Source organism: Triturus cristatus, chromosome 10 (assembly GCF_964204655.1).
Source record: "Triturus cristatus chromosome 10, aTriCri1.1, whole genome shotgun sequence".
Taxonomy (NCBI): Eukaryota; Metazoa; Chordata; class Amphibia; order Caudata; family Salamandridae; genus Triturus; species Triturus cristatus.
The window spans coordinates 968,206,505-969,306,199 of record NC_140593.1 but is presented as its reverse complement, the minus strand read 5'-3'; the positions used below and the strand labels follow the sequence as shown (position 1 = coordinate 969,306,199).

The 1,099,695-nt window shown below is 44.6% G+C and overlaps 2 protein-coding genes across 2 annotated transcripts in view; one reads left to right on the top strand and one right to left on the bottom strand.

Annotated features, from left to right (window-relative positions):
• The first annotated feature begins 452,232 nt into the window (after window positions 1-452,232).
• Window positions 452,233-1,028,814, top strand: DLEC1 (DLEC1 cilia and flagella associated protein). Its single transcript, XM_085628869.1, has 39 exons — window positions 452,233-452,330; window positions 478,222-478,461; window positions 500,905-501,045; window positions 503,623-503,779; window positions 513,236-513,346; window positions 516,818-517,023; window positions 518,578-518,798; window positions 574,466-574,550; window positions 575,014-575,101; window positions 628,013-628,186; window positions 634,616-634,752; window positions 655,171-655,263; window positions 659,374-659,464; window positions 660,327-660,489; window positions 662,074-662,266; window positions 665,565-665,623; window positions 675,227-675,392; window positions 680,885-680,978; window positions 731,062-731,192; window positions 743,418-743,576; window positions 783,863-784,002; window positions 785,104-785,257; window positions 856,130-856,240; window positions 856,823-856,947; window positions 867,527-867,712; window positions 890,709-890,776; window positions 904,335-904,486; window positions 912,899-913,014; window positions 915,962-916,032; window positions 921,398-921,627; window positions 929,836-930,000; window positions 948,197-948,319; window positions 956,212-956,306; window positions 956,747-956,837; window positions 965,456-965,647; window positions 970,136-970,297; window positions 972,260-972,413; window positions 1,013,268-1,013,391; window positions 1,028,434-1,028,814. The coding sequence occupies exons 2-39, from the start codon at window positions 478,270-478,272 to the stop codon at window positions 1,028,555-1,028,557; spliced, it is 5,244 nt and encodes a 1,747-aa protein (XP_085484995.1). The 5' UTR covers window positions 452,233-452,330; window positions 478,222-478,269; the 3' UTR covers window positions 1,028,558-1,028,814.
• A 14,832-nt stretch (window positions 1,028,815-1,043,646) lies between these two features.
• Window positions 1,043,647-1,099,695, bottom strand: part of LOC146796345 (3-ketoacyl-CoA thiolase B, peroxisomal-like) — a 153,497-nt gene continuing 97,448 nt past the window's right edge. The window contains exons 6-12 of the mRNA XM_085630202.1: window positions 1,099,689-1,099,695; window positions 1,093,734-1,093,814; window positions 1,064,756-1,064,946; window positions 1,064,173-1,064,352; window positions 1,051,830-1,051,885; window positions 1,050,562-1,050,707; window positions 1,043,647-1,044,641 (exon numbers count right to left, since the gene is read on the bottom strand). The exon at window positions 1,099,689-1,099,695 is cut by the window's right edge and continues 92 nt beyond it. Of these exons, the coding sequence (XP_085486328.1) occupies window positions 1,044,566-1,044,641; window positions 1,050,562-1,050,707; window positions 1,051,830-1,051,885; window positions 1,064,173-1,064,352; window positions 1,064,756-1,064,946; window positions 1,093,734-1,093,814; window positions 1,099,689-1,099,695 (737 nt within the window). The 3' untranslated portion in view covers window positions 1,043,647-1,044,565. The remainder of the gene's footprint in view (window positions 1,044,642-1,050,561; window positions 1,050,708-1,051,829; window positions 1,051,886-1,064,172; window positions 1,064,353-1,064,755; window positions 1,064,947-1,093,733; window positions 1,093,815-1,099,688) is intronic.

Below are 1,099,695 nucleotides of genomic sequence, written 5' to 3'. Positions count from 1 at the left end.
AGCTAAGCAGAGGCTACCAAAATGCAACATTGCCGACTTATGCTGAGTGAAAAAGTATTCTGGGCCAAGCTGCCAAACCTCACGAACTTTAGCTGGAGGCGTTAGATTTTAAAGGGCTCACCCTGCGTCAGGTGCAACAGTGATGTGCGGTGGAAATGAATTGAAAGGCTACAGGTCTAATTTAACATGCTCACAGGCACGCTTGTAGCTTCTGGTCACGTTTGACTCCTTAAACAATATTCCTCAGCGCTTCATATGGCATTATCTCCTCGTCCATCTTCCCCGACCCAGTCCTTACCTGCGAGACGACATCTCCTTCTCGTAGGCATTGTTCCCTAGCCAACTCAAAACACTTCCTCAAAATGGCGGCCATTACCCTGTTGCCACTACAAAGGATAGCAGTCATATAACACTTCCTGTTGTGACCAAGCAAACAAGCCCCAAAAATATGAAGCACTGTAAATCCCTTTGTGGGCAGGAGGGTGGGAAACCCAGGACTGTATCGGGGAAGATTTGGACTTGGAGTAATGAAGATTACCAGTACGTAACGGATGCGTTATCGTGCAGTGAGAATACTTTTCCTAAACGGTGTCCTGGAATGGACCTAGGGCAGATTGTAGATTGAGCCATGCAGGATTACAGGTTCAATGCACTCTACAAGGTAGGTAGCGCCAGGGCAGTCAGTCACTTTTTCAGACAGGCCAGTGTCTGTGTGTAGGCCCAAGGCACATTCATTGGTAGTTGGACTGGATGGAGTACACGAACACTCCTAGCAGCTGTCAAACGGTTGTTTTAATGAACAGGCAGGGTAAACCTGCAGGAACGCATTCCAGGCCCCTCTCCCCTGAAAACTAAGGGGCAGATTTACAACTTCTGGCGCATCTCTGCAAATCAGCAGGAATGCGCCAGAACAGATGCGTCACGCAATCCCCCCCTTGCGCCACCACCGATGTGTCGCATTTACAATGCGGCGCACCATGGTGCAAGGAGGGTATGATGCGTGACGCATCTTGTGGCGTATGGGTGGCGCATTACTGGGGTCGCGTCGCAAGCGCAATGCAACACCTGCAATGCACAGGGGCCGCCCATACTTACCGTGGTGCGTCATTCCTTACGCCTGCTTCAAGCAGGCGTAAGGATTTGACACAGCAGCGTCGTAAAACTGACTCAGTGAAATCTTGTAGCTTTCACTGCATCAGTTTTACGGGGCTTTCCTGCGAGGGAACGCCCACCCTGCGACAGAACGCCCACATGAAACCTGACGCAGGTTTCATGTGGCGCAGGGCTTTACAACGTGACGCATCTGCCTAGATGCGTCACGTTGTAAATAAGTCGCAACGTGGCGCATGGTTTACGCTGCCGCAGCGTCACAAGAGTGACGCAACAGCGGCGTAAAAGTGTCGCAAGGGGCTTGTAAATCTGCCCCTAAATATTCTAAATGCCATCCTAATGCATTGAGCAACAGTTCCCGCCCAGAGGGTCCAATGGCGGTGATGGTGGGGGGAGGCAGGGGGTGTAGTGTGTGTATGATCAAAGACTGCACTAATAATATGAGTAGTATTTGTTCTTTGCAGGAGAGAAGCATACGCGACTTCTGTTTCTGGGTTGTCCCTGTTAAGTGTGTAATGGTAATTATGCTACCAATCCCACACCTGTTATCTGCGCCTGTTCTGCAAGGGATCCTTGCAGTAGACCAGCTGTGCTGAGCCGTGAATCTTGCACTGCTTCTGCAATGCTGGGCCTGTTGTGGTTGTGCCACTGAAGCTGACACTTCTGCTACAGCATCGTATCTCCTCTGTGAGTGGCAAGGAAACATGCATTGCTGCCGCACATTGCACATGTATTGTTTGTGTGTGTGTATGTGTAGGAAGCCTACCATGCACCCTTCCAGTGCTTCTACCTACACAATACTCATTCCTTACCTGTAGGAAGATTGCACCGCTGCGGCTTATACTGTACTTATTGCTTGCACTACTACTAATCATGGGGGCGGCGTGTGTGTGTTTGTGTGGCACGTGTGCGGCCACAGCCTATGATGTACTTGCCCTGTATTGGTGAACTGTGCGCTGCTGCTATTCATGGCGTATCGGTTGTGTCTTAAATAGAATCACATTTCTCTACTGCTGCCTGTGATATACTTATTCTGTGCATGAGGCAGTGCTTAGTTTGGGCCGGTGGTTTCCGGTGCTCGGCACCAGCACTCAATTCTTAGCCCCGGCGCCTGTGACAGGCTGCCACATAGTGGCCCTGTCGGCCAAATTTGGGCATGAGCACAACAACATCTGTTTACTAATTTAATATACATTAACAATCACTAATGCATGCCACCCAAGCCATTCTTATGGCTTTGGGGGCCTGGAATAGTCTGAATTGTCACACTTACAGGAGTGTGATGGTTAGTAGTTATGTTGTTACTATCATTGGCAGCGCTCACAGGGGGTAATGGATGATGCACACTGCCATGTCCTCTTGACGAGAGCCCTGGCACTTATTGTTTTACAAATTAACCACTGGCATGAGGAATTCCTATTGTGCAGCTCTCTACCATTTCTGTCCATGGATGAACCTTGCTCAAGCTAACTGTGCTAAGCATGGTGTGTGATGGAGGCTTACACGCTAATTTCAGATCTGTGCCTGGTATGTGTGTTTGAGAAACCTTCCCTTCAGCTCCATGTGGTGCACCCAGTTAGTAGGGCCAGACCTGTCCTTCTACTCCTCTGGCATTTCCCGGTAGGCTTCAGGCTTGAGGCTGATGCAAAAATACCCTTATTGCTTTACTATATTTGTGGCCCCTTGCAGTGTGGGGCTTGCTCGAATATTGTTGCCAGGACTGATTTTGGCTACTAGCCTGTCCTTGCTAGTCAGTGTGTGAGATAAGCTTGCAAAGTGGTTGCCTTTGTTGTTTTGTGTGTGAGGGAATCTTGCACTGCTGCTCTTGGTCTACACTTTTTGTCTTATTTGCATGAGCATCTGCTAGCGCATGCGCACTCGCTTGCGAGATACTTATGTTCAATAATTGGGTTGGAACCCACCATTGCTCACCATTCGTTGGCATCATTATCACTCTTCTTTGCTGACTTCTAATTGGGTAGCGCTTGCCATGCATCACTTCCTTTTCTTTCCATGGTGCACGGACCAAGCACATACTAATTCTGTTGTCCGAGTGTCCCTCCGCGGCCATCCACTACTCGTGCTGTGATTCAGGTATTATTTCTACTGAAAAAAGCGATATGACACGGTCAACCCCCTCTCTGTTTCTTCTTCCTTCCCACCGACCCTCCCGTCCCTGTTGTTTCTCCTCCCCCTTCCACCGCGCTCTAGTCCCTGTTTCTTTTCCCCCTCTCACCTCCCCATTTCAGTTTTTTTCCCCCTCACGCACCGTTGCTCCTGTCCTTGTTTCTTCGCCCTTACACCCCCACTCCCGTCCCTGTTTCTTCTCTCCCTCCAACCCACCTACATCTCTGTTTATTCTCACTGCTCCTGGCAGCTAAAATATAATAATAAAAGATAAAACATGGACTTTTTCCGGGTAGTGAAGATAGAAAGCAACAGGATTTTCTTGAGAGAAATGCCATTAAATATTTTTGAACAGCACCAAATAACATTAATACCAAGAAACCCATGAATAAGTCTTCCAAACTCTAAAAAATAAGAAACATTTGATGAGTAAATAAAAAGGACAACAATCAGGCAAGAAGATCTACAGATAATTTTTAAAAAAGTTTAAATGTCAAAAAGCATCAATAAACACAAATACAGCAATTAAAGATTATGGGTATGGATGAACGGTTCCTAGATGGTTTTTCAGACTGAACACGATGGAGTGTGGGTCAGTAATCTTAACGAATCACCAAGGTTAACACTTTACCGGTGCGTTTATTATTTAAAAAGAAGTGAAAATCTTCCGGCAGGTCAAGGCGGGACATTGTAGCAAACGAGGGCTCCTTGAGGTCAAATGCATTGCACTAATGTATTCACTTTTGGTGCCAAATGCTCAGAGCCGGTTCACCTGGAAATTGTAGCAGTCAAAGTCGCTTTGCAACTGCGATCGCCTTACTGCTTTTTCCCTCTGGCTATTTATGTATTGGGGCTTTAGGGACTCATTTACTGTTTGGCAGGTGGCACACTTTTATGGTGAGTAGCAGAGGCCCTCATCTAGATCCCTGAGTAAGTGCTGCCAACCATATCTAGAGATCCTTTCCAACATGAACAGGGTGGGGCTACCTCCAGTGTGACCTAGTGGCCATACAGTGGACTACCCAACAGGTCATGGTTTTCTGATGGTGGAGCCAGAGGAGACTCCATCATCGGAAACCCAGTAATTCCGGCCTTTAAATTCGGTGGGGGAGCCATTAAGTTTGGCAAGTCATACGTACCCCCAATTTATGGCAGTGCTCTCCCCCTACCAAATAATATATTAGACCGTTAGTCTTTTTCCTGCAGCGCAAAATCCTTCAGAAAGGCAAGGAAGAATGTTGTAGCCAACGAGGCCTCCACAGGAACGGATATGTCTTATTTAGGGTCCTGCTAAAACCTTCATATTTGGTGCCTAAAGCTCAGAGCAAGAAAAGCTGGAAATTGTAGACACCAAAGTTATCTCACCTCCAGGATTACTTGGCTACCTTCAACTGCTATTCCTCTGTTTGCTGGGACTTTGTAATTTTGTGGAGTTTGAAAATATCCGGCATGATGACAATGAGCGCTTCAAACCCTGATGCAGAAAGCTCTAAATGGGATAAACCTGAAACCTTACCCTTCTAAGTTGTGTATTGGTCAGATGACCTCAGCACCATGTCTTCTTCCTCCTGAAGTCAAGCATTTTCCAAGTTCCACTTTTGTCAGTTGTTGCATACCTTCGTCTTGGTCCCCCCATAGCACACAAATTGCTAGACACTGCTTTTGGGTGCCAAGCCAAAGGCATCAAGAGGATGCAAGGTTAGCCACTCGCTCCAGCCCGGGCTCCAGCACATGCTCCTTTCACTAGTCTGCATTTTCTTCTAAAAAAATACTATTCTTGCTCCTTTTGTCCCTGGGACCAATGAGGCCAGCCTGCTTGACTTTTGAGGAACACTTCCAAACTTGGTACTAGGGAAAGGCAAATCCAAGACCACAGTACTTTCCTCAGGTAGTCACAGATAGCAGGTTGTTCCAATTTGTCTCCTCTCCATGCCCAGTTTTGTTCTAATGTCTCTAGGGTGGAAGTCTTTCTTATAGGTGTCACTGGCAAGGGTTTCATGATATTAGGCCTCACTCAATCCTAAGAAGGTCCCTAAAATGAGATCATCCTTTTTTGCATCATGTCCTCTAACTTATTGCAAAACAATCTCAGAAAGCACGATTCCAGGATATTTGCAAGATGGGAGGACCCCAGCACCATTACCAGGAGCTGCTCTGTTAGAATAAGAACCTACCCTTCTCCATTTGCATGAAATACAGACTGGTTCTAGGCACAGAAAGGTGATGGCACATTAGATAGGCGATCTGGGAGGAAAAAAGTTATAGAAGACTCTGTAAAGATAAGAGGGATTGATCTGTGTCTGTGTCGCAACCAGTAAGTGCCTCTCGTTGTGCATGTGACCCGCCAAATGTCGTCACAGCACACATCTCGGAGCATTGATAAGACTCCTGATACCTGCATCCACAGTCTCATAGAGCAAGAATACGCATGCCGTGTCGACCCCTAAGATATTCACCTTTTTGGTCCATGCATGTTGTGAGGGGTTAACATACATGACCCAGCTACTAGTTGAACCTCCACAATTCTTGTTACAGCGCGTAGACACCGCCAGTCTCTCCATTCACGGCTATGCCCTCGATTTATATGGTTATATATATATATATATATCCTTTACATGCTAGCTTAATCCCCACTGTACAATCAACTGGAGAACACTTCACGGTTTTTAAACTAACTGTACGTGGCACTTTTTGCTCTGCATTTTCTAGAACGACAGGTACCTGCACCTGGTATTTAAATCTTTTGGGTGCACCATAGAAATCTGCAGCACCCTAAATGCGATTACAATTTGCAAATATTGTTTTAATAGGCACTTCTGCTCTTCCAATGTCCTGAAGAGGCACACAGTTAAAAAGGTTGAAACGCGTCAACACTAACCTTTGGAGGAGCCTTCCAATCTAGAATACTCTAAAGCAATACCTTTGACACGCCAAATAAACAGAGGACAAGCCTGTCCTCCATGTGTGACCTCTCTAAAGGACTACCTCCTCTATAGACGGTGCAATTAATATAGGATACAGCCACACATGTTTGAACTCACTGGAAGACTGAAGAAAGATTCTAGTTATTACATTTATTGTTATTACTTTTCTTGTCCCTTGCATTTTTTTGTATGTACTAATAAGGCGATTGCTTCTCCTTCGATTTTGGTTAAATTTTTTTGTTATGTGTGTGTTTAGTTATATGTCATCTTATATGTACATCCCAGGTACAAGTACCAAGATTAAAGATTATTATGTTTGTTTATAAGTAATGAATAAATCACGGGCTGTGATAAATAGACAAACACATCAGTGATTAATTTGAGTATTCGCTGTGTAAATTACTTGCTGTAAAATCTGTTTCCGCAGTATACCACATTTCTGTTTATATTATAATAATACAGTCATGAAAGGACTAATGCTTATGTGGGAATTTTCCTTCCTTTTAAAGTTAATAATGGATGTTTTTTTTGCCACTTTAGTTGGAAAATTAGGTAGACACAGTTGTTTATGGCAACAATATCCACATGGTAAGGGCAAGATACCCCCGACTCTGGCCCAACATACAATCAGACACATGCATCAAAATGAGAATTTGCGAGTCCTTATTTGCGATTTTTAAGGAATCGCAAATAAAGACTCGCAAAACACGATGCACCAAAAAAAATGCGAGAAAATTGCGATTCGCTAAAAATCGCTAATTAAATTGCGATTTCGGCATTTGCGAACTCGCTATTAGCGATTTCGCAATTAGCGAAATCGCAAATACCGAAGTCGCTTTTTGATGCATCCTGATGACATCACAACCAGGAAGTGAGCAGCACCAGCCTCATTTCCAGTGCACAGTCTCAGGGAGAGGAGGGAGCTGGCTCTGGGAGCTGAACAGGAGTGTGACAGAGACAGTAGAACAACTTTTCCTAACAAATGGAAGCCTCACAAACAGCAGAGGAGAGCCAAACAGGCAGGAAATGCAAAATTAAATTTGCTGAAAAAGAAATTGACACCCTCATTGAGGGAGTAGTCCACAGCCATGATAAGCTGTTTGGAAAGGCATCATTAAAAGTGGCAGAGCAGGAGAAAAGGAAAATCTGGCTCCGGATCCAAAACAGGGTCAATGCCATTGGGGTGACACACCGCACCATTGAAGAACTCAAAAAACGATGGTACGACTTGCGCAGTCGGGCTAAGGTGCGCATTGCTGACCGGCTCAAGGAGGCAAAGAAGACAGGAGGGGGAACACCAACAGACACTGGGAACACTCCCATGGAGGACTTGGTTGAATCCACCATCCAGCCAGAAGCTGTTGTTGGTGTGACCCAGCTGGACATGTCCGGAGCAGCAAACACATCTGAAGGTAAGATGAATGTATGTTACCTTATTTTTTAAAATGTAAAGGTAGAACATGACCACAGTACAGCCCAAGTGCAGACTTTGAACATCCACTACACAATGTATTCAGTAGGTGAGGGGCATTATGGGAGATGTAGTCAGGTCAAGCAGTTACAATGTCAAATCTCAGAGTAACAACCCAAAAAAGCTAAATAGAGTATAAAATCATTAACAAAGGCAAAAATGTATTACTGTGAAATTTCTATAACAGACATGAAATAATGCAGTGTTGCACTGTTTCACCTCACAGATGCTCAACGTGTAGAAGATGTGGATAGCGATTCCCCAGACATGCAGGACACCAGCGCAGGTGAACAGATGGACACACCCGTGGTGCAAATAAATCCCTCACGTCCAACAAAGTCACGCAGGGCTACTGTTCCATCCCTAGTCACCATGGAGTGTGATGATGAGGCTGATGCAACACCAGGTGGCAGCCATGGCCAGACAACTTCCATCCCACAACCACAACCACAGGTCCCCAGAACCAATCACAGAGTCCGGCGTAGGAGAGGAAGAGCACTCAGGACACAGCAGGAGGAGCAACCAAGTGATGTCTGGGGTGGTCTTGAGGGACAGATGCTCCGTATGCAGCGCCAGCAGACAAAAACACACGTTTAGTGCAATTGCAAATTGGCAAGATGGCTAGCAACATAGCAGTACTGTCTGAAAGTGTGCAGCAACTGAGCAAGGTGATGCATGAGGGAAATGTATCCCAGAAGAGACAGCATCGTCAACTAATGCTGCACCTGAAAATGTTTGCAAAATCAAACAATAGGTTGGCCACGACAACTGCACTGCTGGCACGTAGGTCTGTGACCATGCAAACTGAAATGTGCCATTGGAGCGGGGATGTGGCTAAAACACTGGACCAGGTCACCAATGCAGTTGATTTGCTTAATGCTTCCACAATTGCGGCCAACAATTCCACGCCCGAAGAGGGTAGTGAGGGTGGCTCAAGCCTAAGTAGTTTGGCAATTCCAGTCCGCACTGCAGGAAGACGCAACACACGCAGCAGTACCCCCGCCGCTTCCAACATTACGGATGACAATGCTGGGTCTGACAGGCGTCTGGGTGTTCGTGGGAAAAAGCGCTAGACTGGCATGTACAAGTACATTCCACTATGGTGACGTAACCATTTATTTGGATTTGACTTTTCACAGACTGACAAGTAAATTTACATTTGCAAACCACTTATGTCCATTGCACTGGTCAGATTACAAGTGTGCTTGAACACTCATGACATTTTTATTTAATTAAAGAATACTTTGATAGCAATATTCAGTTTCTGTGTCATCATTACTCACCTCAGAAATAATTTTGTGTGATGTCAAATCTTCTTCTACGCCCTTCTGCTGCGCTTGCCCCTTGTGCTGCATGGTGGTGTGGCACTTGCTGGTTCCCATCCTCCGATTCGCTGTCAGACACCTCGATTTCCATTCCTCCCCTTGTCGCTATATTGTGCAGCATGGCACATGCTGCTACTATCTTGCAGCATTGTTCAGGGTTGTACTTCAGTGCTCCACCGGTCTTATGTAGACATCTAAATCGGCTCTTCAGCAGCCCAAATGTGTGCTCTATGATGTTCCTTGTCGAAATATGTGCTGCATTGTACCTCTGTTGATTGGCAGTTGTGGGATTGAGGTAAGGCGTCATGAGGTAATTACGCAAGGCGTATGCGCTGTCACCTACACGTAATGGAGCAAAGAGTCAGTGGCAGCTTCACATTGACATACGTACAATGACAGTGATAAACTATTACACATATTTACCAAGCAGATGTCCCTCTCCAAATTCTCCCCTGACAAGACGGGTGTGTATGCCACTTTGCCTGAAGATATAAGAGTCATGTGCACTCCCTGGAAATTGCGCAACAATGTCAGTGATAATGTTTTTTGCATTGCAAACAACCTGAATATTGAGGGAATGGTAACATTTCCTATTTCTATATAAATATTCCTGTGTTGCAGGGGGACATATTGCCACGTGGGTGCAATCAATACAACCCAAAACATGTGGGAAACGAGCTATCTGGTAGAACTCCTGTTTGGTTTTTGCAAGGTCAAGCGCGGTGGTAGGGAACTTGATGTGAGACCCGATCACTGCCATCATGGCATCAAGGAATGCTTTCAATATTCGTGAAAGTGCGCTTTGTGACACACCTCCTGCTACAGCAATGACCCCCTGAAAACTGCCTGACGCCAGGAGGTGTAGGCAACATAGGACCTGCACATGCGTTGGGATGGCATTGGTCCTACGTGTCTGTCGTTGCATTATGGGGTCCAATTCATTGATTAGGTCATGGATCATTGCTGCATTGAGCCTATACTTGTCGTATATCTCATCCTCTTGCTGGCCTAGCAAAGTTATGCGGACTCTGAAGATGCGCTCATTTATTCGCCTCCTCGCCATCAGGTAAATCCCTGCCATTGTGAAGAGTGCTGGCTCATTCTGGCTGTGTTTAAATGGGTTTCAGTTGGTTTTCACCTGTCTGTGATTTGCACTCATGATTACCACCTGGTTGTGATCCTTCTTATTTAGCGATCGCAAAATTGCGATTTTCATGGGAATCGCTATTTGCGATTTTTCATGCATCCATTTAGCGATTCTTTGTTTGCGATTCCCTATTTGGGAGACGCTAATACCGATTCGCTATTTGATTCGCAGAATGTTTTGCGATTCCTTATATTTGCGAAAAATTGGTTTTTCGCAAATATACAGTTGATGCATTTCTACACTGACTTTTGCGATCGCAAACGGCCAATTTTTGCGATTCGCACCGTTTGCGATCGCAAAAAGGTTTGATGCATGTGCCTGAATGACTCTTAAATGAAGAGCTCCTAAAACACTCTCATAGCACAAGAAAGGATGTCTCTGTGAAACACGAGAACATTTAGTCGAACTGCTGCAACAGCTACCAGGGAGGAGAGTGGCAGGCCCAATAAGGACTCCTTTTCAGGTAATGAGTGGGAATGAGGAGTTTGGGGAGGCTGGGGTGCGGTGAGATCAGATAGCAGTAGTCCTTTGAAGGGAATTCATTTTAGGAGCGTAGTGTATTACTTTCGTAGGATTAAGCTATCAAATAATCTGTACTTGAGTATGATTTTAAGATATCTCAGGGCTAAGTAGGTATGGGTGACAGTTAAAAATCTTCAAGTCTACTTCTGACTTCTAGATCCAATGGAGTGGCGGCTAATCAGCATTAGATTGGTTGCTAAAAGGTAGCACAGTTGCCTGGGGTCTACCCACAGGAATGGTTTTATGATAGCTCAAAACCCTACTCTCCATATGCAAAACTCTGTGTACCAACTCCTCGTTGGCCAACGTTCCTTGGAGATTGCTAACATGGTTAAAGAAGCGCAAAGGATGGGTGACTTACATCTATGTCTATATCTTCCATAAGAACAGATGTAAGAGTGATCCATAAACCCTTTAGTTAGATCATCTGTTACATGATCTTACATAAAGGGCTAAATATAATGTACAGGAGCAAGTGAAAAGTAGTTCAATAAAGCCTTTCCAACCACTGTCCAAATCACAACTCCTGCTTAATAACCACTTTTCTACTGTGTGTTACAAGTTTTGGGCTGAGTGTCCCACATCTTAATTCTGTTATGTTTTAAAACTTGGAGTAAATAAACTACTCTGAATTATATATAGTAGGACTAGTTTGATTCCATAGCATTCTGAAGCCTAAATCGATCTCTGTTGTTTTACATCGAGTTTGCATGTATGCAAGTTACAAACAGAAAATTACCCTGAATTTGTGCAAGTGATAATTTTTAATTTATTATGTGAATTATTGTCAATGACTGCTCTTTAGCCTGATGATGTTCTTATAACACCTAGTTGCTGATAAAATGAATATCACCAATGATACTGGTGCACGTGGCCGTAGGGTCCTCTGTGCGGTTCGTGGTCATGTATGGACAATTTGGTCCTCAATGCAAGCATCAGGATCCCATTATCTTGGACCCATAGTGAGGAGTTTCCTGTGTTTCACAATTGATTTTTCAGTCTATAGGACATAGGGGTAGAGGTTATTTAAGGTTAGTCAACCTCAGGAGGGAGTTTGGTTCTGTAAATATGTGGTCCAACAACTATCTGTATGACTAAATACAAAAGATTAGCACAGTTGCGCTCGATCTGAGAGGGGATTTAAGGAAGGGGCTCTGGGTGTTTAACAACTCAAGTATGTTGGGAGACTCATGGGAGCTGGCTCAGACCTTCGAAACTTTGTTGATGTATAGTTTAATGGACAGAAATATTGCAGCCATGGCCCGTGAAGGTAAAAGCGGAGGGGCAGTGGGGGGGGGGGATTTTGAGGGGGATTTTGACGGACGATGACAAGGGAAAATTAATTATTTATTACCTGCATGGGTCGCGGCTGTAATATTGATATATCATTGCTGTAATATTTTAGAGAGTAATATTGTTTAGCAATAGGTTCTTCTCACACAGAAAAATACTCTGCTAAAAGTAGTGCACTTACATTCGTCAGAGGTATCACAAAGCTGAAGCCCATTGACGTGCCACTAATTTAGTAAAAAAAACACAATGTCCTGTTTATTCTTGAAAAAGATTCTCCTTAGGGCCATTTCTGTTAAGTTCATGATAAACGAGAAAGGAGTGCCATCCTACCATAGGGGACCGCTAAGGAGGTCCTGAACCACTATCAGCGTCTCTAATTGTGGTATATTTGTTTAAAGTGAATCAATACCAAATCCTACAAGTATTTGCGTATTTGGATCAAACATTATTCAGTTGAAGAGGCTCAGTACATCCTTGGTGTCCTTCGTGTACGTGGGCATGAATAACATAAAACCATAAAATTGATTTGAGCAGACAGCGAATTTCAGAAATGATTTAGAAGGGGGCGTGCTCATATTTTAGGTAGATGACAAAACTAGTTAACCTTTGTAAGCAGGGGGAGTAATGCTCTCTCTTGTTGTAGGAAGCTGGCTTTTTATGTAGTATACCAAAATGAGGTATACTATGTAGAAAGTCCAGACAACCCTTATTTTGTTACAGGGCTTAAATTAATAATCCCAAATGCTCTCTTTTTTGATAGTGTGGGTGAGCAGTTTAGGCTTATCAGAGGGTAGTGTTAAGCATTTGTTGAATACACAGAGTCAAAAAATGAGACATGCTCAAGAAGAAACTTACAAACTTGAGATCAATTTTAGAAAATAACAGGCATTTTTATACCAAGTACTTCACAATTGGGTAAGTACTTTTCAATTTTGGAGGTAATTAAACATGTCACTCAAATGAGTTTTTATGCGGTAACCCTTTCCTGAATGTATGACGTTACAACGCATACATTTACAATGCATGCCTTTACAACGCAGTTTTTACATCGCATTAACTTTTACAATGCATTGTTTTACATCACATGTCATCACATCACATTTTCAGAAACTACCTTTACAACACATTCCATTACATCGCATTATACCTTTACAACGCATACCATTACACTGCATACCATTACATCGCATTTAAGGTAAGTGTTGGATAGTATAGGGGTAATAATTACTATTCTAACTCCAGTGAGTGCAACAGTAGGGTAAGTGTTGGATAGTGTAGGGGTAAAAATTACTATTCTAACTCCAGTGAGTGCAACAGTAGGGTAAGTGTTGGATAGTGTAGGGGTAAAAATTACTATTCTAACTCCAGTGAGTGCAACAGTAGGGTAAGTGTTGGATAGTGTAAGGGTACTATGCGTTGTAATGGCTGCATTGTAATGACATGCGATGTAAAGCATGTTGCGATGTAATGACTGCTATGTAAAGGTAGTGCGATGTAATGACTGCGTTGTAAAGGTGGTTTCCCCCCTTTCCTATGGTTAAAGAAGTATATACAGCTAACAGGTATTTGTAAACAAATCTCGGGAGTCCCCTTTTGAACATAAGGTGCTAGGGGGCCAAGGTCCAAAGTACCATTGGCAGTTCTCGTTTACCTGCCCTTGAGCGTCCGAGTGTAGAAGTGTTGGCTGTGTTGGCAGCCTTGCGCGCTACACCGTAGGAAAAGAGGGGGGAGGGCACCTAGAAACAGGGTGCAGAGGGGGGCTTGGGGACAAGTTCATGAGCTACCAACAGGGAGCACGGTTTGTGGGGGTCCTGGGAAAAGGGGAGCCCAGTCGGTTGTCTTGGACTCAGGCCAAGGAGCTCGGGTGCAGAGGGTTTTGATCAGTTGGTACCCGTGTATCAAAGGCACCCACGGTTCTCGGATAGACCTGCAAAGGGTAACAAAACATGACAGCTGAGCCACTTTTGGTGCTGGCTTCTGCCATTCTGATGCCCCTCATCGGATGGTCAGTCTTTGTGGTGTAGGTGTCCGGATTGAACTCAAACAAGCTTTGTTTGCTACAAGGGGTACTGTGCCCCAGGTATTGGTGCAGGGTGGCTCTGGTTAGTCCTGGCATCTTCTCACTTGGTGGGGAAATGGATCTGACCTCTTGGAGCATGGTGACCTCCTCCTGGGTGGCTGCTGCACCGGCGGACCTGGTGAACAGCAGAACGGTGAACCGGACGTTGTGGTGGGTGCCTGTAGGTTGCAGGGAAGTAGCTTCTCCACCTCAAGGGAGATGCTGACAGCTTGGCTAAGTGCTGGAGGCCTCCAAGGGTTTTGGAGTATGCACAGCTGCAGGACAAGTCAGATTGTCGCAATTGTCGGGACAGGGGCAGGCAGGCAGGTTTTGGTGCCAAAGTCCACCAGTAGTCCGCTATTCTCACTTTTTCAGCTCTCATTGGTCCTTCTTTTCTTGTCTTGTGAATCTGAGTTCCTGGTGTCATGGGGCCACCTAAATAATCAATTTAGGAGTGTTCAGAGGAGTGAAGGTAGTAGCCAATGGCCTACTTACCCTTGGGGTCACTACGCCCCCTATATGAGCACTTCCTGTGGGGAGTAGGCATAACACTGTCTCAGAGTTCCTAATTCCATCAAAACCAAGATGGTGAAATCCAAATTTTCATGTTCACTTCAGGCAGACCACCTTAGAGGTGTGACTATTCTGGAGGTGCAACATGCCTCCTTGCATAACTAATTTGCCACCTTTCCTAGTGCCAGATGGGTCTCAAAGCAGGAGGTTAGCAATCCCCAGGTCTGGGGGAAGCCGGGGTCACATATCAAATGTGGCAGAGGCTTTGAAACCTCTGGCCTTGGTATGCAGATTCATTAGCCATCCTGCTGGAGAAGGTGATAACACCACCTGTCAGAGCAGGCATTGTTCCTGACCTCCTGAGAGCGTGGGTTTTCACCTGCAGAGGGTCAGAAATGCGTCTGTGGTGGCAGGCTTGAAGGATTCAGTCAACCAGCACACTAGAAGACTCGTAAGGTTTCAGAGGTACCTCTAAGATGCCCTCTGAGTGCATGCCATAATAAATCTAGTACTGGCATCAGTACAGATTTATTAAGATAAGGTGTTTGATACCAAACACCAGTATTTTCAGTGAAGTCATCATGTATCTGGGGAACTCGTAATGACCAGTGCCCAATAAATATACTAAGGTGGCTTCCCTGTTCACTTGTACCATCTAGTAATTGAACTAGAGAGTACAGGGGCATATCGACACATGCAGACATGCCCTCACATGTAATATGCTGCACCCTGCCTTAGGGCTACAGGGTCCGCTGTAAGGGTTACTTACATATATTACATGCAGTGACATTGGCATGGCATACAGTGAGTGTGCCATGTTGTGTTTTCATTCATTGTTTGCACCATGAAATGCAGTCTGTAATGCCATCCTGCATGCAATTTGTGTGTGGGTCCCTTAGGGTGGCATAAGACATGCTGCAGCCTTAGGGACCCTCTTTAGTACCCATGCACTAGGTATCAGGGGGACTATTTACTAGGGACTTACAGGGGTGCTAAAGTCCATGCCAATTGTGTTACAATTAGACTTTACTTGTTTTAGGGGAAAGATTACTGGTACTGAGGTCTGGTTAGCAGGCCTCAGTGCACTGTAAGAGTCGAAGACCAGCATTTAATAGTTCTAAATGGGCAAAAAGTAGGAGGACAACAGCAACAACATTCCAGTTTCCTACACTTTTTTACCTAGAAGCAAAGCTGATTCAATTTCCATCACTAAACCGAAATTCTTATTTTTTTATCTCTTGTTGGATTCCCTCTCTGTTTTCACAACTTCCAATATCTGCCACGAGAGACTTAAGAGATATAATTACTCTTATGTTTTCATTTAGTGCAGGTAAACATGCCTTCATCCCATGAGTATCAGTTAGCTGCCAAGGCTGTAACAGACTACAAATCAAAAGAAAAGAGTACCATGTTGGCAGTCTTTTGTATGTTATAGGATACCTTAAAAATGGTACCACACTGTGATGAGAAACACTGCATCCGTGTCAAACACTGCACATGTGCTCCTAAAATTAGTTTTATATTCTGACAGGTGAGTGTGATCTGTGAGGTAACTAAAGCTTAATAAAATTGGAGAATCTGAGACTCTATACACCTGAAATTTAGTTTAGGCTTATAATTATAAATTCTATTTTTTTACTCTCTAAATGAGTGTGTTGGGTGTTCAAAAACTAAGGAGCAGATTATGAGTTTGGCGGAAGGACCGCCAGCCTGTCGTGGCGGCGGTCAGGAACACGTCGCCAAGCCGACGGCATCCCGAGCGCTGCATTACGACATTACTGCACATTAGTGGTGTTTTGATTGCAAATGTATCTTTTTCCAGAGACTACCACTACTGCAACATTGTAATATATTTGTTTAAACCAGTTTGAATTTAGGCACACAGGATGTTTCTACTGACACTGTCACAATTGATCTCTTAATCTGCGTACGATATGTGACCTTGAGATTGAATACTTGAAAATCTATTCAGGCATGGCATTTCTGAAATGCTTCCCTAAGCGACGCGTGTTCCCATTCTGACACTGTGCGTTCTGTTCACTTCAGTGCACCTGATAGCCTTAAGCTCTTAACTGCAAGTTAGAGGGAGTAGAATAGAATACATTCTTGTAAATAGTCTATAGGTTAGGCCAATGAGCTACAATGGCTACCACTAAGTTATTGATATACTGTGTCAATAAGTCATAAAATGAATGAATGAATTTGGCATTTATAACGCGCTGCTGTCACTCCCAAGGGGGCATCCTGGCGCTAGGCGGTATAGAGCAGTCAGAGGTTGTACTAGTGAGTGAAAAAGAATTTGAGACTCTGTCAGTGATTGATAATTGAGTATTACTTTGTTATTTAAGAGGTTAATTACATTCAGACTTCGGAAGTAAATATGTTAGTTTCTCGTTTTAATGACCATTTTATTTATCCAGTAATTAATACTGGGATCATTATGGACCCTATTAATAAAGGCAGATTTACACGTGCAGATTTACTCTTGAGTAAACTTACTATTACACCTAGTAGTAACTTCCACACTTTGTGATATTCACCATTTCCAAGTGTAAATTTAGTACTAGTGTAGAATTATATGTTTCTGCCCCTCAGAACAAGGGCTGAAGCCTCCTCGAACAGGACTTACGAGTGTAAAGTTACTACAAGTAACTTTTCATACATGGGCAGAGGTTTCTGTTCCCAGAGTGAGATTGCTGTATGGAAAAGCATAAAGAAAATAATTGTTAAAAGAAATATTAAAAATAGTTTAATGGAAAATAAAAAGTTCAAATTAAATTTAATTATTAATTGTTAACCTAGAACTAAAATAAATGAATGCTGAAATACAACTCATCACATTAAGGTGCCGATTCCGATCCATTAAAAAAATTTACCGTCCGACTCGTATCCGTATTTTTTTACGTACGAATCGTACAAGTACCGTACAAACTGCGAAGTACGATTCATACGTGAAAAATACATATGAATTGCGTCGGGAAAATGGTCCGAGAGGGAGCCGTAAATTTTTATGTCCGAATAGCGTCGGGAAAAGTGTCCGACAGGGAGCCGGACATTTTTACGTGCAAATCGTAAAACAGAAGTCCGAGCGCGCAAGTACGATCCGTACCGCCTATCCGAATACACAACCGCATGTAAAATGCCCCGTACGGAGCGAACGCTGTAGCCTACATGTACACGGGTAAACTTGTGCCCGGATACGAGTCGTACAGCCCCCCTCACCCCACACATGTCAGCAACGTACCCCCATATGTCAGCACCGTACCCCCCCTCTTCACCGTACCCCAACACTGCAGCACAGCCGGCACTTGTACGCGCCGCACCCCAGGCCCGTCTCCCAGCCCCGCACCTGTACGCCCCGTACCCCAGGACCGTACCCCAGCCACCCACCTGTACGCGTCGCACCCCCGGCCCGTCTTCCAGCCCCGTACCCCAACACCGTAGCCCAGCCCAGTAGCTGTATGCACCGTACCCCAACACCGTAGCCCAGCCCTGCACCTGTATGCACCGTACCACAACACCCTAGCACATCCCCGCACCTGTACGCACTGTACCCCAACACCGTAGCACAGCCCTGCACCAGTATGCACCGTACCCCAACACCGTAGCACATCCCCGCACCTGTACGCACCGTACCCCAACACCGTAGCCCAGCCCCGTACCTGTACGCACCGTACCCCAACACCGTAGCACAGCCCCGCACCAGTACGCACCGTACCCCAACACCATAGCACATACCCGCACCTGCACGCACCGTACCCCAACACCATAGCCCAGCCCCGTACCTGTATGCACCGTACCCCAACACCGTAGCACAGCCCCGCACTTGTACGCACCGTACCCCAACACCGTAGCCCAGCCCTGTACCTGTATGCACCGTACCCCAACACCGTAGCACAGCCCCGCACCTGTACGCACCGTACCCCAACACCGTAGCCCAGCCCCGTACCTGTTCGCACCGTACCCCAACACCATAGCCCAGCCCCGTACCTGTACGCACCATACCCCAACACCGTAGCACAGCCCCGCACCTGTACGCACCGTACCCCAACACAGTAGCACAGCCCGCACCTGTACACACTGTACCCCAACACCTTAGCACAGCCCCCCACCTGTACGCGACGCACCCCAGGTTCGTACCCCACCCCGTACCTGTTCGCACCGTACCCCAACACCGTACCCCAGCACCCTCACCGAGCATCGCGTATGTACGGACCTTACCTACGCGAAAAAGACTCGTGCAGAACCAGGACACTGTAAAACAGCACAAGGAGGGTCAATTTGACTCGCACAACACCACAAAACACGTCAACATGACAAAATACATCTCTATGACTGACCTGGCACATCCAAACAGGAAAACAGAGGCCCTAAATCACAACCACTTCTTATAACACACCCACCACAAATTCAAACCCAGCCACACCCACAAATGAACCAATAAAAAGGGCCCACACACACAACCCATGAGCCTTTGCAACAGACTCACTGCTGCCAGACCCCACAGACAAACAACTGCACCTTACTTACACCTTAACTACACCTTCACTTACACACCTTCACAAACCTCATTCACAAACACCCCCTCTTCACATTCACACACACACCTACACCTTCACACCCACACACCCACAACCATCCACACCCACACCCCACACCATGCCCACAGACAAGAATCCAAAGTTCACAAGGGCAGAGCTAGACCTCCTCATCAACGAAGTCATCAGAGTCGAGCCACAGCTGTTTGGAACATTGGTCAGACAGACCAGCATAGCCCAAAAAACAAGCCTGTGGCAGAGGATCGTTGACAAGGTGAATACTGTTGCGCCCATCTGAAGGACCAGGCATGAATACCAAGCCAGGTGGTACGATCTGCGCAGGGCAGTCAAGAGGAAGATGAACGAGGAATACGCCCAGAGTAACATCACTGGAGGCGGGCTGCCCCGCAGAGCCATACATTACCATCCCTGGGAGGAGAAGGTGATGGCCATGCTTCCGCCAGTGGGAGTACACGGAGTCGAAGGAGTCGCAGAGCCTGGTGAGTACACAAACAACTCACGTAACATGGGGGGAATGCCATCCACACCACAAATACACCAAATGCACGCAACTTCCCCCAAGCCCTCACCGCACACAACCACACTCAAAAACCACGCTCATGCCACTAACGTCTCCATGCCCCATTCACAAATAAAGGCAATGCCATGTCCCAGGCCACACCAACCACACACCCAAGACTGGATGTCCGAGATGCTGGGAGGGTGGGGCTCAAGCAACACATTGTGCAACTCCGAAGCAGACACCAATGCCCTCAGCCCATATGGCCTAGGTACATACCCATGCACCATGCCCAATGCACAGGTACTGGCAAAGTACTGACAAGGTAGCTGACACTTGGCCTTGCTGTATGCAGCACAAGGCCCTTCTGTGACCACTGTACACTCAAACACCAACTACACAAGCTCAGATAACTAGCACAGGCACTCAAACTCACTGTCATGCCAGCATGCACCATGAGGGGACAGACACATCACCTGGGAGACCCAATGAATAATCCCACTACACCCAACAGCAGGCCCGGTCCCACACCCCCCTCACACAAGCACACACCCCGGGGGCAGGCAACGGATTTACCCACTCTCATAATGGACATGTGACACAACAAGACCAATCCATCACCAAATAAGTATCCGAGCCAAAATTCTACTGGTCAAACACTCAGGAGAACATACCAAACTGTCCCCCGCAACATACCCATCCCCAAATGGACATTGAGAGGAATGCTAGGCACATCCAACTACCTGTAGGATCTGTGACAACTTGAATATGTATGAAAAATGGATGTGGCATGAAACAGCATTAACATTGTCTCTCTCTCACACACAGGGCAACGTCATCGACCTCCCCCCAACAATGGGGGGGGAACAATCACAGTCCCAGGCTCAGCATGAAGGTGATCCCACCGGCAGCGACGACTCTCACCACTCCGTGGATGACCCCGACCAACCTGGCCCCTCTGGTGCCCAAGCCCCTGCAGCACCTGCGTCAGGTACATCTGTGCCAACCACCACCCCCATTCCTGCCACATCCCAGGAGACACCCAGGAGCCCTGCTCGCACTGAACAATACAGCTAGTCTGACCAGGAGGGACAAGGTTCTCCGGGCACCCAGGAGGAGGCAGACAACCCCGATAATGCCATCCCTCAGGGGTCCCGTAGACCCGATGTGCCCACAACGGCAGGCCAGGCTCGTGTGGGCAGGGGTGGTGGGAGTGGAGGCAGGCGGAGACGCGAACCTGACCAGCCAGCTGAGGGAACCGGTATGTCGCACATACGCCACATCCTGGACACATACTGGCGTGACACCAGGGGCATCAGCCAGGTAGTGTCGAGCCTCACAGAGATGAAGGGGACCCTCGACGAGATGAAGAACCTGCAGGCCGAGCAACATGCCAGTGTTGGACCCGGCCTCGTGGCGTGGTCCTTAACCCCCTGGATTGTGCCCGTTCCCCGCCCCGGCCGTCACGGGCCACCCGTCTGAACTGCACCAAGGCCCTTCACCCGGAGCTGCACGTGGACGCATACTCCTCGTGGCTCCGCCATCTTGTTGGCATCCACGTCACACCGTGCACCAGCCGGCGCGACCCCGCTCAACCCGGCCTCGACCCCAGCGAAGCCCCGACATCGAGGCACCACGAACTAGCCAGGGGGTGCCGCAGGAACCATTCATCGCCCCCGGCGGAGGACAGTATCGATGGGACCCCCAACTGTCCTCCCCTCTCGAGGTGTGATCGCCCTGCAACTCCCATGGGCCTGGCGCCTCTCCTGCTGGGCGTCTGGCCGCCTCCACCCGGCCACTCCGCCCCCTCGGGCGCATAGGTCCGGACATCAAAGGGCTCCAGACCTATATCTGGGGCGACCCCACCACAGCTCGGCAGTTGTATCCCGGAGTCGAGAGCCCTGCTGATTGAATCGCGGCTGACCCTACGGAGAAGAACTCTTGTCGGAACCATCACGAGCCCTGCTGACTGCGTCGCGGCTCCTTCCTGTGAACCCTTTCTGAACCACCTGGAACATCGGAGCCCTGCTGACGCCGTTGCGGCCCAACCTCGCTGAAACCTCCCTCGGAGCCCTGCTGACGACGTCGCGGCTCGAGCTGAGCAGAAACCATCTTGAGAGCCCTGCTGATTGGATCGCGGCTCTCCACGAACTGTACGCCAGAGCCCTGCTGACGCCGTCGCGGCTCAACCCCTCCGAGATCCGGAGGTCCTCCAGCTTGAGGATAAGAACTGGGCCCCAGGTACCCTCGTACCGCATTCCTGCCAAAGACTGTCCCGCTACCCCGACCCTTCCAAAGAGACACTGAGACTTTTGGTGGATCCCTCGATCCCTTCGTGTAAATATTGCCCTCGTAACCTTTTTATTGCTGATAAAGAATTGCTTGTCACAAGACAACCTCCTTGAGTCCTGTGTGGTGGTGTTACTGTGCTAGTACGTGATAGGAGAAGGATCTCTCAGGAGACTTCTCGGCAGCGCTCGGCTACTTCGTGCAGTGTGAGGGCCCCCCCTTGGTGGTCGCACCGACTCCTCGGGGTCCGCCTTCCAACATTTGGTAGCCAGCGACGGGATCCGAGCCGAACGCAGTACGTACCAGCCAGTACCCACTAGCTACCCATCCAAACGAACAGCATCATGAGCAGCCAGGAAAACAACGCGACAATGGAGTTCCAGCCCGAACGGCTGGAAGAATATACGCACAAAGAATTGAAACAGTTCTGCAAAGACAAAGGCATTGCAACCACCAGCCTAGGTACCAAAGAGGAGATGCAGAAAGCTCTGAGGGCATGGTTGGAGGCCGGGGCAGGCCCCTCCCAGGAAGAAGGGCCCTTGCCCCTGACTGAGACCGCAGCAACCGCACGGACTCCGGCAACCGGAGGAAGAAAGAGCCTAGAAACCGGCCTCTCCGAAGAAGAAATACGAGAGCGGGAAAAGGTCCGGAGCCACGAGCTAGAGCTCGCCCGACTGCGGCTGGACGGTGAACTCCAGCTGGCAGAAAAGAAACTGGCCCTAGAGCAGCTGCGCCTTCAAGAAGAGATAGAGGAGAAGAGACGACACCGGGAGTTGGAGGAAAAGAAACTAACTCTTGAGCACGAGCGCAGTCTCAAGGAGCTCGAGATCAAGGCCAAGAACGGAGGGACTGACACCCCCAGTACTAGAGACACTCTACCGCCTTCCGAGGCCAAGGTACATATCCCGAAAGAAGTCGTCAAGGAGTATTACAAGAATGACGACATCCAACAATGGTTCAAGGCCTACGAGGTGGCCATGACCTCTCATCGGGTGCCCCGAAAGGACTGGGGCGCGGGCCTGTGGGGGCGGTTCCTGAGTGAGGGGCGGGACACGCTGCTCCAGCTACCGGAGGAGGTGATGACCTCCTACGATCACATGAAGGAGGCCCTGCTCACCCGCTACGGGCTAACAGCGGAAATGTACCGCCAGCGGTTCAGAGACTGCAAGAAAATCCCGGGTACCACATGGGTGGAATATGTGGACTTTTTCAGTCGGGCCCTAGAAGGGTGGATCAAAGGGAGCAAAGTAACCACCTACGGGCAGCTGGTCGACCTCATCGTATGGGAACACCTTTCCAACAATTGCTTCGTGGAACTGAGACAGCACCTCCTCGACAGCAAAATGACCGACCCGCGAAAACTTGCCGTCGAGGCCGATCGATGGGTCAACTCCCGGGTCCCCCGGAACTCAATGGGGGAGTACCAGAGGAACCCCAACGGACCCCCCCGCCAGCGCGGTGGGGGGGGAGGGCCGAACAGGAACCGAGACCCTCCCGCCGGGGCCCCCAGGAGCCCCCCTCGAGGGCCACCGCAACCACATCTCTCCCCGAGCCTAGCCCGAAAGGTGGGCCCGGCCCGACCCGGACCACGGCCGCCAGTGACCTGCTACGGCTGCCAACAAACAGGACACTTTGCCAGCGATCCGGCCTGCCCTCTGAACCGAAGAAACGGGGCCGGCGGGCACCTGCCCCGGCAGCTGACAGCCGCCGCCTTGGGGGGAGAAGAAGAGGAAGAGGAGGCCCTCGACCGAGAGAACACTGAGTGGGAGCCGGCAGCCATGTCCCTGGTCTGCCTGGGTAGCCGAGAGATGGTACCCTGCACCCCCATCCCAACCAACACCCAGAAGTACCGGCAGCAGGTCACGGTCAATGGACAACGGGCCGAAGCCCTTCGTGACACAGGCGCCAGTATCACCGCTGTCCGCTGCCACCTGGTGACCCCTGGGCAGATTCTACCGAATGTGCTGTGCCCCGTACGGACGGCCGACAACAGTGAAAGCCTATGCCAGATGGCCCTGGTCCCCTTCGAGTGGGGAGGGGTGACGGGCCTGCTGAAGGTGACAGTGCGCGACGACGCCCCGGTCGACTGCCTCCTGGGGAACGACTTGGAAAGTTCCCCCTGGGCTCAAGTAGAGCGACGAGAGCACCTCCGAATGTTGGGACTGGCTGATTGGGCCTGCGCCATCACCCGGTCCATGACCGCCCAGGCCCCCCGCTCATCCTCGACCTCCGGGACCGCCCAGCCCGAGGGGCTCACACCCCCTCCCACCAGCATGGAGGAGGAGGCGGACACCGACCCTGGACCCAGCGAATCCTCCCCCGAAGAGATGGCTTCTCCGAGCGCCCTCCCAGAGCTGACACAATGGCGACACGAAGGGGGCCCCACCCGAGAGCAGTTCCAGCAAGAACAACAGTCCTGTCCCTCTCTCGAAGGGGTCCGACAACAGGCGACCGCGCAAGCCAACGGTGACCAGACCGGCACCCACTGGATCTACTGGACCGAGGGCCTGTTGTACAGTGAACAGAAAGTAGCAGAACTCGGGGCCAGCCGCGTGTTGGTGGTCCCCCTCCGCTTCCGGGAGTTCCTTCTCCACCTGGCCCATGATGTGCCCCTCGCCGGACACTTGGGCCAAGACAAAACGTACAGTCGTCTGGTGACCCACTTCTACTGGCCCCGGATGCGGAGAGATGTGGACAACCACTGCCGGTCCTGCCAGACCTGCCAAGCCAGCGGAAAGACGGGGGGTCGGGTCAAGGCCCCCCTCCAGCCCTTTCCAGCCGTCAGCACCCCGTTCGAACGGGTCGGAATCGATATTGTGGGACCCCTGGACCCCCAAACCGCCCTGGGCCACCGCTTCATCCTGGTCCTCGTGGACCACGCCACCAGGTACCCGGAGGCGGTCCCGCTAAGAACTATAACGGCCCCTGTGGTAGGCCGGGCCTTGATGGGGATCTTCTCCCGAGTGGGATTCCCCAGCGAAGTGGTGAGCGACCGCGGCACGAACTTTATCTCCCGGTACATGCGGTCTCTGTGGCAACAGTGCGGGGTCACATACAAGTTCACGACCCCCTATCACCCTCAGGGGAACGGACTGGTTGAGCGGTTCAACCGAACATTAAAAGGGATGATCCAGGGCCTGGAAGAACCCCTCAGGCGGAAATGGGATGTCCTGCTGCCCTGCCTCCTGTTTGCCTATCGGGAGGTCCCGCAGAAGTCCCTGGGGTTCAGCCCGTTTGAACTATTGTATGGACACCCGGTCCGCGGACCGCTCAGCCTGGTCAAGGAGGGCTGGGAGATGAAGCCCCGAGGAGCCCCTCCTGACGTCTACCGATACCTCCTGACCCTCCGAAACCAGACCCGCAGGTTCCGAGCCATGGCCGAAGCCAACCTCGAGGCCAGCCAGGAGGACATGAAGCGGTGGTACGATCGCAACACCTCTACTATAGAATTCGAGCCAGGACAGAAAGTATGGGTCATGGCCCCGGTCGAACCCGGCGCCCTCCAGGACAAGTGGACCGGGCCCTTCAAGGTGGTGGAGAAGAAAAGTCCCGTCACCTACCTGGTCGATCTGGAGTCCCCCCGGAACCCCCTCCGGGTCCTACATGCTAACAGGCTAAAACCCCACTTCGCCCGGACCGAACTGAGCCTGCTGCTGGCGACTGACGAAGGGGGCGAGGACGACTCCGAGCCCTTGCCCGACCTCTTGCAATCCGACATTCACGATGGATCGATCGAAGGGGTCCAACTCGCCTCGTCCCTGACCCCGGAACAGCGCAACGACTGCCAGCAATTACTGCGGGACTACGCAGCCCTCTTCTCTCTCACCCCGGGGGTGACCCACTGGTGCGTCCACGATGTCGACACCGGGGAGAGCCCCCCCATACGACACAGAGCCTACCGGGTGCCTGACCGAGTGCGGGCCTGCATCCAGGCCGAAGTAGCGAAGATGCTGGCCCTGGGGGTCATCGAGCCTTCCGACAGCCCGTGGGCCAGCCCTGTCGTCCTGGTGCCCAAGGCCGCAGCTCCCGGTCACCCCCCGGAGTTGCGATTCTGCGTGGACTACCGAGCCCTGAATGCAGTAACCAAGACAGACGCACACCCGATACCCCGGGCCGACGAACTCATCGACCGCCTAGGGGCCGCTCGCTACTTGAGCACGCTGGACCTCACCGCCGGGTACTGGCAGATCCAGCTCACCCCCGGCGCCCAAGAAAGATCCGCCTTTTCGACCCCGGATGGGCATTACCACTTTCGGGTAATGCCCTTCGGAATGAAGAACGCCCCGGCCACCTTCCAAAGACTGGTGAACAAGGTTTTGGCCGGGCTTGAGGCCTTCAGCGCGGCCTACTTAGATGACATTGCCGTGTACAGCAACCACTGGGCCGAGCACCTTCTCCACCTGAAGGCCGTCCTGGCCGCCCTTCAGCGGGCCGGGCTCACAATCAAGGCCAGCAAATGCCAAATCGGCCACGGATCCGTGACCTACCTGGGCCATCAAGTGGGGAGCGGGCAGGTGGCCCCCCTCCAAGCAAAGATAGATGCCATCCAGACCTGGGAACCCCCCACTACCCAGACCGCTGTCCGGGCCTTCCTGGGCCTCACCGGATACTACCGGCGGTTTATCCGGGACTATGGGAGCATTGTTGGCCCCCTCACAGAGTTAACGTCCAAAAAGCAGCCCAAGAAGGTACACTGGACACCCCGCTGCCAAACAGCCTTCGACACCCTAAAGACAGCCATGTGTACTGCTCCGGTGCTGCAGGCCCCGGACTACCAGAAGGAGTTCGTGGTACAGACGGACGCCTCCGAGTATGGGATCGGGGCCGTCCTATCCCAAGCCGACGAAAAGGGGCTCGACCGACCAGTGGCCTTCATCAGCCGACGACTACTGCCCCGAGAGCAACGCTGGAGCACTATTGAGCGTGAGGCCTTCGCTGTGGTGTGGGCCCTCAAGAAGCTCCGGCCCTACCTCTTTGGCACCCACTTCCGGGTCCAGACCGACCACCGGCCCTTGCAATGGCTAATGCAAATGCGGGGCGAGAACCCCAAGCTGCTGCGGTGGTCCATCTCGCTACAAGGGATGGACTTTGACGTCGAACACCGGCCCGGCAATGACAACGCCAACGCCGACGGCCTGTCCCGCTTCTTCCGCCTTGACGAGGAGAATCCCCAAGGAGATGGGTGACTCTCCATGCCTTCGGCTGGGGGGGACGCCTGTTGGACCCGGCCTCGTGGCGTGGTCCTTAACCCCCTGGATTGTGCCCGTTCCCCGCCCCGGCCGTCACGGGCCACCCGTCTGAACTGCACCAAGGCCCTTCACCCGGAGCTGCACGTGGACGCATACTCCTCGTGGCTCCGCCATCTTGTTGGCATCCACGTCACACCGTGCACCAGCCGGCGCGACCCCGCTCAACCCGGCCTCGACCCCAGCGAAGCCCCGACATCGAGGCACCACGAACTAGCCAGGGGGTGCCGCAGGAACCATTCATCGCCCCCGGCGGAGGACAGTATCGATGGGACCCCCAACTGTCCTCCCCTCTCGAGGTGTGATCGCCCTGCAACTCCCATGGGCCTGGCGCCTCTCCTGCTGGGCGTCTGGCCGCCTCCACCCGGCCACTCCGCCCCCTCGGGCGCATAGGTCCGGACATCAAAGGGCTCCAGACCTATATCTGGGGCGACCCCACCACAGCTCGGCAGTTGTATCCCGGAGTCGAGAGCCCTGCTGATTGAATCGCGGCTGACCCTACGGAGAAGAACTCTTGTCGGAACCATCACGAGCCCTGCTGACTGCGTCGCGGCTCCTTCCTGTGAACCCTTTCTGAACCACCTGGAACATCGGAGCCCTGCTGACGCCGTCGCGGCCCAACCTCGCTGAAACCTCCCTCGGAGCCCTGCTGACGACGTCGCGGCTCGAGCTGAGCAGAAACCATCTTGAGAGCCCTGCTGATTGGATCGCGGCTCTCCACGAACTGTACGCCAGAGCCCTGCTGACGCCGTCGCGACTCAACCCCTCCGAGATCCGGAGGTCCTCCAGCTTGAGGATAAGAACTGGGCCCCAGGTACCCTCGTACCGCATTCCTGCCAAAGACTGTCCCGCTACCCCGACCCTTCCAAAGAGACACTGAGACTTTTGGTGGATCCCTCGATCCCTTCGTGTAAATATTGCCCTCGTAACCTTTTTATTGCTGATAAAGAATTGCTTGTCACAAGACAACCTCCTTGAGTCCTGTGTGGTGGTGTTACTGTGCTAGTACGTGATAGGAGAAGGATCTCTCAGGAGACTTCTCGGCAGCGCTCGGCTACTTCGTGCAGTGTGAGGGCCCCCCCTTGGTGGTCGCACCGACTCCTCGGGGTCCGCCTTCCAACAGCCAGTCAACAACAACACCAAGGACGGATGGAGGCAAGACTGGCTGAGCTACTGGCGGTGAAAACGGACAGGAGCCGTTCACTCCGTCGGATTGCCGACAACATGGGCAACCCTCCCTGTGACACCAGGCGAAGACCAGCACCAGCCACAGGGAGGGAGGAGGACGAGGAGGATTCGTCCGACGGAGCATCACAGACATCGTCAAGGCCTGCATCTGAGGGTCCCCGGAGGAAGGTGGGTCATCCACGGAAAAGACCGTGAGAGTCAGCTGACCATCCACCTCCCAGGTCACCTGGCCTGGCACCTGGCCCTCTGGCGCAACAACACCACCCCACCCAATGACATTATCTGCCACATGGACTTGCTGGTCACAGTCTGACCAATGATGACCAACACTGTGGTCTGGACTCTGATGACTCCAACTGACAAGGATGCCATCTCCCCCTGTGAACTTTGGATTCTATGCACCCGGTAGAGCACCTTACTTCATCCACCAAAAGACTTACCCCACCAAAAATAAATACTTTATTTTGTCATGAGTTGTTGTTGTCATTTTACATTATTCCCCAGCATATGTGTGTGTAAATGTCAAACTATGCCTGAGTGAACTAACTCCACACATCCATACCCTGGGATAGGAGTCTGGTACAGGACACACATGGGTCACAATGTATCATTCAATGCAGACATGGAACACAATACTCACCTGTGATGGCCTCAAGCTGCTGAGGGGGTGCATGCAATACTGTGCCGACAGACCGATTTGGAAGAGTGCCATCAAGGCGTAGAGGTCATGCCTCATTCGGAGGTTCCCGGGGAGGGAGTCCCAGGTATGTGTTCCCAGGTGGGAGAACTATGTCCTGCATGCAGGAGTACGGTGGATCAGAAGAATGGTGGCCAGGTCAAGGTTGGATGCACGGAGATGGCACTACGGGGTCTCGGATGACAGTGGTACAAGGTTGGTGTTGGGTCGGGGTTGTGGCCTGCCTCCTGAGTGTGGGTGGGGAGTCTGAAGGTCATCCTGCAGCACACAGCGATCCATTGCAGCTATCTCTGCTGGACAGCGATGTGGCTGGGGTGCAGAATGTTGCAGCTGAGGTGTGCAGATGCAGCCTGGATGTGGACAAGTGTCCTGGGACTTTGGATGTGGCTGCCCCGTAGAGGGCAGGGCAGTATTTGACACGGATGTTGTCGTGGACCTGGGGGATGGTCCGTCTTTCCTTGGAGTGGATCTATCTGGAGATCATGTGCATAATGAAGAGGGTGTTGCAGTCTGCGGCACAGATGCTGGTGATTACCATGACAAATGTGAGCAAGCAATCCATGATGCACACCATCTTGTGTGCATGGACACTGGGTGCTTGTGCGGGGCTTCTGCGGGTGGGACACAAGCAGTTGACCCAGCTGTAAGGGGACAATCCTCAGATGTTGACCTCAGTCCTGTACAAGTCCAGCCTCATGTGGCTGCTTGTTGGACTTGGCCCTTCTGGCAGGTTCACCCCCGAGACTTTTTGCTTAATATTGTGACTTGGTGTAATGGATTTTGGTTTCTGCGCACTTTACCGCTGTGTCTCAGGGTAAAGTGCGTGCGTGTTGTGAGGTTGGCCTGCCCTCCCATAGGAATGCATGGGGGAATGTATGTGTCCCGGTAGTTCCTGATGCGTGGGGTGTGCAGGCCCGTGTTTGGTATGTGCGGACTCGTGGGAGTGAATGCTGCGCGTTGATGTGTGCGGCGTGCATGTACCTGGTGTGGAAGTGCCACTTCTAGAAGTGGGCACTTCAGTGTGCAGTCTGAAATGTGTGGCTTGTCTGGCGATTGGCTGGTGAGGTCAGGTGACGGACTAGGGAATTCCCCAGAGTCAGGAGGAGTCACCCAGTGGTGAATGGGGAGTTAGCATGTTAATGGCTGGGGAGGAGTGTACCTGGGTCCTGAATAGGACAGGGCTTCCCCCACACAATGCTGGCGCCGGCCCCTGTGGTGCGTCTAATGACCCTAGCCCTGCCAGTGAATAGGGAGAGGGGCTGAGCAAAACAAAGTGCTCAGGAACCTGTTGGAACTGGTTCGCCCCTTCCCTGCACCTTAGACAAAGCCTTGTACTGTATAAAAAGGGGCTGTGTCCCCTTACATTGGTGTTCTCTTCCAGGATCCACTTGAGGGGGGGCCTGCTGCTGCTGGGCGCCAGGAGAGACCGCCACTGGGGACTGCCTCCCTGCTGGAGGGCCCTGTGAGCTGGCTCTGGGCCCAGCCTTTGCCCCCTGCTCTCTGAAGGACCTTTTTGGGTGCTGGACCTTGCTTATAGCGCCTGGGAGCGCTTCCTGGACTTTGGAGCGCTGTGCACGCTGTTTCCCTGGGCTTGCTATCTTTCTAGCGCTGGGAGCGCTTTTATGAGCCCTGCAGCGCTGCGAGCGCTGGCTCACCTTATAGCGCTGTGTGCGCTGTGATTCAGCTTGCGGGTGCCCACCCCGCTTATTTGCTTATTGTTGCGGCGGGTGCATACCCCGCCGAAGATCGCATTCACGGAGGGAGCCCACCCCTCTAATCACGTAAATCACCGCTGCAACCCGGGCCGGGACATCCCGGAAGTCAGGCGGGCCGGGGGCGGGCCGCCGGGACAACCAGGACAGGAAGTTGGAGGGCGGGAGCCTACCCCGCCTCCTTCCCGAGACTCGCGCTGGATCTGAAAAGCCCGGAGCAGGCAGGAGCCTACCCTGCGCCCCGGGGCCCCGAGAAGAGCAGCGCCGCAGTGGTCGAGGCAGCGAGGAGACGAGGTCTTCACACGTCCCGGTGAGTGGGGGCAGCATTGTGGGTCTCAGAGCGCCGGACGCCCCCTCCGAGGGCGGGCGCAGTGCCCCTCGAGCCGGTAAGGCTCCCACCTGGGAGACAGTATTTCACGAGCCTGTGAGGCTCTCGAAGGCAGTCGGTGCGGTGTCTCCGAGCCCCGTGAGGCTCCACCGGAGGGGCAAAGTATCGCTTCACGAGCCCAGTGAGGCTCCAACGTTGTGGGACATTGGGTACAGAGCCACGAGGGCTCTAGGGGGCCTGAGTACCCAGAGCGCTGACGCTCCAACGACGGGGCATTGTAGTTCCAAGCCACGAGGGCTCTAGGGGACATATGTGAATGGTCAGAGCCCAGAGAGGGCTCCAGAGGCACGCAGAGTGCCTGAAGTTCGTTTTCCAGCTGCCCAGCACTTAGTGGGCAGCTGCCACGTTTAAGTGGGGGACCATTCTTGTTTTAGTCTGCGCAGCTGGCGCAGCTTGACTGAACGCAGGGCGTCCTAGCCCCTTCCAGGCCAGTTGGCCCAGGGACTGCCACAGGTGGTGGCATAGGAGTTTTGCGCAATTGTGTTCCTACTTGCACCTCTGAATGTGTTTTGATGCGTCATGTGCCATTGCTCTACACCTCTGAATGTTTTAGGCATCATGTGTCACGTTCTATTACCCCTACAGGTATTGTGATACGTAGGTGGTTGTTGCTTTCTCCTAGTACAGGTGGTGCTAGTGAGGTTCTAGTTCCCTGCGTGACAGTCTCCTAAAGTAGTTAGGGTTACGTAGGTGGTACTTCCCCGATACCAGTAAGTACTGGTTGTGTGCTATACAGATTATTTTTGTGCTACAGTGATTTTATATATTTTGTGTGCTAAATATCTAAAAAGTGCTAATTCCTGACAGTGGTCCAGGTGGCCCTGTCGTGTACATAATCCCTTGTAAATTCTGCCCGTGCCTGTTGGCACATTGTAAAGTGTGTGTTTTTATCTAATGTGTTGTGTATAATACAAAGGTTATTTTTATAGAATACCTTGTGTGGAGTTTCCTTTGTGGTGGGCCTTGGGTGTTGTTGCTGGGTGCGCGCGCAAACGCTTTACACATCGCCTCAGGGATAAGCCTGACTGCTCGTGCCAAGCTACCAAGGGGGTGAGCAGGGGTTATCTTTGGCGTGTAACTCCCCAGCCCTGACTAGAGTGGTGGTTTCTGTCTGGCTTTGGCGCAAGCCTCAGCCAACCAGAAATCCCATTTCTAACATTGGTGATCAGCGGTGGGATTTGGACTTGCGTTTGCGCTGTACCGCACCAGCGACTGGCTACACTGCAAAACTCTGCATTAGATAAATCACATTTTAGGGATTATTGTTTTTGAAGTTCCTTTATTTCTTCTCCTGAAGGTATCATTGTGTAATTGTGTCCAGTACATTTGTCCCCCGCCCTGCGCCCAGAGTTTGGTACCTGTGTCACGTGGTGGTCAGGTTGAGGGATCAGGGGTGGTAGAAACTGCCTTACCAGTCCGAGGGGAGGGTTGTGTGTGGATGGTGTGTGTGGCATTAGACAGTGAGTATGAGTTCTCCAGGATAGAGAGCTCACTGAAACCTTTTGTGAATTGTGTACTCCTGTGTAGCTCCAACCCCCAGGTTCCTTGTGTTGAACTCTTCTCAGGAACGTCCGCCAAAATGGAGCCTGCTTTTAACTTCTGTAGTCTGTTTAGGTACAGTAGGTTGGAGCTGGTAGGGTTCTGTGAGGAGAGGGACATAGAGGTGGGTGAGTCAGATACCCAGTCCAAACTGAGGGACAACCTGATCCTTTGGCAAAAGGAGGAGTGGGAGCGAGAGCGCAGCGAGGAAGATAGGGCCCGGGCCGCACGCCGAGAGGGTGGTGGTTCTGAGGGGAGCCCTGAGGAATCTGAGGAGGAGGAAGGTTACCTGACAGGGACGCCAGTAGAGAGTGAAGACCCCATAGATAGGGAGTCCCTTGCTGGGTCCAGTGTCAGGAGCAGCACCCCATCCCTTTCCCTGTCCCCAGAGGAGTGGGTAGATAGGAGGGAAGAGAGGGAGCATCAGCTGGCCATGGAGAAGCTCAGGTTAGAGCATGCCTGGGGGATGGCGCAGCTGACTATAGAGGAGAAAAAGCTGGAGACCGAGAGGGTCTTAGCGCAGGAGAGGATGGCGGAGACTGAGAGGGCCTTCGCCAGGGAGAAATCAGCGCTGGAGAGTAGATTATCCCCTGCGCGCAGTCTTAGTTTTCTGGGCTCCCCAGGGAGGGTTGAGTCCAGTGGTGGCAGCGAGATAGATTTCAGTATAGGAAGTCCCAGTTCCCCCAGTCTGGTACCTAGTTCCCGAGAGGAAGAATGTAGGTTGAAATTCAGAAACAGTAGGAAGCTGTCTCACCAGACTTGGGACGAGTTTTTGGGTGAATGTGAGGAGGCACTGGACGATTGGGCGAGTCTTAACCCGAAACGCAGTTATTCCACCATGTATGGTCTGGTTGTCAAAGAGCAGATGCTCAGGAGTTGTTGTCCCGAGCTGCGCCAACACCTGTTGGAGTATGGGTTTGCTAGTCCAGGGGACCTTGCAGAGGAAGCAGACCGTTGGGAAAGGGCCCAAGGTTCGCTAGAGTCATTAGGGTGTGACTCCAAAAGTAGTGGTTCAGGGATCTTCCAGCCCAGCGTGGTGGAAGAGGCTCCGTGTAGCCCAGCTAGGTCCCAGTATAGCGATGAGGGTGTAGGGGCTTACGGCCTGGCTCAGTGGAGCGGGAGTAAGTGGGTGACTGAGGGTCCCCAGACGTACGAAACCCTGCCTCAGGACTTGGGTGGTTTCATGAGGGAACACCAAGTTGGGGACCTAGGCTGTCCTGTTAGCCCATTTGAGGAGGATCACCTAGTGAGTAGAGGACCGGGAGCGCCTGTAAACAGGGCTCCTGTGGTTCTAGTGTCTGGCAGTACCGCTCCAGTAGGGAGGGTACAGAAGTCCAGCGAGAGGAGTGGCATGGGGCTGTGTTCCCCGGTGGAGGAGCCAGTGGGTCAGAGACCAGCCGGGAGGGCTGAGTCTCCTAGAAGTGACCATGGCGACTACACGTCTGACCTGGGGGATCTTCGCGCACTGTCAGGTGGACAGGGGACGGGAGATCTGCGCCAGGCAGACGGTCATGCAACATATGAGGCATATGTTACTCTCGGGGGGATGGTGTGTAAATCCCCAGAAGTCCTGGAGTGCCAGGCAATTATTCCACCGAAGGTTTTAGACCGGAGGTTGGAAGGCCAGGTTCAGGAGCAGCCTGACCTGAAGGGTCTGACTACTGTAACCAGTGTCCTGACCGGTTCTTCTTCCAGAGGGACCGCCCCAGTTGGTAGGGAGCAGGACTCTGGAAGGGGGTGCAGAGGGTGGGAGAGCCCACCTCTGACCCCGGTGCAACCTGAGGGGTTAAACCCTAGGTTGGTAGACCAGCTCTCAGGGAGGGGTCCTGAGCTGGTTGGTGAGGTATGTTACGAGGGTGCCTCTCAAAGGAGGAGAGGGCGGAACCCTAGGAGAAGAGGTAGGGGGAGGAGAGCCTCACCCGCGACTTCTGGTCAGCCTGAGGGTACGGGCCCTAGGCTGGAGGATCAGTGGCAGTTTAGAACTGCCCTGATGAGGGGTAGAGTGGAGAATGGTCACTATGTGCCAGGGGTTACTACCCCCCACTCTGTGGTTAGGCAAGGACCAGTGGCGCCTAGGTGGTCTAGGGCCTGGTCCGGGCCACGGACAGCTGAGGAGTACCAGGGGGGTAGCCCAGTTGGTCCGCCGAGTTTTTTCAGAGGAAACCCTGTGAGTTCAGAGTGGCGTAAAACCGGAGAGTGTCCCTGCCGTTGCGGGCCTGCGTCCGTGTTTTATCGCCCCAAGCAGGGAAGACCATCACGGTGGTGATTGGTCTACCCTGCGTTTTGGCTGGAAGGGGGTCGTGTTGGACTTGGCCCTTCTGGCAGGTTCACCCCCAAGACTTTTTGCTTAATATTGTGACTTGGTGTAATGGATTTTGGTTTCTGCGCACTTTACCGCTGTGTCTCAGGGTAAAGTGCGTGCGTGTTGTGAGGTTGGCCTGCCCTCCCATAGGAATGCATGGGGGAATGTATGTGTCCCGGTAGTTCCTGATGCGTGGGGTGTGCAGGCCCGTGTTTGGTATGTGCGGACTCGTGGGAGTGAATGCTGCGCGTTGATGTGTGCGGCGTGCATGTACCTGGTGTGGAAGTGCCACTTCTAGAAGTGGGCACTTCAGTGTGCAGTCTGAAATGTGTGGCTTGTCTGGCGATTGGCTGGTGAGGTCAGGTGACGGACTAGGGAATTCCCCAGAGTCAGGAGGAGTCACCCAGTGGTGAATGGGGAGTTAGCATGTTAATGGCTGGGGAGGAGTGTACCTGGGTCCTGAATAGGACAGGGCTTCCCCCACACAATGCTGGCGCCGGCCCCTGTGGTGCGTCTAATGACCCTAGCCCTGCCAGTGAATAGGGAGAGGGGCTGAGCAAAACAAAGTGCTCAGGAACCTGTTGGAACTGGTTCGCCCCTTCCCTGCACCTTAGACAAAGCCTTGTACTGTATAAAAAGGGGCTGTGTCCCCTTACATTGGTGTTCTCTTCCAGGATCCACTTGAGGGGGGGCCTGCTGCTGCTGGGCGCCAGGAGAGACCGCCACTGGGGACTGCCTCCCTGCTGGAGGGCCCTGTGAGCTGGCTCTGGGCCCAGCCTTTGCCCCCTGCTCTCTGAAGGACCTTTTTGGGTGCTGGACCTTGCTTATAGCGCCTGGGAGCGCTTCCTGGACTTTGGAGCGCTGTGCACGCTGTTTCCCTGGGCTTGCTATCTTTCTAGCGCTGGGAGCGCTTTTATGAGCCCTGCAGCGCTGCGAGCGCTGGCTCACCTTATAGCGCTGTGTGCGCTGTGATTCAGCTTGCGGGTGCCCACCCCGCTTATTTGCTTATTGTTGCGGCGGGTGCCTACCCCGCCGAAGATCGCATTCACGGAGGGAGCCCACCCCTCTAATCACGTAAATCACCGCTGCAACCCGGGCCGGGACATCCCGGAAGTCAGGCGGGCCGGGGGCGGGCCGCCGGGACAACCAGGACAGGAAGTTGGAGGGCGGGAGCCTACCCCGCCTCCTTCCCGAGACTCGCGCTGGATCTGAAAAGCCCGGAGCAGGCAGGAGCCTACCCTGCGCCCCGGGGCCCCGAGAAGAGCAGCGCCGCAGTGGTCGAGGCAGCGAGGAGACGAGGTCTTCACACGTCCCGGTGAGTGGGGGCAGCATTGTGGGTCTCAGAGCGCCGGACGCCCCCTCCGAGGGCGGGCGCAGTGCCCCTCGAGCCGGTAAGGCTCCCACCTGGGAGACAGTATTTCACGAGCCTGTGAGGCTCTCGAAGGCAGTCGGTGCGGTGTCTCCGAGCCCCGTGAGGCTCCACCGGAGGGGCAAAGTATCGCTTCACGAGCCCAGTGAGGCTCCAACGTTGTGGGACATTGGGTACAGAGCCACGAGGGCTCTAGGGGGCCTGAGTACCCAGAGCGCTGACGCTCCAACGACGGGGCATTGTAGTTCCAAGCCACGAGGGCTCTAGGGGACATATGTGAATGGTCAGAGCCCAGAGAGGGCTCCAGAGGCACGCAGAGTGCCTGAAGTTCGTTTTCCAGCTGCCCAGCACTTAGTGGGCAGCTGCCACGTTTAGGTGGGGGACCATTCTTGTTGCCACCGCATAGGAGTTTTGCGCAATTGTGTTCCTACTTGCACCTCTGAATGTGTTTTGATGCGTCATGTGCCATTGCTCTACACCTCTGAATGTTTTAGGCATCATGTGTCACGTTCTATTACCCCTACAGGTATTGTGATACGTAGGTGGTTGTTGCTTTCTCCTAGTACAGGTGATGCTAGTGAGGTTCTAGTTCCCTGCGTGACAGTCTCCTAAAGTAGTTAGGGTTACGTAGGTGGTACTTCCCCGATACCAGTAAGTACTGGTTGTGTGCTATACAGATTATTTTTGTGCTACAGTGATTTTATATATTTTGTGTGCTAAATATCTAAAAAGTGCTAATTCCTGACAGTGGTCCAGGTGGCCCTGTCGTGTACATAATCCCTTGTAAATTCTGCCCGTGCCTGTTGGCACATTGTAAAGTGTGTGTTTTTATCTAATGTGTTGTGTATAATACAAAGGTTATTTTTATAGAATACCTTGTGTGGAGTTTCCTTTGTGGTGGGCCTTGGGTGTTGTTGCTGGGTGCGCGCGCAAACGCTTTACACATCGCCTCAGGGATAAGCCTGACTGCTCGTGCCAAGCTACCAAGGGGGTGAGCAGGGGTTATCTTTGGCGTGTAACTCCCCAGCCCTGACTAGAGTGGTGGTTTCTGTCTGGCTTTGGCGCAAGCCTCAGCCAACCAGAAATCCCATTTCTAACACTGCTGTTCTGTCATTCATCAATGGATCTCATACAATCTATATTGGAACTGGCAATGTCTGCGCCCTTGGTGAGGGGGAGGAGCACCTGGCTGTCAATGGCATACGAGTTGATGATGAGGTTGTGTGCGCATGTGATGGTGGAGAGGGGGGTCCTGGACACATTGTATTTTGACATGCTGACAGATGATACCTGTGCCATGTGCCTCACAACGACAGCATACTACATGCAGAAGCCTTGAGTCCCACTCCCATGTCCTTGCCAGGGTACAGAGCCGGTGGGGAGTAGGAGGGACATGACCTGGTGGGTGTGACAGGGCCTGGAAGGCGTGGCAGCACTGTGTAGGCAGTCAGATTTGCACACTCATCATACAAAGGTGTTGTGTGTGCGCTTAGTGTATGCCTGAGAGCTGGCGGCAGATGTGTGGATGGACATTGATTGGAGGGTGGCTGCAACATCAGACTGTAGTGTGATGTGGGTCATGCAAGGACATGAGGCTCGTGCAATGTGCACGTTGCATGTGCAGACGGTCCAGCCTGTGGGACGGCGTGGCCGCAACTGTGGCACAGACAAGCTAATGACAGCCAAATGAATGGGTTGATGGAGGAAGGGAGGAGCATCTTTGATGTGTGTGTGTGTTGCCAAATCAGGAAACTTCATGTGCCCTTGCTGCAGTGGCTGCAACAGCAGGCGGCATGTCCTGGGAACTATGCCACAATTTCCACACAAAGACTAGGATGTCAGAAAGGACTACTGCAACAGGTGTATGTCAAGGAAGGAGTGACTGGTTTTCAATTGCACACCTAGAGACAAAGGATGCACAATCCCCAAAGATGACTGACACCGGATCATGAAACTGAAGGCCAAGCTGCGCACAGGAAACACACCCCAGAAGGTGTTGACGGCCCGTTGTGGGGACCAACATACCAAAACACATACACAGACATGGACGTCATGCCCAATAGAGAATCAAATACATGTAGAACAGTATGCAGGTTGCTAATCTACACATAGACTCATATGCACAATCCTTGACAACCATGCCAGAGATGGCGCATGCACAGTGGCAATAGACCTGCATTGACAGAGATGAGGCACCTTGGAGGCTGAGGAACACCTTTATTACTCAGGCTCACACCTATGGAAATGCATCAATATTAACAGACTCACATGGTCTTTTGGATTAACATGTGGGACCTACACTGGACACCCCCTTCGCACCACAGATGCTGTCAATCCATGGGAGTGGCACACAAGTGAAGGGGGTGAGCCAAACATCCCCTGCTGCACACGGAGAGGCTGCAATTCCCCATTGAGCCTCTCATGGGGATGTCCCGCAATATGTCCACCCGTAGCCTCCCGTCTGTTTCCGAGGTAAGTTGTACACACATAGATGCCTTCATCAAAATCAACAATCCCATAACAGATGACTGTCATGAAGTGTGACTATCAATTCATGTGAGTCATGCTACATGTTATGTGCCCCATGGTGAGTCGACATGTATGCATAGTAACAATACCTGCACAGGAGCAGTGCCCACACATTACAAACAACCACCACACCCAAAAAGCCTTGCTGCAATCCTTACCCAAAGGAGACTTCTCACCATGTCCGTGCATGTAACACTGATTCAGCACACGTTGCATTACTCATGAGGAATAGCAGGAGCACAACGATGCCACGAGCAGACAGCATGTGCAAATACCTGGGGATGAGAGACACACAAGAAGTCAGGAAACACATAGTCATCCGCATGCATGGTCATGTACTCTACATGAATAAGGTTGACACCATGCTAGTTGTCAATTGTGTGTGTCAGCTAAAATGTGTGGAATTACATCAGAACTCGAGTGACACATCAGCACACACCTCAAAGTCACCTCACATACAGTCAGCTGGACACACACATTGCAACACATGCCACACAAGACTCCAAGCGTGCACACTCAGACCCAGGGACTCACCATTATGAGAAGAAGTTGCGTATGAGTTGACTCCGGATGTCCTCCTCCTCCTCCTCCTCCTCCTCACTTGCCTCATGACCAAGGCCGTCATCCTCCACGGGTGGATGTTCCTGCTCATCGGGATCCAGGATGAGTGGCACAGCTTTCTCCACTGCCATGTTGTGCAGCATGCAGCACACGAGGAAGATTTTGCAGACCTTCACCGGTGCATATGGGAGGGACCCACCGGTCTTGTGGAGGCAACGGAATCGGCTCTTCAGGAGGCCAAATGTCCTCTCAATCACTCGCCTGGTCTGCCCATGGGCGTTGTTGTAACGGTGATCTGCATCTGTTCTCGGGTTGCGGAGAGGCGTCACCAGCCATGGCATGTTGGGATAGCCAGAGTCCCCTACATGGAAACATCATGTACAGAAGTGGGTCAGGAGATGCCGTCACATTCTAAGATACCGCTGAATACTGGACAAACAGAGTCTACCCACCAACAAGACATGCTCGTTCATTGTGCAGCTGCAGCATCATTTCTGGCACCCTGCTACGCCTCATGATGTAGGCATCGTGTGCTGACCCTGGAAAACGTGCACAGACATGGGAAATCACCATGTTAGCAAGACACACCACAAGGGCATTAATGGAGTGGTAATGTTTACGGTTACGAAAGGCTACCTCCTGTGCCTGTGGTGGTACCAAAGCCACATGTGTCCCATCAATGGACCCAATTACATGGGGCATCCCTCCCAGGGCATAGAACTCATCCTTGATACCTGTCAACTGCTCAGGAGTTGGAAAATGGATGAATTCATCTAGGTGCTCCAACATGGCTTCTAAAACATCATGCAGGACACGGCTGAACATGGTCTGGGACATGCCACCCACATCAGTTATGGTCAATTGAAACGTACCGGTGGCAAAGAAATGTAGGGCTGACATCACCTTCATCTTGGGGGTCAGCGCAGTTGGATAACTGTGTCGCGGTTGGAGGTGTGGGGCCAGCCTGTTTGTCAGGTCCACAAGTAACCGTTGAGGGAATCTGTAGCGGCGTATGCAGTCGCGTTCCCTCATGTCTGGCATTGGTCGGGGGAGAGGCGGTGCCCTGCAGAAATTTGGAAGGAATAACGATGATTGAGTACATTACTACACCAATGTCAAAGAACTGAGCACATGTTCAACAGCTAATACACATATGCTACATACAGAGTGTGGTCTGTGCAATACATCCTGCACACGTATGCCAGCCAGGTGATACTCCTAACAAGAGGCAGCTACAAACGTGGATTGTCAAGGTCTACATGACATGCCATGAAAGTAGCTGTGGGCCAGTGTGAGTGAACAGCCAGACACATTACAGGAGTGACATAAATCCACATATGTGCATTTGAAGGATGTTATCTCATACAGACAGCTGCCGGCAAGCTAGACGCACAGGTCACATGTCATGGAAAAAGGACAGACCACACACCTTGCCATGAAGGGGTACATGTCAAAAATGATCACACAGACATTGAGACTACGCTGATATGTCCTAAGCTCGCAATTTCCTGTTCGATGCATACAGACATATGTTATGTTTTATTCCACATGTGTCTGGTGTGCGTAATAGTGTGACATGGGCATCTACACACAGACACATGTTGGATGCAGCTACAGCAGATGCCGTTGACGGAACACCAACAGCAAGATCATGGAAACACATGACACACACATGACATAGTCACATCGGGGCACGCTGGTAGTGAGATGTCAGGTGTCATCACCCGTGTAACTGGCATCAGGGGACAGTTGCGGGTGTTGGTGACTGTGCCATGCCAGTGATGCAGTGCTTGACAAGTTTGAACTACATGCACACATGTAAAAGGTGTGAAGGGGAAGTGCGCCACATAGTGCCCCATCACACATGACATGTGTACACAGGTCATCACACAACTATTGGGTTAAAACATAAGGAGACATGTGCCAGCTCACTGCCTGACACACCTAGGCCCTACACATGAAGCACTGCACTGACAATTACTTGATGTCCATCCTTGTGCGAGTCTGACACCTCCATTCCTTCCCTGTGCGCCTCCTATCACCAGTGTGAGCTGTGAAACGCACCGGACACACGCTCTGAGGGCGTGTGTACGGTCGTATCACTATATGGGGTTTGGGTAGGAGTACGCGTGGGTGTACGGACCGTACACACGTACGTGTACACACTGGTCCAATCCCTATGGGAGTGCCGCCGTAGGCGTACGCCATAGAGATATGGCTCGTACACGCGTGTGTAGGGCCCGTAGCACAATGGCGTACGCCTACGGCAACACCACCATAGTGCTACGGCTTGTACCCGCGTGTGTAGGGCCCGTAGCACTATGGCAGTGTTGCCGTAGGCGTACGCCACAGTGCTACGGGCCGTACCCATGTGTGTAGGGCCCGTAGCACGATGGCGTACGCCTACGGCAACACCATCATAGTGCTACGGCTCGTACCCGCGTGTGTAGGGCCCGTAGCACTATGGCAGTGTTGCCGTAGGCGTACGCCACAGTGCTACGGGCCATACCCGCGTGTGTAGGGCCCGTAGCACGATGGCGTACGCCTACAGCAACACCACCATAGTGCTACGGCTCGTTCCCGCATTTGTAGGGCCCGTAGCACTATGGCAGTGTTGCCGTAGGCGTACGCCACAGTGCTACGGGCCGTACCCGCTTGTGTAGGGCCCGTAGCACGATGGCGTTTGCCTACGGCAACACCACCATAGTGCTACGGCTCGTACCCGCGTGTGTAGGGCCCGTAGCACTATGGCAGTGTTGCCGTAGGCGTACGCCACAGTGCTACGGGCCGTACCCGCGTGTCTACGGCCCGTAGCACAATGGCGTATGCCTATGGCAACACCACCATAGTGCTACGGCTCATACCCGCGTGTGTAGGGCCCGTTGCACTATGGCAGTGTTGCCGTAGGCGTACGCCACAGTGCTACGGGCCGTACCCGCATGTTTACGGGCCGTAGCATGATGGCGTACGCCTACGGCAATACCACCATAGTGATACGGACCCTACGCACACCGTGTACGGACCGTATCACTATGGCGTACGCCTACGGCAACACTACCATAGTGATACGGACCCTACACACGCGTGTACGGACCGTATCACTGGAGTAGTGGTGCCCTAGGGGTACGTGTAGAACGCACCGTACCTGTGTGTGGATAGTGAAATAACATAGGGGACACATGAGGGACAAGTATAAGGGCCTAAATGCATGCTGGTTGTCATGGAGACCGAGTTTTCAGTTCAAAATGTTTCATCAGGTGTCCAGCAAAAGTCGGTTGGAGACAATATACTATGTTGCAAAGTGGTTGTTGACTTGACATCATGCTCAAATTTTGAACCATGCAAAGGCCTTCACTGGGGTAGATTTAAAGGGATTGGAGGAAATGTAGGATGCAAATGAGATTGACCAATCACTCTGTACTCCTGTAAATGAAACAGCCCAGCAAGGCAGATATAAGGCAGCCAGGACCCATGAGAGAGCACTTGCCTGCACAACCTTTCATTCCACACCACTGCTGCTGCTTGTGATTCCTCTGGCACCATGGCCAGGTCTGTGGAGAGGGCCCAGCCTTTCACCCAAGAGGAGAATGAGGCGTTGCTGGACGTCATCCTCCCACAGTACCCCTGCCTGTATGGGAGACCAGGGGAGCAGGTGAGTGCTGACTCCACTAGCTTTGACTGTGCCCCTTTTTTGTGTCTGTCACTTCTGGCATTGTGTCCAGGTGTGACAGACATGCAATGTTGTTCATGGTGGGTCCCAGGGGGGGGAATGCCTTATGTCTCCCATGCAGAGCATGATGTGGTTCATATCTGCACTCCTCACTTGCATTGTGCTTACTGTGACTATCACTGCATGGTGCATGCCACATTCAGCCTGGCTAATCCTCTTGGAAATGTTGTTTCTATAGTCCTGATGTGATTCTGTGGTCCCCCCAGTGTGACAGGTGACTGTACCCACAGATGTGTGTGAGTTGAGTGTACCTGTGGTGAGAGTGTCCAAATGATGTGTACGGGCCCTGGACATTGGTGTGTGTGTAAGTCCCCTGCCATGTGGGTGAGTGTCTATGTGGAGTGTTGCACCCCAGCTGCATGGAGGATGCATATGCCCTACCCATCTGATGTGAGCAGGGAGCCGTGCCGTGTGTCTGACATGCGACCTAGCCCCACACCTGTGACACCCCCCAGTCAAGTGGCACATGTGCAGAGTGAGGTTTTTACCCGCAGTTGCCAATGGCAGATGATTGGCCTGTGCCTGTGTGTGTCTGTGTACTCCGCTGAGGTTGCGTGAGTGGCCTGGGGCATGTGACTGCTTTGAGGTGCTGTCCATAATCCTGGTGTTGCTTGTGATGCACAGTGTGAGCCATGATCAGTGATTGTGTTGCACCCCTCATGCCACCTGTGTACTTTCAATGCCACGTAGTGCTTTTGGCCTTCCCCAGTGGATAATGTCCCTATGACAAAGGTGCAATGAGTTGGCTGCATACTATGCCCTGTTCAAACAAGCCAAATTGTTCTAATGTGTGTCTCTGTGACATGGAGCAGGTGTATTGATGTTGTCTCACTTTGTCATCCTCACAGGTAGCCGCCTACGCCAAGGGGGAGATATGGAAGCGGGCCGTCAGGGCCGTGGGGTCGGTGGAGGGTCGCAGTCGGCACCTGGCCCAGGTGAGGAAACGCTGGCAGGACATCCGGTGCTGGACCAGGAGGATCGCCCGGGTCCTGCTGGGGGACTCACCACCATGCAAACACGGCGGGCGCCGGCGCCTGACCCACCAAATGAAGCGTGTCCTGGTGGTGGTCTTCCCTGACATGGATAGGCGGCTACAGGAGAAGCAGCAGCAGCAAGGGGGTAGGTACATGTGTGTTTGTTGTGTGTCACCAGCTTTTGGAAGTGCTCAGTCGCCTGGATACACTGCCATGGTTTATATGCGCAGTGCATATCCTGTTCCCCCAAGTCACCCGGTGCTGTTCTTCCTCCCTTCCCCTCCTTGACATGTGTTCCCTGGTCTGTGTGTAGTCACTTTTGAACAAGGTAATCTTGGCTGCCAGTTAATCTAAGTGCCCAAAGCTTGCAGCATCATGTGTGGGGGTGGTCTGTGACATGTGTTGGGACCTTGCCTCTACCCTGTCCAGTTTAGTCATATTGGGGTCCATGATTGTTGGCACTGATGCTGAGTCTCAACATAGGAGTGTGAGGCTTGAAATGAACAGACTTGCAGCATGCATGACCGATGTTGTGGCCTCAGACATGATGTGCATGAGGGGGAGATATGCATAGTGTGGGGACGGTTGCTCCTGTTGCAGTCAGATCTATCCAGGACCATGGAGCAGTGTGGCCACTACAGTCCCCTGAGACACCTTTTCCTAGGAATCATGTGTGTCATCCAACACTGTCGACATTCTCTGTGTCTTCAGCATAGGTTGGGCTCTGTGGCATTTTACCCTGGCCTCATTTGTATTTACGTAAAGTGTGCTACATGTGTCCACTGTACAGGGTGACCCAATGTGGCTTGTGCATACTCACTGTGGCCAGTGTCCGTGTGTCTCGGTACAACTATCTGATGATGGTTGTTTGTCAATAATATTTGTGGTCAGCCCCACGAGGGGTAGTTAGAGTGCACTTTGGATTACATGAAGCCCATTTTTGTGATCCCAGATGAAGAGGTGTAAGTCCTTCCTCTGTCTCAATCACATAGTCTCAGGTAGGGGGGGTTTGTGCGGCCAAGGCCTACATGTCCAAACCGTATGTCTCCTTTCCAGGTCTGGCCTGTGTGTGATGACAGTCTGAACAGACACTCAACAAGTATTGACCCAGTCATGTTGTGCAGGCTTTAATGTTTGTGCTTTGCAGCATGTGTCTAAAGTTTAAAGACATGGTTCCTGCTCATCCTTTTTTGGCAACGGTGTGTGGTCCAGATGCTGTGCTCGACTGTCCACAGACACTTGCTTCTCTGTATAATTCGATATCAAGTTATTTGCTGTTGTGTCATGCTCTCCATTGTTTCCAAGTGGCATGGTGGGTCAGCCAACTGTGTAGTGCAGGGCCTACATATGTGCGTAGTATTGTAGATGTAACTCATGATGCTTTTCATGCTATGCACTGTGACCTATGTAGTTTGGACTCTTGTGTCATATGTATACAGGTGTCTGATTATTTCCTGTCTCTTCACCTTGCCCACAGCATCGTCGGGGGACACCGAGGGAGACACCGGCACGGACGTGGAGGCGGGATCCAGCACCGGTGCCACCAGTGCTGGGGAGTCTGGCGCAGCAAGTGGCACGGAGGGCGAGGGGAGTCAGGCGGAGGACCTGTCCAGTCCCAACACCGACTATGACGCTGACGGGTCCGAGGCTGAGCTCCCAGAGGGGGCGGAGGCTGCTCCCACAGCTGAAAGCAGCACTCCATCTCTCGCCGCCCCCTCCATTCCCATCACCGCCCTCCCACTTGCTCGGGTCCCTTCTGTCCGTGCTAGGCGACAACATGTCTCCTTCGTGCCAGGCACCACACCCCCTGCCCCTGTCTCCCCTGCTGCCGTCAATGCCGAGTCTGTGGACATCCTGTGGCAGTTGCAGGTTGGTCAGACATCGCTGCTTAATGTCCTCCATGGCCACACCAGACTGCTGACACAGATGGTGTCGTACATGGAGGGCATGTCAGCAGCGATGTCTGACCAACGGATGTTGCTGAGGTCCATGGACTCATCACTGACGGCATCAGTGGGTCTCCTGCAGTGCTCCGTCCCCCCTACCCCTGCACCATCCACACTTTCCACTCCCATGCCTGTCCCAAGCACACCCAGACATCCCCATGCACGCACCCCACCAGACACAGGCAGCACACCAACAGGGAAGGCCAAGCGCACACCTCCTGTCACGCACACACAGGGGGAAGTAGGCACACCCACTGGGTCGGGGGGGAAACGGCAGCCACGCAGCCACAGTGGGAGTCCGCAGTCCTCACGACCCACTTCCTCCAAAACCACTCCCCTTAGCTCCCCTGCCCAACAGTCAGACAAAGAGTCCTTCATGGCCAGTCTGTCCCTCAGCCCCAGTGTGACACCACCCCGCAAGCGGTCGAGGAAGTCCCCGGGCAGGGGAGTTGAGTCCCCCCCTGTCCACACCCTCCCCCAGTAGTGCTGCAACCCATCCCTCCGACCCCCCCCTCCTTGGGGCCTGTGGTTCCTTCGGGTGCAGAGGAGACGCTGGAAGACCTTGCGACCATGTGCAGCGCCATCCTAACCACCACCTTTGCCGCTGCCCCACCCCCTGTGGTGGAGTTGTCCGTCCCTGCACCCAAAACACCTACCCTTGCCCCTCCTGTCCCTGCGGTGCCTGGTCCTTCCCCCCCACATGATGCCCCCCCCTGTGGATGAAAAGGAACTCTTAACTGTGCAGGCAAGCTAGGGGAGACGCGTCCCAATGTGTCCCCCCACGAGTTCGCATATGGACTGGCCTCTGGGCCTTGTATATAGTGTACATTTCAATTCAAATATTATTTTTATGCTGAATAAAGCATTTTGTTTTTCATTTGCACACTAATGCGTTTCTGGTGTTGCTGTTGGTGCTGCTGCTCCATGAGTTGGGGTGGTGATAATGTGTTAGGTGTCTGGGAAATGTTGTAGTGTGCTGGTCATGGGGTGGACCCTGGTATCTGCGTGCCATCATAAGGTCTCTGCAAATAATCTTTGGTCATGTAAGCTCTTACTGTATGGTGACATTGTCCCAAGGAGTGTTCCTTCCTCTGTGGCACCTGACATCTTCCCTGCAGGGTGTTTCCCAATTGTTGTGCTGACCTGTGTCTACATTTCCTTGGTGTGTGACGGATCCCTTCAACTTTGGCCATGCCTGCTGAGCAATGTCTCCGCCTGCATCGTCTGTGCCATCCTTGGTAGTCACTGTACTTGTGTATGGAGTATGTTGCCATGGCTTCATGTGGACATGGTCCCTTTTCCGCACTATGCATGTGTGTACTCCCAGCCTAGCACACATGTGTTACTTGTTCTGCAGGGTATTTGGGCACCTGACTGACAATTGTGGGCATTGTATCTGTGGGTACTCCACCCTTTTCCTTCCATGGGAGGCAACAACTTGTTGGCTGCCCCAGCACCTGTACATTCCTATCAGTCCTGCAATGTGCGTGACAGTGTGTGTTCCCTTAGGCTCTCTTAGTTTAGTAGGGTTTAACCTCTTCAGTGCCCATGACGAGATAGTCTCGTCATGGAGCACGGTTGCGCTGTGCCCATGACGAGACTATCTCGTCATGAACCCCGCCCGCTAATGTAACGCCCGGCACAGGGCGGGGAAAGGGCGTGCACTGAAGGGGTTAACATGAGTATACAGTCTTGTTGCATGATCTCAGTGTGTGTATTGTGCTGCCACCGCCAGGGGTGGGTATGCATGTGTAATGTCAGTGATGTGTTGTCATGGCACTCTCAACATAGTCGCACATTGTGGATGCCTTCATACACCCATGGAGTTTTGGTCATCGGAGTAGGATGTACACACCCCCATGTCTCTGTCCACTGCTGGGAGTCCTCTGCACCCACCCCTCATGTGTCTGGGCACTGCTGGGAGTGATAGGCACCCACCCCTCATATGTCTGGGCACTGCTGGGAGTGATAGGCACCCACCCCTCATATGTCTGGGCACTGCTGGGAGTGCTAGGCACCCACCCCTCACATGTCTCTGTCCACTGCTGGGAGTCCTGGGCACCCACCCCTCATATGTCTGGGCACTGCTGGGAGTGATAGGCACCCACCCCTCATATGTCTGGGCACTGCTGGGAGTGATAGGCACCCACCCCTCATATGTCTGGGCACTGCTGGGAGTGATAGGCACCCACCCCTCATATGTCTGGGCACTGCTGGGAGTGATAGGCACCCACCCCTCACATGTCTCTGTCCACTGCTGGGAGTCCTGGGCACCCACCCCTCATATGTCTGGGCACTGCTGGGAGTGATAGGCACCCACCCCTCATATGTCTGCCCACTGCTGGGAGTCCTCTGCACCCACCCCTCATGTGTCTGGGCACTGCTGGGAGTGATAGGCACCCACCCCTCATATGTCTGAGCACTGCTGGGAGTGATAGGCACCCACCCCTCACATGTCTCTGTCCACTGCCGGGAGTCCTGGGCACCCACCCCTCATATGTCTGGGCACTGCTGGGAGTGATAGGCACACACCCCTCATATGTCTGGGCACTGCTTGGAGTGATAGGCACCCACCCCTCATATGTCTGGGCACTGCTGGGAGTGATAGGCACCCACCCCTCACATGTCTCTGTCCACTGCTGGGAGTCCTGGGCACCCACCCCTCATATGTCTGGGCACTACTGGGAGTGATAGGCACCCACCCCTCACATGTCTCTGTCCACTGCTGGGAGTCCTGGGCACCCACCTCTCATATGTCTGGGCACTGCTGGGAGTGATAGGCACCCACCCCTCATATGTCTGGGCACTGCTGGGAGTGATAGGCACCCACCCCTCATATGTCTGGGCACTGCTGGGAGTGATAGGCACCCACCCCTCACATGTCTCTGTCCACTGCTGGGAGTCCTGGGCACCCACCCCTCATATGTCTGGGCACTGCTGGGAGTGATAGGCACCCACCCCTCATATATCTGGGCACTGCTGGGAGTGATAGGCACCCACCCCTCATATGACTGGGCACTGCTGGGAGTGATAGGCACCCACCCCTCACATGTCTCTGTCCACTGCTGCGAGTCCTGGGCACCCACCCCTCATATGTCTGGGCACTGCTGGGAGTGATAGGCACCCACCCCTCATATGTCTGGGCACTGCTGGGAGTGATAGGCACCCACCCCTCACATGTCTCTGTCCACTGCCGGGAGTCCTGGGCACCCACCCCTCATATGTCTGGGCCCTGCTGGGAGTGATAGGCACACACCCCTCATATGTCTGGGCACTGCTTGGAGTGATAGGCACCCACCCCTCATATGTCTGGGCACTGCTGGGAGTGATAGGCACCCACCCCTCACATGTCTCTGTCCACTGCTGGGAGTCCTGGGCACCCACCCCTCATATGTCTGGGCACTACTGGGAGTGATAGGCACCCACCCCTCATATGTCTGGGCACTGCTGGGAGTGATAGGCACCCACCCCTCATATGTCTGGGCACTGCTGGGAGTGATAGGCACCCACCCCTCACATGTCTCTGTCCACTGCTGGGAGTCCTGGGCACCCACCCCTCATATGTCTGGGCACTGCTGGGAGTGATAGGCACCCACCCCTCATATGTCTGGGCACTGCTGGGAGTGCTAGGCACCCACCCCTCACATGTCTCTGTCCACTGCTGGGAGTCCTGGGCACCCACCCCTCATATGTCTGGGCACTGCTGGGAGTGATAGGCACCCACCCCTCATATGTCTGGGCACTGCTGGGAGTGATAGGCACCCACCCCTCATATGTCTGGGCACTGCTGGGAGTGATAGGCACCCACCCCTCATATGTCTGGGCACTGCTGGGAGTGATAGGCACCCACCCCTCACATGTCTCTGTCCACTGCTGGGAGTCCTGGGCACCCACCCCTCATATGTCTGGGCACTGCTGGGAGTGATAGGCACCCACCCCTCATATGTCTGGGCACTGCTGGGAGTGATAGGCACCCACCCCTCATATGTCTGGGCACTGCTGGGAGTGATAGGCACCCACCCCTCACATGTCTCTGTCCACTGCCGGGAGTCCTGGGCACCCACCCCTCATATGTCTGGGCACTGCTGGGAGTGATAGGCACACACCCCTCATATGTCTGGGCACTGCTTGGAGTGATAGGCACCCACCCCTCATATGTCTGGGCACTGCTGGGAGTGATAGGCACCCACCCCTCACATGTCTCTGTCCACTGCTGGGAGTCCTGGGCACCCACCCCTCATATGTCTGGGCACTACTGGGAGTGATAGGCACCCACCCCTCATATGTCTGGGCACTGCTGGGAGTGATAGGCACCCACCCCTCATATGTCTGGGCACTGCTGGGAGTGATAGGCACCCACCCCTCACATGTCTCTGTCCACTGCTGGGAGTCCTGGGCACCCACCCCTCATATGTCTGGGCACTGCTGGGAGTGATAGGCACCCACCCCTCATATGTCTGGGCACTGCTGGGAGTGATAGGCACCCACCCCTCATATGTCTGGGCACTGCTGGGAGTGCTAGGCACCCACCCCTCACATGTCTCTGTCCACTGCTGGGAGTCCTGGGCACCCACCCCTCATATGTCTGGGCACTGCTGGGAGTGATAGGCACCCACCCCTCATATGTCTGGGCACTGCTGGGAGTGATAGGCACCCACCCCTCATATGTCTGGGCACTGCTGGGAGTGATAGGCACCCACCCCTCATATGTCTGGGCACTGCTGGGAGTGATAGGCACCCACCCCTCACATGTCTCTGTCCACTGCTGGGAGTCCTGGGCACCCACCCCTCATATGTCTGGGCACTGCTGGGAGTGATAGGCACCCACCCCTCATATGTCTGGGCACTGCTGGGAGTGATAGGCACCCACCCCTCATATGTCTGGGCACTGCTGGGAGTGATAGGCACCTGCCCCTATGTCTCTGTCCACTGATGTGGATCGTAGCACGACACCCACCCACCCGCCTGCACCCTTGGTGCAGTACACTGCTCACCTGGCCATACACCCCCCCAATATACTGGTCAGATGCTGAACCAGGCCCTATCCCATCATTCGTGGCGTGTGTACGCCTTGTATGAATGATGTGCTGGTGCCCTAGGGGTACGTGTGATGCGCTCCGTACCCACGCTCTGAGAACGTGTGTACGGGTCGTACCACGCGTACCCCTACGTCACCCCAAGAATGGTGGGACGGCCCGTACCCAGTCCTTTAGAACGTGGGTACGGGCCATACCGCCATTCTTGGGGTGACGTTGGGGTACGCGTGGTGCGACCCGTACCCACGCTCTGAAGGCCTGGGTATGGGCCGTACCCCTACGGCACCCCAAAATTGGGGGTACGGCCCGTACCCAGGCCTTCAGAGCGTGGGTACGGGCCGTACCGCCATTGTTGGGGTGACGTAGCGGTACGCATGGTACGGCCCGTACCCACGTTCTAAAGGCCTGGGTACAGGCCGTACCACCATTCTTGGGGTGACGTAGGGGTACGTGTGGTGAGACCCGTACCCACGCTCTGAAGGCCTGGGTATGGGCCGTACCCAGGCCTTCAGAGCATGGGTACGGGTCGCACCACGCATACCCCTACGTCACCCCAAGAATGGTGGTAAGGCCCGTACCCAGGCCTTTAGAGCGTGGGTACGGGTTGCACCACGCGTACCTCTATGTCACCCCAAGAATGGTGGTACGGCCCGTACCCAGGCCTTTAGAACGTGGGTACGGGCCGTACCATGCGTACCGCTACGTCACCCCAAGAATGGCGGTACGGCCCGTACCCACGTTCTAAAGGACTGGGTACGGGCCGTCCCACCATTCTTGGGGTGACGTAGGGGTACGCGTGGTACGACCTGTACCCATGCTCTTAAGGCGTGGGTACGGCGCGTTCCACATTTGTTGTGGTGATGGGACACATCCACGTCCACTTCCGTTGTGGCGGGACGCAGGCCTTGGTGGACACGACCCCACCCCCCGAATGACCAGACCCTGGAGGTAAGGTATGTACAGGGCATGTTTACTTGTTAACTTGGGTGGGGGTTATGTTTCCTGCCCCTGCCCCCCACCTTTGCCCCTGGGTGTTGTTCTGACCTTCTGCGGCATCTGTGTCAGTTCCTGTGCACCAGGTCGTAGGCTATGAGGGCCGGGATGACACGTAGGATGGGGTCCATGGCTGTCCGTCGCTTACAGGTGCTCCTTCTTCGCGTCGTCCTCAATTTCCCGGCAGTTTTTGGCTCCCGTAAAAAATGCTACGTGCGGAGTGACGTAGGCATGAATCGTACTTGCTGGTTCGTAAAACGCTGCCTGACTCCGTCCGGACGTCACGTATGCGATGTCCCGGATAGGAATTGTGGGTATTTTTTGGCCGGTCGGTGTTTTGTACGACTCGTACGGAAATGACATTTCTGTACGAATCGTACTTGCGGGTTTGTAAGGTGGTTTTCCCAGGTACGAGACGGACGGAGAATACGCGTCGTACGACCATTCGTACCCGGGTTTTACAGGATCGAAATCGGCACCTAAATGCTTAATAAATAATTAAATAATAAACATATATTTATACCATGTATAATTAATAATTATTGAAATAATTTATTTTCAAAATCAGAATCTCTCTATATAGTTTATAGTTAATAATCATTTAGTAAATTTCATGAAAACGTATTTAATTACATTTTTTTAAATTAACAATGTACAAGTATAATGCAGTACTTTTTAATCAAAAATGCTAACGTAATAATCCTTGATTGAATATATATATATATATATATATATTACCTACTGGCGGTCGCCAGTAGGTAGTTATAGTTAGGACCGTGTTTCCATAGGAAATCCGCAACATTCTATTTTGAATAACTTTGGCGCAGATTGACGAATCCTGGTGAAATTTTCAAAATAGGTGGGGCGCTCCGCTCCGCTCCTACCCTGAAAGTCTCGGGGGATTCGTCAAGCGGGGGCTGAGAAAAAGGGGGGGTCCCAAAACGTGTTTTACCCATGCATTTTTCCATAGGACCTTTAGTCCAAGCTACAGCCCGAACGGCTGAACAGAATTACTTGAAATTTGGCAGAGAGGTAGTCCCCAGGTCAGGGATGTGCCTTTTGTAGGTCTGGTGTAAATGTGTTCAGTATTTGCTGAGAAAATAGCATTTAAATCAATATATATATCTATAGGCACGCTCCGAACGAGTACCGTAAGCTTACCGTACGCGCACGCTGCCATGCGCGAGGTTAATTCTGATTGGTGGTTACATGACTGTAAACATTCGAATCGGTCGAAATCAGGAAGTGTCGGCCTCCATTTTGTGTGTCTCACACTGATAAACAAAGGAGGAGAACGTGGAAAGGGGGCAACGAAGAGAGTTGCAGACCCCCTAGCGTTTGTCAGGGGGTCCAAGAAGGCCATAAAAGTATGAAAAATACATTGAATTTTTTTTTTTTTAAATCGCGGGGTGCGCGTACGGTAAGCTTAAAAAAAAAAAGAAGAAAAAAACAAATTTAAGTGTTAAGATATTAGGGGGCTCTAAAAAGAGCCGTTGTGTTCATTGAGTGTTTTTTGGTACCTACAAGTAAGTACCGATGTAGAGTCTAAAGTTCAAGAGGAAGACTCTGTTCCCTTCATCATTGAAATGTACACCGTCTCCTCTATAAATGTCTTGCATGTTGTAACGCAAGTTGTTGTGGTATATAGAACCCATACCATAGTCTCTGAGGAAAGCAGAAACAGATTTGTTGACGTGCTTTCTTGCTTTGTCAAACTGCGGACAAAATTGGTTGGACCAGTTCCACTTTTGCCTTTGGCATATGTTAGAATATACAAAGGCAGATTGAGGAAAAAGCGACATCAATTGCACAAAGGTGTCCTTAATAAGCATTTCCAGACCTACACCAGTTAAAGTGCCTAGGTCATTTCCACCACAGTGCACAATAATAAGGTTAGGCTGTGGGAGATGTTGAAAGGTTTTCACCAAAGGCAATAATTGGTGCCACTTTAACCCTCTCTGACCAATCCATTTAATGTCTACATTTGGCAAAGCAAGGTCTCTCACCATACCTCTGTTTTCTGCATACTTTTCACTCCAGAAGACATAGCTGTGACCTACAATCCACACTGTGAACATCTTTCAAGGAGATCTGGATGCACTCAGAAGGCGTCTTTCAGTAGAATGGCAATATGAAAATGAAATACAGTTTGAAAATGGAGGCATACATATTTTTTTTAAATAAAAAGAACTCATTGGGTGATTCAAATCTTTTTACAGTAAAAAGTAGGCTGTATGTGTACATTTTTAGAAGCATGTTTTGTATTGGTTCAGAAAATTGTGTTCCCACAGAAGAATAGTTTGGATTTGCTGTTAGGTTGGACAGGTGAAGCACTCTTGGTCTTTCGATTTGAAACATTGTGTGGTGAACTTCTGACCTCTCTCCTCACAGCAGTGTTCCATGAGCTGTTGCTATGGTAGCAGGCAGAAGTCAAGTTGGGGGAAGGGTACATTTGGAAAAGGGTTGAAGTTTTCAACCAATAGAAATGTATGATTTCATTTGAAAAAAACGTGGGAAGCACTGAGATTTGTAATTAACATGTATATGTGTGAAAAAAGAGAGGGAAACATTGCCATTAATTGGTTCTGCTCAGAGGAGAGAGGTGTACAGCTCTGATATTCTGACTCTGATAGTCTGCTGTTTGAGTGCCACATTTCTTTCTCAACTAACTAATTTTAAAGGTGACTTATGAGTTTGAGAGGGGATGTATGTGGTGATTTTTGCATGAGTCTGTGAGCACAGAGGAATTGCTGTCAGAGATGTATTTTGTGTCTCTCTGGTTCTTTTTGAAAGTAGCCATGTATATGTCTCTTGCAACTGAGAATACACAGTCTGCATAAGCAGACTGTTAGCACACACCCAGCAGTTTATCCTGTACAATCATGCTGAGTATTCACAAGTGACTGGTGTTTCTGGTAGCAGCGAGTAACGATAATACATTCAACATCACTAAGGCTGATTTCTTTTGCTGGAGTGTAGTCAGTCACCAAGGTCACACATGTTCATGGTCTCAAAAAGCTGTTTGCACATGTGCTCTTTTCTGTTTCTGAAAACTTTAATGAAAATGTATGCGACTGTTAGAGTACTTAACACTTGCAGGAAAAAACAGTAGTAAGTGTGCTTTGAAATTGGCAAGCAAATTTCATTTTCTGCCTAAATCACAGAAAACAGTAGTAAGTGTGCTTTGAAATTGGCAAGCAAATTTCATTTTCTGCGTAAAATCACAGCATGAGTCTGTGAGCACAGAGGAATTGCTGTCAGAGATGTATTTCGTGTCTCTGTGGTTCTTTTTGGAAGTATCCATGCATATGTCTCTTGCAACTGAAAATACACAGTCTGCATAAGCTGATTTCTTTGCTGGAGTGTAGTCAGTCACCAAGGTCACACATGTTCATGGTCTCAAAAAGCTGTTTGCACATGTGCTCTTTTCTGTTTCTGAAAACTGTAATGAAAATGTATGTGACTGTTAGAGTACTTAACACTTGCAGGAAAAAACAGTAGTAAGTGTGCATTGAAATTGGCAAGCAAATTTCATTTTCTGCGTAAAATCACAGCATGAGTCTGTGAGCACAGAGGAATTGCTGTCAGAGATGTATTTCGTGTCTCTCTGGTTCTTATTGGAAGTAACCATGCATATGTGTCTTGCAACTCAAAATACACAGTCTGCATAAGCAGACTGTTAGCACACACCCAGCAGTTTATCCTGTAGAATCATGCTTAGTATTCACAAGTGAGTGGTGTTTCAGGTAGCAGTGAGTAACGCTAATACATTCAACATCACTAAGGCTGATTTCTTTTGCTGGAGTGTAGTCAGTCACCAAGGTCACACATGTTCATGGTCTTAAAAAGCTGTTTGCACATGTGCTCTTTTCTGTATCTGAAAACTGTAATGAAAATGTATGCGACTGTTAGAGTACTTAACACTTGGAGGAAAAAACAGTAGTAAGTGTGCTTTGAAATTGGCATGCAAATTTCATTTTCTGCCTAAAATCACAGAAAACAGTAGTAAGTGTGCTTTGAAATTGGCAAGCAAATTTCATTTTCTGCGTAAAATCACAGCATGAGTCTGTGAGCACAGAGGAATTGCTGTCAGAGATGTATTTCGTGTCTCTCTGGTTCTTTTTGGAAGTAACCATGCATATGTGTCTTGCAACTGAAAATACACAGTCTGCATAAGCAGACTGTTAGCACACACCCAGCAGTTTATCCTGTAGAATCATGCTTAGTATTCACAAGTGAGTGGTGTTTCAGGTAGTAGTGAGTAACACTAATACATTCAACATCACTAAGGCTAATTTCTTTTGCTGGAGTGTAGTCAGTCACCAAGGTCACACATGTTCATGGTCTCAAAAAGCTGTTTGCACATGTGCTCTTTTCTGTATATGAAAACTGTAATGAAAATGTATGCGACTGTTAGAGTACTTAACACTTGGAGGAAAAAACAGTAGTAAGTGTACTTTGAAATTGGCAAGCAAATTTAATTTTCTGCCTAAAATCACAGAAAACAGTAGTAAGTGTGCTTTGAAATTGGCAAGCAAATTTCATTTTCTGCGTAAAATCACAGCATGAGTCTGTGAGCACAGAGGAATTGCTGTCAGAGATGTATTTCGTGTCTCTCTGGTTCTTTTTGGAAGTAACCATGCATATGTCTCTTGCAACTGAAAATACACAGTCTGCATAAGCAGACTGTTAGCACACACCCAGCAGTTTATCCTGTAGAATCATGCTTAGTATTCACAAGTGAGTGGTGTTTCAGGTAGCAGTGAGTAACGCTAATACATTCAACATCACTAAGGCTGATTTATTTTGCTGGAGTGTAGTCAGTCACCAAGGTCACACATGTTCATGGTCTCAAAAAGCTGTTTGCACATGTGCTGTTATCTGTATCTGAAAACTGTAATGAAAATGTATGAGACTGTTAGAGTACTTAACACTTGCAGAAAAAAACAGTAGTAAGTGTGCTTTGAAATTGGCAAGCAAATTTCATTTTCTGCCTAAAATCACAGCATGAGTCTGTGAGCACAGAGGAATTGCTGTCAGAGATGTATTTCGTGTCTCTCTGGTTCTTTTTGGAAGTAACCATGCATATGTCTCTTGCAACTGAAAATACACAGTCTGCATAAGCAGACTGTTAGCACACACACAGCAGTTTATCCTGTAGATCATGCTTAGTATTCACAAGTGAGTGGTGTTTCGGGTAGCAGTGAGTAACGATAATACATTCAACATCACTAAGGCTGATTTATTTTGCTGGAGTGTAGTCAGTCACCAAGGTCACACATGTTCATGGTCTCAAAAAGCTGTTTGCACATGTGCTCTTTTCTGTTTCTGAAAACTGTAATGAAAATGTATGCGACTGTTAGAGTACTTAACACTTGCAGGAAAAAACAGTAGTAAGTGTGCTTTGAAATTGGCAAGCAAATTTCATTTTCTGCGTAAAATCACAGCATGAGTCTGTGAGCACAGAGGAATTGCTGTCAGAGATGTATTTCGTGTGAAAGGGGAAGCTTGTTTTCTGGAAATGTGGTGGTTAGCATTCAGCCCAAAACAGTATCTCAAATAAGAGGCAAATGCTAACATGTTTGAAATCAACATGGTAGATTTTTCTTCCACTCTTGCAATGGGTCATGTAGTTGCTAAATGCTAAAAACTCATATTAACCCTTACCACACATGTAGTCTTACATACATGTTTACAGTGTTTATGCAGTTATGTAAGGGTCCATTCAAGTCTCTCTTGCACCTGACAGTAGACAGTCTTCAGAACCACACTCTTAGCAGAGAGGTAGCTGTTTTTCCTGTACACTCATGCTTACTAATCAGCACTGTGTGGTGTTTTAGGTAGGAGTGAGGAACGCAAATGCATTGAACATCACCAAGGATCATTATCTTTGCTGGAGTGTAGTCAGTCAGCCAGGTTACACATGTACATGCTGTAAAAAAGCTGATTGGACATGTGCTCTTTTCTGCCTCTCTAAACTATGAAGAAAATGTGTCAGACTGTTAGAGTAATTAACAGTTGCAAAAAAAAAAAAATAAGTGTGCTTTTGATTTGCAAATGAAATATCGTGTTCTGCCTAGAATCACACCAAGAGTCTGTGTGCACACAGGAATTGTTCTTAGAGATTAAATTCGTGTTGGTTTTCTTGTGTTTTTCACTTGTAGGAATGGGGTAGATAGTGTTATAAGAAAATAAAAGATCATAACAAATATAGTAATAGATTAAAATTACAAAAAGGTATTTTTTTTTTAGTTTCTTTCAGGTATTGCTGTAGAGCAGTGAAGGAAATATAAGATGCCTATAAAATCAAGACAGCGAAAAAAACAGAAAAAAATGTATATTTGAAGACAACTGGAGGACCCAAGTTAGTTGAAGATGCTCATGTTGGGAAAAAGAAAAAGTCTTCTGGTAAGCAGACAAAGGAATTCTTTAAAAATATATTCAAAAAAAGTAAAAATTTAAAAAATGCCCCCATTGGAAAAACTGTTTCAAGTAGAAAACAACAGGAGAATAGTGAGAATTTACTAAATGCTAATGTAGAAGCAGAAGCTATAAAAATTTACTTGAAAAGAAAATCAGCATTTAAAGAGATCCGTAGGAAAATGTTTCAGAGAAGAGTGATGTCCAATTTGCTAAAGGATGTGAAAAAATATAAGAAAAGAGCTAAATTTTACAAGAAAAAAGATATTGAAGCCATTGTAGCTAAGGCTTTAGATTTAAAAAGAAAACTATTCATTTTAATTTTGAACAGGATGCGTACATTAGAAAAAATAGTTAATGTAATGAAGTCACAAAGCAAAACGAAAAGAGTAGTAAAAAGAAATAACTTTTGTAAAGTGTTTTTAGGAGAATGGATGCATAGTTCAAGTACTGAACCATTTTTTAATGAAGAGAGTTATCTTCAAAGTAATAGTTTGCTGCATGCAGTTGACACCAGTGGACGAGCATATGAAGTAAAAGATGGTTGTATAATGGAAAAGGAGAAAATGGTTCCAAGAAATGAGGAAGAAGTGATTGCGGATGAGGTTATGGGGAGACGTCCTAAAGCCCCAGTGTATACTTGGATTTGTAGTAGTATTTGTACTTTGCGACAGGAATCTATTGATAAATTACGTGAGTTTTTAAGAGAATATAGTAAAAAGAGTGTTAAACAGAAGATTAAGGTGCTTCAAGGACTAGATCCATGCAGAGTGAGAGAGAATACTGTTTTGCAAGGACATTCTCTGGCTTGTTTATCTAGGAAAGTGTGTCAAAGTGTTTTTCACCATTTTAGGATGCTGGCAGTTCATCATACTGAAATTAGAAAATTTGTGAGAAGATTGTATTTTGCTAAAAGTCCAGCGCTAAAGTTAAATGAGTTGAATAAGGCTCTGTTCCGTGGATCTGTATCAGATGTTGAGAAGGTTACTGATGAAATTCAGTTAAGTTACTTTGGTCCGGAACAAGAAAGTGCAGGGAATGACACAGTTATTGAGGAAAATGTGGAAGAGAATGTAGAACCCTCCGTAAATAAGAAATTTGAAGATCAAATAACAAAATTTGCTATCATCTCTAATGAAAGACCAAATATTACTTGTATTTGTTGCCGGAGAAGCCATTATAAAATCCAAACAAGGAATGTTGATCTCTACAAAAAAAGTGAAGAAGAAGATAATTATAAGTGGAAGGATTTTGCAACATATATATTTCTTGAAAATTGATTTGGGTGAAGATCATCGTATTTGTAAATACTGTTACAACAAGTTAGAAGAAAATAAAATGCCAGCTAGAGCTGTACATAATAATTTAGAATTGGTTGAAGTTCCTGCAGAACTTTCTGATTTAAATACGTATGAGTCTATACTCATTCAATGTGTTCATCCGTTCCAGACCATAGTACGTATGGAGCCAAAAACAGGCAAATTACCTCCTTCAGATTTACAGAGAGGTTTAAAAGGAAGAGTTGTCTATTTGCCGTTGGATTTGAAAAAAAATATGGAAACTATTGATACAGATACTTTGGAAACTGAACCATTAGTTATTCTGGTTAATGGTGTACCTACAAAGAGTAAGAAAATTTGGCAGGAGCTGGTAGATGTACGAAAAGTACAAAGAGCAAATTTGTATTTGAAAAAAATAATAAATGGTATGAATCAATTTATATAGATGAAGATGAAGAAGATGTACTAGGAGACACAGAAACACCAACTGGGCAAATTGAAAAATTTGACAAGTCAAAAGAAGAAGAAATTTATGAACATTTCAGCATACATCCTCTTCATTCAAAAGAAGTAATGGCAAACACCATTGATATGTTTCAAATGAAAAAATCACAAGGAACTCCTGTGAGTGTATGGGAGGAGAGCTTGGAGGCTCGTTGTTTTCCCCAGCTGTTTCCTACAGGAGAAGGTGGACGATACGATGAACGTCCAGTCCAGATTCCTGCTTCTGAGTATCGGACTACAAGATTATATGTAGAAGATCCCAGATTTCGTCAAAGTATTCCTTATTTGTTCCATCTGTTATTTGAAAGTGACTTGTCTGCACTATCTTATGCAGTAAACCACATTTTAAAAAGTGGAACACATCTACATAATGTGTCTGCTAAGGATTTTATGAACAAAGTGCAGCAGCGAGATGATCATTTGGAATCACAATTGATCAATCTAATGGCTTGTCAGCGTGGGACGAATGAAAATTGGTACCGACGCCATGGAGAATTGAAATGTATGTTACGGAATTTAGGAACTCCAACATGGTTCCTAACCCTAAGCTGTGCCGAGTACGCTTGGGATGATTTACTGGATTTTCTACGAGAGGCAAATTCAAACATTAAAAACATCGAATACAAGACAGCAGGAGAACTGTGCTCATTGGATCCGGTTAATGTTTGCAGATATTTCAATCATAGATTTGAGGCTATGATGTCCTTCATCTGCAATAAAAAAAATCCACCACTTGGAGAAGTTGTGGATTTCTTTTGGAGAAAAGAGTACCAAGCAAGAGGTGCTCCTCACATTCATATGCTGTTGTGGATCAAGGATGCACCAAAATTTGGAACAGATCCTGATGAAGCAGTGTTATCTTTCATTGAAGAATATGCAACATGTGCTATACCTAAAAGCACAGAAGAGAAAAAGTTAAAAGAGCAAGTTTTACGTTTCCAAAGTCATCGGTGTGGAAAATACTGTCGACGGAAGTACAAGACCAAAGATAAATTCTACACAAAATGTCGATTTGGATTTCCTAGACCTGTTCTTTCAAAAGGAAGAGTCAACAGTTTTATGTCAGCTGTGCGACATACTATTACAAGAAAATCTCCCAAAAATACGTACAACCTAAGAAGAAAAGAAGAGTCAAAATATATAAATGACCACAACCCAGTCATTTTATCCATGTGGAATGCTAACATGGATATTCAGTATGTGGCAGACAATTCTATTGCTGTTGCTCGGTATGTCACATCTTACATCACTAAATCTGAGAAAACAGAATTGAAGGAAATGTGGGAAGAGATTTCTCACGAGAAGACTGTCAGTAAGAAGCTGTACAGTTTCAGTTTAAAGATGTTATCACATCGAGAAATTGGATCCTACGAATGTTCAGATAGGTTATCATCTGCAAGTCTGTACTCGAAATCAAGAAGAATAATTTGGGTCAGTTTAGGCCTTGCAGGAATGCGAGATCGGGTACTGAAATCTGTTGGAGAAATTGAATATTTGGCCGAGAACGACCCAGAAAGTACAGATATTTTGAAAACAAACATGTTGGACACATATTACCCAAAAAGAAGTCATCATCTTGAGAACATGTGTCTCTATGAAGTGCTGCAGAACTACATTTTTTCACGGAAAGCCACAGAAGACATCAACAATGGAAAATATAAAGTCATTGGTGAGGAAGGATGTTTAGTGAAGCAAACAAAAGGAAGTTTGATTAATCACAGGAAGCTGAGTTGTGACACTACTGACAAAAAGGAATTTTACTACTTGGCACTTTTACAGCTGTTTAAACCATGGCGTTCAGAGGACGAACTACTTGGAGAATTTCAAAGCTATGAGGATTCATTTAATGCATGTAAAGATACCATTGAATGCAGTATTTTCAGGAATTATGTCCAAATGTTAAACGAAGAAATTGAACAGGAAGCTACAATTGCAGCTGAAGTAGCTAGAGACAGTTCTCAAGACAGCCAAAGTTCTGGAACGCTCAGTCAAGATCCACTAGGACAGCCAATCTTAGAAAATGAAGCTGCAATAGCCATGACTGAAGTGGAAACGGCTATGAATCAATCTCAGGAAGATTTAATAGACTTACCAGATTTGGAACAACAACTGAATGAAGAACAACGACAAATTTATGAAAAAGTCAGAAAAAAAATTGATCACGGATTACTACATGAAAATAAAGAGTGCACATGCACATCATTTGAACCAATTAGGTTGCATGTGAGTGGACAAGCTGGAACTGGGAAACGTTTCTTAATTAAAGTAATCAGAAGCTACCTACAGCAAAAAACTGATTCAACTTTATCTTGTGTTGTTACTGCTCCAACTGGGTTAGCAGCATATAATATTAAAGGAATTACTCTCCATCGCTTGCTAATGTTACCAGTGGAGCATGAGAACAAAATAGAATATCACAAGCTAACTGGCGAAGCATGTTTCGAAGTTTCAAGAGTGTTGAAGAAGATACAAGTTCTCATTATTGATGAGGTAAGCATGGTATCAAACTTAATGCTTGCCTTTGTGCATTTAAGAATGCAGCAAATTCTAAAAAGAGACTATGACGTGTTATTTGGTGGAAAACATGTTATAGTTTTTGGGGATCTACTGCAGCTCACTCCAGTTAAAGGACAACCAGTGTTTAATACTGTGACACATGAGGACACAAAGAAGTCATTAGGAAGCATTGGTAATGCGAATATTTGGTCATTCTTTGAGTACAAAGAACTCACTACCAATATGAGGCAAGCAAATGATGAAGAATATGGAAGTATTCTGAAAGATATCAGAATTGGACTACTCACAGAAGTTGGCAGAAAAGCATTACAGAGTCGGTTGCTACATAATTTATTTCCAAGAGAAGAAATAGTTGCAGAGAAAATATACAAGAACATTGCAGAAAAAAATACTGTAATCTGCTTAATGCCAACACTACGTGAATGCTCAATATTTAATGAGGAACTTTTGAAATTGGAAAAGGAAGAGATTAAGAAAATGGAAGCAGTGGACAAAATCCAACATGAAAGAATTGCTATTACATTAACAGGCGAACTGAAAAATAAATTGGATTCCCTAGAGAAGAACATTTCGAAAACAGCTGGATTAGAAAAAAATCTATATCTTTGCATGAACTGTCGAGTATTTTTAAGGAGAAATTTGGATGTTGAAAAAGGTTTAGTAAATGGAGCTATGGGTAAAGTTGTGGGTTTTGTTAACTACCAGAAAAAAGAAGGAATTGAGTTTATAAAAATAAAATTTGATCAGATTGAAGAGGTAAAAGACATTAGTCGTTGTTCAGTCCGTTTTTTGCTTGTGAAAGACTTATATGTACGTGGGAAGCAGTTTCCATTTTCTCTAGCATATGCTGTAACTATTCACAAGTGTCAAGGATTAACTGTTGATAGTGCATTTGTAAACATTGGATCTACTGTGTTCAAAGAAGGTATGGCATATGTTGCTTTGTCACGAGTGAAAACATTATCTGGTTTATTCATGATAGACTTTGATGACTCAAAAGTTAGTGCTGATGCAAATTGTGTTAAGGAGTATAATAGATTAAGAAGAACCTATGCTCCTCATTTAGGTCAGTATCCTGTGTTGGAGAAACGTGTTGTTTGTCGGAAAAGGAGAATTGAGAATATCTGTAATGAGGATGCACAGAAGAGAAAACAAAAAGAGAGTCATGTGATTGAAAGCAAAAAGAAAAAGGACAATGTTGAAGAGGTTGTTGGTTGCCATTTTGAAAATAGCTCTGGTGTCAACTGCTACGCAAATGTAGTGCTGAATGTTGTATTTTATCTTGAAAGTTTGCAAGAGCAGATAATAGAAAATCATGAAAAAAGATTCTGTTCTGTGCTAAGTCTTCTTTATGAGAAGCTGAGTGTTGATAAAGCTAAAATAGAAAGTGCGACTGAAATTAGAAATCTATTAGATGTTTGTTCAGGACGAACACAGTTTTCTCAAAATGTCCAGCATGATGCACAGGAATTCTTGATGGATATCCTTTTGGTACTTGAAGATGAAGTGATAGAAATTGAAAATTTGTTTGGTCTCTGTTATAAATGGGAACATAGTTGTGAAAACTGTTTCTACACATGCAGCTCTAATGTTGATTCAGAAAGGTTTATCTATTTAACATTGCCAGAGACTAAATCAGTGACTTTTAGTAAATTAGTTAAAGATGCCAATCACAACATGGAATGTTCTAAATGTAAATCAGACATGTTTTCAATGTTATTTTTAAAGAAATATGGACAGTATGTAATTTTAATGATGCAACGTTGTAGAGCTGATGGAACAAAATTGGACACTTTAATAAAGAAATTTACAGGACAGCAATTATCAATTTCTGGAAAAACTTTTGTCACAGTTGCAATAATTTTCCATGATGGACCTATTGTAACTTCTGGTCATTACACAGTTTTTCTTAAATGTGAAAAAGGCTGGACACTGTGTAATGATTCTCAATTGGTTTTCAAGCAACGTTTGCCTTTTGATTTAGCAAATTCCTATTTAATTTTTCTGAAACCAAATTTTAAACAGAAATTGCAACATCTGTACAAAATATTATTACAATTTAATTGGATTACCATTGGAAATGTCATCAAAAAATATTTTACAAATTACCATTTGGCCTAAAGGAAAGGTAATAATTTGCATTGTGGACTTCTCTGACACAAATTATTTTGGTGATTATGCTTATGCAACACAATTTTCAGACGATATTTACTGGAATTAGTTATTGTTCTTAGGTGAGATTTTTATTGCAAATGTTACATTTCTATTACGGTATGTTTTAGTGAGAAGAGATTCTGGGCTTTTTTTAAACAATCTTTCAGATTGTTTTTTTTTTTTGCCCGCTGTTAAGTGATGAATGCAATTGCTTTTACGATTTACAGTGAAATGCAATATATTCTGAAAACAGCAAAAAAAGGGCAAAAAAATGTTTGTTGAAATATGAAAATATGTGCACTGTATTCTAAAATGTATTGTTAAATATTAATACCTTTTTCTTTTTTTACAGATTGAGAAAGGAAAAATATGAAAAATAAACTTCTTTATATAAAGTTAAATAAATCACTTATTTTTAATTAAGTTATTTTCATTGTCAGGTAAGTGTGAAATTTCTGGAATTATCACACATTTACTTTAATGCTCACTTTTTTTCACTACTCTTCTCTATGCTTTTCTCATTTCTGTAGTAGTACCTCAAGGACCTTGTAGGGTGTTTACATTTTTTTTGTTTAAAAAAAAAAATGCGCGTACCGTACGCGTACGGTAAAAAAAAAAAAAAAAAAAGTCATTTAAAACATTTAAAAAAAAGTTAAGAGGTAAGGTTGGCTCTTAAAAGAACCGTTGTGTTCATAAAGGGAAAGAGGAAAGAAAGAATGGGAATACTAACAAGGACCACAGATGTGCTGGTCTATCCTATTGTTTATGAGGGAAACACTAGTCTCCGCATGAACAATAAGGCCATGACATCTTGTGCACCTCATTGTAACCCTCCCAAAACAAGGGTTTATATCCAGAGGAGCAGAAAAGGGTGATGCTCCCACCGCAGAGGAAGGGCTATGCTGAGCTGCCGAAGATGTACTCGGCTGAGCTTCTGCAGGTGTGCTCAGGTGACTTACTGGACATGTTTCTCCAGTATGTCGAGCATAAGTCCTGGGATGTTTATCCTTAATGTGTCTAACCATAGAGTGATTTCCAAAGGAATACTTCTTCCTTGGATTCCCTCTAGATAAGACACGCTCACAAAGTGAGCAGGTGACTAAAGGAGCATTTACCTTTTTCTGCCCCTCTGGATAGGTAAAATATTCCCATACAAAAGAAGTCTTTTGTTTCCTCCTTCTCTCTCTGATGATGCTGCTACCAGGCTCACTCTCAGAAGAGGACTGCTGTTCTGCCATCGCATCACAAAGACAACTCAGCTCCTTCTCCTAAGGGGTCACAAGCAGTAATGAGGGGAATGGGTGTGGTGTAGGAAGGTTCTAGAACTGAAAGTAGTTTAAACCAATCAAAAGTGTTGTTTCTTGATCACATGACCAACCGTGCGCATACGTTACGCTTACGGAGCGCTTACGGTAAAAGTACGCATGCGCATACAAAAGACACGCGCACGCACGCATGCGCATAACAGGCACGCTCGAACACTTCCGCGTAACGTGCGTGCGCGCTCACGCGTGTAAAGTATGCGCTTACGCGTCGCGTACGCAGTACGGACGTCTACGCAAATTGCGTAACCATACGCAAACAGAGTAGAAATATTACGTACATAAAGCAAAACGTGCGCTTACGGTAAGCTTACCGTACGCGCACGGTAAAAAAATAGAAAAATAAAAAAAAAAAATGTAAAAAAGATTCACTATGTTATACTACTATATCTTACCTGTTTTTTTTTAAAAAAGGTGTAAATTAATATATTGCAGAATGCATTAAATTTTACCATAGTGTTTAAAGGGAAAAAAAAGTAAAAAAAAAGATGTAAAAAACCTTGCAAAGATAAAAAAAAAGAAATGTTTCACACACTTTAAATATAAGAATTAGCATTTAAAAAACCATACAAATTCACTGAAAAAACCATGGGTTTCACACACGTTATAGTTAGGAATTAGCATTTAAAAAACCTTGCAAATTCAGTGAAAAAACCATAGGTTTCACAGACGTTATAGTTAGCTGGACATTTCACTCGTAAAAAACCAATGAAATTCCCCCGTTATAGTTGGTTAAGCTAACTATAACTCGCGCACCCGCAATCCACTGCTGATGACGTCACATATAACATCACTCATGACATGGTCACTGACATCACTCATGACATCACTGATGACATCTCAAATGACATCACTGATGACATCACTGATGACATCATCCTTGTGATAGAGTGGCAGTCCTCCTCTCACCCTAATATAACAATTGATAAACACATTAAAAAATAGAGACTAAAAATTAACAAAATATTGGAAATACCAATACCAGTTACAACAACCTCTTCAGTAATTCTAAGATCCACATACACATCCACTCATTCACCAACAGTCCTATACAGTCACTCATACATGTACTCACTCATATGTACTTATACACCTATGCATCCTGTTACACAATGCCACTCATCCATAGAGTTACTCACAAACATAGTCACTCATGCTAATAAAGAATCAAACATACATTTACTTGCATATACACTTATACACACACCACCACACTTACTTCTACGGAAACTTACACATACTTAGTCTTTTAAACAATCACTTATAGAAACATATACTTATTTATACAGGAACAATTTCAAACTCTCACTCTCACATATACTCACTTATATACACCAATAGTCACATATACTAGTTTAAAACATAAGTAGTTACTCATAAAGACACTATTGAGAAAGTAATTCACTCACTAACACACCTTTACACATACTCATCCACCCATACAGTCCTGCACACATGCTGTCTTCAACACATACAGTGAGTCAATCATTCATGCACCTATCCCATGTAGGTAAGTTATGCAGCTTTCCTTGCTCCCTACGCGTTTCGAGTTTCCTCTTCGTCAGGGGATATGTGGAAAGTTCGTGCTGTCGTGGGCGAGCTCCCAAAATATATACAAAGTCCCGCTTTCAATTCGTGGGATACTTGTCCGTACCTGATGAAATAAAGGCTGGTAACCTTACGCCAGAGTCCGAGTGCGTCTCTATCTTGAGCTACCATGTGTTGATCCATTGTCAGGCGGAGGCTCATCCGCCAGAGACTGCACCACCCCAGGATTACGAGGGGGCCACGAGGAAGAGATTCACTGTCCTTAAGGGGGGCGATGACGCAGGATTGAGGGCAGGCGATCATGTGGGGGTCCACCCAGGGCTTCACATGCAGTTATTAGTGCGCTGGATTTTAACTGAATGTTGCGGCACTACAACTCCCACAAGTCTCTACGAATTGAAGGCGGGACTTTGTATATATTTTGGGAGCTCGCCCACGACAGCACGAACTTTCCACATATCCCCTGACGAAGAGGAAACTCGAAACGCGTAGGGAGCAAGGAAAGCTGCATAACTTACCTACATGGGATACTTGTCCGTACCTGATGAAATAAAGGCTGGTAACCTTACGCCAGAGTCCGAGTGCGTCTCTATCTTGAGCTACCATGTGTTGATCCATATATATATATATATATATATATATTCACTGAAAAAACCATAGGTTTCAGGGGCGTTATAGTGTTATAGTTAGGAATTGGCATTTAAAAAACCTTAGAAATTCACTGAAAAAAACAAAGGTTTCAGGGGCGTTATAGTTAGCTGGACATTTCCCTCATACAAAACCCTAGAAATTCCCCTGTTATAGTTAGTTCAGCTAACTATAACTCGGGCCCCCGCAATGCACTGCTGATGACATCACATATTACATCACTCATGACATGGTCAGTGACATCACTCATGACATCACTGATGACATCTCAAATGACATCACTGATGACATCACTGATGAAATCATCCAGTAGGTATGTGTTTCTGTACAGTTTTAATATGTTTAATATATATAGGGAAAGGTCTGTTGAAGAATGAGTGGGTGTACAAGTGTGTGAATGGTTCATTTTGTAGGTGCGTAACTGACTCTTTAAGTGAGTCATTAAATGTATCTTACAGCAGACTAGTGACTAAACTGTGTGAATGTCTGTATGTGTCTGTGTGTAGGTGTATAAGTGGCTGCATGGTTTTGTGAATAGCTATATGAGTGTCTATATGGGTTATTGATTGGTTGTCTGAGTATCTGTATGGGTGCCTGAGTGTTTGTGTGGGTAGGGTGTGTGTGACTCTATGCATAGATGTGTGAGTGGGTGATTCTATGGGTGCATGGTTTTAAGAGTGCATCTGTGATGGACTGTATGTTTGGGTGAGTGTATGTATGGGTGTGTTAGGGATTGAATGTATATCTCAGTGGTACATGTGTGACTAACTACATATGTGAAAGGCAGTATATATGTGTGTAAGAGTATATAAGTGGGTATATGTGATAGTGTGTGATTGTGAGAATGGCTGTATGGATGAGTGTGTGCTTGTATCAATGATTCTATTAGAGCGTAAGAATGTGGTGCTATTTTTAGTGAACTTGAGTGTGTTTAACTGTATAGGTGAGTAAATTGGACTGTGTTTAATTACTTGCACGACTGACTAGGTGTGTCAGTACCTCAATGGATGATTGGCGGTGTGTGAGTGTCTATATAGGTGTATAAATGCATATGATAGTCTTGTACGGAGTGACTGTAAGTATGAGTGACTGTACAGGTGAGTGAGTGGAGGTGTATGTAGACCTAAGAGTTAATGGGTGGGTATGTAGTTATTGGTATTGGAGTATCTATGATTTTCTAAATGGCCGTCTGAAATTTTGAGTCGGTGTATCAAAGGTTATATTAGGGTGTGAGAAGATGCACTAATTTATCACATGGATGATGTCATGAGTGATGTCATGAGTGATGTAATTTGAGATGTCATCAGTGATGTCATGAGTGATGTCACTGACCATGTCATGAGTGATGTAATATGTGATGTCATCAGCAGTGCATTGCGGGGGCGCGAGTTATAGTTAGCTGAACTAACTATAACAGGGGAATTTCTAGGGTTTTGTAGGAGGGAAATGTCCAGCTAACTATAATGCCCCTGAAACCTTTGGTTTTTTCAGTGAATTTCTAAGGTTTTTTAAATGCCAATTCCTAACTATAACGCCCATGAAACCTATGGTTTTTTCAGTGAATATATATATATTCACTGAAAAAACCATAGGTTTCAGACATGTTATAGTTAGCGGAAATTTTACTGATAAAAAACCAATGAAATTCCCCCGTTATAGTTAGTGCAGGCAACTATAACTCACGCGACCGCAATCCTCTGCTGATGCTAATACTGTATTTAGACACTTATTTGCCCATGTCTTCTTCCATAAATTTTTAGCTATACATATATTAGAAATATTTTTTTTTCATAAAGACACATATGTCATCAGCAGAAGATTGCGGTCGCGTGAGTTATAGTTGCCTGCACTAACTATAACGGGGGAATTTCATTGGTTTTTTATCAGTAAAATTTCCGCTAACTATAACATGTCTGAAACCTATGGTTTTTTCAGTGAATTTGCAAGGTTTTTTAAATGCTAATTCCTAACTATAACGTGTGTGAAACCTATGGTTTTTTCAGTGAATTTGTACGGTTTTTTAAATGCTAAGTTACTTTACGCCATTCGTGGCGTGCACGCCCACTTAACGCAGTTCGTTCCGTGCGCGCACGGTGAGCACGCGGTGCGCTTCGCGCACCGCGCGCCCACTTTACGCAGTTAGTGCCGTACACGCAAGGTGGGCACGCAGTGCGCTACGTGCACCGCGTGCCCACGTTACGCACCGTGCGCACATGGAGGACATATTATGCGCTTCCTTGTGATAGGTAATCTGTTAAATTTAATTTGTAAGTGATGACAATAATATGCCATGCACAGAGAGTGTTTTTTTTTTTTTTATTAAATTTTTTAGCATAAGCGCACCGTACGCGTACGGTAAGCATAATGGGCGAAATTTTCAAAAAATTAAAATTTACCGTTTTTGGCCTTTGAGGACTCAACTAACATGGCTATGTGCATGGGCGCTGTCTAAACAGCCCCTTTATATGTTTTTTGCCTTTATTTACAGCCCCCCCCTCAGAGTGCGAGAGAGAAAATGGCGGCCGCCGCTTCCTGGTTTCGACCGATTCGAATGTTTACTTAGATGTAACAGCCAATCAGAATCGCGCTCGCGCACGCCACCGTACGCGTACGGTAAGCTTACGGTAAGCGTACCGTAAGCTGGCTCAGATATATATATTGATTTAAAGGCTATTTTCTCAGAATCTACTGAACAGATTTACACCAAACCTACAAAAGGCACTTCCTTGACCTGAGGACTACCTCTCTGCCAAATTTCTAGTAATTCTGTTCAGCCGTTCGGGCTGTAGCCCTGTCTAAAGGTCCTATGGAAAAATGCATGGGAAAAACGCGTTTTGGGACCCCCCTTTTATCTCAGCCCCCGCTTGACGAATCCCCCCGAGACTTTCAGGGTAGGAGCGGAGCGTAGCGCCCCACCTATTTTGAGAAATTCGCGAGGATTCGTCGACCGGCGCCAAAGTTATTCAAAATAGAATGTTGCGGATTTCCTATGGAAAAGGGGTCCTAACTATAACTACCTACTGGCGACCGCCAGTAGGTAATATATATATATTTATATATATATATATATATATATATATATATATATATATATATATATATATATATATTAGCACACTCCGCTTGCAGTTTTACTGCCGCTGATCTGAGTGACGGAGCACGGACCACGTTATCAGTACAAAAAGGTGTTTATTCAGACTCCTCAAACACCAGCCATCATGACGCGTTTCGAGCCCTCCGGCCCTTGATCACATGATGTATATATATACACACATATATACAATCACTCTCTTTACAACAGGAAAATGCTGTATGTCAGACTTCAAAGGACTAGAAGACTAGTAAGCTATTCAATCTTATCTATGGCAGGACACGCAGTCACAGTTCTCTGACATGTTTCGGCTCCTTCCTTGTGTTTTAACTGATCGCATTGTGGTTAATGGAAGACACTTTGATATCGAGCCCAGCTAACCATGAATATCAACTGGTTTATAACACATCACGCTGTGGTTGTAAAAGCTATGGATAATTTGAAAGAAAAAAGACTCAATGAAAACAAGTATTTTTTCAGTGCAAGGTTACTTTCAAAAGAAAGGGTGCAGATCAAACTCCCTTTCCTTGATTAAGGCTCGGAATGGAGTCGAAATGTGTCGGAGAACTATTGACTGTGGCGTCCTGTCGTACATAAGATTGAATAAATTACTGGTGTTCTAATCCTTTGAAGTCTGGCATACAAAGTTTTCCTGTTGCAAGGAGAGTGATTGGATGTTTAAGCAGGTGTCCATTTCCCGCACGGTGGGGCCAGCCTGTCAGGGTTATAGGCTTCCTGTGAAACGGAAAAGGTGAAGGATATATATATGTAAAGTTTTACTTATTTCCATATCATTTCCAATGGGATGTTATATTAGATCTCTTGCTCCATTATTTTCAATGGGAGTGTGTTGCAGTACCCTTGAGTAACCATGTGTGGTGTTGGACTTACCCATTTAGTAGTAAGTATTCCCATTTTTTGCCACTTCTCCAGGTTTCTCACACATTCGCTTATAAAATGTAAACCTGGGTGTGCGAAGACCTCCATAACTGGGGTGGGCAACTTTGCATAGACAAGACAGCAGAGGCAGAGGCCCCTGCACATAGGTTTGTGAATTACATTTTGCAGTAAGTAGTATTACTGCAGTACTGCTAAACCTACTACACAGTGCAGTTTGTGAATAGAACCTAATATGCAGAATAAAACAAATAGATTTCCACCATTACACCAAAATAGTTAAAACAAAATAGATCTGCATACAGCTCTTGCCGCTTATTTATTATTCATTGCCCCTTAGTTTTTTATTTTCCAAATATTATAGTGGGTATCCAGGGCCCACCTGGGACACCCACAACTCTTTATTTTCATTGGGGGCCATGGGGGGGGGGGGCTCCTGGGCCCTCACAGACCCACTGGCTTCCCTGGCAGCAGCCATCCTGGGTGCCAGTGGGAGCTGGCAATTCGTCTTTTTAAAAATATTTTGGGAGGGAGGCATACAGCCCCCTCTCAAGTCAATAATGGCCCTGAATCTCCAACCCCTGAGGCAAAATTCCTTTAAAGGGGAAGGGGGCATTTGCTCCCCCTACCAGAGCATACTGGCTCCAGGGACTCTATCCCCAGGGCTAAAATTCACTGAAAAGTGCAGCCCTTTTTCCCAACCCCACGCTCGCCACAGGGACTCATCCCCAAGTCCCAAAATTAATTTAAGCCCCTGTCTCCAAGACACCACTGGCCCTTCGGACCCCATCCCCTGGGGCCAAATTTAATTTAAAGGTGAGGGGTTTGTGCACCCCTTCCCCGAAGCACAATTGGCCTGGGGACCCCATCCCCTGGGGCGTATGGTGGGTGCCTCTGTGCTCACCTTGAGCAGCCACAAGACACGACGTTGGGACCCGAGGGAGTGAGACACATAGCTCCTGCAGCCCCACTAGCTCCCCACATTCACCCATCCTGGGTGCAGCAGGAGCTGGCTTTGGTCCCACCAGGTGGGAGCAAGTATTTTTCTCTGCTCCCACTGGGTGGGAGCAATCTGAGGTTCCCTGCCCGCAAGAGCCCAGGTAGAGAAAAAAAATATGTCCTTCCATCCATGTGCCCCCCTACCTTTTAATTTACCATCAGCCCCAGGGGATGGGACTCCTGGTGCCTCTGAGAGGGCCAGGGAAGGGGGCAGCAGCCCCCCTATCATATTCATTGTGCCTTCCCTTGGGATTTAACAGAGCCTTGGGGGGGGGGGAGGGTTAAAAGCTTAGGTGAATTTGTGGTGACTAGGCTTAGGGGGCATGGCATTCTTACCCTGCAACTTGTATCTTTTTTCCAACATTTATTCCAGGATAAGGGATTGAGTCCCGATACCCCAGTTGGCAATCAAATCTTATCTTATCTCAAGATCTTCCAGCTTGCAAATCCTCAATGGCTTGAAATTGTGAGCCATAATATCTCAAACTATTGAACGGATTTGCATCAAATCACAAAAAGCAACATTTCTGGACCAATATCTAGCCTTTGTATGAATTTGGTGTAGTTCCATTCAGCAGTTTGGCTGAATAGGTCATGCATAGGATACTGTAATACCACCATACAGTCAAATGATTACCGCAATACAAGTCAAATAACTGAAGAGCCAAAAAATAAAAAGTATGGCAACAATACTGATGTAGCTGGATGCATCACATGGAATAGAACATGAAACTAGAAGAGAAACATGAAGAGTATACATGGTATAGAGATGGGTTGTCGTCACCAGACTGTAATAGAGAGAGATATCCCCTAAATGGCTTCCAGCTCTCCCAGAGCAGAGTGTGTCGAATATCGTTATCTATAATCAGGCACTCAAAGAGGCCTGTATTAATAAATTCATGGCACCAAATCTCTTTTTGCTTGGCCCCTGCTGATGGATCACCTGGAAACTTTACAGGAAGTAGCTGAGGAGGATGATACTTTAGTTTGGACAGTTCTGTGAAGATTTTTCAAATGGCACCAAGCAAAATAATTCTTTGCCTATGGAAATATATATATATATACAAACTTCAATTTCCAGTTGTCATGACACCAGAAACCAACCAACACCGCAGGTTAGTAAAAAATCGCATTTTTTATTTAGCTGTTGGCACGTTTAGAACGTGTCTTGGCAGTATTACTGCCTTGCTCACACACTGAGTGGCATTTGTGCTTGTGTATATATATATTACCTACTGGTGGTTGCCAGTGGGTAGTTATAGTTAGGACCTAGTTTCCATAGGAAAAGCGTTTTTTGTTTTCCCAATAATTTTAGTGCCGGTTGATGAACCTTCGCGAAATTTTCAAAACTAGTGGGGCGCTCCGGTCAGCACCTGTCTTGAAAGTTTCGGGGAGATTCGGCAAGCGGGGGCAGAGAAAAGAAATATATATGTATGTATGTGTATATATATATGTGTGGCCCCAAGATGCCTGAAGCTCCTCCTCTGAAGAAGGCCAAAGGTTGGCTGAAATGCATCAGGAACAGCGGAGCTTTTACGTTTGTAAATACATTTTGAATGTTACCGCGATGTGTGCGTCTCACTCTTCCCCCAAAGGAGAGGCTTTTTGTAATATTATGCGGCTTGGTCCTGCCGCGGAGCAACGCACCACCTTTAAAAGCGCGCCAAAACTGCCCGCAAATGGACTTTTTTGACTCTGGCGAAAGCTATATGCGCAGTGGCAGCCACCAGGGACTGACCCCTGGTTTGGACCTCAGCACGCTCGAAAATGGTGTGCAAGGGGATTGCGGCATACTTCTATTAACGAACCACAACAGGCATCACCCACTGAAGGGAAAGAATTGTGAGGCTGACAAACTCACTACGAGGACCAGAATGCTCTATACTGCAGTCCATTGTGGCACCCACTAGAGGGAAATCACCGGGAGATAAAATGAGCAATTACCTGGTTCCAGTGCGTCTGTGCGGCCCCAAGATGCCTGAAGCTCCTCCTCTGAAGAAGGCCAAAGGTTGGCTGAAATGCATCAGGAACAGCGGAGCTTTTACATTTGTAAATACATTTTTAATGTTACCGCGATGTGTGCGACTCACCCTTCCCCCAAAGGAGAGGCTTTTTGTAATATATATATATACACTGAAAGAAAACAAAGGTTACCGGGATGTTAATGTTAGGCTCAAATTTCACTCGTACAGAACTAGTTAGATTCAGCAGTTATCGTTACCTAAGCTAACTATAACTTGTGCCCCCAATGCACTGCTTAGGTTCTCATATATTACATTACTCATGACATGGTCAGTGACATCACTCATGACATCACTCATGACATCTCAAATAACATCACTCATGACATCACTCACTGAGTGTAAGTATTTTGTAAACGTTTCTGAGACTTAAAGATATATATACTAAGCTACAACATAAATTGCATTACTATTCTTTCTGTTTTACTAATGAGTGATACTGTCTGTCCGTGGGTATGTTAGTGGCTGTACAGGTCTGTGAATGGGTTTGTGAGTGCTTTTCTGGGTGTGCGAGTGGTTGCATGGTTGTGTGAGTGGATGTGTGAGTAGTTATATGGTTGTGTGAGTGGTGGTCTGGGTGTGTGAGTGGGTGAATAAGTAGCTGTGTGGGTGTGTGAGTGGTTGTATGGGTGTGTGAGTGGTTGTATGGGTGTGTGAGTTGTGTGGGTGTGTGAGTGGTTATTTGGGTGTGTGAGTGCTTGATTGGGTCTGTGAGTGGTTTTCTGGTTGTGTAAGCGGATGTCTGAGTGGTTAAGCGGGTGTGTGAATATTTGTACGGGTGTGTGAGTGGTTGTGTGGGTCTGTGAGTTGGTGTGTGAGTGGTTCTGTGGTTGAGTGGTTGAATTCTACAGTGATGGCATCAGTAATGTCATTTGAGATGTCATCGGTGATGTCACTAGCCATGTAATGAGTGATGTAATATGTGAGATCATAAGCAGTGCATTGTGGGGGGCATAAGTTATAGTTAGCTCAGGTAAATAGAACTGTTGAATTTCACTGGTTTTGTACGAATGAACTCTAAGCTTAACTATAACGTCCATGGAACCTTTGTTTTTTCAGCGAATTTCAAAGTTTAAAAAAAATTATATTTCCTAACTATAACGTCCCTGTAACCCTTGTTTTCTTCAGTGAATTTCTGCAGTTTTTTATTGTTATTTCCCCACTATAATGTCCCAGTAAACTATGTTTTTTTTTGTTAATCTCTAAAGTTCTTTGCATTTTATTTCCTAACTGTAACCTGTAGCATTTGAGAGTGGGCATGTGAGTGGCAGTGAGTGGGTATATGAGTGGCATTGTGTGTCACGTCCTTCCCCCGGCTGTTGTGTTTGGCGTGCTGAATGGACTGCCCATGCGCGAGCCTAAACCACCGAGGACCCATCAAGGAGGGTCAGCGGTCTAGTGGTTCGACGTGACCCGCCTTGAACCAATGAGCGAGTACTTCCGGGAGCACGGCTATTTTACCCGCGAAGCCACAGAACTCTGGGCTTCGTATTAACGTCCCGAGGCTACGCAGGAGCGTGGCTCGATCTGCAACCGGACTCTCGTCCGGACCGCGCAAGGGCGCCATCAACCGCTGGATTTGCCGAAGCTCCAAGTAAGACTTCCCGCTACACGCACTTTCCTTCGTTTCCTTCTCCATTGCGCCGGAGCGCAGTTCGAGACTTCCGTGACCCGTGTGACTCACGGGGTCGCTTTCTCCCTCAGCTCAAGCGCGAGACAGGCCTGTCTCAGGGCATCTCGGCGCCGGAGCGCTACCTCTAGTTCGTGGGGTTCCAGAACAAACCCACCTCCTCCACCTCCTCACGTCTTTGCATCACACGCCCTCCACTCGGATGCTGACAGGACTTTTGTCAGTCCTGGAAAAGAGCAGTGTTGCCTGGACCTTCTTACAGTCTCCTCGTTGCCAGAGACTTACAAAAGCACTTTACCACAGGTGTTTATCCATCTCCCGCTATTTGTTCTGTCTGTCTGGATTGTCTATGTGTGAGGCGTGTCTGATATCCCTGTGCTTCCTCTTCCAGGTCACGTCCATCACCATATTCCGGTGTGAGTCCACGAGCTCTTCCCCAGCCGTCCTCAAGGCCTCTGGCTCCTCTGGCTACCTCCCCCGGTTCCCTGGTGGTCCTAGGTAGTACTCACCCTATCTGGGGGGGCTAGGGGTACTGGAGGGGGTTGTCCACGTCGTCCCTGCGGAATCATCCCACGCCGCTAACAGTAACTAACGGTAAGCAGTGTGGGGTTCTGACAGAATACGAAGCCTACGTTGCACATTCCGCCTGGGCGACATGGATAACCCTGCGGTTACGCTACAGGACATAGCCGCCATGCTGACTGCCATACAAGCAGAAAATCGCAGCTTGAGACAGGATCTCACTACTCTACAGGGTCAAGTGGGTACCGGGCCATGGGGGAGAGTCCCGACGGACAGGCCCAGACAAGAAGGGATACTGAGAACCCCTGTATTCACCTATGGGAGCCCTGGGGCTTCTTCCTCTGTGACAGGTTCCCCCATACAGGTCATGGCCCGCATCTTGCACAATTAGCCCCACCAGAACGCTATTATGGCGACAGCTCGAAGTATAGCATCTTCCTTAACCACTGTCACCTCCACTTCATGGCCCGTGCCGCTGCTTTCCCAGACGACGCCTCGAAGGTAGCCTTTGTCCTTTCCTATCTGGGAGGCGATGCCGCTCAGTGGTCGATACCTTTAGTGGAAAATGATGAACCTCTTCTCTACAATTTCCCTGTGTTTAAGGAAACAATGCGACGTATGTTTGCTCGGCATACGTTTGTTCAGGCAGCAGATAATGAGCTGCTCAATTTGAAACAGGGTAACGCTGACCTACTCCATTACATAACTACTTTCAATCGCCTAGTGGTGGAAGCTCGATGGCCAGAAAATAAACAGGTGTCAGTTTTTTACCGGGGCTTGCGGGACGAGCTGAAAGACCTTATCTCGCAAATAAGCGAACCACCGGAGGAAATAGGCCCATTCATTGACATGGTCATCAAACAAAATTACAGACTCCAAGAACGACGGACAGAAAGGAATAAGAGGGGGGAAAGCCGATTCCCTGTCGATAAGGAAACACCAAAAAACCAAGACACCACGGAACCCATGCAGATCGGCGGCATTCGGGGTCCCTTAACCAAAGAAGAAAAGGAGAAAAGGAGAAACCAAAACCAATGCCTTTATTGCGGCAAGAGCGGGCATTTCGTCAAAGAATGCCCGGTTAAACCCCGTAAACCTAAGGAAAAGATGCCGTTTGTTCTTCCCATAGCCCGCGGAGAAGGGTTGGGAAACGGGGCAACCCAGTAGTTAACAGGGTCTGTCTACTGGGGTTGTCTGAAGAGAAAAAAAAAAGGCCCCTATCGTCCACCATATACCCCGACACCTGGGGCTACCAGTACTCCTCCGGTCCTCCTCGGGGCTATCCTGGCACGTCACGGCTCTAATCGACTCAGGAGCAACAGGCAATTTCATAGACACCCAGGTCTTGTGCGGCCTGGGTATATCCCGTAAAGAGAAGAAAAAAACAGAAACCGTGAAGGCGGTGGATGGCACAGACCTCACTTCGGGGCTAATCCGGTATCAAACCGAAGATCTAGAAATGAAACTGGAGAACACCCACACAGAGCTCATTGCCTTCGACGTGATTGACGCCCCACAGTTCAAATTGATTCTGGGTATCCCCTGGTTGACACAACATAATCCCCACATAGATTGGGTGACCAAGGTGCTCACATTATCATCCACCCGTTGTAAACCGTGTTACCCCTCAACAGAACACCAGATCCAAAGAACGGTGCAGGCCTGCACCCTACCACTCCATGAAATCGGGACCATAGCACCTGGGGGCATCCCCGTCGAATATTTGGACCTGGCCCAAGTATTTGATAAGAAAGGCGCAAACACGTTACCCCCACATCGCACCTTTGACTGTAGAATAGACATCATTCCTGGTTCCACACTTCCCTGCAGCCGGGTTTATTCCCTCACAGAGAAGGAGAACGATCACCTCCGCAACTACCTCAACGAATATCTACAGAACGGCTTCATCTGCCATTCGCGGTCTCCCGTCTCTTCCCCTCTTTTTTTTGTGGCAAAGAAAGAAGGGGATCTGCGCACGTGCATTGACTTTAGAGTGATCAATGCCATCACCATAAAGAACCGGTACCCGCTACCCCTGATCCCGGACTTGTTGGACCAAGTAAAGGACGCAGCAGTGTACACGAAATTGGATTTGCGCGGGGCTTACCACCTGGTCAGAGTCCGCGAGGGCGACGAGTGGAAGACCGCCTTCAGAACACGGTACGGTCTCTTCGAATATCGCGTAATGCCCTTCGGACTCTGCAACGCCCCTGCTGCTTTCCAATTCTTCATTGATGAAGTGTTACGGGAGTTCATCGACCGCTTTTGTATAGTCTACATTGACGACATACTGATCTATTCGGCTACTATGTCAGACCATGTACCACACGAACGAGCCGTTCTCCAGAAGCTACAACAACACGGCCTGTACGTCAAGCTGGAAAAAAGTGTGTTTCATACCACCACAGTAGAATTTTTAGGACACATCCTAACCCCAACCGGCGTCGAGATGGACTCCAGAAAAGTGAACACTATCTTACAATGGCCGTCCCCAGACTCCGTAAAACAAGTCCAGAGGTTCCTGGGTTTTGCGAACTATTATCGTCGCTTTATCGCTGGTTTCTCCAAAATAGTGAGCCCCATCACTTGCCTGTTACGCAAAGGAACACGGTTTTGCTGGAACCAAGAAGCCGAAAAAGCATTTAGAGTCTTGAAGGCGTGTTTTACCTCAGCACCGGTACTAAAACATCCGGATCCCAATCAGCCATTCATAGTGGAGGCCGACGCCTCACAAAACGCATTAGGAGGAGTCTTGTCACAACGGGACCACGACACCGGCCTACTCCATCCAGTAGCCTACTATTCCAGAAAGCTACAACCAGCTGAATGCAACTATCCGATCTCAGACAAAGAGCTGTTGGCCATTAAAGCAGCCTTCGGGGAACGGCGCCATTACCTGAAAGACGCCAAACACACGGTGACCATATTCACAGACCACAGAAACCTACAGTTCCTCCGTTCAGCAAGGGCTCTAACCGCTAGACAGTTACGGTGGACTCTCTTCTTCAACGAATACGACTTCAGGATCACCTACCGGCCAGGAAGAGAGAACGCCAAGGCCGACGCCTTGTCTAGGTTAGAGGAAACCAACAACAACCAACTCCCTTCGGAACCAGTACCCATCATCCCAGAAACCTGCTTCCAAGGAGCAATGATCACCTCCTCCTTTCTCTCACAATTACGAGGAGACCTGGAACAGAAAACACCAGAAGACTGGACACACAACATCCAGGGCATTACAGAACATGACGGGTTACTGTACAAAGGAAAAAACTATTACCTTCCGTTAATAAGCCATCAACAACAGGCTTTGTTCCTGTGCCACGATCATCCCTTGTCTGGACATCCCGGATACCACAAAACCAAAGAACTGATACAAAGACATTTCTGGTGGCCGACTCTAGCCTCTGACACGCAGGCCCACATCGCCCGCTGTCCCATGTGTGCACAAGGAAAAAGTTCCTCCCAACCTACAGTGGGATTGTTACATCCCATACCAGTTCCCCCCTACCCATGGCACATTGTTTCGATGGATTTCATCGTGGAACTACCAGAAACCAAGTCGGGTGACACCACCATCCTCACCATTGTGGATCACCTCACCAAAATGGCACACTTCGTGCCTCTCAAAAAACTCCCCTCCGCTGCGGAACTAGCAGTGATTTTCGTGCACAACGTGATCCGGCTTCACGGCATTCCGTCGGTTCTGATTACAGACCGAGGGCCTCAGTTTGTATCCCGTTTCTGGAAGGAAATATGCAACCTTCTAGACCTGTAAATACGCCTGTCCTCCGCCTACCATCCTCAAACCGATGGACAGGCGGAGAGGACCAACCAATCCATGGAACAATACCTCCATTGCCTGCTACTCATCATTGACAAAGAATGGTCCGAGGTGCTATGGTTGGCGGAATATGCTTACAACAATAACAAACACACAGCAACGGGACTCTCACCGTTCTTTTGTCTCCAAGGCCATCACCCTAGAACAACACCATGGGAAGACAACCGCACCAGCGATGTACCCACCGTTGAAGCCTATCACACCTTGCTCCGTTCTATATGGCAACAAGCCCGCTTCGAGCTAGCCAAAACAAAAGAGACCTACAAACACAATACGGACAAGCACCGGTTACTCGAACCTGAGTACAAGGTGGGAGACAGGGTATGGGTGTCCATCAAAAATCTCAACACCCATGGACTCAAAAAGCTATTACCCCGTTATGTAGGTCCCTTCCCCATAGCACAGGTAATCAACCAAGTGGCCATGAAACTAACACTACCTGTATCAATGAGAATCCATCCTGTCTTTCATGTATCCCTCCTGCGACCCACTCACCCCGAGTGTTCCAGTACCACACCACCACCCCCGGTTCTTAGAGACAATCACGAAGAGTATGAGGTCCAAGCTATCCTTGATTCCCGTAGAACCCGAGGCAGACTATTCTACCTAGTCGATTGGAAAGGTTATGGCCCCGAAGAGCGATCCTGGGAACCCTTGTCCAATGTCCGTAACGCGCAGCGCCTAGTCCGCGCTTTTCACCTGCAGCATCCCCAGAAGCCGCGTCCTGCAACCCCAGTCTAGCCAGGAGGGGGGGGGGGTCTGTTTTAGGGGTGGGTACTGTCACGTCCTTCCCCCGGCTGTTGTGTTTGGCGTGCTGAATGGACTGCCCATGCGCGAGCCTAAACCACCGAGGACCCATCAAGGAGGGTCAGCGGTCTAGTGGTTCGACGTGTCCCGCCTTGAACCAATGAGCGAGTACTTCCGGGAGCACGGCTATTTTACCCGCGAAGCCACAGAACTCTGGGCTTCGTATTAACGTCCCGAGCCTACGCAGGAGCGTGGCTCGATCTGCAACCGGACTCTCGTCCGGACCGCGCAAGGGCGCCATCAACCGCTGGATTTGCCGAAGCTCCAAGTAAGACTTCCCGCTACACGCACTTTCCTTCGTTTCCTTCTCCATTGCGCCGGAGCGCAGTTCGAGACTTCCGCGACCCGTGTGACTCACGGGGTCGCTTTCTCCCTCAGCTCAAGCGCGAGACAGGCCTGTCTCAGGGCATCTCGGCGCCGGAGCGCTACCTCTAGTTCGTGGGGTTCCAGAACAAACCCACCTCCTCCACCTCCTCACGTCTTTGCACCACACGCCCTCCACTCGGATGCTGACAGGACTTTTGTCAGTCCGGGAAAAGAGCAGTGTTGCCTGGACCTTCTTACAGTCTCCTCGTTGCCAGAGACTTACAAAAGCACTTTACCACAGGTGTTTATCCATCTCCCGCTATTTGTTCTGTCTGTCTGGATTGTCTATGTGTGAGGCGTGTCTGATATCCCTGTGCTTCCTATTCCAGGTCACGTCCATCACCATATTCCGGTGTGAGTCCACGAGCTCTTCCCCAGCCGTCCTCAAGGCCTCTGGCTCCTCTGGCTACCTCCCCCGGTTCCCTGGTGGTCCTAGGTAGTACTCACCCTATCTGGGGGGGCTAGGGGTACTGGAGGGGGTTGTCCACGTCGTCCCTGCGGAATCATCCCACTCCGCTAACAGTAACTAACGGTAAGCAGTGTGGGGTTCTGACATTGTGGGCCTGTGAGTGGATGTATGAGTGGTTCTCTGGGTCTCTGAATGGATCTATCAGTGACTGTATGGGTGTGTGAGTGAGTGTGTGAGTAGCCATATGGGTCTGTGAGTGACTTTATGGGTGTGTGAGTGGCTGTGTGGGTCTGTGAGTGTATTTGAGAGGGGCTGAATGGGTGTGTGAGTGGGTATGTCAGTAGCTGTATGAGTGACTGGGCCTGAACAGAACCTCACCTGCCCCTTTATCTAACAAGAGCCCACAGTTTTGCATAAAATGTCTACCCAACTGGAGTAGTTTCTATTAGTTAATTAGTAAGTGCAACCTCGTTGGGCAATAACTTATGCATATTCTACACTCTAGCTGATTAATGGACCACAAAGAAATGTCTCCACTGACCGTGCATGCATGTAATTTCAGCAATGTGATTGTTCCTCAAGTGTCTTGATCCACAAATCTGTGAAACCATGTATCCTCATCTAGAGAACAGGATGAGGCTACAAAGAGGGGAATCTCCACCAAACAAGGGTACTTCCTCCTAACTATATGAAGTAAGTGCTTGTTTGTTTGATCGACATGCCCTCCAAATTCCTCTGCATCAAGAACGCTTCACCAAAATCAGTGGGAAATATGCTCAGAGGCCTTATGGTAAGCTGTCAAACAACGTGGGAAAAGGCAGGAAGACTTTCGCATATCACTATGGAAAACAGGGTGGGGCCATACGGGAGGCCTTTGAAGATGATTTTGTGCATTTGCATACTCAGGGTAATTAGAAGGGGATACCATGGACCCTGCTCTCAAGACAAGAAAGAAACCACTCATCACAGTCTCTACAGATCAGATTCCATTCTGATAGGTCAACGATGCATTCACCTCCATTAAGGGTTTCAGATTGTTTTTCAACATGGAATATGAAAGGAAACACACTTGCTTTTCATTCTCCAAGCCCAAAAGTTAGGATAATTTGGGCTTTACAGAAGTGGAGCTTCAACTGGGGCGCCTGCTGTGTTAATATCTGTAAGTGCTTCTGGCCCATCCAAAATTAATGGAGAAGGGTGGCCATGTGGCTCCCCTGCCTCGGCTGATTTCAGCCCTAGGGACTCCATCGCCCGGGGCTCGGCCACTTCATTCTGGGTACCCTGGAGCACACCCAGGGCACCCAGTGTGCAATGTTGGCGATCGCTGGGTCAGTCTCAATGCCCCCGCGGTCTTTTCTAGCTCCTCGCCTTCAGTGGGAGCCGACATTGCTGCCACACATATGGCGCAGTAAAAAATGCTTCTCCCTGCATGTGCAAGCAATTCTTTTATCTGCCAAGCGTGCAGGAAAACAGATGAAAGTTCTGCTCCAAGCAAGCGGGAGCAGTTTTCTGCTCGCGCTGTCTGGGAGCAGACTTACAGTTTGCTCTCACTTGGCAGGAGCTGTCAAAGCTCCCGCCAAGTGAGAGAAAACTGTGCTCTCCGGAGGGTGGGCACTTCAAAAGAGAGCGAGGCGGCCCTGAGGGGGTGGCCCCAGGGTCACTAATAGCTCTTTTTGATTGCACAAGGCCAGGAGGTGGTCCCTGGTGATGAAAATGGCCCAGGAAAGGGACCACGTATTCCCCTCCCTCTTTAATATAAACCATGCCACAGGGAGGTCGAGGCCCCTGTCCCCCTAGTTCATGTCATGTGCCCCGGGGAGGAGGTGGTCCCCTGGGCATTTTTAAATGTTAGAGGGAGTCTATCCAGCTCCCTGCTCTTATATCTACATGCCCTGGAAAGGTGGTGGTCCCTGGGCCTTTGAAGGCCAAATGAGGGGGGACACGCAGCTCCCCACCCAAAATGTTTTTAAATCAACCCCAGGGAGGTGGTGGTCCCTGGGGCTTAAAATACACTTTGAGAGGGGGTTGCATCTGCCCTCTCCCCTTTTTTTAATTTACACTTGCTCCCAGACCTGGGCCACCCAGAGGCTAATCTTGAAACAAGTGCAGGAGACTGCACTTGTTTTTTTTTTTCATTTTCGTGAGCATTCACAAATCTTCAGAATTTTCCTTAAGATATGTTTGTTAAAAATGCTTTTTGGCATTGGTGGGTCCCTGGGGGACCACACCACCAGGCCTAGGGGGTCAGGGTATTCCTACCCTGCCTCCTTCTCTTTGTTTTATTTTACATTTTTCTTTGGGACTTGACTGAGTCAGAGTCCCATGATGGCTGCCAACAGTTCCTGGTTGAAGTGTTGTCAGCTAATCAGATCTCTGCATGAGATCGTTAGGATTCAATGCATTTAAATCAAATAACAAAAAGCATGCTTTCTGGACCAAATCTACCTTTCTGCTAAATTGGGTGTAATTCTGTCCAACGGTTCGGGCTGCAAAATCCCTATGGTAAAATTACATAGGGAAAACATATTTGGAGACCCCCCCTTTTCTCAGCCCCACTTGACAAATCACCCTAAAACTTTCAACACAGCAGCTGAAGCAAGTAGCGTACTAATTTTGAACATTTTGGGAAGATTTGTCAAATGACACCAAAGTTATTGGTAAAACAAAAAACGCTTTTCCTATGGAAACTCAGTCCCAACCATAAATACCTACTGGCCGCCAGTAGGTTAAAAAAACAAAACAAAACAAAAAAAAAATATATATATATATATATATATATATTCACTGAAAAAAACATAGGTTTCAGGGACGTTATAGTTACAAATTAGCATTTAAAAAACCTTTGAAATTCACTGAAAAAAACCATAGGTTTCATGGACGTTATAGTTAGTTGCACATTTCAATCGTACAAAACCATAGAAATTCGGATGTTATAGTTAGTAGAGCTAACTATAACTCGCGCACCTGCAATGCATTGCTGATGACGTCACATATTACATCACTCATGATATGGTCAGTGACATCACTGATGACATCACTGATGACATCTCAAATGACAGCTAAAGTCAATGCCACGTGGCTGTGGGCCTTTGCTGACCGCTGCCTCTGGCCTACACTGCGGTCAGCAATTCAAATTCAGTCTTGATTAATTAATTTCAGAGTCCAGTAGGCAAGTAACTATAACGTCCCCGAAACCTACACATTTCGACAATGTATTCCATACATATTTCATCTTTTGTTACCTACACTGCGGTCAGCAGAGCTCACAATTTACATTGAGACATGACTTATTAATTGCAGGCAGAATTGTAATCTATGTCCTCGGATTTTGTCAAGAGGAAGTGACAAAAAGCATTCCTCAATGTCTGTGCTGACTACTGCCTTCCATCTACATTGCGGACTGCAGGGCTCTCAATTCTGTTTGAGTTGCGATTGCAGATGACGCAGTCCAGTAGGCAACAGACATTGCTCCCAGTGCGGACCGCCCAGACCAGGCATCATTTCAGGCTGCGTATATGCTGAGCGCCAGAGGTACCACTAACTCAGTGCACCACAAGTCAACGCCACGTAGCCTTATTAAGGCAGAATTAATTAGACAAAAGACATTGCTACCAGTGCAGCCCGCCCGGACCAAGCATCATCACAGGGTACGCACACGCTGAGTGCTTCAGGTGCCACTAACTCACTGCGCCACAAGTCATCGCCACATGGACTTATTAAGGCAGAATTCAGTATGCAAAAGACACTTGTCCCAGTGCAGCCCGCTTGGATGACGCATCATCGCAGGGTTCGCACACGCTATTTGCTTCAGGTGCCACTAACTCAGTGCACCACTTATCATCGCTGGCTGCACACACGCTGAATTGCCAATAACTGTGCAGCTCTACTGAACGCCACGTGGCTGTGGGCCCTTGCTGACCGATGCCTCTGGCCTACACTGCGGTCAGCACTGCTCACAATTAAAATTGAGTGTTTATTCATTAATTACAGAGTCCAGTAGGCAACTAACTACAACGTCCTCGAAACCTAAATAATATCCTTTTACTAACCTTGCTTCAAGAACTTTTTTGATATCAATTATAGCTTTACTACAATAATGAAATTCATCTTGCAAGTCCAAAGGAACACTGAATGGCAGTCTACACTGCGGCCAGCAGAGCTCACAGTTCGAATTCAGTCTTGATTCATGAATTTCAGAGTCCAGTAGGCAACTAACTATAACGTCCCCGAAACCTACACATTTTGACAATGTATTCCATACATATTTCATCTTTTGTTACCTACACCGCGGTCAGCAGAGCTCACAATTTACATTGAGACATGATTTATTAATTGAAGACATAATTGTACTCTATGTCCTCGGATTTTATCAAGAGGAAGGGACAAAAAGCATTCCTCGATGTCTGTGCTGACTACTGCCTTCCATCTACATTGCGGATAGCAGTGTTCACAATTCACATTGAGTTGCAATTGCAGATGACGCAGTCCAGTTGGCAAGAGACATTGCTCCCAGTGCGGCCCGCCCGGACCACACATCATTGCTGGTTGCACACACGCTGAATGCTTCTAATGCCCCTATCTCTGTGCAGCACAACTCATGGACCCTGTAAGATAGAATCTTTGGTGTATTATTTCACATCTGGTGCCCCTACCGCAGTGTACCACAAGTCATGGACCCTTTACAATAGAATCTTTTGTGTATTATTTCACACCTGGTGCCCCTACCTTAGTGCAGCACAAATCATTGACCCTTTATGATTGAATCTCTGTGTCTGATCCGATGATTGCTTTTCTACTTGTTACTAGCACCAGCCACTCCCAGAGGGTTGGCTTACAATCATCACCCCACACGCATCAAGCACAGACGTCACTGGACATGTGACCCTGGTAATAAAAAGGAGTCGAGCACACGTGCCCGTACCCAGTTCCCCTATCTATCTGTGTTCGTGTGTTCATTATGTATGCAACATGCTGCCCCTGGACCCTACTACATTACATTGTGCTCTGGACAGCGTATGCAACCAACTTACCTTTGACAGTGGGAGATAACTTTGGTTATGTAACTTTGTCTCGGTCATTGTACAAGTACGTACGTAGAGACTGGATGATTAGAGTACTGCACGGAGAGTGTATTGTGAATTTATAAGTGCGTGTGGACTGGCGGAGTGATTGTATAAGTACATATGTTGGTGCAGCCTAACTCCGAAAACAAGCTTGTCTCTAATTGGCTGCCCTCCATGTCCCAAAAACTGAATTTCGGACTTTGCATGGCACAGTATTGCTACAGCTGCAATACTCCACTGAATGTGCAATAAACATTCACATCCACACAGATGTGTCATGTCCACCATCTTTCTTGTGTGGAACTATGGATGAATGTAGGGTCGGTGATTCCCCGTACCTTCCATGTTAGCCATGTTGTGGGACTTGGCTCACAGAGTGACACATTGACCCCTGCGACCCGGGTGACGGCAACACTACAACAAGAACACCCGCATGACATCAGTTGATTCCTCATACAGCTCATGATAGAGCCATGCCCATAGCTCTGGAATCATTCTTCACAGCCTGACGCAGGACTAGCATACGCCAGGCCAGCCCACTCCGCTTATACTTACAGGGAAGGACAACAACGCTACATGTCCCAGATTTTCATTGTAGTGATCTGCTGGTCACAGATCTAGTTGTCAGTATGCCACAGCCACTCCCTCACGGCTGGTAAACACCCACACCACACCCATCCAGCACAGGCATCACAGGACACATGACCCCACCAATAAAAGACCGGGCACACATGCTCTGCGCCATTTTAGAGTTGCTCCCACCGCATGCACTATGATGGCCCATCCCGGTGGTCCGGACACCTCATGTAGGCCTGAGCCACCGAACAGGGAGGGCTACCGCCACATGCATGGCCTCACTGGTCACTGAGTTAGTGGCACCGGAAGGACTGAGCGGGTGTGCAACCTGCGCTGATGATAGGTGCCCTAGTATGTCCTCTGCCATGGCAAAATCAAGACACAGCACCAAATGTGAGACCTGTTGGACTGCATGATGTGGAGGGTCCCCTCTCCGCGAAAAGATAAGCAGTGAGGCCTGGGTTCGCAGCAGTGGGCAAATACGTCTGGGCGGCGGGAGTGGATGGGGTGCAGCAGCCTGGGTGCGCAGCGGCACGCAGTCACCTCCGGGCAGTGGGAGTGCATGGGGTGCAGCAGCCTGGGTGCGCAGCAGCTGTCATACACCTCTGGGCAGTGGGAGTGGATGGGGTGCAGCAGCCTGGGTGTTCAGCAGCGAGTAGACACCTCTGGGCAGTGGAAGTGGATGGGGTACACTAGCCTGGATACACAAAGGCGGGACAGCGATTTAGGCATGCACAGTTGTATGTACTCATCCATTACTGATTCCATACTGTGTTTCAGATGACTAAGCTTGAGGGCTGCCCTATATCCCGGCACATGGTTGGAGACACACCGGTGGCAGAAAGGTGAGCTGGGAGGATTTTCTCCACAGTGTCAACACTCACTCTCCCTCTCCATCTCTTCCTTTCTGTCTCTCACTCTCTATCTCTCTTTCTCTGTCTTTCTCTCTCTCACTCTTTCTCTCTCTCTCTTCCTCTCTCTTACACTGCTTCTCTCTCTCTTTTCCTTGTATCTTACTCTTTCTCTCTTTTTCTCTCTCACTCTTTCTCTTTCTCTGTCTTCCTCTCTCTCGCTCTTTCTCTCTCTCTCTCTTCCTCTCTCTCACACTGTTTCTCTCTCTCTCTTTTCCTTGCATCTTACTCTTTCTCTCCTTCTCTCTCTCTCTCACTCTTTCTCTTTCTCTGTCTTCCTCTCTCTCACTCTTTCTGTCTCTCTTCCTCTCTTTCACTCTTTCTCTCTCTCTTCCTCCTCTCTCTCACTCTTTCTCTCTCTCTCTTCCTCTATCTCACACTCTTTCTCTCTTCCTTGTATCTCACTCTTTCTCTCTCTCACGTTCTCTCTTTCTTTGTCTTCCTCTCTCTCTCACTCTTTCTTTGTTTCTCTCTTTCTTCCTCACTCTTTCTCTCTTTCTCCTTTTCTGGACGCATGACGCACCATCTTATCTTTCTTTTTGTCTTGCAGGCTGTGATTCACAAATGGTCCAGCGATGACACGACATGGCTGTACATAGTTTTATTTGTTGTTGTTTTTTTAAATACTTTTTTTTATATGTAAATCCATACATGACTAAGATTCTTATTTGTCCAACCTCACAAGTATCTTCATATTAACATTTTTAGAACATTACCCAATTTGTGGGGGGTGAGGGAGGATGGCGGACAAGGGGCAGCTGGCGGGGTGTGTCAGAGCAATGTTGGGTGTCCGACCTGCATGATTGTTGGCTCCATTGCATCTGTTGTCAGAGACTTGCGAGCCGGCGGGCTGGCTCGTAGATGAAGAGCTGCGAACTGACTGGTTGGCTCGTAGAGGGAGAGCTGCGGACCGTCGGTTCGCAGAGGGAGAGCTGCGGGCCGGCTCGCAGAGGGACAGCTGCGGGCCGACTGGTATAGGGAAAGGTGCGGGCCATCGGCTTGCAAAGGGATAGCTGTGGAACACTGATGTGGGGACAGGGAGCGTGAAGAGCGTATCTCGCAGAGAGGGACCTGCAGAATATTTCCAGTCTTGGCTTCACAGATACAACTGCGGGCCCGAGAACTAGCACCCGAAGAGCTGTGATCCGACAAGTGGTTCGCAGAGGGAGACTTGCGGGTCCAAGAATGTTGTTGGAGGTATGCTGTTGATGGTGGAAAAGGGTGCGTTATCTGCTGATGTAGGGAGACGCAGTGTGAAAGCGGTATCTCGCACAGACAGAGCTCCAGTATATTAAATTGCCCCCGGGACCTTTCTTTTACATTTTCACTCGATGCGAGGCACAAGATGGCTGCTAACACTTCCTGGTTTGAAGTGTTAGCAGCCAATCAGAGGCAAGCTCGTGCTCGGGAGTTAGGCACCATCCATATATATATATATATATATATATATATATATATATATTTAAGCTCCCAGTTCCATTAGGTAATCGTACCCATCACGAACGACAGCACTCACGGGGGAGGGTTCAAAAAGGATTTATTGTTTGAACCCTGGGCAAAGACGCGTTTCGGCACTCAGCCTTCGTCAATTTCTGCAATGAAACGCGGCAGCCATTACACATTTAAAGCACTTTCAAAGTTTCCGGTGTAGAGACAGAAAACAGACTAAGCATAAATTGTCAACAAATCATAGCGCCATCTTTGAATGTCTCAAAGAAAAGGAAATAATGCAATAAATATGGCAGAATTCCATGCAAAGATATGTAAATACATTCTTATCACAATATATAATTGATTTGATTTAGCCCACAGATGGGCGTTCATATACTGTCTCAAAAATTACACCAGAACTGGGTAGGACACAACAGCATAGGGGGATCATACATACATCCTGCCCACAGATGGGCTCATATTATTCCTCCTATGATAATACTCGTAAATTCGCACCTTATATACATACTCAATTAGTATAGTTAATGTCCAATACAAGAAATGCAGATTATATACAAGAAGTAGAGAAATCAGAGGGAAAATTCATCATAATATGCCAATGTGAATCAGTTCATCCTAAATGCACAGCAAGTTCTTCACTACTATTAAGGCCCTGCGGATTCTTACTTTGTAGGTCGATAATATAGCTTGATTCTAAACGCCTAAGCTTCTGTATCCTATCACCGCCCCTAGGGCTTTGTGGTACATGATCTAAGCAGAAGAAAGAAAGAAGATCCTTATTGTTGCGATGCATCTTGTTATAATGTCTCGCTACTGGGTAGGATTCATCTACGTTGTTAATCGCCCTCATATGTTCAAGAATCCGGATCTTAGCCGGATGAATAGTGCTCCCGATATAACAGAGCCCACAAGGGCACACTAAACAATATATAGCATAGGGAGTAGTACATGTGAGAAACTTGGTGATCTTTTTAGGTGTGATAAGTCCAGGTACATCATACGTTAAAGTGCGTTTGCTCTTCTTACAGGCTTTGCACTTACCACACCGCGTTTCATTGCAGAAATTGACGAAGGCTGAGTGCCGAAACGCGTCTTTGCCCAGGGTTCAAACAATAAATCCTTTTTGAACTCTCCCCCGTGAGTGCTGTCGTTCGTGATGGGTACGATTACCTAATGGAACTGGGAGCTTAAATATTTGAAGCGGGAACACCCCCGCTTGGCATGCACCCGTTCGAGAGTGCAACTGGCTGGTGTTGTGGAGCGTATATATATATATATATATATATATATATATATATATATATATATATGTGCAGTATTTTAGTATTTTGTTTATGTTTATTCACGATGTGTGGTCACATGGGTTCAGCATCACAATTTAAAAATGGCAATTTTACCTCTCCTCGTTGATGTGAACAAGGGCGAGTGACGCCCGAAACGCGTCTTCAAAGGACTTAACAGCTCAAATAAATATATTGCTGCTTTAAATCTGTGGTTCGTGGTTCCTTGGTGGAAGAGTCGGCGAAAAGGAAGCTGCTAACAAACTAAGGATCAGGTGTGCTTATATATATATATATATATATATATATATATATATATATATATATATATATATATAAAATATATATATATATATATATATATATATATATATATATATATGGGGAGAGAGGAGGCAGTATTTATCTGCCTGATAAGGGGGACCTAAGAGGACTTTGTTACCTGCCTTCCGCACTGCAGCGGCTGTGGAACGCCGACCAACCGGAGTTGGAAGCATCACTTGGTGTTCAGTGGGTCCCTTCACTGCATGGGTCCCTGCGGCGAACTACGATGACCAGCATGCAGTGGGGGAGCAGGCACAGCACAAGGAGCTTCGCACCTGTGAGGCAGAGGAGGGGCGTGATCACGTGACTGGGAGTGGTCACAGCTGATAAAACACCACAGTAATGGACCCTTGACAAGGATACAACTGAAACAGGCACTGAGGAATCCATTTGAAGGAAGAAACGCGTCTGCCAAGTGTTTCAGGGACCCCTTTTTATGCTTGTGCATTGACAACAAATAAAGCCGCTTTTAAGTCCCCCGGAGCATGGTCACACTTTTTTCCTGTTGGAGGGAGAAAGACTGGTAACTATATATATATATATATATATATATATTATATAATCTACTGGCGGTTATAGTTAGGACCGAGTTCCCATAGGAAATCTGAAAATTCTATTTTGAATAACTTTGGCGCCGGTTGACGAATCCTCGAGAAATTTTCAAAACTAATGGGGCGCTGCGCTCAGCTCCTACCCTGAAAGTCTCGGGGTGATTCGTCAAGCGGGGGCTGAGAAAAAAGGGGGTCCCAAAACGTGTTTCCCCATGTATTTTCCCATAGGACCTTTAGTCGAAGGTACAGCCCGGACGGCTGAACAGAATTACTTGAAATTTGGCAAAGAGGTAGTCCTCAGGTCAGGGATGTGCCTTTTGCATATATGGTGTCAATCTGTTCAGTAGTTTCAGAGAAAATTGCAGTTAAAAGTACATAAATATCTATATGCGCGCACCGTGCACGCACAGTGCGCGCACCGTGCGCGAACCGTGATGTGCGCGAGCGTAATTCTGATTGGTGGTTAGATGTCAGTCAACATTCGAATCGGTCGAAATCAGGAAGTGTCGGACGCCATTTTGTGTGTGGCATTGAAAAACAAAGGTGGAGAACGTGAAAAGGGGGCAGGGTAGAGAGTTCCTGACCCCCTAGCCTTTGTCAGGGGGTCCCTGAAGGACCCCGAAGGGTGAAAAAAACATTTTTTCTTTTTTTTTTAAAATCGCGGGGTGCGCACTGTGAAAAATCCTTAAAAAAAAAAATGTTAAACGAGCCATTCCATATTACAGGATACAGTCAATCTATAACTATATACATAGGTAGTTTATTGTAAAATAAATATATAAAAAATATAATAATACATACATAAATTAGCATTTAAAAAACCTTACAAATTCACAAAAAAAAACATAGGTTTCACACACGTTATAGTTAGAAATTAGCATTTAAAAAACCTTGCAAATTCATTTAAAAAACCATAGGTTTCACACACATTATAGTTAGGAATTAGCATTTTAAAAACCTTGCAAATTCACTGAAAAAACCATAGGTTTCACACATGTTATAGTTAGTTGGACATTTCACTCGTAAAAAACCATTGAAATTCCCCCGTTATAGTTAGTTCAGCTAAATATAACTCGCGCGACCGCAATCCACTGCTGATGATGTCACATATTACATCACTGTATTAACTAAGATACTGTTAATAAGTCAGTTATACAATTAATTTTACAAAAAAAACCATCCATTTAGACACTTATTTACCCATTAAATACTTCCATTAACCTTTAGATATACATATATAAAAAATATTTATTTTTCAGAAAGAGACATATTCACTGGATGATGTCATGAGTGATGTCATTTGAGATGTCATCAGTGATGTCATGAGTGATGTTACTGACCATGTCATGAGTGATGTAATATGTGACGTCATCAGCAGTGGATTGCGGTCGCGCGAGTTATATTTAGCTGAACTAACTATAACGGGGGAATTTCAATGGTTTTTTACGAGTGAAATGTCCAGCTAACTATAACATGTGCGAAACCTATGGTTTTTTCAGTGAATATATATATATATATATATATATATATATATATATATATATATATATATTCACAAGAAGCAAAAGCGTTTCCCCGTTTCCGGAGCCCCAAGCCCTTCAGGGCGGCCTCACTACATGGGCACGGAGAGCCCACAACTTCAAAAACACACTGTGAGGCCCAATACCTTGGAATTGGCTTTATTTCAGAAGTCTTTACACAGCGCCTGTTCCCTTTGGTCCAACGTTTCGGCTGGATGCCTTGCTCACGGACAGGAATGCAAGCGCCCAGGTGCGCTCGGTCGTAATTTAAACAGTAGATCACGTGACTGCATTCACCAATACTACCGGACCCATAGTGCACTGTACATGTTAGTTAAATATATGTTGGCAATCCATGAATGTTAATGGCCACACTGGCGATTGTAGTTCTGCACAGGCACTGATGTTTTAAGGACTCGTTTTCTGCAGTCAGATGAATTATTTCAACCTTGCAAGTGTTCATAAATTATGACTTGAGAAAGGCTGCTTCTTCCAAGCACGATCAAAAGGGGAGATTATCCCCTCTGAATCCCTTCCATGCGCTGTTCCTTTTTGCTGAATTATATATATTTACCTTTAATATCTCAAAAACTACTGAACGGATTTACACCGTTTCAACAAAAGCACACTTTCTGGACCAAGACCTTTCTCCCCGCCAAATTTGGTGTAATTCCGGTCAGCAGTTTGACCTGTAGCCTTGTCTAAAGTTTCCTATGGAAAATGCATTGAGAAAACACTTTTTCGGACCCCTAAACTTTCAAGATACGAGCTGATCAAAAAAGAGAAACTTTCTGGAAAATTTAGTAAAGATTCGTCAAACAACGCCAAAGTTATAAGCACATGGATGGCTCCAGGAGGGTGTTCGTGCAACCCCCCTCCCAACATGAGTGAAGCCCCGGGGCTGGGGTGACCCCAGCGGGCCCCCCATCCCCACCGAGCCCACGCTATTATTGTTTAAGAAATGCCCCCAGGATCTAGCCCACCCCGGGGTCTGATTAAAATAAAACGCGGGAACCCACCACCCCAGCGCGAAGTGCGCCGATATTTAAAAAAAAATAATAATCTTTGACCCTGAGGGTCCTTCTGGGACCCCCTGAGCAGGCTAGGGGGTCAGGGTGTTTCTACCCTGGCCCCTTCTCTTGTTTTATAACTTTGTTTCTCTGTTTTCTGGTGACTCGCTTCTACCGAGTCACAAGATGGCTGCCAACACTTCCTGGTTTGGAGTGTTGACAGCCAATCACAGTGAAGCTCTTGCATGGGACTTAGGCTCCGCCCAGATATCGGAACTTTTATTTTTCTAATCTCTCAGCAACTACTGAGCGTATTTACACCATTTAAAAAAAAGGTTGCTTTCTGATCCAAGCACTACCTTTTTGCCAAATTTGGGGTAATTCTGTTTAGTAGTTTCAGCTCTAGCCTTGCACAAAGTTTCCTATGGGAAATTGATTTGTTGACTCTTATTCTTTGAATTTCTAAAAAACTACTTAACGGATTTACACCATTTTAAAAAAAGGTCGCTTTCTGAACCAAGCTCTACCTTTCTGAAAAATTTGGGGTAATTCTGTTCAGCAGTTCGGGCTGTAGCTCATCACAACATGGGGAAAATGCGTTTTGGGACCCCCCCTTTTTTCTTAGCCCCCGCTTGACGAATCAACCCCAAACTTTCAGGATAGGAGTTGACCTGGGTAGACTTTTCTTTGGGAGAATTTCACGAACATTCATCAAACGACGCCAAAGTTATTAAAAAATCAAAAAATGCTTTTCCTATGGAAACTAGGTTGCAACTATAACTACCTACTGGCAACCGCCAGTGGGCAATATATATATATTTATATTTATTTACTAAAACAACAAAGATTATGGGGATTTTATAGTAAGGTTCACATTTTACACGCACAAAACCATAGGAATTCAGCAGTTATAGTTAGAGTTATCTCAAGTAACTATAACTCATGCCCTAAGGTAACTATAACCCGCGCTCTTGCCATGCACAGTTTTCTCATCAATAAATTCACAGCAAATGTTGCACTGATATTATCAGTAATGTCATAGAAGATGTCCTATTTGGACAAAATATCATGTAAAAAATATCGAGATGCAGAAATATCAAGTTTTTAATATTTGGATTCACAAATACGGTGATGCAGGAATATAGTTTTTCTAAGGTAAGTATTATCGATGTCAAAAATATCAATGTTGTTAATATCATTTACAAAAATAGCTATTGGCCTGATTATGAGTCTGGCCAACTTCTGACAGCCAGATTCGCGGTGGCACAGCAGTGGCGGTTCACTGTCTGCCGTATTACGACTTCTAAGGTCGTTGAGGCAGTAGACCGTCGGCTGCGCCAGGGAGCAGTCGTTCCCGGGTGGTGATGCAGGAGCCCCACAATGCAATACGCTGAGCAGGGACTGGTGCGGTCCCACTCAGCATATTACGAGTTCCTGGACCGCCAACCTTTTCATGGCGAAGTCCCGCCATGAAAAGGCTGGCGGTGCAGGATAAAAGGGGGCCCTACAGGGACCCCATGTCCCTCCACCATGGAGATACATTCAGGGGAGTACAACATATTCCCCCTGTCTTTAGCCCCACAAAGATCCAGCACTGCATGGACGTCCACGTCCATGCCGCGCTGGAAATATTTTGCTGTTCCCATTGCAGTGCTTGTTTTCCAGGCACTGCCATGGGAATAGCAAAGGACCACCCGCCATATTACGAGTTACACATTTTCAACTTGTAATGCGGTCAGCGGTGCTTGCACAGCTTTGGAGCAGCGGAGGTGGCATTGCGGTGTTGCCGCTGCGCCAAAGACACAATCAGGCCCTTTGTTGTTAATATCGATGCTAAAAACATCTATGTTGTTAATATTGTTTACAATAATGTCCTTGTTAATAATATAATTTTAAAATTATTTTTATGCATTTTAGAATGTTTTAATTGCATATGTTGTAAATTGTATAGTTATTGTTAATGTTTTTTAATATAGTTTGCACATTTGTTATTGTTTTTTGATTGAATTTAATTGTTTATTGTACATTTTTAGTGTCATAGTGGGTTTGGGTTTTGTAGGGTATATGGAGAGAAGTAATTTACTTATAATTAATTAATAGTTCATTTTTAATTATAATTATTTAATTGATAATTAATTATGTAAATTGTGTAATTAATTACTTTTTTATGTTAAGTTTTAGGTGCAGGTTGTGGAGTTTGTATGCGTATCGGGAGGGAAATAAATTAATTATAAATTAATTCATATTTAAGTGTTTAATTATTAATTATTCATTTGATAATTAATTATGTTAATTGTGTTATTAATTTATTTTTTAAGTTTTAGGTGCGGGTTTGTGGAGTTTGTAGGGTTACAGGGTGGAAGAACATTTATTATTGATTGATTTTGAATTCTTAATTATTTAATAATAATGAATTATGTAAATTATGTTATACATTTATTTTGTAAGTTATCTTTTAGGTGTTGATTGTGGGGTTTATAGGGATACAGAGGGGGAAGTAAATTAATTATAATTAATTTAAATTTTTATTAATTATTTGATAATTAATTATGTAAATTCTGTAATTAAGACATTTTTAAAACTATATGTGAGATGCAGGTTGTGGGGTTTGTAGGGGTACCGGGTGGGAAGTAAATTAATTATAATTAATTATAAGTATTATTAATTATTTAATCGATAATTATTTAAATTGTGTAATTCAGATATTTTAAGTTTTATGTCAGGTGTGGGTTGTTATATTTTTAGGGTTGCAGGGTGGGAAGTTAATTAAGAAATAATCTACTTATAATTAAATATTACTTTAATATCAATTATTTAATTGATAATTATGTTAATTATAAACTTAACATATTTAAGTTATATTTTAGGAGTGTATTGTTTAGTTTGTAGAGGAATGGGGGACGATATTTATGTAGTCATCAATAAAAAAAATCATTTATTTAATTTATTTTATTATTTAATATGTTGATTTTGTTATACTTTATTTCTGTTACATTTTAATTGTTGGCTGATATGTTTGTGGGAATATGTTGTGGTATTGTAATTACATTAATAATATTTGTGTTAATTGATAGTAATTATAAACAATTGTCATAGTTATGTAATTTTTAAAATTTCTGTTAAACTTAAGACATTTAGGCACTCATTACGATTGTGTGCAGACCGCCACCGACATGGTGTCTGGCACGTGGTGCATTGATGTTTAAAAACATCCCATTTTCTATTGCAGCTTGTACTGAGGCCCTTTTCTGGGCCCGAGCAGGAGCCGCAATTGAAAAAGGTTGCATCCTAATCTGGTGGGTGGGGCCGCCGACTACTTGTTGGCTGGTCCCTATCCTGCAACAATGGCGGTCAGACGCTCATCTAATCCCCATTGTAATGACACCCTTTATTTTTTTAATTAACATTTTTGATTTTGGGGAATTTAATAAAGTTGGTAAAATGTGAAGTACACTCTCTGAACTATACCAGTGAATGGAGTCAGAATGTTAATTTTGACCCCTTCTGAGTCTAACGCGGTCCCTACTGTTGCAACGACTCGGTCAGGAATAGCAAATTATACCCTTCCTGAGTCCAACGCTTTCCCTGCTGTTGCGCCGACTGCTGTGGTAATAGAAAATGCAACCTCTCCTGAGTCCAACGCTTTCCCTACTGTTGCACCTACTCAAAATGGAATAGTAAATTAAACCCCTCCTAAGTCTAACGCTTTTCCTACCGTTGCACTGACTGCTGTGGTAGTAGTAAATGTAACCTCTCCTGAGTGCAACGCTTTCCCCACTGTTGCACCCACTCGAGAGGGAATCGTAAATTTAATCCCTCCTGAATCCAATGCTTTCCCTACTGTTGCACACACTAGAATGGGAATAGTAACTTTTTACCCTCCTGAGTCCAACACTTACCCTACTTTCGCATTGACTGGTGTGGGAATAGTAGATGTAACCTCCACTGAGTCCAACACTTTCCCTATTGTTGCACCTACTGGAGTGGGAATGGGGAATGCAACCCATCCTGAGTCCAACGCTTTTCCTACTGTTGCACCAACTGGTGTGGGATCAGTTATTGAACCTTTCCTGATTTCAACGCTTTCCCTACTGTTGCACCTACTTTAGTGGGAAAGGTTAATGTAACCCCTTCTGAGTACAACACTTTCCCTACTGTAGCACATACTGGAGAAGGAACAGTAAATGTTACCCTTCCTGAGTCCAACACTTTCCCTACTGTTGCACAGACTGGAGTAGGAATAGTAAATTTAGCCCCTCATGACTCTAAAGCTTTCCCCACATTTGCACACACTGGAGTGAAAATAGTTAATTGAACCTTTCCTGAGTCCAACGCTTTCCCTACTTTTGCACCTACTGCCATTATATTTTAGACGTTCCAAATAAGATAAAAGACATGGAGATACTGTACTGTGAGAACTTGCGTTGTTGGTTGAGTAGGGTATTAACCTGCTCAAGCAACAGCCAAAATCCCTGTCAGGGTGAATAACACAAGTCACCAAATTAACCTGTGCCTAAACCGCTGGTAGCTTAGCACAAAAGCAGTCAGGCTTAAGCAATGTGCAAAGTATTTAAACAGCACACAAACAGTACACAATAACAAATTTCAAATCAGTATAACCAAGGTTATGATTTTTGCAGTTTTTAGTAAAATCTAGGGCCTCAAAGATCAAAGCCCTAACGCAAGGTACCAGTTGGGCGAGACCGGGTGAAAGTTGAAAAATATGGCCGAACGCGATGGAGCGTAGGTCGGATACAAAAAGTAGATTGGTACAGGTGAGCGCTTACCTACGGACTTAGATGAAAAATAGAAACCAAATGTTCTGAGAATGTAAAGTCAGCGGGGCAAGGCTGCAGGCGATGTCCAAGGAGGGATCATCATTGTCGGGAAGTTGCTGGACGAAGTCACTGTGAAGATTTCTACATTCGAACATAATCTCTTTTTTGGAAGTCGAAATTCTCCAGCGGGACAAGACAGGAGGCTATATCTGACGAGAGTTCCACAAGGCTGAAGGCCACTTTGGCGAATGACCACTGAACAGGATTTGGTGCTGCGGAGAAGAATGTAGTGGAAGCTGCCGTGAAGGCAGGTCGACCAGTGATGCACCTTGGGCAGACAGACGAGCAGGTTGGTCCCGGTCTTCCCTCAGTCCTCAGAACAGTTTTTAGCCAAAAGATTTTTAGGTCCCAAGTTTTAGGGTTTAGATATCTGGGCACCTTTAGCACCACCACCAAGGTTCCAGGACTGGAGGGGCATCAACTGGGAGGTTAGGACTTACTTATGCTGGGTCCATGTGCGGGTTCAAGATTGAGAGAGCCTTTTCTGTCCCTGATGCTCTTATAAAGGAGGTCAGCAGACTAGCCCTTGAAGTCACTCTGGTAGTCCAGGGTTCAGATGAGGAAGCAGGGCTCCATGCAGCAAAGCAGCCCATTCAGGTGCAGCAAAGCAGTCTTGAGGAGTACTCTGCAGGCCACAGTTGCAGGCAGTACTCTGAAAGTACGTCCACAGGTCCAGAAAGTGAACTAAAGTGTGGGTCTGAGGGTCCTATTTTTATACCTGGTGCCTTCTTTGAAGTGGAAGTTTGTAGAGTATTTCCTTTGAAGTCCTTGAAGTTTTCCTAACTCCCCTGCCCTGGCTCCAAGCTGGCCACATGAATAATACAGTGGGTACATATCCTTTGAGTGAAGGCAGAGCATAGCCTATTCAGTTGCAAGAGGGGCTGTGCTCAGCTCCACCCCCTACCATACTGCCAGTTGTTGGCCCATTGAGGCATACCTAATCCCTCTATTGTATGACTGTCTGGGAGGAATAAAAAAAAGTCCAACATCACCCAGTCATGTGACCTAGGAAAGGCTGCAGACACCAAACAGCAAGGGCAGGAAAATGCCAACTTTCTAAAAGTGAACAATGAGAATTCCAGATGAGTGTCTAGAAATACCAAGTGCACTACGAAATGTCACTGTGAGCGTACTCAATGTTATCAAAAATTATTATCAAATATATCCAATGTTCGTGAATCAATAACAGTCCTCAATCCTTAGTTCACTGGATCACACTTTGAAAAACACATCTTCAAACCATGAAGTAAATGATGAGTTGCTTTTATTCTTGATTGTCGCAGAAAGTTTCACATTTGAATGAAAACCAAAAAATATCGCTTATGTTCAGCTTATAGAATTTCAAAAATACTACTTAGAGAAAGGGTCTGAGGGAAGAATATTTAAAGACCTGCCCACATTCTAATCCCCATAACTAGACTACACACACAAGAGAATTGGGGGTCTGATAACAGACAGCACAAAAGATAAAGAGGAAGGAAGTAGGTGTATAAAGCCAATCAGACCCGGACGTCCTTAGATCAGAGCGTGGATTACCATCAACCTTCCTCATTCACTGGGGTAGATAGTGAGAGCAGAGATACTCTCTTGATCGTATCTATCATCTGGTATCCAACTTCGGCAGAGGTATGTCTCTTGATCATAGAGACTGCCTCGCTAGTTAGAAGCTCTATTGCTCACTCGGGCTGATAAGTATAAAACAAACAAGACACGTGAAAAACTGTGGCATCCAAACAAAGTAAACGTGCAGTGCAAGAAGGACAGTGAAGTCTAAAAGAGGTTGTGTAGAGAGTACGATGTAATTCAATTAACTCCACACACCTAGATTTAAAAAAGTCTATCAAAGTTATAAGCAGTACCAACTAGTTGCTGCTAAATATGGGTCGACATGTTTCAGCCAACATGGAATATTGCCCATGGCTTTCTTCAGGACCTTAGTTCTTCGAAATTATGCTACTGCATTAGGTTAGTACACTTCCAGTACCGAGCAGGGTGGGAGGCCTCCCACCCTGCTCGGTACTTCCTGGGGCAACGACGGACAGAGCGGGCCTCCTTTACCTGAGCCAGGTTCCAGGGTAGGTGAGGTGCAATCCCAGGTCACGTGGGGTGATGCTTGCACCCTGTGACTCAGAGGATTAGGACACCTTGAGGTCGTATTCATTACAACCTTGTTTATTTGTTTATTCTCACACCTTTCTTATATTAGATATGTGTGGGCACGTTTCACTATTGGAAGTGTACTAACCTAATGCAGTAGCATAATTTCGAAGAACTAAGGTCCTGAAGAAAGCCGTGGGCAATATTCCCTGTTGGCTGAAACATGTCGACCCATATTTAGCAGCAACTAGTTGGTACTTGTTAGAAATGGGATTTCTGGTTGGCTGAGGCTTGCGCCAAAGCCAGGCAGAAACCACCACTCTAGTCAGGGCTGGGGAGTTACACGCCAAAGATAACCCCTGCTCACCCCCTTGGTAGCTTGGCACGAGCAGACAGGCTTATCCCTGAGGCGATGTGTAAAGCGTTTGCGCGCGCACCCAGCAACAACACCCAAGGCCCACCACAAAGGAAACTCCACACAAGGTATTCTATAAAAATAGCCTTTGTATTATACACAACACATTAGATAAAAACACACACTCTACAATGTGCCAACAGGCACGGGCAGAATTTACAAGGGATTATATATACAGGGGACAGGGCCACATGGACCACTGCCAGGAATTAGCACTTAGAACATAGCACAAATCACCAATAGTAAACGTAGAACACAACACAAAGTAACTGTAGAGCACAACCAGTCTCTACTGGCGCAATAATGACCTCAGCGTCATCACACTAGCATCAGGTATAAAACCTATCCTGCATCTATCACAGGGGCATAAATCACATTATGCAATTCTCATTGGTCTAACTCATTAGACCTAACCACCTAGGTATAACTATACTAGGGGCGCACATCGCACATCGCACAGGGAAGAACATTCTCCCTACCATCAACCTAAGCAGGTAAAACAACCTTCTAGGCAGAAATAACCACATTTAGAGGTATAAGACACAGGGTGCGCCAAACATACTATACACAGCACATTTCCTAGCACCAAAAGCATGAACACAGGGTGCGCAAAACATACTACACCGTACATTTCCTAGCACCAAAATCACATCAGAGTCCAGGTTGCGCCAGAACCTAAACGTAGCAGCTGCCCACTACTTGCTGGGCAGCTGGGGACAAGCCCAGGGCCTAAACTCTGCAGCTGGCACTAAGTGCTGCGCAGCTGGGGAAGGCAAATAGCGGCAGGGGGCTCTCATTAGCCCTTCAAAACAAACTGCGCCAATCCTTGGAGCCCTCTAGGCTCTAGAACAAACTGTGCCAAACGTGGGAGCCATCTGGCTCTGGGAATCATGTCCCCTGGAGCACACTGGCTCCTGAAAACAATAGGCCCCCATAGCGTTGGAGCGCAGGGGCGCCCTAAAACAAATATGTCCCCAACGTTGGAGTCCTCCTCGGGGACTCGAGAAACAAAATACCCCCGTTCGTTGGAGCCTTCACGGCTCTAAATACTCATGCTCCCTTTTCACCTGGGAGCCTCACGGGGCTCGGGAAACAACTTGCACCGGGGTGGGTCTTGGAAATACTTATGCCCCCATTGGGAGCGGCCCGCTATCAGATGGGGCCACCCCAGAACTCTACAACCCGTGCCTTCACCGGCACTCCCAACACCGGCGGAGTCCCGCCCCAGCCCTGCTTCACTTACCGGGCTTCAGGCAGGACTCCTCTTCGGGAGGCGGCGGCAGCACTTCTCATGCGGCGCGGGGCTTCCCTCGCAGATGGGAGCCCCGCGCTGTGCTCACAGTAAACCCGGGTCTCGGGCTTCCTCTCTTCGCCCGGTCCCTCTTCCGGGACCGGGACTTCTCTGGTGGAGCCTGCGAGGCTCCGGGGACAATGGCGGCGCTTCCGCTTCCGTCCCGCGGCCCCGCCCACAACCAGGCGGGCCGCGGACGGCAGCGGCGATTTTCAAAGGCGGCTCGGGCCGCGGCGGTGACTCCATCACGGCTCAGATGCGGGGTGGGCACCCGCAGATAAAGATGAAGCGAGGTGGGCTCTCGCTAGGAGCACAATCGCGGGGTGGGCACCCGCAATTTAGAAACAGGATGAAGCGGGGTGGGCTCCCGCTCGACCAGGCAAATGCGGGGGAATCCCTACACTGGGGATTCCCTCCCTCTACGGTGAGGTGCAGCCCGGTGCTGCGACGATCCAGCGCTTCCTCAAAGAAATAAAGCACCACAGCGCTCCCAGGGCGCTAAAAACGGCTGCCTGAAGTCTCTGTAAAGTCCTGGAGGCACAGAGAGATGGAGCAAAAAGCTCCCAGCAAAGAGGCCTTTAGAAAGTATGGGGCAATGGCAAAGAATGGTCCCAGAAGTCCTCCAGCGTCCAGGGCATCAGGGGCTGGGCAGGGCCCAGGGAGGCAAGCCTTCCCCTGAGCCCCAGCAGCAGCACGCCCCTGGCAGATTCAAGTACAGAACGAGAACATTTTGTAAGGGGACACAGCCCCTTTTTATACACCAAATCCCTTTGTTCTGGGTTCAGGGTGAGGGGGAAAACCAGTCGCAGCTGGTTGGGGAGCACCCTTGATGTGCTCAGCCCCTCACTCTATTGACTGGCAGGGCTAGGGTCGTCAGTCGCACCACAGGGGGCGGGGCCAGCATTGTGTGGGGAAAAGCCCTGCCCTATTCAGGTCCAAGGTGCACTCCTCCCCAGCCATCAGCATGCTAATCTCACACTCACCACTGGGGCAGACCCAACCAGACTCCTGGAGCCAGGCTCACCAGCCAGCTCCAGCCAATCACACGCCAGACACACTGCACACAGAAGTGCCCACTTCTAGAAGTGGCACTTCCACACTAGGTACATGCACGCCACACACATCATCGCGCAGCATTCAATCCCACGAGTCCGTACATACCAAACTCGGGCCTGCACACCCCACGCATCAGGAACTACTAGGGACACATACATTCCCCATGCATTCCTATGGGAGGGCAGGCCTATCTCACCACATGCACTCAGAGCGCGCACGCACTTTACCCTGGGACACAGGGAAAGTGCGCAGAAACCAAAAATCACCACACCAAGTCACCAATAAAAAGCAAAAAGTTCAGGGGTGAACCTGCCAGAAGGGCCAAGTCCAACACAACCCCCTTCCAGCCAAAACGCAGGGCAGACCAATCACCACCGTGATGGTCTTCCCTGCTTGGGGCGATAGAACACGGACGCAGGCCCGCACTGCAGGGACACTCTCAGGTTCTACGCCATTCTCAATCAACATGGTTCTATCTGAAAAAAAACAACCGAAAAGAACTCAGGCCCAACTAGGCTACCCCACTGGTACTACCTAGTTGTCCACGGCCAGGACCAGGCCCTAGACCACCCAGATACCACTGGTCCTTGCCAAACCCAGAGTGGGGGGTAGTAACCCCTGGCATACAAGCCATTCTCCACTCTCCCTCTCAGTGTAGTTCCCAACTACCACTGATCCTTCAACCTAGGGTCCGCACCCTCAGGCTGACCAAAGGTCACGGGCAAGAATGCCCCACCCTACCTCTACTTCTGGGGTTCCGCACCCTCCCAGGGAAGCACCCACCAGAACACAACTCTCCCACCAGTTCAGGACCTCTCTCCACCAACTGGTCTACCACCTGGGATCCAAGGGGTCAGAGGCGAGGACTCCCTCCCTCTGCACCCCCTTCCACTGTAGAGCAGGGTCTCTTCACCTAAGATGAGCCCCACCTGCCCTCAGGACTACAGCTGCCCTTACGTCCAGATCCGGAAACACCGACTACTGGCTCCCCAACCGAGGGACGTACCCTTTGGTCAGATGCCTGGCGAACCAGGACTTAACGAGGGTGACACATACCTAATGGGTCGTGTGACAGTCTGCCTGGCGCTGATCTCACCTGTCCATCTGACAGTGCGTGCAGACCCCCCAGGACAGAAGTGGCGACACCACGGTCACTCAGTGGCGACACAGCCCTCCCGGCTGGTCCCTGACCTACTGGTTCCCACTGGGGAATCCCTCCCCCTCTCACCCCTCCCTCTGGACTTCTGCACCCTCCCAACTGGAGCGGTACCGCCAGACACCAGGACTACTGGAGGTCTGATTACAGGCGCTCCACGTCCTCTAGACACTGGGAGATCCTCCTCAAATGACCTATTGGTACAGCCTAGGCCCCCGACCTGATGTTCCCTAAAGAAACCATCCAGGCCCTGACACTGGGTTTCGGGCACCTGGAGACACACAGTCCCACCCACTCCTTCTCCGCAGAGACAGGCCGTGAGCCCCTACACCGAGACCTAGCTGGGCTACTCTGAACCTCTTCCACCACGCTGGGCTGGAAGACACCTCAGCCACTACTTTTGGAATCACTCCCCAATGCAAGTTCCCTATCCCAGAGAACTCACACCCAATCAACCAGCAAGCTCCTTATTTCAGAGAACTCACACCCTTCATCCACATACACACACCCCCCAGACTAGTAAGACAGTTTCTACCGCCCCTGATTTCTCAACCTGACCACCAAGTGACACAGGTACTATTACTCTGGGAACTGGGAATGGGACATTCACATTCATCCAGCGCATTACACATTCATCCCCAAACCCCTCCCAAGACTGGTAAGACAGTTTCTACCGCCCCTGATTTCTCAACCTGACCACCACGTGACACAGGTACCACTACCCCGGGAACTGGGAATGGGAATACATGCACTGGACACACATCTGCTGCCACCACTGGATCCCACCCTCTGGTGAATCCAGAAAACACAATGCACTTAGGGGGATGATCTACCCTCCCGAGCTAGGGACACCTAACTCACAGTGCACAAGGACCACATTTCCAAAGAAATGACATTTAAAAGCAAACTTTAAAACAATAATCCCTATACCATGTGATTTATCTAAATGCAGAGTTTTGTAGTGCGGCCAGTTGCTGCTGCGGTACAGCGCAAACGCAAGTCCAAATCCCACCGCTGATCACCAATGTTAGAAATGGGATTTCTGGTTGGCTGAGGCTTGCGCCAAAGCCAGGCAGAAACCACCACTCTAGTCAGGGCTGGGGAGTTACACGCCAAAGATAACCCCTGCTCACCCCCTTGGTAGCTTGGCACGAGCAGACAGGCTTATCCCTGAGGCGATGTGTAAAGCGTTTGCGCGCGCACCCAGCAACAACACCCAAGGCCCACCACAAAGGAAACTCCACACAAGGTATTCTATAAAAATAGCCTTTGTATTATACACAACACATTAGATAAAAACACACACTCTACAATGTGCCAACAGGCACGGGCAGAATTTACAAGGGATTATATATACAGGGGACAGGGCCACATGGACCACTGCCAGGAATTAGCACTTAGAACATAGCACAAATCACCAATAGTAAACGTAGAACACAACACAAAGTAACTGTAGAGCACAACCAGTCTCTACTGGCGCAATAATGACCTCAGCGTCATCACACTAGCATCAGGTATAAAACCTATCCTGCATCTATCACAGGGGCATAAATCACATTATGCAATTCTCATTGGTCTGACTCATTAGACCTAACCACCTAGGTATAACTATACTAGGGGCGCACATCGCACAGGGAAGTACATTCTCCCTACCATCAACCTAAGCAGGTAAAACAACCTTCTAGGCAGAAATAACCACATTTAGAGGTATAAGACACAGGGTGCGCCAAACATACTATACACAGCACATTTCCTAGCACCAAAAGCATGAACACAGGGTGCGCAAAACATACTACACCGTACATTTCCTAGCACCAAAATCACATCAGAGTCCAGGTTGCGCCAGAACCTAAACGTAGCAGCTGCCCACTACTTGCTGGGCAGCTGGGGACAAGCACAGGGCCTAAACGCTGCAGCTGGCACTAAGTGCTGCGCAGCTGGGGAAGGCAAATAGCGGCAGGGGGCTCTCATTAGCCCTTCAAAACAAACTGCGCCAATCCTTGGAGCCCTCTAGGCTCTAGAACAAACTGTGCCAAACGTGGGAGCCATCTGGCTCTGGGAATCATGTCCCCTGGAGCACACTGGCTCCTGAAAACAATAGGCCCCCATAGCGTTGGAGCGCAGGGGCGCCCTAAAACAAATATGTCCCCAACGTTGGAGTCCTCCTCGGGGACTCGAGAAACAAAATACCCCCGTTCGTTGGAGCCTTCACGGCTCTAAATACTCATGCTCCCTTTTCACCTGGGAGCCTCATGGGGCTCGGGAAACAACTTGCACCGGGGTGGGTCTTGGAAATACTTATGCCCCCATTGGGAGCGGCCCGCTATCAGATGGGGCCGCCCCAGAACTCTACAACCCGTGCCTTCACCGGCACTCCCAACACCGGCGGAGTCCCGCCCCAGCCCTGCTTCACTTACCGGGCTTCAGGCAGGACTCCTCTTCGGGAGGCGGCGGCAGCACTTCTCATGCGGCGCGGGGCTTCCCTCGCAGATGGGAGCCCCACGCTGTGCTCACAGTAAACCCGGGTCTCGGGCTTCCTCTCTTCGCCCGGTCCCTCTTCCGGGACCGGGACTTCTCTGGTGGAGCCTGCGAGGCTCCGGGGACAATGGCGGCGCTTCCGCTTCCGTCCCGCGGCCCCGCCCACAACCAGGCGGGCCGCGGACGGCAGCGGCGATTTTCAAAGGCGGCTCGGGCCGCGGCGGTGACTCCATCACGGCTCAGATGCGGGGTGGGCACCCGCAGATAAAGATGAAGCGAGGTGGGCTCTCGCTAGGAGCACAATCGCGGGGTGGGCACCCGCAATTTAGAAACAGGATGAAGCGGGGTGGGCTCCCGCTCGACCAGGCAAATGCGGGGGAATCCCTACACTGGGGATTCCCTCCCTCTACGGTGAGGTGCAGCCCGGTGCTGCGACGATCCAGCGCTTCCTCAAAGAAATAAAGCACCACAGCGCTCCCAGGGCGCTAAAAACGGCTGCCTGAAGTCTCTGTAAAGTCCTGGAGGCACAGAGAGATGGAGCAAAAAGCTCCCAGCAAAGAGGCCTTTAGAAAGTATGGGGCCATGGCAAAGAATGGTCCCAGAAGTCCTCCAGCGTCCAGGGCATCAGGGGCTGGGCAGGGCCCAGGGAGGCAAGCCTTCCCCTGAGCCCCAGCAGCAGCACGCCCCTGGCAGATTCAAGTACAGAACGAGAACATTTTGTAAGGGGACACAGCCCCTTTTTATACACCAAATCCCTTTGTTCTGGGTTCAGGGTGAGGGGGAAAACCAGTCGCAGCTGGTTGGGGAGCACCCTTGATGTGCTCAGCCCCTCACTCTATTCCCTGGCAGGGCTAGGGTCGTCAGTCGCACCACAGGGGGCGGGGCCAGCATTGTGTGGGGAAAAGCCCTGCCCTATTCAGGTCCAAGGTGCACTCCTCCCCAGCCATCAGCATGCTAATCTCACACTCACCACTGGGGCAGACCCAACCAGACTCCTGGAGCCAGGCTCACCAGCCAGCTCCAGCCAATCACACGCCAGACACACTGCACACAGAAGTGCCCACTTCTAGAAGTGGCACTTCCACACTAGGTACATGCACGCCGCACACATCATCGCGCAGCATTCAATCCCACGAGTCCGTACATACCAAACTCGGGCCTGCACACCCCACGCATCAGGAACTACTAGGGACACATACATTCCCCATGCATTCCTATGGGAGGGCAGGCCTATCTTACCACATGCACTCAGAGCGCGCACGCACTTTACCCTGGGACACAGGGAAAGTGCGCAGAAACCAAAAATCACCACACCAAGTCACCAATAAAAAGCAAAAAGTTCAGGGGTGAACCTGCCAGAAGGGCCAAGTCCAACAGTACTGCTTATAACTTTGATACACTTTTTTAAATCTAGGTGTGTGGAGTGAATTGAATTACATCGTACTCTCTACACAACCTCTTTTAGACTTCACTGTCCTTCTTGCACTGCACGTTTACTTTGTTTGGATGCCACAGTTTTTCACGTGTCTTGTTTGTTTTATACTTATCAGCCCGAGTGAGCAATAGAGCTTCTAACTAGCGAGGCAGTCTCTATGATCAAGAGACATACCTCTGCCGAAGTTGGATACCAGATGATAGATACGATCAAGAGAGTATCTCTGCTCTCACTATCTACCCCAGTGAATGAGGAAGGTTGATGGTAATCCACGCTCTGCTCTAAGGACGTCCGGGTCTGATTGGCTTTATACACCTACTTCCTTCCTCTTTATCTTTTGTGCTGTCTGTTATCAGACCCCCAATTCTCTTGTGTGTGTGCAGCTTATAGAATTCACAGTCTTCGAAAATCCCAATGCATTTCGGGCTTTAAACATGAGCCCTTTGTCAGGGGAATCTGCAAGTATATGAATAAACTGAGTATATTCACCATTATACAACAACGTAAAGTTAAGCATCAAATGGATTCACAAGAGAACGGATAGAACTGGTCACCCAATCCGATGTGTATACCTTCATGAAAGATGCGTGAATTTAAAAAAATGCCTGAATTTAAAAAAAGGGCGTGAATTTAAAAAAATGCGGGAATTGAAAAAGAAAACAAAGAGGTGGAGAAAAAGTACCCAAAAGTGTGACCCAATCGTGACAAGAACCAACAGAAATAGTGAAACTAATGCCTCCACGTGCCAAAATAAACGATCAAATGATAACATGAGTGGGTTAAAGCAATGAAGCTAATCATACCTCCAGGCGCTAGAGTAAAAACACTCGAAGCCCGTATAATAACCAGCGAGTGTTTGTAAAGATGTAAATGATATTGCGTAGAAGTTAAAAATCAACGGTATGCCCGCCACTGTAAAAAAAGGGGAGGCCAATGTGTCAATGTTTAAAGATATAAGCATTACAACAATTTTAAATTCACGCATTTTTTTAAATTCACGCCCTTTTTTTAAATTCACACATTTTTTTAAATTCACGCATCTTTCATGAAGGTATACACATCGGATTGGGTGACCAGTTCTATCCGTTCTCTTGTGAATCGATTTGACGCTTAACTATACGTTGTTGTATAATGGTGATTATACTCAGTTTATTCATATACCTGCAGATTCCCCTGACGAAGGGCTCATGTTTAAAGCCCGAAATGCATTGGGATTTTTGAAGACTGTGAATTCTATAAGCTGAACATAAGCGATATTTTTTGGTTTTCATTCAAATGTGAAACTTTCTGCGACCATCAAGAATACAAGCAGATCATCATTTACTTCATGGTTTGAAGATGTGTTTTTCAAAGTGTGATCCAGTGAACAAAGGATTGAGGACTGTTATTGATTCACGGACATTAGATATATTTGATAATAATTTTTGATAACATTGAGTACGCTCCATTAGAACAGTGATACGGACCGTACACACGCAATGAATGCGGGGTACGGTGCGTACCACACGTACCCCTACGGTACAGTAGAACAGTGATACGGACCGTACACACGCAATGAATGCGTGTGTACGGTGCGTGTCACATGTACCCCTATGGCACAGTAGAACTGTGACATGGACCGTACACACGCAATGAATGCGTGGGTACGGTGCATTTCACACGTACCCCTACGGCACCATTAGAACAGTGATACAGACCATACACACGCAAAGAATGCGTGGGTACGGTGCGTACCACATGTACCCCTACGGCACAGTAGAAGAGTGATGCAGACCATACACACGCAATGAATGCGTGGGTACGGTGCGTTTCACATGTACCCCTACGGCACCATTAGAACAGTGATACGGACCGTACACACGCAATGAATGCGTGGGTATGGTGCGTACCACACGTACCCCTACGGCACAGTAGAACAGTGATACGGACCATACACACGTAATGAATGCGTGGGTACGGTGCGTGTCACACATACCCCTACGGCACCATTAGAACAGTGATACGGACCGTACACATGCAATGAATGCGTGGGTACGGTGCGTACCACATGTACCCCTACGGCACAGTAGAACTGTGATACGGACCATACACACGCAATGAATGCGTGGGTACGGTGCGTTTCACACGTACCCCTACGGCACCATTAGAACAGTGATACGGACCGTACCCACGCAATGAATGCCACACGTACCCCTATGGCACAGTAGAACAGTGATACGGACCATATACACACAATGAATGTGTGGGTACGGTACGTACCACACGTACCCCTACAGCACAGTAGAACAGTGATACGGACCATACACATGCAATGAATGCGTGGGTACGGTGCGTACCACACGTACCCCTATGGCACAGTAGAACTGTGATACGGACCGTACACACACAATGAATACATGGGTACGGTGCATGTCACACGTACCCCTACGGCACCATTAGAACAGTGATACGGACCGTACACACGCAATGAATGCGTGGGTACGGTGCGTACCACACATACCCCTACGGCACAGTAGAACTGTGATACGGACCGTACACACGCAATGAATGCGTGGGTACGGTGCGTGTCACACATACCCCATTACGGCACCAGTACATTTGGGATACGAGGCGTACACACGCCAGGAATGTGAGCTTAGAGGACTGGCCCAGAATGTTACCTTCATATTGGTGTGTGTGTACGTCCAGGCCAGCAGTGTACTGCTCCAAGGAGGTGCGTGGGTGGGTGCAGAGGACTCCCAGCAGTGGCCTGCAATATGAGGGGTGGGTGCATATGACTCCCAGCAGTGGCCTGCAATATGAGGGGTGGGTGCATATGACTCCTAGCAGTGTCCAGACATATGAGGGTGAGTGCATATGACTCCTAGCAGTGTCCAGACATATGTGGGGTGGGTGCATATGACTCCTAGTAGTGGACAGAGATATGAGGGGTGGGTGCATATAACTACCAGCAGTGGCCTGCAATATGAGGGGTGGGTGCATATGACTCCTAGCAGTGTCCAGACATATGAGGGGTGGGTGCATATGACTCCTAGCAGTGGACAGAGATATGAGGGGTGGGTGCATATGACTACCAGCAGTGGTCTGCAATATGAGGGGTGGGTGCATATGACTCCTAGCAGTGTCCAGACATATGAGGGGTGGGTGCATATGACTCCTAGCAGTGGCCTGCAATATGAGGGGTGGGTGCATATGACTCCTAGCAGTGGCCTGCAATATGAGGGGTGGGTGCATATGACTCCTAGCAGTGGACAGAGATATGAGGGGTGGATGCATATGACTCCTAGCAGTGGGCAGAGATATGAGGGGTGGGTGCATATGACTCCCAGCAGTGGACAGAGATATGAGGGGTGGGTGCATATGACTACCAGCAGTGTCCAGAAATATGAAGGGTGGGTGCATATGACTACCAGCAGTGTCCAGAAATATGAGGGGTGGGTGCATATGACTACCAGCAGTGGCCTGCAATATGAGGGGTGGGTGCATATTACTCCCAGCAGTGGCCTGCAATATGAGGGGTGGGTGCAAATGACTCCTAGCAGTGTCCAGACATATATTGGGTGGGTGGATGTGCCTCCTAGCAGTGTCCAGACATATGAGGGGTGGGTGCATATGACTCCTAGCAGTGGACAGAGATATGAGGGGTGGGTGCATATGACTACCAGCAGTGGCCTGCAATATGAGGGGTGGGTGCATATGACTCCTAGCAGTGTCCAGACATATGAGGGGTGGGTGCATATGACTCCTAGCAGTGGCCTGCAATATGAGGGGTGGGTGCATATGACTCCCAGCAGTGGCCTGCAATATGAGGGGTGAGTGCATATGACTCCTAGCAGTGTCCAGACATATGAGGGGTGGGTGCATATGACTCCTAGCAGTGTCCAGACATATGAGGGGTGGGTGCATATGACTCCTAGCAGTGGACAGAGATATGAGGGGTGGGTGCATATGACTCCCAGCAGTGGCCTGCAATATGAGGGGTGGGTGCATATGACTACCAGCAGTGTCCAGAAATATGAGTGGTGGGTGCATATGACTACCAGCAGTTGCCTGCAATTTGAGGGGTGGGTGCATATGACTCCCAGCGGTGGCCTGCAATATGAGGGGTGGGTGCATATGACTCCTAGCAGTGGACAGAGATATGAGGGGTGGGTGCATATGACTATCAGCAGTGTCCAGAAATATGAGGGGTGGGTGCATATAACTACCAGCAGTGGCCTGCAATATGAGGGGTGGGTGCATATTACTCCCAGCAGTGGCCTGCAATATGAGGGGTGGGTGCATATGACTCCTAGCTGTGGACAGAGATATGAGGGGTGGGTGTATATGACTCCCAGCAGTGTCCAGACATATGAGGGGTGGGTGCAGAGGACTCCCAGCAGTGGACAGAGATATGGGGGGTGTACATTATCATCAGATGACCACACCTACATGGTGGTATGGACGCATCCCTAACTTTGGACTATGATTTTAGTGCTATTACAACACATCACTGACAGCAGGGTCCCACTCCCAGGACGATGGATGTCTGTCACACACTGCATGACACACCACATGTGGGTGTGAGGACATATAACACATGCATACCCACCCATGGCTGATGCAGCACAATACACACCCTGATTTCATGTCAACAGACTGTATTGTCATGTAACTGCATACAAAACTAAGATAGCCAAAGTGAACACACACTGTCACGCAAATCCCAGGAGTGTTAGGAATGTACAGGTGCTGGTCCAGCCACCAAGATGTTGTCTCTCCTGGAAGGAATAGGGTTCAATTCCACCAGATACAATGCCCACAATTGTGAGTCAGGTGCCCAAATACCCTGCATAACAAGTACCATTTGTGTGGTAGGCCGTGATTACACACATGCATAGTGCTGAAAAGGGCCAATTTGTCCCTGAAGGCATTCCTACATACCCAAAACACAAGTACAGTGACTAGCAAGGATGGGACAGACGATTCAGCAGGAGACATCGGTGAGCAGGCATGGCCATTGTTGAAGGGATCCGTCACCAACAAAGCAAAGGTGGACACAGGTCAGCACAACAATTGTGCAACTGTTTGCAGGGAAGATGTCAGGTGCCACAGAGGAAGGAACACTCCTTGGGACAATGTCTCCAAACTAAATGAACACACACTACCAATGATTCTTTGCAGAGACATTGTGATGGCACACAGATACCATGGTCCACCTCATGACCATCATACAAAAACATTTCTCAGAACCCTAACACATTACCAGAACACCAACTCCCGGAGCCTCATCACCAACATCAAGTACCTGAAATGCAATAGTGTTGAAAGTAAAATAAAAGGCTTTATTCAGCACCAACAATAAATACATTTAAAAGATATTATGTACAAAGGCCAATGGCAAGTCCATTTCTCAAGTCCAAGGGTGGACGTAGGGGACTGCGTCCACCCCTACCTTGCCTTCACTAAGGAACCTCAAGGTTCGTCGATCGGGGGGGCATCATCTGTGGCAGGACCAGGCACTGCAGGGACATGAGGGGGAGGGGTAGGTGTGGTGGGTGCAGGGGTGGACGCCTTACTTGGGGGTGTGTGCCCGTGACTGTCTGGGTGTGCATTGGGCAGGCATGGGAGAGGGCAGTGTGGATGGGTCTGGGGTAGGGGGGGACGGTGCACTGCAGGAGAGAAACTGCTGCCGTCAGGTAAGAGTCCATGGACCGCAGAAACCTGCGTTGGTCAGACATCGTTGCTGACATGCCCTCCATGAACGACACCATGTGTGTGAGCAGTTTAGTGTGTCCATGGAGGACAGTCAGCACCGATGCCTGCCCAACCTGCAACTGCCGCAGTATATCCACAGACTCTTCACTGAGGGCAGCAGGGGTGACAGGGGCAGGGGGTGCGGTGCCTGGGCCGAAGGAGACATGTTGGGACTCTGCACGGACAGAAGGGGCGGGAGCAACTGGGAGGGCGGAGATGGTAATGGAGGAGGCGGGGACAGATGTGGGGATGCTGCCAGTTGGTTTTGCAGCCTCCGCCTCCTCAGGGAGGTCAGCCTCAGACCCGTCGGCATCGTAGCTGCTCTCGCCTCCAGACAGGTCCTCCGACTGACTCCCCTCGCCCTCCGTGCCACTGGCTCCTTCTAACTCCACACCACTGGTGGCACTGTTGATGGGTCCCTCCTCCAGGTCCATGCAGGTGTCTCCCTCGGTTGCGGATGATGATGCTGTGGGCAAGGAGAAGAAATCGAAATGCATCAGTCACCTGTATACATCTGACACATGAGCACAAGAACAATTGGTCACAGTGCATATCAGGCAATGCATCATGAGTGACAGCTAGATAACTCCGCACATATGTAAGCCCTGTACTGCCCAGTTGGTAGACCCACTATGCCACTTGGACACCAGGAAAAAAAGAACACAAAAGGCCACAACTTGAACGAGAAATACACTGAGAAGCTAGTGTCTGTGAACCGGTGAGCACAACAATACAATAAAGTCATGCCACCTCTTGCTTAACCTGTAAGAAACAGTAGTGGTGCACCCAATGTAAACTGACACACCTCAATACTCAAGGTGTCACCACACTCAGAGACCTGTAAGTACTTTGGAACACAAAACGAAGAAATGTTGCTACCTTGGGACTCACAATACTTTACACAATCTACATGTTTTGAATGTGCCAATTCACCATTTCGTGAAAAGAACACTCATGTGCCTGCATGAAATATGTCGCACAAGGCAGTGCACACAAAAGTACATTTACACTGTCATTGAAGAAGCTGCCACCTTTTCTAAGAAGCCACTGTTAGAAATTAATGGTGTTGCAGAAAGTACATATAGATGGGCCCACGGAGGTCTTGATGTCTTGAGACTCGTCAGTTTGTATCACCAACAACAAAGGAGTCTCACAAAATCAAGAGCACTGTGGGAACATGTATATGGAGAATCTGCAACACCATTTAATTCTAACAGTGGGTTCTTAGAAAATGTGCCAGTGTGTTCCATGAAAGTGGAATGTCGTTTGGTGTGCACTTCCTTGGGTGACTTTTTTCATGCAGGCACATCAGTGTTCTTAACACAAATCATCAAATTTCCACTTTTAAAACATGAAGAACTGTTGACAAGTGCTGTGAGTGCCAAGGTACAAACTTTTAAGAGTAACAACTTGAATTATGTCAGTTGTCACATGGCCGTCCGTCACCTGATTACACAGTTGGCCCCACATATGACCTACTGCCTGTCATCTTGAGTGGCACACATGTCCACACCCAGGACAATGCATAAGCTAATGGGCCTGCAATTGGGTAGAAAAAAAGCCTAGCTGTACTGTGGGGATACCCTCATGGCAAGCCAGAATGTATACACAGATGTCAGCACACAAAGTCCAAACAGCGTTGCTAAAAATTTATGAGCAAGAATCATGTTTTTAAAAAACTGACACAGGCAAATTAAGCACTGGCCAGCATCACAGGGGCACTGCACAGTGATTCTTTGTACAGCCGTCTCACACACAAGTCAGACCTGGCAATGAAAAATCAGGGTTGCACATGTATGCCTCTCTCGCACACCCCACCCCATGCCTGACACCTCTTATTCAGGGTTACAATAACTGTGCTGGAAAAATAGCTTCATTTACACAACATCACCTCATGGGGCTGGCAACACATATTTGTGACAAACAACCATCAACAGATTGTTGTGAATAGCCACACAGGCACTGCCCAGTGTGTGTATGCACAAGCAAAATGGTGCATCCCTGTCCAGTGGACACATGTAGCACACATTTGCAAAATACTAACTAGGCCAGGGAACAATGCCACAGAGGTAGACCTATGCTGAACACACAGAGAATGTGCACAGCGTTGGATGACACACATGATTAGGAGGCCAGGGTGTCTCAGGGGACTGTAGTGGGCATACTGCTCCGTGGTCCTGGAATGAGCTGACTGTACCATGTTCAACCGTCATGGCAATATGCATATCTCCCACTCATGCACATCATGTCTGAGGCCACAACATTGGTCATGCATGCTGCAAGGGTGTTCAGTTGAAAGCTCACACTCCTATGTTGAGAATCATCATCAGTGCCAACAAATATGAACCCCCAACATAGTGAACAGGTCATGGCACAGGCAAGGTACCAATACAAGTCACAGACCACCCTCCCACATGATGCCGAAAGCAATGAGCACTTAGATTTACTGGCACCCTAGATGACCATGTGCAAATGTGATTACACACAGACCAGGGGACACATGCCAAGGAGGGGAAGGGATGAAAAAGAGCACCAGGTGACATTGGGGAACAGAAAATGCACGGCGCATATTAACTCTGGGAGTGTATCCAGGCTACAGAGCACTTCCAAAAGCTGGCGACACATAACACGACAAACAGCCATGTACCTACCCCCTCCTTGCTGCAGTCTCTCCTGTAACTGCCTATCGAGCTCAGGGAATACCACCGCCAGGACACGTTTCATGTGGGGGGTCAGGAGTCGGCGGCCACCGAGGGGGCGAGGACTGTCGAGCCCCAGCTGGACCCGGGCGATCCGCCGGGTCCAGCACCGGATGTCCTGCCACCTCTTGCGGACCTGTGGCAGTTGCCGACTACGCTCCTCCTCAGATCTCACGGCCCTGACGATGTCTTTCCAGATCACGCCCTTCTCGTAGGCAGTTACCTGTCAGGATGACAAAGTGACACAACATCAATACACCTGCTCCATTGTCCAGAGAAACACATTTGAACATCATTGAAATGTTGAACAGGGCATAGGATGCAGACTGGAATTACATCATACACAATAAGAAATTGGCCTGTGTGCAAGCCCCAATGCACTACATGGCATTGAAAGTCAACAGTTTGGCATGAGGGGTGCAATACACTCACTGATCATGCCACACACTGTGCAGCACATGTAACAGCAGGCTGAAGGCCAGCACGTGCCAAGCAGTCACATGTCCCACTCCACTGACGCACCATCAGCATACTAGACAGACACACCCAAGCACAGATCACTCGCCTGTCATTGACAACAGCGGATACAACCCTTACTCTGCACATGTGCCACTTGCCAGTGGGGTGTCACAGGTGTCATGCTAGCTCTGCAAGTCAGACACACAGCACGGCTTACTTGTCACATCAGATGGGTTGATCTGTTGCCTCCTCCATGCAGCTGTGGTGCAACACTTCACATAGACACTCACCCACATGACAAGGAACATTCACACACATCACTGTCCATGAGGTCGTACACATCATTTGGACACTCTCACCACAGGGCCACTCAACTCATACACATCTGTGGATACAGTCACCTGTCACACCGGGGGGACCACTGAATCACCTCAGGACAATAGGGAAAAAAAACACCAAGGATTTGCCAGGCTGAAAGTGTCATGCACTATGCAGTGAAAGTCATAGTAAGCACAATGCAAGTGAGGAGTGCCCACAGGAACTACATCATGCTCTGCATGAGAGACATCAGCATGTCTCCCCCCTGGGCCCCACTCTAAACAACATTGCATGTCTGTCCCACCTGGACAGAATATTGACAGTCACACAACAGGTGCATAGGCAAAGTTAGTGGACTCAGCACTCACCTGCTCCCCTGGTCTCCCATACAGCTTGGTGTACTGTGGGAGGAGGACGTCCAGCAAGGCTTCATTCTCCTCCTGGGTGAATGGCTGGGCCATCTCCACAGTATGTGACATGGTCCAGAGGAAGCAGAGACAGCAGCAGTGTGGTCGACTGGAAAGTTGTGCAGGTAAGTGCCCTCTGATGGGTTCTGGCTGCCTTATATCTGTCTTGCTGAGGGGCATTCATTTAGAGGAGTACATAGTGATTGGTCAGACTCATTCGCATCCTACGTTTACTCCAATCCCTTTAAACATACACCAATGACTTTAAACATACACCAGTGACAGCATTCCCATTGTTCAAATTTTGAGCATCATGTCAAGTCAACAACCACTTTGCAACATTGTATTTTGGGGCCAACTGACTGTTCCAGGACACATGATCGACACTTTTCAACTGAAAACTCTGTCTCCATGACAACCAGCATGCATTTAGGGCCTAATACTTGTCCCTTATGTGTCCCCTATGTAATTTTGAAATCCACACACAGGTACAGTGCGTTTCACACGTACCCCTACGGCACAAGTACAATGGTGAAACGAAGCGTACACACGCGATGATAGCGGGTGTACGGTGCGTTTCACACGTACCCCTACGGCACAAGTACAATGGTGAAACGAAGCGTACACACGCGATGATAGCGGGTGTACGGTACATTTTACACGTACCCCTACGGCACAAGTACAATGGTGAAATGAAGCGTACACACGCGATGATAGCGGGTCGATGGTGCGTTTCACACGTATGGGTACGCACTAGTAGTACAGTGCATTTGACACCTACGGGTACGCACTAGTTCACACGTACGGGTACGCACTAGTAGTACAGTGCGTTAGACACCTACGGGTACTCACTAGTAGTACAGTGCGTTAGACACCTACGGATACGCACTAGTTCACACGTACGGGTACGCACTAGTAGTACAGTGCGTTAGACACCTACAGGTACGCACTAGTTGTACAGTGCGTTAGACACCTACGGGTTCGCACTAGTTCACACATACGGGTACGCACTAGTAGTACAGTGCGTTTGACACGTACGGGTACGCACTAGTTCACATGTACGGGTACGCACTAGTAGTACAGTGCGTTAGACACCTACGGGTACGTACTAGTAGTACAGTGCGTTAGACACCTATGAGTACGCACTAGTTCACACGTACGGGTACGCACTAGTAGTACAGTGCATTAGACACCTACGGGTACGCACTAGTTCACACGTACGGGTACGCACTAGTAGTACAGTGCATTAGACACCTAGGGGTACGCATTTCACACGCTTACAATGGTAATACAGGCACACACATGCCAGGAATGGAGGGCTACGAGTCGCACAAGAATGTTCATCAAGTACTTGTCATTGCATACTGTTATTTGCAGGCCCTAGGTGTGGCACCCAGTGATATTGCACAGGTCATCTCATCTAGTTGCACAATTGATGTGTGATGACCTGTGGACACATGTCATGTGTGATGGGGCACACATCACCTTGACACTTACCACATCTGTGTCTGTAGTCCAACTGTGTCATGCACAGCAGCAGTGGGATGGCACGGTCATCACCACCCGCACCTGTCTCCTGATGCCAGGGACAGGGACACTCAATCAACTGACATGTCACGATCTGCGTGCCCCTTTGTGACTATGTCAGGTGTGTGTCATGTGTTCCCATGAGCTTGATGTCAGTGTTCCGTCAACTGCATCTGCTGTTGGTGCATCCAACATGGGTCTGTGTGGAGATGGGCATGGGACACATCTACGCACACCATGCCACATGTGGATTCCCACCACTGTAGGGTCTATGTGCATCGGACATCATATTTTCCCAGTCATACATGTCTGCGTTGTCTCAATGGCTGTGTCTTTCTCTTGTCACGTGTACCCCTTCATCGCAATGTGTTTGATATGTACATTTGCCATTCCTTGTGACCTGTGTGTGTGCCTTGCAGTCAGCTGTGTGGATGAGATGACATCCTTCCTATGCAGCTATGTGGTTGTGTGTCACTCCAGTGATATCTGTGGCTCTTCACTCAGACTGGCCACCAACTCATTTCAGGGCATGTCATGTAGACTTGACAATCAACAGGTGTATCTGGCTTTTTGTAGGAGTGCCAGCAAGCTGGCATATGTGTCCTGTATGTATTGCACACACCCAACTCCATAGTTACCTGATGTGTATTAGCAGTGTAGCATGTGCTATGTTCATTGACATTGATATTGGCAGACTCTCAATCTTCATTCTTACAAACAATGTCTTGCAGGGCACCGCCTGTCCCAAGACCAATGCCAGACTTGGGTGCCATGAGGGAACGTGCCTGCATCCGACGTTACAGATTCACTCAACAGTTGATTGAGGACTTGACCGACAGGCTAGCACCACACCTCCAACCGCGACACAGGTATCCTACTGCACTGACCCCAAAGATGAAGGTGATGGCAGCCCTACATTTTTTTGCCACAGGTACGTTTCAATTCACCATAGCTGATGTTGGTGGCATGTCACAGACAATGTTCAGCCGTGTCCTTCGTGATGTTTTAGCAGCCATGTTGGAGCACCTTGATGAATTCATCACATTTCCTACTCCTGAGGAGTTGACAAATGTCAAGGGTGATTTCTATGCCCTGGGAGGGATGCCCCATGTCATTGGGTCCATTGATGGTACACATGTGGCTTTGGTACCACCACAGGCACAGGAACAAGCCTATCGCAATAGAAAACATTACCACTCGATAAATGCCCTTGTGGTGTGTCTTGCTAACATGCTGATTTCCTATGTCTGTGCACGTTTTCCAGGATCAGCACACGTTGCCTACATCATGAGGCGTAGCAGGGTGCCACAAATGATGCTGCGCCTGCACAACGAACGAGCATGTCTTGTTGGTGGGTATACTCTGTTTGTCCTGTGTGTTGCGGTATTTTTGGTTCTTACGGCATCTCTTGACCCACCTTTTTACTTAGTGTTTCCATGTAGGGGACTCTGGATATCCCAACATGCTATGGCTAATGACGACTCTCCGCAACCCAAGAACAGCTGCAGATCACAGGTACAACAATGCACACGGGCAGACCAGGCGAGTGATTGAGAGGACGTTTGGCCTCCTGAAGAGCCGTTTCCGGTGCCTGGACAAGACAGGCGGGTCCCTCCCTTATGCCCCGGAGAAGGTCTGCCGAATCTTCCTCGTGTGCTGCATGCTGCACAACATGGCAGTTGAGAAGGCAGTGCCACTCATCCTGGATCCGGATGAGCAGGAACATCCACCCGTGGAGTATCAAGGGCTTGCTCACGAGGCTAGTGATGAGGAGGAGGAGGAGGATAATATCCGGAGTCAGCTCATACGCAACTTCTTCTCATAATGGTGAGTCACTGGGTATGAGTGTGCAAGCTTGTAGCATTGAGTGGCATGTGTTGCAATGTGTGTGTCCAGCTGACTGAATGCTAAGTGACTTTGATGTGTGTTCTGATGTGTCACTCGAGTGATGATGTCATGCCACACAGTTTTGCGGAGAGACTTTCTTCGAAATTTACATGTGTCCAACATTGTTTCATGTTTTGTAAATGTCCCTGTGTGCGGCGAGAATTCTTTTAGGTGACTTCTTGTGTGCCTGTAATTCCCAGGTTTTTTCACCTGTTGTCTGCTTGTGTCATCTTTGTCCTCCTGCTATTCCTCATGAGGATTGCAACATGTGCTGAATCAGTGTTCCATGCACGGACATGTGGAAATGTCAGTTTGGGTAAGGATAGCAGCAAGGCTTTTTGGTGGTGGTACGGGTTGGGAATGGGTGGGCCTGCTTCTGTGCATGTTGTGGTACCATGCATACATGTCTTCTCACCATGGAGCATATAACATGTAGCATCACTCCCATGACATGATAGTCACTCTTCTTGACTGTCATCTGTAGTGGAGTGTGGCGTCTGATGAAGACATCAATGTGTGTAAACCTTGCCTCTGAAACATTGCAGATGCTACGGGTGGACATGGTGTGGGACATCACATCAACAGGCTCTGGGGAATTGCAGCCTCTCCGTGTGCAGCAGGATTTGTTTGGCTCATCCCCTTGACTTGTGTTCATTGGGATTGACATCATCCGTGTCGTGAAGGGGGGTTCCAGCTTATGTCCCACATGTTCTGTCAACTGACCTGTGAGTCTGTTCACATGGATGCATTTCCCTTTGTGTGTGTATGTGGAATAAAGGTGTTCAGCACAATCCAAAGTGCCTCATCTATGTCACTGCAGCTCTCTTGCCATTTTGCATGCGTCATCTATGGCATACTTGTCAAATATTGAGCATATGTGTATGTCTACTTCGGCAACATGCATGCAGTTCTTCATGGGTAATAATATCTATTGTGCATGAAGTCCCTGGTTGTGTATGTATTTGTGCAAGTTGCTCCACACAACGGGACGTGAACACATGCTGATGGTGTGTCTCCTGTGCGCAGCTCCGCATTTTGCTGCCTGACCCTGTGAGCGTCATTTTTGGTGATTGGTCATACATTTTCTCGTAGTGACCCATGAGTTACCTGACACTCCTTCCTTTACATACACCTGTTGCACTGTGCCTTTCTGACCTCCTTGTCTTTGTGTGCTACTTTTTGCCTAGTTTCTCACCCCTTCCGCCTGCTGCTGCCTCACCTGCGGCCCGCCCCGCCGAGTGCCATGATTCTGCAACACACACGCCTCCAAAATGCTCCACCCTTCCCCCTCCACCCATTCTTAATGCAGCCAGCAGCTTGTCTGTGCCACTGTTGCGCCAACGCCGTGCCAAAGGCAGGACCGTGTGCGCCTGCAACGTGCACAGTGCACGAGCCTCTGGTCTTTGCATGACCCACGTCACACAACAGGCTCATGCTGCAGCCAACCTCTAAGCAATGTCCTCCACACAATCATCCGCCTGCTATCAGGCAACCCCTAAGCGCACACACAACACCTTCGCATGCTGAGTGTGCAACTCCAACTGCCTACACAGCGCTGCCCAGCCTACCAGAATCTGTCAGAGCAACCAGGTCATGTACCTCCTACTCCACACCCGCTCCGTCCACCAGCATGCCATTGGACTCTGTTACCTCCTCAACACAACAGGGCCACACATCACCTTCATGACAGTAACCTGGACATAAGCATCCTCAGCACACAACTTCTTCATTGCCATTTCAGACGGATACAAGATCACCCGCAGGGATGGCACCAACAATCCCGGAGGATGAATTGCAATTGATTCACAAGTACACCCTCAGAGTCACAAATCCGGGTTTGCAGCAACTCCCTGGCAACCCTCAGAGTAACACTCATCGACAGATATCCAGGCCTACATCCACAATTGCGCTAAGCCATCAACACGTACATCTGCACGCACGCCCTCACCTCCACAGGCTACATGTGGCTGGGGGCCAGTAACTTCTGGCTGGAGGAGAACCACACCACCATCCATCATTGGTCCATCAACATTTTAATCGACGTCTCCGACAAGCAACACACTGCCCCACACCCTGCTAACGATCCCCCAAAGATGCTTGATGTAAGTCACCACAGACAAGCTGTGTGGGACACTCAAAACAACACCAACGCAACACCCTGAAACCTCACGCACTGGATCAGCAACTGATCCAACAGTCTTTCCACATTGATGGACTTTCCTGTGAAGCACAACAATAGTTAAGGCACCTGGGACAAGGCAGACCTACTGGACTCCTACAGACGTAGCCGGACTCTTGTGCACACCTTGCAACACAAAGAGCCATCATTTACCTTACAGGCCTGGAAAAGACCACACACAGCCATCACCATATCATCAGCAAGGACAAGTGGAGATCCTTCAGATAGTGCTGAGACACCAAAACACACGACATCAAGGAGCTCATCAGCATTGTGAGTGAACTGACAGCAGATCTCCATCCATGATACCCCACCCTTACAAGGCAGATCACATCCCTTCCAACTTTGTACCACTGCTAGCTCATGGCCATACACAACAGCCTTGGCACACAGAGGCAGACAGCACTATTATCAGCAGGACAAACCCCCCTCAGGTTCTGGACTCCCGTCAGCAGCAAGTACACCACCTGGCTCATGTGCACCATCCACTCTGGCTCCCAATCAGGCCCCTTCCCACACAACATCTCAACCACATCATTCCCCATCCTTGAAGCCCACGTCCAGCGCGTCCTGAATGTCTCCTTTGAGTTGGCCACATTCCATGGGTGCTGGAGGCATGCAGAGACCCAGGCCCTTCTTAAATAATGGACGGCAGTACCGCAGGATCTCCTGGTACATCACCCTGCTTCACTACCCAGCAAATGTTATCCGGAAGACACTCAACAAGCAACTGACATATTTCCTCCACGCAACCAGCTCCAGGCAACCGGCACCAGAACATATTCCACAGTAATCACACCACTGCAACCATCATCATTGCCACCACTAACGACAACTTTGCCCTGCTCAACAATGGTGAGCCCACCCCCCTTGACCTCTCAAGGCATTGTAAACCATGTGCTACCACACTGTCAGCTCACACATATCCAACACTGGTATCCAGACGAGGGCCCAGGATTCAATCAGAAAGTAGCTCATCAGCAAGGCCCAGGGAGTCTGCCTCCACCCTGCAGCATGTAGTACACTGGGGTCATGTGGCACATGCCCCAGGGCTCTTCTCTCAGCGTGACGATCTTCAATGTCTCCATGACCCCCCTCTCCACCATCACATGCGCACACGACCTCATCATCATTTTGTATGCCATTGACACCCAGCTGCTCCTCAACCTCACTAAAGAGCCAGCCATTGCCAGATCCAAACTTCAAGAAGGCATGAGATCCGTTGACGAATGGCTGAACATCAGCCACCTGAGGCTGGACTTGGACAGGACTGAGGTCCTCATCTGAGGATTGTCCCCTTACGGCTGTGTCAACTCCTTGTGTCCCACTGGTCTGGGCACCGCACCAGCACCCAGTGGCCAGGCACGCAAGCTGGTGTTCATCATGAACCCATCGCTGACAATTACCATGCAACTCACCACCATCTGTACCTCATGCTGCAACACCCTCCGCATGCAGCAAATGATCCACAGATAGATCCACTACAAGGCAAGACAGACCTTCCCCCAGGTCCACGACACCAGCCGGCTCAACTACAGCACCGGCCTCTACGTAGAACAACAGCAAAACTGCAGAAGAAGTTGTCCACATCCAGGGTTTATCCACACACCTCATCTTCAACATCCCCAGCCCCAGCCACATCACCGTCCACCTGAAATAGCTAGAATGGCTCCCTGTCTGCTGCAGGATCACCTTCAGACTCCTCAACCACACTCAGGAGGCAGTCCACAACCCCAGACCCAAAACAAACCTTGGACGTTTGTCATCCAACACCCCGTTGGCCCAACTCCGTGCAGCCCACCTTGCCCTGGCCACCATTCATCACATTCACATAAACACATAAACACTGCATTCAGGAGATAGTTCTACCACCTCGCCAAACAGACCTGGGACTCCCTCCCCGGGGCACATCAATATGACCCATGACCTCTACACCTTCATGATACTCTTCCAAATTGGTCTGTCTGAGCAGTATTGCAAGCCCCCCCTCAGCAGCTTGAGGCCATCACGGGTGAGTATTGGGCTCCATGTCTGTATTTGGTGATACATTGAGACACATGTGTGTCCTCGGCCGGACTCAGATCCAAGTATATGGATGGCTGGAGTACTTTGACATACCCCCACACGTATGTTGTGGACTCATGCTAAATGACTGCAACATCAAATTTCACATATTAATGATTTAATTATAGGTCTGGGGCGGGATTTGTGCACTGAAAAAGGTGCAATGCAGGGACCATAGAATCCAAAGTTCACAGGGGGAGATGGGATCCTTGCCATTTGAAGTCATCAGAGTCCAGACCACAGTGTTTGACATCATTAGTCAGACTGTGACCAGCAGGTCCATGTGGCAGATGATGTCAGTCAATGAGGTGATGCTGTCGCACATGAAGGCCAGGTGCCAGGCCAGGTGACCTGGGAGATGTGGATGGTCCGCTGCCTCTCACGGTCATTTCCGTGGACGACCCACCTTCCTCCGAGGACCCTCAGATGCAGGCCTTGACAATGCTTGGGACGCTCCGTCGGACGAATCCTCCTCCTCCTCCTCCCTCCCTGTGGCTGGTGGTGGTCTTCGCCTGGTGGCACAGGGAGTGTTGTCCATGTTGTCGGCGATCCGACGGAGTGAATGGCTTATGTCCCTTTGCACCGCCAAGAGCTCAGCCAGTCTTGCCTCCATCCGTCCTTGGTGTTCTTGTTGACTGGCGTGTTGCTCGGCCTGCTGGTTCTTGATCTCTGTGAGGGTCAGCACTACCTGGCTGAACTCCCTGGTGTCACCCCAGTATGCCTCCATGATGTTGTGTATGTGTGACATACCGGTCCCTTCAGCTGGTTGGTCAGGTTCTCGCCTCTGCCTGCCTCCACTCCCACCACCCCTGCCCACACGAGCCTGGCCTGCCGTTGTGGGCACATCGGGTCTACGGGACCCCTGAGGGATGGCAGTGGCAGTGTTGTCTGCCTCCTCCTGGGTGCCCGGCGCTCCTTGTCCCTCCTGGTCAGACTGGCTCAGTTGTTCACTGCGGGAAGGGCTCCTCGGTGTCTCCTGGGATGTGGCAGGAATGGGGGTGGTGGTTGGCACAGATGGTCCTGAACCAGGTTCTGCAGGGGCTTGGACACCAGAGGGTCCAGGTCGGTCGGGGTCATCCGCGGGATGTTGAGAGGCATCGCTGCCAGTGGGATCAGGTTCCTCCCGGGCCAGGGACTGTGAATCTTCACCCCCATTGTTGGGGGTAGATTCATCACGTTGCCCTGTGTGTGAGAGACAGACAATGTTAATGCTGTTTCATGCAACATGCATGTATCATACACATTCAAGTTGGCACTGTTCCTCCAGGTAGTTGTATGTGCCTAGCATTCTCCTCAATGTTCACTTGTGGATGGGTATGTTGCGGGGGATAGATCGATATGTTCTCCTGAGACTTTGACATGTAGACTTTTGGCTTGGATGCTTCTTTGGCTATGTATTGGTGTTGTTGTGTTACATGTCCATTGTGACAGTGTGTAAATCCATTGCCTGTCCCGGGGGTGTCTGCTTGTGTAAGGGCCTGCTGGTGGGTGTAGTGTGATTTGGCACTGGGGCTCCCAGGTGATGTAGCTGTCCCCCCATGGAGCATGCTGCCAAGACAGTGAGTGTGAGTTCCTGTCCTAGATATCAGACCTTGTTGTCTTGGTGTTTGTGTTTGCACTGGTCACAGGAGGGCCTTGTGCTGCCTACACCCGGCCGAGTGTGAGCTATCTTGTCAGTACTTTCCCAATCCCTGTGCATTGTGCAAGGTACATGGGTATGTACCTGGGCCATATGGGATGAGGGCAATTGTGTCTGATTTGGAGTTCAACAATGTGTTTTGTGCCACCCACCCTCCCAGCATACGGGACATCCATTCTTGGGTTGCTGCTTCATGTAGCATGGGACATAGCATGGCCTTGCTTTCTCAATGGAGCATACACATGTTAGTGGCATTAGCGTTATTTTTGACTGTGGTTCTGGCCGCTGAGGGCTTGGGGGTAGTTGCGTGCATTTTGTGTAGTTGGGTTGTGGATGCCATTACCCCCATGTTACGTAAGTTGTTTGTGTACTCACCAGGCTCTGGAATTCCTTGCAGTCCATGTACTCCCACCGGCGGAAGCAGGGCCATCACCTTCTCCTCCCAGGGATGGTAATGTACTCGTCTGCGGGGCCTCCACCTCCAGTGATGTTGCTCTGGGCGTAGTCATCATTCATTTTGCGCTTGACCGCCCTCCGCAGATCGTACCACCTGGCTTGGCATTCATTCCTGGTCCTTCTGATGGGTGCAACAGCATTCACCCTATCGACGATCCTCTGCCACAGGCGTGATTTTTCAGCTATGCTGGTCTGTCTGACCAAAACAGCTGTGGCTCGACTCTGATGACTTCATTGACAAGGATCTCCAGCTCCTCCCTTGTGAATTTTGGATTCTTCTCTGTGGGCATGGTGTGGGGTGAGGGTGTGAATGGTTGTGGGTGTGTGGGTCTGAATGTGACGGTGTGGGTGTGAATGTGTAGAGGGGGTATGTGTGAAGGAGGTTGTGTGACGGTGTATATGTTAAGGTGGATGGGTGCAGTTGTTGGTGTGTGCTCTCTAGCTGCAGTGAGTCTGTTGCAACGGCTCATGGTTTGTGTGTGTGGGCCCTTTTTATTGGTCCATTTGTGGGTGGGCCTCAGTTTGAATTTTTGGAGGGTGTGTTATAAGGGGTGGTTGTGAGTTTTCCCCTCTGTTTGCCTGTTTGGATGTGTCCAGGTCAGTCATTTCCATTTTTAGTGCACTGTAGACTTGTTTTGTGGTGTTGTGCGAGTCGAATAGACCCTCCTTGTGCTGTTTTACAGTGTCCGTGCTTCAGTACGGTACAGGGGTACGAGTCGTACAGGCACACACCCCCATGCGTTGTGTATGTACGGTGCGTACACGGCCATTGCTATGTACGGTACGTACACCGCCATTGCATATGTACGGTGCGTACACCACCATTGCCATATATAGTGCGTACACCGCCATTGCTTATGTACGGTGCGTACACCGCCATTGCTATGTACGGTGCGTACACCGCCATTGCTATGTACAGTGTGTACACCGCTTATGTACGGTGCGTACACCGCCATTGCTATGTACGGTGCGTACACCGCCATTTCTAGGTACGGTGCGTACACCGACATTGCGTATGTATGGTGCGTACACCGCCATTGCTATGTACGGTGCGTACACCGACATTGCGTATGTATGGTGCGTACACCGACATTGCATTTGTACAAGTCATTCCCCGTGTACGGTACGTTTTGCGTACGAATTGTAAATCGGAAAGCAGGACCGGATCTTACTTGTACGCTCGGCCCGTCTTTTTACGATTCATACGGAAAAGTGTCCGGGTCCGTCTCGTACAACTTTTACCGCTACGATTCGTACGGATCGGGCCGATCCGTATGTACTTTTCCCCGTACGAATCGTACTTCACGGGTCGGACGTGACTTGTACGATTCGTACGGAAAAAAATACGGATACGAGTTGTACTGGAAAAAAAATTACAAGATCGGAATCGGCCCCTATGTGTAGCAAACTGCACGACTTAAACATTAGTGAAAATTAAGTGAATCCACACTAACATGGTACTCCATTTTTTTCACTTTCTCCAAGAATAGGACAGTGACTACATTTTGATAGTTAGGAAATAAGATGAATACAAAATCCCACTAAGGGCTTGAAGTTCCCGAAGCTCTTTTGGAAGGAAAAAAGGAGAGGCAACTGTCAGACAATTAATGAAAAAGAAGACATAGCCCTTATTTGAAATGACATAGTTTACAAAAATGTTTTTGATTAATTCCCTTTATAGTGATATACCAGCATCGGTCCAGAAACCAGTCTACGTCTTGATGAGGAGGTTTTGAAACATGTTGACCTTGATGCGTGAGGGAGTTAGTGATAATTTGCAACCACGCCTAGGCAGTCCTATAAGGAACATTGGATACCTTGCTGTATCAAAATAAAATGCTGTTACAACCCCTCTAAACGCACACAAATAGGAGTTCCCACTTTGGAAATAGTTTTGAATAGGAAAAATCCATCTATTTCTTGAATTGATGACTGGTATAATGAAATTGACATTTATGATTCATGTACTTTGTTATTTGAAGAATGTGGGCTTAAAACATTGATAAACATACGGTGTTGTTATCCAAAGAATATAGAAAGTGTTCAGGTTTATGGGTTAAAATAACTAAAGTTTTATAGAAATAAATATACGGTCAAGAAAATTAAAAACCTGATCATGTTCCACAAATTGTGAGGACAGAAAAATTATCAGCAACAAGCTTGTTCTATGATTTATAAGTGGCCCATTCTACCTGAGTAAATAGAACCCCCTCCCAAATCAGAAACTTTCTATAAGTGGCATTTTCAAAATTATAATTTAAATTCTGACTTTACCATTAAAGAAGATTTTTTATTACAATTTCATAGATACTAAACATGAAATGCTGACCTGTTCCCCAACAAAAGTTAGCACTTATTAAATGTAATAAGGCATCCCAATGTTATCCATTGGGACAGATAAACCTCACAGTGGTGATAAACGAATTTAGGAGTTTTTCACTACCAGGGTATTAAAAACTTAAAAGTACATGTCCAACCTTTTCATTCCAATGCACCCTGCCCTATGGGCTACCTAGGGCCTACCTTAGAGGTGACCTATATGCAATAAAAGGGGAGTTTAAAGCTTGGCAAGAGAGTATATAGTGCGTAGTTGAATTTGAAGTTTAAAACTGCATTCAGGCTGCAATGGCAGACAAGGGACACATTTTAAGGGTCTACTTAAATGGGTGCCACAATGAGTGCTACAGGTCCACTAGTGGCATTTAGTTTACAGGCTGTGGGTATATAGTTTACCCATGTACAACAAACTTATAAGTAAATGAAATATGCCAATCAGGTGTAAGCCAATTTGATAACATTTAGGAGAGTGAGCAAAAGCACTTTAGCACTGATTAGCAGTCCTACGGTCAACAAAAACTAATTAAAACAAAAATAGGAGGGGTGAAAAGGTTTGAGGATGACCTTGGAGAGAGGACCAAGTTCAACATGCACCGTCTGAAAGACATGTGGAGATTAAGCCATTTTGCTAGAGTCAGAGGCAGACACTCTTCTGAGATTTATCCCCGCTGACATATGTTGGTGAACAAATCAGTCAGCAATAATTCTGGAGACCCTGACAGGTGCTCTGGTCTGCTGATTGAACTTTTCATCCTAAAGAGAAAAAAGACTGAGCGCATATTGTTCAGCTGCAAAACTTTATGAGTTCACAGCATTGTTTCAGCCAAATACGAGGAACTCAGGAGCTGGTACTTGTTACGAACAAGCCATACTAAACCCACAGATAAGTACATTGGTTTAAAAAAGCAGTTGTTTCAGGGCTAGCCTTATTTGGTAGTAAGACAAAATATCAAGTTGTAAATATCAGGAGACAGAAATATCAGAAAAAAAATATTGTGATGCAAAATTATTGTGATGCAGAAATATCGCTGTCAAGAATATCATTTTCTCAGGTAAGTAATATCGTTCTTAACAATATCATCGTTGTAAATATTGTTTTCAATAATATAGTTGTAAAGAATAATGTTTTTTAATTAGCTCAATGGGTTTTAGTTTATATATTAATTTTATGTGTTAGCATTGTTTGTATAATTGTTATTAATTTTGTTTAATATAATTTGTAATTTTATGTGATTTAGAATTTTTTATTTAATTGTTAGTAGTATTTTATAGTGTCAGTGGGTTGTTGGATTTGTAGGGGCATTGGGTGGTAATTAAATTAAGTGATAATTATTAATAATGAATCATTTTTAATTAAGTATGTGATTGCTTTCATGGGGTGTATTATGCATTATTGATTTATTATACTTACATTTTAGGTGCAGGTTGCTATGTTTGTAGAGGTATAGGGTGAAAGGTGAATTAGGTATTAATTAATTAATTATTAAATAGATTGTTAATTATATAAATTGTTTAATAATATATAGTTAAGGTATGTTATCGGTGCAAGCTGCTGGGTTTGGAGGGGTATAAGTTAAGCAATAATTATTTACCAATTAATTAAGTATGTATTATTAATGAATTAAATTATTATTAAATATGTCAATTGTGTAATAATTTCATATTTTAGTCATATTGTAGGAGCATAGGGAAGGAAGTTAATTAATTAATTAATAATTTACAATCAACTAATGATTATTTATTATTGAATCGATTACTCATTATGTAACTTGTGTAATAATTATATATTTTAGCTATATTTTAGGTGCCGGCTGCTGTGTTAGTAGGGTTACAGGGTGGGAAGTTAATTAAGTAATATTTAATGATTAATGTATTATTAATTACTGAATTGATTATCAATTATGTACATTATGTAATATCAGTTTATTTTAGTCATATTTTAGATGCGGCTTGCTGGGTTTCTAGGAGAGTACAGTGGAAAGTTAATTAAATAATGATTAAAATAAAAATAATTCTTAATGTATAATTAAATATTTAATTGATTAATAATTATCTAAGTTGTGTAATACTTGTATATTTTAGTTATATTTTAGGTGTAGTCTGCTGGGTTTGTAGCGGTGTAGGATGGGAAGTTAATTAAGTAATTGGTAATTAAATATGTAATTGTTTATACTTATTTATTTTAATTATATTGTAGGTGTGGGTTGCTAGTTTTGTAGGGGTATATGGAAAGTTAACTGAGCAATAATTAAATAAGCATTTTTTAACATTGAAAATTAATCATTACATTGTTTATGAATTTTGTAAATTGGCTAATTGTTTTTATTCTTATACATATTTTTGCTATGTATTAATGTTTATATTTAGGGTTATTGAAGTATATCATGTGTTTAAAGTGAAGTAGTTTACCTACTATTACTTAGACTGGGCTGACTAGTAAATATTACCCTTCTGAAGTCCAATGCATTCCCTGCTGTTGCACAGACTGGTGTGGGAATAGTAAATGTAACCCCTCTAAAGACCAACGCTTTCCCTACTGTTGCACAGACTGGAGTGGGCATAGTAAATCTTACCCTTCCGAAGTTCATCGCTTTTCCTGCTGCTGCTTAGACTGAAATGGGAATAATAAATTTAACCCCAGAAGTCCAACACTTTCCCTACTGTTGCCCAGACTGGAGTGGGAATGGAATAGTAATAATATATTTTACCCTTCAGAGGTCCTACAATTTATCTACTGTTGCATAAACTGGAGTACGGGAATAGCATATCTATTATTTACAGACTCCAATACATTACCTAATATTGGTTAAATATTTTTTTTAATTTGTTTATAATTTTAATTTTACAGCATTTGTTAATATCCTTATTTGTTTTAAAATGTGGATAATGTTTTTTTGTAAATGTGTTTTTATAGTATTTAATTTAAAGAATTGAACAAAATAAATTATATTATGTAAAATATATATTTTTAATAATTGTGTAACATTATTTATATATGTGTATGTGTGAGTATATATAAACATACACATACCTATATATATGCATGTGTGTTTATATAAGTATATTTTTATAATTTCAAAAATGTTCCCCAGTTACCGGAGCTTTTGGCCCTTCGGGGCGGCCTCACACATGGGCATGGGGCAGCCCATTTCTCTCTCAACAAGAAGACACAACACGTGAGGCCCAATACATTTGAAGACGTTTTTACTTCGTAATTTGCAAGCGCCTGATTCCATTTGCCCAACGTTTCGGCGGAATGCCTTGTTCACGGACTGGAGATGCAAGCGCCCAGGTGCGCTGAGCATGCTTTTCAAGTGGTGCAGCACGTGACTGTGATTCTTGAACTACTTATCCCATAGTACTTTGTGCATATTCGTAATATACGGTGAAGTCACAATAGTTCTGATCCTGGTGGAAAGATTGTTACACGTTGCACAAGCACAATGTTCGAGTGGAAATACTTTCACAGACAGTCAGGTAAGTTTGATTTCACCGCTGCTCACAGATGAATATACAAAATTAAAACGTCTTAAAATTGCACGATCTTGACAGCCTGTTATGCTGCCCGAATCCCTTCCACGCACCAACCTTCTTTCCTTAGTGGCAATCCTGGTAGGCTGGGAGGTGCGAGTGAGCCTAGCTCCTCCATTCATAATTTCAAAAATGTTCCCCAGTTACCGGAGCTTTTGGCCCTTCGGGGCGGCCTCACACATGGGCATGGGGCAGCCCATTTCTCTCTCAACAAGAAGACACAAAACGTGAGGCCCAATACATTTGAAGACGTTTTTACTTCGTAATTTGCAAGCGCCTGATTCCATTTGCCCAACGTTTCGGCGGAATGCCTTGTTCACGGACTGGAGATGCAAGCGCCCAGGTGCACTGAGCATGCTTTTCAAGTGGTGCATATATATTTTTATATATAGTATAAAATATAAGTGAGATTTGTTATAGTAATGGTTTATACTAAGATATTTAGGATGTACTGCTTTAAACTATATATGCATATTTATCACAGACTTTGGATCTGCTAGCCATCCCCTCGACTCGCCAGTGCCCCTGACCTACAAAGGTAGAGGCTATGCAACCTTTATTGATTTCATGTTTGTGTCCCTCACACTGAGAAGGTATAAATCTTCCTTTAACATACAACACAGTACATTAATGACCATAATCCCGTGATTCTGGCACTTGTAGCCCCCTGGAACCAACCCGTAATGCGAAGAATAATGGGGGGGGGTTACAATTTCCGTTACTGATCAAGGGAGGCGTTTAAGATGGTCTCAGGTGGATATTAGCACTTTTAATAAATCTATTTAACATGTAAGTAAGCAGGAGATCTTGAAATGTTAAGATTTTCAAATCCAGGGAGTAGAAATAATCCAAGCATTTATTGCTATAGCTCAAGTAGTGGATGGATTGTTAACAGCTCCAGCACCCTCCTCCACCACGGTTGACCCAAGATGGTTTGACGAGGAGTGTTCTCATGCCCTTAGAGTTCTTAAGAGAGCCCTAAAACAGACTCCAAGAGACAGATGCTGGGTGGCTGCCTGCCGAAGTCATTACAAGCAAGCCATCAAGAGGCGGAGGCGTTCATTGCAAAAAAAAGCTTGGGAGGACCTAACGGAGGCATGTGAGCAGAAGGACTGCACCCGCTTTTTGAGAGTCATTAATAACCCATTAAGGGTAATTCAGGACTGCCTCTCTCTTGAGCATGCGGCAACAATTCCTTGTCTAAAATATGTTAAGGATACTCTGACTGTATTAGGAAGCGCAGATTTGTTTAACAGTTATGATAAGGTTAGAACCCAAGACAAGTCGATTATCAAAGAACTATTTTTTAAATACTCTTTGGCTCATCGAGAGGATAAGGAGCTCAAGAAACCCATGGTTAGAGAACACATTTTAGAAAAATCAACACAGGGCATGGGACCCTACTTATCCCTTTTAGCAAGTGCACATCTTAGATTTCTTATTAACCGTTTTAGAGTGAATTTATTCCACCATTTACTGGCTTCACCTCTGGGTTTTGCTGTGCATGCAGAACATGGAGGTCCTTGTGGCTGCGACAATAGGTCTCCACAGGACACCCTTCATTTTGTCCTCCTCTGCCCATATTATTCACACCCTAGATAAGTGTTTCTCAAAGGCCTTTTAAAAAAGCTCAGATTTAGGCAGGCCCGTGTTGCCTTATTGTTTTTACAGCTCTCATCTGATGATCACACACTCTTCCGTGTTTCTAAATTCTTAAGTTCAGCTTTAAGGTTGAGAACCTTGCGAGGCGACTGATAGTTACAAGAGTATTTGTGAACTTTGCACATTATTAGGCTGTTATGAATGCACTGAACCGACTATAACTTCGTTTTTAGAAATACTTGTGTAGCCCTCTTTTGTTAAATGAGCGCTACCCAGGATTTTATTGAATGTGTCTTTTATTTTTTCAACTTAAGAAATGGCTGGTGGGAGTGTTATGAATTTAGGAAACTATCTGGGACAAATAGACATAATGGATTTTGCGTTCTCTATATTTGGATATCCGGCCCCTTTACAGTTGATGCACATACTTGTTGTATGATTTCTTTTGAACTGTCTCTTATAACTTTTTTTGCAGAATAAAGATATTTATATTATATTATATAGTTATATCCAGTTTTAAGCAAAACATACTAAATATTTTAATAGAAACCATTACTATACAATAAATTAAATAAATCTCACTAATATTTAATACCATATATATATATATATATATATATATATATATATATATATATATAAAGAAACAATATTCTAGTATATGTTTTAATGATATTAGTGTGAAATATTTTTTTCCGATTTTTTTTTAACTTACCATCATAAGGACATGATATTTCTGTTACACAATATTGTTGATTCCGATATTATGTCAGTGATCACATTATTCTCTTAAATGAGTGCATAGCAGTTTAAAATACAAAGAGGAAAGTAATCATGATTTGTTCAAATTTTCCTAACCCAATGATTGGTTCATCAAATGAAAGCATTTATGTGCCCCTGCAATTAGCATCATATTTTTTATCTAAGGAACTAACTATAAGGTTGGTGAGTCTTGGAGTGGGCCGCCATGCCAGCGCCCTGCCCCAAGACCGCCAAACCCATAATGAGACTGCCTTCTGGATTCTGACTGGAATCCAGATCGGGCGGTCCTGCGGCGGCTGGCCCATGGTTGTGCTGTGCAATGCAAGGCATGGCAATGTGAACGCCATTACACGTTCCTCTAGGGCATGGAACTGGGGGTGCATTCATACAGGGGGACACACCCGGATCTGTTGTTGCTAATAATTACTGTGTGAAATGTAGAAGATCATTAACGGGTGTACAATTCTCAAAGAAAACAAAAGCCTGGGGAACAGTTTGATCGAACTGACACCAATCTCCCCACGGGTGGATATCTTCCTCCTTCTCCTACATCTCTTCAATAAGAGCCAAGGATAATTTGCTGCATAGCAGTCACATTGGGGTGTGACTTCTTATCTCACATGAGGATGTCTAATTCTCATATTTGGAATGTGGTGTAAGAGATAATGTTGAGAAAGAGGCACTGGAACATTGCTGAAGAGAATGTGTTCTTCTTCTTGATGATAGGTGTCTCCCTCTTCTTCTTCTTTACTAGCATATTCCATATACTTTTGGGCAGGGGCCAAGAACCTAGAGACAAAAACAAACATAGGTAGGGTGTTTGTGCACCACTCTGGAACTCATGAACTGATCTAGGTTTCCCAGGCACAGATCCTTCGGACAGTAAATGAGGAATTGAAAGTTCACATTTTGAGTACAGATTTCGATCTGGGTAATATCTCTCGTGTCAATTGTAGGTGCTTTGTTTGTGAGCTCGGACCCAAACATAAGATTCCATTATGCTTCTTCGCTGGATAAGCGGGGAGGTGATCTGAGCTTAGATTGACAGAAAATGTGTCATGTTAAATCATTTTAAGGCCTTTTGTGATATGAGGGGTCTGGTCATCAATACTACTAAAACTAAGTTGATGATGCTGAATCCCCACAAATCTTTTAAAGGTAATTTGGTTTTAGACAATGTTCCGCTTGAGAGGGTTGGTTCTTTTGAGTATTTGGGAATCAAGTTATCCGAGGGAATGACTTGGAAGAATCACTTAGAGAAGGCGTCCCTGAAATGTTCCCAGTTAACTGGGGCCTTGTGGCGGGATCACTGCCTTTCTTACACCAAGCCTGTAGCCCCCGCTCTTAAACTGTACAGTTGTAAGGTAGTGAGTAGTGTGCTTTATGGGGCAGAACTGTGGGGTTCAGTAAACATAGACACTCTTTCAATAGTGGAAAACAAGTTCCTTAGGAGCTTGGTATCTCTCCCCCAAAGTACTCCTCTTCTCCCCTTGAAACTTGACCTGGGTGTCAAGTCTATTAATGACCAGGTGAGCTTTCGCCCACTGCACTTTTGGCATAGATTGGTCACTACCCCTGACCTGGCTCCCTAGGCCGCTGCTTTCACCGAAGTTTCTGCTTTGGACAAAAAAACATACAATTGGGTGGATTAAACACATAGACACCATCTGGGCAGGCATAGGTTTGCCTAAGGAGCTTGCTGTTCTCCCGCCCACATACTCTAGGGACCAAATAAAATGTCAGTATTGGGTATGGGTAGAACAGAAGAATTACTTGGAAATTTGTCATGGCCGCTTAACTGATGTTTTTATTGATATGAAATTCATCAGCCGGCTAGAATGCTATTTTGATTTTATTAAGGAGCCGGCAGATAGGAAACTGTACACTAATTTCAGACATGGCAGTCTACCCATTAATGCCTTCACTAATTCTTGGATGACAAATAAATCCCAGCCTGAGGGCTGTCCCTCCTGTTCATGCCCTTATGAAACAATAGGCCATGTCTTTTTTGCTTGTGTTGCTTATGCTAGACCCAGAAGGAATTGGCTATCTCCGGTATGTAGACAACTCGGGACTCACAGCCATAAAGACGCCTTACGTACTTTAAAGTCTGATGCGAGACCACTCTTTTAGGCAAGTTTTGGGCTATTAGAAGGAGGGCTTTAATCATCTCTCCGACTGGCATGGACAAAATAAACTGAAATTATAATGATTAGTCCAGATGGGTGTGTCTTTAAATTCGTCTACCTGTTTTGTAAATGATTGGTTTTTTAATGTTAATATTTTAAGCTTTTTATTCTTTTTATAGGCCATTTGGGGCAGGGGTTTTAAAATGGCTGATGCTGCTTAATCGGGCCGTACACACTTGCAATCGAGATATAAATAATATTTATTAATGCATTTGCGCTTTAGCTTGTGTCCCGATAGGTAGAAGTACCTAATAATGAGATCTGCCTAGCTCTGATCCTCTTTGCACTTGTATATTTGTATTATGACTTTTTTAATCGTTTTTTCTCAGTAGTCTGCATATGGAGTATCTTGTAGTACCCTTTACCCGGAATGCTATTAATTTTGATTTATGTGTTTGTCTGTTTTTTGGTACTCTAAAACCGAAATTAAGACTTTGATGATGATGGTGTCATGTTAGCACCTTCAGTCCTGAAAGCTTCAATTGTATCATCACATCAACAGGTGAAAGACAAAGACCACCTGGAAAGGAACAACAGCTTGGTAAGGGCATGCAATGTGTATTATGTCCTTTAAAGAACACCATTCACTTTGGACACAGCCTCCGCTCCATACGCCACAAGTGTTACATATTCTTTCACACAGACGCACTCCGCAGAGCATGGGGGGAGTAGGGAGTCCATTTGTAGTAGGTTGAACAACTTTTATAGAATAGAGACTTGTAGGCTCTCTCCTCTCTGATATACTCTTAAAGTCAACGGGGTGACCCCGTGTCCCTCGAAACCTGGGTATTGACGTTATAGTCTACAGAGTAGTTCCATACAGTAGAGAATAATTCCTTTAGATAAACAGTGATTTACAGCTAGAAAACAATTCATTAACTCAAGCACACAAACAGCTTTTTAGATAAACATATGTATTTCTCCTCTCTGGTAGCACAAGCAAAAAAGGCCACTGCCCTTGAACTAAGATCAGCTGCCGCTAACCACCAGTCACCCCATAACCAGGAATCAGAGGGCAGCAGCCACTCCAGCTACTGCTAGCGGTACTCTTTGGTGGATACTCAGCCCAGCAGTCTCTAGCACATGGTGTAAAACGTGTCGCATTCAGTGACCTCACCGATTGTCGAATCCACTAGGGACAAACACAGGCAAGTTAGAAAGTCAAACAAGGGTAGGATTACACAGCTTTTTGTCTCTATGCAGTGCAACTGCCACTCCCTCAGCTATAATCTCTATTTGGTGACATCCCTCTCTGTGCTTGCTGATTTTCAAATGTGTGTTTTTGTTTTGCTTGAGTGGTTGCTGTATGTGTGGGATGGGACAGCTTAGCAACTAATAGTCAACAGAGAGTTCTGGGAAATCCAGTCATTTATGAGGAGAACATTGAAGGTCCATGTCAATCAGTTCTTGGTTGAGAGTTCTTCAATACATTCATGAGTGATGCTGCACAGTAACTGTATGGTGGCCGTGACTAGCTGGAGGTGGGTGAAAGATCCATCATAGAATTGATACTCCAGAGATGATGAGAAGTAAACGGCAAACAGATATTACATTTAAAAAAGCTGTAGCAGTAGCATAGGAAGCAGCACTGTTAGTTAAGTTCAATCAAGTGCTCAGTCGCACGTGGTAGCACCGTCATCCGCAGGTGCAGTGTAGGATGGGACGTGAGGTCTTAAAGTGCATCAGACAGGAAAAGGCTCATTGGTTTTGTGCCAGATTAATTGCAAGGGGTTAAATGGTATGACCATTCTCTGAGGAGAGCATGGGGGATGGTGGGATGTATAGAGAGTGGTATAACAAGTAGAAAATAAGAGATTATACTACCCCATGTACAGAGCAAGTGCTGGCGCACCGACTTTGACACCCTATGGTACAATATACAATATCTACATGGTCAAGGTAATCGTTGATTTTTGTACCATGATACTTCCTTTGGCCACTGAGGAGGCTGCACTTATGAAAATACATAAAGTAAGATATAGCTTGAAAGCTAACAAATCTTGCAAATCCTCACAAACATTGACACAGATGATGATGATGCAAACTCAAGGAGATGATGGACAGAGTGCTGAAACTTTTCAGACACTTACCCCTTGTCACAGATCTGGGTTCAATCCATCATTGTTCTTCAGCTCACTTCGCCATCTCAGTTCAGACCCAGCTATATGCAAATCAGTCTTGACCCTGTGCCTCATGGGAGCAGTCCAGCCCGAACTGCCAAGCCAGGTCTTCCACGAACCGGAAACAAGCATCCTGGGACCGGTTTCAGGGTAACACCCCTCATCAGCCAGGCTACCTTGAATCAAGTGACAAAGTATGCAAGGGGCCTATGTCTTGGCATACCCTGCTAACGTAGGTTGATGATGACAACAGGTGATGATGATTATTATTATATCTGTAAATAACAAATATAATCTTAGTGGATCTCTTGACGTCATTGAAAGTAAACTGCAGTCTAACCCATACCTATGCCCAACAGAATTTATGTTTTCAGTTTCCTGTGAAACTTCAATCAATAGATCAATCAGGGGTTTATAGAGCGCACTACTAACCCGTTAGGATCTCAAGGCGCTAGGGGGGAGTGCGCAGCTCAGATGGGGTAATTCGAGGAGCCAGTTTTTGAGGTCTTTCCTGAATTGGTTCAGTGTTGGGCTTCGTTATAGGTGAAGGGGGAGATCGTTCCAGGTCTTGGCTGCGAGGTAGGAGAAGGACCTTCCACCTGCTCTGTTCCTGATTTATCTCCCATTTGAGCACAGTGGAAAGTGAGTTCCAAAGACCGTGTGCCCTGAGCCCGGAGGGACATTCCTCCCCGTTAGTTTTATTCTGACTTGGGTTCAGGCAATCATGTGGATTACATTTTCTTATCGGGAATTTGGGCCCCTGATTGTGATAGATCTCATGAATGATGCACTCTGCCTTGAAGTTAATCTTTTTCTGAAAAGTCAGTCATTGAAATTGCTGACGTTACCCACACACTGATACGAGTCAAATAGACATCATAAGAAATGCTTAAATGGATTTAGGGACCCTTTGCTCTTACATTTCTACCTCACCTGCTCCTCCTGTTCTGTGTATTTCCATCCATCATGAAACATCATAGGTAGGCCAAAGCCTTGCACTGAGGGAGAGGCATTAGCGAGTCTGCAAATCTAACCAAAAATAGAAATATGGGGAAAAACGTGTAGTTTTCAAAAATGACATATAATTGTCATGGGGTACAATGAGGGTCACGTGGGAGAGTTATCTTTATAGATTTAAGGCGGACCCTCTTGTGTAGACAACACTCCCTAAATTGTGTTAATTTGTAAAAGGCTGTTCTATACTTCTTAGATTTTTGCAGTTTTGGTGTGCCACCAGTCGCATGATACTTGCTTCAACCATGCACTTATCCTTCACAGACGTCTCTTCATACAAAGTTAGAGCTTTTAAGGTCTGGCACCATTGCATGGATCTACGCGGACCCTCAACTTATTCAAATCAATTCGATAATGATCAATATAGTATCTTCATTCAATGGTTTAAGAATAAGTATGAGATAAGTATGAGAACTCTTTGGACTCATTATTGAACAGCTTATTGAAAAGAGACACTGCAGCTTAAAAGTATTTTGAAAACGATGGGCATGAACCATAACAGTGGGGCACATATATTTGAACTTGAAAAGGGTATGCACTGATGTGATGTGCCTGCAGGCCAATTTACCTTACTAAAGTTTGATACACGTGTGTCAGTAATATTATTGTAACTTATTATTAAGCTATTGCACATAGTTTGGTGTTGTATCCTTAAGTGAGTTAAATGCTCTTAAATATATTATGTTTTGTAGATTTGGGGTTTGCAATCCATCTTATCAAGAGTAAATTAATCTAAATGCATTGGTGACAATGCAATTTTTAACATGGGTATAAATAATAAATACATTTCTGCTTTGACAAAAATTAGAAGATTGGAAATATGAATGACAGATTTTAGACACAACAGTTAATGATGATGTTTTATTGATCATTAACAAATGATATGAATAAATGGAGGGTCTCTGTGGATCTATGTAGCGGTGTCAGGCCTTAAAACCTCCAACTCCGTATGGGGAGTCTTGTGTGAAAGACATTAGGACAGCACTTTAGGCTGCATTGTGCCACACACACACACACACTTGTACCATAGTGCAAGGGTGTGTGCTCTCTATCATAGATTTTGTACAGCTAGGTGTGTATGAATTTTTCATATTTTTGCATTCGCATACTTACACAACCTTTCAGCATAAGTACATAAAATTATGCATAATTATATTATCCAAATCCATCATTTCGTGCTATTTTTTAGCATGAAATGCATCCTCCAATTTTTGACAGAAGGCCGCATTTTGTGTTAAAAAATGTTTTGCATAAAAGGAATAGTGCTGTGAACACCAGCTGCTCTCATTCTTTCGTTCTTGTGCACTTGGGATACATTTTTTACCACGAATGGCTAGTTCGTGACAAATTTTGACTTTGAATAGCATCTAACTACGCAAAGTGGTGTAATGTGGATTGTGGAGAAATCTTTTCTCAAACCTTACGCCTGCCTCGAGGAGGTGTAAAGTTCTGGTTCAAAGCCGGGTCTACCGTTTTTAGTAGGTAGGGCTCCGAGTCAAAAACACATGGGCGGTTGCATGGGAGTGCCCATGTACCCCCCATGGGACACCCCCTTAAAGCAAAGGTAGCACAAAGATTTACTTTGGGGCTTCTTTCGAGAAAGTAAATCCCAATTCAAGACGTTGCCCCGGTTTTGTATCACTTTTTTGGACATTGCACAGACATTTCATTGATAAATCGGTCCCTTGTGTTGTGATCGTGTCCTTAGGTCTTCTTCAATGTAGAATACATCTGCCAAAGAGTGGAAACACTTGTTATAAAGAATGTATAGATGCTCAATGCCTCTGGGAGTATGTACTGTTTCACAAGGGTCACTTTATGTTGTTTTACATAGTGTGTAGTGTGAACTCGACCCCAGGATATCAGGTTCACATGAGCACCAGTTTCGTTACAGACGAACACATTTTTTCGTGAGACACGGAGAGATCGATGGGCATATTATCAAGCCAGGCGATAAAATGATCGCCGCTTTAGCGGCAGAAAACTGCCGCTAAAACGGCGATAATGGGCTTGATAATATGCTCTATGGAATTCCAATTGAAGCCCATGTTAGATGTGAAGGACGTCTAACCTGAGCTTCAATTGGAATTCCATAGAGCATATTATCAAGCCCATTATCGCCGTTTTAGCGGCAGTTTTCTGCCGCTAAAGCGGCGATCATTTTATCACCTGGCTTGATAATATGCCCCTAAGGGGCATATTATCAAGGACAATGTTAAAAATGATCGCCGGTTTAGCGGCGATAATGGGCTTGATAATATGCCGCAGAGAATTCCAATAGAAGCCCATGTTCTGGTGTGAACATGGGCTTCTATTGGAATTCTCCTGGGCATATTATCAAGGCCATTTTCGCCGCTTTAGCTGCCGCTAAAGCGGCGATAATGTTAACACCGTCCTTGATAATATGCCCCTAAGGGAGGCTGAGCGTCGTTGCCGAGACACGAGCCCGGTTCCCTAGCTTGGAGGTCGACCGCTCTTGCCGTTAGGCCACATCCGCTCCCCGATTAACCGTTGGCACAGTGAACAAACGCATTCCCTACAAAAATCATGGTTTGCCCCCCCTGTTGTCACAGGTTCTGATCACAGCAGAGTCATTCAGACATTCATCCTCCTTAGATAGATCAATAGAATGAGTGGTGTTACACGGGCCACACCCAGTCGTTGTCAAATACCTTACTTTGTTGTAGGACCAGCTGTCTGAAATGACACGCATCTGCATGTACGTCCTCGCGCGCTCACAGAATTTGAATATTCGAATCATTCATGAATCTTTGGCAATAAGATGCTCTAAATGAGTCATCAGATATCTCTTAATCCCTCGTGTTGACACCAGACCTGACTGCTGCAACATCCCGAAACCGCGTGCTTCAGGTAACTCATCTCGCGACCGCGTGAGGTGAGGCGAGTCCTCCGTGGCCGGGCTGGCGGGCGGTTCAGGATTGGCGCTCAAGGCACGACCTCATATTTGCATGCTCGATGGACATTTTTGAGGTTTTTGTTGTTTGGAGGCAGCGACTGCCTGCCAAATTTAGCGCAGGCTTGATGTCGCTGTCAACGCTATGCAGGGAAAACACGCGAAATATGTGGATACAATTAAAGGCGAAGTTTCGTAACCTGCTGGTCTGGAGAAACCGGTCTCACCGAGATGAAACTATGTCGCACTTTTTGGGATCGCGCATACACTGAAATAAAGCTAGCAGAATTAAGGCGATTTGTCATATTCATGGAGAACTCAAATGAGTTTCAAGAGCAGCTATGGAAAAGAGGCCAAAAAAAAACACGGGGAACTGCTATCATTATTATTACCATCACATATTTAGATTTATTTGGTTTATATAAAACGTAAAGCTGCCTTTAATCATTGGGAAGAAGTAAATGAAATACAGAAAACAACTTGAATATTACACGGACGCATTAAATTAAGATAATACAAGTTTTAAATTCTATGCTATGTTAATATGTCACTCCATTTTCCCATATTCCAGGTCCTTTGCTCTGACAGACTCCATCTGCTCTGAGGAAGTAGAATTTGTGACCAAAAAAGCAAGTGGCAAAAATTGAATGTGTTAATGCCACGTGCTAATACCACACTCAATAACCCTTGTAATTGTGTGGTATGGTATTACCACTGAAAACCATGTAGTAATGCCACTCCACATTAGTTTGTCTTCATAGAGCACTGAAGCAGCAAACTGTCCAGTTTTCAAAACCAAGGTTCGACAAAGATGCCGGTTTCGTATGCGGACGCCATCAAGAACTGTGACTACGGTGGGGTGAAGACAGCTCCACTTCTAGCCTAGAGGCCTCCATTGGCAGAATTTGCCTGGGGAGCCTTTCTCCATAACCAACCTTCCATACAATCTAATAATAAGGAGTGGGCTGACCAGATCATGGTATGGCCGCACCCTAAGTGACTAGTGGAAATATTTTCAGCAATATACATCTTAACCAGCAGTGTAAGTTAACAATGGGCGTAATTCTTCCTGAATCTAGGCAATGCTCTATATGCATTTTAACATTCAACTCTTTAATCATAGTCATTGAGAAGGCAACCCTTTAGAAGCATCAAATTAGAGTACTTATTTAGGAGTTTTTGTGGTACGCTATGTGTAACCTTTCAGTTACGTCAGAGCACAGGTTGGGATAAGAACACTATTTGATCTCATGATAAACGATGTGGTAGAGAACTCAGGATTGGTGGACTAGTGCTTAATTTGAACCGGTGGTTTCCGGTGCTCGACACCGGAAACTTAACTGTCAACACCAGCACTTACGACGGTCTGCCACATGGTGGAGCAGATTGTCTATTCTAGAGACAAGCCCAACAACAGTTGTTTATTAATTCAATGTGCATTAAAAAGGATCAATACTTGCTGCCAAACCATTCTTATCTCTTTGGGGGCCTGGAAGAGTCAGAATTATCACAACCGTAGGAGTGTGATAGTCAGTAGTTGTGTTGTTACTGGAGTTGACAGCGCTGACAGTGACAACGGGCAGTGCCGGCAGAAGTGGCCTCCTGACAAGGGCCCTGGCACTTTTTTTTTTATACATTAAGTACTGTGGAGCCAACAGCAATGACAGCCAAAGCAAGCCTGAATGGTTCACTTTTCAGGAGATTCCCGGATGTGAATGTGGTTGTGTTCGGATCTCATGGAGGGGATGAGGGCAAACTACCATCTTGGACCCTGAACTTCAACAGTTCTGTCTCTGCTTCATCCACTTGCAGGATCACTGCTGTTTCAAGACTACAGCTGAGGAGCAGAGGTTTCTAGCTAGGCTCTAGCGTGTGACTAGTTTTTACAACGATCTTAGAGCATGTTTCCCTAACAGCTTTCCTTATCTAACTTCCTGAATCATTTGTGGACTGAAACAATGGGTCTTAAGTCTATCCAATATGAACCACCCATGAACACCTCGGAGCTCAGAAAGAAGGCATCTGTATGCGGTAGTTGATATTTAGGCGTGACCTCATATTACACAGCTTAGAAATTAATTTTAATGAGCAGTCTTGTCACATAGGAACTATTTAATACTCAAGCAACTGCGTTATGTCACCTAAAATCAATCCTGTCCTTTTACTGCATTACTAACATAATTTTGCATCTTCATTAAAGATAGCTAAGAACATTGCATTACAAGTCATCCTCCCAAGGCCACTGGAATTTAGCTATTCTGCGTCCACAGCATTTTCGGCATAATTAAAGATTTGCCACACTGGCCACATAATCAAACATCTGCTGTAGATTTTCCAAACTTTAAAAAAGTTTGTTTCTAGTCCAACTGGATCATACGTTACTAAAAAGCGTCACACATGGCATGTAGAGGGGCAGAATCTTTGCAAAAGTTAACTGGTCCCCTTTTAGTTGGTGATTGATGCGTTCAACTCTGCTATTCATGAGATGAAACCAAAGAGTATTAATACATATTAATTTGTAAAAATGACAAAATAATACTGCCAGAGAATGTGCCATATTAAGATGTATAATTTGCCTTTTTTCCCACATTATTGTCATCCTCCCTGCATAATTTGGTCCTCTGTTGCTGCCTAATTCCTAGGACTGGACAGGCATGTTTTCTCATCAGGCATTTCTCTGGTGTGCTGCAGTCCTTGGAAGCTCTGTCCCTGTCCCTTTATAGCAGGAGACATAGTGGGAGGAGAGGAGGGAAAGAGAGAAGAAGGGGAGAGATTACAGAGGGAGGAGTAAGACTGGAGAGAAGGGCAGACAGGAAATGGATGGTTAGATTGAAAGAGATATTGGGGAAGAAATGTGTTGGAAATTCCAATCTTTTGCTTGGTATTCCCCCAGACTTTTGCCTTCACTACCATAATTTTTTCTGAAACCCTTTATGTTGGCATTAGGACTTCTGCTAACCAGTGGTAAAACGCTTGTGCCCCTTAACTATGGTAAAATTGCTATACCCCTAATTGGCATACTTATTTTATTAATAACTCCCTACTAAATGGTACTACATGCACACAGGGCCTGTAAATTAAATGCTAGAGGGGGGGCTCCAGCGCTCATTGTGCCACCCACTAAAGTAGCACTATAAACCATGTTTCATGCCTGCCACTGCAGTCTGTAGTGCAGTTTTAAACTACCATTTGGACCTGTCAAAATAAACCTTTTACCAGGCCTAAGCATCATTTTGTAATGTCTATAAGTTCCCCAAAGGTAGGATCTAAGGACTCATAGGGCATTGTACATAGTGTTTCAAATGTAGGGCATGTGTACTTAAGTAGTCCTGTCAGTGAAAACGCCCCAAAGTTGTTTTTCTCTGTTGGAAGGCTAGCTCTCCCATTGACTAACACTGGGTTACCTTATAGCTCTTAATAAGTGATAACTTCAGTTTGGGAACGGCTAGAGAAATACTTCTTCCACTCATTTAAATTGTAATTTAAAATCCTCTTTAGTGGTAAAGTCGGATTTTAAATTACTATTCTGAAAATATGGGGAGGGTGATCCTTTCCTGAGCAGGATGGCCTGTGGGTTGAACCCAGCCTTTCCTGAACTAGAAAGGGTAGCCCGAGGGCTCTACCCAGCCCTTTCCTGACTTCAGAAGATGCCTGCCATGTCACTGGCAAACAAAGCCCACACCCGAACCTGTCTGTCCCTTGTTCCCCTGGTCCGATTGGAGCCAAACCCAGGGAAAAGGGAAGAAAGGACCAGAACCAGTTTGGCCCTAGGTATACAAGTGGCACTCTCAGAACCTCTCAGAACCTCTCACCTGGAATTGTGGAGACTCAGAAGAAGCTGTTGTAACTCAGAAGGTCTGCCCTGCAGTCTGAAGCCTGATTTGATCTAAAAGAACAGTGTCTATGGATGTTGCATGAAAAATAAACACAACATTTCTGTGCAAAATGGCTGTAATAGACTCTCACACATCACTCATATTAAAAAGGACTTGAAGGCAAGACTCTCTGCAGAACAGAGCTGGCTTTATCAGGGGCCCCCTGAAAGGCTGGGGCCCTGGGCCAGAGCCCACTTTGTCCATGCCTTAAACCGCCTCTGTAGAGTGTACTCCTCTGAGTCAAAAACAGCAAGAACTGGTCTCCAGGTGGAAAACCAAAGGTTCTGGGCTCTTTGCAGTGAAAAGATCCGTCCCAGTCTCCTCACAAATGCAAGCAGAATTCACTGAGGCCAACGCAGAACCTACTTCTGACTGCCATCACATACTTCCTGTACACAGACTCCAGAATTCTCCGCCCAGAGCACTTTGCATTGACAACTACCGCCCCACATTTCCCGCCAATTTGAAGTTCCAGTCATCAAGCAGCTCTTCGTGTTGATGATGACCGCACCACCAATGACAAGTTCCGACAGAGACCTGGGACTCCAGCAAACCACCGCCGATGAGTCCATCTCCAGATCCAGCCTGCAGTCTGACTGCCGATGACCTCATCGACGAATGCTTGTCGCTTGATACTGGACTAAGTTAGAAGGTAATCTTTCCACGGGGATGAACCTGGTCCTTGTATCCGACCCGTGCTCCATTGCAGTCAACCTTATCTTTTGACTATGATCTGGTCCTCCACAACCAGATAACCCTGATTGGCGCTTTGTGTTTTTTGGTGGTATTTCGACTGAAAACTTTAAAAATTCATATCTCCGGTTGTACTTATTGGATTTTTATCGTTTTGTTGTCATTTTATTTATTAAAATAGTCTATATTCTTCTAAATTTGTTAAGGATTTTTCTTGATTTTTTCTCTCCACTTTATTACTGTTTGAGTACTGCATAAAAACGTACTTTACACAATGTCAGTAAGTTAAGCCTGATTGCTTTTATGCCAAGGTACCAGAGGTTTAAGCTCAGGTTTAGGTAGTGACATCTGTGGTTCATCCAGACAAAGATTGTGTTTATTACCTGAGTGGGGCTCTTATCTCTCTCAACTAATATCCCAGTTTCTTTCACAAAATATTAAAATATAGCAGATGGATATAATCGTAGATCTATAAGTGACGGATGACAGAATGCTCACTGTCTACTTGCAAAGTCTGACCGCGTGTGTTCACAGAGACCGAGCAGCCACTGGTTTTCATTTGCTCTTTATTACTTCAATTTTTCGGTGTGGTTCAATTGAAATGTTGTTCTGACAGCCTATATCTTCACATGCATAACTGTTTTCAAGGCAATCTCACAGTCTCTGATACTTACTTGCTTGTTGGGTATTAAGGTGCAGGTCTCCTAAATTTCTCATCAAAGTAAGAGACACTGGGCATGCACGGACAAAGAATAGTGGAATTAGGCCCAAAGTTGTACTCCCTAACAGGTTCACTTAAAAATGTAGAACCGCTCTCAAGAATAAGTAGGAGATTGAAACTTCACCCCATTACAGTTTCTTAAACATCTAACCTGCTGAAAAACAACTTGTCCCTTTTCCCCCTCTACAGGATTGATGATATAATCCATATTCCTGTGCCCTCTACCCCCTCTTGGCAATGCACTCTGCTACAAGTAGCAGGCAAAAGTTAACAACAACTCTACATATGTTCATATGTACATACATTAGGAAGAAATCATGCTAGGGTTAGTTTCTAGTTCAACATACAAGCTAACCACAGAATTTTTCTTTTCACTAACTTGCGGCCATTCAGGGATGTGTGTCATAACATGGCCTCGATGAGCTTAATACAGGCATGGATTCTTCATTCCTTGAGCAAACAAGTCAAACTTGTAATAATAACTTGGCTTCTAGAGTTTCCTCTCAGTTTATCTCTCGTTGATTGCCTGCAAAAGAATAATTGATGAGGTTTGTCCTGTATGTGGATTTAAGCCCTATCTTAAATCTATTACAAAAACATCTCTCCTAAAAGGCTTCTAGTCATTCTCAAGGCTCTTGTATTTTTACTCAATGATCTTTGTAAGTCCTTATCAAGGTAGATCTACATATTGCATGCATGTTGTTTGGGGTAAGGAATAAGAAAGAACAACACAGATGTGTTTGATTGCTATACATTTTCAACTCATGTGCATGAAACTGTCAGTGCACAAAGAGAGTAAGTGCTCCAATATCTTACTATTCTAGAGGAGGAGTGGGTGAAGGAAACCTTTTAATTATTGAAAAATATTTTTGATGAGTAATAAGAAAAACATAACAAGACCATATTTTAGTAAATCTCAAATTTCCCAACGTTGTACATGTAGGTGTAAGTGCAGAAACGGTAAAAAAGTGCACCAGTATGCTCCAGTTTCGAATGAGAATTGTGGGAATTAAAGACTTTTCCTGAAAAAGTATCTTCTAAGAAAAGAGAAAGGAACAACAAATATGTTTTCAAATATTTCTAATTTCCCACCTCAATATGAGTGTATGTAAGTGCAGTATAGATAAGAAACAACACAAATATTCCCAATGTTTGTAGGTGGTGTAGAAGAAAGCAAAGGATGTCCTGGAAAAGCAAATTCCTCAAAGATAAAACAAGCATTTACAATGCAATGGTCTCGGCATTGTTAAAGTTAGAGCTATTGGCATTGCTCATGACATTATTTTTGTTTATGTTCTTGTTTTTAAAACATTTAAAGAAACGGCATTGTTATTTACAATGTCAATAGCTTAATCACTCTCAAATGCGAGACCTATTGCATTTGCACCCACACACAGAGCCACACACACAAATAGAGCCACCCACACCCACACACACAGAGCCACCCACAGAGAGCCACTCACATAGAGCAACCCACAGACAAATAAAGCCACCCACAGAGCCACCTACACACACACACACACACACACACACAGAGTTATTAAAAGGTGTTTATGATGGTGTGACAATCGTCTGCTCTAAATACACAAACACAACCGGTATAGCCATTCGCCGCAAAGCACGGATACACATTAGGGTTTTTATTATCTTTAATAAAGCTTTATTTTCTTACAGCCTCACAAGCACGCACAAGAAACGCACTCAAACTTCAACAAACACACATTTCTGCATATGAGTGCACCTTCGTTGGCATAAGGAACCGCGCTCAACGCTTAAACACATTTCTATATCCAAAATAATCCTAACACAATAGTTAACACAACCACAATGCATGCGTGCATTCCGCAGCACACATAACGGCATAACACTGACACCACACACACACACCGGTAAACGTGAACCCGTTGGTTGCAGGTGGCACTCACCGGCACTCATTTTTTATTTTTTGTTCAGCTTTTTACTCTTGTATAGTGCATGCTTTGAAACAAGTCGCCTCCAGGTGTTTATAACAGCAACAATTAAGAGATCCAGAGTTGAGGCTGAAAGCAAAGAGAGTTTCTCGCAGTGGCTGTCAGTGGGCCAAAAAGGTGATCTGTGGCCGCGGGGAAATTTCACTCTACGCTGACGTGCAGCAGGGGAGGGCTAAATACGACAGGCTTACTACACCTACAAAGTCTGAATGCCATGCGTGGCAGGAGCACGTCGAAGTGGGTATCTGTAGGCACAAAATGACACTGTTGAAAGGAACATTATGAGTAAACAAGGCTTGGGGAGTAAGTGTCGTATTTTTCATTGTCGGCAAGTTCCATACATGTTTATTTCAGTGTAGCCCTAACAAATACACAATATTACACATATACACACACAGGCGTTGAAAAGACACATTTATTCACGCGATGCCTTAAAAACACACTTGTATATAAAGACTAGTGCAGACACAAACAAAAATGCATTTTGGCTGTGCAAACGCAGGCACGCATATAGGTAACTACACACATATAGAAAATAAACACACACACACATCCTTTCAAACACACTAATCTGCATTGATGATTGCGGCGCACATAGAAATAAACACAACGCATTCACTCAGGCAAACACACACAAATGAATAGGCACACACACCACAGACATACACACCCGCGTGTGAATAGGCACATACAACACGCACACAAATAGGCACAGACACATATACACACATCCTTACGAACACACTAATATGCATAGATGAGTGCCCACACAAACACAATGCCCACACTCTGGAAACTCATACGAATGAAGAGGCACACACAAACACGCACCCGCGAGTGAATAGGCACACACACGCACACAGACATGAATAGGCATGAACACATACACACACATCCGTACAAACGCACTAATTTGTATAGATGAGTGCCCACACAGACACAATGCAAACACACACGAAGACAAATGAGAGTACTACATAATACAAGGAACAGCTCTATGGTACAACAATGTTGGATGGAGGATTCAAAAAAGCTTAAAGTTTAAAACTGTGCATAGCACAGATATTTTGCACACACACAAGCCCACGTAAAGTGACCCTCGACAGCACGCAAAATTCACTCAAAAGTAGGGAAGAGCAGTTCTCTCCCATCCATTGAGCAAGAGGGGCCAGGAGCTCTATGGGGCAGTACGGGGGGGGCGTGACAGGGAAGATGTGCAACGCACGGGATATGTGCAGCCGCGAGAGCCCTCAGATGGTGCCGCTCAACAGGGGAAGATGCGGAAGCTGCTACTGCACCCCTCCTCCAGAGAAGGGGGGTTGGGGGGACATGACATTACAGGAGGACGAAAATAAGGTATTAGCAGAAGTCCGCCTCCACCCCACATACAAAACAGCTGTCTTAAGTCCGCACCGCGCACACCAAAAGGTAGTTATCTGTTATCCCCCCGAACTGGGCGACTGATCCCCTCCCACTTCACACACACCCCTCGCACCCGCCCTCAGGGGCAGGAAGGAATTACCTCACCCACATGACCGACTACACGCACAGAATTAGGCACAGCCGAAAGAGTGGGGGTTGAATAAAAGAACCCCGGTCTCTGCACAGACTATACAGGGGGGGGGGAGCGCCCTTATTCTAAACTGTATTGTGCGCCAAAGATTGGCACCCCCACAGGAAAAAAATGCAGATTAACGCTTCTTTTCTGGGTGTTTTTCGAGGGGCGGGGTGCCTGCGAGACACGTTTTTGCTACTTTCAAAATGCCATCCGTGCCTTAAAGTGCTGGGATGCCCGTGTGCTCTGCTGGGAGGCACTTTCGGTTTGTGTTGAGAGAGGAGGTACGAAAAAGGAGAGGGGGCAGAGAAACAAGCAGGAGTGTGTGAGACAGTGAGACGGCGCGAGACACAGGCATGCGGTGACTGTGTAAGAGAGGGCGAGGGAGGGAAGAGGGTGAAGGAGAGACAGAAAGAGAGGGCGGTTGGAAGATCTAGGGACGAGGAGGACGCAGAGGGGAAGGCAGCGAGAGGTAACGGTGAGGTGGGCAGAGATATTTACAAACAGAGAAGCAGAGGAAATAGAGATAGACAGGAGACAGATCGTGAGAAAGACAAATAGGGGTGGGAGGGCTATGTCAGAAGCATTACAAAAACGAGCATTGAGTGCAGCGCGCAGCTGCAGCCATGTGGAGCTCTGATTTTTTTTCAAACTATTTTGGACGCCCTCACGCTCCGCAGCTCACCTTCCATTCACTCGTCACATAGTCGATGTTCCATGTTCCTTCGATCGTGGCTAATCTCTGAAGTTTGGACGGGATGATTTGACGTCACCAGACGTTCGCCTGTAGCGCAACGCCCTACGCTCACTCATCACAGTGTTTTTGAAGAAACGTGAGCTGATTCTTTAAAAAACAAGGCAGAGCAAAATGCACACCACTGCCTTTCTCCGAGGTCAAGAAGAAATGCCTCGGAGAAAGGCAGCGTCCTTTTCGGATTCGGGGGCGTGTTTTGCTGTTGTCTCCTCCCTGAGACTTCTCGACAAAAACACGCCCCCCGATCCGAAAAGGACGGGGCCTAATAGGAATGACTGACCTCTTCTCCAATGGCTGGCCAGCATTCAAGAGGCCAGCCAATGGAGAACAGGGGAGAAGAGGGGCGGGTTCAAGCCCCTCTTCTCCAAGTCATTAAATCTCGGAGCGAGACTGCGCAAGCGCAGCCTTCGTAGCCGAGACCTAAAAACGAGCAAGGAAACTGTTTTCAAATGTCTGTATCTCTTAATACTACAACTCAAAAACTGATATTGATTGTTTTAATAGTATCGGTCTGATGTGTCAAAGGGTTTTCACCATTCTGTGTCTATGGGAAAACTTGTTAGCACATATGGGCCTATGTACCTTTTTAGGTCTCGCCTGACTCAGCCCATGCGCTGGTCTGGCGAGACTTTTAGTGAGGGCTTAAAAAAATGCTGCCATGGCCGGCCTAGAGCTTGAGTGCATGAGCGCGGGCGCGCGCTTACGAGCAGAGGCGCCATATGGCTTTCCTCGTCGTGCTCATTAAGCGCATCGCCCGCCGAGCTTGATGGCGATCGCAATCACTTTCACTTTCGCGGCCGCTGTTCTCAGTGAGCCAGTATTTTCACATATGTTCTTTCTAGCAGCCTGGGTTGTTTGTGCATCAGTAATGTGTGTTCTTTATGGCTCTTCACTGTGCGCGTCGGTGATGCACATTATGTGGGATGTCGTGTGCTCTGCATTGTCAATGCGTGTCCCGCCTGCCTGCATTGCTGTGCCTTGGAGATGTGTATTTTCCTCAGCCGCTTGAGGGTGGGTAGTGTAGAAATGTGTTATTTCTGGTAGCGTGACCTTTGACGTGTGCGATCATTGGACGCTGGTTACATCGCAGACAGTGTATTGGAGACCTAAGATCTCCAGCAGCGCGGACTTGCACCGGAGATGGGTGCGCTGTAACAACAGATGGTGTGCACTGTGTTATTTGTATTCTCTCTAGCATGTCATGTGCGCAGATGACGCGTGTGCTCTCTACCAGCATCATGCACGCTTCTTCTGTCACAGCAGCCGTGTAATGAATTCTCTGTCCATAAGGTCCCAACTCCTTGCGAGATCTGGGTGTTGGTCGGGGGATGACGTCACTCTTGACTTGGGTCCTGCCAGAATATTGTTGTGTACTACAAGCAGCGGCACATCGATTTGACCGTGCCGCCCCTGGTGCAGAATGCAGCTCTGTGGCCGTGGACGCCTTTGTCTCGCTGTGCCCGGGGACCACGAGCAAGGTTAACAGTTCCCTGTCACCGCTCAGGACGCCTCCCTGTCTTACTGCGTGCCCATGTTACGCCACCCCACCTCAATCCCGGAGCCGATACAGGGGGTGGGAAGCTGTTTCGGCTGTGTCGCACAAAGCTCTTTGTCTTGCTGAGCTAGGGATCATCTAAAATGAGGTGTGCATGTAAAGGTGCGCAGCTCAGATATGAGAGGAGATGCAGTGTGGTAGTAGTGTGCATTTTTTCCTGCAGCACATGGCTTGGATCCAATTTGGCAGCGCACTGTATGCACACGCATTATTTGTAACACTAGACCTGCCTTCACTGCTTCCTGCAAAGAAGTGTCTGTCCACATGTAGCTAATTTTCTGTTCTTCTGAATACTTGATGGCTTTGGTGCAGAACACATTTACTGTTCGCAAAGTCTGTGATTTTGTAAATTGCACGGTTTGTTACCTATAAATGTGTTTTTGGCATATAGTAAACCTATGTAGTAACTTGGTAACATGTTGCCAAACCGCTCAATGGTTTTAGGAAACCATACCCATACCGAATCGGGGTTTGGAAGGGAAGGCACGTGTTTAGAGCAATACTTGAAATGGAAAAACGGCTACCCTCACACACACCTGAAAATGTGCGATCCATTTCTATTTCACATGAATTGTGTCCTCAGACAGCCTGCAGCTCTGCTCACTTCAGCTGTGAGTGGTCTCTGGACGCCTGGAGCGTGCGTGGGTGGTGCGTGTGTTATGCTTTGAAGAGTGTGATGTGCAGTCTGGCAGCTTTAACTAGGCAGCAGCGGACAGTGGCACCCCTTTTGCTGCATAGCGGTAAAGTTCTGCAATGTGCTTTATTTATTTATATCTACACAGCGCGTGCGTCACCAGAAGGTGTTGGAGCACTATACTCTTACTTTTAAACAGGTTTCATTACACAGAATATAGTTTTACAAACATTTGCTAGTTATGTATTAAACGGGTTCACATTCTGTCTTCAGTGACCCAGCTACTTAACAGCAAGCATTCTACTGTGCATTAAGAGCGCATGGCGTCATCTGCCTTCCGCGGTGTCCTTAGTAGTGCACGGGGGACTCTTACTTTGAAAATCTGGGTTGATTTAATCCGGGAATGGAAATCACAACGCGAAGCTCCACACAGAGTGACCTGGTTTCAAGAAGCGGGATTAAGTTTTGATGAGATCATCATCAGAGACGTTGTATTATTGTTGCTTTTTTGTTACATAAACGCTGTATATCTGTTGGAGGAGGGATGCTGTCCTTAGAAAGGAAAGGCCTTCATGCGCTGCACGGTAATTAATGTGTCGACTTCTGGCAGGCAGTGGGCCATTGGTGATCTATTTCCAGTGACCCGACCTCTGATGTGTTCAGCTATTCCGAATGACTGTTTGCATTTGCAACAACCCTATTCCTGAGCGTTACATTGCACAATTAATTTTTAAGTCACTTAAACACTTACTGTTTCATATCCTCCCAGTTTTAATATAAAGATAAGCATTTGCATTAGCCGCAGTGGTTCCTAACAAAAGCACATTCAACATTTTCCATGTGAAAAAAAACCAATATCTTTTTATCGAGGCGATGTTTTTAGACAGTGGCGCAGTTCCAGGAATAATATCAAATTAACAGAACACACTTTAATAGAAGTGGACTACATCAGATCCCTTTGGAAAGCAGAGTTTAAAAATTAAAAAAGAAAAAAGCTACGCTGCAGGGAAAGTACTTTAATCTTGCTCGAAATAGTGCTTTATTTTAAGTAAATGGGGCAAGAAAATAAGTTTTCTGTGCATGTAAGAAGTGCCTTGGCACACAAAGCGGTACAAAAGGGGGTGGTGATGGACGGAGCATCAGAACCAATCAAACACTCACACCCAGTCATCAGATCTGGGTTTGATCCATCACCGTTCTTTAGCCCACTCTGCCACCCCAGTTCAGACACGGCCATATGCAAATCAGTCTGACCCTGTGCGTCATGGGAACATTCCAGCCCAAACTGCCAAGCCATGCCTTCCCTGGACCGGAAACAAGTTTCCTAGGACCGGTTTCTGGCATTTCAGCTGTCTTCAGCCAGGCTTGCTTGAATCCAGTGGCAAAGTGAGCAAGGGACTCACGTCTGAGCATACCCTGCCAACTTATGGCGAACAAAGCGGTACAAAAGGGGATGGTGATGGACGGAGCATCAGAACCAATCAAACACTCACACCCAGTCAACAGATCTAGGTTTGATCCATCACAGGGTCAGACTGATTTGCATATGGCCATGTCTGAACTGGGGTGGCAGAGTGGGCTAAAGAACGGTGATGGATTAGACCCAGATCTCTTGACTGTCTGTGAGTGTTCGATTGGTTCTGATGCTCCGTCCATCGCCACCCCCTTTTGTACCGCTTTGTTCACCATAAGTTGGCAGGGTATGCTCAGATGTTGAGTCCCTTGCTCACTTTGCCACTGGATTCAAGCAAACCTGGCTGAAGACGGCTGAAATGCCAGAAACCGGTCCTAGGAAGCTTGTTTCCGGTCCAGGGAAGGCATGGCTTGGCAGTTCGGGCTGGACTGTTCCCATGAGGCACTGGGTCAGACTGATTTGCATATGGCCATGTCTGAACTGGGGTGGCAGAGTGGGCTAAAGAACAGTGATGGATTAGACCCAGATCTCTTGACTGGGTGTGAGTGTTCGATTGGTTCTGATGCTCCGTCCATCGCCACCCCCTTTTGTACCGCTTGGCACACAAAGGCCTCAAGATGTGTAACAGCGTGCCCACATATGTTCCTGCTGGGATACCTTTAAAAGTAATAAGCATGTTTCTGATCTCCACAAACCAGAAACTTGACATGCTTGCTTGCAACTGCAAAAACTACTTTTTAGGTTTTGCTGAGCCCAGCGCATGCGCTGGTTCGGAGAGACATTTTGGAGGTGAGTTTTCAAAGTGCTGCTGGCTGGCCTAGCGCTTGCGTTCACGCGAGTGTGCACGCGCCAGCAGCACTTTGAAAACTCGACCTTTAGCGCGTCCTCGTGATCACTTTCGCTTTCAGAGCGATCGCGATGACTTTCGCTTTTACGGCCGCGCTGCGTTACTTTTACTGCCGCGCGGCCAATGCTTGTTTTCAATTATGTTTAAGGAGTGCACACATTAACTTATTTTTAAAAGTTTTTTTTTTTACTTATTTAGTGCTACTTCCACTATTTAAAAGGTTCTCTTGGCCCTGTTCCAAAATCGGAGAAACAATTGCCTGAACCAGTTGCTGTTCTAAAAGAGACCTAGAAAGTGGGGAATAGCCAAGTCTTCAGCATGTTTGGAATTTAAAAATTAGAGCCTCACTTCTCAGATGCAAATTGAGATCCTGCCTATGGGTGGCTGCAACTACCGAGAAAGCTCTACTAGCCATCGTTTTGCGTAAAAATGTTGGCACTGTTAGTATTTTCTGATTCGTTGATCTCAGTTGGCAGAGGGGGAAATACCACTTAAATTTGAACTCCAGGGGAGAGCGATGTTGACTATACACCGTTTTGTGTACCAGTTACATCACTTTGAAAAGAATGTGTTGTTTCTCCGACAATCAGTGTAAAGATGATAGCGCTGTCGATATATCTTCTCTTGGGTGGCGGTCCCGTTCAATCCTGGCTGCATTTTTCTGAATTCATTGGACTCTGTGGAACTGATAAAATCGGAGACTCAAGGAGATCAAATTACAATAATTCTGCCTTGGTAAAAATTAATGTATTCAATATCTGTACACTTTGGAGTACAGAAAATAAGGATATGATGCATTTTAAGAAATTAAGCTGGAAGCGCAGGATTTCACCATAGGGAAATTTGTTCTGATAGAGTTAGTTCACTGCTACTCCTATGCCCAGGTTTTTCACTATGGGAGCAGGTGAGGGTGTAGGACCCTAACACAGCCGGCCAAAAATACAACTCACAAAAAGGTGAAGGTATAATGAGACTCAGGATCGCCGTCTTAACCACATTTAAGTTAAGATGGTACCCAGCATCCAGTGAATACTTTAGTTAAGCAGCCCTCTGACTGGTTTTCACTAGTTTGTTAATCCCCAATAATTTGTACGATAATCTGGGTGTCATCTGCCTATAAGAAGATGCTAAAACTACAAGATTCAATCAGGGAAGCAAGATGAATCATATAAAGATTAAACAGCAGGGGTAAAAGAATGGATGCCTGCGCCACCCCCAGCCACCACCACCACGAATTATGTGGTGAAAGGGGGATTTTATAGCTGTTGTGATAGAAAGTCCGAACCAATCAAGAGCTTGATCTTTAATTCCCGGTTCCTCCAGTCTACCAATCAGAAACAAGTGTTCTGCACTATCATATTGCCACTAACTAATCACACAAAATCAAAGCACTCGAAATATTCAAGTGAGAGCAGTGACGCAGATCGTCCAGTGCCGACAATATGGTAACTTAATTACCATACCAAACAAAATGTATTTCTTCCTAAATATCTGGAAACATGATTAATAACATAATTACGATATGATGATTGCATACTTACATTCTTCCTTCTTATTTTGAAATAACTGATGGTATTCCGTGAAAGCTGAAGAGTAAAAGAAACATCACAACAGCATAAAGGTATGAAAAAACACGTCACGGTTTTAACATCATAACATCTTAAAATAATTGTAATTTGATTTTCCATCCAACCACGTGCATAGCGGCCAAGTCTCCTATGTGACAAGTTACTCATTTGGCCAGATGTGACTTTTTAGCAGTTTGCATTCTGGTACTTCTAGTTTTATATTTATAAATATGATTATTATAAACATCAGCATGCAAAATGTTGGAGGTCAAATACCTAGGACTTGGTGAACGATTCACATATGACATTGGGCATATCTACGTATTTGCTCTATTTTACATCACCATGTACCCCAATTGTACATCCACCAGGGCCTCCTTTGCACATTACACTTTGACCCCATAATGCACATAGGCGTGTGCCTCAGGACCATCATCCAGTGCTTACCTGTTGCACTGCAGTTGTCAAGGCTCACCTGCTGCACAGCATCCAATGTTTCCCAGCAACACATCATTCAGGGCTCCATTGTGGTGCATCAGTATTGCTGCCCTGATGACCATGTCCCTGTCTCTCAGTGTCTCAAGATGCCCATCACCATGTGACCTCACTGTTGTCCGTCACCAGGAGTCTCTATACTTGTTTTTTGTGTGCATGGGTGCCTGCATTTCTGATGGACTTTGTGAAAATAAGTGTCGCCAATTGAACATGCTATATTTGATTATGTTCTAAGTGTGCTGTGTGTTTGCAAGTCTATTGTCTAAGTCACTACTTGTTTCTACTACCTGTAATTTAATTTTTTAAATTAGAATGTAGGGCACTATGGATCAAAAAGGTAAATATAACACCAGGCTTAGAGCAATATGTTCCGATGTGCACTTGGGCAAATGTTTGCAGTTTACAACCACACACCCACAACCACACACCCACAACCCCACCCCCACAACTCCACCCACACAACCACACCCACACAACCGCACACACACAACCGCACACACACAACCACACACAACCACACCCACACAACCACACCCACACAACCACACACCCACACAACCACACACCCACACAACCACACACACACACAACCACACACACACACACAACCACACACACACACAACCACACACACACAACCGCCTACACACAACCACACACACACACAACCACCCACACACACAACCACCCACACACAACCACACACACACAACCACACACACACACACACACACACACAGACACACACACAACCACACACACAACCACATCAAGCATTGGCATAGCCAATAGGTCTCGCCTTTGGAACCAGTGTTTAGCCATGCAACAGTTGATGTGGTTGCACCAAGGATATTGTGCTGCATAACTAAATACTTAGAAGGTCCCAAAAGCGAGACCTATTGGCTATGCCAATGCTTGTTTCACTTCCGCTGGATTCACAAGTTTCGCCTCTCATTACTTTGCACCGTGGTGCTTCAATTACTCATTAACATTCTGGCACTCAGTTGGTTTTTGACTCCTGTGTTGGAGACCTACAGTCTGCACAATAGCTCTTTGTCGGAAAGTGATTTCACAAAATTCAAATGCTTAATTGAAGAGTGGGTATAGTGCCACAGTTCAGTCAACACTCCCATGATTCATCACGCTATCATCATATGGCTCACTGCTTAAGGGGCTGAACAGCCTATAATTAAAGCTTCTTTTATCAGAGTTAATATTTACCTAAGGCAGATAATAGAACCGCCACACACAATTAAAGAAAAATTAGAAAAGTTGCACAGCTACAATAGGAAGGCTAAAAAATTTTACCCATATATCCTCTGGAGGAGTGCACGACTTTTCACCCTCAGAGATCCATCAAGACCAGAACAAAGCAAACTACATAATTTTAACTGACGTTGGTAATAGGAGAAAGGGCAGCAACGGTTGATGTTGTTGCACCAAGGATATTGTGCTGCATAACTAAATACTTATAAGGTCCCAAAAGCCAGACCTATTGGCTATGCCAGTGCTTGTTAGTAATATGCATCTTTATTTTGTGAGGTGGATTAATAAAATATATACAGAGATTTTTTATTTTGTAAAGGAAATGCATTTGTATACAAAAATGTTGTAAAATGAAAATAAGTCTTACAGAAAAAAACAGAAATCTATGACAGTTGTTTCAGTCATTATTTTTAAAATGTCATATAAACATCTGCTTTTCTCCTATATGTCTTATTTTTAATATATATTAGGGCTCAATATTGTCATGCCTTTTACTAACTTAACATTTCTTAAACAGACATGCGTTTTACTTAGATATGCCTTTTACCAAGAAAACATTTCTATGTGGCTAGCCAGAGATTTTGCTTTGTAAAGGAAACCTATCTTTTAACAGATAACATAACACCAATATCATACCAATGGTGTTTCTATTTATAACTATTTGAGTTGGGACTGCAAACAGGTCTATTCAAACTCGAAACTGTGGATTTACCTGTTTACAATCATATATTACCACTATAATAGATAAGACACCCTGTTTTCCTCTGTATGACATGTTTGAAGTAGGTGGATTTCAGATGTTCATTCTTTTATTGCTTAAATGCTGCTGTTCCCACACACTTTCATGGAATAGTTTATTGACAGACAACTGCTGCTATGACCGATTGGCTTAATGGTTTAAACCAATTTGTGTCATGCTTTGAACTGAACAAGCTGGAGAGGACAGGAAATGTTTGTTTTGGTAACCTGTTAAGTGGTCTCTTCCTTCAGTAATGTTCTAATTGACCAGAGGTTAGGTGATTGTCCTAGAACCTTTGAAACAACTTGCTCTTTGACTTTACTGAGAAGTAATATTTGAAACCAGACATGCCTTAAAGGCATCACAATTATAATCACAGGATTAAGCATGTACAGCCAGACACCCTAGCAGGAATGTCCAGCAACATAACCCCAATTCATTTATCATTTCACATTACACATGTGATTTCCAGTCCCCAAAAGGAACACCATTCGTAAATGCACCACCTGTGCAATTACACCTTCCCACCTCTAGGGGATCTCACCTCAGTAACAATCCATGTTTGACCCTGAACACTTCAGTGCAACCCTAAGCTTCAGCTCCTGGCTGTAGAACAAAAGTGCAGCATGAGATAGGTTTGAAAACACAGATGAGCCCTTGAGGGGTAGTCTCCTTTGAGTCCCCCAGAGACTGAGGGTGGGGACTTCCCATTTTCGTGCTAGGGGAGTCTGGCTGTAAATGCTTAATCCTGTGATTGTAATTGTGATGCCTTTTCGGGCCTTTAATTGCAATGCATTATAACCGTTATCAGATATGATAAGTACCTGCCATTCTAAAGGGATTCTAGACATGTATTCTTGCTACTGCATTCAGTGATGCACAACCCACATTGTTAGCCACTGTGATTCAGGGGTCTATATTGTACAGTCAGTATGAGATGCTCAGTCAGGGTTATGTGTCACTATGGCAGGTGTTCCCGTCATAAATGCTTGTTGAGATAATGGGGTGGGTCGCCACTGGGATGGTGCCAGTGGGCAGGGCCCTCACTCCAGGTTATGGTCAACCTACTGCATTAGGGGGCAAGATGATGTGCATACATGGGAGTGGTGGTACTAGACTCCCCCCCCCCCACTGCGGGAGGGGTGGGATTGTTATGCAATGTCACAAAGTAATTCCAACAGCTTATGTAGATTTGTAAATTCATGCATGGTATTGAGTAGTGTGTGTGTGTTTAATAAATGTACTCTTACTTTTATAAAGCAAAGTACAGACTGAACAATCAATTATTGAGTGTAATTTCTGCATGCCTACAAATGACGATTACTAGCCCACACCACCTCCCTCGAGTAAGCCATGAACTGCTCTGCAACGCTACCCTCTGAGAGTCAAGCACTACAATGGGGTGTTTGATTCCCAGTGAAGGACAAATGTAGACATATTATTTGTGCAGGCCTCACAAATAATGCCTCGTGTCTGGCTGTACATGTTTAATCCTGTGATTGTAATTGTGATGCCTTTTCGGGCCTTTAATTGCAATGCATTATAACTGTTATCAGATATGATAAGTACCTGCCATTCTAAAGGGATGCTAGACATGTATTCTTGCTACCGCATTAAGTGATGAACAACACAGATTGTTAGTCACTGTGATTCAGGGGTGTATACTGTATGGTCAGTATGAGATGCTCAGTCAGGGTTATGTGTCCCTATGGCAGGTGTTCCTGTTAAAAATGCTTGTTGAGATAATGGGGTGGGTCGCCACTGGGATGGTGTCAGTGGGCAGGTCAGTCACTCCAGGTTATAGTCAACCTACTGCATTAGAGAGCAAGATGATGTGCATACATTGGAGTGGTGGTACTAGACCCTAGCCCCCCTGCGGGAGGGGTGGGAATGTTATGCAATGTCACAAAGTAATTCCAACACCTTATGTATTTTTGTACATTGATGCATGGTATTGAGGAGTGTGTGTGTTTAATAAATGTACTCTTCCTTTCATAAAGCAAAGTACAGACTGGACACTCAATTATTGAGTGTTATTTCTGCCTACCTGCAAATGGCGATTACTAGCCCACACCACCTCCCTTGAGTAAGCCTTTGACTGCTTTGCAACGCTACCCTTTGAGAGTCAAGCGCTACAATGGGGTGTTTGGCTCCCAGTGAAGAACAAATGTAGACCTATTGTCTGTGCAGGCCTCACAAATAATGGCTTGTTTTTTTTTAACATTGGTGTCTAGCGGCGGGAAACATAGTGTGCAGGGTCAAACAGCCACCAACCCTATGTTAGCCTCCAGTCGTAGTGAGTTGCAAGTTGTGACCTACCTCATTAATATTTTTGATGTAGGTCAGATTGTGACCCACTACGATTCAAAATGTTACTACCCAACCTGTTAGCACGCCGGTCAGATCAGATTGTAAGATACTTTACTGCTCGTAGAAATATTGGTCGTAATTTGCGACCAATATTTTCCAACCAATTATTCGTACATCTGGTCTCATGCTTGGTGTGAAAACTGCAATATGGTACAACAAATTTAAAAAACAGTCTTAGAATAGATATGTAAGCGGTCTTCCTCTGCCATGTCACAAATTCTTACCCCTGCATAAAAGCTATACTTAATATGTGTGGCACCTTCAGCCATTTTTTCTAAAATACACCAAGTTGCTTTTTGGGACTTACAGTTTTGTCGACCTCTTAGAAGTCTGGTCTGATAATTGCCAACATACAAAGAATTGTTGGTTGCAAAGTTAGTACTGGCTCCAGTTTCACACATGCATGAATACCATTTCCAGTCCTGGTTTTATTCTTTGCATTCTGGTACCTGCAGTTAGATTTTTCTGTTACAGATGCATGACTATAAATCCCAGAATGAATAAATAAAACAGGAAAGCTGATAAGAGAAAACTTGAGATTCCTCTAATTTCTAGTACAGCACTGCAAGTAAATTGTGCAACTTAAATACAATGCCCAGCAACCTACTTATCATGGTGCCTAGCATCCTGCCAAAAGAAAACTGTTGCATTGATCACTAGATAAAAAACATACAGAGTTTTGGTTAACATTTTCTGATGAGGAAGTCACGTATACATTTTTGGAAATTATTCCAATATTTTGGAAGTATAAATGCTTCCATGCAGTGGTGGCTTGTGACTTTTCAAAGTGAAGGAGTGTAAAAGTCGCTTTCAACCTTGAAAGAGTGATTGAATGAAGCAAGCAAGTCTGTGTTACCCAAGTAGGGTTGGTGATGGGGAATTGCGCCAAGAAATTTGAAAATGGCCGTTTTTCTGCACAGTTTAATAAAGAATTTGCATAAAAATCAAGGAATTTACACAAAATCTTATTTACGTACCAGCTCCTTGGTCCTCAACCATCTAAAAACCTGGCCTTTATTAATGATTATGGATGGGACAAAACCTAAACATTTCGATTTTGCACTGTTTTAGCTGCTAACTTAAAAAAATGGAGCAAACTGATTTTATTTAAAACTTGGGGGCTCATTACAATGCCGGTCAGACCAGCTTCCGCGGTCCTGTCTGAGGGGTGACGGAAGCGGTTGCTCCGACCGCCCGATTACGATGCATTTTAATGCACAGAAATCCGACCGCTGCAGTCTGTCCAACTCTGACTGAAATTTCAGACCGCAGTGAAGCAGACCAATGGAGGCTGTCAGAGAGCAGACCAGCCTACGGTCCGCCCGTTATATCCAACTACCCCATCAGAGCAGGCGGAAAGGGAGGGATATAAGCCCAACACCCACCTCTACACAGCTTCCCACTTACTACGCCGACATGGAGCCTATACTACATGGCATGCCAATACTGTACCTGCCCACTCATGGCCAAAATCTGAACCGTCATGGACGCCACAGTTGGTAAGTGACACATCAACCTTTCACATAGGGTCCCCATCCAAATGGAGTACACTGGAGCGTGACGAAGATGTTGCAGTCAAGTGTTGCTCCTCCGTGACACTCCCACCACCCTCTGGGCCACTGGGTCCCTCAATGTCACTGGGTTGAATGGAAGCCACTGTTGCCAGCTGCATTCCCATCTGTCTCGGCCCTGTCTCCTTGGCTGTCCTGGGTAAATGCTGAAACAAGAAGAGAAAAATGTAAGTTGCAATAGTCTGAATACACTACACAAGCATGTCATAATACAACAAATGCTCGAAGAACACACATGTGAAGGCTTACATGTGCCTCAAAAGTAACAAATACCTATCACAGTACTGCACTCACCATATGTGTTGTAACAAATACCTACTTAGCTCTTGGGGAACACAGATCCACCACAAAGCTCACCTTGTACAGCTATCCTGAAGATGTGGACATTGGGCAAGGCATGATATTCTACTTACTATGGCAGACGACACACAAAAGAAAATATGCTATAATTGGGATATATCGCAATTGTGAAACCATAGAACATTGACCCTCGTCCTCGGTCACTCCATCACTTGTTCCAAGGTGTGACTAGACTTACCACTGCAAATTGATCAGCGATCATTGGGAATCAAACCCAACTGTTATCACACATCCCAAACATTTCAAGAACCACAAATAGTATCAGATCAGTAGCAAACGCAGGACAAAGGTCAACATGAACTAATCAGTCTTTAGTCAGACAAATCTCTCATATTGATAATAACAAAGGCCAATGGCCAGTTCAAATATGTCTATGTGGACCAGCACACTGCAGTGTCATGCACTTGCCAACAAGATCACTGCCAGGGAAACCTCCTCAGGAAAAGGGCATCCAATGGTCAGTCCAGGCACCTCTGATAAGTCATTGGGGTGGGCTGAGGTTGGGCCTGGGGAGGATTGGGTAGGTCGGTGGGAGTGATGGGGTCAGGGTTGGGAGATTTGTATTCTGGTATGGGAGCTCGAGTCAGGATTTGGAGGACTAAGATGGATCATATTTGGGATGTTGTATCCTTTGAGGTTAGTGAGTGGAATCGGGAGGGTGGGAATAGGTTGATGTTTCTTTAAGAAGCTTTGGGGTGGGTGGGCAAGAGGACCTATTGGTTATGGGAGGGGGTGGGTCTGATTCAGGACGAGAGGGTTTTTTACCCCCTGTGGTGGTAGGGGGTTGTTTTTTACTGGAGGGGCCAGGTGTTTGGGGTGTTGACGCGTAAGTGTAGGGTAGGGGTAGGAAACCAGATCTTTTGGGTTTAGGGGGGGCAGCTGTGGCAGGGAAAAGGTCAGGGGCACACAGGGTAAGGGTTTGGCAAGACTGGGGAGGAAGAATAGCAAGAGATTGGGTGTTGGAGGTAGAGGGATGTGAGGTTTGAGGTGTGGGATGCTACTTGTGTCTGAAAGTGTGTGATATCTCTGTGGCTGGTGTGGGTGTGGTGTTTGTGGGTGTGATTGTAGAAGTGTCTGTGACTGATGTGGGTGTTGTGTCTGTGTGTGTGATGGTGGAAGTGTATGTGGCTGATGTGGGTGTGGTGTCTATGTGTGTGGTGGTGGAAGTGTCTGTGGCTGGTGTTGTGGGTGTGTTGTCTGTGTGTGTGCTGGGGAAATGTTTTTTGCTGGTGTTGCGGGTGTGGGGTCTGTCTGCGTGATAGTGGATGTGGTGGTGAGTGTGGTGACTGCACGTTGAATGGATGTGATTGTATTTTTATCTAATGTTTGTGTTTGTGTATGCTGGTTGTGACTGTTGATGTGTATGTGTGACATTTGAGTGTGCTTTGGATAGATAGGGGATAGGGATAGTGGTTGGGGAAGGGGCAGGAGGTGGGGTGTAAAGGTTTTTTTTTTGGAAGGCTGCTGTGAGTGTGGAAGCCAGAGCCTGAAAAGTTCTCTGTAAGCCAGACGTGTATAATGTAGACATTGTAGATCCATTTCGTTTCAGTTAGCAGGAAAATGTCCATTGTACATGAGTCTGCGAAGGAACATTCCATGTCTAGATTGTCTACTGTGAGCCTACGTCCTTTACAAATAAGGTAAACGTCTCAATGACATCAGAAGATTTGCAGTACATAATGTATTGGAAATTATTAGTCCACAGAGAGGTATAACATGTGTCTAATAGAGAAGTGGATTCACTATACATGTCATGTTTTGCTAACAAAAATACTGATGTAGCAGTGAAAGGTGAGACACACATATGACCCCAACATGTCAGCATACCACACCCTGACATACATCACCAGCCATAAAATGAGCATACACAGATGCACATGTGCATACCTCCTGACTGCATACACACTTCGCAATGTCATGCAATGGAACGCTGTCCGAAAGTCTTTGAAGTTTTTACAAGCTTGTGTGTCATTACCTCCACATTTGACCTGGGTAATGATGTCAGCCAGTGGTTATGTGTGATACACTACAGTATGTGGTTACACATACTCTGTATACCCATAATTTACTCACAGTGTCATTTACACATTGAACAACATATAATGTGGGGTATAGTCAGAACAACGTGTAGACCCTCTTCATCATGTATGTATCAGTTGTACATGTGTCAGTACAGCACATACATTTACACATGCCAGCATATAGGTAACAAAATATAGACCAGTGATGTTTGCCAACTCATGTTACTCAACATTGCCCTCTTACCAAGGAAATTTGTGCTCGGTGTCTGCATAAACTGTGTATTGTGCCACAGGCCTTGATTGAGTGGTCCACCAACAAAAGAGACACAGTAGTGCGGGAGCATCACTCCAGACGGTTGTATGATGATGCCTCGCAAACCAGAACAACGCATGCTATCTCCCCGCTGTTTTTACATCGCAAAAGGCATTACCTCACACGCATTTACTGCGCATGCTGTTGCCATGCGATTGTAGTGTCTCGGCAGTGTTTTGCCATTGCAACGCAGTTGATTAAATCGTCTCCTGTTACAACGTTTTTTTTAAGTCAATTAACTCTTTGGGACGGGATGTTTGTAAACCTGGGGTTTTAGGGTGCATTCTTTCTGCACTTTTACGAATAGCATTTGTTATGTATTTGATAGCATATGGCAATCAATAGTGAATTGCGAGTAGTATTTTTTTTTATTTACTGTGTCAATCAGTAGCATATATTTGCAAAAATGTTATCTTTTCTGCACTTTTACAAATAGCATTATTTATGTATTCTGTAGCCTATGAAAATCAATAGTGGCAATCAATAGTGAATTTCGAGCAGTATTTATGTATGAGATAGCATATATTTGTAAAAATTTTGCTGCGATTCGTAAATGATGAAAAACAAGCATTTGCAATGCAAATCGGTCTCGCATTTGTGAGAATTAGAGGTATTGGCATTGCTCAATGTCTTTTACCTACCAAAGGAGTGAAAGAGGAAAGAAAATGGAAACAGAAGGGGTGCTAGAGAAAGGAGGAAAATGAAATGGAGATGGAACGAATCTGAGGAAAGGGGGTGAAAAAAATAGAGGGGAAAATGGAAACGGCACAATAAAGAAAGAATAATTTTAAAAAAAATTTAAAATGCAAAAATGGCCAAAAATTAACAAATGAAATAAAGCAGGAAATAGAGAAAAACAAATATAAACAGGAGAAGAAAATAATTTATGAAAGCAGAGCGAAACTGAAAAAAGCAAGATGAATGAAATGGAACAGAAAGGCGTGGAATGCCAATCCATGTTTCTAACTTCTATGAAATCCCACCTAACAGATCAACAAAACATTTAATTTCTTAAGCTTTTGCAAGCTGTAGGGAAAGCAGCCAATGCACAAAATCAGCATAATAGAAAATCGATTGAAACTTAAAGGCTCATTATGTATCCAGTTCCCCCTCCCTTTGGTCATTTACTGCAGGACGCTGCACTGTGTGTGTAACGATTCAGTGTACACTGAAAGAGACGGAATACATACAGTAGAAAAGAGCTCCGTGGTTGCTAAGTCACTGCACTGTGGAAGAGAAAAATCCCATGCTTCAGTACAACAGCACTGCCAGTGGTGAGCTATTACATAGCACCAAAGACGGACTATATGATGCGATTAAAAATTCTGTGTGTGTGTGTCTAACTAGATGGTGCAAGCAACAGACTACAAGTGGCAGTGCACAGCTAGGTGTAGGGATTCATTGTACAGTGCCAGAGACAGTGGTGCGCCTGTGTATGGTGAGAGAGGCAGACCATGTGCTTCAGTACATAGCATTGTATGAGTCTATTCTATGCCCCCATTCGGGAGATAACCCACATGCAGCACTGCAAAACATTGTGTGGTGATGAATGTACTCTGCCAGATCCAGTCCGCACACTATAGAACACACCAGTGTGAACGGTCAGTAGTTTACACTGCACTTGGTCCAGTATACTTATTTCACCTGTGTCAGGCAGTTAATTATATGTAAAACTTTAAAATATTAACCTTATGAATGTTAAGTATTGCTGCAGAGGAATTGCCATTTAGTATCTCTGAATAATCTACATTGACCTGGGTTTAGGTAGGACGGGTTAGATACAAAAACTGGGAACTATTGGGGTAAATTTCTGCAAAGCAGTTAAAAATGTTATGGAGGCCTATACTGAGATGTCAGGGAAATTGAGCAATGGAACTCTGTAACTTTGGCAAGGGAAGGGGAGCAACAGACGGGGTGGCAGGGTGTAGTTTTCTTGATGGGTGTGACCACCCTAAAGTTGTATTGTTCTTTTGCTTGTTCGTAAACCTTAATTAAAAAAACAGAAACCTAAACACAAAAAGTTCCAGCCTCACTTTGGGGCAAAGTGTGAATTCTGAGAAAGTCCATTTAGAACTTCGTGGCCACGTCCTTGTACACCCAGGAACAGCTTTAGAGTGTCCTGATAAACAATTATTCACGAACTAGGGAGGAATAATAAAACAAAACAGCGTTATATAAAAGATAAAATGCTGGTTTAATAGTCTGCTGTGGAGTAGTGTGCTTATCTGCACCCATATGATTCAATACTTTATGGCGGTGCTGCTGGTAATGGAGCTGCGTGCTTCCAGTCAACAGCATTATTGCACCTTAATTGCTCAGTTAGTGAAGAATGTTTTTGTCTGTGGGTGCTCAGAGCATGCCCATGCCTGGATTTTGTGTGGCTCTTTTATGCCACCGATCAGCAATGTGCCTTAGCACCCGGCCTTGCAGGTCTTCCCCATTTCGCTCCTGTAACGTTTAATTTATAAACAAAGCACATCAAAACCTAAGGGGTTTAGAAGAGAAATGATTATGATTTTTGAAAAGCATTTGAGTCTTGAGTTTATTGATAACAGTCAAGCAGACGCCTCACTTGCTTGCTGAGGGAGATACCCAATATTGTACAGTTGATATTTGCAGCGATCACGTACAGCAGAATCACGGCCTGTGGTTGGTTTTTCAACATTTTACCTTTTTAAGTATTAACATGAAGGAACATGAAGGAAACAATATTAAAAAACGTTCTAAATGATACCTTTAAACAAGCTCTGAAGTAGACAGCCGTCCGATTCAGGCCCAAAGGGAATTGGCACTGAATCGGAATTCCAAGTAATGAGGATATTAACGGCACATTTGGGAAAGGGGAGTGCACATAGACGAACACCATTGCTGAAAGGTTTACAATGTCATGTGACACGGGGTCGCCCAATGGAAGAGCAAGTATGTTATGTGACGAGAGGTGAGGTGACTCCCACAGAAGTAATGAAGGGAGGACCATCAACATTTTACCTTTTTGCGGATTTTTAAAAAAAAAAAAGATTTACGGGGCTGTTGGATCAGCAGCGACATACGGGAGGTGGTGGGGGATGGAACGGGAAGATAAGGTGATTTACGCCAAACATGAAGCGCGGCAGCTGGAGCCTCGGTAAAGAAAGCAAGAAGGGCTGGGCGAGAAGGGAGGGGGGAATGCCAGCAACAGAGGAGCCCGCGAAAGTGAAAGTGATCGTGATTTCGATCGCTACGGAGTTCAGACGCATGGCGCTGCGCGCGTGCACGTTCACGTGCACTGTAGCTTTAGGCCACGGCAGCACTTTGAAAAGCCCAGATATAAAATGTCTCTTCGAGCCTTTGGCTCACAAGACCTAAAAAGGGAGGAAGTAAAACGCGCTGCCCACAAAATTAATGAACGCCATCGCCGAATGCAGAAAACATGTGAAACAAACGAATTATACCAGCACTCCATCCAGCTCCACAGTACCACAGAGAATTTTTGAAAAGTGATAGCTCAAAATGTCCAGCACTGTTAAACAATTTAGTTGAGGGCAGGCTACACCAAAACGAATTTACAGCAATATATACCGGACAGTATCAGGAAGCTGTTTTACCTTTGGAGCGAAAAAGCTTAAATGACCAAGGTACTTTGATACACTGCGCGTATGCGTAGAACGCCAAGAACCTGGTCACAGACGAAACGCCAGTGCCTCCTCCCGTACCACCCACATATGAATGGGACACGTCTAATTTTTGCTTCCAGGATGAAAATTTAACCTCTTGGGACGATGCCAGGATATGAACGCATTGCAGTATGCCATCGATAAACTGCGCCAGTGGAAAACATTACTGAATTCCCTGACAACCCACAGGTATAGCAAACATTAGCACCTCCTGTCCATGCCTTCCGTTCATGCCACCAACATATTATAAATGAAATGTTACCCTAACGTGACCCAACTATAAATAATAACCAACTATAAATAATAACGTTACCTTCCGTCCATGCCACCTTCTGTAATAACGTTATTGTCCATGCAACGTTTGACTATAAATAATGTTACCTTCCGTCCATCATGGCACCTTCTGCCCATGCCTTCGGTCCATGCCAGCATCCGTTCTGCGTTCTTTCCGTCCATGCCACCTTCACAGTGCCGCCTTCCGTAATAACGTTATTGTACCTTAACGTGACCCAACTATAAATAATAACCAACTATAAATAATAACGTTACCTTCCGTCCATGCCACCTTCTGTAATAACGTTATTGTCCATGCAACGTTTGACTATAAATAATGTTACCTTCCGTCCATCATGGCACCTTCTGCCCATGCCTTCGGTCCATGCCAGCATCCGTTCTGCGTTCTTTCCGTCCATGCCACCTTCACAGTGCCGCCTTCTGTAATAACGTTATTGTATCTTAACGTGACCCATCTATAAATAATAACCAACTATAAATAATAACGTTACCTTCCGTCCATGCCACCTTCTGTAATAACGTTATTGTACCTTAACGTGACCCAACTATAAATAATAACCAACTATAAATAATAACGTTACCTTCCGTCCATGCCACCTTCCGTAATAACGTTATTGTACCTTAACGTGACCCAACTATAAATAATAACCAACTATAAATAATAACGTTACCTTCCGTCCATGCCACCTTCTGTAATAACGTTATTGTACCTTAACGTGACCCAACTATAAATAATAACCAACTATAAATAATAACGTTACCTTCCGTCCATGCCACCTTCTGTAATAACGTTATTGTACCTTAACGTGACCCAACTATAAATAATAACCAACTATAAATAATAACGTTACCTTCCGTCCATGCCACCTTCTGTAATAACGTTATTGTACCTTAACGTGACCCAACTATAAATAATAACCAACTATAAATAATAACGTTACCCTCCGTCCATGCCACCTTCTGTAAGAACGTTATTGTACCCTAACGTGACCCAACTATAAATAATAACCAACTATAAATAATAACGTTACCTTCCGTCCATGCCACCTTCCTTAATAACGGTACTGTCCATGCAACCTTTGACTATAAATACATTTACAGCGTGAGCATGTGTTGTAATTGCATGCGATGGAAATGTCAGTGCGCAGTTATAGCATGCGTTGTGAAGGAATGCAAACTAAAGTACCCTGCGATGTAAAAGTTGCGTTGCAATGGCACTGCGTCCAATTGCCATTGGTGCTATTGGTTTGTGTCCCCGGGGAACAACCTTTACATGCAACTTTTACAACGCACTACCTTTACAACGCATTTTTTACAACGCACAATCCATTACAACGCATGACATTACAACGCAGGACACTACAACGCATTTCTAAATACTACCTTTACAACGCATTCCATTACAACGCATACTACCATTACAACGCATACCATTACAACGCATAATATAGTAATATACTATCCAACACTTACCCTACTGTTGCACCCCCTGGAGTTAGAATAGTAATTTTTACCCCTATACTATCCAACACTTACCCTACTGTTGCACCCCCTGGAGTTAGAATAGTAATTTTTACCCCTATACTATCCAACACTTACCCTACTGTTGCACCCCCTGGAGTTAGAATAGTAATTTTTACCCCTATACTATCCAACACTTTCCCTACTGTTGCACCCCCTGGAGTTAGAATAGTAATTTTTACCCCTATACTATCCAACACTTACCCTACTGTTGCACCCCCTGGAGTTAGAATAGTAATTTTTACCCCTATACTATCCAACACTTACCCTACTGTTGCACCCCCTGGAGTTAGAATAGTAATTTTTACCCCTATACTATCCAACACTTACCCTACTGTTGCACCCCCTGGAGTTAGAATAGTAATTTTTACCCCTATACTATCCAACACTTTCCCTACTGTTGCACCCCCTGGAGTTAGAATAGTAATTTTTACCCCTATACTATCCAACACTTACCCTACTGTTGCACCCCCTGGAGTTAGAATAGTAATTTTTACCCCTATACTATCCAACACTTACCGTACTGTTGCACCCCCTGGAGTTAGAATAGTAATGTTTACCCCTATACTATCCAACACTTTCCCTACTGTTGCACCCCCTGGAGTTAGAATTGTAATTTTTACCCCTATACTATCCAACACTTACCCTACTGTTGCACCCCCTGGAGTTAGAATAGTAATTTTTACCCCTATACTATCCAACACTTACCCTACTGTTGCACCCCCTGGAGTTAGAATAGTAATTTTTACCCCTATACTATCCAACACTTACCCTACTGTTGCACCCCCTGGAGTTAGAATAGTAATTTTTAACCCTATACTATCTAATACTTACCTTAAATGCAATTTAATATTATGCGTTGTAATGGTATGCGTTGTAAAGGTAGTATGCGTTGTAATGGATATGCGTTGTAAAGGTAGTTTTTAAAAATGCGTTGTAGTGTACTGCGTTGTAATGTCATGCGTTGTAATGGATTGTGCGTTGTAAAAAATGCGTTGTAAAGGTATGCGTTGTAATAGTATGCGTTGTAACGTCATACATCCGTTTCCCCTCCAGACACAAGGGTGACAAGCGGCCTGTTTTGTATCACCATCAGACATTGCTATCAAAGATGAGGTCATTAGTCTCAGCAAATAGGCAGACACGACGCTGTTCCACATTGGACAAACATGTGTGACTTCAGCATGCTTAGGCCATGGTTACATGTACATTGTCTCAAAAGAACATCATACTCCTGATGGAGCAAGGACTCGTAGAAAAGAGACTTGCTTGAAAGCAATCCGCTCCTTTAACTCACTAACAAGTTATTAAAAGTGTTTTGGGTAAAACGAATGCGCACCACATGAACACGCAAGTTAGTGAAGCTTGCTTATGTGTTTACTAACGTGGATAACATGAACGAAGGACTAAAACCACTTTAAACAGGAAATCTTTACTGCGCATGTGTCAACTACATCTACGTAGTATGACGAGCTATGGCTTGGAGGGAAATTCTTGCGCATGAACAGAAGGCACTAAAATTGAGTCTTGAAGACTCGCGTGCATGGCATCTGCTTAGCTGAAAAGAAAACAAGCTATTCTACTAATGCTAATGATGGAAAAGTATTAATAAGTAAAGGGGAATAGAGTAGAGCTGGGTGGTATACAGTGCGACCACTTTATTTGTGAAATTAATATTTGTCTTTCTGACTTTATCACTAGTGCGCATTTGGGCCTCTCATGTGTAACTGAATGAAGCTGAGTAAGGGAAAGACTGCGCATGTCCACTGAAAGGGAGCCTGGGACGATGACTGAAACTTTGACTGCGAGCCAGAAGTAAAAGTGTTACTCCCTGGGAACGGACGGTGAAAAGTTCAACGATGTGGACTTACATTCAGAATGTTAATAAAATGTTACAAGAGAAACATGAATGCGTATGGGAACTAAAATTATGAATAAAAATTAAGGGGATGGGTTTGCGAACAATGGTAGAATAGAATTTCATGACATGTAAGCATGGTGTGATGGAGCTTCCCCCCTTGCCTGAGCAATCATAGTTCATATTTTTACGATATTGAAACTTTAGTGGGTGGAACATGGAAAACGAAAAGTATAATTAAGATAGCCTTAGTTAGTTAGTTAGTTAGTTGAGAATACCAGATGCAGCAGAGCTCGGGATGCTGTCTGTGTAGCAGGAGATGCTGATGCTGGGAGAGATGCTGTGAGATGCTGATGAAGAGCCAAATGCAGAACCTGAAGCAGAACTTTCTATCCTAATTTAATTGGGTTAGATCAGAAGATCGTGCAAGAATCTTGAGGAGGAAGAGAGTGTCAGAGAGGGGTGCGGCGCAATCGTCGGTATTCTGGAGAGGTCAACTATCCTGTCCTGAATCCTGTCCTAAAGTCTTTGTCGCCTGATCTATCCCAGGGGACCCTTACCAGCTCCTTGGCCAGGGGATTAGTCTTTCACACCATTTTTGGAAATTATATTTTCACGTTATTTGCAGATGTTTTTTTCCCTCTGTCCTCTCCCTTTCTGAGCATTGATCATTGTATGAGTCCGAAGTATGTGTTTGATGATTAATCAATTGAAGTTTCTCCCCTATGAATGATGGTGACTGTACTATATTTTTGAAGTGGTTCACATACATTTAATTTAGATAAAGATTTAAAACTTTCCTGAGTCTGTGGTTTATTTTATCATATTTTAAAATATAAAGTCAGTTAGTTTTATGATATTATCACCGTCAACTAGTTCAACTAATGGTTCATCGACCAGAGGAAAGAACCTTTTGATCCGTGATGGTTAGTTATAGGTGAATAGAGGTATTTTAGACTAATCCTAAACATTGTGAAAAAACTTACAAACCAGTCCAGCGGTTTACTCAAATTGTGTGTTTATGGGCCCAGGTGAGTATATGGTAGTAGAGTATCTGTTGTTGGTACGCCGCTGGATCAGTTTTCCGGTAGCAGAGTTATGGTTATTATTGACTAGTTTGGTGATAATATTGATTATTGATTAATTTTTAACAAAAGAGTTAGCGTCTTGTTTTATGTTGTCCAGAATCCCAAGAAAATGAATAGCGGGTGGTGACAGAAGCCACACTGCAGTGAGGTTACTCGTCTGTTGGAATAACACTGAGAAGCTACGCAGGCCTGGCAGTGTTAAATTAGGGACTATTTTCAAATAAAAGTAGAGTGTGAGTGATTGCAGAGGATTCGCTGGTGAAACTTTGGTCTTATTTCCCAGTAGGGGTAACACTGAAGGAGTAACAGGTTCTCCCGAGCTTGAATGAAGGGTAAACAGGGTTTTTACTAGCATCAGAAGAGGAGTAATTCTGAAACTCCAGAAAAAATTTAAATCTATTCTTTGTTTAGTGGAACAGGCAGAGTAGCGAATGTTTTTATGTTGTTATTAACGAAGAATTTAATGAAAAGTATTAAGAAATAAGGTATCGTATTACCTTGTGAAGAGAGGGTCAGTTGCTGGAGTTGAACTGACGTCACAGAGAGCCGCGCTGGGATTGGTTGAATCAGTGGGTGTGAGACAGAAGCAGATTGTAAAGGAGGGGTCAGTAGTGAGGAGCAATACTGATGTCACAAAAGGCCTCGCTGGCATTGGTCAGACCACGAGCGTGAGCCTGAGTCTGATTGGCTAATAGATAGAAGCCGCGCTAGGATTGGTCGAAAGAGAAATTGTATGTTGAATTCTGAATAGACTGCTGGTGTGAGTCGCACAGATAGCAGAGTTCAAGGATTTGCGGAATACTCTTTCATATATTGTTCATCTAGAATGTATGGAGAACAGAGAAAAATGCAGATAATAAAGAAAATTACGATTTTCTTTAAGAAAGATAAAGCCTGTGTTGACTAGAGAAGGAATTCCTATTCCGCCACCAAAAACACCTGCTTCCTTTATGATGATGGAAAGAGGATATCATACTTGTGTATGGTTGGAGAATTGGATGGAATATACAAAAGGTGATGGAGTTCTAGCTTTTCCAGAACATGGTACGTTTATTGGGAGAATGAGAATGAGAATGAATGATTTAGAACCAAGACCTAGGTTAACTCAGTGAGAGGCTTTGGAAGAATGGGAGACTGAGTCATTTGAATGAGAGAAATGCAGAGGCGGTGAGAGATATAGAGTATTTTTCCCCAGATATTTGCATGAGTCACGCAATGGTCAGATGAAGCAATGGAGAAGAGCTATGGTATCAGAAGGTTTATATCCAGTGTTAATGGCTGAAAAACAGTCAGGAAGCAAGTGTAAGGAGAAAACAAAACACATGAATGTTACAGGATATGGTGAATCAGATGATGAATTATTGGAGAAAATTCTAACTAAAAATCCTCCACCGTACCAAGAAGGACCCAGTAGAGTCACCCCAAGTGCATGTCATGCCCCACGGTTAGGAGCGGCAGGCGGTCCAGTATATAAGGACTCTGAGATTTCACGAACGCGCTTAGCGTTCTAGCCTGGAATCTAATTCCGTCCTAGTTAGTGTAGCCTGTCTTCCGGTTATTGATTTCCTGTTTCCGGGAGTCCTTCTTTACTGTTCGTTGTTTCTCGCGGCTCGTTCCGCGTCCTTGGCGTTCTGGAAGCGCCACTCTCTGTTGTTTCGTCGGATGCATCAAGTTGGTGGTTAGTGCTCTATTCTTGCATCACAGTAGTCTCTGGGACTCCGCAAGATTTGTGAGTGCGCTGGTTCCCCCGTTTGTGTTTACTATTTCAATCACTCCCTGTTGGTGGCGTCTAGTGTGTGCTCTGGCTCTGTGTTTTCGTTCCAATCCTAAGTTACATTTATATTCCCTTGTTAAGTGCTTTGTTCCTTGCACCTTTGTCAGTCGGTCCCCACATACCCGCACCCTCTAAACAGCTGAAATATCCCGGGTTTGGTATACCCTGGAGTGAGAGGTGCCGCTCATCCCCGCGCACCTCCCAGTAATTAAGTCTCGAGTGTAAAGCTCGTGGTTCCTCAGCGTTTTGCTCGCCAGCTGGTCCTCTTCCCTTCCGAACCCCCTTTCTATTCCCATTCTGTGAGGACCCTCCATGGCTAAGAACTGAAGGAAGGAGGTGGAGCACTTGCGTGGACCACGGTATGGTTTGACCAGTATACATCAGAAACACGGTAATAGCGCTGTGCGCTACCTTTCTTTATATACACGGTTTACCCTAGAGCGGGCGTGAGGTAACGATTGTTGTTCTATTCCCCTGTAGTCTTCAGCCCTTTATCAACATCAACTTGGTTAACCTGTTGCAGAATTGGGGCTTTTGGGTGTTCACAAAGGGTGAGTGATACTTAAGGCAGATCTGAGGCTATTGGGCGTGGGACAGGCTCTCAATCAGTGTTTTATGTCACATAGGATACTAGACTGTACTTTCCACGGTTCATACCTCCTGACTGGGAACAAGATCCTCCATAGGAAAGGGCATATCGAGAGGTAGGACTGTACAATTGGCAAGGTGTTAATTGTAGGTACTTATATGTGGATGGTCTATAATCTACCTTTCATTACAGCACAGAAGAGTCTCACCCTGGGATCCGCCTCTGCCACTATCTTGACGTCTTACCCTCCTTCCCTTGTTTTGTTTCCCTGTTTTCCCCTGGTGTGTCCTCCGGTTCTCTAGTGTTTGATAGAGACGGGGAACCGCAGGGGAAGACTGAGAATTGTCTTCACGGACCTGACGCTCCTGCGGATCAACCCACGTATCCTTACAGAACGCTAAGCCCAATAGAGAGTGTTCTGCCCGAGCGTCATGGACGTAGTGCCGGTCACGTTGGCGGATGTAGCCAACATGATAGGAAATCTACAAGCTGAGACTCAGGCCTTGGCAGCCCGAGTGGACGCCCTGCAAGGTCAACATAGAGATACATCCTCGGGAGAAAGAAGTGTAGTTCAACAACCCGTTATACAAGTTACTACACCCCAGTCTATCCCCTTGGCTCCTCCGGAGCGTTTTTCGGGGGATGCGACTAGATGTGCTGCGTTTCTCAGTCAGTGCCAGTTGCACTTTGTATGTAAAGCGCACTGTTTCCCCTCTGACCAATCTCGGGTGGCGTTTACCATATCCTATCTCGGTGGGACCGCAGCCGACTGGGCCATTCCCTTGGTGGATAGGGACGACCCTTTATTATACAATTATGCAGCCTTTAACAGGGAATTCCGTAAACTCTTTGACCGACATACGTATACTCATGCTGCGGACACTGAATTATTGGCCCTGAAGCAAGGCAGTCATGAGCTGGTGCAGTATATAACCTCCTTTCGGCGATTAGTAGTAGAAGCGAATTGGCCAGAGGAAAAACGTTGCACTCTCTTTTACAGGGGGCTACGGGACGAATTGAAAGACGCATTGTCACAAATTGTAGACCTACCTCGTAACTGTTCAGATTTCATTGACTTGGTGGTACAGATCGACCATAGGTTACGTGAGCGGAAACACGAAAGGGGGAAAGGAGAACCCCGCTATGTGCTTTCCAAAGAAAGAAAAGGTGACTTACCTAGGTCAATGGATGAACCGGAACCCATGCAGATAGGGGTGGTCCGGGGCCCTTTGACGCCCGAAGAACGTCAACGTAGACGAACCGAAAATCTTTGTATGTATTGCGGTAAGACCGGTCATTACCTGAGAGCATGTCCGGTAAAGCCAAAGTCAGGGAACCGACAGGGAAACTAGAGTGTCCGGGGTCTTCCGAGACCAGGCTCCCGGGCAGTCCTGAATATACGGTCTCCTCTGTAGAGCACGAATCATCGCCCGCGTCCCATTTGTATGTCACCGCTTATCTTTCATTAGCGCGCTACGGTCTTCATGTGCGGATTATGATAGACTCCGGGGCATCGGGGAATTACATGGATGTGGAGTGGGCTAAAGCTAACCTAATTCCCTGTCAAGAGAAGACGTACTCCAATAAGGTCACTACTATTGATGGCAGTCCTCTTGTCTCGGGGCCCGTAACCCATCAAACAGTGAGGCTTCACTTGAGTATAGAGCCCCAACATCAAGAGGACCTGTCTTTTGATTTGATTAGGTCTCCACATATTCCGGTGTTGTTGGGTATTCCGTGGTTGAAGCTCCACAACCCCATAATTGACTGGGAAAAGTCCACGCTGGAGTTTCGAGCCACTAAAAGACAGGAGATCGTGATAGCTAGTTCTCAGGGAACCAATGTTTCGGAAACCAGTGGAAAGGAACCTGATCTGCCCACCTGCTACAACGATTTGAAGGCAGTATTCGATCCCCAAGAAGCTGATACCTTACCACCACATAGAGTATATGACTGCCGTATCGATTTGGAGGCGGGAGCCAGAATACCTTGCAGTCGGGTTTACTCCCTTACAGAGAAAGAAAATACGTACCTAAGGGAATATTTGGATGATATGTTGGAAAAGGGGTTCATCCGACCCTCTCGCTCTCCTGCCTCCTCTTCCCTGTTTTTCATACCCAAGCGGGAAGGGGGATTAAGATGCTGCATAGACTACAGAAGGCTGAATCTAGTGACCATAAAAAACCGGTATCCATTACCCCTCATCTCCTCCCTCCTTGACAAGGTTCGGGGCGCACAATACTTCACGAAATTAGATCTACGTGGAGCTTACCACCTGGTGCGAGTCAAGGAAGGAGATGAGTGGAAAACAGCCTTCTGTACCAAATACGGGCTATATGAATATCTTGTGATGCCCTTTGGGCTTTGCAATGCCCCGGCGGCATTTCAGTTTTTTATTAATGAAGTGCTGAGGGACATGCTCGAAGACTATGTGATAGCCTACATCGATGACCTACTGATTTACTCTGGTTCCCTGTCTGATCACTTGTGTCATGTACGGAGGGTATTAGAACGCCTCCAGGAGAACAAATTGTACTGCAAGTTGGAGAAGTGTACATTTCACACCCAAGAGGTGCCCTTTTTGGGTTTCGTGGTGTCACCGTGGGGGTTGGCGATGGACCCCGGTAAAGTTAAGGCTGTCCTGTCTTGGCCGGCGCCCACCACCGTCAAGGAATTGCAGAGTTTCCTGGGCTTTGCCAACTTCTACCGGCGGTTCATCAAAAACTTTTCCAACTTGACGACTCCCCTCACGGCCCTCCTCAAGAAGGGTGTCCTATATTCATGGTCCAAAGAAGCGGAGAACGCATTTCAACAGCTGCGTCTCGCTTTCACTCGTGCCCCTGTTTTACACCACCCAGACCCCTCCTTGCCTTATGTTGTAGAGGTAGATGCATCTCACGTAGCTGTGGGGGGGGTTCTCAGTCAAACAGATCCTGTCAGTGGCCTTATTCATCCAGTGGCTTATTTTTCCCGCAAGTTTTCCCCGGCAGAATACAATTACGCAGTTGGGGAGAAAGAACTCCTTGCAATTAAAAAGGCTTTCGAGGAGTGGCGGCAGTATCTATTAGGCGCCCGACACCGGACAACTGTCATTACCGATCATCGTAACCTCCAGTATTTAACGTCAGCCAAGGCATTGTCCATGCGCCAGATCCGCTGGTCACAATTTTTTTGTGAGTACGATTTTCATATCCACTTCAGACCGGGTAGAAGGAATGGGAAGGCCGATACCTTGTCCCGCTTGGGTTTTGCTCTTCCTGAGAGACCTGTGGAATCCCCGACTATTGTCCCCAGGGGAGCCTTTATAGGTGGGGTGGTCACGGAAGAACAATTCCTCGCCCAGGTCAGACAGAGCCAGGTGTCATCCGTAATGGGGGGAGTAGTGGGTTCCCGTGCCACTACCGTCCAAGATGGGTATGTGTGTGTATTGGGGGGAGTGGTATTGCCCACCAAAGAACTGCAGACTCAAGTATTGCACTGGTACCATTCCCATGCCCTGGCGGGCCATCCCGGGATAAAAAAGACAACCAGAGTGATCAGAGAACGGTTCTGGTGGCCAGGCATGACTAAGGATATTGAAGCTTATGTTAAGACCTGTCACGTCTGTGCTCAGACAAAGGTGTCCCGCCAAAATCCAGTAGGGTTGCTCTTACCTCTCCCTGCTCCACCTGGTCCATGGCATACGGTGTCCCTTGATTTTATTGTTGACCTACCTGTAACCTCCCACAAGCACAACACCTTGCTGGTGGTGGTGGATCTGTTTTCTAAAGTCGCCCACTTTGTCCCATTGGGCGGCTTGCCCACGGCAGTTGAGCTGGCGTCAGTGTTTGTGCGGGAGATAGTCCGTTTGCATGGCTTTCCATCAGTTTTGGTGTCGGATAGGGGGGCCCAATTTGTCTCCCGGTTTTGGAAGGGGGTGTGTTCCTTGCTGGGGATAGAGGTCAGGTTATCCTCGAGTCATCATCCACAGACAGACGGGCAGACAGAGAGGGTCAACCAATGTTTCGAGCAATACATTAGAACTCAGGTCTTGCTGAAGCCCACGGAGTGGGATGAGTGGGTGTGGGTAGCAGAGATTGCTTATAACAACAGCCCACACTCCTCCACTAACCACTCGCCTTTCTATTGTTCTAGTGGGTTTCATCCCAAGTTGTTGCCTACAGGGGTTTCCCCGGGAGGTCCTACACCAGCAGCCAACGACTTCATAAGGTTATTGCAAGATATCCATAGGACCACCCTAGTACATTTGGAAGCCGCCAAAACAAGATACAAGGAGGGAGCAGACCTACACCGTAGATTGGAACCCATTTATGAACCAGGGGATAGGGTGTGGCTTTCCACCAAACATCTGGCTCTTCGAGGTCCACGCAAGTTCAACCCTACCTACATTGGCCCCTATAAGGTGCTAAAGGTGATAAACCCAGTAGCCCTGAAACTGGATTTGCCTGTATCTTTCAAAATACACCCTGTATTTCACACCTCTTTGATCAAGCCTGTCGTACCTGGTACCCACATCCCTAGAAGACCAACTCCAATCCCTCTTCGGGAGGCCGAAGAATATGAAGTTGAAGCGATTGTGGACTCCCGCATAGTGCGTAACGCTCTTCAGTACCTGTTGCACTGGAAGGGGTATGGAGTGGAAGAGCGTACTTGGGAGCCTGCTGATAATGTGCATGCTCCTCGTCTCCTTCGTCTGTTCCACCTCAAATATCCAGATAAGCCCAAAGGGGTGGGGGACCGTTGTGGGGGGAGTGTGCTGTCATGCCCCACGGTTAGGAGCGGCAGGCGGTCCAGTATATAAGGACTCTGAGATTTCACGAACGCGCTTAGCGTTCTAGCCTGGAATCTAATTCCGTCCTAGTTAGTGTAGCCTGTCTTCCGGTTATTGATTTCCTGTTTCCGGGAGTCCTTCTTTACTGTTCGTTGTTTCTCGCGGCTCGTTCCGCGTCCTTGGCGTTCTGGAAGCGCCACTCTCTGTTGTTTCGTCGGATGCATCAAGTTGGTGGTTAGTGCTCTATTCTTGCATCACAGTAGTCTCTGGGACTCCGCAAGATTTGTGAGTGCGCTGGTTCCCCCGTTTGTGTTTACTATTTCAATCACTCCCTGTTGGTGGCGTCTAGTGTGTGCTCTGGCTCTGTGTTTTCGTTCCAATCCTAAGTTACATTTATATTCCCTTGTTAAGTGCTTTGTTCCTTGCACCTTTGTCAGTCGGTCCCCACATACCCGCACCCTCTAAACAGCTGAAATATCCCGGGTTTGGTATACCCTGGAGTGAGAGGTGCCGCTCATCCCCGCGCACCTCCCAGTAATTAAGTCTCGAGTGTAAAGCTCGTGGTTCCTCAGCGTTTTGCTCGCCAGCTGGTCCTCTTCCCTTCCGAACCCCCTTTCTATTCCCATTCTGTGAGGACCCTCCATGGCTAAGAACTGAAGGAAGGAGGTGGAGCACTTGCGTGGACCACGGTATGGTTTGACCAGTATACATCAGAAACACGGTAATAGCGCTGTGCGCTACCTTTCTTTATATACACGGTTTACCCTAGAGCGGGCGTGAGGTAACGATTGTTGTTCTATTCCCCTGTAGTCTTCAGCCCTTTATCAACATCAACTTGGTTAACCTGTTGCAGAATTGGGGCTTTTGGGTGTTCACAAAGGGTGAGTGATACTTAAGGCAGATCTGAGGCTATTGGGCGTGGGACAGGCTCTCAATCAGTGTTTTATGTCACATAGGATACTAGACTGTACTTTCCACGGTTCATACCTCCTGACTGGGAACAAGATCCTCCATAGGAAAGGGCATATCGAGAGGTAGGACTGTACAATTGGCAAGGTGTTAATTGTAGGTACTTATATGTGGATGGTCTATAATCTACCTTTCATTACAGCACAGAAGAGTCTCACCCTGGGATCCGCCTCTGCCACTATCTTGACGTCTTACCCTCCTTCCCTTGTTTTGTTTCCCTGTTTTCCCCTGGTGTGTCCTCCGGTTCTCTAGTGTTTGATAGAGACGGGGAACCGCAGGGGAAGACTGAGAATTGTCTTCACGGACCTGACGCTCCTGCGGATCAACCCACGTATCCTTACAGTGCACCGGTAATGGGAACACCCTTAATTCCTCAAATTTTACATGATACATCAGTTAATAGGGTGCTTCAAGATAATGAGAGAGAAGCCTTGAATAAAACTAGGGAGTAAGTCAATTGAATTTAAATACAGAAGCTTTGACAGTACCAGTGACTATAGGTCCTGTTATCCCATTATATGGAGATAAAACGAGTTGCCCAAAACCTCATGTAACAATTCCTTTGAATAATCCAAGAAAAGAGGTAGTAATATCCGATGATCAGGCTACTGAGTGTGATTCAGTTATTTCATTAATGGACCTTCCAATAAGGGAACCTTTAACTGAAACTCCGAAAAGGGTCACACCCGGAAATTCGAAAGAAAGAGGGTCTGTGGTACCTTTAGGAACTAGAAGCTCAACAGCGGTCACTCCAGAAGATTTGGAAAGATGGGCACAGGGAATAGAAAAACGAAGTTCAACACCAAAGATCTTAGATATTTACATATTGAAAGTGGAGTTGGAAGAGATGATAGCTGGAAATGTGGGAATAGAAAGGTTGAATCTTTACAATGAGGAGGAGTTGTTGTTTATATGTAGGAGTACAACCAGAAATGCAAAATTGTTTCATGAGAGATTGACAGAGGTTGCTTCAGAGATTGAAGTGGATATAGGGAGATCAAAATTATTACAGAAACCATATAGAGTGGAGTTTACTGATAAGGATTTGAAGAATATGAATGTGTCTGGTAAAAGACTACAGATAAAAGAGTTAATTAAGATTTTGCAGAAGTGGGGAGACATTGATAAGTGGAGGACGAGGTGGACAAAAAAAAAGGAGGAAGCACAAGCAAAGGAAGCATCATCTGCATTCTTACTAAAAGAATCAGAAAAAGCGGAGAGATTTTGTCCCATGAGAGAGGTTCCTGGTGGTGGATATGTTCATGTTACATGGAGCAGACAGGACATTTTGTCATTTACAAACGATTTCCCTAGGTTAAGAGAGAAACCTGTTGAATGGTACAAACAGGTTGAAAGATTTGTGAAGGTTTCGGAGGTTCTGTTGAAGGATCTGGATGTTGTGTTTGATATTGTGGTACCTGCTGACTTATGGACAGAGTGTAAGATCACAGTTGATTGGCCAAGTGAGGAGTATGCTAGAGACTCGAAAACAGGAGCATCTTCAGAGGAGGTGATGAAGAAATATCACCAAGTAATTACTTTTCTGAAAGGGAAAATCCATCCTAGAGAAACAGATTGGATGAAGATAGATAGAAAAACTCAAGAGCCAAATGAATCTGTACATGCATATTATGAGCGGTTACTGCAAGAGTTTAAGCAGTATAGTGGCTTTGAGAACATTGGTGATAAGGATATGGGACATTTTGTGTTTTGGTTTGTGTATGGTTTGAAACCAGAGATTAGTCAGATGATTCAGCAGCACATGTTGTGCTGGCAGAGCAAGACGATTGACGAGATTTTAAAGTATGCCAAGTATTGTGGAGATGACATTGAGGCAAGGCGTAGAAAGTTAAAAGAGAAAATTATGTGGGCACGAGTGAAATTGGCAGAAGAGCAGGAAAATAAATTAAATACCCAGACTGATAGTCAGGTGAAAGAGCAGAATCAGAATGATCAAGCGGCGAATGGTGGTAAAGTAAGAGGATGAATGAATAAAGAGGAAGCGAAGAAGAAGTTTCCTTGTCATATGTGTGGGAAGCTTGGAAATTGGAAGAACGAGTGCAAGAATATTCAGAATAATATTGGGCCAACCCAAAATTTAAATCCATAGACGCAGAATGAAGTGATTATAAATCAGCCGCAGCAGGTAGTTACTCCACAGTATCAGGTGCCACCAGCTCCAATGCCAAACTTTGTGAACACAGTGCGGACGCCGGATTTCACGGAGGAAGTGGTAAGAAAAATTCTGTGGTTACACAATATCTTTTTCAGAATAATAATGATGATGCGGACTATGTGCAATGACGGTACCTGAGGGGGGAGGAAGAGGCGTACGTGCTTGGCGCATCCTTGCCGGTAGATCAGTCATGTCCATTTATTGATGGGAAAGTGGAAGGTAGTGATATTACTTTTCTATTGGATACTGGTGCTACCCGGTCTACTATGAGAACAGCAGACATCCCAAACCTACCCCTTTCGGGAGAATCTATCCAAGTTGTAGGAGTGTCGAATCAACAGATTAGAACCCCAATCACAAAACCAATGAAAGTACATATTGGAAATTTTAAAGACATGCATCGGTTTGTAGTTTGAGATTCCAGTCCAGTAAACCTGTTGGGAAGAGATCTATTGTGGAAAATGAATTGCGCATTCTACTGTACACCAAATGGTGTTGCTTTTCAAACCCCTGATAAAGACGTTGTATACAAAATGACGTTAGCTAAGCAAGGTACTGCGGTAGATGAGATGTTTTCATTGATAACCGGAAGTGAATTGCCAGAAGAGTTGAGAACCACAGTAAACCCAGAAGTGTGGGATTTTACAGGAAAAGGTATTGGGCTGATGTCAAATGTAGATCCAGTGAAAGTGATGGTGAAAGAAGGTGCAGTTTATCCAAACACACAACAGTACAAGTCCAGAAGTGAAAGCAGGAGTTGCTCCAGAAATTGAGTAAATGATTAAACAAGGCATTTTAAAAGAAATAATGAGTAGTCCTTGTAATTCGCCAATAATGGGACTTAAAAAGTCTAGTGGAAAATACAGGATAGTACAGGATTTGAGAAAGATTAACAAAATTGTAGTACCTTGTTGCCCAGTAGTGCCAAATCCAGCAGTGATCCATTATCAGATACCCTGGAATGCAGGCTGGTTTACAGTAATTGATTTATGCCAAGCCTTCTTCTCTATTCCTTTGCACCCAGATAGCCAATATTTATTCGCCTTTAAGTTCGAAGACCGTGATTTGGCATGGTGCTGAGTTCCTCAAGGGCATACAGAGAGTCCCTCAATTTTTAATCAAATCCTGAAAAAGTGTCTAGAAACACTGGTCATGCCCAGGAATACAGTTTTGGTTCAGTACATTGGTGCCATCAAAAACACGAGAAGATTGTGTCACTGACACAATTGCAATACTGAACCATTTGGCCAAAGGAGGACACAAGGGGGTCAATTAGGATGTATGGTGGATTGCCACCGCCCGCATGGCGGTGGCAATCTGCCCTACATCCTTCCCCGCCCGCCACCCATTTCCCCCCGCCATATTAGTACGGCGGGGGGAACCCGGCGGACAGAAAGACCGTCCACCGAATTTTCCGCTGGTTGACCAGTCGACCAGGCAGAAAAGGGGCTATATATGGTGGCGGTGTCTGCTAGACACCGCCATCCATATTAGCATGGGCGGCGGCGCATGGCTGTCCATGGCTGAGTCCCCGCCATGGAAAGCCATGTGGAGTCTACTTTTGGGGGCCCGTTGCAGGCCCCCAGGGTATTGGGGGGTAGGGGGTGCACATGGGGGTACCATGCATTGTCATAGACATGGTGGCAGGCACCTCGCGGTGCCTGTCACCTTGTGCAAGACGATGCATACGGTGCATTCCCAGCATTGTGACGGGCGGTGCTGTGAGCACCGCCCACAACAATGCTGGGAAAGGAGGATGCCACCGCCACGGTGGCGGTGGCATCCTAATTGCAGGTGAGGGACCACCGCACCACTGGTGGCCGGTCCCAGCACCGCTAGGGTGGCGGGCGGACATCCTAATCGGCCCCCAAGGTGTCTCCAGAGAAATTACAGTTTTGACAGCAAGAAGTTAAATATTTAGGCCACAAAACAGAAAGAGGAGTTAGAAAAGTGACCCTAGAGAGGATAAAGATAATTTAACAAATGCAGTTACCTCAGACACGGAAGGAGATGAGAATGTTTTTCGGAGTAGTTGGATACTGTAGGCAGTGGATTATAGGGTTTTCCCTGCTGGCAAAACCATTGATTCAGTTGACTCGGAAAAGAGCAAAAGATCCGATTGTTTGGAATGACGAGTGCGTGGAAGCATTTGTAAAATTGCGAAATTGTCTGTGTGAGGTCCCTGCCTTAGGCATGCCTGATTATACGAAGGAATTTGCACTATTCTGTTGTGAGAGAAAAAGTTGTGCACTTTTAGCTTTTACACAAAGACATGGATTAAGCCGACGTCCAATAGCATATTTCTGTGCTACTTTGGATCCTGTGGCTTCAGCTTTACCCGGCTGCTTAAAAGCAGTAGCTGCTACTTGTATGAGCCTGGAGGAAAGTGAGTCGATTGTGACGGGACATCCAGTTAATTATGGCCCACATTTAGTTGAGATTCTTTTGACAAGAACTCGAACACAGCACCTTACCCCTGGTCGGATGACTAAGTATGAAAGAGTGATTCTAGAAGCGGAAAATGTGACATTGGTAAGATGTACCATAATGAATCCTGCCACATTATTACCAGATCCATGTTGTGAAGAAGGGAAAGATGAAGTGGATCATGATTGTCTTGATGTGACTGAAATGTGTACTAAGCCCCGACCTGATATAAAAGAAACAGCCTTGAAAGAGCCAGATCATGAACTATTTGTAGATGGGTCATGCATGAGGACAGAGGGAGGAGGGTTTAGTGCAGCCTATGTTGTATGTAAAATATCAGACGTTGTTGAAGCATCCTGTTTACCGGGAGTTCAGTCTGCACAAGTAGCCGAATTGGTGGCCTTAACTAAGGCATGCAAAATTGGGGAAAATTGGAGGATAACCATATTCACGAATAGTTAATATGGTTTCAGGGTTGTGAACAACTTTGGCCAGCTCTGGATGCAGAGGGGATTTCTGACTTCTTCAGGATCTCCTATAAGAAATGGCAAACATGTAAAAGAGTTGATGGAAGCAATACAATTGCCAAACGAAATAGCAGTGGTCAAGTATGCTGCTCACCAGTCAGGAAATTACTATGTGGCGGCAGGTAACAGATATTCAGACCAAATTGCTCAATATTGTGCAAGAAATAACATGGCACTTAACAGAAAGATTGAAACAAGTGAAATCAGCTGCCAACTTATGTTTTACTCAGCTCTAGAAACATGGGATGATGTTAGATAATTGCAGGATGAAGTTGAGGCGAAAGAAAAGGAAATCTGGATAAAGTTAGGTTGTGAAAGAAGGATAGAAGATGATGTATGGGTGTACACTGATGGCCGGCCAGTCATGCCAGACTGCCTACTCTCTCAAATGACAAGGGTATACCATGGGACAACACATATTGGCAGGGATTCAATGATCAGACTATTCAGACAGAGTTGATACAATCCAAAGTTTAGGGTAGTCGCAGAAAGCCTTTGCCAAAGATGCTTAATTTGTCAGCAGTTAAATCCAGGCAGAAAGACAGTGGTCAGTTGGGGAAAAATTGGAAAGGCAGAAGGACCATTCACAAGATTGCAGTTAGATTTCATTGAGTTGCCTCCGTGCAATGGATTGAAATATGTACTTGTCATACTGTGTCTGTTCTCGAGATGGGTAGAGGCTTACCCCACAAGAAGAAATGACAGTCTCACAGTTGCTAAATTACTGTTGAGGGAGTTGATACCTCGTTTCAGTTTCCCAGTCACTTTGTAATCAGATAGAATACCTCATTATAATGATGAAATAATTTGATTAATCTGTGAAGCATTCAAAATTGAACAAAAACTGCACTGTGCATATCGTCCAGAGGCTTCTGGAGTGGTTGAGCAACTAAATGGCACAATTAAGTCAAGGTTAGGAAAAGTGTGTGTATTCACACCACTGAAATGGCCAGATGTATTGCCTCTTGTGTTGATGGGACTCCAAAGAATTCCTAATAGGAAAACAGGATTGAGTCCACATGAAATACTCATGGGAAGGGCAGTGAGGCAAGCATTTATTCTTGGACATAAATTGATTAATATAACTGATGATCTGGTATTGGACTATTGCAAAGGATTGGCTGACCTAGTGCGTTCTGTCTCTCACCAGGTTGGAGAAGACGCAGTTGCCAGGTAGCCAACGCAGGCGCATGATTTGAATCCTGGAGACTGGGTGGTAGTGAAGAAACACACCAGAAAGTCGTGCCTAGCACCCAGGTGGGATAAACCACGTCAAGTCATACTGGTCACTACTACAGCAGTGAAGTGTGTAGGTTTACCCAATTGGATACATGCCAGTCATACCAAAAGAGTTCCAGGCCCCACTGAAGAAGAACAGCAACTGATCAAACCAGTTGAGACAGCTGAAGGTTGTGAAGTCGAAGACTCTAGAGTGATCGATTCTTAAGTAATAGACGAGGAACAACTGAGCACCAGTCAGGGGGAATGGATACCAGTGATTGGCATACCTGAAGTTGTTATTCAAACAAGAAGAAGAACCAGATTAGAGAGACAGTAAAGTAGTGAGGATCAGATAGATGTAGAAGAGCATGCTCAGGTAGAAGTGAACAAAGCTACCCGAAACCATGAGCAGGGCCAGACAGGGAAAGAAGAATATACTCAGGCAGAGGTGAACAGAACTATTAAAAGACCTGAGCAGGGACAGACAGGAAAAGAAGAACACGTTCAGGCAGCAGAAGAACAAATTGTAGTAAGACCTGAACAGGACCAGTTAGGAGAAGAAGAACAAGTTTGGGCAGAAGAAGAAGATCAATTTGAAATAAGACCCGAACAGGACCAGATAGAGGAAGAAGAACAGGTTCAAGCGGATGAAATAAGACCTAAGCAGGAACAGGTACAGAGTGATTCAAAATAAAAACAGATTGTGCCTAGACATACTGAAAATAAAAGAACATTAGAGAAAGACGGAGAGGGTGAAAGTGCAGTTCATGTTAAAAGGGTCAGAAAAGGTGACAACTGGCCAGGTGGAGTGAAAAGATTGAGATACTATCTGAGAAAAACAAGAGAAAGACCAGAGCAAGTGAATGAGGTTACTAGTCAAACTCAGTCTAAACAGTCAATTGTGAGAAACACTCCAAGAAGACCCAGACTGAGAATATTGAACAACAAATACAAGGCCCCTGAGTGGACCTATGTAATATTAGAAGAATTTGAGAATTTAGACTTGAGTAAGGAATCAGAAGAAGTAGATGCTGCACAGATTGATGAAAAAATGGAGGCCACCTTAAAACAAGAGTTTGAATTTCCAAGTGAAGAAAGAAAAGAAGAAATATCTTCTTAGATTAAAATGGCAAAAAATGAAGTCACTGAGCAACCGAAACGAAGTTTAAAACAAAGACGCTGTAGAGGCTGTAGAGCTTGCATATGTATTATCTTATTAGTGATCTTAGTATGGCTATTTCTAGCAGTGGCAATGCCTTATTTCATGATAACAAATAAGAAAAATGATACAGTTACTATGGGAAAGCAGCTACAATAAAAGGAGATAGAGTAGAATTAGAAGCAGCAGATGAGACAGATTTACATCACACAGTATTAGATAATATGTCTTTAAATGATTTTACAAAATTGTTATTTCAATATGTAGATACAATGGAAGTTAGTGATTGTTATGTCTGTATGAAATTACCAGCGTCAGTGTCAGAAGGAGTTACCTACCACCCTTTACCTTTAACATGTGGTATATCATGTAGTGTTCTAGCAAGTCTGTTTTATAAAACCGGAAAATTTCAGTATTATTATTCAAACTTAGATGTAGTATTTCCAGAACTTCCTATTCAAAAGAATATGAATCCAGTACTTAGTAGCCAAGATGCACAGTTCATGGGTGTATTCTTTTTAACAACGAAATCAATAGATATAATAAAGGCACACAAGAATAATTTAACATGTATATTACGTGAAGAAGAGAAAGTGTTTTTGAATTTAGTTGAAGAAAGGAGACAGGATTTTAGAAAGAAAGCTGCTGAACATCAAACCCATGTACCACCATCGGCTGGGAAAGAGGGAATGTATACAACTGGAAAGGCTCATGCTGCAATGTACCTAGACTTTGTGAAGAAAGGGAAAACCTGTCTCCATAGGTTAAAGACAGATTGTAATAACATATTTATTGGTTCCAGTGAATGTGAACATAACTTCCTAATTTTGGGAGGTTGGGGACTAAAAGGGGGAATTGATCCAGTATTTACTGGGGTTTACTACGTGTTTGGGAATAATGCTTATTATAAGTTACCTCCACAGTGGTACGGCAGCTGCTACTTTGGGATAGTATTTCCGAAAATGTATCATGTAAAAAGAATCACTGGAAACAATGAAAACACTAATGGACTAACACGGAGAAAGAGAGCTAGTTTTTCAGAAATAGTAGGTGATATATTTGGTGCATTAATACCTTCAATAGGAGTCATTCTGAATTCACATAGAATTTGTAAATTGTCGATAGTAGTTGATCATCTCACGACTGATACTGCTGGGGGTTTCTTGATAATAAATACGGAAATGGTTGCAATTAGGTCTATGGTTGTACAAAATCAACTTGCGCTTGATATTTTATTAGCAAAAGAGGGTGGAGTCTGTAGAATGCTGAAAGTTCAACATTGTTGCACTTACATACCTGATAAAAGTAAGGAAATCAGAGGGTATATTAAGAATATTACAAAACTTCATGAAGATTCGAAACCACTGGAGGTTGACAATGTATGGTAAAGACTAACAAAAAGTATTTCTTCAATAGGGACTTGGTTTTCTAATTTAGGGAAAAGTATTTTAGGTCAAATAATTCTTCCAGTAGCTGGTATAACGCTGATAGTTTTAACAATAATGATTTGGTATAAGTGTTGCAGAAACAAAAGAAAGGGAAGAAAGTATGAAGTTAATGGGAAAGGAAAGAAAAGAAAGAGGGAATACGAGGAGATACAAATGGAGGAAATGAAAGAGAGGATATACAAAAAGATGAAAGATTCAGAAAACAAAGATGAAAATGAGAAAGAAAAAGAGGAGAATGAAAATGAGAAATGATGAAAGTTGGCATCTGAGAAGGGATGGGTAATTTTGTGATGGCTCAAAATGCCATCAGAGAGGGGATTGATGGAGCAAGGACTCGTAGACAAGAGACTTGCTCGAAAGCAATCCACTCCTTTAACTCACTAACAAGTTATTAAAAGTGTTTTGGGTAAAACTAATGCGCACCACATGAACACGCGGGTTAGTGAAGCTTGCTTATGTGTTTACTAACATGGATGATATGAACGAAGGCCTAAAACCGCTTTAAACGGGAAATCTTTACTGCGCATGCGCCAACTACATCTATGTAGTAGGATGAGCTATCGCTGGGAGGGAAATTCTTGTGCATGAGCAGAAGGCACTAAAATGGAGTCTTGAATTCTCGCGTACATGGCATCTGCTTAGCTAAAAGGAAAACAAGCTATTCTACTAACGCTAATGCTGGAAAAGTATTAATAAGTAAAGGGGAATAGAGTAGAGGTGGGTGGTATACAGTGCGACCACTTTTATTTGTTAAATTAATATTTGTCTTTCTGACTATATCACTAGTGCGCATTTGGGCCTCTCATGTGTAACTGAATGAAGCTGAGTACGGGAAAGACTGCGCATGTCCACTGAAAGGGAGCCTGGGACGATAACTGAAACTTTGAATGCGAGCCAGAAGTGAAAGTGTTACTCCCTGGGAACGGACGATGAAAAGTTCAACAATGTGGACTTACATTCAGAATGTTAATAAAATGTTACAAGAGAAACATGAATGCATATGGGAACTAAAATTATGAATAAAAATTAAGGGGATGGGTTTGCGAACAATGGTAGAATTGAACAATATTCCAACTGCAGCAACCACGGGCCCTTCTTGCCGCACCTCACATCAGTTCTCAAGATAAATGTAATAGTTGTCGTGCAATCAACCCCATACGCCAGACGCTGAGTGGCGCTACTGTGCTCCAGATCAATACAACATAAACAAATGAAAGTGGGGGTGCACGAATGAAATAGTCCAATGAGCCAAAGCGTTGTAACTAAATGTCCTCTTTAATTCAAATTAAATTTCGGTTGATAAAGGAATGGTCAGCCAACGCGTTTCATTCCCTCAATGATGAATACAGGCCCCAGCTAGGCCCGCAGGACACAAGGGTTCGCTCTCCTGTAATGGAATCTATAAGGAAGTTGGCACGGAAACTGCAAAGTATAAAGACAGCATTTATTAACCCTTAAGGGTGGTCCTACAATCCACACAACACTCTTCAGTATTGCATAGAGTAGCACAAAGAACTTGCGTACATGGTCCCCTTTTATACACAATAGAGGGGCTCATAAGTGGGTGGATACAACATGAGATCGAAGAACATTACCATTTATGGTCATTTTCGATACTGAATCAATACATGGGCGGAGCTAACACACTCCTTGAGCCCGCGAAAACATGGTCAAGCAAGGCTAACTGATAACAGATGTGGTCAAGTCTGGGCATGCGCCAGATGGACAAAAGAGCTATTTATAGACTGTTACCAGGCAGATTTCAAGAGCAACTGATACAGAGGTTGGACTCTTCTCATGGAGAACACGTGGAGGCATGACGATACAAAATGGAGTCTAAACTTCAGTCAACATAACGGAGAAAACATGATCTAAAGGGAAGGGAATAATGTCTTTAGTAAATGCTTAATCACATCGCTGTTTCAATTTACAACAGACGACCCTTTCAGCATTTACTGAAGACATCCGGTTTAACGGGATAATCATCATATATGTCAATCGTCATCATTCCTTCGACTTCTTTAGCTAAACGCTTCTGGTGAGCAACATCGGCAATAGCTTTCTTATCTGGGATGCAGAATGAGACGCATACGGAACAGAGCAATGGACCACATTGAACACAGATACAGAAAAAGAACAGAATTGCTATAATGATACAGAGACCAGTTAGGACCTTCCATCCCCAGGCAGTAACCAATGCCCAAAACCATCCAGAAAAGGACCAAGTGCCGTTTTCTGTATGGATTTCAGCTGCAATTTTGTGCAGCTTATTAATGGCGTTATAAACTGATGGCGTATGATCAGGGATAAACACACAGCAGCTACTTCCAATAATTTTACAAGCTCCGCCCCGATCGGCTAACATGACATCTAATACCATTCGATTCTGCAATGCAACAATTCTGGTGATTTGCAATTCTTCCGTAAGATTCCCAAGAGCGGCAGCAGTTTGGTTTGTCACAGCTTCTACCACTCTTGTTAATCTTCGGATCTTCCTACTGTTCAAGGCGGCTCCGACAAAGAAAAACAGTCCTAAGTTAAAATCAATATACTGTTGCAAGCTAGTATCGGTCTGATCCACATCATCAATTGATAGAGTTCGTTTATATCTATTTACGGTCACATTATTCAACAATTTCAAATCCTTATGATAAGATGCTGGTGCTAGGAATACAGGAGGTAATAGAAACGATACATAGCATACCCCAGACCACCCAGCTGGCAGACGGTAATAACCTTTATTTCCACACACAAAGTAAGTATTATGGGACGCTAGGAAGGTACTATTATTCAGTCCATCAATGTTCAAGACAGTGATGCAATCACTGACACCAACAGGAATAAACCCCACACTCTGGACACACAGGTCCGCTTGAGCTTGTGCCACTTGGATCACAAATTTGTCCTTCCCCGCAGTGTCTCTGGTGTTCGTGAAGATATAGGGAATGGATTCATTGTCTGGTCGGTACTCTTCCCACTCCCAAATTGTCCCATTTGCTTGCGGATACCCATTTTTATCCTGGTGACATTCTTTATTAAGTCTGAATAGTAATCGTCCCACTGTCGGCTTCCGAGTTGCAAAAAGCAAAGTGTACCATGCTCTACAAGAGCCATTATGAGAGAAAGGAAGTGGTATAAATGGCGTTCCTCCTTTCTTCTGATGGGCCGGCATCATCCCACATATCCAACAGTTCGTAGCGTTCGTAGCAACGTGGGTATGATGCAGCATCTGGATGAACGTGTTATTCAAATAAGACTGTCGATGCTTCAACTCTTGATACGGTAATGTATAAAAGTAGTGCTCCGCAGGCACCGGAGTCGTCAACACAAGTGTTTTCCGAGCAGGAGTTACCTCCTCCACGAACCATGTGGTTATCCCAACAATAGTTACTGTCAGCATGAACCCTGATGCACAAAAGATTTTCTTCTTCTCCATGTCAATAAAAATAAACACTCTAATATCTTCCTGAAACTAAAAGTCTGTCCGAACTCTTCCCCTTGGGCAGCGGTCGATTTCTTCACCAGCGGGCCAAGACGGGTGTCGCTACACTAATGCAGGGCTGATCCCCCCCCCCCCTTGCCTCATCGGCTCTCCGTTTCACTAACCCAAGGGCCGTTCTGACAGTATGTCCCGGTACTGGAAAACTCACTTCCTTGGACGAAGATGATATCGCCTTCCTCCAGGAGTCGCGTGGTCCGGAAAGAGCTCCTCTGTGGCGTTTGGCTCCGTAGCATGGCCTGTCTCTGCAGCCAGGATCTCTCGTTGATCGGTCAGCACGGCAGGCTCCACCAATCCGGGTGGTACCTTCCGACAGTGCAGAGAATGGATCCAATTCTTTCTGTTGGAGACTCGCACAGCCGTTCTCGTTGCGAGGAGGACTTGCTCAGGGCCCACCCATCTCGGCTCCAAACTGTTCGTTCTGTCGAATACTTTCACCATGACATGGTCACCAGGCCGGAGACCATGTCCTTCACCGGTAGACCGATCAGGGAGCGCCTCTCGGACCTGTTGATGAATAGAAACCAAGTTATCCGTTAACTGTGCCAGATAATCGTTCATCATTACACAAGGTACATCATACACAGCCTTAGGTTTTGGTGGACCCCAAATATTCATTGGGCGTCCAAAGACGACCTCATACGGTGTAAGGCCAGTCCGAGAGTGTGGTACCGATCTTATTGACAATAACGCCAGCGGTAGAGCATCTGGCCAAGTCAAAGACGTCGAAGCTTGAATTTTAGCGATCTTAAGCTTCAGTGTACCATTATACTTCTCGACTAGTCCTGCGGACTGAGGGTGAAACACGGCGTGGAACTTCTGAGTGATGCCTAGGCCCTTCAAGACATACTTTATAACATCCGCTACAAAGTGAGGCCCATTATCACTCCACAGAAGTCTACAGACGCCATATCGAGGAAAGAACTCTTTCAGTAGCAGCTTCGCTGTAGTCATTGCAGTATTGTCCTTCGTAGGGTACGCCTCAACCCATTTACTGAAGGCGCAAACCACTACTAGAACATACTTTAAATTGTTACAGCGCTCAAGCTGGATGTAATCCATCTGCAAAACCTCAAAGGGTGCAGTGGGCGTCACAAATCCTCCTGCTGGAGTTCGAGTACCCTTTCCTGGGTTATACCTCAGGCAGATCATACAGGTCTGCACCACCCTCTTTGCCGTGCTAGCAATTTCTGGATGCTCCCAGACTTGGGAAAGCAATTTTACAATTGCGGAAGCTCCAACATGTGCTAGCCCATGTGCCATCTGAACCATAGGTTGTACAAAAGCCGTAGGTAATTTCCATCTATCCATCTGCTTATTTCTCCAGCAGCCTTCATCATCCAATCCTCCCTCGCTAGCCCATTGCTCCCGCTCTTTATCAGAAGCGGTCCTTTGCATTTCTCGCACTTCCTCCCTCGCATCGTGCCATCTTTCCACTTGTGACTTTACTACATACATAGCCGTAGCCCCAGGCTGCATCGCAGTCTCCTGTGCTACTCGGTCTGCTAACGCATTCCCTTCCCCAACTTTATCAACTACTTTCCTATGGGCGCTACACTTAACGATGGCAATTTTCTTTGGGTATGTCAATGCAGTTAAAAGGTTGTGAACTAACTCTCCATGCATTATCTGTACTCCATGTGACGTTAAAAACCCTCTCTCCTTCCAGAGTAGGCCGAAGTCATGCGCTACTCCGAAGGCATAGCGGCTATCTGTATAGACATTCACACACAATCCTGTACTGAGCTCACATGCTCGTGTTAATGCTATCAGTTCCGCTGCTTGAGCTGATTTATGTGGTATGCGTGCTGTCTCCACTATCGTTTGTAACGTGGTAATTGCATACGCTGCTGAAGTCGTACCATCTGGTAGCTTCAGGCATGATCCGTCCACCCATAGTTCTCCATCTACATCTGGAAAGGGCGTATCCTGGAGATCAATACGACCCTTTGTCTGTTCCTCAGTCACAAGAATGCAATCATGCGCTTTCCGCGCCTCGGGCTGGGTCTCGGGGTATGGCAGCAATGTGGCCGGGTTTAACGTTACGCACCTTTTCAACGTAATATGAGGAGCCAAGAGCGTCAACTCATATCCCATTAAACGGGCACTGGTCAAATGCTGCGTCTTTGTTTGATTAAGCAGGGCATCAACAGCATGGGGAACTAACACCAACAGCTTATGAGATAATACAATTCCCTCGCTTTGGCGTATTGACACAGCTGTCGCCGCAACCGAGCGAAAACACCCTGGTAATGCTCGGGCGACAGGGTCAAGTACAGCCGAAAAGTATGCACAAGGGCGCTGCTTATCACCGTGCATCTGTACTAAAACTGACAATGCACATCCATCTTTCTCATGCACATACAACGAAAAGGGTTTAGCATAATCAGGGGTCCCTAACACTGGTGCTGAACAAAGGGCCTGTCGTAGTTGCTGAAAAGCAGCGTCACACTCATCTGACCAGGGGATCGGGATGGGCGTGTCTTTTGTCAAGAGAGCTAACAATGGCTTAGCTATGTGTGAAAACCCCAATATCCACTGTCTACAAAAAGAAACAAGACCCAAAAATGCACGCACATCCTTCTGCGTGGACGGTCTCGGTGTGTCCAAAATTACTTGGATACGATCTGGTGTGAGTGCACGCCCCTCCTTAGACAAAAGGTGACCCAAATAAGTCACCTTTGGTCTACAGAATTGCAATTTCTTCCTAGATACCTTATGATTGTGGGATGCTAAAAAGGAAAGCAAGGATAACGTACTTTTTTCACACAACTCCAGGGTGTCAGCCGCCAGCAAGATGTCATCGACATATTGAATGAGGGCGACCCCCTCGAGCAGAACAAAGGAGTCCAATTGTCTCTTCAAAGCCTGACTGTAAATGCTAGGGCTTTCTGTGTAGCCCTGGGGGATCCTACAAAAACGATAAGATCTATTATTCAATGTAAACCCAAAAAGATATCGGCTATCGGGGTGAATGGGAATGGAAAAGAAGGCATTTTTCAAATCAATCACTGAGAACATGGTCGCCGTAGGCGGGACCAAGGTAAGCAATGTCGTGATATCGGAAACCACTGGGTACTGAGGTATCACGATCTTGTTCACTTCTCGTAAATCAATTATGAACCGCTAAACCTTAGCATCCGTGTCTTTTTTCAGAATGGGGAGAATCGGACTGTTACAGGTATTATAGGGAACTTCCTCCACTACCCCCACTGCAATCAAATCTTGCACAATCTGTATGAGAGCCTCCTCGCCCTCCTGGGAAATACGATACTGTGGGAGGCGTGGTAACACCGCCCCCTCCTGGACACTAATGTGGACCGGTGGAATCACCATCTGTCCCACATCTGTGTCCGAAGTTGCCCACAATGCACGAGGAAGGGTAGCTAACAGCGCATCCTCCGACATCGCACACATCCGCTCAGACCGAGGGTAGTTGTCATTCAATATTACCCGCACACCAGCAGGGGAGCAGCGGATCGTAGCCCGAAAATGCTTTAACATATCAAGGCCCATAATGTTGTCCGGTGTGTACGGGGCAAGCAGAAACGGACAGGGTGCAGAAAAAGAATCAACCTTAAATGTGAGGGGCTGTGAAAGAGGGCTTCGGGAGAGTGTACCGTCAAACCCTACCGATGTGACCATTAAGCCGGACGGGGGAGCCCCTGGAACCAATTGCTTAGACAGTGCACTATGGGTCGCCCCTGTATCCACCAGGAACTGGTCAGTAGAGCCCAAAACCTCAGCCGATACATAAGGACCCGTCTGATCGACCGGCACCTCAACTGATTCTAACCCCCATCCAACGCTGTCCTATGCATGCTGAGAATCATGGTACCCCGATCGGTCAATCTCCGACACGTGATACTGATGCTGGCGATCGAAAACATTTGGTCGATCTCGCTGCTGTCCAGCAGAGTCAAAACGAGTCTGTTCATTAGAGTTCCCCCTAAAGTTCGAGAAACCCCCTCTACCTCTCGGGCCCCCTGAAATATGTCCCTGACGCGAAGCACGCAACACCGGGCAATCCCTGGCCCAATGGCCCGATTGCTTACAATACGCACACTGGTTCCTATTCAGATCAGATCGGCCCGAGGGGGTACCATAAGATCCTCCCCTTCCTCTATTATTGCCCCGTCGGGGCGGGCCATATACTTGCGCCAACATCACCTTGGTTTTTAGATCTTTCGATTTCTTCTCATCCTGGCCCCTTGCTTCGTGCTCCTGACGCTCATAATACTGAGCGATGGTCAGGAGGGCCGTCGGGGTCGCGGAGGACCAAGAGCTCTCACTCGCTTTTAGACGGGCCGCAACTGCCGGCAGCAAATTGGCCACGTATTTATCCGCGAAAAGGTGGCGGCCCGTTTTGTCAGTAAGTGACTGGCCACTAAAGTCATGAAACGTTTCCTCAAAGCGCGTAAAGAAGTCCGCAACGGACTCGTCAACTTTCTGTTTACATGCAGCTAACATATTCCAGTCAATCTTTTTAGGGGGGATAATTGTCTTCAATTTAGCCACAATGGCAGCAGGGAGATCTAAAATACTCTGGGGTGGTTTCTGTGCGGGCTTCCGGTCCCTATCCTCATCCTCAAGGTCAGACCATCGAGCCTTAAAGGCAACTGCATCATCTACCTTTCGGACAGACCGCCACGTGTCCGGTGGTAGAATAAGGCCAAAGAACAGATCTATATCCGCTAAGGTCATAATGCAAGAATTCAAGGCCCCCTCGACTTCTTCATAGAAGGCCGCTGGATTCTTGCGGGGGTCAGGCAACGCATTCTTTAATGCCATAACATCAGCTCTATGCCACGGAGTATAAACCCAATTATACACAAAGTATCCCTTAGCATCGGCGGAGATAGTGTCCGAGCTAGTCCCCGCTCCTTTAGGAGGAACATACAAAGGCGCCGCCTCTCGCATTGGTTTAACATGCACTACGACATCCTTATCTGACTGGGAGGTGGATGGGTGGCCTTCTGTGGTACACGGATCCGACTGCTTCTCCTCCCCTGCTCGGTGGCGCGCATTTTCTTTAAGGGCCAGCACCTCGTCCCGCAAGGCGAACAGCCGCCGAGCCGTATCAGGAGCCTTAAGGGGAGAAAAAACACCATCATGCAATGCTTTAGCATCCGATGTCACATCGTTAGGCTCAAAGACACTAGAATATTTTCGAAAAGCAGCAATCACTTCCTCAGCGAAATGATTCAGAAAATACACCCTCTCTCTATCCTGCCACGATCCCCAAGTATGGAGCAAGTCCTCCACGGACATCTTGCCCTTAAGTGCACGGAAGGAAAGATTCCGAAGTTCAGCCATGTGCTCGGCCGACAGCATGGACCGCGTATCCACCTTACCCGGACCCAGAACAGAATCTTGCGGCCTCGGAGCAGATGCGCCGACATAAGGGGGCGGGGAGCGATCTAGTAAATAGAAATCATCATCAAGATTATTAAGGACAGGATAAAGTGGCTGCCGAACAGCGTATTGACCCGAAACTTGCAGCCTACGCTCTTTCTCTTGCCTGTCCGTCTGCTCTTTGTCCTCCCGACGCTTCGCTTCCTGTGCTCGCACATGATCATTCTTCCGCTGTTCTTTATCAAACAGCGCTTTCTCACGCTTCTCTCGCTCACGCACTTCCTTCACCCATAACCGCACACACTCAAACATATCCTGACGAGCACGTCGCTTGCACATACACTGTTCCACATACTCAATCTTACGTATATCAAACGATCCATACAAAGGCCATCGCAACTCAGGATCTTTCTTTGTATATTTCCTCCATACTGTGCTGTACATTATGGAAGAAAGACCATGCTTCACATACATATCCCTATTAGGAGTCCCCTCTGGGGGAGCAGGAGCAGATTCCTCGAGGTTCAACCGGTTTCCAAAGCAGCAACACCACTTACGGAGTGCGCTAAAAGCAGGCATGCTCAGGAATAATGCAAAATATGCAATATTATCGAGAAAATGGCACTTAATCGTTGCGCCGTTCAAAGTTACACAGCTCCGGAGAAATCTCTCCACATTACCTGCCTATATGTGTTGCAACGCATATATTTTCACAAAGACAAATACAAAATATGACTAGTCATCACAAATCAAACTCAAATAGCCAGACTAGGCTTCAAAACTCGGAGCAAGTACCGTACAACGGTTCTTATCAATCAAGAGTCCAGATTCCAACTGCCAAGCTCCAAAATCGCCCAAACGGCTCTCACGGCAGGACCGACAGAAGAGGTCTCAGTCGATGACCGGCGCCACCCAGACGGTCAGCTCGGAAGGGAAGGAAGAAAAACCTCGGGATGCCAGGGCTAAGACGCCGCTGGCAGTGATCACGTCCCCGGCCAAACTCCTCACCTTCGTCGCGACCAGTCCTTCGAGCATCCGAGTCGCCGATGAGCCCCACGTGACGGACGCCAATTGATGAATACAGGCCCCAGCTAGGCCCGCAGGACACAAGGGTTCGCTCTCCTGTAATGGAATCTATAAGGAAGTTGGCACGGAAACTGCAAAGTATAAAGACAGCATTTATTAACCCTTAAGGGTGGTCCTACAATCCACACAACACTCTTCAGTATTGCATAGAGTAGCACAAAGAACTTGCGTACATGGTCCCCTTTTATACACAATAGAGGGGCTCATAAGTGGGTGGATACAACATGAGATCGAAGAACATTACCATTTATGGTCATTTTCGATACTGAATCAATACATGGGCGGAGCTAACACACTCCTTGAGCCCGCGAAAACATGGTCAAGCAAGGCTAACTGATAACAGATGTGGTCAAGTCTGGGCATGCGCCAGATGGACAAAAGAGCTATTTATAGACTGTTACCAGGCAGATTTCAAGAGCAACTGATACAGAGGTTGGACTCTTCTCGTGGAGAACACGTGGAGGCATGACGATACAAAAGGGAGTCTAAACTTCAGTCAACATAACGGAGAAAACATGATCTAAAGGGAAGGGAATAATGTCTTTAGTAAATGCTTAATCACATCGCTGTTTCAATTTACAACATCAAGGGGAACTTCATCAGGGCTGTAACATGATAAAACAACATAGATATTACAAACAAATCATAAAGCACAGGACTAACAACAAGTTTTTTTGACAACATTAAAAAGTACCCATAAAATCACATGGATTGACATGTAAAACATTTTTATCTCAATATGTACATATATACAAACAGATGTTTAACTGACGGCAGTTTAATTTTGGAAAACTGTCCACCTGGTAGATATTTGTAAACAGATGTTAAACTAACCGTGACCAACCTAAAGTTAGTGTACACCTTGATCTATTAATCTACTGTCATCCAATGGAGGCAACACATTTTTTGAAAACCCAAGCAACATCAGAAACTATATGTAGAAATAGTGTAATTGAAAGAGTTAATAAGTGTGAACAGAAAAAAATGGAAAAGTGAGGGAATATATACAAGAGGGAGTGAATGTATAGCGGAAAACAATCCAAATCAAAATAGACATGCATACCTTGAATCAATGTATATGTTCTTGAAAATAGAACAAGTCTTGAGAGTTTGATGAAGTATAGTGTGTTTCACATGTACTTCAGATTTCTGTAAGAAAACACAATATCCAAAATCATAATAAATGGCATTCTGGGCCAAACTTATACTACTGTAACCATAAATACTCTAGAATGGATCTTTCTGATATCGTGCACTATTTGATAGATATACAGCATGATTGTCACATACCAAATATTAGCTCACTAATAGGGAAAGTGAGACCAAGCTGAGTACATAATATGATAAATGAAACCAAAGTCCCCTTTGTAATCCAAAAAAGTGGGAAGCCAAAAATATAATACACATGTAAGACAGTGTAAAATAATAATGTAAAACTTATCACACACTATAGGATACAAAATCATGAGAACTGTATCCGTCAGCAAAAATGTACTTATGCCGGGGTTGTCATAGTAAAATGGTAGTATAAAGCGTAAATAAGCCTGAACCGGTAGAAACTAGGACAAATGAAGTGCACACGGCCCAGCCCGGCGCGCACAGGGGACAAGCAGTATGCCCCCAGTCTAAAACAACATCGAGGCTTAATCTGAGCATGCCATATCACAAACAGAAAAACACAGAACAACAAAAATTAAGGACATATCTCAAAAGAAAATACAAGTTAGCATCACACAGGTAGTTGTCCCGCAATGGGAAATCCCACGACAATATATAGGAGAACCCACAACCACGGGCATTAAATACAAATCACCCCCACGGACATGCGCGTTGTACCTCACGTGTGATCTTACCGGCAGTCGCCTGAGCAGGGTTCCTAGTATAACGGCGTGTTCCTCGATAAAAGGCAAGAGACCCGCCATGAAATATAAGTATACGGGACTCCGCCCCCTCATAAGAGAATAGCCAATCGATGTGAGTGTGGACCAAGAATCATGGTCTACATTGCCTATGAGTAAGTCAGTCGCCATTTTTAAACAGGCAAATTAGCCAAGAATTGATTGTATTAAATGTGTTTTATTTAAAATATAATCCGCGAAACATGCAGATTTAAAATCCAAGTCATGATCTCAAATTTATAAGAACCTATGAGCTGAAATGGAAACGTACAGCGTTTATGGTTCGCAACACCACCTAATTGAATTTAAGCTGAAATGACAGAAGGTGGTGTCATATATAACGTGTGTAACCAGAGCAAAATACCTGAATACTCTAATATCCAATATACAATGAAAACCAAAAGTAATGGTCATCAACACGAAAAAATGGATCGCCATTTTTAAACGGGCAATGTAGCATTGAAAAAGTAAATAAATATGTATCTATTACGATAGAGCATTGAGCAAATGGAATGTTATAGTGAAAAAAACCTCTAAATATATTTATTTTTCGATCTGGACAAAGAAATATATATAACATCAAATATACAAATTGAGACTGATATTCACCCCATGCAAGCTGTTAGCCAATGGGTTGAGATGTGAAACAGCATTACCAGTTAAAATTAATAAATTGTCATGGTTGAACAGGCAATTGGAAATCGATATAAGATAAATATCAATCTGTTTATTATGAGCAAAAATAAAGTTGGGACTCGAATGTATAAGCGCACGAATAATACGTCATATCTCATCAACCAGATATGATGAGAGTGAGATATCCCACCTACTTTTGAGCTGCTTTGTCAGAGAAAGCTGAGAGACACCATGATAAGAGCAAAAAGTCCAGAATTATATCACATCCAATAAACAGAATAAGGTGAAAAAAGCAAAGGGGTTTGGTAAGGAACAAGTGGTGGAATATATATCCCAGCCCAAATATCATAATCCTTCGCCAAGTGTTTAAAGAAGAACAGTAATAGAAAGTATAAAGGAAAAGGATCATTGGAGGTGATTATAGCCACCAATTTTTTATACATCAATGTACAGTTTTGCCAAAGTGTAATGCACATATATGGTGTGTCCCACCATTACTGAAAGTTGCAAAAGCTCATGACTATTAGAACATGGATTTACATACATTAATCATTTTCAAGAAAGTAATGCATTTCATTATCACTGTTAAATCCTTGAATGGCACTACGTAATCTGCAAATCCATTTCGCCTCACACTGCCTAAGCTGAAGTTCACGATCACCTCCTCTCTCTGCATTTTCCACATGCTCAATAGCGTGAAACCAGAAATTAGCATGACCCTCATGTTCATTGATGAAATGTTCCGTCATGGTCAGGTTTCGGCAAGCGCTCATTCCGCTACGGGATGACAGTCCCAGCTTGACCTCAACAATCTTTTTGGTCCATCTTCTTAGGTCCACCCACCTTCTCTTGCAGTGAGCACTGCGCCGACGAGTGACGCCCAGGGTCTGCACCCCCTGGGCGATGGCTTGCCACATTGACACCTTATGAAGGGCCTTGACCTGTTTGGATGCAATAGATGAAGAGACTGAGTGGACACACAAGATATATGTTATCAGCTAGTGTGACAGGACTACTGCACAACTAGCATAGACATCTCACAGCATTGCATACATGACATGTTTGAAGTGCACATGCTGGCCTACAGATATGATATTACTGCTCACTTTAGAACATCTCTGTGTAATACCCTCCATCCTGATCATATCCATACCCACTACACAACACTCCTGCCATCACATACTCATGGCCCTCGCCAGATGTGCTGTGAAAGGTGTTACAATGTAGCACAGTACACTAATGTGTGCTCCAGAAGCCTACACTTGTATTGCTGCCATGGAGAGACACCTGTACAGTCAGGAGAAATTACTTCAATCTCGCTGGCTAAAACATCACTACAAACCAATAAATAAAGGGGGACCCCTAGTAAACTGATATAGGTAGACAATCAGGGGAAAGAACAAAATAGAAAACAGAAAAGTACTCTACCCATGCATTTCGATGAGTACAATGTATCATATATTAAACTAGTGACACTCTGACCAGACCGAAGAAAAACAAAATATCTAAGCCAATAATATTCGTCTTTTATTACATTTTTTTAAATAAAGATTATTTATATTTTTGTTGGACAAGAGAAACTATTCCAGTAGAACATGTATGAACAATTAATAAATACTAATACATAAAAATGGCTAGCAAATCGCTGCATACACAATCAAATACAGAGAAACAAGATCCCAGTAACCCATCACTTGATCACAACATTCACTCAGACTCAAACCAAATTCATACCGCACGACAGATACACACGTCACACTTACACCAAGGAAAAATCTAAATATGCATTAGGGCCCCACCGGCCTTAGATTCAAAAGAGCAGTTTTGTAGGTACTCAAATTAATACATAATAATAATGTTATGAACTTAGAGGCAAAGTATTAGTTGAGATACATTAAAAAATGCGGGGGGCCCCGTTCAAAGCGCCAACTGGGCTGGAATAGTTTCTCTTGTCCAACAAAAATATGAATAATATTTATTTACATTTTTTTAATAAAAGACGAATATTATTGGCTTAGATATTTTGTTTTTCTTCGGTCTGGTCAGAGTGTCACTAGTTTAATATATGATACATTGTACTCATCGAAATGCATGGGTAGAGTACTTTTCTGTTTTCTATTTTGTAAAACATCACTACAACCATTGCACTTGGGTTGCTCAAAAAAAACACAGGAGACATGCCATGCATGTAAATGATAATGGACATGTAGATTTCTGATGTGACCCTCAGACTACATCTGTATGTGTCTATGTGTTATTTCTTGAGATCACAGAACACACCATATACCTAATGTGACAGAGTTTGTATGGTACACTTCAATTTATCTCAGTCTGCCTCACTTCTGCCCAATCTACCCCACTCCAATCTACCCCAGTCTATCCCACTCCACTCCAATCTACTCCACTCTACTCAATCTACCCCACTCCACTACCATCTACTCCACTTCACTCTACCCAATTTACCCCTCTCAAATCTACCATAATCTACCCAACTCATGTCTACCACAATCTACCCCACTCCCCTACCCAGTCTACCCCACTTCTCCACCCCAATCTACCCCACTCCACTCCAATCTACCACACTCCACTCCAACCTACCCCAGTTTACCCATCAGATCTACCCCACTCCAATCCACCCAATCTACCCCACTGCACTCCAGTCTGCCCCAATGTACCCCACTCTTCTCCAATTTACTCTACTCCAATCTACCCCACTCCACTAAGGTCTACCCCACTCCATTCCAATCGAATCCACTCCACTTCAAACTACCCCAATCCACCCCAACCCAACCCACTCCAATCTACCCCAATGTATCACATCCCACTCTACTCCAATCTACCATACTCCACTGCAATCTACTCCACTCCACTCTACCCCAATCTTCCCCATTCCACTCCAATCTACCCCATTCCAATCCAGTCTATCCCACTCCACTCCAATATACCATACTACTCCCCAATCTACAAAAATATACCCCACTCTAACCCACCCTTCTCCAATCTGCCCCACACTATCCCACATCAATCTACCTTACCCACTCCAATCTACCCCACTCTGCTCAAATCTATCATACTCCACTCTCCTCCAATGTACCCTACTCCACCCAATTCTACCCCAATGTATCACATTCTAACCCCAATCTACCCCAATTCAACCCACTCCACACCTCTCCAATCTACCTCACCCCACTCTACCCCACTTCAATCTATCCCACCACACTCCAATCTACCCTACACTACCTCCACTCCACTCTACCTCAATCTATCCTACGCCATTCCACTCAACCCCAATCTACCCCAGTCCACTCCATTACAATCTGCCCCAATCCATCCCACTTCACTTCAATCTACCCCACTCCACCCCAGTGTACCCCACTCCACCAAGTCTATCCCAATCTACCCCACTCAACTCCACTCCAATCTACTCTACTCCAATCTACCCCACTCCAATCAATCTACCCGCACTCTGCTCTACTCTACCCCACTCTACCCACTTCATTCCAATCTACCCCACTCCACTTCAATCTACCCAACTCCAACCCAATCCACCCCAATCTCTCACTCCACTCCAATCTTCCCCACCTCACGCTACCCAACTGCAATCTACACAGCCCCACTCCAATCTATCCCACTCTAAGCTACTCTATTCTACCCAAACCCACTGCAATTGACCACACTCCAATTTGTCCCACTCTTACCTACTCCAATCTACCCACTCCACTCCAACATACCCCACTCTACTCCAATCTACCCAATCTAGCCTGCTCCATTCCAATCTAACCCACTCCAGTTCACTCAGTATAACCCATTTTATTCCAATCGACCCCAGTGCACTCCACTCCAAATGTCCCCACTGCACTCCACCTCACCCCACTCCACCACAATCCAACCCACTCTACTCAATCTACCCAATTCACCCCACTCCACTCCAATCTGCCACAGTCTACCCAACTCAAATCCACCCCAATCTGCCCAACTCCAATCTACCCTACTCCTCCCTACTCCAGACTAACGTACACCACTCCACTCTACCCCACTCTATTCCAATCCACCCCACTGCACTCCACTTCAATCTCCCTGGCACCCTAATATACCCCACTTCACTCTACCCCAGTCTACCCCTCTCCAATCCAATCCTCCCCACTCCAGTCTACCCCATGCCACTCCCCTCCACAATTTACCTAATTTCACCCCACTCCACTCCAATCTACCTCATGCACCTTCAATCTACCCCACTCTATTAGACTCAAATCTACCCAGCTCTCCCTATTCAATCTACCTCACTCTACTCCGCCTCAATCTATCCAAACCTACACCATATCAATCTACCCCACTACAATCTACCCCACTCTATGCCACTCCACCCTGATCTACTCCACTCCACTCTACCCCAATCTATCTGTCTCAAATTTACCCCACTCCAATCTACTCCACAATAATCTACCCCAATTTACCCCACTCCAATCTACCCACTCCACCCCACTGCAGTTCACACCACCCTACTCTTTGCCACTTGTAGCCATGCTAAACAGCAGCCACCTGGATATACAGATTGCCAATAGCTTCCGCATTGGCGCTATCTATTGGCTTTGCCAGTGCTTGTTTTTCATACACGCAGCAACATTACAAAAAAATGCATCCACAGAAGATTTGAAAGCACTCAACAGTGCACAAACTCTGCTAATGGCCCTGGGGATGTCTGCTGTGCTGCTCCTTGTGGTATCTCTGCCGTTTATTCTGAGAAACTGATGACAGTACAAGTACAACGATTACTATCGTTTCAAATACACCTGTGGCGTGTCATAGCATGACGTCTCCACAAACCCCTGACAGAGCATATCGAAATTGTACTTTAACCACTGCAGTGCACATGCTTAAATATTATTAACGGACAATTAAGGAATGACGTAAAGGCGTAGAACAGACGTATGAAAGAAATGAGTATACCGCGCTTCCTTTCGCACTAATGTAATTTCTCATCTTACAATGATTGATCCAGCAATGAAAATGGAGTTCACTCTCACGTGAATACCAGTGGGACCTGGACGCTAGAAACTCTTTTTAGCTCTGTGCACTGGCAGCAAATTTTATGGCAAGACCGGAGGCTCCTATCATGCTTTCTATTCTTGCATTTATTAGCACAGCAGCAAGATAAGCGCTAGAACTACAGTTCCCAGAGGGCCAAGCAGGACGCAGGCCAATGGGAACTAAAGAAACATCAACCTTACAACCAATGGGCACTGCACCCAGGCGATAACGTCACATCTGACCGCGAGCAGTGCTCTTTTCTTGCTGCTCGCAGTCAGATAAGTGCTTTATCTTACTCGCTCTGTTCATTGAATGAATTAATTATTGCCCAAAGTTCCCGCTCGCTTTTGCCTGTGTGCCGGTCTGCTTCTCTGCATCTCCGTCTTTTCCCCCGCTGCGCGCACACGTTTAGTGTTCGTTTTTAGCGCGTCGCGCGGCAGCGCTTGTTTCCTCAGGAGTCTCCGGTGTGCGCTCCTCGCGCTATCGCGTCTTCTGCCTGCCGGTTGAGAATTTCTTGGGTTTTGTCTTCCCGCCCCTAGGGGAGTGGCTTTGTCAGACCCTTCCTCTCCTCTCCTTTATTTCACTGCAGCCTTAACCCTGCTTGTTTGTTCCCAGTGTTATTATTATGGAATTAGACAGCTCACCTGTCTCTGAGGACCACCTTGACGATAGTGAAGTATTTAAATCTGATTTAAACACGTTTATTAATGATTCTGTGGAGTCAGCTGTGGCGGCGTCTATGAAATGCCTGTCCAAAGGCATGGAGAATTCCATGGTTAGTCTGCTGTCAAGAGCTTTGGCCCATTCTGCGTGGGATAGCAGAAAACGGAAGGTGGCGTCCTCTGCCTCTTTACCTATGCCTAAATCTGCTTCACGTTTGGTTAGCGAGGTTTCCTCGCACTTGACTGAGGACCCTGTTCCTCCCAGGCCTCCTACAAAGGAGGGGTTACTTTCCTCTGAAGGCAAGCGTAAAGGCAAGACAAAACACGTAGAAGTTCCTATGAAACTTCTCATTTCCACCATTTATGACACAGACAATGACATGGGTGATGCTAATGACCTTTCAGATATTTTTGATGTCCCTGACCCTTCTTCTCCTCCTGCTAAGAAACTCAAATCAGACTCTTTTGATTCTTCCCCTGTGCTGGACTCTGAGGAGGTTCCTATGTTAGACCCTACTTCCATTCGCCATCCCACCTCTACTGAATGGTTTCCTGCCCAGCATGTAGGGGAATATATTTCTGCCAGACTGCGTTTGCCCCTTGACAAGTGTGCCAGAGCCAAGTTGAAGTCTGAGTGTCCCAAGCCCTCCTTGGCAGCTAACATTACGGTGGTTCCTATGATTGATCAGCCCTTTTTAACTTTTTTCTCCAAGTTTGGTAAGGATCCCCGTAAGGGGGTTGATAAAGCCTGGTCTACTTGCCAAGACAAATTGCTGGACGTTGTGGGTCCTTTGGCTCGCATATTTGACCTGGCGGAGGCAGCCCGCCTTGAGTGTTCTGACTTAAATGTAGAAGATATATCCCTGTGGGTTCAACGTGCTTTTTGTTTGTTGGGTAATGCCAACGCCGCTATCATTCATGAGCGCCGTAAAGGTCTCTTGATTAAACTCGACCCCAAACTAGCTAATTTGGCGTCTCAGGATCCGGGTCTTAAAGCTGAGGGTCATATTTTTGGTGATTCGTTAGTCAAAGATCTGAGTAGATTTGTCACCACGTTCGCCTTTTTGGACAAGGTGCAACAGTCTATCAAGAAAGTGTTTCCCTCTCGGGTTTTTGGACGGGCCTGCAGAGGCAGGGGTCGCTCTTCCGGCTCCGCATATGCGAATCAAGGCTCCAGAGGTTCCTTCACCTCCAACTCTCAAGACTACAAACCACAGTTCTACCAACAGAGAGGTCGTGGGTTCCGTGGCAGAGGTCAAAAGAATTTCCGCAACTACAACAACCAACAAGGTCGGTCTTCCATTTCCACCCCCAGTTGGGGGTCGTTTAAAGTTCTTCCTGCAAAATTGGTTCACACTCAGCGCAGACCCTTGGGTCCTAGATACTTTGCAAGGTTATCTTATAGAGCTTTACGCTCCGCCTTTCCAACATGGGTTCCCTCCTCCTCTGTTTTTTTCAACAGAAGTTTCTCATCTCGTTACTCTGGAAATCCAATCCCTTCTCCAAAAACGGGCCATCCAAGTAGCTCCCTTGGATCCAACAGGGTTTCTCAGTTCTCTTTTCCTTGTCCAAAAGAAGAACAAAAAGATGCTTCCAGTTATAAATCTGAAGTGGTTCAATCAGTTTGTGGTATATCGCCACTTCAAAATGGAAACGATCATCCACTTACGGGATACCCTCCGTCCGAACGACTGGATGGTGCTGTTGGATTTACAAGACGCATATCTCACCATTCCAATTCATCCGCTCGCACTCAAAATTCCTTCAGTTTCAATGGTTAGGAGTCACTTATCGTTTCACTTCCCTTCCTTTCGGCCTCTCCTCAGCACCTTGGTGCTTTACAAAACTCATGAAACCCGTAGTATCTTACCTTTGCTCTTTGGGAATCCGGCTGATTATTTACCTGGATGACATTCTGCTCATGAATTCAGTCAAACAGAACCTTCTGACGGATCTGAGCACCACTCAATTCCTTCTCTTGGATCTAGGTTTCCTGATCAACTCCGAAAAGTAAATGCTTCTTCCCTCTCAAAGCATCGAGTTCTTGGGCTTTCTCGTGGACTCTTCCACAGCGTCTCTTCTTCTTCCCCAATCAAAAGTAGCGACCATCAAGTCGGAGATTTCCCAGGTTCTTCGCACCTCACTTATATCTCTCCGCTCCCTGACAAGGATCGTTGCTCTGCCTTCCGCTTCCATTCATGCCATCTTTCCAGGTCCTCTGCATTATCGTGCTTTGCAACGTTTAAAAGTTCTGGCTTATTCCGATCTCATTGCTCTAGATCAAGAGTCCCGCATCGAACTTCAGTGGTGGATCGACGATTTAGATGCTTGGAACGGGCGGACCATCTTCGCTTCAGCCTCAGATCTTGTGTTAGAATCCGATGCAAGCCTGTAGGGTTGGGGCGCCCGTTGTGGTCCAATATCGACTAGCGGTTCATGGCCTCGCGAGAAGTCGAAATTGCACATCAATTGTTTAGAGATGCTTGCAGGCTCCTTTGCGATCAAAAGCCTCACAAAAGACAGATTTCAATGCTCGATACTCCTTCGCATGGACAATGTTTCTGCGGTTCGTTACGTGAACCATCTAGGTGGCACCAAATCCAAACCTCCAGCAGAGTTAGCAAAAAGTCTTTGGGAGTACTGCCTCTCCAACAAGCTATCGCTCACAGCAGTGTATCTCCCGGGAGATCGCAACTCGGCAGCAGATTGGCATTCCCGCTATCTACGAGATTCCAGCGATTGGAAGCTGCTTCCATCCATCTTCCAATCCCTCTCTCAAAGATGGGGCCCTTTTCATACCGATCTCTTTGCTTCTCGCCTCAACACTCAATTACCTCGTTTCTGCAGTTGGTGTCTGGATCCTTCCGCCCTAGCTACGGATGCGTTCCTGTAGGATTGGTCCCTCCATCTCAATTATGCCTTTCCTCCGTTTCCCATGATCCTGGTCCTAGTGGTCCCCTTTTGGTAATCCCAGGTGTGGTTCCCGTCCCTTCTGGAAATGGCGGTGGATTTTCCGGTTCTCCTCCCTGCGCGCAAGGACTTACTCCAGAATCCCTTAGGCCAGCGCACAGTTTCATTCTGGACAACACTCTGGTTCTGTCTGCTTGGAAGGTTTTCAGCCTCTCCCTCCTGACCTCCTCATTTCGCAGGAGGCTTCTCTCTTCATCAGTAAGGCCTGGGCCCCAGGTACCTCCAAAGCTTACAAATCCTCTTGGTCTTTATGAGCAAGCTGGTGTCTGGAGAGACATCTCGATCCCTTTTCAGCCCCTGTGAATTTTGTGATTAATTGTTTGGCCTCAGAGACCAGTGCAGGTAAGTCCTATAGGACCGTTAATTTGTATCGATCAGCCATTTCTCTGAACCATACCCCGATTGATGGCAAGCCCATTGGCGCGCACTCCTTGGTTTGCAGACTGCTGCGAGGAGTTCATTTTTCCAAACCTCCGTTGGCTAAGTATTTTACTTTCTGGGATGTTAATGTGGTGCTTAACTTGTTTTCTGATTGGCCTGATAATTCTGTTCTCTCTCTCAAAATGTTGTCTGCCAAGCTTACCATGCTTTTGTGTTTAGTTTCCATTAAACGTGTTTCAGATGTCAAAGCCTTGGATATCTCTTCTCGTCAGTTTTCCCCTACGGGGGTTTTGTTTCACATAAGTAGACGAACAAAGACACATTTGAATTCAGTGTTTTACCCTTATTTTCCTTCCCATCCTAAACTATGTGTAGGTCAATGCCTTAAGGTCTATGAACAAAGAACACGGGATCTCAGGACGTCATCTAATTCTCAACTCCTCATTTCCTTCCGCAAACCTCATCTTCCGGTTTCCTCTGCTACCTTAGCCCGTTGGGTCCGTTGGGTTATGTCCCTGGCTGGCATCGATACCTCTGTTTTCGGAGCCCATTCCTCCAGGGGAGCCATGGCCTCCAAGGCCTTTTGGGCTGGCTCTCGTTTAGAGGACATTCTGAGATCCGCAGACTGGTCTAATGACAATGTGTTTCGCATGTTTTATTGTAAACCTGTTGTTACTGCTTCTTCTTTAGTTATTGATATGCTTTAAACAAGCATAATTGGAACCTCCGGTCTTGCCATAAAATGTAGATTTTCCTAGTATATTATGACGAAAAGTCTTAATTTTATTAAAGACACGGAGGCGAATATTATCCCGCCGCTATACTTCTAGCATGTGTGCTTTCCCTCCCTGCAGCGGCTTCAGCGTTGCCTCCGCGTGTCTTCGTGATGACAGCAGTTCTCTGGTTCTCACTCCGATTCCTGGCAATTTGAACTCTTCCTCTTCTACTTCCACTGGATCCCCTGTGGTTCGAGAGACTTGGCTAAATTTTGGTCGATATGTTTTTTCTTGGACTTTAGCTGTTTCTATTGTTTTCTCAATTGTTCCTTTGTTCAGATGTGACGTTATCGCCGGGGTGCAGTGCCCATTGGTTGTAAGGTTGATGTTTCTTTAGTTCCCATTGGCCTGCGTCCTGCTTGGCCCTCTGGGAACTGTAGTTCTAGCGCTTATCTTGCTGCTGCTGTGCTAATAAATGCAAGAATAGAAAGCATAATACTCGCCTCCGTGTCTTTAATAAAATTAAGACTTTCCGTCATAATATACTAGGAAAATCTACATTAACGCGAATGAAAAAAAACTAAAACAAAAACTAAAATGGTAATGTCTCGCTCACTTCTCCAGAGACAGAAAGATGTGTTGAAAGGGAATCTAAGGGTGAGCCTGCAACGTCCGCTCCACCTGGTAAACTGTTCTGACTCTTCCTTGCCTCTGAGGTGTGTCCCGTTACTCCCCGGCTCTGTGCGCGAGGTGGCTGGCAGGAAAGGTAAAGTTGCGCGCGCGCTGTCTGCACTCCCCAGGACTGACGCTGAAGGACGCATTCACACTCTTTAACACAGTGCTGGTGGCTGAGAGCTGCAGCCTGCGCGATGCACAGTGTGCATGACATGGTCACACGCCTGCTGATGTGCTACGAAGTCTCCAGTGCCAGTTCCTGTCTTCAGCCTAAACCCCACAACTTGTCACAGGGCGGGCTGGGGTCAGTGAGACATGCTGATCCCACTACACGGTGATGAGCTGTGAACGTGAAAGGGTTGGTCATATGTGATTAAGGCACCATTCCCCTGATTGTGTTTGAGTCCTGGGCACTGCAGGGTTTAAGCCAGAAGCTCATGAGTCTTAATGTGCCTGCACGTCATCACAGGGAAGTCATCAGCGCTGGTGGCAAAGCATTTGCCAGACAGATGACCCCACAGACCTCAGGTCAGTGAGTCGGTCATGGCTAAGCATTTGCCAGACAGATGACCCCCCACAGACCTCAGGGCAGTGAGACGGTCATGGCTAAGCATTTGCCAGACAGATGACTCCCCACAGACCTCAGGTCAGTGAGACGTCAGCTCAGCAAAGCACCAGACAGATGGTGCGTGTGCTCTGGTGAAGACTAGTGATGGGGGTAAGGGACTCGAATGGTGGATTGAAAGTCCCATGGCTTCTAGATGCAACAAACCCAACAGTCTCGCAAACCAATAATCTGGCTATTGTCCAGGATCTTTATTGAAATTTTTCTATCAAGCTACAACAACACGAAAAAGCATAAAATAAGGAGCACGGACACCCGGCTCTCTGTTCGGTGAGCCACCATTGCTTTCATTGTTAGAATTCGAGGAGTAAATGATTTTCACAACAAAATTAGGGAGGCGGAATCCTCAACAATTATGTTCTTTAATTCAGATAGCAAAATAAAGGGCAGAGCAGGCAATGGATTCTAAGAGATGGAGTCTGGGCACAGGCGGAGGAGTGGAACCCAGGCAGATATGGAAGGGCAAAAAATGAGCATCTGCTTTTTTTTAGGAAAAACTGGATCAGGAATCCATACAAGCCTGAATTCATTGCGCATGTTTTTGGGATTAAAAAAAAAACAAAAACTTTTTATAGTCTTACAAAGAAACAAACAAGCATTTACAATGCACTGGTCTCAGCATTGTAAGTTAGAGCTATTGGCATTGCTCATGACATTATTTTGTTTACCATCCACAAGAGGAGAAAGACATCTGGAACATGTCAGACACTCCCCTTAGATTTCAGACAGATCAGAGAGCATCTGGAAGCTGGAACACATTCCCCCTTAGTACCCCGGCCCATCTGAAAGCACCTAGAAACTGGAAGAACCTGCACTTTACTATAGAGCTGGAATAAATGTTAGCTCTCTTGTGCAGTTGTTATAAGTTATACTTATGATTCCAACTTCTAACCTCAAACCCGGATTTATCAGCAGTTGTAAGTAAAGTCCTGGTGATGCTAGGCAGGTACCTGCTGACACCCCACCTCCCACAGGGCACCTTTTCGTTCATGTCACTGCTTGAGAACAGTCCAGATGTGATTGTTTATTCAGATTCGGGTAACTGTAATCATGTGAATAAGGCATCTGAAGTTCAGCTGATGAAAGGGTGGAAGTATTGATCCCTCTTTAAAAAGTAACTTATTCAAAGATTAGAACAATATTGTTTTTGAAACAATATGCTGCACAAAAAGCCCTCATTCAATAAAAGGGCTTAAGATAGCACTGTGTGTCCATCAGCGGCCCTCGGCCATGGTACATCAATCACACGACATACATTATGATGCACAGGCTACAGAACAGGAAATGTGTTTCAAGGTCTAGAGCATAACTTCAGGCTCACCACAAAGGTCAAAGAATTGCAGTACCTCAACTGCACTTCCTAGAGGTTAAAAGCCAAGTACTCACAACACACCACATAAAACAACAATTAGAGACAACAAAACCTTCTTAGCACATCAACAACTAGAGATCAGAAATCACCACAATCAGATGACCGCAGTACTGAAACTGACAATCATAGGGGCTTCAACTATGTCAACAAGATTACCCACAGATCCCCAGAGTTACCAGGTATAAGCCATGAAGACTTTGGATGCAAGAACACCTTAAAAAACGAAATTGTACATAAATGGACAAGCCATGTTTTTTTTTTGCGCTTTAGACATCTGTGTACGTGCCCATGCTCTAAATCATGACTTGTGCACAAAAGTATCAGCAACTGCACAGGATTAAAGCCTTAAGATGCCAAAACTCAGAAGTCGCCATGATCTGGTAATAGAACCTCAGGTACTGCAGGCACATCTCAACACTAAACATAGACACATACGCATACCACAAAACACACACAAAATCACCATTACCCAAAACCAGCATCACACTGTACTTACTACATAAATCTCAGACTATTCACTTCATAAGTAACTCAATCACAAGGCTGGTCGTGTAACTCTGAATAGTTTGGGGTCCGGTGCGTGGATCTCCGGAGAGGGGGCTAGGGGAGTACAGCGCTTGGAATTTAGAGGGTGCCAAGAGCCCTAAAATACCCTTGTTCCACCAGAGATTAGAAGTGAGGGCACGAAATGAGTAGAACACGCGGAAGAAAAACGTTCGGTACTGCGCTCCGTTCCCGCCTAGTCGACAGCCTCGTTGAGGGTACTGCCCATGCCCTCAGCCCTCACCGGACTCCGCCGAGCCCCTCAGAGACGCCGCCCACCCCGAGGCTCACCTGCAGCCGCTGTCTCCCGCGCCGCCAGCCTGGTAACTCCGGGAGACGTGGACACTGGATCCTGCAGGAGTCCGTCGCGGAACACAGGTGTCGCTGTGCGAGGCGCCTCTCCCGGAATCCCTTCCTGGAGCAGCTGGGGCAGCAGTGATGTTACCATCGCAGCAGCGCTCTCAGCCAAGGGGCCATAAAGCAGCGCTGCCTGCCCCTACTGCGCCACAGTTAATCCATTAGACTATTTTAAGATGGCTTCCGTTATGGTCGACTGGAGCTTACACATTTTAGCGACGGCTGGTGGAAAGGCAGCTTCCATTCTAGATCCTCGGGTTGCGTGCAGCTCAGGGTCAAGGGAAGTACGTCACTGGAAAGTTGATGGGAGTGTAGGTCACCAAGTTGGTGCTGCCGCGGCGAGCGAGCCCAGCTGCCAGTCATTGAGGGAATCGCCATGAACACCACCATGTTTCTCCGAGGTCAAGCAGAAATGCCTCGGAGAAATGCAGCGGCATTTTTGGATTCGGGGGCGTGTTTTTCTTTCTCTCCTCTTCCCATTGGCTGGAATGTTTACATTCCTGAGGAGAGAAAGAAACTAAAAAACACGCCCCTGAATCTGAAAAAGACGGGGCTTAAATGGACAGACGCCCCTCTCCTCCAATGGCTGGCCTCCGTTTAGGAAGCCAGCCAATGGAGAAGAGGGGCGGGTTCAAGCCCCATACTAGAAAACATTAAATCTCGCCAAGCGAGACTGCGCAAGCGCAGCCTTCGCTAGCCGAGACCTAAAAAGGGCCTATCTAAAGCTATGGTTACAGACCCTGTCAATAAAAATAACACAAACAGTTCCTTTTCAAAAAGCCGTGGCCCATAGCGGCAGATAAAATGGGAGTTGTACCACTACACCATGTCTTAATAAATCAGTCTCCCAAAATATTGAATCCACTACATCTACCACTAAAATGTCATCAAGATAAGTAGATTTGTAGTTAATAATAATCTGTACTTCTCGAGACATACTTATCTTGGCAATATGTTGGTAAGAAATATTACGGATTGAAAATGTTATCTATTTAATATAAAACGCACAACATTGATACTTACATTCCCCCAAAATGTGTACCACACCTAGTCAGTCACAGACAAATCGTTACTTCCATTTCAGTGTACACTGTCCACTCACTCACTTAAAATGACTCATATTCAGAACAGCCTTCGATGTCGATTAGCAGACTAACCCTCAACCATGAACAAACAGGATTAACGCAGTACCAGACCATCAGAGAAAATGAAATTAGGCTCATCTCTGTAAGCAATAGGAAATGGAAATCTTGACCCGAGAATCTCGAATAATTTTGGGTGTTGAACAAACATTTGATCACGTGGGTTGGACTTGGGAAGAATCAGTGAGGTGCGGGGTGAACGATTTAAGGATTATGGAATATAGAGATTTCTGAATCAGTTTTCAGTTCTATTTTCAGTTCAGTTTTCAGTTTGATTTTCGTTCGGTTGTCACTCACCTCTGTCCACTTACCCCACACCTTATCACTTTTTTGGGGCCTGTTCACCTCTGGTTTCTCGGAGACCCTAGCTCAGGCCACCATCAGTGGTGCTCCTTGGCAAGTGTCCTAGTGCGTAATGAGCAGGTCCTTGGTTACCTGCTGTATACACAGAGGACACGTCACAGTGAAAACGTTACAACATTTCATGATTATTACATCATTATTAGATCGCACTCTTTGGGCGATACCATGTGTTTCCAGGCTAATGGGTGAACAATCCAAGGCAAAGACACAATCCAGTTTCACGAGGCACATCAATAAAGCCACTAAATGAGACGATGAAAAGATGAGCCCTCCTCGACGTACTGACTCAAAAGCTGTACGTTGTGGCGGCTTCCCCTGTGTATCCAGGCAACCAGGGCGTCGTGACGTCGCACTGTGGGGCCTGTGAGGTAATCAGAGTTCTATTCTCAGGGTTCTGCGTCTGGTGCTGTTGTGAAGAGATGGAGGCTTTCAAACCAATGCTGGAATGTACGTTGTGTTACGTTTAGTAGAATTTTATGCGAAATTCATAAAGAACTTCTCACAGAAAACGTATCCCTTAAGACAATTGTTGAAATTAAAGAACCAATTCACATGGGATAAAGAATGTCAGGATACCTTTGTATCCTTAAAGCAGGAAATGTGCTCTACGGTACCTTTACAAGGTTTTGACCCCACTCTTTGCAACATCATTACTACAGACGCAAGTTGTAAAGGTATAGGTGCAGTGCTGACCCAAAGGGATATCAAAGAAAAAGGGTTTACTATAGCCTTTGCCTCACGCTCTTTGACTCCCAGTGAAGAAAAATTCTCTGTTATTGAGTGTGAAGCACTAGCCTGTGTTTGGGGGCTTGAACATTTCAGGCAATTTGTCTGGGGCAACAAGGTTACCCTACGTTGTGACCACAAGCCTTTGACTAAAGTCTTTACCACAAAGGGTTTGTATGCAGTGTCACCTAGGCTTGCACGGTTATTGATGCGACTGTTTGAGTACAATTATGTTGTAGAGTATGTACCGGGGGTAAAGAACGTTGCAGCAGGCTTTTTGAGCCGCATGCCCTTGCCTGATCGCGAGGAAAGAAATGAAAGTGATGAACCTTGTATTGCTAGCGTGAAGGAGGACCTGGATGGAATATCACAAGAGGAATGGGTTTCTGAGCTAAAGAAAGATAAAACCTTGTGTGAAGTAATCGAGAGAGTAGAAAATGGATGGGGTAAAAAATCATCCTTACCAGAAAGTCTAAGACATTTTTGGGAAGTGAAGAACGAACTTTCAAAAGAAAACGATTTACTTTTAAGGGCGGGGGAAGTCGTTCCTCCCAACACGTTAAGAAGGAAAATGATAGAAATCTGCCATGAGGGTCACCTTGGAATAGCCAAGACAAAGAATAGAGTGAAGAATAGTTACTGGTGGCCAGGTGTGAGTATTGCTGTTGAAAGAGCGGTCAGGGACTGTACCTTATGTATAAATTCAGATAAGTCTCAGGTAACTTTTAGACCTCCGTTACAGCCTATTTCCTGCCCTTCCATGCCATGGGAAAGGGTTGGGGTGGACATTACTGGACCCATATTGGACAATGGTGAACAAGTATATGTAATTATCCTCATCGACCACTTTTCTAAATGGCCTGAGGTTAAGTTCATCACTCAACCAGATTCCTTGAGTGTATTAAAATGTATGGATGAGGTCTTCACACGTGAGGTGTTACCTAAAACCATTATCAGCGATAATGGACTTCAGTTCACGTCTGAAACTTTTAAGAAATACATCCAGAGAAATGTAATTTGTCATAAGACCACCTCTGTGTATCACCCTGCCGGAAATGGGGCGGTTGAAAGGTTTAACAGAGTTATCGAAGGGATTGTACAACTGGCCAACAGCAGTACGCTAGAATGGAAAAAATAAATTCTTAAAACCATTTGGGCTTACCGCATCACACCATGCGTCACTACAGGGCACAGTCCTTTTGAACTGATGCATGGTAGGACACCATTGTCAAAGGACAATGTAGGATGGGCCAAAGCTGCAAAGAGAGTTGACTGGTCCAGTGTACAAGTTATGGGAAAAATTAAAGTAGCACAAGATTCTTGTAAGGAAAGGTATGACATTAAACATGGGTGCAAACCTGTCAGGCCAGAAGTTGGGGACACAGTCAAAGTTAGAAGAAGTGGACATATCAGCAAAGGCGATGATAAATTCACACAGCCCCTATCTGTACGCAAAGTGTATTGTAATTCAGCTTTACTCAGTGATGGTAAGGTTTGGCACTTCTCCGCTCTTTCACGTTGTGCAAACGCAAGTGTTGAGCATAACGGGGAAAGGGAGACACACAACCGCGCTCATGATAGCACGTTCGCTGATTCCTCAGATGAGGAAGTAGTTTGCGAACCTCACGCCCACCACTCTCTTGAGCAGACTGAACCCGGACAGATTACCTCTTCCCCCATCCAAGGTGGTCTGCGCGCTCCAAGCACTGGAAGAGCTAGCAGAAAGTTACCCTCCGTACCCACTTCTGAATCACGCCACACTCAGGTCACTAGTAGGGTAGGTAGGAGGGTATTACCACCTGTTAAGCTGTCTGACTATGTACGTGAATGATTTATTGCTATCTTCTTTTGCAGAGCAATTATTCTCTGGTTACCACTTGCATTACCTTACAATGAGTTGTTTTTGCATGACTACACATATTGCATTGTTTTATTATTATCTCTCTCTCTCTCTCTCTCTATATATATATATATCTCTTCTACACTCCCCTTCATCTTTATTTACATCCCTCCTTAAGAGGGAAGATGTGTTACGTATGACTTATGTCCACTTGGCGCTCCGTACTGTTCCATCTGCGTCATCAGCTGTCAGATTGGAATGTTGACAGTTGACGACCAGGTGAACGGTAGCATTTGTGGCGCTCCGTCGTTACGGAGCCTGTGTTGGTGTATATGAATAAAGAAGCTTGGATTCTCACTCCGCTCTTCGAGTAATTGTTGTTCCAACCATTACTTAAAATAAGTTATTTAATAAGTTAAATGTTCATGCTGACAATGTGTCTCCAGGGAGCTCCAGCAATTTATATTCAAAAGGACTCCCACTGGGCGAAATACATTTCTTCTGTCTCTCCAGCCCCTTCCCTCTACCAGCAACTTCTAGTAAACTCCCAAACTCCTTGTAGGAAGTGCTAATATAAATGGTGTCTAGGTCATAATCAGTGCCATAGAGGGGAGTTTAAAGGTAGTCATGGAGTGCTTCATACCTATGTAGGAAGAGAATAACAAACTCCTGAAGCAGAGAAGTCGAGAAGTTCCCAAGTCAAGGCAGGAATGACAATGAAAGGGTCAGTCTCGTTCATGGTACAAGGGAGAATCCCATTCTTAGATGGCGCCCATGCATAGGCAAATATTTCTCCTGGCATCCCAAACAAATCTGACATCCAAAATATTTAATGGATCAACAGGTTCCCCCTGATGAAAGGAGCTTAACACCTTCAACCGAAGGTGGACTATCATAAAAACAGTTCCCTGAGTGCCGTATCATTGACACTGCTGTGGGCAAAATGGATGCCAGGAATGAGCCATGTGGTTCTCAAAGCGTTAATCAATCCACCCGGTATGACTAGTGACATTTATAGACTGGAGGACACCAACAAACTTCATTGTTGAATCTTTTATGGGAGGCTAAAAAGATGTAGCATTCTTCGAGGCATTCCTTAGATTCTTATTAAAGTTCACAAAGGACCATGTGCACAGGTCAGGGAAATATTTGATAGTTGAATGACTCATCATTTTTTCAGTTAATAATGACCTAAGGAATGCAGGTGAGCATCATGCCTGCCTTGTTATTGTTACCCATTCTTGTTCAACTCCCCAATAAAACAAGACCCTCTGCTTCCTTTTTTTTCAAAGGTTGGATGGGGAGAAGGCCAATGACTACTAAACACAAGCAAAGTAATTCTGGTCAACTATACACCAACTGGACACCAAAAAGGGCTAAACAGGTGTTTGCATAATACCAAATAAAGCATCAGAATCCCCACTAAAATATGGAAAGCAACGTGCCAAGACTTCCTGGATTTGCAAGAACTTTATTGAATGAGCTAAGGTCTTGTGGTATCTTGAAGTTACATTTAGAAACCCTCTGACTGGGAACCTGCACATTGACATTACAAGTTACTGATGCCTTCAATGGTATCAAAATATTTTTCTTCCTATTGTATTTGTTCCTTACAGATTCCGCCAATGTCATTTTATAGGGCTCAGTTGTTGGCTGACAGAGCTAAATGCAAGAAAACATAAATAAAATGAATGGTTTCGAACGTCGAAAAACATCTGGGGCCTCATTTTGGCTTGGTCGGAAAATCCAAGCCCCTGTTTGCTCATGGTTCAGATTTACCAGTTGTGCAAACTTTGTTTCTTCGGGAAGTTGCCCTCCTCCAAAACAAACCTGCTAGAATTTAATAGGGGTGTGGGGAAGGCCAGGTCGTTAGTAGGAAATGCAGAGTTTGAAGAGATAATCACCCAAAAATCCTCATGTTATTCTACATCAAAGGGAGAATCAGAAAACTCTGAATAGGTGGAATTTAGTGCACCTGAAAAATTCCGAACCCAAGGGTATCAGATTTGATAAATTCTGTAATAGCACACCAATAGACCTAAAGCAATCTGAGCTCGGCAATCACTGTTCATACTCTTATGCCAGATATATAAATCTAAACTAAAGGTTGAAATGATATAGCAAAGATGGAGTCCTCTACGATCTAGAAGTGCTAACAGGAATACTTTGACTACAGTTCCTGATATTACTGTGAATCCTTCTAATAACTCATGTTCTGAAGTGTGCTGCGAGTAGTTGAGCTTCATGCAAATTTACTTAAACAGCATGTCAAAAGGCAAGATATAAATAAGGAGCATTATCAAGCTGTAGTTTTCTCCTGTAATATTTGTCTAAGGGCTTTGGACTGAATTTTTTTTTATGTTTGAAAGCTTTATTAGAGAAAAATAAGTATTACAATAAGGTGACATCAGCAAATATGAGAAAAAAAAAAGGTATAAGATGGGACAAAGAAAATAGAAGCAGCCAATATCACAATGAAAAATAAAGCATTTTTTAGTTATGGGGAGGGAAGGAGGGGGGGGAAGGGAGGAGAGAAGAAAACAAAAACATGGTATTTATCGTAGAAGATGGGTAAGCAATAATAGGAAATACAGTAAATGGCAATCAAAAAGTACAGTAAAAAACCATCATATGAGTAATTGCATGAATGAAACAGAAGTATGAAGAAGGTCACTATAAAGCTAAATAATTACAATATTGAGACTGAAAAATATCATCAAAAACTGCAGGCAAGAGTACATGTGTTCAGGGGGGCTTGAAATTATCCGAAGATAGTGGAGAGTAACTCTTTTTGGCGGATTGATCAAGGTATAGAGTAAGAGGTAGCCAGTAAAATTCAACATTTCGGGAGGGTTTACAGGAGGAAGCAAAGGCAACATCAAGTCTGTGTGAGTGACATACAAGATTCCACCAACAATTGAGAGACAATTTGTTCAGAGATTTCCAATTAGAGACAATATGCTGTAATGCCAGAGCCAACATAAGGTCAAAAAGACCGCGAGAATGTGGGGGGAGATCTAAATCCTCTGAAAGGCTACCAAGAAATACTAAAGAAGGAGAAAATTGAATAGAGAGGTTGAAAATGCGAGAAAGGCGAGAGAATAGCTGAGACCAGAAAATACGAGTTGAAGGACAGAAGAAGAAGAGGTGGAAAAGATCCGCAGAAGGGGCATTACAGGTCCAACAATTAGATACAGCATCAGGTTGAAAGCGAGAGATAGAAAGAGGAGAAAGGTAAAGTCTGTGGTAAAAGAAAAATAGGGATTGAGTGAGAGAGGCAGTACGGGAAATCTTCAAGGATCGAGCCCATATTTTGTCCCAGAGAGAAGTCGGCCATGAAGAATGTAAGTCTGTCTCCCAGGACAATTCTAATTTTGATTTGAGACGATCTGGATTGGGGGCTGAAAAGTACCGGTAAATGATGGAAGCTTTAGGAGTTGTAGAAAGGACAGTGAGTAGAGAGGAAGATGAGGTAGGTAGATCTTCAGAGGGGAGAGAGTAATAACGATCTAGAATGGTTTCCATAAGGATAGGGAATTTCTTTGCAAAAGAAGGAGGGCAGTGGAATTGAGACCGAAATGCAGGAAATGAGCAAGGGGATGACCCATCAAAAAGATGACGTATCCAAATGACGTACCTTTCGCTCTCCATGAGAGCCATGCAATAGGTTGGTTGTTAATTAATAGAAGTGAATTGTACCATATAGGCAATAGTAGGAAAGATTCCTGCGTTACTGAGGAAGGTGAAACTAAAGGGCGCAGAAGAGAAGAAGTATGCTTGAATAAAAGGGGATTAAGGCATGGGGCTTTAGAGGTAAAACGAATTACTTCTTGGAAAGAGTACGGAAGCAGTAGTTCCTGTTCAACAGAAAGCCAGAGGGGAGAAAAAGGGGAGGGTTCCTGAGATAACCAGCGGGAAGCCTGTCGAAGGGAAAAGGACTTATGGTAGAGGCGAAAGTCTGGAAAGTTGGTACCACCATTAAGTTTAGATTTACGTAAGTTGAAAAGCGATATGCGGGCTTTTTTCTGCTTCCAAAGAAATTTGGACAACGCAGAATCAATGCGACGGAAATAGGAGTTTGGAATACGAAGTGGGAGCATGGATAATAAGTAAATCAAAATAGGGGCAATCATCATTCTGATGGAGTCAAGACGGCCCCACCAGGAAAGAAATAGTGGATTCCAAGAGGTAAGTAATGAGTCTATTCTAGATATGACTGCATTCATGTTGAGTTGAATGGAGGAGGATATAGAGCTAGAAAAAAGAACACCGAGATATTTAATTTTTGTAGAATTCCAAGCAAAGCCAGTAGCCGTGAAAAAGTGGGGGAGACAAAGTTTGGTTAAAGGAAGAATCTCTGTTTTGTCCGAGTTTATTTTGTAACCGGAGACCAAGGAGAATTTCTGAAATTCGTCTAGTAATGCGGGAACTGAGGTAGGCGGGTCAGAAATAAATAAAAGAATATCGTCAGCATATGCAGACAGTTTAAGATGACGTTTACCGTACGGGAAGCCAGAGATGGATGGATTATTGCGTATGGAGGTAAGGAAAGGTTCAAGCGCTAAAATAAATAAAAGAGGTGATAAGGGACAGCCCTGACGAACACCACGTTGGAGTGTGAATGGGGAAGTGAGTTGACCATTAACGAGAACAGATGCTTTGGGCATAGAATATATCAAAGAAATATAAGATATGAATTTGGGGTTAAAGCCGTGCCATTTTAAGGAAGCCAGAAGAAAAGACCAGTCGACTCGGTCAAAGGCTTTCTCAGCATCTACTGAAATGGCTGCAAGGGGAATCGATAGTGAAGGGGCTTTACTTAAAACATTAAGGAAGAGTCTAGAATTATCCGAGGTCAAGCGGCCTTTAACAAAGCCGCATTGTTCTTTCCCTATAAGATGTGGCAGGAGCGGGTCAAGGCGAAGAGCTAATAGTTTCGCAAAAATTTTATAGTCAACATTAACTAGAGATATAGGTCGATAATTTTTACAGAACTTAGGGTCTCTACCATCTTTAGGGATAAGGCATATGGTAGCGTCCTGAAAAGAACCTTGGGCTGATCCAGTAGAACAAAAAGACTGAAATAGAGATAGAAGGTGGGGTAAAAGAAGGTCTGAGAAATGTAGGTAAAATTCAACTGGGAAGCCGTCAGGTCCTGGGGTTTTCCCCTTAGTGAGGGAGGATAGAGCAGAGGACAGTTCCGAAATCGTAAGATCAGAATCAACGGCCGAAATATTAAGGTGGGAAGTATCCGGTTGAGGTATGTTGTCAAAGTAGGATTGAATAAGCTCTGGGGTGGGAGGGTTTTCCGGAGTATATAAAGTCTCATAAAAAGAGTGGAATTGTTCCAAAATTTCTGCATTGGTATGAAGAAGTACATTAGAGGGGGAATAAATAGAATCAATATTAGTACGTTCTTTACGAGATTTTAAATAATTGGCTAACAGTTTACCTGATTTATTTCGACCTCCATAAAATCGCGCGCTGCTCCGGAGAAGAGGAGGCAGAGTCTGTGGTAAGGTTGTTAAAGGCAATCTTAGCCTTAAGCAATTCAGGAGACATAATCTTATCGGAGGAGGTATAGAATTGATGTTCCAGAGATTTAATATGTGCAAGGGTGACTTTACGTTTTTGAAGGAATTTTTTCTTTTTTTTAGAGACAAAATCAATAATAAAACCTCGGGCTGTGGCCTTGAAGGAATCCCAAAGAATATGAGGTGGGGTATCAGGCGTAGAGTTAAGATGAAAAAATTCAGAAGCAAAGGCACGAAAAGAGGAGGAAAAAAGAGGATCAGTAAGAAGAGAAGGGTTGAAGCGCCAGCGAGAAGATTTAGGAGTAGGAGGAAGAAGGTCAAAAACAGTAATGATAGGAGCATGGTCAGAGATAAGAATCGGTTCAATAGAAGAAGAAATAAGATGTTGAGAAAGAGATGAAGAGAGAAAGATATAGTCTAAGCGGGAGAAGGAAGCATGAGGAGGAGAGAAGAAGGAGAAATCCATAACGTCTGGGTGAGTGAGTCTCCATGAGTCTACAAGATGAGTTTGGGTAATAGTGTCAAGGAATTGTTTATGTGGTTTATGAGGGGAAAAACGAACAGAGGATCTTCGGTCTAAAAATGGGTCAATGATCTGGTTACAATCTCCACCCAATAGAAAAGCATCATCTTTATGCTGAATACATTTTGCTGTAATGGAGGGCCAAAAAGAGGAGTCAAAACATGTGGGACCGTAAACATTGAATATCGTAAGTGGGATATTGTTAATTAGTAGTTTAGCTAAGACCCAGCGTCCCTCGTCATCCTTTTCTTCTAGAACTACTTTACACTGGAGTCGCTTATGAATCAAAATGGCTACTCCATTCTTTTTTTGAGAAGCAGGAGAAAATAAAACAGTTCCAACCCATAGTCGCTTTAGCTTTAAAGATTCGATGTCAGATAGGTGAGTTTCTTGGATAAGGGCGATATCTGGATTGTAAGAGGAAAGGTGGGAGAGTACTCTTTGCCTTTTGATAGGGTGATTAAATCCTTTCACATTCCATGAAACAACTTTGAAGATGAAAGCTTACTAAATTGATCTAAATCAAGAATTGCAAAAGCATACTGTACATGTAATAATAATTCAAACTGTATAGAAGTATTAACCATAAAACTCTTCAAAAAGGAAGAAGGAAGAACAGGTAGAAAAGGAAGAAGAAAAAGGAAAAGAGAGGAGGAGAGGGATGGGAGAAGGGAAGGGAGATCAGTGGGGAAGGAAGAAGGAAGAGAAGAGAGAATGCATAGAAGACAGTACAAATCCAGAAGGATGACTGTATTAAACATACCTGAAAGAGAAAAAATACACATAGGGAAGGTGGGGAGGTGGTGATGCTTTACAAGACGTACGGACCAGGATCAGGAGAAAAACCACATCGAGACCGCACAAAAGGAACATGGAATGGGACAAGGTGTTGAGAGGAGTATCCGATACATATCCGTCTGGGGAGGAAAAAAGGGAAAAAATGTTAACCTACATAACATGTAGACGTAAAAACAGAAGTCCAGAAAGTAGAAAAAGAAAATAGAGGGATATATAGGAGATGCCAGAAACAGATGAAGGAGAGAAGAGATACGAAAAGAGAGTGTAAGAACTGAGATGAGAAGTAAGGAGAATACATGAAGTCAAAGACAAGCCATTAGGAAGACAAACAAGTTAAACAATAAAAATCCAATTTCAGCCACTGATCGAAGCAGAAGAGGAGGCGTCCATCCCTTCTTCAAGGTGTAGAAGAAGAAAGTTCCTTAATTCTCCAGGTTCCTGAAATGACCAAGTCTTTTCTCGATAGGTGACTCTGAGAGTACAAGGATGAAACAAGCCATATCTTGCTCCTAAGGCGCGCAGAGAGGGACGCATAGCCAGAAATTCTTTACGTCTGGCGGCAGTGACGTTAGAGACATCCTGAGATAGATATACTCGTTGACCTTGCCAAGACACTTGTTTTTTACTCCTCGCAGCTGAGAGAATCAATAAAAGATCTGTGTATTTCAGAAATAAAATGATGACTCCACGAGGTTTTGAGGAGGAGCCCGTTCTGGCACCTAGTCTATGGGCTCTTTGTATACTAATGGAGGTGGAAGGTGGTAGGTCCAGAAGTTTCGACAAGAAAGTGGTGAAGAAAGTTACTGGATTATCTCCCTCAAGATTTTCCGGTAGATTGTAAATACGGAGGTTATTCCTCCTATTTCGATTTTCCAAATCCTCTGTATGCTTTTGGAGTGAGAGGACCGTTTTTTCTAAAGAGTCTATACGTTGTGTGTTGGACTGAACTTCAGGAAGGTGCTGTTCAACAGTAGAAAGACGGGCATCCATATTTTCCCATTTATCCTTTAAAAGCTGCATATCTGAACTCGTTTTTTCAATAAATGGGCGCAGCGCACGCAATTCCTCTAGAATTTGGTCAGTAGAAGAATGTGAAGGATTGTCTTCTGGCGTAGGAGAATTTTGCTTGAGGCGCTTGCCCGCCGGAGCGGGTGGGGAAGACTTACTGGTGTTAGTATGAGCCAATGATGATTTTGGAGTCGTCATTTTCGCAGATGCAGTGGCTCTATTTGTACCAGATGAAGATGCTCCTGAAGTATTCCCCAATGGTGTGAAGACAAATTTAGGTTTGCGTAAGTTGACCATAGAAAGAAATGAACGTGCGACAATATAGTCTCAATTCCCTGTGAGACGACTAAAGGTGCATGTGAAATGTTCAGAAATATCTCCAAAGAGAGGGTGAAGCACCCAGACGTAACTCAGTGGAAAAGGCGACAGGGAATTAGATTGTGCTAAATAACGAGTACAAAAAGGGGAGGATGACTAAAATGGAAGCACAGGAAGGAGCATCCTGAAGTAGCTGAGGCACAGGAGAAATGGGCAGAAAGTCTCAGAGAACGTTGTTGTCATAGCGTCATGAGGAAGAAATTTAGGATAAAAAGTATTTCAGAGCAGTGAGCATGTTAGGGCGGGAAACATCCAGTTGTCAGGGGTGAAGCGCCGTAAAACTGCGTATTTGGACGTTTCCTCTAGTGTGGAGGAGGAGAGAAAAAATGCAGCAAAGGCGTCTTGCGCAATATATATAAATCTCACCCCTGAAATGAAGTCGGTGTCTGAAAGTTCATTGGTGTCCAGTGGCACGTCGTGTAGTGACAGCTCCTGTCAGCAGAGGCTCCGATGTTCGGAAGAGCTTCAAAATGGCGGCTCCGTGAGGGGCAGGGAATTCATCGCGGAGAGGGGCGAAAACGGCTCCACCAGCGGTGAAAAGCTGCTCCGCTGATTCCGTAAATGTTCCGCCAGCCAAATCCGGCGACGGTGCTCAAAAGCGTTCCCGTTTACATCGGGAAAAATACGCCGTAAGGTGATCGATGCGGCGGAGCTCCGTACCTAGCCGGCCATCTTGCGCGGCATCCAAGCCACGCCCCCCTTTGGACTGAATTTTAATGGTGTGTGTTTATTATTTGGGAGTGTCTAGATTTAATGAAAATAAAATTAAGCAGGGGACTATGGCAATTTAAAAAATAATTGGCGAGAAGATGAACGTTGAAATTATATAAAAAATTTAAAAAGGTTAGGTTTAAAAAGGTGTAAAAAAAGGTTGATTGCAAAGAACACAGTATTTCATTTAGGAACTGATGATGGCTGGACTGTGCAAACTGTTAACATATTTTATAAAGACTCGTAGCAAATGATTATGTCTTAAATATTTAGTATTAGTGAGCGGGTAAAAATCCTATGCATTTATTGGTTGCATGGAATTATCCTGGCCGAGTTAGACAAATTCAATTAATATTTTTATTCTTCTTTTGTTTTTGAGACTGTTTATGCCTCTGCCTTGTGCAGAATGTATATCTGCCCGGGTACCTCATAAACTTTAAAGGTTTCCGATATAAGCCAGTGGATATATTGACAAAATATGGTTTAAAAAAAATAATATGGACCACAAATATTGTGTCAAAAATATTGCAATGTCAAAAATATCATGACTCATGAGACAGAATATAGAAGGTAAGAATATTGCCTTTTTAGTGGCGACCGATGTGAATTTAATATTGCTGAACCCGGCCGAGGGTGACTGCAGTGGACCTCGTTGAAATTGTCCGTCACACTCACGAGATGACGTTCTCGTTGTGCGTCTGTTTCTACAGTCAGTGGAGCGTCGCGGTCAAGATCAGAAGCAAGGAAGAGCTGCGGTCAGCTCAGAAAACCAGTATGTCATCGCTGTAATTGAATGGATGCATGACAGGCTGCATGATACGTCGAAGGACATTTTGAAACAATTCAGCCACAGATGACACCGACATGCGCACGTTTTTCTGAGTGCAAACGCCGTGAGGGGAACGGCTCACCTGTGCTCGATTGCTTCCACCAGACGCCGTGAGGGGAACGGCCAACATTTTAACATTGGACTACTGATCCCAGCAGCCCTGCAGCGGTGACGCGGCAGCGAAGCTCCATTTAAACCGCGCACACTTCCAGCAGCGCGGGACGCGCGCGGGCGTGTCCGGGCCAAGGGCGGGCCCGTCAGCGCCCGTCTAAGACCGGATAAGACTGGGCTTAGCCATTCCCCTTGACATTTAAGTAAGACCTATTGTTAATATAGTGGTAAGATTATCTATACATACATGCGGGACATGATCTAATGTGCATTTTATTAGTCTTGCGCTATAATTGATTAAGTGACTGTTGTTGTGGTTTTATTTTAGCATCTTTTTAAAGAAAATTGTATATTGATTTAGCATCGGGATATACATGCTGTATCTAGGCGCAAATACTTGAATCCAGGCCAAAAAACTTGCCCGTTGTGCTAACTGTGGGTCCCACCTTGTTTATACTATTAGGAACGGCACCTTACTGGCTTCTGCCCTGTGGCATTTGGCCATAGTTAAGGAGCTATAATAGTTATATTTGCAAATTGCGCATAATATCCCTAGGGTAACAATGGGAAAGAGGAAAGCAGCAGAACCAATGACAGGGAAAAAGAAGATAGCAAAGACGCAAAAATTGGCTAAATCTGCTGCAAATAATTGTACTTTGGCTGCCATCGATGATTTGATTGAAGAAGTTGAAAACATGTTGACATGTAGCAAAGAGACTAATACTAAGGGGAAAAATAAAATTTCATCTTACTATGGTAGAAGAGAAAAGGTGGTACCAGCAAAGCCTACTAGTCCAACTGTCATAGTCCATCAAATTCACACAAAAGTACAGCCACAATTGCTAACTACATCACCCCCGAAGCTGAGTTTGAGCACTGATACGACATGTCTCTCCAGGCCAGATAATACTGAAAAGCTAGATAGGATTCCAGGAAGAACCACCAGTAGAGGGGTGATTAACGTAGATTGCTCGAATAGATACTCACTCTTGGATGTTAACCCAGAGGTTGTCCATATGGATAACATGAGCAGGGAGGATGAAATTGGTCCATCAAACTCTGGTATGATTGAGGATGACAACCAGGTACGGTCGTATGATACCCATACCCTTGTGGTAGATCTTCATAACAAACTCAATGTAGTTCAAGAGGAGGTAAGGACAATTAGAAGAATGCTAGAGGCTTTAACTTCCCACTTGCCAAGATACCTGGGAGGCCTAATTCCTGCATTGGAGGAGAATACCCATATAGAGAAGAAATCCCATTGCAGTAATATGGAGAGTCATCTAATCAAACCCTTACCTGAAGTGATCCCAAATCATCCCACGAATCAGAATCCAATTTTGAGTAGAAATATAGCTCCAAAGTCATATTCTCCATTCATTCCTGGAAGAAATCTGGTTAATAGATATGAACATCCTAACAAACCTATTTTGCAACACCGTGTACAACGTACTCATGTTAACCCAGGAACCTCCCGTACAAATGGATTATTACAAACTGCCCAGGATTCCTGGAGGGGGTCCGGGGGATTAGAGCGGAAACATGGTTTAGATCGGGCTCCTTATCACTCAATTAGGGAGGATTCGGATTTCTGTAGGGTGTTCCTTACAAATGTCCCAAGATTAAAGTTGGGTAATAGGGAGGATAAGGACTCCCTTGTAAATAAAGTTACACATTGGATTAGAAAGGAACGCCAGTGCCTCTCCATAAATAGATCAGATATAAAAAATGTGGAACGGATTCAGCAAAATGAGGGAGATCTGGATATAAGGGTAACATTCTATTCCAAAATCATTGCTGATAATTTAATAACTATGAACTTAAGATCTCATTCTCTTTTCAATTCTAGTATCGGCATTAGGCAAAAAAGAACTTGTATATATAGCACGGATACTGAGCCACACATTTGTGGCGGGCAAAGGAATCTCGAAGCTATAGATTGACTGAGTCAAGTGTGGAATCAGTATCGCCCTGGGGGTGGGATGTTCTCTATAGCGTAATTGTTGTACCATCTGAGGTGGATATACCTCATGAGATATTATGCCCTGAGGAAAGACAAAATATTAATATTGTGGAGTCTGAAGGTCCCGAATGTATTAATGGCGATAGTCACCATATTATTCAACCAACACACATAATAGTAGGCTGCAATGGTCCCACTACCAAACCCACCTGTCCAACCCCAAATTGTGTGAAGATGGTGTCTTGGAACATAGCTGGTCTTATAAAAAAGTTCCAGGAACCAGATTGGCAGGAGTACATTGATGCATTTGACCTTTGCCTCTTTCAAGAAACGTGGGCTAGGGAACCTCTGCATAGAATGGGTTATAGAACATTTAGTGTAGAGGCCCAACAACCAACTAGAGGAAGACCATCAGGAGGACTCCTAATCTGGGTAAGGAATAATATAAATGCCTCCATAGGAATTATACCTATTGAGACAGAGGATATCCTGGGCTTAAGTTTTAAATTTACAAATAAATCATGGTTATATCTATTTAATGTATATATAAGGCCAAGAGTAAGCTCAAAATAATCAATAATACTACAGCTTTTGGAAGAAGCCTTAGATTCTATATCACTTAATGGGCCTACTATAATTGGTTGTGATATTAATTGTTGTTACGAACCGTTGTCAGGTATAAATGAAATCTTTGAGGATGAAGATATAGCTTTGGGTATTCCATCTTTAAGGACGGAAAAAGCCCCCAGATGCTCTGCCTCTGCATTACAACTACTCAACTTCACTGTAGCGAAAGGACTAAGGTCATGCAATGGTAGAACCCCGTCTGATCTCGGTTGCTCTAACACCTTTTCGAGAGGTCTCTCTTCATCTCGTATTGATTACATCATGATAAGTGCTGCCTACTGGGTCTATGTGAAAGATTTCAAAGTAGATGACAGAAGAGAAAGTGACAACTTCCCCTTATGTTTAGATCTCTCAGTGGAATATTTTCAAATCCACCCATTGATTCATTTTGGAACAGGGATGGAAGTTATACAGCCTACAGTGAGCAATAATAGGAGGGCAGTAAAATGGCCTTCCATAATGGGAAAGATAGAACCACTTACTTGCATTTATAAAATTTTTAGTGACCTAGTATCGTCTTACTTAATTGAATGCCCTGGGATCATACCTATAACACAGATCCATCTAAAACTGGTAGAAAAAATAAGACCATATCTAGCTAAATCGGGGACTGCAAAGCCCAAACACACTATTAAGATAAGACCAACTAACCCTTGGTTTAATAAAGAATGTGCTGCAATTAAACAATGCATTTATTACAACAGGGGGTACCTAAAAATATTTTTGTGCAGTTGGTCAGGTTACACGAGAATAATTTTGCAAGAGTGCGTTGGGGCCAAGGGGAGAACTCACTGAAGAGATACCAGTTAATAGAGGTGTGCGCCAGGGCTGTGTCCTGGCGCCAACCCTCTTCCTTTTATATGTCAATGACATGGTTGAGTTCTTGCAAACATCCAATCATGATTTCCCAAAATTGGGTGGAAATCATGTTTGTGCATTAACCTTTGCGATGACACAATATTGTTGTCACAAACACCGAATGGTCTGCAATGCCTTCTAAACTCACTCCATGAATATTGCAAATTAAAAGGCCTGAAAATTAATCCTGCAAAAACTAAATATATGTCGATAAGGCCCCACAAGTGTTTTAAGAATGATATAAAACTGAATGGAGCGAGTTTAGAGCGTGTCTCTAATTTTATTTATCTTGGAGTGAATATTGATTCCAAACTCTCCTGGAACCCACAGATAACGAAATCAAGATCAGTTTTAATACAAAACTCTGCACCAGTTTTAAAGAAACTTTTTGCAACCACGTCAAAGGCCATCACTCCAGCCCTAGAAGTTTATAAGTCTAGGGCCCAATCCGCTGCCCTATATGGCTCAGAGCTGGGGGGGGGGGCTCTCTTTTGAATTTAATCGCGGGGGAAAACAAGATATTGAGAAAATTAGTTGCTCTCCCCCAAAACACACCTGTGACCCCCCTAATGCTTGACATGGGCATAAAACGAATTGGCCAAAGGGCTGTTTGGATGACCTTGTCATACTGGATAAGAATATGGACGACTGAGGAACTTTATACCTATAGACAAGCATTGAGTGAACTATTGGCCCTTGACACACATGTTACTTTCCCGTGGTTGATCCACATTCGTAAATGGTTATTGGACCTGGGTTTGAGCAGGTTTTGGGAGAACCCGAACTTGCTGATCCCTGATTCAAAACAGGAAATCAAGACCATTTACTGGAATTTTATCAGGCACAATGTCACTTTAATTTGTGGAGTCGGCACACTTACTATACAATTTCTGATGTTTAAAATAATCCCCTACTTTGAAGAATTCTTAGATGAGATTGAACCCCTACTTGCTAAGGTACTGTATCTAAAATTTAGGTACGGTACTCTCCAGATCAAGTCTTTTACTTCCAAGTGGGGGACTGCTCAGAAAGGGGAAAATGATTGTAGGTGTACCCAGTGTCATTCAGAAAGTAAAGAGGATGTTGCGCATGTTTTATTTTTCTGCCCTGCATATAGACATCACAGAAACAAATGGATAAAACCCTTGGGCAGGAAATTATGTGTCAGGAAATTCAGTGAAATGTTGCGCATTTTAAAACTTGACACCTCAAAGCTCATTGTATTTGGTATTAGTAGATTCTTATTGGCTGTCAATTATACTAGGATGAAGAAAGGGCTCAAATTCTAACTTTATGAATCTTATGATATACTGCAGTCATATGAGATTTACACGGAAAATCAAAATGCTGAACTGTTGACAGTTGATGATTGTATACACTTTTAACTTGGAAGAGTTATGAATATACGATGCCACGCAAAATGTATAACATTCTTATTTTTGCACTTTGCACTTTGCACTTTATGGAAATAATTAGCCTCCGGCTACTTGTAAAATCTGGCCCATGGAGTAACCCATATGTTAAAGTACCACTAATGAAAAAGTATCTGCGCACTATCCACTTTGAATTTTAGGGAAATGACTATGTTGCTGCTAATGATAGAATAAGGTGTTATCCCCTGTATTGTAAATTATTAATGGATGGACTAAGGTTTTGCACATGTAAATAGATTTTCCATTTTTATGTTTTTGTATTTATGCTTTTATGATTCTGTGAATCGAATAAAGATGCTAATGATGATGATAGTTATTTGATATTGTTTTGTAAATATAGTTTTATATTATATAGTTTTATTTAATATAGTTGTATAAATATCGTTTGTAATTAGTTTGATAAATATTAGTTATTTTAGGAATATAGGTTATTGGTTATAAAATAATAATTGTTTTTAATTTGTTTCAGTATAGTTGAAGAGTTTGTTGGTTTTATATGAAATGCATTTTTCTTAAATTTAATTAGAGATTGTTAATTAGTAGGGGGTTTCTGCATTTCTGGAGATTAGGGTGTGACTTTTTTACAGTGTAAATTATTGCTTTTAATGTATAATGAATTTTATGCAGTGTAATAATTACTTATGTAAAATAATCATTTGATTATTTATTATTTATTTTTGGTTGATTTTTAAGTAATTGTTAATTGGATGATCAACGTATTTACTAATTAAACTCTGCTAATACATTTTATATTTATTGGTTTAATTGTTTTACTTAATAATTAATTTGGATATAATAATTTCTCGTTTTTATAATACTATTTATTTTGTTATTAATTTTCATTGTCAGTGTTTGCATTTTCGGGTGGAATGGCAGTGTTTTAAATTAAAATATATTTTTGTAGTTATAGCTTTTTATTAGCAATATATAATTTGTATATTGAAATGTAATTATATTTATTTTATACGTAATGCATACATGTCTTTAGTATGTTTTACCTTTTTGGTCATTATGTAAATGTTTTATTTAAAAAGTTTAGGAGTCCGAATAGTAAACCTGATCTCTTCAAAGATCAAAATTCTATCGAAGGTTGCATAGACTGGAGTGACAATAGTGAATCTGAAACCTCCAAATTCCATCACTTTCCCTAATTGTGCTTATCTTAGAATGGTAATAGTAAATTTGACCCCTCCAAAGTCACTATCTTCTCTGTTGCTCACATTGGAGTGCGAACAGTAAATCTGACCTCTCCAAAGTTCAACACTTTCCCTACTTTTGCTTATGTTGGGGTTGTAATAGTAAATCTAACCCCTCCAAAATCCAACACTCTCCCTACTACTGCTTAGATTGAAGCTGGAATAGCAAATCCAACCCCCTCCACAGTACACCATTTTCCTTACTTTTGCTAATATTGGAATGAGAACACTGAATTTGACCCCTCCAAAGTCCAACACTTTCCTTACTTTTTCTAAAGTTGGAGTTGGAATATTAAGTCTGACCACTTCAAAGTCCAACACTTTCCCTGCTGTTGCTTACATTGGAGTGGAAATAATACATTTGCCCTCTCCAAAGTCCAACACTTTCCCTACATTTGCTTTTTTGGAATCAGACTACTACATTTGACCCTTTACCTACTGTTGCTCAGATTGGAGTGGGAATAGTAAATCTAACCCCTCCCAAGTCCAACATTTTCCCTACTTTTGCTTAGGTTGGAGAGGGAATAGTAAATTTGACCCCTCCAAAATCCAATATTTCCCTACTGTTGCTTAGGCTGTGGCTGAAATAGCAAATCTAACCCCTCCAAAGCCCAACACTTTCCTTGCTTTTGCTAAAGTTGGAGTGAGAAAGTACATTTGACTCCTCCAAAGTTCAACACTTTCCAACTACTCAGGTTTGAATGGGAATAGTACATCTGACCCCTCCAAAGTCCAGCATTTTTCCTACTGCTGCAAACAGTGCAGCGAGAAAAGAAAACCTAACTCCTACAAAATCCAACACTCTCCCTGCTATTGCTTAGATTGCAGCTAGAATGGCAAATCTAACCTCTCAAAAGTCTAACACTTTTCCTACTGTTGCTAATATTGGAGAGAGAATACTGAATTTGATTCCTCCAAAGTCCAATACTTTACCTACTTTTGCTTACATTGGAGTGGGAATAGTAAATCTGACCCTTCCATAGCCCAACGATTTTCTTACTGTTGCTTAGAATGGAGAGGGAATAGTAAATGTAGCCCTTCCAAAGCCCAACACTTTCCCTACTTTTTTCTAAAGGTGGAGTTGGAATAGTAAATCTGACCACTCCAAAGTCCAGCATTTTTCCTTACTTTTGCGTACACTGGAGTGGAAATAGTAAAGCTAACCCTTCCAAAGTCTAACACTTCCCTACTTTTCCTTATGTTGGAATGGGAATTGTAAATCTGTCCTCTCCAAAGTGTAACACTTTCCCAACTGTTGCTCAGGTTGGAGTGGGAACAGTAAATCTGACCCCTCCAAAGTCCTACATTTTCTCTACTGTTACTTCGATTGGAGTGAGAATGTCAAATCTCATGCCTCCAAAGTCCAGCATTTTCCCTACTGTTGCTTACGGTGGCGTGGGAAAAGAAAATCTGACCCCTACAAAGTCCATCACTTTCAATATATTTTTGCTTTCATTGGAATGGGAATGGTACATTTGACTCTTCCAAAGTCCAACACTTTCTCTAGTATTGCTCAGATTAGAGTGGGAAGACTAAATCTGATCCTGCCAAAGTCCAGCATTGTCCCTACTTTTACTTATGTTGCACTGGAGATAGCAAATCGGATCCCTCCAAAGTCTAACGCTTTCCCTCCTGTAGCTTAGATTGGATTGGTATAGTAAATCAAACCCTTCCATGTCCACCACGTTCTATAATTTTGCTTTGTTTGGAATAAGGATAGTAAATCTGACCCCTTCCATAGTCCACAGTTTCCCTACTGTTGCTTGGATTGGAGTGGGGATAGCAAATTTAACGCTTCAAAAATCCAACATGTTCCCTATTTTTGCTTACATTGAAATTGGAATAGTTAAGCTATAGCCTCCAAAGTCAAACACTTTAACTACATTTGCTTAGGATTGGAATGGAAATAGAAAATGTAACTTTTCCAAATTTGTTTGTATTGAAATGGGAATAGTAAATCTGACTACTCTAAAGTCCAACACTTTCCCTACTTTTGCTTATGTTGGAGTCAGAATAGTAAATTTGACCCCTCCAAAGTGAAATAGTTTCCTTATTTTTGCTTGGACTGGAGTAGGAATAGCAAATCTGACCCCTCTGAAGTCCAGCACTTTCCCTACTTTTGCTTTCTTTGGAATCAGACCCCTCCAAAGTCCATCACGCTTCCTACTGTTGTTCAGCTTGAAGTGAGAATAGTAAATCTGACCCCTCCCAAGTCCAACACTTTCCCTACTTTTACTTAGGTTGGAATGGCAGTAGTGAATCTTAACTCTCCAGCTCTCATTTTTGTGTGTGTAATTTGTATAAGTTCTTTTAACATATTCTTATTTGCTTTCATTTTAAAAGTTAGTTTAATGAGAATTCTTTTTTTATTATTTATTGATTTTTCAATACATTTTTTCTTACTATATTTTTACTGTGTTAATTCATACTTCTTAAATTGTTTAATAGCTAATGCTTGATATTACTCTTTTTATTTATATTATTCACGTTTATTTTTTTATCTTGTGTCTATTGTTTTTTTTTTCAATTATTTTAAGGTATGTTTTTCTATTTCCCATATGTATAAGTTATAATTGTTTTGATGTATTGTTAATTTAAGTATATGTTTAAGTATGTAATATTAGTTTAACAGTTAATATGTGTTTTAAAGTTCATATAGTGTACAATAGTTGAAATGTAATTTACATACTCATTTTTTGATGATATTGTGGTCTTATACATTTCTGCTGTTGATATTTTTTCCCTTTACATACCAAGCCTATAAAGTTGATATTTCTGCTCTCGATATTTGTTTAGGTGATATTTTTGTCACCAATATTTTTGTCAACAATATTTTGTCAGACAAATGGTCTGATGAGGTTCATGAGGACTTTTTTTATGGGACTTCTCTTGTGATCAGAAACTTGGTGACTTTGTGGATTTTAACCCCCATCCCTCCAAAGAGAGAATCATTAGAAATTGTTCCCTGTGTTAAAACCTTACTTTCTGTTGCAACGTTTAGCAGCACAGCACATGCCAGGAGAGCATGTTGAATGTGTATACTTCAAGGAATTTGTGGCATCCCATGATGTACCGCAAACCTCTGCCTCGGGGGAGATTGCTATAGTTTGAAACAAAAGCGTAAAGGGAAAAATATAGAACATTGTTTTGAATGGCTCACCTTTATTTGTGTAAGGTGGAACCTTTCAAAAAGTCATAGTTATTTTAATGGTGATGCTCCTAATGGAGCAAGAGACTAAGCCAGAACCAAACAATGTTTGGGCCTTAAGGGTGCATAGCAGACCGTGCTTAATTAAAATATAATTCTAAGAATAAACAAATAAGCACTTTAGTTGAACAAGAGTACATACAATTGTGCAAAGATTAAACCTACAAAACCCTCCTTGATGACTGACACATCGCCAAGAAGAGTTGAACAAGGGGTGTCTTAGTTTGCCTGTTGATGCTAATTTACTGGATAAAACTAGGTGGGGCTTTGAGGGAAGACTGGCTCTACAGGTTATAAGGTGGTTATGTAGAAACCTTGTGTCATACTTTGTTTCCCTATTATTAGGCAAAAATGCAAAAAGTACATAGAACAAGGCATGATGCAGCCCAATCACAAAAATAATTGGCGAGAAGATGAACGTTGAAATTATATAAAAAATGTAAAAAGGTTAGGTTTAAAAAGGTGTAAAAAAAGGTTGATTGCAAAGAACACAGTATTTCATTTAGGAACTGATGATGGCTGGACTGTGCAAACTGTTAACATATTTTATAAAGACTCGTAGCAAATAATCATGTCTTAAATATTTAGTATTAGTGAGCGGGTAAAAATCCTATGCATTTATTGGTTGCATGGAATTATCCTGGCCTAGTTAGGCAAATTCAATTAATATTTTTATTCTTCTTTTGTTTCTGAGACTGTTTTTGCCTCTGCCTTGTGCAGAATGTATATCTGCCCAGGTACCTCATAAACTTTAAAGGTTTATGATATAAGCCAGTGGATATATTGACAAAATATGGTTTAAAAAATACTATGGACCACAAATATTGTGTCAAAAATATTGCGATGTCAAAAATATCATGACTCATGAGACAGAATATAGAAGTTAAGAATATTGCCTTTTTAGTGGCGACCGATGTAAATTTAATATTGCTGAACCCGGCCGAGGGTGACTGCAGTGGACCTCGTTGGAGTCGTCCGTCACACTCACGAGATGACGTTCTCGTTGTGTGTCTGTTTCTACAGTCAGTGGAGCGTCGCGGTCAAGATCAGAAGCAAGGAAGAGCTGCGGTCAGCTCAGAAAACCAGTATGTCATCGCTGTAATTGAATGAATGCATGACAGGCTGCATGATACGTCGAAGGACATTTTTAAACAATTCAGCCACGGATGACACCGACATGCGCATGTTTTTTTGAGTGCAAACGCCGAGAGGGGAACGGCTCACCTGTGCTCGATTGCTTCCGCCAGACGCCGTGAGGGGAACGGCCAAGCTATTGCTCCACACCGTGAGGGGAACGGCCAACATTTTAACATTGGACTACTGATCTCAGCAGCCCTGCAGCGGTGACGCGGCAGCGAAACGCCATTTAAACCGCGCACGCATCCCGCAGCGCGGGACGCGCGCGGGCGTGCCCGGGCCAAGGGCGGGCCCGTCAGCGCCCGTCAAAAACCGGATAAGACTGGGCTGGGCCATTCCCCTTGACATTTAAGTAAGACCTATTGTTAATATAGTGGTGATATTATCTATACATACATGCGGGACATGATCTAATGTGCATTTTATTAGTCTTGCGCTATAATTGATTGAGTGACTGTTGTTGTGGTTATATTTTAGCATCTTTTTAAAGAAAATTGTACATTGATTTAGCATTGGGATATACATGCTGTATCTAGGCGCAAACACTTGAATCCAGGCCAAAAAACTTGGCCGTTGTGCTAACTGTGGGTCCCACCTTGTTTATACTATTAGGAACAGCACTAGTTAAGGAGCTATAATAGTTATATTTGTAAATTGCGCATAATATCCCTAGGGTAACAAGGGTGAAGAGGAAAGCAGCAGAACCAATGACAGTGAAAAAAAAGATAGCAAAGACGCAAAAATTGGCTAAATCTGCTGCAAATAATTGTACTTTGGCTGCCATCGATGATTTGATTGAAGAAGTTGAAAACATGTTGACATGTGGCAAAGAGACTAATACTAAGGGGAAAAATAAGATTTCATCTTACTATGGTAGAAGAGAAAAGGTGGTACCAGCAAAGCCTACTAGTCCAACTCTCATAGTCCATCAAATTCACACAAAAGTCCAGCCACAATTGCTAACTACATCACCCCCGAAGCTGAGTTTGAGCACTGATACGACATGTCTCTCCAGGCCAGATAATACTGAAAAGCTAGATAGGATTCCAGGAAGAACCATCAGTAGAGAGGTGATTAACGTAGATTGCTTGAATAGATACTCACTCTTGGATGTTAACCCAGAGGTTGTCCATATGGATAGGGAGGATGAAATTGGTCCATCAAACTCTGGTATGATTGAGGATGACAACCAGGTACGGTCATATGATACCCATACTCTTGTGGTAGATCTTCATAACAAACTCAATGTAGTTCAAGAGGAGGTAAGGACAATTAGAAGAATGCTAGAGGCTTTAACTTCCCACTTGCCAAGATACCTGGGAGGCCTAATTCCTGCATTGGAGGAGAATACCCAAATAGAGAAGAAATCCCATTGCAGTAATATGGAGAGTCATCTAATCAAACCATTACCTGAAGTGATCCCAAATCATCCAACAAATCAGAATCCAATTTTGAGTAGAAATATAGCTCCAAAGTCATATTCTCCATCCATTCCTGGAAGAAATCTGGTTAATAGATATGAACATCCTAACAAACCTATTTTGCAACACCGTGTACAACGTACTCATGTTAACCCAGGAACCTCACGTACAAATGGATTATTACAAACTGCCCAGGATTCCTGGAGGGGGTCCGGTGGATTAGAGCGGAAACATGGTTTTGATCAGGCTCCTTATCCCTCAATTAGGGAGGGTTCGGATTTCTGTAGTGTGTTCCTTACAAATGTCCCAAGATTAAAGTTGGGTAATAGGGAGGATAAGGACTCCCTTGTAAATAAAGTTACACATTGGATTAGAAAGGAACGCCAGTGCCTCTCCATAATTAGATCAGATATAAAAAATGTGGAACGGATTAAGCAAAATGAGGGAGATCTGGATATAAGGGTAACATTCTATTCCAAAATCATTGCTGATAATTTAATAACTATGAACTTAAGATCTCATTCTCTTTTCAATTCTTGTATCGGCATTAGGCAAAAAAGTACTTGTATATATAGCACGGATACGGAGCCACACATTTGTGGAGGGCAATCTCGAAGCTATAGATTGACTGAGTCAAGTGTGGAACCAGTATCGCCCTGGGGGTGGGATGTTCTCTATAGCCCCTGAGGCCCGAAGTGTAATTGTTGTACCATCTGAGGTGGATATACCTCATGAGATATTATGCCCTGAGGAAAGACAAAGTATTAATATTGTGGGGTCTGAAGGTCCCGAATGAATTAATGGCGATAGTCACCATATTATTCAACCAACACACATAATAGTAGGCTGCAATGGTCCCACTACCAAACCCACCTGTCCAACCCCAAATTGTGTGAAGATGGTGTCTTGGAACATAGCTGGTCTTATAAAAAAGTTCCAGGAACCAGATTGGCAGGAGTACATTGATGCATTTGACCTTTGCCTCTTTCAAGAAACGTGGGCTAGGGAACCTCTGCATAGAGTGGGTTATAGAACATTTAGTGTAGAGGCCCAACAACCAACTAGAGGAAGACCATCAGGAGGACTCCTAATCTGGGTAAGGAATAATATAAATGCCTCCATAGGAATTATACCTACTGAGACAGAGGATATCCTGGGCTTAAATTTTAAATTTACAAATAAATCATGGTTATATCTATTTAATGTATATATAAGGCCAAGAGTAAGCTCAAAAGAATCAATAATACTACAGCTTTTGGAAGAAGTCTTAGATTCTATATCACTTAATGGGCTTATTATAATTGGTGGTGATTTTAATTGTTGTTACAAACCGTTGTCAGGTATAAATGAAATCTTTGAGGATGAAGATATAGCTTCGGGTATTCCATCTTTAAGGACGGAAAAAGCCCCCAGATGCTCTGCCTCTGCATTACAACTACTCAACTTCACTGTAGCGAAAGGACTAAGGTCATGCAATGGTAGAACCCCGTCTGATCTCGGTTGCTCTAACACCTTTTCGAGAGGTCTCTCTTCATCTCGTATTGATTACATCATGATAAGTGCTGCCTACTGGGTCTATGTGAAAGATTTCAAAGTAGATGACAGAAGAGAAAGTGACCACTTCCCCTTATGTTTAGATCTCTCAGTGGAATATTTTCAAATCCACCCATTGATTCATTTTGGAACAGGGATGGAAGTTATACAGCCTACAGTGAGCAATAATAGAAGGGCAGTAAAATGGCCTTCCATAATGGGAAAGATAGAACCACTTACTTGCATTTATAATATTTGTAGTGACCTAGTATCGTCTTACTTAAATGAATGCCCTGGGATCATACCTATAACACAGATCCATCTAAAACTGGTAGAAAAAATAAGACCATATCTAACTAAATCGGGGACTGCAAAGCCCAAACACACTATTAAGATAAGACCAACTAACCCTTGGTTTAATAAAGAATGTGCTGCAATGAAACAATGCCTAATGAAGGCTTTGCATGCTAAGGACCTAATTGTTATTAGGGAAGCAAGGAAGACATATAATAAAGTGTTGAATGCAGCGCGTAGAAACTGGGAAGATGCAAGCTGGGAAGAATTGATAATAGCATCAAAATCGGGTGATAAATTTTCATTCTGGCGGATTATTGCAAATGGTAACAAATCAAGTAATCTAGCTCAAGATTACAACTTGGATCCTGGTACATGGCATAGGCACTTTGCTCATCTATATGCTCCTTTGGCTCCTACGATGAGTGACCATTATTACAGTATTGAAAACCTCATGTCATCAGATGAGATTGTCCCGCTGTTCTTTAGTAGAGAAGATACCAGATTGGCCTTGGCTGATATTAAGCCATCAAAAGCACCTGGTCCTGACAAGATACCGGGTGATCTTTTTAAACATGCTCCGGAGGTGTGGGCACCATACATTAATTTGCTATGTAATGCAATTGCAGGAGGGCAGCCCATACCTGAATCTTGGAAGGGAGCGGAGATTGTCCCCATGTATAAAAAGGGTAGTAGGGACGACCCCGCTAATTATAGACCCATTAGCTTGTTAGATATATTGCAAAAGGTCTATGCTAAACAGATTTTGGATAGGCTGAATGACTGGATGACTGCAAATGATGTACTCTCTCCATGCCAAGCAGGTTTTAGAAGACGGACAAGCACCATAGACCAGGTGTTCAGATTGGTAACGATAGCCTGGAAATACACAAGGCTAAGATCTGGCCATTTATACGTGGCCTTTATTGATTTAAAGGCCGCATTCGATTCAATTCCTAGAGACCTTTTATGGCTGCATTTATTACAACAGGGGGTACCTAAAAATATTTTTGTGCAGTTGGTCAGGTTGCACGAGAATAATTTTGCAAGAGTGCGTTGGGGCCAAGGGGGAGAACTCACTGAAGAGATACCAGTCAATAGAGGTGTGCGCCAGGGCTGTGTCCTGGCGCCAACCCTCTTCCTTTTATATGTCAATGACATGGTTGAGTTCTTGCAAAAATCCAATCATGATTCCCCAAAATTAGGTGGGAATCATGTTTGTGCATTAACCTTTGCGATGACACAATATTGTTGTCACAAACACCGAATGGTCTGCAATGCCTTCTAAACTCACTCCATGAATATTGCAAATTAAAAGGCCTGAAAATTAATCCTGCAAAAACTAAATATATGTCGATAAGGCCCCACAAGTGTTTTAAGAATGATATAAAACTGAATGGAGCGAATTTAGAGCGTGTCTCTAATTTTATTTATCTTGGAGTGAATATTGATTCCAAACTCTCCTGGAACCCACAGATAACGAAATCAAGATCAGTTTTAATACAAAACTTTGCACCAGTTTTAAAGAAACTTTTTGCAACCACGTCAAAGGCCATCACTCCAGCCCTAGAAGTTTATAAGTCTAGGGCCCAATCCGCTGCCCTATATGGCTCAGAGCTGTGGGGGGGGGGGCTCTCTTTTGAATTTATTCGCGGGGGAAAACAAGATATTGAGAAAATTAGTTGCTCTCCCCCAAAACACACCTGTGACCCCCCTAATGCTTGACATGGGCATAAAACGAATTGGCCAAAGGGCTGTTTGGATGACCTTGTCATACTGGATAAGAATATGGACGACTGAGGAACTTTATACCTATAGACAAGCATTGAGTGAACTATTGGCCCTTGACACACATGTTACTTTCCCGTGGTTGATCCACATTCGTAAATGGTTATTGGACCTGGGTTTGAGCAGGTTTTGGGAGAACCCGAACTTGCTGATCCCCGATTCAAAACAGGAAATCAAGACCATTTACTGGAATTTTATCAGGCACAATGTCACTTTAATTTGTGGAGTGGGCACACTTACTATACAATTTCTGATGTTTAAAATAATCCCCTACTTTGAAGAATTCTTAGATGAGATTGAACCCCTACTTGCTAAGGTACTGTATCTAAAATTTAGGTACGGTACTCTCCAGATCAAGTCTTTTACTTCCAAGTGGGGGACTGCTCAGAAAGGGGAAAATGATTGGAGGTGTACCCAGTGTCATTCAGAAAGTAAAGAGGATGTTGCACATGTTTTATTTTTCTGCCCTGCATATAGACATCACAGAAACAAATGGATAAAACCCTTGGGCAGGAAATTATGTGTCAGGAAATTCAGTGAAATGTTGCGCATTTTAAAATCTGACGCCTCAAAGCTCATTCTATTTGGTATTAGTAGATTCTTATTGGCTGTCAATTATACTAGGATGAAGAAAGGGCTCAAATTCTAACTCTATGAATCTTATGATATACTGCAGTCATATGAGATTTACACGGAAAATCAAAATGCTGAACTGTTGACAGTTGATGATTGTATACACTTTTAACTTGGAAGAGTTATGAATATACGATGCCACGCAAAATGTATAACATTCTTATTTTTGCACTTTGCACTTTATGGAAATAATTAGCCTCCGGCTAATTGTAAAATCTGGCCCATGGAGTAACCCATATGTTAAAGTACCACTAATGAAAAAGTATCTGCGCACTATCCACTTTGAATTTTAGGGAAATGACTATGTTGCTGCTAATGATAGAATAAGGTGTTATCCCCTGTATTGTAAATTATTAATGGATGGACTAAGGTTTTGCACATGTAAATAGATTTTCCATTTTTATGTTTTTGTATTTATGCTTTTATGATTCTGTGAATCAAATAAAGATGCTAATGATGATGATAGTTATTTGATATTGTTTTGTAAATATAGTTTTATATTATATAGTTTTATTTAATATAGTTGTATAAATATCGTTTGTAATTAGTTTGATAAATATTAGTTATTTTAGGAATATAGGTTATTGGTTATAAAATAATAATTGTTTTTAATTTGTTTCAGTATAGTTGAAGAGTTTGTTGGTTTTATATGAAATGCATTTTTCTTAAATTTAATTAGAGATTTTTAATTAGTAGGGGGTTTCTGCATTTCTGGAGATTAGGGTGTGACTTTTTTACAGTGTAAATTATTGCTTTTAATGTATAATGAATTTTATGCAGTGTAATAATTACTTATGTAAAATAATCATTTGATTATTTATTATTTATTTTTGGTTGATTTTTAAGTAATTGTTAATTGGATGATCAACGTATTTACTAATTAAACTCTGCTAATACATTTTATATTTATTGGTTTAATTGTTTTACTTAATAATTAATTTAGATATAAGAATTTCTCGTTTTTATAATACTATTTATTTTGTTATTAATTTTCATTGTCAGTGTTTGCATTTTCGGGTGGAATGGCAGTGTTTTAAATTAATATATATTTTTGTACTTATAGCTTTTTATTAGCAATATATAATTTGTATATTGAAATGTAATTATATTTATTTTATACGTAATGCATACTTGTCTTTAGTATGTTTTACCTTTTTGGTCATTATGTAAATGTTTTATTTAAAAAGTTTAGGAGTCCGAATAGTAAACCTGATCTCTCCAAAGATCAAAATTCTATCAAAGGTTGCATAGACTGGAGTGACAATAGTGAATCTGACCCCTCCAAATTCCAACATTTTCCCTAATTGTGCTTATCTTAGAATGGTAATAGTAAATTTGACCCCTCCAAAGTCACTATCTTCTCTGTTGCTCACATTGGAGTGCGAACAGTAAATCTGACCTCTCCAAAGTTCAACACTTTCCCTACTTTTGCTTATGTTGGGGTTGTAATAGTAAATCTAACCCCTCCAAAATCCAACACTCTCCCTACTACTGCTTCGATTGCAGCTGGAATAGCAAATCCAACCCCCTCCACAGTACACCATTTTCCTTACTTTTGCTAATATTGGAATGACAACACTGAATTTGACCCCTCCAAAGTCCAACACTTTCCTTACTTTTTCTAAAGTTGGAGTTGGAATATTAAGTCTGACCACTTCAAAGTCCAACACTTTCCCTGATGTTGCTTACATTGGAGTGGAAATAATACATTTGCCCTCTCCAAAGTCCAACACTTTCCCTACATTTGCTTTTTTGGAATCAGACTACTACATTTGACCCTTTACCTACTGTTGCTCAGATTGGAGTGGGAATAGTAAATCTAACCCCTCCCAAGTCCAACATTTTCCCTACTTTTGCTTAGGTTGGAGAGGGAATAGTAAATTTGACCCCTCCAAAATCCAATATTTCCCTACTGTTGCTTAGGCTGTGGCTGAAATAGCAAATCTAACCCCTCCAAAGCCCAACACTTTCCTTGCTTTTGCTAAAGTTGGAGTGAGAAAGTACATTTGACTCCTCCAAAGTTCAACACTTTCCAACTACTCAGGTTTGAATGGGAATAGTACATCTGACCCCTCCAAAGACCAGCATTTTTCCTACTGCTGCAAACAGTGCAGCGAGAAAGAAAACCTAACTCCTACAAAATCCAACACTCTCCCTGCTATTGCTTAGATTGCAGCTAGAATGGCAAATCTAACCTCTCAAAAGTCTAACACTTTTCCTACTGTTGCTAATATTGGAGAGAGAATACTGAATTTGATTCCTCCAAAGTCCAATACTTTACCTACTTTTGCTTACATTGGAGTGGGAATAGTAAATCTGACCCTTCCATAGCCCAACGATTTTCTTACTGTTGCTTAGAATGGAGAAGGAATAGTAAATGTAGCCCTTTCAAAGCCCAACACTTTCCCTACTTTTTTCTAAAGGTGGAGTTGGAATAGTAAATCTGACCACTCCAAAGTCCAGCATTTTTCCTTACTTTTGCGTACACTGGAGTGGAAATAGTAAAGCTAACCCTTCCAAAGTTTAACACTTCCCTACTTTTCCTTATGTTGGAATGGGAATTGTAAATCTGTCCTCTCCAAAGTGTAACACTTTCCCAACTGTTGCTCAGGTTGGAGTGGGAACAGTAAATCTGACCCCTCCAAAGTCCTACATTTTCTCTACTGTTACTTCGATTGGAGTGAGAATGTCAAATCTCATGCCTCCAAAGTCCAGCATTTTCCCTACTGTTGCTTACGGTGGCTTGGGAAAAGAAAATCTGACCCCTACAAAGTCCATCACTTTCAATATATTTTTGCTTTCATTGGAATGGGAATGGTACATTTGACTCTTCCAAAGTCCAACACTTTCTCTAGTATTGCTCAGATTAGAGTGGGAAGACTAAATCTGATCCTGCCAAAGTCCAGCATTGTCCCTACTTTTACTTATGTTGCACTGGAGATGGCAAATCGGATCCCTCCAAAGTCTAACGCTTTCCCTCCTGTAGCTTAGATTGGATTGGTATAGTAAATCAAACCCTTCCATGTCCACCACGTTCTATAATTTTGCTTTGTTTGGAATAAGGATAGTAAATCTGACCCCTTCCATAGTCCACAGTTTCCCTACTGTTGCTTAGATTGGAGTGGGGATAGCAAATTTAACGCTTCAAAAATCCAACATGTTCCCTATTTTTGCTTACATTGAAATTGGAATCGTTAAGCTATAGCCTCCAAAGTCAAACACTTTAACTACATTTGCTTAGGATTGGAATGGGAATAGAAAATGTAACTTTTCCAAATTTGTTTGTATTGAAATGGGAATAGTAAATCTGACTACTCTGAAGTCCAACACTTTCCCTACTTTTGCTTATGTTGGAGTCAGAATAGTAAATTTGACCCCTCCAAAGTGAAATAGTTTCCCTAGTTTTTGCTTGGACTGGAGTAGGAATAGTAAATCTGACCCCTCTGAAGTCCAGCACTTTCCCTACTTTTGCTTTCTTTGGAATCAGACCCCTCCAAAGTCCATCACGCTTCCTACTGTTGTTCAGCTTGAAGTGAGAATAGTAAATCTGACCCCTCCCAAGTCCAACACTTTCCCTACTTTTACTTAGGTTGGAATGGCAGTAGTGAATCTTAACTCTCCAGCTCTCATTTTTGTGTGTGTAATTTTTATAAGTTCTTTTAACATATTCTTATTTGCTTTCATTTTAAAAGTTAGTTTAATGAGAATTCTTTTTTTATTATTTATTGATTTTTCAATAAATTTTTTCTTACTATATTTTTACTGTGTTATTTCATACTTCTTAAATTGTTTAATAGCTAATGCTTGATATTACTCTTTTTATTTATATTATTCACGTTTATTTTTTTATCTTGTGTCTATTGTTTTTTTTTTTCAATTATTTTAAGGTATGTTTTTCTATTTCCCATATGTATAAGTTATAATTGTTTTGATGTATTGTTAATTTAAGTATATGTTTAAGTAAGTAATATTAGTTTAACAGTTAATATGTGTTTTAAAGTTCATATAGTGTACAATAGTTGAAATGTAATTTACATACTCATTTTTTGATGATATTGTGGTCTTATATATTTCTGCTGTTGATATTTTTTCGCTTTACATACCAAGCCTATAAAGTTGATATTTCTGCTCTCGATATTTGTTTAGGTGATATTTTTGTCACCAATATTTTTGTCAACATTATTTTGTCAGACAATTGGTCTGATGAGGTTCATGAGGACTTTTTTATGGGACTTCTCTTGTGATCAGAAACTTGGTGACTTTGTGGATTTTAACCCCCATCCCTCCAAAGAGAGAATCATTAGAAATTGTTCCCTGTATTAAAACCTTACTTTCTGTTGCAACGTTTAGCAGCACAGCACATGCCAGGAGAGCATGTTGAATGTGTATACTTCAAGGAATTTGTGGCATCCCATGATGTACCGCAAACCTCTGCCTCGGGGGAGATTGCTATAGTTTGAAACAAAAGCGTAAAGGGAAAAATATAGAACATTGTTTTGAATGGCTCACCTTTATTTGTTTAAGGTGGAACCTTTCAAAAAGTCATAGTTATTTTAATGGTGATGCTCCTAATGGCGCAAGAGACTAAGCCAGAACCAAACAATGTTTGGGCCTTAAGGGTGCATAGCAGACCGTGCTTAATTAAAATATAATTCTAAGATTAAACAAATAAGCACTTTAGTTGAACAAGAGTACATACAATTGTGCAAAGATTAAACCTACAAAACCCTCCTTGATGACTGACACATCGCCAAGAAGAGTTGAACAAGGGGTGTCTTAGTTTTCCTGTTGATGCTAATTTACTGGATAAAACTAGGTGGGGCTTTGAGGGAAGACTGGCTCTACAGGTTATAAGGTGGTTTTGTAGAAACCTTGTGTCATACTTTGTTTCCCTATTATTAGGCAAAAATGCAAAAAGTACATAGAACAAGGCATGATGCAGCCCAATCACAAAGATACTCAGCAGTGTGCATACACATAAGACGAGAGCTCGCGAGTTTCCCAGTTCCTTGCATGAGATGGTCATTCACTCCATGCCTTTCAATTTGAGTTCTGGTATGTTTAGTCCTTTTGGTTGTGGTCTGAACTACAATTCCCAGAAAAAAACTTGGACTGGGTCAGCAACTCACTCTTGGAATAGGGAAACATGAGAGCTCTCTGATACCCAGGAAGTTGCCTGCCATTTACACACATTTTTAACAACGTAACATTTCAAAGTCAAATACGTGCAGCCACATCGCAGGATGAAAGGAAGAAGAGGATGGACGGGGAGAGACATTAGAAAGAATCACCAAAATGAAAAAATTAGTTAACAACAACCTGGAAAAAGGAGCATGAAACAACAGTGACAGTAATAATAACAAGCATTGGCAAAGCCAATAGGTCTCAACTAGGCAAGAGCTATTGGCTTTGCCAATGTGTTTTAGCCATGTTGTACACCAGCGTGGCTGCTGTTCAGCATGGCTAAAAGTTTGGGCCATAGAGGAGAGTGGCATGGAGTAGCATAGAGTGGCATAAGGTGGCATAGAATGTCGTGGAGTGTTGTAGAGCGGAGTGTCATAAAATGGAGTGTTGTAGATTGGAGCGGTTAGATTAAAGTGGTGAGCAGATTAGAGTAACCTAGATTGCAGTGGCATAGAGTGTAGTGGAAAAGAGTAGAGACACATAGTGTAGTGCTGTAGCGTAGAGTGCAGTGGCGCAGAGTATAGTGAAGTGGCGTAGAGTGGTGCAGAGTAGAGTGGCATAGAGTAGAGTGTCATAGAGTGGAGTGGTGCAGAGTAGAGTCCAGTGGCATAGAGTGGAGTTCTGCAGAGTGATTGGCATAAAATTATACTAAGTAGAGAGGTGCAGAGTAGAGTGTAGTGGCATAAAGTGCATTGGCATAGAGTAGAGTGGCGCAGAGCATAGTGACGTAGAGTTCAGTGGCGCAGAGTGAAGTGTTGCAAAGTAGCGTGGCAGAGAGTGCAGTGGGATAGTGTAGAGTGGTGTACAGTAGAGTGACATAAAGTAAAGTGGTGCAGAGTGGAACAGAGTGGCGTAGAGTAAAGTGTTGCTGAGTAGACTATAGTGGCATAGAGTGCAGTGTTGCAGAGTAGATTGGCTTAGAGTGAAGTGGCATAGAGGGCATGGTTTTGAGTAGAGTGGTGTAAAAAGCATTGGCGTAGAGTGCAGTGGTTTAAAGTAGTTTAGCGTAGAGTGCAGTGGCATAAAGTAGAGTGATCCGGAGTAGAGTAGAGTGGCAAAGAGTGCCGTGAGTAGAGTGGAGTAGCGTAGCATTTAGTGGGGTGGAATAGAGTGGCACAGAGTGCAGTGGCGTAGAGTGGATTGTTGTGTCATAAAGTGCAGTGGTGCAGGTTAGGGTGGAGTGGTGCAGGGTAGTGTGCAGTGGCATAGAGTGCCATAGAGTAGGGTGCTGTGCATATTAAAGTGGTGTAGAGTGTAGTGGCATTTAGCGTAGTGGCATAGAGTGTAGTGGGACAGAGTAGACTGTATTGGCATAGAGTACTATGGCGTAGAGTGCAGTGTTGCAGAGTAGTGTGGTGTTGAGTGGTGTAGAGTAGAGTGGTGCAGAGTAGAGTGGAGTAGCGTAGAGTTGAGTGGTACAGAGTAGAGTGGCGCGGCCTAGACTGGAGTGGTGTAAAGTGGAGTTGCGAAGAGTGCAGTGGTGCAGAGTGGCATAAAGTGCATTGGCAAAAAGTAGAGTGGTGCACAGTAGAGTAGAGAGGTATAAAGTGCAGTGGCATAGGGTGGAGTTCTGCAGAGTAGAGTGGAGTATGCATGGTGTGGTAGCACACTGCCCTTACAGAACAATTTCAATGACCATTATATTTGCACAGACATACAGTTTTACTGATAAATGTATACAGCATACAAACAATAATGTGTGGAAATATCATCACCTAGTATATTGATTATATTAAAATATTTGTTTCCACCGCACTTCAGAATTACTTGTGCTTTATTTGTGTTATGAAATGTCTGCATAGTTCATTACAGACATTTGAGCTTTGTTGTGTGCTAGAAAAAATGCTTTCACAGCAAGACCGTCACATCTCAGTTTGAAGTCAGAAAAAGAAAAGTAAACACCAAACTCCCTCAGAAGACAGAGCCTGACAACTGACCTCTCCCTTTGAATTCACAGCAAATCTGACAAGAAAACAAGATTTACAGGCCTGTTTACAAAAAAGGGAGTACTCGGAAGGAAACAGTAAGGGATGCTCTTCGTGAGGGATGAACTCAACTGGACAGCCAAGAAACAGAAAGTATGCAAATGTGAGTTACAGATCACAATGCCAATGGTAAGAAATGGACGGAATACATTCACATGGAAGCTTTCCGAATGTCCCAAGATGTCTTTAGCAAACCAGACAGCTGTGCTGTCTGGTAGCCTCCAACTTAAAAATACATAATGAATAGTTTCTTGGAAAAGTGGTCATGGTAATGGTTTTCTTGACTAAGGGTTTCTTTATTTTCACATAGATCCCATCAAAATGCGTTTGTATAATAGGAAACAAATGCATGAAGAAACTTGAACGACGGTGGAAAGGTGCTTAAAGTGCAAATGAAACAATGGAATGTGCCATTCATTTTGGAGGAAAGAAACAAACTTTACTGATCATAAAAAGGCCATTTTAAAGCTCCTGTAAGAGTAACACCTTGAAATTATTAGAATTTATTAGAAAATGACGACTCCACGCACCACCTGCACTGTTTCATCACAAGCTCTTTGAAACGCGCTGAAGGACACCTTAAGGAGAAGATTGACACCTTCTAGAGAGATATAGCTCCCAGTTACTGTTTACAATGCCTACCCACAGAGAGACACGTCAACTCTAGTGGACATCTTCTTGTACAGATGTAATTTATAGTATAAAATACCCTCAACAATAAGTTATGTATAAAATGTTAGATGAATAACTGTAAGTAACAGAGGGGTTCTGAGTGATCAAACGAAAGCGAAGCTTGAGTTACTCATCTTTAATTTTATGATCGAGATAGCACCTTCTATTTAATCTCCCACAGCTGTCATCAGCTGTGCGGGAGTAGAGGAGTCATGGGGAGCCTGACATAAAATGGCCTCACCTCTGCCTACCCCTACCCAGCTTTAAATCTAGTGTCCTGCCACCCATCCCTATCACCCTCTAGCAATCCCACCCCTTTGCTACCTTAATTTTTAAATATGGTACCTGGAGTCCTGCCACTATGGTTGCCACTTTGCCTTGAAAAAAATATTGGCCATTTTTATATGTTTTTACAATTGGATGGCCTAGAGATCATAATGGTTTATGTAAAATACTCTGTTTTCGGCTTATCTTTGCTTTAAAAATAATTTAGGAATAGATTGTACAACTTCAGAATGCTCTAGTTGTCTTTTGATGTTGTATTCGTTGCTTTAAATTTCTATTTTACAGGGGGAAAATACCAGATTTGAATGATTTTCCAGATTTTTTAAAAATGTTCTGGCATTAAAATACTGGGGAGGCTGCAACCATACCTACCACTTTTCCACACCATCCTCAGTATTACCTTTACTCCTCTCAAATATAAAAGAAACACACGCTGGGTGCCCTGTTAGCCCTGCCCTAAAACTCACCGCTCACTACATTTACCCTTCTCTCACCCATCTAAATGGTATACTGATACCCACCGCTCCCCATCTCCCGCTCAAATATAAAATAAAAATAATGGTACTACCTGTCTAATGTTGCTCACTCAACCACCCTCTGCATTTGCTTACTCAGTTCTCCTAACTTAATGAAAGCATGATATATTTCCACCCACGCACACCACTCTTTCTCCAATCTAACTACTCCCCCACAAGAAAATATAAATATCTCCTACCACCACCCCAACATCCTCTGTGTCTCCCCTCCCTCTTCCAGAATGAAGCTGTGCTCCCTGGTCTCCAGAGCAGTGAGCCAGCACCCCACTAACAGCCTGTGTCAGTGTGTACTGGATTTCCTTTATGTCGTAGTAACTGTGGGAAACAAGTTTTGCTTTAAACTGTTGAGACATCATAGCAGTGATCAACCATATTTAGAACCTGGTATTCAAACTAATGACTCTCTGCCAGAGCCATAAATGACATATAGAATTAGAAATGGGTAACAGTGAATTAAGGGGATGTCTTTCACTGAGGAGTTCTGAGTGACATCAAGTAGACAATAATAGTGCCCCCTAAACCATCTGCCTCTGGTTTCAACACAGCATGGTCAGGCTGGGATAGAAAATAAGCCTGGGCACAAATATAACAAGCATTTGCAATGCAATAGGTCTCGCATTTACGCGAGTTTGAGCTATTGACATTCCAAATGACAATGCCTTTTATTTTTGTTTTTAAAGCATAAATAAAAGGCATTTACAATGTGTTGGAAACAGCCCACTCCCACTCCGCAGGGTGGTGGTGGACTCCCCGAACACACTGGGGTAGCTTGGCTCAAGTGGTCAGGAAACAGGCACAGTGCTAAGCATACAATATACCCATACAATAACCATGCGTGCATCCGTTCCAAAAACGACTCTACACCGTAAAAATTATGAAAATATTCTTCTTTATCTTTTTCTCTTAGTTGCTGATTGGAAAAATAAATAAGACAATCACAATATACAAATTTAAATAGTGCAGGTCAAATAAATACTGGCTGTTTGATGAAATAAATAGGGGTGATCATAAATAACAGGGCATAAATACAAGTGCAATATATACAGACAATTAAATACTTTGAGGCAATAAATACTGTACCAATAAATATTGTACACCATCAAGTCCTGTGGACCTATAAATATAGTGCAGCAATAAATAGGTAAAAACTCAATAAATACAGTATCCCCAATAAATAATTAAAAGTATACCGCAACCCTCATATAATCAGATGACACTTCAATTCTTAAGGGCTGATAGGGCCCAGGCACAGCTTGTAGGGTTGTGGAAGGCTTGAGGGGGGCTACTCCCTGGCTGGGACAAGGCTGAGGCCTAATCTGAGGTAGATCAAAGGGGGTAATACCAGTGCCCTGGCTTTCTCTCTCCACACAACCTCTCTAGGTTAGTCCCAGTTCACCCCTTGCACAGTCAGGTTGGTTTCAGCACCTCCCTAGCCCCTTAGAGCAGTCTCTCAGGTCTCCACAGGGCCTTAGGCGCCCTCTACTCCACTTACTGCCCTTTTTCTGATGTTCCGACGCCGCTGGAGTCGTGTCGACGCTGTGAGGCGGTTCCGGTTCGGTCTCGGCGGCCTCGGCACAATGTCAGTTCTTTGACGACGCCGGCAGGCGGTTCCGGTCCGATGTCGGTGGCCTCGGTTCGATCTCGACCTCCGATTCGACGGCGTCGGGCAGTCTCTTCACGATGTCGACTTCGGGCGGCTCCGGTCCGATGGCGCTCTCGGCTCCGATGACGTCGGCCGGCCTGGCCTCGATGTCGACTTCCGGCGACTCCGGGGTGCGATCCTCACCCCCGACCTCCGGTGCTCCTCCTCAGAGGCTCCGGGCGACTCCGGAGTGCGATCCTCACTCCCGACCTCCGGTGCTCCTCTACCTCGGTCTCCGACGACTCCGGAGGGCGGACTTCACTCCTCCGATGACGCCGCTCGCTCGACCTCGGTTCACTTCCTCCTCGACCTCTGGTATTCCTCACGACCTCCGTCGGCGCCCTCTCACGACCTCTGGCGGCTCCGGGTACGACGTCTGCTACTTCAGTCAGCGCCGCTTCTCCACCTCGGGCTCCAGGTCGTCAGGCTACTCGACGCCGGACTCCAGGGAAACCAGTTCTCAGGTCAGAATCTTGCTGTTTTCTTGGTTCTAAGGCCTGTTCCTGCTGTCCAGGTCCTTAGGATAAGTTTCTTCTGTCTTCTTCCCACACAGGGCTATAGGCTGGGATCCATCAGTAGGGACAAGTATCAAGGGTGGGTTTATGGACCCCACTCCAGGCACAAGTTTCCACCCCTGCTGCTTCACTCCTTCCTCCTTCACTGTTGTGCTCCTCTCTCTTCACCAGTCAGGTGCCAACTGCCTCTCTTATCCTCCCAACATTCTAAACGGTCTCCAACTGTCACAGGTGGCCACCATTTTGTGCTCCAGGCCCTCAGACAGAAGTTTCAGGGGTAGCTAAAATGGCTCCCTGAATCTGCAGCAACACTAAAAAGTCTGGTGGTTCCCAAAAAGGAAAAATTCAAACTGGGTTTGAGGCAAAAGTGGGACAAAATAAATAATGATGAGGAGGGACCACCCAAAGGGCTGACAGGTCTAACACGCGTCCCCCCCAGCTGAAAGTGGGGAGAGCTACCCAACCCCTTGGGAGTTCTCATCACTAAGGCGGAAATACCTTGAGAGACCGTCTGCATTGGCGTGGTCCACTCCAGGCCGATGTTCCACCTGAAAGTCCATCCCCTGTAGGGAAATAGACCACCTCAACAACTTGGGATTCTCCCCCTTCATTTGCATCAGCCAACGAAGGGGTCTGTGGTCGGTCTGAACTAGGAAGTGCGAGCCAAACAGGTATGGCCGCAACTTCTTCAGAGCCCATACCACTGCAAAGGCTTCACGCTCTATTGCACTCCACTTCTGTTCCCTGGGAAGTAGTCTCCGGGATAGGAAGACCACGGGTTGATCCAGACCCTCTTCGTTGAGTTGCGATAACACTGCCCCAATGCCATGTTCTGATGCATCTGTCTGGACAATGAACTTCTTGGAAAAGTCTGGGGCCCTTAAGACCGGGGCCTCGCACATGGCTTTCTTCAATTTCTCAAAGGCTTGCTGACAAGCCTCCGTCCAGACTACCCGTCGAGGTTGTTTCTTGGACGTGAGCTCCGTGAGAGGGGCTACGATGGTACCGTACCCCTTCACGAAGCGGCGATAGTATCCCGTGAGGCCCAAAAATGCTCGGACCTCAGTCTGTGTCTTGGGGGGTTCCCAGGCCATGATGGCCTCGATCTTCGCCTGGAGGGGTTGCACCGTTCCCCTACCCACCAAGTGTCCAAGGTACACTACCGACCCCTGCCCGATCTGGCACTTGCTGGCCTTGATCGTCAATCCAGCTTGTCTCAGGGCCTGGAGAACAGCTTGCAGGTGACGCAAGTGATCCTCCCAGCTGCTACTGAAGACGGCTATGTCATCCAGATAAGCAGCAGAGAAACTCTCCATCCCGGTGAGGATCTGGTTTACCAGGCGCTGAAACGTGGCAGGTGCGTTCTTGAGCCCAAAGGGCATCACACAGAACTGGTAGTGGCCATTGGGCGTGGAGAAGGCTGACCTTTCCCTTGCTCCATCAGTCAAAGAGATCTGCCAGTACCCAGAGGTAAGGTCAAAGGTACTTAGATATTGGGCAGCTCCCAGCCGGTCAATCAATTCATCCGCCCTAGGGATCGGATGAGCATCAGTTTTTGTCACTGAATTCAGTCCCCGGTAGTCCACACAGAACCTCAGTTCTGGTTGGGCACCCGGTGGTGCAGCTTTTGGTACTAACACCACCGGACTGGACCAGGGGCTGCTAGAAGGTTCAATCACTCCTAGCTCCAGCATCTTAGTGACTTCACTGTGAATGCTGGCCTTCACCTTGTCTGACATCCGGTAGAGCTTGGACTTCACAGGTGGGCTGTCTCCTGTGTCCACGTCATGGACGCACAGGTGAGTCCTACCCGGAACAAGGGAGAACAACGAAGAGTACTGCCCCAGGACCTGGCGACAGTCCTCCTGCTGTTCAGGAGTTAGAGATGGGGAGAGAATCACTCCCTCCACCGACCCATCCTTCTCTTGAGACGCAAACAGGTCAGGGAGAGGCTCGCTTTCCACGTCCTCTCCTCCGTCAGTCACCATCATCAAGATGACTTCGGGCCTCTCGTGGTGGGGTTTGAGGCGGTTGGCATGCAGCACCCGCAGGGGCTGACGAGGGGTCTTCAGGTCCACCAAGTAGGTAGCCTTACCCTTCTTCTCCAACACCTCAAAGGGTCCTGACCAGCGATCCTGGAGGGCACTAAGCTCTCCTGGTTCGATCACCCACACCTTCTGGCCAGGCTCCAACTCCACCGGGTGAGCGTTGTGGTCATACCACGCCTTCATCACTGCTTGGCTGGCTTCCAAGTTGTCAGAGGCTTGCTTCCACAACTTAGCCATTTGGCTCCGGAAGGCCAGCATGTAGCTCACCACATCCTGGGGGAGCTTTCTGGGAGTTCTTTCCCATCCGTCTCTCACCAGGTTAAGAGGTCCACGTACAGGGTGCCCATACAGAAGCTCGAAGGGGCTGAAGCCCACTCCCTTCTGTGGCACTTCCCTGTAGGAAAAAAGTAAACAGGGTAGGAGGACGTCCCATTTCCTCCGCAGGCTTTCAGGCAGACTTCTGATCATGCCTTTTAAGGTTTTGTTAAACCTTTCCACTAGACCATTGGTCTGGGGGTGGTAAGGAGTTGTGAACCGGTAGGTCACTCCACACTCCTTCCACATTGCCCGCATATATGCTGACATGAAGTTGGTCCCCCTGTCGGACACAACTTCCTTGGGAAAACCCACTCGGGTAAAGATTCCCATCAGGGCCCTAGCCACAACAGGTGCTGTTATGGTCCTCAGAGGTATTGCCTCTGGGTACCGTGTGGCATGATCCACCAGAACCAGGATAAACCTGTGACCAGCTGTAGTTGGTGGATCTAATGGACCCACAATGTCGATGCCCACCCTTTCAAAGGGGGTGCTAACGACAGGGAGTGGTTCCAGGGGAGCTTTCAGCTTCACCCCTGTTTTCCCACTGGCTTGGCAAGACACACATGTCCGGCAGTAGGTATCGGACGTCACTTTCATCTGAGGCCAATAAAAGTGTGGGACAAGACGGGCGAAGGTCTTGTCTTGCCCCAGGTGTCCTGCCAATGGTATCTCGTGAGCCAACTCCAAAAGGAAGGCTCGATAACGTTGAGGAACTACCAAGGCTCGTGACGATCCATGTAGGGGTGCCTTGGGTTCACTGTAGAGGAGGCCATCCTCCCAGTAAACACTGTAGTTCCCGTCAACGTTCCCTGCTGCCTGGGCTTCGGCCTGTCGCCTCAGCCCCTCAAGGGTAGGGCACTCCCTCTGGCCCTGGCAGAATTCCTCCCTGGACGGGCCTCCCTCCACGTGCCACTCGGCCGGGATGGGTAGGTCCTCCAGGTTGGTAACGTCCCCCTCCGCAGACTCCTGGTCCACCACCTCCGGTGGCCTATCCGTCCTACGGGGTGGAGACGCCGAGGCAGGCTCCTCCTGTCCTCGGTTCTTCCCTTGACTGGCAGCTGGCTGGGCCTTTGTTCCAGGCTCCAGCCGGAATGAACTCCCTCTTCGGGTAGTCTCGGACCTTGTGCTAACACAGGCCCAGTCAGGTGTACCCAGCATCTCGGTGTGAGTCCGGTATTCCACCTCCTTCCAAGCGTTGTGCTCCATGTCATTTCCCAGCAGACAATCGACTGGCACGGCAGGGCTTACGGCAACTCGAAGTGAACCTGCAACCCCCCCCCATTCAAAGGGAACCTCGGCCACGGGATAGTGGCCTGTTCTGCCGTCAGCCATCGCGGCTGGGTGGAGTACATCGGGAATTACCTGCTCTGGAGACACCAGCTGGCTACGCACCATAGTCATACTGGCTCCTGTGTCTCTCAGAGCCTCCCCTCTTTGGCCGTTGATGGTGATCCACTGCCCATACTTTGCGGTATTTGCGGGCACCTGGATCTTGGGAACCATCTCCCGTTCTCCCAGGGACACTAAAGTGACACCCGCCCACTCCCTTCCCTTAGTTAAGGGCATCTCCTCCCCGAGCACTACACTAGCTACTCCGGGGGTCTTTCCTCCAGTGGGAGGGGGTGATCGTTTCTGACACTTCGGGTCTCCTTTATAGTGTCCAACGCCACCGCACTCGTAGCAATGGACAACCCTTGGCTGCTGACTCTGGCCAGGATTAGGGTTTCTGGGTGGGTTAGCCTTAGAGGTGAATCCTGTTCCCTTCCCTTGGAAGTTATTTTGGGGGCCTTTGGAGAACTCCTTTTTCTTTTCCCCTCCCTCTTTCTTCTGGGGGGCGCCCTGTCCGGCCTTTTGAGTATCCCCTCCAGTCCCCCTTGTGGACACCCGGGTACTGGCCCAAATGTCCGCCTCCTCAGCAAGCTTCCGGGGGCTGGTCAGCTTGCTATCCACCAGGTGTTGCCGCAGTTCAGGGAAACATTTCTCGAGTAGGTGTTCCTTCAGTACCAGGTCAAACAGCTCCTCGTAGTTCCTTACTTCACTGCCCTGAATCCAACCTTCCAGTGCCTTCTTTGCATAGTCCAGGAAGTCCACCCAATTCTGTGTGCCCAGTTTGTGACTACCCCTGAACTTCTGTCTGTACTTTTCAGGTGTTAGTCCAAACTTTCTGATGAGCGCCAGTTTCATGGTGGGGTAGTGGGTCTGCTCATCCTCTTCGAGGCCCAATAAAGCATCCCTACCAGCTGGAGGCATGTACCTATACAATCCTCCTCCCCAATACTTCACTGGAACCCCATGGGCCCTCAACGAGACCTCATAGGCTGCTAGCCACTTGGCGATGTCGTCACCCGCCCCATAGCTAGCTACTATGTCCTTTGGCAGGTAAGGTTTGGATTCCCTGGTGATTTCTTGGTCTTTGCTGCCACCATTAGGAACAGTTGGTGCCCCAATTCTTAAGATCTGAAGCTCTATCTCTTTCAGTCTTATCTCATGAGCCATCCTCTCTTTCTCCGTCTCATGAGCCAACCTCTGTTCCTCCTTCTCCTTCTCCAGCTTTGCTAAATCCCATGTGAGCTGTCTTTTCTCTCTCCGATCTGCTAACTCCACGCTGGATAAGCCCCCGCTAGAGACAGTGCTGCCCTTCCTAGAAAGTGTCCTGGGCCCTGCTGACAGGTTCCCCACCTCAGGTTGGTACATCTCAGCCCCCTCGGGGTCAGGCTCTCCATCCCTGTCTTCCTCCTCAGCCTTGCTTTCTCGGCGTGCCTCCCCCCAAGCCCTTAAGCTGGTTTGGAGTGCACCCTTCTTTGCTCCTGGGGGACAGTACACCCCCTCCTGCTGGCAAAACTCCCTGAGTTGGGCCACAGTGTACGTTTCTAAATCTTCTAGTACAAACTCCATCTTGCCCACTCAGGTTAGAGGACAGGTTTTTGTGCAGTAACTATGCAGGGGGGTACCTTTAATAATACCTCCTCCCACCACCAGAGTAAATTTGGAAAAAACAAAAACCCACAATTAGGAAGGCCGCTCTTGAGAAAACTCCCGGTGTAGGCCTATGGACTACCCACAGTTATTGTTGAGTATGCGTAGGCACAGCTCTATCCCACCACTGAACACCAATTTATGTTGGAAACAGCCCACTCCCACTCCGCAGGGTGGTGGTGGACTCCCCGAACACACTGGGGTAGCTTGGCTCGAGTGGTCAGGAAACAGGCACAGTGCTAAGCATACAATATACCCATACAATAACCATGCGTGCATCCGTTCCAAAAACGACTCTACACCGTAAAAATTATGAAAATATTCTTCTTTATCTTTTTCTCTTAGTTGCTGATTGGAAAAATAAATAAGACAATCACAATATACAAATTTAAATAGTGCAGGTCAAATAAATACTGGCTGTTTGATGAAATAAATAGGGGTGATCATAAATAACAGGGCATAAATACAAGTGCAATATATACAGACAATTAAATACTTTGAGGCAATAAATACTGTACCAATAAATATTGTACACCATCAAGTCCTGTGGACCTATAAATATAGTGCAGCAATAAATAGGTAAAAACTCAATAAATACAGTATCCCCAATAAATAATTAAAAGTATACCGCAACCCTCATATAATCAGATGACACTTCAATTCTTAAGGGCTGATAGGGCCCAGGCACAGCTTGTAGGGTTGTGGAAGGCTTGAGGGGGGCTACTCCCTGGCTGGGACAAGGCTGAGGCCTAATCTGAGGTAGATCAAAGGGGGGAATACCAGTGCCCTGGCTTTCTCTCTCCACACAACCTCTCTAGGTTAGTCCCAGTTCACCCCTTGCACAGTCAGGTTGGTTTCAGCACCTCCCTAGCCCCTTAGAGCAGTCTCTCAGGTCTCCACAGGGCCTTAGGCGCCCTCTACTCCACTTACTGCCCTTTTTCTGATGTTCCGACGCCGCTGGAGTCGTGTCGACGCCGTGAGGCGGTTCCGGTTCGGTCTCGGCGGCCTCGGCACAATGTCAGTTCTTTGACGACGCCGGCAGGCGGTTCCGGTCCGATGTCGGTGGCCTCGGTTCGATCTCGACCTCCGATTCGACGGCGTCGGGCAGTCTCTTCACGATGTCGACTTCGGGCGGCTCCGGTCCGATGGCGCTCTCGGCTCCGATGACGTCGGCCGGCCTGGCCTCGATGTCGACTTCCGGCGACTCCGGGGTGCGATCCTCACCCCCGACCTCCGGTGCTCCTCCTCACAGGCTCCGGGCGACTCCGGAGTGCGATCCTCACTCCCGACCTCCGGTGCTCCTCTACCTCGGTCTCCGACGACTCCGGAGGGCGGACTTCACTCCTCCGATGACGCCGCTCGCTCGACCTCGGTTCACTTCCTCCTCGACCTCTGGTATTCCTCACGACCTCCGTCGGCGCCCTCTCACGACCTCTGGCGGCTCCGGGTACGACGTCTGCTACTTCAGTCAGCGCCGCTTCTCCACCTCGGGCTCCAGGTCGTCAGGCTACTCGACGCCGGACTCCAGGGAAACCAGTTCTCAGGTCAGAATCTTGCTGTTTTCTTGGTTCTAAGGCCTGTTCCTGCTGTCCAGGTCCTTAGGATAAGTTTCTTCTGTCTTCTTCCCACACAGGGCTATAGGCTGGGATCCATCAGTAGGGACAAGTATCAAGGGTGGGTTTATGGACCCCACTCCAGGCACAAGTTTCCACCCCTGCTGCTTCACTCCTTCCTCCTTCACTGTTGTGCTCCTCTCTCTTCACCAGTCAGGTGCCAACTGCCTCTCTTATCCTCCCAACATTCTAAACGGTCTCCAACTGTCACAGGTGGCCACCATTTTGTGCTCCAGGCCCTCAGACAGAAGTTTCAGGGGTAGCTAAAATGGCTCCCTGAATCTGCAGCAACACTAAAAAGTCTGGTGGTTCCCAAAAAGGAAAAATTCAAACTGGGTTTGAGGCAAAAGTGGGACAAAATAAATAATGATGAGGAGGGACCACCCAAAGGGCTGACAGGTCTAACACAATGCCAATAACTTAAACTTGTGTAAATGCGAGACCTCTTGCATTGCAAATGCTTGTTGTCGTTTGTGGTCGCTATCAATATCACGTTGAATGTCACATAGTCAGGAATCATTAAATAAGAGCACAGACCAAAACACAGCAATTTGCTGTTCTGCCTTTAACTTACTTACTCTTATTTATTCCATGTTACGGTTAAAAAGACGAGCGTTTGCGTCACAAGGTGTCCACAACCAATCAAGTAAGCTAAAACATATTTTATTTGAGATGGAAAAAGCGCGATTGTCCTGGATTGGCTGGCGGACCTCGTGTCAGTGGATTGGCTAGCGAAGTTCCTGACAACTATTAATTTGCTGTAGGGTCTTGGAGTCAGTACAGTGGTTTGCAATTGGTCGGAAAATTGTTTATTGTAATAAAGGACAAAAATGTACATCTGAGAAAAACAAAAAGGTTGGTAATTAATACAATTTATGTGCTCACAATCCTGGGGGTTTAAATTGAATCCACTTACGAATGGAAAGTGAGTTGATTATGAGTAGCATTGGTAGCGAAAGGGGCAAGCACTAAGAAAATTAAGAGAGTGCAATTTGCCTTTTGGTATTAAAGGCGATCTCTTCCTTATTTCCCAACACAGTGGGCTTCCACCCAAGTTGTAATCATCAACAGTGCATTTTAGGAGACTGATGCCAACTGCCAACCACAAACTCCCTAACGTCCTACATGCTTACAAGTACTCATACATTGCTGTATGGTATGTAGTGCTAAACCAATCCCTTACTTGTATCCAGACATCAGTGTGCGATGGGCATCACCGGCAGAGAAGAGTTCAGAAACTGAGTTCCAAACTATATAAACAAAGGAGTATACACATCCCTCTTGACTCTAAAACACTAGTAACCGGTGCCGGAGGGCAAAGGTGAAAATTAACTTCACTGCATTCTCCTCCAGCTAAACAAGTCAAATCGGAATACAGTAGGACCAATTTACAAAAGGAAGTGGAAAATCTGTGCTCGTAAAAACACTCCTATGAACGGGCGCAGATTTTCTACTTTTCGCTGTTCACAAAGATTGCTTCTACTACACCGACGAGGCCATGCCAATCACAGTCTACCAGACAATCGACTGGCAAGGTCATGTGACATTTTAGGAGTCACTACTTCCACATGCAAATTTTGAGCATGGGTACAATTACACACTAAAACGGCGGCAAAAATACGCAGTTGTATTTTTGGCATGGAGAAAACCCCTCCTTCACACCCCCATGAAGATTGGGGAGGGTCCCCTCACCTTCACACCCCGGAAACGGTTTAATTTCAGCCATTTGCTGGAGCAAATCTAATTGGTTCTAGGGTGGGAAAGGGCTGGAAAAGAGACTTTATTGGCTGAAAGTTAATGAATTTGGGTTTTACTAACTTCCATGTCAAACTGCCTTCCTGCTCCTCCTATTTCTGTGTTCTTGTGGTCATTTATACCGTTAATTTCAGAGTGCATTTCCCCCTGTTAAGTATCATTTTATGACCATAAAACTGTTTGCAAACGAAAAGGGCTTAATGAATCGGGCCCATAACGTTTTCTAGAGCACTTGCTGAGCACCGTTCTGCTAGTTACATTGAGTGCTTAAAGTGCTGCTGGCTGACACTCTTGGTATGAGTAAGTGGCACTTGTAGATTCGGTCACACCTCCGAGAGGAAGAAAACAGACCCAGCAACTCCAACCCATTTCTTCTTCGAGAACCTCAGACCGAGAAATAGCAAGCACCAGCGTCAATTAATTACAGTCTGCTCTCAAGGCAAGATGTCACTGCCTTCGCAGTAAGAAGTTAAGGGGAAGAGCAGAACCTCCCTGGCACAAAAGACCTACTACACCCAGGGAGATCCCATGGCTTGCGAGGTCTGCACCAGGGGAGAGCACTGCACACCCACCCAGAAATTAAACCCAAGATGCACTTCTCACGTGCTAGACCAGACCTCTACCCTAAAAATAGGTTTGCAACCATGGAACCTTGGCAGGAGTAAGATTTGTATGTGTAAATGAATCCTGGCTATTTGCTTTAATTCGAAATGCAAGCAAAGCATGCTAATATTGCACACACCGATTTCAGTTTAATGTGAAAATGTTGGAAACACAACTTTCAAGCATAACATGAAGCTGGGTGAAAGCCAACAGATTATGTGCTTCCACTGCAAGGTTAACGCCGGTTCAAAAAACGTTAACTATTTACTTTTACTAGAAGGGGCATGTAGCACAATAAGGGAAGGATTATAGCTAAAGGCCAGCTTTACGAAGCCAAAGAAATAATATTGAAACGCAGAGGCTTCACTATGAGCAAGCTGCATTTTCAGATAAGGCATTAGAAGGAGAGTATTGTATTCCCTACTAATGAGCAACCTCAAACTTATGGTGATTAAAAGAAAGTGGGGGAACCATGATTTCTCTGCTGAGTACACTGGTTTTCAAACCTCTCGATCATTTGAGTCTCTTAGATGGCGAGTGGTTTTGCTGCTGGTCCGTTTCTTTATTAAACATCGCTTTCACACATTTTTAAGTTCACTTTTTTCATTTACCCCTGCAAGTGCCTTTCGCAATCTTGGAACTGTAAATTTTAAAAAACGAAATGGCAGCTGCATCATGCTACGTTGGTGATGGGATGCACATACATGCGTTATAACCCTGGGTCACCATAGCGTCCTGAGGCGTCCTTGTGTGCCTGGAGCAGGCTCTGGGGCAAGTCTCAAGGCGTTACAATCAGGAGCGTTTAAGAGGGAGGGGTCCAGTTCTATTTCCGTGTTTCAACAAGGAGCTCAGTGACCCACTGCGCGTGGGCATATTTGTGATCGCAGCCTTCAGCTGCCATTAATCGCACTTCAGTCACCGAGTTTAATGAGAGAGAATCATAAAATCTGCTTCCGACGTGCTCGCCCGAAAGGAGAAGGTGAGAAGCTCTGAATTAAAGTAAAAATTAAATAAACAAACAGAGCGTTTTCCCTGAAGCGGGCACCACGCTCCAAATTAAAGTAAAACAAGCGGAAGTGATCGCGTTTGCGATCAAACATCAAAGCGGCAAAAGTGAAAGTAATCGAGCAGAGCATCAAAGGGCTGGGTGAGAAGGGAGGGGGGAATGCAATGAGCAGAGGAGCAGCTGTGCACGTGCATGTGATCGTGCACTCAAGGTTTAGGCCAGCCAAAAGACTGTGGGTAGCACTTTGAAAATCCCACATATAAAATGTCTCTTCGAGCCTTTGGCTCGCGGGACCTAAAAATGGCCCCTATTAGTGAATCAGATAGCTAAAAAAAAGGCCGCATTTGCAAAATAGGGTAGTTTTGAAGTTGCAAAGTTAAGCTGTATAAATGTTTTGCAAGCTGTAGAAAACTGCATTTGTGTTGCAGGCAATGTTTGTGGTAATATCATGGGAATCAACAGTACAAATCGACCCAGCACATTATAAAACTGTCCCACAAATAGGCAGAAAACCAGCCCACATACTGACTTGTGAGACCAGCACTTTGGGCATTGCCAGATTGCCCTATAAGTCAGTTGGACCCTGCTACGCATGGGCAAAGAAGCCTTTCCTCCCTATATCAAATATAAAAATACCTGACCTTCTGCCATATACTTTTAAAGTTTTAAAAAACAGAGAGAGGGACCCCAAACCAAGAGAGAGGGGTGCCAAGCAGGACCGTAGTCAAAAAAGAAAGATCTCCCTTGGATCTATGGATAACAAACGTCATTCAAACATGCAGATTTCACATAAACTGGATGAGATACGGCATCAACGAAGCAAACCAATTACTTAGTTACAAATTTATTTCAAATTAATCAAAGGTTGTCACATCAAACCAAATGTTGTACATACACATAAAAGGTAAACAATCGACCAAATGTTAAAACTAAAGTTAAAAACTTTCTTAAAAATCGTACACAGGAGATAAATGAAATAAATCGCAATCAACATATATGTAAAACAGAAAATTGGGAAAAGAGAACAGGATAAATAATCCTACTCAGACACAGGAAATCGTTAGCTCACAAATAAATCAGTTCTAACCACAATACATTTCAACTAAAGTATGTTTAGCACAGAATCATTATCAATACAGATTTCAAAACGATTTCCTTATATTAGAGCATCGACGCGTTTCGGCAGGCCACAGTATACAGCCAACACCTTCCTCAGGATTAGTTGTAGATCCCAATTTTAATAAATTTAAAATCTGAAAAAGATGTACAACGAAAAAGTATAAGTGACTCCCCCGGTACATTCCCACAAACAGTATTTGATATACTTCGATGACCCTAACTCATCACTTTTTATGGACACATAGAACACACACATTCTCTCACACCGTCACCTGTAAATGCTAATGCTATTTATCAGAGTAAGATTTAAAAAAATTCTCACAAAGTACTAAGAGGCGCTCAGATAGAGCAGTTCATTTATACTCTTTTGAGATAAGGATACTCTAACAAGCTATCCTCACTACACTAGTCATTTAAACCAGTCCAAGTTTGTTTTGATTATTAAACTCACAGTTATAGAGAAAAATCAGAGAATTCCGATCCCTCTTGTCCAAACTGAGTCCACTACTCAGCGCTACGATTTCATCATGGATCTGTTTAAATAAAAAGTTTTTTTCTGAAGGCTAGTATCTTCAAGCATTCGTAACATTGCATTCTTATTTTATGGGCAAATGTAAGAATTTTACCTTATATCTTCTTTAAATATGTTTGTCGTAGTTGTTTGTGTATATTTTCTTAGATGTCCAAATAGGCTTGAAAATTATACACGGACCCTACCCAATATAAATTACAAAAATATGTTATTCATACTTTCTTGCGTGAAGCTAAAATTTCTAACAAATTGGTCAGAGTGCAGAAAACTTAATATTTACCAAATTCTTCAATTTAGTACATGCGGGTCCTCAATCTTTTTTCCTTTTATTTCCTGCTGTGTGTGTCTCAGTTCTGAGAGCTACCCTTTATTCTCGGATGACCTCTACAATAAAGCAAATGCTTATTTAGGCAATATAAACCCAAGCTGCTCAGATCTCCTATATTCCGCTTCTGTTACTGTTGATATTTAGGCACCTAACGTACATTTTTTGAAAACATTGCCCTGCACCCACTATCTAGTCCGTATCCATAACTTATCCACATTGCGTTTAAACAGGCTGTTTAGGTATGAGAATACACTTATATTCCCCAGAAAAACAGTGTACTCAAATGGACGCGCAGCTTGCATAATATCTAAAAGACTCTGTCCAATCTTATAGTAGTGCACACAAGCGTAGATGGTGCTAATATAAGCATTCTTATATCCGTCATAGTGCACAGTACATAGGTTACTAGTCTCCTCAAAGAACTAGGTAAATCACTCTTTACCTTAGACAAGTTTCTTTTATGTGGCTTGAGGTCGGTAGGGGTAAAATCGTCCCAAACCTGGGATCTAGTAACTCCCTGCAAACAAGAGATCGCAAACATGAATATGATGGCGCATCTCGTTAGAATCGGCCTAAGAGTTCCTAAGTAGGTTCCCTGTTAACTCACCTTACTCGGGTCCGGTCAGCTCCGCACAGTGGATTCCTTCAAATCTCATGAACACGGAACCCACGAATCCCCTCAATTTAAATACCGGCCCGTGTCTAAGAAACCGGAAGTGAAAAAGTACTTCCGGGTTACAAAAATAGCCCTAGGTACGACTACATAGATTCAACTGGCGAATGATCCGCCATCTTAGAGAGGTTTTTCTTTAAAGAAAAGAATTATGGAGGGCACACCAAGCCTCTTGATTATCTATATTATGTTAATGTCAAACCACGGCATCCTTTCCCATATAGCCGATACCGTTCCTGTTTGAGATGTGCCATAATAGCATAACAAGTCGTACAGTGTATTATTCCTACCAGATCTCAGAATAGGCAAAGAACCCCTATTCCACGACACAGAATATAGGAAGCTCATCATCAGAACGAAATTTCACTATCGATTAACCGAGATACGCTGTACTGCTAGAACATCTAATCCTCAGCAATTCTTTCTATATTTTCACAATGAATATTTAGGTTTTAGATGTCAGGGTATATTGACATTGACCAATGACCTAGACTGTCATTATAGCAATAGCGTCAAACCCTATTGAAGACAGTACTTTGATAAGATAATGGGTCCATAAAGTCCCTTCTAGTTCCTGTTTCAGCTTTCTTCATAGCACAGCATTGTTTAACCTATAATAGTGACATACATTGGACCTAGTGCTGGGGTCACCGTATTTCACTGAGCATGGATCTTATTAAGAGTGGGTGACACCGGAATAATCACAGAAATAGATACCAGCTATCCCCCATGGTCATTCCGTCTTTCAAAACAAACAGAAGGAACATATTTTTATAAGATATATAGTCAGACAGCAAGAAAGCGTTCCCATTCTTCTCTTGAGTTGAGGCCTTTCCTTATTGAGTTCAAACGAGAAATGTACCATTGCTCACGTGCCTTACGCTTGCTAGTAATATTGCCGCCTCTCTTATCAAGTTTGACTTTTTCCAAAATGAACCAGGCGAAATCATTTTCGCCATGCCCAAATTCAAGATAGTGGGGTACCAACGGTGATGTCAATTTTTTTGTTTTGATGGCCGATCTGTGTTCTTGAAGTCTGACTCGAATCTCTCTCCCTGTTTCTCCTACGTATCCCAGGTTACACGGGCAACGTAGAAAATATACTTTTTCGTTGTACATCTTTTGCAGATTTTAAATGTATTAAAATTGGGATCTACAACTAATCCTGAGGAAGGTGTTGGCTGTATACTGTGGCCTGCCGAAACGCGTCGATGCTCTAATATAAGGAAATCGTTTTGAAATCTGAATTGATAATGATTCTGTGCTAAACATACTTTAGTTGAAATGTATTGTGGTTAGAACTGATTTATTTGTGAGCTAACGATTTCCTGTGTCTGAGTAGGATTATTTATCCTGTTCTCTTTTCCCAATTTTCTGTTTTACATATATGTTGATTGCGATTTATTTCATTTATCTCCTGTGTACGATTTTTAAGAAAGTTTTTAACTTTAGTTTTAACATTTGGTAAATTGTTTACCTTTTATGTGTATGTACAACATTTGGTTTGATGTGACAACCTTTAATTAATTTGAAATAAATTTGTAACTAAGTAATTGGTTTGCTTCGTTGATGCCGTATCTCATCCAGTTTATGTGAAATCTGCATGTTTGAATGACGTTTGTTATCCATAGATCCAAGGGAGATCTTTCTTTTTTGACTATGGTCCTGCTTGGCACCCCTCTCTCTTGGTTTGGGGTCCCTCTCTCTGTTTTTTAAAACTTTGAGCACAGCCCTTTTGGCTGGAGAGTCCTTTCTCTATATACATTTAGTCCGAACTAGAGCTTTCTGCCTGTTCATGGACCAATTTAGAACGTTTGGTTTTAGTGAAGACCAACTAAATAGAATTATCAACACTAAAAATGGCAATAAGATCACTGTTTTATCTAGTAAAGGCGAAAATTGGGGTAAATTATTAAATCTCAAAAAGAAGCTTATACGAACAGAAGCTCATGCCGAATTCTTGATCGAATATGTAAAATCGGGCACAATCCCAATTGGGTTACAAGTTCGCAATGAACCAGGCCTTTTCATAGAAAATAAAAAATTCCTTGAAACATGGGCCATGATATCCAATAGATGCAGCCGTGATTGGATGCTCCTCATTATTGAGACTGCCCAAGAGTTGATTATCATAGAAAAAGAGGCAATAGACAAATTAGAGATTGAACTAAAAAACTGTCCCGCTCTTGAGGAAGCAAAGAAAAAACTAGATGATATAAATAGGGATGTAGATGGATATAGAGACTATCTGCTTAACAAAAAGACTAATAAACTAAGAAAAGATATGGATCGCTTCGCCCAGGAAAAGATTTATCCCTTTCTGAGAGAGAACTATTTTCAACTCAGAAATGAGAGCAACTGGGAAAGACCCCCACAGAGACAAGTTTACAGTAGAGGTGGGAGAAAACAAGTCACCTTCTCAGAGACCTCAGGGTCTAGTAGTGAGGATGACAATGGAATGAGAGAGGAGCCCACAAATAGGGTTAATACAAGAGACTATATACCTTTTTTAGACTCGCGCCCGAGGAGAGCACAGCGCTTCAATGGGAACTCGGGGAGGGGTCAAATGAACAGGGGCCCTCCACAGCAACAGGAATACATGCGCACGAGGAGCCAACGGTACTGGCGACAGACCGAGCACCAGTAATCAACCTGTCAGACAAATCCCTAAGTGATATGGAGATTAGTATCCTTAGTAAAGGTTTTAGCTTTGTTCCGTCCACCACTATAGACAGATTCCAATTAGAGAAAGATTTACGCTCATTCTTCAGAAAAATAAGACTAAGACGATTCTTTGAAAATCGGGAAAGTCTGGAACGGGTCAATGTGTCGGGTCTTAAACCTAAGTCATCATTTACTCCAACTTTGGCTATGGTAGGGAGAAACATTGAAGTTTTTGAAAAAGCAGTTGAGAGTGATATTGCCAACATTCTTAGTAGACAGAACAGGACGGATCTTGGACAGAATATCAATAGAAATGAGAGACAGGCTCTAAATTCCCTTAAAACAGACAGGAGTATAACGATAAAGCCTGCAGATAAGGGAGGTGGTGTTGTTGTTTTTAACACCAAAGACTATGAGCGTAGAATGTATGAATTGCTCAATGTCAGGGAACACTATAAGCGAACAAATGTGCACAGCTTAGCAGCTGTGGCCAGAGAGTGTCTCGATCTTTTGAGAGAAGCAAAAGAGAATTCCTGGATCTGTGACGACGAGTTCAAATTTCTTAATAACTTGGAGCCTAGAACTCCTGCTATATACGGTCTACCAAAAATCCACAAACATGCTACTGATCCACCTATGAGACCAGTAGTGAGTAGCATTAATTCTCTCTTGGAACCGGTTAGTAAATACGTGGACCATTTCTTACGTCCTATTGTCTCCAATTTACGATCATATGTGAGGGATTCAGCCCATATTATCTCTCTGGTGGAAGGCAGACCCTTCTGTGGAGAGACTCAATGTCTAGTAACACTGGACATTGAGTCTCTCTACACTAATATCCCTCAAAATGATACGGTGGAGGTGATTCGAGAGCTACTAAGGGATCAGGACCTTGGTGGAGCCAATGCTGACTTCATTGTCAGCTGTGTTAGCCTCATCCTGAAGAACAATGTATTTCTGTTTAAGGATGAATACTTTAAACAGCTGAAAGGTACGAGCATGGGGGCTACCTGTGCTCCTAGTCTGGCCTGCCTGTATGTAGGCCAGTTTGAAAATAAGCACATTTACAATGAGGTGGCCCCTTTCTTCGAAAATGTAGCGGGCTGGTACCGCTACATTGATGACATCTTCCTCATATGGGAGGGTGACACTGACAAACTCAAAGAGTTCCTGGCCTGGCTTAATCTGGGTGACCCAAATTTGAGGTTCACGTTCCACTATAGCAGAACCAGGGTAGACTTTCTAGATATTTCCATCAAAAACTCTAATAGATGTTTGGAGGTTGAGTTGTTTACGAAACCCATGGCGAAAAACACTCTCTTCCATTTCACCAGCTTTCATCCTAAATCCCAACGGGAGAGTATTCCCTTCAGCCAATTCCTTCGTCTTCGAAGGAATTGCTCTGATTTACAGGATTTTTACAGACATGCTGAGGACTTGAAACGCAAATTTAGGGATAGAGGCTACCCCAAAAAACTTCTGACACACTCTCTAAAACGTGCTAGGTTTTATGACCGCAATGCACTAGTTAATAAACCTAAATATAACAAGATTAGGGAGTGTAGAGGTAGGGCCTACGTAGGCGCTAAGGTGGATACGTCCTCCACTTTAGTATCAGTTATAAACAAAAGGATCCACCTTGAAAAGGAGGTACTGGGGAGACTGAAAAAAAGGGGATGATGGTGAGTGAGTGTCCCTAAACGTGTTAGGGCACACTCAGTGTTGTTTAAATACCCCTCACACACCAAGAATGGCCCATGGTGTCATGCTTCATCATAGGGGTCTTCCCGTCCCGCTGCGGGACGGGGCGTGCTGCGACCTACGACTACGTGGGAGCACTTTTGATGAAGTACTATGTGTGGTGTAAAGGGAGGGTCTATTGTAGTTGTGAATATGTGTGTGTTAAAAAGCAACTGGCCCAAGGAGACTGAAAAAAACTTTAATTAGTCCCAAGAGGGCTGGAGCTATTAAAAACAAAAGTGCGGAGTTTGCCTACGTAATGTGTGGTTACTCCTTGTGGGTCAACATGTTTCGATGCGGAGCATCTTCATCAGGACAGGAAAAAAGATCCCTCCCTCCCAAATAGGAGCATGTGCTTAGTTATATACAAAAGTGAGACAGATGCAATAAATGGTGCACGTATATACAATACCTAATCGTATGTATGTGAATTTATATGTAAATGAGGATAATGCCTCATGAACCTAGAACGGGTGGGATCGTAATGGAGCCTCAATTGTGCCCTGGCTGAAAATCTCAGCTACGAGTCTGTCCCTCCCGCGGTTCCGCTAGTTAATAAACCTACAGCTAAGAAAGAATTCCCTAATAAAGTAGTTTTTGTCAGCAAATTTTCCAACTTAAGCAACCAGATAAAAAACATTGTGAACAAGAATTGGCACATTATCAACTATGAAGAAGGAGTGAAACTAGAAAGACCACTGTATGCATTCAAAAAGAACAGCAATCTTAGGGACATGTTGGTGCATACGTACTATGAGAATAACAATCTGACACAAAGGACGATCACCGACAGCCCAGCACTAGGCAATGTTAGATGTGGCACATGCAATGTGTGTCCGCAATGCATACAAACCAAAGAAATCACCTACAATGGTTGCACTATTCATTCTAGAACACTGAATAACTGTAGAAGTAAAAATGTTATCTATTTTCGAGAATCGAGTCAGACTTCAAGGACACAGATCGGCCATCAAAACAAAAAAATTGACATCACCGTTGGTACCCCACTATCTTGAATTTGGGCATGGCGAAAATGATTTCGCCTGGTTCATTTTGGAAAAAGTCAAACTTGATAAGAGAGGCGGCAATATTACTAGCAAGCGTAAGGCACGTGAGCAATGGTACATTTCTCGTTTGAACTCAATAAGGAAAGGCCTCAACTCAAGAGAAGAATGGGAACGCTTTCTTGCTGTCTGACTATATATCTTATAAAAATATGTTCCTTCTGTTTGTTTTGAAAGATGGAATGACCATGGAGGATAGCTGGTATCTATTTCTGTGATTATTCCGGTGTCACCCACTCTTAATAAGATCCATGCTCAGTGAAATACGGTTACCCCAGCACTAGGTCCAATGTATGTCACTATTATAGGTTAAACAATGCTGTGCTATGAAGAAAGCTGAAACAGGAACTAGAAGGGACTTTATGGACCCATTATCTTATCAAAGTACTGTCTTCAATAGGGTTTGACGCTATTGCTATAATGACAGTCTAGGTCATTGGTCAATGTCAATATACCCTGACATCTAAAACCTAAATATTCATTGTGAAAATATAGAAAGAATTGCTGAGGATTAGATGTTCTAGCAGTACAGCGTATCTCGGTTAATCGATAGTGAAATTTCGTTCTGATGATGAGCTTCCTATATTCTGTGTCGTGGAATAGGGGTTCTTTGCCTATTCTGAGATCTGGTAGGAATAATACACTGTACGACTTGTTATGCTATTATGGCACATCTCAAACAGGAACGGTATCGGCTATATGGGAAAGGATGCCGTGGTTTGACATTAACATAATATAGATAATCAAGAGGCTTGGTGTGCCCTCCATAATTCTTTTCTTTAAAGAAAAACCTCTCTAAGATGGCGGATCATTCGCCAGTTGAATCTATGTAGTCGTACCTAGGGCTATTTTTGTAACCCGGAAGTACTTTTTCACTTCCGGTTTCTTAGACACGGGCCAGTATTTAAATTGAGGGGATTCGTGGGTTCCGTGTTCATGAGATTTGAAGGAATCCACTGTGCGGAGCTGACCGGACCCGAGTAAGGTGAGTTAACAGGGAACCTACTTAGGAACTCTTAGGCCGATTCTAACGAGATGCGCCATCATATTCATGTTTGCGATCTCTTGTTTGCAGGGAGTTACTAGATCCCAGGTTTGGGACGATTTTACCCCTACCGACCTCAAGCCACATAAAAGAAACTTGTCTAAGGTAAAGAGTGATTTACCTAGTTCTTTGAGGAGACTAGTAACCTATGTACTGTGCACTATGACGGATATAAGAATGCTTATATTAGCACCATCTACGCTTGTGTGCACTACTATAAGATTGGACAGAGTCTTTTAGATATTATGCAAGCTGCGCGTCCATTTGAGTACACTGTTTTTCTGGGGAATATAAGTGTATTCTCATACCTAAACAGCCTGTTTAAACGCAATGTGGATAAGTTATGGATACGGACTAGATAGTGGGTGCAGGGCAATGTTTTCAAAAAATGTACGTTAGGTGCCTAAATATCAACAGTAACAGAAGCGGAATATAGGAGATCTGAGCAGCTTGGGTTTATATTGCCTAAATAAGCATTTGCTTTATTGTAGAGGTCATCCGAGAATAAAGGGTAGCTCTCAGAACTGAGACACACACAGCAGGAAATAAAAGGAAAAAAGATTGAGGACCCGCATGTACTAAATTGAAGAATTTGGTAAATATTAAGTTTTCTGCACTCTGACCAATTTGTTAGAAATTTTAGCTTCACGCAAGAAAGTATGAATAACATATTTTTGTAATTTATATTGGGTAGGGTCCGTGTATAATTTTCAAGCCTATTTGGACATCTAAGAAAATATACACAAACAACTACGACAAACATATTTAAAGAAGATATAAGGTAAAATTCTTACATTTGCCCATAAAATAAGAATGCAATGTTACGAATGCTTGAAGATACTAGCCTTCAGAAAAAAACTTTTTATTTAAACAGATCCATGATGAAATCGTAGCGCTGAGTAGTGGACTCAGTTTGAACAAGAGGGATCGGAATTCTCTGATTTTTCTCTATAACTGTGAGTTTAATAATCAAAACAAACTTGGACTGGTTTAAATGACTAGTGTAGTGAGGATAGCTTGTTAGAGTATCCTTATCTCAAAAGAGTATAAATGAACTGCTCTATCTGAGCGCCTCTTAGTACTTTGTGAGAATTTTTTTAAATCTTACTCTGATAAATAGCATTAGCATTTACAGGTGACGGTGTGAGAGAATGTGTGTGTTCTATGTGTCCATAAAAAGTGATGAGTTAGGGTCATCGAAGTATATCAAATACTGTTTGTGGGAATGTACCGGGGGAGTCACTTATACTTTTTCGTTGTACATCTTTTTCAGATTTTAAATTTATTAAAATTGGGATCTACAACTAATCCTGAGGAAGGTGTTGGCTGTATACTGTGGCCTGCCGAAACGCATCGATGCTCTAATATAAGGAAATCGTTTTGAAATCTGTATTGATAATGATTCTGTGCTAAACATACTTTAGTTGAAATGTATTGTGGTTAGAACTGATTTATTTGTGAGCTAACGATTTCCTGTGTCTGAGTAGGATTATTTATCCTGTTCTCTTTTCCCAATTTTCTGTTTTACATATATGTTGATTGCGATTTATTTCATTTATCTCCTGTGTACGATTTTTAAGAAAGTTTTTAACTTTAGTTTTAACATTTGGTAAATTGTTTACCTTTTATGTGTATGTACAACATTTGGTTTGATGTGACAACCTTTGATTAATTTGAAATAAATTTGTAACTAAGTAATTGGTTTGCTTCGTTGATGCCGTATCTCATCCAGTTTATGTGAAATCTGCATGTTTGAATGACGTTTGTTATCCATAGATCCAAGGGAGATCTTTCTTTTTTGACTACGCTTCTGCCATATACCTCACCACTCTCTGTGACTTCCCTTCCCTTCCCTCTCCTTAAGAGAATGTGCTCCCAGTTCTCCAGCGCTGCTCTGACAGGCTCTTGGAGTGGCCAGAGAGAGCAGCCTGGAGTTCCTTTATGATGTAGCAACAGTGAGTTACAAATTCTATTACCCACTGCTGTTATGTCATTGCAGTGAATTACTGGATTTAGAATCCTTTTATTCACGCTACTAGCTATGAGAGCCATGCATAATATATAGCAATATAGATGGGTAACAGTGAATTATGGGGTTGTTTTTCTCTGAGGGGTTCTGAGTGATATCAAATAGATAACAATAGCGAAACTCGAGTTGCCTTTGATTAGGGCTCCCAGTTTTATGGTATTTATTTTTTTAACATTTCCGTCTGTATTTATCCATATTTATTTTTTGGCCATTGTATCTGTATTGATCCATATTTATTTTGTGTTTTGCATATAAATGAAGTTGAAAAACTGTACATTTCCATATTTATTTAACTGATGGAAGCGCACTCATACTTTGATGTCTGTCGTGTTTTAGCTATTTAAGCTGTCAAATATTACATATCATTACATCCACTAGAAAATACTAGCATTATACCATAAATATATGTTGACATGTGCCATTATTTAAATACATTTCATCCTGTTTTTTTAATTTCCCATGTTGTCCATATGCTCAGCTGCTGCCTATAATTTATCAAAGACAGCATGGAGAGTCACTTAAAAGGAGCACAGTTTTCTGTATTTATCCACTTTTAAAAATAAATGCAGACAGAAAACACATTGTTTTCTGCCTGTATTTATCTGTAAAATTCCGTAAAAACGGAAAACAGGGAGCCTTACCTATGATTTCACTCACAACTCCAAGGTTAAAAAAATCCCCGTAATTCACTTTTTACCCGTCTATAATTTTATGGTATGTATGTCCATGAAAATCTTCTGTTTTCAGCTGCTACACAGTGGCAGAGGAGTAAGGGGGGGGGGAACCAATGCATAACATGACTTCTGTTATGTACCCCAATCCCAAAGGTTAAAAACAAAACTCTACCTGACATCCTTGACCCACCCCACCACCTTCCGGGCCTTCCCTCTGCCCCCCTCATTCAGTCAAAGCAGGGGAGCTAAGCTGAGAAGCTCTTAGGTGGTCTGTCAACCTGGCCTGTAAGGTCTTTATGACAACACAGGAGTGGGGACCCGTTTTGTTATCAACTGTTAGCATGTCATAGCAGTGGGTAATGAGATTCAGACACTGGAATAAACTAATGCGAGAGCCATACATAACAATGACATTGAAGTACTCAAAGGGCTTAGTGTGGTATTTCCCAAGTGGTTTCTTCCTTGCTTCTTCCTCTCCTTCATGTACAATGGAATGTTCCATTTCCAGGATTCCATCAGCGGTTAACCACGATTTAGATCTGTGTTCTCTCATCTATGGCTTGGGTGTCTGGCAATAAACGTATGTCTTCACTACATTGTGTTCCTTGTGAAGATTTCATGTTGCCTTCCCACACTGGCGATGAGGATGGGATTGCTGATGGCCGACACCCCAGCACGCTGATGGAGTTGAAGTGCTAAATCTGATTGAAGGCGCTATTTTCAGCTCTTACATGTTGAGCTGGGTTGTGGAACTTTGGTCAGATGACTTCAGGAGTTAAAGCCGAACTACCCTGGTGAGACTGTATGTGTTGGCCTTCCCAGACAGTCAGATAAGTTTAAAGGAAAGTAACACTCTTGAGTAGTCTGGCTATTAGTATGTTGTGACTCTGCCTATTAGGGAATCTGTGCAGGAATAATCAACCGGCTCCTGTCTACGCTACCATAGACTGCGTATGGGATTGCGCAACCTTTTGAATGAATGCCTTTTAGTGCATAATAAAGCCATTCAGTATTGTGAGAATTGTATAGTGGCAGAGAGTATTTTTAGCCAAGATCCCCTTCCCCTCTTCGAAAGAACAGCGTGCTCATCTCTTCACAAGATTCAACATTTCAAAGGAATTATGTGCTTATCTCTTCACGAGTTTCGACCCCACTTCAGAAGAACAGCGCACTCACCTCTTCAGGAGATTCAGCACGTTCCATCTGGTTCTCTCACTCCCTTCAATGGTGCGATTGCTCGCGCTCACCATTGTCGGAAGCACAGTTAGGAGGAGCGATATTAGCATATGATTGCAGTTGGAACACAATTTATTGAAAAGATAGAATTCACTGCCTCTGTTTCGAGTGGATTTGCCATTGTAATGCCCTGCATTTCCCATCTGCCCATGTGAACGTTTCCTCTTCCTGTCTCCTTAGAGAAAATTCAGCTTCAGCATATAACTATTGAGCCTGCTTTGCACTGTTCCTGTGCTTACGTACAGATAGAATTTTGCGCCATCAGTGATCCACACACTGACAGTGGATCACCTAGTAAAAACAGTGATCCGCACACTACACTACCCCAGTTATTAAGTAAGGTCTATCAGTGATCCACACACTTACAGTGGATCACCAATCAGTGATCCACACACTTACAGTGGATCACCAAGCTGAACCAGTGACCCACACACATATATGCTGGAGGGATATAGATCACTGGACACCTTGTGTTATTCAATTCATGTTACTGATCTGAGTGGAATTTTGATTAGTAATGTGTTGTGAACAATTATTGGGTGGATTTAGCACATAGTACCAACAGAGAACTCGCACACCTTGCAAAGCATTACACTATTACTCTTCTTTATGAGTACTTCTGGGGAACCACAAATAATTTGGAGTAAATTGAAGAACGTTCTCAATGACCATCTCATGGTTCGTGGTCCTAATGTGAGTATCAAAAGGAAAGCGGCATTATGGTTACATTGATTGGGTGCTAATGGGCAAGAAACCTTAGAACATTTACCTGAGCTAGCTGAGGATGATGCAAGAGATTTAAATGGTTTTGAAAAATGCTTGAAGAAAGTAGATTACCACTTTTTACCCAGATAAAGCACCATCCTGAAGAGATATCATTATGGGGGAAGGAAACAGAAGAAAGGTGAAAGTATAGAGGAGTTTTTATCTGACCTCAGAAAACTGGCGGAAACATGCAAGTTTGGCGCAGTACTTGATGAACGTATTCATGACCAGTTCTTTTTAACATGCAACATTGATAGAGTAAGAGAAGAATTATGGCTCAAAGATGTCCCCCTTAAGTGAAGATAAATGTAACACACATGAAGAAAGGGGGGAGGTAAATGCTGTGAAATAGAAAAGGAGAGAGTTATTTAAAGCAAATGACCAGACATTTAAAGTGAAATGTTACAGATGTAGAATGAAAGGTTATATGGCTGGTAGTAGAGAATGCTCTGCATGGAGGGCTATATGCAATTATTGTGGCAAGAATGGACACTATATTGCATGTTTTAAAAGTAAGATGTATGAAAAAAGAAACAAAAGCTCCAAGGTATCAGAAATATGTGCTGAAATAGTATTGCAGATGGGTGACGCAGATGAGGTCAGTTCTAAAGATATTGTGAAAATAGAAGTAAACGTAGAGACAATGTTTAATTCATATTCTAGGCTTACTATAATTTCTGAAAAGGTCTTTCAGAAAAAGTTCAAAAACAGAACCGCTCTAAATAGAAGAGACATTCAGCGTAGTGGGTATGGCGGGGGCCAACCTATCAACATGAACGGTTACTTAATAGGGAGAATTTAATACTAGGGAAGAGAAGTCCAAACAAAAGTATATGAATCTGAGAAGGGTGACAATATTTTAGGCTGACCTGTCCAGAAGAGATTAGTTATATATCTAGACCCCAATGCTTGTTCTCAAATTCAAATACAAACAATCCAAGAAAACGACTTGGTGAATAAATTCCCGGACGTTTTCAGTGAGGAGTTAGCATGCCTTAAAACATACATTCACAAAATAAAATTGAAAAATGCCGCTACTCCTGTAGCATCCAAGGTCCATAGGCTTCAGGTGAATGTCCAATATGCTGTGAAAAGAAAGTTAGAAAACTTGTGCGAACGACATGTTATTGAACTAGTAAAAGCCACGGAGTGGCAATTACCTATTGTGGTAGCATATAAGGTTGATAATAAAGTGAGGCTATGTGCAGTTCTCAGGGCCCTAAATAAAGAGGTAGTGGTTGATAGATTTACCTTACTCAAAATTTCTGAAATGTTCACAGCTTTAAAGGGGGACCCAAATTTACTCAACTCACGACTTAGCATCAGCCTATTACCAAGTACATCTGCATCCCGAATCACAGGACCTCACCGCCCTTATTACACCCCTTGGCACTTATAAATTCAAACGCATGCCCTTTGTGATAGTGTCTGCTGCCTCAGTGTTTCAAAGAGCCATGTCATCCATGCTACAAAACTTTCCTGGGGTCTTTCACTATCAAGATGATGTATTGGTATGCAGGGCCTTGAAAGCAGAGCACTATAGGAGAGTAGCAAAGGTACTGGAAAGATTGAAAGAATTCGGATTGACAGTAAAAGCTGACAAGTGCAAGTTTTCGCGCCAAGAAAGAACTTAAGTCATTCCTTGGGATGATACAATTCTGCTGCAAATTCCTGAAGGATTTTGCTAGTAGAGCATTTCAAATGAGAACACTTTAAACTAGAGCAGACTTCAATTGGTATGACAAGTATGGAAAGGAGTATCAAGATGTAATATGTTGTCTAAAACATGTTCCCAAATTGAGTTCTTTTGTACCAGGCAGAAAAGTAATAATAGCAGTCGTTGCCGGCATGGCTCACAGGTGGGGGGCTGGCGCGAGGTCGCGTGGGGTGGGGGGACAGGTGAGGGGTCGCGAGTGAAAGGGGGAGTTTGCGCGGGGGATAGGTTCACAAATCATTTAAAAAATTCAAACCTACCTTTCTGCCGCCCGGGACCCACGTCTTCACTGCTCGGTTTGCCCCTGATTTCTTGCCTACGGCAGGAACAGGGAGCAAGCAGCCTCCCTCCCCTACCCTAAGCCAATCACAACGCTCCAGTGGAGCGTTGTGATTGGTCGGAACGCCGCCCAGCCAGGGGCTGTAGGGGATTGCATGCTCTCTGTGTAGGTTGCAATGCAGTCTGCATGGAGAAGTGCAGAGTACACATGACTGGTTTGGGTGGACCAAGATGGCCAACCAAACCAGTCATGCGTACTCAGGAGTGGGCAAACCTCTCCTACCCTGCCCGGTCAGCTCCGCCCACCCGCCCTCCCACAATACAGAAAGAAAAATAAAATGGTAATAACCAAAGATTATTACCATTTTATGTTTAGGCTTTCACGCACTGCGAGAAAGCAGTGGGGCGACACTCCTCCACCCTAGTGGAGGAGCCGCCTCTGAATAATAGCCACGGGTGCAAACACAAAGGGCCCAGGAGTGGTCCTATCCCAAACAAGAGATGAGGGTAAAGAAACCATCACCTTTGCTTCAAAGTCACTATGGAGCGTGGAAACAAACTACTCCGTTATAGAGAAAGAAGCCCTAGCGGTATTCTGTGCTGTACACAAATTCAAGAATTTTTTCTGGGAAAGTGAATTCAAGGTCAGGTCCGACCATAAACTGTTTAAAGAGATCTTTGGGTAAAGGGACTTGGACTCTGTCTCCAGCCGTATCAGAAGATGCATCATCAATCTAGGGGAGTTTACGTTTGCCGTGGAAAATATCCCAGGAATAGAAAACAAAGCAGTTGATTGTCTTTATAGGCTTATTGGCAACACTGAGAGTGTGAAAGGCAACAGGATACTGAAAGATGAAGAGTATTTAGCAATACTAAAAGTTTGCATAATATCTGATGGAGTAATTGCGGAGGTAAAACAGAAAGAAAGATTAGAAGATGACATGATTCTTAGGCAGGTGAGACAGTATTTCAATGAAGGTTGGCCCTAAAAGAACACGGTCAAGTGTGAATTCAGAGCATATTGATGTGTAAAGATGAACTTTCAGAAATGGATAGCTATCTGTTTAGGGGAACCAAGCTAATTCTTCCAGAGGGTGTAACCAAGCTCATAAACATGGCACATGAAGGCCACTTTGGAGTCTCCAAGACAAAAAAAAAGCTATGGATGGACTTCTGGTGGTTGGGTCTGGACATGCACATAGAATGGTCCATAATTGAGTGCCTATTGTGTAACGCAAGTGACAAAGGTTTAGTTGCAAGAAAACCTCCCATGCATATGCGCAAGATCCCGAATAAACCATACAACGATGGGCATGGACATAATCGATCCTTTATCTGGAGAAATCTCAACACCGTATATCATTGTTTTAGTGGATCTCTACTCCAGACACCAGCACAAAAAGACGTCATAAACTTTCTAACTGATATTTCAGCAAGAGAAGGGCTACCATCTACAATCATGACAGACAATGGAGTACAATTCTTCTCAAAGGTAAGGCAGAAAGTTGTGGAAGAAAACAGCATAACCCACCTACGTTCGGCATTATACCACTCTGAAACAAATGAAACTGTGAAACTTTTTAATAAAACCATAAAAGAAGGAATACAATTAGCAAAAGCAAAGAAATTGTGTTGGAAAATGGAATTATTCAACAAACTCGAAGCTTACACCACACCAAACCATGCTAAAAAAAAACATTCAAACTGTTAAAAGGCAGGAAGCCACACTCACAACTGGTTCCGGCTTGGAGTGGAATAAGGCTTGGGTAAGCATCCATACCAGACAGCCCTGGAGACAACGCGAGAAGAAACTCCAGGACGTAAGAAAGGAAAGAAGGGACCAAGACCACCACACCAGAGAGTCTAATGTTCATGTGGAAGATTGGGTGAAAATAAAATGTCCAGGGGTGTGCGTCATAGGGTCAATATTATCAAAGGTCATGAGAGTAATAAAATTGTTTCACATAACCATTAAAATGGAGGATGGTAGAATATGGAATCTGGGCAGGGTAGCGAAGCTAAATTACTCTGCGGTCAAGGACAATTCAAGTTAGTCTCCAGTTGGGGAAAGTAATACCAATAACAGTATACTAGATACTGAGACCCACATGATGAGTAGAGGCACAATAAAACATCCCACAGGTGAAATCCCGTATAGAGTGCGGGCACAAACTATTAAACCCCCTGGGTACTTGAAAGACTATGCTAGGGTGCGAAACCCCTTCTTACCCTTAGGCCTGCCTAAGGTCACTGTTACGTGGGAGATTTTGTGTTAAAGGAAATGTCAATGAACTGTTTTCTATCCATAATTACCTGCTTCAATTTTGTCCTAATTGAACTCATGTAAGTTAAATGCAATATATATCCAGTAAGGTCTTGTACTGTTCTGAACGTTTACATGTTCACCCCTTTATGTCAAGAGTGCACCCTTTTCCTTCCCATTATCTTGTGACATCTCTCCCTGCCCTCTTCACATGTTTTATGAAGAAAGGGGAATGTTTGGTATCTCCCAAGTGTTTTCTACCCTGCTTCTCCACCCCAACGCCCCCCTTCATGTACAATGGAATGTTCGTTCCTGGGATTCCGTCAGCGGTTAACCACGATTCAGGTCTGTGTTCTCTCAGCTGTGGCGTCTGTCAATAAACGTATGTCTTCTCTCCGTTGGACTCCTTGTGGTGATTTCATATCGCCTTCCCACACAAAGGGCCTGATTATGATATTGGTGGATGGGATACTCCGTCATGTTTGTGACAAAGTAACCCTGTCTGCCAAGATCGTAATGAGGCCCTCAGTCTCCAGCCATGGTCACCCAAACTGGACAGGTCGTCCAGGTTGAATGATAGGCACAATATTGCAAGTCACAGATGAGTTCCATGTCCAAGTTAAAGACTGAGGCCGAACACTGATTACCTTCATAATTTTAAGGACCTTGGGGCCCTGTGTACAAAAATAAGGAATATCGATTTTCAAATTGCGATTCATACCAAATCGCGATTTGGAAATCGCAATTCCTAATATACTAAAGAATATATTTTAAAATAGCGATTCCTAGTGAGATTACAAATAGACCTGCCTCTTGAACATTAACAAGGTAGGTTGCTGTTAGACCTCTCAGCCCTTGGCGTGGTTTCCCCTATCTTTTTGCTTCTGACCTCCTGTTTTTGGATCCTGCGCTGACTTTCGTTTTTGCTGGTTTTAGGACTCTGGGCACTTTGTCATTATTGATCAGTGCTAAAATGCAAGTGCTTTCTGTTTAAAAAATGATGGTAATTGATTGGCATATCTGATTTACCAGTAAGTCCTTAGTACAGTGCACCAGGGGTACCCAGTGCCTGTACATCAAATGCTACTAGTGGGCTTACACAGCACTGGTTGCGCCTCCCACACGAGTAGCCCTGCAAACATGTCTCAGACCTGCCACTTCAATGTCTCTGAGTGCAGTTTTAAACTGCCATTTCGACCTGATAAGTGCCCCCACTTGCCAGGCCCATACCCTCCCTTTTAGTATTTGTAAGGCACCGCTAAGGTGGGCCCAAGGCAGCCCCATGGGCAGGGTGCAGTGTTTTTCACTATTGCAAGGCCGATCTCTCCCATAGGGTAACATAAGGATTGCCTTGAAATATCGTTCAAGTGTAATTTTCTATTGGGAGCAGATCGAGAGTTAGAGTTTGGGGTCACTGAACTCCTAATTAAAGAATATATCTTTTTGTGAAGTTGGTTTTCAAATTGCGTGTTTGAAAATGCAATTTTTTAGAAAGTGGGCATTTTCTTGCTTAATCATTCTGTGCTTCTGCCTGTCTGTAGAATATATGTCTGGGTTGCTTGCCAGTTGGGCTCTTCTGCATTCACTTTAGAAAGTCACACAAAGGGAGTTGAGGTGCACCTTCCCTATCCTCATGGGCCATCACCAGGCCTTCCTGAGCTAGAGTTGTGGGAGGAGTTGTCACTGAAGCCTGAATAGGGCTGTGCCTCTCCTCACACAAAGCTGTCTCCACACCCCCCAGTAGTGTGTCTGGAGCCAGGTCAGGGAAAGGCAGGGTCTTATGTACTACAAAAACTTTCTTTGAAGTTTGTCTACTTCAAAGGCAGAAAGGACTGGACTTTGCTTTCTGTATTCTGCTCCCAGGGTTCTCCAAGTGCTTGAGTTGAGCTTGCCTCCTGTTAAGAAGTCTCAGGGCCTTCAAAGATTTATCCCTGACAGTGCCTGGGCTCTCCTGAGGAGAGTCTGGATTTGCCAAGTTGTGCCAAATCCAGTTCCTGCATATTCTCACAAGGACAGCCCCTTCTATGCCTACGAGGACCGGAGGCAATACTAATTTTATGCAAACAGAGTCCACCGTGGGACTCTTTTCAGAATAATAGGCACCCCTCCTACATCCGTTCAGGGAAGCAACCATTCAATGTATTACTCTGAAGCACCAAATGGTACATACACACTTTGATAGTATTTCATACAGAATGAAATAGAATTATTAATCACAACTTGCTGACAATGGTTTCTGTGGTTATCTTTGTATTATTTTTCTATAAAATATGCAGATAACAATACAACTACTAACATCGATGACGCAGTAATCCGGTGTGCAAACAAATACCAATTATACACAAAAGACACAAAAATGCAAACATTCACTGGTTGTAAATATTTACAAACATAAACACATGTATATATGACATTGCAGCATGTGGAACAATTATTGATCAACAACCAAGTGAATGAATGTCGACGTTTTGACCCGTAAAGGATAACGTGGTCTCCTCAGGACAATAGTCGTCCGACTTACTTCCTGCAAGATAAGGAAAAACAGAAACCAAGACCAATCGCCAGTCTATATACTCTAACTGCACAAAGTTTATGTGTTATATTTATGGTGGCAGGCTGCCATAACTCACCATATAGGGTATCTGCTGTCCACTGACCAGTCTGCAATACAGTCAAGGAATGTGGTGAGCACCTGCCATATTTCCTTCGTGGTAAAATCCCACTAGAAGGCAGCAATAGCAATATCACCACCAATTCCACATGGCATGTGTCAATCTGCCTGTGTGAGGTTTTGTAAAAATTATACAATTTGTATAGCAGTGCGTGCACTATATGGTACACATCCCACAAGTAACATACAGTACATGTGCAGCGTTTAGTGACTGTCATGTAACCCTGTGGCCATCTGTAGAGGGAGCGTATCCTACACCAGCAGTTCAAACGTTGCTTGCCATGGCTGGTGTCAATCCATGAAAAACCTCCTTGTCAAGTTAATGGGAAGGTCACCTCTAATAGAGCCAATTTCCACATCAATCATGATCTAAATATCAAGAGTATATGCAACAATATCCCACAGTTAATGATGTGGTACATGAACTATGTCATCTACTCAATCCGACTTAGTTTTGCCCAACAGTGCCATACTCAGCATGCTAAAATCGCAAGACTCCAATCGTGTTCATGGATCAAGTCGCTAGATACTAGGTGTCACAAATTGAGCAACCCTTTACTGTACATTCCTGAGTGTCCAGTAATTCTACACGAGGTGTCCGTCAGAAATAAAGTTGACAGCATGTATCGAGTGCATGCAAACTCATTTGCGTTGATAAATTAATCAGTGATTTAGTGGTATGCAGACGTGAATTACATGCAAATTCTCTATATCCCCTTGGTATAAGTGATTTACCTATGCCCCCAGATCCAGGGAAGAGAGGCCGTGTGTACGGAAACCAATGCATCACCAGTCCTTTCACTCCCAGGACAGAAGCAGCAGGCCATCAAAATAAAGCAGGAAAAGACAGGTAAGAGCAGTTCCTCTAAACTCTTACCTGTCTTTTCCTACGTTGACCCCTGGGAGCATTAGAACAGGACCTCTTTAAATAACCAGCTCTCGTGTCCCCCCTTCCTGATTACATGCATCAAAATAAAGCAACAGGCAGTGTGGCAGTCCCTCCTACAGCATCAGCTCTTCTTCCTGGCAGACTGTCCTCAGTTCAAAAGTGTTCTGTTTTTGGGGTGTCAGAGGTCCAATACTTTTACCCCATTCTGTCTTTGAAGTAGGCAAACTTCAATGTATTCATATAGTTGCGTGATTGCCATTTTGAGAATACTTTTTGCCTAAATTGTTTCCATAAGGATTTCTTGGGTAGTGTCTGGTTGATTTGGCAGTGATTTGTAAGACAGCTTTATTGAACCCAGTTGAATATTTTCAAGGGTTTTATTTGCTCCTGAAAGACATTTAGACACAATGTATAGTCTTTTTTCTATGCTAAAGCGGTATATTAGCTGAATTCAAGACTGTCGGGCAATTTACAAAAAATGCGATTAAACCACAGTGGACAGACTTAGATGTATTGCTATTTTCTAGATAAACAACAGAGGTCAGGTACATTTATGATTTATGTTGAAGGCATGTAACTGTTTAACCTAACCATGGGACAGATTTAGAGTTCTGCGGAAGAGTTACTCCGTCACAAACGGATATCCCGTCTGCCATATTACAAGTGTCATTTGATATAATGCACTTGTAATATGATGGATGGTATATTCTTCACATTTGTGCTGGAGTAACCCGTCCGCCAAACTCTAAATCAGGCTCCATATGATGGTGGAACATCAACACGACAAACAATCTGCAGGCATAGTATTAAGGCATATATAACATTTCACTTTTTTTTACATGGAAAAGAACTTTTCAAGGATGAATTGTTCAAGCACTCCTTTCACCTCAGTCACTGTGCATAACTTTAGAAAAGCATGGAACTGTGCATAAGGCAGTGCTTAACTTGTGCCGGTGGTTGCAGTTAGTGGACATTAGCTCTCATGTCTGGGTACTTGTTGACATGTGTTTCGCCCCAGGTGGTGGGTTACTTAGGGCTTTTTCAAGCTTTTGAAAGTAATTGGAGGTAAACTGCATTGAGTCTGGGAGGATGGCGGTCGAGCAAGAACCAAGTGGACACTAGGCTGTGCCTGCAAAAAAAAAGGTCAGTATGTATCCTTTCAATTGCAAGGACCAAGAAAGAGATCTGATGTGGACCTGGAAAATATTGTCGGGCACTCTTAACTCCTTCGAAGTGGTAGAGTCAGGTCCACTTGCCTAAGGAACGATGATCCAGATTCTTCAATAACATTCCTTACCACAACAAATCCTAATAGTTTCAAATCTGGTGCATTGTTTTACCATTTCATAAATGTATCCGAATGTGTACTATGAAGAACAATCTTATTGAATACAAGAAAGAAGCAAAACATCACTTTTGAAACCATTGAATTGCATACAAGTCCTTATTTATATTTGTAATTGATATGTTACTTGTAGTATATTGTAGTAGTATTTATTTAGCACTTCATACTCATGACACAGCGCCAAAACGCTTCTAAAGATGCGTAGCGCACTACTCTGGGGGTGTGACTGGACTAAAGAGTGTGCGTTTCAGGTGTGGCCTAACAGAGAAGGGTTTCTGTGTTCTGCATGATTGGCCACAGCTGTTCCCTTGGTGTGTTTGTGTTGCTGAAATAGGGGGCAGGGGTCTCTAGAACGAGGGCATCCAAAGAAGCATAGCAACACATCCATTACAAGAGGCGTGGCCTATATATTTATGTGAGTGGCCTAAAACATGCTAACTTAAATACTGTGCTTGACACAGTGTGCCACTAATTGGGTGCCTCTATTTGTGTTTTGTTAGTATATCTCAATACATCACACAGCAACGAACACATACATTTAAAATAAGTCAGGCTTACTGTCTTTAGCATTGCTTGCTAGCACTGATTTTTATTCAGAATCAGAGAAGGAAGCATCAAAACACATTCTTTCCTTCATATCACTTTCCCCTGCATTCTCCCGAGCTGCTTTAGTCACTTATGCCATTTCTCTTTACACATTTCATTCTGAAGTCTTTGATATTTCTCCCATTTCATCTTCTCTCCTTCCATTACTGTCTTCTCAATCTTTCCTTTCTGTATATACTTCTTTTCGACCACTCCATCCTCTCTCTCTTTCTCGCTTTCTCTCACACACACACACGCACATGCGCACACGCGCACACGCACACACGCACACACATACACACACACATACACATGTTACCATCCTTGTGGGGACTATATGTGGATACCTGCCTTGTGGGGACTAACCTTTCCCAATGTTTTTAAAATATACTAGTAACTGAAAAATGTTAAGAAAAAATTCCTCATACAGGATCCTGCTTCAAATTTGCAAATATAGTGTTATTTAATCGCGCGCACACAACCATCCTTGTGGGGATTTGAACACGTGCTACCATCCTTGTGAGGACCTAGTCCATAATACTATTTACAATTGAATACAGTGAAAGGCACATGGCTAAATGTTAATTTTATCAACAATAAACACAGACAACATTATAATCTATTCATATATGAATTGCTGCATATATACTGGGGCATACACAAAAGACGGGTTATGTTAAATTGTCCGAAAATATATCATGATTACAGAAAGGTACTTAAAACTGAACATAACCTATTAATTAGCGTTTAAATTCTTAGGAGATAAGGGAACTAACACATAAAGAAATGAACATATGGAACTAAGGAATATGGGTCCAGATGTACGACCCACGAATTAGCGAGTCGCAAATTGCATCGCATTTGTAACTCACAATGTGTGACTTGCAAATTGGAATGCACAACAGTGTCTGAGACCCTGTTTGCTGTACCCAATGGGGTTGCAAATTGCATGCCTCATGCATATTAATGAGGCTGTCACAATTTGCGACCCAATTGGAAATGGCTGGCACTCCCAGGGATGGTGGCCTGCTGAGGTCAGCAGACCACCATGTCTGGGACTGCTTCTAAATAAAGCAGTTTTTTTTTTAATGCAGCCCGGTTTCATTAAAGGAAAACAGGATGCAATTAAAAAGTTAAAATGAAACTTTTCAGTTTCATTTTTTAAGGGCAGACAGTGGTCCGTGGGACCACTGCCTGACCTTAAAAACATTTTTAGAGCCACTCACAAAAGGGAAGGGGTTCCCTGGAGACCCCTTCCCGTTTGCGAGTGGTTTACCACCCTTTTGTGAAGGGTGGTAAACTGAGACTGTTTTGCGACCACAAATGCGGTCGCAAAACAGTCATAGATAGCTTCAGGAGTCACTATTAGGAAGGGATACCCTTGGAACGCCCCTTCCTAATAGCAAGTTACTAATCCTATTTTGCAAAACACAAATTGATTTGCGACACGCAAAATAGGATTAGTACATGGGCCACATGTTTTTTGCGGTCGCAAATGGGTCTAAAACCCATTTGCGCCCACAAGAAACTTTAGTACATTTGGCCCATGGTCAAGTAGAATCCAGAGCTTCTGTAGCTGCTTACATGTTTGCCAAAATAGCTATTAGGTAACGAATGAAGGTGGATGTGATCACAGTAGCACCAGGGTCTGTATAGAGATGGTCTCTTCAGCTGTGATGAAAGTTCCCACAAAGGTAGAATCTGAAGAAAATTGTATTCATGTCACTATAAAAATAGCATATAATTATAGTAGTGCTCACAGAGATAGTGTGTGAATGTAATCATGTCCCAGGTCCCCACAGAGATAGTGTGAGATTATTGGGATGTTCAAGGTCCCAGAGTTAGTACATGAAGAGGATTGTGTTCAGGTCCTACTGAAATAGTGTGTAAAGATATAGCTTAAATCCCCATACAGAGAAAGCCAATGATGTTCAAGTCCAAACAGAGCTTGTGTGTAGTTATAGGAGTGCTCAAATCCCAACGGAGATAGTGTATTATTATAGTGATGTTCATGTCCCCACAAAGATAGTGTGTTATTATAGAAATGTTTAAGTCCCCACAGAGACAGTGTGCTGTTATAGTGATGTTTAAGTCCCCACAAAGATGGTGTGTTATTATAGTGTTTTTCAAGTCCCCACAAAGATAGTGTGTTATTATAGTGATGTTTAAGTCTCCACAGAGATAGTGTGTGAAGATGAATGTGTTTAAGACCCCATTGAAATAGTGTGTGGATTCAAAGCTTAAATCCCATTATAAAGAATGTGATGCTAATGATGGTCAAGTCCACACAGAGGTTGTGTGTAATTTTAGGAATGCTCAAGTCCCCACTGAGATGGTATAGTATTAGAGTGATGTTTAAGTCCCCCCTAAGATAGTGTGTTATTATAGCGATGTTCAAGTCCCCACAAAGATGGTGTGTTATTATAGTGTTATTATAGTGTTATTCAAATGTTATTATAGTGATTTTAAGTCTCCACAGAGATATTGTGTGAAGAGGATCGTGTTCAAGACCCTATTGAAATAGTGTGTAGATTCAAAGCTTAAATACTATCATAAAGAGTGTGATGCTAATGATGGTCAAGTGCACACAGAGGTTGTGTGTAATTTTAGGAATGCTTAAGTCCCCACAAATATAGTGTGTTATTATAATGATGTTCAAGTCCCCACTAAGATAGTATGTTAGTATAGTGATGCTCAAGTTCCCACAGGGACAGTGTGGGAAGATGATTGTCTTCAAGTCTCCACTGAAATAGTGTGTAAAGACAAAGCTTAAATCCCAATGCAGAAAGTGTGAAGCTAATGATGGTTAAGTCTAAACAGAGGTTGTGTTTATTTACACAGTTTTTAGAGTGATGCTGTTAGAATAGTGTCATTCACATTTCCCTTTAGAGTTGCTGTGCTACGTGCATTCTGTAATCAGTCTGATTTATAATCTTCCTGTATTACTAGCTCCATATAGGCAGCAGTCTTATATTGACAACCAGTCATTATATAGTAGTTGACATATCAAATGCAATTGTGCCTATATTAAATATTGCCTAGTCAAGGCAAGACCCTCATTATATAACTATTCATGTTTTGTCATTCTATTATTATCCATCTCCTATCTGTCCTGTGCAGTAGTGGGCCACATACAACTATTTTCTATTGAGCAGACACACACATTTTTGCTGTGGTGATGTCATCTCTGTTTCCAGACCTCCAAAAGCTGCATAAACATGGAGAAGTACTGTCATTGGACATTGGAAGCCAGCACACCACTCGCTGTTGGTAATCCCTTGCCTTCCAGAAGAGCTGCTCATTTTTTACCAAAACCTGGGATGGTTACTAGAGGTCCCCACATAGAGACTGACTAATTGTTTCAGTATATGCTGCATTGCAGTTTATACATTTCGATGCGACATGGAACCTTCTTCTATTATGCCCTCTAACTGTTCTAAATAGGTTAAGTGTCTTTTTAATTCCCCAAAAACCTTGTTACCACAAATATCTCTTTACTAATTGTTCACCATTAAGCTAAACATGCATACATTCTTTACCATTTCATCATACTGTGTACCACCTTGCATGTGTGTGCTATGTTTTCTACAACATATTTGGTTATAGCCAGTAAACAGGACTTCACAACCACTAAATTAATGAATAGACAAGCCCTACATGTATAAAATAGAGATATCAGGAATATGTGATTCCTACCAACTGATTCTGCACATGTAGTTTCTTCAACCTTCTTTTACAGTTAGGTATTATCCTGAACTCGGAGACAAGAAACTGGCCCGGTAGAAGAAATTTAAATTTTGTTCATATTGAGTTCACCATAACTACCACACATTAGGTTTAGTTTACATAAAAAGACATCAGTAGTGGGGTGTTGGTTCTGATGAAAGCCATAGACCCTGGCTATCTTGTTTATCTAGTTTGATGACTGAAACATGTTTACCCTGGGTGAAGAGGGATAAATAAACAAACCAAGTTTGGCTGTTGTTTGGTACTTTTAGCAGTTTTCGAATCCCACTGGCAGCCCTTTGACTGCTATAGTTACGAATATGGAATTAGTACTAAAACTTTTTGAAGCGAATCTGTTAACAAAAACCCCAGCACAGGAGCCCAACCAATAATTGTAAAAGGTTTAGATTGGTGAGGAGCAGACCAGAGGATGAAGCATGCCACTTTGGTCATTCCTAAGTAAGGTCTTTATTCTTCTCGTATTCTGGTCTGTCATATGTATTGTGTATATATAGATTTATAAAGTGGCTGTAGGAGTGGCAGCATTATCTAGCTTGGGTGAGTAAAAACATATTTAGAAAAAAAATCTTTGTTCAGGATCCTGCAGAAAATTTACAAATATTTATTTTATGAATTGTGTACACAGAAGTATGCCTATGGAGTCCTCAAAGTGTGTTACCAATGTTATGAAAACGTACTCAATTAACAAAACAGTGAAACTAGAATACATTTGAGTGCAAACGGTTACAGCGTTATTTTATGGTGAGTCACACAAATTATCACGGAGTTCACAGTGAATAGACACAATATATTATACCCTATTGCCAAGCAATAGTTTAAATAAATCACACTTTTGAAGTGCTCACAAATGTTTAAACATTCCTGGATAAGGTTTTAAGAGTGTTATGCCAATATCCAGTCATGACCCAGTGCACTTCTCAATTGTGGCACACTTTCTGGCCACACTACCCAACCTATTGAATTGGTCTAATTATCTTCAACATGGGCCTTCAACAGTGTTCTAGGTACTCAGTCATGATCTTTACTACAAGAGTAAGAAACCAGGCTCAACAACTAAAGCAGGTGCCCTAGCCATAACCCTATGGATCCAGGTGTGTGCAAACCTGTTACTGCACTCGCAGCTTCTTGTGCAGCAGTTGCTTAGCACAGAGAAGGGGGCAGCTTGCTACACTGACTGCTTGAAAGCTAGCAGTGTCACTTTACTAAGTGTCACTCCCATGTCTAGGCCATTGGGAAATGGCCTGCAACTGTCAGTGGGGAGAGAATTGTGAGCACTGTTTCTTTTGTACAATCTCCATGGCTATAGAAACATAGGGGCACACGGTGCCTCCGCGCTGCAATTGCTTAACATGGTTAGGAAGCTAATCTGCCTCATTTCACCTCGTAGGTTTACAGCCTTAAGTGCAATCCAAGTTCCTATGACTGGACCAGCTCACATCTCTTACAGAGAGCTGGTCATCCTCCAGGACTCTCCACTGTAGCACTTCTTCTTTATAGACCCAAATTAATAAAGTCACCTCGTCTTGCTTTGGAAAGCTCCGCATGATAAAAAAAATCATCCCCTACCTTCCACTAGACTCTCGTAAAACAGTAGTCCATGCCCTTATTACCGCTCATATGGACTACGCAAATAGTCTGTATGCAGGTGCCCCGGCATACCTCATAAACCAACTGCAGAGAGTCCAGAACGCAGCGGCCAGGCTGATTTGCAACATCCCCTATTGCCACTCCATTTCACCCCATCTGATCAAACTTCATTGGCTCCCAGTGAGACTGTGCATTCAATTTAAAGCCTTAACCCTGGCTTTTAGAGCTCTTAATGATCGAGGCCCTACCTACCTGCGTCGCAGAATGAAGTTCTCACAAGCACCACGAAATCTCAGATCCAACCATCTCCGCCTTATGATTTGCCCCCGTTTTCGCCTGGCACGCACGGGAGGAAGGGCCTTTGCAGTGGTCACATCCAAACTGTGGAACCAGCTTCCTATAGAGCTAAGATTTCTGACGTCAGAGCCTCTATTCCGGAAAAAACTCAAGACCTGGCTTTTTTCCTTTATCTAATCCACCCACTCCCTTTCACAGCCCTCTGACCCTTTCGAGATATTGTCTTCAGCGCCGGGACACCTCCGTTGGAGGTAGCTGAGCGCTCTATAAACTACTAAATAAAAAAATAAATGGCCACCTCAAATAGGCAATTGATGCAACCATCTGCACGGCCATCATGGCTGCTAATCTAATCTCCACCTCATTGTATTGAATGAGGCAACCGGTAAGCAGTCAGTACACCCTCAAATGCAACTAGCCTGGGATAGTGTGGAGCCCCATAAGAAAGAACTCTATTGCGCCAAGATCCTTTGTTTCGTCAGTCAATTAACGGAAGGACCCCATCTGGTCCGGGGGGGGCCCATGACTGGCAAAGTTTGTTTGCTGCATTTCAAAGGGGTCAAGCATTCCCAGCTGTGTACAAACACAGCTCCCAACAAACCCCTATAGTCTGCCCAAGGAGAATAGGGAAGGCTCAGCTGAATGTAAAGTTTTTATGGCCAATGTTCCTAGAACTCTAACAAACCATTGATGGGAGGACAAGAACTTGTTGAAGCATAAGTCCATCCACTAGATTCACCATGTTACGGGTTGTTGGTCAGTCATAAGGGAAGACATTATCAAGGCTAGAAGATGCACAATCCCCCATAGGGCCACTGATTGTATTGAAGTGCTGCTAACAAACAGGAGCCATTGTTGATAATTTGGTGGCCCTGGGCTTAAGAACTACACCAACTTTCGGGGTCCTATATTCGATTCAAATATAGGCCTGTATTTAGTGGGCCTGAACTTAATAACCAGCCCCTAGCTTTAAATGCTGGGGATGTGCCGGTGTTAAGTTTTGTTTATTGACTACAGCAGCAAGGAGCCCAGGTGGCTAGGGGGAGGCGCTCCAACGAGTTGTAGTTGTTGAGGACTCCCAGATAGGGCACCCTCGTGTTCACTCTATTTCCAACAGCCAACTCACTAGTCACATATCTCCAGGCCAGATATTGGGGCTATGTAGCTCGACCTCGAACTTGACACTACATCAGGCCATTTCTGGTACTCAAGTCCACTCCTTCTCTATTGACCGTCTCTAGTTTCACAGTCACCTAAAGCAAAGGCATCCCCAAAGCTCTTTCTGCTTTCGTGGAATCTAGCTGGAGTTAATTCAAAATTGTCTTTACTCCACTGGATTTCGTTTGTGGAACCTGTGGACATCTGTATTTTCCAGGAAACCCAGAGAGTTAGACCCCACTCACAGGACAGGGTACTTGAACTTCTACATACCTGCGTTACCGAATAAATGTGGGCTCCCTACCGGGGGTCTGTTGATTTGGGTAAAGATCGCAATTAGATGCAGTGTTACCCAACTCCATACTGGCAGCCCTGATTTCCTGGGAATATTCAAGGGGAGCTCCAACATAACCCTTGATATCTATGATATCTATGCACGAGGTTCACAGGGGGGTAGACAATCTGATACCCTGCAGAAATTGGAGGAGGTACTGAACAGGAGAGATCCCTCTCATTTTCTGATTCTAACAGGTGACTTCAATGTCACCTTTAAGCCCCTGGCCCCTCTTTGTGTTGCCTCTCATGATTGTTTCTGTGCAGGAAGGTGCCCTTTCCTGCACAAAAACAATCCTGTTTACAACACAGCCACCCTTGCACAATGGGGCAAGGGTGCCTGCGTCGGAACTAGGCAGTCCATTGAGCGCCAGTACTGGGAAATGACAGGAATGCACCGTATAATTTTAAGTATGCCGTATTCCTGCCCTTCCCTAACAAGCAGTGCAGTGCAGTAAGGTGGCCTGCAGCGCTGTGTTGCATGATTTGTTGACCAATGTGCCCCTTAATGGGAGTATGTAATACCTCTTGTAACTCATACCACTTCAGTATGGAATGTGTGTACTTTGCAGTGTATGACTGCACTGCAGGCTGAGTTAAGTGAATACATTGTGAAGGGCATCATCAGAGACTCTTAATTAAAAAAACAAATTATGCACATAGGAAAACAAAATGTGTAAACTATGCATCTAAAGTGAAATTATGCATCACATTCTAAGGCTTTATTTCTGGTATTTGACCATTTAACAAACATTGATACAAATTCCGATGCTGTAGAAGATGCAGTGGCTTAAGAAACTTCACTACGAGTTCAGTAAGTGATAATCAAATTATTTACCAACAAAATAGTGAGTATTTAGTGCTTGGATGACCCAGAGCACCATTTAATTAATGCTGTTCATTGAAGCCCTTACATTTTTTTGGGTACTTTTATATAGCGCAAAATCAACCCAAAGGTATTGGAGCGCTTTACATGACCACTTACATTACACAAGGGCATATTTTTTTCCAAGCACGGGGAGATCAAGTGATTTGCCGAGAATCACTGGATCTGATCCTGAGACTCAAATCTGGATCTCCAGTGCCACAGTTAGCAGCTCTGGCTGTAAGCCACATCCTCTACATTAAAGTAGTGAGTAAGTGAATTAAAGAGAAAATAAAAATACACAAGCACAAGTTAACTAATAGGGATGCCTTGTTTTCTGCTTTCAGTATTGGGTTACCAGGCATTCACATTATTGGGCCTCTGAAAGCACCTCTTTCCATTGGAAAAAAAGCCCTGATCACCCGTACAAATATTTATTTATTCTAAATGTGTCTTAATGGAGCACTTCGGCGCTGAATACATCTTAGAGATGCGCCATGTTCTAAAATCTCGGACTTGTTGAAAAAGTACTGCATTTACAACAGTGGCAGTGAAATACCCCTTATTTCAGGACAATGCAGGTAAAGCACACATGAATTTCCATGGATTTAAAACGAAATAAATTAATGAAAAAGAGGAACGCGCTTTTCGCGCCTTTTTGTGCATTAAAGTATCCCATGTTTTTAGGTCTCGGCTCGAAGGCTGCGCTTGCGCAGTCTCGATCCGAGATTTAATGACTTGGAGAAGAGGGGCTTGAACCCGCCCCTATTCTCCCCTGTTCTCCATTGGCTGGCCTCCTCAATGCTGGCCAGCCATTGGAGAAGAGGTCCGTCACTCCAAACAGGCCCCGTCCTTTTCGGATTCGGGGGCGTGTTTTTTTCAAGAAGTCTAATTATCTCCTCCAGCCAATGGCTGGAGGAGAGAAAAGAAAAACGCCCCCGAATCCGAAATCGCAGCTGCCTTTCTCCGAGGCATTTCTGGCTGACCTCGGAGAAAGGCGGTGGTGTCTTCCGGTGCCCTCGGCTTGTTTATTTATTTTTTTGAGGCAAAGATTAAGGAAAAGGTTCAGAATCAGATGTTGATATGAAGTCGAGACTCGGACCTGCTTCCCCAACTACACAACTCTGACTTTAACGATACATCATCTTACGATGCTATGATTGTAAAGTATAAGCTATTTAATCTCCCCAAATAGACCATCATATCACACTGCTCGTCCACCTGGCCAATAACGTCACTCACGCAATCGCTTTTTGTCATTGTACACGTAACTAGTTAAACAATCAAGTTCCCCCCTTTAGTTTTGTTCACACAACTCCCCGTTATCGCACAGACGACAGACGCTCAAGTGGGCGGGGCTGCGTGCGACAGACAGCAGCGGTGGCGCTCCTCGAGAAGAGCGTGGAGAGGCGTGGCTCGCGGCGGAGGGCTGCGCTGGGGGGAGGGCAGGGGTGGGGCCAGGGAAGGCTGTAAGTTGTTTGCGTGCCGGGTACCCTGGCCGCACTACCCTGTGAATGCATTCCCCGGGCTCGAGAGGCAAGCAGGAGCGCGGCACGGTGCCTGGCGGCAGCCCCGGCAGAGTTGCGGCCCGTACTGTCACCCCTAAACAGTTGTAGTCACCAGTGCCCCGGGAAGCACCGCTGCACAAGCGCGGCCTGCGGCACCTCTCGTACCCTCTGCTGGCTGTCTTCGCGTTACTGCGATTCCTCGCTCTGCAAGTGGGATTGTTGTGCGCCTGGTGCTGGCAAAGAATCGCCCCGGGCATGGCGGCTTGCAGCACTCAAGGGCCCGAGCAGGAGCGACAGGCGGAGCGCGTACGGGCGGCTCACCGACAGGCCTTCGAATGCATCTCGCAGGGTCTGCGCATCGACGAGGAGCGCAAAGGTGAGAGGGCGGGTGGGTTGCGTTGTCATCATAACTTATGCTGATTGATTCTACGACCGATTTGTTTATACTGCGCTGCCTCATTACCTGCTTCGCCAGCTGAGAACATATTCACGTGGATGTTTTTGCTTGACAGGTGACGCGAACATTTGACACCGCCCTAGGGGTGTGTGTGTTTATGCGAGACCCGAGATGCGTAGTGTACTTCATTCGGATGTGGGATGTGATTTTATTTATTTAATTATTTAATGTAGCGTGGACATTTACCCGAAGGTGTCAGAGCTCTATACAATAGAACCAGTACATTACAGGAAAGAAATGTTACAAAATAGAACGTTACAAAAATAAACAGGAAATTAGAAGAGGTAGGGTAAGAGCATAGAAGGCAAGAACACAATATCAAACACAGCAAGCTAGGGTGAGGAATGTACAAGAAAATATTACAAATTTACAATGATGAACTAACTTCCTAGAGGGGTCAGAGAATTAAGGTATTAGTTCTGAAAGTGTCTTTGGAAGAGAAGTGTTAGTATCGCCGAGTTCAATGGTGCTTAGTTTACTGACCTCGAAAGGATTGATGGCTGAGTAGGCCTTGCTGGTATTTGTAACGTGCAGATCAATTCATTTTCGTTAACTAGTATGTAACTTACTGAGTCCTCCTGAAGCTGCAAAAATCCACCTACAAGGTAAGTAGCTTACATTAAGGAAGTAGCAGTGTGAGCGAATTAGATGTTCTCAGACTTTGATTGCGTAGCCATGGAGCAATGCTTATACTTGAAGAGGTTTATTTATAAGACACAATGCTTGAAATTGAATGTGCTCTTCGCTATGGAACCGATACAGCGATTGCAGGTGCAGGAGAAACATGGTCAGGTTTTTTGTTTCAGGATCAACATCAGTCTGGGATTTTTTGTTTGGTTACTTGTGGAGACTTTCTTTCGAGTTTTCGATACTCAGAAGACTTGGGCCCTTCCTCGAAGCTGGGAATGTTCGGTTTCCCGTGGAAGTCCGGAGTTGGGGTGCGGTGCCGCCTCCTCTGTCAGCCGCAGACCGGGCTGCATGCACGTGCGTGACCCGTCCTCAGCTCTGTAGTCATCATTACTTTCATTCAGGGGAAAAGTAAAACTACTTCAGAAGGTGCGGTTCTTCTGAAAGACTTTACTAGCTTGTAAAGGTTTACTCCTACAATATATTGAGTGTGAAAAAACCACAAACGTTGAAGAGTATTCTGCCTCACACTTTTTTTTCAGGCATTGAATAAATCATAACAGTGATTCTAACTGATAGGAAAGAATTAAAGACATATACGCTGATAAAAACCATAGAGGACAAGCATTTACAATGCAACGGTCTCGGCATTGTTAAAGTTAGAGCTATTGGCATTGCTCATGACAATGCCGTTTCTTTAAATGTTTTAAAAACAAAAACATAAACAAAAATAATGTCATGAGCAAGGCCAATAGCTCTAACTTTACCAATGCCAAGACCATTGCATTGTAAATGCTTGTTATTTCATCCTGTCGGATAAAGGAAAGGGCTTACTCCAGACATCAGGTGAGTTTAATACTCTCTGCCTTGAAAGGAAACTCAAGGCAGGAGTTCAGAACGGCAGACCAGAGTTGCAAATGTACATCTGTGCACAGTGCATAACAAAAGGGTCAATAGCATCGCAAGAGACCCCTGCGGCTGAAAACTCCTGAAGTCTCCTACCTTCTCAGACTGGGGGATGGGGTTGCTCCTAACAACTCACCTTCCTACAAAGAAGCGGCATGGGGAAGCTCTGATATGCAGCAGGGATGGGGCTGAGGCTTGCAGAGAAAGGCTGCCTGTGAACAGAAACTCCATTTACAAATAATTACACAACTGCAACAATCACGCAGCATTTTTACTTTTAAACGGCAGAAGTAACTTTAAAGTGCACTTTCTTTTATTTGTAATCAAATAATTGTAATAATAATTGTGGGTAAATAGCTGCAGCGCTAGCATGGCTTTGTTCACTAGGAAAGGGTCTCGTATCTCGAGCCCTTCACTCTTGAGCTGTTTTCTCAAGATGTTCATTTAATAGGAATAGAGAGATGTGAGGAAGGAGAAAGCGGCAGAGCTAGGAACTAAAATATATAAGGGGAAGCCCACGGAGAGACATGACATAGGAGCACAGAGAGTATTTAGAGGTTGCTATGAAGAGGGATAAAATGTGAAAAATGTGTGGAACTATATATGTGTTAATACGTGTAAGGCTTTAGTGGAATTGGAGAGAAGGAAGAGAATTACAGGAATGACGTGAGGAATGTGAAGGGAACTTCAGATGGATAGATTTGGGGTGAGATGATATGGGTAAGAGCAGAGGCGCAACTAGAGCCAAATTTCGGGGGGGGGGGGCTAAGATTTTTTTTTCAGGGGGGGGGGGCTGAATCTTTTAAGCCATAGGCAGAGTGGAGCTGCCTGCGCTCTTAGAAGGGGTGAAACAACAGTGAGGCCTCATTAACATGCAAGTGGTCTTTAAAAGACCTGTGAAGTGCTCGGGTGCGGCTCTGTGTGCGCCGGGAATCTGTCTCATCCCGGGCTGCCACACACGACGGGAGGGGGGGGTGGGGGTGGGCTGAAGCCCTGTGAGTCCAATGGGTGTTGCGCGCCTGGGTAAGAGGCACTTTACATCCAACATTTAAAAAAATCCCTGCAGGCCACCACCCCTGTTATTGTAATGGGTTGTAATTTGCGACCTAGCTCATGCAAACTAATAATGTAAACCAAATTGCATCCCACTACTACTCTGTATGATGTGAACTGACCGATTAGTACATTGGTTGGTTCGCAAAATACAAATCCATTCAGTGAAAGTGAATGTGCGCATTGCAACCCCTTTTGCCAAATGCATTTTTTGTACACGAGGCCAAGGCACAGATTTACTAAAATATCACACAGTGCAGTGCAGCAGCCCCAAATGCTGCATGAGAAGGAGAGACCAGGCGAGCACCATATTTACAGAAATATGTCGCTCTACTCCCCTCTCCCTAGCGACAGTGCAGAAATATGCTGCCGTGCGCCATGCACACACCTTTGCACCGTAGTGCAAGGGTGTCTGCATGAGTCTACCATATGATTTGTACTGGAAGGATAACCTTCCAATACAAAATAGTATGCTTAGACTAACTTTACAACTTTTCCCACCTTCTATGAGTACTGTACAGTGCAACACACATACAATGTGGGAAAAGAAAGGAGAAATTAAAGCATTTCTTTGTGGCAGCGCCTTGTTGAAGTGGCCTTTATTTTTTTGACTCAAAGACATGTCTACTTTTTTAAGTAAATAGGGTTTTCCATCAGAAACCATGTGGTTGCATAGGAATGTCCATGCACCACCCATTGAACGCCCTCTTGACGCTAAGTAAGCTGCTTTGCACTACTGTCAAGTTATTTTCTAGCGCAAAACAAGTTTTGAACTGGAAAGTCAATTAGTAAAAAAAGATTTTGCGCCAATTTGCGCTACTGTTGTGATGCAAACATGGGGCAAATTTTTGTAAATATGCCCATATACCCCCAAGTGTTCTTAAATAGCGGATCATAAGAAATCACTATTTATGACTCTGGACCCATAGTTCATAACCTTTTGCTATTTCTAAATAGGAACGGGAAAATGTACTTTTTTTAGCAGAAGCATTTCTCAGGGTGGGGGGCGGTGGGAGGGTAGAGGTGGTGGAATGATGCATAGTTTCCAGTAATGAGGATTATTTGAGTTAATCAAGGCTCAGTTTCTGACTTAATATAAATAATAACCCAGTACTTGTAAAGCGTGAACTAATCACCCCTAAGGGTCTCGAGGTGCTGGGGGCCATCTGGGAGATTAAGCGAGCTATTGCCCAGAGTCACATGGTGCTGGGCTGAGATTCTGCCGGCGTCAGGGATCAAACTGGTTGCCCTGTGCTTTGGATCCAGCCATATGCAAATCAGTCTTGACCCTGCTCCAGTAGGAACAGTCCGGCCAAAACTGCTAGGCCAGACCCGCCCTAACCCAGAACACAAGCAACCAAGCACCCGTTGTGCTCTAGTAATAGCTCATCAGACAGGTATAGATTGGTTCCAGTGACAGTGTTTATGGCACCCACAACTTTGTATAATGTAACGGATGCTCATGTAAAGTGCTCCAATACCTTCAGAGCAGAGAGCACTGAAAAGCCTAGGAACCTCTGATATACCAAAAGGCTTTGACAGACCATTTAGAGTGATTTCAAAAGACATTGTTACAGAAAAATGCCTGAAGGGCTGTCACCAGTGGTGTAGCAAGGGGTTTGTGGGTGGGGCGGTCTGCCCTCGGCGGCATGAGTTTTGGGGGCGGCAGCCTTCTCCCCCTTCTCTTACCTGCGGCCTCACGAGGCATCCAATGCAGGATTCATTTGCCAGCAGCCCCCCCTCTGGCTCTTACGTCCATAGCGGCAGCAAAGGCTGAGACCACCACGGGCGGCAAAAGGCCTAGCTACACCACTGTCTGTCACATATGCTTCATTTGAAAGAGCACACAAGGGCACCTTCTCTCAATTTACCTCAGGATAAATATAGCGGCAAAGCACCTGAATCAAATTAAGTCCTATCACTGGATATGGAGGGAGTTAATAACTTAGACTCAATATGAAACAGTAAATAGCACTCAATAGCATCAATGTCCAGTCTTTACTTTATGCTGTTAAAAGAAACAGGCTTAATTTCACTGGTATATAAATAGAACAGAAATACATAAGATAAGCAAAGAAATATAGAAGTAGACAGTACCTTATCAGGCCGGGCGGCAACACCAAATACTTTCATAAATGGGTTAAAGTAGCTGCTGCTGTACAGTGAAAGGATATTGCAAATCACTAAGGAGTTCCATGAATCTGTATAGCGGGGTATGGCTAAAATACAAATTCCTTTCAGGTCATTCAGATTCTGAGGTCATTTGCAATATTCTTTTAACATACAGCAGAGAGGACTTTATGCCTTATAATACATGATCTCACACTCACTCGTCTCACAAACTACTTAAATCCCCATTATCCTGCTCTTTCAAATTAAAGATAATCTGCTTGAAAACATAAAGTATTACAGCTAAATCTGTAGTGTGGAATTTAGTACACCATAAAGCAGTTATTAACTTGCAGCAAAAAGGAATGAGATCCAGTTTATTGTATTGTAACTGCTTACTACCACTGATGAGGCATAGAAGTGTTTTATGCAGGTAGCACACTATTTCAGAACTCAAGGTCTGGTGTTAGTCTGGTGGTCATTAGGTATTACTAGTTATTTGTGTTAATTGGGGTTAGGGTTGTGCCCTCAAGAAACTGTTCCATGCATTTCTTCAAGGTTTCTTGTGCTAGAATAAGTCATTAGAAAGAAGGTGTGATTAATAATGCTAGTTCATGTTAATGGAAAGTGGGATGAGTATTTCTATTCTTTATACTTCCCTTTGCAACCATCGTTCTTTATGTATTTTTGAGATAATACCTAGGTGCTATATTTGAAGGGTGATCTGGTTCTCTCCTGATATTAGCAAATGGAGTGTGTATAAAGGTATTGTTCTTATTTAGTTCTCCCTTGATCTTAAAGGGTCTTTCAGTGACGTCTGTTTATAGGCAGAAAGGTCAGAATGTGTGAAGGTACTCGTTATGAAAGATCACAAGTTAATCTGATTGAAACCTAAGTGATTCAAAGAAGCTCTAATCATTTCAGGAAGGGGATTCCATAATTTGGTGGCTTGAACATAGAAGGTAGTGCCACCACACGTTTCTTCTTGCTGGGCATTAGTAAACACAATGCCATCTTTTAATATAAGCTCCCTTGTTAGAAATATTTGGTGCCTTTTGATCAGAGAAATTGTATTTCTTTGCTATTTATTGCTCTGTGAGTGAAGCAATACAGCTTGAAAGAGTATCTTTTAGCAGTGGGGAGCCAGTTTTGTAGGGCCTTGGTCACCAACATCTCATTGAGATTCTCTGCCCACAAATCGTTCAGTTCTGGGGGTAGAATGTGCCTAGTTGGAACTTGACCAACTAATGGGGTTTGGGGTGTCTGGAGAGAGTGGACTCTCTGTAAAGACTTTTGTATAACGCGAAGGATGTCCATTGTACGGGTTTGGCAAACCACTTCTGATGGCAAACCACTTCTCATGGATTACGCACAAAAAGGCTGTATGTAGTAGGGACATGGCCAGCTAATGAAGTTTGGGTGTCTGGAGGGAGTGGGATGTCTGTGAAGACTTCTGTACAAAGCGAAGGCTGTGTGTTGTAGGGTGGTTGGCCACCTATGTCTCATTGATTGTGAACAAGAGATTGTCTACGTACAAAGGGTTTGGTACAGGGCAAAGACTGTGCATAGTAGGGTTTTGGCCACCTAATGGGAATAGGATGAATGGAGAGGGTGGGTGCTCCATGAAGGCTGTGCATTTTAGGGGCTTGGTCACACATATCTCATTCATTGAGCATGAAAGATCGCCTACACACACAGAGGTTCAGTACAACCCCCACTACCTCCCCATCCAAATAAATGACAAGCTCCTGAGTATGTAGGCCCTGGGGCAGAAAAGACCTCGGGAGGGGAGCCACATGCTCCTAACTAAATTGAAAAATCTTCCCAGGCCCATCCCAGATTGACATTCAGCTCCTTGTGTACAAAAAGAAAAGCATGCACCGTTTTGAGCAAGCTAGAGCAAAATGTTCTTGCTTGCTCAAAGCGGAACACTGTTTGCTATGGCATGGCAGGAGTGATGTTCCCTCCACGCCATTGCAAACTGCAATGTCCCGGGGGTTTGCACCCCGGGACATTGCTGGAGCCGGCACTGGGGGTACGGCTACAGGAGGTGGGCCGCACAGCCCCACTCTTTCCTTGACTAGGGGCCTGTCCCGGGAAGGTGCCGCCCCTCCCATTTCTTCATAGTACTCTTAGGCCCTGGGGAAGTGGTGGTGCCTGGAGCCGGGATGGAGTGGTCTTCGAGGCCCCCCATTACATTAGCCCCAGCGAGGTGGCAATCCCCGGGGCTACAGGAGGGTCATAGGGCCTCCCCTCACTTCTTTAATAATTAGCCCCGGGTAGGTGGAGGTCCTTGGGGCTGCGGACGGCTGTGCCAGCCCCTCTGCATTGCGTTCATTATGTTTGCCGTAGGGAGGTGGCGGTCTCCGGGGAGTTGGGGTGCTGCATGGGCACCCCCGTATTACTATATAAACTGCCCCCGGAACATGCCCCACCCGGGGGCCCTTATTTAACAAAACACAAGAGACTCTACTTTGTATTTTTTTAAATCTCCCGCCAAATATTTAAAATATGCTTTTTTGGTCTGGGGGTCCTGGTGGGACCCACCCAAGAGGCCTAGGGGGTCAGGATGTTTCTACCGTGCCCCTATTCTTTTTTTTTAAACATTTATTTCTTGTGCCTTAGTTCAACCGAATCACAAGATGGCTGTCAACACTTCCTGGTTTGAAGTGTTGGCAGCCAATCAGATCTTAGGCATGAAATCCTTCGCATCACTATATATGCAACTGGGAATTTCTTTAACTTTCTCCGCAACAACTGAACGGATTGACACCATTTAACAAAAAAGTCACTTTCTGGACCAAGAGCTACCTTTCTTCAAAATTTGATGTTATTCCATTCAGCAGTTCAGGCTGTAGCCGTGTCTAAAGTTTCCAATCGAAATTAACATGGAGAAAAAGCATTTTAGGACCCCCCCTTTTTCTCGGTCCTCGCTTCACTGATCAACCCGAGATTTTCAAGACAGCAGCTGAAGTGAGTGTCAAACTAGTTTTGAAAATTTGCCGAAAATGTGTATGTGTGTGTGTATATATATATATATATATATATATATATATATATATATATACAAGGCAGCGTGAGTCTGCTGAAACGCGTAGATGCTAAACTTCGTCTGACAATAAAGGAGACCGAGTGTCAAAATTTACCTTGGAGTACCGGATGTTCATTCCTAACAAAGAGTGTACCTTTATTTGGATATATATATATACATATTACCTACTGGCGGTCGCCAGTAGGTAGTTATAGTTAGGACCGTGTTTCCATAGGAAATCCGCAACATTCTATTTTGAATAACTTTGGCGCCGATTGACGAATACTGGCGAAATTTTCAAAATAGGTGGGGCACTCCGCTCCGCTCCTACCCTGAAAGTCTCGGGGGGATTCGTCAAGTGGGGGCTGAGAAAAAAGGGGGGTCCCAAAACGCGTTTTCCCCATGCATTTTTCCATAGGACCTTTAGTCTAAGCTACAGCCCGAACGGCTGAACAGAATTACTTGAAATTTGGCAGAGAGGTAGTCCTCAGGTCAGGGATGTGCCTTTTGTAGGTCTGGTGTAAATGTGTTCAGTAGTTGCTGAGAAAATAGCATTTGAATCAATATATATCTATAGGCATGCTCCAAGCGCGTACGGTAAGCTTACCGTACGCGTACGGTGCCGTGCGCGAGCTTAATTCTGATTGGTGGTTACATGACTGTAAACATTCTAATCGGTCGAAATCAGGAAGTGTCGGCCTCCATTTTGTGTGTCTCACACTGATAAGCAAAGGAGGAGAACGTGGAAAGGGGGCAACGAAGAGAGTTGCAGACCCCCTAGCGTTTGTCAGGGGGTCCAAGAAGGTCATAAAAGTATGAAAAATAAATTTAATTTTTTTTAAAAAAAATCGCGTGGTGCACGTACGGTAAGCTTACCGTACGCGTACGGTAGAAAAAAAAAATAGAAGTAAAAAACAAATTTAAGTGTTAAGATATTAGGGGGCTCTAAAAAGAGCCGTTGTGTTTATGAAGTCTTTTTTGGTACCTATAGGTAAGTACCGATGCAGAGTCTAAAGTTCAAGAGGAAGACTCTGTTGCCTTCATCATTGAAATGTACACCGTCTCCTCTATAAATGTCTTGCATGTTGTAACGCAAGTTGTTGTGGTATATAGAACCCATACCATAGTCTCTGAGGAAAGCAGAAACAGACTTATTGACGTGCTTTCTTGCTTTGTCAATTTGCGGACAAAATTGGTTGGACCAGTTCCACTTTTGCCTTTGGCATATGTTAGAATATACGAAGGCAGATTGAGGAAAAAGCGACATCAATTGCACAAAGGTGTCCTTAATAAGCATTTCCAGACCTACACCAGTTAAAGTGCCTAGGTCATTTCCACCACAGTGCACGATAATAAGGTTAGGCTGTGGGAGATGTTGAAAGGTTTTCACCAAAGGCAATAATTGGTGCCACTTTAACCCTCTCTGACCAATCCATTTAATGTCTACATTTGGCAAAGCAAGGTCTCTCACCATACCTCTGTTTTCTGCATACTTTTCACTCCAGAAGACATAGCTGTGACATACAATCCACACTGTGAACATCTTTCAAGGAGATCTGGATGCACTCAGAAGGTGTCTTTCAGTAGAATGGCAATATAAAATGAAATACAGTTGTAAAATGGAGGCATACATATTTTTTTAAAATAAAAAGAACTCATTGGCTGATTCAAATCTTTTTACAGTAAAAAGTAGGCTGTATGTGTACATTTTTAGAAGCATGTGTTGTATTGGTTCAGAAAATTGTGTTCCCACAGAAGATTAGTTTGGATTTGCTGTTAGGTTGGACAGGTGAAGCACTCTTGCTCTTTGGATTTGAAACATTGTGTGCTGAACTACTGACCTCTCTCCTCACAGCAGTGTTTCATGAGCTGTTGCTATGGTAGCAGGCAGAAGTCAAGTTGGGGGAAGGGTACATTTGGAAAAGGGTTGAAGTTTTAAACCAATATAAATGTGTGATTTCATTTGAAAAAAGTGGGAAGCACTGAGATTTGTAATTAACATGTATATGTGTGAAAAAAGAGAGGGAAACATTGCCATTTACTGGTTCTGGAGAGAGGAGAGAGGTGTAGAGCTCTGATATTCTGACTCTGATAGTCTGCTGTTTGAGTGCCACATTTCTTTCTCAACTAACTAATTTTAAAGGTGAGTTATGAGTTTGAGAGGGGATGTATGTGGTGATTTTTGATATACATATTAGAATTGTGATTCTTCTTTAAAAGTTATGTTTTACATTTTGTGGTTTGGGAGATATTTAACTGTCTTTAACTATTTAAATATTATGGAGTGTGTTTTTACCATAAGTTAAAGTGTACTGGTATCACTGAGGAATACTGTTTTGTGCCTAGAATCAACCCATGAGTCTGTGTGCACACAGGAATTGTTGTCAGAGATTTTAATAGTGATGGTCCGGTTCTGTAAGAATGGCATTTGTAGGAAAGGGGCAGCTTTCTTTTTGTAAATATGATGGTTTCCATTCAGCATAAATCAGTAAGACACAAATGGGAGGAAAATGCTAACACATTTGAAATTGATATCGCAGATTTTGCTTCTCATCATGCAATTGCTGAGCTTGGTCATACATATACAAAACTGCAATTAAACCTTGCCACACATGTACTTTTACATACATTACTACAATGTTTATGCTGTTATGGATGCATGCATGCATATGTCTCTTGCAACTGAAAATACACAGTCTGCATAAGCAGACTCTTAGCACACACCCAGCAGTTTATCCTGTAGAATCATGCTGAGTATTCACAAGTGAGTGGTGTTTCAGGTAGCAGTGAGTAACGCTAATACATTCAACATCACTAAGGCTGATTACTTTTGCTGGGGTGTAGTCAGTCACCAAGGTCACACATGTTCATGGTCTCAAAAAGCTGTTTGCACATGTGCTGTTTTCTGTATCTGAAAACTGTAATGAAAATGTATCAGACTGTTAGAGTACTTAACACTTGCAGAAAAAGACAGTAGTAAGTGTGCTTTGAAATTGGCAAGCAAATTTCATGTTCTGCCTAGAATCACAGAATGAGTCTGTGAGCACACAGGAATTGTTGTCAGAGATGTATTTCGTGTCACTCTGGGTCTTTTTGGATGTATCCATGCATATGTCTCTTGTAACTGAAAATACACAGTCTGCATAAGCAGACTCTTAGCACACACCCAGCAGTTTATCCTGTAGAACAGTGGTTCCCAAACTGGGGTCCGCGGACCCCCAGGGGTCCGTGACATATTCCCAGGGGGTCCGCAGGCAGAAGTTGTAAAAGCACTGCAAAGTTCATTGTATAATCCGTAGTTTTATGGCAACAATAAAGTGTCAAGATAACTCCGGTGATTAATGTACCTTCTAGAGAGAGATGGGGGTTTTGTCCAGTGGCAGCTTTGAGTCGTCTAAGGTAGCGCAGAGGGTGAATATGCCTGCTGCAAAGAACGTGTACCATGCATTTCAAAAACATTATTTTATGTGCATAACTCAGTGGTTAACTGCTTTTGTCATTGAGATTCTGTTGGCACTGTGAAGTTAATAAGTTACAATCGTAATCTAGCATAGTGTGCTATGAACTGGCATAAAAGAGCTGCATGCAAACAGTATGGTACAAGTTAGTAAGTTATGTTTTTTCCCAGTATTTCATTATCCTGATGCTGCTAAAAAAAGGTTTGTTTGATTATAAATACATTCTTATTCTTAAAGTCAATAGCAAACACTGTGTTATGTTCTGAATTCAGAGTTTGTGCTTCTCCAGACCAAGCACTCTTAAGGAAATCCTACCAGTATGTATAACATGTGAATCCTACACCTTAAAGTCAACTTTATCTTATGTAAGATTCTCTATACACTGATTACACATGTATGATTTATTGTTTCTTTATTTATTTTTTTGCGAATGACTGTGTAAATGTTTGAAATTTAAATAGTGCAAATTGTTTTGGGTCCCCGGCTTACAGTAGTGACTCAATGGGGGTCCTCAGGAGTTAAAAGTTTGGGAACCACTGCTGTAGAATCATGCTTAGTATTCACAAGTGAGTCGTGTTTCAGGTAGCAGTGAGTAACGCTAATACATTCAACATCACTAAGGCTGATTACTTTTGCTGGAGTGTAGTCAGTCACCAAGGTCACACATGTTCATGGTCTCAAAAAGCTGTTTACACTTGTGCTCTTTCCTGTTTCTGGAAACTGTAATGAAAATGTATCAGACTGTTAGAGTAGTTAACAGTTGCAGAAAAAGACAGTAGTAAGTGTGCTTTGAAATTGGCAAGCAAATTTCATTTTCTGCCTAGAATCACAGCATGAGTCTGTGAGCACACAGGAATTGTTGTCAGAGATGTATTTCGTGTCACTCTAGGTCTTTTTGGATGTATCCATGCATATATCTCTTGTAACTGAAAATACACAGTCTGCATAAGCAGACTCTTAGCACACACCCAGCAGTTTATCCTGTAGAATCATGCTTAGTATTCACAAGTGAGTGGTGTTTCAGGTAGCAGTGAGTAACGCTAATACATTCAACATCACTAAGGCTGATTACTTTTGCTGGAGTGTAGTCAGTCACCAAGGTCATACATGTTCATGGTCTCAAAAAGCTGTTTGGACATGTGCTCTTTTCTGTTTCTGAAAACTATAATGAAAATGTATCAGACTGTTAGAGTAATTATCACTTGTTCTACCACAGTAGTAAGTGTGCTTTCAAATTGCATTCGTATGAAAGGGGAAGCTTGATTTCTGGAAATGTGATGGTTAGCATTCAGCCCAAAACAGTTTCTCAAATAAGAGGCAAATGCTAACATATTTGAAATCAACATGGTAGATTTTTCTTCCACTCTTGCAATGGGTCATGTAGTTGCTACATACAAAAAACTCATATTAACCCTTACCACACATGTAGTCTTACATACATGTTTACAGTGTTTAAGCAGTTATGTAAGGGTCCATTCAAGTCTCTCTTGGACCTGACAGTAGACAGTCTCCAGAACCACACTCTTAGCAGCGAGCTAGCTGTTTTTCCTGTACACTCATGCTTACTAATCAGCACTGTGTGGTGTTTTAGGTAGGAGTGAGGAACGCTAATACATTGGACATCACCAAGGCTCATTATCTTTGCTGGAGTGTAGTCAGTCAGCCAGGTTACACATGTACATGCTCTGAAAAAGCTGTTTGGACATGTGCTCTTTTCTGCTTCTCTAAACTATAAAGAAAATGTGTCAGACTATTAGAGTAATTAACAGTTGCAAAAAAAAAAAAAAAAGTGCTTTTGAAATTGCAAATCAAATATCGTGTTCTGCCTAGAATCACACCAAGAGTCTGTGTGCACACAGGAATTGTTCTTAGAGATTAAATTCGTTTTGGTTTTGTTGTGTTTTTCACTTGTAGGAAAGGGGTAGATAGTGTTATAAGATTAGAAAAGATCATAACAAATATAGTAATATATTTAAATTACAAAAAGGTATTTTTTTTTACTTTCTTTCAGGTATTGCTGCAGAGCAGTGAAGGAAATATAAGATGCCTATAACAGTGGTTCCCAAACTGGGGTCCGCGGACCCCCAGGGGTCCGTGACACATTCCCAGGGGGTCCGCAGGCAGAAGTTGTAAAAGCACTGCAAAGTTCATTGTATAATCCGTAGTTTTATGGCAACAATAAAGTGTCAAGAAAACTCCGGTGATTAATGTACTTTCTAGAGAGAGATGGGGGTTTTGTCCAGTGGCAGCTTTGAGTCGTCTAAGGTAGCGCAGAGGGTGAATATGCCTGCTGCAAAGAACGTGTAACATGCATTTCAAAAACATTATTTTATGTGCATAACTCAGTGGTTAACTGCTTTTGTCATTGAGATTCTGTTGGCACTGTGAAGTTAATAAGTTACAACCGTAATCTAGCATAGTGTGCTACTAACTGGCATAAAAGAGCTGCATGCAAACAGTATGGTACAAGTTAGTAAGTTATGTTTTTTCCCAGTATTTCATTATCCTGATGCTGCTAAAAAAAGGTTTGTTTGATTATAAATACATTCTTATTCTTAAAGTCAATAGCAAACACTGTGTTATGTTCTGAATTCAGAGTTTGTGCTTCTCCAGACCAAGCACTCTTAAGGAAATCCTACCAGTATGTATGACATGTGAATCCTACACCTTAAAGTCAACTTTATCGTATGTAAGATTCTCTATACACTGATTACACATGTATGATTTATTGTTTCTTTATTTATTTTTTTGCGAATGACTGTGTAAATGTTTGAAATTTAAATAGTGCAAATTGTTTTTGGTCCCCGGCTTACAGTAGTGACTCAATGGGGGTCCTCAGGAGTTAAAAGTTTGGGAACCACTGGCCTATAAAATCAAGAAAGCGAAAACAACAGAAAAGACAATTGGAGGACCCAAGTTAGTTGAAGATGCTCATGTTGGGAAAAAGAAAAAGTCTTCTGGTAAGCAGACAAAGGAATTCTTTAAAAATATATTCAAAAAAAGGAAAAATTAAAAAAATGTCCCCATTGGAAAAACTGTTTCAAGTAGAAAACAACAGGACAATAGTGAGAATTTACTAAATGCTAATGTAGAAGCACAAGCAATAAAAATTGACTTGAAAAGAAAATCAGCATTTAAAGAGATCCGTAGGAAAATGTTTCAGAGAAGAGTGATGTCCAATTTGCTAAAGGATGTGAAAAAATATAAGAAAAGAGCTAAATTTTACAAGAGAAAAAAAGATATTGAAGCCATTGTAGCTAAGGCTTTAGAATTAAAAAGAAAACTATTCATTTTAATTTTGAACAGAATGCGTACATTAGATAAAATGGTCAATGTAATGAAGTCACAAAGCAAAACGAAAAGAGTAGTGAAAAGAAATAACTTTTGTAAAGGGTTTTTAAGAGAATGGATACATAGTTCAAGTACTGAACCATTTTTTAATGAAGAGAGTTATCTTCAAAGTAATAGTTTGCTGCATGCAGTTGACACCACTGGACGAGCATATGAAGTAAAAGATGGTTGTATAATGGAAAAGGAGAAAATGGTTCCAAGAAATGAGGAAGAAGTGATCGCGGCTGAGGTTATGGGGAGACGTCCTAAAGCCCCAGTGTATACTTGGAATTGTAGTAGTATTTGTACTTTGCGACAGGAATCTATTGATAAATTACGTGAGTTTTTAAGAGAATATAGTAAAAAGAGTGTTAAACAGAAGATTAAGGTGCTTCAAGGACTAGATCCATGCAGAGTGAGAGAGAATACTGGTTTGCAAGGACACTCTCTGGCTTGTCTATCTAGGAAAGTTTGTAAAAGTGTTTTTCACCATTTTAGGATGCTGGCAGTTCATCATACTGAAATGAGAAAGTTTGTGAGAAGATTGTATTTTGCTAAAAGTCCAACACTAACGTTAAAGGAGTTGAATAGGGCTCTGTTCCGTGGATCTGTATCAGATGTAGAGAAGGTTACTGATGAAATTCAGTTTTGTTACTTTGGTCCGGAACAAGAAAGTGCAGAAAATGACACAGTTATTGAGGAAAATGTGGAAGAGAATGTAGAACCCTCTGTAAGTAAGAAATTTGAAGATCAGATGACAAAATTTGCTATCACCTCTAATGAAAGACCAAACATTACTTGTATATATTGCCGGAGAAGCCATTACAAAAATCAAACAAGGAATGTTGATCTGTGTGAAAAAAGTGAAGAAGAAGATAATTATAAGTGGAAGGATTTTGCAACATATATATTTCTTGAAAAATGTTTTGATTTGGGTGAAGATCAGCGTATTTGCAAATATTGTTATAACAAGTTACAAGAAAATAAAATGCCTGCTAGAGCTGTACATAATAATTTAGAACTGGTTGATATTCCAGTTGGACTTTCTGATTTAAATACGTATGAGTCTATACTCATTCAATGTGTTCATCCGTTCCAGACCATAGTACGTATGGAGCCAAAAACCGGTAAATTACCTCCTTCAGATTTACAGAGAGGTTTAAAAGGAAGAGTGGTCTATTTGCCGTTGGATTTGAAAAAAAATATGGAAACTATTGATGCAGATACTTTGGAAACTGAACCATTAGTTATTCTGGTTAATGATGTACCTACGAAGAATAAGAAAATTTGGCAGGATCTGGTAGATGTACGGAAAGTACAAAGAGCAAATTTATATTTGAAAAGGAATAATAAATGGTATGAATCAATTTATATAGATGAAGATGAAGAAGATGTACTAGGAGAAACAGAAACACCAACTGGGCAAATTGAAAAAGTTGACAAGTCAAAAGAAGAAGAAATTTATGAACATTTCAGCATACATCCTCTTCATTCAAAAGAAGTAATGGCAAACACCATTGATCTGTTTCAAATGAAAAAAGCCAAAGGAACTCCCGTGAGTGTATGGGAGGAGAGCTTGGAAGCTCGTTGTTTTCCCCAGCTGTTTCCTACAGGAGAAGGTGGACGATACGATGAACGCCCAGTACAGATTCCTGCTTCTGAGTATCGGACTACAAGATTATATGCAGAAGATCCAAGATTTCGTCAAAGTATTCCATATTTGTTCCATCTGTTATTTGAAAGTGACTTGTCTGCACTATCTTATGCAGTAAACCACATTTTAAAAAGTGGAACACATCTACATAATGTGTCTACTAAGGATTTTATGAACAAAGTGCAGCAGCGAGATGATCATTTGGAATCACAATTGATCAATCTGATGGCTTGTCAGCGTGGGACAAATGAATATTGGTACCGACGCCATGGAGAATTGAAGTGTATGTTACGGAATTTAGGAACTCCTATATGGTTCCTAACCCTAAGCTGTGCCGAGTACACTTGGGATGATTTACTGGATTTTCTACGAGAGGCAAATTCAAACATTAAAAACATCGAATACAAGACAGCTGGAGAACTGTGCTCATTGGATCCGGTTAATGTTTGCAGATATTTCATGCATAGATTTGAGGCTATGATGTCCTTCATCTGCAATAAAAAAAATCCACCTCTTGGAGAAGTTGTGGATTTCTTTTGGAGAAAAGAGTACCAAGCAAGAGGTGCTCCTCATATTCATATGCTGTTGTGGATCAAGGATGCTCCAAAATTTGGAACAGATGCTGATGAAGCAGTGTTATCTTTCATTGAAGAATATGCAACATGTGCTATACCTAAAAGCACAGAAGAGAAAAAGTTAAAAGAGCAAGTTTTACGTTTCCAAAACCATCGGTGTGGAAAATACTGTCGACGGAAGTACAAGACCAAAGATAAATTCTACACAAAATGTCGATTTGGATTTCCTAGACCTGTTCTTTCAAAAGGAAGAGTCAACAGTTTTATGTCAGCTGTGCGACATACTATTACAAGAATATCTCCCAAAAATACGTACAACCTAAGAAGAAAAGAAGAGTCAAAATATATAAATGACTACAACCCAGTCATTTTATCCATGTGGAATGCTAACATGGATATTCAGTATGTGGCAGACAATTCTATTGCTGTTGCTCGGTATGTCACATCTTACATCACTAAATCTGAGAAAACGGAATTGAAGGAAATGTGGGAAGAGATTTCTCACGAGAAGACTGTCAGTAAGAAGCTGTACAGTTTCAGTTTAAAGATGTTATCACATCGAGAAATTGGATCCTACGAATGTTCAGATAGGTTATCTTCTGCAAGTCTGTACTCGAAATCAAGAAGAATAATTTGGGTCAGTTTAGGCCTTGCAGGAATGCGAAATCGGGTACTGAAATCTGTTGGAGAAATTGAATATTTGGACGAGAACGACCCAGAAAGTACAGATATTTTGAAAACAAACATGTTGGACACATATTACCCAAAAAGAAGTCATCATCTTGAGAACTTGTGTCTCTATGAAGTGCTGCAGAACTACATTTTTTCACGGAAAGCCACAGAAGACATCAACAATGGAAAATATAAAGTCATTGGTGAGGAAGGATGTTTGGTGATGCAAACAAAAGGAAGTTTGATTAATCACAGGAAGCTGAGTTGTGACACTACTGACAAAAAGGAATTTTACTACTTGGCACATTTACAGCTGTTTAAACCATGGCGTTCAGAGGACGAACTACTTGGAGAATTTCAAAGCTATGAGGATTCATTTAATGCATGTAAAGATACCATTGAATGCAGTATTTTCAGGAATCATGTCCAAATGTTAAACGAAGAAATTGAACAGGAAGCTACAATTGCAGCTGAAGTAGCTAGAGACAGTTCTCAAGACAGCCAAAGTTCTGGAACACTCAGTCAAGATCCACTAGGACAGCCAATCTTAGAAAATGAAGCTGCAATAGCCATGACTGAAGTGGAAACGGCTATGAATCAAGCTCAGGAAGATTTAATAGACTTACTAAATTTGGAACAACAACTGAATGAAGAACAACAACAAATTTATGAAGAAGTCAGAAAAAAAATTGATCACGGATTACAACATGAAAATAAAGAGTGCACATGCACATCATTTGAACCAATTAGGTTGTATGTGAGTGGACAAGCTGGAACTGGGAAAAGTTTCTTAATTAAAGTCATCAGAAGCTACCTACAGCAAAAAACTGATTCAACTTTGTCTTGTGTTGTTACTGCTCCAACTGGGTTAGCAGCATATAACATTAAAGGAATTACTCTCCATCGCTTGCTAATGTTACCAGTGGAGCATGAGAACAAAATAGAATATCACAAGCTAACTGGCGAAGCATGCTTCGAAGTTTCAAGAGTGTTGAAGAAGATGCAAGTTCTCATTATTGATGAGGTAAGCATGGTATCAAACTTAATGCTTGCCTTTGTGCATTTAAGAATGCAGCAAATTCTAAAGAGAGACGATGACGTTTTATTTGGTGGAAAACATGTTATAGTTTTTGGGGATCTTCTACAGCTTACTCCAGTTAAAGGACAACCAGTGTTTAATACTGTGACACATGAGGACACAAAGAAGTCATTAGGAAGCATTGGTAATGCGAATATGTGGTCATTCTTTGAGTACAAAGAACTCACTACCAATATGAGGCAAGCAAACGATGAAGAATATGGAAGTATTCTGAAAGATATCAGAATTGGACTACTCACAGAAGTTGGCAGAAAAGCATTACAGAGTCGGTTGCTACATAATTTATTTCCAAGTGAAGAAATAGTTGCAGAGAAAATATACAAGAACATTGCAGAAAAAAATACTGTAATCTGCTTAATGCCAACACTACGTGAATGCTCAATATTCAATGAGGAACTTTTGAAATTGGAAAAGGAAGAGATTAAGAAAATGGAAGCAGTGGACAAAATCCAACATGAAAGAATTACTATTACATTAACAGGCGAATTGAAAAATAAATTGGATTCTCTTGAGAAGAACATTTCGAAAACAGCTGGATTAGAAAACAATCTATATCTTTGCATGAACTGTCGAGTATTTTTAAGGAGAAATTTGGATGTTGAAAAAGGTTTAGTAAATGGAGCTATGGGTAAAGTTGTGGGTTTTGTTAACTACCAGAAAAAAGAAGGAATTGAGTTTTTAAAAATAAAATTTGATCAAATTGAAGAGGTAAAAGACATTAGTCGTTGTTCAGTTCGTTTTTTGCTTGTGAAAGACTTATATGTACGTAGGAAGCAGTTTCCATTTTCTCTAGCATATGCTGTAACTATTCACAAGTGTCAAGGATTAACTGTTGATAGGGCATTTGTAAACATTGGATCTACTGTGTTCAAAGAAGGTATGGCATATGTTGCTTTGTCACGAGTGAAAACATTATCTGGTTTATTCATGATAGACTTTGATGACTCAAAAGTTAGTGCAGATGCAAATTGTGTAAAGGAGTATAATAGATTAAGAAGAACCTATGCTCCTCATTTAGGTCAGTATCCTGTGTTGGAGAAACGTGTGGTTTCTCGGAAAAGGAGATTTGAGAATATCTGTAATGAGGATGTAGAGAAGAGGAAACAAAAAGAGAGTCATGTAATTGCAAGCAAAAAGAAAAAGGACAATGTTGAAGAGGTTGTTGGTTGCCATTTTGAAAATAGTCTCGTGTCAACTGCTACGCAAATGTAGTGCTGAATGTTGTATTTTTTCTTGAAAGTTTGCAAGAGCAGATAATAGAAAATCATGAAAAAAGATTCTGTTCTGTGCTAAGTCTTCTTTATGAGAAGCTGAGTGTTGATAAAGTTAAAATAGAAAGTGTGACTGAAATTAGAAATCTATTAGATGTATGTTCAGGACGAACACAGTTTTCTCAAAATGTCCAGCAAGATGCACAGGAATTCTTGATGTACATCCTTTTGGTACTTGAAGATGAAGGGATAGAAATTGAAAATTTGTTTTGTCTCTGTTATAAATGGGAACATAGTTGTGAAAACTGTTTCTACACATGCAGCTCTAATGTTGATTCAGAAAGGTTTATCTATTTAACATTGCCAGAGACTAAATCAGTGAATTTTAGTAAATTAGTTAAAGATGCCAATCATAGCATGGAATGTTGTGAATGTAAATCTGACATGTTTTCAACCTTACTTTTCAAGAAATATGGACAGTATGTAATTTTAATGATGCAACATTGTAGAGCTGATGGAACAAAATTGGACACTTTAATAAAGAAATTTACAGGACAGCAATTATCAATTTCTGGAAAAACTTTTGTCACAGTTGCAATAATTTTCCATGATGGGCCTATTGTAACTTCTGGTCATTACACAGTTTTTCTTAAATGTGAAAAAGGCTGGACACTGTGTAATGATTCTCAATTGGTTTTCAAGCAACGTTTGCCTTTTGATTTAGCAAATTCCTATTTAATTTTTCTGAAACCAAAACGTTAGACAGAAATTGCAACATGTGTACAAAACATTATTGCAATTTAATTGGATTACCATTGGAAATGTCATCAAAAAATATTTTAAAAATTACCATTTGGCCTAAAGGAAAGGTAATAATGAGCATTGTGGACTTCTTTGACACAAATTATTTTGGTGATTATGCTTATGCAACAAAATTTCCAGACGATATTTATTTGAATTAGTTATTGTTCTTAGGTGAGATTTTTATTGCAAATGTTACATTTCTATTACGGTATGTTTTAGTGAGAAGAGATTCTGGGCTTTTTTTAAACAATCTTTCAGATTGTTTTTTTTTTTGCCTGCTGTTAAGTGATGAATGCAATTGCTTTTACGATTTACAGTGAAATGCAATATATTGTGTAAACAGCAAAAAAGGGCAAAAAAATGTTTGTTGAAATATGGAAATATGTGCACTGTTTTCTAAAATGTATTGTTAAATATTAATACTTTTTTCTTTTTTTACAGATTGAGAAAGGAAAAATATGAAAAATAAACTTCTTTATAGAAAGTTAAATAAATCACTTATTTTTAATTAAGTTATTTTGATTGGCAGGTAAGTGTGAAATTTCTGGAATTATCACACATTTACTTTAATGCTCACTTTTTTTCACTACTCTTCTCTATGTTTTTCTCATTTCTGTAGTAGTCCCTCAAGGACCTTGTAGGGTGATTACAAATTTTTTGTTTAAAAAAAAAAAAAAAAAAAATGCGCGTACGGTAAAAAAAAAAAGTGATTAAAAAATTTAAACAAAGTTAAGAGGTAAGGTTGGCTCTTAAAAGAACCGTTGTGTTCATAAAGGGAAAGAGGAAAGAAAGAATGGGAATATTAACAAGGACCACAGATGTGCTGGTCTATCCTATTGTTTATTAGGGAAACACTGGTCTTCGCATGAACAATTAGGCCATGACATCTTGTGCACCTCATTGAAACCCTCCCAAAACGAGGGTTTATTTCCAGAGGAGCAGAAGAGGGTGATGCTCCCACCACAGAGGAAGGGCTCAGCTGAGCTGCCGAAGAAGTACTCGGCTGAGCTTCTGCAGGTGTGCTCGGGTGACTTACTGGAGATGTTTCTCCAGTATGTCGAGCATAAGTCCTGGGATGTTTATCCTTAATGTGTCTAACCATAGAGTGATTTCCAAAGGAATACTTCTTCCTTGGATTCCTTCTAGATAAGACACGCTGACAAAGGAGCATTTACCTTTTTCTGCCCCTCTGGATAGGTAAAATATTCACATACAAAAGAAGTCTTTTGCTTCCTCCTTCTCTCTCTGATGATGCTGCTACCAGGCTCACTCTCAGAAGAGGACTGCTGTTCTGCCATCGTATCTCAAAGACAATTCAGCTCCTTCTCCCAAGGGGTCACAAGCAGTAATGAGGGGAATGGGTGTGGTGTAGGAAGGTTCTAGAACTGAAAGTAGTTTAAACCAATCAAAAGTGTTGTTTCTTGATCACATGACCAACCGTACGCGTACGTTACGCTTATGGAGCGCTTACGGAGCGCTTACAGAGCGCTTACGGTAAAACTACGCATGCGCGTACAGAAGACACGCGTGCATGCGCATTACAGGCATGCTCGTACACTTCCGCGTAACGTGCGCGCGCGTGCGCGTGCAAAGCATGCGCTTACGCGTCGCGTAGGAAGTACGGACGCCTACGCAAATTGCGTAACCATACGCAAACAGAGTAGAAATATTCCGTACATAAAGCGAAACGTGCGCTTACGGTAAGCTTGCCGTACGCGCACGGTAAATTTTTTTATTTGCTTTTAAATTGTTTAAAAGATTCACTATGTTATACAACTAGTGAAACTTTATATATTGCAGAATGCATTACATTTTACCATAGTGTTTAAAGGGAAAAAAAAGTAAATAAAAAAGATGTAAAAAACCTTGCAAAGTAAAAAAAAAAAAAGAAATGTTTCACACACGTTAAATTTAAGAATTAGCATTTAAAAAACCATACAAATTCAATGAAAAAACCATGGGTCTCACACACGTTATAGTTAGGAATTAGCATTTAAAAAACCTTGCAAATTCACTGAAAAAACCATAGGTTTCACACACGTTATAGTTAGCTGGACATTTCACTCGTAAAAAACCAATGAAATTCCCACGTTATAGTTAGTTCAGCTAACTATAACTCGCGCACCCACAATCCACTGCTGATGACGTCACATATTACATCACTCATGACATGGTCAGTGACATCACTCATGACATCACTGATGACATCACTGATGACATCACTGATGACATCATCCTTGTGATAGAGTGGCAGACCTCCTCTCACCCTAATATAACAATTGATACACACATTCAAAAATAGAGACTAAAATTTACAAAATATTGGACATACCAATACCAGTTACAACAATCTCTTCAGTAATTCTAAGATCCACATACACATCCACTCATTCACCAACAGTCCTATACAGTCACTCATACATGTACTCACTCATCATATGTACTCATACACCTATACATCCTGTTACACAACGCCACTCATCCATAGAGTTACTCACACACATTGTCACTCATGCTAATAAAGAATCAAACATACATTTACTTGCATATACAGTTATACACACCACCACACTTACTTCTACAGAAACGTACACATACTTAGTCTTTTAAACAATCACTTATAGAAACACATACTTATTCATACAGGAACTCTTTCAATCTCTCACATATACTCACTTATATACACCAATAGTCACATATACTAGTTTAAAACATATGTAGTTACTCATAGAGACACGATTGAGACAGTCATTCACTCACTAACACACCCATGCACACACTCATCCACCCCTACAGTCCTGCACACATGCTGTCTTCAACACATACAAACAGTGAGTCACTCATTCATGCACCTATGCACTACGTAATACCCCCCACCGAACCATGCAGACACTCAGACTGATACTCAAAAAACCAACTAATAACCTATATAGACACCCATGTAGCTACTCACCAACCCATGCAGCCACTTATACACAAAGTGAGAGACTGATACAGATATTTACATATTTAAACATTACTCACTAAGCCATGTATTCACTATGATACACTTAATCAGTCAGTTACACAATACATTTTTCAAAAAAAAATCATCCATTTAGACACTTATATACCCATTTATTCTTCCATCGACCTTGAGATATACATATATAAAATATATTTAATTTTCAGAAAAACACACATTCACTGGATGATGTCATCAGTGATGTCATCAGTGATGTCATTTGAGATGTCATCAGTGATGTCATGAGTGATGTCACTCACCATGTCACGAGTGATGTAATATGTGACGTCATCAGCAGTGGATTGCGGGTGCGCGAGTTATAGTTAGCTGAACTAACTGTAACGTGGGAATTTCATTGGTTTTTTACGAGTGAAATGTACAGCTAACTATAACGTGTGTGAAACCTATGGTTTTTTCAGTGAATATATATATATATATATAGCATTTGAAGTATACCTTTCGGTGAGTTCTATAGGGCAAGAAGAACAAGCAGTACTCTGCAAGGGTATAAGGTGGTGGAAAAAGAAATGACTAATAGATTTATCCAAAGAGGGTACTCCTCCATAACCCAACAAAAAGCTTCAGATAAGGCTAAGAAATTGAGCATAGAGAAAGTGTTTTTGAGCCTTCGAAAATTGCGAAAAAGTAGAAAGAGACAAAAACGCAAAGGTTTATAACAACCGACAATACTAGGCATGGAGAAGTGAGATACATTTTGAGAAAGCATTGGCACCTTATTAGAGGAGACCTCACTATAGGCCCTCAAGTGAAAAAATACCCTGAAATAACAGAAAATCTAAATCCTTGAGAGACCACATAGTCAAGAGTGAATATCAAGAAAATATTGGCATTCAAACTTGGTTATAATGTTTAAAATGTAAAGCATGCCAACATGGGGCGAACCTCACTGACTTGAAAACAGTTTTTAATAAACCTATAAAGATAAGAGGTTGTCTAAACTGCAAGTCGAGCTTTGTTGTATATATTTTAAAATGCCCTTGTGAGAAAATATATATAGGAGCACAACATTACCGGCCCATAAAAGAATTTTGCAGCGTTGGAGGGCAATAATTAACAAAAACAGAAGTTATCCTGTAGCCAGGCACTTTGAGAAAACCACCAGAGTAACCCGAACTTGATGCGCTATAGCTGCATAGCAGAGATTCCAAGAAAAAGGAGGGGCGATATTAGAGATAAACAGCGAAAACTAGAAACTTATTTTATCCTTGAGTTTGAAAGCAAAGAGCCTAATTGATTGAATATTGATGAAGATCTATTTAACAACTGCTGTAGAGTTTGCACATTCAGGAGAGCCATTGTTTATGTGAAGTTTAGGAGAAGGACAATGGACACTAGCACTTTATTACTAAGCACCTAAAAAAATATTTTATATAATATTTTATATAAGCTCTAGAATCAGTACTGGCACTTTAGAATTCTTTTTCAAAAACTAAAAACAAAAAGCTTGAAGCACTTTAAATAAGTAAGGCGGACATGAGAAGATACATATAGGAGGTATATATGTAAAAAGGCAGCTAAGGAGCAGTAGGCACTGATGCACTTTGGATTTAAAGAGGAACTTTCCTTTTTGTGTCTAAATATATCTGTCATTTTTATATTCATCGAATAATTTGAATTGTTGATTTCCATTGTATTTTATTGATGAAATTATGCACTAGCATTAGTAAATAATAGAGCAACATGTAAAACAAAACCTGTTACAAAATGGCGTCCGTATTTACCTAAATGTACTGCCTTGGGTTGCAATGGTATTTGTCCTGTGACTATGTCAATTTATGCTATTGTACATTGTGTGTATTTAAAGTTAAGGAAAATGATGATCCGTGTCGTGAAGAAGGCTGCATGTATCAGCCGAAATGCATGGATACAGTCACAAGAAAATAATAACAACATGAGTGAAATTCCTTTGGAGTGCTGGTTCGTTTCAGGAAGGAGAAAGGAGTTGGGAATATCTATCTATCTATCTATCTATCTATCTATCTATCTATCTATCTATCTATCTATCTATCTATCTATCTATCTATCTATCTATCTATCTATCTATCTATCTATCTATATATATATATATATATATATATATATATATATATATATATATATTATCTACTGGCGGTTGCCAGTAGATAGTTATAGTTACAACCTAGTTTCCATAGGAAATCTCAAAATTCTATTTTGAATAACTTTGGCGCCGGTTGACGAATCCTCGCGAAATTTTCAAAACTAATGGGGCGCTCCGTTCAGCTCCTACCCTGAAAGTCTCGGGGTGATTCGTCAAGCGGGGGCCAAGAAATAAGGGGGGTCCCAAAACGCGTTTTCCCCATGCATTTTTCCATAGGACCTTTAGTCGCAGCTACAGCCCGAACGGCTGAACAGAATTACGTGAAATTTGGCAGATAGGTAGTCCTCAGGCCAGGGAAGTGCCTTTTGCATATATGGAGTCAATCTGTTCAGTAGTTCCTGAGAAAATTGCAGTTAAAGCACATAAATATCTATAGCCGCGCACCGTGCGCGCACGGTGCGTGCACCCTAACGTGCGCAAGCGTAATTCTGATTGGTGGTTACATGTCAGTCAACGTTCGAATCGGTCGAAATCAGGAAGTGGCGGCCGCCATTTTGTTTGTTGTGGGTGTGAGAGTGAAAAAGAGAGGTGGCGAACGTGAAAAGGGGGCAGGGTAGAGAGTTCCTGACCCCGTAGCCTTTGTCAGGGAGTCCCTAAAGGACCCCGAAGGGTGAAAAAACATTTTTTTTCTTTTTTTTTAAATCGCGGGGTGCGCGCACGGTGAAAAACCATAAACAAAAATAAAAAAAAATAAAAAAATTAGCATTTAAAAAACCGTACAAATTCACTTAAAAAACCATAGGTTTCACACACGTTATAGTTAGGAATTAGCATTTAAAAAACCTTGCAAATTCACTTAAAAAACCATAGGTTTCACACATGTTATAGTTAGGTGGACATTTCACTCGTAAAAAACCAATGAAATTCCACCGTTATAGTTAGTTCAGATAACTATAACTCGCGCGCCCGCCACTCTATCACAAGGATGATGTCATCAGTGATGTCATGAGTGATGCCACTGACCATGTCATGAGTGATGAAATATGTGACGTCATGAGCACTGGATTGCGGGCGCGCGAGTTATAGTTATCTGAACTAACTATAACGGTGGAATTTCATTGGTTTTTTACGAGTGAAATGTCCACCTAACTATAACATGTGTGAAACCTATGGTTTTTTAAGTGAATATATATATATGTACACATTTTTAACCTTAATTTCTCAAAAACTATAGGATGGATCTACACCAAAATCACAAAAAGCATGCTTTTTGCCAGAGTTTGTGAAATTCACTTCAACATGATTTGGGACCCCCCCCCTTTTTTTAATTACATGACACCAAAGTAATAAGTAACCCAAATAACCAATTTCCTATTGAAACATGGTTTTAACTATACCTACTGAGTGGTGACCACCACTCATAGTTAGGTGAATTTCTCAGTGACAAAATTAGTGTTTTGAACACAAAAAACACACAGAAATTTAGCAGTTATAGTTTGCAGCACTAACTATAACTTATGATCTCTCATATGACATCACTCATAACATGCTCTAATGACATCATTTATGACATCCCTGATGACATCTCAAATGAAACAATTAATGACATCACTGATGACATCATACAAAGAGGGTGCTAGTTTGTTTTACAGTTTACATAGGGGCAAGTAACTACTATATTAATTTTGTGTAATTTTTTACAGCTTGGGTGATTCAAAAGGGTATAAGGGTTTAAAAAACGCGTGCACTCCTAATGTACCATAGCTGTGCAGAGGGATTGAACATGCTATAAATATTTGCATTCATAAGTAACTCTGTGTGTGAGTGACAGTTGACTTGTATTCAGTATGCTTCACAAAACACTTTGGTTCTGCAGAAAAAGTTTCTAACAGGAGAAAGATTCTACATAGTAGATAGTTACTTTTGTAGGCAACTTTGAGTTAGTAGAGCAGCATGATATGTAATACTTAACATAGAAGAATGTGTGCACCAGTACTAGCCTATGTACGCCTTCTTGTTTTGCTTCACAAGAAAAGCAATCTATAAAGTTTTCACAACAGTATAAAGGCTGCAAGTAGTATAATCTTTAGCACTTTCAGATCTCGGTTATTTTTAACAAATAGTGTTTTTTGTGACAACAGTTGCATAGCATGTACACTGTTCTTAATAAATTCTTTTTAATATTCTGTGGTTTATTTTTCTCATGAGAGTTTCACTGTTTGCAAACAGTGTGGTATAGAGAGAATGCTCTACATAGAGTAAACACTGTTAACAGTACACTCAGTTCTTTATTAATATCAACTTCATTTCTAAATGTAGTTTTGGTATATGTCGAAAGTTTTAAACAGATAATAGCTGAACATAGCATGACATTTGTTCGGTAACTAGTATTCACTGTTTTGGCTCACTTTGAACAGTTGTATACAGATTGAACAATATACTGAATGGGGGTTTTCCATATAATTGTGGTTGATTGTGAATGGCAACTATACTACATGTAATTTACACAACAATATGTGGGAAAACGAAACTTGGATGATATTAGTGATGTCATCAATTATGTCATCAGTGATGTCATGGATTATGGCATGAGTGACGTCATATGTGAGGTCATAAAGAGTGCATGGCTACAGCCAAGTTATGATTAGTGCTGCTAACTAAAACAGCTGTATTTCGGTGTTTTTTTTCATTCAAAACATTAACGTTGTCACTGTGAAATCCACCTAACTATAACATTGCTTTAACTTTTGGAATTTTCAGTGAATTTCTAAGGTTAATTTTAGTTGAAAACTCATATTTTTTATTAAACCTAACTATAATGTTATTTTAATCTTTGATTATTTTCTAGGGTTTTTAATAATAAACATATATTTAAAAATAGATAGACGCTATGTATTTCAAGAATGTTTTCGCAGAGAATATTCAACTTATTAGAAATATTCCCAGCACAGCTTTCATAGACTTTGTATGCATCTATATATAAACTTCATATTTATATTTCAAAAAGACCTTGATCATTTTCTCCGTAAAGAAATTGACCCCAGTTAGTATATCGGGACTAGTTCCGAGCAACCAGGGGGTGCATCCACTCAATGTGCCCTATCAAGCACTGGTGGGAGGCATCCTCATCTCTTCTGATCTCTAGAAGTAGCTCCGCTACAAATGTCATTATATCCAAACCCTCTTCCCCTTCGGGTACGCCTCTAAGGCGGAGGTTGTTGTGCCTACTTCTGTTCTCCAAATCCTCCACCTTTATTTGAAGTTCAATGTTTTATTCCTCGAGGAGAGCTAGTCATTGCCAAAGGTGTTCCTGGTCTTCCGTGCGAATGTCCATTGTTTTTTCAAGATCATCCACCCTCTCTCCAATTTCTGTTATGTCTTTTTGAGTTCCTAAATGCATGATTTAAATTCATTATTAAGAGAACTAATTTCTGATTTGATCTTGTGCAAAAGGTTGGTCATAAATGCTTGGGTAAGAGGGTCTGTCGATCCTTCTGACGAGGACGCCATGGGCACGGTAGCCGAAGGACCAATTTAGTTCCACAGGGATACTACAGTATTATTTTTCAGATTTGCTGCGGCGTCTTTCCCTGTCTTGTAGCGTGGCATGTCCTTTAGTTAGTAGTGCTCCAACTATGTACCAGAGCCAGGAAGACAGAACAGGAGGTCCAGGCTGAGCCACGGCCCAATGTGGGATCGTTTACAGTGGAGCAGGAGGATCAGTTAGGACAGTAGTCGAGTGTCCTTGTGTAAAAAGTGCCTCTGTGAGGTAATTTAGATCGGTGACACTATTGCCCGGTGTCGGTGGCCCCGTCGGCCTCTTAACTGTGGACCTTGAGAAGACAGGGGATTTCACCTCCGCCCTAGGCCTCGTCTGTTGTAGTATTTCCTCATTTCTTTACTGACCCCTGTTAGTGAAGTTGAAGCAAAGTGATGACAAGGAGCACACGGTGTAGCATGAGGTAGTTAACGACACTCCAAAGAACCATGTAATATGCTGGAATGTCAGGCTCATGTGCTAGCAAGGTACCCCCAAGTGCTCACATAGTCGAGTGTGCCAAACAATGGTGTGCTCCATCCTCCCTCTCCATAAATGGCCGGGCCGTGGGACCGTCCAAATCAGCCATTATATCACCTTGGTCCCCAGGTGGCATGTGGCCTAGTGGTGGACAAGGCCTCTGTGATCTCCCTCCTCAGGCTCGCTGCTCCGTCGATCGACCCCTCTCTGCTGATTGGGTCTATGCTTGCCGTGGAACGTCTCCTCCACTGCCAGTGCCACCATCAGCCTAGCTTCTGCCTGGGGGGGTGGGCCAGGGCACAGTCCAGCTCCTCACTATACCTTGCCAGGGACTGCCACGCAGCGCCCCGATAGGTGTATTGCCTCAAATATGGCAGGGTACGTGGCTTCTTCAGCCCAGCAGTCCCCCAAATGGCGGTCACGAGCTTTCCCCCAGGTAGGCACTGCGCTTTCACACTTTTAGGGGACGATCCCCGACCCCAGCTCCTCAGCCTTCAGGATTGCACAGGCCAGCGGTAGACTCATTCGAGGTCCAACAGATCCCGGTGAATCGGGCAATTGGGAGTGGTGGCTGTGCGTGTAGGCCCCAGGTCCCATTGCAACACCAATGGCCCCCTCGTTCGCCGATCCTACAAATTCCTCTGGTTCATTCTCCTGCCCCTCCGGTAGCTTCAGCAGCAACAGTGCCATGTTAAGAGCTCCAGTGTGCAGTATCTCCAGCTCTGCCAGTCCCCAAGATGGTGGTTTCAGGCTTCCACCCGCAGTGCTCCGTACCTTCGCGCCTCCCGAGCCTCCTCTCCTCCGCCTCGGAAGTCACCCCGAGCACCACCCAGGACAGTGCATGGCTCACTCAAGGCCGCAGATCTACCGACGGATGTTGGTACACACTCAGCCTGCAGCCCTTGGGGATTCAGGCAATCGAAGATGGCGGCCCCGTACCCGAGCCGTGGCCTCTCGATCGTGGTCACAGCTCTCAGGTCCGCCGACTCAAAGAACATGGGCAGGCTGCTCTCAGACCCTTCCAGGGTCCTGCATGTCGTTGGGGGGAGTCCTTCAGTGCCCCCGTGCCGTGATATTAGCTTTGAATGTCAGCAGCGGCCCGGAGCTCTCCAGATGCACGTCTCACTCCATGCGCTGCGAGACCCCATCCCCCGTACATCTATTTTTAAGCTCTGTGATCACGTTCACTGGAGGTTTGTAAGATTGCAGTGTTATACATTTTGTTATAATCTGTTGTACAGAGTTCTTTTTCACCTGATCAGTTATTATTGAATGCTAATGTTTTATAATAAAGTCAGCACAGTAATATATTGTATTTATTTATTTTGTTTACAAAATTACAGCTCTCGTGAGTTGATAACGTGAGCCAAAGACAATCCTCTGCGTGCACTACCAGGGGGCTGTACTTTCAGTCTGGCTCTCTGGATATGCTTGTAAGATCCTACATTTGGAATTACGTTCATAACAGCATATTTTTGTAATTTTGAAGAATATAAGACATGAGAAGTGTTGCTTAAAGTACAAAAACTGTTGGTGTCTTGCTGCATTTGAGATAGTAGGAAAGTTCTCTGTATTTTATAATCTCGAAGCCCTCTCATGAGACACCCACGAGACGCCCGGAAGAGGAAGGACGTTCCAAGGAATGATTGTGATTTGTTCATATGAATGTCTTTATTTAACAAACAAAGATTCCTTCCTTGTTGCAGCATTTGCCTATTGTGTTGCTTTCTGATTACAGCTTTTTGGCTACCTCTCTTACTTTGCTCATTTTCTGTCATCAGAATGTCATCATCTGATTCAGATGAGAGTCCTACTGTTCCTGCAAGTCTGCCACCTCAGCCAGCCAGGGAAACCTTGTTCTGGCAATTTTTCAGATGAGGCCTGGTGGAAAGAAAGTGTTTGCCAAAGTGTGATTTGTAACAAATGCAAAAAAGAGTTCTGAAAGGGCAGCTGGAACAAGCAATAGTTCATGAGTACCGCCGGGATGTTGTGACATTTGAGAGCTATGGACTTCAAACGCCATGCTCTGATTGAGGTTAGCCATTGTTGCAGAGCTTTCCAACCTGGTGACAGTGTGCCCATTCAGATACTCACTGTGCAAGAAGATAACACCCGGCATATCTCAACAAAGTCCTTTTTTGCTGTTTATGCAAAGAGATTACTTATTGTTCTGAGACAAGCAGTGGTGCACAGGGCAGGCTTGTCAAGGATCATAAATGCTCACCTAGGCAGTATTCTTTTTTATAACATTTCTTTTTACATTTTTCTCCTCTTTGTTTTGAAGAAGATGTTGTTTTTTCACTCCCAGTTTGTTGTTTTTGTTCTATTCGTATAAACAAAATGGTAACATTTTTAAAAAATACAAAAAATACAGTTGTTGAAAATGTTACTTGAAAAAGCTTTTTTCAGAGCTACCCTATACTTTCATTATGTAAGTTGTTTGTTCTGTGTCCCCCATTTCTTACTTCTTCATGACTCTTATGAAACACTTGCAAGAGCCTAGGCTCCCATGCATAGCATGGCTGACTTGCAGGCTTCTCACTAAAGCCAGGCGCACAGTCCTCCATATCCATTCCGATGGGGCAGTGTTAGCTGCTTTGCGCATGCAAGCCTCTCACACGAGCATACTTTTATAATGGAATTTGCATTTTCAGTGAACATATCCTGTTCTTATAGGTATAATTTATGTGCACAAGATTTTCACTACCTCTTTTTTATACGATCCAGCGAGACTCTCACGAGATTGTAAGAATACCTTAGAGGAAGAAGTTACATTTTTCTTCATTACTATGCTTACCTATTACAATCCCCACTACTAGACTAAGGGGAGACATGGCCCTTTCCACTGAGACCTTGCATGAAGATTACTGGTCTGTAGAGTAGGGTGTAGAGACACTGCCTCTCCATTCACACCTTTCCTAGGCTCAGTACTACGCATAGTAGGGTGGGAAATGTACTCACTTTTCATTCAAGACCTCATTATACCATACTAAGAACAACAAGTACTAGCCTCCCCACTGATACCTCTCCACAGGAAAATAACTATATTTATTAGTGTGTGGGCATGGATTTTACTGTCCACTCACAGATCTCCCCAGTCTGACTGATATATACAGTAGAATGTAGGGAAACGTTGTCTTCTGCACTAACACCTATCTCGAAAACAACTTGGATATACAGTAGTATGTAGTGAACCAGTGGCATCTGTCCTCATAACTCTCCTTAGAACAACAGCGATATCTAGTGCTGTCTGGGAAGGAAGTCATCTCTCATCTAACACATCTTACCAGAGTAAGAGGTGTATCTAGTAGGGTTTGAGTGAGAAGAATCTCTCCAATCATACCTCAACTCATGGTGACAGGTGTCCATACTAGGCTGTGAGGAGAAATGGCCCTGTTTCCTGAGGCAAGTCTTGCATGATAGCTCTGTGTAGTATAGTGTATAGAGAGACTAGCCTCTCTCCTGTGATGTCTCTCTTGGATAATGCTTGTGCAAATTAGGGTGTGAAAAGTGGCTTACCTTTGTCATCACATGTCTCCCCATGATGAAAGAAGTACAAGTAAAAGCTGAAATCACCTTTATACGCATATGTATATCTTGCATAACAACTATAGAGAATATATGATATAACAACACACTGCCCTCTCAGCTGAGACATCTTCCCACCCCCATAGTTACACATGTGCAAAACATGATGTGGGTAGAGGCTGCTGTCTCTGCTCATACTTCTCTTCATGATCATGAATGTCATCAGTAGAGTGTAAAATGGAGGATCCTCTCTATTGACAACTGTGTCTTGCACAACCAGTGTGCACATTTGAATGTAAGAAGACACTCACCTCTCACTCAGACAACTGCTTATGGGGACAGGTATGTATAGAATGGTGACAACAAAGACAGAGCAATGTGCTGAAAATTCTCTCCAGGTGACAAGCATATATACTAAGATGTGCAAAAGAACTGCTGTTTCTACTAGCAGACAGTAGTGCGTAGTATACTATGAGAATGCATTCACCTCTGTACCAAAACCTGCCTCTTGTATGAAAATCCTTATTCTACTGTGGAAAGAAGGCCTAATCTCTCTATAGTACCTTAAACATACATATACATTCAGGAAAATAGGTACAGTTCTTGAAGAATGAACTGCCACTTTAAGTCAACATTAGAAGACTGCATTAATTTTCAAATCTTTAAAAGAAATTAAGGAAAGAAATCAGTAATAATTTCAAACATTTCATTTAAAAAAACAATTTAACAACATAACAAACAATAACATTAAAGAACTACAACAACAATAGAAAAACAACAAACTTTATAAATTAGTATTTATCTTTGCTGAGTTATAAAATATACAAAAAGGAGTTCAGCAGGGGCATCAACAACAGGGAATACACCATGAGTTCCACTGGCACACTGCAACATATGAGGGCTAGGCACCCTCAACACCTTGCTCGAGGTGAGTTAACCCATTCTGCAGAGCTTGATGTCTCCTCAGGTAGCGTGTAAAGGTAAGAATGTTTACATTTGAACAGGTATGATAGGCATCTTCCACTCTGCACATACATAGTGTGTGGTTATAGGGATATTCAAGTCTTAAAAAGATTGTGTGTGAAGTAAATAATGTTCAGGTCACCATAGGGCTAGTGTGTGATTATAGGAATGCTTAAGACATGACAGAGTGTGTGTGAAGGTAATAATGTTTAGGATGTACCTGCTTTTATGACATGCTGTCGAATAAAGCTTTGAAACTTGAACTTGTAATAATGTTCAGGTCACCACAACAAGAGTGTGTGAAGAGAATGTTTAACTCTCCTCACAAAAAACTGTGGTTACTCAAATGTTCAAGTCCCCACAAAGATAGTGTGTGGTTAAAGGGATGTTCAAGTCCTGCAGTGATAGTGTGTGGTTACTAGGATGTTCAAGCAGCCATAAAAATAGTGTGTGTTTATTTGGATGGTCAAGTCCCTACAAAGATAGTGTACAAAGATAAAAGGGTTCAAGTACCTAGAACGATAGTGTTTAAATATAATCTTTAAGTCCCCTCACAGAGAGTATGTGAAAGTAATAATGTTCATGTTCAAACAAGGATAGTATATGATTATAGGCATGTCCAAAACTACATATACATATTGTATGATTATAGGGATGGTCAAGTCTTCCAAAGATTGAGTGTAATGATAGTGATGTTGAAGTCCCCACAGAGATAGTGTATGATTATAGGTATGATCAATACCTTACAGAGATGGTATGCAAAGGTAATGATGATCAAGTTATCACAAAGATAGTGCATGAAAATGATATCCACGTCTCCACATAGGTAGTGTGTGTAGAATGATGTTCAAGTCCCCGTAGATATAGAACTATTACAGGAAAGTTTAAGACCTTACTCTGATTGTGTGTGAAGGTAATCATGTTCAAGTCACCATAAAGACAGTGGTTGATAACAATGTTCAAGTCTCCACAAATATAGTGTGACTGTAATGTGGTTCTAGTGTTACGAGGTAATGTGGTCCTGATTCACAAAGGTAAACTTATACTTTTTTGTATGTTTATGATTTCTTGCAATCCCCATAGAATTTTACAAGTAGCATATTTATGACTACAGAGTCTCTACACATGGGGCATATACTCCACACATAAAAAGATAGGAAGTCTTAAAGATACTGCTCCTAAAATTGCTTTGTGAATTGCAAAACTTTACCTTTGTAAATCAGGCCCTGTGTGATTATGGAAATGTTCAAGACCTCACACAGATTGTGTGTGAAGTTAATCATATTCAAGTCCCCACAAAGATAGTGTGAATATAATGGTCAACTCTCCCCACAGATAGTGTTTGGTTAGTGATATGTTCAAGTCCCCAGGGAGACAGCATGTGGTTATTGGGATGTTCAAGCTGCCACAAAGATAGTGTGCATTTATTATGATGTTCAAGTACCCAAAGAGATAGTGTGCAACTATAGGAGTAATCAAGTACCTACAGGTATAGTGTTTAAAGATAATATTAATGTCATACACCGATAGCATTCGAAGGTAAGATTGTTCACTTTCATCGATGTTCAACCCCGCACATAGTTAGAGCCTGATTACGATGTCATTCTGAAACTCTTCTGACGAATCTGTTCCGGAAATGTTTTGGACGGAATCGGGTTCTGTGAGTCCGACTGACCGATTATGATGCTGCCCAACATCGTTCGGTCTGACTCGCATTGACTTTAATGGGAGCCTGTGTTCCGAACCACAACACAGGCTCCTATTGAGTAAAGGGGTGGTTGAGGAAATCCTTGCAACCTGTGGCACCTGCCACATTGTGAATGGTTGGAAGAGGGGGCCCTTGAGTGCCTCCACGGGCCTCCACCGGACACCTCAGGGTGAAGGGGGGCCTGCAACGGTCCCCTAGAATACAGATTCTGACAGCTGTTTTGTGTTGGGCTGACCAAATCAGAACGGCTGTCTGAATCAGTCATCATAACCGCTCGCTCAGAACCGTGTCCATAGAGCTGTACGATTTGGCTCTGTAGGACTCTGGCTGTCCGAATGCCTTTCGGAACCGAATTGGACAGGCCAAATGGTTTCTGGGCATTATAATCGGTCGTTGGAAATGTGTACGATTCAGACAGAAACGTAGGTTCCGAATTGAATTCTGAGATAGTGAATCCCATTTGGAGCCTTTCCGAACGAGAGTGTAATCGACCCCATAGAGTGTGGTTGCAGGGATATTCAAGCCTTAAAAAGATTGTGTGTGAAAATAATGATGTTAAAGTGCCCACACAAATAGTGTGTGATTATAGGACTGTTCAAGAACTCACACAGATTGTGGGTGAAATTAATCTTGTTCTAGTCCCCACAAAGATAGTGTGTGAATATAATGTTTAAATCTCCCCATAAATAATATGTGATTACTAAAATGTTCAGTATGATTGCGGAGCCTCAAAACTCGTGGCAGAGACTTTGCACATAAAAAGATAGGGAGTTGTAAAGATATTACTTGTAAATTGCTATGCGAATTGTAAAATGTCATAAACTTACAGAAAAGTGTACGTTTACCTTTTTGAATCAGGCCCTGTTTGAGTATGGGAATATTGAAAACCTCCAACAAATTGTGTGTGAAGTTAATCATATTCAAGTCCCCACAAAGATCGTATGTGAATCTAATGGTCAAATCTCCCCACAGATAGTATGTTGTTAGTGATATATTTATTTCCCCACAGAGCTAGTGCGTGCTTATTTGGATGTTAATGCTGCCTCAAAGATAATGTGTGAATATTATGATGTTCAAGTCCCCACAGAGATAGTGTGCAACTATAGTAGTATTTAAGTCCCTACAGTAATTGTATTTAAAGATAATCTTCATGTCCTTAAACAGATAGCATGTGAAGGTAAGATTGTTCACATTCAAACAGGGATCATAGACATGTTCAACTCTGCACATACATCATGTGTGATTATAGGGATGCTAAAGTCTTAAAAAGATTGTGTGTGAAGTAAATGATGTTCAGGTCCCCACAGAGATGGTGTGTGATTATAGCAATGTTTAAGATCTCACAGCATTTGTCTGTGAAGGTAATCATGTTCAAGTCACCACAACAATTATGTGTGAAAATTATGATGTTAAAGTGCCCACACAAATCATGCGTGATTACAGGACTGTTCAAGATATCTCACAGATTGTGTGTGAAATAATCTTATTCAAGTCCCCACAAAGATAGTGTGTGAATATAATGTTTAAATCTCAACATAAATAATGTGTGGTTACTAACATGCTCAAGTCCCCACAGAGATAGTGTGTTATAGAGACGTGTGGTTATAGGGATGTTCAAGTCACTGCAGTGATACTGTGTGGGTACTGGGATGTTCAAGCTGCCCCAAAGATACTGTGTGTTTATTAGGATGTTCAAGTCTCCACAAAGTTAGTGTGCAAAGATAATAGTGTTCAAGTCCCAACAGCAGTGGTCTTCAAACACTTTAATGCCCCCCATTGGCAAAAATATCATTGGGGCCCCCTCAGAATTTTCCGCAGGTAGTCTATTAAATTAGCATATGTCTAGTATATTTTTTAAACCTTGAAGATAAGTTCTGTTACTGTTTTAAAGATGCAATCAAAATGCATGATTGCCAAACATACTGTTCTGGTCAGGTATGCCTTACTAACGTGTACAAGTATCCACAGTGTCATTATTAGAAATGGTGGCTGGGGGGGGGATTTGAAGAATATTAGGAGTCCTTTCACTTTAGACACATACTTCCAGCTAGGATATAAATAACAAAGTATGTTAGGGATGGTGGTGTTAAGCATCCCGTAGGTGCTCGACATCTAGGTCGGGATGAGGTACAGACAGCATTTAATGATGCCTAGATCAAATGAGACTTTCAAATATAGTTGTATCTCTGGAATATTTTTTTAATTTTGTAGCTGGTGTTGTTTAATAGAGTCTCATTATTGAGAATGCTGAAATATAATAAAACTATTCTAGAAATGAATATGTAAAACTGAAAGCACTGTGAATAAAAAGAAATTATGGGTGGAATGCTTGAAATAATCTCAGCCACTGATAATTATTCTGGACCTCTTTCTCAGTGAGAACTCTAAAGTGGGAAGCGCAAACTTGGATCTTGAAATCACTTTGCTACAAAAGTCAGCTACACCTTACTAAAAAGGCCCAGCAAAGGTGAAACTAAATTAAGGTTTGCTTGTTTTCCCATGCAGAGGGAACTCAGCTTGGCAACTTGGTTTAGAGCATTCCTTCCAGAGTAGGCCAAGACTGATATGGATGTGGTTGGTTCTTTCTTATAACTAGAGCGATTTTTCTTTTCCCCACCACCTCCGTTGTTAGTGTTGACCCCTCACATGCCCCAACCTCCTGCCAGCAATAAAAATGTAGCCATTACAAAAATTGGGTAACCCAGTAGTAAAGGACCTGGGTGTAATCTTGGTACAAAAAACAGTGGTCGTGAACAAATTATTGATACAACAGAGCAAAAGGCTCTCACTTAGTTATATTATTTACTTATTCACGAGCTAAATAGAAAATGATTTTTTGAGTAGCTCACAATATTAAATATAACATTCCAACATCAAAAAGGGGGGGGGGGGGGCAACTTACAAAGTCTAAATCACCATACATTTATTTTCATTTAGGCAATTTAAATTTTAAATTTCAATAATATACAACACAAGGTTGCTCCAAAGGGAACGTGCATAAAGCAAGAGTGCTAAAGGGTGAATGAGTGAAACAGAGAATGATAGAGCATAGTGAAAAAGGAATTCTTTGATTCACAAGAGGATCGGTCGTAATTCACCGTCCAAAACAAAACCTGGCCACATTTATAAGTTACAAAGATGCATTTATGTAATTAGAGAATTGAAACCATTCAATGGTCTAGCATGAAAGGAAGTTGCGTGTCCCAGGCGGTTGAGGAGGGGGGGAGGCGTTGACGTTTCGACCCGACTAGGTGGCCTTAGGGGAAGTTTGAACCTTGGCCGTGCGGGTCTTCATCAGGACCAGAAGGGCAACCTGAGTGACTCCTAGACTTAATTGTATGCCTAAAAAATTTAAAACAAGGAGGGGGTGATATGGATGTTGTCCTAAGATTCATTAATAGAAAGAAAGAAAAGGCCTGATAGGCGGCTTACCTGATATACTTCAGGAGCCAATTTTATTTGGTGGAAGCGCATAGAGAATGTATGCTAATTCCAGACGTCCTTCACGATGTAAGGATTATTGTCTGAAAAATTACATCATTCAATTAAAATAAAGCCTCCCATGCCAAATTATAAGGCTAAGCGTAGGAATGACCATGTTTACCTGGGGTCGTCGGGAACCGTATTTGGTGTCTCTTATGGTGATGGATTAAAGCCGAGCTGTCAATAAATGAAAGAGGGCATTAAAAGGAGGAATTAGTTTCGAAACTCTGGAGCATTCTAGACTCAGGCCTCAAATTATCCGGGAATTTACCTTGAACCGAACTAATCGGTCGCAGAAGCGTCTCACCGAGCTGGCGGCCGTGTATGTGCCCCCTCCCCCCCCCCTTTTTTTGATGTTGGAATGTTGTATTTAATATTGTGAGCTACTCAAAAAATCCTTTTCTATTTAGCTCATGAATAAGTAAATAATATAACTAAGTGAGAGCCTTTTGCTCTGTTGTATCAATAATTTGTTCAGGACCACTGTTTTTTGTACCAAGCAATAAAAATGTATCTTGATGTGGTCAACTTTGGCTGCGTCATAGTGCTTTTTTAACATTTTAATTTCAATTTCATCCATGCAGCAGAGCCAGCACGCTGCTGTACAACTTGGCAAAAAATCTTTTACAAAGCCAGTAGCTCTCTCGTTGGTGACACCTGTTGGCTTTGCTAATGCTTGTTATATGACTGTTCTTCATCCACCTTTGGAAATTAAGCTGTTTTAATTTGTAAAGCTTTGGTAACAGTTTTGAAACAAGCAATTCAAATTACCTAAATGTAATTAAATAATATGGCAATATTTTAATATATCTTCCAAGAACATCACTAATGTTCTAAGAACATGTTTTTTTCTGTTAAAATTAAACTTTCCCATGATGTGGGCATAAAATTACTGCAGTTAGGCCTCTGCAAGAACGCAGCTGTAAGCACAATGCAACTCAGGTCAAACACTCATATAGTCATCATCTTAAGAACGTATTCCAAAGTGCATAATAATATGTAATCTCACTTGCAAAAATCGATCAGATCAGTTTATATTGTACCATGGTTTAATGCACCATCATTCTTTAATTGCAGGTAAGGATCAAACTGCAATAGTGAGGTAATATGGGATTCGGAACGGACCGAAATTGCTTTTTAGCAATGTTTATAAAGCCACTAACAGTTGTCAAACATAAATAGTCTAAATTCAAAAGTTTCATGTAATTTTTTTTTTTACTTTATTAAATAGGGAAAAGGTTACTTTGCATGTACAATATTTTTTATTACAGGGTTACGTACCTTTTCCTTTAAAATATCTGTGCTTTCTGCTGCTAGTATGTTTTCCTGGTTATCAAAGTGTGTTTAAATGCAAAGTGTGTTTAAGACTGCAGTACCACCTCCTGTCTACAGTTGCAGAGCTGAGCAAAAATATAAACACACTTTATGAAACACAGGTCCCCACAAGGCAATTTTTTTTAAAGTTGTAAAAATTGACACAGATGTATGAGAGGCCATTTTTTATCATTTAAAGAACATTGCATTGTGGGGACCTGAGCTCAGGTCCCCACAGTGCAATCAAGTCCCCACAGCGTGAGTGTGTTATCACACCCAAGTCCCCACAAGGATAGTAACACAAACCCACTTCTTCTCATATATTGTGGGTAAATTTTTCAATAGCTGTGTACATCTTGTACACACTTTCCCATAGATTCATAATTACAGTGGGCACATATATGACCATTGCTCTGTGCGCCTTGTAGACCGTCCAATGAGCATGTATTCAGAACACCCTTAGACACATTGAAAGACCTGGTGAGAAACACGTGGCGCCTTCGGCCTCATCTCCAGAGCTCTCAATCGGGCCCTCATGAACACTCCCCCACACCCTGAAGTCACCTAGAGGGGAGTGAGTTTACAGTGCGCGCCACGTATGACTCATATGTTGTTGTTGCATGATCATCGAAACTCCTTATACACAACACCTAAGAAAAGGAATATACCATGTAATATTAAATTAATATGTGTGAAATTAGCAGGGTCTGCGTGAGTGACATGATTGCCTTATAGGTTCTTGCACAAACTGTTGAAAAAGAAATCAGTGTTTTTTCTTAGAAAATTAATGACATCAATTTAGGGCTAGTTCAAGACCTAGTTCCCAGTTTGCTTTTAATTAAAGCTGATGTTGAGCATAGGCGGGAACCACCTCACTTAAAGCCCTGTGTTGTTAAGAAACAGGACTGAGATAGGATGTTTATGCTTACAAGTCATCAGTGTACGGATGGTGTGTGAAAACATTTTATTTGATTTTTATTTCTAAAGTTTTATATATCGCGAACATGACCCTTGCGGGAATCAGAGCGAGTTACAGTGTTTATTATGGCTTATGTTGTGTTTTAGGCCCGAATTATGAGCTCCGGGATTAGTTGATGCCCAGGGTTGGGATTTAACAGGTGTTGAGTTGGGATTTAATAAGTGTTAACTGAGATTTGAACAGGAATTGGTAAAAAATAGGGCACATAAATTGCCCCTCAGTGTTGTGTGTATATAGAAGGGGATGCAGAAATCGTGTTGTTGCAAACCTGTGCCTGTGTGTGGAGAGAGTTCATGAGCAACGTGTATTGTCTGAATGAAGAGCAGCTGTTACGTCGGTGCTGCAGGAGTCTTTAAATTGTATAGTTTCTTTACATGCCATGCATTGCTTTCCGTCAGAGGAAAGGAATGCTGCTCTCCAGGGCCCTGGGGGTTTCCTCGGGTTGTTTCAATCAACCCTCTATGTTATTCTAATACCAGGAAAAAAAGAAAATGTAAACACTAAAGGCCCTCACCTGCTAAAGTAGGAGAGTCATGGACAAAACTATGAAAAACGTTTCAATCATGTGAATTGGAATGTAAGAGACAGCAATGAGTTGTAAAAATCAGAAAATACTTTGGAGCTAGCTAGAAAGGCGATCGGGGGGTACGAGCTAGATGACATGTTTGAAGCCTCAATGTATGTGCCATCTCGTGTAGGTACGTAATAATGTAACCAGTAACCAGTATTGCAGGGTTAGATATTTCTTGGGTTGTATGTAATAAAGTTGACTTTTAAAATGTGGACTACATAAAAGTCGAGTTGAAATTGTCAAGGTAATAATGTTGTGTCCTTCATTATTACCATTGACAATTCCAAAATGTTGATTTTTAAAAGCCATTTTTATTACATACATTCTTTAATGTATCTAACTCTACTATAATAACCCTTTAGTACCCCAACGTGTCCCATCTTGAGCATTTAAAACCCAAACTACCTCTTTACACTTCCCTCCTTTGAATCCTAAACCCCCCTTACTTGGCTTTAAGCATTTACTAAACCTTAAGGATACTCTTCCCTGAACCCCAAAAAACCTCTCTGTTTACACTTCCCAACCCAGAACCCTAAAAACCCAAACTACTCTTTAATGCTACCCTGTCCTAACCGCAGAAGTTCTTACTATCCATTAACGCTACCCCTGAACCCTAAAAAACGTACTACCCCTTTTGGCTACCCTCTCTAAACCCTACAAAATTCTTACTAACCCTGACCTTTTACACTACCCTTCCTGAAATCTAAATCCCCCTTACTATCCTTTTACGCTACACATCAGTAAACCATTAAAACCTGAATCACCCCTTAATGCTACCCTTCCATGAACCCTAAAAACTCTCACTACCTCTTAATGTTGCCAATCACCAAATCCTACTAACCCCTTACTACCCTTTAAGACTACTGTTCCTTGAATCCTAAAAACCCCTACTGGTCCCTGCCCCCTTCCCCACCACACTCTAAATGCCTCTCTCTACTTTAGCAGGAAGATGCTTTTTTGCCCCTGCTTCCAGTACACTTATCTTTGCGCTTTAAGGAACAACATGTTTCAGTTTTGTTTGTAGCCACAACCTTTTTTCATTCTACCTTTTCAGTAGACAACACTTTTGACAACTTTTTTTCGTCTACTTTTTCCCACTATATTTTTTAGTTTCAAAAAGTAAGTTTATTGAAGAAACAAATAATGCAGTACAATATAATATGAGGAGAGCAAGGAAACAAAAAGAAAGAAAAAGTGAAAGAAGGGAGAAAATAAAAATTAAAAATATTAAATAATCATAACTAGGATGGAATGAAAAATCAGAAAAATATCATTATAACTATACAACAATGCATTGCAGTTAACAGCCATATAGAAACATAGTATTAGGCGGAGTATAACAACGTACTATATAATTTTAATATCCACGATGTGGAAAGTCATGGAGGTCGGGCAACTTCTTGTTGAGCAGGAGATAAAGAAAAAGAGCATTTAAGCACAGGAATCAATAAATGATGTAACAGGTGACCAAACACTAAGGCGTTTCATGGCTAGATGGATGGGATGAATACATGCTGTATCTAATCGATGATAATAACAAACCGCATACCACCAAGCTTAGAAGGACAGATTCGTAAAATCTTTCCAATTTTTAGCGATCTGATGAAAGGCAATCGCCAACAATACGTCTACAATTTTTGTATTAGAAGTATGAACTTCCCAGATAGGAGATAAACTACCTAAAAATATGTGTGTGATAGAAAAAGGAAAGTTAGATTGAAGATAGAGTTAATTTGAGTCCAAACAGATGCCCAAAAGTTGTGTATGTGTGGACAAGTGAAAAGCAAGTGTTTTAAGTCAGCTAGTGGAGATGAGCAGGACCAACAGGTGTCTGGTATTGTGACATCCTCTATGCATATGTATCTTGAGGGTTTGTTTAACCTCACATTCAATTTTTTTTCCATAACACCATCCTCAGGACACAGCGTTGCTTAGTTTCCAACACTTCTCTTTTTATCCAACAATCTCTTTGAGCACGCCAATATCTACAATGACCAATTCGTAGAGTGCGAATTACGAATTAATCGTCTCAGGAATGAATCCAAGCTGCAGCGGCTCCTGCGTTTACAATCAGTTTGCTTGCGGTCCAGGATATGTTGATGTGGGCGTCAACGTTTGGACCCGGCTTGGGGCTCAGAGGGTGATTTGGGGCCTCGGCCTGCGTTTCTTCCTCAGGACAGGGGTGGGCAACCTGGGCAAGTGTCGGAATTTCACACCCGCAAGGTATTGCGGACCGCGGGAGTGAGTCCTCCTACTGATCCAAGATGTTGCTGGAGGCTAACGTCCTCATCCATCCGTAAAGGGTAGTGTAAGTCGATCAATTTAATGCTGGGCAATCAATGCTGCGGCTTCAATTTCAATCTCCTGGCGTTCGTGATCCACACATGGGTTGCAGGATCGCTTGGAGCTTCTGCGCTCCTGCAACCCATGTGCGGATACCTTGCGGGTGTGGAATTCGGACACCACACAATTGCCCAGGTTGCCCGCCCCTGTCCTGAGGAAGACCCGCAGGCCGAGGCCTCAAATCACCCTCTAAGCCCCATGCCGGGACGCCCACATACACATAGCCTGGACCGCAAGCCCCCAACTCTAACGTGCCAAATGATACATCTCTGTATTCCAAAAGTATATGTAAATAGACTCTTTGTGAACCATTGATCAAGTACGGCCAGTCTATATAAAAAAAGATTGATAACTGACTATCAGTCCATCCTATGAATTGTCTTAATTTTTCCTTTTCCAAACACTATTTGGAATTCTTGTCCTACCCCTCTTTTCACCAGAACACTCTCTCTTTTCGCACGTTGCCCTGGAGCAACCCGTTTTTCCTGTATCCCTCTTTTAATGCAGTAAGATATCTACTGCCAGTTGAATAATGAATGAATAAAACTTTTGTTAAACTTTGAAAAATTTCGGTTGTTGCACATCATAATATTGTTTGTCAATCAATCAATAAGCTTTATTCGACAGTTTAGTCATAAAAGCACATTACAATCATAACACAGAAACATATAAATTACCTAAAATTTATAAAACTAGGATTAAATTCATAATTCAACCGTCGCTAAAGCTAAAATCCACATAAATTTTCTCAATTTAGGGTATCACATATGTCCAAATTACTATTAAAATTCCCTACCTTGGGGCTAACATTTGGTAAAACTTTTATAATTTGCGCTTGATCACTATACATTACCATCACAACTCATGGCTTTAGCCCGTATACCCCAGGCCCACCCTAGGAACTTGGCCATTGCTATGCAGATAAGGGGAGCAGTATCGGTACTCAGAATACGGAAAGCTATACGATAGTTCCTGGTACCCAATAACTTGCAAACGGGTTTTATCCAGACCTTCCGGGGTATCATATACATTGGGCAAAAAAATAGCAGGTGTTCTACGGATTCACAAACCTGTTTGTCTTAATTACTGTGAGCTGACATCGTACATGCGCTAAACTGCTCGAAAGATTACTGTAGGTTTGATTTATATCGTTCTAAGTGAGCTTTAGGACCATTGTTTTTCATATCAAGTATTTAATATGGCGTGGGTTCTAAGCAAAGTTGGAGGAACTAAAATCTTCCTTGAATGTATATTTGGTTAGAGGCAAGATTTCACAATTATTCCGATTGAGCTTATAACCCGAGACAGAGGCAAATAATTTTACTTCTGTAAGAAGGCAGGAAGAGAAGATTGAGGTTCGGAAAGAAATAATAAAATGTCGTCAGCATAAGCTGCTAACTTAAATTGGGTGTCTTTGGTTACAAATCCTTTTATATTAGCATTTTGATGAATCCTGGACAAAAAGGGTTCCAGGGCTAGATTAAAGAGGAATGGTGATACTGGACAACCCTGATATACCCCCCTTTTTAGTTCAAAATAGGGCGATGAAGTACCATTCACAAAAACTGATGCTCGTGGATTGGAATATAAGAAAGAAATCAGAGAAATGATTTTGGGGCCAAAGACGAACCATTTCAATGTGTGAAAGCGGTACAACCAATTTACTCGATCGAACACCTTCTCGGCATCCAGTGCTATTGCAGCTAATGGCTTAGGAAAATGTGAAGCTTTTGATAAAATATCGAAGAACAATTGAGTATTGTCGGAAAGGAGACGGCCTTTAACAAAACCAGATTGTTCCGCTCCCAACAATTGGGGGAGGAAGGATTCAAGACGAAAAGCTAGGGCTTTAGAGAAAATGTTATAATCAATATTTACAAGATAGATGGGTCTGTAGTTCTTATAATATTTCAAATCTCTCCCATCTTTAGGTATTAAACATATAAAAGCTTCTAAAAAAGAACCTGAAGATTCTCCTGACTGTGTGAAAAGATTAAGTAGTTTAGGAAGAAGAATAGGAGCAAAGTGGTTAAAAAACTTCAACTGTAAACCCGTCAGGTCCCGGAGCTTTATCCTTCTTAAGTGATTGTAAGGCAACAAGAAGCTCTTGTAACGATAAATCAGCCTCTAAGGGGGTAAAGTCGATTTGAGGAGTATAAGATTCATGGACACCTGAGAGAAATTGTGTAATATCGGATTCTAAGTGTGTAATCTCAGGAGAGCATAATGATTTGTAAAATAGAAGGAATTCATTGAGTATTTCTGGATCTTCAGTGCGCAATGTGTTATGTTCATTGTAAATGGCATCAATATCAAACTTATTATGTTTAGTTTTTAAGTAATTTGCTAAAAGTTTGCCAGCCATGTTTTGACCACCATAGAACTTTGCGCTCGATTTCAGCAGGTATAATGAGGCATTATCTGTAGATTCATTGTTAAATTGAAATTTTGCCTTAATAAGTTGAGAAAGACAATTTTTGGATTTGGAGGAGAAATAGGAATGTTCCAGCTTTTTTATCTCAGTCAAAAGATCACTGGTAACCTTACGGGCATTTTTACGTTTTTTGGAGACAAAACCAATGATGAAGTCTCTGGCAGCTGCTTTTAATGCGCCCCAGATTACAGAAAATGAAGAGTATCAGTTTGGTTTATAGAAAAATATTCATTAAAAAAGGAAACAAAAGAGGAGTAGAAATTTGGATCTAAAAGAAGTGAATTATTAAATCGCCATCTTCTTGGTAAATTAGACGTTGAAACTATGTACAATTGAATGGAAATGGGAGCATGATCTGAGAACAGAATAGAGCCAATTTCAGCATTTCTTAGGGTTCGGGATACATTGTGAGATATAAAAAAAGAATCCAACCTGTATTGAGTTTGGTGGGCTGGGGAAAAAAACGTAAATTCTTTAGTAGTGGGATTACAAATTCTCCATGCATCTATGAGTTTATATTGTTGAATGGTCTGAATGAATAGATTATAAGCTTTATGAGGTCTAAAAGATACCAGTGAGCTTCGATCTAGGAAGGGATGCAATCACCAACGAGGATAAAATTATCTTCAATACATGAGCAAATTTGCTGAGACAAAGAAGACCAAAACAAAGGGTCTCTGATAGTGGAAGCATAAACATTGAACAAAGATAACGGAACACCCCCAACTTGCAATTTAGTATTTAAACCATCTGCCATCCTCATCAGACTGTTGAGAAAGCAAATGAATGTTTACCGATTTATGACAGAGAGTAATAACTCCATTATGTTTACCATCACCTGGAGAGAAAAAGACATTTCCGACCCAATTTTTCTTTAACTTCAAAGATTCTATAGCATTCAAATGAGATTCCTGCAAACATACAATGTCCGCTTCCAATTTAGATCAATGCGTTACAACACGTTGTCTTTTGATGGGGGAATTCAGACCTCTGACATTCCATGATATAAGTTTCAAAGACATAAAAACAACAATAACTGATCAAAGATAAGAAGGCCCACAATGACCTTCGAATCATAAAAAGTAAGATGAGTAACATTCCAACCATAAAAGCATAAAATATAGTGATAAAGAAAAATTGAGAACAGTAGATATTAAAAGTGAGCTTAAGATAAGAAACCAAGAAGAGTAAGAGGGATGATATGCTTAGATAGAAAAGTGAAAGACAATGAGAAGAAAAAGGGAAAAAGAAGTACGAGAAAAAAGGAGGACGTTCAAGAAAGTAAGGCGCTCAACGAAACGAGGATGAGAACAAACCACAGCAACTCAAATAAGGTAAGGGGGTATAATGAGAGCATACATCAAAGGACCTTTAGGGAAGAAGGGAAAAAAAGACAACAATAGTCATTGTTACAAAGGAAAAAAAAACATATTATAGAAATACTATTATAACAAGAGCAAACGAAACAAATGATTTAACAGATAATATAAATGGAAGTATTAGATGCTAAAGTCTAAAAACACAAAGCCTAGAAGAGATTTCACTATAATAAAAAAGAGGACCAATTAAACAACCTGAAAAAAAGAAACTCCAAAGGAGTCCATGTAGTTAGTTCTATTAAGAACAATGAAACTTTGCAAGTAAACAAAAACCATCATAGGTCGTCAACATGATGTTGCAAGTGACCCTGAAAAAGCAGGAATGAAAGAGATCAAATCCAACATCTATAGCCTGTAGAGACGTCTCAAAAGCAAACCACAGTAAATCAATAAGATGAGGTTAGATGATAAATCAAACAGCTAGAGAAGATGAAGCTCCAGAAAAGTCCATAGAGTCAAATATGGAGAAATTGATGAAACTCTTCAATTTGACGCTATCATCATAGATCTTTGTTTTGTTATTATATGTAACCTTGAAGAGGCAGGGGTGAAAAAGGCCATATCTAGCACCCATCTCGCGTAAGGCAGGTCTCATGTTCAAAAATTTCTTGCGCCTATTTGCTGTGGGCTTGGCATAATCCTGAGCCAAAAAATAATGTAGAACCAGACCATGAAATATGTTGAATAGACCTGGCTGCTGAAAGCACCTTGAGAAAATCTGTATATTCTAGAAAATACATGATGACCCCTCTTGGTCTCCGTGAAGAGTAGGTATCAGCACGATGGTGACCAAGTCTATGATCACGCTGAATGTTGAGCAAAGTCCCTTCAGGTAGGTGCAATATTTTAGGAAGAAAGGTTTTGAAAAAAGAAATGGGATCCGGCCTCTCTGAACCCTCCGGCAGACCATAAATGCGAAAACTATTTAGCCTATTTCGGTTTTCTAAATCCTCGACCTGTTGCTGCAATGATGAACCACAACACAAAATGGAGCTCTAGGGGCAGAGAACAGGTCGTCCCCCACTCTTAAGTTTCTATACAACAATTGACCTGTTCCCAAGGTGAATATACAATTCATGCATCTATACCCGTTGTCATATATTTTTAGACAATCTATACAGCATGTGGTTGCACCATCTATGCTACTCATGGGTATGGCGCACCAATTTAGGAGGAAGAAGAAAATCATACGAGGTAAAATAGAAAGAGTGTCTCTGTAATCCCCAGGTATATGTCTCTAAACACCCAATTGTAGTGAAAAAAGTGTAGGAAAGGAGCGAGGATGCCTCACGGTAGCAACACCAGGGAGGTTTAAGCAGGAAGGTACTCGCCTGCTACCTCAAGGTCTCATCATCAGCTAACCTCGCTCCAGAAATTAGGTTGTTTAAGGGAAGAAGAATGGGTAACAACCCAAAAGATAAAGTGCTAGGGTATGTGAAAAAGAAAAACTAGTGCCAAAATATGTGCACCAAGGGAGACCCCACAACTATATACAGTTCTGAGCTAGACCACACTGGCTTACGATTTTTATTATATGCTGTGTGTCTGCTCCTATTAAAATGCCGACATGTTTCATTGCCTTTGGGTACACTGACGGCAATTTCTTCAGGGCGTGGGGTTTTGTCGCTTAACCCTGCACCTCCGCTTATCTTTTTAAAAAACACTTCTGTAAGAGACAAGAGATAAAGAGACACACAACAACACATAACAAAATTAATTGGCATCTGGCAAAGGGAATCTGATATGTACTGCGTCCCTTAATGCGTATCCACCATGTCATTTACCGGGATATTGCCCAACGTGGGTATACCTTTACCCGCGAGCTCTTGTGTGTGAAACTGCACTCCTTCAAGGCTCTTCCAATTAACTCCTACTGTGAGTCTGTAACACATAACCAAGAATCACAAAACTGCTTGGTAGACACTGAAACTCGCTTATTCAATGTGTGTCTATCCTTCTGCTATGTGCCTGCTGGGTATATCTCACACTGATGGTCTGAAGATCTCTGTGATATCCCTCAACCTCACAACTATCCCGTTTGCCATTGTGTAACCTGGAGTCTAGCTGTGGCTACAATGATACGCTTAAAAATATCGGAGAAATCTTTTCGTGACCCCCGTTGTTTTAAAATGCACCGTAGTACCCTCACAGCCATCCCGTATCTCGCTCTATAACCTACGGTCTTACTACAGTTGCTTTGAATCACCCAAAAGAAGCCCATCTTGCCTTTTAAGGGGAGACCCTTTCTAACCACCCTCTCACATGGCAGGACCCACCGTAACTGTTTGCGCGTCCGGCATTAACTCAGCACCGCATCAACCGGCTGTGGCGTTTCATGGAAATAAATGCGCTCACGCTCACCCCGTGATTGGACCTGAAAGGTCCCGCCTTCATCAGGGAGTGTCTTGTGTGGTACTCTAGCTGGTGGCTGCGTCACCGCCATATTGGAGTGGTAGTCTCCACGGATTGACTACCCGTTGTTTTTGATATCCCCCACTTACAGTACAGGGCAAGTGGAATTTAACGATTGCGGTATAGGTCACAGTGCATAGCTTTTCTTGTTTGTGTCACCGGTGTGAACATACTCCACTCGCCTTATTTACAATTAAATATTGTCCCATATACGAATGCAGGTTGTTAAATATATGGACGCTAACAGCACCAATTGTGTAGTATAGTGGTGCCTCCCTAGTGCGATAATGTGTGGTACCTCAACTATCTGCTCACTCCATGTCTGCCCCTATGTGACACAGACATCCACAATTCAGACTACGGTCGAAAATTCAAAACCCCATAACTTTATTGTCACCGAACATCCCCATCAAGGATAGCTTACATCAACAGCAATTCACGACAATCAATGTGTTTTCGTTATTCCTGTGACTGTCGGTTCAACATAATGCCCTGATGTACTGACAGGTGCGTGTATCATAGATGAATTTCTCGGTGTGGATTGAATTAGCAGTTATTGAAAATTTGTTAATTACTAATAGCACTTCAGGGCATTGGTGGCCCCCCAGTATCTAATTCTAGCATGCAACGCATCGAGTGCTTATTGTAAAAGGTATGGATGAATAGTGAGCTATGTATTTACCCTGTTCCACTCAATAAGATCATTTAATCCAGTCTGATCCACACCTTCCTGGTAGATCCAACGTGCTTCCCTAGTACTTAGTCTGGTCTCCAACGCACATCTTTAGGCGTGTGTTTTTGGGACTGAAAATGTTGCACCAATCTTGTGCTCAGTTTCCCTGCACGTAGTGTACTAAGATGTTCTTGTATCCTGATTTTAACCTTCCTACTGGTAAGACCGATGTAATGAAGGTCACAGGGGCATGTCAGTCTATAAATAACATTGGATGTGTTACAGTTACTGAATTTATTTAAAAAACAGATTTTGTTGTTTGCAAGGGTAACACTTTTAGTGGCAGATGTAAACGCACACACAGAGCAGCTCCCACATGGGTAGTGTCCCTGCGGGATATTGGTCTCTCGAAGATCTTGTTTTGGTCTAGTGTGGACCAATCGGTCTCGGATGTTGGCTGATCGTTTGAATGCAAAACGAGGTGGCGGCATTCGCATGTTCATAGTGCTTAACAAATGCCAGTGCCTACGAATGATCTGTCTGATTTTGGTGGAAAGTGGGCCAAAGGTGGTCACTACTGGGATACAATCACTATTCTTCTTAGGAGTTTTTTCCAACAAGGCAGCGCGAGGCGTATTGTATGCTCGCTTTCTTGCCTGTTTGATGACCTTGATTGGATATGCTCGGTCCTTTAACTTGTTGGCTAGCACATGGGACTGTTCAGAATATTGTTGTAAGGTGGAACAATTGCGGCGGTATCTCAAGAACTGTCCTACGGGTAGATTATCCCGGAGCGCTCTAGGATGAAATGATCTATAGTGCAGTAAGGAATTTTTATCCGTGGGTTTTTGATGGATCGTAGTGACCAGCCTATCGTGCTCGGCCTGGATATCGAGGTCCAAATATACTGCAGATGTTCTTCCTCCTAAATTGGTGAGCCATACCCATGAGTAGCATAGATGGTGCAACCACATGCTGTATAGATTGTCTAAAAATATATGACAACGGGTATAGATGCATGGGCTGCAATGATGAAACCTGGGACTGAAGCACAGTAACCTTCTCATGGGTGTGGTTAAGGGAAGAGATATCTTGTTCTGCCGAGCCCTCGAGAAAGTCTGGAAAAGGGATCCGACACCGGACAACAGGACCTCCTACAAACTTGCCACCCGGAAACACCACCAGCTGATCCGCGCCGCCAAGAGAACAGCATTCAAGGACCGGTTGGACAACAACGCACACAACAGCAAGGAACTCTTCAACATCGTGAAAGAGCTTTCCAACCCCAACGCGGGAAACAACGACATCACCCCTTCGCAAGACCTCTGCAACTCCCTGGCTTCATACTTCCACAACAAGATCGCGGACATACACAGCAGTTTCAACAACCAACCAACGCACACCACGACCGACCAGCCAGCCCCCCCCCACCACCACCCTCCACGCCTGGACCCCGATCAGCACAGAAGACACCATCCGCACGATGAACTCCATCCACTCCGGATCACCAACCGACCCCTGCCCCCACCACATCTTCAACAAGGCCGACGCTGTCATCGCACCCCACCTACGAGACATCATCAACACATCCTTCGACACCGCCATCTTCCCCGAGAGCTGGAAACACGCCGAACTCAGCGCTCTACTCAAGAAACCAACAGCGGACCCCACCGACCTCAAGAACTACCGCCCCATCTCGCTTCTCCCGTTTCCAGCCAAAGTCATCGAGAAGACCGTCAACAAGCAGATGGCCGCCTTCCTCGAGACGAACGGATCCCTCGACCCCTCACAGTCCGGCTTCCGAGCCAAACACAGCACCGAGACCGCCCTCATCGCCGCCACCGATGACATCCGAGCCCTGATGGACAATGGAGAAACAGCGGCCCTCATCCTCCTAGACCTCTCCGCGGCATTCGACACGGTCTGCCACCGCACCCTAATACGGCGCCTCAGCAACATCGGAATCCAGGACAAGGCGCTGGAATGGATCATCTCCTTCCTCGACGGAAGAACACAGCGAGTCCGCCTACCACCTTACAAGTCAGAGGCCTCCGAAGTCATCTGCGGCGTCCCCCAAGGATCATCCCTGAGCCCCACCCTCTTCAACGTCTACATGAGCCCCCTCGCGGCCATCGTACGCAAACACCACCTCAGCATCATCTCCTACGCCGACGACACCCAGCTGATCCTCTCCCTGACCAACAACCCCGCCGCCGCCAGAGCCAACCTACACGAAGGGATGAAAGAGGTAGCCGAATGGATGACGACCAGCCGCCTGAAACTGAACTCGGACAAGACGGAGGTCCTCATCCTGGGCTCCTCTCCCTCCGCCTGGGACGACTCCTGGTGGCCTCCCGCCCTGGGCACCGCACCCAAACCGACAGACCATGCACGTAACCTGGGCTTCATCCTGGACTCCTCCCTCTCCATGACCAGGCAAGTCAACAGCGTCTCCTCGGCGTGCTTCAACATCCTACGCATGCTACGGAAGATCTTCTGGTGGATCCCCACAGAGACCAGGAAGACCGTCACCCAGGCCCTCGTCACCAGCCGACTGGACTACGGCAACGCCCTCTACGCCGGGACCACCGCCAAGCTCCAGAAGAGACTCCAGCGGATCCAAAACGCCTCAGCCAGACTCATCCTCGACATCCCACGATCCAGCCACATCTCCGGACATCTGAGAGACCTTCACTGGCTCCCCATCAACAAGAGAATCACCTTCCGCCTCCTCACCCACGCACACAAAGCCCTACACGACCAAGGCCCGAGCTACCTCAACAACCGAGTCAACTTCTACGCTCCCAAACGCCACCTCCGATCAGCCAACCACGCCCTCGCCGCCGTCCCCCGCATCCGCAGAGCAACTACAGGAGGAAGGTCCTTCTCCTACCTGGCCGCCAAGACCTGGAACTCCCTCCCGTCCGACCTGCGCCTGACCCAAGACCACCTCTCCTTCAGGAAGAAGCTGAAGACCTGGCTGTTCGAGCAGTAGCGGCACCCCCCCCCCCCCCAGCGCCTTGAGACCCTACGGGTATGTAGCGCGCTTTACAAGTGTCACTGATTGATTGATTGATTGATTACTGTAGTAAGACGTTCATTCATCTGAGACCAGTTTTACATCAGGATTTGTAGTTTAGTAGAAGTATCTTCCATAAAGGGGCGAAGCGCCCGTATCTCATCCAATAATATATCCGAAGATACAGGAGAAGAGGCTTTCGGTGGAGAAGGCGGGTCTTTTTTCAGCCTTTTAGAAGTAGCTTTGCCAGCCATAGAAGTGCCTGCAATCGAAGGAGATACTATCTTGGAAACAGGCGCCAGTGACTCCTCCACCTTAGAGAATTCAGAAAAGATTCTAGAATTTTTGATAAACGTGTGTGTAATGTGTGGCGTAGAGGATCAAAACTTTTTAAGTCTTCCCATATGAGAGATAGAGAGATGATGCAAAGAAGCTTAGTAGTACCGTGATCCAATGAGGTCAAAACTACCTCCTGTGAGGAGGTATAGCTGATTGAGCTGTAGATGAAATGCATTTTGTGCAACGTAGTCACCCGAAAAAGTGTTGGCAATGAGGAAGGTCATGCACACAGACTCTCACGTCAGCTCTCATATATAAAAAGTTGAAGCACGTACAGCTCCTCTGAAAGTTATCAGCAGTCAAGGATAGTCCTCAATTACATCACTCTCCCTGTTGATGAAGTGTGGACGACAGCTTGGATTATATAGTAGAAGCTTTGTTACCTATGATCTTAAGCTTTCAAGGAACCGAAGACAGAGCAAACAACCGCATTTCAATATATCAGTTTGCAAGACTAAGGCGCTGCAAGACTCAATAGCAATATTGGGATGGCCCCGCTTAACAAACATGCATATTAATAGACCTCATCTCCAATTTTAAAGAAATTGTAGCGTCAGTGAAGATATCAGGGCACCACAGCAAACGAGCTTCCAAGAAAAATCATGGGCAAAGCAAAAAGACAAACAGAGTACCTCATATAAATGAAAATCCAGCGGGAGGCTCCATAAGTGGTGAGACCTCAGAATTCAAAGTATTGAAACATTCAACTGAAGAAAGGAATCTCTGTGTTCCTGGGCGCGCAACATCTCCTCACCGAGATTTTCCCTCAGGGAGAGCGCCGCAAATACAAGATGGCGGCCGCAGTCCGCGGTAATGCAGTGCCAGGAGTTGAACAAGAAATTCCTCATGCCACAGGACTCAAAAGGTTTTGGGAAATGGAGCGTGCATGTCAGCACATCCTCCGACGTCAGAAACCACTCACCAATTCAGCAAAGGACACCACAGAATGTGGTTGTCATGGCCGGTCTCGCAGAGCGTTACAGAGGCGCCGCCATTCGAGTTGGGCGCCAAGCCACTCCCCCCTCTTCCCACTATATTTTTGATTCAGACCATTTGGTGGGTGTGATACCTTTGTAATTATGAGCTGTGCAGGTCGGAATAGGGGATAATGTGCTAATAGCACACATTTTCCCCTGCCATGCTGCAAAACGTCAAAATCTTTGCGTTTTTCACTTTACAAATTTTGAAAGGTATCACCTAGAGAAATGTGGGTGGGGAAAAATGGCAAGTTCAAAATTTGAACACATCTTGTAAACCAGAATCAGTTGCAAACTCCCAATTGCGACCCAATTGTGATTTCCAGCCGGATCGGAATTAGGTCTCAGATGATCTGCCAAATAGATGGACGCCGTTGAACTCTGGGACATACTCGACTCAACCTTCCCAGACGTCGCCTTCCTGATGGAGACCTGGCTAAAACCCCTCCTCGGCACCCTACATCGCCATACCCATAGCCATAGCCATCCCGGACGGCTACAAGATCTCCCGCACCAACGGAGTAGGAGGGGGAATCGCCCTCGTCTCAAAGTCTCGACCAAAACCGACGACACTCTCAGCACCGCCGAACACCTACACTTCCAGATCCACACCGATCCCAACACCACCCTCAGAAGAACCCTCGTCTACAGACCCCCGGACCCCGAGCACAGTTCAGTGACTCCATCGCCGACTTCGTCAGCACACACGCCCTTGCCTTCACAGACTACATCCTCCTCGGGGACCTTAATTTCCACCTCGAGAACAACAACGACACCAACTCCACCACCCTGATCAACAACCTCGCCAACCTCGGACTCAGACAACTCGTCAAAACATCCACCCACTCCGCCGGCCACGCGCTTGACCCCATCTTCTCCACAAGCTCCCACGTCTCCTTCAACCACACCACTGAACTCCACTGGACCGACCATCGCTGCATCCACTTCACCTTCCGGAAACCCACCACACACCACTGCACCCAACAGATCCCCCGCCGCTGCTGGAGCAAAGTCACTAAAGACCAGCTAACCACCACCCTTGCCCGGAGCCCACCCGCCAACCCCACCGACCCCGACACCGCCGCCGCAACCTCAGACAGTGGATCGATGACTGCGCCAACACCGTCGCCCTGATCAAGAAACCCTCCAACAGTCAACCAGCAAGAAAGCCAGCTGGTTCACTGAAGACCTCCAGGCCTCCAAGCAAACCTGCCGAAAGCTAGAAATGGCACCGTGAGCTACGCAGCCCACAGGAACGCCACCCACAGACACCGCCACCTCATCAGATCTGCCAAAAGGGCCTCCTTCAAAGACCGCCTAGACAACAATGCACACAACAGCAAAGAGCTCTTCAACATCATATGGCCATGTCTGAACTGGGGTGGCAGAGTGGGCTAAAGAATGGTGATGGATCAAACCCAGATCTGTTAACTGGGTGTGAGTGTTTGATTGGTTCTGATGCTCCGTCCATCACCACCCCCTTTTGTACTGCTTTGTTCGCCATAAGTTGGCAGGGTATGCTCAGACGTGAGTCCCTTGCTCACTTTGCCACTGGATTCAAGCAAGCCTGGCTGAAGACGGCTGAAATGCCAGAAACCGGTCCTAGGAAGCTTGTTTCCGGTCAAGGGAAGGCATGGCTTGGCAGTTCGGGCTGGACTGACCCATGAGGCACAGGGTCAGACTGATTTGCATATGGCCATGTCTGAACTGGGGTGGCAGAGTGGGCTAAAGAATGGTGATGGATCAAACCCAGATCTGTTGACTGGGTGTGAGTGTTTGATTGGTTCTGATGCTCCGTCCATCACCACCCCCTTTTGTACTGCTTTGTTCGCCATAAGTTGGCAGGGTATGCTCAGACGTGAGTCCCTTGCTCACTTTGCCACTGGATTCAAGCAAGCCTGTCTGAAGACGGCTGAAATGCCAGAAACCGGTCCTAGGAAGCTTGTTTCCGGTCCAGGGAAGGCATGGCTTGGCAGTTCGGGCTGGACTGACCCATGAGGCACAGGGTCAGACTGATTTGCATATGGCCATGTCTGAACTGGGGTGGCAGAGTGGGCTAAAGAATGGTGATGGATCAAACCCAGATCTGTTGACTGGGTGTGAGTGTTTGATTGGTTCTGATGCTCCGTCCATCACCATCCCCTTTTGTACTGCTTTGTTCGCCATAAGTTGGCAGGGTATGCTCAGACGTGAGTCCCTTGCTCACTTTGCCACTGGATTCAAGCAAGCCTGGCTGAAGACGGATGAAATGCCAGAAACTGGTCCTAGGAAGCTTGTTTCCGGTCCAGGGAAGGCATGGCTTGGCAGTTCGGGCTGGACTGACCCATGAGGCACAGGGTCAGACTGATTTGCATATGGCCATGTCTGAACTGGGGTGGCAGAGTGGGCTAAAGAATGGTGATGGATCAAACCCAGATCTGTTGACTGGGTGTGAGTGTTTGATTGGTTCTGATGCTCCGTCCATCTCCACCCCCTTTTGTACTGCTATGTTCATTGTAAATGGCATCAATATCAAACTTATTATGTTTAGTTTTTAAGTAATTTGCCAAAAGTTTGCCAGCCATGTTTTGACCACCATAGAACTTTGCGCTCGATTTCAGCAGGTATAATGAGGCATTATCTGTAGATTCATTGTTAAATTGAAATTTTGCCTTAATAAGTTGAGAAAGACAATTTTGGGATTTGGAGGAGAAATAGGAATGTTCCAGCTTTTTTATCTCAGTCAAAAGATCACTGGTAACCTTACGGGCATTTTTACGTTTTTTGGAGACAAAACCAATGATGAAGTCTCTGGCAGCTGCTTTGACTGCGCCCCAGATTACGGAAAATGAAGAGTATCAATTTGGTTTATAGAAAAATATTCATTAAAAAAGGAAACAAAAGAGGAGTGGAAATTTGGATCTAAAAGAAGTGAATTATTAAATCGCCATCTTCTTGGTAAATTAGACTTTGAAACTAAGTACAATTGAATGGAAATGGGAGCATGATCTGAGAACAGAATAGAGCCAATTTCAGCATTTCTTAGGGTTTGGGATAAAATGTGAGATATAAAAAAAGAATCCAAACTGTATTGAGTTTGGTGGGCTGGGGAAAAAACTTAAATTCTTTAGTAGTGGGATTACAAATTCTTCATGCATCTATTAGTTTATATTGTTGAATGGTCTGAATGAATAGTTTATAAGCTTTATGAGGTCTAAAAGATACCAGTGAGCTTCGATCTAGGAAGGGATGCAATCACCAACGAGGATAAAATTATCTTCAATACATCAGCAAATTTGCTGAGACAAAGAAGACCAAAACAAAGGGTCTCTGTTAGTGGGAGCATAAACATTGAACAAAGATAACGGAACACCCCCAACTTGCAATTTAGTATATAACCATCTGCCATCCTCATCAGACTGTTCAGAAAGCAAATGAATGTTTACCGATTTATGACTGAGAGTAATAACTCCATTATGTTTACCATCACCTGGAGAGAAAAAGACATTTCCGACCCAACTTTTCTTCAACTTCAAAGATTCTATAGCATTCAAATGAGATTCCTGCAAACATACAATGTCCGCTCCCAATTTATATTAATGCGTTAAAACACGTTGTCTTTTGATGGGGGAATTCAGACCTCTGACATTCCATGATATAAGTTTCAAAGACATAAAAACAACAATAACACATCAAAGAGAAGAAGGCCCACAATGACCTTCGAATCATAAAAAGAAAGATGAGTAACATTCCAACCATAAAAGCATAAAATATAGTGATAAAGAAAAATTGAGAACAGTAGATATTAAAAGTGAGCTTAAGATAAGAAACCAAGAAGAGTAAGAGGGATGATATGCTTAGATAGAAAAGTGAAAGACAATGAGAAGAAAAAGGGAAAAAGAAGTACGAGAAAAAAGGAGGACGTTCAAGAAAGTAAGAAAGAGAATATAAAAGGAGGACTAGGGAAAGTAGATATGCATGGAAGAACATAATGATAAACCCAGAGAAAGAAAGAAAAAAGAAGTGGAAAAAGAGGAAGTAATGCAAGGATAGAAAACAAGAAAAAAAGAAGAAGGAGGGGAGAAAAAGACTGACAATGAAAAAGATATAACATACCTAATTCAAGAGACATCACAAAGGAGTGGGGGGAGGTGAAGCCATGAGGAACAAATGGCGCGTCTACACTCAACGAAACGAGGATGAGAACAAACCACAGCAACTCAAATAAGGTAAGGGGGTATAATGAGTGCATACATCAAAGGACCTTTAGGGAAGAAGGGAAAAAAAGACAACAATAGTCATTGTTACAAAGGAAAAAAAACATATTATAGAAATACTATCATAACAAGAGCAAACGAAACAAATGATTTAACAGATAATATAAATGGAAGTATTAGATGCTAAAGTCTAAAAACACAAAGCCTAGAAGAGATTTCACTATAATAAAAAAGAGGACCAATTAAACAACTTGAAAAAAAGAAACTCCAAAGGAGTCCATGTAGTTAGTTCTATTAAGAACAATGAAACTTTGCAAGTAAACAAAAACCATCATAGGTCATCAACATGATGTTGCAAGTGACCCTAAAAAAGCAGGAATGAAAGAGATCAAATCCAACATCTATAGCCCGTAGAGACGGTCTCAAAAGCAATCCACAGCAAATCAATAAGATGAGGGTAGATGATAAATCAAACAGCTAGAGAAAATGAAGCTCCGGAAAAGTCCATAGAGTCAAATATGGAGAAATTGATGAAACTCTTCAATTTGACGCTATCATCATAGGTCTTTGTTTTGTTATTATATGTAACCTTGAAGAGGCAGGGGTGAAAAAGGCCATATCTAGCACCCATCTCGCGTAAGGCAGGTCTCATGTTCAAAAATTTCTTGCGCTTATTTGCTGTGGGCTTGGCATAATCCTGAGCCAAAAAATAATGTAGAACCAGACCATGAAATATGTTGAATAGACCTGGCTGCTGAAAGCACCTTGAGAAAATCTGTATATTCTAGAAAATACATGATGACCCCTCTTGGTCTCCGTGAAGAGTAGGTATCAGCACGATGGTGACCAAGTCTATGATCACACTGAATGTTGAGCAAAGTCCCTTCAGGTAGGTGCAATATTTTAGGAAGAAAGGTTTTGAAAAAAGAAATGGGATCCGGCCTCTCTGAACCCTCCGGCAGACCATAAATGCGAAAACTATTTAGCCTATTTCGGTTTTCTAAATCCTCGACCTGTTGCTGCAATGATGAAACCTGGGACTGAAGCACAGTAACCTTCTCATGGGTGTGGTTAAGGGAAGAGATATCTTGTTCTACTGTAGTAAGACGTCAATTCATGTGAGACCAGTTTTACATCAGGAATTGTAGTTTAGTAGAAGTATCTTCCATAAAGGGGCGAAGCGCCCGTATCTCATCCAATAATATATCCGAAGATACAGGAGAAGAGGCTTTCGGTGGAGAAGGCGGGTATTTTTTCAGCCTTTTAGAAGTAGCTTTGCCAGCCATAGAAGTGCCTGCAATCGAAGGAGATACTATCTTGGAAACAGGCGCCAGTGACTCCTCCACCTTAGAGAATTCAGAAAAGATTCTAGAATTTTTGATAAACGTGTGTGTAATGTGTGGCGGAGAGGATCACAACTTTTTAAGTCTTCCCATATGAGAGATAGAGAGATGATGCAAAGAAGCTTAGTAGTACCGTGATCCAATGAGGTCAAAACTACCTCCTGTGAGGAGGTATAGCTGATTGAGCTGCAGATGAAATACATTTTGTGCAACGTAGTCACCCGAAAAAGTGTTGGCAATGAGGAAGGTCATGCACACAGACTCTCACGTCAGCTCTCATATATAAAAAGTTGAAGCACGTACAGCTCCTCTGAGTTATCTGAAAGTTATCAGCAGTCAAGGATAGTCCTCAATTACATCACTCTCCCTGTTGATGAAGTGTGGACGACAGCTTGGATTATATAGTAGAAGCTTTGTTACCTATGATCTTAAGCTTTCAAGGAACCGAAGACAGAGCAAACGAAGCGCATTTCAATATATCAGCTGGCAAGACTAAGGCGCTGCCAGACTCAATAGCAATATTGGGATGGCAATGCTTAACAAACATGCATATTAATAGACCTCATCTCCAATTTTAAAGAAATTGTAGCGTCAGTGAAGATATCAGGGCACCACAGCAAACGAGCTTCCAAGAAAAATCATGGGCAAAGCAAAAAGACAAACAGAGTACCTCATATAAATGAAAATCCAGCGGGAGGCTCCATAAGTGGTGAGACCTCAGAATTCAAAGTATTGAAACATTCAACTGAAGAAAGGAATCTCTGTGTTCCTGGGCGCGCAACATCTCCTCACCGAGATTTTCCCTCAGGGAGAGCGCCGCAAATACAAGATGGCGGCCGCAGTCCGCGGTAATGCAGTGCCAGGAGTTGAACAAGAAATTCCTCAAGCCACAGGACTCAAAAGGTTTTGGGAAACGGAGCGTGCATGTCAGCACATCCTCCGACGTCAGAAACCGCTCACCAATTCAGCAAAGGACACCACAGAATGTGGTTGTCATGGCCGGTCTCGCAGAGCGTTACAGAGACGCCGCCATTCGAGTTGGGCGCCAAGCCACTCCCCCCTCTTCCCACTATATTTTTGATTCAGACCATTTGGTGGGTGTGATACCTTTGTAATTATGAGCTGTGCAGGTCGGAATAGGGGATAATGTGCTAATAGCACACATTTTCCCCTGCCATGCTGCAAAACTTCAAAATCTTCGCGTTTTTCACTTTACAAGTTTTGAAAGGTATCACCTAGAGAAATGTGGGTGGGGAAAAAATGGCAAGTTCAAAATTTGAACACATCTTGTAAACCAGAATCAGTTGCAAACTCCCAATTGCGACCCAATTGTGATTTCCAGCCGGATCGGAATTAGGTCTCAGATGATCTGCCAAATAGATGGACGCCATTGAACTCTGGGACATACTCGACTCAACCTTCCCAGACGTCGCCTTCCTGACGGAGACCTGGCTAAAACCCCTCCTCGGCACCCTACATCGCCATAGCCATCCCGGACGGCTACAAGATCTCCCGCACCAACGGAGTAGGAGGGGGAATCGCCCTCGTTCACAGGAACACTCTCAAAGTCTCGACCAACACCGCCGAACACCTGCACTTCCAGATCCACACCGATCCCAACACCACCCTCAGAAGAACCCTCGTCTACAGACCCCCCGGACCCCGAGCACAGTTCAGAGACTCCATCGCCGACTTCGTCAGGGACCTTAATTTCCACCTCGAGAACAACAATGACACCACCTCCACCACCCTGATCAACAACCTCGCCAACCTCGGACTCAGACAACTCGTCAAAACACCCACCCACTCCGCCGGCCACACGCTTGACCCCATCTTCTCCGCAAGCTCCCACGTCTCCTTCAACCACACCACTGAACTCCACTGGACCGACCATCGCTGCATCCACTTCACCTTCTGGAAACCCACCACGCACCACTGCACCCAACAGATCCCCGCCGCTGCTGGAGCAAAGTCACTAAAGACCAGCTAACCCCCACCCTTGCCCGGAGCCCACCCGCCGACCCCACCGACCCCGACAACGCCACCCGCAACCTCAGACAGTGGATCGATGACTGCGCCAACACCGTCGCCCTGATCAAGAAACCCTCCAACAGTCACACCAGCAAGAAAGCCAGCTGGTTCACTGAAGACCTCCAGGCCTCCAAGCAAACCTGCCGAAAGCTAGAAATGGCACCGTGAACTAACACCGGACAGCTACGCAGCCCACAGGAACGCCACCCACAGACACCGCCACCTCATCAGATCTGCCAAAAGGGCCTCCTTCAAAGACCGCCTAGACAACAATGCACACAACAGCAAAGAGCTCTTCAACATCTTGAAGGAACTCTCCAACCCCAGCTCCAACACCAACGACATCCCACCTTCGCAAGACCTGTGCGACTCCCTTGCCACCTTCTTCCATCGCAAGATCGCAGACATCCACAACAGCTTCAACGCCACGACCGCCCCATCAACCACTGAGACCTCCGCCGCCACAACCACCATCCGCACCGACCACCTGCTCTCCTGGACCAACATAAACAACAACGACACAATTAAAATCATGAACACCATCCACTCCGGATCTCCGTCAGACCCATGCCCACACCACATCTTCAACAAAGCCAGCACCACCATCGCACCCCATCTCCGGAAAGCCATCAATATCTTCTTAGAGACAGCAACCTTCCCGGAGAGCTGGAAGCACGCCGAGATCAACGCCTTACTCAAAAAACCCAAGGCAGACCCCAAGGACTTCAAGAACTTCCGGCCCATCTCCCTACTCCTGTTCCCAGCGAAGGTGATCAAGAAGACAGTCAACAAACAACTGACCCGCTACCTTGAGGAGAACAGCATCCTGGACCTGTCCCAGTCCGGGTTCCACAGCAACCACAGCACCGAAATTGCCCTCATCGCCGCCACTGATGACATCAGGGCCCTGATAGACAACTGAGAAACTGTGGCCCTCATCCTCCTGGACCTCTCAGCCGCCTTCGACACGGTCTGCCACCGCACACTACGCACACGCCTCCATGGCGCTGGGATCCAAGAGAAGGCCCTGGACTGGACCACATCCTTCCTCTCCGGCAGAACCCAGAGCGTCCGCCTCCCGCCTTTCTGCTCCGAAGCCACCAAGATCATCTGCGGCATACCCCAGGGCTCATCCCTCAGCCCAACAATGTTTAACATCTACATGGCACCGCTCGCCCACGTCGCCCGACTGCATGACCTCAACATCATCTCCTATGCCGACGACACCCAGCTGATCCTCTCCCTCACCAAGGACCCCCCACGCAGCCAAAACCAACCTCCAAGAAGAAATGAAAGCCGTAGCAGAGTGGATGAAGAACAGCCAACTGAAGCTAAACTCGGACAAGACGGAAGTCCTCATCCTCGGATCCACCCCCTCGACCACACTGGGAACAGCTCCAACACCCACCGATCACGCACGCAACCTAGGGTTCTTCCTCGACTCCACCCTCTCCATGACAAAGCAGGTCAACGCCGTCTCATCCTCCTGCTTCAACACCCTCCGCATGCTCCGCAACATCTACAAGTGGATCCCCACCGAAACGAGAAGAACGGTCACCCAGGCCCTCGTCAGCAGCAGGTTGGACTACGGAAACGCCCTCTACGCAGGAGCCTCGACCAAACTAATGAACGTGCTATTGAACGTGCTATGATTACACCTGCCATTATTAGTTGCACCAATCAGGAATGATCAGGGCACTAGCCCGCAGTTATTTTACTGAGGAGGTACGACATGAGATGTGCCTTTACGTTGTTTGCATTTATAAACACTACGATTTGCATGATCAAGTGTGTATTAACGAGCCAAGAGTTTTCTTTCCTGTTGGACTACGAGTCTGTCTTCCAATGCACTAGTGTTGTAGTCATGTCATGTGACTTGTCACGAGTACAAGAAATTATGTAAATAAGGAGTTTGAGTTTAAATGAATTGTTGGTGATCAAGCCTGCTGGGCAGGCGAAATGCGTACAAATCGGCTGATTAAATAATAAACTTTTCAAGCCTGGACACGGCGTCGTCATCCTTTGGATGTTTGCAGAGGACTGGGTGATGTATATGCTCCTACCCTGAAATGCACAATGTGTCATTTCAGATGTCATCATTGATGTCATGAGTGATGTCACTGACCATGTCATAAGTGATGTAATATGTGACGTCATCAGCAGTGCATTGCGGTCGCGCAAGTTATAGTTACCTGATCTAACTATAACGTGGAATTTCATTGGTTTTTTACGAGTGAAATGTACAGCTAACTATAACTTGTGTGAAACCTATGGTTTTTTAAGTGAATTTGCAAGGTTTTTTAAATGCTAATTCCTAACTATAACGTGTGTGAAACCTATGGTTTTTTCAGTGAATATATATATATATATATATATTATCTCTACTGGCGGTCGCCAGTAGATAGTTATAGTTAGGACCGTGTTTCCATAGGAAATCCGCAACATTCTATTTGGAATAACTTTGGCGCCGATTGACGAATCCTCGCGAAATTCTCAAAATAGGTGGGGCGCTCCGCTCCGCTCCTTCCCTGAAAGTCTCGGGGGGATTCGTCAAGCGGGGGCTGAAAAAAAGGGGGGGTGCCAAAACACGTTTTTCCCATGCATTTTTCCACAGGACCTTTAGTCGGAGCCACAGCCCGAACGGCTGAACAGAATTACTTGAAATTTGGCAGAGAGGTAGCCCTCAGGTCAGGGATGTGCCTTTTGAAGCTCTCGTGTAAATCTGTTCAGTATTTCCTGAGAAAATAGCATTTAAATCAATATATATATCTATAGGCGCGCTCCGAGCGCGTACTGTAAGCTTACCGTACGCGCACGCCGCCGTGCGCGACCACAATTCTGATTGGTTGTTAGATGTCAGTAAACATTCGAATCGGTCGAAACCAGGAAGTGTCGGCCGCCATTTTGTCTCTCGCAGTCTGAGGGGGTGAAAAACAAAGGTGGAGAACGTGAAAAGGGGGCAGGGTGGACAGTTCCTGACCCCCTAGCCTTTGTCAGGGGGTCCCAGAAGGACCCCCAAGGGCAAAAATTAATTTTAATCTTTTTTAGAAAAATCGCGGAATGCACGTAGCGTACGCGCACGGCGTAAACGGAAAAATTGTGCGAGAAAAATTCCACGAACTTCACGTAACTATTCCGCGATTACGCGTACCGTATGCGCACGGCAAAAAAAAAAATTCAAAAAGGAAAGCTTAAAAAAAAATAAAAAAAATTGTGAGGTAAGGTTGACTCTTAAAAGAGCCGTTGGGTTAATACAGGGATAGAAGAAAGAAAGAGTGGGAATATTATGAACGTCTACAAATGCGCTGGTCTATCTTATTGTTAATAAGGGAAACACTGGTCTCCCCAAAAACAATAAGACCACAACACGTTGTACACCTCATTGAAACCCTCCGAAATCAAGGGTTAATGTCCAGAGGAGCTGAAGAAGGTGATGCTCCCACCTCAGAGGAAGGGCTCAGCTGAGCTGCCGAAGATGTACTCGGCTGAGCTTCTGAGGTTGGGCTCCGGTGACTTACTGAAGAGTTTTCTTCAGTATGTCGAGCAAAGGTCCTGGGATGTTTATCCCTAAGGTGTCTCATCATAGAGTGATTTCCAAAGGAATACTTCTTCCTTGGATCTCCTCTTGATAAAACACGCTCACAAAGTCTGCAAGTGACCAATGGAGCATTGACCTTTTTCTGCCCCTCTGGAAAAGTAAAATACTCCCACACAAAAGAATCCTTTTGTTTCCTCCTTCTCTGTCTGATGATAGTGCTGCTAGGCTCACTCTCAGAAGAGGTCTGCTGCTCTGCCATTGTATCTCAATGTCAATTCAGCTCCTTCTCCTAGGGGATCTCAAGCAGTAATGAGGGGAATGGGTGTGGTGTGGGAAGTTTCTGGAACTGAAAGTAGTTTCAACCAATGAAAAGTGTTCTTTGTGGATCACATGACCTACCATGCGCGCTCCGTAAGCTTACGGTACGCGCTCGTAAACAAGTACGCATGCGCAAAGGTGACGCTTACGGAGTGCTTACGGAGCGCGTACGTAAGACGCACTCACGCATGCGCATTACACTCCCCTGCGTAACCGCGACGTTGCTTCCGCGCAATGCGCATGCGTGTACGCGTACGTCACGTACGTATCACGTAAGCGCACTGTACTTATGATGTACGGAGCGCGTAGCGTCAGCTTACCGTACGCGCATCGTATCACGTAAGCGCACCGTACTTATGACGTACGGAGCGCGTAGCGTCAGCTTACCGTACGCGCACGACAAAAAATGCATAAAAAAAAAAATACAAGTTTCAAGAGTTGTAGAAGATAATAACTGTGATGTACAACTGTATATAAACATTAATTTTAAAAAAATTAACCATTCCATAATGCAGGATATAGTACATATATTATTTTATACATAGGTTGGATATTATTTTTTACCAAAAATCTCAACAAAATAAATTGCATTTAAAAAACCGTACAAATTCACTGAAAAAAACATAGGTTTCACACACGTTATAGTTAGGAATTAGCATTTAAAAAACCTTGCAAATTCACTGAAAAAAACATAGGTTTCACACATGTTATAGTTAGCAGGACATTTCACTCGTGAAAAACCAATGAAATTCCCCCGTTATAGTTAGTGCAGGCAACTATAACTCACGCGACCGCAATCCTCTGCTGATGATGTCAAATATTACATCACTGATGACATATGTGTCTTTCTGAAAAAAAAATATTTGTAATATATGTATAGCTAAAAATTAATGGAAGAAGACATGGGTAAATGAGTGTCTAAATACAGTGATGTAATATTTGACATCATCAGCAGAGGATTGCGGTCGCGTAAGTTATAGTTGCCTGCACTAACTATAACGGGGGAATTTCATTGGTTTTTCACGAGTGAAATGTCCTGCTAACTATAACATGTGTGAAACCTATTGTTTTTTCAGTGAATTTGCAAGGTTTTTTAAATACTAATTCCTAACTATAACGTGTGTGAAACCTATGGTTTTTTCAGCGAATATATATATATATATATATATATATATATATATATATATATATATATATATATAGATATATATAGATATATATAGATAGATATATATACCTTTATTCAGTTTTCACAGAGAAAATAGTATAACATACCCCCCCCAACTGTCGAGGACATGTGAGCGAAACATACAGCAATTATTATATAGGTCTTCCCGAGGCCTGGGACAGAGCATAACACCAGTGCAGCAATCAGAGTCTTTTTCCTTTCATGGTTCGCATCAGCATCAAAACCCAACAGCTTAACCTGTGGCTCAAGCCCGCTACACCGTCCATCACCTATGTATCTCTGGTTTTTATCACTCTCCCTCTTCCCTCACTTCTCTCCAGGGACTCCAGACCTCCTTGAATTTGCGCGGCCTACCTCTCGCCTGGTACACCAGTTTTTCTGCCTACATACACCAATACATGCCTCCTCCCACTCCCGTATGGTAGGCACAGGTCACGCCCCCATGTAATTCAGTATATCTCTACTAGCCACCATCAGAGCCTGGTTGCAAGATGATAGGACATAGCGGTCCAGGGTTTCTTCGGCCCAAATGCCCAGTGAGACTAGTTGGGGTGTGAGCCTTACTTCATAGCTCAAAACCTCTGATGTTCTATCACCCACAAAATATATTATTTAAATACATGAAAGTTCAAATTTAAACACTTTATAAATTCAATAAAAAAGTCTATATTTTTCTTCTCATATGTTTTGTCTCTGTCCTTGTGACAACTACACAATTACAAGACTGAAGTCACAAAAGCAACGAATTAGTAAGCAGCAATTCGATCTCGCTTTGGGAAATGCTAATTTCTGAAATATAGTGTCTTTTTAGGTCTCGCCTGGCAAAAGCAGCACATGCGCTGCCCTCGCCATAGAGGACCTTTTGGAATCAATTCTCCCCATGGGCTCATGCACGTGCCTGCATGGACATAGATGGCTGCTCTCGCCATCTGTCCAAAGCAGACAGCATGCGCGTGTCCCTACGGACTGTGGACAGTCCGACGCCAACTTGCGATGCTTTTGTTGTCATAGCAACGAAAAAGCGATCGCTTTCACTGCCGCTTGTTAAATGTAAGCGGCGCTCTCACCCAGTGCACTAGAACCCGCCTCACCTCATAGATCGCGTTAGGCAGCATTGTAGATGAATTCAACTTGGCTTTTCTCTGTTGCCTAGATTAGTTTTGCTTTTTCTTGCTCTGCTGATTTCCAGACCACATCGCATTCTCTCTCGCAAGAGTGCGTTCACACTTACTTTGCAGACAGGAGAACATCAGCATTCTAACTCTTGCTCACTCGCATAGTCACTGGTGCCATGTACTATCCTTTTGTTATTTGAAGTAAGGTGCTTTTTTTTTTTACTACCTACGTATGTACTTACATTCAACCGGCCACCAGCTTTGGAAAACTGCTGCAACATATTCCTTAGTGGTCTTGAAATTGTAATGTGAAGAGGGGGGTGAGCTGACTGGAAAAAGTGGATGATCCGAGTATTAAGACTGTCAGAGAAAGCGAAATGTCGTTTTCAGTGTTTTTAGAGCAGGCATGTCCAACAACTTCCGAGATAACAATTGGGTATGCAAATGATGTTCATTGGCATTCATGGTTTGTAAATGTATGTTGTGGCTAGCTTGAAAGGGGGGCATCTTTGCAGCTCTCTTGGACCTTTGTTGTGCACCCCAGATTTAGCGGCTTGCCAGAAAAGACGAGTTATGTTACAAATGCTAATAATAACCGCCAGCTGTCGAAGTAGCTACTGTGAAATCCATATTTGTAAAGCGCAAACTACTCACCCTTACGTGTCTCAAGGCGCTGGGGGCCGTCGTGGAAATGAAGTGATCTATTGCCCAGAGTCACATGGTGCTGAGCTGAGCTGCCACCAGAGCCAGGGATCGAACCGTGAACCCTGTGGTCGAAGTCAGCTGCCCTGGCCGCTGCACCACACCTCTCTACTGTGGTGTATTCTATTGTATTTGCATTGATATAGTGCTTACTACCCCTGACGAGGCGGTGAGGCACTTTTTTCGGCGAGTGGCACACTACTCCGGAACTCATAAGGGATTGTTGTTGGGTTGGTACGGTGAACTATTAAAGTGATTTGAGTCGTGATTATGTTGGTCGGTTGTTTGGATCGAGAGGGATGGTGGAGGGATAGAAGAGGGAAAGGGTTTGCGTTTGTGTGGCACTTGCTACCCCTGCTAATGTGTTGAAGCTCTTTTTCAGTGAGTGGCGCTCTACTCCAGCACCCATAAGTGATTGATGGTGAGTTGGTATGGTGAAATATGGAGGTGGTTTGGCTGGTCGATATGTTGGTCAGTTGTTTTGATTGGGATGGAGAGTGGAGGGAAAAGGTTTGCAATTATATAGTGCTTGCTACCACTGGTGAGGTGTTGTCAATATTTCCATACAGTGGAAGCGTACAATTGGCCCTTACCGGTAACTGATAATGGGTGGGGCGAGCCTTTCATCCTTCCAAAGCCGATGCAGTGTGTGTTTGGTAAGCCTTGCATCCTTCCGAGGTTGATAAAATGTGCAACTTTAGTGGCTAATACACTAGTAATTTGAAGTGTTTTAATGCCATTATTACCACGCCGGTTATTTGATGGGATGCTGTGAAGTCTTACTGAACAGAAGCATGCCCCTGTTATGATGGCGGCGGTGCAGCACCAGCGCAACAAATTAAAATCAACTCCTGTCTCTCGAAGCCAACAAAAGTCACACTTGGGGTCCCACAAGGCTCGATCCACTTGCCATCCCTCTTCAATCTCTTCATGGAGCCCCTCACAATCATCTTGAAAAAAGCTGGAGTGAATTATCACCTTTAAGTGGATGACACCCAAATCTATTTCAAAATCAAGCCTCCCAGCGACATCCAACACCTCAATGCCACTCTAACCGAGATCCAAACTTGGTTCAACGTTAACCACTTAAAGCTCAACCCAGATAAAATAGAACTAATCCTATTCTCTCCAAAAAGCAACTATCGTCCAATCTAAGAGTGGCTCAAGAATCTGGTTGCCCTAAACTGCCCCCTCGTCCTATCCGACTCAGTTAAGTCTCTAGGCATCACCCTTGACAAGAACTTATCAATGGAGGCCCACATCAAAAAGTGCTCTTTTCTCTCTAAAACACCTCAAGAAATTGAAACCTTTTCTTCCCCATGATGACCTCAAGACAGTAGTCCAATCCCTAGTTCTCTCTTAAATCGACTACGGGAACGCCATCCTAACAGGGACTCCAAAAACTCAGCTAGCCTCTCTAAGGGCAGTGCTGAACATGGCCGCTCGACTCGTATCTGGAGTAAAAAGATTTGAACACATCACTCCAGCTCTCAACTCCCTCAATTGTCTTACCATGGAAGGGAGGTGTATTTACAAGCTGGCCTGCATCACACACAAAACCCTTCACTCTCCGGCCCACAACTACCTGAACAACAAACTGGTAAGAACAGGTCAATCCAGAACACTGAGAAGCTCCAACTCACTGCTTCTTATTCCTCCGAAACTGAAAAAGAAAACCACACAATACCGATCGTTCTCTGGCAACGCTCCCAGGATGTGGAACGCTCTCCCTGGAGTCCTCAGATACAACCCCTCCTCCTCCTTCTCCTGTTTCAAAAGGGACCTGAAACTCCATCTCCTTAACAAATACTTTCCTGACCAACGTCAACTAACCTAGACTTCAATATCAGAGTTGACTCCTCCCTCTCTTGACATTCAAGGATAGTTGGTGACCGCACTATGTTAATCACCTTTTTCTTTTTATTGTTCTCTCCCCCTTCGATGCACTGTTTATTTATTTTTCATGCTGTATTTTTTTATCTCTGGTTTGCTTCCTTACTGCCGGCCTAGTATGTAATGTAATTTCCTTCTGTTTTTTTTACAGTGGGTATGTAAAGCGCTCTGATACCTAGGGGTCAAGCTTGCGCTATATGAAACTTTAAAAATAAATAAAATAAAAAGTGCAGCGCGTTTAGTCCCTTCTAGAACAGACCAGTCCCGAAGACGCTCTCTGCGGCTTGTAGGACTGCTTTTTGGCGTGTTGCATTGAGGGAAATGCCCGAGGCCTCCTGTTCAGGTTTACTTGGAGTCAGACACGCCCTAAGCTTGAGCAAAGCAGAGGTCGCCCAATGATAAGGAATGGGAGATTTTTCGCATTTAGCTCGCCCTCGGAATACTAAAAACATTGACACGAGGGAGTTTTTAAATAAACATCTGATAGCCACTGCTTGTAACCTGTTGTACTAATACAGCTCGCTGTAGAGCGGCCACACAGAGCCCTCTCACCTTTATGCGCACAGCACGGACACAAAGTTTGCCAAGTGCGACCAGATAAGGGGCACTATCACAAATCAGCATACACTATGGTTACAACCGGATGAAAGTAGCACAAACTTAACACAAAACACACTGTCATGCGAACCCAGTGCATCATAAGGCGCCAAACCTCTCTACTACTCACTCTCTACTACTCATTCTCTAATACTCTCTACTACTCTCTACTCACTCTCTACTACTCTCTACTACTCACTTTCTACTACTCTCTACTACTCTCTACTCCCTACTCACTCTCTACTACTCACTCTCTACTACTCAATCCTACTCACTACTACTCTCTACTACTCACTCTCTACTACTCAATCTCTACTACTCTCTACTACTCACTCTCTACTACTCACTACTACTCACTCTCTACTACTCACTCTCTACTACCTACTCTCTACTACTCACTCTCTACTACTCACTACTACTCACTCTCTACTAGTCACTCTCTACCACCTACTCTCTACTACTCACTCTCTATTACTCTCTACTACTCACTCTCTACTACTCACTCTCTACTATGCTCTACTACTCACTCTCTACTACTCATTCTCTACTACTCTCTACTACTCTACTACTCTCTACTCACTCTCTACTACTCTCTACTCTGTACTACTCACTCTCTACTACTCACTCTCTACTACTCTCTACTACTCACTCTCTACTACTCACTCTACTTCTCTCTACTACTCAGACTCTACTACTCACTACTACTCACTCTCTACTGCTCACTATATACTACTCACACTCTACTCTCTACTTCTCTCTCTACCTCTCTCTACTACTCTCTACCTCTCATAAATACAAATGTATGCATGCATACATATACATATATGCATACATATAGATGTTATGTACATGAAAGCTTGAAAAACACTAATAAAAGCGAAGCTAAAAAGTAGCCACCTAATTACAAACAGAATTGCTTTAACTTAAACGAGGGCGAGACCTATTGCATTTTCAATGCTTGTTTTTAGAGTAAGCAATTCACAAACATGATTTTTACCTTTTCGACTTCCAATGTGAATATAAAAGTGTTTGGTGCAGTCACAGTGAATATTGTTTGAAAATTAACCACACAACCCTGCAGGCAGTTCAGTTTTAAAAGAAAGAGTAAATATCAAGCAATTGGGTCACTGAGATTTCTTTGAGAGTGTTTGGTAGTATTTGTACACTACTTCTTTGAGTCTTAGTTGTAAGTACCCAGACTGGCACAGTTTTTTTGGGACAGACTGACAGTGAAGAGTCATTTATAGACTTGAAGGGGGTTTAGGGGTGTTATGCAACGGTGTGTGCGAGTTGGAGTCCAGATGAGCACACATGCCTGGTAGGTTTGCTGAACTTTATATGGTTGTTGAGGAACATGGATCCACTGTTGTATAACACTTTCATACTGAGGGTGAGTCTGGCCACTGAGTTTTATATGGATCTTCTGGTCAGTTGACTATTGATTCCAGTCATAGAGTGTGTTGCCATAATCCAGCTTGCTGGTAATGTAGGCTTGGGTGATGGTTATGCAAGTGTTGGTGGTGAGCCATTTGAAGATCTACTTGCTTGAGCACCTTGAGTATGTGAAAGTAGGAAACAGAGGCTGCATTTACTTAGCTGGTCCTGGTGAGTTGGTCGGTCAATTACTGTTCCAAGTTTCTTTGCATGGGTTGCTAGGAGAAGTATTGGTCCTTGTTTGGCAGGCCACTAAATGGCATCCCGGAGCAAGGTGTCTTTGCTGAAGATTATCCATTTGCAAACTTCGGGCTGGGCTTGAATTCTGGATTGAGTGGTGTTGAGGAGGTGGTTGTCAGTGAGGTGGGAGGTTAGGCATTTGTTTATCATATTTTCCATGACTTTTGGTGAGTAGGGTAGCAAGGAGATAGTTGAGAGTTGGCTAACGTCGTTGGGTCTGCTCAGTGTTCCATGAGGAGGGGGAGAACTGTGGGGTGTTTTCAGGCATCTGGGTAGTTGCTGTGAGTCCTGCAGCATGGGAGCTCAGATGCCTGATCTCCGGTGAAGGTCTGCCAAAATGAGTCCCTGCCTCTCTCACCCCAGCCTGGTCTCCTGCCTTGAGGACGGCCCTGATTCCTGCAACCGGGAGCGAGGCCATCCTTCCCCGTCACCTGCTGCCCGCCGCCGGCTGCTGCGGTGAGTCCTGCGGCCCTGGAACAAGGCCGTCTCTCACCTCAGCCTGCTCGACTCCTTTGGGGTGGCCATCACTCCTACAGCCAGAGCTAGGCCATCTTTCACCCCAGCCTGGTCGCCTGCCTTGGGGGCGGGCCCTGAATCTTTCAGCCCCGGAAAGCGGCCATAGTGAGGCCGTCTTTCTGAGTCATCTGCTGCCCCCCCCCCACTGGCTGCTGCGGTGATCCCTGTAGTCCCGGAGCGAGGCCGTCTCTCCCGGTCGCAGCTCAGCTTCGGGACGTCTTCAGCCCCTGCTGCCTGGGAACTGGGCTCGCTGTCTTGGTGAGTTTCTGCCTTTCACTGCTATCTGATCACCTCTCTTGAGGGCGGCCCTGATTACTGCAGCTCCGGATCGAGGCTGGAGCAAGGCATCTTTCCCCGCCGCCTGCTGCCCTCCACTGGATGCTGCCGTGAATCCGGCGGCCCGGAGCAAGTTTGTCTTTCCCACCGCCTGCTGCCTGTCGCTGGCTGCTAAGCCTCCTTCTCGTTTTTCGCCTGTAACCACTGTCCTCTGTCCCAGGGGTGGACCTCAGCCCTCACCTTCAGCCCTGGAGTGAGGCCGGGTCCCATCCTCCCAAAGCCCTGGATTGAGGCCTGCTCCCCACCGCCTGCTACAGCGCTGCCAGCTGTGACGGCAAGTGCCTGCCTTCCCCCTACCTAGTTGGCCGGGGATCTCTCTGAACTAACGCTTGAACCATTCCTGCAGTCTTCTAAAGTTTGTGATCCAGGCTTTACCTAGATTTCCTTCTCACCAATATGACAGGCTCTTGCCTGAATGCAACAGGAGGTAACTCTTACACCATCTTATACCCTTCTAACCTCTCCAGAACCGCCGCCAAAACCTTTAAGCACACCCTCCTGAGAAGACACCCTGAGACTCTGATCTTCGCCCTGTACTTCAACGCTAATAAAGGCACCATTATCAATTAACTTATTTTCTACTCAAGAAAAACAGCATTATGGCGGGCAGCCATAACAAACCTACTTAACATACATGAATCCAGAAACATTTCATACGGCGCCAAACTCACAATCGCGCCCTCTCAAAATCTAAGAGTTGACCTTACCATTATCTTATATAAAAATGGCACAGTTCTGATCCAAGCGCCAAATAAGGATCTCAATAAATTCAATGACTTCTTCACCATCCTCAAAGAGCAAGTACATGACTCCTATCCCTCTACACACCCCAGTGCCTGCTGTCTCTATCTGACTCTTGTTGTAGCTCCGGTCAATACAGCTCAAAGGCCAAGGGTAAGGGCTTCCCGTTTATGTCTACCAAAGCTGTAGCTACTTCCCTATACTCCACTACACTCTCTCCTAAAGGTCAGGCTGGCACGAATCTCCCAATGTGTCCTCCACTCCACACGACACTCAGGGCAGCATCTCCCCTAGATCTGTTAGAGAACTTCCCTCCACTCCCCCCAACCTCCATCATCTCACAATAAGGCAACGCCCCCACCCCCCTCTTCCAATCCTCGCTCGTCTCCTACACTCATAGTGACTAACACACAAGTCACTCACAGCTCACCAGATACCCATCCCAATAGTCCTGTGACCACCCTGATGAGCACGCACTAGCCCTTCGCACACCCCTCCGCTCAGAAATCTAGCCTCAGGGTGGTCAAACTCCTATACCAGGCTACGCGATCATGCCATCAGAACAAGTCCTGACCCACAGGTCCCCTCTCCGCAAGTGCAACCTTCCCTAAGGGACCTTGAAACTCTGAACCTTAACGCTGCCAGCATAACTCAGAGCATCCATAAATCTATTCTCAAATTGAAGAGCATCCTTCACCTCACTGAACACTCTCTCTCGAAAATTAAGCTCTTCCATAATGTAGTTCTTCCCCCACTAACCAAGCCCTTCCTTCAACCCATGCCGCTGGCCAATAGACACCTTCGTCCTCGCAAGAATCCCAACTACCTCTCAGATGACACAACTCTAGCTCTCCTCTTATCCTATGAGACAATGCCTGATGCTCCCATTCCTCCTGACAAGAAAGATGAACCCTTAATTCAGACGGTCTCAATCAACTCTAATAGATCATCAACTCTCCATAACAGAGGAGTAAACAGCGACAACTTAGAGCGACTACCCTTATCCTCCCTAACTCACAACACAAGCCCCGACCCTCCACTCTCTGGCCTCCTACTTAAGTGCTGATCAGCATCAAAGCATGCCTCCGACATCGCCGCACTCATCCTGAGGCAAAAAACTGACGTAGCAATCCGAACTGAATAATGGCTCAACAAATCATTGTCACCTTACCTAGACTTATTAGTCCCTCCAAATTACAACATCATGAGGCTTGACAGGCAAATAAAAAAAGGGGTAGGTATTGCTTGCATCTAGCGCTCAGACCTCTTTGTTACAGAACTTCACGACGACCCCACTGACTCCTGGGAATATCTCGCACTCTCCATATGTATCGATGCTACCCAGCTGTGCACACTGCAAATCTTCTACCACCCCCCGGTAAGAACGACACATTCATCGACCACCTCATGGAAATCATTACAGCAAAGGTTTCCCCCTACTCCAATGACATTTTCCTCTGATACTTTAACCGGCACAAGAACGACCTCAATGACCCTCAGGTCAACGCCCTCAAAGACTACCTTGCTGACCAATCACTTACTCAAGCCTGCACATTACCAACTTACATGAAAGGCTCCATGCTGGATTGGATTATTTCTAAGGCATCGGTGGTCAGGCTTAACTCAATAGATCAATGCGACTGATCAGACCACCACGCTATTACCTTCCTTATGCCTAGCGTCCACAAGATAAGGCCAGCTCAACCTGTGAAACCGAAACTCTGGCTCAGAGACACAAAGAGCCTAGACTTCGAGAAGCTGGCTGCATGTTGTGAGAATGACCTCAACCCCTCTCCCTCCCCCCAAAGCAAGCTATCAAAGGTTAATGATCTTACAGAGCACTACAACTCAACTATGTCTGAAGCTAAAAAGATCCCAAATCAAAGAAAAAACTGCCTTGTTCAACTGGTCCCTCAACAATGGAAGGAGAACTCTCCAGCTTACAGAAACTGGAGACAGCACCCCTCAGTCTCCCAACTAAAACTTCTCTGAAAAAACAGAAATACATACAACAGGAACATCCTCAAATCTAAAAAAAGAGTTCTTTAGATCGGAACTCGAAAACGATAAGAACAGATCTCGTAAACTCTTTGAAATGGTCAAACACCAATCAAACAAACTGGCTAAAACCCCCAAAGAAACAACAAAATCACTAATAACCTGTGAGGAGTTCTCCTCCTTCTTTACAGCCAAAATTAACTCCTTAGGAAACGAGCCTAATTCCGCTGGCAACATCCGCCCTCCTCCTGCCGGGACTCATCTCTCTACTCATCCCCCCCAGGCAACACCCAAATACCAAGAGCACTGGTCCACCGCAAGTTATATGATAACCATTCCATCTCGCAAATTCTATCCTTCTTAAAACCGAATAACCACTTTAATGACCCACTCCCCTCCACCTGCTTGGCGTCGACCTACCAATATATCATTCCCATTTGGAATACAATACTCAACGCTTCTCTACTACAAGGGTCCATACCTGACACTCTAAAAGCCGGTCAAGTAATCCCCATCTTTAAAAAAACCACTTTGAATCCTGCTATTCTAGACAGTTTCAGACCAATATCCAATATTCCACTTCTAGCGAAAGTTCTGGAGAAATGAGTGCAACTTCATCTGAGCCATCACGTTACTAATTTCAACATGCTAGACTAATACCAATCTGGGTTCAGGCCTGGTCACAGCATGGCAACTACTATTCTCCATTTGGTAGATGACGCTCTTCAAGCCCTCGACCTAGGCAAAACATGTCTCTTAATTATGTTGGACCTATCTTAGACATTCGACACAGTCAACCACGAGAAACTACTTCAACGCCTCGAATACAGGTTGGGATTAGGGGGAACCGTTCTCGAATGATTTAGATCCTTCCTCCGAAACCGCTCCCAGAGATTCTTAGTCAACAGTAATCTATCTGCTCATTCCCCGATAATGATCGGAGTACCCCAAAGCTCAACTCTTTCCCCAACCCTCTTCAACCTCCACCTTGAACTGTTAGCTGAAATACTACGTATCACCAACATCTCCTATCACATGTATGCTGATGATACTCAGAACTACATCAAAATCTCATCCCTAGAGGAGATCAACTCTTTGAATGAGGCCCTAAAGCTGACTGTACAATGGCTCACCAGCAACCAGCTCGAACTAAATGCACTAAATGCACAAAAAACTGAGTTCCTTCTAATCCCCCCCCCCCCCTAAAAGTACCACTGACATTCTGGAATGGACCAAGTCAATCTCAAAACTAAACTGCACACTGACCATAATGGAATCAGGCAAATCTCTCGGAATAACCCTGGACAGCGACCTGAATATGCAAGACCACATCAACTCGATGGCCAAAACGGCCAGATTTCACCTGAGCTACCTGAGGAACCTAAAACCATTCCTTGATGCTTAGGACCTAAAAATGGCAGTTCAGCAATTAGTTATCTCCAGAACTGAATACGGATGCTCAACCCTATCTGACCTACCCAAGATCTCTGAGGCTCCCTTAAAAGCTTGCCTCAATGCCACCGCTAACCTCTTAACAGGCTCAAAACAATTCAACCACTTCTCACCACACCTGAAGGCACTGAACTCGCTTACTCTGGAAACCAGAATCCAACTCAAAGTGGCATGTATCACGCACAAAGCGCTACACTCGAATTCCCCTGCATATCTTACCCAGAAAATCATGGTTTCTGGAGGAGCCAGAAACTCCAGGTCCGTCAGAGACTTTGTGATCCAACCACCCAGCTTCCGAAAGGAAAAAACATACAATTGAGCCTTCTCTGGGGCCGCACCAAGAATCTGGAACTCGCTGCCATCTTACATCAGAATAATACCTTATCTGTCATTATTGAAAAAGGAAGCTAAAACCTTCCTAATGGGCAAATTTCTCCCATAAACCTCATTCATTGCACACACCGCACAGCGGCTTTGCTTTATGTTTTCTGCTATATTCTTTTTTTTTTTTTTAAATATATTTATTAGTTTCACCATTACACAGTTAGCACAATATATCACATAATCTCCAATAGTAGATTAGATTCTCATACAAAAAAGATTTTTCATACAATAAGATAACATCAATACAGAATTCCAATGCCACATACAAACAGAATTATCCTGACTTTTCCGGCTTAACCCTTTTAACCAATACCCTCCTTCCATTTTATTATAGGGTCCCATATCCTTAGCCCCAATTTCCTTCCTGTTTTACCTTTCCGTGCATATATATTTTTCTCCATATTATAAGTGGACAATAAATTAGAAAGCCAAACTTGCATTGTAGGAGGGTTTTTATCCAGCCAGGCCCTGGCTATGCAGAGTCTAAACACTGCCATTGCAACAAAAATAAAATCCCTCTGGATAATGTTAGTATCCGTTGCAATTCCTAGCAGTATTTCCGGGGGGTTTAAGATAACTTGAATATCCAGGGAGGCATCAAGAAATTTTTCTATATCTTTTAACACTGTTTGTAATTGTGGACAAACCGCAAAAATATGGATTTGATCTGCCTCAGGGGAACTACACCTTGGGCATGTAGTGCCGGCGGTGCCCCCCCACTTTGCTATTTTTGCCGGAGTAAAATATAACGAATAAAGAGTTTTATAATGCTGCGATTGCAGCGGCGCTGAACAGAGGAGAGTACGCCCTCGATCCAGTGAATCGTTAAACCAACTGGGCTCCCCTGTCAGCTTATCTGCCCACTTCATCATCTGCTTATCCAAGTCGTCTGGTTTACCTGCTAGGAGATTCGCATAAAAGCTCCTAATGGAGCAATCCCCCCCTAACCTTATTTCCTCCAGTATATCTACCTTTTCAAACCCATTCTTTCCACCCTGTTTATCACCCAAAAAACTTCTTAACTGCAGAAATTTGAAAAAATCCCTTCTGTCTAACCCAAAAGTATTTGCTAAATCCTTAAATTGAATCATCACCTCCGAGTTCCTCAGGTCTCCAAGCTGGACCACCCCCTTCTCCGTCCAAACCGCCATTGTACTGTCCCAAAATATCTGCTTTGGGAGGGAGACATTTTTATACAGTCTGGTATATCTATTATATCTGCCCAAGCCAAATTTTTTCCGCACTGCATTCCAAATCTTAATTGCTGCTTGTACCGTCTTGAACCTGGTTCTTTTATAGTATGCAAAATCAATACATTTAAGAAAGGAATTCTCCACCTCAGGTCCCAACACTATAGCGTATATTCTAGATGAATCATTACGTGTTCTGTCATCGAGGTCGCCCCCGCCTACTAACCCACGCATATATTGTAATGCAGCTGCCCAATAATACAATCTGAAATCAGGGGCTCCCCAGCCTCCTCTCTCTCTAGGCAGAGACATGAAGCGGTATGCCCTGCGAGTCTTTCCCTGGGCCCAGATAAATCTGTTTAACATATTTTCAAGCTCATTAAACCATTTCAATTCAAGCCATAGCGGAATTGTCCTAAAAAAATATAAAAATTTTGGCAGTATTAACATTTTTATGACATTGATACAGCCCATTAAAGTCAGATGCAAATTATTCATTCGACCCAAATCCGCCTTAACTTTTAACATTAGGGGTGCCAAGTTCTTCTGTACTAGTGACCCCAAATCTGCTGTAATTGCAACCCCCAGATATACCGCTGAGTCAGTGACTCTTTGATCGTTGAAGACGATATACTGGTTACATATTATTTGTGTTTTAGAGCTATTTAGGCTATACCCCGATACCTGCCCAAACCTTTGTGCTTCAGCCTCAATTTCTCCTATGGCCATGCTAGGGTTGGGGGTCAAGATGGCCACATCATCAGCATAGGCAAGGGTCTTCATTATACTTCCATTCAATCTTATTGGAGGGATCCTTACGTTATTATCTAAATTCCTTATCAAAGGGTCCAGATAAAGTGCAAATAATAATGGGGAAGATGGACACCCCTGTCTGGTCCCTCTTCCAATACTAACTGCTGTTGATTTACCCCTGTTGACTCTTATCCTTCCTGACGGGTTTTTGTACAAGGTCTGCATTGCGGTCGTAAAGCTATTCCCGAAACCATTCCACTTAAGTATTTGCCATAGATATTCCCAGGAGACCCTATCGAACGCCTTCTCAGCATCTAAGAAGAGCGCCGCCATAGGGTCCCCGAGGCCAGCCGCCGCATCAAAAGCTGTAATTACCTGTCTAATATGTTGTGTGGTCCCTTTACCGGGAATAAACCCGTGCTGAGTATGGCTTACTAAACCCTCTATTACTTCTGCCAATCTTATTGCTAATATCTTAGAATAGACTTTCGTGTCAGCGTTCATCAATGTGATAGGCCTATATGATCCTGGGAGCAGCAAGTTCTTTCCTTTTTTTAAAATAACGATAATGTCTGCTTCCCCCCATGATTCGGGGATCATATCCCCTGTCTGTGCTTCCAACATAACCTGAAACATGTCTATTCCAAGAATTTCGTAAAATACTTTATAAAACTCGACCGGGAGCTGGTCAGGACCGGCTGCTTTGCCTGATGGCAATGTATTTAGTGCCGTATAGAATTCCTCCCAGCTAAAGGGAGAATCCAGTCTGTCCTTTTCTTCCATAGATAAGACCGGAGGAATAATCTTACTAAGATAATTTTGAATCTCCCTTATAGACGCTCCCCTGCCTCTCGTGTATAGCTCTTCGTAGAATTCTCTAAACACTTCCCTCACCCCGATTGATGCAGTGACGCTAGTTCCATTCCTATCCCTAATCTCCTGAATATCTGATGCTGCTAATTTCTGTCTCGTGCGTACTGCTAATAGATGGCCTACCTTATCACTTAACTCGTAAGCAGCTTCCCTTTTAGTTAGATAGTTCTCTACTGCTTTTTTTGAAGTACATTCTGTCGCCTCTGCTCTGAGAACGGCTAGTTTTAATAAGTGTGCTTCTATTGATACCTTATCTCTTATATCCCTAACCAATTCCTCCTCTACTCTTAGTATCTTTTGGTAAACCTCCCTAATTTCCAGCCGTGTCTTTTTTTGTGATGAAAACACATAGCTCATCGTCTCGCCCCTTACTCCGGCCTTAAAGGCATCCCATACTATTCGTGATGGAGCCGTGCCTTTATTGATTTCCCAATACTCCTTAATCCAATTAGACATGTAAACCCTATATCCCTCATCCCTCAGCAGGGCTCTGTCAAATGTCCATTGCGTATCCTTTCGCATTGCCTGGCCTACTCTAATCGTCAGTATCAATGGATTATGATCCGAGATAATACGTGGCTGCTTTTCTATCTGTGCCTCTGACATCAGGGAAGATGAAATCAAGAAATAATCTAATCTGACCAGAACCTTGTGAGGGGCTGAGTAATAAGTACTACCATCACTACCTAAGTTTAGCTTAATCCATGGATCCCTTAATGAGTTGTTTGACACCATATCCATGAGTGCCTTATGAGTTCTCTTTTTTCTCCCTGCGTATGTCCCTCCTGGATATAAAAATGAACTACTGGGATCATGGATATTAAAATCACCACAGCATATAATTGGTTCGGGCCATAAAGCCAACTCAATGTCCAGAAATTGAAAGAGTTCGGGATCATCCTCTGTTGAGCCATACACAGAGACTATAGTGCATTTTTCCCCTTTAAATTTTATTTCAACGATTACCCACCTCCCCCATTGATCTTCCTTTTTCTTTATCACCTCCACATCAGTGGATCTTCCTAGTATCGCCACCCCCCTATGCTTAGTCCCTTGTTTTGTGTTTGCTAATACCGCAAAACCTAGGTGATCCAATAGATAACTCTTGGATGCTTCGACATGAGTTTCTTGAAGACAAACCAAGTCCAGCTTAAGTGTCCTAAGTAATGCCGCCGCCCTAATCCTCTTCCCTGAATCATTGAGACCACAGATATTAATGGTAGCAATCCTACAACTCATTAGGACCCATCATAGGTTCGACCCAGCATTGCATACCTTATTCTATCTAATGTTCTGTTGTGACTTGTAAAGCATATCTTATGATTTTGCTGATTTTGATTATCATTTAAACTCCACCTTATAACTAATCTATGTTGTGCTCTATGAGTTCCGTGCGTGAAACATTGTGCTCTCCTGTGTTGCTTCTTAACCACTACCTCCCCTTTTTTTTCATTTTTTCCCCTCTTTTTACCTCCGTCCTCCACCCTCCCCCCCCTCCCCACCCTCTGTCCTCTGTCCACCACCCCCCTCCCCCCCTCCCTACACTTACTGGCAAATAGGTCCAGAGACCTATGTGCAGCCGCTCTAGCTTGCGGCGACCGCTCCTCACTCGCCCCCCGACACCTAACCCCTATTTTATCCTATTTCATCCTAAACCCCACCTATGTGTTTTTTTAATAACTTTCGGGGCTTTAGTACTTAACATTTGACATTTTTATCTTACAATTCTCAGCCCCCTTTCTGCGATTTAATTTCCTCTAAAAACTGTTGGGCCTTAATCTCAGAGAAAAAAACACTCGTTCTGCCCCTAAAGACCACCTTTAGTCTTGCCGGAAATAAGAGGAATGCCTCGGACCCTAGAGCCTGGAACGGTTTGATGAGCTGTCTGAGTTTCCATCTTCTTTCTACCGTTACATGGCAAAAATCCGGTCTAGTAAAGAATGTGGTTCCCTCAAATGTTCTTCTCTTGTCAGGTCTAGCCTTATTTATAATTTCCTCCCTGAGCAAGAAGTTCCCCACATATACCAAAATGGCTCTTGGAAGTGGGGGTAGACCTGCCTGGCTCTTGGTCCCTTGGTTTTTCCTAACCGTGAAGGGGAATCTGTGGGCACGTTGGATCTCTCTTTCCCATTCCCACTGTGATTCAGGGAAAGCTCCCCTAAACAAATTAACCACGAACTGCATAATGTTGTCTCCCTCTTTCCCTTCTGCCACCCCCAAAATGCGAATGTTATTCCGCCTCTGACGGTTTTCGAAGTCTTCCAGTTTCCATTGCAAATCGCTAGACAGTTTTTCTTGTTCCTGTTTGAAATCCTGCAGACTCCCAAGGTCATCCTCTATTTTTCCAGTCCGCTCCTCTACCTCAGTCACTCGCTGGGCAAGCCCTTCATAGAGTTTATTGACCTTCTTAAGGGTATTGTGGATTTTCTTTGTGGCTTGCCTGGCCCTCCGACTTTCCGATCTTGCCTCCCCTTGCATCTGTTTAAGTGTAGCACAAATCGTGTCAAAAGGGGCAAGGAACTGTGCAGGAATGGGAGTACTATCTAGGGTCTTGCCCTCCTCCGCATAAGACTGTGACGTTGCGGAATAATCCCAGTCCAACTTCTTCCCCTCTACTGTAGGTGATTCCAATTTGCCGCCGTACCTCTTACCCCTTGCCTTTCTCTTTTTCTGTGTAGCCTCTTTCATAGAGAAGTTTGAATCAGAACTTATTTCTTCGTCCGATTCCCCCTCTTCTGATGTGTCATCGGTTGACTGGGAGATGTCTGTGTCCTCATTCAGCGAAAAGAAACATTCGCCATCGGCTGAGGCTCCCTCTTTTTTCTCTGGGCCCATATTTTTAACATCAATAACCAACATAGGGTCTTTTCCTGTTGGGATACAGTCATTATTTGCTTCCTTGCCCCTTCCTTCCTTGCCCCTTTTCCCGCTCATTTCAGCTTCCAATTGTGTAAGTGCCTCTAACATGTCCATACTTCCAGATAACCCAGGTACAGATACAGATAAACGCTTACTAGAATCCGGCATCAAGTTGTTTTTAAGCCCCCTTGTTGCTTCCTCCTGACAGTCATTGGGGGATATAGATTGTATTACCTTAGGTTCTGTAGTGCCTGCATTGCCTTCTCCGCCGTCTCCGTAGCTGCCGGCGAGTGCTGCCGTCGAAGTGTGTGGTTGCTTAGCAACGGACGCCTCCGGTGCGTCCTCGAGGACGCTCGTAGTCACGGTTCGCTCGCTTTGCTCGGTGTCTGACTCAGGCTGCAGAAGAGGGCTTTTCCTGGCTGTGAAGGCTTCCGTCAAGGTAGACTGCCTCAATGTTGCGTCTTTCCCCTTGTTCTCACCCTGGGCTTCACTTGCAGACGTATCTTTGAAATCCTCCGGGACTCGTCTGGAGCGGGTTTGATCGAGGCTATTTGACCCCGTTGAATCCGTTTTCCGCTGCTCCTCGGCACACTCCGTTTTCTCCGTTGCCCGAGGTTTGTACACCTTTTCATTTTTCTTCATCCTTTGGGGTAATATCGTTTTCCGTATTGCACCTGACCCTCGCTGCTGTACTCCCGAGGGTGGATCGCCACTGCATTTCTCATCTTCTCGCTGAATCTTCGCTGAATCGAAGTTTGAAGGATTTGTTTTCTCTTTATCTTTAAGGGCTTTTACCAATCGCGCTGGCATTCTCGTCAATAGGGCCCGCACCGAAGTTTCCCAGTCACTTAGTCTTAGAGCAAACTGCACGAGCTGAGTTTTAGACTTGGGATATTTTGACCTAAGGCTGGTTAGTCCTGCTTGTATCCAAACAACGAAATCCATAGGTTAGGTATAGGTTAGATTATACAATCTTCATCCACTGGCCATTAGGTGTATCGGGGGGGAGAGAGCTGGAGCGTCTTCTCACCACAACCTCACGGCGGCCATCTTGCCGGGTCTGGGCCTGCCGTTTTCTGCTATATTCTTGATTGTTTTTGTTGCTCTTTGTTTTTATATTGACCTGTTACTCCCACAAATGTAAAAGCTGGATATCTCTGCATAGTGCTCACATGTTCGCTGCTCTGAATATTGTATATATCCATTTATTCCCCAAGTGTATTCACTTCCATTTATCCCTACCTATGTTACTGTCTATTTCAAACTTGTATACAACGTTTTATCCCTGTAAAGCGCTCTGATACCCTTACGGGTTCACGTTCGCGCTCTCTAAAACTCTAAATAAATAAAATAAATAAGATGATTACGTCTTTCAGGATCGAGATGAAGGCTGTGCTGATGGTGGGCCAGCCCTTTTATGAAGATGTGGTTAGAGCAGGGGTCCGAGGGTGCTCCAGAAGATATGGACTGCATGGTTGTTGCAGTCTCTTGAGTGGTGACGGTGGTCCAGCTTGTCAGGGTGGTCTTCTGTGTGTTGGTAGAGATGGGCAGGAGGGCTGCAAGGGTCTAGTTGGGGCTCAAGGTTTTCATAGATGCTGATGATCTTTTTGATGAAGAGTAAGGACAGCTGGGTGAGGGGTCCTGAGAAGGGGTAACCCTGCTGGAGCTTGTTGCTAGAGAGGTGAAGATTTTTACCATGGCAAAGATTTCCTTGTCACTGTTGGTGCTGTATTTGATGTGGTCTGTGGGTGCAGACAGTTTGGTGGCTCTGATATGTTAATAGTAGCATCTGAGGGTGGATTTGTAGGAACCCTTGTCTGTGTGGTTCTGGCTTTGTCTCCATCTGTATTCAAGTAGCTTGCACTGGCGATTGGTGGGCCTGAACTCTTCTGTGTACCACTTTGCTTGTGGTCTGGTTCTTATGGTTTTGTTAGCCTTGATAGGAGCGAAGCTATCTGTGCATGCGGTGATCTAGGCGTTGAAGTTGGAGAACAATTTGGGGAGGTTGCTGTTGTGTCGAGGTCGGTGGTGTAGCAGGACATACAACCAAGATGCTCCTGAGGTCTTTTTCCAGTCCTGTTGTGAAGATTTTGTGATGGTGTTTCTGCAGTGGGGTGGGATGAGTATCCTGAAGTTGAGAGGGTATGACTGGACCAGGTGATTGTTGTGGGCTTGGATCAGGACTAAAGAGCTTCTTCCTCCAACTGTGGAGAAGTTTCTTTTCTGTAGTAATGAATAATTATCTATTGGGCCTTTGATGTTTGCTTGTATTATTCATGTTAGGATTGCATATTTAGGTAGGTTGGTGGCGGGTGTAAATAATTACGCACGTAAAGATCGGTTAAGTGGTTTGCTGTTGGCTGGTTCCTGGTTCCGCAGAACTTCTGAGTTGGGAATCTGAGCTTGGATGCGTCCACGGTCATTACTCCAGTTCAGAAAAAACCCAGAGATTATAGGCCTCTGGTAGCCAACTTCTGTTTTGTTTCTGTTACTTCAAATATCAGGATCAGGACTTTATTGGCATGCAGTGCTTAATTTGCACCGGTGATTGCCGGTGATGGGTACCAAGATTCTTTTTGGGGGATCATGACTTATTTTTCAACATCCCACTTTGACTCAGAGCAAGATTCTGTAAGAGTGTGGGCGGTAAAGCAAAGAGTCGGAATCAAAACTAGATAGCATTTATATTCGGTAACAATGTGATTCTGAGGCGCAGGTGGCAGGCTTCTAAGAAAAACATTTGACTCCAGCACTTATTTTTTAAAATATTCTTTTGCAAAGCAGGCATAATTAAAATGCATCCTTTCTACCAAATGTCGATAATATTTATAATGGCGAAGCGCCATCTTGTGAACAAGTATAGAACTGTGTTTGCATACCTGACCTACTAGCTTGCATTTTCCGAAAAACGTATCATTCATTAAAAGGCCCCCTAGGTAGCTTCGCCTTCTTTCCTCCGACAATATATGTTTGCGAATTCGCAATCTAATCCAAAAGGCACTTTTTGTGTCCCTAAATTTCACACTCATTCTCACTGGTCTCCACCTCCTAATGATTTTCTACATTTCTACCTCGTATCGTATCGTGGCCTTTGTGTCATGGGCCCCTAGCTCAAGGAAGGAAATGCGCCTCGTGGCTGCTATTTGAAATATAAAATACAGCAATAATCATGGTTCAGCGTGCCCCTCTGGCCCCTGTGATCCGGCGCCACTGCACCTGCTGCACCAATGGAAGTTATGCCCCTGTTTCTACCAGTTGATTCATCCTTCTTTGCATCCACCCGCTCCATTTTTTTCTGTACTGAGGTCTAAATAAAACGTTCAATCTATTTTGGCAGACATAGCAATATCATTATAGCTCTTTCAGTGGCGTAGCTGGGGGGGGGGATGGGGGGGCTGTGTACTGCCCCAGGCAGCACGAGTTTTTGGGGCTGTGGCCGCCCCCTCCCCCCTCTCCCCTCTTACCTGCGGCCGTCACGACTGCAAGAATCGTCAGCAGCCCCCATTCCCCTTACCTGCGGCCGTCGCGACCACAAGAATCGGCAGCCCCCACCCACCTTACCTGCAGCTGTCGCGGGTGCATGATTCCCCCCCTCCTTCTTAGATTAGGCCTTCACGGGCGGAAAACGCAGGGGCCGCCCAGGCCTAGCTACGCCACTGAGCTTTTTCCTTGACTAGTCAACCTTGCAGCTGCCTAACTTGTACCAAAGTCTCTTGGAGTTTTCTCCTAATGGAATAGCGTGATGCATGCCCAGAACATACAGCTGCGCAGGCGCGCAACGCCCATAGGGCTCAAAGGGCTTCAGCCCCCATCCTCCCCCTCGTGTGTGTGAGCCAGGACTGAGACAGCTTCCTGGACACACACACAGACAGTTTTTGATCTGCTGTATGCTGGCTGGTCTGGCGTCCATCTTAGTGCAGCCGCACCGGAGTACTTCACAGGCCTTTAAATGACCATTTACTTGCTAACGAGGCTTTGTTGTTTTTTCACCCCTTCATAGAGCCCCTGTATCACACTCTGCCTATTGCTGGAAGAATTACCCCCGACCCCCCCCACAAAAATTTTTAATTAACCCCTGCCTCCCCCCGTAATTTGGCTCCAGTTGCGCCTCTACAGCTATGTGTCCATGTAGTACACATGCATGCAAAGAAGCAGACAGTAAGTAGGCCATAGGCGAGGTGCATCTTGCCTGCCTATCTTTCTGTTTTCAAATTCATGTTTTTAGATCTCGCTGAGCCCAGCGCATGCGCTGGCTCGGAGAGACATTTTGTATATGAGATTTTCAAAGTGCTACCCACAGTGTTTTGCTGGCCTAAAGCTTGAGTGCACGATCGCGTGCACGTGCACAGCTGGCATCTAATGGCTCCTCAGCTCGCACTTCCCCCTCCCTTCTCATTAGCTTTATAGATTGAGGCTCCTTTGTTTGTATTACCCCCTCCCTTCTCTCCCCGTTCTGTTTGCACTACGCCCTCCCTTCTAGTCAGCTTTCTTGAGGCTCCTCTGACTGCACTTCCCCCTCCCTTCTCTCCCCGCGTCATCTCGGATTGCACTACCCCCTCCCTTTGGATAAAGACTCCCAACTTCAGAGTATTGCATTTATTTCCAACATTGCTTACAATGATGCACACTCCGCCTTGAAATCTCAACTATTTTGTACACCCCCCTCCACAAAACCACGGCGAGGCAGACCAACAACATTAAATGTTACCACTCAAAAGCACGCCTCCCACATTCCACGCGGACTTCTGCCTTTACATGCGTTTTAGTATTTCGAAGCGGTGATAACACTCAGACACTACGCACACACAAATGCATCAAAATCGCTTCGGTGACCATCCGACTGAGTCCTCCTACTTATAAATCCCAGAGCAAAGCACCAGCAAGTAACTAACTTTTACCCCTCCAGCTTCCCGGCGCAAGACAATGTACCAGGGACGCACGCCCTGCGGGAACCTGCCAGCCAGGCTGGTCTGCCTACAGTAGAGCTCGCCCCCCTCTGCCCAAAAACGAGCAGCAGTCCTTGTTGTACAGCTTCAGGAGGCACTGGTCCTGAATGCTCCTGGAAGCAGAAACGCCAATTCGCGCAATAAACAGACCACACCGTGTCTTAAGCGTAAAAGGCCATTTATTAGGACCAGGCTGCACAACATTAAACAATAACCAAACATTACCTGAATAACAACTTCCCACAACACTCTACAACCCTTCACTCCTTTCACCCACTCCACACTCCCCTTTTGTACCACTCCATGCCCCTTCCGTTCCTCATCATTCCCTGTTAGACGGACCGGGAGGGTCGGCCGAGGACAAGGGGAGAGGTCTCCGGGGAGAGCCGTCTCCAGCGATCGTACAGATGAGCAACTTCCCCCCCACAGATATACACCACACAAGGATAGGATTTAACGTTCTTTATAAGCGATTTCTTAAGGTACGATGGAATGGTACAAGGAGGTCTGGACTCAGGGGTCCCCTCGATTCTAGTCTCTTGGTTTGGGAAAGGGGGTAGCGGGACAGTCTGGTTACCAATCTGGTAGCTGAGATGGTCTGATGGATAGCTCACAATCCTCGAGCTCGATGTTCTAGCTTGGACGGGCCGCGGCAGCGCCAGCAGGTCCCGGTAAAGGTGGTCGTTACACGGTCCGCGGCAGCGCCAGCAGGTCCCGATGGAGGTGGTCGTTACACGGTCCGCGGCAGCGCCAGCAGGTCCCGATGAAGGTGGTCGTTACACGGTCCGCGGCAGCGCCAGCAGGTCCCGATGAAGGTGGTCGTTACAACGGTGCGCGGCAGCGCCAGCAGGTCCCGACGAGGATGGAGGATGCAGAAGGCCGCGGCAGCGCCAGCAGGCAGGGCGATAGTTCACAAGGCAGGGCTACGGCAGCGCCGGTAGTCCGTCAAGGTTGAGTTCTTCTCGGTGTCTCTCGACTCCAGGATACAACTGCCTTCCTGCTCTGGAGCTGCCCTAGTTATAGGTCTGGCGCCCTTTGATGTCCGGACCCTCGCACTTGGAGGTCGGGGGGTCCGGGATGAGGGAGTCCAGACACCCAGCAGGGGGTGGAGCCAGCGCCCGGGGGAGCTGGAGGGCGATCGGCACCTGGCGGGGGAGAGCCATCGACACTTCTTTCTCCCATTGACCTGCCAAGTGGTCCGTTCACCTCCTGGGTGGATGGTGGTGCCGGGATGTCGGGGCCGGGCCAGGCCCAGGGTTAGGGTCGAGCTGAGGCCACGCGGCCTCGTGGTGCAGTGTCCAAGATGGCGGCTGATCCGGCCGGGGGAGCCGGTAGTGGTTCGGCCCCATGATACATGGATGTCCGGGGGCAGGAGTTCCGTCGGGAGACGGGGTGCGGGTTGCTCTTGTGGGTAACACCTGGGAGTCCGGGGCTTGGGCCCTGTCATGCGGGGAGGGAGCGAGCCCTTCATGTGGCCTGTCCAACATGCGTCCCCCCCAGCTGAAGGCGGGGAGAGTCACCCATCCTCTTGGGGACTCTCCTCGTCGAGGCGGAAAAAGCGTGACAGGCCATCTGCGTTGGCGTGGTCTTGGCCCGGTCGATGTTCCACAGTGAAGTCCATCCCCTGCAGGGAGATGGACCAGCGCAATAGTTTTGGGTTTTCCCCCCGCATCTGCATTAGCCACTGCAGGGGTCGATGATCGGTTTGCACCCGGAAGTGGGTACCGAAGAGATAGGGCCGGAGCTTTTTGAGGGCCCACACCACTGCGAAGGCCTTCCTCTCGATCGTGCTCCAGCGCTGTTCTCGGGCCAGGAGGCGTCTGCTGATGAAGACCACCGGCTGGTCAAGACCCTCGGGGTTCAGCTGGGAGAGAACCGCCCCGATGCCGTGGTCGGAGGCGTCCGTTTGCACAATGAATTCCCGACTGTAATCGGGGGCCTGGAGCACAGGGGCGGTGCACAGGGCGGCTTTCAGCTTCTCGAAGGCCGCTTGACAGTCGGGGGTCCAGTTAATCTTCTTCGGGTGGTTTTTGGATGTGAGACCCGTGAGGGGCCCCACAATGCTGCCATAGTCCCTCACGAATCGCCGGTAGTAGCCGGTGAGTCCCAAGAAGGCTCGGACCTCGGTCTGCGTGACTGGGGGTTGCCAGGACTGGATGGCAGCGATTTTGAGTTGCAGAGGGGCCACCAGACCGCTTCCCACCTGGTGTCCGAGGTAGGTCACGGACCCCTGACCAATTTGGCACTTGCCGGCCTTGATTGTGAGGCCGGCCCGCTGGAGGGCTTGCAGGACCTCTCGGAGGTGGTGGAGGTGGTCGGACCAGTGGTGGCTGTACACAGCGATATCGTCCAGGTAGGCGGCGCTGAACTCTTCGAGCCCCGCCAAGACCTGGTTCACTAGTCGCTGAAAAGTAGCTGGGGCATTCTTCATGCCGAAGGGCATGACCTTGAAGTGGTAGTGGCCATTGAGGGTAGAAAAGGCAGACCGTTCTTGGGCTCGGGGTGTGAGACCGATCTGCCAGTAGCCCGCTGTCAGGTCGAAGATGCTGAGGTAGCGGGCAGCCCCCATGCGGTCGATCAATTCATCCGCTCGGGGGATGGGATGAGCGTCGGTCCTGGTGACAGCATTCAAGCCCCGATAGTCGACGCAGAATCGGAGTTCAGGAGTGGTGCCGGGGGCAGCGGCTTTGGGGACCAGCACGACCGGGCTGGCCCAGGGGCTGTCCGAGGGCTCGATGACCCCGAGCGTGAGCATCTTGGACACTTCCTCTTGGATGCAGGCCCGCACCCGATCTGGTACGCGGTATGCCCGGTGTCTGATAGGGGGGCTGTCCCCAGTGTCCACGTCGTGCAAGCACCAGGGGGTGACCCCTGGGGTGAGGGAAAACAGAGTAGCAAACTGAAGCAGGAGGTCCCGGCAGCCTTGGCGCTGCTCTGGGGTGAGGGCCTCGGAGAGCCGGACCCCGTCCACGGAACCATCTTTCTCCTGAGTCTTCAGGAGATCAGGGAGAGGCTCGGAGTCTTCTTCCGCCCCACTGTCTGTAGCCATCAGGAGGCTGAGTTCCGAGCGCACAAAGTGGGGTTTGAGTCTGTTGGTGTGGAGGACCCGGAGGGGGTTCCGGGGAGACTCCATATCGATGAGATAGGTGACGGGGCTCTTGCGTTCGACCACTTTGAAGGGCCCCGTCCACTTGTCCTGCAAGGCACATGGTTCGGTGGGGGACATCACCCACACTTGTTGACCAGGTTCGAATTCGATGGAGGAGGCATTCTGATCGTACCATTTTTTCATGTCCTCCTGACTGGCCTCAAGATTCGCTTTTGCCACCTCCCTGAATCGCCGGGTCTGATTGCGTAGTGCCAGGAGGTACTTGAAGACGTCTGGAAGGGTCTTTAGGGGGGCCATCTCCCAACCTTCTTTGACTAGGCTGAGGGGCCCTCGCACAGGGTGCCCGTACAAGAGTTCGAAAGGGCTAAAACCGAGGGACTTCTGGGGAACTTCTCGATAGGCGAAGAGGAGGCACGGAAGTAGTACATCCCACTGGCGACGGAGGGGCTCTTCCAATCCCCCAATCATTCCCTTGAGCGTGCGGTTGAATCGCTCAACTAGTCCGTTTCCTTGAGGATGATAGGGGGTCGTGAATCGGTAGGTGACCCCGCACTGTTGCCAGAGGGACTTCATATATTTCGAGATAAAGTTTGTGCCTCGGTCGCTGACGACTTCTCGGGGGAAGCCCACCCAGGAGAAGATCCCCATTAAGGCCCGGCCGACCACCGGAGCTGTTACAGTTCGCAGGGGCACAGCCTCGGGGTAGCGGGTGGCGTGGTCCACCAGTACCAGGATGAACCGATGTCCTTGTGCTGTGCGGGGGTCCAGGGGCCCCACAATGTCTATTCCCACCCTCTCGAACGGGGTGGTGACAACTGGGAAGGGTTGCAGAGGTGCTTTGAGCTTGCGGCCGCTCTTCCCGCTGGCCTGGCACGTGGGGCAGGACCGGCAGTGGTTGAGGACGTCGTTTCGCATCCTCGGCCAGAAAAAGTGGGTCACCAGGCGACTGTAGGTTTTGTCCTGGCCCAGGTGTCCAGCCAGAGGGACATCGTGGGCCAAATTTAGCAGGAAGTCTCTGAAACGGAGGGGCACCACCAGCACTCAACTGGCCCCTAACTCCGCGATCCTCTGTTCACTGTATCACAGGTCGTTATCCCAATAGACCCAATGGGCTCCGGTGGAGTCCCCTGCGCTCTGGGCGATGGCTTGCTGGCGGAGTCCCTCGAGGGAGGGACAGGTCTTCTGCTCCTGGCGGAACTGTTCCTGGGTGGGCCCCCCTTCTTGACGCCACTGAGCCAAGCCGGGAAGGTCCTGGGGCTGGGCGACCCCTTCGGGGGTTTGCTCTGGGGGGTCGGTATAGTCGGTGTCCTCTACTGGAGCGATCGGGGGAGGAGGTGCAGGCCATTCTGGTTCTTCTGGTCGGGGGATGGCACGGGCGGCCATGGACCGGGTGGTTACGCACGCCCAGTCCGGGAGGCCCAGCATCCCCAGGTGCTCTCTTCTTTCGACGGCGGCCCACGGGGAACTCTCAAGATCATTCCCCAGGAGACAGTCCACGGGGGCATCATCCCGGACCGTCACCTTCAACATGCCGGAGACCCCTCCCCATTCGAAGGGGACGCAGGCCATCCGACATAGACTCTCGGAATTGTCGGCTGAGCGGACGGGGCAGAGAATGTTCGGCAGGATCTGTTCTGGTTTTACCAGGTGACAGCGGACGGCCGTCACACTGGCCCCTGTGTCACGTAGGGCTTCGGCCCGGCGCCCATTAATGTTCACCCACTGGCCATATTTTCTGGTGTTGGCGGGTAGGGCGGCCCGCGGGACCATGTCTTTTCCCCCTAGGCACGCTAGAACCATGGCGGCCGGTTCCCACTCTTGTTGTGCCTGCTCGTATTCTTCTTGTTCTTCGGAGATTTGTTCTCCCCCCAGGGCGGCGGCAGCTACCTGGCGGGGTTTTGGAGTTTGGTTCTGTGGACAGTTCGGGTCATTGGCGTAGTGGCCGACTCGCTGGCATCGGTGACACGTGACGTTGGCTCGGAGCCCCGGGCGCATCGGGGGTTCCCCCGGCTGGCCGGGGGCGGGGTGCTGGCAGCGGGAGCGGCCGGGACGGTGTCTCTCCCTCGCCCCTGGTCTCCTCCTCCTCCTCGGGGACGGTGCTGACCTTGGTTGTTCCGGTTCTGCTCGTGTGGCCCTCTCCGGCCCACTCGGGTGCTTTCCCACCGGTCAGCTTCGGCGGCGAGTTGCCGTGGGTCAGTCAATTTACTGTCGAGGAGGTGCTGCCTGAGCTCGATGAAACAGTTGTTAGACAGGTGCTCCCACACCATGAGGTTAAAAGGTTGCTCGTAGGTCGTTACGTGGCTTCCCTTGATCCAACCCTCGAAGGCTCGGCTGAAATAGTTGACATATTCCACCCACGTTGTACCCGGGATCCGGGTGCAGTCCCGAAACCTCTGGCGGTACATTTCGGGTGTGAGCCCATATCGGGTGAGGAGGGCAGCCTTCATGTGGTCATAGGATGACATCTGATGGTCTGGGAGCTGCAGTAGGGCATCGCGGCCTTCGTTGACGAACCTCCCCCATAGGCCGGCTCCCCAGTCACTTCGATCAATCCGGTGGGAGGTCATGGCGATCTCGTAGGCCTTGAACCACTGTTGTATGTCGTCCTCTCGGACATACTCTCGGACAACATCCTTGGGGATGTGGACTTTCTTTTCTGTCGCTCCCGGGGTGCGCGGTCGCTCGGGCACCTCCGGTTCCTTGTTCTGCTTCCGTAGTTCTATTTCTGCCAGTTTGCGCTCGTGTTCGTATGTTAGTCTTTTTTCTTCGAGCTCCCTCTGCCTCTGTTTTTCTTCCCGTTCTTCTCGGAGCCGCAGATGTTCTAGGTTCAGTTTTTGCTCTGCTAATTTTAGTTCACCGTCCATTTTGAGTCGTGCCATTTCTAACTCATGTAATCTGTTTTTTTCTCTTTCTTGGATCTCTTCCTGCGAGAGGCCCGTTCCTCGCTCCTCGGGAGCCATGGTGTTCCTCTCCGATGCTGTACCATTTTGGTCTGGGGATCCGGTGACCCCGGTTTCTGCCCACGACTCAATGGCGTGCTTCAAATCGTCTTTGGTACTCAGGCCGGTGGTAGCAATGCCTAGTTCCATGCAGAATTGTTTCAGTTCACGATGGCTATACTCTTCCAATTTATCCATCTGGAATTTCTCGGTGGATCCGCTCTCTTTGGTTGACATCGTGGTTTTGTCGTGGGGTGAGCTACTCTCTGTACGATTACGCGTTGATTCGGATCGCGCCGCTGGCCACCAATGTTAGATGGACCGGGAGGGTCGGCCGAGGACAAGGGGAGAGGTCTCCGGGGAGAGCCGTCTCCAGCGATCGTACAGATGAGCAACTTCCCCCCCACAGATATACACCACACAAGGATAGGATTTAACGTTCTTTATAAGCGATTTCTTAAGGTACGATGGAATGGTACAAGGAGGTCTTGTCTCAGGGGTCCCCTCGATTCTAGTCTCTTGGTTTGGGAAAGGGGGTAGCGGGACAGTCTGGTTACCAATCTGGTAGCTGAGATGGTCTGATGGATAGCTCACAATGCTCGAGCTCGATGTTCTAGCTTGGACGGGCCGCGGCAGCGCCAGCAGGTCCCGGTGAAGGTGGTCGTTACACGGTCCGCGGCAGCGCCAGCAGGTCCCGATGGAGGTGGTCGTTACACGGTCCGCGGCAGCGCCAGCAGGTCCCGATGAAGGTGGTCGTTACACGGTCCGCGGCAGCGCCAGCAGGTCCCGATGAAGGTGGTCGTTACAACGGTCCGCGTCAGCGCCAGCAGGTCCCGACGAGGATGGAGGATACAGAAGGCCGCGGCAGCGCCAGCAGGCAGGGCGATAGTTCACAAGGCAGGGCTACGGCAGCGCCGGTAGTCCGTCAAGGCTGAGTTCTTCTCGGTGTCTCTCGACTCCAGGATACAACTGCCTTCCTGCTCTGGAGCTGCCCTAGTTATAGGTATGGCGCCCTTTGATGTCCGGACCCTCGCACTTGGAGGTCGGGGGGTCCGGGATGAGGGAGTCCAGACACCCAGCAGAGGGTGGAGCCAGCGCCCGGGGGAGCTGGAGGGCGATCGGCACCTGGCGGGGGAGAGCCATCGACACTTCTTTCTCCCATTGACCTGCCAAGTGGTCCGTTCACCTCCTGGGTGGATGGTGGTGCCGGGATGTCGGGGCCGGGCCAGGCCCAGGGTTAGGGTCGAGCTGAGGCCACGCGGCCTCGTGGTGCAGTGTCCAAGATGGCGGCTGATCCGGCCGGGGGAGCCGGTAGTGGTTCGGCCCTGTGATACATGGATGTCCGGGGGCAGGAGTTCCGTCGGGAGACGGGGTGCGGGTTGCTCTTGTGGGTAACACCTGGGAGTCCGGTGCTTGGGCCCTGTCATGCGGGGAGGGAGCGAGCCCTTCATGTGGCCTGTCCAACATTCCCCAAACCTCCTTGCATCCTCCCCGCTCTCATCGGCCATTTCACTCGTGCCTCCATTACCCCCACCTCGTTCACTCTTCCCCCCGAGGGATGGGTGTGCCCGCTAATGACTCCCCCCACCCCTCCAAAGTACCGCCAACCAGGTAGCCCCCTTTAGGGCGGATACCTGCCCCACCCCCAGGACTGGACAAAGCACACACATCCCTGCCCGCTCAAACATCTCTGCGACACCAAATTGCCTCGTTCCAGAGCTTGCTGACCACATCTCTCATTTCCATCATGTAGTACGCATTCCCCATTCTGGCAAGATGCACTCCGTCATCCCTAAACAGTAGTGGTTCCTCCAGTCGCAGTCCTGGGTGACTGATCACCTTAATGTCTTTTTCCCCGCAAAAAACGCGCATTGCTCTGTTAAGTTTCCGTCTCGCCTTCTCAATTGCCCAATGTTCAACAGAGCCCCTCCAAATTTTCCTCGGGACAAACTCAGTCCAGGCGATGCTCGCCCCTGCCAGACTGTGTTTCAGTACCTCCAAGTCTCTTTGCATCAGCTGTAAGAGCGCCAAACCCGACAGCCGAACCAAATCATTTCCCCCCAAATGGATGAACAACAGATCCGGGCATCCCTTCTGTGGGACCATCTTCGCGAGCCAGGGCAATAGTGCCCCCCATCGCATTCCCCCTTTTCCCCACCCGTGCACCTCGTGATGTTGTCCTTTGAGTCCCAGGTTACGGCCGTACACCTGTTGCTCCGCATACTTTGACGCCCAGTGCACAAAGGAATGCCCCACAATCCACGTGACCGTCTTGGTCCCAGGTCCTCCCACGCAACCTAAAGGAGAAACAAATGTTAGACACACATAGGAAATGGCCACCTCAACCCCTCCAAACCTCCAGCTCCGCACAACCAAACCCTTCACTTCCTCACATACCGCTCACAGCACTGTGACCGCCATCTCCCAATCTGCCGAATCCTATCCCAGGACCACCCCAGCCGGGCTGCCGCCGTCGCCGCCCCAATCCGAAACGAGTGAGTCCCAAAACCAGCTGGCTCCAAACCAATACGCACCAATGCCATGCGCAGCACTGCCAACAACTGACCCACCGTCACTCGTGCACCTGTGAAAAAAAATCTCCCCTTGCACTGCCTGTGTATGATGCACAAACGACCTCCATTCAGCCACCGGGCATACACTCCCCCAACCATTCTCGCTCAACCACACCCACTTGCCCCGTCCCAACTGATCCGTCTTGGACCGACCCAACCAAATGCCCAATCGCCCTGCATCCAACCTAATCTCCTCCAAAACATCCAAATCATGCACAAACGAAAAAGTCGAACCTCAAACTCATCATAACAACAGCGCAGCAACGCCGCAACCAACCGTACCAAAACCTCAAACGTTATGGCCTCCCTCAGAACCCTCCCCCCCGCTCTCTCCCTGCTCCAACCCCGGAGCGCCCTACTGACAATCACACTTTTCGTAGGGTCAAAATCAAAAAACAAACTACAATAAAATGACACTCCTGCCTATTTCCCCGAAATGGTCGCAGCCGACAACCCCTTGTCCATGCAGTGCAATACAAACTGTAACACTCCTTGTTCCACTGTGGTCCGTCCCCCAAAGGCAGAGTCCCCGCTCCAGCCCATAAAGGCTCCAAACTCCGCCCACGCCAGTCTGTAGGTCCGCCTGGTGGTAGCAGCAATAGAATTCTCAACTAGGCCTATCACCCTCACTTCCCCAAGGCCCAAATGCTGTCCGGCAGCCCGGTCTTGCACAGATCCGCTCCAGGTGCCAATCGCCGGAGCCGTTGCCACTGCAAACGAGACAAAGCATCTGCGATGTCATTATTCGCTCCCGGAACATGTTTGGCTCAAAAAACCACATTCAGATGCAAGCATGTCAGCATGAAACTCCTCAACAATCGCAACACCCTCAGGTCCCTGGCCCTCTGTCAGTTGACCAACTCGACCACCGTCATGTTGTCCACGTGGAACAACACCGCCCTGTTCTGAAACTCAGGACCCCACACTTCAAGAGCCACCAACAAGGGAAAGAATTCCAAAAACGCAATGCTCCTTCCCTTCTTCATCCAGTGATCCGGCCAGGTCTCTGCACACCACCTCCCATCCCAGAAAATGCCAAAACCAGCCACCCCAGCCGCATCCGAGTAAATTTGGATTTGCCAAACCGACCTTTCCTCCACAAAGTCCAACGATACCCCATTGAAATCTGCCAAGAACGTCCACCATGTCCTCAAATCCGCCCTCACTCCCATGGAGATCCTGACCCTGTGGTGTGGAAGCACAGCCCCCGACATGGCCATGCCGAGCCACCTGCAGAACGTCCGTCCCGCCCTGACCACCCTGCACGCAAAGTTCAAAAACCCCAACAGTTGCTGTACTTCCCTCAACGCGATCCTCTTCTCACCAATCACCCGTTGAAGGCACTCCTGAATTTCAGCTACCTTCGCGGCCGGGAGCCTTGCTGTCCACTCAGTGGAATCCAGCTCAATGCCCAAGAATGTCAAAACACAATTCGGCCCACTAGTCTTTTCCGGCGCCAATGGGACCCCAAACTGCCACGACATCTCCTGGAACCACGTCAGAGCCCTGCCACAGTCCCCAGATCTCGCCCTCCCAAGAAAAAGGAAGTCGTCCAGATAGTGCGTGACCTCCCGATGCCCACTCAGCTGTGTAAACGCCCACTGCAGAAAGGTGCTAAACAGTTCAAACAATGCGCACGAAATCGCACTCCCCATGGGCAGGACTTAGTCCACAAAAATGGCCCCACCGAACTGCATCCCCAGGAGCGCGAAATCCGCAGGGTGTATAGGCAGCAGGCGGAAAGCTGACTTCACATCGCATTTCGCCAATTTCGCCCCCGGCTCACACACCCGCACCAAGCGAATCGCATCATCAACCGACGCGTAGAGCACCCGCGAGTCTTCCTCCGCGATAAAGTCATTCACCGACTGTCCCTCCGGCCATGACAGGTGATGTATCATCCGAAACTCCCCCTTTTCCTTCTTTGGCACCACCCCCAACGGGGAAATAATCAAGTCATCCATCGGCCATTCATAAAAGGGGCCGGCAATCCTCCCTTCCTCCACCTCCTGCCAGAGTTTGGACGCGACTACCCCCGGCAATTCTTTAGCTGACTTAAGGTTGTCGGCCCATCTCCTTGATCTGGGACCTTGATAACCGACCCGAAAACCTTCCGTAAAGCCCCACCGAATCTTCAAGGCTGCCTCCCTGTCCGGGTAGAGGGAGAGCCACGGGGCCATAGCCCCCACCCTAACCGGTGTAGGAGCCCTTCTGTCCAGCCGGACCCTTACCTTTGGAATTCCTCCACTGTTCGGAAGGGGTGGTGAGCGTAAAGCAGTGCGTAAGTGCATGCTTCCCTCCACACTTAGAGCACTCATGCTTGAACTTGCACGGATACCTGGAACAGTATCCTCTGTTGTAACTCCAACAGGCCCCGATATTGTAGCTGCCGGGCTTGTTGGCCTGTCCTGCGCCCCCTGTACTGGCTGCGTTCCCTCCCGCCCCGCTTTGGGCGGGACGCGACTGAAAAGACCGGTACGTGACCGGCAACCCGCTAGCCGTGTATGTCGATGCCGAGGAATGCGTTGACGCCATCCACTGCATCCATAATTCCTGATCCACTTCACCCCAATGCTTCTCCGGGTTCGCACTAACCCGCGCCCTGAACTCCTCATCATAACTCAGCCAAGCGAAACCCCCAAACTGCATTTGGGCCTTCCTAATTATGTCCATATACTTTAACAACGCAATGGCCCTGTCCAGGTGCTTCTCGCAGTATATGCTCGCATAAATGAGAAATGCCGACGTCCAGTTCTCCATGTTCACCGGTACCCTCGGCCACGTAGTCAACTCCCACTCCTCCTCCTTTGAGCCCTCCTTGGCCTGCACTTCCCGGTGCAATAATTTAAAGACGTCCACATAATCGTGCTTCCAGATCTTACTCTTAATCTTTTCAGACAAGTGCGACCCCAAGGGTATAGCCAAACCCATGTAGGGCAGCTTCTTCGGGTGCTTATCCCCTGACTTGTCCCCTTTGTCCCCAGTCCCGTCCTCCTTCTCCGTCTGTACCCCCACTGAAATCACCGCCTTACCCCCGACCGGTTTGTCCCCGTGCGCGGGTTTGCCCTTCGGAGCCTCCCCAACCTCCCTCACTGAACCCTCTCCCACCCCAATTGATCTACACGCCTTCTTGCTTCCTCCCTTTGGGCCACCATCCCACACCGACCACCAAGCCTTCTCACCTGCCAATGCCGGGTGGCGCTCACTGGGCCGGCCTCCGGAGGTGGACGCCCTTCGTGTCTCTGCCTTCTCCTTGGCCGCCGGTCTCTGGGACACCTGTAACACACCAATGTCTCCGTTGTCCCCCGACAGGTCACAGTCATCCCTCACCTCCCCGTCTTCAAGCTCCTCACTCTCCTCCTCATAATCCAACTCCACCTCAGCCTCCAAACCGTCAGGCGCCCACAACACTTCTCTCACCGCTCTCTTCACACCCTTGCCACTCACAGTGCCAGACACCCGCGACCCTTTCACACCCGACGCCGTTGCCCGCTCCCGCGCCAGAGGGATGGCCGCCGCGGACTGCCCTACTGCTTCTTGACGGCGACATGGGGCCGTCTTGCGCGCCCCGCCGTACTCCCCCGAACTCTGCAGACAGCCGCCGACTTGGATCCCCCCCTACCCCTCAGGCCGCTCGAACCTGAGTGGGCCCCGGCACCATCAGGCCTCAAAGCCGTCCCGGCCGTCCCTGTCTGCCCCCGCGACCCCCTGTCACTCACCTCCACCCGCGATCTCTTCCTCTCCGATCTCAGCGACTCTTCTCGCTCCGCCCACCTCTCCTCCTCGGACGTGGGCGTCGGGGGCCCCTCAACCTCCTCCTCCCACACCGCCCCCTCCCTCCGCACGCTCTGGTCCGCCCGCCTAGCCTCGGCCACCTGCGCCAAAATGCGCTGCTCCTGGAGCCTGTCTTCCCACGTCCAAGCGCCCCAACCCGGGAGTGGAGGGGGGGCAGTAGCCAAGAAACCCCCCTCCAGGCGGCCACAACCCAGACTGTGGGGGCACCACCTGAGACAAAACCTCCCCGGCCGGCCCCTTGTCAGCCCCCCCCTGCCCTCCCACACCAGTCACCACCAAACACAGTGTAGAGGCCCTGGACCCCCGAGACAGGTCAATGGGCGCATCCTCCGCCACCCCCGAAACCCCCGCTGCCCCCCCGCGCCAACCACCTCACTCTCTACCCCCCGAGAGCCACCAAGCTCCCCCCTCCCACAACCACCACTGCTGCATCGTGCCTGCCCTCCCCAGCTGCCAACACCGGACTACTAGGCCCCACTGCCCCTGGTCCCCCCTCCCTCCCCTCGTCTCCAGGCCGACCGCCTCGCACGAAGCCACCGTTAGCTGCTCCCCCGTGGACGGAGCAGAAGACACACCCCCCCTGCCCCCTGGGCCTGAAATTCCAGTGGGGGAAAATGAAGGCGCGGAGGCAGACTCCTACGTCGGCCTCCGCGTTCCGGCCACGAGCGCCGAGAGCCCCGCCCCCTCCTGCGCATCCCTGACAGAGACGGCGGTGGTGGCAGCGGCGGCTCCTCCTGACACGCCATTACCGCCGCCGCCACCCCCGCCCGCGGGGCGCTCTCAAAGCCTACCCACGCCTCCCCCAGCACACCGGGCCGGAGGAGATCCTCCCGCCCGGCACGCCCCAGAACCAGCAAGGCCCGCCTCACCTCCTCCGAGGACGCCATCCCGCCTCCGCCGCCGTGCGCCGCTCCTCCTTCAACCGCTGCTCCGCGCACACCCGACGCTCCTCCAAACCGCCGGACACGCCAACCGCCGTGCCTGCCAACCAACGGCCCAGGCCCCCGCCCTACACTACACACCCACCTAAAACTACCCCCTTTGCTAAACCCTCCCGATGGTTCCGAGCGCAGGAAGAGGAAGTCGCCTTCCTCCCCTGCGCTCTTATACCCACCCCCTAACTCCACCCCTTGACCCTGCCTGGTCCTACCCCTGCGCGAAAGACCCTGGGGGAAGACTAGTCTGCGACTCTGCTTCCCCCGGGGCCCGGCAGAGTACAGCAGGATGAAAAGAGCCTTATTTTAGACATCCCCTCCGCCAGCCCTCAAGGAGTCAGGCAACAGCGAGCAACATGGCTGCCGCCGAGGGAATGGAATGCGGCTGCAAGCAGAACACTACGCAGGCATGAAGCACAGGCACGCAAACTCTTTACGCATACCTTCAACTTTTGAGCTCAAAATGCCTCTTACTGACTGTAATGGCTGAAAACATGTAGGGACATTGGTTCGTTTGGTTAGCTCATAAAATATTCATGAAGGACGAGGTGACCCTTCACACAAGCGTTCAGCGGGTAATTAGTGAGCCAGCAGCTGCTTCCTGTGAGGCATCACGGCAGAGGGTAAAGGTCACTGCAATCACGTGTTTGTAAAGTGAACTAGAAAGCGCCAGAGGTGCTCTCAATCTCGGTCACATTTTAACACTTTTGACAGAAGATTAGAGTTCCACGGTTACTTCTTGTGCCTAGTCATTTCATAATGTTCCACTAGAAAGGTGCGGTGTTCAGTGATGTGACATTTACGTAGCTGATCACGTGACACTTTGGGCATCATTATGATTGTGTTCTCTTTGGGTTATGTCATTTTCTGTATAAAATACGAGATACACGCCCGTGAACTGTGCACCAAGTAAGTGGCTCCCATGCCTTTTCATGTTGGTGGACTGAAATTCTTAAATATGTTGATTTCGTGTTTTGTAATCTTACCTGACATTTTTTTGTTTTGCAGTCATAATGTTGGCACCAGTTGTTTCTGTATTGTCTGTGTCTAGTGCTTAATTGTAGTCTTGAAATTGGCACTGCATGAAAAGCCAGCTGTCTCCTGGTCCCTGTCAGCCGCTTTAGCCTTCCAAGGACTTAATACCCTAAATGGCTAGTGAAGCATGACGCTCGGTGCCAATCGGGTTTACGATTGAAGGGACTGAGAAACCATAATCTTACAATTTATAACCTTTTTACTTCAGCCCAGGCACTTTTTTGTAATTTTGCTTTCATAGTTGCTTTTAAATATAGAACAACTTAAAGATAAATGTTCAGTTCTTTAATGTTTGCAGTTGAGTCATTGACCAAAAATGTCACTGGTGGGCATTAAGATCTCCTGTATTCTGCTTCTGAGGCACTGGGTAACGCCACGGCCAAGCGGTAATAGTGTATACAGTTGTACTGAGGCGCGATCTGTCATTTGTATACTTGATCTCACACTGGTGGCATCATGCCTGTCATGGTACCTCTGCTCATTCACTGTAGCCCTCACAGCATTGTGGAATTGTGCATGCGCACATGCTTAGGACGGTATACAGGCATGGGCTCAGCTTCTCGTTGGCTGTAGAAGTTAACTGTAAAAGCTTTAGTGCAGAGACCTGGTGTTGACATTTCTCCTGCAAACACAGGAGTATGCAAATGACTTGTAGAGGAGAAGCTGGCTTTAATCCTAAGAGAGCAAGTACCAACTTCTTTTCTTATGTGGTGCAAATAATAAAGTGGTGCATCACTGCACTTTGCCAGAGGCTTCGGATTTTTTAAAAAGTTAAGCAAAGTATATAACCCTTACTCAACAGTGCTTCGACATTTGCATACACATCCTGTCCTATTTGACCCTTCCCAGAGTCATTTTCAAATGTATGCTGGCGGTCTACAAATCGTCCTGTGGCTGCAATACGAGGTGGGAGAGCAAGTAAATATCTCCTGGTGCATGGGTCACGTCTGCCATTGGCCTAGGTGGGCAGAAACCGAGTCCTAATGCTAGGCAACCCTCGCGGTAATTCAGCAACCCCTTCTGTGTGGCCTATGTCCCTGAAAACCTTCCCAGCTGCAACGCAAACTCCTTGAAATTAGTTTGAATTTGAGCTCTCATTTGCAGTCCAAGTCAACAGAGTGTTCAAAAAGAGCTTTACTTTTTCCAGCTGCCCATATTTTGAAGAAATTATATGCTAACTAAAAGTCTAACTCTCTGCATCTCGAGTGATGATTGGATTGGGATGCTGCAGTATGTTATGCACAGGCCTTTCACAAAACCGAAACAGATGCATAGAGTCAAAAACAGGCAACCAGATAAATTTGTAATCTGAAAACGTACGACTGCCTCAATCCCAAACTGAAAAACCTCTGTTAGCTCCCTGTAGCATCCTGCAAGAGCGTCCCAGAAAACTTAGAGGTTGACTCCTTAACAGGTGCCAAACCTTTTGTTGTACCAAGTTGTAGAACTTTTGACAACAGAAGTTGAACCTTTGGGTGGTCAAGTTTCAAAACGTTGCCATGCCCTTAACTCTGTCTTATAAAGCCTTATAAGGTATCTCTCTTTCAGAAAGATTTTAAAGAACAAATCTTTCAAGAAAGTGGACTGATCAATGGCACTGCCAGATGGCGATTGTGGAAAGGTAACCTGGCCAAATTAAAACCATAGACAATGAAGAAGGACAAGGTGCCGCACCCTGGAATCCCTCACTGCTAATCACCGGTGCTTACCCACCGACCTTCCCCCCTTTTCAAGCAATACCAATAGACATGAAGTTTCTCCCCCATGCAGTCCTCGCTAACCCACCCCCTTGCATTCACCTCCAGTACATATACATAGCCACCTGTATGAATACTCTGAAGTGCCACTAAGTAAAATATTTGGTGCTGTAGAGAAGTCCAGAAATGAAACAAGAGTGGCTTTCACACATTCTTGCACCCCATCGTGAAAAATGGGTTTTGTTACGAAAATTAAGATGTGGATCTCACTTCTGTAGGGAGAATTGATAGCCAGGCAGTGCATTAAATGGGGAAAAAATATGTGCAGGTACTCGTTAACATGGGCTAGAGGTGTAGTGAGGGGGCGGGGCTGAGGGTAAGACATGATGATACTTAACGACTTCCATATTAGTTGGAGCACATACCAAAAAACATGAGAAGTGTGTTTATATAAACAAAGCGGGTCTCTTTACACAAAATAAAAGAGAAACGCGATATGTTAACATTTCCTTTTTCCTGCAATAGTTGCATCTTCTTAATGCCATACTGTTAATTGCTGTTGTTTGGCACAATACTATATATTTTGGAGCATGTGAACAGCAAGAAACTGGAAATACCCCCACTTCGAACCAAAGCTCTTATGGCACCAAGCAAATGAAACAAATAATCATGACCCTCCCCAGAAGATATCTCTTGTCTCTTCCATCGATCTTTCAATTCATCCTTTCATCCTACCATTTACCTGCTGATGTCCACCATTTAACCTTTACATTCTGTTGTCTTTTCAGTCTTTCATCCATCCTACAGTTTTCCACCATTCGGTCTGTCCACCCTTCATATCCAAACCTATCCATCTCCAAACCTATCCATTCATCCTTTCACTCATCCATCTCTTTATTCACCCTTTCGCTCATCCTCCAATCCTTTAGCTCATCTATCCATGAACCCTTTCACTCCTTTATTCCATCCACCCTTTCATTCCATCCACCCTTTCACTGAATTCCTCCTTACACTCATCCATCATCCACCCTTTCATCCATCCTGTCTCTCGCGAGGTTGTTAGGCTGTCTCCATTTCCTTGTAAACTTAACTTTTTACCAATGCCCCCATTCAGCCTGCTAGAAAAACAAACCGAGAATGCACCATTTTCTGTTCTGATGGCAGGCCATTAAACATATGTTTTGTGATGAGATCAGCAGCAGACAGGACACATGTTGTGCTCTGTGTTATGGTCAAACTGCAGATTGAAGCACTGTCAGAGTAACTTCTACTACCAGTAAAATGTATTGTCCTCAATGGGCAAGGGGAATGTTTAATTTTAATGGAGTCCATGCTGTTGCTGGAGTTTTTATTTACATACAATTAGGGTATTTAGCTTTCCCTGTGGGATAATGCACACAACGTTAACAAGCATTGGCATAGCCAATAGGTCTCGCCTTTGGGACCTTCTAAGTGCTTAGCCATGCAACAGTTGATGTTGTTGCACAGAGGATATTGTGCTGCATAACTAAATACTTATAAGGTCCCAAAAGCGAGACCTATTGGCTATGCCAATACTTGTTTTCTCTGGGTCTCGTCTAGCGTCAAGAAACAATCTAAGGTCTTTTTTTAGTAATAATAAGTATTCTTGAGCTTCGACTAAGAAGTATACTACCTTCCTCAGGAGTTGAGCTGTCAATAGACTTGCTTTGCACGTGTTTAGTGCTAGTTTGCCTCAGAAGTCTGAAAACCTATTCCATCTGTATTTGGGCTTTGAAGTGAACACATAAACTCCTATCCCTCAAGCTCTCGCTGTCACTTCTACCTCAGTAACCAATTAGCAGGGTCATACTAACTGGCCTATAGGGCAATCAGGCACTGCCCGACAGGCCGTTTTGACAGTTCAGTGTGTGGGTCGGTTTTCAAGATGTTCCAGGCCTATTTTGTGGTGAGCTGGGCAATTTCTTACGGTTGATTTTGCTAATATTAAAACAGTCACTGCCAGCAGCAAGCTCAAATCCATAGTCTTCTATGCCTTGCAAAACCCTTACACGCGTGTCTTTACAAGTTTAAAACTGTCCCAAGGTGCAAACATAAGTCACTGTTTTAGCTATCTAATTCACGAATGGAGGCCATTTTAGGTCTTGCCTAGGCAGCGCTTGCGCTGTCTCTTCGAGACATGCTATATTCAGGATATTTATTACAATAATAATAATAATAATACTGATATTTGTAGAGCGCGAACAGCTACCTCACGAGGAGGTGTCCCAGACAAGGGGTAGGGCCTATACAAACATCCAAACTAGGCCACAATATAACTAGAGAAGTAGAGGGTGTTCTGGACGTGCACTGGATAATAATGCCTTAAAAAATAACCACCTATCATCTTTGAGTGATTATGGTGCTTTTATTCCACCTTTTCTTATTTCATGCAAAGTACAAACATGTTAGACATTTAATTCATGTCATAGAGAAAGATACTATACAATATTAATGAAAACAATTTAAACTGGACATAAGGCACATTTCAAACAAAAACACATCAAAAAAGCACATCAGTGAACAAACAAATGTGTACAAAAAACACAATACACCGGACAACAGACCAGTCCTTATTCAAAAGGCACTGCATGAAATAAGAAAAGGTGGAATAAAAGCACCATAACCACTCAAAGATGATAGGTGGGTATATTCAGGATATTGGCATTCAACATGCCCAGTGCTTCTGGTTGGTTATTTGGCTTGCTTTTTAAAGTTCCTGAAAAGGCGCCCCCCGCGCCTAGGGGACGGGCACTTAGTTGCACCACGAGACTGAGCCTCCCTCCTATGGGGCGGCTAAGAAAGGAGTGGATTCGATGAGGAGGGCCGGTGAGGTCATCAGCTTGAGCAGGAATTCCTGGGATAGATATTTAAGGCTGCGCCCTGGGGAATTCTGCCTCTTTGTCCCTCTGGTTCCCACCTAGCAGACATTACCAATTGATTCCTTTGGTTGGCAATCTCTGGCCTTTTGCCATCTCGCTCACAGCCCCTCCCTCCCGACATTGCTGAATGCTGCCATCACTTAATCTCCCAGTGCCGTCCCCACACTCCCACCTCTCATCTCCCATCGTCGCTGTTAAAAATAGGGGACTTCTGTTCACATATTATATATACCCTTGATGCTTAGACACCCCTTTTATTTTTCTCTTTTTGTGAAAAACTCACATTTTTTAGCTTAGCTTTTGACTTTCTCCGACCATTTCATGCGACAGTTTATGAAACGACAATGTTCATCTAGCCAGTCTCTATCATTATGTGGGCTGAGATAGCTCTGGACTTCATTTGGAAATTATCTTACTTCCCATTTCCCCTTAGTTTTGAAGGGTATGGCATGGGTGAGTTTTTAGTCAGTGTGTAAGTTGCTTATTTTTCGCTTCACACCGAGCTACAAACATCCTAGGTGTGTGAGAAACCTACAGCCAGGGATGCAAAAAGAGACTTTTTAGGACGGTAGAAAAACGCTACACAAACATGGAAAGACTAGCTAAGCCGCCTTGGGAATTCTTTTATTGGAACAAGCAGCCTTTGGCAAAGGCTTTAATGTTATGTAAATTAATTTAGTTGCCATTAACAATACAGTTAATCTTAAAACTCAAACCTAGTACATCAATTCCAAAGTCAGATTCTTTACCTGTTACGTTACTCCACTGCAAACAATAAAATAAAGTAAAAAACATTATTATTTACAATGCCAATAGGTCTAACTTTCACAAATGCGAGACTGATTGCATTGCAAATGCTTGTTTTTGTGGTGCCCAGGCCTATTTATATTGTTGTCCGACCCTGCCAATAGGCCTCCCATATTTCCATTCTCCCTACTTAATCTCGCCTGCTCTTGTCTCATTTCTTTCTTCTACAGAATCTGTATATTTTTCTCCTTCCAACTTTACAGCAGCCTGTACTGGTCCCTTTTCACATTGCGTTTGACAAAGTTTGTCAAGATGTGCTTTGATATGTGTTGTTGTAATAGAAGTCTTGTGACCTCATTTAGAGTTTAGCAGAGCAGGAGCCCCCCCTAAATCACATGGGTCCTGACCTGAAAAACCCACAGTTTGCTTACCTTATTTATAGATGGGCAAAGCACAAGGCTGCTGATGGCAAAGCCTTCCATTGCTCCATTGCTGGAAACCACTCACCTGATGGCATGTCCCACAGGGCTGTCAGGTCACAGTGACAGTTGCTCCATGCATTTTAGAGGGGGCATCCATTCCTAGGCATGCCATGCAGGCATGGCAGTTGTGGACAGAGAAATCAATGGCCCATATGTAGAGGCAAAGTGATTTTTTTTTTTTTTTATCGAGCAGGCTCCTACTTTGTAATTATTCCTGTAAAACTAAAACTTTTCAATGAGTGGTCACCATAAACATGGTGCCCACTCACAGGGCCGGACTGGGAACCCAAAGCAGCCCTGGCAAATTTTGTCAGACCAACCCCCCTTCGGTGCATAGCGAGTTCAGCGAGTGAGCCTGACCACTACAAAGTGGGGTTCGGGGAGTTTGCCTGCCAAGGAAATTTGGGAAGGAATGTTGCATTCTACAACATGTTTGTCATTATATATTAAATTGTATTAGCTTTTAAAGCATAGTAAATGATGACCTTTCTGCGCACCAGGATATGACAATCTTTGTTGGGGCTATTCAATGATTACCTTACAATCACCCTCCAACAGTGCCCTTCGTATCTCCATTGCCCTCTTTCACATGTATTACATTGGTTTTATAGCATCTCTCATAACAGTGTAAGGTGTCTGAGCACTTTACATCACACACAAATACAGAGACAATGAATCCTACATATGTAATCAGTGTAAAAAAATGTTACATAAGGCAAAATGGAATACAAGATGTAGGATTCACGTTATACTGGTGGGCATTTTTGAAGAGTGCTTGGTCTGGAGAAGCACAAATTCAGGATTCAGAACTTAACAAAGTAGTTAAGTTTGACTCTAATAAAAATGTATTTCTACCCAAACAAACCTTTTTTTTAGCAATGTCAGGATAATGAAAGAATGGGAAGAAAAATAACATTGTAACCTGTCCCATACAGTTTGCATGCAGCTCTTTTGTGGTAGTTCATAGCTCACTGTGCTAGATTACAATTGTAACTTATGAACTACACAGTAACAAATTAAGTCCTGTGACAAAAGCAGTAACCCACTGATCTATGCACATAAAATACTGTTCTTTGATATGCAAGGTGCATGTTTTTTGCAGCTGACATATTAACCCTCTGTGCTACCTTAGATGAGTCAAAACTGCCATAAGACAAAACTCCCATCTCTCTTCAGCGGGAACATTATTCACCAGAGTTATCTAGACACTTTTATTGTTGCTCAAAAACTGCTGAATATGCAAGTAAATTTGTAGTGCTTTTAAAACAGCTGCATTGTAACAAAACAGGCCCCCACTAACAAAACCAGCCCCCCACCCTTCCAGCCTACCGGGGAAACGCCTGATGCCCTGTACGGTCAGTACGGCCTTGCCCACTCAACAAACTCTTCATCTTTCAGGGCAACCGCTACATCTATGGTTGCTCTGAAGAATTAGAGATCACTGACAGGCAGGTGGGGCTCTCTGAACAGATCTCTGCATCCTCTAAACTGTCAGGCCATAGGCTAGGGTGTTAATATTGGGCACCATGTTGGTCTCAAAGTTTGGTTTGAATGTACAACTTATTAACACACATCTAGCAAAGAAACACTTCAACGAAATATAATTTAATTAATTAAATGAATAAAAGAGACAGCCTATTAAGGAGCAACGTACAGCTGTAGAATAGTAGACTGCGTCCATCCAGGCATTGCTTTCCAGACCCCATATTATTGCAGACATAATTGATCCAGCGGTAATTTCACGGTAACTTCTTAATGCAAAACTTCATTTACCTCTAGATTACTGCTGTAAAGGTGAATGGACCTTTGCTACCATGTATTACCTTCAGGAGACTTTACATAAACATGAAAAATCAAAAATGCAATTAATATTTAAGCCAATAAAGAGAGTTGTGAGTATTTTTAAAGTTTTTTATTTTCTAGTTAAAAGTTAAGGTTCTCTGACCCTTTATTCATTAGTCAAATATCAATCAGGTTACAGAATTGAAAAGAGGAAAAATAGAATTAATACAAAACATATTATAGGTTGCATACAAAGCACTCCATAAAGGAGGAAAAACCCCTAATTCTATGTCAGTCAGAGCTCTTTAAAGAGTTTCAGGAAAAATATAATTCAAGAGTGAGTTTGCAAGGCTAATCAATAATTAATAATTGGCAAAAATATCCCATAAAGAGAAATAAATGCATAAGACAAATAAATCTTTTTCAAAACTAGTTAATTAGTCAAAGCATAAACTTAGAGTTTTAGCATCTAAATCTAAACCTGTTCCATCAGCTGCCTTCTTTGCCCTGGTCTGTTCAATCTGCCTCTCTGTGTTTCACAGAGAGAGGCTGCCCTCCCTTCACAAGACCTCAGAGGAATGTGATCTGCCTTGCCAAAAATATAAAGAGTGCAAGGACTCTCTGAAAAAAAATATGAGCAAGACCCCCACCTCCCTCTGTCTCTCCTCGGATGCAATCTCCTCCCAGGCTGCACCCGCGACATTCACGTACCTAACCCATATGATGTCTGTGTCAGATCTGCTTCTTCTCCTCTCCTCCCTCTAAGACTTCTAAGGTTCTAAGGCTGACACGCCCCCCTATGGGGTCATTTTTTATACTCTAATTCTTGGTTGACTATACTAATAATGTTGCAGTTTCAGTAGAAACTCGCACTGTGATTGGTTAGCATAGATGACATGAGGGTCTCCCCATCCTGTTCTCATTGCAAATCCAACCCATTCAAGTTCTGACAATAGGGGCTTAATGCTAAGAACAATATACATAACATGTATCAGTAAGAACATTTCTTGCAACAAAATGTATCACTCAATTTCCTGTCTCTCTTTCACATAGCACACAGGGATGAAACTTTCCAACAAATACTGATACATTGGCACGATGACAGGAGTGTACAGTTCATTGTGGCCTTGACCCACTTGTCTTCACTTGAGGCACTTGGCAGTTTCATGCAGCTGGTTCTGTTCATGCGTCTCCCATTCAGCACAATTCTCAGCCATGCTGGATTCCCAGGCATCCATTTTATTTTGGGCCCAAAAACAAAACAAACAAAAAAGGATATACATTTATGAAATGAAATCAATTATATTTACCTCCCATCATACTAGTACCCTGTATTAGTTATTACTTAGCAAAAACTATTAGTTTAAAACAGCTTTTCTATTATTTGTGCACATCATGCAAAAATGTGCAATGTACAACATAGCATAAACATGCACCAGTGCAAATTTTCAAAGCACGAACAGTTAATACATACTCATAGCAACATGCTCAAATGTTTTAGATAGTTTTTTATGCAAATGCGTTTGCCCCACGTGTAGTGTTGGTTCATGTTTGATTAATTAATACACATTATAAAAAGATGTGTTATGAACTGAATAGGCATTGTCTCAATATGCAACAAAGCCAGAGTCTCTTGAGACGGGAACAGGTAGTGTAGATCATAAGGGAAAGGAGCTGGGGGGAGAGAACACACATTCCATTTTATCTTCAAACCTAAAGAGGAAACTGCAATCACGAGTTTCTCTACACTACAAAAACACATGTTAATTCAGCACAATTGTGTGCTGCTTTAAAAGTTAAAAAAAAAACATTCTCTAAATTAAAGGTACATTCTATAGTGAGGTTAAATCTGAACTCAACACATTAACATCCATGATTAATTAATTAAGCATAGTATTAAATGATTGCACTTCAGACTGAAAGCATTTTGACCAGGCCTCATTCTATGTCTTTCACTTTGCATGCACCAAAAGTGCCACTTTTACTAGGCCTCATTTCTTGTTTCATGTGCCATGTGTTTTCACTTGCTCCAAAATCTGCGTGCCAATTTTAAATGCAGACTGTCTGAAACACAAATCAGAGCGATGCTTAATCTTGAGAAATCTAGCTCTATCATAATGCTGTAGGAAAATGTGTTTTTCTTTCAGCTAAATTTGAGGTTTGCAGGTCATTCTGCGTAGGAAAACGTTGGGGGATCCACGCACGACATACCCCGCTGGACTCCCCCTGGTGTCTAGTTTTCATAAATGTGTGGGTCTGGTAGTTTCCCAAGATGGCCGCCGCGCCTGGGACCAAAAGCCCAGGTGACTCCCCTTGCAAAACCAGGTTGTTTTGTGATATGTAATTTTGATGTCTCCTCAATACATTTTGGGCCCTTGCCTGTTGCGGGTACTTGACCCACCCACACGAGTGAGGTATCATTTTTATCGGTAGACCTGGGGGAACACTAGGAAGTAGGAAATATGTGGATCCACGTAGATTCCAGAACTTTCCCACACAGAAATTTGAGAAAAAAGTGATTTTTATCAGCTAAATTTGAGGTTTGCAGGGCATTCTGGGTAGAAAAACGTTGGGGGATCCACGCAAGCTATTCCTCGCTGGACTCCCCCAGGTGTCTAGTTTTCAGAAATGTGTGGGTTTGGTAGTTTCCCAAGATGGCGGCCGAGCCCAGGGCCAAAAACCCAGTAGACCCCCCTTGCAAAACCAGGCTGTTTTGTGATAGGTCTTTTTGATGTCTCCTCAATACGTTTTGTTTCGGGGGAACATCCCTAGGCAGGAGAACCAATATCCACAGGAGCAAAGAGTGAGCCTTTCCTCTCCCCTAGAGTATAGTCACCTCAGGTCAAACAAAGCACACCAAAGGATAGACTAATACCCCTAAGGAGAGAAGAGACACCGAAGGACCACCATCAGAAACTTCGGGTAAGACCAGTAGGGAGGCGGGGGAATCTGGAGGTAACATAACCCTGCAGAAAAATATAACACAAGACAAGAAAGAGAAAGGTTAAAGGAGACTCATCCCCATAAGCAAGAATATAGAACAGGACCACAGGTTAAGGCACACAGGTTGTATACTTTTACATACTCACTTTTGCAATAGCTTGCATTCCAAATCAAGGGGGTCTCTTCAGTGACTGTAGGGTGGGATGAAAAGGATTCACAGCACAGATTACAAATTACTTCAAATAAATGGTTCAAGGCATACTTCTGCCCATAGTCATTCCATAAAAAATAAGATTGGGAATATTGAGGCAGACTTTCCAAAGATAGCACGTGTCTTCTTATTTGAGGCCACAAGATGGTAGTGTGGGGACGCGTTCTGTTTCAATATAGAGTGTCCAGGAATGGCGAAAGGAATCGGGCGGACACAACGTATCCGTTACGTTCTGTCAATTCGCGTCAGGAAATACCAAAAAGAAAAAAGAAAAGAAAAGGGGAAAGCAAAATCGCGCTGCTCGTCAGCAGCAAGAAAAACGGAGGTAAAAAAATAGTAGCGCAATCTCGCGCTATACCCAAACTAAATCAGTCCTAGTGTGGGATTTCCTCAGCAGGGGAAGGGGAAAAGAGAATGCTGTGCGTCCTCGCTCTTCCAGGGAAAAATTAGACTACTGCGCGTCTTCGCGCTTCCGGGCCGAAGGAGGGTAGGGAATGTAGCGCGTCCTCGTGCTAACAGGCTGCGTGAAGCAGAGAAAAGTAGCGCTTCCTCGCACTACTAATGAGACACAAAATCAACAAAAATTGATCAGTAGTGAGATTAAAGTAAATCCTGAGTCCTCTGTAACTCCCAAACAAAAGGCAGACTACAGGAGAACACCATAGCACGAAGTATCCCAAGAGACAGTACGCCAGGAGGATCCAAACAATCAGGAAGGGCGTGGCCCTTACAGGGAAGAAAGCCAAGCACCCGGGAAAGGGAGCTGATAGCTTATATGCTATCGAGGTCACCTGACTTTAGACCAGTGCAGCCTGGGAAAGCACACAACCTGGCACCCGTCCCGTAGCATTATGGGAATGGTAGTTTTTGGCTACCATGTAACAAAGACAGGGTACAGGAAGCCTGACGGTTAACATTTTGGGCCCTTGCCTGTCCCGGGTACTTGACCCACCCACACGAGTGAGGTATCATTTTTATCGGGAGACCTGAGGGGACGCTGGCTGGTAGGAAATTTGTGCGTCCACGTAGATTCTAGTACTTTCCTACACAGAAATTTGAGAAAAAAGTGATTTTTTCATCAAAATTTGAGGTTTGCAGGGGATTCTAGGTAGGAAAACGTTGGGGGACCCACACAAGCATAACTCCCTAGACTCCCCTGGGTCTCTAGTTTTTAAAAATGTGTGGGTTTTGTAGGTTTCTCTAGATGGCTGCCGACCCCGGGACCAAAAACTCAGATGCCCCCTATGTATCCAAAAATGACCTGGTTTTGCAAGGGGAGTCACATGAGTTTTGGTCCCGGGCTTAGCAGCCATCTAGGGAAACCTACCAAACTCACACATTTCTGAAATTCAGAGACTCAGGGGAGTCTAGGAAGGTATGGCTTGCGTGGATCCCCTAACGTTTCTCTACCAAGAATCCCCTGCAAACCTAAAATTTTGATGAAAAAAATCACTTTTTTCTCAACTTTCTGTTTAGGAAAGGTCTGGAATCTACGTGGATCCAAAAATTTCCTACCACCCAGAATTCCCTCAGGTCTCCCGATAAAAATGGTACCTCATCCGCATGGGTGAGTCAAGGACCCGCGACAGGCCAGGGCCCAAAACCTATTGAGGCGACATCAAAATTACCTATCACAAAACAACCTGTTTTTGCAAGGGGGTCCAATGAGATTTTGGCCCCGGGCCCGACGGCCATCTTGGGAAACTGCCAAAACAACACATTTATGAAAACTAGACACCCGGGAAGTCCAGCGACGTATGGCTTGCGTGGATCCCCCAACGTTTTCCTATCCAGAATGCCCTGCAAACCTCAAATTTAGCTGTTTTTTGGACAAATGTTTAGGTTTGCAAGGGATTCTGGGTAACAGAACCTGGTGAGAGCCAGACAAGTCACCCCATCCTGGATTCCCCTGGGTGTCTAGTTCTCAAAAATGTATAGGTTTGCTAGGTTTCCCTAGGTGCCGGTAGAGCTAGGGTTCAAAATCTACAGCTAGGCACATTGCAAAATAGTGTCAGTTTTCGCTGTAAAATGTGGTGTGTCCACGTTGCGTTTTGGGCCGTTTCCTGTCACAGGCACTAGGCCTACCCACGCAAGTGAGGTACCATTTTTCTCAGAAGACTTTGGGAAATGCGGGGTGAGTGGAATTTTGTGGATCCATGCAGATTCCAGAACTTTCCACCACAGAAATGTGAGGAAAAAGTGTTTTTTGATAGATTTTGAGGTTTGCAAGGGATTCTGGGCAACAGAACCTGGTGAGCGCCAGTCAGGTCACCCAATCCTGGATTCCCCTGGTTGTCTAGTTTTCAAAAATGTGTGGGTTTGGTAGGTTTCTCTAGATGGCAGAGAGCACGGGCCAAAAAAACAGGTGCCCTCCCCAAAACCAGGTAGTTTTGTTATAGGTAATTTTGAAGTCTCCACAGTACGATTCAGGCCATTTCCTGTTGCAGCCACTATGCCTGCCCACACAAGTGAGGTACCATTTTTATTGGGAGGACTGGGGGAATGCTGGTTGGTAGGAAATTTGTGTCAGCCCGGAGATCCTACAAATTCCCCACACAGGAATGTGAGAAAAAAAAAATTTCAACAAAATGTGAGGTTTGCAAGGGTTTCTGGGTAGGGAAATGTTGGGGGACCGATGCAAGCCATACCTTACTGGTCTCCCCTGGGTGTCTAGTTTTCAGAAATGTGTGGGTTTGGTAGGTTTCCCTAGATGGCCGCCGAGCCCGGGGCCAAAAACCCAGGTGACCCCCCTTGCAAAACCAGGTTGTTTTGTGATAGCTCATTTTGATGTCTCCTCAATAACTTTTGGGCCCTTGCCTGTCGTGGGTACTTGACCCACCCACACAAATGAGGTAACATTTTTATCAGGAGACCTGGGGGAATGCTGTGTAGAAGGAAATTTGTGAATCCACGAAGATTCCAGAACTTTCCCACACAGAAATTTGAGATAAAAGTGAATGTTTCAGCTAAATTTGAGGATTGCAGGGGATTTTGGGTAGGGAAATGTTGGGAGACCCATGCAAGCCATACCTTGCTGGACTCCCCCAGGTATCTAGTTTGCAGAAATGCGTGGGTTTGTTAGGTTTCCCTAGATGGCCGCCGAGCCCGGGGCCAAAAACTCATGGAACCCCCCTTGCAAAACCAGGTTGTTTTGTGATAGGTAATTTTGATGTTGCCTCAATAGGTTTTGGGCCCTTGCCTGACGCGGGTACTTGACCAACCCGCACAAGTGAGGTACCATTTTTCTCGAAGACTTTGGGGAATGCGGGGTGAGTGGAATTTTGTGGATCCACACACATTCCAGAACTTTCCACCACAGAAATGTGAGGAAAATGTGTTTTTTGTTCAAATGTTTTGGTTTGCAAGGGATTCTGGGTAACAGAACCTGGTGAGAGCAAGTCAAGTCACCCCATCCTGGATTCACCTGGGTGTCTAGTTTTTAAAAATGTATAGGTTTGCTAGGTTTCCCTAGATGTCGGCAGAGCTAGGGTTCAAAATCTACAGCTAGGCACTTTGCAAAATAGTGTCAGTTTTCACTGTGAAATGTGGTGTGTCCACGTTGCGTTTTGGGCCGTTTGCTGTCGTGGGCACTAGGCCTACCCACACAAGTGAGGTACCATTTTTCTCAGAAGACTTTGGGGAATGCGGGGTGAGTGAAATTTTGTGGATCCACGCGGATTCCAGAACTTTCCACCACAGAAATGTGAGGAAAATGTGGTTTTTTTTACATATTCTGAGGTTTGCAAGGGATTCTGGGTAACAGAACCTGGTGAGAGCCAGACAAGTCACCCCATCCTGGATTCCCCTGGGTGTCTAGTTTTTAAAAATGTATAGGTTTGCTAGGTTTCCCTAGATGTCGGCAGAGCTAGGGTTCAAAATCTACAGCTAGGCACTTTGCAAAATAGTGTCAGTTTTCACTGTGAAATGTGGTGTGTCCACGTTGCGTTTTGGGCCGTTTGCTGTCGTGGGCACTAGGCCTACCCACACAAGTGAGGTACCATTTTTCTCAGAAGACTTTGGGGAATGCGGGGTGAGTGAAATTTTGTGGATCCACGCGGATTCCAGAACTTTCCACCACAGAAATGTGAGGAAAATGTGTTTTTTTGACATATTCTGAGGTTTGCAAGGGATTCTGGGTAACAGAACCTGGTGAGAGCCAGACAAGTCACCCCATCCTGGATTCCCCTGGGTGTCTAGTTTTTAAAAATGTATAGGTTTGCTAGGTTTTCCTAGATGTCGGCAGAGCTAGGGTTCAAAATCTACAGCTAGGCACTTTGCAAAATAGTGTCAGTTTTCACTGTGAAATGTGGTGTGTCCACGTTGCGTTTTGGGCCGTTTGCTGTCGTGGGCACTAGGCCTACCCACACAAGTGAGGTACCATTTTTCTCAGAAGACTTTGGGGAATGCGGTGTGAGGGGAATTTTGTGGATCCACACACATTCCAGAACTTTCCACCACAGAAATGTGAGGAAAATGTGTTTTTTGTTCAAATGTTTTGGTTTGCAAGGGATTCTGGGTAACAGAACCTGGTGAGAGCAAGTCAAGTCACCCCATCCTGGATTCACCTGGGTGTCTAGTTTTTAAAAATGTATAGGTTTGCTAGGTTTCCCTAGATGTCGGCAGAGCTAGGGTTCAAAATCTACAGCTAGGCACTTTGCAAAATAGTGTCAGTTTTCACTGTGAAATGTGGTGTGTCCACGTTGCGTTTTTGGCCGTTTGCTGTCGTGGGCACTAGGCCTACCCACACAAGTGAGGTACCATTTTTCTCAGAAGACTTTGGGGAATGCGGGGTGAGTGAAATTTTGTGGATCCACGCGGATTCCAGAACTTTCCACCACAGAAATGTGAGGAAAATGTGTTTTTTTTTACATATTCTGAGGTTTGCAAGGGATTCTGGGTAACAGAACCTGGTGAGAGCCAGACAAGTCACCCCATCCTGGATTCCCCTGGGTGTCTAGTTTTTAAAAATGTATAGGTTTGCTAGGTTTCCCTAGATGTCGGCAGAGCTAGGGTTCAAAATCTACAGCTAGGCACTTTGCAAAATAGTGTCAGTTTTCACTGTGAAATGTGGTGTGTCCACGTTGCGTTTTGGGCCGTTTGCTGTCGTGGGCACTAGGCCTACCCACACAAGTGAGGTACCATTTTTCTCAGAAGACTTTGGGGAATGCGGGGTGAGTGAAATTTTGTGGATCCACGCGGATTCCAGAACTTTCCACCACAGAAATGTGAGGAAAATGTGTTTTTTTTTACATATTCTGAGGTTTGCAAGGGATTCTGGGTAACAGAACCTGGTGAGAGCCAGACAAGTCACCCCATCCTGGATTCCCCTGGGTGTCTAGTTTTTAAAAATGTATAGGTTTGCTAGGTTTCCCTAGATGTCGGCAGAGCTAGGGTTCAAAATCTACAGCTAGGCACTTTGCAAAATAGTGTCAGTTTTCACTGTGAAATGTGGTGTGTCCACGTTGCGTTTTGGGCCGTTTGCTGTCGTGGGCACTAGGCCTACCCACACAAGTGAGGTACCATTTTTCTCAGAAGACTTTGGGGAATGCGGGGTGAGTGAAATTTTGTGGATCCACGCGGATTCCAGAACTTTCCACCACAGAAATGTGAGGAAAATGTGTTTTTTTGACATATTCTGAGGTTTGCAAGGGATTCTGGGTAACAGAACCTGGTGAGAGCCAGACAAGTCACCCCATCCTGGATTCCCCTGGGTGTCTAGTTTTTAAAAATGTATAGGTTTGCTAGGTTTCCCTAGATGTCGGCAGAGCTAGGGTTCAAAATCTACAGCTAGGCACTTTGCAAAATAGTGTCAGTTTTCACTGTGAAATGTGGTGTGTCCACGTTGCGTTTTGGGCCGTTTGCTGTCGTGGGCACTAGGCCTACCCACACAAGTGAGGTACCATTTTTCTCAGAAGACTTTGGGGAATGCGGTGTGAGTGAAATTGTGTGGATCCACGTGGATTCCAGAACTTTCCACCACAGAAATGTGAGGAAAATGTGGTTTTTTTTTTACAAATTTTGAGGTTTGCAAGGGATTCTGGGCAACAGAACCTGGCGAGAACCAGTCAAGTCACCCCAACCTGGATTCCCCTGGGTGTCTAGTTATCAAAAATGTATAGGTTTGCTAGGATTCCCTTGGTGCCGGCAGATCTAGGGTTCAAAATCTACAGCTAGACACTTTGCCAAAAAAGGGTCCGTTTTCACTGTGAAAATGTGGCGTGTCCACGTTGCGTTTTGGGTCGTTTCCTGTCGCGGGCACTAGACCTACCCACACAAGTGAGGTACCATTTTTCTTGGAAGACTTTGGGGAATGCGGGGTGGGTGGAATTTTGTGGATCCACGCAGATTCCAGAACTTTCCACCACAGAAATGTGAGGAAAATGTGTTTTTTTGTTCAAATGTTTTGGTTTGCAAGGGATTCTGGGTAACAGAACCTGGTGAGAGCCAGTCAAGTCATCCCATCCTGGATTCCCCTGGGTGACTAGTTTTCAAAAATGTATAGGTTTGCTAGGTTTCCCTAGGTGCTGGCAGAGTTAGGGTTCAAAATCTACAGCTAGGCACTTTGGAAAAAAAGGGTCAGTTTTCACTGTGAAAATGTGGTGTGTCCACGTTGTGTTTTGGGCCGTTTCTTGTCACGGGCACTAGGCCTACCCACACAAGTGAGGTACCATTTTTCTTGGAAGACTTTGGGGAACGCAATTTGGGTGGAATTTTATGGATCCACGGAGATTCCAGAACTTTCCACCACAGAAAAGTGAGGAAAATCTGTAATTTTGGACAAATGTTTAGGTTTGCAAGGGATTCTGGGTAACAGAACCTGGTGAGAGCCAGTCAAGTCACCCCATCCTAAATTCCCCTTGGTGTCTAGCTTTCAAAAATGTATAGGTTTTCTAGGTTTCCCTAGGTGCCGGCAGAGCTAGGGTTCAAAATCTACAGCTAGGCACTTTGCAAAAAAAGGGTCCTTTTTCACTGTGAAAATGTGGTTTGTCCATGTTGTTTTTTAGGCCGTTTCCTGTCATGGGCACTAGGCCTACCCACACAAGTGGGGTACCATTTTTCTCAGAAGACTTTGGGGAATGCGGGTTGGGTGGAATTTTGTGGATCCACGCAGATTCCAGAACTTTCCATCACAGAAATGTGAGGAAAATGTGGTTTTTTTGGACAAAGTCTGAGGTTTGCAAGGAATTCTGGGTAACAGAACCTGGTGAGAGCAAGACAAGTTACCCCATCCTGGATTCCCCTGGGTGTCTAGTTTTAAAAAATGTATAGGTTTGCTACGTTTCCCTAGGTGCCGGCAGAGCTAGGGTTCAAAATCTACAGCTAGGCACTTTGCAAAAAAAAGGGTCAATTTTCACTGTAAAAATAAAGTGTGTCCGTGTTGCTTTTTGAGCCGTTTCCTGTCGCGGGCACTAGGCCTATCCACACAAGTGAGGTACCATTTTTATCGGGAGACTTAGGGTAACACAGAATTATAGAGCAACTGTTATTACCTATTTGCTTTTGATGCATTTCTGCCTTCCAAATGAAAGACAATGTGTATAAAAGAAGTCCTTTTGAAAAATGACCTACAATTCTCATGCTAGTATGGGTACTCCCAATTTCGGAAATGTGCAAATATCTACTGTTTCTAAACTCTATATTTTGTTCCAATTTCAGAAATACATAGGTGTCTCTCATACCGATTTTTCCATGTATATATTTTCCCAAATTAATTGCTATATACCTGGTACATAATAAAAAACCATTGCAAGACGCTGCTCAGTTATTGGCTCTGGGTTCGTTGGGTTCTTGGTGAACCTACAAGTCCTATATATCCCCACAACCTGAAAGGTCCAGCGGATGTAACGGTATATTGCTTTCAAACAGCTGTCATAATTAGAAGAAGTCACAGGTGAAAACGTTGACACAACTGGCTGTTTTTTTCAACTAATTTTCAACTTTGCCTATATTCAACGGTTATTTTCTTTAAAGAAACCTTGAAGGATCCACACAAATGACCCCTTGCTGAATTCAGAATTGTGTCTACTTTTCTAAAATGTATAGCTTTCCAGGATTCATTATTGATTTCATACCCATTTCTACCATTAACTGGAAGGAGGTTGAAAGCGCAAAAAATAGCAAAAATCGGCTATGTCCCAGAAAAATGCCAAAACTGTGAAAAAGATTTTGGTTTTCTGACAAAAGTCTGCTTGTCCCTGAAAGCTGGGAAGATGGTGATTTCAGCACTACAACCCCTTTTTTGATACCATTTGCAGGGAAAAAACCAGACGCTTCCATCTGTAGGCCTTTTGTCCCATTTTTCCAAAAACATTTTTTGCTGTATTTTGGCTAATTTCTGGGTGCCCTCCAGGGGAATATACAAACCCTGGGTACCTTTAGAATTCCCATGATGGTGGAAGAAAAGGACGCAAATTTGGCGTGGATACCTTATGTGGTCAAAAAGTTACAGGAGCCTAAGCGCAAACTACCTCAAATAGCCCAAAAAAGGTTTAGCACAGGGGGGGAAAAGGCCTAGCAGCGAAGGGGTTAACGCACGCCGCAAAATGCGACCAAATGGGACGATAAGGTCCTTAAGGGCTCCTCCTTGTTTGATCACAGATCATCACGAGTGATTGCAGTGAAAGCACATGGCAGCACCCAGTAATTTGGCATTACATGGGTGAAATGTATAAATGTAAAAACTATGGTTTCTTCTCACTTTTTCTTACAGGCGGATACAAAACATAAGAAAACCGGATGGGAGATAAGTATACCTTCCATACCATTCACGAGAATGCAGCTTTCTGCATCCTCAATTTGAAAAGTTAGAGAATACTTTTGTGAATATCCAGGGGGGGAACTTATATTTGCCCTGAAGAAAGCCTAGGACCCAAGTGGCCTTTGCGAAGGGCTGAAACATGTTGGCAAGACACTAGGGTCATAGGACCATCATCTCCTGATGACCCCTTGTATATACATTTTTAACATCCCCTATGCCTCCACTATTAAAGGGATACCTGGAGATGGAGGAGGATTTTTATCTTTAGACCCCCTGGCCTATCTCCCCTAAGTGCTCCCTGAAATATGGTAGCACCCACCCTGGCCTTTAGGAGTCAGGGTGAACCCGATGATGAATCATGACACCACCAGGGTGTGTGAGGGTCACTAAACAAAAATGAATTGCTTCCTTTCCCGCGCCTAGCGGTTGACGCCACAAGAGTTTTGCGCTGAGCCTTAATTATACGAGGTGGGATACCATGAGTAGCTACCAATCTTGCTGACATCCTATTCAATTCGCCATAATCTTAAGGAACAAGAGAAATCAGATCATTCAAAAAAGCATGGCTGAATGTCAATCAATGAAGACAGACAAAAGGCAAGCTAGATAAAGTTGTGCAAGTCACTCAGGAAGACAGGTACCTAAACGGTCCCAACAGGGGTAGGAATATAACAGGGATTAGGAGTTTTTGAGTTTTTTGGGAACAACATGCAGGAATCTGCTTTGCTGTGCCAATTCCTCCATATATTCCTCAGGTTTCCTACAAGGATATTTGGACTGCTTTCAGCAGCCAAAGTCTCTTTGTGAAAAACAAAACCATGTAATTCTATAGTGCTTGGTAATTTCCATTACCAGACCCATCCGAATTTATGGGCCACTGGTAATTGAGGCCTAAATCACAAATATGTAATATGGTCTAGTTCCCAGGATTAGATGTTGTAGTGAAAGGAGAAATATCAGTGTTCCTCATGTGTCAAGATGTGGTCAAGGAGAAAATCCATTCCCCATCATCTGTCAAGAACTCTGAAACTGCCGTGGTGGAAGATGAGCATAGGTTTTTTGGTGTCTCCCCAGCTTAGTCTACTACTGGTGGTTGTTTATTAACACTTGTAGTATCTAGAATGTATCACTTCTAGAATCACTTACTGAGGTAGACAATTTCTGCCACTCGTGTTAAATAAGTTTGTAGCTTTAGGACGTGTGTTCTATGCCTTTCTTCAACAACAATTGTATTCAAATTTTGTAAGGAGATGTTATGATCAGCATGCTGCACAAACACTTGAAGTCAGGTTTTATGCCTGCACTCTGACAAATGTGGCAAAACAGGCTATAAAGGCTTCATGTTGTGAAGCGGGTAGACCCAGCTGGGCACTTTGTGTGTTCATGCATTTACCTTAGCTTGAGAAGGCTCACTGCAGTGCACCCCTCTTGTTACTGTCTGACACATAAAGGCCTGGGCAAGTAAAATGTTCTGCAGAATGCACAGTTTTCAAGTACATGTTACAAATACATGTAATAGCATACATGACATGATGTGTCTAATGCCATGTATGACATATCATGTATTTGCAAGTGCACATACACCCCGTACGGCAACAAAAATATCAACATGCAAAAATATTGTGGCCAAAATAGTGACCTCAGAATATTGTACAGGCAAGTTAATAATATTAAGTAGAGATTGACTATTCCTGGACTTTCAGTTTTATTTTTACTGTTATAAAATGGGTTTAATCCCAGCAAGCACAGTGTTTTGGGGTAAAGGACAAGGCCAGATTATAGATACAATCCCGTAAAATTGGGCCATGAGGTAGCTCTGACACTGGCAACTGTACTCATTCTAATAAAGAATTAACGGTCTGCTTTTCTTTTCGGTAGAAAACAGCCCATTTAAAGACTTTAGAAGCGATACAGGCCAGGACGAAGGACCAGCATGACAACCTCTGCAAAGCCAATGCTATACTGCAAGAATGCTATACCCTACAGAACACAACTCAACATTGTATTTTGTCTTTTGAAGCCCTGAAGAAGTAATTTAGGACGAAACACTTTGGTTACACTTGGTTTACAGAGGATGGTTTAAAAAAAAAAAGATGAAGAGTCCTGACTGGGAGCTTTCTGGAGCCTAACACATAGACACCAATGCAATTTGGGGGACCAAAGGCACACAGCTTATCACTTCACTATTATATAAGAGAAACTACCATTTCATTGTAGATTTTTGCCTTTGTTTAACCCCTCTATGTAAGTGATGTGCTTGCAAGCCAAATGCATCTATGTGTATGAGTAGAAAAATAATATATATGGTATTTACTAGTTTATTTTATTTAATTCTTTTATAGTGCTACTCATTGCAATGTAGTGTTTCAGAGTGATTTACTTTACAAGCACACATTATACATTGACAATAAATTATACAAGAGTTTAAATGAAAGTCCAGCATATTACATAAGCCAATGAGGGTTTCAAGGTGTACGAGTCAGACATTGTCTTAACTGGTAGGGATTATATGGCAAGAGTGCATGGCCGGAACAAAACACAAAGTCATGATTTAAAACGTAACACCATGCTTAGTGTTGTATATACTAATAAGACTCTATTAACCACCACAGTTATCTTACTACAATTGGTGCCTTAACCCCATAAGATATTTTAAAATGTAGCCCTTGCAACCAATTAAACCAGAACAGATTTCACGTTCCTCCTTGATGCCGATTTGTTTGTGGCAGAGTGTTGCAAGGCTGAGTAATATGTGGTATGGCTGGAAGGCCTTACCATGTAATATTCTCCCAATACACAGATATAAGATGATCCTTTGATTCAACAACAATAATCCTTAGCTCAGTTCTGGTAGTGTGGCAAAGAGCAGTCAAGCATTACTGGAAGAACATGTGTTAAGCATTTTACGGTACCATTATAGTGGATAAGCAATTAAGACGACTCAAAAGAAATCCAACACCAATTTATAAAAATAGAGCTTATTTTTATATTGATATAGACACCAAACCTAACTTTGTATTATACATACAATCGGAGTAGTGGATTTTTAAAGTGTTCAAAAATAAATGCAGTAAATCTGTCAAACAGGCCCCATTAAAGTCAATGGGGGAAAACACAGGTGACACTCGGTCATTTGCAGGATGAGTTCACATGAACCCTCTTGTGGATAATTAATGTATTTCTTTTATTTTTATTTATTTAAAAGGTTTTATATAGCTCTGGCTGGCCCCGATGGTATCAGAGCGCTTTACATGGGTATTAATTGAAATATAACAACATTTACAATGAGGTAGTATTCAAAACCAATACAAACAGTAGAAAGCAACTCAAATTTTACACAATTTAATTACATAAATTGCAATGGGCTACAGCAATTCCTGAGAGATTAGGCTAGTGTGGGAGGGAAAGGATGGAGAAGAGGGAGGTAGGGTATAGGAATGAGGAGAGGCTGGGGAGGGGGGGTTTAAGGCAATATCATACCGCTATACATGGATAATTAATTGTAAAGTACCAGAATTACAATGAGGTAGTACTCAAAACCCATACAGACAGTAAAAACAACTCCAGTTTTACAAGATCACATTACATGTATTGCAATGGGCTACAGCAAGTCCTGAGAGATTAGCCTAGTGTGGGAGGGAAAGGATGGAGAAGAGGGGGGAAGCAGGTCCTATGGGAAAGGCTAGTGGGAGAAGTTAGGGGGCAAAGGATGATGTGAGAGGGGGAGGAGAGAGGGAGTGGGGTGGTATGAGTGCCCAGGGAGGGATTAAGGACCTCAGTATTTATTGAGCAGGTGAAGTTAGAGGTCTTTTTTGAAGCTGACGTAAGAGGGGTTACAACGAAGTTCTTTAGGGAGGGAGTTCCAGATGTTAGGCACGTTCCCGGAAAAGGAGTGTGATTGAGTGGTTTTCTTGTTTAACAGAGGAGGGACAAGAGCGAGAGTGTTGGAGCTCCTCAATGATCTAGAGCAGCCAGCTTTGTGAAGTTTATCTGAGAGGTACTGCGGGGAGCGTTGATGCAGGGCTTTGTGCGTAATGCAAGCTGTCTTGTAGGAAGTTCTTCCTTCAACGGGAAGCCAATTGAGGGCTTTAAGGGCAGGGGAGATGTGATCGAACCGTTTGAGGTCGTAATGAGCTTAGCAGCCAGGTTCAGAACAGATTTGATTGGGGCTAGGTGGACTTTAGGGGTTCCAGAGAGGATGGCGTTACCATTGTTGATTTTCGACAAGACCAGCGATTGGACGACTAATTTAAAGTCGTCTGCAGGAATCAAGGGTTTTATTTTCTCGAGGTGATGGAGAGTGAAGAGAGCGCTTTTGGCCGAATTTTTTATGTGGGGGATAAGAGTAAGGTTCTGGTCAATGTTAAAACTGAGAGATTGAACTGAGTTTGATATAGTGAGAGAGCAGTTGAGTGCGGTTAGGTCAGAGATCCAGGATAGAATGGGGAGGGAATTGTTCTTAAGGGAGAAAAGAATGATTTTGGTCTTTTTTGGATTGAGTTTGAGGTGGTTGTAGTGGAACTAGGATTGAATCTTACTCAAGGCATCATTGAGGTGAAGAACGTCCGAGCGGGATTGAATCTTATAGTAAAGTTGGGTGTCATCAGCGTATAGGTGGTAATTGATTCCCGCTTGTTTAAGGATAAGGGTAAGGGGTTCTATAAAGAGGTTAAATAGAGAGGGGGGGATAGAGCCCTGGGGGACCCCTAGGGAGACGGGCAAAGGTTTGGAAAAGCAGTCGTGAATTTTAATTTGCTGGGTTCTGTGTTGGAAAAAGGAGGTGAACCATTTGAGGACTGAACCGTTGAGGCCAAAACGATCTTTAAGTGTGTTAAGTAGAGTAGAGTGGTTAACAGCGTCGAAAGCAGCTAGAGATCAAGGAGAGTGAGAAGGGAGGACTCGCCTTTGTCGAGGGCATGATGGATGTCATCAATTATATTTAGCATTGCCGTTTCTGTACTACAGCCCTTTCTGAAGCCTGATTGGAAAGAGTCTAAAAGATTGAATTAATCAATGTGTCTATCTAGTTGGAGCAGGGCGCATTTTTCAAGGGCTTTTGAGAGAAGAGGAAGGTTAGAGATAGGACGAAGGTTATTTAGGTCATTAGGGTCACCAGCAGGATTTTTGAGGATGGGAGTGAGTTGTCCCAGTTGGAAGGAAGCAGGGACACAACCCAAGGTAAAGGAGGAGTTGATGATAGAGGTCCAATAGGGGGCAATGATATGTTTTAGAACTTGGACAAGGTTGGAAGGGAGAGGGTCTTTGGTGTGAGATGACGGTTTAAGTCTAGTAATGACGTTAAGGATATCAAGTTCAGTGACTGGTTGGAAGTCGTGCCAAGAAGCATTATTCTTTTGCTTAAGTATGGTGGGGATGGGTTCAAGAATAGGGTCGATAGGAGGAAACGATGAGGAGTCATGAAGAAGCGTAGAGAGTGAAGGAGAATTGGAGGAAATGTCCAGGGAGGGAAGTAGGCTAAGAGGGAGGGGAGTTAGGGCGAAGAATTGATCAATTTTGGAGATTTTTTCTGAGAAGTAGTTAGCAATTTCTTTGCATCTCTCAGCGGTGGCAACGACCTTGGGGGGTGCAGAGGATGTTTGGTTTTTAACAATGCTGAAGAGTTCCCTAGGTCTGTTTTTGGCCCGGTCGAGTTGGGAGCAGAAGAAGGAAGTCTAAGAATTGAGGATGTGTTTTTTATAGTTGGACCTAGCGGATCTGAGGAGAGAGAGATTAAAGGGGGAAGGGTTTTGCCTCTATATGCGTTCAGTCGATCTAAGTGCGTGCCTCTCATTGTTGAGATCTGGATTGAACCAGGATTTGGAGGTGGAGTTTTTCTGTAGTTTTAGTCTAGCTGGGGCAATTTGGTCAAGGACCTCAATGATGGATTTATTAAAGTGCTCAGTGAGGTCATTGGCATTTAGGGAGGGAGGAGAAAGTCGAAGTTGAGCTTTGACTTTGGTCTCAAGTTCGCCTGGGGGAATAAGATGAAGATTCCTAGTCAATTTCATCTGTTTGGTGGTTTTGGGAGGATAAGGTCATGCGAATCCCTAGACCAAGTTCCAATAGTCGATACTTTGACACCTTGCCCAGGGAGTCAGGGTGCAGAGGTGACTTGGTTGTCCTTGGTACTAAACGGGATCCGCGAGAGCTGTCAAACTTGAGGCACTTGACAAAACCACAATTGGAGATGGAGTTCCACTCTACCCATGGAGAGTAGAGGCCTTTGGGTTCCTATGACCTGGGTTCAACAGCTGGATTTCTTCTACCTTGCTTGGCGGCTTCCGGTGCAGAGGTAGCTCACAGGTGTCAATCACCGGGGCAGGTTCTGACAAAGATGCTTTGCCACATACTCAACAACTCTAACTTCAGGATGCAGGAACACAGCAACAGGGCCGTTGCCGATGTCAATCGCTATCAATGTGATTTGCTTTCAGGCTGGAGATTTCACCCAAGGGGTCGATCACCCGACTGGCAATCACCAAGCCTTGGATGTGGCAAATGTAGTCCATGGTTACTTCGGCAGCTGGGGGTTGACAGAAGCGGAGTAGCGGCTTGAAACTTCGTGAAAGCTTAGCTACTACTCTGGGCTTGCAGGACACCACTTCTCTTTGGGCTCACTCTCGACAGACCCAGCGGGTGCAATTCTTGTCACGCAGCACGACGGTTTTCCTGCAGCTTGCAGGGGACTGGTCCCACCAATTCAAGGGAGTCTTCCTCGGTTTCTGGAGTCCACTGAAGTCCCTCTTACTGGGACCAATGAGCTTTTGCCACAGACACATGTTGAACACTTGGTTCCAGTATGTCAGACTTATCAGCGCACTCCGGCCAATACTCGCGCAACACTAGGAATGCGCGAAGAACTACACTTCCCGATGGGCAGTGCGGGAGGTGCGCTGCGTAACGCGCGCCACGCCCCACCACAAGACGTCAAAAGGCGAAAGGTCGCCGCACACGGAGCCGATAATTCTTCGACCCGGGAGACGAGACGAGGAGACGCCGAGAGACGAAGGTTCGGACGAGCTCATCACCCAGGTAGCGGCCCGTGAAATCCGGAGGTTCGTCGTGACCGAGGTAGGAGTACTGTGGCAGTATTTCCATCGGGGCTCGACCCATCCTAGTCGGAGACAAGCTCTTCGAGCCATAGAGAAATCCCAGACCCGCCCCTCTGTTGGCGAGACCGGCTGGTCTCATGCAGGGGAGCGACCAAGTATATTGAGAGAGACTAGACTTAAGGGGGCAAGCCTCGCTGTACCAGACAGGCAGTGTGCGAGCCCGAACATTACTCTGAGACAACGAGACCTAGTGTGTTGATACATGCAATCGTCCGACAAATCGGAGGCATAGGAAAGCATAGGCGAATCGTGCTCCAGCCTCACAGACCTCAGTTCCCAGGCAGACACTAGCAGTGAGCATCCGCACCCAGCGGTGGCCTGGTTTACACTTTTGATTTCTTCTGCTTATATTCCTAGACATATGTGTGAGTCAGGAGAGAGGGGTGGTTACAAAGCCGAAGGCATGGAATGAGCTGGGCAGTCACAAGTGGGTATTGCACCACAAAGTTGTATACGGTGTCTGTGTGTCTGTATGTTAATCCCTGTCATTCTCCCCACGTGTGCCTTTCCTTGTCGTTTATATTAGTGCCTGCAAACGAAAAGACCACGACCTGTAGCTCTCCCCCATATGTCCGGGCATACCTTATTTTCCTTTTCAGGTGAGAGGGCAAGCTCGCGTTAACAATCCTGCCCCCATAGAGCATCAACACAGCCCCGGGGACATCGGAACGAGGAACCTGACAGAATTATCGGCCCAAGAATTCTCTTATCCCCCTGGTTGTGTTGAAAGCTGGTCATGACTACTTTAGACGACGTGATGGCACTGTTAGCACAGATGCAGGTAGACTTAGCCGCCTCACGCCAGGAAACAGCGTCGATGCAGGTAGACTTAGCCGCCTCACGACAGGAAACTGCATCATTGCACTCACGTGTCGATTACATGCAAAGGAACCCGTTTAGCATGGGTAGCCCGTCTTCCCCTACGTCCTTAGTGGTAGAAGTGCCGGCGGCCATTCCCCTGGCCCCCCCAGAGAGGTTCCATGGTGACCGGAAAAAGGTACAGGTGTTTATGACACAGATATTGCTCCACTTTACTTGCAAACCGAAGATGTTTGTCACCAATCAAGCCAGGGTCGCGTTTCTCATATCATATCTGGGGGCCGAAGCTGCCCAATGGGCGGTCCCTATCGTAAGGAACGACGACCATCTGCTGTACGATTGGGACGCCTTTCGCATGGCCTTCGAGAAAACATTTGATCGACGAGCCGAGACGTTCTCGGCGGATAAGGATCTAATGGAGCTGAAGCAAGGCTCTCTTGATTTGGTGAGCTACCTGAACAACTTTCGAAGACTGGTGGCCGAGACCGATTGGCCGGAAGCCAAACAGTTGGTTGTCTTTTACCATGGCCTCACCGAGGAGTTGAAGGACGTCCTGGCCCAAATCGAGCCGCAACCCAGCACTTGTGCGGCCCTTATCGAGTTGACGTTGCGGTTGGACCATCGCTTGAGAGAGCGGAAAGGCGAGCATACCCGCAAAGAAAGGGGTACCACATGGAGTGATCGTACCGGACCGCCGGAGAAACCCCCTTCTAAATCCGAACCTATGGAGATCGGAGCAGTGAGGGCCTCGTTAACCGTGAGCGAAAGAGATCATAGGCGCAAACAGGGATTGTGCCTCTATTGTGGCAAGAAAGGCCACTTCATCAGAGAATGCCCCGTGAAACCGGCATTTGGACGGCCACGGATCGGCCAGGCGGCAGTCGCAACCACGGATAAAGGGGAGGAAAACTGTCGTACCTGAAATCGGAAGGAGGGAAGGTTTCAGGGAAACATACCATCCCTTCAGTGGATTTTTTTTCCTTCCGGGAAAAAGAACATTTTTTTATAAACATGCAGATAGACATCAATAACGTGCTCCTCCCGGTCAGAGCCATGGTTGATTCCGGAGCCACAGGCTGTTTTATGGATATGCAGGAGGCCAACCGACTAGGCGTACAGCTCCTCCTAAAAGCCTCCCCTGAACTGGTCTACGCCGTGGACGGAAAAGAGCTGGATTCCGGACCCATACGACATCACACAGCGGAGTACGAACTCCGGTATGAGGGGGATCATCGCGAATGGATTTCGTTCAACGTCATCCACGCCCCGCAGTACGGGATCATCCTCGGACTCCCGTGGCTACAGAAACATGAACCCAGGATTCACTGGGCCTCGAAGACCCTCCAGCTGAGGTCGGCATTTTGTCAAGCCCATTGTAACCGCGAACCAGTGCAGCCGGCGGCGGTGCTCGCCGTTGTCCACGGGATAGCCACGGCGGCAGAAAAAGAGACCAAGTTACCCGACTGCTACCTTGCCTTCCAAGAAGTCTTCAGCGACAGTAAGGCAGAAGAACTCCCTCCACATAGGGAATTTGACTGTCGGATCGATCTGGTACCCGGGGCGGTGATACCCTGTGGGCGAATATATGCTCTAACCATCCCAGAAAACCTGCACCTACGAGCATACCTCGATAAGTACCTAGAACTCGGCTTTATTCGTCCGTCCAGATCACCTGCGGCATCACCACTCTTCTTCATACCCAAGGCCAATGGGGAGTTGAGATGTTGTATCGACTTTCGAGCGATCAACGCTATCACGGTGAAGAACCGATACCCCCTCCCGTTGATCCCGGTTCTTTTGGAGCAGGTGAGAGCTGCAACGATATACACCAAGTTGGATCTGAAAAGAGCTTATCACCTCGTGCGTATGCGCGACGGTGATGAATGGAAGACGGCATTCAAAACGCGGTATGGGCTGTTTCAGTACCTCGTAATGCCCTTTGGGCTCTGTAACGCCCCGGCCGCCTTTCAATTCTTTCTCAACGAGGTGTTGCGTGATTTTCTGGACGTCTTCGTGGTCGTATACATCGACGACATCCTCGTGTATTCCCTCACAGAAGACGAACACATAACCCACGTGCAAAGAGTGCTACACGCCTTGTTCACAAACCACCTATACTGCAAACTCACAAAGTGTGAGTTTCATGTGACCACCGTGGAATTCCTCGGGGTGATGCTGACCCCTTCAGGACAAGTGATGGCCGAGAGGAAGGTGAAGGCAGTGACGGACTGGCCCCGTCCACAGAACGTGAAAGACATCCAAAGCCTACTCGGGTTCGCAAACTTTTACCGGCGATTCATACAACATTTTTCCAACACGGTCGCCCCTCTGACCAAATTGACCCGAGTGAAGGTTCCCTTTGTTTGGACCGCGGAAACCCAAGGGGCATTCGATCAACTGAAACATGCCTTTAGCTCCGCTCCTATTCTAGTACATGCTAAACCGGAGACGCCGTTTTTTGTTGAAGCAGACGCTTCGGACATCGCGGTAGGAGCAGTATTGTCGCAGAGACAGGAGAACACCGGATATCTACACCCCATTGCCTTTATGTCCAGAAAACTAAACCCCGCAGAGCTGAATTATACAATAGCTGAAAAAGAGCTCCTAGCAATCAAGGATGCCTTCCAGGAATGGAGGCATTGGCTGATGGGGGCTGTACATCAGATAACCGTGTATACTGACCACCGCAATCTGCAGTTTTTGCGAGCAGCTCGACACCTTACACCGCGTCAGTTACGCTGAACGCTGTTTTTCGCAGAGTATAACTTCATCGTCACATTCCGCCCGGGAGTCAACAATCGGAAGGCCGACGCCCTCACACGGCAGGAAAACACTTCACAGAAAGAACCCGTGAAGGAGGCATCGATCATAGAACCTAGTCGAGTGGTAGGTCTCGTGGCCACCGACGACTTCCTGAACGGCGTGCGGAGAGGGATCCGCCACACCACTTGGAGAACCTGGTTAAGGTTCCACCCCGAATGGAGACTCCATCAAGGCCTCCCAGTAAAAGGGAAGCAGCTGCTTATACCCACAGGGGCATTGAGGAAGATGGTCTTCGAATGGTGTCACAACTCTCCCTGTGCCGGACATACCGGGCGCACCAAGACACTAGAAAAAGTGCTTCGACAGTTCTGGTGGCCTTCGGTTCGTCCCGACCTTCAGCAATGCGTGCAAAACTGTTCCGTCTGCGCCCAAATGAAAGCGGACCGCCAACCCGTACAGGGCTTGTTACATCCTCTGCCCACACCAGAGCGACCGTGGGAACGGATTTCAGTTGATTTCATCGTGGGACTTCCTAACGATCACGGTATGACCGCCATCATGGTGGTGGTCGACTATTACACCAAGATGGGGCACTTTGTAGCCTGCAAACAGGCTCCCACAGCGGGGCAAACGGCCATTCTCCTGCTAACGCACTTCGTTAGGCTTCATGGACTTCCACAGGTCATAGTATCGGACAGAGGGGCCCAATTCACCTCGGGATTTTGGAAAACGTGGTGTTCCAAACTCCAGGTCACCTCTTCTTTGTCAACAAGCTTCCACCCACAGACAGATGGCCAAACCGAGAGACTCGATCAGACACTCAAGCAATACCTCCGTTGTTACGTGAGCTCAGCTACAGAGGAATGGGTGGAATGGTTATGGGCAGCGGAGGTAGCGTATAACAGTGCCACGCACGCATCCACGAAGTTCACTCCGTTCTTTAGCACTTATGGGTTCCATCCCAGGTTTACTCCCCTACTTCTGCCCAACACTGACACCCGACGCCCAGAACTGCACAACAGGCTGAAGCTTATGCGTAGGGTGCTTGCGGTAGCCAGAGGAAATCTGTTGAAGGCAAAGGAACAGTACAAGAAGCAGGCGGATAAACGTCGGAGACCAGGGCCAGTGTATAGTCGGGGAGATTGGGTGTGGGTTTCAACACGTAACATCCGTTTTAAAAAGTATAGCGTGTTCAACCCCAAATACATAGGCCCATATAGAGTGCTGGGGCATGTAAACCCGGTAGCTGTGAAGGTTCGCTTACCATCGCACTTTCGGATCCACCCCGTGTTCCATGTTTCCCTTCTGAAACGTGCCCAACAGCCCCCGTCTAGCCGTCCATCCTCGGTCCAGGTAATGCAGGAACAGGAGTACGAAGTCAGGGCCATCCGGGACGCAAAGACAGTGCGAGGCAGGTTGTGGTACTTGATCGCTTGGAAAGGGTACGGTCCAGAAGATGACTCATGGGAACCCGCCACAGCGGTCATTGCACCCAGACTGGTCGCTCGGTTCCATAGGCTGCACCCAGACAAGCCTAGCGGCCGGCGGTGATCCTCGGAAGAGGGATGTGCTGTCAGACTTATCAGCGCACGCCGGCCAATACTCGCGCAACACTAGGAATGCGCGAAGAACTACACTTCCCGATGGGCAGTGCGGGAGGTGCGCTGCGTAACGCGCGCCACGCCCCACCACAAGACGTCAAAAGGCGAAAGGTCGCCGCACACGGAGCCGATAATTCTTCGACCCGGGAGACGAGACGAGGAGACGCCGAGAGACGAAGGTTCGGACGAGCTCATCACCCAGGTAGCGGCCCGTGAAATCCGGAGGTTCGTCGTGACCGAGGTAGGAGTACTGTGGCAGTATTTCCATCGGGGCTCGACCCATCCTAGTCGGAGACAAGCTCTTCGAGCCATAGAGAAATCCCAGACCCGCCCCTCTGTTGGCGAGACCGGCTGGTCTCATGCAGGGGAGCGACCAAGTATATTGAGAGTGACTAGACTTAAGGGGGCAAGCCTCGCTGTACCAGACAGGCAGTGTGCGAGCCCGAACATTACTCTGAGACAACGAGACCTAGTGTGTTGATACATGCAATCGTCCGACAAATCGGAGGCATAGGAAAGCATAGGCGAATCGTGCTCCAGCCTCACAGACCTCAGTTCCCAGGCAGACACTAGCAGTGAGCCTCCGCACCCAGCGGTGGCCTGGTTTACACTTTTGATTTCTTCTGCTTATATTCCTAGACATATGTGCGAGTCAGGAGAGAGGGGTGGTTACAAAGCCGAAGGCATGGAATGAGCTGGGCAGTCACAAGTGGGTATTGCACCACAAAGTTGTATACGGTGTCTGTGTGTCTGTATGTTAATCCCTGTCATTCTCCCCACGTGTGCCTTTCCTTGTCGTTTATATTAGTGCCTGCAAACGAAAAGACCACGACCTGTAGCTCTCCCCCATATGTCCGGGCATACCTTATTTTCCTTTTCAGGTGAGAGGGCAAGCTCGCGTTAACAATCCTGCTAAAATAACGCGTATGTTTCCCATTGAGAAACTGGAAACAAAACGTCTTATGCTGTGTTCTGTTGTCTCTTTTGCCTTCACAGATCTCCCTCCCTGCAGTCCCCACCCTTTCCTTCCCCCGCTCGATCACCCCAAAAGTCCGTGGTTTCAATAGCCGGACTTGGGGTCATCCAGAGGTGGGCCCCCATAGAGCATCAACACAGCCCCGGGGACATCGGAACGAGGAACCTGACACAGTATATGGTCTCTTCAGGGCACTTGAAGGACACGTGGCAGAGTCAAAGGTCCTGTTGTCGGTGATGGCGTCTTCTTCGTGCATCTTCTCAGATTCAAAGTCAGAACTGAGGTACTGGTGTCAGGGAAGGCCCTTAAATCCTAGTTTAAGGGGCGTTAAGGGTGTGAGGGACAGTGGCCAATGGGCTACTGGTCCCTGCGGCTAACCCGCCTCTTTAGTGACAACATCCTGTGGGTGTACATCACCTTTCTACCCAGAGTCCTCTAATTTAGGGTCTTCCAACATGTCAGAACACTTCCTTAGCTGTACAGACCTCCTATCCCACCCTAAAGGTGTCGCTATCCTTTTGGAGGTGTACGCCTCTTGAATAACTAATTTTCCTCCCTGTCAGGCTAGAAAGGGTGGGAAGTGCTTTGTTCTCGAGTGGGGGACAAGGAATTATACATCAAGAGCGGTAAAAGTATTTGAGGCTTGCCACCTTGATGACTGTAAACACTAGCCATCCTGGGTGGGTGGAGGTGTGACCTCCTTCTCTCCCAGGTCTTTGTTCCTGTCCTGGGGAAGTGCTAGCACATCCCACCAGGGGGGCAGACTCTTGTCTTGGCAACAAATGGCTCTGGGAAGCCCACCGAGGCACTAGGTCACTGTATACTAGGAGGGCACCCACTGAGGGTGGCACCCCTGTGCATGCCAGCTTTCCCTTGACACAAGACTGGAGTTGGGGGTGAAAAGCACAGTGTTTGACACCAAACACAACATAATTCGGTTGTTCCATAATGGAGCTGGCTAACTCGAGTTTTCTCAGTAGCCAGCCCATGTTACTTTATGGACCTCAGATCACTTACAGTAAAAGCTTGCTTTACATAACATAACATCTGTATTTGTAAAGTGCACGTTCACCCAGAAGGGTATCTTGGAGCTGAATACAGAAATGTATTATTTACATGGTTGCTATAGAGATATATATGTATAAACATATATTTCCACACCTTTAATATAATGCACTCAATCTCCTGGGCTTAGGAGGACAACCTTTTGAGTGTCTTACTTATATTAAGACAGTGATTTGGCTCTGCAGCACATGGTGTGTACAGAGTCACGCTCGAGTAGACAGGCTGCTCCTGCAGGGCTGCAATGGGAGACCTGCAGGAACACTTTTACTTGGATTACATAGGGTGGTACAATACAGTGATGCAGCCCTGGTGACCCATTCACTATCCTTGCCCTGGGTACCACTGGTACCATATACTAGGGTCTTATAATGGGGCAAAGTACCTTGCCAATTGGGTGTACCAATGTACATCTCTTTTAGGGGAAAGAGCATTGGCACTGCAGCCTGGTTAACAGGTCCCAGTGCACTATCAGAGTCAAAAACCAGCATCTAGAAGTCTAAAATGGGGCACAAAGTGTGGGAGAGGGCATCTGCAAAGAAGCCCATTTTCCAACACAGTTTAATAACAAATGTATGCATTGTGTGTTGGACAGCTCTTCATGGTTCCACTTCTCATGGTTGCCACACCTTGACCCCCAAATTATGGATTGTTTGAGTAAAGTTTTGCAAATTCCAGCACTGCAACTCAACAGTTTAAAGGATCTTGAACAATGGTAAAAACTACACAACTATCAAAATTGCGTCTTTTTAGGTCTCGCTGAGCCAGCGCATGCGCTGCTCTGCGAGACATTTAGTGTACGGGTTTGCATAGTTCTGCCACAGGCTTTTGGTGGCCTAAAGCTTGCATCCACGCGAGCGTGCACACGCGCAGCCGCAACTCCTGCTTCTCTTGATCGCGATCACTTTCTCTGGCCGCGCGTCCGTGTCACTTTCACGGACGCGCGGCCAATGCTTGTCTCCGTTCTTTGCTGCTTCCCAAAACCCTTTCTCCCCTTTTCCTTCTATCCTCCACTTTCTGACCCCTAAGTGCCCATTGCTTCTGCCCTCTTCCTCTTGTCTCTCCCTTTTCTCCCTCTCTACTAACACTGCTCCCTACGATCTCCCGTCCATTCACCGCACGTCTCCTTGACTTATCTCTTCTCCTGCTCAGTCTTTTCCTCTCTCTTTCTAGCTCTCCTCCTTCCCCCACACCTCCCAAGTCTTTCCTCTCCTCTCTCTCTCCAGAAGTTTGCTCAAGTGCTGGCTGTTCCAAGCCCTGGCCTTGGAGCCCTGCAGTGGAAGAACTTTCTGTTGTGCGGGCCCTCCTCTCAGCTTTTCCGTGCCTCTTGCCGACCCCTCCCCTCCCCTCCCACAGCCTTTCATTCCTTCACCCTGAGACGATGAATGACTCACAGTGGGAGGGGCGACTACTCGCATTCGAGTTTTCAGTCACAGACCAGCTTCTGTGTGTGTTAAGTGTATTATGTTTTGTGGGTTTCATATTTTATGTGTGTTGTTCTGTATTCTCTGTCGTCATGAATGATTGATTGTAGGCGCTACCTTTGTATAGGTTTATATTCAGTGTTAGTGTGTTTAATTTTTATGAGCCTGCCTGCCTGTAGATTTACCTTATGACACTATCTATTTATTTGTGGTTTTATGTAGCATGGAACCTGTTATATAAGATATAATAGCGCTTTACATACAGAAAGAGCAGATGAAGTTAAGGATGTTACAAGACAGTGTGTCCAGGCATCCAATCAATAATTATAAGGGGGATGATAAATTGAATATAGGTGATTCGTATTTCCAGCTGATAGGATTTCAGCTGGGGAATATATTTATTATAAACGAGGCATTGAAGGTCTTATGACCCACATAAGCTTAATTTACAAACTCCCAACAGCTGGGCTGAGCAGTTTGCATTTCTGAGAATTTCTTCTTCTGTCTGAACTTGACCCACTTAAGTATACTGGGTGTGTGACCTTGTCATGGCCCTGGGTAACCTACGTTTCAAATGGTAGTATCCTGTGGGAGGACTTTCTGTTTCAGAGAAGGTCACGTGGAAACATGTGTGTGTTCCCCTACCCTCCCACTTACTGTTTGCCTAATTATTATGTTTTTGCTTATATCTTTTCTTTGCTTCCTTACATCATGCTATGTAATGCAACCTTTATCTCCTGTGTATTTGTAAAGCGCTCTGATACCCACGGGTCAAGCTAGCGCTAGATAAAACTTTTAAAATAAATAAATACCCTCTTCTAGATTTCAGTGACTGGCCTATTGAGGTGTTACTCATGACAACCAGTCTTTTCTTGAGAGATGCTTGTTTTGGGTCATGGTAACAAAATGTTTATTGATTAGCAGCCGTTTCATACCTGTTATAAGACTTTAATTGATGGAGCTAACCTGAGCTCTGGGTCGAAGGAGAGATGGACGACACAACATTTCTAGTGCTACACATGAACAGAACATTGTTTTTAGGATTGATAGCTCCATGGGTTCAGTTGAACAACACTGAGACTACAATTCCCAGAAAGCCCAACATTGCAAACGAGGTGTCCTCATAATATGATGTGTACGGTAACCCTACTGTAATACTGTGTATGACTCTTATTAGGGTTGATGACGTGTCTAGGTTTGAATTCTGGTATGTGCAGTAACCCGAGTCAGCTTATATATCATAATTCTGAGTCATGTGGACTTCCCCCCTTTGAGGAGTTAATCAAATGTACGAAAAAGCATACCCCTGTAATTTTTTCCAGGTATATTTGGACAGGTCAAATGTGCCAGAATTTAGTGGGGGGGGGGGGGGGGGGGGGAAATGCATGTCAATTACAAGTAAGCACTAAAATCTACATCTCTTTCCTTATTTTTTAGGGTGGAGGCACTTGTTGGCATTATTTACTCACTTGGTAACTTCCAAAGCCCTTGTTTGACAGAATTTACTACGACATGGGCCTACGTTTGCTGGTATGTGTAGCTCTATTGTGTGCTAGTGTTTGTGGCTTTACATGCATGATTCATGGTGGGTGGGTGGTTCTTGTGTGTGACTCTTGTGTTGCTGTGTGTATCTATTGTTTGTGTTGGTATTTGTGGATTTTGGATATGTGTTTTTTTTTGTGTTAATGTGTCAGGCTCTTGAGTTTACTTTTGAGTATGACTTCTTTTGGTGTCTTTTTCTGTTAAGTGTGTATATGTGTGCTCTTGAATATGTATTAGTCTTGTGAATGAGCAGATGTTCAAGTGCTTGTGTGTCTTTCAAGTTTGCCTGTCTCATGTATGACTGTAGATGTGTGCCATGTTCATGCTTTGCTCTGGGGATTTTGTGTATGTGTGTGCCAGGCTCCTTTCGATGCTGATGTGGATGTGTGGCTCGTGGATTTGTGTGCAAAAGTTTTTGTGAAGCTTCTCTGTGTTGAGATGTGGCTCTTTGTGTGTGTCCGCCTCATGTATGTATGTTGTATTTGAATACATTGATGCATGAATGCGTCAACATTTGTCTAGCTACAATTGAGCAATTACAAATTAACCCTTCTCCAGCCGCGAACACTCAAGAAGATAAAATGGGACATCTATTACGCTCGACTTGACTAGTTCACCTCAAACAAAAACAGTGTGGGCCAAACCTGGTCAGGTATCATCACTAGTTTCACCCTTTCTGTGCGCACCGGAGGGGGCCAATATGCACGAGTTTGTCCCTAGATTTTTCTATTAGAACAAAGTTCCTAAACCTTTCTTCACATTCTTTTTCACTTTAAGGCCAGTTGAACACCACCTAATAACTTCTGCTTGGTGGTTTAGTGATTCTGTTTTCACATGTTGGGATAGGCTAGCTAGACAAGCCTAAAAAAAAAGCATTTGCAACACAATGGGTCTCGCATTATTAAAGTTTGAGCTATTGGTGTTGCATTATTCAAGTCCCCATAAAAAAAGAGATCCATGCAAAAAAAACAGACACGAAAAGAATGCAAGAATCCCATGTAAAGGGGCCATGTAGAGGGGCCAATAGCCAGAGGTGTGCCCAAGAAGGAAAAGGAGGGATGTAACACACACATAACAAATAGCAAGAAGCCGATGTAAAAAAAATAACTGAAGAACGAATCGGAAAACGGAGGCGGAGCCTACCTCACTATACTGTATACAGCATCTCTCGACAAGACAGCACATGCGCTGCCTAGGCGAGACCTAAAAACAGACTGCATGGTGCCAGTCACGCAAGTGACAGCTTTCTGAAGACTGATCGGCACACACAAGGTGCACTGCCACTGAGGGCGCACGTGGACAAAGGATGCTGGCTCCACACTCTCTGTGCCTGCAGCCAGCACCACAACAAGAAAAATAATGTTTCATTTGCCCACCACTCAGTTCATGTAGTTCGTATTTCCGTTCCTCTGCTGTGGAGTGTGTTATTAACAAATTCTCTCAAGTGCGGAGGTATTCAGCACAAACCTTAACATGATCTGCCGCTAAAAAGCACACGTTAAGAAAATGAAGCACTGTAAACTGAAAGGAAAAGCTGGCAGACTGGAAGACACCTCACTGGACGTGCTGGCGTAACCTGCTTTCCAGAAGAAGCAAAACTGTCTATCAACATTTCCCACCAGAGCCACGAATCCTGAAAAAAAATAGCTAAAACAAGCCAAAGCCACAAAATGACGATGACATTGTTAAAATGTCAGTAAACAAACAATAACTCAGCACACAGGGTTCGCCCTGCTTGCCTAACGGAGCGCGGCTCCTCCTAGCGTCTAAGCTTGTGCCAGGCAGCGCCAGTGGGGTGTCAGCAGGCACTATAAATGCATGACTTATGCATTTTAGTGCGGTGATGCGGACCAATGCACTAATTTGCGTTAGTCTAATGCCTGATGCGGGAACTTGGCTGGGCTTGTACTATAGGGAGGTTCTTGATTTCTAGAAACATTTTACTTCAAACCTTTTAAAATCTGTTAACTATAATTGTGCTCCCAAGTCGCTCCAGCTGTTTTGAGTTGAACTGTGGCTCTGTGTTACCCCTGAACCTTTTTAGCCACCAATGAATGTCAGATCACGTGGTTCTGAAGGGGTATCCCACTGAAATTAATATTGAGAGCATCTGTTGTTTGGGAGTGAGTAAGGTTACCAGCGCTGGTGATCGCACTGAATCTATGGGGAGCTTTCTGCTTGCTTTGAAGGTGAGTCCACTAAATGGGAGGGCTGGCTCTATTGCATTGAGAACGGTGCAGCTGCACCTGGTGCTCACCTGGGGGAGGGTGGGGCTCTGGTTTAGAAATAATGTTTGAGTTTAAACCCACCTGCTGCAGAGTTCCTTGTGTGTCAGACAGTTTGCAAGTATCATTAAAAAAATATCAAGGTAACTGGTGGTAATTAATGTTCCTGCTGGAGAGAGATCGAGTTTTGTCTAGAGACAGTTATGACTCATCATAAAGTAATGCAGAGGGTGAATGTGCCTGTTGCAAAGAACATGTACCATGCAGACCACTGAATGCTATTTTATGTGGATAGCTCAGTGGGTTACTTATTTTGTCACAGAGATCCTTCTGTTATTTACAGTTCATAAGTTACAATCTTCGGTCCACTCTTCAGTACAGACATGATCTAAGGTCTGGGTGTCAGGGGTGCCACGTTAATGCACAGTTGGTGCTCTCTGGGATGTGACGACTACTAGCCATTGGGCTTCCAGGTACCCTCTCGCCTAGTGACAACTTCCTGTGAAGAGTGGCATCTAGCTATCCCAGAAAGCACTACTCTGTCCACTTCAATTATGGCAGAACCCCGTCTCTTGATATGTGAAGCTCCTTAGCTCACTCCAGAGATGTGGCTATCTGGGGGCTACATATCCATGGAAAACAAGCATTGGCATTGCCAATAGGTCTCGCCTTTGGGACCTTATAAGTGTTTCGTTATCCAGCACAATATCCTTGGTGCAACAACATCAAGTGTTGCATGGCTAAACACTTATAAGGTCCCAAATGCGAGACCTATTGGCTATGCCAATGCTTGTTTAGGATTGCCACCTGTCCGGTATTTTTTAACGGCATATACCTCTATTTTTATATACAAATACAGTACAAGTTACGAAAAGGCGTGAAATCCAGTATTTTTCCCATTTTAAGTTTAAAGCTAAAACAGCAAACAGATGACAAAATCACGTATTAAAGAGCTGTCTTAATTATTTGTAGCAGATTATTAAAGCACACGCCGGGTAAATGCATGTTGATAAGAGAACACTGAACTTTTCACACAAATTATTTCCCAGTGCCAGCTCTGGAATTTCAAGAACAGCAAAACGTAAACAAACTAGAGGTATGTTTTTCCGGAAAAAAGAGGCAACCATACGCCTGTGCAATAAAAACAGCACCGTTTTTTTGGTGTGGGGGGGGGGGGGGGCAACGTCAATACTCTCCGTAGTAAGGAAGGCGGGTAATAGAGTCGGACATCCATCGCTTTATTGCCAAATTGAATTCCGTCGCTGTGGTCGTTCCATAGGTATGCATTGCCAATGTGAGTGTTGACCCGGATATGAACTTGTAGTGAATATTGCCATGGCGACGGCTTGTATACAAAGATGGCGGCGCTCTCTTCGTTGAACTACTGAGCGATTTCCCTAAAGTTGTGCTTTACCGGCAGAGGTAGGTAATGAATAGAAGGGTATGGAGCAGTGGCACTACACCCCTCCCCCCAAATCCCCCTCCACCCCGGCAAACCGGTCACTGTCCGGTGCAGGAGCCTCGACGCATTCATTCTTTAATTGTATTGCGATCAGTTTCGCCATCTGCTCATTCATTTAAATGTTCTGTATTTACTAGATAGGCTTCCACGTTGTTTTACAACAAGCGTGACACCTGGCCGCACGTGCTGGGTAAAACAACACACTTTGCCATATGGGAGCTGTTGTACCGCTTTCATAAGTGTGGGCATAACCGTCACAGCTCTTAAAGCGCTAAAAAGCCAGGTTTGGTTGATGATGTCCCACATAATATTAAAGTATCTTTATTTGATAATGTATATTTGATTCAGTTACCTTCTCAACATGTAGCAAGCAGATCACATGTTGCTATGCATCCTTTTTAAGCAAACATTTTGTTTTACACTTTTTAATAACTGTACTGCTCCAATGTAAAGGAATATGTAATAGCAATTTTCTTTCTGTGGCAAAGTATCTGTGAGCGCTTCGCTCCTAAATGTTTTCATGTATTCTATGGCTGCATAACACATAGTGCCTATTTCAATCTTTGTGCATTTCTTGTGTCATGCTTGTGACATCAAGTATTACCACTATGTATCAAAATAAGCTGCGGTCCAAATGCCTATATCTTTTGGTATTTTGAACTCCCCTCTTTTCTTAGCTTGAGGTAGTCACCAACAGCCTTTCACCTTCAGTTTTTTAAAAAAAAAACTACAAAATGTTTTACTTATGGCAATCCCCACTTATAATTCTCTCAGTAAAGATACAAAAAGAGAATATCAAGTCCCAAATCAAATACACCAAGTGTTTGAATATTTGAAACAAAATGTTTGAAAAAAAATGTTTGAAAAAAATGTGAAAAGACAAGATGACACCTCACGTGCGCAACACCAATTGAGGCTGCTGATTGGTACTCACCAGCTGTGCCCACTTTTATCATCATTGGTTGTCATCTTGCTTACAAAATATATATAAAGTGTCCACACAGTTAAACCCAAATTGTGATAATGAGTGGTGAAACAATCACATACCAAGATGCGACTGAAATGTGAAAGTAAAATTGAAAAAGATGCACTTTTTACAGAACCAATTTATTTTTTCCTTATATGTGCACCTAATTCAAATTTTTAAAAGGTTGCTTAATATGCATACCATTGTATTATGCCGACATGTTTCATCGCCATGAAAAATTTGTGGCGATTTCTTCAGGGCAAACACAGTCGCTTGGCACCAGTCGGGGACACTTCTTAACATTTAATCCGGGGACTGCCAAAAGTAAAAGACACAACACACACAATTCTTACTAAATAACCAATTTTAGACAAATGATCATTTTCTCTGAATCTCTCACATAAACATATTGTTTACCCTTATTGAGCCACACTTCCTCGTACCAGCCCGTTTCTACAGGTCACAACACGGGCTTCATATGTGAGTCCTCGCAATGGATTCGCATTCAGCTGTAATGCAAATCTAGAAATAACGGAGTATCTCATTAGACCCTGCACCCCTATTCAATCTTATATCTAACATGCACCGAACAGAGTTCTGACTGAGCTAACTGGGAACTTCACACATAGCCTTGATTATTTATCGCAGTTCACCCATTGCTCTCTGCCATTTATTTCACATGCTTATAGTTGTTCCCTTTCTTTTTTACATGAACTTCTCCAAAGCATTCTCGATAACCCGTGTGTTTTTCTCCACCTATTCCCATCCAATAAAAACAAATAGTACTCCATGCATCACTCCCCGCACTAGATATCGGAGTCACGATATCCAGGAGCTAGAACACACTTCTTTCCGCTCACCGCACTCCGCATCAGGGTCATAGTGACCGGGTAATGGAACGAGCTCACTTCCCATTCACCCATAACGGACAATTCTCGTATAGTACCCATACTCAAAAAACGGGCTTTTAGGCAATACCAATGATGTTAGCACGCAAAAACCTCCTTTGCAGTCATTCATTCTTACCACCCCGGGCCTCACGGAGCTTCTTGTCTCCACCGGTTGAACTTGTCCGGCATCCGCCTCTGTTTTTAAGCTCTCGCGGGAAAATGGCAGCGTCACCATGTTGTAACTATGGGCGCCATCTTAGAATGGGATTATTTCTAACGTATTACTAATATGAACAGCTCATTTTCTGATACCAGTACTTAAATCAACCCGTTTTAAAGGGGCCAGTGTTTTTCTCCTTTTGATCTTCCTTCATAATCTCAATTTAATTTTTCAAATTAATTTTTCTAGCTCGTTTAGCCGGTGACTGCTTATATTTACATATTTTCACCCATTTTCATGGATATATCGCCTTGCTGTTCCATTCAATTTGGTCGTTTAACCCAAATTGGTCACATTTCTCCTGAAAAATCCATCGCGCTTCTTTTGAGGCAAGAAGGTCCTCAACATTTTGAGGGTTCCCTACTATTCTCTCAAGTACAACCCATGTGAAAGTGTGTTTAGTCTCATAGCAATGTTGTACCAATCTGGTGGTTAACTTTCCCACTCTAATTGTACTAAGGTGTTCCTGCATTCTAATTTTCACCTTCCTGGTCGTAAGACCTATATATTGAAGGTCACATTGGCAAGTCAGTCTGTATACCACATTCGCGGTATTACAATTACTGAAACGCCTCAAGTGCCAGGTCTTTCCTGAATTCAGAACAATACTCAATGTCTTCTTGGTAAGTCCACATACAGAGCATGATCCACATGGATAATGCCCTGAGGGGACTGTTGACTCTGTCGGGTTCTGCAAAGACAGGATCCGCGTTGCTAAAGGATCGAACGTCATAACCACGGGTAAACATTCGTCTTTTGTCCTTTCATTTTTTTTGAGCAACACACTCCGCGGAGTGTTAATCGCTCTTTTTCTCGCTTGTCTGACAATTTTGCGAGGAAAAAGAGCGATTAACACTCCGCGGATCCGCCAGTCTATACGTAAGCACTGGTCACTATTGTCAACTAAGGATTTTACTATGCCTCCCCCCAGGTTTGCCTTTAAAAGATCTAGCAACTTAAAAGATAAACTTGTGCACACACGGGTGGAAGCTTTTCAGAAGCCGACAGAGTCAACAGTCCCCTCAGGGCATTATGAACTGCGATAAATAATCAAGGCTATGTGTGAAGTTCCCAGTTAGCTCAGTCAGAACTCTGTTCGGTGAGTGTTAGATATAAGATTGAATAGGGGTGCAGGGTCTAATGAGATACTCCGTTATTTCTAGATTTGCATTACAGCTGAATGCGAATCCATTGCGAGGACTCACATATGGAGCCTGTGTTGTGACCTGTAGAAACGGGCTGGTACGAGGAAGTGTGGCTCAATAAGGGTAAACAATATGTTTATGTGAGAGATTCAGAGAAAATGATCATTTGTCTAAAATTGGTTATTTAGTAAGAATTGTGTGTGTTGTGTCTTTTACTTTTGGCAGTCCCCGGATTAAATGTTAAGAAGTGTCCCCGACTGGTGCCAAGCGACTGTGTTTGCCCTGAAGAAATCGCCACAAATTTTTCATGGCGATGAAACATGTCGGCATAATACAATGGTATACATATTAAGCAACCTTTTAAAAATTTGAATTAGGTGCACATTTAAGGAAGAATAAAATTGGTTCTGTAAAAAGTGCATCTTTTTCAATTTTACTTTCACATTTCAGTTGCATCTCGGTATGTGATTGTTTCACCACTAATTATCACAATTTGGGTTTAATTGTGTGGACACTTTATATATATTTTGTAAGCAAGATGAGAACCAATGATGATAAAAGTGGGCACAGCTGGTGAGTACCAATCAGCAGGCTCAATTGGTGTTGCGCACATGAGGTGTCATCTTGTCTTTTCACATTTTTTTCAAACATTTTTTTTCAAACATTTTGTTTCAAAAATTCAAAACACTTGGTGTATTTGATTTGGGACTTGATATTCTCTTTTTGTATCTTTACTGAGAGAATTATAAGTGGGGATTGCCATAAGTAAAACATTTTGTAGGTTTTTAAAAAAAACTGAATGTGAAAGGCTGTTGGTGACTACCTCAAGCTAAGAAAAGAGGGGAGTTCAAAATACCGAAAGATATAGGCATTTGGACCGCAGCTTATTTTGATACATGGTGGTGATACCTTCGTAGACCCAGTCTATTGTGTATGATTATTGATTGAGAGGAGGGCGACTTGTGGTCTGTTTCCCTCTGCAGCTCCTTGTTGTTTGCGACATCTAGTATTAGACATAAGGAGTATCTGAATGTAAGACTGAAGCACACCTAAATTAGATAAGCACTAAAATCTGCTTTTTCAGTCCGCTCTGTGGTGTTCTGGCCCCTAGGCTGCTGAGTAATAAGGACATGTAAGGATTGGACAAGTACAAATGGGAAGTCTTCTCTTGAAGTTTATTGAACACGAAGTAAAACAGTCCTGAGGGCCCAGGATATCCTCAGCAACTGTCAAACATGACGAATACAAACAGAGATGGAACTTACTATGACATAGGTCATAGAACTAAATAAATGCTAGATTTTAACCTTAAACATGTAATAGAGGGAACAATAAGAAATATAAATGCAGTGAAGAATAAATAAGAAATAGAATGCACAACACCACAAATCTCCTCTTCTTAAAAAAGCATTACCCTGTAGAATTCCAAAATGAAAGAGACAATCTCATCCTCGTCGCCAATTGTAAGGATTGGACAAGTACAAATGGGAAGTCTTCTCTTGAAGTTTATTAACTCAAAGTAAAACAGTCCTGAGGGCCCAGGATATCCTCAGCAACTGGACACAGACACAACATGGTAGGGTAATAAAAAATGACCACAAGCACGTGTGCCTTTTTATTAGCAGGGGCCACGTCACCAGTGACGCCTATGTGGATGGGTAGTGTGGAGACCAGCCCTCGGGAGTGGCTGGGTAAAGCTACATCTCCAGCAGGACACTATGGGCCAGATGTATCAATATTGGATTTTGTGATTCCATAATAGCAAATTTTACCGATTTGCTATTATGGAATCGCAAAATGCAATGTATGTAGGTTTCGCAATAATAATTGCAATTTCTACATATTCCTTATTTGCGACTCGCAAATTGCGAGCTGCAAATAAGGAATGGCTTTCCTAGAGGCCCATAGGAATTAATGGTAATTGCATGCGCAATTTGCGAGTACCCAATAGGTACTCGCAAATTGCGCATACAATTTCAAAGGTGCAAGGGTGCCAAATGAACACCCTGTTGCACTCCTGGAATATGTATGTGTGCACATGTGGTGCACATAAATGCCCTAAGGGCATGTATGTTCGCCACATGGCACCTTGAAAAATGCAAAAAAGTGCATTTTTCATGGAATTTGCATATTACCACCAACTTGAAGTTGGTGGTAATTTGTGATTCCTTAAAGACAGGTCGCAGATTTTTTTGGCTTCCTGCATTTCATTTCAGCAATCGCAAATTGCGATTCCTTATTTGCATTCGCAAAATAGGGAATCACAATTTTAGCAATTCCCTATTTTGCAAATGCCTTTTGGGATTATACATCTCAAAAGGCTTTTTCCCATTCGCAAACGGGCCGATTCGGTGAACGGGAAAAACGATTGATACATCTGGCCCTATATCCCTCCCAAACTTTAACGGAAAACAAAAATGAGTCCAATCTGTGGGCATATATTAAACAAACTAAACACCACTGGGTCTCTCAGTCTCTAGAGGCTGTCCGCAAGACAGTAGTGGACAAGTGGACAGGTGTATCCGGATATCACTGTTCGCATCCATGATTTAACCAGATGACTCTGGGCATGAACAGGGGTGTGGATGAGTCCGGACCCTTCGAACAGTTTTGCCAACAGAATAACAGCAACAGGATAGCATCTAGTCATCAATGGAGCTATCCTCTGTTTAGTGTGTTGCTGCATTTCCATATGCACAGCTGGTTCGTAGGAGGTTTAGTGAGACCGAGGTACGTACCAACTACCCTAAATACTGCAAGGTCACTGTTCATTTATGTAGCTCTTAATGTGGCTACTAGTGCACGCGTTTCCACCAGTGGCATAACTAATGGAGGTGGTCTAAATGCTGGTATATTATGACTTCTTAGGAGAAGTGAAATCCCACTGGGCCCGGTGGTACTTCTTATTTTACTTAATCTTAGTTGCACATCATAACAACCATCAATGGTTTACTTGAAGAGGGTACATTTTCCAGGATTGATCAGTGTTTGGCCAGCACGTGTATATGTGGATGCCTTTCCTGTCGGAATGTTCTAACACAAGCCAAATCGAAGCCATCCTGTAATGGCATCATGGAATGTGCTAAGCTGGTCTTGACTAGAAGAAGAGTGCATGTCAGTTGGAAGACAAAAGTTAGATGTGAGTTAGCAATATGCCACCGGAGAGAGGCTGAGGCCAGATGCCATGTTTCTTCAGTTCTTGTGAAGATGTTATCGTGCCAATAGACACCATGGTGCTTCACAAAATTAAAGAGATATCCAGACTTTTCAGACTTATCCTGACAGTGGTCCCTTGCTTGCAGAAATGAAGTATGTGTTGGATGAGTTGATTCCCCATCTCAGAGCAAGGCCGCAGAATCAGTGGTGCACCCCGTCGTAAATCGTGCTCTGGTGAACCACCTATGTCACTGAGGTGGTTCCATAGGTGCAGGCTATGGCAGTGTGGAATGTATTTAAGCATTCACTAAAGTCTTATGGGAGTGTACAGTAGGTTGATACAAAACCTCCTGGCCTAAATTGGAAATCTATTCTTTACATTATCTATTTAACCCATGCGTACATGGATAATGTACTAGTGCCTGCTCACATCACCACTTAGGTTGTTGGACAGTTATATAATTATGCCCATACTCTGCGACTAAGTTTTTTGAGGACCAATGGTGAATAAACCATAAATATTACTGCTGCAGGTTTGACTAAAGCTTTGCATTTAAGAGGAAATGTATTTATAATGCAAGGTGGTTTGGGAAATATCACAACCAGAATCTTTAAAATGTCTAACATATACTGAATTCTTGTGAAGCTCAGAATTGTGATGCACCTGTGTATATGTGGTTCAAACAGATCCAATCACATATTCACTTAGGTCTTTTAGATGCAAAGCTCAGTTGCAGGCTTAATTCAACTTAATGAGATACAACCAAACTGGAGAGGATAGTAGTTTTTTACAGATTGCCAAGTATATGTGTGGCAGCCTGCATTTTGCCCTGCCTCCTTTTCCTGTCTGGACCCAACCAAATGAGTTGAAATTGTCGGTCTCAAAATTGACTCTGCGCCAGGGCTGGCATTAGGGTAGTGTGACCGGTGCAGTCGCAGCTGGCGCTGAGCTGAGGGGGGTGGGGGCTGTGTTTAATGTTTAGAAATAAGATATGGGTTTAAAAGTACATGCTGGGGGCGTGGCCAAGATGGCGGCGGGGTAGGACGCGTCTCTCTGTCCCTCCCGCTGACCGCCCAAGGAAGCACCGGTCCCAGACCGCCTACTGACAAGAGCACTATTTGCTGCCTGAACGAAGCGTCTCTCTGGAGCAACCCGGGATTTCCCCCTTGGACGGCGGCAAAGGCCGGTACGAAGTGTACATCGCGGCATGGCTGGACCTGGCGGCCATACACAGAGCCGCAGCCTGCCGTGTCTAGCCTCGACGGCCCTGCAAGGACCCACTACGATACACATATGGGATCGGGGTGAGTGCAGTTGGCCCCCGTGAGTGGCGCAGCGGTCTCTTTCGCAGTGCCGAGGCGGGTGGAGGAGTGGAGCCTCGGCACGCAGCATCTTGCACTGCGGCCTTCCGCAGCACAGTCTGGTGCTGGGGGAGGTCGCGAGTCACCGCCCGCATCTTGCCCGACAGCTACGCAGCCGGATCAGGACCTGGTAGAAGAGGGCCGCACCAGTGGGGAGCCGCATCAAGAACGGGGGCTGTGTGTGGATACGCACTCCTGGAGGGCGGTGAGTGACGGTGCCCGACCCAGCCAGTGACAGGCATGGGGCAGGCTGGGCCTCCGCGTCAGCGGGGCTCACACCGCGAGCCCGCAGCATCCCCCCAAAGAAGGGCATGTGGGGGAACACATTTATAGACAGCACCCTCGAGGCGCAGCATACCTGGGGTACTCCTGCTGGTGGCATACCTGCCGGTCTCCCCATCTGTGGTGAAGGGGCGAGCCGTCTCAACAGAACTCGACGCTGGGGTTGGGGGTTTCTGAGAGCGGTCTCCGTTAGAGGCGGTTGCCGAGGGTGGGGCCTTGCGCTCCATGGAAGCGGCCCGGCCAGGTCCGGGTGCGGAGTGTGGCGCGTCTAGGGGCCCTCTGCTCGACCCCGGCTCTGGCTGGACACCGGGAGGTGTGCACTCTAGAGGATGAGGGGCAGAGACTGATTGTCACACAACGTGCCCGGTGGGCCTACTGTGTACTGGTGTGGGGAGACAGCATTTGCACTCCCCCAGCGACTGTGTAACCTCGCAATAGCGGACCAGTGGAGCTGGCCGCCTTTGGACCGCACTTGTTCTAGAAGGATTTCACGGAGCCCGGTCACGCTTGCTCCTCATCTGGCGAGGCGCTGAAAGGAGACGCATAGCCTCAATTTTACACCGCGCATCTTTCCTGGCGAGGTGGGACCATGACCTCCACCCAGGGCAAGAAGGAGAAATCACTCAAGGAACTCTTCACACGCGCCCATGGTGGAGCGGCTGCTAAGGAGGAGCCAGGTTCCGGCCTTCCTGGAATCTCTGTTCTCGGCTTTGCATGATGACCTATACACAGTGAAATGAGACGTGACCGCAGAACTCAAGGACGTCCGCAAAGACGTGGACTGCATAGAGGAGCAAGTGGCAGCATTGGAGGACAAGAGTGATACACGGGATACTGAAGTGTCGGCCTTACAGCAACAAGTCATAAGCATACATGATCAACAAGTAGATGTACAAACACATCTGGAAGACCTTGCGAATTGCTTCTGCTGCAATAACATCAGAATCCGAGGAGTGAGAACCAACGAAGAGGCGGGCAACATCTTCACCTATGTGAGAGAACTCTTTAATCATGTATTGGGCAACCCACTGGACACTGATCTTAAAATGGACAGACCACACAGGGTGGGCCCTCTCCGTTCTGACACCACTCCACCGGCAGACCTACTAGTTTGCGTTCAAGACTTCTGCACCAAAGAAGAAATTCTTCGTAAGGCCAGAACGCTACACCCTATCACATTCAGAGATCAGACACCGGTCCTCTATTAAGGTCTAGCTGCCGTCACGCTCCAGAAGCATAAGAACTTCCGGCCTATCACAGCGGCCCTACGCCAACGCAACATTTTATACTCCTGGAGGCACCCTTTCCGTCTCATCTTTCGACATGACGGCAAGCTCTACCAACTCTGCTCCTTGTCAGAAGCAAGTAGACTACTAGAGATTGACATCCCGGAAGATGATGAGGGTCGCGACACCCTGGAACGCGGTTCGGGCAACCTCGATGGAGGCAGCAGAGGAGGAGGCACCACACTAATCGACTGGATCCTGCAGACATCAGGAAGGAAGGAACAGCAAGCAACTCTAGATGTCTTGCCGGAGGCCCTTGCCAAGACAGTCATCTCATGAATGGGCCTGGACCATGTATCATTTCACTTACTCTGGCGGTCAGGGGGCGTCTGGGAGGTGCACTTGACCGCGCTGTTCCCCAGTAGACTCTTTTTCTGATCATCCGTGGATGATGGACTAATACCTGAACTTCAGACTTTCATAGGCACCCGTCGTGTTCCTTCCTTTTTTTTTTATAAGTGGGTTCCTTGCTTTCCCTTCTTTCTCTTTCCTCTTCTTTTTGGGGCCCTCTGTCCACAGTGTCCAGCTTCTTACATCTGTGCAATGGCTGCACTGGGCGCTCCTCGCCGCTGCCCTGGATCACCGTACACGGCGCCTAGTTGAGCATGTCTCATAGCGCACCCGGTCCCTTGGCCTTGATGTCGCCTACCCTCCTTAAAGTCCTCACACTTAATGTGAGAGGGCTCAAGCTCAGGGCGATTCTCTCCTATCTAACTAGTACTGGCGCTGACATTTGCCTCCTACAGGAGACGCACCTGTCCCGAGAGACTGTCACAGGCTTAGATCCCGTGCTTTTCCGACACAGCTTTTTTTCTCTGGTCCCTCCAAAGCTGCAGGGGTGGCTATATTGGTCTCTAGGACTCTTAAAGGGAAGGTGATACAGAAGGAGGACAAAATAAAGGGCAGTTTGCTTACTTACCAATTCCTGATAGGGGGTCACACAATAATCATAGGGTCTATTTACACACCTAACGATGGCCAGGAACGCTTTCTACATGAAGCCCTTAGCGACACCCCAGAGCATAAGATACTGCTGAGGGGTGATCTCAACATAGTTTTCGACAACGAACTAGATAGATCGGCGCAGTGCACAGGCCAGGTAGGTGCTCTTTTGTGTGCAGGGCTCTCCAGACTGGACGACCTAGGCCTAGTGGACCTATGGAGACACCAACATCCCCAGCTCCGGGACTTCTCTTACTATTCCAATGTCCATAAAACCTATGCCCATTTGGATTATTTCCTGGGTTCTACGACACTCCGGGACATCACAACGTCCACAGACATTCTGGTCGCAGCATTGTCTGACCACGCACCAGTAGTAGCTACTCTGGAACTTCCACCGACCCATAGGCCGCCATGGTAGTGGCGCCTGCGTAACACCCTCCTCCACCATGCGGACACAGTCACTCAGATACAGCGTACGCTGGATGACTACTTACTACACAATGACAACCCGGATACACCCATGTCCACTAGGTGGGAAGCCCTAAAGGTGGTCGTTAGAGGGGAAATAATTGCTATATCCTCCGCAGACAATGCTGAGCGAAAGCGAGAGGACCTCACACAGGAAGTGCATGAATTAGAACAAATGCATCGTCATACTGCGGCCCCACGTATCTGGCGTCAACTGACTGCGGCTCGGTTGCAGCTGGCTGCCATCGACCGCGACTAGGCGGAATATGCTGCGCTTGCTCCACTCCTTTTATGTGGGGGGGAAATTGCAGGTGACTGCTAGCACACAAACTCAGGGAGGCGCAGCTGCATGAGGGAGTCCAGGAAATTAAAGATCAGACAGGGACTGTGCTCGTGGATGATGCGGCTATTGCCGAGACATTTCACACTTTTTACGCTCATCTATACGACGAGCAACCCCTGGAGACGGAGGACATAGACGCATATCTGACTCAGGCTCACCTTCCCACATTGACCCCAGAGCAGGAGGAATACATAGAGAGGGAGATACGTCCAGAAGAAGTCATAGCAGCCATTGCCCGCTTGAAACCAGCCAAATCCCTCGGCCCAGACGGCTACACAGCAGCTTTTTACAAACAATTCTGCTCCACGCTTGCTCCCCTTCTCACTTTAACTCTTTTGCGTCTCCGGGGACGATTCCCCTATCTATGTTAGCGGCTGCAATTGCAGTTATTCCTAAACCCGGGAAAGACAAGACGAGCTGTGGGGATTATAGGCCTATCTCTCTTTTGAACGTAGACCTGAAGCTGTACACCAGAATCCTGGTGGCACGGCTAGCACCTTACATGCCGAGGATCATAGACCCCGATGAAGCTGGTTTTATTCCTCAAAGGCAGACTAGCAATAACACGAGGAGAGTTATGCACCTCTTAGAGAAGGCATCCCGTACCCAAGGGGATTATATGCTTCTCACAATAGACGCCGAAAAGGCTTTCTATCGTGTCCACTGGCCCTACCTAGAACAAGCAATGATACATATTGGCCTGGGGGAAAAGATGAGGACACACATCCTCAATTGTTATCGCTCCCCTTCAGCTATGGTGAGGGTAAATGGGCATACCTCCACCCCATTTACTATTAGCAGAGGCACGAGGCAGGGGTGCCTTCTGTCACCCCTGCTCTTTGCCCTATACATGGAACCAATGGTGCAGAGAGTCAGGGACAACCCTCGCATCACGGGCATCTGCTTCAGCGGTGATACGCACACCATAAGCTTGTACGCGGATTACGTCCTGGTCACCTTGGCGGACCCGACGACTGCTCTGGGAGCCTTTTTGGGGGAGCTGGACTCCTTCGCGAAGGCCTCCGGGTTTAAAGTTAATATCACAAAATCCACGGCTTTGAATCTCTCACTGTCGCCACAGATGCTGGCAGATCTCCAGGATCGGCACCCCTACAATGGTCTGAGGAGACAGTCCCATACTTGGGAATTCAGCTGGCCCCCACCCTACAGGCCATGAGAATGGTCAACTATTCCAAGCTACATACCCAAATCCGCACGGATCTGCAGCGATGGAAACACGACTCAATTTCGTGGCTAGTGCTTATTGCGGCTATTAAAATGACGATCCTCCTTAAAATTCTGTACCTCTTTCAGACGCTCCCTTTGGAGCCTCCCACTGGCTGGCTGCATCGGGTACAGTCGGAGCTTTCTCTCTTCATATGGCAGGGGCGCAAGCTGAGGATGAAAAGGACTATTAGCTTCCTGCCGCCTGACGAAGGGGGACTCGGGATCCCAGACCTTATGCTATATTACAAAGCCGCACAGCTCCAACAAGATCATGCGGTAGCGGGCACCTCTCTTATGAAGATCCCCTTCCTTAGGAAAGCCCAGCGACCGCTCAATCTCTATGCCTCACAAGTGACATGCACCACTCTTTTGGTCTGGGATCAGACCATCAGAAACCATTGGTTGTCGACCTTCCGCTCTCCCCTCACACCACTCTTCGACAACAATGACTTCAGTCCTGGGATGGCCGCGACATCCTTCCCACTGTGGAGAGCCGCCGGCTGCCACGCACTAGGCCTTCTATTCAATACAGAGGGCATCATTTCTTTCCCACAGCTCCGAGCCGACTATGGCTTTCCTGAATCTGAACGCCTGCATTATTTACAATTGCGGCATTGGGCCATGCTCCCTGATAATAAATCCCAAGCGCACAGACATCTCACTGGGTACGAATGATGGCTAATCACGCAGTCCTCAGACAAGAAATTGACCTCGTACCTGTACAAAATGCTTCTGTCCCGCTACTCGTGCACATATCATGCAGGCCATGCACGTTGGGAGAAAGATCTTGGCCGCAATCTTAGCAGCAAAGAGTGGGAGGGAGCATGCTATAGGGCGCATCATACTGCGAGCCATATAGACCTCACCGAAACCTTTACCAAGCTAGTGTACTATTGGTACTACACTCCTGAGAAGCTCCACCAAGCCGACCCTACACATAGCCCGGACTGTTGGCGAGGGTGTGGGAAGACGGGAACCCTAGTTCACCTTTTATGGGAATGTGAACACATACAACCCTATTGGACGCAAATCCTGGACAAAATTGTCAAGTATCTTTATACAGAACTTCCCCGGCTCCCAGCATATGTCCTCCTGGGTGTTCCGAACCCGCTTACTTACCCCTTGAAGTCCAGAAGAGGGAAGCAAATAGCAATAGCGCTCGGCACCGCCACTCCAAACATACTGTCACACTGGAGGTCCCCCCAAATTCCTGCTCACATGGGGTGGCTTCAGCGGCTGTGGCACATACTGGGTATGGAGAAGATCTCACTTACCGTAGCCGGGAAAGGTTAGTCATTTGGTGAGCTTTGGCAGACATTTTTGACCCTTCTTGCTCAAGATTTCCGAGAGCTGACATGTCCCAGATATCTTCTCCTCCTGCGACTCACCTCATTAGATCCCTCTACCCAGTGGGACCATCCTTAGGGAAGTCATTTAACATCGTGCTACGCCATATTGAGTTCAGTGGACGTGGACGTGGAGGTGGGAGGGTCTTTTTCTGTTTTTCTTTTTCTCTCCTGTTTCCCACTTTTCTTTGGGTGGGGGGTTGGATTGTTCTAGTTATTTATCGATTGCTTTTTCCGTAAATGAAAGTGCCAGTGTATGCTCCTGGGCTCTGCGTAGCCCGTCATGACGCATTCTCGCTTTTAGCACAGCTTCAATAAAAACGATTTAAACCTAAAAGTACATGCTGCAGAGTTCCTTGTGTGTCCAGCAGTTTTCAGGCAACAATAAAAAGGTCACGATAAATGGTGATTACTTTTTCTGCCGGAGAGACATCGGATATTTGTCTAGTGGCATTTTTGACTCATCATAAAGTAGCTCATAGGGTTGACCTGCCTTCTGCAAAGAACATGAACCATGTAGATTACAGAATTGTATTTGACATGAATGGCCCTGTAGAAGTGGGTTATCGATTGGCGACCTGCGCCACAGGTCGGAAAAATGTCCAGAGTAGATGTGGATTGTGGGGCAGCCTGATAAGTGGGCCAAGTCGCCTTAGCAATATCAGTCAGTCCCGCATAGTGTAAGTATTGCTCCTGTCCAAGCGTAAAACATCACAGGCTTGTTCATATGTGAGGAAGTACTCGTCGGGGTATAGGTCTCCCAGAGTCTCACACCCACCCTACTGCCAGGCATGAAAGGACATATGCGCCATCAATTGTTGGACTGGGATCAGTATCCTCATGGGGAGTTCCCGGTGAAATGGGGCATGTTTCAGTATTTATTCCACGTACTGTTGCCAAATATGTGCTATGTGACGCACTGTATATGGTTGGCCCCTGCCGACACTCGAACCCTCAATAAGGGCCACGGGCAGATGTTCCGCCGTCACCATTCCCACTAGTAAATGCTGCTCCCGGTTACCCCCATTATCAAACCACTTGGGCCTGTGTTACAAGCGCGCTGCATAATAATGCAAGCCGAATTGGAGCACCTCACGGCCTTCCTCCTCGTGTCGTAGGGAATGCGTGCATAAAGCTACTCTGCTACATCGGCCTGCCCATAATAACAAGATGAGTACAGACTGTATTTGGTTAAAATATGTCTTAGGTATGGAGCATGGGAAGTTCTGCAACATATATAAACATCTGGGTAATACCCTGGTCGCCTTTAAGGCCCGCCTCCACTTAGATTATTCTACTTCAAGCACCCAACCATCCAATCTCGTTTTCAGTGGGGTGAACAGGTTCAGTGAGTTGATTACCAATGACCTATAAATATGGAATATTCCCTCTTTCCCTAGGGGTTCCATCAGAGGTTGGGCTTCCATGAGGCTAAATTTGGGGACCTTCCCCATTGCGGTTTTCTGAGCTTCCAGCACGTCGCAAAGCTGGAGGAATTTATCTGTAGTACTTGGAATGATTTCATTTGGGACCCCTTCCATACGTCCCTCAGCTTCGATATTCCTATTAGATCCCATTTGCAGAATCCCTGCAAACTGACTGCCTGACCCAGCCATCAGCCTCTCCAAAGGGAGGTCTCCTGGAAAATACACCCATTCCACCCTATCCATTGGAGGGCTGCTCTCAATACCAAAGGACCACCCTCTAAAATTTTGGAAGAGATCTGGGAATCAGGGCCCCTTAAAGCATATCTCTGATGGCATCCCACCCCATAGCTTCTATCTCACTTCTGACCGCTGTGTTTGCTGCGCCTCCCTGGAGCTAGACATTAAGGACCGCATGTTGAGACGGCCAGTAGTACAGCCGTACATTGGCAGTTGCCATGCCCCCATAGTATGTGGACTGATACATTTCCTGAAAGCTATGCGTGGAGGCTTGTCTGCTCAAAGAAAGGGCCGCACCGCTGCTTGAATGTCTGTAATCCATTTGTGTGGAATTAGGTATGGGAAGTTATGGAGGGTGTATAGGAAACGAGGTAAGATCACCATCTTAAAGAGAGCCGATATCTAGCGGATACTAAGTGGCAGGCGGTTCCATCTTTCCAGGTCTCTTTTCATGTTAGCCACCAGCGGATTTAGATTTACCATCCAAGTTAGATCTGGTATTGGGGAGAAATACACCCCTAGATATTGGAAGCTAAGCTGACTGGTAGGGATTCGGGCATGCCAGTCTCCCATCCTCACCTCTGCATTGTTTGGGAACAGTAGAGTCTTGTCTCAGTCCACCAAGAGGCCCGACGCCTGACCGTAAAGATCTAGCATGTGAAGGATACGGGCCCGGTATTTTCGGAGTAGGGCAAGAAAAGTAGGCCGTCATTGGCATAGAGGACGATGCCATCCTACTTTTTCTGTTCCACCCCGAAACTACCAGGCCCCTGCTCCTTCAAGTTCTATATCTTTATGCAAAGAGGGCGCTGCAGGAATCTGGCCAGCTCTCCAATTGTACATCACAGCGAACCCATGCAGCTAATGGCTCAATCACCAACGCAAAAAGCAAAGGCGATAGAGGGCGTTGCTGCCTGATATTGTGTTGGATTTGGAATATCCTTGATGGGATTCAATTTATGCGGATGCGGGCTATGGGGGATGCTTATAGAACCCACACATATTTTATAAATTGTTGTCCTAGACCCATTCGTCGGAGTAAGTCTAATAAAAATTCTCAATCAAGGGAGTCAAATGATTTCTCAAAGTCAATTAGAAAGAAGGCCGAGGGCCCAGCTACTGTCGTGTTATAGGCCAGCACAGCTTTGACACAACGTATACAGTGTCTGGTGCTACACTGGGGCACAAAGCCGCACTGATCTGGGTGCATCATCGCCGGTAATACCCAGAGGAGAAGGTTAGCAAGCCTCTTGGCATAGATCTTGAGCTCATTCTTAATCAGACATATGGACTTATAGGAGGAGCATTCTGCTGGAGGCAACTCTTTTGGTGGAGGATAACAGTCGTGGCCTCATCTAGTCACTGTGGGAAACAACCTTTGTTGATGGCTTCATTATACATGGCTAGCAGTGGTGGGAGAAGCTTAGATCGGAACCTACGATAAAAGCCTTAGGGGAACCCGTCCGGTCCCGGGGTCTTCCTCGTGTTCATATCTGCAAGGGCATCTTGCAGCTTCTCTAGCGATATGGGGCAATCCTTCTCAGCACTGTTTAGTGCCGAGGTAGATAGCAGAGGCACGTCACCTATCACAGCGTAGCGGCCTCTCGGGGAGGGCACTCCTGGTGGGTGCACAGAGCCTGATAGTTATCTGAAAAGGCACTGATGATCGCCTCAGCCTCTATAACTGTCATACTGTAAGTACCTGTAATCCCCAGGATCACCTGGTTAGTCTCCCAAGGAGTCACCAGCCAACAAAGCAGTTTGCTTGCTTTATCATAGACTCTGCTGGTAGATGCAAATTAACATTGATGGGCTTCGTCTAAATACAGTTGCCACAACTCTATCAGGCGAAACCTGATTGCTCTCGGTTTCATCCAGACCAGTCTCCTGCTCCAGGCAGGAAATGCAGGCCTTCATCTCCGCTATATGTTGGGGGCGTGGTCTGGACGCCGATCGGGATGGCGGCGTGAGCCTGTAGCTCCGAGCCTGACCCCGTCGATAATCCTGATTTCCTGCCGTGGGACGCTGCCTGACGGGCGGACCGGCGGTGCGGAGCACCGGGGCAGCGGTGGCTGACGGCGACGCGACCGTGAGGAGCCGAGGGCAGTGCCGGAGCCCGGAACGGGAGCCGCGGAGCAGGGAGCCTCCTAGGCAAGATGGCGGCGGACCCGTCCGAGGAGCCCTGAGGACAGAGAAGGGAGACCGAAGGACCGCGGCCGGAGAGTGAGGGGGTCCACCTCTGTCACGCTGGATGGGGATACTTCTCCAGGGCCCCTGGGACAGTGCACTGCGGATCGGAGCCCGGCCAGCCGCGTGAGGCACGAAATACAGGGCCTCCCCTCCCCCCACGTGGAGGGTAGCGTCTTCCAGGGATAGCGCTCCGCCGTGCTGGGGACCGGAGCGGCGGCGGCCGCCGGACTGGGGACGACATCGCCCACGAGAGGCCACGCCGGGAGGCGCATAGCGGAGTCGGGAGGATCGGGGCACTTCCGGATCCCGCGACCGCCAGTGGGGCGGATTGACCGACTCTGCCGGCGACTCCGAGGTAACACGGAGCATAGCGCTGGGACATCGCTGCTTGGAGGAGCACTGAAAGTTAGAGGTCAGCAGAGCGCTGCCCCCCCCCCCCGGAACACAGGACAAACTCCTTGGCTGAACGTTCCTTGGGTGGCGTCGGTGAGGGCATCATAATACGGCGAGCTGGAACGGCGGACGACACGGCGTGGAGCAGAGGGCGGCACTGACCTAGGGGCTCACCAGCAGTGCCTGGAAGGTGCGAGGGCTGCCGGAGACTGGCGGAGGAGGTGTCGACCAGTGAGCGGACTGCGGGCTATCCGTAGGAGGTACATGGGCGACGCTTGAGAGGGCCCTCCTGGGGGACGGCAGACGCGCAGTGCGGCTGGCTCTGGCGCAGTTGATTAGGCGACCCTCTGGCTTGCAGGGGCTGGATCGGGACACTGCTTCATCCTTCAGCGGAGACCCTACCCGGGGGCCCGCATTGGGCAGATGGCGACTGGGGGAGCTGCGCAGCAGCTGCCGGCTGAGCACGGACAGGGATCGGGGTCGGCCACGGATGGTGGACTCCGGGCAGAATCTGAGGGCTCTGCACAGGAACGGCGACTGAACAAGCGGCTGGATGATATCCTGGAAGCGATCACGGCGACCAAGGAGGCCCTCCACCAAGACATAGCGCAGGTTGCCACTGGGCTGGGTCTCTTGCGGGCGGACCATGCCAAACTATCGGACCGAGTTAAAGAAACTGAGTTGCAGATACAGGAGCTCAAGCCCACGGTGGCATCCACAGACCACAAAATCGTGGAAATTTTGGGCCGGCTGGCGATGCTGGAGAGACGGGCGGAGGATGCCGAAGGTCGCAATCGACGGAATAACGTAAGGGTAGTGGGCCTGCCGGAAAAAGCCGAGGGAGATGACGCGATGGCCTACATGGAGGACTGGTTTAAAACGGTAGTGGCCCCGGAGGGTCTCTCCCCTTTTTTCTCTTTGGAGCGAGCACACAGGGTTCCGGCCCGTCCGCCTTTGCCGGGCTGCCCGCCCAGGCCGATGCTGATCAAACTTTTACATTATAGGGACAGAGATCTGCTGATCCAGAGGGCGCGTTCGGACGGCCCTTTCCAGGTGGCGAACAGCCCAGTCACGATATTCCCTGACTACACGCAGGAGGTCCAGAAAAACAGGGCCTCCTTTCTGGCGGTGAAAAAAGAACTGAGGGCAGAAGGCCTACAATATTCTTTGCTGTTCCCGGCAAGACTGAGAGTGATTCTGGACGAAGCGACTCACTTCTTTCAGACTCCTGATGAGGCTTGGTCATGGCTGGAGTCATATCGTGCTGGTACAGCTCACATGGGGAAGGGTGCGAAAGCAAGGAGCCAGCCGGTGCGGAAATCTCAACGCATCCGCAAACGAGATAGCCTCAGGAGACGGGTGCGGGACGAGCAGATGGCAGAAGACAGGCGACGAGCGCTGGCAGCGACGGTGAGCATAACGGGCTCCCAGCAAGAAAAGACTTCGGGAGGCTCGGACTCTGGTGAAGAAAGTGGGCGGACTGGTGGCGAGAGCTCGGAGGTGGAGAGCTCGGGGAGGCCGGTGGTCACTCCACAGACGGCGGATGGTCTCTTTAACGCCTAACACTGGAGACTGGGGGTTCGGCACGCGGCTCCGAGCCCGGCGGGGCGCCCTGGTGCTCTGCGGCTTGGCAGGTACTGTGCTGCAAGACAGACGGGGTCATGGGCTGGGGGCGGGGGCTGGGGCTGCGCCGGGTCGGCTCAGGAACACCCCCTTGTTGCCCTTAAGGCTTTCTGTGGTGACGATCACAGAGTAGGGAATGTTTGGAGGGTTGCAGGTTTGGATGGGGGCTGATATGGTGTTATTGGGTCCTGTTCTGGGGAGAGGGGTGGGGGGAGTTTGTTGGGGTGTTCTGGTTCAGGGGCGATACTGCGGAGCTGGGGGCAATCACTGGGTACTGGTTCGAAGGTTGGGCACTGGTGGCAATGGGGACATTACCTGATTTGAAATGCCTCACGTGGAATGTCCGTGGGCTCCGGACCATGACGAGGAGGTATAAGGTGCACGCCCAGCTAGTGAGGCGAGGAATCCATATTGCTTTCTTACAAGAGACTCATTTAACCAAGAAGGAATGCACAGCACTGCAGAGGAGGTGGCATGGTCAGGTGTTTGGTACCACGTACTCGGCATTTGCTAGAGGGGTGTTGGTGTGGGTGAGAGCGGGGATTCCATTTCAGGCCACTAATCAGTTGGTAGACCCTGAGGGTAGGTTCGTGGTGGTGGCAGGGCGGTTGTATGGCCAGGATGTAGTATTGTGTAGTCTCTATGCTCCTAATGTGGATCAGGCGCGCTTCTTTACTGGCCTGACGGGATCATTGGCCCATTTTCTGGCGGGCCCCATTCTACTGGGAGGGGACTTTAATTCGATAACGGATGTTATACTAGACAGGTCGCATCCGCCCTTGGCCGACTCACCGGTGCGCCGGCTGGCGGCACATAGGGCGGACTGGCAAGAGAGGTGGGGCCTGGTTGATGTATGGCGGGAGCAACACCCGGGTGATAGGGACTACTCTTTCTTCTCCGCTCTACATGCCCTGCATGTCAGGATAGACTCCATTCTGTGTAGTGGTGACCTGGCCCTCAAAATGACCCACACGGAGTATTTAACTAGAACGATCTCCGATCATAATCCGCTGTTGTTGATGGTGCAATGGCAGAGGCCGAGGTCCGCAGTTCCGATGTGGAGGCTGCGACCAGAGGCGTTAGAAGATCCGGTGTTTAGTGCAGCGGTCCAGCAGGGCATTGAACTCTACTTTAGGGAGAATGAGGGCTCAACCGCCACGAGGGCGACGGAATGGGATGCAATGAAGGTGGTGGTCAGAGGTGTTTGTTTGGGCCGGTTCCCGCATGTGCGGAAGACAGTCCTGGCTGACCTGGAGAAGGCGGAGGGGGTGTTGCGGGACCTAGAGCGGGACAGACCTGAGCGACCGGAATTACATGATAGGCTGCTTGAGGCGAAGGAGGTAGTTGCGACTGCAACGGAACGGCTGAGGTGCTTTGATTATAAGCTGTATGCAACCAAAATGCATGCAGAAAGAGATAAGGTGGGAACGCTGCTAGCCCGGCTTGCAAACCCAGAACCTAGGGGTTGCCCGATCATGAGCATTGGAATGGAGACAGGGGAGGTGGTATACACGCAAACAGCGGTGCTAGAGCGCTTCCGATCGTACTATACGGGCCTGTATAAGAGCCAGCTGGGGGCGGGGGGCCACCTAATGGCTGACTACCTGGAGACTGTCCAGCTTCCTAGGCTGGAGGCTGAGACTGCGAATGAACTGGGCGGACCCGTCACGCTCCTCGAAATCCGGGTGGCTATTAAGCAAATGGCCCGGAACAAAACACCGGGGATAGATGGCCTGCCGGTCGAATTCTATGCGCAGTATGTAGACGTGTTGGCGCCCAGGCTCCTACTGGTCTATGCCGAGGCTCTAAAGCTCGGACGCCTGCCCCAATCGATGAGGGAGGCGTTAGTGATCCCGCTACTGAAGCCGGGCAGAGACGCTTCCGATGTGACATCGTATAGACCATTGTCTATGCTGGCGGTCGACTATAAAATTCTGAGCCGTATCCTGGCCACTAGATTAATGCCCTACATGACCCGGCTGGTACACGAGGACCAAGCTGGATTTATCCCCACGAGGAGCACGGCCCTGAATGTTCGGCGCCTGGTCCGCATCTTGGATAATGGCTGGGGGCCTACCCAGAGGCCGGCAGTATTATCCGTGGATATTGAAAAGGCCTTTGACAGCCTAGAGTGGAGCTACCTTGCTGCGGTGCTGGAGAAGATGGGCCTAGGAGATGGACTTGGGCGGTGGACGAAGGTCCTTTACTCCTCTGCCACGGCCAGAGTCCGCCTGGGATCGGTGGTTTCCTCAGCGTATCAGGTGTGCAGGGGCACGAGACAAGGCTGCTCGTTGTCTCCCCTGCTGTTTGCCCTGGCAATGGAACCTTTGGCGATGCGGGCGAGGACGGGGCTGATGTATGGTGGGATTAGGTGTGGGGGGCTGACGCATTATATCTCCTTGTACGCGGATGATCTCTTGCTGTACCTCGAGAATTCGGAGGAGGCTCTGGAAGGGGCGGTGGAATTGCTGTCGGGCTTTGGAGGGCTCTCGGGCCTCAAGGTGAATTGGAACAAAACTTGTGTCTTCCCACTACGGGCGGAGGTACCGTACCCCCCACTTACGATAGAGGTGGTTTGGGAAGCCACGTGCTTCACCTACTTGGGAGTCCGGATCTACCACAGCGTCGGGGACCTGCTAGAAGGTAATATAGGACGTAGTGTGAGGGCCCTGAAGGGATGTATGGCCTTTTGGGCCTCTCTACCGCTGTCGGTGTTGGGCCGGGTGGCACTTTTGAGGATGGTGGCCTTGCCGCGGCTGCTTTACTACTTCCGCACCCTGCCGATCTGGATTCCCCAACGGATGTTTGCAGAGTTGAGGACGATGATAGTGGGCTTCCTATGGGGAGGGGGGCGGCGGCGGGTGGCACTGGCCACTCTGGTGCGACCTAAACTGGATGGTGGCTTAGCGGCCCCTGACTTTGAATTATACTACCTGGCAGCACAGTTACAGGTCCTAACGCAAAATATAGCAAGAGCATTTAGAGGCCCGGAGCATGAGAGGGAGACTGGTATCCAGAGACACATTTTGTCTTACATAGTCATGCAACAGAAGCTAGACGTGAGAGACCTCTCCATAGAGGAGAGAACCCTCCGACAGTGCTGGCACAGGAGCATGAAGAGAGGGAAAATCACACGGCCCTATGCGCCGGAGATCCCATTAGGAGTGCTGACGGCATTACCGCACGGCGGTGATTGGTCCCCGCTGGCGGAGTGGGAGGAGCTGGGGCTGCAGATGGTGGGAGACCTATTTGTCGACGGGGCGCTCGCCCCCTTTGAGGTATTACAGGAACAGTTTGGTCTCCCCGAAGGGAGTTACCTCCTACACGCGGCGGTGAGCGCAGCGATACAAAAGCACTGGAAGACGGGACTGGTGGAACCAGCCGTGGCCCTGACCTGTCAGTATGTGGTGATGGCAGCGGGGAGAGTGAAGGCGGTGACCTGCCTCCACTCCCGACTGCTGCGAGAAGGTTTAGAGCCGCTTACAGCTCTTAAGGAGAAATGGGAGGGCAGCATAGGCAAACACATTCCGGACACGGTGTGGAGTCATATCATACGGAGGACGTGGAAAGGGAGTAGGAATGCCCGCTTCCAGCAGGTACACTTCTTCGTGATGCATAGGGCCTATTTGACCCCGGGAAGGATTCGGAGGCATTTTAAGGTGCAGGACGCGGCGTGCCCGAGATGTCTAGTGATTGGGGCGGAGTTCGACCACCTCTTATGGGGGTGCCCCAGACTGGGGACATACTGGGCGGAGGTGGGAGAGCTTCTGAATGCAGTCACCGACCGGGAGGTGGAGTTTGACATGGCGGCCTGTTTACTGCTCTGGTTTCCTCACACGGCGAAGACGAAAGTGACGAGTACATTTATAGACTTAGGTCTCATGCTGGCCCAGAGAGAAATCACATGGCACTGGAAATCCCGGGGGGGTCCGTCGTATGGGAGATGGCTGGCTGAGCTGCTGAAGTGGGCTGGCTGTGAGAGCGTGATTAGAAGGCGACAGGCGACCAGGGCAGGAAATGAGAAGGGATTGGACTGGGTGAGGGCATGGGAGCTGATAGTACAGGCTGTGAAGGATTACCGGCTGGAGAGTGCAGAGCGGGATGGCCCGGAGGGCGGGGTTCCATGAGGCCAGTGAGATACATGTAAAGCAGACAGCAGTGCAACCAGTGTGCTACATTTCATGGTCGGAGCCCCATGCCAGCAGTAGTTGGGGGGTGGGCAGGGGGGGGGGGGAGTTTCTGGGATGTTGTAGGGGGGTGGTGATGGTTTACAGGGGATTGAGGCGAAGGGGTAAAAAAGCAGATGGTATACTGAGCTGTTGACCTGTCCATCTGTGCAATGATCGACGTGACATTCAGAATCTTCGCATTATTGCGCCGCCCAGCCTCCGGGATGTGGGCTACATGGCTGTGTACAGTGCTGAGATGCGGGGTGGGCTCTGCGGTATCATGTGTACTTAGGTTGACGTAACGGAGTTCTCATTCTTAATTCTGCAATAAAAAGACGTTTAAAAAAAAAAAATTCATCTCCGCTATATGTTTTTTACACCTGTTCCATGATTTGAGGTGCAAGCGGGCTACACCCCGTATGTGGACTTTGTCCCCCCTCCCAACATTCTAGGCGAGTCCACGATCTGTCATTATGTTCCAAAAAGAGCTTCAGTTCGTACGAAAGGTAGTGTGAGACCTGCTTGCTCTTAAGGTGCCAAGCTTTCAGTCTATATGAGTCCCCCCCCACCCCCCCCCCCCCCAGCCCACATAACCTCCAACCTGCAGTACCACCCACCACTGGGAAGCCAAATATCACCAAATGAACAGGCATGGAATACACTGAAGAGGTCTGTCACACATTACTCAGCAATTTTAGAGAACTTTAATATAGTTAATTCACCGCAGGTCCCAAATATCGATACAAGCTTACCATTTCTATACTTCTCACATAGACACTCAGATACGGAATGATAATAAAAAATGTCCATCCAAATCGATCTCTCCACTTTTCTCTTCCTCCAACCATACCAGCTCAGTACGACAACTATACACAACATTTCAAATTGGACAACCCAGTGCAGTAACCAGACAAGCCCACTATATCATGATATGAACTACCATAATGAGACCCAGAGCACTGTTGAAAGCTACCAGCATGCTGAAAACCACAAATGAGAACCTGTCTCTTACACTTCAGCGTCCAACATACTGCTAAGGACTGCGTCCCATAACATGATAACTGCATCTGGGTGGTCTTTAAGCACAACGTGCAACACTTCCCACATAGGATCAAAACAAAAATATCTTTCCTACCACACACCCTTACATGGTGTAGCGGTGCTACTCATGTACGGAACCACTTCAGCTCCCCACATAGAAGTAGGAAGGGCTATATAAATGCTGCAATACAATGCAGTACTAGATTATAACCTCAAAATGGGAAACCAGGGCCGACTTTAGGGCTGTGTGACTGGTGCGGCTGCACTGAGTGCTGACCTGCAGGGGGAACTGACCTCAGGGGGAGGGGGAGGGCTGTATTGAGCAATAACTTAAGATTGAAAGGCATCTGCTGCAGAGTACCTTGTGCGTCCAACTTTCAGTTCAGGCAGCAATACAAATGTCAAGATAACTCTTGTGATTAAAGTTCTTGCTAGACATAGTGAAATGGCGTTTTGTCTAGTGGCAGTTTTGACTCGCCATAAAGTGGCTCAGAGGGTTAATATGCCTGCTGCAAAGAACAGATCTGTATAGTACGAGGATAGCAAAGTAGATTAAACCAGCCTTGACCAGCGCTTTTAAACAAAAGAAGTGTATGTGAGAGAGGGGCTACGGAGAGATGAGGGGCACTTTTGTGGGGTGGTAGTGAAAGAATCCGAGGTGAAGGTCATGTGTGGGGGGGGCGGGTGCGCCAAGAAACCTTATTGCACTGGGCACCACCAGCGTGAAAGCCTGCCCTGTGGGAAACTACTTTCTAATGAGAAATGCTGGCATGGTCTTATTGGCCATTGAGAGCTCTTTCGCTTTGGAAGACGAAACATCCCTAACTGGCACACAAAGTGATATTCATCTTTTTGTAACTCCTCAGAGTTTTGTTCCATAATATAATTTAGAAGAATGGTGGAGCATGTCTGTCGTGTATTTCTTTTGGGACCAAACGTCCTCATCACAGTCTCAGTGCATCCTCCATGTTGGGTTACATTTTCACTCTAAAAGCGATTGCTATGTAGTAAATATAATTAATTCAGTAAGGTAGTCTCTCATTGAAATTTCAGTAATGCAAATGTAAATTAGTCCCTTTAGAAATCTACTGGGAATTGAGATCATCTGTTTATTGTCATAAATTCCTTTTTCAGGCATTGTTGCTGTTCACTCTTGCCTGATACCAACCTGAAATTTTCAACATGAATGCAGAAGATGACGAGATGAGTGTCTTTTCTCCAGACCAGTGTCTGTGCAGAGGCAGGCCATCCTCTGAAAAGAAATTCACCTCTCCTGGCCCACATGGGGCTGGGCGTAGAACATCCTCAGCAAAAACCTTCACCTCACCTGAACCAGCCATGTTCCGGCCTAGGCCATCCTCAGAAAGAACTCAGGTAAATATATTTTGACAGAATTTTACTTACTACACATCATATGCTGACTAAAGGCATGGGCTACCTTAAGAAAGGCAAATTAATGAATGATTATTACAATCAATTTACTGTAATCATCAGACAAAATCAGAATCCTTTTTAGAAACCCCATATTTGGTCCATGTCACAAAGACACCTAAGTATTCTAATGTCTATCCTGCCATTACTCATAAAATTCAGAAAACAACTCTGTATTGTAGCTCTCAGCACGCGACAATGCAGCTTTGTATTATCTGTGTCCCCCTAATTCTGATAGCAAGATGGCTGACTTGTCTTGCCACAGTAGCCAGAGGGCCTTCCTCCTCTTGGTGATTTGTAAAGAGCACTGACACCCCTCATTGATAAGGCAGCAATATACACACATCTTGAATAAATAGAATCTGTAAATTCACCGTCTTGTGGGTACGACATTAAATTTTAAATAGGATGCAAGTTTCTAAAAATACCCATTGAAGTGATCTTAATGCCAGAGTGACAAAAGTGGCCAATATTTGTGATTGATCTTAATACAGGAATTACTCCTCCATATAAATATCAGTCAATTTGATGTTAAAAATGTTAACTTGACTCGCTTGTTTTAAATTAAAAAGACATTCTAGCTGATATGTAGGTGCTGTAACTGAGCCATATTTTAATACTGCTGCAGCCTCTCCCTAACTCCATGGGGCTTGTTCATGGTTAGATAGTCCATCCTCCATCTGAGTGTCCCAAACAGATGTTCCATACAAGGTCCCTCTTGGGGGGATCTTTAGCCAGGGAGGTTGGTGATCTACCATTTTCAACTATCTTTTGGTTCCCTTTTGATTATAAAAGTTCTCAGCATCCTAGTCAGCCATTCCATAAGCCGCATGTCGAAGGTCCTGTGGGGCAGGGGAGGGGAACATGGAGACCTACACTCACATCTCACCGGATGCCGCCTTGTAGCGTACGCCTGGCGTAGCGTAGTCCTCTACCCCTCTTGTCCCGCTGCCTGCGCTCCTAGGGCAAGCTCCTAACATTGACACGAGTTTGACCACCGCCCCAGTGTGCTATCCTGTCATACCTCCCACATTCAATAGTCCGATACTCTGTAATGTAATGACTTTCATACTGGTTTTTTTAGATGGCAGCCTTTTAATTATGTTGTTTATAGTTTTTATATTGAAAAGATTTAATTTGTTGGGGTATTTGCTTTTATCCTCTTTCTTTTCCTTTGGCACAACTCCCTCGTCGGCCAGTTATATTGGCCACGTAAGACTGTTTTCAACATTCGCCACTTTCAGGACGATCAGATAAGGGTGGCCTTAATGCTATAGGCAATGTCATTATGTGGTATTGGCACCTTTTTCTCTCCTTTTCTTTTAATTTGGTTGCACTCCTCTCTCTCCACGGGTGATTAAGCAATGTGGGGAGGTATGTAGGTCCGATGATAGAGAAGACGTTAAGAGAGATAGCCTCTTGATGAAACATTTGTGTGTTGTAACGCATCGTAATACGATCTGCTGTAGCTTGAGTAGTTTACCGGCAACAGTATTGACACAAAAATGCAATATGTACTTGGAAACACTGATCTTTTTTTATTTGACATTTTGTTATGTTATGTACCATGAGAAAATGGAAAATGTTTGAAAAGACCAATAAAGATATTTAAACAGAAAATTAAAGTTCTCAGCATAAAGTTTCGAAAGTCATTGTAACACTTAATGCTAAAGTTAAGATCATCTTGCGCAAAACACACTTCTTGGAATTCAGCATGTTTTATTGACTGAGTCATTCCTAGTTTCTCAAATATGATCAGCTCAATTACGTTGAGTAAAATGGATAGTATTTGAAAGACATTACCTGGAAGCCATGCCCGCATCTTCAAGTAGACTGGGTCTTGTCAGTGCTCAGCACCAGCACATATTAAAAACTAGTCTTGAGAAGTGTCTCTGCTGGTTCCTCTTCTTTCTGGCCTTTGTCATTTAAATAAAGAAAATAAACCATTCTGTATGAGTGACAATTATTGGCAAGGAAAGGAGAAAGATAAGAGGGACAAGAAGTCTAGAGTTATGGGTAAGGTGAAAGGGATAGAGGAGTTGGCCTAACGGCTAGGGTGGTTGACCTCGAATCTGGGGTTTCGAGTCTCGGCAATGACGCTGAACATCCTTTGATTCTGGGCAAATCACTTAATCTCCCCGTGCCTAAACAAATGAAACCCTATACCGGGTCAAGTTCCTGCTATATAAAACTCTGTAAAAAAAGAAAAGAAAAAAAAAGAGAGACCGCGAGAGAGAGGAGGAGAAACCCCAACCTATACCCACACACTGCAAACATTTCTGTGCAAAAGTTAGTAGAATCACACAGCAGGGATTGTGTTTGAGGTCACAGAGCCATCGTCTACTAAAGCTAGGTCTGGCTAAAGTTGGGGTGATATACTATGCAGAAGAATTAGTGATCTTTGTCCAGACGCTTGTCAGGCTCCAATGATCACAGGATTTCTCACTATATACAACTTGGAAAATGGCTGCTAGTTAACTTTGAGAAAACTCAAAGTATGTTCTTTTGGAGAAGCAATTATAGAGGAAAGTGGGGTATAGATGGAAACGAGATCACTCCGACCACAAGTGATAAATATTTGAGTATTCTATGTGGCTTAGAGTTAAGTGGGCCCCTAGCTGCAAGAGCTACGTCAGATATGTTAAACACCTAAGTACCAGACTAGTCAACTTTAATTATAGACTTGGCAATCTGTGTAATTATTTGCTCACCTTTCTCGCATTCCCACCACTAGAGGGCATGCCTGGTGGACCTTCTACTGTTAGACTGAGCTGTCTGGCCTTGAATTATATCTGTGTACAGACTCTCAGTGTCTTGGACAACATTCTGAACTTGCCTTTTCTTTTTGATCCGTGTCATGATTATGTCAGCCAGAATGTTTCCCTCTGTCCCACAAAGACTATGTTTCTCAGAAGCCCTGCCCTTGGGGCATTTCTCAATCCTGATTTGCAACTTCCTTACAAATAACCTGGAGTTGACTTATATTCAGGATCCATGCTGGGTGTTGGGGAAGCCTACTTGATTTTCCTGCCTAAGTCTGAAATTCCCAGAATTTCCTGTTTCATCTGGACCTATACAAGCAAAGGATGGGTGGGTGAATCAGAACACCTGCGTCCGGCAGGTGCTGTCTTGCTCACACCTGAAGCATGTGATCGTTAATGATCTCTTTAAAGCCTCTGAGCCATTTAGTCAAATGTTGATAGTTGTAGCAGAGTTCCTGTCTGACAGACCCTATGATTCCAGCAATTTCCAGATTCCTGAGCAATAGCAAATCCTTGTTTCTTGAACCCGCACTATCTTGAACTGCATCGTAGGTTCCTGAACCCTCAATATTTTGTAGTGTGTTCTTGTTTCTAGAGCTAGCATTATTCTGCAGGGTTTCCTTTCTTCTTGAGCTAGTGCCCCTTTCAGTGCTTCATAATTCCTTGAACTAACACTACTTCTGCAGTTACCCTTTTCTCAGTCTCTGACTTCCATTCCCTTCTTCTTAAGTTCCCAGTTTCTTTCTCCTTGTCCTTAGTTCCCAGTTTCCTAGTTTGCATGTTTGCCTGCTTTCTATCAAATGTTGCCTATTTCCGTTCTTTCCTGTTAAGCACTACTCTTCTCCTTCGTGACTGTGTATTAAGTTCTCCACCCTTGATGATGTTACCACAGTGCTTGTTCCTTTGTGATTGCCAGGATCCATGGGCTGACACTGCTGACAACTACTGTGGTGGTTCTCGTTCACTGTATGAATTATCTTTACTTTGTTGCCTCATGCAGAACATCCCCAATGCATCTCTATTATTTACTCACTCACTGTATGATCTTGAAAGCTCTCTATCTTCCCTTTCTCTACCTGGCCACCAGTTCTTGTCAGATCCCTGATAGTCTGTCCTAACTCTCAATTTATAGGCCTAGGCTGCCTAAAATCCCTACAGCATTGGATATAATGGAAGTGAAATCCTGGTGGCAGCTCCTGCCATTGGGAGTGGCAACGAAAATGGAAATTGTTAGACTGTAAGGTATTGCTAATTCGGTGGACGTGTAATTCATACGTATGAGTATATTGCTTTACCTTGTCGCATCTTTGCAAGTCAAAGGTATATGTTTTTAATGCATACCAACTGTGGGCATACTCCCAACAGAATGTAATATGTAGCATTATTAACGGTTGTAAATAAGATGAGCTAACTAAATGGAGTTTTTCGACTCTTTTAAAATAATTCTCAGTATTGTATGATGTTGACAATTTTATTGCATGTGATCAATTTATGACTTTGTACTTTTATTGTGATTTTATATGGTTGATATCAGTTAAAAATAAAAATCTAAAACAAAAGTTAATATGACTTTCGGTAAGTAGCATTCAATGTTCTCATCTTGTTTCAACATCTCTGCCACATTGTTCAAATTTCAACTGGTATGGCTCTGTAAAATCAGCTACATTAGAGACTGTGGCTTTAAAAACCGGTTATTCATTTTCACTGTCATTCTTCCTCTGCCTCCTTCCTTCTTCCCCTTGTTGGTTCTCCATTCCCATTGTCTTTCCTGATCTCGCCTCTTTTCTCTTTGTTCTCCAGTTTCTTCTCTTCTCTATCCTTACTTTTGTATTAATCTTCTTCACCGTATCTTATGTGGCTCTCTTCTTGCTGACTCTCTCTTGTTCCTCTTGCCTTATTTTTCTTCTTTCCTTCTTGATTTCGATCTCCGAACTTTCTCTACCCTTCCTCTTTTCTCCTCTCTTTTTTTAAATCTCTACTTCTCTTACTTGCACTCTCCTATTCCATTTCTGCTGTCTTACAAATCTCCTTCCTTCTCTTGGTCTTTCGTCTCCTTTTGGATCTCTGTTCTACTTTCTTGCTTTCTCACTCATCCTGATCACACTCGTCTTCCTTTATTACTCGCTCCTCATATCTCTTCTCTCTCCTCTTTCTTGCTCACTCGTCCCCTGCTGTCTCTACCATCCTTCAGATGTACCCTCAAATTTTATTTACTCACCATTTATAAAAGTGCATATCTCACCCTTTCCCTCTTCTCTCACCCCAACCTTTTCTGTTTTATAAAATAATGCTGCAAGCCACTCTTGTCATGTGGCACCAGCCTTTATCACTTCACTGTCACCTCCACTTCCGCCTTCATTACCCTCACCTCAGTTCTCATTTATTCCATTTATTTTACTTAGCATTCACAACATGTCAAATAGAAACATATGTGTCATCAATTAATGAGTGAATGACTGTTGCGCAATGGCTCATTAAGGAAGGGGGTCATTCCCATTCTGTGGAAATGAGCTATTGTGTAACCTTTATTATAACAAATTAATTTGCAACAGAACACTTGAATAACACCCAACCTACCTTCCGGGTTTCCCATACAAGAAGGTTATTCGAAAGACTGGCTTTCACTCAGATTCAGAGGTTTTGCTGAAAGAATTTAACTGTTGGACTTCCTATAGGTAAAATTTCAACCTGGCTGTAGCACCAAACTAGTTGTGTTGCTGGTGTTAGATGTTATGAGAATACTCGTAGATAGCACTCAGTGCTTTAAATGGGCTGGTACTGTCTGGTACTGAATACCAGAACTTTATTTATTTATAGGGAGAGTACCTGCACTTCTAAAAAAAAAAAAGTAATACTTATAATTGGAGAGTAACAGCACTTCTCAGAAACAAGCAGGTACTCTGTTGCAGAGTACCTGCACTTCTATTTTTCCATTTCAAACACTGATAGTACTGGTTTTCAAGGAGAGCTTTATTGTATCGCTCAGCCACCTTCAAATCTCGTGGAACACTTTTCCCTGACAGCATGACTAACCAAAGCTGGGTATAATGGCAAGTAGTTGAACTGGTTAATCTTATGTAATGGAGTGTAGTCAGTCAGTAACTATACCCCTATTTAGTTTAGGTAAAAATATCAACTTCAGCGTCCCACATGGACTCACTTCTGTCCCTGTTTCTATTTCACATTTACATGTGACCTCTGACGAAAGGGATCCATCAAGTTGGCATCCTGTTCTACATGGCATTAAGTTGACCTCCATCGAGCACAACTCCATGGGCTCTTGTGAGTGAGACGTTCCTTCTCTCATGACTGACCGCCTCCCTTTCATACACTGGTGGGTAGCCACAAACTTCTTCCTCCAAGACTGAGATTTGTATCACCTAAACTGATACTGTCAATGGGCACTTAGCATGTTCCCCACAAAGAAAGTGCTGTTCTCTAGAAGCTCATGGTGTAATTGCTTCTTATAAACAAAAACATTTAACAGAGTGCTGCCTTACATCCAGGCAACCGCAAAGAGTATTAAGGACAAAGAGGGAACCTGATCTATAACTGTAACGAAGGAAAACAGTGTTCTCTTGGAATAATAAATGCAAATTATTTGTTTTTCTGGGATCCCGGTTTGACTTGGACAATCAGTGAATAAAAAACGTAATTCTGGAAACTGTATATAGAGAAAAGTGTCAACAGTCCGATCAGAAAGTACAGATAAACAACAAATGGTTTTTATTATAATTAAAACTGGCAGACTAGACAAAAGAAAAAGTAATACTGTACTCTATACTAAAGGCGTTTTGTAGTGTGGTTTGATAGTTTATACAGGAAGGCATATGAAATAAAAGACATATGACCATAGGCATATCTTAACTCATTCATCACAATGGAAACATTATAAAGACATGATAGGTTATGAATTAATACCTTTGCAGGCACATGCATCAAAGGAAAAACCGGTCGCAAAAGAGCAGATTCTCTAAATCTGCCCCTTTGCGACCGGTATTTTTGCATTTGGGATGCATCATCCCAAATGCAAAAATCGCAATTTAAGGAATCTCTAAATTGCGATTACTTAAATTGCGATTGCATTTAAGGAATCCCAAATTGAGATTCCTTAAATGCAATGCATTAAAGTAAAGAAAATAGCGATTTCGCTAATAGGGGGAGCAAAAACTTTGAAAAATGCACTTTTGTGCATTTTTCAAAGTTTCATGTTGCGCACACACATGCCCTTAGGGCATGTGTGTGTGCAACATATGTGCACAGATCAATTTCAAGGGTGCAATAGGATGTCATTTTGATACCCTTGCACCCTTGAAATTGCATGAGCAATTTGCGAGTACCTACTGGTACTCGCAAATTGCTCATGCAATCTCCAGTTCATTCCTATGGGTCTGGAGGCCCATAGGAATGAATGGGACGGCATTCCTTAATTGCGACTCGCAATTTGCGAGTTGCAATTAAGGAATGTGTAGGGATCGCTATTTTTATAGCGATTCTTACATGCATAGGCTTTTGCAATTCCTTAATTGCGATTCCTTAATAATCGCAATTAAGGAATCGCAAAAGCCTACGTTGATGCATGTGCCAGTTGGTTCCCAAGTAGCATTATTGATGACGTTTGAATGTTACGTCTCTATAGGGGTGCCCATCAGGACCAACCATTTAAAGAGCCCAAAGGGTTCTAGTAGAAGGGATAAACGAGAGTGACATTTGTACAACTTAAAGGATATAACAACGAGCCCCAGTGGAAAAATCCAAGAATCAGTTAATCATTAAACGGAAGAAGCTGCTGTGAGTGGAGCATGTGTGAAAATAGGCCAGACGTGAAAAAATGCATGGGCTGCTAGCACAATATTTGTTCTCAAAACTTGAAAAAACAACCGTGATTGAATAAACTGGGCTGGAAACTGCATAGAAGGCAGACTGTCACTGTTAGTTCACTAGAATCGGTGTCAGGATCTCTGGCCCGAATATTCAAGAAAACTTTTCCAGGAGATACAAAACCTAACACTACATACCAAAACCACTATGCCACTCATACCTTAAATAACTTCAACACTCCACAAGACATACAGGAGCCATAACACAAGACCACCTACTAACAACCTATGTGGTTCTATTTCCTCCCACACATCACTTCTCCCCACAATACACATGCTTCCTTAGCACCCTGGTAGGACATTTGGAAAGAACACAATACTACTTTCCCACATCTCTTAGATCACGCCAGTCAAAACGAAAACAACCTTACCTTCCACACAATTATTCAAGAAGACAGCCAAACACTTCCAGACAACATCCTATCAGTGCAACATACATGGGCGAACACACACACACAAACAATGTGCTACCACCAAACAATCCTTGCTCCTACCCATTGCTCAATGACTCTCTTTCTCACCTCCAACACAAATCCCCCACACTGTCAAGTTGAATACCTTACTTAAGAATGCATGTTATAAAATGTCCATCCTAAGACCTTTGCATTCACCCATCAGTCCGCGTAACCACACACTAAGTCCATACAACCTGGTCAACAAATCACCGTAAATCACACTGAACAACTACCCTGTGAGTTTCTCACCTCACCTCCCAAGTTTCAATCCTTTAAAACTCCTAACACAGAACAACAAGCTCACAAGATGCAAAACACCATAGCTAGGATATGGGTGGGGGTGTGGGGGGGGGGGGGGGTTACATAAACCCTGTGATGAGCACTATGGGAAAAAAGACTGGTGAAAGGAAAACACAGAAGCCTAAAAAAAAGCACAGGAAATATCCTCAGTTGAGGTAACACCAGACACTTCTATGTATCAGTTAACCATAGAGGGGCATGGCTAGCGAATCTATCATGGCGGGCATGACCAGATCGAGCTCCGCAGATCGCCCCGCTCAATCAACACGTCTCCTGCCGGGGACCAGTCTCGACCAACGGGGATTGGATCCCTTTGATCCCCTGCCACCGACTCTGCGCACCAATCCAACCTCCTTGCCCAGGGGCTGGCTTGTAGAGGGGTGCAGCCCTGGTCGACAGTCCTGGCCTGGGCCTGTAGCCGCACTGCTGACTATGACATGGCCATACACGTGGCCCCTACGCCTGCGAGGAAGTGAGGAATGGAGTGAGCCGACTCTGTTCCAGGTCGCCGCCCAGCTAGGCTGAGGACAAAGTGCGGAGGAGTGAGCTGTGGCGAACGTGCCACCAAGGAGGTGAGGAGCAGGACAGACGTGAGATGCGGTTGCCCGGCCCGGGGATGGCACTGCCCCGAGGTGTGGACGCTGGCGGCCGCCAATTTGCGCTGCCGAGACATGGCTGCAAATCAACTGGGTCATTCGTCATGTCTGAATAGTTTTTTTTACATATCAATAGCAACAGGGGAGACGGACCGCGGAGCCCATCGGTTCAATCTGGGCTGACTGAGACCCATCAACCCGGGACACAGGCGCTACGGCAGGCTGCCACACCCAATTAACCGATGATCCAAACTACTTTGGCAGTCAGGTGATGGGTGTCTACTCTACACATTATATGGACTAGGCATCTATGTGAAAGGCCTCACCATGTGGCTGAACTGTACTCCTACTCCTGCAACATTATTGGATATTCCTGTCAGTGCACTTTGGGCCCCCCAACTGCAAGCCCCCTGCTGTGGCTGTCAGATCCCCTTCATAGGGCCTTTTGCCCTCTCCCATCCTGGGACAGATCTTTGAGGGCTAATTTGCTGCAGGCACAGATCTAGCTTCACCCCAGGTGCCTGTACACACCGACATTTAGCACTGGCGCTTTTTATATCCTACAGCATACCCGTTATGTGGGACACCCCTGTTCACACGCTCTATGGAAAATCAGCTCCTTATGAACATTCACTCCGCTTGTAATGCGAAGTGACTATGGAGGTCACACGCTGCTCTCCCACTGGGAAGCACATGCAGTAGAGCTCATAAAAAGACCCACAGCCTGACGGCTGGCCTGTGCATTAATGCGCCAGTCCAGCACATCTGAAATACGGGGGCTGCTCATGCTGCCACATTTCCCTCACACATATTTCTGGCAAGCAGGTCCCAACCACCGAAACGGATACTCGATACTCAGTAACTGCCAGCTATACCGGCATGGGCCAACAACATGTGGCCTGCCACTAGCGGTGGTGAAAAAGCTTGGCACTGTACGGTAACCTACGAGAACCTCCCTCAAGACCAAGTTAGACGCAGCTACAACAGACTTGACATTACTCCACGCCGATCATTGCAAATTAGCAGAGAAGGTCCATGAAGCTGAACAGTCTATTGCCATCATAAAACCGAAAACTGGTGACATGGGCACCTCAATACGATTACTGTGGGATCGTGTCGAAATGCGGTAGCGAAAAGTAGAATACGCTATAGGCTGGTCGCGACGTAATAACATGCAAGTGGTGGGTCTGCCGGAGGGAGCAGAAGGATCGGATGCGGTCGTATATGTCGGACAATGGATACAACAGTTGCTGCCTCAAGACACTCTTTCACAATACTTCACAGAGGCACCGGGTTCCTGCCTGCCGCCCCTCACCAGGTGCTAACCCCAGACCGTTCTTATTCCACGTGATGCATTACCGAGACAGAGATGCTATTCTCAAAGAAACTCTGCAATTACATGAAATCAAGGTGGACAATGCTAAGATTATGTTCTTTCCAGATTATACTGCTGCAGTAAAAAAACAACGCTGCACTTTCCTTGCAGCCAAACGCCGTCTGAGGGAACTTGACATCAAATACTCTCTGCTGTTTCCACCACGTCTGTGCGTTGCGACGGAGGGGATACACCCAAAGGGGTCTCGGAATGGCTGGACTCCACGGGACGCTCCACAAACCCCAAATCTACACAGACGGGCACCACCAATTGAGATGGGGTGGGGATGCAGCGCCGATACCGATGTCCCAGAACAAAGCATCCTACCCTAATAGCTGTTCCAGACTTGGAGCAAATGGTGCAGGAATGCAGACTGGTACTACAGACAGCAGCCGCAACGGTGAACACGATAGGAACTCCGGGATGGATGATGACTCCGTCGATCACTCAGCAATGATGGCTCTTTGACCACATGTCCTTCCAGGACTGATTCAGCCCCCTCCCCCTGCTCCCGGACTTCACCCCGCAGACTGCCAATGACATTGTTTGAAACCTGCTATTAATGCTGATCACATTCTGCAGTCCTACTGTGTTGGAAATACCCACTCCCACACCGGAAGGGTGGTGGTGGGCTTCCCGAACACACTGTGGTAGCTTGGCTCGAGTGGTCAGGAAACAGGCACCGTGCTAAGCATACAATATACCCCTACAATAACCATGCGTGCATCCGTTCCAAAAACGACTCTACACCGTAAAAATTATGAAAATATCTTTCTTTATCTTTTTCTCTTAGTTGCTGATTGGAAAAATAAATAACAATCACAATATACAAACTTTTGAGAAAGTGCAGGTCAAATAAATACTGGCTTAATGATTCAATAAATAGGGGTGATTGTAAATAAATAGGGCATAAATACAAGTGCAATACATACAGGCAATTAAATATTCTGAGGCAATAAATACTGTACCAATAAATATTGTGAAGCAATAAATAGGTTAAACACAATAAATACAGTGCCCCCAATAAATAATTAAAAGCATACAGTGACACTCATATTATCAGATCACATTTGTGAATACTAAGGGCTGATTTGGCCCAGGCACAGCTTGTGGGGTTGTGGAAGGCTTGGGGGTGTCTACTCCCTGACTTGGACAAGGCTGAGGCCTAAACTGAGGTAGATAAAAGGGGGGAAATACCAGAGACCTGGCTCTCTCCCTCCACACAACTTCTCTAGATTAGTCCCAGCTCACCCCTGGCACAGTCAGGTTGGTTCCAGCACCTCCCTAGCCCCTTAGAGCAGTCTCTCAGGTCTCCACAGGGCCTTAGGCGCCCTCTACTCCACTTACTGCCCTGTTTATGGAGCTTCGACGCCGCTGGAGTCGTGTCGACGCCGTCAGGCGGTTCCGGATCGATGTCGGCGGCCTCGGCACAATGTCAGTTCTTGGCGACGCCGGTAGGCGGTTCCGGATCGATGTCGGGTGCCTCGGTTCGATGTCGACCTCCGATTCGACGACGTCGGCCTCGGCTCGATGTCGGCGGCAGTCTTGGCTCGATGTCGACCTCGGGCGGCTCCGGTTCGATGACGTCGGGTGGCCTTGGCTTGATGTCGACTTCCGTCGGCTCCGGAGTGCGATCTCCACTCCCGACCTCCGGTGCTCCTTTCCTCGGGTTCCGGCGACTCCGGAGTGCGACCTCCACTCCCGACCTCCGGCACACCTTTCCTCAGGTTCCGGCGACTCCGGAGTGCGATCTCCACTCCCGACCTCCGGCACACTTCTCCTCGGTCTCCGGCGACTCCGGAGGGCGGTCTCCACTCCCCCGTCGACGCCGCTCACTCGACCTCGGTTAACTTCCTCCTCGACCTCTGGTGCTCCTCACGACCTCCGTCGGCGCCCTCTCTCGACCTCAGGCGGCTCCGGGTACGACGTCTGCTTCTTCAGTCAGCGCCGCTTCTCCACCTCGGGCTCCAGGTCTCAGGCTACTCGACGCCGGACTCCAGGGAAACCAGTATCCAGGTCAGGATCTCGCTGTTCTTTGTGTCTAAGGCCTGTTCCTGCTGTCCAGGTCCTTAGGATGGTTTTTCCTGCTTTTTCCCACACAGGGCTCCAGGCTGGGCTCAGTCAGTAGGGACTAGTATCAAGGGTGGGTTTATGGACCCCACTCCAGGCACAAGTTTCCACCCCTGCTGCCTCACTCCGTCCTCCTTCAATGTTGTGCTGCTCACTCTTCACCAGTCAGGTGCCAACTGCCAGCTCCAACTGCCAACTCTCTCACTTAGCTTCCCAACATTCTAAACCGCCTCCAACTGTCACAGGGTTCTGGAATGTTCTGGAAGGTGCTGGTAGGTTCCAGTGGATGCTGGTGATGTCACAGGTGGCCACCATTTTGTGCTCCAGGCCCTCAGACAGAAGTTTCAGGGGTAGATAAAATCTGAATCTGCAGCAACACTAAAAAGTCTGGTGGTTCCCAAAAAGGAAAAATTCAAACAGGGTTTGAGGCAAAAGTGGGGCAAAATAAATAATGATGAGGAGGGACCACCCAAAGGGCTGACAGGTCTAACACGCGTCCCCCCCAGCTGAAAGTGGGGAGAGCTACCCAACCCCTTGGGAGTTCTCATCACTAAGGCGGAAATACCTTGAGAGACCGTCTGCATTGGCGTGGTCCACTCCAGGCCGATGTTCCACCTGAAAGTCCATTCCCTGTAGGGAAATAGACCACCTCAACAACTTGGGATTCTCCCCCTTCATCTGCATCAGCCAGCGAAGGGGTCTGTGGTCGGTCTGAACCAGGAAGTGCGAGCCAAACAGGTATGGCCGCAACTTCTTCAGAGCCCATACCACTGCAAAGGCTTCACGCTCTATTGCACTCCACTTCTGTTCCCTGGGAAGTAGTCTCCGGGATAGGAAGACCACGGGTTGATCCAGACCCTCTTCGTTGAGTTGCGATAACACTGCCCCAATGCCATGTTCTGATGCATCCGTCTGGACAATGAACTTCTTGGAAAAGTCTGGGGCCCTTAAGACCGGGGCCTCGCACATGGCTTTCTTCAATCTCACAAAGGCCTGCTGACAAGCCTCCGTCCAGACTACCCGTCGAGGTTGTTTCCTGGACGTGAGCTCCGTGAGGGGGGCCACGATGGTACCGTACCCCTTCACGAAGCGACGGTAGTATCCCGTGAGGCCCAAAAATGCTCGGACCTCAGTCTGTGTCTTGGGGGGTTCCCAGGCCATGATGGCCTCGATCTTCGCCTGGAGGGGTTGCACCGCTCCCCTACCCACCAAGTGTCCAAGGTACACTACCGACCCCTGCCCGATCTGGCACTTGCTGGCCTTGATCGTCAATCCAGCTTGTCTCAGGGCCTGGAGAACAGCTTGCAGGTGACGCAAGTGATCCTCCCAGCTGTTACTGAAGACGGCTATGTCGTCCAGAGAAGCAGCAGAGAAACTCTCCATTCCGGTGAGGATCTGGTTTACCAGGCGCTGAAACGTGGCAGGTGCGTTCTTGAGCCCAAAGGGCATCACACAGAACTGGTAGTGGCCATTGGGCGTGGAGAAGGCTGACCTTTCCCTTGCTCCATCAGTCAAAGAGATCTGCCAGTACCCAGAAGTAAGGTCAAAGGTACTTAGATATTGGGCAGCTCCCAGCCGGTCAATCAATTCATCCGCCCTAGGGATCGGATGAGCATCAGTTTTGGTCACTGAATTCAGTCCCCGGTAGTCCACACAGAACCTCAGTTCTGGTTGGGCACCCGGTGGTGCAGCTTTTGGTACTAACACCACCGGACTGGACCAGGGGCTGCTAGAAGGTTCAATCACTCCTAGCTCCAGCATCTTAGTGACTTCACTGTGAATGCTGGCCTTCACCTTGTCTGACATCCGGTAGATCTTGGACTTCACAGGTGGGCTGTCTCCTGTGTCCACGTCATGGACGCACAGGTGAGTCCTACCCGGGACAAGGGAGAACAACGAAGAGTACTGTCCCAGGACCTGGCGGCAGTCCTCCCGCTGTTCAGGAGTTAGGGATGGGGAGAGAATCACTCCCTCCACCGACCCATCCTTCTCTTGAGACGCAAACAAATCAGGGAGAGGCTCGCTTTCCACGTCCTCTCCTCCGTCAGTCACCATCATCAAGATGACTTCGGGCCTCTCGTGGTGGGGTTTGAGGCGGTTGGCGTGCAGCACCCGTAGGGGCCGACGAGGGGTCTTCAGGTCCACCAAGTAGGTAGCCTTACCCTTCTTCTCCAACACCTCAAAGGGTCCTGACCAGCGTTCCTGGAGGGCGCTAAGCTCTCCGGGTTCGATCACCCACACCTTCTGGCCAGGCTCCAACTCCACTGGGTGAGCGTTGTGGTCATACCACGCCTTCATTACTGCTTGGCTGGCTTCCAAGTTGTCAGAAGCTTGCTTCCACAACTTAGCCATTTGGCTCCGGAAGGCCAGCATGTAGCTCACCACATCCTGGGGAAGCTTTCTGGGAGTTCTTTCCCATCCGTCTCTCACCAGGTTGAGAGGTCCACGTACAGGGTGCCCATACAGAAGCTCGAAGGGGCTGAAGCCCACTCCCTTCTGTGGCACTTCCCTGTAAGAAAACAATAAACAGGGTAGGAGGACGTCCCATTTCCTCCGCAGGCTTTCAGGCAGACTTCTGATCATGCCTTTCAAGGTTTTGTTAAACCTCTCCACCAGACCATTGGTCTGGGGGTGGTAAGGAGTTGTGAACCGGTAGGTCACTCCACACTCCTTCCACATGGCCCGCATGTACGCTGACATGAAGTTGGTCCCCCTGTCGGACACAACTTCCTTGGGAAAACCCACTCGGGTAAAGATTCCCATCAGGGCCCTAGCCACCACAGGTGCTGTTATGGTCCTCAGAGGTATTGCCTCTGGGTACCGTGTGGCATGATCCACCAGGACCAGGATGAACCTGTGACCAGCTGACGTTGGCGGATCTAACGGACCCACAATGTCGATGCCCACCCTTTCAAAGGGGGTGCTAACGACAGGAAGTGGTTCCAGGGGAGCTTTCAGCTTCACCCCTGTTTTCCCACTGGCTTGGCAAGACACACATGTCCGGCAGTAGGTATCGGACGACACTTTCATTTGAGGCCAATAAAAGTGTGGGACAAGACGGGCGAAGGTCTTGTCTTGCCCCAGGTGTCCTGCCAATGGAATCTCATGAGCCAACTCCAGTAGGAAGGCTCGGTAACGTTGAGGGACTACCAAGGCTCGTGACGATCCATGTAGGGGTGCCTTGGGTTCACTGTAGAGGAGGCCATCCTCCCAGTAAACACTGTAGTTCCCTTCAACGTTCCCTGCTGCCTGGGCTTGGGCCTGACGCCTTAGCCCCTCAAGGGTAGGGCACTCCCTCTGGCCCTGGCAGAATTCCTCCCTGGACGGGCCTCCCTCCACGTGCCACTCGGCCGGGATGGGTAGGTCCTCCAGTTTGGTAACGTCCCCCTCCGCAGACTCCTGGTCCACCACCTCCGGTGGCCTATCCGTCCTACGGGGTGTAGACGCCGAGGCAGGCTCCTCCTGTCCTCGGTTCTTCCCTTGACTGGCAGCTGGCTGGGCCGTTGTTCCAGGCTCCAGCCGAAACGAACTCCCTCTCCGGGTAGTCGCGGACCTTGTGCTCACACAGGCCCAGTCAGGTGTACCCAGCATCTCAGTATGAGTCCGGTATTCCACCTCCTTCCAAGCATTGTGCTCCATGTCATTCCCCAGCAGACAATCGACTGGCACGGCAGGGCTTACGGCAACTCGAAGTGAACCTGCAACCCCCCCCCATTCAAAGGGAACCTCAGCCACTGGATAGTGGCCGGTTCTGCCGTCAGCCATCGCGGCTGGGTGGAGTACATCGGGAATCACCTGCTCTGGAGACACCAGTTGGCTACGTACCATAGTCATACTGGCTCCTGTGTCTCTCAGAGCCTCCCCTCTTTGGCCATTGATGGTGACCCACTGCCCATACTTTACAGTATTTGCGGGCACCTGGATCTTAGGAACCATCTCCCGTTCTCCCAGGGACACTAAAGTGACACCCGCCCACTCCCTTCCCTTAGTTAAGGGCATCTCCTCCCCGAGCACTACACTAGCTACTCCGGGGGCCTTTCCTCCAATGGGAGGGGGTGGTCGTTTCTGGCACTTCGGATCTCCCTTATAGTGTCCAACGCCACCGCACTCGTAGCAATGGACAACCCTTGGCTGCTGACTCTGGCCAGGATTAGGGTTTCTGGGTGGGTTGGCCCTAGGGGTGAATCCTGTTCCCTTTCCTTGGAAATTATTTTGGGGGCCTTTGGAGAACTCCTTTTTCTTTTCCCCTCCCTCTTTCTTCTGGGGGGCGCCCTGTCCGGCCTTTTGAGTATCCCCTCCAGTCCCCCTTATGGACACCCGGGTACTAGCCCAAATGTCCGCCTCTTCAGCAAGCTTCCGGGGACTGGTCAGCTTGCTATCCACCAGGTGTTGCCGCAGTTCAGGGAAACATTTCTCGAGCAGGTGTTCCTTCAGTACTAGGTCAAACAACCCCTCGTAGTTCCTCACTTCACTGCCCTGAATCCAACCCTCCAGCGCCTTCTTAGCATAGTCCAGGAAGTCCACCCAATTCTGTGTGCCCAGTCTGTGACTACCCCTGAACTTCTGTCTATACTTTTCAGGTGTTAGTCCAAACTTTCTGATGAGCGCCAGTTTCATGGTGGGGTAGTGGGTCTGCTCATCCTCTTCGAGGGCCAATAAAGCATCCCTACCAGCTGGAGGCATGTACTTGTACAATCCCCCTCCCCAGTACTTCTCTGGAACCCCATGGGCCCTTAATGAGACCTCATAGGCCGCTAGCCACTTGGCGATATCGTCTCCCACCCCGTAGCTAGCTACTATGTCCTTTGGCAGGTAGGGTTTGGGTTCCCTGGTGATCTCTTGGATTTGGCTGCCACCATTAGGAACAGGTTGTGCCCCGATTCTCAGGATCTGAAGATCTATTTCTTTCAGTCTTAATTCATGGGCCATCCTCTGCTCCTCCTTCTCCTGCTCCAGCCTTGCTAAGTCCCATGTGAGCTGTCTTTTCTCCCTCCGGTCTGTTAACTCCACCTCAGACAAGCCACCGCTAGAGGCACGGCTGCCCCCCCTGGAAAGTGTCCTGGGCCCCGCTGACAGGTTCCCCACCTCAGGTTGGTACAAACCAACTCCCTCACTGTCTGGCTCTCTATCCTTGTCCTCTTCCTCAGCCTTGCTTTCCCTTCGTGCCTCCCCCCAAGCCCTTAAGCTGGTTTGGAGTGCACCCTTCTTTGCTCCTGGGGGACAATACACCCCCTCCCGCTGACAAAACTCCCTGAGTTGGGCCACAGTGTACGTTTCTAGATTTTCTAGTACAAACTCCATCTTGCCCACTCAGGTCAGAGGACAGGTTTTGTGCAGTAACTATGCAGGGGGGTACCTTTAATAATACCTCCTCCCACCACCAGAGTAAATTTGGAAAAAACAAAAACCCACAATTAGGAAGGCCGCTTTGAGAAAACTCCCGGTGTAGGCCTATGGACTACCCACAGTTATTGTTGAGTATACGTAGGCACAGCTCTATCCCACCACTGAACACCAATTATGTTGGAAATACCCACTCCCACACCGGAAGGGTGGTGGTGGGCTTCCCGAACACACTGTGGTAGCTTGGCTCGAGTGGTCAGGAAACAGGCACCGTGCTAAGCATACAATATACCCCTACAATAACCATGCGTGCATCCGTTCCAAAAACGACTCTACACCGTAAAAATTATGAAAATATCTTTCTTTATCTTTTTCTCTTAGTTGCTGATTGGAAAAATAAATAACAATCACAATATACAAACTTTTGAGAAAGTGCAGGTCAAATAAATACTGGCTTAATGATTCAATAAATAGGGGTGATTGTAAATAAATAGGGCATAAATACAAGTGCAATACATACAGGCAATTAAATATTCTGAGGCAATAAATACTGTACCAATAAATATTGTGAAGCAATAAATAGGTTAAACACAATAAATACAGTGCCCCCAATAAATAATTAAAAGCATACAGTGACACTCATATTATCAGATCACATTTGTGAATACTAAGGGCTGATTTGGCCCAGGCACAGCTTGTGGGGTTGTGGAAGGCTTGGGGGTGTCTACTCCCTGACTTGGACAAGGCTGAGGCCTAAACTGAGGTAGATAAAAGGGGGGAAATACCAGAGACCTGGCTCTCTCCCTCCACACAACTTCTCTAGATTAGTCCCAGCTCACCCCTGGCACAGTCAGGTTGGTTCCAGCACCTCCCTAGCCCCTTAGAGCAGTCTCTCAGGTCTCCACAGGGCCTTAGGCGCCCTCTACTCCACTTACTGCCCTGTTTATGGAGCTTCGACGCCGCTGGAGTCGTGTCGACGCCGTCAGGCGGTTCCGGATCGATGTCGGCGGCCTCGGCACAATGTCAGTTCTTGGCGACGCCGGTAGGCGGTTCCGGATCGATGTCGGGTGCCTCGGTTCGATGTCGACCTCCGATTCGACGACGTCGGCCTCGGCTCGATGTCGGCGGCAGTCTTGGCTCGATGTCGACCTCGGGCGGCTCCGGTTCGATGACGTCGGGTGGCCTTGGCTCGATGTCGACTTCCGTCGGCTCCGGAGTGCGATCTCCACTCCCGACCTCCGGTGCTCCTTTCCTCGGGTTCCGGCGACTCCGGAGTGCGACCTCCACTCCCGACCTCCGGCACACCTTTCCTCAGGTTCCGGCGACTCCGGAGTGCGATCTCCACTCCCGACCTCCGGCACACTTCTCCTCGGTCTCCGGCGACTCCGGAGGGCGGTCTCCACTCCCCCGTCGACGCCGCTCACTCGACCTCGGTTAACTTCCTCCTCGACCTCTGGTGCTCCTCACGACCTCCGTCGGCGCCCTCTCTCGACCTCAGGCGGCTCCGGGTACGACGTCTGCTTCTTCAGTCAGCGCCGCTTCTCCACCTCGGGCTCCAGGTCTCAGGCTACTCGACGCCGGACTCCAGGGAAACCAGTATCCAGGTCAGGATCTCGCTGTTCTTTGTGTCTAAGGCCTGTTCCTGCTGTCCAGGTCCTTAGGATGGTTTTTCCTGCTTTTTCCCACACAGGGCTCCAGGCTGGGCTCAGTCAGTAGGGACTAGTATCAAGGGTGGGTTTATGGACCCCACTCCAGGCACAAGTTTCCACCCCTGCTGCCTCACTCCGTCCTCCTTCAATGTTGTGCTGCTCACTCTTCACCAGTCAGGTGCCAACTGCCAGCTCCAACTGCCAACTCTCTCACTTAGCTTCCCAACATTCTAAACCGCCTCCAACTGTCACAGGGTTCTGGAATGTTCTGGAAGGTGCTGGTAGGTTCCAGTGGATGCTGGTGATGTCACAGGTGGCCACCATTTTGTGCTCCAGGCCCTCAGACAGAAGTTTCAGGGGTAGATAAAATCTGAATCTGCAGCAACACTAAAAAGTCTGGTGGTTCCCAAAAAGGAAAAATTCAAACAGGGTTTGAGGCAAAAGTGGGGCAAAATAAATAATGATGAGGAGGGACCACCCAAAGGGCTGACAGGTCTAACATACTGCTATTCCTACCTGTACCTGGGACTGCCATCCTTGTTGGTATACCTCAGATTTGTTGTATCTTGCAGGTATGATCTACACTATTCTATTAATTGGGACTACAACCCTAGGTAGCCATCAACGCTTCTGCCCGTTCTTGGGTGGTAGGGTAAATCTTGTTTACCTATGCGCTGTGTGGGTACTTGGAAGTATCATTTCACTGTAGCAGTGAGACCGCCTACTGGCACATTTGCTGTCCCCTGATAGGTTGCTGCCTAATTGCCTTTTCCTGATTGAAGTTGTTACTTGTTTGGGTGGACACATGGTGTGTTTCTACTCTTTTTTGGTATTTACAAATTTATGATTGTTGTTAAGATGTGTTTACTTGTTTGTTATGACCCACGCCCTTGCCAGGCTCTACACCACACATTACATAATGCTTGTTTCTTGCCTGAGACTCATCACCCCTACTGATGATACACTGGCACCAGGGGGATGATCGAGTTCACACGCTACTCATGGCACACTTTAACATAATGACGTGGAATATCAGGGGTATGCACACACCATCATGTCTGCACTCAGAATATCCCTACTTGCCTAATTAGAAGACCCCCCCTTTCGAGACTTAGTGGGCACGATGATTGATGACTATTTTCAACGCAATTCAGATACAGCTTCCACTAGCTTGGTTGAATGGGATGCATTCAAAGTGACGCTGAGGGGACATTGTTTGGGCACACAGAGTAATCTGAGGCGCATACTTGATCACATCACTAGTCTAGAATGCAAATTTTTAAAGTTAGAAACCTGGACTATAGACAACCCGGGAAACCTGATCACGCTTACTGATGCACGCTTACTGATGCACAGCGTGACCATGCAGCCTTACTGAAGCGTCTGCGCTGTCTAAACTATGCTACAATCTCAGTGCCTATGCATGCCACTGCAGACAAGACCGGACGGTTGTTAGCATGGCTTATCCGCCAAGATCAACCCTGCAGGCCCATGACAGATTAGCGACCCAGCACAGGTCTATCAGTCAGTCACCGATTCCAATTCCAACTCCGACAAATACAGATCATTGTTCGATAATCTCACTGTCCCCACCATTCCGGCTACAGTACAACTGGAATTGGATGAACTTATAAACTTGGCTGAGATCCAGAATGCAATTAAGGCACTGGCAAATGAGAAAACCCAGGGACGGACGGTTTTCTGGCTGAATTTGATAAGGCGTTCATCTCTCAACTCACCCCGCAACTGCTCAAATTGTATGACGAAGCACATGCTTTGGGAACTCCTTCAGACTCCCAGGGAGCGGCAACTGTAATATCTTTGCCTAAGCCCAATACAAATCCTGAAGTTTCTAGCTCTTATAGGCCACTAGCGCTACATAACACTGATTACAACAATTTTAGCGAAAATTCTTGCGGATCAGGTGGCGCCCCAGGCCCAGATTCTGGTGAACCCAGACCAGAATGGTTTTGTCCCTACACGCCACACTACCTTGAAACTCAGCAGTTTCTTTAGGATCATGAAGTACCCCCCCCCCCCACCAACTGACCATGATCTGACTTTTTGGTACTGGACCTCAAGAAGGTCTTTGACTCCCTGGAATGGGATTCTTTATTTACTGCATTGGCCCAATACGGAATCGGCGATCATTTACTTGGGCTGGTAAAATTATAAAATAAATAAATAATAAATAAATAAACAGGCCTCTTCCAAATTGCAATTTGGTATACATATCTAAACCCATTTCGTGATTTGGTGATCCCTAATTGAAACGCAAAATAGGTTCGGTGCATACCAAAAACAATTTGTGTTTGCAAACCCTGTGAATTGCAAAGTCTTTGACTACAAAATGTCTGGCTCTTCATACCAAAGGTGTGAAGTACATGAAAACAATTATTGATGAAGTTGGAAATTTTGGAAATACTAGTCTAACCATTGTTAAGTGCAAGACTATGCTGGTGGACACTCAAGCCCCATCCTTAACCAGATATCTTCAGCCGCAGCTCGTGCAGGTAAGAGCGCTCTTACCTGTACGAGCCATGGCCGGATATGTTTAAGATCTTTGATGGTAACAGTAAATCGTCCAATTTCAACAAAAAGTGATAAATATGGAGGAGAATCCAAAAGTCCACATCTTAGCCATATGGTAAAGAAAATTATAAGGTGGATTCTATCAACGTTTTTATAGTTTCTATTAACATCTTATAGTGTGTTAGTTTCAACATCATTCATAAGATAATTCATAAGATAATTTTGCACTAAAAAATCGAACAATGAACATTCATGACGGATACGATTATTCCGTTTTATACATTTGGTCCTAAATAAGTTCCCTGCTTACTTGTGCCACACCAAATCCACTGTGTATCCAAAAGTCTGTTTCAAACTTCCCCAAGTACGATTACAAATTTGAGGCATAATATGCAGCTCAGTTTTGTGCACTTTTTATTTTCAGGACATTTCTCATCTGCTGACCAGCATATTTAAGAACCTGTACACTGGTGAAGTCATAGGGAAGGACAAAGGAGATCATTATTTCAAATCTCGGGGAGGAGACAACGCTTATCATGAGAAGTTTGTGGATGAACTGCAAAAGGTAAATTCAGAGCTTTCCACATGTAAAGTAAATTGTCAGAAGATAATGTGCACATATTACCATCAAATAAACACTTAAATCCCACCCCCCTCTATAATAAAAGATTATTGAAAGGAATTGCAAGCAATTCATTGTTGACCCTTTCCTGATCCCTGTCCACCACCTTCCCTTCCCCTCTCCTCACTTAACTAAGAATAACAGGATTATGTTGAGAAAAGAATTCACGGGCTAACCAGCCTACATTTAAGTGCTCCTAGAAACAGGAAGTCCTAGTGAAATAAACCTAGTGGCACACAAATTCATGTAAAGAAGCTTTTGTGGGGTAAGGGTATACTGAGTCCAGGCAACAGAAAATGACTAGAATTCACAGTTGCATGAATGTGTTGGGGTGGGGGAAATTTACCACGATAAAAACATCCTTTACAATTTAATAAATAAAACTTTAGAGAGAGCAGCAGCTCTGTATTACAGCTGGAGTAGAATGCCTTGTTCTAGCTGTCGGCATAACTTTCTCTGTTCAGAGCTCGAAAAACCATAAAAATTTTACTAGATCTCCAGGGCTAGTAACTTGAACAATCTACTCGACCCAAGTGTAATGTACATGACCTCTGTCTCTGAAAGCCGAGCAAATGTGAGAAGAAAACAAGATTTAAAGGCATCTTTATTGCTCATTCACTTTGTGTGCAATAAAGATGCCTTTAAATCTTGTTCTCTTGTCACATGTGCTCCATCTTCAGAGACAGAGGTCAATAGTTAGTTTGTCTTCCTACTCGCCAGAAAGGGCGAGTAGACCCTAAAAATAGCTCGTCTTGATTATATCTGGCTCGCCATAGCGAGCGTGCGAGTGGATTTTTTGAGCCCTGCCTGTTCCTAAATTTCTTTGGAATATTATGTATTTTAAAGTCCCTGTAATAAATCGCATTGAAATAGCCTTACCTATGAATAGTTCATTCAAAATCTTTAAAAAAATGTATCCTCTTTGTGTAGATTTATAAACGAGTGGAAGAATTGAAGGAAAGGCCTTATTCTCTATTTATTAATGTAGATGTTGTCTTGATTTGAATAACTTGATAGATAAGCACACATTCAGGTGTGTGGCAAAGAATGTTGACCAAGCCTAAAGAGCATTGTCCTTTCAGTCCCTTTAAAGTGGATTGCACTTCTTCAAATGCATTATTGTACTTATACAATATTTTGAAAATACATTTATTAAACTTCAATATTTTCTCAGCAAAAATATGAATTAAAATGATTGGTAATCCTCTGATCTAAAAGTTATTGTGTGGTGCCAGTTTTAAATAGACTTAATGCATAGTGAAGGGTAGGTTATTGTTGTAGAGAGGTAAAAGAGATAAAAATCACATTCCATATTTTTATTCAATCCTAAAACAAGGGTATCAGATTTATTATTTTTTCTAATGAGCTTTCTTTGTGACATCATATGGGTAGCCGCTGTAACCTTTGGCTTGCTTTTGCTGCCCTTTGCACCACATTTACTACCCATACAACAAACAACAAGGTGATGAATTTATGGAATACTTGAATTAATCTGAGCCGCTGGCAATCACTCGAGTCACATTCCAGTTCAGCAATTCTTTTGGTCAATGTGCCACTCAAGACAGTGTTCTGCCTTATTCAAATCAGTACTGAACCTGCTCTTCATGGGAACTATCCATCCCAAACTGCCAGGCGAGGCTTCCTCTAGAAGGGAACAAAAGCATCCCCAGCTTGCGGGCGAGGGGACTAGGGGTCATCTGTGTGATATGACTGGAGGTCCCATGGTGCATGATGCTTTTCCCATTGGCCTACCAGGGCTTTCTCCCACTTCTACTGGTTTTCTAACAAATGTTAACAAGCAAATTGTGATTTGTGTATGAGAAAATATTTCTGTTTAAATGTACATTGGATATTTCTAAGGCACATATATGTGGGCATTTTCCTACAATATATATATAGGAGTTGGCCTGCTGCCTACTGCCAAATAAGTGGTATATAATTCCAGAATAGTTTTTAGCCTAAGTACATTTTCATGTAATTTAAAATAAGATTGGGCTAATAGAGAGATCTAGGAGCTTTACTGAGGCAAATCCATGATGAGGAAAAGCTTACCTCTTGTGTAGGAATATCAGTAAGATGTCACTGTCACAACGTTAAGCTATGTAGCCAATCAAATCAATCAATTCACATGCACCAATACAGTACAGTGTTTACAGACCACTTGGTGTGGCAGGCACAAGCCTAGACTTGAGTTTAAAGTGACCATCTCACGTCACATAATTATGGACACTTTTTCCAGTCCAGAACCTTTCACCTACAAATCAATTATTTCAAGTTTGTCAGCCTAATCAGTTTAATTGAAGCAAAATCAGACTAAAGTACCCAGAATGCATTTGGCTATCACACAAAAGTCCAGGACTGGAAGCAGTGTCCATAACGACCTCACCACAAAAGTCACGCCTTAAGTTCATTTGCACAATCTATTCTTGTCAAAATACCACCTAAACCAAAACTCGATTAACTTAAATAGTAGGAGACAGAGAGAGCGTTATTTTCTTTTTTACTATGTCTTTTTCGCAGATTCGCACTGAGCATGACCGTCTCATGGCAGAAGCAGACATGGTGGAGAGACACATCATTCAGGCACGAGCTCGAGCCACCGCTGAAGAAGAACGGGCCCTAAACAGACTTACGGAGGAAGCTGGGGATAAATTTGATAGTCTTGGCTTGCCTCCAGGTAAGGGCTTATGACATTGGAGCTTTTTATGTATTTTTATTTAGTCAATATTTTTTGCAAAAACACAAATTACACCACATAGTGATACATTTGCACTACTATAGAAAGTGTTCCAATAGACAATTATTCACAAAGACATGACAGGTTTGTAGGCACAATGACCAATATATCTCAACCACATGTTCATTTGTTGAAAGTACCCTTCCCAAAAACTATGCTTTGAAGAGATTTTATATTCTTGTATCTTGATATCTTGCCCTGTTGGTTGAGTTCTTAAATTGTGTTAATGTCACTGTATATATTTATGCACATCCCGTCACTTGACTTCACTTGCATTGCGCCGTCCCATGTAGCACCGTGTTACCTGTTGGAATAGACATATGAGGATTTTTTAATATGATTAATTTTCTTTTTCATATTCTCTCACTTTGCATTTTTGCTAGCAGTGACCCTTGTGCCTACCAACCTGTCATGTAAATAATTGACTATTTTAACACTTTCTATAATAATGGCTTGTATATCCTAGTTTCTTGGGAGTATAGGGTTTGTTTCACCCTTTTTGTTATTGCCATACTAGACACTGCCACAATGTAACTGTTCAGGAAATAGCATGCACTCTCTTCTATGAATCTCTTTATCATTTACTGTTTTGTGATCAAGTGTGTATACATATATGTGTGTGTTGCATGTGTGAAGGTTTTGATAACCTGCATACGAGCCCAATGGGTTAAACAACAAGTCAATGAGACCGACCGAGTAACATTATCAGGTGTCAATTACTTGCATTTGCATATAAGTAAAACACAGGCATGTGAAGCAAAGTTTGAGCACTGCAGGATTCGGGGTGTGTCTGTAGTCCACTTGCAGACGCTTTTGTAGGGGCATTTGTTTGCTCGGCACATTGACAGGCCAATACCATCCTTTAAAATATTCATTATTCACCCCTACGTAGGCCTTAATGCCCAATAAAGCAGTGTGCTTTCTATTTAAAAGCAGGATATGTAAAAGTTTAATGTAGAACATGTCCTTAGAGTGCCAAGCTATTTTCACAGTAGCAGGATTAGTCTGTTCCATAGGAAAGCATTGGGATGTAATATTAAAATTAAATAATGCTATCTCCATTTTGGAAACACCTACAAAGTTCATTCTTTGACTTTTTAAAATATTTATTACAAGCCAATTCATTGGTTATGTCTGATTTGTACTAAACATTTCACAAAAGCCAGAATGTTGGCCCCAGGGCACCGGATGCTGTGCATAGGATGCTGGCATATCAACGACTGCTGCATTGTTTGTTAAAAAAACAAACATAAACATTTTAAAGAAAAACATTTCACAAAAGCCACTTTAAAAAAATCACCCTTTGCCCTCCTAAAGCCTCTGAAAGCCCATTTACATGAACTTTTAGCTATCACTCAGGACCAGAATAGACCCTTTGTTAAAGTTTAAACTTTCTCCCAGATCTGAGACAAAGACCATGGGTGTGGGGATATGTTCTGTTCCTCTGACAGGATGACCATCTGCGCTGTGCCCCAGAACTAAATTCACTTCAAAGCCTACCCAGTCACAGTCAGTTCGCTAACACTTGGTCCTGCCCCCTCCTTTGTACCTCTAATCAGACAGGCACCAATCCCATTGGGAGAGGAGCTGCCCCCAGAACTAGTTTTGAGTATCTATAGAGGAGAGGTTGTTTATTTCCCTAGCGACACCTCTAGGGCAGGCACATGAGCTCTGCACAGGGGAGAAGGGTTCTGCCTGGTTGGATTTAGGTAGAGAGAGGCACTCTGGGATTGTTTGCATTAGGGCACAAACTTGGGTAAGGTTTTCCCTGGTAAAGTTTTCACTATTGGTTAGGGAGGGGCCAGGAGTCATCCCCACCTATAGGCTAGTGATAGGTATAAATGTGGTACCCCTGGGCACCCCCTTCAGAACACTACTGGACCTGCTGAAGACAGAAGATGGACTGCACCTACTGTTAAGACCTGTGTGAAGACCTGAAAGGCTGTACCTGCTTCCATTTGTACCCATGACAAAGAAGTGAACTCCAAGAGTCAGTGGGCTGACCTCCTGTTAAGCTACAAGGACACAACTGGACAAGGATTCCCTGGATCTGCTTTCGGCTTCTGCTGGAGTGAGTCTTGACACCCCCCAAGTGCTGTTTCTGAGGTCCTGGGACCCTTGGCTGTGTCAACGTATACTCCTCCTTACCTCTTGGGAAAACCTGGGATTTAAGAACTTTCTACAAACTTCTTACCTGGAGAACCATCAGGAGACCAGGATCAACCTGCCCAGCCGATCCGACGAGAGTACATCGCCGCTAGAACTGACTTCGCCCTGGCTTCAGCTACGTTCTTCTCATGACGACGGAATCAGTCGATGCTGAGCCCTCTTTGATTCCAAACTGCAGATCCATCAGTGCCACCATCAACGGACAACCAATCAACACAAGAGACCTCTGCAGCGCGAAAACTTGAACCTCTTCCGCCTGAGCTTTTACTGCCTAAAACCAAAGATTTCACAGAGTCTTTATCTTAACACCGTCAACGTTGAGTCTCTTGTCTCGATGCCAGTCCCACTGCCTGCTTCACTGAAGGTCGTTGACATCTGGAGGTAACTTTTCCACTGGGGCTGCCTGGTCCCTGTATCCAACATGTGTTCCATTCTGGTCTGCCTTTACTTGCGTGTAAGTACCAGTCAAGCGCAACCAGATGACTGCATTTAACGCTTGATGCTATTTCTATCTAAAGCTTTAAAAATTAATTTTCCCAGTTCCCCTTAATGGTTTTTGTCATTTTGGCATCATTTTGTTCATTAAAATATTCTGTATTTTTATAAATGGGGGGGTGGAGGTGATTTTTATTGTGTTGTGTTTTCAACCTTTTAACTGTTTTGGTACTTCTAAATGCTTTATACATTTTCTTAAGTTAAGCCTGTCTGCTCTGAACCATAACTATCAATGGTTGAAATCAAGTTTAACTTACTGAAACCTTCACTGGACCTAACAAGGACAGTAACATTATTACTTTTGGTGGACTACCATCCACCCCAACTAATATTCCGCTATCTCACACGAGGCTATTTCCCGTGGGCTAGATTGACAAAACAATTTTATTGCGGCCTTTAAGGTGTCAAGGAAAGGATACCAAGCAAGTGTAAGTCCCTTTATTCTTGTGCAGTTATATGCCATGACTATGTGCATTTCTACAGGTGTAAATCTCACCCAAGGGGTGGAAATTTGCAGGTCCAAAGGGTAGTTGGTCTGGTGAGTTTGTAAATGTCCCTAAATATGAGTTTATGATAATACACTAAATCTCCAGTCATTTACCACTATGGAATTATTTGGAGAATTGCACTGAAAAAGTCTGGAGTAAAAGCCTTTCCAAAGTGGGAAGAAGAACTAAGCCCTTCAGACTTGGTGGGGGTGTAGAGAGTTCTCCACAAATACAAATGTTTTCTCGAAAAAAAGAAAAAATGTGCATTTGCAACTAGGCATCGTCCTGTGCATTCAACTCTATAATGTGGGAATATCAAGATCTGAGAAAAAGGTGCAGGACTTTCCACATAATACATAAGGAAACCTGCGACAGGCACAGCATTCCAATACTATTAAGAATGTCTGGGATTGAAAATAAGATGTGAAAGTGCAACTAGGCAATAGTGTAAATCTCTGCATCTGCATGTATGTAGGGATATAGATGTCCAGAAATGACTTATGGAAATGATGGGTCCATGCTCCATTTAAGCACGGCCTTCTGTAAGCTAGTAGAAGAGAGTGCTTAAGGTTAATTTACATAGAACAGCATTCAATCCAGGGGATATCTTGGCCCTAAGAACAACCGATAGATTCAAACAGCCTAATACAGATCATATCCAGGTCAGGATGTTAAGATATACAAGGAGGGGGATGAGGTCAAGATGACTCTCTGTACACTTGCAATATCTATGTGGCTTTGGCACATTCAATGCGAATACTTCCACCCAATCTATTGCAGTCCAACTGGACTATGGAAAATGAACAGAAGGCTTGGCCCTAGTTGCCTCAGATGTAAAGTGGAGAATGATACCTTCTTTAAGCCTGTCATACCCGACCCTAAACTGGTAATAGTCAGGTTGATGGTGGAGTGGGAGAGCCACCATGGGCATGTTAATTGCTAAACGATTACCCATTGTAGGAGATCAGTCATGGAAACTACCCATTAGTAAATAGACCTGTGGCATGGATTACAGCTCTAAGGCTGAGGAATTTGCATAAAAAGACTGTCCTAAGAATCATCAGAAAATCAGTGTGGTGCTGTGGGAATATTACTAAGGAATGAATCGAAGTGTCGTATAATATACTTGTCGAAATGATACACTGATGTACAATTTACAACCACATCGTGTCCTCGTCTGCTTATATTTATTCAAAAGAATACAATTGCTGCAAATTATTCATTTTGCCTTATAAACATAATAAAAAGAGTTGCATAAAAAAGATAGTAAAGGAGAAGGACATAGTCAGGTTGTTAAAGTTTTCCAGAAATTACGAAAATTACTTTGCTGCTGAACTTGGAGAGGAAAGGTATTCCATTTACAGAGAAGGCACAGTCTCTGTATTTTTTGAATTGGTGTTTAAGAATTTCAAGAACAATTTGGTCACAGTGTTTAAAGGCTGGGGTTGTAAATTGCTCTATCGATAAGGCAGATAGATTTGAATGTGACATACTCCTTCAGTGGGAGCCAGTGCAGTGTAGCCAAAGGTTGGGAAATGTGGTCTCTTAGTTTCAAACTAACACTAATCTAGCAGTGTTGGTCTGATGTATCTGCAGTTTCCAGGTCGAATAGGGAGGTTAAGATACACTGAGTTACAGTAATCCAGATAGGCAGAAATTCATTCAGATAGGCAGAAACTGTATGAGAATTTACACTTTATGAGTAAAGGACGACAGATACAAAATATGTTTCAGTATACATAGTTATAAAAGACAAGATTGAACAGCTGCCTTAATCTGGTCTATCATTATCAGAGTCCATTTTAATACCCAAGTTTTTCACACATGTAATAGTGGGATTAGGTCCCAGGGAAGACAGCCAGTAGGAAACATTCCTGAGAGAGGAGGCTCTCTTGGGGCAAATAATTTCGATTTTGTTCTGGTTTGATTTCAGATGACTAAAGTTCATCCACTTCTTCTCTTTGGACAAACAATCATATAGTTGAGCTACTGCAACATTCACACCACCAGTGTTTTTTTAGAATGATCTGAGAATAAAAGGAGAAGTCAAAGCCACCAGTTTGAATCAGATGAGCCGACAGAGTCATAGACATGATTTAGAGCAGAGGGAATAAAATGAATCCTTGGGGGACCCCGCAACTCAAAGTTCTTACAGAGAAGGTAAATGGAGCAACCAAAACTTGTAATGTTCTCCAGCAAAAACATAAGAGAGTTGTACCAGTGAGGCCCAGTTCTTAATTTTTATTTAATAGAACTGGTGGCTCACCATGGCAAAGCCACAGACATGTCTAATACAGTTCAAAGCAAAAAAGAGAGGGGGGGCTATGAGGCAATGAAGATCCAGTACCTAAGCTCTGAAAGCAATAATCCAACCAACAAGGAAGGTACTGTTCCTATTAGAAAGAAAGGAAGACAAAGTAGTGGACAAGACACAAGGTGGGAATCCTAAGTATTATTTCTTGGTGCCCTTACACATCCCTGGGAATGTAATGCTTCATTATTGGGCATTGCTCCTCATACAGCGAGCGCTGCAATGCCCTACGGACCTCACGAAGGGTCACTGTAGCAGAGATCATTTTTATCTTGCCGTATGATGATAGGCGTAAATATGAGGCCTGTATAAGAGATACCAAGTAAAAAAATGTATGTGATGGCTCTCTTGGCAGGATTAAAGAAATGTAAATAGGTTGGGGATACTGTTGAGGCATAATGTACCCAAGTAGCCTCAAGTCTGTGGGCATAGTCAGGTCGGGCGTAGTAAGGTCGACATGTTTTGTGCTCTAAGGCCCAAAATAGATCCAGGGCAATTCTTCAGGACCTACTAAAGAAGGGGGGGGGGGGTAACCCTACCAAACATCTTAACTGTGATGTGCAGTATAGGTATTCCCCTAAAAGAAAATACCAGGGACAGTGATTAAAAAAGATAACCCAACCCTTTGGATCAGTAAAGTATGCCCCATAGGTCAGAGACAGAGGTTAGCGCTCAGCTGCTAATTAGATTCTGTGCATGGAGTGAGAGAGACCTACCCTATTATTGTCTGTGCAGCTGCAAAGATCTTCCAGAGCCACCACTACTACCAGTTCTGTTCTATGGCCATGGTGGAAACCCATTTGAGAGGGATTTAGTAATTTATTAACTGTTACAAACACTTTCAAGTGCAAAAGGATAGTTCACTCTAGCAGTTAGCCAAGCAAGGCTGTTGAGAATCTGGTCGATACTTTGTCATAGTGCCAGGATCCAAAGAAGTTTTTTTTCAATAGGGCATGACATAATTAAGCTTCAGAATACTTGAAACATGTCCTGACACCAACAAAGCATTTAAATTGACATTGAAAAGGGAATATTCAGAAGATCACAATGTCTTATATAATTTTTCAGAAAGTAAATCAGCCGGAGAGCCAGAGGGCTTTCTGCCCTGGACTACATCAGCAAAACCATTGGTGGCAATTGGAGAAAACTGCTAGAGAGTTATTGGGCGTTGGAAGTTGAGTTTGAGGAAGGGGAAAAGTGAGCAATGATAAACAGCTCACTAAGGGTGACATGATTGTAACAGTTTTATTTATGAAAAAGTCAGCTGTATGATTACATTTATCTTCTGACAGAGACGGGGTCAGCTATTTTTGTGGGTCCCTCTTGCCTGTGATGACTGGAAAGGTTGCTGCTGCCATAGGCAGGGCATTTTGTTATTTTGTTATGGCTAATTTATTGCTTGCTTATAAATATAATTTAATTTGGATCATTCATTTCTTATGGATGGGTCATCGTTGGATCAGAGAAGCAGCTGCAAGATGAGTGAGCCAGTTTGTTCATCTTCTTTTATAAAGTAGCTCCTTGGTCTATAGTTTCTAATTATTGAACATCGTCAAAGTTTTGAAGCTTTTGAGGATCTCGGGACAGAGCTTGCCGGGTGAAGACGAACTAAAGCATCGGGGAAAAAAGTTCTTTCAGTTGCAAAACTTTGAGGATGGAGAAGGACAAAGTGTATTCTTATGTTGATTCTGGAGAAAGCAAGAAAAAGGAATGCCATGATGGTCGGCCTGGGCAAAAAAAAATTGATTATATGACTGGCAGTACTTAGTAGTGGAGGAGACAATTTCAAAGGCATGACCCATCTCAGGAGTAAAAGAAGGAGGACTCAAAGATACATAGAGTCCAGAAAATACCTCCTTGAAATGTAGGTGCTAGTCCACCATCCGGAGTATTGAAGTGAGTATTCAAATCACCAACAAATAGTTTGGGCAGTATCGGAGGAGACATGGGAGCATGCCAAAATCACAAAATCAGGAGCCTCCTAGTCTCCCCAACCGCAAGGGGCTCGGTCCACCATTATAAAAGACCAAAAGGCATCAGCAGGTTCCCTAATTCTTTGTGGGAAGGTTTCAAGGGTGAGAGAGCAACTTACCTGCCAACTCACATGGTGCCACCATGTGACACACAATATCGGTTCCCATCACACGGTCTTCCGGTGAGTAGCCGATATCACACAATGGCAGGGAAAACAAACTGAAAACCACTGCAAAGAGTGGCTTTTTAGCTCCTTTTCCAAGGCTTTGAACTGCCGACGTCCATTAAGGGGCGTGAAAACACCCCAGGACATCGGGCCAGCCTCAGCAAGCATTGTTTTGGGGAGGAGGGTTTTGGAGGCCAGGGTGGCGTTCAAAAGTGCCTGGAAGGTACTTCTCGGCACAAGGCTCTGCCCCCTTCAAGTCCCCACCTCCTCCTCACACAGTGAGATTGTTCTTCAAGCTGGCAGTTATGGAGCAACACAAATCCAACGTTATGCATTTTATATAACAATTGACAAGAAAAGGAAGGCCTCATTTTCCGCGAATGATTTGCAGTCGACAGTGTGTAATTAGGCGGAGCAATATCATTAAATCTATTCGTCACGCCCTCACTGAGACCAGTTTCGGTGAGACAGACAATGTCAAAATTGTGATTGATCACGGTGTCTTTTTTAGCTACAAGTTCTTTGGTGCTGATCAAGCGTTTATCAGTAAATCAGCTAAAAAAATATTTTGCTATGAATTTAGAAATGAAGATGGAAAAAAAGTAGGCATGTTCTCAATGTGCAGTTTAGATGCTTTCAAGACCTTACTTATCCATACATCCAGAACATGGTAAGCAGAGAAACATTCAAGAAAGTTTCACAGCTACATGATATTAAACCCCAGCACTTACCATCACTTGGGAAGGGAAAGAGCAGCATTACTCGGTGCAGGAGGGTTTGCAGTTGTCTTTCTTTTACCATAAAAAGGGAATTGTTTCCCAAATGTGCTATGAGTATGTGAAAAATGTGATGGACAACCGACCAGAACACAGACTCTGAAATGTGATGTCATGGTCTCCTCTGCACCAGCACTATAACTATAGTAGTGTTCATTAGTCATCTGTCTGCATTCTGTTGGTGATCTGTGGCTAATGTGTAAAATGCTCAATTCTGATATAATTAAACAATGTGTAGCTTATTCACTTCCGTTTGTTCTCATGGTGTTAGAGAGTGTCAACGACAAATGTTTTAGCGGTTGTTTGTTAGAATATCATGATTCAAATATCAATCTTCAAAAACATTGTGTCCATGATATCAGCTACCAACATAGTCTTGCAGAAGGAATATATAGGAAGGGAAGTATAGATTGTCTATTCCTAACTCCCCCCCCTGCTCACATCTATATTATTCTTTTAGTCTATATCGTGGATATTATATCTGTGCAGGTCGATATTTGAACCACAATGTAGTGGTATAACATCTTTTCAGTAGCTTACAAGTACCGGGTCAATCATCTGTCTATCTGGGGGACAACTTTCTACAGCAACACTTATAATTTATTTTTATTTTTTTATGTATTCTCTTTCTTATAATGGGCTGGTGCATGTTTCCCACTTCATCACAGTGGCCGCTTATTCCTACATAGATATTGTGCGCCCAGTGGCATAGCATGGGTCCACATGGGCAGTTGCCCAAGGCGCAAAATGTTAATGGAAATTATTGCAACCCCTAACCCGTGGACCGTTAGCACTTCCTGAGCTAACGGTCCATGGGTTGGGGTTGGCGCAATACTCTCTTTTAAAATTTTGCAGCGGGCGCTAGCAACCCGCGCTATGCCGCTGCCTTTGCCTACTATTATATTGAACATTATTGATTTGCATGCCGCTTTTGCCTGAATTTTGTAATGTGCACTTATCAGTGATTTAGACTTTTTAGAGTTTTGAATTTTCAATGTGTGCATATTTCTCTTGAAGTGGAGTCATACTTCAGATGGTGCGTGGACAATGACCTGTTGCGGAAGCATCACCTAATCTGCCCAGAAGATTACCTTACCGATAAAGGACCCGTTTTCAAAGCCCCAGAAGGTAAGTTATATTAATTTTGCCTTCCCAAAGACCCTGATTCTGAGTAAGCCGGTATAGAGTGAGATATTTACTGCACCCGATAACTGTAATACCCTATATCTTATATTACGAATTGACATGGGAAAGTATATGTAAAAATAGTTGCTTTCCACACCTATTATCTCCTGGATTCAGAGGTTAGATCTGCAGATATTTACCAGAGGAAAACTGTAGGTGGAGCAGTAATTGCCTCATTACAATGATCCTTACACAAACACTTGTTTGCACAGGGATTGAAATGTAGCCATATTCTTGAAATGGGGACCTAAGACAGTAAACCATAATGGCCCTTGTGGAGTATATGATAAAAAAATTCCAAATTTGAATAATGTGCAACTAAGTGAACATCACAGCACACACATGAAGTATGCAGAACTAATAAAGGAAGCATTTGTGTTTTTGTGGTCAGTGCTACACGTGAGAATGCCATCGTAGACAGTATCATAGAAAGTGGTTTGGTTCTATCAAGTAGAACCAGATAGCCAACAGGCTCTCTGTCACCGCTGGCAGTGACTAACTTAGTGAGGGGTAGCAACAGGATACCCACCTGGGAGTAAATAATCTCATTTATGTGACTCCGAGGAGGTTTCTCCTGGGTCCCATGGTGTTGTGTACCTTGTTGTAGATGAGTGTGACTATCCCCAGGAGATACTAGAATGCGCGAGATGGCGACTGTACTTGGAACGATGGTAAGGTAAGTGTGCCTTCAAGGGATTTATTTAAAGGTTTTGATTTATATAAAGATTTTCAAGGCCAAACAAATGATTACCTTGTTAATTGATTTCTTTCAGCAAATAATTTTAGTGCCTAATTATATTATCTCTTAAGTCAAAATCACAGAGATCATATAGAATATAAATCATTTGTGCAAAAGTATATAATGAACTGAAACAGAAGCGGTTGTATATTGAAAAAAATGTTCACTTTTTATCTTTAAATTAGGGCACTTAAAAATACAGACAATGTGACAGCAAGGAAACAATATAAAAACTCAAAGCCTTCACTGTAACAAATGCCAACACTTTTCATCTTGACAGGAGTTAAACAAATTACAAAAGATAAAGCTTAGGTCGACATTTCGGTCTCTATTTTCGCATTAGTGAGACCATCTTCAGGACTGATATGTATTTTAGTTGATGACCCCTTAATTTGAGCGAAAGACACGATTGATTTGTGTCTATTATTTTCTTATATGGTTGACCCAGGGTAGACAAACCTTCAAGGAGATCGAGCCAATTTCAGTATATCTATTTTGACAGCACCATTGGTCTTTTAATGGTACCAAGCGTTAAATTGACTTAGTAGACTGAACTGATTCAATGTATCATAGACTTCTTGTATTAACCAGTGCGTCGATCTTGGTTAATGCCAGACACTGTGTTCCACAATAAAGTCAGGAACAGTTGGATTCATCTGCGTTATTTATTAGCTTCTAGTGGGCAGCCAGTTGAGTATTACCGATCTCTAGTAGTTCTCTACATGTCGAACTACTCGAAAAACACCCACATTAATTTTTCACTACTGTGAGGCCTTACCCTCTTATAGGTAAACATTGTTAATTCCTTATTACACTTATAAGCTGTAATTCCTGATTGAAAAGGGGTAGTCCTGTCATGTTTCATATCATTGGAATGTTAATGATAAATTCATCTTAACCAGTAAAGAGGATTTATCACTACCCTTTTAAAAATGCCACTTTTAGAAAGCGGCATTTTTCTGCTCTTAGCCCTGTGGGCCTGCAGCCTGTCTCCAATACACATCTGGGGTAGATGACAGCTGGACTCTGTGCATTCCTTGTAGACAGCCACACACAAAAGGAGATTAGGTGTGAGTGAGTGGCCATCCACATCCTGATGGACTGCGCGGCGCATCGCCTCCATTCTCAACGCATTGCCTACATCCTGCGGTTCGATGATGACGCATCTCAGATTGGCATAGCTAGACAACGGTCCATCCCCTTCGATCCAGCAGTTTGACGTCGACGTATCATCTTTTTGCTTCCTGCATCTTGGTTTTGTCGACGACGCGCCTCAGGTACTTTTCAGTGGGCCAAGCCTGGTCCCTGCATCCAACCCGCACTCCGTCACAACCGGCCTGAACTTTTGGATTTACCCTGGTCAATCGCGACTAGATGTCCCTGGTTAGCTCTTTAAGCTTCTGACCTCTATATTTTCATTTATTCTTTAAAAATTCAGAACGCCAGTTATACGTATTGGATTTTTGTTGTTTTGGTCCTGTTTTGTTCATAAAAATATATGCTATTTGTCTAACTTGGTGTGGAGTCTTTTTGTGGTGTTTTCACTGTGATTCTGTTGGAAGTGTTGCACACAAACTTTACACATTGCCTTTTAAAATAAGCCTGACAGAATGTTTTGAGTGATCTGCAAAGCAAGGGCGAGAAAAAGGGCGGCCCAAAGCACTTTTTCACCATGCATTTTCCATAGGAAAAATTAGACAATACACAGAAAATGGCTTAACAGAGTTACACCAAATTTGGGAGAAAGCTAGATCTTTACCCATAAAATGTGTTTTTTGTGATTTGGTGTAAATCTGACAAGTAGTTTTTGAGAAATTAAAGTTCACAATTTATAGATATCTTGTCAGTTGATACCATAAGATTCCTGCAGGATTCTCTTGGACACAAATTAAAAAATACGACCAATGTGTTTGGTGGCGAGTGCTTTTTTTCCCCCCATCAGCTGGCTCGCTCCCATCGGACTTACAATCCATGAAAGAAAATGTTTTGGCTGCTATTAAAGGACACAGTGACTTGGTCCCCTTGCAATGAAAATAAAAATATATATGTGTATTAGAGGTCCTGGCCCTTATTTTGGGTCCCAGAGGGACCACACTGATGGGCAAAAGTAAAAAACTTTTGGACCTGTTCGCAGCAGTGGCCCTACCAAGCATATTGCAGCCTCAAGACCACCGCAACACCACCAGGGATCTCTGATCCCTGGCAGTTGTGGTGGTGCCAATGCAGTCCAACTGCCTAAGTCGTAATGGAGAGGTCGGACCGGCGTTGCACGCACCGCCACCCTGGGACCGCCATAGTCATAATAAGGCCCTTTTTCTACAAAGACAAAATACATGAAATGTGACAGAAATTAAGTTAAATACCACACTTTGTTTATATGTTGCTGAATACCACCAAGGCAATTTAGGTGATCTCGTCAAGGGGAGCATTTTTTCACTTTATTTTCTCTACATTGGTTCCTTCTGGGATTAGGGGATCACATGTAAAAAAGTATTGTGAGCATGAGTGTACATTGGAAGTTTTTTTTCCGTAAAATATCTGTTCCCTAGAAATCCAAAATAAACTGGTTTGGATTATCTTTACTGCAATTTAGATGAAAACCATCAATATTTTTTAGCTTTAATTTCGATTTTTATTTAGTATAGTAATTTATCTCTACTCTTTTATTGGGACAGCAAATTCAAAGGCAAATCTTTTCAAAGAGACCTTCAGCTTTCACCAGCATATTTCTACAAGCCCAGTGGACGACGGATATACAGATGTTTCAACTACTGAGGAATGTGCTGAGCAGTTTTTAAAAACATCTACTGCTCGGTTAACCTCCCCTCCAGTGCAAGAGTCCAGCAAACAACTCAAGAAATCAAAACGCGTGCACGTACCTGTAAGTATACTACAATCCTGTCCACTTAGGCTCTATTGAATTAGAAGAGGTAGAGGGAGGTGCATGGGTATAACTGATCAAAGGTGTCAACCTCCATTTTTGATTCTGTTCTGTAAAATGTGGTCACGTGGCTAAGTTGCTGACTTTTGACCTGGGCAATTGGATTCTTAACCTGGAGACTGGGTTGTACAGAATTTGTCTAGAGGGAGATATCTTCTCCTCATACCAATATCTTATCTGTATATTGCTTGACATCTGAATGCACACAGCTTCACAACACACATAGAGGTGTCTGACACTTCCTTACTGGTTCCCCTCCTAAGACACCTAGAGGTGAGTCAGTTCACAGTATGCACACTAGAAGATAGAAGTTGCATAAAACACTACAGAAGCACACATCTGTAAAAAAAAGAAGAAAAAAAGAAAAATATCCGAAATGTACACAGGGACGGCTTCACTGACGTGGATTAATTTAAGGGTTTTTACAGCCATTGTTGGGTACTCGATCAGTATTTTTCCCTGTAAAGTTAAAATGATAACAACTATAGGGCTCGAAAGGGACACGTTTCAAAGTTAGTTTTTAATTACTGCCGGCTCGACTTGAAGTCCTGCTTAATTTGTTTTGAAACATGTCATCTTCAGCTCTGTATGGGTGTAAATATTATTTTTGTATTAAACTCTATAGACTGAGCAACAGTGCAGTGTGCCAAATCCTGCAAACACAATTGGAATTTAACTGCAGCTGTACAATTGTATTATTCCATTATTCCCTTATTAATGAATGTTGATGACCATAGTAAGTGTTTGTTTTCGACTGTTCATTGGTGGATAGTTTTTCTTGGGGGAGTTTTTTCCCATCATGATTGAAATGAATTGATATATTCGCAATTCATAGGTGTTGTCACTGTAACTGCTGAAATTCTTTGGGAAATTCATTTCATGATACAGCCTTTTTGGCCATCAATGTTAATGTACTAGTCATCCCCAAAATGTAGCTAACTTGTCATACAGGCTGATTACTTTAAGTATGGGGCATTGACTGCAAACACTATCCAAGCTAAGCTTAGAGATCCCTCCCTTCTGGAAACTCTTGCAATTTTTGAAAGATGTGATTACGGTGTCTTGGCCTATGCTCTCGATGTCTTGCTGTGGACCTCAAAGAAATACTTAACTTTGCCTTGATCGTATAATGAAGTCAGTATGGCTGACTGATTTCCAAGAGGCCATTTGATTTTTATTGAGTGCTATAGGAAGGGTCGCATAGTTTCCATCTAATTTAATAAAGATTCGTGTTTCTTATAGTAATATTAAATAACAACTAAAAATGGTTTTAACAGAACAAAACCTGCTCATTAACCTTAGATGGTGCCAACTGTGACATGTTAGAAATATTATTGATCTCATGCCACCAGATATGTTACCCGAATGCTAAAGCAAAGCCAGCAAGAATGTTTACTCTAGTTTCTATGTATGTGTGAATCTGTGATCTTGGTATCGATGCAGTTATGCACAGAGCACTTAAGGCGTATTCCCATGTTATTTCCATTGTAATAGAAATTAGGATCTGCTAAGAAGCCATCATGGAAAGATGAAATGCCTATGGAGGAACGAGAAGAAACCCGCGCAGATCTTGCCCGTCTCGAACATCGACACAACTTCCTTAAGAATCCTCGCTTCTTCCCACCCAACACTTTACATGGTGGGAGGTCACTTATTGCGCCAATTAAGAAAACAGAAAAAATGGTCGCTGGTAGAAAAAGAGTGCTGGAAGAAAGGTATGTCAAACTTGTGCCCATAAAGGGAAACTCCACAATTTCATGCCATTTTTATTGTTTCTTAGAAAAGTTCAAATGTGAACAAGAATTGGCATAGCCAATAGGTCTCGCCTTTGGGACCTTATAAGTGTTCAGCCATGCAAAAGTTGATTTTGTTGCACCAAGGATATTGTGCTGTATAACTAAACACTTATAAGGTCCCAAAGGCGAGACCTATTGGCTATGCCAATGCTTGTTTTCCTGGCCACAGTTGAGGGGTCGGCACAAAAAACTTTACATGATGGAGCAGTGGTGGATGAACTTTTTTGGGGTTAGTTTCGAGCAGATGTATCAAATGGCGCCACAGTTATTAGTGAAGAAAAAAGCACTCTTATGGAAACAGTAGCAAGCGCTGCTGTGTAATAATTTCACTAAAATGAAGCGTTCTGGGCTAAAGCCAGATCTAAAAATATATATCGTGTGACTGAGCTTGATTATTAGGGGGTTCTTGTTTAGGGGGTTCTTTGAAAGGGGTGAATAATTTAGGTGACAAACAGGAACACTGGGGAACAGTCTCTTGACTGCTAGAGTATCTACTTAACAGTCCTATGTAACTCCTACTGCTGCAGCAAAATCAAACAACGTCGCGTTTCATGTGTGATAATTAGGATTACAGCTAATCTACTCACCAAATACGTCGCCAATCTAAACCATAGCGTGATACTGCATCATAGATCACATTGGACCATAACTGTTCCTCAAGTAAATAAAGAACCCAAACTAACGCATTTTAGCTAGATTTCAACACTTTAAATAGGCTTAACGTATCAATGTATATGATGATCTATATTACTTTGAATGCAATACATTTCAGTCGGTAAATCCACTATAATTTCGAAAACACAACTTTGATCAGACGGCACTCAAAAGTGAAAGATTGAAGGCACATTACAAGTTATTCGCAGATCTTGTACATTTCTGCAGCCCAACATCGCCATCATGTGGATGGTTTCACCCTCATATGAAACAGAAAAGGGAAGCTATCGGCTTCAGGAATGTGAAAGAAAGCTCTCGTATCTTGAAAGCTGATCACCCATGACGAGAGAGGAAAGCCATATGGCGCCTCTGCTCGTAAGCGAGCGCCCGCGCACATGCACTCAAGCTCTAGGCCACAGTGGTAGCATTTTCTGAAGCCCTTACTAAAAGTCTCGCCAGAGCACAGCGCATGCGCTGGCTCAGGCGAAACCTAAAAAGGATGAATTTGCAGCAGAAGGAACTTGACATGGACCGATAAGAAAAAAGTGAAAACCTAAATTTGAAATGTGATGAATAGTTGTGTTCGTAAGTGATAACAATAAGCTTGTGGAGTCATGGGCAGGAAAGGTTAGAAGATAACGCTGTGTCATCAAGGAGACTAGATTTCAGTTCATGTTGCCTTTTACCAACCACTATAATCTTAAAGTCATATCAAATTGATTTGAACCAGAGCTAGAATTCCCAGAATGCAGTGGAGGTGGGGTAAAATGCAGTGGCAGCTAGTGACATTTGAAAGTAGTGGGGCGTAAGGGCAGACAACCAATTGGTCCTGCTTGATGCCTCGCAGACGCCCACTTCGCTCGCGCCTTGGGGCTTCTGCTGCACCAAATACATGCACTAAGTTCATTCTTGGCCAAAGTCTGGAGCCTTTACTGCGTTATTTCTGCATATGTGATGGTACCGTGTGCAAGTATTGCGACAACCTGTTTGTACTCCCAAAGAAACTACCTGCTTCTGCCGCAACAAGCACATGTTTTGCCATAGCCTCCTGCCGTTCAGCGTGTGGTGCTTTTACTGTGTGTGACATTGGGAACGCCGGTTCTTGTCCTCGCCAAATTAACTACAAGAACCTACACAGGTCGCCAGGATCTTTTTACTTGTAGAATAGCGTAGAGGGAAGAAACACAATTATCAGGTCGTATTTACCGCAATTGGACATTTCAGGAAAGAAGACTCATAATCTGGGAGGTTGACCTTTTATTATCAGCAAAAACATCTGAATATATAGGCACCTCAATACCAAACACAAAAGATATATGGGGATTAATACAAATGCTAGTCTGCGAAGAATTCGCAGACGACTGAAAATGAACAAGATTACAGCTTCCAAGAGCATCAAATACCCTATGGCAATCGTGATGTCAAAATTTAAAGTCATCAATCAAATCATTTCTGTCCCTACTCTACTCTAAGGTGACATACCTACTTAGCATTCCCTTCCAGGTGAGGATCGCATCAAAGGTGTCAGCAGTGAAGCTTCCTAAGAAGTTTCACCATATGAGAGCTCGATCTATATTGCTCCTATCCATCCCTCGCCTAAGTCTCATCTGCTCCACCCACGGGGCTCTGTCCCTAATACAAAACCCCAAAAACCCGGTACACGCCCTTCAGCACACCCCTTCAGGCAGCCTCTTTCTTCAGTATATTTCCATTTGGGTCCTGTCTTCTTCCATCCACGAATTCGACCTTGGGTCCCAGGCCTTCTCTGTACCAGGAGTTGCAACTTTACATTCCAATCCACTCCCTTCTTGTCTACTCCTTCTGTCTCCATTCCATTTGAACAAAGGCTCTTTCTAACTAACGAGCCAAATGGCCTTGTACCTGCAGCCAAATGCTGAATAAGAAAAAACCCCTAACATCATGAGGTTTCACAATGCACTGTATTTTAAGCTCTGCTAGAATCCTGCCGTCTTAATAAAACATGGCTAAAATAAACGAGGCCTTCACTTTACACTCTTGGTTAGGCCTCAAACTAAACACTCTATCATTAGTAGCTCTAATTATTCGTTCTATACTTAAGAGGTTTACGTTCTTCATCCCTCTAACATGGCTTTACGTCACTTAATGCACAACATTTTATACTAGGCATTACATATACACATCTATATATCAAAAATAACTAAAGGCCCTTCTCCTCTCTCGAGGCCTGTTTACATTTCTACTTTTCTATTTCATTGAATACATTTCCATTATACTTGGGTAACATGTTCATATATATATGGGTGCTGACTAACAAAGGATATGGTGCACCCCTACAATTTTCGCATCAGCACCGCTCTATCAGTCCCCCCCTTTGATGACAACTTGTCATCACACAAATCCATCTACATAGAAGTGGTAACCATTCCACTCTGTCGGAAACCTTCCATTCTTTTCAATTCTTGGTACTGATTATCTTGCATATGTGCCATTCGTCTTTCATGTCCCCTGAGAATCCTCTCAGCTCTATTTCCTCGGTGCCACTTGTATGCTCTCACAAGTTCCCACAGACAAACCACACAAACCACCACAATCAAAATTGGCTTCAGCACATATCCAAGAATTCCCTTTCCCAAGTCTGCAAACCAGCTTCCCACATGCCCAAATCCTTTCTCAATCTTTTCCCACACATTCTCTTCTGCTAATATTGCAGTTTCTTCATGAAGTGTGGTAATGTTGACTATATATTTCCTCAACTCCTTGCTGTGGTCTGGAATATATGTGCAACATTCCTGAACCTTCAATGTTTTACAGACTCCGCCCTCTTTGGCTAACAATACGTCCAAAGCAAGACGGTTTTGTAAAACCATTGTCCTGATCGATAACATCTCTCCATCCACCAGCAACAATGACTTTGCGGTGTTCATTGACAACTCATCCACTACAGTTGCTAATTTTCGTATTTTCACGTCATTTAAAATCACACCCAAACCAGGTATGATTGCTCCAAAGATATCACCAATCACAGCTCCTGCACTAGCATCCCTGCGTGCTCTGGAGTGTTGTCCTGTCTCTAGCAGAGTCAAATCCTCGGCATGGTATATCTTCGGGAAAATAACAGGCAAATAACAAGCCCCGTACCACTGCTCAGGCAATCTCACGTATGCATTCCTCCCACACACATAATACACCGTTGGGATTACCTGTATCTGACCCTGCAAAAAGTCCCTAGCTGAATCTTCCATAGTAAAGGTGTGGGAACATGTACTATGTCCCACCCAAATCTTATCCTTGTCCGACTGTGGACGAGCAACACACAGATTTCCTCTCTGGACCTGGTCCAAAGCTATGGGTCCATAACTTCCCCTTGACTTATGCAGCCTCTCTTCCTCTGTCCAATCCGTTGACTTCTTTCCCCCATCTTTATCTTGGGTTAATTTTCTATATCTGTCCTCGACCTGACCCATGAATTTCTTTTCAGTGTCTGACACCGAACATGTCAAATTATTTCTATGTGCATAGGCAGTATCCAAACTTTGAGTCGGGATAAAATAAGACCGAAGTCTTTCGTGTTTCTTATAATAATCATACTTATTCAAATGCTTGAACGCTGGTACATCGGGAAGTACTGTATCATAATTTGAAAAGTAGTACTCAAACTGCTTCCTTTCATAAAACAGACTAAGCAATAGACTGCAAGAGATCCCATAAGTCAACGGAAGGTGATGGTATCTAATACCCTCATCTACAGAAGCAGGTAACTGCATGCATACATAGCAATCCTTCGCATCCATCGCATCCACGTACTCATACAACAGTTTCGCATATGCATTGAGCTTGAAATCACCTTTCGACAAATCCATGTGTAGCCTACGACTTTCTTCTATCATCATCTCTCTTTTATCTCCTGAGATATCTTTCTCTGTACTAAGGTGTAGGTGTCCCTAACATCTTTCCCTCCTCTCTGTGAGCCACTACATATGAAGTGATGACCACTGCAAAAATAACAGCTATGACTACTCCTAAAAGTGTACCTATCACTATCTTTGCCCTACGGTGTGAACTTCTAGGTTCTGCCATCTTTCCCCCACCCTCCGAATCTAATTCTATAGCAGTGGGTGAAACTCTCCTCCTCATTCAATCTAATATCTAAATGTTCCGTTCTCTACCTTCCTTTTTGGATTCGCAAAGGCTCCCCTCCCTTATCTCCCTCCTAACCAAAGTCAACTTCAATCCAAAATGACTGCGGGTCCCAACACCTCCAGGACCCCTTGCAATATTTCAAGCTTAAGTGCCTTCAGTTCTTGGGGAGAAGGTACAACTGCAAAGTTCGGGAAAGCCAATGTATCCAAAATCAGATGACAAATGTTATTCAGGAGTGGAGGGTCTGGAATGAAGAGAGTCAATACCCCCTCGATTTCCAATCCTGGAACCTTCAGCAACACCTCTACCCTCAAATTCGGTGGACCACTGGCAAGCGTGATCGATCTCAGCCTCCCTGTACTCATCGGTCCTGGTATTCGTTGCTACGTATGTCCACTCAGGCGAAGCGTACCTGTGACACGGTACTCTGGCTCTCCTCGACCTCCTCGGGGCTTCAGGATCTTGTTCTTTCTCGCTCTGTTCCAACTCCTGCACCTCCGACACTGGGGCAAGGTCTCTTCTCGGTGTCCCTCTGGAGTTTTCCCGTCTCTGTCTTACGGGCCAAACTCTTTCTGCTTCTGAGACACCTCTGCTCTCCCTTCCGATACCCTGTGCACTATCTCTTGCTCCAGGAAGATTTGGCTCTTCCCCGCCGAATGCACCTTCTTCTGATTCTGATTCAGAATTTCTCTCCCCTTCGCTTACGGCTTGTTCCAGTGCACAACCAGCTGCATCAGCCACCCTTACAGCTTGACTTGCCCTCTCAGATGGCCCGGCCACCTCAGCTGGGTTTTCACTTACAAGAGGGGCTGTATCTTCCAAGGGTGCTGGAACTCTACGGGTATGGGAGGCATGCACCCAGTTCGGTAGTCCCCCACACTTCACTGCAGTGTTCGTGACTAATATGATTTGGTAGGGACCTCTCCAGCGAACATCCAAGCAACTCTTCCTCACGTGCTTCCGCACTAGTACCCAGTCACCTGGGCACAGGTCGTGGCACAGATCACTTGCAGATGGAACAGCTACCGCCTGCACCTGCTGGGACACAGAATGAACCACATCAGCCAGGCCTTTACAGTAGTCCAGAGTAACATCATCAGTGATATTTATCAATGCAGAGGCTGGTATTGCTGGCACACGCATCGCTCTCCCCATCAATATCTCATGGGGCGATAATCCAGTCCTCCTATCTGGCACACTTCGAAGACTCATTAGCACCAGGGGCAGCGCGTCTGGCCACTTCAGGGGAGTGGAGGAGCACACCTTTGCCATTCGAGCTTTCAACGTCCCATTGACTTGTTCAACTATCCCAGAAGCCTCTGGTCTATAACTGCAATGCAACCTTTGATCTATGTTCAAGGCAGCACATAGCAACTTCATCAATTCACTGTGGAAATGCGTTCCTCTGTCCGATTCCAAAGAGGTCGGGACCCCGAACCTCGGAATGAGCTCTCTCAACAGCAACTTAGCTACAGTTAAAGTGTCACACCTGCGTGTCGGGTAAGCCTCCACCCACCTGGAAAAGACACACACCACGACTAATATGTACCTCAACCCATTACACTTTGGCATCTCAATGAAATCTAGTTGCATCCTGTTGAAAGGGCCACCTGACCTCCCTATATGACTCATCGTCACAGCTGTCCTTTTCCCTACATTCATTTGTTGACAGGTGACACATCTCTGGCATACAGCTTCTGCTGCTGCTCGAAACTTCGTATTATACCATGTCTGTCGAAACACTCGCACCATCGCGTCCCTGCCAAGATGCACAGCACCATGTATCAATCGCGCCATTGGGTTCAACAAACATTCCGGTAACACCGCTCTTCCATCATTTGAAACCCAATCATCCACATCTCCCTTTTCACACCCAGCTCGTACCCAACTATCTCGTTCTTCTTCAGACACCTCATCTTGCAACTGTTTCAACTCCTCCCATGTATCGGCCATCGCCAACATCATGCTGAGATCAGTGGTCTCCTCATTTCCCCTCATGTGTCGCTCTGTAAAATTACACCCCTGCTCTGCACAAAATCGGGCCACTTCGTCAGCATAACTATTTCCAAGAGACACAAAATCATTTCCTCTCGTGTGCGCAGCACACTTTACTACTGCAATTTCATCGGGGCCTTGCAACGCCTCCAACAGTTGTCTCACATATTCTCCATTTCTAATGGGTGACCCAGATGATGTCATGAATCCCCTCTGAGACCATAACTGTCCGAAGTCGTGAACGACACCAAACCCATACTGGCTGTCCGTATAAATCGTTACACGGATTTGGGCTGCCGCCACACAGGCGCGAGTTAAAGCAATGAGCTCGGCCACCTGTGCGGAGTATACTCCTTCTAAACAAGCGGCTTCGACCACCCCTGTGATGGTACACACAGCAAAAGCTGCTTTCAATTGACCCACATTGTCTCTTAAACATGAACCATCTACAAAGAATATTTCATCAGGTTCGGAAAGTGGTTCATCTACAATATCAGGTCTGGGTTTGGTGCACAATTCAGTCACATCGAGGCAGTCATGATCCTCACAATCTTCATCATCAAAATTTGGGATTGGCAACAGTGTAGCAGGATTTAAAACAGAACACCTCTTCAATGTTACATTCTCAGCAGCTAGTATGACTTGTTCATAACGTGTCAATCTATTATTCGTGAGGTGTTGTGTCTTAGTCCTGGTCATCAATAGTTCAACCGAATGCGGCACATGCACAGTAAGCGGGTGACCCATTACAATGCTCTCACATCTCTCGATACTGACACCTGTTGCAGCAACGGATCTGAGACATCCGGGCAACGCAGAGGCTACTGGATCTAGTGTAGCCGAAAAATAAGCAACTGGTCTACGTACATTCCCATGGACCTGAGTTAACACTGCCAATGCGCAACCTTCTTTTTCACAGCAAAACAAAGCGAATGCCTTCTTGTAGTCAGGCATTCCCAATGCTGGTGCACAGCACAAGGCTTCTCTTAACTTCAGAAATGCCCTTAAGCAATCTTCATCCCATGGTACCGGATCACTCACATCCTTGTGCGTCAATTTCTGTAAGGGCTTTGCCTCAAAGGAGAAGTTTGGGATCCACTGGCGACAGTAGCCAACCATTCCCAAAAACATTCGAACTGCCCTCTGAGTCGTAGGGACGGGCATTCTCAAAATCGCCTCTATGCGATCTGGGGATATCTTCCTCTTGCCCTTCTCGATCCTGTGACCCAAATACTGTACTTCACTCAAACAGTACTGCAATTTATTTGGAGACACTTTATGTCCGTTCTCTCCCAGGAAATTCAACAGTGCCACTGTATCAATCCTGCAGGCGTCCTCAGTTTTTGACGCCACTAACAAATCATCTATGTACTGGACGAGAACAGACTCCTGGGGAAGCACTAGACCTTCCAGGTTCTTTTTCAGAATCTGGTTAAAAATAGATGGGCTCTCAGTGTACCCCTGGGGGATACGACACCATGTTAACACACGATTTTCCAGCCTAAACGCGAAAAGAAATTGGCTCTCCTCATGCAGAGGTATTGAGAAAAAGGCTTGACACAAGTCGATCACGGTGAACCATTCCGCATCACATGGGATTTGGAAGAGGATCACGGATGGATTCGGTACCACAGAACAACATGGGATTACGATTTCATTAATCCTTCGCAAATCTTGCACAATCCTGAATTTCCCACTCGGCTTCTGCAATCCCATTATGGGCGAATTGCACGGACTACCCCTGATTTCTCTCAGAATCCCCTGCCTCAGCATGGACTCAATTACAGGTTTGATCCCCTCAACTGTTTCCGGTGACAATTTGTACTGGGGAGTTCTCGGGTATTCCACATTCGTTTTGACTCTTATTTTTACCGGATCTACACCCTTTACTAATCCGATTTCTTCCCCACTAAGGTCCCATACTTCAACTGACACAGACTCCCTTAGATCTAAGGGGAGTTCTTCCACTGTAAGTGCAGGATACATTTCCATGCACCAAAGCTGATTCGCAACCTTAAAGGTCGCATCATCATCTCTTGTCTGGACTTCCACTCCATTCGCGGTGCAATAGATGGTACAATTAAGTTTACACAATAGGTCTCTTCCTAACAAGCAAACTGGGCTAGAATCGCACACCACAAACTGGTGTCTATCACTGAAGTTCCCGATCCTGATCGGGATTGGTTCCGTCAATGGGCTAGTCAATTGCCTGTTCGCTACTCCAACAACTTGGATTGTTTGACCAGAAAGAGGTAGATACGGGATCACTGCCGACCTTACAGTTGACCTTGTAGCCCCCGTATCAACCAAAAAGGTCGTGGGGTGGCCATCAATCTCTGCTTCTACAAATGGTCCCCTTTGGTCTACTTCTAGAACTGCTCTAAGCGCGCAATCATCATCTCCTCTCCAGTACGATCTGGTGGCTGGATCGGAATCGCCTTCCTCATTCACTTCGAATAGAGGCATCTGTACATACGTTCGAGCTCCCTGCTGCATATTCTGTATTCTAGGCGGTCGGGGAACTTGTACCTGCGGAACGTTCGCCCCCCCTTTTGTCATTCTAGGTGTCGTCACTACAGGGAGTGTGTCTGCTACTGGAACATGGGTTAACTCTTCTTCCTGCTGTATCTGGTTTAGTGGATTAAACGGACACTCGCGTCTCCAGTGTCCAATCTGATGACAAAGGTGACAAGCGGTGGTCTTTTTCAATACTGTCACATCTATTCCGGTCTTAGGATCTACTCCTCTCGGCCTCCCCAGTCCTTGAGCACTCTGTGCTCCTCCTTGGTAATTTCCCTGTCTCCTTCCCAGCGTTCCTCCAGTAGACTGTCCCTGTACTACGGTCTGCATCTGTGCCAATAACAGATTGTCCTTCAATTTCTTGTGCTTAGATTCGATTTCATCACTGCAATACCTAGCATATCGGAGGATCTCGTCCACAGGCTTATTCTGCCAACAAATCAAATGTTGCTGTATCATCAGGCTCACCTCTGGCCTCAATCCCAACACAAACTTAGACACAAACTGCCCCATATCCTTGGTATCCAATGCCTCTAAACCACTGTACTGTTTAAAAGCTTGCAAAAGCCTCTCATAGAATTCATGCACTGTCTCCTTGGGCTCCTGTACTGTCCTATCTATCTTCACCCAATCGGTATCTTGAGGCGAGACCTTCGATTTCAACCAAGTGATTACCTGCTCGAACTTTTTCATCACTATCGGCGACGGTCCATGTGTAAGCAAATCTCTGTCAGGCTCTGAGGCCGGCCATTCAATCGCAACCTTACAAGCCGACCACAAATCTCCCGGGATCACAATGTCAAACAGAGTATTCAAATCAATCCACAATACTTTCGAGATTTTGACAAAACGGTCAACCTGCTTGTACCACTCCACAGGCTTTTCCCTTAGTCTGGGAAAATCATTTGTGAACGCAGCCAAGTCCCCTCTACTCCAGGGTACATGCACGTATCCTCCATTCTGTACTTCCCTTAAAGGGAAACTCTCTATCGCCATCGCGTCTCCTCCTGGAGGTGGCGTCTCTCCCCCTACTCCTCTAGAACTTTTCTTTTTGGACCATCTTTCTTCCCATTTATCGAGCATAATCCATGCTCGCATCGCTATAATCAAATCCTTGACATGGGTTCTTAGTCCCATGAGTCTTTTATCTTCGAGTTCCTGATCACTATACTGTAGCCGGTGGTCACCTTGCAACGTTTTAGTTTTGGACAGATCCACCCCATATCTTTTTGCCATCTCCGCCAATTTCTCATGAGCTGTGCGTGCCTTGCGAGTCACATCTTTTGCTAAAAAGAGTAACTCATCTTGTTCGTAAGTCTGTATTCTTTCTAGGGGTAGATTTCCACCTATTATCTCATCCAATTCGGCCTTTAACCTTACAACATCCAACATTTTCCCTCTCAATGCTCCCCTCAGGACTTCTCGACAAGCTGTACCATCCCTGTCATCGTATTCACATTCTCTTTCTTGCGACCTACTCTCTCCTGATTTGCCCATAGGAATCGAGCGATTTACAACCGCCCCTCGATCCCTTTCTGCATCTAAAACACCCTGACTTTGAGTTCTCACTGGTGGAGTCCACATTCTCAAGTCGGATCTTGACTCCACTAACGACTTTGGTCTAATAGGTCTCGATTCTCCCTGTCCTCCTGAAGAGTCCGCTGTAGCTGGCATCGGCGTACTCCATTCTATAGGCTGCGGAGCCCTCTCCATTCTCCTCACCGAGCCACTTCCCTCCATCTCATTTCTTGTCCTGCCCTCTGACCGTTCTGAACTCCCTGCTGTTTCTGGCTCAAGCTCATACATCGACTCAATAGGTCCGATGATAACTGGTATTTTCAACGCATCTGGTAACCTCACTCCTTTCTCCACTTCCGAGCTGCTGACAGACTTATACCTAATATTCTCGGTTCCCATAGAGATCTTTCCTTCTACTCTTATCTCTGATCTAGGTATCGTTCCCCTACACTCTTCTTCTTTCGTCTCATTGCCTTCTGAGGCATCTGGATTGTACGGAGGGGGTCTCTCGGATAACAACCTTTCTACCAGGCTATCGTCCGTGTCACTGTCTTCTTCTCCATCTACTATCTTTTCCTTTGGTTTTCCTGTCGTCTCTAACAAGGGATACAATTTATGTCCCTCTATGGCCTGCTTTCTCCATCTTTTCTCCGCAGCATCCCATCTAGCATCCTGTAATGCCTGAACCGACCTCTTCACCCTCTCCTGATTTCTACCTCTCTCTTTATCATGCGCTGCTCTTATCCACGCATGTAGTGCTTCAAATTGTGTGGGCCTCGGCATAGGTCGTAAAGCGGCCATCACAGTCTTTAGCTGATACAGCACTGCTAGTCTGAATGAACCATACCGTGGGAACGCTAACTCTCCTTCTCCCTGAGTCACTTTGTGCCAATTTTCAATCCAAACTATAGTATGCAACCCTACATTTCTTGCCATGTAGTGTGCTGGCGAGTCCTCCGGAGGGGCCTCCGCACCCTCCCGAGTAACCACAGGTTCATCCCCTCGGCACAATTCCCTAAAAACTTTAAAACATTTCATCATGTTCAAATGCTAAACGCACACAGTGCTCTATTTACTTCCTGGTTTCCGTCCTCCAATGACAGCGCGAACTACACCAACCAGCCTATCGCAGCGCGACACTGTCTGACGTCACAGTTCCTCCGCTCGCAGCAGTTCCCCTCCTTCTCACCGCTCGTCTCACCCTTGCATTCGTCCCATTCACACGCTGAAATAACCGTTTGATCCCAAACAAATTACTCCTCTGGCTGTCCGTCCACAGCCTCTGACTGTCCGTCCACAGTCTCTCGAAATTGTCGACCTCGGTTGGTTACTGTCCGTCCCTTTCGGGCAGACAGATCACCTCTGATAGGTTTCAATTACTCAATTCCACATATTACAACCCACGTCCGGCGTCACACACTCATACACTAGTTCCCCCTATCTCGGTCCTATTGATCGATGGTACCTCACGATCTGTGGTCAACAAAATCTACCAGGGGTGTCTTCTACACCCTCTTGCTCAGGCTTCTCATCGCCTAAGACTTTCCCGGGCTGCGCGCGCTCACAGCCTGATCTCACAATCACACAACACTCACACCAACTCCGCAAAACATCTCATACAATACAACACCGCAATCTACAACATCGTATCCTGTTCATACTCACTCTTCGTGCTTCTGCTTGCTGTCGCACTGCTACTCGCCATCTACTTCCGTCTGCCAGGTCTTCTGCCGCTCGCCCTCCGATGATTCAACCTCACTTATCATGAATGGGCCTCTAGGAGCACTTATCCTATTCTTGATCTTCCCTCGCTATCAGAAAGAAACCATCCTCGTTTGCTACCAACTGGGAACGCCGGTTCTTGTCCTCGCCAAATTAACTACAAGAACCTACACAGGTCGCCAGGATCTTTTTACTTGTAGAATAGCGTAGAGGGAAGAAACACAATTATCAGGTCGTATTTACCGCAATTGGACATTTCAGGAAAGAAGACTCATAATCTGGGAGGTTGACCTTTTATTATCAGCAAAAACATCTGAATATATAGGCACCTCAATACCAAACACAAAAGATATATGGGGATTAATACAAATGCTAGTCTGCGAAGAATTCGCAGACGACTGAAAATGAACAAGATTACAGCTTCCAAGAGCATCAAATACCCTATGGCAATCGTGATGTCAAAATTTAAAGTCATCAATCAAATCATTTCTGTCCCTACTCTACTCTAAGGTGACATACCTACTTAGCATTCCCTTCCAGGTGAGGATCGCATCAAAGGTGTCAGCAGTGAAGCTTCCTAAGAAGTTTCACCATATGAGAGCTCGATCTATATTGCTCCTATCCATCCCTCGCCTAAGTCTCGTCTGCTCCACCCACGGGGCTCTGTCCCTAATACAAAACCCCAAAAACCCGGTACACGCCCTTCAGCACACCCCTTCAGGCAGCCTCTTTCTTCAGTATATTTCCATTTGGGTCCTGTCTTCTTCCATCCACGAATTCGACCTTGGGTCCCAGGCCTTCTCTGTACCAGGAGTTGCAACTTTACATTCCAATCCACTCCCTTCTTGTCTACTCCTTCTGTCTCCATTCCATTTGAACAAAGGCTCTTTCTAACTAACGAGCTACATGGCCTTGTACCTGCAGCCAAATGCTGAATAAGAAAAAACCCCTAACATCATGAGGTTTCACAATGCACTGTATTTTAAGCTCTGCTAGAATCCTGCCGTCTTAATAAAACATGGCTAAAATAAACGAGGCCTTCACTTTACACTCTTGGTTAGGCCTCAAACTAAACACTCTATCATTAGTAGCTCTAATTATTCGTTCTATACTTAAGAGGTTTACGTTCTTCATCCCTCTAACATGGCTTTACGTCACTTAATGCACAACATTTTATACTAGGCATTACATATACACATCTATATATCAAAAATAACTAAAGGCCCTTCTCCTCTCTCGAGGCCTGTTTACATTTCTACTTTTCTATTTCATTGAATACATTTCCATTATACTTGGGTAACATGTTCATATATATATGGGTGCTGACTAACAAAGGATATGGTGCACCCCTACAATTTTCGCATCAGCACCGCTCTATCAACATCTACACAACTGTGGTGTTTTGTATCATGCCCAATAGCACCTTCCAAGCACAGCACTTAACATAGCCCCAAGTGATATAGTAAGGTAAGCCTTCACCTCCTCAATAATACACGTATTAACCAATGTGGAATGCGCTAAAACCACATAGTGGACAAAGAAGTCTTGAAACATCACAGGCACATGCAGGTAAACAATGGACCTCTATGCACGCCAGAAGAATGGAATGGACAGCAGTGACTTTCTGCACATGCATCCATCCACATAATGCTTCACATAATTTATGAAAAGATCCACTGGGCCTCTTCCAATATAATCCACCAGTAAACACCCAGTAATCTACCTTAACCTTGCTCGCTGCTCCTTAGTATAACTCGCCCTTATACAGTAAGAAACACAACCAAGCACAACTGGATTCCGTTTACAAGAATCCCTGGAAATCACCATTGATCGGACTGCGACATTTCATTTCCTTGTAAACAATCGAGAAGAAAACCTGCTGAATTTACTCGCTAGCATTTGCTTTTAAGTATGTATTTGAACTTTCATCAACGAGATGCTGAAAATAGCAATTGATTATACGTTCAGTGACGTTATCCAGGTGGTCAAATGTGATGTGGTATGTCACTGAAAGGAGTTGTACTTAAATTTGGGAAGAGTACCACTGAGAAAGCAGTTCGTCGGAAAAAATATTGTTTAAACATCATCAAAATTTACGTGAGCAGAATGAATAAAAGTGCTCTTTATCAATGCAGAGAAACACACTTCAGTTTCCCGGCCTTAATTTATTGTGCCTACCCAGATTCGGAAATAATCGAATATCAGTAGATACTCTGAAAATGTTCAAAATCTCAAAACCACACAAACTGTTAAAAGAGCATTGCATTTCGACAATGTACAATCGAAACGTCATTGTATATTCAGAACAAGATAAGGTGCAAGGGAGACTACTTAGAAATGCTGATACACATGCGGGCGCCAATATTAGAACTGTTATACTGCCCTTAGGGGGAGGGAACACAACAGATTGTGAACTGTAATGCATCTAAGTAACAGGGCCCCTTTCCAGTGATCCGATGAGGCCCAATGCCAGAAGAAGTCTCTGCAACTGAAAACTGTCTCACAGACCTTCAGGATGGTTTACAGCCTTCACCAGCAAAACGCCTATTTTCAAAAGATATGAGTTTAAACCATAACCTGCTCAGTCGCGGCCGGCATGACGGGCGGGTGGGGGGGAGAGGGGTTGGAAATGGGGTCGTGGGGGGGGGGTGGGAGGGGTTTGTTTAATTAAAAAAATATAACAAAATAAAACGTAACTTACCGTCCTGCGCCGCTGCCAGCTCAGCTTCTGCCGGATAGGTCCGACTCCGACTTCCGCCGTCCTGTCTTTTCAAATTCCTGCAGGCAGCTCTCATCGCGACGTCACTCACCAGCCAGGAAAGGCAGCCTCACTCCCTCCCCTCCGCCAATCACAATGCTACAAGGCGCAGCGGAGCGCGCCCCACCCGGGCCATTTTCTCTATGTAGGCTGCTGCAGCAGCCTACATAGAGAAAAAGGGAGAGTGGGCGGTCCTGCTCGAGGGCAGGGGGGAGTGGCTTGCACACTGTTGTGGGTATTGACTGTTTGGTCGGCCCCAGGGCCGACCAAACAGTCAGTATGCACAACAGTGGGCAAGCCACTCCCCCCTGCCCTCGAGCAGGACCGCCCACCCCAACCAGGCACTTCTGCTTTCTCGCCATGCGAGAAGGCAGAAACATAAAATGGTAGCTATTACCATTTATGTTTCTGCCTTCTCGCACGGTGGGAAAGCAGTAGGGCAATGCCCCCACGCCCCAATGGAGGAGCCGCCACTGGTAAAATGGCATGTTGGGATGAAAATAGGTTTTAATTTCTCTGCCCACCGCCCACACATTCAGCAGTTGATCTTTATACTTGACTGTTCCAATTCCTTTTCCATGGTGCTTTTTGGTCACCCTGCTGGTTGTCCAAATAGAGTTGTTTTTAAAAAGGAGGCATCATTCCAAGGAACAGTGCAGGAATGCCCCACATTCTAGCCGATAAAGTATTTTCACTTTAAATTCTCTACATCACCTAAGACAAATGTAATTGTCCAGCCATCTCTTGTGGTTTGACACCACCTGGTGTTGGCAGTAAAAGGCAGCATTCTTATCCTGCCTTGTGCAATGGCTGACCCTGCCCATTCCTCTTCCCTAAGACACCTTCACTGACTTCCATTCAGAGCCACAGTGAAAATCAAAGCCCTCTGGTTTAAATTCAAGTGCTTGTCAGTGAAACCCGTCCTTGCTTCTGACACACCATTTATCCTTACGGACCTCATAGACGAATATGTGACGTTACAACGTGATCTTTTAGATCGCGGTACATTACATTGCAGTTATTACAATGCAAGTCATTACAACGACTTGCGCTAGAGGCGCTGGACTTAGGAATAGTATGATTTACTTTTCCAACTCCAGTGTGTGTAACAGTAGGGAAGGTGTTGGAATAGTAAATCATACTATTCCTTGGTGTAGAGCGCCATCCAGCGCAAGTCGTTGTAACGAATTGCGTTGTAATGACTGCAATGTAAATGTATTGCGGTGTAACGACCGCGATGTAAAGGTCGTTCTCACTCGTAGACACCTTCTGTCCATAATCAGCCTCCTGCTCGCTGTTCTTAGCTCAAAATTTGATCACTATTTAGTAGTGCTGTTACATAAACTTTGAAATCAGCTTGCTTTAAGGCCCATCTCTTCACTCCTCTCCTTTGAAAGGCCTTAGGAAACCTTCCATAGAAGGACATAGGAAACCTTCCTCTTCCCAGAACTTGCAGTGAGACTTGGGTTACTTCATGCGTTTCCTTCTATAGATTAGGTCACCTGTCTGACTCAACAGAACATCCCCAGTAAATATTTCAGACCCTGCACTCTGTTTAAATATGCATGGATTCATTATCATAGACCACTTCCTTGCCTTGTTTAGAAACACAACCAGCATGGACATTTTATTTCACCTAGCAGACCTCACCAGGACTCTTTTCAGTCACCTCTTAGTCTTAAATATCTCTGATCTTGATTTAGGACTTTCCATTTGCATGGGCACTTATGGCTACCCTAAATACATATTTTTTAAATTTTCATATTAAATGCAACATGACAACCCACCCAAATAAAGAAAATCTGGAAGAATTTAACTTCATATTCCATTCCTTTCTAGCATTCAAAAATTCAAGGCCACTTAATATCCTCTGTCTACTACCTTACCCTGATGGCCAATTTGGAATTTTCCCAATTTACTGCCAAACTGCACAACCCTGTCCATAGAGCATTCAGGGGCTCCCGATAATCAGCAACTTCTCCACAAAAAGAGGCAGGAAGCTACTTTAACTTACCATCTGAGATTTGAAAGATTTTACAATCCCAACTGTCCTGTCCACGCTCCTTCAATTCCTTGGCACATGCAGAGGTGTAAAAACTAGAAGAGCCGTCCAACATGATTATTTCAAAATCATTCAACAATGCCTTCTAAATAGGACCAACTCATTCCTTGTGATTAGTTGAGCAGTGAGTGCCAATGCCTGGGCAACAACCCCGCTGGCCTTCTAAGAGACGCTCACACACTAACTACGCTAATTAATAGTTCAAATTTATTTTGCTTTGCAATTCCTGAGTCCACTTCATTTGATATGATAAAACTCTGTTGGCAGACATTGTTCAAAGGGAAATTAAGAAAACTCCTCATGCATATGGCAACTGTAATTTACCAGGTTAGTCCTGCTGAAAGAGTTACCTTCTCATAGCCGGTATGAAGAGTCTCTGTGTGCAGTGAAGGAGGCCGCAAGGAACAGGGAAAACATCGTGCATGGTCAGCCAGGTAGCATGAAGAGAAGGCTGGGCATCACGGACTGTCGCTGTAGCACGTACATCCTGTTGGGCGTTGCAGAGAGTCATTGCTGGAGCTGCACATTGGCGGTCACCGCAGGTTGTCGATGTTGTAGCACGAAGTGTAGGTCTTGCATTGCTGGTCGTCACTTGCAGTAACTGTAGCGTGAAGAGTCAGGTCCACCAGAGCTTAGTATTGACGGTTGTCATGGGTGGTCGCTGTAGCACGAAGAAACCAGGTGAACCGGAGCTTCCTGTTGACGGTCATCATGAGCAGCAAGATCTCTGTGTGAATGAGCCTGTTCTAGGTCAGGCAGAGTCCAGAACTTCAGGATATTTCCTTTTCTCAAAAGGCGCTTAGCTCATTCCAGCCAAGGGCCCAGGACCTGGGGAGGCACCCCTTGGGGTTCAGCAACTCACTCCAGCAGAGAACAGCAGGGGTTAGGCAGGTCCAGTTGCAGGTCCAGGCAGGTCCAATGCAGCAGGTCAGCTGGGCATTTGCAGGAAGGCTTCTGGAGCTTGTTGTGTCCCTGTAGCTCAGAACAAGAGGTCAGCCAGCTGACCATTAGATGTACTCTGCCTGGCATGAAGGGAGCAGGCCCAGAGTTTCTTCTCAGAGAGCAGGGCAGGTCTCAAGTAGCAGGGTAGTCCACTGGCGGCAGAGCAGGCCTTCTTGGGTAGTGTCCACAGGTCCAGGAGTGTACTGAAGAATTGGTATGAGGGTCCAAACTAACCACATCAAGAGTAGGTTGCTGCTAGAAAACAAAAAAAGTGCATGAACCCAGAATTGGGTTTGGGTGCTACCTACTACAGGTCACAAAAGACCCTTCACACTAGAAAGGCCATCCTTAATGGAAGAGGATGCCTCATACACATTATAGTGTCATGCTTCATCTTCGGCATCCTCTCCCCACCCTCGTAAGATGGTACTACCTGGGCGGACTCAACCTCCCCGAAGACTTGGCGGTAGGAGGGAGTTCTTATATAAAACTTACAGGACAAAGTTGGGATCCAGTTAGATTTCAAAATACCTACAGGTTACTCGGTTATCACCTTTATTAGTGAGGACCCAAGGTACACTAAAAACAGATCACGTGATGGGAGTCCGTAGACTATAATGACTCTAACCCATCCCTAAATTGCCAACATATTTCTGCCCTCAATAATTAGCCCACTAGGTCAGGGGCATTCATCAGGACTATTGGATTCCTATCAGAAAGAAAAAGGTGTCTACAAATAATCTAGATGCTACTGTGAGAAAAGACACCTATACGTTAGCCCAAGTGCGTCCTACCTGGGATTACTAACTGCTGGATTTCGTCATTAACCCTATGCTTTAGGGGATACCGGAAAATCAGTCAAGGGAAGGGTGGTGTCCTTCGTAGTCACACATTCTTCAGAAGGCACACCACTCGTGACCACCTAGATCTCTCCGCTCAAGCCAGCATGCGAGAGTCACAAGTGGTGTGCCTTCTTAAGAATGTGTGGTAGGGTTGGAGAGCCCTGCTTATGTCGTGTGAGGAAAGCCCTCGCCCTGCAGGCACATGCCAGGCTGTGCATCGCATTGATGGGCATGGGAAGGTTCAGCAATAGGCAAATGCTCACATTTGGACATTTAATCAATGGACCAGGGCGGGGTCAGAAAAACACCAGTCTAGTAAAGGGCCAGGGCGGAGCAGGCCAATAAGGATAAGGCATGAGTAGGTGGTAGCCGTCTAAGTGTAGTCTCCTCCTCCTTCGTTCTCATCCACTGGTGGTTTGGTTTTGATGCTAAGGGGCAGGCTAGAGGAGGAATGCAGCATCTTGTGATTCGGACTCAGTTTTCCCGTGGCGCTCTGCGGCTGGCTGGTGGTGTCGGCGGCTCACCGGCTGTTTTTCCAACAGCAATGTGACAATCTCGTAATACGGTGGTTGGATCTCCGAGGTCAAGGCAGTTGGACCGCCACTGTAGCTACAGTGGTATCTGGACTGCTGAACTCGTAATCAGGCCCTAATTGATTTTGCCCGGAGTCACAGGTTGTTGAGCCATCTCCGGAACTCAAGCCTGGTTCCTCTGCTCTAAGGTCAACCACTCTGGCCGTTTTGCCACCCCCCGTGATTGTGCGTCGATTTTTCATGCTAGTTGCACTTTCTCTGTCTACCTTTATGTGGACAACTGCAATTAATTTCCTGCTGATATGCAAATAGATAGCAAAACTGGAACCACTTTAGGGAGAAGCGCTGCATTAATATTTCATTTTCTTGCTCAATCACAGTACTGTGACTGGAAAGTTTATGCCTCACCATTTTCAAATTTTACCAGCCATCACTTCTCTCCAGACCAGTTGTGAGAAAGCGAGCAGCCATCAGCATCCCGGAGCAGCCGCATCACTGCAGATGCGACTGCTGAGGAAGCCGAGAAGATGTTCTGACTCGCATATCAGCCCAGAAAAGGGAAGAGGGAGCCAGGGCTTTAAGTGGGCCGGGTCTCACTGGTGCTGAGTACCGGCAGTTTTTTAAAAGTGGCCTCAAAAGGGTCGCTGTCTGGCTCTGTTTTGTGCCAAGGCACAGGCGGTCCATTTTTTCCGGACTGCAGTGACAGCAGGCACATTGAAGTGCGCGTGCTCACACTGCTCACTTCTCACAAGTGGAGAAGTCATGGCATGACGTCATGCCAGGTGAGCGTTATAAGGGAATGGAAATCCTTTAAAGAGAGTCATTTTCTCTCTGGATTTCCATTCTCTTTTTGAAACTCAGGGCTTTAAGTGGAAGCTTTTTCAATATTATATACATGCCATAGTTGCTGCTTATTTATCTTATGCAACTAACAACCATTGACAAAGCCAATAGTCCTGACTTGTTGTAGGTATCATTTATCTGGATTCAGTGACATAAACAGCAAAATACTAGTAGGGCGGTACACTATGCTAAGCACAGATTTTTAGCTTACGTGTTTTTAAGACACGCCCTTTATTAAATTGGCCACGCCCCTTTGAGAGAGCCCACAGTTTTTTTCATCCCACTTAAAGCCCTGGAGGGAGCGTAGATAAGTCAAGGAGGAGCAGGGCAGCCACTGAGAATGCCTGCCCGAACGTGGGCCGAAAGACTTGGGTGTGAAATGGGGACTGCAAATAAGACTGAGCTCAAAACACAAGCTTTTGGGGGAATCTGCACCTGAGCCTAATCTTGCTAAATACTCACCAAGGGAAGGATCTACCAGAACCACAAGAAGGGTACCAGAGCCAATAGAGCGCAGAGGAGCAGACTTCAGTGCCAGGACACTGAATTGTATTGTAACATTTTCATGTGTGCTGTATTTAATTCTGCTATGCATGAAAGTGCTTCTCTTCTTTAAAGCCAAACACAGGGCTAGAGAATCATTTGTTAAACTAATGTGTGTTTGTTGAGTGCTGGGCTCCCTGAGAAGCATGTGACTGCTCACCATCTTTACCACTGAGAATCAAGTACTGAAGGGGTTGTACTTTTATAGTTAAGGCCCAGTAGTCCCTGATTGCCCTGTGGTCCAAACGGGGTCCAAGAACTACTTTCGGCTCCCATCATGACAAGACCCTTGAATGGCTTCTAGATTATTTCTCTGCAGTTCACAATGCAGGCCTGGCCCGTGAAGGTAAGAGCGGTGGGTGGTGGGGGCCGGGTGGGATTTCGACAGACAACGAGGAAAAATTAAGTAAATAATTAATGTTCCTTCGTCTTCGTCTGTCGACCCCCTCCTCTTAACTGCACGGGCCGCGACTGTGGCAGGCTTCGAACCTGGACACTGGTGATTCCATTCGTGCCTGGCGTGCCTTCGTGCTCCCTTTGACACGTGATTATGACGCTCTTTATCGTTGCTGTGACAACAGAGAGAAGCGTAGCCATATTGCAGCGTTTTCTGTGGCCCCTCTCTGCATGACTGCACCACGCAGGATTGCCATGAGACTGAATCCATCCTTCTTAACCAAAGGTAATCTCCGAGCGTCATTGTATGCAGAGGACCTCTTCACTGGTTTCCCGCCTTCACATCCATTAAAGACTGAAGAGGAATTGTTAAAGAGCACCCTTTCAAGACAAGGTTACCTCCGGTAATTTTCTTTTTAATGGATAAGTTACCTTCCCCTTTATCTCCCCTTCGTTTGAGGCACTATTAAGTAGTAGATAACTTTCAGAACCAGTTTATCTTCCGCTTCTCAGTCTTATTTCTATCCGTTCCTCTCTATAGGGTGCAGAAAATTAGATGGAAGTCCCATCCGCGCATTTGTGGATGAGTTCTATCACTTCTGGGAACGAAGTCTTGCAGATTCACAACTGGCGGCACAAGAGCGCCATCTATTGCACGTGAACTGGGATTGCGTTTTTTATCGGATCCCAATAGCATACGTTTCACCAAGACTCACGCTCTTGAAATACAAGGAACTCCTCAATATTATAGCGTCCAAAATACACTAATTGAGCAAGCAAAAGGGAGACTAAACAGGAATTTGTTTTTATTTTACTAAGACTTCTTCTGACTAATGATGGGAAGACCCCTCCTTACAATCTAATATAAATAAAGATATTGCATCTCTCTGTACATATCGATTCTTTCAGTTCAGGATATCCACCTAGACTTATTCACTAAATCGAATAATTTTTAACGCAGGCTGATGACTTTAAAAGCCTTGATGAACGAGTAAAGCCTAAGACATCAGAATGTTTTTATTAATTTATTTAATTGTGTAGATTTTCATTTTTTTAGATAAATTACATTTATGTTACACATATTCACATCTACGCATGTCTCCTTCGTTCTAATACTTTAATACACAATTGAATGTGTGATCTTGCACTGGCTTTGGCTTTTCACCCTGGAAGATGCTATTTATGAGCCTGATCGAATGGGCATGTATACTGCACATTTGAAAAACAGGGTCCATAAAACACACTTTTTATACCATGAGCAGATGTCTTCTGCCCATTTGTATTTTACTTTCATGCATTACTACCAGGGACCCTGGATTACGTGATTTAGTGGTCACTGTGTTTACCACATATTTATGGATTTGCCACATTTGGCACATAATATATCATCTGCTACATAATGTACAGATTTCACCAATACAAATTTGTATCTGATAGAGACTTCTTGCTGCAGATTCCTTATCTTTGAATTTCACAGATGTCAGGCTGGATCTGGAAACTTTTGCCGAGCAATACCCCTTGCGAGCACCATTGGGTGGCTCCATTCGGCTCCGTGTGACGTCGTCATTAGTGTCGGTTATGATGTTGCGTTACCTATATAGGTGCCATCCAGGCACGCAGACGTCAGTTCTTTCCCTTCCGCACCAGTTAAGCGCCGATTCGGGAAGAGCTACCCATCTGTTGCTTTTTGACAGGTTTTTTCTCAACTTTTTGTCAAATTCCAGATTCTTTTCCATCGTGTGTGAGGATGTCTTCGAGGAAGACAGGGTTTAAGCCGTGCGGGGTCTGTACCCGCACGATGTTGGTCACCGATCCCCACCTCGTCTAACTCTGGTGTCTCGAGCGCAACCACGATCCGAAGTCGTGCTAGGACTGTCGGGCCATGGCTCCTAGGACCTTATGGGAGCGGGGTTTGAAGCTCCTTGCGGCCCGACAGCCGACACGTCAAGCAAGACTATGCGGGAATCTCGAGCGAGGAAGAGGAGGTCGCGGGACCACTCTTGGAGCCCAAAGTCCTCCTCGTCCCACTCAAGGTCGTCGGGACACTTGAGGAAGAGGCACACGAAGAAGAAGACGAAGTCTAAGCGGACTTAATCTTTACCTCGACTGTCATCCATGGACAAGAGAGGTAAGGAGTACCAACGCTCTAGGCACGGTTCTACAGAGCCGGAGCCAGGGTCGACTTCGCGCCTCCCTCCTTTTCCAGGTGCTGGAGCCGCAGCCTCCAAGAACTCCTAATCTGACTCTGCAAGAACACACCACTCCAGCTGGTGGGAGAATTCATCATCATCTCCTCCACTGGAGGTCCATAACATTGGACAAGTGGGTCTTGCAGATCATTCAGGAGGGCTATTCTCACCTTTCCTTTCTTTTCCTCCTCCCATTCTGCCAAATCAGGAACAGCTGATGGAGGATCCATTAAAATTGCTCCAGGAGAAAGTTACAGTTCTCTTGGCCAAGGGAGCTATAGAAAGGGTTCCGGTTTCAGAAGTAGGCAGTGGCTGTTATTTCCGCTCCTTTCTGATTCTGAAGAAGAACAAAGGGTTGTGGCATATTTTAGATCTTCAGACCGTCAGTCTCTTCCTCAAGAAGGAGAAATTCAAGATGCTCTCTCTAGCTCAGGTCTTGTCTACCATAGGCCAAGAAGACTAGATGGTAGCGTTGGACATGCAGGATGCGTATTTTCACATCCTCATCCTGCCGGGCCGCAGACGTTTCCTTCGGTTCAAGGTAGGCCGCAAGCACTTTCAGTTTACCATGCTCCTCTTTGGCCTTACCAGTGCCCCTCGGGTGTTCATCAATGTGATGACGGTGGTCGCAGCTCAACTGCGCAGGTTAGGGGTTCAGAGCAATAGAGGAAGGTCCAGAGGTCCTGGATCTGGATATTGATTCCTATTATAATGGAGAAACTGTGCTCAAGGCTCTGGACCTTTCCAGCCTCGTATTATTGAGTAAAGGTGGGGTTGTGAGCATATGTTTCTCTTTTCCGCGTAATCAGATTCAGCCAATAGGATAATTCATTTTTTGTAACACAAGACAATAATCATGAACAATTTGAATAGAAGAAGTAATTTTATTGGCGTCAGACACTTTGTCCTTTCATTGTGCAAGAATTTCACTTTTTTGAGAGAAAATGAACAGCCGACACGTGTTTCGCCCTTCGTGACAATTTAAGCCAGGGCTCTCTCAAGGCTGTAAAAGAAGAATTGCAATAAATACCAGATGTAACAAAACGGTAGAAAGAGAACCCAGAGAGGTACCACCAAAAACGTGTTCGAAGTGAGAGGGAAAAATATGTTTTTAAAAATTGTTTAAATTTTAATATTATTTGGTTAAAAAGCTAAAAATGCTACAGTGATGCATCTGTGGTGGGTGATGAATAGGATAGTCCAGAGAGAAGTACGTAGACCAGAGAAAAGTTCATAGACAATAGGTTAGGTAAGAAAAGAACAAGAATGATTAGATAAAGGGAGAGAAACCGAAGAGGAGACATAAAATAGACAGAAAAAAGACAGGAACAGGCAGAAAACAAAGAGGTGTAGTGCTGGCAAAGGCTTATCTTAAATCAAGATTGACCTATTATACTGCAGAAGCATGTGGGCGACATAGGTCTCTAAACAGGCATATTTTAGAGTTAATTGAGGACTCATGCTGTTAGTCACGTAAGAGTTGTTTTATAAGGGCGTGATTCAAATGTAATGTTAAGCGAATACATGCAGGGTAATGTCGTGAAAAATGAAACAAAATTTTATCCTTAAGTAGTGACGCAGGTTAGGAGTGTCAGTCTTCCCCTACCTCGGCGACTAGTTGTTAAAGGTGTCCTCGCCCTAGGCAGTCATCTCCCACCTTCAGACTATGGCGAACCTCCTGCATTCGCTGTGGTTCTCTATAAACATGCTGAAGTGACACCTGACTCCTTCTGAGATGCTCCCCCGACTCCTTCTGAGATGCTCCCTTTAATCTGAGCTGTTCTGGACACAGTGCAGTTTTCGGTCTATCTTCCCGAGCAGCGAGTCCAGGATCTTCAGATTATGATTCTGATGTTTCGGCCTCTATCCTGTATTTCAGTGAGACTGACACTGAGGCTGTTGGGCCTCATGGCCTCCTGCATTCTGTTAATAAAGTATTCCAGGTGGCGTATGCGGGCTCTGCAGTGGGACTTGAAGTTCCAGTGGGCCCAGCATCAGGGAAATCTCACAGATGTGGTTCAGATCTCAGAAGGAACTGCGAAAGATCTGCAGTGGTGGTTGATGAACCGCGATTGGGTCAACGGCAGACCCCTCTCCCTTCCCCAACTAGAGCTCACAGTCGTGGCTGATGCATCACTTCTGGGATAGGGTGGCCATCCGGGAGAGGTATAGATCAGGGGACACTGGTCTCCGGTGGAGTCGGGCTCCACATATATTTGTTGGAGCTCCGAGCTATTTAATTGGCATTTGAAGTATTTCTTCTCTCTGGCATGGGGAAGTTAGTGCAGGTGTTCACAGACAACACCACCGCCATGTGGTACTACAACAAGCAGGGTGGGGTGGGATCGTGGACCCTTTGTTGGGAGGTCTTGAGTCTCTGGACATGGCTGGAAGAGCAGGGCATAACCCTGGTGGTTCAACACCTGGCAGGTTCTTTGAACGGCAGGGTGGACAAACTTAGCCATTGATGCCTAGTGGATCACGAATGGCGTCTCAATTTGGTGGTTGTGCAAGGTCTCTTTCAGCAGTGGGGAGAACCTTGGTTAGATTTGTTCGCCCCCGAAGTAAACATGGAGTTTCAGCAGTACTTTGCGCTGGGGTTTGCAAAGCGGCTATCGCTTGGCCATGCTTTTCGTCACGAGTGGAGCTCAGGCCTGCTGTATGCCATTTCCGCCCTTACCAGTCCTGGCCATGGTTCTGAAGAAGATCAGGAGCGACCGGGCCCAAGTCATTCTTGTGGGTCCGGCCTGGGCGAGGAGAGTCTGCTACCCAGAACATCTGAAGATGAGCATCGATCCTCCGATCAGGCTACCCCGTAGGGAGGATCTTCTGTCGCAACAGCAGGGGAAGGTGCTCCACCCACACCTGTCAACTCTACACCTTCATGCGTGGACTTTGAGCGGCAGCAGTTGATGGCTTTTGAACTTCCTCCTGAAGTATGTAACATTATTTTGGCATCCAGGTGGCCCTTCACTGAGATGGTATACGCCTGCCGTTGGCAGAAATTTGCATTATACTGTACAGAAAGGTCTACTGACCCTCTTTTTCCTCCTCTTTCCACTTTTCTTTTATTCATCCTGGTACTTGTCCAGCAGGCTCCTGCTTTGGGAACTCTCAAGGGATACTCTTCTGCTCTGTCTGTTTTTTTGCGGCTGCCAGACCAGCTCTCTCTCGTTAAGTCTCCAATTATACATAGGTTTCTAAAAGGGTTGGCTCACTCATTTCCACCCACACCCTTTGTTATGCCACAGTGGGACCATAATTTGGTCCTCACTTACCTAATGTGTGCTCCCTTTGAGCCTTTACATAACTGTCCCCTCTGGCTGTTGACCATAAAAACAGCCTTTTTAGTGGCGATTACATCTGCCCAGAGGGTGAGTGAGTTGCAGGCGTTATCTTGCACACCTCCCTATCTGATGTCTTTTCCAGACAAAGTTGTGCTTCGCACCCGTGCTTCTTTTTTTACCAAAGTTCATGACACCATTCCATCACGGTCAATCTTTAACATTGCCCAACTTCTTTGCTCCCCCGGATCCCTCTAAAGAGGAGGAGCTTCTCCACCATCTGGACCTAAAAAGGGTGTTTTCGCTCTAACTTGACCGCACACAAGAGTTCCGGATGGACGATCAACTCTTTGTGGGGTATGTGGGAGCTAAGAAGAGAAAGGCATTGCAGAAAAAAACATCTCGCGCTGGGTCGTTCTCTGCATTAAGATCTACTATGCCCTGACTAAGAAGTAGCCCCCTGAGGGATTAAGGGCCCATTCCACCAGGGGAAAGGCTGCGACTACGGCCTTGGCTCAGGGTGTCCCAGTCCTTGACATATGTCAGGCAGGAACGTGGGCATCTTTGCACACGTTTGCCAAACCCTACTGCCTGGACTGTCAGGTCTGCAGGGAGGGTCATTTTGCCCATTCGGTCCTGCAGGACTGCCTATTTTGAGGTATTGGTCCGCAACCCACCGCTGGGATGGTATGGCTTGGGTATCTAATTCAAAGGTAAGGAATCTGCAGCTAGAAGTCTCTATCAGATGAATAAGTTACTTACCTTCGGTAACACATTATCTGGTAGAGACTCTATCTAGCTGCAGATTCCTTGCAGCCCCACCCATGCCGCCCCGCTTTGCAGACTAATGTTGTAGGGCTAGAGATACTCCCCATTTCAGGGCCCTAGTTTTGCACATAACTACGTCAGTTACTTCATGGCTTTGCGCTTCTGGCATGGAAAAAACTAAAAGTACTGACGTCCGTACACCTGGGTGGCGCCTATATAGGTACTGTGACATCATAACTGACGCTAACGACATCACGCGGAGCCAAATGGAGCCAGCCGAGGGTGCATGCAAGGGGTATTGCTCAGCAAAAGTTTCCAGATCCAGCCTGACATCTGTGAAATTCAAAGGTAAGGAATCTGCAGCCGGATAGAGTCTCTACCAGATAATGCGTTACCGAAGGAAAGTTACTTGTTCTTCAAGCTCAAACGGATCAAACATTACTAAAAACTCAGCAACACGTGTTGCCACACAAAGGAAGGCCCTTGATAAAGGTTGACTAGTCACATTTCCTATGCTTATTTTTGTATTTGGGTGTCAGAGTGGTACTGATGAGGTGAAACTTTTGCCCATAAAGTGCCAACGTGTAAAAAATCCTAAATAAGGAGGTAATAGCCCAGAATGTGTCACATTATGTTGTATAATTTGCCTTTTCTGGGTGAATAATTTATGTAATCCTTCCACATAATTGGGTCCTCCCATGCTGCATAATTTAAGTGGCACTGATTACTACTTCTGGTGGCAAATACCATAAATATTGGAAGGTATTTTCAAAACACAGTAGTAATGCAAAAAGGTACAGAGTTCCTCTAATGAAAAAAAGGGGGGGAAGGGGAAGGAGAAAGATGTATTGTCATATATCAAGGGAAAATGGGACACAGTCATATGTAGGTATAGATGTACACAGTACAATACAGACCACACACATTTTCATAATCAGTCAACATTTACTTTTAAACTACTTGAAAGGGGACCACAAAAATCATCCACTAACGTATTAAAATAAGTATCTTCAAAAATGCATTAATTAATCTCAAGTAAAATCATAAACTTTGGAACCTCTAGCTCCTTCCTCTAACTTTTCTTAATGAGAAGGTGTGTCATGCATCTGGAAATCTGAAAGAAACATGTTAGTTAGATTCCTTACCTTAGAACAGTGGTTCCCAAACTTTTGACTCCTGAGGACCCCCATTGAGTCACTACTGGAAGCCAGGGACCCCCAAGCAATTCGTAGGATTTAAATTTCAAACTTTAAAACAGTAATTCGTAAAAAATGAACACACGTTTGCACACAAACCAAATAATCTAATTACTAAGGATTTTAGGTGCATATTTACAAGCCCCTATCACCATGGGAACATCACTTTTTGAGATGTTCTCGTGGCGATAGGGGCTTTGCCTTATTTGCAAGGCAGCGTTAAGCCACTTAACCTGGCTTAACGCCGCCTTGTAAATAAGACCCCCTTTCACCCAATGCTTAGCGTGAAAGGGGTGGGCAGTGGGTGTTGCGGTGGGCGTTTCCCCTGCAACACCCATTGATTTTGACGCGGCCCCCTATTTACAAGAGCAGCGTAAATGGGAGGCAGCGCCAAAATTAAGACCAGGGAAAACCTGATCGTAACTTGGTGAAACAAGGAGAAATGCTTCATTTCTCCTCGTTTTTGCAAAACGCCTTGGATTGTTTATGTTCAGCAAGGTGACCCTTCCTGCACATCAACAATCTTTATTAAAAAAATGACATTTTGTAACTTCCATATGTGCTGCATTAAGCAGCACACATAGAAGTGACAAAACGACATTTCAAGATTATTTATGTGCAGGAAGGGGGACCTTACAGTACATAAACAATGTTCCCCTGTTAAGTGTAACGCCAGCACAGGGGAAACGCAGGGCTGCACCATATTCATGCAAATATGGTGCAGCCCAGAGTTTCTGAAGTAGCGAAGTGTGTTGTTAAGCCAAGGAGGCTAACAACACTCTCCGCCACATCTGTTGTATTTTATATTGAAAGAATTTGCAAGAAAACGAAAAAAGTTATTGGGAAGGTTGGTGCTGCATCTCCGTGACTAACTTTTCAATGGTTGGTTTTATTTCGCAATACGAGGCTTCTGCTCCTGCCAGGGCCAGACTGGAAATCCAAAGCAGCCCTGGCAAATGATTTCAGACCAGTCCCCATACGGTGCACACCAAGTGCAGTGAGTGAGCCTGACCACTTCAAAGGGGGCTTTGGGAGGCTCTCCCCCCAAAACATTTAGGAAACAATGGTGCAGTCTACAACACACGTATCATTATATATTGAATTATATTAGCTTTTAAAGAATAGTAAATGAAGACATGACTATGCACCAGAATACGACAATCTTTCTGGGGGGGTCTTCAATGATTCCCCCACTATCACCCTCCAACAGTGCTTCTCATCTCCCCATAGCCCCTCTGTCACCTGTATTTAATTTTTTATAGCATCTCTCATACCATTGTAGGATGTCAGAGCACTTTACATCACATACATATAGAGACAGTGAATCATACGTGTAAATCAGTGTATAGAAAATGTTACACAAGGCAAAGGGGACTACAAGGTATAGATTTCACATGTCATTTATACTGGTAGGCATTTTTAAAGAGTGCTTGGTCTGGAGAAGCACTAACTCAGGATTCAGAACATAACACAGTGGTTAGCATTGACTAACAATAAAAATGTATTTCCACCCAAATAAACCTTTTTAGCAGCATCAGGATGATGAAAGACTGGGAAAAAACATAAGTCACTAACTTGAACCTTGCAGTTTGCAAGCAGCTGTTTGATGACAGTTTATAGGTCACTGTGCTAGATTACGATTGTCACTTATGAACTGCACAGTAACAAAAGAATCTCTCTGGCAAAAGCAGTAACCCACTGACCTATGCATATAAAATACTGTTTTTTAAAATGCATGGTACACGTTCTTTGCAGTAGGCATATTAACCCTCTGTGCTACATTAGATAAGTCAAAGCTGCCACTGGACAAAACTCACATCTTTCTCCAGCAGGGACATTAATCACTGGTGTTATCTTGACACTTTTATTGTTATTTGAAAACTGCTAATTAAACAAGATACTTTGCAGTGCTTTCGAAACTGCTGCCTGCGGACCCCCTAGGAATGTGTCAGGGACCCCTGGGGGTCCACGGACCACAGTTTGGGAAACACTGCCTTAGAATATCCCCAGGCGTCAGGCTGGATCCGGAAAGATCACCTCGACTCCTGGTGCCGGTAGGGATGCCCGGTTTCAAGCCGTGCGACGCCTGTCACCGACTGATGTCGGTTCCGGATCACCACCGTCGGTGTCTCTACTGCCTTGGGGCCGACCATGATTCCGAGTCGTGCCCCGACTGCCGGGCCTTGACCTCGAAGGCTAGGCAAGAGCGGTCCCGCAAGTTCCTCAAGGTCCGGCAGTCGGCTCCGCGCCACTCGAGATCCCGGTCGAGGAGGAGGTCGAGGGACCGGTCGCGGAGCCGCAGCCATCACCGCTCGTCTGGTTCGAAGTCCTCGCATTCAGGTAAGTTGAGGCACAGTAAAAAGAAGTCGAAGAAGCGACATCGCTCTTCTGACTCCCCTCGCCGGTCGCGCGACTCGGCTGAGGGTTCGGGTGGCACCACCCGTGCGGCTCCGTCGGAGCCGCAGGAGTCGCATCCAGCCCCAAACCCTCCGATCCCTGGGCCTAATGCAACTCCGAGCGAGATCCGGGACTTCCTCGTGGCCATGAGGAGTCTCGCTCCGCCGTCGAGACCTGCCGGCGTGCCTTCGGGTCCCGCAGGTCCGACTGGGAGGCCTAGAGAGCCGGCGGCTCCGGCCCCGGTGCCGTCGTCGACTTCGGTCCCGACGCCGCAGGTCCCAGTGGGATCCAAGCCTGGATCCCGGTCGACGCCGGTTGACCTTATGACCCCTCTGCCGGCGCCGACCCCTATGGTGCCGCACCCGGCGCCGTCTTTGGACGACGTCGTCCCCAGTTTCAGCCCCGGTCCGGGTCCGGCGTTGGAGCGGCGGTGCCCGGCGCCGTCTCCGGCGCCGATGGATGAGCAATTCATCTACCGCCCGGCTCCGACCTTTCAACCTGTCTACCAGGAGTCGGATGATGGGGACGACTGGGAGGGGTCTGAGGACCCTCTGGCACAGCAGTTTGATCAGGACTGGGCAGAAGAGCTGGGGGATGCCAGTGGTCTCGACACCTCCCCTGACACTGGCTTCATCTCTCCTCCCTCCGTGGCTACGGAGGAGGGTGCAACCTATTCTGTGGTGTTGCGCAGGGCTGCCGAAGCCCTTCATCTGGAGATCCCTGCAGTGGCCGTGAGGACTAACCTCCTCACTGAAGTGCTTCAACCGCCAGTAAGCTCTTCGGAGCCTCTACTGCAGTTCAATGAAGCACTGACTGACGTTCTGATGGGCACCTGGTCCAAGCCCTCCACAGTCACTCCTGTGGACCGGAACGTGGCCCGGCGCCACCGCCCAGTACTGGGCAACCCCAGCTTTCTATCGGTGCACCCCACCCCTGAGAGCCTGGTTATCCAGGCCTCTACGTCCCAGACCGCCTTCCCGTCCGCTCCTCCGGATCGGGAATCCAAAAGGTTGGAACAGTTTTGGAAGAAGCTGTTTTCCTCCCTCAGTTTGGGGTTGCAGTCTATTAATACCGCGTGCCCTTTGGACCATTACACCCACTCCTTGTGGGATACAGTGGCGGACATGCTGCTTCAGTGTCCGAAGGAGGCCCGGACACGGCTCGCCCAGGCTCTTGCTGAGGGGCGGGATGCAGCACGGTACTCGATGCAATGTGGGCTTGACACCACGGACTCGCTAGGTAGGGCGATTGCGACGACGGTGGCGATTCGTTGCCACGCCTGGCTGAGATCCAAGAATTTCTCCGGGGATGTCCAGATCACCCTCATGGACATGCCCTTCGATGGCCGTCGCCTTTGTGGCGACAAAGCGGATAGTGCGCTGGAGCGCTTAAGGACTCCAGGGCTATGGCAAAGTCCATGGGCCTCTCGGCCCCATGCCCGCAAACTTCCGCTTTTCGCCCCTTTCGTGGCCAAGGAAGGGGCGCCCCCACATGTCCGTCTAGCCACAGGCCGCAGAACCAGCCTCAACGCAGTTGCGGACGTGGATTGAGCCGAGGCGGAGCAGGGGGACAGAGAGCCGGTCAGCCGACATCTTCCCCAGCAGCATCTGCCTCAAAGCCTTCCTAGTCTGACCTTTCAGGCCCATTCCACGCCAGTGGGAGGCAGAGTTTGCCATCACCTGCTCCACTGGCGTACCATCACGTCGGACAGGTGGGTGCTGCAAATCGTCCGAAGGGGCTACTCCCTCCCCTTCGAGGCGACCCCTCCAGCCATGCCACCGCAGTAACACCGCATGTCGGGGGATCACTTGCAACTTCTGCAGGAGGAAGTTACGGCCCTCTTGGTCAAGGGGGCCATCGAGCGCGTTCCTGGCCCAGAAGTAGGTCGAGGTTGCTACTCCCACTACTTTCTGGTTCCCAAGAAGGGCAAAGGGGGCCTACGCCCTATCTTGGACCTCAGGAGCGTCAATGCCTTCCTCCGGAAGGAGAAGTTCAAGTTGCTCACCTTAGCTCAGGTTCTGACTGCCCTAGACCCTGGAGACTGGATGGTAGCGTTGGACCTGCAGGACGCATATTTCCACATCCCTGTCCTGCCGGCCCACCGGCGTTACCTACGGTTGACAGTAGGCCACAAGCACTTTTAGTTTACCGTGCTCCCCTTCGGCCTCACCAGTGCCCCTCGGGTGTTCACGAAAGTGATGGCGGTGGTCGCAGCTCATCTGCGCAGATTAGGGGTTCCAGTCTTCTACCTCTACGACTGGTTGTTGAAGGCGGGCTCGCCCCAGGCAGTCGTCTCCCACCTCCAGACTACGGCCGACCTCCTGCATTTGCTGGGGTTCTCCATCAACATGCCGAAGTTGCATCTGAGTCCCTCCCAGAAGCTCCTTTTTATTGGAGAGGTTCTGGACTCGGCACAGTTTCAGGTCTATCCTCCGGAACAGCGGATTCCGATCTTTCAGCCTTTATCCCGAGTTTCGGTCACTTTGGTGCTGCGGCTGCTGGGTCTGATGGCCTCCTGCATCCTGCTGGTACAGCACGCCAGGTGGCGGATGCGGGCTCTACAGTGGGACCTGAAGTTCCAGTGGGCTCAACATCTGGGCAACCTGTCCGACCACGTCCTGATCTCAGAGGGCACTGCAAGACAGTTGCAGTGGTGGCTCACAGAGCGCAATTGGGTCAGTGGCAGATCCCTCTACCTACCCCAACCGGAGCATGGGGTGGTGACGGATGCGTCCCTCCTGGGATGGGGGGGCCTCATGGGAGAGGTGGAGATCAGAGGCCTCTGGTCTCCAGCGGAGTCCCGGCTCCATACCAACCTATTGGAGCTGCCGGCGATCCGGCTTGCACTGAAGGCATTCCTTCCCTCTGTACGGGGAAGTGCAGTGCAGGTATTCAAGGACAACACCACCGCCATGTGGTATTGCAACAAACAGGGCGGGGTGGGGTCGTGGACTCTTTGTCAGGAGGCTCTGCGCCTCTGGACGTGGCTGGAACATCAGGGCATCACTCTGGTGGTTTAATACCTGGCGGGCTCTTTGAACGCCAGGGCAGATGGACTCAGACGCCGGTTCATGATGGATCACGAATGGCGTCTGAACTCGGACGTGGCGCAAGGCCTCTTTCGGCAGTGGGGAGAGCCTAGGTTAGATTTATTCGCCACCAAAGAGAAAATGCAATGTCATCAGTTCTGGCCGTTGGAATTTCCAAGGCGGCACTCGCTCGGAGGCGCTTTTCGTCACGAGTGGAGTTGCAGTCTGTTGTACGCCTTTCCGCCTATACCACTTCTGCCCAGAGTGCTGAAGAAGATCAGGCGTGACCGGGCCCAAGTCATCCTTGTGGCTCCGGATTGGGCACGAAGATACTGGTATCCCGACCTACTCAGTCTATCAATCGATCCCTCGATTCGACTGCTTCTTCAGGAAGACCTTCTGTCGCAGCAGCAGGGGACGGTCCTCCACCCAAACCTGTCCAGCCTCCACCTCCATGCATGGAAATTGAGTGGCGACAGTTGATGCTATTTGACTTGCCTCCTGAAGTCTGTGATGTCATTCTGGCAGCCAGGTGTCCCTCCACTAAAACGGTATACACCTGCAGGTGGAACACATTTGTGGCATGGTGCACAGCAAAGGCTGTGGATCCCCTTTCCGGCCCTCTTGCTGAAGTTCTCCTTTTTCTTCTTTCCCTGGCCCAGCAGGGCTCTGCTCTGGGCACCCTCAAGGAATATCTTTCAGCTGTTTCTGCCTTCTTACGGCTTCCTGATCAGCCTTCTCTTTTCAAGTCGCCCTCACCACAGTCCCTCGCATCTGAAAAACCACCGCCGGCGGCAGATCCTTCTCCTACCTCGCCGCCAAGACCTGGAACACTCTCCCCACCATCCTACGACAGACCCAGGACCTGCTGGCCTTCAGAAGACTCCTCAAGACCTGGCTCTTCGACCAGTAGCACCCCCCCCTTCCCAGCGCCTTGAGACCATCTCGGGTATGTAGCGCACTTTACAAATGCAGTGATTGATTGATTGAGATTCTTTAAAGGCATTACTCATATGTTTCCTCCTGTCCCTTTCGTAATACCTCAGTGGGACTTGAACCTGGTGTTAACCTATCTGATGTGCGCTCCTTTTGAGCCACTTCACAATTGTCCTCTTCATATTCTGACTCTTAAGACTGCTTTCCTGGTTGCCATCACCTCTGCCAGAAGGGTGAGTGAGCTCCAGGCTCTTTCTTCTAAACCTCCTTTCCTCTCTGTCCATCCGGACAAGGTTGTTCTCAGGACTCGTCCTTCCTTTCTCCCTAAGGTGGTAACTGCCTTTCACATCGGCCAGTCTGTTACATTGCCCACCTTCTTTCCGCCTCTGCATCCCTCGAAAGAGGAAGAGCGGCTCCACCGTCTGGACCCAAAACGTGCGCTCTCCTTCTATCTGGACCGCACAAAACAGTTCCGGGTGGACGACCAACTCTTCATTGGCTACGTGGGCGCTAAGAAGGGGCAGGCAGTGCACAAGCGGACCATCTCTCGGTGGGTCGTTATGTGCATTAAGGCCTGTTACTCCTTGGCTAAGAAGGAACCTCCTGTGGGGCTGAGGGCCCATTCCACTCGGGCCACGGTGGCCACTGCCCTGGGACGGGGAGTCCCTCTGCAGGACATTTGTCAGGCAGCAACGTGGGCCTCGCTACACACGTTTGCTAAGCATTACTGCCTGGATGGCCAAGTCCGGAGAGATGGCTTCTTTGGCCGTTCCGTTCTCCAGGACTTCCTGGTGTGATCTTGGTTCGCAGACCCACCACCGGGGTTGGTTTTGCTGGGGTATCTATTCTAAGGTAAGGAATCTAACTAACGTGTTTCTTTCAGATGAACAAGTTACTTACCTTCGGTAACGATATATCTGTAAGAAACATTAGTTAGTTAGATTCCTTACCGCCCCACCCATCCTCCCCATTCTGCGAACTGATATCTAGGGTTAAGGTCATCCTTTTCAGGGCCCTAGATTCTTGGCACCAGTGTCGGTTTCTTGCATGGATCAACGTTCCTGGCGCGGAAAGCTATGTACAAGAACTGACGTCAGCGCGCGAGGGCGGCGTCTAAGTACTCCGACGACGCCATCCCGGCGACCACGATGCCGACGAGGGACGCGGAGCCGCAGACTACGCCTAGCGACGCGCAAGGGTATTGCTGATGAAAAATCTTTCCTGATCCAGCCTGACGCCTGGGGATATTCTAAGGTAAGGAATCTAACTAACTAATGTTTCTTACAGATATATCGTTACCGAAGGTAAGTAACTTGTTCATTGAGAAGTAAATTAAGAGAAGTCAACAGCGCGCAGAAAAACAGAAGAAAAGTCGTCTTCCAGCAAGTGGGAGCAGCTTACCTGCTCCTGCCCGCTAGGAGCAGACTTACTGTAGGTTCTCGCTTGGCGGGAGCAGGTAAAGCTCCCGCCTAGCAAGAGCATACACCTATGTCCTGGGAGTGGGCATCTAGGGACATAGGGAGCCAGCCCTGGGGGTGGCTGTCTGCAGGGCTCGAGGAGGGCCCCCTCCTTTGGTCTTCTAGGGCCTGCCCTAAGGAGGTGTTGGTCCCTGGGGCTGAAAACGGCCCGGGAGGGGGGCCACCCGGCCTCCTCCCCCTTTTTCTGCAATATCCTGGCCCCAGGGAGGTGGTGATCCCCGGGGTCATAAAAGGCCCAAGAAGGGGGTCCACGCAGCCCTCCTCTTGAAATCAAAACTTACTTGCCATGCCCAGTGGAGGTGCTAGTCCTTGGGGCCTTTAAAGGCCTACAAAAGGGGGCCACACTTCCCCCATCCTTATATTTGCATATTGGCCTGGCCCTGGGGAGGTGGCAGTACCCGAGGCCCATATCGGTCATGGGGAGGGGGGCAGCAGGCACCCCCTCCCCAGAATATAAAATTAAATATGCCTTTTTAACCCTCCTTTTTCTCGCCCCCACTTGACAAATTTCCCCGAACGTTTCCATGTACAACTAGAATCAGGAGGTCATTTTTTGGGGAAAAGTTTGTGAAGCTTCGCCAAACTGCGCCAAAGTTATAAGCAAGTAAAAAAATGCTTTTCCAATGGAAACTAGGTCCTAAGTATACCTACCTACTGGAACCCACCAGATACTTGTTATGTGCCCCGGGGGGAGCCCTGCGTCCCCAGCAGGCTGCCTGCATGCAGTTAGACCCAGAATTGCTCCCGCCAGAGGAAGCAGCTACTAATGCTGCTCCCTCCACTTGGAAGCAATATTTTGATCTGATTTCCCTGCTCTTAGAAAGTGGGTTATTATAAGTGCCAAATGTGTATCTGCCACTGGCAATAAGGCCACTTACACCATATAGGGCTCAGTACAGGTTCTAGAAAATTATCCCCATGCTCAACCCTTGGTGGCTTGGTTGCAACCAGGCAGGCTTAACTTCAAAGACAGGTATGTAAATCATTTAAAAACACCAATTCAGTAAATAATCAAGGCACAACACACAATAAAAATTCTGGCTGACAGGCGTTGGAAGTACGCTGAAGGAGCCGGGTAAACGGTGTTAAGTGTTTTGCCGGGCATCCTGCTGGGCGAAAAGAGGACCGTAGACCACAATGAGCAGATGCATTGCTGCAAGGAAGCAGCGCAAGCTCAGTTTTTTTGTTTTTTTCTTTGCCAAACTGGGCGGCAGAGGAGCACCACGCCCCCTTGAAACTGCTGCCAATCACCCTGGAATGCCTTGACTTGTGAAGGAAGGCCGGCAGCATGGATGGTGGCCCGGTCTGGTTTGGGCGATATTAAGTCTCTCTGGTTCACCCCTTTTCTGCTTTCTGAGAGGCCATAGAAATCAAGCAAGTCCCCAACGTCCCACAACAGTGGCCACCAGGTTTCCCACTGGGGGTAAGTGGGCGCAGTCTGCTCCAGGCAACTGCAGGGCTGCACGGCTGAAAGGCGCTACTCGGTTGGGGGTCACTGGGGAGCCATATGAGGAAGGATGCGATGTGACTTCACTGGCAATGGTGGTGATTTTTGGCGGCTGGGAACTCGTAGTCCCAGGATTCAAAGTGATCCCACATGTGCAGGAGGAGTTTCCCCCACAGCGCGTGCTGGAAAGCGTTGTTGGTTTTCCCGTGGCTGCGTCCGTCAGAGACCGGAGAAGGGAAGGCTGGGTTACCCCTCCCCCTTTTTGGTTCCTCTCTTTCCCAGCTGTTGAGTCGTCTGGGCTCAAAGTGATATAGCAGTTGATACACAGGAAAGGCTTTGTGGGAGCACACAGACTGTGTAACAAGAGCTGGTAGGAAAGTAGCTCACTTTTACCCGAAGCTTTGGCCTTCATACTTTTACTGATTCAAGAGTGGGTACAAAGGCCCACTTATGTTGTTATAGTAGACTTTTGGATTTCGTGTCCTTCATCACAATTCCAGTTAGCAGTACGCTCACTGACCAGGGATTGGAATAGGAAAACGTAAAGTGCTCACGATGACTCCGAAGGTTTCTGCAGGTACTGTAGTTACCATAGACTCCTTCTTGCAAAGGGCAGCAGGGGTTCTTGATAAAGGAGATCGAGTTAGTGATGCAGCGTCTCTCACGTTCCCCTGGTAACCGTCTTCTCTGTAGTCCCTGAAGAGTGTTGTTGCTCTCTGAACCTGTTCCAGGATCGCCCTCTGCATTGTTAATGCAAGACATTGGCTGCATGTCTGGTTGTGTGACTGGCCGACCCACACTCCTTACACCCCTTGCACCTCCCGTCTGTGTCCCCTTGGCAAAATCTTCTTTCCTTAAGGTGCAGGGTAATGGTAGTCCTGTTAAGCCACCAGCCACTCATCCATCAATACCGGCCGGGGGGGCCAGAGGAGGAACTGGGGCTGGTGCAAAAAAAACTGTTCTTTGACTGTGGAGAAAAGCCAAGCAGCCGAGAGCTGAGGGTATGCAGCAAAAGGCACTTGACGCACAAGCCCTTGGAAAGGTGAACATGGTGGCTATGTTGGAATCCTTTTTAGACTCCCTTTGGGCTGCATTGGATTTAAAATTAGAGCCACTTGTGCAAAGACTTACCTCTACAGAATTGGGACTGTTTATCTTATTCAGCATATTTCACCAAGGGAGCAAGTACCTTATGTAGAGCTCAAGGCACTTTCTGGCATTGCCAGCATTGAGGCTCTTAACTATGAAGATCAACGCATAAGGCAAAACCAGCAGCCACTTCTACAAAATCCTATAATAGAGACTCCCACCCATTCCCCATTGCCCTCACGACTCCTGCAACTCCACGGAACTCTGTGGCCCCACCAATAGGGCCAGGAAGGGCTTCTTCATTTGAACAACTCAGGTCAAGAAATCACAACGTGAGAGAAACACCTAAAGATGGGGAGGGGAGTTCAAGCCAGGGTAGTCAGGGTTGTGTTAAGCAGAACCATGTTACCTTCCACCAGACTCTACACCATATGTTGTGGTCTTGGGGAACGCGGCAGAGCTTACACTGCGTGTCTCTGAAGATTTCTCTCAGTTGAAGAACAAAGTCTTTCACTGGTTGACCCGCAACACTACTTTAGGATTAAGGGTTGAAAAATTCATCAATATGGTGCGTAGAGTTAACTGGTTAGGGAGGTCTAAAAAGACTTTTAAAGGAGCTTGTGTTATCATCAATTTTAATAGATCTCATGTTGCGGAAAGGATTCTAGCCTCAACCACCTCTAGTACCCCCTTTGTCCCTCATTCGACCATCATGGCCCTCCTCCTGGGTTTCTTCTACAGACCCCCGTCTACTGGATGGAGCACTATGAGTTACACCAAGCAGGACCAGCATGGTGGGCAGAGGGTTGCCCCCCATATACCACTCTTTAACAGTTTTGCACCTCTGGGTTCCATGGATGTCAGTGAATGACTGCGTGGGGCAACCACTGCAGAACTAGAGATATCCACTACCCAGTGTGACTGCTCCTCGATGGCAATGATTATAACTTCATTTCTTAGAAAATAGCTGGTCTGGCAAACAAGTTCCTAAATCCTGCATGGTTTTTATTTCTAAAAAAGTTCAATGTGATTTGTTTACTGGAAATGTGGACCACCGAGAACAGTTTTTTCTTGGAGGGATATAAGCCCTTTTTCGTACTTGCCCTCCCCTCAAGGTCAGGCAAACCTACCGGGTGGTTTATGTCTCTTTAGCTGTAGTATGTAGAGTGGTTATGTTGCCCATAGATAATTCTTGTTTGCAAGCTCTGTTACTTAGTGGAGGGTCATGTAAACTGGTGCTTCTGAACTTTTATAATGCTACCTCTTCTCCAGATGTTTGCAATATATTCTTGTTGGGCTCCTTTTTAAGAAATCAGATCTCCTTATATTATAACAACTTAATGATTGTCAGAAATTTTAACATTCATCTGTGTTGGGACCCCGGGGTAACGGGCCTTAGAGACCTGGGTTGTCCACGATCGAAGGGCATCCATTTTGAGCACGCTTCCCAGGGAGATTCCTTTAATGCCCTAGTAAATTAATTTGATCTAACTCCGTCTATGTGTAAAATGGAACCTTGTAGGAAGGATATTAACCCCTCTTTTTAAGGGAGGAGACGTAGTTCATTTATGGAGTTTATTCTTGTGTCAACTCTTTTATTTGATTTCGGACTTTTCTATGGAGGCAAGTATATATAGTGATCATAATCCGCTATGTGATCTAATCAGCTGGCCACTACTAGCGCCTACTAAGACGGCAGGACAGAAGGGGCTACTGAATACCACATATGGGGGTATAAGGCTAAAATGGGCTCAGATAACCTGAGTTTCCTTTCATGTATCATTATCTGCCCTGTGCCAGAAAGAACGAGCTATTCGCATAGCTCCTTTGGCAGATCCATGTGATATCATAGAGGCTTTTAATGCCATCTCTAGTTCAATAACAAACCTTCTTAACGCCCCAGTTCGGTGGTCTTCTGATCTGGCCCCCAGATGTTTTTTTTCTGCCTGCTCTTGTGCATCTAGGAAGGAGGCCCTAGGCCGAAGACTGAGGGATACTACCTTAATAAAGACTTGTGGAAGGTCCTACAAACCTGAACTAGCAAGATGAAAGGCGGTGCTGAAGGAAGAGGCATGGGGTGAGCTTTTTAAGGCAAGTACCTTAAAGAGTAGCTCCAAGTTTTGGAGCATCATAAATAGCCCCTTCTTAGCAGCGGATGGTGGTAATGTCCTAGGGGCCCACATAATGGAGGACGAATGGGTGCACCATTTTGAGGACATGTTTCAGTGCCCACCTGACAAGATTACAGCCACTGGATTGGGTGAAGGGAAATCTGCCTTGGTATTTTCATCTGGAGAAGTCAGGGAGGGCACTGTTGGTTTGTCCAGAAATAAGGCACCAGGACCAGATGGGATCCCCGGATCTTTATAAATCCAACTTGAATCTGGGCAGACTGGCCCTCACAGCTGTTATCAATGCTGCGGTAAGAACTGGTCCCCCTTGTTCTTGGGTTATATATACTATTGTCCCAGTATTTTAAAAGGGAAATAGAGACAGTGCCTATTGCTATAGGCCAATCTACCTGTTGGACTCGGTGGTCAAGGTAGTTGGACGCATCCTGTTAAAAAGGTTGGCCCACTGGGCAGAAGATAATAACATTCTAGCAGATGCCCAGAATGGTTTTCACCCAGGACGGTTGACCGTGGACCAATGTTTAAACTTATTTATGACCCTTAACAAGTAAACGTTTGCTCGCCCTGGCACTATCTACCTGGCCTTTATGGACTTGCCGTCTGCGTTTGATCGTGTCAGCAGAACAAAGCTCTAGCAGACTATGTTGTCCATCGTCCGGTTCCTGCGGGACCTCCACAGAGACACAAAGGCCAAGGTTCAATACACTCAAGATTTTAAGGTTACCAGACAGTTTTCAATTCAAAGAGAAATCCGACAAGGGTGTATTTTGGCCCCTTTTTTGTTTCACTTATGTATCAATAACTTGGAGAAGATTTTAGTGTAGTCTAAGGCGGATTATCCCCAGGTTGGTCGGCGTGGTCTGCCTGTTCTACTGTTCGCAGGCGATACGGTCCTTATGGCCCGGACTGCAGGAGGGCTGCAAACGCTGCTTAATTCCTTTGCCTCATTCATGGAGGAACAGGACCTGTTGATAAATAATTCCAAATTCGATGCAGGTGGGATATCGTACAAAAAAGCTTTATCCCTTCCATGTTGGATCTGTTAGGTCTCGCGTATAGATGTTTTCCCTATCTGGGTGTTCTGTTAGATGACAAGATGAAATAGGGGCCGTTAAAATATAGAAAGAAAGGAGATTTAGTGCGACCCAATGCCGCCATTTTTAACTTTGCCTTGAGACTAGGTAAGAGACCGATCGGGGCTCTCTTGCAGATGTACCGGGCAAAGTGCATCACCAAGGTGTCCTATGACAGTGAAATCTGAGGATACATCGCCCATGAGGAATTACAAGTAGCGGAAAATAGCTTTTTGACATCTTTTAAGTGTGCGTCAGGGAGCCTGAACTGTAGCTGTATATGAAGAGTTGGGTGTGGCTTACCTTTCTGACTTGCTCGCCTTCGCCCACTTTCCCTGTGGTTAAACATCTGGCTTAGTCAGGGGCCAACTCTAAATAAATTGATTTTGAAGGCCTGTATAGCCTTTGACAATCCCCACCATATCCCCTGGCTAAATTATATCAAGGGATGTTTCTCAAATTTGGGAAGAACTGATTTTCTAACCCAGAATCGATGAACAAGAAGGACCTGTGGTCAGTAAAGCAGTCCTTCTTCAGGCAGTGGACCTTAGATAGGGAAGACCGGGTGCTAAGGAAGCCTAGTGTAAGCAGATTTGTCACCTTAAAAACTGTGCAAACCACCAAACCATATCTTCTGGGGTCTTTAAGTGGTTACAATTGTTTTTAATTGACCAAGTTTAGTTTTGATCTTTTTTATCTTCTGCTTGTGTAGCCACGTGGATGTAGTAGGGGTCATAGCTTAATGTCCTGTGGCTGCAACGGTAAATCTCTACAGGACATGCTCCATTTCATAATGTTCTGTAGTTATTATGAGGTACCCAGAAGACTTTTATTATCCCCATTTTCAAAAAGCTTAAGTTCAGGTAGGTGCGCCCTGCTTTTACCTTTTTACAAATGTTATCTGGCAATATTCTTTATATGTTCTTAGCTTTTCAAAATCTGCTGTTAAGCTCTGAGCCAGTTGGGATTAACTGTCTGAGGGATACAAGGGATGGCTGAGGTGTGATCCCAGAAGTATTGCCACCTTGTACTTAGTCTTTGTACTGATTTTGTATTTCTTTTTTTAAGAACATATATTATACACTCACATCATAATACCATATTTTATTTTGGTGTACTGCATCTGATGTTATTTGGTGAACTCTTTTAATGATAGACTTCTTTGTATATACTGTTTTATTTTACTTTTATGGTTTTATGAAAAAAACGAATAAGGTGATTGCTTGATTGAGTGATTCCCATGCTCAACCCCTTGGTAGCTTGGCTGCGAGCAGGCAGGCTTACCTTCAAAGACAGGTATGTAAAGCACTTAAAGACACCAATTCAGTAAATAATCAAGACACAACACACAATAAAAATCCAACACCAATTTATAAATATAGGACATATTTTTATCTTTGAAATGACCAATGTAAGGAACCAGAGATATGAATTTTTAAAGATTTAGCACTATATCGCACATAGAAACCTTTTGCATCCTTTGAGAGATATAGTCACACTCGACCTGGTTAAAATCAGATTTCAGGCCAACCACGATTGAGCCCTGCGCATCTATCCCTTGCAGTAGGTCTCAGTCAAAGTTGTCACCTTCCGAATCAGAAACTTTTCTGGAGCTTTTCTTCCCGGGGTCCCTCGAAGCTCTCAGATAGTCCACATTCAGTGAGGGTTCACCAGCTTGTCGAAGTCTGACCTCTGGAGCTTTCCAGCGGGACGAACCAGGGATCCAGGCTGGTTTGCGGTTGAAGGTGGGTGGCTTAGCTCTTGCAGTTGGTCCCGGTCAACTTTTCTACGTTCGACTTAGAAACCTTTATGGAGCTTTTTCTTCAGGGGTCCCTCAGCTTGGGTTTCAGCCTACTCCCAGTCAAACTCTGGAAGTCGGACCTCTGGAGCTTTTCAGCAGGACGAACCTGGACGGCAGGCCAGCTCGCGGTTGAGGGTCGCTGGCTTGACTGGCCAGGCTGAGTTGGTCCACTTACGGAGCTTTTTTTCAAAGTTGCACCAAACTTCTGGAACTTCTTCCTGAAGTTCCCCAAAGGGTCCCAAAGTGTCCAAAAGTAACTCCAAGGGTCTGAAAGCTCCAAGATGGTCCTTGAAAGTTTTGAACTTCAATTCCCACAATCCACTTGGACAGAACCCTTACAAATCCACTAGTAGTACTACAGGCTGGAGATTCGTGGTGGTGATGTGCCAGGTGAGCTTTGTTAACCTGTAGCTTGCAGGGAGTCCACTCTTTAGTCCTCTTGAAACAAGGTTGTCCACAGGGCTGTAGTTCTGGATTGTGCTGTAGGCGCAGCCTTCAGAGTGCAGGGCCTGGTTGGTGCAAATAAAACTTCTCAGCATGGACCCTTCTTCTTACTTGAGTTTCAAGCAGCAGATCTGAAAGGCTCTGTCCCTCTCAGATACTTATTACAAGTTCTCTGGGTCAAGCAGGAGGGTACTCCTGTCCAATAAGGTGCAGGGCAACTCCCTAGGGTATGATCACATACTTCAAAGTGTGGCATTAGTTTCTCCTTGAGAGCACTATTTCCCTACAATTCATCATGGCTGAGTTTCCAGCAGGGAGAGAAGAGCTGGCTAAAAACACCCCCAGGATAGTTAATCTCCATAGTCTCTCACCCTTGCATCTGCCCATTCCTTCCATAACCCTACCATCTGGCTGGGTTCAAAGAGAAGAGGTGTAAATAAAACTGACTTCTTCTGCCTGTTTCCTCCTTCCATTGAAGAATATTGTTTATGCCCCCTCCCCCTGCTCTGTCATTACTATGTAGCAGAACCCTGCCCTCCCAGAAGAGCTGTCTAACCCCAGGGGCTATTTAACACCTCATCAAAGGAGCCTGGCTAATCCACTTAACTCTGACCAACCAGGACAGACCACTGAAAGGCTGAATTTTGGCTTACAGACAAGAAAGTCTTATAACTTCTTGTCTGTACACTTTAGGAGAAATTCAACAATACCATTTTGTTGGAATTATCAATACCATTCTACGAAGTCCTTGAATGCTATTTTTATGATTCTCCTGGCGGTAATTAATAGCTAATAACTTCTTGCCATGTTAACCTTCGTGGCAGGGGATTTGCAATGGGAAAAATTACTTGGCCATTTTTCTAACACCAGGGCTTATAAAACATCTTTTATAAAAACCCTGCTTATATCTACAGGACCCCATACCCCTGGTACACCTAGAGGAGACTCTAGCAGTTCTGAATATGTAGATATATTGCAGATCCTCACTCTACAGTGCTCCTAGCACAAACGTCAATTTTGTGAAGAACGTTATCTCTATGTGGGGAGTGAAATGTGCAATTGCACTTAACCCTGGGCATAAAAACTCATACTTATGATGGCACTATGCTAATCACATGCTTAAATACTCTGCTAGAAAAACAGACGTTTGAGGTGTGCAGTTTTAGAGTGTCAGTGGTGTTGTGGAGTGTTCCATATAAAGGAACTGCTCTCCATGTAAAACTTGAGAACTACCCAGAGTTCCTTATTTACTTTTTTGCATGATTTATGCAGCACTGATATAAAACTTTGTCTTGGATTAAGTCAGGAGTCTTCATCCTCCTTTACAAAGGCTGACAATTCCCAACTTATGCAGCCTTCTCCCAAGTAAAGGTAGCTTGATAGCTATCCCATCAAAATTGTATAATACCTATTTCAATCTTTATGGCTTCTTTTGGTGTCCAAGTAGGGAGCAATTTTGAATTTCTGGCAGTTTTAATACTCCTAGATTACCCAGATGTTATTAACTTACCTGCTTAAGTGGCTGTACAATCCACCTATATTTTATACGCAGAAAAGGCTTTTTTGAAGACCACACTCAAACAATCTCTGAAGGCCATTGACTGACGGCTGTTTGATTCTGTGACATCCAAACTTGTTCAAACTGCTTGGACTAAGGCTCCATTATGCTAACTTCCAGAAGACCATATTCCTGCACCTGCTCCAGACAATCCTGGCCAGATGAAAAGTCACCTGAAAACTGCTAGTCACAATCACCATAATCTTTGATTCCTCCATGTTAATTTTCAGCTGCTTTTCAGTGCAGCTTTGTGACAGGTAGTACTCAGCACAGGACGGATCAAAGCCAAGAGAACCATGTCATCTGCAAACAACAGGGTCAGGATGTCATATTCTCTCATGCATAGAACATCCTGAGTAGCTCCCCTCAGGTGGCCTAGCATTAAAATTCAGTTTACAGATGAGGGACGGTGCCAGAAATAGCCCTGGAGTACCCAAGAAGGATTGTGACAACATACGTTTTCCTAAAGTCAACACTTGCTGTATTTCCCAAGTAAGGCCCTCATTATGAGTGGCATGTAATAACTCCTGTTACTCCCTCGCCCCGGCATTATCATTACTGGGGGTCCTGGTAATTCCGGGAACATATCAGGTCTTACCTGTTTTTTGGGGGAAAACGTTGGTAAATCTGACTTAGTTTACCGATTTCCACTTGTTTGTTGCCAGTGTTCCTCTTGCAGACTTTGCATGCTTGGTACAGGTGACCTCTCTGGATAAAATAGCATGGTGTTGCAGTATTCCTAGAAAATATTTAATTCCAATGGGGCCGAAACCTCCTGTTACTGGCCACATCAGAATTATCGGGCCTCTTGTAATGAGGGCCTAAGTATCCAATTGGCATACCTACTCCCTGTATCCACTTCCTAGTTATAGTGGCTTTCCACACTATAGCCCCTATTGGGAAAGTCAGATGCCTGCTTTCAGACTGCAAGGTTTGAGGCCTTCTTAAGAGTAGAATTTTTTTTCTTTATTAGCTCCATCATCAGGTTCTGCTTCAGTGTATCCAGACCCTTTTTTAAGCTTACCTGAACAACTCCCAGAAAGGCATTTACTTCTTCCAACTCCAGTAGTGTCCTTTCAAGAAGCACAAAATGTGAGGCAACTAGGAATACTCGTTGATTAGGTGGGTCAAAACAGTCCCACCTCTTGAGATACAAACAGTTATTGTAGCCCTCCAAGAAGTGAAGGAGCAAACCCCCAGCAGAGCAGCAGTCAAGACTGTACCAAAGACTATGTACTCCTGGTTAGGATTAGCCTATTACATGTCAGGTTCCAAGTCATGTCCTGGGGTACTGACTCAATGGGGTTATCTGTATCTCAGTTAATAAGAAAGAGGCAGGGAGTAAGCACCTAAACAGACCCCAGTGCTGCTGCAGGCCTCTGGGGACAGAACATCCTGGAACTTTTATGATACCCTGATAGGACTGATTTAGGTATCCTACTCTAATATGGCATATTAACTCAGGCTCCCTCATTATTGCTTGTCAGTAGAAGCTGATAGAATGACCTTGAACTTCTTCCATGAACTTTCACCTTAAGGATTCTCATCTGCATACTTGCAACTTTTTGTCAGAAATTTCCCAGAATATTACCTGAGATGGACAGTCCTTGACATATAATTTTGTAGGAATTGTGCCTACTGCAACATTATTAACCTGCACTCCTCATGAACCAGTCAAGATGGAGGAAGACGAGGTCTCAAATGCAGTAATATATTCCTGTACTACTGGAATCCTTTATTCGCCAGAAGAGCCTGGGATGGGCCTAATGATCCTTTAGAATATTCTCCAGTTCACTATGAGACAACAGCTGCAAAGGCTAGACTCTCATCCAACATTGACCACTTCAGGGATCTTTTCGTGCCTTGAACTCTGTGGCTTTGTATGTTTTATCACCCTTCCCATCAGACCTTTGCTAATATTAGAAACAAGGCAATAAGATCTTGTTTTTACCCAGAAATTGAGATAGCTGACACATCTAAAGTGGAGACAAACTGTCTTCAATGACCATTGTTTTCTTCTCCTGAATGGAAATCTTTCATAGATTTACATTCTTGAATCTTCCTTGTCGTCATGGTGGGAGTCCCATGGTACTTAAAATAATCACTATTAAAGTACATTAGGTAACATAGAGAAAGCAGGTGAAATTGTTAACCAATTCACATCATTTTAATAGATCCAAACTCCAGCAAATAAGTGGCTAGACCCTGGACCACTTCTCCCCTGCAGAGCCACCATACATCAGATTTCTAATCGCACATCGTGTGTGAAGGAGTCTCCCTGAGCTCTACTCAGTTGGGTACAGTTGGTGAACTTTTTAGCTTTTTCTTTTCCTTTCAAGGAATATAGCATTGGACTCAACTCCAAGGTTCGGTGTTTCTTTATCTACCTTACCTTTTAAAATGTCAGACGCAACTCAAAAAAGACTCTTTAGACCTTGTGGAAAAGCAAGGTTTTTTTTCTGAGGAGCCTCATAAGGGCTGCCTATACTGTTTACATCTCAACAATTATCCTAAGGAGTGTGAACACTGCAGAACCTTTTGTGCCAAAACTCTTAAGGACAGAGAAGCCAGATACTATTGCTCCAGAGGAAAATGACCAAAGCTGAATCTGTTTCAGATGATGAGGAAGGTCCAAGTCTCTCTCCACCTGAGTAAAAACGCAAAAAAGCTCACCCCAAAAGCGACCGAAAAGAGTGAAGGCTGTTGAAAAACCATCCACATCTGGGAAATCAGCATTTAAAGATTCCTCTTCAATCTCTGGTCAGAAGAAACCATCCACTTCATCTTCTTCTGTGTCTGTCACTTCTCAGAAACCTGCTCAGCCGGTGAAAAAGACTCCATTGCCGGACCCGTCATCGAGAGCAGCGACTCGACGAAACAGCTGTTGACTCCTTTTATTACAGTGATGGCAGTCACTCCTCCAACCATAGCAACGACAGCATCGTTGTCGAGAGGTGTGAGGACGATCACCTCATTGACAACCATGATGACGATCCTTCCATCAACGACTGTCATACTGTCGTTGATGGGCCACTCCGTCGACAACGGTATTCAAATAACTGTCGTCGAGACCAGTGTCCATGATTATTACCATTAAAAAGAGGATTTCTGCGACTATCTCATCGACGAGCCCATCGATGAGACACAAAAAAGAGACATTGTTGGCTGAGAGTGCATCTACACAGCTTTGACCATACCTGGCAGTACTCAGCAAGGTATCCCGCTCCCTCCCGCCCACCTTCTTAGCATGGAGGAGTCAGGAGACAAGGGGATTTTCATACCTGCTTACAGCCCTTCTCAGTTAAGGGTAAAGTGCCAGGATACTGATGATAATGATTATGACCCTGATAAGGACAATTCCAGTTATATTGAGGGAGATTTTTCATTCACGGCCCACCAGCAGGCCATATCTCAAAGATATGACTGTTTCCTAGAGCATTATTTATATGAGGAAGGTTATGATGAACCTCAAGCATCAAGAGGAGATACACTAGCAGTGCCCATCTCACTGGTTACTTATTTAAGGCTCATGCTCAATGATTGTTACAAGTGCTTTCCTCAAACACAGGCACCGGTCTCTCTCACTCCTTAACATACTGAGGCACCTGTCACAGCACCAATGCCTGCTACTCCTGTGCCTGTGCAAATGCAAGAGGTTAGAGCTGCCCCTCCTACCATCACCATAAGGGATTTACATTGATAGTGATCCAGATGAGCAGCCAGAGAAATGAGAGTTGACTCGGGACCCGGATCCCTCGGGTCGAGAGTGGGATCATTATATCGCACCAACTTCACCGTTACATTCACCGTCCCCAACAAGTTCTCCTCCTGTGTGTTGAAACATTCTTCCAAGAGATTTGATTTGCTTTTCACTATAAAGCAAACAGAATGTTTCCTTTATGATTCTAAGGGCTATGCACGAAAGTCTATGAGGTTGATCCGCATAGTAAGCTAAATATGGGAAGAAGGATTACAACTAATGAAAAACCCTGCTTCAGTCCCAGCGGTGGTACCTAGAATAGACAAACAGTATAAAGCCCCTGATTCTTCTCCAGCATGCTTGATAGGGCATCCACGCCCAGATTCAGTTATGCAAGCAGCACAACGATGCTCCAGAAATCCTTTGCCCCCTTGTTCAGGAAGGTAGGAGACTTGACATCATTGGGAAACACTTTGCAGCAAAGGCTGCTACCTCCATCAGAGCGTCAAATACGCTAGTCACTCTGGGTTGCTACGACCATCAAATGTGGTCAGATCTGGCATCCCGTCTTGATCACCTTCCTGAGCACGAAAAGGAGTCAAAAGAAATTTTGCAGGACGGTGCCAGGGCATCTTCTGAGATTATCGATATAGCAATGGACATATCCTCCACCTAGGTCAGACAAATGGTGGGACAGCAGTTCTGCGTCCACAGGGCTGGTTGAAGGCCACCTCTTTCCATCCTGAGGTCCTAGCCAAGATTTTGGATATGCCATTCGATGGAAAAAACGTGTTCAGCAAATGTGGATGAAACCGTTCCGGCCATAAAAACGGACAATGATACATCAAGCTCTCTGGGAACACTGCAACAAAGGCGTTTTCAGTCATTTTGTGGAGCAAAAGTGAGAGGGCAAACACACAGAGACCCTCTTACCAATCATATAGGTATCAGCCGATAGCAAAACACAGCTATCGGCCCCAGTACACAGGCCAACAGCAGCAGTTTAAAGCCTCCAAAATGGTGTAACGCTCGACTGGGACCTCCAGCGGTGAGAAAAACACAGGGTTCCTCTAGATGACAGTGACATTTCTCCGGCACCAGTCACCTCATACCAGCACAATTACCTCTCCACTTTTTACCAATTGGAAAGTATAACAACAGACAGATGTGTGTTGGACATCATACATCAAGGTCACACCCTGGAATTTCTCCAAAAGCCTCCCTGTCATCCTCCTACCAAGTGAGCACACCAACACCTTACTATATTAAAACTGGAGATTGCTGTACTTCTTTCATATGGAGCTATAGAGGAAGTTCCTTTCCGACAGCGAGGGAAAGGTTTCTATTCCAACTTCTTCCTCAGAAAGAAAAAGTTGCGGAAATGGAGAGAGGTCATGGATCTCAGACACCTAAATAAATATAAGGAGACAACCCTTCAGGATGCAGTCTTTGCAAGAGATCCTGTTGATGATACACAATTAGAATTTCATGACCTTTGTCAATCTCTTGGACGTGTACTTTCACATTCCTATTCACGTCAAACATCGACGGTTCCTGAGGTTCGAGGTGGCAGGGTACCACTATCAATACAAAGACATTTACTTTGGCCTTCAGTTGGCTCCCAGGGTTTTCACAAAGTGCATGGCATCAGTGAGTGCTTTCTTGAGGAAGTAAGGGCACCAGGTATTCCCCTACCTGGGCGACTGGTTGGTCAAGGGTCCCACATTTCACTCTGCAAAAAGATCCACATTGGCTTGTTGACTGCTTTCTAATCTCTGGAGCTTACACTAAATGCAGAAAAGTCATCTTTCATTCCAGCCCAGTCGCTGGTGTTTCTTGGAGCCGTTTCGGACACCAGGGTCGCAAAGCGTACCCGTCGACTAAGCAGAGGCACAAAATATTACAGACTGTGGCACAACTACAAAAAATTAAAGTCCACTTCTATGAGGATGTAGAAATCCATACTGGGAATGCTATTCTCGTGCATCCCATTAATTCCAAATTGCCACTTCCATATGAGGCCTCTACAAGAACAGCTGGATGCCCAGTTGATTCAAATAGACGGTTCGTTTGAGGATGTCATTGTCATCACTCCTACGAGGAAGCATGCTTTGTCGTGGTGGGGAAAAGAGGAAATATATCTCCAGGTCTCTAGTTCAAGGCAGCACGTCCCAGTTTCATAATTACAACAGATGCTTCCTTGGACAGCTGGGGAGCGCATCTCCAAGAACTAGAAACACACGGAAAGTGGTCTGTTCAAGAGGCACAAATGCATAGCAACCTGTTTTTCTAGGTCACCAGGCATTTCTGCCCAGAATTAACTGCTGCCCGGTCCTAGTAAGGACAAATAACACCACCACAATGTTTTACCTCACCAAGGAAGGAGGAACCAGATCAAAGGTACTCTTGTATGAAGTCCAGCAAATCTGGAGGTGGTTACTGAAACACATCTCCCTGCAAGTGGAGCATTTGCCGGGCATAGACAATATATGGGCAGATTCTCTCAGTAGAACAAACATTCAATGCCACAAATGAGAACTGGACCATGTGCAATTTTCCCATTTCTTCAAACCATGGGGTTCGCCAAACCTAGACTTCTTTGTCATACTAAACAACAAAAAATGTGAGAGGTTTGCAAGCAGGTTCCCACAGAAAGGGTCTTGGGAAATTTTCTTCATATACAATGGACCGGAATGTTCGCTTATGCGTTTCCTCCTTTCTCTCTCATCCCCAGGGCGATACACAAGATGAAGAGAGAGCCATGTCATCTCATGTTCATGGCCCCAGCATGGCTGAGACAGTTTTGGCACACTGAGCTTCTCCTGATGTCTGTGTCCTCGCCCATTCGCTTCCGACCGGTGGAGAACCTGATCTCCATGATCAGCAGCCAGATATTGGACCCACAAATTAAGTCTCTCAATTTATGAGCATGGCACCTCATGACCATAAGTTTGGATCTCTAGTTGTTCCAACAGAATGCAAATCTAACCTGGAGCAGCCACAAGCTCTTTCCACAAATAAAGCATATATGACAACATGGAAAAGATTCTGTCACTGGTGCACCAAGACGGATCTCCATCCCTTTCACTCTTCTCCGGAGCCACTGTTGCCATACCTCCTTCACTTGGTAAAATCTGGCCCAGCACACTCTTCCACCGATGTGCACTTAACAGCAATTTCCAGATTTTGCAGGAAGTCTAGGGAAATATCTCTTGGGTCCACTAGACTGGTAAAGGAATTCATTAAGGGCCTTTTCAGGGTATTCCCACCTGTAAAACCTCCTGCAGTTTCCTGCCAGTTGAATACGGTTCTCTCCCAGCTTATGAGACCACCTTTCGAGCCCATCCATTAAGCGGTTATCAAATATGTCTTGTGAAAGATGGAACTTTTGTTGGCCCTTACATCAGCAAGGAGAATTAGTGAGATTCAAGCTTTTAGAGTCACAGAGCCTTTTCTGCAATTCAAAGAGGATAAAGTGCTTTTTAAGAACAAACACAAAATTCATCCCTATGGTTCCAACTTCTTTCCATTTGAATGATCCAATAATTTTAGCAACATCCTTCAAGAACCCATTGTCTGCTGCAGAGAGAACTCGCCACTCTCTTGATGTTAAGCATTGCTTAAAATCCTATATTCACAGAACAAAACCCTGCAGAAAAATGTATCTGCTTCTTATCTTTTTCACACTTCCCAGAAAAGGCAATACACTCTCAAGAAGCAGTATAACATGCTGGGTATCGTCAGCGATAGCATCTTGCCACAAAAATGCAGGAAGACCACTGTCCACAAGGGCTGCGGCACACTCAGCAAGAACGATGGCTACATACACAGCCTTTTTTGCTGGAGTGTTACTTCCAGACATCTGGTGGGCAGCAACATTGTCGAATGCCCATACTTTCACCAAACACTACTGTTTGGATTTCGCATGGAAAGTTGATACTGTTGTTCGGCAGGAGGTATTTTGGCACCTTTTTGATTAAGGTACACCACATTTACTATTTTCTTACTTTATAAACTTTGTTATAACAATGTCTTATATTGATCATCTGTATTCCCATTGAGTTATTTATGATGGCAGGATGTTATATTACTTCCTGATTTGATTTTTCATGCATACCAGTGGGGCAATGTCTTCGCTTAACCCCCTTTTTTAACTACTACTGCTAGCTACTCTGATTCAAAGCAAACACAAGTAGATGATGGACAGGGCGCTGAAACTTTCCAGACACTCACCCCCAGTCACAGATCTGGGTTGAATCCATCATCGTTCTTTAGCTCACTTCGCCAACCCAGTTCAGACACAGCTATATGCAAATCACTCTTGACCCTGTGCGTCATCGGAACAGTCTACTCTGATTCAAGCATGTGAATCTATGAAAGATTCAATCCTGGAGAATTTTTTTTTATTTACCTGTGCAGTCAGGTTCTCCAGTATTGATATCTTTCATAGATTCACATGTGCCCCACCCACCTCCCTGTTTTGGCTTTCCACTAGTATACCTCATAGAAACTTTTACATATTTAATATTTGTTCTTAAAATCTGAGATATGGTGGCTCTGCAGGGGAAACATGGTCTAGGGTCTAGCCTCTGATTGGCTGGATCTACTAAAATGATGTGCATTGGTTCAGAATTTCACCTGCTTTCTCTATGTTACCTAAACTTTTATAGTACTGCTTGTTTTAAGTACCATGTGACTCCCACCATAACGATGGGGAAGATTCAAGCATGCGAATCTATGAAAGATATCAATGCTGGAGAACCACAATGTACAGGTAAGTAACTTGTTATTTCCCCAGACATGTACATGAGGTCAACCCATGTCAATGGGCTGAGCCTTTCCTATCCACCATTTACTACTAATGATTCACATCTTCAAGTAAAGACTCAATAGTTTTTCTCTTCAGATAAACATTTTAGCATTGACAGCTCCATGAAACAAACTCACCCAGAATCATAGCTTTACGGAAGGTCTTTTACATTATACTTCACCCGGTCTCCCCTTTCAGATTATTTAATTAAAGACAAGAATAATGCGGTTGCTTTCCCAGTGCAGTAAAGTAGCTATGAAATGATATGGTAGCACTAGTTGTTACACATAACGCTTACTTAGAGTACATACTAACTCCTCTGTGTGATGGCTTCTCGTAACTTTAGAAATTCAGATATTACTGTGATACAACAGTGAGTTCATTATTATAGTGATTACTCTGTTACTACTGTAAAGGTGTTAGACATGAGGATTTTAAAATTGTTTTTAGAATAGCCCGAGGGTACATGACAGTGTAGTATGACATATGAAAATAGAGAAGCTGAACATCTTACTCTGCAGTTCTGTGATCTAGGAACTCCTTTGTATAATAGGATGGTTCTCTGCATGTGATTTCAAACACTCAGAACAATTCTTGGCACCTTTGATCTGGTTCTGCCTGTGAGAAAGCACCAAACACAGTAAAAATATAATCCTTGCTTTAGTGATGGTCTTTATTGTTGACAAATAAATTACTGCATTGAGAACAATTTTCCAGGTACTTGTCAAGCTGCTTTTTATTCAAGAGCATTACTGGTTGATCATTTATGTGTTTCTTCCGGCTCTTTCCCTTTCTTTACTTTCAGTGACCCCTGCCAGCCCGTTCCTGTATTTCTTGCTAACCCGCCTATTGTTTTCTTCTCGGAATATGAAGTTGGTCACATCTATGAGGTAAGACATCGCAGCACACACTTATACATTTGATACAATGACAGTAGTTCCATTCGTTTTTGCCTCAAGTCCCAAGTAGCCCATAGATATTTTGCTGATCACAACCGTTGCATCAACTGTACTTTTCAAACTCAATTGCTGATTACATGTCATTTTAGTATTATTCTGCATTTAGTCACCAAACTATATTCCCACTCCTGCTGAAAACTAAACTTGGAGGATACCTCAATATTCTCCTACACAGTAGTTTTTTGAATACTGAGGAAAAAATATTACCTTGGGTGGGTAACCAGTAGGTTTGAAGGCAACACCATTTTAATGGGGTTTCGATTTTTACTTGGTAGCAGACATATTTTATAGGAAAGTTGTGGTTGAATAGTCCTTCATTGGTGAATGAACTGAAAAAGAATACGACTTGCTGGATTTAACTTTCTGTTTTTTGTTTTGTCTTCAACTCTTATAGATGACTGTCGAGTTGAGAAACTTGACAGCAGTCAGTCGCTATGTCAGGATCATTCCTCCTTCTACGCCCCACTTTGCGATTGGACTTGGTGAGTGTATTAAATATTTTTAAAGCAGGGTCTCTGCAGTCATCAGTCTAGAGTCATTCTTTGAAAGTGTTGCCACTGTGATAAGACCTCTTTAAAATGGGAGTACTTAGAAGCAAGGTTGCCTCTGGTTGTAAATGTTAACTTTTGAAAGAGGCGATTAAGCCCAGAATGTGTTCCATTCATGCTGTCCACCATTCCTTTCACCCTTCTTGTATGTCATGTTTCCTCTCCATCCTCTCATGGCCTATCTATCTCAAGGTCCCAGTATTCATGTCCCCAACTGTATTTCCCTTCATGTTTTTATTTCCTGGTCCCTCTCCTCTACCTTACGTTTGAGAACACTGTCAAAATACTAAGCGTTCACGCCTGAATGAGAAAACATATAAATCGAACTGACTATTGGGTAGAGTTCTTTACAAAAGCAAACACCCAAACCCTTCCTTAATTGATGACCAAATGCAGTTTCAGGTTTAAAAGGTAATGGGGAAAGCCTATTTTGATCAGCAAACCACTGATATCTTTCTGGCAGGGCCATGAGCGCAGGTTTTATTAGCAAGCTGAGTGACAGGGTCATCTCCGGAGGATGAAGAGGTATTGAAATCGGATTCAAGCCTCCAGTGGAAGTCACTGAAGAGATCTTATGACAGTGAAATCCTGATATTTCTTCCAGAAAACCATAGCTAAATAAAGACCTGCATTTTACACCTTCTGAATGTGCACCAAAATAACTTAAGGGAGAGGCTCAACGAGAGTCGATTGTCCAATCGAAGCGTCCAATCGAGAATTGACCAGCGTCATAATAGGAGTAGGATTCAAAGCTGCAGTTCTAAAAGCTAGCATTTTTCGAAGACACAAGCTTTGAAATATGATTTGTGTGATTAATTTGAAACATCATGATCAGTGATTGCACAGAAGGAACCTCAAATTCATGACATTGGTCTAGATATTGGGAACGTGGCCAAGGATGTCTGGGGAGAGCAAAACAGGTATCAAGTCGTTGTTTTTAGTTTTGATGTGGATGTTATGTTCACCCCATATCATTTAAGCTAACACCTGGTTGATTCTCTTAGCTCCAAACGGATATGTACCCTTTTCAGAGAAAAGTAGACGTGGCAGGTGTCTCTCACCCCTCCTATAGTCAGTTATGCTCTGTGAGACAGTGAGCATTAGAAGTCAGACTGTCCTGTCAGACTATCTCACTTATTTGCAGGTGATGATAAAGTAGAGCCCTGTCCATGTATCCTCAACTCCCAAACATTGATTGGTATTTGATTATTTATTCTGCTGCACCTGTCTACATAACAAGTGTATCAGAACAATCATGATTATTATAAATATCTCAGCAGATGCAAATTAGGGTAAAGATTAAAAAGGTCACAGTCCTATTTCAATACATATCCCTAACCTGTTAATCTACTCCCTACCCAATGTTACTATAATGGTTTTCAGCTGTCTAACCTATATGACTGAATTAGTTCACTAGGCTCTTACTATGACAAGCAGTTTAAAGTTTTCCTGCATAGCTAATGCTCTCTTCAGGTCAGAAGTCTGACTTCAGCTCTTCAGCCTCTCCCCCCAGAAACTGGTCAATGTGTCTGCCCCTGTACCTTACATTCCTTTATTACTAATATAGTTAGAAATTGAGTTACTGGTTGACTGGGTTGTGATCCCTGCTCAAGTAGCAACCACAGACCTAGTCAGGGAAAGGCACAAGCAAACTCCAAAATAACTTGTGCTCCACCCCTTAGTAGCTTTTGCCACAGGGTAGTCAGGCTTAACTTAGAGGTGTTGTGTAAAGTATTTGTGCAACACTGCACCCAGCAAAACAGTGAAATCACCACCCAAAAGATCCCACACCAGGTTAGAAAAATAAAACTTAATTTAATGAATAAAACAAGACAAAAATGGCAAAAATCTAATCACTTGAACAGGAGTTATTAATTTGTAAAGAATTAACTGTAAAATGGCGCCTAAAAGCATAAAGGCCAACAGCAGCCATCTGGCCGTGCTGGACCGGCTCAAAGTGGAAAGTTCAGGTCAACCGCAATGGTCGGATACATTCCCAGATTAGTCCCGCTGAATGTTTACCTTCTCAAGTTTTGTTTCAAGAGTCCCGTTCGCGTTGGAGAGGTTCACAGAGAGCAAGGAGAGCATCATGAGCAGTGATTGGTGTGACGCCAAGAGCTGGCTGGGCGTCGCAGTCGGACTGACTGGAGCTTCATGGTGGCGGCCCTCCTTGGGTCATCGGTGATTGCTTTTCGAAGAGACAAACTGGTGTTGGCGCATGCTAAATTTCGGTGCCAGTGGCGTAGGTTCTAGTGTGAACAGGCCCGTTCGCAAAAAGCCCAAAAGCATGATTTCAAGAGCTTGTGAGTCACACCAAGTGATCAGGACCTGAGAGGCACCACATGGGGTCAGGGACTTGCTGAAGCTGGGTCCATGAGCTGGTGGGGAGCCTTCTATGCCCCAGTTCTTCTTCCCCAAGAAGGCAGCAGGTCAGCACAACAGGGTAGCAGTTCCTTTAGAGCAGCAAACCAGCAGAGTGGCTGTCATTGTAGCAGCATAACAGTCCTTCTTCTGGCAGAATATCCACAGATCCAGAAGTGTACTGACGGGTTGGTGTTTGAGATCCTTCTTTTATACCCCGATGCTCTGGTTCTGAAAGGTGGGAGAAGCTTCTAGGCAGTGGCTTTAAAGTGCATAGAATTTCCTGCCTCCCCTGCCCTGGCTCCAAGCTAGATGAAAAGACAATGTAGGGTTTGCTGGGCCCATTGTGTGAAGGCAGAACACATACTATTCATGTGTAAGTGGGGCTGGGATCAGCACCACCCTCCCAACCTGGCAGTAGATTGCCCACTCAGGCACTCCTAATTCCTCTATTGTGTGACTGTCTGAGAGAAATTTACAAAGTGCAACTATCCGTTACACTGTGTCATGTAACCCAGGCTATGCTATAAGCACAAAAGGGCTAAGGGCAGAAAAATGCAAACTTTCTAAAAGTGGCATTGTTAAAATTGTGATCTAAAACCTGAATCAACCACCAAATAGGGCTTTTCCACCCCAATTCCAAAGACACCAAACCTGAACTGGTTATCTCTTCCCATATGGAAATTACACTTAGAAAATGTAATATGCAATCCCAATGTTATCCTACGGGAGAGACAGGTCTTGCAGTAGTGAAACATGAATTTAAGAGTTTTTCACTTCCAAAACAGGGAAAACGTAAAAGTACAACTTTTTAAATACACTGCACCCTGCCCTTGGTCCAGGTCCTTCCTTAGGCGTGAATTAACGTATTAAAAAAGGTTTGTTCATGGCAAAAGGTTTAGTTTGCTTGGTCGAAATGGCAGTTTAAAACTGCACACACCGGCTCTGCAGCCCTAAATTTCACTTAACTTTTTATATTAGTACATGTTTTAGCAGCATGGTGGAATACAATTATTTATTCATGTAACAAGCCAAAGTTTGTCCATGTCAAAACTCTTCAGAACTGTGTTTTCCCATTTTATTCTAGATTGCGCATGGAAATCTCAATCTTATTTGCCTACCAGTGTGACTCCCATGTTGCAAAAGCTGTGGCATGGCATAGCCTGAAGTTCCCAATGGATTCACTGTGAAAAGAAATACATTCAAACCCTTAAAGCTTTCTTTTAGGTTATTTGAACCGCATTACTAGGGTGTAGTTGCAATATCAGCATGAAAAAGGAGTACTATTGGTGGTGAGATCCAAACCAAACATGGGCAGAACAAAGCAGGTTCGAGTCAAACAAAAGGTATTAACATTTGTTAGAAATTGGGTTTCTGGTTGGCAGAGATATGCTCCCTGTCCAAGCAGGAACCACAATCCTGGTCAGGGTAAGTGTAGTACACACTAAGGGGCTCATTACGATGTCACGCGGAAAGCCTCCTCCTAACAGTCGGAATGTTCCCGACCACATCGGAGCCCTTCTGACCGACTCGGTCAGTTTACAGTCCGGCCGACTGATTGTGATGTTCGCAGTTGGAACATAAACTTCCCGGTCATTCCGACTCGGTTCCCACTGACTCGCAGAGTATTCCTGTTGGTCGGAACCGCACCGTAACCCCCTATGGACGGCATTTGTGCCTTCGGGATTACAATGTCGGTTTCCAACAGCCTTTCCACGCCGGCCTTTCCGACACGGAAAGGCTGTTGGAAAGTGACTTTGGGGGCCCTCTAGCCCCCGCGGCCTATGGTTGGTGGCCTAGGGGGTACCTAGTGTACCTCCCTCTGTAAAACCCTGCATTGTGTTGCACGCACCATGGGGTGCCTGCGACAAGGTGCAGGGTTTTTACACATACACCCCCTTTCCCCGTAGGAGCCAGTGTTAGAGCCTGTTCTTGGGTGTAACACGAGTTCCCATAGGAAACAATGAGAACCCGACCGAACAGTGTTCGGTCGCATCGTAGTTCAACGGTCGGAACCGCCGACCGCAAGTCGGTCATTCCCGAGTCCGAGACAGTGTCGTGCGAAGGCATTCGCCCGAGATTGTAATGAGTCCCTAAATGTTTACCTGTGGTCACCCTCTGGCACCTTGGCACAGAGCAGTCAGGCTAAACTAAAGAGGCAATGTGTAAAGTATTTGTGCACACACACAAACACACTGTAACACAGTGAAAACACCACAAAAGTACTCCGCACCAGTTCAGAAAAATAGCCAATGTTTATCTGAGTAAAACAAGACCAAAATGACAAAAATCCAACATTTAGAAGTCAAGATATGAATTTTGCAAGACTAAATCAAAATGTAGTGCTTAGAAGTCAGTAGCCCCAACTGGGCCTATCGGGGAAAAATCCTAAAGTTCAGTCCGACCATGTATTCAGCTCATAGCAGTGTTTTTTTTGTAGTTTTGAAGGAAGGAAGACATGAGAAGTGTTGCTTAAAGTAAAAAAACAGTTGATGTATTATTGCATTTGAGATGAAAGTTTTATGGTTTTACGATCTTGCTAGCCTCGTGCAAGACTCCCGCGAGATGTCCGGGAGAGTAAAGACATCCCAAGGAAGTATTGTGATTGGTTCATATGACTGTCTTTATTTATCAAAGAAATATTCCTTCCTTGTTGCTTCATTTACCAATTGGGTTTTCCTGTGGTTGGACCTTTTTGGCTAGCTTTGTATCATTGCTGATTTTTTGTCACCAGAATGTCATCATCAGACGTAGATGAGAATCCTACTCCTGTTTCTGCAATTCAGGCACCTCAGCCACCCAAGGAGTCCTTGATGTGGCAGTATTTTAAAATGAGGCCTGGTGGAAAAAAAGTATCAACTGAACATGTCATATGTAAACTATGCAAAAAGGATTCAGCAGGGGCTGCAGGAACAAGCAATACAGTATGTGCACCACTGGGATGTGGCGACATTTGAGGGGTACGCACCCTCAAAGCCTTGCTGAATTAGCCCATGCTGCAGAGCTTGATAACTAATCTGGGCCATACACATCTTTTCAACCTGATGACACTGTGCCTGCCCAGGTACTTACCCTTCAAGCAGATAGCTTCTCTGCTTATCTGAACAAAGCCCTTTTTTGATGCTTTTGCAAGCAGCGCTCTCTTTTCTTTTGAGACAAGCAGGGCTGCATGAGACAGTTGTCCGGGATCATAAGTGCCCACCTAGGCAGCAGTTTTTTTTAAACATTGCTTTTCACAGTTTTTTCTTCTCTTTGTTTTGAAGATGGTCTTTTTGGTTTACTTCCAATTTCTTGTTTTTGTTGAACCTTTTTCAAAAGAATACAAAAAAGTAAAAAATATTTAAAAGCACAAAATATACAATTGTTAAAAAATGTTAATTAAAAAAGCTCTTTTCTGAGATACCCTATACTTTCATTATAATGTTCTTTGTACTTTCTCTTAGAGTAGGGTGTAAACAGACACTGCCTCTCTATTCACAACAGTTGTAGGAAGGTGGATATCTGACTATGGTTACCCCCAACTTTTTGCCTAGTGTCTAGCTGGTTTTTCGACTTAGTAGGCCTGAGATCCTGCCATTCAGGGTCTCAGCCTGTCTGCTCTCTCTCTAAAATGGACTCCATGTACCCTAGGTGCATAACCCATTGGAATTAGATCACCCTGTCAGCCCCTGTACCAGTGTACACTAGGTACCCAGGGCATTGGTGTATCTAAGGCCTACCAGGGGCTGAAGCATGTATTTGCCACGCCTGGCCTGGCCTAACAAATTTGACACAACTGGCTGATCACTCAGCTGGGGTAAGTTGGTGTACCCACCTCTTACTTAGGCGTAGTATACCTATACCTAACCTTAAATGGGACACCTGGTAACCTATAAGTCACTCCTATGGCAGGCCTTGACAATCCTGAAGGCAGAGTGCTTGGTTCCATGTGAGATGGTGCTCTGGCATGAGCTGAGCCTGTCTGCAGTAGTCGGAACAACTTCCTTCTACCATTTCCAGATATCGTCATACCATATACTCTTAAGTGCATTATGAACTTCGCGGTTAAATGCTATCTTTGGTCTGGCTTTATCAAAACATGTCGAGTAAGGTGTCATACAAATTGGAATACTAACCCCTCGCCAATTCTGGCGACGGGGTTAGCATTCCACCCTTCTAGAGGGACACGACATGTACAGTACCTGAAACCCGGGTAAAATCAGACATAGCCTCAGCTCCACAAAATGGATGCTGCCACCACAGACACAAGGCTGCTGGGAGTCCTTCCAGCTTGGGAGACGTGGACAAAGGGTTTCCTGCCAGGGGAGGTGCGAGCACCACCCCAGACAGGATTTTGTGTATTGGTCAGGTAGGGCTTGAATTGAATCAAACATGCCTGAGGCTCACAAGGAGCCTCGGTGCATATGCCAGTTCAAACCGGTCCTGGGGCACACCAGCCCCGGACCTGGGGCGAGCTGGACAAAGGATTGGGGGTGTAACCACCCCCCTTCCTGGTCCCACCCTTAGGGAGGGACCTAGCAGGTAGTCCGGCCCCTAGAATCCGCTTAAAGGTAGGAGCTGTGTCTTAAGACTTCAGACATCCTGGAATCAACTTAACCACAAGAAGAAGACAGGAACTTCGACGCTCTGCTGCACAGAGGACTGAAGGAAATCTCCCCTATGGTCAGGGAGTGACCATCTTGCTAACGCAAGCACCAACCAGCTATTCGACGTCTGCTTTACCGCCGCCTCCCGCCGGAGCCCGAGCCCAGAGCCCGAAAAGAACTGGACCTCCAGACCTCTCACAGCCCGATCCACAGTCCCTGAAAAGAAGGAACCCGTGGAGGCACCGAGACATGTGGAGCCAGCCATCTTGAAAGACCGACGACAAGCTGCAAGCGCGACAACAGAGGCTCCCTCCAAGTTGTGCTTTGGGTCCTGAGAAGCCCAACACCCGAGCAGCATCTGCACCAAAGGTGAGCCCTCCAGCATCTCCACGATCTGCGTGGGGCCCCTCTGCACTTTGCATCTTGACGCGCCTGTCCGGTCCCTGGCCCGTTGGCTAGTGGCCATTTTGGCGACCTAACTTGAAATCAACGATGCTGGTCTGGTTGCTCCAGACTGGCCCCAGCTGCTCTCCAAAGGAGCAGCCCCTCTGACCTTGCTGGTCAGAACAATCAGCTTTCTTTACTTTCCACGACTCCTGCCTTTGCCAAGGCTTGTTTGCCTCTTTCGAGTCGCCAACACCGCCGACAGCGAGAGCCTGCGTGGGACAGCTCGTGAACCGATTCCTGGACGTCGTCGACCTCCAGGGACCACGTGGCTGCGGAGACAAGCTACACCTCATCACCTGTTTGCACCCGACATCGCCTGGTACCTACCTGGTGCCACGCCGGTCACTGGCTAGTGACTGTGAACACTGTCCCCTCTGCTTTCAGGTCTTCTACAATCCCGATCCACTCTTGGATCCACCGCATCTCTTCTGGACCGACCGCCTGCAGCATCTTTGTCATCAGGCTCCATTGAATCGATAGAAGAAACCCGACGCACTTGGAGACCTATGCACCCGCTTCCTGTGGCTGAGGTAACGCTGGCACTCCGGTGCCCAAGTGTAGAGAAACATCTCTAGTGTCTGTGTTTTGAATCTTAAATTCGTAGTCCATCCAGAAGACCCTTCTAGCAGTAACTTTTGAACTTTTACGCACCCATTGAAAACCTATGGGAGCCCGCGTGTAACTTTCCTCACTGCACACGCGACCCGTGGACCTCCTGGTCACTAACTGAAGTTAGCTCCTTGTAGGCCCAGCGATTCTAGAGGCCCTAGGCCTTCTACCTTTCCTGTTCGTGGTACTTATACCACTATTTTAGTATATGGTTTGATCGGCCACCAGGGCCTATCCATATAAAGTGCAACTTCTGTATATCGTAATACTTTCTTGTTTGACGATTTGTGCTCCTGTGCTCATAAAGAGTCTAGGGGATACTTTGAGTAATAAATACATATATATTTTGAATATATATCTGTGTGGTGTCCTTTCATTGGTATAAAGGGGGGTTACATATGGTAAAACATCTTGCTTAACACGCTTTAACGAGTTTAGCCTCAAAGACTGCTTAGCCTACGCTACCACTAGGGCAGCTAGTCTGAAAAGGTTGACTTACAACCACACCATAAGGGTTGCTTGGCATGGTACAAGGTGGTCACTTTAACTAGTGAACAGCATATACCAGGCCAACTTCTCACAACAGTCATATGCAGTGGTGTCTGGAAATGGACTCATCTCTCTGCTAACACATCTTACCAAGGTAAGAGGTGTTTCTAGTAGGGTTTAAGAGAACTGTAGCTCTCTATTCATACCTATTCTCATGCTGACAGGTATGCATAGATGACTGTGGGGAGAAACTGACCTGTTTCCTGACACAAGTCTCTTGCATGATAAATCTGCATAGTATAGTGTATGGAGAGACTGGCCTCTCTAAAGTGATGTGCCTCTTGGATAATGTTTGTGCAAATGAGGGTGTGAAAATTGGCTTACCTTTGTGCTCACACCTCTCCTCAGTATGACTGAAGTACAAATTAAGTATGAAGTTTATTTTACCTTTATACTCAAAAGTATGTCTTACATAACATCTATTGAGACTATGATATAAAAACCCACTGCCATCTCAGGTGAGACATCTCCCCAGAATAACATGTGCAACGTAGGCTGTGGGTATAAACAGTTCTCTCTTCACATACCTCTCTTCATATTGATGAATGTCCATCGTAGATTATAAAAAGGAGTATCCTCTCTGATCAGGATTGTGTCTTGGATAACTTGTGTCCATATTTCATTGTGGAGACATACTTACCTCTGTTTCAAACGCTTCCCAATGGCAACACCCACCCATAATTGGGTGTGCACAGCAGCTGATAGCAGTGTGCGTTGGAGTATAAACATGCAGTTACCCTTTTGCGCAGATACCTCTCTTGCATTACATTTACCTATGCTGCAGCATGCAACACCTCACAGTTGCATAACAACTAACCATTCTCCATTGCAAAATAACTGGGTTCTCTATTACCAACTCTCTATAGGGTAAAAGATGAGCATAGTACCAATCACATACATATACATGTGATAGCATATTTACAGTCCCTCGACATGGTATAGCCAGTTTACTAAATTTTGCAGTACTATAATAAACTTAAAATGTATAATACATTTTAGGAAAAGTAATCCAAAGTAACTTTAAACTTCTTTATTGCCAACAAAAAAAATTAACAACAATACAAAACTACAACAACTACATTGACAAACAATATAAACAGCTATAACATGAAAAAAGCAAACAAGTTTAAAATACATTAAAACATTTCTGATGCTCATAAGCATGAAGAAAAGTAAGTGTGTTTTCTCGCCAATTCCACATTGAAAGATGACCTGAAATGCTTCACCAAACGAGGGAAGCCCAGGAGGTCAGGATCATTTGTCCTTTAGAGAAGTGTAGCTTCAATTGGGGCACCTGCTGTGTCTATATGTGTAAGTGCTTCCCGTTACAGTTTAGTTTCTGTGAAGTGAGCATCAGGGCCACCTGGGCCCGGCCAAAACTTAATGGGGAAGGGGTGCCATGCGGCCCCTCTCCCCGGGCTTATATCGGCCTTATAAGGTACTCCTTTCAAGAATTCCTGTCATGCGAGGGGAGGAAAACGGTAACCAGCGAAAACGGACTACATCTCCCAGGATGCTTAGCGGTTGAGAGGTTATGTAAACAGGAGAACTGTTACATAACTCAAGGAAAACACGCCCTTATGTAAACAGGAGAGCTGTTACATAACTCAAGGAAAACACGCCCTTATGTAAACAGGAGAGCTGTTACATAACTCAAGGAAAACACGCCCTATAAAGGGAGGAACCGGGAGGTACAACGCTGTCGGATATTGTGTTTACACCGACGTACCTGCTTCGTGAAGAGCAGTGTTCCGGAGTGGTGCTCCAGTAAGGCAAGAACGGAGGTAGGTCGAGTCGTTACTCCCTGGGCCGTGTCTTGCCCCATCGTCACCTGTGAAGGACCCGGAAGCTCTACCGGTCAACCATTGAGCTTCGCTTTTTGACTCGGCAGAGTCAAAGCGCAGTGGCGCTTTTGCTGGTTGGAGTCGTAACTCCCAGCCCGACCAGAGATACAGGGACTGCCAGCTGTAACGCACACCAGGAGGTGTTTGCCGCGTTACAGACTCGGAAGTCCACAGGATCGATCGAGCGGCTGCTCTCGGTTCAGTCTTCTTGCTTTTGAGTGGGGTATCGGTGACTCATCACCAGGAGGTGACTCCGCGTCCCGGTGCAGTCTGAGGAAGAGGTTGAGCGGCTGCTCCCTTCAGGTAGAGACCCCGGCTGGGTGTTTCCCTGACTCCTCGATTCTCCCCAACACTCTTCGTGCCCCTCACAGCCTACCGATTGGCATTGTCGGCCATTTCATTTCTGCCCTCTGTTGGCATATGCCGGGATCGGCGTATATGCAGAGGACGGTTAGGACCATCCGTGCTGTGGGCTGGTAACGTACTTAGCCTGGAGGATTCCAGTGACTATAACTTTTGTTTATTCTTTGTATTAGTTTTGCCTTCATTAAAATAACTAACCCTTCACAAGTGGTTGCGTCCTCATTATCGTGTCTGTTAAACGATCCTGAGACGTTCAGGGCGTTACAACTCCTTTCCCCAGAGCCCGGCCAAAATTCATTGGAGGTGGGGGACCATGCAGCCCCCTTACTCAGATGGATTTTGGCCCAAAGGATCCCATTCCCCTTGGGCCCAGCCAAAATTCAGTGGGGGAGCGTAGCCATGTGACCCTCCTCCCGGGCTGATTTTGTTCCCGGGGACCCTATCTCCCGGGGCTCAATCTCTTACTCCTCGGCGCCCACGGGTCCATCTCGGGCACTCAGTGACCACTATTGGGACCACAGGAGAGCCCCAATGCCCCCACGGTTCCTGCCAGCTCCCTACCTCCACCAGGAGTCGGCATTGCTCCCACACGTAGGTAGCAGCCAAAAATGCAGTTCTGTCATCTTGACAGCGTGCAGGGAAGCAGATGAAAACTGTGCTCCCAGCAAGTGGGAGGAGTTTGACAGCTCCTGCTTGCTGGGAGTGGAGTCACTGTTTGCTCTCGTAAACAGCTTTGTCTCGGGGTGGGTGTCCCGGGACATAGGGAGCCAGTCCTGGGAAGTGACGGTCCCCAGGGCCACAATTGGCTACAGCAGTGGGTCACATGGCGGCCCTTTTTTGCTTTGCATGAACCAGCCAGAGGGAGGTGGAGGTCCCTGGGGCTGTATATAGCCCTCCCACTTCTATTTTCATTTCTGGTCCTGGGTGGGGGCGGTCTCTGGGGACTGGGGGATGCGCGTGGCTTCCCAATTAAAAAATGTGAGCCCAAGGGAGGTGATGGTCTCCAGAGCATATTAAATCCCCAAGAGGGAGGTCTGCTCAACCCCCAATCTTTATTAAATTAAGCCCTGGGGAGGTGGTGGTCCCCAGGCCTCAATGAGCCTAATGGAAGGGGATTTTATAATATAAAAACAAATGGACTCTGGGTCAAAAAAGAGCCTAAAGAGGGATCCCCGTGTGCACCCCTCTTTTTATTTTCCATGCCCACATGACCCTGGGACCTGGTCCACCGGGGGCCTATACTGTAAAGAAGCGTGGGAGGGCGTGCTTGGAATTTGGTTGTTTTTTGCCGCAAATCCATTGTGATTTTCACAGCACAATTTTAAAGAAATGCTTTTTGTCCCTAACAGGGTCCCTGGGGACTCCAGCACCAGGCCTAGGGGGTCAGGGTATTCCTACCCTGCCTTGTTCTCTTTTTTTTAGGGATTTGTTTGCTACTTGGCTGAGTCCGAGTCTTAATGTGGCTGCCAACACTTCCTGGTTGAAGTGTTGGCAGCCGATTAGCTCTCTGCACGAGATCAGGAGGATTTGTGGAGGGGTTGCCTATATATTTTAATTTGTTTTTCTTTGAATACTTCTAAAACTACTAAACAGATTTACACCAAATAGCAAAAAAGAGCTCTTTCTTGACCAAGAGCTACCTTTCTGCACAATTCGGTGTAATTTCATCCAGCGGTTCGGGCTGTAGTTGTGTTCAACATTCCTATGGGAATTAACATGGGAAATGCTCTTTTTTTACCCCCCCCCCTTTTTCTTGGCCCCCGCTTTACAGATCACCCTAAAACTTTCTGTGCCAAATAAGACCCATCCGTACACTTGTTTTGGAAAAATTGATGAAGATTTGTCAACCGGTGCCAAAGATATAGGCAAGTCACAGAACGCTTTTCTTATGTAAACTAGGTCTTAACTAATACTACCTACTGGCAACCACCAGTTTCAGGTATGTTATAGTTAGGAATTAGCATTTAAAAACCCTTAGAAATTCACTGAAAAAGCCATAGGTTTCAGGGGTGTTATTGTTAGCTGGACATTTCACTCGTACAAAACCAAAGAAATTTCCTCCGTTATAGTTAGTTCTACTAACTATAACTCGCGCGCCCGCAATCCACTGCTGATGATGTCACATATTACATCATTTACGACATGGCCAGTGACATCACTGATGACATCACTGATGACATCTCAAATGACATCACTGATGACATCATCCAGTGAATGTGGTTTATTTTGAAATTAAAATATGTATTATATATATAGCAATCTGCATTGAAGAATGAGTGGATATATAAATATAAATATCTGGATGGACGATTTGGTAGCAGTATGAATGACTGTTTACTTGACTAATTTATAGAGTCTCACTAAATATATTGGATAGTGACTAAACTGTGTGAATATCTGTATCACTTTGTCAGTTGTTGTGTAAACTGCTGCACCAGTTGGTTACTAGCTACGTGAAAGTCTATATTAGTTATTGATTAGTTAACTGAGTATTTGTATGGGAGAGTGAATGTGTGTGTGGTTCGGTGGTGGGTGCGTGACTGCCCAAAGATGTGTGAATATTTGATTCAGTAGGTATATGAGGTTAAGACTACATGTTATAACAGTTGTTTGAGTGAGTGAATATCTTTATGGGTGTGGTGATGAGCAAATATATCTCTCAATGGTACCTGTCCAACAAACTAGAAATATAAAAAGCAGTGTATGTGACAGTTGTTGTATATAAATAAGTATACATAAGACTCAGTGATTGTATGAGTGACTGTATGGATAACTATACTTGTAATAGTGATTTTATAACACACTAAGTATGAGTTACTGAATAAATGAAGTGGTGTTTGTATAGTGCGTAGCTGAGTAAATGTAAGTATGATCCATTGTTTGCATAAGTGAGTATGATGACTGCATAAGTGAATAGTTTGTGTGCTGGTGTGTAATGTCAATATAGGTGTATAAGTATTTTTGATAGTGTTCTATTGATCATTCACAGCATATACGACTGAATCTATAGGTAAGTGATTAGATGTGTGTGCAGATCTAGGAATCACTGAGTGGGTTTTAGAAACTTGTACTGGTGTGTAAATGGATTCAAATATGGTACTCTGTATTTTACAGTGAGTGATGAAAGGTTATATTAGTGTATGATGAGGTTTATCTGATTGTCACGTGGATGATGTCATCAGTGATGTCGTCAGTGATGTAATTTGAGATGTCATCAGTGATGTCATCAGTGATGTCACTGACCATGTCATGAATGATTTAATATGTGACATCATCAGCAGTGAATTGCGGGCGCACGAGTTATAGTTAGTAGAACTAACTATAACGGAGGAATTTCTATGGTTTTGTATGAGTGAAATGTCCAGCTAACTATAACACCCCTGAAACCTATGGTTTTTTCAGTGACTTTCTAAGGTTTTTTAAATGCTAATTCCTAACTATAATATACCTGAAACCTATGGTTTTTTCAGTGAATTTCAAAGGTGTTTTAAATGCTAATTCCTAACTATAATGCCAGTGAAACCTATGGTTTTTTCAGTGCATTTCAAAGGTTTTGTAAATGACAATTTTTAAATGTATTAATTGTTATATTTATTTTTTTGATACTGATTTACTACATTTTTTAAAACTTTTTATTTTTAGATATTGTATTTTTTAAATTACATTATAATTACATTATACATTACATTACAAAATATACTTTCTCAGAATAAATTACTTTACTTTAAATACTTTGCAAATAGGCAATAGACTTTTAAGTACAGTAGTTACAGTTGTTGCCCTGGGCAACACAATTTCAAACACAATGCAACATTGAGCTCAATGTAAATTTCTAGTTAAATGCAATTAGTTACTTTATGGATTACTTTCCTAACCACAGGACTGGATCCTAGATTCAGTCCTGGGACATCTCCTGTAAGCAGTTGAGTAAAAGAGTTTTGGTTACAGTAGTGGTTTTTAAGGAATATTATTGTATTTTAAAAGTTGACACTTAAAAACCTTTTCACATAGAATCACCAATGTTATCCTACGGGAGGGAATTCACTTAGCAGCTAAGTAGTATTATCGTTACTTTTTCTTACTCAGTGGTGGATCCTGGATCCAGCACTGGTGTATCTCCTGTAAGCCGTTGAAAGAATGCGTTTAAGTCATACAGGCGATTTTTAAGGAATATCTGTAGTTTGTGAAAATAGACACTTCGAAACTTTTCTGGTGAAAACCAGACAATGGATTCCTATGGAAGGAAGTACAAGTTACTGGTAAGTACGGTTAGAATTACTTTTCAGGGTCAGTGCTGGGCTAAAAGTTGCAGCACTGGGTTCTCTCCTGATAACAGGTGAGTAAATCGGAATTCGTTGTTCGGATGATTTTAGGTGAATATTTTAAAGTTCCAAAACTCCACACTTAGAAGAATTTCCAAGTGAAACCAGTCAATGTTAGCCTATGGAAGGACATTCAAGTTACTGGTAAGTACGGTTAGAATTACTTTTCAGGATCAGTTCTGGACTCAAAGATGCAGCCCCAAGGTCTCTTCTGATAACAGGTGAGTAAATCAGAATTCGTAGTTCGGCTGATTTTAGAGGAATATTTGTAAGTTTCAAAAATCAACACTTAGAAAAATTTTCAGCAAAAAGCAGGCAATAATATCCTATGAAAGGAAATTCAAGTTACTGGTAAGTACGGTTAAAATTACTTTTCAGGATCAATACTGGGCTCAAAGATGCAGCACTGAGGTCTCTACTGATAACAGGTGAGTAAATCGGAATTCGTAGTTCGGCTGATTTTACTTCGTTCCAGTATATATAGAGCCACTTTCCTACACCATCCCCTCCCTTCACCACTGTGTAAACGCGCCCTGTGGCTGTTCTAAGTTGAGAGATTAACTCCCCTTCAATCCTAAGGGTCCCTAGGGTCAAACTAGCCCACTAGGTACCTCCAATAAGCGCCACAGAGCTGCGTTGCCGAGAGGTGTAAAAAGGGGCATGGCCTCTGAACACCTGTCTACAACACAGCTCCCTGGCGCATACTGGAGATACTAGTTGGGCTGTTTGGCCCTCAGGGACCCTCAGTATTGAAAGAGAATTAATTCCCCATCTTAAAACGCGCCATGGGGCGCGTTTGCACAGTGGTGAAGGAAGGGGGCGTGGCCTGAGCAGACATGTCTGCAAACACACCCTGTGGCGCGTTTTAAGTTAGAGAATTAATTCCTCCTCAATCATGTGGGTCTCTGGGGGCCAACTAGCCCACCAGGTACCTCCAGTATGCGCCAGGGGGCCGCGTTGCAGAAAAGTGTTCAGAGGCCACACCCCTTTTTACAACACTCTGCAACGCAGCTCTGTGGTGCTTACTGGAGGTACCTGGTGGGCGAATTGACCCCCATGGACACTCAGGATTGACAATGAATTAATTCCCCAACTTAAACCACGCCACAGAGTGTGTTTGCACAAATGTGAACTCAGGCTCCGCCCCCTCCCTTCACCACTGTGCAAACGCGCCCCGTGGTGCGTTTTAAGTTGGGGGATAAACTCCCCTTGAATACTGAGGGTCCCTGGGGTGCAACTAGCCCACCAGCTACCTCCAGTAACTGTCACAGAGCTGCGTTGCGGAGAGGTGTAAAAAGGGGCGTGGCCTCAGAACACCTCTCTGCAACGCAGCCCTCTGGCGCATCCTGGAGGTTCCTGGTGGGTTAGTTGGCCCCCAGGGTCCCCCAGTATTCAAGGGGAATTCGTTCCCCCTCTGCATACGCGCCTGGCTTTGCAGAGTGATGAAAGGAGGGGGCGTGGCTTCCGGCGCGATGCCGTTTTTCTTTTTCTTTTTTTTTAAGAAGGGGGGCTGTGTAGCCCCCTCTTCTTTTTCTATTTTTTTGGCCCTGGGTACCCCATCCCCCAGGGCCTGCCCCCTAATTTTCTTTTGTTAATTTTAAAAAATGTGGAAGGGGGCCGCGTGGCCCTCCTCCCGAGGCCTTAATCGGCCCTGGGGACCCATCACCCGGGGCATGGCCTTTTCTTTTTTTTATTTTTGTTTTAAAAACTGTTGGGGACGGGGGCCTCGTGGCCCCCCTCCCGGGCCACTTATGGCCCCGGGGACCCCATCCCCCGGGCCGGCCTTTCTATTTTTTAATTTTTTTTATTTTTACTTTTGGGGAGGGGGGGTCGCATGGCCCCCCTCCCGGGCCACTTGTAGCCCCAGGGACCCCATCCCCCGGGGCTGGCCCTCTCCTTTGGGTACCGTGGGGGGGTCCCCAATCCCCCCACAGTCCCAGCCGGCTCCCCGCGTCCTGCGGGAGCCGGCATTGCTTTTCCACATGGGGAGCAGCTAACATGCTGCTTCCCATGTGGAAAAGCAATCTGCTTTGCTTCAATGAAGCAAAGCAGTTTGCAATGACAGGGTGGGAGCCGCAAGGCTCCCGCCCTGTCATTGCAAACTACAGTGTCACCCCGGGACACTGCAGGAGCCGGCCCTGGGGGGTGGCAGTACCCAGGGCCATCAATGGCTCCAGGAGGGGGGCCGCGCAGCCCCCCTCCCATATTTTACAAAGCCCCGGGGGGGTAGTGGTCCCCGGGGCTGGGGGGTCCATCACAGACGCCCCAATTTCAATCTTTAGTGCCCCGGGGAGGTGGTGGTCCCCGGGTCGTGTGGGGGGGCTAGAGCTCCCCGACACAGGGTATTTATTTATTTAAAAAAAGCCACGGGGGTGGCGGGCCCCGGGGCTGGGGGGGCTGTGTTCCCCCCCACCCGCAATTTCAATAAAGTTGAGCCCCGGGAGTGGCGGTCCCCGGGGCTGCGGGGGGGCCGTGTGCCCCCCGCAATGATTCATACTTTTCCCTGGGGGGTGGCGGTCCCCGGGGTAGTGTGGGAGGGATTGGGCCCCCCCACACTTAATTATTAACATGCCCCCGGGATTTGGCCCCCCGGGGGCTAATTAGCATTGAAGCACGGGAGTCCGCGCTTCATTTTTTTTTTTGATCGGCAAGATCCGCTCTCCCAGTGCGGATTTTGCCGATTAAAAAAAAAAAATACAATTGGGGGGTCCTTGGGGGTCCTTGTGGGACCCCCAGAGCAAGCCTAGGGGGTCAGGGTGTTTCTACCCTGTCCCCTTTTCGCGTTTTGAGCGTTTTTATATTAGGTTTCTTGTCACAAGATGGCTGCCAACACTTCCTAATTTGGAGTGTTGACAGCCAATTAGCATGCAGCTCGTGATCGGGAGGGTGCGCGCTGGGTACGCATTGGGTGCGCGGATCCTCCGAGGCCATAGATATATCTATGATTTTGATTTTGATTTTCTCAGGAACTACTGAACGGATTTACACCATTTAAGCAAAAGGCACGACCCTGAACCAAGGTCTACCTGTCTGCCAAATTTGGTGTAATTCCGTTCAGCAGTATGGGCTGCAGCTGCGATTAACTGTTCCTATGGAAAATTGCATGGGGAAAACACGTTTTGGGACCCCCCTTTTTTCTCAGCCCCTGCTTGACGAATCACCCCAAGACTTTCAGGATAGGAGCGGACCGGAGCGCCCCACCAGTTTTGAAAATTTCGCGAAGATTCGTCAACCGGCGCCAAAGTTATTCCAAATAGAATGTTGCGGATTTCCAATGGATAATAGGTCCTAACTATAACTACCTACTGGCGACCGCCAGTAGGTAATATATATATATATATATATTCCCCTACTGGTGGTGCCATATGTGTGTGTGTGTGTATATATATATATATTCACTGAAAAAACCATAGGTTTCACACACGTTATAGTTAGGATTTAGCATTTAAAAAACCTTGCAAATTCAGTGAAAAAACCATAGGTTTCACACACGTTATAGTTAGGGGACATTTCACTCATAAAAAACCATTGAAATTCCCCCGTTATAGTTAGTTAAGCTAACTATAACTCGCGCACCCGCAATCCACTGCTGATGACGTCACATATTACATCACTCATGACATGGTCAGTGACATCACTCATGACATCACTGATGACATCTCAAATGACATCACTGATGACATCATCCTTGTGACAGAGTGGTAGACCTCCTCTCACCCTAATATAACCTATGATACAAACATTCAAAAATAGAGACTGAAATTTTCAAAAAAATGGACATACCAATACCAGTTACAACAACCTCTTCAGTAATTCTAAGAACCACATACACATCCACTCATTCACCAACAGTCCTGTACACTCACTCATACATGTACTCACTCATCATATGTACTCATACACCTATACATCCTGTTACACATTGTCACTCATCCATAGAGTTACTCACACACATAGTCACTCATGCTAATAAAGAGTCAAACATCCATTTACTTGCATATTCAGTTATGCACACACCTCATCAATTCCCTCTACAGAAACTTACACATACTTACTCTTTTAAATATTCACTATTAAAAAAACATAATTATTCATACAGGAACTGTTTCAATCTCTCACTCTCACACATACTCACTTATATACACCAATAGTCAAATATACTTCTTTAAAACATATTTAGTAACTCATAAAGACACTTTTGAGACAGTCATTCACTCACTAACACACCCATACACACACTCATCCAACCATACAGTCATGCACACATGCTGTCTTCAACACATACAACCAGAGAGCCAATCATACATGCACCTATGCACTACGTAATACCCCCCACCGAACCATGCAGACACTCAGACTGATACTCAAAAAACAACCTTAAATCCAATATAAACACCCATGTAGCTACTCACCAACCCAAGCAGACACTTATACACAAAGTCAGAGACTGATATAGATAATTACATATTTAAACATTACTCACTAAGCCATGTATTCACTAAGATACACTTAATCAGTCAATAACACAATCAAATTTTCAAAAACAAATCATCCTTTTAGACATTTATATACCCATTTATTTTTCCATCGACCTTGAGATATACATATATACAACATATTTAATTTTCTGAAAAACACACATTCACAGGATGATGTCATCAGTGATGTCATTTGAGATGTCATCAGTGATGTCATGAGTGATGTCACTGACCATGTCATGAGTGATGTAATATGTGACGTCATCAGCAGTGGATTGCGGGTGCGCGAGTTATAGTTAGCTTAACTAACTATAACGGGGGAATTTCAATGGTTTTTTATGAGTGAAATGTCCCCTAACTATAACGTGTGTGAAACCTATGGTTTTTTCACTGAATTTGCAAGGTTTTTTAAATGCTAAATCCTAACTATAACGTGTGTGAAACCTATGGTTTTTTCAGTGAATTTGCAAGGTTTTTGAAATGCAAATTCCTAACTATAACGTGTGTGAAACCCATGGTTTTTTCAGTGAATTTGTATGGTTTTTTAAATGCTAATTCTTACCTATAACATGTATGATTCCCTTGTTTTTGTCTTTTTTTTTTTTTTTACAAATACTTAAATTAAACGTGTTTTTTTTATTTTTTATTTGCAAGTGTTTATTATTTTTTTTTTCCTTTATATTCTCTTAAAACACTATGCTTAATTTTAAAAAATTCTGCAATATATTAATTTTTCTCATTTTTTTTTCCAAACAGGTAAGATATATTAGTATAACATAGAGATTCTTTTTTTCCTTTTTTTTTTTTTTTTTTTTAAGTGCGCGTACGGTAAGCTTACGGTAAGCGTACGGTTTGCGTAATGTTAGTAAAATTTCAACTCTTTTTGCGTATGGTTACGCAATTTACGTAGCCGTGCGTACTGCGTATGGGGCGCGTAAGCGTGTACGCTACACGCGCACGTTACGCGGAAGTGTTGGGGAGTGCCTGTTATGCGCATGCGCGCGAGCGCGTGTCTTTTTTACGCGCATGCGTACTTTTACCGTAAGCGCACCGTAAGCGCTCCGTAAGCGTAACGTACACGCACGGTGGGTCATGTGATCATGAAACAAAACTTTTGATTGGTTCAAAGTAGTTTCAGTTCTAGAACTCTCCTACACCACACCCATTCCCCTCATTTCTGCTTGTGATCCCTTAGGAGAAGGAGCTGAGTTGTCTTTGGGATACGATGGCAGACCAGCACTCTTCTGCTGAGAGTGAGGCTAGCAGCACCACCATCAGGCAGAGAAAGAGGAAACAGAAGAGCTCTTTTATATGGGAGTATTTTAGTTTTCAAGAGGGTGAGAAAAAAGTCAATGCTGCTTTGGTGACTTGTAAGCTGTGCCAGCGTGTACTTTCAAGAGGTAATCCTAACAAGAAGTATTCCTTCGAGAATCACACAATGTTAAGACACCTTGAGGATGTACACCCTAGGACACATGCACGACATACTAGAGGTAACCCTTCAGTAAGTCGAGCAAGCACATCCACAGCAGCTCAGCCGAGTCCTTCTTCGGAAGCTCAGCAGAGCCCTTCATCTGTGGGGGCAGAATCACCTTTTTCTGATCCTGTGGAAACGAACCATCGGTTTGCGAGGGTTACAATGCGGTGTTCATTTTGCCATGGTCTAATTGTTCATAGGGAGACCAGTCTTCCCCTCATTAACAACAAAATAGACCAGCACATTTGTCCTACCAGCTAATGTTCCCATTCTTCCTTTCCTCTGTCCCTGCATGAACACAAGGGCTCTTTTAAGAGCCAACCTTACCTCTCAACTTCTTTTTATTTATTTTTTTAAAACTTTTTTTTTTTAAAAACACAAAAAAACAATTACCACATTTCAAGATACTTGAGAGATTAATAACTAAATAATGTAAATCTGTTTGAGGAGAAGTGGAAGAAAGGGACCATCTAATTTCTGACTTACCTGACCCACCCAACAATTTAATTTTTATTTAAAATTTAAATTGAAATTACTTGTAAAAATGGTTGTTTTTTTTCGAAAATTTTCTTTCACAATCTGAAAAAAAAGAAAAAAGTATTAATATTTAATAAATCATTATATAACACAGTACACGTATTTACATATTTTCCAAAAACACTTTTTTGCCTTTTTTTTGCTGTTTTCAGAATATATTGCATTTCACTATAAATCGTGATAGCAATTGCATTCATCACTTAACAGCGGGCAAAAAAAAAAATAACAATCTCAAAGATTGTTTTAAAAAAGCCCAGAATCTCTTCTCACTTAAACATAACATTATAGAAATGCAAAATATTAAAAAAAAATATCATCTAATAACAATAACTTTTTCTTTAAAATACCGTCTGACAATTTTGTTACAGAAGCATAATCACAAAAATAATATATCTCAAATAACTCCACAATACATCTGGTTACCTTTCCTTTAGGCCAAATGGTAATTTTACAATTCTTTTTTGATTAAATTTCCAATGGTAATCCAATAAAATTCCAAAATTTAAATTGGACAGATGTTACCGATTCTCTCTAAAATTTTGGTTTCCGAAAGATTAATTAGGAATTAAATAAGTCCACAATACAATTGATTACCTTTCCTTTAGGCCAAATGGTATTTTTAAAAACCTTTTTTGAAGAAATTTCCAATGGTAATCCAATAAAATTCCAAAATTTAAATTGTACAGATGTTACAGATTCACTCTAAAATTTTTGGTTTCCGAAAGATTAATTAGGAATTAAATAAGTCCACAATACAATTGGTTACCTTTCCTTTAGGCCAAATGGTAATTTGAAAAATCTTTCTATTTGTAAATTCCTATGGTAATCCAATAAAATGGTAAAATTGTTTTGCACAGATCTTGCCAAGTCTCTCTAAAATTTAGGTTTCAGGAAGATTAGATAGGAATTTGCTAAATCAAAAGGCAAACGTTGCTTGAAAATCAATTGGGAATCATTACACAGTGTCCAGCCTTTTTCACATTTAGGATAAACTGTGTAATGTCCAGAAGTTACTGTAGGTCCTTCATGGAAAATTATTGCAACTGTTACAAAAGTTTTTCCTGAAATTGATAATTGCTGTCCTATAAACTTCTTTATTAAAGTATCCAATTTTGAACCATCAGCTTTACATCGTTGCATCATTAAAATTACATACTGTCCGTATTCCTTTAAAATTAATGTTGAAAACATGTCAGATTTACACTCACCGCATTCCATGCTATGATTAGCATCTTTAACTAATTTAGCAAAAGTGACTGTTTTACTGTCTGGCAATGTTAAATAAATAAACCTTTCTGAATCAACATTAGACCCACATGTATTGAAACAGTTTTCACAACTATGTTCCCATTTATAAGAGACACCAAACATATTTTCAATTGGTACCCCTTCTTCTTCCAGTACCTGAAGAAAATACATCAAGAATTCCTGTGCGTCTTGCTGTACATTTTGAGAAAACTGTGTTCGTCCTGAACATACATCTAAAAGTTTTCTAATTTCAGTAGCACTTTCTATTTGAGTTTTATCATTACTCAGTTTTTGAAAAAGGAGACTCAACTCACAACAGAATCTTTTTCTCTGATTTACTATTATCTGCTCTTGCAAATTTTCCAGATTAAATGCAACATTCAGCACTACATTAGCGTAGCAGTTGACACCAGAGCTATTTTCAAAATGACAACCTACAACCTCTTCAACATTTTCATTTTTCTTTTTGCTTGCAATTACATCACTCCTCTTTTTTTTTCCTCCTCTCTACATCCTCATTACAGATATTCTCAATTCTCCTTTTTCGAGAAACTACACGTTACTCCAACACAGGATACTGACCTAAATGAGGAGCATAGGTTCTTCTTAATCTATTATACTCCTTTACACAGTTTGTATCAGCACTAACTTTTGAATCATCAAAGTCTATCATGAATAAACCAGATAATGTTTTCACTCGTGACAAAGCTACATAAGCCATACCTTCTTTGAACACAGTTGAACCAATGTTTACAAATGCACAATCTACAGTCAATCCTTGAGACTTGTGAATAGTTACAGCATATGCTAGTGAAAACGGAAACTGTTTCCTTTGTACATACAAGTCTTTCACAAGCATGAAATGAACTGTACAACGACAAATGTATATAACTTCTTCTATCTGATCAAATTTTATTTTTAAACATTCAATTCCATCTTTTTTCTGATAATTAATAAAACCCACAACTTTACCCATAGCTCCATTTACTAAGCCTTTTTCAACATCCAAATTTCTCCTTAAAAATACTCTACAGTTCATGCAAACATATAGATTTTTTTCTAATCCAGCAGTTTTTGAAATGTTCTTCTCTAGTGAATCCAATTTATTTTTCAGTTTGCCTGTTAATGTGATAGTAATTCTTCCATCCTGAATTTTGTCCACTGCTTCCAATTTCCTAATCTCTTCCTTTTCCAATTTCAAAAGCTCCTCATTGAATATTGCGCATTCACGTAGAGTTGGCATTAAGCAGATGACACTTTTCTTTTCTGCAATGTTCTTGCATATCTTCTGAGCAAATATTTCTTCCTTTGGAAATAAATTATGTAGCAACCGACTATGTAATGCTTTCGTGCCAGCTTCAGTGAGTAGTCCAATTCTGATATCGATTTAAATAAACTTTATTCGACAATTAAGTCATGAAAGTATCATACATTGGCCAGCTACATACACATACTAAAACATAAGTTAAGACAATACATAACATATTTCCATAGACACATAATTTACGGATTTACACCTGTACTGAACATCAATTTAAATAAACAACAATGATATCTAGTGAAACAGTTAATAAAGAAAAAACTTCCTAGTTTAATTTAAATTAAACAGATAAATCCGAAATTGAAAGATAAAAGATACATTATACATGACTTCAGATCAGCGCTACTAAATTGGCACTTTTGATATTTGTCTGTCTGGAACGTATTATCCAGGCCCACTTTATGTACTTTGCCATTGCAATTGCAATTAGTGGGCTTGGATCAGAACACAAGATTCTTAATGCCTCTACATGTCTTCGGGTGCCTAAGAGGCGACAGACAGGTAATACCCATTTTTTCCGTGGGAGCTCATAAAGGGGACAAAAGAAAACAAAGTGGCTCAAAGATTCGATCTTGTCCCTACATTTTGGACATTTGTCCGAGGACCCTTTTGTCCATTTTGATGTAAATGAAGTAATAGGGAGAGTGCCTAACCTAAACTGAAAATAAAGTTTGCGATCAGTTGGTGCTTCTATCAAATCCCAATAACGTTCCTGACTGGGATGAGCCTTGATCTCTAGGTATCTAGCTGTTAGCTGGGAAGTACACCCCTTTGCAGCAGATTCAATGGCAATAAATTCCCAGTACTTGGTTTTGACAATTTCCTTTGAGGGGAAAACAGCATTTAGGGGATCATCCCAAAGGTTGTTCCAACCCAATCTGTAGAGTAACACCTTAATGGACCTCAACCAATCTATTCTATGGAAGTGATCTTTCTCCATTATTTCTTTTAGGCCCAACGCATAATGCTTTAGCTCCTCAGTTGACCAGATCCTACGCCAATAAAGCAATGGTCGCAAATTGGCAGTGTCTTGTATGGTTTTCAAACCTAGGTCCCAGAAAAGGGGTAACAAAGGAGTACTTTGCGGTACGCCAACGACTTTCCTTATAAACTCGCTCTCCATGGCGTTCAATCGCTTTGGGTTACTTCCATATCCCCATAGCTCAGAACCATATAAGGATGAGCTACGTACCTTCATCGTATAGACCTCAAGGAGTGGGGCTATTGGCTGGGTCTGCGAGGTTTTGAATCTTTTTAGAAGGAAACCTGTCTGCTGTTTAAACTTCAAAATAGAAGAGTCTATTTGGCTTTTCCAGTACATATTCTTCTGTAATGTTACTCCCAAATAGGTGAAGGCATCCACCTGTTCCAGGGGGGAGCCATTCATTACAATTACGCTACTGAAGGGTTTATACGATCTACACGGGTTCGGGCCATTTAAAACCATAAACTTGGTCTTGGAGACGTTAATCTCCAAACCACGTAGCAAGCAGAATTCTTCAAAGCGCCGGAGGGTCAGCTGTAGGCCACTCGGGGTTTTCGAAATCAGCAGAGTGTCGTCCGCGAACATGAGGACAGGAATGCGGGTACCGGCCATTGCTGGAGCATCTGAGGGGACCCGGGAGAGGAACTCGGCCACCCCGTTCACGAAGAGCGAGAACAAGGTCGGTGCCAAGACACAACCTTGCCGCACTCCTCGCTCCACGGGGAAAGACTCCGTAACCTCGCCCTGCCTTCCCCACCGGACCCGAGCAAAATTGCCCTCATGTAGGCGGACGACCAATGCCAATAACTCCGGAGCCATCCCCAAACCCTCCAACACTTGCCACAGCTTGTCACGTGGGACCAAGTCGAAGGCCGCCCGCAGGTCGACGAACACAGCATACAGAACCCCTTTTTCTAGGACCACTGTCCTCCAATAGAGGACAATAAACCTAAAGACCTGGTCTATAGTGCTGGTTTTAGGGCGAAACCCCGCCTGCAATGGACTTAGCACATTACTTGATTCCATCCAGGTCTGGATTTTGCCCAAGACCAGCCTGCCCAAAATCTTTTGTAAAGCATCTATCAAGCTAATGGGTCTATAATTACAAGCCAACGATTTATCCCCTTTTTTATATATTGGGACGATTTCCGCACCTTTCCAAGAGTACGGGATCGGCATTCCCTGTGCAATAGCATTTGCTAGGTGCATGATATATAATGACCACCTCTCTCTTTTGTACAAAAAAACGTCGGCCGGGATACAGTCCATGCCGGGCGCACGACCCTGGGTGACCTTATCGAGCGCAATGTCAACATCCCCGACACTGAACACAGGGGTATCATAAAACGGCCTTGCCTGAGAAGGCTTACTAGCTTCCTCAGGGCCTATCGAATATTGAGACTTAAAAAAATCTACCCAAGAACTCTGTGGTACATGATTATGAGGGCTGTCAACTATTTCGCCCTTTTTCCATTTAAAAATGTTCCAGAATTTTTTCTGGTCTTTATAAGCACATGCTGCTTTTAAGTCTTGCCACTCACATTCGTTCCAATCCTTTTTTGCTTTCCATAGGGCTTTTTTATGAATATTACGAGCAGATTTAATCTTGCTCGGATCTTTTGATATTAGAGCAAGTCCCAGCTCGGTGCGAGCATGTTTACAGGAGGCGTTATACCAACCCTCCTGTTTGCTTCTTTGGGCTTTCAGCACTACGGGGGGTTTGCAAAAACAAGATTTTAGTTTTCCAACTAACTTCCCATGGATTTCCTCAAATGTTACTGAGGGTTGTCCTAAATTACCTACTGCCGTAATTGACGACAGTGCCTCTTCAACGTGGGACTCTATACTATCCAACAAATCTGGGTGTTCTACTACGTAACGCCATTTAAGGTGGCGTTCGTTATTTGATAGAACTACCGCTGGACCATTCTTATCGGGAATTTGATCTTTGCTAGCTCCCATTCTCAAATCAAACGCAGCTACTAGGGGATTGTGATCGCTTTCAATCCGTGTCTCAACCACCATATCCACTAACATATGCCACATCCTCAAATGGACTAAGAGGTAATCTATATTACTTGCCCTTGTGCCATTGCTATACGTTTTGTTACACATCCTATCTGACTTGGTTCTGCCATTGGCTGCCCTCAGCTGGTTACCCAGGCAGAACCCTTTCAGGTACAGGGCCGCCTCAGTCCATTTGCCGACAGTCTTTGCCTCAAGCTGTGGGACACCCCATTTTGCATCCTCTTCCTCTGTCAGGAGCATGTCTTGAGACCCGAGTGGCTCAAAGGTCGTATTAAAGTCTCCAGCGATAAGTGGGAGCACATCAAAGGGGCTAGATTCTACAATGATGTTTAATGCAGATATCACCTCAGATTTTTTCCCACCTGGTAAACCCCTTGCATATACATTGAAAATGTCAATTTTAAGGTTTTGCGGACTGGTCAGCCTAATTCCCAATATATCGGGGTTCTGTGTTTGGATAATTTGAACTTTGCATTCCAGGTTCTGTTTAACCCAGATGATCAGGCCTCCTGATGCCCGTCCCCTGGGCGTTTTCACTGCCGGAGCAAAAAAGTTCAAATATCCCAGCATGAACACCGGGTCCACTGACCATGTCTCTTGAAAAAGACAGATGTCATGCTTACTGATAAAATCCACCCAAAGGGGAGATGATAGCTTAGAGTTTATACCCGCCACGTTCCAAGATAAAAACAATACGTGGCTTGCAGAGTTGGATCCCCCTTCCATACTCCCTGTGATTGGTATAGGGGAAGGGACTATATCTTGACCAAGACAAGGCCTGGGGTTAATGCCTAAGATTTCGTTCTGACATTCAACAGGGATGCCTTGTACACTGGTCCCTATCATATTTACTTGTACAAGGGTTGTATTAACATCACTACCATTAGGCAGATCGCTATCACACATACCCTCATCTGCCGTTAAGAGCACATTTGTTTTACCACATTTACCTAATGATAATAAGGATACACATGGTATAACATCGTTAGAGTGTATACTACCATTAAACAGTCAGTCACAGTCCGCTAACCCAGAGAGTACATCGAATCTGTTAATCGATCTTATATCCTCAAAAAAGGTTCCATTAGTCAAGGGGCCCCTGCGTGTATTCCCACCTGTAAACTGTGGCTTGGATACATAAAAGTAAGACAGTGGCATTGTACTTATCATAGAAGAAGAAGCGGAAGCGTTTTGGGGCCAGGAACAAATGTATTCCACACACCGCCTATCCCTGAAATTAATAACAACACAATCCCCCTTAGATGATTTGGTATTTCTGCCCACCCAGTTTACACGCCTTGCATATAAGATCTCGGCACTCATCTGGGCCGGCAGTGGTCGTTTGGCATTAAGCCAATGCGTGCATTTGTTCTTTAAATCCCAATAGGATTCCCTTGCCCCCTTCGCCAGGTTGGGAACCCCAGTTAAAATCACCACGTAGGGGGCAGCTTCAGGGGGTAGATGTAGATCAATTAGGCCTGAAGAGGCCTGTGCTCCAGACTGAATGATTGGAAACTGCCTGCCAGTTCCTTCTCTACTTTCCCTAGGGCTAGTTGGTATCGGGTGTGGGGAAAGATGTTCATCTACTATCCTAGTGTCCACTACTGGGGTCTGGTCAGGCTCATGGGGGATAGGTCGATTATCTAGTGTAGAGTTAACCAAATTACTAGCAGTAGGTTTGGTCACAATCCGTTGGCCTGTTATACCAGAATGCACTTTTGACGAGCTCAGGTGTTGTTTGCCACCCCGAGAATTACCCGATGCAAGTGAGAGTTCCATACATACGAGTCTACTCTCAATAGAGCCTAATCTTTCGTAGATGGGATCACATAATTTCTTAACAATACTTTCCATTTTAACCCAAAAAGATACTGTATCAGTTACTTCCACATCCACCGTCCCCAACGATGGTAATAGATGTGACCTTGATTCAGTTGTTTGGGGTTTGGGGTGTGAGGCAATAGCCTTCGGTGGAACTGGGGCTAGGGATTGACCAGCCTTAATATTAACGATCTTCCCAGCGGCTTTCTTTTGGTTACCCCTACAGTTTTTTTTCAGGGTGGTGGCTGGTTGTTGCTTGCCGGAAGCCGCATTTAGGTTGCTGGTTGAGCGAGTCTTAACACCTAACAAAGGTTCAGAAGTGGAGACCCCATTACCCATGTTAACATTATCAACATTATCGTCCGTTATTTCAATCAAAGACATGGGGCAAATCATTGACTCGTTAGTTTGTTCTTCCAACACGGGCGATACTGGGGTCGAAGAATCCAACCTTACAGGCTGACCACAGGGAGGTGATTTAGAGTTGACCATACTCCCCAAAGAAGACCTCTTGTCACAGAGAATGTCTAATGAAAGTCTTTTCTCAGTTAATTCGATGTCCTTAGCAAGGGCTGTCTGCACTCTCACCAAGAAATTGTCCAATGTTCCCATTAGGGCACCCCCAGTCGATTGCAAGGTAGGACCATCCCTTTTCTGCGTTTTATCCATTTTTGTCATCTGGTCACCACGTTTTAAAACAAAGTCCCTCTGAGTTACAAAGGAGCTGTAATAAGCTTGCACTTACCAGGCTCCCAGAGTTGCAAGCAGCAGGTGTTAGAGAGGGGTCCCGTTCCGTTCTCTGGCGTTCTCAGACGGGCCCGCCCTTGGCCCGGGCTTCGCCCGGCGCGCCCGCGCGCGTCCCGCGAAGCGGGGGCCGTGAGGAGTGTTATAGCGTCAGGGCGGGAGGGCGGGAGTACGGGAAGAGGACACAGCTGTGTTCAGGCACGGGGCTGCTGGTCCTCGCAGTCCCGCATTACACTCGCTTCCTCGGGTGACAGCCTCCAATGAGGATTTCAGGCGACTCCTCCGCTGCTCTGCCTTGGATAGACCCCTCCGTTAAAAACACGTTATTAAAATCAGTGTCAAACTCCTTCCACGAACGGCACATACTTACAATACTTCCATATTCTTCATCGTTTGCTTGCCTCATATTAGTAGTAAGTTCCTTGTACTCAAAGAAGGACCAAATATTTGCATTACCAATGCTTCCCAATGACTTCTTTGTGTCTTCATGTGTCACAGTATTAAACACTGGTTGTCCTTTAACTGGAGTAAGTTGTAGAAGATCCCCAAAAACTATGACATGTTTTCCACCAAATAACACGTCATAGTCTGTCCTTAGAATTTGCTGCATTCTTAAATGCACAAAGGCAAGCATTAAGTTTGATACCATGCTCACCTCATCAATAATGAGAACTTGCATCTTCTTCAATACTCTTGAAACTTCCAAGCATGCTTCTCCAGTTAGCTTGTGGTATTGTATTTTGTTCTCATGCTCCACTGGTAACATTAGCAAACGATGTAAGGTGATTCCTTTTATGTTATATGCTGCTAACCCAGTTGGAGCAGTAACCACACAAGACAAAGTTGAATCCGTTTTTTGCTGTAGGTAGCTTCTGATGACTTTTATTAAGAAACTTTTTCCAGTTCCAGCTTGTCCGCTTACATACATCCTGATTGGATGAAATGATGTGCATGAGCACTCTTTTTTTTCATGTAGTAATCCGTGATCTATTTTGTTTCTGATCTCTTCATAAATTTGTTGCTGCTCTTCATTCAGTTGTCTTTCCAAATTTGGTAAGTCTATAAATTCTTCTTGAGCTTGATTCATAGCCGTTTCCACTTCATTCATGGCTATTGCAGCTTCATTTTCAACAATTGGTTGTCCTAGGGGATCTTGACTGAGTGTTCCTGAACTTTGGCTGTCTTGAGAACTGTCTCTAGCTATTTCAGCTGCAATTGTAGTTTCCTGTTCAATTTCTTCATTTAACATTTGCACATAATTTGTGAAAGTACTGCATTCTATGCTGTCTTTGCAAGCATTAAAGGAATCTTCATAGCTTTGATATTCTCCCAGTAGTTCATCCTCTGTACGCCATGGTTTAAACAGCTGTAAAAGAGCCAAGTAGTAAAATTCCTTTTTGTCAGTAGTGTCGCAACTCAGCTTCCGGTGATTTATCAAACTTCCTTTTGTTTTCTTCACCAAACATCCTTCCTCACCAATGACTTTATATTTTCCATTGTTGATGTCTTCTGTGGCTTTCCGTGAATAAATGTAGTTCTGCAGCACTTCATAGAGACACATGTTCTCTAGATGAAGACTTCTCTTGGGGTAATATGTGTCCAACATGTTTGATTTCAAAATATCTGTACTTTCTGGGTCATTCTCGGCCAAATATTCAATCTCTCCAACAGATTTCAGTACCCGATTTCTCATTGCTGCAAGGCCTAAACTTGCCCAAATTATTCTTCTTGATTTCGAGTAGAGACTTGCAGAAGATAACCTATCTGAACATTCGTAGGATCCAATTTCTCGATGCGATAACATCTTTAAACTGAAACTGTACAGCTTCTTACTGACAGTCTTCTCGTGAGAAATCTCTTCCCACATTTCTTTCAATTCAGTTTTTTCTGATTTAGTAATGTAAGACGTTACATATCGAGCAACAGCAATGGAATTGTCAGCTACATACTGTATATCCATGTTAGCATTCCACATGGATAAAATGACTGGGTTGTAGTCATTTATATTTTTTGATTCTTCTTTTCTTTTAAGGTTGTAGGTATTCTTAGGTGATTTTCTTGTAATAGTATGTCTCACAGATGACATAAAACTGTTTACTCTTCCATTTGAAAGAACAGGTCTAGGAAATCCAAATCGACATTTAGTGTAGTATTTATCTTTGGTCTTGTACTTCCGTCGACAGTATTTTCCACACCGATGACTTTGGAAACGTAAAACTTGCTCTTTTAACTTTTTCTCTTCTGTGCTTTTTGGTATAGCACATGTTGCATATTCTTCAATGAAAGATAACACTGCTTCATCAGTATCTGTTCCAAACTTTGGGGCATCCTTGATCCACAACAGCATATGAATATGAGGAGCACCTCTTGCCTGGTACTCTTTTCTCCAAAAGAAATCCACTACTTCTCCAAGAGGTGGATTTTTTTTATTGCAGATGAAGGACATCATAGCCTCAAATCTATGATTGAAATATCTGCAAACATTAACCGGATCCAATGAGCACAGTTCTCCTGCTGTCTTGTATTCGATGTTTTTAATGTTTGAATTTGCCTCTCGTAGAAAATCCAGTAAATCATCCCAAGCGTACTCAGCACAGCTTAGGGTAAGGAACCATGTTGGTGTTCCTAAATTCCGTAACATGCATTTTAATTCACCATGGCGTCGGTACCAATATTCATTTGTCCCACGCTGACAAGCCATCAGATTGATCAGTTGTGTTTCCAAATGATCATCTCGTTGCTGCACTTTCTCCATAAAATCCTTAGCAGACACATTTTGTAAATGTACTCCACTTTTTAAAATGTGATTTACTGCATATGATAATGCAGACAAGTCGCTTTCAAATAAAAGATGGAACAAATAAGGAATACTTTGTCGAAATCTGGGATCTTCTGCATATAGTCTTGTAGTTCGATACTCAGAAGCTGGAATCTGTTCTGGGCGTTCATCGTATCGTCCACCTTTTCCTGTAGGAAACAGCTGGGGAAAACATCGAGCTTCCAAGCTCTCCTCCCATACACTCACAGGAGTTCCTTTTGCTTTCTTCATCTGAAACAGATCAATATTGTCTCCCATAACTTCTTTTGAATGAAGAGGATGTATGCTAAAATGTTCATAAATTTCTTCTTCCTTTGACTTGTCCACTTTTTCAATTTGTCCAGTTGGTGTTTCAGTGTCTTCTTGTAAATCTTCTTCTTCTTCTATATAAATTGATTCATACCATTTGTTATTCCTTTTCAAATACAAATTTGCTCTTTGTACTTTTCGTACATCTACCAGTTCCTGCCAAATTTTCTTATTTTTTGTAGGTACACCATTAACCAGAATAACTAATGGTTCAGTTTCCAAAGTATCTGCATCAATAGTTTCCATATTTTTTTTCAAATCCAAGGGCAAATACACCACTCTACCTTTTAAACCTCTCAGTAAATCTGAAGGAGGTAATTTACCAGTTTTTGGCTCCATACGTACTATGGTCTGGAACGGATGAACACATTGAATAAGTATAGACTCATATGTATTTAATTCAGAAAGTTCAGCAGGAATAGCATCCAATTCTAAATTATTATGTACAGCTCTGGTCGGCATTCTATTTTCCTCTAACTTGTTGTAACAGTATTTACAAATACGCTGATCTTCACCCAATTCAAAACAATTTTCAAGAAATATATAAGTGGCAAAATCCTTCCACTGATAATTATCTTCATTTTCACTTTTTCTGTAGAGATCAACATTCCTGGTTTGTTTTCTATAATGAGTTCTGCGGCAACAAATACAAGTAATATTTGGTCTTTCATTAGAGATTATTGCAAATTTTGTTATGTGATCATTAAATGCCTTACTTACAGAGGGTTCTACATTCTGTTCCACTTCTTCCTCATTTACTGTGTCCTTTTCTGCACTTTCTTGTTCTGGACCAAAGTAACAAAACTGAATTTCATCAGTAACCTTCTCTACATCTGATACCGATCCACGGAACAAAGCCCTATTTAATTCATCTAACTTTATTGCTGGACTTTTTGCAAAATACAACCGTCTCACAAACTTTCTCATTTCAGTATGATGAACAGCCAGCATCCTAAAATGATGAAAAACACTTTTACACACTTTTCTAGATAGACAAGCCAGAGAATGTCCCTGCAAACCAGTATTCTCTCTCACTCTACATTGATCTAGACTTTGAAGCACCTTAATCTTCTGTTTAACACTTTTTTTTACTATATTCTCTAAGAAACTCACGAAATTTATCAATAGATTCCTGACGCACAGTGCAAATACTACTACAATTCCAAGTGTACACTGGGGCTTTAGGACATCTCCCCATAGCCTCATCCGCCATCACTTGTACCTCATCTCTTGGAACCATTTTCTCCTTCTCCATTATACAACCATTTTTCACTTCATAAGCACGACCTCTGGTGTCAACTGCATGCAGCAAACTATTACTTTGAAAATAACTCTCTTCATTAAAAAAAGGTTCACTACTTGACCTATGCATCCATTCTCCTAAAAACACTTTACAAAAGTTTGTTCTTTTCACTAGTCTTTTCCTTTTGCTTTGCGATTTCAGTACATTGACCATTTTATCTAATGTACGCATCCTATTCAAAATTAAAATGAATAGTTTCCTTTTTAATTCTAAAGCCTTTGCTGCAATGGCTTCAATTTCTTTTTTTCTCTTATAAAATTTAGCTTTTTTCTTATATTTCTTCACATCCTTTATCAAATTGGACATAACTCTTCTCTGAAACATTTTTCTACGAATCTCTTTAAACGCTGTTTTTCTTTTTAAGTTAATCTTTATTGTTTCTGAAGGTACATTTGCATTAACTAAATGCTCAATTTTTTCCTGTTGTTTTCTATTTAAAACATTCTTTCCAGTACAGACATTTTGTACATTTTTCCTTTTTTTGAAGATATTGCTTAAAAAATCTTTTGTCTGCTTACCAGAAGACTTTCTCTTTTTCCCAACATGGGCATCTCCAACTAACTTAGGTCCTCCAGTTGTCTTCAAATATAGTTTTTTTTTGTGGTTTTTCCTTAGTCTGGATTTTGTAGGCATCTTAAATTTTGTTCACTGCTCTTCAGCAATACCTGAAAAAAACTAAAAAAAAATGTATTTTATTTAAATATATTACTACATTTTTTATGATCTTTTCTAATCTTAAAATACTATGTACCCCTTTTCCTACAAGTGAAAATCACAATAACACCATCACAAATTAAATATCTAAAAACAATTCCTGTGTGCACACAGAGTCATGGTTTGAAATTAGGCAGAAAACGAAATTACTTTGCCAATTTGAAAGCACACTTACTACTCTTTTTTTTGGCAAGTGATAAGTACTTTTACAGTCTGACACATTTTGAACCCACTTTTCAGATTCTGACAACAACACATGTCCAAACAGCTTTTGGAGACCAGCAATATGTGTAACCTGGGTGACTGACTACACTCCAGCAAGGGCAACCAGCCTTAGTGATGCTGAATGTATTTGCATTACTGACTGCAACCTCAAACCCCACTCGGTTGTGAATACTATACATAATTCCAGAGGAAAAGCAGCTGGGTGTGTGCTAAGAGTCTGCTTCTGCAGAAAAAAATAGCTCCCCCTTTCCATCTAATGCAAATGTTAAATTACCAGAGTAATACGCAATAAATCTCTGCCTATAATTCCTCTTTGCACACAGAGTCATGGTTTGATATTAGTCAGAAAACGAAATTTCTTTGCCAATTTGAAAGCACACTTACTACTCTTTTTTTTGGCAAGTGATAAGTACTTTTACAGTCTGACACATTTTGAATGCACTTTTCAGATTCTGACAACAGCACATGTCCAAACTGCTTTTTGAGACCAGCAACATGTGTAACCTGGGTGACTGACTACACTCCAGCAAGGGCAACCAGCCTTAGTGATGCTGAATGTATTTGCATTACTGACTGCAACCTCAAACCCCACTCGGTTGTGAATACTATGCATGATTCTACAGGATAAGCAGCTGGGTGTGTGCTAAGAGTCTGCTTCTGCAGAAAAAATAGCTCCCCCTTTCCAACTAATGCAACTGTAAAATTACCAGAGTAATACGCAATAAATCTCTGCCTATAATTCCTCTTTGCACACAGAGTCATGCTTTGATATTAGGCAGAAAACGAAATTTCTTTGCCTATTTGAAAGCACACTTACTACTCTTTTTTTTGGCAAGTGATAAGTACTTTTACAGTCTGACACATTTTAAATGCACTTTTCAGATTCTGACAACAGCACATGTCCAAACTGCTTTTTGAGACCAGCAACATGTGTAACCTGGGTTACTGACTACACTCCAGCAAGGGCAACCGGCCTTAGTGATGCTGAATGTATTTGCATTACTGACTGCAACCTCAAACCCCACTCGGTTGTGAATACTATGCATGATTCTACAGGATAAGCAGCTGGGTGTGTGCTAAGAGTCTGCTTCTGCAGAAAAAATAGCTCCCCCTTTCCAACTAATGCAAATGTAAAATTACCAGAGTAATACGCAATAAATCTCTGCCTATAATTCCTCTTTGCACACAGAGTCCTGGTTTGATATTAGTCAGAAAACTAAATTTCTTTGCCAATTAGAAAGCACACTTACTACTCTTTTTTTTGGCAAGTGATAAGTACTTTTACAGTCTGACACATTTTGAATGCACTTTTCAGATTCTGACAACAGCACATGTCCAAACTGCTTTTTGAGACCAGCAACATGTGTAACCTGGGTGACTGACTACACTCCAGCAAGGGCAACCAGCCTTAGTGATGCTGAATGTATTTGCATTACTGACTGCAACCTCAAACCCCACTCGGTTGTGAATACTATGCATGATTCTACAGGATAAGCAGCTGGGTGTGTGCTAAGAGTCTGCTTCTGCCGAAAAAATAGCTCCCCCTTTCCAACTAATGCAAATGTAAAATTACCAGAGTAATACGCAATAAATCTCTGCCTATAATTCCTCTTTGCACACAGAGTCATGGTTTGATATTAGTCAGAAAACGAAATTTCTTTGCCAATTAGAAAGCACACTTACTACTCTTTTTTTTGGCAAGTGATAAGTACTTTTACAGTCTGACACATTTTGAATGCACTTTTCAGATTCTGACAACAGCACATGTCCAAACAGCTTTTTGAGACCAGCAACATGTGTAACCTGGGTGACTGACTACACTCCAGCAAGGGCAACCAGCCTTAGTGATGCTGAATGTATTTGCATTACTGACTGCAACCTCAAACCCCACTCGGTTGTGAATACTATGCATGATTCTACAGGATAAGCAGCTGGGTGTGTGCTAAGAGTCTGCTTCTGCAGAAAAAATAGCTCCCCCTTTCCATCTAATGCAAATGTTAAATTACCAGAGTAATACGCAATAAATCTCTGCCTATAATTCCTCTTTGCACACAGAGTCATGGTTTGAAATTAGGCAGAAAACGAAATTCCTTTACCTTTTTAAAAGCACACTTACTAATCTTTTTTTTGGCAAGTGATAAGTACTTTTACAGTCTGACACATTTTGAATGCACTTTTCAGATTCTGACAACAGCACATGTCCAAACTGCTTTTTGAGACCAGCAACATGTGTAACCTAGGTGACTGACTACACTCCAGCAAGGGCAACCAGCCTTAGTGATGCTGAATGTATTTGCATTACTGACTGCAACCTCAAACCCCACTCGGTTGTGAATACTATGCATGATTCTACAGGATAAGCAGCTGGGTGTGTGCTAAGAGTCTGCTTCTGCAGAAAAAATAGCTCCCCCTTTCCAACTAATGCAAATGTAAAATTACCAGAGTAATAGGCAATAAATCTCTGCCTATAATTCCTCTTTGCACACAGAGTCATGGTTTGATATTAGTCAGAAAATGAAATTTCTTTGCCAATTAGAAAGCACACTTACTTACTCTTTTTTTTGCCAAGTGATAAGTACTTTTACAGTCTGACACATTTTGAATGCACTTTTCAGATTCTGACAACAGCACATGTCCAAACTGCTTTTTGAGACCAGCAACATGTGTAACCTGGGTGACTGACTACACTCCAGCAAGGGCAACCAGCCTTAGTGATGCTGAATGTATTTGCATTACTGACTGCAACCTCAAACCCCACTCGGTTGTGAATACTATGCATGATTCTACAGGATAAGCAGCTGGGTGTGTGCTAAGAGTCTGCTTCTGCAGAAAAAATAGCTCCCCCTTTCCAACTAATGCAAATGTAAAATTACCAGAGTAATACGCAATAAATCTCTGCCTATAATTCCTCTTTGCACACAGAGTCCTGGTTTGATATTAGTCAGAAAACGAAATTTCTTTGCCAATTAGAAAGCACACTTACTACTCTTTTTTTTTGGCAAGTGATAAGTACTTTTACAGTCTGACACATTTTGAATGCACTTTTCAGATTCTGACAACAGCACATGTCCAAACTGCTTTTTGAGACCAGCAACATGTGTAACCTGGGTGACTGACTACACTCCAGCAAGGGCAACCAGCCTTAGTGATGCTGAATGTATTTGCATTACTGACTGCAACCTCAAACCCCACTCGGTTGTGAATACTATGCATGATTCTACAGGATAAGCAGCTGGGTGTGTGCTAAGAGTCTGCTTCTGCCGAAAAAATAGCTCCCCCTTTCCAACTAATGCAAATGTAAAATTACCAGAGTAATACGCAATAAATCTCTGCCTATAATTCCTCTTTGCACACAGAGTCATGGTTTGATATTAGTCAGAAAACGAAATTTCTTTGCCAATTAGAAAGCACACTTACTACTCTTTTTTTTGGCAAGTGATAAGTACTTTTACAGTCTGACACATTTTGAATGCACTTTTCAGATTCTGACAACAGCACATGTCCAAACAGCTTTTTGAGACCAGCAACATGTGTAACCTGGGTGACTGACTACACTCCAGCAAGGGCAACCAGCCTTAGTGATGCTGAATGTATTTGCATTACTGACTGCAACCTCAAACCCCACTCGGTTGTGAATACTATGCATGATTCTACAGGATAAGCAGCTGGGTGTGTGCTAAGAGTCTGCTTCTGCAGAAAAAATAGCTCCCCCTTTCCATCTAATGCAAATGTTAAATTACCAGAGTAATACGCAATAAATCTCTGCCTATAATTCCTCTTTGCACACAGAGTCATGGTTTGAAATTAGGCAGAAAACAAAATTCCTTTACCTTTTTAAAAGCACACTTACTAATCTTTTTTTTGGCAAGTGATAAGTACTTTTACAGTCTGACACATTTTGAATGCACTTTTCAGATTCTGACAACAGCACATGTCCAAACTGCTTTTTGAGACCAGCAACATGTGTAACCTAGGTGACTGACTACACTCCAGCAAGGGCAACCAGCCTTAGTGATGCTGAATGTATTTGCATTACTGACTGCAACCTCAAACCCCACTCGGTTGTGAATACTATGCATGATTCTACAGGATAAGCAGCTGGGTGTGTGCTAAGAGTCTGCTTCTGCAGAAAAAATAGCTCCCCCTTTCCAACTAATGCAAATGTAAAATTACCAGAGTAATAGGCAATAAATCTCTGCCTATAATTCCTCTTTGCACACAGAGTCATGGTTTGATATTAGTCAGAAAATGAAATTTCTTTGCCAATTAGAAAGCACACTTACTTACTCTTTTTTTTGGCAAGTGATAAGTACTTTTACAGTCTGACACATTTTGAATGCACTTTTCAGATTCTGACAACAGCACATGTCCAAACTGCTTTTTGAGACCAGCAACATGTGTAACCTGGGTGACTGACTACACTCCAGCAAGGGCAACCAGCCTTAGTGATGCTGAATGTATTTGCATTACTGACTGCAACCTCAAACCCCACTCGGTTGTGAATACTATGCATGATTCTACAGGATAAGCAGCTGGGTGTGTGCTAAGAGTCTGCTTCTGCAGAAAAAATAGCTCCCCCTTTCCAACTAATGCAAATGTAAAATTACCAGTGTAATACGCAATAAATCTCTGCCTATAATTCCTCTTTGCACACAGAGTCCTGGTTTGATATTAGTCAGAAAACGAAATTTCTTTGCCAATTAGAAAGCACACTTACTACTCTTTTTTTTGGCAAGTGATAAGTACTTTTACAGTCTGACACATTTTGAATGCACTTTTCAGATTCTGACAACAGCACATGTCCAAACTGCTTTTTGAGACCAGCAACATGTGTAACCTGGGTGACTGACTACACTCCAGCAAGGGCAACCAGCCTTAGTGATGCTGAATGTATTTGCATTACTGACTGCAACCTCAAACCCCACTCGGTTGTGAATACTATGCATGATTCTACAGGATAAGCAGCTGGGTGTGTGCTAAGAGTCTGATTCTGCAGAAAAAATAGCTCCCCCTTTCCAACTAATGCAAATGTAAAATTACCAGAGTAATACGCAATAAATCTCTGCCTATAATTCCTCTTTGCACACAGAGTCATGGTTTGATATTAGTCAGAAAACGAAATTTCTTTGCCAATTAGAAAGCACACTTACTACTCTTTTTTTTGGCAAGTGATAAGTACTTTTACAGTCTGACACATTTTGAATGCACTTTTCAGATTCTGACAACAGCACATGTCCAAACAGCTTTTTGAGACCAGCAACATGTGTAACCTGGGTGACTGACTACACTCCAGCAAGGGCAACCAGCCTTAGTGATGCTGAATGTATTTGCATTACTGACTGCAACCTCAAACCCCACTCGGTTGTGAATACTATGCATGATTCTACAGGATAAGCAGCTGGGTGTGTGCTAAGAGTCTGCTTCTGCAGAAAAAATAGCTCCCCCTTTCCATCTAATGCAAATGTTAAATTACCAGAGTAATACGCAATAAATCTCTGCCTATAATTCCTCTTTGCACACAGAGTCATGGTTTGAAATTAGGCAGAAAACGAAATTCCTTTACCTTTTTAAAAGCACACTTACTACTCTTTTTTTTGGCAAGTGATAAGTACTTTTACAGTCTGACACATTTTGAATGCACTTTTCAGATTCTGACAACAGCACATGTCCAAACTGCTTTTTGAGACCAGCAACATGTGTAACCTAGGTGACTGACTACACTCCAGCAAGGGCAACCAGCCTTAGTGATGCTGAATGTATTTGCATTACTGACTGCAACCTCAAACCCCACTCGGTTGTGAATACTATGCATGATTCTACAGGATAAGCAGCTGGGTGTGTGCTAAGAGTCTGCTTCTGCAGAAAAAATAGCTCCCCCTTTCCAACTAATGCAAATGTAAAATTACCAGAGTAATAGGCAATAAATCTCTGCCTATAATTCCTCTTTGCACACAGAGTCCTGGTTTGATATTAGTCAGAAAACGAAATTTCTTTGCCAATTAGAAAGCACACTTACTACTCTTTTTTTTGGCAATTGATAAGTACTTTTACAGTCTGACACATTTTGAATGCACTTTTCAGATTCTGACAACAGCACATGTCCAAACTGCTTTTTGAGACCAGCAACATGTGTAACCTGAGTGACTGACTACACTCCAGCAAGGGCAACCAGCCTTAGTGATGCTGAATGTATTTGCATTACTGACTGCAACCTCAAACCCCACTCGGTTGTGAATACTATGCATGATTCTACAGGATAAGCAGCTGGGTGTGTGCTAAGAGTCTGCTTCTGCAGAAAAAATAGCTCCCCCTTTCCAACTAATGCAAATGTAAAATTACCAGAGTAATACGCAATAAATCTCTGCCTATAATTCCTCTTTGCACACAGAGTCCTGGTTTGATATTAGTCAGAAAACGAAATTTCTTTGCCAATTAGAAAGCACACTTACTACTCTTTTTTTTGGCAAGTGATAAGTACTTTTACAGTCTGACACATTTTGCATGCACTTTTCAGATTCTGACAACAGCACATGTCCAAACTGCTTTTTGAGACCAGCAACATGTGTAACCTGAGTGACTGACTACACTCCAGCAATGGCAACCAGCCTTAGTGATGCTGAATGTATTTGCATTACTGACTGCAACCTCAAACCCCACTCGGTTGTGAATACTATGCATGATTCTACAGGATAAGCAGCTGGGTGTGTGCTAAGAGTCTGCTTCTGCAGAAAAAATAGCTCCCCCTTTCCATCTAATGCAAATGTTAAATTACCAGAGTAATACGCAATAAATCTCTGCCTATAATTCCTCTTTGCACACAGAGTCATGGTTTGAAATTAGGCAGAAAACGAAATTCCTTTACCTTTTTAAAAGCACACTTACTAATCTTTTTTTTGGCAAGTGATAAGTACTTTTACAGTCTGACACATTTTGAATGCACTTTTCAGATTCTGACAACAGCACATGTCCAAACTGCTTTTTGAGACCAGCAACATGTGTAACCTAGGTGACTGACTACACTCCAGCAAGGGCAACCAGCCTTAGTGATGCTGAATGTATTTGCATTACTGACTGCAACCTCAAACCCCACTCGGTTGTGAATACTATGCATGATTCTACAGGATAAGCAGCTGGGTGTGTGCTAAGAGTCTGCTTCTGCAGAAAAAATAGCTCCCCCTTTCCAACTAATGCAAATGTAAAATTACCAGAGTAATAGGCAATAAATCTCTGCCTATAATTCCTCTTTGCACACAGAGTCATGGTTTGATATTAGTCAGAAAATGAAATTTCTTTGCCAATTAGAAAGCACACTTACTTACTCTTTTTTTTGCCAAGTGATAAGTACTTTTACAGTCTGACACATTTTGAATGCACTTTTCAGATTCTGACAACAGCACATGTCCAAACTGCTTTTTGAGACCAGCAACATGTGTAACCTGGGTGACTGACTACACTCCAGCAAGGGCAACCAGCCTTAGTGATGCTGAATGTATTTGCATTACTGACTGCAACCTCAAACCCCACTCGGTTGTGAATACTATGCATGATTCTACAGGATAAGCAGCTGGGTGTGTGCTAAGAGTCTGCTTCTGCAGAAAAAATAGCTCCCCCTTTCCAACTAATGCAAATGTAAAATTACCAGAGTAATACGCAATAAATCTCTGCCTATAATTCCTCTTTGCACACAGAGTCCTGGTTTGATATTAGTCAGAAAACGAAATTTCTTTGCCAATTAGAAAGCACACTTACTACTCTTTTTTTTTGGCAAGTGATAAGTACTTTTACAGTCTGACACATTTTGAATGCACTTTTCAGATTCTGACAACAGCACATGTCCAAACTGCTTTTTGAGACCAGCAACATGTGTAACCTGGGTGACTGACTACACTCCAGCAAGGGCAACCAGCCTTAGTGATGCTGAATGTATTTGCATTACTGACTGCAACCTCAAACCCCACTCGGTTGTGAATACTATGCATGATTCTACAGGATAAGCAGCTGGGTGTGTGCTAAGAGTCTGCTTCTGCCGAAAAAATAGCTCCCCCTTTCCAACTAATGCAAATCTAAAATTACCAGAGTAATACGCAATAAATCTCTGCCTATAATTCCTCTTTGCACACAGAGTCATGGTTTGATATTAGTCAGAAAACGAAATTTCTTTGCCAATTAGAAAGCACACTTACTACTCTTTTTTTTGGCAAGTGATAAGTACTTTTACAGTCTGACACATTTTGAATGCACTTTTCAGATTCTGACAACAGCACATGTCCAAACAGCTTTTTGAGACCAGCAACATGTGTAACCTGGGTGACTGACTACACTCCAGCAAGGGCAACCAGCCTTAGTGATGCTGAATGTATTTGCATTACTGACTGCAACCTCAAACCCCACTCGGTTGTGAATACTATGCATGATTCTACAGGATAAGCAGCTGGGTGTGTGCTAAGAGTCTGCTTCTGCAGAAAAAATAGCTCCCCCTTTCCATCTAATGCAAATGTTAAATTACCAGAGTAATACGCAATAAATCTCTGCCTATAATTCCTCTTTGCACACAGAGTCATGGTTTGAAATTAGGCAGAAAACGAAATTCCTTTACCTTTTTAAAAGCACACTTACTAATCTTTTTTTTGGCAAGTGATAAGTACTTTTACAGTCTGACACATTTTGAATGCACTTTTCAGATTCTGACAACAGCACATGTCCAAACTGCTTTTTGAGACCAGCAACATGTGTAACCTAGGTGACTGACTACACTCCAGCAAGGGCAACCAGCCTTAGTGATGCTGAATGTATTTGCATTACTGACTGCAACCTCAAACCCCACTCGGTTGTGAATACTATGCATGATTCTACAGGATAAGCAGCTGGGTGTGTGCTAAGAGTCTGCTTCTGCAGAAAAAATAGCTCCCCCTTTCCAACTAATGCAAATGTAAAATTACCAGAGTAATAGGCAATAAATCTCTGCCTATAATTCCTCTTTGCACACAGAGTCATGGTTTGATATTAGTCAGAAAATGAAATTTCTTTGCCAATTAGAAAGCACACTTACTTACTCTTTTTTTTGGCAAGTGATAAGTACTTTTACAGTCTGACACATTTTGAATGCACTTTTCAGATTCTGACAACAGCACATGTCCAAACTGCTTTTTGAGACCAGCAACATGTGTAACCTGGGTGACTGACTACACTCCAGCAAGGGCAACCAGCCTTAGTGATGCTGAATGTATTTGCATTACTGACTGCAACCTCAAACCCCACTCGGTTGTGAATACTATGCATGATTCTACAGGATAAGCAGCTGGGTGTGTGCTAAGAGTCTGCTTCTGCAGAAAAAATAGCTCCCCCTTTCCAACTAATGCAAATGTAAAATTACCAGTGTAATACGCAATAAATCTCTGCCTATAATTCCTCTTTGCACACAGAGTCCTGGTTTGATATTAGTCAGAAAACGAAATTTCTTTGCCAATTAGAAAGCACACTTACTACTCTTTTTTTTGGCAAGTGATAAGTACTTTTACAGTCTGACACATTTTGAATGCACTTTTCAGATTCTGACAACAGCACATGTCCAAACTGCTTTTTGAGACCAGCAACATGTGTAACCTGGGTGACTGACTACACTCCAGCAAGGGCAACCAGCCTTAGTGATGCTGAATGTATTTGCATTACTGACTGCAACCTCAAACCCCACTCGGTTGTGAATACTATGCATGATTCTACAGGATAAGCAGCTGGGTGTGTGCTAAGAGTCTGCTTCTGCAGAAAAAATAGCTCCCCCTTTCCAACTAATGCAAATGTAAAATTACCAGAGTAATACGCAATAAATCTCTGCCTATAATTCCTCTTTGCACACAGAGTCATGGTTTGATATTAGTCAGAAAACGAAATTTCTTTGCCAATTAGAAAGCACACTTACTACTCTTTTTTTTGGCAAGTGATAAGTACTTTTACAGTCTGACACATTTTGAATGCACTTTTCAGATTCTGACAACAGCACATGTCCAAACAGCTTTTTGAGACCAGCAACATGTGTAACCTGGGTGACTGACTACACTCCAGCAAGGGCAACCAGCCTTAGTGATGCTGAATGTATTTGCATTACTGACTGCAACCTCAAACCCCACTCGGTTGTGAATACTATGCATGATTCTACAGGATAAGCAGCTGGGTGTGTGCTAAGAGTCTGCTTCTGCAGAAAAAATAGCTCCCCCTTTCCATCTAATGCAAATGTTAAATTACCAGAGTAATACGCAATAAATCTCTGCCTATAATTCCTCTTTGCACACAGAGTCATGGTTTGAAATTAGGCAGAAAACGAAATTCCTTTACCTTTTTAAAAGCACACTTACTACTCTTTTTTTTGGCAAGTGATAAGTACTTTTACAGTCTGACACATTTTGAATGCACTTTTCAGATTCTGACAACAGCACATGTCCAAACTGCTTTTTGAGACCAGCAACATGTGTAACCTAGGTGACTGACTACACTCCAGCAAGGGCAACCAGCCTTAGTGATGCTGAATGTATTTGCATTACTGACTGCAACCTCAAACCCCACTCGGTTGTGAATACTATGCATGATTCTACAGGATAAGCAGCTGGGTGTGTGCTAAGAGTCTGCTTCTGCAGAAAAAATAGCTCCCCCTTTCCAACTAATGCAAATGTAAAATTACCAGAGTAATAGGCAATAAATCTCTGCCTATAATTCCTCTTTGCACACAGAGTCATGGTTTGATATTAGTCAGAAAACGAAATTTCTTTGCCAATTAGAAAGCACACTTACTACTCTTTTTTTTGGCAATTGATAAGTACTTTTACAGTCTGACACATTTTGAATGCACTTTTCAGATTCTGACAACAGCACATGTCCAAACTGCTTTTTGAGACCAGCAACATGTGTAACCTGAGTGACTGACTACACTCCAGCAAGGGCAACCAGCCTTAGTGATGCTGAATGTATTTGCATTACTGACTGCAACCTCAAACCCCACTCGGTTGTGAATACTATGCATGATTCTACAGGATAAGCAGCTGGGTGTGTGCTAAGAGTCTGCTTCTGCAGAAAAAATAGCTCCCCCTTTCCAACTAATGCAAATGTAAAATTACCAGAGTAATACGCAATAAATCTCTGCCTATAATTCCTCTTTGCACACAGAGTCCTGGTTTGATATTAGTCAGAAAACGAAATTTCTTTGCCAATTAGAAAGCACACTTACTACTCTTTTTTTTGGCAAGTGATAAGTACTTTTACAGTCTGACACATTTTGCATGCACTTTTCAGATTCTGACAACAGCACATGTCCAAACTGCTTTTTGAGACCAGCAACATGTGTAACCTGAGTGACTGACTACACTCCAGCAAGGGCAACCAGCCTTAGTGATGCTGAATGTATTTGCATTACTGACTGCAACCTCAAACCCCACTCGGTTGTGAATACTATGCATGATTCTACAGGATAAGCAGCTGGGTGTGTGCTAAGAGTCTGCTTCTGCAGAAAAAATAGCTCCCCCTTTCCATCTAATGCAAATGTTAAATTACCAGAGTAATACGCAATAAATCTCTGCCTATAATTCCTCTTTGCACACAGAGTCATGGTTTGAAATTAGGCAGAAAACGAAATTCCTTTACCTTTTTAAAAGCACACTTACTACTCTTTTTTTTGGCAAGTGATAAGTACTTTTACAGTCTGACACATTTTGAATGCACTTTTCAGATTCTGACAACAGCACATGTCCAAACTGCTTTTTGAGACCAGCAACATGTGTAACCTAGGTGACTGACTACACTCCAGCAAGGGCAACCAGCCTTAGTGATGCTGAATGTATTTGCATTACTGACTGCAACCTCAAACCCCACTCGGTTGTGAATACTATGCATGATTCTACAGGATAAGCAGCTGGGTGTGTGCTAAGAGTCTGCTTCTGCAGAAAAAATAGCTCCCCCTTTCCAACTAATGCAAATGTAAAATTACCAGAGTAATACGCAATAAATCTCTGCCTATAATTCCTCTTTGCACACAGAGTCCTGGTTTGATATTAGTCAGAAAACGAAATTTCTTTGCCAATTAGAAAGCACACTTACTACTCTTTTTTTTGGCAAGTGATAAGTACTTTTACAGTCTGACACATTTTGAATGCACTTTTCAGATTCTGACAACAGCACATGTCCAAACTGCTTTTTGAGACCAGCAACATGTGTAACCTGGGTGACTGACTACACTCCAGCAAGGGCAACCAGCCTTAGTGATGCTGAATGTATTTGCATTACTGACTGCAACCTCAAACCCCACTCGGTTGTGAATACTATGCATGATTCTACAGGATAAGCAGCTGGGTGTGTGCTAAGAGTCTGCTTCTGCAGAAAAAATAGCTCCCCCTTTCCAACTAATGCAAATGTAAAATTACCAGAGTAATATGCAATAAATCTCTGCCTATAATTCCTCTTTGCACACAGAGTCCTGGTTTGATATTAGTCAGAAAACGAAATTTCTTTGCCAATTAGAAAGCACACTTACTACTCTTTTTTTGGGCAAGTGATAAGTACTTTTACAGTCTGACACATTTTGAATGCACTTTTCAGATTCTGACAACAGCACATGTCCAAACAGCTTTTTGAGACCAGCAACATGTGTAACCTGGGTGACTGACTACACTCCAGCAAGGGCAACCAGCCTTAGTGATGCTGAATGTATTTGCATTACTGACTGCAACCTCAAACCCCACTCGGTTGTGAATACTATGCATGATTCTACAGGATAAGCAGCTGGGTGTGTGCTAAGAGTCTGCTTCTGCAGAAAAAATAGCTCCCCCTTTCCATCTAATGCAAATGTTAAATTACCAGAGTAATACGCAATAAATCTCTGCCTATAATTCCTCTTTGCACACAGAGTCATGGTTTGAAATTAGGCAGAAAACGAAATTCCTTTACCTTTTTAAAAGCACACTTACTACTCTTTTTTTTGGCAAGTGATAAGTACTTTTACAGTCTGACACATTTTGAATGCACTTTTCAGATTCTGACAACAGCACATGTCCAAACTGCTTTTTGAGACCAGCAACATGTGTAACCTGGGTGACTGACTACACTCCAGCAAGGGCAACCAGCCTTAGTGATGCTGAATGTATTTGCATTACTGACTGCAACCTCAAACCCCACTCGGTTGTGAATACTATGCATGATTCTACAGGATAAGCAGCTGGGTGTGTGCTAAGAGTCTGCTTCTGCAGAAAAAATAGCTCCCCCTTTCCATCTAATGCAAATGTTAAATTACCAGAGTAATACGCAATAAATCTCTGCCTATAATTCCTCTTTGCACACAGAGTCATGGTTTGAAATTAGGCAGAAAACGAAATTCCTTTACCTTTTTAAAAGCACACTTACTACTCTTTTTTTTGGCAAGTGATAAGTACTTTTACAGTCTGACACATTTTGAATGCACTTTTCAGATTCTGACAACAGCACATGTCCAAACTGCTTTTTGAGACCAGCAACATGTGTAACCTAGGTGACTGACTACACTCCAGCAAGGACAACCAGCCTTAGTAATGCTGAATGTATTTGCATTACTGACTGCAACCTCAAACCCCACTCGGTTGTGAATACTATGCATGATTCTACAGGATAAGCAGCTGGGTGTGTGCTAAGAGTCTGCTTCTGCAGAAAAAATAGCTCCCCCTTTCCAACTAATGCAAATGTAAAATTACCAGAGTAATAGGCAATAAATCTCTGCCTATAATTCCTCTTTGCACACAGAGTCATGGTTTGATATTAGTCAGAAAATGAAATTTCTTTGCCAATTAGAAAGCACACTTACTTACTCTTTTTTTTGGCAAGTGATAAGTACTTTTACAGTCTGACACATTTTGAATGCACTTTTCAGATTCTGACAACAGCACATGTCCAAACTGCTTTTTGAGACCAGCAACATGTGTAACCTGGGTGACTGACTACACTCCAGCAAGGGCAACCAGCCTTAGTGATGCTGAATGTATTTGCATTACTGACTGCAACCTCAATCCCTAAAGGTATTCCTCATTTATAACAGTACACCTTAATTTATGGCGAAAACATAGTCCATATTATTTTACTTGTTCCTTACATTTTAATTTCTCCCAAAACACAAAATGATAAACACAACTTCAACAAAAGGAATTCCAAATCTATTTTTCATTTCTTAATTTACCATATACATCCCCTCTCAAACTCATAACTCACCTTTAAAATTAGTTAGTTGTGAAATAAATGTGGCATTCAAACAGCAGATTATCAGAGCCAGGATCTCTGTTCTGTTCTCCTCTCAGCAGAACCAGATAATGGCAATGTTTCCCTCTCTTTTTCCACACATATACATGTAAATTTCAAATCTCAGTGCTTCCCCCTTTTTTTCAAATCTAATCACACATTTATATTGGCTGAAAACCAACCCTTTTCCAAAAGTACCCTTCCCCCAACTTGACTATAGCCTAGTACCCTTCCCCCAACTTGACTTCTGCCTGCTACCATAGCAACAGCTCATGGAACACTGCTGTATAGAGTTAGGTCAGAAGTTCACCACACAATGTTTCATTTCCAAAGAGCAAGAGTGCTTGACTTTTCAAACCTAACAGCAAATCCATAGTACTGTTCTTTGGTAACACATTTTTCTGTACCAATACAAAACATGCTTCTATAAATTGACACATGCAGCCTAGTTTTTAGTGTAGAATGGTATGAAACAGCCAATGATTTCTTTTTATTTTATAAAAATATGTATGCCTCCATTTCCAAACTGTCTTTCATTTCTTTTTCCCATTCTACTGAAATACACCTCCTGAGTGCATCCAGATCTCCTTGGAAGATGTTCACAGTGTGGATTGTAGGGCACAGCTATGTCTTCTGGAGTGAAAAGTATGCAGAGAAAACAGGTATGGTGAGAGACCTTGCTTTGCCAAATGTAGACATTAAATGGATTGGTCAGAGAGGGTTAAAGTGGCACCAATTGATGCCTTTGGTGAAATCCTTCATGCAAATCCAACACCCTGACCTCATAATAGTGCACTGTGGTGGCAATGACCTAGGCACTTTGACTGGGGTAGGTCTGGAAATGCTTATGAAGGAGACCTTTGCACAACTTTTTTCACTTTTCCCTAAAACTGCCTTTGCGTATTCTAACATATGCCAAAGGCAAAAATGGAACTGGTCCAATCATTTTTGTCCGCAGATTGACAAAGCAAGAAAGCACGTCAACAAATCTGTTTCTGCTTTCCTCCGAGACTATGGTATGGGTTCCATTTACCACAACAACTTGCGTTACGACATGCAAGACATTTATAGAGGAGATGGTGTACACTTCACTGATGAAGGGAACAGAGTCTTCCTCTTGAACCTTAGACTCTGCATCGGTACTTACTTGTAGGTACCACTTAAAAATCAAATCACTTCATAAACACAACGGCTCTTTTTAGAGCCCCCTAATATCTTAACACTTAAATCTGATTTTTATTTCTTTTTTTTTTTTTTTTTTACCGTACGCGTATGGTAAGCTCACCGTAAGCTTACCGTACGCGTACCCCGCGATTTTTTTTTAAAATTAATAAATGTTTTTTTTGTACTTTTCTGTCCTTCTTTGACCCCCTTTCAAATGTTAGGGGGTCTGTAACTCTCTTCCTTGCCCCCTTTTCAAGATATCTCCCTTTTTTTTTCTGTGTGAAACACACGAAATGGCGGCCGACACTTCCTGATTTCGTCCGATTCGAATGTTTACAGTCATGTGACAACCAATCAGAATCGCGCACGTCACCGTACGCGTACGGTAAGCTCACCGTAAGCTTACCATACGCGTACCCCGCGATTTTTTTTTTAAATTAATAAATGTTTTTTTTGTACTTTTCTGTCCTTCTCTGAACCCCTTTCAAATGTTAGGGGGTCTGTAACTCTCTTCCTTGCCCCCTTTTCAAGATATCTCCCTTTTTTTTCTGTGTGAAACACACGAAATGGCGGCCGACACTTCCTGATTTCGTCCGATTCGAATGTTTACAGTCATGTGACAACCAATCAGAATCGCGCTCGCGCACGTCACCGTACGCGTACGGTAAGCTTACGGTAAGCGCACGGTAAGCGCACCGTAAGCTGCCACAGATATATATATTGATTTAAATGCTATTTTCTCAGGAACTACTGAACAGATTTACACCAGACCTACAAAAGGCACTTCCTTGACCTGCGGACTTCCTCTCTGCCAAATTTCAAGTAACTCTGTTCAGCCGTTCGGGCTGTAGCTGTGTCTAAAGGTCCTATGGAAAAATGCATGGGGAAAACGTGTTTTGGGACCCCCCTTTTTTCTCAGCCCCCGCTTGACGAATCCCCCCGAGACTTTCAGGGTAGGAGCGGAGCGTAGCGCCCCATTAGTTTTGAAAATTTTGCGAGGATTCGTCGACCGGCGCCAAACTTATTCAAAATAGAATGTTGCGCTTTTCCTATGGAGACAGGGTCCTAACTATAACTACCTACTGGCGACCGCCAGTAGGTAATATATATATATATATATACAGTTTATATTTGTTGTATTAATATTTGTAGAATCTCTGCTTGATTCAAACTTTTTTTTAATATTATGCATGCTTATTATATTTGTTCACTCACCTGAACTCGGAATGAGTACAGAATATTTGAATTCACTCTGTGCGCCTTCAGGGATAGCTACTATTGAAATGTTTTTGGGAGTATTCAAGTGTTGCACAGTTCCTTCATAAATTGATATTTATTAATTAAACCTAGTTTATAGGGTCTGGGTGAAAATTTTGAAATGCAATATAAAAGCAAATGCTAAATGAAAATGCCAAAACAGTGAAATCAGAAATGTGTGCACTATATTAAGAAGAAATGTTTTGAAAATATGTATATATATATATATATATATATAAACAAGGGAAAACATCAAGTGTATGAGAATTTTTTTTGATGCGCTTTTATATCCTATTACAAAACTCCTTTAGCTTTAAAATAAAGGTCTTGAAGTTTTCTCATATCCCGCATACCCCTCCTCTAACCTAAACACTATCCCATCTAGTAGCTACCCAAACCTCCTAAACTAACTGTTCATTAAAAAGTTATATCAGAATTGCAAATCATCTATGGTTTTTCACAGAAATTAAAGCAAATGCCTCCACCCATGAGGCACTGCTGAAAAGCATCCCCCCCAAAAAAGAGACTATAAATGCACTGTTCGCAACTGCCTAAAAATGCCATAGATCGATTTAAATGGACCTCCACCTCTCCCAAAACAGGAACATCCATCCCAACTTGCAGCTCGGCTTTGATAAACTCACAAAATTGGTTTTTAGGACAGTTTGCAAATATATTTATTCCCAAATAGGCTGAATAAGGAATTGTAGTGAATAGGCAACAGATAACATTAATTCTTAGTAATGTGTTTTTTCTAGGTTTAGTGGCGATGTTGTGTGCCAAATAAGTTGATAAATGTGTTCAGTAGCAGAACATACTACTTTTATAATTGCTACTATGTGCAAAAGTAGTGAAATTGCTACTATTTTCACGATAAAGCTTGTTTCTCACTAATGTTTTTGAATATCTTTAATTTTCTTTTCAATCATTTTGAAAAAATAAATATATTTCACTTTTGTATTTAAACTTTTTCACCTTATATTGGTTTATTAGACCGGATCCTCTGTAATATGTTTAGCATGAGTTAAAAATGGGAAAATGTGTAATGTGCGTTTCCGTTTTAATATTTCTAACTTGTCATTTTCTATATCCAGGAAAGTTTCCAGGTGCAGGAGGAATTGTGGCCCCTGGAATGAGCTGTCACTATAGTGTGAGGTTTGTTCCTGACTCCCTGGCTGATTTTGAAGATTTTATTTTGGTGGAGACACAATCTCCCTACCCACTTCTGGTGCCAATAGAAGCCAGGAGACCTCCTCCTATATTGCTCTGTGAGTACATTTTTATCATTTATCTTTAGTAGTACATGTATTGCCAGCATGTCATTTAGAAATCAGTCACATATTTACATTTCTTACTTCATTAACCGGGCTCGCATTCTATGGGAGGGGGGGGGGGGAGTATGTTGTACAATTAGCACTCATATTCAGGTACTTAAAACCTTGTGATGCTTTGGTATGTCATGGTAATTCAGTAGTATATGATCTTAGATAAATGTATGCTTCTAAGAAGAATGCACAGACATTTTGAATGTTTAATATTCAGAAATAAAAATAATATTCATTTGACTTAGAAGATATTTCAATGTCTAAGTTGGTCAGTGAACTGACTTTTGAAATGCAACAATATACACTTCTGAAGGAGTGCAAGATTATTTCATTTTCTGTTTTTATAGAGTCTAGCTTGTTTAAATTTACTGCCACGAGGACTGTTTCCAATTAACAACCTTCCCAATGTACATATTCCAGCTTCTATACGATTACTTCATACACAATAAGGTAAAACTTTCTCTAAAGTGATTCCTTTGGTCATTTAAAATTCCCTTTTATTGTTACCAATTTTAATACAAATACAAGTGGCTTGGACTTCCCCTACCTTCCTTGTACCTTTAAATTATGAGTAGTGCAGTATTCGTCCACAATGGCTCACATCCTGCTAGAATTTCAGGATATAGTCATGAGATACAGTGGCATACAGTCAATCATAATAAGGATTACTTACATCGTCAGGAGTTCTCAAGATAATATTTGATGGCTGTGACTCCTGTTGACCAGTTTGGTACAAATCTATTTTATCTTTTCATTGTCAACTTCTGAAGTGATGCCTCAAAAAGACAGTGATGAACAAACAGTGCCTAGGCAGTGTATTCATATGTTATATTTAAATGTTCATTTGCTCTAGTTTTGGTTTAGTACCTGATTACTAGTTTGGCAGACAGGTTTACTTCATCACAAACTTGGCAAATATCTCATCTGCCAAATTACAATTCCATTTAAACCTATGGAACTTGTAATACGGCAGACGGGATATCCGTCACGTTTGTGACGGAGTATCCCCTAAACTAGTAATCGGGCCCTTAGACTTATACTTTAGTCACAGTTGTACAAAATGGACACTCTCCATGTAAAACAGTTTATCTTAGTGGCGTCCCCTTTGATTTAGCAATGGCTTTTGTTATTTGGGTTTTTTTTTGCTAGAAAGCAGGACATTGAATTTCTGAAGAGCTTGCTGTGTTCTTCGATCTGCCTAGAGGCTGTGTGCTACTGTCTTGATCCTGAAGAGCTGGACAGAGACATGCATGGCATTGGAAATGCTCTATTATTGGCAGTGCGGCATGAGAAAGTAAACTCGCTTATCATAAAGTATAGCCAAGTCCTTCAAGCAATTTTACCATTGTGCTCTTCTTTAACATGACTTTACTTGACGGTCAATTTTTAAAGGTCGGAAATCTGATCCTGTACTGTTACTCCTATGTCTGTAGCAGATTTCTATTAAAAGTTCATAAAGAACCCCAGGAATAGATCAGAAAATCCCTAATATTCAGTTGGTTTTATACATTTATTTCAGAATGCTTATGACACAAATAATCAATTTGTTGTGCCTAAATTTCATGTTTCTTGCTAAACAGCTGGGTCATTCTTCATCAGAACCTCTGAAAATATTATTCACCCTATTTAAATTACACATTTTCAATAAATGTGAGGCTTGAATGTGCCAAAACGCCTCCCTCCATTCTACACACCATAAAAAAAATCCAAAATAATTAGTTCTGACACCCCTCCTCCCTTAGCTTGTCCAACTCCATTGAGACGCCATTCCTTACGCCCAAAGGCTCATTATGTAACCTGTTGATAAACAGATTAACATTTCTCTTTGATCTCATCATGTGTTTGTCTACTACTGCATGCTTTTTTGGCAAAAATCAGGAAAAATCTATCTATCCAAACCAATAACCACTATTCAACCTTCCTTCTCCTGTACATTAGCCTCAAATTACTTAACCTTTCTTAGTAGTCTACATTAGCCAATATTTGGTGTTATGTGGTCAACTTATATGAGAAGTCTGCTTTTCAGCAGAGTGAACATTTCTACATGTTTTTTCTCAATCTTACGTTCTATTTCTACCACCAAACGCAATGGAATTGTAACCATACTCTCAGGGTTGCATATCTAGCAACCAAACTTTTTCTTCACCCTTTGATCTCTCAAAAAGAATCCCTCTTTTAAAAATTAAATTTGTAAAAAAATGTTTTTTTGTTTGTGTTATAGGTTGAACTTAACAACAACCAAATTATGAATACACGATGCAGCTTAAATGTCATTCTATAGCAATTTCAAAGGGCAAATAATATAGCATTATGTCTTCTGAAGGTGAGCATGTAAATGGGCTCAAACTCCGGCTGCATATGAGCAGAGAGGGTCACAATTATATTATTCACTGACATCAACCGTAGGGTCAAACATTGCAATATTCAAGGCTCTTCCCCCGATGTTCCCGATATCATTCCAGTTTTCTCCTCTTCCTCCCCTACCTCCAAACCATAATATTTTATCCAAGGAGCCCATATCTTCCGGAATTTCCGAGGGCAGTCCCTAGCCTTGTATGTCACTTGTTCCGTGACCATAGACAGATCAAGACTTGTTCCCCATTCATGAAGTGTAGGCAGTTGTTGTGCACCCCAGTATCTAGCTATATCCTGCTTAGCTAACACCAGCCCCAAATTGGCCAAGGTGAGTTTGTGTTGTGGGAGATCCACATCTGTGGGGGTTCCCAGGAGGAGAAACTTAGGTTCCAACTCAAGTTGGACTTCCGGTACATTGTTAAGCTCTCTCACAATCTTCCCCCAGTACGCTTGAATCCTGTTACATTCCCAGAGGGTGTAGATAAATGTTCCGCACGCTGTGTGGCATCTAAGACAGTCCGGGGTGGCTGCTCTCCCTATTTGATGTAGCCTTACTCTATCAAAGTAGGTCCGATGTAAAATTTTATATTGTATGAGACGCAACCTTAGTTTAATTGCCACGTCGCATGGATGCATAAGAGCGGCCACCCAATCAATGTCATCCATTGGGCCAGTGGTAAGCTCCCATCTAGCTCGCAGTGGACCCAGTTTATCAGGCATATTGTTGATTAGTGTTCTATATGTAAACGAAATGGCTTTGACTGGAATCTCCTCTTGCGTAAGTCGACCTTCCAGCGGGGCATATTCCGGCAGCGTCTCCCTGTCCAATCCCTCCGCCTCCCAAGCATGTTTCAGTCGGAGATATGCATAGGCTTGAGTGTCGTTGAGCTGATATGTGGCTTGTAGTGTGGTAAATGAGGCTAATGTGCCTTTCTCTAAGACATCCCCTATTTTGGAAATGCCTATTAAATCCCACTGCCTGAAGCCTCTCAATTTTCTAATTTCAGCTAGTCTCGTTCCCTCCCATAAGGGGGTCTCTCTAGTGGGTTTTCTGTCCCATTTCATTAGCTGCTCAGCTCTTTTCCTCGCCTCCATTGCCCTTTGGGTAGCGTGCAGCAACCGGCTACTTCCCTTGCCCCCATATATATAATGTAAGTGTGTGCGCTCTCTAAATTGCAGCCGTTCCACTTTATACATCGGATGATCACCGGGAGCGTGTATCCATTCATTGATTACAATGAGATGGGACGCTCTGTAGTATGCCCTAATATCTGGTAGGGTCAAACCCCCATTATATGGGTTTCTCTGTAGCGTTTGGATTGTGATTTGTGGATGGGCCCCATCCCATAAAAGCAGGCGCAGTTCACTGTCTATACTTCTAAACACGGTTTCTGGAACAATGAAATATTTGATCTAAAATGAGCAAGTGTATCGATTTCATGACTACCCCTAATGAAATTGGCATGTGAGCACTCTTTAGTTTAAGCATCAACAACCAAAACTAAGTATTTCACTGTCAAACACACATTACTCTCCAAACCTTTATTGTAAAACTAGGCAAGAATGCTAATCATTTCAATTCTGTGACAAACTATTCTGTTGTTTCTTTATCCTTTAGTGCTCTTAAACTGAAATAACGTTCTAGCACAATGGTAATGTTATGGTTTTTACTGAATTAAAGTTTGCAAGCTATGTTGGAAAATAATGACGTGTGTTCTCACCTGTGTTGCCTCCACTCCAATAGCAATAGGGTTACACTTTGACCTTTTGCCTGAAAATATCAGATTGAAGTCGGCAAGTATATAATTAAAAAATAAATGTATTTCTTTTACTTGATTTTGTATAATTGTCAGCTCCCCAATTACAGGTACAAGGTTGGGGGAGGTGGGGCAAGGTGCATTTTATACAAAGAGCGCACAAAAAACATACAAAAATAATTTTTGGGTGTATCCAAAAATTCCCACAAATTGACATACCCATTGTCCAAAGTGGTGCCTGCGATTCCAGTGGTCACTGATGCTTGATTAGCTTGTCCAACACCCAAAAATCCTCATCTTAATGACACAACATCCAAATCCCTAAAATACCACACTACAATTCAAAGCCACAAGAAGAAGCAACTGGGAGCATCTAAATGTTGGATCAGGTTCACAGTGAACTAAACTCCTAATGTAGAAAGGTGTGACACATGTTTTCAAAGCAGTATTAACAAATGTTTCCCAGTGCAATTTACTTTGAGGCTGCCAAATAATGGACCACTCACAATATATGTTTATCTAATGGTCAATGTTCAGCGCACTTACTTTTGTACATTAATGTTTGCAGAGAAAAATGTACCACAAACATAGTATGAAGAAGGGTGAGTCATGTCACACACTCATAAGTTACCAGTTGGCATCAGGTAAATACTAACAAACTGTGGAAATAAAGCAATGAACACACACATTCTGAAAGAGTGCAAGTCAACAAATTGCACCTTGATACGTATACTGCACAGAGAAAGGGGGATGACTACATGCACCATGTCAGGCAGGGAGCCTTGCAACACTTTATGGACTAGGAGACCACTCAAGTAGCGTAATATTTCACAGACTCCGGAGACATCACAGCTGAAGGCTCGATCCCATTCGAAGGCTGCCGATATAGCAACGTCCAGGTGCACAAGTGATGGAGGCAGAGTGTGACAAAGATAGATTCTCAATGTTGTAAAGTTGTCAACTTACTCCACTCTGAAAATACAACAAGCACCCCAAACACATATTAATTACAGTACATACTTTAAGGACAGATAACCACTGTGACAATAAAAGCTCAAAGTTCAGAACCTCTTGGCCCAAAATTATCCATAAAGTACATCAGCTTTTCAGTAATACACAAACACATATGCATGAAACACAACGTATAATCACCTTTTTATTAACTTAAGATATTTCACTATAACGTGGAAGAGCATTAAACATGATCCACACACATAAAATAAGATCCTAACAATTAGAAGTTTCAGAAATGGAGTTCAGCTTTCTGATGTACAGTTTGAAGTACAGTAGAGGCATATATGAGATACTCTTTAAATTATCATACCAATGTAATACCAACACCACCACTAACAAGAGAGTGATTACTATGATTCAACCAATAGTTTCACCATTGCTTAAAAATAAGCTACTACCATAGAGGAGGCAAGAGGGAATTATTAAAGACCCATTTTACATGCTCCAGGCATAGTTACTGAATGCACTATGGTACAATGAGCCCTGTAGTCAAGATGGTGGCCGCCCAGCCAGCACTGGGCATTTTTGGCTGACCAAAAAGGCAATACTCTGATAAAGGATGTTACTTCAGTGGGTGACGGTCTTGTGTCCTGATAATTAAAATGTTTATAATGTGTTAAACAACTGGGCCTATAAACTAATCAGCAACAATTCCAGTATACTCTTGACTTCAGGGCTCGATATACCGTTGTGTGTTCATTAAAAATAATCTACCCTCCTCAAATTATTACTGTATTTCTGTCTTATGCTTGCTGTTTATTCTATTTAGTTTAATAAGTTGTCGTAACATTTGGATATAAGTGAACAAGCCATAGGGTTTTGATATTTCCGAGGGTAGGATGCTTTTCCATTGCCTGACAAGTTGTATTATTTGCTGGTCAAACTATAAGGCTCTGGTGGTGAATGGGTGAGTTCTCTGGTGTGTCCTGTTGAAATTCTGAGAACTGGATTGCCCGAGCCATGTTTTGTACTAATGATAAACTTTCAGAAGCCAGGTAAATGGCTATTGTTTGCTTGTATGTGTGTAGTGCACCATTTGATTTTTATGGCATCTGTTAGCTTAGGCTCATGTGTGCATAGTTGTACTGTTAGGTAGCATTGTTTTGCCAACTATATGGCTTTGGTGCTGTGTTATAAATGTTTTGTTACAGACTTTCTACCATGTTCTGTCCCTGGAAATAATGGGTGTACAGATGATAGGATATGTATTTTCTTGTCCTTCACACACATTTTCAATTTATTGCAGTACCCCGCACCTTTGACTGTGGTGCCTGTTTAGCAGGAGGCATAAAGATGTTAGAATTTGCATGTACAAATGAAGGACTGAGCCGTGGAAGGTTTTGCATAATGCCGAGGAAACTATGGCCACCACCAAATTTCAGAGTGAGTAGATGTTTTGTGATTTAAGCAAATCCTGTGTTTTGTGAATGTGAGTGATGTGAATATTGTTTGTTGATTAAACAGATATTGTGCTGTCCATGAAATCTAGGTACCTACATAATCATTGCTCATAGCCTGGTGACTTTCAAGGTGAAAAGTCAAATTGTAACCAAATTTATTGTCTTAAATGTGGTTACATATTTAGCACCCCACTGTTGTGAGGAGGAAGTAAAGACAGAATTAGACATTCGGGTTGAAGAAGGTTTTAATTTCACAGTAGAATAGGGTTGTATTGCCACACTCTGGCTGCTTCACAGTTCTTAAAACACTGATATACACAAAGCAATTCTAACAGGTGTTGATCAAGAGACATCAAATGTAAACTACTGGCTCAAATATATTACCCAAATGAGGGCATCTCCCATGTCTGGAATCTGAAATGAGCGATAAAGGTCTGAGGAGTCACCAATTTTGTGCTCTAAAGCCCTCTGTCAAGAGCCTTCCTCACCAATCTAAACAAGAAGCTGTTGTACCTCTTGTCCACCTATTGTGAACTACCTAGGACCATTGCAACTTTTCAAGCAAGAAAACAATCAAAGTTTTCTGACAAGCGCATTCACTCCAGTTGGCTGGATATGGCTTTATCCCCTGTGCTCTCCTGTAAAGGACAAAACAGATTACCATAAGAATGGACAAACACAGTCTTGTCCAGTTGGAATCAAAGGTCTATAGGTGATGGTTCCGACACATGAGAGGGAATTAATCCTACCCCCCCATCGTTAGAGAATAACTTTTCACCTTCATGCTCAATGAAGGCCAACAATCATCCCTGCTCAGCATCTACCTCTCTTTAGTATACAACTCTGTACGTCCTTACATATTGCTGCCCATACTAGAAGATTATTTTGACTCAAATAGGAATGCCCTACACTGGATTAGTACTTTCTTTGAAACTATCAATTATACCCTAGAGCTACAGATTCAGCATCTAACTGATCACTAGGCATTATTCAACAGCTATCATCCAGTTCTCTGCTTATTTGTATCTGCTACATGCTTCCAATTTCCCAACTGCTAGAGCAGTATCAATCTCACTTCGAAATGTACGCCAATAACATCCAAATTTACAATTGCATGGAAATGGACCAAAAAGCCAGTTGAACATCACTAACTGTCTAAACCATCCTCGGCAATTGGCGAAAGAAAGCTTTCTGTTGTTTCAAATGAGTAAAACTAGGAATACTTCTCTTAGACTCTTTTACACCTCCATTTGCCTGGCATCTCAGTCTAAGTATTACCCTCACCAGCTCTCAAAACTGGTGAATCCTTTTTCAACTTAGACCCCTTGAATTAGTGAGATGATTAAGAATATAAATATTCACCTGATGCTGCTATGGAAAATTCTTTGTCTTACAAAAATTCTTACCAAATTGTTCTTACAAGATGCTTTATCGCAGTGTATGTAGAGCAGAGGTCTTCAAACTTTTGGGTGCCGAGACCCCCCTGTCAACATTTTCAGTCGTAAGGACCCCCTCCTGACAAACATTTCTAAACCTGTAGGCAGGGTTTCTGGAATTACGAGGCAGGTGTGGACCAAATTACACGACAGGCTTGACTAAATTGTGTGGGAAGAAAATTTAAATAATGTTATGTGATGCCGCGTTATTTTAGGATAAAATTGCTTCATTATTTTGACACTTTTTGCACACAGTAACACTGAGGAAAGATTTCACCTCATCAGTACCAGTTTATAACCAAAATACAGCAATTAACATCAGAAAGATGTCTAGTCAACCTTTGTGATGGGCCTTCCACTCCGCAGGAATACGTGCTGCCACATTAGAAGCTCACCTGGCCCTGGCCGGGAGCAGCAGGGGTCCCTTAAAACTCTGGCGGTCTTGTGCAGAGCTAAGCAATTTACCCATGCCGCTTTCCTCTCACCCTTCCCTTCCATCCCTCTCTCCTCTTCTCTCCTCTCCTCTCCTCTCCTCTCCCAATCCCGGATTCCTCTCTCACTTTGCAGGCCATTTTCTTTCACCCCTTTTTACAACTTCTGAACTCTCCCCATTCCACTTCTCACTTCACTCTTTGTCACCTCTTGCCATTCCGTCTTTTCACTGCCCTCATCTCTAACATTTATCTCATGGCCTCTCTGGCCCCGTCACCTCCCGTGACCATCTGCACTTTTCATTCACCTCAAGTCTCTCCATTCAAATTGTTGTCTATTTGTATCTTACACCTCTCCAGTCCCCCATTAATCTTTCACATCTCTCCTTAGTTTTTTCACACCTACTTGAACCAATGTCCCTCTCCCCTGTTACCTCAGCACCAGTGCTTAATTTGAGCAGGTGGTTTCCGGTGCTCTGCACTGGCACCTAATTGTGCACACTGGCACTATGTCCGTCTGCCACATGGTGGCTCTGTCTGTGTAATTTAGAGATGAGCAGAACAGCTGTTTATTAATTCAATATACATTAAAAACAATAAACTCCTGACATCCATGCCATTCTTATAGCTTTGGGGGCTTGAAATAGTCACACTTGTACAGTGTTATGGTTGGTAGTTGCATAGGTATTGTCACTGGCCGCACAGGCAAGGCAATGGGTGGGTGGTTAAAGTTGCGGTGGCCTACTGGTGAGGGCCCTGGCACATGTTTTATTACAAATTAATCACTGCTCAGCACTCACCACAGTACTCCCTCTCTTCCCCTAGAGCTGCTGTCCCTCACCCAAGTCGCATCAAATTACTTTTTTGGTCACAGATCATCTCTCAGCTATCTTCTCTCACAGTTTGACAGTAACCCTCCTCTGTGCCCTCAACTTTACCTCACACTCACTTCTTGCGTGTCCGCACTTCCCTTAAGCACTTCACATTTCTCCTCATCCCTGACCTCTTCAATCAAATTCCCTCACTCCCTTGCTGTTCTTTCTCATCCTCTCCTCACCGAGCACACGGGTTGGACCCTTATGCTCCTCTTGGCCTGTGCCACTCTGCTTATTGTTCCCTAATTCAGGAAGGCACAAATTGTCTGTCTTGCTGTTTTGGTGCAGGCCACACAGTTATTGATCGTGCACCCTCCTTTGCTTCACTCCACCAAGAATCTATTATCCTTTAGGAAGATATACAAACCTGGCTCTATGCTCTGTAGGTCACCCCATTTGGCTGGTTCTCCTTCCCCTTCTGTATGTTTCTCATTTGCCTTCAGGCAGCAGATGGCTATTAGCCCCAGGACACCTTTTGGTAACAGTAGCACACTACAAATGTAAATAATAATAGTAATAGGCAGAAGCATGGGAGTCACTGGACCCAAACTTCGCGGGGGGCCTACACTCCCAGGCAGGGCTGGCCATAGCACTGGTCACACATGGCGCAACAGTCTTTTTTGGTGCCCTGTCCCCCGGTTCCTCCTTCTCCATAAATTCCCTCACTACCACTCACCAACAAAGCACCTCATCTCTCTGTAGCACCTTTCTGACAAACATTTTTTTTTATAGTGCTACTCATTGTTTACTCACACTCAGTTCTGTGATCTGCATAGTACATGTTCTTTGTAGCAGGCACATTAACCCTCTGCACTCTGTGGATGAGAAGAGTGCCCATGTGAGTGCACGGTGAGCGATGCAACAGTGTGAGAGTAGGGAAAGAGGAGTGACTGCAGGGTGAGTGAGGTGACCATTTGAATTTGGGCGCGGATGTAAGTGCAGAGCGGGACGAATGAATGCATGGTTAATGATGGGCTTGTTTGAGCGAGTCGCAAATTGAGCAGTGAGGGGGCAGGTGAATGAGGTGTCACATGAGTGCAGGATGAGTGCAGATGAGTAGTGTGACTGCAGGCTGAGGTACAGGGTGAACAGCGCAAGTGCATTGTGATTGCAGAGTGATCACTGTGAGTGCAGGGTGAGAGGGTGAATGATGTGAGTGCATGGTGATCAGTGTGAGTGCATTGTGATCGCTGTGAGTGCAGGGTGAGTGTGAAATTGAAGTGCGAGAATGAGAAGTGAGTTCTCTGAATGCAGGGTGCATTCCCAGACACTTGAAGTAACTCAGCATATTATTGACGGCAGCGTAGGGTTTAAGATATAAGTTAAACTATTGCTAATATTTCATTAATCAGGGATCGAGGGTGGAGGAAATAAATAATATGCTGATCCTGCAACACACTTCCAGTCCTATGGTTAGGGTTGCCTGCTCATTATTTTGATGCCCCAGGCGGTACAAAATAAGCAGTCACCTAAAGCTGTATATTTCAGCACTCATCTGTGCGTACTTAGAACAGCAACTATAAATAAAAAGCGCTTTTAATTGTGTTCTAGGGCTGCCTCACTGATCCATGACTGTTAATTAAAGGGAACAAAGACAGAAAAGTCACATTACGAATGAATACATAAGATTTTATTTACAATCCTATTTAGTGTCAAGAGGAGGCCTTTGCAGGCTCTTTAAACATCAAATGGCTGGTATTTTTCTTCTGGCAACCCTACTCTATATTTCTTTTCATGAAATGCATTCTCACACTACAGCAGTAAATGTAAAATACAAATGTAAGGAAAAGGCAGAGTTGGGACCCAGGGGGTACTGGAACTAGAAAAAAAAACTAAGCCTCAGTAACCAGTTTACAAAAGGTATGTAAATATGCAAATGGTCTTTAACGACCTGTGAAAAACTCAGGCGTGCCAGGCTGTGCTGGAGATAAGACAGCAGACACAGCCCAGCGGAGCCCACAGCAGCTCGAGCTGAGACACACTACGCGGGAGGAGGGGGGCTGAATCCCTTGTAGTCCGATGGGCCTGAGCAGAAGTGTGACCGGGAATGCGCGACCCCCTTTTCATCACTCCACGGCCCCCCTGGGGGTCGCGCCCCACACTTTGAAGACCCCTGATGTAGAGTATCGCAGTGTGATGTATTTAGGCTCTCCTATTGAATCTGATAGACTACAAAGAGTTCAAAAGGACACCACCATGATATGGTTAAACGTATGGATGTAAGTCAAATCGCCACAGAAAGAAATCTATTGTCTTGTAGAACATGTGATCTCCCTACTGTTCTTCTCCATGTAGGTTAAAATCTTTTGCTCTACCCATATGAAGTTGTCCTAAGTAGGTGACTCGAAAGACTTTTCTTTGTTTCCTATATTTTAGTGTACCAAGTTCCAGAATCAACTTTCAGAATCCAATTTCAGAATCAAATTTCAGAAACAAGTTCTGCATTATGGAAGAGGTCTACTGGAATAAAGACTCATCAGACTATCAAATATTTTGCCGTTATATCACAACTAGGAACCTCCACTCTGCATATGTACACTAGGTCTTCCAATGCTCCTTTAAATCAATTGCTAAAACACCAAGACAAGTCCTTAGGAGACTAACAGCCTGATTTAAATCCTGGCGGATGGCCCGTGGGTCTGCCAGGGGAGTGGAGTCATTTGCTTTGTTGCTTTGGTGGAAGGACTGCCGGCCAGATTTATGAATGACCGCCATGCCGAGGTTCATTTATAAAAGCATTGCCAGGAACTGCTGTGATGGCGGTTCCTGGCATTACTGTCTGCTACAGGGCTGTATCTGCAGGATCCAGCCCTGTAGCACAGAATATTTAATTGTTCTTTCTAAAAAGAAAATCCCAAAATTAGATTTTCTTTTTTTTTAAAGAAATAACAATACAAGGCTCCAGGGGCGCAACTAGGTCTTAACTTCGGGGGGCTAACATGGCAAAGGAAGGGGCGTGGCTAAAATGTTAATCAAGGGGGGCGGGGCTAAAATGGCAGACGATTGGGATCGGGTAATGCTCAGGCCAAGCTAAGAAAAAGAAGTGGCAAATTCTGCATTCGAAACTGGACAACAATTAGTTTTATGAGAAATGAATTGGAGAACAGAGGGTAATGTCAACCATTTATATAATAACAGACATAAGGGATTTGTTCATCTTGCAATATAGTGTCACTCAAATGCATTATATTGTCACGTTATTATGTAAATGGTTACAATTACACCCTTTCTTCTAATGAAATGCTCATGAAACTGGTTCAAAAGAGCCCAGAACAACATGCTACTCTTTGAAAAGCCCAGATTGGTCAAATATATAATTCACACAAAAAGGGGACTCTGGACACATATGTCATGTACTTGTCCAACCCCCAAAGACACAGAAGGAATTTCAGATTTTGCAATCTGCCCATTCACAGTGTTGTTACAAACTATAGCACTAACAAATATTAATGTATTGTCCGTAAAGCCATTAAAGCATGGTGCTTTAATGTACAGGCAGTTGAAGTAGGGGTGGGTGGGGTGCTGTGCAGCAGCACCCCCTAAACACCAATGCTGGAATTCATAGGGTGAATGAGAAATAATAAAGCCTTTACATTTTGATAATATCATGTTACATTTGCTGTTCTGCAAAAGACAGGCCAAATGCCAGGCAATGCATACTGCGAAAAACATAGAACTTGGTAATTATATTCCTGTCACAAAGTTCCAATCTTCACCTCGTTAGCTGGTGCAGCTCCCATTGTAATTTCATTTATATAACGCTTACTAACCCTGACGAGGCGTCAAAGCGCTTTTTCGGTCAATAGCATGCTACACTGGAACCCAAAGAGGATTAGTGCTGAATTAGTAAAGTGAAATCTGAAATTAATTTGAGCGGTGTATGTGTTAGTCTGTTATTTGGAGTGAAAAAGATAGTGGTGGGATGGAAATGGGAAGGTTTTGCATTTATATAGCACGTGCTACTCCTGGTGGGTATTGAAGTGCTTTTTGGCGGTAGTACGCTACTCCGGAACCCAAACAGGTTTAGTCAGAAATTAGTATAAGGAGATATGAAATTATTTGAGTGGTGGAGATGTTAGTCTGTTATTTGCATTGAAAAGGAATAGTGGAGGGATAGAAGAAGGAAGGGTCTAGAAGTTTTTGGGGGGGTTAATACCATTACGAGGTGGTTTGGGATGAGTAAAGGAGAGGTGGAGGGGGAAGAGTCAGAGGGAAGGGTTTAGAAATGCTTGTTTGGGAGCTCTGAATAGTAAAAGAAGTATGAGATGATGCAAAGAAGGGTAGAGGAAAGAAGAGTATGGGGTTTAGGATAAATGAAAGAGTGGAGGTAGAGGATATGGTTAGAAATAGGTTAGTGGATTTGAGAGAGTACTGGAGTGAGGTTTGAGATGAGTCAGAGATTAGAGGTAGAGGATATATTGAGAGCGGTATAGGGTTAGAAATAGGGTAGTCCATAAGAGAGAGTAGTAGAGTGAGGTTTCAGATGAGGCAGAGAGTTGAGGTAGAGGATATATTGAGAGCGGTATACGGTGATAAAAAGGGTAGTGCATTGGAGAGAGTAGTAGAGTGAGGTTTGAGATGAGTCAGAGAGGAGGTAGAGGATATATTGCAAGAGATATAGGGTGAAATCTAGGGTAGTGCATTGGATAAGCTGAAAATAGAAGCAAAGTAATAAATATAAAGATACAGAAGTATATGGAAGATATATATATGCATAGGGAAGGTAATATATGTAGAATAAAGTTGCATTTAATAAACTTAGACTGTCAAGTGTTTTTGTACTTGTGTGTTTATGTTAGATCATTCCATACCACTACAGACTGCAGACCACTATCCCACCTGAAATAACGGAAAAAACAAAAAAAACTGTTTTTTAACACTATAATGATAGTACCCATTGGGTGATAGTGATAGTGCGCTTTATAAGTGCTGATAATAATAATAATAATAATAATAATTCCTTCCACCAAGCTGAATCTGTTATCTGTTATCTGTTTCTTATCTATAGCGCCAAGAGGCTCCCAGCGAGTGAACATCCATGTTTAAAAATGGGCAAATAATACTAAAGACTGAAGAAAAGAACAAAATGAGACCACACACAAGCCAATTTGCATAGTAAACGAATAATGAAATGAAACTAAGAAAAAGTAGTTATCTTAGGCTAGCCCCAAGGCCTGGGAACAGCTTTATTGAGATAGATGATGAATTGAAGAAAAACTTGAAAATAAACTAAAAATCCACAAATAAACTTAGGAACCTGTCTGCAATACACATACTAACAATCCACACTTAGGATGTGGTAGACATATTCGGCGATCATCTACTACTTTAGAAAGACCAACCTACCCTTTGACTTTATGTATTAGAAATGCTTCAATCGACAATAACCACAGGCAGGAAGCCCACCCACCCTTGGCACCACTGGCCGTGGCCACTCAGGAGATATAGGGGGCTTGTTCTGATTCACATGAACATCTCTTGCAAGGACATGCCAGGGGCACCATTGCCTCAAGGCCACTTGCTGGAAGTGAGGCCACAATCTGCATTGCAACAGCATCACTTGCAAGTTCCGCCCTTCCATGGCACCAATGTCCAGCCCACTAAGCAGACACAGGGGCAGGTACCCATAGCAAAACTGCCCCAAGCCCACTCAGCTGAACTGGGACCTAGCACGTGCCCCTGACAATCAGCTCCATCACACTCATGGTGTAAGGTCAGGACACCAGGTGTTGCACAATTTCACAGCCATCATCCTCAACGCAGGATCTCTGCTCTCACTTCACCGTGTGACCCTACAGCCCACTCAGGCATGCAGAAACTGAATCTAAACACCTACATCCATTGATGCACAAGCATTGTGGTGTACCAGGGCCTAACATGTTATTTCCAACCAAGTAAGGCCCTTCAATAGCAAGATTTGTTAAAAATGATAAAAACGGATTGACTAAAGAAAGGAATAATCGGGCAATAAATTAAAGAGTTGCTTTTACACATGGCTGCTATAGCCTTCCTATTAGAAGTTGGAGCACTGTTGCCTGCTTCTGGCGACAGCGCCACTCAGGCACCAACTGTAGGTGCCTCCATGCTCTCTACCTCAATGTGCCACTTTCATTGCCAGCACAAGCACTGTCATCAGTGCCAAAACCTACTAGGTGCTATAGCCGTGCTTACGCACATTCATAGCCCCTCCCCGCCCGAACAACCACTTCCAACAAATGAAGGAGCCATAGGATGCAATGGGCAGCACTCATTCGCGGGCCCCCATTCACTGTGTTAAGTCAGGAAACTGATCATGCGTGTAAACCTGAGACTTACTGTGCGGCGGTCACACAGAGAATGCCCGTACAGTACCCACACGACGCCCGTGCAGGGCTCTTGACACAGTCCTCTAACCTCAAAGTACCATTGCAAAGTGTCTCCTCCCCTCGTGCAGCTCTGCGGGCTGAGCGCGTGCTGCATCGATCTTGTGTGTAGCCTCCACATCACAAGCTTGATTCCAGGCTTAGTCACTCACCCTTTTGTCCTCCCAACATCAAAATGACGAGCACCAAATCTAACGACACTCCAAAGACACAGACTGGATACAAGTAATAACGGCTCCTGAGAAAAATTCGGCTGAAGTGTTACTCGAAATGCTGTGTCCAAAACGCCCATGGCAGACAGGGCCTCACTTGAAAGGTCAGGCATGAAACCCAATGTCACATAACACGACTCTTGGGGCAGGGAGTAGTGGCAGCTGGTGATTGAAAATCGTGGTGAGGCTCAAAAACAAACATTGAATTGTACTGTACGATTGAACGTCACTGCCGACTTACTTTCATTCACTACTCATCCACCTGCATTCAACAATTCAGTCACCTACCCATTAACTCATCCCTATTACACTATCCACTGTCATTCACCCAACTCGTATACCCAGCCACCCAACATTTACTCAGCATCTCAGCCAACTCCTGCAATCATTGTCTCATCCATTCACACAAATGCACATAGCCTCACCATCCAGTATCCAGCAGTTTCAGTGAATAAAAGCCATACATAGAGGCTTTGTTAATGTTTGTAGTATTTAACCTGCAGATTGTTTAATATGTGTTTAATATGATATATCACATGTAGTCATTAATCTGCAGAATAAATAAAACAAACAAACATCACTAGCCATGATAAATTACTGAAACCGAAGGTGCCTTAGAGAGACACCACCACTTAGAGATGTGGGGGGGGAAGGGATGGGAGAGCTGAAAGAATGTCACATACTCCTAATAAAATGTGACTGTAAAGTATGTACAGACTTCCAGTAGCATGCGTCTTAAACCCACCCTTTCCGTTTCGTCATAGAATGGGGTATGGTCAGCAAGACTTGCTGATCACAACCGACATGTGAGGAGATAAGAACGGGTCAAGTAATAGCAGCTGAGTGAAGTTCTGAGAAGACATAAGGGCTGTGAGTGGGCAAGCCCTGTCAGCCCTGCTGTATACAGCGCCAGCCACTTGCTCAAAAAGGCACAGTGGCAAAGACACTTGTGAAAGTGCATGAATTTCACTGGGAGTAAGTCTCAACAAAACTTCTTTTTTTTTTTTTTTTTACATTTATTTGAATAACTGCTTTAATAGAAAGGCCACAAAGGGGGAGGTGCACCGCCCTTTAGCCCTTGAACAACAGCTGCCCATGGCAGGGCGTGGGAAGATGTGCACAACAGGGGGAAGGGATGACCAGTGCAGGTGACGCTTTTCCTTTGTAAGGAATTCCTGCTGGTGTCATATACCCCTGCTGTGCACATCTTCCCACTCCCACCCCATGCGCACAGCACTCAATCGTGCTTTTGTGAAATCCTTGCCTACAGGGAAGAATATCACCTCGGTGGCACCCTGTCTCAAAGAAAACAAAAGGGCGGGTTGCTGAAACCTTCAGAGGCTGGCTCGCTCCTGGGGGCCTCTCAGAAGTGATCACTAAAATGAAATTCTGGGATGCGAAAGTTTCCGATAATAAAAACGCTACCCGTGGAGCTTTAATACAAATGAAACTGCGGAAGAACGGTTTGCATACTTCACGTTAGTGCATGTAAATCCGTCATCTGAACCTTGGCAGCCCGGCTGAAGACGACGTCCGGGGGGGGGGGGGGCTGAAGCCCGTTAAGCCCAAAGGGCGTTGCACGCCTGCAAGGCTCCCCTCTCCATGGGAGTGTACCACCAAGTTTTACATTAAAATGTTAAAATAGAGCGTTCTGATTGGCCTAGGGAGCTTTTTTTCCCTGGGCCATCTCACACCCACAGGAATCAGAGTCCCGGCACTCTTATTGGCTCCCAGCAATGAAAAGAAAAAGCAAAAAGCGAGAATATATTTAGTAATATAAACAAAGTAAAATAGATCATGTTAGTATGTTTCCTGAAAGATACTTCTAACCACAGATTTCTCACCTTTGGAATATTCCTCAGGCACCTGACTGGATCTGAAAATGTTCAACGTTTTCCACTTTGAATCCAGTATGCAAGGTAACACTGTCCCCACCTAAAACTGTTGCGCTCAAACCATGCTGTGACTGTTGTAAACAAATATTGATAACAGCCTGCACGAGATGTGCCTTTGGTCTCTGGGGTCCAGCAAGACTCCCAGTCATGCAATAAGTGTGCTCTTATGTTCCCAAATGCGATTCGGGATGGTGAAGTGAAGCTGTATGCTGCCAAACTTTAAAAGAAGACACAGACCTAGTGTAAGTCCTGCCCCAAGTACTGAGTGTGGACCCACTCCCACTCTCTGTTAATCTGAAGCTAGATTTTCTTTGCGGTCGAAATTTTCAGGAAAGTCAAAGACCAAGTCGAAGTCAAAACAGAAGAAGGCGAAGTGGGACTTGACCCCATCCCGCCACTTGCTATCGAAAGAGGTCACAAGGGTGCCAAGGTGTCAACAGGTCTCGCTCCCAATCCCTGCTAGAGTAGCCAATTCCGCAATTGATCCCGGTGTGCCCAGAGTTCCCCAGGACATTGGCGATGTCACAGCAAGTTGAGGTCATTAAGGAGGCGCTCTTCTGGCTCCCTCTGGCGCGCCTTTGGGCCCCAGTGAACCGCAGGGGCCTCCAGGTTACAACTGGTGGATCCATCCTCTTTGCTGTCTGATTCTATAGAACCCATCTTGTGTTCTGCACCAACTACAGTGCCAATGTCTGCACTGGTCCCTCTTTCCTAGATGCTGATTCTGACATCACTGGTGTTGGAGGGTGATCCAGTGGTGACTGGATGTTTCACCCCGAACGGAAACTTTCTCAACCCCAACTGAGGTCGTGCTCCGACTCCACTCAAGTGCACCTATGTTCATGTACCGTCTGATTCTGACACTATACTGCACCACCACAGTGTCATCCTCTAAGTTTTTGGTTCTGATTCGGACTAGAGTTTTACTTCCCGGAGATGACAATGGTGATGATGGGGGTGAATTACTCTTGCGTTCTTATGATGACAGTTTGTATTTGGGCCTCCAGGAGGCCAGTGAGCTTGATAGTTCCAAAGATGCAGGGTTGATTTTCCCTTCAGGGTGCCAGCGCATGGAAGTTCTTCCCTTTCTTTGGCAATTTGACGTGCTGCTGAGGTCTTGAACCCTACAACTGCCTTGTGCTGAGTTTTAAACAAACGTGCTTACAGAATTTCTGCATTCTGAGCCTGCTTCCTCTGAACCCTTACTCCCATTCAACAAACCCTAACTGATAATCTGATAGGCACTTGCTCTAATACTTGCTCTTGCCCATTGTTGAACAGTCAATGGAACAAATGCCACAGACTAGCCCTCAGCAACTTGGATTTTCTGGTGCAGCATCCCAATCTACACAGTCTGGTGGTCCAGGCTTTTATCAGCAGAGTAAAACCCAATTAATTTTGTACAATTCCCCAGGACAGGGAGTCAGAGAGGATTGTGGCATTCGGGAAACAAATGTTCTATTCAGCCAGCCCGGCCTTGTTGTCAGCCACCGCGGTTTGTCTTCAAAGATTATATATATGCATGCTCTCTAGGGCGTGGCTAGTGAGATTTTGCTTGTGGTTCTGGAAGAATTCAGATCCTCCTTGGCTCAAACCATTGAGGCTGGTCAGGATGCAGCCAAATATGTCATTTGTGCTGGCCTGGATACTAGGAGCGGCTCCTCCATTAGGTTTGGAGGACCGTTGCCCCACTAATAAATGCCCCCAGAAAATGCCTGTTATTTTTCACTAACCCGCATCCCAAGCCGACTGTCAGGGCGGGGCAGGCCATTGCTGCTGAGTGGCAGCAGCAGGGAGGAATGGTGGGCTGGGCACTTAAGTTTAAAGTGTGCATGTCACTTTGGCAGGCTGTCTTGCAACAGCCAGCCAGACAGGCGCACTCTAGAACTCTCCAACCCAGCTGTCTTAGGCAGCTGGTTGGAAAGCAAGCACAGTCCTCCAGTGCCGCGCCCCACCCCCCCGGACTTGGAGAGAGCCCACTCTATCCAATCCTGGAGTATCTCTAATGCTGGTTAGCAGCATGAGAGCAGCGCCAGGATTGGTTAGGGGAGTAAGCTGAGGTACATGCTGGACGAGAGAAGAACACTGGGACCAGGGCGAGGACATACTGCAACATAAGTAAACATTTTATTGACCTTTATATTGTGTTTAATGTGCTAATGTTCACTAAATCGCCGACATGCATTATATCATTGTTTTAAAGTTAAACCTTTACTTTAAAACGATGTTATAATGCATGTTGTCAATTTAGTTAATGAGATTGCGTGCCTGGACCCACCCAGTGTGGTGCTCCTTTGCCATGCATTGAAGCAGGTCAAGGGGTTTTCAGGAGATGTGTTGGCATCCCTTATGGATATTCTTTTTGATTGATCCTATTTGATCAAAAAAAGCTGACACAGCCTTAGGACATTATAAGGAGGGCCGGGTACAGCCCATTCCTTAGGCCTCTCAACCCCTGCCAGAAAGTTTCTCCCATCAGTTTCAGCCTTTCTGAGGCTACTCAAGGGGTCGGCACACAGGCAGAGCCAGGTCCCTCCACCCCCCACAGCAGTCACACCAGTCTTTTCATAGTGGGGATGGGTATCAGGCAGGCACCGTTCAGGACACAAAGGGCACCGATCTTCCAAGTCCTCCTCACCTTCAACATCAGTTGCCAAGCCACATTAATTTTATCCTTAGTGGCACATATCCATCCTTTGGGAGGCAGAATCCAACAGTTTCTCGCAGGGTGGCAATCCATCGCATCTGACAGATGGGCCCTCCAGATCATTCAGCAAGGCTATGCCCTTCCGTCCCTATACCCACCTCAGCTTTTTTCTACAATAGAGTGGCTCACAGAGGAGCACCTTTCCATCTTGCTGCATGCTCTATTTCCCAAAGGGGCCATCAAGAGGGTTCTAGACATAGAGATAGATACGGGTTATTACACCTGCTATTTCCCCATGCCGAAGAAGGAGGCAGGCCTCCATTGTATTTTAGACCTTCACCCTCTAAATGCCTTCCTTTGGAAGGACAGATATGAAATACTCACACAGCCAAGGATTTGTTTGCCCTGGATCCAGGTAACTGAATGTTAGCCTTGGACCTGCAGGATGTGTATTTTCATATACCCATCTTGCAATCCCACAGACATTACCTGTGACTCAAGATAAGCCAGTAGCATTTTCAGTATGCCATGCTCTCATTCGGCCTCTTCAGCGTCTCTCGAAGGTTCACAAAAGTGATGGTGGTGGTTACTGGCCACTTTCGAGGTTTAGGTATACCAGTTTTCACCTACCTTAATGACTAGCTGTTGATGGCATGGAAAACCTGACATTTCTAGGGTTCATGATCAACATGCTTTAGGTGCATCTACCTTCTTTGTGGAGACTTCTTTTTATAGGAACTGTCTTAGATATGGTGCATTTCAAGGTCTTCAATCTGTCATAATGAGTCCAGGACATTCTGGCTATTATAGGGCTATGATCCTGATGTTTTAGACTTGGTCCTGGGTCCTGATAACAGCATTTCTTAGGCTTCTTGGCCTGTTAGCCTTCTGCACTGACTAAGCCAGGTGACACATACGGGCTCTGCAGTGTACTCAAAGGTCTCAGTGGGCCCAGCACCAAGGAAACCTGTTAGGTCTGACCAGGTTTCAGAGGAGCCTACACGAGATCTGCAGCGGTGGTTGCTCTGCTGCAATTGGACTAGAGGCAGACCACTCTCTATGCTCTGAATGTAGTGACAGATGCATCAATACTGGGTTGTGGAGGTCATCTGGAAGAGGTAGAGATCAAAGGACTCTGGTGTCCGTTGCAAACCCAACTTCATATCAGTCTGTTGGAGTTGTGGCACATTTATATGCTTCTGAAGGACTTCCTACTGCCCAGTAAGGGGAGGTTAGTGCAGATACTGATGGAAAACACCACTGCCATGAGGTACTGCAACAAATGGGGGGAGTAGGGCCCTTTGCTAGGAGGCGCTGTGCCTCTAGAGTTGACTAGAGCAACGGGTCATCTCTGTGATCTTGAACCTTCTGGTGGGATCTTTAAATTCCAGGTGCGGATGAACTCAGCCGGCAGCACCAGGCAAAATATGAATGGCGTTGCACCCGAGGTGACACAGGGCATCGTCTGATAGTGGAGAAAATTCTGGCTGGACCTTTCTGCCACCGGCAAGAATTTGCAGTGTCAAAACCTTTGCGTGTTGGAGTTCCCAAGACAGCTCTCTTTAGGATACACCTACTCGCATACATCCCACACATACACAGAACCAGATTACAAAAATGGGCATTCTCTTACATTGCTCGTAAAGCATGTAAAGACTTTCCCACTCCATGTCAGAGCCCCCCTTCTCTTCTTGAATTCTGTAAGCACTTAAGACCTGGCTTTTTTTATTAACCAACCTACCATAGGTATGGCTAGGCACACACACTTGCTCAGCACCAGAATGCCTTTGCAGGTGACAGTGCACTTTACAAATACACATAGCATAACAAAAAAACATTGTTTCAGGAGGATCTTTTGTCACAGCAGAAGAGCAGGATTCTTTGCCAAACCTGCGAAATCTACACCTTCATGCGTGGAGATTGAGCGGTGCCAGTGGACTGTATTCGGTCTAACACCTTTGTGGATGTCATCCTTGCTGCTAGGCATCCATCTACAAAGTCCATTTATGTCAGGCTCTGGGCAGATTTGTGGCCTGGTATGGAGTCTCCAACACATCTCCCTTCCAAGCTGGATTGGCAAATGTTGTATTGTTTGTTTTTTATCTGGTCCAGCAGGGTCTTATGGTGGGTACTAATAAAGGTTATTTGTGTGCCTTTTCATCTTTTTGCATGTGCTAGACCAACCGTCCTTGTTTGAATCACCTGCTGTGATGTGGTTCCTTCAAGGTTTGACACATGTTCCATCCCAAACAGTTTGTGATCCCACAATGGCACATTAACTTGGTCTTGATGTTGCTCATTTTTACTCCATGTAAACCTTTTTTGGTGGGCAAGCTAGTGCTGAGGAGCTGGGTGGCATATTTACCAAAGGGTGTGACTCCTTTTTATGTTGGACCCCAAAGAGCTTTAAGCTTTTACATTGACTGCACCAAAGACCTTTGGGTGAACAATCAGCTTTGTGTGGAATTCTCAGGGGCAAAGCAGGGCAAGTGGTGCAGAAAAGGAATCTATTGAGGCAGACGGTTCTCTGCATTAACATCTGCTATGTATTGGACAACAAGCAACCTTTGGAAGGTATGAGAGGTTATTCTACCATGACCACGACTGCACTCCGGCCTCCCTATTCTGCGGCGTGACCTCTTGTTAACATCTAAAAAAATCCCAATTAAGAGATCTGCACACTGGCTCCAACAATGGTTTTGTGCTCCACATCCAAGGGTGAGAAACAGCCAAGCAAGACAAATTACATTGGCGCGCATGGGCACTGATATCCAGTTCCACTCCGTAACAAAACAAAACCAGTGCTGATCATCACAGCGCCACCTAGTGGTGCACAAGAGTACTGCTGAGAACATTTCTGTATCAATTGTGTCACATGGAGGGTATTCTGAAGAGAAGGAATCTGCAATTAGAATATCCATCTGAAAGAGCAATGTCAAAGGTAAGTAAATTATTCTTCTACGTAGGGTGCAAGGTGCAACCCAAGGAGGAAGGACAGACTGAACTCATCTAGAGCTATTTTGGGGAGAAAATCCATTGATTAATGCAAACATATTCAGAGTCTACATTAACAATGAAGAATAATAAGTTGGTATATCTGAAGAAGATTGTCCTTACTATCCTGGTTTCTCTGAACAAAATTCTATTCACACTAGATCTGTCCTTCTTAATTCTCCAATATGGTAAATGGTTTTCTCCCTATGACCTTTGGGATGGGCAAATATTTTCAGTGCAATTGCTACTTTCCTTGACTGTCGGGTCCTTTTCCATCTCAGCCAACCACTTTTCCTTATATATACGCTCATTGGTCACTTCACAAATATTCACTCTGTCATCCAAGTTATTAGAGAATTCTCACTTTCTTCTTCACTTGAAGCATCAGTCTCATTGCCACACAACCTTCTCAGACAGTCCGACGCAATATTGCAAACACCTGCAAGAAACTCCAGTTCTAAGTGATACTCTTGTAAAGCTACAATACACTTTGAAAATCCTTTTGGAAACATTGTCACGGCTTTTCTTGTTAAATATCTCCATCAAAACTCCGTCTCAATTAGAAATGTTGTACCCCACAAAAAGTTTCTACATTTCTTTTCTGCCAAAGCAACTGCCAAATCTTTCTTGATTACTGAGAATATCTTTTCATTCTCTTGTAGAGCCACTGAGGCAAACGCTATGGTATTACCGCCCTGTACCAAAAGCCCCTAAATCTTTATTACTGACATTTGTAATCATCTTGATCTGTACACTGGGATCAAATGCTTCAAGACTTGGTGCTAATGTCACATTCTCCTTTATGTTCAATAACTCCTTTTTGCGTTCTTCACTCCACTTGAATTCAACATCTTTCCTCAATAAGGCACTCATATTGAAAGTTTTGGAAGCATTTCTATGAAGCGATAGAAATCTGCTCTGTGTCAAAACGGCAAGAGCTCTTTCATGGTTAACTGACCCTCTACTTGTTGATACTGTCATCCAACCCCTCCTTAGGCTTAATGCTGCCTCCTGTATTAAAATGACCCAGAAATCAGTCTTTGCAAAACAACATTTTATCACCTTGAGAGTTAACCCGTTCCTTTGCATTATGCTCAGGACCACTCACATTTTGTGAATATGTTAATAAATGTCACAAACCACACCAAATTTTTGACCTGGAACAGCCAGACACCATTGACCCCACCAACCAACCTCGCCATGACTCTCTGGAAAACGGAGACCATTCCGACTACTTCAGATGACATCGTAATGAATATAACAGTGCCAAAATATCTTAAAAATGCCATAAGGGGTACGCCCTCATGAATATTCCCACAGAGGTGGAGGGTGCTTGACCTTTTCTCTTAAGTGAGTTAAAGGGGCTAGGATTGACTCCAGAAGATGATGCGAGAGACATGATTGTCTTAGTTCAATGTATTGGACTGGTGGGCGATGGACCCACTCCATGTGGAATGCTTCATTTTGTCAGCAGGAGGTGGGAGAGAATTAAGGGTGAGTGAGGGAGAACCATAGAAGCTGTAGCTGACAGTTTCTGCAAATAGCAAACATTTTTTAGTACTTCCCTATTGTGACTTTCTTGTTCAATTCATGAACATCAATACGTAATCCTATTTAACGCCCCAGTTTGCTCACCACACCTATTCATTAGCCTCTACAGATCTTTGTAACCTATCCAACTCTTCTTTCACCTTATGCCCTACACTCAATTGAATGCTTCTGACTTTTCCATAGTTTTGCACCCTTCTTCAACATGATCTAGTGTACATAACCTTCCAAGCATCATAGGTTTTCTTCAACAACCTTAGGGGCTTCTTCTGTGAAATCAAACAAACAGTTCTCCAACTCATTTATTTCAATCTGAGGAGATTCATTGGGGGTTAAAGTTACTCCAAATAATTTCTGATGAGTCGAGCACAATATACAATCACCGTTATCAGCCACATAAACCTTTATAATAATATTCCTAACTCGACATTTTTGAAAAGCTTCAAAATATCCCCTCAACCTTATTTTGTCCCTATACTCTACCGGATTATCATCCTGTCTCTTTAATAATATGCTGTTATTAAGTATCTCTTCAAATGAATTGAATGGCAATAAGATTAAACATGCAACATCTCAATCTCCTCACTATTCAGCTCCACCCAATCATAAGGTGTTTCACAAACCTGTCCATCTATTTGCAGAATGAAAGCTTCCACTGACTCAGTGGCCTCACTTGCCTTTTTTTCAGTTTGCTCCCTCCGGCAACATTTCCCAAAGAATCACTTCGTTTTCTATAATCTTCCCACCACTTAACTTGCCAGACAATCTTTCCAACAGGATTTCATTTCTGCCCCTGCTTGCTTTAATAATCATTTAGGAATAGTTTGAAAAGCTTTAAAAATACTTTTAAAGCTGTTTATTTGTATATTTGCTTTGTTAAGTTTCCTCTTCAAAGGGTTAGTTGAATGGTGGATTTGCTGATTGTCTCAGATTTAGGTTGTCCTTGAGCTATGCTGGTAAAACAGTAGCAGCTCTGGACATGCTGTTTGGTGTGTCATAGCACCACCGTGCTACAGAAGAGGAACCTAGCGCTACAGTTCAACTTGAAGGGAGACATGACTGCCATGGTACTGTGCTTCATGATGATGTCATCATTGCAAGTGACTGCAGTTTATAAGATGTAGCAGCCTTTTTATGTATGGCTCTCATAGAAAGCCTCTATAGTTCATTTCAGTTTCTGGAAATCATAACCCACTGCTATAACATCTCACCAGCCAATAACAAAACTGGTTCCCACTGTTGTGATGTCATAAAGGCCTTCCAGGCCAGGCTGATATGCTCCCTGAAAGCCTGTCAGCACAGCTCTGCTTGCCTGCTTTGACTGAAAGCAGAAAGCACAGTTGCAGGAGGGTAATGAATGTAGGGAAGATGGTGGGGGTTGGTCAAGGATGACGGGTGAGGTTTCTTTTTAACCTTTGGGACAGGGATACATAACAGAGACAATGTTATGTCTGGCTCCCCCGTTGCTCCTCTTCCACTTCATAGCAGTTGAAAGGAGGGGTGGATGATTTTGAACGGCATACATAACAGAAAATTGTAGATGGTTAAAAAGTGGATTACAGGGATGCTTTTCACATCGGGGTTCCTGATGACATTATAGACGATTCAACCTTCACTCTAGTTGTGGATTTGATTTCACTCAGTAAAACCTTGGGGAGAAACATCCCCATAATCCACTGTTGAACATTTATAATTCTAGATATTTTAGGATACTTGCTTGAACTGTTAAAGCAGCTGTGGAGCTGAGTGGTGGACTCCTGCAGTTTGTAAAGCAAAGCAAAACCCTTTTCAATTGGTTTGTTATTTTCTGTATTCAGTGGTGAAATGAGATTGGCCAGCTGGACATTTGATTTGGAGAGTGGTGACGACTTCTGAAATAACCTGCTTTTGAGGTTCAGGATTTGTTAATGTGGAGGCAGTGTTAAAACCACCAATGTCACATACTGTAGACTCTTAACAAGGTCCCATGTGCTTAAAACTGATCTTGTCTTTGCCTTTAAGAGTATTGCTACTGCTGGTTTTGTGGAGCAGAGTCCCTTTGGAATCCGACCCTCTGTGTTTCAGTTATATCCTGGCCAAAGTACTTTAATAGAGGTAAGAATCAAGTTCTTAAATATTTATTTGGTATGGTCGAAAATTGCGTAGTGTTTTATGTTGCTGATAACCTGAACTTCCTATCCAAATACATTTCCGTAATATGGACGTGCAACTAAAAGTGGAAATTTACAGTATAGCTTCACAGAATTTATATTAATTGTCCACTTTTTTATGGAAATGGCTTCATGCTGTGATTACCTTTTTGTAAGAAACACAGTGTTGGAAGGTAAATAAATTGAGGGTGGAACTGAGGCATAGGAAACTAAAGTAATTTACATGAAATCTGTAATTTTGTGTTGAAAAGTGGTACCCAGGACTAGGGATCCCATGGTTCTACACTCTACATTAAGACTAAGGACCTTTTGTATTACTTGGAGGACAAAATACTCCATTGCAGATGTTACCGATGTTCTGTTGGGCGAATTACAAGTATATTATAGCCTGCGGCACTTGTAGTATGGCGGATGGGGTGTTCAGCACGTTATGACTGATATCCCATTCACCACACTCTAAATGAAGCCCTAAACATCCTCCTTCATGCTGAGTCCAATTTGTGTAAGATGAAATTATGTGTTGCTGCATGTAATATTGCTTCCTAGTGCATGGTGTGCTTGGCTTGCTTATGTGCCTTCATTGTAAGAGACTTACAGTTTGCCCAGAACAAACCCTCTGACCCAGAAGATCTTGCAGGTTGCTACTTAACTTTTATTGCAACACATCTACTGCTCTTGACAGGCAGGCTTCAGCAAAACTTAAAAACTAAAACAGGGAAATAAATCTGTTAACAACTAGTCCCACAAGGAACTTGCAAATGATTAATCAAACCCGTTCTCTAGCAATCTATAATCTAAAAGGTGCATGTCGCCATCATGTTAAGATCAGTGCATTGTAAAATTTGTAAAAGAAACTAGAAAGGCTGGCACAATGGTGTTAACAAAGCAGTAAATGTATACATATGCAAAATACATCCATGAAGCTTCCAATGACACAAAGGAGACTCAGTATTTACCGAAAACTAAACCTAGACAATGCGAAGTACACCTCATGTGCATCACAACAACATTGTGATGGCCAGCTGGATTCCTCTCACTCCATAGTCAGCAATACCTTGTACTCTGTCGCTAACAAACCTTGACTGTCTCACAAACTGCTCAACTGCCCACCTCTGTCTCAGTACTTTGACAACTTTCAGTGAGCTATAGTCTGAGATTGGTATTTGAGACCATTCCCAGCTCCCTGCATAAACAATTCATCCTGTTATTTTTTTGAGATATCACAAAGGTGATAAAAACCATGCATTCTAAGAGAGTTATCATTAGCCATAATCTCGCTTCGAAATCTGGGAAAATTATTAACATATTTCTCACTTACCTTATCCCAGCAAGATCATAGAATGGGAAGTTACAAGACAACTTCAACAATACCATCGTTCCCATGATCACCAGTTAGGATTCAGATCAGTCAGAGTTTTAAGGATCTCAGCAGGGAACGGTTACAAATGTAAGCAGGAAGCTACATTTCATCCACCTTTCGTAAACTTCATTCTAAAATTGCCACCAAAAAAGCTAAATTTTAAGATGTCCACCAAACATAAACTCTATTCCAAGATGGCCTCCAAACGTAAGTACCATTTCAGTATGACCAGCCTGTTTCTCCCAGGTGACTCCTGTTTTGGGCAGTCCCTTCCTGTCTGGGGGTTTCTATTCGGCCAGTATACACCATTTGTTAGAACAGTGTGGAAATGACTCATGACTAGCTTCCTCCTAGTGTGAAATTCTTCATTCCTGCTCCAGTCCTACTAACTCTAGCTTTCTGCAGTTCTGCCTACTCCAACTCTGCTCAATATTGGCAACTCTGGCTCTAGCTCTGCTCATGTCCTGCCAGCATCAGCTCTATTGCAGTGTTGTCAGCGTAGGTTGTGCTCCCATCCTAGCTTTTCAAGAATTGACATGCAGTTGGGACCCTGGAGGTTTGTTGTGACTTTGAGATTTTTACTTCTGGTGCTATCATGTACTACTTTCCATAGGGCATCCTCTCTATGAGCAGTGTTGCTTCTGGACGGAGTCACTATTTTCTCACGGGCTCTGGGAAAGGATGAAGCACTTAGAGATCTTCTTTCAAGCAGAATTCCCTTTAGCATCCCAAGTAAAAGTCAATGTCCTGGTTAAAGGGTCTAATGTACAGTTCTCCTGCCTTCAAAACATTCCTTCTCCTCTCTAAATAAATCCGCATGTGCATCTAAGGAGAGTGTTGGTTATGACTTTCAATTACTACTGCAACATTATATACTTAGGGCTCTCAATCAAAAACAATTGACAGGCTCCAATCTTTGCAAAACCGAGCAACCACAAAATGCTTGTAAATTTGTAGGGTGGGAAATAACAGTTCTCAGTATTATCCAGCTTAACTGTTCTACCTGTAGTTACATCAGAAGCATACAAAACAGAGTCAATATAGCAGTATTTTTTTAATATAATAACTGCAGTTTGCACTGATGTAATTTAACCAGCCTTGCATTGCGAGTTGAGGAAGGTCAAAAATTACTTCGATATCTGTATTCACTGCTAATATGAAAGCTTTGCTCTGTTCTGATTTCTACAAACAGCAAATAAAGGGATATGCAAAGGAATTCTGAAAGGTTGAAAAAAACTATTAAAGTTGTGGCGACAAGGGTTCAATGCAAAGCATACCGTTTACTTAACAAAACCAAAAGCTAAGTGATAAGGCAGTAGATCTATATTCTGTTTTTTTAGGGGCTCCACAGCAAAAAGTAAACAACAAATATTTATACTTTAATACAAGAGACAAGCGATAAGCAGTTAAAACTAGAAAAATATTAATTCAACTTAAGAACTAGGTGGGACACCCCAACGAAGGGATCAATTATTAACTTTCATTGCAGAGGATTTAAAGTTCACAAGTACTTTGGTATAATCATGCGTTAATCCATACACAGTCTTCCAACTCATTCTATAAATATAATGCAAGATTGAGAAAAAACAGGGTGAAAACTGTCAGCTGAACAGGTGTAAAGAAGCAAAAGGTAGTAAAGAGTATCTGAGAAGCAACAGGATTGTGAGCTAGATAAGAAATTAAAACCTAACTCTGTAACAAGAGAATATGAGATTTAAAGAACATGGAATTTAGTGGAAAAAACACAAGTGAATGTTAGAAGCAAAATACAGCAAAGTGCTCAAATTAATAAGAGATAGCAAAGAGGCCATAGTACTTATGGGAGAGAAAGTAGATGGAGGGTGGAGAGATACATGAATCTAAGAAAAGTGATAAATAAGAGATGGATGGACTTTGCAATTTTCACCTACAGGTTCATACATGCTTATTTTTAGATTATATGTGTTTTTTTTTTTAATAAAAACTACATGTTTTAAATTTATGAGGAACAGGAATTTTGAGGTACTCCCTCCTTTCAATTTTTAGAGACACATGCCTGATGAAGGTGGACTAATAGTTCTGACTTAAAAATGCTCATCAGAATGATAATGTTTCATTTAACATTTGAAAGTAACAGCTTCAAACAGAAGTCCAGCTCAGAAAATATATACAAGTGGCGTATATATTATTTATGTGAGTGCCCTAGTGTTAGAAATACACTTTGTGAATTTTTGTAATAGGAAGATTTTTTGTTTCTCTGTTGGTGTTTTGCATGATAAAAGGTACTTATCTTTTTATTGACCAATTGTCAAGTTACTGTTGCAGCTCCTCATGTTTACCAATTTTCTTTAATTCATACTGAATGTATCATTTTTGGTCCATTGCCTCTTTTTTAACATCATATATTTGTTTGAATTCACTTCTATGCATTAGAGATTTACGCAAGGGTAATATAATGAACCTTCTAAATGGGTCTAGCAGACTACTTGATGATGATTTTGTAATCCAAATTTCTGATATTCAACAAGGCCAAGCATTTTGTATTCAGCACCTGATGTTCAGAAGTGGATTTACCTAGTTTTTTGTAGTGGTTTGTCGCATGTTCTTCAAGTATAACATTTGAGAAAAGTGTTTGTCTTGGGGCAGAGATTGAATTTACTAACTAACCTCTGGAAAAATAAATCTCAATGGCTTTTTTTTGTCTCTACTTTTTAGGTTGTGTTTTTTCCAGCCTCTGCCCAAACTTTCCAACAAACATTTGCTATTATTTGTGACAACTGCCAGGTCCAGGATCTCACATTAATAGGTTTGTATCTAAAATATTGTTAAATAAAGTGCATTACACTTTAGAAGTTTGGGCCAGGTTACAAGTGGTCAGTGAAATTGTTATTAGGGATTGCAATTGTTAGTAATTCGAACATCGTACCCTCTGTTAAATGTTAGCATGTCAAACCTACTGGAATTTAACTGGCTAAAAAGGCCCGGTATTTACTTGGACTTTCAGATTCGGTATAATAGGCACCAAATTGTTTTTCCCCAAAACAGTCAGAATGCACAATAATTATCACACCTGATAAATTCTGGACACCTCTGTGTTGGATTTTATTGTGTGCAGTTATTGTCACATCCAACTCAGTCCTCTTGTAATCAGGTCCTTAGTATTTATAGATATTATAACTACCAAATTTGATTAACTCTTAACTATCGCAGCAGGCAACATCCAAGAACAAAAGATATAGGGCAGGTGGCCTGACAACCTAAAAGCTATTTGTGGCCTGGAGTAAATATATGAATATATCGGTGATGTGGTAAACCTGTTTTTGATAGAAAGTACCCAAACACATGAGTCATGGTGCTTATAAATTGATAAAGTGTACCCCTCTGTGTACCCTTTTCCTGAATGTTTTGCTGGGTTTATAGTTCAGTTACAGCACCAAGGTGCTTTCAAGGATGTGGACAACTTGTCAGATAAGGGGCTGAAAAAAGATTGTGAGTAGGCACTAATGTTTGTTATCATGTAAGCAATAAATGAAGTCTTTGTTGCTACCAACACCAGTAATACTAATGCCGCAGTGAGTATTCAGGTAGCATGGTTAGAACAACTCGTGTTATGGAAATGCTAATAAAGCATCATATAACATCTATTTGTAACTGAATCATCTTCTCAGGTTCCGGACAAAGTCTAGCTTTGGAACTTATGTCTGTGATTGGCGGTGAAAGCATCCCTGTGCCTGGTGAGCTGGTAGATGTGATTGCTGAGCATCGCTTGCGCTTCTACTCCCTGAACCCATATTCAACGGCTGAGAAGAAGCTGCAGATAAGGAACTCCACGTATGTGACAAACATGAATAGTAATGGCATTGCCCACGAATGAAAGTGACCATATTGTTAGCTTGTGCTTTTTATTTTCATTGTGAATGACCGACACGTTAGTCTTGTTGTAAGGATTTAACTATTTGTGCTCACATTCTGCTGAGTGACCATTCTGCATCATTATCTCTAGATTTAGCATGAGAGGCAAATTTTTCAGCAATAACCTGTTGGTCTGGGCGTACCGCAAATTTAAGCGGAACACCCCTGACCTTTGCGGCCACTCATCTATCTGCTCACCTGTTTGTAATGATGTTGCGAAATCTGACATGTGATGTGGAAACTGTAGTGGGTACATCGAAATCTAAACTTTATTTCTACATTAAAAAGATATTCATTAGTAAATAGCTCAAGTTCCATCCAGGATACAACCAACCTACCCTCCAGGCGCAATCCGCCATTCTCCCTCCAAACTCTTCGCCCTGTGTAAGATTTATCGGCTTATCCTCCTCAGAACGCTGTTCTTTAATGCCATTTTGCAGTCCATACTGTAGACTTGTGCATCTGATGTTATGAACTAACATGCATATAGGCATACCTTGCATCCTGTAAAATTTTGATAGACAAATTGCAATGTTATGCCAACATGGGTTGTTAATGCACTTAAACATCTTGAGTACCAATTAATCACTTTTGAACTTTTATAATCATCAGGTTTTAAAATGTCTTCATCATTCTGTTAACTACTACTCTTGCATAATATAATTGCAAGCAGTTGCAAGGAAAAAGGAGCTAAAGACACTTAAAATTTTTAATTCCACCTTAAAATGTGGTGAGGCTAAATGCTTCAAATTTGCATATTAAGCTCCACAGTCACTGGCTGATACCTCATGCTACAAAGGGAGTATAGTATCGGACTCCCTGCCCAATAAAAACACACTGTTTTCTTTCAGGATGAACATTATTTGAGTGCCAGGGATGAGATACATAGTTTACATGTTTGTAAGCAAACAACCTGTTGGATCTTTCAGGCCAGATACTTGAAGGTCACCAAATTTGCTACTTTCAAAATACTGAATTAAACCACCTTCTTGGATAAGTATTATAAAATGGATCAAGGGAGAGGCTACTTGAATTGTGTTTCCTCTGGTGGAGAGCGTTTCCCTCAGTTATCGTATTAGCCAACATTGGGTGTCAGTGATATACTGTAATGCATGTTGTGCAGTTGAGTGTGGATTTTTTTTAGGAAAATGTCTTTATGCTGGAGACCTGTAGTGGCCATGAAGTGACTTGAGGTCCTCCACAAATATTCATAATTAAGTACATATGCACAATATTCCCAAAGCCACTCACTACCCACTGATTGACCAAAGTTAATGTTTCATGAGCGCTTTGTTAAGCTATTTTTGTAAAGACTGAAGTGGTGTGTTTAGTTCTGTGCTGTACTTACATGTATCTGTCAAATATGATGGTGAAAATGTCTGACTCTTCGTTTCTTCTTTAAAACCTGCATTAACAAATCATTTATCACCCCATTTAGCATCCTTCCTTGTTGGCTTCATTGATTAATCTGCAACTGTGAGGTATTACCTTTCTATCTTTCAGGCATGTACCATTGCCTTTCTACTGGCAAATAATGAAACCTAATCTTCAACCATTGATGCCTGGAGAATCCTATGACCCTGAAAAGATTGCCTTCAACATTGACTCCGAGACGCCATTCAGTATATGCCCAAGACAGGGTATTTTAGAGCCTCACCAGGAACAGTGGTTTACACTCGCCTATGCTCCGAAAGAGGTATACATCATTGATTCATTATCTTAAAGGAGAATTACTTCTTGATGAAATATTGTTTTTATTCAATTATATTAACAAGTTTATGATGGAAAGGCATGTCAGTAAAAAACATAGAGACTCATTTAGGCGTTTGATGGAATAGGAGGAATGCTGTAAGTCGGCGGTCCTCCTGTCCCATCAAATCAGTGGTTATCCGCTCTGTTTAGAATTTGGGAAACCGCTGGGTTACCGTTGCTGGAGCCTTTGCCGGTGGTAACCCTTGACTAAGCATTTCATCTTTCACAGGACCGCTGGGTCGTAGTGACGTTTGACCAGCCCTTTTGAGGGCAGGATGACTGCCTGTCACCCATTTTCCCTGCCTGTGTCCGCTATGCATGGCATGGTTATAATGGATAGGGAAACAAACAAAAAAAATAGTTTGCCGAATGTGCATCTTAAACATGGTGCCCACGCTGCAAACCTCACTGCTATGAAGGATCCACCGTGGCGGCCAACCTGCTCATCAGTAGTAGAGGTCATGAACTCAACCCCAGCAGGATGGTGGGCACCCTATGAGGCCTAAAAAAGGCCAATAATCTTGATTTACACACCATGAAAATTAGAGCATTTTTTTTACTAATGGTGCAAGGTAACACCAAGGGATATGCAGCAGTCTTAAATCTGTTGCTGAGGTGAAAGTAAGTTGTATATTATATTTGGAGCATGCATAGGATATAACGATGTACTTGGTCTTGCAATATCCTTTTGATTTTAGTTACTAGTCCAGCCGCTCTATCATAGTTCAATTCTTAATATGTCTGCATGGAGCGTGTGAGGTGATCAAGAGCACTGACGCTCTTTGGCTGTCTCTACTTGGGTACCCATGGCCGTCCAGTGTATCCTTTAAACCCTGGGACACACAGTGGCCAATGCAAGTTTTTACTAGCCTAGAGAGCCAGGCTTTCCCAAACAAGGAATAGAGTCTTAAGCCCCGGACAAATACTAACTCAAGAAATGTGACATTGAAATTCCAATATTCTAAATCCCAAATACTTCAGAGATATTGATAGTGACACATTTCTTGTGTTTTTATTTTCCAGGTGTAAACTTACATTGGCCTTTGTGAGTCCCGCGTGTTAAAGTTCATGTTCTCTTGATCCCATTTCACACCTGAAGTACATGTGGGAATTTATGGTGTGGTGAATATCGGCTATGTCAATTGAAAATCACCCAAACAAACTTCCAGAATGCTAGTATCTCTAGTATTCTAATATTTTCATGGGATCAAACCCTAAAATGAATTGGGTTATTAAAACAAGGAGTGTCTTGTAACCCAATTGATTATTTCTTGTTTCTTAATTTGTCTAGCAGTGCAAGTAAATTGCAAAGGTTTGTGACATTTAATTGAGGTGAGTAATTGGTGGATGTCCAGGCCTCCTGGAATGGGAGAAGATGTGACACAGTCACACATTGAAGAACTGAGGGAATTTTTCATGGGGTATTGTGTTGTGGTGTGTGAAAAAGCATGTGGTGGGGTGTTGTTGAGATGCACAATTTGGAATGCAATGTATGTATGTTGTTCTGAGTGAAGTAAAATTTGCTTTAATTCATATAACACAAAAGTCGAAAATACCCATCTTGGCCCTTTTAGAATTGCCAGTAAAATTTGTTTTACTTTGGCAAATAATTTGTACTTTTTCAGGATGAAAAAACACTATCCCAGAAACACCTTCCTAATAAGGGTGCTTCTCTCTAATATATTCAAAGTTCATTCAGCTCAACACTATGGCTTCATCCTAGTGTAACACAGCGATGTTGTGATTGTACGGCTAGTGGCCTTTTTCAACATAGACGAATCTACCACTGAGCACAGATTTTGCTACGTTTACTTGATCTATATTGGTCTGTAGGTCCCCACTTCTTAAATCAAGAACAGTCTGCACAGTTGAGGCAAATCCCATTTATTATTTACTTTACACGTTAATATAGATTCTCGTGGTTGAAAAATAGTGTGAACATATAAATCTGAGGTGCTTGCTTGATTTTCTCAGGTGCTCCATTTGTAGGTTTCCTTCCTTGTTCTCTCCAACCAGGATTATTTTGCCAGCTGTTTCATCAGAATGGTGGACAGCTGTCCCTCTTTATCCCAAGGATGCTGCTCAGGTATTTCCCATCATACTCAGCATGCACCTTTCTGAAGTTGTACAGTCCTGTGATACTTTGCCTTTCTTTTCTCTCAGGAGAAATGCTTTGTCATCTCATTAGATCACACCTTGGCCAGCCACTGAAAGTCTTCATGACTCTGAAGGCATCATCCTACCTTGCAGGCGATTCTGCCTCAAGCTCAGAACCTCAGTTTCACACGTTCATGCTACTCCTTCTTGAGCCTTCTCAGCTTCAACTGTTCACTCACATTCTTTTTTAGACCACTACCAAGCCCTGTACAATCATCATTGCATCTTCACATCAAATCTGGCAGGCATCTGTTTGACTAATCAGCTGCCTGTTTTATAATGTGTCAGAGGCAGGAAGTGATGTATCTTTTGTAGGCTCCCATTCAAATGTCATATCCACCTAGCTAATTTAGCTACAACGAAGGATCTCCCAATAAGCACCAAACAGAACCCTGCAATGAACCAATCTCCTTCAGCATGATCATAACACCAAAGATCTATGCGTAGGATCTAGGAGTTTCTCATTCTAAGCCCCCAAATTATGGGTAGTTCTCCCCCTACATAATTGGTGAAACCAAGCCATCATCTTTTGCTGGAAAGCATATAAACCTCAGGGACAATCATGAGGGCAGGAACCCCGCCTCCTGCTAATGCAGCAGAAGTACAGTCGACCACTCAAATGCAGATATCAGATTCATGCCTAGAAATGACTGGGGTTCTACTATATGTATATTGTGATTTGTGCTGCAAATATTAGAATGAGAAAGATGCAAATCTGAACACATGGGTATGGCCCTCAACAATTTCTTACCAAAATGTTTGTTGTCATTTTAGAATTGTAATATCTGAATTGAGGCTTATCTTTAAATCATGCTTAAAGCATTGTGTATTTGTAAAACACCTTTTCGGCAAGGCCATGGAACCTATCACTGTGAAAATCTATACATAATGGGTACCTGCACCACATGCAGTAGAGATGTTAATTTGTGTAATGCAAAAAGATTGACCTATGACATAGTCAATTACAGACACTGTTGACATCTTACGAACTCTCCCACTGTGTTCTGCACTTTGTTGCTGATTTAACAAAGCTATAATGTACTCGAAGGTTTTCACTGAGGTGTCTGTCTTTATGTTTTTTGCAGCTTAAGAACTTTCATAATGTAATTCACATGATACTGAATGACGTCCCAGAGCCAACCAGGTAAATAAAAAAATTACAATTCTCTCAAGCATTCATATTACAAATCCAATGGCGTAACTCACAAAGATGAGTAGCCAATGTAGAATGTGGTGGGGGCCTCTGAGTCTCAAAATCGCGGAAATACAAATGGACCTTAGGCTGGATGTTGACCCCCCTGAATAGCGGGGCCTCCCCTTTCCCCCTGGGCTGCAGGCACCTGCGTTAATCCCTTGTACAAATCTCTGCTTTTCAGTGCTTAATTTGAGCCGGTAGTTTCAGGTGCTCCGCACCGGTACTTATTTTTCAATACCAGCGCTTTTTATGAGCATCAGTTAAGGACACATTAATTTATGGTAGGCACGGGGATATTAAGTGATTTGCTCAGAATCACGGGATGTTGAGCCAACACCGAGACTCAGCTCCAAAGTCGGCAGCAAGGATTTTGAATTGTAGGGGGAGAGTCATCTACAGACCTGTGTCAAAATTACTCATTTGGGACAGCAATTTAACACTGTTCAATTTTGCATTTTAATGCACATTGGGGAAGTGGACCTGGCAGGATGCAGAATTCTGTGTTCTATTTTCTAGGACAATCAAAGGCAAATAATATATTCTAAAACACACTGGCCCCTTAGAATGAGTCTCAGCATAATCAGGAAGGATGTCAGGATACAAGACAACTCTCTTGCTGTCATGGGCAGGATGCATCCTGTTCAGGCACTATTAGCACGCAGGATGTAGAAGCTGCAATCCCTGGTAATACACAGTGCCTAGCGTTCCGGCTCCCATGGTCTAAAATGCAACACACAATTGAAACGATGTTGGCAATACAGCAACACGAAACACCAAAACCAATCAGAAAGTGTGAGTATGTATGCAGCGGCTGCACCTCTGCTAAGGCGGAGGAGTGTAGCCCCACAGGAAAAATAGAATGCTAATAAATCCATGTTATTATAATTTTATTTTCCAGAAGGCTCCGAAGGTGCAAGGCATGGCTGCCCACAGAGCAGGGGGATGTGTGGTGAGCACTTTCTACATGTGCATGACGGCATGGCCGGCAGTCCTGGGCCGGCCAAACAATCATGCACATTTAGCATGTTCTCCACCCGAGTGTATTGCACAGCCTGGGTGGAGAACTTGCACATGCTCCCAGTGCCTGTCTGAGTGCTGAACCACGGCGCTCAGACCAATCATGACACTGCTGTCATGCTGGTGACAGCAGCGTGATGATTGACTAGGGGAGTCTGCTTCCTGCTTTACCGAAGAGAAGGGAGGAGAAGTGGCAGCTGACTGGTAAGTGAATTTTTCGGTTGTTTCTTAACCCCCCCACTGCCTCCCCCCCACCCCACCACTACTGCTCGTAGCTGCCACTACTGTATCCATAGTGCTGCTACAGCAAAGACCAGATACCCAAACTTGCAGCATAACAACGACCAGTAGAAAGTACCGAATATCAAATAGTAACACCTTTCATGAAAATATCTGCCAGCAGAATTTTCTTTTTCAAGAACAATCACCCTGCTAGCCTTTCCTTCTGCCTAGGAGCTCCTCAAGCCTGACATTTATAACTCTGATAGTCTCTGTCCTCCCAGCAGCTTCACTGCCCCATCCTCTCTAGCTGTCCCTCTATCTGTAGGCAGACCAAAATGCCCTAGTTAGGATCATGAAAGGTCTCATTGTTGACAATGTGGAGGTGATGGACAGTCTCCGGCTCTCAGCAGCTCTCACTGTCTGCCCCGGAACACAGTGCACTAAGCTCTAAATCCGCCACCTCACACACATATATCTGCACTCTGATGCTCCCCATTATTGCTCCTTTTCCCTCCCTCCCTCCCTACTTGTTAGTGGTTAGAGGCCTACAGCAGTCTATCTATGAACGACTGTTTCTTCTGTCTTGGGGGAGACCAACCCACCTGCAAGTCTCCTTTCTTATTCTCTTTAGTGTTCTCCTCATTTCCTCTCTCCTCTGCCCTCTTTTCTGCTTCTCTTGCCTCCTATCTGCAGTGCTTTGAGGTCCCCTTATGTCACTTTAAGAATTATACACATGAGCAACATAATAATTTTACTAACTCTTTCCTCTCGCAGAGCTCTCTAGCCCCAGTTGCTGATCTTTTTCCCTACTCCTCCCAGTGTAACCTGTCAGCATTGACTGAATTGATTTTGGGCTTCAGTGCAATGAAGATGTATCTGACTTTCTGCTTGGTTTTCCCAATGCTCTCTATCATTTATTTGTCATGCCAGGGCCTTTTCCAGAACCGTGCACCATCACCTCCTAATACGACATAGTTTTGAGAGTCCACCTAAAGCCTTCCTTTCCCCCCTCAACATCCTGCTCATTATCACCAGACCCCAGGGTCTAGAAGTTGAGCGGTTGCAGACTTTTTGTCTTTTCCCAAGGTCTTTTCATTATTCCTGAGATGCCGAGTGGCTCGTGGAGGCCTGTAGCAGGATCTGAAGCCCTACCACCTGAAGTTCACTGTGGGAGGCAAGAACAGACCTGGGCATGCTCATAAGAGTATGACGGTATTATGTCACTCTAGGCCATCAAATATTTTCCTTTTGTTTCAGGAGCATATTTGAACTGGTTTTCACACCTCCCTTCCATTCTCTTACTTTTGTCCAGTTAAGCCTATCCCACTTGGTGGTATCACAGGATCACCGAGATGCTTGTTGGTGACCTGTTATTATAGCCTCCCTGTGACCGTAAATCCTTAAACTAATCTCTCCTGGGCTACTAGTAGTGATATCTCCCTATGGCTGCCTCATTTATGCATTGTGATGATTGAAAGCCATAATGTCTCTACCAGAACCCCTCAAACACAAGGAGGTGATAGACGAAGCACTGAAAGTATTCAGACACTCACCCCCCATCACAGATCTGGGTTGAATTCATCATTGTTCTTTACCTCACTTCGCCAGCCCAGTTCAGACCCATCCATATGCACATCAATCTTGACCCTGATCCTCATGGTAGCACCCTTCACTTGGAAATGTAGAGCTCCCTAGCCCATCCCAGAGGTGTGGCTACCTGAAGGCTGCACGCCCACGGAAAAAACTGTTTGGCAATATCTTCTCCTTCTCTGCCAAAGATGACAGCTTGTTTGCTAAACCAAAAGCGCAGCCCCTCCTATGTGTGATTCCCACTTGCTCTTCAAAGGCGACTTCCCTTTGAAGCCCGCCTTTTGAGCTCACACCTAAACGGGCCACCCCGCCAGGAAGAGGTCACACCTCTACTCTTGGCATATCCTTTCTGTCCCTTCCTGAGAGTTATTTACAACTCTTCCTAGGAGGGCAGAAGGCTGTCTCGAGAACAGCAGCTTGCGTGCATTCGTAAACAATCACTGGAAACTTTGGGCAACTAAGTCGAAACTTTCTAAGTCACCCTTTGTGCAAAAGTTACATTTCCTTTGATGCATTGAATTACTAAATTTAGTAGCCCTTTGAGAAGTTAGCACTGCTGATTTATAAGAGTGTAACTCCATACTCACCAATGCGGCTACTACTCTTTCCACAATAAAAACAACAATGCAGAGTTTTTACTGTCAACACATGTAAAGTTATACAGAAACTTTTTATTTCGGGGACAAGGTCCATGTACCATGACTCTATACAAAGGTCCAGATGTACGACCATGACAATTTGCAACTCGCAAATTGCGCTGGATTGCCACTCGCAATTTGCGACTCGCAAAATACCATGTACAACAGTGTCTGAGACACTGTTTGAGAATTCCAATGGGGTCGCAAATTGCATGCCTCATGAATATTCATGAGGCACTCGCAATTTGCGACCCCATTGGGAATGGCTGTCCCTCCCAGGGATGGTGGCCTGCTGGGCTCAGTATTGGGCGGAGTGGGCTGGTTCCAGGCTCCAGCAGGGACTGGGAGCCAATGCACCTGAGCACTGCGGATATCTCCAAGGAACAGCCTGGAGATATCCAAGTGCTCATGTTGGTTTGGCCATCCTAAGACAGCCGGCCAAACCGATATGCCCACTTTTAGGGCCCAATTCACAAAAGTGATCTGAGACAAAACCTTAACTTTACGACTTTCGGTATTCACAAAATGCATTTAGTATTAGTAAAGTTATGATTCCTAGCTTTACTACTACTAAACTGAGACAAAATCCAAACTTTATGACTTTCGGTATCCAAAGTAGTAATAAAGTTAGGATTCCTAACTTTACTTCTACTAAACTGAGACAAACTCCTAATTTTACGACTTTCGGTATTCACAAATGCATTTAGTAGTAGTAAAGTTAGGATTCCTAACTTTACTACAACTAAACTGAGACAAAATCCTAACTTTACGACTTTCAGCATTCACAAAAGGCATTTAGTTAGTAGTAATGTTAGGATTCTTAACTTTACTACTACAAAATGCCTTTTGTAAATACTGAAAGTCGTAAAGTTAGGATTTATCTCAGTTTAGTAGTATTAAAGTTAGGAATCCTAACTTTACTACTAATAAATGCCTTTTGTGAATACCGAAAGTTGTAAAGTTAGGATTTTGTCTCAGATTACTTCTGTGAATCGGGCCCTCAGTGTCCCCCCCCCCTGCTGCTGACGCCATGAATTGACCCTGCCCTACCCTACACTCGCAGACCGGAAGTGAAAAATAAAATGACAATAAAATAGTTTTGTCCTTTTATTCTTCTTCTGTCTGCTGCCTTTCAGCAGTGGGGCAACGCCCCTCCGCCAAAGCGGAGGAGCCACCCTGCAGATGGCATAACTCAATTAGGTCCAATTAATTATCTGCTGCTCCTTCACCCTCTAGTTGTCCTATTATTTCCAACTTCAGATTATAGGTCCATTTTGCGATTTCTTTCCAAACAAATACACACCCCAGTAGTAACAGTAGTTATGCTCTCCAAAATAAATACTGTGGCCTACACTAGCTGGGTCTTCCTCAGACTTCTCTGACAGTGTTGCGGAGAACCCAAAACCTTGCTGTTAGACTGATCTGTGGATTAAAGAAAAACATTAATGTTACTCCAGCTAGAATTAACTTATGTCTCGTCAAACTGGTGTTCCCCTTTAAAATTGTGTGTCTATGTATGCTATCTCTGTTTGACAAGAGATGGGGACCATGCATCCGATACCTGTCGGACTAAGTTCGGGAACTCACCTGCCAGCAATATCTGCGGTTCTTCGCCTATCACATCCAGACTGTACACCTACCTGAACCAATGAGTGGAACACTGTCCTTTATGCTCCACAACTCCTCTTCACTGTCCTTCTCATGCAACTAGTGTCTGGACCTAATATTGTTGTCACAACTTTCCCCACCTCCCTCACCCTCCATCCCGACTTTTTCCCTTTCTCTCTACTTCTATTTTGTCTATTTGTCATTGATTCTTCCCTGCTCCCACCGACCAGTGGATGTAGGTGTGCTGATTGTTGTATCTTGTTGCAAATAATAGCAATAATATGATTACAAACCTACAATTCTGTGTTTGATGTATAAGCTCTTTCATGGCTTTGAAAATCCTTGGTGGCTGCTCCAATTCAGCATCATCAATGATCAAGAGATCTTCATTCTAAGTCTCAATTGCTTTTGGCAGTACCTCGTGTGAGGCTGAATAGGGTTGGAGGGAGGGCTCTGTCATATCTAGGAAGTCAACTTTAGAACAATCTCTTGTTGAGAATTAAATCGATCAGTTGTCTCAAGTCTTTTCAGAAGTCCCTAAAACATACTTATTCTATTAATAGGCTACTCAGTTTTTTTTCTACACTTCGTCAATAGTCTGTTTTGTGTCTTCAGTGCCAAGATGCCCTCTGCGGTGAACGTTTGTGATTTATAACTTTCATTCCATTGCAGTTTCACACAAGAGCCAGTAGGCGCACCCCTCCTTGACACAAAAAATGCCTGGTGTTACTACTGATTCACAAGGCATAGTACACCTACACCACCACTTGACGTGATGCAGCCAGAGTATGGACAAGTTTGCATTGCATTACACCGCAACATTTATATAGTGCTTCCTACCCCTATGTGGAGCGCCGAAGCACTTGCTTACATGGGTAGCACAGTACACCATGTAGGATTTGTGGCTGGAAAGATGTCATCTTTGTTTTGATCCTGTGTGGGAAATGTTTCCATGTATGAGGACCACAGAAGTGTGGTTATGATGTAATGGGACGCCGTACTTAGCAGTGTGATTGATGAGAAAGAGTGGGAGATAGGTGCACAGTTCATGGTTTTTAGTAAGCTGGCAGCTTTAAAGGTCTCTTTTTGGTATTTCTTAAGTCCACTTAGCTGGTTACTTCACTGGGTTGTACACTCTGAGATATTTTGTTTAGAGGTTATGGTCTTGAGCAAATTTAGGTTAGAGGGAGAAGTGGTGGAGACATCTGCTGGGATGTTAATATCATCCCAAATATGATTGTTACTATGAGATACCAAGAACTGGCTTTATAATGTAGTTAGTCGGGCCTGAAGTGATGGACTAAATTAGAGTCCTCCTTTGGCCAGTGGTATGTGACAGATCTCTTCAGTTATTCCATTCCCGTTCAGGTGGCAATGGGTAGTTTACTGCTGTAGACTAGTACACTACATAGCGATGGGTTTGACCCTTAGCAGTTCTGTCTTATGTGAGTGTAAGAGTGTCAAACAGTAAAGGGAATTACTAGGCAGCCTGTATGAACTGCGAACGACTGACTGCTGGGTGTTATGATATTAGTTTTAGGATGGGTTTTATATTGTATTGTTATTGCATTATATGGCACTTACTACCACTGGTTAGGCTTTGTTGTGCTTTATGGTAGGAAGCACACTGCTCCTAATCCCAGGTTTTAGTGTTTTTGTAGTTATTGTTGTTTATTGGTATCAATCTTGTGCTCTACCATAACCATTCTATGCCTTTACTCCAGTTTCTATGTGATAGATTTCATTAGTAGGAATTTAGGTGTGATATATAGTGGGAGAGAGGGTATGGAAATTTCATGCATTGATTGGCGGTATTAATAGACGAGCTCCAGGTTATTAGGTATTGTTAGGATGCAGGGATGGGACTTTTATGTAGAGTTTGTGAGGTTTGAAAAAAGGTGTGGGCAATTTGGAGAGGTACAGTGATGGGGACTAAGGCAAACATGCAGGTGAGTCAGAGTTGGCTGTGCTGATTGAGAGGAGGTATGCAGAGGATGGAAAGGAAAAAGAGGGTCATTTAAACGAAAAAGGGGAGTCGACAATCGGACATTTTAAGTCAAGGTTGGTGTTTCATGCAGGGTTTTTAGGAATATTTTGGAGGCCTTCTGAGATATGCAAAACAGTAAAAGGAAACATTATTTGCATGTGTTACAGTACCAGTGTATGTCATGAGAACCCCAGAGTTCACACACACCACCACCACCACCCACTGAGTAAATACAGTCAGGAGTCTCTGCTACTTATTTCTTAATTTTATCTCAATTTTTTCAACTATATTTTTCACTTGCGTCTGTCTTTACTCATGTATTTAGATACAACTGGAATATTTTTTCTAGCATTAAAATTCTGAATAGCGTCTTATGATTATCATTCTTATTTGTCAATTTATTTTATTAACACATATGACTACAGATTGGATTGTTCATTGAAACATCCACCATTTGCAAAAAATGGAACAAATGTACAAATTAATAAGATTACCAAATTGATTTGGTTAAGGAACAGTGATTGCTGGTCTCACAACCAGCATTTCAACTAGTAGATCTTATATCTTAAATTGATGCGTGTTCCACCAGAGTGTACAGGAGAGGAGGCAAAACAATCACAAATCGAACCTATTGGCATTTCATGGACTCTTGGTGGTCAGCTTCCAGTAGTCCAATGCCCTCTATAAGGACATGCTTGGTCCGTCCCTCTAGGTCACAGAACTCATTCTGGATCTCTCATTACAGGCGAAAGTCCTGGATCTCTGAACACACGTTAGATTGGTGAAGCAGGGGTACATGCCTGTTTACCATGCCGGGGACAACCCCGTTCTAACACACACTAGTCACTCTCTGAGTAGGCTAGCCTAGTCCTTACAAAGGGACAGTCATGTATCTTCCGTTGGCACTGTTGACAAAATGCATGCAAGATAAGACCTCATAAAGGCACTTTCAAATAGGTAACTTTGAGTAAAATTGCATTATGTCAACTATGGCATTTGACTTCATCTCAATGCTGAATGCAAGAATCATCTTAATTTATTAGAGTAAAAGTAAAAGGCGGTGTAGCCACTTGTTATCATTGGCGAAAGCTTCCTGAAAATTGAGCAAGCATTATCCACCAAATGCATTTGGCCAGATTCACAAAATACATATGTAAGTCTGTCATTGTCTATTATTTATGACGACGTATGACTTTTCACCGGTTTACAAAACCCTATAGAAGTAAAGAGGAAAATTCATGAATAAAGCAAGATTGCTATGTCATGTTATGCATTCCATCTTCTGACACTTGAAAAAATATATGTTACATTAGTAAGAGGGATTGGTTTCAACTTTACCGATTAAATGAATTGACAGGATATAACATTTTCTTTGAAAAAACTAAAATATAATGCAGTAAGTAAAGGGCTCTTTTGGTAGTATTTAGTGTCTTTGCTCTCTAGTGCTTGAAAAGATCATTGCACGGTTAAAAAAACTGGAGACTGGTAAAGCTTAGACTAACATAATCGAAATGGCATTTAGATAGAGCATTCCCGTTGCTGGGTCGTGGTTAGTAATTTGTAGTAAGCATGAATTATTATTTTCTTAGAAATAGCTTAATGCGGTCATCAGAAGTTTGGCTGCTGTGCCATCAATTTTACCTCTGGCCGCCCAATGTGGCAGAGTTTTTTCCCCAGAAAGCAGCCTTGTGTGCATGGCAGGTGCTACTTCAGGGGACAAGCAATATCCTTGCATGGCCCCATGCAAGCTTGGTGAAAAACATACCTGGTTCTGAAGATATTAAATTTCCTGAAATTCCATGACAAATGTTTTCCATGCTCTGGAATCTTTTCCTTTCCTACCATGTGAGGGAAATGAAAATGGTTCTCTGACCACAACTGCTGTGGTTTCAATGGTAGTCCTAAACAGGGACATTGTGTAGAGAGACAGGGCTCCAGGGAGCTGTCCATTTCATGAGGATACCTACTATACACTTTGTGCCAGGACAAAGTCTGCTGTAAAGGTGTTCTTGATGACCAGAGTCAGCAGTGGTACTTCCTTTGGAAAACCTGCAAAATGCCAGGGTCTAAATGTTGCAACATTTCAGAGAGGTGGGTGGGTGGAACTCAGTTCACTTTTTGCCGCCAGTCCTGTTGCCAGCAATGTCTAAATGAGTGCTTTAGTTGCTAAACAAATAAAAAATGAGAATCAGTTTTGCGAATAAAATTTAAACAGTTGTATAAAATATATTATTTTCATTTGTTATATTCTCCGGTGTTAAATACATGACATAGCAACAGTAATTTCTCCTACCAATATACGTCCATTGATTCTTAATGCTACTCAATTAAGTGTATGTGGATGATACATGTTGAATATACATAACTCAGAGCTCAAATCCAAAATACTGCATACTAGGAAAAAGAGGTCCTCTACGATGGGATTGTTTTTCCATCATTGGTATGATATTATATGGCTCCCTTATGTGTTGCTCTGATTCTCCTATGCAGTCCTGGAAAGACGCTTGCCCAGTTGGAGCCCACGGTCAATGATGTGATTGTACTTGACCTGGAAGTGAAAGGTTCGACCGAACCATTTAACATCCTCTTGGAACCCTACGCCATTATCATCCCAGGAGAAAACTTTATTGGCTCAACGCTTAGAAAGCAGTTTAAGGTCAGTCTGCTTTACCTACTACATGACTGAGTATGTGGGGGCTGGTGTTTAAGACGTTAACATTTTTTAAATTCCTACTGATGTGCTGAGGGACTCTTGGGTAAATATGTCATTGGGTGTCTAATGTGGTGAAAAGGAGAATGTGTAGCAAAGTTTTATTTGGTAGGCCTGTAAATCATGGGTAATATGAGTAATAAAATAGCCGCCACTAAAGGAAATGCCCTTGCTTGCTATCCAGGAAATGATGCCATAACATTGACATCTGCATTAACTATCACTAATTATTTAATTTTGTCCATATCAGCTAATAATTGTCTGAAAACACATGCATTGTCTACCGAATACCAACTTTAATTTTCAATAAATAAACAAATTTGGTCCCAAGCATAAGCTTGTCATTCCCGTATTACATGCTAATTTCTAATGGATATTCTTCCCGCTGCACTTCGATTAAATTTCAGCCACACAATGGAACGCTTAAGACTTTCTGCTTTTATAAGCCCTAGTGAACATAGCTAACAACCTGATATACTTATAGTACCGCCATGTCTTATCACATTTCTCTTGTCATTGTCTGTGTTGTTTTTTGGTGTGCTCAAAACCATGAACAACACTTTTAAAATATTCAGCAACTTTGAAGTTGTTTGACTATTTTTCTTGTCTTCTTGTTTCATGTTCATTCTGTCACCATGAGCATAAAACCTCCTGGTTTCAAGAGCTGCACCAAACAGGCACAGGCATTCTTCTAAGAATATGAGGAAAAAAAAGACTTCCTCTCCAGACTGTTTAGATGAGCGGATGTGGTTCTGAAGATTTTGGAGAAATAGCCCTGCGTGCGAGTTTTGAGACTGACTTCCAGTGAGGGGAGAACATTGGCTGCAGTTCAGAAGGCACCCCAGTTGCTTGGGTCATATTTTTTGAAGGCGAGACCCATTCTATAATGACCAAGTGTAGAGTGTAGTTGGCCACTGGAACCCACTCCACAGATGCTAGGCAATGGAGTCATCCAATGTTCTGTGGCTCTCTCCACCAGATTTTATCATCATTTTATTATGAATCAGGTGGTCTCTCTAATGATTGATGAAGGATGCTGTCTTGATCTCCTTGACCTCATTACAAAGTAATTGTATTTTCAATCAGAAAATGTATATTTAAAGCAATTTCACTAAGTACTCAGAGATTGATAGAGCAATAGATCTATAAACCCTGAACACCTTTCAGCCTTCTGACTTGTCATCTAAGCCTCCACGCCTCCCTGACCACAAAGCGTTCTGGGTTGGATTCCATGTTGTGTGTAACACTTTAGCTGTTTGTTAAATTTGACAGTTATCGTACAGGTTATATAACAGTTGATAGTGTTTATCCTAGCATAACATTCATTGTCAGCATTTTCAGAGTGGATAACTGCGAGTCCATTGAGGGGGGTGCCGCTCTTCGTGTATGGGGCAGGCCTAGACGCATGCCTGTTTGGGGATGTCGGGGGGCCTTATGGAAAAACCGTTAAACCTTTTTATTGGATTTTACAGTTATCGTACAGGTTATATAACAGTTGATAGTGTTTATCCTAGCATAACATCCATTGTCAACATTTTCAGAGTGGATAGCTGCGTGTCCATTGAGGGGGGTGACGCTCTTCGAGTATGGGGCAGAAATCCGATTGGCCGCACTCTGCTAGTCCTATCAGCGTGTTGCCCCAAAGAATTGTGGTCCATGAAGTAGCGTCGGCGGGTACGCCTATGCCAAAAGTTTAAAATGAAAATGAGTGTCGCGTTAGCCATCCCAGGCCTAGATGCATGCCTGTTTGGGGATGTCGGGGGCCTTATGGAATAACCGTTCCCCGGGAGCAAGTGTTGGACCTATGCTGTCTATGTGTGACGGTGCGAGGGGACGATCCATATGTACAACAGAACTGGGGAGATAGAACTCAGGGAGAAGGGGGTGGGGGATAGGGGCGTTGCTCCTTGCAGGTCCATTATCAGCGAGCATTGATTTCCCATCAACACTAGCGGGGTGATCTACTCAGGGTGGTCGAGGGTGTGGCCTAGTACAGGGGTGAGGGGTCTTGTGGAGGTGGGGGTGTATTTGGACCTGACTCCGTCTGAGTGGCCTGTGGAGTCTCCACCGGGGCGGCCTGTGTTTGTGCAAAGTTATGGAGGAGCATTGACCATTCAATCGATATGGGGTTTCGCCACATGCCTCTTCCTGTCTGATGATGTCCTCCTCGGACGCGCCCCACTTCTTAACTGCCCCCCCACCATGAGGCTATTGGAGGACCGCCCGGTGAGCGTCAGTGCATTGCGATGCTTCGCTTTGTGAGGAGAATAGCTCATAATGCATATCGGGTCTCTACCTTTCTCTGCTTGTGTCGCTTAAAGATGCCTAGGGCACATGCCTACCACGTGGTGAGTCCCGCCAGGCCTGTGACAGTCTGCAGTGTTGTGTGCACTGTTGTCCAGAGGGCTTGCAGTGTGGGGCAGGTTCAGTACATGTGGATGAATGGGGCTTCAGGGGTGTGGCAGGGGGGGCAGTCAAACTGTGTCGCTGGGAAGAAGCGCTTAAGCTGCACCGGCGTGAGGTATGCACGGTGCAGTATGTTACATTGGATGTTTTTGAACCTTTGATTGTGGGACACTTTTTTGTGGTGTTCTAGTGCTGTGAGCCATTCTTTGTCATGGAGAGCCTGGCCGAATTCCTCTTCCCAGTGGAGTCGCAGTCGTGTTAGGGGTGCACGTGTAAGATCCATGATGGATTTATAGATCCAGGTGATGAGGTGTTTCCCCGTCCCCATGTTTAGGAGCGTATGCAATACAGGGTGTGCCTTGGGTTCTCAGTCCGTGAGATCCCACGTCTTTCTGCAGTCGGCCGCCAGTTGTCTATGTAAGAAGAACTGGCCAGCAGGAAGCCCACTCTCTTCAGTCAACCCTGCGAACGACGTCAGCTGACCGTCAGTGATCAGGGATTCTATCTCGGTGAGCACGTGCTCTGTCCACTCTTGCAGTTCTCCGTGGCGTAGTACCTTTTCCCCTTGGGGAGGCCCGCTAGCGGCAATAATGGGGAGTATATGGGCGTCGCCTTAGATAGACGGTGGATTCGTAGGGTGCAGGATCTGGCCACTTTGACCAATAGGGGGTGCACTGAGTTGGGCTTGGTCCCTGGGAGGAGCATCCGAGTCAGTTCCAGGATTGACATAGCTCCTGTTTGTGTTTCCGTTTCCCCCAGGTTTCGGCTCGCTGTCCATCACGATAGACATTGCAGTTGCGCTGCGAGGAAGTAGGCCTCGAAGTACGGGGCTCCTAGACCCCCCAGTCTCATGGCAGCTGCAGTGTTGTCAGGGCTACTTTACGGCGGCCCCTCCCCTAGATCAACGCGGTCAATAATGAGTCTAGCTCTTGCACATTATCCTGGATCTGGAACAGCAGCGTATGTTTTGGAAGGTGCTCCTCCTGGGTACGAATCCACATTGGTCAGGGTGTACGAGACGGGGGAGAACTTCCGTGATTCTGTCTGCTAAGATCTTCCAAGAGTATTTTGCAATCCGCAGTCAGGAGGGTGATAGGGCGGTATGACGACCGGAGCAGGGGATCCCGGTCTGGTTTAGGAAACGTCACTAGTATGGATACCCGCATAGATTTGGGAAGCAACCTCACCTCTAACACTGCTTTAAAGACTGTGTCTAGCTATTGGACTAGGTGTCGGGAGAACGTGGCGTAAAGTTCTATGGGGAAGCCGTCGTGGCCGGGGACCTTGTTTTTGGCTAAGTGGTGCATGGCGTGTTTAATCTCCGTCACTGTAAGTGGGTCGTCCAAAGTCTCCCTGTCTTCTTCTGGCAGCTGTGTTATGGCATCAGTGTCTAGCATTCTACAGATGTATTCACCCCTACTCTGGGTGGGTTCCCTGTTTAGTGTGGCGTAATAGTCGTGGAAGGCAGATAAGATGTCTGCTTGTGTGTACAGGATCTCGCCAGAGGTGTTTCTAATGCTGGTGATCGGTTGTGTCTGTGTGTCTTTTCTTATGAGACAGGCCAGTAAGGTACGGGCGCTGTTTCCTTCATTGTGGGCTCTGGTGACATATGCTCGAAGATTATATCTTCGCAAGTCCATGCATGCTTCCGTGTATTTAGTCTTGGCTTCTGCCATTTGAGTGGGGGCAAGCTGTTGTTGGTGTAACACTTTAGCTGTTATCCCTGAGTAAATAAATTCAGTTCCTGAGATAATGCTACAAGGGTGATTTTTTTAGACCTTTAGTTCACCTCCTTTATATATAAAATCCTTCACAGACAGGAGTCTTTCATGACTCTTTGTAGCTGCTATTAACTTTTCAGTAGACCTTCCACTTTTCTACAAACAATCAGACAAATGTCATTTACAAAGGTTTTCTAATCCATAGAGGCATATAAACTGCATTTTCTGCAAGCATAACTGTGAGGATTCTAATACGGTAAGACAAAACAGAATGTTACTTCTCCCGTTCTCATACTCTCATCAAAAATTGATGTCTGGATTTCCATTTTCGGAGCCAACACATTACTTCAGAAAATAGAACTGACTCAGGACCCTGAACTTGAAGGAAGTCACTTTTGTTCATCCAGAAAAACAGGTGCTGGAAATTTCTAAGATCACAGGATGCGGTGCTAAAAAAAATCACTTAATGATTTCTCTGCTGATCACAAGCATGAGATGCTCCAGTGAGAGTCTGCTATTCCAAACTGGTGGATACCTGAACTGATCTTTTCCTCATCCTATATTCCTCAAGGGGCTTCCTTCAGCAGTATTATGTGCTTTCCTTGCAGATGTCCTATGGCCTTAACCCCACTTATTGCTAGAATGTGGTCACTTTTCTGTGTACATGAGCATTTCTTCTGGTGATAAGCCATTTTAATCTCATTCCACTGGTGTGGTTTCCACACACAGTTATTTGTTATCCATAGGAGATCCAGCCGGATCAGACCTCTCTATAAATTATTAAAAACAAATGACTCAAGATTCAAGTATGTGGTAATGACGCGCTTCCTGGTACTTTTACATGAGGTTGCAAGACACTTACTCAGTCGAAACTAATGTTAAACACCAATTCCAACTTCTTCACCTTTGGGTGTTTATATCATATTTCTCACTGAGTGAATAGATTCCTCTATTTTCTCTTTTGTGCTAATAGAAATTATGACTCTCAGTAAGGAGTAAGTATGAGTTATTCTCAATTATAGATTTTGTCTGGTAAGTGCATAGGAATACATTGCGAGTAAGACCTCAAAATGTGTATTTGTGCGTAAATTATTAGATAAGGGAGACTTTTGAGCTGACCTTCCCTTATCGTTAGCCAAGGAATGTTGAGGCTTTGAGTTGTTAGAGGGTCAATGTAGAAGAGTATCAGAATAGAGAAGTGACTATTTCTGCAAATGTAATCTAGATCTTATAATTTGTTATGCCTGTTCTCACTTCATAACATGAAGAGTGTTTTATAGTCTACAAAAATGCAATTTTTGTGTCCTACAGATGTGGAACAACAGCAAAGCTGCAGTCTGCTATGAGTGGGAAAAGATTGTTGACTGCCACATAATTCAGGTTGAACCCTACACTGGAACATTAGGTAAACTGTTTATTCCTTTTCAAAACTGCAGTAACTGTAAACATTAGTTCATAATTAGCATGTTGTGTTGTATCTGCGGCACAACCACAGGAAAGTAGCCTCCTGTCAGAGTCTGTTGTATCCACTAAGGCAGAAATGTTGTTTATTGTTGGAATAGATTTAAAATAGCAGTCGATTGTAGAGTGACCAGCACAGAAGTAGTGTCTCTCAACTTTGAAAAACTGCTTGGTTATCACATCTGATAGAGACTTCTAACTGCAGATTCCTTACCTTTGAATTTCCCAGGTGTTAGGCAAGGAATCTGCAGCTAGATAGAGTCTATACCAGATAATGCGTTACCAAAGATAAGTAACTTGTTCGTTAAAGACACTCTGTTGGCTTCTGAAAAAGCTACCACCACTGCCAGGATTCGAACATGGCATCTGCCAGTTGCAGGCCCATTGCTGCAATGTCAGCTCAAACAACTGAGCTATGCATGGAGAAATATACCCCCAGCTGTATATTAAAGAATGTTGAACGTCGTCAAGAAGTTATGGAACCCTATAGAAGTGGAGACCGGACTTTATGAGGTTACACATCATCATGGCGACTCACCACCGAATTGGTGGATTGGTAGGCTTCTTGGAGGGTTGAACTGGAGGCTGTGGCATGCCATCTATTATTGTAATCCATTGGGCCTTTGTTGGAAAACCACACTCCCACTCTGAAAGGGTGGTGATGGTCTTCCGGACACACTGTGGTAGCTTGGCTCGAGTGGTCAGGAATCAGGCTCCGTGCTAAGCATACAACATACCCAAACAATAACCATGCGTGCATCCGTTCCAAAAACGACTCTACACCGTAAAAATTATGAAAATATCTTTCTTTATCTGCTTCTTCTCTTAGTTGCTGATTGGAGAAAATAAATAACAATCACAATATACAAACTTTTTAGAAAGTGCAGGACAAATAAATACTGGCTTAATGATTCAATAAATAGGGGTGATCATAAATACTGAAGGCATAAATAAAGTGCAATACAGACAGGCAATTAAATATTCTGAGGCAATAAATACTGTAACCAATAAATATTGTGCATCAATAAATACTGTGGACCAATAATTACAGTGGAACAATAAATAGGTTAAATACAATAAATACAGTGCCCCTAATAAATACTTAAAAGCTGACAGTGACACTCATGGAATCAGATCACTTTTGATTCCTAAGGGCTGATTTGGCCCAGGCACAGCTTGTGGGGATGTGGAAGGCTTGGGGGTGTCTACTCCCTGGCTTGGTCAAGGCTGAGGCCTAAACTGAGGTAGATAAAGGGGGAAAATACCAGAGACCTGGCTCTCTCTCTCCACACAACTTCTCTAGATTAGTCCCAGTTCACCCCTGGCACAGTCAGGTTGGTTCCAGCACCTCCCTAGCCCCTTAGAGCAGTCTCTCAGGTCTCCACAGGGCCTTAGGCGCCCTCTACTCCACTTACTGCCCTTTTTCTGATGCTCCGACGCCGCTGGAGTCGGGTCGATGCCGTGAGGCGGTTCCAGCTCGATGTCGGTGGCCTCGGCACAATGTCAGTTCTTTGACGACGCCGGCAGGCGGCTCCGGTCTCGATGTCAGCGGCCTCGGTTCGATCTCGGCCTCCGATTCGATGGCGTCGGGCAGTCTTACTCGATGTCGACTTCGGGCGGCTCCGGTCCGATGGCGACCTCGGCTTCGATGACGTCGGCCGGCCTTGCCTCGAGGTCGACTTCCGGCGGCTCCGGAGTGCGATCCTCGCTCCCGACCTCCGGTGCTCCTCACAGGTTTCCGACGACTCCGGAGTGCGACCTCCACTCCCGACCTCCGGCACGATTCTCACAGGTTCCGGCGACTCCGGAGTGCGATCCTCACTCCCGACCTCCGTTACCCTTCACCTCGGTCTCCGACGACTCCGGAGGGCGGACTTCACTCCTCCGATGACGCCGCTCACTCGACCTCGGGTGACTTCCTCCTCGACCTCTGGTATTCCTCACGACCTCTGACGGCGCCCTCTCTCGACCTCTGGCGGCTCCGGGTACGACGTCTGCTTTTTCAGTCAGCGCCGCTTCTCCACCTCGGGCTCCAGGTCTTAGGCTACTCGACGTCGGACTTCAGGGAAACCAGCTTCCAGGTCAGGATCTTGCTGTTCTCTTGTTTCTAAGGCCTGTTCCTGCTGTCCAGGTCCTCAGGATGGTTTTTCTGACTTCTTCCCACACAGGGCTCTAGGCTGGGCTCCGTCAGTAGGGACTAGTATCAAGGGTGGGTTTATGGACCCCACTCCAGGCACAAGTTTCCACCCCTGCTGCTTCACTCCTTCCTCCTTCAAGTTTTTGCTGCTCTCTCTTCACCAGTCAGGTGCCAACTGCCAGCTCCAACTGCCAACTCTCTGTCTTAGCTTCCCAACATTCTAAACCGCCTCCAACTGTCACAGGGTTCTGGAATGTTCTGGAAGGTGCTAGCAGGTTCCAGTGGATGCTGGTGATGTCACAGGTGGCCACCATTTTGTGCTCCAGGCCCTCAGACAGAAGTTTCAGGGGTAGGTAAAATGGCTCCCTGAATCTGCAGCAACACGAAAAAGTCTGGTGGTTCCCAAAAAGGAAAAATTCAAACAGGGTTTGAGGCAAAAGTGGGACAAAATAAATAATGATGAGGAGGGACCACCCAAAGGGCTGACAGGTCTAACACGTGTCCCCCCCAGCTGAAAGTGGGGAGAGCTACCCAACCCCTTGGGAGTTCTCATCACTAAGGCGGAAATACCTTGAGAGACCGTCTGCATTGGCGTGGTCCACTCCAGGCCGATGTTCCACCTGAAAGTCCATTCCCTGTAGGGCAATAGATCACCTCAACAACTTGGGATTCTCCCCCTTCATTTGCATCAGCCAACGAAGGGGTCTGTGGTCGGTCTGAACCAGGAAGTGCGAGCCAAACAGGTATGGCCGCAACTTCTTCAGAGCCCATACCACTGCAAAGGCTTCACGCTCTATTGCACTCCACTTCTGTTCCCTGGGAAGTAGCCTCCGGGATAGGAAGACCACGGGTTGATCCAGACCCTCTTCGTTGAGTTGCGATAACACTGCCCCAATGCCATGTTCTGATGCATCTGTCTGGACAATGAACTCCTTGGAAAAGTCTGGGGCCCTTAAGACCGGGGCCTCGCACATGGCTTTCTTCAATCTCTCAAAGGCTTGCTGACAAGCCTCCGTCCAGACTACCCGTCGAGGTTGTTTCTTGGACGTGAGCTCCGTGAGGGGGGCTACGATGGTACCGTACCCCTTCACGAAGCGGCGGTAGTATCCCGTGAGGCCCAAAAATGCTCGGACCTCAGTCTGTGTCTTGGGGGGTTCCCAGGCCATGATGGCCTCGATCTTCGCCTGGAGGGGTTGCACCGCTCCCCTACCCACCAAGTGTCCAAGGTACACTACCGACCCCTGCCCGATCTGGCACTTGCTGGCCTTGATCGTCAATCCAGCTTGTCTCAGGGCCTGGAGAACAGCTTGCAGGTGACGCAAGTGATCCTCCCAGCTGTTACTGAAGACGGCTATGTCATCCAGATAAGCAGCAGAGAAACTCTCCATTCCGGTGAGGATCTGGTTTACCAGGCGCTGAAACGTGGCAGGTGCGTTCTTGAGCCCAAAGGGCATCACACAGAACTGGTAGTGGCCATTGGGCGTGGAGAAGGCTGACCTTTCCCTTGCTCCATCAGTCAAAGAGATCTGCCAGTACCCTGAAGTAAGGTCAAAGGTACTTAGATATTGGGCAGCTCCCAGCCGGTCAATCAATTCATCCGCCCTAGGGATCGGATGAGCATCAGTTTTGGTCACTGAATTCAGTCCCCGATAGTCCACACAGAACCTCAGTTCTGGTTGGGCACCCGGTGGTGCAGCTTTTGGTACTAACACCACCGGACTGGACCAGGGGCTGCTAGAAGGTTCGATCACTCCTAGCTCCAGCATCTTAGTGACTTCACTGTGAATGCTGGCCTTCACCTTGTCCGACATCCGGTAGATCTTGGACTTCACAGGTGGGCTGTCTCCTGTGTCCACGTCATGGACGCACAGGTGAGTCCTACCTGGGACAAGGGAGAACAACGAGGAGTACTGCCCCAGGACCTGGCGACAGTCCTCCTGCTGTTCAGGAGTTAGAGATGGGGAGAGAATCACTCCCTCCACCGACCCATCCTTCTCTTGAGACGCAAACAGATCAGGGAGAGGCTCGCTTTCCACGTCCTCTCCTCCGTCAGTCACCATCATCAAGATGACTTCGGGCCTCTCGTGGTGGGGTTTGAGGCGGTTGGCATGCAGCACCCGCAGGGGCTGACGAGGGGTCTTCAGGTCCACCAAGTAGGTAGCCTTACCCTTCTTCTCCAACACCTCAAAGGGTCCTGACCAGCGATCCTGGAGGGCACTGAGCTCTCCTGGTTCGATCACCCACACCTTCTGGCCAGGCTCCAACTCCACCGGGTGAGCATTGTGGTCATACCACGCCTTCATCACTGCTTGGCTGGCTTCCAAGTTGTCAGAAGCTTGCTTCCACAACTTAGCCATTTGGCTCCGGAAGGCCAGCATGTAGCTCACCACATCCTGGGGAAGCTTTCTGGGAGTTCTTTCCCATCCGTCTCTCACCAGGTTGAGAGGTCCACGTACAGGGTGCCCATACAGAAGCTCGAAGGGGCTGAAGCCCACTCCCTTCTGTGGCACTTCCCTGTAGGAAAAAAGTAAACAGGGTAGGAGGACGTCCCATTTCCTCCGCAGGCTTTCAGGCAGACTTCTGATCATGCCCTTCAAGGTTTTGTTAAACCTCTCTACCAGACCATTGGTCTGGGGGTGGTAAGGAGTGGTAAACCGGTATGTCACTCCACACTCCTTCCACATCGCCCGCATATACGCTGACATGAAGTTGGTCCCCCTGTCGGACACAACTTCCTTGGGAAAACCCACTCGGGTAAAGATTCCCATCAGGGCCCTTGCCACAACAGGTGCTGTTATGGTCCTCAGAGGTATTGCCTCTGGGTACCGTGTGGCATGATCCACCAGAACCAGGATAAACCTGTGACCAGCTGTAGTTGGCGGATCTAATGGACCCACAATGTCGATGCCCACCCTTTCAAAGGGGGTGCTAACGACAGGAAGTGGTTCCAGGGGAGCTTTCAGCTTCACCCCTGTTTTCCCACTGGCTTGGCAAGACACACATGTCCGGCAGTAGGTATCGGACGACACTTTCATCTGAGGCCAATAAAAGTGTGGGACCAGACGGGCGAAGGTCTTGTCTTGCCCCAAGTGTCCTGCCAATGGTATCTCGTGAGCCAACTCCAGAAGGAAGGCTCGATAACGTTGAGGAACTACCAAGGCTCGTGACGATCCGTGTAGGGGTGCCTTGGGATCACTGTAGAGGAGGCCATCCTCCCAGTAAACACTGTAGTTCCCTTCAACGTTCCCCGCTGCCTGGGCTTCGGCCTGTCGCCTCAGCCCCTCAAGGGTAGGGCACTCCCTCTGGCCCTGGCAGAATTCCTCCCTGGACGGGCCTCCCTCCACGTGCCACTCGGCCGGGATGGGTAGGTCCTCCAGGTTGGTAACGTCCCCCACCGCAGACTCCTGGTCCACCACCTCCGGTGGCCTATCCGTCCTACGGGGTGGGGACGCCGAGGCAGGCTCCTCCTGTCCTCGGTTCTTCCCTTGACTGGCAGCTGGCTGGGCCTTTGTTCCAGGCTCCAGCCGAAATGAACTCCCTCTTCGGGTAGTCGTGGACCTTGTGCTAACACAGGCCCAGTCAGGTGTACCCAGCATCTCGGTGTGAGTCCGGTATTCCACCTCCTTCCAAGCGTTGTGCTCCATGTCATTCCCCAGCAGACAATCGACTGGCACGGCAGGGCTTACGGCAACTCGAAGTGAACCTGCAACCCCCCCCCATTCAAAGGGAACCTCGGCCACTGGATAGTGGCCTGTTCTGCCGTCAGCCATCGCGGCTGGGTGGAGTACATCGGGAATTACCTGCTCTGGAGACACCAGTTGGCTACGCACCATAGTCATACTGGCTCCTGTGTCTCTCAGAGCCTCCCCTCTTTGGCCGTTGATGGTGACCCATTGCCCATACTTTGCGGTATTTGCGGGCACCTGGATCTTAGGAACCATCTCCCGTTCTCCCAGGGACACTAAAGTGACACCCGCCCACTCCCTTCCCTTAGTTAAGGGCATCTCCTCCCCGAGCACTACACTAGCTACTCCGGGGGTCTTTCCTCCAGTGGGAGGGGGTGGTCGTTTCAAGCACTTCGGATCTCCTTTATAGTGTCCAACGCCACCGCACTCATAGCAATGGACAACCCTTGGCTGCTGACTCTGGCCAGGATTAGGGTTTCTGGGCGGGTTAGCCTTAGGGGTGAATCCTGTTCCCTTCCCTTGGAAGTTATTTTGGGGGCCTTTGGAGAACTCCTTTTTCTTTTCCCCTCCCTCTTTCTTCTGGGGGGCGCCCTGTCCGGCCTTTTGAGTATCCCCTCCAGTCCCCCTTGTGGACACCCGGGTACTATCCCAAATGTCCGCCTCCTCAGCAAGCTTCCGGGGACTGGTCAGCTTGCTATCCACCAGGTGTTGCCGCAGTTCAGGGAAACATTTCTCGAGCAGGTGTTCCTTCAGTACTAGGTCAAACAGCCCCTCGTAGTTCCTCACTTCACTGCCCTGAATCCAACCTTCCAGTGCCTTCTTTGCATAGTCCAGGAAGTCCACCCAATTCTGCGTGCCCAGTTTGTGACTACCCCTGAACTTCTGTCTGTACTTTTCAGGTGTTAGTCCAAACTTTCTGATGAGCGCCAGTTTCATGGTGGGGTAGTGGGTCTGCTCATCCTCCTCGAGGGCCAATAAAGCATCCCTACCAGCTGGAGGCATGTACTTGTACAATCCCCCTCCCAGTACTTCTCTGGAACCCCATGGGCCCTCAACGAGACCTCATAGGCCGCTAGCCACTTGGCGATGTCGTCGCCCACTCCATAGCTAGCTACTATGTCCTTTGGCAGGTATGGTTTAGGTTCCCTGGTGATCCCTTGGGTTTGGCTGCCACCATTAGGAACAGGTTGTGCCCCGATTCTCAAGATCTGAAGATCTATTTCTTTCAGTCGCAATTCATGGGCCATCCTCTGCTCCTCCTTCTCCTTCTCCAGCCTTGCTAAGTCCCATGTGAGCTGTCTTTTCTCCCTCCGGTCTGTTAACTCCACCTCAGACAAGCCACCGCTAGAGGCACTGCTGCCCTTCCTAGAAATGGTTCTGGGCCCTGCTGACAGGTTCCCCACCTCAGGTTGGTACATCTCAGCCCCCTCGGGGTCAGGCTCTCCATCCCTGTCTTCCTCCTCAGCCTTGCTTTCTCGGCGTGCCTCCCCCCAAGCCCTTAAGCTGGTTTGGAGTGCACCCTTCTTTGCTCCTGGGGGACAGTACACCCCCTCCCGCTGGCAAAACTCCCTGAGTTGGGCCACAGTGTACGTTTCTAGATTTTCTAGTACAAACTCCATCTTGCCCACTCAGGTTAGAGGACAGGTTTTTGTGCAGTAACTATGCAGGGGGGTACCTTTAATAATACCTCCTCCCACCACCAGAGTAAATTTGGAAAAAACAAAAACCCACAATTAGGAAGGCCGCTCTTGAGAAAACTCCCGGTGTAGGCCTATGGACTACCCACAGTTATTGTTGAGTATGCGTAGGCACAGCTCTATCCCACCACTGAACACCAATTTATGTTGGAAAACCACACTCCCACTCTGAAAGGGTGGTGATGGTCTTCCGGACACACTGTGGTAGCTTGGCTCGAGTGGTCAGGAATCAGGCTCCGTGCTAAGCATACAACATACCCAAACAATAACCATGCGTGCATCCGTTCCAAAAACGACTCTACACCGTAAAAATTATGAAAATATCTTTCTTTATCTGCTTCTTCTCTTAGTTGCTGATTGGAGAAAATAAATAACAATCACAATATACAAACTTTTTAGAAAGTGCAGGACAAATAAATACTGGCTTAATGATTCAATAAATAGGGGTGATCATAAATACTGAAGGCATAAATAAAAGTGCAATACAGACAGGCAATTAAATATTCTGAGGCAATAAATACTGTAACCAATAAATATTGTGCATCAATAAATACTGTGGACCAATAATTACAGTGGAACAATAAATAGGTTAAATACAATAAATACAGTGCCCCTAATAAATACTTAAAAGCTGACAGTGACACTCATGGAATCAGATCACTTTTGATTCCTAAGGGCTGATTTGGCCCAGGCACAGCTTGTGGGGATGTGGAAGGCTTGGGGGTGTCTACTCCCTGGCTTGGTCAAGGCTGAGGCCTAAACTGAGGTAGATAAAGGGGGAAAATACCAGAGACCTGGCTCTCTCTCTCCACACAACTTCTCTAGATTAGTCCCAGTTCACCCCTGGCACAGTCAGGTTGGTTCCAGCACCTCCCTAGCCCCTTAGAGCAGTCTCTCAGGTCTCCACAGGGCCTTAGGCGCCCTCTACTCCACTTACTGCCCTTTTTCTGATGCTCCGACGCCGCTGGAGTCGGGTCGATGCCGTGAGGCGGTTCCAGCTCGATGTCGGCGGCCTCGGCACAATGTCAGTTCTTTGACGACGCCGGCAGGCGGCTCCGGTCTCGATGTCAGCGGCCTCGGTTCGATCTCGGCCTCCGATTCGATGGCGTCGGGCAGTCTTACTCGATGTCGACTTCGGGCGGCTCCGGTCCGATGGCGACCTCGGCTTCGATGACGTCGGCCGGCCTTGCCTCGAGGTCGACTTCCGGCGGCTCCGGAGTGCGATCCTCGCTCCCGACCTCCGGTGCTCCTCACAGGTTTCCGGCGACTCCGGAGTGCGACCTCCACTCCCGACCTCCGGCACGATTCTCATAGGTTCCGGCGACTCCGGAGTGCGATCCTCACTCCCGACCTCCGTTACCCTTCACCTCGGTCTCCGACGACTCCGGAGGGCGGACTTCACTCCTCCGATGACGCCGCTCACTCGACCTCGGGTGACTTCCTCCTCGACCTCTGGTATTCCTCACGACCTCTGACGGCGCCCTCTCTCGACCTCTGGCGGCTCCGGGTACGACGTCTGCTTTTTCAGTCAGCGCCGCTTCTCCACCTCGGGCTCCAGGTCTTAGGCTACTCGACGTCGGACTTCAGGGAAACCAGCTTCCAGGTCAGGATCTTGCTGTTCTCTTGTTTCTAAGGCCTGTTCCTGCTGTCCAGGTCCTCAGGATGGTTTTTCTGACTTCTTCCCACACAGGGCTCTAGGCTGGGCTCCGTCAGTAGGGACTAGTATCAAGGGTGGGTTTATGGACCCCACTCCAGGCACAAGTTTCCACCCCTGCTGCTTCACTCCTTCCTCCTTCAAGTTTTTGCTGCTCTCTCTTCACCAGTCAGGTGCCAACTGCCAGCTCCAACTGCCAACTCTCTGTCTTAGCTTCCCAACATTCTAAACCGCCTCCAACTGTCACAGGGTTCTGGAATGTTCTGGAAGGTGCTAGCAGGTTCCAGTGGATGCTGGTGATGTCACAGGTGGCCACCATTTTGTGCTCCAGGCCCTCAGACAGAAGTTTCAGGGGTAGGTAAAATGGCTCCCTGAATCTGCAGCAACACGAAAAAGTCTGGTGGTTCCCAAAAAGGAAAAATTCAAACAGGGTTTGAGGCAAAAGTGGGACAAAATAAATAATGATGAGGAGGGACCACCCAAAGGGCTGACAGGTCTAACAGCCTTACAGAGTGCTGATGATATAGATAGAAGCTGTTTATTTTGCACTAGCTGTCACCTTGATTCACCACACAGGCACACAGGGTCATCCGTTACCAGTAAATCCCTTGACAGAATTACATATATCCTAACACAACGCAATAATGCATCAAATATGCTTTCAATAAAAAAGAGAAGTATAGATCACTGGGAACAAGTATCTGGAATAGAAGGTACATTTTTTCTTTTGTACCATTTTTAGGTCTCGCCTAGGCAGCGCTTGCGCTGTCTCGTTGAGACATGCAGTATATACTATAGCGGGGTAGCTTCGTTTAAGCTCCGCCCACTCTCTGCCCATCTTTTGGATTGGCTTACATCCTAAATGCTGCATTCTGATTGGTTTTCACCTTGTTAGTCCCTCCTCCTGACGGCCATGTTGTCATTTGTATACTTCCATGGCTATTGGCCCCTTTACTTCAAAAACTATTTTTCTCCCGTGCCTCCCCCGTCCCCCCCGCAGTCTGTGACTTCTTGGCCCACCACTACCCCCCATACTCCCTTTTAAAATGCAATAGGACTCGTGTAAATGCGAATTCTATTGCACTGCAAATGCTTGTTTTTAAGTAGTGCCTTACATGGTATGCATACGCACCAAAAGTGCAACATGCTTTGTTTATATTCAGCGCGCTGTGCGCGCTTTTACTTTCGATGCTGCCAGGACACTTGTGACCACTTGTTATTGTTTCGTGTTCATTTAATTTTATTTCCAATTCTGTTTCCGTGGCGGCATTGCCGCCCCGCCCACATTGGCGTCCTGATTGCCCGCCCAGTATTCGCTCTTCCCTCCCACTAGTTCTGCCATTTGGGTAGAGTGGCTCTGAGTAGAGGTGCTTGTGCGGAGCTGGTCCCTCCCCTGTGAGCGCGCCGCTGCTGGAGCAGGGGTCTTCTGTGTGTGAGCTGCTCATGGGGTGGGCGTCCTCTATAAGAAAGGCGGAGGAGGGAATCCTCTGGAATGCGGAGTCTCCCTCGCTTTGAGCAGTGAAAGCTCTGCTATCCGCTGACCCCTGGTGGTGCGAGCCTGTGCTCTGGAACCGAGGGGTGTGGTTAAAAGGCAGCTCACTGCGCTCCCTCCCAAACGGACTGCCCTGCCTCCTTCGCTCTTGCTGCAGGGGGGATGGGAACATCTACAAGCCCAACAACAAAGTCATGGCAGGCGAGTGCATGCACAAGAAGCCATGCCGCGACGCCCACACCTAGGAGATCGACCTGGTGGACAGGGACCCCAAACACCTCAACAACGATGTTGTGAAGGTAACGGATGCAGGGCCACGTGAGGGCGTCGGGGTAGGGGGGCTCCCACCTGTATTCAGAAAAGCAAGGTAAAGGGGGGGAGCACACCTTTATGCCCAGAAAAACGTCCTGAATCAAGAGCAGTTCAACGACAAACTCTGTGCTAACAGTTTTACAATATTTATGGGTGAACTTTTCGCGCCAGCCTTTCACTTTACATCAACCACACACAGCCGCGCGTTTAACAAATGGTCCCTGTAACTGCAGTGCAGCATAGTGTTACGAGTTTAGACTTCTCACAGCTGGATTTGATTAAAACTTCCGAGTTACCTTTGCGAAGCAACCAGGGCTTGGCAGGAGGCAGTGACATGTGCTTGGCACACGAGGGTCGCGTTTTTCTCCCACCGGTCCTGGGACACCGAGGGAAATTCCACGCTCGCTAGGTTAGTCCACTTAGTGCCAATATCGGCACAATCCCCAGCCCTCCCACAGAAAAACATGTAATAACTCAGGCACAACACAATTTTGGTGGAGAAACTTGCTGCAGGTTTATTAACATAACAATATCTCAACATGGTGGGTTAACTTACGGGCGATCCCAGGGCAGGCGGCCCCTCGCCGCCTGCCCACCTGATGAGCCATAAAACCCGGTGGCTGCGACCAACCGGTGTTTGGCCATTTGGGGGAGGGGTTAGCCCCTCCCTCCGGCGGACCGCCAGTCCGCCCCTTACTCATGCCCCTCCCAGCTACGGGGGGGCGGAGCGTTGCAGGCAACCCCCGGTTGCTCAGGTGCACAACCGCCCGTAGGACTAACGGGGCACCGTCGCTCCTCCAGGATCCCCCGGGAGGACCTCCCTGGGGATAATTGGCTTTAGCACCCTTACTGTGCTCCTGTAGAGGATACCCATCTGTACCTTACAGCCTTTGGATCGCCCTGTAACTCCGCCACAGCCGTGGTGTGGCCCCCGTCACCCCAGGGCCCCCCACCATATAGCGCTACCTACTTACACCCTGCTGTTTCCAAGGACTCCCCCAGATCCAACAAGAATAAGTCCATGTCCACTCTGGACAGGTGAATCCCATCTGACTCGAAGCACCCTGTGCATTTAGCATGTAGCAGCCCATGGCGGATAAACCCCAAACCCCTTTGCTCCGTGAACTTCCGCATAGCGCTGTTCACCCTTCTGCACGAGGTCTCCATGGCATCCCTGGAACGCGTGCCCCGCCAAACCTGCCGTGGTGTGATTTCGGACCACCATAATTCACAGATCCCCAGCTTGTTGCTCAGCTCGCACATGGTGGGCCTCATCTCGTGAAGCAGGTCCCTTCTCCCCAGGCGAACCAGATCATTCCCCCCAGATGTATCACTAATAAATCGGGCGGTGGGACACCCTCCCCTAAATTCTGAAGGACTCTCTTCATCAGGCTATTCCAACGCATGTCTGGTGTCCCAATCCATATTATCCTCGTGGCTGTAAACCTGTGCCGCCATTTTCTGATATCCGCCCACTGAGACACCCTCTAGACTCCAGAATGGCCCATCACCCAGACCGTCTTCCCTAGCAAATAAAGATGAGGAAGTTTGAAAATCAATTTATTACACAGCGCACTGCAAACACCATTACACTTGCAAACAAGTACACCAAAAGTAAAAACACCTACATAAAGTCGCAACCTTATTTGACACAACTAAACCCTTCCTCGTTCTGTGTGTGCATGGGGCCCCTTATGGGCGAATGTATTTCTTATAAGAATTGGACTCCCAACGCCCCACCAGTTTGATGCTTTCCTCCGGCAAACCCGCCTGGAAAGCCGTGGTCGCTGCCCCTATACGGAATGAGTGACTGCAGAAACGTGTGCCCTGGATCTTTTTGCCTGACAGCTCTAAACACACCGCCATTACGCGCTGTACCTGGTATTTGGTCAAGGGAGAACTGTCAGCTTGCACTAGCAGGTAACCTTCTGTTGTGGGCCGCACCGCCAGGTAGGACGCGACTAGGCGCACCGGACAATACTTGGCGATCTCCATTTTGTTGAGCACGATAAGCTTCCCTACCCCTGCCTGGTCCGTTCTGGATCTACGTAGTCTTATGGTGATGGAACCGCCTGCCAACGGCGTGTCCTGAAAGTTCAACGCCACCCGTGACATGTCTTGTCTAGATCTCACTACAAGTTCCCCCATTCTAAAAGCCCCAAAGAAGGCCAGGCTAAAGGTGGCCGCGAAGAGGGCTGCCTCAAAAGCAGAGTGGGTCGCCCTGCCAACCCAATCCAACATCCCTTGCAGCGTTACAAAATCTATGGCTGCCCTGTTGTCAGGTGCTCGAGGCTCACTCCTGGCCCAGCCTTTGAGCGCCGCCGGATCAAGAAGGTCTTCCTGCCCCCTTAATCTCGCTTGGTGGCTGATTGCTGACAGGTGTCCCCCAATCTACGGTTGGCTCTTCCCTTGGTCTTTTGCCCACAAAATGAAGTCCTGAGTCCTGCTCTCCAGGGATGACCTCCCTTCATCCCATGCGCCAGTTACGGAACAGAAATTGTTCACACATGCCCTGTACCGCTTGACAGTCCGAGGTGCTAAGGACAGCTCGCCCATCCCCCTCAGGCGCCTGACAGATTCAGTAGGATCCATAGATGTGCTGGAAAAGGGGTCACCTCCTCCCTCGCTCTCGGCCACGCCTCCCGGAACCTGTGCCACTGAAAACGAGAGAGAGCATCAGCCGCTATGTTCTGCACCCCCTGAATATGTCGCGCCCTACACTCAATGTTGTTCACCAGACACACCCTCACCAGTTTCCTCAGTCAACACAATACAAGCGGGCAGGATGCAGACTGAGAATTGATAGTCTGGACCACCTCCAGGATGTTGGACTAGAAAAGGACCCTATGTGCAGACAGAACAGAGGGCCATAAGTGGAAGGCCACCACTATTGGGAACAATTCCAGTACTGTAATGTTGGCCGTGATCTTCTTCCTGTGCCAGACATTGGGCCAGCTCTGCGTGCACCATTCTGTGTCCAGGATGACCCCAAAGCCCTCCATAAGACTGCGCCATTGAATCTTTCCAAGAAGCTTGCCCACATGCCCAGGTCTTCCTTCAACCCCTTGCTTAGCCTGACTAGGTGGTGCTTCCTCTTGACCTTAGCCGTTGCCCTAGCAATCCTCCGTGGAAAAACCCTCCCCGCTGGTATTATCCTTGCAGCAAAGTTGAGCTTGCCCAGCAGGCTCTACAAGAAGCCCAACGTGACCTTCTCCTCCCCCAAGGCTGACTGGATGTGCTGTGCAAGGTCCTGGACCTTGTCAGCTGGGGGCCTGGATTCCCCTGCTAAGGTGTCAAGTTCAATCCCTAAAAAGGTTAGAACTTGCGCTGGACCTTCCGTCTTCCCTGGCGCCAGGGGGACACCCAAATGACTGGCCAGCCGCTCAAGATCCTTAAGGACATTGCTGCAGTTCTGCGACCCATCAGTCCCAATGAATAGGAAATCGTCTAGGTAGTGGGTCACCCCTACGACTCCATAACATGTCTGAAGGGCCCACTGGAAGAAGCTGCTGAATGCTTCGAAGTAAGCACAAGAGACTGCACAACCCATGGGCATGTACTGGTCGTAAAAGTACCTGCCTTCTAGCTTGAAACCTAGCAGGTGTTGGCTGCTTGGATGCACTGGTAGCAAGCGAAACGCCGATTCGATGTCTGTCGAAGCGCCTACCTCCAGCCAATGGTTGACCGAGCCCTCTTCCGGGTAAGAGAGGTGGTGTATAAGGCGAAAAGTCCCAGGCTTCTTCTTGGACACCACCCCCAGAGGGGAAACCACAAAATTCTCCAGGGGCGGGCACACGAAAGGGCCCGCCACTCTCCCAAGTGCCCTTTCCTTCTCTACCTTGGCCCGAACAACGTCAGGCAGTCCTTTGGCTGACCTGAGGTTATCAGCCTCCCTTGCCCCTTCGGGTCCCACAAAAGGAATTCTGAAGCCCTCGCAAAACCCAGATAGAAGCAACTGACTGTCCTGTGTGAGGGGGTACTGCCTGAGGAGAGGTAAGAGGTTTGAAAAACGGACTGGCGAGGGACCTTTGATCGTGCCCTCATCTACCTGGTGTCGGTCCCCCGTGTTAAAAGGTGGTGTGTTGCAAGGGTAAAACTGTGTGGACCCAGTACTTGCTACTTCAAGGGAGGGGGGGGGACCTGAGATGCCCACACTAACTAGCAGAGTCTTGCTTGCCCTTGTTGGTGCCCCCTTGTTGTGAGTGGCAAGAACTCGCTGGGTGTGGCCCCCCACATTTGTTGCATGCGTGTAAAAATTTGCATGTTTTGCCCCAAGAGCAGTACCCCGTGTTGAATAAACGGCAGGTCCATGGTGGTGACCTTCTGAAACCCCCTCTATTGCCCCCTCTCCACCTGTTCCCCCCCCCCCGAAAGGACTGTTTGTCCCCCCGTGTCTCTGGGTGAGAGGTAGTACTGCTAGCTTCCTTGGTAACCTGACTTTTAGTCTGTGCCCCTGCACCTAGCAGTGTGCGTGATCCCATGTGGTCCAACCAAAGCTGTACTTCTTTCTGATCCCACCGCATCTCCGGACACAAGGACATCCATTTTCTAAACTCCCTGTCATAGGTAACCCAGCCCTGTCCCCCCCACTTCACCGCCTCAGTGCGGATTAAAGCACCGTATTCAATCCGACCCTGCGCCTGCACTGGGTGTTTCTCAAGGATGACTGCGGACAAGATGGCAAACGCATCTAGCCAATTTTCTATGGTCTTTTCTGGCCACGGCTGGTTCTTAACCTTCTTGTCGTCCTCCTTGACCCCCGCTTTTTTGGCATCTACCCCATCCTGAGCCAACAAGAGCAGAGTGAAGATATCTATCAGCTCCCGCCTCCAGATAACCTCCTTAGCCGCTAAGGGGACCTGCCAGGCCAAGGAGCAGTGACCGGACAGTAAAGGAGTTGCTGCGACGAGCTGGAATGGAGCGGGGGGCGCGGTCCGCTGAACAGGGGGGACCCCCAGCGGCAGCGTGATGGCCAGGCAAGATGGCGTTCCTAGCGCGGCCTGACTAACACCAGCAGGGGAGCTAACAAGCACACTGGCAGAAGGCTGGGAGCTAACTGATGCAGTGCCCGTTGGAACTGCTGCCTCTTGTCCGTTAGGAGGCGTAGGGAGGGTGGCGGGTGTCGCGGAAAGGGAAACCTCACCCGCTCACTCAAGAGCCTTGCATGGCGCAAGCGAGGCAGACACTCCAGATGACGCCCCAGGGGTGGCGGGGGCAGGCATCGCCAGCAGGGTTTGCTGAAGATCCTTCTGGCTAACCCACACCCTTGCCGCTGCCTGCACCCCTCCCCCTCCTGCAGGAGTGCTGTTGTTCAAGGGTGGGGGGCAGGGGCTTAGCTGTCCCCCTCTTAGCTCTGCCATGAAGTTCTTGAGCGTGTCAGTGAGCTTACCAAGGTCCTCTCGTGTAGCGTACATAGATGCGGCCAGATTGTCTTGCGGGGTCGCTGGCCCCAAGGGCTGAGGGGTAGCTTGCTGGGGCCCTATCTCCATCTGCGCGTGCAGGGCCCTGGATTTGGCTGGCAGCGGGTCTGCCGGGAAGTCCTTTGACGTTGGCTTACGGACCCGCTTTGAAGCTCTGGATGGCCCGGCCTCAGCGTTGAGGTCCAGCTCAGGAGGGGGTTGCTCGCAGACGACGCCAGAGTCCTCCGATTCTACGGCCTTCAGGATTCCCGTGGTCCAAGACAGGCCCTTCCCCTTGGCCATCTAAATAAACGCCACCCATTGGGCTTCCTGCATGGCCTCTGGCAACGAATCGTCCACCTGCGACGTCTTTGTGAATAGAAGTGGTGACCCTTGGCTCTCCATGACCGATCGTCGGATACCGTGTCCCTCAATCTACGGAGATAAAGAAAGTGTCAGATAGCACAATACTACGCCCTGCTTTGGCCTGGACTTTTGCTGCTAGCTGCTGTGTCCCCTCCCCACCACCCTTAAGCACTTACTCAGAGAAGACGTCAGAATGATTGTGTGCGTTCCAAGACTGAGAACTGCGAAATTCTAAGTGAGAGATAAAAGACAAGTTAGCATAGTCCCCCTTAGCGTCCAGAGACCTTCCTTGCTGGACACTGAAAATTCTGCGACCCTCCCGGTCCGTGTCTGACACACACCCTCCCTGTAGCACCACCTGCCTGTACCTGATTCAATGTTCCGCGTCTGGCCCTATGTTATTTCCGCTTGAATGTCCGTACAATTTACTTCTGAAAAAAGAAAACAAGCGTTAGCCCATTGCCTTGTTGCCCCAGCCCACCACACACTGACCCCAGTGTGCTCTGCCCCTTGTAGCTGTGTTTCCCAGGTGAGTTGGGCGTTGTTCGGCGCTGTTCCTGCATAGGGACAAATGAGATAAACCTGAGAAAACCCTTCCCCCCCCATCTGCCCTCTCCTGAACACCACTTATAATTACGCGTGGCCCCACCCGCCTCCACCTGGAAGTGCCTGAGCATAGTAGTGGGTGTTCAAAGCCAACTGCTAAAAGGAGGGAAAAATTGGGTGACAAGCTATGCAAGAAGGCTAATCTCACATATCTAAATATATTTTTTAAAGTATTAAACAGTGCGATAATGACCCATGTGTAACACAGTGCTTTACATACAGACTGAAAAGAAAACAGCCTGAAATTGTATTACTGGTATGCAGGCATAACATGAGCTAAACCGGTGATCGAAAAATTATGCATGTAAGACCCCTGCCTGGGCAAACCTGGAGCATGGCACCAGAAAATACAACTACATATGAACATTCCTCAATCTGGATAAAGCAACAGATAACTAGCAAAAATAACAGCCATAGGACTCAGCATGCAATAAATTCCCCCAAAGGCGAGTACACGTGGAAAGTCAGGCCAGTTCCGAAGGAACTGGTGGCCCCGGGGAGGCGCGAGGCGGCCGCAGCGCTGGGCTGTGTGAAGTAAGGCTGTGGGGGAGGGGCGGGGAGTGCGTGGAGCCGCCTGGTGGCATGCCCGGCGCGAAACGCAAAGCGGAGGAAAGAAAGCAGGGATGGAGTGGGTTAAAAATGCCAAGGCGCGTTGGGGGTGGAGCGATGCTGCGATAAACGCACATGCGCAAAGCCATGACACGCGCGGGGCACGGAGGGTTGATGGCGCCCGCTGCGGTACCAGGCCGGGGCGGAAGGCGATCCCACCCCGCCCATAAGGCGCGGAGCACGGGGGAAAGGGACGAATGCAAACCGGCAAAATCCTAATCCTGGAGGCACGGGGGCAGCGGGCCCAAGGCAAGCCCGCGGAGCAACGGAGGACGCCCGGGCCCCTTCCGACGCATCGCGCAAGAAACTGCTCCCATGGGAGGGCCAGCGCAGCCGCCAACGGGCCACCCAGGAGAGGCCCCCAGCCGTACAGCGCACCCGGGCCGACTGAGACGGTCCAGCGGCCCTACTAGACCCCGCCAATGCTGGCTGGCAAGCGTGGAGGTGAGCGGGGTTGGGTGGGTGACTCCCCGTGAGGGTGCAAGGGCAGCTCCGGAGGCGACAAGGCCCCGGCCCAGGAAGGGGGTGGTTAAGGAGGGGAGGGGGTGGCATGGGCACAAAAACGGTTGGAGGGCGAGTAAAAGGGGCGAAGGACCGGGCCGGAGGATGATGCCGGCGAGGCCCAAGGCCCCCAAACAGGAGGCTTCGGCCCGAGCCTACGGGGGGGGAGGGGAAGCGATCCCTCCACCTCCCTCACCATGACAAACTCTACCCACGGGAAAAGGGGGGGTGCCAGGGAGACACTCACCGTAGAGGATAGACGAATCGTAGGGTGGGCCGCAGTCACCTACAAATCACGATCAGCACGAAGGAAGAACAGCGTCCGGGCAGACCAGCAGGAGGGGCACCGTTGGTCATCAAAAGAGGTCGCTTGGACGGCGGGAAAGGTATAAATACCTTTCCCCCGCCCCCCCTCCTGCCGGAAGTGACGCTGCACCGAGGGGACCCCCTGGGTCCCCCGACCACTACAACGCTGGCGACAGTGCCATCCTGTGGCCCTAAGGCTGGCCGCCCTCTTAGGAGGGCCCCCTGCGTGTGCCCGGGGCAGCCTGACAGAGGCCAGCTATCAGCTCCCTGCTGGCAGTGCCCTATATAAAATCTCAGAATTTTACAGGAAAGGCTGCGATGAAGCAGCCCCAAACATGGCAAGTATCGCTTGCAATCCTATAAACATAGGACGTGTGTGTGCCCGCGACTGTCAAAGCAGCAACTGAAAAAGTTAGGCATGGCCAGCCGCATGCAGGTCTGTGAGTGCAAAGTGCCCCCAGGGGATACTTTGTTTAATTATGTTTGAACAATCAGTTTTTATTCTTTTCATTTTGAATTGTTTTCGCCGTTTACTTGATTTAAAAATAGGAACGGTGCTTATAAAAAAGTAAAAAGTTATTTGTGCCTACGGTAAATGCTTCGTACAGGATGCGGAGCGCAGTAATTTCTGCTCCTGTGCAATGTGTTATGGTCCTAACGCCAGGAGCTTTAAGTAGTTCCCCAAACAGTTAAATGCGTTTGCTTTTTTTCACTCCCTCCCTTCCCCTACAACTCACAGACCTTTCAAACAAACTTCACTCGTAGCGTCAGCACTAGGACTACGAGAAGTCTAGTTTTTCCATCTAGGTGGGGTTGGAGACGGCTGCACAGTCACACACGTCTGTCTCAAAGCCCCGTCTCCAAATTTAAGGAGAACTGTCCTTTTAACTAGAAATTTGCCTACATGGTTTGAGAGACCATTATAATGTGAGCAGTAGATCTGTTGTGCGCAGCGTGCTGCCCCCGGCAGGGGAGGCTGTTTTAGGACTGGCATGTCTGTTACGATTTCTTTCCAATGGGCGAACAGTGAGCTCTGGCTTCGTGTTAATCTTTGGGCATTTTTGCTTTCTTTATCTCTCTTTTTCATCATTCTGTCTTTATTGTGCCATTTTCATTTTCCCCTTTATTATATTTTCACTCCAGTTGTTCTCTTTCCATATATTCGTTCCACCTCCGTTTCATTTTCCTCCTTTCTCTAGCACCCTTTCTGTTTCCATATTCTTTCCTCTTTCATTTCTTTGGTAGGCAAAAGATATTCTCATTTACAACGCCAATACCTCTAACTCTCACAAATGCGAGACCAATGTGCATTGCAAATGTTTGTTATTGAATGCAATTTACTTATCAATCTGTCGTTGTAGAAAATGTACAGGAAAGTTCAAGTTACATGAAATGGAAGTTCCTAATGTATCAAAAAACCACTGCTAGGGAGTTATGGGTCACGTGTAGGATGAATTGAGACAAGACTAAATGTGAATTTGCATTCTATATTGTCATTACGCAGTCGACAACCACACCTATTAAGTTAGGGGTAGATTTCATGTTCCACTGAAAATGCCTTCTTTTCATTATTTAAAAGTTTGGCACTGTTTGACAAATCTACACAAAACGTTTGAATGAAATAAGTGACTTCGTTTCAACATTTCAAGTTTCTTTGATCTCTGACTAGGCAGAGTCTCCGTGAAGGACTGCTTTAAGAAAGTGTGTCTATCTGTCATAACTGCCATTGGAAAAGTTGCTGTCCACTGCGGCAAAAAACGCTGACCGAAATTACAGAAATCTTTGCATTTGTTGGTGTAAATCTTTTCACTGATTTTGAGAAGGTTGCATTGCAAAAAAAACTGTTGGACGGGTTGAGTTGAGTTGTTAAAGTTAGTAGTTCATGGACAATTAAATGTATTGATATTTTGTAGCTCGAATTCCATAAATCCTCTGAAGATAATACATTCGAGAAAAAAGAAGAGAGAGAATTGTTTTCCCTTTTTCCAATTTGGTATTTGTAGATCAGTGGAGGATTCAAAGATTCAGGTGATCTGATTAGCTGGTAGCAGTTTAAAATTGTTGTTGCAATGGCCAGTACGAAATTCCAGACACTAAAGCCTGCAATCTGGAAAAAAGGTGACATGAGAATATAGAGGGCAGGGGGAGCATTCTTGACCCCTGTTTTCTCATGAGATTTACATATGCAATTCCATGTCCATGGTTCTGCAGATCCGCAGGTGGATCGACAAATTTAATGAACAATTTGATAACACTCTTTTTGTTTTTGCAAATGATGCAAAAAAAAAAAAAGACATTTCATAATGCAATTATGCACATCAAAGACTATGCACAGTGAACACAGTGGGACCCCAGGGCTGACAATAGCCCTCATTGCATGGCTGAAGGTCATACACAGCTGTATCCAGAGGACAGAGGAGCCCTCTATGAATGGACATGTGCATTGTGCTGAGCACTAGTGTTGAGTGTGCAGCCTGCAGGGAACCTTAGCTGAGCGCAGCCAGAGTAGTGCTATGTGGGAGTTTGTAAAGCAGGAAGTTGGTGACAGAGCACAGGCTAAAGGCCGAGCTTTGTTGCCTACCCCAGCTCCAGAACGGCTAAAGGCCAGGTGCAGCAATATTGTATACAACAATCATAAAAGAAATTTGACTGATAAAAAACCTTGTTTATTGTAAGTTATAGGCTCTTCTGCTCATAAGACTATTAACATATGCTTGTAAAAAGTAAATCTAAGATAATTCCCTAAAACACCACAGTTAAAATGAAGTTACAATTATTAAATGAAACTGAAACTTTCTCAAATTGGCGAGTTATGGTTGGGTGAGCAAATCATACCCAATGCCCCTTTCATGCATACCATTAATTGGCAACCCAAATGCTCAATAACTTGCCATCAGGTATATATACACTAAAGAAAACAAAGGTTAAAGTGATGTAATAGTTAGGCGAACATGTCAGTTAAAAAATAAGTCACCAGCCATAATTTACTGATCTACTATAACTTGTGCCCTCGCCATGCAGTGATCATGACCTTACATATTACATCACTCATGACCTGTCCAACGACATCATTGATTACATCAATTTGAGCTTTGTCTGGGGGGAGTGTGCGTGAGGAACTGTTTTAAAAAAGTGTGTTCGCCATGTTTTGACTTCTCTTGGAAACCTTAATGTCTTATGTTACATAAACGTCTTATGAGTGGAGCACTCCTGTTTGCCTCTCTGCCTTTGACCAGACCCAGGTCCTCCAAGTGACTCTGGAATGTGCCAGGTGAATGTGGTACCCAGAACGTCTTGGCATGAGCATCTATCCTCCGATCAGGCTACTGCTTTTGGAGGATCTTATGTCACAGAAGGAGAGGAGAGTTCTGCACCAAACCGAGGCAATCTGCACCTCCATGTGCGGACATATAGCGGACATCAGTTGACTGATTTCGAGGTTGTGAATTTCATCCTTGCTGCCAGGAACCTGTCCACAAAGGCCATTCACACCTGGCGTTGGAACAAATTTGTGACAAGATGTGGAATTCGTAAAACAGACTTTTTGCAAGCCAAACTGTCAGATGTTTCGAAGTTTGTTTTGTCTTTGGCCCTTCAAGGCCTTGCAGTGGGCACTGTGCACAACAAACTAAAAATTCCCCTCTGTGCCTAAATTATTAGTAGTAGTGACAGGTATATAGTAACCACTGAACCAAAGCCTTTCCTCTAAATGACTTTCATAACAAAAAACTTTGTCTAAATAGGTTTATTGTACAAAGTTAAAAACATATTGATCATATTTTAATCAATTCAAATTTAATATTTTGTTAAAAACTGTTGGAGAATAATTTGCCTTATTTCAAGTCTCTTCCCCCCAAAAATTTTCAACATGAAATTTACAATCACAGCGACAAGTTTTGCATATAAATCAGTCAGTCAAATTTAAAAACAAATATGTCAGAAAAAATCCACATTCAATAATACAAGAGTCAAATGATGATCCTGATATCACAATACAAGAGTCGACGCAGCGTTTCGGCGATTGTATCTCCGCCTTCTTCAGGACTTGTAATTCACAGACTTTTCTCATAAAAAATCACATTAATCAATGGGCAGCTTTAAAAATCATTAGTTCTGTGTCTATCATTCAGATTAGAATACAAGTCTTCTAACATGGGTTATTTCATCGAAATGTATTCATCCATTCAGAGAACAATCCTTTAATTTAAAACACTTGTAAGCCTTATTGCTTCTTGGTAGATTTTTCAATGATCCGCCAATGATCAGTTAGGTTGTGGGTTATATGTCCCCTAATTCTAGTATGACGAGTATTCTATAGGATTCTTTATTACTTTTCCATTATTCTTCGTCCCAAGTTTGCAATGATCATACCTTTTCAATTGTAGTAATCCCCGGTTTCTCAATTCTTCCGGTCTCGTGCGCGTCTCGGGATTCGGAAATGCGGTGGGCACTATTAAAAGTTATATATTTCGGCCTTTTTGCAATTGCCAGACAAACCATCCTTGTTTTAATCACCTGTTGTGCTGCAGCTTAATAAAAGTGTAACACACGTGTTCCCTCCCAAACTGTTTGTGACCCCACTGTGGGATCTTAATTTTATCCTGACATTTCTTATGTGCACCAATGCACAGCAGCTCGTTGTGCCTTCTGACTCTCAAAACTGTCTTCTTCGTTGCAATCACTTCAGTTTGTAGCATGTGTGAGCTCCAGGCTCTCTCTGTGAAGCCGCCCTACACCACCCTTTTCACAGATAAACTAGTGTGGAGGAGCAGGGTGGGCTTTTTACCAAAAGCTGTGACTCCTTTTCCTGTTGGGCAATTTACCAACCTCACAGCTTTCTTTGCTCCTCCTTGCCCCTTGAGGAAAGACTTGATTGACTGGACCCCAAAAGAGCCTTAAGCTTTCATATTTATCACACCAAAGACCATCAAGTAGATGATCCAGTTTGCTAGATAAGATAAGATAAGATAAGGAAAGGGATGGATAGCACTCTCTTTAGCTACTGTATACTTGCATATGCAAATTAATACTTTGCTCCATGGTCCCTAACCCCTCTCTGAAACCATACTAGATGTCAACTGGATTGTTATTCTCTTCCATTCAAAATCATGTTAAGCAGTATCCTTCCAGCGACCTTAACTACAGAATTGATCAAAGATATAGGCATCTAGAGTCATGATGATTACCTTTCTTAAACATAGGCACAATTATGTAAGTGGACCATGAGGTAAGAAATTGTCACCAGTGGGGCCCATAGAACAACATTTGTTTTGTAAAGTTACATAGTTACATTATCAGGTCTAGGGGCTTTACCGGAGGGGCTATCCTAAATTGCAGAGACCCCTCATCAATAGAAAATAGATGATGAAGTGGACAATTATGGCTAATAGTGCAGGGTGTGAAATGGGTACTTTCTGTATGAATGTAATTCATTTTGAAATGGCATATCCAAAGGTCTGCAGAAATATGGGCTCCCAAGCACTGAGTTGAATAATGTTTTTTCTCTTTTTAAACCTGTTTTGTAAGACCTTCTGTAGCGGGCAGGCTCAACTTTGCACCAAGCCTGCTTGATCAAAGGCACAGCAGAGCCTCCTATTTGCTGATGAACAATTACAATCAACCCAATTACAAGAGAAAGTTTCACATGATAGACGGTGTGGTTAACAGCTTCTTAGCAGCGTCACCAAGATCAGCAAACAAACCGAAACCAGGGCATCATTAGCAGGGAAAAAAAACAAGAATAAAACCGACTTATTCAATACTCAACAGAATTCACAGAATTTGCTGGTGTCAAGCAATTTCCACTTTTTATTTTTTAAAACATACTTTATTGATAACTTTGACATTCTGTCCAATGCAGTGGGTATCATACTGTGACAGTCTTTTGTATTTGTAATATGTACAGCATATATGTTGCATGTAAATTCTATACGTTTTTCGCTCTATGCGATAAGAAACGAAGGATAACGATCTCTAATCTCAATGTTAGTACTAAAACATTGTAGTCACAGCAAAGAAATTGTCAGCATAAAGCCCTTGCATTTCCAATTAACGAGAAGAATTTGTTCAACCATGTTCCCTGGTCAGTCTTAATGTAACTTCCATAATAATCAAAGGAGTATGCTAGTGGTGTAACACTGGGAGGTCTGCAGTGCCCTTGGGTTATAATGCATGGGTCTGAGTCTCGAAACCCAAAGATAAAGAGTCGCACAGCGACACTGTGTGTTATGGGGGTGCGGTATCCTGCGGGGGTAATAAGTCAAGTGATTCTAACTTGAGTAGCATGATCTCCCAGTCCATCGAGATGGGTTGCTTTCTCAACCCCTCTCTTCTTCTCTGCAAAGAGCTGCACCCTCTGCCCTCCCCCACTGAAGCATGTCGGCCTGCCAATTGGATACCGCAGGACATCTGGGGGATTTCCACCTCATGGTGAGGGCTCTTACTGCTAAAATGAGGGCCAAGTCTAAAAACATCAATCGCACCTTCTGCACCTTTGTGCGTCTACAGAGACCCATGAGATAGTTCAAAGCATCGTCCGAGACCGGGATTTGTGTGACTTCACTCAGAGAGTGACGGACTCCCGCCCATTAATCTCGGAGGCAGGGGCAGGATCGTAGCAAATGAAGGAAGTCCGCCTCATCTCCTTACAGCGGGGGCAGCAGTGGGATGAGTCTGGTAACGTTTGATGAATCCTCTTAGGGGTGAGGTATGATCTATGAAGGACCATCATCTGGATGAACTTTAGTTTTGCATTACGTCACACTTTTTTGGGGTGTTCTAACATGCACTTCCAAGCCTTGTCAGTAATTTCGATATTAGAGTCCTCGGACCAGTGCGCTCTAAGGGACGTGAGTGCAATTGCTGCATGTGTCCGGATACCTGTGCATAACCACCGGACCAGGTGCCCCCCATTTCCCATGTAGTATAAGAGGTGTACCAGGCTATGTTGTGAGGGTTCACTACGCTGCGGGGCCCATGTGTTCCTAATGTAATGGGACAACGCAGCGTGCAGTAGGTATGAACGTGGTGGTGCGCCCGTAGTCTGAAAAAAAGAGTCATGATCAAGCATGGTACCATCCTCGAAGAACGCCCTGATGTCCTCCACTCCCGCGTCTGTCCAGTCCTGTATCCTGGCCTTCGTGAGCCTTCCTTGTAGTGTGGGAATACCCAAGAGGGGGATGTTCATTGCATAGGGGGTCGCCAGGGAGGTATATGATAATGCCTTCCTCCAGCATTGTAGAGCAGTCTTCAATAGGGGGTCTATCCACGGGAATTTTGGCTTTAGGCAATAGCAGTGAACGCAGCTCGCCCCGGTCTAAATCTTGAGCTGTATACCCGATTTCCTGTAAATTTCTCCCCGCAGTCCAGTACGATAGCCATTGGAGCTGACTGGCGTAGTAGTAGGCCCTGAAGTCAGGAACTCCCAGGCCGCTACTCCGGGTCTCCAGTTGGAGCTTCCGTAGACTCATTCGTCAGCGACCCGTTCCACAAATAAGGTTCACCAGTATAGTATTCAGTGTGTTGAAAATAGAATGCGGAATAACAACGGGCAAGTTGACAAAATAGTATAATAGGCGAGGGAGCATCATCATCTTCGAGATGGCGATTCGCCCCATCACCGATAACGGCAGAGAGGCCCAAAAGGCCACACTGGCACAAAGGGCCGTTATGGCCCGCACTATGTTGCCTTCAATTTGATCCGCCTGCGTTCTGTAGACTTGAGTGCCTAAATATTTAAAGGTGATGGGGGCCACTGGTAGGGCGTAGTCGCCAAACTGCAGGCTATTCAGGTATGGTGTTTCCTGAAAGAAGTAAGCTATAGATTTTCCCGGGTTTATGGCCAGACCCGAGAGACGTTCAAAATTGGCAAAAACATCGGGAAGAGGGTTATTGTCAGCTGTCAGATCCCGCAAGTACAAAAGGATGTCATCTGCATAAATGGAAATTAGGTGGTTCGCACCATCGATGGGTATGCCAAGCCGGTCTGCCGATCCTCTAAGTGCTGTAGCTAGGGGCTCCAGCGCAATAGCAAACAACAGGGGGGATAGCGGGCAGCCCTGCCTCGCACCCCTATGGATAGTATATTGGTCTGAAATGCAACGTCCTGTGCGTGCTCTGGCTGTGGGGGATGTGTATAATATGCATACCCATTTGAGATATGTGTCCGGGAACCCAAAGCGTTGTAGAGTCGCGAACATAAAGTCCCAGGAGAGGGAATCAAAGGCCTGCCGAAGGTCTAGTGCTATGCATCCCGCAGACTGGTAAACATGTGGAGTGGCTATCATGACGTAGTGTAACTGTCTGGTATTAAGGGATGTGCTACGGTTCGGTAGAAAACCGCATTGGTCACTGTCTATGAGTGTATTAAGATATGGCTGTATACGATTGGCAAGGGCCTTACTTAAAATGTTATATTCAGTTGCTAGTAGGGAAAGGGGTCTATAATTAGACAACTCTAAGCCATCGCGTCCGAGTTTGGGTATCGACGTGACCAGTGCTTGCATTGTGGAATGTGGTAGATGACCAGTCTCAAAGGCAGCTTTGTATACTAATTCCAGTGTAGGTACCATGGTCTCTAGGTATGTATGGTAGAATTCAATTGGTAGCCCGTCAATCCCTGGTGCTTTGTTACGATTTAGACCCTTAATCGCAGCTCGAATTTCTTGTTGGGTTATGGGGCCATCTATGTCCTTTTGTACGTCTTCGGGGATTACCGGAAAAGGGAGATCCTGCAAAAACTCTGCTATAGAGGGGCCCTCCACAGGAGTAGGTGTTGCGTAAACGCACTAAGGTGATCATAAAAGGCTGTGTTTATTTCTCGTTGGGTATGGGCTATATGTCCTTTAGGTGTACGGATTCTAGTTATGATCGGTGGATTGGGCCTATCCCTAATTATGCAGGCGAGCAGTGTACCAGACCTGTCCGCTTCTGTGTGTTTGCGTTGTAGAAATGCTCTATGGTCTATTGTCCGCAGTGTCTCTAGTATTTCAGCGTGGTCTATTCGGGCATACTGCAATGCCTCTTTTTTTCCAGGGTCTGTCACTGCCTCTTGTTCAAGTGTGTCCATCTGTTGTTCAATCCCTAGTAAATGTTGGTGTGTCTCCTGTCGGGCCCCCACCAACTGTCCCATTGACGCCCCCCATACCACCACCTTCAGTGCGTCCCATTCGATTAAATTAGAGGAGGCTGTGTTCCAATTTTCGGCTAAATAATTGGTTATAGTGTTGGAAAGGGCTGTACATAATGGGGCATCTTCTAGTAATTGCGGATGTAACTTCCAGGTGGGCACTGGGGTGGGCACATTACCCCAGTTAAGTGTGAGCTCCAGGGGGTTATGGTCTGAGAAGGTTTTTACTAGATATGTGGACTGGCCGACCTGAGTAATACTAGATCTAGAGCAGAGGAATCTAACGATTCTGGTATGGAGACTATGTACTGAAGAATAAAATGAATACTCTTTGTGAGTAGGGTGTAAGCATCGCCATGCATCAGAGAGCGCCCATCCGTCAGCCCATGTAGTGAACAGTTCGGCCAATTTGCTAGCGTTCATACCATGAAGGGGAGGGTGTGATCTATCCAGGGCAGTGTCTAATATAGCGTTCCAATCTCCTCCCAACACCCAGGGGATACCATCCCAGTCTACCAATGCCGCTCCCAGTTGATGCAGGAAGCGATCCTGATCAAAGTTAGGGGCATAAACGCTGCCGAGGACCACCAGGGAACCATCTAGTGTGCCTTTCAACAGGATGTATTTCCCTTGGTCGTCAACTCGGCGTTCCAGCTCAAGGAATGGGACCCCGTGGCGTATCCAAATGATCGCTCCCCTGGCAAATACCGAATAGTTAGTAGAGTATATCTGTCCCCTCCATTTTTTGTGCGTTTTTTGTGCTTCCGACTCAGTTAAATGGGATTCTTGTAGGAACGCTATATGTGTCTTCCGCCTGAGCAGATATGCATGTACACGATGCCGTTTCTGAATCGCCCCCAACCCACGTACGTTCCATGTGATTAGGTTGTAAGACCCTAGAGTGGTAACTGTTCTGGGCATGTCACCAGATATAGGGTGGAGCTCCAAGTCATGTGGAGCCAGTAGACCGAGATCCACCAGGAGTCCCCTTTCCCCAAAACATGGCTCAGCGTCCGAACTATGCTGGGCCCAACAACAGTTCACAAGAATTACATAACAGATACGGTGCGTATGCTAATAGGGAGGCTGCCGCCCCTAGTCATGGTCATGGTCACAGTAAGGACAGCAACTTGGCGGCTCTACGGAACCCTGCACGGGGGGGTGTTATAATTAGACATGTCAAAGACAGTATTCCCGTCGTAAGCAATCATATGTAAGAAGTGACCGGACTCCCCTCAAAAACAGAGTTCAATTTGCATATAGATAGAGGTAATCTATATATACCATTGTAGCAAACAATTCGAACCCTCAATATTAATACACAGGCTATGGCAGAGTGACAATATTCATATTTACAATTATGAAAAAAGGATATGATGGGCTCCGGGAGGTGGAGTCCATGTTGGCCATCGGAGCGAGCACCAAGTAATATTTCCAGAGTCATTTCAGATTCGCCGAGGGACCCCTTCAGTCGTCAGTTATCAATTATGTTATCAGCTGCCCGGGGTGTAATCGTGGGGAACAGAGTTATACTGTGTTCAGAGTCTGAATTCAGGGTGCTGTCCTCCGAATCCGTGGGGATTTTGTTGGAATCTTCTCAGAATGCACCGGCAACAGCAAGGGCCCCTTCCTGGTCACGACGTTGTTGTTCGCGCGATGGTCAAGCGCCGCCCTTGCTCTGGTTGGAGTTCTGAGATCGACGAGAGCCCAGTTTAGGGAGTTTGCCTGAGCCCTGCGAAGAGAAATCTGAGTGGCTGAGCTGGCTAGAACCAAGGCACATAACTTCAAGCCATTCCTCGGGATCTGCTGGGCTCTCGAAGAAGTGAGTTTTTTGTCGTAAATAACTTTCAGCCGGGCAGGATACAGAAGTACGTATTTGAGTTGTGCTTCCTGGAGTTTCTTCTTTACAGCTTGATAGGACGACCTCTGCCTCTGCACCATGATGGTGTAGTCGGGGTATAACGATATGCAGTGGCTTTCGAACTGTATTAGTGCTTTTTCTCTCGCTTTCTGCAGTAGGACGTCGCAGTCCCTATAATTTAGGATTTTTACTATCAGAGGGCGGGGAGGTGCGCCGGGCTTGGGCGGCCCGGTTGGTATTCTATGAGTCCGATCGACACAAAAGTATGAGGAGAGTCCCTCAGGCGCTATATGGTCCCTGAACCATGCTTCCATAAATTCTGCTGCCTTAACCCCTTCGCTGCGTTCAGGTAGGCCAATGACGCGTATATTGTTGCGCCTGTTCCTGCCCTCCGCATCTTCCACGCGATCTAAGAGGCCTGTCATCTTTTGTTGTAGCTGTTGTAAGGTTGATGAGTTTGCCGCAACTCGGGAGTCCAGGTCCGTGAGGGATTGTCCGTGGCCCTTGACCGTGTCCGCCAGCTTCCCGTGGTCCGCCCTGAGTAAAGTAAGGCCTGTAGTGAGCGTACCAATGTGTAGTTCGAGTGCCGCCCTGGAGTCGCGTATTTCCTTAAGGATTAAGTCCAGCTTATCGGGTGTCACCTCCATAAGCTCAGAAGACGTAGCCCTTGGCGAGGAAGGTCGACTAGAGAGTTCTGTCATGGTGGAGGGAGGGCCTGTTCCTTGTTGGCCATCCAGCGTCTTCGCCCGGACTCTACCCATGATGTGGGTTCTCAGCTAGGTGTAGAGCAGTCTCTTCCCAGTGGGTGATCAGGAGGAGTGTGGGCAATACTCAGGGCTATTGCAGGAGTAAGTCCCGTCTTCTCCTTAGTAGACCTTAGGTATGCATTGCCGTCAGAACTATGCAGTCCGAAAGGGAAGTCTGGTAGCTGGAGGGGGGGGTTTCCCTCATGGGAGAGTCAGCAACATAACCCTTCCCATAGAGTATCCAACAGGGTTGACTGATAGCAGGACTGGGGTGTAGTAGGCAGTGTCAAGTAGGCCAATGCAGGTCTGAGGGCCAGGTACCGACAGCTAGTGGCGCAGTAAGGGTTGTTTGGCGATGGTGCCGGTTGGTTTCGGCTGGCCGTGTCCTTCCCCACATGTGTACAGTACCGTGCAGCGCAGCGGAACCTTTCTAGGCCTCTCCGCCCAGTATGGTGGCCCAATGTCAGTGGCGTAGGCCCCACCTCGGGGAGACACACACCAATCTGCCGCAGCTCTGTAAGGGTTAGCGCTGTAAATTATGAGGCCTATGGCGTGATGACGCTCTCCACTTTAGGGGGGAAGTCCATTGTGTTCGCAAGATGGGAGCAGTAGGAGTTCTTTGCCTCACCCCAGGGGCCTTCGGCATGTGTTTGCAATGTCTGAGCCCCACCGGGCCTCAAGTCACAGGGACATTCCCAGCAGTTCACCCTGGAAGGTAGGCAGACACAGGGGCGAGGTGTACAGGCCAGTGCGAGCCAATGCAGCGCTGAAACTCACCGCACCGTCCCTCGATGGGTCTCCCAAGCGTGCCAGCGCTGTCCTCTCGTTGGGTGCCCTCGGGGCGGTACTGTTTTTAGGCCACGCGGCCGCCCGCAATCACCACGCGGGTGTCACCGCAGGGCGTGCCTGCCCTCTCGTGGCGCGGGTCGTTCAGGGTGTATGCTGCCGTGGAAGGATGAGGGGTCTCACGAGCGTCCCAGCGTGCGGCCAAACTCCGGAGAATCCTGATGCCCCTGGGCTCGTAGCGGGCCTCGCTCAGTAGCATGCTGGGCCGTCCGCACCGTGCACGGGCCCGCGCCTCATGTAAGGTCCCGGCCTCCGCCTGATCTCAGCGGCGAGCAAGCCCCGGTTCCAAACTCCGCCGTATCGCAGTCCTGGGGATCATCTAGGGCATTCTGCAATGCTGGGAACTCCTGTGCACCGGTATCAATATCCCCGGTCGAGTATTGGTCGGGGAAGACGGTACAGGAGGAGTAAATCCCCCCAAGGGTCTGGAGCTCTACCACAACCCGAAAACCATCTTAGGTGGCTAGCCACGCCCCCCCAGGCAATTTCCACTTGAGTCTCAAGCCATTGCTCTTTATTGACTTTAGGAAGCCAAGTGACAAAGAAAAATGAGAATCTAAAAACGTCAAGTGAAAATTTACAGATTATGATCATTATTACAAATAGACACAACAAACCCATCAGTGACTAAGTCAGATAGACTCCTAGGCACAAAAACATATTTAATAACAGAGAAACAATCTCATCCAGTAAATGCTGGTATAAATCCCTGATCCTATTGTTGTAATTCATGAATATTAACAAAATCAAGCTAATTTAACATTTTTCAAAGAAAACAGAACCTTGTGGATCGAAGGGTATAAACGGTAGTATATGTAGCTCAGATAACCAAATAGGACAAACTGAGAGGGATTTGGATAAACTTTTGACATTTAAATCTCCGCCCAAGACAACATTAAGAGACAATCGAAAAACCCCTGTTGCTTGAGTGAACTACTTCATCACTAGTTGTAAACATTGATCTAAGATTAAATTAATCATTACTAGAAAACTCATTGTTATAGAAATTAAAAAGATAAGATTGGACATCCTCAGCAAAGGAAACCAAAATTTATTGAATTCCATGATGGTTGGATCTATTGGGCGTGATGCAATATTTTGGGGAAACTCTGAAACATATTAAAAGATCGCCCCAAGCCCTACCAGAAGACGAACTTATAGCAGGTAAAGAATAACTGCATTGTGTACAAGGTAACTGTCATACTACGCCTTAGTGGCCCCTGTGACTTGCTTCCTGCCAGAGTTGGTTGCCCAAAGCGGACCAAAGTAAGCAAACACAATGTACAAAAGTTTTCCAAGGTACTCTTAACCACAATAGTCGTCAGTGGTATCCAGAAGGTATACTGGAAGGTAGGAGTGTTGTACAGTGAGGCAAGGGACCCCAAATCAGGAGATCAATGGTCCATCAGCAGTAAAGAAAATTCCTTCTTAACCTAGCCTATAACATTTGCTTAGATGCCCATCTGGGGCAGACCAAAACCTCAGAGAGGTGGTCAATCACTTTTATTGGCCCCAGATGTCAGAGAAATTGAAGTTCTGTCTCTCCTGTGCCACCTGTTAAGCAACTTGCAAGACATGGGGGAAAGCAAAGGCTCCTCTGATATTACTCCTTAAGGTGGGGACCACCTTTGAGATGGTGAAGATTGACATGGATGGTCCCATAGATCTAAAAACCACATTTGAGAACAAATTAATCCTCGTAGTGGCCCACGCCACCAGGTATACAAAAGCCATTCCAATCAGGAGAGTTCCTGCACCTGCAGCGGTTAGGATTCTGCTTAGTAGAGTCTCTAGTGCCGGTTTCCCTAAGGAAGTTGTTTTAGATAGAGGTATTACCTTTATGTCTGCCTCTTTGAATGCAATGTGAGATCAGTGTGGTGTTACCTTTAAGTTCACCACACATGCCATCCCCAACGAATGGTTTAATTGACAGATTCAATAGGACCATGAATAGCATGATAGTGGGTTTGCCAGAAAAACTCAGAAAGAAATGGGATGTTCACCTACAATGCCTTCTGTTTGTCTACAGGGAGGTTACCCAGAAAGGAGTGGGTTTCAGCTCATTTGATCTCCTCTTTGGTCACTCTGCAAGAGGTCCATATAGTTTAGTGAGAGAAGGATGGGAGAGGCCTATCAAAGAACCTAAACAAGACATTGTCGATTATGTACTAGGCCTTCGCTTCAGAATGTACATGAAGAAGGCAAACAGGTTTTTAGAAGCCTATCGGTAGCATATCAAGCACTGGCATAGCCAGAATTTCTCACCTGTAGATTAACAACCAGGACAGTTGGTGTGGGTTTTCGAGCCTATTGTCCCTCCAGGACAAGTGGACTGGGGCCAATGCCATTTTGGAAAAGAATGGGGAAGTCACATATTTGTTGTATTTAGGCACTCCAATGAAGCCTCAAAGGATTATTCATGTTATCAGGCTCCACCCTGACAGACTAGACATGATCATGCTTAAGGTGACAGGTGGAGGAAAAGAAGGGGAAGGTGAACCGGGCCCTGACCTGCTGTCAAGCAATTCGGAAATGGCTCAGTGGATTGAAGTCCTCTCCTCCACTTTGACAGACCAACAGCAAAAAGATTGTTACAACTTGTTAAAACAGTTTGCTTGCCTGTTTTCCTTGACCCCAAATCTGACAACTTTGTGGAGCCATAAAGTAGACAAAGGTGACAGCTTACCGGTCAAAAGTAAGATTTATTGGTTGTGAGATCAGGTCAAAGTTAGGACCAAAGCTGAGATTGCCAGCATGTTTAAGCTTGGGGTGATTGAGCCCTCTTGCAGTCCATAGGCCAGCCCAGTAATGCTGGTACTCCAGCCAAACTCAAAAGGGGTTAACCTGAGAGGGGATTCTGTGTGGACTACAGAGGGCTAAATGTAGTCACTAAGACTAATGCTCACTCCATAACCAGTGTTGATGAGCTCATTGACAAATTGGAGGCTGCCATGTACCTAATCACATTTACCCTGACTTAAGGCTACTGGTAGATAGCCCTCACACTGGGAACTAAGGAGAGGTCTTTCTTTTGAACTCCTGAAGGCCACCTTTAATTTAAATTGATGTCTTTGGGGTTGAAAAATGCACACACACCTTCCAAAGGTTAGTGAGCAGAGTTCTTTCAAGTTTGGAAAGTTTCAGTGCAGCATTTCTAGATGAGATTTCTGTGATCTGCTTCACCTGGAAGGAGTTCCTGGTTCCACCTGAAGGAAGTGCTTCAGGCCCTGCAACAGACAGGACTGATTGTCAAGACAAGCAAGTGCCAGATAGGGCAAGGTTCAATTGTGTAGTTGGGCCACCAAGTAGGACTGCCCTGCTGTTTCCCGGATGCAACAAAGAGAGGTTGTACTGCACCTGCTCATCCCTGGACTAGAAAAGAGTAGACTATCCCTGTGGTGCCCTGCTCAAGGAAAATGTTGTCACCAAGCCCCAGACAGAAGTGACTCCAAGAGTTAGTAGGCTGACTTCCTGTCACAGCACCAGGGTCACAAAAGCTGAAGAAACCTGCATTGGCAAGTTCGTAGCCACAGCATCCTTCAGCATCTTTAGCATAGTGTATCCCTTACATCAAGACCACTCCATTGGTGTCTATTGTGATTTGCCCATAGAGCCTGGAACTGGATTGGAGACTGCTTTCACTGAAAGGTAACAGTTCTGCCAAGCCTTATTGGCCCATGTGGCTTGCTCCTTGCCAGAGTTGGTCACTCATAGCGGGCCGGAGTAACCAAACACAGCTTTACAAACCTTTTTCAAGTGACTGCTAACTGCGTTGGCTGCCATTGCTTGTTTGCGATTTAAATGAAAATCAGTGATTTATTTTTTGTTTAATAATTAATATCTCCAAAACTTCCCAGTGGATTTTGTTCATTTTGTAATCTAAAAGTTCATAAAAATAAGACCTATTTTTATAAATTGGTGTTGTTTGTGGGTTTTTGTTCGTATTCAACTATTTTTGTACTTCTAAATGCTTTGCGCTTGTTCTTTTGACAAAGACTGACTGCTTGAAACCATAGCTACCCTGGGTTGAGCTAAGGTTTTTCAAATGAGTCTCACTGGACCCAAGAAAGGTTAGTGAGGTGCACAGCCTCACCATATAATAAACTGCTTTCCTCACATGCAGCAATAATAAAACTCCCATGCTTGGCCAGCCAATGAACCACTTTATTCTTTAGCTGAGTAGAGTTTTCAGACATGCCAGGAGATAAAGCATTTTGCATTTTTGCAGGGGATAAAGCAGAAGCATTGACCAGAACCAGGACATACGCATAGGCTTCAGGAGAAAGATATAGGGTAGATTTAGATAATCCTATAACTGAAATCGTGGTGTTATGTAGTTCCTACAAATCCGAAGGATCTGCACATTGTTTGGACAACATAAGTTAGGAGATTAGTGCCAAGACGGATTATGGACACCCCCACAGGATACATTGGCCTATCGACCAGCTAGCTCACAGTGCCTCCCTAACCTTACTAGGGAGCGAATGGTTTCGGGCGACAACTGAACATGACAACTCAGACCCCTCAGGGATCGTGGAAATAGTACAGAACCTTTTGCTCAGTCACTCATGCTTACTTGTTCTCAGAGAGGTATCAAATGCATGTGCTGCAATGATAAATAGACAGAAGCAGATAAAAGAGATTACAAGCACCAGAAGCGTAAATAGTAGACATAGTTCTACCATGGTGCTAAAACAATGTATATAAGCAGCCATATAAAACAAGGCAATAATCAGCGGTACTTCTATTACGCGAACCCTACACTAAGGGTACCAAGAGTGTGTGTAGGGGTGAAGCCAAGAATCTCCCCATGAGACAATCCAGCCCCATTACCTGGTGGTAGAGAATGAAGGACCCTGTCTTGGTCACGAACTGGACACCCCTCACGAGATGTCAGACCGCTGTGTGATGAAGTCTCAGCATGCAAGGAACCTCGGTGTCAGCTGAAGTGCCTCCTCTGTTAATCTATCGGAATGCTCATCTTTTATAATAGAAAGCAACCTTGCGATTTGCATATAGATTAGTGATGTTTTTGATATGTAGCTAGCCCTGTCGCCCAGTGGATGAAGATAGAAATTACATTTGTACATAGTGCGAAATAAGTCCTTGTACATGATGTGTAAACAAGTTTATTTCCAGGGAAACAAATCCAATATTGTCGCGCATGCAAATATGAGCAAAAGGTCACTGAAAAATAGGAAAATGTAAGAAATAAGTTGGTTTGCCACATGAGCCTAACTCAGGAATATAACACCCACTCCTCATACTAAGGGTCAATACATAAAAACAATCTATAAAGCTAGCAGAACATTTGACATTTTTTAAAAACTAAGGCTCCGCTCCGCCCGCAGAGTTTTGCATACTCCGCGCTCCGCGAAGTAGGCGGAGTAGGCAAAACTCCACACACTCCACGGTGGGGCAGAGTTGACCAGCCCCCGCCTCCCACACGCCCCATTAACAATTATTATACAAGCTTAAAAAAGGATATAAAGTAAATAAAAACGCCTTACCTGAGCTGCGGCGTCCCCGGGCTGCCCTCTTCCTCCATCGTGACTTCTTGATGACAGCTCTGCATGCGCCCAGAGTTATCAAAAACAACTCTTAAAAACATCTAAAAGCTACCGAGAATCATTCTAAAAAACCTTGCAAGCCATGATGATATGTAAGCTGAAAAGCCTTTAAACTAATTTAAAACCATGAAAAGCAAGCTTCCCTTAAAAATATGTCATAAAAAGCCGTAAGAGTTAATATATTGTTTGAAATCCCAAGCACTCAGACAGCCATGCTGCCTAGAAGAGAGAAAAAAACAAAAGCTGTTTTGGTTCGTTTTGTTTAAAAACCAGTCCAAATTGTTCCCACATGGAAAAGCCAATTTATTTTATGTGTTCCGAGTGGTAGACACAACTGTACTGTTGCCCACAACCGCAGACAACGACCCCAGAGGTGCACCTCAAAGCAGGTTTATGGAGCAAAGGTGATTCCATCCAATTCCCCCTGCAGCCACTGAGAGAGGCGTTGTTACCCACAAGTGATCCGCAGAGCCGCTGTTCACATCACTAGGAGCTGAAGCATCACTGGGTGGCTCTACGAATTAATTAATCATTATTGGAATACACTGGGAACAAAAATACACATGGGGCCTTAAGGGGTTCAACAGTAGGTCAATGTCCGGGGCACAACCAATTGTGTTCCGAGACATATATCCAGGACCCATTCATGGCTGCAAAGCAGACAGTGGAAGACAGGTTGTATGCAATCAAGCCAGACAGGCCTGAAGGATAAGAACCAGTCCTCATTCAGTTCTTGAAGCTGAGGTGTGCCGAAGCAGCGTATCATGCGCTCACAGCAAAGCAGCACCAGCAGTGCTGTCTCCATTTAGAGTTCAACTGGGACATCCATTGTGGAGTAGAAAAATTTAAATCAGAATTCCTGCCACATGTAGCAGGACAAGTGAGAGCCCTCCAAAAACGCTTCCCAACACGGAGTGAATGTAAGATGGTATAACTCTGAAAATTGTCTGAAAGGTGCTAACCAGACTAGAGAAAATGCATTTAAAAAAGTGCAGTATTCCCTTCGTATCAGACATGTTAAAGATACGGTAGACCAGCTCCACAAAATGCAGTGGGAAGTTAGTGTGATGTAGTGTCTGTATCTCAGACAAGGACCTTGCAACCTGGAGATGAAACGTCTCTTTGGCTGAAGTTAAGGCCACATCCTTTTAAAAAAGCATGGCTTTCAGTTTGCTCAAAGAATCCAACTGTATGTCAGAAACATTATTGAAAGCCATAGCGCTGCTTCCCTAACTGTGCGGGCAGGTGGAAATAGTGTGCAGCAAGTCATTATGGAAATTACCATCACTAGATAAGTGATGTCTGGTTCCATTCTACAGCAAAATTGGTCATTCAGCATCAAAAAGCTCCCCTTCGAGCAGCTTGAACACCAGGGGAATCACATCAGCTGGAGAACCCTTCAAATAACAAGACAAATTCGCTACCAAAGCATTGTATGCCCAGTGGAGGAAAATGTCCTTGCAGAGTAAGCATCCATTTAAAGCATTCTCTTGGGCAGAGCCACTAAGGAAAACCTCTGTGTCCCCATTCCTCCAGCTATCCCTGAACGGTAACTCCCAATACTCTTGCACATAACCTTCTGCTAGCACTTCAAATCTGCCTACCTGTTGCTATTGGAGATAGTATTGGAATTGGAAAGTCGTGATCGGTAGGGTGAGGTAACCATGGATGATCCAGTCTGTGGATGGCGTCTCAGCCACAGTGAAAGGTAATTGGTCCACTTTTACAAGTATACATAGTATACTTTGCATCTCTGCATGCCATTGCTATCTGTCTGTCTGTTACATCATATCCAGAAAACAGACTAATACTGTTGATGTAACGCCAAGGCACGTGGCCAGAATGTAATGTTTGCAGCGTCAAGCTCAGAATTAAGATGGACCGTAATTGTGACTGTCCATGTTGGAAAATAGACATGCCTTGCTATATTATGTCAATCGCAGAAGACGTTATGTTGCCCAGTGAATAAATCCTAGATGAAAATGTGGTCATACCATTGTCAACTATAGCTAAAGTCTTTTCTAAATTAACCCTGTCGATCTCGCGCAATCTCTCAGCAGCTTCCTGTTGAGAAATCTTCCACAGCTCGTTAAATATTCTATACAAAAAGTTCTTTTGACGTGGGTTCTTATAGAAAATCCCTGAGATCCATGTCATCAGAAAGAAGGGGCAAGCATTTATTCACCTGGGAAAGTGTTGAGGTTTATCCAATCTAGGCACAACTTCCCAACACTAAATTACGTCACCACCCAGAGTGTTCTGTTTGCACATATCGCTGATCAGGTCTATTGATCTTAAACCCATCGGTGTTACCCATGAATTTAGATTGATACCTATTTGTGTCTGTCGGCCATACCAACCATCCCTTCCAATTGTGTTTTGATGAATTGTAAGAATCATTACGTATCATGGTATCTAATGTATGAAGTGTGTTAAGTGCCGCCAATTCTTGAAGCGGGAGAATGCGGGAATTCAAAGTTTGTTCAAATCCTCAATTTTTGCTATACCAAGACATGGAGTTTGTTGCACAGTTGTGTTCAGGAAATTCATTTAATGTGGTGTGAGGCATGCTCTAAATAAGGCCTCCGTTCCCTGAACCTGCCAATCTTTTGTGTCTATGGTGTTTTTCCAAAAGTCAAAACCCTGTATAGACAGTTGGTAAATAAATGAAGCAGAGTATATCAGCTTGGTGTTTGTTAGCATAGTTTTCTTTGCAGCTGTACGTGCAAGACGATATTAATACAAGGCTGGGTCTGATGTTTCAAAACCTGAAAAATAAGCAAACCTTTGTCCAAATGTCTTAGAACTACCTTTTGGCGGTGTTGGGCAGTGTTCCCATTGTGTGTAATTATAAACAGCATGTGGGATAATAGCTTTGTGTAAAAAATGGTGACCATAATGTTGGTAGCAGAACATGTCTCCATAATTAGATGTTGCATCATACAATTCATCATTAGAAAATGCAGCTAATTACTCTTGATCTGCAGGCAAATTTCAATGTCTCACTCATCAGAGAAAGTACTAGAGGTGATGATGTAACTTTCAGAAACTTTAAACAAATAAGGAATTTGCAAAAGTAGGACCATACACATCATACGATACCCTGTCCCAAACAATTCCTTCAGGAACTTGAACTGCTTGACTGTTCACCAGGGTCAGGTCCCTTAGTTCGGGTGTGATGATGCATGTGGTTTATGAACTAAGTTGACAAGTTGTACTGCTGAGCGTTCTGGGAGATAGTGTCCATACAGAAGTGGGGAAAAACTGTCATCAAACTAATCCAAAGTACTAGGAAAAGTAACCCTGTCGCAATCCAGAGATGTAACCAGGGTGGGATGCAGTAAGTCTTTTTCAGCCAAAAGTACAAAGTATACACGCTTAGCTTGAAAGGGAGGGGCGGTGGTGGGAGCTCTGGTTCACTTGAATCCGATGACAAGTCATCATAATGTATGAAGTAGCCAGACGCCGTCCAGTCTATTTTTGGCAGCTCAGCAGGTTTTGTGGAACTGGGAGCTGACTCGATCTGCGGCATATTCACATATACGTAGTAAATTTTTTGAATGGAATTTCTGTACTTGTTGATTGTACAGTTGTAGTTGTTTCAACAGGGAGAAGTATCATTTAATTGCTATTTACAGCTTCTCTTTGGAGAGTGGACTCTTCTGTCATTATTAAAGCTTCCTTCCATCTGAACTTCCTTCAGTAGCGAGAGGAGTGCTGCGGATATTCAGGAGCCCACATGGCCTTGAACCGACCACATAGTGTGGTTTGATAAAATCAATTGAGACAAACCTTTTTTCTCTGCGACCAGCAAGGGGTGGAATAAGTACAGTTCTGGTACCTTCAAGACAGGTACCGGAGCAAATTATTTTTGTCCACAATTTTTTCTCTGACCAAGTCCCCAATCTTCAGGACCCAGGCAGGTCTTGCCGGAACTACCTTCACTTCCCCAGCTGCAGTTCGTTTTTCTTGGCCGTTGCTTTGTAAAGCCTAGAAATCATTGAGTTCCTGTAAAACAGTCAAAAGTTCAGTGATGTCAAATGGTGTTTCAGCCGCCACTGTATTGACACTAGCAAGGTCTGGTACCCACATTCTCACACTAAACAGGAGTTCATAAGGTGTACAAAACCCTAGGGATTTTCTTGGCATGTTGTTAAGTGCCCTCTGGACCCCATGTAGGTGGTTGACCTAACTCCAACCCAAGCCTAGTACCCTCGTTGTTAAGGACTGCTTTAAGTCACGGTTTTTCCTCTCAACTATTGAATTTTCCTTGGGATGGTAGGGGGAGGAGTACCGCAAGGACACACCCAAACTTCCCATGGCTTTTTTGTAAGCCAGAGAGCTAAACGCCGGACCCTGGTCGGAATGCAGTGTGCCAATTGCGTATCTCCTGATGACAACTCACAAATCCTTTATAACAGTTTGAGCGTCAGCCGAGCGCTGTAGCCACACCCACAGGAATCTGGAGCATGAATTCACTGCCACCAAGATGTACTTGTAGGCCCCATTGTAAGGGGTCGCAATGCTCCAAATAAACACAAGGCAAAGGTGTGTCTGAGATCAATAGAGGGTTCTGTTCTGGACGTGCTACAGTGGAACCTTTCATCTGCTGGCAGATGTTACATTTAAGGACAAAGTCCTTGCTCTGTTTGGTAAGACCTGGCCCCCAGTAGGGATGCTTTGGTAAGACCTGGCCCCCAGTAGGGAAGCTTCAGTAATTATACTGTAGCCGTAATCCCCGCATGTGCTGAATCCAAACCCTCATGTTCAGCTAGTATCAGTCCTAATCTGCGATCAATGTTTGGTATTACTCTATCCCCCTACTCCTGGACTATGAGCATATGGAATATTTTGTGCGTCTAATTTGTAGGAGTACTTGAGTCAAAAGCCTTTTAGCAGTATTGTTCCGTTGCGCGTGGAATTAACTGCCACCATAGTTGTTCCATCTATCCTCTACCTTGGTTGAGTTATTGCAGTGATCCAGCGCAAGACTGGGAAATAGGGAACAACATTTACCGATGCCCTCCCTGCGTCACAGACCCGACGTCGCACTAGCTCATTCACACACACAATCATTGGTGGGGCCCATAACACCAACACTCATACATCTCTCTCACGAGTCTGCACACACAGGAAGGATGAGTTATTCAAGCGCTGGACATGTGGGGGGAAATACCTTATATAACCTATAGGGAGAGAAAAGTTATTTTACAAAATATACATTAATATCCTTCGCCTAAAGATCCCTAGTCTCAAACATCAAGGCACTCCACCCACCTGGTCAAAGGACCATTTTAGTTGGATTGGTTAATGGTGATTTAGAACCAGCTAAAACACAATTTAAGACTCAGAATCCTTATTTCCCTCAATGAAACCACAAACTCATATTTCTTGTTAATCAATATTTGTTTATCTAAATTTTCATAATGATTATTATTTGCATTTGTCTCGTCAAAGTTTAGGGTTTTAGATCAATTCAAATAAATCGCAGAACATCATATTTACCTAATTTGGCTATTTGAAGTCCTCTAATTCATTGGCTTTGCATAACCAAATTTTGTCGTAAATTGTCCGAAAAGCAGGCCAAAGCTCAAAGTCCTCTGTTCAGCACGCTACAGTCCCAATTTATCAAAGGACCAGAAATCGCGCAAGCATATATCATAGCCCGTGGATTTTTAGAAAAAGTTTGCAGTCATCAAGCGGTCAGGCAGCATCTGGATCTTCAGAAAAGGAGTCACAACGAACATGGAAAAATGATGAATGAAAGAAAGAGAGATCATCATTCGCTGTACCCTCCCTATTCAACTAGCCTTTTATAATAAAACAAGTCATAGAAGATACAAATTTTAACTTTAGAGCAGTCATGATTGGCTGGTTGAGATCGTACGACCAATATTTGAAGACTTTCAGTACAGTTCGAGGGGTGAGGTCATTGGTTAGCGAAGTATTGGCTTGTTCCAGTTTACTGTAAGGTTGATTGTTCCCCTGTCTTGGCGAGTGTCCCGTTTCGTCTCCTTGACCAGGGACAGTTTGTGCAAAGGTCGCTACGAGGTTTAGGAGATCTCTTGCACATGCGCAGCTCCTTTCGCACCTCATGAGACAGTGGCCACTTCTGCGTGTGGCGACAGCGGCCATATTGGATTTAGGCCCAAACGCCAACTTAAGCGAAACAAACACAAAATAATAATTCATTCATGGAAATGGTGATCCTAATGTTAACCCCTTGCTAATCCCTCTATGTGCTTGTATTTATCTAGCATATATCGACATTTAAAGCAATTATATTCACCTTTTTCGATCCTCCTCAAGGGTGCAACATCACAAAGCAACATATATCATGCAGTATTCTATTACTACATATACTATTGTTAATATGCGTACAGATTTTAGTTATAAGAGTTATTTAGCCATGCAATTAGCAAATCCCATGTGTATTTTAGTATTAATAATGTTGATTATTATACATACAACACTCGTTTAATAATATTATAATTAATAGATTATATAATTAGTATTTTCATGCAAAAATAGAGGAGGTATACAAAATTTTGCACTACCTGCTCCATCAGCAGCAACAGCAGCAGTACAAACTGTTGCCTTGGCGGCTTCATACGCAATGGAATTCCCTTCAACGTGAATGCCAACACGTTGATGACTCCATGTATAAATAACATGAGCCCTTTGCAGGCCTTTCAGCTTTGCCACCTGTTCCCAAAGCATCTTGTGCTTTACAGTGCAACCTTTGGAGTCTCTAAATACACTTTGGCCCCAAAAGTGTAGATATTCATTATAGGACTGGATACAGTAAAATGAATCACACACAAAAAGTGTGTAAATTCACGATCTGTGTTTTGTAGTGCCAGTATCATGGCTTTGAGTTCTGCCGGCTGTGCTGTACAGTCCCCTAGGGACTGAGTATGTGTTTTCCCAGGATAGAACTTGCCATCATGCATGCACCCTTTGACAATTGCACATACTGCAGAATATTGCTGTTCCATTCGTACGGCAGGCTGGGTAGAACCATCAGTATAAATGATGCATTCATATTGCTCTTAAGACATGATTTCATTTGCCAGAGGATATTCTTGTTCAAACTGCAAAAATGCTTGTGCTTGTAATGTAGAGTTAAATCTGTAATCTACATCTGTTGCAGTGAGAGTTAGTACTATTGAGTCCATCTTGGATGTAAAGCTTTTGCATTTGGAACGCTTGCTTTAGTTTTGTCCTCTAAGGTCGGTGCTGGTGTCACGGCAATTATGCGTTTCCCCTGTGCTAGTGCTCTGTGTCTCATTACAGCAGTCTGTACCTCTGTGAGTATTTTCTCAGTGGATGCAAAACGCATTTCAGCATTTGTGTACAAATGACATTTGTATGCAATAGGTACTGTATCACCTTCATTTAAAGTGATATAGGTGTAGCCGGTTGGTCCAGCGAATACGTGGATCACCAGGTTAGTTGTGTTAACACACTTGTGTAATTTTTTGGAAGCTATCCCGTCAGCTTGTACGGAATGTAAAATATTTGTATGTTCCTGTGTCCAATGATGCACTGAAAAATCAGGTCTAAATAAGTCGTAGAAATGTTTTACCCGTTCTATGTAATCCAAAATGTAAGCCCTACCAAAAATGGATTGTAGTCTTTTTAGAGTCGTTGGAGGTTGGAGCAGTGCACATTTTTCCCAAAAAGGTGCTGCCAGACTTTTGCCTTCACTTGAAAACTTGTATCTTAGAACTAGGACACTTCGGTGGCCAGTTTTTGATTTTTTTTAAATTAAATTTGTAGTCCAGATGAGCAACTCCTAGAATTATGTGGTTTACTATAGCCAAGAGTTCCATCAATTCATCGTCCATCAGGTAAATATCATCTACGTAGGACAATGCCTCCTCATCGAAATGTTGAAGTAACTCTGTTACTGTGGCTAAAAACAGCCTGGGGCTATTCTTATACCTTTGAGGTAATCAACAGATATGGCAAAGAGAACCTAGCGCTGAGAATGCTGTCAAATACATGCTCCCAGGTGCTATATTTTAGTGGAAAAACCCATTTGAGATATCTAATGCTGTTTTGTATTTTTCTGCAAGATGTTATTCATTAGTGTGACCCTCTTTGCGTTTTGAACTGCAGATGTACATGTGGAAGCATTTGAATGTCTGTAGTCTAAGTCTAGACAATATGAATTATCGGGTTTCATTACTGGAAACAAAGGATTATTTATGGATGAGGTGCAATTTTCTATTACACCCTGGTATTCAAGTTGATATGGGATTCCCCTTGCTTGTTTCTTTGCTTCGTGTTTTATTGGGTATTTTCTCTGTGGTTGAGGAAAAGATTTTAATGGGATTTTGTGGTGAGGAGACTCATCATTCCACACTGCATGGTTTTGGTAAAGTGCAGGAGCTACTGCTAACGGCCAATCCTACACGTATGAATTTTTAACTGATTCTGGTACGAGGTCAGAGAAGGCAGGCAAAATGACATCTTGCCCCATTGGGCAATCCATTACAAACTCAGGTGGCCAATCTTTTTCAGCCAAAAGAATGTCGTAACCATATGTCAGGTTCTCCCATAAGAGACCCCTCACTTATCTGGGTATGTCCCCCTCCATTTGGAGCGTTATTTTATATAAACGATGTGGGACACTTGCCCTTGTATCAGGCGTTTCCACCTAATATGCTTACTCAGCTCTACTGCCACCAGATAATCCAGCAGGCTATTTTGACTTCTGCCGCACTGTCCAGCATCGTCACTTCCCATTCCCCGTTCAGAAGCCGAGTCCCCAGTAGCCTGGGTGTTTCTAATTTAGATCCCGGCTACCTTCTTCTTCTTTTTAAATAGAGGTTTAGGAGTCTTTTGCTTGTCTTCCTGTTTAATGATGTAGTCCGAAGTGCGATGGGTCTCCGTTTACAGCTTGACTCACTCTTCCGATCTATGCTCTAAATGTCCGTCTCTCTCCGAACGGTATTTGGATGACTCCTGAAAGGAGCAAGAAGAACGTGCATCCGTATCCTGATACCTATCAGGCTTTCTATTATTGTCATCGTTTCTCAAATTGTATTTTCACTCGGTGTATTCCTGTTGAGGAGACCCATCCCGTAACTGTGTTTTGTTTTGTTTCATTTTTTGTTTGTTATCCCACTTCTTTTTGGAAGAATCGGGTGCCTGCTTAGAGTTATCCATTTCAGAATTACTCTTAAATATTGGGTTCCCAGGTCTGGCTTCCAGATTATCTCTACCTAGTGAAGCATATGTTTCTTCTACAATCTTTGATGATTCTCGCTCCTGCTGTGCAGGAGTGAATTCCCTCAGGTGTTGGTGTATAACCACTGCTGCTGCCTCCCCTTTTATGTCACTTAACATAATAACAAATACGTGGGCAAAATTGACCATTCATTTTATCCCCAGGTCCAAGGCAGGCTCTGCCTCGTACTCATTCTGTATTTCTTTCAATACATCTGGTAACACCGCTAATGAAGGGGTACCAAGAGATCTGGTATAAACGGCATCAAAGATTGTACCTCAAGTGGCACAGTCTTCTATTAGGGGAGCCTACCCCATGGGCAGCAGATTGTTAATATTCTATGTTTCTCCTGCAGGCCTGTATGGTGAAAACTGCTTCAAGCTGAGCTGTTTTTGTGCTATCCAGAATGGAATTTGCTCCTGACCGGTGGGAATACTTCCCATAACGGTGTTCAATGTTCGAGGGCTGATACTAGTAGTAGCCAATTGAGGTGGTGCAGCCTGAGCAGCCTGAGCAGGTTGAACTGTCAGTGTTCTCAATATGTATTGTGTAAGATTTCTGTAAATTATTAGTTGTCTCTATACAGTGTACGTATTCCTGTTGCTGAAAGTAGCAATGTCTGGATGTGGTGTATAGGAAGCTAAGACCGGCCAGGCCACTCCTTCTTTACCGACCGGACTGACTCTCATGTGTTCTGTGCTATAGAGTTGGGCGCCTTTAAACCAATAAATGTGTTCTTGGTAAGTTAAACAGGACTTCTATGTCCACGTATGGAAAGTATTTTTTAGGTGGGTTATCTTCAATGTAAGTGTGAAACAACTGTGTGCGTGCATCTTCAGGCGGGAATTGAACCCAAGAATAAAGTATCTCTGTTCTGACTGCTTTGTGTGCCTCAATCGTGAAGGTCATCCCCACCCATTGCCAGGAGGCCATGTTGTAGTAGTTTCATAGTAACTGCCTGTCTGCAATTTTCTGTAATGTTTAGACCAATTACCTGTGCCTCAATGTCCTCACCCGCTTCTCAGTTTACAGACATTGTGTAAAGAAAAAATAGTATTTTATTTAAATGAATTTTATTGAGCTATGGTATGCACAATGCAGTAAACTTTTAATCCTGCAAGCTTGAATAACCTACAGCCAATCCATAGGGTATAACTATTCGGTTGAGGTGGACTTTTTTCCCTTCCCACTTCGGACGTCTCCAGTTAAAATGTGAGTAGGGGTCTCCGAGAAAGCTGTGAACTATTCAGATTGACCGTTAAATAAGAACCCAACCAAAGTTGTCAGCGCCATGTCGTGTAGCTCCTCCAAATCCGTAGGATCTGCACATTTGTTGGGCAACATAAAGTAGTGGATTGGTGCCAAGACTGATTCCCCGTACCCCCGCAGGATATGTTGGCCTGTAGACCAGCTAGCACACAGTGCCACCAAAGAACCCTCAGGGAGGAAATGGTTTCTGGGAAACACTGAACATAAGAACTCTGACCCCTCGCTCAGTCACTTGTGCTTACTTATTCTCAAAGAGGTATACCAAATATACACAGGGGGACATTATCAATTAATGTATTGAACCAATGTTATTCTTGTACAAACAAATGCATGTGCTGCAATGATTAATAGTCAGAAGCAGATAAAAGAGATTACAAGCACCAAAAACGTAAAAAGCAGGCATATAAAACAAGGCAGTAATCGAACATACTCCTATTATGCAAATCCTACTTTGAGTGTACCTAGAGTGTGTGTAGGTGTCAAGTCAAGAATCCCCCCAAAGAATGATTCAACACCACCTGGTGGGAGAGAATGAATAACCCAGTCTTGGTCACAAATTCGACACCCCTAACGAGATGTCAGACCGCTGTGTGATGAAATCTCAGTATGCAAGGACCCTCGGTGTCAGCTGAAGTGCCTCTACTGCTAATCTATTGGAATGCTCATCTTTTATATTAGAAAGCAGCCTTGCGATGTGCATATAGATTAGTTATGTTTTGAATATGTAGATAGCCCTGAAATATCGCCCCGTGGATGAAGATAGAGATGACATTTGTACATAGTGCGAAAAGAGCCCTTGTACATGACGTTCAGGGCATTGTGTTAATGTAGTACGAAGCTAGATGTGTAAACAAGTTCAGTTTCAGGGAAACTAATCCAACATTGTCGCTCATGCAAATATGTGCAAAAGTTCAATGAAAAATAGGACAATGTAATAAATAAGTTGATTTGCCACATGGGCCTAACTCGGGAATATAACTGTGGTACTTGGAGTGGAGACGATTTGAACTGGAGCAGCCAAATGATTAGAATAACCCATGACGTTGGTAGGCGAAGCAGCTATAGTCAGAGGAATAGGACCAACTGAGTGCACTAATACATGGAACAGGAAACTCGGAACAGGGGCAGCCATATTCTGGGCAGAAGTGACAGATGAGTGCATGTAACTGAGAGAACAACAGGGAGCATTGGAAACTTGAGCTAAACGTGGCACAGCAGTATAATCATGGGATTTTAAAACGTTTTCTATTGCCAAGTCTATGTGTTGTAAATTACCATTTAATGGTTTAAATCTTGCATTTATCAATAAATTGACTTTTATAATAAAATTATCTAGAAAGTGTCTGAACTGGGACGGCTCCTCCATTATGGTGGAGGAGTGTCGCCCCACTGAAAATTAAAATGATGATAAAACCATTTTATTATAATTGTATTTTTCTTCCCTGATCCTACCATTGTCAGCCGAGGTTAGGGTGGGGCCATCATGGCAAAGCGTCACAGTAGGGAGGAGTGGTGGGCATTAAAAGTGCTCATGTCTGTTTGGCTGGCAGTCTTAGGCCGGCTAAACAGACATGCTCAGTTTGATTTCTCCAACCCAGCTGTGTTGTACAGCCAGGTTGGAGAAAAGCTGCAGGCTCCCTGTGCCTGAGTGAGTGTCAAGTCAGCCCGCTCAGGCCAAACACAGTGCTGCTTTCATGCTGGTAAATAATATTACCAGCATGAGAGTAGCGCTTTGATTACCGCCTGGGAGCCGGTTCAGCGTGACCAGCTTCGGGAGAGGAGCACTGAGGCAGCTGCTGCAGTTTAGGGTAAGTTGTTTAATTTATTTTTGCCCCCCACCACCCCATCATGTTGCCTCACCACTTCAAGTTTAGAGCAGCTGCCACTGTGTCAGAATATAGGCATGGTTAAGAGAATGGTCATAATCTTTGCTCTTACTCTCAGTGTCACTTGTTCGAGTGTTATAGGGTGTTTTCTTGAGTTTGAATGAGATAAGTAACAACCTTTGTCAGGATTGATGTGAACAATCCACTCTGAAACTTATTACCCCAATGGCACGTTCTAAGAAACAAGCTTTAGCAGTATGAGAAGATCCCTTGTTTGCAGGATGGGGATTACCTGTAGTCTTTCAGTTCCTTAAGCTGTAGAATAACAGCAAACTTTAGGGGGTGGCCCGGCCACCTCCAGTCGTTGACTGGCAGACACGGACCTGGTCTTAGCCAGGTCTTCGCCCAGGTTCAGACGGCGCACGTCCCATGCAGTGGGGAAAAGAGATGTGCTTTTGTAGCATGATGCTCCTCCTCTTCCACTTAAGAGCAATGCAGCCTGGGAGTTTTAGATGTTGGTGTCTCTCCCAGGCAAACGGGCAACAGCAGCAGCAACTCATGGGCATCTCCCATAGGTGAGTCTGTTTGGCATATTTCCCAGATTAACTGTCTCTTCAGCTTATGTTTGTTGTCTGGAGTGTAATGTATTAGAGGTTTGTTGTTTATCTCTTTTGATAGAATAACATTATGTATTGAATCTGCAGTATTTTGATAATATAGTTGTTAGAGCAGTGCTCTAGTTTCACATTCTAAATAAAAAATACACTTTTTATCCACAGACGCAAATGGGCATTGTTTACTGGAATTGTGTTTCACCGGTGGAAGGAACGGGTTTACCAGCCACAAACTGCAGTGTAAAATCCAGCACTCACCTGAGCCGGTTATATTACATGTTGAAGCTATGTTTAAGGCAAGTATGGCACATGGTGCTGTTACATAAATTTGCAGTTGTCCAGGCTTTAATGTAAGTATTTGAAAGAACTGAAGAAACTTTATCTTACAACGAGGAGTAATGAGTCTACACAAGGCATTAACACGTTTTAGCAGTTGTAACCTACACCAGGCCTCCTTAGTTTTAATCCAGGTAGCCATTTCTAAAAGAAAATTCTAGCTGCAGATTTCTTACCTTTGAATATCCACAGTTGTCAGACTGGATCCGAAGGATTTTCGAGCAGTACCCCTGCGCGCTGGTAGGTGGCGTCATTCGTCCGTGCCGAACGTTACGTGCACATTACCTATATAGGCGCCACCCGAGCACCCTGATGTCAGTTGTTTCCTGGCATTGACCTGGATTGGGCTACCTCACATTTTTTACTGGCCTTTTTTGACTGTTTTTCAATGTTTTTTCTGAGATTTCATCTCCTGGTGTGAGGATGTCACCCAAGGAACCGACTGGTTTCAGAACATGTGTGACCTGTCACAGACAAATGTTTGTGATAGATGCCCTCTTGGTGTGTTTGTGGTGCCTGGGGCTGAGAAACGACTGAGGCCGGGGACTGCTGTGCTCTGCAATCAAAGGTGCTGAGGGAGTGATCCCTCAAGCTTCTTGTTGCCCGACGCCAGTCTGATCCATGACGCTCAAGGTCCCATTCCCATGTAATTCCCGGGACTGTTTGTGGAGCTCCTCCCAATGCTCCTCATTGTGCTCAAAGTCTTCAGGTAAGACGGGTAAGTCCTACAAACACAAGAAGTTAAAGAAGTCCAAACACTCTTCTTTTACCAGCATTTGTCAAAGTCATCAAAAAGACGAGAGAGCATTGGCACTCCAGGCCCCGTGAGTTGGCGGGGTCTGAACATGGATCCGCTCGCGTTTCCCCAATTTTCCAGAGCGACCCCTGCCCAGTAAAAGCAATTTTATGAGACCATGCGCCTCATTTTTGGGCACCTTGGCCCCTCTGGAGCTCCTTAAGGCCCCACATGGCAGAAGGGGCCCACACTGGAACCACACCAGTGGTTCCCCCCTTGGCGCCAGTCGGGCCCTAGGGATCCCTCGCTGGATCTGGTGTGGACCATCCAGCAGGACCAAGACCTTCCTCTGTGCCTGCTCCAGTGCTGACGCCCCCGGCGGCGCCATCCCCATCGTCAGACCCGACCCCGACACGGAGCAGAATGGGCGTTGTCCGACGCTATGTCTGGTGCCAACCGAGAACATCCTCCCCGAAGCTGAGACAGTGCTTTATTTAATGGATATGCCTGGGGACATTTGTGAGGGGTCTATGGACCCTTATGGAGGAGACCCAGTTGAGGAGGACAACTGGTATGAGGAACTGGGTGAAGCCAGTGGGTTGGACACTTCACCTAACACCAGCCTGGTGTCCCCTCCTACTGTGGCTGTAGAGGAGGGAGCCTATTTTGCTACGGTGGTTTACAGGGTTGCTGAGATCCTGGACCACAACCTACCCTCAGTGGCAGTCAAAACTAATATCTTGACAGAGGTGCTTCAGCCGGGAGTCCTTACTCCATTTAAAATTGCCCCTACAGATGTCCTACTAGGAGTCTGGTCCAAGCCCCTGCACAGGGGCTGCTGTGGATAGGACGATTACTGGCCACCATCACCCTGCACCTGAGGATCCCAGTTTCCTTGCCCAGCCCCCCACCCCAGAGAGCTTGGCGGTCCAAGCCTCCTCATCCGTCATTCACCCTGGTGCTTTTCCTACCACCCCACTGGATAGGAAATCCAAGAGGCTGGACACCATCGGTAAGAGAATGTTCTCTTCCACCAGCCTGGCATTGTGGTCGGTGAACACCACATGCCTATTGGGTTGTTTTTCCCATATACTATGGCATTTGGTTGCGCAAGTGCTGCCTATGGTTCCGGAGGAGGCCTGGGCCATACACTCTCAGGCAGTTTCCGAGGGTAGAGAGATAGCAAAGTTTTCCATTAGATGTGGACTTGACATGACCACTGTCTAGTTAGAGCAATTTCTTCGTTGGTGGTCCTGCGGTACCTCGTCTGGCTGAGAACGTCTGTTTTTTAGGGGATGTTCAGACTCCCTCATGGACTTGCCCTTTGATGACTCTCGCCTCTTTGGAGACAAGGTGGATTCAGTGCTGGAGCTCTTCAAGGACATCAGAGCTACGGCCAGATCCTTTGGCTTGCCTATGGACCCTCCCCAACCCCACTCTGTCTTCTGCCCCTTTCGTGGCTACAAAAGGGGTCTCAACCCACACCATACCCTTTCAGCTACCCTTGCAAGCAGGCTTCCCAGTCTTTTAATGGCTGAGGGCACGGGTCCCACAGACCATGTGGGACAGGCGGTCAGGCCCACCATCCTCTGGCAACCGCTGCCTCTAAGCCTGTTTAGTCTTCCTTCAGACCATCATGGGTACCCAGTGGGAGGCAGGATACACCATCACCTCCCCCAATGGTGGTCAGTCACATTAGGCCATTGGGTACTATAAATAGTAGTACCCATCCCACCCACTTATGATCATCTGATAGAGGACCTTCTCCCCTTGGTCCATCAAGAAGTGCAATCTCTATTGGTCAAGGGAGCCATAGAGAGGGTGACTGCATCAGAAGTAGGTTGTGGTTGTTATTCCCACTACTTTCTGGTGCCAAAGTAAGATGGAGGACTTCATTCTTTCCTAGATCTGTGCTTCCTGCACTTGCTGGGGTTCACTATGACGTGCCAAAGTGACACCAGACTCCCTCTCAGACGCTTCCTTTCATTGGAGCTGGACACGGCGCAGTATCAGGCCTATCCTCCCAAGCGGATATTCAGGCTATGATACCGATGTTTCAGCCTCAATCCTGGATTTTGGTGAGACTGACACTGAGGCTGTTGGGCCTTATGGCATCCTGCTGGTGGCACATGCCCGCTGACAAATGCAGTGGGGCCTGAAATCCCAGTGTGCGCAGAATCAGGGGAATCTCTCCCACAGAATTCAGGTCTCAGAGGGAATCGCAAAATACTTGCAGTGGTGGCTAACGAACCACAATTGGTTCAGTGGCAGATCCCTCTTCCTTTCCCAGCCAGAGTTGACTGTAGTGACAGATGCATCACTTCTGGCCTGGGGTGGCCATTTTGGAGAGTTGGAGATCAGAGGACTCTGGTCTCTGGCAGAGTTCAAGCTTCACATAAGCCTGTTGGAGCTTTGGGTGATCCTCTTAGCATTAAAAAACGTTCTTCCTTTGATCAAGGGCAGGCTGGTGCAGGTGTTCATGGACAACACCACCACCATGTGGTACTGCAACAAACATGGCAGGAGGGATCGTGGAGCCTTTGTCAGAAGGCTCTGCACCTCTGGACGTGGCAGGAACATCAGGGTATTTCCCTGGTGGTTCAACACCTGGCGGGCTCTCTGAACACCAGAGCGAACAAACTCAGGCGAAGATGCTTAGTAGATCACGAATGGCGTCTCTACCCAGAGGTGGTGCAAAGTCTCTTTCAGCAGTGGGGAGAGCCTTGGTTAAAACCATTTGCCACTGCCAATATCGTGCAGTGTCAGCAATGTGTGTGCTAGGCTGTCACTCAGAGACGCTTTTTGCCTCGAGAGGAGCTCCGGCCTCCTGTACGCCTTTCTTTCAATACCACTCCTGCCCAGAGTTCTCAAGAAGATCAGTAAGGAAGGGGCCCAAGTCCTTCTTGTGGCTCCTGATTGGGCATGGAGAGTCTGGTATCCCGAGCTGTTGCGCATGACCATCAGTCCACTGGTCTGGCTGCCTCTTTGAGATGATCTTCTGTTACAGAAACAGGGGAGGGTTCTGCACTTGAACCTGCGCACCCTCCACCTCTATGTGTGGAGGGCGAGCAGAGACAATTGACAGCTTTCGTCCTTCCTCCCGAAGTCTGTGATGTTATTCTGGCAGACAGGAGTCCCTTTACCAAGACGGTATATGCCTGCTGTTGGGAGAAATGTGGATCAGGATGTGCCTTCCATAATGTCGCCCCCCTATCTGCACCTTTCGCACAAGTTCTTGTTTGCATTGTCTTTGGCCCAGCAAAACTCAGCTCAGGGTACAGTTAAGGGTTACCTGTCCACCATCTCAGCGTATTTTGTAGTTGCCGGACCAACCCTCTCTTTTAAGTGACCTGTTGTGGCTAGGTTCCTTAAAGGACTGCAACATATGTTCCCACCTAAACCTTTTATCATGCCTCAGTGGAACCTCAACTTGGTCCTTACCTTTCTCACATGTGCACCATTCACGCCTCTACAGAGTTGCCCTCTTAGGCTGCTGACTATCAAAATTGCCTTTTTAGTGGCCATAACATCGGCCAGGACGGTCAGCGAACTACAAGAGCTCTTGGTATACCCTCCTTACACCACCATTTACACATACACACTTTTTCTTCAGACACATGCCTCCTATCTTCCAAAGGTTGTCACTCCTTTCCACGTCGGCCAGAACATCACCCTGCCTACCTTATTTGCTCCTTCTCATCCCTCTAAAGAAGAGGAGAAACTCGACAGCCTTGACCCAAAAAGAGTTAGAGCGTCTTCGCTCTACCTTGACCGCACAAAAGAGTTTTGGGTGGACAACCAACTCTTCATGGGTTATGCGGGAGAAAAAAAAGGGAAAGCTGTACAGAAAAGAACCATCTTATGATGGATTGTCCCAAGCAATTAAGACCTGCTTTGCATTGACCAAGAAGCAGCCCTCTGAGGCCTTTTAGGCTCACACTACCAGAGCCAAGGCTGCAACCACTTCATTAGCCCACTGGATATTTGTCAGGCAGCAACGTGGGCACACTTACAAAACATTACTGCCCGAGCAGTCAGGTTCGTCGTGACTGACATATCGGTCGTTCGGTCCAGCAGGATTTTTTGGTTTAATCGGATTCACAGATCCACCTCCGGGGCGGTATTGCCTGAGTATCTATTCAAAGGTAAGTAATCTGCGGCTAGAAGTCTCTATCAGATGAACAAGTTACTTACCTTCAGTAACGCGTTATCTGGTAGAGATTCTATCTAGCTGCAGATTTCTTATAAATCCTATCTGCTCAGTGAACCGATTCAGGTGTAAGGTACACCCTTTCAGGGCCATAGTCTTTTCCACACCAGAGGTCACATCTCATCGTGGTTCTGCATTCCTGGCGTGGAAAGTCACAAAAGAAACTGACATCAGCACTCCGAGGTGGTGCCTATATTGGTACTGTGCATGTCACTTCCAGAGTGGACAACGCTGGTCCTGAGGTGCATAATGCCTCCTACTGGCACGCAGGGGTATTGCTCAAAGATCTTCCGGATGCAGTCTGATGCTGGGGATAGTCAAAGGAAAGGAATCTAGGGCTAGACAGAGTATTTAACAGATAAGGCATTAACAAAGGTAGCTAACTTGTTCATTTTGTAAGATTCATACCTCATTAAGTCCTGCTCCTTTTTGTTGAAATAGAGTTTTCATAGAGTCACATGCTTTTAAATTAATTCCCACCATCAGGCTATGTATATTTGTGTGCATGTAACATACCAGTATTAATTACTTCTGTTTAATACAACTTTGCATGTATTCCATCAGTCTCATTATTTGGGCCTTTTCACTGCGCAGTAAGATAGATAGGCTTAAACATCACTTCCTGGATACCTTAATGCCTCTTTTATATGTCCTATGTTAGTGTCCAAAAGGAGCTACAATAATTGCAGATTTTTCTTAAATGGAACAATATTGATAGTCTGTTTTTAAGAAGAACACTATATATACATTTATTCCAGATAGGATTGTTTCTTCCTTGATCCACCTTCCCCTCACTTGCAGACTTTCAGATCTTACAAAGCCTGCTCCTGTTGGAAAAGCCAAGGGTCATGTACATTTAATTTCTTCCACCTCTGGTAATTTGATCAATGATGCCGAATAATGGCTAGAAAAATTGACCAGCAGATAATCTCCTGTTTAGAGTACTTCTGTTCGTGTGGCCTGAAAAAAACCTCATCTGATGGATACTTCTACCTTCTGATTCCTAACCTCATGAATCCCCGGATCTGGAATATTTTGAAATAGCTCTCCTGTGGCACCATGGCTCCAGACGACATTACATAAAGAAATAGGGCACCAAAACCACATAAAATACAACTTGAGGCTATGGCCTATAATTCTTTAAAACTGCCACATCCAATGAAGCTTTGTTTTAACAGAGTAATAATGATGCCTTTTTCCAACTGAAAAGGACGAACCCACATGCAACTAATCAATTCAGGAGCTCTGCCAATACAGTAGCAAATTGTTCAATAATCATATAAAAATGTTTGTGTCTTAAGGAAGTTGTAGCAAACCTGATTTTATTAGCTTACTAGTTGTTGGATTAGTTCTTCTGTTACCCTGTCAAAATCTTTAAATATTGGTCATGTACCCCTTTATTTTATTGATCCACTAACACTGTCTCATTCCTGTTCCTATCAAAATCAGCATACACATGCTCTATCTACTCAACCAAGAAGGACCGCTCTTCACAAAGTTCTTGCGCAGGCGTAGAACTATTGTAGTCCGCTATGAGCTCCAATAATTCAGTAACCATTTGAAATAATTATTGAGTATTGTATCATTTGACTATAGTTTTTCCTCCATACTCGCTCAAAAGCATTTGATAGTATACAATGCTTCTGAATGCCATGGTTTAAATGGAAGACTAAATAACCTGTGAAAGCGTTGTCTCCCGTAGGAGTAACGACCTTTACTCAGCACTCCCTTTTATTTGTTGAGTTTCAAATAACGGTGATTCAATTGTTGTAATTTTCTTACATGATTTATTTTCAAATTCTAGTTCTTGATAATTTCATTGACATTCATACAATTTCCGACATGGTATTGTTCAACATGAAATTCAAATTTCAATTTTCACTGTATTTCAGCCCTATGCATTTCGGGCGAACCCTTCTTCAGGGGACTTACATCTCTGAAAGCAGAAAAATAATATTCAAATAACCATATACAACATTTATATCATCAAAACGTTTTACATACGTATTTACACTAGCATCTATTTCGGTGGTTGAAAGAATGGTTTAAAAAATTGTGGACGGAAGAGTACCGGACTGAAATAATTCATGTAGTGAGTCAGCAATTAAAATTATGTGACACTTGATAACATAAACTGTGATTGAAAGTGAAGCGTAAATGACTGTAGGACGAAAACACAGGTGGATATGTGTAAACGCTCTGTCATTAGCAACGGTATTGACCTGTAACTAGGATGGTTAAAGTTCTAGAACTAAACCCCGTTGAGGCAAATTTATCTTCAACAGTAACGGCTCACGGATTTAACGATATCGATAGCTTGAGTGTACTAAGAATCAAAGCTAACCTTTCAGTAAGCAAACAATCTCATCCGCCCGTCTGCCATGGCGAACAGTGTTACTTCCTCTAAAAAGAAAGAGGAATGGTGCGAATAAGTAAAGTTGGATGTACCAGATTTTGCGAACCACTCGTGCAGGTGTAAAGATTTCTTACCTCGAGTACGGCTACGGTCGAGTTGAATAGAGGGGTCCTGTTTGCAAAAATGTCGAAAGCGTCTGCTTTCTTATATATTCGCGATATCATGAGTCATTCGTCACGTGACGATAGAAAGTGAAAAAAGACGATTTCTACTTGTACTTTATGCGATTAATTCAAAAGTTGTTGTGATTACAAAGAATGTAATTCAACGAATATAAAAGAGATTGTTTCTCAACCAATATAAAGAGATTGTTTGATAAGCCTGATCAATAACTATGAAAGCCAGTCTTAGGGATGTGTTCTGGAACTCGAGGTACCGATGTATCGATAAAGTTTCAGGTAAAAAAATGATGTGAAAAAAGGGTTGACAACAGGGTGAAACCTTTAACAACGTGCTTGTCGTGACTCAGTGTGTACTCGCTTATATCTCCTAACGGTCAATGTGATATTATAACGAGTATGAACAAATTATAATAGAATTAGACCTTCTAAATGATCGTTTTGAATTACATTGTTTCCTGTAGGAAGATTATGATGTTACGTATTTCATCTACTGTAGCTTGAACTTAAGTACCATTATTACTGTGTATACTGAATACAATGTTAACAGACGTATATGTTCATTTTGTAATTTTTGTATACTTTTCCACGGTCCCAATACTTAGTCTCATTTAAAGTACCAATTGATCAGAACACACCATTTACATTATCTTTCATAAGCACGGGAAACCCCCCCACGTACCTCTAATTCTATTATAATTTGTTCATACTCGTTATAATATCACATTGACCGTTAGGAGATATAAGCGAGTACACACTGAGTCACGACAAGCACGTTGTTAAAGGTTTCACCCTATTGTCAACCCTTTTTTCACATCATTTTTTTACCTGAAACTTTATCGATACATCGGTACCTCGAGTTCCAGAACACATCCCTAAGACTGGCTTTCATAGTTATTGATCAGGCTTATCAAACAATCTCTTTATATTGGTTGAGAAACAATCTCTTTTATATTCGTTGAATTACATTCTTTGTAATCACAACAACTTTTGAATTAATCGCATAAAGTACAAGTAGAAATCGTCTTTTTTCACTTTCTATCGTCACGTGACGAATGACTCATGATATCGCGAATATATAAGAAAGCAGACGCTTTCGACATTTTTGCAAACAGGACCCCTCTATTCAACTCGACCGTAGCCGTACTCGAGGTAAGAAATCTTTACACCTGCACGAGTGGTTCGCAAAATCTGGTACATCCAACTTTACTTATTCGCACCATTCCTCTTTCTTTTTAGAGGAAGTAACACTGTTCGCCATGGCAGACGGGCGGATGAGATTGTTTGCTTACTGAAAGGTTAGCTTTGATTCTTAGTACACTCAAGCTATCGATATCGTTAAATCCGTGAGCCGTTACTGTTGAAGATAAATTTGCCTCAACGGGGTTTAGTTCTAGAACTTTAACCATCCTAGTTACAGGTCAATACCGTTGCTAATGACAGAGCGTTTACACATATCCACCTGTGTTTTCGTCCTACAGTCATTTACGCTTCACTTTCAATCACAGTTTATGTTATCAAGTGTCACATAATTTTAATTGCTGACTCACTACATGAATTATTTCAGTCCGGTACTCTTCCGTCCACAATTTTTTAAACCATTCTTTCAACCACCGAAATAGATGCTAGTGTAAATACGTATGTAAAACGTTTTGATGATATAAATGTTGTATATGGTTATTTGAATATTATTTTTCTGCTTTCAGAGATGTAAGTCCCCTGAAGAAGGGTTCGCCCGAAATGCATAGGGCTGAAATACAGTGAAAATTGAAATTTGAATTTCATGTTGAACAATACCATGTCGGAAATTGTATGAATGTCAATGAAATTATCAAGAACTAGAATTTGAAAATAAATCATGTAAGAAAATTACAACAATTGAATCACCGTTATTTGAAACTCAACAAATAAAAGGGAGTGCTGAGTAAAGGTCGTTACTCCTACGGGAGACAACACTTTCACAAGTATTAGTTTACGCCTCTTGGCTCAAGAGGTCATTTACCAGGCACCCTAAATAAATTCAACAGCATTTACCTATCATAACCAGGAGTGCGACGTTCCACAATCCATTTGGAGTTCCAGACTAAATAACCTATCATACTATTGAAGTTAAATTGGTTGAAAAGGGTAATATTAATGGTAATAGTACAGAACAAATTTTCGATGGAGTAACATGATTAGTTCCTTTTCGCAAAACTTTGCTTGATTCACCTGTACCACAAAATCAGTATTGTCAAACGACAGGTCTAAACAATGACTAGCTCTTTAAGTAACTTCATCCATTTTCCGCCTTAGATTGATAGTATTACGTGACTCTAGAAGGCTCTTAGGATCTGGGGAGTCTTTCTTATCTACATGGATATTAAAATCCCTAACACTAATAGATTTGAGGCTCTTATGGCAAGTAGTGCAAATTGCTGCAAAATGTTATAACCGATATTAGTGGTTTTGCTATGTGGATGATGTAGGTAAGGCATATATTGCAAATCCTTCCCTCCGCTAGACTGCTATGCAACATTTAATGACTGCCTAAGTATAATAGACGCACAACCACCTTTCCATTCCTTCCTGTCCCTAATTTCCCCTATCGTGCTCTGGAGAGCCTACCAGACGGTTCTCCGGGACAAGGCCCAAAATGTCATAGCCCATAAGAAATCATTAAATTGAACAAGAGATCAGGGATGCTGAAAAACTGCATACAGACACGGGATGCCAAGTGGCACTTTGCCGCCTAGATACCTTGGGCAGAGGTTGCTATGCACTGACTCACGATATACCATGGAAACAGTCCCTAGCAATGTAGAGAAAAGTATACCAAGGGGGGGAATAAGGCGGGTGGCCTGTTGGCTAGGCTGAGCAGGAGGGAGAAGCAGATAGATGGGTGTAAGAAATCAGGGGAATTGATTAGTCCCAGACTGAAACGAGTTATAAGATAGCGGAGACATTCGGCCAATACTATCAGGCTCAGTACGCAGCAAAGAGTAGGATACCATGACTTTCCTCGAAGAACTGTCACTCCTGAGCTTAGAAGTAGAGGAAAGACAATCTTTAGACCGGGAGCTCTCCCTAGCAGAGATATAAGAGGTGGGGGGCTAAAGCAGCCAAGTAAGACCACAGGACCAAATGGAATACCAGTGAAGTTTTACAAGCAAACCTTGTTGATTTTGGGTCCCCAGCTCATGGCCACGTTCAACAAAACCCTCGCAGTAGGTTAATTGCCACCTGATTGAAGACATTTAACAGTTGTCCCCAAGGCGGGGGAGATCCTTCAACTTGTGTACCTCATACAGAGCGATTTCCCTGTTGAAACTGAGTGTCAGTTAGTATGAGTGAGTTATAATGAGGGAGAATGGGTGAATGCGACTGAGTGGGTACAAAAATAAATCAGTGTAAGGGACTGTTAGAGAGTGTGAGCGAGAATGAGTGAATGAGTGAGTTCGAAAGTGGCTTATGATGCCACTTCCTGGGATACCATTAAGGATAAAGGCCCAGATGTACGAAGCATGCATTTTGCGACTTGCAAATTGCTTCTCTTTGCGACTCACAATTTGCAAGTCGCAAAATGCAATGTACAACAGTGTCTCAGACACTGTTTGCAATTCCCAATGGGGTCGCAAATTGCATTTCTCATCAATATTCATGAGGAAAGCGCAATTTGCGGCCCCATTGGGAATGGCTAGCCTTCACAGCGATGGTGGCCTTCTGGGGTCAGTAGACTACCATGTCTGTGACTGCTTTTTCAATAAAGCAGTTTTTTTCAAATGCATTCCATTTGCGATCCCCAAAAATGGTCGTACATCTGCCCCTATGTGTATGTGATGTCACTTCTGCTACTCCTGGCATTTTGGAGAGTCAATGCCCATGTAGTTATAGGGAGAGAGGTATTTTATGACAGGGCTGTGTACTATGGAAGCCAGGGATGCAATGAATAGTCCACTGTATTGTTATGTTATGCCATGTTATGTTATCTTATGTTATGTGAATTATTTTGAAAAGTGCATGACTGCCTTAAAATGTGTGCCCTGGCACTTCTGTTACACGCATATATTCATGACAAAGAAGGAAGGAATGGTTAGGCAAGTGTTGCATCACCCATTAGGAGGTGATATTTCCAAGATGAGACCATTATATTAATGGGCGTAGGAACTCCATTACTTTTTCCACCTCAGTCACGACTGCCTCTCCAGAAAGGGAGGGGATCCTGTATTTATTATGATCTGTGTGCTATGGTGACTATATGTCAGATGATCTGCATGCATGGGTGCAAGTAGGCCTAATAGTCTGGATGCGGATACCTGTGGGTCTACATGCATGGAAGCCTGTGTATCTATTGGTCTCAGGCGCATGTCTTTTAGTTTGGCTGCATGACGGTCTGATGGTCTGCTTTGTCCTTTAGGTGATTTGGTGAGTGTCAGTAGGTTTGTTGCTGTTTCCGCATATGAGTGTACATGTAGCCTGTGTCAATAGGCATGCATGAATATTGTTTGTGCCTCTGTGCACCATTCGAAAGCCAAACCTATGAGCTTTGTCAGTGCTTGTTTCTATTTCTATATGTGAATGGGGACATTAAACCAGAATCCACCCTAAGCATGCCACTCTTTACTACAATGCATTCTCTAAGTCACAGTGGCAAAATGTGTACACTTTGGAGAATAGGAAGCGAGCAAACTGCAAAAATATAATGTTTTCCCCCCATTATTTCAGGGTCCCCTGGTTTCCATCAATATTCCTTCAATTGATTTAGGATTGATTAAGTTGGGAGACAAAACATTAACCACCTTCCAGATTGAAAACATGAGTCAGCTGCCAGCTAAATGGAGTATGCGGGAAAGCCCATCTTGCATGGCAGAAAGAAAGGAAGAGGTAAGTTGTGGCATTACCATTTGTCTCTGAAAATCAATAGTTAATCATTATTATTGGCCTTTTTAACATCCAGTCAGAGCCTCGTGGATAAGGGTCGTGTATGGGTAGCAGGAGCATAAGAAGAGGGAGTAAGATTCTGTCTAAAATACTTCGAATGTTTTAAAATTTCTGAAATATGAGTTACGAATTATTTTCAATGTGGTAAACGTTTTTTGTCATTGTTTGCTGCAATGTTTATGCAGGCCTTCGAGGTTGAATTTTGAACATTTATCCCACCTTTCTGCCTATAGATTTAGTGCATGTCTATTTTCTCCTTTATTCTCAGCAACATTGTCTTAACAAGCATTGGCATAGCCAATTGGTCTCGCCTATGGCTTTGCCAATATGTTCTACCTATGTTGTACACTAGTGTGGTTGCTATTCAGTATGGATAAAAGTTATTGGTGTGAGTGTAGTGTTATGGAGTTGAGTGAAGTAGCGAGGTGTGGAGTTGAGTTGAGTGATATGTTGTGTTATGTAGAGGGGTGTTGTGTTTTGTAATGTAGGGAGTATAGTGTCGTATAGTGAAAGGGCATAGAGTTGAGTGCAGTATATTGTTAGAGTGGAGCAGAGTTTTAGAGTGGAGTAGAGTGTGACAGACTGCATATAATAGTTCACCCTCACGCCCTAAGCAAGAGTCTGACCTGCTGCAATGAAACAAGTACAGGAGATCAAAATAACCCGGGTGAATTCTCCCGAAAATCCAGGCTGCACAACTGTTATGTGGCAAGACGACCCAGATTCACTTGAATAGATTCAAGTTCCTTGCTACACTCAGTGTGATCCTGAGCAAGTAGCTGCGTTGATCTGTGATATGTCCAATCAGTCTCTTCACCAAAGCAGTGGCACTTACTTGTCTTGGACGTCAGCTTATGAGACCAGAGCTACGAAATCTGATTCCAGAGTTTCAAAGCACTAGATCTCATCAAGCCTGGACCCTTACCTGATGCCTTGACCTACAGCTTCTATTTAGACAGAGGGTGCCATGATCTATAGAAAGTGCATGTACGTTCTTTGTACCCTGAGAGAAGCTCCTGCCTGAAGGCCACGCTGCACAGGCTGTTTCTGGGTGGACACTGGAGGGAGCGCTCTGCTGAGTGAAGCCTGGGCCAGGAAGGTTGGCAAATCCTGAAATCTAGTGCCCAGTTACTTCAAAGCAAGCACACCAGAACTACAACACATAGAGTGCACCAAGATGACAAATCGATCGGACAGCAGGGCAAACCTTGCTCTACTCACAAAAGGCTGTTAGGTTTGTTTCCATGTTGTTTTATCTGATGTACACCTTGCCATCCCATCGTACGGAACGAGTAACAAATTCCACTTTCACATTGAACCACTGGGGGCAAGCCACTAACATGGAAAACAGACAACTCTTAACGCCCCCTATGACACTGACCCAGAGGTCAAAGGGAGCCGGAAGCCGCACTGGAAAGGGAAATGTTGTAAGCCGTTCAGCGAGAGTACTGCAGAGAAAAGTTGCATTCGTGAAAATAAAGACTAATGAGTAGATTCGTTTTTAGTTTCCATACAAAAATATGCTAAACTTATTCTACATATAAATGAAAGTAAGTCTAAAAGTTATTTTATGGTTTTCAAGGAAATGCAGTAATGGACAAGCAAAGTGAAATATTGTGACAATATGCGTGACATTTTTAAACACTGTAAGCTGTTTTAATTAGTTTCAACTCACTTCTGCTAGCAGTACATGCAACCAAGGCCATTCTTTCATGAATTCATTAATCACGTTCACCGAGTCAAAGCACAGATATTTTTTGTATGTGTGCTGGAATGACGGGAGGAAGTGAAAAACAAGGTGGTGACGCTCGTTGGATTCCTGCAGTCCTGTGCATTACAAACAGTTTATGACCAATAACAATTGTTGGGCAACAGGAAGAGCTGTTAAAGTCAATGAGGAGACCGAAAAATATATAATCTACAAGAATGAAACACATTTTAAAATCAGTATAAACTTGTAAGTCAAGTACCTGAAATGTCAAAAACCCGAAGTGGAGTGTAAAGGGGTGGACTGGCCAGTTTGGACATCAGTAGGCTTCTGGACAGGGTGGGGTTTGTAAAAGCCCAGCAGACCTAGAAAGGTTGGTCCCAGAGATTGGGCTTCCATTTTATTAACTCTCAGCCAGTTATATTGTCATTAACAGGAAATACCGTTCCAGCTGGCTGGCTTGTGGCTGTCCTACCATCGTTTAATAACCACAGCCCTGTCAGTGTGATTGACGATGATGCCCCAGCCATAGTGGTTTAGCTACTGGTCTGTCCATACAACTGACTTTTCTCCAGCTCTACCAGCAACACAGAGGCGTGAGACAGTGTGCAGTCAGCTGAGTTTTCCCCATCTTAAAGTCCACCATCGTTTTCGTATCCATCTGTTGAAAATGTCATAATTTGGTTTATAAGGCTGGCTAGTTTTTCAATATTGCATACTCTAATATAAACGCTTAAAGAAAAATTCAACAGTTTCGACTCAGCGTCATTCAGCATCATGTGTTTCTTAAAATAAAGCAGTGTAGCCGCTTTCAGTCACTAATTTACATTTAAACAATGTCCTTAAAAATAACACATGATTATTGGAATGCTATGTATTTTACACAGCGCTTGGTATCTTGCATCTGTGAGCTTCACAAAACTGCAGATTGTGGGACACTGTCATCCAATATACTCCTTTTATAGTCCTTGAAATGATTTAGCATTTTAACTGGTGGTAAAAAGCCAATGTTTGCAGCAAGATTAACCTTGGGCGGACAACTACGCTAGCGAAGTTTGCATAGTTTGTGCTACTTTGCTCTACGCGAATTGCACGTAGCACAGTGCAAAATCACGTAGCATAGCATAGTTGGCATTTTTTGCTCGCTCACGGTCCTCAACGTCAAGTTGGCGACCGCCAGCGAACAAAATGACATCCCGGCGAGACTTTTTCCTCGTTCGCGATCAGCAACCTCAAGTTGCCGATCGCGAGCGGGAAAATAAACCTCCAGACAAGATTCTCAACACGGGGAGGTCAGGTTTCTCATTGCGAGTGGTTGTGTATGCTCATGACCGCTTGTGATGAGAAACTACCATTCCGCGCTGAGAAAGCTGCCCCTTGAGTAAAAATCTACTCGAGCGGCAGAAAACGACAGCTCGCACTGTGCAAGATGCCGTTTTCAATGATTGCACAGTGCGGACAAGCATCCGGCACTGTGCAATCATCGCGAACAGCGCACTACGCAATTCGCGTAGTGCTATGCGTATCTCACGTAGTGCGAAGTGCACTTCGCGTAGCTACGCGTAGCACTACTACGCGAACTACGCCCAGGGTTAAGCAAGATCTTATACTGCTCGCCAGAAACAGCCAGATTCATGGCGCTGTAAATTTATCTGCCAACAGTTTTACTATAAGTTTCATTTTGTTTCTAGAGAGAGTTTGTCGCTGTTCTCCCAATACATATAATGTAGTCGGCTCCTGTCTGTCTTCTGACAAGACACTCTAAGAAAATTAGGTGTTCCTTAGCCATGAGGCAACTGACAGAAAACATGTCTTAATGTGTTGACTGTCATTGTAAATTGCAAGTGCAAAGATTACCACAGTTTCTTTTAACAATCTGCCTGCAGAGTAACACAACTAATAGAAGCGGAAGCAAGCACATTTAGTGGATAACGTGTGTCAATTATATAAACAACCCGTGCATTCAACAGTGTTCACAAATAAGTTAAAAGCGCAATGGTCTCGCGTTATCTAGTTACTTTTCAGCTCTATGGCACCCAGGAACCTTTTTTCTTTTTATTAGAAGTTGACAGAAATAGCAGCTCATAAGATTTTCAGATGAAAGAGGCGCCACAGACTGGAAGTGAGTGAAGTCAATGCCTCTCCATTATATTATAAGAGCAGGAGCAGAAAGAAATAAGCAACAGCTCGGGAGGGGGAAGGACAGAGGCAACAAGCAACAGAGGGGAGTGGGAGGGATAGAAAAAAAAACAATTACGTCCAGCCGAGCACGACCACATGAAGGACAATTAGAGCTCGGTGCATGCTCTCTATCAAAGGGACAAGAGCTGCCCCCTTCAAACACAGTGCCGGGGATTCTTATCGCTTTACAAAACAAGCAAATGTGATCTCGGGGGACAATTTAACAAGTTAATAACACAAATCTTAAAGGAAATGTATTCAGTGCAATGCAATTAGAGCACCCGGTATTACAACAGAAATACAGCACAAATGCATTCTGCTCTTTTCTAACACAAATAACTTGCCATTCTCTGTAGAAACCTGAGCCAGTCCACGGCTACGACAGCTGTGAGGAGCAGGGCAGGCACAGACAGCAGTGCCCCCTGCTCTGAGGCCTGGCTCTGCTGTGAGGCGGCTGGAGCCCCGTGACTGGGAGGGGGGAGGTGGAGCAGAGAAAGTGGAGCCAGGAAATACACAATAAAAAGGAAACCAGCACAGTGCTGGTGAACTGCTGGCAGTGCTGATAGATAATTCTGATAGATAATGTCCACAATTATTAACAAGCAACCAAGTGGAAGGCAGGGCAGGGGAGGCAGCAGTTAAACAACTGTGGTGTTAAGAGGGGTGGGAGGAAGAATGCTATATTTAAATGTAAGAAGCTACGGCACTGAAGCTGAGCACAGACAAACACTAATGGAGCAAGAAACCTAGAAAGAAAAGAGTGCCCCAGAGAACAGATAAAGAACCGTAGTGGAATGAGACAGTACTTAGTCCCTGCTGCATGTGAGGAACGGAAGAGAGAAAGGAGGGACAAAGAGACAGGACTGACCACTGGCAGGCAAGGATTTTGAAGGACACTGACACAAACAAATCAAAGCTGGGGGATGGCTTTAACCCAACATAAGAAATTACAATAGGTCTCGAATGCTCAACCTAAAAAGTCGAGTAGTCTTTTTAGGCCAGAGTGACTGATGCGGCAGCGTAGAGGCAAATGTCATAGGCTGAAAACTCCAAGACTTTGATGTCAGTGTGAAACTATTCTATTATAACCTTGATATTTTTCCTTCACAGTAACAGATTCCATTATTGTTTAATTTCCAACTGTGGTGCATTCGACACTCTTAGTCCAGGGGTGAAAACGGTCTGCCTATCACGGAATATATCTTGAGGTTAGAAGATTCTAGTAGTCCCTAGGACAGTAGATTACATGTTCAAAAATGGTTGTATGGTGTCTTTAACTTGTGTTTTTACATGGCGCCCACTCTTTTCTTCAAGGCCCTAGAAATAGATTAAAACAGTCCTACGTGGTAACCTCATAGTGCATTGCATTTGCACCTCGTCAGCTTGCCCTACATTCAAATCTCATTTTTAAATGGCTTATTGATGATATAGGCAGAGCTTTGATCGTAAAGCAATATGTGCAGGACTTCAAAGTTTATCCTGGGAGCCTGTAGCCGAATGCCAAGGTGCTAAATAGCAATGCTGCCTTTTCTTGGTTCGACACCTTGCCTGTTTCTACCCCCCAACACACGCACTCTACAATTCCTGTCCCTTTATCTCAATCTTGCAGGTTTTTTCCACCACTATTTTCTCTATTTATCACTGTTTTCCTATCGTCCTCTTCGTACTTCTTTCTCCCTTTTCTGAAAATAAAAAAAAATCTCCAACCACAAAAATAAGTACTGATGCTCACCCCTGCAACCACCAGCACAGATTAAACACTGGATCAGAGTGATTTCATTGCCTCAGTTTCCCCACAGAAGCATAACTTTTTACTGTAAACCCTGGATGTTGAATTATGGCCCCCACCGGCACATTCCGAGGGAGGATAGGTAAAGTACCCCAGTTACAAGGGACTGCACAGGCCTTTACTTGGGACTCCCTCCAAGCAGTCTACCCACAGGGTGCAGGTGAAAAGGATTGTGCCTCTGGAATATGATTTTACATCCACCACCAGCCACCTCATTCACTAATGAGAGGGGAGAGTAGTCTTCAGCGGAACAGGATAGTTAAAGTCCACTTTCTCCCCTCAACCACTGGGTACTAGCATGTTTGACACAATCTTGAAATTTATTGTGAAATCTGAACCCATACATCATAGGCCCTGATTAAAAGCTGTAAGGAATTCTATGTGGAGATTCCTGTCTTCTGGAATTACAGATATGGTCAGAATCTCTGCTTAAAATACCTGTAGTTACGAGTTAGACCCTTTTGAATCAGGAATAATTGTGCGGATTTGGAATTACTGGGCGGAATTCTGCACAGTATTCCCAATTGTGGAGGTTTTAATGCAGATGTATACCACCTACTCCAAGAAGGAGCTGAATGTCTGCAAGGAGTCCTGGAGGAGGGTGGGGGAGGGAATGGGAAAATTGTGGGTCGCTAGGGAACATTACATTTTCCTCTCCTACCCAGTGGCGTAACGAAACTTGAGGGGGGCCCCTGCAAGGTACAGGGAAGGGACCCCCTCCGAACTCAATCGGGAGCTCACCAGCCAGAGCACTCTGCTTAGGGGGCCCCCTAGAGCTTGGGCGCCCCGCACCTCGGGGGTTGTGGAGCCTGTGGTACGCCACAGCTCCTACCTTGCCTGAGAGTCGGGGAGGCTGGAGAATGGGTCAGGGGTGCAATGCACTGCCGTCCCAATGCAATTTTCTCAGCAGTTGAATTTTCGGACCAGTAAAGCTGGAACCGTTTATTCTGCATATAGTGAGGGGCCATCAGCCCAATTATATTTGTGTTCTGCATAACTTGTAATAAGGATCATAGATTCATCACCGTGAAATGACCAAGCAGTGTCTCTACCTGTGCACCTGGAGCCCATCAACTTCTCTTCCAGCCTGCAGAGGATACTGGCTCCTAAAATGAGCAGGAACAGAAACATCACAGCCTGGGTACCAACTCCATCACCGGGATGGTCTGGGCTGGTCTGTTCTGTAGCCTTGTACTTGGCTAAAGTAATTTGACTTGAATGTTTACTAGCTAAAAGGAATTTCAGGCTGCATTTTGCATTGCTGTCCATCATCTGTCATTGCATGATGTGTCACATTTAGTGCCTCTCAGGAATATCAGTGCCTCTAGCACCATGCTGTTCCTCCTGTTTGGCAAGGGCGAAGCTGTTCAGAAAACCTCTTCAGTACTGGAATCCTACAAGAGACAGGGGCCTGGTCGTGGTAGGATCACATTTTAGGCTTTCGGAAATGCAGTTTTTCTCCCACCTCAAGAGTTTGCTCATAAAGAGTATCTTGAATGAAATGATTCTAGATTCATTTTACAGCGCAACAATACCTTTATGAGCAAAGGTACCCTTTGAACCGCCTAAGATCAATCTTAGTGCCTACAACAAACAACCTAGCATATTGGTAGAGTGATGGACATGTTGCAAAGTTTCTCTGCCTCCAGTGATGGATCAGTATACAAAGGAGAAGATACTATTAGGCCAGACACGATACCTCTGTCAATACAGGTCTTGAAAGTACTGGAGCTCAGAGCATTATATATTCTACTGGTACCTCAGGTGAAAGTAGGGATAGATTCTCTCCAGTGGCTACTGAGGATTCATTGGTGGCAACTTTTAGAACACATAATGTACTAACTGTTCCTTAAGAGGATTGTTTGCAAGGACTTGGACCTATGGCATAAGGAGTTGTTGAACGAACCATATTCTGCTGTCCAAGTATGTCAGACTACTAGAAAAAAGGAACAATTCTTAATTGAAGGAGGAATTCATATGGAAGATACGAATGTGAGGGGCATTTAGTCCGACAGGAAGGGACAGTTCAATGTGTACTCTGATCTAATCAGGTCAATCAGATTGTCTCTAACTGCTTTCTCTTTCAGCTGTAGAGGAAGCATATGTAGGTTGACTCAGACAACTCCTCCTCATGTTAGCAATAGGGGGAGGAGTGGACATGTAGGAGAAACAATATGTTTGTGACACTGGGCAGTTTTGAGAGCACTTTCAGCCATGTTCTTTATTTGTCAGGACAGGGCAACATCCAAATAGATGCTCTCTGCCCTGCTAATGTCTTCATCCCAGGGGCTGCTCCTCCGCAATGACAGAGGAGCGTCACCCCAGTGGCTCAAAGCCAGCTGCTTAAAATAAAAACGATCTACTGTTGAGGAACAAGCTCTTGCCAAACTTCAGTCAAATTCCCAGGAGATGGAGTCGTCTCTGCAGGCACTTGTGCACCATGTGCACACCCTACAGTGCATGGCGGAAGATACGGAAGGACACTCCAAAAGAGACAAAGTCTGCGTGGTTGGCCTTCCTGAAGGAGTCAAAAGGACAAAACGCTGTAGAATACGTTTCCACACTGGCTGCGTGATTTACTCCCTCCAACTGCCCTATCACAGTTCAATCAAGCAGGCCCTTCACTTTCCAACATGGAAACCCCCTCCTGGTTCAAACCCCAGACCACTACTGTTCTGCCTGCTTCACTGCCGAGACCGCAACTCCATTTTACAAGAAACTCTGAAACGTTGAGACACTGTCATTAATAATTGTCCACATCATGTTTTTCCCGAACTACATAGTGGCGGTGCAGCATCAACGGAACTTCTTAATTTCTGGTACTCCCTCTTATTCCACGTATGTATTCGTGTTGTCGCTGATGGGATAACGCGCTTCTCTGAATCCCAGGTGACGTCTGGGACTGGCTGATGTCATCAGGCTTTGTACCTATTCGCCAATCCCCACCAGAAAACGCTGTGTCTCGCGGTCCCTCAGGAGGTCACTATCGAAGACGCTAGCTCAAATCACAGCGATCCCCCAGACCCAAAGCCGCTCACGATCTGGAACAAGTAATACAGGAAAGAAGACAAGCTCTACAGTCAGTGACCGCGATACACAAGGCTATCCAAGACTTGGGCCCTGTTGTTGACTCCGCCAAGTCCTCCAGCGATAACAGCTCCACTCCTGCATGGCCCTCTGGGATGGACTCAATGGTCCCCCCTTATGTAACTCCACAGACTGTAGACAATATCATTTGAACTATGCTCCAGAAATCACTGCAGCTTGTTTGATGAAACTCCAATAACCACCACCTACTGTGGATGAACCTCTATCTCAACTAACTTATTTTCCTGTACAGCTGGCATGTGGGCACTTTGCCCCCGTGCTTTTTCACCATGTATTGCTGACACCATGTAGTTACCTGGGTCACATCATGACACCGTGATGTGGTGCTGCTCAACCACCTTTATCTGGTACACACACATTATAACTGTATGGAGTGCACCAACTTTGACAGCTGCACCTTTGCCCCTCGCTCCCTCTTTACTGTTTGTTTTGCCGATTTTGATACACATTGTTTGGTAGTTTGGGCGTATACATGGAGTTTCTCTGCTCTAGTAGTATTCATTGTTCTTTCTTGATTTTATTCACGGTTGCATTTCTCTGTTCTGTGGAGCCTGACCCAAATGCCCACCCTTGCATGTCACTAGTGTTACCCATGTGCTGGACTCCCTCTCTGCGTGAGGTAGCTGACCATCATATCCTCTTATACCGACAACATGACCCACACTAACATCTTTATCTGGAACATGCAGGGAATTCACACCCTCTTGTGCTGCTATGCTATTTACTCATATTTCAAATGCTGTTCCACCCATGTAGCGTTATTGCAGGAAACACTTTAACACTCACCGAAGCGACTAAGCCTTAAAGACGCTGGTGTGGAGAGATGTTCACCAACAATTTCTCCTCCTATGCCAGAGGTGTACTGATTTGTGTCGAACCAGGGGCCCCCTTCATGGCAGAAGATGTCATTTTGGACATCGAGGACCGCTATGTGTGCATCAAGGCCCGCTTAGACAGCCACCACATCCTCATAGACAGCATATATGCTCCTAGCACAGATCAAATCTCGTTCCTCCATAACCTGTCTGAGATGCTCTCCTGTTGAAGTGGGGTTCCATGGCTTACAGGGGGGATTTCAATTGTGTCTTGAACACTGACCTTGATTGAATATTCCCTCCACTGCCTTGTACAACTGCGTCCTCAAACAACCAGGCACTACATTACTGACTTCAGCATTGGCGGCTTGACGTTTGGCGCCTGCGTAATGCTCACACAAGAGTATACTCCTTCTCTCCGCCACATCACCTGCATGTTAGAATTGATTGATTTATTGGTACAACTAATTTACTTCCCTCCGTCACACATATCCATTATTTGGGCTGCACCCATTCTGATCACAACCCTCAACATCTGCAACTCACATGGGACACAGGCCTGCCCCCTGTTCCAACCTGACCATTACAAACAGCGGTGCGAGAAGACCCCTCCTTTCGTGCCTCGCTTAGCTATGCTATTGAGGATTACTTTGAGCTCAATCATGAGCCGACAACAACTAGCCTGATTGAGTGGGATGCATTTAAAGTGGCAATTACAAGCCACTGCTTGAGGGTGAAGTGGAACATCCGCAAACAACTCGACAAAGACATATACCAAATCGAGAACACACTCCTAAAATATGAGACCTAGACATGGCGAAACCCAGCAAACTCTCGCTGGAGGCACAACAAGATCATGCTTTGCTGTTGGAGCGGCTGTGCTGCCTCATCTATGCGGCTGACTCTGCCGGAACTCATGCCACCGTCAACAAATCTGGCCAACCACAGCACTCCATCGTGGCACTGTGATCCCCAGCTGGCACTCTGCTCTACACTCAGTGTGACATACATCACAAGCTGACCTGCCACTATACCTCACTATATCAGACGATGTCCAACACCAACTTGATTACCCCATAAAGCTCTTTGAAATTCTGGAGGTGGTCAGAGCCCTCACTACAGGCAAGACCCCGGGCCCAGACTGCCTATCTGCCGAATTTTACAAGGCCTATTACCCCGTCTTTGCCCCTCGCCTGAAAACACTGTATGAGGAGGCCTTATCAGCCTCATGCCTCACTGCTTCCCTTCGTGAAGCACTGCTTATTTCCCTTCTCAAGCCGGACAGATATCATACTGCACTAGTCTTGTATATGCACTTGGTGCTGCTGAACACGGATTACAAAGTGCTGGCCAAAATCTTTGCTGACCGGCCAGCAACCCTGATCCCGGCCCTGATGCAGCCAGATAAGAACAGGTTTGTCCCAGCCCATAACACCTCTCTAAACCTACAGCATTTCTTTCTTGTCCTGAAGTATGCCCCGGGTTCATGGCCTCAAGCGAGATGCCTGGTGCTGGACCTAGAGAAGGCCTTCGATATTTTGAAATGGGCCTTCCTGCTTGAAATGCTACCATGTTATGGTATTGGTAACCACTTTATGCAGTTGGTTAGGCTACGATATACTCAACCATTAGCCAGGGCCAAGACGGGCCTCTTGGTCTCTGAGCCGATACAGATACACAGGGCTGCCCACTGTCCCCACTACTCTTCTCCCTAGCAATAGAGCCTCTGGCACTTGCCCTTCGTGAGGGAAGTGGTGAGTGGGGTATCCCCATGGGTGACGGAACTCACTCCTCTCTCTTTATGCAAACAACATGCTTCTCTATTTCAGGGATGTGCATTTGATACCAGCTACGATCGCCCTGACGCCCAACCACTTTGCTGATCCTTCCAGCCTGAGGGTCAACTGGGCTAAGTCTTGCTTGTTTCCCTTCACGCCTGCACTGCCGGACCCACACTTCAGTCTAAACGGGGCTCTCATAACTTTGCAACCCACCACATTCCGGTATTTAGGTGGCCAGGTGTATCATTAGCCCACAGACCTATTTGATGGTAATCTCACATTAGCTGCCACATCCTTATGGGCTTAGATGGCCTTTTGTGGGCACTGCAGCTATCGGTAGCAGGGCGCATAGTCCTCCTTAAAATTGTCGTCCTGCCCGACTCATATTACTTTGCCAACCGCCCGCTACATTCCAGCACCTTTCTTTCATTCTTTTGAGAATCTAATGAGGGAATTCATATGGAACAAATCTCGCACTCTCAAAATTATACTTGCCTACAGATCAGGGCAGGCTCGCTGTACCAAACCTTAAACACTACTACCTCGCATCCCAACTCCAATGGGTAGCTAAATGGCTGGCAGGCCTGCAACTTGCTGACACTGCCACAACTATGCCAATCAATCAGCTTTATTTCGATATAATGAATATCTTAAAAAGCAGTACATAGACTAATGAACGATAAAAGAATAAAAGGAGCCAATACATAGAAGAATAAACATACATTTCATACTACAAGTGGCGCCAATAAATTAGATAAAAACAGTTAAAAATACAAGATACAAAAGCCTAATTGATCTAATACGCCAAGCCCATCCTAGGAACTTTGCTAAGCCACAAGCAAAAAGGGGCCGTGGGTCATTTTTCAATATACGTAGGGCCTCCTTGTAATGTCTAGTTCCAAGTTCTCTACAGAGTGGCATTAACCATCTACTGCGGGGGTCTACATAAGCCGGGCATTCAAACAACAGATGAGGAACAGACTCTGTCCTATTTTCACAGAATGGGCAGGAAGAGATTGTTTGGGCCGGAACCTTCCACCTAGAGGTCAGTTCCCCGACGGGAAGTAGACCTACCCTGAATTGGAAATATAGAGCCCTGTCCCTGCGGTTTGTAATAGTATCCAAATATGGTTCACAGAAAGACACATCCTTTACCAAAAGGAAATCCAAGGTGGTCCTGCCCAAATTGGCATTACTACTTCTACCATCGGCTACCCATCTCCAATATATCTTCTTTAGGACAGATTTTGGGGGGGCAGTTCTATTGTTCCAAGCGTCGTCTAGGCCAAGATTGCCGAGAAGGCGCTTGACTTCCCTCAACCAACAAATCTTTGGCCAGCCTGGCAGGGCCAATACATCAGTTAAGCCTTCCGCATAGCTAGACATTTCTGGGACTCTCCAGATTCGCGCCCATAAAAGGAGAGGACGGAGCCTAGCCTGATCACTAATTGCCCGAGTACCCATATCTAGAAGCAGTGGAAGGGTTGGAGTACTATAGGGGAGCCCCATTAGATCTTTATGGAATTTACTTTCTGAGCGGGATAACTGATCCACATTGTGTACCCCCCAGAGTTCAGCTCCATAAAGTGCTGCACTGACACCCCTTGCCCTGTAGATGTCTAATATAGGGGCAATGGGTTTGATGGTTGAGGCACGTTGTTCCTTAAGAAGGGCACCCACCACCCTCTTGTGGGTCAGCAGCATCTTTTGGTGGTGACATTTCCAACTCATAGAGTCGCAGAGGCGAATACCAAGGTAATCGAACTCCGTAACCCTCTCGAGGGGAACAGAATCTAAGGTCGGTGGTTTAGCTATCTTTTTCGGGGGGTTAAGGACCAGGTACTTAGTTTTCCCTGTGTTAATAACTAACCCCCTTGCATCACAAAAAGATTTAAAGCTAGTTAACAGACTCTGCAGGCCTACCGGGGTTTTAGAGATCAGGAGGGTATCATCTGCAAATAGGAGGGTAGGTATTCTTCTGCCAGCCAGGGATGGTGCATCTGCAGGATGTTGCAGCAGGTGCTCCACCACTCCATTAACATACAATGAGAACAGAGTGGGGGCTAGAACACATCCCTGGCGTACCCCTCTATTTACAGGTATTCGTGCTGTTTTTTGTCCCTGATTGCCCCACCTGATCTGTGCAAAATTGTCAGCATGTAGTTTAATTAGCATGTTTAATAAGTATGGTGGAATGCCCTGTTCCTCGAGCACACTCCAGAGTTGGCTGCGTGGGACCAGGTCAAAGGCAGTCCGCAGGTCTATAAAAGCGAGATACAGACTGCCTTTGCCCAGTACAACCACCTTCCAATACAGCATCATAAGCCGGAAGGATTGCTCTATCGTCCCCATACCCGATCTAAAACCGGCCTGGAAGTCAGAAAGAATGCCCTTTTCCTCAACCCACTGCAGTACTCTGCCCAAAACCACTTTTCCCGCCACCTTCTGTGAAGAGTCTAAGAGGCTTATGGGGCGATAATTGGCAGGGTCGTTCCGACTCCCTTTTTTAAAGATTGGAACGACCTCAGCACCCTTCCATGAGACCGGGAAAGTTGCCCCATCAAAACTAGCATTCAGTAGGGCAGCAATAAGTTTTCCCCACTCCTCCGGGTTAATGCGTAGCAAGTCCCCTGGTATGCCGTCCGGACCCGCTGCTTTATTGGGGACAAGGCATTTGGTCGCCCCTACCACTTCCTTAGCTGTAAACAGGAGCTCATCATTAAACTCGCAGGGTACTAAAGGATACTGTTCTGGCAAACTTACCCCCTTACCCGGGAGCATTGTGTAGAGCTGGGAAAAGTAGTCAAACCACGCATCCTCCGGTATGTTGCATGATATCATTGTGTCCACGGGTTTATCCCTAGCTCTTAGTAGGTCCCAGAAACCCTTCGGGTCTTTCCTTGAGCTTGCGGCCTTCAAGTCATACCAAAACTGGTTTTCCCATTCTACCTTTGCCTTAAATATAGCCCTCCTGTAATTGCCCCTAGCAACGCTTATCATGCTCCATTCTTGGATTTCACTGCCTTTATTAATTCCCCTTTGGCGTTGCGACAAGCAGGTGAAAACCACCCAGCAATGCCCTTCGTAGCGCCTCTTTTATAAGCCCTTCTTCCCGCATTATGCACTAAAAACAGTTCGCCTAGTGCGTTCGTAGTTTGGGCAAACAGTGTGGGTACCTCCTGCGCACTAATTGGGGGGGAATCTAAACGAGGTACAATATTAGCCATTATGGATTTTACCTCCAAGATCTTTCCCTCATTACCAGCAATGTTCTTCCATTTCAGGCGCCTACCATCGTTAGAGGGTCACACTTCATGTGTTGTTCTCCACACGTGGGGGATTGGGGGTAGGGAGCATCCCATCCACAGAGGGGACAGAGACAGAGACAAAAGGTTGTGGTCACTGTCGATGGACGGCAAGACCACCATATCCATCAGGTGAGCCCACAAACGATAGTTCAGCAGAATATAGTCAATCCGTGAGGAATGCCCTACTCTGTTGAACGTATGGGCCCCCAATTGATCTGAATTCGATTTGCCATTAGTTGCTCTAAGGCCGTTCTCCAAGCAAAGGGCATTAAGGTCAATGGCACTTTGGGTCCATCTTCTAATTGGCGTAATTTGTAACGGTGGAATACCTCTCCTTGCATCATCGTCTCTGGTGCCTAGCACATCGTCCACAGCAAGGGGTTCAAATGTACAGTTAAAGTCGCCCGCTAGCATGACGAGGGAATCAGTGCTACAATTTCTGAGTTCCTCGTCAATGCCAGTTGAGGGCAGGGTGGACGAGCCGCCCCGTGTGCCTCTGACGTAAATATTAAAGATTTCGAGCACTCTCCCTCCACATGGCCCTCTCACTGTTAACCTCTGAAGGTCAGGAGACTTAGTAGCTATACATTTAATGGAGTACCGCAGGGAGATGCTTACCCAAATTAATAGCCCTCCCGAGGGGCGCCCCTTCCCTCCACTCGGTCGTATGGCAGGAACAAAATAGGTGGTATAACCCATCTTATGTAGAGGTTCCAAGCACCAGGTTTCCTGGAACAAGCAGATCCCAAACGGTTCTATGAATACATTCCAGTCTGGTATGCTTGTGTTCCGTGCAAGGCCCGCTATATTCCAGCTGGCTACCTTCAGGGACACACTGCCAGCCCCTCCCTGCCCCATTGCTGATTCGCTTACAGGAGGGGCATTAGCAGTGGCAGTAGCCACCTCAATAATAGGCAACGCCACAACATCCAGGATTAAAATGTCCCCCTCAACTGACTCCCTACTGAGCAGTGATGACGCGAGTGCTTCGGGTGAAGCCACCGGTGCATGCCCCCTAGAGATAGTTGGTGAAAAAAGGGTACTAGTAGGTGACCCCACCAACTCCTCTCCAAATATTAGACTACTAGCCAATCTCTCCACGGGTGCCACGTTATGCATCTCCTGTATTGGGCAGATTGCATGTCAGTAGCCTTGCCAAAAACGACCATGCGGCTGACAAGGGGTATTACCAAATGGGCTAAATTGGGAGAGGCTTCCACGAATCTGTCTGCCATCCCAATCCTCCCACATAGGGGTTCCGGCTGGCCTCACTGGCAAATTAGGGGGATTAAAATAACTAAGGTCGTGGATGCCAATTGGTCCCCCGCTACCTGTTGGCCTATGCTCCCTCACAGGTCCACTGCATACAAAGCTAGAAACCCTTGGATCCTCAAAATTTACTATGATGCAATCCCCACTTATAGTTTTTTGCTTAGTACCAATCCAGCCAACTCTCCTTACGTGGATGATCCGTCCCTCCCAAAATTTGGGCAAGGGTCTGTTTTCTTTAAGCCAAAATAGGGTCTTGTTATACAGTTCAGCAAATGTCTCACGCTTACCCGGGCTGAGCACAGGCACCCCAGTCAACACGGCTACATAGGGCTGACAGTCAGGGGGGAGATTAACATTGTAGGCCCTCCCACCCTCGAGACCCTCACCTGTCTGCTTTGCATGGGTCTTTACAGGATTAGCTGGTTTGGGTGTTAAAGTCTCAGGTGTACAATGGGCTACTGGAATGGCGGCTGAGGTGATAGAGTTTGCTTTGCCAGAGGTGCCAGAAGCTGTGGCACATACCGACCTTTTACCTAAAATGTTATTAGCGGCCTTAGGGGCTTTGATTTCTCTACAGGCTTGAGTACTGATGGGCCAGGTTTCCTCGCTATCCCTACAGCCATAATGGTAGGATGCGAATTACCATCAGTCACCTCAGGTACAACTGGCTTAATGCCTGCTGTAGTAGCTGTGCCTTGTTGAACTATAGGGGTCCCCCTGCTGTCAGTTCCCCCCCCCCCGGCCCATCCTCCCTAATTCTTATATGCAATTTAATGAATGATTTTAGGGAGAAAAAATTGTCTAGGCTTGCCTGCTCCATTTTATCCACCCGCTCTGATAGCCCCCTGATTTTATCTAACACCGGGAGGAGTAAGGATTTCATCATTTTCTCCATGTTTTCAATTAGGAGAGACTCTGGGGGTGAGGACGCTGCAAGGCCACCAGTCTGTTCTTCACAGGCACTAACCACTGGCCCTCCAGATGTACCCTCCCCCTTCTCTCCCTGTAGCGGGCTGGAATCCCGCCCTACTGCCTTACGTAAGCCACCCGTCCTGACGCCAACCCACCTAGGTCTCTTATGGTCTTTGACCAGTCTACTTTTCCGTGGGGTAGACAATCTTTTCCTTTTAGTGGGAACTGAGTGTATTTCTGCCTGCACCACAAGGGCCGATGGTGGGGGCAACATCGGGTGAGTAAAAGGATTAGCCAAAGGCAACGAGGAGATAGTTGTCTCATTCGCCATTGGATCTGAGGCCAAATTGTTTTCAGCATGGAGTGCCGTGGCCGTCAAAATTTCCAACCCATCTATACTAGCTCTTAGGGCGGCCACACGAGGGTGGTCCAGGGGGGAAGGGACGGGAGCGGATGGGTCCAGTGTTCGCTCTGGGGAGGGGACCAAAGCTATTGAGCCCAACGATGATCGTCTATGTCCAGGGGGGCCTCGAGATAGCCGCCGCTCAGCCATGGCGATTTCTTTATCAATAACATTAGCCACACGGGTAATAAACTTGTCCATAGTGCCAACCATACCCCCTCCATCCCCCTCCCCTCCCCCCGCCTCTCCTCAGGGTTTTGCCTGAGCGGGTCGACATCGCTACAACAAGTGTATAACACACGAAACACAGGGGGTCTAACAGCCAAATTTGAGAGGCTACACTGTCGATACTGAGTCAACAAGATCTCAAAATATCTTTATCGCACACACATAACGTATTAATAAAGATAAAGAAGGAAAAAAGGCTAACACTACATGCATAGAGGAGACCGGTACATCATCGATTATTCGTAAAATGGCTGATTAATCCACAACAGATTGTAAAGGGTTTCCATCAAATTAGACTCAATGATCAGTCCTATCATTTGGCCAAACCCATGTGCAAATGAGGCTGGTCCCCTGATCAGTGGGACACTCAGCTCCGCACCTTATTGTTGTATTAGGATTTGGTCCACCAAATACACAAACCGTCCATGATGACTGATCTTTTGATGGTAAAGTAAGAAGAAATAGTGCAACGAACAAGAAAATGATTTAAAATAGGATGGAATGTCCTCCTTCTAAATACTTTATTCTACGGACTGGACACGCCTCCTAATTAAAAAATAGAACAGTGCAAAAGAAGACAGTAACAATTATCTGTCTACATAAGGGCCAACATGTTTCTGCCTAACGGGTATTTAATCCCTTGGCATTCGTCAGGGCCTCTGCTTGTATAATAGTTGCACTCCTAATAGTGAAATATAGAATTCACCACCATCACCAAAAACAAATTATAGTAAAACTGGTTAGAAACGGTACAACCTGTAACAGCCATGGACATTAACCCTCCGATTCACAATGGTTACTGTGAATTCTGTGAAGGAAAACGTTATATCATTAGTACTGTATTCGATGCATCAGTCTCATGTGCATAGTGTGTCACCAAACCAACCAATAATGTGTGTCAGAAAATTAATTTTTATGCTTACCCTTTGTGGTAGTGCAATAGACCTCACCTCACCTGGACACTGCTCAGGTACTAAGAGGCCCCGCACTACAAAGATATAGGGAAAACAAAAGAATGTGGCAAAGTACTGTAAATAAATTTTTTCCGCTTTATACCCTGCCTATGATCATTCCTATAACCAAATGCCCTGTATCTATAGGCAAAACATGTGAGGTAGATAAACACCCCAAACTCAGTGTACTAAGCCTCAAATTGATCTCGCGAGATTTCGAGCGTAAAGTAGTGTCCTTAGTATTCTTATGAAAATAAAGACCAATAAGGCTTACTTCACAATAAATGTCTGATAATAGTGTCCTTGCCACTAATATATACCAATTGAAGGGACACATGATAAGATCGCCACTATCTAGTATACATCTTAAAGGTGGAGGGATACTTCACTAACAAACCCTCACTAGACTACTTATACTAGCATCTCCTACAGATCGGTGCCTCCGCTAAGTCTCAGATGGGAGCTTGAGGTACCGACGGAAAGGTGAGCAGCTACCACAGAATATTTTTAGAATATTTTTAGCTATACTATGTTGTAAACTTTAGCAAATCACAGGTTTTGAAGATCAGTATGTTGTAAAATTCCTGAACAAGCATACAAAGGAGTTTTAATCTTCCTTAAAGTTTGGTGTCTTAGTCGAGTTTCTGGGTCATTTTGAGGCTTAGTACACTGAGTTTGGGGTGTTTATCTACCTCACATGTTTTGCCTATAGATACAGGGCATTTGGTTATAGGAATGATCATAGGCAGGGTATAAAGCGGAAAAAATTTCTATATAGTACTTTGCCACATTCTTTTGTTTTCCCTATATCTTTGTAGTGCGGGGCCTCTTAGTACCTGAGCAGTGTCCAGGTGAGGTGAGGTCTATTGCCCTACCACAAAGGGTAAACATAAAAATTAATTTTCTGACACACATTATTGGTTGGTTTGGTGACACACTATGCACATGAGACTGATGCATCGAATACAGTACTAATGATATAACGTTTTCCTTCACAGAATTCACAGTAACCATTGTGAATCGGAGGGTTAATGTCCATGGTTGTTACAGGTTGTACCGTTTCTAACCAGTTTTACTATAATTTGTTTTTGGTGATGGTGGTGAATTCTATATTTCACTACTAGGAGTGCAACTATTATACGAGCAGAGGCCCTGAAGAATGCCAAGGGATTAAATACCCGTTAGGCAGAAACATGTTGGCCCTTATGTAGACAGATAATTGTTACTGTCTTCTTTTGCACTGTTCTATTTTTTAATTAGGAGGCGTGTCCAGTCCGTAGAATAAAGTATTTAGAAGGAGGACATTCCATCCTATTTTAAATCACTTTCTTGTTCGTTGCACTATTTCTTCTTACTTTACCATCAAAAGATCAGTCATCATGGACGGTGTGTGTATTTGGTGGACCAAATCCTGATACAACAATAAGGTGCGGAGCTGAGTGTCCCACTGATCAGGGGACCAGCCTCATTTGCACATGGGTTTGGCCAAATGATAGGACTGATCATTGAGTCTAATTTGATGGAAACCCTTTACAATCTGTTGTGGATTAATCAGCCATTTTACGAATAATCGATGATGTACCGGTCTCCTCTATGCATGTAGTGTTAGCCTTTTTTCCTTCTTTATCTTTATTAATACGTTATGTGTGTGCGATAAAGATATTTTGAGATCTTGTTGACTCAGTATTGACAGTGTAGCCTCTCAAATTTGGCTGTTAGACCCCCTGTGTTTCGTGTGTTATACATTCAGTTGGTGCTGGGGATAAAATCAGGTGTGGGTCTTTAAAATATATATCCCTTGGACCCTATTTTAAATGGTTTTGTTAAATCCATCGCTACAACAAGACCAGCCCAAATGTAAAAACAAAACCCCTAGCAGTAACCTAGAACAGCTAGGGGCAACTAATTATATGGGCTACCTGATAGCAACAGTCACGATTTTCGGGGGGGGGGGGGCCCAGCCCAGCCTCCTTCGGCCTCGGACGCCCCGCCCTCTGTCCGGGCTCAGCCCGGCGCCGCCCGCGCGCGTCCGCGAGGCGGAGGAAGCTGCCTGCTTTTAAACGCCTCCAGGCGCGGCAACCAGGAAGTGGGCGGTGTCCTGAGGCAGGTTCGGTACTGTAGTTCGCCCCACTCCGCGGTCGAGCGATGTCAGCTGCTCGGCGGCGGGGGCGACCATAGCGTCAGGGCTCCTGCAATGCGGCGAGGTCACTAGTGGCAGCGCGACCCCCTTGTTCGACTGGACAGGTAGAAATGCTCCCCGCTCCTCTAAGGGAGCTGCCTGCTTTTAAACGCCTCCAGGCGCGGCAACCAGGAAGTGGGCGGTGTTCTGAGGCAGGTTGGGTATTGTAGTTCGCCCCACTCCTGCGGTCGAGCGATGTCAGCTGCTCGGCGGCGGGGGCGACCACAGCGTCAGGGCTCCTGCAATGCGGCGAGGTCACTAGTGGCAGCGCGACCCCCTCGTTCGACTGGACAGGTAGAAATGCTCCCCAACTATGCCTGCCTGATGCCTGCCCAGCATTCTTCATCGGTTTCACCCTTGTACCCAAATGCCAATACCTGACCCCTTGCTTCTCGGAGTAGCAAACCGCTGCTTTCGCCAATTCCTTTACCTCACGAGAACGGAGAAATCCCCATGCTCTGGCAATGGCAATGGCCCTGCTAGGCACACCTAGGGGACACATCACCACCTCATCGAGAGAGATAGTCCCTTAGCATGCAGTAGGCTATCACACCCTGGGGCATCTCTATTGCGATGGAACCCTTCTATCATATGAGTCCTTTATGGAGGATGATGGTCTACTCCCTGACCATTCCCTCATATACAACTCCCTGATTGCAGCACTAGGGAACAAATGGGGCAAAATGGTGCAGAAGCACTCAACAGAACTTAATATAACCAGGCCGGCACTTGATTCATTAGTTTGCTCACTTGCTGCAAATCCACACTGCATTACAGCTCACGCCCCTACGTCACTGTTGGGAAGAGGATTTGGTTGTCCCCGCAGAGCCAACTACTGGAAAGACTAGTGCAAATTCCACGCCATGGCAGTTTCCACCTTATTCAGTTTTACATTATACACAGTGCCTGCTTCACCCCTGCCAAAATAAATTGCTATTTCCACTGCATGGTCCAAATTGGGACACTTTTGAAAACTTAAGGATCACTAAGTACTCCAGCAATGAACAGGTGAAGGAGGCAGACTGGGAGGACAACAACACAACTAGGGTTTCAAACCTGGAAGAATCCTGGGTACATATCAGTAGAGTAACAACTCAGTCCTGACAATAGGATAATTAGACCAGTATCGGAACATGACAGGCTGAACATCTGCTCCTGGAACGTACATGGGCTTGAGTATGACATTATCCTGACTCAGGAAACGTGGTGCCAAGAGCCAATACAAATAACTAGATATATAGGCTATCATGTCTTGGCAGAGAAAACGTAGACATTTTGACATCCCAAAGGCGGACTAGCACTCCACGGTTTGACAAGACTCAGACGGCAAACTGAACAGTTAGAAATTGGGACGAATTGGGTGCAGGCACTAAGAATAGTAAGTGAGAACGATAGCGGGGAACTGCCAGCGTTCATATTAATAAACTATCCTAGAAAAGACCTAAAAGAGAAGCATTTAAAATTCCTGAACGAAATACTCAATATTATTTGGAAAGAATACAAACAGGCAATTTTTGTATAATTTCAGGCGATTTTAACATAAATTTAAGTAAAATCGTGAAGATGAAGAGTTGGTGCCAAAAAGGGAACACTTCTAAAACCTAGTTGGAAAAGCTTGGACTAAGGCTCATGAAGGGGAATTCAAAAGACGACACACGGCTGTCATTACATTTACAAGTGGGAATATGTGCTCCACAATGGATCACACTCAAGTAAATGAATCTGCAATGCAACAGGTATGTCACTTTCAAATTAGTATGGAGAGTGATCATTTCCCACATTGGAATAAAACACAAGTTAGAGCTGAATCAATAGTCCAATGACCTATTGTCTGCTCCCGTAAAACATAAACTAAAAATCCTGAAATGGAGGGGAACAGGGATAGAAAACCTGCTGAGTGAAGTATATCTGCAAGGTGGTTCATTGAACATGATAAAAAGCAGACAAAATAAGTGGGGAAAAGAACAAATAAAAGAAGGGGACCTACAAACAGCATGGGAAACGAATAAAAAACATATTACTGGAAACATTTACAGCATAAAGTCAGATACGCTGGGCCAACTCTAAGAGGAATCTAAATGGGGGAACAAAAAAACAAAGATAGTACAGCAGGAAGCTGCGTAAAGAAAAAATGCAAATTCTGTGAGAAAGCAGAGTAATAATGAAACAGACAAAGCAAGGCACGAGAAGTGATAAGAACAGACTACGTGCATTGAGAACCCAGTACAAGAAAACTGTTGGGAGGCCCAAAAAATATATCAAGAGGATCAGTGGAACAGATTGCTCTTGGCTAACCGACAACAGATTAGCAAAAAATTCTGGCAACTGATAAACCGCCTGTCTATAGGGCACACACGACATCAATACTAAGGTATATATGAAACTATGTGGGAAAAATACGTGCATGAAATGTACGCTGAAACAGCATCAAAAGAACCGCTGAACTTCACAGAGGGAGACTGAAAAATTAACACCTGCCATGTATCACCAAGTCAGGCAATATTTACCAACAACAAAAAGGACATATTTGACAGCTACGAGAACCTTTCACCAGTCGTGGATACTGAACAATTTGAAAAAAACATAAAGAATTTAAAATTAGATGAAGCAGCTGGGCCAAAAGATCTACCTAACGCTCTTTTCAATGGAAATCCTCCTTATTGGGCAGAGTATTTTACATCACTATTTAACAAGCTATATCTTACGACCTCCATCCCGGATTCCTGGATCATTAGAAAATCAACTCTCACCGGCCTATACTGGCTCGAGAAGAAATAAAATATTTACAGTACTCTGACGATATTGTCTTATTAAGCCAAACTCCATTGTAGTGAGGACTCCCTTAATACGTACATACATTGTTAAGTTAGCATAACCACGTTAGAGGTTAGAACGCCATCTTGCTGCTTTTGCGCACGACACTGCGTTTACATGTTATTCCTTAAACAAACTGCTGACTTGAGCTTCGCCTCACACGAGAGCAATCTGTTGTTACCATCCCGAGCTCTGCGCAGCGACCTTGGTCTGTACATGGCGTGACAAACAGTCTGGATTATTACACAATGCATGTTTTCCACTCTAGGTTGATCGACCCACTATTTAGCCATAACACACGAGCAGCTGCAAATACCTGAAAGTTGGTGCTTTTAATATCACAGACATCATGTTTATTATTCAGACCGAAGACGAGCCTTCCTGCGAGAAGACTCCTGATGCTCCTGTGATGTGATTTCACTAAGCTGATCTTTGAGGTATGGGGACCCCTGTTCAAGCCTAAGAGACCTTCTATTAGCATAATAATAATATTAGCTTCTTAGTAAAGGGAAGGTGGTAGTATCCACTGTCATTATAACATGATTACCCCTTTTATATTCTATGGTATTGTAACGATGCTGATGGTTTTGATTTTAATCATTTGTCTGCTTGTATTAGCCAAAGTACTACATCTTAGGACACGTGGTCTATAAAAATAAACTCTTTTTATTTACACCGTGTCTCTGTTGATTATTGTTGTGGACTGATGTGAGAATAATATACGAACAGGTATTTCCGATTCCCACCATTCCTGAGAGTATACTGAGCCGCTTGTTCTGGGTTGTCTTTTCATTGGGACCGCCGAGCTAAATCTCGGATAACGAATGGGACACTTATGCTAGCCGGATACTGGGTTCTGGGTTCTGAGGTGAGTTTCTGGTACACCACAATTCACTGAGGTCCTGGGGTTCTACGCATAGTTCTGTGTATAAACAGAATCCCTGCAACATGGCGCACCTAACGTTTGGTCTATGAGTTGAAACGCCTTAGTAGTGCTCGTATTAGTCCACAATACCCTCATTCTTGTTTCCGGATAACAAGTCTGACGGAGTTAAACCTACCTAGTTCTATTGATATAGGTTCCTTCAAGCTTGATCATTAAAAAGGTTATTGAACCCTTGTGCTACTGATAGCTTCGAGTGTAGTTTGTCCTAATGTCGATAGATATAGCGGCGCATAGCCGTGCAGCTCTGAAACGTCATTTGACGCAGTATGGGGTGCCGGACACTGGCATGGACGTCATCTTTGTCGTGGGAGCCGATGCGGCATATCCATATGAGTTGTTCTACTCTTGGGTGACGATTCCGGCGGTGAGTGCGGTTGATAATACCTTCCATTCTTACACTGCAACTGCCGTGCCAGCGAACTATGTACCGTATAGGACACAAGAAATACCAATATCTGCTTGGCAGCATCTTATTTGGTTTAATGGCGCCCTTCCCCATGTGGCTATACCGCCGAGAATGGGCCCTTTGTCAATTGCGGGGGCCACTTGGCCGGTACTAGCCGGATTTACGCCTCATCCCCGTTACCTCACGGTGACGGTGGCTGAGTTGCGTGTACTACACACTGCTCTTATAACAGTATATAGGGCATTGGTGCAGTATGTGTCGCGCAATATGCCGGCGGGGGCTCCTGCGGTTGCGGGACAACCTACTGATCACCATGCGGTGGTCATTAGTCCTGTTATGGTTAATTCTGTTATGGGCAAGCGCCCCCAAACGAGGGATGATTTTCCCTTTTGGCTTGCTGAAAAATTTGACCAGATAGAAGCGGTATACCCGAATACATCTCCTGTGTAGAAACACAGGATCCTTACCATTAGTTTGCCTAAAGACTTGGTCCCCAACGTAGAGGATTGTGTTAATTGGGGCAAGGTCTTTGCAGCGACGTACGCGCAGTGCTTTGGCACTCCGTCTATGATGATGCTGCCCTCCGTTATCAAACGTGTTCAAGAGAACCATGGTGCGGAGTCTGCGATAGAGTTAGGGATGCGGCTCCTCGGACAATTTGACCTGGTGGCTACCATGATAATGGGAAACCTTAAGGGTGATGCTTTGCAGTTCCAGGTTCGTAATGAACTGAGGCGAGTTGCTGAAGAGGATAAACCGCAGGAATTTGCGAAAATAATCGCTGGTGCATACCGGGATTTGGGTCGTAGCTCTTTAGGAGTTAAGCCTGTAATCAAAATTCCCGATCTAAAACAGCAGGGTAAGGCAGAAGCCTCTGGTAAGGACGACCGACCAAGTTTTCCAAAACAGAATTGGCGGTCTAAACAACAGGGAAAGCAGCAGCAACAGAAACAGGGCTCTCGGCCTGCCTCTCCCGTACAGTCAAGTAGTGAACGCACTTATGATCTGCGCGATCGTGCTACTATTAAGTCTCCTGATAGATTTCAGGTTTCTGAACAGCGTTCTCCTCGTTCTTCACAGGAAACATCGGCTACACAGTCCGGTGGCGGAGGCGGTGGCGGTGGCAAAGGTCGGGGTGCTCCACAACAGCGTGACCAACCCCGACAGACTGAGGGTAAAGGCAAGCAGGACGAATTTGCACGACAAAGACCCCCGTTTCAGAAGAAGAAAGTGGCGGCTCTGACGGCAAGGTATGCCTCAGATAGTGCGGACACAGCTTCGGAACCGGACATGGGCGCTGACGCTACTGGACAGCGCAGCGGAAATTACCATAGTCCGTCAAGCTCTGCGTCCATTTCTGGCGGTGACAGCAACTGATATATTGGTTACTGTTGAAACAGCTGACACCAGAGTGGCTCCCCCTGACAGACTTTATGAAATAGTCTTATTAATTGAGGGTGACATACAACGTACAATCAAAGGGATTTTTTGGGATAATCTGACCACCACCTATGATATCCTCCTAGCGGAGGCAGATTGGCCTCCAGCTTTCATTTTAGAGGCTCCTAGAGGGGAGGAGGTAATCCTCCCGTCCTTTGCGCACACAGTGCCTAAGGACCAAGCTGAAGTGTATGCTGGGGAGTGGGCGCTTGCGCTTGCGCCGGCGGTGTATCGTACTCAGGTGGGATGGGACCGATTGTCCCCCTGCCATGAGATTCCGTTGCGGTCTATGCCCCAGCCTCAACCACAATATCCCATGCGTCGTGAAGCTAGACCCCACGTCGCGGCAATCCTTGAACAATTGGAATATCAGGGTGTTATTGAAACTTGTGTGTCCCCTATGAATAACCCTTTATTCACTGTAACGAAGCCTGACGGCTCGTACCGTTTAGTTTTGGATTACCGGCACCTAAACTCCCATTGCCGGACCTGCGCGGTACAAAATACACATAGCTCGGCTTTAGTCGACAGTCTCGTGCGTAAAAGATTTAAAACGACACTTGACATTTCCAATGGCTTTTTTAGCCACAACCTGTCCACACTGAGTAGCCAGTGGACAGCGTTTACTTCGGGCGGCAAACAAAAACAGTTTACAAGATTAGCCATGGGTTACAAAAATAGCCCTGGCGTCTTTTCTGCTCGCGTGGTTTCTCTCTTAGAAAGAATTGACCCCGATGCATACTCCTATGTTGACGATATCTATCTTACGGATGATGAGCTCCTGCCACATTTGTCTCGGGTCGACAATATTATAGTGAGTTTTGCTGACTATGGCTACAAATTCAATTTTGCGAAGTCTCACATCGCAGAATATACAGTGTTGTTTTTGGGCTACGAGCTCAACAATGAAGGTAAGGGGTTAGCTCCCCACTTTCTGGAGAAGTGCGCATGCTTAAGTGCTCCTACGACACTGAAGAAATTACAATCTCTGCTGGGCTTTCTGAATTTCGGCCGTACGTACATTCCTGATTATGCCCAGCGTATCAAGCCGCTTTACGCCTTGGTACAACCTTCGTTTTCGAAGTCTAGCTGGCAGCTAGAACACTCTGCAATTTTACAGTCTTTACAGGCTGACCTTCTTGCTTCACAATACTTTCTGACACGTGATAACCGCACTAACCTGGTAATAAGAATAGTGCCAGGCGCCGTGGGGTTCACGTATTTGACGTTTAATGAGGGCGATACAGTCCCCATTGCGTACAAATCCCACTTGTACACCTCTGCCGAGTTACGTTTTTCCACGGTCGAAAAAGTTCTGACTGCTGTGCAGATGGCGATCCTTAAGGAACGCGCACTGTCGCATGGGAAACAGATTCTGGTTGTAACACCATATCCTGCCTTAGAAGCAGTGACTAAGGCAAGTGTACCAAATTCTAAAGCTTTGCATCCACGGTGGATACAATGGGCCACAACACTGACGTCGCCAGATGTCACTTACATCTTTGATGCCTCATTACAGACTCAAGAGTACTTGCAGTATGAATTCGTTCATCCGGCACCTCTGTCTTTGCGCCCGCTCGAAGAATACCATTGTGTCATATACACTGACGGGTCTGCGCAGCCCGCAATTGGATCAAAGCACGCTTATTCAGCGGCTTGCGCAATTGTCGTAGGTACATTCGTAAATGGTGAATTCCAATCTGATGCAGTGCACACGCAGTCATTGGGTGATTGTACCGCGCAATTAGCGGAGCTTCGGGCTCTGGTGCTTGCACTGGAGTTTGCTGATCCCCGAGTCACTACTCTTATAGTGAGTGACTCCTTCTACTGTGTCCAGTCCTACAATGACAATTTACACTTCTGGTCTCAGAATGATTATTGAGGCACGAAAGGTAGCACAATTAAGCATAAAACGCTTTGGGCTCGAGTGGCAGACTTTAAAGACCGTCTCCCTCTCGTGAATGTTATTCACACTCTTGGTCACCAACGACTTGGTGTCCATGCTGTCGGCAACAGCTTAGCTGACGAGGCAGCGAAAACAGCAGTGGCTACATACTTAGTGGCAGCAGTTACAAGATCCAAAAGTAAGATTGATGATGACATCTTGGCAGCTATTGCTGCTACAGAGAAGGGAAGTGATTACCCGAAGGGTTTTCCCTCTCGTTATATTTATCATTTAAGTCCTGATAACGTCCCATTAGTTAGGATTAACGACGTTGGTGACAGAATTATTCCCAACGCGGACTGCAGACCAGCACTGATCCTAGCTGCGCACGAGGGGTTGGCGTCAGCCCACGCCGGTGTGTCAGCTACAATATCTCTGCTACAACAACGTTACTGGTGGTTTGGTTTATATAAACAAGCGCGCGCATATGTTCTTGATTGTGACATTTGCCAACAGATTAAACCTTCTACTGTTGCGCGCCCACCACAGACACAGCTGTACATATCTAATAAGCCATTTGGTTGTGTTTATTTGGATCACTGCGGTCCTTTTTCTTCTGATACTGCGTACAAGTATATCTTGGTTGCAGTGGATTCGTGCACACGTTTTCTTTGGGTATGGCCACAAAGGAGTGCTGACTCGCGGACTGTCATCAGGGATTTGCGTGTCTTTGTGGAACTTTTGCGTGTGGTACCTTCCATTCTGATCAGGGCCCTGCGTTCGCCTCTAAGGCTTACAAGGAGGCTATGAGAAATTTGGAGGTCCAAGTCAAATTTTCGTCCCCCTACCGACCTGAGGGTAATAGTGTGGTGGAGCGAATGAACCGTGACTTAAAGCAATCTTTGACAGCACGTGTTTTAGGCACAGGCCGGAACTGGCTAGCCCATTTGTATAACGTCCAACGTGCACTTAATAATCTCCCTAGAAGGTCTCTGGGTGGGCGGACCCCATACATGATGCTCTTCGGAATCAGAATGTTTGTCCCAGACCTTGATGGTCTAGACATGGCGGCGTCGACCGCACCCTTTGACGTAGATGATCACTGTGCTGTTTTGCAGACTCTACAAGAAGCCAGAGACGTTCTTTCGAAGGAACACTTGCCCTCCACGTCTGAAGCTGAGGTTCAGATACCGGTAGTCGGCTGGCTACCCCGAGTTGGAGACCTGGTCCGTGAGAAGGTGGAGAACAAGAAGGAGTTCGGCCCCTCTTATCGTGCACCAGTTCCAGTGCTTGGAGTGCAGCGTACAAGAACAGTCATTTTACCTCCACTTCCTGGTCGCAAAGAAAACAGGTACATCTCTATTGACAATGTCAAACTTCAGCGAGTGGCCGATACTTCTTAGTATGACTCCAGCAGTTTCATGCCAGACGATGCAAAGAAATTCATTGTTGGTTCCTGCTTCTAACACCTTGTCTGATGTTGCCATCGAGATGCAATCAGTTACTGATCCCTTGTTAATACCACCGGCTGGTGGTTTGCCCGAAGAGACTGAGTATGCTTATCCTACACATGGACACTCGCCTGTTTTACAATCTACAACACTTGGCCAGTCCCGTTTCTCCTTTGACACTAACTCATTGCCCTCAACTCCCCCATCGAACATTGCTGTTTTTGTAAGCTGGTTTAAAAGACATTTTTTGATAGCCCCTTGGACATACATCTGGCTGCTGCTTTTCTGTGTTTTTTTGTTTATGTCCATTGGATTTGTAATAGTTTTTTTCCGTTTGGTGGATGGCCACTATCTCAAAGAGAGATCGACAATTAGACTTATCAATGGAACTTTGGCCCCCCACTCCTCGTCCCACATCATGAAAAGGGACCAGACTTTTGTGAATATTACTGCCTGGCCCGTCTTTGATGGAATCGCGTGGGATGCTGTTAAATTCCAAATTCATGGGCCCACGGAGGTCATAAATGTACCTAATGTGTTTCGTGTTTCTATGGGTGATGTGGTTAAGCAGAACATACGTTCTGATGATTGGGATGTTCATGCCATTGAAGCACTGTTTTCAGATTTGAAATATTATGCCGCTTTTGATGCTGAAGATTTATATGAAAATGCGGCTAATTATGCGGAACAGTATTGTTTTCAGCATTATGGTAATCACTTCCTGCATAAAGCGAATACATTTAGAAACTTTGTCAATTTTACCCAATGGGAACACTGTCCCGCTCCCTCTTTCGGCAGTTCACCTACTTTAGTTGATAAGTATACTTATTTTACTGATTTCAGTGTTTCCGACCCGGCATCCTTTTATTTTAAGGTTATGCCTGAGTCTGCCTCAAAGGTTAGGCTGACACATACCAAATTACTTTATTCTAAGTCCTTTATGGATGAGTTGTCAATCAAGGGTTATGATCTATGGAAAGCTACTATTGATCTTAAGTCGGTTTGGGGTTCCAAACCATGGCAGGTTCAGGGAACTGAGGCTTTACATCGTGCCTGTCTTGTCCCAAATCATATGTTGTTTTTAAATTCAACCATCTTCCAAACTACCTGTTTCGGATTGGCCACTTCTAAACAACTAAAGTCACCTTCTGTGCCGGATCTGAGCGCTTACCCCAATTGGGATAACCACACAGATCTGTCCCTTCCTGCTTTGCAGTCATTGGTTTCAAATACATCTTTCAATATTTCGAAATTTAATAGTGAGGGTTGGTTAATTTGGCAAAGCAGTTCTGATACCTGTCAACGTCGTTTTCTAGGGCTGAAACCAGGGTATACTCAGGAACGCGTAGACCCTCGGTTTGAGTCGTCACATACAGTAACTACATACTCTGTAGGGAAGTTATGTCAATCCTGGCTGCGACATTCCACCTTGGCATCTGTCAAAGTTCATTTATCAAAGTTACATGACAAAATAGATTTGAATGATTTTGTTAAAGGTCCTGTGGGTGGCAGAACCAAACGGTGGGCGTATGCTATTTACAACGAAGTGTGGAAATTGTCGCAAATTGAAGCGGCTTCCAGATTGAGAGCTATTGACCAAGCAAACATGGAAAAGGTATTGGCCGTTATAGATAACAGCATTAACACTCTCTCTTCGCGAATTTATACATTAGATAATATTGTTTCTTCAGTTGTTGATATTGTGCATGATGATATGTCTGTTTTATATCATGGTCAAAACCAGTTGCGTTCTGTTATGCAGTTTGCTTGGACATTGCAGACGTTAAAGGCAGGGAAGGTCCCTTGGGACTATTTGAATACTACGTCGTTATTCCTTCCCTTTAACCTCACTGATAAACAGCGATTCATGTCCATGAAAGATGCTACATATTCATTGTTACATATTGAAAAATTAGAACCGTTACCTTTCTCTGTGGCGGAAATCAATTCAGCCACGTGGCTTATCCACGGGTTGATAACTCTCCCGTTCGCGCTTTTTAAGTTTACGTCTTGTATGAAACATTATGCTCTGGGTAGGTATGAACAGCTGGGCACCGCTTTCATACATGAGGTTTGGTCCCTCCCCTTTACGTATCGATGTACTAGAGACGATACTGAGGTTTATCTGAAGGGTGAGGAATGTACCACGACAGCAGATCATTCCTTGGTATGTAGGCACATTCAATTACACGGTGCATGCAATGTACAAGCCCCGAATTTGGCCTGCGTCCTACGAGGTGTCCCAGTGCCTGTGATTATGCCTTCTTTCACGCTGCTTGCAAACGGTAGTTATTTAATTTTGAATAATGAAGCTTGCTGCGGGATGTTGGTGGGAATCCCATATATAGTAACTGTATCGCAGAGGGTTGTCTGCTGCAATAATGTTCTCTTTCCACCCCCGCACGGGCGGCTGGATGTTTCCATCTGGCCTTCGATTCCAACCTTGAAAGCAGAGTTCAACAAGTTGAGCAGAATAAGAGCTCTATTGTCCCAAAAAGAGGTGCCATTAACTTCCTCTCGTGAAACATTTGTCCTTCACGTTGCAAATACGCGCACTGAGGTGCAGGCGCTTTTGAATACTGACCTCCCCCTGCATTTTGGAGCTTTGATCCAAACAATTTTCAATGCCTCGTCCACGACAGGCCTGGCTCATTTTTTTAAACTTGTAGGCTCAGGCCTCGTGACCTCTTTCCAAACTATTTTTGGTGTGATTCCGGCATTTTTTCATTCTATTTTCTCGAGCATCTTTGCAGGTGTTCCGCTGATTCTGGCGCTGGTGGCAGGTGTGCTGCTTTTACTTTTCATACTACGGAATGGCTGCTCTTTCTGTGCCACACGAGCGCCTGTCCCGTCTGCATCTTCTTCGTGATAGGATGCTTGACTTTTATGGTACAATGCCATTGGCGACTTTGAGCCTGGCATATGGATTATCCTTCAGGTATTCCTACTTCACCTGCGTGCAACCTGTTTTTCACTGCCTGGATTGTCCCTTTGAATGGCCTTTGGATTTGTGCTTGACCAACACGGTGTCTCCGATGCCGGATTTCGATCGACTGATGAGGCCCTTAGTGTCTCACGAGTTTGCCTGTTCTGGTGTCCGTATTATGGCCTGTGGTGCGGCGCATGGTATCCTGGGTAATTGGGACATCGCAATGGCTGCCTACGACTTCTTAGCTATGAGCTATCTGGAGGAACAGTCCGGTTGCCCTCTGATTGTGCTAGAGGCTCCGTTTGTTGAAGAGCACGTATGTTCCTTTTCTTTGCTTAATTGGATGGCTGAGACGTTTAGTGGCCCTGCAAACGATTTCTTGTTGGAAGCAGTTGCCACGTATGCTGCCTATACATTCATGGATTAACTGTGCTGTCGTCCTTTACAACTGTGCCTTTGGACGGCTACCTAGCGCAGCATTTCTTTTTCTTTTTTCTCTTCCCGATAGTCGTTTGTTTTTTTTTTTTTTGTTTTTATTTTTAATATTATTTTACTTTTTTAAAACCCCTTTTCGTTTTTTCGTCTCTTCAAGACTTTTGCACAATCTGAACCTTTACATTGAATATGCCTTGTTCTGCTCTGTCGAACCTGAACTCTGCGGTCTTTTGTTTTTCTTGCCTATTGAATAGTGCTTCGATCAAGGGGGCATGTAGTGAGGACTCCCTTAATACGTACATACATTGTTAAGTTAGCATAACCACGTTAGAGGTTAGAACGCCATCTTGCTGCTTTTGCGCACGACAATGCGTTTACATGTTATTCCTTAAACAAACTGCTGACTTGAGCTTCGCCTCACACGAGAGCAATCTGTTGTTACCATCCCGAGCTCTGCGCAGCGACCTTGGTCTGTACATGGCGTGACAAACAGTCTGGATTATTACACAATGCATGTTTTCCACTCTAGGTTGATCGACCCACTATTTAGCCATAACACACGAGCAGCTGCAAATACCTGAAAGTTGGTGCTTTTAATATCACAGACATCATGTTTATTATTCAGACCGAAGACGAGCCTTCCTGCGAGAAGACTCCTGATGCTCCTGTGATGTGATTTCACTAAGCTGATCTTTGAGGTATGGGGTCCCCTGTTCAAGCCTAAGAGACCTTCTATTAGCATAATAATAATATTAGCTTCTTAGTAAAGGGAAGGTGGTAGTATCCACTGTCATTATAACATGATTACCCCTTTTATATTCTATGGTATTGTAACGATGCTGATGGTTTTGATTTTAATCATTTGTCTGCTTGTATTAGCCAAAGTACTGCATCTTAGGACACGTGGTCTATAAAAATAAACTCTTTTTATTTACACCGTGTCTCTGTTGATTATTGTTGTGGACTGATGTGAGAATAATATACGAACAGGTATTTCCGATTCCCACCATTCCTGAGAGTATACTGAGCCGCTTGTTCTGGGTTGTCTTTTCATTGGGACCGCCGAGCTAAATCTCGGATAACGAATGGGACACTTATGCTAGCCGGATACTGGGTTCTGGGTTCTGAGGTGAGTTTCTGGTACACCACAATTCACTGAGGTCCTGGGGTTCTACGCATAGTTCTGTGTATAAGCAGAATCCCTGCAACACCATTTGGACTTCAGCGAAGGATGGATGCCTTAAAAACTTACATGGACATCCATGGGTTAGAATTAAACTTGAAGAAAACCAAAGTGGCCCGCCCGGTAGACCCCATAAGAAGAAGCATTTGTGGTTCTTGGAAGGGAAAATAGTCAAGGAAGTCAAGTCTTATAAATTTTTAGGATTCAATGTGTAGTATCAAATGACAGGCAACAACATATAGAGGTGATTCAGGCAAAAGCTCAATCTTTGAACTTCGGCTTCAAGATTCTAAGAACTAAACTATGCTGTCCCTCATTCAGTCATCTTTTAACGGTGATGAGCGCTCAGTTAATGCCAACAGTGACCTACGGAATGGAAACACTGAAAGGATGTGAAGAAGTCGTTTTAAATAAAATCCAAACAAGAGTTTACAATCAGTGTTCGGTATAACGAAAACAGTATCCCCAGCACAGGTGCGCTTAGAGTTTGGATTGTTGAATCAAAAATACTATTGCAAAGGAGCCTTTATAAAACGATGTTGCAGACTGCACGTCTGAAAGAGGGACAATCAACTACATGTGCTGGCAGGAAATAGAAGAGCAAATAAAGAAAAAGAAAAAAGATTCCTGGGGCTACATTTAAAACAGGCTATAGAGGAACTGGGATTACAAGAAGCCTGGAGTGCATGGATTAGGAAACAGGCCTTTTACAAGGTAATAAAAGCCAAACATAAGCACCTCTCATATTTAACAGATAAGACCAATCTTGCACTCAGACGACATGCCTGGACAGTGATTAATTCCTACAAAAACCCACAGCCCCAGGAATACCTTACAGCACACTTTTCATTAAAAATAAAACATCAGTTCATGCAGTACCGCTTTGGAAAATGGGAGAGAAAAGATATAAGGCCATCCTGGAAGGATCAGATATTGAATAAGGAATGCCGCCTATGTAAATATAAGGAAGAAAGCATAGCTCACATTGTTTGCGTTTGCCCAAGGTATCTGAAAGAAAGGAAACAAATGCTGAAAGGAATTTTAGACAGCTATATATACGTACATGCAAACAAGCGGTTACGTATTGGCTGGGCATCACCTCTATTACGCTTATATGTCGGGGAGTAAAATTTCCATTAATAAACAGGAATGCAATAGAACAATCAATATAAGTCACCTGTACTTTAATAAATGAATCACTAATGGTAAGCAAAACCATTCGATTAATTTTCGATTAAAGTAAAACAATAAATTTGCACTAAGCATCAGCACCTTAACTCAGGGTCTATGAAACATACAAAAGAAACTTAAACCAAGCATTGGAATGGGCATTGAAAAAAGAATAAAGCCATCGCACCAAAAACCCCGAGGAAACAAGAATGTAGACAAATGCACTGAAACCTATTTCAATATAATAACTCCTCACATTTTAAAGGATGACTCTAGTTTGTTATGTATCATATTTTTAATATGGAATTGTAAGATTTTATCTTTTTAGGACAATATCAGGCAACGGGTAATTTTCACAAAGCTCTTGCACTTTAAAATAAGGGGACTATATTAAAGAACAAAGAAAAATGGTAATTAAGTGAGCCATGGACTTGCAAGACCTGTACAAATGCAAACGGTTAAAAATGTAAGTATACATAACCTTTCTTAAAGATTTGACAGGTAATCATGACCAGATCAATTATTATGTAAATTAAGGATTCTACTTTTGTGTAATGGTTTTATTGATTATATACCTAAATAAATAACTACAAATACACTGCATGGATGTCGCCTGCCCCCGTTGTCATTCGGTAGACGTGGATTTACTCCATATGTTATGGGCCGGCCCGTCCCTTCAATGATACTGGTAGGGTGTCACACCCCATCTGTCCCCCTGCACAGAGTGCCCTGCACTGCATAGGTGGGAAGTATGTCTTCTAGGCCTCTACCCCAGGGACAAGAAACAAAGGGTCACATCCCGCTTCCTTGACCTATGGTTCTTGTTGGCCAAAGGACTCATTACTCGGCGATAGAAATCACATGAGCCCCCAGCTCTTGCATCCCTCAAAGCCCAGATGGAGAGTGTCGCATTACACAGGGAGGATGGTCTAGGGCTGCGTAAATTTCCAATAGCGACCAATTGGGACACTATTCTGACTGAGCTGCAAAATCCCACTCATCATGCCACCGATGTTCAAGCTGACCCACTAATAGGCAGGACAGAGACAGTAGATGACCAAGGAACCACAAGGATACCTACGCGCCGCGAGCCTTTCTCTGCATGCTGTGTTCCAGGATCCAAGCCTGTTGTTTTACCTAGGCACATAATGTCTTGTCTTGCTTATTCACAATAAACAGATTCAAACAAAAGAATGGAGTGCTCTGTTTCCAGTATTGGCATTTTTCCAGCCCTCCTGCTTACATATGCTCTAATGTGTATAGGTTGTGCACACATTTCCAGCCCTCTTGCTTACATATGCTATATAATGTGCATAGGTTGTGCAGGAGGATGGGAAGTGCCAGTCCTGTATGGCATCTCTGTGTCTGATTGGCTTCATCGTAGAGGCTTCTACAAAGGCTTGTAGAGGATTAGAGAAGCTCACTGGCCAGATTTTTTTATAACTGTTAAGAGTAAAAGCAAGGGAGACTCAATTAATCCTCAGGTAACATGGAGCAGCTTCTGTTCAACTCTTTGTTAGATCATTTTCATAAACTGGATGGCCCGTGAAGGATCACCACGCTGCTCAAATTAACTTCTAAAGTACATGAATTAACAGTTGATCTTAGGCTCAGGTGTCCAGACCAAACTTAAATCACACAGGAAGGCTCTCTAGAGGAAGTGCGCCTGCTGCTACCTGACTGGCAAACTCCTGAATCTTTTGAAAGCCCTTATCAAGCATTTTAGTTAATTCCACCAGTGATGGAATCTTGAGCTGAGTCTGAAAATAAGGAGTCTTCCTCTTCAATAAATCAGGTTGGCATTTATAGCTATGGGATAACAGAACCAACATTGCCACTTTGTCACCCTTCCTAATTGCAATTTATATTTTGGGAAGGAGGGAACTCCAGCAGCCATTTGAATTGTCATCAGTATTCATCCACTTCCTTTGTCCTGAGCATGTCTTTCTATGGCTAGAAAGCCTATGTTTATCGAAATGATGTCCATTTCTATTGTTGTATTTCCTGCATGCTGGAATTTCTGTCACTTCATGGCATCCCTAAGGTTTAGTTATATGTGGAGAGGGCGAAGACCTAGGGCTTGAATACAAATATGGGTGCTGTTTATTGCACCTGATAAATAACTATACCATGGGGTACGTTATTTATCCGGTGAGATAAATATGACCTATTCCAGGTTTGTGGGGAATAACATATAGATATTTGTGTTTCACACACCAAAATCCGTATGATACTGTAAATGCTGTATGATGTTTTTCCCCTGTTACATTTTGGCAGATTTAACCTGCTGACCTTTGACGAAGGTTGAGGTATTTAACGCATCCAATAAACATCAGATGCTATAACTACCTACCAACTTATAATTCGGACCTGCCCATAAATGGGTTTACGCATGGGTCAGAATACACCAACCAACTGGTACTCAGGCCCCCAGCGTAGTTAGCTCTCTAGTTGTACCCCTGAATTTTGATTGCACTGATGCTGTGGATTGCATATGCTTGAAATGTATAAATGTGATGGGAAGAATGCTTGCAAATAGTCTAAACCAATGCGATTGGTCTGGTTAGAATCCCAACCCATTGTTTGTTGCCTACTGTGCCACCGCAGACAGGCTTGACCTTAGTGAGCCTCTTGTGGTTGGCTAGTTCATTCTTTTTATCATATGTTTTTGTTAGACAACCTCTGTAGAGGCCAGAAACCTCGGGTCTCCATGCATGCAATGTAGGATGGGTTTATGGTTGTCTCCCCTTTTGAGGAAAACCTTATATCACACGATTAAGCCATGTTGATAGCTGCCCTAGTTATTTTTCCATGCTTAACCCTGGTTTAGTTTTCTCTTAATCTCTAATTGTTATTCATCATGTCAAATTCAAACCTGGCTAGGATACCACAGCATCTCTGTTGTGTTGTTCTGGTTTGGGGCCTTGGAGTCCTGCTTTTGTTGCTCAATATAAACTACAGATAAGTTCTTCTAAGATGAGTAACACATTTATGTTTATCTTTCTCACTCTCTCTCTCACTATCCTTCTCTCTCTTTCTGTTCTCTCTTGCTGTCTCTCCTTGTCTGCTTGTTTCAAGGGCCTTCCGAAAGAAGAAGCAGTGTTGACTTCTAAGATTTGTTTATTTTTGAGGGAGTGTTAAAAACTAGGTGTTCTGAATCAGTTGAATTGACATTATGGGAGTGAGTATCTCGTAGCTTCTGCCTATCTTCTTGCATTGGGCAATCATTATTATCAGTTGGTGGGCACTTGGTTTGAAATATGGACGATTTCTCTGTGATCGGTGTTAAGTTCCACACTCAGGAATTCAGCAAGTTTGAAGTTTTGTAAGGATAATATTTGCTGTACTCCACATGCAGTATTTCACAGTATCCGCAATGCTTGCTTTTTATTGCGTGATTGAAGCAATTTAGCTATACCCTCTGTAGCTTGGTGGAGTATTTGTTGGACTGTTAGGTTTTGTCTCTGTATTTCTAGCTTAAGGGGTGATCTCATAACTTCATGTATGAATCTCCTGCTGCTTCTTTTTGCGTTTTGGCCTTTTTACAACTGTATGCCCTTTCATTCAAGCCCTTGATAGCGCTAGCTTGTTGAATATGTAACTTTTTGTTTCTTTACCAGATTACTCAGCAGTTATGTTCAGTTTGCCATTTTGTTTAAAATCTTCTGCATGAGCTTCGACCTCAACTCGCTGGTCATAAGTGTGTTGATTGTAGAATGTTCGGCCCTTTGGTAGGCCTAACTTGATGTTTGCGTGGAGAAGGAAGCCAATCTTGCGATTGATAGGGGTGAGACGATCCAGCCTTTTGCATTCTTGAAGGTCAGATGGCTATCTTTGCACTATTGGGCTTGATGCCAGTGTGGTTGTTTGGGGTGGTTTATTGAGCACTAATGGTTTACTTGTTTTTGTCATGTGTGCTGGAGCAAGCCTATCCCTCAATTGCCGAGACACTCTCCTAGTCGGCCATTAGGAGTCTAGCTGGAAATTTACTGTTGATCCTTCATTTATCCATGATCATTTTGTAGTAAATGGGACATTTCATCCTCCACAATTTAAGTCAATTTGTTTTAAAGACAGTCTCTTGCATCCTAGGCAGTGTGTTTGGACCTGTCCTCTCGATATATCATGTTCTTTGTTTGGGACATGAGCAGATGAAAAACGGTGTCAGTTATAGATTTGACACTGCTTGGGACAGCCTCAGAAATTAAGGACTGATTAAAGAAGAATTGGTATTGTTCTGGTTCCTTGTCGACAAATGCTCCTAATCCTACACTTCCCTGCCATGGTCCTGGTTTCCTTCTCTCACAATCATGTGTATGGTTGGTGGCTGGGATTGATATAGTACTGCTTCAGTATAGCAACTGGAGTTTGCTGGTGAGGGATAAATATCTGAGAGAAGAAGGAGAGACTACAAGTTGCTGTTAAATTAGAATGGTTAGTGGAGTTGCTTATTCTGAGACATATCCTTAAAAAGTAAAGAGTCTAAGAGGGCACAGTAGATTACAGTCTGCAGGTAAATGTGTATATTTTTAACTTTCAGAGCTATTCTTCTTGAGCCATGTAAAACAAGCACCATGAGATTTGTCATCTGATGGATGTCCCTTGTTTCTGAGATGTTTCACTTGAGATCTAGAACCCCTTTTACATTATTTCCTATTTCCTATTCTTAGACATGTGCCTCTTCATGTGTCTGCTCCCACTTCAGCTTTGTGAGCACAGGAGGTGCTTCCTTTAGCACCACATAGAGTACCTTTGATTTAAATCTGGAAGTTGTCATGCTGATGGTTATGGTTTTAGTCTTTATTGATATCCAAAGTTACTTCCTAGATCTGAAATTGGACACCATCAGTTCGCTTAACATAAATGCCTTGTATGACAAAGAGTGAGTTAACAACGCTTTTCATTTTTGTTCCTTCTCTTTTTTCTTACACAGAAGTCACAGTTCACTGTCCTTCCACCAAGTGGAGAGTTACATCCGTTGGGTTCAGAGACAGTTTCGATCTTATTTGAGGCGTTCGCATGTCAGCGACTAGAGACTGTCCTAGAATTAGTGGTCGAAAATGGAGAAGGAAGGTAAAAATTGTATCCCGGCTTCAAGACATTTTGTCCAGAAATGTATTACAGTCTTCTGTCACTCTCTTGTTCTAGATACCTATTACACATTCCATAACAGGAATTATGGGTAAAAAATGTATTTACTCAATTACAGAAATGTTAAGCCATGTGTGGGTAAGATGGTCTGATTGCAGCCTGCTTATACAAATATTCTTTCCAAATTTCACAACCTCAAGTGAGGGCCTCCCTATCCAGGCAGGACACAGTGAAAATGAATACCTCCTAGTTTTGAGCAGGGAGACTTCCTTCAGTGCCAGATGAGAATGCTCAATCCATCCAGGTCAGAAAGCAGCCCTGAGGCAAAGCTCCAGCTGTAACACACATGTCTAAGTGAACAGACCCCCTATTACTAAATCCTGTTACAGGAGAGGTACCATAGAGCCAGTGAGCCAGAAAGCTGCACCTTTTGTCTGATAACTTGTTAATTTTGTGGCAGAGTCTAAAGCTACCAATAAAATGGTTACAATGATTCTGCTTCGTCTACATCCCATGCACAGACATGCTCTGCCAAGGGAGGTCAGCACTGCAGGAGGAGCACTTTGTATCATGTGTGCTTGTGTGGCAAGACATCTTGAGTACCACTTATCCTACCCTATCTGCTGAAACCACAATACACTGTAACTGTGCAGTCCTATGAAGTGCAGCACAGTAAACCGATGAGTAAGATGAATGGCAGAAGGCAATTATGTTCTATGACAATGGTGCTCTGCATTATTTTCATTCTGTGGCAATGTGTCAACGACGTTGGCTGCAGTTCTTATATCTTTACAATGTGGGGACTGCTATTGCAATGGTGCATTATACTTTGGGCAGTGTGCAAGCTGGCATATCTTTGTGGACTTTAGATAATAACATAAAATAGACAATAAAATTTAAATTTGTGCTTTACCTACAAAAACAATGTAAAAACCTATATCATGGAATTACGTACTTTGATTGGTAGCTTTGCTTCCTGACACCGACAGCTGTAAGATGGTAATGTTCATACTTGAATAAATATTGTATACACATTTCTAAGTTCTGTAAATTAACACAACATTAAATATGTACTTTTTACAGCTATATTGCCGTCTCGGCTGATGTTCAAACTCCACAAGTGTGTCTGCTTTTGAGCCGGCTGATGTTCAATGATATTTATGTTGGAGTTCCAGCTCAAGCATGCGTAAAGCTGTTCAACCAGGGGCTGCTTCCAGCAAAGTATTCGTGGGGAGAGGTCAGTTTTGTCATATTATTTTGCATTTCAGGTACGACAATATTGTCTTTTTAGAAGAAAATAAATGCAACCAAAGATGGAAGAGGCTTTGAATGGTCTATATATTGTTTTTCAATTTGGGTGAGTGATGCGACTACACTGTGTAGAGAGGTAGGCAACTTATAGAAAATTAATGGTGTGAGAAGTTGGCCTGGTATATGCTGTCCACTAGTTATAGTGGGCACCCTGTACCAGTCCAAACAACCCCATATTGGTTATAGGTTAAAGACAACCTTTATTGAAAGCTATCCTAGTGGTAGCGATGGAGAGCAGCCTTCAGGCTAAGTCTTGAAGGAATGTAAAGCAGCTTGTTTTACCAGTCTATAATCTCTTGAGTGCCTAAATGAAAGACAACCACACCAGGTATATATATGAAATATATGTATTTATTACTAAACACACCCTCCTAGATTCTTTATGAGACTAGAGGTCCAAACACATAAGTTATACTTCAAATATGACAGTAAAATAGCACAAATACACATCAGGCCCTAGGGGCAAGCAAACCATATACTAAAATAGTGGTATAAGAACCACGTCTTAACTAGACACAAGGCCTAGAGCCTTTAGAATCGCTTGGACCCCAAGGAACCACCCAAGGTAGTGACACAGGGGACCCATGGGGGCTGTGTGCAGTGTGAGGACACAGCCGCGAACTCCCGTTAGCTTCTATGGGGAAAGTCGTGGTTAGATTTTTAAAGATTAGGGACACTTACAAACGAGTCAGGACCAAACCTTTTTGGACTTAGGAAGTTCTAGGGCCAACACCCACGGGAGCACCGGAGTACTCGACTTACCTCACCCAGGGAAGCCCGGTGCATAGGTGTCAAATGGTGTCGAGTTGTGTCGTCGATTTCAATCGAAGCTGGCAAAGAAGTGCTGCTGCCGGGAAGATGCGAAGTGTCCGAAGAGATCCAAGCCTGGATCGAAGTCGAGAAGAACCTGAAAGCAAAGGGGACAGAGTCTGGGTCACTTGCCAGTGACCAGGAAGGTGATAGGCGGATGTCCACCGATGTCGGGTGATTTCAGGTGAAGAAGGTGAAGCTTGACTCTTCAGCCACGAGGACCAGGAGGCGTCGAGGATGACCAGGAGCTGGATTCGAGCTGTCCCATGAAGGATGTCGAGTGCTGCAGCATCGGTGCCTGAATTGGATACAACAAGCCTTGGCAACAACAATCCACGCAGAAAGGAGAAAGATGCTTCGGTGCAGACCAGCAAGGTCTTTTGGACTCACCATTTGGTAGGGAGTCGGGGCACGTCTGGAGCAACCAGGGAAGCCCAAGGAAAATCAAAGTTACCCCCTCAGGGACCCACCAGTCGACGGACCAGGGATCGCGAAGGGACCTCGAGATGAAACACAAAATGACGGCCCACAGGTCACTCGGGGTGACTAGGCCGACAATCTTCGGTGGATTCTGGATTCTGTGCTCAAGGTGGGGGCTACAAGTAAGCCCAAGCACGACTTCAAGAGATGTCAAGAAGTCAATGCACTTGCAAAAGTGCACGGTGACCAGGAGTTGCGCTTCCACGCTACTCACGAGGGCTGCAGGCCTCAGCTTTGCTGGGGACTCGGGTCGGCCTCTGAGATGTCTGGAAATCCTCTTCCTGGGCTGCAAATACTTCGGAGTCCGGCGGGAGCTTCGGAGATGCAGACCGGCATAATACTTCGTTGGTGCCTGCCAAGCAGGGGAGTCACTCCTTGACCCCAAGGGAGATTTCTTCAGTCCTTTATTCGTTAGTAGAGCGAGAAGTTCCAGGATTCAGCTTCAAGGTTTCGTCCAGGGATATCTAAAGTTCTGGTTACAGAGGTTCCTTACTTATACCTAAGGAAGGGGTTGGACTAGCTCTGAGGACCCACCTATGGGTGGGTTTGGAAAGAGGGGTGGCTACACCCATTTCCTTTGTCCAGTTTCGCGCCAGAGCAGGGGCTGGAAGCCCCTGAACCGGTTTGAGCTGGACTATGCACAGGGACACCAAATGTGCCCCCAGTGCAGGACTTCAAAGCACTCAGAGAGTGCTCCCACCCAGCCCCAATACACATAAGCCTGTCTGGGAGGTGGTTACACCTCCCTGTGACAGGAAACCTATTGTCCTGGCCTCCCCTGCTGGTGTTTCGGTCAGCAGCAGGAGGCCAGGCCCGTGTCTGTGGCTGCAGCATCCATTTTGTGATACCAGGGCTCTATTAGATTTCTACCGGGTATACCAGTACTGTCATGTCTCTCCCTCTAGAAGGGTGGGATCATACTCACACACCAGTTACTGGTGTGGGGGTATGATTCCAAGGTGTTTGACACCAAACACAACATGTTTCCGTGCAGCCAGTCCAAAGTTAGAATTTACCGTTGTGTTATAATGCACGTAAGAGTATATGGTCAGGCTGCACCACTGACAACCCCGGAGTAGAGATTCCGAAGGCTGCAGAGGGGCTCAGCTCATGCCTGGGCACCCTCTCACATATAACCAAGCACCCTGCCTTCAGGATTAATACGGCCGGCCATAGGGGTGACTTATAGGTTACTACGTGCAGTGATAGGTGAGGTATAGTGAACCTATACCTCAGTAAGGTGTGCATGCACCACCTTACCCAGGCTGCAGGAGCAGACCTGTGGTGTTATTTTGCATGGCTTTCCAAGGGTGGCACAATACATGCTTCAGCCCCTGGTAGGCCTCTGGGGTACCTATGCCCTGGGTACATAGTATACCATATACTAGAGACTCACAAGGGTAACCCAGAATCCAATCTGTAGTGTACCTAAAGTACATGCAATCAATTTAGAGAGGAAGCAGCTAGGCTGGGGCCCTGAATAGCAGGGTCCCCGCCAGACTAAAGTCGAAAAACAGTGAAACACCAGCAACAAGTAGGGGTAAACATGTGAAGCAGATCCTACTCTCCTACACATGGTGGTGCTTAAATTATAAATGTAAGTTATAACTGGTGAAGCACAAATTAGAAATTCAAGTTATAACTAGAACTTTAGAATTTCTAAACTTTTAAAAATAATTTAAGTTGGGTTTGTAAAAAAGAATAAATAACATTTTCTAACTATAGCTTTCCTTTAACCTTTGGTTTTTTCATTACATTTAAATGGTTTGTGTTTTTTAAAAAAAATGTGTTTCAAATCGTAGTGTTGAGTGTCATTCAGTTGAGTGTTGATGAGCTGAGTGTGGTAGAATATAGTGGAGGACAGTTTCTTAGAGTGTAGTGTGGTAAAGTCTAGTGTTGTACAGTGGAATAGAGTGTGGTGGAGTAGAGTGGATTGGCGTACAGTGGAGTATGGTACAGTGCAGTGGCACACAGCAGAATGCCATAGAGTGGAGTGGCATAGAGTGGAATAGCTTAAAGTACAGTGACGTAGAGTAGATTGGCGTACAGTGGATTGGCTTTGAGCGGAGTGAGGTAAGTTGCTAGTGGTGTACAGTGGACTAACGCAGAGTGTAATGGCGAACATTACAGTTGTGTATAGTGGAGTGGTGTACAGTGATATAGAATACACTAGAATGGTGTAGAATGGAGTGGCGTACAGTGTACTAGCTTTGAGTGAAAGGGTGTGAACTGACGTACCGTGCATTAGAGTAACATAGATTGTTGTGGCATACAGTAGAGTGGCACAGACTGGAGTGGCGTAGAACAGAGTGGCATTGTGCAAAATAGCATAGAGTCTAATGGCGTAGAGTGGAGTGGTGTATATTGGAGTGGCATAGAGTGGAGTTGAATAGGGTACAATAGAGTGGCATATAGTAGGGTGGTGTAGACAAAGAGGGGGATAAAGTGGAATAGCGTAGAATGATGTGGTGTAGGGTAGAGTGGAGTGGTGCAAATTGGAGTGGCAAAGATGAGAGTGATGTAGAGTGCATTGGCGTAGACTGGAATAGCGTACATTGTTGTGTTGTAGATTGGTGTGGGTTACAGTGGAGTGAGGTAGAGTGTAGTTGTGTACTGTCTAATAGTGTAGAGTGGAGTGCCATAGAGTGGAGCGGCATACAGTGGAGTAGAGCAGAGTGGAGCGGTGCAGAGAGGAATAACGATCTATGTAGTGGTGTACAGTGGATTGGCATACAGTGGAATAGTGTAGAGTGGAGTGGCGTAGGCTGGAATAGCGTACAGTGGAGTGGCATAGAGTGAAGTGCTGCACAGTTTAGAATGCAGTGTTGAAAAGTGGAGAAGGGAACAGTGCTGTAGCATTGAGTGGAATAGCGTAGAGTGTAGTGGGGCACACTGCAGTGGGGTAGAGTGTAGTGGCATACAGTGTAATAATGTAGAGTGGAGTGGCGTAGAATGCAGTGGCATACAGTGGAGTAGCTTAGAGTGGGGTGGCATACAGTGGAAAAAGTTAGAGTGGAGTTGAGTACAATGAAATAAATGTAAATTGATACTTGTATAGCGCACTACTCACCCGCAAGGGTCTCAAGGCGCTTGTACGAATACCGCTGTGGAACCCATCCTGGCTTTCCCTGTGAGGCGTCCACTCCTGGGCACCCCCAAGGTGGAGGCCAGGCATCCTTAGCGTTGTGGGGGCCGTTGTGGAGATTAAGCAAGCTATTGCCCAGAGTTGCAGAGTGGGACTCCATGATTGGAATGGCACCGAGGCGAGAATTATCAGGTCCGTGGATTTTTTGAGCCCAAGACCCGCCGAGGCGGGGAATTGAACCCTGGTCCCGGGCTAGATCTCTGCATCAGGGGCTGCCGCTCTAATCATTGAGCCACACTTCTCCACCTAGCATATAGTGGAGTACCGGAGACTGTAGTGGCGTACACTGGAATAGCCTATAATAGGTGTGCATACACTGAAGTGGTGTAAAGCTGAGTGACGTACAGTGGAATAACATAGAGTCTAGTATACTACAATGGAGTGGCATATAACACAATAGTGTAGAGTGAATTGGGTGGAGTAGTGTGTTGTAAACGGGGATGGTGAACAGTGTAGGAGCGTACAGTGGAGTGCCATACAGTGAAATAGCATACAGTGGATTGGCAAAGAGAGGATGAAATACAGTGGGATAGCGTAGAGTGAAGTGGCATAGAGTGTAGTGTAGTAGGCTGGAATAGTGTGGCGTTAACGAGTGGTGTTGAGTGTAGTAGTGTATATTGGAGTGCCGTATAGTGAAAAAGTTTAGAGTGGAGTGGCATACACTGTAGTGGTGTAGAGTGCAGTGGCATGATGTATAGTGGTGTACAGTAGAGTGGCATACAGTGGAGTAATGGACACTAAAGTGGACTGGAGTAGCTTTGAATGGAGTGAGGTCAAATGGAGGGACATAGAGTGAAATAGCGTACAGTGGACTGGCATAGAGTGGAATAGCGTAGAGTGTAGTGTCATAAATTGAAGTTGCATACTGTAGAATAGTGCAGAGTAAAGTAGCATATAGTGGATGGGCGTACAGTGTACTTGGGTATACTGTAGTGTTACAGAATGGAGTGCCGTAAGTGTAATAGCAGCTAGTGGAGTGGTTTAGAGTATAGTGACGTAAAGTGGAGTAGTGTAGAGTGGATCAGCATAAAGTGGAATGGCGTAAAGTGGATTAGCGTACAGTGCAGTGTTGTATAGTATAGTGACATAGATTTGAGTGGCGTAGCGTGTAATAGCATAGAGTGGAGTGGTTTAGAGTGGAATGGCATGAAATTGAGTGAATGGATGTAGATCTACTATTCCAGGAATATAGATAATGAGGTGTAAATACTAATTTTTGACAGTGGGTGCAATAATATAAGTATTGTTAAAGTTATAAGTGGTAAAATAAATATAATATATTGTGCTGTGCTGTGGTATACAGTGGTACATGCAGATTTAAAGGCATTATGTGATTGGGTAATGGCTGTCTTACCAAAAGCAGCCATATAGTTTTAAGCACACTTTGGTGTGTTCCGGGCAGGGCCTTATATATAGGTATGCATTTAGTGTACCTAAAAACAACATGGCTGCCTTTAACTTTTTTAAAGGCAGTCATTAGCCAGTCACATAATGCCTTGTCATTGCGGTACTTCCGCTAAATATCCCAAACGTTTGTCAAAGTACCACAACAACAGATATCACTAAGTTAAAATGCCTTATAACTTAAAAAATGCTTACCTTGCTTAGCTGTAGTCCCCAAAAAATCATCTGCACACCATAAAGTGTAATCCGGCCAAATTTACTCAAAATCAGACTGGGCATTTGGCTGCTATGCACGAGTACAAAATCTATTGAAAAACTTATTAATGCTGAAAATCAGAGGTATTCCTATCTTCTCTGGTAACCATAACTATTACTACAGAGTGGCTATATATATATATATATATATGTATGTGTATATATATATATATATATTTATATATATATATATTTTTGGTTTTTTGTTTTTTGCAAAAGTTCAAAGTCAAAACGTTCTCTCAGGTGCAGTGAAGAAAAGCAAAATGTATTTGTCAATATAACCCGTTTCGAGAGCAAACACTCTCTTGTTCACATATTGAGCAGAAAGTGACACATCGTTTTACGTGTTCCAACACGCACTGAACATAAACAACGGACTTTGTAAGTTAGTATGTCTCTACACTGTGTTTCACTCACATATAGATAGCAAAAATACTGCAAAATGACGTTTATACGAGAAATACAAGTGATTTTCTTTAAAACCATGAGTAATCTCATATTCCAAATACTATGCATGTGCATTCTATTTTATAAACGTCATGCTTAATCACTATGTATTAACAATACCAGTGCCACAGTGGCTAGTGTAACAGATCGGCCAAAGTGCTTATAGGCAAATCTTAGTTGTATATGGACAGTCTAAGTGTGCAGGAGACATCAAAATTAAAATAACGGTATTTGATAATATACCGAATTAAGCACCATAATGGTAAAAGATCTACAAGCTGGTATGTTAAAACAAAACCTATCCCAATATCTATTTAATCAAAAAGTCTCTCTGTATCTACATAGTATTTTGCAGAATAATTCCTGCCACTTCTTAGGCTTAAACAATTCAAAACATTTTACAATTGAATTCTATTTATGTTTGGCTATTCTAAACATACGTAAACAATATAGGTTACAGTTTATGAATCTCCATAAATGGTGTACTGCACACCAAGACTTATCCAAAAACAATATAACACACAATATTTGTGTATCTACACAGAAGATTGCTGTAGTATTTTAGACATTCTGTATTCCATTCTTCACATCTTATCCTAATGTCATGTACCAGTATCACATATAAATAAATAAATGAAAAACCGTGAAAAACACAAAAATATGCAATTGAATAAATAAATCCTTATCTATTCTTCCCCAGGTGCATTCTCTTCTAGAGACGAGGAAAAGGGTAGGCGGCCCGTGACTTATCCATAAAATACCTCGGGCCCCTTCCTTTCCTCCTGTGAAGGAAAAAGGACAGAAAACATAGGGATTAAAAGAGTACATCTTTGCTACAGTATAATATCAAAACACAGACTATTTTCTTAAAATCATACTCTATGGATAAAAGACACCACCCAAGGCGTAGTAATGCATTTACCTCGTGGTTATGCTTACTTAATATAAGGGAGAGCAACATACACGGGAACAGGGAAGAAAATCTCATTATTCCTCAATAAGGTGTGTTGCTAATTCCTCATCCTAATTGTGTCCTTTTCGATACTTAGTTTCAAGGTTGAGAATCCATTTTGATTCTCTTTTTCTGAGGGTCAACTCTCTGTTACCTCCCCTTCGACCAATATGTACCTGCTCTATTATAAAATAGAGCAAAAGACTACTATTGGACAGATGAAATTCTGCGAAGTGTGTTATTTATTGCCCTGAGATGCTCAAGGACTCGTTTTTTTGCCATCAAAGTAGTGCTACCCACATATCTCATCTCACATGGACATTCTAACACGTATACTACAAATGTGGTACTACATGTAAGGAATTGAGTTATCATTTTAACACCCTTGTTTGATGGTGTACTAAATTCTCATACCATTTTGCTGTTTTTGCAGGCCTAACAATGGCCGCAGGGATAAAATCCCTTTAAATTATGTTGACTGTAGTCTTTAGATTCTGTGATGTCACCTTGTACTAGTATATCTCTTAGACTTTTGCTTTTCCGGTACGTGATTTTAGGTCTATTACTTATAGTAGAACCTATAACAGAATCAATTTTTAAAATGTGCCAATTTTCATTCAAGATCTTTTGAACTTTGTGTGAATCATTGTTATAAGTCAGAATCACACGTGTGTCTTGGTCGGTAATAACATCATTACCTTTCGGCTCCAGGGTTTTCTCTCTCGATATATTTCTTATTTTGGATGCTGCCCTATTGAGCACCCACTCAGGGTAACCACGCTCCCTGAACCTACAAAGCGTGTTTTTTTCTTCTTCTTGATATTCCTCCAGATCACTACAGTTCCTTCGTGCTCTCAGCAGCTCACCAAATGGTATACTCCATTTCAATGTATCAGGGTGGCTGCCGAGAGCATGGAGGACACTGTTACCTGCTGTTTCCTTTCTATATAGTCTTGTTTTTAGAGTGTTACCTGTGGCTGCAATTTTCACATCAAGAAATTATATCTCCTTTTCTTGCAAGTTGTACGTAAGGGCTATATTGTATGTATTGTCATTCAAAAGACTAATGAAATCTGAAGCCTCTAGTTCACTGCCATTCCATATAAGAAATAGGTCGTCTATATACCATAGCCATAGGACCACTTTTCCAGATATTTCATGTTTTTTTCATCCTTAAATATCCTCTCCTCCCATGCACCTAGGAACAAGTTCGCAAAACTAGGCGCGAAACATGTTCCCATCGATGTACCAGTAGTCTGTTTGTGCAAATCCCCATTGAATAAGAAAATGTTGTTACAAAGACACATGTCCATCATTTCAGTTAGCATTTTTGTGTGTTCCCAAAACATGATATCTCTATCTTTTAGATATCTCATACAGGCTTCAATACCTTGATTATGTTCTATGATCGTGTACAGGGAACACACATCCATAGTCAGAAACATATAACCCTCTTCCCAGACAACATATTCAATTTTGCAAAGAAAATCTTTCGTGTCCCTAACATACGATGGATGTTTCGACAAATATTCCTGTAAAAAGTGGTCGACATATTTTGAAATATTTTCAAAAACACTGCCTATAGATTACACAATCGGCCTCCCTGGGGCTACAAGTGGATTCTTATGAATTTTAGGGAGGAAATATATTATTGGTAGCTTTGGATCGTCTCTTTTTAAAAATAAATATTTCTCCCATGAGATAATCCCTTGCATTTGCCACTCAGACAGTTTCTTCCACGTTGTTGTAATACTGTCATTATATACTCTTGTATTAATTTTGGAATAAAATCAGTCATTATCAAGTTGTCTGTATGCTTCTTTAAGGTACATTACCTTATCTTGTAGTACCACATTCCCCCCTTTATCTGCAGGACGAATTATCTGATTCTTATCATTAGCCAGCTCTGAAATGATGGATTTCTGCTTTAGAGTTAAGTTAAAAGACCTGCATTTATCTCTACCTTGTTGATGTTTACATTCAAGTAATGACTTTGTAACCACATCGTGAAATGTGTCAATATTATCATGTAGAAGAATTGGGTAAAATATTGACTTAGGTTTAAATTCCGTACCAGCTGCTTTATCTGTTATCATATCAATAATCTCAGTGGTAATATCAACGTTCTCATCATTAACCCCAGTACTTGTGGCAAGATTTTGCATAGTTCTGAGGATATTTGCATCTTCTTCTGTCAATCTCGGTTGATTGTCTCCGGTGGAATAGACATCGCCATCTCTTACAGTACCATTTTTTAATGTATGCCACTTAGTTAGTTTAAGCTTCCTGATAAATTTAAACATGTCAATACGAGTATTCGAATAATTAAATACATCAGTCAGACAGAAGGACAGGCCAAGGCACAGCGTTCTAGCCTCTAGATGGGAAAGATGTCGACTAGTAAGGATGACAATAGTTTTATTTACCGTGGTATTGTTATTCATTGTTCTTGTTTCTTCTTGTAACCACCACGCCTGGTTCCCATAGGCTCTATGTTTTTGTCTATTGTTGATCCTTTGTTTCCGTCTTGATCTTCTTTGTTTACTGCGCCCCTGCCTCTTCCTCTCCCACGATGTCCTCTCCCTCTTGGTGTCTTTACCGTTGGAGGGGTTGTTCTCCCCGATTGCCGCCCCTTCTTCAGCACTCGGAACTCGTCTAAAAAAGTTGCCGGTCGGGTGATGACTTCTACTTCTGATGATGTACTCGTGGTATTAACTGATATATCTGTATCAGAATCTTCCGTTATTTCAATTGGTGTTGTTGCTTTTCCAGTTGTTCTTGCTGTATTCCTCCCAGATTCCGGTAATTGTATATCATATAGATGATCATATTTTCTACTATATGTTAGTATCCGACCAGTCTCATAGTCCGTACAGTCTCGATGAAGTTTTCTCTGTTTTCTCAGTTTTATATCTTCTTCATGTTGAAGTAATCTTGTTTTCATGTCTTCTTTGAATTTTTTAATTGTTGTCTGTTCGCTATGAGCTTTAAATTCTTCTTCAATTTCCGCAATTTCTTAGACTATGTTTTCTCTATCTTCCCAAGCATATTTTACAAGTATGCAAAGCATTGTTCTGGAGCTTTTGGAAGAATTCTCGGACCACTCCTCTAACATCTTAGGGTTAGGAGATTCTTAAGACGGTGTTGTAAAAATTCTCAACCCTCGTGGCACCATGTTCTTGTCCACATCGTCTTGGAGGGAGACTGCCTCCCACTATTTCGACGTTTCAGATTTCTTCAATTTCTCATATTTCCTTAGTTTAGTTAGCAATGAAGTATCTGTGTCCTGTCTAAGTACCACTTGCTGACTTTTCCCTGGTGCACGTGCCAACAGTGTTTGTCCTGCCATAAGTCTTTGTGAGTCTTCATCCATAATAAAGGTATAGTCTGTGATAAAGTGATCAATGTATCATATATATCCGTCTTTCTCAATGTATTATAAATATATGATAGTTCATACAATAACACTACTTAGTGTCACTTTATTGCGTTTCAAATGCTTCTATTTTCACTGCACCCCTCCTCTGATCAGAAGTTCCATATGCCGAAATATATATACAAGATACGCGGAGCGCTGTTAACATACGCGAGGGTTCCTCAAATAAGTATTTCTTCCGTAAACTGCAATTCGGTAGTTGACGTTCTATTTACAATAGTGTCCCAAATGCATACTTCTTATACCAGCGCGACCCTACAGCCGACTAGAGACGCCCTCCCGCGGTAACAGTACCCCGGTAGGTTACCACGTTTAACCCGCGTCAGCCCCAGATTACATGTTCCGGTAAGGCTTACCTCTAGGACGCTGTTCCGGGTACGGTCTCCGGTCTCCAATCTTCCTCAAAATCTTTCAGATTCCAAATGAAATTCCAAATGGTTACACATCGGCCGGCAACATTTCCTCCATATTATTTGTCAAAGCGAACACGGCTCCTCCTGGAAATTTCGCCCGTGGTATGGTGGCACGGTATGCCGGTAGAGCCACCGCCAGCGAATAGGTTTTGCAAAAGTTCAAAGTCAAAACGTGCTCTCAGGTGCAGTGAAGAAAAGCAAAATGTATTTGTCAATATAACGCGTTTCGAGAGCAAACACTCTCTTGTTCACATATTGAGCAGAAAGTGACACATCGTTTTACGTGTTCCAACACGCACTGAACATAAACAACGGACTTTGGTTACGTGATCGTTCCTAGGCAGCCTCTCTGCAGTGGCCATAATGGAATAGGTTAGTATGTCTCTACACTGTGTTTCACTCACATATAGATAGCAAAAATACTGCAAAATGACATTTATACGAGAAATGCAAGTGATTTTCTTTTAAAACCATGAGTAATCTCATATTCCAAATACTACGCATGTGCATTCTATTTTATAAACGTCATGCTTAATCACTATGTATTAACAATACCAGTGCCACAGTGGCAAGTGTCACAGATCGGCCAATGTGCTTATAGGCAAATCTTAGTTGTATATGGACAGTCTAAGTGTGCAGGAGACATCAAAATTAAAATAACGGTATTTGATAATGTACCGATATAAGCACCATAGTGGTTAAAACGATGTGTCACTTACTGCTCAATATGTGAACAAGAGAGTGTTTGCTCTCAAAACGCGTTATATTGACAAATACATTTTGCTTTTATTCACTGCACCGGAGAGCACGTTTTGACTTTGCACTTTTGCAAAACCTATTCGCCGGCGGTGGCTCTACCGGCATACCGTGCCACCATACCACGGGCAAAATTTCCAGGAGGAGCCGTGTTCGCTTTGACAAATATATATATATATATATATATTTGCTTCATGCTGTGTTGAACTCAAGCCTCTTATGAAATGCGTGTGAGCATGAAACGCGTTAGGCTTTTTGGACATTTGGGCTGTTTTCCCTCCATTGCGCTGCAACTTTCATAATTAAACGGAAGATTACCTACCTGCGTGTGGCTCTTCTAAATGAAAAACTTGAGATGGTGGATTTGTATACGGCTGTTTTCGGTCGTGGGGGAGCCCTGCCATAAGGAAGTGGACCGAGCTGTTGTCAACCGGCAAGCAGCGTTAAATGGCAGCGAGGTCGTTTTATGGAAGATGTTATATGCAGTCCAATGTAAAGGGGACTCTTACCAGACCCACTGGGGTTTTATTTTTCTTGATTGTGCATCGCATGAAAGCAGCTCACGGAAGTAATACTAAAGGCACTACGATTACCATCAGGCTCTGGGAGAGCCAACACCCACTGTGGCAGGTGGTGAGACTTATAAAGTGATGCCATTTGCTTCATGCTGTGTTGAACTCAAGCCTCTGATGAAATGCGTGTGAGCACTAAACGCGTTAGGCTCTTTGGACATTTTGGCTGTTTTCCCTCCATTGCGCTGCAACTTTCATAATTAAACGGAAGATTACCTACCTGCGTGTGGCTCTCCTAAATGAAAAACTTGACATGGTGGATTTGTATACGGCTGTTTTCGGTCGTGGGGGAGCCCTGCCACAAGGAAGTGGACCGAGCTGTTGTCAACCGGCAAGCAGCGTTAAAGGGCAGCGAGGTCGTTTTATGGAAGATGTTATTTGCAGTCCAATGTAAAGGAGACTCATACCAGACCCACTGGGGTTTTATTTTTCTTGATTGTGCATTATTGCATGAAAGCAGCTCACGGAAGTAATACTAAAGGCACTACGATTACCATCAGGCTCTGGGAGAGCCAACGTCCACTGTGGCAGGTGGTGAGACTTATAAAGTGATGCCATTTGCTTCATGCTGTGTTGAACTCAAGCCTCTGATGAAATGCGTGTGAGCATGAAACGCGTTAGGCTTTTTGGACATTTTGGCTGTTTTCCCTTCATTGCGCTGCAACTTTCATAATTAAACAGAAGATTACCTACCTGCGTGTGGCTCTCCTAAATGAAAAACTTGAGATGGTGGATTTGTATACGGCTCTTTTCGGTCGTGGGGGAGCCCTGCCACAAGGAAGTGGACCGAGCTGTTGTCAACCGGCAAGCAGCGTTAAAGGGCAGCGAGGTCGTTTTATGGAAGATGTTATTTGCAGTCCATTGTAAAGGGGACTCTTACCAGACCCACTGGGGTTTTATTTTTCTTGATTGTGCATCGCATGAAAGCAGCTCACGGAAGTAATACTAAAGGCACTACGATTACCATCAGGCTCTGGGAGAGCCAAAGTCCACTGTGGCAGGTGGTGAGACTTATAAAGTGATGCCATTTGCTTCATGCTGTGTTGAACTCAAGCCTCTGATGAAATGCGTGTGAGCATGAAACGCGTTAGGCTTTTTGGACATTTTGGCTGTTTTCCCTCCATTGCGCTGCAACTTTCATAATTAAACAGAAGATTACCTACCTGCGTGTGGCTCTCCTAAATGAAAAACTTGAGATGGTGGATTTGTATACGGCTGTTTTCGGTCGTGGGGGAGCCCTGCCACAAGGAAGTGGACCGAGCTGTTGTCAACCGGCAAGCAGCGTTAAAGGGCAGCGAGGTCGTTTTATGGAAGATGTTATTTGCAGTCCAATGTAAAGGGGACTCCTACCAGACCCACTGGGGTTTTATTTTTCTTGATTGTGCATCGCATGAAAGCAGCTCACGGAACTAATACTAAAGGCACTACGATTACCATCAGGCTCTGGGAGAGCCAACGCCCACTGTGGCAGGTGGTGAGACTTATAAAGTGATGCCATTTGCTTCATGCTGTGTTGAACTCAAGCCTCTGATGAAATGCGTGTGAGCATGAAACGCGTTAGGCTTTTTGGACATTTTGGCTGCTTTCCCTCCATTGCGCTGCAACTTTCATAGTTAAACGGAAGATTACCTACCTGCGTGTGGCTCTCCTAAATGAAAAACTTGAGATGGTGGATATATATATATATTCACTGAAAAAACCATAGGTTTCACACAAGTTATAGTTAGCTGGTCATTTTACTCGTAAAAAACCAATGAAATTCCCCCGTTATAGTTAGTTCAGCTAACTATAACTCGCGCGCCCGCAATCCACTGCTGATGACGTCACATATTACATCACTCATGACATGGTCAGTGACATCACTGATGACATCACTGATGACATCTCAAATGACATCACTGATGACATCACTGATGACATCATCCAGTGAGTATGTGTTTTTGAAAAATTTCATTATGTTTAATATATATAGGGAAAGGCCTGTTTAAGAATGAGTGGGTGTACAAGTGTGTAAATGGATGATTTTCTGTGGTGCATAACATGATTCTTTAAGTGAGTCATTAAATGTATCTTACTGCAGACTAGTGACTAAACTGTGTAAATGTATGTATGTGTCTGTATGTTGGTGTATAAGTGGCTGCATGGTTTTGAAAACAGCTATATGAGTCTCTACATGGGTAATTGATTTGTTGTGTAAGTATCTGTATGTGTCCATTAATTTTTTGTGTGGGTAGGGTGTGTGTCACTCTATGCATAGATGTGTGAGTGGGTGATTCTATGGGTGCATGGTTTTAAGACTGCATCTGTGATGGACTGTATGGTTGGGTGATTGTATGTATAGGTGTCTTAGGGATTGAATGTATATCTCAGTGGTACATGTGTGACTAACTACATATGTGAAAGGCAGTATATATGCGTGTAAGAGTATATAAATGGGTAGATGTGAGAGTGTGTGATTGTGAGAGTGACTGTATGGATGAGTGTGTGCTTGAATCAATGATTCTCTAAGAGCGTAAGAATGTGATACTATTTTTATGAGTAAGTGAACTTGAGTGTGTTTCACTGCCTAGTTGAGTAAATGGGAGTGTGATTATTTGCATAATTGAGTAAGTGTGAGAGTACCTCTATGGATGATTGGTAGTGTGTGAGTGTCTATATAGGTGTGTGTATAAATTCATATGATACTTTTGTATGGAGTTACTGTAAGTATGAGTGACTGTACAGGTGAGTGTGTGGATGTGTATGTAGACCTAAGAGTTAATAATTGGGTATGTAGTTATTGGTATTGCAGTATGTATGGTTTTGAGAATGAAACTCTTAAATTTTTAGTCGGTGTATCAAAGGTTAAATTAGAGTGTGAGAAGATGTGCTACTCTATCACAAGGATGATGTCATCAGTGATGTCATCAGTGATGTCATTTGAGATGTCATCAGTGATGTCATCAGTGATGTCACTGACCATGTCATGAGTGATGTAATGTGTGACGTCATCAGCAGTGGATTGCGGGCGCGCGAGTTATAGTTAGCTGAATTAACTATAACGGGGGAATTTCATTGGTTTTTTACGAGTAAAATGTCCAGCTAACTATAACGTGTGTGAAACCTATGGTTTTTTCAGTGAATTTGCAAGGTTTTTTAAATGCTAATTCCTAACTATAATGTGTGTGAAACCTATGGTTTTTTCAGTGAATTTGCAAGGTTTTTTAAATGCTAATTCATAACTATAACGTGTGTGAAACCTATGGTTTTTTCAGTGAATTTCAATGTTTTTTTAAATGCTAATTTTTGTATTTTTTAATTATATTTTTTAAATTTTTCTTTTTCAAAAACTTCCTTATGTATACATTTATATATTTTCTGTATGCTTTAATTTGGTGTGGCTCATTTTTTTTTAAGTTTTAATTAAGATAAAGTTGAACAGCATAGTTAATATCTTCTATTAAGTTATGTCCACTTTTTTTTTTTTATATAAATTCTTGGGGTGAGCGCTCAGAGCGCGCACCTGGTACGTTTGCGTACATTTTTCATGAATTCCAGCGTACGTTATTTACGTACGCATACATACGTTTTACTGCGCGCTAGTATGCATGCGTACGTACGCATGCTTACGTGCGTCGTACGTACTCCACGCGGTACACTTCCGTATACGCGTAGAGTACGCGCGCTGCCGTTTACGCATACGTGCGTGCTGCGTATGCGCGTTACGTACGCGTATAGTACGTAAGCGCATGCGCGCATACGCGTTCGCGCATGCGTAATTGTACCGTGCGTGCAGGGAGCTTGCTCGGTGCGCGCACCTCGGGGTATGTGATGAATAAAACAACACTTCTAATTGGTTTTCATTACTTTCAGTTTCAGATTGTTTCAACACCACACCCAATCCCCTCATGGCAAGTCATGTGATCCAGAAACATCACTTTTCATTGGTTCAAAGTACTTTCATTTCCAGATTCTTCCAAAATCACACCCACCCCCCTCATTGTTAGTTCTGATTCCCTAGGAGAAGGAGCTAATCTGTGTGTTGAGATACAATGGCAGAGCAGCAGCCATCTTCTGAGAGTGAGCAGGACACTCTTGAGAGACAGAGGCAGAGGAAGCAGAAAGACTCCTTTATATGGCAGTTTTTCACTTTTCCAGAGGGACAAAAGAAGGTGAATGCACCAAGGGTCACCTGCAAACTGTGTCAGCGTGTCTTGTCACATGGGAATCCTAACAAGAAGTATTCTTTTAGTATTCATACTATGACGAGGCACGTTGAGGCAATGCCTCCAGTGACTTTTCGTCGAGCTTCTGGAGCAAACCCTCCACCTGCTCAGCCGACGACATCTGCAGCAGCTCAGCCGAGCACTTCTTCGGCAGCTCAGGCAAGCACTTCTTCTGCAGTGGTGCCTTCACCTTCTACCACACCTCTGGATATTCGTCCTTGTTTTTTGAGGATGAGTACACACTGCATGGATTGTGGTCGTCTTATTACTTTGGGTGAGAGCAGTATTGATCTCATTCAAAGAAAATTTGAGGAGCATCCTTGCGAGAGGCCATAATTTTCTTATTTTTTTTTTTCGTTTTTCTCTTCCTCTGTCCCTACATTAACTCAAGGGCTCTTTTTAGAGCCACCTAAAATCAAAACACCACAACTTGTTTATTACAATCTATTTCTTTTTTTTTTTTTTTAGAGTGCGCGCACCCAGCGCGCACCCAATGGGTTTTTTTTTTAAAAAACAAAATCTTTTTTTTTCACCTTTAGTAAACCTTCAGGAACTCCCTGAGAAAGAGAGGGGAGTGGCAAAGTAATTAAAAAAGAGATGGTGTACATTTCACAGATGAACGGAAGACAGTCTTCCTATTAAACTTTAAACTCTGCATCAGTATTTATGTATAGGTACCCAAAAAACATAATAGCTCATTTTAGTGCTGCATTTGAATTGGCTGTATTTACAAGGAGAGGAAAAGACACACAGAGAGGCTTATCCTCTCCTTGTAAATATAGAGGAGCACCCTGCGCCACTAGTTCGTCAAGAAAATTGACGTAGTGGTGGCGCAGGTGGCTTGTAAATGTGCCCCAGAGATGTTAAGGAAATTAAGGGTGAAACAGACAAACCGAGAGTGACAGATACAGACACAGAGAGCAAACAACTGAGAAGGAGTAAGGCAGTTAAAAAGACTAAGACATGTGGATACAGAAAAAGAAACATGGATGACAAATTAGTGATGGAGGTAGTAAAGGTAGGGGAGTAGTATAGAAGAAGTGAGGGAGTTACAAAAGAGTAGTAAAGCAGGAAGAGAGAGTGAGAAGAGAAATGAGAAAAGTAGAGTAAGGAGAGGTGAAGAAAAGGAAGCATGAAACGAAACCAGTGACATATACAGATATGTTAAACTTACCTGAATATCAAAATAAATAATTAAGAATTAAATGTTTTTATTTAATTGCAAACATAACTGAATAACATCTTCTAAATTTTATTTCTAGTTCTGAAAAAAAGTATTAATATTCAACAATACACTTTATTAAACAGTACATGTTTTTTCATATTTAGCAAAGCAATTTTTTGCCCTTTTTTTGCTGTTTTCAGAATGTTTTGATTTTCACTGAAAATAGTGAAATCAATTGTATTCATCATTTAACAGCGGGCAAAAAAAAAAACAATCTGAAAGATTGTTTAAAAAAGCCCCAAATGTATCCTCACTAAAACATACCTTAATAGAAATGTTAAAAATACCTTTTAAGAAGAATAACAATTTCCAAAAAATAACGTCTGTAAACCTTGTTGCAAAAGAACATTTTCCAAAATAATATCTGTCAAAGAAGTCCACAATTGTTTGTTTTACCTTTCCTTACGGCCAAATGATAAGTTTTAAATCTCTTTTGAGCAAAATATCCAATTTAAATCCTTTTAAATTTTAATAATGCTTTCTTCCAATGATGATGTTAGTATTTAAAATTTGGGTTTCAGAAAAATTAGGTAACAATTGGGTAAATCATAAGGCAAACGTTGCTTGAAAATCAATTGAGAATCATTACACAGTGTCCATCCTTTTTCACATTTAAGATAAACTGTGTAATGACCAGAAGTTATAGAAGGTCCATCATGAAAAATTATTGCAACTGCAACAAAAGTTTTTCCAGATATTGATAATTGTTGTCCTGTAAACTTCTTTATTAAAGTGTCCAATTTTGAACCATCAGCTCTACAACGTTGCATCATTAAAATTACATACTGTCCATATTTCTTTAAAAATAACGTTGACAACATGTCTGATTTACATTGAGAACATTCCATGTTGTGATGAGCATCTTTAACTAATTTACTAAAAGTCACTGTTTTACTCTCTGGTAATGGTAAATATATGAACCTTTCAGAATCAACATTACTACTGCTTGTGTTCATACAGTTATCACAAGAATGTTTCCATTTATAAGAGACACCAAATACATTTTCTACTTCTACCCCTTCATCTTCCAGTACCATCGGGATATACATCAAGAATTCCTGTGCATCTTGCTGGACATTTTGTGTAAACTGTGTACGTCCAGAACATACATCTAAAAGATTTCTAACATCAGAAGCACTTTCTATTTTAGTTTTATCATTACTCAGCTTCTCATAGAGGAGACTCAGCAAAGAACAGAATCTTTTTTCATGATTTAGGGCCTCATGTAGGTAGCCAAATACCGGTCGGTAACGGCCGATTTTCGGTAATTATACCGTTACCGACCGGTATTTTGGCTTTTGGTATGTAGGGGGAGAATTTCTGTATTCGGAATTTACCGAATCGGTAAAATTACCGAATCGGTAAAATTACCAATTCGGTAATTTTACCGCTTCGGTAAATTCCGAATACAGAAATCAGATGTAGGGGGACTGTGTGGTGTGTGTGGGGATTCGTTATTTACCACCAACTAATAGTTGGTGGTAAATGACGAATATGTGTGTAAATGCATTATTTTGCCCGTAGATGTGTGCAATGTGGCAGACACACATGCCCTCAGGGCATGTATGTGTGCCACATGTGCACACATGGCCGAATCAGGGGTGCAACAGGGTGTCAATGTGACACCCTGCCACCCTTGCATGTGCTCCCCCATTACCGAATCGGTATTTACCGATTCGGTAATGAGGCATACCTTCCCATCAATGGGAAGGTATGCCTCATTACCGATTCGATAAATACCGATTCGGTAATTACCGAATTATTCCGAATAGGTAATATTTACCGACCAATTACCTACATAGCATTTACCACTTCATAAATACCGAATCGGTATGATTCGGTATTTATGAAGTGGTAAATGCAAGCCCACCTACATAAGGCCCTTAGTGTTATCTGCTCTTGCAAAAATTCAAGATAAAATACAACATTCAGCACTACATTTGCGTAGCAGTTGACACCAGAGCTATTTTCAAAATGACAACCAACAACCTCTTCCACACTGTCCTTTTTCTTTTTGCTTGCAGTCACATCACTATCTTTTTTTGTTCTCTTCTGTACACCCTCATTACAGAAATCCTCAAATCTCCTTTTCCGACAAACAACACGTTTTTCAAACACAGGATAGTGACCTAAATGAGGAGCATAGCTTCTTCTTAATCTATTATACTCCTTTACACAGTTTGCATCCGCACTTACTTTTGAGTCATCAAAGTCTATCATGAATAAACCAGATAATTTTTCACGCGTGACAAAGCAACATATGCCATACCTTCTTTAAACACACTAGATCCAATGTTTACAAAAGCACTATGAACAGTTAATCCTTGAGACTTGTGAATAGTTACAGCATATGCTAGAGAAAACGGAAACTGCTTCCTACGCACATATAAGTCTTTCACAAGCATGAAACGAACTGAACAACAACAAATCTCTTTAACCTCTTGTATCTGATCAAATTTTATTTTTAAACATTCAATTCCAACTTTTTTCTGGTAATTAATAAAACCCACAACTCTTCCCATAGCTCCATTCACTAAACCTTTCTCTACATCCAAATTCGGTCTTAAAATTACTCTACAGTTCATACACACATAAAGATTCTTTTCCAAACCAGCTGTTTTTGAAATGGTTTTCTCCAGAGAATCCAATTTAGTACCTAATTGGCCTGTCAATATAACAGTTATTCGTTCATTTTCTATTTTATCCACAGCTTCCAGTTTTATGATCTCTTCATTTTCCAATTTCAAAAGTTCTTGATTGAATACAGAGCATTCATGTAGTGTTGGCATTAAGCAGATTACAGTATTTTTTTCTGCAATTTCCTTGTATATTTTCTCTGGAACTATTTGTTCTGTTGGAAACAAATTACTCAGCAATCGGCTCTGTAATGCTTTTCTGCCATGTTCTGTGAGTAGTCCAATTCTTATATCTTTCAAAATACTTGCATAGTCCTCATCATTGGCTTGCCTCATATTGGTAATGAGTTCCTTATACTCAAAATATGTCCAAATATTTACATTGCCTATACTTCCTAATGACTTTTTTGTGTCTTCATGTGTTAGTGTATGGAATACCAGTTGTCCTTTAACTGGAGTAAGTTGCAAAAGATCACCAAAAACTATGACGTGTTTTCCTCCAAATAAGACGTCAAAGTCTGTCTTCAGAATTTGCTGCATTCTTAAATGCACAAAGGCAAGCATTAAGTTTGATACCATGCTTACCTCATCAATAATCAGTACTTTCATTTTCTTCAATACTCTTGAAACTTCTAAGCATGCTTCTCCTGCTAGTTTGTGGTACTGTATTTTGTTCTCATGCTCTATTGGTAACATTAGCAAACGATGTAAGGTAACTCCTTTGATGTTATACGCTGCTAACCCAGTTGGAGCAGTAACAACACAAGACAAAATGGATTCCATTTTCTTCTGTAGGTAGCTTCTAATTACATTAATTAAGAAACTTTTTCCAGTTCCTGCTTGTCCACTTACATACATTCTCATTGGTTCAAAAGATGTGCATGAGCACTCTTTATTTTCATGTAGTAATCCGTGATCAATTTTTTCTCTGACTTCTTCATAAATTTGTTTTTGTTCTTCATTCAGTTGCTCCTCCAAATATGTTAAGTCTACTAAATCTTCCTGAGCTTGATTCATAGCTGTTTCCACTTCGTTCATAGCTATTGCTGCTTCATTTTCGATGATCGGTTGTCCTAGAGGATCTTGACTGAATGTCCCAGAACTTTTGATGAATACAGGCCCCAGCTAGGCCCGCAGGACACAAGCGTTCGCTCTCCTGCAATGGAATCTATAAGGAAGTTGGCACGGAAACTGCAAAGTACAAAGACAAAGTTTATTAACCCTTAAGGGTGGTCCTACAATCCATACAACACCCTTCAGTATTGCATAGAGTAGCACAAAGAACTTGCGTACACGGTCCCCTTTTATACACAACAGAGGGGCTCATAAGTGGGTGGATACAACATGAGGCAAGGAATGTTACCTTTTATGGACATTTTCGATACAAGATCAATATGTGGGCGGAGCTGACATACTCCTTGAGCCCGCGAAAACATGGTCAAGCAAGGACTAATTGATAACAGATGTGGTCAAGCCTGGGCATGCGCCAGGCGGACAAAGGAACTATTTATAGACTGTTACTAGGCAGATTACAAGAGCAACTAACACGAAGATAGGACTCTTCTCGTGTTGAGCACGTGGAGACATGACAATACAAAATGGAGTCCAGACTTTAGTCAACATAACGAAAGAGACATGTTCTAAGGAAGGAGAATTCATGTCTTTAGTAAATGCTTAATCACATCGTGGTTTCAATTTACAACAGACGACCCTTTCAGCATTTACTGAAGACATCCGGTTTGTTAGGATAATCATCGTATATGTCAATTGTCATCATTTCTTCTACTTCTTTAGCTAAACGTTTCTGATAAGTGACATTGGCAATAGCTTTCTTATCGGGAATACAGAATGATACACATAAGGAACAGAGCAAGGGACCACATTGGACACAGATGCAACAAGAAAACAGAACTGCTACAATTATACAGAGACCAGTTAAAACCTTCCAACCCCAAGCAGTGATCAATGCCCAAAACCATCCAGAAAAGGACCAGGTGCCGTTTTCTGTATGGATTTCAGCTGCAATTTTATGCAACCTGTTGATAGCATTATAGACTGACGGCGTGTGGTCAGGGATAAACACACAGCAACTACTTCCGATAATTTTACAAGCTCCACCTCGGTCAGCTAACATAACATCTAACACCATACGATTCTGCAATGCAACAATTCTAGTAATCTGCAATTCTTCCGTAAGATTCCCAAGAGCAGCAGCGGTTTGGTTTGTCACAGCCTCTACCACTCTTGTTAACCTTCGAACTTTCCTACTATTTAGGGCAGCTCCAACGAAGAAAAACAATCCTAAATTAAAATCAATGTACTGCTGCAGACTGGTGTCAGTCTGATCCACATCATCAATTGATAGAGTACGTTTATACCTATTTACAGTCACATTATTTAACAACTTCAAATCCTTATGATAGGATGCAGGTGCCAAAAATACAGGAGGCAATAGAAATGCTACATAACATACTCCGGACCAACCGGCTGGCAAACGGTAATAACCTTTATTTCCACATACGAAGTATGTATTATGGGATGCTAAGAAGGTACTGTTATTCAACCCGTCGATGTTTAATATGGTAATGCAATCACTAACACCAACAGGAATATAACCCACACTCTGGACACACAGGTCCGCTTGAGCTTGAGCCACTTGAATCACAAATCTGTCTTTTCCCACAGTGTCTCTGGTGTTCGTGAAAATATAAGGAATCGATTCATTGTCTGGTCGATACTCTTCCCATTCCCAAATTGTCCCATTCGCTTGCGGATATCCATCTTTATCCTGATGACATTCTTTATTGAGTTTGAAGAGTAATCGTCCCACTGTGGGTTTCCGGGTGGCAAAAAGCAAAGTGTACCATGCTCTACAAGAGCCATTATGAGAGAAAGGAAGAGGTATGAATGGCGTTCCTCCTTTCTTCTGATGAGCTGGCATCATACCACATATCCAACAGTTCGTGGCATTCGTGGCAACGTGGGTATGATGCAACATCTGGATGAAAGTGTTATTCAAATAAGACTGACGATGCTTCAATTCTTGATACGGAAGGGTATAGAAGTAGTGCTCCTCAGGCACTGGAGTGGTCAACACAAGTAACTCTCGAGCAGGAGTCACATCCTCCACAAACCATGTGGTTATCCCAACAATAGCTACTGTGAGCATAAAACCTGTTGCACAAAGAATTTTCTTTTTCTCCATGTCAGAATAAAGAATCAATATCTTCCTGAAACTAAAAGGCTTGTCAGAACTCTTCCCCTTGGGCAGCGGTCGATTTTTTCACCAACGGGCCAAGACGGGTGTCGCTACACTAATGCAGGGCTGATCCCCCCCCCTTGCCTCATTGGCTCTCCGTTTCACTAACCCAAGGGCCGTTCTGACAACATGTCCCGATACTGAAGAATTCACTTCCTTGGCCTGAGATGATATCGCTTTCCTCCAGGAGTCGCGTGATCCGGAAAGAGCTCCTCAGCGTCGTTCGGTTCCACAGCACGGCCTTTCTCTGTGGTCAGAATCTCTCGTTGATCGGTCAATACAGCAGGCTCCACCAATCCGGGCGGTACTTTGCGGCAGTGCAGGGAATGGATCCAATTCTTTCTGTTGGAAACTCGCACAGCCGTCCTCGTTGCAAGTAGGACTTGCTCAGGACCAACCCATCTCGGCTCCAAGCTGTTCGTCCTGTCAAAATTTTTTATCATGACATAGTCGCCAGGCCGGAGACTATGTCCTTCACCGGTGGACCGATCAGGGAGCGCCTCCCGGACCTGTTGATGAATAGAAACCAAGTTATCCGTTAACTGCGCCAGATAATCATTCATCATTACACAAGGTACATCATACACAGTCTTAGGTTTTGGTGGACCCCAAATATTCATTGGGCGTCCAAAGACAATCTCGTACGGTGTAAGACCGGTTCGAGAGTGCGGTACCGATCTAATTGACAATAACGCCAGCGGTAAAGCGTCTGGCCAAGTCAAAGATGTCGAAGCTTGGATTTTAGCGATCTTGAGCTTCAGTGTACCATTATACTTCTCGACTAGTCCTGCAGATTGAGGGTGAAACACTGCGTGGAACTTCTGGGTGATGCCCAGACCCTTCAAAACATACTTTATAACATCCGCTATAAAGTGGGGTCCGTTATCACTCCACAGAAGTCTACAAACGCCATATCGAGGGAAGAACTCCTTCAACAACATCTTGGCGGTAGTCATTGCAGTGTTGTCTTTCGTAGGGTATGCCTCAACCCATTTACTGAAGGCGCAAACCACTACTAGAACATACTTCAAATTGTTACAACGCTCAAGCTGGATGTAATCCATCTGCAAAACCTCAAAGGGTGCAGTAGGTGTTACAAATCCTCCTGCTGGAGTTCGAGTACCCTTTCCTGGGTTGTACCTCAGGCAGATCATACAGGTCTGCACCACTCTCTTTGCCGTGCTAGCAATCTCTGGATGCTCCCAGACTTGGGTAAGCAATTTTACAATTGCGGAAGCTCCACCATGTGCTAGCCCATGTGCCATCTGAACCATAGGTTGTACAAAAGCCGTGGGTAATTTCCATCTATCCATCTGCTTATTTCTCCAGCAACCCTCATCATCCAATTCTCCCTCACTGGACCATTGCTCCCGTTCTTTATCAGAAGCGGTCCTCTGTATTTCTCGCACTTCTTCCTTCGCATCGTGCCATCTTTCTACTTGCGACTTCACTACATACATAGCAGTAGCACCGGGCTGCATCGCAGTCTCCCGTGCCACCCGGTCTGCTAACGCATTCCCTTCTCCAACTTTATCGACTACTTTCCTATGGGCGCTACATTTAACAATGGCAATTTTCTTCGGATATGTCAATGCAGTTAAAAGATTACGAACTAACTCCCCATGCATTATTTGTACTCCATGTGACGTTAAAAACCCTCTCTCCTTCCAGAGCAGGCCGAAATCGTGCGCTACTCCGAAGGCATACCGGCTATCTGTATAAACATTCACACACAATCCTGTACTGAGCTCACATGCTCGTGTTAATGCTATCAGTTCCGCTGCTTGAGCTGATTTCTGTGGTATGCGTGCTGTCTCCACTATTATTTGCAATGTGGTAATTGCATACGCTGCTGAAGTCGTACCATCTGGTAGCTTCAGGCATGACCCGTCCACCCACAGTTCTCCATCTACATCTGGAAAGGGCGTATCCTGGAGATCAATACGACCCTTTGTTTGTTCCTCAGTCACAAGAATACAATCATGTGCTTTCCGTGCTTCAGACTGAGTCTCGGGGTATGGCAACAATGTGGCCGGATTTAACGTCACGCACCTCTTTAACGTAATATGAGGAGCCAAAGCGTCAGCTCATATCCCGTTAAACGGGCACTGGTCAAATGCTGCGTCTTTGTCTGATTAAGCAGGGCATCAACAGCATGGGGGACTAATACCAACAGCTTATGAGATAACACAATTCCCTCGCTTTGGCGTATTGACACAGCTGTCGCCGCAACCGAGCGAAAACAACCAGGCAATGCTCGGGCAACAGGATCAAGTACAGCCGAAAAATATGCACAAGGGCGCTGCTTGTCGCCGTGCATCTGCACTAAAACTGATAATGCACATCCATCTTTCTCATGCACATACAGCGAAAAAGGTTTGGTATAATCAGGAGTCCCTAACACTGGTGCTGAACAGAGGGCCTGTCGCAATTTCTGGAAGGCAGTGTCACACTCATTCGTCCAAGGAAGCGGAATAGGTGTGTCTTTTGTCAAAAGGGCTAACAATGGCTTAGCTATGTGTGAAAACCCTAGTATCCATTGCCTACAAAACGAAACAAGACCCAAAAATGCACGCACGTCCTTCTGCGTGGACGGCGTCGGCGTGTCCAGAATTACTTGGACACGATCTGGTGTGAGTGCACGCCCCTCCTTAGACAAAAGGTGACCCAGATAAGTCACCTTTGGTCTACAGAACTGTAACTTTTTCCGAGATACTTTGTGATTGTGGGATGCCAAAAAGGAAAGCAAAGACAACGTACTCCTTTCACACAACTCCGGAGTGTCGGCCGCCAGCAAGATGTCATCAACATATTGAATGAGGGCGACACCCTCGGGCAGAACAAAGGAGTCCAATTGTCTTTTCAAAGCTTGACTGTAAATGCTAGGGCTTTCCGTGCAGCCCTGAGGGATTCTACAAAATCGGTAAGACCTATTATTTAGAGTAAAACCAAAAAGGTATCGACTATCAGGATGAATAGGAATTGAAAAGAAGGCATTTTTCAAATCAATAACTGAAAACATGGTCGCCGTAGGCGGGACCAAAGTAAGCAACGTCGTGATATCAGAAACCACTGGGTACTGAGGTATCACGATCTTGTTCACTTCTCTCAAGTCAATTATAAACCGATAGACTTTAGCATCCGTATCCTTTTTCAAAATGGGTAGAATCGGGCTATTACAGACGTTGTAGGGAACTTCCTCCACTACTCCCACCTTAATCAAATCCTGCACAATCTGTATAAGAGCCTCTTCCCCCTCCTGCGAAATACGATACTGTGGAAGGCGTGGTAACACCGCCCCCTCCTGGACACTAATGTGAACAGGCGGAATCACCATCTGTCCCACATCAGTATCCGAAGTGGCCCACAAAGCACAAGGGAGGGTAGCTAACACAGCATCTTCTGCAACCACACACATCCGTTCAGACCGGGGGTAATTGTCATTTAATATCACCCGCACTCCAGCAGGGGAGCAGCGGATCGTAGCTCTGAAGTACTTTAACATATCAAGGCCCATAATGTTGTCTGGCGTGTTCGGGGCAAGCAGAAACGGACAGGGTGCAGAAAAAGAATCAACCTGAAATGTGAGGGGCCGCGAAAGAGGGCTTCGGGAGAGTGTACCATCAAACCCTACCGATGTAACCATTAAGCCAGATGGGGGAGCCCTCGGAACCAATTGTTTAGACAGCGCACTACGAGTCGCTCCTGTATCCACTAGGAACTGATCAGTAGAACACAAAACCTCAGCTGATACGTAAGGACCCTTCTGATCAACCGGCACCTCAACTGATTCTAACCCCCATCCAACGCATTCCTATGCATGCTGAGAATCATGGTACCCAGAACGGTCAATCCCCGACACTTGATACTGGTTTTGTCGATCGAAAACATTATGCCTATCTCGTTTCTGCCCGGCAGGGTCAAAACGAGCGTGATCGTTAGAATTCCCTCTAAAATTCGAGAAACCCCCTCTACCTCTCGGGCCACCCTGATTGTGTCCCTGACGCGAAGCATGCAACGCCGGGCAATCTCTGGCCCAGTGTCCCGATTGCTTACAATACGCACATTGATTCCTGTTCAAATCAGATCGGCCCGAGGGAGGACCATAAAATCCTCCCCTACCTCTATTGACACCCCGGCGGGGCGGACCATATACTTGCGCTAACATCACCTTCGTTTTTAAATCCTTCGATTTCTTCTCCTCCTGTCCCTTCGCTTCTTGCTCCTGGCGCTCATAGTACTGAGCTATAGTCAGGAGGGCTGTCGGGGTCGCAGTGGACCAAGAACTTTCACTCGCTTTTAGGCGGGCTGCGATCGCCGGTAGTAAATTCGCCACATATTTATCAGCAAAAAGGTGTCGACCCGTATCATCCGTAAGTGACTGACCACTAAAATCATGAAACGTCTCCTCAAAGCGCGTAAAGAAATCTGCAACTGATTCATCAACTTTCTGCTTACACGAGGCTAGCATATTCCAATCAATCTTTTTAGGGGGAATGATTGTCTTCAACTTAGTCAGAATAGCAGCAGGGAGATCTAAGATAAGCTGAGGTGGTTTCTGCGCGGGCTTCCTCTCCCTATCCTCATCCTCAAGCTCAGACCACCGAGCCTTAAAAGCGGCAACATCGTCCACCTTCCGCACAGATCGCCACATATCTGGTGGTAAAATAAGCCCAAAGAACAAATCTATATCTGCTAAGGTCATAGTACAAGAATTCAAGGCCCCCTCGACTTCTTCGTAAAAGGCCGCTGGATTCTTGCGGGGATCAGGCAACGCATTCTTTAATGCCATGACGTCAGCCCTGTGCCAGGGAGTATAAACCCAATTATACACAAAATATCCCTTAGCATCGGCGGAGGTAATATCCGAGCTAGTCCCCGCTCCTTTAGGAGGAACATACAAAGGCGCCGCCTCTCGCATTGGTTTAGCATGCACTAGGTCGCTCTTATCTGACTGAGAGGTGGATGAGTGGCCATCTCCGGTATGCGAATCCGACTGCTTCTCCTCCTCAGCTTGTTGGCGTGCTTTCTCTTTAAGGTCCCTCACCGCGTCCCGCAACGCAAACAGCCGCCGAACCGCATCAGGCGCCTTAGAGGGAGAGAAAACACCATTACGCAATGCTTTAGCATCTAATTCCACATCGTCAGGCTCAAAGACACTGGAATATTTCCGGAAAGCACCAATCACTTCCTCAGAAAAGTGGCCCAGAAAATACAACTTTTCTCTATCCTGCCACAACTCCCAGGAATCCAACAACTCAGCAAGGGATAACTTGCCCTTAAGTGCACGATAGGAAACTTGCCGAAGCTCACCCATTCGCTCAGTCGATAACATAGACCGCGTGTCTACCTTACCCGAACCCGATCCAGAATCTTGTGGCCTCGGGGCAGACGCGCCGACATAAGGAGGCGGAGAACGATCTAATAAATAAAAATCATCGTCATGATTATTAAGGACAGGATAAAGTGACTGACGAACAGCATATTGACCCGAGACTTGCAACCTACGCTCTTTCTCTTGCCTCTCCGTCTGTTCTCGCTCCTCCCGACGCTTTGCTTCCTGTGCTCTCACATGATCATTCTTCCGTTGCTCTTTATCAAACAGCGCTTTCTCACGTTTCTCTCGCTCACGCACTTCCTTCACCCATAATCGCACACATTCAAACATGTCTTTCCGAGCACGCCGCTTACACATACACTGTTCCACATACTCAATCTTACGCATATCAAACGACCCATACAACGGCCACCGTAACTCAGGATCCTTTCTGGTATATTTCCTCCATACTGTGCTGTACATTATGGAGGAAAGACCATGCTTCACATACATATCCCTATTAGGAGTCCCCTCAGGGGGGGCTGGAGCAGATTCCTCGAGGTTTAACCGGTTTCCAAAACAGCAGCACCACTTACGGAGTGCGCTAAAAGCAGGCATGCTCAAAAATAATGCAAAATATGCAGTATTATCAAAAAAATGGCACTTAAAACGTTGTGCCGTTCAAAGTTACACAGTGCCGGAGAAATATCTCCACATTACCTGCCTATATGTGTTGCAACGCATATATTCTCACAATAGCCAATACAAGATATGACCGGTCATCACAAATCAAACTCAAAGAGCCAAACCAGGCTTCAAAAAACTCGGAGCAAGTACCGTACAACGGTTCTTACCAATCAAGAGTCCAGATTCCAACTGCCAAGCTCCAAAATTCGCCCAAACGGCTGTCACGGCAGGACCGACAGAAGAGGTCTCAGTCGAGGACCGGCGCCACCCAGATGGTCAGCTCGGAAGGGAAGGAAGAAAAACCTCGGGATGCCAGGACTAAAATGCCTCTGGCAGTGATCACATCCCCGGCCAAATTCCTCACCTTCGTCGCGACCAATCCTTCGAGCATCCGAGTCGCCGATGAGCCCCACGTGACGGGCGCCAATTGATGAATACAGGCCCCAGCTAGGCCCGCAGGACACAAGGGTTCGCTCTCCTGCAATGGAATCTATAAGGAAGTTGGCACGGAAACTGCAAAGTACAAAGACAAAGTTTATTAACCCTTAAGGGTGGTCCTACAATCCATACAACACCCTTCAGTATTGCATAGAGTAGCACAAAGAACTTGCGTACACGGTCCCCTTTTATACACAACAGAGGGGCTCATAAGTGGGTGGATACAACATGAGGCAAGGAATGTTACGTTTTATGGACATTTTCGATACAAGATCAATATGTGGGCGGAGCTGACATACTCCTTGAGCCCGCGAAAACATGGTCAAGCAAGGACTAATTGATAACAGATGTGGTCAAGCCTGGGCATGCGCCAGGCGGACAAAGGAACTATTTATAAACTGTTACTAGGCAGATTACAAGAGCAACTAACACGAAGATAGGACTCTTCTCGTGTTGAGCACGTGGAGACATGACAATACAAAATGGAGTCCAGACTTTAGTCAACATAACGAAAGAGACATGTTCTAAGGAAGGAGAATTCATGTCTTTAGTAAATGCTTAATCACATCGTGGTTTCAATTTACAACACTTTGACTGTCTTGAAAACTGTCTCTAGCTACTTCAGCTGCAATTGTTGCTTCTTGTTCAATTTCTTCATTTAACATTTGAACATAAGTTGTGAAAGTACTGCATTCGACGCTGTCTTTGCTAGCATTGAAGGAATCTTCATAGCTCTGAAATTCTCCAAGTAGTTCCTCCTCTGAACGCCATGGTTTAAACAGCTGCAAAAGTGCCAAGTAGTAAAATTCCGTTTTATCAGGAGTGTCGCAACTCAGCTTCCGGTGATTTATCAAACTTCCTTTTGTTTGCTTCACCAAACATCCTTCCTCACCAATGACTTTATATTTTCCATTGTTGATATCTTCTGTGACATTCCGTTTAAAAATAAAGTTCTGCAGCACTTCATAGAGACACATGTTCTCAAGGTGATGACTTCTTTGTGGGTAATATGTGTCCAACATGTTTGTTCTTAAAATGTCTGTACTTTCTGGTTCGAACTCGGCTAAATACTCAATTTCTCGAATAGATTTCAGTACCCGATTTCGCATTCCTGCAAGGCCTAAACTTGCCCAAATTATTCTTCTGGATTTTGAGTACAGACTTGCAGATGATAACCTATCTGAGCATTCGTAGGATCCAATTTCTCGATGCGATAACATCTTTAAACTGAAACTGTATAGCTTCTTACTGACAGTCTTCTCGTGAGAAATCTCTTCCCACATTTCCTTCAATTCCTTTTTCTCAGATTTAGTGATGTAAGATGTGACATACCGAGCAACAGCAATAGAATTGTCAGCTACATACTGAATATCCATGTTAGCATTCCACATGGATAAAATGACTGGGTTGTAGTCATTTATATATTTTGACTCTTCTTTTCTTCTTAGGTTGTAGGTATTTTTAGGCGATTTTCTTGTAATGGTATGTCGCACAGCTGACATAAAACTGTTTACTCTTCCTTTTGAAAGAACAGGACGTGGAAATCCAAATCGACATTTTGTGTAGAATTCATCTTTACTCTTGTACTTCCGTCGACAGTATTTTCCACACCGATGACTTTGGAAACATAAAACTTGCTCTTTTAAATTTTTCTCTTCTGGGCTTTTAGGTATAGCACATGTTGCATATCCTTCGATGAAACTTAAAACTGCATCATCAGAATCTGTTCCAAATTTTGGAGCATCCTTGATCCACAACAGCATATGAATATGAGGAGCACCTCTGGCTTGGTACTCTTTTCTCCAAAAGAAATCCACAACTTCTCCAAGAGGTGGATTTTTTAAATTGCAGATGAAGGACATCATAGCCTCAAATCTATGATTGAAATATCTGCAAACATTAACCGGATCCAATGAGCACAATTCTCCTGCTGTCTTGTATTGGATGTTTTCAATATTTGAATTTGCCTCTCTTAGAAAATCCAGAAGATCATCCCAAGGGTACTCAGCACAGCTTAGGGTAAGGAACCATGTAGGAGTTCCTAAATTCCGTAACATACATTTCAATTCTCCATGGCATCGGTACCAATATTCATTCGTCCCACGCTGACAAGCCATCAAATTGATCAATTGAGATTCCAAATGATCATCTCGCTGTTGCACTTTGTTCATAAAATCCTTTGCGGTCACATTACGTAGATGTACTCCAGTTTTCAAAATGTGATTTACTGCATAAGATAGTGCTGACAAGTCACTTTCAAATAAAAGATGGAACAAATAAGGAATACTTTGACGAAATCTCGGATCTTCTGCATATAGTCTTGTAGTCCGATACTCAGAAGCAGGAATCTGTACTGAACGTTCATCATATCGTCCTCCTTCTCCTGTAGGAAACAGCTGGGGAAAACAACGAGCTTCCAAGCTCTCCTCCCATACACTCACGGGACTTCCTTGTGCTTTCTTCATCTGAAACAGATCAATAGCGTTTCCCATAACTTCTTTAGAATATAGAGGATGTATGCTGAAATGTTCATAAATTTCTTCTTCTTTTGACTTATCCACTTTTTCAAGTTGACCAGTTGGTATTCCTGTGTCTTCTAGTATTTCTTCTTCATCTTCATCCATATAAATGGCTTCATACCATTTATTTTTTTTTTTCAAATACAAATTTGCTCTTTGTACTTTTCGTACATCCACCAGCTCCTGCCAAATTTTCTTATTCTTCGTAGGTACACCATTAACCAGAATAACTAATGGTTCAGTTTCAAAAGTATCTGCATCAATTGTTTCCATATTTTTTTTCAAATCCAATGGCAAATACACAACTCTTCCTTTTAAACCTCTTTGTAAATCCGAAGGAGGTAATTTACCTGTTTTTGGTTCCATACGCACTATGGTCTGAAATGGATGGACACATTGAATGAGTATAGACTCATACGTATTTAAATCAGAAGGTTCTGGAGGAATATCAACCAATTCTAAATTATTATGTACTGCTCTAGCTGGCATTCTATTTTCTTCTAACTTGTTATAACAGTATTTACAAATACGCTGATCTTCACCCAAATCAAAACAATTTTCCAGAAATATATATGTGGCAAAATCTTTCCACTTATAATTATCTTCATTTTCACTTTTTTTATACAGATCAACATTCCTTGTTTGATTTTTGTAATGGCTTCTCCGGCAACATATACAAGTAATATTTGGTCTTTCATTAGAGATGATAGCAAATTTTGTCATTTCATCATCAAAATTTTTACTAACAGTGAGTTCTACATTCTCTTCCACATTTTCATCAATAACTGTGTCATTTTCTGCAATTTCTTGTTCTGGACCAAAGTAACAAAACTGAATCTCATCAGTAACCTTCACTACATCTGATACAGATCCACGGAACAGAGCATTATTCAACTCATTTAACTTTAGTGCTGGACTTTTAGCAAAATACAATGTTCTCACAAACTTTCTCATTTCAGTATGATGAACAGCCAGCATGCTAAAATGGTGAAAAACACTTTGACACACTTTCCTAGATAGACAAGCCAGAGAATGTCCTTGCAAACCAGTATTCTCTCTCACTCTGCATGGATCTAGTCTTTGAAGCACCTTAATTTTCTGTTTAACACTCTTTTTACTATATTCTCTTAGAAAGTCACGTAATTTATCAATAGATTCCTGACGCACAGTACAAATACTACTACAATTCCAAGTGTACACTGGGGCTTTAGGACGTCTTCCCATAACCTCATCAGCCATCACTTGTTCCTCATTTCTTGGAACCATTTTCTCCTTTTCCATTACACAACCATCCTTAACTTCATAAGCTCTACCATTGGTGTCAACTGCATGCAACAAACTATTACTTTGAAAATAACTCTCTTCATTAAAAAATGGTTCAGTACTTGAACTATGTTTCCATTCTCCTAAGAACACTTTACAAAAGTTTTTTTTTTTTACTTCTCTTTTCCTTTTGCTTTGTGACTTCATTGCATTCACTAATTTATCTAATCTACGCATCCTGTTCAACATTAAAATGAATAGTTTTTTTTTATTTCTAATGCCTTGGTAGCAATACTTTCAATAAATTTCTTTTTCTTATAAAATTTTGTTTTTTTCTTATATTTTTTCACATCCTTCAGCAAATTTAACATCACTCTTCTCTGAAACATTTTTCGACTAATGTTTTTAAAATCTATTTTCCGTGTAAAGTCACTCTTCCTAACTTCTGAGTCTATATTAGCATTTTGTGTTTGCTGTCGACTCTGTTGTAGTTTTGTACTTGAAACACTGTTTGAATGTATCTTTCGATAATTTTTTTTTTTTTGAAGATATTTTTTAAAAATTCTTTAGTTTGCTTACCAGAAGACTTTTTCTGTTTTCCAACACGTGCTTCACCTCCTATTTTTTTTTATCAGTCGTCTTCAAATATAGTTGTTGTTTCTTTTCTTTTCTTTTTCTTGACTTTATAGGCATCTTTATATTTTTTCACTGTTGCTCACCAACACCTGCAAAAAACTAAAAAAAAAATACCTTTATGTAATTTCAATTCATTACATTTTCTTTTTAAAAACTTTTCAAATCCTATCACATGAGCTGATCCTTTCCTACGAGTCAAACTCTTACAAAATAGAAAAAACATCAATTAAATCTCTGACAACAATTCCTTTGTGCACACACACTCATGGTCTGATTCTAGGCAGAAAGCGATATTTCTTTTGGCAATTTGAAAGCACATTTACTACTGGGGTAGACCAAGTGAACATTACTGTAACAGCCTGACACATGTTCCTTCTAGTTTAGACAGGCAGAAAAGAGCACATGTCCTAACAGCTCCTTGAGACCATGACCATGTGTTAGAGGGTGACTGATTAGACTAGAGCAAAGGAAGTGAGCCCTGGTGATTTAGAATCTGTTTGCGTTACACACTGCTATCTGAAACACCACACTGAGCTGACTATTACACATGGGAGTGTAGCAGAAGCTGCTGCGTGTGTGCAAAGAGTGTGTTTCTGGAGACAGTGTATTGTCAGCTGCAAGAGAGATCTGCATGGAGACTCCCACAACTGCATGAAGAGTACAGACATGTGTGTAAGAGTACATGTGTGGTAAGGGTTAATTGGAGTTTTCAACATGTAGGAACCACCTCAGCCATTGCAAGAATTCATGAAAAATCTACCATGCTATTTTCAAATGTGTTTGCATTTGCATCACATTTTTGAGATACTGATTTCTGCTGATTGCTAACCAACACATTGGAAGAAAACAAGCTGAGCATTTCCTGAATGTGCAAGTTTTACAGAACAACAGCAACACAAATTAAAACGCTAACAACAATTCCTGTATGCACACAGACTCATGGTCTCATTCTAGACAGAAAGCAATATTTCCTTTGGCCATTTGAAAGCACATTTACTAATGGGGTAGAGCAAGTGATAATTACTGTAACAGACTGACACATGTTCCTTCTAGTTTAGACAGGCAGAAAGGAGCACATGTCCTAACAGCTCCTTGAGACCATGACCATGTGTTCGTGGGTGACTGATTAGACTAGAGCAAAGGAAATGAGCCTTGGTGATTTAGAATCTGTTTGCGTTACACACTGCTATCTGAAATACCACACAGTGCTGAATAGTAAGCATGGGAGTGCAGGAGAAGCAGCTGCCTGTGTGCTAAGAGTGTGTTTCTGGAGACTGTGTATTGTCAGCTGCAAGAGATATCTGCATGGAGACTCCCACAACTGCATGAAGAGTACAGACATGTGTGTAAGAGTACATGTGTGGTAAGGGTTAATTGGATTTTTCAACATGTAGGAACCACCTCAGCCATTGCAAGAATTGATGAAAAATCTACCATGCTATTTTCAAATGTGTTTGCATTTGCATCACATTTTTGAGATACTGATTTCTGCTGATTGCTAACCAACACATTTGAAGAAAACAAGCTGGGCCTTTCCTGAATGTGCAAGTTTTACAGAACAACAGCAACACAAATTAAAACGCTGACAACAATTCCTGTGTGCACACAGACTCATGGTCTCGTTCTAGGCAGAAAGCGATATTTCCTTTGGCAATTTGAAAGCACATTTACTACTGGGGTAGAGCAAGTGATAATTACTGTAACAGCCTGACACATGTTCCTTCTAGTTTAGACAGGCAGAAAGGAGCACATGTCCTAACAGCTCCTTGAGACCATGACCATGTGTTAGAGGGTGACTGATTAGACTAGAGCAAAGGAAATGAGCCTTGGTGATTTAGAATCTGTTTGCGTTACACACTGCTATCTGAAACAGCACACAGAGCTGACTAATACACATGGGAGTGTAGCAGAAGCTGCTGCGTGTGTGCAAAGAGTGTGTTTCTGGAGACTGTGTATTGTCAGCTGCAAGAGACATCTGCATGGAGACTCCCACAACTGCATGAAGAGTACAGACATGTGTGTAAGAGTACATGTGTGGTAAGGGTTAATTGGAGTTTTCAACATGTAGGAAACACCTCAGCCATTGCAAGAATTCATGAAAAATCTACCATGCTATTTTCAAATGTGTTTGCATTTGCCTCACATTTTTGAGATACTGATTTCTGCTGAGGGCTAACCAACACATTGGAAGAAAACAAGCTGAGCCTTTCCTGAATGTGCAAGTTTTACAGAACAACAGCAACACAAATTAAAACGCTAACAACAATTCCTATATGCACACAGACTCATGGTCTCATTCTAGTGTGGTAAATAATTTAATTACCGGGACTTAATTTGATACAGAACATAATAGAAATAGCTCAATAAATAAGAGGCAGAATCCGTGGTATTAGAGGTTAGGAACGGGCTTTATTCCAATGGACGATTTCGAAATCGTGGACTCCAGGTTCCATCACCACGGAGGCTCAGGAAGTGAAGTACATACATTATTGATAATTAATTACTTTTATACAATAGGCATTACAGTGAAGCAAATGCGAGAGGCGTAACAATTGATAAGGAAGATAACATTATTCATGCGTAATGAAAATGGGCGTGATTGGGCGTAACAAAGGAACGTCATCAGGCATGATGTCATAATGGGGTGGTTCCATGAAAGAATTTCGCAATGTCAGCAGAAATACTTGGCAGAAATGCGCGCACAGCAGCATGACGTGTGATTGACGTGCAGCTAGGGGGTGAAGGGGACTTGACATTTAGCTCTACATGTGGCGACAGATGTCTAGAGGGTCAAGTCAACCTAATCCCAAATCATATCTAACATCCTATGTTTAAAGAACTATGTTATCCAAAAGAGAGGCCTTCTTGGAGTAGAATCTTATTCTATACTGACTATACTGACTGTTAGTGCGTGTACAAGCGTCTAAGTGTCTACACTAGATGCGAGGGCAGAAGTCTTCCATGGTAATAGGGCTATGAATTACTTGTATAAAGACAGAGAAGCCGGGCCTCTGCTCGGTAGCTGGCAGAATGTTTACTTAAACTACTAGACAGGAATGCATTGGATAGGGAACGGAGCAGATAATTTCGAAGGTGAAATACAGTTCTTGGCAGGCAGCAAGCTGATGTCAGGCACTGTGAGCCGCGCAGAGGATGAGACAAAGTTCATGGTCACAGATGCGAGTTCAGACCGGAGCTTTCAGAGGCAGAAAGCAGAAAAGCTTGATGACAGAATCAGGGCCTACTTGCCTGGACTGTAGAATGGCATAAGTGAACCATATAAAGGCGGTGGCCTTTCGTACTTAGGAATGGAATATCCGGCCCATTCATGGCAGGTCTGAAAGAAGACATGTTAACGGTGGACGCACATGTATTTGCGTCTTCATAACTGGAACTGGAGGGAACATACATGTACTTGTAACATGCGAATAGAACCGTTGGGGTCCAAGATAGGGGACATAACTGACCAGAAAAATCCATATTTCCACATTCCCTCCTTGTCCCCTACTTGCCCGTCAAGAGATATCAATCTTCATCAATCCATTGATCTGTTCAGATAACATCATTTGTTCTTCTTTCTTCTTCCGGGATTTTGAACGAAAATTTTGATGTGGAATACACGATGTGGCACACAGACCACAAATCGCTGGTCCACATTGTAAGCATAAGCAGCAACTGAATAGTATGAGAAGGCCAATACCTAGGAAGGATAGAACTCTCCATCCCCAGGCCGATAACACGCTCCAAAACCACCCGGACCAAGTCCAAGTGCCTGGATTCTGGTGTATCTGGCTCACAATCTTATGAAGGCGCGTTATAGCTTTATATACAGATGGCGAATTTTCTGGTATGAATATGCAACAACTTGATCCGATGACCCTACAAGCTCCGCCCCTATCGGCCAGGATGACGTCAAGGACAAGACGATTTTGAAGCACAACAATCCGCATAGCAGACTGTTCTTCTGTTAAATTGCCTAAGGCGGAAATAGTTTCGTTCACTACTGCTTCAAGGGTTCTAGTTAATCTACGTATCAGCTTACTATTAGTAACGGTACCTATATAGGGAAAGAGACCTTTATTGAAATCTGTGTATTTTTCCCATGCTGTTTCAGTGTAATCGACTATTGGGAGATCTCTCCTTTCTCTATTGTGTACTAAATGAGTATTTCTGTGATAATCAGGAGGAGCTAGAAAAACAGGTGGCAAAAGGAATCCAATGTAGCAGGTACCATCCCAGTCTAGAGGCAAACGTACATATGCCGTCTGACCGCATATAAAATAGGAATGGCGGGAAGCTCTAAATGTCGACTTGCCTTGATCACTGAATTCTATTACAATGGTGCATCTACTATGGCCCATGTGTATGGAACCATTCTTTCTTACACATAATTCACCTTTTACTGGAAATACTGACATAACGGGTAAACTTGGATTAGCTTCGGATTCGACATTCAAGATCAGGAGATTAAGCGTAAAATTACCTAATCCATATACTTCATTTTCTAGATCAGTTCCTGTTCTTTTGGGAAGTCCCTCCTTGTTGGGGTGGCAGACTTTAAGTAAAACTAAGTTCAGATTTCCCCATACCCCGTTGTCTTGATAAACTGCGGAGTTCGAATCTTGGGAATTAAGTAAACTAAACCATGCTCCACAGGAGCCGTTGTGTGTGAACGGGTATGGAAAAAGAGGTAGAATTCCTTTATAGTTCTGATAGGGAGGGAGTCGGCCACATATCCAACAATTTGTAGCATTGCTAACCTGATGGGAATGATGTAACATACTAATAAAAGTGTTATTGCGCAGCGCAAATCTGTATGACAATTCATGCGGAGGTAATTCACTAAAAGAATGTTCAGCAGTAACATTATAAACATGTCTAAAAATAGGATAACATATGTGCAACAATATACTTGCAGTAATTATTAAAAGGCTTAGGAAAAACAAAATCAATAACGTCACTGTGCAATGACTACGCAGTGATTTACAGTATGCATGTCGTTTCAACATTTTTCGGGTTCTTTCTCTATTCAGATCTAAGGGATACATGTCAGAGACAAATTCAACCGCTTCACCTTGGAGAGGACTTAAACAATCAAATTGCCCGACTGATTAGATCTAAGTTTTAGTTTATATTGTTCGTGACTGCTTGAGTCAACCAAAGGAAGTTTTGAGTCAATGGGTGAAGACACGCAAGGTGTGGTTTTCACATCTGATGGTAGTCCATAAAATTTCTTGATATGACTTGAATGTACCCAGCCTTTCCTGCCTTCGATCTTCACGGCTGTCCTTGTGGTGAGCAAGACCAATTGCGGCGACCTCCACCTAGGATCCAGCTGAGTCTTTCGATCAAAGTTCCTCACTAAAACGAGATCCCCCGGAATTACGTCGTGGGGTTTCACCTCAGTGTTGTCAGGAAAAGCTGCAGCTACCTGTGAACGACAAGATTGTAGTGCAGACATCAAGGAAGCCAAATAATCTGTCAGCATATTACAGTCAATATCAGTTATTTTACGTGGTATAGGCGTCCCCCACATATTTGGTGGTCTGCCAAAGATCACCTCATACGGGGATAGCCCTGTTCGAGAGTGTGCTACCATTCTCATGTAAAAGAGTGCAACTGGTAATGCTACTACCCAGTCGACACCTTTTTCCCTGCATATTTTGGACAATCTAATTTTCAGGGTCTGATTATGTCTTTCCACGAGACCTGCTGCCTCGGGGTGTCGGACACAGTGGAATTTCCACTGATAACCTAACAAAAGTGAAACGTGTTTCATTAGTTCGGATGAGAACGGCTGGCCGTTATCTGAGTAGACAGCACGTGGTAAACCGTATCGTGGGAAGAATTCTCGAACTAACTGTTTGGCAGTAGTCGGGGCAGTGTAATCTGAAACTGGGTATGCCTCTGTCCAACGGGAAAGAGCACAGACAACTACGAGAACATATTTGAATCCTCGACATCGTTCCATCTGGATATAATCCATCTGGAGAATTTCAAAAGGGTGATCAGGAGGCTGAAATCCACCCTGCTCTACCGGAATGCTTTTTCCTGGGTTGAACTGACAACAGATCATACAGGTACGAACTTTTTGTTTGGCTGCTGCTCGTAAATGTTTGTTGAACCAAATGTGTTGAATGCTGTCTAGCATAGCTTTTTCTCCTAGATGTGCTGGACTATGGATAGTGTTAATAATGACTTGGACCATTGAATCAGGAAGGAACCACACAGATTTTTCCTTCGTCATCCATCCTTGATCCGTTTGGATCCCTCCCAATTCAGTCCATTTCCTTATTTCGTCTGGAGTAGCATGTGTCTGTATGTCCATTACATCAAGAGCGGGATCCTTAACCATCATACAATGTGTTGGTGTCTGGACTATTGTCTTTGTCATGTCGGATGTTTGAGTTTGAGCAGTCTGTTTAGCTGTTCTGTCAGCTAGATCATTGCCTTGAGAAATGATATCAGTAACTTTCGTATGAGCTTTGCATTTCATAATCGATATTGTAGTGGGTAAATGTATTGCATCTAATAAGGCATGAATAAGGGGTCCGTGCTGAATGTGGGCACCGTGAGAAGTTAAATAACCTCTCTCTCGCCACAGCACGCCGAAGTCATGTACAACTCCGAATGCATAACGTGAATCAGTGTATATGTTGACTCTTTTATTTGTGGCTTGAATACAGGCTTGTGTCAGAGCGATGAGCTCTGCTGCTTGAGCGGACAAGGTATTTATACGCTTTGTTTCAATAATTTCAGTATCTGTTGTGACTGCATAAGCGGCCACTAACTCTCCTGTACCTGTTCTCATACATGAACCATCTACATACAACGTCAGGTCTGGATCTGACAATGGGACATCTGTCAAGTCTTGTCTGGGTTTCGTCGTTATTGTAATAACTTCAATACAGTCATGAGCTAATGGGTCTGTTCCGTTTACAGGTAAAAGTGTGGCAGGATTCAATGTGTTACAACGTCTGATTTCTATATGTGGCTGAAACAATGTTAATTCGTAACCTGTAAGTCGCGCTATAGTCAAATGTTGTGTTTGCGTTCGATTCACAAGAACCTCTACTGCATGTGGTACTTGTACTGTCAATGGATGTCCTAACACTATGGCATCGCTTTGTCTGATTGCTAAAGCTGTCGCTGCCACTGATTTCAGGCACGCAGGCAGAGCCTGAGCTACGGGATCTAATGTACTAGAAAAATAAGCACACGGTTTGTGTGATCCTGCTTGTTCCTGTGTGAGTACTGACAAGGCAGTACCTTCTCGTTCTGTAACAAAGAGTGTAAAATGTTTTCTGTAACATGGTGTTGCTAAAACAGGTGCTTGGCATAGAGCTCTCTTTAAGCTTTCAAAAGCTAGTGTGTGTTCCTGGGTCCAAGGGAGGACAGTCGATGTGGCTGCCTCCTGTGTTGTTAATTGAATGAGTGGTTTTGCTAGAAATGCATACTGAGGGATCCACTGCCTACAATATGAAGTGAGGCCTATGAAAGCCCGCACCTCCTTTTGTGTCCTGGGTATTGGCATATTTGCAATTAGCTGGATGCGATCTGGTGTAAGCTGCCTTCCCTCCTTGGACAGCGAGTGACCAAGGTAAATAACTCGCTGGACACAGAATTGCAGCTTAGAAGGGGACACCTTGTGCCCCTTTTTGGCTAGAAATTGTAAAACCGTCAGTGATGCTTTTTCACATTCAGGTTCGCTTCGGGCGGTGATCAGCAGATCATCGACATATTGAAGCAGAGCAGTGTTGACTGGCATGTGTATACTGTCAAGTTCTCGTTTCAGTGCTTGGCTATAGATGCTGGGGCTTTCTGTAAATCCTTGAGGTGCGCGTGTGAATTTAAAGCTACGTCCATTTAAACTGAATCCGAACAAGTATTGACTTTCTGGATCTATTGGGACGCTGAAAAAGGCATTCTTGAGATCAATTACAGTAAAGAATGTTGCTTCGGAGTCAATAGCTGTCAGTAATGAAGAGATGTCTGGAACTACGGGGTATTGTGGTACAATACATTTATTTAATTCGCGCAGATCAATAACCAATCGATATACTGGGGGAGCCTTTGGATCAGTTCGTTTAAGAATCGGAATTATCGGTGAATTACATATATTGGAGTCGGTCTCCACAACCACTCCTTGGCCAATAAGCTCGTCAATGATTTGCAGTAAAGCCATTACAGCATCTGGGGGTAACTTATATTGTCGCATTCGTGGTAGTACCACTCCTGCCTTTAGTGTGACTCGATATGGTGTAATGTTCATGCAACCAACATCTGTAGGGCCTTGTGCCCATAAATGTGTGGGTAAAGTCTGCAGTCGGGAATCCATATCTCGAGACACATAGTGACCTTTGAAATCACGTAAAAACAATCTTACTCCTTCCGGAGAACAACATATTATAGCTCCTAGAGCTTTCAGTGTTTTTATACCTAACAAGTTTTCTGGACATGATTTAGTAAGCAATAAATCTGTAGTTCTGGTCAAGGGTCCTATCGTAAGTGGAAGAGGCTGTGATACTTCATTAACAATAGGTTTTCCTGAAAAACCAAGGGAAATATTCTGTGAGCCTGAGAGGGGTGCCCCTGGAACTTCACTACGTTTTATAGTTGTTCGACTTGCCCCTGTATCAAGTAAAAATGTTCTATCTTGGCCTAATAATTCACTATGTACATAAGGTCCTTCTTGGTCTACAGGGACCTCGATAAGGGGTAAGTCAACTTCCCTCTCTAGGCTGGTTCATGCGTATCTTTGATAATCAGGATAGTCATACTGTGCGGTCTGGTACAGCTGTCGTGTCGTGGTTTGTGTGGCAGCAGCAGGCAACGCTGGTGCGGCTGGCACAAACTGTATAGACTGTTGTGGAGCTGGCATGGCCTGTGCATGCTGCGGTGCTCCTTGTTCATTCTGATCCTGTCTAGGTGGCCGTGGTCTTTCTTTTGTAATACCTATGGCGATATTACGCTTCAGGACTGGGCAGTCGTGTATGTAATGACCTGGTTGTTTACAATAGTTGCATGTCCCTTTTACAGGTCCTGCTGAATCACCGGACTGTGTCGTACCCTTTTTATGACCTTCAGCTGGAACTGTCTGGGAGACTAGCATTTTCATTTTTGTGTCTTTCATGCGTCTTTGTTCATGTTCTTGTTCTTCTCTAATTCTATTGTAATGATACTGTAACATTTGTAACATTTGTGATGGCGTATTACCTTGCCAGGTACTCTCGAATTTTAATACTCTATTCTTCACTTGGGGCAAGGAATTTTCAACTAATTTTGTCACAAACAGATGTGGGTATGACTCGCTACTTGCTTTTATACCACTATTTATACCAAAACATTTTTCGAATCGGGCATAGAAATCACTAGTATCTTCATCTTGCTTTTGTTTACAGGCTGAGATTGCACCCCAGTCTTCCTTTTTCGTGGTTAATAAACGCGGCAGTACCTGTACTAGTAAACCTGGTAGTGCTTTAGTTTTGTCCCCAAGCCCCGAACCTGGACCTCGGGCCTTTTCTTCATTTTCTAATGCTGTCCAATCTATCTTTTGGTCTCCTACCTCCCACTCTTTTTCCTTGAGTTTTTCATAAATGCCAGCAGGCATTAATACCTTTAATATTGTCATAATGTCGGGATAGGTATACTCTCCCATGAGTAACATGTCTTTAATTTCTCGGTGGAAACCCGCTGGGTCTTTGTCATGACTGGGTACCACTTTCTTCATTTCTAACAATTCTATTTTCGATATGGGCGTATATACATATACACGTTTAAACTGATTGTCCTCGCCCTTTATTGGGTGCACTTCTCGTAAGGGATTCTGTCTGTCCATGTAATACATTGGGCTTTCCTTGATGGGCAGTGAAACATGTTCTGGACATACAAAAAAAATGTACTGTTTTCTGGATTCTAGTATTTCCTTAATTAACTTAGTACCTGAACCTTTCTATCTATTCGTGAGTAATTCAGTTAATATATCAGGTAAGGGACCAGGATCTGAATGTTGGCTTTTGTATAGTATAAGAAGTTGTTGAATCATATAAATCCCAGCTAAACGCTGTTCATCTGGGGTGAGATTCAAAAATGTGTGTGCTACTGTATCATCACCATATTTTCCGGGACTGTCAACCCAATGAACGGCTGACCTGGCTAATTCTTGTTCATCCATAGAATCGAGTAAATGATAACCCCTTCGTTCTCGCAGTAATTTGTCAGTGGCTTGGAACGAATGCTCGGGGGACCTCATATTTATTATAGGTGTTTGGAAATTCCTGTTATTATCTGGACATATCGGACGTATCGGGTCAGTAAAACATCTAGTACTATTACAAGATCTTCCTCTACCTACATAGGCTATCGTTTCTGACTGTCCTGTGGACGGTCCTGATCCTTCCTCCTCCTCGTTTTGTTCAAACTGGTCTACCGCTAATCTTTCTTCGTGTAGGCGTTCTAATTCTTTACGGATCTTTCTGCACATGGCTATTATACATTTTTGCCTATCATGTCTCCCTTCTGATATATTCTGGCTCCATCTGGTAAGAGTTTGCATTATTTCCGGATCTACCCCCGGTCGGTCTTGATTTCTGATTACGCAATTTATGAGGAAACGTAACAGTTCCCCCTGTATCTCCACTTTCTGGTATTCCATAGCTCTGTTAATACTTTCAGAATCTCGCCCTGTTTGGACATAATGATATATATTATCTAGATGCACAGTCATTCCTGGTAACTTCCCTAAATACACCGCGGCTCGTCTGATACGTAATGATGCCATGATCATTTCGTCCTCTTTGCCGGGCACAGGGTCATATCTACAATCTACCAGAAGTTCCTTAAGCGTGCGGGCATTTATGAGTTTGGGGGTACGTGGATGTGCTGACTCTTGAAAGGTAAGTTTATTTACTCTGGGTGGCGTAGAAAAAATGTTGGTAGCACCTCCAGTAGCCCCGTCTGGAGTATCGGGCGTGAAAGGATTCGTAGAACGCGATACAGCAACTATAGGTGTGGACACAGCTATAGAAGTAGCTGTAGGAACAGATGTGGAAACGGACGTGCTTGCCGGATTTTGTGTCAGGTTTTGTTGTTGTAGAGATACAGATACAGGATCTTGGCGTTGAACCTCCCCGGCCAACGGTCTATGTGGGGCGGGGTTAGCATACTCGGGAGCTGCGTCATCTAAATATGAGGAAAGAAAAACATCTTCTGCGGTTCTAGGATGCCCCTTAGGATGTACTTTTATTGGAAATAATGGGGGTGGCAAGTCTTTTGGTATCCCCGGAGTAGCCTTAGGTAATCCCTCGGCCAGAAGGGGATACATACCCTTCATAAGGGTATTTCTTTGTCTGTCTACTTGTTCTGATTTCACTCGTGTACCTTCTTCAATTAATAGATTTTCTCGGACTTTATCTGAATTCTCCTTACTCTTCTCTTCCTGTCTACGTGCTTTTTCTGTTCGTCTATACGATTCTTTACGCCATAATTCAATGGCGTCTTTCTGTGACTGTCTGGCTTTCCTTTTCCATAATTCTTCCTCTACTTTCATGATGCAATCTGCATCCCAGGTCCCAGCTGCGGGCCACCTCTGACTTTCTGGTAATTCCTTAGTGTAGTCTACCCATAGGTCAAGAAATAATATAGCGTCTAAGCCGTGTTTATGATACATGAAATACCCTGGAGTGTCCCTAGGAGGGATGGGAACAGCTTCTTCGAGTACCCCTTTTCTAGTTGTGATCTGTCTTAGTTTCGAAAAGAGCGGCATATTTGAGAACTGGTCTGATACTTGGTCTGGAACAAACTTAATACAATAAACCACGATAATGAACAGTCATTCACACCACAATATGCAGGACGTATTAATACATTTAACATTTAACATTTTTAAATGAGCAACAATGAAGATGACGATCTAAGAAAACTTAATCATAAAACATAATTCTCGACATTAACGGAATTTTCTGAATTTATATACTTGATATACTAGATATACTACTAAACAGTACAGATACACTGCTAAAACAGTGCAGACCGGATTTGTGTACCCAAACCCGTCTGGATCGGCACAACTTATGTGCACGCCAGAACGCCTCCCCAGTAATGGTACTCACCGGGTAGCTCGGAACGGAAGGCCTCGGAACGGAACTGAACTGAACTGGACCGGACTGGACTGGACTCGAAAACTTCGGACACGTCGGGACATCGGAAACCTGGTGGGCCTCAGTATACCTCGGATCTTGCTCTCTCAGCTAGGCTCTGGTCAGGATACTTCGCACTTCTCACCGCCTCGTCTGGGTGTTGATCGCAGCCTCAGTCGCCCCCGCTTGACCGGAGGGAGATACAGGAAATCCTGCTGGTACGCGTTGTTGTCCGTCCAGCTGTGGCAGGAGACCGGGCCTGCAACGCACCGCCGGCGCGTGAGATGAGAAAGTGTCCCTGTTCGGGCGCCATTCATGTGGTAAATAATTTAATTACCGGGACTTAATTTGATACAGAACATAATAGAAATAGCTCAATAAATAAGAGGCAGAATCCGTGGTATTAGAGGTTAGGAACGGGCTTTATTCCAATGGACGATTTCGAAATCGTGGACTCCAGGTTCCATCACCACGGAGGCTCAGGAAGTGAAGTACATACATTATTGATAATTAATTACTTTTATACAATAGGCATTACAGTGAAGCAAATGCGAGAGGCGTAACAATTGATAAGGAAGATAACATTATTCATGCGTAATGAAAATGGGCGTGATTGGGCGTAACAAAGGAACGTCATCAGGCATGATGTCATAATGGGGTGGTTCCATGAAAGAATTTCGCAATGTCAGCAGAAATACTTGGCAGAAATGCGCGCACAGCAGCATGACGTGTGATTGACGTGCAGCTAGGGGGTGAAGGGGACTTGACATTTAGCTCTACATGTGGCGACAGATGTCTAGAGGGTCAAGTCAACCTAATCCCAAATCATATCTAACATCCTATGTTTAAAGAACTATGTTATCCAAAAGAGAGGCCTTCTTGGAGTAGAATCTTATTCTATACTGACTATACTGACTGTTAGTGCGTGTACAAGCGTCTAAGTGTCTACACTAGATGCGAGGGCAGAAGTCTTCCATGGTAATAGGGCTATGAATTACTTGTATAAAGACAGAGAAGCCGGGCCTCTGCTCGGTAGCTGGCAGAATGTTTACTTAAACTACTAGACAGGAATGCATTGGATAGGGAACGGAGCAGATAATTTCGAAGGTGAAATACAGTTCTTGGCAGGCAGCAAGCTGATGTCAGGCACTGTGAGCCGCGCAGAGGATGAGACAAAGTTCATGGTCACAGATGCGAGTTCAGACCGGAGCTTTCAGAGGCAGAAAGCAGAAAAGCTTGATGACAGAATCAGGGCCTACTTGCCTGGACTGTAGAATGGCATAAGTGAACCATATAAAGGCGGTGGCCTTTCGTACTTAGGAATGGAATATCCGGCCCATTCATGGCAGGTCTGAAAGAAGACATGTTAACGGTGGACGCACATGTATTTGCGTCTTCATAACTGGAACTGGAGGGAACATACATGTACTTGTAACATGCGAATAGAACCGTTGGGGTCCAAGATAGGGGACATAACTGACCAGAAAAATCCATATTTCCACACTAGGCAGAAAGCAATATTTCCTTTGGCAATTTGAAAGCACATTTACTACTGGGGTAGAGCAAGTGATAATTACTGTAACATACTGACACATGTTCCTTCTAGTTTAGACAAGCACAAAGGAGCACATGTCCTAACAGCTCCTTGAGTCCATGACCATGTGTTAGAGGGTGACTGATTAGACTAGAGTGTTACAAAAAACAAGCTGCCCCTTTCCTGCGAGTGCAAGGGTAATAGAGCAAGACCAACCGGAATGAAATCTCTCTTTACATTTCCTATGTTCTCACTGTCTCATGGTATGATTCTAGGTAGAAAACAGTATTCCTCAGTGATACCAGTACACATTAACTTATAATGAAGACATACTCCATAATATATAACATGTTCAAGCCACTTAAATATCTTCCTTAACATAAAATGTAAAACACAACTTTTAAAGTGGTAGGAAAATGTACCATACTATTTTCAAATGTGTTTGCATTTGCCTCTCACTGATCAGTAAATGATTTCTGCTGAATGCTAACCATCACACTTTAACATAACAAACTACCCCTTTTCTGCGACTGCAAGGCTAACAGAACAAAAGCAACACAAATTAAATCTCTGTCAACAAATCCTGTGTGAAGACAGACTCATGATGTAATTCTAGTCACAAAACAATATTCCTCACTAATACCACTACACCTTAACTTACAGTGAAGACATACTCCATAATATCTTACTAGTTCAAGACAGTTAAATTTCTCCTAAATCACAAAATGTAAAACACAACTTTAAAACAAGAATGACAATTCTATTATTTATATCAAAATACACCACATACTTCCCCTCTCAAACTCATAACTCACCTTTAAAATTAATTAGTTGAGAAAGAAATGTGGGACTCAAACAGCAGATTATCAGAGCCAGAATCTCACAGCTATACACCTCTCTCCTCTCTCCAGAACCAGTAAATGGCAATTTTTCCCTCTCTTTTTTCCCACATATACATGTTAATGTAAAATCACAGTCCTTTCCACATTTTTTCAAATGGAATCACACATTTCTATTGGTTGCAACTTTCAACCCCTTTGCAAATCATCCCTTCCCCCAACATGTCTTCTGCCTGCTACCATAGCAACAGCTCATGGAACACAGGTGTGAGCAGAGAGGTCAGAAGTTCAGCAGACATTGTTTCAAATGAAAAGAGCAAGAGTGCTTGACTTTTCAAACCTAACAGCAAATCCAAAGTAATGTTCAGTGGGAACACATTTTTCTGTACCAATCCAAAACATGCTTTTAAAAATTTAAACATACAGCCTAGTTTTAACTGTAAAACGGTTTAAATCAGCCAATGAGTTCTTTTTATCAAAAAAAAGTATGTATGCCTCCATTTTTCAACTGTGTTTTTTTTCATATTGCCATTCTACTGAAAGACACCTTCTGAGTGCATCCAGATCTCCTTGAAAGATGTTCACAGTGTGGATTGTAGGTCATAGCTATGTCTTCTGGAGTGAAAAATTTGCAGAAAAAAGAGGTATGGTGAGAGACCTTGCTTTGCCAAATGTAGACATTAAATGGATTGGTCAGAGAGGGTTAAAGTGGCACCAATTAATGCCTTTGGTGAAAACCTTTCTACATCTCCCACAGCCTAACCTTATTATTGTGCACTGTGGTGGAAATGACCTAGGCACTTTAACTGGGGTAGGTCTGGAAATGCTTATTAAGGACACCTTTCTGCAATTGATGTCGCTTTTTCCTCAATCTGCCTTTGTATATTCTAACATATGCCAAAGGCAAAAGTGGAACTGGTCCAACCAATTTTGTCCACAGATTGACAAAGCAAGAAAGCACGTCAATAAGTCTGTTTCTGCTTTCCTCAGAGACTATGGTATGGGTTCTATATACCACAACAACTTGCGTTACAACATGCAAGACATTTATAGAGGAGACGGTGTACATTTCAATGATGAAGGGAACAGAGTCTTCCTCTTGAAATTTAGACTCTGCATCGGTACTTACTTGTAGGTACCGAAAAACACTCAATGAACACAGGGGCTCTTTTTAGAGCCACCTAATATCTAAACACTTAAATGTGATTTTTATTTCTATTTTTTTTTATTGTTTTTTTTCGGGTGCGTGCTGGGTGCGTGCACCTCGTGATGTTTTAAAGGTTTTTTTCGGGTACGCGTAGAGTGCGCGCACTTCGCGATGTTTTTAAAAAAATTTAAATCTTTTTTTTTGCCCTTCGTGGTCCTACTGTGCCCCCCTGACAATGGCTAGGGGGTCTAGAACTCCCTACCCTGCCCCCTTTTCACGGTCTCCACCTTTCCTTTTTAGTGTGACTGACAAAATGGCGGCCGACACTTCCTGATTTCTACCGATTCGAATGTTTACTAACATGTAACAACCAATCAGAATTACGCTCGCGCACGGCAAGGTGCGCGCACAGGGCTTGCTCAGTGCGCGCTCGCTGCGCGCGTATAGATATTGATATGCTTTTAAATGCTATTTTCTCAGGAAATACTGAACAGATTTACACCAGACCTGCAAAAGGCACTTCCTTGGCCTTATGGCTACCTCTCTGCCAAATTTCAAGTAATTCTGTTCAGCCGTTCGGGCTGTAGCTGTGTCTAAAGGTCCTATGGAAAAATACATGGGGAAAACGAGTTTTGGGACCCCCCTTTTTTCTCGGCCCCCACTTGACGAATCACCCCGAGACTTTCAGGGTAGGAGCTGAACGGAGCGCCCCATTAGTTTTGAAAATGTCGCGAGGATTCGTCAACCGGCGCCAAAGTTATTCAAAGTAGAATTTTGAGATTTCCTATGGAAACATGGTCCTAACTATAACTATCTACTGGCGACCGCCAGTAGATAATATATATATATATATATATATATATATATATATATATATATATGCCGAAAATCTTCTCCGTGGGAGAAATCAGGGTCGCACTCCAGTTTGCTCAGTTTGTCGAGATTTTTATTTCAATATTCCTTATTAGAACCCATCTCAAATTACATTGATTTCTTTTTGATCCCACACGTAACCAAATTACGTTCATTCATAAAGGACACTACAGATCTGCTAAAAATTCTCGAAACAATCAAATGGCAAAGTACATATCATCTAATTACAATGGATGTAGTTGGCTTGTACACCAACATCGACAATACATTGGGCCTAAATGCCATCAACTTCTTCCTACAAGACAGAAACACACACTATAAACATCACAACGATATGCTGTTGGACATGATCAACACATGCCTAACATGTAACATCTTTTTGTTCGGTGAGGACCTTTTCCGACAAAAGAATGGGGCGGCCATGGGTTTCTCATTTAGTCCCAGCTACGCCTGTTTAACAATGGGCTGGTGGGAGGAAACATTCGCATGGAACAAATTGAATGAGAAATACACCAATCATATAGTGAGCTGGACTCGCTTTATTGATGATCTGTTCATTATTTGGAATGGAAAAACAGATGAATTTGAAGAGTACTTTTCTATACTCAACAACAGTACAAAGGGTTTGAAATTCACCTATACAATCAGTCAAGAAAAAACGACTTTCCTAGACACTGAAATTTATGTGAAAAATGATCATCTGGAAACCACACTTCATCGCAAAACAACAGCCACCAATGCGACTTTAGAAGCAACAAGCTTCCATCAACCCGCCCTAATAACAAGCATACCTTATGGTGAATTCTTACGCTTAAGAAGAATTTGTAGCGAAGAATCCGAGTGGAAAAAACACAGCGCTGGGACATTTCAAAGATTTAAAGCCAGAAAATACAACACAAAAATCGTCAATCGATGCTGGTCTAAAGCCAACAAAACTACCAGAAATGAATGCCTCAAACAAAAAGATCTGGAAGAACCATCTGACTCAGACCCCATCCGACTAATCATGGATTTCTCCTTGGAATCAAGGGAAGTGGCTAAAATCATACAAAAAAATTGGAAAATCTTACAAATGGATGGTACAATTGGTGAAAAAATGGGATCCCAGGCTACAATAACATTTCGTAGAGCAACCAATTTGAAGGATCGACTTATACACAGTCATCTACAAATCAAACAACCAAAGGAAACTTGGCTTAAAACCAAAGGATTCATTAAATGCCACAACTGCAAGGTATGCCAAATTGCACAACCCATCTCAGAAATTTCAATGGCCAGTGGAAAAGTCTGGCATATACGAAACTTAATATCTTGCAAAAGCCAATACACCATCTACATCATTGAATGTCCATGCAAGCTAAAATATGTGGGGAGCACCATATGCGAACTAAAAAAGAGAATACTAGAACATGTTCGCGCAACCAAAAACAGAGACAAAAACAACGCAGTGGCAAAACACATGGACATGTTTCACAATGGCAATTGGAAACTGTTGAAATTTCACGGGATCGAATCCATCCCTACCTTGACACGCGGTGGCAACAGAGAGAAAATGCTACGCCAACGGGAATCACGCCACATCCTGAATTTCAGGACTCTGGCACCAAATGGATTGAATCAGTCGGAAGAACTTTATATACACATTTAATCACTAAACCGCACAACAACATAATATTTGAAAAAAACAATGAATACCCTCTGCTCACGTTGTGAAATAAAGTGAGACACTCCACTGGAGGAGAGCAAACGAGCAACATAAAAGACAACCATAAAACTCGAGAACAATCATTTATTGTAAATAACCAGGATGTTGCAGGTTTAGATGAACTAATACAGTTCGTATCATGGACATATGTGAAAGTCGACCTGATAATGTTTGAATTGATTTGTTTCTCATTACCTTATCCCGGTTTTGAAATAGTTTGATTTGACATTGTTTCAATGTTTTTCCTTTAACTTCATGGATAAAATTGTTCAAATACATAAAATCATCGGACTACAACTCCCATAAATCAATGGAGTAAGTCCTGATGGGAACAGGAAATGAGGTAACTAGCATTTCCTTGATGGTTTTTTTTCTTTATAAAACTAATCATGTAACACGTTACAATCGACCGTGACCAAGGTATTGTGAGAATACCGAAACGCGTTGGTTTGGAGACCTGTGTGTCTGGCACGATTACTGATGGAATATTGAAATAAAAATCTCGACAAACTGAGCAAACTGGAGTGCGACCCTGATTTCTCCCACGGAGAAGATTTTCGGCATTTATTAGCGGTTTTGGTTCGAACCGCGAGGACCACGCACCTTTACGCAGCGCCGCCTTTCCGGTTTTCGAACCACCTCTGAGAAAAAAAAAGAAAAAAAAATATATATATATATATATAAATATTTTGCAATTGACTGCGTCCTACCTCTTAGAAGAGGCGGTGATCGTGAGGCTCTCCTCAGAAAAATGGAGACCAAATATATATTAGAACTGGACAGCAAAAGCCCACACGGGCTTAACACCACGGAAGATCTCTACACGTGGTTGTAAGAAATCTATAGCTAACTGAGAATAAATAAAAATAACTTGACTGAAGTAGATTTCAACGTCCAGGGTTCTCCACTATTAAGATAATATTATCCACACAAAATACAGATATTTTTAAATAATTTTTTAATTATATTTGTAATTTCCCTCCCGCGATATTTCTCTCTTTTCCTCTTTTCCCCGTTTTTATCTTTTCCCTTGACCCACATTTTATCTTCATGATTCACGTATTACAGGAAAAAATGGGAAAAAAAGGTCTCCAAAAATAATTGAATAAATGCACAGGTGATTCCATTGCACTATTTTGCACAACATTGCACTTTACTTGCCATTTTGCACATTTAGAACATTACCATGCTGCTTAGCAATTGCTAAAAATTAATTTTTGTTTTTAACAAACTTTTTGCTTTTAACATGCTTTTTTACCATTTGTATTGCTCTGTTTTTATATGTGTAGTTTATTTATATATTTATGTATTTATACATTTATGAATAGACAGAATGGCATATGAGCCAACAGCTCCAGCCTCACATCGGATTACAGCTCACTTCATTGCTGTATAAATTATATGGCAATGAGCAACAAATGTATAAATGTATTTTACAATTATACAGTGAGAAGCAACAAATGTACAGATGTATTTTACAATTATAAGTGACTAGAACTATCATGTCAAAAGCGATAGCATCATGGCTAAATCTTTCTTCTATGTCAACGGCTAATAATCAAGCACTGTCACTTTAAAAGGGATTCACACGAGGGGTTCGTCATGTGATCAAGGGCTGTTGAGCCCGAAACGCGTCATGGCGGCAGAGCGCACAAACAAAATAAAATAATTTGGGTATAACTTATCGGAGTCCGTCCCCTTCTTGATCCAGGATTGAGCGGATCGTCTGAGGAAAGGTTGACTGCTATATATATATATATATATATATATATATATATATATATATATATATATATATATATATATATATATATATATATATATATATATATATATATATATATATAAAAAAAAATTCCCCTAAGAAAAAACAAAGGTTACAGGGTTGTTATAGTTAGGCTCAGATTTCACTCGTACAAAACTAGTGATATCCAGCAGTTATAGTTACCTGAGCTAACTATGACATATGCCCCCGCAATGCTTATGACCTCACATATTACATCACTCATGACATGGTCAGTGACATCACTCATGACATCGCAAATGACATCATTGATGACATCATCCACTTAGTGTAAGAGTTTTGAAAAAGATTCTGAGACTTAAAGATATATACTAAGCTACTGCATAAGTTTAATTACTATTCTTTCTGTACTACTAATGAGTGATACTATTTCTAACATATGTCATCTGAATGGGCATGTGAGTGTCTGAATCTATGCATGAGTGGCTGTCAGGGTGGCTGTATGGGTGTGTGAGTGGCTATATGGGTGAATAAGTGGGTATGTGAGTAGCTGAATGAGTGACTGTGTGAATGGCTGTATGAGTAGGTGAGTGTGTAACTGAGTGGCTGTGTGAGTGGCCCTGTGGATAGGTGAGTGGGTGTGTTAGTTCTTGTGTGGATGAGTGAATAGGTATGTAAGTGTGTGGGTGTGTGAGTAGTTGTAGCAGTGAGTGAATGGCTATGTTGAACAAACATGAAAATAGTTTACTTAACAAAGGCCTGACCTTCTGCCCAGAAAAACACTGATTATGTGGAAACGAGAATTGACTTGTACAAATTTGTAAACAAGCTGAAAATGGTAACATTATTTTCAAAATCAGACAAGATTAAACATCTAAGGTCAGGCTTTTCATGTTCTACCACGATTTACGAATGAAGGAAATACCTGATCTCAAAACGGCCTATGACTTGATGCACAATATCAATGAGAATGGTTTGACAGATTCAAAAGCATTGGATGAATTGGGTATTGATACTGATATACATCCATACTGAATTTAAACCAAAATTGAGGGTTTGCCCATCTCTCACTCAAGATAGTAGGATTGATACCTTCCATGACTTAGTGGGCTCTGAATTAGAACAAATAGAAAAAGTACAACACAGAAATGAAAAAGAAAATTTGACTCAGGAATATCGGAAACCGCTGGATGAACTGATGAGAAATTAGACCTTGGACATTAAACCAACAGATAAACTAGGAAATGTGGTCATCATGGATAAACAGGATTATATTGATGCGACAACTTAATAAAACATCTCATGACATGAAAGTAACAACCAATCCCATCAATGATTCAACTGTGGAACTCAACAACAAATTGAAGCAATGGCATACAGAGGCATTACTAAGTGATGAGGAAGAAATGTTCCTAAAAATAGAGTCCAGCGATACCAATGATATACTTTCTTCCAAAAGAGCATAAGGCCCTGAAAAGACCTTGGGGAAGAGTGATTATATCCAGCTGTGGATCTCTATATGAAAATGTAGCAACAAATATGGACAGCTTCTTGGCACCGATGGTGGTTTCCTTGAGCTCATATATAAGGAATACCAGAAATGTCCTCAGGATACTGGCAGATACAGGATGGCAAGACAGATACCTACTTGTAACCATTGACGTAGTATCTTTATATACTTTAATAAGCCATGAGTTGGGTCTGAAAGCAAATGGATACTTTATATAACAGAGGAATAGTCAAGAATTGCAACACACCAAGATGCTGATGGAAATGATCGAACTATGTCTCAGAAATAAACTCTTTCTCTTCAACCACTAGATATACTCCCAAATATGTGGGACATCCATGGGTATTTCCTCCTCTCCAAGCTATGCCAACCTTACCATGAGTTGGTGGGAGAAGACCAAAGCTTGGAGAGAGGAAAATGAGGAATATACTGCAAAAATAGCACTGGGGCTTAGATTCATCGATGATCTATTCCTGATATGGAATGTAACAGCACAAGAATTTCTGGAATACTTAGAGGTTCTGAATGAGAACAAAGTGGGCCTCAAGTTTACTTGCAACATGAGTACTACGGAGATACAATTTTTTGATGCAACGGTCTATGTAGAGGGTAATCAAATACAAACTACCCTGTATCGGAAACCGACATCAAGTAATAGTGTCCTCCATGGGTCTAGCTTTCACCCTAATTTTCTAAAAAAAAGAGTATCCTGTATGGTGAATTTATAAGAATAAGACGTACTGTTCCAATGAGGAGGAAATGGAAGCAAAATTCAAGGAAACAGAATTAAGATTTCTACACAGAGCATACAAATATAGAGATATGAAACAAAGACAGGAACTAACAAGATCTCTGACTCAAGCTCAAATATTGGTCAACAAAGCCAGTTAAAATAGAAGCAAGGAAGACACCACAATCAGGATGATACTATCATATAGTAAGGAAAAGCAGAAGATTGTCAACATCTTAAACAAATATTGGAGTGAACTAAAAAAAAGATTCTGATATTGGGAACAAACTAGGGCCAAGACCCAATGTGACCTAGAACGAAGGTACCCTCTTTGAAGGACAGGCATTGTATAGTAATGAGGAGTTACTATACAATGAATAAACCCAGTAATTGGTTACAGAAACGACAAGTGGAGTTCACTCGCTGTGAAAAGTGCAAAGCATGTCAGATTGGTAAGAACATGAAAGAGCTCCGAGGATTGAAGGGTAAGACATTCACCATCAATGAGAGAATCCCTTGTGACTTTATGTACGTAGTGAATGTGATCGAGTGTTTCTGTGGACTTAGGTACATAGGAAGCACCATTTGCCCTTTGAAGAAATAAGGTTTGGAACATATTAGAGCAGTCCAGAACAAGGATCTGAACTAGGCAATGGCAAACATATGAGAACGCAACCGGACAAGAGCTGTCAAATTATGCACTATTGTGGAATAGCGAGTGTCCCTAGAAATGAGAGGAGGAGACAGAACTCTCAATTTGAGACAATTGGAGTCAAGTCTCGTTATAAGAGTAAACTAAGGCCCTTCATGCATTGAATGGGGACAATAAACTTTATATTGATATTATGAATCAAGCAAATGGGTCTAAATGTGTAACTGAGTTAGATAATCTTGTATTGACTATACTCAAGAATTGGCGTTCTGTAATTTAGAAGTTAGTATTATTATGCAAGATTAGGATAATGGTAACCAGCTGAGAACAGGATAAGGTTCCAACAATAGAGTTATACTTGGTCATTTGGGACATGATGTCACAATCACACTTAGAATACTTACACTTAGTGAAAATATAAGAGATCTAAAGGGCATACATATGACCATGCCATCCTTAGTCATATGGGATAAGACGTCACAATCACACTGAGAATACTCAAACTTAGTGGATACAAGAGATTTAGTGCATGCACACATGGCCAGTCCATATCCAGGAATGGGTTGGTACAATTCACATGGGGAATGGAGATGTTGGAAGACAGAGACTTCTGATGCAGCGTACTAACAGAATGAGATCCCATATTACGAGCTGTTAGTACTGACACTATGTCAGATACGAATAGCCTAGTTAGCTGAATCTCGGCATACTAGGATAAGCAAAAAACTGGCAGGAACTGTGGTCCTCTGCCGCAAGTCATGCATCCAAACAGTGGGCGATACTAGACACGTTCCCTTTAGAGAAATTGCAATATCATGACACAGCAAGGAGGGTAATCATCCCGTTTGAAACCCTTGGGTGAGGAATCAATAGAGGAACTTCAAGATAGAGACATCACCCAGTTATGTGTACAGACGCGATACACACATCCTTTATTCAACATATGCAATATGGGTCTAGATCATTTGCAGCAACGAATATATAAATAAATTCTATATGTATATAAATTGGAAACTGAAAATGGATTTACGAAACTGTGAGCAAGATTTGTTAGTCAAAAAGTGTCAGTGGTGGTGTACGTGGCGACATTCATACTAGTGAATAAACTGAATTGTGAACACTTTCCCAGTGTGTGGCATTCTTTCATACCTTGATGGTCTATTTTCTTCCGGGGTTTGATCCATCCCCAACACCAGCTGTGAAACAGTGCGTACTACGGTGGACTGATTTGGGGAATCATATGTGAATAAGGCGGCATGACCGCCGAAACGCGTCAGGGTCCATCTGGTGATAACATTTTGTGTTCAATATCCACATAGTCAGCGCCTGTTTTTATGTGTATGGACAGGACTCGAGAGTATGTATGTATAAATATAAATATATATATATATATTTATATATGTGTATGTATGTATATATATTTTCACTGAAAAAAACAAAGGTTACAGGGATTTTATAATTAGGCTCAGATTTGTCTCATACAAAACAAGTGAAATTCAGCAGTTATAGTTACCTGAGCTAACTATAACTTACGCCCCTGCAATGCTTATGACCCCACATATTACATCACCTATGACATGGTCAGTGACATCATTCATGACATCTCAAATTACATCACTGATGACCTCATCCACTGATTATGAGTGTGTTGTAAACGTTTATGAGTGTTGAACACATATACTAAGCTACTACAAAAGTTAATTTAAAATACTTTATGTAGTACTAATGAGTGATACTATTTCGAACATATATTATGTGAGTGGCTATGTGACTATTTGTATCCGTGTGTGAGTGGGTGTGTGAGTGGCTGTATGGGTGAGTGAGTACATGTGAGTGGTTGTAGGGGTGAGTGGCTCTGTTGATAGTCTGTATGAGTGAGTGGTTGTTTGAGTGAATGAGTGGCTGTGTGAGCATCTGTATGGTTGACTGAGTGGCTGTGTTAGTGACTGTATCGGTGGGTGAGTGAGTGCTGTGTGAGTAGGTATATGGAAAGTGAGTGGCTGTATGGGTGAGTGAGTGGCAATGTGTGTGGCTCTATGGATCAGTGAGTGGGTGTATGAGTGGATGTCTGAGGATGTGAGTGTGTGAGTGATTCTGTGGATGACGCCATCAGTGATGTCATCTGTGATGTCATTTGAGATGTCATCAGCGATATCACTGACCATGTTATGAGTGATGTAATATGTGATGCAGGGGTGTAAGTTATAGTGAGCTCAAGTAACTATAACTGCTGAATTTCAATGGTTTTGTACGAGTGAAATATGAGCCTAAGTATAATGTCCCTGTAACCTTTGTTTTCTCCAATGAATTTCTAGGTTTTTAAAAAAACAATTATTTCCTAACTATAACGTCCCTGTAACCTTTGTTTTTTTCAGTGAATATGTATGGTTTTTAAATGGTATTTCCTAAATATAACGTCCCTGTAACCCTTTGGTTTTTTTAATGAACTTCAAAGGCTTTTTAATGCTTTTGTGAATTTCAAATACGTTTTTTAATTTCCTGGGTGTAACATCGAACCTTTGAGAGTGGGTGTGTTAGTGGCTGTATAGGTCAGTGAATGCATGTGGGAGTGATTTTGTGCATGTGGCAATGACTGTGTAAGAGCCTTTATAGTTGGAAGAGTGGTAATTTGTTGTATAGGTGTTTGAGTGTGTGTGCAAGTGGGTGTTTGACTCAGTATTTGGGTGGATTAGTGGTTATGTACCTTTCACTGGGTGAGTTAGTGCCTGTTTGGGTGTATTAGTAATGTTGTGTCCTTCACAGCTTTACCTTCATTACACTTCAACCATCATTGGCAATATATCGGTCAGTGGCAGTGTCTAACTGGGAAGTGAATTGGCAACACTGGCACACAGCGACATGAGACTGAACTTAGTGCTGCATGATATTTTGTGACCTGTGTGGTATTATGGTAATTTGTCTTACACCACAGGCATTCTTTAACGTATCTGATTGTTTAGAAAAGAGATGTTTACTGATACATGCATGTATACTAACACTACCTTTATAAATAATTTGAATAAGAGACCCTTGTACAGTTTAGTGACATTGAAAAGGTGTGTGCAGTAGTGAATGTTCAGAATTCATTTGTTTGATCTCATACCAGTTACTGTACTTAACTATAGTGGTGTTGTCTCAAGAGTGGTACAGAGGCCCCTTGACAGGGGTGCCAGTTTAGGAATACTGGTGCACTACTGTTGTTCGTTGTAAGTATCATAAATACCATATATATCTTCCTTACACCCATATTTAATTTGCTGCTCTGATCACACTGTGGGCTTTCTGGTGACTCAGGCTTGGCCAGTCACAGATCTATTTACTTTACCTTTTAAATCATTATCTAATTTTATCTACCAACATATTTACTACATCCAATCATATATGTCCTTTTTTAAACTCGATTCTGTCCACCATTTAAACTGCCTATCATTTTAAAAACTGTCTCATTCAGCTCTATCCTTCTCTAGTGTGCTACTGCTCCTTGCCTTGAAAATAGTTAGAGTATGGATTGTGAGCCATGGATTTGTGTTTTGGGCCAGAGAGTGTGCTAGAAAGAGTGGCATTGACAAGGACTTGGGTTTTTCTAATGTGGAGATCACTTGGATTGGCCAGAGTGGGTTAATGTGTCATCATTTGCTTCTATTGGTTGAAAGCATTGTGGATTACCAACATCCAGACCTCCTAATTGTACAATGTGATGGCAATGACCTAAGCACACTTACTGAGGTAGAACTGGAAATTCTAATGGTCTTTTCTGTCTGGTGAAACATTCTGGTAGATGGTAGCAAATGTTACTGCTGCCTAACGGGCCCCATTTGGTAGCTATGATATTGTAAAATCTGGATGTGCAGCTCATAAAATAATAAAGAGAAAGGCAGGATGACTGCCTGATTCTCTCTGCATTCCTCCCATCGCTGCTCTGATTACAGTATGTGCCCCAAGCAAGAGCTCAAGGACATCCTCCGTTGCAAAACCCACACATATAGAATTTTCACCTGAAGTGGCAAAAGAAATGCTTATGGCGCACGATGGTAACATCTGAAAATGAGTGACTAAATGGAAGTGTCTGCTCGAAGTACAATGTTTGTAACAAAACTCGAATAAGGTCTAGGTGAACAACCCATTTAATTTCCCACTGCGCTGTGAACATGATTAGATATGCTGGCAAAAACCGAAGCCAGTTTTCTCTTTTTCTGCTACACAGTTTTAGCTGCAATGACGGTCTTCTAGGAACATGTGACACCAGAGACCCCTGTGCGGAATCTCTGCCTTACACTGCAGCTGAAGCATTTCAGCCTACAGAATTAACCATCCAGGGATGGTTATCTTTTCACAGAAAGTAGGGTAACTGTCTTCTTTAAATTAAAAAAGTATGGGCACGTCGTGCCCCTCTGATTACACCCACTACGACCAATAATTATGTGTCTCTGTCATGGCATCTGTGTGGCCTTACACGTGTTTTGTTTTAATTACCCATCTAATTTGTGTACAGAATGCTTCTCTGTTCACGTTGGCAGAATGTGCAGTTGGAATGCTATAAACTTTAATTGTGCTGGAAGCAGTCGTTAATGCCCGTGTAAGGGACATGCTGTATAGTCTAAGAGTGAAAACTCAGACTATCTCCAATATCCTGCCTTTGTCGCTGGCCTCTGTTTACCATAGTTTTGCATATACAAATGTCCCTTTTTATTGTTCAGATAAAACGATTTACAGCACAGTGCTAGGCCCCTGTAGTTGGCAGTGTGAAAGAAACACTACCTGGTTTGGCTACCGAAGAGAGCTTCTCTGTGGCGGATATGCTGAGATGAGTTTCTGTTGTTTTGGATGTGACACTTCCTTCTGTGGAAATGATGACAGATCCTTTACTTGGCATCCTGTATCAAGGCCAGTCAGGGGTAGAGCTGGTGCTTCCTTATAGTGAGTACAAGTGAGCAGCTAGCGGATTTGGAATTGATGGTGTGCACCACCACCATGTTGTCAGCTCATAAGGAAACCATTTTAGCAGACAATGTTTCTGTCCACAAATGTAAAGCAATGACAATATAAAACTGTTTCAGCACAGTGATATTTGCAGTGATCCTCCTCTTTCATTGGGCCATTTTTGTGCTTACCGCTCACTCCAGAGTATCACTCCAAAGCATTGCCTGCCAGAAGCATCAGTAAAAAGGCATTGGCCATTTTTGCACACACCACTCACTCCCAAGTAAAGCTCCAAAACCTTCCCTTCTAGTAGCATCAGTAAAAAGGCACAATTCAGGGCTGCCAGCCCATAGCGATCTCCATATTAATGTTGCATTGAAATCAGTCAAGAATTCAGCCCACATCCTAAGGGCCTCCTTCAATCCCTTTCTCAATCTGACTAGGTGGTGTTTGACTGTCGATTTTGCTGTTGCCCTGGCCAGTCACCTAGCAACAACCCTGCATGCTGGGATGACCTGCAACGTCCAGTTTGCCCAATAAACTCTGGATGTTGGCCAGGATTGCCTTGCCTTTTGCCAGTAGTGCTTGGATGACCTCAAGCAAGACCCTCACCTTCTTTAGTGGGAGTCTGGACACACTGTGCACTATGTTCAAAGCATGGACAGCAGGCGGAAGGCAGATGCTATGTCCGCCTTTGCCAGGCATGCATCTTTACCCACTCTCTTTACCATGTCCACTGCTTTGCCAAAAGATTTGTACATGACAGGACACAGCCCACTGTCCAACCAGCCATTCACTGAATTGCCCTCAGGTATGATAGGTGATGGATGAGCCTGAATTTTCCTGCTTCTTTCTTAGTGACCAAACCCAGGGTGACAACACAAAATTCTCCATCAGAGGAGTGACTTGAAAGGACCAGCTACCCTCCCTAGTGCTAGTTCCTTCTCTATCTTCTCTTTGACTACAACAGGTAGCTCATGTGCCAACCTCAGGTTCTCAGCATCCCTACTTAACAGTGGTAGTTATAGTATCCTGAAACCTTCCATAAATCCATCTGCTAACTGTTCCTGTCCCTGGGGTTGGTGGAAACTTCTCAGCTGGAACAGGAGACAGTGGAGTATGATTGGCGAGGGCCCCTTGTGTGTGAACCCAGGCGGTGCGGGAAACTTGGGATGAATGAGGGGAGTGTGCTACTGTGCAGCAGGGCATAGTACTAGGTGGTTAACTGTCATTCCACTGGTTTGGGGGATTTTGGGTTCCTTTGCAGGAGGAAGCTGAGTGGGAGGTACCACACTTAGCACAGCTGTGTGTAAATTTGTACTTAGCCTTCTGAGAGAACTTGTGCGGGCATGCTTGCGTAACAATTTAGAATTCAGTGCGCAACACATCGAGGGGGTAAAAACCGTGGCAGCTGATGCTCTCTCATTTTCAGTGGCTCTGTTTCTGGGAGGCTTAGCGGGGTCCTGCATGCCGAATTGTAAACACACAGCAGTCTGACATAACTTGCGGGTTGTCATACTCGACGCAGAGACGAGGTCTTTCGCTCTAGACCATCAGGTGAGAGGGCTGGTTCAATCCCTAGGGGTTTCTTGGCTACAGATACACATATCTATGCATATATACACCTACACCTCTAGGTTAGGCTAGGTACATTTTAGGAAATTACTTAGGGCACGCATTTTAGGAATATGCAAGTGCTACGTTTTTTATCTGAACTGGGTCTGTTCATCTTATTAGCACTATGGTTGAAATGTATCTACTATTCACTATATTGGTACTAGCAATCTCTTTTGTATGCTTCTGTCTCCTGATTGTCGCAGCACATATGTTGTACACAAGGCTGTCGCTGGACCAATAAATTCTTATCGAAACATCCTAATCACCATCCTGTGTGTTTTCTGAGAGAAAGCAAGCATGGGTGTCTGAGCAAAACGTACTATACTGTTTTCCACGATCCCTGAGGAATCAAGGTTGTCATGTTCAGTGGTTGCCAGAAACTACCTACGCCACTGTAGAATACAGGGGAGCGGTAGTGGCACTGTAGATCTAGCTGGTCTAACAGCTAACATATCCTGGGGTCAGGACACCAAGCCCTCAGTTTAGGTCATCCAAAACGCGACAGTACACATGACTGTTTGGCTGGCCGTCTCAGACCGGCCAAACCTCCTTGCGTACTGAAGCTGTCTCCAACCCGAGCAACATGCCGGGTTGGAGACAGCAGGCACAGACTCCCAGTCTCACTGGGAGCGGAGCGCAGAATGAGAGCGCTCAGGCCAATCCTGACGCTGCTTCCTCCAGCATTAGAGCAGAGTCTGGGAGCCTGCGCCTGCAGAAGGAGAGGAGGAGAGGAGCGTGACGCGGCCAGCTGCAGCTAAGTTATTTATTTGTATTTATTTATTTTGTCATTTGTCTTCCGTTGTCCCAGACCCCTTCCCTCCGTGCTCCGCCACTCTTTGACAACACCAGCCGCTACTGCTGACTTGGACCTGTACAAGGTGTGTTAATTTTGTTATGCATTCTTATGATGTTTGGTTTTTCAACACCCCCTTTCGGTGAGGTGTGGAAGAACCAAACACGATTTTCCTAAACGGAAAATTTGTGTGATGATCTAGCTACCACAAAAAGCCACACACAATTCCATGTGTTTTTCTGTAGCAGGGATGACATATGTTGTTCCCCCCACTTGAAAATAACTTCCCCTTCCCTAACCTACTCCGGTCCTCTCACTCCCCCTCCACCCCACCCACAGGTCCAATCATACATTTAGCATTTGTTTAAAGTAGGTGGTAAATGTATGCAGTGAAACGTAAGGGTACTATCGCTAGCATACTGTGTATACCATCATCCAAAACAGACTGAATTCAGTGGTAACAGTAGCAGACCTCCCAATTAAAAAACAATTTCACTATGTAAGAAGGGGACAGGGCCTTGGAAAGGCAGGGCCTTATTTGAGAACTGCCTAAGAAGCACTTTTGCCCCCTCCCTCCCACCAATACCCTCCTCCTACCGATCCCCCACCTCCTCCAAGAAAAATGCTTGCTGAGGCTGGTGTTGCTGTCCTGGGGTGTTTGCACATCCGTTAATGAACGTCAGCTGTTCAAACCCTTGAAAGATCATGGACATCATTTATTGGTCGCCAGGGGTCGCATTTCCAACCCCTGGCTAGCCCCTTGCTACCCCTGGCACTGCTTTTGCTACCCCTGGCCTCAGAGATGACAAAATCTGTGCCTGGAACACAGAGGCAGCTCTTTATAATGGACGCAGGTTGGAGTTCCACTTGCCTGGCTTCTTTCAATTGTTAATTCTACAAATAGTGACTAATATTATTTACTATTAGTGTAATAAAAAATTGAGTATATTACCTGGAATACAACTCTTTCTGGAAGCTAAGGAAAAAATGCTGGTAAATGTATGTTGTATGCTTGTTTGCGGGTGAGAGTGTGTTTATTTGCGCAAGAGTGTATGAATGTGGTAGCATGTGTAAGCATGTGTGTGTGAGTCAAAAGGGTAAATGGCATGCAATGTCACTTCCACTACCCCAGGCATTTTGGTGAATTGACGTCCATGCGAAAGTTGAGCTGGAAATCCACTCTTTGCAGTAGTTTCCAGCTAGTTTTCCATACTATCATATCACATATTACAGCAGAGGAAGGAAGTTGCAGGGTCGCCACAAAGTAGCCTGGTTACGAACCTGGGCTCCAATGCTCAGCTCTCACCCCATCCATTAGACCTTAGCGCGCTGGGTAGGAGAGCCTCAGAGGTACATGCAGTACCAAGACGTGCCTCACAGGGGGAACCGGCCAATCTTTCAAAACGACAGTGCAAAAGACTTTGGAAAACTCATAATAGAAAGGTTAATCCATTCACAGCGGAACTTCCCATTGGACACCCAGGGCAGGTGTACCCTATTTTTCAATCAAGAGCTATAAAGTCAGTGGCTTCCCCAGAAACAAAGCAACAAGGTCCTGTAGAGGAGGTACGCACTGAAGAAAAGGGGGTTAATTTGAATTCTACTCAAGCGAAAGCACAATTAACGAGGAAGGCACAGGACCAACAAGTGGACCAGAACCAGCGGCAGCCAGCCCATCCCCGATTTTGTAAAAAGGAGTCAGATATAACAGGAGTCAATCAAGTTACCTACCCCCCTGGCCCAAATATCCCGGCCGATTCAGCACAATGCAGTATAATAACGGACAGTAATACATGCAATCTGTCCTCTAAAGATGGAAACAAACAAACCCCTATGGAAAAATCTTATATTCATGAGGCCGAAAAAGAAAAAACGCAAAAACGGAATCTCGAGTAAGATACTGCAGCATTACAACAGAGTTCACAAATATCAGAGCGGAGACTCAATATCCAGTAGGTAGTAGTTTGTATAGCCCAGCCAGGTAAAAGAGAATCGTCAACTCACATCAGCCCACCCTTCAACCGTTGCAAAGTGACACTTTTTCCAAGGTACAAATCTAGGGAGTATTTTGAATAAACAGAGGGTCATTAATACGTATGGCCAAAGAAATACTGGTGTTAAACCATATTGAGTCTTCTGATGTCCACTCAGTCACATTTTTAAACGTTCCAACATGGGGCGGTGAAGAACCGACGCTGATCACTTGGGCAATAACCGCCTTAGCCGATCAAGTGTGGGCAGAAAAGGAGTCATTTGCAAAATGGGGAATAGACATGTCAAGGGAAAAGGAGGATGCCTTCACACAGTGTCTCCACCCATAAGGTTGCAAAGCTCATACTAAGGTAGAAGGAGATGTGGGAGGAAAGGGCTTTCAAGGACAGTTTAAAAGATGTGAAAAGCCTACGAAAGCCCACTTAATTTCATGAATAACCGACAACTAGTGGCAACTTCAATTTTAAAAGGGGCAAGGATCCTGTCAATCTCATTGCGTAGTGCCATTACAGCCCCCGCAGGAAGATAAGCGCTATGAGGAAGACACAGTAAGCCAAGTCCTACATCAAAACATTGACTGTTCTTGGGCACACTGCTTTCTGGACCCCACGAAGAAGTAAGCAAATGACAGAAAAATGGCTCATCAGTCGTCCAAAAAGAGAACAAGATTGATGTTTGTGCATGGAATATTGAGGAACTTCTTGTAAAGGTAGATGATATGGAGATCCTATCCTTCATTAGAAGATTTCATATAGTTCTGCTTCAGGAGACATTGGCACAAGAAGAAATCGTTCTCCTGTCATACTTATGCTATAGCAAACCAGCAATCAAAACAAAATCAATGGGACGCGCTGCAGGGGGCCTGGCGTTGTATATATCAGTGGATCTTAATATCAAATTTGAAGAGGTTAGGATTGATCATCCGAATATACAGGCGATAAAGGTTTGGGCCAACCACCTATTCAATGTGACCCCTTGTTGAACATAAATGCTTACATTCATCCCCTCGAAATCAGGAAAAAGAATCTATTGAAAATATACTGAGTTTCATATCAACCCAATGCGCAAATAACCCAGCACCCTTGATTTTCCTGTCTGGAGATTTTAACATGAATCTTTTTCAGGCAATGCCTAGGGACCAAGTAATGTATATTAACTACCATATTTGGCACGTTCCACCCACTCAAGATTTTAAACAATGGCTCAACAGAAGAGGCAGGATGCGGTGTGAAATCTGGAGCACTTGGGCTTACGAGTGTCTCCGGACATTCCGGCACAGCCGTCTCATCACTCGGTGAAATCCTATGCAATCATAGATTATTCCTTAGTATTGTTTCCTCTATATCATATGGTTACAAGTTACAGTTTGGGTAACAAGCTGGAAAGCTACCATCAGCTGCAACTGATCAGTTTTAATTTAAATATCACATTACATGACCAACTGGCCCCGGAAATAGGTTATGCTACGGTACAAAACTACAAAAAAACTACAGTGGTCGGTAGCCTGTATAGAGAAAGTCAAACACCAAGCTAGAGAGCTGTGGGATAATTTAAATGACGAATTCAAAATCCTTTGATTCATTGGGATCAATTTTCAAGGCTCCTATTACAGAAAAATGCCATTCGTCATACAGCCAGAACAACAATAGCAAATTCCTTTCCTATGAAAATTTCAGGGCACCGTATAATAGCTAAAAAGTAATTCAACCACACTCTGAGGGTCTTAAGAAACAACCCATTCTCTAGCCTCCGGCATGAGATTTTACCAAAACTAAGGATGCTCTACAAAAAAGTGGTTTGGACCCAAACAAAAACCGAGCTTGACCAGTACTGGTGCAAAATTCTCATTGCCTCAAAACGCAAAGATGCAAGAGAATTCTGCAAATTGGTAAACCAATCCACTAGTTGGAAACTCCAACACTTAACGTCAAATATATCTGAAGAAGCTTGGGGTAAACACCTGGGCATTATATACGGGGTTACAGATACAGTAACTGGCTCTTCAAAAACAGCCATCCGAAATAATAGTAGGGAAAACCTGCCTATAGTGATCCAGAACAGTGGAGTAAATCATCAGCAATAGTCGTCGGGATGGTGCCCCCGGGCCCAACATTTAGCATAGAAGGGACCGAGCTGAAGTCAGTGCTAGAGTACAAATATTAGGGGCAATATTAGATGCGAGGGGCTCATTTAAGAACCAGTGCGCCGCATTACAAAGAAGGAATAACTCTTTAATCATAGCATTTGCTTTACTAAGGAATAGCTTAAAAGATCTGCTCCTCAAGCCATTACTACAAGTTATGTCAGCCAAACATGTTCCATCTTTGATATATGGTGTGGAGATTTTAAGAGGGAAAGCTGATAATCCCATAGATAAGCTTGTGGCAGGGACTTACTGTCGCCTGTTCAATCTCCCACAGCAGGCCTCGCCCGCACAAATCCGATTAGAGTTTGGCCTGAGAAGACAATACTTAAACAGTTTAGGGGTATATTTGAAACTTTGCTACAAACTTAGAAACAATAACAATTCCACTCTTATGTCAGTTGTCTGGGAGGCAATAAGCGATCATAAACACACGAAGGCTCATGAATATTTTAATTTGGTTATATCCACGCTTAAGGCAGAACCATTACGGGACTTACCCCATCACAGTCTGCATTTAGTAGAGCTAAAAAATGTAATCACTTTTGGATACAGAGACACTGGTGAAAAGATCCCATGCGTGGATGGTAATTGCAACATATGGCCAGATAAAACCCCAGAATTATCTGAATGGATTACATGCAAAGCTAAAGCTTTTGAGACTCCGGCTTGGTAACTTTCAATTTTGCAGTGACTCTCCAGCCTGGAAAAAAATGAGTATCGTGCTGGCTCTACAATTATAAGAAAGAAGATATTTGCCATATAGTTTGTAGTTGCCCAGCTTTAATAGCTGATCACAGAAGTCTGTTAAGACAGGTATTTAATCATTATGCTATACGAGCGCACCAAGCAGTAAAAGTCGCCTAGCAGTAGTAGCCGGCCAGCAGTAATAGCCAGCCAGCAGGGAAAAGACTTAAAATTTACCGGAAGATTGTTAGTTTGTATATATTGCAGAGGGGAAATTAGCTAAATGTGCACAATAAAGGGCTTTCACTTCTTATCATCCTATTAATTTATAAACAAACCCCCTGGAAGGGCAGATAACCATTGTAAGAGTTGAGCTGCGTCCTCCTTACATGAGCATCTGGAATAACGTGAAATAATTAGGGCTTAGCATTGTCAAGCCTTGAAATGATTTTACAAAAGGCACATTGCACTTTAAAACTTTAAATGTGGTAAGCTCATTTTGTTTAATGGCAGGGGTAAATAATAAGCTGGCTAAGACTCCCTGTAGGCCTTACCATAGAACTGAATGGGATTACTCATAGCGTGTAGCATGATTAGTAATCAACAGAGGAAACAAGGCACTTTGGGCAAATAGGAAGTAGAAGGTGGATCATGTTCCTTTTGAATGCACTTTACCAGTAGGGTTTTAGGTGGTTTTAACTAGATGAATTAAACGTTTTTATCACAGGAATAACCTTACTTTAATTGTGCTTTTACAAAGTTGTCCAACAGTGATATTACGTATGAAATGTGTACAACTGTGTCATATTGTAAGTTTTTATTAACTGAACAATACATTTCATTCATTCAGTACACCAATTGTAACTGTATTCTCATTTTTAAAAATAACAAAACATTACCTATTACTTGTGTTTTCACAGCTTGGTGGGTCTCAGTCCACCTGCTGTTCCGCTACCATCTCGCCAGCATGTGGAGTTTTGGGCCCCAACGAAGAGACCGAATTGTGTGTGGAACTAACAGTCAATACATTGGTAAGTTGTTTGACTGGTTTTCTTTGAATTGCTCATTATGGAAATGTTCACTGGAATCCTGGGATTATATGGCTACAGCATTTTATGAATTTAGTTAATGTACCACATTTGCCGTATGATCCACCATCTGCCGCATAATTTGCATATTTCAACAAAATAATTTAGTTTAATGGATACTAAAAATACTCCTCGTGGTAATGAGGTGAAACCTTTTCTCAGAAGGTATGCGTTTGAGATAAAATTAAATAATACCTAAAAAAATACTGCTGCACAATGTACCGCAATATGCAGAGTGTTTGTCTTTTCTTGCAGTATCATTTAGTCAACCCTGCTGCATAATTTGGTTCTCCCTTGCCACATAATTCCAGTGGCCCTGCTTATAAAGAAAGACCGCGAATCCCCTGAAAGAATGCTCCAGAAGCTTAGGTAGATTGGACCACAGCGAATGAGGACATTTCTGTCAGTACAACATTTGCAGATGATTTCCACAAGAAAAGTTACTACTCTTGTTCTATTCATGAGGAACCTGTCTCTTGTTTTCACTCTTCACTGTTAAGCGAATCCCACAATTTTTCCTTCTAGGATGAGCTGAACGATCTTATGTTTTCCTGTGATGTGGACGGTATGAGTGAAACGCTTGTCCTGTTCATTGCTGCTCAGGCACAAGGGCTGAGTGTCACCTATTCACTGCCCGCTCCAACAGTCACGTAAGTTAATTCACGTCCTCAACCTATCGAGCTGTAATAATGATTACTTTATGTATACAGTGAAATGACTAATGAAACTTTATTTAGTGTTTCTGGCAATTTGTTCTCCATTAAATAACAAAAATTAAAACACTCGCTATAGTGCACAGTAGAAAAAATAATACCAGTGCCTGGTCATTCTCTCAAGCACCCCACATAATCCTTTAATCAGAGTTTTCTTTCGAAAATAAAGTGGAATGTATGTCGCTTTGCAAGTACTTGCTCTCACCATTCAATAATTTACTTTGCTCTGCCTTCCGCCCCCCTAAAACTAGGTCATACTAGCGCCCAGTTAGGGAAGCCGTTCCCTAAATCCTTCTCCACTTGGTGACATCATATCCCTTTGCCGACTCTAGATGGGCACCACTGTGTCCCATGTTAATGGCACTGAACCAACCAAAAAGGTATTTTATTTACTCGAGCACTAGACTCCTAATGCAGCAGTGCCGACCACCATTAAGTATAACCCACCTGCATATGAGCAGAAGACTGGAAATTCTTCACACTGTGCTTCACTTGATGAAACAGAACTTATCTTCCAATGACTAAAAGGCATTTTATCTCAGGAACAACTAACTTGTGAAGAACTATTTTTTCCTATGCAAAAATAGTCCATAAACAAGAAAAATAAAGATTATTAATTCAGCATGGATATTCACAATGTATGAATAAAATACATGAACTGAAATCCAACCTACCACGAGTCGTCTCAAATATTTGAAAGAAAGATTGAACGGATCAAAGCTGTGCCTAGGGGGACACATCTATGAACGAAGTGCAACAATTAATAGTACAGATGACGTTTTGAATAAAAACGCCGCCCCATGAGCACGCAACAAAAGGTATAAAAATATCAAACTAAAGGATCAACAACCAATCAACAAAGTACACCAGGTAGTAGCGCGTATTCCAATCTACCTACAACTATCAATCTTATGAATAGGTGCCATGCTGTCTGGCTCTCATAAATACTCTTAATTCATTCTAAAGGTGCTTCTGGATGAAACTAGTTGGAGCAAACTACTACTAGAAGAATCATATTCAGTTCTAATGGGACACTTCAGGGAGTAAGACTTACAGTACTTAGTAAGTCATGAATCCCAGCAATAGTGACTCAACCACTTTCCTTTTCAAAGTTGGTAAGATGAGTTCCAGGGAAAATTCAATTTATGTGGAATTAATATGAGTTACTACCTTTTAATTTTTTTTTTTTAGAAATGATCCATCCTGCTGTAGTCCTAAATCACATTTGAATCTCAGAGGAAAATTAGTACACCGGCCTTTTCTTCTTGTCTCCAGATGTGACCCAAAGATACCAGAATCCTAGTGTATGTATGGCCAATGTGGGTTTCCACAGGAACTGGGTACATTCTAACAATGTATCACTTTTTAGCTGCTTTCATCTAAGTATGTATTTTGCAAAACAATTAAAAGTCTGCTTTGTGTTTATAGACCTAAAATGTGCACTAGAGAGCATAAATAGGGATTGTGGCTAACTCTGGAGCAGAAGGGTTTGTGTACTATGATAGTAAATTTCTTTAGGTGCATGCATGAACATCTAGTGGCAACAGTCAGATATGGGGAGAACGGGGACTAGACAGATTTTGTTGCAGTATCAAAGGGAGTAAAGCAGCGAGCCACTAGGGGCCCGTTTTTATGTTTTTATATATATACCAATGATCTAGAAGGCAGGCTCTTACAAGTTGATTGTGGTTATGATTCCCCAACAATTGGTAACTATTTTTCCACAATACCATAGGTAGGCGATGCAGTTGTGCTCTCGCGCACTCCCAGGCAGCTACAGAGTCTGTATATTCTTGAACTTTTGAAATTCAACATCATCATTTAGAGGTAAAAATGTTTGGCTCTATGACTGTGCTGAGATGATGTCTTTAAGGGCAAGCATGTCTTTATCGGCATTTCTAGCAGCAACAATCTGTTCAATGGCTAAGGCCGCTGGTGTCCTGGACCTTACTATGAAGTTGATGTACTCTTCAGTTTTTTTTTTTTATGTTGAGCTGCACCGATGTAAGGGTACTCGTGAGAAACCATCTGCAGGGTTTTGGTTCTTTCCTTGCTTATGCACAATTGTATAGTCCTGTAATCACAAACCCCTCCTCTTAATGGTAGGGGGAATCTTACCTTTTGGGTTTCCGAATACCATAAGCAGTGCTTGGTGGTCTGTTATAATCGTGAAATGCTTTTCGTAAAGAAACACATGAAAGTGGTTGCACACCCACACCATAGCCAGACTCTCCTTCTCTGGCTGAAAATATGTGCGTTCTGTATCAGATAGACTTCGAGTAGCATACGCCACAATGTGTTCCTGATTACTTGGATGCCCATTATGCTGAGCAAGGACTGCTCCCAGCCCTACCGGATTTTCATCAACAGTAATCTCAGTTTGCAATGTGGGATCAAAGTAAGCCATATCAACGGCATTTTCAATAGCATGCTTTATCCTTTTTAAGCTTTGGTCATATTCAGAGGACCATCGGAACTGGGCATTTCATTTAGTCAGAGCTCTCAACGGGGCTTAAGTTGTCAAAGTAATGAATGTACCTTGAACAATACCTGGCCATGCCCAAGAAGAATCATAGCATGGTGACATCTTGTGGGGTTTGGGTGGCTGACAGTGCTTTTACTTTACCCAGGTCAGGAGTCATTCCTCCATCAGATAATATGTGCCCAAAGAACTTGAGTTTGGTTTTGTGAAATTCACACTTTTCTGCATTTAGAGTGAGACCTGCATCCGTAAGTAACTGGCACACTTGTTTGACAGCCTTATCATGTTCCTTCTGTGTAGTCCCAAAAACCAATATGTCATCACTGTAATTGAAAGCATGCATAACAGGTTGAATTATTCTATGCATGACATCTTGGAATATTTCTGTAGCAGATGACACTCCAAAACTCAACTTTTTTGTATCTAAGCAAACCAACATGAATCGAAAAAGTGGTAATGCACCTACAGTTTTCATCCAATTTGAGTTGATGGTACCCATTGTTCAGGTCACAATAGGAGAAAACTTTAGCTCCATTCAGCTTTATGATCATGTTTGCAATGTGTGAACCCGGATGTCTCTCCCTCTCTCTCGATTGCATTGTTGGCCTTGCGCATATCCACGCAAATGCCCACTGCACCTCCACTGTCCTTTTTGGCACTACCACTATCGCCGTTACCCATGGTGTGGTACTAATGAAGTTCTCAATTATGTTGTGCTTCAATAGCATTTCTAGTTACTTTTTGATCACTTCTTGCAGGAAAAATGCTATTCTGCAGTGTCGCTGTGCAACAGACCTGAAAGCTTCGTTGATGTGAAGTAGCACTTTCATTGTCTTTAGCTTTTCTAGGCCATGAAATAATAACGGGACTGACTCACAATTTCGGATTGTGTATGTAGGTTATAATTGATAGCTATTAGTCCCATGTCTGCAGCAGTTGTACAACTGAGTAGACATGCACTGGACAAAGTGCCTTGAAGAATGTCTTTGTATGTCAAAAGGTCGCTGTAAATGATCCTTGACTCTGCTAGGGTTTTGAAACAGCCCATGTGTACACACCATTGATTCATGTTTGATACATTTATTCGTGGTACGGGTGACAAACTGTTAAATTATTTGACTGGCATGATGTTAGTCTATGGACCACTGTCAATTACAAAGGTTATGGGGCAACTGTTTACCTTTAGTTCAATATTGGGGCAGTGTCCATATGAATTCTTTTGTTTCATTGGCTCACTTGTTTATATCATTTGTTCGTTTTCTTTGCAAGCAGCAAGACCCATGTGTGCATGTCACTTTTTGGCAGATATGTTCATCACACATTCACCCTCTTTACTCTCGCTCGATTGTGACATTGAATACCTTTTGTTGGATGAACTTGATGTTGATCGACTTTATTTAGTTTTCACCTGTCGCAATTGATGTTGCTTTTCATCTTTGTGGGCATGGCAAGAATGCTTCTGGAATTTTCTGGTGTTTATTTTCTGGCCTCGTCGTGATGCACTTGGTTGCTCTTTTGCCTTGCAAACCGTAATGAAGTGGTTTTCCTTTACGCAACCTTTGTACGTCTGTCTGATGGCTGGACATTTGCCCTCATGTGGAAATGAAAATCAACATTGGAAACGCAGCTTTAATTTCTTCGAAAATGTTGATTTGCGTGCATCTACTTTGTGCTTGTGTTTGCCCCCCATGATTAGTGCTGATTTTCTCTCTGCTGTTCCAGCTTTTATGTTAGCAGCTTGCCGAACTGCTCTTTCAGCCATTAGCACTATCACTAAACTGACCGTCCCTCTCAGCATGCGTCTTCTGAAGGAGTCCTAAAGACAGCCATAAATGACTCTGAGGGGCATGGCTTCTTCATCATTAATTCACTAAATTTACAATGTTTGAAAAACGCATCAAGTCTCTCAACAAACTCATTCATCGTTTTACCTACTTGTTGGCTCACTAGATTGAAAATGTAACATTCATAGTCGACGTTTGGCATCAGATTGAACTTGGCTTCTAATGCTTCTTTGATTTGACGGTACGAGATTGTCTCAGTCTGTGAGATTTTCTTTATCACTTCTTTTACTCCATCACCAGCAAGATTCTTAAAATATTTTAGGAATTTCTTGTAATTTACTTCATCCAGAGCATATATGAAGTCATCAAAAGCCTTGATAGATGTGGTCCATCTGGTGCCAATATTCTGTTTTTTGGAGATATCAAATGATGGTGGAGGTTTAAAGAATGCAGCAGGTTCGTACAACATGTTTCTTGTGGCAGCTACTGGGAGCCATCTCTATCTTGACTTTTTGTTTGTGCTGAAGGTCACTGGCTGCCAAATTCCCCTGTCTTCAGCAGATTCACTGGGAACCAAACAACCTTGAGAGCACAACCTCAGTGTTCGCTTTCGAATAACCTCAGCTCACTTTTGAAGTCGTCAGGCTGGTGAGTAAATTTCACTGCTTGTGCTTGGTTGTCACTGCCTTTTGGTGTTACATCTTGTCAGCACAGCCTTTTATGTTGTACTTGGTTGTTGCTACCTTCAGTGTTTTTGCTTTGTGTCGATGATGACTCTGGGTTAGGCTGTGGCGCAGTATCTCTTCTTTTGGCCTTACCAGTGGATTCCTGGTGGGTTTTCGATGATAATCCTCTGTAGGGCCTTTGACTTCTTCGAGGGCATTATATATGGGCTGGACCGGGGCTTCTATTCCACACACACCAACTTCAAACTGCTTATTATCGAAGAGGTGCACATGGTACATGCTAGAAGTTTGCTGTAGTGTTACAAACTCTCAGGGAGAGCTGTCTTGTTTCTTCGGGGCAAAGATCCTGCTCTTGTCACCATTTGTAGCGTCTTTCCCAGCATGGTAGCATGCAAAATGAACATGCCACACACAGAGCTCATAACTGATGTCTTTATTCACCAGCGTACAACATTCAACTGAACTTCTAATTGTCTCTCAACCGTTAATGACCACACCTTAACACCTCTACAAATGGTTACGTTATTCCATTATTGAGACTGCCCAGAACTGCGGGGTCCTGACGCTCATAGTCTTAAGACACTACAGTTAGTAGGTCACGTGGGGCAGTGCAGGCTTATGAGCAGACATAGGAGCTAATTTAGCCCTGGGCCTGCTATCTGTCCTGGATGCAGAGGTCATCTCCTAAGCCACCCTAGGTGCTGTGCTGCTCAACAGATTAGGAGATCACCAATTTTGCTGCGGTGATCTCTGTGCCTGGCCCCAAGGGCCCTATGATATGGGGAACTTGTGATGATATTACAAAGCCAAGGCCCAACATATCACTTCTTTTGATTCTGCATTGCTGTTGCAGAGCTTTTGGTCCTCATAATCCTAACTTGTCTTAACTTCTTCAGGAGGTTGGGTCTTCCTGTTGCTATCCTTTATTTCCACAGCATGGTTTTAAGAGTTGCGCACCTAAATCAGATCTCAAGTTTGTGAGTTGGCTGTCAATTAATGGTCCTCACTGGACATCTAACGTGGTGTTCGGTTACGCTAATTTCCACCCCTCCTATCGGCAGAGAAAGATTCTTCAGAGGGTCATTGGATCATTGACTCTGTTGTAAATGGAAGTGTTGCAGATGGATGTATGTCGTTACAACGCACACTTTTACAACGCATGCACTTACAACGCATTTTTTACAACGCAAAATCCATTACAACGCATTGCATTACAACGCATGACACTACAACGCATTTTTAAAAACTACCTTTACAACGCATTCCATTACAACGCATACTACCTGTACAACGCATACCATTACATTATTGTTAAATTGCATTTAAGGTAAGTATTAGATAGTATAGGGGTAAAAATTACTTTTCTAACTCCAGGGGGTGCAACAGTAGGGTAAGTGTTGGATAGTATAGGGGTAAAAATTACTATTCTAACTCCAGGGGGTGCAACAGTAGGGTAAGTGTTGGATAGTATAGGGGTAAAAATTACTATTCTAACTCCAAGGGGTGCAACAGTAGGGTAAGTGTTGGATAGTATAGGGGTAAAAATTACTATTCTAACTCCAGGGGGTGCAACAGTAGGGTAAGTGTTGGATAGTATAGGGGTAAAAATTACTATTCTAACTCCAGGGTGTGCAACAGTAGGGTAAGTGTTGGATAGTATAGGGGTAAAAATTACTATTCTAACTCCAGGGGGTGCAACAGTAGGGTAAGTGTTGGATAGTATAGGGGTAAAAATTACTATTCTAACTCCAGGGGGTGCAACAGTAGGGTAAGTGTTGGATAGTATAGGGGTAAAAATTACTATTCTAACTCCAGGGGGTGCAACAGTAGGGTAAGTGTTGGATAGTATAGGGGTAAAAATTACTATTCTAACTCCAGGGGGTGCAACAGTAGGGTAAGTGTTGGATAGTATAGGGGTAAAAATTACTATTCTAACTCCAGGGGGTGCAACAGTAGGGTAAGTGTTGGATAGTATAGGGGTAAAAATTACTATTCTAACTCCAGGGGGTGCAACAGTAGGGTAAGTGTTGGATAGTGTAGTGTAATATTATGCGTTGTAATGGTATGCGTTGTAAAGGTAGTATGCGTTGTAATGGAATGCGTTGTAAAGGTAGTTTTTAAAAATGCGTTGTAGTGTCATGCGTTGTAATGCAATGCGTTGTAATGGATTTTGCGTTGTAAAAAATGCGTTGTAAGTGTAGTGCGTTGTAAAAGTTGCGTTGTAAAGGTTGTTCCCCGTTGCAGATTGTCTAATCGTAAAGGGCCCAGAACGGTTAGAGTAGTAAAGGAGAGTTATCGCATAATAAAAATTTTACCACGCTTATGCTGCAACAGGCTGTTGCTCTACAGTTCTGCAGGCTTATCAAGATAAACACCCAAACCAGTTAAGTTTTCTTAGTGGTGCAGGTCAAGTCTCTGGCTCCAATGTTTATTACAGCCTAGGAACAGACACTATCAAAATAGTAATTGACTTTGAGCTACAAGCCCCATGAGCTGCTACAAGAACAAGAAAGCCATGAAATAATTAAACCTAATGCACAAAATCTCAGTCTTGTGCTGCATGCATTGTATGTCCTCAATGAGAAGTTTAGCCATATGGCACATGGTCTCCATACATACCATGCATAATACAGCCAATAAGCACATGGTCAGGAGAAGTGAAGCACCTCAGTAATGTGGGACTGAATGGATTTTGCTATGAGGGTCCGTAGACACTACTTCCTGTGCCACATATAAAACACCTGCCTATCCTCATGCATACCATTCAACTGTAACCAACCTCCAGTCCCACCAAAACATGGTAAAGGGACAGAAGCAACCATCTACTGTGGAAGGACACTTAACTACCTACTGTGGAAGGACACTTCACCAAGTGAAGAAAAACGTTGTGCTCTACTGGTGAAGTAACTAAAACAAGGTGGGGCACCTCTAATTAGCTTAATGTTGATTCCACTGGAGACAAACAGAGGGTCACCAGAAAATTGGAAAAAGTACACGATGCACACATATCCATGCAGTTTAAGGATGGTCATACCTACAAAATGCCAACCCTCCTGTGGAAAGAGTCTTAAACAAATGAGCATGCTGTAAGCATTTAATATCTTCCTGGCAGGCACACTGTCGAGAACAGTGACATTTGTTATGAAATTATCTTTTGGGGATTGAGGTACAGGAAGACAACTCACCTGCAACCTTTGGTGGACCTGATGGGGAAGAATAACAAGACTGTGCATCGCTCTGTCTCATGGTCCAGACCTCATTAGAAAGTGTCATGAGATCCAGACCTCCTTCTCAGATACACTCATATACTTTTAGTGATCCCTCAAAATCAAGACCCTGTTGCATTGCCATTGAGCATCAAGAGCTTTAACTTTGAGTTGTTTGGTGGCTGTATCATGTATTGAGGCACTCTTTACTCTAAAGTACTTTGTTCGTAAACTGTTCCTAGCCAATGAGAACGTTGACAGTGACCCCCCTCCTATTACTAAGACCTCATTCCATATCAAGGCCACCTACCTCATTGATGACTCCCGATTCAGTGCACGAGATCACCATAAGTAGTCCTACAGAAGAGCAGGAAACAACACTGGGTCTTCTCAGACAGCCCCAGTCAAAAACCCCTCCCTCCTGCACCTGAAGGGAAACAACATAGAGGTATACCACAAGAGAGATGAGGTATTCAGTTATTGACTGAAAGGATATTTATATGCGCGACAACCTGGTTTAACTGTTGGTTAGTGATGTATTAATGATGTTTAGAGTGCTCCTGGGGTGACGTCTTCTGGTCAGAAACGTCTTGTGTATATAAGTATCAGCACATCCTAGGCAGTGATGTGTCCCCCTGGGCACTACTGATGGTCCATGGTAGGCTCCTCAAATTAAACTCAATTCTTCGGTTTGGGCTTCAATTCATGCTTTATTTAGGTCCTTGTGTTACATGTACTTTCTTTTCAATGGTTAATTCCATCTTTTTAAATTATAATGACTGGATGTTGATGTTAAACCGATGCATTTCGTGTATTACCCCTTCGTCACGGAAACAATACTGAAATTAGCATATAATTCAATGAGGGGACATGAAATGTGTGTTAAAACATTCATAACAATCTGTTATGAAGATCCGGGTAATGTTCAAATATCAATTCGTGCTTCTGGGTTGGTGATTAACATCTGCGATTGCGGCCCAGGGGGACACATCGCTGCCTAGGATGTGCAGTCATGTTTACAATGAAAGAGAAAGCCTCACCCATATTGTAGTGGAATGCTTCATCTTTGGCTGACTCATGTCATCCTGACAAGACAATATTGTCGGGCTGGCCTCAAACTGAATAAAAGGTACTATGGAATAAATGTTGCTAGATAAGCAAGGATCCAAATAACTGTTAAAAACTCACTCTATGTATACCCAAGAGGATTCCTTTTATTCAAAGGTACATCGGGCAGGATTAAAATGAAAAGTAGTGTGTACAATGATAATTATGTCTTAGTCCTTCCTTTCAAGTGCCAACATATTTTGGCCCTCAGTAAAAGTCACACAGGGTCTCGGTTCTTTATCAGGGCTAAAGGCAACCCTATTCTCATTGTTAAGTGTGGCTTTGTGCATAGCTACGAGTACATCTTACCTTACCAGTGGTTGTAATACCGGCCGACGGAAGCACTTGTAGGCTCCTTGTGGGACTCACTTCATGCAGAATATGTGCCTATAGAAGGGGTCCCCTTCCACCGAGACCAGTTTACCAGAGTAATCTGAAGTTTGGATATTAAGACATTACTACCGCTGGTAAATTAAGACTTACTGTTACCTCTACACAAAGAGATCGCTGCCTGCATGGTGAAGATCTCCACCTATTTGTGCATAGTTAGTAGCAGCAACTTTACACTCATAAATCCTGCTGTATGAGGCTCCAGCCCAGTACCAGGTGCAATAAAGTCTGGACCCCGGGACAAATTTCCATAGGTCAAACCAGTAATCACCAAAATATAAATCTTACGCCTCATTTTTTTTTGCCAAACTCAGAATATGTGCTTTTTATCGCACCTGGGAAATTCGGAACCCTGCAATGATGGATTTTATCAAGTTATATTGCATCCCACACCAGAACACTAATAATCAAGGCCCAAGTGTTTTGTCAGACCTTTCACAATAGCTTCTTAGAAGTTGGAAATCATTTGGAAATGCAAGACATGTTCAAGATTCCAAAATAAAAATGTGTGCTTTCTATTGTAAAGCATATGCTCACCCATAAACCTACTAATTTATTTCAGAGTTTTCTATTGCAGGATAATGCTGTCCTTTAGGCTCCTCTGAGCTCCAGATAAATACAGGTGTGTACAGTATTGGTGAATTTAATTTTGTGTAGTGTATGACAGATAGTAAAGCCATGGTGCTCAGCCATGTGGAGCCTTTACTGTATCATCTACAGGAGTTACATAGGTGATTTGGTGACCAGTCGTTGTGGGAGCGTATGTTGCTGGATCAGATAGCAGGTGGATATAGTTTGCTCTTTTGAGTAATTGATGACCATAGGTATATCCTAACTTTTATCTTTTTTTTGTTTCCACAGGACAGAACAAATATCTGCAAGTTCTCAAGATCTTTGTTTGGATTTTGGTTCTGATGTTTTACTGCAGAGCTCTGTAAAACGGCAGCTGATTCTCACCAACCAGACAACAATAAAGGCTCCATTCACGCTAGAGGTTGCATATTTCAGCGGTTCTCCAAGTGCCTCAAGTAAACAGATTACCAGTCAGTGAGTAGGAATGGATTATTTGTTGATTAAATGAAATTGTATGATTTCAAACATACATACAACTGCCCATGGGTCAGAAGGTTGATCTTCAAACATTCTTATGGTTGTACTTAGCCAACAGGCCTAAGCATGGTTGGACTTGTATCTTCTTTTTTGCACTATAAGTATAGACCATCAAGTTAAGCCATACTTGGAGCTCTTTGCTGAAAAAACAAAATTGCCTGAAAGTCAATTTGTAGCTATGATCACACAAGTGAATAACTATTTTCCAGCTGGTGCTTCTTTGCCTGAGGGGGTAGGGAATATGAGAAGCAAAGTACTTGATATAGTTTGTGAATAACTCATTTCAGTTTTGCTTATGTATTTGATTCAGACTACATACAGAGTGTTAGACCTGTCAGCCCTTTGGCAGTTCCCTCCTCATTTTATTATTTTTGTCCCTTGTCCCCTTCTCATTTTTTCTGCCTACTAAACTTTTTGGGTGCTGATGTAGAGGTTCCGGGCGCCTCTTCCACCTCACTTGAGGGAAAGACGCAAGGTGCTCCTCTGAGGAAAATAGATGAGGAAGGTGAGAGGCACAAAATGGTGGCTCCAACTGTCACTTCAGCACCTGGGCCATGACTGCCATGAGAGGTTCCGGAACCTTCTGGGCCCTTCTGGCAAGTCAGGCCCAAGGTGATAAATAGAGGTGGCAGGAGGGCAGCCATTTTAGGATAGAGTGGACTGCGTGGCAAACAGGAGGAAGGCGCCTGTGTGAGGAGGTGGTTGTGCTGGAAAAGGAACGGACAGGTTTAAGGGCCTGCATAGATTTCCACTCCTGGTGGCATCACCCCTAACCGTGCGACCGGGCCCTGAACGCAGTCGGAGATCTGGTGATCAGCGTTATCTGGAGGTCCAGTGGCCAGACTCCTTGAAAGAGGTCCAGGAGCAGTCTGTGACCGACTCCCTATCCTCATCCCCCGCTAGAGGGGCGATGTCCATCCCCAGGAAATGAGAGGGTTCTGGACTCTAATCTAGCTGCACAGAAGAATTCCTGGCACCCTTAATTTGCCCCCCCCCCCTTTTCTTCCTCTCCACGAGACCCTACCTGAAACGATCACCGCCGCCACCCCAAGATCGGAGGGCTCCTGTTGTCCTCTGGAGGTGGCTCGCTGCTGAAGGGAGGTTGTGAGAGGCTTCCTGTGAGGAGCGGGTGAGGAGTTTCGCCTGAGAGAAGAGAGAGACGCGACAGGCTTGGAGGCCGGCATCCTCAGATCACGTGTGAAGGGCCGTAGCGCCGCCCCTCTCTGCTGCCGGTAGCTAAGGAAGGCCGCGCCCCGTTTGACACGCTGTTTCTGGAGGCAGCGGGCGCCTTCCACAACTGAGTCCGGATCGACCCGGGGCCCGGCCGGCTGGCCAAGCCCCCCAGGAAGTGAGGCCCATAGCTGTGGAAAGCGTCAAGGAAAGGCCAGCGACAACGGAGGACACCCGCCGAAGAGTAAGCGTTGTTAGATGCACTTCGGTGGGGGTGCCTAGAGTGACGCCTCTGACTCTATGTCAGGATTTCCCCATCGGGTGCCATGAGTTCAGTCACCCTGGAACATGACCCTTCAGTGCCGGATTCAGCGCTACTACTGAGGGGACAACCAGCGCGATCACAGTAAGCGGGGCACTAGAAGGTGGGGGGTGGAAAGAGAGTCCCCGGAGGGCACCTGGGAGTACGCCGCAGCGGGCAGGTGTTGTCCTGATATCCATTAGGTTCAGTTACTGGGGAACACAGGCTCTTGGCAAATAGTACGGGGAAAGAGACTTGAGTTAACACGAGACTGACCATTGGGGAATACAGTCCTCCCACACGGTGTTGAGGAGAAGCAACCTCCCATCCAGTGACAGCTTGAGTTCGAATACCATGTTAATGTAAATGTTATGAGTTGTTGGTTAGGAAATAAGCAGAGTTCTGTAGACCGTCTAGAATGAACCAATGAGTTGCCAGCCACAGTGAATGTCCAAGGTAGCGCCTAAAAGGCAGAGATTGGATAGGATTGGCAGTATAAGAGTCAGGTGGTATAGTTGGGAGGGGAACCATCGGATCGAATGTTTTGAGGGGACTAAATGCTCTTTCGAAATGTGATTAGAAGCTCAAAGGGCGAATCCAAGACTACTGTATGAAATGTATTGTTTGGAGTGAATTGTCATTTCCTCTCCAAGTACAAGGTACATTGTTGTCATGTGAAATTGAGGATTCTTGTAGAGTAAGACAAGTTTATCTAGTACCGTAACGTACAGGTTTGACCTTAGACAAAAGAGAGAGGTTCTAATGCAAATGAAATGAACTGGTTCCAATTGTAATGTCAAAGTGAAAACTGAATCTTGATCAGAAAAGAAATGTTATAAAGTTTACAGTAACTCTTTTACAAAAATCGGTGTAGTGTTCTTTTTGAGTGATGTGGCGCAGGATTGCGAGCTGAGTGGGATGCAGGCCTGAAAAGCCAAATGGAGTGATGAGCCAAGTGACCTGAGCCAAGCTACCCCCTTAGACGTAGGTCTAACACAGAGTCTATATACTTAACCTGATGATGCTCCAACACAATTGGGCGGAAACGCCATTGTTACATGCAAATATATTAGATATATAGGGCCTGATTTAGCTTTTGGTGGAGAAGTACTCCATCACAAATGTGAAGGTTATCCTATTTGTTGTATTACACATGCATTATATCCTGTGGCACTTTTAATGTGGTGGATGGCATATCAGTCAAATTTGTGACGAGTATGCCATCTGCCAAACTCTAAATCAGGCCCAAGATTTGCTACTTAATGTGTTAGACTACCTAGATTGGGCTGAGTCTTGTGATTAATGGTCTACTTATTTTTGCTTTTTCCAATACCTTTCTGTTGTCCCCATAGGCACAGTGCACACTATGCCTGCACAGATAATTGTTAATCAAGTATTAAATATAATTTACTACAGTTTAACAGGGAGGTCTCACTGTTACAACTTCCTAAATTCATTCTCCTCAAACTAATACAGTTCCTTGATTGCTCAGTGTGAGGACAATGTGTATGCTTGTCATTTTGGAATGTTGTAGAAGTACTGTTGGCACCTGCCAAGCCAAGTGTTGGCACCTTCCAAGCCCTCCCTTCAGAGTGAACACGCAAGACGGATACCAACAATAACTCCCTATCCTAACACATTGAGCACCTACACTTCAACCCACAGCCAGCCCTCCACCAACCATCCCTCCCCTGTCACTCCTTACAATCGAGCCTGGCCCCCACACGACCATAAGGAAGCATCCCCACCCCAATAACCAAGCACCCCCTTACTACTCCATCCAGATATCACTCGAGGTCTCCCCCCTCCGCAGGTTCCCGCCCCTCAGCTCCTATCCTTGAGCCAACAATCAGACCTGGTAGCGCGTTTGGACAAGTTATCTTTACAAGTGAACCGACTTATCCACGAATTCCATGAACTGATAAACCCTCTCACCCGACCATTGGCCCTTTCGTAGGCCTATTAGCTCTCTAGGAAAACCACATACAGCCCCCACCTCTACAATCGGCCTCGACCAGCACGCCTAGCTCCCTATCTCTAATACTCTACCCCTCTACAACACCCTCTCACGCCCTCTCATGCCCTAAAAGAACAATGGTGGAACTTGCGTCCAGCGAGATCGAGGATCAACTGCTCTCATATTCGATCCCTCTAGATAATGACAAGGTCCCTAAGGCTCAAATTCAACCCATTCTAGCCAACCCGAATAGGGAACCCTCTAACAACCAGAGTCATAAATAGCGACAATCTCAAGCAAGTGAATATCACACAGCCCCCTACATCACACACGCCAATTTGGCTGAATTGTGCACTACTCAATTGTAGATCAGCAAAAAAACATGCTACAGAGATATTCGACCTCATCCAAAACAATGAGCTAGATATCATAATCCTCAGGGAAACCTGGCGAAATCCCTCCTCCACCCCTATATTAGACCTCCTAGTACCTCCTAATCACAACATTATCCGTCTTGACAGAACCACTAAACAGGGCGGGGGATTCGCTTGTATATACCGGAACACACTATCGGTATTTCACATGGAGGCTTCCACCTCATCCGTAGCTGAATATCTGTGCCTCAACATCTTCAGTAATCACCTCCCAATTATGCAAACTACATACCTTCTACCACCCTCCAGGTGATAACTTACTCTTCATCGAACAATTAATGGAAATTATCTCCTCTAATGGTGACCACTCACTATCCCAAATCTACCTCGGTGACTTCAACCTTTACTGGTCTAAGCACAATGAGCAAGCAGTGATCTGTCTTAACGCTTTTCTACCAGAGATGGACCTTTTTCAATTCTGTGACCGGCCAACTCACAATAAAGAAGAAATTCTAGACCTCATTATTTCATAGGGTAATACCATCACTTTGGTAGACATTACTCCCTGTGATTGGTCCGACCACTACTACATCTTCTTCAGTATCAATAGGGAGGTGTTACCGAAAAAGACCCAGCCCAAGAAAATTAAACAGTGGAAAAGGGACCTCAGGAATATTAAGACGGACTGTCTAGCTACCGACTGTAAAAATGCCTTGTCTCCCCAAGACGACCTGACTGATGTTCATGATCTCACGGACTTCTACAACTCAACTATCTCTGATATTATGGACTCAATAGCACCTAAACAACTAAAAAATACCGCCTCCAAATTCTCCAAACCATGGTTCAACCTAATCTCCGAGCGCCGCAACTTAAGAGCAGCTGACCTTCTATGGAGATCAATACCATCCACCTTGCACTTAAAAACCCTTATATCGGTTAGAAGCTCCTACAATAAAAAAATCAAGACGACTAAAGCAGACTACTTCAGATCACAACTTATACAAGCCTCTTTTCACCCCCAAAAACGTTTTGAAATTGTCAAACAGCAATCAGTGATAGCTTCCAATAATATCGACTCAGCAGACAAGTCTCCTTCCTGCACCGATCTGGCTATCTTCTTTATGGAGAAAACCAAATCCATCAGCCTTGACCTTGAAGCAAAGAGGGCCCGTATTACATCACTTGAGAGGATGGTTCAGCCTGTCCACTCAGCGAATCAAAAGCCGCTCAGTATTAGCACTGAGAACAAGGCCACATGGAACTCCTTCTCGGCCATCATTGAAGATGACATCTACAAAACCCTGCTTAGCATTAACCCCTCTAATCACTTTAGCGACCCACTGCCACCAGCTCTCTTCAAAGAAATCAAGGAGGCCATCATCCCCCTCTGGACTAAAATTGTTAATGCCTCTTTATCTCAAGGCAAGATCCCTGAATGTCTAAAAGCAGCCCAGGTCTCACCTATTCTAAAAAAGACAGATGCAAACAGATCTGATCTCAACAACTTCCGCCCCATCTCCAACATCCCCACTCTGGCTAAACTATTCGAAAAATGCATCCAATCACAATTGTGTTCGCACATCGAGACTTTCAATCTCCTGGATCAATACCAATCTGGCTTTAGGTGGTCACAGTACTGAATCGGCACTCATCCACATCATTGATGATATCTTAAACATGCTAGACCATAACGAATCCTGCCTCCTAATCCTCCTTTTTTTTAGTTGAAATGTTTTTTATTGTTTTCCAAATCAACAACTGCAACACACATCCCACGACCTCCACCCGTCCCAGGAGTACCGCACAATTATCATCAATATCAAATATCCAGGAGAAGGAACATCCTTCCCACACAGTCCCCTTCCCCCCCCTCCCCCACCCCATGTCAGTGTGCCCCCGTCACCTACCCCTCTTCTGAAGTGCCCCTCCTCCCTAATAAATTATGTACGGGAGCCCAACCTCTCCCTAAGCAAATAGAGCCTTCCCTCATGCCGACCCAAGGTGTATGCGCCCAGGACCCACCGCCCTTCCCTTTCTACTCCCCGCTCCCCGCTACCTCCTGCCCATCAGATGTGCTCTCCCCTTCCCCAGCATCAGACATCAACCCCTGAAGTTCCACCACCAACGCTTCCCATGCTCGGGCCGTCGCTAGTGCCTTCTCATCGTCCCTCCGAAGGGCCAATTGCACCCGGAGCGTACCCTCAGCCCCCGCCCATCGCGCAAACGCCGCCCTCCACCGCAAGAAGCTAGGCCCCCCCCCCGGGATTTCCAGTGCATAGTCAGTTCCCTCTTGGCCATTATCAACCCCAGATCATAAAACTTGCTGGTGACCTTCGTACGGTGGGTGTGGGGAAACCAAAGCAACAAACAAGCCCCCATTTCCGGGGCTATGGAGCGATCCGTCACCTGGTTCAAACAATCTACAACATCAACCCAATAGGCACCCAACTGCGTACAGGACCAAAACATGTGTCGAAAGTCCGCCCCCTCCCCCCCACACCGCGGACACTGAGAGTGTACCCCCCCGAAATATTGCAAGATCTTGGCCGGCGTCAGATACGCCCTGTGTAACGTAAAAAACTGGACTAACTGGAACCGGGCATTCCTCGTTCCCTTCCAGGCCCTCCGCACCAGCGTGGACCACGTGGACTCGGGGATCGCTTTCTCAAGGTCCGTTTCCCACTTCTCCCTCAGGGCGCCCAGTGGGTGCAAGCCCTCCATCGACAGGCGGCGGTAGAGGCAAGTAATGGCCTTAGTCGTCCCCGCCGCCATCACTACATATTGGCAACCGGCGGCGGTCTGCGGCTCCGAAAGCCCCATATTCCAATGTTTCTGGAGGCTCACCACAAGGGCCGCATGGAGCAGAAAGTCCCCCCGCGGGAGCCCATAAGAGTCCTGCAAGTCCTGGAAGGGCAACAGCACTCCCTCTCTGAATAAGTCCCCTACCATCTGCACGCCCAGCTCCTCCCAAACAGCTAGCCCAGACCAATCTCCCCCATGCGGGAGCGCCGTACACATCCCCAGGGGGATCTCCAGGGCATAGGGGTGGACTATAGCAGCCCTCCTCTGACACCTGTTCCAGCACAGCCGGAGGGTACGTTCCTCCAGGGTAAGCTGGGTCAGGTCTAACCGCTGGTGGAGGACTATAAAGGCCAGCACATGCCGCGGAATCAGCCTGTCCTGTGGGCCCTCCGGGCCTCTATACTCCCTGGCCACCGCCTGCGTAAGCCATTGGAGCTGGGCCGCCAAGTAGTACCACTCAAAATCCGGGGCTGCCAGGCCCCCCTCCGCTCTCGGCTGCCGCAACGTGGTCAGCGCCACCCGCCGCCTCCCCGAGCCCCAAATGAAGCCCGTAGACAGTGCTCGTAGCCGCGCGAAAAACGACGCCGGGATCCATATAGGAAGGGTGCGAAAAAAGTAAAGGAGGCGTGGCAACGCCACCATTTTCAACAGCGCCACCCTCCCGGCACACGAGAGTGGGAGCGTGCTCCAAAACCCCATGCTACCCCGCAAGCCGCGAAGGGCCCTGCCAACATTCCCCTCCAACAAATCAGTCTGGGTATGGTAAATGTTAACCCCCAAGTATCGTAAGCAGCTGCCTTCCCACCGGATCTGTCCCAACGCCCGCGGGGTCCGACCTCCCTGCGACAACGGGAACAAACATGTCTTGCCCCAGTTGACCTTAAGCCCGGACAGGCGACCAAACTCCTCCAAAAGGGCAATCGCTCCGCCCAGCGCGCCCTCCGCATCCGCCAAAAACATAAGCAGATCATCTGCATATAGAGAGATATAGTGGGCGTCCCCCCTCAGGGAAACTCCAGCATAGGCGCCCCCCCGTCGGGCATGAGCCGCCAGCGGTTCAACGGCCAGGGCGAACAACAAGGGGGAGAGGGAGCAGCCCTGCCTCGTCCCCCTCCGCACGCGGTAGGGGACCAATATGGTAGCCCCCGTCTTCACTCGGGCCGTGGCATCGCTATAGAGCAGGGCGGTCCAGCGTACGAAGCCCTCCCCCAATCCAAACTCCCGCAGCACTCGGTATAGATAGGGCCATTCCACACTATCAAAGGCCTTCTCTATATCGACCGACAGTGTGCAGGCCTCCGGGTATGCGTCCCGGTCCATCTCCATCACCCGCAACAACCGTCGAACGGAAGTGGCCGTGCTGCGCCGAGGAATAAAGCCCGCCTGATCCGGGTGAATTAAGGCGGTCATATGGGTCAAGAGGCGCGACGCCAGTATTTTGCTCAAAATTTTATAATCCACCGTCAGCATAGAGAGCGGACGGTATGCCGTGCGCGCACCGGCCTCTCCTCCGGGTTTCAGTAAGGGTACCGCAATCGCCTCCCGAGCGGAGGCGGGCAAACGCCCAAGCCGCCAGGCCTCGCTGTACACGACCTGCAGCTGCGGTGCCAACAAATCCGGGTAAGCCGCATAGAACTCGACGGGCAACCCGTCCGCCCCCGGGGTCTTCCGACGGGCCATGTGCCTAATCGCAGCGCGGATCACGCCCAGCGATATAGCACCCCCTAGGTCTTTCCCCATCTCCGGGTCCAGTCGGGTCAGTCGGGCCTCCAATAAGAAGTCAGCAAGGCCTTCAGGCTCCCCCGCCATAGTGCTATCATACAGCCCAGCATAATAACTGGCAAACCGCTGATTTATCCCCATCTGGGAATAAACCGGGACCCCCCCTGCTTCAACCAGGGAAAGTATCGGGTCCCCTCGGGCCGTCGGGTTCGCCAACCACGCCAGAAGGGATCCCACCTTATCTCTTTCCGCGTGCGCTCGCGTAAGATAGCTTTTATGGTCAAAACAGCGGAGCTTCTCCACTCGCACCGCCACGCCCTCACGCGCCTCGACAACTGCCGCCAACTCACCGTCTCCCGCCTGATGCGCACGTTCAGCCGTCCGCAGCTGGGCCTCTGCCCCCTCAATCTCCTTCAATAAAGTCTTCCGCACTCCGGCCGTGGACGATATACAAACCCCCCGAACAACCGCCTTAAACGCATCCCATTCCGTTGCCCGGCTAGCCGCCGTACCCGAGTTATGCCCAAAATATTGTTCTATGCAGCCACTAACCTCAGCCAGGAAAACCGAGTCTTCCAGCAGCAAGGAGTTAAGGCGCCAAGTAGGAATTGCTTGCCGCTGCCTGGACCATTGCAGCTTCCCCACACAGGGGTTATGGTCCGAGATGGTTTTAGCTAGATATTCAAAGTCTGGACATCCGGGGAACACAGTATACTATCCAATCGGACATACAACTCATGAGGGGCCGAGTAGAAGGAATAATCCCTGTCTATCGGATGGTGAGTACGCCAAGTGTCCACCAGACCCCAAGTATCCTGCCAGGCCCGTCTACTATTGGCCACCCGACGGACCACCGACTGCGCAAGGGGCGGGTGGGACCTGTCCAGCTCAACATCAGTCACTGAATTAAAATCCCCTCCCAACACCACCGTCCCCGTCAAATACGCCGCCAACTGACCCGACAGCCTGGAGAAGAACGCGGCCTGGTCTACATTAGGGGCATACACACTGCACAAGGCCATGTCCCTCCCGTCCAGCCGCCCCTGCACTGCTACAAACCTGCCCTCCGGGTCCACTAACGTCATCAAAGGCTGGAAAGGGACTCCCGCCCTCACCCAGATCAGGGCACCCCGGGCAAACTTCGAGAAGGTAGTATAGAACAATTGACCCCGCCAGCGCCTCTGCAATGTCTTCCCCTCCTCTCTATCTAAGTGGGTTTCCTGAAGGAAGGCTACCTGGACCCCTCTCCGCACTAAGTAGGCATGGACTTTGTATCTCTTCACCATAGAGGTGAGCCCCCTCACATTCCAAGTCAAAAACCTCAATTCAGGTGGGGTCCCCATCCCATCGCCGAGCCAACCACCCTTTCCTACCCCTCCGAGGCACACTGACAATCCCCTGAAACCCCATAACTCCCCAACTCCCCGGTCTCCCTCCCTTCCCCAGAACAGGTGCTAAACCACAGTTACCCATCCAAATACCACCCCAAACAGAAACCAAACACTCTGGTAGCCACCAGAGTCTCACTATGTCCGTGAGGTTGAGGTGATGGCTCTACGCCAGACGGGCTTGACGACAGTCCTCTTCAGAGCATCCACGCCCAGACTCCGCCAATCCTCCCCCAGCGCTCCGCTCCCTGCAGACCCCCCCGCTCTCTCCTCCAGGTCCCCTCAACAGTCCCCATCCGCCAGGCCCCATCAGGTACCGGTCCCTCCCCGAGCCCCGCAAAGCCCGGCCCGGCCTCCCTCTCCACACGCACCCTTCCTGCCCTGCCCATGTCCCTCGGTCCATGGCCAGAGAACTCCCCAAACCTTCAAGCGTCCAGCAACTCGTCCGCCGTCCCAGGGGTAACATCAGGCAGCCACTCCGCCTCCCCGTCAGCGCCATCAGAGTGGGAGTCCTCAGTGCCCTTCCGGGAGCCCGAATCCTCACTGGGCTGGGAGGCCGCGGCCCCCGAAATCACAGAGACCGCCCGCAGTGCAGCTCGCCGTTCCAGCACCGTCTGGGACGCTCCCGGCGAGCGGACCCCCGCTGTCCGTACCTTATTGCGTCTGCTGCGACGGGTCTTCGCTAAAGATCCCGGCGGTCCCTCTCCATCAGCATGCGCCGCCGCGCTAGTCCGGACCGATTCCAGCCAACTCCAGGCTGCTGCGGGGTCATTGAGGAAGGATGTCGTCCCATCCAGCACAACTCGGAGGCGGGCCGGGAACAACAAAGAGTACTGCAGCCCCTCATCCCGTAACGCCTTCTTCACCGCCTGGAATGAGGAGCGTCTGCGTTGGACTTCCATGGGGTAGTCCGGGTAAATAGAAACCGGAACGTTCTCCACCTGGTAGGGACCCAGAGTTCTAGCCCTCTGAAGGATGATATCGCGGTCCCTGTAGTGCAGCAGGCGGGCCACCACCAGCCGCGGTGGGCGGCCCGGATCCGGGGGACGAGCCGGGACCCTATGTGCCCTCTCCAAGGTGTAAAACCGCGTGAGCCCCTCGGGCGCCACCACCTCTTGTAGCCAGGTCTCTAGAAAGGTTAGCATATCTCCCCCTTCAATCTTTTCGGGCAGCCCCACCACCCGAATGTTATTGCGGCGGTTGCGCCCTTCGGCACCCTCTTCTCCAGAATCAACACCCTCCGTAGGAGTCCGCCGTCTGACCCTCCGATACTTTCTGCGCTGGCGCTACCAAGTCCAGCCTGTCCTCCGTTTGCTTGACCCTATCCACCAGCTTCCTGTGGTCCGCCCGAAGCAGCCCCAGATCTGAAGACACCTGTGCGATATCAGTCTGCAACGCAGTTCTCGTGTCCGCTATGGCCTGCAGGATTTGGTCTAGCTGCCGTTGCTGGAGACCCGCCGCGGAGTCAGCACTCGTTCCGCCACCCTGGCCACCGGCAGAGTCTCCCATCGAGTCCGCTGGGTTCCCTCCCAGCTTGGGTCGCGGTTTGCCCATGCTCCAGGCCAGGAAGCACTTCAGGGAGTCCCTCCGCAGTCGGCCTCCAGGCCTGCTCTCCGAAGCAGCGGCTCACACGTGGGCCCGACTCACCCCTCGCCGACCGCAGGGACCTGCGCCTCCCTGCCTCCGAACAATGAGGACGCTGGCGTGCTCCTGCCGCTCTCCGCTGGGCGCCCCGGTGTGGAAGGCCCCCACCGCTCACCAAAGACCGTCCTCTCCGCCGTGGCAGGGATCAATGGCCGACCCCCACCGCTGCCCTCCGGGCCACTCGGGTGCTGCGTCACCGGAGCAGGCACCGTCCCACAGCTGGTCCTTCAAGCCTGCCACCCAGGGCAGCCAAATCTCCACCGCTGAGGCGCCCGCAGCGCCAGCCGTCCACCTCTTGGCCCCCGCCTGCCAGCCAGCTGCACCGGGCCCTCTGCCTCCACTCTGACTCCGGGGCCGCCGCTCCCACCTCAGGCCCAACGCCGTCCTCCGGGTCGTCTCCCCTCCGCCGTGCGGTCACAGCCGCTAGTTCAGGCTGCGGCAGGGCTCCCAATACCGAGCCTCTCGCTAAAGGCGGACTCCGCCCCGCTCCGCTGTCCGCCACGACGAGACCGCCACTTCCGGGATCTCCAGCCGGTCTCGCCTCACTTCCGGTCGGCACACCGTTCGCTGTGGGCCGTGGCTGCGCGTCCCCGCACAGGCCGCCCAAAATGGCCGGCGGCCACCCGCCTCCGCCGCGATTTCAGCGCAGCGCCAGCCCTCGGCACCGCGCTCCACTCCGCCGTTCCGCTCCAGGGGCCCAGACCAGGCAGGGGAAGCCCTCCGGGAGCTACGGAGCACCGGGGCGACACTCTTTACAGGGTTTTGGCTGGGCTGGATGCGGAGCTCGTCGCTCACGCGTCCATGCCCGTCGGCTGCCAAGCCACGCCCCCCTGCCTCCTAATCCTCCTTGATCTCTCTTCAGCATTCGACTCGGTTAACCACGACAACCTTCTAGCTATTCTGGAACACAGGATGGGCCTCTCCGGCTTTGTACTACAATGGTTCTCTTCCTTCCTTCACAATAGATCCCAAAGAGTTACGGTGAACCATACCTTATCCCATCCATCTGCAGTTTCCATGGGGGTCCCACAAGGCCCTGCCCTTTCTCCTATACTCTTTAATCTTTTCCTGGAACCACTAGCGAATGTTCTATCTTCCATGAACATTTGTTTCCATATGCATGCGGATGACATGCAACTTAATCTGAAAATCAATTCTTCTGAAGACTTCATCTTGCTGAACTCATCCTAGACGATTATCCAACACTGGCTAACTAAAAACCATCTCCTGCTGAACACCGCCAAAACAGAATTCCTTCTCATTTCCCCTCCTAAGCACACCCTCAAGATTGACTTCTGGATGAAACACCTCACTAGCTTCAACTGCTCCTCGGTTATCATCGACTCAGCAAAATCTCTTGGAATCACCCTGGACTCACACCTGAACATGAAAAAAAATATTAGTAAGATGTGCAAGGGTGCGAATCACCAAATAAGGACTTTTAGAAACCTAAAACCTTTCCTCCTGCAAGACGACTTCAAGCAGGTGGTACAAGCACTTGTCCTACCTAGGCTAGACTATGGAAGTGCAATGCTCTGTGGCCTCCCCAAATATACCTTAGCCCAGCTTAGAGCTTAACTGAATGCCGCTGCTAGACTGATCACTGACACTAAAAGAAATGAGCACATTTCCCCAGCCTTGAGATCTCTAAAGTGGTTACCCTACAAAGCAACAATACAATTAAAGATTGCTTGTATGATGCACAAAGCCCTCCACTTCAAAACACCTGGATACCTGGCTCAAAACTGGAATTATTAGGTGATTGTAGACCTTCCAGAAGTGCTAACTCATTTCATCCAAACCACAGACTTTTTGCAAAAAACAAAAATGAGACTCAGAGCCTTCTTGGGTGTGGCACCCAAGATCTGGAACTCTCTCCCATCTGAAACTCGCAGAATCCCCTACACGGCAGCGTTCAAACAGGAAGTAAAAACAATCCTAAAGACCAAGTTCCTGCCTTAGTTGGACCATGATTCGTCTGTTTTCAAAATGTCTGTTTTTTTACATTTATTTTTTAGCAACTGTTAATTGTCTATGATTCTTTGCCTTACCTATTAAGTAGCGTTGTGCCTTACCTTATTAAGTTATATCTTGCTCGCATTTATGTACAATTTCATTAGCTCAACATGTTAGCCTCTCTTACCTCTATGTTCCCCTACTTTCTTCCCCTTTCCACTACTGTGAAGCGCTCGAATACCCTTCGGGGGTCTTGTTCGCGCTATACAAAACTTTTTAAATAAATAAAAGAACAATGTTTCTTGCATGGCTAATTAACCCTGCTTCTGCTTTGGTCTTTTGCATGTACTATATTGGGTTACAATGTTTGTACTGCAGCACTTTATGGGGCCTCTGCGATCTGGTGATAGAGGGAGGAGATGTCACAGAGAGGTTGAGGACAGAATGGGGCGAATAGGACCAGGGAGGAAAAGTCAAATGGTAGATTAAACACAAAAGATAAACTAGTAGAGCCAAGCATGAAAAATACAGTGTTCAGGTGTGACCTTCCAAGTAATGACTTGCCTTTATTTGTTAAAAACTCTCATTTCATTTCCTTCCTATTCCTAAATTTCAGGTCAACTTATCACACCACCCTACACCACTAGCTGTCATTTTAATGTTTGCACTATTCCCTCCAAAGACTCTCCCCACTGTATCTGTCTACAGGTTGTTTTAGTAACTAGAACACTTGTTGAACCAGGACAAGGTAGACAAGGCCTTTGATCTTTTTTGACATACATACATTGAGCAACTTTAATTGTGTAAATAATAATAAAAACCCCAGAGTCAACTAAAATCTGTACACCATGTACTTTAAACATTATTTGCTCAACCAATGATCAATAACCATCAACACTAAGTTCTTCCTTCCAGTCGCCTGTTCCTCTTTTCCTAAGTCTACCGCTGTATTGACAACCTTTCCAAAATTCAGATAACATATACATTAACGGCATTGCATAGCACCCGATTTCTCATGACTTTATGTTCCATGCACTCCTCGGCATTTGTTGACTGCTGAGCACCCTTACACTAAAAACATACCCTAGTACTGAAATTGTTCCTAAAATAACGCTAGATTTAGAGGTAATTGAGATTGTGGGAAAAAAAGCAGTAAAATCTCCATCCACCCTCACCATTATGAGGCATTGTACATGAGCCTCCCTAGACCATTCTTTGGCAATATACTTTTTTGAGAGTCACTCACTCCTTTGGAACTGTACCTCACCCCTCAGAAGCTGTGCTTCACTCCTTTGTTTGGTCTAGCTTCACAGCACAGCTGTCGCCAAACAGTTATGTGAGAATCACCAGTAGAGGGGCTTTGGCTCCATCCACATGTAGGGAATCAGGAGTACATGCATTGATTGGGGAGAAGTTGTATTCCTCCACAAAAAAGTGATTGACCTCCACACAGCTGTGATCATTTTGCTTATTTATCCAGCCGCCTGTGCTTGAACTTTCAGGGATGCAAACGCATGACATTGTAATGCTAGTAAAGTGTCTTAGATAACTAGATCATTTATTGTGTTTTTCTCTGGTGGCAGCACAGGCGGGAAGAGGGCAGTCATTAACCTATATGGATTTTTAGGTCTGGCTTGACAGTGTAACTGTCATCTGACCATTTATCCTACACCAATATCATCCTAAAGTTCTTTGCTTCCACACAAATACATATCCATTCTCACTTTATCTACATGTAATGCTTTACATTACCATACAGCATTCCTTTAAAGTCAGACCTATTGATATTGCCAATGCTTGTTGAAAACTTTCAAAGAAATAATCCAGATATACCAAAGCTCTTAAGACAATCATATACCCACATCAACATACTATTAAATTCATTTGCTAACGCAAAGAATCAGACTGCCACCCTTCCTCTCCGAACACACAGAGATTAACTCCGGAGTACCTTAAGGGTCATCTCTCAGCCCAACGCTCTTCAACATCTACATGGCCGCCCTAAACACCATTATCAGACAGAACGGACTCATTATATTCTCCTACGCCAACGACACCCAGCTCATCCTCTCCCTCACCAAGGACCCTGCCACCACTGGACTCAGCTTCCAGGAAGGAATAAACGACGTTGCATCCTGGATGAGCACCAGCTGCCTGAAGCTCAACTCAGAGAAGACAGGTCCTCATCCTCGGACCCTCTCCCACCGCATGGGACAACACCTGCTGGCCCACCACCCTCGGCAGCCTGCCCACCCCCACCGACCACGACCGGAACCTCTGCATCGTACTCAACTCCTCCCTCTCCATGACCCGGCAGGTCAACGCCGTCTCCTCCACCTGCTTCAACATCCTCCACATCCTTCGCAAGACCTTCAAATGGATCCCCCGTGAAACAAGAAAGATCGTCACCCACGCACTAATAACCAGCAGACTGGACTACGGAATGCCCTCCATGCCGGAATCCTCCAGACCATACAGAACACCTCAGCCAGACTATTCCTTGGCATCCCTCGACAAGAACACATCTCCCAACACCTGCGAGACCTCCACTGGCTCCCCGTCGAGAAGAGAGTAACCTTCAAGATACTCACCCACGCCTACAAATGCCTCCACAACACCGGACCCCAATACCGCAACAAAAGAAAATCCTTCCATGTACCCAAATGAAACCTCCGATCTGCCGACCTCGCCCTCGCCGAAATCCAGCGCCTCCACCGAGCCAGAATGGGTGGAATAACCTTCTCCTACATCACGGCCAAGACCTGGAACGAGCTCCCAGTTAACATCAGATGCTCCCCCTCTCTGCACATCTTCAGGAAGACCCTCAAGACGGCTCTTCGACTGACCGGAACTGCATACCCCCCACCAACGACTTGAGACCCTCACTGGTCAAAGCTTCTAAAGCTGACGTCACTCTTCTATAGCTGCCCATAGAATTTCACATGCACTCTTACAGAATTTATTTGAGCTTTCATTCCATCTGTGCATTTGAAGTACCTCTCCACTTAGACGCGCACAAAAATGCACACAATGGATTAGGAAAGTATATATATTTTCCGGCCTCGTGGCTGCTCCACCTACAGTAAGCTGGAAACATACTCAGCCTCTCATATTTATTCAAAAGACAACAGTCATGTTATGCTTCTTCGTTCCAAGAAACGCAACGGGAGAACCTCTGAACGCCCCTCCCCATGTATAGACTTCACCAGTTAACACTTCATCTACACATGCATGCATCTGCAAACCTTCCAAGGTGCCACCATAAGGCTGAGCGTACTATAGAAATGTAGTCACAAGAACAAAGTACAACCTCTAGAAACAATTGATATTAAAAGATCATCTTTTAATCAAGTTCATTTTAGATATGGCAGTGTATAGCTATGTTGTATTCACCGAATTAAGCTCCTAGAAGCACTCAGAAAAGCCCATCAGATCATGCATCTAAAGCAAGTCATTAACAATGGAGGTCACAACTTTCAGTTCCCTGGTTTCAATAAAGGGGATGGATGGGAACAAGGATCTTGACACTGTAGATTGCAGCACAGAACAAACACTTGATTATATTGAATCATGTAAGTACTTCCAAAAGCTAGTAATGATTGCTATAATACCATGAAGAATACCTGTGAATGAAGTTGCAAACTGAAAGCCCTAAGGACAGGATATTTGAATTTCAGACTTGTTCTGTCCCAGTCAAGCCCAAATGGTGGTTAAGTAACTGTCAAGGTCAAAAATATAGAATGTAGAACAAGCTCTAGCAAAGCCCACAGGTCTCACATTTGTGACCTGGTGGCTTTACCAATACCTGTCAAACAAACATTTGCTGTACAGTATCAACTACAAAAAAAAGAAAAGATGTGATGATCCAAGGTGAGCATGAGCACGTAAACATCATGACATGTCATTCAGTAGGCACGCACATGCGTCACCATGCATGCGTGCGCCTACCAAATGACGAGGGCACAATTTTGCTCATTTAGTTATCCAACATGGTGGATAGAACTTAGAGCTATAAATAAAAATATGAATTTTCACTTGTTCAAAAACAAATTCTGAAAGTGAAGTGGCCCAGCAGCAGATGGGAGTTACTCGGCCCTCCAACAACAAAACCTATGTCAACCATGCATTTTAGGGACTGCTAGCGGTGGAAGAGCAACAGACAAGCTTTAGGCTGTAGGAGGAGGAAAGGTTAAAAAAACAACAGTGGAGAGTGGGAGAAGGATTGCCATGGAGGGTGTGGTGAGGGTAGGTATTAAACGGGAAAAGCAGCACACAAGGGAGAGAGCAAGTGTTGGGGAGTGGGAGCAACACAGTTTGGGGGTCGGTATTTGCATGAAAAGCAGCACACGAGGGAGAGAGCTGGAGCTGGAAAACACATTTACTCTCATGGAAAGCTGAAAAAAAGTATTTCTCTAAATGTGAGAAATTGATAGATACAAGCTAGCAAAATCAGAAAGATTTAGAGCACGCTATGATCCAGGGGAGTGGCTAACCCAAGAAGAGTAAGATAAGCCATTGAATAAAAAGCACGCAAATGAGAGTAACAATAGATTTAACAAATGTCCAGCAATGGGTGGGCTATAAGCCCAATGTAAGTTTTAAATGTAGTCCACAACATGTATTTTGCAAACAGACAACTAAAATACATCTGTAGGTGATACCTAAAAATAAAATTAGTACTCTTACCATCTGAAAAAAGCAGCTGGTAGGGCTCAGAGAGAAAGAGAGAAGAGGAAAACTGACCCTCAAACAAAGAAAACCTAAATATACAATGTGCCTGTTGGGTGCACCACAAAATAATCTAAAATAAGGTTTATAAACACCTCAATGGTTAGATTACCAGATGGCATTAGTTATACATCCTGCCTTAACAGTAAAAAAAAATTAAAAATGTAAATGTAGAAGCAAACTATGGTGAATTATATGGACACTACCCACGGCAGCACAGGCATGTTTTTTTATATATATAGGTATGTATATTTCACAGTGATGGCCGCCACTCTCTAATTATAGCTAGGTCAGAGCTTTCATAGAAAGAGCTTTTATTGTTTTGATATTAATTTTTTGCAGCTTGATGAACGTACAAAAACAATTTCATCCTCGTTGGCTCCTTCATTGAAAGTTTTGCGCTGATACCTATAGCATGGGACAAGAATTAGGAGGGTGGGACGTGTCAAAACACTGATTTCCCATGTTAATTCCCATAGGAAAATGTGCTCCCCCATACAGAAGAAAGAGCTGAATGGATTTACACCAGATTTGCCAAAAAGTTAGAACTGTGGTAGGTGACAGCTCCTCCCCCTCATCAAGTCAGTGATGGTCCATCATGCCAACATCTGTGGCCTTTTCGTTCACTGTCTGGGAGCAATACACAAAGTCCATCTGCCAGCTACACCTAGTCAGTCATGTGACCCAGGATACTGGCATCAGAAACCAAATGGTGTAGACAAGAAAATGCCTACTTTCTTAAAGTCTGACTCTTCCATTAAAGAGTGCTTTCAATTACAATTCTTTAGACTCCACTCTTAACATTTCTTCCTGCTTCCAATTAAAATCTATCACTTATTAAATGGAATAAGTTAACTCACTGTTATCCTATGGGGGATTTAGCCATTAGAGTAGTGAAAAATGAAAGTAAGATTTTTCACTACCAGGACATGTAAAAGTTAAAAGTACAGGTCCAACTTTTCAAATACACTGCACACTGCCCTCTGGGCTATTTAAACCCTACCCTAGAGGGGAAGGGTATCCTTATGTATTCAAAAGGAAGGTTTAGGCCTGAAAAAGGTTTATTGTGCCAGGTTGAACAGGTCAGCAATTTAAACTGCTCACACAGCCAACGTTTAAAAGGCTACTCAAGCAGCTGGCACAATCAGCGCTGCAGGCCCACTAGTAGCATTTAATTTACTGGTCCAGGGACTGCCAAGTCAGTTAAATGTGACAAATGGATGTGAGCTAATTTTACCTAGTCCTAAGGCCAATAAAAAAACAAGATCAGCAAAAACTAGAGGAGGAAGAGCGAAACGTTTGGGGGAAGACCACCCTAAGGCTGTCAGATCTTACATGCATACCTCCTGATTAGAGCCAAAGGGACAAAAGGCTTCAACCTCCTTGAACCAGGCACTTGTCTGCTCTGAGTCCTTCCCTCCCATGTGGTGCCATCCCAGTCCTGGACCCTTTTAAGGTGGCCTAAAGATGCTCTTCCAGTCCAGCTGTGGACCAAGCAGAACTGACGCATCACGACTCATTGCCTCGCAAAACTCTGTATTAAAACCACTGCGCAATGCATTTCAATCGCAGAACTTCTCATCACAGTCTCGTCGAACCCACCACTACGTGACTCATCCTTGACCCAGGCCTTCGCATCGCAGGCCCATCATAGACGGCATCCTTGCAGACAACGCAGTATTCTGCATCGCAAGCCTGCAACTTCTTCAGAACCAGTCAGTGCGTGGCACATCTCTGACATAGTACCTCGCATCACAAGCCACGCGTTGATGGCCTTCTCAACGACAATACAGGACCCTGCATCGCAGTTTCCCAAGACTGCCTCTATGCGACGCATCTCCACACCAGGAGCGTGCATCGCCGCTACTGCACAACACATTATCGACGTAGGATCTCCCAGCGCTCAATAACTAGGATTGAAGGTATTGTTGTTCAACGGGCCTAACTGGGTCTCTGTATCCGGCCCGTGTGCCATTGCGGTCGGCCTGAACTTGTGATTTGGTCCCAGTTTGGCACGACCAGATAACCACAGCTGGCGCTTAGTGCTTCTAGGCAGTATTTCGAGCTTAACTCTTTAAAATTGCCTATTTCCAATTCTACTGATTGCATTTTTGTCACTTTGGTGTCAAATAAATTATTACATTTTAGTCTATTTTTCTAAATTGGTTTTTAATTTTCCTTGTGTTTTGTTTTCACTTCATTAATGTTTGAAGTGCTGCATAAATACTTTACACATTGCCTCTAATGCTTTGTGTCAAGCTACGAGAGAGTTAAGCACAGGTTAATTTGGGTGTTTGCTTGTTTTTCACCCTGACAGAGATTGTGGTATCTTTTTGAGTAGGGTTTCACCCCCCCCCCACCCCCTCCTTAACCAGTAACCAATTTCCAACAGAGCATAACAAATGTTGTACTTTTTTGAGAAATATGGCAGTTTGAGATACTTCACAAAATGAAGCCCCATGTTGGTATTCTTTTGTTTAAACCCATTTTTTTTTGGCAACAAGTTTTTTGCATTTCCACATATAGAAGTGATAACAGAGGCACACTTATAACAAAGTAGCAAAATATGGTGTCATGGTACAGGGATCATTACAATGCCTCTTGATGTAGGGTAACTCAGACGAAGCCCTTAACAGATCCTCACCCCGGTATTAACTAGAAACCAAGGCATCAGGTTGCTAACAAATGATAGAACATGCACCAGTCTCCTAACTGGTAATGTAGGGGGGTATAGGCCGGGGAGGAGTTCCTCTTTCAGAGAAGAAAGGGGATACTTGCAAATATCGCCCCAAAGTAGGGAATTATCCATAAAATTCCTTGGCGCGCAGGAGGAATACCAAGGTCCCAATGTGGGGGGTCCTATATCAAGCACCGCAGGGCAAGGCTGCCAGCACGGCATGAAATTGTGCCTTTAAGGAAACCCCATGATGGTATACGCTAATAAAACAGATATACATGAATTTCGGATACATTAAAGCCTATCAAAAGTTTACTTTGCCACCAGATCTAAGTAATATATCCATGTCTCACTGCAATATTGCTATTCAACTATATGATTTACACCTTACAATTTCAGAGAAGGAAGATACTTCTAAGATCATATGCAGTGTTTGAAAATGTGAATGTTATCTACATTTTGAAATGCACGCGTGACAAAATGTATGTTGACAAAACATCAATACCAATGATTGTAAGACCGAGTAATTGTAAATTCAATATAGGACATGAAAATTGGAAACCGTTAGTAGCCAAACATTATAAAGAAATGAAGCATGTCACGCAACTTAGATGTCAGATTTACTAAGTGGTAAGCTTGTCAGGCATCTGATTATTATATTGTGAGACCTGGTGGGAAGAGGTATTACAAACTCAACACCCTAAGGATTTAAATGAAATTACATTGCATGCTTCCTTTTTGTAAAATAGGTTGTTAGGTGTAAATTATGAACTTATATTATGACAAAATACCAAAGTCTATATTTTAGATTGATAGCTTATACTTGAGAAATGTAAGTATGAATGAATTGATATGATGAGTTAGATAGCACGTCATGAACAAATAGGCAATATTTTGATGTGTAAGTTTGTTAACATGTTAGTTTCCATAACTTATATCATATTTTTTTCTATTTAAGTTATATCCCACATTGTTAAATTTGTGAAGGTTGAGTTACCGGTCCCTATGAGTATGATTGAAACTGTAATTGAGATAGACAAATGACTACCCATAACTCATGTGTGCGTGATTACTTCAGTATGATGCAACAGAGTATTAAAAGACATACATACACAGAAGCATTGTTAGAATGCCAATTTTTGGTTTAAGAGTCCTTGCTGACTCGTTTTGCCTTGAGACATAGGTTCTGGCTTGCGTCAGGGCAGGAAACCCTATTTCTGAACTAAACATGATACGAACAGCGAAGAGCTTCTGCATCTGGGTAACAGTGACAATGAAGGAAGTTGAATTTCAGACTTATGTTATCGATAACAGTGACCACCATCCCATTGGGCCATTGCGCAACATGGCAACATCAAGTTTTCACCTTGAAAATTGACCCTTTGTGGTGATGTGGTAGCTGTATTTGGACCATACTCCACTGTCAACAAAAGGAAACCTATCAGTAGCAGACATTTCTGAAACCGGACATCTGGAGAAATACAAGGTGGTGCGACTTGCACGGATGGCTCTATGTTTTCTTACCCAGAATGCACAGTAAAGGTTGAATTCTGGCTAGAATCACTCATTTTCCTAAAATATCTGTGAGACAAAGTTATGTAGTCTGTGGTGATTCACAAAATTCCTACCACCTATGATTGAGCAGAGTAGAATTCTGTACGGAGAGCTCATAATCAGGGAATAAGAACATAAAGAGCAATGTCAGTTTGGATTTGTTGTGCCAGTTTTCACTAGGACGTTTTTGTCCAAACTGTATTTGTCAATAAAGTACACATACTGCACACAAACCGCACATCTTTTCACATTTACAGAATGCATTGAGACTTTATAGACTTGCAGAAGTACATATCAATAGCTGAACTTAATAAATGCAGACTGCTGGAGCATTATGAATCTGAGCTGGGTGGTGAGTTAGGAATGTGCTTCACAGCTCACAGTTGTGACACTGTTAGTTGTCTCTAGCAACAGGCCAGTTGTAGACACTTGCAGGACATTGCCGCAAACACCCTCATTTTATCACCAGGACTCAAATTGAATAGCGAAGCCCCTAAGCTGAGTGACGTTAAAAATAAATATACATATACTCTAAATAAATGCTACAGAGGTCTCAACCCATTCCACAAGTCATCATTTGTGAAGCAAAATTATGAAATGTAATCAGTTTATGAATAATACAGATAATGTGGTGATCTGATTTACCTTCTCTCCTAGCTCCACAGGCTCGATGTTGAAAAAGTCACCACACCTTGCAGCGCATGAAGCCAGCAAAGCACAATCTGGTATGAAAGCGACATTTTCATAAAATGTAAATTTCTTAAATATTTATATTTTTTTAATCATACATCAAAGCTCTAAATATATATTGACTACACTTACAAAATTGCACCAAATTAAAGGAATGCTATCCATTCCCTCCCGATTATTGTCTTTGTCTCTGCCTTAGTTCCTGCATGTACGCTAGCCGTGCTTTTAGTATGACCAATATACCAGGCAATGTTCTTGATTCTTCCCATTTATCATCTGCCTCTGTAGAGTCCTGTAATGCAAGGGTCCTGGGAATACTGCTTTGATTAATGACACCACCTTCCAGCCTAAATCCCCGGTAGATCTGAGGTTGGTTTATATCACGTATAATCTATATTGCATGCACCTTGACCTTTGGGAAACTCTGAGTTGCCACCATTGAATGCGCCAAAAAGAATTATTATGTACCTTCAAAGTCACATTTGATTTGACCCAGTTTATCACAGGACCAAGACTCAATAGATTAAAAGATAGCTGCACATGCTGCCAAAAGAATCTTGTCCCTCCAAGATGAAACTCGTATAACACAGATAAACAATTCTTCAGGTCCCATGCTCTCAAAACTTCCATCATCCTATCAATCGCAGAGATGTTAGGCCAAAGGAAAGGAATGCGAACTGAAGGAATCTCCTATGCAGTCCAAAGATAGGTACCGCTTGAGTTGCATCTTTCATATTTTGATGTGTAATTTAGTCTCTCTTCGAGAAGACATCCCTGAGAAGGTGGATTCCTTTAATTTTGATGTGCCTCTTAGCCACGCAGAAGCTGGACTAACTTCGATTTATGACTGGCCACCTGTGTTTTACTTTTTTCATATTGCTGAGAAATCTGATGGGGTGCCTGTAGAGATTTTCTATCACTCCTTTCTGATGTAGTTTCCTAACACGATGTGAGGTTTATTGCACATGTTCTTCAGATAATTATCTTGGTTTTGATGTTGTGGACTAGATAAGAGCCCCATAAAATTCCAACCTGAATCCTCCTGCACTGCTGCATCTGAAGTCAACTTTTACCACTACTGTCAAACTTTCGAACACCTCCCCCAATCAGCAATGCCCCTCAACCTGCCAACTCTTCATGTTTTGCAGGATGTACCTATTCCTCTCAGTAGAGATTCACCAGAAAGCACATAACTGTGTGTTCCAGCCTGTCAAACCTTTGGATCAAATTAGGCTCATATTACCTTTGCTGACTGCTTCTAGTTTCCTTTGCGGACTGGTCATAGTGAATATTTTGCTACATGGTCCTGTTAAATTCAGCAGCTGGTCCTGAAAGCATTTCAGAATCTGTCAATGTGCTTTTAATGGGTCTTTGTTACAACTTTCCCCTTGATAGATGATATATGGCACTGTCCCTGCGAGCTGTTGCATGAAATTCATCACAATAGGCAGATGCACACCAGTCTGCAGATCTAGGATACACTTGGGTCAAAAATAGATCCATCTACCTCGTTCAGCTTTACCTCCAGGCTGGTTGGGACAGTGTCCTCTAATTTTGGTTGCTCACTTCCTCTGTACCTTTTCTTGTTTTTTGATGGAGGGTTCCAATCTAGGATTATTTTCTAGCTGTTCCCTGGTCTCTGGGTCATTATCATTTTCTGCTTCATTGCTGATGGTACCAACAAAGTAATCAAAATCCTAACTTATAAACTCACAACTTATTTTATTCCAGCCTGAGGCTTATGGTCTATAACAGCAACTTCCACCAGTGAGGGTGGAGCAATGGCCATACAGGGCTGTCAGTACCTAGTTTGATAGGTCCCATGGACCTGCACTGAACATTGCAGACCCATTACTGGACTGTGGCATTGATAGTCCTAGAGAAGCCATTTCTTGAATATATCTGAGTTGCTACCAGATTTAACTGCCAGCACTCACAACTTCAATAAGACTGGTCTACTACAAGAGTGATTTATACAAATGTTTCTCTGCTATTTATCTGCTTTAGTAGCCTTAGTATATTCTCTTTCTCAGCTTTACTCACAATATGATAGCAGGCGACCAGTTGTGTCTCATTGGCTATGGATGGACTCCTTATTTCTCGGACACACTACTGTGGTGTCTGAGTATCTTTGTGTTGTGCCACTTCCTCTTCTAGGTGGACCCAATAGACACCCACAATGGTGTCTGACCATCTGAAGATTGCTCTTCATCCATTAATGTGCAAACCACATAGACCCACAACTATGGGTCTCTGGTTAAAGGGCATGCCATCTACACTTCTGCTCAGACCACATAAAACCACATCTGTGTATCCCTGACTTATTCATGGGTTGTACCATTTGTCCTTCTGGCACAACTCTATAAACACACTACAATGGCGTCTGTGGTTAATATTGGGCTGATTATCAAACAAAGGGATCCACCCTTGTAGAAAAAGAATAAAGAATGAAAAATGGAAAAGCGGTGTTCCTCCAGATCTAGTATGTCTCCTAAAGAATCATGGAAAGCACACAGCTTTGTTAAAATACCCCTCACCCACCACAAGGACCCATGGTGGCATGCTTCATCATTGGGGTCTTCCCTTCTCGCTGCGGGGCGGGGCGTGCTGCGACCTACGACTACGACTACGTGGAAGCACTAATTATTTGACAATGCTATGTGTGGTGTAGGAGTGTGAGTGGAAGGGTCAAGGAGTGAATGAAAGTGGTGTATAGTTAAAAAATATCTGGCTCTGTGGAAGAGAAGAATGTAATGTTCCTTTGAGCTGATATTATTAAAATAGGGGATGAGACGGAGGTACTAAGCTTTAATGGGCAGTACTTCCTGAGTCGACATGTTTCGAAGCCCTCTTCTCGCTTCTAATCAGGACCTAATGGAGATCCGTTCTACACTCAAATTTTTAGAAATGAAACAGTAATGTTATAAGATAATCACTATGTAACGTACATGACAGTCCACATTCCATGCATACTATACCCCAATAGGTATTTTTGATGATATGGCTTTTTAATTAGCCCATTTCATGCCTCATGAGCCTCAGAAATGAGAGGGAAGGAGCACCTATTGTCAAACAATCTTCAAGGTTACCTCCTTGCCTAGGTAATGCCTCCTCGCGGCACGTAGTTGTAGGTCGCAGCATGCCCCGCCCCGCAGCGGGACAGGAAGACCATGATGATGAAGCATGCCATCAAGGGTCCTTTTGGTGGGTGGGGGGTATTTTAACAAAGCCATGATTCTTTAGGAGACATACTAGATCTGGAGGAACATAACTTTTCCATTCTTCTTTCTTGCTTCTTTTTCTACAAGGGTGGATCCTTTTGTTTGATAAACTACTATTTAGAGGAGGACGTGTCCACCTCCTCAGCTACCTCTTCACGCCCTTTTTTAGGTCTCGCCTGACCCAGCACATGCGCTGGTCTGGCGAGACTTATTGAGAGGGCTCCAAAAAGTGCTACCAGGCCAGCCTAGAGCTACAGTGCATGTGCGCGGGCGCGCGCGCCGCGCTTTACCGCGATTACTTTCACTTTCGCGGCCGCTTTGATGTTTGATCGTGATCGCGATCACTTTCACTTTCGCGGCCGCTTTGCATATAGGTCTCGCTTTTGGGACCTTATAAGTATTTAGTTATGCAACTGTTGCATGGCTAAACACTTATAAGGTCCCAAAGGCGAGACCTATTGGCTATGCTTGTGTTTTTTTAATATTGGGTTGAGCCATCTCAGCATCTGGGTGGGCTCCATAGAACAACCACTGTGGTGTCTATGACTTGATTAATGAGCTGTCATATGGGCTTGACCATGCACACCCACTACTGGCGTGTCTATGGTTATCTTTAGGTTGTACCATTGCTTCTTGGGGGTGGACTACGTAGACCCACTACTGTAGTGCCTGCAATTCATGGGTTGTGCCACATCTTCTTTTGGGTCACCATGTGGAAACAGTACTATTTTTGCTTTGTTTGAAAAGCTGTGTCATCACTACTTTTTATGGACTCCCTATATCCCCTGTTGCGGTGTCTAATTATCATGGATTGCATAATCTCTGCTTCAGGAAAGACCCCTCAATCCTATTACCTTTGTGTCAGGAGATATCATGGGTTGCACCATCACTGTTTTTATTTGGGTGCCAAAGACCCACTACTGTAGTATCAAGCCATTCATGGGGTGCGCCACTGCTAAGCTTGGACCCTGTTCCTCCCGTCGACAACTAGTTGGCATAAAAAAATGTAAACTGGTTAGTAATTTTGGTAGGTTTATGCAGATGTGACTCTATCCATCACACCTTTTGCTCAATTCCATACATTAGTACAGCTACAGGTTTGCTGCAACAGATAGAGAGCGCACCTCCAAGACTCATGCAAGACACCAAAATTCTTTTTAAAAGGATCATCCTAATCACCACACCACAAACCATGCATTAGAAATGGAGTATCTACCTACTTGACCATCAAAAATCCTTTAGGCCTCTCAGGGTGCATACAGCGCCATACAAATACTAATGCAGTGGAGTGCAATACAGGTGACAGCGCCATGTGCCATGTATGGAATGTGAAGCTTAATTAGTTAAGCCCATGGAAGCCCACATTATGTTATGTGCCACCTAAGTAACCAGCTCCTTTGTGTAACAATCTTGCGTGGTTGAATACATGCTTTGACTCAATGGTGCTGAAATGGCTGCCCTACCCAGTAAAGAGGATGAAGTGGTGCGCAAAAGTGAACTTGCCACTCATATGCAAATACGCATCTCATACTGGTAGGGCGGAACGGGGAGGCGGGTTGTTGTCTCCATTGGGGAGCACCATTCTGTCCTTCCTGGATCCCAGCCCAAAATGAGAGTGTGAGAAGAAGAGATTGCTAACCACTGTGTTTGGATCCTGGGTCCTGCACTTACAATACATGCCTCTGATGTCAGAGACAGAACATGGGAGTTGTTTGGAGATGTAAAAGCAGAATTGTCTGCATCTCACTGAGTGTAATTATCCAGGAATACAAAATGAAAATAGTTGCAGCATCAATATATGGAGCAGAAATGTGAGGGATTTTCTAATACTGTTGACATTCAAAAAGAAGAGAATTGTACATCTCGTCCTAGGAGCACCACAAATCCCATTAAGGGTGGAGTTATGCATGAGCTGCGTTTCAGATATAGTCGCCCTGTGCCCATTTCTGTACAGGGGTAACTTTTATATGAGCCCCCCAGACAGATATTTAGCTCAGGTATTTGCACGATTCCCTAAGAAAGTATCAATGCCTAGCCATGTTTAAAGAACCAATAGTAGATTGGGTGCAGAGAAATTGGGTTAACCCTGGATTCATTAATATGACCACTGCCAAGACCATCAAGGAATGCTACTGGCAAGCTAAGCAAGAGATGCTACTTCACTGTACTAAAGGGGGCTGCCTGTCATCTGGGTATTTACCTGCAATGGGAGAAGTAAGTTTTGAACACTACATAGATGAGTTCCAGCCTGAGATGCAGCATTCTTGCTTCATTAACTTCAGTCTTGGAAATGCTCTAAGTGAACACCTACACAGCAAAATGTTACCCAAAGGAGGGCCAAACTGTGCCTGTGATAATACATTTGATGGAACTATTATGGACTTTAAGATTCTTTGTACAAAAACATGCATGCTGCATAGGAAAAAGTTGCTGCCTTTGTTCAAACTACTGTGGCATTAAAAACCATAAAAATGCCTCTGCACTGTATTCTATGTCGTCTCACCAACTTTACATACTTCAGTGGCATGGCATATTTGTTCAGCACAGTTAAAAACAGGAAATGTGCTCTATTGAGCTTCTCCTGTGCAGTGAATTCTTAAGGTCTGGATTTCTTTTTCTTTGTATAAATTATACATTAATTGATCACATATGGTTTAATTTTTTTACATTTTGTTTTCAAATCTTTTTACAGGTAAAATTATATTCTACAGTACTGCAAGTTAAAGCCCATAATTGACCAATGACTCCCCTCAGAATCCAAACATTGAATGAAAAACCAAAGCGTTTGTATTGAGAATGTAATCTCCACAATACGAGTACAGCGAATATGGGAGAAACAAGAGGAAACAGCACATCAAAAAACATGTCACACTTTATGGAAAGACTGTTATATCTCAAGCCGGGGATGACTGGCTGGAACTTTCAGCCACTTCTCAATGACCTTCAGCATCCTTTTTCAGCATTCCACCCTGTCCCTTCAGCCTGGGAACTCACTCTAATACTCTACAAAAAATCCTTATTGCCTAAGGGTTTTTTGAGGCCGTATGCAAATTTTTGGCAATCACCAGAGAGATGCTTCACGGCACCAGGTCCTTCTTAGCTGCCTCGATTCCTGTTCTCTATTCTGTGTGCTGCTGAAGTCGGTAGCACCAATACTGCCTCTGTAGGATAAACCTTTGTTTTTGTAGGCCGCACAAATAACAGTCTCCCACTGTTTTTGAGTCTACAGCTCCACCAATACAGTTCCAGTTTCTGGTTTCTTTCCTTCAGGATCGAATGTTGGCAGTTGGAGCACCCTTCGGTTTCCATCATTACACTGACCTCAGATTGCAGGACATTCTGTAGGAACTGTCTCAGTCTCTTTGAGATGACCAGTTGCCTACACTGAGAAAAGACCCAGAATCCTCAAACCTATTGCCCTTACTGTATTATCTAGTACCTGCACTTCATGTTCCAGTGGAACATTGGTGGATATGGCACGTCTCTGAAAGAACTCAAAACCTTCTGGTTCACCTGTCTATTCATGCACTTGAGCCTCTGTTTCTGGTATTTCCTGTTCTAATCCACCCATCTTAGCTTCATATTGAAGACTTTCACCGTAAAGGTTCCTCAATGACAGTGCCATTACAGTCAGTATTGCCAATTGTTACACCCATATCTTTGAGCAGACTAAGGATCAGTGCCTCAACTTGGATCAGACTGGCATAGTGAGGGTCCATTAATTCATCTTCACATGGAAATAAAGCTGTTTATGAAGGTCACAAAAATCATTTGCCTTATTTGCATTCTCATCTTTTGGCACTTTAGTCAGAATTGTGCTCAGGGGATTTTCCATCAGTCAAGACTAAGCAGACTTACCTCGTAGCACAACACAAGGAAAATCCTGCACACGCTGATGCAAAAATTGCTGTCGTGCTTCTCCTTAAGCTCATTACATTTCCACTGAAAACCTGGAGCCAAGAGCTTCCCAGGACTGTCTCAGAGTAGTATGGCAGTCTCCGCCCTTTAGTGTCTGTGTCTGTTTACAGGCACATTTGTTTTTTTGCTCCTCAATGCGCTGCAGCTGTGCCGGCTCGAGGTGTTATCCTCTTTGCATTCAATAGCAGAGTATGGGATTGGCAGCACCCCTTCAAAATTTGGGGCCTGCCCATTCAACACACCTCAGGTTTCACCAGCTCTCAGCAGACCTGATAGGACCCATCTTAATTTGAGGCCTCCATCTCAGGTGATGCAGTGGGAGCAAGGATGGAGTTCCCAGGAAAGACGACTGTCTGGGAGCCCAGCAAGCTCCATGCCTGCATTTTAAAAACATGAAATATATGTCTACATGCATTATGTGACATTTAGCTGCAAAAGTAAAGGTGTTTATGGAGACAGTGTGTCAGTTGAAAATGATATTAGTCACCTAGACAGAGTAAGTTTTAAAGATTAAGTTTGTTAAAGGTAGGTTAAAACACAAGTATATAATGCAATACAATGTCAAGTAAACATAGATTAGAAATTATGAAACTGAATAAAAAAAATTTAAGAGGTAGACAGGTATACATGGCTGAAGATATGAAGAGTGTTGGACTTGGCCCTTTTTGCAGGGTCATCCCTGAACATTTTGCCTTCCTTCTGTATTTTCTCTGACCTGTTTTTGTTGGTTTTATGACTCTGGGCACTTTACCACTGCTGATCAGTGCTAAAGTGCATATGCTCTCCCTATTGTAAAGTATTGTATTGGATTAGTTACTCCATGATTGGTTCATTTCATTTACCTGTTAGACCCTAGTACAGTGCGCCATGTGTGTCCAGGGCTTGTAAATCAAATGCTGCTGGTGGACTTGCAGCACTGGTTGTGCCACCTACAGAAGCAGCCTGTAAAGTGTGTCTCAGGCCTGCCATTGCAGAGCCTGTGTGCAGTCTAGTACTGCCATGCTGACTTGGTAAAGTGCACCCACTTGCCAGTCCCTAAACCTTCACTTTTCTTCATATCAGACACCCCAGAAGGTAGGCCCAAGGGCAGGGTGCATTATAAGTATACAGTAGGACATGCCCATGTGTGCGTGGCTTGTCCTAATAGTGAATTACAGCCATTTTCGTTTTTCACTATTGCAAGGCTACTAGTCCCCATAGGCCGGAATGGACAGTTTGATTATAACACCTTATAATCCTAACTGACCCAGGGAACATGGTAGAAATTCGAGTTTAGTATGCCTGAACTCAGAATGATAAAATACATCTTTTAGGAAAGTTGGTTTTAATATTCTGTGTTTGAATATACCACTTTTAGAAAGTAGGTATTTTCTTACCTAACCATCCAGCCTGCCTCTTCTAGCTTGTGTATTGTGTGTCTGGTTTTGTGAGTGACAGAGGCTGGGGGATTCCAGGAGACAGGGTGAGTCAGCACAGGGCTGAATAGACCTATCTGCATGTAGAGTGGTGGCAGGAGCAGCAGCTGGGTCTGAATAGGGCTGTGCCTGCCTTTCACAATGCTGGCTCCACCCCCTGTGGTGCGTCTGATGGCCCTGGCCCACACTGACGAAGGAAGAAGTTGAGCACTGGCAGAATGCGCCCAGAACTGGTTTGGACTAGGTACAGGACCCTCTGCCTTCAGAGGACAAAGGATTTGCTAGTATAAATATTGGGAACCAGACCCCAGGACTTTAGATCACTTCTGGAACAACAAGACGAGCCTCTGCCAAGGAGAAGAACCAAGGAAGCTGTAGGAGTTGGACTGCCCCCCTGCCAGTGTGCTGTGTTGCTGGGTTGGCCTACAGTGGTGTCTTCAGTGCCAAGGAGAGGAGAAGAAACTTTCAAAGAATTTTCATCATCTTGCAGAATATTACTCCAAAGGCTTGAACTTGTGCTTGCCTCCTGCTGAAGTCTCAGGGACAAAATACTTCACCACCGGTTCCCCTCTGAATTTCCTTGCAGGGAATTCTGTCTGCAGAATCCTGCGTGTCGCTGAGAGCTGGAAGCGAGTCTGAATGAGAAGAAGCGTGTCGCAGTTGTCGTCGCATTGCCGGAGAAGCGTGTCGTCGCTGCAGAGGTTGCCGCCGCATCACCAGAGAAGCGTGCCTTTGTCAAAGCTGTTACCCGACGCATCACCAGAGAAGCGTGTCGCCGCCACAGAAGTCGCTGTCGCATCACCGGAGAAGCGTGTCGCACGGCCTGTCGCGGCTCCAAAGTTACAGAGTTCGCCGCACGGCCTTTGGGTGTGTATGCATCGTCTTCACGTCGTTGCATCAAGAGCGCCATCTTATCGCATCGCACCAGATTGTCACCTCACATCGAAGCTCCATCTTGTCGCATCGCACCGGAACGCAGTACGAGAATCAACGCATCACCTCCTCTCTGGTAAGAACCAAGACGCATCCCCTGCTCTGCGCCAGCATTGAGGCGCGACGCATCGTCTCCCCCGAAGCAAGGAACCGACGCATCTCCATCCCTGTGAACCTTTTGTTTGTTTCGCATTACGCATCCTGGTACTTTTGTGAGAAACGTGTCGCATTTATCACCAACTTGAACTATGTTACTTCTACCATCTTTAAGTCTATTTTGAGTACAGTATAGTGGATTTTCTATCGTTTTTGGTCTTGTGTTAAGTGTATATAAAGAATATTTATTTTTTATAAAACCTGTGTGGTGTCCATCTGTAGTAATTTCACTGTATTACTGTATGTGTTCACAGATGCTTAACACACTGCCTCTGAGATAAGCCTGTCTGCTCGTGCCAAGCTACCAAGGGGGTGAACACTGAGCAGGGGTAATCCATTAGTGTAATCCCCTTTCCCTGACTTAAAAGCAAGGGTCCCTATTTGGTCAAAGGTACCTACCTTTGCCAACTAGAGACCTCCAGTTCTAACAAAGAGGCTGGTGTATTCATAGAAGAATTTAATACAATATTTATAAAAAAATAATAATGATGAGCATATTAAGACAATTTTATTATCAATAAGGTGAAAGTCAGGGAGGTTGAATAAGTTCTTGTTGAGCAGGTGTACATAAAAAAGATTGCTTTGTATTGTCATTTAAAACTTTGTAACAGGAGACGTCAAGATTAAACGTTTCCCAGTAAGTGATGCAGGGTGTACGTATGCTGAGTCCAATCTATAGTTGTGGCAAACTGCATACCATGATGCTTGGAAAGATAATTTGGTTAGGTCTTTCCAATTTTTGGTGATTTGCTGAAATGCAACTGCTAACAGTAAGTCCAATATTCGTATATTGAATAAGTGGACGGTCCAATCATTAGATAAACTGCCTAAGAAGATGTTAATAATCGAAAAAGGTACTGTGGAGTAAAAAATTGATTTTGGCCAATCTTGTTTCCAGAAATCAAGAACAATGCTACAATGAAAAGTGTTTTAAATCAGCATGTTCTGATGTACATATCCAGCATGGGTGTATCTTATGCAAGGCCATAGGAGAAAGGAGCAGTCTATTATATATAAACAAAAAAATTTTGTGTGGTGTTTGCTGCTCTAGCACACTTCCTAATTTTGATCTAAATGTTTCCCCAGAAGGGAATAGACCACTCCTTTCCTAAGTCATGTTCCCAAGATATTTCTGCACTTGAGTTATCTCTACCAGTAATGGAGGAATGTAGATAAGAGAAAATTGTTGTTGCCTTGGGATTTGTGAGCAGAAGGGTGCACAGTCGATTAGTAGAGGTTGAAACAGAGAGAGGAGGAGACTGAAATTTAGCATAAGCAGTGTAAAGACCATGTTGTAAGAGTTGAAATTCATGATGAAAAGAAAAGGGAAGGTCAAAGAGAAGACAAGCTTGTGAAAACGGTATGGGAGTGCTATGATCAAAATGCTAATTGACCCAAATTAAGCATTTTTTTCTCCAGGATTTCCAGTAGACGGGTTTGTTATTTATTAATATGGATCTAGTGTGCCAAATGGTGGAATTAAGAAAGATTCTGAGATCTGTGGGAGCTTAGGATAATACAAGTTCTAATAACTTACGCACGTATTTAAGAATAGTAGTGGAAAGAGTTTGTGGGTTCTGAGTAAAAGACAAGTATTCTTGAAAAGAGAAAGGGAAAAGAAAGTATTTTTCAATGTCAACCCATAGTGGACATTCCATTGGAGAATCTGAAATCCAATAGGAAGATTGACTTAGTAAAAAAGCCTTTTAATATTTATAAAAATCTGGGAAATTTCCACCACCTTCAGATTTTATGCGCATTCGTTTTAACAGTGACATACAAGGTTTTTCAATACTCCTAAGAAACGAGAAAAGCACTGAATTCATCTTTTTAAATGATTTAAGGGCTATAGATAATGGTATATTAGAGATTATATATAATATGATGGGAACTAGAAACATTTTAATAGTGGCACAGCAGCCCATCCCAAGAGAGAGGAGGAAATTGAAATTTAGCATAAGCAGTGTAAAGAGCATGTTGTAAGAGTTGAAAAGAAAAGGGAAGGTCAAAGAGAAGATTTCCAGTAGACGGGTTTGTTATTAATAAATATGGATCTAGAGTGCCAAATGGTGGAATTAAGAAAGATTCTGAGATCCGTGGGAGCTTAGGATAATACAAGTTCTAATAAGTTACACAAGTATTTAAGAATAGTAGTGGAAAGAGTTTGTGGGTTCTGAGTAAAAGACAAGTATTCTTGAAAAGAAAAAGGGGAAAGACAGTATTTTTCAATGTCAACCCATAGTGGACATTCCATTGGAGAATCTGAAATCCAATAGGAAGATTGACTTGGTAAAAAAGCCTTGTAATATTTATAAAAATCAGGGAAATTTCCACCACCTTCAGATTTTGGGCGCATTCGTTCTAAAGTGACATACAAGGTTTTTCAATACTCCTAAGAAACGAGAAAAGCACTGAGTTCATCTTTTTAAATGATTTAAGGACTATAGATAATGGTATATTAGAGATTATATATAATATGATGGAAACTAGAAACATTTTAATAGTGTCACGGCAGCCCATTCCAAGAGAGTTATAAGGGGTGCCATCTACTAGTCAATGTAGCTAACTTATGAATACATTATATGTTCAAGGAGATTGAAGTTTTTATTGATTGAGTGAACCATAAACCAAAGTATTTTATATATTGAGGACTCCACATAAAGTTGGATGCAAAACAAAAATCATTTTTAGAGCTATATTTAGTCTAGGGAAATATTTCATATTTATCATTGTTCAGCTTATAACCAGATACCAACATGTATGAGGCAACTTTGCATAAAAAAGTTGGGATTGAGCATTGAGGCTGCGAAAGAAATAAAACATCATCAGCATATGCTGCTAGTTTAATCTGATGACTGTTAAAAGTAAATCCATGAATGTCTTGATTTTTACGTATTTTAGATCATAAATGTTCTAATGGCGAATTAAAAGGAAAGGTGAAAGAGGACATCCCTGGCAAACACCTCTGCCTAAAGTGAAATATGAAGAGGTGAGGCCATTTGCAAAAATGGCTGCTCGAGGGTATATAGAAGAATATAAAGAAGGGAAATTAGAGATATAATTTTGTATCCAAATTCAAACCATTTGAGTGTTTGGAAAATAAAAGGCCAGTAAATTCGATCAAACGCTTTCTCTGCATCTAGGGCAATTGCTGCAAGTGGTTCAGACAAATGGGCAGATTTTGTTAGGATGTCAAAAATATAGGTGGGTGTTATCTGAAATGCATCATCCTTTAACAACGCCTGATTGTTCTGTCCAAATATTTTAGGGATATAGGATTCTAATCGTAAAACTAGAGCTTTGGAAAAAATCTTATAATCAACATTATCTGATGTTGTGTTAGTAGCTGAAAATGAGACAGTAGAATTCTATACTGATGAAGTAATACATCTGAATGGGAGAACAAGGTCCATGTTTAATGACTGGTGTGTTTAATTATTAGAGTAGTAGTTGAACATGCCATACTTGGCTTGACCTGATCTGAATTTTCGTAAGTGTCTATACAGATTGCTCTTCACTGCCTTTTATGAGATTAATTGTAGATCAACTTAAGTGTAATTGTATTTTTTGTATTTTTAATTGGCAGGGTACTTATATGCATATACTGATGTCTAATGGAATCTTCTGTGAGCATATCTCAATTTTGTCCATTTGAGATTGTATGGTATTTAGTCTTGAATAATAAAACATAATTTCAAATGAATGATTCCAAAACGTTCTCATTTATTTTAGTGGGTATTTGCTATACCTTTAGCTATGATAAACAACCAATGGTGAAATAAACTGTTAGATTAGAATAAACATTTATAAGTAGAAAAACCTTGACATTGATGAAAGTCCCTTGACAGCACTATTGTTTTAGATGATCTCAACAGACTTTTGGAAAATCCAATTCTTTTTCTTTTTAATGGAAATAGTTTATTTAAATATTTCTTCTGTTTTCTACTTAGATTTTGCTGCATCTTTGCTATCTGACGGGAAGGGAGCAGCGTTCTCTGTTCAGCCTGCGGCGGGGATGCTCGGCCCTCTCCAGCAGCTTATCATTGAAATAACCGCTTATAACAGCATGTGGGGAGATTACCAAGACGAGGTCATCTGTAAGGTACTTTTGGCATTCTGTCTACTTGTACCATAAGTGCATATACTGAGCACATATTAACATCATCAAGAAGATTAATACATGAGGAAAAAAACACATTGAATATCACATTCTATATTTAATGTGAACAAATTGAAAACAAAATTAGAGTTTTCAAACTATTTATTCAGAAATTACAGGCCTCAGTGATCCTCCTGAAGAAATTCTCTGTAGCAGGGTTGAAACTGCAACTGTTTGTTCTCAAGCACTAGCTTTTGAATAGATTTGCATGCTTTCAAGACTATTTCCTCAGAATCTGCATAAATAATGTTCCTTATGTTTAATGATAACAAGTAGTATAGCTACCCACACTCAGCATATAATGTACAGCCTGTCGACTTGTTTTAGGACTGTTGAAGTTCTGCCAATCATAGAAGGGTCTCCAGGTTTTTCCATCGTAGGCTAAAAAGCATTCACCAGTTTGAACCGCTGCTCGCTCGAATCACTGCTACAATTTCTTTATATGAAATAAATGTTCAATTGAATTAAACTTTATTCGGTTAATAAAATCATAACCATAAAAGTATATAAAACAGACAAAGCTGCTGAATACATAAAAAATCGTTTCAAAATTCATGGCAAATACATCGCGGATAAAAGAAGAAAGATAAAAAGTTGAGAAAATTGTATTCATGCATATTCAGGTCAATGATTTCCTCAATTTAAGAGTGGCTGCTAAAAAAACTTGCCACGCTGAAACAAACATAAATATATGGTAATAATTGCTACTACATCGAGGCAGGGTGCACATGTGTAAAACTCATCCTTCTTACTAAGGGGAACCAAACAATCCTGTCTGGGTTTTTTTAAATCTACAAAACAGGATAAAGTGTATAGTATCTTGAGGGGAAGAACTATCACATTCACAAGAGCCAGGTTGTCTATTTGGGTCAGAAAGACTGATGCCATAGAAAATGATCGAACATGTTAAGTCTAAAATGGGTCAATAAGAACCAATGATGTTAGAGACCACGCAGCCCAGCCAAGTCGAGAAGGCTGCATTTAATCTATGCTCTTAAGCACGGCGTTTTCACTGCCAGTTTTAAGTATTTTTATGCGTTTTAAAAAAAGGTTACTCTATCACTTTGTCACCTACTGCCTATTTGCACTTACTTGCTTATTTGCACATCCAGACTCTCCCGTAAGCTGGTCGTAGCTCTGCCCCAGCCACCCCGGTCCGTCACGGCAAGTGCCGATTGAACGGAGGGTGCAGAGGGGGACAGAGTGACTTACTTCCGGGCTGGGGGCATTTCCGGCGCGCAGAGCAGTCTAGTCGTTCGCCGCTGCTTACACATTTAATCCAATGTCAGGACGGGTGCGTGGCGGGCGCGCGCAGCGGGCGCACCGGAGGCGCGCCAAAGACAAGCCCGACTGTGCCCGGACCGGGCCCAGGGCCATACCCCCTACACGAATTGAGACAGGCCCAGAGAGGATAAGCTACTGCAGACATGAGCTGCTTGCTCTCAGGCCCATATCCTCCTGTCCCACGTTGATGATGCAGAACGAAGTTAAACTTTGCCCAGCATGCCAGCTATCCTTCAGTTTCACACAGAGCAGAAGGATGAATGCTGTTCAGACCCACCAGGACAGGTCAAATAACAAGACTATCAAGGCTGGGTTAATTAACTCTCGGTCACTAGTCAAAACACAACTCAGAAATGGCAGAACTAATAGAAACCCAAGACCTCGACCTCATTTTCATTACCGAGACTTGGGCTGACGACGCCTCCTCTATTGATCTTGCATTAGCAATTCTGGAAGGATACTCAATAATCAGGGCGGACAGAAATGGGAAACGTGGGGGGGGGGCCTTGCTATCATTTACAGAAATGAACTGAGGGCTAAGGGCTCAGAACAGGGCAGTAACCCAGATTATGAGACCCTACTCTTCCAGATAAACATTACCAACAACTATACGTTTAAAGGCCTCCTGATTTACAGACCGCCTAGGGCTAAAACACCACTGTTACAATTACTGAGCCCTTTTCTGGAATCTAGCGTGAAGACCTCAGATTTTACTGTTCTGGGCAATTTCAACTTGCACCTAGAAAAGTGCTCTGATACAAACACAGTGACATTGATAGATGCATTGTCCAATCTAGCCATGGAACAGATTGTCAAGCATAACACGCACGAGGCAGGGCACACGCTCAATGGGATCTTTACTTCCAACAATGACCTTAAGATAATTGAAATCCTACCGGTGCCCCGGTCAGACCACAAGGCAATAACATTTGCTATAAATGTGGAAAAGGAGTCAGCTATAACTGCACCGCCTCCTAGGCGCGCCACGTACTTCAACTGGTCAAAGACTGACTCCCACATATTAAAAGAGCATCTCGCACTGTCAATTCCTGAATTAGAGCACAACAGTAATGTAGCCACAAATCAAATTTCGAGCTGGATAAATTCAGCCATTAAAGTAGCAGTCCCTCAAAAAAAAGATACCTCTAGGAGAAAAACCCCTTCCCAACCATGGTATACGGACTCACTAAAGGCGCAAAAGCAAAACTGCAGAAAGCTAGAAAAGAGATTGAGGATCAACTATGATCATCGGTTGAAAGACGATTATAAAACCTCCCTGGTCATTTACAAAAAATTAATACTAGAAGAAAAAAGTAAATACTTCACTCAAAAAATAAATGAGGCACAGAATTCTAGCAAAGAACTCTTCTCCACAGTAAAAAAACCAACGAAAATAGATAGCACCAAACAGATAGTATTAAGCTCTGAATTTTGCAATAACTTGGGCCAATTTTTTGTGGATAAAGTTATCGCAGTATATGAATCATTTAAGATGACAGCCAAACCTATGCCCACACGGTCCATCATAGAACCTATTGAGGAAACACCTCCACCCAATGAGAACTCCCTATTTCACTTTCTACCACCATCAGTAGAGCAGATTCTTCAGGTAGTCAGGTTAACTAAATCCGGGGGCCTAACGGACCCTTGTCCACCGAAAGTGATGCACTTATTCCCTGAACTATTGAGTGAGCAATTAGGTCTGCTATTTACAGAGATAATCAGTTCTGGCCACTTCCCAGAGGCATGGAAAACAGCTTCAGTGCTGCCATTGCTAAAGAAACCAAACTTAGACCCACAGAAACCCTGCAATTACAGACCCATTGCGAGAATCCCGTTCACTGCTAAAGTTCTGGAAAAATTACTGAATATACAGTTGTCTCAATTTCTCTAGGAGACAAACGCCCTAGACCACTCACAATTTGGTTTCCGAGAGGGACATGGAACGGAGACAGCCCTGCTCATGGCAACTGAGGAACTCAGGAGCGTACTGGATGCCGGAGGAAAGGCCGCCTTGATCCTTTTGGATCTCTCGGCGGCCTTTGACACGGTAAACCATGATACACTCCTGACCCAACTAACAGAAGCAGGAGTCCATGTGTCAGCCCGAACACTGTTAGCCTCTTATTTGTCTAACAGAACGTTTACAGTGGAGCTGGGAGAGGCTAAATCAAAACCATTTAACTCGCTGTGTGGTGTACCCCAGGGGTCCTCGTTAAGTCCCACTCTATTCAACTTGTACGTGGCACCGCTCGCGGCAATAATAAGGAACTGTGGCTTCCTACCAGTCTCTTATGCTGACGACACCCAAACCGTGGTGTCAATCGCAAACAACGCCAAAGTGACTGCAGTCAGGTTTAAAATATGCATGGAACAGATTAATCAATGGACGCAAAGCAATTGCCTAAAGCTAAATGGAGATAAAAGCGAAGTCATGCTATTGGGGACAGACATGAAAATCTGGTCCCGGGATTGGTGGTCAGATAGTTTAGGCAATTGCCCATCCCCAGTCAACAAGGTAAAAAATCTGGGAGTCCTTCTGGACAACAAACTGTCCTACGATGCCCAGTCAAACAAATTAGCATCCAACATCTGGTACATCCTGAAAATGATAAGGAAACTCATGCTGTTCATTCTCCATGATTCCTGTAAAACAGTTGTAACAACCCTGGCCTTATCAAGGCTGGACTATGGAAATGCTCTGTATGCAGGGATACAGGTCCAGCATCTGGCTAAACTGCAGCGACTGCAAAACGCAACAGCCAGGCTGGTGCTGGATATTCCCAGGTCTGAGCCGATTACACACAGATTAAGATCCCTCCACTGGCTTCCAATAGAAAAAAGAATAAAGTTTAAGTCATTGTGTCTGGCCTACAAAGCCCTGCATGGGATGGGTTTGCAGTTTTTGAAAACCCGCCTAAAACTGTATGAGCCATCCAGAACCTTGAGACCCAGCCAATCAAAACTTATCCAGGTACCAAAATACAAACAGGTCAGGTGGGGGGGAAGAAGCTTTCTGTTGCACACAGCTAAGGCGTGGAATATGCTTCCAATGGCAATCAAAAATAGCCCATCTTTGCTTTCATTCAGGAAATACATAAAAACCTGGTTATTCAACGCAGGCTATAAACATAGATTTGGCAGCTCTCAGGTATCTCTGGGTTTTCATAAAGCTCCCTTTTCCCTAGTAGAGAGCAACATTAGCTCACATACCTCAGCCATATGATCAGATGCCATCTGTCTAGTGAGAGACAATCCTTCAGTACCAGCCTATTAAACTTACATTCTGGTCTGGTCCACATGATGATGCCAGTCAAAAAAGTAGTATCCTTTGGGTAACTTAGAACCCCATGACTCATGCAAACAATCATACAAACATATCACCTAAATACAACACCACCACCATCAAAGGGCCAAGTCCTTCAACATTTAAGGTACAGATATTTTATTTAAAAATAACCAAATATATGATCACACATAGAAAATATTTTCATCAAACATTAAAAATAATTTGTATCAAAATTTAAAAACATCATACATGACAATATAGAAGAGAAATGTTGACAAAATTGACAAATCAGTGCAATATCGGGAGAACAAGCAAGAAATAATCCTTCTAGTCATAAAAGACAATATCAGACCAAGATCATTTGTCCACACATTTAGTTTTTGATTACAGCAAATGCCCCCATAGTCTAAGAAATGCCTTTTTCAGTAAGCATCGACGCATTTTGGTGGATATGTTTATTGGACCGCCACCTTCCACAAGAGACGATATCTCCCAAACAAAAACACGAATCTGTACATAGTCATAAAAACTAAAAGAATAAAAAGAATAAAAAACAGTTAACCCTTGATCATGCGAATTTGATTGGTGTCTATATCCTGGTGATATACTTAACAATATACTCATTCGTTCAGAGAACACATTTTACACCTAGTCAGAAAGCAGCATTTATAAACTTTCTGAGAGGCTTATTTTAAACAGCAGGACTGACCTTGCCCTGAAAACAGGGGGTCCATATAAACCTCCCTCAAATCATCACCATAGCCTGTATCAAGGTACTACATATTGACCAATAGATATCACATCACAATGGTGATCCACCTCATGAGAGGATGTAGACCAATGATGTGGTTCAAATAGGGTAGACACAATTCTTGGTGGACAATATAGGAGGGTGTACTATGTGGAACGCCCAGCAATCTTCTGTAAAATTTGTCTTCAATAGCTTGAAGTGACCCAACTCCCGTATATCCCCACACATCCCCTCCATGGCAACTGAAAATCATTTAGCCGGATACAATTTTAACATGACCCCTGGAGATTTTTTACCCAATCTAGAGGCAGACACGAAAATAGCTCCAGTTATCCTCATCAGGGTGATTCCCTTATTCATCAAAAGGGGAGACCAAGTATTGGCATAGTCAAAGGTAACCCCTATGTACGGGAAAGAGGGAACCCTCTCGAAAAACTTGATCAGTAGTAGAAAACTGCCTGGATTTCATGGACCGAGGGCCCATTGTCATAATTTATTATTTGCTAAGATTGGTTGACAAGTCTAAATCTGCCAGGAAAGCAACAAATGAATTTATTAAATGCTAAAGTCCCACAGCAGACCTAGACAACAGGACTGCATAGTCAGCGTACAATCGAGTGGGTATGAAATGTGACCACACATGTGGAAAGTCGATGTTCATCAATAGTAGAGAGTGTTCCAACATATTAATATATAACATAAAAAGGAATGTGGCCAGTAAGCAATCCTGACACTTATCCCGACTTACTTTAAAAGACTGTATACAAGAGCCATCACTATTGAAACGCACCATTGAAGACATATCATGGAGCAGGTCTCGTAGAAAATACACAATGTTACAATTCACCCCATAGACCTTGTGTTCACTTACAATCAAGTGTAGGTTCAGACATCGATCAGTGCTGAGACCTGGTCTAAAACGAAACTGCAAGTCGAAGAGGATTACATTTACCTTCACACAAGTCAAAAGTCTATTGAGAACCACCCTCCTCACTAATTTGACTACTGCATCTATTAAGGAGATGAGGCGATAACAATGGGAACTGGACCTATCTCTTTGGCTGAAGATAGGGGCAATGACTGAGGCTGATCAGGGCTTGGGTCAGCCATCCACCACCTCCGCATTCATACATTTAGCCAAGATTGGGGTCCAAAATTCTGGTTCACCCAAAAAGAGTTCAGCTGGGATCCCATCTGGGCCTGCATCCCTATTACTACACAGGGCCAGAATGCCATTTTTACCTCCTACCGGCCCACAAACAAGGTGGAGACACCCCTTGGCAAAGTATTGAAATCTATATTATATATTGCTTCAAAGTGATTCACCCATGTCTCCGGTGGATTATGAGTAGAAATCCACCCCTGATCTTAATTAGTTAAAAAAGAGCGATTAACAACTTTGCAGAATTTGGCGCTTTTATTTTGTGAGGAAGCTGAAAGTAGGTCCTGCCAGGCTTCATCCTTAATCTCTTTTTTCCTCCTAAAGATCTGGGCTTTATAGTCCCTCCTACAGCTAGCGATCAGGTATTTATCCCTAGGATTATTTCTCAGTGCCTGTTGAAGTGATCTATGCACCCTGGTACAATTTTTATCAAACCAGCTCTGTTTCTTGGAGGGTTCCAACAAGTGTAGGTCACCGAATGGCCTCTAGGACCTCTGAAGGGTTAGTTGAATCCCTCCGACATTGAGTTGTTCCAGGGCATAGACTCTGGAGTGTGCATGGAAGGCCACTGGGGCTACTTTTGACCATTTTAGTCTTCACCTTTGGTCACTTGGTTTTACGCCTATGGTATTGAACTTGCAATTAACCCTTTAATGCAGGAGGGTCCACCACAGCCTCAGAGAAAACGGGTTGTGGTCATAAAAACCCATGCAATGAACCCTAACTTCTTCTATGTTACTAAATACATTTCCTGACACCAGAATATAATCCATCATTGTCTGGTTTATGGGCTGCAGTTCATAGTCAGACCAGACACCTGGCTTTCTGGGCAGCTATGACCGTCAATATAGCCAAAGACCAACTCAACCCCAAATGTAATGTCTGATTAGCGACATCTCACAACATAACCTGCTCATCAGTTATTTCTCCCTCCTTCCTTGGTTTAGGTGGCTGGTGTTTTGAAATGTAAAATTTTCTCATCAACTGCTCGGCTCCTAGTTTCCCATCAGGGCTCAGTCACACCTGTATCCTCCAGCTGAAAAAATACTGACACTCTAGACCCAGACTTAGTAACTGCCGGACCTCATTTGATGTCTGTCTGCTGCATTCAGCAATGTCCTTGACTGTCTTCAATAAGACTGTGTTAGACCTGGCATCCTTGGCGTGGTTTCCCCTTATTTTTTTGCCTCTGTCTCCTATATTTTTGGTTATGTGCTGGACTTCATTTTTACTGGTTTAGGTTCTCTAGGTGCTTTGCCATTGCAGATCAGTGCCAAAGTACAAATTCTCCCTGTGTAAATTGTGATAAGGATTGGATTCGCCTGACCACAGTCTGCCTTCAGGGGACCAGTGCATAACTATTTCTCCTCAGATAGTACCAGCCACAGCTGTTTTGTTGCTCATACGCCATTTTCTTCCCAGTCATTTATACTTAAAAGTGGCATCTGTCGGGGCTCATTACTAAACATGAAGGAAAGAACATCAATGAGCTGTGATCCTTTCTAAATTGAATGGAATTCTTTTTCAATGTCAATGGCTCGCTTGTAAGTATACAAGTAAATGTATGTTTTATGAACCTTGTTAGTAGTTACTTGTCTGTGATTGTGAAATAATTTTGAGACTTTAGATTATGGCATTTTCTAGAACCTTTTCCCGGCATAAGTGAAGGTGAAAACTGGATGTCTTTTGGCGAAGATGTTGATCTCAACACTTCTGCGTGTGCCTTGATTCTGTTGTGAACCCCTTTATAAAAGGATGTAAAGGGCTCTTCAGTGTGTAGGTGGGCTTTGGGATTTATTGTGCATCAGTTTTAAATTAAAACAGTATATCTTTGTAGGAGATGATTTTTTTTTTATTTTTTTTTTATAGGTTGGAGATCTAACACCCACAATTATCCCCATGAGGATGTCAGTGACAGGCTGTCCGCTCTATTTCCAAATGACAGGGCCTCAGCCAAAAAGTCCCACAAAGGGACCTATGATCAGGTTTGTGTACCAAGCATGCTCGCTATATTTAAATATTGTCTGTAAATCTCGGTGCAACAGACTACTGAGGAGTACAAAAAACTGACATGGTGGTGTCTAATGATTTGAACTCTGTAATAAATACAAGTTAACGAAAGTTCTAATGAAGTTAGACTGTTTGAGTGTTTTCTGCAGGATATTGAGATACAGTGGAGAGCTACACACAAACTTTCTTTTGATCAAACCTTGTTTTATTGTCGAGGCAGGAGATGGTCAGTCCCATCGCCTAACACACTAGCACAAACCTGTAAGAAATGAACCAATATAACATCCTCTCTGTGACCTCCACCACCCATAACACCTCCACCCAGCCTTATAGCTACAGTATTAAAACGTTCTTCTTTCTCTAAATCTCCTGGTCCTCAGCCAGCCCAATCTGCTGTTTTACTTTCTACTGATGTTTTGGGCATTTGTTCCTTTGAACCTGCTGGGCTGCTTCCAAGCCTGACCAATTACGGGGTCAGTTCTGATTACCAACTAGTTTTATTATCTTGGCATCCCCTGTTCTCCTGCAAGCCTGACCGCTCATGTAGCCGGTGGCACCTCCTGAAGTATCGGAGCTGCTCCTTACTTGGATCTACCGCTCCTTTGGCGAACCTGTCTGCTGACTGAACCAGTGCTATTCTATTCCTACATCTCTACTTCTCAACAAAATGAACACAGTTCATACAGAATTAAACCAAACTTTCCTTTGTTTGGGTTTTTAAGTGCTAGCCCAGAAAAAGCCTCTCAAAGCAGTTGTTTCTGTCTCCCCACCTACGTTGCTTCCTGAAGTCCATTTCGCAACTCGTCGTTCCAGGGTAGGTGCAACCACTTAATATGGCCGTACCGCATTTGTGTGTCGCCTCAGATCTCCCATATTGAATTCTTCACACACCATTGAATACTGCTTTGCCCACCTCTTCAAACCAGTTTTTATTGTTATTATTATTATAATACATTTGAAATATGAAGCCTCCCCATGAATTGAGAGGAATTGACACAAATGAAGGTCAAAAGCTTCCCTGTTATCAAATAGGCTGTTTCACCATTTGCCTGTACATTGGCAAGACCTCCTGCCCTATCCCTATTTGAGTGCACATCACAGCATTCGGACTGGTCCAAACTTAGGTCCTTCACCAAGACCTCCCTCTGGCAAGCTGCCAATTTTTTTGTAATCCCACTCTATTATCCCATCCATCTTCATAGTTCATACTTTATCCTGGCCCACACCTCACAATTGCCCTAACTCAGACTGACATCTGCCGATCAGGGAATATCTTTCCTGTTGTATTGCCCAAAGTTCTCTTTTTCCAGCTTCTACTCATATTCGAAGCTGGTCCACCAATGAGCTCCAACATATCTTATTCCAAACATTGTAGCACATCACTCTTGGCTGTCATTAAAATAAACCACATGTTTGATTCACTGAGATCCTGTTTTTACCCTCGGGCACATGCAAGTCCAAAGTCATTGGCATGCTCACTGCTTTCCTGAACTGCCACAAACACGCCTTACTTTGGGTAGTCTGAATTATCTTCCAGTGGATTACAAAAGCTGCTTTAACATCACCTTGATTCAGGGGAAATGTAGGTGCCATGGCTCTCCGCACAAGGAATTGCCCTGTGCAGCCATGACTACAATTTACCTGTGTAACTCCTCCTTTGAAAAGGTGGGATTTATTAGCCAGCACTTCTTATTCTTTCACACCCGCAGAGGCTGGATGATGCATTATGGCTTCTGCTCCCCTTGCCAGGGACGGTGCAATTACCAACACTCCATTTCTTCATACAAATTATCCCATTACCTACTCCTGCGTATTGGACGCTTTGGCTTACGCGCACCTACTTCCATTTGCCCACTCAGACTGCTTGATCATTCATCCAAACCCCTCTGCACTCTACTACACAGGTCATCTGCAAACCTACAGTTGTCCTCTCTACAGGCAGGCATTTTCCTCTAAAAATGTCTCTTGCATGCACTTCAGAAGCTGCATCAGGGGAAAAATCCCTTCATGCCATGGTGAAAGGTATGTCACGTATTTTATATCTGGACATGGAGTCCAAAGCGAAGGTCCTTCTCCCGGATTTCCATAAGTAATGTCCATGTTGTGCCTGGTGTGGTCCCCCAGCATCTGAGGGGGCATTTGAAAGTTTTTTTGTCCAGGATCACCATGGTTTCAATGATAGTGCTGGACAAAATGTCCACGGGCAGGAATGATATTGGAGTACCTGCCCACAATAGGACAGTGCCGCATACACAATTAAAGTTGATGGCTACCTACCTACGTAGTGGCAGAAGGTATCCCAGAAGAGAGACATGGCTGTAGACATAGACTCTTCCAGACCACACGCCTCCTCTGCCTTTCCTCCTTGTTCCATACTGCTTCTTAGCGCACCCATGATTATTTAAGCCTGGAGAAGTGCAACTAAAGCACGTGCTGAGACATGACCTACTACCTCCCATCGCTCAACCTAAAGCCATCATAATTTCCCATGCTGAATGCAAAGATTGTTGCTGGCAACCAATGAGATACGACTAAGCCTTGAAATGCCAACAGCTTTGCAGACCCTATGAACGCCACCTTCCCTAGAACAGTGACAGTACCATTTTTGTACCATTTCCACCACCCTGAGTTCAACAAGTTGGAATGTGGGATAATGTCTCCATTCTGGGCTATAAAACTTGGAGTATTGTGTTTTTCCGCACAAAGTGCTGTGTCTGTTTGTTAATTTTGCATAAATTGTAATCCTGATTTGAGCACAAACAGGATTTTACGCCTGAATGGCGTTTACCTGTCCAATCAGAATGAGTGTGTTGTTTACCTTCAGGATGTGATCTTCGCGTCATTGTGCAGAAAAAACAAACATGATTTTTATAAATTGGATTAAATATTCCACTCTAAATTATCGTCTTTTCTCCTCTTCAGGTTTGGCACGCATGTCTCTGGAGGGGACACCGTATCCCGCTGCCTGCGGATCAATAACCCTAGTCCTTTCGGTAAGCCACTGCCTCAATTTATTTTGTCGTTTGCTTCACATTTGAAGGGCTCCTTTTTAAATACTTGAATTAGTCTGAACCACTGGTACATTTCAATAAATGATAGGTATTTTTTCAGCTTATCTAAGACCAATCATATGCAGAACAGTCTCAGCCTACCCCCAAAAGAGAATGTCGATGCAAGAGGTCTCCAACCTGTCCTGTAGTGAGAGCTACTTCTTATCGTTGAAACCATCAAGAGCTACTGCCTATTTTTGGAATTTGTGAAATATACACAGGCGAGTAATTGGTGGACCCCGATTACTCTCCTTGAGCATACAGCACTGATGTCACAAGAGCTGTATCACAAAAGGCTTACCCGTGGGGTTCCCAAGCATTGATTTTGTCCATTTGCTCTTGTTTATGAGATGTGAATGTCTCATTTTGGCTTGTGATCTCATTTCCATGCAGTGCAAAGGATGACACTGTTCTCATTTTTAGAGCTAGGGCTAATTCGCTGTCTGTCTAATTGTCATGAAATGAGGTTGATGTCCACAAACAAGCAAATCAAAAAGTTATTTTTCAGCTTATACATTACACCCTTAACTAGCATTCTTAGCCATCATCCAATTTGCATGGTACACCCAGACTTCATAGCTTTCTACAAGTAAACATATCTCCACAGTTACCCCTACAGAATGAATGAATAGATTTCTCTAGTAAGGTAGAAATTTCTAAAGAAAGGAAAGAAATAAAGGAAAGATGAAATGACTGATGATAGCAAGAAAGAAAGTAGCAAAGGAAGGAAGACAAAGAAAAAGAAAGGAAGGGACAACTTTCAATGCACCATAAATCGTATGTTTATTCACATATTGAGTATTGCTTTTCTCTTATTGTATTAATATCTGCTGATGTTGATATGAATGGTGACTGGTAATGTATAGCAGTCAAAAATATGCAAAACATGGATAAAATAAGTATCTTCTGATGTAACAATGGAGACTACACATTGTTTCACTAATCATTGATTCATGGTTGTGGGGGCAGTTAGTACCTTTGTTTTTCAGTTTAGTGCCCCAGCCTGAAGATCTTGGAAAGGCAACCCCGTTCCATTAATTTATGCTAGAAAAAGAAATATATCCTGAGCATATTTCACAATCAATCAAAGTTCTTAGTAAATCAACACCGAGAGGTCTTCTTAATCTTCTTTAATTTCTTTAAAACTTCTCCAAGAACAGTCCTAGCCGCCAACACGTGTTTCGTCTTTTTGTGATGTGAATCACAGACTTCCTCAGGGCTAATATTACACAGTGTTCCAAGTTGACCAGCAAAGTTCCAATTAAATAGCAGCTATAGTAAATGTATAAAGATTTCCAAATTCTGAAAAACGAAGAACGAAAAAAAAAACGAAAAAAGAAAGAACAAATAACCAAGGGTTAATTGTGGTCCTGTTCCACAAGACAAGATATATAGTCTCTCCAGTTATTCTCATGAGAAACAGCGTCGTGAGTAATGGGGTATGAAATTCGGCGTCTTTCAGAATTTGGACATTTTTATACATTCACTAAAGCTGCTATTTAATTGGAACTTTGCTGGTCAACTTGGAACACTGTGTAATATTAGCCCTGAGGAAGTCTGTGATTCACATCACAAAAAGACGAGACACGTGTTGGCGGCTAGGACTGTTCTTGTAGAAGTTTTAAAGACATAAAAGAAGATTAAGAAGACCTCTCTGTGTTGATTTACTAAGAACTTTGATTGATTGTGAAATATGCTCAGGATATATTTATTTTTTCTTGTCTAAACAGTGTAGAATTTCTATACCTTCTAGTATATGGTGGGTGGCCGATACCATATCCTTGGAGCTACTAATATTTTGATTTTTAAATAACTCACAACTCTGCGCAATTGATACCCAGCCATCCGTTATGTTTAGTATCATTAATTTATGCTGTAGGGCTGAAGATGCAGTCTGGATGACAAATTAATCAGCAGAGCTTGGTCTTCAGCAAAGAAACAGCACCATACTGACTTGCTGAAACTGATGGTTGCCGAGATGGTCCTAGTAGCCTTCTGCCCTTCCGTGGGTGGAAAAGCTATTCAGATCCTCAGAGAGAACATTGCCACAGTGAGCTATTCAAGCAAAAAGGAGTGTGTGGTTCTAGGTGGCTGGGTGTGGAGTCAGTGGACCTCTGACTCTGGGCACTAGGCTTTGATGTTTCTCTCTCCTCAATTGTGATTATTACAACGTCCTTCTAAAACAACTTATTTATGTTTCCAAACTCTGTATACCAAATTAAGTTTGATTCTGTCATGACAGTTTCCTCCACAATGTTCAATTTGGGAAAAGTATTTCCTGAGACAAGTGAATCTTAACGTAAAAGAGTGGTTAATGCATTGAAATGTTTATCAAGAGAAGTGATTAGTAGAAACCCAATAACAATAAAACAATTAAGACAGACATCAGTGAACAAAGGTAGTGTGGATTAAACGACTGATGCGGAGGAATTGTCAGTTTTATGGTATTACTGTAGAGGTGGATATGGGTGAGCTATATATACATCAAACCATTTTCTTCCATGAGTTTCTGTGGAAGTGACTTTCCTCACACTACTGGAAAACCACATCATTGCTAAGAAATCCATTATGTCATGTACTTCTAAAAGCTACCTCAATGTCCCTAGATTATAGAAAGTTGAAGGATCCCAGAAAGTGGACCAATGTTTACAACTCTACAACACACTGATGTTTGGATGCACAGTATGAAAGTTGTTGTCATTGACTTGAAAGACTGTAGCTTCATGATCATGTCCCAGTGAGGACCTGTCCTATACCCATAAACAGCTCAGGAATCAGTGCATCTTTGGTAATTACATCGCTGCTCGGTATTGTAATCACACAGTTGTGAAATCATCAAGATCAAGCTACTCAATCTTTCGATCACCAGAAAAAGTTGCAGAGTTACTAAAAACTTGTTTTAGTCTCCATTGTTATCAGACCGCTAATTATTTGGACGTATTCCCGCTTTTTGCCTGGTAAAACTTTGGGAACCAATTGCATTAAAATACATGAGAGCCTGCAATCCCTGTATAAATGCCTGTCTCTGATTATTTGTATTACAACCGACTTATGACACATCTAGTCACCTGTAATAAAGAAATGACATTGGGGCATATGCATCAACATTAGCATTTGCGATTCCTTATTAGCGAAAAATAAGGAATCGCTAATAAGGAATAGCAAAAGGCTATGCATGTAGGAATCGCTATTCAAATAGCGATTCCTTAACATTCCTTATTACCGAATCGGTAATACCGAATCGGTAATAAGGAATACCTACCCATTCATTCCTATGGGCTTGGAGGCCCATAGGAATGAATGTAAAGCCATTCTGTATTAGCGATTCGGTATTACCGAATCGCTAATAGCTGGAGCACTTTCAAGGGTGCCAGGGTGTCAAAAGGACACCCTGTTGCACCCCTGAAAATGATATGTGCACATATGTTGCACACACACATGCTCTAAGGGCATGTGTGTGCGCAACATGACACTTTGAAAAATGCACAAAAGTGCATTTTTCAAAGTTTTTGCAAATTACCATGCAGTTCATCTTCATGGTAATTTGCTCCCCTTATTAGCGAAATCGCTAATTTTTTAACTTTGATGCATTGCATTTAAGGAATCTCACTTTGGGATTCCTTAAATGCAATCGCTATTTAAGGAATCGGTATTTAAGGAATCCCTATTTAAAGAATCGCTATTTAAGGATTCCTTAAATACCGATTTCTGCTTTTGGGTTGATGCATTGGGATTGGGTATTTTTTACTTAATACCGGGAGCTAATAAGGAATCGGTATTTTACCGACTGGATTTTGGCTTGATGCATAAGGGTGATAGTTACTTAACTATAATAAAGTATTACAGTTGAGTTCTCTCACCACAGTGCCAGCTATCAAAGCTAGCAGCCAGACAGAAATGCAGGTTACAGAGCATAATTAAAGCTCCATTTTCAAAAACAAAAAGTGGCTTTTCCTTCTTCTGCTTTTTTGTTTGTAGATGAACAATGATAGACAGAAAGGATATAATTATGGCAACATGTTTCTATTTCCACGCTTTAGGTAATTTTAGGAAAGATAGAATCTCTCTGCATTTTTCTACGCATTCAGAGGGGAAGCCTTTTTAAAAAAATATGACACGTATTAAATTGACCACACGATGGTGATGCAAAACGGAGCATCGGGAACTAGTGTGTTTTGGGGAAAAGAAGTTGAGAACAAGCAGTAAATATGGAATTACCCACTGGGAAGCGCGAGTGTTAGTAAAGGTGGGAAACATACTGGGAAAAAGTCGAAGATTCAGGAGTAGAGATGGAGTGGAATTTGAGGAGCCAGAATTGTTTTCATTTCTATAAATGCAGAGCAGTTATGAGATTCAATTGATTGTGAATTGGAGTAAAAATCATCAAACTGGAAAATGTGCCTTTTTCTTAGTTATTTCTGAGCTAAAGAGTGGCACAGCCATGTGTGAGAAACCAAAGTCCTAACAAGTAGTGAAGGCTTTCAAGCGGCTGCCTCTTCCATGAGTGTCTGCATCTCAATCTCGTCTGAATAGCTAGTGATTGCTACCATTTTTAATAGCGAGGCTGATACGTGAAAGAGTTTGATTGAAAACATGGAATGCAAACACCCATTGAAACTTCTAGACTTTTTATATCATAATAACAAAATGGAACCCAGCGTTTCCACACAAGCTCAGTCTCTGGCTCATTAGTTAATTATTGTCCACTGAAAGGATCAGTTGATGTTCTATCGTGCATGCATTGTATCTCAATTCAATTGACTGTCTTTCAAATTGTCGCTGTTTATAGGGTCCATCTTGTAATGATGTTACAATACATCTCAAACCTCAAGCAGACATAATCAAATGAAGCAACATTATAGAATGCCCATTGTTGGTTAGTACGTACTGGACTGGGTAAACAGAACTGTTTTTTTCTCTGCACTGGATTGCCCCTTTAAGTACTTTGCCTCTGACTTGGCTCATCATCATTTATACCGATTGTCTTGCCACACCTTAGGTTTACAGAGGTTTGGTTTTAGTTTGATAGCATCTATGTTATCCAATGACATAACCAATGTTTTCTCTCATTTCTACAAACTGCTGCATTGCTCTGCATCTGGTTCACCTCTGTTGAGCCCTATCAAAGTTTATACAGTTCGTCCATCCTCTCCACTTAAGTCACTTTTTGTGAGTCCTCTTGTCAATGAGAGTGATTTGTGCCAGCCTAGGCAAGAAACATTTCTGTCAGAACATGATCAATTAACTCATGAAATTCATATTTACCCAATCCATGAAAAGTATTCATTCTATATATTTTTTTATTTAGATATTCGATTGGACTGGGAGATCTACAATCTGGAAAAAGATGATCGCAAATTGGTCGATCTCTTAGTCTTCTATGGAGATCACTTTCCCCTTAAAGACATAGACGGTAATGAGATCATTGGTTCCAGAATCTCAGATGTATCTGTTAGAGATGAACGTAACCCGGACTGGAACCATATCCCCAGTACTTCAAGTACCTCATCTTCATCCCTTTCCCGTGGGATGGACAATGTAAGCCATAGGTCATCTAAATGTTTCTACTTCTCTTTTACTTTTAATCATAGTGCGCCATCCACAGTATTGTTAAATCCAATGCCTTGTGTTTAATTTAAAAGAATAGAAATGCAGCTTTAGGGGAAGTTTGAAAACTGGGACAAGCTGTGGTATATTTTTTAAGTGCTTCCATGGACACTAGAGATTTAAGTGCCCTGGAGGCAAGTGAGGGCTGTCTTCCTCAGAGCTCATGCTCAGGTGTCAGAGGCCATCTGCCAGAGTCTGGGGAACCCTGCCCTTCTTCCTCCAGTTAGTTTAATAATGTGTAAGGCAATACCTGTCACGTGAGAAGCAACGACTGTGCAGCACAAGGCATTAAACTGTTTGCTTCTGGTTGCTGGCTGATGCACAGTGTGGCTGCCACTCACTCCTAATAGTTCTTTCTCCTAACCATGTTCTTATGCTACTGTTATTTGAGATTTGGTCCATCAGTATATCAACTCTTAAGGAAAGATAGGCCACTTGTAAGGAGATGAGTGGCAGTGGGTCCTCTCAATTTTGTGATCCACTATGTCCATGCATTTTGCCCTCAATTTGAAGGGCTATTATTTATCAACTCAGCATCTCCCAAAGCTGCTGCTGTTTAGGCCACCTGCCAAATCGCTGAAGGAGTTCATAAGGCCAGTTTTTAAAGGTTTATTGATAATATCACTATACTGGTTGTTAGGTTCTCTTCTGTCATGCTGTTAGGCATGGGTTAGTACCTAGTGCAAATGTAGTTAAGCAATGAAATTATATCATTATAACACATTGCGCAATTTCTCCTCTTTCCGGGTAAAAATCCTATTGCAGGAGCTGGGGAACAATTCAAATTAAAAACAACAGTTGATGGACAGAATGCAGAACAATGTCATACATTCACCCCAGTACAGAGATCTGGGCCTAAATCCATTGTTTTTTTGCTCACCATGCCGTTCCAGTTTGAACCCAGCCATATGCAAATCAGTCTTTACCCTGTGCCTCATGGGTACAGTCCAGCCCGAATTGCTAAGCCAGGTCCTCCCTGGACTGGAAACAAACATCCTAGGACCGGTTTCGGGGTTTCACCCCTCTTCAGCCAGGATAGCTTGATTCCAGTGGCATGGAGAGCACGGGACCCACGTCTGGGCATACCCTTCCTACTCAGGGTGACAAATGCAAAAACAACAGTTGATGGACAGAATGTAGAACAATGTCATACATTCACCCCAGTACAGAGATCTGGGCCTAAATCCATCGTTATATTGCTCACCATGCCGTTCCAGTTTAAACCCAGCCATATGCAAATCAGTCTTGACCCTGTGCCTCATGGGTACAGTCCAGCCCAAACTGCCAAGCCAGGTCCTCCCTGGACTGGAAACAAGCATCCTAGCCAGTATAACTTGATTCCAGTGGCATGGAGAGCACGGGACCCATGTCTGGGCATACCCTTCCCACTCGGGGTGACAAATGCAAAAACAACAGTTGATGGACAAAATGCAGAACAATGTCAAGACTGATTTGCATATGGCCATGTCTGAACTGGGGTGGCTTGGTGAGCAAAATAACGATGGATTAAACCCAGATCTGTGACTGGGGGTGAATGTGTTGCCAATGTGCAACATTCCATCCATCATCTTGTGTGTTTTGCTGAACAATTCAAATTAACCAGCTTTGAGTGCTTGTTCACAGGATTTGGATTTTGTACATGACTTTTGTAGCAGAGAGTGCATCCTTGCACCCAGAATAGGCGCAAGAATGCATTTCCAGCTAAAAATAAGTTATGCGAATTTTGCACACACCTTTTTTTTCAGTCATTCCAAATTGATCTTAATTTAATAAAGTCTAAGCCACATAGGTCACACATGCAGAGGGGAATATTACATTTAAATATGTACACCAAATACAAAATAAATATCTACCACTTTTTTTGCAAGAGATCAATACCTAGGTACACTTTACTATCACTCTTACCAAACCTTCAAGCATTCACACAGTACCAATTTCCTCAGTCTCCTTTCCATTTTCATTACTTTTTTCTCGACACAACTTGGACCTAACCTTTTTTCCCAACATACGTATGAATGAACTGACCCCAGTGTTGGAATGCGCCACCTATCTGAAAGCTCACAACATCTCCTCCACATTTATTTTGCCAGAACACCACTCACTCTTGCCAATTACTGGCTACCCATCATCATTCTGTCTGGTTTTACCATGAATCCAATTAATTACTCCGGGATTATTCAACACAGTACCTGTTGGCTAATTCTTTGGTCGATTAAATATCTCTTATTCTCTTGAAAGCATGTCTGTTACAAGCTCCAGAGGGAACCCCTCTCTATTAAACCTAGGTCCTTTGGCCCTCATTGTAGAAGTTTTTCTTGCAAACTCCACCCTTTACCCTTACATACTTACCAAACTCTCAAGTTCCTGGAAAGACCCATAATGCCCAAGACACGTTTACATCAAAGTTTCACAAGCAATTGCACAGGTTAAAAAATTGTCATATTTGTTTTAACTGCATTTTGGCTTTGGACACAAACTGCTGTCTCGGCTTCCTTAATAGGTCTTGGAAAACGAGCAATTCAAGGATTTCATGTGCTTGAGGCAAAATATAATTTTTACTCCTGGATCGCCACATCTACAGCGAAAAAGTGCAATTTCCACTTCCACCACCTCCTCATCGCCAGACTCTCTCTTCCACTTCTCATTAAAAGCAGCATTCACTCAGTAGTGCCACAGCTTATCCACTCCTTCCATCAGCTTCTATCTTACCAAAACGTTCTGGCATTCTCACTCCTAACGCTCAATCTGCAAAATACCTTTCACTGCTGATATTGTAGATACTTTGTGGAGAAGTTATATTCCTGGAGATGATACACTGAACAAGTGGTTTGTGATTTGCCCTACCTTTATGATCCACTCCCTGATGCAATTGAAAAAACACCATAGCCCAAAATTTGTTAGCTCCTTTTATATCTAGCCGTGGACCCAAGGTATGTCTCATCAATTTCTTCTTCAATCCCTTAGACATGAAAGTAATACCAATTTACCAACCTCTTCACTACTCTTACCCATGTGCCTTATAAGCACCAAAGATCTATTAATATTGAGTGAATGTTCTGCAGGTTCCCCCTTGTCCATTCCTGTATGAATCTAAAGGCCTTGTGCCTGTCCACGAACTTATGGGCACAAAAGTATTCATACTTTTCTCTAACAAGCTTGCTTGGAACCTGCAATTCTCTTAAACTTGTCAAGTAGTTATGTATAGTCATCCTTTGGTCTCATACCTCAAAATATCCTTTCCCTATGACTGCTTGACTTTGCCCCAGACTACGGCTATTTTCTAAAAATCCCTAAACCCTTAGTCCCAAGAAAATGGAACAGAGTGGCCTAGTGTCTCTCTCACTAACTCTAACATTAATACTTTGACTCAACATGAGGACATTGACACACTTTCTGACATGGTAGTAGTCAATTGAGCAGCATGTGAAACGTCTCTCAAATAGGATGTTCTTCTTCAGAATATTTGGTCATCATACATGTCTCCACATAGCAAGTTATTAGACCTGTCAGCCTTAAGGTGGTCTTCTCCCAAATATTTGCTTTCCTCCTCTAAGTTTTCCGACCTCATTTTTGCTGCACTCTGAGTACTTTACCAATGCTAAGCTAAAGTGCATGCGCTGCCTCCTCTAAACATGGTAATATTGGCTCATACCCATTTCGCATATTTAATTTACTCGTAAGTCCCTAGTACAGTGCACTACATATGCCCATGGCCTTTAAATTAAATGCTACTTGTGGGTCGGCAGCACTGATTGTGTCATCCACTTAAGTATTCCTTTAAACAGGTCTCAGGCCTGCCATTGCAGAGAATGTGAGTGCTGTTTAAACTGCCATTTCGAACTGTCAAAATAAACATTTTGCTAGGCCCAATCCATCCTGTTTAATACATATAAGTCACCCGTAGGGAAGGCCCTGGACAGCCGAGAGGGCAAGGTGCAATGTATTTACAAAGCTGGACATGTACTTGTTAAGTTTTACATGTCCTGGTAGTGAAAAACACTCTTAAATTCATTTTTCACTACTGCAAGGCCTATCTCTTCCATAGGAGTTGCCTTATTACATTTTATAATTGTCATTTCTAATGGGGAAGAGATGGCTCATTCAAGTTTGGTGTCTCTGGAATGAAAATTTTAAATCCTAACTTATGGTGAAGTTGGATTTTAAATTGCAATTCGGACAATGGCACTTTAGAAACTTGGCATTTTCTTCCCTTAGCTATTTGGTGCATGCAGCCTGTCTCTGGTCACATGACCGGGTGTTGTTGACAGTTGGACTCTGTTTATTCCTCCCAGACTGCCATACACAATTGGAGCTTAGGTGTGCCTGAGTGGGCCATCACTGGCAGGGTGAAAGGGAGGAGCTGGGCCTCACCTACACCTGAATAGGCTGTGTCTTGTCTCCTCACAAAAGGCTGCATACCCCCTGTAGTTAGTCTGGAGCCAAGGCAGGTAAGGTAGGGCATATGTGCACTTCAAGGGCATGCCTCTAGAAGCTTCTCCCCACTTCAAAGGCACGACTGTTTACTAAAAAAAGGACCTCAAACACCACCACTTCCGTACACTACTGGACTTGTGGTTACTCTGCCAGGAAGAAAGACTGCTGTGCTGTTGAAGGACTGTCACTCTGCTAAACTGCTGCTCTAAAGTAACATTTTCCTTGCTTTGCTGACCTGCTGCCTTCCTGCCTGGGTGAGTAGGACTGGACCTGCATCTCTTGAACCCAGAGTGGCTCCCAGGGCTGGTGGTTGGCCTCCTGATCTGAGCCTCAGGGACATAAACAACTTTGCACATACACATGGACTCTGCTATCTGTGATTCTACTTTTCCAAGTGGTGCCACCCCAGTCCATGACCCTTGGAAGCGACTCCGCCCCAAGCAGAACCAATGTATCTCCTCTGCTGAGCAGCGCATCCCCGAGCAGAACTGATGTATCGCCGCTGTTGCGTGGATTAGATCTGTCACAAAGACCTGCATCACCTCCGCAGTCCTCCTAAAGGATGCATCACAAAACTTCGCGGCGCATCTACAGCACAGGTCCTTGCATCTTTTGTTGTCGGCAGCCTCCATAATGATGCCCCACTCCGCATCGCAGCCTCCTCAGGACCGAATCGCAGCACTGCACACCAGACGCTGGACTTCACATCCCAGGCCCCATCGTTGGGATCCCCGACGATAACGTCATAGAACCTCACATCGCAGCCTCACCGCATCTTGAAACTGATGCATCGCTTCGGCTTCGCGCTGCATCTTTGATGCGGAGCCATGCATCGCTCCAAAAGGAGGATTTGAGGTACTCTGTTCAGGAGGTCTAACTGGGACCCTGTAGCCAGCCCGTACTCCATCACGGTCAGCTTGAACTTGTGACTTTGTCCCAGTCCGGTTCGACGAGATGTCCCCAGTTGGCGCTTTGTGTCACTAAAAACTTTAATATTCAATATCTCCGGTTCTAGTAATTGTTTTTTTATCGTTTTGGTCTTGTTATATTCATAAAACCTTACTATAATATTCATAAATCTGTTGTGCGTTCTTTATGTGGTGTGTTTTCACTGTTTAACTATTTGAAGTGTTGCACGAATACTTTACGCATTGCCTCTGAGTTAAGCCTGACTGCTCTATGCCAAGCTTCCAAAGGGGTAAGCACAGGTTAATTTGGTGTTTGCATGTGCCTTACCCTGACAAGGATTGTGGTTGCTGCTTGATCGGGGACCAGTCAACCAACAACCCAATTTCTTACATATGTTAATTAAATAAAGTAATCATTATTCATTGTTCAGTTCATATAAGAGATAAAGCTAATCAAAATGAAGAGTAGTGTCATCATCGTGAACATCTTCCTTCAGCCACATTAGAAATAAAACAATAAGTTTAAACTACCATTGTAGTCACTGCCATCGTACATGCCTCAGTTGGCACAATGAGTGCAGTAGAAACATTGAAGGCACTGTTCATTTAAGTTATTAATATTTGTGCTTTGTTGAATATGCAGGGGTGGGAGACTCTCTGGTGTAGTACCCAGTCGCATCTCTTGATTCAAGTTTGACCACAGCGACGACCTACAACCCCATCCCTATAGGGCAATATTTAAACTCTACCATGGATGATATCCTGATTTACTCCACCTGGAGAATGCATGTTTGCATGAGTGTGTGCATGTTATAAGCATTTCTCCACAGTAGCGATATACACAACTTGGTTTGGAATGTATATTAAGCAGGTATCTTTGGTCCTGATGAAGGCCACTGAAATTGGCAGTAACATGTAGACTTCCAGAAGTCTAATGCTGAAGTAATTCTTATCTCTATGTGTCACCTCTTTTTAAGCATTACCAGAGAACCCCATCAAGAAAGACATTTTTGGGGATTCCTACTAGGTAATCTTAGAATTTCCATCTAAGAACCCACATACGTGTACCATCAAGTGCTCCTTTCAAGGTTGAGCCCATCCAAATGATAAAGCATGCCACAAAATGTGGGTGAGAGTCCTTTGAAACCACATGGTGGGTTCTTGTAGGTGTTTCTGCATTCTGGAATCATTTATCAGGTTCCTTTTGATTTCTTGTGATTGGTTATATCTTTGGGGCATGTACATGTATGAGGGCAGGAAGGCAAATATAGCCAACTGTAATCCTTCTACCTCGCCTATCTGTGTGATATATGTGTACTCAGTTCTCAAAGAGACTTCCCACAGCAGAACTTGTACCTTCTAACTGTAGGGCCCTCACAGAATAAGAACAAGCTCAATACTTGCACACTTACAAAGTAGACTTGCACAACCTTACTGCCAGATGGCAGTGATAGCAATGTGACTGCAAGCACAAAAGCCTGAGGATACATCCACATCCTTGTGTCTGTCCACCTCTGTTGAGTGCAGTCTCCAACTGGCGACAGCAATTAGATTTTGTAAGCTGCAGGGCACAGAGTATAGGGGCATTTATAAGTTGTTCAGTCAATATCCCTGAGTTGGATACCACTCCTCCTCAATCATGACTGGTCCGGTTTGCCTGCATCTGGGATTACCCTATACAAGAACACCTGGCCCAATTTTACCAGGTGCAGAAACGCACCCAGTAAAATCCCTTGGGGACTTGGCTGGGGTTGTGGGCAGAAGAGCAGCCCAGTCCCCCACTGCACAAACTCCTACAGAACAGTGCCGTGTGCAGCACTCACCCACCCGATGACCCACAGCCTGCTCTGCACCAGACACACTCTCCACACTCACCCTGCATAGTCCCCCTGTTCCCATTTACAACCAAGTAAGATCATGTGGTAAACAGTAGCAGAATTGTTCCTAGAATTGTGGATAAGCATGCATAAAAGAAGCCAGTAAATCTGGGTACACGTTCTTTTCCCCATTCTGGGTACAAAAACTCATAATTGCGCGGTGCAGGGGTTTGGTGTACCTGGTAGTTAGTGATTGCAGATCCAGTAATATCTGCACCCTAGCACTATGCACTCTTTCAACATTTCTTTGTCACAGGAAGGTATAGTGCTGACCGTAAGAGGTGTACCCATGATGCTTAAAGTTTACAGTCCACAATGGTGTATAGCACATTAAATTGTAACCAAATAGTAACTTAACTCTAGGAGCTTCTGCCTCAACAACAAAGTTAAAATATAAATATCTTCACACAGAATTCAGTAGATAAGAATGTTCAGGCACCCTGAGGTGTAGTAGCAGTAGAGGTAGTGCTGCCCTGTGGGACTACAAGAAGATCGATGGGAACACATGATGGTTGTCTGGGCGGAAATGGTTAATCATCTGAGTCACTTTGCACTACTGGAAGAAAACAAATGCACAGACATACAGAAAGATCCAACTCCCCAGAATCGCAATTTCTCATTTTGGATCCCGCTGTCTGAAATATTCACTCTCCAAGTTAGTAACCATGCCAATCATGGGAAGCTGCACTTACCTCAGAATGAATATGCATGTTAACCATACAGCTTAACTACTAACTAGTCTGGTATTAGCCTAAAATTAATTTATTTGGGGATTTTCTTTACACAAATGGGTTTCTCCTTTGAACACAATTTCACCTTAGAACTCATACCAGCAGTGTAGGAAATTGTTTATTTTTTTCAAGCTGTGTGTTGGAGTTTTTACCCCTGCTTAATTGTGGAGTATATGTGTGTATTTTTAGCATGCAGAAGAATATGAGGAAGAAGAAGAGGAGGATTTTGAAGAGCAAGATTTTCCTGAAGAAGGAGCTCCAGAAGCAAAGAACAAGAAGCTAATTTCTGTAATTCTTCGAGCACATGAAGGTGTTCCCTCAGACTATCCCTTCTGCGTCACTCCCAGACAGATTGTAAGTGTTTCGACTCATTTGCTAAAGCCCACAAACATACATAGCCATTAAAGATAATGGGGTAACCCAAAAATCGTCACCAGACCTGGGTACAGTACGGGAATACAAAAAATGGTCCGTGACTCATTCGAAGATAACTAGATTCTAATCTCTATAGTCTGTGTTGTGTAAAAATCAACAAAAGCATTAAATCCCATGGAGAAACCACTACGTTTTTATGCAATCAAAAATATATTATGAATGCATACACTAAATTAGAAAACAAAACCAAAAAAGCACCAAAGAAGCAAATTTCATCTGCAATACATTTATTCCATATGTTAGACTTAATAAACAATTCTATACATTTGATAATAGGTTGCATAAAAGGGGAGGAAAAGGGGGAATAAGATGTGCTCGTGTAGGGTAGGTGAGAGTGAGGATCACAGGTTTAGGAATAGTCAATTCAAATAATTTTCAACAACAACCTGGTAAAGAAGACCAGTGTAGAGAGACCTGTCCAACATAGAAAATGTTTTAACAATAATGTATTCAAATCAAACATGCATCAATACATTTTCAAAATATAGGGTGGGCGACAGGTACAGGCCTCATGTGGGTAGGGAGCGTCGACGTTTCGACTCGGCTAATGCAAGGAGGGTGTTTTTGGACCTGTGCTGCGAGTCTTCTTCAGGATGGGCTAAAGCAACCTGGGGGTAGAGAGTGTCTAAATTACTATGGCGCTGCGATACTCGTAGCGGTATAAGTGAGGACGTAGTGGAGACACTGACCTAATCCTGGTGCCAGACCGGCATCTCAGGTATGTAGAAGATCCAAGGTGGGTCGGTAACCTCTGACACACAACCATGCTCTGATAGTAGGGATTTGATCAGGAGCCCAAACGTGGCTTCCTCACCCCTAGGTGTGGTAACATCCAAAATTCTCAATGATATATGCCCCAAGGTTGGGCGTCGCTAATTCAATATTCGATTAAATCAGAATTCCTGAGGAAATCAAACATATGGGCAGGCATTAGAGATCCCATATGTTACAATTATAACAATGAGTTTGTGTTACCAATCCAGAATTAATAGATTGATTGGACTTAGTTTATGTAACCTTCAAAGGTCAAAAATTATAGGGCATCCCTAATGCAATAATCGATAAAATCGGGCATAGGGCAACAAATGTAAATATTAAATATATAGCTGCTTAACAAGGCGTGTGAGGAAACACAGGCCAGACCAGTAGTACTATCTTTACTCACATGGATAGGAACAGAGGAAATATAATAAGCCTGCATCCTAATCTGTAATAGGGCATACATGATATTGTTTTTTGGACTTGTTGTTTGGCAACTTGTTTCCAGAATGCCTTCTCTAAGCATGTATCAGAAGTAGCTGGGGAATGGCCGGAGTGTTACTAGCCTTGAGCAGGGATGAGACAGCAGGATGAATATGGGAGATGTGGGAACAGAGCCAGGAACTCACTTGAATGCATTGCAGAATAAGCATGTTTGTCTAACCTTTAAATTCTGTAAAATAGAGAATTGCCAAAATTATTAACATTGAAGTTTTTGCTGACCCTTGAAAAGACTAGTGGGTTGATACTAAAAATCTGTATATTCTCTCTTGTTTCTAATGTCATTTTACCACAGAGTCATAAAACAGGAGTTACTTTGAGAGAGATGGAAAAGCGTCATCACAATTCATGTATAAAGGAGAGATAATGTATTCCCCCTACTTACTTAGTCAACAATTTTGAAACTTTGAATAGGAGTGTCAAGGAGGGCAAATAAGGCAGAGTTTTGTTGTTATATCATGTTCTGTTTTGTTATTGTATGTCATGTTGATGTGTTGGCTGATATTCAAAGGTGAGTGTGTTGCAAAATATAATTCATTCACTGTTGAGGTTTTCGACAAGAAAAAGGTAAAGGCTATGTGGGTAGGATCAGTAGTCATTGTGCTAGTCTTTAGAGTGGGTTTATTTCATCTACATATCTGTAAAAGCATCTTAGAAGCATCCTCAAGATCTTTATTGACAAATTCTAAATGACACAGCAAGACTCAAGCGCAAAGCCCACTTAGAGCACCTCTCTTTCAAATTCCGTCTCTCAACAAATGAGCTTGGTAAAAGGCTACCTAAGGTTCAGAAGCTTTCTAAAGATCCATCAGAGAATTTCCATTTCTACAGCATTTCAGATGCCTACGGCAGCTTGTTGTTTCCTCAGTCTGGAGTGTCATGTTTGTTTCCATCTATTGTAACATTGCTACTATTCCTTGCAGACTGTAATCTGTGTCTTGTTTCTGCTCCAACTTGTTATTCCCTTGCCGTGTGTTCTGTTTCACTCTCCCTTATCACCAGTTTAAGATGGCAAATCGAGTTCTGAGTGTTCTATAAAAACTCAAAGTGAAAACATATTGATAACTGTACCATTTAGATCAGTTCTCTACCCTGTGAGTGCTAGCTTTCTGGGATACAAAGTTATTGTAAGGAAAATATGTCTCTTTATCAGGCAGATCAAAGGGATACCACTTAGAATTGGATAGCCCTGCAAACAATATTTTCAAGCTCTAGTTTTAATTGCATTTCTCAGTGATGTTGTGCCAGACCCCTTCAAGTTATGGCACAAGCATGCAGGTAAATTAGTGTGGCATCAATATACTCCTGTTTGTGTTAAATTAGTTGTAAATTAGCTCCAATATGTACCTATCGATTCCAAATACTGTATTGACATATGGTCTCAATGCAGAAAATACTGGGACCCCCTTTATACAAGATAATTTTCCAATAGGTCAGGGAGAAAAGGGGAAAATGAAGCCAATCTACCTAATAATACTCCCTCTTGACCTAAACAACAGTTATTTATATATAAACTAGCACACAAAGCACAAAAGTGTATTCTTAATATTTTTTATTTTTCGTATTTTTATATTTTCATTTTTTCTGTATAAAAATATAATCAATTTTGAACAGATAATTCAATTTTTCATAAATGAACGTTTTCACTTATACTTTACACATTGTTCATGTCAATTCGATAAGACAAAGATATTCTTTTGATTCATGACAAAAAAAGGAAAACAAAACCCAGGGAGAAAGAACACTGCACATACAAACTCTTCATTCATGCATACACATATCAGACATTCTGTACACATATATCTCAGTAGCTTTACCACTTAACACATAATGAGTGGTAAGGTAGTCCTAATAGCCCCCCAAAAAAGGAGCTGCTACAAAAAAATTTTTGTAGGATCTACAAGAAGATTTGGTCAACGCGTTTCGGTGGTATAAGCAAACGTGGAAACCACCTTCTTCAGGACCAGCTACTTCTCTTAGCGCAAGTTCTCAAAACCTGGGGTATTATTTGGGGGGACAATATCACCCTACAAAGCCTGCTGTTTGTACTGTAAGACGTAATCACAGTGGAAATTCTTCCTCTTATTTGTCTGTTTATCTGTAGATGTCCGATAGTGGTTAGACTCTAAATCCCACTAAATGTAGTATGCGGCTAGGAGACATCCAACAATGATTCCGTAGTACTCCATGTATCTTTAAAAGAAAGTTTGTTTAAAGATCACCAAAGTATATTATTTCCATCCATAACCAGATATAGGCAGAGTCTCAACCGTACAAATACACGCTGTTGCAATTCTTTACGGTGTCCCAGCGCTCAAAACATCTAAGTCCTTCAGTCACACGTAAGCATCCTCAGATCGTCCTGCTGTCAGGAAGTGAGCCTACACCCAAATGCGTGTATCTACTTCTACTCCTCCCTCCGTAGTCAAGATTGTCAAAGCCGTATCATCAGCATTCAAAACATCTAAGTCCTTCAGCCACACGTAGGCGTCCTCAGATCGTCCTGCCGTCAGACGGCAGACGGCAGGACGATCTGAGGACGCCTACGTGTGGCTGAAGGACTTAGATGTTTTGAATGCTGATGATACGGCTTTGACAATCTTGACTACGGAGGGAGGAGTAGAAGTAGATACACGCATTTGGGTGTAGGCTCACTTCCTGACAGCAGGACGATCTGAGGATGCTTACGTGTGACTGAAGGACTTAGATGTTTTGAGCGCTGGGACACCGTAAAGAATTGCAACAGCGTGTATTTGTACGGTTGAGACTCTGCCTATATCTGGTTATGGATGGAAATAATATACTTTGGTGATCTTTAAACAAACTTTCTTTTAAAGATACATGGAGTACTACGGAATCATTGTTGGATGTCTCCTAGCCGCATACTACATTTAGTGGGATTTAGAGTCTAACCACTATCGGACATCTGCAGATAAACAGACAAATAAGAGGAAGAATTTCCACTGTGATTACGTCTTACAGTACAAACAGCAGGCTTTGTAGGGTGATATTGTCCCCCCAAATAATACCCCAGGTTTTGAGAACTTGCGCTAAGAGAAGTAGCTGGTCCTGAAGAAGGTGGTATCCACGTTTGCTTATACCACCGAAACGCGTTGACCAAATCTTCTTGTAGATCCTACAAAAAATTTTTGGGAGCAGCTCCTTTTTTTGGGGGCTATTAGGACTACCTTACCACTCATTATGTGTTAAGTGGTAAAGCTACTGAGATATATGTGTACGGAATGTCTGATATGTGTATGCATGAATGAAGAGTTTGTATGTGCAGTGTTCTTTCTCCCTGGGTTTTGTTTTCCTTTTTTTGTCATGAATCAAAAGAATATCTTTGTCTTATCGAATTGACATGAACAATGTGTAAAGTATAAGTGAAAACGTTCATTTATGAAAAATTGATTTATCTGTTCAAAATTGATTATATTTTTATACAGAAAAAATGAAAATATAAAAATACGAAAAATAAAAAATATTAAGAATACACTTTTGTGCTTTGTGTGCTAGTTTATATATAAATAACTGTTGTTTAGGTCAAGAGGGAGTATTATTAGGTAGATTGACATATGGTCTCATTCACAATAAAATGAGCAAATCTATGATCAATGAGTCTCCAAGTGGGAAATACTCTTGATTTTTACTAATTTAGCTTGGTTTGGTAAGGATAAAACTATTATGGACCAATCATTATACAGTGCCTTTTTATATTTCTGCCTGCAGGTTTCCTAGTTCTGCCAAGTGTTTCCTTCTGAAAAAACTACTCAGTCTGGACCAGAAACAATAAAGAAATGGTGGCCACAGCCTTTAAAATGACACCTCCCAATTTACCCTCAAATATAGAAGAGGCAGCATCTGACTTTAGTAGCAAGATTTGCATAGCTTTAGATAAGATTGCTCCAATGATACCTTCCAGGATCTCACATAAGAAAATGCTAATAAATAGTCTCTGCGATTAGTTTGCATGATGAGTGACTTTTTATTCTACTAGAATTGACACTATTGGGAAGAGTCTTATTAAACTTTCTGCATGTATTAACAATATTTGTCCTTCACAAGGACTATGTGATAGGCTAGCGCCATTTTTTTGGGAAAATATTTGGAAGATTGAAGCAAGTTATTCTTCTCCCAGAAACAGGGATCATAGGGATAGTAATGTATTGTCATCAGCCAGTACTACAGCTTCCAATCTTTCTGAATATAGTACTATTGCTGCTTGTGAGATGCAGGCTATGCTTACAGGGGTGAAGTAGGGCGCTACTGTTCACCTCAAGTGATATCTCTGGTGTCTGATTTTCTCATTGATTCAGTTTCGCATTTGTGTAATTTGTCACTGAGCACGGCGTAGAAAATCTGCCTTTTTGCATGGTCACCCCTTATTTTTTGCGGGCTTTAGAACTCTGTGCGCTTTAACCCTGCTAACCGCCTGTGCTCCTCATTTAAACATAGTCGAATTGGCATATTCTTAATTTATATATTTAACTTACATTTAACTTGTATATATATGCCTAGTATATGGTACAACATGTAACCAGGGCTTGTATGTTAAATGTCACTAGTGGACTACAGCACATATGGTGCCATCTACTACAATGACATTGTAAAACATGGTTTCAGGCCTACCATTGTAGCTTGACTTCGGCAGTTTAACTAGTGCATTCGACCTGTCCTAACAAACCCTTTTGACAGATGAAAACCTCCTTTTAAATATTTAAAATTCACCCCTACTTAGGCCTTATAGCCCATAAGGCAGAGTGCATGGTATGTAAAAGTCGAAATGTAGAAAATTAATGTTAATATGTTCTTACAGTGATTTGCACACTAGAAACTACTGTTGCAGGCTTAGCTGTCCTATGTAGAAAACAAAAGTGCAGATTAAAATCCTAATTAAGTAACTCCTGAATGGGACTAGCTAGAAAAATAATTAAACTATCATTGTTGATACTTGTTAAAAAACCAATTCAATTGTGAAGTCAGATTTTTATTAAATATTAAGGAAAGTAACTTTTAGAAATATAACTTTTCCTACCTGAAATGACTGCAGGCTAATTTTCATTTGCACTCCAACTTCTTATGGCCAGTAACTAGCTTTTGAATAGGTTTAAATGAGGCGTCCCTTCCAGAAGCAACAAAATACGTCACTGTGATTGACAGGTCAACCTGAATGGACAGAGAGGACTCCTTTGAGATCAGCAGAAGGGTAGGGGCGGTGAGCACTCTTTTTGACACAGTTAAATCTTGCTGGGTTGGCAAATAACTCTTGACAGATCTGCTGGGTGTACATAAAATACTGGGGGCTCACTTGAGAAGAAGGGACAATTCTTGTTTATCCACTGTCTGGTTGTTGATGAACCCTGCTTTGTCCTAACAGTCTTCTTTCGCTGGGTCCATTGGGGGCACAGTGGTTGCTTCTAACTGGATTTTGGTCTTAGATGTGGAAGGACACTATGATTACCACAGCACACTCCCAACACACACCGCTAGCCCTCAGGGCCTAAGTTGAGTGTGTCTGAAAACATTTGCCATTTAGAAAATTCCTAAAGTGGGTAATGTAGTTCCAGGAACATATACTCCATTTGTTAGGGTAATGACAAAAAGGGGGGGGGTATTAATTTATACAGGAATAATGGCGCCTGCAATGTAACATGCTGTAACTGCGTGAATTCAAGTTCAGCGATGCAACAGGTGAGGGGAAAACCCCTAAAACCCTCCAATTAGGACCATGAGTCCAAAGTACATAAAGTCAAATCCTGTGCACACGCATTCGTGTGATTTGAAAGTTCATCAATGTAGAAAATCAAAGCAAGTCTGGTCTTTTGTTTAGTGTTCTTATACTTTATTCCAGAGAACAGCACAGGGTCCAGCCAACACGTGTTTCGTCGTATGGGTAATGACACTGATTTCCTCAGGGCTGTATAGTTACTCAATCGAAGATTAAATGCCTAGTTCCCGGTTATATTTCCGACCTGGCTAGGTCATTCCAATCCAAGTGTTAAGATCCAAATGCATCAGATTCGTCAATCTTTGAAATTATATTGCTTTCTTATCAAGGACTGTGACAATGTGAACGGTCATATGTCAGTGCGTGTGAGATTACAACCAAAAGAACAAAGTATGCCTTTGAAATGTACGCTGTTCATGTAAATATGGGCGAACTATGCCATGGGATCTGCAGTGGGTAAGCTGATCCCTGTCCCAATACCGGCGAAGCGTTCTGACCGGTATTGGGACAGGGATCAGCGTACTCGCTGCAGATCCCATGGCATACTTCACCCGGATTGTCACAGCTATCTGCTTTGTGCAATAACTATCAGTAAATTGAGCTCAGGACAATTTAGTGACTTTGACGGTTCACGCTGACAAGGTGAGGTGTGTAATTTAGATTTTTCACAGCCTGCTGGGCAGAAAATCTGGGTTTTATTAAAGACACAGAGGCTAAGATTATGCAAATCTCCTTTATTGCCACAGCTCAGCAATAACAATGAAGAGAATATAGAACTTCGAAACATTCCAAATATAGTATACAGTCCATGAGCACACAGCCATCTTCCTTCTTTGTCCAATGCTGCGAACGAAAAAGATGAACTCAGCAAAACAAACTTCAATTATGACGTTGAACGAGCCATTTCCATTAAGCAATTGTAGATATCTTATTCTGAAAAAGAAAAGAGACAGAAAATGTCAAAAGATAAAAACCTTAGGGAGGGTTAATTAGTGGAGGGATAATCTTAGCCTCCGTGTTTTTAATAAAATCCAGATTTTCTGCCCAGCAGGCTGTGAAAAATCTAACTTTTATGGCATGACACGGAGGCCAACATTATGCAAGTTTAAAGTGAACTAAGTATGTTGTCAATCACAGTATTGATTTGTCTAAAGTAAAAAAAATTAAACATACTCTCATTTGACCAGTCAGCGGCTCTTAGAATATCTTGTAGCCCTCCAACTAACATTAAAGCTTTTGAAGCTGATACACCCCTAAGAGAGTGTGCACCAAAAATCGAAATATCAACACCACTTTCACTCTTCACTTCTTTGACCCATCTCGTAAGCATGGGAGATGTAACTTGTTTGTTAGAAGATCTGTGAGAGATCAGTAGTTGTGTTTCAGTTCCTTGCAAACGTACCGTTTTCTTTTCATATTCTTTAAGACATTTGACAACACACAAACTTTCATTCAGAGGAAAGAAAGGATAAAAGATAGAGGACGACATAGTTTTGGTCCTTTTCTTAAGGTAAAAGCAAACTCCCTTAGGCCCTGCTAGTAACGTCCAGAGCCTTGACATCTGAGGTTCGTCTGAAGGACACCAAGCAAAGTAACACGGTAAGCTTATAAGAAATACGTTTGGGAGAGAGAGGTTAACGTTATCTCCCCAAGAGGAAATAAGTTGCAATATGTTTCTTACGTCCCATAAGGCTGTATATTTAGGAGTTGGAGGATTGAGAACCCGCATGCTTCTCATAATCTTTTTTGTTAAAAGGTTTTGACCCACTGACACACCATTGATTAAGGAATGTCCTTCAGCTACTGCTGACCTATAGACAATCACAGTTCTGTAACTCAGGCCAGAAGCAAAGAGTTCCAATAGAAGATTAACTGCATGAACTAAATCAGTTGAAACGGGATCATAGTGTTGTTGAAGACACCAGCAAACCCATTTGGTCGTGCCTTCCTTGATCCAGATGCCCAAGATTCAGATATGAGTTGGAAAGCATTGTGCGAAAAGCCAGGGATTTACCATTGTCGCCTGAAATCTTCCGCCGTCAGGACTAACAGGCTTTGGTCTAAGAGAGGATGTGATTCGCCCTGAAGACCCAGGTGTAGTTGTCTGAAAGGTGGTATTAGAATTGGGAAGTCCGTGGTCATCTCCAAGATGACAGGAAACCATGCCTGAGACCTCCAGAGGGGGGCTATGACCACCATACTCTGAGGGTACCGGCGCCCGTGTAAGAGAAGGCATGGAAGCATGACAAACAGCATATGGCTTTAAGCCCTGCCAGTCCTGGAGGAAGGCATCCACTCCTGCTGCTAGAGGGTCCAGCCTCCAACTGAAAAGGTTCATCATCTGAGTGTTCACTCTGTCTGCGAAAAGGTCGGTCCCGAAGGGTTTAACTTCCAGTTGCTGGAGTCCTTGAAATTCCTGGAGAACCAGTCCGATACCCCATTGTTTAAAGCAGGGATGTGTTCCGCTGTGACGGACAGTCCCTTGTTCAAGCAATATTCCCAGAAAACGTTCGCTATTTTGGTCAGGCCCTTTGAATGTGGTCCTCCCATCTTGCTGGCGTATTTTACTGCAGATACATTGTCCATGCGTAACATTATACAGCATTTCAATGACTTCTGGGTGAAGCTTCCAACCGCAAAGGAACCTGCAAGAAGTTCCAGGCAGTTGATGTGTAGTTTCTTCTCCTCACATGTCCACCGAACTCCTGTGGAAGAATCGCCACATGTGGCACCCCAACCCTCTAGACTTGCATCTGATTCTGTTATCAAATCTGAGGATTCCCCAAAGATGGCTTTGCCATTTAAGGCTTCTGCATTTTTCAGCCACCAAGATAGTTCTTTCCTCGAGTCTTTGTCCAAGGAAGTGATCTGAGTGTAAGAGAGAGTCGATTTCAGAGCTTTCGCTTTGAGTCTCTGGAGGGCCCTGTAGTGTAAAGGGCCCGGAAAGATTGCCTGAATGGTTGAGGAGAGGAGAACCAGGATCCTGGCTAAGAGTCTCAAGGGAAAGACTTCCAAAGAAAGTATCTTTTTGAGTTCCTTGATCTTTTCCCTTGGTAATTTCAGTTCTGCGGACACTGTATTTAGCATTAAGCCCAGGAATTGAGTTCCAGGCTTGGAGTAGTGCAAGATTTCTTGTCATTTATGACGAAGCTTAGATGTTCCAGAAGGCGGATAGTAAGATTTGTATGGCGAGAGACTGTCGCCTTGGACTGACCCATGATAAGGATATCGTCCAGATAAATTATTAGTCTTACACCCCTTTCCCTTAGCCACGCTACTACCGGACGTAGGACCTTGGTGAAGCACCAAGGGGCTGAGGATAGTCCGAACGGGAGATTGCAAAATTCCCAGAGTTTTCCCTCCCAAGTGAATTGGAGGAACTTCCTGTGTGGGGGCTAAATTGGAATGGTCAAATAGGCATCCTTCAAGTCTAGACGTGTTAGCTAGTCCCCTTTTCTCAGGACATCTCTTAGAATGTGTATTCCCTCCATCTTGAAGTGGTGGTAGGATTCCCACCCGTTTAGACTTTTTAAGTTTATGACAGGCCTCTGCACCTTGTCTTTCTTCTGTACTAAGAATATATTACTGATGAAACCTGTTTCTGAACTCTCTGGTATAGCCCCTTTTGCCAGTAGATCCTTTACCTCCTGAGATACTAGTTTTCTCTGTTCTTGAGAGAAGAATATTTCGCGAGGTGCCTTTGATTGGAAGGGAATGTCTGTAAATTTTATTTTGTAACCCTTCGCGGTTTCCAGAACCCACGGGTCTTGAGTTACCAAGGTCCAGTTCCCAGAGAAAAGGGCTATTCTCCATCCCACCTTTATGGGGGTATCTGAATGGACTTTCAATATTCCTACCTGCGGAGAATCCTCTGCTTCTTCTCTCGCCTCGAAATGGTCTTCCCCTGTTGCGTTGCCTCTGTGGGTAGAAGGTTTGGTTCCCGTAGAATGATGCTTGTTGGAGCCTAGATCCTCGTCCCAGAAAGGGTCTTGAGGTAGACTGACCACGGCCGGGGAACCGACCCCGCATTCTCCCTGCCCTTCCAAAAATGTTATCTTGGAATACTTTTTTAATGTCACGTTGTGACTTTTGAATCGAGCTAAAGGCCCCGACAAATTTGGCCATGTCGCGGATGAAATCTTCTCCCAACAGGAGTCCCTGTGAGGTGGCTCCTCTGTCCTTTTTTGCTAGTTCCATGAGTTTAGGGTCAATTTTAAGGAGTACGCCCTTCCTGCATTCATTGGAAATGGCAGTGTTTGCATTGCCAAGGAGGCAAATGGTTCATTGGACCCACTCACGTAACTCCTTAGGGTCAACAGGAGTTCCATCAATATAGGCGTTTTCAGCCAGGTCAAACAGTTTGGCTAGGGGGCCAATGATGTCGAGCAGACGGTCTTGGCATGACATTCGGCCTTTGTCTATCCCTTTCCTTGGGTCCTTTGCGTCCGTCGCTATGAAAGCGACAACCTTAGGGTCGAGTTCAGGGGTCGAAGAAATTTTGTCTGGAAGGGATGGGCAAGGGCATTCTGGCCTCAGCCTAGATCTCACTTCTTTCGGGATCTCCTTTCATAGCCAGAAACTAATATAATCTGCTACATGTTGAGATGGTAGCTACTCAGGGGATAGGGGATGTTTGATTAGAAGGGTGTCAAACACATCGTCCCCGAAAGGATCAGTGATGCCCATTTTGGAGCCTGAGGCCTTGCTTGCCTCTTCAGAGTTTTCTAATGATTTTTCTGCCTGGACCTCGATGTCCGAGTCAAAGGGTGACGAACATAAGAGATCTATCTCTGCTTCATCCTGTTCGTTACTATCAATGTGTGGGGGGGGGCTCAGGGCCTGTCTGTTGCCCTTCTGTGATGCCCGAGGCGCCATTCTGGTCTCCGCTTGAGAAGCGAGATTGAGGCGTTTTCCCTGATTTCTTTGTCTTTTTGGCAGTTTGGGTAGGGAGCTCTGTTGCGGCTCTTTTCTATGGGGCCTTAATGCACCTTATTTTGCGCCAAATGTGTGCGCAGTACTAGTGGAGGGCCATGCCCTTGATAACATTTCAAATTTTTTATTAATGGTTTTGTTAAATGAGTCCATAGCTTTATCCATGGCCTTAGAAACCATTGACTCTAATTTACCCTCTAGAGTAGTATACGGGTTAGAGGACATTATAAGAAAGAGGGTGTTTAGTTATGTCAAAATAATTGTATGGCATTGCCCCCCTTTTTAGGTCTCACCTACGCAGCGTGCATGCGATGCATAGAAAGAGACCTTTAGCCATTGGCACAGCTTTCCCTGCAAAAACGTGCACACGTTGCATTGCTTCCAATGGCAACGCGTGCAAGTCTAGAGATTCCCTTGCGGGAGCGAGCGGCGGTGCCATATGGTAGCAATTATCGCACCTTGCTGCTCGCTCCCGCAAGGGAATCGCGCAGGCCCCCTCCTCTCTCCCCTCCCCCTGCTGCTGCGCGAGGTGTGTGCTTGTTTCTCTATCTCTCCAACTCTGTATCTCTCAGTCTCCCCTCTTTCTGCCTCTTTCTCCCTCTATATCGCTCCTACTCCCCCATCCTCTAAGTCTCTCCCTCTCTGCCTCTGCCTCTTCCCCATCTCTCTCTCTCTCTCCCTCTCTCTCCGTGTGTGCTCTAAATCCCGCCCCCTTTCCGGATTATTCTCTTTTGCTGTTCTGTCCACTTTGCACTTGTGGGACATGTAATCTTGTTTACCCAATAATTCAGCAGGACTGCATGTTCCAGAATGCAAGGGGAAAAAAATTACACTTAAGAACCTAGTCACGTGTGTAGCTGGAACTCCTGAGCTCTGCTTCAAATTTCTGGGATTTAAAGGAATATGAGCAGAACGCAAGGTAAAGCTAGTTCCATTCTATTACGAAGATAGTGCGACGCTCTGACTGATCTTTTCCCGTGTAGGGGTGCAGTTGCCATGTCTGTCCCTCCAACGGGCCCCTTTGTGCAGCTGCAGATTCCACGAGGCCCCTGGTGACCTTATTCGGGTCACAGCATCCACGCTCCCCTAGGACGATGATCTATTTGATCGTCCCAGGGGTTGTAAATGCTCAGCCCTCTTCTTGGAATTCCGAAATGAAGTCATACCGTCTGCATGAGGACAGCAGGGAGACGGGCCACCTGTTCTGCACCGTGATCAAGTCCGGCTGCCCGAAGGCCAGGAGCCTTCACCGCGGTGCCTAGCAGGCCCGCGAGTTTCACGAAAAGGCACGTGCCCTGTCCTGGCTAAGTGGGACCTGCGCGAGGGTTCCAAGGGAGGTGTGTGGCTATCCCAGGACAAGGGAAGCGTTCGCCGTGCCTCCATGCGTACGCAACGCAAAATGGTGGGAACCCCCTTGGCCTGAATAGTGCTGCATGAGGGGGTTGGAGGCCCTTGAAGGGATGCCCCCCACCCCCTGTACTGCAAGGGTTGTGGTACGCCCTTGCATACGGTTGGTTCATTAGTCTTTAATCTATCCTACAGTGATGAAAAATATATATTTCAGACGGCTGAGATAATAATGTTAAAAAAAAACTCACAGCTGTCAGCTTAAAATGGATACATGGTTAAAAAGTCATAACGAATGGTGCTGAAAATGAAAAAAAACATACTCTGGGAAGGAACTCACTGGTATGCATGTGTGGGGGCATTTGGGGGCTGCAATATTCGGAATTCCCACTCCCAGTCCTGACAAGTAAGGCTGTAGCACTTTGAGGGCCCATAACAAGGGCGCCGGCAAAGGGCTAGATAACTGAGCCGCCTCCTGGACTTTCTCATACTGTGGGCATTGGTAGCACCGGAGGGCGAGGGTAGCGTTAGGAATTTTTGGGGAATGAAGTGCCAGCGTCTGTGTTTTTTTTCCATGTTTTCCCTGGTATTTCATCTAGACTCCTGTTGCTCTGGCAGGAGAAGTATCAAGCGAAAAAGCCAGTCTCTGTAGAGTTCTTATACTACTGCCTGTATGTGATTTACCGGGTTCCTCATGATAAGGCCCTCAGTGGGATACAGATACACAGAAGCAGTGCTTGAAATGGAAAAATAGAGGTGCAGGTACCATGTACTATCTACATGTACTATGTACCAGAGCTTGTTTCGGAGAAGTGCCGGTACTCTCGAATTGAAAGTATTACTTCTCTCTTGAGATGTGCCGGTACTCTCCCTCTCAAAATAAACAAGCATTGGCATAACCAATAGCTCTCGCTTTTAGGACCTTATAAGTGTTTAGTTATCCAGCACAATATCCTTGGTGCAACAACATCAACTGCTGCATGGCTAAACACTTATAAGGTCCCAAAGGCGAGACTTATTGGCTATGCCAATGCTTGTTTTTTTGGGGGGGGGGGGGGGATAGTTTAGCCTGACCGTAACTGTAGGCAAAATAATACCCCCTTTTTTTTGGGGGGGGGTTGATTTTTGTCTAATTTATGCAGAAACTGTGAAGGAAGGGCGTGTCCGCAATAAACTTGCTCCTCGTCAAGTGCCGATCGGGTTAGACAGCAGGAACTGCCAAATGTGGAGTGCTGTAACCAAGACAACCATGCACGTCTCTTGCGTGCGTGGTCATTCCTAAGGTGCTTTCGTTAAATGCTTGCCCCTCCACGGTACGTGATTGAAAGCGCACCGCAGAGGGGAAGGAAGAGTTTACAGCGTCTCCAGGTCTCGTGGAGGGATGCAGGAGATTGAGGCCTTTCACCAGAGCCGGAAAGGTATTGCGCTTTGGGCCACAAGCCCGTATGCCCTGCAGCGTTCAGAGCGCTTGTAGGGAACGGGAGTGCGGCCGCATTTCAACTCGTGTGTCTGTCGCGCTCGGGGCGATGCCAGGCAATGAGAATGCGGTTGCGTCGTTTGAACAATGCGAGTGAGGGGAAATCAATTTATGTCATACTCTCATGTTAGGGCAAAGTCGGGGAGGAGGCAGAGCGCAGCCGGGAAGGGAGGAGCAGAAGCGTTAAGGGGTTGGTAAAACCCAAGAGAAAATGTCAGACGTGTTAGAGTTGAAAAGAATTACATTATTGTAGTAAAGAGAAAAAGGGCATTTGAATCAATAAAGATAGAAACAATCGCATGATAGGGTCAATTGGACCCAGCTATGCGATAAGCAGCCAAAATCAAGCAAACACACACACTGAATAAGCACGTTTGAAAGAGGGTACTTATCTGTGTGAGCAGCAGCAACAAAGAAGAGAGATGGCTGTGTGCTCATGGACTATATACTATATTTGGAATGTTTCGAAGTTCTATATTCTCTTTATTGTTACTGCTGAGCTGTGGCAAAAAAAGAAGATTTGGATAATGTTGGCCTCCGTGTCATGCCATAAAATCTTCCACCCGAAATATTAAACCAATTTCTTACACAGGGCCATTGTAACCTTTAGTTGGAAACATGCTTCTATTATACCAGTTCTCAAAAAACATTAATCTGATCCGGAATTATTGACAAATTCTAGACCTATCTTTCTTCCGTTTGAGACCAAATTGATAGAGATACTTTAATTCTCTGCCTTCCATGTATTTGGAAACGAGTAATCTATCGGACGGAACGCAATCTGGTGTTTGGGCTCAGCATAGTACAGAGCCCGCTTATATGATGGTGGAAAATTATCTTAGAACTATCCTGGACCAACCTAGTGCTGCCGTTCGAGTCCTACTAGATCTGTGCGTGGCCTTTGAATTGGTGTTCCATGCAATTGTTATTCAATGGCTCATGTATGTCTGGATATGTCATTCTTCTTTTATATGGCTAGAATCTTTCCATTTGAACCCAATGTGTTTTGTTAGAGCCTTTTCAGCCCTAAAACTTTGCTTCCAAATGTGCAGTCCCCCAGATCTCCTCATTTAGCCCTACGTTTATTTGCCTTCTGTCTGCACTCTTCAAATCATATGGATTTTACATCATGTCCAATGCAGATTACACTTTGATTGTGGTTTCTATTTCAAACAACACTTCCCACTCTGAAGACCATTTTTCAGCTTGTATGTCATCTGTGGTCACATGTATGAACAGTGACTGTTTAAAGCTTATTGCTAATAAAACAGGGTTTCTTTAATTTGAAATACAATCTTCCATCTTGTCATCTGTCTGGTGGCCATCAGAACATGCTCAACCCAGATTCTCAGATTCCCATGTTCCACGCCTGAATTCTAGGCATCTTACTTGATGCCAACTTGTCATTTGCCCCTCAGATCTCTTAGGCTGCTTCAACTCGTTTTGTAATTCTTTGAATGCTCTTTAAGTCGTTTCCCTTTTTCCCTCAGCTTCACCCAAAACTGTCCTTAGTAACTTTACTCACCGATTACAGTAACTCCCTTTATGTAGTTGTGGTTTCGGAATATCGAGGTCTAACAATATCGTGACCACAATACCAAGGACCAAAATATCAACAGGTAAGTATGTAAATATGTTTTATACCCAAGTCCACATATACTTACCTTGACATGATGCATATTCAAGGTATGTAAATGTGGAATTAAGAATACTACATCTATACCTCCCTCTGCATTCACCTTCTCAATATTTTGGTCCTTGATATTCTGGTCACTATATTGTGTGATCTCGATAGCCCCTCTACGATATTCCATACTACAATCCTTTATTTCGGTTTGCCTGAGTATCTCACCACAAAACTCCAAATGGCGCAATATGCTGTAGCCCATTTAATCCTGAACTTGCCATGTCGACAGTTGTGAGTCAGTGCATCAACATCATGAAGCTTTACTCTGGCTTCCTATTCACAAGCGGTGTACTTTCAAGGCTTTGTTACTAGCATGTACAGCTTTCTATAACTTGGGTCCCAACTATCCTAGGAGAAAAGTTGTTCCACTACCATCCAGCCCACCCTCTCGTTCTACCACGTCCAGCCTTTTCAGAATTCAGTGTGTCAAGCGCAGCTAACATGAAGGTTGCCTTTTTATGTAACCAACCTTGAATGGAATACTTTCCAGATATTTATGAGAAGTATCTCTTCTCGGGCTGTTTTTAGGAAACATTTACAACATGGCTTTTCGGTACCCCTTAATTGGTCCTCTGTTAACTCTGGCGGGGCAGAAAATAGGCACGCAGAGAGAAATCCACGCATACCCCCTTACCAAGGGGATAAAAGCTATAGAGTTGCACCAACAGCCGGGCCCTGGCTCATCGAATGGTTAATTTATGATATAGCAGCGAAGGGCCATGCGGCAGTTGTTTTTAGTTTCTTCTTTTTGAGCAGGACACTTGTGGCCCCGTTAGTCTGTGTTAAGTTTCTTATCTTCTGCTGAAACCCATTACCTGGCATCACTATATCTCACAAAGAACATCCGCATCAAAACTCCAACACGTGACCTACGGTCTGCAAACCTGCATGCCTGTTCTAGTTGCTCCTAAAATTCTTTGGCAAGCTTTCAGAGTGGGAGCAATTCCAATCCTTGGCATCTACATTAGGACACTCTACCCTTCGACCCGGGAACACTCTGTTCCGTTCTGGCATCTACCAGGTCCTGAAGGCTTACCTCATGGCCAAGGAAGAGACGCAATGAGAACCTGCCAGCACCCCCATGAACTCCCAGTGCCCTCGTACTCGCTGAAGCTTAAAGTTACAGATACAAATTTATAAGAGCAATTGGTCGCAAACCTCATTCCTATAAGTCATTCAGTTTCCATAACCACTGATTGCGAGGGTCTTATGTACAGAATGTGCTCACTTTTGTATAGAATTTATTTTCACGTTGACACATTCTTGCAAATCAATGTAGAGAATGCAAATCTATGTGTTGTGGAAAAATTTGATGCAACAGTAAATACAGCAGGTGAGCATAATGAGGCCCAACATATTGTGTGGTAGTTTTGAATGAGAAGATGGTGTTGTGCCATGGCTTTGTGAAGTTATGGTCCTAGTGCTGAGTGTGTTGTGGTATTGAAAATAGTAGGCAGTAATATCATAATTTCTAGACATAACAGTGAGAGGCGCCCCAGCTCAGCGTACTCTACACAGTAACATTGCATAACTATGTGGTAACCTCTACAAATTCTGGTGCCTGGCACAGTACCAGAGCTGTCTATGCAGCAGGGTCTTTGTTTTTAATGTCACCATGACTCATGGGTGTCTTTCTTTCATGTCCATTGTTGTTTACCCTCCTCTTTTTGTTTATTGCCAACAGACCATTCCTGCTCGGAGCACCGGCTCCATCCATATTTCTTTCACCCCTCTTATGTTGACGGAAGTGATAAATAAAATTGAGTGTTCGGGGTTCGCCCTGGGTTTCATGAGTTTGGACTCTAAGGTAATTATTTGTTCTTTCTTTGTAACTGTAATTTGATGTTTTTCCAGAATATTCAAAAGATCTCTCTCTTACTACTAATTACATATTGTTTCACTAAATCTTTTACATGTTTAAAATCAAATGCAAATCATTTCCTTGTTAATTATATATGTACCATTGTGATTCCACAAGGTGGTTACCTCTGGGTTGCTGCTCCAAACGAGAGTGCTGCTTTGTATGTAATTGGCCTTATGAGGACCTGGAACTGTTATTTGGCCAAGTTTTTCGGCTGATGTATTTTAGGTGGTGTCTTCTATGAATGGCTCTCCCCTAAGTTCAACTCAGAGGAACATTTGTGTTGGGAAGGAAACTACTTCTTGACGCCAACACGGAAACTTATTGGAGAGTAGGAAAAACCTCTGCCTCATCCAAGTCATCATGGACGCCATGCACACAGCTGGACACATTCTGGATCCGATCTTCACAGCCAGCAACAGAATCAAATACAGCCACACCTCGAAGATCACCTGGTCTTACCACTCAATAGTCCACTGACCCATCTCCACCACCCCCAACACCACACCGACCAGACTAGCACCCCCCATAGGAGCTGTAGCAAGGTAATAGAAAATCTGTGTATCAACACCCTCAACATATCACCATCGACCTAAAGGTGGCCGTCAAAGATTTCATCACCTGTATCACCGAATGTGCTGACAAAGTCACACCCCTCAAACCCGCAGAACAAGGCAGGCCCTCCAAACACTCTAGCTGGTTCACTCAATTCAAAATTATCTTTATTTGGATAAAAGAAATCCATAAAAGACACAATATTGTATACATCAACAAGCTCATGTACATCACATTACTCTATTGCTAATACAATGTTAAAATGCCATGCTATTCATATCAAGATAATTTGCTACTCTCTCTCATACAGCAGATTTTCTAAATAGGTAAGTGTCTTCCTCTGTTTTAGAGCACATTTGATCAATTTTATTACTGTATAGCTCACTTCCACATTATCTAGACTACATATACACTTAAAAGCATCTTTAAAATGGATCAATCTCTTAATAATAAATAACGGTTTTAAAAATTGTTTCCTTAGATCATGATAAAATTTACAAAAAAGGAGAAAATGTTGGGTGGACTGTGTATATTTGCCAATTGCATGAGCAATTCGGCAAATTCTTTGCCCATGACCCCATATGTGAAGAAGCAACTATAAAGTGCAGAGTGCATAACTGACACCTAGAAAGATAAAACCTATCCTGTGTGCATATTATATTTGTTAGGTAAATCTGAGTACCATCTGGTACATAGCCACAGGTGAGATTCTGCATTACAGAAGATTTGGTGCATTCCCTGTTTTCCCGCAGTACTTCTCTCTAGTAATTTCTTCAGCTCTTTTTTGCCATAATTTAGTGTATTATATGGGTCATCAAGAGTGAGATTGTTATCTACCATTCTTAAAAGATTTTTCTCATGGCTAAACCAAGGGATTTTATCCCCGTCATCTAGAGTCAGGCAGTCTCTAAAGATGTCTTTGGTGAATTTCAGTCCTGCCTTAACCCAAATTCCAAGCCAGGTCAGAAGTGTACTAGTGTAAATACTATCTTGTGTGAATGGGATTACAAGTTCTTTATGAACAATATAGGATGATGTGGAGAGAGGTCCTGCAAGAAGCCTATATAAAAATGTATTCTCTAAAAGTTGTAATACATTTATTGAAGATGAATCCCACAAATCTGCCCCATACTTAACGCTACTAATACATTTAGTTTTATACATTTGTAACATATCTGGTATGTGTTTGTTTCTGAATTTTTCCACAAATCTAAAAATTGCTTCTGCATTTCTGTTAAATTTCATACTAGCTATTTTTAGATGAGGGTTCCACACGATATGTGAAATTGTTGACTTCTACTATTTGTTTGACCTTTTAGATAGTGAATCCTTTTCTTAATATTTCCTGTACCGCACACCATCACATACGTTTTGGTTAGGTTAATTTTTATGCCGCTTTCCTCCATAAAAGTATTAAAACCTTCAATCAAAGCTTGTAAGCCATTTGCTGTCTGTGGTATCAAAACCTCATCATCCTTGCATAATAAGATTAGAACTAGGCGGTTTCCTACTTTAGCGGGATCAGCTAACATTTGTTGGAGGAATGCATCCACCCAATTGATGTATAAAGAAAATAGAAGATGTGCAAGAATGCATTCTTGCTGGATGCCTTTTGCGATCTTGAACCCCAGGTTACATTCGCCATTAATACCATAACGTACATAGGCAGTTAAATAACTATAAAGTTGTGAAAAGAAGGATACTATATCTCTAGAAGCTCCCAGGTCGGCTAATGTTTTCTACAACTTGGCATGGCTGACAAGATCAAAGGCACTGCTTAAATTGGCAAAGCACAAGTGGAAGCTACCCTTTTCTTTCCCTGCAGTGTATTTATTCACAATCAGGTTTACGTTGATACATTGATCTAATGTGCCGGCCTCATGTCTAAAACCGAACTGTGAATATGTAAGCATGTTGTAATCCTCAGCTCATGTCTCCAGCCTCTTCAGCAGTATCCTTCCAAGTACCTTAACTGAGGTATCAAAAAGGGAGATAGGCTTATAGAATTTCACATCCCAACGGTCTCCCTTTTTAGGTCTCGCCTGAGCCAGTGCATGCGCTGCTCTGGTGAGACATTTAGGAGTGGAGTTTTAGAAATCCGACCACAGCTTTTTTTGGTGGCATAGAGCGTGCGGTTATGCGCACAATGACAAGCAGAGGCGCCATCTGGCTTTCCTCTCTCATCATGGTGCGCGCACATCGCACACCACTCGCCAGACGTGCCTCCCTTTTTTTTTTTTTGCTTTGAAGGCATTCCTGAAATGTGAACATGTAAGAACAACGAGAGCCAGTGCCTCCAGGCCGGGGGCATACGGAAGCGCAGTTCTTGGCCTTTACTTGTAATAAAACATGTCTCTTTCCACAGCTGCGTCTCGTACTTACCCGCCCGTTCAGGTTATATCTGAGTGACTTGATATTTAATTCTTAAAATACTGTAAACCTACTCGCTTCTGGGTGCTGTGATGCTGGCGCCCTCCGTGCATTCTAGCGGCCATAGCTGCAAAAGCCGCAAACTTTCGGTTATTATGTATTGGTTGACACTCGTGTCGCTGTCTAATTAATTTGTGTAACCCTTGATCAGATAACGTCTCTGACCTATTGCGGTGGGAGAGATTGTTTCGTGTTTGTTTTTAAGCGCTTGGTTAATGTCTTCATCATTCGCCCACAGGGTCTCACGTATGTTCCTTCGTAACTAAGTGCAGCATCACTGCTAGAAATGCTTTCAATTTGTTGTCATCAAACATTAAACACTCCCCTGGAATACAATCTCATCAATATAAGCTATAACACAATTGTGCGGAGAAGTGTTATGTAACGTGTAGCATTCTTTATAAAATCGCCCGAATCTCGTGAGAAGTGTCCCCCTTCATCTCAGTGGAGATAGTTCTATAGTCCAACTGAGGAGTGGCGCAGGCTCCATCCACCTAACTTGTTTGACAACAAGGCTTTTCTGAGACTCTTAACAGCTGTACTTAGATACATCTGAGAGTTTGCATATCCATATAAAAGAATTAGGCTGTTCTGGAAATGCAATATATATTGAGCAGTCTGCCTGAATGATGACAGGAATACTTATGTTGACCTACTGGTTCAGCCTCTAGGGTTCTTGCTCTACTCCCGAATAATGTGATATCTCTTGATTAGTTAATAAAAAATAAGTAATTGCCCACTGTGATTCATATGTCCCACGCCCCCTCCTATACAGTTGGTCCAAGTAACTCGTGGAGGAATGAGATTTCACAGCCAAAAGAAGAAACACCCTTGTTATTATTCTTTTTCAGATAGCTGTTAATTGTATTCTTGATTTTATAATTTCATTTCATAAATTAAGTTTAGGGTGCCTCTGTCCCTTTTGAAATTTGCCTAAATGTTTTTTATATATATTGTTATTGTGAATGCAAATCGGTGATAGTTTTCCTTTTCTTTTCCTTGCCCTCTGTAGAAGGACGTAAGCATCATAAATGTGCTGACCTTAGTTTCTGCAGTTTACTCCATTGCCTAGCAGTGGACCAATTTGACCTCCCTGACACGAGATGGTATCAATTGCCCCAAAGAAGCCAAAAACAGTCCCATCCAATGGGATTATAGGATGTGGAGTACACTATAGCCACTTCTCATAACTATATTTTCATGGGTTGAGAAAGATGACAAAGCAATAGGAAAGATGACCAATAAATAGCCATGTCTCCAGCACTCTGCAAATACATTTAAATTCTGTTGGAAGATTGATACTCTCTTTGGCAGCAGTACTTAATGATGCAGCATTCATTCCAGAAGGTTAGAGCTACATACACCTCACCTCCTGATTGGGCTATTGTGACAGCAGTGGCTGTGTAAAAAAAAAAAAACAACAAAAAGATTCCAAAGGATACCAGCCTGTGGCTAGCACCCGCCTGCCTAAAACGTACCCGCTAATCATCACTGGAACACCAGATTTCCATAGTGATGGCATGTATCATTAAAACCACTACACACCAAGGGGTAGTTCTGCTTGCAGGAGGCCAGAGTAGTCCTAAACAAACAGTAGGTTTTTCTTTCTCCCTCACCCACCCTGTCCCTGTCTGGCACAGTAATGGACTTTATGTTGTTTAGGTTGTGTAGCAAGGTGGAACTTTAACATAAGTGTTTATTTTTACAAGCTATGTGTGTTGTTTATATTGTAAATTACCACATTGGACAGTAATATGATTTTACAGTATTTCTCCTGTTACAGCAAGTTTATATGTTGAACATCATCATCAAAAATAACAAGACTAATTATTACCTTAGCTTACTGAATGTGTGATGTAATCAAAGAATACCAGACGGTGTTACTTGTTTGCAAATCCGTTCCTTGCTTCCAGGTCATGGGCCCTAAAGAAGTAAATAAGTGCCGTAAGAAATGAGACAGCCCCATTGCTCATCTCTACGGACTGTCAGATGTGCACATTTTAAACTTATTTTAATCCCCTTTAATGTACGGCTGCTGATCTTCCCTAGCTACTTAGTGAATTACAGACTATAAGTAAATCAGTTGGTCCAGGTTGTTTTCCAATTGCTCCATTATTGTCGCATCTAATGGGTTCAATTCACATTTGGTAGAAGACCCAAATTTGTTTAATGTTGTGGGTATTAAAGTGTAAGATTTCTTGATGACTTTTAAAGGTTTTTCTTTTTGAATGTATTTGTTTTTTTAATTGTGTAAAAGTGTATTCTTTTATGCAGATAGTGACTAATATTTTTCAGTTAGAAATGAGGAAGTGAGCAGGATTCATGCTTTACTGCTCATAATTAAAAAAAGCATTGGCATAGCTAATAGGTCTCGCCTTTGGGAACTTATAAGTGTTTAGCCATGCAACAGTTAATGTTGTTGCAGTAAGGATATTGTGCTGCATAACTAAATACTTATAAGGTCCCAAAGGTGAGACCTATTGGCTATGTCAATGCTTGTTAAATATGGGATCGATTATACTTTCTGCCCATGTGGTCGGTATATAGCCCTTTGAGGCGGCTACATATACTTGATTAAAAATAGGTTCCCAGAGTATAGGTAATGACTTATATGCATCTACAGTGACACCGCCCGGTCCTGGGGCCTTTCTATTTCCAGTTTTCCCCAAGGCCATTTTTACTTCGTCTACATTAATCGGTGATAAAAAAGGAGGTTTTAGGAATGTAATCTTATCATTGTTAGGGCTCTCTATTATGTTATCTGGCTTAAAAATCTCAGTATAATATATTAGGCATTCATCTGAGTGTATATGAGTCACTAAGGCAGGTTCCGTATTATCCATTAGAAATGGTTAGTTGACCATTCTCTAAAATAGGGAACTATCCCTTAATGTGGCTGCCTGTTTCAAATCCTCCCATGCCTGCTCTCAAAGAACGTTTTTCCTTTTTTCCGATGGGTGTTTATACATTAAACTCAGGGCTGTCACTTGTTCTCTAATTCTAGGTCCCTCTTGTAATGACGTCTTCAGCCTATTACTTGCCCTTGTGCACTGATGGTCAAACCAACCCGTGTTACGTACTTTTTTATTTTGTGCCCTTGTTGTCAAACTATTCACTATAGCATTTGTCAGCCTAATAAAGGCTATAAGTATTTTGCATGGGTAATTATTCCATTCAGAACATTCCATAAGCTCTTTCATATTTTCTTTAATTATTTTACCCAGCAATTCAGTCTTGTTTATATTGGCCCATCTTAAGCTGGTCCCATTTCACTTCGAGGTGAGTTGCTACCTGTTCACCTTTCCCAGCTTTAATCTTAACCTTGTGAACAAGAGTAAATGGTCATGAACTCCCACTGAGTGGAGCCTATTACAGTACAGTGTAGAGCATGGGAAACAGTCTTGAAAGCAGGGCTATGGTCTTAAAGAATAAGCACCTTGCTGCCCCCTTTTCTGACAGCATTCGGATATCATCTGTGACAATCAGTAAAGCAGCCTCAGTTTCATGTACCGAGACATCAAGGATGTTATTACACTCAATGAAGGCGGAGAGTTGAATGTTAATTTCTCTTTCAGTGATCGTGGATGGAAAAGGGAGAAGAGAAATAGGCCCATAAGAATAAGAGACATCCATTGCTTTCTTCCATAGCAGGGACTGCATCCTTTCATAATTAAATAGAAGAGTTATACAGAGGAAGAGAAGCAGCTGTGGCACTATGGAGCCACTTGTTATACTGAAAATGAGGAAAATCATTAGGGGAACCCGACTTATTCCTTTGGATATGTTTTTATTATCCCTCAGGGTGTAGTGGGTAAAAATGCGAAAATTGGGGCTCGAACCCCACTCTTTAATGGGACATCTTACCAAAGGCAAACAAATTTGTCGGAACAAACTTGACCCTTAGCATGAAAAAAACCATCAGGTTTTAAAGTGGTCAATCGGCTTGGAGCAAAAACAGTTCTATTTAACTAGCCCTGCATCACTGACAATCACCTAAAAAGAATCATTCAAGAATGTTCCTTTGTTTGATGATGTCAGCTGAGTTTTAAGACCTTTTGTGACATCAATCACCGGATGGCCCTCTTAGCATTATGCATGATAACCTCGCCAATAATTTTATTAAAATGACAGCATTTTGCACATTCAACTTTAATCTAGCTTTTTACGTCTCTCTTTTTTTCATGAATAACAAATCAAGCATTACATCCAATCTGATAGACAAAGAAGAGAAGAAAAGGTCAAACAAGCCTGCAAGTATCTGCACAGAACTAACTTTCATGCCTCCCATTAAACTTCACTTTTCAGAGGAAATGTATTTGCAAGCAGGAAAAGAAAACACTGATCTCCTCTAACTCCAACATATAATTCAAGTGGAGATCACCCATGAGGTCTTGGATAATTGTTAGAAATTAACATTTGCTATCTTCTCACGAAATGTTATGCAGCTCCTTTTCCATTCTCATAGCTGCATTCCTATTCTGCTGTTTTGCCTTTCCATAAACTAATCTGGAGCCTCACACACTTTTTGTTTTAAAGTTTGCATTAAATTAGGAAATACATGTATTGTTGATAATGAACTTTGGGGGGTACCAAATTATTAATTTTCGCCTTCTTAAATTTCTATTTAATCATTGTATTAAATAATAACATTTGATTAAAATTAACATTTATCATTAATATTTGCTTTTCAGAATGATACATTTTGGGGCATTTCCCCAAAGATTTGTACTGGTTGAGCTTCATTTTAGAATTTGTCCAGTATAAATATGTCATTTTTGTAAACAATTATGAATAAAATAGTTTCATGGAGCTTCTTAGTTGGATCATGAAATAACTTTTGCTATTTATTTCAGATTGCCCAAATGATTCCAGGAAAAGTGAACCGTGCTCAAGGATATTCAATAGAGCCTATAAGGCTTGACCTTCAAGGTTTCGTAAAACCAGCTCTGTGAGTAATTTTTTTTAGTATATTCAAGAGGACACTTCTTTTAATGTGTCAAGAGAAGTTGGACTGGCAAAGTGTTAGGCTTGTGGTCAATTATGAAATAAGCTAACTGGCAAAGCGTAAAGGAACTCATAGCCGTTAGTGGATGGATGTATTGTCCAAAAAATACTTTTATCGTTGTGCTCAAACTTGCTTTGAAAATGGCTGCCACGATTCCACTTCTGACTTGTTAGGAGTAAAGACTTTGTGTCGATGTGTGCCCAAATGCAAATATTCATAAATAGGTTCCTGTGGCAGAGAGACAGATTAGTGGAATAAGAGAATACTAAAAGTTTTTTAACATGCTCGTCTCAGAATCTGAAGAGACATCAACTCTTTAATATCTTACATTTTAAGATAAGGACATGGCTGATTATTACGGTTTTGGGCTTTCTCTTTTTTAGGTTAACAATTGATGTGGATGATGATGATGATGAAGGGATGGTGTTTTATTCAGTGGCAAGTGATTTAATACCCAATGAACCTATTTGTGGAGTAAGTATAAACCATCTTTTTGCTTTCCTGTTAATTTTGTTGGTGATAGATGGGACGTAAGACTTTTTGAGGCTTGTCAGTTTTAGGTAAAAATATTTTCTACATGTTACAAAATGAATAAATATTATATACAGTAATAATTATTACAACAATGTATCTATTAAAAAAAACATTACAATGGTAATACTAAATCTTCAAGACAAAAATTAAAAAAATGTTTGCCAAATGGATGCACAAAATATTAATCACTTTTGTCAAATAATTATTTTCAACAGCATAACAGAAATATATAATGCTAATAATAATAATACATATCATTTAAAGAAGTAACATATATTCAAATTACAACAGAAAGTAGGCCTGAAATCAAATAAATATCACCAATAATTGACGTATTGCACATAAGTATTTAACATTAATGCCCATGAATAGCTCAATTCTGTGAATGCTAAATCTTCAATTAGATTTATTTTAATTGAATTGAAGGCTAAACAAGCATTTGTGTGGTCCTCGAAAATCATAAAACAACTTTTCATGACCAATTGACCAAAAGACCAATTGGTAAAATTCACGTTAGAAATGTTGTCAGTCAGTCAGGAAAAAAGGGCCTAATCCCATCATCTATATTAAACTTCCATCCAAAAAAGGATTGCTTAATTCCCTAAAGAGACCATTCCTTAAGAAATATGTCTGCAAAATGTAGGATTGCTAGCCAAGGGAACGTAAATATTAAAAAAGCGTTTATTCCACAGAATTTATGTTTTCAACGTGCCAGCAGCACTAGAATGCTGATACAATATTTTTGCCGAGATTGGGGTTGAAAAAAGAAAGGAATAACTTTAAGGGGCTGATTAGGATGTCGGTCAGTAGGCCTCCGACCTCTCATCGGAGGCTTACCGACCGACATCCTTGGTTTAACTCTGACCGTCTTATCACAAAGAAGGCGGTCAGAGTTTAAACCAGCCCGTCAGCCAGTTGGAACAGCCACATAATCCCTTACAGACAGCATTTCCGCTGTCTTGATTATAATGTTGGTTCCCGACAGCCTTTCCATGTCGGGCTTTCCGACATGAAACGCCTGTTGGAACGCATCTTTGTGGGCCCCTAACAGGGCCCCCTGTCCTCCGCGGCCTCCAGTTGGGGGCCCAGAGGGCACCTATGGTGCCCCCCTAAAAATCCCTGCATCGAGTGGCAGACACCGTTAGGTGCCTGCCACACGGTGTAGGGATTCACAGTAACTCACATTTCTCTATGGGAGCTTGTGCTGCGGCTGGTTTCCAACTGCTGCACAAGCTTCCCTAGGAACGGTTGCATTGTAGTTGTGGTTTTGGACCGCCGACCCGAGAAATGGTCAGTTTCGCAACCGCAACTCCGACTGACATCCTAATCGGCCCCTAAGTGTCAAAATATCATTATTAACATTTATTTCATGCAAAAAGGGCACAAAAACGGAATCTTTGCAAATAGTACTTTATTTTATTTAGAAGCATTTCAAAGCCTCTCTAACATTAATAGATCCCTATTAACATTTATTAACATTAGCCACTAGTATTTATGAAAAGAAAAAAACATACATGTAGTTGTCTCAGGACCACAGAAACAACTTAATGATATTGTAAGACATTGCCCCTTATCTCATATAGACCCTTCTTTAGGATAGAAATATGTTGGTGCTTTTCAGGTCTCTTTCCTGGCACAGACAGTTACAGAGGGGCAGCGTTGGTCCTGACAAAATTTATCCCCACCAAGTCTAGGACGTATCATGCGGAAGATTTGTCTTGATGGTTACTTCACTGCCAGGCAAGGGAGAGATCCTCTGGTTGACTAGCTTGTTCTCAGACGCAATAACTTAATATTGTTCTCAGAACTCTTTCCTTCTTTGGTGGGCATAAGCCCAAGGCTCCATGTCAGCTCTGTGTTCTGTACTGAGAGATGCACTTCTGGCTTTTTCCACCCCCGGTGTTGACACCATTTAAGAGGTATCTTTCAGCTGGTCTATGCTGGCTTCATTCTGGCCTTCTCCAGCTACATCTAGTGTTCCATCAGGGCTCAAGATACTTGTGGGATCTCTGACACCTCTTCGGCTGGGGGCCCTAACTTCTGCACCGATTACCCGTAGTGATTCTACTGACACCATTCCAAGTTCCACAGCCTCTCTATTGACCCCTAAGATCTTGTCGTTTGTTCAGGTATCAACACTGGATTGGACTCCTTTTTCAGAGTTGTCTGGGGATAGGGTGGTTTTGAATACAATGAAACACATAATAAAGACCAGTATTATGCTTCCTACGGGCTTTACTCAGATTTCGTTAAGAGCTTTCATGACCAGAAGGTTGTTGTGAATAGGACTCTCATTCTGAATCTGGCAAGTGCTGCATTTTGGTTCCCCAGAACCTCAGTGCTTTCAATTCTACTTGTTAGATTGTCCCTCGGTGGACCCTTAAGTGATTTCTTTTCTTTAGTGCTGTCTTAAGCAAGATGGCTGAGTGGCTAGAATTGCCCTTGCTGGTACAAAGGTCAAGGTGAACATTATGACAGAAATCCTCCAGACCAGTTCTCCCACATTGGAACCTCTGATGCCATTTAATGAGATACTGTTGGACCCTATAATGTCTGCCTTGGCTTGGTCAGCTTCTGTGCAGACCAACCATTGTCTGGTTGCTCTGCATCATTGCACAGCTCCAGACAAGCTAACATTTCTCTCCTCTGATCTGTCTTCTGAGGGACTCAGGCTGTAGACTCCTGTTTATTCAGGACTTAATGCAGGTCCTTTTCCCTCCACACCCTCTGACAGAGAGCCTCACTGGCTTGAGAGGGTAAGAATGAGGTTGTTTTTATTGGGAAGCCTGTTTCATTATTCATTAATTCCATGTGTCCATGCTCTTTGGGAGATGTCAGAGATGGTGGAACACATGTGAAGACTTCTGGATTTGGGATAGTATGCCTCCGTGTGGCTACTGTGACCTTGTGCCTTCAATGGCCACCTAGACAATAAGCAGTGGTTTTCTTCTTTATGATCACCTTTCTTCCACAGTAGAGCCATTTTAATGCCTCCTTGAGAAGGGCACATGCCTGATGGTTACTTTCCCAGAATGTACATGGGAAGTTGAGGTCTTTGGCCTTTGCATGGACATTGTCCCAGCTTTTGGGAACTTGATTGTCAAACCAAATTTACTCCTTCTCCACTTACCGCGGCTGCAGCAGTGAGTAGTAATGTTGCAGTGGAAAGCATTCTTCTTAGGGAGGTTCTCATGTAGTTAGTGGCACTGGTTCTTACCCTACGGTTGTTGAGTCGTGATGTTTTGGATATTCCCTTGATTCTTTAGTCCTACACACTGATGGATGAACTTTGAGTTCTGTTCTAAGTTTCACATTAAAGTTCCTCCATTTGTCATATTAACAGCACTTTGTGTACTCTCACAGTTTATGTGGGCATTACTCCGTCCTCAGTTTGGACTTTGGCAGTTGTCTAGCTAGGGCTGCTATGTCTCCTCAGATACTGTTGTGTCTATGATTACGGGTATTAGTGACCCTATTAATAGCTCTACCTTCAGCTATCACTGTGTACTCCTTGTCTGTGAAGGGGTGTTGGTGAGTGCATTTCAGCTATTATTATTTTTTTGCGGCAGTTTTGGTGCTCTGGAATATTTTGTGCCCTCTGGAAGTAAGGGATTGTGAGGAGGCTGACTTAGGCCTTGATTTCAAGGTCTGATTTCAGGAAGGTATAGCATGGGATCCAGCAGACAGGTGCTTTTGATGCTTTCACCTTGCCTGAAGTTGGAACACCAGAATGGGTGATATTCTTGGTCTTGCCATCTTGTTTTATACCTACCTTCTAGGCGAAGCCTGTCCATTACATCAGCTGGCACCCTCTGGTGATTGTCTTTTTGGTAGTGATGTCGATTATGCTGTCTTCTGTTCCATTTTGGGAGTCTTTTCTACTTTGAGTGGAATGTTAGTCCTGATTGCATGGCTCCTATCTTCTTCTAATTCTAGGTTGGAACGCAGTCTTTAGAATGAAGCATGTGCTTTGTTGCAGCTTTGTTGCAGCGAGTTGAACTGTTGGGGGTGACACACAGCTCTAGCACTCTTTTATATGTTTAGTTTCCCTCTTATTCCATTGTCTCAGATTATCTCTTATTTGGAAGGCCGAATCCTGCATAGGGATGTCAGTGCCTGGTTGTCTTATGACTAGGAGAAGATAGAGAGTATGTGGGCACTCTTCGGTGTTGGTTATCATCTTGTCACTACCATTCTACTGAGACTGTATATGGTGGCTTCAGTTGTCCCTTTAGGGTGCCATGGTGGATGTCTACTGGTTATGTTATTCTCCATGTCGTCTTTTGCAGACATGCGTGGGTGGTGCTTATTGTACAAGTTCTGTTGCTGTTGGCGGGGCCTGCTTTGGTACTGGTTTAGGATGGGTTTGTGGTTAAAGCCTACAGTTTGGTGTGTGTTCCACCATAAGGCCTTTCCACCCAAATTCTACTTGTGATATCTGGTAGGCATCTGTCCCTACTTCTTCCAAGCTGTTTTGGCTCCCATATCCTGTCAAAGAAAGGTATAAAATGGGCTATTTCACCATCTTCTTTAGTCTCTGAGTGAGACATTGTTGAATTCCATGATGCTTGGCTGACCGGCTCTTGTTTTACATGCTAGTACCTCGTAGTCATGTAGATCATTGTCCTTCTGCTCTGTGAAAAAGAATTACCAACATTGTGCAGTGCTGACACCGTTCTTATGCAGTGAATATTTATAGCTTTCTATTTTAGATGTTTTTGGAATACGGTGTCACTTTGCTGGGACAAGACTGGTTCTAGCCCACTATCCAGAAGTGTTCCTAGCCAGTGTGTGTATTGGACCATTGCCATGGTCTGCTTCTATTCCTCATCTGACATTTTTGACTCCATCCAAGCCTACAGGGATGTTTGACTTCTTAAGGCTGGATAGCAAGGCTCTTTTGATTTTCTCATCAGACCCTCCTACTGAGTGTATTGCTTTGATATTAATTCATGAGGTGATGAATCTGCAGATAGAAGTATCAATCAGAAGAATAAGGTACCTACATTCTATAACAATGATTCCTCATCGCCCTGCCCGCCTCCCCACTCTAAAGAGTGTTGTAGTATGTATAATAAGGTTCCAAGTAAGTTTTTCTGCTTTGTATTTCCATCACTTTGTCAATCTTGCCTCTGTGAGCGTGGAAGACAGGTTAGGGACTGAAGTCAGAGTGTGGGAGTGGTTCCATGGCATCACCCACTAGTGCAGGAGTGTTATTTCAACTATTTCAATTCAAGTATAGCACCTTCGGAGATTCATGAGGTGAAGAATCTGAAGGTAGATCAAGTATCCTCTAGAAATATTGTTGTCAAACGTATGTAAATGATTCATCACAAACCTGCTTAGATGAGGCACTAGAAATGAGCAGACATCACCCCTTCAGCACTACCCGCAGCAGACAACCCATTCGTAATCAGCACAAAGTAACATAAAAACTAATAATGCCATACAAAATGCATGTTAATCAATTAACATATGTGTATTATCGACAGGATAAATAAAGTCATATCAACTATCCCTCTTAAATCATGTGAATTTAACTAGGGAGATTGATTCCAGTGAAATAGTTTCTATCAAGTATCACCAAAGTGGTTAAACACTGTTGTGACGTCACCCAAAGGAAACACTCTCTGCCCCTTTGTTCCACTGCCTCCGCTGGGCTTCCAGAAACCCAACCAAGTGTGGCAGCGGAATGGCAGTTAGCGGGCTCACCTGCCTTCCCTCATCTCTTCTAATTCTTCCCGTAACCGATCGAGGTGGGAGAACATGGGTGGTGGCGTACCTGCACCAACCACCATCTGCCCTGCCAGCGTGAGTTTCTACAGGCTCGCACTGAGAGAGGAAAGGAGCACCACTGATAATTGGCTCACACATACCAGCTGTCAATGCAATTCTGGTTGGGGATGATTAGTGCACAGAGGGTGGTGACTGGGTGTCAGGGGACGAGGTAGGGTTTTTGTTGTCATTTTTGGTAGGTGGAGGGATTCAGCAGAGGGTGGTGACTGGAAGGAGGTACAGTACTGATTTTTTAATTCAGGGTAGGTGTGTTTGAATAGCATGAAACAAGGTATTTTTTCATTATTTTGGTGGAGTGGTTTGTGCGGACGATGTTGTGGGTGATTGACAGGAGACCAGATATTTTTATATATTTGAATTTAAGAACGGGAGGGTTTTTTTCAGTTGACAGTGTGGGTGGGTGGCAGGAGGCCTAGTATTTTATTTTTCATTTGAGAAGAGAAGACTACATCGAAGATGGTGGGGTGAGTGGCAGAAGATCAGTTTTTTTCTTAACATTCAGTGTTATATATGGCTCCCACATAATACCTCTGTCCCTGTGTCTATGTTGGAAGCAGGGGCAGATGATTTTGGGGGAGGTGGAAAATACAACATACATTTCTAAATTGTAAACTGTAAATTATAGGGATGTTTTTCACCTCAGGAGACTAATTAACATCATAAACAACTCAAGGTTTACTTTCATTATCACTCTGTTTGATGCTACTCCAGGGACGGCTCCTCCCTTTTCAAACCCCCAGAGCTGAAAAATAAAATGGTAATTTATAAAAATGTTACTTTGCATCCTCTGTCCTGAGCCGAGCATCAGGGCGGGTGTGAGGCCACTGCTAAGTGACAGCAGCCAGGAGGAAGGTGGGCTGGTATTGCACTGTTTAAAGTACGCAGGTCTTTTTGAACAGCCGTCTTGCGACAGCCAGCCACATATGCGCACATTAAACATCTGTAACACAGCTGTCTTAAGACAGTTGGGTTAGAGCAAGCCAAAGCTTCCAGAGCGCTGTGGAGCCCCAAGAGAGGCCACTCCCACCAATCCTAGCTGCGCTCTCATCCTGGTGAGGGCAGCTCCAGGATTGGCCAAGGGAGTTCCGGGATCCACTTCAAGTGTTGGCGAAAGAAGGAGTCTGGAGCGAGGACGCCGCAGAGCTCGATACGTGTTATCTTTTTTTTTTAATGATTGTACACGCGGTCCTGCCCCTCCTCCCCGTAGATGCCAGCAGCCATTGTGTTACTTTGAGCTCCTCTATGAAAAACTCTCGAAATTAACAGTTACCCATTCAGAATTCAATTTATTATCTTTCATTTTAAACTCTCTTGATTCCCTCGAGGTAAAGTTGCCATAACAGTCTGGGTTGACAATATGACATTTTATTCGTCTGTATTGGCACGGGTACTCTAATTTCAACAAATAACGCTTTTAATGTCACTGCATTTGGATCGGTATTAGTTATCGTAGGTGTGGCGGGAGACAAGGGCTCATTTTGGTCTGTATTCATATTAGTAGCATCTGGTGATGTTTTTGAGTCTTTCCCTGATTTTAGTTTACAGCTCTTTCTCTAAAAACAGACAAAGAAAGACTACCAGAATTGAATCTGAAAAAGAAATATAGCTTAGCTATGCATTGAACTTTGCTGTACTGAGAAATGAGAGACAGTTCTATTGTTGACTGCTATAAAATATAAAGTGCGTCCCTGGAAAAGGTTACCAATGGCCGCAAGTTTGCAGGTCTTATTATTCGATCTCGCCCCAGTTTCAAAGGTATTCACTGGAAAGGGACACATCCCACTATATCAATTTTCAGTTTTAAATTGTTTTCATAAAAAGTAAAGGTTTCTTTTGCATTGGCACTTGTCACTACTGAGCCAAATTGTTACTCCTAAATAAATAGCTAAAAAAAAAATGTGTTCAGTAAATGTTGTTGTTTTTTATAATGAAAAGCATTACAGAGGAAATGAGGAAGGACAAGAAAAAGATCCTACCTCCGACAGTTGCTTAATGTATACAATAATGTGGCACATACAGATACTGATGATAAAGACATGAGATAACAATAGACATAAATTCAGTACATAGGAAGCAACAGAAGCAGTTGGTACCTGGTTATGTGCATAAGATAGGACTGGTGGAACAGGTGGAACTGTCAGATGTATACCTTTGGCGAATGTACCAGTGATGTAATAAATGGAACAGAGAGAAAGAGAGGGGAGTGGGAGGGAATAGAATGGTAGGATGTAGAGTGGGGAGTCATTTGATACTGTGTACATGGAGGAACAGAGATTAAGATATGATAAGAAGAGTAAGAATCAATGGTCAGTAGGTGAGTGCGAGAATTCCCTTTCGACGGAAGAGTCGCGAATAAAAAGGTCAAGTGTCTTTCAGATACCCTGAAAGGGAGCAGAGCAGCCTCTTGTACGAGATTGGTTGATGTGTGTCCTGCGTGGATAGATTACCCAGGCCCACCAAGTGTGATAGGATACATTATTGGAGGATTTACAGTCGAATTCTACCTGTTTTTCTTCATTCATGCTATTAATTCCAGTTCTGGATGTGTTTCTTGGCAAGCTGTGATAACATACCAGGCTTCAGTTTAAACTCACCAAGGAAGGATTAGTTGGTAACCGTCAAGTAAGTCTAGGCGGCCTCAAGAGTCAAAACTAGGACTTAATGGTCCATATAGCAGTGAAAAAATGTGAGCATAATTTTGTGTTAAAATCGGTTAGTTTTTCCAACATGGAAATCTTGATGTGAACATTTCTCTTTCTTAGATTTTAACTGAAACGCTCACAACTCGCAGCCTGAAGCTAATAAATTCCACGGAGACTCCGCTGTACTTCCGGCTCCTTCTGTCGTGTCCTTTCACTATATCCGGGATTGACACCACCAAGAACCTCAAGACATCCCATAGCGACCGAGATGAGCAAGGACAACTTGTACTTTACCCTCAACAAAACATGCTGGTAGGTATCGAAAGGTCATCATAGCGAATGATCCCTGGATGGGAAATTATTCTCTAGAAATATGTAATGGAAGATGGAATTCTGAACAAAGATAATTTTATTTTGGCTAACAACTCATCATCATCGGTACATTTTTGTTATGCCAGGCACTCCCAAATAAAGAGGGTATCAACATATAGTCGGAGATTGTCAAAGATTTTTTTTTTTTAAGGACAATCTAGGGTATAACTTGAAACAACTTAAAAAAGGAAAAATAGTTGGACTTCATAGCTCAACTTTTGGTTTTGGAAAGAGTAAGTAATAACAGCATATTGATAGATTAGTGAGTACTTATAGAGTGCAAACCACAATTAAAATAGTCTCAGCACAGATAGGAGTTAAAGTGATTCCACTCTACATATTTGAAAGATCAGTACAAGTGGAAGGGTGATTCGACTGGTACCACCCCACCAGGGTTGTGGGCATTTCGACATTACCTCCACTGTTCGCCCTTCTCTTCTGGCTGTTCTTGAGGTCCCTCTCCGTCCTCCTCTCACTCTTGGGCTGCATTTATGTGACTACCGTCCCACGGATTCGCAGAACCACCACCGGAGGAAGATCTTTCTCCTACCTGGCGGCCAAGACGTGGAACTCCCTCCCCACCCCCTCTTTGACTGACCCACGACCATCTCTCCTTCAGGAAGCACCTCAAGACCTGGCTTTTCGAGCAGTAGCGGCACCCCCTTCCCCCCCTCCCAGCGACTTGAGACCCTCGCGGGTGAGTAGCGCACTCTACAAATGTCCTGATTGATTGATTGAGTGACTATATCCTCTGGGTAGCTACCTTGCTCCCGGCCTCACACTCACTTTTGGACGTTCTTCATTTGGGGTTGTCAGCAGCAGGTAGATTCTGTTTTGTCATATAAAGGGAGTGTTTTGTGATGAGCTCTTTTAGTGTTAGCTGATGTTTTGTGCTATTATTTACAGCGTTGTATAACTTTGGCTTCTTTGGCTGGTCTCCACTCCGATACAGGGTTATATTCATTATTTTCTATAGCCAGATTCTTGTATTTAAAGATATTGCGCCAGATGTACCAAACATTCAGTCTGCAAATTCTTAATCACAAACACCCATATAGAAATGTGTCTTAGACACATTTTGCGATTCTTAGTGGGTCGCAATATTAATGAGGTAGGTCTCACTTTGCGACCCATTGGGAATGGCCTGCACTCACAGGCATGGTGGCCTCCTGGGGTCAGCAGACCACCATGTCTGTGATTGCTTTGTAAATAAAGCAATTTTTTTTGTATTATAGCCCGTTTTCCCTAAAGGAAATAGGGATGCATTAAAAAAGAAAAATGAAAAGTTTCCTTGTCATTCTTCTAGAGCAGGCAGTAGTCTGTGGGACCACTACCTGCTCTTAAAAAATGTTGGCGGCTACATTCACAGGGATGAAGGGGTCCCTTCCTGTTTGCAAATGGGTTACCACCAGCTTCAAGTTGGTGGTAACTTCAAATGTTTTGCAACCGCATTCCCGGTCGCAAAACAAACCTACCTACTAGTGCGACTCGCTATTAGGAAGTGACTCCCTTGGCACGCCCCTTCCTAATAGCGACTCGCAAAGCCTTGAGGCCCATAGGAATGAATGGGAATCAATTCCTTAATTGCGACTCACAATTTGCGAGTTGCAATTAAGGGATTTTAAGGAATCGCATTTTTTTGCGATTCCTACATGCATTGCATTGTGCGATTTCTAAATAGTGAATCGGTAAAATTCACTATTTAGAAATTGCAAAATGCGGGCTTGATGCATGTGCCCCATTGTCCCTATAACCATACTTTTCACTAGGAGCTTTGGCACTCTGTCCCTGTGCTCTGGCAGTTGAGAGATTTCTAGACCTGAATCTTCCTTGATGTTGGAGTTCTTTTTCCTGGTCATACTCAAAGCTCTAATGCCCAGGGTACAGATAGCAACGGGAGGCAGGCTTAATCACAGTCTTAGGTCAGGGCTCCAGCACAGGTTCTACTGTCCATAGTTAACTTCTGCTTGTCATTGAGAAGTAAGATATATTTTTGTCTGTTATGTCACTCGCTGGGACTACAGGAAGCTAGCTAATCTGAACCTTGAGAAATGTTTCCAGTTCTTATAAGCAAGGGAGAACAGGTCCAGACTATTATCTTCCAGACATTCACAGAAACATGCTGTTCCCCTTCTGTTCTATCCTCTTGTGTTTTTAGGTGCTGGTGGTGCAAAGCCTTTCTTAGAAGGGTATCTAACCAGTGAAAACTTTCAACTTAATCTCAACAAAGTGCCCATAGTCAAAGTAGCCTCCTTTTGCGGTAGTTCTCATGGTCATTAGTTCTGCAATAAATCCCCAATCTCAATTTCTGTAGCTGCTTCCTAAAACAACTTATAACCAAGACAGCTTCTCGACTAATAGGCGTTTACAGTCTGGGAGAGCTACCACGCAAAATAGCACCTTTAACCAATGTCATTGCAGGGACACACCAATCTTAACATTGGGCACGCCCCAGCTTCTACATTATACACCCACACCTTCTGAGTCCAAGGCTCTATTTAAAGGTGATTTCACAAATATGAAAAGTAGACTTTTCTGCAGTTTTGGCTTCATCCATTCAAGTCTGCATTGGCCGTTCTGAAGCCATGGTTTTAACTCCACAAATGTGGGCAGTCTAAGATCACCCTGCAAACCACAGGTGGTAACCGACTTGTATTGGCACTGGTGCCCGTTCTGTGCCATATTATTGTGGTATATGCTGACTAGAATTAAACCTTTTGGCATCATGTTTTGGGGATCAGTGCCCATGGTGTTTTTATAGAAGATTACCAGTAATCATATCAGAGTCAAAATCCATCCCAGACATCCAGTGAGAAAAAAATGGGGTGCGCAGCAAACTGATGCATTTTCTTACAAGTGGTTTACGGACCTGGCTTGAATTCCTCTGTGCCACGACCTAGTTCAGAGTAACACATATGACAGACACATGATGAAGAATGAGCTACATATGGAGTCAGATGCTGAACAATCCAGTCTGAAATTATACCCTGTTAAAGGATGTCTAGAAGAGAGTGTCTCACGCGCAAACTGGAGGATGGACTGAGTTCTGACAACCACTCAATTGTTTGCACGCTACAAAGCTTTTGTCTCTGCATAAGGAGGAACTTGTGTGTATTTCATGGCATGTTTCTTACGGACTGTTTATAGTCTATATCTTTTAATATATTATATGTCTGTTTTGTTTATTCACTTTTATGAAACGCGTTGTCGAAATAAAGCGTATAAATTTCGATATCTAGAAAGCCCACCTAGAAGTCATCCAACTGGTGTGAACCAGGAATCTCAGGCCCAAAAATTAGACCCTTTAATATCAATGATTTGCTAGTTTAGAAGTGTCTCTAGATGCATGCAGACAGGATTTTCACAGACCTGAATTAATCTTTGAAACAGAAACACACCATAAAGGTCTCATTCTGAATGCTGTGGTAAAAAGATGTGATTATGCAACACCCAGGATTACCTACACTGCAGGGTTCGTTTTTTTGGGGGGTGAGTAATTACTACATCATTCCAAGAATGTTACCTCAGAATTAGGTCTAATCGGCTGTATTTGTATATTATGCACACATTTCCATATAGTTTCCCTCTTTTCACTATTTTTTTTCCCATTCAAATTTTGATCGTTTTTTTTAATTTTAAAGAATATTTTACAGAAACGCTTTTCAAACATGAGGAACAGGGGTGGTGGAACAATCCAGCACATGCATAGTGAAAAGCTGAGAATTGGCATACATGTACAGGTTTTGTAGGGGGGTAGTACTAAACAGTAGGAGACGGGTCTAAGACGGGTCGCATCAAAATAGGACTGTTTAAAATATAAAAATACTGAGATAATGAGATAAAGTAAAGTCAAATAAATAATAGTGGATAGATAAAATAAGTAAATAAATACAGCTCATATAGTATACATGGTATCAGGTTTTTACTGGTGAAATGCAAAGGAGGGAAATTACTCAGTGTGTGGGTTTTCTCATACAACTAATTATCTTGATTTGGAAGGAAACTCTTAATACTCCTTGAATTGGATTACAGCAGACTATGCATAAGCTTGTTAATGTAAATCTAAATTGTAAAAATCTGTTAGCCGTGACAGATGTTATTAATCTCATGTTTTAAAGTATGGGTAATGTTTTATTATGGTTTTGACTTTGTAATGTTTGGCAGTAGAATATGGTTGCCATCTTTGCATTATTGAATTATTTTAAAAACTTGAATAAACTGTGTTTTGCATTTTAACGTACCTGTATTGTTTCAGGATTTGCCTATACCATTTACACCTTAGTCTTGCACCGCTCTCAGTTTACCCATGGGCTTGGTCTGCAACAAAGAATCCATTGCACCATTAAACTGCGGCACATGTTGGGATTTAATGATTTCCTTTGTATGAAGATGTGACGTTAGCTATAATTTGTGACTGCCCTCCTCCAGGTCAAAGTTTCCTTCTGCACTACATTGGAGTTACTGACCTACCAGAATCTGTCAGGGGAGCAAATGCTTCCTGGTACCCAGCTGCTTCTGTCTGAGAATGGGGAAAAGAAGTTGGTTTTTAGACAACAGCTGGTTCTTGAGTACAGCAACAAAGCTAAGCAGGTATGTAATCAGCGGTGGTATAATGAACTTGTAGTTTAATGAGTAGGATCACTGCATATCGCTGTAGGCGTAGTTTGAATACTCTATATGCAATTGGGATATTTGTGAACAGGACGTAAGCCCTGAGATGTGAATAGCACTGTGGCATTGACAGCTAGTCGGATGGCCGAGTAATCTGACAGGTGACTGCCTACGTCCTATTATGATTTTAACCCCTACATACATTGGGCTGCCAATAAAGATCTTTCTCTCCCTATCGGACTCTAGAGGGAGCAAGATACATGATAGCGGAAACAATAGAGAATGAGTGTTGAAGGTTTGTCCAAGAGGACCAGATCCAATCAATATTTTTACGAGGATTACTGGCTGTGTTATTGAGTTCCATTTAAATGTTTAAATTAATTGTATGTAAATGTATCTTACATGGATATCCTGAACATTTGGTATAAATACAGCCTTTCTTGGCTTACCTAATAAATCAGTAATCTGGTTATGATCAACATTTAATGACCAGTCTGTACCAAAGTAGTCCACAAGTTCATCTTAAAGAAACAGGATGCGCTAAGGCAGCAGACTCTCTAAGAAGGAATCATAAACTGTGACAAATAACGATTTGCAAATTTGCGATTCCTTAAATGGAATGTATAAAAATTAATTTGTTAGAAGTGGGTGCAATTTGTGCACCACCTTCTAACAAATCCATTGTTTTTTGAGAATTGACCTATTGGTTGGTTCTCAAAATACTGATTCATAGTGGGTCACCATTCGACCGACCTCATAAATATGCATGAGGTAGGTCAGGTCGTAAATTGAGACCAACTGCGATTGGCTACAATGACAAGCATGGTGGCCTGCTGGGGTGAGCAAACCACCATGTCTGTGATTGCTTTTAAATAAAGCAATCTTTTTTTTTATAAATGCAGCCCGCTTTTCTTAAATTAAATGTTTTTGTGAACATTCCCAAAGGGAAGGTGTCCCACAGAGAAAAATGACATATTGCAGTCGGAAAGGCTCTGATTTTGAAATTCAGAACCTTATCGACCATAAAATGGTTTAGTACAGGCAGGCCTTATTGGGTAGTCTGTAGCTGTTATGAATTGACCACTTACTTACTTACTTGTGGTTTGTAAGTAAAGAGGAAGATAGGAGACAGTGTATGTTATTCCATTTGGCCACTTGTTTGGGTTGGAGTTTGATGGAAGCTGCAAGTAATACATTTATACAAAGCTTCAAATGTTTTGAACATTTTATGGACATGTGTAAATTTAGAGCTGAATGATCAAGAATGTTTGAGCAAAAAGTCCTGTGTAAATTTGCTTAGAGGATTTACAAGCACAATTACCTTTAACCCCTTAACTGCAGCGCAAATTCTCCCGCAGTGCGGGAGAATTAAAGAGTGGGCGGGGCTGCGTCGGCAAACGGACGTGCGCAGCAGCAGAGAGGTAGTGCTTGCATCGGCCGTTGGCCGACGCAAGCACCGAACGGGTTAAAAGCATTTTAAGAGATAGGATTGATTCATGTAATAAGGAAAAACAATTGTATTTATGAAAAGCGAGGTTTATTTGTGGCGTTAATGGTAGGAATTATTTGCAGTGACTGTATGCATACAGTTATGTTTTGGTCTGTAGTTTTTAATATTGAATATGGGTATTTTTTATAAACTTGTGATAAAATATATATCATGGCAGCAAAGAATGACAAGAATTAAAGCTAAGTTGCTTGTTCTAAAAATGATTTTAAAATATAAAATAAGGATAATGGGAATATGTTTTGTCTTTTTATTAAACATAAGTGTTTTTAAAGCAGTAGGGCAATTGCTTGTAATTTTAACTCCTTATACGGTAAATATGGTTTCACTGGGGCTCCAAAGCACGGTTTTGGGTATCATTAAGTATTTATGAACTCGTTTGAGTTGGCCTGTTACTGTTGGTCATCTTTCTCTTTCAATGTCCACCTCTGCAGCAGTTGCCGCTCTGCGCATATCTTTCCGTACCAGTTTTGCAGCTTTCTCGCGACACTGTCGATTTTGGTACCTGTTTTGTTGGACAGACCCGCACACAGGAAGTCTTCCTGCTGAACAGGAGTGGCTCTAAAAGTTACTGGACTGCCTTGATAGGTAAGATGGTTGTATTGTTATGTTCTTCCATCGTGTTTTCTTTACATTGTTTTTAGAATATTGTAAAAAGGGTAGGCGAAATTTTATGTAAACTGTTTTTCATACACTTTTATATATGTGCATGCTTATGTGCAGGGGTGGCTCCTCCGTTATATCAGAGGAGTGTCGCCCCAGTAGGTGGCAGCAGATTTAAACAGATGAAAAAAAAATGATAATAAACCAATTTTATTATTTTTAATTTTTCTTCTTACCTGCAGGCTGCCTGCGAGGACAGGGCCATGCACTCTATGTGTAAAATTGGGGAGGAGGGGTGATGGGCACTACTAAGTGCGCATGATGGTTGCCGACCGTCTAAGGTTGGCCAAACCATCAAGGCGCACTTAGCATTTCTCCACCCGGCTGTGTTGTACAGCCGGGTGGAGAAAAGCCACAGTCTCCCAGGCACTGTCTGAGCGGCAAATCAGGCCGCTCAGACCAATTCTGGCACTGCTGTCATGCTGGGAATAGTATTCCCAGCATGAGAGCAGCCTCAGGCTTGCCATCTGGGAGCCTGCACAGTGTGCACCAACCCTGGAGTTGAAGATTGGGAGAGGAGCAATGCAACGACCACAGCGGCAGGTAAGTAAAGCATACCATGTAAAGTAAGCCTTTGCCTGGCCACATAAACCCATGTATTTTATCCTTGTGCTTAAGCATATCAGTGTCTATACTCTTTTATCATGGACTGTGCATCTCTTTCCATTTCCTACTTTTCTGTGTGCGGATGAACGAGTATGTATATTAAAAACATGAGTAATATGCTGGGTTTTCCTGGCATTTATAGTAGGCCTGAGGCCCTTTCTTCAGCTTTTCATCAGACTATTAAAGATCATTTTTGGAGCTGGACTAGGTGTAACAGAGATCGCACTGAAATGGTTAAAAGCTTGGTGCACCTGTTCAGCCCCTTGAATTCTGCACCCATTATGGAACCATATGTTACATGGATATGTAATAATTATTAGCGGGTCCTGTTAACCAGGCTGAGACTTAGTACCTTGCACTACATGGTGGCCTTTCCAGATCCTGTTGGACACCCTATGACTCTTGTTCCGTGTCCATGCGATAACTTGCCTGCACAATCAATGTTGCACTTAATGCTATTTTGTAACTTTTCTGTATTTTTAGGAAAGTTATTTTATTTCCACATTTAAAGGATGTTAATATTAGAGACTATACGACAGCTATGTATTATTTACAATCCCTCCTATCTTTAAAGGTCTCCCAAACCATAGTTAGCTATATACTGCATGTTTTTAAGCAGAGGAAATTTGTTCTGCAAAGTAGCAACCATGTTTTATGTCAACACATATTGGGCTGCTAAATCTCTGCGTTATTCAAGGTATTGCACACTTTAGAAACTAGGACCCTTCAGTGGTTGCAGAGCTTTAACCTGGTATTATGGGGGATTTAATGCCAAGATAGGCCAACTTAATTTAGATGAAAATCCTTATATGAATGAAGTGCAATATAGCCACTCAGTTGGTGTAGATGACAGAGGCAAGCGGTTGATTAGAGCTTTAGGTCTCACTTACCTCTTAGACTTTGGTTCGCTAGTAGAACAAGACTTTAGTGGCAAACCGACCTTTATAGGGTGGGGCAAGGGAACAACCATTGATTATATTTTTTTTAACAAGATCAATTGGAGAATGAGTTAGATCAGGTGACGTCATATCTACCAGTTATAGTGATCACAAACCATAGTGTTTGATCTATCAATACCCTCCTGTGTAGCAAGAAATAGTAACCCAGGTTTAATTGGGATGGTAACTGAAGACAAGGGGCGCAGAATTAGGTCGCGTATTACACAGACTTCTGACGTATTTAAGTCCCTAGTTGTTGCTAATATGGATTTGCTCATGAACCCATTGCTTAGGATTGATCCTCCTCCAGATGAGGTCTTGGAAGCCTTTGGGCCCCTCACTAAATCCATTACAGAGATCATGAAGAGCCTCTCCACCCGAGTAAAGCAAACTAAATCTGGGTGGTTTGACCGAGAATGTAGGCTAGCAAATAAGAGGCTAAGGGAGACCCTTAACATGAGGCCAATAAGTAAACCAGATGTTATACGGGCAAGAACAAGGTACTAGATGGCCATTCAACACAGGAAGAAAAACGTAAGGAAGAGTCATGGGACAGATTAATGACTGCCTGTGCCACGAGGGACTCTAGGGGCTTTTGGCAAATAGTTAAGGGTAAGGACTTGCCCCTAGTTGTCAACGATGATATAAGTAATAATATCTCATCGGAACAGTGGTTACAACATTTTTCTAATATTTATTCGGAAGATATAACTAGACATGATTATAGGCAACTATGTAGCGGCAAAGAAAGGCACCATCCATCTAGCTTTCATGGACCTAAGCAGTGCCTTTTATCGAGTCAATAGGTCAAAGCTGTGGTCTACACTAGCTGACATGGGATTGTCAAAAACCCTACTGGATTTTGTACAAGCCATGCACTCAGAGATAGCTGCAACTCATTCATCTCTAAAACCCAAACAATGATCTGTGGGAAGATTAACTCTAAAGTTAGGCCCTTATTTATTAAGGGTTGCGCAATCTTGAGGTTTAGTTCTTTTCCATACTTGGGATTCACTTTCAACCAATATAGTAACTGGAGCCCATAAATGGCTGTCAGAGGTCAACATTTTAATCAAGCTTGTGGTGCTCTTTTTACATTTTCGGCCCTAATTGACAATAAACCCATAGTTCCTCTTCTTCAGATTTTTAGGATGAAATGTCTGCCAGTACTTACGTATGGTGCAGCCATCTGGGGTTATCATAACCATATTGCTTTTAATAGGGAAGTAATTCAGGATTGTCTGGCTGTGACCTGGGGCATAAGATACCATGGCTGGCATACATAAAAAACTTGGCTACTTAATTGGAGCATCCTGAATTGTATTATGCTCCTCAGTCTATTGACAAAATGGATGGGAAGAGGATAAAGGAGAAATAATTTAGACTAATCATGGAAATGAGGGAATGAAGGGCCCTGGAAAGAGTGATAATGAGAGCTTACAAGATAATACAAACAAGCCCAGGTCTGGAGCCTTCTCTTACCTTGGTGAAAAATCCATGGGAGAGATCCCTGCTCACAAGGTTTCGATTGGGCTCAATACGGTATAATCTCTGCTTCCCTCCTGGGCAAAACGATAGCAATTCAATTTTAGTATGACCATGTTACAGAACTTCCCTATAAACCCTGGTCCATCTGGTATTATTCTATCCAACATATTATTTCCCATGAAAAGTATATTTGTCTCCTATTTTAAAGTCTAGAGGTTTTTATCAATATAGACCCGCTGTTATGTACTTACAATCATTATGAAGAGAAAAATACATTTATAAAACGCATGGCTACTCGGGGCATCCCAGCCCTAATGGCGGGAAGATCAGCGTGGCCACCAGTCTAAGGGAATAGCCAGGTCTTTAACAGTTTACGGAAAACAAGATGGTTCTGTTCTTTTCGTAAGTAAAGAGGAAGAGAATTCCAGAGCTTCGATGCATTGTAAGAGAACATACGCCCCCCACTTCTGGCTTTCCTAATCCTAGGAACAGTGGCCAGGTGCAGGTAGTCTGAGCGAAGGCGTCTGTTGGCACCATAGGGGCGAATAATAGAATGATTAATGGTCGGGCCTTTTCTGGCCAACAACTTGTGCACAATGCACATTGCCTTGAAATGAACTCTCTCCCTGATAGAAAGCCAGTGAAGGGATTTCTGGGCAGGTTTTGCTAATTTGGAATTTTGGAATATTCAGAAGAATTCTGGCTGCCCAATTCTGTACCGTCTGGAATTTGGAAAAGGTTGCACATGGGGCACCTAAATAAAGGGCATTATCGACCGAATAAGCGCCTGAACCATAAGTTTCCTAGCCTGAAAAGGGAGGACTTTCCGAAGCATCCTCAAGATACCATAGCACGAGGCCGCCACATTGCATGCCTGAGCCTTGAAGGTCAAATCTTGGTCTAGCCAGATACCCAGGCTCTTCATCTGGGGCTTAGGAGTTGGAACAGAACCCAATGTGTTTGGCCACATTTTATTAAAGTCAATAGGTGACCGATTCCCCAGGATCATCAACTCGGTATTTTGCCTGTTTAATTTCAGAAAGGAGTCATCCATCCATTTAGCAGTCTCTTCCAAGCACTGCCGAATGTTAGGGGACGATTTGTCAGCGTCGTTGAGTCCCACCACAAGTTGGTTGTCATATGCATAGGTCACTATGTGTCCCAAAAGACAACACCAGCTTCGCTAAAGGGCTCATATAAATGTTGAACAATGTGGGACTCAAGGATGACCCCTGAGGAACCCGGCAGCAGAGGCACCTGTTTTGAGGCCACATCAGCATCGAAAACCTGCAAGAATCTATCACTCAGGAAAGATTGCAACCAAGCCAGAGCGACCCCGCTCACCTCCAATCTTCTAAGTCTATGGACCAGGAGTTGGTGGTTAACCGTGTCAAAGGCTGCACTGAGGTCTAGAAGAATGACCACAGTGATGCCTCTGGAGTCCAAGATATTTTTGGACAACTGAGAGCAGGGCCGCTTCTGTACCTTGCAGTTGGCGAAAGCACATTTGAGACAGGTGAAGGAGTTTATGGGTCTCCAAAAAAGTGGACAGCACTGAGTTTACATGTTTTTCAGCTATTTTGCTGATCCCTGGGAGAAGTGAAATGGGACGGTAATTTCCCAGGGAGTCAGGGTCCAGGCTGGGTTTTTTGTGGAGTGCCCTCACCATCGCTTCCTTCCAGGGCGGGGAGACCACTCCAAAGGCAAAAGAAGCGTTGATCAGCTCCAAAATAATAGGGGAGACTGTTCCAGCCACTTGTTTCATAATTTTTAAAGGTGCTGGATCTTTGGGTGATCCGCTCTTCACTTGAGACAGGATGCGATCAAGTGCCTCACTATCCATCAGGGAAAAAGTTTCCAAATAGGAATCTATACTATAGTGACTAGAATCCCGAAATTGGCTCTCTGTCTGGGGCAATGAAGTGTATATAGTTTGAATTTTATGGAGGAAAAACTCTGCAAGTTTCTTGCAGCGTAAGCCTAAAGTATCGGAGGTCACTGGAGGAGGGGAAACTCTGAGAAGTGTTTTAGCGATACGAAGGATCTCATACGCAGAGTTGCCTGCCGATGAAATGTTTTCTTCGTAAAAGGATGCCTGGGCTAATTTAATTTCGGCTTTGTATGATTTAATAGCCCCCTATTTTTCAGTTTATTGTCTGGAGAGAAATCCTTCCTCAAGGTTCTTTCTAGCTTCTTACAAGTTTGTTTTAGTTCCCGAAGTTTTGCAGAGTACCATGTCATTCTATGACTACCTTTTTTCACCTGGGTTGATTTTATGGGAAGAAGCCGATCTAGGGAATCTTGTATCCATTTATTAAAATTTTCATTAGTGCTGATAACATCAGAATGGGGTGCTGGTTTCGTTTTTTCTAGCTCTGAAGTCCATTGTTCCATTGATAATTTAGACCAGGGACGTAGCCTTGTGCTGATCGATTTAGCGTGGGACACAGTAGAATTGGGGGTCCAGAGAAATGGTATAAGAAAGTGATCAGATCATGGTACTGGGATCGAATTCCTTCCTACTTCATCCTACAAATTGGAGAAGATAGGGTCTAGTAGGTGCCCTTTCGGGGGAGTAGGGTTGGCCGCCTTTTGGTGAAGCTGATAGGCAGCTACATTTCTTTGTGATCTCTACTGCGGCCACCTGTGAGAGATCATCGAAATGTAGGTATTATTAGACCCAACTGTTAATTTAGCTGTGGTGTCTTTTATAACAAATGCGCCTTAAAAATGCATGCTGCTTTACATCTCTAACTGTTTTTTACCAAAGTATGATGCTCCTTACATATTGTAGATTTCAAAAGATAATGTTAGATAACATTTTTATCCTTTTTGTAAGTGTATATACATTTACAGCAGTTTTTATGGCAAAAGTTGCATTGTCAAAGGATTTAGCTTGAACTTTTATGATTATGAATTAATAATCGAATAAAGAAACATTTATTGATCGATTGACACATATTTTCTTCATGCTTTATATGTTGAATTTGTGTCTCATCTGAATTTGTCCTTATCCGGATTATCATTGAATGTAACATGCTGACTGTTTTCTTTGTTCTATGCACATGACACTTTATAACACCTTCATAGTCTGTCTCACATCTGAATATTGTTTTTCACACTATGTAATTGTGTTTTTATGATGCAATTCAAAACAGTTTTATTCTGTTTGTTTATTACTTGTCTTTTATAGCCTTCTGCCGAATAAAGCTTATTTGAATGAGTGAGTATGTCTGCTGTTCCATGTGATCAGCACCATTTCAGTGAAGTTAAGCTCCCATTTTTCACTTCCTGAACTATGATCACCGATGCTTGGCAAGGTAGGATTTTTCACCAAGAAAAAGGCACTTTGCTAAAGGTGAAGACAACTGTAGAGAATTTGACTTGATCGACTACACCCCATGCCAGACATCATAGTCTGGATCTATAATTATTGTCACCAAGGGGTAAACTTGATTGACTCTGAAGAAAGATAGACGGCAGATGTGAGTCGGTGTTCAATATAATAAACGTGGGTTTATGCCAGACGCCAAAGTATGATTGGCCCATTTTCGTATCACTTGTGCTTAGCATCTGTGAGTTTGTAAGTAGGAGTTTACATATGCCACGTTTTCCTCTGATGAATTCTTTGACGTCGAAAGACTTTATTTAAGTGACTGATCTCCTTAATCCCATTAATTGTAATGACTTTTATTCTGTGGTAAATTTAAATTACCTGTACTTAATTTATGCGGTAAAATTCAATAAGGATAACTCAGAATAAATAAGAGGCAGAATCCGTGGTATTTGAGGTTTTAAAAGGGGTTTTATTCCTTACAAAGGAATTGGTTCGAACCAGGCAATCGGATTCCGTCACCACGAAGGTTCGGGAAGGGATTGAGCATACTTTATTGACAGGTTATCATATATATAGTCAATGCATTACAGTAAAGGCAGATGCAGAAGGCGTAACAGCTGAGAAGAGAGATAAGAATACACATACGTAATGAAAAAGGCGTTACAATAGGCGTGCATAAGGGCGTGTACTAGAAACGTCATTATGAGGATGTCACTGGTGGGTGGATCCATAAGAGAATCCTGCAATGTCAGCAGAAATACATGGCAGAGATGCGCGTGCAGCAGCATGACGTGTGATTGACGTGTAACTGGAGGGTGAAGGGGACTTGACATTTAGCCCTACATGAGGAGACAGAAGTCTGGGATGTCAGAACAACCTAATCCCAAATCGTATCTAATATCTTGTGTTTAAGGAACTGTATTATCTGGAAGGAAAGGTCTTTCGGGCAGAGGCTATCCTATACTGACTGCTAGTGCGTGTATAAGCGTCTACGTGTCTACATGAGATGCGAGGGGGCATGGGCCTACCATGGTAACAGGAGCTATGAATTACTTGCACGGAGACAGTAAGGCCGGGCCCTTTGCTCTGCAGCTGGAAGGATGTTTACCTAAACTACTAGACAGGAATGTATTTTTCGAGGAGCGGAGCAGATAACTTGACGGCTAAATACAGTCTTGGCAGGCAACAGGCCGAGCCGGGCACCGTTAGCCGCGCAGGGAGTAAGACAAAGGTCATGGATACAGATGCAGGTCCAGGCTGGAGCATTCAGAGGCAGAAGGCAGGAAAAGGCTCGATGGCAGAATTCAGGGCCTAACTCGCCAGAGCTGAAAAACGTGAAAGGTGCACCATATAAAGACGGTGGCAAGGCATACTTAGGAACGGAATATTCGACCCATTCATGGTGGATCTGAAAGAGGACATGTTAACGTTGGACACAAATGTATTTGCGTCTTCATAGCTGGAAGTGGAGGGAACATACATGTACTTGTAGCACGTACATGGAGCCGTTGGGGTCTAAGATAGGGGACACAATTGATCATAAAAATTCATATTTCCTCATTCCCTCCTTGTCCCCTACGGACCCTTCATGATATATCGATCCTCATGAATCCATCAATCTGTTCATGTAACATCATTTGCTCTTCTTTCTTCTTACGGGATTTTGAATGAGAACTTGAATGTGGCATACATGATGTGGCACACAGGCCGCAAATCGCTGGCCCACATTGTAGACACAGGCAGCAACTGAATACTATGAGAAGGGCAATACCTAGGAAGGATAGGACCTTCCATCCCCAGGCTGACAACACACTCCAGAACCAATCGGACCACGTCCAGGTGCCTGGATTCTGGTGTATCTGACTTGCAATCTTATGAAGACGAGTTATGGCTTTATATACTGATGGCGCGTTTTCTGGAATGAAAACACAGCAGCTTGATCCGATGACTCTACAGGCTCCGCCCCTATCGGCCAGGATGACGTCAAGGACAAGACGATTTTGGAGAACAACAATCCGCATCGCAGACTGTTCCTCCGTTAAGTTGCCTAGGGCAAAGGTAGTTTCATTCACTACTGCTTCAAGGGTTCTGGTTAATTTACGTATCAGTTTACTATTAGAGACAACACCTATGTAGGGAAAGAGACCTTTATTGAAGTCTGTGTATTGCTCCCATGCCGTTTCAGTGTAGTCGACAATCGGGAGATCTCTCTGGGGTCTATTGTGTACTAGATGGGTATTTCTATGATAATCAGGAGGGGCTAGGAAAACAGGTGGCAGAAGGAATGCAATGTAACAGGTACCATCCCAATCTAGAGGTAAACGTATATATGCGGTATGACCACAAATGAAGTAGGAATGACGGGAAGCTCTAAATGTAGACTTGCCTTGATCACTGAATTCGATCACAGTAGTACATTTACTATGACCCAGGTGTACTGAACCATTCTTTCTCGCGCATAATTCACCTTTGACTGGTAATACTGACATAGCAGGCAAGACTGGTGCAGCTTCGGATTCAACATTCAGAATCATGAGGTTAAGTGTAAAGTTACCTAATCCATATACTTCATTTTCTAGATCAGTTCCTGTCCTTTTGGGAAGTCCCTCTTTGTTAGGGTAGCAGGCTTTAAGTAAAACTAAGTTCAGGTTTCCCCATACCCAGTTGCCCTGGTAAACTACGGTATTTGAATCCAAAGAATTAATCAAATTAAACCATGCACCACAGGAACCATTGTGTGTGAACGGATACGGAAAGAGGGGCAGAACTCCCTTGTATTTCTGGTAGGGAGGGAGTCGGCCACATATCCAACAATTTGTAGCGTTATTGGTCTGATGGGAGTGATGTAACATACTAATGAATGTGTTGTTGCGCCGCGCAAGTCTGTAGGGCAACTCATGCGGAGGTAATTCGCTAAAAGAGTGTTCGGCAGTAACATTGAAAGCAGAATGTGCACGCTTGAAAATAGGGTAGTATATGTGCAACAGTATACTTGCAGCAATAATCAGAAGATTTAGAAAAAACATAATCAATAATGTCACTATACAGTGACTACGAAGTGATTTACAATATGCACGTTTCTTGAGCTGTTTCTGTCTATCTCTCTCTCTATTTCGGTCTAGGGGATACATGTCAGAAACTAATTTAACCGATTCACCTAGGAGAGGACTTAAACAATTAAATTGTCTGACTTGCTAGACCTTAGTTTCAGTTTATATTCCTGGGAAGCAGTTTTCTCGACCAGGGGGAGTTTTGAGTCAGTCTGTGGAGGAGGGCAGGGCTGAGAGTTCAAATCAGAAGGCAGTCCGTGAAATTTCTTGATATGGCTCGAATGCAGCCAACCCTTGCGACCCTCAATCTTCACTGCTGTCCTCGTGGTCAGAAGTACTAATTTCGGCGTTTGCCAGCGAGGCTCCAGCGGGCTCCTCCTGTCGAAATTTCTTATAAACACGTAATCGCCGGGAACCACTTCATGGGGCTTCACCTCGGTGTTGTCGGGAAAGGCTGCAGCTACCTGTGAACGGCATGATTGTAGTGCAGACATCAAGGAAGCAAGGTAATCTGTCAGCATATTACAATCAACATCAGTGATTTTACGAGGTATAGGCGTCCCCCACATATTTGGTGGCCTACCGAAGATCACCTCGTACGGGGATAGCCCTGTTCGAGAATGTGCTATCATTCTCATGTAAAAGAGCGCAACTGGTAAAGCTACTATCCAGTCGACGCCTTTCTCTCTGCAGATTTTAGAAAGTCGAATTTTCAGAGTCTGATTATGACGCTCCACGAGACCTGCTGCCTCGGGATGCCGGACACAGTGGAATTTCCACTGATAGCCTAACAGGAGTGTAATGTGTTTCACTAGCTCGGATGAGAACGGCTGACCGTTATCTGAGTACACGATACGGGGCAAACCATACCGTGGGAAGAATTCACGAACCAGCTGCTTGGCAGTGGTCGGAGCAGTGTAATCTGGGACTGGATATGCTTCTGTCCAACGGGAAAGTGCGCATACAACTACGAGGACATATTTGAATCCTCGACAACGTTCCATCTGTATATAATCCATCTGGAGGACTTCAAAAGGGTGATCGGGAGGTTGAAATCCACCTTGCTCTACAGGAATGCTTTTACCTGGGTTGAACTGACAACAAATCATGCAAGTACGCACTTTCTGTTTGGCTGCTGCTCGTAAGTGTTTATTGAACCAAATGTTTTGAATACTGTCTAGCATAGCTTTCTCTCCTAGATGCGCTGGACTATGTATTGTGTTAATGATAACTTGAACCATGGAGTCGGGGAGAAACCATGTAGATTTTCCCTTCGTCATCCATCCCTGATCTGTTTGGATCCCTCCTAGTTCAGTCCATTACTTGATTTCCTCTGGTGTAGCATGTGTCTGTATGTCAATTACATCAAGGGCGGGATCCCTAACTGTCATGCAGTGTGTCGATGTCGGAACTATTGTCTTTGTCAAGTCAGTTGCATGAGTCCGATTCTGCGCTGTTTGCTTAGCTGTTCGGTCTGCCAGGTCGTTACCCTGGGAAATGATATCGGTGACTTTTGTATGGGCCTTGCACTTCATGATAGATATCGCAGTAGGCAGATGTATTGCATCTAACAGAGCTTGAATGAGGGGACCGTGTTGAATGTTGGCACCGTGAGAAGTTAAATAACCTCTCTCTCGCCAGAGGACTCCGAAGTCGTGTACAACTCCGAATGCATAACGTGAATCTGTGTATATGTTAACTCTCTTATTTTTGGCTTGAATACAGGCTTGTGTCAGAGCGATGAGCTCTGCTGCTTGAGCTGACAAGGTGTCAATACAATTCGTTTCAATAACTTCGGTGTCTGTCGTGACTGCGTAAGCGGCCACTAACTCTCCTGTACTTGTTCTCATGCATGAACCATCCACATAAAGTGTCAGGTCTGGATCTGGTAATGGAATGTCTGTCAAGTCTTGTCTGGGTTTCGTCGTAATAGTAATGACTTCAATACAATCATGTGCCAATGGGTCTGTTCCACTTAATGGCTAAAGTGTGGCAGGATTTAATGTACTACAGCGTCTGATTTCTATGTGTGGCTGAAACAATGTCAATTCATAACCTGTCAGTCGTGCTATAGTCAAGTGCTGGGTCTGTGTTCGGTTTAAAAGAACTTCCACGGAATGTGGAACTTGCACTGTCAATTGATGTCCTAATACTATGGAATCGCTTTGTCTGATCGCTAAAGCTGTCGCTGCGACTGATTTCAAGCACATAGGCAGAGCCTGGGCTACTGGATCTAATGTGCTAGAAAAGTAAGCGCACGGTTTGTGTGAACCTGCTTGTTCCTGAGTGAGTACTGACAAGGCAGTACCTTCGCATTCTGTGACAAAAAGTGTAAAAGGCTTACTGTAACATGGTGTCGCTAAAACAGGTGCTTGACATAAGGCTTTCTTTAAGTCTTCAAAAGCTTGTGTATGTTCCTGAGTCCAAGGGAGGACAGTCGATGTCGCTGCCTCCTGGGTTGTCAACTGAATGAGTGGCTTTACTAGAAATGCATATTGGGGAATCCATTGTCTACAGTACGAAGTGAGGCCTATGAAGGCCCGCACCTCCTTTTGTGTCTTGGGTGGTGACATGTTTACAATTAACTGGATACGGTCAGGTGTGAGCTGTCTCCCCCCTTTGGACAGCAAGTGCCCAAGGTACACAACTTGCTGAACACAGAATTGCAGCTTCGAAGGGGACACCTTGTGCCCCTTGTCGGCCAGAAAATGTAAAACCGTCAGTGATGCTTTTTCACATTCGGGCTCGCTTCGGGCGGTGATCAGCAGATCATCGACATACTGAAGCAGGGCAGTGTTAACAGGCATGTGGATACTGTCAAGTTGTCTTTTCAGTGCTTGGCTATAGATGCTGGGGCTTTCTGTGAATCCTTGAGGTGCGCGTGCAAATTTGAAGCTTCGTCCATTTAAACAGAATCCGAACAAATATTGGCTTTCCGGATCGATTGGGACGCTAAAGAAGGCGTTCTTGAGGTCAATTACAGTAAAGAACGTTGCTTCTGAATCAATAGCTGTCAATAATGAAGAGATATCTGAAACCACGGGATACTGTGGTACAATGCATTTATTCAATTCGCGCAGGTCAATAATTAATCGATAAACTGGGGGCGCATTTGGATCAGTACGTTTAAGAATTGGAATGATAGGAGAATTACATACATTGGAGTCTGTTTCCACAACCACTCCTTGTGCAATGAGCTCGTCAATGATTTGCAGCAAAGCCACTACAGCATCTGGAGGTAACTTGCATTGTCGAATTCGTGGTAATACCACTCCTGCTTTGAGTGTGACTCGATATGGTGTAATGTGCATACAACCTACATCAGTGGGGCCTTGTGCCCATAAATGTGCAGGGACATTCTGTAACCGGTGATCCATGTCTCTAAATACGTAGTGACCTTTAAAGTCACGCAAAAATAGTCGTACCCCTTCTGGGGAACAACATATTACAGCTCCTAGAGCTTTCAGTGTCTTTATACCTAACAAGTTTTCTGGGCATGATTTTGTAAGCAATAAATCTGTAGTCCGTGTCAATGGACCAACTGCAAGAGGAAGAGGTTGCGATACTTCGTTAACAATAGGCTTTCCTGAAAATCCAAGGGAAACATTCTGTGAGCCTGAGAGGGGTGCCCCTGGAACCTCGTCGTGACTTATAGTTGTTCTGCTTGCCCCTGTATCAATTAAAAACTTTCTGCCTTTCCCTAATACTTGACTATGTACATAAGGACCCTCTTGATCTACGGGAACCTCAATAAGAGGCAAGCCAACCTCCCTCTCTAGGCTGTTTCATGTGTATCGTTGATAATCGGGATAGTCATTTTGTGCATACTGGTACATCTGTTGTGTCGTGTTTTGTGTTGTGGCAATAGGCTGTGGCTGCGGTACTGCTACGGTCTGTTGTGAAGCTTGCATAGGCTGTACATTCTGAGGTACTTGTGGTTGGATCTGATCCTGTCTAGGTGGACGCGGTCTCTCCTTGGTTTTACCCGTAGAGATATTGTGTTTCAGAACTGCACAATCGTTTATATAATGACCTGGCTGTTTACAATAGTTGCATGTCCCTTTAACAGGAGCCGCTGAATTACTGGACTGTGTCGCACCCTTTTTATCACCGTCAGCTGGAACTGACTGAGCAACGAGCACTTTCATTTTCGTGTCTTTCATACGTCTTTGTTCGTGTTCTTGTTCTTCTCTAATTCTATTCTGGTGGTACTGTAACATTTGTAACATTTGTGAAGGGGTATTAGCTTGCCAAGAGCTCTCGACTTTCAATACTCTGTTCTTAACCTGGGGCAGGGAATTCTCGACTAATTTTGTTACAAAAAGATGTGGATATGAATCGCTACTTGCTTTCAGACCGCTATTAATACCAAAACATTTTTCAAATCGGGAATAAAAATCACTAGTGTCTTCATCGGGTTTCTGTTTGCAGGCTGAGATTGCACCCCAGTCTTCCTTTTTCGTAGTTAATAAGCGTGGCAATACTTGTACTAACAATCCTGGTAACGCTTTAGTTTTGTCCCCAAGCCCTAGGCCTGGAGTTCGGGTATTTTCTTCGTTTTCTAATGCCGTCCAATCAATCTTTTGCTCTCCCACCTCCCATTCTTTTTCTTTGAGTTTCTCGTAAATACCGGCAGGCAATAATACTTTTAATATTTTCATAATGTCAGGATAGGTATAATCACCCATGAGTAACATGTCTTTTATTTCACGGTGAAAACCTGCTGGATCTCTGTCATGGCTGGGCACTAATTTTTTAATTTCCAATAGTTCTATTTTAGTTATAGGCGTGTACACAAACACGCGTCTAAAAGTATTATCATCATTTTTAACTGGGTGCACTTCGCGTAAGGGATTCTGTCTGTCTATGTAATACATTTTTCTTTCCATGGAGGGAGCTGGATCAAGCTGTGAACACAGGAAGGCACTGTATCTGTGCCGATGTTCTAGAATTACTTTAATTAGATCGGTACCTAGACCTCTCCATTTCTTCATGAGTAGTTCTATCAGTATATCAGGTAGGGGACCAGGATCGGAGTGTTGACCTTTATACAATATAAGGAGGTGTTGTATCATGTACATACCAGCTAATCGCTGTTCGTCTGGTGAAAGATTCAAAAACGTGTGTGCTAGCGCGTCATCACTATATTTATCAGAACTGTCAGCCCATTGTACTGCTGACCTGGCTAATTCTTGTTCATCCATAGAATCGAGTACATGGTACCCCATTCGTTCTTGAAGTATTTTATCAGTAGCCTGAAATAAGTGTTCAGGGGTCTTTGGATTTGACATGGCTGTTTGAAAAATTCTCTTACTTTCTGGACGTATCGGACGCATTGAATTATTAAAAGATCTTCCCTTACCTACATAAGCTATCATTTCTCTAGCTGGTAATTGTAATTGTCCCGTTGTCGTTTCTGGTTGTTCCTCCTCCCCCGAGGATTCAGTCTTATCTGCATCTATTTCTCTTTCAGGCTGTTCTCTTTCACGTATTTGTTCTACTGTTTTCCGGATCCTTCGATACATATTTTCTATACTATTCTGTTTATCATGTTTTCCGTCTGCTATATTCTGACCCCATTTGTTAAGTGCTTTCATTTCTTCCGGGTCTACACCTGGCCTATCTCTGTTTCTTATCAGGCAGTTTATGAAGAAGCGTAACAACAGTTTTTGCGTGTCCACTTTCTGGTATGCCATGGCCTCGCCAATACTTTCAGGACCTTGCCCTGTTTGGACAAAGTGATATATTTTGTCTAGATGATCAATCATTCCTGGTAGTATCATTAAATAGTTCGCAACTCGTCATAGACGTACTGATGATAGCATCATTCTGTCGTCTTTACCGGGTACTGGATCATATCTACAGTCTGTAAGAGGCTCTTTAAGTATGTCGTAATTCGCTGTTTGAGGTGTACGTTGGTGTGCTAAATCCCTATAAGTCAATCGATGTGTTGGTGGTGGCGTATGAAAACCTCCTGTCGCACCTCCTGAGGTGCCAGGTCCAAAAGGATTTGTTGGGTGTAAGGTAGGGAGAATAGGTGCAGGAAGGAGTGGAGGAACGGGCGGAAGGTTTGGAACGGAAGGAGGAGCATGTTGCTGCAGAGGTGGAGACAGATTATCTCGGGGTCGAGCGCCGTTAGCAGGTGGTGTGCGTGGCGGCGGAACATTAACATATTCGGGGGCTGCATCGTCTAAATAGGAAGAAAGGAAAATGTCCTTTGCGGTCTTGTGGTGCAATTTAGTCGGAAGCAATGGAGGTGGCAGATCTTTTGGTACTTCCAGGGTGGCCTTAGGTAAACCCTCGGCCAGAAGAGGATACATACCATTCATAAGAGTGTTTCGTTGTCTGTCTACTTGTTCTGCTTTTACTCGGATACCTTCTTCAACTAATACGTTTTCTCGGGCTTTGTCTGAATCCTCCCTACTTTTCTCTTCTTTTCTGAGCGCTTTCTCTGTGCGTCTATGCGATTCTTTACGCCATAATTCAATGGCATCTTTCTGTGACTGTCTGGCTTTCTTTTTCCATAATGCTTCTTCTACTCTCATGATGCAATCTGCATCCCATGTCCCAGCAGCGGGCCATCTCTGATTCTCTGCTAAATCCTTGGTGTAGTCCACCCACAAAGCGAGATATAATACGGCATCTAGGCCATGTTTATGGTACATAAAGTACCCTGGAGTGTCCCTAGGTGGAATGGGAACGGCTTCCTCGAGTATCCCTTTTCTAGTTTTTATCTGTCTTAATTTTGAGAATAACGGCATCTTAAACCTTGCTACTTGATTCTTACTCGGACTTGAACACAATTAATACAATAAACACAGTAATGAAGATCGAACAATCACTCATACCACGACATTTAAAACACATTAAAACATTTTAAAACGAACAACGATAATTAGAATAAAACTAGCTAACTGCATAATACTGGATGTACTGCTAAACAGTACAGATACACCGCTAAAACAGTGCAGACCGGGTCTGTGTACCCAAACTCGTCTTGACCGGCACAAACTAATGCGCACGTCTAGATGCGTCCCCAGCAACGGTACTCACCGGGAAGCACGGAACGGAAGGCCTCGGAAACTCTGAACTGGACTGGACCGGACTGGACTCGACTCGACTCGTGACGTAGGTACTTCGGAACCTGGTGGGCCTCTGTATACCTCGGATCTTGCTCTCTCAGCTAGGCTCTGGTCGGGATCCTCCGCACTCCTCACCGCCTCGTCTGGGTGTTGATCGCAGCCTCAGTCACCTCCGTTGGCCTGAGGGAGGTACAGGAAATCCTGCGGGTACGCGTAGTTGTCCGTCCGGCTGTGGCAGGAGACCGGGTCTGCAACGCACCTCCGGCGCGTGGGGTGGGGGAGGAGTCCCTATTCGGGCGCCAATTATGTGGTAAATTTAAATTACCTGTACTTAATTTATGCGGTAAAATTCAATAAGGATAACTCAGAATAAATAAGAGGCAGAATCCGTGGTATTTGAGGTTTTAAAAGGGGTTTTATTCCTTACAAAGGAATTGGTTCGAACCAGGCAATCGGATTCCGTCACCACGAAGGTTCGGGAAGGGATTGAGCATACTTTATTGACAGGTTATCATATATATAGTCAATGCATTACAGTAAAGGCAGATGCAGAAGGCGTAACAGCTGAGAAGAGAGATAAGAATACACATACGTAATGAAAAAGGCGTTACAATAGGCGTGCATAAGGGCGTGTACTAGAAACGTCATTATGAGGATGTCACTGGTGGGTGGATCCATAAGAGAATCCTGCAATGTCAGCAGAAATACATGGCAGAGATGCGCGTGCAGCAGCATGACGTGTGATTGACGTGTAACTGGAGGGTGAAGGGGACTTGACATTTAGCCCTACATGAGGAGACAGAAGTCTGGGATGTCAGAACAACCTAATCCCAAATCGTATCTAATATCTTGTGTTTAAGGAACTGTATTATCTGGAAGGAAAGGTCTTTCGGGCAGAGGCTATCCTATACTGACTGCTAGTGCGTGTATAAGCGTCTACGTGTCTACATGAGATGCGAGGGGGCATGGGCCTACCATGGTAACAGGAGCTATGAATTACTTGCACGGAGACAGTAAGGCCGGGCCCTTTGCTCTGCAGCTGGAAGGATGTTTACCTAAACTACTAGACAGGAATGTATTTTTCGAGGAGCGGAGCAGATAACTTGAAGGCTAAATACAGTCTTGGCAGGCAACAGGCCGAGCCGGGCACCGTTAGCCGCGCAGGGAGTAAGACAAAGGTCATGGATACAGATGCAGGTCCAGGCTGGAGCATTCAGAGGCAGAAGGCAGGAAAAGGCTCGATGGCAGAATTCAGGGCCTAACTCGCCAGAGCTGAAAAACGTGAAAGGTGCACCATATAAAGACGGTGGCAAGGCATACTTAGGAACGGAATATTCGACCCATTCATGGTGGATCTGAAAGAGGACATGTTAACGTTGGACACAAATGTATTTGCGTCTTCATAGCTGGAAGTGGAGGGAACATACATGTACTTGTAGCACGTACATGGAGCCGTTGGGGTCTAAGATAGGGGACACAATTGATCATAAAAATTCATATTTCCTCAATTCGACACATGAAGTAGTGAGCAGCATAATGTCAGACTGTGTTGAACCTGCCAATGGAGTGTACTGTTTGTTTCTCACTTTTCTTCGTCACCTACCTATTCCCTGGTAATCTTATACTACACAAATATGCTTTGGACCTCAGAATTAAGTAGTATGCCTACCATTCCTCCCTCGCATAGTAAGACTGCCCCAGTTTAGGAAGATCTATTCAGCTCTAATAATGCACAAGACAATGAATTGTCATCTTATACTTGCTATATTGCCACGTTTTGCAACAACTGCTCCCCTGCTTATCTGATCTCTCTAGTCATTGTCATTTGTTTGTTAATGTTTTCTCCACTAATTTATTTTTGTCTCTGTTAATGCTGAAACAGCTATGGCTACCCCTTTATGGTGACTTTAGATGCTTCCCAGTAATTTGAGAGGAAGGTATTCAATTGCAGATTGGTCTTAAAGAATGTTATATTTTCCTATGCTATTTCATTTATGTACAGGGGCTTGAGGAAGCACCATGTTTATCCTCTAGTGGGGTCTGTCTCTACTGCCAACTTATGTCCCCCATTCAGTTGCCACGTGTGCGGTATCCACGTTCTGAAATAAGGGCATCATTTCCTGGGTCGCACATATTTTGTCTATGAGGTAGTATGTCCAATGTTTGTGGAAGTAGAAATATTAGTCCTTGCTCTATGTGTGTAGTGCCTGCCAAGTATTCTCAAACCTAGATCTTCAAACCTTCTTCTAAGCCCTTTTTATACCAATCCCCATTAGGTATCTCCAGAGGTGGCTCTGTCTAAATCAGCATCCTTAGCAAAGTTAAACTCTCCTCCCAAATCATTTCCCGTGGGGAATTGTCTACTTACTTATCTAATACATCTTTTAAAACTGTGTCTTGTCCTGAGTTTGGTGCATAGATAAATGGGGGAGTAAGCAATAAGTAGCTGAACCATGAGATAATGCCCTTCCCGGTCTCTTTGCCCCTTAGGGCTTGGATCTTTAAGGTGCAGAGTATAGCAACACCTGTTGTCTTAGAAGAGTCCAAGGCCAGTATTGCAGGGGTAAGCTATTTGCCTCATTTGGTAGAAAAAACCTTAAGTAACTACTGCTCTCCAAATACTTGAACCTACGCTCCTAAAATCATGAACTCGCCCAATGATCTTTCCCCTACAGCCAGTAAAGAGCCTGAACAACTATACCTCTGAACTTAATAATGCAAACCCCAAACTTTTGAAATAACCTGCCAACGCAACCTCCGAACTCGTCTACTCCACCATCGTTTACATATTATTATCATGTATGCCCATAATTTTTCTTATTTTCCTCTATATTGTCTGTCAGTGTTGCTCTGCATATTATTTGAAGTGCTCTGATACCCTTGGATCACGTTTGCAGTATATAAAACTCCAGAAATAAATAAATATTCACATTGACTAGCTCACTAAATGCACGTAGATCTCCCATAGGAAGTAACTCCCCCCAAATGTGTAACTATCAAAGGCCAGTAGGGCCCAAAAAAAACTTTCAATTAAAGTATAAACATTGCTATTCGAAGAGGCTGTTGACTCTCCTTTCCCTTTGTAGTCTACAGGGAGATACGGCCGGTCTTACTGATAGGTACACCACGGATTGATTTGCTCCTCAGAATCTTGTAGGCAACAAATCGTACGACCCCGACTCCCATGAGGCACGCAAATACCGCGTTCTCAATTTTTCCCCTTTCGACGATTTGAAGGAAGGGAGTCCTAACCGTGAGTAGATGGTTAGGTTCTGAGTGACCAAGGGCAGGGTACACCTTAGCGAGTGTACACCCCCGGGTCACGTTCACTGGTCCTGACGAAAACCCGGTAATAACAACGGATGGTGGAAACATGTAGACCTTTTTTCCCTTTTTACTCACAAGAAGATACTATAGGTCAATCTAACGTATCGCGGTATCCATCTAATTTTTTAACATTGTCCAAATTGCTCTAGAATAAATTATTTGGATTGGGTTTAATCTGGCCAATTTTTAACCAAAATTTTCTATTCACCTTCACACAAAAAACCAGCTCCACTGTAGTCAGGTGTCGCAGCACACCTGGATGGCATTCGTCTGTCCAGGTGGGACCCCGATGATGAAGCATGTCACCAACCAGGTTGGTGAGTGAGGGGTCTTCTTAAGAAAGAATATCTCTTTCCTTTGCTCTGCGTTCCAAATACCCCTAAGACAGTTTTGTGTCTATTGGGAGTACTCCTTTGCTTTGTTTGGTATTAGACTCTCCTTTCCCTCCAAAACCTGACCATTATCTTTACCCATTATAACCAAACCACCCGTTTCGCTAGATGAATGTTCTTGCCATTCATGCCTGCCAAATTTTTAGCACGCTCTCCTATCACCTCTCCCTTATTTACTGTCCCTCATCTTCCCCATACCTACTCCTCCTCACAGTAGACCAACAAAACCTGTTGGTTACTTCAGCAATGAAGCAGTTCCCTCAGTTTCAGAGGCTGCCTCCAATCAATTTGCAGTCCACTTTGTCCTTGTGCTGTTTTCTTGTAAGGAGTTTCCCCCTCTGGCTGTCTTGACCCATTGATGCTTCAGAGCCTGCATCCCCAGTCTTTTTCTGCTGCTCATCTCCTCAGTCTCTGGTGTTTCCTTGTCCCTTTGGGGAGGAGTACTGTGGGAGGGCAGGTCGGATATACAGAAACGGAGGCTTGATATACTGTCTAACAGCAGGTCTTTTATTTTCAAGTGATACCGTTTGGGGCTGTAGGGGAGTAGGTAATGGGTCTTCCTCCAAGTCAGAGTCCTCGGAATGGGATGACGGGATTGTCGCCTCGGTGTCTTCAAGGGTTGGGCCGGTGGCCAGGGACTGGTGCTCGGCTTCGTCCGTGGTGGTATCTTGAACCGGAGGCTCGTAAAGGAGGAAAAACAATGGTGGCCGTCAGTGAATTCTGCCCAGAGCTTGTACTTTTGTTACTACCGTCACCAAAACCCGGTGCTCTTTAGGATCCTTTCACGGTGTACTCAAGGGGATTTGTGAAATGATAGGGAGGCAACAAATATAAGGAAGGATTTAAGTGAAGGGGGGGTTGAACGCAGTGCCAAACAAACAAAATGTAGTGTTTTAAGCGGGTTTTCAGGGTTTACTCGCGGATTTTCAGGGTTTACTCGCTTCTGTGTCCCAGGATGAGACCGCTCCTGCGCTCCCCTTCCCTTCACCCGATAGCCTCCCTCCTCCCACCACCCTCACCTAAATCTACCCTGATTTCTCCTGAACTAGCATCACTCACCAGCCCCGCCGCAACTCTCCTTGAGTTGAGGCCGCTCCTCCGCCACCTCCGGTGGACGCCACCACTCCTCAGACCAGTGGTCGTCTGCTTCTTCTTCCTCTTCTTCTCTCCGCTCGCCGTCTTCCTCGTCTTCTTTCCAGTCGCCGTCTTCACGTTCCCTTCTCTCCTGGTCGCCTCGCACTTCCGCATTCGACTCCTCACTCCGGGTTCCGCTTCCGCTGGACGACGACGACTCTTCCTGGGTGGTCCTCGATTTCAAGATCGCACTACAGCTTCCGGAGTCAAATCCTCCCCGCTGCTGTGAAAAGACATGAGAGGTGGGTGTGTCTTTTCCTCGGGCAGCATTTTGTAGGCGTATGTCCCTGATATGTTCCTCCCTCATCCTGAAGGATTCTGGTCTTGGTAGTCGACCCGTGTTGTTAGATGTTATCTCGGGGCCCAACCTCTCACAAGTACCTTTCGAATGTATGTCATTACATCACATTCCAATACCAAGCGTGCCATTACAATGCGGGTATTACTATGCGATGTCAATGACAACGACATGCCATTACATCGCAACCTTTTACCACGAGTATGCTTCTACCACGCATGCCATTACAACGCAAAGGCATGCGTTGTAAAGCTATACTAGTGGTTAAAGTTTGCAAGGTAAGTGACTCTACACTACCCCTGCACAACCCTCCCCCGACCCCCAGTCCTCTCCCTACAATAACACTACACTACCCTGCACAACCCCCCAACACTACCCTAAAACACTACACTACACAAACACTACCACAATACACTAAACCCTAAAATAATACACTACACAAACACTATAACACTATCCCAAAACCTAAAACACTACACAACTACACTACATAAACACTATAACACTACCCTAAACCCTAAAACACTACACTACACAACTAGAACACTACCCTAAACCCTAAAACACTACACTACACAAACACTACAACACTACCCTAAAACCTAAAACACTACACAAACACTACAACACTACCCTAAACCCTAAAACACTACACTACACAAACACTACAACACTACCCTCAACCCTAAAATACTACACTACACAAACACTACACAAACACTACAACACTACCCTAAACTCTAAAACACTACACTACACAAACACTACAACACTACCCTAAACCCTAAAACACTACACTACACAAACACTACAACACTACCCTAAACCCTAAAACACTACACAAACACTACAACACTACCCTAAACCCTAAAACACTACACTACACAAACACTACAACACTACCCTAAACCCTAAAACACTACACAAACACTACAACACTAACCTAAACCCCAAAAAAACACCACACTACACAAACACTACAACACTACCCTAAACCCTAAAATACTACACTACACAAACAGTACATAAACACTACCCTAAACCCTAAAACACTACACTACACAAACACTACAACACTACCCTAAACCCTAAAACACTACACAACACAAACACTACAAGACTACCCTAAAACCCAAAACACTACACAAACACTGCAACACTACCCTAAACCCCAAAACACTACACTACACAAACACTACACTACCCTAAACCACTACACAAACACTACAACACTACCCTAAACACTAAAACACTACACACACTACAAAACCCCCCTAAAACACTACACTATACAAACACTACAACACTACACTAAACCCTAAATCACTACACAACACAAACACTACAACACTACCCCTAGCACGACCCCCTACACTACTCAAACACCACTACACTACCCTAAACCCTAAAACACTAGGACACTACAACACTAAACCCTAAAACACTACACTACACAAACACTACAACACTACCCTAAAATACTACACTACACAAACACTACACAAACAGTACAACACTACCCTAAAACACTACACTACACAACACCACCCTAAAACCTAAAACACTACACAAACACTACAACACTACCCTAAACCCTAAAACACTACACTGCACAAACACTGCAACACTACCCTAAACCCTAAAATACTACACTACACAAACACTACACAAACACTACAACACTACCCTAAACTCTAAAACACTACACTACACAAACACTACAACACTATCCTAAACCCTAAAACACTACACTACACAAACACTACAACACTACCCTAAACCCTAAAACACTACACAAACACTACAACACTACCCTAAACCCTAAAACACTACACAAACACTACCCTAAACCCTAAAACACTACACTACACAAACACTACACAAACAGTACAACACTACCCTAAAACACTACACTACACAACACCACCCTAAAACCTAAAACACTACACAAACACTACAACACTACCCTAAACCCTAAAACACTACACTGCACAAACACTGCAACACTACCCTAAACCCTAAAATACTACACTACACAAACACTACACAAACACTACAACACTACCCTAAACTCTAAAACACTACACTACACAAACACTACAACACTATCCTAAACCCTAAAACACTACACTACACAAACACTACAACACTACCCTAAACCCTAAAACACTACACAAACACTACAACACTACCCTAAACCCTAAAACACTACACAAACACTACCCTAAACCCTAAAACACTACACTACACAAACACTACAACACTACCCTAAACCCTAAAATACTACACTACACAAACACTACACAAACACTACAACACTACCCTAAACCCTAAAACACTACACTACACAAACACTACAACACTACCCTAAACCCTAAAACACTACACAACACAAACACTACAACACTACCCTAAAACCCAAAACACTACACAAACACTGCAACACTACCCTAAACCCTAAAACACTACACTACACAAACACTACACTACCCTAAAACCTAAAACACTACACAAACACTACAACACTACCCTAACCACTAAAACACTACACACACTACAAAACCACCCTAAAACACTACACTACACAAACACTACAACACTACACTAAACCCTAAATCACTACACAACACAAAACTACAACACTACCCCTAGCACGACCCCCTACACTACTCAAACACCACTACACTACCCTAAAACCTAAAGCACTAAGGCACTACAACACTACCCTAAACCACTACCCACACTACTCCTACCCCTACACTACCCTAAACCCTAAAACACTACGACACTACAACACTACCCTAAACCACTACCCACACTTCTCCCACCCCAAGCACAATCACCCTTACCTCTCTTTCCTCGTGGATCCTCTCCAGCATCGCCGTCTCTGCTCCTGGTTCCTGCTTCCTGCTTCAAGTCGAGGGGCGGTGCACGTCGTTGTGAGGAAACAGAAGAGCCTCTGTTTCCTCACACTGAGGTGGATTGGCATTACATCGCATGCGTTGTAGCAGCGCATGCGATGTAAAAACACGCGCAGTAATGGCTACGCGTTGTTACATCGCATGCGTTGTTACGCTTACGGTGTAATGGCATTGCGGGGAAACAGCCGTGTTGTAATGGCTGTTTCCCGTACCTTTCAGAGTTAACCAGTTCAAATCCCCCATCCACATCAGTAATTTCCATTTATTTTTTAATCTGCTATTTGTTCAGATCCTGAAGTATCGGGTGAAAATCACCCCTGCACTGTAAATTTGCCCTTGTCAGGCTCTGGAACAGAAGAAACTTGCGATTTTTATACATCTGTCCGGCTTGAACCTGATTTCTTCCATGAGCCTGTAATCAGCCAGTTTGCCACATTGCCTCTTGGCCTTCCATCAGCTTCCTTAAATCACTTCCACATCCTGTATGCCTTCGACAACTCTATTTGTAGTTCTTGGTGCCCTTTGAGAATATTCCAGAAAATCTCTAGATATGTCTAGCTACTGTCCCCCTCGGTTTCTGTCATTGCTCTATGTAAATGAATGTTTTCTCTTCTCGACCTGTTTGCTAGGTCTTTACATTTGTCCATTGGTAGTTTTAGTTGGTTTTCAAGATATGCAATGGAGGTGTGTATTGGTTCTCCTGAGGATGTGGCGTTTCACAGATACCATTCCCTGATTTAATGACTGCATGTCTGATTTGATGTCACTCATATAACTGCTTGGAGCATGCCCAGTTCTTCCATCAATTTTATCTGTTTTCAGTTCAGCCAGGCAGGTATAACTACTCTTTCATTAGAGTACTTGGCTCCTCCTGCTGCCACCTCATGTGCTCAAGTCAATTTTATGATATTTTGTTTTTACAGGATTTTTTCTATTTTTGATGGATACTTCTAACTGCAGATGCCTCACCTTCTGAAACCCCCAGGTGCCTCACCGGATCCAACGTTTTTTCTCAGTTCCTTGCTCTCAAGTAGGGAGCATCGGGCGACTCCTAATTGGGTCTGTCACACCAAAAAAGTGCCATTTGGGACACAATATAATTGCCACCTCCATACCAGTTCCTTTTTTACCGCACCTTCTGACGAGGATCCAGAGCTAGCTCTCTCTACCTCACTCACTTGACAGAGTTCTTTTTGTCGAAATGTTTCTAGATGTCTAGTGTGCAGTGTGCATCTGCCCACTGGTCCTACCACTTCCTTTTGGATGCCTCCTCCTTCCTGCCTTGTGAGGAGCTTTTTCATGACAGATGGTGTGGGAGAGCCTTCCCCTCCCCCAGTGATAAGACTGCACGACCCTAGCTCACAGTTCCTCCTCTTGATACAACCTGAGCTCATGGGGACATTGTTAATGCAACAACAGATGCTAGCATTTAGCTAAGTTGTGGATCATTGGCACTCCACCAGATCCCTCTGTATCCAAGGAGGCCTCCAGGTGGGTTAACCACTGATGAATCTGTCCCCAATGCTGACTGTGCCTCTTAACCCTATTCCGGGGCTTTCCACGACTCCGGGGCCATTGCCTGATCCAAGTCCTCATATATTACCAAGATTTATGCCGGGACACCACTCATCGATGCCGACAGCAATGCTGCCACCTCTGATGGAAGAGCCCATAATCCTTTCAGTCTTGGATACAAATCCACTGAAACCTCAATCAAAGTCACACCCACTTCAGCTACTCATAGAACCCCTCTGTGATGCCATTAAACTACAGAATCTCAGACCTAGAGCCACAAGATGATGTTGACATTGACACTTCACAAATATACAACCAGCAGAACCTATTTTTAGACCACCAAGAGGCCAGCGGCCTTGATACATCACCTAACACTGGCTTCATGTCTCCCCTGGTCCCCTATGGAGGAATCTGCCTAATTTGAAATAGGGTAACAACACTACCCTCAGTGGAAGTAAAAACCAATATACTTAAGGGGGTATTGCAGCCAGGCCAGACCTCCTCTGAACCACTCCTTCCCTTTAATGAGGCACTAACAGACACACTTATGGGCACTTGGATAAATCCAGGATGTTGCCCTCCTGTCAACCACCAAATAGCCAGGAGACACAGGCGAGCTCCGGGGGACCCACTTTTCCTCCTGCACTGCCCAACACCTGAGAGCATCATGGTTCAGTCCCACACCAGTAGGCTGATCCCAAATGGGTTCCTGACCACCCCGCTAGAGAGAGAATGGAAAAGCATGGAGGCATTCAGAAAGTGAGTGTTGTCATCTGTCAGTGTTGCCATTGAATCCGTAAACTCAAGTTGCCTCCTGGGGTATGACTTGCTTGCGTTGTGGGACATGGTGGTCGATATCTTACCTATAGTCCCTGATGACCTACGCACCAACCTCCAACTGATAAAGCAGGATGACCAAGATGTTGTGAAGTACATGTTCTGGTCCAGCCTGGAGACTAGTGACTATCTAAGTCGGGCAGTTGGTACCAGTGTGGTGCTTCAGCTTTGTGGGCTTTTCGAGTGATGTCCAACAATCAGCCTTTGCTGTAAGACCCATTTAGTTGGCACCCAGCACCACACTGTCACCAGGGTGGAAACTAGATAAGTATTACCTCCACAGGTGGCTTAGTCCCCTGCCTTTGCCTGTGCACTTACCTGCGCCTAGTCTTGGACCCAGATCAAGTGCAGACACAAGGCTCCTCACCTCAACCTCCTCTCTCTCTTAAGCCTCTAAACACCTGCTTTCTCTCTTGCAAACCTGCTCTCTCTCTTTCTCTCATTTCACCACTTTCTCTGCTTCTTTTCCTTTTGACCTTCTTCTCGCTTCTTGTGTGTTTACCATTTACACTCTAGTCTAGGAAACAATAGGGAAAGTGCTGGACTTTGGAGATATAAGGCTTACTATTACCACTCAAGCAACAATAGGGAAAGTGTTTGACTTCAAAAACCCTACATATATGAGTTGTCCTATTAATTTAGTAAAAATGTTTAAAAATTAAAATAAAACATAATTTACATTATATAAAAATATTAATGTATATGTGTTTGAAAAACATAAACAATTGTAACATACAAAATAAAAAAGAAAGATAGGAAAAAATTAAATGACATATTAACAACAACCATAGCTACTAAAAAACAACATTATGAAATCAATACTGATTTATTTGATTTCAATTAATACATAAAACCAAATAAATGTAAGTAACAAATATTATTTTTAATAAATATAAAATAATTTTACATAATTACCAATTAATATTTTAAATAAAATGTCAATTAATATAACAAAATATTTTTTTTTTCCAATCAACTCACCTACAAAAAAATACAGGTGTAATAAACACATAAAAAGTAAAATACATATGAAAATAAATAAAAATGGTACAACAATTACACACTCATTAATATATTAAGTAATTAACATAATTATTAATCACATAATTAATTTTAAAAAATTGCAATACATTAAATTACATATAATTGTATTTAACTTCCCACCCTATTCCACTGCAAACGCAAAAACCTACAAATGTATTATAACTTAAATAAATCAGTATTAAACTATAAACATGCTTAAAGGCCAATTAAATAATGGCTTAACAATTAAAACCTAATTTAAAATAATGTAAAATTATTTATTACTTAATTAATTTTCCACTCTATACACCTATGAACCCAAAATCCTGCTACTAAAATATAACTTACTATTACTAATGATTCAAATACAATTAGAATTGTATATTCAGAATATAAAATCACATTTAATAATTACATAATTATTAATCAATTAAAAAAGAACAATAGCAAACAAATTAATATTAAAATATAAATATTTTTAATATAAATACCATCCCACCTTATTCCCTACAAGCCCAAAAACTTGCTACAACACTATAAATTATTAATAACAATTAAAAAACAAATAATAAATTACTAGAAATGACAAACTATATTTTAAAACATTATTAAGTGTACCAAAAATACTAACACATACAATTAATGTATCAACTAAAACACAAAAACAATATTCTTGACAATGATATTCTATACCACTATATTTTTCACTCACTAAGTTTTTTGTTCCCGATATTTCTGCGTTCCGATATTTTTAATTCAATATTTTGTTCAAGCATCATCTTCCCATACCTTGACTACAGGTTATAGAATACGTGTTCGCCTCAAACAGCCTTGAGCCACCTTCAGATGATGGTCAACCTTTTGACAACTCTAGGACTTTCCGTCAATGCGGGGAAGTAATACTTGACTGCTTCACAAAGGCTCCCTTTCATCGCAGCCATGCTAGACATGGTGCTGTTTCCAGCCTTCCTGACCTCAATGAGTCCAGTACATTCAGGCTATGATCCTGATGTTTTTTCCGTGGCCCTGGGTCTCAGTGAGAGCAACTCTGAAGCTTCTTGGCCTCCTGCTTGCTGCTAGTAGACCACGCCAGGTGGCCCTTGCAGGCTCTATAGTGGGATTTGAAGTCTCAAAGGGGTCTGCACCTGGTGAACCTCTTGCATTCCTTTCAGGTGTTCAAGGAGGCTTTCAAAGATCTGTAGTGGTAGGTGCTGGACCACAACTAGACCAGTAGTAGACTCCTCTGCCTTCCCTACCCCAGCCAGAGCGGCTGGGCGTGATGGATGCATTGTTGCTCGGTGTTAGACTTGGGGGTCTCTAGTTGGCACAGGTATGCACTTGTGACAAATAGGGACCCTTGCCTCTAGTCAGGGTACGGGGGGTACACTCCTAAAATAACCCCTGCTCACCCCCTGGGTAGCTTGGCACGAGCAGACAGGCTTATCTCAGAGGCAGTGTAAAGCATTTGTGAACACATACAGTAATTAAGTGACAACACTACAGATGGACACCACACAGGTTTTATATAAAAAAAAGTATTCTTTATATAGATTTACCACAAGACCATAAACGACAAAAATACACAATACTGTTACTTTAGATGGTAGAATTTAGCTTAGTTCTCTTTAGTTCTTAAATGCGACACTTTAAGTCAATGTACCTTTTAGATGCGGCACGGAGGGCAACAAAAGTGCTGCAACGATGTTGATGCGTTGAAGATTTTGGTGCAAAGAAATAAAGACGTGAAGATCTTCCAGATGTGGCACGCTTCTCCGATGTTGCGAGAAGACTTGACTCGATGTGTCAGCTGCAGCGGCAACACTTTTTCCGCGATGCGACGACAGCAGCCTTGGCAGCGACACTCTTCTCCGATGTTGCGAGACGCTTCCACACGATGCGACAGCTTGCAGCGGTGACACACTTTACGCGATGCGACGACAACAGGTCCGACGGCGGCACGCTTCTCCGTGGATGCGAGGCGCTTTTCTTGATGCAGTGCAATGCGACAGCTATAATGGCTGCAATGGCGACACGCTTCTTCCTCGATGCGAGACTCTTCTCTTGATGCGGTGCAATGCGTCAGCTACGATGGCTGTGATGGAGACACGCTTCTTCGGCGTTGTGAGACACTTCTTCGATGATGCGAGACGCTTCCGCTCGATGCGACAGCTGCAGCGGCGACACACTTTACGCAATGCGACGACAACAGCTCCGACGGCGGCACGCTTCTCCTTCTTGAGTCGCGCTTCCAGCTCCTTGCGACACGCAGTCCCTCAGAATGCCCAAAGTCAGCAGCAGGCACTTCCAAAGAACTCTGGGGAGCTGGGGGTTGAATTCTGTTGTTCCTGAGACTTCAGCAGGAGGAAAGCTCTTTTCCAGGCCCTTGGAGATCCTTCACAAGTTGAGCAAAAGTACACACAAAGTTCCTTTCTCCTCTTTTTGGCAGTAAGGCAACCACTGCAGGCCAATCCCCCAGTTTCAGGGATAGTCTCTCCTCAGTTTCTTCTTGGTTCCTCTCCCCAGCAGAGTTTCTTCTTGTTTCCCAAAGTGATCTAAATTCTTGGGATTAGGGTCCCAATACTTATACTCCAAAATCCTTTGTCCTCTGAGGGCAGAGGGACCTTTGCCTTGTTCAAACTGGTTCTTGTCAGTCCTGGAGCACTTTGTTTACCTGACTCCTTCTTTCTTTTCAGAGTGCAGGGCAGAGACATCAAACGCACCACAGGAGGTGGAGCCAGCATTGTGGAGGGAAGGCACAGTCCTATTCAGGTCCCAGGTGTAACTCCTCCCACCCATCTAGATGCAGATCTCTCTATTCACCACTGGGACACCTCACCCTCTCTCCTGGAATTCCCCAGCCCTGTCACTTAAACTCCAGACAGGGAATACACAGCCTAGCAGAGGCAGGTTTGAATGGTTAGAAAAGAAAATACCTACTTTCTAAAAGTGGCATTTTCAAACACTGAGGGCCTCATGTAGGTAGCGAAATACCGGTCGGTAACGGCCGATTTTCGGTAAATATGCCGTTACCGACCGGTATTCAGACAAGTGAGATGTAGGAGTCCAAAAACCACTTTTCGGTAAATATGAGGCGGTAAATACCGATTCATAGTTACCGAATGCTAAAATACCGATTCATATTCACCGAATACATAATTAACGAATCGGTAAATATGAAGTGGTAAATATGAAGTGGTAAAAAGTTAAAATGACATGTAGGAGCACTCGGTAATTAAGAAATCCAAGAAAATCGGTAAATAAGAGTCGGTAATTAACACGGATTGAAAGCAGGTGGTAACCAACAACAGTGCAGCTAAGCAATCCCAAAATGCAACAGCGTGGACACCCTGGCAGCTATGTACGTCATTGCAATGCGCCTACGTCTACAGGCAGCAGGACTGAGGGTTTGGCGACGGAAGGAACGCATCCACAGACAGCGCATCACACTATTCCAGCTGACTGATGCAGAGATACATGAGAGGTACAGGCTACACCCCGAAACCATCATGGACTCAATCAGGGACCCGCACCCACTCCTGGACCAGCCAATAAGAAGGGCGCACGCCATACCCCCACATGTGCAGGTGCTCTGCAGCCCACATCTGCTGGCATCCGGCATTTCTCAGGTGGTGACAGCTGCGGTGGGTGGTGTATCCCAGAGTTGCCTGTCCCGTTCCTTCAGGAATTTCTTCCCCCATTATATTGGCTGCATTGATGGGACACACATCCCACTCTGTCCACCAGCTGACACAGAGCACATCTACAGGATCAGGAAGTCCACCCACTCCATCAATGTGCATACCGAATGGAATGATAATGTGAATGGTCCCGTGGGTGGCAGAACCAAAAGGTGCGCGTATGCTATTTACAACGAGGTCTGCAAGTTGTCGCACAGTGAGGCGGCTTCCAGACTGAGAGCTATTGACCAAGCAAACATGGAGAAGGCCTATGCCGTTATAGATATTAGCTCTAGCACTCTCACTTCTAGGATTCATACATGAGACAATAGGCACATGCAAGTACACGGCGCATGCAATGTACAAGCCCCGATTTTGGCGTGCGTCCTACGAGGTATCCCAGTGCCTGTGATTACACCTTCTTTCACTGTGCTTGCAAACGGTATTCATTTAATAATGATTAATGAAGTTTGCTGCGGGATGTGAGTGGTAATCCCGTACATAACTGTCTCGCATGAAGTTGTCTGCTGCAATACTGTTCTTTTTCCACCCCCGCATGGGCGGCGGGATGTTTCCATCTGGCCTTCGATTCCAACCTTGAAAGCAGAGTCCAACAAGTTGAGCTGAATAGAGCGCCATTGTCCCACAAAGAGGTGCCTTTGACTTCCTCTCGTGAAATATTTGTCCTTCACGTTGCTACTACGCGCACTGAGGAACAGGCGCCTCTGAATACTGACCTCCCCCTGCATTTCGGCTCTTTGATCCAAAGTATTATCAATGCCTCGTCCACGACCGGCCTGGCTCAATTTTTTCTAACATGTGGGGCTCGGGTCTCGTGACCTCTTTCCAAACAATTTTTGGTGTAATTCCGGCATTTGTTCATTCACTGTTCTCGAGCATCTTTGGAGGTGTTCCGCTGCTTCTGGCGCTGGTGGCAGGTGTGCTGCTTTTACTTTTCATACTACGGAATGGCTGCTCCTTCTGTGCCACACGAGCACCTGTCCCGTCTGCATCTTCTTCGTGATAGGATGCTTGACTTCTATGGTACTTTGCCATTGGCGACTTTGAGCCTGGCTTATGGATTATCCTTCAGGTATTCCTACTTCACCTGCGTACAACCTGTATTACACTGCCTGGATTGTCCCTTTGAATGGCCTCTGGATTTGTGCTTGACCAACATGGTGTCTCCGGTGCCGGATTTCGATCGACTGATGCGGCCCTTAGTGTCTCACGAGTTGTCCTGTTCTGGTGTCCGGATCATGGCGTGTGGAGCGGCGCATGGTATCCTGGGTAATTGGGACATCTCAGCGGCAGCCTACGACTTCTTGTCCATGAGCTATTTGGAGGAACATTCCGGGTGCCCTCTGATTGTGCTAGAGGCTCCGTTGGTTGGAGAACACGTATGTTCCTTTTCTTTACTCAATTGGATGGCTGAGACTTTTAGTGGCCCTGACAAAGATTGCTTGTTGGAAGCCGTGGCCACATATGCTGCCTATACATTCATGGATTAACTGGATTGTCGTCCATTGCGCCTGTGCTACTGGACAGCACCCTGGCGCAACATTTATTTCTTTTAATTCTCGTTTTTCTCTTCCTGATGGTCTGCTTGAGTTTTTTACTATACTTGCATAGTGTGTTTTGGAATTGTATGCTGCAATTAATTGGACTGTAGGACTTTGGCGCTGCATTGGTTACGCCCTGTTCTGCTCTGACGAAACTGAACTCTGCGTTCTCTCTTTTCTTGCCTATTACATATTGCTTCGCTCAAGGGGGCGTGTAGTGAGTTCTCCCTGAATACGTACATGCATTGTTCAGTTGGCATTACCACGTTGAATGTTATGTAGCCATATTTGTGTCTTTGCACACGACACTGCGTTTCCATGTTCTTTCTTGAATAAACTGCTGACTCGAGACTTCCTTCTGACGAGTGCATTCTGTTGTTCCCATCCCAAGCTCTGCGCAGCGACCTTGGTCTGTACATGCTGTGACACACAGTCTGGAATTTTACACAATGCATGTTTTCCACTCTAGGTTGTTCGACCCACGATTTAGCCATGGCACACGCGCAGCTGCACATACCTGACAGTTGGTGCTTTTCATATCTCAGACGTCATGTTTATTATTCAGACCGTAGACGAGCCTTCCTGCGAGGAGACTCCTGATGCTCCTGTGATGTGATTTCACTAAGCTGATCTTTGAGGTATGGGGTCCCCTATTCAAGCCTGAGTGACCTTCTATAATGACATGATTATGATATTGGCTACTTAGTTAAGGGTAGGTGGTAGTGTCCTCGGTATTTTCCGAATCGCTAAATACCACCTCGGTATTTACCGATTCGGTGGATACCACCTCGGTATTTACCGATTCGGTGGATACCACCTCGGTATTTACCGATTCGGTGAATTCCGATTCGTATTTACCGAATGTTACCGAATCGGTAACTGTTACCGAATTTTTACCTACATATAACTTACCGGTTCTAATTTACCGATTCGGTACGGCTCGGTATTTATGAACCGGTAAAATTTATTTACCTACATGAGGCCCTGAATGTTAAAACCAACTTCATTAAAAGATGTATTTTATCATTTTCAGTTCAGGCATACTAAATTCGAATTTCTACCATGTTCCCTGAGTCAGTTAGGATTATAAGATGTAATAACCAAACTGCCCATTCTGGTCTATGGAGAACAGGTAGCCTTTTAATAGTGAAAAACGAAAATGGCTGTAATTCACTATTAGAACATGCCACACACACCAGGGCATGTCCTACCTTATCCTTATAATGCACCCTGCCCTTGGGCCTACCTTAGGGGTGTCTGATATGAAGAAAAGGGAAGGTTTAGGGACTGGCAAGTGGGTGCACTTGCCCAGTCAGCATGACAGTACCAGACTGCACGCAGGCTCTGCAATGGCAGACCTTAGACACACTTTAACAGGCTGCTTCTGTGGGTGGCACAACCAGTGCTGCAAGCCCATCAGCAATATTTGGATTTACAAGCCCTGGGCACTTCTGGTGCACTGTACTAGGGTCTGACAGGTAAACCAAACCAACCAATCATGGAATCACAAATCATACATTAATTTGCAATAGGGAGAGCATATGCACTTTAGCACTGATCAGCAGTGGTAAAGTGCCCAGAGTCATAAAACAGCCAACAACAGGTCAGAAAAAATATAGGAGGAAGGCAAAAAGTTCAGGGATGACCCTGCAAAAAAGGCCAAGTCCAACACTCGGTTTTGGAGTTCATCTGGGAGAGGTGAAGATCGGAGGACTCTTAGACTTTGCCTCAACATCAACTTGTTTTAGTTTCAAGCAATTCACTTGGCACTAAAAGCCTTCCTCCTATCCATCAAGGGGGAACAGGTGCAGGTGCTCACAGACAACACCACTATGTGGTACAGCAACAAGCAGGTTGTACTGGTGTCCTGGGTCCTATTCCGGGAGGCACTGCACCTCTGGTACAGGCAGAGCCATCAGGGCATCTTCCTGGTCATATAACACCTGGCAGGATCTTTAAATGCCAGCATAGGCTGAACTCAACCAGCGTTGCATAGTGGATCGTAAATGGGGAATAGACTCAGAGGTGGTACAGGGCGTTTTCCAGCAGTGGGAAGAACTCTAGCTCGATCTGTTTTCCCCTACCAAGAGCGAACAGTGTCCAAACGGTTGCTTATTGAAGTTCCCAAGGCAGTTCTCTTTTGGAGACACCTTTTGCTTCGGGTGGAGATTGAGACTCCTGTACATCTTCCCATCTTTATCTCTCCTGCCCAAGTTCTGAAGAAGTTCAGGAATGACAAGGCCCAAGTCATTCTAGTGGCTGCGGATTGAGTCACAAGAGTGTGGTACCCAGCACTTTTGGCCATGAGCATCTGATCTCAGATCTGGTTTCCTTTTTGGGAGGACTTCCTGTCGCAACAGAAGGGACAAGTACTGCAAATAAGCCTGCAAAGCTTACACCTCCATGCAGTAAATGTTATTCTGTCAGCCAGGCATCCCTCTACTAAGAACATCTATGTGGGACAGTGAGAGAAGTTTGTTGTTTGGTGTTCTTCCTGACATATCAAACCCTTACAAGCCCTGTTGTCTGACGCCCTACTTTTACCCTTATCACTAGCCCAGTGAGGCCTTGCTGAGGTAACAGTTAAAGGTTATTTGTCAGCATTATTTTCCTTTTTTCCTTTTTTTTTCATTTGTCTGATAAGCCATCTCTGTTAAAATCACCTGTTGTTATGCATTTTATAAACAGGCTGACCAATATGTTCCTGCCAAAACCTATTGTGATACCCCAGTGGGGCCTCAATCCGGTTCTCACATGCTTGAATACACTTCATTTGAGCCAGAGCACAACTGTCCTTTCAGGTTACTAATACTGTAGACTGCGTTCTCCATAGCGATGACGTCAGTTGCAAGTACTCTCGGTCTCACAGACAAACAACCACAATGTGGTATTGCAAGAACAGAGTGAAATGGGGTCGTGGGTCCTGTGCCAGGAGGCCCTGTGCCCCTGAAAGTGGTTGAACTTTCAGGGTGTCTCCCTGATTGTCCAGCACCTGGCAGAATCTTTATATGCCCAGGTGAACACACTCAGCCAATGGCTTCCAGTGGATCACGAATGGCAGTTACACTCAGAGGTAGCACAGAGCATATTCCTAGAATTGGAAGAACCCTCGTTTATTCTATTCACCACCACAGAGAATGTGTAGTGTCAAAAGATTTGCATATTGGAGGATGCCTTCTTTCAGCATTGGGAATTGGGGCTCTTATACACCTTTTACCACCCCCCCTTCTTCCCAGAGTGCTGAAAAATATCAGGAAAGACCCAGTTCAAGTTATCCTGGTGACTTCAGACAGGGAGAGGAGGGTGTGGTGCCAAGAACTTCTTGCCATGAGCACGTATCTTCCAATTCAGCTGCCCCTTCGAGAGAACCTTGTGTAGAAGCATTCAAGCCTGCACAACCTACACCACCCCAGTGCATAGAGATTGAGCAGTGGCAGTTCACATTTTTTGACCTTCCTCTTGAAGTGGTTGGTGTCATCTTAGCAGCCAGGCAGCCATCTACCAAATCTATTTACTCAGGACACTGGGAGAAATTGGCAGTGTGGTGTTCCTCTCAACACATACAACCCGTGAATGCACAGTTATCAGATGTTTACCTATTTTGGCTTTCTTTAGCTCAGCAAGGCCTTCCTATGACAACAATTAAAGGTTACCTATCAGCCCTTTCGGCATTGTTATGTTTACCTGATCAGACATCCCTCTTCAAGTCACCTGTAATGATGTGTATTTTGAAGGGGCTGATCCCGTCAACACCATTTGGGATTCTGCAGCTCCCTTCACTGATGTGCTTTACCCTTACTTGATGTGCACACCTTTCAAACCAATGCACAGCTGTCCTCTCTGCCTAATTACCATCAAAACACAATTCTTCATCGACAAAACATTGACTAAGCGAGTGAATAAACTTCAGGCGTTGGCCAAAGTCCCACCAATCAATCAATCAATCAATCAATCTGGAATTTGTAGAGCGCACTACTCTCCCGTGAGGGTCTCAAGGCGCTGGGGAGGGGGGGGAGGGGGGGGGTGCTGCTACTGCTCGAATAGCCAGGTCTTGAGTAGCCTCCTGAAGGTTAGTAGGTCTTGGGTCTGCCGTAGGAGGATGGGGAGGGTGTTCCAGGTCTTGGTGGCGAGGTAGGAGAACGATCTGACGCCGGAGGTCGCTGTTCGGGTATGCTGGTCCGGTGTCGTGGATTGCCTTGTGTGCGTGGGTGAGGAGCTTGAAGGTGATCCTCTTGTTGACGGGCAGCCAGTGCAGGTCTCTCAGGTGGGGTGTGATTTGGCTGTGTCGAGGGATGTCGAGGATGATGCGGGCAGAGGCGTTCTGTATGCGTTGCAGTCGTTTCAGCAGTTTGGCCGGGGCTCCCTCATAGAGGGCGTTTCCATAGTCCAGCCTGCTGCAGACGAGGGCCTGGGTGACCGTTCTTGTGTCAGTGGGGATCCACCTGCAGATCTTGCAGAGCATGCGGAGGGTGTGAAGCAGGAGGATGAGACAGCGTTGACTTGCTTGGTCATGGAGAGCGTTGAGTCGAGGATGAACCCCAGGTTGCTTGCATGGTCGGTGGGTGTCGGTGCTGCTCCAAGGGCGGTCGGCCACCAGGAGTCGTCCCAGGCTGAGGTGGTGGAGCTAACGATGAGGACCTCCGTCTAGTCCGAGTTCAGCTTAAGATCGCTGTTCTTCATCCATTCGGCGACAGCATTCATTCCTTTGTGGAGGTTGGTTTTGGCGGTGAGGGGGTCCTTGGTGAGGGAGAGGATCAGCTGTGTGTCGTCGGCGTAGGAGATGATGTTGAGGTTGTGCAGTCTGGCGACGTGGGAGAGCGGGCCATGTAGATGTTGAACAATGTCAGGCTGAGGGATGATCCTTGAGGTACGTCGCAGATGATCTTGAAGGCTTCGGAACGGAAAGTGGGGAGGCGGACACTCTGGGTTCTGCTGCAGAGGAAGGAGGTGGTCCAATCCAGAGCCTTGCCTCGGATCTCTGCGTTGTGGAGGCGTGTGCGTAGGATGCGGTGGCAGACCATGTCGAAGGTAGCTGATAGGTCCAGGAGGATGAGGGCCGCGGTTTCGCCATTGTCCAGCAGGGCCCTGATGTCATCGGTGGCGGTGATGAGGGCAGTTTCGGTGTGTGGTTGCTGTGGAACCCAGACTGCGATGGGTCCAGGATGTTTTTCTCCTCAAGGTAGTGGGTCAACTGTTTGTTGACGGTTTTCTCGATGACCTTCGCTGGGAACGGGAGCAGGGAGATGGGCCGGAAGTTCTTGAGGTCCCTTGGATATGCCTTGGGTTTCTTGAGCAAGGCGTTGATCTCGGCGTGCTTCCAGCTCTCCGGGAAGGTCGCGATCTCGAAGGAGATGTTGATGGCCTTGTGGAGATAGGGTGCGATGGTGGCGCTGGCTTTGTTGAAGATGTGGTGTGGGCACGGGTCAGACGGGGAGCCGGAGTGGATGGTGTTCATGATTTTGATGGTGTCGTCTTCGTTTATGTTAGTCCAGGTGAGCAGGGGGTCGCTGTGGGTGGTGGCCGTGGGGTCTGTGGTGTCGTTGGCTGTCGTGGTGGTCTGGTTGTCGAAGCTGTCGTGGATGTCTGCGATCTTGCGATGGACAAAGGTGGCAAGGGAGTTGCACAAGTCTTGCGATAGTGGGATGTCGTTGGTGTTGGAGCTGGGGTTGGAGAGTTCCTTCACGATGTTAAAGAGCTCTTTGCTGTTGTGTGCGTTGTTGTCGAGGCGGTCCTTGAAGGAGGTCCCTTTGGCGGTTCTGATGAGGTGATGGTGTTGGCGCATGGCATTCTTGTGGGCTGCGTGGTTCTCCGGTGTCTTTTCGCGGTGCCATTTCTTCTCTAGTTTTCGGCAGGTTTGTTTGGAGGTCTGGAGGTCCGCGGAGAACCAGCTGGCATTCTTGTTTGCTCGTCTGTTGGAGGGTATCTTGATCGGGGTGAGAGTGTTGGCGCAGTCGTCGATCCAACGCCTGAGGTTGCTGGCAGCGGCATCGGGGTCGGGGGAGTCGGCGGGTGGATTTCAGGCGAGGGCAGTGTTCAGCTGGTCTTCGGTGATTTTGCTCCAGCTGCGGCGGGGGATCTGTTGAGTGCCGTGGTGCGTGGTGAGCTTCAGGAAGGTGAAGTGGATGCCGCGATGGTCGGTCCAGTGGAGTTCGATGGTGTGGCTGAAGGAGACTTGGGAGCTTGCGGAGATGATGGGGTCGAGACGCACTTCTTCCCAGATAAATTGGTTCTCCGGACAAAAGCATAATTCCTGCACAAAGTAGTCATGCCTCACCACATAATGCAATCCATCAACTTACCAGCTTTCTATGCTCCACCTCACCCCTCTAAGGAGGAAGCACATCTTTCTTGCTTCAACTCTAAAAAAGCGCTCAGCTTCTATGTAGATCAAGCAATAGGGTACTGGCAAGACGGGCAACTTTTTTTTCGGTTTGTGTGGGTCCAAGAAAGGAAAAGCAGTACAGAATAGGACCATCTGCTGGTGGATTGTACTCTGAATAAAGATCTGCTGCCTGCAGACTAGCCAAAGAGCAGCCCCCAGAAGGCTTGTAACCGCATTCAGCCAGAACAAAGGCTACAGCCGCTGTGCTGGAATGTGGTGTGGCAGTCTTGGACATTATTCAGGCTGTCACATGGACGTCCCTCCACAAGTTCATGAAGCACCACTGCCTGTATAGCCAGGTCTGGCGGGATGGGCATTTCGGCCAATCTGTCCTGCAGGATTTCCTGGTATGACCCACCACCTAGGACAGTACTGCTTTGGTATCTATTCACAAGGTGAGGAATCTGCAGTTAGAAGTCTCTCTCAGATGAATAAGTTACATGTCTTCGGTAATGCCTTTTCTGGTAGAGACTGTATCTAACCGCAGATTCCTCACCGGTCAGCCCTGCTCACCATTCTCTGGAAAGGACCTTTTTAGTCAATTAAAAAGATTCCAACCTGAAAGTCTACATATTGCCATATTCTCATTCAACGGCTTCTTGTCCATCTGCGTGGAGAGAGATCAGAAAGAAACTGACCTCAGCACGCAGAGGTGATGCATATATAGGGGCCCTGATGTCATGTCTGGGGCCGTACAGACTGATGAGAAGCCTCACAATGCCGCCTATTTATGCACAAGGGAATTGCTACAAAAGATCCTGGCTCAAGCCTTTCACCAGTGGAAACTCATATGGTGAGGAACCTACGGTTAAATAGAGTCTCTACTAGAAATAGCGTTTCCGAAGTTAAATAACTTGTTTGGCATGGAGGCATTGTCCCTACGCTGCCATCTTGGCTAGAATTTGAGGAAGATGTATTTTCTAACTCAAATCCATCCACTCCACCTCAAAAGTTGCCCTTTTTAATGTTTATAGTGCCAGTCACCTTTTTCCACCAGCATACATTCAAATTATTCACCTGTAAAAGAAGTATTTTGCAATTCCCATCAACTTAAGACACTTTTAGCTCCACAAAATAAAATGGCAAGCAAAGATTGTATTTCATTATTTTGCCTTTCACTTTTTTTCTATATTGATACTAGGAAAATTGTTAGACTCACAGATTAGCTGTCAATGAATTACTAATGGCATTTTATTCTACTTTGCTTTAGATGAACAAGAAAGACACAATGAGAAGAAAACATTTAGCATCTGCCCTACTCGTGGAATGCTTGAAGCACATGTGACCCACCTTTCAGCTAGCAAAGAAGCATTATTGATCACGTTTACCGCAAGGTAACATGTTACCATTTGTAATTGATCATTGCATTTAACTAGATATTTTGTGATAACAAATTATGTTTTTCAGGAATCCTACCTTTATATTCATAACTAAAACTGAGTATTGGTGAATCTAACTATCCTCTGAGACAGGAGTTTAATCTCCTGGGTAAGTCAATGACCCTGTCCCTTCTCTGGGATACTGTGGTCATGCGCCAGACCGTTGTGGCAACCCAATGGCTATTCGAGTGATTGCACTGTCTTGACTGTGGTAGATTTCTAGATTACTTTGAATGTCTTCAATGGGAGGTGACATTTCAACCAGATGAGGAGAATAGCATCCTTTGGAGACCTGTCTCTTGTTGAACAAGAAAAAGAATGGATGAAATTTAGAGTTTGCCTGGTAACCAAGGCCAACCTGAGACATTCCAAGTGCTGAGGTTTCAAAAGGGGGCTGTTCATACCCTTTATTAAGGCCACATCATACAGTATACTAACATCCTCCTTCCTAGAACTGTGGAAAATTTGAAATTGGCCTCAAACAATGTGTGCACTCTGTTTCAAATTCTGAGTTGGGCACAAAGTACTTGTTTACATGTAGCATATCCCGGAGCAAATCCTTTAGGCTCTTGCAGGGAACTGAGGAAGTATGCAGTTTTAACATGATGTGAAACCACAACCACAGATTGTTCCCCTTTCTGACAGGAGGTAAAACTCAGGGGGAAAAAATACAGGATTGGATAATGGTATTTTGCTAGTGTTTTTGCTTCCCAGTAATTCTGACCAGGTTGGTGTGAGTTATTTCAAACCAGCAAGAAGGGTGATGACAATTTATTTATTTTATTTATTTTGAGAGTTTTATACAGCGCGAGCCAAACCCTGGTGGGTATCAGAGCGCTTTACAAGGTAATGGTCTTAGTTATATAAAAACAAGGTAAATAGCATAAAGTTTGCTGATAGACAATGGTAGTGTAATCATCCTATCATTGATACAAGGTATATGATACAAAACAAGGCGTTCACTGTATATCAAGCATAAAATAGATACAATATCTGTCATACCTGGCTGGGCAGTGGACATTATAAAGTTCCACGTAGATGATACGCTTGGTCGCAAAATGATAGTAGCCCCTGCTCAAGTGAATTTAGCCATGAGGAGCGATTTCACTTCTGTTTTTTAAAAATGCAGTAGATGGATTATGTCTGGTTTCTGTGGGTAGGGCATTCCAAAATCTGGGCTCCATCCCTGAAAATGTTCGGTTATATGTTTTTTTCATGTTGAATCTTTGTGGTTTCAGTAGAAGGTTGTTAGCACTTCTTGAGGATCTGACACCACAAGAGGGCACCAGTTTCTGAGCCAGATAGCTGGGTGTATTGTGATGAATGGCTTTATGTGTCATACATGCTATTTTCAAATGAATTCTGGCTTCAAAAGGTAGCAAATTAAGGGATTTTAGGTCGGGATATGTGGGAACTTCTTTTGGAGCCAGTGATGAGCCTCGCTGCGGCATTGATTGAGGCTCTTAGCGGGGCTGGTGCCGCTCTGGGCAGGCCGCAGAGAGAGACACTTCCGTAATCCACTCTTGGGATGACTAGAGCTTGTACTGCCAGCTTGAAGTCCTTATCCGGCAGGAAAGGTTTCAGTTTTCTCAATGTGTTTATCTAAAAGTTTGCTCCTTTTGTTGCGTTGCTGATATGTTTTTGCATATTGAGGTTTCTGTCCAGTGATATTCCCAACGATTTTGCTGAATCAACGATGAGGAGTTGGCAGTTGAGAGCAGTAAGGTGTTTGATCCAGTCTTGCATTATGGGTACTTGGGCAGGGGGAGCGATGAGGAGGAATTCGGTTTTGAGGGCATTCCGTTTTAGATGATTTTCTGCCAGCCATGTCTGAGTTTTTCCGAGAATAGTGTTGAGAGATTTGATGTCTTAAAGGGTTCAAGGGTATGGATCTTAAGGTATAGTTGTGTGTCGTCCGCGTACATGTGATATTGCACGTTGGACGACTAGAGAATTTCAGTGAGGGATTCCATGAAAGGATTGAACAATGTCGGAGATAATGCAGATCCTTGTGGGACTCCTAAAGTGACTGGGACAGGTTTGGACAGGGAGTGATTGACCTTGAATCGTTGTGATCTGTTTTGGAGGAACGAAGTAAACAAACTTAGAACTGATCCACCTAATCCCATTCTGTGTTTCAGAAGGTCAATTAGATTATCGTGTTTGACAGTGTCAAAGGCCGAGAAAAAGTCTAGCAAGATGAGTAAGCAGGTACCGTTCTGATCTAGGATTTGTAGGGCATCGTCAATTATGTGGGTCATGGCCGATTTAGTGCTGTGACATGCACAGAAACCTGATTGGAATTTGTTGAGTAGGTTAAACGGTTCATTATGTCTTAGCAGCTGGAGGTATACACACTTTTCTAAGAGTCTGGCTAGGGTAGGGATGTTGGATATAGGACGGTAATTGTTTAAGTCTGCAATGTCAGCTATAGGTTTCTTTAGAATGGGGGATACCTGCCCGGCCTTGAGGGTGTCAGGGATGCATCCTTGGCATAAAGAGTTATTTATGATCTCGGTCCAGAGAGGTAGCAACATTGAGGTGAAGTCTTTTACAAGGTTTGCTGGGAGAGGGTCCACAAAGTGATTGGCAGGATTTAAGGCAGTCAGCATTTTGAGAATAGATTCTTCATTATAGGAATTGAATGATGACCAAGCTGCATTGTTTTTTAGATCGAACTTTGATGAGATTCGGTGTGGGGAATTTAGAAGGGATGGTGAGGGGTTCATGTGTGCAACAGAGTGTGTGATTAGATCGTTGAGAAGGTCCTTCTTTATGGTATTGGTCTTCTGAGAGAAGAGTAAGCAAATTCTTCACCGTTGGGTCGTGGGCCTAATTTATCTTGGGGCCGGTGAGGTGCATCCTTAGATTGAGTTTTGATTAACTCAAAAAGTTTTTGGGGACGTTTTTTTGCCTGGTCTAATTGGTGGCTAAAGAAGTCTGCTTTAGTGCGCTTGATCTTTCTGTAGTATGTGTTTCTTTTCTTTCTTAGTGCCTTGAGGTGAGCGGCGAATGGAGCTGATCTCCATCTGCGTTCAGATACTCTTAGGGATCGTCTGTCCTCGTTGAGTCTTCCATCGTACCATGGCTTAGAGTCTTTTGTGGAGACTCTCTTTAATTGAAGGGGGGCTACCTCATTTAGTATCATGTTCATGGAATTGAAGTAGTGGTTGGTGAGATCATGAACATCGGATATACCCACGGGGGGAAGAAGTAAGTTGTAGCTGGAAGTTGTGATTGTGTTACGGTCAATGTTTTTCAGGTCCCTCTTCCATACTTTAGGCCTTGTGGGCTGACCCAAGTTAAGTGTCACTGTTTCATTGATGAAGAAGGTGATAATATGATGATCTGACCATTCACATGGGAGGATCGTGTCTAGCTGGGTGGAATCAACTTTAGCGATTACTAAATCAAGGATGGATCCTTTATCGTGTGTCGAGCTGTTCACAATTTGGGTGGGGTCGAGGTCCGCAAGGAAGTTTTTGAGACTATTGACAACTGCATCATTGGGATCATTCCAGTGGAGGGTGAAGTCTCCGAGAAATATCTAGGTGTTATGATGTCCAGCATTAGTAGAGACTATGTCCATAAATTGTTCGGTAAAGGTGAGGTTGTCACCTGGTGGATGATAGAAGGTGTGTAAAAAGTATATTGGTTTGCCATTGCTGGTGATGTCAAGGCAAATGTATTCACAAGAAGGGAATACAGGGGATATGGATCTGTTTACTGAGATATTGTTCCGATGTATGCAGGCAATACCCCCCCTGTCTTATCCGTTCTATGCCTGATGATCTCATAGTTTGGGGGTACTAGTATGTCAATGATGGGTGTAGATGATTCCTTTAGCCAGGTTTCGGTTTAAATTAGTAACTCCGGTTCTTGTGTGAGAATGAGGTCAGCTATGTCAGCTGTGTGTCTTGAGGCCGATCTACAGTTTAGTAGTATACACTTAAGATGGGGCCTGAGATGGGATGTGCTGGGTTCCTGAATGAGGGGAACTTGTCTAAGGTTGTTTTCGATAATGCCTCTGGGGTTGTGTTTAGTGGGCCTGTGCGCGTTGGGGGGAATGATTGGGATTAGGGCCATTTTGGGAGTGTAATCTGTAGTCATAGTGTTGTAATTCCGGTGTGAGGGTTCATAGGACTGTAGTAGAGAGAGTAAATCTTTCTCTGATAGCGGATTAGTCCTGTGGATTGGGCGAGTTGATTTACTGTGAAAAGGAACTGATTTCCATCTTGGGGCCGAAAATGTTGACGTAACTACTGAGTGGGTCAGGTGAGAGTTTGATTTAGTCTGTCGTGCAAATCTGTTGTTCCAGGCAGGGTTGACTCAGAAGAACGTCAGATAACGCTTGCATTTCTTCTTTGATTTGCCGTTAAGAGAGTATGATCTCTTCACGTCTAGGGTAGGGTGAGGGTGGAGGTGGGAGCAAGATCGGTGGATGTTATTATGGGTGTGGGAGGTGTGTTTGCATCCCGAGGTTGGTTAGAGGGAGGCTCACCTTCAAGGTTATTATGAGACGTCCTAACTAGTTCCCTCTCCAGATCCGGGCATGGTGGGCTGGAAAGCGGAGTGGCTGTAGGGGGTGTAGAGGTATGAGGTGGTGATGTGGTCGTGGGATTGGTGGGTTTGCACGGGGTGGTGATGACACTGGGGGCGAAATATTCGTTCCCGGGGAGGATGCTGAGTCTGTTAAGGGTGTGAGTGCTGGTGCCATAGTAAGAGGGGAGTGTCTTATGGTGGAGTCTCGTGGGGAGGGGAACTTAATTGTAGCTAATGGTCGTGAAATCAGTGTGGTGGTGTGTGAGTCCGTGATGGGTGTGAATGCCGGTGTGGTAGGGAGGGGGGAGTGTCTTATGTGTGCGTCAAGTGTTGTGGGGGGGTAGTTTGGAGCTCGGATGTAAATATTGGTCTGGGTAATAGGGGAGTGTGGCTAGCGGCAGAGTTTGGCGGTGTGATAGGGTGAGTGCTGGTGGTGGGAGTAGCCTGGGGCGGGGCTTGGGGTTTTCTCACTAGTTCTTTGATAATGGGGAAGATGTTATCCAACAGGTTTAGACTGCGGTCTGTTGATAGCATGAGAATAGTTCCATTATTATATATAGTGATGATTGCTGCCGCTTTGAAATTTTGGGAGGGGGAGATATAGATAATGAGACCATGCGCGGTTTTTCTGATGGAGGAGATGGCAAATATATCTAGGAATGATTTCCTCCATTGCGCTCTTCGTTTAGTGTAAAAGATGACATCCGTGGTTATATGTCCTTTGTTTGTAGAGAAGTAGGGATCAGAGATGGGTGTTTACGGGTGTAGTTTTATCATATTATGTTAAAAGCGTTTGGATGCTTTTTTTGAGAGATTGGGGGGGTAGTTGATGGTGTAGGTATGTGTGCCTGTGAGCTCCATGGTGGGGCAGGCACTGTTAGTCTAGGGTAGGGCGTTATGGGGCGATATGTGTGTATGGGCTCGCACAGGGGGGTCGGTACTGTGAAGGGGTGATGGGCTTGGGAATGAGGGGGGAGCTAAGGCAGGTGGTTGAGCAGCTGTGGTGGTGGCTTAGGTTTGTGCAGAGGGAGTAGGAGGAGATGGATCAAGTAGCGTAGTAGCGCCGAGGCAACTATTAATCTAGGGTAGGGCGTTATGGGGCGATATGTGTGTATGGGCTCATACAGGGGGGTCGATACTGTGAGGGGGTGATGGGCTAGGGAAGGAGGGGGGATGCTAAAGCGTGTGGTTGAGCAGCTGTGGGGGTGGCTGCTTAGGGTTGTGCAGAGGGAGTAGTAGGAGATGGATCAGGTAGAGTAATAGCGCCGAGGCAGGCGAATGCAGGGTTGGGGGTGGAGCTGGGGCAGTAAGGATTGAGATATAGATAAATAAAGATGATTTAATTAAATTTTAATAAAATTTTAGATTGAGGTTCTGACCTGTATAGGTAGAGAGGGAGACAGTCCAAGATGGCTACCTCATTGGAGTGGACATCATAGCCATCCGGATAGTCTTGAGTCTCTTTCCATTGACTGGCTGGTCAGGAGTAGTACTGTTTCCGTTTCAGTAGATCAGTTGTTGTTTTTGGTCCTTTTTCAATGTTTATCTTTTGCTTCCTTCAGTTGTTGTTTTTGGTCCTTTTTCAATGTTTATCTTTTGCTTCCTCCGAGGATCGAGGTTTTTCTTCACCTAGTGCAACAGCAAGCCGGAGGCGGACCCCCCAGTAATGGTATTTAGGTGGGCCGCCATTTTGCAGTTATGGGCCTAGAAGCAGATTGTGCCCATTGATAGAAAAATGGTGTCAAATGGAACGCTCTTCATTCTCATGTGCAGGCAGATGACTCCAATGACAAACAGTGCAGAAATGCGTCTGGAGAAAGCCCGGGGATAGGGAGTTTCCGGCTCCTTTAGGAGCTCTTAGTGAGTCTTCAAGGAATCTCAAAGAAATATGTTGAATATAGTTTTCAGGGTATGTATGGCACCTTCATGAAGGTATCTCTCCTCAACCCACTGAGACAATTTTGGGGAAAAGCTGTTTAGACCTTTTTAACCTTTGACTGAGACTCTAAGCCTCTGAGTTGAAAATTGTATCTTCTTTTGCTTCATTTAAATTATGACTTGCAGCTATTGGCCCGAGTTCTGTTTAAAACCAGCATGCTGAACACTGTGTTGCAAGCATGGAAGGAAGAAATCTCCTCTTGCATAGCATGAATCCTCTATGAAGGAAAATAGTGCTCAATGAACATCCAAGACAAGGCCCCATGACCTTTAGATTCGAGGATGGGCTGAAATAGAAAAATAAGTAATGAAAGCAAACCCTTTTCAGTCAAAGGCATTTAAAAGGATTCCATGTGCAATGTTTTAACGAGATTTTAAAAGCATATAGTCAGTGGGCATTCATAGCACTAATGTTACATTTCATCATTGATACAAATCTTTATTTTTCGTCTTCACATACTGGACTGCTTCAATCAATCAAGGTTTATAAAGTGCGGCTAAGCACCCGATAAGGTATCCAGGTGCTTGCAGGTCCTGAAGGCATATTCGAACAGCCAGGTCTTGAGGGCCATTTGGAATTCTGGAAGTGAGGTGATGGACTGGAGTTGCGTGGGGAGGCTGTTCCAGGTTTTTGCTGCTATGTGGGAGAAAACCCATCCTCCATTTCTGCTTCAGTAGATGTGGGGAGTTTGGGCAAGTGAGAGGAGGTGGAGCATAGTCTTCTCGGTGGTTGGTGGAAGTTCAGATGGTGGTTAATATGGACGGGTCCTTGGTTGTATAGAACCTTAGTGGACTGCATATTCACTATTTATGCACTTGGCTGAATGTTATTCCTACACGTTGTAATTAAGCATTCTTTCTAAATCTCCTACCTTGATTTAGCCACAAGAGGTGCCTCTCCCCCAATCACAAAGTCTCCTTAAGGAGTTATCAGGTAGCACATGCGGAGAATCATATACTAGCTGTCATGATATTTGAGAACTCTTAAGATGGTAGGCTTCTGATCATTGGTTCAGTTAACTTTCTTGGAGTTTAGAAAATTCCATACTTAGAATAGAAAGTTTTTCAATGTCTGGAAGCCAGAATTCTTTCATGATTAAAATTGGGAGTAACTACTTTCCCCCCCCAAAAAATGAGAGTAGTAGTTATGCGAGCACAAATCTCACTGTGAGAACAATCAGTGGTTCGAGGGACCAGGAGAAATGATCCACTGCGGTAAAAACTACTGGTTAAACAATTTTAAGAATACCTTTTACTATATAGTTTTAGGGTTTGCTAAAAGCAGACTAAAATGTTTTAATATCATCCCCATTTTGCACACATGAAGGGTTCTTTGAGGAGAAAGATACATGAATGGAATGATCCAAAATTATACAAATTTGTTTTTCAGCCCCAAGTGCGTTCAACCTCCTTCAAACATGAATAGACTTTAAATCACAAAACCATTCTTCAATTCAGTTGTTTTGTTTCCTTAAAATCCTACATAACAGTTTGTTAAGCAAATCATTATAATAATAACATCATCAGTTTCCTCCCTCCGCTACCTATCGGTCCGTGACCGGAAACTTGCACTGATCAGTGATCTGCCGGGTTTAGTAAATATCGCAAAACCAGTTCAAATTCCATAGAATAGACTGATTTTAACAGCATCATCTATGGAACACTATATTCTTCTCACAAAAACAAGACTTTATTGACATGTACCAAGCATCTGACCTGAATTGGTACTCTGAAAATAATTTTGTTAGGTGTCTGATTTGCTGGTAAATGGTTATAAGATGATTAAAAGCTTGGTGTCAAATAATGCTAATATTTTGAGAGATTTAATCAAATACCCCTTTGCACTGGTCAAAAAGGCACAATACTAGTTTAGATTATCTTGTCTACACCAGTAGTGTAAAGCAAAATGATGGGGGTCCCCTGCGGAATGTGATGAGGGGCCCCTGAATCGCCCATATCTCACAAATTGTCAATGGACCCTGGCTGAATGTGGGCTCACCTGAAAGATTGCCCCCCCCCCCGTCCCTCATTGCAGCGCAGGGGCTGCAGGTCCCTGCGTTACGTTCCTGATCTGCGCCCAATAGTCTATTTTTTATCAAGTTCTCATACAATAAAGTCCTACCCAATCCCTAGAATTAGCCCTCATCAAATACTAGAATGTTAAGATGTCTACCATACATTTCTAAAAGAATTATGTATCTTAATGATGTGTTAAAAAGCAATTTGTATCCCTTGCGCTTCGAAATAGACATTATTCTTTATTTCTCCAGCTCTAGAGATCATTTCCTACATGTAGTTTGCTTTTTCTTGCATTAAAATCTAGCTTTCAATGTACCCAGTTATTTTGCTATTATGCACCCTAGTACCCGATGGACTAAATTCTTTTATGATTTAGAAGCCTCTCATTCACAAAATGACAAGCATTGTGTCTGCTAAAGAGTGAGCTTCATTGCACCGGGGCCTGATGTACTAAAGCATTTTCTTTTTTAAACCATGCAGTTCGATAAATCACAGGGTTTGCAACAAGAAAATGTGGTAACTTGTTACCTAATAGCTAGATGGGTTAAGGAAATCAGAAGGAATCGCTATTTTGTGGGGGCATGTTTAGGGCGTCCTTTCCAAATAGCGATTCCTCATTGTATTTATTAGCTTTTGCGACTAAAATGCAGCTGCAAAACATTCATATTTTACTGTCACCTCAAAGGAGGTGGTACCCATTGGTGGTCCCCCTTTGTGGATGACCCAAAAACATTTTTAGGTCTTGCCTAGGCAGTGCCTTTGCTGTGTCTTCGAGACATGCTGTATCTACTGTACGAGCTTTCATCACACCAATGGCTTTTCATTTGTTCCTTCTTGTGCCTTTCTAAATTCCCTGCTTTTCATTAGTGAACCATGCTATTTGTCCCACCTTTTGGTGTGCTGTTCCCTCCCACGGACAATGCCCCTGTTACATGGTCCCCTACTCTTTTGTTTACTTATGTTGTTTTCGGTGCACTCTTTTTCTTTTTCTTGAGGCCAGCCCATCCTCATCAGTTGTGTCTTGGACTCACCATGGTCGAGTTGCCACCACCCCCGTCAAGCACATCTGTTCGCAGCCGTACTCGGCGCTATACCACAGGCCTCTAGCTGGCTCCTCCTCATCGCCGCCTACCCATGTGTGTGGCGAAAAGCTGAGTCTTTGAGCGGGTGGAGGAGCGCTTTAGCGGTATCCTGAACCTATGCAGCACTGTATCGTCTACTGTAGCTTTTCCCACTCTGATTGGCAGATATGCATGTACTCCTCCTTTATATAAACACTCCTGTCTATAGCACTTAACGCTGTTGCAGATTCAACCCAAGCAGCGCTTCAAACATCATTCCACACCCCCTCCCACTGCATCTTTTCCTGATGGCCATTTGTTATTTTCAGCGCACTATTTTCTATTATTTCCTTCGCTCGTCCATTCGCAATGTTGAGTGTTTTGGCCTTCCAAATACAATGCGCTCAGCTGATGGCATGTTTAGTTTACAAACACACAGATTCACTCTATTCCCTCAACTTTCGTGTTAGGAATATTGTGTTTTTTTGGCTTATCTAACAAAATGTGCCTAGCTGTTGGCATTTATAGTTTACACACATACTCACAATCTTTAGTTTCCCTCAATTACCTTGGCTCGTGTTCTTTGTTTCTGCTAGTCTCTTCCTCTTGTCTCGTCATATTTGCTGTTGAGGCAATGTCCGAGATCAAGTGTCAGAGCCTTTCCGAAGGCACCTGTTTGTGTCCTGACCCACTCCCGTTTGCTTCTTGTGTTTTTCTTTCTCCCTTAGGTAATAAAGTGGCAAACATGAGACTGCCCCATAAATTGTTAACTGTCTTAATCACAGTTCTTTCTAATTAATCAAATCCTTGTTTAAAGCGCTATTTGCTCTACATTGTAAAACGTTTTCTATTTAAACGTGCAGCAAGCGTCTCACGTCTGGCAGTTCATAAATTCAATTGTTTTTGAAAGGAAATGTGTTTCGCTGTCAATAGAACTGAAGCAAAAGCCTATAACACTTTAAAAAAGTACTTCTCACTACAGTGCTATAATGTGGCTAGTAGCTTCCACATTCAGTAGATGTTGTAGCACCCAGAATTGTGTGCTGCATGGCTAAATAATTATAAGGTCCCAAAGGTGAGAACTATTGGCTATGCCAGTGCTTGTTCTGGAGGAGGCAGTGGTACATGGGCCCTCTGCTAACTCCTTAAGAAAAAATTGTTTTACGAACTTTTCTCTCTCTCTTTTTCTTTTTTTTTATAGACGCATACCTTTTTCCTTTAGGTAATGTGGGCAACATTGTAAAAACAATTGCCGTATTTAAAAGCAATCGCAGACATGGTGGTCTGTGTTCACTCTAGCAGGGCGCTATCCCTATGATGGTATTAAATCGTAGTCAGACGCAATTTGCGACCTACCTCATGAATATTCACAAAATAGGTCAAATTGCGACCCACTGTGATTCGGTACTTTGTGAACCAACCTACTAGCACATAGGTTGGTTTGCAAAATGCTATTGGATTTGCTAAAAGTCGGTCCCATATTGCGACCACTTTTAGCGAAGCCAATGCACATACATCTGACCCTAAGTGTATTTTGTGACTAATTACAAAGCTAAGGAAGCTTGAAAGGGATGCCCCATTCGTTGTTGCGATAAATGAGGAGAACAAGTGCTTTACAAACACAGTTTGTCGTAAACCTTTGAACTGATACCATCAACTGAGAGGATGATATCTCATTCTTAGAGGGGAAGCTGACACTGAGCAACAGTTTTCACCTTGTGAAGGGTGACTACTGGCATTGATGGAGCACACAGTGGCCCAAGGGACCACTGCACGCCTCCCCCTTGTCATTCTTTGAATGTTGCCTTTTATTTTTAAAGGCCAGCCCTTTCTCCTTTGAAAAACAGTGGCTGCTTTATAAAAAAGAAATGTTGCTTTTCTGGGAATGCAAATGCAGAATGGAGGTCTGCTGTCCCTCACTGGCCTCCATCCCTGCATTCGCAGGGGGTCGTAAACAGACTCATGCCTCGTGGAAATGAATGAGTTTAGAGTTTTTGCAACCACATGCAAATGGGCATTTTGCACAGCGATGAACTTGCAAACCCGCTGGTCTGCAAAAATCTTCCACAAATGTCTTTTAGTAAACAGGGGCTGCTCCTCTGCTAAGGCAGAGGAGCGTCACCCCACTGCTTTCAAAGCAGTGAACAAATACAAAATAAAATTATAATAACTTAGTTATTATCATTTTATTTTTGGAAGCTGAGGAGCTGGGGTCACAGGGGGAGGAGTGGTGGGCACACTCTAAGCGTGCATGACTGTTTGGTCAGCCATCTTGGGCCAGCCAAACAGTCATGCACACTTTGCATGTTCCCCACCAGGCTGCATTACCCAGCCTGGTAGGGAAGATGCCCAGGCTCCCATTCCCCATCTGGGCACGGAGCCACGGCACTCAGACCAATCACAACGTTGCATTGCAGCATTGTAATTGGCTTATGGAAGGAGCCTGTATGTGCTTCCAGTTCTTGCTTCCGTTCTGGGACGTCGGTAGGGAAGCAGAGGAGAGATGCGGCCTGCCAAAGAGGTAAGTGGGTTTGTTTGTTTCTTTCACCCCTCCCCCGCCTCGCCATCCCTGTTCCCCGCCAGCCTCCACTGTTATTACATAGTACTATTCCTTGGCCCAATAATCGTCCACTATGTTTAATTTCTTCTCATCCTTCAGTCATTTAAATTCAACTTTACCATTCCAGAAGCTTGTAACCTTACTTTTTTCAGTGTCACTAGTTAATCCATGTACATATTCATACATCTTAGGTAGCACTGCACCCACCTGCCACATTACCCTCTTAAAAGATATTGCCTAAAAAGTCATAAGTTTTACAGACAGCCCTGAAGAAAAATGTATGACATTTTCAGTACTTCAATGTTTGACAAAAGTAGTGAGTGGTAATATTTCTCCACCGTATCAAATCCTATGCGCACTTGCAGGGGTCCCCAGCTCATAATTAATGCTATAAGGAAGAAAGAGAGATAGGTTAACAAAAACTGTAAAGAAGGATGGATGGATAAGTGGGTGAAAGGATAGATTGATGAGTGGGTGGAAGGATGAGTGGGTAAAAGGATGGAAGGAGTGGGTGAAAGGATGGTGGGGAAAGATGGATGGTGAGTGGGTGAAAGGATGGGTAGATGAGTGGGGAAGTAATGGTGAGGGAAAGGATGAATACATGAAAGGATGGGTGGGTGAAAGAATGAGTGGGTGAAATGCTGATTGGCTGAGTGAAAGGATGAGTAGGTCAGAGGATGCGTGGGAGTTGGATGGGAGGGTGAAACAATGGTTGGATGAGTGGGTGAGAGGACAGATGGGTGGGTAAAAAACTATCAGAGTAAATGGAAATCTGAGAGGATGGATGGGTGAACAATGGATGATTAAATGGAAATCTGAGAGGATGGATCCGTGGGTGAAAGGATGGCAGAATAAATGGAAATCTAATAAGATGGATGGATGGCAGAGTAGATGGAAATCTAAAAGGAAGGATGGGTGGGTGAAAGCATGGAAGAGTAAATGGAAATCTGAGAGGATAGATGAATGAATGAATAGATGGATGAAAGGAAGGCAGAGTAAATGAAAACTGGGGGAATTAATGGATAGGTGGGTGGGTGGTTGAACGGATGGCAGAGTAAATGGAGGTCTGAGAGGATGGCTAGATAAGTGGAAGGATGGCAAAGTAGATGGAAATCTGATAGGAGAATGGGATGAAAGGATGGCAGAGTGAATAGGAATCTGATAGGGTAGATAGGATGAAAGGATGGCAGAGTAAATGGAAACCTGAGAGGATCTATGGATGGATAGGTGAACGGTTGGCAGAGCAAATGGAAGTCTGAGAAGATGGATGAACAAAAGGATCAAATAATGGATTAAAGGCGTTATTGGTCGATGGGTTCGTCAAATGAAGGGTGGGTGGATGTATGGATGGATCAATGCATAGATGATGGATGTGTGAACGGATGGATGGAATGGCCAAAGGATGAATTAAATTGCCAAAGATTGAATGATGAATGAAAGAATGAATGATGACAATGTAAAGGTGAAATGGTGGATATCAGCAGGTAGATGGAAGGGCAAAAGGATGAATGGATAAGTGCTTGGATAGAAAAGACAAAGAAACTCTTCTAGGGAGCATCACCGGCTTTAGCACTGGTGGCCCCATGACCACCTCCGCCAGGGATCCCCTCACTACCATCATTTGAGAGTGCCCCTGAAGTCTCCATAACCAATGTCTCTTAGATTCATTTAGTTTTATAGCCCCACTCATACCAGAAAACTTTACATCACACATACGTTCCACAGTGACAATCATACATGTGTAAATCAGTGTATAGGAAATGTTACATAAGACTGAGGCCTACAAGGAGTAGGAGTCACATGTAATCCATACTGGTAGGCAGTTTAGTTTAAGAGTCCTTGGACAGGAAAAGCACAAATTCAGAATTTAAATTGTAACATCATTGTTAGCTTTTTTTTTCTTTTAAATAAGAATTGATTCCTACGCAAATGAACCCCTTTTTGCAATATTAGGACAACGAAAGACTGGGCACAAAATGTATAGCTCTAATATTTTCCTTTCCGTTTGCATGCAGCTCTTTAACAGCAGTTAATAGCTCACTGCTCTTATATTAGGATTTTAACTTATATAAACTGCCAGTAACTAAAGGATCTCTGACAAAACTGGTAACCCATCGACCTATTTATATTATATGCACTTTGTGTTGTGAATGGGACACGTTCTTTGCAGCAGGCATATTAACCCTCTAGGTCAAAACTTTCACTAGACAAAGCTCCGGTCTCTCTCCAGGAAGAACATTATTCACCAGAGTTGTCATTTTTATTGATGCCTGAAAATTGCTGGGACAATGTAGGCAGCATCAGGTGCTTTTAAAACGATGAACATGGCGCCCCCACCCCAAGTCAGCGCCCAGTGCGGTGGCACCGATCGCACCGCCCTAGAGCCGGCCCTTCTCACTTGCTTTGGTTCAAAATGGAGGGTATTTAAATTTTCTGGCTACTCCCTTGAGCACTTGTACGCCAATGTTGTCCCTCCCGACTGCTTTGTCGGCTAGGGGGGTGAGGAGTCCTCTCACCCAAGCAGACCACAGAACACCCTCCTGCCCACTTCCGTAACTGAGCCTTTCACTCGGAAGCATTCGCTCAGTGCAGCCCTACTTTTAACGCTCAACAGCATCCTGTCCTATGGGTTCTTCTTTGTGGCCTTACAATGTCCAAAAGATATTAACTGAAGCACTGCTTATGTTGCAATTATGTCACCAGTGGCATAGAAGCAACGTATTGATATATGTACAATATCGTTTCTTTCAGATTAGGAACATTTAGAATTTTGTTTTTTTTTACATCATGATTACAAAAAACTGAATTTAGAATATCTTGAGGTTCGCATGCTTGATTAACCGCTTGCTAATTTTTAACACTTTCTTCTCCTTTCAGGAATGCAATCGAATATGAGACGCAGGTGACATTTCATGGCATGCTGGGAGAGCAGCCCTGCAGGCTACGGATCCAAGGCCGAGGCTCTTTTGATGAGAAATACGAGGCTTTGCGCAGCCCTTAAGGCATGTGCTGTGTTTACAGATACATATCTGCCGCACAGCCTATTAATATAATGCTGTCTACATCACCGGCCTCTTTGAAATTGTTAATATGCTTACAAATGCAGAAAAATCCAGAGCAAAGAAAAACACCTTATGTTCTGTACATTTTATAATTATTATATCAATCTAAAAAATCAATTGTACTATATAAACTTTTGCAGATTGCACAATTAAAAAAAGTCAAACGCCTTTTTAGCGTTATTTAGATTTTATGGTATTTATTTTTTTGACATTTCCGTCTGTATTTATACATATTTATTGTTTGCTAATTTTATCTGCATTTAACCATATTTATTTTGTGCTTTATGGAAAAATGAAGCTGAGATTAGTGTATTTCCACATTTATTTAACCAGTAAATATGTACTCATGCTTGAATGACTACTAGGTTTCAATGCTGTAAACACCTGCAGAAGATAAATCAATGCACTTATATGAAACTATGCGATTTTCAGTATCAACCTTGTGCATATCTACTGCTGTTAAAGCCTCTTTACTAAAATTCATTTCTTTTTTAACCCCCTTATCTATCAATCTACACAGCTGTTGGCCTTGCAGTCATGGCAGACAGTATTTAGAATTACTCCAAAAACAACCCAATTTCCGTTTTTATTTACATTTAAAAATAAACACAGACAAGAAAATAAATGTTTTCTGTCTGTATTTTTTTTCTGTAAAGATCAGTAAAAACAGGAAACAGGGAGCCTTATTTATATATTTGTGTGTTAATTTGGTAAAGTCCTATTTCTAGCCTCTCTTTACTTCTGAGTGCTCAGACTGGAAGAGAAGAGCCATGCGGTGCAGAAGAGGGAGATTCAGGCCTCCATTACAACTTTGGTGGTAAAACCACCAAATTCACACATCCAGTAAATACCGATTCCAGTGGTTTCAGTAAATAACGTGTTTTAAATAACACTGATTGTGAGTGTTTTCCGTGTACCGCGGAATCGGTATTTATTGAATGTGTTAAATATGAGTGCTATATACAGCACTTGATAAATAGCACATGCACAAAATATCAGGAAGTGCCCATTTTCATGCATGGGAAGTTCATGGAATGAGAAAATTAATCCCTAGGCAGCAGCACACGGAAGGACCCCAGGAGCGACCCCCGGGAAGGACATGACTTCCTTCCTGTGTAAGGCTGTGCATGCAGCCATTTTGTGTGGCGGAATCACCATGAAACACAGCATACAAAATCCACTGAAATCACTCAATAATCACAAGCAGAAACCTTCCAAACTTCCAGCACGGTAAGGAAGTAGTTTACAGATCTTGAGCTGGAAGTCCTGCCCGAGGAGGTGTTAAGATATTGTTAGAGCTGAATATGATTTATTAACATACGTATTTGATATTTTGAGCATTGTGAACACTTCTGCGCTGAAACAACAACACGGCACTGGCATAGCTGTATTTTTCCTATGCTTGACACAATTAGGCCTGAACTAGGACACAACCCCATTTTCTTTTCTAATGCAGACACCATATTGTCTGGGTTTTCATTCTTCTGTACACCGCACATAACCAAATTGTGTACTTGTAATGCTCTATGTTGACATACTGTTCTCAACGAAATACGTCGGAAACCTTTAAAATATTCAAGGCTTTCTCTGCCAGTAGTCATTCGCTTGTATGACTTTGATTGTTTTGTTCCTAATTTGTACTGTCACACCTGAAGACATTAGATTAGAATAGGGCACATTAATATGCAGTTAGGAGCATAGTGTTAGAATGGTGGCATTAGATGCCGTTTTATAATTCTGTATTCTGATTTGTCAATTTGTTACATTTGATCACTGTTTGCTAACTTTGTGATTTCTGTTGACTTCTATGGTAGATTTGCCTATATAAGCTATGAAATATGGAGATGAGCCAGACGGGGCAGGTTCCTGCTTGGACTTCTTTTTCTTTTTCTTTGACTTACCCTAAGACTTTGACCACAACAACGATTAATGGCTTGGGGAATGAGACCTTCCCTTCGACGCCAACCAACCAAGGTGTGGAGTCTAGCAATGTTTAGCAATGTAGGGGGATATTCTCAAGAACGTGTGATAACTACTGCAAAAGTAACTTAACGCAACTCTTCACATCGCAGTCTATCGCAGGAAAATAACACCATGTTAACATGGTATTCTCAACACGGCGGCACCATGCGATAGACCCACCACAAAGCGTCAAATCAACTTGTTAAAATCAACGCGACACCACAAAAATGCAAAATACCAATGCTAAAAAAGCAGCGATGCCGCAAATCGCGATAAAAAATCTGCAAAAACCAGCCACAGGTTTGCAATCCCCACGCGACATGCGGGAAAATGCACTATAAAAGTTGGGGGAAAAAACACATACAAAAGCAAAACAACAGCTAAGGACAATGGAGTCAGCTGGAGCAAGTGTAGAGGACAACCAGGACCCCACAAGCCCCCCGGAGGACCAGCCTGGGACCTCAGGGTCAGGGAAGGGCAAGCAGAAGAAGAGTAGGAAGAAGCTGTTCAGTCAGTCCGCAGGAAAACAGGATCCTGATAACGGAGGTGATAGAAAACCATCAACTACTGTTTGTCACCTCCACTGTGTCACTGGCAACTAAAAATTGAATATGGTAGACCATCGTGGACAAGGTGAATGGAGTCGGAGTGCTGAAGAGGACAATGGAAGAGGTCAAGAGGCGCTGGAATGATGTGAAGTGCAAAACCAAGCAGAAACACGCAAACAACCAGAAGGCAGCAAGGCAGACTGGAGGTTGGAGTACAGCGCCACAGGAGGACCTGGACGAGATGGAGGAAATGGTGTCCACAGTCATCAGTGGGGAAACAGTGGCAGAAGTTGGGTGCCCGGACACTGCTCAACATGACCGGACACAACAGCAACAATGTGAGTAACGACCAGGGACTGGGGGGACAGGGGGAGATGGGCAGAATGGCACACATGCACAAGTAAGCCTTGCACAGCTGCGGACAAACCATGCCCCAAACCCCCAACTCCCACCAAGAGACCAATGCACCCAAGTATGCAACATCTCAGCACTGTATAAGCACAGAAGTCAGAGGCACACCGCATGTAAGGGATAAGGGGCAGCCAAATCAGAGCTGCAGGGGCGAGTCCCCCAAAATGCAGCACACACACATCACATGCAGAGCACATCAACATTGACAACGATGTGGCACAATCCGCAACACGTCCACAACAGAACAGAGGACACAACTGGTGCCGCTTGTGTGCAGAAACTGGCCAATCACATATGGCATCGCAGGGAAATGTGAGTTGACAATGTACAAGTACAAACACACATCGGTGATGTTGTGGAAATGTCCACTGTCCCGCATCATTTAGGCAGCTCCTCCCAAACAGTCACAATGTACACTGTCATTCAGTCTGAATGTAAACATGTACAATGCGTCAACATACATGTGAACACAATGTTAAACTGCATCTCCCCTTCACATTGCTGAGGGAAATTCAATACCTCCTGGAGACCAGTCCCACCTCTCTTCTCTGATGACAAAGAGGACCACCACACCTTCGAATCCGATGCCCTCCAACAGGTTGTGGACAGCCTCCGCAGCCCACTTCCAGGAGCAGGGCAGGCCAGCTGCTATGAGGAGAACCCACCCCCTGTACAGAACACACAGCAGGCAGCACCCAACACCACGGCTGCCTCCCAGGACCCCCACGACTAACACATGGCCTTCCAAGGCCGGGTGTTGGGGTGCCAGGAGAAGATGGCTGAACAGGTGCAGGTGGGGTTCGACCGCATGGCAGACATACTAGATGCCATACGTGGGTCCCATCAGGGACCACTCACAGTCCCTAACGGACACCGACAGTCCACTCCATGCCCTCCAACGAGCCATGGCTGACATCGCCAGAGTCCTGCCTCTGCGACAAGAATGACTGTCTAGTCAGACTGGCTCCAGCGAGCTTGCCCGGGAGTTGGACTCATGCGGAGGCTCATGGAGAACATGGAGCGGACGCATGCGGAAAGAGCGGCTGCCACGGCTGCACACCAGCGAGAGGTAGCTGGGTCCCTCAATGCCATAAAGACCGTCCTCATGGCATTGCTGCCACAAGGCCTGGCGCTGATGCATGCTGCTGCTACCACTCCATCCACATCTCCGGCCCCTGAGGTGTCAGTAACACACAGTGCAGCGGACATTCCACCTCCGACCCCTGAGGTGTCAATGTCACACAGTGCTGGAGACAGAACACCACCACCCACATGTGAGGCACCTGAAACAGCAGAGGACGAAGATGCGGATGAATCTGCCCTTGTGGTCAGAAGGAAGCGGTAGCATTCATCTCCGCCATATGGCCTGTTTCTCCTTGGTTATGCACTCTGCATCATCACCTTCCACTGTCCCCCAATGCACTCTGCGACACTCACCTTGGACCTCGACATGGACTGCCATATTCTGTTTGGTCACCAATAGCACAGATATCAGACTGCGGACTGAACTCCTCCTCTACTGATGTACTTGTCATTCCCTGAAGGACTCTGGCTGGCCCTCCACGGGCTAACAATGTAAAGTGGGGTTTGCATGGCCCTGTACTGCTTCAGCTGCAACACTTCACTGAATGTGCATTAAACATTCATTTACACACCGATGTGTCATGTCTATGATCTTGCAAGTGTGGAGGTATGGATGCATGTAGGGTCAATGATTTCCCCTTACGTCCATGTTGGTCATGTTGTGGGTCTTGGGTCACAGGGTGACACATTGCCGAATGCGTGCCGGATGGGGTCGACACTAGAACAGAGACACACGCACTAGTTCCTTCCTTGTTCAGCCCAGAACGGAACCACGCCCAGAGCCCGGGGGTCATTGTTCACACCCATACGCTGGACTGGCATACACCAGGCCCACTCCACGTACGCTCACAAGGGGGGATGACAACACTACATGTACCAGGTCTACCCTGTAGGGATCTGCTGCTCACATGTCTAGTTGACAGCATGCCACAGCCACTCCCTCAAGGCTGGTTTACACCCACACCACACCCATCCAGCACAGCCATCACAGGACATGTGACCCTGCCAATAAAAAGGGCCTGGCGCACGTGCTGGACGCCATTTCCACTCTGCAACTGGGTGTCTCTGTGTGGTTATCATTTCGACCTGAGGGCCTAGGGCCTGGGCACAGCACATTGCCCGGTGCCGGGGGTGACATGATGGCGTCAGCACCACGGGACTCGATCACAAAGGGTCCATGTCTTGCGGGGCACAGACTTGGTGGCACCGGATACACTGTGGCAGGCACAGGCACACCGCCACGGGATGGTGTCTTTCGGTGCACTGAGGTAAGGGCACCTTAAGTGCTGAGCGGGTGTGCAGCCTGTGATAATGCGCCGTCCAGGTGGTCTGGACTGGTGGCATTATTATGAGCCCTGCTGGACCTCAGTGTAGGCCTGAGCCAGTGGGCAGTGCAGGCCTACTGCCACGTGGCGTCACCTCACGGTTCACAGAGTTAGTGGCACCTCTAGGGCTGAGCGGGTGTGCAGCCTGCGATGAGGCCGGGTGAACTGATATGTTCTATGCCATAGTGAAATCAAGACCCAGACTCAAGTGTGTGACCTGGTGGCCCGTGGTGCGGGGCTTCTTGATGTGGAGGGTGCCATGGTTGCAGGCCCCGGGTTTGGGGCCCTCGTGCCAAATCCAACCAGTATGTGTGTGTGCTTGAGGATTAGATGGCTGTGCAGTAATATTTGTCTTTCTGAAGCAGGGTCTACCTTGTCCCTTTTTATGAATTTTGTAATGTGTTTTGCTTTTGTGCCTGGTGGTGCAAATGGTCTTGTTTGTATCATGTATGAAAGGTGTGTGAATGGCCTGTAAAGTGGTTGGTGCCTTGACGTGGCTTTACAGCTCACGAGCTGCGAGTCATTGGTTTGGTTTTTTGTGAATTTAATTATTGACAGTGCATTTCATTTTTGTGAAATCTCTTGTTAATAAAATTTAATACACTGAACCATGACTTGCCCTCGTGCCAAATCCAACCAGTATGTGTGTGTTTGAGGAATAGATGGTTGTGCAGGAATCTTTGTCTTTAGTTTCTCTGCCAAGGTGTACTTTCCATGTAAGAATAACCCACCAACTGTAGATATTGTTGAAAACCCTTGGGAGTTCATGGTGATGTCTCTCTTGTGAGTTCAAAAAGTTTTTTGTATCCCCAATGTCCTGCAAACCTCAAAATGTCTGCCACATTTTCATTGCAATATTGTTCCAAATTTCTCACGCTGTAGAAACAAACCAATAATTATGTCTAAACTATCTGGTTTTGCAAGGGGGGTCATTTGGGTTTTTGGCCCAGTGCTTGGCGGCCATCTAGGGAAACCTACCAAACCCATACATTTCTAAAAACTAGGCATCCGGGGGCTTCCAGGGAGGTATGGCTTGCATGCTTCCCCCAACGTTTCCTTACCCAGAATCCCCTGCAAACCTCAATTTTAGCTGAAAAAATCACTTTTTTCACACATTTTGGTGTGGGAAAGTTGTGGCATCACCGGGCTCACACAAATTTACCACCACCCAGAGTTCCCCCAGGTCTCCCGGTAAAAATGGTGCCTCACTTGTGTGGGAGGCCCAAGTACCCGCGGCAGGCAAGGGCCCAAAACGTAGTGAGGCGACATCAAAATGGCCTATCGCAAAACCACCTGGTTTTGCAAGGGGGGTCACTTGGATTTTTGGCCCGGTGCTCGGCGGCCATCTAGGGAAACCTACCAAACCCACACATTTCTGAAAACTAGACACCCGGCGGCTTCCAGGGAGGTATGGCTTGCATGAATCCCCCAACGTTTCCTTACCCAGAATCCCCTGCAAACCTCAATTTTAGCTGACAAAATCACTTTTTACACACATTTTGCTGTGGGAAAGTTGTGGCATCACCGGGCTCACACAAATTTACCACCACCCAGCGTTCCCCCAGGTCTCCCGGTAAAAATGGTGCCTCACTTGTGTGGGAGGCCCAAGTACCCGCGGCAGGCAAGGGCTCAAAACGTTGTGAGGCGAAATCAACATTGCCTATCAAAAAAATGTTTGGGCCCTTGCCTGTCGCGGGTACTTGGGCCTCCCACACAAGTGAGGCACCATTTTTACCAGGAGACCTGGGGGAACGCTGGGTGGTGGTAAATTTGTGTGAGCCCGGTGATGCCACAACTTTCCCACACCAAAATGTGTGAAAAAAGTGATTTTTTTAGCTAAAATTGAGGTTTGCATGGAATTCTGGGTAAGGAAACGTTGGGGGATCCACGCAAGCCATACCTCCCTGGAAGCCGCCGGGTGTCTAGTTTTCAGAAATGCGTGGGTTTGGTAGGTTTCCTTAGATGGCCGCCGAGCACCGGGCCAAAAACCCAAGTGACCCCCCTTGCAAAACCAGGTGGTTTTGCGATAGGCCATTTTGATGTCGCCTCACTACGTTGTGGGCCCTTGCCTGCCGCGGGTACTTGGGCCTCCCACACAAGTGAGGCTCCACTTTTACCGGGAGACCTGGGGGAACGCTGGGTGGTGGTAAATTTGTGTGAGCCCGGTGATGCCACAACTTTCCCACACCAAAATGTGTGAAAAAAGGGATTTTTTCAGCTAAAATTGAGGTTTGCAGGGGATTCTGGGTAAGGAAACGTTGGGGGATCCATGCAAGCCATACCTCCCTGGAAGCCGCCGGGTGTCTAGTTTTCAGAAATGTGTGGGTTTGGTAGGTTTCCCTATGTGCCGGCAGAACTAGGGTTCAAAAACTACAGCTAGTCACTTTGCCAAAAAAGGGTAATTTTTCACTGCGAAATTGAGGTGTAACCACGTTGCATTTTGCGCCGTTTCCTGTCGCGGGCACTAGGCTGACCCGCACAAGTGAGGTACCATTTTTCTCGTAGGACTTTGGGGAACGCGGGGTGGTGGAAATTTGTGGATCCATGCAGATTCCAGAACTTTCCATCACAGAAATGTGGGGAAAATTTGTTTTTTTTGTCAATTTTTTACGTTTGCAAGGGATTATGGGTAACAGACCATTGTGAGAGGCACTCAAGTCACCCCATCCTGGATTCCCCTGGGTGTCTAGTTTTCAAAAATATATAGGTTTGCTAGGTTTCCCTAGGTGCCGGCAGGGCTAGGGTTAAAAAACTACAGCTAGGCACTTTGCCAAAAAAAGGGTCATTTTTCACTGCAAAATTGAGGTGTGACCACGTTGCGTTTTGCGCCGTTTCCTGTCGCGGGCACTAGGCCGACCCGCACAAGTGAGGTACCATTTTTCTCGTAGGACTTTGGGGAACGCGGGGTGGGTGGAAATTTGTGGATCCACGCAGATTCCAGAACTTTCCATCACAGAAATGTGGGGAAAATGTGTTTTTTTTGTCAATTTTTTACGTTTGCAAGGGATTCTGGGTAACAGACCATGGTGGGAGGCACTCAAGTCATCCCATCCTGGATTCCCCTGGGTGTCTAGTTTTCAAAAATATATAGGTTTGCTAGGTTTCCCTAGGTGCCGGCAGGGCTAGGGTTAAAAAACTACAGCTAGTCACTTTGCCAAAAAAGGGTCATTTTTCACAGCAAAATTGAGGTGTGACCACATTGCGTTGTGCGCCGTTTCCTGTCGCGGGCACTAGGCCGACCCACACAAGTGAGGTACCATTTTTCTCGTAGGACTTTGGGGAACGCGGGGTGGGTGGAAATTTGTTGATCCACCCAGATTCCAGAACTTTCCATCACAGAAATATGGGGAAAATGTGTTTTTTTTGTAAATTTTGTACGTTCGCAAGGGATTCTGGGTAACAGACCATGGTGGGAGGCACTCAAGTCACCCCATCCTGGATTCCCCTGGGTGTCTAGTTTTCAAAAATATATAGGTTTGCTAGGTTTCCATAGGTGCCGGCAGGGCTAGGGTTAAAAAACTACAGCTAGGCACTTTGCCAAAAAAGGGTCATTTTTCACTGCAAAATTGAGGTGTGACCACGTTGCGTTTTGCGCCGTTTCCTGTCGCGGGCACTAGGCCGACCCGCACAAGTGAGGTACCATTTTTCTCGTAGGACTTTGGGGAACGCGGGGTGGGTGGAAATTTGTGGATCCACGCAGATTCCAGAACTTTCCATCACAGAAATGTGGGGAAAATGTGTTTTTTTGTCAATTTTTTACGTTTGCAAGGGATTCTGGGTAACAGACCATGGTGGGAGGCACTCAAGTCATCCCATCCTGGATTCCCCTGGGTGTCTAGTTTTCAAAAATATATAGGTTTGCTAGGTTTCCCTAGGTGCCGGCAGGGCTAGGGTTAAAAAACTACAGCTAGTCACTTTGCCAAAAAAGGGTCATTTTTCACAGCAAAATTGAGGTGTGACCACGTTGCGTTGTGCGCCGTTTCCTGTCGCGGGCACTAGGCCGACCCACACAAGTGAGGTACCATTTTTCTCGTAGGACTTTGGGGAACGCGGGGTGGGTGGAAATTTGTTGATCCACCCAGATTCCAGAACTTTCCATCACAGAAATATGGGGAAAATGTGGTTTTTTTGTACATTTTTTACGTTCGCAAGGGATTCTGGGTAACAGACCATGGTGGGAGGCACTCAAGTCACCCCATCCTGGATTCCCCTGGGTGTCTAGTTTTCAAAAATATATAGGTTTGCTAGGTTTCCCTAGGTGCCGGCAGGGCTAGGGTTCAAAAACTACAGCTAGGCACTTTGCCAAAAAAGGGTCATTTTTCACAGCAAAATTGAGGTGTGACCACGTTGCATTTTGCGCCGTTTCCTGTCGCGGGCACTAGGCCGAGCCCCACAAGTGAGGTACCATTTTTCTCGTAGGACTTTGGGGAACGCGGGGTGGGTGGAAATTTGTGGATCCACGCAGATTCCAGAACTTTCCACCACAGAAATGTGGGGAAAAATTGTTTTTTTTGTCAATTTTTAGGTTTGCAAGGGATTCTGGGTAACAGATCATGGTGGGAGGCAGTCAAGTCACCCCATCCTGGATTCCCCTGGGTGTCTAGTTTTAAAAATGTATAGGTTTGCTAGGTTTCCCTAGGTGCCGGCAGGGCTAGGGTTAAAAAACTACAGCTAGTCACTTTGCCAAAAAAGGGTCATTTTTCACAGCAAAATTGAGGTGTGACCACGTTGCGTTGTGCGCCGTTTCCTGTCGCGGGCACTAGGCCGACCCACACAAGTGAGGTACCATTTTTCTCGTAGGACTTTGGGGAACGCGGGGTGGGTGGAAATTTGTTGATCCACCCAGATTCCAGAACTTTCCATCACAGAAATATGGGGAAAATGTGGTTTTTTTGTACATTTTTTACGTTCGCAAGGGATTCTGGGTAACAGACCATGGTGGGAGGCACTCAAGTCACCCCATCCTGGATTCCCCTGGGTGTCTAGTTTTCAAAAATATATAGGTTTGCTAGGTTTCCCTAGGTGCCGGCAGGGCTAGGGTTCAAAAACTACAGCTAGGCACTTTGCCAAAAAAGGGTCATTTTTCATAGCAAAATTGAGGTGTGACCACGTTGCATTTTGCGCCGTTTCCTGTCGCGGGCACTAGGCCGAGCCCCACAAGTGAGGTACCATTTTTCTCGTAGGACTTTGGGGAACGCGGGGTGGGTGGAAATTTATGGATCCACGCAGATTCCAGAACTTTCCACCACAGAAATGTGGGGAAAAATTGTTTTTTTTGTCAATTTTTAGGTTTGCAAGGGATTCTGGGTAACAGATCATGGTGGCAGGCAGTCAAGTCACCCCATCCTGGATTCCCCTGGGTGTCTAGTTTTAAAAATGTATAGGTTTGCTAGGTTTCCCTAGGTGCCGGCAGAGCTAGGGTTCAAAAACTACAGCTAGACTCTTCGCAAAAATGTGTAAATTTTCAGTGTGAAAATGTGGTGTGTTCCCGGTCCAGGGAAGACATGGCTTGGCAGTTCGGGCTGGACTGTTCCCATGAGGCACAGGGTCAAGACTGATTTGCATATGGCCATGTCTAAACTGGGGTGGTGTAGTGGGCAAAAGAACGATGGATTTAACCCAGATCTCTTGACTGGGGGAGAATGTCTGCATTGTCAGCATTCCGTCCATCATTTGTTTGTTGTAACGCTTTTCGCCCTAAGTGGGATGGGTATTCCCAGACGTGGTACCCGTGCTCACTACGCCACTGGAGTCAAGCTATCCTGGCTGATGACGGCTGATAGCCAGAAACCGGTCCTAGGATGCTTGATTCCGGTCCAGGGAAGACATGGCTTGGCAGTTCGGGCTGGACTGTTCCCATGAGGCACAGGGTCAAGACTGATTTGCATATGGCCATGTCTAAACTGGGGTGGTGTAGTGGGCAAAAGAACGATGGATTTAACCCAGATCTCTTAACTGGGGGAGAATGTCTGCATTGTCAGCATTCCGTCCATCATTTGTTTGTTGTAACGCTTTTCGCCCTAAGTGGGATGGGTATTCCCAGACGTGGGACCCGTGCTCACTACGCCACTGGAGTCAAGCTATCCTGGCTGATGACGGCTGATAGCCAGAAACCGGTCCTAGGATGCTTGATTCCGGTCCAGGGAAGACATGGCTTGGCAGTTCGGGCTGGACTGTTCCCATGAGGCACAGGGTCAAGACTGATTTGCATATGGCCATGTCTAAACTGGGGTGGTGTAGTGGGCAAAAGAACGATGGATTTAACCCAGATCTCTTGACTGGGGGAGAATGTCTGCATTGTCAGCATTCCGTCCATCATTTGTTTGTTGTAACGCTTTTCGCCCTAAGTGGGATGGGTATTCCCAGACGTGGGACCCGTGCTCACTACGCCACTGGAGTCAAGCTATCCTGGCTGATGACGGCTGATAGCCAGAAACCGGTCCTAGGATGCTTGATTCCGGTCCAGGGAAGACATGGCTTGGCAGTTCGGGCTGGACTGTTCCCATGAGGCACAGGGTCAAGACTGATTTGCATATGGCCATGTCTAAACTGGGGTGGTGTAGTGGGCAAAAGAACGATGGATTTAACCCAGATCTCTTGACTGGGGGAGAATGTCTGCATTGTCAGCATTCCGTCCATCATTTGTTTGTTGTAACGCTTTTCGCCCTAAGTGGGATGGGTATTCCCAGACGTGGGACCCGTGCTCACTACGCCACTGGAGTCAAGCTATCCTGGCTGATGACGGCTGATAGCCAGAAACCGGTCCTAGGATGCTTGATTCCGGTCCAGGGAAGACATGGCTTGGCAGTTCGGGCTGGACTGTTCCCATGAGGCACAGGGTCAAGACTGATTTGCATATGGCCATGTCTAAACTGGGGTGGTGTAGTGGGCAAAAGAACGATGGATTTAACCCAGATCTCTTGACTGGGGGAGAATGTCTGCATTGTCAGCATTCCGTCCATCATTTGTTTGTTGTAACGCTTTTCGCCCTAAGTGGGATGGGTATTCCCAGACGTGGGACCCGTGCTCACTACGCCACTGGAGTCAAGCTATCCTGGCTGATGACGGCTGATAGCCAGAAACCGGTCCTAGGATGCTTGATTCCGGTCCAGGGAAGACATGGCTTGGCAGTTCGGGCTGGACTGTTCCCATGAGGCACAGGGTCAAGACTGATTTGCATATGGCCATGTCTAAACTGGGGTGGTGTAGTGGGCAAAAGAACGATGGATTTAACCCAGATCTCTTGACTGGGGGAGAATGTCTGCATTGTCAGCATTCCGTCCATCATTTGTTTGTTGTAACGCTTTTCGCCCTAAGTGGGATGGGTATTCCCAGACGTGGGACCCATGCTCACTACGCCACTGGAGTCAAGCTATCCTGGCTGATGACGGCTGATAGCCAGAAACCGGTCCTAGGATGCTTGATTCCGGTCCAGGGAAGACATGGCTTGGCAGTTCGGGCTGGACTGTTCCCATGGGGCACAGGGTCAAGACTGATTTGCATATGGCCATGTCTAAACTGGGGTGGTGTAGTGGGCAAAAGAACGATGGATTTAACCCAGATCTCTTGACTGGGGGAGAATGTCTGCATTGTCAGCATTCCGTCCATCATTTGTTTGTTGTAACGCTTTTCGCCCTAAGTGGGATGGGTATTCCCAGACGTGGGACCCGTGCTCACTACGCCACTGGAGTCAAGCTATCCTGGCTGATGACGGCTGATAGCCAGAAACCGGTCCTAGGATGCTTGATTCCGGTCCAGGGAAGACATGGCTTGGCAGTTCGGGCTGGACTGTTCCCATGAGGCACAGGGTCAAGACTGATTTGCATATGGCCATGTCTAAACTGGGGTGGTGTAGTGGGCAAAAGAACGATGGATTTAACCCAGATCTCTTGACTGGGGGAGAATGTCTGCATTGTCAGCATTCCGTCCATCATTTGTTTGTTGTAACGCTTTTCGCCCTAAGTGGGATGGGTATTCCCAGACGTGGGACCCGTGCTCACTACGCCACTGGAGTCAAGCTATCCTGGCTGATGACGGCTGATAGCCAGAAACCGGTCCTAGGATGCTTGATTCCGGTCCAGGGAAGACATGGCTTGGCAGTTCGGGCTGGACTGTTCCCATGAGGCACAGGGTCAAGACTGATTTGCATATGGCCATGTCTAAACTGGGGTGGTGTAGTGGGCAAAAGAACGATGGATTTAACCCAGATCTCTTGACTGGGGGAGAATGTCTGCATTGTCAGCATTCCGTCCATCATTTGTTTGTTGTAACACCTTAGGTTTTGAGCCACTTCCTGTCGTGGGCACTATGCCTACCCACACAAGTGAGGTACCATTTTTATCGGGAGACTTAGGGTAGTTCAGATTTGTAAAGCAACTGTTATTACCTATTGAATGTTGATGCATTTCTCCCTTTCAAATGAAAGACATTGTGTAAAAAAAAAGTCATTTTGAAAAATGACCAATAATTGTCATGCAAGTATGAGTATTCCCAATTTCGAAAATGTGCAAATATGCACTGTTTCTAAACTCTGTAATTTGTTCCCATTTCAGAAATACATAGGTGTCTTTCATACCAATTTTTCCAGGTATACATTTTCACACAATAATTGCTATATACCCGGAACAAAAAAAAAAAACATTACAAAATGCTGCTCAGTTTTTTACTCTGGGTTCGTTGGGCTCTTGGTGAACCTACAAGTCCTATATATCCCCACAATCAGGAAGGTCCAGCGGATGTAACGGTACATTGCTTTCAAAGAGATGTCATAATTAGAAGAAGTTACAGGTGAAAACGTTGACACAAAAGGCTGCTTTTTTGAACACATTTTTAATTTGTCCTATATTTAACTGTTAGTTTCTATAAAGAAAACTTGATGGATCTACACAAATGACCCCTTGCTGAATTCAGAATTTTGTCTACTTTTCAAAAATGTATAGCTTTCCAGGATCCAATATTGCTTTTCTACCCATTTCTACCATTATCTGGAAGGAGGTTGAAAGCACAAAAAATTGCAAAAATAGGGTATGTCCCAGAAAAATGTCAAAACTGTGTAAAAAATGTTAGATTTCTGACGAAAATCTGTCATTCCCTGAAAGCTGGAAAAATGGTGATTTCAGCCCCACAAACCCTTTTTTGATATCATTTGCAGAGAAAACCCAGACGCTTTCATTTGCAGCCACTTTTCCCCATTTTTCACAAAAAAAATAAAATTTTGCTGTATTTTGACTAATTTCTGGGAACCCTCTAGGAGAATCCACAAACCCTGGGTACCTTTAGAAATCCGCATGATGTTTGAAGAAAAGGACGCAAATTTGGCGTGGATATCTAATGTGGTCAAAAAGTTATAGGGGCCTAAGCACGCACTACCCCAAATAGCCCAAAAAAGGTTTAGCACAGGAGGGGAAAAGGCCTAGCAGCGAAGGGGTTAAAGTTACATTTGTGAAAGAACAGAACTGACACAAGCTTGCATGGGTTGCACTTATATACAGCTCCGTTCGTCACTTCCAGAGGAGAACAAAGTTGGCATAGGACTGCACAATGCCACCTAGCAGCGCAAAGGCATACTGCTGAAGATTTTCTGGATTTATTTGGACACCTGGGGAATATTCAAATGGTGAGGAATCTGTGGCTAGAAGTATCTATGATAAACAGTCCATTTACCCCAAGACTGATTCAATCATTCTAAACACAGCAGGTGGCATTTAAACATAGTTTATTCTGATATTTATTATTATAACATGTCTTTTGAAATATTTAGTTTGGTCCTCGTTTCAATACGAAGCTTGACAGACCTAACGATTTTAAAGACTTCCAGAGGCAGTTGTACCACCACAAGCGAGTTATAAAGTGCAGTTATCAAACTTGAGCGGAACCTCAATGTTGTTTTGAGCACACTTACTATTGTGTCAATTTCACACTTTCATAAGCAAAACATTTTCCCAGTCCTAGGAAGCAAAGAGTGAGTGATTTGTTTCCCTCAGAGGACTATTGGGACGTTCAACTCCAGTAATCAAGAAAGACCCAGCAAAAGATGTGTCCAAAATTTCCTATGTTGTCACTGCACTGCCCTCCTCAACCTGTCAGTAGATACCCGCAGGACCATCATTCACTGCACTGCCCTCCTCATCCTGTCAGTAGATACTCGCAGAACCATCATTCACTGCACTGCCCTCCTCAACCTGTCAGTAAATACCCACAGAACCACCATTCACTGCACTGCCCTCCTCCACCTGTCAGTAGATACCCACAGGACCATCATTCACTGCACTGCCCTCCTCAACCTGTCAGTAGATACCCGCAGGACCATCATTCTAGTCAACTGAAGTGTGTTTAGTGAGGCCAACATTCCACTGCTCCTTCCTTCTCAAATCTAACTCTTTTGCAGGTCTTGTCTGTGTTGTCAGTCTGCGAGATCACAATTTCTGTTATTATTCTGATATTCCCATTTATGAATATTCCGATTAGTCTAAGGTATAGTTTATTTCAATTAAAATAGGTATATTGCAGTATTTAGCTATACAGTGTAAATCATTACACTTGCATCATGTTGTTATAAAGGTGGACAGCAAGTTGTTTCTTCTGATTCATGTTGTTCAAAAGGTTGTCTTTCAATAGCTCAGATCCCAGGGTATTCGAACACTGCGGCTGCACCCATCCCAGACCCGATGCACATGGAAACCACGCCATAGGCCCTGGAGAAATACATGGAGATGAAACTTACATTAAAATATGCCACGCATTATTATTTGATACCTTAGGATTCCAGAAGAGTACTACATATTAGATCTCGCACTCTCTCCTTATTACCCACTGTCTTGCTAAATTTGTATTTCCACTTGAATGGTCAGGGACCCAAGGACATTGTGATCTGGTCTGCTACATTTTGCAGCCACAAATAAAAACTGCAGCCAACAAAACTAAATTTGAGACATTTTTGCAACAGAATTTCAATGACATTTCCTTAAAATTGGGTAAAAAAGCACTGATTGTTCAGTACCTTCAAAGGATCTGGATGTACATTTGACATGCCCTTCAATAGCTGTGTGTATTGTCCTATATATTGCTCCTATGTCACTCCTGTGTGAACTCCAGGGCATATGCTGTAACTGATGGAAAACTGCAGCTCCCAAGACCAAGGCTAGCACCCTTCAACTCTGATATGATATAATAGGTAATTTATAATGCGCACAGCTACTCCCAGGGCTGTCTGGCGCAAACATAGAGAGGTCGGGCGGGCGGAGGTTAGATTTGCACAAGGAGCCACGTTTGAAGTTTCTTCCTGAACAGCAATGAGTTATCAACTGAGCGTAGCTCCCTCAGGAGCTGGTTCCATGTAGAGGCGCCCAGAAAATACTAATGATCTGCCTCCAGACCTTTGGCGCTGGTACTTTGGGACCACAGCTAGCAATTCATTGGTGACGCGTAAATGTCTGGCTGGGTTGAAGAAGCTAAATCTAGCTCTAAGGTAATCAGGGCCGTTTGATACAAAGCGTCCTGTACCAGTATCAGAGCCTTAAATTTAATCCTCTCCCTGATGGGCAACCAGTCTCCACAAATTACGACTAACGTGTTTTCTATTTGGAATATTCAACAGAAGACGAGCTGCCGCATTCTGGATCAACTGCAATTTGTCCATAAGATATTCCGGTATACCCAAATAAATAGCATTGCCATAGTCCAGACATTGGGCATAATTACATGCTCTACAGATAATGTGGTTTATGCTGTCAGCTAGAGACCACTCCAAAATGTTAAGTATAAGTATACACAACTGCATCTACTCCCACACCATTCTCCTACATGCACATGTGCAGGTAAACTCTTGCTGTGACATGAAACATGAAAACTCCTCTCACATCACCCCCTCTGCATGCACGCACTTTCTAGTCATCCATACACCAACATCTAATCCTTAAGCCTTCTGTCTCTCTCTCCTTTTAATTCACACCAAGGAGCATCACCAAAATGTGGTAGGAGCACAACTTTTTCCCTCAAACACATCGCAGTACTTACCCATGTCGGCCATGTGACATACACACATTATTCCATCCATACGCAACCCAACACAGTATTCAGCAAAAGGGCTTTAGCACCTCATAAGGTATTAGGCAGTATATAAATGCAACTACAATACGACATTAACGTTTTTAAAGCCTTTCTTTCCTTCTGCCTTGCCCTTTCAGTCATTTACCTATCCAGTCTCTTCCACATAGATTTTCAGTCATACACTCTGAGAATCTATTCTGAATGGCAGGGTGTGTATTGGGATGGGAATGTTCCACGTATGGTATATGATTATATACCCTTTCCTTGAGTGCTCCACTGCATGCAAAACTGATAACCTGGCATTTTTGTTGGTCTGCAACCACGTTAATCTAGTGCATGCCCTGAGGCCTAGCCCTTCCCATGTAAACACAAGGTCCAGAATCTGTTCTAAAACCTGAAGAAGCTTATCAAGCTTGCACTCATAACAAACTTGGGACTGCCCATATCCTGGGCTGGTCACATAAAGAAGTGGTGACAGCATACTGAGGGACATATTTATGAGGATGTGGTGCAGCGCAGCAAGACACCTTGCTGTGCTGTATCACAGGGCAAGAGCAGGCAAGTGCTGTATTTAAAAGTGCATTCCTGTCCTTGTCCCTGCAATGGCACCGTTTGGCTGCCTAGCACCAACGTATGCACCCTCGCACCATAGTGCAAGGGTGCCTGTGTTGCATGCAAGATTGTTTTTGTGCAGGAAGGTGTACCTTCCTGCACAAAAACAATCCTGAGAGGCATATTCCTCTAGCTGTGCACTGGTATGCAGCATACATAGAAAGAGTAAGTAACGTGGAAAAATAAAGATATTTCTCCTCGTTACACCTCTTTGGAAAGGCGTCTTAGTGGTGCATTCCCAAGTTCACCAGGTCTGGTAAATCTGTGAATGCGTCAAAAACCATGGGAGTTGCATTGGAACACCCATGCAACACCCATGGAATACCTTCCCATGGCAAAGTAACACTACTTAGCGATTTGTGCTGCGGTACATTACTCCAGATTTATTAGGCCACTCAGGGCCACGCATGGTGGCCTTGCGTGGCTTCATAAATCTCATTTTTGGGTTGCACCGCGTGTGCACCATGTTGTGTGGTGCAAGCGCAACTATGCCCCTGAGCTTTGTGAATCATCAGTCTTGACCAGACCTTTTTTCTATACCAGAGGTTATCCTCATGCCACTCGTGTTTCCACTTTAGTGTGAACCCTAGACTTTTGCGCTGTAATTGCATTTGCTCGTTATGTGTTTTATGTGTATCACATATATAATAGTAAAACTATGTGTTATGAGACTTGGTTTACCATGGCACCAGAGGAGGGCAGATACAGTGTCACCAGACAGTGGAAGTGCATTGACTGCATATTCCTGTGGCTGGATTGTGAAGAACCAGACACTGAGGATCAGATGTACTAATTTTTCACACACCACAGGACAGCAAGCAAAGATGTTGTGCTGCGTTGCATGAAAAGGAGAACAGCAGAAATGTGCCATATCTATTAAGATATGACGCATTTCTGCTGCCTCCTTGTGCTGGCACACTGTGTACCTTTTTGTGAGCTTCACAAAACACGTTTCAGACTTTCTCTCTTACCTTTTTCTTTCTATCCACCGTTTTCTTCTCACCTTATCTTTACGCTCTCCCCCTGTCTCAATTCATTCTTTTCACCTCTTTGTTAGCCTTTGCCTTAATTTACTTTCTTGTTCCACGCTGCTTTATTTCACCGTTGTACATTCTGCCTATCTTTGTCTTTTGTTCTTCCTGCATCTTTTTCTTCATGGCTTTGTTTTGCAGTCTTTCATGTTTGTTTCTTTCATTCTTAGAAACATGCAAAAAGAAGGAAACAAAGTGCTATTTGTTTTTTGTTTCAATTGTCATCTCTTTCCATGCTCCTATTTCCCTCCTGTCCCTTCTATCTCCTCCTTTCTTACCTTCGTCATGCTCTTATGCTTCCTTCCATTTTATAATGCCTTCCCCCCCTCTGTTTTTTTCTTTTTTGCTTCCTTTAGGTCTACCTTTTCTTCTCAAATTTCATATTTTTGTCTTCTGTCCTTTGTGTTTTTTCGTCCCCTTTCTTGCTTTTTCACTTTTGCCTTTCAGCTTTCTTTTCCCCTTTTTCTTTTCTTTGTCTTTTTAAATGTTCTTCTTTCCTTTTCTCTCTGTCCCCTCTCACGCAGTGCAATACTAACATTGCTGTATCTATCTATTGTGCACATACAGCAGTTATTTTAGATTTGACCATGATAGTTCTTCAGTCAATTACAAGAATTACAATAATAGATTCAGAAAAAACAAATTGTCAAATTAACTAAAATTAAAGTTGTGGGCATGTGGTTTAGGTCCCCAAAGAGGAATTGGTAATTGGATGGCAATATCACAAAATCAGAACTGCATTACTTAACAAGCATTGACAAGGCCATTAGGTCTCACCTATATGAAATCTATTGGTTTTGGTTGAGTGGAGTGACATTGCGTGGAGTGGTTTGAAGTGTAATTGTGTGGCATTGTGTGGAGTGGAATTGTGTGGAATGGCACTGTGTGGCATTGTGTGGTGTAGAGTGGCATAGTGTAGCCTGTAGTGGAGTTGATTAGAGTGGAGTGGCATTTTGTAGTGTGGAGTGGCATTGTGTGGTATGGAGTGGAGTGGAATTGTGTGGAGTGGAATTGTGTGGCATGGAGTGAGACTGTGTGGCCTGGAGTGAAGCAGAATTGTGTGGCATTGTGTGGGTGGACTTTAGTGGAAATGAGTGATTGGAGTTGTATGGAGCGGATTGGAATTTTTTGGCATTGTGGGACTTCAAGTGGAATTGTGTGGCATTCTGCAGAGTGATGTAGGATTGTCTGACATGTTGCGAAGAGTGGAATTGTGTGGCACTGTTTGGAATGTAGTAGAATTGTGTGGCATTGTGCGGCGGTGAATTATGTGAACAGAAGTGGAGTTGGGTGAAGTGAAGTGGAATTGTGTGGAGTGAAATTAGGTGGCATTGTGTGGAGTGGAATTGTGTAGCATTGTGTGGAGCTGAACTGTATGGCACTGTGTAGAGAGGAAATGGCATTGTGTGGCTTGGAACTGTGTAGCATTGAGTGGAGTTGAGCTGGGTGGAGTGGAATTGTGTTACATTGTGTGGAGTAGAATTGTGTGATATTGTGTGGAGTGGAAATGTGTGCCATTGTGTGAAGTGAAGTGGAACTGTGTGGCATGGAATTGTGTGGCATTTAGTGGAGTGGGAGTGTATGGAGCGGGATGGAATTGTGTGGAATGGAGAGGAATTGTGTGACATGGAGTGGAGTTGTGTGGCATGGAGTGGAATTGTATGGCTCTGTGTGGCATTGAGTAGAATTGTTGGGCACTTTGTGGCATGTACACAAATCTCCGTTGCCCTCTCTCTCACCCGTCTAAATTGTTCAACCTCTGTCACATTTCAACTGCCTGGATAATTTAAACAGCAGTAAGTGCTTCTTGTACAGGCTGTGGCGAATGCCTGTCAGCTGCCAGTAGTAGGGAGCAGAAGACACATACAGAGAAACAAACGGTTTTAACAAAACAGGTATTACGGCTGGAGTTCATGCAAGCGCAGTACCTGACTATTTCAGACCGTAAGAGAAATAAAGTTAAAACATAAATGCTGTGAGTCTTGTTTGGAGGACGTGTACGCTTTTTCAGGAACAAAAATGACAATTTAGCGGCAGTTTACTTGAACAGATTAGTGCAATGCCTTGCAGTGAAAAGTTTACGTTACAGCAGACCAAACTTTCCTTCTGTTTTTTACAACATCCATTACCCACGGCAAATGTAATGTTCCTGAAGCAATGAGGCGGGGGGGGGGAGTGTAGGTGCAACGGAGGAGAGAACACAGAAGCATACGAGGTAGGGTTTGGGGATGAATGTGAAAGCAGCGTTGGGGGAGAGGATACGGTATTACGATAAGAGCTGCTGAATTTGCAACTGGGGAACCAGGTTCGTGTCTCTGTATTGGCTCAACATCCTGTGATTTGAGACAAATCACCGTTCCTAAAAAAAAAATGTAAGTGTCCTTGTAATGTGACTGGTACTCATGTAAAGCACTCCAATACCTTTGTGTCAAGTTTGAGCTATTTAAAACTGCAATTAAAAAAAAAAACAGGGGAGTTGGGGGAGGATGCAGAAGTTAACACGGAAGACACGGGTGGAGGGTGGAGAAAAGCACATGAGTGAGCACAACACGAAGGGAGGCAAGTGACAGAGAGCAACACAGGAAAGGCTTACATGAGAAAGGTAATAAGGAAAAAAAGTGCCTCAATCCCAACATGAGCAGCAGGGGAAGGAGACTAATCAAAGATAATCAATCTGTACTTGGTCCATGCTCCCGAGGAAAGAAGAGGAAGTGAAGTTGGCAGGTGCTGCCCAATTCCAAGGCAGAAAATAAGAGTGACAATGAAACCAACAAATGGTAAGCAGCAGGAGGGCTACAAGCCCCTTGTTATATACAAAACATTTAATAAGCTGGAGCTCATGCAATGCATGCGCTGTCACAGGTGAGACCTAAAGCAAGATATTAATAGCAAACATAGAGAGTAGTATCAAAGCGTAACTCACCTCTTTCCTCTGCGCTTCAGTTCATTTAAGAGAGTGACAACCTGCCTGGCTCCAGTGCAGCCCAGGGGATGCCCCAGTGCCACAGCTCCACCATTGGGATTAACCTTCTCTGCAGGAATTCCCAACTTCTCAACGCAATATACCGCCTATACGAGATATGTAACAAAGAGCCTTATACACAAGAAGCAATAATGCAGCTTTTCAAATTTCACTGTGCATGTAATTCTCATTCCTTTGGGACAAACAATTTGAAGTGCCGGCCTCTGGAATACGACCTCTCTCTTTCCCTTTATGCACGTAAGATTAATGGTTTTTCTGTGAACATGTTGCTTTTAACAATAACACAAACTTACTAAAAATGGAAGATATTGGGCATGCTTCCTGACTCAACCCAAGACTTCTAATGCCTATTTACAGCTACACTCAACAACCCTCAAAACAATGTTTGACCAGAGGATAAAGCATGAGATGGAAGAAAACAAATGTTTCATGTCCTTGTGGTGGAGATGGCTTCAAGAGCATGGATTATACCCCAGAGATGTTTGTGGTTGGGAGGAGGCGAAGTCGGAATGTCTTCATGAACTACAGTCTTTGGTTTGGTCCCTTTCAACTTTCCACCCTAAATCCACTTACGGGCTCCTCACCCTGCACTGTTGCTTCAGCGTAGTTCTCCCGCCTGGCCTGAGTAAGCTATGGCACACAAAACCATCTCTACCTTTAGAGATTGGAAGCTCCTCCTCTCCCGTTTAAAACATTAAAGGTCTGCTGTAGGCCCAAGGGAAAGCAGTGGCACTGCTGCTAATTACAGTTACATCTGCTTTATAGTTTTTCACTTTTGAGCAGTTGATTTCCCAAATGACCAGTGCATGGTTGCCACTGGGCTGCTTAGAGATTGGAGGATCTTTTTGGTTATTCAGGAAATGCAGTTCATAGAAAGAGCTCTCCCTACCAAAAGAGCCATGGGTCAGGATAGTCCCTGTAGTTCACAACAGATTTGCAATAATTCCTGTACAGGGGCTGCATATGTTTATCTGCTTTTAGCTTGGTTCAGACAATTTTAGCTTCCATTTTAATATTTTTTTTGTTTGTGTTGGCAAATCTACTGGGCATATCTAAAAGGCACCAACTTCATACAGCTTAGCCACGTCTGCCAATATGCTTAATGTCTACAATACTTTACCTGTGGTGGTTCTCCTATTTATAGACAGAAACTTTCAATGATAACTAAAAATGAAAAATTAACCAGTGAAATCTGAGCATAACCTCACCTGACTGGCAAAGGCTTCATTGATTTCATAAACCTCCACGTCATGTACACTTAGACCTGTGAGAAAAGGACTCATTAGGGAAGACAGCCTGTTTCATTGTTAGCCAATCAGTCAGCACAGCTTGTAATGTAACATTTAGTGCTACAAATTATGCGCACAAATTAGACAAAGTAGGCAAACGCACAAGAAAATCACTGAAAAACAAGACTTGGTAGGTTACAGGGTAATTCATTTATGTTGATTTTACACAATGTACAATTGTCTCATACATGCAACTTTATATTTAAACCTATGACTATTATAAACTATTAAAAACTGATATTTAAGAATGTGCTAAAACGAACCTAAAATTGAAAAATTAAGTAAGGAGTAAATATGGAGACTGGGCAAAAATATAAATTCTGTGTAACACGAAATAGTCCAAAAAAGTATTGCATGCCCATCTAAGATTAAGATTTTAAAAAATCTCATGAGAACGTGGAGTGGGACCTCGAGATCTGCAGTGATATGTTCAAAGGGCTGAAGGCTGAGGAGATGTCGCAGGCTACACCCTCTGGGCATTCACGGGTTTTGGGGTCGGTTGGGCTCCCAGAGACCTCAAGAGCGGATTCCCCAAATGCCTGGATGATATGTAGCGGAGTCGGAGTGTGTGGCGCTGTGTGACTGGGGGTTTGGAAGGATGGATGGGGGGGGGGGGGGTAGAGTGAGCATGTCTCTTTGTATGCATCTGGGCAGAACCTGCTTGGGAATGGGTTTATCTCCACAGTGACTGCGGCGGCTGTGTCATGAAAGGGGGTGGGAGGGTTGCGGCTGCTTTCAAAGGGTTGGGCTTGGAATTGCCTTGGCCATCTGGTTCCCCCCTCCCGGGGGCCACCCCTTGGAGGAGTGACTCAACTCACATCGGTGACCCTGGGTCCCCGACTCTGCTCTCCCTTCCACTTCTGTCCGACCGCCCTGGGAGGATGAACATTCGTAGGTTCACTGCTGCCACTGCTGTTTGTTATTGTGTTATTGTTTAGGGGGTTTATTCTTTGAAATTGTACATTGTCTGCTTATTATTCTGTTACAGCACTGTACTTTCACACTATTATGCACCTGCGCTGTGCTAGCGGCCATTTTATTGCACATGGTTAGTGTTCCCAACGCCTGCCAGGGCGGTATGCCGTGACCTGCGACATTGGGTCATTATAACGTATGCTTATGGTATATTGTTGGCTGTATAGGGTTATATGGTCTTCACTTATGTGCTGTTCCTGTGCATGCCATTCTGTGGTTTTCCATGCTGTGCAATTATTGAATAAAAAAGTTTAAAAAAAATCAAAAAAATCTTGTGGAAGTGCATACCAGCCTGCACATGACATTCAAGACACTCATCCAGTTTTATTTAAAAAAATGTGAAACCCAATCCCAAATTCTAGAATCAATGTTGAGTTTGATGCCTCTTGTACCTGTGTATCACCAGGTCATGGCAACCTGGAAACACAAACATGCAGAGTACATAGTTACCATTTTATTTTGCCCAAATGAAGGATAACTTTTGAAAATAATCCCCCTTGGGTGGGTACTTAAACACCCCAGACACCTTTTTTGGTATCTCTAAAAGAAACAATATAAATGGAATGTTAATTAATATGTTTACCTGATAAAGTTAATTGGTACTTGATAAGCATAAGCAAGTTGATGACGTTCAAAAAGCACAGATTTTCAAGACCATTAAACTATTTTCCTTCAGAGAGGCTTCAACAATTATTAGCAAGTAATTTATTGTGTGTTAATTTCTACTGAATTCCAAATGTATACCTTTATATAAAACGGATGTTGAGAATAAATTAAAAGGAAGGATTTACTTCTGTCCATTCCAGGGTTCATCAGTGATTGTCCGCAGTCACTTTATAATACAATTACTGATATCTGGCATGATCATTCAGTTTTTTTAATTGGGGTGACAATGATAATTTCACATGGGAGATGAATTGCTGAATATAGACACGGCTGATGTTTTTATTAACAGAAAATAAACTAAGTTACTATCCCAGAAAAACATATAATGGAATGAAAAAGCTATAGATTTATTATTGAAAAATTACCCGAATTCAATACCTACAGAATTTAGGGGTATATGTAAAATGAGTTAACGCCGCGTTAGCGGCACCTTTCTGCCGCTATTGCGGCAATCATTTTATCATCCTATTAACAAGCTGTCGCTAACAGCTGTTAGCGACAGTTTTCTGGCGATACCTACCACTTTCAGCATCGCCACCCATGTTAGAGAGAACTATCGCTAATGACATGCAAGGTAGGCGTTCCTGTGCAAAAACGCACGCTAACCCCACTTGGCGATATTTACAACGATCGCCCAGACCCGCAATACATTAAAAAAACAGTCGCTAAAGGCCGTTAGCGGCTGGGACTTAAGACCAGAAAAAAGCTGGTCTTCATAATGGAGATAACCCTTGGGGCCTCATTTCAGCAGGTTTTGTTGCTGGACCGCGCTGCAAGCAATGTTGCTGGGCTGCCCTGCGACAAAACTATAGTGCAGGACTGCGCACAATCAATAAGATAGTGCACATTCCTGGGCCTCACTCATGAAAAGTGATGTAGCGCTGCAACAAGACAGCATTGCAACACTTTTCACTACCCCCTTCTTGCGACACCACGGATGAGCTGTTTTTACTGGACATCGCTCCATGACGCAAGTAATGACAGATACGTCTGGAATCCTGACAGATCTGTCTGCCCTATAGTCACCCATTGCTGCAGTCGGGTCACAACCATGACACAACTCCAGCAATACATGGGGCCAGCCTATCCCTGTGGCACTGTGTCCCTTACGCCAGCCATCATGCAGGTGTAAGGTACTGACGCAGGACCCTTCTTGAGGGGTGCCTGTGTGTCGGCGCAGTTGGAGATCCAGCTGTGGTGGTTGCACGCTGCGGTGTCATCGTCTGTAAGCATTGGCGGAGTGGTGGTGCTGAGGGAGTTGACGAGACATACTTCGGTGGCCTTGATCCAGCTGCGAGAGGGGCGATGATGGCGGTTGTGTACGGTGGGCATGGTGAAGCCGTGATGTATACAATGATGGTCGGTCCAGGAGAGTCCGGTGGTGTGGCTATAGTTGAAGGTCCCGATGGCGGAGGAGACGTGCTTGTCCGTGTGTCCTGCTTTGTGGTTTGCTGCGGTGACTAGCTGCTTGAGTCTGATGTTGGGGAGCTACCCAAGGAGGGGGTAGTGTTCTGGTCACTGGGGTTGTCCAGGTGGAACTTGAGTTCGTCTAATAGGATGTCATCGGTGGATGGGAGAGCCTGGTGTGCAATGAGGTCTACAATGGTATCGCAGAATGGGTGTCCATGGCCCGGAGGGCCTGCAGATGAGCATGCGGCAGAGAATGGGGTTGGGGTTGGTCCGAATCTGGAAGTTGAGGTGTATCATGGTCACTGTTGGGTCATTAGAGTACGTGGTCAGTCAGAGTGTGCTTCTGTAGTTGATGACAATGCCTCCTTCTGGATGGTCGGGGTAGTCCTTGGGGGTGCCCAGGAGTGGACGCCTCACAGGGAAAAGCCAGGATGGGTTCCACAGCGGTATTCGTACAAGCGCCGAGAGGCCTCCGGGTAGTCGTGCGCTATACAAGTATCCATACATTTACATTTACATTTACATTACATTTAGTAACCGTCAGTGATGGCGATGTCCAGTCCGGAGCAGATGTTAGTCCTGGCAGGCGATGTGGTGTCCAGGGATGATGACGAGGTGGGTGCTGGCGCGGTAAGGGTGGAGTGCCCAAGAGGAAGGGTCCTTGGTGCGCAGCGCGGTCCAGGGGCAGACGGACGCAGAAGGGCTTGCCTTTGGCTTGCCTTTGGCACAGGAGACGTCCATTACAACACAGGCATTACATCATAATGAAGTTTAGAACGCAAATCCAACAACGCAGGGGCCTTTACATTGTATTCCATTACAACGCATTGTGAGGTCAGTAATGGGGTATTTAACATTTTTAGGGTGGGTATGGGTTTTGGGTGTCGGAGATGAAATGTGGGGTGTATTATGGGGTAGATTTTAAAATTTGGGGTGTGTTTTGGGGTCAATCATGAAAATTGGGGTGTGCATTTGGGTCAAATATGAAATTTGGGTGTGTATTTGGGTCAAATGTGATTTTTAGGGTGTGCTTTGAGGGCTCAAGGATGAATTTTAGGGTTCAGGGATTGTTTTGGGGTGCAAGGGTCCGATTTAGGGTTGCACCCACTGAAGTGGGAATAGTAATGTTTACCTCTCCACAATCCAACACCTTCCCTACTGTTGCAATATGCCTAGTATAAGTATGCATTGTAATGGAATACGACGTAATGGTATGAGTCGTAACTCCATATATACCTTTGGCACACCAGTGGTACGCCCGCTGCGCATGGCCGCACAGCGGCTGCCATTGAGAAGTGCTGCAGGGGGGACTGGACAGCTGGGAGGTGAGATATGCTGGAAAGAACACTTGATGGGGCGTAGACGCAGGGTGTGTGTGTGAGCAGGTGTTGTAACTATTTAAATGAGAGAAATCTTACCTTGAGGCCGGGTCCCGGGTCTTTGTTGTTCCTGCTCTGCTGAGTCTGCTTCCAGGAACAGGAATTAGGCAGCCAGGCTCACTCCCCTAACCCAATCACAATGCTGCAATGCGGGGTTGAGATTGGTCATTAGCGCCGGGACGAGGCGTTCAGCCAGGGGCTGGAGGTGTGGACATGTTCTCCATGCAGGCTGTAATGCAGCCTGCATTTCGACCAGGACAGTGCACATGACTGCTTTGTGTGGCCTGAGCGGGCCGATCAAACAGTAACTGCGCACTTGAGTGGGCATGCCACTCCGCCCCTGCCCTGCTCCATGAGTGGAGCAGCCCTACCCACCCTCCCGCCCGCAAAGGAAACATGGCACGATAACATCAGGAAGTTATCATCATGTGATGATTGTTCTGGCAATGCTTGGAAGCAGTGGGGCGACGCTCTTCCGCCATAGCGGATGAGCTGGCACTGGGGGTGCGTCATCTACTGGTGCTGGGCCTGGGCAACTCGATCCCCGGGCCTCCTCCGCTACATGGCCCACCTTCTCCTTACCTGGACATTGACACCGGGGTGCAATCTGCTAAACTCTCTCCAAATCTGTGACTCACCCAGCAGGAACCTCAGCCAGGTGGGATTTCACAAGCATGGGTACAACAGACGCCGCCAAGTCTGCTGGTGAACCTCCCGATGCAGTTGATGCAGCAGGGACCCCTTAGGCGTGAACTTGCATCACTCCTGCAACACAAGTTTGGCACAGCTCAGGGGCCTCACTTTCCACAGTGTCCGGCCAGCGTTGGAAATCCTCTCTGTGCACCACGGTGTAGTGGTGGATCGTAGTATGCGATGCAGACCTCCCTACGTTGGTGCGCAGGAGCGCCTCTACCATTCACAGCTCCAAGGGGCACAAGGCGGTCTTCTTACACAGGTCAGCAACGTGTCTCCATGCGACTGGCCAGACTTCACCACCAGGTGCAGGCGATAGCTGCGCCTCAATGTCTACCACCACAGCTCATCGACTCCACAGCTCCTCCGCATCCCACTCCAGGCTCCAGACGCAGGTCCAGCGAGGCATCCAGGCTCCAGATGCAGGTCCAGTGAGGCATTCAGGCTCCAGGCACAGGTCCAGCGACGAATCCGGGCTCTAAACGCAGGTCAAGAGACGCATCCAGGCTCAGGTCCAGCGACGCATCCAGGCTCCAGGTGCAGGTCCAGCGATGCATCCAGGCTCCAGACGCAGGTTCAGCGATGCATCCAGTCTTCAGGCGCAGGTCCAGCAAGGCATCCAGGCTCTCCTCCTGGTCATCCTAGATGTTGGGTGGCTTGACGGGGTTGTTGATGTGTGCTGCACTTGGCCCTGGCTGCTCCATTCTGCATTTCATTTTTTTTGTGCCTATTTTCTATTGGATTGAAAAAACAATGGTTCAGAGGTGGCCCTAAGGGTCCATTTATGTAGTTAGTTCTCTCAAAGGGAGACACTATCAGGAAAGACTTTTACAATGATTTTTAATCACGTTAAATAATGTTCAGGTGCTCACATATAAGTGAGAAAAGCGTGAAGTGACAAAGTGAGGGTGAGTTAAAATCTTGACATCGCATTGACAACAAGAAAATGGATCTCCACACGAATCAACAAAATGTAAGGAGTTCCTGTTGTAGGGGGTCGACGGCATTTCGATCTCATGACATTGAGATCATCTTCAGGACTATAGATGAGCAGTTTGAATTAATCACAATGGGTGGGGGCAATGGTAGCGGGGTCAGTCACAGCAGAGAATCAGTGGAGTTAGTTTTGGATTATCTCAGGGTAGGGCATAGATCAGAGGTGATCCTGTCAATTACGTGGGAAACTGGTGCCCAAGGCGCGGCCAAGAGGAGAGTAATTAAGATTGAATTATCTCAAGGTAGGGCATAAAGTCTGAATGGAAGCTGGAGCCCAAATCGTGACCAGAGGGGGATGTTAACTTGGCTTCATAAGCTGTGGGTCTTAAAGTATGTGGAGCCAGTGAGGCTAGCCGCTACTACTGAATCTGTAAATGGTAAGTTGATCCTGTTACACCGGGACAAGTTCCAGGTTTAGTTCTAACGGTTAAGTCTAAGGTACGTGTGAAGAGTACCTTGTAATTGGGGCCATTGATTAAAGCGAGTAATTGTTCGCCGCTATGAGGAGCCGGTCGCACTTATCGCGTCCCGAGCGCCGGCTGAGATCTAACCGTGGAACTGGATTCTTAATTAAATACGTCCACAGCAGCTCATTAAGTACAGTGCACGCTCTTGTACTAAGGCCGGCTCCTCATAGTGGCGAATAATTACCCGATTTAATCAATGGCCCCAATTACAAGGTACTCTTCACTTGTACCTTAGACTTAACCATTAGATAGTCTTTCCGGAAGTCTTTCCTGATAGTGTCTCCCTTTGGGAGCACTAACTACATATATGGACCCTTAGGGCCACCTCTGAACCATTGTTTTTTCTAAACATATACTCACCCCAGGTTCGCATATCAGGGTACGCTTGTTTTCCCATACTCTCTATTTTCTATCTAGAGGCAAAACAAAACTCACGTTAGGCTGATTAATGTGTTTTTTTGCCGCTAATGGGCCTATCGTTGGTTTTCGTCCGCTAACACCGGAATTCCTATCGCCATCACGCTAATGTTAGCGGCAGTTTACACCGCTGATCCCTGAAGCTATTGCCATGTAGCGACGTCTTGTACATACATCGCTAACAAGGCGATAGTTTCAGCGGTACACAGCGGTAGGAAAACTGCCAGTCCTTGTACATATGCCCCTTAGTGTTTTGAGATCTTGGCTAAATTGAAAGATTAATATACCAGTGAGTGGTATTTGACAAAGACAGCAGGTTTAACAAGAGGAAAGTTTCATCGGTTGGTTAACAATGTTCTTAAGAAAAAACACGTTTCATTGTAATGAATGCAGAGGAAGAATACAGCGACTAATGCAGAGAAGTGAAACTGTTTCTATTATATGTTTCTGAAAATCTGAAATTAAACATCTTGTGTCAGTACATTAAAATCAGGAATATTAATGAAAATATTATTATGAGAGATTCTACAGATGTTTGCACCACGTTTGTACTTTTTTGTTAACCTTAGAACAAGGCTAGATGGTGATGGTTTAAGTGTGTCTACAGTTTGCACTCAGTTCAAAATAACAATACAGTGGTTTAAAAAATATGTTTTTATTGAAGTTTTGTGCAGTTTTAAAACAATACCAAAATACAACACCACACTCGCCTCCCCCCACCCTCCCCTTCAAATCATGACAGAGGCCCTCATTGGTGTATGATGAAAGAGCACACCGAACCACAAACAAAAATAGCATCATACATTAAGACGATAATTATCCCCAAGCCCCGTCTCATTCAATTTCTTCTTCTATTGAGCCCTCTAGGGAATAATAAGATATCCATTTACCCCAGACTTTATGGAATTTTCGGGGGCAGAATCTGCTGGTGTATGTGACTTTTTCAGCCATCATATACATATCTATTTCTCTTCTCAACTCCTGCAGTGTTGGACATTCTCTTGATCCCCAGTGGTGATCCACGTCCCTCTTTGCCACTACCAAACCAAAGCCACAGAACAATAGTTGGGCCCAGGGCAAATCGACATCATTAGGAACACACAAAAGGAGAAACGTGGGGGCAGATTTATGTTTCCTGGCGCATCCCTGCAAATCAGCAAGGATGCGCCAGGAATGATGCGTCACGCAAGTTTACCCTTGCGCCACACATGATGCGCCGCATTTACAATGCGGCGCATCATGGCGCAGGAATAAACAGATGCGTGACGCATCCGATGGCGTAAGGTTGGCGCAGTGCTTCAGTTGCGTCGCAAGTGCGACCCAACTCCAGCACTGTTCCAACCTACCCTATCCCTAACATGGTGCGTCAAGCCTTACGCCTGCTTCAAGCAGGCGCAGGGTTTTGGCGCATCAGCGTTGGGAAAGTGACTCAGTCAAATCTTATAGATTTGACTGAGTCACTTTTCAGGGGCGTTCCTGCGACGGAACGCCCCCCCCTCTGTCGACACGCCCACGTGAAACCTGACGCAGGTTTTACGTGGCGCAGGGCTTTACATCGTGATGCATCTCCATAGATGCGTCACGATGTAAATATGGCGCAACGTGGCGCAGGGTTTACACCGCCGCTGCATCACAAAAGTGACGCAACGGCGGCGTAAAAGTGGCGCATCTCCAATATAGATCTGCCCCGTGGGGTCTAAGGGAAGAGGTAGCGAGAATATGACCCTAAATTCTCCATTGATGGCACTCCAATACTATTATATGTTGGGACAACTCCAGATGGTATGGAAAATGGAACCCTCAGTATCATTGCATCTAAAGCAGTGCGTATCAGGGGCCCTGCCCATGGCATGGAGATGACGCCTATCATAATATGATCAGTCGAAGTCGTGCCTTTATCGCGACTTCACTGGGGTGCATCAAAACTGCGTCCCAGTCAATGTCCTCCATATTCCCCACATCAGCCACCCACTTCTACAAGCCCTTCAGGGTATCTGGCTTTTTGTTAATGAGGGACCTATACGTGGAGGAAATTGCACCCCTTCCCAGGTCTTCCACTACCAGCCTCCCTTCCAAAGATGCGAAGTCTGGAATACCTTCCCCTGGGAGCCCCTGTGCCTTCCATGCGTGTCGTACTTGTGCGTATTTTTTTATTGATTTCCGTGCATTCCATACTCATGCTGGAGTGAGACAAGTGGAACAATATCACCATGTTTGATGAGGCCGCCCAATTTAGAGATCCCAATCCGGTTCCATGTTCGAAATCCTTTTAGCTTACTTAATTCAGGCAGCCATTGCCCCTCCCACAGTGGCGTCTCTCTAGTGGGCTTACCATGCCATCTAATAGACTTCATGGCATTGGCTCATGCCGTAATTGCCACCTGAGTGGCTGGAAGGAGCCAGTGGGACCCATGACCCCAGTATAGGTAATGAAGACAAGATTTCAGGGCCCACTGGGACCGTTCCAATCTAAACGTTTGGTGATCTTGGGGGTGTAAATCCAATCATTGACATTGATAAGGAAGGGTGCCCAATAGTAAGCACGTATGTCTGGTAGAGCAATACCGCCATTAACAATACAGTGTTCTTATTTATTTATTTATAACGTTTTATATAGCGCAAACTAGACCCCAGAGGGTATCAGAGCGCTTTACATTTAGGATTGTTGCATTACAGGTTACATAATTTACAAGAGTAAGGTAGGGTACAGTAAGCAAAACAATGTTGCGAGAAATCGAAGGAGGGAGACGAGGAGGAACTGTGACCGATGTCCGGCTGGGTAGGTGACGGTCAAGGGGGAAAACCAGGGCCAATCTCCTCTTTAGCTGTCTAGCAGCTCCACCGGGCATCAGCCATGTTGCACAGGTCTCCGCGTTCAGGAAAGAAAGTATTGATTTGATATAATTTAAAAAGTTTTATAGAGCGCTGGCTAGACCCGGAGGTATCAGAGCACTTTATCAGAGGAATGTTGCATTAAAGTTACACCAGTTACAATTGAAAAGTTTTATAAAGCGCAGGCTAGACCCGGAGGTATCAGAGCACTTTACATGAAACAGTAATTGCATAGTTACATTAGTTACAAGAGCATAGCATAACACAGAAAAAGAAACAAGTCCCAATAGAGCATAGAAGGTAGTGGGGATATGTGGGTGGAGTCAAGGGGCTGGAAAAACAGATAGTAACTGAAAGACCGGCAATGGTAGATAGTACATCAGGGGCCCACAAAGGTCCGAGTTAACAAGACCAAAAACCTTTAGGGGTCACAAAGTCACATCAACCAGTGCCGGATTTAGTCACTGCCTCGAATCACCTTTGGCAAATGGAGCGGGACCGAAGGGGATGCCAAGCAACGGAGGACGAGCCCGTAAGGTAGGTGGCGGCCGGCGGGGAGATCCGTCAGCTCATCTCCTCTCAGCTGCAAAGGCAGCTCAACCGAGGCACCGGCCATATTGAAATTGGTTCCACAAGCGTCCAGCGTAAGAGACGCAGGTTGAAAAAGCAGGACGACGAAAATTCACTTTGGGTCGGAGGAAATGCTGGAAAGCAGTCAAACAATCCCAGAAGGTGTATGTGGGGGAATGGAGGGGAAAATACCCGGGACTGATGCCAAAGGCAATCCCCAGTCGAGGTGCTCCTGACCGGAGCTCATCACCCGGCTGCCATCTTAGCAGTGATTCTCCATACAATTACCCTCTGCTTCTGCTGCCCGTGTATCCCCAAAGACCAGACCACTGTCTCTTCACAAAACACATTCCAAGATCACATCGGCCCAAATTCACCTGAATGACAACAGACCTAGGAAGGAAAAGCGTCAGTGCGTCCAGCAAGACCATTGCACAAGCAGCGCGGATGCCAAAGTACACAAACATCCACAGAAAGCCACCCTCCATGGCTATGCCAGCAGGAGCCTCGCAGACCAGACAATGGGTCCCACGCGCAAGGCACCAGCTCGCAGGAAAAACTCCAGAACTCAACCTAGAGCACGCAATCTGCTCCGATACATGCAAACTGCCTCACGCTGACAGAGCCCTGAGAGCGGGACGGGCTGTAGAGTCCGACAGAGAGACGGCATGGCGCTGTCCCGAGGTAGAAGCCAGAAGACCTAAAATGCCGCTCACCCGGCCCGGAGGCCATCTCTTCCACATTTCATGTGATATTTGAGTCAAAGGAGTTATTATCCTTTAAAAAATCATGCTAGATTAAAATTTGCTTTACAGCTGTTGTTAGAAGGCCAAGCAATTGCATTTAAGTTATGTTTTAAGACTGATATGATTCTACATATGAAGGCTTGCCAGCACTAGCTTACATAAAGGTGATTTAACATCCTTGGGTCCCTACAGAATGACTTCCTACTTAACTTTTATCACTAAAATATTGGATAAGGTATCAGCATTTTTCAGGAATTGGCAGTTCGATGTAGCATCCTACTACCAGGAGAAAGATAAACAACACAAAATCAGTTTCATAAAATAAAAACCAATACAAAACAAAATCCTAGTACCTAAAATGGGCACACTATTAGCAAGTTACATAGACTTGGAGTAATCTGAAAGAGTGATGGAGAGTATCAATATAGTGCCTCAAAAAAGTGATTGCAATCGTATGAATTATGCAGCAGTATATTTTTAAAGACCTTCTATTGGTTCTAAAGTGAATTTAGAAAATGAAGATGGGCTATTGGTGGATTTCATGGTCCTTCTTAGCCCAACTCATCTGACTGCAATGCGTGTGGAATGCAGATATATTGCTTATTAAGGGCAATCCAAAAGAGAACCTGTGTTAGGAGGTCCTTATACTGGGTCTCTGTACAGGAAATATGCTCAAATGTACAGTTGTTCTAATGGTGTGCCATTCAGAATGTTCTATCAACAGTATTTAGGATTACATCTTTGTAAGAAGTCTTAAGAGCAAAGAACTTGACCATCTGGATTTTCCTTGGTTCAACCATACCTCTGTTGGTGGCAGGATATTCTCCATTTAGAGCTGCAGATACTGGCATACACTCCTTCATGAGTCTGTCACATTCAGCCCTTATTAGGATTTTAAAAGATTCTGAAGACCTATTTCTTCTAGCTAATCAGCATTTTAAGACATACTCTAAGAGGCATATACAGGTAGTGTGTACTTAACAAACACAGTTAACCAATCCTTTTTCACTCAATGTGTGAACTCACCACGGCTTTCCCTGGTTTCTTTCTCCATAATTGCTGTAAACACTCCATAACTAAACATAAAAATATACTTGACAGCAACGCCTACCAGCCTTCTCCAATGCAGCAGGGATAGCAAAGGCTGGTCCAATGCCCATTACATCAGGCGGGACTCCGACTACTGCATATGACCTCAGAATCCCAAGAATTGGAAGCCGCATGTGCTCTGCTTTCGCACGCCGGGCCAGTAGAACAGCAGCGGCGCCATCGCTGACTTGGCTGGCGTTACCTGAGGTTATAAAGCACCGTGTGAACATGGTCCCTTCCTTTCCTTTGCAGAATCTACTTCAGATCAGATTTGTCAGTGTTATGTTCCCCCATTTTGTATTTGCTTGGACAATGCCTCAATTGATTATGTTAGTTGCTTCCTAATAGACTCAAATTTTTATGATGTAAGTTTATCTTTTGGGAAATAACGTGTGGTCTAAACTAAGTTACAAGAGTTAGTAAACCCCTCGCAAACATACTTCACTTGGTAGAATTTAAGTGGATGTGGAAACGTAACAAAATAAAATAAGGATACAATTCTTAAAATAAACAATGATCCAATCCAGTCAGTCAACACCCATGCATAATGATGTCTATTCAATTGTTTTTCATTACATCCTTATAAAAATTTCTCAACAACATACCAACTGTTGTGCTGCCATTCTCCTTAAAAGCGGGCTTGAGTGTCGCCAGAACTTCCATAGTTGTGCTGGGGCGTATTCCTTCATCTTGGACGACTGTTATGGTTTGTGTGTTACCCTGATCATCCCTGACTGTTGTGGTAACTGGGAGAATTTCATTTTTGAAATTGCCAAGGCGTTGAGCTCTGGATGCCCTGATATCACATAATATAAGGTTCACGATCAATAAGGGCATTTGAGTACCTGTAGCACATATTGTGACACAAGCCACTCACCACAGGTAGCACAAGGAAAGCAGGCAATTAAACCAGCATTGAAAAAGCCAATAGGTCTCACCTTTATAATGCGCGGATCAAGCTGTTGGCTATGACAAATGTTATTCTGTAAAACATTGTTTAAAAAACCTAAAAGAAAATAATATTTCCAAATACTGGAGAAAATACAAACACATACCTTTTGATATCTCAAAATCGTTTAATTCTGGAAATTCCAAAAAGAATTTAAATCAATAAGGAAGTGTAAGAATGTAAAGGGAAACACTTTCCAAGGCCTAATTTACTTTCCACAGAATTTAGCCATTTGCTCATCTGCACTAGCCCTGGGAGAAGATGTATTAGTCTCCAGGACACCAGGAGAGTGAGTGCAGCAGATGGCCCTTGCCCCAGCACCATTAAAGCCTTTGCGTGTCATGCAATATGTGGAATGAAGGAGATAAAAGAAAAACAACCCATAAAGACTGATTTTCAGGCATACCCCAGCACAAATATCCCAGCTTCTGTACTTTTATGGACAAGCTGACAGGTGAGGGGAGCAAGACAGCTCCAGGGCTATTTGAGGGAAGAAGCAGCACAGGAGGGAAAGACCTATCAAACATGTGCACTCTCGTGGAGTGCTGAATGAAAAATGAAAAAAGGTGTTCCTTAAATGTGAGAAGTGGAAGGACACAAGTCAGCCAACCAAAAGGATTGTAAAGAGGCTATCCTCCAGGGGAGGGAATATTACAAGACGGTGAAAGCAAATCATTGAATAAGAAGCAAGCAAATGACAATAAAGCCAACCAATGGTAAGCAATGGGTGAGCTCTAAGAGCACTGTAGGCTTTTGCTGGTAGGCCTGACCTAGATAGAATAAGTTAATCACCTATTGTAATCACTTACTGGAGCTGTGTTTGTACTATAATCCAAGCCTGTTACAACAATGGGGACTAGTGAAATCTCAAGTCATTTAGAGGGTAATGAAGTCAAAGAAAAAACTGTGGCCTCCCATGTGCTCTTTGTCTCACTTTTCTTTCCTTTGCATGACTCACCCTTCTGCTCTCTGAAACAGACCAGAGAAAGGGAAGTTGCTGTGAATGGAAGGAGTACAAGCAAGGCATTTTTCAATGTCTGACTCTACTTGACTAATCTCTGAGATGTGTGTGAAAGAGTGACTGAATTGAAGGAGCGAGCAAACAGTGTGAAGATACATGTTTTAAACCTACTGTCCAGGAAGTAACCCCTACAAAACACTTGTTGGGAAGTAGAAGTGGCTGCTCTGAAAACACAAACCTCTGAAAAGCAACTGAAGCGCCTCTGTAATCAGAGTGAAGTCCTAGCTAATTTACTTTCCAATCACTGTGATCTTCGTAGCAGCCCCTATAATTCTACACTGCTATGAGGGACTATGTGAGAGTGCATTACTAAAAACCAATTAAACAAATGAATGGCAGCCCTCCTTGGTTTGACTCCCACTGCTCATTTGCAAATAGGTGACTCCGGAAAGCCGTAACGGCAAGACCCAGATATTCTTTTGAGGTAGCGCAAGCACGCTCTCTTTATAAGGTTGCTCTGAAAAGAAGGAAAAACAAAACAAATATAGTAACAGCTGCAGCAGATAAGAATTCTAAGGGCTTCTGGGCCACTTTAAACTTGTGTAAGTCACATAACAATTCAATTAACTTAACGAGTGTCCACATTATGGCGGGCCACGGTTTAAACATTTTTCAGGTATGTATTGCTCCTCTAGGTAGCTCTTTCATAATGTTTTAGCACCCCATTTCAGTGGTGAAAAAGTAAGCAAGCTATCTTATTAGAGGAGGTAATAGCAGCTGTGCGCCAGACAGTACAGCACCAGGCCTGGATGGGATGCCCATTGCTGACTAATGTTTACCATCGATAGTAACTTTTTACCTAGATCATAGTCAACCTCAATATTTATCCCTATTTTTAAGAAGGCGATTGTTTTTGTCCACGTTGTTACATTCCTATCACTTTGATAGATACAACTGTGTCAATTTTAGATAGAGAGATTTTCAACAGAATGTGGAACTGGGCCAACAATAATAATATCCTTGACCAATGTCAAGACAGGTTTCATGAGCTCTTAGGTACAGTGGAGCAGTGTTTGAATTGAATCTCATTATTGGAAAGTACACCACCACCAGGCGCGGCCCTTTGTACCTTGTGTTCGTGGATCTGTCTACAGCTTTCAACTGTTTAAATTGTACCAAACTGTGGCTAATCTTCTGGAAGTGGGGTTGGAAAAGGCACTTGTGCACTTTCTCTATGTTCTTCATGAAGATCTAACTTCTAGTGTGAGGATTGGTGCAAATGGGGAGCTGTTGGATTCCTTTAGTCTTCCATGTTGTGCTCAGCAGGGATGTGTTCTTGCTTCCCTTTTATTCATCTTGTATATTAATAAATTGAGTTATTTTTTTAGTAGCTTCAGTTACAAATGGCCCTGCCATGAAAAAAGTTCCCATTCCCACATTATTGTATGCTGGTGATGTGGTTCTGATGGCACACACTCCCAGGGGGTTACGTAGTTTAGTTAGCTCTTTTGTAGAGTTTATGGCAGGTCTTGATTTTAGAACTAATTATACAAATCACATATAATGACCTGGGGTGCCAAACGTCAGGGTACATCATCATGGTTTTTGATTGATATTGGTTAGGCATGGTTAACAGTTATCCCTATCTATGGGTTTCATTCGATTCCTCTGGTAGCTGGGACACATACTGCTGCATTAAGCTCTGCAAACCTTTAGTTTGCCCTGGCTATAAGACTGTTAACCCTCTACTTGCGGATTGCTCTATATTAGAGGCTGTGGAGAACCACTTTTGCAACCGATCCTTTTTATTACCTCCCTCATTCTCAAATATTGTATGCCACAAGAGACTTGGTCTCTCCTATTTAGAAGACCATATCAAACAAGGCCCACTGTCTTTTTGGCTTAACTCTAGAGTCAGCTTGAATCATTCAATTATAAAAGTTTGTCTTGCTTGCAAGAAAGATCTCTGTATCCCATGGCTTGATTATGTCAAGAGATTTCTATCAGAGCTGGTTTATTCTTGCTGTTTGATAACCCAACTTCTATAACTTGCCCATGGACTTTGGGTGTGGAACTTCAAGGTGAAGGTTTGGTAGTTTGCGTTGACCCTGAAGGAACTACTTTGAACACATAATGTTGGTGGCTCACCATGAAACATAGGTAGCAGTGATGAGCAGGGTGGATTTGTATGTAATAGGCATCGTTCAGATCAAGTGCAGTCAGGAAGTCACCTTTCTGCAGTAGAGGGATAACATCCTAGAGAGTAACCATGTGGAAATGTTATGAGAGGATGCACTTGTTGGGGAGCCTGTGTTCGAGTATGGGCCTTAGAGACCTGTCCTTCTTGGGAATTAGAAAGTGCTGGGAGTACACTCCCTTGCCTTGATGCTGCAGTGGCACTGATTTTATCTCCCTTTTGAAAATACATGTTCCTTTCGGAATGAGTGCCTGGTCCCCTTCCCAAAGAAGGTGCAGATGTTCTGTGGAGAGGGTGTGTCTGTGGGGTGGAATTTTTAGTGGGGCTGCAATGAGTTCCAGGCATTATCCATCCTCTATGATGGAGAGTGGTGATCTCTTCCCAATGAGGAAGAAATCGCCACAGTCTCCTCTGACAGGTTTAGTGTTATCGTGGTGGGAAAAGAATGGGGTTACTGCTTGCAGGAAGTAGCTCTTTTAGCCAAGCCTCCTTTGCCTCTACCTCTGGTGTTGTTACCCCTGTAGCACCCACTGGAATAACCTTGTGTAGGCTGCCTGTGGTATTACTGTTGCTGCCTCAAGTAGGAGGCAGAAGTCTGGGAAAGTGTCTTACTGCCTCCCCTGTACTGTGACCTCCGAAATGACCCCCTAGGAGTGGATGTCTGAAGGGCCATCATGGCCTTGGCTAGGTTTGTGTCTTTCTTGAGCTTTTCAAGCTTCTAGTCCATCTACAGTCCAAAAGGTTGTTCACTGTCCAACTGCAGATTCAGCAGATTCTGCTGGACTTCTGGCTTAAAGTCAGAGGCACAGAGCCAGGCGTGATCCTGCTATTAACTCCTCTGGCCACAGTGTTGGCTGCATTAAGAATGGAGTGGATAGTGGCGCTCAAAATGGTCTGACCTCTGTAACCAGCTCTTGCCCAGGCTGCCTATACTCCACAGGGAGGTGTTTGAAATGTTCCTACATCTCATCCCAATGCACCCTGTAGTATCAGGAGAGCAGGCCAATGAGTTGGCAATCCTCCAGTGTGTGGCTGACTGTTCTGCCACCCTCGTGCCTACTTAGTAAATCTTTTTGCTTTCCTTATCAGGTGATGGGATGTCACCTGGGAGTTGGGGGGTTTCTGTGCAGTGTGGACCACAAAAGAGTCTGGAGGAACGTGGCTGTGAATGTAGGTAGGGTCATTGGGTAAGGGTTTGTATATTTTGTCGACCCTATGTGTGTTGACCCGTTCCTTGAATGGCTCTTTGAATGTTTTGGACCCAGTCTAAAGCATCTCTTTTAGCATTGTTAGGAACTGGAGCACATTGTGTCTTGGAAAGTGTTTTGACCAGGAAGTCATCGTCCTCCTGGACAACGTGCATATCTACTTTATGAAAAGTAGCAGCCCTATGTATGGCCTCATGGTATGTGTGGGATCGAGGTAGGTTAGCTGGTATTTATATTCTAGATTGTTGAGGGGAAATGGGTCTGTTGGAAATTGTACTCAGGGGCTGTAGTCTGCCTCCCACTTGCTCTCAACAAATTGAGTACAACTTGACGTCCACCTTCATTTGTTCCCACAATTTGGCGACGAGGAGCCTACCTGATTGATGTCATGGTTACCAGGTGATTGAGGACCATGGGAACCAGCTGATGACTGCGGCATGGAGAGCAAACGTGTTGAATACCGCTTGCATAGAAGGACTGGACGCTACTTCGCACCGACACCTTCCACCCCTAAGCGTCTTTTTTCTTTTATATATCATTTTATTACCACCCCTAAGCGTCTTTAGTGCTGACTTTGGAGTGACCCTTTACTTGGGTCAGATAAGTCATATTGTGGCGGCAAGGTATGTAGGGAGTAATGGCTGGAACAACCGCGAGCGCTCTCGTGTGTTGAGATCTTAGCTTTAGCAGCCGCATGCCACTGGCTATGTGATGTCACAATGCTGCATACGACGAGCACGCACTGCATCATCCGATTTCCTTGACACATTTTTTTCACCATTTTGGATAGGGAACCACCGTTGTGCGACTTCACGTCTTGTAGTTGTTTAGCTACTGGCTGCAGGAACAAGTATTGTACATAGTGCCATAGCAGATTGGCCTCATTACAGAGCCTTATGCTAATATTGTGTGTCTTTCGATGATGCAGACACCTTTTATTCATGATTTCGGCAACTGGCTGGAACTTATGTAATAACCCTTGCACATTACACACACCATTTATGCTAGGCTTGTCTGTGATAGGCACTCCCTTTCTGGGACTGGACTGTTCCCATGGGGAGCAGGGTCAAGACTGATTTGCATGTGGCTGGGTACAAACTGGAGTGACGTGGCAAGCAAAATAATGATGGATTAAACCCAGATCTTTGACTGGGGGTGAGTTTTTGAAAAGTTTTAACACTCCTTCTATCATTTTATTTGGTGATGTTGCATTGTTGTGTGGTGATGCTTCACTAAATGAAATATTGTCATTGTGAAGAAGGCGGAGATGTCAAAAAGGTGTGCTAAAGCAGTGTTAAGGAATGGAGAGGATGTTGAATCTGTGTGTAAGGTGGCTAGTACGTCCAGTGGTGCAAGGAAAGTTTGGAAACAGTCTGGGAAGGGTCTGGTCATTAAGCTGGTACAGGACAGTGCTCGAGTAGATAGATGTTTGGCTTGCTTTCAATGTGGTAACAAGGGCCACTTGTGAGAGATAAGAGTTGCCCATCTATATGTTCTTACTGTGGAATTATTGGTCATTTCCTTAAAGTCTGCAGCAAAAAAGTGGGAACTCTCTGGTGAAGTGTGTAATAGATGACAAGGAGTTGGAACATGGTGTAGAGAGTGAGTCCTTGTGTGATGACAGCTTTCAAAATATTGTAATGTAAGATCTTGGTCGATCCAAGCACCCAGACTCTTTAGCTGGGTCTTGGGAATGGGGGCTGAGCCTAGGGAGGTAGACCATATTTCCTTTAGGTCAAGGGAAGAGCGATTGCCCAGGATCACTCTTTTCCCCATTCAATTTAAGAAAGGAGTCGCTCATCCAACTCGAGATTTCTTCCAAGCAAGAGCACAGGCAGGGAGGGGAGCTTTCCACTCTATTAAAACCAATCACCAATTGCGTGTCATCTGCGTAGGTGACTATATGTATTCCAAAGGGTAGAACTGCCTCTGCAAGGGTGCAGGTGTAGACATTAAATAAGGTGGGGCTCAGGGAGGATCCCTGAGGCAATCCGCAGCAGAGGGGTGTCTGTTTGGAGGTCACCTCATTGTCAAAGACTTGGAAGGATCTGTTGTTCAGGAAGGAATATAGCCATGCTAGGGCAGTTCTGGTGACACCTAATTTACTGAGCCTATGGATCAGAATACAATGGTTTACGGTATCAAATGCCGCGCTGAGGTCAAGAAGAAGGACCACCGCGGTGCCACCGGAGTCCACTATCTTTCTTACTCTTCCACTACTGAGAGCAGGGCCGTTTCTGTTCCCTGTAATGGACGAAAACCTGTTCGGGTCCGATGGAGGAGTTTATGGGTCTCTAGGAATGAAGATAATATTGAATTGAAATATTTTTCGGTGATTTTGCTGCCCCCTGGGAGCAAGGAAATGGGGCGGTAATTTCCCAGGTTAGAGGGATCAAGACTAGGCTTTTTTAGCAGAACCTTTACCATGGCTTCCTTCCACGAGGAGAGTGAGATATTGATCAGGTCTAAGATCACAGGGAAAACCACACCTGCCACATGTCTCAGTATCCATAATGGGGCAGGGTTTTGGGTGATCCACTTTTTACCTTAGATAGGAGGCTTTCTAATACAGGCATCTCCATCGCCGGAATAGTGTCCAAGGTGGGCTGGTTACTGCAGAGTAGAGGGGCTGGGAGGTCATTTTTGATGGGGGGAAATGAGGAGAAAATGGATTCAATTTTATTTGAAAAAAACTCTGCTAGTTTGTCACACTGAGTTCCCGAGGTATCAGGGATAACAGGTGGGGGGGGGGGACTTTGGAGAGAGTTTTAACAATGCTAAAGATCTCACGGGTGGAATTGGATGCTGCTAACATTTTATTTTCATAGTAGGCTGCCTGTGCTGCTCTGATTTCAGCTTTGTAAAGATAGATGCTTTCTGTATATTTTTGTTTTCTTCTCCGGTGAGAAATTTTTCCTCCAGTCTCTCTCAAGTTTTTTACAATTTTGTTTTAGGCCCCATAATATAGCTGAGTATCAAGGTTTTTGAGTATTACCTGTTTTGATTTTGATACTTTTTTACGGGGACAAGGACATCTAGAGATTTTTGGAGCCATTTGTTGAAATTATCATTGGCCGTGACCACATCTAAGGAAGAAGCAGGTTTCGTTTCTTCTAATACTGTGGTCCATTGTTCAGTTGAGAGTTTGGACCAAGTACGTGTTTTTGAATAAGTGGGGATCTTACATGGGGCTGTATGGGGTGGTGACCAAGTTAGAGGTATAAGGAAATGGTCTGACCACGGAACAGGGATGAGTTTCCCTCCTAATAAGTCCTCCAAATTTGAAAAGATAGGGTCTAATAGATGACCCTTTATATGGGTGGGTTCAGTTCACAAATTTTTTGTATGAGTTGAAAGGCTGCTAGGTCCTTGGTGAGTTAATTTGCCGATGCCTGTAGGGGGTCATGAAAATGAAGATTGAAGTCCCCTAGTAGGGTGAAGTTAACCAATGAGCAAGCTAAGTTTGCAGCCAGGTCTGGTAATGAATTACAGAATTCCACTGAGGGACCCGGGGTTCAGTATATTAAAATACCCAAGAAAGTGAGGGCTGGGGAGAACTCAATAGAGAAGGCAGCGTTCTCACAGTCTGGGACAGGGCTGCCGGTCAATCGGCAGGGGAAACCGTGTTTGCAGATAATGGCTATCCCGCCCCCTTTCCCTGTGGGACGGTCCAGCCTCAGGATAGAATAGCTGCTTGGAAGAGCCTGAATGAGATCAGGGTCGGAGCTGGGGGTAAGCCATGTCTCTGTGAGAAACAATACCTCGGGCGATTCTTCTTCGAGAAGGATGGAAATTTCTGACGTGTGTTTAGGCAGTGATCTACAGCAAAAACATTTTGTATTTCCTTGGGTTGGTGGGGGAGCAGTGAGGGTCTATTGTTAGGTGGAATCTGCAGTGCGAGCATTTAAAAAGTTAATTGGAGGAAGAAATGGAATGTTTGCATGTTCCCCTCATCGGCCCTGCTAGGTGGCATAATTGTCCCGAGCTGTACTGCTTCCACTGGCCAGTACGGGGGGCAGGAGTTTTGGTCCCTAGACCCGGCCGGACGCGGACGGGCGCAGACGGGCTTGCCTTTGGCGCGCCCACTGCGCGTCCAGTCCGGCATCCTGAATAAGGGGAGTTTAGCCCGGAAGTGAGGAGAGGCAGGGGGAGGAGCCGGGTCCCTCCGCTTCAATCCGCGATCTGCTATGATCAGCTGTGGCGGACCGGGAGTGCAAAGAACAATGTGCAAACAGTGCAGACAGTAAGTTTAAAAACAAACTGTTAACCCCTGATTAAGAATTCCCGTTTTAAAAATATGCGCGTTTTGTAAATCACTGAGTTTAACAAGCTTTACCCCACGCTGGCAGGTACGTGCTGCGACTGACTAGCGTGCGTTCTGTTCAGCCTCTGGTTAAGGGGTGTGACTGACATAGAGGCAGTATAGATTTAGTATTCTGATCTGCACATCTGCATAACTTTAGGAAAAACACATCGTCACTTTACATAGATGTGGAGTGAAGAACAGAAAATATGTATTTATCTTGAAATACTTGCCTTGATGACCTAGTGGCAGTCGATACTCTGGAGTCAATATTTTTGCACAATAGCTAAACTCGATACTTTGGAGGAACACAGTCACAGCTGTCATGTCCTTTATGGAATTTGCCAAAAACGTGCTATCCGATGAGGAATGCCAGATTAGTGCCTAGAGTTCTCACGTTTGCAGTATATTTGGTTTTGGAACTCTTAAGAAAAAAAATTAATGTATTCACTTTTTCACCCAGTCTTTGCCTGCCACACAACATACAATACACTGCCCATCTCCATAAGGTGGAATTTACTAATGATGCATGCTCACGACTGGAGCAAAGAGCTTTCTACTTCGACAATACTCTTGGTGCCTTGTAGATGGAGTCAGCAGCTGTCTGAGACGCCAAGGGCCTCATTTTGTTCTACTCTGGAGTGTTTTCCAGACGTCTGGCTGATTGCTGAAGTGACATTGATACAGAAGTTTGTTTGAACTTAGTTTTCCTCATTTGCAAATGAACTACAGTTGAAACTTCAGCATCTGGTAAAGAACTGCAACCTTAAATATATGACTGGTCTACTCTTCTTTTCTTTAGTGGCAGGTGTGCTTCCACATTTTCATTCCTGCTCTCGAGACCAGCTGATTTTGGAAAGCACAGTGCCTTCACCCTTCTGCTGATAACTTTGAGCTACGCTCTCCAGTGACCATAACCAGGCGCCACTGTTACAGGATTCATTCAGGGTGCCCTCGATCATTTGCATGCCCCAGTGTCTTCCCATTCATTCCTTTGGGCTTCTAGGCCCATAGGAATGAATGGGAAGGTATTACTTAATTGCAATTCGCAATCTGCGAGTCGCAATTAAGGAATATGGAGGAATCGCAATTATTATTGGAATTCCTACATACATTGCATTTTGCGAATCCTTATTAGCGATTCACAAAAAATCGCTTTTAAGGGCTCACAAAATGTATTTTTTATACATATGCCCCCAAGTGTTGTTGTTCGGTGATCCTGTAGTGACCATGGAAGAAGAGCTACAAAGACAATTCCCAGGAGTATTTTCAGGCATAATAGGGATGCTGAATGGATTTATGCATAAGATTGTGGTGAAGGAAGGAACTGTACCGGTGTGTCACAAAGTGAGAAATATACGATTGAAAGTTAGAGATCCAGTGATAGACGAATTAGATAAATTGGAAATGAGGGGTATTATTAAGCCACTGAAATGTGGTGAATGGTTGGCACCCTTGGTAGTTGCATGGAAATCTAATGGGTAAATAAGACTCTGTATTGATCTCAGGGAACTGAGTAAAAACATAGTTGTGGATACATTTCCACTTCCCAGGATCAATGAGCTCTTAGCCAAAACGTAGGGGTATATTCACAAGAACATGTGCTAAACATCACCAAAACCACCTCGATGGAGATAAAAACACAAACCACAACACAAAAAAACCTGCGATCGGCCAAAGCGCAATAAGAAAACAGTGCCAACCAGCGCGAGGGTAAACAATACTCACACGTAATGCGGGAAAAAGCAAAAGAACAGCATACGGAAAATGCCACAGAAAAAAAGACATCAACTGCGGAGTACCACGGATGCACCCTGACCGACTGCAGAGGACAACATGTACCCCACAACATCCAAGCACCGTGGAAGAACAGAACCGACAGGCGCATCGCATGGAAGAGACCAGTGGCAGACAAATCAGAGCCGCAGGAGCGACTCGCCCACCGTGCAGCATACGCACATAAGCATAAGTGCACCTCGACATTGACAACATCCCGGTATAAACAGCAACACCTCCACAACAGAGCACAGGACACAACTGGTTGGCAAATCACATCTGAAACCGCAGGAAAATGTAACATGACAATGTACAAGTACAACCTGTAACCTGCAAATATGTTTTACTCACACATGCTGTGCAATTGGACAACTTGTATTGTCCCATGATTGCCATGGATGGCCACAATGTGACGTGCACATGAGAAGTAAGTGTCTATGATGGAGTTCCAACGGGCCAGTCCTGCCGCAGCTGCAGTGGGATGTGGGCCACCTGTCCCATCGTTACCATCATTGTCTGGTACCTCTGGGATCCATGGGGCATTGGTGCGAACACAGATGTTGTGCAACACACAACATGCAACGATCATCTTGCACACGATGTCCGTTCTGTACAGGAGCTTTCCACCTGTGCCATCCAGGCACCTGAAACGTGACTTCAACATGCCAAATGTGCGTTCAACGATGCCCCTGGTGCTTATGTGGGACGCATTGTACTGTCTCTGGGCGGGTGTGTCCAGGTCTGGGAGGGGTGTCATCATCCAAGGGCAGAGTGCATATCCTTGATCACCTGTGACAGTGCAGGGAGAAAAGAGTCTTGGTTCGGCAGGATGTGATGGCAGGCCCACTAATCCAGTGACGCCTGTGCTGGCTGTGTGTGGGGTGAGTGTAAGCCAGCTCTCAGGGAGTAGCTGGTGCTGGCAACAACTCCAACAGTCATCAGGCACTCAGAAATGCAATGTCAGAACAACAAGGGGGAATGATTCGAGTCGCACAGGGCTAGTGGCCCCGGATGCACAGTGTCGGACACGGGCCCACCGCCACGGGACGCTGACCTGCGGGAGACTGGGGTAGGGTCATGAGGGCAGATCAGGGCCTCGCATGTGTCATAGGTGCCTTCTGCAGAGTGTCACTGGGGAGAATTGGAGGTCTACCCCCAGGGCATGATGCAGTGGGCCCATACCAGCTGTGTCCGGCAACATGGTGGATATGAATGCCACAGACCCATGACAAACACCAAGTCCGTACCTGCCTGTTGCTGATGACAACCCCCAGGCCACAGGCTCAGACACCAACGATGTTACGCCGAGGATGACGGTCACTCATGGCGCACAGTGTTAGTGGCACCACGTGTCGCCGGCTTGCGTTGAACAGGGTTAGTGGCACCACGTGTCGCAGGCCTGCGATATGGAATTATGCCTCACTGATCGAAGGGAGTCTGGTCCTGTGGCTGCTGCCACGGACTTGGGGTCACTGCCATTCAGGACTCAGGACACTGTTCCACATGTGGGACATACTGGGCCAAAGAGGACGCCGGTGGAGCATGCTAATAAGTAAGGAGTGATGTGGGCCAGGGTTGGGGGGGCCAACAATGGTCTGCGGAGGCTGCAGAGGTCGCGGGACTGGGGCTTGGAGCTTGCACCGGCATGTGGTGGGCCCTTTTTGGCACACGACTGTTGGCAGGTGAGCAGTGTGGCCCTGGTGAACTGGGGTGGGCAGGCCTGGTCTGTGCATCAGCGTCCTGGGGTGCAGCAGGCGCACAGGGTTGCAGGCCCCGCTGCTCACGGCATCAGCCTCGTGGCAGGCTGAGCGGCGCCGCACTGTCAGTGACGTTGGCCTTCCCGGGAGTGAACCACGCTCTATGCAACGGGGCTTTTGACCACACCCCTGAGCAGCCCTGGCGTACTCAGGGCCAACCCCCTACGCTCATGAGTGCAGGGGGGATGCAGCGTGCGACACTTCCGCTATCTGACCCACGGCCTGGGGTGACATGGTTGCGTCCACTGCTCACTACTCTCTAGTCACCAGCAGTTGTGGTCTGCATGGACATGTCTGTGGTTTGCATACCCATGTCTGTCCTTCACATCCACGCCTCACTTCTCATTGTGTACATTCCCATTCACGGGTCACTTGCATCCTCGCACATGGCTGCATTCCGCATCTCCACACGTTTAGCTGTTGTGTGGCTGTGGTGCCATGATATGTCTGTATTGGGTGCAGGGGTAGCCCAGGATGACCATGGAGTGGTGGTGTCGTGTCTGGTAGGTGGTCGTGTAGTTTGACATGTTGTATGTTGTTTGGTCACGTGTGCATTCCCACAGTTGTGCGTTGTGTGGTGGTGGGTTTGGGGTGTGTGATGTGTTGATTTGGCACTTACCAACGAGCAGTCCCGTTCCATTTGTGCCATCCTGGAAGTGCTGGTTGATGATGGACTGTCGGAAGATGAAGGAATCATGCACACTGCCTGGGTAGTTGGCAACGACATTGGTGATGAGTCCCAGATGGTCCACTAGTGCCTGCACATTGATGGAATGCTGATGCTTTCTGTGGAGGTAGTGGTGTGCAGTATCCGCAGGGGGCACAAGTGGGACATGTGTGCAGTCGATTGCCCCCAACACGGCCGGGAATCGGGCTATGGCGTAGAAGCCTTGTTTTGTCTCCAGCTGTTCCTGCGCAGTGTTGGAGAAGTGAAGGTACTGGGGTATGAAGCTGAGGATGGCATCCAGGACAGGTGTGATGAACTTTGATAGGGCTGGCTGTGAGACCCCTCCGACTCTGGCAGTTGTTGGTTGGAAGGTACCAGAGGCCAACAGGTGCAGCACAGCCAGCAGCGTTGTCTGCGGAGGGATGTTGGTTCTCCGCTGTGTTGGTACCGTCAGCCTCTGGGCGATGTAGGTCATGATGCGGAGGATGGTTGTCCTTTTGAGCCTGTAGTGGGCAATGACTTCCTCGGCAGTTAGGTTTGTGAAAGTAGTGCGTTTTCGGTAGGTCTGCTGTCTAACTCTGCACTGCCTCTGTTGTGGCCCTGTTGGGGCTCCGAGCTGCATGATGAGTAGCTCCATGGCGTTGTTTCTTCTTCGGGTGTGGCTGTGTGCGTGGCTCCGTTGCCTACTGCAGGTAGTCGTCCGTCTTTAGCAGGTGTTAAATACCTGCGCCTACTGCAGCTTATCGCCTGTTTTTGGTTCGCTTCGTGGATCTGGCAGTTCGTTGTGAAAGTGGTGTTGTGGTTTTTTTGTGTGTTTTTGCACGGGAACGCCTACTCTGCATCTCATTAGGGTTAGTTGGTGGTGTCCACATTGGAGATAGATTTTGGGGCAGTTATCGTGGGAATACCGGCGATGTCTGCAGTTTGCACCAGCTTGTGAATGGGGTGTTAGGTCTATCTCCACTTTTGATGCTTTAAGGTGGAGATAAATCGGAGATAAGTCCTTGTGAATATGCCCCCAAGAGTGTTAAGTGGTTCTCAACAACTGACCAAACCTCTGCTTACCATCAGATTCCTCTGCTCCCCTCTAGGAGGAATTGTACCTTGTTCATTACACTATTTGGGTGCTATAGGTTTGGACGCATGCAGTTTGGACTAGCGTCAGTGGCAGCAGTATTCCAATGTTTGATGCATCTGGTATTCAAAGATCTGGACGGGGCGACCTATTTCCAAGATGAAATACTCATTATGGGTAGAGATTAATGTCAATATGATGCTGATCGGCTGATCGGTTGAGAGAGGCCGCAACCACACCCCCTCACTTCCCCTTGACGTCAGACGCCAAAGAAACAGCTGAGAGGAGCCACGCTTGATGCTACCGAAGCTCCTGCCGACGATGTCAATGTTACGGAGCCGCGGAGTTACAGAAGCCCGTTTCTGATGCATCAGCGGGCAGGCTGTGTCATAGCAGCGGGCGGCCTTCATATCTCTGATGAGGAAAGGAGTGTCTATTTCTTTCCTTTCTCGACACTCTGTTCTGTCAGTTTCACTTAGCGCGAGGAGCTGGAAGTGGAGCTGGAACTGAAGACTCTGGAGCAGTGCTATCCTGGGGTCGCAAGCCAAGCCAAGCTGTTCCAGGTGTTCCAGGTGCCTTGGACAGAGAAATTCGGCGTGCACTTTGTTATACTAGAGCTGGTGTAAGTTAATATGCAAGGCAGAATGCTCTCTGCTGGGCTACAGAGCCAGGACACTTTCGGTCTCGGTCTGCTTCCACTGACGCTGAGACTGCTGCTGTGGCCCCTGGACTTGAGGATTTGGGACTCCAGGTTTCTCTCCAAGAGACCATCACAAGACCATCACGAAGCAGCCTCTGCGGATTTGGACTCTACCATTAGTTCTAGTGAGTTGGCTTCTTTTAGGACAGATTCACCAATTTCTTCAGCTTCGACTAAGTTAAACATGACACCTGATGGAGCAGCGGGGGAAACTACAGATTTTAGAAAGTACCCTATATTTTTTAAAGCCAAGCCGGGTAAGCACTTGGGGGAAGCAGAGCAAGAGATGGTAGGGAATGACCTCCTATTAGCTGATAATCCATTGGACTCAGGTCCGGAGACTCTAAATTCCGAGATTGGTAGTCATTCCTCCCTTCCTTCCTCAGGTTTGTTAGAACCATCAGCTGGAGGAGGGTCCGTGTATCATCCTATTCCGGTGGCCCCAGAGGTATCCGATTTGACTATTCCAGTGGAGTCTGTGCTTGTTGATCCAGAGGGTTTGCAGTCAGAGGATAGGCCTAATGTAAATCAGATTAATCCTTCTCTAGACAGTAGCTCTTTTTCCATGCAATGGGACGCTAAGAGTCTTCTTAATTTGATTCTGGAAGAAATTTGTGAATTAAAAACCTCCCAATCTGCTGAGATTGTGGTAATCCATGACCGCTTGACAAAGATTGAGGAAAACATGGCCCAGATCCCGGTATGCCTGTCGGAGGCCGAAACCAGGATTTTGCAATTGGAGGATCAAGTGTCATCTATGAATCTCAAAGTCGCCACCTTTCAGTCCCAGAGAACCACGTTGGAATACAAATTGGAGGAGTTAGAGTACCACTCCAGGCGCTCAAATCTCCATATTTTGGGCATCCCGGAGGGCATTGAGGATCAGCGGACTCTAAAATGGGTTGATTAATTTATAAAGAAAAATGTCCTCCCAGAATTCAATGGTGATCTGACGATAATGAGAGCCCATCGCGTTCCAGCACACCTCCCTCCTATTGCTAAATTCCCACGGACTATCTTGGCCAACTTCGGGGACTTTAGGGTCAAGGAACAGATTTTATCAAAAGCCATTAAACAAAGACAGTTTTCCTCAGCAGAAGTCCCATTATGTCGCATCTTTGCGGACATGTCAGCCTCTGCAGCGAAATGGCGGAAAGAATTCGTCAAAATACTACATTTGTTTAAGGCACAGGGGGCACAAGCTATGATAGCCCAGCAGAGTAAGCTGAAGGTGTTAGTCAAGGGTAGATTCCACATCTTTTGCAGCGTTCCAGATGCACAGGGATTATTACAACATATTTCTATGGATAAACCCTAATGGCATTATGTTAGTCTTTAGTTAGGTGTTCGGGGGGTTTCTCTCTCCTTTTTTTTTTTTCTCCTACTTGGAAAGGCAAAAAGCTTGTTGTTCATGTTGTTTATGGAGGACTGCTATTGCTTTTTTCTTTCTAGATGTTTAATGCTGTTTAATGTTGCTTTTTTCGTTAAAGAAGGGGAGGATAGAGGGTGGAATGGGCTGTTCGGCAGCACTAGGCACCAAGTAATTGTGCCAGTAGAAGGGTGGGTGGGATAGGTTGTCTAGTTCTGAGCTGGGGCGGCCATCTGCTCAGGGCGACAATTGGTCAAGGGTGGAGACACGGGGGTGGAAAGGGAGCGTGTGGGAAAAAACGAAAACCATATTCTAAGTTCGAATACATCTGCCGTCGCTATCTAGAAAGGAAGAAGGTGGGACAATTTATTTTGTTTGCCTTATGTTGGAAATTGTTCACCAAAATGGGAAATCAATTTTTTTGTATCTGATTATTGGGTTATCTAGAAGCTTGCCTCATTTTCTGTAAATGGCAAATTGGAAATAAGGCATATGGGAAATATGGAAATACTGAAGGTGGTTCCTTTTAATGTAAATGGCCTCAATAATAATAAGAAAATGCGTGCCATTGAGGTCTGGATTAAGACAGAGAATCCCTCTGCTATCCTCAAACAACAGACCCATATACCAGCGGGGAAAATAGCAGATTTCTCAATGTTCAAATCCTGGCCAGCGTATAGGGGTTTCTCTTCATCTTCTGCAGCCCACAGGGGGACAGTGATTTTTTTTTGTAAAAAATATCAGGCTGAGGTAGTTAATTCAGCGAGTGACCAAAGTAGAAGATGGTGCTGGGTCACCTGTAATATAGGACACAGATCGTTGATGCTTGCTAGTATATATGCCCCAGTAGAGGATAATCCCACCCCATATGAGGAATGTTTCCAATCACTAATCCTAGTATCAGGTGATTTAATTTGTTAATGAATCCGAAAATTGATTCCTCATCTAATGCAAAAAAACAGTTAAAGCGAAAACCTTTTAAACTTGTACAAAGCTATAGCTCAATGCTTGATATAGCCGACCCTTGGCTGGCTGCATTTCCCACTGAAATCGCTTACACCTGCTTCTCAGGAAGATTCCATACTTTTTCACGTATTGATTTTTTTCTTATCTCCAGGCGTTTGATTTTAAGTTCGCAGAAAAGTCTTCAGAGTTGGTTCTCGGACCATGCCCTGATTATTTTAGAGTTAGAACTGGGTCAATGCAGTAAAACCTCCAAAAGATGGCTCTTAAATCGACAATATTTATTAGAGGAGAATTGGGTGTTTTCTATCAAAACAGAAATCAGAGAGTTCTTTGAGCTAAATCATGGCTCAGCTCTACTGCATGTGGTCTGGGATTCGTTTAAAGCCTTTTTCCAAGGGCTTGCTATTGGTAAAGATGCGGAGAACTCAGGGAATAGGAAGGAGAAGAAGCAAATACTCGAGCAAAAAGTGCAAAGGTCTTTCGACATATTCCTTTCTAGCCCCTCGGTGGTGAACCGACGACAGCTGAAACAGGCTAAGCGGAAACTGGCCGAAAAATATTATGCTAAAAGTGAATCCCAATTTCAGCATGATAGGCAAAAGATCTATGAGGAAAGCAATTATACAGGTAGATTTCTGGCATGGCAGGCAAGGGAACGGGCTGCAAGTAATCAAATAGCCGCACTGAGATGCCCCACTTCCGGTTCTCGATGGGAGGACTTGGGAGCGATAGGAGATATAATGGTAAAACATTATAAGAGGATATATGGCCAACAACATTCTATCGATGTGTCATCTTTGGGAGATTTTCTCCAGGAATATGAATTACTTGTCTTAACAGACTTAGAAAAAAGGAATATGGCAAGACCATTCACAAAAGAAGAGCTAGGGGAGGTTATTAAAAATCTCCCAAATAGTAAAGTCTGCGGGCCGGCAGTCCTCCCTGCCGAGTTTTTAAAAAAATTCACTAGTGTAATTGTGGATTATCTCCTTTTATTGGTAAACTCAATTCTTAAAGGAAGGTTCATACCTCTGTCTTTTAGAAAAGGGAATGTAGTCAGTTTTTTTTTTAAAAAAGCCAAAAACAGTGACGACCCTAATTCATATCACCCGATTAAGCTTTTAAATTCTGACTACAAATTAATTACTAAACTTATAGCCAATCGTTTTAACAGGATCTCCTCACATTTAATCCAACCTGATCAAAATGGTTTTATAGCCGGGAGGCAGCTCAGAACCAATACGCATTTTCTAGTGGAGGCACTAGACTATTTTGAGACCCAGAAGATACCAGCATTAGTACTTTATTTAGACGCCTGAAAAGGTTTTCGATTTGGTGATTCGGGAGACTTTATTTTGTATTTTAGAAAAATTTGGCATACCCTCTAAAATTACAGGGTTGGTTGAGAAATTATATTTGAATGCGGCGGCCAATATTATTATCAATGCCACTGAGGTTGGCCAAGTAAAAGTCAAAAGGGGAACCAGACAAGGATGTCCGATATCCCCGGTGCTATTCGCCTTTTTTTATTGAGCCCCTTGCGATAGCAATCAGGAATAATGGGGATAGCTGCCCTCCGCTTCCAACCATGGGTAAAGTTAAATTATACACTGGCGACATTATGCTTATGATAAAGCCGGAGGAGGAAGTGCAGGCAAAGCCTTCCAGATTTTTTACCTCTATGAGTCGTTCGGTGGTTAGAAAATTAATAAAAAGAAAACAGAAATAATTTTGTGTGGTTGTACATCCAGGGATTTGCACCCCGATATTCTTCCGTGTTTAAATTCAAATCCCAAGAGATACCTAGGTGTCTATTTTTCGCCATTGATTTCGGAATTATATCATCTGAATTTTGTTCCATTGTTACGAAAAGTCCAGGACTTATTTTCACGATGGAACTCTCTCCCTTTAACCATTCTTGGTAGGGTCGCTTTGATCAAAATGTTGGTGCTTCCACTGTTTAATTTCCATTTTTCAACAGTTCCCTGTGTTTTAGTGAACACCTTTTTTACGAAAGTCGAGTCAATGTTTACATTGTTCTTGTGGGGCATGAAAGATCCCCGAATTGCACTCAACACTTTATATGAGAAACTGGAAGATGACGGCTTAGCTACTTTGCATATTTTGAACAATACATGTCTAGATTTAAGCAGTGTTTACACTTGGGTCTTTCTATTAACTTCTTCATGAATTTAATATGTAAAGAAAATCAGATCCACTGCCCATTATCAATATTTAGATCTCCTAAATTAGTAAAATATAAGTGTTTACATTGGTGTTTTCATAAACATCGGGCTTTTTTAGGAGGTATTCCATCCCAGTTATTAATGTTGCAACCCCAATAGCTGGTCTTTTCGTGTCAGCAGGAATGAATTAGAGATTTGTTTTTAATTATACAAAATTGGATCAAGGCCGGCTTCCATAAACTCTCCGATTTTCTTTAGAACGATAGATGGCTGAATATTAGTGAAATATCTCAATTAATCCCCAGCGATTTCCTCCTCCTTGGGTCATATAATATTCTCAGTAAGGGGCATATTAACAATGCGGCGATAACAAATTATCGCCGCTTTTGCGGCCGTTTTCGGCCGAAAAGCGGCGATAATTTTATCGCCTTATCAGCAAAGACACGCTATCGTGTGTTTTGCTGATTTTGGTCCCGTTTCCAGCACGCCTAACTTTGAATCGCTAATGAGATGCAAAGTAGATGTGTCTGTGGAAACAACATGGGTAAATATCACGAAGGCAGCTTCGCGATATTTACAATGCGGGGAAGCGATTATTTATATTGCGCTAAGTATGCCTTAACGCAGGAATTTAACGTCTGTTAAATTCCTGACTAAGGCATACTTAACATGGGGGGTGGCTTGTGTGGCTAAGACCACAGGCCCCTATTATCAAGGGTATCGCCGTTTTCCATGGAACATCGCTGGAAAACCAGCGATGTTCCATGGAAAACATCGCAATTGCTAGGATAACTATCGCCATTGCGCTGAGCGTTGTTAATACAGCGCTAGCATGGCGATAATTATCTACGATAGCCGGCGTTAAACATTTTAATGCTACGAGCGGCCAGCGATAATTATCGCTGGCTGTTGATGATATGCCCCTAAGTTCCTTAGCAAATTTGATCTGCTCCAGTTGATTGGCCAGAAACAGTTAGTTTATGACTTGCTTGAAGATAGAGTAGTGAAAAAGCCGGGGAATGGAAAAAATGTTTAGCCTCAATTAAAGGGATAGATCTTGAGGCCAAGGCCATAACAAAATGGGGTAAATATGAGGACTTGGAAATTATAGCACATATGTGGTCTACAATTAATAACTTACATTTTAGTTCAGTTAGAGGGGCTAACTGGCGAAGGATGTTTTATTTTATCAAATGGTTACTTTATAGAACCCCTTGCTTTGTAGCCAAGGTTTATCCCAATCAAACGGGGCAGTGTTTCTGGTGCCATATTCACCCTTCAGCCAATTGGACTCATATAATATTACAGTACCCCTTGATCCAGAAATTTTGGAGCGACATTTTTGATAATTTGGAAACAGGATGTTTAATAATGATTGGGTTTAACGCCCGGCTGATAGTGTTAGGTTATAACCCAGATCTTCGGCTACCAGAGAAGTTGATTAAACTATTATATATCGGAATGGCTGTCGCCAGATCACTTTTACTTCAAAGATGGCGAACGGATCTAATTCTATCTAAGAATGAATGGGTTTGGAAAATGGGTCAGGTTAAAGGAAGCAAACGAGTCTATACTTCACGAATTGGTGGACTTAAGAAGTTTGAGAAGATCTGGGCACTGTATTTTGACTGTGATTTCTGAAAGTTAGTATATAACCTGCCGTATTTCTCTAATCTGTCCTTACTTTTATGAATTTCAGAGCTTGGCACTTTAACTTGTATAGTATACTTCATGTCATTTTATCAGTCTTATCAGACTAAGTTACATGCTTTTTTTACTATTTTACATGTATTTTAGATACCTTAAATTCAACGTTTTGTTTAATAGGTATTGTTCTGAGGCAGTGGACATAAGTTTCTAGACTTTAGGCATTCTTTTTATCTTACGGCTTAAAAATGCTTTTTTAAGGTCCCCCTGCTTATTGATTACTGGATGCGTTGCTTTTTGATTAATTGGTGCTATTTATTACCCCTTCAGATGTCAGTGATGGATTTTAATGGATGTATATTTGGACTCAAATTTATGTATTCTATATGGTTTTCAATAGAATTTTTTAAAAAAAAACATGATCACAGATTGAAGCTAGTCTTGGAAAGGCTAGCAGCGAGGGGCTGATGGCAGAGTTAAAAAAGATCAAGTTTGCCATGAGATCAGTAACTTACTTGAGGCATGAAGTTGGCAGGGAAGGTATTTCTCCCAAGAGAGACCTAGTGAAGTGGATTAGCTGGCACCAGCAACTGCTTCTAAGTAGGATGTCAGATCCTTCCTGGGATTGGCGGAATCTTGTTGGAATTTGTGGAGAATTTCGCAATGACGCAAAGCTCAGGTAACAGGTCTGAGAATACAGTGGCGTACGCTTCTCATTTCTTGACTCCGGCTTTAGAGACATTTTCTGTAATTGAGAAGGAAATTCTGGCAACCGTTTGAGCTATGGAAAAAATGAGACAGTATTTATGGGGTTCAAGGTTTACCCTACAGACTGATCATAAGCCCCTAGTTAAAGTCTTAACTTCTGGTGGTATAGTTAAGGCAGCTCTTTGCATTGCCAAGATGACATGAAGACTTCTAGACTTTATGTACGATGTTGAATATTTGCCAGGTAATCGGAATAAGGTGGAAAATTATTTCATTTGTCACCCTTACCTTTGGATGGGTATTGTAGAAGTGATTGGTACGAGTATAGTGTGGCCTTGGTCAAGGATAAAGATGAAGTAATAAAGGGGGGACTGGTTTTCTGGTCAATGATGGTGACGGAATTTGTCAAAAAGAAATGGCCTAGTAAAAATGAATTAACTGGTGAATGCAAGGCATTTTGGAACTCAAAGAAAAGTGGTCTTTAAATGGATTTCTTCTTAGAGGAGACAGGGTTGTACCCCTAATAAATCTTCATGAAAGGATTTTGAGAATCATGCATGAAGGCCATTTAGGAATAGTCAAATTGAAAAGGAAAATGAAGACTTGGTATTGGTGGCCTAGGGTCAATGCTGACGTTGAAAGGTTCATAAGGACTTGGGTCCCTTGCTCACTTTGCTACTGGATTCAAGCTAGCCTGGCTGATGAGGGCTGTTAGCCCGAAACCGGTCCCAGGATGCTTGTTAATGGTCCAGCGAAGACATGGCTTGGCAGTTTGGGCTGGACTGTTCCCATGAGGCACAGGGTCCAGACTGATTTGCATATCGGTGTGTCTGAACTGGGGTGGCTAAGCGAGCTAAAGAACGATGATGGATTCAATCCAGATCTGTGACTGGGGTTGAGTGTCTGAAAAGTTTCAGTGCTCCATCCATCATCTCCTTGTGTTTGCTTTGTTCGCCCTAAGTTGGCAGGGTATGCCCAGACGTGGGTCCCTTGCTCATCTTGCCACTGGATTCAAGCTTGCCTGGCTGATGAGGGCTGTTAGCCCGAAACCGGTCCCAGGATGCTTGGTTCCGGTCCAGGGAAGACATGGCTTGGCAGTTTGGGCTGGACTGTTCCCATGAGGCACAGAGTCAAGACTGATTTGCATATAGCTGTGTCTGAACTGGGATGACGAATTGAGCTAAATAACGATGATGTATTTAACCCAGATCTGTGACTGGGGTTGAGTGTCTGAAAAGTTTCAGCGCTCCGGCCATCATCTCCTTGTGTTAGCTTGAATCCAGTGGCACAGTGAGCATGGGACCCACGTCTGAGCATATCCTTCCCACTTAGGGCAACAAAAGCATAAAGAACAAATGATGGATGGAATACTGAACAAATCAAACATTCACCTCCAGTCTCAGCTATGGGTTAAATGCATTGTTCTTTTTCTCGCCATGCCACCCCAGTTTGAACCCAGCCATATGCTATCAGTCTTGAACCTTCTCCCAATGGAAACAGTCCAACCCGATCTGCCAGATTAGGTCTTCCTTGAACCGGAAACAAGGATCATGGGGCCTGTTTTGGGGTATCATCGCTCATCAGCAAGGCTAGCTAGAATCCAGTGGCATGGTGAGTATAGGACCCATGTCTGAGGATACCCTTCCCACTCAGGGCAACCAAAGAAAATGAACAAATGATGGATGGAATGCTGAACAAATCAAACATTCAACCTCAGTCCCAGATCTGGGTTAAATCCATCGTTCTTTTGCTCACCATGCCACTCCAGTTTGGGCCCAGCCATATCCTAATCAGTCGTGACCCTGCTCTCCATGGGAACAGTCCAGCCCGAACTGCCAGGCCACGACCTGCCCGGACCAGAAACAAGCATCCTTGAAACGCTTTTGGGGTGTTACCAATCATCAGCCAGGCTAGCTTGCTCTTGTTGAGCACTAGTTGAACACTTTTACAGCTATTGTTTTCTTTAGTTGCCATTCAGCCATTCATGCAAGCCACATGCCAGCCTGCTTAACCTGTCTGCCTCTGTGTTTTGAACCCACCTCATGTGTATGGCTACTATGTTTGTATTTCTCTCTAGAGCCCACTGCTACATGTCCTAGGATATCTTAAAGATCCTTACTCCTGAGGCGAAAAGCCGGGAGCTGCATTTCCTGTTTTAAGCTGTTTTTAACAATTTTAAAACCCTTTTGAGTGTACAGACTTACCTTGTGTGTGAATTTCATTTCCCGGGAGCCTGCTGATTACGAGCAGTGCCCCCTTTCACTCTGTGCAAACGCCCTCCGGCCACCGCCATTGATGGCGTGCAACGAGGCCACGCCCCCTCGCTGGCCACGCCCCCCGCCGAGTACATAAGCGCTGAATACGAGCGCTATTGTCATAAAGATCCTTACTCCTGAGGCGAAAAGCCGGGAGCTGCATTTCCTGTTTTAACGAGGCCACGCCCCCTCGCTGGCCACGCCCCCCTGCCTCCCCACACTATAACATGTGTCACTGGAGGAAGCGCAGCGGACGAGCGCAGCGGGAGCGCCGTTTGCGCGCCGAAGGCGCGCCTAAGGCAAGCCCGTCTGCGCCCGTCCGCGACAAGACCGCGACAGGCGCAGGAAACTCTGCCCGTCCTTCCCCCCACATTTCTTACCAGCCCAACGACCTCCTTCAACTACAGGTCACTAAGCATTGTTCCTGTATACTTGACCCAGCCGCGTTGGCAGGCCCAGTTAGCTGCAAGTTCTGCCACTGGACCACTGGCCAACACTCAGCCCTTTCACCAGCCAATGTACCACCCCCTCAGGCCTCCCAGCCCTCCTTTAAAGGAGGTCTGATCAACGCACGCTCCATGTGCAAGCACAATCAAGACATACATGACCTCATCTTGGAGTCCAATTTTGACTGCCTTATGATAACGGAAACATGGCTGACGGTAGACAGTAACCCTGACATTGCTGTCGCCCTACCCCAGGGCTACTCGCTCTTCAGGCAAGATAGAGTTAAGGGCCGAGGCGGAGGTGTCGCAATTATACTCAAAGACACCCTCCCTTGTCATACCTTCAGTTTGGAGCCCTTAAAAAAGACAGAAGGTCTAGGCTTCTCTATTAAACTGAACGAACACACCTCTTTCTCAGGTGGACTTATCTACCGCCCACCCGGTAATGCCACCGAGTTCCTCGACTCCTTGTGCGATTCTTTAGGACAACTTTCACTTAGATACCCATCCTTCACCCTCCTAGGGGATTTTAATCTACATCTCGAATCAAAATCAGATGCACAAACTATTAACTTCACTCAAACCCTTGATATGTTCAATTTTAAGCAACTTGTCACTTCACCCACTCACTCCCTGGGTCACACCCTTGATGGAGTTTGTACTAACTCTTCCTCACTAATCATACTGCCCCCTTTGCCTCAGATCTGGTCTGACCACTCCCTAATCCCATTCTACATTATGAGCACAAATCAGTCTGCCTGCAATAAAGCTAATTCTTACCCCAACAACCACATCAACTGGAAATAGGTCCAAGATAACTTCATCCTTAAACCCCTAATGCAAACTCAAACCCCCATTCTATCTGGTAACGTCGACACCGACGCCGACCTCTTCCACAACTGGATCACACAGGAAATGACTTCCAGAATCCCCCCCTCACGCTCCCGCACCTCCCGGTGTAAAACCAAAACCAATGCCCCTTGGTTCACACCTGAACTAGCCAATGCTCATTTGTTATGCAAAAAGGCAGAACGTAAATGGCGAAAGACATACGAGGTGGTAAATCGTCTTTCCTATATCGCTACAAGGAAAAACTATCTCTCTGAAATCAAAACGGCCAAAAAAAACTACTACGTAAACGCCATCAAAAACTCCTGCCAAAAACAAAAGGCGCTGTTCGCGATAGTAAAATCATTTACGCAGCCCAAGGCACTTCTGCCTGAAATTCCCCCTTCTCAGAAGTTCTGCTACCAAATCTCTGACTACTTTGAGGACAAAATTGCCTCTATTCAAATCAACTTTCCCCCCCCCCAGCTACTCCGCTTGTGCCCCTTCCACCGGACCCTCAAGGCAGCCCTTTCAGTAGCTTCTCCCCGGTCACATTAGAGCAAACTAGAGAAGCCATTCTGGCTCGCAAATCGGGCTCCCCGTCTGATCCTTGTCCCCCCAAAATACTTCACCAACTAATCGACGTGGTTAACCCGACCATTAACAATCTAATTAACTCATCGCTCAGCACAGGCTTAGTACCCAGCCGTTGGAAAAAGGGAATAGTCAAACCCCTTATGAAAAAGGCAAATAAACCCCCGACAGACCTTACCTACCTTCGCCCGATATCGCTGCTCCCGGCCTTGGGAAAAATAACGGAACAACTAGTTCATAGTGAGATAAAACGCTACCTGGATGACAACAACATTCTTCACTCCCAACAATCGGGTTTTCGGCCTAAACATTCGACCGAAACCGCTCTAATTGAACTGTCTGACACCATAAAAACCTTACAAGATCAGAGGAAAAACTCCATTCTCATTCTTCTCGACCTAACGGCGGCGTTTGACACCATCTCCCACTCCATCCTTATCGGTAGACTCATGGACATTGACATCTCCGATTCCGCCCTATCCTGGATAAAATCCTTCCTCTCTGACCGATCTCAAACTGTCGCTCTGGGCCCCTTCCACTCCAAAGAAAAGCTAGTCCTCTCTGGTGTCCCGCAGGGGTCCATCCTGAGCCCCCTCCTTTTTAACATTTACCTTATCCCCCTTCTGACCCTGATTGAATCATTCGGCATACCTGTCACCTCGTATGCCGATGATACACAACTCATTGTGCCACTAGAGGATAACTCTACTGAAGCAGAACTCAATCTTAAACACTGCTTGACCGAAGTCTTCCGATGGATGGACAACAATCACTTAAAATGCAACTCGAGTAAAACGGAGATCCTCCCGATCGGAAAAAACACCTCCTTCTGCCCAGCACTCTGGTGGCCAGACAATTCAGTTGCTCCCCCTCAGACAGTGTCATCGGCCAGGAATCTTGGCGTAATCTTTGACTCCGATCTCTCTTTTGATCAGCATGCCAGAACCGTCGCAGGCAAATGCATCGGAATGATCAAATCCCTCAGAAAGTTCTTCGACTTTCTCCCTCTCGACGCCAGAAAAACGGTGACAGTGGCACTCATAATCTCACGCCTGGATTATTGTAATGGCCTGCTCGCAGGGGCTAAAAAGAGCACGATTCTGAAACTACAGAGCGTATTACATACAGCCGCGCGTTTAGTCCTTGGACTACCCCGCAGATCTTCCATCACCGCAGCGCTTCGATCCCTCCACTGGCTACCCCTTCACAAAAGAATTCTCTTTAAAATTTTGATCATAGCCTTCCGGGCCTACAACATAACAGGCCCTAAATACCTTAACAGGCGTTTTCCCCACTACACCCCTAGTCGCCACCTTCGCTCGACCCATGACAATCTCATCCTTCCCTCTAAATACAATTTGAAAACTAAAGGTGGGAAAACCCTCAGTTTCCTTGCCACCAAAGCCTGGAATAAACTGCCTAAAACCCTCAGACAACTAACCCAGGAAAAACCTTTTAGAAAGCTTCTTAAAACCTGGATTTTCACTCTCCCTGACGATTATTCCAAAGCAGCTATCTAATCCTCTTGGACTGGTTCTCTCAGGATCTTCAGCGCCAAGATGCTCCCTTCGGAGCGAACGCTGCGCTCTAGAAATACCCCACAAATATCAAATATCAAATATCTTGGACAGCATGATCTATTTTGCACCTTCATGTTGAGCTAAAACACTGTAGCTCTATTGTTGTTCAGGATTTGCACTGTTGTCCTTATGATATGTGCATGAAATAACTTTATTGCCAGGAAAACTACCCTTAGTTCTAGAAGATTAATATGTTTTGCTGCTTTTTCTGGGTTCCATGGACCCTAATTCTAAGTTTTCCCACGTGTTCTCACCAGCCCATGTGGGATACATCCGTAGTGATGAACACAAAGGGAAGTGGTTGTTTGAAGGGTCACACTATTGTAATGTTCTTTGTGTTCCACTCGTTTATCTCTTTTTTAACTTTTTCTGTGACAACCGCTAGGGCCTCCCAACTGCTGATTGCTTGTGTTCACTGGTTTTGAACCCATTACCGAATTGGTCATACATGGCACCTGGCATGGGGTATCATTGGAATGCATAATGCCTTTGTGCCCATTAGTTTTAGTATAGTCAGAGCTTATCCTTTCTGGTAGAGGTACGTTTGCAGTGTCAAGGCCAGGACTCTCTCTATGATGGGGATCGCTTTTGAATTCCTCGAATTTAGGGGCCGATTACGATGGCGGATGGACTGGAGTCTGTCCGTCATGGTGGTGGCGACCGGAACTATCCGCAATACCTTCGGCGGTACCGCACACCAAATCAGGATGCGACTCCCACCGTGGCAGTCGCATTCAGCACTTTTAACATTGCGGCGGGTGCTGCTGACTGCGCACCGCCGCGATGTCAAAAATGCAGGTCGTGGATTTGACTGCACTATGTGGCAGGCACCACACGGTGCCTGCCACTTGGTGCAGTGAAATGCCATGGTACCCCCCCAGTGCACAAACACCCCCCCCAACACATTGGGGGCCCGCAACTGGCCCCCGACAACAATCTCCACCAGCCTTTCAACCCGCCGCGGAAAGGCTGACAGAAGACTGCATCGTAATTTGGATGACGGAGCTTGCGTCCGCCACGGTCTGGATCCCACCGCCATGGTAATCTGGCGGTGGGAAAATCGAGGTCCGATGTGGGAAGGATCACCACCGCCGGGCTGGCAGTGACGATCCTTCCACAATCGTAATCGGCCCCTTAGTCTTGTTCCCAAGAATGTCTTTTTACCCTCTGGGGCAGAAAATGACTTTTCCAGGTTTAAGGAACACCCCAATCTGTGAATCCTCTGCATCACTGTATGCTTTTCTGGCATTCTGCGAGATAAAATTTGCCTTTACCAGCCAATTGCCTAGGTAGAAAATTGAAAACGTGTATATAAACAATGTCCCGTTTCAGATTTTTTGCCTCGTGCATGCCATCCCAGAATTGTGATTACTTCAGTAATCTTGCTTGAAAAATAGTTGCCAACACTTACTTTTGCTGTGAAGAAAAAGCAAAGGCATCTTGCTTTTCTCGGGTAACTCCAAACCTCTCTGCAACATTCTCCGACGTTATTCTGCAAAAATAATAGACAACGGTATAAGCAGGAAAAAACACAGGCAGAAACCTACCATAAAGTGCAAAACTATCAGCTAAGCCACATTTTAACTGGAATTTTTAGTAGACACTGCTGTATCTCGAAAGAAATGATTGCTGGCTAAAACCAACAGATTCTGCTTCCTTAAGAAGAAGCTGGCTCTGAACGTGTCTGTGGGGCATATGTATGAAAGGAAAAATTAGTCGCAAACGCTGCGAATCGCAAAAAACAGCGTTTGCGACTGATTTTTCGCTATTTCATATGTATGACACACTTCCACACAGAAAAATAAGAAATCGCTAAATTAGCGATTTCTTAGGCTGCGAAACATGAAAACAGCGAATTTCCTTGCGAATACTTAATTTGCGATTTCTTAGCTTAGCGAAAATCGCTAACAAGAAATCGCAAGCTAAGAAATCGCAAACACATGTATGAAATTTTCGCAAATTGCGATTTTACTAAATTCGCAATTTAAGAAATCGCTATTAACACCAATTGCTTGCAGGTGGTAAACTGGTGCAAGGTACATAAACCAGCCCACAATGCAACAAACACACCCACAATGGCTGCAATGTACGTGATAGCCAGGAGGCTGCGTATTCGGGCCCTTGCTCACAGGAGAATGAGACAGGAACGTATATTCAGGCTGCGCATCACCCTGTTCCAGAACACTGAAGAGGACATCTATGACAAGTACAGACTGCACCCACAGACCATAATGGACCTGATTGAGGAGCTGAAACCCCACTTGGAGCACCCTACACGCAGGACACAAACAATTCCCACACATGTGCAGGTCCTGTGCTCCCTGCACCTCCTGGCGTCAGGGAGTTTTCAACGGGTCATAGCGGAGGTTGGTGGGGTGTCACAGAGTGCACTTTCGCGCTTCTTCTATGCCTTCCTAGATGCAATGCTACTGAGGCTCTCACATCACATTTACTTCCCCACCACCCAACAGGCATTACAGCAAACGATACTGGACTTGTACCAGATTGCACGTTTCCCCCACGTCATTGGCTGCATTGACGGGACCCATGTGGCCATCACACCCCCAGCAGAAACTGAATATGTCTACAGGAATCGGAAATGCTACCATTCCCTCAACATACAGATTGTGTGCAATGCTAAGTATCACATCACAGACATCGTAGCCAAATACCCCGGCAGTACACATGACTCCTTCATCTTCAGACACAGTGGAATACACAGACGTCTGAGTGCTGGAGACTTTGGGGAGGGGTACCTGCTTGGTAAATACATTGCACACATCAATACATCCACTACATCACTTGAGGGGGGGGACATTGACTTACCTATTGTGTTTTTTTCCATGCAGGTGACAGTGCCTATGCAGTGCGCGACTTCATCCTGACCCCATACCTGGATCCTGCAAATGCTAGTGAGAGGAGCTACAACAGGGCACACAGATCTACACGCTGCGTCATTGAGCGAACCTTTGGAATCCTGAAGAGCCGCTTCCGGTGCCTGCATAAAAGTGGAGGCGCACTGCAATACAGCCCTGAGACCTGCTGTAAAATCGTGGCAAGCTGTGCAATGCTACATAACATGGCAATGAGGAAAGGCACCACAATTGATGTGACCGATACAGACACATCGGATGACGAGCGCCCTGCTCCCCCTGCCAGACCAGCAGCAGGAGTTGTGGCAGCTGCTGGACGCCAGAGACGGACTGAGATCACACAAAACTACTTTTAGGTGAGTATGGATGAAATGAGACAACAAAGCCTGATGATGTGTCAAGTGTTTAATCACACTTCACATGCAAGAAATAGTAATTGTCCCCAGCACATGTTGTACACACAGTGTAGAGAAGGCACAAGTAATAGGCCAAACAGCCTTTTCGGGTTAATGCACCCATGTTGCAGGCAGTGTCCCCGCAGATGATCACCTCCGTCGCTGCCGTCCAGGGTGAGTGCCCCCCATGGTGCTCCCTTGGCCTGCTACCTGTCTGCCACTGCGGCGTCTTTCACCTGGCAAGGTTGGAGTGATGCTGCTGCGACTTGATGTGTCCTCACTCTCAGCAGAGGCCATTAGTGCGCTGCCACCAGCATTGGCAGTCTGCAGCTGTTCCACAGCAGTGGTTACCTGCGCAAGCCCTCGTGCAATGTCCTGGCAGCAATGTGCCATGTCCACCTGCATTGTTACGCTTCTGCGTGTGAGTGCGCTGGTGGTGGTGCAGAGGCGGTTGACTGCCTTTGTATAATTGTGTAGGCGTGCATTGGCACGTCGTCCAGCCCTGTCATTGGCAGCTTGGGTGTCCCTCAAAGTGGCACAGAGCTCATGTATTGCCGCTACTATGTTCCTATTGTCCTGATGTATGCGGCATAGCTGGCGATTTATTGACCGCATTGCCTTGCTTTGCAGGCGCTGTTCCTGCAGCATGCACTGTTCCAAGCCGGAGAACACGGACCCTTCTCCTTCTGTTGCAGTGCTGCTCCTGGGCCTTGATCTGGATGTGGCCTGTGCCCTTTGCCTTGATGTTTGTGCGTCATGACAGGGCAGTTCTGTCACACCCTGACTCCCCTCTCTCCTGTCGGTGTCATCGCCTGTTGCTGGGAATTCCTCGTCAAATGGAGGCAGTGGGGGCACATGTGCGCGCTTCCTGCGCTGAATTGGCTGCTGGTCTGTGTCATCGCTGCAGTCCGCAGGGTCTGCAGGCTCCTCTCCCTCTACGCTGTCTTCTTGTGGCATGCCATGTGCTGTGGATGTAAAGGGGAATACATGAGTTTGTGTTACTGTCTGCATGTGGCACTCAATAAAGTTACAATTCTTTGACGGCTAACCTCTGACACATTTTCATTCAATGATCCCCAAAACACATATGTTGCATTTAATTTTGATGGTGTCATGGACACACAGTCAGACACAGTACTACGAGTCCCATGATGCATTGCTGTGTGTGCTGTAAGACCTGGCCTGGATTAGCATTTTGGGAGTTTACTATGCGCATTTGGGGGAGTGTGCAAGGATGGGGAGGAGTGCAGGTTGATTTTGCATGCATCTTACCTTGTCTGCTGGATGAGGGGTCGGAGCTGTCTATTGCAGCCACACCACCAACGCTCTCAGGCAGGAGGGTAGACTCCACGAGCTCCTCATGGGGGGTTGGCTGCTCTGCAGTGGATGGTCCTCCTCCAGTCTGATTGGCATCCTTGAGTCTGGCTGCCACCCTCTCCTTGGACCTCTGGCGCATATCGTACCACCGCTTGCGCAGCTCCTCGATGGTACGTGTGGTGACTCCAACAGCATTCACCTTGCTCTGTATTTCCAGCCAGATTTTCCTCTTCCTGGCCTCTGGGACTTTGAGTGCCTTCTTCCCAAAGAGGAGCTCATGGCTGCAGACCATCTCCTCAATGAGGACCTCCTGCTCCTTTTCAGAAAACTTGTGTTTTCGCTTTCTTTTCTCAGCATCCTTGCCCTGCTGTTGTTGTTTGGGATCCATTGCTGGTTGCTGTCTCCAGGAAAGCCTCCTCACACTCCACAAGCAGCCTCTGGGTGTGGCTCAGGTGAGCAGGTGCAGGCAATCACTCCAGTTTCCTGTTTGTGATGTCATCAGCCTGCACAAGGCTTGCAGATTCCTGTTTTTGCGATTTCTTAATTAGCGAATTTCGCTATTAAGAAATCGCAATCCGGGATTCTGCGATTTATTTGCGACTTTTAAGTAATTGCAAAGGATTAGCGATTTATTTTTTACATCCCGTTTAGCGAATCTGAATTTGCGAATCGCAAAATATCGCAAATTAGGATTCGCTAGAGGGGAGTTTGATACATATGCCCCTGTGTTCCCAACGTTCTTTTTCGAATTGCATTGCAAATTCCATTTTTTAAACACACGGAACTGAAGTTTATCCAAAAGCAAGGATGTATAAGCAGTATCAAGTGTAAGGGGAGAATCCTCGCCTCTTATTTATAATAACTTCATTTTAGTTCCATCAGGAAATGCTAATATAAGAATCTCCACACCAAGTCGAAACATCCATTTTTGGTGTACATTTGTTGCAGCAGTGTTTGTACAAAACACCATAACGGTGTGGGATAACGCATAAGCCAAAGGAAAGGAAAGACCTCAAGACCTGGCTCTTTGACTGATCCAGAGCTGCCCCCCCCCCAGTGCCTTGAGACCCTCACGCGCGCTATATAAAACCCTGATTGATTGATTGATTGATTGATTGATTGATTGATTGATTGATTGATTGAAAGGTGCAAAAACATAAATGAGCCAGGGTAAACCTGAAAGAGCTGGCAACCTAGAAAATTAATCTCAGGTTAGAAATGATTGACATTAGTGAAAATGATACACACAAAATAGTAATTTATTCTTCGAGTTCAAAAGGAAGTTTATTGAGATAAAAGAAAATACTAGCACAAAAAAGTATAAGGATAATAATAATAATAATAAAAGAAAGAAAAATTACACATAATAAACAATTCAGTGTTGAAAAGCATAAAGGATCAAAAAATCAAGACATAGTAATCTATTCTTGACATGATGTTTAATTTTTCTTTTGACTGAACTAATCCCCAATCGTGCAAAGTTCAAAACCGCACTGAGATCTAAACAGACCAAGAAAAGCCGCTGTTGGGCTACAGGGTGACTTTTGAATACGTACCTCAGCAACCTAAAATGTCACCTTATTAAGGAATCCCATGCATTAAACTTTGATAAATTCCTTGGCCAGCTGGCCACATATGCTGAACAAAGCGTTGGCTGCACTTCCTGCTTTGTAACGCTCATCATGTACCACTTTTGTATGAAAACAAAAAAATCATTATCAAATCGAGAACAAATAACTTTGGCATATATAATCTTCTCATGGCAATCATTTTTAGGTCTCGCCTGACCCAGCGCATGCGCTGGTCTGGCGAGACTTATTGAGAGGGCTCCAAAAAGTGCTACCAGGCCAGCCTAGAGCTACAGTGCATGTGCGCGGGCGCACGCGCCGCGCTTTACCGCGATTACTTTCACTTTCGCAGCCGCATGGCCACTTTGATGTTTGATCGCGATCACTTTCACTTTCGCGGCCGCACGGCCGCTTTGCATAGCCAATAGGTCTCGCTTTTGGGACCTTATAAGTATTTAGTTATGCAACTGTTGCATGGCTAAACACTTATAAGGTCCCAAAGGCGAGACCCATTGGCTTGTTTAATCTATGATGATGTACAACCTTGATCCAAACGCTCTCAATTAAGTGCTCACTTACACAAAATATGGGGATCTAACAAGTGATCAGATCTTTCTTGATACCATAAGAAAGGTGTGAACTGCTAGCCAATATAAAGGTATTGTTGGGGTTTGGGGACCCCACTACTCATTTTCAACCTAGGAAAGTAAGGATGAGCTCTGCATACCTTTGCCTGGGGACCTTAGCACTCAGCAGCACCCTGCTCAGTACAGTAACTTTGTTTATATAGGCCAGCCTAAATGGAATTCTGATTGTCCCCCCCCCAAAAAAGATTTAGTAGTAGGGCTCCATTATGTGTGTTATGAAACTGGGGTGGTCAGAAATGGGAGGTGGAAACAGCAGGAACAAGTGGGAAACACAAAATCCACAAGGACAGTAAGAACACACAGAGCAGGAAAGCAACGAGAAGAGGGGATAATGCAAACCGTGAATTAGAAACTGAGGGCTTGTGGGTGTCATCGGCTTCCGCCGCCAGTAGTCAGTGTATATTGAACAGGTCGAGCCACCACTAAATTTTAAGTGATGATTTCAGATTGGGTGCATAGCGATTCACCAAAAATCACGTGGAATTATTAAAAGGCCATACATCATTGTGATTTTGATATATTTCAAAGCATAAAATCTTGCCTATTCAAAGAAGGATGTCACTTACCCCATAG

Excerpts from the sequence above, each read along its gene's own strand:
- DLEC1 (XM_085628869.1), top strand. The coding sequence starts at position 478,270 with ATGAATGCAGAAGATGACGAGATGAGTGTCTTTTCTCCAGACCAGTGT. Across the intron at positions 660,490-662,073 it reads CTGCAGATAAGGAACTCCAC|GCATGTACCATTGCCTTTCT; the intron begins GTATGTGACAAA and ends TCTATCTTTCAG. Across the intron at positions 867,713-890,708 it reads AGTAAACAGATTACCAGTCA|CTCCACAGGCTCGATGTTGA; the intron begins GTGAGTAGGAAT and ends CTTCTCTCCTAG.